The following is a 1,153,433-nucleotide window of genomic DNA, read 5'->3' as shown; positions in this document are numbered from 1 at the left end:
TATAATTTTCAGATGCTTTATGTAAGCCTCATGGTAACCACAAGGGAAAAACCTGTGGTAATCACACAAAAGTACATAGTAAAGAAGTCAAACATACTGACCAAAGACATCAAAACACACAAAAAGATAGCAAGATAAGAAACAAGGAACAATGGGTCTACAAAACAGCCAGAAAACAATTAACAAAATGATAATAGTAGTCCTTACCTATAAATAATTACCTTAAATGTAAGTGGATTAAATATTCTAGTCAAAAGATAGAACGGAGACTTGGGCCAAGATGTCAGATAGGAAAACCCTGAGCTCACCTCCTCTCACAGGCACATCAAAATCACAGCTGTTTACAGAGCATCTATTGATGAGAAAGACCAGAATCTATCAGAAAAGGTCTACAACTAAAGATATAAAGAAGAAATCATGAGACAGGTAAGGGTGGAGTCACTGTATAGTCAAGATCCATACCCCTGAGTAGGCCACTCACAAATGGGAGATTAATTACAACCGCAGAAATTTTCCCTAAGGAGGAATGGGTCTGAGCTCCACATCAAGCTCCCCAGCCCAGGGGTCCTGCACCGGAAAAATGAGCCCCCAGAACATTTGGCTTTGAAGGCCAGGGGACTTACTTTCAGGAGACCCAAAGAGTTATGAGAAACAGAGAGTACATTCTTAAAGGGTGCACACAAAATCTCACATGTGCTGGGACCCAGTGTAGAAGAAGTAAGTTTAAAGGAGCCTGGGTCAGACCTACCTGGTGTTCTTGGAGAGTCTCCTAGAGAGGCAGGAGGCAACTGGAGCTCATCCAGTTGGGATGATGTAGACAGTCATGGCAGCTATTTTTGGGAGCTTGTTCTACCATGAGGACACTGGTGCTGGCAAGCCCCATTTTGGAATCCTTCCTCTAGCTTATTAGCACTTGGACCTTCAGCCACCCACCAGCCTGTTGGTACCAATACTGGGATGCCTCAGGCCGAGCAATTATTATTGGTGGGAACACAGCCTCACTGACCAGCAATCAGGCTGCCTTAAGACCCTCTGAGTGAGCCCAAAGCTGCCCTGGGACACACTGTTCACTAGAGGGCCCAGGATCCTGTCCCACACACCAGTGTGCAGGCACTAGCTCTGGCAGACCCAGGGTCCTGTAGCCTGAGAGCCTGGGACTGAAGTCTGCCACCAGTGGGCAAATATCATCCCCAGGACCACTGCAGCCTTGCAGCTTGGAGTGGCAAGACTCAGACCACCAGCAAGGCAGCACCAGCTCTGATACACCTTAGGCCCCTCAGCCAGTAGCCCTGGGATCCAGTCAACAAAACAGTAGGCTCACACAAGATTCAGGACACCCCAGAACCTGCAGCCAGAAGTGTCAGGCACTGGTCCCACCCACCAGGGGGCCAACACCAGCACCGGGGTCCTGCAGCCAGAGATTCTAGGACCCATGTGCACCCACCAGTGAGCTGGCACTAACCCTGGGAACACCTGCGCCCTGGCCTTGCCCACCAGCAGGACAACACTAGATCTGGGAACCCCAGCCCTGCAACCATACACCCCAGAACCTGGTTCTGCCTTCTGCTCACCAGTGAGCCAACACTAGCCCTGGGACCCCCCTGGGGTTCTGCAGCCAGTCACCTCATGACCCAGCCCCGCCAACCAGTGGCCAGCAGCCTCTGCAAAGGCAGGACCTAGAAACCATCCAGGCAGAGGAGAGGGCCAGCCACACCTACCAGACCTCCAACAGTAGTAAGCCTACCACAATAGAAGGACTCACACAACATGCATGAGGGCATCCCTAGAGTATATAGCTCTGGTGATCAAAGGAGAGTGTGCTGCTCAGATGCAGAGAATATCTCCTGCAAAAGGTCACTTCTTCAAGGTCAGGAACTATAACCAAACTACTAGATACATAGGAGTAAAACCAGCAAATTAGGCAAAAATGTGGTGACAGAGGAACGTGTTTCAAATAAAGGAACAAAATAAAACCCTAGAAGAAGAACTAAGTGAAGAGGAGATAAACAATATTCCTGATAAAGAGTTCAAGGGAATGACTGTAAAGGTGATCAAAAAGTTGGGAGAAGAATGAACAAAATGAGAATTTAGAAGTTTTATACAAAGAGAAAATATAAAGAAGAACCAGAAGAACCAATTGGGAGATTGGGATTGACATATATACACAAATATGTATAAAATAGATAACTAATAAGAACCTGCTGTATAGTGGAGGGAACTCTATTTCACTTTGCTGTACAGTAGAAACTAACAAAACATTGTAAAACAACTATAACCCAATTAAAAAAGAAGAAGCAGAGATGAAGAATACAATAACTGAAATGAAAAACACACTAGAAGGAATCAAAAATAAGTAGATTATATGATACACAGGACTGCATCAGCAAGCTGGGAAACAGAGCAGTGGAAATCATTGAAGCTGAACAGAAAAAAGAGAAGAGAATGAAAAGAAATGAGGAGTATTTAACAGACCTCTGAGACAATATCAAGAGTACTAACATTCACATTATAACAGTCCCAGAAGAAGAGAGAAAGGGGCAGAGAACATATTTGAAAACATAATAGCTGAAAACTTCCCTACCCTGGGAAAAGAAACAGACATCCAGGTCTGGAAAGCAGAGAGAGTCCTAAGCAGGATCAACCCAAAGAGGAACACACCAAGACACACTGTAATTAAAATGGCAAAAATTAAAGATATATAGAGAAAGGTAAAAGTAGCAAGGGAGAAGCAACACGTTATGTACAAGGGAACTCCCATAAGACTATCAGCTGACTTTTCAGCTGAAACTCTGTAAGTCAGAAGGGAATGGCATGACATACTTAAAGAAATGAAAGGGGAAAACCTACAATCAAGAATATTCTACCTGGCAAGGGTTTCATTCAGATTTGATAGAGAGATAAAAAGTTTTAAAGAAAAGCAAAAGTTAAAAGAATTCAGCACCACCAAACCAGCTTTACAAGAAATGTTAAACGGACATCTCTAAGTGAAAAAGAGAAGGCCACAACTACAAACATGAAAATTCTGTGGAAAAAGCTCATTTGTAAAGGCAAATATTATAGTAAAGGTAGTAAATCAACCAAGTTCAAAGCTAGTAGGAAGGTTAAAAGACAAAAGTAGTAAGATCATTTATATCTGCAATAAGTAGTTAAAGGATACACAAAACAAGAAGATGTAAAACATGATGTCAAAAAGTAATCATGGAGGGAGGAGAGTAAAAATTCAGGGTTGTTACAATGCATTTAAAATTAAGAGATTAGCAACTTAAAACAATCATATATATATATATATATATATATATATATATGATATATAAATGATACACACAAAAGAGAAAGGAATCAAAACTCAACACTGAAGATAGTCATCAAATCACAAGGGAAGAGAACAAAAGAAGAAATGAACAAAAAAGACCTAGAAAAACAACCCCAAAACAATTAACAAAATGGCAGTAACAACACACATATCAATAACTATCTTAAATGTAAATGGACTAACTGCACAAGTCAAAAGACACAGAGTGGCTGAACAGATACAAAAACAAAACCATATGTATGCTGCCTACAAGAGACTCACTTCAGATCTAAAGACACACGCAGACTGAAAGTGAGGGGATGGAAAAAGGTATTCCATGCAAATGGAAATAAAAAGAAAGCTGGCATAGCAATAGTTATATCAGATAAAATAGACTTTAAAATAAAGATGTTATAAGAGAAAAAAAGCACACTACATAATGATCAAGGGACCAATCCAAGAAGAACATATAACAATTGTAAATATATACACACCCAGCATAGGAGTACCTAAAATACATAAAGCAAATATTAACAGACATAAAGGGAGAAATTGACAGTAACACAATAATAGTAGGGGACTTTAACACCCTACTTACATCAGTGGACAGATCATCCAGACAGAAAATCAATAAGGAAACACAGGCCTTAAATGACACATTAAACCAAATGGACTTAATAGATATATATAGAACATTGTATCCAAAGCTGCTGAATACACATTATTTTCAGGTTCACATGGAACACTTCCCCAGGACAGATCACATGCTAGGCCACAAAACAAGCCTCAGTAAATTTAAGAAAATGGAAATTGTGTCAATCTTCTTTTTAAACCACAACACTATGAGACTAGAAATCAACTAGAAGAAAAAAACTGCAAAAACACAAACACATAGACACTAAACAATGTGCTACTAAACAATCAATGGATCACTGAAGGAATCAAAGAAGAAATTTTAAAAAATACCTGGAGTAAATGAAAACAAAAACCACTATCATACAAAATCTATGAAATGCAGCAAAAGAAGTTCTAAGATGGAAGTTTATAGTGATACAAGCCTACCTCAGGAAACAAGAAAAAACGTAAACAACCTAACTTTACACCCAAAGGAACTAGAAAAAGAAGAACAAACAAATTGCAAAGTTAGTAGAAGGAAAGAAATCATAAAGACCAGAGCAGAACTGAATGAAAAAGTGACTAAAAAAAAAAAAAAAAAAAGACAAGATCAATAAAACTAAGAGCTGGTTTTTTGAAAAGACAAACGAAATTGATAAGTTTTTAGTGAGAATCATTGAAAAAGGGGGGTTAAATCAATATAATCAAAAATGAAAAAGAAGAAGTTACAACCAATACGACAGAAATATAAAGGATCACAGAGATTACTATGAACAGCTATATGCCAATAAAATGGATAACCTAGAAGAAATGGACAAATTCCTAGAAATGTACCATCTCCCAAGACTGAACTAGTAAGAAACAGAATATAAACAGACAAATTACCAGTAATTAAATTGAATCAGTAGTTTAAAAAACCCCAAAACTCCTCAAAACAAAAGTCAAGGACAGATGGCTTTACAGGTGAATTCTACCAAACATTTAGAGAAGAGTTAACACCTATACTTCTGAAAGTATTCCAAAAACTTGCAGAGGAAGGATTGCTTCTAAGCTCATTCTATGAGCCAAGAATCACCCTGATATCTAAACCAGACAAAGATATCACACAAAAAAAGAAAATTACAGGCCAATATCACTGATGAGCATAGATGTAAAAAGCCTCAACAAAATATTAGAAAACCAGATCCAACAGTATATAAAAAGGATCATACACCTTGATCAAGTTGGATTTATCCCAGGGATGAAAGATGGTTCAATATCCGTAAATCAATCAATGTGATACATCACTTTTAACAAACTGAAGAATAAAGATCATATGATCGTCTCAATATATACAAAAACTTTTGACAAAATTCAACATCCATTTATCATAAAAACTCTCCACAAAGTGGGTATAGAGGGCATACACCTCAACATAATAAAGGCCATATATGGTAAGCCCATATCTAATATCATATTCAATGGTGAAAAGCTGAAAGTATTTCCTCTAAGATTAGGAACAAGACAAGGATGCCCACTCTCACCTCTTATTCAACATAGTATCCTAGTCCTAACCACAGCAATCAGACAACAAGAAGAAATAAAAGGAATCAAAATTGGAAAGGAAGAAGTAAAATTGTCAATGTTTGCAGATGACATGATACTATACATAGAAAATCCTAAAGAAAACACTAAAAAACTACTATAGCTCATCAATGAATTTGGTAAAATTGTAGGATACAAAATTAATACAAAGAAATCTGTTGCATTTCTATATACTAACTATAAACTATCAGAAAGAGAAATTAAGAAACTATTCCATTTACCATTACATCAAAAAGAATAAAATACCTAGGAATAAATCTAACAAAGGAGGTAAATACCTATACTTGGAAAACTGCAAGATGCTGATGAAAGAAATTGAAGACACAAACAGATGGAAAGACATACCATGTTCATGGACTGGAAGAATTAATATTGTTTAAATGATGCAAGGCAATCTACAGATTCAATGCAATCCCTATCAAAATGCCAATGACAGTTTTCAAAGAAGTAGGACAAATCATTCTAAAATTGTTTGGAAACACAAAAGACCCCAAATAGCCAAAGCAATCTTGCGAAAGAAAAACAGAGGTGGAAGTATCATGCTCCCAGACTTCAGACTATACTACAAAGTTACAGTCATCAAAACAGTATGATAATGGTGCAAAAACAGACACATAGATCAACAGAACAGAGAGACCAGAAAAAACCCACACACTTATGGCCAATTAATCTATGACAAAGAAGGCATGAATATACAATGGGGGAAAGACAGTCTCTTCAATAATTGGTGCTGGGACTTTAGATTGCTATATGTAAAAAAAAAAAAAAAAAAAAAAAAAAGAACATTTTCTCACACCATGTGTAAAAATAAACCCAAAATTTACTAAAGACTTAAATGTAAGACCAGAAACCATAAAAATCCAAGAAGAAAACATAAGAACACTCATTGACATAAATTGTAGCAATATATTTTTGGATCTGTCTCTTAAGATAAAGGAAACAAATGCAAAAATAAACAAATGGAACCTAATTAAACTTACAGGCTTTTGTACAGCAAAGAAAACCATTGACAAAATGAAAAATACAACCTACTGAATGGGAAAATATTTATAAATGATATGACAAATAAGGGGTTAATATCCAAAACATATTTATCAGCTCATACAACTCAATATCAAAAAACCCCAAACAACCCAATTTAAAAATGAGTAGAAGGCCTGAATAGATATTTTTCCAGGGAAGAAATACAGATGGCCAACAGCTACATGAAAAGATGCTCAACAATGCAAATTATTAGAGAAATGCAAACCAAAACCATATTGAGAAATCACCTTATACCTTTCAAAATGGCTATCATCAAAAAGACATAAATAACAAGTGTTGGCAAGGATATGGAATAAAGGGAACCCTTGTACACTGTTAGTGGGAATATAAATTGATGCAGCCACTGTGGAAAACATTATGGAGGCTTGTCAAAAAACTAAAAGTATAATTACCAAAAAACTAAAAGTATAATCTAGCAATTCTACTCCTGGGTATATATCCAGAAAAAAAGAAAATACTAATTCAAAAAGATACATGCACCCCAATGTTCATAGCAGCATTATTTACAATAGCCAAGATATGGAAACAACCTAAGTGTTCATAAACAAATAAATGTTTAAAGAAGATGTGGGATATGTGTGTGTGTGTGTGCGTGTGTGTGTGTGTGTGTGTATACACACACACACACATTGAGTTGGCCAAAAAGTTCATTGGGGTTTTTCTGTAAGATGTGTGTGTCTATATATATATGCATACATACATACATACACACACACATATCACATACATACATGCATACACACACACACACACAATGGAATGCTACTCGGCTATAAAAAAGAATGCAATTTTGTCATTTGCAACAACGCAGATGGACCTGGAGGGTATTATGCTAAAGTGAAATAAGTCAGACATAGACAAATATTGTATGTTATCACTTATATGTGGAATGTAAAAAATAAAACGAACAAATGGATATAACAAAACAGAAACAGATGCACAGATATAGAGAACAAACTAGTGGTTACCAGTGGGGAGAGGGAAGGGGGGAGGGGCAAGATAGGGTAGGGGATTAAGAGGTACAAACTACTATATATAAGATAAATAAGCTACAAGGATATATTGTACAACACAGGGAATATAGCCAACATTTTATAATAACTTTAAATGAAGTATAATCTATAAAAATTTTGAATTACTTTGTTCTACATATAAAGCTAATGTAATGTTGTAAATCAACTATAACTCAATAAAAATAAATTACAATACAAATAAAACATAAAAAAGGACATATAATGGCTGAGTGGATAAAAAAACAAGATCCAGTGATATGCTTCCTTTAGTTTTAAAGACACAAACAGAGTGGGAGAAGGAATGGAGAAAGGTATTTCAAGTAAATGGAAACCAAAAAAAGCAGAGGTAGCTATACTTATATCAGACAAAATAGACTTTAAATTAAAAATGGTAAAAAGATACAAAGAAGGTTATTTTATAATGATAAACCTACCAAGATTGAATCAGGAAGAAATAGATAATCTGAACAGACCAAATACTCGTAAGGAATTGAATCAGCAATAAAAACATCTCCCAATGAAAAACGCCCAGGGCCATTTGGCTTCACTGGTGAATTTTACTAAACATTTAAAGAAGAATTAATGTTAATTCTTCTCAAACTCTTTCAAAAAATTCAAGAGGAAGGAACTCTTTTTACAAACTCTTGTTACGAGGCCAGCATTACCCTGATACCAAAGCCAGAAAAAGACACTACAAGAAGAGAAAACTACAGGCCAATATCCCAGATGAATATAGATGCAATAAAATACAGCAAATCAAGCTCAGGAGCACATGAATAAGGATCATTCACCATGGTCAAGTGGGATTTATCCCTGGGATGCAAGGATGGTTCAACATATACAAATCAATTAATGTGATACATCACATTAATAAAAGAAAAGAAAAAAATCATATCTTCATCTCAGTAGATGCCAAAAAAAAAAAAAGCATTTGACAAAATTCAACATCAGTTTGTGCTAAAAACTCTTAACAAATTAGGTATTGAAAGAATGTATATCAACATAATAAAGGCCATATATGACAGGGCCACAAGCTAACATCATACAAAAGAAAAGTTTGAAAGCTTTTCCTCTAAGATCAGGAACAAGACAAGTATATGCACTCTTACCACTCCTTTTCAACATCATACGTGAGAAAGAGAAATAAAAGGCATCAGAATTTAAAAGGAAGTAAAATTGCCTCTATTTGCAGATTAAATAATTTTATATATAGAAAATCCTAAATATGCCACCCCAAACAGTTTAGGTCTAATAAACACATTCACTCAAGTTACAGGAAACACAATTAATATACAAAAAATCAGTAACATTTCTATACACTTACAATGAATTATCTTAAAATGAAATAAAACAATCCCATTTACAGTAGCATCAGAAGCAATAAAATTAGGAGTAAATGAAACCAAGGAGGTAAAAGATCTCTACTTTGAAAACTACAAGACAGTGATGAAAGAAAACAAATAAATGGAAAAGTATCGCATGTTTATGGATTGGAAGAATTAATATTGTTACTATGTCAATACTACTAAAAGCCATCTATATATTCAATGCAAGCCCTATCAAGATTACAACGGCAATTTCTACAGAAGTAGAAAAAAATGATCCTAAAATTTATATGGAACAAAAAAGGTCCTGAATAACCAAAGCAATCCTAATGAAGAAGAACAAAAATATCATGAGGAAGAACAACAAAAGGCATTACACTTCCTGATTTCAAACTATTCTATAAAGCTATAGTAATCAAAACAGTATGGTTCTGGCATTAAAACAGACACATAGGTCAATGGAACCAATTCAAGAGCCCAGAGATAAATCCAAGCATATACCGTCAACTAATATTTGATGAAGGAACCAAGAATACTCAATGGAGAGAAGACAGTCTCTTCAATAAATGGTCCTGGGAAAATTGGATATCCACATGTAGTAGAAAGATACTAGGCTCCTATCCTACTCAACTCGCAAAAATTAACTAAAAACTGGAATAAAAACTTAAATGTAAGACCAGAAACCATAAAACACCTAGAAGAAAACAGGAAAAAAACTCCCTGACATGTCTTGGCGATGATTTTTTTGGATATGACAATTAAAACATAAGCAAAAAAATAAAAAATAAATAAGTGGGACTATGTCAAACTAAAAAGCTTCTGCACAGCAAAAGAAATAATCAGTAAAATGAAAAGACAACTTATGGAATGGGAAAAAATGTTTGCAAACCAAATATTCAATAAGGAGTTAATATCTAAAATATACAGGATACTCACACAATTCAATAGCAAAAAACCAAATAACCCAATTAAAAAATGGGCAAAGGACCTGCATAGACACTTTTCCAAAGAAGATATATGAAGGCCAACAGATGCATGAAAAGATGCTGAACATCATTAATTATTAGGGAAATGCAAATCAAAACCACAGTAAAATACCTGGTAGAATGGCTAGCATAAAAGAGACAAGATATAACAAATGCTGACAAGAATATGGAGAAAAGGAAACACTTATATACTATTGGTGGGATTGTAAATTGGTAAAGCCATTATAGAAAATGGTATGGAGCTTCCTCAAATATTAAAACTAGAACTACACATGATTCAGCAATCCCACTCTTGGGAATATATTCAGAGGAAATTAAATCAGTATGTTGAAGAGATATTTGTGCCCTATGTTCATAGCAGCATTATTTATAATAGCCAACATATGGAAACAACCAAAGTGTCCACTGACAGATGAATGGATAAAGAAGTTGTGGTATATATATATATATATATATATATATATATATAATGGAATATTATTCAGCCATAAAAATGAGAAAATCCTGACATTTGTTACAACATGGATGGATTTTTGAGGGCATTATATTAAGTGAGATAAGTCAGACAGAAAAAGACAAATACTGAATGATTTCACTTATATCTGAAATCTAAAACAAACCAAACTCATAGAAAAAGTGATCAGATTTGTGGTTATCAAGGACAGGGAGTGGTGGGAGGGGACATTGGATAAAGGTGGTCAAAAGGTACAAATTTCAGTTATCAGAGAAACAAGTACTGGGACTGTAACATACAACATGATGGCTATTCTTAACACTGCTCTATGATATATGCAAAAGTTAAGAGAGTAAATCATAAGAGTTCTTATCACAAGAAAAAGATTTTTTCTTTTTCTTTTATTTTGTATCTATATGAGATGATAGATATTAACTAAACTTGTAATCATTTCATGATATATGAGGACAAATCATTATGCTGTACATCTTAAACTTGTATAGTGCTGTCAATTATATGTGAATAAAACTGGAAAAAATGAAAAATAAAGGGGGAAAAAAGGCCTTATTCAAGATCCTTCAGCTAAGAGGAGGTAGAGACAAGACTTTACTCAAATCTTTTGTTTTTTTCTGTCATGTGACAATGCCTTTTTTTTTTTTTTTTTTTTGCGGCATGCGGGCCTCTCACTGTTGCGGCCTCTCCCGTTGCGGAGCATAGGCTCCGGACGCGCAGGCTCAGCGGCCATGGCTCACGGGCCCAGCCGCTCTGCGGCATGTGGGATCTTCCCAGACCGGGGCACGAACCCGTGTCCCCTGCATCGGCAGGCAGACTCTCAACCACTGCGCCACCAGGGAAGCCCGACAATGCCTTTTTTAAAGGAAGAAATTTTCCTCTGAGCTATCATGGTTGAGTTGTATGGAATGGAGTAAAGGCCACAGAAACTTTTTCACACTCTTCTCCTGGGAGATCTGGGCTCCCTTGAGGAACTTTCAGGGGCCAGCAGGAGACGATGAGCTGGAGAGCCTTCGAGCATTCCCACTGATCAGGGAAGATCTAGTTTCAGCTCTTTTACACTTGCACTTTTATGAAATAATATTTTAGATACAATATTCTCCAGCTTAAAAACCACTGCTAAAGCAAACAAGCCACAAAACAAAGCAAAACAAAAAAAACCCAGAATGAAAAAACTCCTAGTTCTATTCCAAACCTCAGACAAGGTAAATAATTTTCCACAAATCACACGGCTCATAGATGCACAGAACCAGAAAGACCATAACCCAGTTCTCCCAAGTTGCATCCCAGGGCTCTTTCTACCATCATGATAAATGTTACCTTCCTGAATAAAAAAGTCATTTAAAAGCCCATTACAAAAATGATAAACTGGGAGCCAGAAACAAAATCTTAAGGAAAAAAGTAGGCCAAGTGCTGTATTGAGGTCTGAGAAGGCCATTTTTTGCCTACTCAGGCACTGATTCAATTGTTCATTTTGGCATGATTTGAGCTTTCTTCTTTCTATGTCCAGGTACAACTCTTTTTCTGGAAATTCAGTATGGACAATTATCTACTTGGGGATATAAATAAGACTCTTTTTAATGGTATTCCTTGCTCTGCTTTGAAGAAGGATAAATCAGAACTTGCTCTCAAAACACCTTACCAAAAGTGAAAAATATATTTTAATATTCACACTCAGCCCTGGGTAAATGAAAAGTAAAACATACACATGTTAAGCATGGAAAACATAAATGATCAAAATGTTAGTAATGATATAATGTAATAAACACTTAATTTACCAGAATACTCAGGTAATGGAATGGGCGCGTGAATATAGTTTTCTAGTCAACTTGAACAAGCAAAAAATGATTGTTTTAGCCCTCACAAATTTTTTAATGTAATTTTATTTACTCTTAAAAAATAGCTATAATACTCTTAATGTACGTTGTTTGATAATTTAGAATATTATAGTGCTTCTGGACCATCATTCTTAATATGAATTCTCATTGAGTTCAATAAGGTGAAGGAAACTGGGTTTAAGGAAGCTTACCCCCAAAGGCTTTTTTATTTGAAAAATTCATAAGTTTTTCTCTTTAAAAACTTCAACTACTTCTCTTTCTAGCCATGACAAAATAACTAGTGCTTGAAATGCTTGTCCACTGTAAATAACTAGAACACTGGACAAAATGTACTGAACAACAGTTTTCAGACACTGGCTAACAGGTATAGCAGGACTGTGCCCCTCAAGAAAAGGAAAACAGATGAGATTATCCCTACAATTGTCCTAGATTTCTGCCAAGTTATTCTTTCCCTACGGTGACAAAAGGAAGGCAAACTTAAAACAGAGCACAGAGGGGCTTCCCTGGTGGCGCAGTGGTTGAGAGTCCGCCTGCCGAGGCAGGGGACATGGGTTCGTGCCCCGGTCCGGGAACATCCCACATGCCGCGGAGCGGCTGGGCCCGTGAGCCATGGCCGCTGAGCCTGCGCGTCCGGAGCCTGTGCTCCACAACGGGAGAGGCCACAACAGTGAGAGGCCCGCGTACCGCAAAAAAAAAAAAAAAAAAACAGAGCACAGATATGTCACTGAGTTGTGGCGTCAGAGATCAGAGCTCAGGGAGGCTGAAGCAGTTAGAATTTGTGGGTCAGCATACAGGAGAGGGTTATCTAGGGTAAGAAGCTCCAGAAATCTCCATAGGAATCCACTGTGCCTTTACTTGACTACTAAAGTGAATGTCATATGATACAATACTACACGAATAAGCAAAGAACTACAAGCACTGTAAAACAAATAATTCTCAGTCCTCAAACAAGGCTGGGAAATGTTCAGCCTCCGAATAGCTTAGTACACAGTTTCTCTTTGAACACCTGAAACATTCAGTAGTGAACCCAGAAGGATTGAGACAGGAAGGAAGGGGACAGGGCACAACCATTAAAAGAATGACAAAACCATTAAGAAGAACAGGATGCCACAAAAACTGGTTAGGACCTACTTGGCCCAAGATGGTGGAAGATTTGACTTCCAGTTGACCTTGAGTCTCATTATATGCTCCTTGTAGTATATTAGCATATGTTACATGACACACACACAGGTGCCAGAAGAGTTCCCAGGCTCACCACAAAAGGCCAAAAATGTGGGTGGTGCCCCAAATCCTGGGAATCCCCGCCCCCTTCTCCAAGATAGTTAGAATATTGCTCCTACTCATTAGCCTATGAAATTACCCAGCCTATAAAAACTAACCACCCCTGCACCCCACCACCTCTCACCTTCTGAGATGGCCCACACTCTGTCTACGGAGTGAGCATCTCCCTAAAAAATCTGCCTTCACTTTACTATGATTCACTCTTGAATTCTTTCCTGTGCAAAGCCAAGGACCCTCAGTTGTCAGCCAATCCCAGGGACTCACCTGAGACCTAGGACATGACCATCCTCTCACACCCCATTTTTCCTGCAACAGGATCATTCCTTAAAAGCAGGGCTAAGCCCCCTAGAGCAAAGGTTGCTCTAGACATGCCCTAACAAAACTTAAAAACAAGCTTCAGAAGGATCAAGCTGATCAATGTAACTGAACTGCCTATTAAACACTCTTAATCCAAACTCTTAAAAAGAAGAAAACAAAAAAGAAAACATATGCAACAAAGTAACATTTCCAATGCCCAGCTTTCAATCTAAGTGCACCTGCCATAAAACGAAGCAAAAAAATATGACCCATAACCAGAAGAAAAATCAGTGAGCTGAAATAACAGACATTGTTATTAGCAAAAAGTGACTTAAAAATAGCTATTATTAATATGTTCATGGATTTAAGGGAAAGCTGTGAACATAATGAGAGAAATGGAAGATTTAAAAACAGGAAATTTTAGAAATCAAAAATAACTTTGTCTTTGTTGAAAAATTCATCAAATGAGCATACCAAAAAATTAAGCATTGTAGAAGAAAACATCCGTGAACTTGAATATATAGCAATAGAAACTATTCAAACTTAAGCATACAGCAAAAAAAAAAAAAAGAGTGAAAAAATCTGAACAGAGCCTAATGATCTCTGGGACAACGTGAAGACATCTAACATATATGAAGTGGAATCGCAGAAAGGAGGTTGGAGTATGCAGAAAAAATAAGTAATGATTCCAAATTTTACAAATATGGTGAAAACTATAAATGTGTAGATCCAGGAAGCTCCAGTGAATTCCAGGCAAGATAATTATAAAAAATACACAACAGAACATGATAAAATAACTAGAAAAAAATCAATAAGAATAGTTTTAAAAGAAAGATATACAATGGAACAAGGTTCCATACTCTAATAATAACTGCTGACTTCTCATTAGAAATAATGCAGACTGGAAGACAATACAATGAAAGTTCTGAAAGAAAACACCCTGAGAACCTAGAATTTTACTTATAGCAAAAATATCCATTAGAAACAAAGGTGAGATAAAAATATTTCAGATAAACAAAATCTGAGTGAATTTAATTGCCAGCTGCTCTAAACTATGAAAATATGTTAAATTTTCAAGTGGAAGAAAAGATAAAATGGGAATTTGGATCTAAAAAAAAAGAAATTAAGAACCCTGGAAATGGTGAATATTTGAGGTAACAAAAATGACATTTTTTGTTTTTAATTTAAAAAATTGACTATTTAGACTAATGATATTTTGTGGGATTTTATAGCATATGTAAAAGCAAAATGTATGACAATAGCACAAAGAATTGAAACTCTTGTACGTTGTGTGAATGTAAAATGGTACAACGACGATCTTATAAACATACTCTTACTGTATAACTCAAGAAGTTTGCTCCTCATTATTTACACAGGAGAAATGAAGCGTGTACCTCACAACGACTTTAACACAGATGTTCATAGATGCCATCTTCATTTAGGATAAACATTCATAGTGGCCACACACTGGAACTGAACCAAAGGTATATAAACTGGTGAATGATGAACAAATTGTGTTTTATTCATCCAATAGAATACTACTCAGGGCTAAAGGAATGAACTGTTGATGCATGCAACAACATAGGTGAATCTCTAAAATAGTATGCTGAGTAAAATAAGCTAGACAGAAAAAATATATACTCTAAATTTTATTTGTATGATATTTTAGAGTAGACAAAACTAATATATCAACAAGAAAAGAGATCAAATGTTGCATGAGGTCAGAGTTGGTAGAACGTTACCTGCAAGTGGAACATAGAAGAACTTTTGGGATGATGAAAATACTGTACATCTTGATTGTTGTAGTGGTTAAATGGGTTATTAATTTGTCAAAACTCATTTAATCGTGTAGTTAAAATGAGCTCCTTTTATAGCATGAAAATTATAACCAATATTTAAAAATAAAACTAATAAATAATGGAAGACTTGAATATTTCTATTTAATGAACAATTTTCTTTAGAACAAGTTAATATAAAATAATTGATACAGGAGCTTTACATAATTTACATAATAGCTTTAAAATAATTTATACAGGTTAAATGAGAAACTCTGTGCTCCTACAGTATTCTTACTTTTTCATTAATGAATTTAATGTCTAAAATAGCACATATTTTGACCTGGTTGCATGCCTCTGATTTTTCTCATTTGATGGATGATTTTCTGATTAATAAAGTCATATTTAAATCAAAGAAAACTAGAAAATAAATTTCATCATTCCATTTTCCCTCCTTGAGTGACACTGATTTCATTCATTCATTCTTTGAATAAGATAGCACAACATAGGCTATGGAATCAGGAAACTTGGCCTCTAATCCTGGCTAATTATTGTATTAAATTATTGTATGGTTTTGGGCACCTCAATCTTATTATTTTTTTGTTGTTATTACAGACTGTGTAGTCAATAAGTAGCAATATTAATATGCAATAAAGAAAAAGCACAGTCCCTGTCTTTAAGAAACTTGCACTTGGTGAAGAGAGGTAAACAAGTAATTGTGACATACTTTTGTCATTGGTGGGATGGAGGAATGTACATGTGCAGTGGATGTCCAGTGAAGGGCCACTGAAGTGTGCTGAAGCTATTTGGAGGAGGTGTCAGACAAGAAGTTCATATTTGGACTCAGAGTTGAAGAACTGTTAGGAATTTACCTAGTTGACCAGCAGGCAGGAGCCATTTTAGGTATAGTAAACTAAAGTGCAAATGTAACAAGGCTTATGAAAGGTAGTGTTTTTAAAAAATATTGTAGGGGTATAACATTTAAGGGTTGTAGGTTGGAGCCATGGGAAGTGAAGCAGGACAAGTAAATACACACCAGCTCATGGATGGCACTGCATCCCGTCTATTTGAGAACTCTATCAGATTGGATGCTGATTAATGGAAGTTTTGTCTTGTTTATCTGGATGTAGAGATCACCAAATGAGTTGCAATGCTTACCAACACACTAGGATGTGCTTCCTTTGTGTAAATCTAACAGTGCTAGTAAAGAGTTTCTGTTACATTGTTTAAAGTTATAGTTAAGTTTTGTGATTTATTTTAAATGGTGTTAATATTTTATCAGCATATCTACTTTTCCTTTAAACATGTGGTTTTTAGAATTTCTATATCAGCTGATTCCATTTTCCCCTCCATTGAGAATACAGTTCACCATTTTGAAATGATGGTTGATGGAAGAGGATGTAATTTCGTAAATTGAAATACAATTTATAAATAACCGTTGTATTTAATAAAATGACGTTTGCATTTAAAGTGGCTTTAAAGCCTTACCTACCTCCAACTTTTTTTCCCAAACATTTTGGAGCTCAGTGGACAATACAAGAAGATTGAATTAAGCCCATTTAATCTTCTGTTCCAAATGAAAAAAAAGGCTCGAAACATTGTTTTCAGTCGAGCTCAGGAGGCTAAGAATTTACTGATCAGGGCTATATGTAGAGAAAAATAATGTTTATCAATCAAAGTTTAGTTCATAAAATAGAACACTGTTATATTTCAAATAGTAAGGGATATAATATAGGGTATTAGAAACTTACAAAATTCTTGGAAAAGTTGGAGGAATGTGAGTCAGGGATTAGTGATTAACTCAACCGTAGAGGTTAAGGATATACCATCAGAGCTGCAATTCAGGAGTCAGGAAGATGCTGCAGCCCTCCCACCACACTGCCACAACTGTCACTCGACTGAGGTAACGCCAGTGACCTGACCCTGGGAAGCTGAGTCTAGCCTCCACAACCGCTGTTGTCGCCATGACCATGATTGCCAGCACTAGTTAACAAGAACTGCTCTCAATTTCTCTTCTACCTTCCAGATCTCATGAGAGCCCATCTAAGTAACAGAAATTAATTTGCATTTATAGCTCCAGCTATAAGAACGTCTGAGGAATGGGATTGTAGTGTTCTTTCCCCTAGGGCAAAGCTCATGAAAAAGAAAGGACAGAAGTGGATGCCAAGGACCTATTTGACTACTGCCAACATGTCTTTCAATCTCAGAATTGGGTCTCATTCAAATTTTGCCTCATGAGAAAATGTGACAATTTAAAATTACAACAGAACGTACTATAAAGAAGCATGGTGTTAGAGGTGGACATCCTATAAAAAGAACCAGAAAGTAAGCAACTTGAGGGCAAGATTAATATTTCATTAATTTTAAAAATTTTCTCTCTAGCACAGTACCTGATGTAAGATGGACACTCAATAGATTACTGAATAAATGAGTTGAATGAAATACATTATCCCTACGTAACTGACCGGGGTTGCTCATTCATCCATTAACATTAGAATTTCAACTGCTCTAGTTGAAGTTAATAAACTTATTTTTGCCACTTTCCCTCCAATAGGTATGTGCATGTGTGTATACATACATATATATGTGTGTGTGTGTATGTATCAGCATTTATCTCCTTAGCATAGTCATCTACATAAATAAATTTCAATTATCATATTCAGGAAATTAAATTTTGCTACAGCACTCTTATCTAATATACAGTCCATATTCAGATTTCACCTTTTGTTAAAAAATCTAGGACCCAATCAAGAATCATATATCGTATTTAGTTATAATTTCTCTTTAATCTCTTTTAAACTAGAAGAGCTCCCTAGTCTTCATTTATCCACTATTTATTTTCATCTTTTAAATACTGACACTCTTTTGAGTCCAGGCCAGTTGTTTTGCAGCATGTCCTTCAGTTTGCATTAGTCTGATTGTTTTTTCATAATGAGAGTCCGGCTTACATTTGGTTTGCGTTTTGTTCAGGAGCTACTGTGTAGGTGACGCTGTGTCCTCAGAGCATGACATCGAAAGGCACCTTATGTCAGTGTGTCCCATTATTGGTGATGTTATATTTGATCATTCAGTTAATTTATTTATTACTAGTAAATTTATTTTGAGGTTTGCATGTTGTACTCTCCGTGTATGGAGTGTCTCCTAGTGGCTGGGTACTTTATGTGTACAAAGGCATAAGGTTTTAATTACTTCCCAGCAATATCCGGACGTAAAGGAAGAATTTTCCTCTGTGGCTATATTTTCTAGGGAGCTGTCACCCAGTAATTGCACTAGTATAGCTATTATAAATGCAATAGTTAGGGAATTGAGTAAAGCAGAAAACACTACTAGGACTGAGTATAAACTTAGGGACAATGCAAAGGAAATCCTTGCTGTAAAGAGGATCTCATGTAAACGTGGGCCTTCCTGCCAGCTTGTTTCTTGACTTTGGGTTCTGCTGCTTGCCTTGATAGTTAACTTGAAGTGCTGACTTGCACAGAACTTTTAGACCCTGGCCAGGAAATAGCCAAGGTCTGTAGCACTTTCTACCCATGGGACTTTTCTCTAGCTACTCAGATCACGTTTATCCAGAACTCAGCTTGGATTACTACTTTTTTCTTTGAACATCTTTGGAAAAACAGAAGCTCTCTTCAAAAGCAAGAAAAAAGATAATTCTTTGAGATTAACCATTAGACATGTAACTCAGAAAATTAGAAACATTTGTGGAACTAGTCCTATCACAAAAGGGAATTTCACATTAAGAGAAGTATAGAAATTCTTCTGTTTTGGAGACACTGTACAGATTTTCCTGACGGTGTTTGCAGAATAGCTTTGGTTAAAAACACAGCTTGTGGCCTTCCCTGGTGACGCAGTTGTTGAGAGTCTGCCTCCGATGCAGGGGACACAGGTTCGTGCCCCTGTCCGGGAGGATCCCACATGCCGCTGAGCGGCTAGGCCCGTGAGCCATGGCTGCTGAGCCGTCCGGAGCCTGTGCTCCGCAGCGGGAGACGCCACAACAGTAAGAGGCCTGCGTACCGCAAAAAAAAAAAAAAAAAAAAAAAAAAAAACACAGCTTGTGAGACCAGCAGACTACATAGCAATTTCTGGCTCTCTATCTTCTACCTGCAAGTCTGAACTTCCTCATCTATAAAACAGAGGTAATATATACTTTCCTCACAGATTATGAGGATTAATTAGACAATGTCCTAAAGTATGAAGAGCACTTCTAACCATACTCAATGCCAAGCATGTAGATGCCAAGACTGGATTTTATTACCATAATCACCTTCAATTTAGATAATATTTCACAAGGACATGATGGAGGTATATCCAAACTTTGATAACTCAAGCTTCTCCTATTGAAATGCTACTGGTGATGTTTAGCATTATAAAAGCCCATGATTTTAGGGGAGCACAGTGTGATTGTTCAGGGGAAAGGGAGTGAGTTTGGAGTCTGATGATTTTAGGTACAACCTAAACTAAGATGTGTTTAGGCATATTACTTAACTCTCAGCCTCAGTTTATTAATCTCTATAATTTGTAGAGTTTCTCTGAAGATTTGAACTATTGCATTGGGAGATAGAGAGGAAAGGCAACTACTGGGGCTCTGGGCTTTCTTCTCCATGTGGAAATAGAACTTCAGACCCTCAAATCTTCTAACCATTCCTGATTCTTCAGACCCTCAGGTGTCCTGACCATGGGAGAGGATTAGACAGGCTGCTCACCATTTCCCTCCCACACCCAGCCCTGTGCCAGATTTGGAAACAAAATGACTTAAATAGGATAGCACCCAACAATATCTTTATGTCCCAACTGATCTCCTATGAAATTACTGTTTTCCCTCATGACATTTCAATGATGGAATAAAGTCTGCTAAAATATATTGCCTTTCCCAGTGGATAAAGATTCATTCAAGTAGTACTCATAAGAAGTAATCAAGAGGAAAATAAGATTTAAAGCTTGTTTCTCTAATTTTCTGGGCTGTGGTCAGCTCCTAGTGGTTCAGTGATCTGATTTTATATGTGTGTGTGTGTGTGTGTGTGTGTGTGTGTGTGTATATATATATATATATATATATATATATATAGGTCAGTGAGATCACTGGGGTAGGAAAGTACAAGTTACTTTTCAAAAAAGTGAGTAGTTCCTTTTGGACGCAGTCAAGAGTTCCTGTAAGAGTGATGAACATAACACTAAGAAGGGCAAAATTGGGGTCCCCTTGTAAAGGAGACCTTATAGATCAGGTTTAAGATAAGGTACTTCAACTCCATGATTACCAGGGAGCCACTAAACATTTTTGGCATGAATTAAGGTTATTGCCTATACTTATCCATATCCCTCAAGAATCCCAGAGAACTGTGTCTCTCTGTGCAAGATCTGTGGTTTCTCGCAAAACCTGAACCTTACTCCACCCATTCTTCCTTTCACTGACTTTCTTCTTATGCCAGAGACAGACAGGGTCATACCAATGACCTTCACCTTGAACTTCTTGGTTCTTGTCTCCTTGTCCTCCCTTACTTTTCTGTGGTATTCTTTGATACTTGACCATTTCTTCCATCCTAGAAAATTCTTTGCCCTTGGCTCCTGTGCCTGTATAGCTTCTCTTATTTCTGAAGGTGGCTCTGCGTGAGTTTGTGTGTGTCGCTTTTCATATTTGCCAACATCCTGAGTATAGGTTCCGTCTCAGCCCACTTTTCTTCATTTTCTCTCTTTACTCGTATTGCTTGGGGTCTCTTCTACTTCCACAGTAGAATAGGTAACTTTAAATCTAGATTCTGGTGCTTCAGAGCTTCCTGACCAGTAATTCCATCCACTGACCCTACCTAAAAAGGGTCTTCATGTTGTCAAGCCCCAGGATGACTTTTCAGGCCCAGAGGTCTTCAAGCTCAGCCTTTATTTTCACTACCCATAGGGGTTTAGCCTACTCTATTTTCTTTTCTATCTGTTCCTTTTCACTCTGTCTTATATGACTTTTCCCCCCACTACCTCAAAGAGTAGTAGCAGATAGGACATGGTCTATGTTCTTCCCTTTCTAAATGTTTCTGACCACAAGAACACAGGTCTTTTGCATTTTATGGAATTTATAATACAGACACAGCTTGATAGCAAACATGGAGAAGTAACAGAGGTTAAGAAATCTTTCACACTTTAAAATGTTGTAGCCCACGGTTTATAATTTCCAATTCCTTTATTAAGGTGGTAGCATCTGGAAGCTGGACTCTCTTATCTTTCTCCTCCCATTCACCAATTCTGCCATCCATCCATCATGCAGCTACTACTTGATGTTCCAACACAGAGCCCACACACTCCTACTTCACTGTCTTTATACCGGCTTGTGCTGTACCTCCTTCTAAAATGCCTAGGTAGTTCAAACACTGTTCATTAAATACCTATTATTTATTGAACACTATAATCCATATGGGTTATAAATACACTGGTACCATTTCCTCGTGGAATCTGTAGAACCATTTTTAAATTGAGTGTGTGTGTGTTTGTGTGCATGTTTGCCTGTGTGCATAACAGTTTTTCTACTCCCTTCCTGCTCAACTATGATGAAGGATGTGGGTCACATAATAACCACAAGCCTTCCCAGAACCTTCTTCTGTGGCTTAGAAATATACTTTTAAAAGAGGTCTTAGAATATACCTTAATCCATATCTACCACATTTCATCACCTGGCTGCCCAATACACATATCTCCTTCTTCCCATATATACAATTCCAAAGATGCCTCAATTTACCATGATCTTCATGATTATACAATTTATAGACTAAATAAAACATTCACTCAGAACCAACCCATTTAATATTTAATATTCAACAGTAAAGGAAAAACAAGGCAATGAAAACAGAAATTGCACTTGGGGAGAACCAGTAAGAAAATTACAGCTCTCCACCATGTATTGATCATATCCTGCATCCTCTAGATAGAATAATAAAGTATATTATGGGAGCAGAGACATCCATCGGAAATAAATTGTCAGACCCATTTTGTGGCATTAGAGCACTTTCCTTGGCCAGGAAATCTGATTCCCTGACCCAGGCTGGCTAGGTGGTTTCTCTAGTCGAGTATTCTCTATAGGGTCCTCCTTAATAGAGAACCAGGAATAATTTTGTAGTGTACATATGCGTCTGCATTCTCATAGCTGTTCAGTTCTCGATGGCACAGATATTCATTGTACTTTGTCCTGGTCTTAGCCTGGGTGACCCTGCCAGTCAGTGTGCATCAAAATAAGCCCCTACTCTCTAAGCTTGGGATTTTCCCTGATGCTTCAACCCTCTTAAAACCTCTCCCCATTCACTTTAGAAACTCCAATTAATTTGTTAAAAGCCAATTCTAGGGATAGATGCCTCTCAAGCCATCCACCCCAAAGTCTGTTTACCAGGCTAATTTGTTTGTTTACTTTGAGGGTCAAGCTCACTTCTGCTGGCTTAATTTCAGCTATTTGGGACATGTTCATCCACATTGTGTGTTGTTCTGTGCTTAATAACCCTTGCCTCATGGCAAGGATGAAGAAAAATGGATTGGGAAGAAGCAGATGGGGCTTTTCCTTGCCTAATTTGCCTTTGTCATATCACCAATTACTGCACTGGAAATTCCACTTCTAGAGCTAGAATAAGGTGGTAGAAGATTATTGTCTATCCTCTATTTTTTTTTTTTTTCCAGAGGCAGGGCACATTGTGTAGAAGGGGAAGATATGTTTAATTTGGGTGTTTTGAATTTGAACCAGTAAGCAAATTTCCAAGAGGAAGTCTTTTGAAAATAGTTTGACATAAGAAACTAGAATCAAGGTAGGAGATCTGAACTGGAGAAGTAGCTTTGGAATCTAATTTCAACAGTTTTATGGTTGAAATCTGAAATACACTTAAGCTCAGTGAGGAAGTAAATCAACGGAGAGAAAGAATGTTGGAGAATCAAATAAGCCAAGTAAATAGGCATGTACTGTATATACTAAAATGCCATAAAATATTGGTTTTGATTTTTATAATCATCATTATATCTATTAAAATGAGGAAGAAGAAACAGCAGTGGATTAGTTATATGATTGGAGGAGGACAATAAAAGTTAAAAATGCCAAGAGAGGAGAATGTTTCCAGTAAACTCTCTAGTAACAAATGTGCTCCAGAAAGATCAATGATCCTGTCTGACAGAAAGTCATGGGATTTGGCAAACAGGAGAGGTCACTGGCAATGATGGTAGGGGTAAGAGACAGGTTGTGGGAAATTATGATGAAAATGAAGGTCAAGAATTGGGGGTATTTGTTTAGATTGTTGGCATAAAAAGGAAAGGATGCTATTGATTGGTAAGTAGAAAGGGCATTAAAATGAAGTAGAAAAGGATTGTTAACCAGGGGAAATAAAATACTTCAAGGTGGAAGGAAAGGGATTAGATGGGATACAGCTTGTAGTGAGAAAGAGATTGAACTGCTGGAGGCAGATGAGGGTGGAAGTAAACTTATAAAGAAGACAGGAAGGAGTGTGAGAGTTTTCTCAGGGATTATTTTTGCTGAACTCAGCCAGAGATGGTGCGGAGCCCTCCACATCACACGAGAACTTGCCCTCTTTCAGCTTTCACTATCAATCCATTTTATAGATTGTCTTCTTCCAAACATCAGATGAAACTTCCCACCTTGTTTTGGCATTCTATTTACATTCTGTTTCCCTACACACCTCACAATATGGTTTACTACCACATAGAACTGTGTCATATGCATGTGAATAAGCTGAAGCAACTGTGAACCTCATGTCCAGTAATGCAAGTGTTGCAGGAATGGAATGATCACTCTAATTTGATGCTTAAATAGGTATAGGACAATTCTTTTCATAGCTGTCTATAAAGTCTTTATGCTGAATTACATCAGAAATACAAGTAGATAAAAAGAAAAACAATGTTTATTCTTTCTAAGGTAAGGGTGTTAAAAACAAGGTTATTTTTCTAAATCGTATTATCATGTGAAGTATGTTTTGTTTTTGTTTTTTGGCTCAGGTTTGATAGACTTCACAAAATCAGCTTCAAATTCAATTATTGTCATCTCTCTCCACCCCCACATCCCCTGCCAGTTTCAAAAGATGTGACAAGAACTTAGATGTTGGTTTAAAAACACAGAATATGTGATTAAAGCATCTATAGAGATTAAGAGCAGAGTCTATTTTAATAACCCTTTTAGATTTTTGTGCATACAATGTGGACAGGGGGATTTATAGTTGGTGCAAGTACCTTTCCAATTATAATTAGAATTGAACAAAACACTGATCAATAGGTCTTTTTCTCCTTGGGGCTATGAGAAGTCTGCAACAGGAATTATATTTTGGGACAGGGGTATAGGAAGTTATTTGGAAAAAAAGAATTAATCATAGCTGTTATGATGATTTGATCTGGCTGATAGATGGTCTCTTAAATAAGCTTCTTACTTAATCCACCTGAATCCAGCCTTCTTTTGTGCAGTCCCCACAGGGGTGTTTTATGTATTTTCTTGTGTTTGTTATTTCATGACTTTGTGGTATTTATATCAGTGCCAATGACCAGAGAGAAGAATTTGTTCACTCTATTCTTTCTCACACTCTGGATTGATTGATACAAATTGAGGCAGCATGTAGGAAAGGTTTCATTAATTTCAGGCAGGTCATGGGAATGAAGAAACATATAGAGTGTTAATTGAAAATATAAGGTGTGTGCTGTCTCCTTCTTAATTTCCCAGGCTAAAAGCTTGCTGGGTTTTTCTCTTTTGTCACATAATGCATGGTAGTGTATTTTTTAAATTAGTTTTGGGTTGCTGAGTAGTTGAAACACTGTATTGAAACTTGTCTTAAGCCAAATTATTATAAAGCATTTGATTGTATGAATGTTTCATTTCTCTGCCACATCTTTTATTTAGATTAGTTACGTTGATAAGATTAATTCAGTTTCACCTGGATGTTAGATAATTCTGGGATAAAATAGCTTACAGAATGTCATAGTTGGTTTCACAAATCTCTTGTACAATTTCATGAGGAAAGATGTCTGTGATTCTCCATTTTATAGAACTATGTCCTATATTCCTCTAATATATGATTGGAAAAGATAACACTTCTTGACCAACCAGCTGTCATATGTACAGAACTCAGACCCAATAAACCATTCTGAAAAGATGAGAGGGTGTAAGGCAACATTCAAGATATCCATGTAAAAGCCTACAAATATGGGTTTAAAATTTTTGGCTTGTTTTATTTTGTCTCTGATGGCCTCTTTATGGGTAGATTACGTATTTTTCAGAAAGCAGAAATTTGGGTAACCTTTATGATGATTTAAAACTGTAAAATGTACAGTAACCATTAAATTTACTCATTTTTCATCTTCTGAAAGTAAATAATTGAAACTGCTACATATTTAATACAATTTGAATTGAATTAAAGCCCTAAAAAACTCAGGAGCTAGGATTCCTGAAACACCTCCTGTCTGCATTCTAGTTTGTAGAACTCCAGCCACTTCAACCAAATAGAAATGACTAGTTCTTAGAAGCCTGATAGACTCTTGTAATTCCATAGAATTGTTTGTTCCATCAGGGCAGCAGACTTCCAGAAATAATGTTCTTCCATCATCTCTTCTGTCAATACAAGTAGACAGAGAAGTATTCCCTGTCTTTGTTCTTTCCCTCATCGCTCTCTTCCTCTCTGAATCTTTCCAGCTCTTCATCAGTACTAGTGGAAATAGTTCTAGTTTCTCACTTTCCTTTTAGCTTCTGCTTTAGACTTAAATCACTCCTAGAACTTTCTGTAGGGAAAAAGGAGCCACAAAGATGGCCTGTTTCCTACTTTTTTTTTTTTAAATGGACACATATTTATTTATTTGTTTATTTATATGCCATGTTGTGTGGTATGCAGGATCTTAGTTTCCTGACCAGGGATGAAACCCGTGCCTCCTGCATTGAGAGGATGGAGTTTTAACAACTGGACTGCCAGGGAAGTCCCCGCCTGTTTCCTACTTATGTGATCTGCCTCTTCAAGGACTGCTTATGTGACCATCACCTTATTTTTAAAATAAAAATTGCTTAATTGTTTGTTTTAATTATTAAAATAATACATGTTTATGACATAAACACCCCACATGTAAGAAAATTTAAATTTGTAAAATAAAATAAAGCAAAATATTTGAAATTGAAGTTACTATTTGTTTAAAATAGATTGCTATAATATGTTGTATGTAAACCCCATGGTAACCACACAAAATACCTATAGAAGATACACAAAAGAAAATGAGAAAAGAATCAAAGGATGTCATTACAAAATAATTAATGAAACACAAAGGGAGACAGCAAGAGAGGAAAGAGGGACACAAAATCTACAAGACAGGGAAAAAACTTAACAAAATGGCAGTAGTAAGTCCTTCCCTACCAGTAATTACTTTAAATGTAAATGAATTAAACTCCCCAGTCAAAAGACATAGAGAGGCTGAATGAACAGAAAACATGATTCAATTATATGCTGTCTACCAGAGACTTTAGATTTAAGGACACACATAGGCTGACAGGAAAGCATAGAAAAAGACACTCCATGCAAATGGTAGCCAAAAGAGAGCAAAGGCAGCCATACTTATAACAGACATAATAGACTTTAAGTCAAAAAATTTCAGGAGAGACAAAGAAGGACATTATATACATTGATCCTTGAACAGTGTGGGAGTTAATCTGCATATAAATCATAGTTCGTCCTCTGTATCCATAGTTCATCCACATCTGTGAATTCAACCAACAATTACTGTGAAGCACAATAGTATTTACTATTAAAAAATATCTGCATATAAGTGGACCTGCACAGTTCAAACCTGCATTGTTCAATGGTCAACTGTAATTATAAAGGGTCAATTCAACAGGAAGATATAACTATCATCAATATATATGCATCCAATATCAGAGAACACAAATATATGAAGCAACCATTGATAGAAGTGAAAGCAGAAAAACACAGCAACACAATAATAATATATTAAGATAATAAATAGAGCATCCAGACAGAAAATCAATGAAGAGCTGACTTGAACTATACTTTAGATCAAATTGACATAACAGACATATACAGAACATTCCACTCAACAGAAACAAACTACACAGTTTTCTCAAGTGCACATGGAACATTCTCCAGTATAGAACACATGTTAGATAACAAAACAAGTGTTAGCAAATTTAAGAACATTGAAATCATACCAAGAATCTTTCCTGATCATAATGAAATGATGATCAGGAAACTAGAAATCAATAGCAGAAGGAAAACTTGAAAATCCAAAAATAGGTGGAAATTAAACAACATACTACTCTACAACAAATGAGTCAAAGAAGAAATCAAAAGAGAAATTAGAAAATATCTTGAGACAAAGGAAATGAAAACACAATATACCAAAACTTATGGGATACAGCAAACGTGGTACCAAGAGGCAAGTTTATAGTGTAAATGCCTATATATATATATAAAAAGAAAGAACTTAAACACCCTAACATTATACCTCAGTGAACCTGAAAAAGAACTAAGCCCAAGGTTAGCAGAAGGAAAAAAACCAATAAAGGTGAAAGCAGAAATAAGTGAAGTAGAGAATAGAAAAACAACAGAAAAAAATCAATGAGTTGGTCTTTTGAAAAGATTAACAAAATTGACAAACTCAGCTAGGCTAAGAAAAAAAAGAGAGAGAACTCAAATAAATAAAATAAAGAATGAAGCTAGAAAGAAAAGCTAGAAAGATGAAATATTTCAATTGATGCCATAGAAATAAAAAAGGATTGTGAGAGATTACTATGAACAACTGTATGACAACAAATTGGATAATCTAGAAGAAATAGATAAATTCATAGAAATACACAACCTACCAAGACTACATCATGAAGAAACAGAAAATCTGAACAGACCTATCACTAGTAAGGAGACTGAGCCAGTAATCAAAAACCTCCCAACAAAGAAAAGCTCAGGATCAGATGGATTTACTGGAGAATTCTCTCAACATTTAAAGAATTAATACCAATCCTTCTCAAACTCTTTCAAATGCCAAAGAGGAGGAAATACTTCTAAACTCCTTTTAGGAAGCCAGAATTACTCTGATACCAAAGCCATACAGAGACACAACAAGAAGGAAAACTATAGACCAATATCCCTGGTGAAAATAGATGTTAAAATCCTCAGCAAAATACTAGCAAACTGAATTCAACAGCACACTAAATAATTATACATCATGAACAAATGGGATTTATCCCTGGAATGCAAGTGTTTCAACATTTAAAAAAATCAATCAATGTGATACACCACATTAACAGAATGAAGGATAAAAAAATCACATGGTAATCTCAAAAGATTCAGAAAAAGCATTAAAAAAAATTAAACACCCTTTTATGATAAAAACATTCAGCAAACTAGGAATAGAAGGAATGTTGAAGTATCTCAACATAACAAAGACCATAAATGAAAAGCCTCCAGCTAACATAACATCACACTCAATGGTAAAAAAACTGAAAGCTTTTCCTCTAAGATCAGGAATAAGACAAGGATGCCTACTCTTGCCACTTCTGTTCAACATAGTACTGGAAGGCCTACAAAGAGCAAGTAGGTAAGAAAAAGAAATCCAAATCATCCAAATCAAACTAAGCAAAATTGTCTCTGTTTGTCAATGACATGATCTTATATGCAGAAAATTCTAAGGATTCCACCAAAAAGCTGTTAGAACTAATTAACTGAGGTCAGCACAACTGATACAAAAATCAACATAAAAATATCAGCACATTTTCAACACTAAAAATGAAAAATTCAAAAAAGAAATTTAGAAAACAATTCCATTTGTAATAGTATCCAAAATAATAAAATACTTAGGAGTAAACATAATCAAGGAGGTAAAAGACTTGTACATTGAAAACTATAAAACATTGCTGAAAAAAATTAAAGACACAAATAAATAGAAAGATATCCTGTGTTCATGAATTGGAAGACCTTAATATTGTTTTTTTAATCTTTTTTGCCGTACGCGGGCCTCTCACTGCTGCGGCCTCTCCCGTTGCAGAGCACAGGCTCCAGACACGCAGGCTCAGCGGCCATGGCTCATGGGCCCAGCCGCTCTGCGGCATGTGGGATCTTCCCGGACCGGGGCACGAACCCGCATCCCCCGCATGGGCAGGTGGACTCTCAACCACTGTGCCACCAGGGAAGCCCAAGACCTTAATATTGTGACAATGTTCATAACACCTAAAGCTATCTATAAATTCAGTACAATACCTATCCAAATCCCACTGGTATTTTTTTTTGTAGAAATAAAAAAAGGAATCCTAAAATTCATATATAACCACAAAGAACCCTAAATAGCCAAAATAATCTTTCTTGAGAAAGAACAAAGGTGGGAGCCTCACACTTGTTGACTTCAAAACATGTGCAAAGCTATAATAATCAAAACAGTATGGTACTGGCATAAAGACATATAGACTAATGGAACAGAAAAGGGAGCCCAGAAATAAACCCATGTATATATGGTCACATGATCCTTGACAAGTCTGCCAAGACCACACACAATGGAGAAAGCTTATGCTCTTCAGTAAACGGTAGTGGGGAAACTGCATATGTACATGCAAAGGAATAAAAATGGATATTCATCTTATACTATACACAAAAATCTACTCAAGATGAATTAAATGCTTAAACATAAAACCTGAAACTACAAAACTTCTAGAAGAAAACATGATGTTAGACTTGACAATGATTTCTAGATATGATACAAAAAGCATAGGCAACAAAAGCAAAAATAAACAAGTAGGACTACATCAAACTAAAAAGCTTTTGCACAGCAACAGAAACTATCAACAAGACAAAAAAGCAGTCTACTAAATAGGAGAAGATATTTGCAAATGATATATCCCATAAGGAGATAATATTCAAAATATAAAAAGAATTTATTCAACTCAACATAAAAAACACAAACAACCTCATTAAAAAATGGGCAGAGGACCTAAATAGACATTTTTTTCCAAAGAAGACATACAGATGGCCAACAGGTACATGAAAAGATGCTCACCACCACTAATCACCACGGAAATGTAAATCAAAGCCACAATGTGATATCACTTCACACTTGTTAGAATGGGTATGTTCAAAAAGACAAGGGAGAAGTTGACAAGGATGTGGAGAAAAGAGAACATTTGTGCACTGTTGGTGGGAATGTAAATTGGTGAAATCACTACAAAAAGAGAATGATGTTCCTTAAAAAATTAAAAATAGAACTGTCATATGATCCAGTAATTCTATTTCTGGGTATTCATCCAAAAGAATTGAAAACAGGACTTCAGAGATATTTGTGCTCCCGTGTTCACTGCGGCATTATTCACAATAACCAAGAGGCAGAAACAAACTAAATGTCATTGATGTATAAAAAAAGAAAAGGTAATATAAACATACAATTATATTATTTGGCCTTCAGTAAAGAAGGAAATCCTCTCATATACTACAATACAGATGAATCTTGAGGCCTTTATGCTAAGTGAAATAAGCCAGTTACAAAGGGACAAATATTGCATGATTCCACTTATATGAGGCGTTTAATGTAGTCAAACTCATAGAATAGGTAGTAGAATGGTAATGGCTAGGGCCTGGAGGAAGGGAAAATGGGGAGTTGCTAGGCAATGAGTATAGAGCCTTAGTCATGCAAGACAAAAAGTTCTAGATACCTGAGGTACAACAATGCACATACAGTGAACAATGCTGTACCATACACTTAAAAATTGTTAATTGGGTATATTCTGTGTTATGTGTTTTAACCACAATTTTAAAAATTCTATATTTGAATCTTGAGTTTTTTCATAGTTTAGTATGTATTCAGTGTTCTGTGCAAATGTTCTATGAATGTTTGAAAAAAGTATATTTTATTATTTTTAATTAATAAATCTTATTACTTAATAAATTCTATTAATTATTTGACCCATCTATGTTATAATGCTGGCAACTATATCTTCTACAGATTGACAGTGGCTTGCGAAGTTCTTCTACAATTATATTTCTCTCAATTTCCCCTTAAATTTTCAAACAACTTTTCTTCATATTTACATATCTATATATATGTTCAATTTAATGCTGTGTTTTGGTTTTGCCTCTCTTTTGTTTCATATTTATACTGCTTCTCTCTCCCTCCTCCCCCTCCTTCTCCCCTCCTCCCTCCCATCTTTTCTTCCTTCCTTCTTTCATCCTTCTTTCATGTTTTTGACATTTTCTCAGTACCTCTTTAATCATTATTTCTTTTTAATCTTATTTTTGCTGTTAATAACATATAACTTATTTTCATTTACATCAAATCTAATATTTTCCTTTTTCAACTTGCTTTGTGCTTTCTAGCTTCTATTTTTTGTCTTTGATGTATTTTATTTTTATTTTCTTTAATAATGTGGCAAGTACATATATTGTTTTAAGTTCTACCTCCAATTGCTTATAGTTTATCAAACACATGTGTAATCTTCATTTCTCCATTTATTAAAATCAAGAACCAAGAGACTACATCCCATTATGCACTGAGGAATTTATCCATCATTCTACTTCTCTTCCTCAGAGTGATCTTTGAAGACTGTAGAATGTAGAAGCATTGCTTGTGTGGGCATAATACAGGTCCGTATGAATATTGTAAATGTATCTGCAGAAGTTGCACCCGTTGGTTTTAATACAATTTTCCCATTCTGGATCTCTTGATTTTGATTATCTCTTAGTAAGCTTGAACATCTTTAATTTTTTTCTAGAGAGATTTGTAAGTGGCATAATTTGAGAATGTCATTCTGTTCTTTGTCTTTAGGTTTTAATATTGTAGGAAAAGTTGGAGGCTAGCCTGATTTTTGTTCTGAGTCAGAAGCTTTGGTGTTTGTAGGATTTTTTGTTGTTATCTTACAATTAGTTTTAATAGCCTGTCTACAGCCAAGTTTAGGTCTTTTTTATTAACCATAGTGAGCTCTTCCAATTCACACACTGCATGTTTTCTTTTGAGCTCAGGAAAAATTTCACTGAACATGTATTTGATTGTTGTATTTGATGATGATGATGGTATTGATAACAGTTATTCATTGACTACTTGAAATGCCTATATTAAATAATTTACATGCTATCTAATTTAATCATAACAATGCCTACTCTTATCCTCATCTTAAAAATAAGCAAACTGAAATTCAGAGATGATTAACTTTCCAACGCCCTCACAACTAGTAAATAGAAGGGAGTTTGAACCCCAAAGGCCTCACTCTGAATCAAAAGAAGTCACTGGTATGAAATGTACAGCATGGCAATATAGTCAATAGTAATGTAATATTTTTGTATGGTTACAGATGGTAACTAGACTTAACCTGGTGATCATTTTGAAATGTACAGAAATATTGAATCACTATGTTGTACACCAGGAACTAACAGTGTTGTAGGCCAATTATACTTCATAGAAAAAGAGATCAGATTTGTGGTTACCAGAGGCAGGAGGTGGGGAGGGGTGTGAACTAGATGAAGGTGGTCAATGGGCACAAACTCCCAGTTATAAGATAAATAAATTCTAAGGATGTAATGTACAATACAGTGAATATAATTAACACTGCTGTATGTTGTACATGAAAATCCTGAGTTCTCATCACAATGAAAAACCTTTTTTTCTTTTTCTTTTATATCTATATGAGATGATGGATGTTCACTAAATTTATTGTGTTAGTAATATCATGATGTAAGTCAAATCATTATGCTATACACCTTAAACTTATACAGTGCTGTACATCAATTATATCTCAATAAAACTGGGGGGGAAATCAAATGCCCTCAGCTACTAATTGACACTGCCTCCTCAAGGGGTCTAAGTTTCAGATTCTTTTCTTTAGGTCATCTACATCTATTAGCTTTTATCTCAACACTTTATCTTACATCTTTATCATATTCAGTCATTTTGAGTTCTAGGAGAGCATTTTGAGTTGGATCCTCTCTTCAAAGATTTGATTTTATGCAATGTTAACTTTGTTTTTGATTGCCTAATTTAAAAAATTCTGAATTACATTTTAGGACTCATTAAAATCCTTTTAAAACTTCATCTAGTATCATTTTTGTCTTTTTCATTGTTTTTGGCACCAGTGCCATGAGGGCATCAAAGAGATGTTATTCTAAAATGGTCTTATGTTTCCTGTAGCAATTTTTCTGAGTTTTCAACATGTTCCTCCTTTTCTTAGGTGTTGCTTTTTTTGTCTACTCTTCCTTGGTTGGGGAGAAAATTCTTTGGGTCTCATGTTTTTTTGTATGCATGGGGAGTATGTTTCTAGCAACTCTCCCTTTCTACTAGTTGATCAGAAATTCCTCCTCTCAGATTTAGGTCCTAAGGGCAGAGTGATATGTATAGTCTCTACAATCAGTTTCTAGCAACTTTGTCATCTGGAGTGGGTCTGCTGGGCTGAGATGGATATATTTTCTCTGGTCAGGCTCTCTGCCTATGCTTGCGAGACAGAGGAATCTACAGCAATTCTTAACACAAGTTTAGAATAGGGAAGACTGCTTTCTGCCAGCATGCACTTCTGCCATCAGACTTCATGTCTCCTCACAGCAAGCATTGTTCTCAGGCACCCATGCATCCTAAGATGCTGTACACTATTGAGTGTTCCCATCTATTTCTGACCATGACTTTTGCAGTCTCTGTGTAGAAAGCCACGAATGCATGGGAAGCAAGGAGAGATGCATTGTTGGGTCAGTTGGTTATGGGAAGACCACATGCATCCCATAGCAAAGAGCAAATATTGGAGCTGAATCAAGGTTTTTTTTCCTTCTCCATAGTGTTTTTGGTATTCTCTGTTATTCTTGGTTGACCCACAGAATATATGAAATCTGAATGTTTATTAATGCGTAAATCTCAGTGATAGATTCAATGGAAAATCTCCCCAGACTTTAACATATGTTCTCTTAGAAGTTTTGTTCTGTACTTCTGTTGCTAGTTTTTTACTTTTCCCCCCCATGGGATATGTTAATTGCAATTTGCAAGGCTGCTCTTTTCATCTGGATTCCTCAGAAAGTAGAGCATGGGGCTTATACTTCATTCAGAATGTGGCTCTAGGGAGCAGGGTCTGAAGCAAGAAAGGAGGGAGAGCCATTCCAAGGGTGTGGTATGGTGTTGATTTCCACTATGGGCGACTGGCTGATCAATCCTGTCAGATAGCTGAGAAACAACATAAAATGTTTAATCTATGATGGAAAAACTCCTACCTGAGAGGAAGTAGAAGAGACTGATGAAATGGACCAGGTAGAACTAGTGGACTTTGATCCAAATCAGGAAAGATGGAGCCATTACAATGGAGAAGCATATGAGGATGACAAATATCCTCAGGGTGGTGTTCAGTATCAGACCTCTTAATGGGGCCAGTGAATAACACTCACTGCTGGCATTTTATTTGCAGTAGTGATTGAGTGAAGGACTATAATCATAATATGCTCACTGCTTGCTATTGTTTGTTTTAATAATCAACTATAGTAGTGTTTTAAAAGTTAAATGAAGGGCTTCCCTGGTGGCACAGTGGTTGAGAGTCCGCCTGCCAATGCAGGGGACACGGGTTCGTGCCCCGGTCTGGGAAGATCCCACATGCCACGGAGCGGCTAGGCCCATGAGCCATGGCTGCTGAGCCTACGCGTCTGGAGCCTGTGCTCCGCAACGGGAGAGGCCACAACAGTGAGAGGTCCGTGTACCGCAAAATAATAATAATAATAAAAAATAAAAGCTAAAAAACCAAACAAACAAAAATCTTGTGTTAGCAGCTGGTGCTAGGGACAGTGTCTATTAGTCCCCATCTCTTATTAAAGTTTCTACCCATGGGGGATTAACTCATGAGGTGCACATATGTGGATACTGAACAGGTTCCTGGAATCAACCTACAAAACCCTGGGCAGGAGGCCAAGACATGCAACATAGACTGGAAGCCAGGTGCTATTGAAATGTTCCTCCTTGAAACCACATGGGCCATGCAGATCCAATCACTTGAGCAGTGGCTAGAGAAATATACAACAGAGTGTGGAGAGGTTGGCAGGAGGGGCCTATTGGGGACATACCAGGCTCTCAGTAAAGGCTGAAGAAGCATCAGATGCACTAATCTGGGATAGAGCAGAGTTGTGTAGGGGAGCAGAATTTGCCACTCCAAAATGTCTCTTTGGCATACAGATTGTTTTTTTAAAAAAATTTATTTTATTTAATTTATTTATTTTTGGCTGCATTGGGTCTTTGTTGCTGTGCGCGGACTTTAGTTGTGGCGAGCGGGGACTACCATTCCTTGCGGTGCACAGGCTTCTCATTGCAGTGGCTTCTCTTGTTGCGGCGCACAGGCTCTAGGAGCACGGGCTTCAGTAGTTGTGGCACGTGGGCTCAGTAGTTGTGGCTCACGGGCTCTAGAGTGCAGGCTCAGTAGTTGTGGTGCACTTAGTTGTGGGACTTAGTTGCTCTGTGGCACGTGGGATCTTCCCAGACCAAGGCTCAAATCCGTGTCCCCTGCATTGGCAGGCGGATTCTTAACCACTGCGCCACCAGGGAAGCCCATACAGATTGTTTTGAGCTGAAAATAATGAAGGCCTAGAAGACTTAGGAAGAACCTTTAACTTTCCCCCTAGCTGCCTAAAGAACATATCAATAGATAGGGGACCTGTTCCAGGAAGGGAGCCCTTATCATAGATAACTGTAGTATGAGCTAGGTGCAATTGACAGGGAGGAACCTAGCAGTCTGTTAAAATTCTACTCTATGTCCCATTGTCTCTGCATGACCCAGCAAACATTTATTCACCAAACATTTACTCTTCCATCTCCATGTCAATTGCCTTCCTCCCCTGTGAAATCCCAAACAATTAACCCCAACCTCCTCTTGTTTGTAGCTAAAGAAGGTATGTAAGGTGAGGGTTTGGGCCATTTTGGGGAGTTACTCAGTTCTCTTGGGTCTCTGCTATGTGTACATGTTACTAAAATTTTATGTGATTTTTCTCCTGTTAATCTGTCTCAGGTTAATTTAATTCTTAGACCAGCCAGAAAAAAACCTAGAAGGGTAGAGGAAAATTTCCTCCTCCCTGACAGTTGTTTTAAATTAGATTTAGTGTTACCCTAGATACTAACAAAATGGAAAGAGCTAGTATTGCTCAGAAGTTTACAGATGTTCTAAGATTTTTCTTGCCCTGATATTGTGAGAATTAGAGAATCAACACCACATTTACTAAACTCCCCCAGTGTGAGTCCATTTCCCTACAACCTCTCCTGTAACTCTGAAAGACCCTCATCTTACTTTCTATGTGAAATACCTCTGGTCTTCGTGAAATCCCTTAGATGGATAGTGGTGACACAGAGACTCTATGCAAGGGAATTTAAGAGTAACTCAAGCACAAGGCTGGTGGGTAAGAAGTGAGGACACTGGGCTCTTGGGAAAGAGGAGAAGGAAGGTTGGAAGTCCCTGGAGAGCCATTTCAGATGTTTTCACCACCCTGCTGCTAGGCTTTTCACAACAGTAAATTAATCCCAGAGATAACAGAACTGTTTCAAATCTAGTGACAAAATGGGTTTGTGACAATGAACTACTGAAATACTGGTATACTGTTTGCTGCTTAACTATCAACATTCAGCTACTTCTCACTGGCAGTGATACGTGATAGTGTCATATGGCCCAGACATAATTTTAGAGCTGTCACAATTGTGCTAAGTAGACCAAAACATTGGTAAGATCTTACACTATTGAAAACCTACACTCATATATGTGTTATCAGTGATTATTTTTTTTAAACTTACATTTTGAATTCATTTTATTTTTGGGGGGAGATTTGAATTTTATTTACTTTTCTATACATCAGGTTCTTATTAGTTACCTATTTTATACTTATTAGTGTATATATGTCAATCCCAATCTCCCAATTCATCCCACCACCACCCCCGCCCCACTTTCCCCCCCTGGTGTCCATACGTTTGTTCTCTACCTCTGTGTTTCTATTTCTGTCTTGCAAATTGGTTCATCTGTACCATTTTTCTAGACTCCACATATATGCATTAATATATGATATTGTTTTTCTGTTTCTGACTTAACTTCACTCTGTATGACAGTCTCTAGGTCCATCCATGTCTCTACAAATGACCCAATTTCATTCCTTTTTATGGCTGAGTAATATTCCATTGTATATATGTGCCACATCTTCTTTCCCCATTCATCTGTTGATGGACATTTAGGTTGCTTTCATGACCTGGCTATTGTAAACAGTGCTGCAATGAATATTGGGGTGCATGTGTCTTTTCAAATTATGGTTTATCTGGGTATATGCCCAGTAGTGGGACTTCTGGGTCATATGGTAGTTCTATTTTTAGTGTTTTAAGGAACCTCCATACTGTTCTCCATAGTAGCTGTATCAATCTACATTCCCACCAACAGTGCAAGAGGGTTCCCTTTTCTCCACACCCACTCCCCTCTCCAGCATTTGTGTTTGTAGATTCTCTGATATCTCACTGTAGGTTAGATTTACATTTCTCTGATAATTAGTGATGTTGAGCAGCTTTTCATGTGCTTCCTGGTCATCTGTATGTCTTCTTTGGAGAAATGGCTATGTAGGTCTTCTGTCCAGTTTGTGATTGGGTTGTTGGTTTTTTTTAATATTGAGCTGCATGAGCTGTTTATAGATTTTGGAGATTAATCCTTTGTCCAGTGATTCATTTGTAAATATTTTCTCCCATTTTAAGGGTTGTCTTTTCATCTTGTTTAAAGTTTCCTTTGCTGTGCAAAAGCTTTTAAATTTCATTAGGTCCCATTTGTTTATTTTTGTTTCTATTTCTATTACTCTGGGAGGTGGGTCAAAAAAGATCTTGCTGTGACTTATGTCAAAGAGTGTTCTTTCTATGTTTTCCTCTGAGAGTTTTATAGTGTCCGTTCTTACATTTAGGTCTTTAATCCATTCTGAGTTTATTTTTGCATATGGTGTTAGAGAGTGTTCTAATTTCATTCTCTAATGAAATGAGCACCATTTACTGAAGAGACTATCTTTTCTCCATTGTACATACTTGCCTCCTTTGTGATAGATTAGTTGACCACAGGTGAGTGGGTTTATCTCTGGGCTTTCTATCCTGTTCCATTGATCTATATTTCTGTTTTTGTGCCAGTACCATATTGTCTTGATTACTGTAGCTTTGTATTATAGTCTAAAGTCAGGGAGTCTGATTTCTCCAGCTCCGTTTTTTTCACTCAAGACTGCTTTGACTATTCAGGGTCTTTTGTGTCTCCATAGAAATTTTAAGATTTTTTGTTCTAGTCTGTAAAAAATGCCAGTGGTAATTTGATAGGGATTGCATTAAATCTATAGATTGCTTTGGGTAGTATAGTCATTTTCACAATACTGATTCTTCCAATCCAAGAACATGGTATATCTCCCATCTGTTTGTGTCATCTTTGATTTCTTTCATCAGCATCTTATAGTTTTCTGCATACAGGTCTTTTACCTCCTTAGGTAGGTTTATTCCTAGGTGTTTTATTTTTTTGTTGCAATGGTGAATGGGATTGTTTCCTTAATTTCTCTTTCTGATCTTTTGTTGTTAGTGTATAGGAATGCAAGAGATTTCTGTGCATTAATTTTGTATCCTGCAACTTTACCAAATTCATTGATTAGGTCTAGTTTTCTGGTGGCATCTTTAGGATTATCCATGTATAGTATCATGTCACCTGCAAACAGTGACAGTTTTACTCCTTCTTTTTCAATTTGTATTCCTTTTCTTTCTTTCTTTCTCTGACTGACGTGGCTAGGACTTCCAAAACTATCTTGAATAATAGTGGCGAGAGTGAACAGCCTTGTTATTTTGTTGAGGATTTTTGCATCTATATTCATCAGTGATATTGGTCTGTAATTTTCTTTTTTTGTAGTATCTTTGTCTGGTTTTGGTATCAGGGTGATGGTGGACTCATAAAATGAATTTGGGAGTGTTCCTTCCTCTGCAAGTTTTTTGGAAGAGTTTGAAAAGGATGGGTGTTAGCTCTTTTCTAAATGTTTAATAGAATTCACCTGTGAAGTCTTCTAGTCCTGGAGTTTTGTTTGTCGGAAGATTTTTAATCACAGTTTCAATTTCGGTGCTTGTGATTGGTCTGTTCATATTTTCTATTTCTTCCTGGTTCAGTCTTGGAAGGTTATACCTTTCTTGGAATTTGTCCTTTGCTTCCAGGTTGTCCTTTTTTTTTTTTTTTTGCGGTACGCAGGCCTCTCACTGCCGTGACCTCTCCCATTGCGGAGCACAGGCTCCGGACGTGCAGGCTAAGCGGCCATGGCTCACGGGCCCAGCCGCTCCGTGGCATGGGGGATCCTCCTGGACTGGGGCACGAACCCGTGTCCCCTGCATTGGCAGGAGAACTCTCAACCACTGTGCCACCAGGGAAGCACCCAGGTTGTCCATTTTATTGGCATAGAGTTGCTTGTAGTAGTCTCTTATGATACTTTGTATTTATGCAATGTCCATTTTAACTTCTCCTTTTTCATTTCTAATTTTATTGATTTGAGTCCTTTCCCTCTTTTTCTTAATGAGTCTGGCTAAATGTTTATTGACCTTGTTTATCCTCTCAAAGAACCAGCTTTTAGTTTTATTGATCTTTGCTATTGTTCTCTTTGTTTCTATTTCATTTATTTCTGCTCTATCTTTATGATTTCTTTCCTTCTACTAACTTTAGGTTTTGTTTGTTCTTCTTTCTCTAGTTGCTTTAGGTGTAAAGTTAGCTTGTTTATTTGAGATTTTTCTTGTTTCTTGAGGCAGGGTTGTATTGCTATAAACTTCCCTCTTAGAACTGCTTTTGTTGCATCCCATAGATTTTGGATCATCGTATTTTCATTGTCATTTGTCTCTAGGTACTTTTTTATTTCCTGTTTGATTTCTTCAGTGATCTCTTGGTTATTTAGCAGCGTAGTTTTTAGCCTCCATGTCTTTGTGTTTTTACATTTTTTTCCTTGTAATTTATTTCTAATCTCATAGCGTTGTGGTAGGAAAAGATGCTTGATATGGTTTCAATTTTCTTAAATTTACTGAGGATTGATTTGTGACCCAAGATGTGATCTATCCTGGAGAATGTTCCCTGTACACTTGACAAGAAAGTGTAAATTGCTGTTTTCAGATGGAATGTCCTATAAATATCATTTAAATCTATCTGGTCTATTGTGTCATTCAAAGCTTGTGTTTCCTTATTAAATTTCTGTCTGGATAATCTGTCCATTGCTGTAAGTGAGGTGTTAAAGTCCCCCACTATTATTGTGTTACTGTTGATTTCCTCTTTTATAGCTGTTAGCATTTGCCTTATGTATTGAGGTGCTCCTATGTTGGGTGCATATATATTTCTAATTGTTACATCTTCTTCTTGGATTGATCCCTTGATCATTAGGTAGTATCCTTCCTTGTCTCTCATCACATTCTTTATTTTAACATCTGTTTTATCTGATATGACTATTGCTATTCCAGCTTTCTTTTGTTTTCCATTTGTATGGGATACCTTCTTCCATCCCCTGACTTTCAGTCTGTATGTGTCCCTAGGTCTGAAATGGGTCTCTTGTAGACAGCAAATATATGGGTTTTGTTTTTGTATCCATTCAGCCAATCTGTGTGTTTTGGTTGGAGCATTTAATCCATTCACATTTTAGGTAATTATCAATATGTATGTTCCTATTACCATTTTCTTAATTGTTTTGGGTTTGTTTTTGTAAGTCCTTTTCTTCTCTTGTATTTCCCACTTAGAAAAGTTCCTTTAGCATTTGTTGTAGAGCTGGTTTGGTGGTGCTGAATTCTCTTAGCTTTTGCTTGTCTGTAAAGCTTTTGATTTCTCCATCGAATCTGAATGAGATCCTTGCCAGGTAAAGTAATCTTGGTTGTAGGTTCATCACTTTCATCACTTTAAGTATAATGTGCCACTCCCTTCTGGCTTGTAAAGTTTCTGCTGAGAAATCAGCTGTTAGCCTTATGGGAGTTCCCTTGTATGTTATTTGTCATTTTTCCCTTTTTGCTTTCAATAATTTTTCTTTGCCTTTAATTTTTGTCAGTTTTATTATTGTGTGTCTCAGTGTGTTTCTCCATGGGTTTATCCTGCCTGGGACTGTCTGCACTTCCTAGACTTGGGTGGCTATTTCCTTTCCCATGTTAAGGAAATTTTCGACTATAATCTCTTCAAATATTTTCTCGGGTCCTTTGCCTCTCTCTTCTCCCTCTGGGACCCCATGATGCGAATGTTGGTGCATTTAATGTTGTACCAGAGGTCTCTTAGTCTGTCTTCATTTCTTATCATTCTTTTTTCTTTATTCTGTTCCGTGGCAGTGAATTCCACCATTCTGTGTTCCAGGTCACTTATCTGTTCTTCTGTCTCAGGTATTCTGCTATTGATTCCTTCTAGTGTATTTTTCATTTCAATTATTGTTCATCTCTGTTTGTTTGTTCTTTAATTCTTCTAGGTCTTTGTTAAACTTTTCTTGCATCTTCTCGATCTTTGCCTCCATTCTTCTTCTGAGGTCCTGGATCATCTTCACTATCATTATTCTGAATTCTTTTTCTGGAAGTTGCCTATCTCCACTTCATTTAGTTGTTTTTCTGGGGTTTTATCTTGTTCCTTCATCTGGTCCATAGTCCTCTGCCTTTTCATTCTGTCTATCTCTCTGTGAATGAGGTTTTCGTCCCACAGGCTGAGGGACTGTAGTTCTTAATGCTTCTGCTGTCTGCATTCTGGTGGATGAGGCTATCTAAGAGCCTTGTGCAAGCTTCCTGATGGGAAGGACTGGTGGTGGGTAGAGCTGGGGGTTGCTCTGGTGAGCAGAGCTCAGTAAAACTTTAATCTGCTTGTCTGCTGATGGGTGGGTCTGAGTTCCCTCCCTGTTGGTTGTTTGGCCTGAGGTGACCCAGCAGTGGAGACTACAGGCTCCTCTGATGGGGCTAATGATAGACTCCAGGAGGGCTCATGCCAAGGAGTACTTCCCAGCACTTTTGCTGCCATTGTCCTTATCCCTGCCATGAGCCACAGCCACGCCCTCTCCTCTGCAGAAGACCCTCCAACACTAGCAGATAGGTCTGGTTCAGTCCCCTATGGGGTCACTGCTCCTTCCCCCGGGTGCTGATGCGCACACAACTTTGTGTGTGCTCTCCAAGAGTGGAGTCTCTGTTTCCCCCAGTCCTGTCAAAGTCCTGCAATCAAATCCCATCAGCTTTCAAAGTCTGATTCCCTGGGAATTCCCCCTCCCGTTGCTGGACCCCCAGGTTGGGAAGCCTGATATGGGGCTTGGAACCTTCACTCCAGTAGGTAGACTTCTGTGGTATAACTGTTCTCCAGTTTGTGAGTCACCCACCCAGCGGTTATGAGATTTAATTTTATTGTGATTGTTCCCCTCCTACCATCTCATTGCGGCTTCTCCTTTGTGTTTGGATGTGGGGTATCTTTTTTGGTGGGTTCCATTGTCTTCCTGTTGATGGTGGTTCAGCAGTTAGTTGTGATTCCAATGCTGTTGCAAGAGAGAGTGAGTGCACATCCTTCTACTCCACCATCTTGAATGCTGAATTCATTTTAGATTTATGGAAAAGTTGCAGAGATGGTACCCAGAGTACCTGTATATCCCTTACCTCTCTTCCCTAATGTTAACACCTTAAATAACCATCCTCCAATTGTCAAAGCCAGGAAATTGTCGTGGTTTAATACTATTAACTAAATGCCATACCTTATTTAATACTTCATACCTTATTTTAACTTCACCCATTTTTCCATTAATGTCCTTATTCTGTTCCAAAATCCCACATTGCATTTAGTTGTTGTGTCTCCTCCAGTTTGTGACATTTTTTCACCTTTCTTTGTCTTTCATGACTTTGACACTTTTGAAAAATACTGATCGTTTATTTTGTAGAATGTCTCTCAAGTTTGTTTTCATATGATGTTTTCTCATGTTTAGAATAAACTTATGCCTTTCTGACAAGAATACCTAAGTAATGATGTTGTGTCCTTTCGAGTGCATAGAGGTTATTTTTTAATATTCTCTATGTTTAGATACAACTTGTAAAGTTGAGTTACTGTTCATAGAAGTACTGAAACAGTGAGTAGATGTAGTATTCTTGGCTTTGGATGTGAAATTGAGGTAGATGACTTCTAAGATCCTTTTCTATTTATCAGAGTCTATGATTCCACATCATCCATTCAGCCAGTAAATATATTGAGAACCTTCCATGTGCCAGGCATTGGAACATAGACAAATACTTGTATTTAAACAAACAATATTTTAGGAATAGACATAGACATATACATATATAGCAAAATAAATCTATTAATAGAGGAATGTATAAATTTCTTGGGGAGCTCAGGAGAGTTAGGGGTTAAGAAAATTAAATTGGGGAATTATAATGTGTGCTTTTTCTACACCACCAAGCAATTCTCTCATACCAGCTGGGTATCCTACAATTCAATTCAATTCTGATACTAACTGGAGTTCATGCCAGATCCCACAGGTTAAGGGCTCATTCTTACAAAAATGACCTCCCCCACCTCCCCTTCAGATGCCAGTTGAAAGTCCAGGTTGTTGCCCCTGCTTCAGACCCACCAACTGGTTCCCATGACCCCCTCCTCAGTTTGATTAATTTGTTAGAGAGGCTTAGAGAACTCAGAGAAATATTTACTTATGTTTACCAGATAATAAAAGGATATAACTCAGAAACAACCAGGTGGAAGACCTGCATCAGGCAAGGTATGTAGGAATGGGGTGCCACTCTTCCTGAATGTTCACCAACCCAGAAGCTCTTTGAACACTGTCCTTTGGGGTTTTATGGAGGCTTCATTACATAGACATGATTGATTAAATCATTGGCCATTGGTGACAGAACTGAATCCCCAGCCCCTCCCCTCCCTGGAGGTCAGGGGTGGGACTGAAAGTTCCAACCCTCTAATCACAAGATTTGTTCCCCTGGCAACAAGCCCCCACTCCCTAGGTTACCTAGGGGCTTTCCAAAAGTCACTTCATTAACATAAAAGTCACCTTTTCAGTTCTCCTTCAGGAAATTCCAAAGTTTTAGAACTCTGAGCCAGGAATGGAAACAAGGACCAAATAATAGATTTCTTATTATAAATCACAATATCACAGGGATATTAGACAACTCTTCTCTCCCTAATTTCCATCTTTACCCATACAGGAAGGAATGTCCTCTAACATTGAACTTGAAGAAGTTGCGGGGAAGTAGATTCTTCCTTCTCCACCGCCTTAACTGAACTAACTAATTGGTGAAATGGTAAGACCTTGACATTCACTGGGTATCATATTTTTATGGGGCATTGATAAATGTGTTTTTGTTTATATATGATCCAGATGCTTGATTTCTATGACTGTTGTCTTTGGAAGCAACAGGCTTCCAAAGCCCCCCTCAATGGATGGGGTTCTGGGCAAGGGTGAGGGAGCTGACTCGTCTCTATCTTTTCACTGGTGACTGGTGTATATGCTTGAGTGTGTTTGCACAGTGTGTGGTTATATGAGATTCTGTTGAATTCCCCAATCCAGTTTTACCATTAATAACATGGCTACTTTGATCCCTATTTTGACTCATGTGTCTATTATCTATTGATTTGAATCCAAAGGAAGAAAGATCTGTAATTAGCACTCCTAAACTTGAATACCTTTGATTGTCAGGACAGGCTTTGCAGAGGCAGAGCTATTTGGACTAGGTTTTGAAGGTAAGACAGAGATGTCAAAGGTAGAAGACAGGTACATATTTTGGGCACAGGAGTTTTGGAGTGTTTGGAAAAGTGGCTAATCATAGCATCTCTCTTCTCTACCTTGGGTTTGGAACAAATTGTCAAATAAGACAATGGAGCAGCAGATGGAGAACTGAATATAATTTTTATTACTGATATATGCCAAGTTGGAGAATATAACTTAGGGTAGTTCTGCTGAATGTAAAACAATTTCAGTCTAAAATGGAACTGGAGGATAATATGAAATGGAGAATCTCACACATGCACTCTCAAAAGAACAGAACTTAAGAACTGAGAAACTGATTTCCTGTAACTGCCTGCTTTACAAAAGACTGAGACTTATCTCCTGACCAATGAACATCAGCCAATATTCCCTTCCCATCCCCAAGCCAATGAGCTTACTGCTTGGACTCTGGTTGGACCCCCTCCTCTTTTCACTCTGTGTGCATAAATACAGCCCACTTCAGACCATCAAGGGACTCACCTATAGCTTGCTACAGCATGTGTTTCCAAATTGCAAGTCCTCTGCTATTCCCAAATAAACTCAGTTTCTGGCAAATCAAGCTTGCCTCAGTTTACTCCTTTATTTAAGTTGACATGAGCAATCCCCAGAATTAGCCTGAATTGCCCTCATGGTCACAGGCAGTGATAAACTGGGGCAAGTATCCCAACATGGGTTGTATGCATGTGAACAGTATAGGGTATATGTGCGTATTGAGATGATGGGAAATAATAGAACATGAGACTAAAAAGAAAAATTGGAACAGACTTAGCTCTTTGGAAAAGGGATCATATATTAGATCACTCTCATTGCAGTATGAAGGATGCATTGGCAGGAGGGGAGACAGAAGGCAGGCAGCAATTTCAGCTCCCCATTTGTTGACCTAATTCAGGAGTGAAGTGACTAGTTTATGAACCAAGACAATGGAAGTGAGGTTAGAGGAAATAGGATAGATTCAAGACAAATCAGTACAGTGGAACAAACCCACTTGGTGAACAGTTAGATATGGAAACGAAGGAGAGGAAGAAGATTAGGAAGTCAACCGAATCTCTTGCTTGAGGATCTGAATTAGGGAACGTGGGCAGCAGCAGGTGCTTATGGAGAAAGGACCTTGACAATTTTTGAGCTCCTAGTGTGTGCTAGCATGTGCTGGGTGCTTTCCATGACTATTGGAGTTTAGGGGGTCAAGAAATAATATTCTTATTTCTCTCCCAAATTTGGAAACCACTGAAAAATAGGACACAGGAGTTAGTCACATGCAGATCAAAGTTTCTAGCCAAGTGGGCTTGTCCATATTTTTCGCCTGAATCAAACAGATTTATCCACTAGTGAAACTGGACAATTGTAGTCATTTATCACAGAGCTGGGAACAGATCAAGAACAAACCCTTTTAAAAGGCAGGCACTTCTGAAGGAGAAAGAACTTAGAAGGCACTGACCTGAGCAGCCTCAAGTCCTTCTGAATTCAACACAGTGTTTCTCCTCTTTTGGGGAGAAATGAGTAAAGGGTGGAGAGATGAAGGAAGTGGTCCTTGGTTTTCTTTTTCATTCTTGGAAGAGGCATTGGAATTATTCACATCTATGGAAATAAGAGGAGTAGAAAATAAATATTTGCTCTAGTATGGATAGTACTCATTTCAACACTTGCAACAATACTGTGAGATAGATATTTTTATCTCCATTTTATAGACCACAAAACGAGGCCGAGAGAGGTTAAATTATTTGTTAAGTTCACACAGCTATTGAATGGTGGAGGCAAGATTTATATCTAGGTTTGCTTGAATTGGAATACTGCATCTTTTGCCATTGTTATACTACATTGCTTTAGGAGCTGAGTTAGATGCTGACAAGGACATCCAGGTGGAGAGGTACAGTGGAAACACATATCTGGGGTTCAGAAGGAACCTTGGGCTGGAGTTATAAATTTAGGAGGCAGAGGAAAAAATATGGAAGTTGAGACTTCTGAGTAAGATAAAATTCCACCAAAAGTATTATTAGATAAGGAAGGCTATGTGAAGGAGAACATTATGGAAGAAGGAATGTTTGGAATAATCAACAGAATTATGGGTTGGTTGCAAGTTATATATATAAATTTTACTTAAATTTTTTCCTTAAAAGTTATGACATATTTTCAAAGATAGATCACTCCTGTCATAATTATGTTTATTAGTCTCCCAGCATAGGAGGCAATTCTGTTCTGTAACTGCCATGCCCTCTCTACTTTACAGCAGCATTGATCTTGGGTTTGGATTGACAAACTAGGAAGACACTGTTGGCTTCACCCAGCATTGTTTAGCTTTAGAAAAGGCTAAAGGATATAAGATCAGCAGAGAAAAGGTGCCTTGATTCCCAGGCACACTTTGGGGTCCCTCTCACTCTGCACCTGGAATGAAATGAAAGTGAGTAGATGTAGACAACCTCAGTTTAGGGAAACCTCTGGATCCTTTCAGCTTTCATGACTAGCTAGTTACTTAGACCATCTCAGAATTATAATTCTAACTTTTATTCTTTAGTGCAGCTGATTCTCACCAATAAAAGTTATCCATTATTTGATAAATAATCTTGACAATAAGGTACAGATTCTTGGTCTAGTATATATTCCTTGGCTGGATTCTTGTTTATCTTGGATCTGGTACAGGCATACTCCTAAAATTTCTTCCATTATTGTTACAGGAGGATTTGCAGGGTCATATTCCCAGGTATCTCTGAGAGTAGAGAAAAGGCCACAGAACCATTTCCTTCCAGAAATGAAGAGATAAAAATCAAGGGAAATCTATATACATTATACAAACTATGCAACCTACTTATTAAATAATTGTTAGTGCATTAGAATGATCAATTACAAGTGATCAAAATTAAAAACAAAACAAAATTGAAAACAAAACTTCAAGCTGATTTAACTAAAAAAGAAAAATAATTGATTAAAAATCAAGAAGTAGCTACAGCTTCTGATACAGGTAGATCTAGGGTCTTAGCATTGCAAATGATATATTAGTACTTTCTCTCTCTCTCCATTTCTCCACTCTACTTTCTGGTTTACTGGCTTCACAATTAGGCCCATCATGGTAATCTCTGTCAACTTAGTACTTGGTTTCTCCAATGTTCAAATCCAGTGGAAAAAAGATTTTATAAAATTCTCATTCTGCCTCATTGGCTCGGATTGGAGCATATTCCCATTCTTGAACCAATCACTGTGGTTCAAGGGAATTTGATGCTCTAGTTGGTCATGCTTGTAGCTGAAGGTGGAGGCCCACCTGAAGCACCAGGACTAAGAATTGGAAACAGGATGCTCCAGGGGAATTTGAGCTTATTGGAAAAATGGTGAGTAGATGCTGAATGACTAAAAAAAGCCATCTGTGTTTAGGATTCTTGCTCTCTTTCAACTTATAGGAACCCTGCTCAAAATAACTCAAGGATAAAAGAATCTTCATGAGTTCACTTCCATGAGAAGTCCAGAGGTGCAGCTGACCTCATTCAAGGCAGTGACCATCATTCAAGCTCAAATGATGTTGGCGTGACTCTTTCACTTGCATTCTATTTGGTGTTATTTTAGTATTTAGGCCTCTGCACAAGGTGGGCAAATTGGCAACTGGAAACCTCATGCTTGTTACGTAGCTGGAAACATTTGACTACTTCAGCATTTCCAGTAGATAATAGTCTTTCCCATTAGCTCCAGAACCCTTGGAGAAGACTTTCTGCCCTGCTTGGGTCAGATTTCTATCCCTTCATTAATGACTACGCCCCGATGCCAGGCTACTTTGGCAAGGTTTGGACTCACCATTGACCAGGTGAGGGCAGGACACTGGGATTAACAACCCCAAGGGGGACCAGGAAGCAATGGTTCCCAAAGGAAAGTGGATATATATCAGAAGCAGCAGACAAAACCATAGCCACAGCAGTCTACCCTGACTGGTTAGAGGCCTCTGAAGGATTTAATATCGTGTCCATATTAACATTGCTCATGTACTTTCTCACTCCTCTGAAAGCAAATCACCAAGAGCAAGTGTTTTAAATATGAAAAACAGAAAGATCACGCGTGTGTTCCACTTTATCAGAACATAAGACCTCGTATCTACTCATTGGAAATTCATATTCTTGTAACCATATTTGGAAGAAATTTGGGAGTAATCATGCAATTCCTGGTAAGAGGCCGGGTATTTTCCTCTGCAATGCTACACTGACCATATCAGAGGAAATAAAGGTACTGAAATGACTGAGATGAGTTCGACTGATAGTGTTTTGTTAGTTATGGTTATCACTAATGTTATTTCTTAAATTAAATATCAGAATAACCGTAAAGATCTCACCTTTGCACTTTGAGAGTAACTTTGGCAACATTCTTATTTAGTTGTAATTCTTTTATATGCAAGTCCTTTGGAGATGAGCTTTCAGAAGGGGAGATTCAATCAGTGAGTTTCTTCTAAATTCATACAACTTTATGATCAGGCCCCGGAAGTGAGTAGGGTGTCTTTAGTGAGGTGGAGAAGAGATGGCTCACTTTGTTTTTTCACTATGTACCACACATTTCTCTACATATGAGCCAAGCTTTCTTCACTTTCATCACTAAGAATGAGTCCACTCAAGCTGATTAACTCACACCAAGGGTTTAAATGGAATGGAATAAAGATGGCTTATTTAAATCACATGCATTTTGAGAATCATTAGGGCTCTGTGTCCTATGAATAAGGATGATTAAAATTCAGCAGAGTTTTGTGTATTCTTAGTGTGCATTTAGTTTACACCACAACATCGTCTTTTTTTTTTTGCGGTACGTGGGCCTCTCACTGTTGTGGCCTCTCCCGTTGCGGAGCACAGGCTCCGGACGCGCAGGCCCAGCGGCCATGGGTCACGGGTCCAGCCGCTCCACTACATGTGGGATCTTCCCGGACCGGGGCACGAACCCACGTCCCCTGCCTCGGCAGGCGGACTCTCAACCACTGCGCCACCAGGGAAGCCCACAACGTTGTCTTTAACATACCATTATGCTGTGCGCTGTGACTGCTATTCATAATGACAAACATGTAGTAATAAACATGATGATACAGAATAAATTTAAGTGTCTTTACATTATTCTTAATATAATAATGGTTCCTAGGGCTGCATGCAGCCGTGAGTGCATATTAACAGGGGTAGCCCACTGTGAATTATGAATTTATAACACAAAATTTTCAGAAAAAGTACTTACTGTGTATGTAAAATAGCCACATTTTAAAGCTTGGAACTTGGTCTGGCTAAAATTGCTCCTAGCAATATTTTTAAAAGAAAATATTCCAGAGGTAATAAGTGAACTGAATGGATTTGTGAATGATTGCCATAAAGTCTTCTTAAGGTAATAACTCACAAAACTGCAAAAGGAATAGAAAATTATCTTTTTATGCATGTGTAATATGAAATCAATTCAAATGAATTCCAGTAACAAATGTTCTTGATGTTTTTGCCATCTTAATGGATGTCCCTATTTATCTTTTATTCTTGTTGGTCGACTGATACTGAGACACAAAGGATCATATTTCTTTGCTAATTTGAACTGAATGCCTATAAATGTGGATAATTTTAAGGATTAATTTTTTAAGTTGCCATTTTGACTTTATTTGGGTAATATCCAGACCCACATCCACTCCTCCCTAAAATCTCTCTGAAATTCCTATCGTCCCAATGAACTGGTCCAAACACTTTAATCTCACACATGAAACTCTTTGTGAACTATCCATCACATTCTTTCCAAACTCATCTTACTTTACCTCCCATCCCCTCAAAAGGTGTACACCAGCATTTTGCAAACATTCATTACCTCTCCGCTCTCTGCAGGTGCTTTCCCTCAACCTGGAATGTTTGCCATGCCCCTGCGGACACTTTTCAGTTTCAAGGCATAGTGAAAGCCTTGTCTTCTCTGTAACATGGCCCTTGACCCTTGTGTTGTATCCCCTTGCCCAGCCCACTCCAATCACACACTTAGTCACACCCTTTACAATGCTGTTTCTGGACTGTGCAGACTGACCTCTGTTAGTGTACTTACTGGGCAGCACAGCAGTAAAATAGGCAAAATACTACTGATCCTAAGGGATTGACATAAGCCTGAAATAGGTGTAATTCACAGCATCTAGTACACAGTATGTACCGTATATATTAGCAATTCTTATGCTTACTGAACTGAATTTTAATTATTTTTAATTATGAGTATCTCTTACTAGACTATTCACCCCATGAAGGTATATGTCTTATACTCAGGACCAAGAGTAATGTTAAACAAACAAAAAAAAGTGACCAGTGAATTCATGTTGCAAAAATGGGTTGGATAATTCACTAAAGCATTTCATAAATTGTAGAATGACTTTACACGAGAGTTATTGTTACGGTATTTCATTGATTCTAAGATTCACTATCTTGCACAATTTAACTCCTGAAATTGGAATGGGTTGTCATAGCTTGATTGGCAGCATTCATTCTTTCTTAATGGAACATAAAATAATGATGTGTCTTACCTTTGATGGAGTCTTAGATTCAAAGAAATATGGCATTACTACTTCCAACTAGAGTTAATTACATCAGTTAAAAATATCTGTTAAGTGTCTGTATTGGTCAGGGTAAGCTGATGATGACAATCTTCCCTGACATATTTCCGGGGCCTATGACGCTAGTCACCCATTCATAAATCTTGACTTTGAAATGCACATCCTGTTTCCAAGCACCTACCTTCATACCCTAGGTTAACTATAAAATTGTCCCAGTGGTGCCTGGGCAGTCTGGAGTGTAGCTGTTAATGCTTTGGAATTGTTGTCCACCCCATCGAGTATGTTACCCTATAATAAACTGATCTGTTGATTATATGGAGCTGTCTGCCTTGTTTTTCAGTCTAGAGATGTCTTCCCAGTTAGGGGGATAGTTTTTGTTCCCTGTGTCCTTCAACAGCCTAGAACAAACATATGGTCTCAAAGAGCCACAGAAAATCTTAGTGATTAGAAGCAGTCTAGAAAGAGGTATGTGAGCAATATTTTGAGGGGTGTCGGATTTTGCTAGGTAAATTTAAGGAGGAGAGAGCACACAAAGGAAGTGCACAGAGGCAAGGTCTCCATACGGTTGGCTTTGGTTCTAGCATTCCAGTTGCTGGGGGAGCACACCTCCCCTTCTGTTCCGCTCCTCCGACAAGCTACACAAGATGTGGTAGGTCACGTTCCATGGGTGCAGCCTGCATCCAGTGCTTTCCACCTGGGCATACGTACAGCATGTCCTCAGTGCAGAAAGCTTTGTTCCTGAAACCCTGTCACCCTACCACAGAGGGCGCTGTAGCTGACACCTTTTGTGACCAGTGTCACATCCCCTTGGGCCACCTCTGATTTCAGCCATGGCTGTGACGACAGTTGCATGGGAACCCAGACCCTCCTTGTGCTGGCAACCTCCCTTCCACCTCAATGGCACTCTGCTGAGCCTGTCAGCCTTGAAGTGAGGGAGTAGTTGACAGCCTCGGAGGCAGCCCTTAACCAATGAGGGTGGGTGTCCAGTGGATAAATGCCCATATTCATTTCAATTCAGATGTTTAAAACATCTTTGAGAAAATCGTGTTTTCCTTGTTGATTGCTGACGAAAGGAGGGAACTAGTGAAAGTGTTCCAGGAACTAAGAAACATCCAGGATTGTGGGTGTTTTTGATTTTTGGTTTCTCATTAGGTTACTGTTCTTTACTTTAATAAATGCTGGCTCTGTAAGCCTCCTTTAAAATATAAAAGATATGCCCTCTTTGTCTAACAGCTATAAAAGCTTATCAGCACTGTAGTAACCTTTACAGGTTTATTCCTATTTAAATCACTTAATCTGATTTACATTAGTCTTTTTAAAAGAAGCAATATTTTCTTGCTATAGACACACTTTGAAATTGATATGGTTTAAATCTTCCCACACAGGCATCTCTGAACAGTGACTTACTGCTTTCCTTAGCTGCCAACAGACTGAAGAGATACCAATAATAACAAAAGAAATCACAGGCTTCCCTGCATCTATGTCACCTTAAAATCTCAGAACTCTCAGTGGCTAAAATAGGAAAATACGAAAGAGGCCATGTAGGCTCTTAGTATAAAAGTTAACTGCAGAAAAATAAAATTCCTTAGATGTCTACACCTCTACATTGACTTCTACTTAGAGGTGTCCTCATAGCTATCATGCTGGTGGATGGAATCAGTTTACCATACTTTTATATTTCTAGAATTCTTTCAAATACCACATTTTGATATGGATAACAGGAATGACAACAAGATTGTCAAGAAGTGAAATGGTACCGATAGGATGCTTACTATCTACTATGAAGTATGATATACATTTTACATGCAATTCACTTATTCCTCAAATCAGCCCAATGAGAGTGGTATTGTCCCAATCTTACAAATGAGAGATCAAGACTCAGGGAGGGAAGCGGTGGCCGCCGAGCGGGATCCGTGCGGGGAGCCGGAAATGGTTGTGGACTACGTCTGTGCGGCTGCGTGGGGCTCGGCCGCGCGGACTGAAGGAGACTGAAGGCCCTCGGATGCCCAGAACCTGTAGGCCGCACCGTGGATTTATTCTTAACCGAGGGGGTGCTGGGGGGACCCTGATGTGGCACCAAATGAAATGAACAAAGCTCCACAGCCCACAGGCCCCCCACCTGCCCCATCCCCTGGACTCCCACAGCCAGCGTTTCCCCCGGGGCAGACAGCACCGGTGGTGTTCAGTACGCCTCAAGCGACACAAATGAACACGCCTTCTCAGCCCCGCCAGCACTTCTACCCTAGCCGGGCCCAGCCCCCGAGCAGTGCAGCCTCCCGAGTGCAGAGTGCAGCCCCCGCCCGCCCTGGCCCAGCTGCCCATGTCTACCCTGCTGGATCCCAAGTAATGATGATCCCTTCCCAGATCTCCTACCCAGCCTCCCAGGGGGCCTACTACATCCCCGGACAGGGGCGTTCCACATATGTTGTCCCGACACAGCAGTATCCTGTGCAGCCGGGAGCCCCAAGCTTCTATCCGGGTGCAAGCCCTACAGAGTTTGGGACCTACGCTGGCGCCTACTACCCAGCCCAGGGTGTGCAGCAATTTCCCACTGGTGTGGCTCCCCCGCCGGTTTTGATGAACCAGCCACCCCAGATTGCTCCCAAGAGGGAGCGGAAGACGATCCGAATTCGAGACCCAAACCAAGGAGGGAAGGATATCACGGAGGAGATCATGTCTGGGGCCCGCACTGCCTCCACACCCACCCCTCCCCAGACGGGAGGTGGTCTGGAGCCTCAGGCTAATGGGGAGACACCCCAGGTTGCTGTTGTTGTCCGGCCAGATGACCGGTCGCAGGGAGCAATCATTGGGGAGCGGCCAGGGCTGCCTGGCCCAGAGCACAGCCCTTCAGAATCCCAGCCTTCATCACCTTCTCCGACCCCATCACCACCCCCAGTCTTGGAACCGGGGTCTGAGCCTAATCTCACAGTCCTCCCTATTCCTGGGGACACTATGACAACGGGGATGATACAAACATCTGTAGAAGAATCAACCCCCATGCCCCCTGAAACTGGGGAGCCATATTGCCTCTCTCCAGAACCCACTCCCCTCGCTGAACCCATACTGGAAGTAGAAGTGACACTTAGCAAACCAGTTCCAGAATCTGAGTTCTCTTCCAGTCCTCTCCAGGTTCCCACCCCCCTGGCATCTCACAAGGTGGAAATTCTTCCTGAGCCTAATGGCACAGTCCTATCTGAGAATTTGGAACCAGAGTTGGAGTCGAGCCCGGAGCTTGCCCCTCTCCCTCCCCCGGCTTGTCCCTTTGAATCCCCCATGCCCATTGCTCCAACTGCCCAACCTGAGGAGCTGCTCAACGGAGCCCCCTCGCCACCAGCTGTGGACTTAAGCCCCGTCAGTGAACCAGAGGAGCAGGCCAAGGAGGCTACAGCATCGGTGGCTCCCCCCACCATCCTTTCTGCCACTCCAGCTGTGGCTCCTCCAGCTGCTTCCCCTGCTCAGGAGGAGGACATGGAGGAAGAGGAAGAAGAGGAAGAGGAAGGAGAAGCTGAGGGTGAGAAGGGAGGAGAGGAACCGCTCCCCCTAGAGAGCACCCCTGTCCCAGCCCACCTGTCCCAGAATTTGGAGGTGGCATCAGCCACCCAAGTGGCAGTATCTGTGCCAAAGAGGAGACGGAAAATTAAGGAGCTCAATAAGAAGGAGGCTGTAGGAGACCTTCTAGATGCCTTCAAGGAGGTGAACCCAGGAATACCAGAGGTAGAAAATCAGCCTCCTGTAGGCAACAATCCCAGCCCAGAGCCTGAGGGCAGCAGTGTGCCCCCGCGACCTGAGGAAGCAGACGAGACCTGGGACTCAAAGGAAGACAAGATTCAAAATGCTGACAACATCCAGCCGGGGGAACAGAAGTATGAATATAAGTCAGATCAGTGGAAGCCTCTAAACCTTGAGGAGAAAAAGCGTTATGACCGTGAGTTCCTGCTTGGCTTTCAGTTCATCTTTGCCAGTATGCAGAAGCCAGAGGGATTGCCCCATATCAGTGATGTGGTGTTGGATAAGGCCAATAAAACACCATTGCGGCCACTGGATCCCGCCAGACTTCCAGGCATAAATTGTGGCCCAGACTTCACTCCGTCCTTTGCCAACCTTGGCCGACCAGCCCTTAGCAGCCGTGGGCCCCCGAGGGGTGGGCCAGGTGGGGAGCTGCCCCGAGGGCCGGCTGGTCTGGGACCCCGGCGATCTCAGCAGGGCCCCCGAAAGGAACCACGCAAGATCATTGCCACGGTGTCAATGACTGAAGATATAAAGCTGAACAAAGCAGAGAAGGCCTGGAAACCCAGTAGCAAGCGGACAGTGACTGATAAGGACCGAGGGGAGGAGGACACTGATGGCAGCAAAACCCAGGACCTGTTCCGCAGGGTGCGCTCCATCCTGAATAAGCTGACACCCCAGATGTTCCAGCAGCTTATGAAGCAGGTGACGCAGCTAGCCATCGACACCGAGGAACGCCTCAAAGGGGTCATTGACCTCATCTTCGAGAAGGCCATTTCAGAACCCAACTTCTCTGTGGCCTATGCCAACATGTGCCGCTGCCTCATGGCGCTGAAAGTGCCCACTACAGAAAAGCCAACAGTGACTGTGAACTTCAGAAAACTGTTGTTAAATCGATGTCAGAAAGAGTTTGAAAAAGACAAAGATGATGATGAGGTTTTTGAGAAGAAGCAAAAAGAGATGGATGAAGCTGCCACGGCAGAGGAACGGGGACGCCTGAAGGAAGAGCTGGAAGAGGCTCGAGACATAGCCCGGCGGCGCTCTTTAGGGAATATCAAGTTTATCGGGGAGTTGTTCAAGCTGAAGATGTTAACAGAGGCGATCATGCACGACTGTGTGGTTAAACTACTTAAGAACCATGATGAAGAGTCCCTCGAATGCCTTTGCCGTCTGCTCACCACCATTGGCAAAGACCTGGACTTTGAAAAGGCCAAGCCCCGGATGGATCAGTATTTCAACCAGATGGAAAAAATCATTAAGGAAAAGAAGACTTCATCCCGAATCCGCTTTATGCTGCAAGACGTGCTGGATCTGCGACGGAGCAATTGGGTGCCGCGTCGAGGGGACCAGGGTCCCAAGACGATTGACCAAATCCACAAGGAAGCTGAGATGGAGGAGCATCGGGAGCACATAAAAGTGCAGCAGTTAATGGCCAAGGGCGGCGACAAGCGTCGGGGTGGTCCTCCAGGCCCACCCATCAGCCGTGGCCTTCCACTTGTGGATGATGGTGGCTGGAACACAGTGCCCATCAGCAAGGGCAGCCGCCCTATTGACACCTCACGACTCACTAAGATCACGAAGGTAGGGCCTGGCTCCATTGATTCTAACAACCAGCTGTTTGCACCTGGAGGGCGATTGAGCTGGGGCAAGGGTAGCAGTGGAGGCTCAGGAGCCAAGCCCTCCGATGCAGCATCAGAAGCTGCTCGTCCAGCTACTAGTACTTTGAATCGCTTCTCAGCCCTTCAACAAGCAGTACCTACAGAAAGCACAGATAACAGACGTGTGGTACAGAGGAGTAGCTTGAGCCGGGAACGAGGTGAGAAAGCTGGGGACCGGGGAGACCGCCTAGAGCGGAGTGAACGGGGAGGTGACCGTGGTGACCGGCTTGATCGCGCACGGACACCTGCCACCAAGCGGAGCTTCAGCAAGGAAGTGGAGGAGCGGAGTAGAGAGCGGCCCTCTCAGCCTGAGGGACTGCGCAAGGCAGCTAGCCTCACGGAGGATCGGGACCGCGGGCGGGATGCTGTGAAGCGAGAAGCCGCCCTGCCCCCTGCGAGTCCTCCGAAGGCTGCGCTCTCTGAAGAGGAGCTGGAGAAGAAATCCAGGGCCATCATTGAGGAATACCTCCATCTCAATGACATGAAGGAGGCGGTTCAGTGTGTGCAGGAGCTGGCCTCGCCCTCGCTGCTCTTCATCTTTGTGCGGCACGGCATCGAGTCCACACTGGAGCGCAGCGCCATTGCCCGTGAGCACATGGGGCGACTGCTGCACCAGCTGCTCTGTGCCGGGCACCTCTCCACTGCTCAGTACTACCAAGGGCTCTATGAAATCCTGGAATTGGCTGAAGACATGGAAATTGACATCCCTCATGTGTGGCTCTACCTAGCAGAACTGGTAACGCCCATTCTGCATGAAGGTGCGGTGCCCATGGGGGAGCTGTTCAGGGAGATTACAAAACCTCTGAGACCCCTGGGCAAAGCTGCTTCCCTGTTGCTGGAGATCCTGGGGCTCCTATGCAAAAGCATGGGTCCCAAGAAGGTGGGGACGCTGTGGCGAGAGGCTGGACTCAGCTGGAAGGAATTTTTACCTGAAGGCCAGGATGTCGGTGCCTTTGTCACTGCGCAGAAGGTGGAGTATACCTTGGGAGAGGAGTCAGAAGCCCCTGGCCAGAGGTTGCTGTCCTCTGATGAGCTGAGCAAGCAGCTGGAGAAGCTGCTAAAGGAGGGCAGCACTAACCAGCGGGTGTTTGACTGGATAGAGGCCAACGTGAATGAGCAGCAGGTAGCATCCAACACATTAGTTCGAGCTCTCATGACAACGGTCTGCTATTCTGCAATTATCTCTGAGACTCCTCTCCGAGTGGATGTTGCGGTGCTGAAAGCGCGAGCGAAACTGCTACAGAAGTACCTATGTGACGAGCAGAAGGAGCTGCAGGCGCTCTACGCCCTCCAGGCCCTTGTAGTGACCTTAGAACAGCCCCCCAACCTGCTTCGGATGTTCTTTGATGCGCTGTACGATGAGGACGTGGTGAAGGAGGACGCCTTCTATAGTTGGGAGAGTAGCAAGGACCCCGCTGAACAGCAGGGCAAGGGTGTGGCCCTTAAATCTGTCACAGCTTTCTTCAAGTGGCTTCGTGAGGCCGAGGAGGAGGAGTCTGACCACAACTGAGGGTGGGTGGGGCCGGGGACTTGGAGCCCCATGGACACTCGGATGGCCAAGCCAGCCGCCCGGACTGCAAGGGGGGTGGCAGCAGCGGCAGCGGCAGTGGCAGTGGGTGCCTGTAGTGCGATGTCTGAGTTAATAAAGTGGCTGAAGAGGCAGGATGGCTTGGGGCTGCTTGGGGCTCCCCTCCAGGATGCTGCCAGGTGTCCCTCTCCTCCCCCTGGGGCACAGAGATATATATAAAGTCTTGAAATTTGGTGTGTCTTGGGGGGGGGGGCACCACTGCCTGCCCTTGGTCCTTTTTTATTTTCTGAAAAATCACTCTTGGGACTGCCGTCCTCGCTGCTGGGGGCATACGCCCCAGCCCCTGCACCACCCCTGCTGCTGCCTGGGCAGGGGGAAGGGGGGGCACGGTGCCTGTAATTATTAAACATGAATTCAATTAAAAAAAAAAAAAAAAAAAAAGACTCAGGGAGGTTAAGTAATTTTCCTCAAAGTTACATCCTAGTGAATGCATATCCATTCAAGGCAGATCTGTTTGACTGCCTTGAAATGACAAACTGGGTCCTTTCTTCATCTTCCTTATTTCTTCCTTCCTCCTGTCTCTTCATCCATATTACTCCACTTATTCTTTGTACAGACCCACACTGAATACCTTTTCTGCACTAGATTCTGGCTTACACGCTTTCATAGACTCATAAAATGCAACCACTGGATAAAACCGCAGAGTTACAATAACCACAAAAGGTTAAGTAGTTCAACCTTCCTATAGATACAAGGGTCAGACACCCTTCGGGGGTTGGGGTGGAGGGATAATACAACATTCCGAACAGTTTTAGTCGCACTCAAAAACTTTCTGAGCTTGGAATTTAGGTTCTTTCAAAGTAGCCCATTCTTCAAATCTCAGCTTTAATCCTTTTTTTTTTTTTTTTAAACTTGTGTTGTAACTAGATTTTATCACCCATTCTCCACTAGAGCAGCCTGCAAGGAGAAAGCCAACCTTTCTCCAGAGGAATAAGTGGCTGGGCAGCTTTGGCTCCTGTCCCATTGGACAGAACACATTGGAAATGGTCTAGTCTGGTTGGCTTGATCAATTTCCAAATCAAGACAGTTTGACTGTGTCTCTTTTGTCAAATTGAGAACTGATGTTTAGAAATTCTGATCTTCCAGCAGAGTTTCCAAATCAGTGAGGAGGATATTTCTCCCTCCCCCCTCTTGCTTACTTTCTCCTCCTTTTTCTCTTTGTTATCAGAAACCAATATAAATTTCCTATCCAACTACTTGCCTCTCTATTTGACCTATTGTTTCTTTTAGGGATTTTTTTTTTTTTTTATCTGAAGAATCCTTTGTCAGTTGCTCTTGGAGCCTGTACTCCAGCACCAACTCCACTGAAGGTAACTATATATTCTGATTTATTCAAATTCAATCAAGGAGAGTTAATGAATTCCTAAGGGCAGGAGATCAATCATGTTCTATTTATATTAACTTCGTGTTGCCTCACTTGTCTTTTTTAACTACTTTAAAGCATTTGAGAAAAGCATATTTGTGATACATTCTTCTCTTAAAATAACTTTTAATTTTTTAAGGAATTTTAATACACCAAATTCATAAAAATCTTAGCTTTTGTAGGGCTTTTCGGACATACACAGTAATATTTATTAACAAAAAGAAGCCTCCTCACAGATTTTGTGCCTCACAGGTTTCCACATTTCCTCCAAGGGAGAATTGATTCCATATTCTTTTTTGTCCCCAGTGAAACTCAATTGTAACAGTTTATTGCATGTGCTTGGTTTATCTGTTTGCTTCTCTTTCTGGACCATGTGCTCCTTTGTCTCCCTGTGTTTTGCAGTATCCACGGTACACACAGTAGGTGCTGCAAGAATGTGTTGTTTTGTTTGAAAGACTGGATGAATGAGTGAATCTAAAATGCTGTGAAACTAGAAAAATATAGGATGTACAAGACATATCAGAGGGAGACTGGCTGGTTACACATGGAGCAAAGGGTTATGGCAGATGAAAAAGGTTATGGCACCTGATTAAATGTTGGGAAAATGAAAGGATGATATAACATAGTGCCCAGTGCAACTGGGCACTAAGATTTTGGTATAGAGGGAAAGAGGGGCTGAGCTGGAAGAAGAAAAAGAGTTTGACAGGGAAGTGGGTGTGCACACATATAGAGGGAGGACTGGGGAGAGCAGAATTAGGGCAGGGGAGACCCATCTCTTTCAGAAGCTGGTGTAACATCATGGACCTAAGTTCTTCTTTTATGAAAGATTCTCAGACCTCCCTTTGGTGGCCAGGCAGTTACTAATTTTTCTTCAAGAAAGTAGGGAGACCATCGAGGGCAGGGGTCAGCCAACTTTTTCTATAAAGGGCCCTATAGTAATTATTTTCAGCTTTGCAGGCCATACAGTCTCTGTAGAAAATTCTCAACTCTGCTCCTGTGAAAACAGCCATAGACTATATGTAAGTGGTCCAATTAAATTTTATCTACAAAATCAGGCATTGGGCTGGGTTTGGCCTGCAGGCATAATTTTCTAACTCCTGATTTGGGGCTCACAAATCATAGTCTATGCTTTCTGGTCCTCTCTCAACTCTGTTGTGTTTTCATGGCTTGCCCAATAAATTGGCTTAATGTGAAATTAAGGCCTTTCTGCTCCAAATGAACAAATAACAACTTAGCTTGTTTACTAACAAACTCCTTAACAGGAAACTGTCAACTGAAAAAAAAAAGCACAATGTGACAGTTGTGAGTTAAGTTTTATTTGGGGCAAAATGAGGACTATAGCCTGGGAGACAGTATTTCAGATAGCTCTGAGAAACTGCTTCAGAGAGGTAGGGGGGAAGGTCAGTAAATATGTGCTTTTGGAGAAAGGGGAGTACATGCAATCCAGCACATATTTTTTGCAGAAGGTTTCTGTTAATCTTGTAAAAGTTACTGCTAGTCATGAGGAACAGATGTCATCGTGAAGGATTTTAGTGCTTTTCTAGATACGAGGAGATGCAAGAATTGGGCTCATAAAATCCTCTCCTGAAAATATGTAACTATCTGAAGACTTGTTCTGCCAGTTTTTCCCAGAGCAAAGAGTGCCTCGTTCCTGATCTCCACCCTGAACTCCTTTCAGTGGGTATTGAAGGTCGGCAGCTACAGCGGCTCATGATTTAATCCTGTACAGGTAGATGGCAAGTGCCAATGACAAGTACCAATTTGTAGGTGACAAAACAAAATCTTTTATTTCTTATTAGCTACAAAAAGTTCACTATTCAAATAAGTTAATACAATATCTGAAATTCACTCATTAAAGTATGCCCTATTAATAAGTTGAGAATTTCAAATTACAGATTTTAAATCCTTTCGAGTTTTCCAAAGGGGAAGAGACAAAGAGGAGATGATCACTTGGGACATGTGAGCTGGGGAAAGTGGTGGACATGAGGTGATAGGTGAAGAAAAGTGGCAGAACAGGCTAGTTGGAGAAGACAATCAGCTTTGCTATCCTCATCATTTGACTTAAAGTCAGTCTAGTTTGTCTCAAGCTCATCATAAATTATTTCTTGGGGGGCATTTTTGTTAGCAATGACTATTAATGCTCTGTGGCTTTGATTTGCAAGATTTCTGAAAATCAATTTTTTGTTTAAATATGATTGATCACATAAAAAATGAATTAATTCTTAATGGATTCTAATTATGGTTCCACTTCATTCCTTGGGATAAACACTCAGATTCCTAGAGAGGTAGTATTCTGTCAAAATGGGGTTGTAAGTTTATGTATAAAACTGTCTCCTCCCAACTATAAATATATGGCAATAACATATAGTATAAATAATATTTATAGAGTCATTGTTCTGGAACATAAACATCTCTTATGGACCAAAAATTTTTTTTAAAATTGCAATTAGGGAGGCTGAAGCTGGAGATCTACTACATTACAGGATGAAAACACAGAGGCAGCTGAGAGCTCCATCTCTATGGGGAAACAGGACCTAAGCTTTCCATACTCTAGTCAGCAGCTGAAGTAAGAAAAAAAATCAAAATCATTCTCAGGGGCTGGAGCCCATAGTGTACTGCTCAGCAGCATGGTAGGAGGAAGCAAAGACAGCTGGATATGGCTCAAGCCATATACTAACTTTGATGCTTGATCAGTTTTAACTCCAAGAACAGTGATTCTGAGCTGCCAATTATCTTAGAACTAATGGAAATTATAATACCCTAGAAAAAGGGAGGGCTGGTGTTTGGAGGGTAAAACATGCTAAGATATTTTAGGAGTAAGAGAAATAGTGAAAACTTTAGGCTTTGTTAGAAAAATATGAAATTAAGTAGGATTGTTAAAAATTTTAATATTGATGCTAAAAGAATAGAAATACAAGCTATAATTCTAAACTGGCAGAGAGGAAAAGAGGGAATGAGAGCAAATAAATGTTATCAAACAATAGGCTGGAAAAGAAAGGGACAAAAGATAAAATATGGAAAAAAGAAAACACAAAATAATATAGTATAAATGAGTCTAAATAAATCAGTAATCACAATAAATGTTAATGGATTAAATACACCAAGTATTTAATCCATTAATCCACTCAGAAAAAGAGTGATCCAATTGCATATTAAAACTGTGTTCGAAATCCAGACTTACCAACGTATCATTAGAATAGTTGGTTTGGAGGAAGGTGAAGCAAAGCAGGTGTGTAATTTTGGTGTCATTTTTGTTATTGAGGATTTAGATGACCTCAGTGTGACTTAGTTACACAAGAAACCAGAAATAATAAAAGCAGTTGATACCACTGAATTTGTCTGCACATTACTATGCAACTCTGTTTTTCAGGGGATTTGGAATGAGAGACACTTCAGCTAAAATCCTGGTTGTGTCATTTGACTTTGTGACACATAACAAGTTATCTAAGGTTTCTGAGATTGTTTTCTCATCTGTAACATTTTATAGAATCCTACTTCACAGAATTAAAGTAGATGTAAGTTTAAAGTGTTTATTAAGGTTCAAGATATGTTAGACCCCTCGTTCTCTTTCCCCTTTACTCTTTAATGTGTTCTATTTGGGGCTAAGATAAACATTTGGCTTGATTTAAAGCTTCAGTAAAGAAGTAAACTTAGAGGCAGCAAAGGCTCATTAAATCTCAGTCTCCGTATGTAGATGGTGTTTGCATGGAAGAACTACAGGAACTCAAAATCCAAGAAAGGGGGTTTTCCAGCTTGCCTGTGCTGTAAATCAAATTGTGCACAGCACCTTAGTGGCTACTTAAGTCTTTTTCATGTTACCAATAGGGGAAATGAAATACAGAAGGGATTAGTGTGCTTAAGTTATATAGAACAATGTCTCCCACACTTTAATGTGCATATGAATACCTGGGGAGCTGGTTAAAATGCAGATTCTGATTCAGTGGGTCTGAGTGGAACCTGAGATTTTGCCTGTGGTTTCAATTCTGATGCTCAGTGGACCACACTTGGAGTTGTAAGAACATAGATGTTGATGGCAGAACAAACTTTATAACCTGAATCGCCACTAAAAACACAATGTGCTTTCTGCCACATCACACTTCAGGTAGCTTTCCTGGGAAGCAAACAAGACCTTGTTCTTGGAATAAGGCACATGATGCTGTGGTTTATAGAACAGGAAGAACTATATATTGATACATATTCTTCTTGGTTTGTAATTGGAAGTCAGATGGCAACTCTATATAAATAAAAATTAAAGTGATCAAAAAACTTGTTAGTGAGGAGAGAATTCTGAATGCTGCCACCTCCAAATTCTCCCTTTGTGCCTTTCTGCCAACTTCCCTGCCAAATTTCCAAGTCTGTCTCTAAGGGTTTCACTTGAAAAATAAATGGATTTCAAAGCACCTTCTTCTTGCTGTGACTCTCACTGGGGTTTTAGAACACATAATAAGGGAATCAAAATCCAAACCAAAACCCATTGAAACAAGATACATTCAATTGTTAGGTTTGGATTCAGATATTTTAGTCAAGTTTATTTAGGCAACATTATTTTCCCAAATACTTCTTGCTTTTGGAATTTGAATAAGGCTCTTAGACCCTTGGGCTCAATTTCCCTGTCTGTTATTACACTACTTTTTTTTTTTTTTAAAAGAAACAGTTAAAATTTTTCTTTTAAGTGCTAAGTTCTTAGATTTATGGATTCAATAAAAAACAGTGCCTCTTCAATTTTTCAGGGCTTGTGCTGATTTCTATGGCTTTGCTGACAAAACTTAGATTAAAATTTTTTATTGAATCTTGTCTGAAATGCTTAAACTTGACTTCAAGAGAGAAACTTCGTTCTACCAATTCTCTCATTGGATTTGGCTTTGGGAAAACAGAATGTAAGCACTGACTAGGCTACTTGTTTATGTCTGGATGTATCCTGGTCTACCCAGCCCATCGGGGGAAGAGATTTCTTATCCCGTTCATAATCTCACCAGAATTATGTATCTTGCTTGGTATTTCAAGGTGTTGCAGCCTGATTACCATCTATGTAGACAGGGTTTGAATTTTCCAAGATCCCAGCAGTTGAACAGAACTCTGATTTACTCAGTGAAAGAATTATCAGGAGACTCCTTTAGGCCTTTGGAAGAACTTGTTTGTCAGAACTCAAAATTCAAATTTCTGGGTTGCAGCTTCCTGCAGTCCTGATTATAGACTTTCTCTCCTTGGTCATGATTTTCTTCATTTGAGCTCAGTTTGGTCTCTAGAAGTCCAGTAGTGTTTTACGCACTTAGATGAACATTGAATCAGGAGGACAATTAAATAGCTGAGAACAATGAACTCGGGAAACTCTGCCTTTCTTCTTTGTTTAAATCCAGGAATTGTTCTAGGCTTCGCTTTCAGGATGATCAAAACCCTTTAGTTTTTACCCTCCAGTCACAGACTACCAGCAAAGTGTGGAATTGGTTTCATTACCTTGTGAGATTGCTGGCAACAGTGACTCATGCAGGGCTGGTTATTTGCTTCCTGTGATTTTCCTGCCATGCAGGTGGTTGGTTATATAAAAGAAATTTTTTTTAAAGAAGTTATTTTCAGATATGTCCTGAAATAATATCACCTCTGTTGGGTTGCCTAAGGTAATAGGAAACTGAAGGATGAGGGGTAGGGGGCTTGGTCTTGCATTATTGGCAGCATAAGGGTGATGAGATGACATGTATGTGTTAGAATAGCTATGTACAGAATGTAATACTATCATTGCTCATCGCTAAAAAAATTAAACACTGCAATAACATAATTATCTAGTTGGGTGAATTGGTGGACTGTGGTAGTGTTATTAGTGTGATTTTGAATAATATTTTAATAGGAAAAATATTTACCATAAGAATTATTAAGCAGAAATTTTGATACCTATTCTTTTGCTTTTGCCATGGTGTTCCCCAGCCCATACCCCACACCCCAGGAGGAAGCACCCCTGGTGTTTCTATTCTCTCCTCTAGAAGAATGAAGACTAGATTTGGGGGAAATTTATTTTTGACAGGTAAATTATACATAGTACTTTTGAGGTATAGGTGTTAAGTGAATTTTAACTCTTAAAACATTGTCAGAGCATTTGTATATCTATACTAGTGAGTTCAAGATATTAAAAGATAAATATCCACTCGCACTTGTCAAATGAAAAGACTTTTCATCCTGGCACAAATTAAATGCCTCATTCCTAATTTCCAAATTTATTTAGTAAACGCATTTTGAGCTCAGTCATCCCTGTAAATTTAATCAATCAAAAAGTTCTTTTGAATTGTGATTCCTCAGAACTTTACCAGTGAGTCACTGTGGGGATGCAAGCTTCTGAATCAAACTCTTCAGATCCCGTTCTGCTAAGATCTCTCTCTCTCTCTCCACCCAGGCTGCAAGCCTAGGCAGCCACCCAGGGTTTATGTGAGGGCTTCAGAGGCCATTAGGAGTCGGGAACAGCTTTCTCACTGGCATGGTCCTGAGATTCTTCTGAGGAACGATGGGGCAATGACACCGGCTGCTGCCGACAGCCTGTCTGCTGTCCTGGAATTGCTGTTTTTCAAAGCTAATCTTTTCTCGGTTCGTTTTTATACTGAGATTTCATTACCATGTAAAACTACAAATATCAAAAGAAGGTACAGATCTACTCGGAGAGGATATTACTGAGTTAATCTCATGAGATATCACAATGCCCATACATTTTTTTCAGCCGTTATCAACTGGATAGTTCATATTAATCAAGCTTCCTATGATTTTGCTGCAGAACAAGTTGGTGCTGCTGTCAGTTTTTCCTGTGTATGGTTCTATCACCTAAAAGATGGAGAATTCTATGGTAGGAGAATTTCTTCAGACTCAGAGAATTTCTTCAGAGTCAGAATAAGATCTAGGAAAAGGTGACATGATCTATATTCTTAATTTAGAATTTTTTTCTAATGATCAATATCTGCATCAAAGGTGTAGTTTTTATGCTTTCACTTTAAATATAGATCAAGCAGCATTTCTAACATTTCTGTTAAACATTTAATATATTACACTTTTTATTTAACTCTTGAGACAAGGAAGCTATTAGTTTATAAAAGAAAATGGATAACTGTTTCTGACTAATTTTGAAAGCTGCTGGGAGGGAGCAGCAAACTGGAGCTAAATTCGGATCCATCGGTGGATACTAGGTGAATGATAAGGTATGCGTGCTCCCTTAAATAATCGTTGGATCACATTTCCAGAGAACATCTTACCTACGCAAGATAATTTCCCTTACGATAAGAACATAGGGAAAGTGAGTTTTAGCACTCAGTGAGAGTTTCAAGTCTACACTGATGTTGGGCGACAAATAAGAGCCACCCCACAGACCGAGTTAATACAAATGTTTCGTGTTCACTTTGTCCTTATGAATTTAAACAAGATTGCCACGCACCGTACAAGTTGTACAGGAAAGAAAGACATCTTTATTAATTTAATTCCTCAACTAATATTCATTAAGCACTTTCTACATCCCAGGAACTGCGCTAAGTGGATGTGCTCCAGCTCATTTGAGTTACTGCCTGATACCATCTAACATCATCCTGACCTCCCTCCTCACTTCTGTTCTACAACTACTGGGTCCCAGACCCTGAAAAATGTCTTCCGGACTAGTTCAGTTTTCCCTGATTTGATCACCTGTGAGAGTTTGTTTGCACTAGTCCTCTGTCTTCCCACTCCTCCTTCTAGTTAACCATCCCTCTAATCAGCCTGGGGACCCAAGCGTTACTTGCGTAAATGGTGCTCTGATAACAGCGGTGCCCTTTCCTTTTGGGAGGAAGATGGTACATTTCTGTTGTGGTCGCTCTGTTGCTACAGGACGTAATGGGACCTGTGATTCCTCCAAACCCTCATCATAATGAGCTAACAATGGATTTCCTCTAGCTCTCTGTACTTGTTAAACAAAGTAAGCTTTTCTTCAGAAACAAGTACTTTACACTTGTTGAATGACACTTTCACTGCCACAAAATTGTCTAAATGAAATGGGACTAGAGATGAAGGCATTTAGCAGGGGAAGAAAGAAGACGTTTTCCCTGAAGCAACTTGCTTTTCAGTGCTGCCAGTGACCATCTTTGCCTTGGAATGCCTTGAGTAAAAGTAGGTACTAAGCAGCAACGAATTTCAACATTTTTTCTAAATTTCTAATTTTCTTGACCAGTTGATTGCCAGTACTCAGAGCGGTATGAGCTATATAAGTTGCCAAAATGGACACTTTTTTTTCCCCAGAAAGCAGCAGATATTATTTTTAGAATTCTTGGAAATTCTTGCAGTTTTTCTTAGATTGAAAAACAAGATTATAACTCAAATTTTAAAAAAATTTCAGTCTGATCTGTGAACATTGGAGACAATTTGAAATCTGACTAATATCTCAATTATTTGTATCTGAAATCTGACTATAGTATCTCAATTATTTGTATCTGATGATAGTCTGAGATAAAAAACAAATTGAGAATAATTTTTACTCTCATGTGTTGGGGAAATTTTTATTAATTAAAACAAAATCATTTCCCAACCCAGAAAAATTCTCCACAATGGTAGTAGAAAACTTACTGAATAAGCATTAAACCACAAGTGTTAAACCACAATGTGATGCACGTCACAGGCAATTTGATAAGAGATTGCAAACACAGGAGGGATCAAGATGTCAGAGTAGGAGAATGCGGAGCTCACCTCCCCACTACAGACACATCAAAAATACATCTACATGGGGAACAATTCTCAAGGAAAACTGGAAACTGGCCAAAGGACTCCTATGCAGCCAAAGCTGTAAGAAAGATTTCCATGTAACCGGGTAGGATGGAAAAAATGCATGGGATTGGGACCCCTATCCCTGGGAGGGCTTTGAAAGGAAGAAAAGGTCTGCATGGGTCACCTTCACACTGGGGAGCAAGCAGGTTGAGCCATACGCTGGGTGTCCCAGTCCTGGAGTCCTACATGGAGGAGACAAGTCCCCCTAGCTGCTGGGAGAACTGCTGGGACAGGTAGAAGGGCTGGAGAAACTAGACCCACTCATGAAGAGTGCATGGGTGCAGGCTTGCCAACAAACAGGGTGGAGGGAGCTCTGCACTGGCAGCTGCTACCTCACTGTACTCCCCAATCTGAGCGAGGCAAACACCCTGGACCCGCTTACTCCACACCACAGCTTGGCATGAGATCTGGGTGAGCTGGGTCTGGGGAAAAGACTGTCTAGGGACACAGGTGGGTTGGGGGCCTGGGATGTGGTTCAGGTGGGGCAGCAGCAGCAGCCAGTGTTGGCACTAGCTCAAATCAGCACCACAGGGGAAACCCAGATTTATGATGGCAGCACAGCTGCTTCAGTTCCTGCAGCCACAAAGCTCCAACCTCTAGCCCCAGCTTAGATGACACACTGGCCCAACTCACTCCGTGCCACAGCCTTGGGACAACCACAAGAGGGGAAGAGACGCCACCTTGTGCTATGTGTGAGCAGAACCATGAATTCCTACATGGGCAGTGCATCAGACCTGTGTGAGTGTAAGAGCCTCACTTCAGCACTCCTGTCCTTTGGGGCAAAGAACACAGTCAAGGGAAACAGAGCTTGCTCAGGCTCAACCCTCAGGGCTTCTGTTCCAGCAACTGCGGAGCAGACCCGATACCTTGACAGGGTGGTGATGTCCAAGGAGCAGAGAGGAAGTCCTGCCTCACACTCTGTGCAGGCTTTAGATCCCCTAACACAAACTGCACTCCCTATCAAGGTGACAGTGGTCAGTACACCTGGGGAAAAATGTGGCTGTCATCCACATCCAAACAAGCCTTCACACCAAAGACACTGGATACACACAGTCTACATAGGGACACTCCCACATAAAAACACCCTTTCAATACCACAGTAGATAAGTGTTTCTTCTAAATTCATAGAGACAGAGAAAGTTAAGTGAAAAGGTGGAAGAACTACTCCCAACTAAAGAGCAAGAGAAAAACGCTGAAAGTCTAAATAATGAAACAGACCAGTCTACCAGACAATGAGTATAAAAAGGAGATAATAAAAATGCTAATTGAATTAAGATTATCGATATAATTGTAGATCATTGTAACAAGGAAGTAGAAACTATAAAGATGACCCAATCAAAAATAGATAACTCAATTTCTGAGGTAAAAAGCAATCTAGAAGCAATGAATAGCTGACTAAATGATACAGAAGAACATATAAGCGATTTGAAAGATAGAATAATGGAAATCACCAAATTAGAACAGCACACAGGAAAGCAAATGAAAAGAAAATGAAAGCAACATACAAGATCTATGGGAAAATATAAAATGTGCCAACTTACACATAATAGATGTTCCAGAAGGAGAAGAGAGAGAGAAGGGGATCAAAAATGTGTTTAAAGAAGTTATGGCTGAGAACTTCCCAAACCTAAAGAAGGCAACAGATATCCAGGTACAGGAAGCACAAAGGGTCCCAAACAAAATGAACTCAAACAGAACCACACCAAGACATAGCATAATTAAAATGGCAAAAGTTAAAGATAAAGAAAGGATTCTAAATGCAGCAAGAGAAAAAAAGGGTTAGTTACAAGGGAACCCCCATAAAGTTGTCAGCTGATTTCTCTGAAGAAAGTTTAAATATATCATGTCACTCCTTTCTGGCTTGAAAAGTCCTGAAGGGGAAAAGCCTGCAACCTAGGATAGTCTACCCAGCAAGACCATCATTTAGAATAGAAAGAGAGAGAAAGAATTTCTCAGGCAAGCAAAAACAAAGAGAATTAAGAATATTAAAACCTATTCTAAAAGAAATGTTGAAGGGTTTTCTCTAAATTGAAAAGAAGCAAGAATTTATAGGAAAGGGAAAGATCCCAATAGAAAAGGTAAATATATAGTAAGGATTAAAGATCGTTTAGTTAAGCCAGTAGGTAGATTAAAAAACAAACAAAAATTGTTAAAGCAACTATAACTACCGTAAATATTAAAAGGACAGACACGAAGATGAAATATAGGACATCAAAAAACACAAAATGTGGGGGAGGGGAGTAAAAACTATAGATCTTTTAGAATGTGTTTGAACTTAAATGATTATCAGTTTACAGCAAGTAGATGTAGTTATGGGTCAACATCCATGAACACCAGGGTAACCACAAATCAAAAACCTACAACAGATTTACAAAAACCAAAAAGAAAGGAACTCAAGCATACTATTAAAGAGAATCAAACCACAATATAAAAACAAAAAGAAATGAACAAAGAAGAACTGCAAAAACAACTGGAAAACAAGGAATAAAATGGCAATAAGTACATACCTATCAATAATTACTTCAAATTTCAGTGGACTAAATGCTCTGATCAAAAGACAGAGTGGCTAATTGGATAAAAAAAAAAACCTTTGATATGATGCCTACAAGAGACTCACTTCAGGATGAAAGACACACAGACAAAGTGAGGAGATGGAAAAGATCTCATGCAAATGGAAATAACAAGAAAGCAGGGGGTAGCAATACTCATATCAGACAAAATAGACTTCAAAACAAATGCTATAAAAAAAAGACAAAGAAAGGCATTATATAATGACAAAGGAATCAATACAGGAAGAGGATATTGTACTCGTTAGCATACACGCTCAACAAGAACATACAATGGGAAAGAGATAGTCTCTTCAGCAAGTGGTTCTGGGAAAGTTGGGCAGCTGTTATGTCAATCAATGAAGTTAGAACACACCCTGACACCATACACAAAGTAAACTCAAAAAGGCCTTAAAGATGTAAACATAAGACATGACACCATAAAACTACTAGAAGAGATCACAGGTAAACCATTCTTTGACATAAATCATACCAATGTTTTCTTAGGTCAGTCCTCCAAGACAATAGAAATAAGAACAAAAATAAAACAAATGGGACCTAATCAAAGTTACAAGCTTTTGCACTGCAAAGGAAACTGTAAACGAAAAGACAACCTACAGAATGGGAGAAAATATTTGCAAATGATTTGACTGACAAAGGCTTAATTTCCAAAATATACAAACAGCTCATACAACTCAACAAAAAAAACAACCCAATAGAAAAATAAGCAGAAGACGTAAATAGAAATTTCTCCAAAGAAGACACACAGATGGCCAATAGGCACATGAAAAGATGCTCAACATAGCTAATTATTAGAGAAATGACAATCAAAACTACAATGAGGTACCACCTCACACCAGTCAGAATGGGCATCATTAAAAAGTCTACAAATAAATGCTAGAGAGGGTGTGGAGAAAAGGGAACCCTCCTACAATGCTAGTGGGAATGTAAATTGGTGCAGTCACTATGGAAAACAGTATGGAGCTTCCTCAAAAAACTAAAAATAGAATTACCTTATAATCCAGCAATCCCACTCCTGGGTGTATATCTGGACAAAAGTATAATTCAAAAAGATACACGCACCCCTATGTTCATAGCAGCACTATTCACAATAGCCAAGACATGGAAACAACCTAAATGTCTACCAACAGATGAATGGATAGAGAAGATGTGGTACATATATACAATGGAGTACTAGTCAGCCATAAAAAGGAATGAAATAATGCCATTTGCAGCAACATGGATGGAACTAGAGATTATAATACTAAGTGAAGACAGAAAGAGAAAGACAAATACCATATGATATCACTTATATGTGGAATCTAAAATATGACACAAATGAACCTATCTACAAAACAGAAACAGACTCACAGACATAGAGAACAGACTTGTGGTTGCCACAGGAGAGGTAGGGTAGGGGGTGATGGACTGGGAGTTTGGGGTTAGCAGATACAAACTGTTCCCTATAGAACAGATAAACAGCAAGGTCCTACTGTATAGCACAGGGAAGTATATTCAGTATCCTGTGATAAACCATAATGGAAAAGTATATAATAGACAAGAATATAAAAAAGAATGTATATATCTGTATAACTGAATCACTTTGCTGTATAGCAGAAATTAACACAACACTGTAAGTCAACTATATTTCAATTAAAAAAAACATACATGCCTGGATACAGGAGTATCTAAATACATAAAGCAAATACTGAGACAGAAAAAGAGAAACTGATAATAGTGCAATAATAGTAGGAGACCTTTTAACACCCCAGTGACATCAGTGAAGAGATCATCCAGACAGAAAATCAGTAAGGCAAATAAGGTCCTAAAAGATACAGCAGAACCATTGGATTTAAATGTTATCTAATTAAAGGACACTACATCCCCCAAAAAGCAGATTATACATTCTTTTCAAGCACACGTGGAACATTCTCCAGGATGGCCCACATACTAGGTCATAAAGCCTCAACAAGTTTAAGAGGCTAGAAATTATATCAAGGATCTTTTCCAACCACAGTGGTATAATAGAAGTCAGCTACAGAAAGAAAAATGAGAAAAAAACAAACACATGGAGACTAAAAAAACCAATGGATCAACAATAAAATCAAAGAAGAAATCAGAATATGCCGAGACAAACAAACATGACAGCACAACTTTACAAGATCTATGGGATGCAGCAAAAGCATTTGTAAGGTGGAAGTTCACAGTGATACAGGCCTTCCTCAAGAAACAAGAAAAATCTCAAAACAACATAAGCTACCACCTAAACAAATTAGAAAAAATAAAGCCAAAACTCAGCAGAATAAAATAACAAAGATCAGACAGAAAAGAACAGAGATTGAAAAAACAATAGAGAAGATCAATGAAGCCAGAAGCTGGGTTTTTTTTAAAAGATAAATAAAAATTGACAAACTTCTAGCCAGGCTCACAAAGAAGAAAAGAGAGGGGACCCAGATAAAATTCAAAATGAAGAGGAGAACAACCAATACAACAGAAATACAAAAAATTATAAGAAAATAGTATGAACAGTTATATGCCAACAAATTGGACAACCTAGAAGGAATGGACAAATTTCTAGAAACACACAGCCTGCCAAGACTGAGTCAAAAAGAAACAGATAATTTGAGCAGACTGATCACCAGAAGTGAAATAGAATCCGTAATTTAAAAAACTCCCCGCAACAAAAGTCTAGGACCGATGGCTTTACTGGGAAATTATGCCAAACATATAAAGAACTTGTACCTATTCTTCTCAAACTATTCCCAAATTCAAATTCATTCTATGAGGCCACAATTACCTTGACATCAAAACCAGATAAAGACATTACAAAAAAAGAAAATTATAGGCCAATATCTTTGATGAATATAGATTCAAAAATCCTCAACAGGGCTTTCCTGGTGGCGCAGTGGTTGAGAGTCTGCCTGCCGATGCCGGGGACACAGGTTCGTGCCCCGGTCTGGGAGGATCACACATGCTGCGGAGTGGCTGGGCCCATGAGCCATAGCCGCTGAGCCTGCGCGTCCAGAGCCTGCGCTCCGCAACAGGAGAGGCCACAACAGTGAGAGGCCCGCGTACCGCAAAAAAAAAAAAAAAAAAAAATCCTCAGCAAAATATTAGCAAACCGAATCCAACAATACATAAGAAGGACCATACACCATGATCAAGTTGGATTTATTCCAGGGTCACAGGATGGTTCAATATACACAAATCAATGTGATACATCATATTAACAAAAGGAAAAACAAAAACCACTTGATCATCTCAATATATGCAAAACAAAGGATTTGACAAAAATTCAACATCCATTCATGATAAAGACTCTCAATGTGTGTAGAGAGGGAACATATCTCAACATAATAAAGGCCATTTATGTCAATCCACAGCCAATGAAATACACAATGGTGAGGAGCGGAGAGCCTTCCTGCTAGATCAAGGAACAAGATAAGGATGTCCACTCTCACTGCTTCTATTTAACACAGTATTATAAATCCTAGCCACAACAATCAGAAAATTAAATGTATCTAAGTTGGAAGAGAAGAGGTAAAACTGTCACTATTTGCAGATGACATGATACTCTATATAAAGAATCCTAAAGTCTCCACCCAAAAACTATTAGAGCTAGTAAATGAATTCAGCAAGGTAGCAGGATACAAGATTAATGTACAGAAATCTGTCTCATTTCTATATACTAATAATGAAATATCAGAAGGAGAAAGTAAAAAAAATATCATTTAAAGTCTCATCAAAAAAAAAATCTAGTAATAAACTTAACCAAAGGGATGAAAGACTTATACACTGAAAACTACAAAACATTGATAAAATTGAAGATGATCCAAAGAAATGGAAAGATAGCCCATGCTCTTGGATTGGAAGAATCAATATTATTAAAATGGCTGTACTACCCAAAGCCATCTATAGATTTAAAGCAATCCCTATCAAAGTATCCAGGACATTTTTCACAGAATAAGAATAATCCTAAAATTTATATGGAACCATAAAAAAACCCTGAATTGCCAAAGAATCCTGAGAAAAAATAAAGTTGGAGATATTACCCTCCAGACTTCAGACTCTACTACAAAGCTACACTAAGAAAAGCATTGTATTGGCACACAAACAGATACATGGATCAATGGAAGAGAATAGAGAGCCCATACACCTGTAGTCAATTATTCTTTGACAAAGGAGGCAAGGATATACAATGGGGAAAAGACAGTTTCTTCAACAAGTGGTTCTGGGAGTTGGACTTGTAAAACAGTGAAATTAGAACATTCCCTTACACCATATTAAAAAAAAAAACTAAACCAAAAATGGTTTAGAGACTTAAATGTAGGACAAGACGCCATAAAACTCCTAGAAGAGAACATAGGCAAAAGACTCTTTGACATAAATTGTAGCAATATTTTCTCAGATCAGTCTCCCAAGGCAAAATAAATAAAAGTAAAAATAAACAAATGGGACCTAATTAAACTTAAAAGCTTTTGCACAGCAAAGGACACCATCAACAAACAAAAAGACAACCTATGGAATGGGAGAAAATATTTGCAGAGGATGCAACCAACAAGAGGTTAATACCCAAAACATATAAAGAGCTCATACAATTCAATACCAAAAAAACAAACAATCCAATCAAAAAGTGGACAGAAGAATAGACATCTTTCCAAAGAAGACATACAGGTGGTTAACAGGCATAGGAAAAGATGCTTAACATCACTAATTATTAGAGAAATGCAAATCAAAACCACAATGAGGTATCACCTCGCAACTCTCAGAATGGCTATCATCAAAAAGTCTACAAATAACAAATACTGGAGAGGATGTGGAGAAAGGGAACTCTTGTACACTGTTGATGGGAATGTGAATTGGTGCAGCCACTATGAAAAACAGTATGGAGTCTCCTAAAAAAAAAGAAAAAAACCTGAAAATAGAACTAATATATGAGCTAGCAATTCCACACCTGGGTATATATCTAGAAAAAAATAAGAACACAGTCAAAAAGATACATGCACCCCAGTGTTCATAGCAGCACTATTTACAGTAGCCAAGACATGGAAGCAACCCAAGTGTTTGTAAATAGATGACTGACTTAAGAAGATGTGGTATGTGTGTATGTATGTATGTGTGTGTGTGTGTGTGTATGTGTGTGTGTATATATATATATATATATATATATACACACACATACACACACAATGGAATATACAATGGAATGTTACTCAGCCATAAAAAAGGGATGACATATTGCCATTTGCATCATCATGGATGAACCTAGAGAATATTATGCTTAGTGAAATAAGTCTGACAGAGGAAGACAAATACTGTATGATATCATTCATATGTGGAATCTTAAAAAACAATACAAATGAATGTATATAAAAAACAGAAACAGATTCACAGACATAGAAAACAAACTTATGGTTACCAAACATGAAAGGGGGGGGAGACAAATTAGGAGTATGGGACGAACAGATACAAAGTACTAGATATAAAATAGATAAGCAAGAAGGATTTGCTGTGCAGAAGAGAGAATTATACCCACTATCTTGTAATAATTTATGACAGAATATAATCTGCAAAAAAACTGAATTGAAACTAATACATGAGACTCATGAAACTAACACAATATTGTAAATCAACTATACTTCAATTAAAAACAGATTTCAAAGAGAGAAAGAAATCTCATCCCTTTATATAGCCATGCCGACTAACCTACTACATACATGTTTCAAGATGAATAATAAGTAAATAAGTAAAGGACTCAACATCATTTGTCGCACATAGTTCATCCTAACTTTACCTGGTAATTGGGGAGACAATATGTATTAGCTAATTGGTTTTATCTAGAGAAAAAACAAACCTCATTTCTTTATAGCAGGAGGCAATTTTGCAACTTAGAGCAAAGTGCCCACTGAAGTTAGATTCCTATCTGCCACAGAATCTGGAAGATAGGGGTACTATCTCCCTTGATGTTTGCGTTTCAAAGAGATAGTTCCCCAGTTCTTCAGAAAGACATTCCAGGTCAGAAAGATGACAGGAGGCCAGGTGACAAAAGACCTATCTAGTCTTCAAAAGGATTTATATGTATTTCAAAGAAGTGAGGAAGTACTTACAATGATAAGTTTTATAAAGCAAATGCTCTGTGAAAAGGGAGGGGAGGGAAATCTCTTCCCCCATTTTCAACAGGGAGAATTAAGCCTCTTATTTTTAATTTGTGTTTGTTCTTACATGTGCAACTCTGCAGAAAAATCATTATTTGGTTTCACAATTGTCTGCTAATAAGATCTGTTATGTAAATGTTTACCTCTGGGTACTGAGACCATGTGCAATATTTATAATTTTAACTCTGATAAATGTAACCCGTGAGCCGAGTTCCCTAGAAGTGTGGGATTCCTTTTGCAGCAGTCCTCCTCCCCATGCTCTAAGAGAATGGAGTTCTTGGGAGATCAGAGATCTGGCTTATGTAATTTTGTAGCTGCCGTGACCCTGGGTCACAATTCAGTGGCACGCTCAACTTCTGAGCTCTTTATTTAATTTATGTAGAGTTGATAATTCCTCCCTTGGCCTTCCTCTTAATTCAGTTACTATTGAGGTAGATATCCTTACTGCACCCAATTTCCTTCTTACTCCTCCTATCTATAACAATGGTTCTTAACACTGGATACATAGCACACTCACCAATGGACCTTTAATAAAATAACCATGTCCAAGAACCCATCTCTTTCAGAGATTACACTTCAGTTGATTTGTCGTGGGACCCAGGCATCAATATTTTAGATCTCTGCTGTGCAGCTTGAATTTAGAACCACTGATCCAGAACAAGTGATTTGTCCAATAAGCTACTCACCAACAATAATAATTACCCTCTGTCTGTAGGATGGTGCCACGCTCATCCATTTAGAATGGTGGGGACTTCCACTTCACTGGCTCTTTATATAACGGAGGAAAATCTTTTACAGGAGACCACATTATCACTACCACCACTGTTGCTACCACCAGTAACTGTAAGCTACCTATTTGAATCCTTAGTACCATGCACAAAGTCTTGCATACACCAGCACCTGATAAGTCTTCATTCAATGAATGAGGAATGCCTAGTTACTGAGTAGTATGTGAGAATCAAAGACACAGAATTGGAATTTCAGGTCTCTTCTGAAATTCCAATTCCAACTCCAAGGCTGTAGGATCATAGTAAAATTCAAGTACATGATTATTGGCTGGTAAGAATAATTAAGGTGTGATCATAGTAAGTTGCTGGGCTTTAAAAAAGTGGGGAAAAACTCAAGCCAGAAAAATCTGATTCAGATTCAAAATCATTCAGATTTTTCTGGCAATTAATTCCTGGATTTTGAAACATTTTAGTTATGAGATATCAATAAAGCATTCTGCTATAGCTTATTCATCTCTCCACTGAGAGAGAGAGAGAAAAAAATAAACACCCAGATGCTTTGTAGAATTATCACTATTTCTTGACTTGGGTGGGAGAGTAGTAGAGAAGAAAATAGATAAAGGAGGAAAACTGGGCAAAGATAATGTTTTTAGGGTTGAGGAGGACAAAGGAAAAGTATGAGAGATCAGGAGGAAATTGAGTTGGCCTTTCCCAACCAAGACAAGGAGAGTTAGAATGGGAATTGTTTCTTTACACACAAGCATAATATTGTATTAGCCTGAGACATCTAACAGTAATTTTGGAACTTCCTTATCTTCTTTGAAATATACCTTATTTCTTTGGTAAATGTACTTCCTGGGTTTTTTCCTCCCCCTACAGCCCTACATGGTCTTCTGTGGACTATATATATATATATATATATATATATATATATATATATATGAGGGCAGGCATTTCACCAGGATTTTACCTAAGTTTACCAAACATTCCAGTCCCCCAAATGTTCTACATTCGAAAAAGAGCTCCTGGCCAGGTAAACCTGAAAAGCTGTGTGCTATAGCCCCATGCATATTAACATGTTAAAGGCCGGAAAAACCTGAAATAATGAAATATGTTGAAATTTAACCCAGCGTTCTCCAAATTTATGAAAGTAGGTAACTCTTTACAATAACTTACTAACAGTCTGCAGAGCTAGAGATCTGTATTACACACTTTGGGGAATACTGTGTTAACTCACTTTACCTGCATTACATTTTCTATCCTGTTACTTTAGTTCTATTACTGTGGGCCTTTATTCATCTGTATTACCGAAGACCTAAGAGGAGAAAGAAGTTGAATTTCAGAAAATAGGTGAGAAAAAGAGGAAAGTGAAGCTACTAGAGGGCAGAGAGAGATCCAGAACCAAGATGGTGTTAGATCAGAAACCCAACCAAGCTGATCAAGGACTTTTCACATGAATATCAATTTAGGGAGAAGAAAAAGAGAGTAAGGGAATAGGCTTTCTGGATTACTGTGAGTATGTGATTTTAGGTTTCCTACTAGAGGCAATCTAGTCTTTAGACATACAGCCTGTTCAAAAGAATCGGGATGAATGTGAGCTGAGCTCGAGATAAGCAAGAAGCGTTAGTACAGAGAAAGAAATGTCAAGTTCTTTATGATGATTTCAGAAAAATTGCTCTGATTCTCTCTAGAACATGGTTATGACCCACATTTCATTAAAAAAGAAATCCTGTTTGGGTAATATTGTTGTTCTCTCTCTCTCTGCTACCTCATTACCTACTATAAAATTTATCATAACCCAAATCCAACTAGCTAGATTCCAATAGCTGTAACCAAAGAGTTTTTCTTTATTATTCCACATTTAGAAAAATAAATGTCAACAAAAGAAGCTAATGGGAAGGATTTATGAGATGTGCAATAATTCCAGCTGCATGACTTTGACTTTGATTTCCAAAATGCTTTCACATAGAGTATCTAATTTGGTAGTGATTAGGCAACTGTAATTTTCTTAGTTTCCAGATGAAGGCCATTAAATGATTTGCCCAAGATCACACTGCTAGGAGAGCCTGCACTTTAGCTCCTTTCTTCTGACTCCAAATTCTATCTTCATCCCAACACATGTACAGCTTATTTTACTAGTCCTTTGATTTTACAAATAATTCACACTTGAAGTTCACAGAAAATTGATGAATTAACAACTAACGATTACTGAGAAGTTACCATGTTGTGGGCCGTTTTGAGTCTTTACGTAAACTATCTTATTCCATGCTCACAATATTCCTATGGAGAAAACACTATTGCTATCTTCGTTTCTCTGATGAGGAACCAAGGTTTAGAGAAGTTGATGGGTCTGGAATGGAGACTCAGGTCTTTTTGACACTGGAGCCCGCTCATGCCCCAAAGCTGTTTGTGTTAGTTTTCTATCGCTCTTGTAACAATTACCAAAGACTCAGTGGTTTAAAACAACACAAAGTTTTATCTTACCGTTCCAGAGGTCAGAAGTTCAACACGAGTCTCACTGGGCTAAAGTAAGGTGTTGGCAGAGTCGCATCCCTTCTGGAGGCTCTAGGGGAGAATCAACTTCTTTGCCTTCTCCAACTTTGAGAATCCGGCCACATTCGTTGGCTCCCCGCCTCCTTCCATTTTTAAAGCCGGCAACACTCCCTCGCGCTGCTCTCTGTAGGGGCTCGCCAACATCCGCTATTAAGAATGCTTGTAATTACATTGAGCACACCTGGATAATCTAGAGAATTCTCCCTACTTTACAGGTCTGCTGAGTAACAATATTAATTCCATCTGCAACTTTAATTTCCCTTCGCTCTGTAACTTAACATACTCAACGGACGTGAACATCTTTGGAGGACATTACTCTGCCTACTACACTGTTCTTTTTCTTTTCACAGAAAGGAAGATTCAGTGAGGTTTGGTATGAAGTACTACATTTACTCAGGTAGAATATGTCACCAGGATGTTTTTAAAAGACTTTCAAAAATAAATATGTAAACAAAAATAACTTGATTAACAATGAAGAGCCTCGAAAATATGAATTTTTAATAAAACAACTGGATTTGCATAGTACTGTGTACTTTAGAGTGTTTTCACACACATCTGATGCCCATAGATCACCTGTGAGGTAACTAGGTTAAATCTGATGGTTAATTAACCCTCCTCCCGCCCTGCTTTTTTTGCTTTCTTTTTCTTTTTATCCTGCCTTGTTTCACAAATGGTTTCTTTTTTCCCCAAAATAAATTATACTGTGTAGGCCTAGTAAAAATTATAATTTTAACCTAAAATAAATGCATTAAAATTTCCCACAGCTTTCTATTATTTTTTAGTTTAGTTTTCAAGGAACTCTGTGGGAGGATTCTGAGTATTATTTGCAGATGGCCGGTCTTGGAGCTGGTTAATCTCATCAATAAAAGGAAAATGAGAATAAATAGACATCGTTAGGAGATGTAAGAGTGAAGTTGGTAAAAGGAAGGCATTTATTCATTGAAAAGCCATATGGAACACTTACCATAGGCTAGGCACTGTTCTAGGCTCTAGGCAAAACAGTAATGAATAAAATAGCCAAGAATCCCTGTCTAGGGAGCTTAGACAGCAACTTCTAGAAGAAGAGATAGATAATGAACAAATTAACAAGTACATATGTAATATTTAGCAGTGGTAAGTGCTGGGAAGTCTGAGAAGAGCCAGTCAGGGTGATGGTTGCTATTTTCTACAGGTTGGCCAAAGAAGACCCCCCCTGATAAGTTACTATTGTGAACAGAGACCAAAAGGAAGTAAGAGACAGAGCCATGTGAATATACGGGTACAAGGGATTCAGACAGAGGGAATAGAAAGTCCGAATGTCCTGAGGTGGGAATATTCTTGGCATATTGGAAGAAGAGCAAAGAAATTATTTTATTTCATTTTCCCAGCATTATTGAGGTACAATTGACATATATCGTTGTGTGAGTTTAAGGTATATAATGTGTTGATTTGATGAACTTATATTGCAAAATGATTACCACCATAACCTTAGCTAATACATGCATCATGTCACATCATTACCATTTCTCTTTTTTTTGGTGAGAACATTTAAGATTTACTCTTAGCAACTTTCAAGTGTAAAATACAGTCTTATTAACTATAATCACCATGCTATATATTAGATCCCTAGAACTTATTCATCTTCTTTTTTTTTTTTTTTTGCGGTACGTGGGCCTCTCACTGTTGTGGCCTCTCCCGTTGTGGAGCACAGGCTCCGCGGCCATGGCTCACGGGCCCAGCTGCTCTGCGGCATGTGGGATCTTCCCGGACCGGGGCATGAACCCGTGTCCCCTGTATCGGCAGGCGGACTCTCAACCACTGTGCCACCAGGGAGGCCCTCCCAGAACTTATTCATCTTCTAACTGGAAGTTTGTACCTTTTAACCAACATCTCCCCATTTCCCTCATCTCCCAACCCCTGGTAACCACCACTCTACTCTCTGCTTTTATGAGTTTGGCTTTTTTAGATTCCACATGTAAGTGACATCATACAGTGTTTGTCTTTTTTTGTCCGACTTATTTCACCTAGCATAATGCCCTCAAGATCCATCCATGTTGTCACAAATGGCAGGATGTCCTTATTTCTAATAGCTGAATAATATTTCATTACGTATGTGTGTGTATACACACACACACATATATATATATGTGTGTATATATACCACATCTCTTTATCCATTCAACCGTTGATGGACCCTTAGGTTGTTTCCATATCTTGGCTATTGTGAGTAATGCTGCAATAAATATGAGAATGCAGATATCTCTTTTATATCTTGTGTTCATTTTCTTTGTGTATACATACAGAAGTAGAACTGCTGGGAAGAAATTATTGTAAGTGAAGCAGAGGGAGAAAACCAGACAGAAATAGGAAATGAGTTCAAAGAAGCGGTGGGGACAAGACTATAGCCTAATATTTGAGAAATTTATTTTTATTCAGAGTGAGATGAGGATCCACAGGGTTTTGGGAACAGAGAAGTGAGATCTAACTTCAGATTTGAAAAGATCACTCTGACTGCTGAGGGTGAGAAAGGGAATAAGGGGAAGAGAGACCAGTCAGGAGGCCATGAAAATCATCCTACTGAGGGATGATGGTAGCCCCTGAGGTGGAGAAGGGGCCAGATTGTGAGTATATTTTGAAGGTAAATCTGTAAAGATTGCTAATGAAGGGGAAGTGTGGTGTGAAAGAAAGGGAGAAGTCAAAGATAAAGCCAAGCGGGCTCCCTGGTGGCGCAGTGGTTGAGGGTCCGCCTGCCGATGCGGGGGACACGGGTTCGTGCCCCGGTCCGGGAGGATCCCACATGCCGCGGAGCGGCTGGGCCCGTTAGCCATGGCCGCTGACCCTGCAGGTCCGGAGCCTGTGCTCTGCAGCGGGAGAGGCCACAGCAGTGAAAGGCCCGCGTACCGCAAAAAAAAAAAAAAAAAAAAGTCAAGGAATTTAATTGAGCAACTGAGAGAATGGAGTTGATATTTACTTTGATGAATAAATCCAGGGACAGGGTAGGTTTGGAGAAGAGGATTGTGGCTTTGGACGTGTTAAGATTGAATTTCCTATCGGATACTCAAGTTGCGTTGTCAAATAAGGAGTTGGATATGTAAGTGTGGACTTTAAAACTGGATATATAAGTTGCAAGTCATCTTAAGTCTTATTTCCTGGTGTGTCTCAATATTTAGCAGTTGGAGAAAAGAGGTGGAAATTAGTATAAGAAGCTTAGGAAGGGCCAGTGAGATAGGGAGAGAATCTAAATAGAGTAACAACCTCAGAGTCAAGTGAAGAAAGTGTTTCCAGAAGGAGAGTAAAAATGCAGCTAGTAGGGACTTCCCTGGTGGTGCAGTGGTTAAGAATCCGCCTGCCAAAGGGGACATGGGTTCGAGCCCTGGTCTGGGAAGATCCCACATGCCACGGAGCAACTAAGCCCATGCACCATGACTACTGAGCCTGCGCTCTAGAGCCTGTGAGCCACAACTACTGAGCCTGCGTGCCACTGAAGCCTGCGTGCCTAGAGCCCGTGCTCCGCAACAAGAGAAGCCACTGCAATGAGAAGCCTGCGCACAGCAACGAAGAGTAGCCCCGGCTTGCTGCAATGAAAGCCTGCTCGCAGCAACGAAGACCCAATGCAACCAAAAATAAATTAATTAATTAATTTTTTAAAATGCAGCTAGTAGGGGGAAAAATTGAAAATTGCCTGTTGGATGTAGCAATGTAGAGAGGAATTTGATAACCTTGACAGGAGTGTTTACAGTGACATAGTAAAGATGAAACTGATTGGAGTGAGCTCCAGAGTGACAGGGTGAAAGAAAGAGACAGCAAGTATAGATACCCTTTAAAGATGATATCTGTGAAGAGGAGCAGTAAAATTGAACAGTAGTGGAGATGATCATGAGTCAAGAGAGGTTTTTTTATTTTTCTATTTTTGAAATTTTATTTTTAATTGAAATATATTTGATATATAACTGTAAATTTAAGGTGTACAAGGGAAGTTGTTTTTTTTTTTTAATGGTAGAAATTATAGTATATTTGTAAGCTTATAGGAATGAACTAATAGGAGAAATTGATGACTCAGGAGTCAGGACAATTGCCAAAATAAGTAGGTAACAGGATGAGGGGATGCAGCTCAGGGAAGCACCAGACTTACACAGAACCATGGAAAATGACAAGAGAGGGAAGGTGGAGAATGCAGGTCCAGATACAGATAGATTGGTAGTTTGGTAGATGTTCTCATTGCTTCTGAGAATTTCTAATGTCTCAGTGAAGTAAAATGCAAGGTCATCAGGAGAGAGTGAAAAGAATGGAGGAGCTGTGACGAGTTTGAGGAAAGAGAAGAGGGGTCACCTAGGACATTAGGAGTGAGAGTATACTAGGCAGATGTGGTAGGATGCTGGTGGTGAATTTCAGCATCGTCCTGTGTTTTTGTCTAGCTCTCCCAGGGATAAGAGATTGAAACTGAATCATAATCATTGGTGCTGTAATATTTTTAAAATTTGTAAAGATATTTTCTCTTTCTGGATCATAACAAAGTATTATGAAGCCTTTAATGTCATCCACTCTCTGGGAACATTTGCATTTTCAACAGTAGGAGAAGCCATTACCCGATACCTGATGATTGAATAGTAGAACTTCAGATTTCAGTAATAAGGTTGGCGAGGAAATGTTATTGGAGGATGAGTACAACTGTTGTTCCTCAAATAACAGTATATTGTTATCAATGGATGCATGAATTTGGACCTTTATAAATAAGCAGTTGTGATTTTAGATATTTACTTCCAACAGAGGTTATTCATTAATGGCTGGGTGAGTGTGCCACTTAGCTCCAGAACAAGAAAAGAATAGGAACAAGGAAAGGTTTAAGGGGGTAGCATATTTGTAAGTCTTCTTTGTTGCTGTCCTATGGTTATCTTTTAAAGCTGTGATTCATTTCCAGGGTTCTTCACCTACGTGAATAATAAGTACCACAAAGATTCCCATATTTTCTTTTTTTAGCCCTTTGGCCCATTATTACAATGCTAAACTTAGACATCTTTGGAAAATGAGAGCACAGTGGTGTCCTCATAACACAAGATGCTAACTCTAGTCACCCCTACCATTTAATAAAGACAAAGGAGATGTCTCTCTCTCTTAAGTGGCAGAGCTAACCTTATAATCTGTCATAGCTCTGCTAAAGCAAGAAAATTCTGAGAAAACTTCTGACACATTTTTCTAGACTTCTGGAAAAATAGTATATAAAGAACCAAGAGAGCCTGACATGAAATGAAGACAGCTTACTATTCTGTCTTTTTTCCTTAATTGGAAATGCTGTTTTATAAGAAGCTCTATTTTATTTTCATGAACTTCAAAGAAGATCAGAGGAGTCTGATTAAACTAGAAAAATCTTCACTGGTGCTTTAACATTGTTGTTTTATTGCAGAACTGGTTCAAAGAGAGGTTGATGGGCCTGATAGTGCTTTCTGGTCTAGGTTACAATGGGAATCTTGAATTCTAACTGGATAATTCCCAACAGAAACACAAAGGTAAACAGTGGAAAATATAATTCAATACAAAGGTATTATTTACTTATATTTTCCATTTGCAATTTATTGGTTTTTCATTGCTAAAAGTCATTATCTAGCTTGTTATTTATGCATCCATCTACCCTATTAAACTAACATTTATTATGTATCTACGTGGTACTAGACTTCATACTACGTACGGAGAATGTGGAGATTAGTCAGTAATGGTCCTTGATCTCATGTAACACATAATCTAATCTTCCAACATAACCAATGGTATTGGGCTGAATTGTGTCCCCTTAAAATTCATGTCTACCTCAGAATGTGGTTTACCAAACCTCAGAGCGTGACCTTATTTGGAAATAGGATCTTTGCAAATGTAATAAGTTAAGATGAGATCACACTGTGGCATCCTTATAGGAGGAGGGTTATTTGAACACAGACACAAATAGAAGGAAGGCAGCCATGTGAAGACGAAGGCATAGGTTAGAGTTATGCTGCCCCAAGTAATGCCAAGGATGGCTGACAGTCACCAGAAGCTAGAAGGATACAGAGAGAGCATAGCCCTGCCCACACCTTGATTTCAGAGTTCTAGCCTCCTGAACTATGAGACAATAACCTTCTGATGTTTTAAACCACCGAGTTTGTTGTTCGTAATTTGTTGTCAGCCCTTGCAAACTAATACAGATACTCACCCATTTTGATATATCTTCATTACCTTCAAATAATTCTCTTCTCTCACATTTTCTTTTGTAAAATCATTCTGTTTAACTGGGGAAAACTTTCAAACAAGTGGTCTGTTACTAGTTGATTTGCAATACTCTGTGTCGACCCATTTTCTTTCTTTCACCCATCAAGCATTTTTGTTCTCATGTAGGGTAGATGTTTTCTTTTAAAAGTACATCTATGAGACAGTTTGCTTTCATAGCGCAAGTGTATTGTGGTGTAAATAAAAGTTAATCATAGAGGACTAACTAGAAGCTGAAGACTTTTTTACCAAACCACAGGTGAAGGGCTTATAATTCTTCCCTGAATTTCAAATACTTTTTGTGAGAAGCAAATATGGAAGAAAAATGATATCAGGGCTTCTTAAATTTAAATGAAATTTCTACTTGGCAACGTCTTAATAAACAGAAGCCAGCTAAGCCATATTTTCTTTTATCTGCACAAAATGAATGGCATTTCAATCAATAGATCCAACAGGAAAAGAGCAAGCTGTGGTAGTACAGCTGCCAATGTCAAATAATAGTAAGTACTCAAGTAAGTACTCAAACTTGTCCCTGTCCATTGGCAGGGACAAGTTTTGTGCACATGTTGTTTCATGAAAAGCAAATTCTCATGGTAATTGTTGGTGACCATGGAGATCATATTCTAAATTAACATTGTACGATTATTGATTTGGAGGTAGGAAATGCATTTATCCTAAAAGCTCATTACCTAGCAACCACTGAGGCAGAGTCACCCAATCAGAAATTGACTCTCACATAAAACTATGGAAGTCAAGTTACATGCACAGTTTTTTTGTGTGTGTATGTGTGTGTTTTATTTGGTATTCAAAAATAGGTCTGCATAGAATAGAATATTCATAGCCATTACTTTTCAAACCTGCTCAAGCTAGATTCTCTTATAAAGAATAGGAGAGAGCATAAAAAGATCTCTTAGGGTACTTGGGAAATAGCAAAATGATAAATTACTTGCATTGGTTAGATAACTTTTATTTTTTTCTTCAGGGGGGAGCCTCCTTCCTTACTTTGTAAACATTCCTCCTCACTCTCTCTTTCTCTCACTCTCTCTCTCACTTTCTCTTCTCTCAGGACTAACCATGTAGAAAATCTTACAATGTACGTATACAGAACTGTCTAACCAACACAACCTACTTTCACGTGGCATTTCTTTTAAAATATTTCTTTATGAAATATTTCCCTAAGATAATAATGCTCAAGGCTAATCAGAAAATCCCAATTTGATGTGAAATAAAATGTATGTGGGCTCTTCTTAGGTATGATCCCATGAGAGACAGCTGTTGTGTGGTACAAGTCCAAGTTTACTCATTCAGTTCATGGAGTTAAATAATAATTCACCTGGAAATAATACTCCTCAATGACAATAAATGTTTGTGTACCTACTTTAAGATTCTACTAGTTTCCTTTCATATTTTAATATGTTGGAAATAATTTCATGCTACTGTATAAAAGTGGAGGTGTTTTGGAAGTGGTGGTGACATATCTTTAAAAATCTGTTATAATAGCCTATCACATACAAACCCTGTTCATTTTTGGAATACTTGCTAAAACATAAGAATAAATTAAACTTTCACATTAAAACTAGGAGGGTAAAATAGTCAAAGATCTTGACCTTCCTTACTTAGTATCTCTATATGATTTTTTTTTTTTTTTTTCGGTACGTGGGCCTCTCCCGCTGCGGAGCACAGGTTCCGGACGTGCAGGCCCAGCGGCCGTGGCCCACGGGCCCAGCTGCTCCGCGGCACGCAGGATCCTCCCGGACCAGGGCACGAACCCGTGTCCCCTGCATCGGCAGGCGGACTCTCAACCACTGCACCACCAGGGAAGCCCTCTATATGAGTCTTAATGATGTTTGACTAGTTCTGATCACTTCTCAAAGGACAAATATTAACTCAATAGAAAAATGTAATTCTATCCTAATGCTTTGCAGGGGAAGAATTATGTGAACCGTGTATGTAACTATATCCTGAACCTTTAAAATTGGTCATAAATCTCTCAAAAAATTTAATTTTTTAATCTGTGTAGACTTGTTTTCATCATGCTTAATGTTAAAATCTAGTTACCTGTTGAGTGCCTGCGTAAAAGATGAAATGCTTGCAGCCTTTGGCATGACAGTTATAGCTATTAGTTATTAAGCTGGTAAAGTTAAATTTATAACCAAGTGACCAATGAATGAATGCCTTACTCCCTAATCCCTATTTTCTATCAGTTAGGCATACTACCATCCGAGAGGCTCTACTGAGTTGGATTATAAATAATATATCTATACATACACAAACTAGACACAGAATGATGTATATAACTGAAGTTAAGATCCTTAGCTGGCATTAGTAATGTACCCCATGATTCATTCCCTGACAAATATTTATTGAATGCCTACTAAGGGCCAGGGATTGGGGATTTAGCCGTAAACAAATCAAACAAAAATCCTTGCTTTTGTGGAACACTAATTCCATGATGACTTTAATTACAACATTGCAATGAAATATTTAATGAGAATTGTGTATAAGATTGAGCAACACAACTGGCCTTTCATTTAAGTAAAATTTATATAGAGTGTAATATACAGGTAAGAAGTAAACAGTCTGACAAGTTTTGATGAATATATACACCTGGGTTTATAACTGCAGTCAAAGTATAAGACATTTCCATCTCTCCAGAAAGTTTTCTCATGCTCTTTCCTAAAGAACCCATACACCACATCAGGAATGACTGTTCTGATTTTGACAACCAAAGATTGCTGCTTCTTTTTCTTAGATTTTATTAAATAGAATTATAGAGTATGCACTATTGTGTCTTACATCTTTCACTCAGCATAAATTTTCTGAGATTCATTCATGTTGTTGTGTCAGTAGTACATTCCTTGTTATTGCTGAGTATGATTTCATTGTATGACTATACCACAATTTCTCTATTCATTCAAACGTTGATGGACATTCGGGTTGTTTCCAGTTTTAGATTCTTATGAATACAATCTGTTACTTAAACAATCTGGCATAATCCTTTTTCATATAAGTCTGCTGTCGGATATATGTACTGTGAATATTTTCTCCCAAGCTGTAGCTTGCATTTTCATTTTTTAACCATGTCTTTTGATGAGCAATATTTTTAAAATATTTGAAGTCAGTTTGACACTTTTTTCTTTTATGGTCAGTGCTTTTTGTCTCATCTGTAAAAAAATTTTCCTCTTCAAGAGTCACAAAGATATTCTATGTTTTCCTCTGGAAGCTTTAAAGTTTTAACTTTTGGTTTTAGGTCTATGACCCATTTCAAGTTAATTTTTCTGTGAGGTAGAGGTTGAGATTTATTTTTGCTCCATGTATTTATCCAGTAATCCTGCATTATTTTTTGAAAAGACTATTTTTTTCCCTATTGAATTGTCTTGGGGCATTTGTCAAAAGTCAATCGACCATATATGTTTCTGGAATACTTCTGAACTCTACGTTCTGTTTCACTGATCTATTTTTTAATCTTTATGTAATACCGTACTATTTATAATAAATTTTGAAATTAGATATTGTGAGCCCAGATTTTTTCTTCCTTATTCAAAGTCATTTTAGATATTGTAGGCTCTTTCCACATAAATGTAAGAATTAACTTTGTGATTTGTATTTTAAAAAGCTTGTTGGCAATCCCACTACTGGGCATATACCCAGAGAAAACCATAACTCAAAAAGACACATGCACCCCAATGTTCATTGCAGCACTGTTTGCAATAGCCAGGTCATGGAAGCAACCTAAATGCCCATCGACAGATGAATGGATAAAGAAGATGTGGTACATATGTACAATGTAATGTTACTCAGCCATAAAAGGGAACGAAATTGGGTCATTTGTAGAGATGTGGATGGACTTAGAGACTGTCATACAGAGCGAAGTAAGTCAGAAAGAGAAAAACAAATATCATATATTAATGCATATATGTGGAATCTAGAAAAATGGTTCAGATGAACCGGTTTACAAGGCAGAAATAGAGACCCAGATGTAGAGAACAAATGTATGGACACCAAGGGGGGAAAGTGTCATGGGGGTTGGTGGTGATGGTGGGATGAACTGGGAGATTGGGATTGATGTATATATACTAATATGTATATATATTAATATGTATAAAACAGATAACTAATAAGAACCTGCTGTATAAAAATAATAAAATTCAAAACAAAGTAAACAGAAATGGTTACAATTAATTTTATGTTATATTTCGTTTAACTCAATATATCCAAAAATATTATTTCAACATATAATCAATATAAAAATTATGAGATATTTTATAGTCTTGTCTTTGGTACTGAGTCTTTGAAATCCAGTATGTATTTTACGCTTACAGCACATCTCAGCTTTGATTAGCACATTTCAAGTGCCCCATAGCCACATGTGTCTAATAGCTGTCATATTGAATAGTCCAAATCTAGAGGATAAAAGACAAGTATATTAAAAATTAACTTGTAGTTGAATATATATTTTGTCCTTCTATAAATGCATGGAAGCTAATAAGATAACTTCAAAGATTTACTTTCTTAAGACACATATTGCATTATCCAGCACATTTCTCAGTCTAAGCACTGTTTTAGGGAGGGATAGCAATGGTTAAGAAGCCAAGCTCTGAGCTAGATTGCCTATTTTCCTATACTGCCTCTATAATCTACTGTGTGACTTTAGACAAGGTTCTTATTCTCTTATTCTAAGACAAAGGTCTTAGGTAAGTTAAATAAGATCAAACAGTGGAAGGTGCATAGTAAGCATTCAAGAATGTTAGCTCTCAGTATTTCACTGTGTGTGTGTGTGTATGTGTGTGTGTGTGTGTGTGTGTGTGTGTGTGTATTTGGAAACAACTTATAAATGACCTGGATAAAAAAATGGATCCAGTGGCAAATCATGTTCATTTATGTCCCTTTTGGTTGGTCTTATAGTTAAACTGAACCACATACATCAGGTTTGATATATTAAAGTGGAATAATCAAAAGCTTCTTCATGATTTTTATGAAGAGAAATCATGAGGAAAGTGTCTGTGGAACCAACCAAAGAAACAGCCACCTCTACCCTGGCCAGCCGAGAGAGGTTCCATCTAGGGATCTTAAAATTGCTCTGTATTTAGAGCTGAATGGACTTTTCAGACATTTTTTATAGATATATTTGCTCTAATTTCTATTTCTGGTCCCAAGCTGCCAGTAACCTCTGCTGGCTCAGTTGACATCTGGCAGCTCTCTGACTCAGTAACTTAAGTCAAATTACCCTTTTCTCTTTGTTTTAATAACTATACTCTTCTATTCTCCTCCCTGGAGGCCAGAGAGAGGACAGAAGGAAAAAACGAAGTCCCTCTGAGGCAAAGTCTTAGATTTTTGAAAGAATCTATTTTGGACTTGCTTTAAAATCCATTCATTTTGATGAATATAATCTAGTATGTGTCTGGAGCCAGCCCAGTAAATCTGTGAAGATTCTCAGCTTCATCTCAGTATTCTGAGAGACAATAATTCTGCACTTTGGTGGCATAATGAGATTTATTTGCACAACTTCCATGAGTGTATCTATAGGATGTGCTTGTGGGGAGAAGGGTTATTCAAGTGCTATCATCTGACTTTCTGCTTTCAGTAAATATTTGCTATTTGAGATATTTTTCTATGTATGTGTCTCTTAGAGTTTCTCTGCTTTGTGATGTGTTCTCCTCTTGGGAGGCTGGCAGTATAAGTAGTTGACAAAAAAAGCTAATAAATCTGAAGTTAATAAGGCTCTAGACAGCAAAGTACATAGAAAAATGAGTCTCACTAGCTGCAGTGTATGGTTGAAGGCGGAACTGTCAACAGGAAGTCTGATTATTGCAAAGGGCAGGACAAAGCTCAGAAAAATTCCAGATGAGTTTTCAATTCACTGAAGTCATATCTCACATCAGCATATACCTCTCTCCTGGGATTTGAAGTTGGAGAGAAAGTAGTCAAGGAAGGATACAACTCTCTGTGGGGTTTCAGCTTAGCTTGAATTTGGAGGTGGTTCAGGTGAAATACCTTGAGGGGCAAAGTACGCAGGAATGGAGAGTGTCCACACTCAGATACATCATGCACCTTGAATGTTTGTATAAAGAGCTGCATGATGGAACCTCGTGCATTTTGTGATAATTTGCCATTCACGTTGCCTTTGAAGCTCAGTGATACAGATTCACTCCCTACCTACAGGGAGATCAGACACATTTAAACAGCATTTATCTGCTGTGATTACACAGTGGAGGCGAGGTGGGGCCGTGGCAGGGATTCCGTTCATGCAGACCCTTAGGCAGGAGCTTGGCTGAGGGTGGGTACAGTGACCGCTGGCATCTGACTGTCATGGCAGCCACCACTCTGTGTTTCCTCAGAGAGGTCCTCAGATGGGATGAGGAGGTGTGTCACTATGGTTGTGGAGGTGACGTGCCGCTGGGGCGGAGGCTGCTTTTCTGAGACCTGAGCGCTGAATCTGTGATAGCGGTGGAGACAAGATCCCTCATAGCTTCTAACATGTAAAAAGAGTAAGGGGCTGAAACATTGTATATTTGAGGATTAAAAAAAGGGAAAGGCAGGGCTTCCCTGGTGGCGCAGTGGTTGAGAGTCTGCCTGCCGATGCAGGGGACGCGGGTTCGTGCCCCGGTCCAGGAGAATCCCACATGCCACGGAGCGGTTGGGCCCGTGAGCCATGGCCACTGGGCCTGCGCGTCCGGGCCTGTGCTCCACAAAGGGAGAGGCCACAGCAGTGAGAGGCCCGCGTACTGCAAAAAAAAAAAAAAAAAAAAAGGGAAAGGCAGCTTAAGTGTACAGCTGACATGGGGACACAATTATCAAAGAAACTAGGTTGTCTCTGATCTATAACACAGGAATTGGTTTCTCTCAAAATCAAGTCAACTACCTCTTGAAACATACACATTTCTCACACTGAAGAAAAAAGGATCTCATTTGAAAATAGCATGTCAGGAATGAGGGTAAACTGAGGCTTCCATATAATTGTAAGTTTCTCAACACTTACGGAGTAAGCAATTTGTGTCAAGTTCATTGCTAGGTCCAGCAGGGAGGTCTAAAGAAGCAGGGGTCTCATCCAGCAACAACTCCCTGACTCTTCCCGGATGTCTAACTTTGTATGAGGCACTGGCCCATGCGGGTCGGAGACAACAGAGGGAAAGACATTCTAGAGTCCTTGCGGGTGTCTGACAAGCACATATTCACCTGCTCTGGAGACCGCCATGTCACCTGGGGAAAGAGAGAGAGAAGGGGGTGGGGGGGAGTATCACTGAGAGAGTAAACCCTCCAGCTCTCTGCCTTCTCATGTAGCCTGGCAGGACTTCTTGCCTTTGAATTCAATGCAATACAACTGTGTCTTAGAATCAGCTCCCTTCTCTGGCTTAAGCTAGTTTGCATGGATATCTGTAATTTTTTGAGGGAGACCAGACATACAACAAAGGAAGATGAATAAGTATTAAATTGAAGTAGAAATAATCCTTCCTATTCTAATTTCCATCTTCCTGCCTTGTATGTGTATATTTTTCTTGATTCTCATATTTTTTGAGCTGCTCAGTGGACCCTTCTCTTTTCTCTACCCTCTCTCCCTTTGTAATTTTATGTGATTTGCGGTAATAATGATGTCAAAGTAAATGAATCCCAACCTTTTTTCTCGTTTCTGGCTTTTATGCGCATTATGCTTGATAAAATTGGACTATCCACAGTATGACAGAAATCTGTTCCCCACATGGTTAGTGTATTAGTTACTACTGAACTAATACAGTGTTTCCCATGTAAACCACAGCCTTTCCTATTTTAATCTCTATATGGCCATATCTCTATATGGCCAAGGCCTACTTACTTGACTCTGCTTAAATGCTATATATTTCTGATTCCTCTTGTTTCCCTCATCCCTCTCATCCCCTTCCCTTTCAAACCTATCCACTCTGGGGAGTAATTCTCTCTCCTTGAACTTCCCACACTATTCTACGTACTTTGCATGTGCTAACTCATTCAATACTAACCATAACCCTATGATGTACATAGCCTTATAATCACCACTATTTTACAGATGAGAAAATTAAGGCATAACAATCACATGACTTTCTTGATTTCATGCTCCTAGTATATAAGAGATCAAGGATTCAACCCTAGACAGTCTGGTTCTAGGGTCCATGTTTTCAACCCTTATTCTGTAACGCCTAAGTATTGTCAGTGCTTTATATCTAATGTTAAAGATGTTGATGGCAGCTTCCTTTCCTCCTTTAACCTTCTTGAGTGTAGAGCAGCTGTTTGATTTTCTCTAGTTGCCCCACATTGCCTAGCAGGGTGCCTTACACATTCAGAAACTCAATAAATATTGGGTGAAGGATTGATTCTCTTATTTTGTTACCGCATCACTTTCTGTGGTTTGGTTGTCTCTAAATTTAACCAAACAACATATTAGTTGATGGTCAATATGTTGATTTATCAAAAAAACCTTATTAAGAACAGAGTAAGCCATCTCCTTTATTTCTTTCATGCCCCCTCTCACCTCCTCCTGGCTGAGGAAGAAAGTGGAATTGGTTTGACATGACAAATTTTGTGAGCTGCTTTTAAACAACTTAATAACCTCCAGGGTTTTACAAATTGATCTTTTTCTTAATGAATTGCCCCAGAAACTTTCAGGTTTGAGAGTCAGACCAACTGCTCCATAATTCATGAGTTAGCCCTTGTGTTCTTCTTGTAATGTAGGATGAACTGATTAATTTTTTGGACATTTTGGCAAATCTGATCTGGGTGACTAAGTCCCTGGCCTGTTTTAAATCCTATTTCTTAAGTCCTCTGGTAGGAATTATATTATGTCTCTGACAATAGTGGCCTTTGTAATGAGAACTGAAACAAAACAGGCATTAAACATGCTCATGTTAGCCAACCATTATTCATTTCTCCTCTTACTACAAAGAGTGTCTACCCTTTGTTTATGACTATATTTGAAATATATTTCCTGGTTGCTAAATGTTACATCCCTCCTGCTAATCTGATTTTGTGTATCAGAAGCATATGCATAGGTTGAGGCTTTGGATGATAGAATTTGGATTCATTTATTTTTGAAGGTTAAAGTTTGGGGATTATTTATTACAGCAGCCCACCCTATACAAGCATGACCTTTACCTTGCTCATGAAGAAGGGCTGGTCACACAGACAACAGCTACTTAATCTTCCTTATTGTGCCATGCAAGTGCTTGGGAGAAATTCTGAGCTAATGCTGTAGTCAAAATAAACTAATCTGTAATAGTTGAAGACATTTCCCTCTTGCCTGAAAGCTGTAACTCCTATAGCTTTAAAGCGAGGCATTTATTTCTTCATTCATCCATTTTTTTAACTAATATTTATTGATGTTCTATCATGTGCCTGGTCAGGTGCTAGGTCAGGAGGAGCATATAAAGATGAATAAGAACTGACGCCTGCCCTTGAGGAGTTCAGCCTGGTGACAGGACACTGCCAAGTTGTGTATCAACAAAAATATTGGGTATTTACAGAAGGAAGAGTGATTAAGTTCCTAGAGTACTTAGAGAAAGTGACTTTTTTTTTTAGCATCTTTATTGGAGTATAATTTCTTTACAGTGTTGTGTTAGTTTCTGCTGTATAATAAAGTGAATCAGCTATACATATACATATATCCCCATATCTCCTCCCTCTTGCGTCTCCCTCCCACCCTCCCTATCCCACCCCTCTAGGTGGTCACAAAGCACTGAACTTTAGCTTATATATACTACCAATTTTACATTTGGTAGTATATATAAGTCCATGTCACTTTCTCACTTCGTCCCAGCTTACCCTTCCCCCTCCCCGTGTCCTCAAGTCCATTCTCTACGTCTGCATCTTTATTCCTATCCTGACCCTAGGTTCTTCAGAACCTTTTTTTTTTTAGATTCCATGTATATGTGTTAGCATACAGTATTTGTTTTTCTCTTTCTGACTTACTTCAGTCTGTATGACAGACTCTAACTCCATCCACCTCACTACAAATAACTCAATTTCATTTCTGTTTATGGCTGAGTAATATTCCATTGTATATATGTGCCACATCTTCTTTATCCATTCATCTGTCGATGGACACTTAGATTGTTTCCATGTCCTGGCTATTGTAAATAGTGCTGCAATGAACATTGTGGTATATGACTCTTTTTTGAATTATGGTTTTCTCAGGGTATATGCCCAGTAGTGGGATTGCTGGGTCGTATGGTAGTTCTATTTTTAGTTTTTTAATGAACCTCCATACTGTTCTCCATAGTGGCTGTATCAATTTACATTCCCACCAACAGTACCAGAGGGTTCCCTTTTCTTCACACCCTCTCCAGCATTTATTGCTTGTAGATTTTTTGATGATGGCCTTTCTGACCAGTGTGAGGTGATACCTCATTGTGGTTTTGATTTGCATTTCTCTAATGATTAGTGATGTTGAGCATCCTTTCATGTGTTTGTTGCCCATCTGTATATCTTCTTTGACGAAATGTCTACTTAGGCGAGAAAATGACTTTTGAACCAGGTCTTCATTGCTAGAAAGGAGTGTGCAACACCAAGAGGAGGCAGAGGAAAAAGAGGTTGGGCATGAAAGAGAGATAGAGGGATGGAGATGGAAAGGAGAGTTGGTCTCTGATGTGGAAGGGCTTAGTGTGATTTTTCTAAAGTGGTCGTATTATATTCTGAAGGTAGTAGAGTCTGAAGGTTTTGAAACATGAGAGTGACATGCTTTTTTTTTTTTTTTGTAGGAAGATCATTTTGGTGTCAGGTGAGGCACAATTTGGAGAGAAGGTAATCGGAAACTGCCTATAAATACTGAATGACATTGCTCAGAATTTGATTTTCTGGAGATGTTTATATAAAAACTCAACCCTAGTGGAAAGAAAGATTTTATTGATAATGATCGTGTATTGATAATCGTTAATGATTTATTTGCCCTATAGCAAAAGAATCAGCTCTGGCATGACTTTACTGCTCTCAGAGTACAAAATCAGTTATTTTCCCCAGCCCAGGGCGCGTATCTGAAATTCAACCAAACCCTTGGCATTTAAGCAAGTTCACGCTCATTTGTAAGCTGCTTTGCGCAGCAGTATTTAGCCAAAACTGTTGTGCACGTTTGGTGGGAAAATGGCCTTGAAGGTAATTGTGGAGCCCAAACTTTCTCTCCTGATTAAAGCAGAATCAAATTTTATTTAGGAGGTGATGAGACTGATTATGGGGCTTGGGATACTGTAGAGCTGACAGCAATGGTGTCTGCAGGCCTAATGTAGAGCCTTATGCCAGCCTATGGCCGAACTATTAATCAATGGTGACAATGACGACTGTGATGCGTGATGTAAGTCACTCTTGGAAATATTAGCTGTCTTGTCTGTGTCCACGGAAAGGAATGCTTTCTCTAATCATGGAAAACTGTATTTTTTTACATAAGAAATCTCAGATCCCATATTCAAAAAGAAGAATCTTGCCGTTCAGGGTGTATTTGAATAGCCTGCTGGATTCATGAGAGAACTGGGGTAGATTATGATATTATGGAGTCAGGAAAAGTAATTAAACACACTATATCGTCCATCTCTAAGATCTTATATACTAATAAGACTTTTAAAATGTTAAAAAATATATATAATGAACATATGCAGTAGAAATCCACATGTGTTTACAAAGAATTAAAACTCTAGAAAAATATCATGATGTCATGATGTTTGGCTTAATCAGACTCAGCCCAGGAAGAAGTGGAAGGAATTTTGCAGGTGGAAGCCATGATCATTTGATGTCTCAGGTGGTAGTGAGTAGTGATGAAAAAGCAAAGCCAGAGCTACTACCCACGTGATAGAGTAGAAGTCCATCTTCTGAGTCATGTCCAAAGACATAAGTCCAAGACCTGACTCTGCCACATTTTGGCTCTGGGATGGTGGAAAATTCATTTAAGCAATATATGTCTTAGTCTTCTTATCTGTAAAATGAGCAAATTCAATTATATCCCCTCTGAGATGCTTCTTAGTTCTAACACTCTATGAATTCTGTGAATTCAAGTCATTGTCTGAAGGCCCACAATTTCAGGGGTTTGACGAATCTGGCAAAGTGGTTGGTTTACCAGACTCTGTTGATGGGCTGTTAGGGCCGTGGTGCTAAAGCAGCAATGTCGATGAGGCAGGGAGGGAAGGACTTTATATTCCTTCAGGGTTGGAGCTGATCTCTATCTACCTCAGTTTCCACAAACCAGTTATGAATGTGGAGTTGCTGAATGAAGGTTATAGCACTCATAGGACTGGATCCACCAAAGATACAGGAGAAGGATGCAAGCTTAGGATATTCTGGCCCTCTCCTACAGTGTCCATGCAGTGCCATGATTAAAACAGTAATCAGCTTGGTGACTTAGGCAAGTTGCTTAATCTCTCCGAGCCATGTTTTCCTCACTAGAAAACTGGGCTAACCATAGCACCTATCTCATTAAGTAGGCTTGAAGATTCAGATAAATAATTTCCAAAAAATAGTACTTACTGAGTGGTAAAGGCCTGGCATTTTGTGTGAGTTTTAAACTCTCAATCTTACTTATTTCTCAAAAGGAGTAATGGGGATGTTGAGTAGAAAGACTGAGGTGGTAGAGGGAGGAAAGAGGGACACCAGAAACAACATTTTTATAGCTTTGTAGCTTTGTCTAGGGCTGGGCTTTGTCCCACAATTTGCCTCAGTCTTCTCATAGTTCATAGGCATACTGCTGTTGTAGGTGTGACCTTTGACTTTCTAGAGGAAAATAATGAAGCAAGAGAAAGTTAGTGCAAGTGGATTCGTGGCTAAACATAAATGTGTCTTCTGTATTTTATGTTCACACCAGTGTGTTCTACTTTAAATTTCTCTATTTTTTCCCCACTTTTCAACTTGGTAGAAATCATTTGCTGTCCTTATGTTCAGTTAGTGAATTTCTTTTGTAGGAAAAAGAGCTTTTTAAAAATCGACTGTAATGACCACAGCACAAGTGAATCCTTCCCGTAAATTCACTTGGATTTTAACCTTGACTATTGTAAATGAAATGTAAGAATAAATTTAACGTGCCTGAGAGAAGCAGTGGGCTCCTCTTCTATTAATTTTAGATTCACACCTATTATTAATTTGTTTTTGGTTTCCATAGCGGGAAGACTAAGATGAATTGCATTCAAAGTGTAACAGGAGTGGTTTGGAAGACAGAGGCTCAGATGAAGATTTTTGAAACACTGTGATGTATTATCTAGAATGACTGTGAAAATATCTTCCCTTGAGAATTTTCTGAAGAGACTGGCTTCCTTCCTGTTTATATTATACTCAGTGCAGTGGTAGCTGAAGTGTGGTGGTGGAGGCAGTGGTGGAGGGTGTGTATCCAAAGCCCCTTCCAGTCCAATCCTTCAGAGTCTAATACCAAAGGGAAGGAAACTTCACAAAGAGCCTTTATCATTAGAGCCAACTTAATGACAAAGAGCAATTAAGCATTTCTATGGTGGGTAGTGTTCTGCGTCTGTTAGCTATTATTAATCTTATTGAGTTTTTGAAGGGATTTATCTCTTGTTGCCTCTCTTTGCCTTGGCTCAATAAGGCAATGAAATCAGAATTGCATGCCTGTGACAACACGGGGCGTTGCCACCGGATGAAAGATGTTACCAATTTAGCCTGCCGACCACTTCAAAATCAAGAGGAGGAGCAGATGGGCTGGCTCTGGAAAATTCTCTTACTTGCTAGATGAAAACAACTTATAAAGTACTAAAGACGGAAAAGTGATTTTTAAAAATTAAGCAAATACAAATCAATTTTTCGTGTTTCTTGGTATGTTTCCTAAACAATAAAATCATCTTTGGCCTAGAATCAATCAAAGAGCATTTGCTGAGGGCCTACTAAATATCTGTTATGAACTATGGAGTACAAAATTAATGAGTTTTAAAGATATGGACTGCTTCTAAGGAGAGTACATATGATTACCAGGACAAGCTGCACACACATGTGTGTATGTCTGTCTATATCTATTTGTTTATCTATATATGTATCTATCTATGCATCTATGTATCTGCCTATATATCATCTATCTGTAGAATTATATTAGCAACAGGTCTTGAATTAATAGTATATGTATATCACATACAGATAAGACTAAATGTTAAATTGTGAGGTACTGGCATATAAAAAACTGTCAGTTATGCAATATGCAATACAGATATTGTAAAGGAGAATTTTTAAGAAAAATTAATATGAATAGAGACATCAGAGACAACTTGATTTGGACGTTCAGGTGCATAGATGGGAGGAACAAAACAATTGGTTGTGACAAAGAGCTTGAGCCAAGATAGAGGTTGGAGTCAGGGAGGCAGTGAAAGGATCTGCTTAATGGGGGCTAATTTTTCTTGATTTGGAATTACAGAAGATAAAACAAAGTAGGCAAATAGGCCAAGAAAGCTAGACAGAGCTGGAATTAATGTGGAACCCATTATAGGTTTCTAAATTGGAGATGGCATATGGTTTAGTGGATGAATGAATTTAGATTTGGAGGTAAGCTCTACCTCCACCACTATTTTGTAAGGTTGGAAACTTGCCTAATGGAATTATTTGGGAAGATGAGAGTTGAACAAATTGTGCAATAGTAGAGGCAAACTTTTTAAAGGTGGAGAGGAATATAATTTAGCATAGAAGTTGCTGCAAACTTGGTGACATCATTCATTTAAAAAACATTTACCAGTACCACCACTGTGCTAGATACACCCAATGGACAAGCTCCCTATCCTCCTGGAGTTTATAGTTGTGTTAAAAAGCAAAATTTAACTGAGTAAATTTTAAAGATCCTATTGGCTTTATTCAATGATTCATGAACAAGGCAGCATCTAGCAGAAAGAAAGGAGCTCTGAGGAGCTGTACAAAATAGAAGGCTTTATAGGCAGAAAGTGGAGAGGGACAAGGAAGGAGCAGCTTGTTTAAGGCAAGGTCAACTTCCTTTGGGGGATGGAAGGGTTTTATTGAGCAGATTACTTCATTAGTGCTGACAAGATTATTCCAGATTGACTGGTTAGAGGTTACATTCCTGGCAGAGGGTGAAACTGCAGTTAGGTTAGGTATTAAGTCTTGGTTCACTGACATGGGGCTTAGGACAAGTGACTCCATTTGGGGTCTGTTGCCTCTTTTTAAATAATTTGAATGATGTCCACATTTAATACACACTACTACTTTGGTGTAGAGAAAAAGTAGCTTCATTTTGTACAACTTGTCTAATCTTCCTCCCCATTCTTATCCCACTGGAAGAAAATATAACATTGCCCATTAATGATATTCCATCTCATCTTTCTCAGTCTCAATCAATCATTTAACAGTCTCTGTGGGTTAAATCTTTAGTAAATCCAGAATTTTCAATTCCCCCTTAGGGCTAGTTTAGATTATCTCTTTCACATGACTCAATCTTTTAGGCAAATCTTTAGTCTTTCAGATTTTTTTGTTCTTCTTCCTGCTCTTTTCCACAGTGGCATCTAGCTGTCGAAAGCTTGTTTCAGTGACCCTGAGGTCATGGAAAAGAAGGTAGGTATTCCCACGGTGTCTTTCAGATACTGGTGATCTGAGCTGATAAGGCACAACCAGAGCTATCCGAATATTTGGAATGATATTCACATTCCACAGTTAAACCCTGGAATCCACAGTTAAACCATTTGTCTCTGATTCTGTTGTCTTCCTGTCCTGGTCCACCTCCCCTAGCAACAAATGCATGTGTGCTCACCAGGGCACACAGGACCCCTCCATGTCCCACATGGGCTCTGTGGCACCAGGAGAACTGTCTCCATCTCTCTAGCTGCCTTCCCAGACCATTGTTGCACTGTTGTTCTCAGCCTTCCTATGTGATGCCCGAGAAGAAACATGCAACCGACCCTCTTCTCTTTCACATGGTATGAGTGGGCTTTCTCAGACTTACCCACATGTTTCTAAAACTCCCCACATCCTGAAGACTTTAGCCTTGTTTCAGTCTGAATTATCTCCCTCACCCTAATTCATACGTTGAAGCTCTAACCTCCAGTTCCTCGGAATGTAAATGTATTTAGAGATAGGGCCTTTAATTAAGGTTAAATGAGGTCATATGGGTGGACCTTAATCCAAATTGCCTGGTATCTTTATAAGACAAGGAAAGCTGGACACACAGAGAGACACCAGGGTTATGCACACAAAGGAAAGACCATGTGAAGACACAGCTAGAAGGTGGCCATCTGCGAGCCAAGGAGAGAGGCCTCAGAAGAAACTAAAGCTGCCAACATTTTGATCTTGGACTACTAGCCTTCAGAATGGTGAGAAAATGAATTTCTGTTTAAGCCACCCAGACTACGATATCTTCTTATGGTAGCCCAAGCCGACTAACACAACTCCCAAAGCAGAAAGTTGAAGACCTATCCTTATGACTTCTTGGCTCTTTCCTCTCTCTTTCCTTTCTATGATTTACTGGAGCAGGAAAGTTGAACTTCCCATTTCCTGTGCATAATACTTTCCTATTTTAATCCTCCTAGGTACCAAGCTTCATAATACACCCATGATGGAAGAAAGGGTAACTCTCCCTACACTAATAAAAAAAAAAATCCATGATTTGAGTCTATCAGGCATGACTGTTCTTATGGTAGTCATGGAATAATTTGTAACAGTGAAACTAGCATGAAAATGCATTAGTTTAATATCCTCAAAGTATTATCCCTGCTACATGACTTTAGTGGAGGAGACAAGCTTTAACATATAATCACACAAGTGAATAAGTAATTATGAAGAGGAGTAAGTGTGATGAAAGCAAATATAGGACCTATTGAGATGGGAATGGGTGGCAGTAGGGAATTCCTCTCTAAGAAAGATTTCAGCTGGGACTTGAAGGAAGAGTAGGATTTAGCAGGGAGCAGGGGGAGAGTGTTTCAGGAGTGCCAAGGCAAAAAGGAGGAAGGACACTCCTCTGAGGAACCAAATGGAAGACAGTGGTGGTGGGTGGGGGCTGAATTAGGGTGAACACAAGGGTGTGGCATGGGTGTCATAGTGCACTGGGCTAGTATGTAGACCTGACTGTGGAGGGCTGGTGGACTGTGTCAGAGGTTTGAGATTTTAATCCCAGTACAAGGGCAGCCACCAAAGGATTTCAGCCTGTGACTGCCAATTTGTGATAATGGAAAGTCCAGGAAGCAAAAATATGTAATGATACCAGCTATAGTAGCATTTATTAAATGCCTCCTTGGTGTCAGGAGGTTTCTATGTTGTTATTTAATCCTCACAACACCTGGTGAGGTAATAATTGCTACTCTTTATTGGGTACTGACAGTATTCCAAGCACCATAATAAATACTTTACAAATAAATCTCTACTCTCACAGCACACCTGTCAGGAAGTATTATTATCTCCTTATTTTCAATAATAGAATGCAGGCTCAGAGTGATTAAGAGATGATTAAGGTAAGTGGCAAAGCTGATGTGCAAACCACAGCTATACAGCCCTACCTTCCACAGTCCTAGGCATGTAGTATATTTAAATAGAGAAACAAATGGAAAGGGTTAACAGTAGACAAAGCAAGATAAACAAGAAAGATGTGATTTGAGGAAGGCCTTTCAATATTCCTGAACCTCTCATTCTGACTGAATTTAGGACAAACCCACAAAATCTATATGTCATTCTACCTATGTAATTCACCAGCAACCCATTCAGCCACCTCGTGTCCGTGCCGTGCATATTAGTTTCCTAGGGTTTCCAGAACAAATAGTCACAAACCCAACAGTAGAAATTTGTTCTGTCAAGATTCTGGAGGCCACAAGAAATCAAGATGTCAGCTGGTCCGTGTTCCCTCCAAAGGCCCTGTGAGGAGCATCTTTGTTTTATCTCTTCCACTGGTGGCTCCAGGCCTTCCTTGTCTTGTGGCTGCATAACTCCATTCTCTGCCTCCATTTTACATGGTCTCTCCTTCTTTACTCAGTGTGTCTCTTCTCAGTGTGGCACTTATAGGACACGTGTCCTTGGGTTTAGGACTGTATAATCCAGGAAGATCTCACCTATAGATCCTCAATTTAAATGCAAAGATCCTTTTTCCAGTAAGGTCGGATTCACAGGTTCGAGAGCATGGGCACGTCTTTTTCCCACTTTACCACGTGTTCCATTTCAGGAAGCTCCTCCTGTGTTCTGGATGAACATCCAGAGAAAACCCAAGGTATTACCAATCTGGTTGTGATCTCTTTGCTTCCAGAGGCAGAAGACCTCCCTGGTCAGTGTTCAGCTCTCTTGCTGTGGTTAAGGCTTCTGACCAAATATAGACAACTTAAAAGTCTACAGAAGCCCAAGGATTTTTTTCCATTTTGTATTTGGGAGTTTTGTGATATTTCAGAATTCACCAAAATCATATAATTTCCTTTTCTCTCCTTGATACACAGCTCTCTTTCATGTTTCAGTTTGTACATAGAGCATTAGAATGTGTGTTGTTATTGTACGTAAGAGTAAAAATGTTTGTCTGGAGTGTAAATAATAGTTATGACTTGATCATTTCTTTTTTTCATTTTTAATTTGTCAGTGTTAGTCCAATGAACTGAAGTGAAAAAGATCTTCACACAGTCCCGAGTTAACAAATTCTTTTCTACTCACTCATACATCCAGGCATAAACGATAAGGCATCGTATGTGTTTGGAATGGAACCCTGTAATCTGACCTGCAGATCAAAAAAGTGCTAATAAGTGGCAATCAATCTATCAGCCAACAAATGGTTTTATTTTCACTCAGTAAGGGTTTCACGCTTAAAGGGGAGATGGATAATTAAGACTTCATGTTTCAAAATATTAAATATTGATTTGTAGACATTTAGCAGCAGGCATAAAGCTCTCCTGAGGGATGACAACAACTGTCTAAAAGATTACAAAAGATTTTATTTCTCTTGGTAGAATTTAGCATTTATTTCTTATTTAAAACATGTGAAATGAGTTAGTAAAATATTATATCAAGGAGATAGCTTGGAGCTCCACAAATGGCTGTCATGTCTGCAGTGTGTGGCTAGCCAGAGTTAAAATAAAACCGTTTTGCTACTTTCATATTGGCTTTTGGTTTATTGATGTGTCAGAAGGTTTATAAGCTCTTCAACTCAAGTTTTGATTGTTTTATCCAACTACTGTCACTTCTTATCAGTATTAAAGGCAGAAATCAAAGAAAAGGCCCAGGGGAGGAGGACTTCCAAATGTTGCTTTTTGCTGTCACTGTTGTAATGCTGATACCCTCCTGACAGGCCCTTTTTCTTGACACCACGGGGTAATTAGGGGGATTTTTATAAGAGGCTTTACCAATTAGTTAATACATTTTCTGATTAAACACTCCTTTGTCTCAGCCATAGAGAAACTGCCTAAATGAGTAGGGGCTGGGGATGGGACCCACAGTCGGGGCTAGAGGGAAACACCATTGAGTCCAAATGTCACCTGAGCTTTGACTTTCCCAAGACGTTGAGTCAGTAATCCTTGTCAGTGCAGGCAACTGGGACAACGTTAGGGTCAGACATAATTTTCAGACCTTACAGAGTAATTCTGCATTCAATAGACCCCATGTAATGTGTGGATTTCTAGTAACTTGATGAAATTCAGTGTCTTTCCAAAGACACTGAATTCTCCACTAATAAGCTCTCCACTAATAAGCTCTTTTGGTTGAGGGAATGTGCAAGATAAAGAAAGGACAGCACATTGAATGGATGTGGGGACACCTACAAAACAATCTAAAGGTTCTGGAAATACCCAACATAGAAGATTGATAAAAATTGCAAAATTCCCCAGTGTTGCCATAGCATTCTCACAGATACAATTTGAGTTTCGACTTTATTTATCCTACTTAATGTACTTCGATACAAACAAGCATGCCATCAAAAATCGTATGCCATTTGGTTTGTTGAATCAAGGTCTTAGTTGATAAAAGTAAAAACTGTGGTTCCAAGGCAGAACTCTTTTGGCAACATAAGGCTTGGAGGTGTTGGGTGGAGTGAAGGGATGGTGGCCTTGGGTCTGCTCTTCTGCTGGGGTGAGAGCAGAGTTTAAGCCTTAGAGCTCCCCAGGTGAAGGGTGCCTGGGAGGGACTTGGCTGGGCAGTCTCTGCTGCCTCTTATTTTGCTCTAATGGTGGCTTCCTACCTCTGAGCATCTTCTCAAATTTCCTTCTATATGGCATTCACTCTGGGGTCTTTTATTTCTCATTTTAATACTTTGAAAAATTGACAGCAGTTGGATTAAAAAAAATTGGAATTTGGATTGAAGTTCTTATAAAGTTTCTTTCCATTGGAGATCATGTAATGATTGGGCATGTTGCTTTATCAGCTCCTGCCACTTTCTAAGACTGAGGTAGGTAACATCCCATAGGTGTAAACTGTGAAGAGAAATGAGTCAGGACCTCAAGTTCCCAAATTGTATCCATGATTCTCCACTGGATGATCCTTGGATTTCCATGCCCGGTGGTGTGCTTTCTATTGATTTTTGTTTTCTAAATCAATTGCACCATGGGGCTTTAGAATTGCTCATTAAGGAGGTTGAAAAGAAGCAAATTTGGTTCAAGTTTTTGTGCTGAAAATTTGCACTCTCTAAACCTGAACTGCCTAGCGCTAGGGCTCTGCAGCCCTTACCTCATGCTTTGGTGGCTCCCTTGCATATATCCCATGGCAAAGTGGAAAAGATTTAATGAATAGCCTTGTGGTACATGAAATTGATTTTCTTAGCAAATATTAGTTTGGGAGTTTCATGTGTGAAACTGACATGCAGTGTCACAGTTCATTTTATTTTCTTTTTTGCACTGGTATATTCAATTTTAGAACAAAAGTATTTTTGTATTTCCCATTGAAGTTCATGTGATGCAGTTGAGAGCTATCTTTTGCTTATAATGAAACACTTAGAATTAAAAATGCATTCTTTTAAAGGCACATCTTTTTTTTATTAGACATTTGAATGCATCACACGATTTTATCAGCAGTAGTAAGTAGAGGATAGAGTAGGGAAGTGACAGAAAATCCATTTGGCAGATAAAATAGGCTCTCTTCATATGTGTATGTGATTGCATGTGTGTAACATTAAGTAATCGTAATGCAAGTATAGACATCTTTTGGCATCATAATGGCAAGTCAGAAAATAAAATACAATTTTTAAAATGTGGTCTGTTTTGGTCACTTGATTATTCACACTAGCAGAAAATAGAAAATAGGCTAAGGCAAGTGAGTCTACTACATTAGATTCTAAATTAAGTCCTGGGTTATATCTCTTTTATGAGTGAAAGGGAATTTAAAAGGCAAGTCATCTATTTGGAAAAGAAAAGGAGACAACATAGTTAGAAATAAACAGTCATATTTTGTTTTAAACATATATTTTATAAAACAAAGAAGCAGCTGTGTTTTCCATAAGAGAACCATTGAGAGTGCATTAAATGGAATATTTAAAGCTGTAAAGTTGAAATGGGAATTCATACCGATTATCATTGCCTCTAATAATTTAGATAGTATTTCCTAGTATGCAAGAAAATCTCTAAAGTATATGATCATGTTCATATTTATATTTAGTTTCGAAAAAACAAAACAAAGAAAAAAATCTTTTTCTTTCGAAGAGCTTCCAGGAGTCTTATTCTACATGTAAATCCCTTCTGATGATCAGGTGATCAAGGAAGTATTTGTCATTTCTAAAATACTAAACATTAGATTCTGAAGATAATGCACCCTGAAGAGGGGAAAACCTGGCTCATTTAATAACGTATACTTCATTTACAGTTCCGAGGAGCTTCGTTCTTCTGGCTACGACATTTCCCCCAGTCATGGTTCTGATGTATGCAGATCTCTAAGTACATTTTAAATAGAACAACAACTGAACGATTCACTCAACAGGATTCATGAAGAGGAAATAGACATATTTCGGCATGGGAGAATATTTATGCATTATTTAACAGCAATAATGTTTGAATTCATACATTATGCAAATGCAGTTATAATCAGGAAAATGAAAGAACTTGGACTGCTGCAACATCCTTAAACCCACCATTAGGTACCTATTTGTGCATAACGTGTAATGCTGCACAATGCCTTACGATGCTACAGTGTGTCACTCGAAGAGAAAAGTTATCAGAGATTAACTGGGTATAAAATGAAAAGTTGATGAACCCCTGATTGCTACCTTGGTACTGAGTTCTATAAATTTACCCTCAAACAAGTGCAAGGATGTTAATGATAATTAACACGATATTGGAATAAAATGCACTTTACTCAAATGCTGCCCCCCATTAAAGCTTTCTCCCTATTTAGATATGGACGACTTCATCTTCTTTATCTAGAGCGCCCTGCTTATGTGCAGGCACTAGTCTAAGAATTTTACATGACTTACCTCAGTTAATCTCCTAACAATCAGCTCATAACAATGCTATGAGGTAGACACTATTATTATTCCTATTTTACAGATGAGAAAACTTAACCACAGAGAGAATGAGTATCTTGCCCAAGGTCACTGAAGTACTAAGTGATAGAACCTTGACTTTGAATACAGGAAGTCTGAATCCAGAGTCTACTCTCTTAGTCTCAATGTCATGTTGTTTATATGTATTACTATGACAGTTACTTAAGCTCTACTTCCTTCTTTTAGAGTGTAAACTCCCTGCTTTAAAAATGATAATAATCGAGCATTTGTTATATCCCAGGCACTGTGCCAGGCTGGGTGGATGCACAGATGAGTAAATATAGCCCCTGCTCTCCAGGGGCTCACAGTCTAGTAGGGGAGATATACATGAAACTAGACTGCATTGTGGGAAGAGAGAGACAGGCATGTAGAGGGGGAATTAGAGAAGCAATTGGAAGGGCATCTAACTCATCTGGAGGAATGGGAGCAGGAAACTGAAGGAAAGCTAAAGGAAGAGATCCCCATGACTGGGCTGCATCCTATTTGCTTGGTCCTTTCCTTATCCTCTAGCTCCTGGCATGGGATTCTGCACAGAGAAATTGAATACGTAGATCAGTTTAATGTTTCATTGGTTGAATTAAGTCACTCTTTCCCAACACCAGGGACTTCCGTGTTGGTGATCTTGGGTGCCACAGTGTCTGGGGAGAGTTTAGAGAAGACATGTGCCCTGATTTTAACTGAAAGTAGTGGTTCCTGTTGATCTGTAGAGAATGTTATAAAATCCATGACCTTGACCCAGGGGAAAAAATACACCTATGTGGAATTCTGTGAAATTTCAAGGTGTTTGTGAACTCTCTAAAACCACTTAGGACCCCAGGTTAGGGACCCCTGGTCTGAAGGACGGCAAGTTGGATGAGTAATAAGCCTACTAGTATATAATGGCCATGAGTACAGATCAGTGGTTCTTAAACTTTCTGGTCCTGAGGGACCTCTTTACATCTTTAAAAACTATTGACTTTTTAAATTTTTAAATTATTGAAAAACCCTCACCCCAAGTTTCTGGTTTGTATGGATTATATCAATCTACACTTATGTGAGAAATTAGAAGTGAGAAATTTAAAAATATTGCCTACTAATTCAAAAATTGCAACAACTCCCATTATGTGCTTACATAAATGTGTTATAGAACATAACTATGATTTCCAAATCACAAAATTAGCAACGCAAGTGGTATTAGTTTACATTTCTGTAAATCTCTTAAATGTCTGGCTCCATAGAGGATAGCTGGATTCTCAAGTCTGCTGCTGCTTTTAACCTGTTGGGATATGTTATTTTGGTTGAGCATATGAAGAAAAATCACTCTCACTTAGATATGTAGTGGGAAAGGGAGGAGTACCTTGAATAGTTTCATAAGATCATTGTGGACGTTCTTCTTTGATATTCCACCAAAACTTGGCAAGTGGTTGTTTCTTAAAAGTTATTTGAAATGTCAAACTTGAAACCATATTAACGAACTTTTTGTACTGTTACTTGAAAGTCCACTAGTTTCTTTTTGCATTTTGAGTGGATCTTTTGCTCCTGCATGATTTTTATAAACTTTTGCAGTGTTTTTTGGAAATGTAAATTCACTGAGTTTTGCAGATCTTCTTGACACATTTCATTATACAGCATTAAAAAATTGCATTTACTAATATCACCATCAATCTCACCCCAAAATCTTTAACTTTGGGAAGCTGTCAAACTCATCATTATGGATACAAGATTTCCAAAATTTCAATTTTCATGTGAATGAAATTTAATTTTATCAATGACAACAAACGTCAGTTGCTTTTCTTGAAGCGATAGGTTCACTTCATTTGTTTTTGCGAAAATGTCTCTTAAATATACAAGATTGAATAATTATAGTTTGTCCGTCATTCTTTCAAGTAAAAATGCTTTTCCACAAAGTGACTTTTTCAGCTCACAACACAAACAATCACAGAAGTGTTTCTCCTTGAGACAAATCTTGTGCTTCTCTATGCAACCAAATCACTTCATATCTACTTCCCATTTCATCATCTTGATTATTAAATAGTGTATTCAAGAGTAGTTTTAATAAAATTAATTTTATTGTTTCATAAAGGACATTCTTAAGGGAAACTGGCATTTTTTAAAACTGTAATTGCATGGCAGTTGAAAAATATGATTATATTGTATAGCTGGAGGTCACTGCCTTGATTTTGCAAAGGCATCAGAAGTCCTATCCACCATTCCTTTTGCACCATTAATGCAAACCATCAACACAATGATAAAGGCAAATAATGTCTTAGTATTATTATGAAAGTAGTTTTGACCTTGAAGTTGCCCTGAAAGATCTTAGGGACCCCTGACATTCTGCATTCCACAATTTGAGAGTCATTGAGGTAAAAGGTACAAAGAGAAATTAGCTTCCTCTATGAAGGAAAGTTGAAATAAATATGGAGGCAAGTTGAGAGGTTTGGGGAAAAGAGCTTTTCAGGGAGAGAAGCTAACTAATAAAAGTATTAGTGTGTACCTAGGTGTGTTTCAAGTGCAAGGAAATACTGTAGACTTCTTAGATGTCCAATACACCAATTTTTTTTTTTTTTTTTTTTTTTTTTTTTTTTTTGCGGCACGCGGGCCTCTCACTGTTGTGGCCTCTCCCGTTGCGGAGCACAGGCTCCGCACACGCAGGCTCAGCGGCCATGGCTCACGGGCCCAGCCGCTCCGCGGCATGTGGGATCTTCCCGGACCAGGGCACAAACCCGTGTCCCCTACATCGGCAGGCAGACTCTCAACCACTGTGCCACCAGGGAAACCCACCAATTTTAATACTGTATTGTTCAGGATAAGGGTGTGAGACTCCTGAGGCAATCATTTTCCTGGCTGCAATTTTTGACCTGAGTGTTTCAAACACACCAGTATCTATTTCTCTGGGTAGAATTTAAAGAAGGAGTCAGTGGGAAATGGTAGGAGGGAATTACACTCAACCAGCTGAAAATAGAGATTTTTAAAAACCTCACAAAACAAAGGCTTTCGAGAGTGAACTTACACTGCAAACCCATAAGCTTCAGAGAACCCTGGTTTAGAGAGGAGTGTTGACAGAGGCAAAACTGGAAAAGCAAAAGGCGGTTCTGCAGTAATTAAAACTAAACTGAAGAAGTCAAAAGATGCTTGTTATTCTGTGTTTTCATAGCAGTGTGTTCAGCTGCCATGGAAGAGGCTCTATTAGCATTTACTTTACAAATCTCATTTCTTCAGAGGTCAGAGCTCAAGCTGAAAATTCACTTCTGGTGGAAATTCCTTACCTTTCTGTTGGCCCATATCACAAATGGAATGCTTCCTAGGTTTATTTTAGTTGTCTAAATATTGTAGGGTTGCCTGGTAATAAATCAATTTTATGTAATATTTTTCTTCTCTTTATCTTTAGTCATCTTGAAACACTAAGGGTTTCTTGCATTAGAGTAGAATCCTGTATAATACATAGATCACTGATAAAAAGATAATTTGGTGTTGTGAAACAGGTTAATAAGAAAGAATATTACTAGCCATTCATCTTGCTGCCTCCAAGGGAAAGAATATCTTCCAGAGAGATAGCAGTTGAATGTCTTTTTAAAAACGCAGTGGTAATTTTCCCACCAAGATTATTGGTATGTGGATGGAAACTTGCAGTAGAAAGTTACGTAAGCTTCAAATTTCATTCATACTTTGTGATTTCCGTGACATCACCATTTCTTTAAGCACAGTTAAGGTATATTGTGTAGTACATTTCACATAGTCCAATATGCGGTTATTTCTGGGACTAGGTTAGCATTTGGTGGTGTTTCCTGCCAAAGAATTTTGCAAAGGAAAATGCTGTGCTTGGGTAGTGCATGAAGAATGTAATCTGCTGGGACTCTTGAGTACCCACCACATGAATAAAAATATGTGCTCTCAGCAGAAAAAAAAAAAAAGCTTAGACTAGAGAAACTTACCCTGTTCTTCTGACCTCTGTGAGTCATTGTCACAAGAGAGGACAAGTAAGTACACAGCTCTGGAGATAAAGATAAAGGAGATAGGGTAGTAATCTCATGTTTCTACCTATTTGGAAGAAACTATTTTTTGTGATCTGGAATGTTGTAGACATTCACACTTGGCTTTGTAACTAATATAGTGATTAAACACATTTAGGTAATTCTGGACTGGGCATCAATGTTAGATTAATGGAAGACCTTCCTGGTAGTGCAATCTGTTCAACTACCCAGAGGGGTTTCTCAGAGGACTTTTTGGAGGTATCTTGTTGGGAAGTTTATATAAGAATAATCATTGAATTAAAAAATCACAGTGATAAAGGGGGCCTTGGAGATGGTTTATTAATGGTTTATTACCATTCATTTCTCAGGTGAAATATGTTTTCAGCTGTTTAGGAGCAAATCAGATGAGAGCGAACCTTTGGATGGGCAATAGTCCAGAGAACTCCTTGAATTCCTTTCAAGACCTAAGTTTTCATGATTTAATAATAAAAAATATAAAAATACTTGCATTGAAATAAAAGCCCTCCATACATTCTAGCTATCATTTTTATTATCTTAACTGTTGGTTAGATGCTAAAGAGTGAAGGGGTAATAATAAAACCAGGTCTGAGAGAAAAAGGCTGAGAAAAAGACTGTCTCTCTACAGAGCTTTTCAAGGCAAGTGAAAGCAGCATTAGCCTGCTGAGTGGTCGTGATGGGGAACAGTTGAAAAGAGCTTAGAATTTCCAAATCAGCACAAAAGCAGTACAGGTGTCACTTCAATCTCATATAACGTTATACCCCCCCTCCCCAAAACCCTTGTTCCCTTCGTGAGTCAGAATCAATACAGCTTAAAAAGAGGCCACGGGAAGGAAGCACGGTGATTGCTTACTCATAATGAATACTCTCCCTGTGATATATTGATAATATTGCTGCTTTTGTTTTTAGAGGTATAATATATGCCCCCCACCATCACACACACACATATTCCAAGCTGAAACATGGCACCAAGAGCTTCATCCTGCACAGTTTCATTATTAATAATGTTATCATTAATGCAAATGTTGACACATTATCTGCACAACCATTTTCTAGTAAGGAAATCCACAAATAACACTTGACATCTTGTTTGCATAGCAGCTACAGTGTGTATTTTTCACTGTTCTTTGTATCTTTACTGCTTATTGGAGCGCCACATCATTTTGGCCTAGTTCAAAATCTTTTAATATGCAAACCTGAACCAACATCAAAGGACAAATCAGCTTCAAAATGATTTTCCACACTAACAGTCTTGTACATCGCCACCAAATATTATCACATTGATTACTACACAGTTTTAAGATTCAATGGTTTTGAGTTGATTTTTTCCATACTAATATATGTGGACTTTCATTATATGATTTTGGGGTCATAATTTTTTAGTTCTTTTCTTAAATCTTCATTAAATGTGCAATTTTTAATACAATTCAGGGTTTTCTAGCATCATGATGTTAATGATACTTCAATTATTTTACGCTATTGTTTGCAATGCAATTAAGCAAGACACTGAATCTTTAATATTAACGTTTCTTCTGTATGCCTACAAGCATTACATAACCATTGCAAACTTGCTACAAATTCTGGAGGATTTAAATCAGAAACAATCTTTGAAGAGCTAGACCTCACCATAGGGGGCAAACATCTTGGCTCCTAAGAAAGGCATTGTAGAGAAGGTTTGCTAATTGATTTTTCCTTATGAACAATCTGTTTCTCTTCCAGTTTATTACAGGAGACACTGGCATTTGTCATTTTTCCAATATTTGGAGCTTGCTGCCTTAATAAATGCACATATCAGATGATGCTCGCTCCCTGTCTGATGGGCGAATGGTGTTGGGCAGAGGAAGGTCACACTGATGTTAAATTTGCTGCTGAGCAAAGGATCACAGTGTAAATGGAATCCTGAAAGCCGGGAAATGTGAGTGTGCCAGTGTAAATAATCTATTAATTATTGACAGCTAGGGGACTGAAAATTCCTATTTAGTCATGACATCTTCATTTTCACACTGAACCATTTCTGGCATTTTTAAAATTAAAGTTTTCTTTTACTATAGATATGAAATATTTCCATTTATACTAAATCTCTGCTGCTGCTTTCTTCTTCTTTTGACATTTTGTCTGATTTTTGCATATTAAAGCAATAGCAGATATGGCAAAAGGCAGGGAATGATCCAAGAATGAGAAAGAGAACAATGGTATTAGGGTTGCTTACACATTACACATTTAAAAAATTCTGTCCCTACGTAGAGGGGAAACAAACCCCCAGGAAAAATGTAAGTGATGTTTGAGAAGCGTCAGGCACATTCACTATTTATAGAAGCCAAATGACATTGAAGGTGCCGACACTTATGAGACCATTTAGCAGATATCGCAGGACTGTAGGTCATTTTCAAACATTTAAAAATATTCCAAGAAAAAGGACAAGGCTAATGTAAAATATTTTAGCGTCCTTGCTGTAATTTTTTAAAGTTATTATTATAAACTGGTCAATGACATGATACCTTCATATATTCAATTTCTTTATCTCTACTATACATCATCAGGCTTGCTTTATTTCCGGCATCAGCTATTTGTTTAACTGAAGTAACTGGCACTCTGCTCATCAGAGTTTAACTGGAGAGAGTATAAATGTAGCCTAACGAAAAGGTTGGACCATGCAAGAACATTTGGGGACTTCTGAGGCACAGTGGGTTGGTGCCCCTGACATGTTGGGGAATGGCTTTTATTAACAGCACACTTCCGTTGGCGAGGTAATGTTCAGGCCTTTGATCACTATAAAGACCCTCTCTTCTGGGTTTCTTAACAAACTAAAAGGTTGAATCAGGTTCCCTGAAGTTTGTGAACCCCTTTTTGTCCATTTGGGTCAAGTTTGAAGCCCAAATGGACCAATTTATGTTTTCAGGTTAGTGTTGCTTTGAGTTGAGGAAATATGTTTGAACTTTCTATTCAGCAGTCCAACTCAGGGGGTGTGAATAACGGTGAACTGTTCACACGAGCCCCAGCACACCTCCACTGCTGGGTCTCCTACTGCTGGACTGCTGGTCCAAACTGGCCTTAAAGGATTTGCCACCAGGAGGAGGTCTTTCATGTTTCTCTAACTTTGATTTCCCACTCTCTGCTACTGATCATTTATGATAAACTGGAGCCTTTTGAGGTGAGCAATGTCATGGCTGCTGTCTACATTTGAAATGACACTACATTGATGCATTTTACAACTAAAACCAATATGAAATACATGATATTTAAAAGGAATGTTTTAGGTAATATGTCTAAGATAGAAAGGGAAAAAGTGAGAGGGAAGGGTTACCATGGAATAAACGTAAGTGTGAGGAATTTAACTATGTAGTTTGTTTAAAAGAAGAAAGAAGGCAGGAAGGATTTGTCAAGAAGGAATCCTTCAGAGGCTAAGCTAAGAGCAAACCATTATTCCTAACAGAATCACATAGTAGGTATGAGTCTTTGTATCTTCAATTTGGAAAGATATTTTTCTTTTGGGGGGTGATGCTGTGCATTGTGTGTTCTACAACAACAGTATCTGAAATGGAGGAAATATAGATCCATCCTCATTGCTTATAACATGGGAGAACTAGCTCAGCCATAGCCCTAGTGGTACTTGAAATGCTCATTCTGTCCAGCAGAGGGCACTAGTAACTAGTGCACACCAGTAACACATTCACGGTATTTCCCGTGATGAATAACCATATTTTCAATACATTACAAACCACAGTAATGAGAAGAACCAGTTATTATTTTTGTTCTTGTTATCATGACATAATATCTTTTATTTATCCCAGTGAACATTTCCAACTTCTATAGCTTCAATTAAAATATCAGTGCCGGATTCAGAATACTCTCTCAATGTCCAGAATTGGTCTATTAAAACAAATCCACGCAGATGTTTTCACGTGTCTGAATAAAAGGAACTTTCCTGACTTTTTCTCACACTAACACTTCTATTCATTTAAGCAGGATTCCAAAGCAAAAGGGCAACAATTCTAAACACTGGAGATCTTTGAATGGATAGAAATGGTGCTTCAGAACTTTTAAGAACCGTGTCTCTGCTGCCCCAGTAGGAACTTTTCACTGAGGAAACACAGTCAAGGTTCAACAAATCTTGATTTCACAGACAGACTCCAAAAATTTTAATTAGCCATCTCCTTACATGTTTAGATATTATTTATGTAACCATCTTATTCCGTATTTAAACACTAATTGGGCAGCCTGCTGACTGTTACTGAAGAATTCCTTGGAGGGTGACAGATATTTCCAACCAATGATATTTTGATAACCAAAATATCATTCGCAAACTTTAACTAAAGAAATTTGGCCCTTTTCATCACCCTGGACCAGATGTATAAAAGGAAGAAGCCATAGAACTTTATATATCTTAACAGCTCCTCAGTAAACTTACCTATAAAAAAAAATAGCAAACACCTTCAAATCACTGGCAAGAGTTTCTTGCACTATTTTTGTGCAGTAGCAATCTAAAAATATTATTGTTGAATGATAGTTATCTAAATATAAAGTCTATGCATATTCTTATTAAAAAGAAATGTTATGACATTTTTAAATTAATGTCTTTTTATATCCCCATATGTACATATGTGTTTAACTTTGGATCTGTGCGATTCTCCTGTTTTAGCAGGGAGACCTAGACCTTATGAATATGTGTGGTAATTAAAAAGTAAATAAAAACATGAATGTACACTGCACATCATTGAAATGGCACATTTTACTATAAAATTATACCTTTTACGGCTTTCACTGAAAATATAGACTGTAGCGCTGGTTGATCAGAGTTTTGAATTTTGTTATTCATATTTCTTATCACCTGTTTATGAGTAGTGTCCATTTTGCTTTCCATCACAGTTGTGCCTGGTTGAGTGCAGAAAAGGTTACATGCTAGCATATGGTAAAAGCTTATAGGAAGATTTATACCATTTTGAATGGATTGTTTCAGGTTGCCTGCATTTTTAATACCGCTTTCTTGTCACGGAGAAGAGGAGTTTGTTATTTTTGGCTTTCATTAGAGTTCTCACTTCAGAGTTGGTTAGTGGGGGTTTCTGCTTTCAAAGCTGACATCTCTTTTCTTTTTAGCATCTGTTACATAAACAGGGTGAATAGCTACAGGGTTCCAAAATCGCGAAGGAAGCAGCTAACCCGCTTATTCCTCGCTCGACAATGTAACTGACAGCACGTAGCTCTCTCCACCCCTGCTGTCTCAGTTTTGAAGGGAAGCGCTGTTGCGCCGCCTCCCCAACACCAAGGCGCTGACAATAGGCAGATCTGAGGCAATGAGTGTTGCTGGGAAGAGAGCAGAGGAGAGAAGCCTGGTGGTGGGAGAATGAAGGTAATAAAGGAAATTATTAATACTTCTATAGTGGTTTTTTTGCATCTTTATCTCACTGATTCTCATACCATCCCTTTGAGAATATATAATTATTACCTCCTGTTAAAAATTCTATATACATATTTGTACATATGTGTATTTTAAGTAAAGAAGAGGAGAAATACTCTAGGTAGGAGAATTCTTTTTTCTGTTCTCTGAGCAGGGACTGGTCAAATCAAAATGTCCTAAACACAAGGGAAAATATTACCTCACACAACAACAAGCTTCAGTGTAGAGTGGTTCCCGGGCAGAATGATGTCTTCAAGGACTGAACGTCTGCCATGGCCTTTCTGCTCTGCTGTTCTCAGAGCACACTGGATTCACACTCAGCTTGTGTCTTCATGGTAATAAAATGGCTGCCACAGCTCCAGGAGTCACAGTTCATATTGTCAAACAACACAAGATCTAGCACAGTTTCTTAAAGATAGCAAAGTCTGATGCATCAAATTGTACTGTTTTACCTCTGAGCTCAGTGGTGGCTTAATTCCCAAGCTCCACAGGGAAGCAGAATGGCTCCATTTGCTCCTGTCTCTCGGGTTCAAGCACATCATAAAAGAAAAACAGAAACAAAGACCTTGGCCTCAGAGAGTTAAGTAATTTATTCCAGGATCCAGGAGCATATATGGAACACAGTACCCATTGTTCTGTCTCTAAGTCTGTCCTGGAAGGTGTTTGGGTTAAAAGAAGACAGCCCTTTCAGATATCTGTTTATTTGTACAGAATATTCACTTCTTTGTACATAGTAGGCTCTCAATCAGCATCAGTTGATTTGATTTTAGGTTTAAAAATTAAATTAAAACGAAGTTCCCTCAGGCTATTTGGCTTTGCTCTCTCTCTGGCATTTCCCTGTGATAAGTTTAATTGAATTTGAACCAGACTCAACTGTGAGAAATGTCCAGGACCCAGATATCTTTTCTTTTGTGTTTAATTTTGTACTGATATCAACATAGATGGAGATAATCAGACTCTGAACTCATTCTGCTTCTCTAGGATGCTAGCTTCACTTTCTGTAATTAATCAGCCAATTAATCTACAATGCCTTTTGAGGAACCCCACTAATACTCCATTCTACCTGCTCTAAAGTATGTAAAAGGTGCTTTTCATCAAGGAGCTTGCAATATATTTGGAGAAACATGTCAAATACAGGTAAAGGGTTGACTAATGGTTTTAAGGTTATATATGCATCAAATAATCAGGCTCCCTGGGAGGCTCAGTACACAAACAGGCAGACATAAGATGTGAGCTGGCCTTTGGCAGGAGAACTGGCGACAGGGAAGCAGAATAATAACTCTGATGGAGAAGGTCTATTCAAATTTTATGAACATGAGTTTTCTCAGATATCTGCAGCTGCACCATCTTGGAGGGATTGGAACTGAATAGGCCTCAGAGGCATACCTCGGGCCTGGAAAACTGGGCCAATTGCTTAGGGCTGTGAACTCTATGCAGTGGGAGAATGATTCAGAGAGGCAGCCTTGAGGGCCAAAGGAGGATGTTTTTATTTAGGAAGATTTAACTAAGAAAAAAAGTTTGCAGGATCTATCCAAACAGTCAGCCAATAAATGCAGACCTCATCCCCAGCACAGAGCCCACCAAGCCACACAGCCTCTTTTATGACTTATTTAGTATGGTTTCTAATTCAACCTAATTTCCCCTGCCTTATCAGCAGTGTAGGCACAGTGGACTTGATAGCAAGAGTTCTCTGATCTGTTGTTTTTTCTTTCAGCCAGAGCCTCTGAAGCTTGGATCAGGAATAGAGGTGTCGATTTGGAAGTCAAGAACAGGAGATGACAACTGACACCAGATAGGTACGCTACACAGGCAAGAAATTACAGAGGAGATAGCCAGAGATAGAGCCCAGAGGATTGCTCACTAGGGTTGATTCTAACCAAAATTGTCCCTGGATGTCTCATTTGTAAAAAGAAGACCATAATAGTATATCCATCCCACAGGATATTGCAAAGTTTTGGTGAGTTAACAGATGCAAAGCATTAGAAAGTTTTTTTTGTTTGTTTTTTTTGCAGTACGTGGGCCTCTCACTGTTGTGGCCTCTCCCGTTGCGGAACACAGGCTCCGGACGCGCAGGCTCAGTGGCCATGGCTCAGGGTTCCAGCCGCTCCGCGGCATGTGGGATCTTCCCAGACCGGGACACGAACCCATGTCCCCTGCATCGGCAGGCGGACTCTCAACCACTGCGCCACCAGGGAAGCACTAGAAAGTTTTTTGACAGATAGAAAGTACTCAGTATTGTTATTAAGGCTAATCATTTTCTAATTCTCCCATTTTCCATTCTTCTCCCTTTACACATTTCTCCTGTCAGTGTTAAGCTGCCCTGGTGTCTGCATACCCTCCCTGGACGTTTGCAACCCTCTCCAAGCCCCTCTTGAAGTATATGTGGGCCTCCAGTCCTCCCTCTTGCCTTTCCACAATCAAAACTTAACTGTTCCATATCATGTAATTCAGCAATTCCACTTTTGGATGTATATCCGGGAAAAATTAAAACACTAAATTGAAAAGATACATGCACCCCAGTGTACATAGCAACACTATTTACAATAGCCAAGGCCTGGAAGCAACCCAAGTGCCCATCAACAGACAATTGAATTAAGAAGATGTGACATCTATATACAATGGAATACTACTCAGTGAAATGAAATACTGCCATTTGCAGCAACGTGGATGGACCTAGAGAATATTATGCTAAGTGAAATAAGCCAGATAGAGAAAGACAAATACTTTATCACTTATATGTGGAATCTAAAAATTATGGAAAACAGAGACAGACTCACAGACATAGAAAACAAAGTAGTTACCAAGGGGCAGAGGGAAGTAGGGAGGGGCAAATTAGCAGTATGGGATTAACAGTTACAAACTACTATACATAAAATAGATAAGCACCAAGGATATACTGTATAGTACAGGGAATCATTGCCACTATCTTATAATAACCTATAATGGAGTATAATCAGCAAAAGTACTGAATCACTATGCTGTATACCCAAAACTAACACAATATTGTAGATCTACTATACTTCAATAAAAAAAGAAAATTTAACTGTTCTATTTCAAGCCCCACTAAGTCTGACATGGGTGTTTGCATTATAAGCAGACAATGCTTTAATGTCTAAAGAACGTCTCTACTGCTGAGATATGAGACATCGACAGTGGTTTCCTGATTCAGGGCTCTCTTGGGTGCCCTCCTCAAAATACACTTGTAAGCAGTCTCCTACTCATGTGATACCTTGAAAGCAAAGCAACATAAATGGTAAAGAAGTAGGCACAGAGAAATGAGCAGTAACGGATGCTATCAGACTATTTCCACAGAAACCAAGAACTGGTTTAAAGAGAGAAGCAAACAAATTTGTGGTCATTTAAAGCCTAAAGACACATTTAATAACATTTTTTTTTTTTTTTTTTTTTTTTTGCTGTACGCGGGCCTCTCACTGTTGTGGCCTCTCCCGTTGCGGAGCACAGGTCCGGACGTGCAGGCTCAGCGGCCATGGCTCACGGGCGCAGCCGCTCCGCGGCATGTGGGATCTTCCCAGATCGGAGCACGAACCCGTGTCCCCTGCATCGGCAGGCGGACTCTCAACCACTGTGCCACCAGGGAAGCTCTAATAACATTTCTTAATTTCTTTAAGTTTCTATCTTTTTCCCCCTATGGAGGAAATCTACCCGACATAACATAAACCACTAATACTGCGCTCTAGGCAGAACATGGCTCTGTAAGCAGTGCAGGCGGGTTTCAGGGAAACTAACAACATTATTGATTTTAGCCAAGCTTATTAGAATCAGTGTTACATGCCCTCTTCCTCTACCAGATTGTATTTGGACTTCATTATGAAATCTCATTACATTAAAAAGAGGCAGCAATGAGTTCTGTAAATAAAAAATTTCCAAAGATGGATTTGTTAAAATTAGTATATCTGTGAAACCTGCTTTGGGTATCAATCTGTCAGGAAATGGAATCGTGTATTTTCTTTCTATCCTGCATACTCCCTGCTCTTTTTTCTGATTGAGAATATTCGCCAAATCTAGCGGCATACAGAAAATCATCCCTTGTTTTCCTGTTAGCAACCTCAGTGCAGCATACAACTGGGTGAGACATCAGATCACATAATGACTACAGGCAGCTTGAAGAGAAGAACATGGGTTTATTCCCCTTTCCATACAGCTCAGTGACACAATAAACTCGTGAATCCCAAGCAAGAGCTATGACAATGGAGTTAAGTCTGCAGCCCTCTGGCCCTGGTTTTTTTAGTGCAGAAATATGAAGGACTAGAAGAGATTTGAAATCACTCCCATTTCTGCTTTAATATGTGGCATATCATTTGGATTAGGCGGCTTAAGTGAATTGATGAAATTGATGGAAATGAATTTATAGTGGAAATTGTTTTTCCAAAGCAAACAGTTACCACATGTACTTTCCTCTTAGACCCTCACTCCTGCAGCTGTTTATTCAGTATCAACACACACAGTCTTGTAAATACTGGAGAGAATGATGAAAACTCTTTAGCCGGAAAGCTGAGTACTCTTTCTTCCAAAATTACAAATACAAACTCAACACCAAACTATGAGTGTGGCTTCACTTGGCACTGAGGAGAGATTCTGGAATCCCCATTTGAGAAGCAGGGAAAGATGAGAAGTCCAAGGCCTTCCTGGAGGGACTCGGAGGCAAACCTCTGGCCTGCTTCACACATGGCTCCCCAGTAAACTTGCACTGGCTTTGTCCCAGAATGCTTCCTCCCCACCCACCCAGTTGACATTTAGGATCTCTATAGATCTGGGCATTGACCTGATCTGTTGGATTAATACTGACACGGGGACAAAGACCTTGGTACCAAGATACTGAGCAGAATATTACAGAGTAGGGAGAGCCACACAGAGAAGTTAGAACTCCCAGGACTCAAGTCTCCAGGTAAAGGATGACAGTTGAAGTGACAGGCTGATTTCTCCCTCTTCTGACATGGTTTTTCCCATCCACCATAACCTCTATAGATTAGTAGTGGTGTCACACATTTGCTCAAGCCATACACAGCCGTGCTGGGAAAATGTAGTGTCTTTATATTCTATAATTGATCTGAGTCTTCTTTATGAGTCCCCTCTCTCCTGGATGCTTTGAGTTGCCAATAAACAAGATATCAGTCTCCTCTGCTTTAAACAGTCTCATTTCAGCCTCTGGTTCATCTGTCTGGCCTCCTCCCAGGACTGCCTATGGGCTGCTGCTTCTAAACCATGGGGACTTGGCTTGGTCCCAAAGTTTAGGGAGGTCCTAGAGATCTGGAGCCTGGAAAAGCAGGCAGGCACTAGCTGCAGTGTTCCTAAATTCCGCTAGAACTGTAAGTTTTTAATTCTCGTTCCCTCTTGGGCTGTGACCTCAGGATGGGTGGGGCAGGGGAGGGGTATTGTATTGCAAAGGAAAATGCATATGCATCCCTTCCTCTCTTTCTTTCCTTCCTGCCATTGCTCAGAGCTGGCAAGGTTGGGCTTTTATTTTACTTTCTCTTCCTTTCTGATCAGGACTTCTTACATCCTTCATTTCCTTTGCAGAGATCATTCTCACTGGTCACTGAGGTTTAAAGAGAGAATCCAATTCACCAATAAAGAATTTCAACTCAGAAGGCATTTTGAAAGCATTGCACCCATTGCCCACTCTTATATTGGTAGAGGTAAAATTTGAGTGGAATTATAAAATATTGGCATTATAAAATATTTCCCATATAAGCTTTCTTCACAATGTCCAATTTCAGAGGCAAACTTGAGATGTCTATTGCCCTAGCTCCCATGTTGTCTAGCTAGAGATCCTGACCTCACTGGAGTCTCCTAAAATTCTTTAAACCAGATGGGTATTTATCTTTAGTTACCACAGTATACTTGGAAAAGTGTGCATGATACTTGTAAAAGAAACTGTGAAGGGTTTTGTATCAATCTGGCTGTTATCAGTCTGTATTTATATTTACAAAATTCTCTTGTACTGATTTCATTAGAGCACTTTGAAGCAAGGAAGTCTCTCACTCCTAGTTTGTAGAGTTGTATATACAGAGGCATTAGGTTATGAAATTAGTTTTCTAAGCTTCTACAAGGGGAAAAATGATCTCATTGCACTCAACCCTAGTCAACCTCCCCTGGAGTACATTATACAATTCTGGATACAAGCAGTACATCTCTCGGAGGGCAACTGGGACACAATCATTCAACATATTTATTCAACAAATATTTCTTGCACTCTGCAGGCCAGCTCTTTTTTGTCGGTGCTGAGGACAGAATGGCGAAGTGTTAAATAAGGTAGAAAAAGTCTCTATCCTGAGGGAGCTTGTATTCTGGCAAGTAAAATAAGAAAGAGGACATGGGTGCGGAGGAAAAATGTCACCTGCCATATCAGTCAACAAAGGATGTTGCGGTTATCAAGCCTTCGGCCACTGCAGCTGCCCCAACTGTGCACCCTGAGGGGATTCAGGATGGAGAAAAGCAGGATACTGGTCCTAGATAACTAAGGTGAATATCAAAGGAATGATGTCAATAAGTCCAGACTTTTGCATCTTCCCATACATAGAAAAGCAGTAAATTCATTAACCTGAGATGTCTGGTTTTCTTTAATTAACGGTAATATTTTGAGGCTCCGACTACCTGATTTTTTTGTTGCAGAAACTCCTATATATCCTGGCTCCTCCCTTACCTCTTCAGAGCTGTCTCTCAGAGTTGTCTGAGAGGCCGTCTTCTGGGCTTAAGTCCTCAGCAAGTCCACCGGAAAAAACATAATTCTCAACTTTTAGGTTGTGCGTTTTGTTTAGTCCATGTGGGTAAATATAAAGAGTACCTAGGGAACTTCAAGAGTTTATCCATAAGAAGAAGAGAAACCTTGGGGAGGGGAGAGTGAGATTTGACAATTGTAAATAGTACATGGCCTGAATTTTAGAAGAGAGAGGAACTCATATTTCTATTTGGTGTTGCTGTGTAGACAGGACCAGGGTCAATGGGGAGGATTAGGGAGGCATATCTTGCTCAATATAAGAAAGAACTTGGTAGCAATTAGAGTTTTACTTCACCTGTCTCTGTAGAACCCTAATATACTGCTGGCGGGAATGTAAATTGTGAAGCTGCTTTGGAAAACAGTATGACAGTTCCTCAAATGATTAAACATACATTTACCATATGACCCAACAATTCCGCTTCTAGGTATATACACAAGAGAAATGAAAACATATATGCATACGAAAAGTCGTCCATGAATGTTTATAGAAGCATTATTCATAATAGAGAAAAGGGGGAAACAATCCAAATGTCCATCAACTGACGATCAGATAAAATAAATGGAATATTATTTTATTGGCCATAAAAAGGAATGAAGTACTGATACATGTTACAACATGGACAAACCTTGAAAAGATTATGCTACATGAAATAAACCAGTCACAAAAGACCACATATTGTATGATTCCATTCATATGAAAGGACAGGATAGGGAAATCTATAGAGACAAAAAATAGATTAGTGATTATCTAGAGCTGGCAGAGGGGTTGGGGGGCTAGGAGAATGAAAGCTAATTTCTTTTTGAGGTGATGAAAATGTTCTAAAATTGATGGTGACGATGTCTGCCCATATCTGTGAATATGCTAAAACTGTATACTTTAAATAACTAAATGACATGAACTACAGTGTAAAAAAGCTGTTAAAAAAAGAAGTAATATTTGAATCTGTGGTTTCAACTTTTCAAACCCGATTATGGGACACTCCAAATTACAGCTTTGGTTTGAAAGAAAAGAGAGGGTCCATTTCAGGCTCCTTTTGAGCCTTTTAATTCTCTATTTTAGCAAGTATGGAAATCAGACATTGTCTGATGACTTAGGGAAACTGGGTTTTCTGAAAGATAACTCCTGCCTTTTTTTAGTGCTTTCTGTGTCTTTTGTCCTAGGTTCTCACTCTTAAGGATGCAACGATAAGATTCAGAAGAGAGAAAGATCTGAGAAAATTCACGAATCAGTTGCTACTCTTCATCTCTCAATGAGCTTTTATCAAAAAGGACAATTTTTCAAAGAAACGTATAATAAAAGAAGGGTATCACTCATCAATACATGCTTGAAATTTATAATAAGGAACAAAATATTAAAATTTCATAATTTTATTGCTTGTTATATGAAATAATAAAATTTTTACTTGTTGGTACTTACTGAGCGTCTATTGTGCCCTAGTCACTTTTAAATACCTTAGTCATAATTCTCTTTAGAGTTAAAGAAACAGTTTAGAGACACTGTAATTTGCTTCAAATCACCGTTTTTGGTTCAGTGGCAGAGCCAAGGCTTGAGTCTGTGTCTTTCAGACATCAGTCTGCTTTTACAAGTTGCCTCTGAAGAAAGTGGACCAAAACTACAGCTTGAACGTCCTTACCGCTAAGGAGTACAAAACAACCTAAGAGGTAAGCAAGAAACCTGGCTATGTATAAGTTCCCTCCACAAAGTTATCAAAAGTGAAAACATATCCTAAAGTGAGTTCTCCCGATTATTTCTTAATAGGTCGATACCATTGCGCAAAGTCTTGAAAATTCAAAATTTTCTTATTTCATGATTACTGGATTCAAATGGCAGCGCTCTCGCTCTGTCTTTTTCTCTTGCTTTCTCCCTACACAAATTGCTAGCTGTTGAGCTGCCAACAAACCAGAGCTCCCCTGGTGCTTCTCACACATCTCCAGAAATGATGTCAGACCAGCTCGGCTCATGTTCATATTCTCCTTGGCTGATGAAATATTTAAACGGTGCTGATAGCCTCAGATGGCATTTTAGATGCTGAATACACCACCCTGTGGGTCTCTTTCCAGAGGAACAGTAGGCTGCAGTGTCCTGCATCCATCTCTCTCCCATGTTTATGCTAAAAATGACACTTCCTCCTAATGCTTTTTAATCAAAAGCAGCTCATCACCAATAATAAAAAAAAAAGTCATTGCCAGTAGGCTTGACTGACCAAGTGCACACAATTAGTAAGACCTTTCGGAGGAAGAATGTACAGAAAATGCTCCATTCTTTGACTTTCAATTAAAATGATAACTGCAACAGATCAAGTGATAGGAAACCTGTTGCCTTTCTGTCAACCCTGAGGCTGGGGCCTGGTGGGAGAGCAAGGCTGTCTCTGCAAGCACAGGTGAGCAGGTCATGCAGAGTGCAGCTTTTACACCCAAGCTAATTGAGGAAGACATTTTCATTTTGACCTGATCCCATAGAAAACAGACAAACAAACCCAAAACGCTTGTCGAAGAGCTGTGCTGACACAGGTAAGGTTAATAGGTGTGAGGGACTAGACTTTCCTTAATATTAATAAAACATAATTTGAGCCTTAACACAGTGCCCTTGTTCCTTAATTTTGATGGTAAAAATCAAACCGTTTCCCTTCAATGTCGTTAATGGGGTCAGTCTCCGAGTCTCAGTCGGTTGCCATGCCGCCAGTCCTGCGGAATCCTAAAAACCATCATCATTTGTTTCTAAACAGATCAAGAGCTATTTACCATCTCAGTGTTTTGTGCACAGCTGGGTGTCTGGCAAATGTCCAATATCCATTAACATTTAAAAATTAGTCCCATAATGCATCTTTTCCAGGGCTTGAGAAGTATACACAGTGACACATGTTGGGAACCAATTACACTTGCACTACCATTAGTCTGGCTGCATTCAACTTCCCAGCAAATGCAGGCTAATTTAGTTTCCAGAATGGTGTGTCTAAATTCATACAATGACCTTAGAAAAGGTTGAAAAGGCTGAGTATCTAAAGATTTAAAGTGGAACAAACTGCTTAGCAAGAATATTACTTCTCATAGTGAAACATGAGAACACATTATGTGATGATTCGCTGAATTTCTGCATGTTTCCTTTTAATCCACCCTTTCTAATACTTGCAGTCAGGATGAGTCGGGAGGACACAGTTGGACTAACAGATCTCAGTAACCATTTTTATTCCCTTGGTCTGCAAAGCTAACATTACTTTGTATGTTAGCAAATAATTAAAAATGTGTCTATTCTTTCTTACTTCTGGGGTTATAGCTGGGTTACCTGATTCCATTTGTTTAATGAATGAACAAATCCTGTCTTAGGAGTAGAGCATGTCAAACTCTATTTGGGAATCATACTATGATACTGCCCAAGATGAGCAAAGCAAACTATAATGGGTGGTTTGGTAAAATGCTGAAAGTAGAGAAGTTCAGAAATAAATACTTTCTAGAAAGTGTTCTTCAAATTTGCACTGTCAGAAAAATTCCTCTAATAATATCCAAGGTGAAAGAGGGAGTCAAATCTATCTGGGGAGCAGCGCCCCCCTTTCTTCCCAGGTGTCCATTCAGTTTTCAGTCATCAGGATGGAAACTGATTGGCTTCTCTGGCTGATGATTCTGGAGCGCATAGTGTCCAAGCTTATCTTAGCTCCCTTAGTCTATGTCATGCTGTTTAATAAAGCTAAATTGCTCACATAAACAGAATACTGTGCCATGGGCTTTTAGGATTCAGAGGTAGTTTAAAAATATAATTTTTCACTAACATTCAACAGAACAATTTAGCAATAGCTTTACAGAAAATTGCAGGAAAGCAGTAATTTTCCAAATGTGCACAAACTGATTCAGCAATTTACAAATTAGAGACTTTGCGGTGGGGGGTGTGTGTGAGGATGTGCACTGAGCTAAAAAAGTTGTCCTCTCCTAGGGAAGATTTCCCATGCCTCAGGCCACGCTGGCGAACATTATTCCGTTTTTCTCAAGCACCTTGAAATATCATGGTAAAGCTCCTTTTGGAGGTTATAATTGTTAAGTTAAAATTGCATTGACTGAATTGACTTAAATTGGGGTTGATTCTAGGAAATGTCAAGGCCTCTAATTTAAGGGTAATTTCTAGTGGGTTCGGAGGCCTATGTTAGGATCTCCTCTGGTGTGCTCTTATTTTGAGAAGACTATATATTTATAATGTTTTGGGTTGAAATGCTTTTAAACATCATAGGAAATACAACTGCTTCATCAAGGCTGTTGATTTGTGTCCTTACTGAGTTAGGAGTTTGGGGTTAGCATTCTTTTTTATCATTTAGGGAGTGTGAATCATAGTTACTGCTTAAAATTTGTAGGAGAGGCACATAGACATAGTAGATTAAAATAATAAAGAATACATGTGCCAATTGGGGAAAACATCCAAACCTATAATTTTTCAAAGCTGTTTATATTGTATGTTTCCAGGTCATTTTTTTTCATGTAGGGATTAACCCAACGGTTGTAGAAGAATTTGATTTATTGGATGAGGAGAGCTTCAATTTGGTTGAGAGTATTTCATTTTAATAACTTGAAAGGTAAAGATTTTTACCTCTAACAGTAATTTGAATGTGTGTCCTGCTTAAAATAACTAGTTCAAAATAGGCTGGGGGAAAAGGTGCATTTTATCTTTTGTATAAAATGCATGCAGGGTTATGATCTCATCACACATACAAAAACCCTTTACAATTGGAATCGTGAACAAGAAATGTATTTCTTCCAACTTAATTATTTAGTTTCCTATGAAGAAGTTGCTCTGTAGAGGTCAATTATCCTTCAGGGATATCCTGGAAGAAATGAACAATTAGCTTGATTTTCTGTTGAATTTAGAGCTTGAGACTCAGTATGTGATCTATTAAAAAAAGGAGATAATTCCTCTTAAACCATGTCCTAATCTACATGGGAGCCTTACACTGCAGGTAAGAAATCAGCAAAGTAATCCAATCCACCACCATGGGGCCAAGACTGAGCATCTCGATACACAACAATCATGGCTTCAAAACATTAAAAGAAAAATCTCTTATGGGGAGCAATGAAAGATAACAGAATTCACTCCTCTTGAAGTGTAAAACCTTATGAAATGGAAATGCCATCTGATTTTTTTTTTAACAAAAGAGAATTGCTCAAATCTGATTAAAGGAAGTAGCAGCAAACATTGTAATTTGGGGTAATCAGGAGAGTATACAGGTTTATGGAGAGATGAAAGGCAAGAGTATGACTTTCATAAGCTTCAGACTATCGAGGAGGCTGACTATTACCTGGCTCTGCTCTAAAATAAGCTCTCTTACCCCAAGAAACAGAATTTAAAGTGGGGACTAAATTGAGTTAAAAAGCATCCTACACAGAGCTTTTCAGAAAAGCACTGAATTCGCCTACGCGATGAATCTAGAAAAAAAATATTTCCTCTCTGGAAATGTCTTTCTCTCTCTTTTTGAGTTAACATGGGAGTTGTAAATACAACATTCGCTCGCTCTCTCTCTCTCTCTCTCTCTCTTTCTCTCTCTCTCTTTTAATTTGAGGATGGTAGTTTCAGCTGGTTCTATTCCCTTGGAGAAGCCGGGGCTATGCTTTAAGCTAAATAATATTGGATGCCCCTCAGGATCTTTACATCACCTTCATGTCACTGATTGAGCATTTCTCCTGAGGAAACATTCATTTGTTCTGTCTCAGTCCTAGGACTCTGGCTTTTAAACACACACACACACACACACACACACACACACACACACACACACTTGGGAGAGAGATGAGAATATGCAGAGGGTTTAAAGAAGAAGAACTCAGGAGTATATTATGGAGTGGGAAATTGTTGGAGTTGTGTCGTTTCAAATATAATCCCAAGAAAACAGTTTAAAGCCAGTTGCTGGTTTTCTTTACAAGAGGAAGAACGGTTTTATCAAAAACCACTCTGTGGGTGGCAGAAATAAGTTTCTCCATGGAGAGGGGGTAGAGCTCTCTTGAATGGTTGCTACATATGATACCAAAGATAATTTGTAATAATATATAAAGAGAGCACCCTGAATTCATTTAACCAATTTCAATGCGATTTAAACACTTTTCATGCATTTTCATTGACTTTTACAGCATTCTGGTGAGGCAGAGTGGGCAGATCTCATTTCTGCCTCTGCAGTTAAGAGATGGCTGTGATGAAGACTAGAGCCATGGATGTGTGGAGTGGTGTCTGGTGATACAAGATTAGGTGCTTCTTGTTGAATCCCTTTTCAAGTTATTTTTCTGATATATTTCCCTTTCAATATTTTCTGTACTCAGTTGCACACTGCTTCAAGTCTTGCCTGGAAGGAAGGGAGGGGGGTGTCCCAGGACTTGAATCAATCTGAAAGACATGCTCTTTGATTTTAATCCCCCTTTTCCCTTAAACTCAACTTCTGCTGACAGCCTCAGCATGACCTAGTAATCTTGAGCCATCGGATTGGCATCAGATGTGGCCAGAAGAGATTTTATGAGGAAATGTGTGTTCCTACCACTCAGTCTGGACTTGTATCTCCAAAATCAAGGCAGCTTAATGTGTCCTGAAGGATTGAGTAGAGGCAGCAATCATAGATTTTGGTGTCAAGACATGCCTGGATTTAAGCCCTGGCTTTGACACTTAGTCTGAGTCTTCCTCATCTGTAAAATGGAGATAATATTGGTAACCACCTCGAAGGATTATTTATTTAGGTGTTGGTGAGGATTAATGAGACAATATGAGCAAACATGCGGTCACCACAGACCCATGCTGAACCAAACAGCTCACGTCTCTGTGATGCATAGTAGCTGTGGATTCAGAAGTGTCTTGACCTTAGTCTTTTCTGTAGTGTGCTTTCTTGGTCAAAGCCCCCAGATGCCAGCTTCCTCTGTTATACCATGTCAGAACCCCACAAAGGAACTTTCCTGAGTGTAATTTTATATCAAATATATGTTACAGAACTCTTAACATAATAACTTTTCTTGGCCTTGATTATTTCACAGTATACACCTACATCAAATCATTATGTTGTACGCCTGAAACTAATATACTGCTATGTGTCAATTTTTTCTTGATTTAAAGAGTAAATGAAAGTAGAGATGACTGAGGAATCCATTAACTGATCTTTGCCCTACCGAGTAGTAAATTTTGTCATAAGAAGGCCTCACACCTCATAAAACTCTCTCTGAAGGTGCAAAATACATGTGGTGGCAGTTTCCAAAGGCATTTCTGTACTTTGTTACCAGAATCAAACGTCAGAGAATGTTAGACCCAACAGCACCTTGGAGAGCTCCAAACTCACTGCTCAGCCCATTTTGCAGATGAGGAAACCGAAAAACATAAAATGGTCACACTGCTCCTCAGTTACTAAGTAGGATAAGAGCCTTGGACTCCTAATTCCTAGTATTGTGCTTTTTATATCTCATAGAATAAAACATAATCTAATATTTGTGGATACAAGTCTGAAGGCAAAGACTACTTGTTCATAAAACAACTGATCCATGTAAACAAACCAGTTATTCAGTCAATTCATTCCTTGGCCGGGGAAGGAGGGATGAGTTGCTGATGGGGAAGGGATTCTTAAATTGGCTGTTTGGCTAATTGTTTGATGAAAGCACTCACAGTTCGGGCCACTGGTCATTCCAATAGTCTTCTAGATACAAACAGATCAGAAAAAAGAACTTCAGTGATGCCCCTTCCACTGCTGTTCTGGATGAATGGGAGGCAGTGGTTATGGCCATGGGCATTCAATTTGATGGAAAGAGATGGTTTTCATTCCTCAGGATTTACAGGATGCATAATTGTGGCTAGTTGTCAACTCTGTCTTATTCCAAAGGATGGCTCTGGGTGAGCCGTCACATTTTTTTTTCCTTCCACAGTGATTTGTTTCCTCTATTCGTTTTTCCTTCAGTGGTGCATTTACACAAGGCCTAACAATAGATGGACACCAAACTCAAGGGCACAGTCCAATAGTTCAAAAGGCCTTCTCTGGGAATTAAGGGGATGTTTGAGCAACCACCAGAATGACAGGTGAAGTCAATACAAAGCAACTTTAGTTTTTCTTTTCCTATTTGCTCTTAGAATTATGCATTTTGCCTACTGAAGAGTTGGTGAAGCTTCCTCTCTAATAGTAAGTTTTAAAACACCCCAAAGCATTTCCTACTCCATCCCCAAATTGTTTTTCTCTGGTAGAAACATTTTATTCTCCTAGGTCTCTAAAAGTTAGAAAATGTTTCAAAAGTGGCAACATCTGTTCCCTACAGTTTATCTGTTCCCAAAAGAGCTTTGCAGAATCACCTTCACTAATGTGGAGCCAGCACTGAGCTCTGTTACATCTGCTTATGTACCACATATCTGGATGCCTAACTACTTGTGTAATCTGAAGACCGAGATCTTATAAATGATGGCTCATAAATTTTACTACCTGAACTTTACTAGCTTAGAGCCCCCAGTTGCTCATTTGAGAATCTCAGTCCCTCTCCCACTTGATTCACTAATCATGTATGTAGGCCCACCCTGGGATACATTCACTTAGGATTCAGTCTGTCAAGTTCTTTGCAAGGTGCTTTACTAGCCTTGCAGTGTTCTTAGAAAGAAGACTCTTCCTGGGCACAGCATTTGTCTGGGAATGGCCCCAAGAGCCTTTTGGGAGACTGAGCTGCACCATTATGGGGGGGTGTCATGGGGCTGGGGACCCAAGAGAAGAGATAAGAAAGGCCTTCTGCCCTGCTCTGTGTTGTACTTTGTCACCTGGACTCCACAGTAGAATAACTTGGGTTCAGAATCTTATAACATTCAGCTCCGTACATCCTAACGTCTTCCTCCCTTTGTGTCCAAGACGGCTGCCTATCAGACTGGTGGTGGAGAGGAGAGCAGTTGGGAGAATGGAAGGATACTGTGCTATCCTCTCCGTCACTCCTTCCTTCTCAGCACCCCTCATATATACAACCACAGCAACGCTACTAACCCCACAGTGCCTCCTTTGGTTGAAACTCCAGCCTCTTTGAAAATTCACTCATGGAAATGAATATCCATGTGTGTGATGGGGCATGATGGAGAGGCAATTGGATAGGAAAGTTCTCTTCCTGAAATCCTTGAGCAGTGTAGGAACTCAGAGTAGGAAAGGCTGGAGTCAATCATGTGGTGAGGCCCTTCCTCTCACACTGTCAGGGTGTCTGGTTCCTTCTGGCCGGCAGTTGTTTCTTAGGCTGGCTGGTTGTCAGAGGTAGATCCTCTTCTCCATGTGTCCGCCTCAGCTGGCTTCCAGGAGAACAGAGCATGCTGGTGACTGTTCTCATCAGTTCTTTATTGAAGCGCTCACATGCTTGCGCTCAAACCATATAGTAAGGGGATGAATGTGGGGAGATTGCATGGCTTCTGACTCCCTACATTGGCCTTGAGGGTATGCCAAGTGGATGCTCTCTTGCTCACTAATTCTCCCTCTTCTCTCCTCTCACCCCTTTAAAGCCCTTTCCTACGTGAGTTCCCAGCACCATCCCTATTCCCTTCCTACTCCCACAAGTTCTCCCAGAAATTCAACACCCTCGCCAGAATAATGGAGCCGCTGTATTCTCCCCTTGGGTCCAGAAAAGTCCACAATGTGGGCCTCATGTATCCACTAGATGTTGTGGCTTTTTTCCTTCTATCGGCTTTTTGCTGGTCCACCAAATGCGCTCTCAACTAGAGCCCACTGGAGCTACAGAAAACATGCTCCCCCTCTACCTCTTCCCAGGAAGCTGTCCTTTGGAAGACCTTGTACCTAATCTTTGGTACAGATTCCCATTTCTCCTTATTAACAGACCTTTGACATTGTTTCTTGAGAATGATCCTGGCTTTCTATGTTCCCCTGCATTACATTCCTTACATTCATTGGCATGGATGGCACCAAATCTAAATCTCTTCTTTCTCAGGTGAAACTCAGCCTCTTTGAAAATTAACTCATGGACATATGTATACAAGCTGACCCTTGAACAACATGGGAGTCAGGGGCACTACCCTCCCGCTTAGTCAAAAATGCCCGTATACCATAATTCAAAAAGAGTCATGTACCAAAATGTTCATTGCTGCTCTATTTACAGTAGCCCAGAGATGGAAACAACCTAAGTGTCCATCAACAGACGAATGGATAAAGAAGATGTGGCACATATATACAATGGAATATTACTCAGCCATAAAAAGAAACAAAATTGAACTATTTGTAATGAGGTGGATAGACCTAGAGTCTGTCATACAGAGTGAAGTAAGTCAGAAAGAGAAAGACAAATACCGTATGCTAACACATATATATGGAATTTAAGAAAAAAAAATGTCATGAAGAACCTAGGGGTAAGACAGGAATAAAGACACAGACCTACTAGAGAATGGACTTGAGGATATGGGGAGTGGGAACGGTAAGCTGTGACAAAGCGAGAGAGAGGCATGGACATATATACACTACAAAATGTAAGGTAGATAGCTAGTGGGAAGCAGCCGCATAGCACAGGGAGATCAGCTCGGTGCTTTGTGACAGCCTGGAGCGGTGGGATAGGGAGGGTGGGAGGGAGGGAGACGCAAAAGGGAAGAGATATGGGAACATATGTATATGTATAACTGATTCACTTTGTTATAAAGCAGAAACTAACACACCATTGTAAAGCAATTATACTCCAATAAAGATGCAAAAAAAAAAAAAATGCCCGTATCACTTATAGTCCTCCCCCAACACCAATGGTTCCACATCCGGGGATTCAACCAACCTCAGATCGTGTAGTACTGTAGTATTTACTATTGAAAAAATAAAAGCATGGATAAGTGGACCTGTGCAGTTCAAACCCGCATTGTTCAAGCATCAACTATGCATGTGTGTGTGGGGTAAGACGGCTCCCCAAATTTCTCCCTGACCACAGAGTTGGGGTGTAGAGGTGGGAGGACTTGCAGGTAGTTTTCACAGTGCACCAACACGAACGGCACTGCTGGGGATGAGGGGCCGTGCCCTGTGCACACTCAGTATGTTTTCACACAAGTCCTTTAGTCTCTGTCTTAGGTTGGGTCCCCCAGAAACAGACCCCGAGACAAGGATTTAAGTATAATTAGTTTATCTGGGAGATGATCTCAGGAAACGCCAATAGCGGAATGAAGGTGTGAGACAGGAAAGGGAAGGAAGGAAGCTAATGTGTGTGCAGTGGACTCCCGAGCTCAGTCCTCTGCCAAACTCTGGGAGACTGTAAGCGACTTACATCAGAAGTGTCCCACCCAAGGGGTGGGGAAGATAGGTATTTATTCTTCTCTGTTACTAATGGCATGCTACTCTGGGAGGGATGAACTCCCTCAGCATTTCGGGCAGGCCCCGCCCTCTGTTAGAAACCAGAGAAAGCCCTCCGTGCAGAGTCATAGGTGCTCGCAGTCAGAAGCCGATAATAGCTTGCATTGGTGCAGAGCCAAAGGGAATGGGCAGGCCACTCACTGCGCCGTCTACTACTGCTCTATTCAAAGATATGAGGAGAAATACACTTTTATACTTGACTGGTCTGTGACCCAGAAAGGTAGAGACCTCTCCCTTCCTTTGGTCAGAACCTGCTCCATGCGGTTTGCTGGTGTGGTTTTTTGAAATGAAAGCCCTCCCTACCCCCATGCCACAGGGAAGGATTTAGCAAGGAAGAAGGAAGACTGGCTGGGATATTGGGTCGTTTATGATCGTCCGTCTTTGTTTGGAAAGCTCCTAAGAAGGTGGCTAGTACCTGTTTAATGAAAATAAGTATTTTCTAAGTGGAATAATAAATTAAAAATTGGGATTTGAAGCAAGAACCCCTGATCTCAAGAGAGGTGCTCTTTTCATTTAGTTCCACCTTTCCCTCATTAGGGGGTCCCTGAGCCCAGGAGGCTGGACACAGCAGTTGCCACCAATGATGGCAGCAAACGGGTTCCCTCACTGGGAATTCTCCACCCTGACTGATAATGGCTTTTGTGTGTCTAGGACTGGGATCTGTAAATTGGCCTGCCAACCTGGCCAGAATGCTAAACCCCACTCCATTAAGGGCCATTCAAATCAACCAAAATGTCAGCACTCTTAAAAACAGATCTATTAATAATTCAAATGTTTTAGTAACAATACAAGTGTTTTCTCACATTATATTAGAAAATTTGACAATGTTTGCCCATATTTATGATTGCGCTGGCTTTCTTTTTCAGAAATAGTATGATTGCTAAGCACTGACACATTTGTTTCTGCACTGAATAGTCTGATTAGATGAAAATATCCCAAAGCCCATAGCTCTTATTTCAATAAAGAAAATTTGTCTAGGAGAACCGTGAATTCATCCCAAGAAAAAAGAAGCTAATTTTAGCATAGGATTAGTGGTGTTTAGGTGTTTTTGTTTCTTCTAGTTCTTTGATAATTTGTTATGGGTAGTAACTTTCTAATCAGGACTCATTCTGTTCCACCGGCTGTAACAGGTACTAAAGTTACCATGCTGTGGATCTGCACACGCATTATGTGCACATGCACATGCATTTACACACTTACTGTATTCACTCATGCATTGCACAAATACTTACTTGCTGATCCATAAATCTGTCACTAAATGTATAAACTTATTTGAAGGCCTACGATAAGGTAACTGCTATGCTAAAAAGGAGAGCACAGACCTTGTATCAGGAAAGACCTTAATTCAAATCCTATTAGTTGCCTAAGACTGAATAAGTGAGTTCAACTCTTCAAGTTTCAGTTTCTAAATCTGTCAGATTGTGATAAAGAAAACTTATCTCATGATTGATGAGGGTTAAATTAGAGAAGACATGTGAGTAAATTAATATTTGATTCTATGGATGACGCTATGAGGTTGATATCACTATGCACATTTTTGTAGAGGAGGCAAGCAGGATTCTCCCAAATATGATTCTCCCCAAGTTGCACAGAATGGCATCCATGTAGTTAAAGCAGGAGGCCACGTTCTGATTTATATACCTGACGTCTTGCTCTACAGTTTTCAGGCTGATATAGAAGTAACAGGAAGCTTCCTTTTATCTCAGGTGACACTACAATTGTTCTTATCAGGTAAGAGACATAGAATCTCTTTTTTTTATCAATTAGATACTCATTAAGGTTAGCAAACTTTCATTGATTGGTAAAGGAGTATGTGGCTAGTGAAAGGGGCAGTAGCAACTAAACTGCAAAGCAGAGGATGCCTAACAACTTCCCTGAAAGTATTTTCATTTATTTCCATTGGGTTTTATTAAACATCCAGCATTACAGCCTAGGAAGGCTGTTTAAATATTCGAGCGGGAATTGATTGTGTGTTTTGACATAGTTGTGCTTTTGCAGGAGTATCAATGATCATATGGATTGTTTGTCCGTTTGACGAACTTCTTGCATGAGTGGTGTTGACAGTCAGACTGTTCCTTCAAGAGCATGTTTGGCTCCACCAGGGTCCTTTTGTAACATATTAGGGTAAATATTTTTCTTTGTGTGTGTGGGAGCACATTGCTAAAATCACAAAGGAAGGCGGTGGGAATATATGATTTTCGTATACAAATATTTATTTTACAGACATTTCAGAAACATTTAGTGCATACAGCTAAGTAGATCTATATATTGATTAGGCTGGCTTGTTCCCAGGGCAGGAGAACTTGATTCATCTCCTATAAATTCACTACTCTCTTTAGAGTTTCAGGATCTTCACCGGCAGCGTTTCTCCCAGGGTATTAAGGCCTTGGCCACCTACATAGGCATGGGTAAAGAAGAAAAAAGTAGGAGAGGAAGGCAGCAGCATGAACAGAATATTTTGAAGATAGAATTACAAAGCATAAAAAATGTTTACCTTTGATATCTTTTGTATAAGAAACCTCGGAAAAATAATTTTTATACTTCTCTTCATATTTTGACCTACTTTTGACAAAGGGAGGAGGATAAGGCAATAATGAGATGGGGTTTGGAGCCTCGTCCACCTGAGCCCTCCTCTACCCCTCAGTGTGGCCTGAAGGAGGTTCCCAACAGTCCCAAGCCTCAGGCTCACCTCCTAAGAATGAGAACCTTTATAACTCCCACGTAGAGTTGTGAAGATTAAAGAAAATGTATACAAAGTACCCAGAACACAGTAAGTAATGAATCATTGTCAGATATTTTTATTTTTTAACAAGGTTATTATAGCCCCTGGGAAGACAGAATATCTACTGGTTGGAATATGGTATTAGAAGTGGGCAAGGTGCAAAATTCTGTTTTTAGCTCTACTATCGACTCATTACATATTTGGCATTAGGAACGTACCTTCTCATTTGTGCCATTTAATTTTTAAGTTATCTGGAAAATATGATGTTGGAATTTGGTGATAATAACAGAGCCCAAAAGTGTTTTCAGGAAGGAATCTGGAGATAATGGGGGAGGGAATAGATCACACAGAGCCTTGTTGACCATTGTGAAGATGGTGACTTTGACTTCTACCATGTCAGGGTTTTCAGTAGAGGAGTACAGTTACCTGAATTAGGTTTCTAACTGACTCTTGTGGTTGCTGTGTTGACACTAACCTATGGGGTGGGGTTTGGGGAGAAAGGTAAGGCAGTAGGCAGAAAGACCCACCGGGTGGATGTTGTAGTAATCCAGGCGAGAGTTGGTGGTACCTCAGATGAGGATGGTTGCGGTGGAACTTTTGAGAAGTAATTATATTCTTGATGTATATTCAAAGTAGAGACAATAGCATTGTACATGGGTTGGATGTAGGGTGCAAGAGAAAGAGAAGAGTTAAGAATCACTTGAAAGTTTTGGCCTGGCCAAGTGGAAGGATAAAGTGCCACCAACTGGGAAGGGGACAACTGAAGTGTTGATGTGGAGCAGATTTGGGGTGGAAGATCAGGAGTTCAGTTTGCCACATGCTGAATTTTTAAATGTTTATTTAATTCTAGGTCGATTGGGCAGTGAGAGGTATGCATCTAGAGTTGGAGATATGGATCTGGAGTTAGCGATATGTATCTAAAGGTCAGACTGGAGATACAAATTTGGAAATCACTTGCATGGAGGTGGTATTTAAAGCCATAGACTGGATGAGATCACCAAGCAAATTAGTGTGATAGTAAAGAGGACCAGCTGTTGAGCCCTGGGACAGTTTACTTCATGAAATAATGTCTCCCAAAATTTAAAGGAAGAGCAACATTATTCAAAAGAGCCCATATCTACATTTGATCACTTTTGTGACTTGTAACTGTGAAAAATATAAGTCGTCCTTGCTTTTGCTGGGTTTCTGCTGAAAGAGAAGATATAGTAAACACCAGGGGAAATTTGATGTTTTTTGAATGTCTCTTAACTGCCATAGACTTGCATCTGGAATATATAAAGAATGTTCAAAATTCAATAATAAGAAAACCAACCCTTGATTAAAACATAGACAAAAAAATTTTTTTAACATCTTTATTGGGGTATAATTGCTTTACAATGGTGTGTTAGTTTCTGCTTTATAACAAAGTGAATCAGTTATACATATACATATGTTCCTATATCACTTCCCTCTTGCGTCTCCCTTCCTCCCACCCTCCCTATCCCACCCCTCCAGGCGGTCACAAAGCACCGAGCCGATATCCCTGTGCCATGCGGCTGCTTCCCACTAGCTATCTACCTTACGTTTGTTAGTGTGTATATGTCCATGACTCTCTCTCGCCCTGTCACAGTTCACCCTTCCCCCTCCCCATATCCTCAAGAAAACATAGACAAAAAATTTGAACTAAAACTTTACCAGAGAAGATATAAAAATTGCAAATAAGCACATGAAGAGTTCATAGTATCATTAGTCTTTATGGAAATGCAATTTAAAATCACAATGAGATATCACTGCACACCTACTAAAATAACTGAAAAGCAAAAACAAAAGAAGAAAACAAAAAACTGATAGTACCAAATGCTAAGGAGGATACAGAGCAGCTAAGACTCCGATGGTTAGGAATGTAAAATGGTACAGCCACTTTGGAAAACAGGAAGTTTATTCTTATAAAGTTATATGTACTCCCCATAGACCCAGCAAGCATATTTACCCAAAAGAAATAAAAACTTATGGTAACACAGAAACCTGTACACACCTATTTGTAGTGGCTTTATTCATAACTGCCCCAAACTGGAAACAGCCCAAATGTCCTTCAACTGGTGAATCGATAAACTGTGGTACATCCTTACCATGGAATACTATTTATCAATAAAAAACAAACTACAGCTACACACAGCAACATGGCTAAATTTCAAATGTGTCACGGTAAGTTTAAAAACCAGATTCAAAGGCTATATATTGTCTGATTCTATAAAGACAATCTATAAAGACAGAGAACAGATCAGTGATGTGATGGACTGGGATTGTGGAAAGGAGTTGAGTGCAAAGGGCAGAAGTGAATATTTTGGAGGGAGGGAACTCTTCTATATCTGGATTGTGGTGGTGGCTACATGACTACACATTTGCCAAAACTCATAGAAGTGCTCACCAAAAAGGGTGGATTTTACTGTGTAGATAATTATATTGCAATCACCCTGATTAAAAACAGGATTTCTTTACACTAACAAAAAACAACTGAAAAAGAAATCAGAACAAACAAACAACCACATGGCTTCACAGTGTTGAACTTCTGGGAGACTACCTCAAAAGTCTAGAGAAAACCGCATCCCACGCTGAAGTCTTTCCCAAGGGCTGGGCAAGAGGGAGCGAGTCAGTGAGGACCCCTTTCATTCGCTGCATCCAGTGCACTTTGACAAAGCCAGAGACGGACTTGCTGTGGACCATTGGACAGCACATCGCCTCAGTGAAAGATGATCCAGCCTGATGTACTACAAAGTACCAGCATACAACAAGCTTGTTGTATTTTTAGATCCCGGACTCAGAGACACCATGTATGGTCTTTTCACCTGGGGTGAGGTTGACCTAAAACGCTACAGGCAGATTCTCTGGAGTAAAAGATTTTTAACTACATGTCAGCGACGACTAGTTACAAAGGGAAAGAGAACTTGCCCCATTTGACACTAAATGACAGAACAATGTGACAAAAGCTAAAAACAGCAACAACAAAAATCAGTCTTTAAGACAAGAGGCTGATCCCCAGTAGCGCTAGGAACAAGCCTTTTGATTACATCTTTTGTCCCATGAATAGTAAATCCCTACCCTCAAAACGCTTTCTAGGCTGGTCTCCTAGATTTTGGTCTGATGATCTCCAAAGTACAATTTGCAAAGTTGAAGGCATCTGACCTTGTTTCATGTTTAGTTTCCATCTATCTCTGCAAAGTGTATTCTGGAGAGGAAGCCACAGGATCTTGTTGTCCCCCTATACATCAGGTACAGCACAGACCACATGTTCTATAGCTTTTTAGAGACCCGAGTAATGGGTTAAAGCCCTGATTAGTAAAAATGTTCTTTGAACCTCTTGACTTAGTCTTCCAGCTAGGCTATTAATCGTAATATTGGCTTTCTACGAAACTTCAGCCCCAGTAATAAAGTATGGAGTAAGGCTTTGCTAGAACTAAGCATGCAGAGACACCAGACAGGGTTCCTGCCATAAGGGCTGGCATTAGGGTAGGAAGAAGCAAGACTTAATAATAAAAAAATAATCATGATGACAATGATGATGACGATGACAATGCAAAGTAGCATATGCTACATCACAAATGTGCCCAAGAAATAGAAAACATAGTAGTGAAGCAGCACCCCGTAAATAGACGTTTAAGAATCAAACAGTTCTGCCCTGAAGTCCAAGTTCCATTCCTTTGTGCCTGTGAAACACTGGATGACTCACAGACCCTCCGTAAGCCTCAGTTTCTTTATCCAGAAAAAAAGATAACTGTAGATTCTACTTGTGAGCGTTAAAGGAGATCACACCTATGAATGTTTATGCACAGTACATGGTACAGCAAACACTCCATAAGTGTTAACTATTGGTAGTGGATGGAAGTGGAGGTAGTACAAGTCGTAGTGGGATTGGAAAAAAGTGGCTCTTTCTGCAATGGTATGTCAAGTGTGCTCTCGGGGGGGAGATCCTGGCTGGATCTATACATTTGGGAGTATGAACAGTACTTCAGGTCATGGTAGTGGAGTGAGATTAAGGAAAGAACATAGATTGAAGAGAGGGTATGGCCTGGCAGGGGGCCCTCTAGCACGCCAAAGTCTAGAGGTTGGGCTGAGAAGGAGCTACTAAAGTTGGATTTGTTTTCTTTCTATTCATTTCAGAATTTACCTCTATAACACTTTACAAATCCCCCCAAAAACATCACAGTCATGGAATTAAGCTTCAGCCTGAATCCTGACAGGTAGCTCTACTTACTTTCATTTCTGTCATTATTAAGGGAATGTGAAAAAATAAGTTAAACTTTTCTTGGCCTGTGTAATTGTAGTCCAGGTCTCCATTGTCAAAGTAAAGGGTTGAAGCAATTATCTAGATAATTCAGGCAGAACCTACCAGGCCCCTGGGACCCCTCTCTCCTTCTGCTGCTTTTGCCTGAGTAACTAGGGAATCACTTCAATCCTCTCTCTGCTCACGTAACTCTGGTCTTACTATGTCTTTAACCATTGGAACTTGTCACTGAAATAAATATATCATATTGGAAACAAATACCAGGGAGGGAAGGTACTCTCATTTCACATGTGGATGTATTTTATTTCCATATGGACTGTGCTGGGAGCCAGTGCAGACGGCAGATCTAAAGTGTAAAGGATAAATGAAGGCAGACAGGTAGGAACTGAGTCCTTGTCAGTTTGAAAGGAAATCAAGCCCCCTAAGGGTGAAGGAGCTGAATTTTCTTGACAAGATCCTGTATTATCATTTATTGTTATTTATGGCTCTTTGGGAGAACAGCAAGAATACTAAAATAAAGGAGAACATGTTGACCCATGTCACAAAACACTATGAATTTATAACCTCCCTATTAGAGATATTTTCCTAATCAAGAAGTAGCACTTTAGCCTCAAGAAAAGGGATGTGAAAGGGGATGAGAGGTTTTTGATAAAAGACTAGAAAATTGTACTTGCTTAAATGCCCAGGATGGGATAAATAACAGCAGAGTAAATGAAAATCTCACCAGCAAATGACACCCTCCCTTTTGTGTGACTGAATATAAGTCCATGGAACTTGCAGTTGTGCCCAAATAAAGAGAAGCCACCGGCACTAACCCAGCATTGACAGAGGCTGTCAGATCTTATCTTAATGAGGCACAGATCCTAGGACAGGAGAGGAACAAAATGAAGCTGTGTGATAAGGTACACAGTGCAGTAATTGGATCAAGCTGAGGCAGTGGTGGTCCTTAACAGCAGCTCTGGATACAAACGAAAGGGCTGCCACTTGAAAATAATTTGCTACGTTTCAGTGTTACTTTTGTCCATAGACTTGTGTGTTAGAAGAGTCTTAGACTTTCCTTCTCCATTTGCCTTCCAGAATATTTGTCTCTAACCACACTTCAGCAAACTTAACAACATGGGAATCTTGAGATGCTTGAAATCCTTTATCTATGTGAATAGAATGTACTTTCTCAGCTCTTACCTCATTCTGCCTCCAGTAAATTCCCCATGTTGCTCGCATAGTGTTGCAATTTGCATTGCATTGTCCATGATTTGCCAGGATTCCCCCAAGATGCTAGGTAAATATTGACATCCCATGCTGTGAAATGAGCTCTCCAGAATAAGCCGAGGTCTTGTTACAATTAAAGAAGTATTTAGCCCCTGTGATCCACACTTACAGCAGTTCCATAGACATTCTTTCTGTAATATATTGCTTTGTAACAAGCTACTCCAAAACTCAGTGGCTTTAAACAATAGTTTATCATCTCTCATTATCCTACAGTCTGGATTGGGCTCAGTGATGCAGTTCTCCTGCTCCTTCTGGTGTTAGTTGGGGCTGGAACATAAGAAGATGGTTTCTTTACTCACATGGCTGGGCCTCACCTGGGTTGTCTAGAACAGCTGGGGGCTGGTCAGGCATCTCTCTCCACGTGGCCTCTTCATGTGGCAAGGTTGGGCCTCCTGATGGCGTCATGGTCTCAGAGAATCTGACTTCTTACATGGTGCCTGGCATCCAACAGGGAAGACGCAGAAACTTCCAGTCCTTTTAAATCCAGGGCTTGTCCCATAACATTATTTCTGCTACACTGTACTGATTAAAGCAAGTGATGGGGCCAGCCCAGACTCAAGGGAGGGGAAATAGCTATTTCCCCTCTTAGGAGACAAAGATGCACCATATATGTACAAAAGGGAAGGAACTGACCTTTAGGGACCTTAGAGAGGCCTCCTGACTGCTCTGGTGGGGACTGAGGAGCATTGGACATTGGATTCATTGCTTGTAGATAGTTTATTTCTAGTGTAGAGCATATTATTTCAGGGATATGAGGTACCCTAGGCATCATTTAAAAGGCGTTTCTCCATGTACACACTATTATATTTAAAATGAATAACCGACAAGGACCTACTGTAAAGCCCAGGGAACTCCACTCAGTGTTATGTAACAACCTAAATGGGAAAAGAATTTGAAAAAGAATAGACACATGTACGTGTATAAATGAAGCACTTTGCTGTACACTTGAAACTAACACAACATTGTTAATCGACTATACTCCAATATAAAATAAAAAGTTAAAAAAAGTCAAAGGCAAAGAAAACGTGTTTCTCAAACAATTTTATGGTTATCCATAGTAAGAAACATCTTATATCATGATCCAGTATAAAAAAAATTTAAAAACATACACTTAGTAGTTTCATGAAAGAATATTGATCTTTAATACATGCTTTGAACTCTGCTGTTTTTATTCTGCTTCATTTTAAAGAAAGTTGGTCTTGACCCATTGAAACTGATTTTATGATCTACCAATGGGGTAGCATCGTGATCTGAAATATACCAATCTAATCCTAACTATTCATTTTACAGATGAGGTTGCTGAGGATTCGTGGGGTTGGGAGACTTGTTGGGCGGAGGCAGAACTAGAATGCAGGTCTCATGGCTCAGAGGCTAAAGCTCTGCCACTCACCACAGTGCTGTAAAAGCTGCAGCACAAGGGCTTCCCTCCCTGGTGGCGCAGTGGTTGAGAGTCCGCCTGCCGATGCAGGGGACACGGGTTCGTGCCCCGGTCCGGGAAGATCCCACATGCCGCAGAGTGGCTGGGCCCGTGAACCATGGCCGCTGAGCCTGCGCCTCCGGAGCCTCTGCTCCACAAAGGGAGACGCCGCAGCAGTGAGAGGCCCGCGTACTGCAAAAAAAAAAAAAAAAAAAAAGGTGCAGCGCAAGCAGTGATCTAATGTGAGCTGTTAATTTTGTTTACTTTCTCATTCTGGTCTCCAAAAAGGTGCAAATGAAGGATTGTTTTTAAAGAGCGTTTTCTTTCTCATTACCCTACAACTTAACCATGCTTAGTGTATTTATTCAAGCATGAGCATCAACTCACAGCATTTTCAAACAAGCACAACAATCACAACCTATTCTCTGCCCTCAGGCTGTTTTTTTGGTAGTTTATTTTCTTCACAACCCTAAGATACATAAAAGAAATAAAAGTTCATAAAGTCATACCTACTTATTAGAGCAAAGAGGGAACATTTCCTGACCTCAATGCTATGAAGAAAGGGGGGTGGTGGAAACGTCCACAGGAGATTTTGAGGAATCGGGCTGTCTTCCAGGAAGAGTTTTAGTATATTTCTGCCTGGAATCATAGATTGACTGGATGACCTCTGAATCCAAATCATTACTTATCTCGGTGTAGTGGTGTGATGGGGGCTGCATTAACTGATGGCCCAATTAGCTTTCCAACAATAAAACTGCTTATTAAGTAAACTAAACTATCTCTAAACATGGGCCTGCAGTTGACAGTGCAGAGCTGTACAGATGTTACTTTGGTTCTTCCTGTAGCTTGAGATTCTACTGCAGCACCGTCGAATAGAAATATGATGCGAGCCACATATGCACCACTTTGAAATTTTTTAGAAACCACCTTCAAAGAAGTAGAAAGAAACAGGTGGAACTAATTTTTAAACTTTATATTTTGAAGTAAATTTAGACATAAAAGAGTTACAAAAATAATGCAACATTCCCAGACATCTTTCATTCAGCTTCTCTTCATGTTAGCATTCTGCATAACCACGGTAAGGTTATCAAAACTAAGAAATTAACATTGGCACAATATTATTAACTGAACTACGGACTTTATTTGGATTGGGGAAATTAACCCAATTTCAACATGGGATCAATCTAAAAATCATTAACAAGATATTTTACGTTCTTTGTTTTGTGCTAAACCTTCAAAATCTGGTGTGTATCTTACACTTATAGCATATCACAGTTGGGACCAGCCACATTTCAAGCACTCAGTTGCCCAGGGTGGCTGGTGGCTCCCACGTTGAGCCAAGTAGTCCTACCGTAACAAGTCAGAGAAGAGCTGCCATCAACAATCGACTTCCTCTTGTGTGACCCCTATGGTAGGTACTTGAGTCCATGAAGCACTGATGGCCAGGACAAAAGAGTCTATTGTTGACGGCACTGGCTTAGGGGTCAGGCAGAGTGGAGTTCCAACCTTGCAACTTACTGTTAGCTATGCGACTTTGACATCTAACTCAAATTTTCAGGGCCTCCTTTCCCTCATCTATTAAAAAATGAAGAAAATAACACCAACTCATGGGGTTACCAGATTGATTGAATGAGATCACGCGGTTAAACGCTGGCACATGCCTTACCGGGAGTGGCTGCCTGGCAAATGTTAGCTTTTAGTGGTTCTCTGTGTCACGGCCAAAAGATCAAATATATGTGCGTTTTCTTCAGTGTTGAGTGCTAGATAGTAAAAGTTGGTTTAAGGCTCTGGTTAATATTTTAGGAAAGCTCGATAAGTGGTTATTGAGTACCTACTATTTTCCAGGCACGGTGCTAAGTGCTAGAGGCAAAAATGTGAATAAAATCCCTTATGGAGTTTTCTCTGCAGAATCTGAAAGACTATTTATGGAAAAGGAATAGCTACCTAAGATGTTTTTAAAATCAATGGATCAGGCTGCATTTATTACTTGGATTAAAATTTACTTATTTCCTTGTTACAGAATGAGGTGGCAAGCTCATGGAGATGATTAGACATGTCAAAGAAAACTATCCATGGTAATGACAACAGTTAAATCCAACATTTCTTGAGCACAAAATCATCATGTGAACCCAGAAATATAACTCTAGAGCTTTGCCTTGACTATTACCTTACAATGTCTCTAGTAAGGTTTTTGTTATCTAAATCTCTGAGTGTAGCGTATGTCGATTTTTAAAATCCTGACACATACAGAGAATCAGGAAACCACAGTAGTGACTCTTCCGAACTTGTAAGATAATTGTCTTTGGGAAGTTGTCCTATGGACGATCCTTCCCTTCCTCCCTCCCTCCCTCCCTCTCTCCTTCTCTCCCTCCTTTCTTTCTTCCTCCCTCTTTTCTTACTTTCCAATATTTCTTGCATCTATAACGTAAAAATTAGACAAGTTGGACAAATTATCTCATGATACAAAGTAAATGCAATTTGAGGAATGAACTACCTTGAACTTTCAAAATAAAGACTAATAGCTCATTGGTGTGTTTTAAAAGATTCTATTCATAGTGCAGTGATCACAAGACAAACAGACTGAATTCTGGCTCTTATATATAGATATATTCCTTTTGGACAACTTAACCGATTTGACTCTCAGTTTCCTTATTTATAAAATGAGAGTAAGAAAAATGCCTTCCTTTCAGGAATGCTTTGAGGATTAAAAAAGATAATGTATGTAAAGCTTGTATTACAACATATGCTTTACACACATCGACCACGGAATGAGTGTTCAATATATGGTTGTTTGTCAGTCCAAGATGTCAACCTACTTGCAATTGCGGGATGCTGAGGAATAAGAACTAGTGTAGCAAGAATGCAAAAAGAAAGAGTCCTTTAGCTTTTAATTAGCTAAATGGTATCTTTGTGCTTAGATGATCATTTTGAAATCTAGATTTTTTTAAAGCTAGATAAAACTTTTTTTCCCCATTCTACTCTCTCCAATTTAACTTTTCAAGGACCAAATATAGAGGATTTTAAGCATGATGTTTCTTTTATCACTTAAAGAGGATTGACTTTCTACCTCAGCCAGCAAGGCCATGAGACTCATTGCCCCGGCATGGAAGGAGACGGGGGGGAAAGGAAATGGGAAGCCCGAAAATGGCCTCTTCTGTTCCAGGAAGATTTGGGGAAAGGGTGAGCTGAGATAGAGTGAGGAGTTCTTCCTGCTCCTGGTTGGGTCCACTTCTCACTGGCACAAGGAAACTTAAAAATCACCCAAATAATTTTGTGGTCCTGAGAAGTGAGTGCTAATGGCATGGTGTGGGGAGAGGATGCAGGGTCTCTTAACAATCCCAACCTTTACAGTGGGTCTCCGCCCAACTTGGCTTAGAAATGATGGTGCCATGACTCTTAGGGATGAGCCTGAGGGAGCATCACTGGCTCTCCTTGGCCTTTGTAAGGCTTAGCAAAATTGGCCTGCTGTGGGGATGTAGAGGCCTTGAGAGGCCAGAAGACTACCAGAAGTTGGGATGAGGAGGCCATGCAGCAGAAGACTCCAAGCTTAATGCAGGGAATGAGTTTAAACGGTTGGGACTGTGAATCTGGCAATGAACACCACCCTCTCACTGTCAAAAAAAACTGTGAGATAGAAGCAATGTGCCTCTGCAGCTTAAGTTCATGGAGCAGGACAGACCAGACCAGACCATGTGTTACAGAGGACATGGGGTTATTTGTACATTCTATTTCCTTAGCACAAGCACTAGGTTGTGTTAGCTACATTCCTCCATATACTCTGACAACATTTTTACAAATAACAGGGCAAGGACAAGATAGTTTGAAATACTTAAAAGAGACTGCTATACCAGAAGAGACTGAGCTGCCTTAAGGGAATAATTAAACTATTGGATCTAAGTTTACCAGATTAGATTAAGATTTATATTCTCCTCTATTAACTGGTAGTATAGGTGTGTATGTTTGTATGTGTAGAAAAAAATGGGAGAATGAGAACATGAGAATATAGCCAATATTTTACAATAATTAGAAATGGAGTATAACCTTTAAAACTTGTGAATAACTATATTGTACACTTATAACTTATATAATATTGTACATTAACTATACTTCAGTAAGAAAAATTTTTTTAATTTAAAAACTAGGAGATTCCTTTCAAGGAGATGGCTAAGATTGTGAGAAGAGCACAGTTTTGTAGGGGGAAATCAAAAGTTCTATTTTGCACATGTTAAATATGAGATGCCTATTAGACATCTAAATGGAAAGGATGAGTAGGCATTTAGGTATGTGAGCCTGAAATTCAGAAAAGAGGGCTACACTGGAGATAACATGTAGGCATTATCAGCAAATAGCGTTTATGTGCCAGGGCATGGCTGGTCCTTGGCAATTCAAGTGTTTGAAGAATGTATACTTTTCACTAGTTATCTTTTGGCAACACTGCATGCACAGCTGGGATGGGGGATGGAAGCTTGACTGATTTTCCTTTTCCCTTGACCATAAGCCTAAGAAAAATGGAAAAGTAGGAATAGAATTAGTTGACCTAGAGGGTACGTATTGGTGCTGAGTACAAAATTCTTAGACATCTGTGTGGTTTCCCATGAGGAAGGGAACGAGGCAAACCTGCCCACACTCCCTACAAGCTTCACAGAAGGAGTAGTGAGGACACGATTTGCATGCCACCCACGTCAATATTTTGAGAAGAAAAGTCCTATCCTTTTGTAGCCTCCTGGTTTAATACAAAGGTACAAGAAGAGTAGACATGAAAAAGGACATTGAACATTAACAAAAGCCACTTGTCTCCCACTGTTTCCACCTCTTTAACTTCTAAAAATAACATCTTTGAGAGCTGGGCCTACATATACATCTGTCTGTTGGGGTTTTCACCATCCTTGTGTCATATTCATGCTTCATGATGAGGAGAAATTTACGGCATGTACCTCTCACTCCCTTCCTTCCATTTACCTCCACATTTACCTCTCCTTCACATATCCATCTTCCCCAAGTGTGTTCAGACATGACAGTGGAAGTAAATGCTCTATTTCATGTCACTGGGGACGGACGCCATCTTTCTACGTAGATGCGCATGGATCGATCTTCTCTGCATCACTGACATAATATAAAACTCCCACTCTTTTGAGGTCCCCACAGGTCCATTGTCATTCCTGACTTGTTTTCAGTTGCTGATTCTGCAGAGTCTATCTTGTTCTTGAGATAAACATAGTCTCCTTTTCTGAGAGCCTTGAGCAAAGTACAGGAGAAAGGTTAGTAAATATTGGCAGTAATGACGTTAAGTTTGCTAATATTGACAGCTACCATTCATTAAATATCTTCGTATGTTCTGGGTCACTATGTTCATCTCTTTGCCTGTCTTATCTCAGATACACGTGAAGTGGGGTTTGGGAGGCCAAGTACATGGTGGTTAGGGCCAAAGCTCTGAAGCCAAACTGTCTGGGTTAGAATTTTGGTAGCATCACTCATTGCTGTGTGATCTGGATCCCCATTTTTCTTGATTTTTTTCATCTGAGTAATATGAATAGTAATAGTGAGGCTAATAAGGGTACCAACTGCAGAGAGTGGCTTCAAGGACTAAATGTGATAATATAAAGAAACAAAATTTGACATATTAAGAAACTAGAAAAACACTCGGCCCATAGTAAGTGATCCATAAATATCAGCTGTATCAATATCAGTATTATATTTGTCCTCCTGTCAAAAATGAGAAGAATAAATCAAATGCAAGTGATCCTAAACTGCACCATGATAGGTGGTATGTCTGGACTTAAAGTCAGGTTTGTTTCAGGCTATATATCTTCCAGTGGTTACAGGGGCCAAAATGGCCCCATAACAGACTTCTGACATTTGTATATAACTAACGAATGTTTCATTCTAACATAAGAAATAGTGGTAAACACATCATGTGCTGTATCACACAGGTACATGTTATACCACTGTCAAGAGAAGACCGCAGTGTTCCCATTTTACTCGACTCTTGCACTAGTTCAGGTGGCCCTGATCTACGCGCAAACTAAAGCAACAACAAGAATAACAAAACCCCCAGCAGCTATATGAGAAGGTCAGTGCACCTGACCATTACTACATCCGATCCCAGGCTGCAGATCCTGTCTTCACAGTCGAGCCTGTGCATGTACTTTGTACTTTAAAGCTTTTATAATTATCATTCTGTGATGCCTACTGTGTGGGTACCAATACCTAGGAATATTTGTGCCATCTGGGTAGAAATTAAAAGTCCCTGAAAGTTGACATTATAACTCTCAATGCATTTTTCCTCTCTATTTTTCTGGTTTCTAATGTTGACAACCACCCACATGGTATTCACTGGTTCTCAGTGTAGCCCACAGAAACGCCAGCTGGCTGCATGCCAGTGTCAGGAGGATGAGATTGTGGAGAGCTTCCTCATAGCAAAGCCTTGTCAACGACCAGCATTATTTCGGAATCTGAAATCTTTTTCTTTTTCTATCCCTTTGGTGTTTCTCTTTCCACCTGGGAGTGGGACAAAGGATGGGTTACTAATTATATTGTGGTAGCTGTGATTCATAACAACCCCAGCCCTCATCCTTATGCAGCATCACTCACTTAGCTGGTCCAGCTAATACTCGGAGATCGGATGGGGCTGCCAGCGTGCACATGCAACAACGCAGGAACTCAGCTGTGCCTCCTAGTAGCTCCGCGCTGGCTTTTAAAATATGATTTGTTTTCTCCAAACCTGTCCAACACACAACATCCAGAAAGATACATGATAAAAACACAAAATCTGCCTTCTGCTTATTTTTGACAGTTATAACAATCTTTGTCTTCAATTAATAGAAATGCTAAATTTATCTGTTTGAGAATCGATGACTACCGAAATTCAAACAGAAGCATTTCAAAACCCAAGACCTTTCTTCTATCCTAATAACAACTCCTCAGGTAGCAGCACAGACTCCAAGGAGCAGTCTTTAGTTTGGAATATGGTCTTGTGTACATTGGATTGCTGATTAGAGCAATAAAAAATGAAGGAAGTTTGCAGAGTGCACAGCACTTCCTAGACTGTATGAAAACATGTTATCCTTTACTCAACAGGCATAATGCTTTAAAAATGGAACCTCACTAGCTTCAGGACCTACTTTGGCCTCCAAAATCTCCCAGCCAAGAAATCTAAGGGCTTCTGACTGCATGTATTTTGCACATAATGTGTGTGATGTGTGCATATCAGTATAGTAACTCTATGTGTTACTATGCTTGTATTAATCTGCCAGGAATGAGAGCAGTTCACTGACTTAAATGCCTTTAGAGAATGATGGAGTCAGGTTACAGAGGCTTGTCATTCGAGGTGTATTTGGTTTATACTCGGTCCTGTGGTGGTTCAGAACTCTGTATTATCACATGTGGAGCATCGTCTCCTACCAAGGCTCTCAGGGGCTGCCATATTGGATTCCAAGTGGCTCTGAGTTTGGGAGCAACAACAGAAAAAGAGGGATTGATTGATGCCCCTCCTCTACCATAGACCTGAGGTTTCCTTCTATCTGCAATTCTGGACCCAGGGCTGTCCAGTAATTTATTTAAAATGTAGCTATGGTTTGGAATATTTAAGTTGTTCTTGCTCTGGGTATATTGTGTATTTCTTTGGTAGAACAACAGATAAGCTAGTATTTACTGAGTACTATGTTCTAGGCAGGTTCTAAGGGCTTTACATGTGTTAGTCCATTTAATCAGCATAGCAGTCCTATTAAGTAGCATTACTATTTTCCCAATTTCCTGATGAGGACATTAAAACACAGCAAGGGGCTTTCCTGGTGGCGCAGTGGTTGAGAATCTGCCTGCTAATGCAGGGGACACGGGTTCGAGCCCTGGTCTGGGAGGATCCCACATGCCGCGGAGCAACTGGGCCCGTGAGCCACAACTACTGAGCCTGCGCATCTGGAGCCTGTGCTCCGCAACAAGAGAGGCCGCCGTAGTGAGAGGCCCGCGCACCGCGATGAAGAGTGGCCCCCGCTTGCCACAACTAGAGAAAGCCCTCGCACAGAAACGAAGACACAACACAGCAAAAATAAATTAATTAATTAATTAATAAACTCCTACCCTCAACATCTTCTTTAAAAAAAAAATTAATAAATAAAAAACACAGCAAGGTTAAGTGATTTTCTTAGGGTCACACGGTAAGTAGTAGAGGGGAAACATGTCCAGTTCTTTTAACCACTATGGCCATGGACTTTGAGAGACAGCTTTTATGTAGAAGTAGCAGTAAGGAAATTTTTTAATATCAGGTCAATCCAGAGGAGAAGCTAGAAACCTCTGATTTATGATACATAAACTTCTTGGTTTTTCAGGCTACTTTGCCCTGTTAGCAAGAGCATCTAAGAGTCCTCGAATTGGGGGAAAACCCTAAATCTATTGTAGCTACACATTTTCTCCTTTTGCAACAAAAATATTCTGAATGTGTAAAATACATGAGAAAATTGCAACTAGTAAGAGATATGATCATAAAGATGTTCTTACCCCATGTGGTGGTAATAGAATAGATGTTTCCAGAACTGGTACTATCCACAGTTTTAAGTCTTACCTAAGAAGGAGATGAGGCTCCACTCCAAAGGAATGCAGGGTTCACTATATTAAACCATTTGGCTGGTGACTGTACCTAGAGTAAGGAGTGCTGCTGTACCCACCAATCATTTGTTAGCTTCACACACAATTGTAGGACATTTTCTATAAATGCATTTTCTGTAGATGGTACATTTGATCAAGGACTAGACATTTCAAGGGATGCCTCTGAGTAGAAAGTTTTGATTTGCTACTATTAGGTCTAGCCGTGTCTCACAATGAGTCTTGGTTCCCCCTGAGTTCTGAGAGGTTGCAAGTATCTGAGGTAGTACTGAGTGACTGGTATTCCCAAGGAACCTAATACAATAAGGACCAGTTGAAACTCTGCCCTTGGAGACTCGTGTATACTTCACCTTGGTCTGTGGCCAGGACACGGGAGATGGATGAGCCATTGGTTCATTTATTTCAATTAATTCCATATCACTCCACATCACCAATCCATTTCACTCCAGAGTAATACCAACAGCGTTCTCTTTTTGGCCTGAACCAGTGAGTCCTTTAGATGTCCAGTGTTACCTCCTAATTATTTTCATTCTTGCTCCCCCTGCCCACACACAAAAAATCATTAGCAGTACTGTGCGTGATTTGGTCGATTCACCTGCCAGTTTTGCTACACTCAGATTTCTAGAGCAGATCTGCAAACGAAAGGGTGTCCAAGTAAAGACTCTATGTGTGAGGATAATTCACTAACTAATGGTTGCACTGCTAATTTGATTTTGCTGCTGATCAGAGATATGAAGAGAATTGTAATTGAAACGCATTGCCACCAATTTGTAAATGTTGGTACACATTATCCATCATTGTTATGCTATTATGCTATTAACATAAATTATCACATAGAGGTAATTTAAAACTGTTAACTGATACAGGTATAACTTTTTCCTGGTGATAATTACACATAAAGGAAAGAGGTCAGGCTAAATGTTGCATGGTAGTATTGCATGGACTATTGATGGACAGTAGTGATTAAGTGATGTTAGCGCTGAAAAATTACTTTGTTCCTAGCATTTCTATTAATTTTCTGTTATACATGAATTTAAAATATCATATTCAAATAAACAATAAATTTTTCTTAAAAACACAATTTCTGGGTTAACTTTTCTAAAGTCACTATTCTGCTTCATATTAATTTAATATTGATTTTAATGAGTTTTTATTTCATGTTTTTTAGCTGCATACTTGGCTATAAAACATTTTCTTTAAAAAGTTAGAAGACACTAACTCACTACTAGTGAATTCTTGGTTGAGTCCATGAATTCCCAATTCATTTGTATATTGATGAATTGAATTGTATCCTATATTCTTAAGCAAATTGGTACCAGAAATAATAAGCTTATGCTTCAGAAGGTGAGTATTCAGTTTGACTAAGGGAATTGGGATATGTGGGCAGATTCTGTGTTGCTGCTATGATACTATGAAGAAAGATTTTCAATGGAGTCTATCACGTTATGTACTGTATGTGGCTCTGGGGATATAACTAATGAAAGGCAAACTGAGATCAATTATAGGATGAGAAGTAAAGTCAGATGAGGAGCACTGAATATTTCAGGTTTAAGCTTTGAAAATCTTAAGTGCTTGAAGCTTCTTAGCCAGAGGTTAGGTTGTCAATGAATATCACAATAAAAACACTGGACAAGTCATTCCTAGAAACATTCCATGAGATCTTACTACAACTGATGTCAAGGACAAAATGTAAAATAACAAATAGTCCCTTAACAGAATAATGTGCTATAATTTTATCTCCTCCCAAAGGGTTCCATCAGTGCTAGGACTGTTGAGTCTATGAGACTCATGTGTTGCAAGTATTTATGAGATGGAGAAGAAACAACATAGGTGACATTCTGCTGCTGTGAAATGGGAGGCCTAGACTGATTTCTCAGTGCTCAGGTCAGAAAATAGCTGCACATAAACTTATAGAGAACACGTGACAATAATTCTTTGTTATTCTCAACTGTGGGACACTAAATTCTGAGTCAGGACTTAGTGGGCTGTTTCTAAGTGATAAGTTCTAATATAATCACGAAGGGTGAAAGACAAATCATCAAGATTACTCTTGAAAACCTCAGGAAGTTGCACTATCGAAGACCTAGACACCCTCTTAGGAAATCCAGAGCCGCCGGTTTTCTCATAGGTTGTGTAGATCAGATTTCTGTGCACACCAAAGGCAGTAGATGTCATTTATTTAGGGCCATAATGCACAAGAAGGATATATGTATAAGCACCAGAGTCTGAGTCAACAGAGCAAGGACAGTCACATGATGAGGGGCATGTAAGAACCGGGGCAGGTTGAAGGAACAGATTTTCATCTTCTCACATTCCATCCACAATTCTCTCTGAGATTTATAGGGACTGAGTGAAATTGCCGAAACTACTGGCCTAATTGCTTTATTTAAATGGCTATCTTTCACATTCTTCTTCTCTTTGCTCCCTCTCTTTTCTCTTCCTCTTTTCTCCCTTCCCTTACCTCCCCTCCACTACTAACTCTCAACAGAACATTATTTAGCATCACCCTGACAGTATCTTTGAGATAGAATAGAAGCATTAAGACTTAAAAAACTTGTATGTAGCGTATTCTCAGCTCTAAGATCTCTAATTTGTTCAAACCTCTATGACTTATTCTATGTTGGTAGGGATTCTTAATGTTTTTGTAGGTCCGAGATTTGAGTAGATTCTGAAAGGACCCTTTCCCAGAAAAAGGTACTATAAACATTCAAACTCGGGCTTCCCTGGTGGTGCAGTGGTTGAGAGTCCGCTTGCCAATGCAGGGGGCATGGGTTCGTTCCCCGATGCCGCGGAGCGGCTGGGCACGTGAGCCATGGCCACTGAGCCTGCGCGTCCAGAGTCTGTGTTCCGCAAAATTCAAACTCAACATAAAAATCAAGATCCATTCATGGTCCTATAATTTTTAACTAAGATTCTCTAGACCACCACAGGTTTCTCCTTCAACTAGCATGTGGTCCACATTCTCACAATCTAATAGTCTCTCCTATATCATCACTTTAGAAGGGACCTATAAGGATGATAAGGACAGAATACTAAGATTTAATAGCTAACATTCATTAAATGCTTAAAGATGTACAGGCACTAGTATCAGTTAACTCATTTACCATTTATCACAACCTGATGACAAATGTGCTGTTATCCTCATTTTACTGTTAAGGAAACTGAGGTACAGGAAGGTTAAGGAATTTGCCTAGAAAACACAACTAGTAAGTGACTGAGTCATGATTTGAGGTCAGAAAGTCTGGTTTGAGAGTCCAAGCTCTTAACCACTATGCAGTATAAAATTAACTGGGTGTCCTCTCTACTCAGTTTGGTAAAAAGAGAAGAGAAGATGATCATGGCTACACTGTACCGTCAAATTGTGACCCTGTGACAGTGGTTATTTCTACGAGTGCTTCCCTCCTTAGAACAGGATGTGCTGCCTCTTAGTACTTGAAGCTGGCTGCTGACCTACAACTACATCCAGCCAGTCTTACAATCAGTCCCCTTGGTAAGCACTTGAATTGATTTCTAGCAGTTTTACAATCTGATTCCAGATTCCTAAAAGGACTATACCTACTTTTCAGAACAGGTTAATTACACATTACTGTTTGGTTTACAATCAAAATATAATTTCAAAGACTATTTAATTAAAATAATATTATTTAGGACATGTGGCTGCAAGTATCAGAAATTTAACTTGTTATAACTTAAGGAAGAAAAAAAATTATTGGGTCATGATCTCCAAAGATCTACAGAACAGTGAAGTCACGGAAAAATACAGAGAAGGTAATACTATTGGATATCTTTTGTCCTCATCTGCTTTACCTTTTATTCATTTTCCCTTATTGCTAACTGGCTTTTTCCAAATGGCAGGAAACATGAAGCACCATAGCTTACACGTTTTACATTTTACATCTTAATCACAAAAGGGAGACAGTTTTCTCATTTTCTTCATGTCCAGTTCAAGAATCTAAGACAATATATTTTATGGACACAACTTGGTTTAATTTCCCAAGGGTTTGTTCCCTGGAACAAATAAAATGGGACTAGGGATAGAGGGGTTGGATCATTTGAAAACTTATTAGGTCTATAGAAGTATGTGGATGGAGTAGGAAGCAAGAAGTTCCCAGGAAAAGGGACAGAGTGATAGACAGCTCTTACCGAATGGCTATGAAAGAAAACTCAACTCAATTTATTTTCTTGAAGTTAGCATTAAATTATAGAGAACTATTGTAAAGAGGGCTTGAAAACTTATTTCTTGCTTTACACATTGGGAAAAAATGGTATGCAAATTAAATTTGTGTTAATCCAATAAATAAGTGACTGTTTGGAAAAGTTTTATTATCAATATTTCAGCAAAAGTAATGTTATTACAGTAAATAATATCAACCTCAGTTTGGATTTTCATATCAGTTTAGAGTCAGATAAAATTGTAACAGGAAGCCAATGGGAATAAGAAGCACCTTTCTTCAAAGCACAGCTGTGGCGTCCTGCCAAATGACCTTCTGGAGGAGTCTGGGACTTGCACTGAGGGAACTAAGTTCAGAAGCAAAGTGGATGGGTACAGTTTATGGACTGACGTGTCAGAGGTTTCCTCATAGTCTAATGCCACCTGGTGCTTTTTAATTAAATAAGCAAAATAGAATTAATACACATGACATTTTAAGTAACATGATTCTGAGACATGGGCCTGAGTCCGCTCCTAGAAGAATCTGTAGTTTTCGAGAGGGAGACTTCACCGGTGTAGCTACACCTGCCTTACATTGCTGTTACTGTGCTGAGTAAAAGATGCTTCTACACAAGCATGTTCTTAGGAATTATGTTAGTAATAAAGGCTTGTACCTTATGGAGGTCATATTTTCAGCATTGAACAAGAATCAGGATGTGAAGGACAAGTTTCTCATTCTGTCTCACTCACATTAAGTGAGAAAAAGAAATTTATGTGTGAGACTTTATGTATTTAAAAATACATGTGAGTCAGGACAGCCTCTTCAATAAGTGGTGCTAGGAAAACTGGACACGTAAAAGAATGAAATGAGAACACTCCCTGACAACGTACTGAAAAATAAACTCAAAATGTATTAAAGACACTATAAAACTCTTAGAGGAAAACATAGGCAGAACACTCTTTGACGTAAATCACAGCAAGATCTTTTTTGACCCAAGATCTTTTTTTATTTAATGAAAATAAAAACAAAAATAAACAAATGGAACCTAATTAAGCTTAAAAGCTTTTGCACAACAAAGGAAACCATAAACAAGACAACCCTCAAAATGGGAGAAACTATTTGCAAATGAAGTAACTGACAAAGGATTAATCTCCAAAATACACGAACAGCTCATGCAGCTCATACATCCAAAAAACAAACAACCCATTCAAAAAATGGATGGAAGACCGAAATAGACATTTCTCCAAAGAAGACATACAAATGGCCAACAAACACATGAAAGGATGCTCAACATCACTAATTATTAGAGGAATGCAAATCAATATTACAATGAGTTATCACTTCACACTGGTCAGAATGGCCATCATCAAAAAATCTACAAACAATAAATGCTGGAGAGGGTGTGGAGAAAATGGAACCCACTTGCACCATTGGTGGGAGAGTAAATTGATGCAACCACTATGGAGAACAGTATGGTGGTTCCTTAAAAAACTAAAAATAGAACTACCATATGACCCAGCAATCCTACTACTGGGCATATACCCAGAGAAAACCATAATTCAAAAAGACACATGCACCCCAGTGTTCACTTGCAGCACTATTTACAATAGCCAGGACATGGAAGCAACCTAAATGTCCATCAATGGAGGAATGGATAAAGAAGATGTGGTACCTATATACAGTGGAATATTACTCAGCCATGGAAAGGAACGAAATGGGGTTATTTGTAGAGACATGGATGGACCTAGAGACTGTCATACAGAGTGAAGTAAGTCAGAAAGAGAAAAACAAATATATACTAATGCATATATGTGGAATCTTAAAATTGGTATAGACGATCTTATTTGCAAAGCAGAAATAGAGATACAGACATAGAGAACAAGTGTATGGATGCCAGGGGTGGGGATGGGATGAATTGGGAGATGGGGATTGACATATATACACTATTGATACTATGTATAAAATAGATAACCAATAAGGACCTACTATATAGCACAGGGAACTCTGCTCAGTGCTCTGCGGTGACCTAAATGGGAAGGAAATACAAAAAAGGGGCGATATATGTATACATATAGCTGATTCACTTTGCTGTACAGTAGAAACTAACACAACATTGCAAAGCAACTATATTTCAATTTAAAAAATAATAAATAAATAAATACCGGATCTGCCATTTAAAAAAAAATATGTGGGAGTCAGATTGAAGGCTTTCTCCTTGACCAGCTTGAGTGAGTGTGAGAAACAATGTGGTGTGGATGGGCACATGCAGCTCTGAACTCTATCATTTGGAAAAATGAATAGCAGAAAGTTTTAGCTTTAATGCTTTTAAAAAATGTACTTTACATTTAGATTTATAGTTAATATTTAAAAATCTCTTTAATCTACCATTAACTCTGGGAGCGTGAGGATGGAACACTAATATCAATTTGTAGCAGTTTTTGGGGGGGAGTAGATGTGTCCATTTGCACAGCAGGTTCAAAGGACAATTTAAGATTGAACAAATGTAACCACGAATTTATGGTGATAGTAAGCCATCTCAGTAGATTGAAAGGGAAAAGATGGTATATACGGGGAGAGAGGGAACAGAAGGATGAGATATAGTGGGGAAAATGCAAGAAGGGTGTGAAATTGGTAAGAAACAAAGTGTGTTTATACATAATCACAGACATTGATTCTATATAGAGGAAAAAGAAAATAGGATGTTAGAATTATAATTTGTGAGAAAGAAAATCCAGCATGCTTCTTGGTCATTTAGAATTATGACTCGTTACCCATTATGCCATTGGAAGGCATTAATACATAGTTGGTCAAGAGTATGGGCTGTAGAGTCTAAGTTCAAAAACCTTTCTTACTAGTTGTGTGACCTTGGACAACTTAATCTTTTAAATCTCAGATCTACCATCTTCAGAATGTGGGTAAGAATAGAAGCTGCTTGAGAAGGTTATTCTGATTAAATGAGCAAATCCATATAATGTTACTAACATAGTGCCTGCTATACAGCAACCACTTAATAAAGTTTCCTATTATTTATGACACAGTCATTAATTCCCCCTCCTCACTTATGGATAGAAAAAGCTGCCCCAACACGCACATGCACATCCTGGTCATATTCTTGGCTTCAGTACTCACTGGAATGGCCTTAACGTTGTCTGATCATGGATAACTCTTTGACCAAGGAATAGTAATGGACTGATCAAGATAGAAGGTGACAAAGTCGTAACTACCATTCCTACTGATGGGTAAGCTGAGTCCCAGAATGCCTATGCATTCTTCATAAGATTACCCAACTAATTGGTGCTAGATTAATGATTTTTCCATTATAACATTTATTCTTAAGATCCTCTGGGGGCCAGGAACCTCTATGAGCACCTGACAAAAGCTGTAGACTTTATCCTCAACCAATGTATCTCTGCACATATAAAACATTTTGCATATAATCTCAGGGAAATCCCCCACCACCACACCCAACACACACACACTTTCACAGGCTCTTGGTTATGGACTCTAGCTGATCAACACCCTCCTGATTTTGCACCTTGAAAAAAATAACTTTCGGTTAGATTCATCCTTGTTTTTCTTCCCATCCTTGTCCTTCATGTAGAGACTTTCATTCTCTCTTCCCCTGTTCTCTAGATCATAGACACAGGAACAGGAGATCTAGAAGCAATGACTTATGTTATATTTTAAAGCTGGTTTGAACCTAGAGGTCTTACCCCCTGCATCCTTTGGAAATGTTTCAAGAAATACACAACCAACTCCAAGGAAAAAAAACTTCTACCAAATCCCTCAGGAACAGAGCAAAGAATAAACTAGGAAAAACATAAATGTGGGAGTATGTCCATATGTGTGGCTGTTCTAATTTTTATTATATCAAGAACATGTGAAATGAGATGGTGCCTCTAGATTTGTGCTCATAACAAAGAAAAAAATTGCCCCAAATCATTGCTTTCTTTACCTCCTGCAGATGATGACTTGTGGTTCAGCTGGAAACTTATATCCAAACTAAAGTTTCCTTGTCAGTGGTGGAATGATTTATTTTTTTCTTCTGGAAAAGTTACAAGCATCTCTCTGTATGCAAAAGAGTGAACAGTGGTAGACATAAGAGAATGGAAGGAAAGGAGTGATTTGCTTTCAAAGTAACAAATGCTTATTAGAGTATTAGTGGAGGAATAAGAGGGTGAGGCAAAACATCGGAGTGGTGAGAGGGGAGAGAGGAGAGGAAAGGAGAAGCATAGGGAGATCAGATTGCCAGCTGTTCATCCACCTCTCTGTTGGTGGCAGACAGAGACCCCCACTGTCCCTTCCAACCTAGCCTAAAGCCCCCAGATAGAATAGCATGTGCAGTAGCATATGAGGGATATTATAGCAAAACTCCACAGACTGGGTGGCTTACACAACAGACACTTATTTTCTCATAGTTTTGGAGTCCGGAAGTCCAAGATCAATGTGTTAGCAGGGTTGGTTTCTAATGAGACTTCTTTTCTTGGCTTACAGATGACCACCTTCTCTCTGTGTCCTCACACGGTATTTCCTCTGAGTTTGCACATCCCTGGTGTCTCTTTTGTGTGTTCAAATTTCCTCTTATAAGGACACCAGTCAGACTGGATTAGGGCCACCTTAATGGCCTCATTTTCTTAACCCCCTCCTTAAAAGCCTTATCTCCAAGTGCAGTCACATTCTGAGGTACTGGGTATTCGGACTTCACCGTAGGATTTGGGGGAGACACAATTCAGCCCATAACAGCAGAGTAGCTTGTCAGCCTGCCAGCCTCATAAAAATGGTCATCCAGGCAGAGGTGAGCAGAAGTTTTTGTATTTTTCATCGGAGTAATATTTCCGTAAGGTAGAGTGATGGAAGGTGGGCTTACCACTTACATTTTGAGCCATCAGGATTTGGAAGATATAAGGTAGACAGTGATTACTTTGGCTCTTTGACCAAGGTAAGTCCCAAATCCTACACCAGCTCTCTCTGCAAAAATCTGAAGTCTCTGGAACAAAAGATTTTCTGTAACCCTGAGAATGGATCTCCAAGAAGGCTGCCAACCCTAACATAAAGGCTTTGGTCCTGTCCAGCTCTCACTGCTGTGTATACTCACCACAGTGGAACATTTCCAATCCTGTCAGCTTGTCTTTGATTTTACATTTTTTATAGTAACTTTCTAGCCAAATATCAATGCTGCCCACTGTCTTTTAGATGTTCAAAATCAAAAGTTGCACAGTGGCAATGTTTTTATTTTATTTAAGGATTATTTCTATTTTTGGCAATCTTTGACAGCTCTTTTCAGCACTGACGCTACAGTAAACCCATTGAAACTCTGGCTTTCATGGAGAGCAAACAAGCCAGAGAATTATTTCACTCAACTCAGATGAGAGACAGATTTTTGTTATCTTCCGTCTCCAAAAATCCTATATATCTCCATTAAAGGTTTACCTTAAGAATGGAATTTTGTGTCTTGCTTGCATTTTCTAAACTTTGGAGTATTTCACATAAAATAGAAAAGTACCTTTCATATCTTTTATTTAAAGCCAGGACATCTTCTGGGCCAAAGAGGTGACTTTTAGAAATGGAGCTAGGACATGATCTTTTGCCCCAAATGGGAAACAAATCTAAAGTGTGCTGAGCTAAGAAGCCAGACAGGTTTCAGAAACCTCTTACCGTATTTATTTTTATCTGTATACTTCATCTCGTGTCCATTCCCATATGATCTGCCATCAATTACCCATTGTAATGGAAACCTTGAGCTTCTTATAAGGTAGAGATACAATAAAAGTAACTGGAGGCCAGTGAGGCTGCCAGTTCAGCTTTTGTCTGCCCCTGCACATCCCTGACTCCTTCCTATGGCCTTGTTGTTAAAAGCATCCATTTGTATATTTCTTCCTTTTTGCCTTTTAAAGTTCATGGGGAAAATTATCGTGTTTTGTCTCAAGGCACGTTGGAATCAGATCAGGAATTGAAATCCTGGCCCTACGCTTGCTGTGCCGACTTGGACTAGTTTCTTATCCTTTTTTCTGCCTTAGTTTCCTCATCTCTTAATTGGTGCTATGAAAAATAAATGAGATTACATTTATAAAGCACTTAGTCTAGTGCATGGCTACGTAGTATCATCACTCCACGAGTGGAAACTATTTGTATATTTCTTATCTCTCTCCTTATTATCTCTTTCATTTTGGTCCCATCTCCTCTCCTCTCCTCCCCTCTCCTTTCTCTCCTTTACTGTCCAGTTTTCTCTTTCTCCTAACAATAACATAGTATATGCACACCTTTGTCTGTGACCCAACCCAGTGAGTCTCAAGCAAGGGCTGTATTGGATATACGTAAGGATATTTAAGTATTTCAAAAGCCTGCGGGAAGTCTTAAATTGATCTGTAACAGCACTTCATTGTTTCTCTTCTTTTGACTCCAATTAGGTGAACTCAGTATAAAGAAACTGCTTCCTGTTTATCAGCAGCTCTGATGAGTTATAAATGTCTTGCATTCATAAGAGAGAGAGAGAATGGGAAAAAAGAATCAACTTATAAACACACATTTTTTTCTGGGAATTACATCTTTCAAAATGTGGAGTCCATGAGAATTGAGAAAGAGAATAAGAAAATTAAACACATTTTTTTCTCTTTTCTCATCTCTAAATTAAAAAAGATATAGACTAGATGCTTTTACCCATCCTGAATACTAGTGGTATGGACCATGTCAGCCTGACTTTAATTGAAAGGTGTTTTGGTGTCTGAGGCCATCAGCCCTTTCATTGAGGGACACTATAAGAAAAATGTTTATGAATCACACCATTGTGTTAGTTGTTCAGGAATATTATTGAGGACATTGCCTGCTACATTATTAAGCGTGGCTCATGTATGAAAGCCATTCCACTATTTCATATTGGCATCTAGGAAACTTACAGTCAAATTCAAATCTCAATTCTAGCAACTGAAGTGGTCTTTACAGCTTACAATTTATATTTTATTATCCCAGATCCTGGTGTTTAAAATACAACGTTTTCAGATTTTTCAATTTTATAATATTTACCTCAAATCCTCTCTAGAAAAATTCAGAGTATGCATTAGTAAACAACTCTCCTCCCTCCTCTGGCTTCTGTAACTTCTCAGCACTCACAGATACCATTTCCTCCAGAGGCCATTTCATTCACTCGCCTTCTTAGTCTCTGTTTATCTCCTGTGTAAAATCAATGACTAATAATTTGTGCACATGGACAAAAAGGGAGGCATCTGTTCTTTCTCCTCTCCCAACCTCTAATTTTTGCATGTGGATTTCTGTTTGGCTTGTAGATGTTATTCTATGCTATCCGGTAAGAAGAAATCTACAGTGATAACTCGTACCCCGTATCATACCTGACTTTCCCTTATGGTCTTAATTTTGTTATCGAAGACTGATATTTTTCTCTTCTCTATATTTCTGTTTTCTTTTGTTTGAGACTATCCCATATTTTATTTTGGAATATGTCATATTTTACGTTGAGAAGATGAAATCCGGACAAAATTGTTCCTGAATTGCTTAGTTTGTACCTTACTTAAAAACAATTGGTTATTGCAAGCCACATTACCCACAGAATGTAGCCGGCTCATGCCAGTCCTTGATTTAGTAATTTACTATAGATTATTGAAGGGGTTTCGCATTTTCATTTTTCAAATTGTTTCAAGAGCATTTTGGTCATTTACAACAAAAACTTCAGTGAGCAGGATACACATGTAACATTATTTTTTACAGAAGGATTGCTGAGACTCTGATAACTAAGATGGCATGTGGGTTAGCACATGGTGAAAGCCATGGATCTTGAGTAGGACTTCTTGGGTTTGAACCCAGATTCTTCATTTATTTGCCACGTGGTTTTGAACAAGTTACTTAGTCTTTCTGTACTTTATTGTTTTTGCTTTTTAATCTGTAAAATGGGCCCAAAATGACACTTTTAGCTTAGCTCAGAGCCTGGCACATGAGCAGTATTATTGTTTTGATGATTTAAAAATTTCAGGATAAAATTGTCAAAACTGGCCTGCAATGAACTGGAACATAATTACACTTTATTGCCTTAACTCCATGTCTCTTGGCTATTAGCTGTTGGGTTTGTGTTATCCAGAGAAAGCTCTTCTATAGCCCAGCATTATACTTGTACATTGGGGAACAAAAGGGAGCTCATGTAAAATGAAGCTGAAAAAGAAGTTGATGATTTAAATAAATGAGAATTGTTTCTTATAAAACCCGGGAAGGATAAAGAACCCCACTCAGTTCATTAACCAGTCGCTAAATGGTGTTTGTGTTATCTCCATGAATACTAAATGAATTCATTATGATATGTGCTATTATGGTGAATAGCAAATGAATTCATAACGATGGGCTTCATAAAAATATTCCTAATGGAGAAGTTATGCATTATCAAGCTGGTTTCTAGAGTAACTAGGGCTTACACTTAAATGGGGGAAATAAATAATACTAGTCACGACATTGGTTAGTTGGAGTTATTTGGGAAGGTTCTACAGAACTGAGAACACAGTTCATGTCTTGGTAATATATCAGTAGCCTCAGATGACTCTCAGTTTTTGGTTTCTGTCTTTTGTTACTGATGGCTGATATCTATTTTTGTCTTTGATTCAAAGAGAAGGATCCAATTATATGCAGCTAGTCAACAGTAAACCTTTACTTTGTGATTAGAAAGATTAAGTGAGAAAGTCTTAAAGCGTTTTTCAACCTTTCCTGCCCAGAGGCTATCTGAAGGAATGGTTATCACACTTCACCAATCTTCAGGTCAGTTGCTGTACATAAAATGCAGTGAACCCCCTCATCTGCCCACTTTCTCTCAGCATAAGAATAGAATAAATTTTAGAATTAACGGCATGAATAGTGTACCCTTGAAGTAATATTTGAATTTTATTGACCGTCATAAATAGATTATGAAATCATGGCAGCAACAAAAGCACAGATGGTGTCTTATCATAAACCTGCAAACTGCAAGCAATGAGCCTGAAGACCACTCAGAGGGCACTTGTGGGCCATCAGTGGTCTAGAAACCACACTATGCTAACCTCTCATCTAAAGGTAGAATTACTTTCTTAGAAAAAAATTGACACAACTTCTTGATTTCATAATAAAATTAAAATACATCCAGGGCTTAAGTTTCAAGAACCAGCAGTTTTATGTGTAACCCTAATTTATGAATTACATTTGAGCCTCTAAGAGAAATATTTACTGAGAAGTATAAAAAGTAAAAGAAATACAAGGTAAAACTTTACTAATGCAAGCAGCTTAACAATTCAATTAAATAACATTACTTGCAGCCTACAATGTGCAAGGCATTGAGGGAGGTATGTAAATAAGACACTGTGTTACTCTTCAAGAAATTTTCAATAGAGTTTGTCGTGTACATATTTCACTATGATATAAATTAAACTGGGATAAGACTTAGAACTAATACATATAATGGAATGTGAATAATTATAGCAAAATAACAGTAATCACGTACATAGGATTTTTTTGTGTGCCAGGAACCTTTCTAAACACTTTACATAAGTTCTTCATTTAGTCCTCACAACAAGCCTATGATGTAGGCACTACTGTTATCCCCAATTTACGTGTGAAGAAATGGAGCCACAGATGGTAAAGTAACACAGAGATAGCTGACTGTGACCTTTTCTTGCTTTTCTTCTAGGAAGGAGTGTTTTACTGAGAAGAATTTTGAAGCTGTAAAAGAGGGTGGAGTCAGAAGATGGAAGAAGGTTGGATTCCTGATACCATAAAAAAGATTGGACTTTCCAAAACAGAAGGTGGTATCAAAAGCAACAGAGATATAAAATAGGGTGACTGGTGAAAAAAAGCAAAGAAAGATGTTTGATAACTAAAACATCAATGGTATTTTTAAGTGAGTGGTTCATGGAAGCATTAGTGCATAGACATGATTTCCAGATTAAACTTAAAGAAAGAATAGGGCATAAAAATGTGAAGACAGTAAGTGACGCCTGTTCTTTTGAGAAATTTGGTATTGAGGGCCAGGGGAGCAAGGATGAGATTAGTTATAGGTATTTTTAAAAAGGAGAGCTTTTCAAAATAAGCATGGAATAAATTTAAGAGTGATTGTCAGAGGGGAGGAGTCGATGGAGACAAAGTGATTAAAGATGCAATCATCCCACCCTTTCTTGGGAGGGATATGCAATTTTATTTAATTTGTTTATTGAAATATAGTTGACATACAATATTATGTTAGTTTCAGGTGTACTACATAGTGATTTGATATTTACATACATTATGAAATGATCACCATGATAAGTCTAGTAACCATCTGTCCCCAAACAAAGTTATTACAATAGCATTGACCATATTCTTTAAACTGTGTATTACATCCCTGTGCCTTATTTATTTTATAACTGGAAGTTTGTATCTCTTAATCCTCTTCAGCTGTTTCACACTGCCCCCACACCCCACCCTTTAGGCAAACACCCTTTTCTTCTCTGTATCTATGAATCTGTTTTCATTTTGTTTTGTCCTGTTTTTTGGGATTCCACATATAAGTAAGATCATATGGTATTTGTCTTTCTCTGACTTATTTCATTTAGCATAATACATTTAGCTCCATCCATGTTGTTGCAATAACAAGATTTCCTTTTTTATGGCTGAGTAATGTTCTGTTATATTACAGCTCCTTCTGTTATATTACAGCTCCTTTATCAAGTCATCTATCAATGGACACTTAGGTTGTTTATATATCTTGGCTATCATAAATAATGCTGCAATGAAAATTTCATATATCTATTTGAATTCGTGTTATTGTTTTCTTCAGGAAAATACCCAGAAGTGAAATTGCTGGATACATGGAAGTTCTACTTTTAATGTTTTAAGGAACCTCAATTTGTTTCCATAGTGGCTGTACCAAGTTACAATCCCACCAATAGTGTACAAAGGTTTTCATTTCTCCACATCCTCGCCAACACTTGTTATTTGTTGTCTTTTTGATGATAGTCATTCTGAAAGGTGTGAGGTGGCATCTCATTGTGTTTTCAATTTGCATTTCCTTGATGATGTTAAGCATCTTTTCATGTGTCTGTTGATCATCTGTATGTTTTCTTTGGAAAAATGTCTATTCAGGGCCTCTGCCCATTTCTTAATCTGGTTGCTTTTTATTATTGAATTGTATGAGTTCTTTGTATATTTTGGATATTAACCTCTTTTGGCTACATCATTTGCCTACATCTTCTCCCATTCAGTAGGCAGCCTTTTCATTTTTGTTGTTAGTTTCCTTTGCTGTACAAAAGCTTTTTAGTTTAATTTTTCTTCTTTTGTTTACTTAATTGAAGAAACATATCAAAAAATATTGCTAATATCAATGTCAAAGAGCATACTGCCTATGTTTTCTTCAAGGAGTTTTATGGTTTCAGGTCTTATGTTTAAGTCTTTAATCCATTTTGAGTTAATTTTTGTATATGGTGTGAGAAAGTAGTCCAGTTTGAGTTTTTGCATGTAGCTGTCCAGTTTTTCCAGCATCATTTATTGAAGAGACTGTCTTTTCCACATTGTGTATTTTTACCTCTTTAGTCATAGATTAATTGACCATATAGACTTGGGTTTATTTCTGGACTCTCTTTTCTGTTCCATTGATCTATGTGTCTGTTTTTGTGCCAATACCATGCTGTTTTTTTTACTGTTGCATTGTAATAGTCTGAAATCAGGGCACGTGATACCTCCAGCTTTGTTCTTTTTTCTTTTTTTGGCTATTCTAGGTCTTTTGTGTTGATATTTTATAGAATATTTGTTCACTTCTATGACAAATGACATTGGTTTTTTGACAGAGATTGCATTGAATCTGTAGATTTCCTTGGGTAGCATGTTAATTTTACCAATATTTATTCTTCCAAACCACGAGCACAGCATATTTTTCCATTTGTTTGTATTGTTTTCAATTTCTTTCATCCGTGCCTTATAGTTTTCCAAGTACAGGTCTTTTGTCTCCTTAGTTAGATTTATTCCTAGATATTTAATTATTTTTAATGCAATAGTAAATGGGATTGCTTTCTTAATTTTTCTTTCTGATAGTTCATTGTTAGTGTACAGAAACGCAACAAATTTCTGCATTTTACTTTCATATCTTGCAACTTTACCAAATTCATTGACAAGCTCTCGTAGTTTTTGATGGCGTCTTTAGTATTTTCTATATAAAGTATCACATCATCTGCAAAAAGTGACAATTTTACTTCTTCTTTTACAGTTTGGATTCCTTTTATTTCTTTTTCTTGTCTTATTGCTGTGGCTAGGACTTCCAATACTATGTTGAATAAAAGTAACAGGAGTGGTCATCCTTGTCTTGTTTCTTATCTTAGAGGAAATGATTTTAGCTTCTAACTGTGGAGTATGATGTTGTCTGCAGGCTTGTAATATATGGCTTTTATTATGTTGAGATATGCTCCCTCTATACCCACTTTGTTGAAATTTTTATCATAAATGAATTAACTCTGCCCAAAGTTTTTCTGTATTTATTGAGATAATCAAATGATTATACTTCTTCAATTGGTTAATGTGGCATATCATATTGATCAATGTGCAGATATTGAAGCATCCTTGCATCCCTGGGATAAATCCCACTTGATCATGGTGTCGAAAAGATTTGTTGTTAGTTATAGGGATTGGACACCATGGTGTGAGGAAACACGGCTCGATGGTGATTTTCCTAGCTCAGGCTCTTCATTAACCAATGGACCTATTTCTTATTATTGTAATCCAAGAAGGGAAGGAAAGGAACTTGTGACCAAGATAGAGAAGAAAAGTGAATCCAGGGAGTAATTTCAGGGAATCCAAGAGAAAAGTTTGCTGATTTTCTCAATGTTTGGCACATTTCAATATCACTTTCATGTTTTCTGAAGAAATTTTTATCAATTTTTCAGACTCTGGACCTTCATTAAAGAAAGTTTTATAACACGCACACACACACACACACACACACCTACAGTTACTCTAACTATAATACACAAAAGCCTTAGTTTTGAGTAATTTCCTATATTACTTAAACATATAATATATATGATGACTCAGGTAACTTTACCTTAACTTCATTAAACCAATGGCATTAGAGTCTATCTAACTTATTAATGGCACATTACACATTTCAGAAATGAGAGAACTTTTCACATAGTGCCTAGCAAAATGTTAAATGAATTAAATGTAGTTAAATATGAGCTTTAACACACATCTCATTTAACACTCACAAAAATCCTGTGAAATAGGTGTCATTATCCTATTTTACACATGAGGAAACATGTTAAGTGACTTGACTAAGGTTACAAGGGGTGGAGAGGAAAAGCATGGTCTTGAATGGGTTTCAAATATCCTAGTAGTACTTTCCCTTGCATTACATTTGTTTCGTTTGTACTTAAAATTGAAAGTATAAGGCAAGTTTAAACTATAAACTTCACTGTGTATTAAAAATTATAATATTTTTGTGTAATGACTTCTAAAAACTGTTCACAGTCTTGTACTGTGGCTTACACCTCAGCAGAAAAAGCTCTCAGCTCTTTGAGAGTGGGACCATTTTATGTAGCCTAAAAATGCTCTCAAATGAAGCCATTTAGTAGCAACTCCACAGACAGCCTCCGGAATATAAAGTATGAACACAGTCTAAATTGGAAGAAATGTTTTTGTGGGGGAAGAATGCTATTATTAGCATCCTTACAGTCACCATGCTTGTGGTGTGGAACCTGAAGAAAAACAATGATGTAGATTTATTGATACTAGTCTCTAGTACCCTCCTGGAGGTAATTGATAATCAATTACTTATCTGTCCTTAATATCTTTTCTATTTCTACCATAACAACCACAATAAGAACACAAATGGTTTAATGCAATCATTTATTCCTTCCACAAACTCTTTTTAAGTAATTATTTGGTGCCAGGCACTGGGATTAGCATTTTCACTACAAATATGAACAGAGTTCCTAATCTATTCCCTTGAGGCTCTTGTTCTCTATTGTGTGTATTTTAGGTATATATATATACACATACACACACACACACACACACACACACATATGTAGTATTACACGTAAGACTGTTAAAATACATTATAAAAGATATTATATTAATGATAACCTGGCATTATGCATCAAACTAACAGTTGTCCCAGATGACTCAAATTCTAAACTTTTTCAGGAGAGAAGCTGCCTTATACAGCACTTCTCTTCTCTCCCTAACAGCTCCCTTCCTCACCAGCTGGTACAATGGCTTAGACTTAATGAGTGGCCAAAAATACTAATTAAATGATTTCTTGATTGGCTTTTGATAATCTTTATTCTTTAAGGTATATATTTAGCATTTTTCTCCACAGCAATAATTTTTAACCATCAGATAGATTTATTCTTTCATCAAACTCTAATAAATGCTACTAGACTACTACTACTAGGTAGTTTCTGGATAATTGTCACTGAGTTCAATTCACATCTAAACAAAATCTTGATGCTCCAGGATTACTAAGGATGATTTGGCATATGTCAAAATTATTTCCTAAGGTCAGTAAATCAGGCAGTGTCTGCATAATGCCACCACCATTACACGATCTAACTTTCACATTCACATGTTGGCTTTATGTTTGCCCATCCAGGGGAGGAGAAAAAGTGAGAAAACCAAAATTTGCTTGGTCATAGAAGGCAAATCACTCAGTCAATTGTCTTGCCTCTCTAGGAAGCTATGGCTCAAAAACAAATTGAGCATATCTAAAGCTGATAAAGTGCCTAAGCTTCAAAAGCAAAACAAACCCAGAAACTGATAAATCCCTTTGCTTAAAAGCAAAACTGAAGAAATTTAAGTGACTAAGAGAAAAGCTTTTGTTTAGCAGCCAGGGATATGACACATAGTCTTGTGGGAGATGGGATGAGAATTAAATGATCGCATAAATGATCCCACTGTTTTAATGGATGATTATGAAAAAAAAATATTGTCCCATTTTGATCAGGGTTTAAGGTAATACAGTGGAACAAGTTTGATCATTAAAGAGCTCCAGGAAAGCTGATGTTTATTTAAAAAAAAATTAAAATAAGCCATTCTCCTCACTACGTAATTTAGTTGACGACATTTTTTGTTTGTTTATTTTCATGAAAACCACTTCATTCTTTATCAGCTAGGCTCACTCATTTCTAAGAAGTCAGAATTATGTGCCCCCAAAGTCAATGATGTACATTGCAGAGCAATCAAATCAGCTTGAAGCATAAAGTCATTTTGTGATTAATTAGATTTGAACTAACTCTTCTTTGGAGGATACTTTGTGATAAATCCCACAATTGTGTGTGTGTGTGTGTGTGTGATTTGGGCAGTATTTAGCCCCGTGACCCTTTCTTACTTGTTGAAATACTCTCGACCTTTGGACTGCATGGTAACTAGATTTTTGATTTAGATTTTTTTGATTTTGAATCAAAAACTCTTGACTTTTTCTCAATTTTTTTACTTCTTAGTCTCCTTTCTAGGGGTTTTCTTCTTTGCCCCATCTCTCTAACTTCTTAGTTTTCGGCCCCAGTTTTAATATGTGATGAAGGGCATAAGCTTTGAGACGGATTGTGGCTTCTCAATAACTATGGGACTTTGAGAAAATATTTTAGCTTTTTATGTCTTGTTTTCCCTCAATAGTACGCCAAGATAATTATACTTGCCTGTTTGTTTCCTAGGGCTGCCACAACAAAGTACCATGACCTGGATGGCAGTCTCACAGTTTTAGAGATTAGAAGCAAGAAATTTAGTTGTTAGCAGGACCATGCTCCTTCTGAGACCTGCAGTTTTGCCTCTTTCCAGATTCTGGTGGGTTCTGACGATCTTTAGCATTCATTGGCTTGCAGTTGGGTAACTCCAGTCTCTGTCTTTGTAATCACAAATTTTCTCCCTGTGTCTATGTCTTCACATGACCATCTTCTTATAAGGACCAGTTACATTGTATGAGAGGTCCACCCTACCCAGTAGGACCTCATTTTAACTTAACTAATCACATCTGCAATGACCTTATTTCCAAATAAATTCATATGCTGAGATACTGGAGATTAAGACTTTAGGGGGGACCATTTCAACCCATAACACTGACCTATGGCATTCTTGTTTGAACTAGAATGACTGATCAATTGCTTGGCATCTAGTAAGTGCCACAAAATTATATTCCCTTCCTTTCTCCTTCATGCTGGGTTATTATTACAGTGTCTGTCCATGACTGATTTCAGTCTGTCCCAATGTCCTTAATCGTTTTCCAAAAATGTGCACTGAACGTGGTGAAAGTTGGGTCACCACATTGATCTCTATTGGTTCTCATCCTCACGCTGGTTTCTGAGGGCATGGGCTAATTAATGTTATTTGGTGTTTTTGTTTAGAGAAGCACTTACTTGCACCTCATGCAGTGTTTACCCATTGTTGGTTTCTTTCTTTGTCATTTTATTCAGTTTTACCGCAATCTCTTCCACACCACAATATGCTTTTGTGCAAGAAATCAGATTACTCTAGGGAGAGGGTTAACGTCCACAGGGTTAACGTCCACAGAGAGCGGACCCCAGGAGCACCTGATCTGCTACAGGAGGCAAGATGGCTCTGGAAGACACAAACTGTCCTAAGTTACGGATGCTCAAAGAAGAGTGGTTAGTTTTCATTGTAATACTTTACTTTTGGCTATGCTTACCTCCTGCCAGATTTCTAATTCCCTTAACATTTAAGATTGCCAAATCAGGCCATCTGTAAACGTGAAAAGTTGTAAAACTGGGGTCTTTCACCAAAGTGATAGTTTTAATATTCTGAACAGAAGAAGGAATGATTTTTCTGGTCCGGAAAGTCCCAAACAATTTGGTTTGGAGTGGGTATACCTTCTTCCTTCTCTACCCTCTGTAATTCCTAGGGCTTTCTAAATGTGGGTGGATTTTGGTTCAATGACCATCTTTTAAAATTTTTCTTTTTTCCTGTCTTTCCGTCCAGAATGCGCCTTGGCAAGCATTGTGGAGAAGCCCAGCACAGCCTTTCATGAGCCAGAAAGGTTAAAACTGTGACGAAAGGACAGCACCAGCTCTCTGGTGCTGGTGAGTTATTCTGTTTATTCTACATATGTTTCCTTTTAATTAAAATGTCATTTTTAATTAAAAATGAAATGTCAAGAAGGAAAAAAAATTGGCAAAGTCTGGACTATTGCAATGAATGCAAGCAGAAAAAGTCAGTAGAGAGGAAAAAACTTTGAAAGGATGAGAACCGTATCTCATTCCCCATTTTTGTAGAAAGAAAAAAAATCCGGAAGAGGATTGGAGAGGTTTGAATGGTCCTTGTTGTTCATGGCACACACACACATCTGCTTTATAGCATGTTCCCATAATTAAAAAATATATATTCGATATGTGGGCACGCGCTTTAAGTTAATGAGTGATACTGATGGGTGCCACATTTTTCATGAGTGACAGAGCCACTAATGAGATGCAGCATTGACTGCAGAGGGCACCAATAAATTGTGTAAAACACCCTTGCTGGCCATTTATTTAATATATTTTACAGAAGTGTAATGCCTTATAGCTTAATATGGGGCTTTTATTTTGTTATAAACACCCAAGCCTACAATGGGCTTTTCAAGAATTATGCATCATTTATGCCTCCCATTTCAGCATCGCTCTGATAGAGAATGTTCCACATTATGATTAAATCCTCAAAGGGATGCTTCCATAGACAACTAAATTCCATAAAAATAATTGCACGAGAGTATCCATCCCTTTTTCTAGAGTGTAGGAGCTGACACACGGTTAGGAAGATGGTGGGGCATGTAGAAATCAGCTGTGGAGGAATGACAAAAAAGTAGTTTTTGTATTGAATAAGGGAGAGACCAATGAGGAGTGAACCTCTCCCCAGCAGGTAGTACTTTGATTTGGCCTTTCATCTCTTTCATTTTTGTCTTGTTTGCTCTTTCGAAGAAAACTTCCCTTCCCTCTCCCTGTCTGTCCACGTTGGCTTTATTTTCTTCCCTCTGTGGTACTATGCTTTTCCTTGACTCGCGTCTGTGCATATTGTTTTCCTTATACTTGAAATATAATTTTTCCCCCAAACTCTCCCCTAACTCCCTTCCTAGCTACTCCTTCTCATCCTTTGCATCTCAGTTTATAAAATCAATTCTCAATAGCATCCAAATCTACTGCCTTTTCTCTACCATCAGTAGGTTCTGTGATTACCCGCCCACCATGATATTCTTTCATAACACACTGGACCTCTCCCTTGTAGCACTTATTGCAACTGTAATTATATAATGAAATGCTTAACTTCCAACTTAACTTGCCTACTTTTTCTAGAGTGTAAGCTCCAGGAGGGGAAACCATGCCTACCTTATTGATGACTATGTCTCTAGCACCTGGCTCACTGTCCAGTACATAGTAAATGTTAGATACATATTTGCTGTTGAAAGAAGTTTACGGTCAGTGAAGTAAGACTCTGTGTGTGGTTAATATGTTTTGCTACAAAGCAGGTGGAAAGTAGTGTAGGTTCCTGCAGATTATGAACAGGCTCTACAAACAGTCAAGCACACCTCTACTGTAGATTTAGCTGTCTCTAGTATGGCTGTGATCCATGAAAATGATAATAGTGCTTAGAGTTTTATCCTGAAAAGATCAGGAAAAAAATGCAATTTATGGAGACATAATTCAGTAAACCGATATTAAGTTTCTACTGGCAGTGTGCTTGGTACCTACTGTACAATTTAAGAGCTCTCAATTTAGTAAAATTTGTGGAGCAAGTGAGAATGAAAGAACATTTTTCTGCTGGCTATGCTTTTTGTTCTCCACCGGTAAATGTTATCTAGAGGAAAATGAAGGTTAGGTATCTGCCCAGTTCTTCACTGGGTCTACCAGGAAACATACTTGTAACTATTTACAAAGCTGAACCTGAAGGAGATCGAAATGTTGCTAATTGTTTACCTTAATAGCTGATGAACTAACATGAAATGACTGCTTTTGTTGAAAAATAAATAAAATGGTAGAAATTTTATTAGATATATATTAATTTCCTTGCCTCGTCCTCAGTTTTGTAAATATAAGTAATAAAAGTAAAGACATCTCCTATCCATTTCACTGGATATTTTTTGACAGCTATCTTTGAAAAATATTGAAAAGGTTGCCCCATTTTTCTTTATCACCATGACAGTCCAGAAGTCCTGCTTTGTGTCCAATTGAAATCCCTCCTGTTTTATTAAAACAATTTCTGCTTGTTTGCTTCTCTGTATCCACGGAGAACAACTGATCAGCATCCTTCATATAAAACCCTTTATATTCTTGGAGGCAGTAATTTCCTGTGAGATATTTAGTTGAAAGTTTCATAAACTTTAAGAGAAAAAAAGGACTGTGATTTTGTAACTTTACATTTTGTAAAGTTTATACTTTACAAAAATATTATCCAAAGTTTTGGACATAAAGATAATTACATTTACCTTCCTGTGTGACAAATTAACTCTAACCCCCTTTTAAATAGCATTTTGAGTCCCATCATAATACATTTAAATCACATATTTCCTGTCAAGCATGGTTAATTATTTTGAAAGTGTGTGCATTATAGCACCTCTTTTTGGTTTCTCTTAATTTCTTGGTAAATCTCTTCTACTGTATTCTATCATTTAAATTTGTAATTGTTCCAATATGAATTATCACTCATTTTGAATTGATTTTGGCAATTTGATTTTAAAACCTTGAAATCTGATTATGGATAACCAATAAAAAAAATTCATGTGAGAGACAATAAAATATTATCTTTTAGGGTTGAGTGATTCGATTTAGGAGCAGTTTTTAAAAATAGCTTATCTCTAGCATTAATTTCACATTAGTTGTCCACAGTAGGCTAAGACATCCAAACATTTACATAACAAAAAAGGCAAAATATCACTTAAACTGCAAACATTTGTATGTGATCTAGATGTGAAGTTATTTTCTGGGGTTGACAGCACATGGTATTAACTGTCTCACAATTTCTTCATTCTTCACAGCAAGGGAGCTCTTCTTCTTGGAAGTTCTATGATTGGAGGGGTCTCGATACAAATTAACAAAAAGTTCTGCCCAACTGTTTCCTTGGTTTTGGTGAAAGGCTGCCCTCTTGTGCAGAGATGAGAAGCAACTGTTTAAAAACCTCATTTGCCTTATTAGTGATGCAATTACTGTTGGATTCTGAAATGAACATTAAGACTTTGCTTGGCACACGCAACTCATCATTTAGAAATACCAAGAAGCCACTCTTAATCTTCCTTTGGATTCCTTCTACTTTATAAATGAATTATGATTTCCATAATTCTTTTATGCAACTCAGGCCAAAGGTAAACTTTCACTTCGATATAAGAATATAGCCCACTAATAGGAAGAATATACATGGCTCCCCTTTTAAAAAATAAATGTCCCAGCTTACCCTTCCCCCTCCCATGTCCTCAAGTCCTTTCTCTAGTAGGTCTGCGTCTTTATTCACATCCTGCCCCTAGGTTCTTCATGACCAATTTTTTTTTTTTTGAGATTCCATATATATATATGTGTTGGCACACGGTATTTGTTTTTCTCTTTCTGACTTACTTCACTCTGTATGACAGACTCTAGGTCCATCCACCTCACTACAAATAACTCAATTTTGTTTCTTTTTATGGCTGAGTAATATTCCATTGTATATATGTGCCACATCTTCTTTATCCATTCATCTGTCTTTACATTTTATTAAAATATTCTCTCATGGAAAAAAAATAAGTAAATGATGTGCTTATTTCTAATTACAAAATCTTCTGATCTGTTAACAAACAGAGTCATATAACTAAATAAAAAAGAAGTCAGGGGGCTTCCCTGGTGGTGCAGTGGTTGAGAGTCCGCCTGCCGATACAAGGGACAGGGGTTCGTGCCCCGGTCCGGGAAGATCCCACATGCCGAGGAGTGGCTGGGCCCGTGAGCCACGGCCACTGAGCCTGCGTGTCCGGAGTCTGTGCTCCACAACGGGAGAGGCCACAACAGTGAGAGGCCTGTGTACCTCAGAATCATTCCTTTTGGTCTGTTGAAGGCTGGTTCTTGACTTTGTCACCAGAGGGAGAGAAGAAACTTGGAAAATCCTTCCAAGATTAGCACTTAAAAGTGAAAAATAGAGCACACGCACTCTCCCACCCTCTTTTAGTCTTATTTTTCCAAGTATTTAGTTTCACCGAAGTAGTGATTCCAAAATTCATCTTTGATAAATAGATAGATAATAGTATATAATAGCAGTTGATAAAAAGTGGATTATTTCTATCTAATACTTTAATAATGTTTTATTTTATGCAAATGCTTTCTTGCACTTTTTAAATTTAGGATTTTAAAGAACTTAACAAATAATTATTATTATTTAGAAAAGAATTAGTTGACTATCTGTGAAAGGTATGAGCAATGAAGAATACTGAGCATTGACTATCTGTGAAAGGTATGAGCAATGAAGAATACTGAGCATTGCTATCTGAATTAATTACTCTGCTTTAACCCATGACTCACAGAATGGAGAAGTAAAGCTTTGATGTGGCTTACACTTTAGAATTCCATGAGGTCTTTAGTCATCTGATAATGTTCGAACTCCATCTTTTTAGAAGATAAGAATGACTTAAAAGCTAAAGGAGCCCCCCCAAAATAAAAATATATGTCCACACAAAAAGTTGCAAACAAATGTTCATATCAGTATTATTCATAATAACCATAATAGCCAAAAAACGGAAACAATCTTAATGTCTATCAGTGGAAAAAATGTGGTTTATCCATACAATGGAATATTATTCATCTATAAAAAAAATGAAGTACTTATACCTACTACAACATGGATGAATCTTGAAAACATTATGCTAAGTGAAATAAGCCAGACACAAAAGGCTACATAATGTATGATTCCATTTTCATGAAATGTTCAGAGTAGGCAAACCTATAAAGATAGAAAGTAGGATTAGTGGTTTCCTAGGAGTAGGGGTAACAGGGAAGGATGGAGAGGGAGAGGAGAAAAGGAGAGCTGCTATTAATGAGCACAGGATTTCCTCAGGAGGTGATAAAACTGTTCTAAAATTGATTGTGGGGATGGTGGCACAGCTTTGTGAATATATTAAAAAAACGTTGAATTGTACACTTTAGATGAATTGTATGGTATTGGAACTACATCTCGATAAAGTTGTTTTTTTAAAAAAAAAAAAAAGGTAAAAAGAAAAAAAAACCCTGCCCACTGTGTTCTGTAACAAAGTCTTTTCCTTTATTGTCAATGTCTGACATTTGGCATTCAAAACTCTTCTTATGTGTGCAGTTAGCCTCACAGAACCTTCCTTGGTTTTTAAAGATTTTATGTCACTGGTTCAAATCTGCCTTCTTGTTTTATGAGTTTAATTATTATGAATAATATTCCTTCAGACATTTTTCCCCCCTTCCAGGACAAAATGCCTTGCAGGGAATGTAAATATTTTAAGTGTTGTTACAATATTTATATGTGCAGAAACAAAGAGTCAAGGGCGGCCCTTTGCCCTAACAGATCCGAGCACAGGCTTTGAGGTCTGACCGATTAAGATTCAAATCCTGCTTATTAGTTGTGAAATCTAGCACAAGTCCTCTTTTTGAGTCTCAATTTCCTTAGCTGTAAAATGGGGACAGCTTCACACAGCTGTTCTCTCGTGTATTAGATGAGATGATGCATTTAAAACACTTTGCAAAGTTGCTTAGCACATGATAGATATTCAAAAAAGAGATTAATAATAATTCTGAAGGAAACAATTTCGTTTATTTAACTAAAGTACATGACTAGAAAAGAGTTAGCTTCCTCAAGCCACTTTAATGTTAATTAGGGAGTTTTTGCTTTGGTCTTTAAAAATATGAATATTTCTAGAGCGTTCAATATGAAGATGCATTTTTTTTACTTTAAAAAAAAGCTAGATAGAAACATGTAAGGAGTCATCACAGCTTTGGGAGAATGGACAAAATTATTCTCTTCAGGTATTATTTTCAAACTAATGGATTTTACTTGTCTTAGGAATTTTTTTCTGCCTTTTCATCACAATTGCAATCAGCACACTACCTGCTGTCAACAACAACAGAAACAGCTGGATCACCCATTTTGATGAGGGATTACTCTTCAGTGTTTATAGTAACACCCATTTCACCAAGTGGAGCCCAAAAGAAGGAAAAAACAAACAAGTGACTTTCCTTATAACAGGTAACTGCTTTCTTTTGTATTCAATTTCCTTCCCTATTGCTTTCCCCAGCTTCAGAGTCTGAAGCCCGTTTTGCCACTCAGGGGACACTTTGAAAGCAGCCAAACCAATGTAGCTAATAGAAATTTAACTTTAAAAATACAAAGCTTTGCTTTAAATATCCTGTAGAAGCATTAAGCAAAATATTAAGGGATAAAAATAAGCACATAGCCATGCCAAAGACCTTGAAATCTGAACAGAGACTAGGTTCGAAGTCAGACATGCATAAATGTCTTTTCTCAGTGATATTAATGAAATGGTTAATTCTGTTGTCATGGCAACAAAGAACAGCTGTGATAAAAAAGCTAAAGGTCTATACATAATGCCCAATACAAGGTCTCTCTAGTTCTAAAGCTGATTTTCTTAGCTACAATAGAAGTGATGTGTTTTCAATATCATCCTAAGCTTTCACGTCAAATCCTCCTAGTTAATCCAATAAATAGACAAGTAGCATAAAAAGGAATATATGTTTGTACATTATAAACCTTATAAAAGAAGTTTACCTATGCTCTATCTTAAGAGGGGATCTGGAAGGTAAACATATGCTCCTGGAAAAATAAAAACCTTTACTGAGTGGAAATTGTAAAAAATAAAATATGTTCAAATGGGATATCAGAGTAATTATCAAACACATTATTGTCTAGCCAGTCAGTAGGAATGTATTATATGTGAGATAACAATATCACTGTCAACAACAGCAATGCAACAGCAAAAGTAACTCAATTTTTAAAACTCACCAGAACATAATAAGTGAATGAGTTTATTTTCCAGGCCCATCGGTGTTGTTTGTGTGAAAGTGAATTCACTTCAATTCGCTGAATAATCACACCAGTAAATCCACCCTGACTGCAGATCAATTTTGGACTCTGATAAAGACCCATATTTCATCTTTCTTCATAAACCTCTTCTCTCCACCTTCTGGTTCCTGGAAGTTGTCCTAGCTTTCTTGGTCTTCCTCATCTCTCCTCCTCATGGGTCTCTATCAGAACTATTCTCTCCACTCTCTTCCATGTTTGTAGCTCAGGTACTCATTGTGCCTTCCCTGCATTACTCTAATAACTGAATGGGTCCCCAATTTAATGTCTTCTCAGATGGCAGAGTGATCTTTTTAAAACACAAATCAAATTGTGTCGTTTGTCTTAAAATCTTTCAGAGAGTCTCCCTTTACATTCAGAAAAAAATCCAAACTTCTTTCTTTGTTTATTTATCTGTCTTTATTTTTTAAATAAACACTATATATATTTAAGGTGTACTTGATGATCTGATGTACCTATACATAGGGAAAAGATTACAACAGTCAAGCTAATGAACATATCCATCTCCTCACATAGTTACCATTTTTTTTGGTAGTGAAAGCACCTGAAATCTATTCTCTTAGCAAATTTCAAGTGTATAATACAGTGTTATTAAGTACAGTCAGGCCATTCACTAGATCTCTAGACTTAACACATCTTACACAATGGCAGCTTTGTATCCTGCGACCAACATCTCCTCATTCCCCAACCTCCCTGCCCTTGGTAACCACCATTTTGTTCTCTGCTTCTGTGTTTTCAACTTTTAAAAATTACACATATAAGTAAGAGCCTGAAGTATTTTTCTTTCTGTGTCTGGCTTATTTCGCTTAGTATAGTGTCCTCCAGTTTTATCCCTGTTGTTGCAAAGGGCAGAATCTCCTTCTTAGAAGGCGCTTCATGATCTGAACCTTAGTGACTTTACTCTCATCTCCTGTGACACCGCACATCTTCCTCTCTGGCCAAAAAGACCTTTTGAAGCTTTCCAAATGGGCAATATGTTCTCAATATCTGTGTCATTTTACAACTCTTTCTTCCTTTAATTTGAATGTCTCTTTTTGCTTCTCCATCTAATACTCTCCGATTTGTAATTTTAGATCTAACTCATATTTTCAAGGGTGAGCAACATAGTATTATATGTAATGCAAAAAAAAAAATTAAATGTCCCATAGTTAAATAATGTAGTAAAATAAATTGTGTCATAGACGCAATATGGAATGTTTCAAAGCCATTACAAACTATGCCAGAGATATACATGTATTGATACAGAAAATATTTACTGCTATCTTTTTAGGTTACTATCAGGTGAAAAAACAGTATGTTCAATGTGATTTAAGTTTTTAAAATTAACTTTCTTGATGTATAATTTATATACTATAAAATGTACACATTTTAATTGTATAGTTTGATGGGTTTTTTTTTTTTAAATGCATACTAGCATGTGACCATCGTCACAATCAAGATAAAGAATATTGCATCAGCCAAAACTTTCACTGGCTCCCCTTACTAGTTAATCCCACTGCTACCCCTGGCCCCAAGCAACCACTGATTTCCCTTCTATTAATATAGATTTGATTTTCTTTCCTAGAGTTTCAATGAAACCATATAGCATGTGCTTTTTGTGTTTGGCTTTTTCCTTCCAGCACAGAGATTTTGAGATTCCCCCATGTTGTTTTATCGATAATCCTTTCATTTTATTGCTGAGTGGTACTCTACTTCGTTATTCAGTAATTTATCTATTCACATGTTGGTGGACATTTGGGTTATTTCCAGTTTTTGCCTAATATTAATAAAGCTGCTATGAACAGTCAAGTACACTTCTTTGCATGGACATGTGCTTTCTTTTCTCTTGGGTAAATCTCTAGGAGCAGAATTGCTCAGTTGATTGGTAAATGTATGTTTAACTTTATAGGAAACTACCAAATTGTTTTCCAAAGTGGCTGAACAATTTTACATTTCCATCTTCAGTGCATGAGATTCCAGTTCCTCTGTAGTCTTACCAAGTTTAATAGTGCCATTCGTTTCAATACTGGCCATTCTAGTGGGTGTGTAGAGGTATCTCACTGTGGTTTTTATTTGTATTTACCTGTTGATTAATGACATTGAGCACCTTTTCATGTGCTTGGTCATCTGTTTATCTTTCTGGTATCTATTCAGATCTTTTGCTCATTTTAAAATTTGTCTCTTTTTCTTGAGTTGTAAGAATTTAAATTTTTTTTTCTGGAAACAAGTTCTGTTTTATGTATGTATTACACAATATTACATAATGTTTTATGTAATACTTACATAATATTACATAATATTTTCTCCTTGTCTATGGCTTGACATTTCATTTTCTTAATGGTTTCTTTTAAATAGGAGAAGTTTTCTTTCTTTCTTTTTTTTTTTTTTTTGCGGTACACGGGCCTCTCACTGTTGTGGCCTCTCCCATTGCAGAGCACAGCCTCCGGATGCGCAGGCTCAGCGGCCATGGCTCACGGGCCCAGCCGCTCCGCGGCATGTGGGATCTTCCCGGACTGGGTCACAAACCCGTGTCCCCTGCATCGTGTCCCCTACTCTCAACCACTGCGCCACCAGGGAAGCCCTAAATAGGAGAAGTTTTTGCATGATTATGTTTTGGTAAAAATAAAGCATAAGCACATCTATCAAACACAGACAAGAACTTAATTGCGTCTTTCATCTTCGCATTCCTAGAACCTGGCTCAGTATCTGACATAGTCAGTGCACAATAAAATTTGATTGAATTCATTCAGCAAATATTACTGAGCACCTACAATGTGCCAGGAACTATGCCTGGAACTGGGAACACAAGTTATATATGAAATACAGACCTTGCAAATAAGTAGCTTATAGTTGAATAAATGAAAGGCAGAAATACTGTATATGGACAAATCTCTATATTCTCTGTGCCTAGCAGGATTCCTAGCACTTACTAGCTACCTGAAAAAAGTGTGCTGATGAATGAACTGCAGTGATAAAAACTGAGCCTTGCATTTTTTAGTGCCATTGTTTCAGATACACTATCCATTTATTTGAGAGGATTTTTTGCTTGTTTGCTTATTTGTTTTTAACTTATTTAATAAATATGAAGGTGGACAACCCAAATAAATGAGAATTCGATAGAAGACTGAGAAAAGTTTATAGCAGAGTTTTGTTTGGAGTGACCCAACCAAGTGAGCTGTTACTCTGGGGTCTCTGCAGAGCTGATGACTCCTAAAAGGAGAGGGATCAGGCAAATAAAATTTTTTTCATTTTTTTTTTTAGGAGAGTTCATCTTTAAATAAAAATAGAGCCCCAAATGTCTGCATGGAGCTATCTCCTTTTCTTCTTTATTAGAAGTGGTCAGATCAGATCTCAAGTCAGTTTAAATGTCTTAATTATTAACAAGACTACGATCATTCTTTACATAGATGTTGTCTATGTATTCCTCAGTCATTAGAATCAGGACACTAGTGTCATTATCTGTATAATCAAATTGGATGATTTCATCCTCAGGCTCTCTAATCAGCATGATACTGGTAACTCATTTCCTGTGAAACATTAACTCCAAGATATTAGATATATCATTATTGGTTACTACATTTGAACCTTTTTCTAATAAGGGCAAATAGAAATCGTGATTGCAAGAAGTCTCAAAACATATGAATAAAGAAAATGTTCTTTCAGCAGATGATAAATTCTAGTTATGTAGTCATTCATGTGTAAATAGAAAAGGCAATCAGGAGTGTGGAAGGATTTTTTATCTGGATAAGTTGATCATTGACTACTATTTTAGGCATGGGATGTATTTTTCCTTTTATGATAATACTTAACAGGCAGGTTTTTTAGTATCAAGATTTAAGATGGGAGATTAAATAAAGCATTTTTAATTTTATGGTAGCATTCTACAGGGTAGGGACTTTTTACAAATACTAGTTTCCTCTGAGTTTAGCTTCTGTCTTCAGTTTTGAGAATAAATCACTACCTGTGGGTGGAAATATGCATCTTGATACATTTGGTAACAGCTTTGAAGACAGAAAAACACACACACATTTTTTGGAATGCAAATAGAGAAAATGCACTTATTATAATCTTTAGCTTTCCCAGACAGGAATGCATTTCTGGGGAACACAAGGCTGTTGTCTAATTATTGGTGAATTCAGAACTGCTTGTTAACTTGTATTAAATTGAATTGGGATCATCCCTTAATCTGGCCAATGCATTGCCCTATTACATTTACTAAACTTTACCAGCTGGTTCATGATAATTCTTTCGTCCTTCTACAGGACAACTGGTTATATAGAATTCCTTAAAAAGCAACAAGACTTATTTTTTAAGTTTTCTAATTTCTTCCAGCAGCTGATAGGCATTACTGTAGAAAGCCTTGGAGACGACAGTGAACTTTGTCTGGCTTAGATTTGTATGAGAAAACTCTGAAAGAGACAGCAACGCTTTTCACACAGACAGAAAGCCCTGGAAGAAATCAGTTACCTTCTTGGGGGGAAAGGTGGCTTCTATTGTTCTGTTCATAATTTAAAATCCTAATGATTGAAGAAGAGGGTTCTTGGAGGGAAGAAAGAATGATATATAATTTTATCCTCAACAATTAAAAACCAACAAACAGAGACCCAAACTCTAACCCAGTTGTAATGTTCCATCTCATCAATAAAGACAGGAATTTTTAAAGTTTGTAATTTTGTTAATTAATCTACCATTGCCTCAGTATCCTTGTCTAGAAAATGAAGATAATCATACTATCTTTGTCACTGACTTATTTTGAAGTTAAATCAAATTATTTAAACAATCCACTAGGACAATAGATGACACTTAGTACGGGCTCAATAAATATTAGTTTTACTATTAGTACTATTTTTAATACTATTATTTTCCACTTTTATTATTATTATGGATAACTCCTCTCTGGTTTCTGTAATGTTTAGGGTAAAGTCTGTAAAATGAAAAGAGCTGAGCATTCATCTTTGGGGGTGATCAGGAACTGACACTGGCCTTCTGGAGAGAAGTATCCTCAAACATTAGAGATCACCATGTCCTACTTAACAGATAGAAAGAAGCTGTGTAAGCCTTTCAGGCTTGCATCTTGGAGGGAAAAGGATGTCATGGGAGACCTTGGCCTGAGCCAAGGTCCTGGGACATGATCGTGTTTCCCACTGTGCTGAGAAAGCACCAAAGATAAGTCAAGAGTTAGTGGTAATCAATTCACAGTTTTATTTGGAAATACAGGTCCATGATCTTTTCTTCCACAATTCTAAACAAAACCTCCAAAATCCAAGAGGGTTTGGGGTTTTTTGTTTTTGTTTGTTTGTTTTTTAGTAACTTATCATTTGCCAGTAAAATTAACCTGACTTGCACTCATTTGGGGGTGAAATCTGAAGCATCATCGTCACCCTTAGAGTGAATACACTGATCCAGAAATATTAATGACTTCGTATATGGAGTGCTGCCCTCATCTTTCTAGGGATGTATATGATATACAGCATATGCATATGCATTTTTTTCCTAAAATGTGAGAAATTCTGAAATGGGAAACACGTGTGGCCCCAAGCTTTGTGGATAAAGGATTAAGAACTACATCTCCTCACAGATTCACTTTGGTCTGGTAGGGTGAGCTGACCCAGTGTGATCCATCGATTCCTCCCTGGGCCACTACCTCTGAGTGCCCACTCCTGGGGAGGCGTCTGTCATCTCCATGCAGCACCGGTGGGCTCGCCAAGAGAAGGGAGGCCATCGAGACTGAAGCCTCAGCCTGACTGTGGTGACTTCTTGCTTTAGAGAAAGCAACCCATCCCCACTTTTTTTGAAGCCAGGAGTCAAAATTTAAAGACTATTTGGACAATCAGAATTCAATCTGAAGGGTGACCTCCCCAGTGAGAGTAGAATATGGCCTTGTGAGTCGAACATTTCTAGTTCCAATAAAGCCTTTGTATATTGGAGATTTGGGCTCCTACCCATCTTTGGCTTTCAGTTTGGTGCTGAGAGCTCCTGCCGTAGTGAGATGTCCACACTTTGCCCCCCACTTCAGTAATGTAGCTAGTACGTTGGGACCACTCTGGGCTGACGCCTTCCCTCTTCTTTCCACTCATCTTGAAAATAAGACACTACCTCTGAGATTTATCAGTATCTAACCAATCATAGCAGACATATAAGGTCATGTTAAAGAAAGACTAAACATAGATGCTAGTCTTGGTACTTAAATATTCTAGAGAAGGAATGTGAATTGGAAAGGTGTTTGTTTAGTAATGAAATCCTAGAAATGGGATCACAGATGGAAATCATTAAAGCACCTTGGAGGGAAGGGACTCTGGCCAGGGGAGGTGACTAACCAGCCCAGGTGCTCTGGACGATTAGAAAGTAATGTCAGTGAACATTCCAACCATCTAACCAACTCCCTTTACTTTACTCCTGTTTTCCTTGTTAGAGAGAAAAAAATATGTTGACCCGAAGGCTTGAGAGTCCAAGCTCCTTGGCTGTTCTAGTTCTTATTGCACAGTCTGTTTCATAGAACTGTGTCTCTGAGTGGAGGTGATAGGAGTTTACCCCAAGATGTGGAGCTAGTCTGCTATGTGCGCTAATAAGCCCCCAAGACTAAGTTACCACCCTGGAGGCATTCTTGTAGGTGGGCGGCAGCCTTTCCTGAGACTGCCTGCCTTTGCCTGCAGAGAGCGGATGGGTGATTAGGAGAAGCTGACATGGTAACGTCCCTAGTTGTCAGATGGGAAATGTGCATCTTCCCCTCCAGGTTTTCTTCCTGAAGGAAAACATCTATTTTGGTATTCTTTATTCTTTTCTAAGGTTAGGGTACATCAGGTTGACAACAGTTAGTCAAATAAAAATATTTACTAAGCATCTATTGTTTTATCCTCACAGAGCCAGGCCTTAGGGGTGTGCAAAAGAAGGGGAGCTATGTTCCAAACAAGCTTTAAACAAGAAGAAATCATTCCTGCAGCTAAAGCAGGGCAGGTAACTGTGGCTGGTTTGATTGACAGTGGGGAGAATTGGGGGCTGACTTAGTTAAAGGAGGGGGAGAGAGGTGTGAGCAGAGGTGGTGAGAGGTTCTAGAAACTTGGAAACAGGGAAGACACTTGCGTGTCTGCAGGGGCCAAGCAGCCAATGAGAGGGGTGAGTGGAGGTGGTCTGTCCACTTGGAGAGCCCTGCCTGAAGGGGCAGCTGCTTCTAGTTTTAGCACAGGGGTCAGCAAACCTTTCCTGGAAAGTGCCAGATAGTAAATATTTCAGCCCTACTGTGTCCGTCATGACTTGTGACTGTGAAACTCTGTTGCAACCCCACTATGCAACTTGTTACCCATGACAGCAGCCATAGACAGTTCGGTTAGTGAATGGATGTGGCTTTGTTCCAGTAAAACTTTATTTACAAAAAGAAGCTGCCCTGGCGTGGCTGCTGAAGCATGCCAACCCCTGCTCTAGAACTGATGGTTGTTGGATCTGAGTTTTCAAAAGGATTTAGAAATCAGGATCGTGATGTGACATATTTTGATCTTAAGATGTTGACTCAGTAAAATTTTTAATGCCACCTGATCCAAGCAAAATCATGTCTATGGCCCCGTTGCGGCCAATTTGTTCACTCTCAGGAAGATCTGATATAGGCTTGGGGATAAGCAGGATCTGACAGCTGATGAGGAGAAAGAAGAACTTTCTAATAAAAAGAATAGCACGAGAAAGACGATCAGGGAGCGGAAGGTGCTCGTGGCGGGTGGTTAGGAGTATAAACACTAGAGCCATCTTCTAGCTGTGAGACTTTGGACGAATGACCTCACCTCCCAGGCTTGGGTTTCCCATCTCTGCATAACAAGGATTAGATTAGTTATTATTTGTAAAAGTGCTTGAAACAATCCCTGGCACAGAGGAATCACCAAATAGCTACTGGGTTAATAATAATTTAAAAAAACTTGTTAAGAGGACTTGTAAATAACAAGCTAGATGTTTAGGCCAGCTTACTCTTAGGAATAAGTGCAAAAATTTTCACTCATTGTTCATTTTCCATTGACATGGGTGCTTTATTATTTGTAGTAGAGATTAGTGAATTCTACACAGGCAGACAACTTCCATTTGGTCCGGAGTCAAACTCCACTCCTGACTGGTCACTCACTCTGCAAATGTGTCTCTTGATCCCAAGGGGGACCAGATCGACTATATATACCAACTCGGGAGGGAGAAGAGAGAAGGAACATCTAAGGAAATCTATTATATGCTAATTGCTCCTTAAGGTATCAGAATTCGTATCACAATCCTGTGAAGTAAATATGACAGTCTCCCCTCATCCTCCAAGTCCAGTAGCTTGCTGCAGCTAAAAGTGGCCGTGACAGAAACTCAAACCCGGTTTAACATCAATGCCCATGTCCTTTCCTCTTTGGTAGCTGGGGTTTTCAAAATGTGTCTTGTGGCACTCTAGAATTTAGGAAAGCGACCATAAGCTCCTTGTGAGCAGAGATTTGTCTGTCTTTATGTTGAAAACACCAAGTCCTAGAGTATGCCCTAGGTATTTGTTAAACAAATGAATAAATATCGATACATAAGTAAAGGAAGGGAGGAAGGGACATAGGACGTTTTTTCGTGGCCTGTTTCAACCAGAGCAATTCCACTTGCATCTGCTTTATCCTTCTGGAAGCTCCTGCAGTGCATGTCACTGCTCCTCACAAAAGCACATTATCTTCTCTGTGACATTTGCAGCAAAACTCAGAGAACGATAGTGTTATTGCTACATCACTGTATAAGGGTGTCTTCTCTAGGCCTGAGCTGAGATTAGAATCATCTAGCAAGTAGAGGCTCTTGAGCCTATGCTTCAGGAGCCCAGAATTCCCAACCATCACTTCTAGGACTTGCCCAGGCCTGTACCCTGGGTCCCTTTTCCAAAGGCAGATCCTACCATGAGACCTGTCATGTGCGATGTGGGACAGGCTCTTTGGAGGAAAATAAGTTTTTGTTTTTTTTTTTCTATTGACCTGCATATTGGCACTAAGGTGTCCACAGGCATGTGTCTAAGGCCACTGACAGGGGCAGAGAGAGAGTGCGGAGAGAAAGGTTTAGGCTGGGAAGACACTTTCCATTTGTACTTTTGCTCCAGGCACCGTAAATATTAGGGCCAACACATTGGACCCCTTTAACAGAAGGTAATATAAGGAGTGGGGGCAGCTTTTATTCCTTTTACCTGAAAGTAGAGCTGATGTCACAGAAGCTAAGAAGATTGAGAGTTTTGTTGCCTCTGGGACTGGCAGGATGTGAATGAGGATGTTAATGATGCAGTGGAAACTCAGGTTAGCAGAATCCGGGTTTAGAGTGATGGGACCCTGGTGTCTCCAGGAGCAGTGCTAGTGTGCAAGAGGATGGGGGAGCACATGGCCCCTTGGAGACAGATGTTAATCCTTTTGTTGTTGGAAATTGGGAGTGGGGTGTGCTCTTCAAAAACGGCTGACATAGGTAGGCTTACAGGTGAGGGTTGGCTGTTAACATTTATTTCATAATGTCCGTGTGACCTCATTGGTCCACACAGTGACCTAGTGAGGCCTGAAGATATTCAAATCAGGTGAACATTTCACATGAGCACTGTTTGATTAGCCCAGTGCTGACAGTTCAGCGTGTGTCCCCATCGGAGCTGTCCTCACTAAAATTCAGCCCTTCTTGCGATAGTTCTCTTTAAGTACGCTTTGTAATTCTTTGGATGAGGGTTTCTAAAAGCCTATTCTATTGGGGAGCCCCAAATCTGTAATTTCCTTCTAATGAGTCCTGTTAATTTGATGACAGCCTTCTCTAACATCAACACCACCCTCCTTTGGTCTGTAGGGGGCTTCATAATAAGATGGATCCAGGGGGACAGAGAGCTGCTAGACACATTAAAGAAGCTAGCGTCCCTGACTAAGGAAGGACTTATTAATGATTTTAGTCCCAAAGGGAGAGACACACAGAAATTCTTCAGAAAGAAATGACGATGGTGAAATCAAAGCAACCCAGATGGCCTATAAACAGGCTAATTATGTGGAAGACCCAGAAGCAGCTCTGAAGTTTCTTCCCCAGCTGCCTTTGGAGTCTGCCTGGTAGCCAGCTGCTGGCAAGGCAAGCACATCTTCCACAGGTCATCAGCGAAGTGCTGCCACATATTAAAGCAAGCGATAACCCCCTAGGATACTTCTTTATGTAACAAAGAATATTTTAGATCTTTATGGGTAAAATTCTAGAGGATTTAGAAACCTCCATATTATTCAATGAGTAAAAAGTACTTACAAATTGTTTTTCTTACTGGAAAGGCATAATTATGGAGCACTGCATATATGTATTTGTTCACACCCATAACCCTGATGTCAGATAAGAAAATGATACTAGTACATGGTTAATGTATTGTAATTGAGAGATAAATGGCAACATTTTGATGAATAATGTCATTTAATGTCAAAGTTTTCTTTATCATCTTAGAAGTAGCAAGCCCAAAGCTTGGTGCAGACTCTGAAATTAGAGGCCAGGATTGAAAAACTCTGCTCAATCTCTTGGCCTTCACCAGACGCTTTGTGACACCCTGACAGACATCCTAAAGCAGGGAGTGCAGGGCTTTCTCCCTAATTGAGTTTGGTGATTTTTTTTTAAATTAATTAATTAATTTATTTTTGGCTGCGTCGGGTCTTCGTTGTTGCTTGCGGGCTTTCTCTAGTTGCGGCGAGCGGGGGCTACTCTTCATTGCGGTGCGCGGGTTTCTCATTGCGGTGGCTTCTCTTGTTGCGGAGCACGGGGTCTAGGCGTGCGGGCTTCAGTAGTTGTGGCTCGTGGGGTCTAGAGCACAGGCTCAGTAGTTGTGGTGCCAGGCTTAGTTGCTCCACGGCATGTGGGATCTTCCCAGACCAGGGCCCGAAGCTGTGTCCCTTGCACTGGCAGGCGGATTCCTAACCACTGTGCCACCAGGGAAGCCCGAATTTGGTGATTTTAGCAATGTCTGCAGAGAAGCCAGGCACCTGATTCAGAATGGAGGAGACAGATGGTGGGAAAAGGAAGTGTGGAAGCTTCCTATTTAAAATGAATGGATCGATTTAACAATGGCCAGGATGATGTCATTAAAGGCATCTTGGTGATTACTAATTGATGTTCCCATGAGGTGGAAAGACTAGTGCCCCCCCAGAAATCCAGATATTATGCACGTGTCATTTTTAACTATCTCATAGGAGGAAAGAACAATTGTTTGTAGTAGTTCTATGTTCAATATCCGGGCTTAGTTTAGAAACCTAGAAGAGATTCCTAGCTGACCCTTGCACTCTTCTGGGCTTACACACTGTTATAGGATTTTCTGGTGTACCTACCAGTCTCCATCATCGTACTGTGAGTTCCCTGAGGGACGAGCCATGCCATTTAAATCAAAATTTTATTACGGGGGAAAGAATGGTCCTTCCAACAAATAGTGCTGGGACAAATGGAAATCCATGTGCAACAGAATGAAGCTGGACTCTTACTTTACACCATCTAAAAAAATTAACTCAAAATGGATCAAAAGCCTAAATGTAAAAGCTAAAAATATAAAAATCTTAGATGAAAACATAGGTGTAAATTTTATGACCTTACACTAGGTAATAGTTTCTTAGGTATTACACCAAAAATATAAGCAACAAAATAAAGTAGATAAATTGGACATCACCAAAATTTAAAAAATTTTGTGCTTCAAAGGACACTATCAAGAAAGTGAAAAGGAAACATATGGAATGAAAAGAATTTTTACCAATTGTTTGTCTGAGCAGGGGCTTGTATCTAGAATATATAAAATACTCTACAACTCAGTATAAAAAAGACAAATAACCTAACTAAACATAAGAAGAGAATATGAACAGACATTTCTCCAAAGCAGAGATAAAAATAATACACACAAGAAAAAATGCATAACAAAAAGCTATCAGGAAAATGCAAATCAAAACCACAAGGAGATACCATTTCACTTTGCTAGGATGACTATAATCAAAAGGACAGATAAGGGCTTCCCTGGTGGCGCAGTGGTTGAGAGTCCACCTGCCGATGCAGGGGACAAGGGTTCGTGCCCCGGTCCGGGAGGATCCCACATGCCGCAGAGCAGCTGGGCCCGTGAGCCATGGCCGCTGAGCCTGCGTGTCTGGAGCCTGTGCTCCGCAATGGGAGAGGCCGCGGCAGTGAGAGGCCCGCATACCGCAAAAAAAAAAAAAAAAAAAAAAAAAAAAAGGACAGATAATAACAAGTGTTGGTGAGGATGTGGAGATATTGGACATTCCTACACTGTTGGTAGGAATGTGAAATGGTGCAGCAGTGACTTTGGAAAGCAATCTGGTAGTTCCTTAAAAAGTTAAACATAGTTACTACATGACACACCAATTCCACTCGTAGGTATGCACCCAAGAAAAATGAAAACATGTCTATGCTAAGGCTTGGACATGAATGTTTATAGCATATTTATTAATAATAGCCAAAGATGAAAACAAATGTCCATCAACCGATGAATGGATATATAAAACATTGGTATATCATACAATGGAATATTATGTAGCCACAAAAAATGAAGTATTGATACATGCTACAAGTTGGATGAAACTTGAAAAGATTACGCTAGGTGAAGGAAGCCAGTCACAAAGGACCAAATATTTTATGATTCCATTTATGAAATGTCCGGAATAAGCAAATCCACAGACAGAAAGTAGATTGATGTTTGCCTGGAGCTGGGACAGAGAGGAATGGGGAGTGACTGCCAGTGGGTATGGGGTTTCTTTTGGGGAGTGATAAAATTGATAGTGGTGATGGTTTCACCCCTCTGAATATACTAATAGCTAGTGAATTTTATACTTTAAATGGCTGAATTTTATGTTCATGAATTGTACCTCAGTAAAGCTGTTAAAAAAATAATCTGTTGTGTACCCAGCCCACAATATGCCAGGCCCTCAACCTGGCCCTGGGAATGCAAATATGCGCATGGCAAGTGCTTGCAACTTAGTGCACTCATAGGCAGATGCATAAGGAGCAAAGATATTATCAGGAGGGAATGATTAACTCTCATGTCTGGGGATGCCCTAGAGAAGAGGTCCCAACGTCTTGTGTTAGTTTTTGAAGAAAGAAAAAAAAATTACTCCTTGTATGAAGAGCAATACAGAACAAGGAAGCAGCACATGCTAAAGCATTAGGGTGTTTTATATATTTTGGTATAGGGTTCATTTTGTAAACTTCTATGCTAAAAAAGGGGAAAATAAAGGAGTTTAGAAAGCACTTCATTGGGCAATTGTTCTAGTATTGATGAGAAGTGGGAGGATGTCAGTTCTGGTCGAAAGTGTAGGATGGAGGGAATGGAGGGCAAGGACCATGCAGGGGGCATGTTCATGGAGCCCTCAACTCTGGACCTCTGTGCATCAGCTCTCTTCATCTGCAGCAGCCCCCCTATAAGGTCTGTTTACTCTTTTTCCACTTTAGAGACAAGGGAAGTGAGGCACAGAGAAGTTAGGTAACTTGTCCAAAGTCTAAAGCTAAGTGGCAAAATTGGGATTTCAAACCTGGGAAATCTGTCTCCAGAAACTGAACTTTTAGCCACTACTTTATTTTGCATCTCCTGAGAAACCTGCCACAAGGCTTGGTCCATCCCTTGTCCTTGGAAAGTGATTGTTGATGGAATGAACCCAGCTCTCCTGTCAAGCCCAAAGAGACTGTGCTAGGAAGCCCTGCCCTTGAGCATGGGCACTGCCACCACCTACAACCAGAGAAGTTGGAGATAGAGGCCCTGGTCTCATGTTTCAGGACAGCTGCCTCCTTCCTTCCTTTTTACTCTTTATAACATCCAGCCAGCAGATCCTACTGCCCAGGGGCACCATCCTGAAAAGCTAATTTAAAAAAATATTTGATATTATATTATAATTTTGTATTATTAAACTAATATTTATTACACACTTTGCACGTGCAGGCACTGAGCGAAGCACTTTGCATGCAGTATCTCCTTTTGACCTCACAATAGTGCTGAGAAGTTGATCACTGAGAGAGTGGTATATTGGTTAATGGCGTGGATTCAGGAGATAGACTGCATGCGTTCAAATCTCAGCTCTGCCATTTACCGGCAGTGAGTCTTGTACATATTGTTTAGTAGCTCTGTGCCTCAGTTGCCTCGGTTCTAAAACTGATGATAATAATAGTACATACTTCATAAGATTGTGATGGTTAAAAAGACTATAGGATGTATGGTGTTTGGAATAGTGCCTGGCATGTAGTGCCGACTGGTTAAATGTTAGTTGTAATCTCCTTTCTCCTGAGAAAACAGGCTGAGATTATTAAGTATCTTCCACAAGAAGACACAGCTAAGCAGCAGAGCCAGGATTCAAGCACAAGGAGTTTGATTCCAGAATCTGCATTCTAAATCACTACGCCATGTCACCAGTCCACAAGATTCTGTTCACCTGGTATATATCTGCTGTGAAGTATCCTTTGCCTTTCCCAGATGAACTTAAGGATGCATTTATATTATTTCCATAATAGCACGATCAACATTCTATTAGAAGAAAATTACTGTGTATTTCTAGTATTTTTCCATTACTTTACACAGTGGCTGGTATCTACTGGTTATTAATAAATATATGGTGTTCTCAACTCTACTGCTAAATATATCTTCAATCCATTCCTTCATCTCTAACCCCATTATTGCTGCCTTATCAGTTCAAGTTCTCAAAATTTCTTGTTTGAGTGGCTGTAAGGGCACTGTAATTAAACTTTGTGCTACCATACCCATCACCATATGTCATGATATGAGATACTCTTAGTAAGCCTTTGTCTGTGAATCAAAAGACTCTACAGTTTCCCTGCTGATAAAATTGATCTGAAAGCTAAATGTATATACACTTAGACCCGATAATTTCATAATTTGGACAGCCCCACCACCTGAAAGTCCTTAATAATTATCACTTGATGAATGTGGAGCTGTCTCTGCTATTTAAGGCATGGTAATGAAGAGTTAATTTGTAAACACCTCCTGGCTGAGTGTAAAAATGGTTGATGCAATACTATTGATAATATGCAAAGTATGGTTTTCTTTACTGTTGCTGTACCAAACAAGCCGTCTAAGATTTTCAACCACCCGACAAATTCCATAGGGGTCTGTTTGTAGTAATGAACATCTTCCCTAAGGAAGGTATCTTCTAAACTCTCTGAAATTGACAGTCATTCATTCATTAAAATCTCACTTGATACAGGAACTAATAAACTTCCTTTCCTAAATAACAAATCCTTTACAATGAATAAAGATTAAGAAAACTTCATTTCTCATTTTGCCTCAGCATGAAACCGGTAGGCTAAATTTTATTTACTGCTCAATTACACACTCTGGTTAGGGGCCAAGCAGCTTCAGAATTTTCTATTTACTACAATTCTTTCAGGTTTTTTTCTATCTAGTGGAGTTGTACCTTATATTTTAGTTTTCAATACCTTGAAGCACCTTTTTATACACTTGTTTACAGTTAGAATATCCTCTTTTTGTGAGGCATCTATTTATGTCTTTTGCCCATTTGCTCTATTGGTGGTCTGTTTTTTTCTTATTGATTTGTAGGCCTTTTAATATTTTGTAAGTGAGTTCTTTGCCAGTTATATGTATTGCAAATGTATTTTCTCACTCTGTGACTTACCTGTTCATACTCTTAGTGGTCCTTTTGACAAAAAGAAACTCCCAACTTTTAAAAATTTTTAAAATTTTTGGCCGTGCCTCACGGCTTGCAGGATCTTAGTTCCCCGACCAGGGACTGAACCCAGGCCCTCGGCAGTGAAAGCGAGGAGTCCTAACCACTGGGCCACCAGTGGGAGTTTCCCAGAAACTCCTAATTTTAATGTTGTCTTTATCAACTTTTTCCTTCATGATTAAGATTTTTGTTTTCTGTTTATTAAATATTTACCACTATGCACCCATCAGATTGCTAACACCCCTCCTTCCAATATAAAGTGTTAACAAGGGTGAAGAGGAACTTGAATGCTGCTGGTGAAGTGTAAATGGCTATAATAATTTTGCAAAACATTTCGGTAGCACAAATAATAATAAAGACACACAATTCCTACGATTCAGCTATCCCCTTCCTGGTTATTTCTCAAAAGAAATGCATACATCTATGCACCGAAATACAAACACAAGAATCTTCATAGCAGCATTATTTGTAATAGTAAGAAAGACTACCAACGACCTATATTTTCTTCAATAATAACATAGATATGAAATCATGTCATTCTTATGCACTGGAATACTATACAGGAATAAAAATCATCAAATTACCATTACATGCAATTGCATACATGACTCTCCAAAGGCTAATATTGAGTGAAAGAAATCAATCATTTAAAAAAATACATATTGTGGGGAACTTCCGTGGTGGTCCAGTGGTTAAGACTCCATGCTTCCACTGCAGGAGCACTGGTTCCATCCCTCATCCGGGAACTAAGATCCTGCATGCTGTGCAGTGTGACCAAAAAAAAAAAAAAAAAAAAAAAACTTATTGTGTGGTTCTATTTATATAAAGTTCAAAAATAGGCAAACCAGCATGGTGCTAGAGGTCAGGATAGTGGTTACTTTGCAGGAGAAAGGAAGAGGTCCAAGAAGGATTTCAGAGATGCAGGGAGATTTTTGACTTGGGTGGGAATTAAATGAGTATTGTTCTCTTTGGGGTGTTCCCTTTTTTTTTTTTCGGTACGCGGGCCTCTCACTGTTGTGGCCTCTCCCGTTGCGGAGCACAGGCTCCAGACGCGCAGGCCCAGCGGCCATGGCTCACGGGCCCAGCCGCTCCGCGGCATGTGGGATCCTCCCGGACCGGGGCACGAACCCGTGTCCCCTGCATCGGCAGGCGGACTCTCAACCACTGCGCCACCAGGGAAGCCCTGTGGTGTTCCCTTTGTGTGATAAGCTGAAACTTATGACTTGTGAATTTTTCTGTGTGTGCTATATTTTAATAAAAAGTTTATGAAAATAAAGTTAGCACATAAGACAAAAATCATATTAAATTTCTTTTTGAGAATATTTGACTCTACATTTTACTGTCTCATCTCCTATATATATCAATGTAATCTGATATTTTTGGGCACAAATGAATGCTTTGTTTTTATTTCTAAGGTCATGTAAATTTCTACTTTAGACAATTTTTTTTTTCATATCTTAGGTACTAGATTCTAGCAACACGGAACTGTTATGGACCTTACAAATTATCTTTAAGTCCCTTGATAAAGACCTGAAGTAGGACAATGAGAATAGAAGAAGATACAGAAGCACTTCTTATTTCAGAGGTAGAATTTGATAAAAACTGGCAAAGGATGGGAGGAATGCAGTGGGACAGACTGTAGTTGATTTTTATTCTTTGGTCCATCCGTTTACCCAAATTTGGTAACAACAGAGGCTCTTGATCCTTGCAGAATATATGAGATTCCTATTGTTGCTGTAACTATCACAAAGTAAGTTACTGAAAGCAACACAAATACTTAATCATCTCACAGTTCTGGAGATCAGAGTCTAAGAAGTGTCTCCATTGGTTACAAACTAACGATGGGCTGAATTGCCTTCCTTTCTAGAGGCTCTAGGGGAAAGTCCATTTTCTTGCTTTTTCTAGCGTCTCGAGGTGCTCGAATTCCCTGCCTTGTGACCCCCTTCCATTTTTAAAGCCCTAAGTGACCAGCTGAGTATTTCTCGATTGCATTGCTGACATTCTGTCTTTTCTGCCTCCTTCTTCCACTTACTGAGGACTCTTGTGATTACATTCAGCTCACCCAGATTATCTAGGATAATCTCCCTATTTTAAGGTCAGTTGATAAGCAACCTTAATTCAATCTGGTATTTATTCCCCCCCTTGTCATGTAGCTTGATAAATTCACAGGTTCCAGGCATTAGGACATAAGCAGCTTAGGGAGGGGACATTGTTTTGTCTACCACACAACAATATGATATTTTTTATGATACAACAAAGACGATGTGAACTTAGAGCTCCAGGGGTCACACGTGGAACCTGAAAATAAAGCCACAGAAGGCAGAACAGAGAGATGAAGGGAATCTGAGTTCTGCTGATGCTGTTATTTGAAACTCTGGATCCAATAAACACTACCCCTGGGTTTTTAGTTATGTAAGCCAATAACATCCTTCTTTCTTTTCCTAAAATAGTTTGAATTGGATTTTCTGTCACTTGAAATTAAGCTTCGTGACTGATATGGGGCAGGAAAGAAAGGAAGAGCTTATTGTGATTTTATTGGATCAATCCTGAGTGACTAGACGAGGAGCAAAGCTATGATACACGAAGAAGGATGGGAAGAGATGAACTAAGGAGGAGATAAGAGTTGACTTTAGGCATCCGAAGTTAGGCTTTGTAACTGAATATCCATTGTACAACAAGCACTCTGATATACACATTTGAAATTCAGAGAAGTGGGGATGACACATAGACTTTGGAGTCACTTTGGAGTCCTCTTATCTTTAATGTAGATGTTTTATCTATGGTGTTCTTTGCTAGGTCCTTGGACTCCTATACTGCTGTCTTTAGCAGAAGAGAGCATAAAGTTGCCATGTTCTTGTCTTCAGGAAACTTTCAAAGATTTTTATTTTAAGGGTTAGCTCAGAATAATACTGGAATAGGAGGCATTGCCATTGGCCATAGTTGTTGGTAAGACGTTGCAGTAGGATAAAAATTACGCATGCTGGGCTTCCCTGGTGGTGCAGTGGTTCAGAGTCTGCCTGCCGATGCAGGGGACGCGGGTTCGTGCCCCGGTCCGGGAAGATCCCACATGCCGCGGAGCGGCTGGGCCCGTGAGCCATGGCCGCTGAGCCTGCGCGTCCGGAGCCTGTGCTCCGCAGCGGGAAGGGCCACAACAGTGAGAGGCCCGCGTACCGGAAAAAAAAAAATTACTCATGCTTGTAGTCTCAAAAGAGAAAACGAACTTTCATTATTCAATATACCATGCCCCCCCAACCACATAAATGCCCCATCAAAACATCACAACCTATAAGAAGGAAGAGCAAGATGTAGTCTCCCAAATGTTGCAAAACAAACGGGGAATGTAAAAAAAAAATTATGGTTAGCTTCCTACAGTTCTGTCCCAAATCCCTAAGCCCTCCCTCTCTGTTTCACTCAGAAGAGATTCTTTTAAAACAGAGAAAATAAGCATTTTTGAGTTTCTTACATAAAGACATGAATTGAAAGTTTCTTATCTTTCACTCAGGTTCTTATATCTCCAAGAAAATCTGCAGACTTAACCTTTTCAATAATTGAGTCTTAACATACATGTGTCTTTCTCACACTTGTGTGTGTGTGTGTGTGTGTGCGTGTTTGTGTATACTTGGCACTTTATCTTTGACCAAATACCTAGATTCCATGGAGCTGGATACCATAAAATCACAGAAGGTCAGGAAAGATGAATAAGCCAGCACTAGTAATAGGCAGGTAGATCTTAGTTTCAACAGAAACACATGAAGGAAAATTATTGGTAAGAGAGGAGGTCTTGACCCGTATGTTGACTAATGCAAATCTTCAAAAACTTCCAGCAGTGTATGAATTTGAATTCATCAATGGTAGTGGAATAGAGAAGGCAGGGACACAGAAGACTCTGGGTGCTTGCGGAACACAACATGTGGAAAAGCACTACACAAATTCTGTAAAGAAATAACTGCATAGATACATTAACCAATATGACTCACTACTATAGACTATCTACCAGCGACAAGATGGCTTGGTTTCTTTAATGGCACAGCAGTTTATAGTGCATATTAGAAGAATAGTAAACATGAAAACAATGATAGACAATATCAGAGTTTATAAATGCTATAGATCAGTTAATGAAAGGCTAACATACTCAGAGGGACAATTAGCCATGCAAGTTTCCAACCTGAATGGGACTATTCACTTAAAAAATGTCATTTTGTAATTAAAAAAATTTAAGCAGAAAATCTGTACTAATTAATAAAAGAGGTACTATATTAATTAATGTTACCATATTAATTAACCCTTTCAGACAATGGTTATTTCATAGTTTCTTCAGGCCATTAAATGGCACCCTAAGACCACCAAAAGTGAATAATGCATCTCCAAATATTCATATTGTAGAAAAATAGGTAATACCCACCTAGCAAAATAATATGGAAGAGAGGGCATTGTCTGAAAGTCAAGTCAGCTGAGCTTCATTTCTAAATATGGTAATATATATATATATATGTTAAGTTTCATTACTGGGATCTTTCATTTTTGTTAGAATTAGCTACCCACTCTCTCTCTTTTTTTTTTTTTCTCTTTTTTGCGATACGCGGGCCTCTCACTGTTGTGGCCTCTCCCATTGCGGAGCACAGGCTCCGGACACGCAGGCTCAGTGGCCATGGCTCACGGGTCTAGCCGCTCCGCGGCAAGTGGGATCTTCCCAGACCGGGGCACGAAACTGTGTCCCCTGCATCGGCAGGCGGACTCTCAACCACTGTGCCACCAGGGAAGCCCGGCCACCCTACTCTCTTTTTAAAAGAATCTTGGGGCTTCCCTGGTGGCGCAGTGGTTTAGAATCTGCCTGCCAATGCAGGGGACATGGGTTCGAGGCCTGGTCGGGGAAGATCCCACATGCCGCGGAGCAACCGGGCCCGTGAGCCACAACTACTGAGCCTGCGCGTCTGGAGCCTGCGCTCCGCAACAAGAGAGGCCGCGATAGTGAGTAGGCCCGCGCACCGCGAGGAAGAGTGGTCCCCGCTCGCCGCAACTAGAGAAAGCCCTCGCACAGAAACGAAGACCCAACACAGCCAAACATAAATAAATAAATTTATTTTTTTTTAAAAAAGAATCTTGATCTTCCAACTGCTTGGAATGTCTTTTTCCAGATTGCTAGGATGATGAATGAATGCTTAGGAAGTCATACCACCAGTTAATACTAAGACAGTCTGATTTTGAGTCTAGCAAATGTAGAATTTTGATAGTAGCCTTTTATCTCTTTAAAGTGTATTTGAAATTTCTATGTTCATAAATAATAGCAACAGAAATTAAAATTATATCTAATGTATTAAATGCAAAGCTATCATCTTCTGATGAAATTTTACAGATGAATAAATTGAGGTTCAGTGGTCTAGTTAACATATCCAAGTTCATGTGCTTGGCAAGCAGCAGATCCAGATTCTAATAACCTGTGTGTAAGATGAATAACTTTTTTCACGTTTGTAGGAAGGTTTGGGAGGTGCAAGTGAAGATGGGGAACATGCACTGTGGGCTGTGTAGTGGGGGAGTGGAGTATTGGGTTTAAATACGGACTTTGCCCTCTTCAGTGTATGGTCTTGGGCAAATTGCATAAACTCTTTGAGCCTTGGTTTTCCATCTGTGAAATGGGGCTAATAACCTCTATTCTGATCAAATTACTGTGTGCTTAAATGAGATGTTTTATTTACATTTTAGTTTTGGTTTGTTGCTGTCATTTTGGTTGATAGAGTTTTAAAACAATGGTAGAAGAATTTGTTCTGCATTAAAAAATGTGTGTCTTAGATAAACAATATTTACAGGTAAATTTTTTTCTTGATGTACAGTCAACAAGAATTTTTAAGTTATTTTATTGTAATGACAAGGCTCTCACATGAGTAGTACAAGATAGACTGCTGATGGTCTCTTCAGACAATATTAGATAAGATCTTAGTAACTGTGTTTATATTATTGAAATTCTGTGTTTATTATAAAGTATAACCTGATTATATGAGCTCTAGTGTAAACATATTTCTTTTATGATTTTTTTTTAAGAAGATGTTGGTGGGTAGGAGTTTATTAATTAATTAATTAATTATTTTTGCTGTGTTGGGTCTTCGTTTCTGTGCGAGAGCTTTCTCTAGTTGTGGCAAGCGGGGGCCACCTTTCATTGCAGTGTGCGGGCCTCTCACTGTAGCGGCCTCTCTTGTTGCGGAGCACAGGCTCCAGACCCGCAGGCTCAGTAGTTGTGGCTCACGGGCCCAGTTGCTCCGCGGCATGTGGGATCCTCCCAGACCAGGGCTCGAACCCGTGTCGCCTGCATTAGCAGGCAGATTCTCAACCACTGCGCCACCAGGGAAGCCCAGTGTAAACATATTTTTAAGTGAACACATTAAAGATTTTAATGAACTCACTGTTAACAAGGGAACCAGTAAGATTTATAACTTGTTCCAATATAAACATTTTCATTTAAAAATAACAAACATAGGGGCTTCTCTTGTGGCACAGTGGTTGGGGGTCCACCTGCCGATGCAGGGGGCACGGTTTCGTGCCCCAGTCCGGGAGGATACCGCGTGCCGCGGAGCGGCTGGGCCCGTGGGCCATGGCCGCTGGGCCTGCGCGTCTGGAGCCTGTGCTCCGCCACGGGAGGGGCCGCGGCGGTGGGAGGCCCGTGTACCGCAAATAAATAAATAAATAAAATAACAAACATAATAGAAGAGACAGAAGATGATTTGTATCCAAAACATATCTTTGTTTTCTAAATTGCTTCACTATAGGATGCTTTTAAATGAGAAAAAAAAAAAAAAGTGAATACTTATTCAATAAGAGTTATTTAATTAACCTGTATTATTTTGTTTTATCCTCACAATAACCTTAGGAATTAGAAACTATTTTAATACCAGTTTTATAGATTAGGAAGTTTGGTTGTCTGAGGTAACAAGCAATTAAGTGACAGCCAGGTATCAAACTCCAAAGACTGCAATTATCTTCCAACTTTGGTTAAAGCCCAGAGTATGTAAAGAACATATGTTTGGAATAGTAGTGGAGGCTCTTAGTAGGAGAGTATTCAATTCCATTTTAATGAAACTGCATTTAATTTGTTAACACATGAAAGGATCGGGAGGTTTTTATGGTGGTGGAGAAATATGATGGGACATTCATGTTGGCAAGTAATCTATCAATAGAGTAGCACTGAAGAAGTGGAAGGGGATGTTGGATGGCCTGTTAGGAGGTATTACAAGAGCTGCATAATACACAATGGAGGAAAGAACCATGGCAGTTTCTACAATTTAGAGCTGGGGAAAGACTTGGGGAATGTTCCATGAAAGCAGGGAAGACAAAAAGCAGGAGAAGTAACTATTTTGACTTTTGAAATTGAGTTTGAAATGCTTAAATACAGCAAGTGGTCAGATACATGGACAGAAGTCCAACTTGGAGGTATAGATGTTAGCACCATCTGTATAGAAGGGTTTATCAGAGTCAAGAGTGGGAAGAAATCTTAAGGACACCTTCATTAGATTTGAACTAGCTTGATATGTATGACTGACTGTGAATGGAATTTGCTGTAGAATTAACACCAAACTGCTCTACCAAGAGATAGCAAAAGACCGTGTTATTTAATAATGCTTTATAAAATTTTATTTGGTATTATTCAATCATACAGATTTTGTGGTAAATGTGCATTTCTAAAAGTGCATAATCAAACATTTAATTTTTCTTGATCTTGCATTTGTCATAGAAATATGCCACAGATGATTACATAAAGATTCACTACTTATGGATTCATATTAAAATATGCCACAAAGAAGAGATAAACTAATTTATAGGATGCTATTTGCTGATTATGAAAATAGAGAAATACAAAAATATTATTTGGCAGTAACAGAAAATATTTCTTTTTTATTTAATTACTTTCAAAATTCCACATAAACACTAAAATAAAGAGTTGGTAAAGTGGTATCACACATTTAATATATATTTCCAATACTATATTTTTCATTCTTGAATGATGAAGCACATGACCCACTGCTGTATAATCTGGGTTGTGTTCAAACATTAATTGCTGTAATCATGAAGGTTACTATTAGAAGCAGATAGAACAGATCTGTGCACAGCAAAAGAGTGGCTTTAACCAGAGCTCCGTCCTAACACATCTTACTTTGTTAGGAACATAGTTTAAATATTTAAAGAAGAATGTCATGTTGATTCATTGGTGGCATTTGGACACCCATCTAAGGACTGAGTGATGAATAGCACAGTGTGATATGAATGGTTACTAAATACTCTCGCCTTCAGTATCCAGCACCAAAAAGAAGTTATTTCAGCGAAGGGGCCTGAAAAAAGTTTCCCAAATCCTTGTTGGCTTTCTTTTCCTGCCACAGAAAATTATTATGTGACTTCATTTGAGCTTTATGGAGCTAATTACCTTTGCTTAGAAACAGAGTTAAAATTAAATGTAATTTTTAATTATAAAATGTTGCCTTGGAAACATTTGCTCATAAGTTAAATTGTACTTTGTTCTAAAATACTTATTTCTTTTACAATTAGAAATCAAAGACAGAGCCCAGCATAGGGCAATTTGGAAACTGTAGTATTAATTGCCACAAAACTGCTAATATTTTTCATAATGGACAACTGATGGTGAACATCCAATTAACTGCTACACAGTTATATTTAACAGCTCTCCTCAGAAAAGAATTATTCTATTTTACGACCATTAACTGAATGGTCACTGGCAGTAGACATTTTTAAAATTTAGAAATTTCTTTAGAAATTATCTTTTTTTATTTAGAAATTATATGTTTGTTTGAATTTAGAAAGAGCTGAGCATAATGATCACAATTAAAAAGATCAGCATAAGTAGGTGACCTCAAGGTCCACAGCAACTGTTTCACAAATCACCTTAAGACACGGGATTCACAGCCAAGGGCAAGCCTCTCTTTGGTTCATAAGGTGTTGTCCTGGAAACCATTCTGATGCAGTCGATAATAGGGCAGACGGAGAGACACAGGGTACAGCCTGTACAAGTGTCAGTAATGGTGGGCAGGTGGGTTTCAGGATCAAACTGGATAGCCTGCGAACAGAAATAAAGAGTCTTGCTGTCACTGCCCACAAAGGTCAAGAATGCCCCCATTTTAGCATCAACGTTTTTTTCCACTGCAGGAGAGCTGCACTTGGAGACAACTACGCCCAGCACCGTGGTGCAGCTATAGCAACAGTTGAGCTGCCAGGGAGAAGGAAAAAAAAAAAAAAGGACAAAAAAAAAATGCCTTTAAAATTAGAAACACAATGTTTAAAATTCCTTAGAGGTATTTTTCTCTCTTTGTGTGAGGAAAATATTTCATAACATAGTAACTCTCTAGTGTCCTGTGTTCTGAGAAGAACACAGGTCTTGTCAGTCTGACCATGACTGGGCAGGTGTCAGCTACCTGAGGGGGGCAGGGTGCTTCCACACCTTGTCCTTCTCGCACTCATGGTTCTCGGCAGTGGAGAAACGTCACTGTCAGATGGGGCAATGAATGCACTTGTTTGGATTTCAAATTATGTGTGTAGTGTTTAGAAGAAGGCAATAGGAAAAAAAATTAGCTTAAGTGCCAGCTTTCAGGTTTGAGGATTTCCAAGCTGATTCTAGGCATTACCCGACCACCAAGGGGAAAAATCACTGAAAGATGGGAGCCTGGACACCGCTTCCTGGTCCTGGCCTGACACTCCTCAGCTGGGAGAACCAGGATAAGTCTTCCAGCTCTAAAACTGCTCAGGATTTTGAGAAATTCAATAATTTATTCCATTTCCCCCCCTCCCTTCTTTCCTTCCTTCCTTTCTTTTAACATGAAGCAATCTATAATGTGCAATGAAAATACCTAGTGTGAAATTTACAATTAGATTTTTATTTAAAGTCATGATGATTATTTGTTAAAGAGAGAAACATTTGTTTCCAAATGTTATAACATTTCTTATTTGGAAACAACATGCAAGAATTTCCATCTAGGGGAGACTTCAGGGTAGATACGTGGGGGCAGAGGGGACTTGAGGACTTGTCTGGAATCTTGCAGAACAATTTGATGTTTTTACTCAGATGGTGCACTAATTTGGAGGAACGAGCTAGGGGGCTGAGCAAAATTATGAGGGTCATTAAGCCCCCGCCTCACTCCAGATACTCCTTGAGGCCAGGTCTGCAAATCTTACATTTTGAAATAATTACTGAATTCTGTTGTGTTTTTTTTTCCTGTGTCATACAACATGCTATATAATCCAATTCAAAATATTTTTTATGTTTAAACTTTTCCTCCCCCAAATGAGGCTACTTGTAACTATAATTTTTTTCTCTTTTATGCACATAAAAATGAAAATGGTCTCAGAGTAAATTATGTCAGGCTGCTTAATATTTTTTAAAAATTTCTGATCTTTAAGGAAACAACCATATATCTGAACAAGAACTATAGTTATGACAAACTATTAGAAAATTTGTCTAAACAAATTGTTGCTATGTTTTGTAAAACAACATCTCAGATGGCTGTTTAAATGAGTAAAAGCTATTTCTCTTCTTTATGTACCCTTTTATAAATAGAAATCCAAGAAACAATTGATGAAAATAAAATAATACTTATGTTTTAGAAATCTTAAACTTTGGGCTTCCCTGGTGGCGCAGTGGTTGAGAGTCCGCCTGCTAATGCAGGGGACACGGGTTCATGCCCCAGTCTGCGAGGAACCCACATGCCACGGAGCGGCTGGGCCTATGAGCCATGGCCGCTGAGCCTGCGCGTCCGGAGCCTGTGCTCCGCAACAGGAGAGGCCACAACAGTGAGAGGCCTGCGTACCGCAAAAAAAAAAAAAAAAAAAAAGAAATCTTATACTTTGAAAATTTGCAAACATGTAAAACTTTTCAGTTGAAGATTTTGATTTTCTATTTTTTATCCTTTAGAGACATAAGAGTCAAAGGACTTTTAAAATCTTTTTAAATGTATAATTGTGATTTTTTTCCCCTCATTAATAAGATTATTTTTGCTAAAATTGTACCAAGGCTAGAATTCCAAGGTGGGAGTAATAACCTCTAAGATTTAAGATGTTAGAACCCTGATGCTGTGATTTTAGTGATGAAACTTCCTTACTTATCTCTGATTGGTTAATTAGAGAAAAGAAGAAATGAAAATGAATGTGATATGATTAGCATTTTCAAAGTAACTGTTAGAGACACTTCTCAGATAGAAAAAAAGTGATACAAGGGTGAAAACTTGGTATAGAAGTAGTGTTAAATTAAGGAAGAAGAGATTTTTAAAAAATTAAAATTATGTCTGTCATACCTGTATTAGGTGATCAGAAGAATATGTAATATCGTACCACAAGCAAATAGGAACTTTCTCCAAGCTGAATAAGGTAAATGAACTACAATTTTTAACAATGGCCAGTTTATCTAATTTGAAAATTCATTAATCATCTTAAAGGGATCTTATTTTACTTTATTATACTTCTTTATAGCTTGAAATATTTAATGAAAATAATATTATTCTGTAGTTTTTAGCCTGAAGACAGTTGAATGCCCATTTTTTCTTTATTGTTCCATGGCAGACTCTCAGCTGAAGGCTGAGGAACTGGAAAGAATCTCTGGATCATTTCATGTGGTAGGAATACAACTTGTTGACTCTTCCAGCTATAGAGGAATTTCTGGTCCCAACCAGCCCATCTAGTTGGTGGGAAAATGCTTTTTCTTTCTAAATGAAGCTCAATCAATACTGAATGGAAGAGCATTACTCTTTTGGTAGAAGGAAGCAAGTTCTTTCAGGGTCATGGCAATAAATTGTAGCTCTTTTCCCTCTGCATGAGAGCATAATGCTTCCTCATGGGCATAATTGTGTGAATTTCTTTTTTTGTTTGAATTCTTCCTTCCAATTTAATGAGTGATGAAATGATACTAAAACAGTACTGTGCACTGAATGGTGACATCGTTAGTATGAGTTATGGCTTCCCTTTAAAAAAAAAAATCACTATGTTATGAGGGTGAGAGGACAGAGAGCTATGTCACTGCTGAGTAGCAATGTTTGGCACGTCTGGTCTGAATCCCACACTTTGTGACAGAAGATGCTTTCTGCTACAAAAGCCAAGAAGAAACATGCCTCACAGCATCCTAATTGCAGCAGGATTCTTACCTGGTAGCCAGAGTCATTACAGGTCATGTAGCATTTGCCACAGCTGATACACATTTCTTCATCAATCACAGCCACAACTTGCTCTAAGGTGCTCAGTTCACCAAATGTTCCAAGGTACTGCAGTGCTTTTCCAATCACATCCTGAAAGATAGGCACTGAATTACTTACAGTGTTCATTGTAAAACATTGCCATGTGATGATTAGTATCTGTCCAAATTTCCCTGTTTTTATAAAATCCTGCATTATATAACTTAGAAGGTTTTGGATACTGTAGTTCTCACAGATATACTTTTTATAATTATAGCTTACATATTTCTGTCTCCTGAAAGATGGGCTTTCTGTATATATCTAGCGTAGAAACACAAGACCTAACTAATTGCATTCATCAGGTTTTCTACAAATGATCTAAATCAGTGTTTCTGTGGACAGAAGAAATGACACCCTTTTCAGTGGTTGTGGCTTACTTTTTCTCAATTTTGGACTTTGAATGATCCAAAAGTAATGAAAAGTGACAAAGGGTAATGCACTGATACTAGAAAACTTTAGATTGCTAGGAATGAGGGGAATAAAAATGTGGACACTATGCATTTATAGCACTGCATTTGGAGTCTAGATTTCATTTAGAAGAGTGCTTTGATAGCATACCCACCTGTCATGTCTTGAAGAGTATATTTCACTATTTAAAAATTCTAATTTATGTTAATTAATTAGGTTAATTTAATAGCTAAATAAGATGTTCTTTTACTATTAAAGAACTAGGATTTTCTTCATTCACCACTGAAGATTTTTCATGCTGTTACACATTGCTTTGTTCTTCATATTAATTGGAAGTGTGCTTAATATGTGAAGCACAGAAGATGTTTCATCAACAATAAGAAACACTTTGTTTCATAAAACAAAACAGAAGAATGTAACAATGTTTGTAAAATTAGTATGCTGTCAAGATTTTCTGCTTCTGTTTTTAACTTTTAACAAGACAATCTTTTGTTTGAATTCAAGGTGGTTTGACTCACATTTAAAGCCACCTTCCTATATTCTCTATGGTATCTTATTTTCTGTTCTTCTTTTTATGACCTTGGTTACCCTTTTTTACTCTATTTTTTCCCGATTTCAGCTCTAAATGACAATATGCTCATGACTTTGAGCTTTTAAACTGAAACAAAGCTTACATAATTATATACCATTCGTGTGTCTCTCAAAAAATAAGGTGATCAAAAACTTACTGTCTTGACTATTTTCTTTTCAGTGTGTTGAAGGTATAATTTCAGTGATACCACAGTCTGTTTGTAGAGGGGGGGCACTTGATGTCCAAGTCAATATCTCCATTCTGAATTTCTCTCACAGACTTAAGATCTACTTTTATCAGCTGCATGATAAGCACTGTCATTAGAATTTGGTATGTCAAATTCACCCCTCACCGAATTTTTCATCAGCATCACAAAACTGGATCTTCCTTCTGATTTCCTTAGTCTTACTAACACTGTTAGGATTTCTTCAGTCACTGAGGCTTGAAATTTCAGAGCTGTATTTCACTCTGACTTCTCCCTACTCCAAGATCTCATTAGTTGCCAAGTCTTCTGAGCTCTGGATCTGCAATATCTTCTGAATCCTCTTTCCAAGTCTACTATAATCTTTAACCATTACTAATTAATTTCCCATTACTTCTAATGTACTTATAAGAGCCTACATGTCTCATCCTCTTATTCTCCCTTTCCTTTCTACCTTATGCAGTGTTGTCATCTTCATCTATGCTGTAGAGCACAGCTTAAATGTTCTCACTACCTTACTCAAAAATCTGTTGAATTAAATACAGTTTCACATTTAAGTCTAGCATTTAAGGCTTTCTACCAACTAGTCTTTTTTGGTCTTATTTCTCACTTCCGAACACCATGTGCTTTAGCTACACTGGACACATGCCCTACACTGAACACACTTGTCAGTCAACTCCTCTGGCACCTAATTTTATCTTGAGTCCTCTGTCCAGAATACCCTTCCTTCCCATCTTCACTTTGAAAAATCCCGTCCATCCTTCAAAGACATCTCACATGCCACTACTTCCTGAAAATCTCCTTAATTCTTCCTTCTCCTTTCCTAACCAAATTGAAGGTGTGATCTCCCGCTTCTTCATTCTCTTCTTCCTTTGTCTCCTACATCTTTTCCTCCTGCCCTTTTCCCCTCTTCATCCTCTCTCTCTCCCCCTCCTACCAATGCAATGGCCTAGAGTGTTTTATCTATTATGTGGAACTAATGGTTACAGATTACTTTGAGTTCTTACTATGTATCAGGCCAATGCCATAATTTTTAAGCATTTTCTCATTTAAATCTCACACATTTTATAGAGGATGAGCTTATTGACATTTAAGGTATAAAATTAAATAAATGATGAAGCAGGGATTCAGACCAGTGCTGCCTAACTTCAAATTCTATGATCATAAGCACTCTGCTTTACTGGCTCATCGGTTATTTCTCTATTTAGCAAAGTTTACTTCATGTTGTAGGTATTTTCTACATTCAGCTCCTTATTTGCAGCCTCTTAGGAGGCTTTATTCATCTTTGTATCTCATGTTGTGTATCTTGCTCCTCAGATCACTGAAACATAATGGGTACTCAAATCTTTGTTAAAATAAATGTATCTTTAGTTTTTCTATATACTAAATATTCAGCAAAATATTAGGCATACAGTTGTATGAGCTAACAGCTACTTTTTGATTTACCGAATACTTTTATTAATATGAGATTCACAAAAAGATTTAAGTACCTCTTTAAATACAAAATAATCATAGTCAACGTATCTGGATATGTTTAATATTTTCTAATATTTTAAGACAGCAAATGCATGAGGTCACTCTATGGCTGTAAAAGACTCTACGTGGTAGAAAATAATTTTTTCAATCTAGTAAACAAATTAGCCAGAACAGCTGTTTCATTGAATTAGATCATGGCTTGACTGAAATCATCAGTAAATATTCAAAAGATGATTAAACAGGAAACTCCTTAGATGGTCATCCAGCTTATAAGGCTTATTCCAAAGAAACAGTGCATATTTCTAAGGTATTTTATTGAAGGAAGCAAATTCACATTCTGTGTATATCAAATACGCCTTTTGCTCTATATTGGAGATTTGCTGTTGTCATTTATTAAAACATCATTGTTTAATGCAAAACTAAATCAAACAAAGTCCTTGGAGCCTCTAAAAATTATTTACACATGGTGTTAAAAATCACCCCTCATTCATCATAGTATACATAGAAAATTATGTATATATATATTTAATCTGGAAGAGGATAAAAGAATGGCAACAATTTTAAGTTATTTTGTAAAGAGTAATCAAAGAAAATGAATTATCATTCTATGTGGCAGAAAACGTGGACATTTGTTTAAAACTCAAAGCTTCCAGGTAGTACTGCCAGCTTATAAATACCCTTGAGTACACGTTCTGGAATTTGGAGTTTGCTGAAAGTTGCATATAATCAGTAAAGCACATATGGCTAGTCTAGTCCCTGTTGGACACATACCTGTGGAGATTAGGGTACCTACATTCATTATTCCAAGCAGGGTGTGGATATACAAAGGTCGCACGATCTGCTATAGCCATCCCTGATTAGTGGAAAAGTTTATGTATGAATGTGTATGTGGGAAGAGTGATGCCAAATTCTTTAAAGTGTAGGTGATGCATGTGGTTTAAATATGTTTTCCCAAAATTAACATTGGGAAGCAGTACAGAATTCTAGAATCACATCTTTGTCAATTAATTATTTGTTTGGGATAATCAGAAGTATTTTTAAAAACTAGATCAGTCAATATTTCTGTCTGATATAAAGTTTGGGATCAAAAGTGAGGAACTAGAGGGCCCCCATCCCATCCCTGCTGCATCATACTTAATGTATTAGGCTTAGTATGACTTTCTTACTTTTGGCCTATTTTTTTTTACGGGTGATTGAAGTATTTTCAAGTTGTGATTGATATCTGGCGTGTTAACTGTCCTTAGATTTAAGTCTTCTACACATCTGATTAGCATACTATTTACGATACCTGTAAAAATGTGTCATTCAAAGGCCAGGACCAAGGACAGTGTGCTGTGGGCAATCACTATGATGTCTATCCAAAACAGATCAAAATTATTTGGACGTAGCTGTTTAATTACTTTACCATTTCCTTATCTGTACCATTACCAATGTCACAGGCTCTTATCTGTTATATCAAGTTCACTGCTTGCCTAATAAACCTATCAAAATAGGAAATGAGATAATTTGGTTTGTTCTCACAGAATTTATGCTGACACTTGATACTTTCTTCCTTTACTAATGCTCTCAAGTCAAAAGTTTAATGATCCTTAATGAAGCTTTCTGGTCTACTTCTATCTTTTCTTCACTCCCCTTGCCACATCAACCTTTTCCTTTTCTAAAGAACCTAGAGCACCATTTAATTTTTAGCAGTGTGATACAGCAATATCATACTAAAATAGTTTCAAAAATACAGCATACAATTTATTTTTGATATTCTATATAATGTCCTCCGAGCTAGGAGACAGGGATGGTGACTGTACAATTAGATAGGGAAGTCTTGAGTTTAAATTCAGTAGAACTCTGATAACAGGACTCAGTGTGAATAAGCTGAGTTGGGAGGGCAGAGACAAAGCATGATTCAGGAAATAAAATAGTAAGTAAATTAGTGGAGAAGGTAAGAGAAACAAGCAAACCAAGAGATGGGGTAGGAGCTAGTGAGGACCTGGGAACTGAAGTGGGTGAGAGAGGGTGGAGTGGAAGGGAGCTTGTTACTGAGACAGATGGGTGAGGTTTGGGTGTAGTCAATATTGGTTCAGTAGAGAGCTGTGGCCCTGATCACTGTATTCTTTTTATGTGGGCTGGCTCAGGCTTTAAAGTAGCAAGTTCTTGCCAGACACTTTGGATTTAAATACATTTAATGAGGCTAAATGTGATATGTTTCTACTTTATCCTTACCTATCTTGGGCTTCACCTCTCGAATATGTTTTCCTTATCCTTTTCAGTTCTAAAAGCATTCTTTATGGGGATGCTACAAAGATAACAGGAGCTGAACAGTTCTAATTGTAAGTTAACAGTATACCATCTGCTCTAAGTAGTGGGTGTATTCTCTTTTTTTTTTTTTCCTTTTAATAGACAAAATACATTTCCATTTTTCCTAATATTTTCTCCAAATTCAGATAATTTGAGGCTTTGGTATTTCTGAAACACTTTAAAATCCTGATGCCACTCTTTTATGATCATCGTTGGTAATGTGATCTCTATTTTCTCATATGACTATTCAATACTGAGTTATCTAAATGCTTTACTCTTTTCCTATTCCTCGTGAAACTCAGAGATCATGTCACCAAATTTCAATTTGACAGCCTCTCATTCTTCTTGATCCATGTTCAGGTTAGAGCTCTGACTACAGGATTGTTTTCTATTGTTGTTTCTGAGCTCCCTGAAAGTAGATTTACTATAGGTGGCATACTTGTACATTTAAGTTTAGACTTCCTTTCTGTGGCCTAACAAACTCTACGATGATATGGGATGGTTACTTTCCTTCAAGATTCTTTTAGCTACCATTTTCCCCAAACAGATTTTTATAAGGAACCAGAAATAAGTCAATGCAGTAAGTCTCTCATTGCTTCTCTCTCCTTTGTGAGATTAAATTTCCAACATGGCAATTCAATAGTTTTGCCAATGTTTTGCCTTTAGTGGAGTGGAATTTTCATCTGAAGTCTGTAAAGGCTTACATCGCTGCTCTATCTTGCCTGTCCGTATTAACCATCTAGTTATGGGGTCTCTGATGTAGTCCCGGAAAACATTTCTGTTTTCCTTTCATTTCACTCTCCTGCAGCTGCTTCCTCCATGCTTCACTTTCACGTTTGTGGATTTCCATGCATGTGTATATCTTTTTGACATATACTGTTCCTCCCCCAGCCCTTTCGTCAGACTTATTTATTCCAAAGAAGATATAACTTTCCATCATCATATTCCAGTCAGGAATCACATCTCAAAACATCCCCGTAAGACTTAAGAGTTGATTTTCACCATATTCTGTTCATGTGTTTTAAAGTGCAGTCTGATAATTTTTCATCTGCTATTTGTCTGTATATAGACAACTGAGAATGTTAATGCCTCCTGCCCATTTCTCTGGTATCTTCTGAAAATTGCTGGGAAAATCCTCTACTATTTTTCTTCCTGTGTCATCCCTTTTATGCTCCATAGTATCTAATATGCCTTACAGTTATATATGAGTACTTTTCTCCTTCCCCTCACAACTCAATTGAAATAATAAACCTCTCGATTAGACTCACTGGTCTCCTGCCAACACTGTCTTGCCAGTCTTATGAGATGCAGTCTATCTCTTCCTAGAAGCAGCAGGAAGAGATGAAAACATCACTAGTGCCCCTAAACCATTCATTTTCCTACCCAGAAATTCAAAGACGTTAGAGATACATTCCTGGCTTCATAAAGAGAATGAGAATTCATTCTCAAATATATCAACAGAAGTGGGAAGCATTCGGGGAACTTTATAAGCCTTGGCAGACTCTCAAATCTCTGTTATATGCTGCCTGGGACTAAAGCACGTTTCTCATTTAGCAGGGCCAAATGTGCACACTGTCACTTCAGTTCTCTTCAGCCAGGAGATAAAACGGCTTCCTATTTGGTTTCTTTTCTCTAGCACAGGTGAACCTGTGGAATGTGTTAGGAGCTTCTTCAGAAGGTCCTGGTTCATCTTTTAGAAGGAGACCTTTACATCTATTGCTGGAGGTCAGTTGTCTTTTTCTTACTTTATCTCATTCTTCCCCTTCCCCTTCAGCACTGATTTTGATTACCCTCCTCTTCCTCAGAAGCCTTTTCTTTCACAAAAGCGACAGCTCCGCAATATGGCAATATGTATGGTAAATGTGTCACTATGAAATGGAAATCCAGATGTAGGGTTGATAAAGAGGAAATTGACTGGACGCCAGGCTGACGCTAGGGCCCCAGACTATTCCCTGTGGTAGGACTGACAGCCTCTGAGACCATTTTTTAGCTTCCAAGGACGCAAGGGGAAGCTGGATACCATGTTGGCTAGTGAAGACTACTGGTTCTCAAGGACCCCCTAGTCACAGTGTAACACTGGGAGTAACCACTCTTGACGCTCTAGCTGAAATCCTTAAATGTTTAATCAGTATATCCCCTCGCCCTTTTACATCATGTTAAGACTGAGCAAGAAAACTGGATTATTTTCCTCATTACTGCCTCTCAGTTTGGTCCTTTCTAGGAAATCCTATTGAACAAAAGAATGAGTTTTGTATTGGATTTAAGGTCCCATGGCTGCATTTATTCCAAGTATGTATTAACACTATGCTTTGCAAACATACTCATATGCTTGAAATGCCACCTTCTTTTTTTTTTTTTTTCCTTTCATGAGAGACAGAAGAAGATAGTGATTAAGGACCAAGTTTTAGAGCCAGATTTTGGAATCAAGTCTTGGTTTTCATGTCTTCCTAGCTGTGTGACCTTAGACAAGTTATTTAACCTCTCTGTTTATTAATTACTTAATCAGTAAAATAGGGAAAATATGGATACCTGATAGGGTTATGGTGAGGATTAAATGAGTTAATTCACAAGCATGCAGAACAGTGCCTGAAACCTCATAAGTACTCAATAAATATTAGCTTTTATTATTAATTCTCTGCTTAATTAACACTAATTTATTAAACTCCATGTTAAATATCACCATCTCTGTGAAGCTTTGCACAATTACCCGAGGCGGAACTAATCCCTTTCACTCCTCTGCGTTCCCAGAGCATTTTGTACATATTTGATTGAACTGTAAATAATTTTTAACATGTGTCTTTCTCCCTTGTTAGACTGTGAGCTCCGTAAGGATAGATATCTCTCTTTTTAAAATTCATGTTGTATTCCCAGTTTCCTGGATTGCAGTGAGTGCATAATAAATATATGTTAGCACTACATCTCCACCAAGATCAGGAAAAACCTGGTGCCTTGAACCATACCTTGTTAGTCTCTGGACGAAGACCCAGTCCTGAGCACACTGCTAAGGTCACATAGCAAATACTCAATAAATACTTACTGATTGACTGATATTGAAACTGCCTACTTCTGAAGCAGCAGACCATTAAGTCTTATCTGAGGCATTTGAAAGAAAAGAACAAAAGATGAGATCTATTGAGCATGGCTTGCTTAGAAATAATATTGTCACACTCATAACCAGAGAAGATGGGGGTAGATTAGAAACTTGAATCCATGACTGAAAAACTTGTTCAGACAAGAGGGGCTTAGTCAACTTTGTGGGACACTGGGGCCCTTTCTATAGCAGATGGGGAATAATATACTGTGCTAGCTGAGAGGATAAACAAAGCAATGGCATGGAGTTTAAACTATTGAACAGAGGAATCTATAAAGAGGCCAGCAGCGAGTAGGGAAGAAACATGCTAAAATAAACAGATAGGTGGACAGGGAAGATATTAAGCACGAAAACAGATAACGCAGGCCCTCAGGAAAAAGGGGAGATGGAAAAATGGTATGTCAAGAACAGAAGAAACACTGTAGGGAAAACATAAAAGTAATGATGAAGCAGCAGAGGGAAGTACGTAGCATGCCTGGGTAAGTGTGGTACAATAAAACAATAAAAGCACAAGAAGAAATGTCTGATTCACATGCAGAGAGAAAATGACTCTTAAAGGGAACGTGGCTGTTAATTTCAATGGGGACTGAACAACCACATGGCCGCATCATCCAGATGGAGTCTAAAATAATGGGCAAGGGGGCAAGGGACTCGTGAGAAAATGACAACAACTGTGGCTCCTTACATTTGAATAGAACTATGCCTCGTGCAATACTTTCACACACATCATTTCATTTAGAACAATGGAATTGAGGTCTTCCGGCCTTATCTAGTATTTATTCTCCTTCCTGCCAATCTCCCACCTAGATTGTTACAACAGCCTTCTAACCAGCCTTCCTGCTTCTGTCCTTGCCCATCTAGGATCTTGTATCAACACCGCAGACAGAATGAGCCTTTGAAAAATTTTGTCAGATCACATCATTCTTCCTTTTAAAAAGCCTCAATAGTTTCCTGCCAAGGACTTTCCTACTTCGGGGTCTTTGCATTTTCTGTTCCTTCTGAATGGAACGTTCTCCCCCGACCCCGATATCTATCTGCATTTATCACTCTCTCACTCTTTGAAGTGTTTACTCATATGCCATTTAACCAGGCAGGCATCTCCTGATCAACCTCTCCAGCAATTACTTTTCCCCTAATCCTGCTGTATCTTCTCCACAGCACTGTGACCATCTGACGTAGTATGTACCCACTCGTTCATTTGTTTATTGTCTGTTCTATAATGTAGACACCAAATGTAGACACCACGAGAGCTGGGCTTTTGTTTTGTTCACTACTGAATTGCTAGAGACTAGAGTAGTGCTGGAACATAGTGGGTGGATGTTAATAGTTGTTGGATGAATGACAAAATGGATGTATGGGTGAATAGGACAATTATTGCCAACTGGAAATTGGAATCTCAGTGGTTACGTGTGAAAGGCAAAATGAAACAATACCAGATGTCCTTGCCAAGATGAGCAGTGCTTTCTGACCTGTGGACCACTTCCTCATTCTTAAGACTTCCTCTATTTTTTTCTCCACGTCATCATTTCCTTCTGGTTATTCTCTTATTTCTTTGATCACTTGTTCCCATTTGCTTCCCCAGAACTTCCTACTCCCTCATAGGGTATTAGGTTAAGCAAGAAATGAAGAAAATATACGTGAAGCTTCTGTCTTGTGTCTGGCACCCAGTAGGCGGTCAGCATGTCAGTTCTTTTTTCTTTATATCATCCAGCACAGGTGCAAAATTAGTTTGAGTTCACTAATTTCAATATGCTCAAATCTAAATTTTTCACCCCACATTAAAAAACTCATCAAACCTAAAACACCAAGAATAAAACCCTGATTCATTATCTTTCATTTTTCTTTATCTCAGTTAGTGGGACTATCAAAAATCTAATCATCTTAGTCTCCTTATTTTCAACTCCTTACTGTCCCTTATACCTCAGTATATAAAGAGAATCATCAAATTTTAGAGGGAGAATTATCAAGTCTTCATCAACTTAACCTCTGTTTCTGTTTCCATAACCATGGCCACTCACCAAATCTAGGACCACATTATGAATCACCGGGAACAGCCCTTTTTCCACTTACCCCTCTAATCACTACCCAGTCTACAGGGCTCCTTAAACGCCAGTTCCTCAGAGAGGCCTTCCTCATCTCCTTCAATCTAAATTAGGTCTTGCTATGAAAGACTCCACACATCCTGTATTTTTCTTTATTGTTTGTATTACAAATATAGCTTTATATTATTAGTGTGATTCTTTGTTTTAATACCTGTTTCTTTCTCTATTCTGTATGCTTCATGAGGACAGAGGCTGTGGCTGTTTTATTTTTTGTACTATAGATGCTCAATTCCTAGCACACTGCTTGTCTCATGGTAGGTATATGATAAAAATTTCCTGAAAAATATATGGACTTCTTCAAAACTTCCAACTTGGTTGACTTCCAGAGCTTTATGTATTCCTACTAACATTCTTGAGTTCACTTTATTGGACATATGGAAATGGAGGGTCACCCTAACCTGTTATCTACTTCAAGCTGTCCATTCCTAACATCATAACTAATAGTGGGTAACATATACAGTATTTAGGATATGTTTGGTGCAGGCTAAAAGCACTTCACACACTACCTAATTTATAATCCCATGAGGCAGACTTTTTTTTTTTTTTTGCGGTACGCGGGCCTCTCACTGTTGTGGCCTCTCCCGTTGCAGAGCACAGGCTCCGGACACGCAGGCTCAGCGGCCATGGCTCACGGGCCCAGCCGCTCCGCAGCATGTGGGATCTTCCCGGACCGGGGCACGAACCCGTGTCCCCTGCATCGGCAGGCGGACTCTCAACCACTGCGCCACCAGGGAAGCCCAGGCAGACTCTTTAATTATGTCCACTTTACAGATTAGTTAACCGAGGCAAGTTCATGTAGCTGCTAAATGGCAGTGGCATAATTTGAACCCAAGCAGCGTGACAGAGTAGTTCCAGGCTTAATTCAGGAAACTCTTTTCCCATAAATATAATCTTCTAAAATCTTATAAACCTTGCTACATCTTTCAATGAAGGAAATAGCTTCTTAAGACTTTCTAGCAGTCACTTTCTTCAAACACAGGCTACTTACTAAAATGACACTGGTAAGCCCAAATTCAGTTTCATTACATGCCTATGGCATTGCAGTAGGTAGAAAATCATATGTCACTCTCTTATCCAAGATGACTTAATGTATTGTCTGGACTCCATTCCTTTCTTATTTGCCAAGGATATAGCTTCTTTAATCATGCCCTTTCTGGTAGCTGTAGCTATCCTTTCCTAGCATATAAACACATGCAAGCTTATACTATCCTAACATATACAAACCAACCTTTCCCTCTACTACATTTCTTCTTGTCACTTTCCTTTTGATCTTTCTCAAGTTCAGGGAAGAGTATTCCATATGCCTTGTCCTTAATTTTGAAACCTTTATTCACTCTTCAATTTACCACCTCCTGGATTCTACTTTTCACCACTCCACTGAACCTGCTTAGGCCAAGATAAGCTAAAATATGAAGGTCTGATGTTTATGCTAAGGAGTTTACCTTAAGATCATGCTTAAGATGTGGGAATTTTAAGCAAAGGGTAAAACAATCAGATTTGCATTTAACAAAGAATACTTCATAATAGTTGGAGGATACATTAGGTAAGAATGAGAAAAGAAGGTGGGAGGCCAGTTTGTAGAATATTTCAGAATTCCAGGAAAGAATGTATAAAGAACTTCCCTAAGACCTTTGCTGTAGGGAAGAGCAGAAGAGGAAGAGGACATGACATAAAAATGGTGGACATTGGTGAATGTCTATGATCCCATTCATGAGTGAGATGAGTCATAGGATGAAATCTAGGCCAAATTTCAGGTTTCTGCTTAGGTAAGAGGGTAGATAGAGTGCTGTTCGTTGAGACACAGGACTCAGGAGGAAGATCAGGCTTAGAAGGAATGATAATCAGTTTAGTTTGAAGTACGATGGCCTTTAGGCACCTTGCTTAGACTATTCAGGTGGAGGTATCCAGAAGATAGTGGGTGACACAGGTTTGAAGCATAAAAAGAGGTAGGGATGCAATCCAAAAATGGGCAGAAGACCTAAATAGACATTTCTCCAAAGAAGATATACAGATTGCCAACAAACACATGAAAGGATGCTCAACATCACTAATCATTTGAGAAATGCAAATCAAACCTACAATGAGATATCACCTCACACCGGTCAGAATGGCCATCATAAAAAATCTACAAACAACAAATACTGGAGAGGGTGTGGAGAAAAGGGAACCCTCTTGCACTGCTGGCGGGAATGTAAATGGATACAGCCACTATGGAGAACAGTATGGAGGTTCCTTAGAAAACTAAAAATAGAACTATCAATTATACGACCCAGCAGTCCCACTACTGGGCATATACCCTGAGAAAATCATAATTCAAAAGGAGTCATGTACCACAATGTTCACTGCAGCTCTATTTACAATAGCCAGGACACGGAAGCAACTTAAGTGTCCATCAACAGATGACTGGATAAAGAAGATGTGGCACATATATACAATGGAATATTACTCAGCCATAAAAAAGAAACAAAATTGAGCTATTTGTAGTGAGGTGGATGGACCTAGAGACTGTCATACAGAGTGAAGTAAGTCAGAAAGAGAAAAACAAATACCGTATGCTAACACATATATATGGAATCTAAAAAAAAGGTTCTAAAGAACCTAGGGGCAGGACAGCTATAAAGACGCAGACGTAGAGAATGGACTTGAGTACATGGGGAAGGGGAAGGGTAAGCTGGGACGAAGTGAGAGAGTGGCACGGACATATATACACTACCAAATGTAAAATAGATAGCTAGTGGGAAGCAGCCGCATAGCACAGGGAGATCAGCTCGGTGCTTTGTGACCACCTAGAGGGGTGGGATAGGGAGGGTGGGAGGGAGGGAGACACAAGATGGAGGAGATATGGGGACATATGTATATGTATAGCTGATTCACTTTGTTATAAAGCAGAAACTAACACATCACTGTAAAGCAATTATAGTCCAATAAAGATGTTTTTTAAAAAAAAAGAGGTAAGGATGGAAGATAGTTGAGTCGATATATAGGAAAAGTTTAAATGAATCATAAAGGGAAATGATATAGTAAGAAGGAAGCAGAGAGAGGAGTCCAGACACCATCATCATGTTCTCTCTCCACCCTTTTCTCTTATTGTACCCCAACCTGCAGCTGCTTCTGTCATGTGAAGCTACATGCTTCTACTTGAACTCATCAATCTTCTCCTCAAGGTCCACCTTCTGCTACCTTTTCCATCTGGTTCATATCAAGAAGAAAAGGGAACTATGTTGAACATATTTCAAAGTAAAGAATCAGCACTGTAGTAGAAGAAACATTTTTGTCTTCACAGAAATGTTAAAAGTAGTACTAAGGTCTTCGTTTCAAATAAGGGGCTTATAGCCAAGAATTTTGGACTTTGTCAGAAGGTTTTATTTGTAAAGTGTTTTGTTAAACTCTTCCTTATTAGACAAAGATTTACTTAAGGTATGAAACTTTTTATAGAAATTGGCCATCCTTATTGGAACTTTGTCTAACCCATTTCTGATTCACTCTTGAAAAGCTTTAGCGAATTCTGAGACACTGAACATTTAAATGTAAAGTAAGTCATGCAATTTATGATACATTTTTTTGTCATTGGATCATAACTTGAGAGAAGGAAGGAGTCACTTTAAAATGCAAATATTGAGATCTTGGAATGGTTGCTTATTTGTGAAAAAAAATTAAAGGTATAGCCATATCTGATACTTTAGAGCAGAACAAATTTTAGATTAATTAAATAATCAAATGTAAATTCCAAAAGAACCAGATGGGGTGAATGCATATGATCTTAAGGCAGAAAAAGCTAAACTAAGCAAATAAAGAAAGGGAGAAATCACAAAACTAGCTTTTGCCAGATATGATTTCATAAAAGTAAAACTTCTGTATGTATATCTAAAAACACCATCATACAAATTATGAGGCAAATGGCAATATATAAAAAGTTTATTAAAAAAATCTATAAAACAAAGATAAATACTACAACAGAAAACTGGTCAAAAGAAATAAGTAACAAATTCACAAAAGAAGAAATGGTCAAAAATATATTAAAAAATCATGCCCATCTTACTACTATTTAGACATTGGAAATTAAACAAAAAATACTTTTTTGACTATTATATTAGTTAAAATTAAAAATCTATTGTTGATGGGTGTCTAAGAATATGAGTCCTCTCTTACATTTTTTGGCAGAATGTAAATTTGCACATTCTTCCTGGAGGACAATTTGGCACTATGTATCAAAAGCCCTACAATTTCACCTGCAATTTCTCTTGAGGAAACAATAAGAGATCTACACAAAGAGTTTTGTACAACAATAGTTATAATAGCATTATTGGTAAAAAAATTCTGGAAATAGCCTAAAAATTCAACAATAGGTTAATTTTTAGAAGCTAATAAGTTCATATTATGAAATATTATAAAACCATTAGAGTGACATATAAATAATTATGAGGTTTTTATATAGAAAATTTGAGTATTCTGTGTTTATTTTAATGTATTACATTTAGGTTTAGAAAAAGAACTAGAATTTTATAAATCTAAATTTTAATAGTGATTAAGTTGAGGTGGTAGGATTATGGGTAAATTTTAGATTAATCTTTGTGCTTTTAACAGAAACAAAACAAAACAAACAAATGAAACTACAGAAGGTCAGGAGGAGGAAGAAAAGCAGAAAGGAAAAGAGACGTCTTTGTCCAGTGGTCTCCTCTTACAGATCTCTCATTAGATATTTTTCCCAAATCAAGTGATTAGTAGCACAGCGGTGACAAAAGCCATGTGTCACAATTCCCTTACAAAACGTTATTCTCCTTGTTCTATACTGACACCTTCATCTTCCATGAGCAATCTCTAGGTATATTTCGTATATTTGCTAGAATGGATCCAAACATTTTGGTCCCTATTATGAGCCAATCTTTTCAATCCCAAGCCAACAATTCTCAATTTCACCTCCATCCCCCACTCTACCACTGTTTATTATGTGACTTGATCAAATTATTTAATGCTTTTTAATTCCTCAATTTTCTTATCTGTAAAATGAATATAAAGATAGCACCTATCCCAGGTATTGTGAAGATTAAATGAGATAAAACATGTATAGCACTTGGAACAGTATTGGCATATTAGAGCTATTGGTTGCTACATACTCCCATTGGTGCTTTCAGGAGATGAAATTTCTCTCCTACTCTGGAAAATCATACTGGAATATGAGTAAAAGTGAATTTATTAGAGGACAACTGTTCTAATTAAAAATACAATCATACACACACAGAGCTCACTTTTGGTAACAACATCATGACTCTAGCGATCAAGTGTCATCTAACGCCACCACGAATATCTCTGGGACAGGAAGAGATCTCTATCTTCCTTCTTCCTCTAAAACATAAGCTCTGTCCCACTCTATAGAGATATAAAGCCTTATAGAAAGCAAGATGAAATGAGCAGTCATTGTCATAGCAAATGTAATTCCTCATTTTCCAGAAATAGTTGCACCTATAACTGGTGAAAATTCTCCATCTCTCTGCAGAAAAACCTCACCATTATCAGCTACCATTATGCTTTCTGACAGGACACACCATATTTCTAGAAATGATAACAGGTATTATAGAATGGGTATAGACACCCTGGGAAGAAAAACAAGGTAGTGGAAAATCCACCGGACATTGAGAAAAATCTACCATAGCAGCCCCTTAATATGTCAGCACTGTTATGGTCTTAGTTATGGGAAGATGGTGTCAATGGTCTCTTGAGGCTTATGTAATGTAACACCAGGGGTACTTCAATTTGGATCATCTCTGAAGTAACAATTTAGGAGAGGAATGTAAGCCTGTACGATTTCTAATAAGACTCCTCATCTCTCCTTGAGACTTTAAAAAAATGTTTACTTACTTTCCTGACTTCCCAGTTCTTTGGTTTATTTAATTCTGCTGAGTTTGATATTTTATTTGGATTAGTGATCGGCTAGCTTTAATTCAACTTCAGCAGGTTTTTTGTTTGTTCTGTTTTTGTTTTGATTCTAGGTTATCAATATATTCCCTGACAGAATAGAAGCCTAAAAAAGGCTGCAATGCTTTTATAATCACCTTGCTCTTCCTTTATTTCAAATATAAATAATATTTTTCTTTTGAATTTTGTATACATAAGGAAAAGATGGAGATCTTACATTTATTTCAAATTAATTAAGTGGGAAAAAACAAGCAGGGACAATTCCCACTTAACCCCAAATCATATATTAGTTATAGCCAAAGGGTGGGGGAAATGTGAAGAGTGGAAGGATCTGGCTTCTTCTTTACCATCAGTGTCCAGTTCATCCTTTCAGTATCACACAAATAATTGAAAGGAAACAGCTCAAGAGACTCTTTGGGGCTATTATACTGCTGAAAGTCCCAAGTGTTCACTTTATTTGGAATTATGGCATTAAAGTGCTGGTAGAATTTGTGTTCAGCCACTTCCATATTTCCTTTCAGAGCTCTGAATAACTTAGCCCTCTCAACATCGTCTAAATTCCACTGTTTTTAGCATAGGACACATTTCTTCTTTCTCATAGATAGAGGGGATTTTTAAGGGTTCCAACTCCTGTTTGACTACTAAAGAGGAATTTCAAAGAGCTCCTAAGAGTCAGCTTTTCAGCTGATGCTTCAACCAGGAAATGGAGATAGTCACTAAATGGAGAAGAGTAAGTTTCAGTGACTGAAAACCACATTCCCTGATGGTGACTTCAGAGAGAATGTGGACCAGTAATACTCCTTTTTTTTTTTTTTTTAAATTATGATTGCTTTAAAATAATTCCATCTTGAGGGAGGTGGGCAGGAGGGAAGTAGGTGTGGCTATAAAAGGGCAAGCTGAGGGATCTTTGTGCTGATGGAACTCATATCTTGACTGTGGTGTGGATACAGGAACCTACCCATGGGGTGAAATTACACAGAACTAAACACACGTGTGTGCTCACACACACAAATGAGTAGAAGTACAACTGGAGAAATCTGAATAAGATCAGTAGATTGTATCTGTGTCATTATCCTTGTTGATTGTATCTGTGTCATTATCCTTGTTGTGATGCTGTATTACAGTTTTACAACATGCTACCATTGGGGGAAACTGGGTAAAGGGTACATGAGACCTCTCTGTATTATTTCTTACACCTGTATGTGAATCTACATCTTTTTCAAAATAAAAGTTAAAGAAGAAAAACAAGAAATATAATGCACACATAATTCCATCTTAATGATAATTTTTGATATTATCCAGAAAATAATTTCCTGAAACCCAAATTTGTACAGGCTTTCCCAAGGCTGAAGCAGAGAAAGTTTGTCCAAAATGTAAGGTATCATGTTGATATTGATGGTGCATATTGATAATTTAGTTGTACTGTATGACTAAGATACCTCTTCGATTTAATTAAGATTACAGTAATTTTTAAATGAGTGTAAGAAGACAAAGAGTTCACTGTAATATTTTATGGCCTATTTAATACATCCAAAATTTGCATGAAACACATATTTGACAGTGTTCTAAAAAGTATAAAATATACAAATAAAAGAGGCTATCCTGTCACTGCAGACCGAATTTTTAAAACTCTCAATATATTAAAAAAAAAAACAGTGGTACATTTAAACAGGAAATAAACACAAACTAAACAATAAAATAGACATATTTATATATACAGCTTAATTTTTACCTTAATAGTGGGAATAGGCTTTTTGGGGATAAAACGGTTTCTCTCAAGTGGTGGAAAAGTTGCATTTTGTTCTTTCAGTCTAATCTTTTCCTCTGCTATGATTTTCTTGCGCTGCTCAAGATAAGGTCCAAAACTTGGCAGTTTCTAATAGGAAAACACACAAATAAGAAAGTATGTTAGCTCACAGAAGAGAAAAATGTGAGGATATAAACACAAATATTATAAACAAACAAATGTGTGTTCTGAGACTGTTTCACGTATACTGTAACAAGGTCTTCATTCATTCTTGGACCCTAGTCTTCTACGTAACAGAGTCCATTAATTATTAAAAAGAACACAATAGCACAATACCTTTACCAAATAGGTATGTATTAGATATACAAATATTAATTGAAATACATTTCTAAACAGAGTAAAATTCACAATGGTAAACCAAATCATTCACTTAAAACAATAGCTATTTGTTAAACCATTTGTTTAGTTCATATAGACAGAAGGTGAAACCTATTGATGCTTTTTTTCCTCTTCATCAGGTTTTTAGCACAATATAGACACAGCCTAGTCTCTGACAAATGCTTTTGTCAATAGCAAAGGTACTTTGCCAAAGTTCAAATCTGTATCTCTGTTTTATTGTGTTCAAATTCTTACTACATCTCTTTAAAGATTGTAACTAACGTTGATTGCAGTTTACTGGAATAGCTGAAAAACAAAATGGTAAAAATATTGATTTCTCTGCACAGAAAATAAAGTTTATTTTGCATGAAAGAGGCAAAAATAGAAATGAAAAGCAGAGGAAATAACACAGTGCTTCAACAAACTCCCTCAGTATTCAAAATCACATTATGGAGCTTTAAATCTCAAGGTTATTCAATTGTACTTTACAAAGTTCATTTAGAAAGATACCTGGGTGTCATGGAAAAATGCTAAGTGGTTTCACGTTAACATGAATATGCCCTCATACTATTCATTATCCGACAATTATTTCCTCTTCACTTTGTCCTTCTCTTCTAGAACCTTTGATCTTCACTTTTACTGACATATACTGCTGGTGATAGACACCACTGAATTCCAAATGTTCTGTGTCTGCCTGGAACCTGGAATTGCTAGGTCTCTTTTCAAAGACTGCAAAAATACCACCCGCCGCCCCCGCACCCCCCCCCACCTCCCCCCCGCTAGCTCTCCTGCAGAATAAAGCAGATTTACCTAGCCAGTGAAGGCTTGGAAAACTACAGCATTCCAAGGTCATCCTGATCTCTGCCCTAGCAAGTAATTAGGTGAAAAAATCACACTTGTTTTAAAACACTGGCCTCTACCTACCAGGTTGCATAACACTCTAGGAAAATGAGTTCTCTGGTCCTTTAGAGATGTCACTACAGTAGGTAAACTAAACTGAAACTGTGTTCCAATTTGGCCAAACTGCAACTGAAAATTTATATTAGCAGAAAATATTCATGTGGAACTATCTAAGATTGTTATTTCCATTACCAGTTTACTGTAATTATGTCAACAAGTTGAGCAAATAGAAACAATGTTATGAATGCCAAATTAATACACACAATTAAACCAGAACTATATACTTCATCTCTGCACCTTAATGCTTTTCTAAATTACAGTATTTAATGATTACAGTAATATGAAATGATATGACAGAGGGAGAAAATATATGAATATGTTGTATCTATTTTATCATAAAATAAGTGATGCTGTCTTGTTAAAAAGCATAAAATAGAGTCTAAAACAAATCCTCAATATTATCACATATGTAAGCCCTTTTCATGTAGAAAAGATAGTGCTTGCTTGTCCTATTATGAAATGATTCTTTTCCTAGGGCAGATGAGGTGTTACAGATTACACTTGGTGCCAAAGAAATGCCCCGAGGGTCCTTTCTTTGGTGAATGTACGTCCACTTGATATAAATCTTGTCAGAATATCAATCTCCCCACACTTCTCTTACACATCAAGGACACCTCTACCCTAATCTTATATCCTTGAAGATTATTATCAAGACTTGTTAGTGTGAAACACATGACCTCTGAGTCTAGCAGATCCCTCATGATAAAGGCAAGCTCTATGAAGATCTGAACCATCATCCTGATTCCTTGATGGGGCCTTACCTTCCTCAACACTATCTCATTCCACCTAAATGTTCTGTAAAATTATTCAAAAGAAATTATTCTCAGAACTTTTTAATCTATCTTCTTTTAAACATAGACCAGAGGAGATATTTTTTTCCATTTAGATTATTCTTTATCCAAAGAGAAATAAAGCAGTTAAATTTAAACTGTGATGATTTTAAATTGTTCCAATAATGGTAAAAATAATAATAATTAATAATAGGAAATCCCTTGATTCAGAATAGAATACAGCCTGAATAGACACCAACCGCCTGATATTTTCTGTAACTTTTTTGCCGTGGTTGACCACATTTACCATATTTAACTAATGCAGCCTTTCCATAACTAAAGGTGCTACGATTCTAATGTGCTAATCTTTTATAACTAGTCCTAAGGAGAGGTTTTCAATTTAACATAGAGATTCCTATAGGATTTTCTTTGTGTGTGGATTGAAGAATCAGTGGAAAAAAAAGAAAACTGTTGCCAAAGTTTTCTTTAAATCGAAAGCACACCCACACAGAATATCAGTGACTGCCCCCTCAACGTTCTGCCATTTATGTCCAAATCAAACAGGGTCTATTTTCATGTAGTTTCTCACTGCCATATGGAGATCCCAGAGGCTGAAGTGTTGTACCAGGTTCCAAAACTTCAAGGCTGCCATAGTCACTTTGCTTTCTGCATTAGTGTGAGAAATTTCACTGCTTTAAAAAAATTATTATTACATCGCACGTTAGAATGCCTCTAGGATAGCTGAGAACTGAACATTTGAAAAGTTAAGTTTTCTGCAAATAAAAAGGTCAATTCTCCCTTGCACCAGAGGATCACATATTACATTTAGGCATATGTTTGTGTTCAGATCTTGCCAAAGGAACAAACCAAAGCAAAATAGAAATAAGAAAGAGTGAAGGTGAAGGCAGAGCGGGCCACTGTATATGTGTGCAATCAGCGATGATTAATAAAGCATTTAGTTCAAATCTCTGTCTGAACATATAGTTAATTGATTTCCTATTGCAGGAGGAGAAGCAGCAGGGCCTGACAGGGTCAGCAGCAGGAGCTTTTCCTCTTCATTCATTATTTTCTTGCAGAAAAAGTTGTAGCCTGCGGTAACTCAAAGAGAGCAGTTTTGAGCGTCATGCTATATTTCTTAAACAAAGGAAAAAGTTCTTTAGGACTCTCGAAAGCTGCTTTGTAACTGATGAGCTGAACAAAGCTCAGAAATGGTGTGATTTTTGTTTCAATGCTTTCTCCAGGGATTCATCATTGATGAATTTGTCCTCACCAGAAAAGCTAAATCCTACTCATTTAAAGATAACAGTATCTCACACTAAAACTGTCTCTGTCCAGATATTAAAAGCATTACACTGCCAATAGAAAAGTGACAACATAATGAATCAACAAGGATACCTTAAGCCAGCAAAGCTTTAGGGTAAAGAGGTCTATCTGGATTATAATTTATTCATGGATCAATCTAAAGGTAATTGAGCATATTATGAAGTAGAAGAGGGTTCTTGTTTCTAATAGAAGCAGGCACTAGTATCTTCCCATTTAAATTGCATAATTTTTATGAGAATGGCAGCAAGTTGGCTAATAGCACTGGTCTATAGTGCTGTAAGAGATCAACTCTTATTTTCCTAATCATACTCTCTCATCTGATTTGAAACAATGAGGGCAAGAAAAGTAATTTATTTGATATTCAAATGGTAATAAAAGATAAAATGATTTCAGGTTTATACTTAGTGCAAGATATATATATATATATGCATATATATAGTGCATATACTGTAAATATATATATACACACACACACACTGAGTGCAATATATATGTGTGTGTATTTTAATTTGTATACATATTTTGCACTCAGTATAAACCTGAAATCCAAATATATATATGTCTCATTTCTGTGTGTATACACTGACAGATTGAAGAATAAATTAGAGGTAAAGGATATAGTATGCTTCACAACTAAGAATTTATTTTATATGTTTTACAAAAACATGTTCACATATGACTTAGTTACACTATCTATCTTTTGTCATTTATTCAACATATACAATATCAAATGCCTACTCTGGGCCAGGAACTGTCCTTTGCTACATTAAAGGTTGAATAATTTCCATACGTAATGTGTGTAATTATCATTGCAACTAATTTTGTAAGTATCTCTTGTCCTTCATTAAGGGGTACTGTCAGGCTGAATTATATGTCAAGTATATCTGGTTATTGCAGTTATCTAAAGGCATTGTATACAAAGCTCCTTGGAAACCTATTTAATCTCAATCAAATGACCACCAAAGAGAAAAGTGAAGAAAACAAACTTTCAAAGAGTTGATCTTTAACAAAACTCAGAAAGGCAACGGAGTACTCTTGGATACCTAAAATAAAAAATGCAGGGCTTCCCTGGTGGCGCAGTGATTGAGAGTCCGCCTGCCCATGCAGGGGACACGGGTTCGTGCCCCGGTCCGGGAGGATCCCACGTGCCGCGGAGCGGCTGGGCCCGTGGGCCATGGCCGCTGGGCCTGCGCGTCCAGAGCCTGTGCCTCGCAACGGGAGAGACCACAACAGTGAGAGGCCCGCGTACCGCAAAAAAAAAAAAAAAAAAAAAAAAATGCAGGAGCACGATGGCCGGGAACCTGGGTTCTCTGAGTGTGTTCCTAGCACACCCTAATTTCAATCACTGTGCACTTGGCTTGATGCAAGGAAGTATGGGAGACAGAGATGAGAGGTCTCTGTTCTGTTCTGTCTGAATTCAGTTACTTTTCTTCTTCCCTTCCTTCAATTATGACAGTAATCACTTACATTTGATCCTGATTTTTATTCCAAAATCTGCTTTCACGTGGCTTACATTCAGAAACTCAGATTTTCCCCATGAATAACTGGCTTGTAATACTTAATCACTGATATAACAGTAAGCCATTTTTCATGATATTATCAGATTTGGACAGTGGAAAACAATAAGAAGACAAAGAGAGAAGGACCATCTGTACATTATATTACCATAGTGCTATGTGGTGCCCAGTGGTGCAAATTGGGACACTGGAGTAGGACATGCAAAATAGATGAAATTAATGAAATATAACTCTTAGTTTAACCTGATAAATTTAAGTGGACAACTTCTGATCAAAAATGCAATGTCTATAGCAGTCAAAAGCAAAGATAACTCATGCTTCATAGTGAAAGCAGAAAGCCAGCATTTGCATAGTGGTTAGGATACTGATTTAGAAGTCAAATTTGCATTAAAATCACAGTTTTACACTCATTACCTGTGTGACTATGAGCCAATTACTTAACCATTCTGCTACTAGTTTTCCTTATCAATGAAATGAGAATGATAGTATCTAACTCACGATACATTTGATGCTCGGTATAAGCGTTAAAATGGAATAATTGTAAAGTGCATGCCTGCCAATTTATTCCCACAAGCCTTAACTGCTTATGTTGCATTGTGTACCAGGCTCTGTATTTCCACGTTTGCTCATGCTAGAACGAGCCCGCCCTGTCTTTTTTACCTGGTACATGCCCATTTGGCATTTTCCTCTCAGCTTGGTATTCACAGCATTGAAGTAATGTCCTTTACTGACTCCCCTCTGTCCGCAGTGTTAGGGGGGCCTTGCAGTGCTGCAGAGCACTCTGGGCACTTTTTAGCCTTGCACTTATGTCACTGCCTTATCACTATTAGCTTCTGCCTCCATCTTCTCCACTTGAGGTCCTAGTTAGTTTTTGATCCAGCACATAACAGGTACTCAATATGTTTTTCCCCCCTTGTTTTTGGCTTGTTGCTTAGCTTTTTTCTCAATAGGTTTTTCAAAACTTGAAAAATTATTGAATGAATGCATGCATGAATATCTTGAATGTATTTTAAAAATCCCGCTGGTTGTTTGAAATGTCAGGCAATCCCAAACAATTACTTTCAGAAAGAAATTAAGTTACAGAAATAAGTTCTTTAAAATTAAAAATTATATCATACTTACACAACAGCTGTGATTCATAAATTTAAAAAAACTACTTGTAGAGTGCAAGACACTTACAATTTATATATAAAAGACAATCTGTCTCCTTAAAGAGCCTGTCGTTAATAACAATTGCAATACTCCAAGACAGAGGCTGTGGCAGAGGTGCCCCAGGATGTCAGATGAACAATGACAATGTGCACCTGACCCCAGCTGAGAGGACAGAACTTTTCTAGAAATGACATCCGAGCTGAGTTCTGAAGGATAGGGTGAAAGTCGGTTGGCAAGTAGTGAAGTTGGAGGTGTGAGGGTCAGGAAAGGGGAGGAAAATCCTCCAAGTGGAAGAAACACCAGAGAAGGGCGATACTTTGGAAGAGATGCTGGGGAGCCAGCAAACTGCTGACCCTCTGCTCTGTGTTTAATAAGATACAAAGGGTGAGCAGCTTCTTCCGTGAAGGGGAAGCAGAGCACATTTTGTTGTGAAGTGATAAAGTCGGGATGTATGTTAGGGAGAATGTCAACCAAGAGAAGAAAATCTAACATGAATGGAATGCCAGCAAAGGATGAAGGAGATAAGACTTGCTTTTTTGCCAAGGACTGTGCACGTGCTGGAGCTGCAAAGACAACTAGGAGGTCGTTCTTTCCAAAAGCAGTTTATGGCCTGTAGGAGGACTGACTCATATCAATGGAACTGAGGTGAGAACATTATTGTTTTATATTGAAATATCATTTAAATGATGTATAGCAGATTCCTCTAAATAAATAAACTTCATTGCTTAAAGCGATAACTTTTAAAGCAATATCTTTAGCTTGGAGTTCGGGAGATTAAGCCCTGATGGCATGATTGAAGAGAAACAAAACCAAAGAGATGGTCAAACCACTATGCATGAGAAATGCAGAAGAATTTTGAAACAGAGACGCAAGAGGGAAGAGATATGGGGATATATGTATATGTTTAGCTGATTCACTTTGTTATAAAGCAGAAACTAACACACCATTGTAAAGCAATTATACTCCAAAAAAGATGTTAAAAAAAAAAAAAAGAAAGCAGAGAGGAGAGGGAAGAGGAACGTGCATGAAGAGAAGGAAAAGCGAGAGATATAGAGGGAGAAGAGCCTATTGATGTGATGACGGGAGTACTTCTATAAAGAGGAAGTGCTAATATCCAATTTTAAGCAATCCAAATCCTCCTCTATGACCCCTAAAACTTTAAAAACGTCTCCTACCCACTTACATATCCTGGAGAGAAATTTGGAAGAAAGTCGGGGAAATAGGGTTGAGTTTCATGCTTGGATTGGCATATAGCTCAAAGAATAGAGACCAACGAGAGACAAGATTTGAGGGAGATTCAGAAATCAGTGGGAATAGGAATTTACTGCCAGAAGTGACATAGAGAACATAATCTCTAGGAATTTTGTAGCAATATCCAGAAGGATGGGACTGGTTGACCTCAGCTGACATTTGGGTTATGTAGGTAATTATAAGGAAGAAAGGGATAAGCAGAGGAAGAGATGCACAGTTTGATGTAACCCTGATTTAATGAGCAATTAATTCCAACTAAGAGACTTCTTAGTGAAGGAGGAATTTAAATTGTGATGAAAGATTATAAAAGGGAGAAATAGTGTGTGGTGTTGGAAAGGGGGGTAAAAAGAGAAAGGAATGGATGAGTAAAGGGTTGAAACATTAAGAAACTACAGAATGAACTTATTCTTACATGACTAAAACAGAGTAAGTGTCTGAGGAATAGTAGCAGGTAAAGCTGGGAAATCTATGAAGGGCTCTGAATTCTGCGCAAAGCAGTTTGGATTTTTATTCTTCAGTGTGTAGGGAAACACCAGATATTTGAAAATATGTAATCAGGTCTTTGTGGTGGCAGAAAGAAGGATGAATTGTGGGTAGGTGCTTTGGCAAAAAGAGGAGAATGATCCAGAATGTTGGAGATGGGATTCTGGTTGTAGCAGAAAAGGGAAATAGATGACATAACATTTTTTAAAAGATTATACAGTACTCTGGAAAATAGAGAGCCAATACTGACTACACATCCCAACTCCAACAGTACACGTTGATTTTCACTCCCTCACAACCCACCAGCTGCTGCACCGCTGCTCTGACAGTGACTCCTGCCTGAAACCACCTAGCTTTCATTCTTTCTGACACAGAACCCTCTCTGAATATCTTCTGTCTCTACCTCTTTGCTACTCATCTTTCTGCAAATGACCCCTCCTCTCTCACCATCCCCTGCTCAATCAGAGTCTCCAACATTTTCAAAATCACATGGGAACTGTGTTCACGGGTGGCTGCATAGGCTATGAACTGCAGAAGAGTTACACCTTAGTGAAAATGAGCATAAAACAATGGTGGTAGGGAACCTGGGAAGGATGAAATAGGATTTGTTTTTCTTTCCTTGCATTCTGGAGGACTCCTGCTTGCGTTTTGTAGTGATGATGAATTGGGGGAGAAGTGAAGGAAATCAACTTCCTCAACAATAGCTCTAGTGAGAGGGGATTGTAAGTTCTATACAGGAAGGAACTGCACCATCATTATTATCTTCATCAAAATCAGCATATTTATTGAGCATCGCTATACACCAAGACCTTTGCAAAGCGCATGAGTACCTAATCTCTTCTTCATTGCAACCCCATGAGGTGGGTATTGTTCTTGTCCCCTTTTACAGATGAGAAAACTGAGGTTCAGAAAGGCTAAATAACTTGCTCCAGTTTTCACTTATTAATAAATGGCAGAGCCAGGATTCAAATCCCAGTCTGCCAGATGCTAGACTCTCTGCTACGCTGTCACTCATATTTCGATGTAGTACTTACAAAGTTTATTAAATGAGTATTTAATGTATTCTTGATTGCTATAAAGAAGCGTACTACACACATATTCCATTCCTTGAAATCTATGCTTCCTGTTTTCCTTTTTCCACAAACTGTGAAGCGGAAAACACCTCACACAGTAGACATCATTAAAGAAAATGCTGAACACATACCATGCAAAATATCTGTATTAGTTTAGTCCTGTTTATTACTGGCCTCAAGTTTAATGAGCTCAAGTTAATACAGGTGAAAGGCCAGAGTGTTACATGTAGCGGTTAATGAAATACCATAGAGATGCTGAGAAAATGATTAGCAGCCAAATGTGAATTTAATATACTTCATTCTCAAGATGCAGCGCCCCGTGGGAGGCATCTTTCTGGGGGAAATAATGTGGTATATTGGAAGTAGCACTTGCTTCCGAGTTGGGAGAGGGGGCTCCGATCTTAGTCTTGCTCAGCTCTTCTTGTGACCTATGACAGTGCAGTGACTCCCTCTTAGTCTCAGTTCTCTTATCTGTAAAATGAGGAGGTTGGACCAGATAATTTATAAGGTTCCTTCCAGTGTGTCATTTTGTTTTGTTTTCAAATTCAGTTAGAAATCCTCAGGGTTTATGCCCAGGTAGCATCACATAGTCTGTGGATGAAACATTGGACTGAGTCATAAATTATATTGATATATACCTCTTTCCCTCCTATTTAGCTATAGAACATTCTGAATCTGTTGAAGCTGTAAAATATGGATATTATAAATAATGTTTATCAAACTCCTAAGGTTGGAGTTAAACTGTTTTAGACTTCATCAGTACAACCACAGATAGCATTGCTATTTTATCTCATTATTAAATAATGAAATCTGTATAGATAATTAACAGAAATAAAAACAATTTTAAAAAGAAAGCTATTATAATCTGTATAAATTGGGAAATTCCTACGATCACAACTAACACTACACTGTAATTATCTTTACGAAGTTTGATGTCTAGTTACAAACTCACCTGAGACATACTCTATATAAAATCAACTACACACATATTAGGAGTAGATATAAGTGATAACAGGCATGAAATTGCCAAGTGAGTAAGGTTAAAACACAAATACACGTCAACTGCATTTGTGTATATTCAAAGTTTTAGGTTGTTAAAGGAAAATAGGGCCTTCTACTAAAGCAGTGCAATATACAGAATGGTCACTCGTCTTGGGATGCAGAGACTAAGACACTTAGTTTCTAAGACAAATCACCTGCCCTCTGTGAGCCTCAGTTGTCATCTGTGTAAAACAGAAATAACAATGACCACCCTTCCTCCCTACTCTTCATAATTTTTTGAAATAGGAAGGCACTAATAGATTACTAAAATACAGCTTTTACCATTTTAAAAACTATAAAGCAGCATAGAACCCAAGTGTTATTTTAATATGAATATAATTTATGCTCAATATGATAAACAATATAAAGATGAAGTATGCTGAATTATAAAAATGTCACAAAATACTAGCTACACATGAAGAAAGACTTCCTGAGCTATAGTTCTTCCAATGCTTTAGGACGACTCGAATGAAATAATTGGCTTTTGAAATCCACCTTCAAAATGCTACTGCTTTCATGGCTAAACGTTGCATAGAATGTCAAGTGCAAACACCAATAAGGGAAAATGGAATAAAAATTACTTCATTCAATGGTGTGGAAGCAAAGGAAAACAGAAAAATGGAGTGATGAAGAAAATGGGACTGCTATCAATATGAAAAAAGCATTCAGGATTCAGGCTATATTTGGAGCCAGAGTAGAAGATGAATCAATATTTTCCATATTTATTCAATATGATACCTAGTATTTCCCTACACAAGAAACACCTGGATGACTGCTTTAAGCCTTCTTACCTCAAAGTGTGGCACAAGACAAAAACTGTTACATTTTGATCCAATCAAAACTATTTGGAGTTAGTTACATTTCAGGACATACTGGAAAAAAAGATCATCATTTTGAAAGTCAATTTTTAGGGTTTCTATGCTAAGCAGGAGATTTATACTGGAGAGAAAATAAAAGTAAGTGCAAGTTTTTAGTTGAAAGGAAAAGACTTTTCTAACATAGTTAATTACCATGCTAGTAGGAAGTATTTAACATGGGAAAAGAATCTTTTATATGCGTGGCAAAGTTCTCCATAAACAATAGCTTCTGCATACAGAATAGAAAACACTAGCTAACATCCATCTGTAACATCAGACTCATATCCAAACCTAGGTCACTACAGAAGGCAATCCTTGACCCACAGATTTGGATTTTCCTCTCTGTCTCTCTTCCACATCACTTTCTAAACTATAATACCATTATTTATGTATTTTCTATTTTTCTGAATAGATCATAAACATTTTGAGAACAGGATACTTTTTTAACATGTTTTGTCATTCCTCTTAATTCTTTACATATAGTTGGCTTTAATTAAATATTTGATGAATGAATGAAGGATTAAAATCAACAGAAAGCTGTGCTGACAAGAAATTTCAGCTAACCATATGTGGTCACAGCTTAATGATGATAATAAGTGATCTAGTCTAAACACTTTTCATATAAAATATTCAGAAAGATTCTCTCTATGCACAATGCTGGGCAAGAGTGGGATTGATCTAATGCCTAATGACCAGGCAAATACAATTTTGCCTGGTCCATAATATTGCATAATCCAATATCTGATAATAACAGGGAATTGTAAAAACAGATAGCATTTGTAGTGATAAGGTATTGTAAGGTATAATTCCAGCAATCAATTTAGATTCAATGGCTTAGAGCTCAATACAAATAATTTCTTTGTATTTTCCAGGTTCTTTGTTTAAAGTTTTCTATCAAGAAAATAGTAATGACCAACTATTTCATTTTCCTATTCATAACAAAAAAATCAAACAACAAAACATTTTATAGACCATAGTTACAAAAACCATTATTTTATTAAAAGTTTACTTTGAACAATTGTGAATCTAGGTAATTATCACATTAAGTCAAATACTCAGCTTCAGGGAAAGAATAATCCACTTGATTCTGTGGCCTTTACAAAGGCCATATGGCTATGCAGTACATGCTACTGTTCTTTTGACCCCCTACCGCAGCCATTGGCTGCCAGTCTTTTATAAAGATGAGCCTAATTCTTTGCATTGGCTAATACCACAAAATGAGGACAGCAGTCAAAGAAACCAGCCATTAGTACATAATTTTCTGAGCTTCATCAGACATCAGCCAATTGTTGAATATCACATGTCCTAAGAAGCATTAACACCAAACTCTAAAACTCTTATGTAGCTCTGAATTTCTAAAACCATAGCGGTTATGGTTTTAGAAATTGTTTTTATGTATTATCTCAATTTCCACAATAACATAATTATTATAATATTGCTGAAACTTGAGGCCCACAGATGTGGCAAACACTTAATGCCCAAGTCCACATAACAGTAGGCAGCAGAGTAAACTCAAACCTAGGTCTCCCAACTCCAAGCTTAGCCCCTTCTCCCTTATATTGACTGGCCATGTCCTTCCCAAGCTTTTTAGCTGCTATTTCGCCAAAAATTATTGTATGTTTTTTGGCATTTGACCAAGGGAAAGATCTAATAAAATGTGTTCTTGTGGAAGGCTCATTCTATGTGCTAAGTATTGAAGATATAACAGAGGGCAAAAGATATGATCCCTATGCTCAAGGAGTCTGTAGTAGTTTGTCATGTAATAGGATTAAACATAAATAAATAATCCTATGAATACATACAACATTTATCACAATTTTCAATGATATATAGTTATCTGATTATTTGTTTAAAGTCTAATCCTATCCGACAACAACCTCTAACCCTTTGCTTTACTCACCAGGCAAAATCTTAGCCCGTATTTAACCCAATTATCCAGCTAGTCCATATTTACACTTGAAAACTGAATATGGCTGGAGAATATGACTGCTCCCCATTCCCCAAATGGGCACTAAGTACCCAATAAGCCTTGGTACGGTACCACTGTCATTCTTTTTTTTTTTTTTTTTTTTTTTTTTAGCGGTGCGTGGGCCTCTCCCGTTGCGGAGCAACAGGCTCCGGATGCGCAGGCTCAGCGGCCATGGCTCACGGGCCCAGCCGCTCTGCGGCATGTGGGATCTTCCCGGACCGGGGCACAAACCCGTGTCCCCTGCATGGGCAGGCGGACTCTCAACCACTGCGCCACCAGGGAAGCCCACCACTGTCATTCTTGAACTTTCTCACTACAAAATGACATTCTTATACCTTCTTCTTTCTCCTAAAAACTAAACTGCCACTCCTTCTCATTGTTAGTTGATGATCTCGGTTAAAGATCATTACATTATTGGTTAACATTTTTGAAGTAATTGTTCTAAATTTTATAAATCCACCTCATCTGTACTATCATCCTTCATCTTTTCTTCTTGCTGTGATGGGAAGTGTCCTGGTTCTTTCAAAGGCTCCACTGAGGGCTCTATCTCACACCTGCCTGGTCATCCAAAGGAATGTGCCTCTGTAATTTTTATCTCTGCCCACCCCATGATTCACTCTCACTTTTAAAAAGTATTCCATTAATACACAAATGTGCTTTAATCTCTCATCCTGAAAACAAATACATAAAACAAATAAAATAACTCCTTTGAATCTACAGCCGCTTCTAGGTATTATTTATCTACTGCCTTTTAAATTTCTTTTAAGAATGGTTAATCGTGTCTGTCCTCACACCCTCACCTCCCATTTACTCCTCAGTATACTCTTGTCAGGAATTTGTCCTCCATTCCAAACCATGGAAATGCTTTGGTAATGAGGTCAACGAACACCTTTATTTCTCAAATTACATGGCCACATTTTTGTGCTCATTTTACTTTATCTCTCAGAAATATTCAACCTAGGTAAGCCCTCCCTCCTTCTTAAAATACTACCCTTCTTTTCCTCCTACATCACTTCTGTATTTCTTTTGCTGGTTAAATCTTTCTTTGTGAAACTTAGAATATCCAAGGCTCAGTCCTAGCCACTCTTTTTTCCCCCTCTGTTGACATACTGTTTCCAAGTGATTTAATCTTGTCTTATGGCCTTAAATATCATTTAAACTGTGGCTTTCAAATTTATAGCTCCAGTTCTATTCTTTAAACTGAGCTCTAGACTCTTATGTCCAGCACCTTAATTAACATATTTAATTAAATGTTGAGAAGCAATCTCAAAACTTAACATGTCTTAAGTAGATTCCTTGTTATTTCACTCCAAATAGGTTTCTTTTCTAATCTTTCCCATCTCAGATAATGGAGTGACTGCTCACCCATTTGCTCAAGTAAAAACCCTAGGGTTATTATGGCTTCTTTCTTTCCCTTACCATCCTGCATAGATTGATCCTTCAGCAAACCATCCAGGCTCCACCCCCAACACACATCCCCAAACTCCCCACTTCTCACCATCTTCATTGATACGGCACTAGCCTAAGGCTTCACTGTCTCTCACGGTGAACATGGCAATAGCCTCCTAACTGATCCTGCCTGCTTTCTCTTTTGACTTGATATAATGTATTCTCCACATAGTTACCAGAGCAGTTATCTCAAACACAAATGAGAACAGGTCACTCCTCTGCTTAAAATTCTCCAATGGTTTCCCAGCGCACTTAAAATAAAATCTAAAAGCTTCACAATGATTGCAGATTTATCTGGTCCCCAACTACTTCTTCAGTTTTCTTTTTTACTGTTCTCCTCTTAATTCACTATACTGCAGGCACACTGGTCTTGCTTTTCTCAAGTGTTATAAATTCCTATAGCCTTAGGGACTTTGCAGTTAAAGTAGGCCCTCCAAATCACACTCTGCGTATCTCCCTTTTAATAATAATCCTATAATTAATTAATTAATAAGTTCATTTCTCCATCCTCTCTAAAAGGTATGAACTACCAGAATAGGTTGTTCATCAATTTCATTCACTGATGTTTGCCCAGAACCTTGAACCCTGACTGACTCATTGTATATTCTTAGTGAATGAAGGTACTGGGTGGCAGTATATTTAGGATAAACAGTGCAGTCCTTGAACTGAGCTTGGCTTCCAATCCTGGTTCCATTATTTACTAGGTTTTTGACCTAGTCAAATTTTGCTTAACCTTCATATTATCTCAGTTGCCTCATTCATACAATGGGAATAACATTTCATAGGGTTGTAGTAAGGATTATATAATGTATACACTGTATATAAAATGAAGCTAGAGCTTTGTGCCTAGCAGGCACTTAATAAAGGTTAGTCCTTGTCTTCAACATCATCATTATTACAGAAATTCCAGCAGTGTATTATAGTTTTTTCAATTATTATCTTACATGTGCTTTAGCATATTTTGCTATGGGTTTACCATTACCCTAGAATTAACATTCCCCTCCCTCCAGTAAACTATTTTTCCATCTTTTACAAGGAAAGTCAATGGATTAACATCATGTTTTACATGAAGGAAAATTGTTTATTTCACATCCAGACTGCATACCCTCTATAAAGTAAGAATTGCTCACATAGTTATATAATTTTATGCTCCACATGTTTAAGTAAGTAAAAGTAAGGAAATGAAGATTTGATAGTTGAGAAGCAAATGTAAACACTAGCGCTTAAAGAATGAAGCCAAGCCCTAAAGTGAATGCTGTCATCTGTAGGGGTTGGGGAAAGATCCTAAGATCTGAGCCCATTACCGTGCTACTTCACGAACATCTGGCAGTCTGTCACTTCACAGGCAACAACATCTTCTCTAAACAGAAGAGACTTGAATTCATCAGGGAATCCCATAGTACAGTATATGCTTAACTTAAGTACCTGCTTTCCGTGATTTCCATAGATTATCATATTCATGACACTGTGGAGTGAAAGCATTCTTCTCACTCTCTAACCAGAACATGAAAAAGAAATTAAAACATTGGCAGGCACTTTGTCTCCAGTTTGTTGGACAAGTAAGAAAAGGACTGTCTACCCATTTATGTAAATGAAATTCTGTCAACTCAGCGCATTTTAAAAAGATGACAGCTGTCTGTCTATTAATAAATACCTGACAAGATAACAATTACATTTGGAGTTGACTGTTTTTTCTTTCAATAAATGTAGGTCAGTGGGTATTTTTAAGATTTTGTTTAAAATAAATTTTCAAACCCCAATAACTTTCCCCCTCATTTCCATTAAACCAGAAAGAGATTTCAACATGTACATTCTTGCTTTCTTAGCAGTGGTTTCAGAACATAATGGTCAAAGCCTTTTTTAATATATATAACTATGAAATTAAATACGTATGAGCTTACTGTGCGTATATACATACATACACACACACGTAAATATGACATCCATACTCTAACGCAATATTTTGAATTCTATAGAAAGGTGTAAAACATAGTAGGCTCTCTGGGCTTCCCTGGTGGCGCAGTGGTTGAAAGTCCGCCTGCCGATGCAGGGGACACGGGTTCGTGCCCCGGTCCGGGAAGATCCCACATGCCGCGGAGCGGCTGGGCCCGTGAGCCATGGCCGCTGAGCCTGTGCGTCCGGAGCCTGTGCTCCGCAACGGGAGAGACCACAAGAGTGAGAGGCCTGTGTACCGCAAAAAAACAAACAAAAAAACCAAAACATAGTAGGCTCTCTGTTGTCCAGTGAGCGGCTACTCAGTTTAGGGATTATCTGGGTTCTTGTGCTGCTTCTTCTATTTGACTTTGGATTTTTATTTCATTGTTAACTATCAGAAAGGAAGGGTAAGGATATATAACAAATTAATTAATCTGGTTACCCATCAAGCTTTGGGAATATATTTATGAATAATATATTAATGAATGATTTGAGTTTGGGTGGATTATCTATAGCATCCATTAATCCATCCTGGCCCAATGGCCTATTAGTTAGACTTCAGAAAGTGAGTGTTTTAAACAGAATGAGGATGAGATTTTGAATTTCCTTTTATGGAAGATCATTCCAGGAGAATGTGTTTTTCTCTGTCTAGTGGAGTTTGGGAGAGGGTCTATGTTGATGTATTAGAATGCCAGTTATAAGTACTGGATAATTTTATCTTTATTTATTACAGATTAAGAGCACAACATTGTATTTAATCACATTTAAAATGTTATGTTATTATTATGCATACTATAAGAGGAAAAATATAAGCAAAATAAATTGTTTAAAATATTAATAAAACTTTTTACACCTTCAGAGTCTGCTAATTTAAAGATGACATCAATTAATTGCAAGACATTCTGATTCAGAGGTATTAAAATGTGAAACAAATTCATGTCTCATAATTGATGGAATGCATTATGTTCCCTAAATACTTACTGGTGCAGTTCTAAGGTTCTTTCTCATCATTGTTAGTAGCTGTAACAATGGTATTTCATTATTCCTAGAGCAATGCTGTATGAAAATTACATCATCATCCTAAAATTCTATTTATAAATAAATGTCCAAATTTTAGAAGTATAAAACAATAACAAAAACCTTATCATCAGAAAAAGGCAGGGAATAAATATTGTTTTATTTCCAGCTTTATCCCAAAAAACAATGTGAGTATCTGAAAGAAAGAGAAGGCAGAGAAGAGAACTCACTGGATGCCTCTGATTTGGGTGGAGTCCAGATCCGAATGCTTCTGAGATAGGTATCTGTTGTTTCCTGAATTCTATTTTCCCCCTATATCTATTCTAGAGGTAGGTAGTGCCACTTAGAAAATAAGATTAATGTGAGTTCAAGAAGAAATTATCGCGGGCTTCCCTGGTGGCGCAGTGGTTGCGAGTCCGCCTGCCGATGCAGGGCACACGGGTTCGTGCCCCGGTCCGGGAAGATCCCACATGCCGCGGAGCGGCTAGGCCCGTGAGCCATGGCCGCTGAGCCTGCGCGTCTGGCGCCTGTGCTCCGCAGCGGGAGAGGCCGCAGCAGTGAGAGGCCCGCGTACCGCCAAAAAAAAAAAAAAAAAAAAAAATTATCATATGCAATAGTGTCCCTTCAAAGAAAATCATGATATCTGACCATTTTTTAAAAAGCAAAATTCACCTCTTGTATTTCTTATGAATGTCTTTGCATGAGCTAAATACTTGAGCAGTTGATGGACTTAGTTATTTCCAGGAGAAACTTCTGTTGATCAGAGTGCAGGGAATAATTCTATCACAGCCCCTTGGAGATATTTTTTTTCTAGGACAGAATGAGCCACAGGGAGAAAGATACACAAGACAATGTCAAAAGATGCAGCATCATTATGCCATTTAATGGCTGGTGTGGGTTACGTCAGCCAATAGTCCTGGGAAAGTAGGTTTTCCCTGAATAAAAATGAATCAAAAAGATGTCATATTTTATTAGACTCAATAAAATCATAAGCAAATACCATACATTCCTGTTAGTCATCTAGTGATGGAACTGTGTATGTGATGGCACTAATGGATTCCTTAAATGTAAATTACTGCTAAATTCCTAAGTAAACCGTCCCTCACTTCAGAGCCATTGTAATCCATCTCTTATGTCAGTTGAACTGTGATGCTTATCCTTCTGATTGCACAGGCTTTACTGCTTTTCTTCATTCATCTCTCATACTCAGTAATCTTTTTACCTCTCCTTTCCAAGTTTGTAATTTAAAAGCAATCTATTCACTACTGAAAAAAGGACCCTAGTGTAAATAAGATGACTTCGAGTTATGACCAAAGAAGCCATTACTGGCTTCTAAGAAATGGTCCAGGTTCTATTACACATACGACAATCTGGGGAGCCTCACTGCTCGCGCGCCTTCAGCAATGTTTCGTGTCAACACACAGAATCCAGGCTGGGTACTGACTTTGGGGTCTCCTTCTGTTCCTACTTTTTTCACATGGTCTTACATTTCACGTTTGAGAGAAAAGTCCCAGAGGGCCAAGATTTGCTGCATTAAGTTCTTTGTCATCAAAATGGATTTTGATTTTTTTTAAAGTTGCAAAATAGTGGATTGGCTAAATTGGAACTCATTCCTCAAAATCCTAGATGGCCATTAAAAAGAAAATCATATACAGGAGGATTGTAAGAAGTATAGAAAATGCTTACATAATAAGAGAAATAAAAAGCAGAATTAGAGCAGTGTATGCAGTAGGATACTAATTTAGTTTGAGAAATTATTGTTTGTAGGTGTATACACACACCCGCACACACAGTTGGGATCTCTGAGTAGTAAGATTAGCAGTGATCTTTTTTATACTCAATGTATTTTGCTAATTTCTACAGTGAGCACATATTACTTTTATAATCAGAAAAATGTTATTAAAACAAATATTATCTTAAAAGGTATACTAATGGGAAATATTATAAAAACCTTTGTGGGAATAAAATTACAGTTATCATTATGGTAAAAATTGTTCTCTTTTTTTAAAACTATGAGCTTCAAAAATTAATTTAGAACTGTAGCTACCACGCAAATCTAAGCTGTGGGAGAAAGCATAAGCAATGATGAGACAGAAATATGATAAGCAGACCTCAGGCCAAATTCTAAAATATTGTTAAATACATATTAAATCGGAAATGTTCATCCACTCCAGCAAAGCACTGTGTACATTTGAGGTTAGAGATGTTTATTGCTGAATACATGACTAGATTTCTGTCCTATGTGGGGTGTTGCCAAATTAATGTGCCTCTAAGAATTAGACTGTAATGTAAACTTTTTAAGAATTAAAATTCTAATATTAGCTTTTATTAGAGTGAGTAATTTTTAATTTATATTTCTGAAGGAAGACATACATTTAGATAGATGTACATATAAAATATTTACACGCACACTCAGAATAAAACTTCGAGCTACCTAAACAACGGTAGTTTTCTGAGTGTCCCTGAGCCTAAAAACATTGCATCTCCAGAAGGATCTTTGGTGGCAAGTATCATCTGCACTGAACGGAGCTGAGAAGAGCTATCAAGCTAAGAGTTACCCTCACATTCAGTTTTGATGGGTCCGTTTGTGGATTGAAAGAGAACACTTTTGACTGGCTAGTGATGTCTTTTGTAGGCCAGTCTTTTTAGGTAGAAGTCAGTGAGTATGAGAGCAGTTTCACTAGAATAATAAACCAATTTCTAAAAATATGAAACAAAGACTATACATAGATTAGAGGCCATAGAAGCAAATACATTGATGCTGGAAAAATAAGGTATCAGTAGAGAGAGGATCGTAAACAACAGTTGGTGAGACACAGCGAAGGCTTGGATTTTACAAGCACTGAAGACCCATTAAGGTAATATCTACTTCCCAAACACTTAAAAATGGGTATCTGTATTTCACTAAGGCCTGCTATAACACATATATAACATGTATATAAATATATAACAATATATACTATATAAATATATATATTGTATGTGTATACACACACACATAAGTACACATGGAGAGAAGCCAACTGTAATTTCAACTCCATCTTCCTCTGGAAGCAAAGGACAAATGCATAAAAGGGAAACTGGGCATGTGCACATGATCTAAAAGAAGATAAATGAAGGAAAATATTAATGAGTCAATAAAATTTTCTCATTGCATATGATATTGAAGTTCAGAAAAAGTAGCTGTGGAAACTCTGCAACTGCTGAGACATTGGATGTGATTTGAAAGCTGAATAATCTTCTGTCTAAATAATCCAGTTAAGTTACACCAACGTTTCCTGAGAACCTACAATTTTTTAGGCATTGCCCTCTCTCACTGATTCACTGTTCAGCAAGGAGACTCAGGCTGACTGCACCATGGACACCTTCTAAAGGCGGCTATGCTGTATTGTACTGAGACACCAGCTTCGGAGGCCTAGAGACATACAGCTGGTGTGAAATGACAACCCTGGATCTGCTATGGATGCGGGGGAGCTCTTCTCACAGAACTCATTTCTGTACACAATCTCTTTCTTGCAACATTTTGTAGTGAAGATGAATTACCGTTATTGTCTTCTAATATCTATCCCAGCAGATGCTTGAACAAGTAACTCAAGTCCCCATGGGATAAAAAGCATAATGACAGGTTGAATGTGCTAACACTATAGGTTTCCCCACTAAAACCTTTATTGATTAAATGCCTTATCATCATCAAGAGTCACTCATTTATCCGATGCTTTCAAGTATATGTGAATGTATGGATGAACTACTTTTTCCTGAACAGTCTTCACTAAAAGATCACTTCAGAATCATCAGCTGAAGCTTTATTAATGTAGAATAATTGCAGAGGACACTCAAAGGAAGCTAGGTCAAGCACTGTTACCATCTTTCTCATATACTGATTCAACCTATATACTGGGGTTTATCCACATTCTAGAAAGCTAATACAGAGATTAGAAGAGAAAGTTAATCCACTGTAGAGATACATTGCTTGGAACTTTTACATCATTGTAATGTCAATACAATTACAATTTTACATCATTACATCGTTGTAATGTCAAAGATGCAGTTTTTAATATTATTTGGTTTAGAATTTTGCATCTTTATTCATAAGTTGAAAATGGTCTATAATGTATTATTGCAGTGTTATCTGGTTTTAGTAGTAAAGTTGATCAGGGTTAATAAATTTATTGGGGGGGTTTCTGTATCTTTCTATAAGCAGGGATTGTTTAAATAACAGAAACTCTGACAAAACTATCAGCTATTCAGTTGCAAAACTACTCTTGCCTGATATCTTTTTAATGGTAAAAGTTAAAGTTTGCTTTCCAGTTCTATAGATGATAACTGGTTACATATTTCAAAATTTTTGTCGTTTATATTTGATGAGAAATTAGCTACTCTCTCTAGATTTTATTGCCAAAGTGTTATACATAACACATTATTCTCTAATTCTCCTATATTTGAGGTTACTTCTGGTTTCATTCTTACAGAATATATTTTTACTTCCTCCTTTTTGAGTTTTAATAATAATTTTATCTATTTATTGGCTTTTTCTTTTCAAATGTCATTTAAAATTAATTAGTTAATTAACTAATTAATTAATTTTGGTTATTTCCCAAACAGTCCTTGCTGACACCCAGGAGAAGAAAATATTCCTTGTAGATGCAGTGTATTTCCCCCTGGTGCAGGCTGACCTTCCCTTCTCTGAGCATCCTGAGCTGTCTTTATAATCTTCAGGTTCTATTGTGAAAATACCTTCTTCCTTTTCCCTCCTATCTTGCCCCTGTCCTTAACCTTCTGCCTAGATGCTCTTTCTTTTTAACATTAGATTTCTCTTTTTTTTCAGCATTTCTTTTTCAGGCCAGAAATTTTGGCTTCCCTGCATACAGAGCATTTAAATGTACATGTGTAGAAAGCAGTAGGTGATTATAAAATAGATTCCCTCATTTCTTGGCTTCTGCAAAGAAGTAGGGATGGGAAGGGCGTCAAAAATTAGATCCAGCAATAATGAGTGACATTATTAGGTTTTCTGTCTGTTTAAGTACCAGGAAACAGCAGCATCTACTGAAAAGAATACTGAGCCTGGAATCAGATAAGAAGATTAAGGTTTTAGGTCTTTGTTTAAATTATTTTTTTCTGCCAGATTCAAAAATTAAGGCTTCTCTAAGGGATCTTTTACCAAATTTCTCTCTTTTTACTCAAAATATTAGAGAAGTACATGCAGCCAAACTGAAAAACAAAACAAAACAAAACAACAACAACAACAAAAAAACTAATTGTAAGTTTTATGGTCTGGTGAATCTGCTTCAAAACTTTGTAAAAGGTTATTTGTTTATTTTTAATAATTTACCTTTCAGTGGTTTAGACCAGGTCATCTGAGGATTGAAGTTTAGTGAGAAAATTACTGTGCCAGTTGCAAATGGAAAAGAAGTTTCTAAATTTAGGTTCGTGGCTTTGGAGATCTTTGACTCTGGGATGAACCTGGTATCTGCACGCTGACCTGGGCAAGGAGCACAGCTCCCCCCGTGGATACCTCTTAAGTATGTAAGACAAACTATCATCATTTCCAAAAGATGTAATGAGACAAAAAATAATGTAATATTATTTAGTAATGAAGGCAAAAAAACTCCTCATTGTTTTTCACAGTCTTTGGAGACAAAAGGTTCTTACAATTTTGAATAAAAAGCCTTCAGTATAAAGCACACTAGGTGTGTTATTTATTGTGATTGCTAGTGACGTATTAGAGGCCAAGCAGAAGAGTATTTGAAAAGAAAGACCAATTCTGTAACTCTGGCTCACAACCAGTAAGACGTCAATTTTATGCCATCGACAACACATCTCATCCCTTCAGTGTGTCCCCAGAAGTCAGGTAGGAGTTCCGTGTAACAGCCCTGCACGAGAAGACGGTTGAAGACAACGACATGGAAATTAGCACATCGCGTGTCCCACTTTGCAGCCCAGTCTCTTGATTTCCATGATTTGACAGGAGATGATATCAAAGGCTGAAGAAGGGTGTTAAGGAATAGGTGAGCAGTTAGGATCGCGAATCACGCACTGACAGCAGAGGGAATGCTGGGGTGAGTGAAGCCACGGACATGGGCCCTATCATAGAAAATATGCTTTCTGTTAAAGCTCTCCGTATCGAGAGGGAGGAACAACCTTTCTGGCATGAATACTCTACTGCTGTGAGGATCTAGTAAAAGGTCTTCTCAGGGTTTGTTCAAAAAGGTCAGCTCAGGGACTACTGACCCCCACGACTTCATCCTGACAGTTTCAGCCCTCTCACAAAATCACTCTTGTCACTTCTAGCCTCCTGTGCTTTTCTGAAAACAAAACCCTCTACCACCTGCCGTCCATTATTCCATCAGCGAGCAACACGCGCTCTCTTCAGCTGATATTTCAATTTATTTGTGGTTAGATGTGCTATAATCCTCTGACCGAAGCCGAGGGAACAGTTTAAAGATTTAAAACAAAACGAAGCCAGTGCTTCAAACATCTCTTCATGCAATACTTACCAGACACAAAAATGTGGCTAATTCTCATCCGCACAAAAGCAAAACTAAGACACGCAGATGGTCAGTGCCTGCCCTCTGCAGAGGGAGAAGCAGGGTTGGCTCCAAGTAACAAATAATTATCCAGGTCCTTTGTAAATCAAGTTGTACCACTTCTCCTGTGAGCATCCACAAAGACGGCTGCATATATTTGCTATTAGCTCCTTCTTTGTCTGGGGATTTTGTTAATGCCCTTTCTTCATATAAGTTTGTGTCGCCTTGTTCTCACATTTGACACCAACTGAAATAGCCTCGCAGAACCTTTGTTTCTATTTTCTTCAAAATGTGTATTCCTCAATGAGGTTTCATCCTAATCTCTTCTTTTCAAAAGGATATGAATTGAACATGCAGAGAATCAGCCTAACAGGACCGATTATCAATTTCCATTTCCTTTCAGCGCCTCTGCCACCCGTGGGCCCCCTAGACAGCGTTCCTTGAAGACAAAGGGTGTCTGAAATGGACAACTTTATTTTCTACACTGATCTCTCTTAGTGGACGACAGAGACTCATCGCCCATAATAAATCCTTCCTCTGACCCTTTTATATAATGCACAGCTGAGCTAAAAAGGAAATCAATGTGGCAATTTTAATTTAGCAGTTTCATTCTGTTAATTTATCTAAAAACTCCTATGCCATGACTTCCCCTTGTCAAAACAGCCAATTCCTGTCAATGTGAAAATGTGAAAATGCTTTGAGTTTCTTCCCTTTTTAAAAATAGTATGGCTGTAAAAAAACCATGGGTCACATACTAAGCCCTCTGTGATTTTCCTGTGAGTGCAAAGCTCCTTTTGAAATCAATGTGAGCGCAGCAAGTTGGAGAAATGTGGAGGGTCTCTAGGGAGAAAAAAATCTGGGCCTACATTGTTTGTTAGCTTCGCTAAAGATGCCTGTGAAACACTATGGAAATGGGATGCCAAGAATCTGCAGTCTGTATGTGGTGGTGAAGCCTGGTCATTTTAGTAAAGTGGGGGCTGTCTAATCATGATTCATCCTTGGGGAGAGTTCTAAGTAATGAACCACACTGTGTTTTCTGTCAGGGCACCGTAAAATGAGCTTGAGCACGACCAGCAGACAGAGCCTTACACTCTGCTCTGGATGCCATGCTGTCGTAGGGGACGGAGGCCACCTCAATGCCACACAGCCATCAGGGCCACGGTGGGGTGAGCAGCAGTGGGGCCTGGGAGAGGTGCAGACTCCACAAGGGAGGTGGATTCTGCTGCCTTTTCAGTAGGAACCTCATGTCAAAGGAATTGCTTTTTCAAGTCTTTGTTCAAATCTGACTTTTCCGAAACATCCAATTTAAATTGAGAATTTTTCCTGCCTCTTGCCATTCCCCAGACCTACCTAGACCACTTACATAACTTTTTTCTTTTTTCCTCCTTGGCACTTGTGACTTTCAACCACCTTTATAATTTACTTATTTATTTTTATTATCTACCTCCATTCCAGGTAAAATGTTAAGTGCCCTGACTGCTTGTTCACTAAATCATCCTCAGAGCATGGCACAGTGTTTGGCACACCGTATGTGCTCAATAATTACGTTTCAGAAAGAAATGTTACAGGCCCACATCTGCCAAGCTGTCCTTTGGGTGTGGGAATGGCAGCATTGCACCTCTGTTGTCACCCCAGACCCGCTGTAGACGGTTTCCTGGAGGCTGACTCACATCATGGCCGTGTTTGGGAAGAAAATCACCTATTGCTCTGAGAACCCTCAGGACTTCCATAAGAACTGAGACTGGTAGAGGAGAGGAAGTCCAACTCCAAACCAGATCAAGGAACTAGCACAAGTGTGGGCTTATAAATAGTCAGATCCTGGGACTTGGGAATTGTAGAGACAAACCTAACTGGTTTCAGTTTGATACAAGGCTTCAGCTGTTGGGCCAGCATGCTTCAGCACAGTCATTCAGTGAGGGCCATTATGGTATAGATACCATGCCAGGCACTGCAGAGGAGACAGCAACTGGCCTATGTCTACAAGTAGATTATGATGTACAGAAGTTAGCTTATGTTTCAAGTCCAGAGCAAGACATGGGGTTTAGTATCTTGAATCTTGAAGAATGGCAATGCTTTCAGTGGTGGAGATGAGACGAATGACGTTAAATGTAATGGGAATGGTGTTAAGAGAAGCAGAATGCATTTGAGGAATAACAGTCATGTAATCCACTTACCTTGCAGACATGTTTACTGGAGGGAAATTGAAAAGGGAGATAAATCTAGAAAGATCGGTGGCTAATTATATTGGAGATGGGTTTTATATGTTGTATTATTTTATTGGGGAACCACCAATAGCTTTTAAGGAGAGGGCAGACTCCTTCGGAAGTCTGTGCTTTAGGCAGGATGTCTTATTTTATTTTGTTTTTGTGGGGGTAATGGGGTGGTGGTAAACATAATTACTTAAGTAAATAAATATTTATGAGTGCTGAACTATAAAACTTAAGAACTATGAAATCCATCCAACTTCTAATCTTTAAGTGATAAAAGAACATTCTAGAAAGAGTCATGTATTTGCTTTTCAAAGACCTCGCAGATAGAGACTTTGCAACTTTGCTCGTCAATCTTTCTAGTACTCTGAACAGTTAAGAAATTCTTCTTTATTTCCAAATCAAATCTCTCTCTTTTTTTTTTTTTTTTTTTTTGGTACGTGGGCCTCACTGTTGTGGCCTCTCCCGCTGCAGAGCACAGGCTCCGGACGCGCAGGCTCAGTGGCCATGGCTCACGGGCCCAGCAGCTCCGCGGCATGTGGGATCTTCCCGGACCGGAGCACGAACCCGTGTCCCCTGCATCGGCAGGCGGACTCTCAACCACTGCGCCACCAGGGAAGCCCCAAATCAAACCTCTTAACCTTCATTATAGCCAATTTTATCTGACTTCATCCTATATGTATACAGAGAATTACCATATGCTATACAAAAAGTCAGCCTGCTATATGCCTGAAGAGAGTAAGCAAGTAAATTTTGTTGAAATAATCTACTGTTCTCTAAAAACCTTGTTGCTTTAATCTTTCCTAATGTCACTCATTTTATCCCTTCAGTGAAAAGAAACAAAACAGAACAAAACTCTTAGGTCTCTTTGCTATCTTTATATTTCCTTCTGAAGATTGACATTAAAACTATACCTAGGAGAGTATGTCTATTGGAGAGAGTAGTGGATGATCATTTTGTGACTGTTTAATGTCATTGACCGACTTTTTAGTCCTCAATTGCATTGCTCTGATTAGTCTGATTAAATATAAGATTGCCTATACCCTCAGATTTTTCTTTTTTCTATACTCAGACCTAGTTAGATCAGATCATCCTCTGTTATCTTCAGAGTAAAGGTTAACTACCACGTGACCAGGGTACAGGGAAACATGGTTTTGACATATTAATTTGTTTTAAAGGTAAAACTCTCAGTTTTAAGTTGATAAAATATAGACTGAAAATTTTAATGCCAACAATAACATTCTGAAAATTCTGGGTATCTTTACATATCAGAAACATATTTACCTTGCATACCAGCCAGTTCTAAGATATACACACAAAGAGTTTACCACAGTTCCTGTAGATAAAATTTATTTTTCAAATAAATTCTGCCTCTAATAATAAGGTTGGAGTTTGACCAGTTCATTGAGACTTGGTCCTTTATTACCCTCTGAAATTGGTACTATCAAGTGAATCTAAGAAAACCAGTAAAAATTCAACTGAATAGGGTTTGAAATATAGCACCTTCAATAGCCCAGAGCACTCTGCTACTTTCTAAATCCGATAAAAAAAGTAAATATATGAAGAAAAATATATTTGCTCCTTGACATCACATTTATATACTAGCTTATTTACGAAATTTTTCTTTATCGGTCCTTTGAATGTAAGAAAATAAGAAACCTAGATGCTTTAAAAATGGATGAGAGCACTTATTAACCAAGAAAATATACACGGATGTATATCAATATTTACTTTTGTGTTTTTATTCTTTCATTGTTCCCTAATTTTTCTATTTTATTTCCTATCTAATCTTTAACAGATTTTTAGAAAGCTACATCACAACATCCTAAGCATCCTATTTCATATTAAGCCACTGCTGGGCTTAGGTGGATACTTTTTTTTTTTTTTTTCGGTACGCGGGCCTCTCACTGTTGTGGCCTCTCCCGCTGCGGAGCACAGGCTCCGGACGCGCAGGCTCAGCGGCCATGGCTCACGGGCCCAGCCGCTCCACGGCCTGTGGGATCTTCCCGGACCGGGGCACGAACCCGTGTCCCCTGCATCGGCAGGCGGACTCTCAACCACTGCGCCACCAGGGAAGCCCAAGACGGATACTTTTATTGAGTTGTCAGGACGATGAAGGTTCTGAGCCCTCAGCATATAGAAGTCAATATGCAGTAGTGAATCTGGGTCCCTGCCAAATATGGTCTGCCATTGTGAAGTTCCATGCCTGCATTTTAAATCGTGCTGGAGTTTCTTGCATTTCACTTTTCCTTGGATTTTGCTTCATTAACCAACTTCGGGAGAAGTATTTTACGCTTCCAATCTCTGTGTGAAAGTCACTGATCAATCAGTGGATTTATGGTTTACAATGACACAATGCCTGATATATAGGAACCAAAATAAAATTTCATAATGAACTCCTTCCTTATCATTTTACTGAAGCAAATGGCTCCCCCTGCCCTGCTCCAAATAGCACATATTTCTGGCATTTTAATATATCGTTAGTTGGACCAGACAGATTTTAATCCCTAACAAAATAATTCTCCTAAACCTTAACTTATTTATTTCTCTTAATACTTTGCTATGAGAAAAGGCAAATAGTCATGTTAACTGGGTCACAGTGCTTTAATATTATAACTTTTAGTAACTTTTCTCAGTAATTTTAAAAACACAGAGAGGCACAGTTCCCAACAGACAGCCAAGGGAAACCAAAGAACTAGATTTATTCCAAGCACAGACTCCATAGGTCAATGTCCACATTAGAATTTGTGTTTTGCATTTTATATTATTTCCTTCAACTTGTTTCAGTGTCTCTCAAGGATGAGAAAATTATATTTTCTATGGTCCATTTGGAATTTATTCCTCCATATTTGTACAGATACTAGGGGTAAAATATTTGGTTTCCATGGATAGAAGACCACTGAGAAAAACTAGATGCTACTAAAATTTGCCTGCATCTTTGGACATCCTGTATGATCCTTCTCTTACTCTCCTCCTATCCCAAATATCTGTGCATCCACACAGAAAATAGAATGGTTTGCATGCTCTTCTCTTAGTGATTTGCTGGGCAATCTCTGTTTTATGAATTTAGGAAACTCCTTCTATCTGTGGGCCCTTACTTTTTCTACTTGGTGTGAAAGAAAAACTCTAGTTTCATCCTAAAAAACATCTGGAGGAAATGAATCAGTAAGGTAGAACCACAACTTCTATAATATTGTTTTAACCTTAATCTTGAAATCTTTAAAAAGGATTCTTTTGGAATAAACTAACTAGTGAGAAAGAAATAAACCACTTATTTTTGGAAATAACAAATGATTTTAGGACCCTGTAGTAGCAACTTCCCAAATTAGCTCTTAGATTAAAATTTTCAGAAAAGAGGAAATATTTTAAAATAATCACATTTTCCTATCTAAGGTGAGGATGGTTTGTTGGTGAATGGAAACTGAACTTGTATCACTATGTCTCCTGTTTTATGTGGATGAATCTCTTTTTCAAAAGACTGTCTCAACCGCATGAGTTCATTTTTTTTAACAAACAAACCAAAAAGTATTGCATCTTAGACATTCTGATTCTTAGACAAAGCATCAAAGCATCTCACTTTACCACAGAAAGTTAAGTATATTTCGGTTTTATAGCAGATCATCTACATAGGAGTGAAAGAGAAATTCCAGTTTTATAACTTCCTAGTACATATATTTATTAGAACTATGCTGAATACTTGCATAGGCCTGAGGTTTAAGAGCCCTAATTTACTGAACATGACAGAATAAACCATGATGAGCAATAAATTATTTCTATATAAATGCTTGGAAATAGTTCACTCTGCTTAGTGGAGATATAATTTATACCATTCCTTTCTTTTGATACTATTAATGTTTTATAAATCCTTTTGAGATTACTAGTACAATGATCAACTTTAGCCTTGCTCTTGTCTGACTTGTCACAGATTCTCAATTTTGGGGATAACAATGAGTGAAATTTACTATATGTGTGAGACTTTTTCCAGAACTGTTCTTTGGCTCTCATTCTAACAGATGTGGTCTTAAGTGATAAATATCAATAGTTGGAGAAATTGAGAGGCAGTAGCTATGTCTCCACTTTCAGCACAAGTTTCCCAGTTGATTTGGTTTGGGATATCTTCTCTTTAGATACCAATATCTATATATAAATCTGATAAATTTGCTTGAGTAGAACTTCTGAATGTGAATATTTGACAAACTTGATTCTATCCTAGTGATTTTTATTATCTGTAGATTATAAATCATTTGTATACAAATGTCTTGCTGAAAGCTCTGGATCTTCACAAAACAAGCACTTACTTTGACTTGCCTCCCTGGCCCCTTCTTCCATACGTACACTGCAGCCAAACTAAACTTCTTTCAATCCCCAAATGCTGCGTTATGTCTCATGCCTCTCCATCATGCACATACTGTTCTCTGGGTCTTACGTACCTTTTCTCTAGTCTTAGTCTTGTGAAGACTGACTATTTCTTTAGGTCTCAGCTTTTTTTTTTTTTTTTTTTTGCGGTACGCGGGCCTCTCCCTGCTGTGGCCTCTCCCGCTGCGGAGCACAGGCTCTGGACGCGCAGGCTCAGCGGCCATGGCTCACGGGCCTAGCCGCTCCGCGGCATGTGGGATCTTCCCGGACCTGGGCACGAACCCGTGTCCCCTGCATCGGCAGGCGGGCTCTCAACCACTGCGCCATCAGGCAAGCACAGGTCTCAGCTTTGATATCATTTCTTCTAGGAAGCACTCCTGTCAACACTTACTTCTATAGCACGTGGGATTAACCCATTCAGAGCATTTCCTCTGCTACCTTGAGTACCTTATTTTCCCCCAGGCTAATTCCTCGAAGGGCAAGGATTGAATGTTGCAGTATTATTAGCACAATGCCTGTCACATAGCTGCACTCAAATACATTCATTGAATAAATGAAAGGATGAGTGGGTAGTGAAAACATCGTCTTTTCTTTAATGTGCTTTCTGTACATGATTTCCCCATTTCAGTTCTTTTTTTCCTCCTGGAAATAGTACCTTGAAATGTTCTCAAATACTCTGTTTTCTTTGGAACTTTTCTGCCTTGCTCTACCTGGACAATCATTTATTCATTCACAAATATTTCTGAGTTTTGTTTATGTACAAGGCATTTTGCAAGGTTGTGAGAAGAACTCCAAGAGAAATCATACTTGGGTGTGGCCCTCAAAAAGTTTACAGTCTAATAGAAAAGGAAAGACTGGCATAAAGAACACTATCATCAAAGTAGAGAATAGTGCCAGGGAAAGGAAATGATGTATTCAGTTGGAGAGATAAGACAGGTCTTCCTAAACATGAACAAAGTCTTAAAGCATGTGCAGGGTCTGGACATCATGGCATACAGAGAAAAGACATTGCAAGCAATGAGATAATGTGTGCAAAGAAGAAAGAGGAAGACAGAGAGCATATAAACACAGACAAAACCTGTTTGGAGCTCAGGGTTTATGAAGAATTGGAACAATGCTGATGGTATGTTGAGAAGGGAGCCTGGGTCTAGATAGTGGAGATCCTTGAATGCTGAGCTAAGAGTTAGATTTCTGGCAGACAAAGGGGACTATTGAAGCTATGAGCAGAGCTGTAAATCTCTCATTGTCTGGCTGAGTCTTGCTTCATCTTCCTACACAATATTTCTGTATCTAACTTTTTTTTCCTACAAAGCCACAGAAATACTTCTCATCCTGTTCCTGTTCCTTTTCCTATTATTTTATGACATAGTAATTGATTCTTCTAAAAAGCCCCACTTGAAGGCTGCTGGAAAGGTCATTGTCAAAGTACTTTCCCCCATCCTCATTAAGCTTTATTACTTATATTAAGTTAAAAATCCCAATAATTAGCCTCTTCTGTAGTTTCCTGCTGGCATCCTTCCAATTCCAATTTACCTGCTATACATTTTCCTGGTCCTTCTGAGACCTTTGACTCCAACTCTTCCATTTCTGGAGCCATTTCCTTGGCTTATATACCTCTGTGTTGTCTCTTTTTTGAAACACCAACTCATGGCCAAGCTCCCTTGGACATCTTGGATTATGGATAAAGCATATTAAATAGAAGTCATTAACCCCCCCAACATGATGTTATATGTTGCCATAATAAACCTGGTCTGTATTGCTCATCTTGCATGAATCAAGCACATAGTAATAGGTATTTAATAAGTGCTTAGTGAATAAATGAATGGAATGAATCTTGATTCATGTTGGAATACATGTTCCTTATGAATAGGAATTAATTTTTATATTCTACAACCTCCTCTACTCTCACTGGTACAGACACTCAATAAATGCTCATTAAATGAATGTAATTAATCCTTTCAGAAAAAGGAATGCTGTGGAAAAATCCCAAGGAGGTGCCAAAGAGAATAAATTTTCTCACCTCAACATACTCAGAGCCTCATATATGGTATTTAAGATAATACAGAAATGTACTCTTTAGCTCTCATTTACTGATGCTTGGCCTATATGCTTTCAATAAAATATAGCCATTGTTGATTTTTTTTAAAGCCCACCTCAAAGGTTTCATATCTGGGTTTTTATGGCTTGCACAAACAAACAGAAGCTGGATGTGCTTAGAGTTATCCGTGCCTAATATTTTAATTCCATTGTTCAATAATTCCCATTCCTTTGCATTACTTTTGCTTTATTACACTCTTATAATACTCTCAAATATATCTATAAAACTTTACAACCCTTTTCCAATGGCATATGGTGTGTGTTCTGAAGAGAAACATGTTTATGAGCTGAAAGATGGGAAGAAAATGTAAAGTACTCCTATGGGACTTGGGGAGGGATTACTGCCTGTCTGCATGGCAGGAACACTGCAGTATATCAGACTCTTGCAACCTGAATCAGAGCTCTTCTGTTTCCGCAATGAACAGAAGTCTGGGAATGTACTATGCCAACTTTGATGCTTTTAGGGGTTTTTTGTTTTGTTTTTTTGTTTTTCCTGCTGGAGACTGAAGTCAGTAGTTCCTTAAATGGTACTTAAATTCTGTGTGCTATAGAATAATATCTATTAGCAAGGAGAGGAATTTAGCATGTGGACAGAGGTATGAAACCAAATACAATTTTACTGTCCTCTCCCGTTGGAGCCCCCCATCCCCCAAGACTTTGTCAGGCCACAGTTAGTTCTTGGAGAACTTGTCCTTCCATAATCATTTTTGTAAGCCTACAGATTCTTGTTTTGAAAGACCCTTTTGTGTTCTTAAAATGCTTCACTTGTTGAGCTCTCAATTCAAATTTTGAGCTGCCTCCGATATAGAGACCCTATTTGTCTTTCTCATCACAATCATGGAGACACAGAGTCTAGAAATCTTAGCTTGGTCTCTAACCTTTCTCGTTGCTCCCTAATTGGTCAACAAGTACAGCCATTTCTCCTCTCAGTTTTCTCCTACCCACTTCTCGCCTCCATCTTCTTTGCTCTTCCCTAGTTTCAGGCCTTGACCTTATCTCCCATGGCCTACTTCAGTCATATCTTAATCGATCTCTTCTGACTCTAGCCTCTCCCACTCAGATTACCCTCCAACATGCAACCATAGGATGACTGTTCCTTTAAGAAAGCCTTAAAGAGCCCCTTAAATAAACAACAGCCCCCTCCCTCCTGGCTACTAAGTCCCAGAGGACTTTGGGATTGCACTGCTCCACACACTCTTTACATCAGCAGCACTGGATGCACTCACGGTCTTCTGCACATTCTACTCAACCTTAAATCCTCTTGAACTTCTTCACCTCTGAAATACGGCTCCTCTGTCAAAGGTGGCTCAAAGACTCTCGTATGTATTCCTGGATTTCTCCAATTAGAAAGAGTCTCCCTTCTATGCTCCCTGACACTATTGTTACCGCATCTCCATTGCAGCATTTTTATTCTGCTTTTTATTAGAATTTGTAACTTTAATTCCTGTAGCACCCAGTGAGTTGCATCTTCCTGTCTTCTTCAGCATCTCCATTACCCATTTGACAGTGTGTTTTAAGTGGACCCAAAATTATCTTTGCAGAAAGTATTGGCTCTACTCATGACGATTTTTTTGGTCTATATTCTGACATTTTTAAATGACCCAGCCTTCCTTGTAGATATTCTAGTAACAGGTAAGATAAAATGGCATGGATCTGCCTTAGCAACACTCAGTGATGATCAAAGAGATTTGAAAATAAAATATTCAAGGAGAATGGTTTGAAGGATAAATTTTTCTAGATTTTCTAAATTTTATTTCTAGGTGTTCTAAATTCAAGTTTTAGAGATCTACTTAACTAGATGGTCCTTTGTAAAAATCTCATCACTGTCAACAGTGAAGGACGGTGTAAAGTGCTGCACTAGGAAACCCACATTGCATTTGTATCGGGATGGGGCTCTAGAACATAGTATCTTTGTAAGGATATAACAGACGTTTCTTGAGGGATTCTTACCAGAAAAAGCTGTGCTTCATTCATTTCTGTTGGTTTAACCTATAGGTATTATGAATTGTATATGTGATTATTCCACTTTTTGCATGTTGCTAGGCAGTTTAGAATCTTATTTTCGACAATGCTTTATTAACAAACACAAGGCCTCTCATAGACAATGGCTACTAACTCCATTCCTTTTCCATTTTATTTTTCTCACTTTACCCTCTGATTTTTTCCCTTTCTATGATCTAACCATCTGTCTATCATCTACTTATCCAGTTATTACTTATAACTTGAAAATCATTGTAAGAAGTTTTAAATATGAACAGAGTTGAGGAAAAAAAATTAGAAATTTCTATTTCATACAAACTACATAAGATAGCACTTTATTTGTAGAAGGTACTCAAGGGTTTCCTGACTGAACTCAAAGAATTTCAAAGCACTGAAAAATCCCAGAGAAAAAGGCTATAGGTCAGATGTAATCAGTCACTAGAAGGAACCCAAACAGGCTTTTGGTCAAAGTTGAACACAATAATATGGTACTCATTGTTATTGGGTTTCACGTATTTATAGTGACTCATACTCCATAATTTTACATAAAAAGAGTGAGGCAACATATGCAGTATTTTTCCCTACTATAATCCTCATAAAGAGGGTCTGAAAGAGAATGGTACTTTTCATGCATGTACTAATACTCAGGCACCACTACATCAGCTAACTCAAACAGCAGTCACAAAAGTCACATCAATATTTCTCTTACCTCCACCTGAGAAAGGTTAGTGTTATGGGATGTGCACAAGAAGAAGGGCAAGGAGCATGGATTGCTGGTCCCTGCTGTATGTCAGAGCAAGACAACTGAAATACACTGAGAAGGTCAAGAGCAGTGGAAGCTGAAGAGACAACTGTTTGTGTGTGTGTGTAAATGTTCATAGGATCTGAAGAAACCTCAGTACAAATGTCAGTCTTCATGACCTGATCACATATGACTCAATACAGAGGTGAAATCAAGATGCCCCTACTGAGAAGTTCAAAGTATAGACTCCTGAAGAATAAGACTGCAGCAAGCCAAGGGATCCAGTCATAACGGGAAGGAAATCCATGAACACACTTTTCATATTACGCTCAGTTGGACTAGCAATGAAGATCATTAAAAACGGAATAATTTTAGTTTCTAGGGTTACCTTATTTTATTTTTTTACATTACAAAACTTTTCATTCATTTATTTACCTTTTAGTGTATGCTTTTTAAATAAAGATATATGGTTGCTAAGGTGTCTACAATTTAAAATACACTTGAAAAGATTTCTGTGACTTTCACAATTACCATGCTATTAAGAGTGAACACAACTAAAATTGGGAGGGACATGGAGAAAGAAGCCGAGGAAAAAAATTGTCTTTAAAGATGTTTTTAAAGACACACACACAAAATATAATTCCTTCATTATCTTCATCAGACTTTCTTACATCTTAGCATTCTTTAGGTCAATCAGTCAAATCGCTGCTAATGCTTTCATCAACAGGAACATCATGATTGAGGTTAACACATCTGTGCAAAAGCTGTTACATTATAATAAAAAATTATAATGCTAAGAACTTTTTCCCTTAAGTGATATAGAAAATGCCCCTACAGATAAACTACTATTATATATCATTTCATTAATCTATTCCATGTTCATTACCTTGGCTATAGTATAGTTTACTAGGATAGGAAATGAATAACATGCAGGAAATCTTTATAGCATAAGAAATATGCATAAAACATCTTGTTTCTATATTTTACAATTATAAAGGTAAAATAATACTATAGAAAAAACTGACACATAGAGAAAAGTAAAAGAAAAAACACACACACAAATCCAGCGCTCTAAAATTGGTATTCTTATGGGTCCTCCTTCCATCTCTGTCATGTGCAAGTCATCATGATGTAAAATTACTGTTAGAATGTGTTTTCTCATTTTGCATTTTATCATGTGGAGTGTGCCAGATCACTGCCTAGAAACTGAAATACTCTAATGATATACCATAATTTAATCAATTTTCCATATTGCTTCCAAGTTTTTATAGTTAGTACTATTTGATTATTAAATAATGATGAAGTGAACTTGTGTGCACATTTAAAAAAATGTATTTGGGAATATTTCCTTAGAATTAATTCAAAGGCTTTAGATTATAGGATTTCTTTTCCAAAGAGTTGAAACTATTTCCAAAGTTATCAATATTTACAAGATCGGAGAGAGGGGGAAGATGGCAGAAGACTAAAACGCGGAGATCACCTTCCTCCCCACAGATACACCAGAAATACATCTACACGTGGAACACTCCTACAGAACACCCACTGAACGCTGGCAGAAGACCTCAGACCTCCCAAAAGGCAAGAAACTCCCCACGTACCTGGGTAGGGCAAAAGAAAAAAGAAAAAACAGAGACAAAAGAATAGGGACGGTACCTGCACCAGTGGGAGGGCGCTGTGAAGGAGGAAAGGTGTCCACACAGTAGGAAGCCCCTTCGCGGGTGGAGACTGCCAGAGGCGGAGGGGGGGTAGTTTCGGGGCCACGGAGGAGAGCGCAGCAACAGGTGTGCAGAGGGCAAAGCGGTGAGATTTCTGCACAGAGGATCTCTGCTGACCAGCACTCACCAGCCCGAGAGGCTTGTCTGCTCACCCGCCGGGACAGGCGGGGGCTGGGAGCTGAGACTCGGGCTTCGGAGGTCAGATCCCAGGGAGAGGACTGGGGTTGGCGGCGTGAACACAGCCTTTAGGGGGTTAGTGCGCCACGGCTAGCCGGGAGGGAGTCCGGGGAAAAGTCTGGACCTGCCGAATAGACAAGAAACTTTTTCTTCCCTCTTTGTTTCCTGGTGCGCGAGGAGAGGGGATTAAGAGCGCTGCTTAAAGGAGCTCCAGAGACGGGCGCGAGCCGCGGCTAACAGCGTGGACCGCAGAGACGGACATGAGCCGCTAAGGCTGCTGCTGCCGCCACCAAGAAGCCTGTGTGCGAGCACAGGTCACTCTCCACAGCCCCCTTCCGGGGAGCCTGTGCAGCCCACCACTGCCAGGGTCCCGTGATCCAGGGACAACTTCCCCAGGAGAACGCACGGCGCGTCTCAGGCTGGTGCAACGTCACGCGGACCTCTGCCGCCGCAGGCTCGCCCCACACTCCATGCCCCTCCCTCCCCCCCGCCTGAGGGAGCCAGAGCCCCCGAATCAGTGGTTCGTTTAACCTCGTCCTATCTGAGTGAAGAACAGACGCCCTCCGGCGGCCTACACGCAGGTGGGGCCAAATCCAAAGCTGAACCCCAGGAGCTGTGTGAACAGAGAAGAGAAAGGGAAATCTCTCCCAGCAGCCTCAGGAGCAGTGGATTAAATCTCCACAATTTGATGTACCCTGCATCTCTGGAATACCTGAATAGACAACGAATCATCCCAAATTGAGGAGGTGGACTTTGAGAGCAAGATTTATTATTTTTTCTCCGTTTCCTCTTTTTGTGAGTGTGTATATGTATGTTTCTGTGTGACATTTTGTCTGTCTTTGCTTTCACCATTTGTCCTAGGGTTCTATCTGTTCGTGTTTTGGTTTTTACTTTAAAAAAATTTTTTTTTCTTAAAATAATTTTTTTTATTTTAATAACTTTATTTTATTTTACCTTACTTTATTTCATTTTCTTTTATCCCCTTCCTTCCTGCCTTCCTTCCTTCCTCCCTCCCTCCCTCCCTTTCTATCTTTCTTTCTTTCTTTCGTTCTTTCTTGCTTGCTTCTTTCTTCTTTTTCTCCCTTTTATTCTGAGCCGTGTGGATGAAAGGCTCTTGGCGCTGCAGCCAGGAGTCAGTGCTGTGCCTCTGAGGTGGGAGAGCCAACTTCAGGACACTGGTCCACAAGAGACATCCCAGATCCACGTAATATCAAATGGTGAAAACCTCCCAGAGATCTCCATCTCAACACCAACACCCAGCTTCACTCAACGCCGAGCAAGCTACAGTGCTGGACGCCCTATGCCAAAAAACTAGAAAGACAGTAACACAACCCCACCCATTAGCAGAGAGGCTGCCTAAAATCATAAGTCCACAGACTCCCCAAAACACACAACCAGACGTGGACATGCCCACCAGAAATACAAGATCCAGCCTCATCCACCAGAACACAGGCACTACTCCCCTCCACTAGGAAGCCTACACAACCCACTGAACCAACTTTAGCCACTGGGGACAGACACCAAAAACAATGGGAACTACGAACCTGCAGCCTGCGAAAAGGAGACCCCAGACACAGTAAGATAAGCAAAATGAGAAGACAGAAAAACACACAGCAGATGAAGGAGCAAGATAAAAACCCACCAGACCTAACTAATGAAGAGGAAATAGGCAGTCTACCTGAAAAAGAATTCAGAATAATGATACTAAAGATGATCCAAAATCTTGGAAATAGAATAGAGAAAATGCAAGAAACATTTAACAAGGACCTAGAAGAACTAAAGATGAAACAAGCAACGATGAACAACACAATAAATGAAATTTAAAATACTCTAGAAGGGATCAATAGCAGAATAACTGAGGCAGAAGAACAGATAAGTGACCTGGAAGATAAAATAGTGGAAATAACTACTGCAGAGCAGAATAAAGAAAAAAGAATGAAAATAACTCTCAGAGACCTCTGGGACAACATTAAATGCACCAACATTCGAATTATAGGGGTTCCAGAAGAAGAAGAGAAAAAGAAAGGGACTGAGAAAATATTTGAAGGATTATAGTTGAAAACTTCCCTAATATGGTAAAGGAAATAGTTAATCAAATCCAGGAAGCACAGAGAGTCCCATACAGGATAAATACAAGGAGAAACATGCCAAGACACATATTAATCAAACTGTCAAAAATTAAACACAGAGAAAACATATTAAAAGCAGCAAGGGAAAAACAACACATAACACACAAGGGAATCCCCATAAGGTTAACAGCTGATCTTTCATCAGAAACTCTGCAAACCAGAAGGGACTGGCAGGACATATCTAAAGTGATGAAGGAGCAAAAGCTACAACCAAGATTACTCTACCCAGCAAGGATCTCATTCAGATTTGATGAAGAAATTAAAACCTTTACAGACAAGCAAAAGCTGAGAGAGTTCAGCACCACCAAACCAGCTTTACAACAAATGCTAAAGGATCTTCTCTAGGCAAGAAACACAGGAGAAGGAAAAGACCTATAATAACAAACCCAAAACAATTAAGAAAATGGGAATAGTAACATACATATTGATAATTACCTTAAATGTAAATGGATTAAATGCTCCTACCAAAAGACACAGACTGGCTGAATGGATACAAAAATAAGACCCGTATATATGCAGTCTACAAGAGACCCACTTCAGACCTAGAGACACATACAGACTGAAAGTGAGGGGATGGAAAAAGATATTCCATGCAAATGGAAACCAAAAGAAAGCTGGAGTAGCAATTCTCATATCAGACAAAATAGACTTTAAAATAAAGACTATTAGAAGAGACAAAGAAGGACACTACATAATGATCAAGGGATCGATCCAAGAGGAAGATATAACAATTGTAAATATTTATGCACCCAACATAGGAGCACCTCAATACATAAGGCAAATATTAACAGCCATAAAAGGGGAAATCGACAGTAACACATTCATAGTAGGGGACTTTAACACCCTACTTTCACCAACTGACAGATCATCCAAAATGAAAATAAATAAGGAAACACAAGCTTTAAATGATACATTAAACAAGATGGACTTAATTGATATTTATAGGACATTCCATCCAAAAACAACAGAATACACATTTTTCTCAAGTGCTCATGGAACATTCTCCAGGATAGATCATATTTTGGGTCACAAATCAAGCCTTCATAAATTTAAGAAAATTCAAATTGTATCAAGTATCTTTTCCAACCACAATGCTATGAGACTAGATATCAATTACAGGAAAAAATCTGTAAAAGATACAAACACATGGAGGCTAAACAATACACTACTTAATAACGAAGTGATCACTGAAGAAATCAAAGAGGAAACCAAAAACTACCTAGAAACAAATGACAATGGAGACACGATGACCCAAAACCTATGGGATTCAGCAAAAGCAGTTCTAAGAGGGAAGTTTATAGCAATACAGTCCTACCTTAAGAAACAGGAAACATCTCGAATAAACAACCTAACCTTGCACCTAAAGCAATTAGAGAAAGAAGAACAAAAATCTTCAAAATTAGCAGAAGGAAAGAAATCATAAAGATCAGATCAGAAATAAATGAAAAAGAAATGAAGGAAACGATAGCAAAGATCAATAAAACTAAAAGCTGGTTCTTTGAGAAGATAAACAAAATTGATAAAGCATTAGCCAGACTCATCAGGAAAAAAAGGGAGAAGACTCAAATCAATAGAATTAGAAATGAAAAAGGAGAAGTAACAAATGACACTGCAGAAATACAAAGTATCATGAGAGATTACTACAAGCAACTCTATGCCAATAAAATGGACAACCTGGAAGTAATGGACAAATTCTTAGAAATGCACAACCTGCCAATACTGAATCAGGAAGAAATAGAAAATATGAACAGACCAATCACAAGCACTGAAATTGAAACTGTGATTAAAAATCTTCCAACAAACAAAAGCCCAGAACCAGGTGGCTTCACAGGAGAATTCTATCAAACATTTAGAAAAGAGCTAACACCTATTCTTCTCAAACTCTTCCAAAATATAGCAGAGGGAGGAACACTCCCAAACTCATTCTATGAGGCCACCATCACCCTGATACCAAAACCAGACAAGGATGTCACAAAGAAAGAAAACTACAGGCCAATATCACTGGTGAACATAGATGCAAAAATCCTCAACAAAATACTAGCAAACAGAATCCAACAGCACATTAAAAGTATCATACACCATGATAAAGTGGGGTTTATTCCAGGAATGCAAGGATTCTTCAATATATGCAAATCAATCAACATGATACACCATCTTAACAAATTGAAGGAGAAAAACCATATGGTCATCTCAATAGATGCAGAGAAAGCTTTCGACAAAATTCAGCACCCATTTATGATAAAAACCCTGTAGAAAGTAGGCATAGAGGGAACTTTCCTCAACATAATAAGGGCCATATATGACAAACCCACAGCCAACATTGTCCTGAGTGGTGAAAAACTGAAAGCATTTCCACTAAGATCAGGAACAAAACAATGTTGCCCACTCTCACCACTCTTATTCAACATAGTTTTGGAAGTTTTAGCCACAGTAATCAGAGAAGAAAAGGAAACACAAGGAATCCAAATTGGAAAAGAAGAAGTAAAGCTGTCACTGTTTGCAGATGACATGATACTATACATAGAGAATCCTAAAGATGCTACCAGAAAACTACTAGAGCTAATCAATGAATTTGGTAAAGCAGCAGGATACAAAATTAATGCACAGAAATCTCTTGCATTCCTATACACTAATGATGAAAAATCTGAAAGTGAAATCAAGAAAACACTCCCATTTACCATTCCAATAAAAAGAATAAAATATCTAGGAATAAACCTACCTAAGGAGAGAAAAGACCTGTATGCAGAAAATTATAAGACACTGATGAAAGAAATTAAAGATGATACAAATAGATGGAGAGATACACCATGTTCTTGGATTGGAAGAATCAACATTGTGAAAATGATTCTACTACCCAAAGCAATCTACAGATTCAATGCAATCCCTAGCAAACTACCACCGGCATTTTTCACAGAACTAGAACAAAAAATTTCACAATTTGTATGGAAACACAAAAGACCCCGAATAGCCAAAGCAATCTTGAGAACGAAAAACGGAACTGGAGGAATCAGGCTCCCTGATTTTAGACTATACTACAAAGCTACAGTAATCAAGACAGTATGGTACTGGAACAAAAACAAAAATATAGATCAATGGAACAAAATAGAAAGCCCAGAGATAAACCCACGCACATATGGTCACCTTATCTTTAATAAAGGAGGCAGGAATGTACAGTGGGGAAAGGACAGTCTCTTCAATAAGTGGTGCTGGGAAAACTGGACAGGTACATGTAAAAGTATGAAATTAGATCACTCCCTAACACCATACACAAAAATAAGCTCAAAATGGATTAAAGACCTAAATATAAGGCCAGAAACTATCAAACTCTTAGAGGAAAACATAGGCAGAACACTCTATGACATACATCACAGGAAAATCCTTTTTGACCCACTTGCTAGACAAATGGAAATAAAAACAAAAATAAACAAATGGGACCTAATGAAACTTCAAAGCTTTTGCACAGCAAAGGAAACCATAAACAAAACCAAAAGACAACCCTCAGAATGGGAGAAAATATTTGCAAATGAAGCAACTGACAAAGGATTAATCTCCAAAATTTACAAGCAGCTCATGCAGCTCAATAACAAAAAAAACAAACAACCCAATCCAAAAATGGGCAGAAGATCTAAATAGACATTTCTCCAAAGAAGATATACAGACTGCCAACAAACACATGAAAGAATGCTCAACATCATTAATCATTAGAGAAATTCAAATCAAAACTGCAATGAGATACCTTCTCTCACCAGTCAGAATGACCATCATCAAAAAATCTAGAAAGAATAAATGCTGGAGAGGGAGTGGAGAAAAGGGAACATTCTTGCACTGCTGGTGGGAATGTGAACTGTTATAGCCACTATGGAGAACAGTATGGAGGTTCCTTAAAAAACTACAAATAGAACTACCATATGACCCAGCAATCCCACTACTGGACATATACCCTGAGAAAACCATAATTCAAAAAGAGTCATGTACCAAAATGTCCATTGCAGCTCTATTTACAATAGCCCGGACATGGAAACAACCTAAGTGTCCATCATCGGATGTATGGATAAAGATGTGGCACATATATACAATGGACTATTACTCAGCCATAAAAAGAAACGAAATTGAGCTATTTGTAATGAGGTGGATGGACCTAGAGTCTTTCATACAGAATGAAGTAAGTCAGAAAGAGAAAGACAAATACCGTATGCTAACACGTATATATGGAGTTTAAGAAAAAAAAATGTCATGAAGAACCTAGGGGTAAGACAGGAATAAAGACACAGACCTACTAGAGAATGGACTTGAAGATATGGGGAGGGGGAAGGGTAAGCTGTGACAAAGTGAGAGAGTGGCATGGACATATATACACTACAAATCGTAAAACAGATAGCTAGTGGGAAGCAGCCACATAGCACAGGGAGATCAGCTCGGTGCTTTGTGACCACCTAGAGGGGTGGGATAGGGAGGGTGGGAGGGAGGGAGACGTAAGAGGGAAGAGATATGGGAACATATGTATATGTATAACTGATTCACTTTGTTATAAACCAGAAACTAACACACCATTGTAAAGCAATTATACTCCAATAAAGATGTAAAAAAAAAAATTTTTTACAAGATCACCAGTTTCATACCAATACTTGACATTGTCTTAATATACGTAATTGTAATTTTTCTGGTTATTTGTTATGTGATATAAAAATGAGAACTTATCTTTCTTTTAATTTTCTTCAAAAAGCAGTGGGCTTGAAAAATTTTTCTATGTTCTTTATTAGTTGTGCTTTTGTTCATATATTTGACTATAGAGGTATCAAGATATTTTTCTAAAAATTTTAATTTAACCTTTTATTAAATAAAAATAGTAACTCTGCCACATTTATTATACTCTCCCTAAATTTATGGCTAGCCTTTTTAATTTAGGCTATATATTATGTACACAGGTTTTAAAATTTATGCATATAAATCTATAAATTATAATTTATATGTATATTAATAAATGGAGTCTATAATTGTTCGTATTACCTTTATTTTATTTTTAAATTACTTTTCAATAGTGATAACGTACAGGGATATTAAACTTTATTTTCTTCTAAGTTTTTAAAGTTTATAGCTAACATACAGAGAAATCTATTTGTTGGTGTATTTTTCCTTTTTGTTGCTTTTTAAAATTGATTACCTATAGAAGTTTGATAAATATTCAGTTTTAATTTCTACCTGTTCTCTGGTTTGTTTTTTATATCTAACTATTTAATCCATTTGGAATTTGCTTAGGTGTATGGTATGAGACATTTTCGATTTTTTTTCTACGTAACTGCTATATATTATCATGTAATACATTTTAATTAAAAAATACTTTCCCACTGTTGCATGAAACTTTCTATGATACATAGAATTCATAGAACTAACTATACATACAAGGTTCTATTTTTAATTAAAAAAAATTATATTCCATATAGGTATAGACTGTTCGTTAAGGGCTAATTACATTGATAATATATGATAATTACAGGAAGCAACATTACACTGATAATTTCCTTATCTTCTAGGGAATGACTTTTGACCAAGCTGGAGCTTTGTAGAGTTGGCACTGGGCTGATCATAAGTTTTCAAGAAATGAGAAGGATATTGCCTTCAATTTTTAAACTAAGTTATTATTCTATCTCCAAAATGAAAATAACCCTTCTCATTACATCTGAGTATAAATGTTTGTTTTCCTTTGGTAAATGAACTGTTTAAAATAAAACTGCATTTTGTATCATCACATAGTATTGTGAGCATGGATTCTGAAGCCAGACTGGCTGAGTATAATTCTCTGGGCTGCTACTGACAGGCTGGATAGTTTGGGGCAAATTACTTAATCTCTTTGTGCACTACTTTCCTCATATATAAAATGACAATAATAACAGTCATTATCTCCTGGGGTTATTACAAGGATTGAACGAATATTTATATTATTTTACATAGTTTTAGAGGAAAAGGGGAAACTGTGTTAACAAAAGTTTCCTAGAAAGGGTTATCATTTGGCTAAATCTTAAAACATTAAGTAGACTTCCACTATTTGAATTTTCCATTTTGACACCAGTTTCGGAAGCTGGTGGTTGCCGATTTAGCAGAGAATTTTTACTACATACTTTTAGAAAGTTCTGCCCAGCTCTGCTGGGACAAGTAGAATATTGCTTTTTCAAAGAAGTTCTAGCATAGGTTTCTCTTCAGATCATATAAATCTTTTGCCTTTTTTTTTCAAAGAAGTCTTAGGCCTAATGATGAAGTATGTCAATACTGCCTTTGACAGCTATCTCCTCTCAGTAGAACTAGTGCTGAGAGTACCCCAGTGTTGAGAGTATACCTGGAAAAAGATCTGATAGAATAATTTACACACAGGTGAATAGTAGCTAGTGGGTTACTTCTTTCAGGCAGGATCTTATGTACATTTTTTATTTAAAAAGTCTCTCAGAAAGAATTGATATTTAAAAATATCACCCTAAAGGGCAGCTTAATCCACTATTTTTCTGGGTTTCTCTAAGCATTAAATTTGGTCACCATGAAGCAATAATCCTAGAGTTATTAGCTTAGGTCTACTAACACACACTTCTACTTAGTTGATTTAGCTAATCCTTAGCTTCCACTAAGAATTGATATGGTATAGTTATTTGAAGGACGTTTTTGTATCTTTCACAAAACAGCAGTTGTAGGCATTGTACATTATATTAAGGAATATTTCTTAAATATGGATCCATGTAACAAAATTTCCCAATATTTAGTGCCTGTCAGAGCAAAATATTGTCTCTTAAGGCAAACCTAAACTTCTCCTTTTATCAGACCACAAGCACTGCAAAGCCCATGACCTTCTTTAGTTTCTTGGCTACCATTAAGTTTAAAGCTAAACTTGGTGTCCTGTTTCAGTACTATAGCTTATCTTTGGTTTCTGATACAAGTACTTCTTACTTCCTAAATGATTCCTGATCACTCTTAAATTAAAAAAAAAAGGTATTATCTTAAATATTTAAAATCTATAAGCTGTTTTAAAAAGCATATAGGTACATGAATGAAATAGTTATTATCTGCATTCCTCTTTTGACCTTTGTTAAATGTTAATTTTTAAAAGACAGTGGTAAACTTTTTTATTTCCAAGTAAATTTCAAGGTCCTACAGCAGGATAGGATTTCTTGTTTTATACCTTCTATACCCTTCACTTATAGGTACTCAATAAATAACTTGATTGGCTGATAGCTGTCTTTTAAAAGAGGATGTCTAGTTTTTGTTAAAAAATGATGGGTTAATAGAAATATTGAGCCAACAGAGGCTTTCTGTTATTTTCAAATTACTCCACAATGGTCTATGATTATTTTCTATATGTAAGGGAGAGTATATCCAGGATCACCACTCTTTAAACTGGAAGGGATTTTGACAGAGTCCAGTTCCTTTATTTGAGGGATTAAGAAAACAAGGCCCAGAGAGTTTATATCATTTGCAAAGGTTACATGCGAAGTCATTAGAAAGTCAAGACTGGAATTAAGGCTTCTCATTTTCCAGTCAAGTCATCTGAGGCCAATCTATTTATTCACTTTCTACATCCACACAATAAGAATGACTTGCACACATTTTAAGGTTTGAAATCAAGCATGACCCTAATTAGAATCTTCATTCATAAAACTCTAAGCTTTAAAAGCATTAGGAGTCATGACACAAATAACAAAGTTCTAAGAGCTCACTGTGCCAGGCCCTGTGTTAAACATGTTTTATTATTTCATACAATCTTCACAATAACCTTCGATGTAAGTATTACTGTTATTCCCATTTTACAGATGAGAAAATGGGTGGCAGGCCCCATGCTTACTACCAAGATTCAGCTGAGCTGAGCTGAGCTCTCATTTACTATGAGTATTGCCTCACAAATCCATTACAGTACATGCTTTCCTTTTTAGACATGTAGATATTTTTTCCTAAACCAGACTGGGCTACCGTAATAATCCTCTACTAGAATCCTTAATTCCTACCCACTTAGGCCTTTTCCCTGGAAACTTCCTGCCATCAAAACAGTAATTCATACTCAGCCCTTCAGGACTTAAGTCACAAGTAGTGCTGGAATCCAAGAAAACACCAAGTATTCAGACAAATCGGGGAGGAATCATCTGAATTCCTTCAAAAGGCAGTGTAAAGAAGATGCTGCAATTAAGGAGTACCTTGGAAGAATGTAGGAATCAAATTTGTGAGGAGAAGGAAGGAATCTAAGGTGAAAGCAACTGGATCCTTTCTTTGTTTATGCCATCCTCAACACCAGTAAAGAGGAGCGTACTAGATTGTCTTGGACTAGAAAGAATAGCTAAAATGGACAGCTAACACCATAATATTTCAAAGTGACACATATCAGAGAAAGTCTCAGCTAACCACTTCATTCCAGAAGTATGATATTTGCGAAAGGTGATCACCTGTTAATGTTGCTGATGAAGCCTAAGGAATCATGTGGCAAATGCTGAGGAAATAGTTCAATTCGAACCAGATTAATTGTTCACCTGTTGGTGCCACAGTTCTGTGTAGTGGTTGTCAGGTCTTTTTGTAGCTGTGGAATACAGGGCCTTCTGAAAATGCTGAGAGTGTAGTGTCTTCCCGGAGCCGACTCTACTAGATGCCAGCCTCAATCACGCATGTGCCAGCTAATACCAGGCCACACAACCCATCAATGCTTTCAGCATATTTAATCATCTGCCTTGGAGAGACAGAAAATATTACTATTGATTTAGCTTGGTGTTTAATGTGGTTGTTAGATTTTAAATCACTGTACGATGACCAATACTTTGGGTAGTAATGTAATTCTTCCAGGTTTATCATCTCTCTAGAAGCTTAACTATTTAGTTCATTGTGTAGCATTAAATTCCAGACAGAGGAATAATTTTTAATAACACAAACACTTAATAGAACAACTTTTCTGTAAGCTTTCTCCTAATGGTAACAGGAAAAGACAATTGCTCTCACTGTGCTCCTCTGTAGACATTCTGCCTGCTCTGTATCTCTGTCGGTTTTTCCATAATGTGCTCTTGGCACACTTACTTTAGGATTGCCGGTTTGAGAGCACTGCTTTTTTTATCCTTGTCATCAAATGTGATATTTTGAGCATTCAAGATACACTGCAAGTGTGGATAAATATTGAGACTGATTAATATTGAGACTGAAATGGAGAACATGTAGGTTCATCTACCTCTTTATAAAATGAGCCTTTAGGAAATTATTTCATCTTGGGGATATGTCTGGCTATTCTACACAATTTTTTCTAAAAGGCTAATAGTTAATCTGCCAGGCAGCACTCCTTCTGTACTCACTGCCTACAGGCAGAGTGGTCTTGGTAGGTACACACCTTAACATAGCATAACATCAACTCTTGCCTTTCCCACAGAGAGACTGATGGCTCCACTGAGTACACATCCCTGATCCAAGATGTTAGTGAACACATTTCTTATCGGCAGTGGAGCTCTCAAAGGTTTCTTCACTGTTCACCAACCACGTTCCAGTGTGGAGGAAGGATGTTAGCTAGGTATGGGACTAACAGCAGATGCAATCTGGGTATTCAAGCTGACCCTACTGGTGGATGTTGGCTGCACACTGAATGTGGCCTGGCTGAAACCTGTTCCTATATGAGTGTGGCACGTGGAAATTGGAACAGATGGCAGGGTCAGTAATAAGAAACTTGTTTGTTGTTGCCGATTGGAGGCCATTTCTCCTGCCAGCATGACTCCACAGATTTATCCTGGCATTGGTGACCAAGGGGAGACAAACAACGTTGTTCAACAAGCATTCTGAAAGATAGCATATGGCCAGGAATAAATCTCCAGAGAATACCAGGATGTGTTGTGTTGTGCTACACTGTGGTAGTATTGCTCCTAAGCAGTAGAGGGCATGGTGAGTTCGTCTGGTTAGCAGTATAAATAGAAGTGACTGAAAACAGCAGCAAATATAATCTGGTGAGCTTGGGAGCAATTGTGTGGTGTGCTGCTTCTAAGATTACTTGCTTAATAAACTGCGTTTGTTTCATTCTTTCTCATTTTACTACCAGAAAATATTCACATGGGTTGGGTTTTAGGGTGACAAAGTGTTGAGAATGTTTGTTGATTTTATATACATATATATATATATACACACACACACACACACACACACACACACACACACACGTGCGTGTGTATGTATATATGTATATACATAGTAACTAATAAGAGAGAAGCATTAATGATGCTAGTCTAGAAGCTTAGTTAATTGGGAGTCTCTGGGGGGAGCAACTCAAGTTGGTGTCTGCTAATTAAGGCAATGCATTTTCCAGGGATTTAGAAAACCAAGAGCCCGTCTGACTTTATGACCACTCATGGGTTATAATGCAATAGCAGTGACTAGCTTTCACTGATTCTACTCACATGGCAGACTTGGTTAGATGCATTTCACTCTCACAACAAAAACTCGTGGGCAGTAATATAGTAACATTAGTCATAGAATAAAATACCAAGGTGATTCCACTTTAACATTTTTTCAGAAATCTAGAAATTTTGTCATTTAGTTTGGTCCTTTTGATAAAAAGAAACCTGTCACAATTGCATATTTCTTCAGAAGCTTTGTGGATTCACAAATCTTATTCAAATATAGATTAATTTCCTGAGATACCTCCAAATTAGGTATCCTGAAATTCCATTCATCCAGTTTTGATCCATGCCGGCTCTGGTTCATTAGTGCTGAGCAGGTCCTGGTGCCTCAGATCCTTCTCCCTCATTTCTGATGCTATAGCAGGATCTTCCCAATTACAACTGATCAAGTAAATGGGAGTTTTAGAAAACTGCAAGGTACTTTTCATTCTTCTGAGAACAAGTTATAAAAATAAAAATATTTACTGTTAAAGTGGTTTCACAAGATGAATCAAAGAAAAGTCAAACCATCATGAAAAACCCAATAATACAACTTCCAGATATGCAACAGAACAATGAAACAGTGCCAAAGCCAAAGACTTGGTTTTATTCATGGATTTAAAAAAATCTTGGACTTCTGGTATTTAAAACTCCTCTCCCCAGAATCTGGGTTTAATCCTAACATATGAGAGTGACCAGAAAAGCTCTGAGATCTGCCTAGGGTTTTAACCAAAAGCAAGAAAAGAACCTAGTGGGTTTGAGAGAGAATAGAGATGTTCCTGGATAGTTTTGAAAGTGAAGCTCATTCAGTAAACTGTAGTATCAGTTTTTCCAAATCTCAAGTAATTAAGTTTTGTGTTATCCTACAAAGCTGAACATAAGTGTGAGCTGAGAGTGGGCCTTAAGTCACATAGGTTTGCAAACAGGTGGAGGGTAGGGAAAGCTCTCTTCTGAGTAGATATTACACCTGCAAACCTTGTCATTATCATCCCAAACAGGGTGGAATGGGAAGTGCTACTATGGTGACCTGGCTTCATGGAAGAGGGTGCTTGCATTTTCTAGCACAGTTCCTGGCACACAATGGAAGCTCTATACATGCATGTCAGACAGAACTTCAAAGCTTGGGAGACCATGGGGCGGAAGGGCACAGAAGGTGGCCAGCAGGTTCCTGAGTTAGAAGGGAATTAAGTTAGGGCATGAAGATGGGCACCCTTGCTCCACTCTGCCTTACCTCCTTGAATTTATCTCCTGTTACTTCCCCCAACCATTCTACTCCAACACACTGCTCCTTGTTGTTCCTTAAGACTTTCACACTGCCTGTTCCTTCTGCTTGGAAATCTCCTCTCAGGCATCCATGTGGCCTATTCTTCACATCCTTCACCACTGTGCTCAAATGTCACTGTCTCAATGAACTGCAACCTGTCTCCTGACTCCCATACTTTTAACTGCCTTACCCTGCTCTGTTTTTCCTTTTATATAGCCATGCCTCCTAACACACTATCATTTCTTATCCTTATTGTTCTTTTTTTTTTTAACAACTTTATTGGGGTATAAATGCTTTACAATGGTGTGTTAGTTTCTGCTTTATAACAAAGTGAATCAGCTATACATATACATATATCCCCATATCTCCTCCCTCTTCCGGCTCCCCTTATTGTTCATTTTTATGTGCTCTCTCTTGAAGATAAGTTCTACAGGGGTAGGACTTATTTTTATTGATGTGTCCTAACTTTCTAGAACAATGTCTGGCAAACAGGGATTTGACAGTTATCTTAGGTTTCTGTGCCATGTGAACTGAATTCCCTTTGAAGCATCACAGAATATGTGCTGAGGGAAAGTAAGGAATTATTGACTCCTATGCTAAGTAGCTGCAGTGCATATCCGTGACCTCCTACCAAAAGCCAGCATCCTGGGTATTCTAAAATCACATTCAAGAATTACTCAGTGGCTCTCGAAGAGATATATGCATTCCCATGTTCATTGCAGAAGTATTCACAATAGCCAAGGTATGGAAACAACTTGTGTCACACACACACACACACACACACACACACACACACATTCAGCTATGAAAAAGAAGGAATTTCTGCCATTTACAACAAAATGGATGGAGCTTGAGGGCATTATGCTAAAGGGAATAAGCCAGACAAGAAAAGACAAATACTGCATGGTATTACTTACACGTGAACTCTAAATAAAAAGGAAAAAGAAAAGACAAACTGAGAGAAACAGAGTAGAAAAGCGGTTGCTAGGGGCTAGGGGGAGGGTGGTGGAGGAAATTGAGAGAACTTGGTAAAAGGGTACAAGCTCAGTTATAAGATGAATAAAGTCTGAGGATCTAATGTATAAATGATGACTACAGTTGATAACACTGTAATGTATATCTGAAATTTGCTAAGAGAGTAAGACTTAAATGTTATCACAAAAGTAAAAAAAGCAAAAGAAAACAAGGTAAATATGTGAGGTGAGGTATGTGTTAATTAACTCTATGGGGGAAGAATCCTTTCACCATGTATACAAATATCAAATCATCACCTTGTACACTTTAAATATCTTACAATTTTATTTGTCAGTTATATTTCAATAAAGCTGAAAAAAGAAAGAACTACTCAGGGACTCTCAAGTCAAATGGCAGGTCAAAGAGCTCCTTTGGATTCCTCCTTGGCTGTTTGGAAGTAGGGTCTACTAAATTAGATTTAGAGGTACTCAAGGTTTGAGAGCTATCCCTATATAATGCAGAGAGGATAGGAATTTAGATACCATTGGAAATTAAAATATATTGAAATGGAATCAATTTAGATTAGATAGTTCTTCAAATCAACTTGCACTCAGAGATCACAGGAGCAGTTTTTTAGTCAAAAATAATCAAACTTCACATTAAGGATAAATAAATCTATCTTCAGTAGGACTTCACCAAATATTTCTGGTGTTAGTGTGAAGAACTAACTTGAGAATTCTTTTTTTTTTTTTTTTTTTGCGGTACGCAGGCCTCTCACTGTTGTGGCCTCTCCCGTTGCGGAGCACAGGCTCCGGACGCGCAGGCTCAGCGGCCATGGCTCACGGGCCCAGCCGCTCCGCGGCATGCGGGATCCTCCCAGACCGGGGCACAAACCCGTGTCCCTTACATCGGCAGGCGGACTCTCAACCACTGCGCCACCAGGGAAGCCCTAACTTGAGAATTCTGGTGAATGCATTTTAAAGAAAACTTCATATAACATTAGGGAAGGAAAAGAAACTCACATCTTTCATATAGTTCTACACATTTAGAATTACAGAGACATGAGAATCTCTTTTTCTCAAAGACCTAAGAAAAAAATCAAGAGATAAAGAAAAAAAGGAGAAAAGAAATAAAAAGAAAAAGAAAAGATTCTAGGGATTTTTGTTTCAGTCCTCTTCAAATAGTTTATTCTCATCACTTCTATCGGATTTAACTTTCTCGTATTGGCTTAATTTCCCTTCCTCAGTGGTAGACTTAGAAAACTGCACTCCTTAAAAAAAAAAACTTTACATAATAACCCTTTTTAAAAAAGAAAAGTAACAATTTTTCTTCAGCCTTTCTTTTTTTGGCTAAACTAAGTTTAATTTAGTCTACAAAGCTAAATAATGCCCTTCCGGATTTTGCTTTTTGGCACTTGAAAAGTCTGGATTCTTTTACATTTGGCTCTTCCAGGGCTATTTTGATAAAATATTTGATCAATATTCTTTAGAGACTCCTACAAAACCTTCTAAAGCTACTACTTTCATTTTTAGACTTTGTCACTATAAAAAATATATGTTCACTCTGGGAAATTAAGGAAATACAGAAAAGAAAAAGAAGGAAACCAAAATCACCCAGAATGCCTGCTCTCAGAAATGCCAGTTAATATACAGATACCTCCATTGCTTTTTTTCCTGTCCACATATACATGTTTTTTGAACAAAGCTGGAATTATATTTAGATATCATTTAGTTTCCTACTTTTTTTTTTAAACTTAATACGAGCATTTCTAGGTACAGTGTACATTATTTTTAAATATTATATTTATTTTAAAAAGGAGTCACTTTCATTCTACCAAGGGTGTTTATAACAAGATATATTTTTGAAATCCTGCTTGGTAGAACAGTTATATAAGAAGTGGGGTATCTCAGCATTTGCTTTAAACACACTGAAATATTTAATGGCCAGCACATTTGGAACTGAGAACACTTGACCAATTAGAGTAAATTCCTTGAACTGCAAAGTAAATAAACCCAGAAAAGTGATTTGAGGACCACTGTTACTGATTGAGGTATCTGATTCTCTTGTCCACAGTGGAAAGAAACCTCAGGGATGAGTGGACCTAGGCTCCTGAGTAAGGCATTTTAGCATCATCCAGTGACTGTAGAAATTAGGTAGACCCTTCTATGCAGTAACTCAGTATATATAATGCATACATTTATAATGCTATCTATAAAATAGCAAATACAATCTTCATCTATATTCCACAAGTACTTTCTTAGAATTTAAGTTTTTCAAGCATTCACAGGTTAAAAATGAGTTCTTTTTAATCATAAGAATTTTTTTACTATAGCATATTACCAGGGAACTTAGCTATTCATTACCTCAGGTTTAGTTTCTGAGATGAGTACAATTATAAACCAAAAAGCATTCTGAAAAGAAAACTTACAACCCATCTTTGTAGGGCCATTTCTTATACGTCATCTTGCAAATTTTACTCTACCAGAATTTGGGCAGAGTTATTCTTAATAAGTGTGTAAAGGCTGCTTTTCTGTGTCATCAAGAAGAGTTATCCCCCAGCACATGCCAACTTATTCCTCTAGTGTATGCAGTATCCCCAGTTACAGACCTTTCCTACATGGTAATCATTATTCCTGCTTTGCTTTTCTGGTCATCAAACCCCAGTACGTATCACCATGAAACAAATGTCAAATAAACGATTGTCTCAGGAGAAACCCAGAGCTGAACGTTTGACTCTCAAGACTTTGGAACAATATTCTCTGACTTTAAGGCCTTTGATAATTCAAGTGACTTTTTAAAGCAGAAGGACAAGAAATAGGTATGCTTCCTTAAAGTAGATACATAGGCAAGTGTTTTTCTTCCTGCTTTGCGCAAATACAGTAGAAGAATCTTTTATATTCTGGCAACCAACCAGAACTCTATTAACTGGTAGATGAAGTAAACTAAACTATATGTTCCAGATGTACTAGGGAACAAATGCCCTCAATCCATGGAAGGTAAAGTCACAGCCCACAAATGGAAAGAACTAAAAGTTATCAGGTCATTCTACATGAAAAGTCCATTTTGACATTTCTGTTGTATTAACAATCCGTTCCTGCTTTGGTGGCCTTGGAAGAATGAACAGCAATATTCATAGTCTCTACTATCAGCCTTGTTAATTTTTTTGAAGACCACTGGATAGTTATTAACCTACGACTTTTCACTACTTGAAGTGTTCTCATTTCTATAACAAATAGATTAAAATCAACAGAGAAAAGTTCCAAAGAGTGACAAAGTTATTGGGTTTTCTTGAGATTGTTATGCTTACTTCTTCATAATGGAGGTCTTTTGAGTCACGGTGAAATATCACCTATTTGGAGCCATACGCTGTGCTTTATCCCTCTGGTAGATCAGAAAAAGAGAGAACTTGGGTCCATCACTGAAATCTGATGCAGCAAAGAGGAGTGACAACTGAAGGAGTCTTAGACGAGTTATCATTTTTTCTTACAAATTATGTTCTTATTCATTCTACAGTTATGCCAAAATAGCATTCGTTCTCTCAGCAAATTTAACAAATAAAATAAAATACCTTTCAATGTAGTGGCTAAGATTCAGTGATGTTGAGGGAAGAATGATAGGTAGAGAGATGCTAGTATGGTACAGGGTGTTGGTGGTGGGGGAGCAAGTGTGCACCGTTAATAGGAGAAGATGTCAAAAAAAAATGAAGCATAATAATAGTGCAATTTATCCTTGCTAAACGTACTGCAGTGTGCTATAATTAAATATGAAAACCTAAATTTATCTCTATGTTCGGTTGTCATTAATTTAACAGGGAGTGCACATGTTCTAATCTAATGGCTGATTTTTTTTTCTCCATGTGCAGCATATTAAAATGTATATTAGCCTCAAGGTGCATAAACACAAAATAATAGACCAAAGGTTTTGGCCTGTGGAGAAAAAAATCCATGCTCAAAGGCCGTCAAGTAGCTGTGATGCAGGGGAGACACTCACTTAGCCTCATTAAGCCAAAGCTCTCTTTTGCTTGTCTTTTGTTCTGCATGACAGCAGCCTCTTTGTTGTATAATAATTCATTCCGAGTTCGTTCCAAGCTACCGAAACTGGTGAACTGTGGCCATTTTAATGAGAAGTATTGGTGGTATGCATAATCTGGAAGCCACGTGGCCAGACAATCACAGAGCACTGCAGCCCGCAAAATGAGATATTGTCGAAATCACAAATTTGTCAAGTTGTTTTTGGACAGGGTATTATAATAAGCACTAAAATATGCATCCTATTACTCTGCATCTGCCAGTCAAAGATCACAGTAATGAATGCGTGCTGCAGGGTAAAACCAGGCCGTTTTCCTAAGTAAAACAAACCACAGAGTACAGAAAAGAATTATGCGGTAGGTTTTTTTGTTTTTGTTTTTGGCATTGCTCGATTTCTTTTTTTAATCCTTTTGCACCAGGAGTCAGGTTCTCCTGGCATGGTGTCCACTGCTAGCAGTGAATACACAGAACCTTCTGATGCCAGGGAGTTTACGTGAATACATTGCTTTTTAATAGGTGTGCTTACCAATGGAGAATACAAAAACCTCAAACTCAACGCTTAAACTGAGTCTAATGAAGAATTCCTTGGAGACAAAAGAAAAAAAGAAGGATAAGAAAATCTCTCCCAATGATATGATGCCTTATGTTTTATCCTTTCCTACTTCAAATGGCTTAGGCGTTGGGGCTTGTTTTTTGTTTGTTTGTTTGTTTCCCTGGGTTTTGTATCTGTTTGTCTGTTTCTTGCTTTTTTGTCTGTCTGTTGGTTTGTCTTTTTGGATTAACCTGAAGCTTCCATACTAGCCAGTTTAAGAAAACCAATACAGTGTATAAGGTAAGTCTTTTCACTTGTCAATAAAAATGGTCCTTAGGGAGAGTGACCATATAATTTATCATCTAACCCAGAGCGCAATTGAGAATGAAAGGGAGAGGGGTATCAACAATTGAAGGCATAAAAAACTGGTTTGTCACAGGCAAACTGGCCTATATGATTATCCTAACTGTAGGTTTTTGGATTGGTAAATGTGAAAGAAACTCACAATGACCAAAGGAAGTACAACACATTCTGTTATTTTAGACAATCTGTATTAAACATGTAGGGGTTTTGTTTTGTACAATGACTGGAAGACAATTGCAGAATAGGGAGAAGAATCCACCGTTCCACTCTTTTCTAACCACTCATTTAAACAAATTTTATTTGATCAGCAGGCACTATGAGAGACAGCAATCTATAAAACTATGGTCCTCATGGTGTTTATAAACAGGACTGGGGGTGGAAAGATGGTTAAAGACAAGTACCACAGTGACTCAAACAAACAGGTACACACATAGTAAATGTTCGTGTAGGTATAAACCAGATGGTCCCTTAGTTCAGAGGAGAGAAATATACTTGCTGGTGAGGAAAAATGAACAAAGCTTCCTGAAGTAGGTAATGACATCCTGAAGAATGAGTAGAATTTCATTAGGCAAGGACAATTGAGGCGGGGGAATTAATTGCACGTCATAAGCCGAGACGTTGAGGTTGTGATAGGAAGGAGGAGGGCATGTTTCAGGACCACCTGACTCAGAGATGCTGCTGTATGTGCAGAGGAATAACAAAAGTAAGATCGTATAACAGGTTGTTGTGAGATCCCAAAGAGCCTTGAATGCCAAATAAAAGAATCCCTTAGGCTTCCCTGGTGGCGCAGTGGTTGAGAGTCCGCCTGCCGATGCAGGGGACACGGGTTCGTGCCCCGGTCCGGGAAGATCCCACATGCTGCTGAGCGGCTGGGCCTGTGAGCCATGGCCGCTAAGCCAGCGCATCTGGAGCCTGTGCTCCGCAACGGGAGAGACCGCAACAGTGAGAGGCCCGCGTACCACAAAAAAAAAAAAAGTGTGTGTATACTTTGGGGACATAACTATTTTATTTTATAGGTGCAGGTTTGCAAAGGAAGATAAGTGCAAGGCAAACCAGAGCCCCGAGTTTGTCTCAGGAGATACAAGCTAGAAGCTCTGCCCACAGTTGAACCATGGAAGCCTGAAAGTGTAACAAATGTCCTGGGATGTAATGTCTGGAGTCTTAAAGCTGTGATGCATGACAAGCTAAGCTCTTCAGTGCCAGAGGTCTCTGTCTCTGGGGCACTAATACATCCCTCCATTGCTCAAGTCTTCTGTTTGGGGTGTATCCGTGTGTGTGTGTGTGTGTGTGTGTGTGTGTGTGTGTGTGTGTATGTATGTATGTGTTTTCCTTTGGGACATTTGCTTTGAAGTCTGGTCATCAAACTAGGCTCTTCCCTGGTGAGAGCACCATCCTATAGAGAAAACATCCACATTTGCCTGCAGTTTGTGTAACTTGCTAAACTGAAGACAGACACACTGCACGGCAACCAGAATGCTTTCATTCACCTTTTAATTTCATTAGATTTGCATCTACTGGTCGAAATTCTGGTTTTATTTTTCAACTCTGATGATGAATACTAAGAATTATTTTACTTATAGCTCTATTTCATTTTGTAGGGAATAAGAAGTATTGTGGATTTTTTACTTTAAAGACCTCAATAATATTTATCTTCTAAATGGAATCTTCAAATATACCAGGGGTATCTTATGGCTTACTACATACTGGGACATGTCTACTATGAGATCCCTGGAAATATCTGTCTCAATAATATCATTCCACATGCTGATGTCATGACAAAAATCATTGAACACCTGTTAAATAATCAGAAACACTTGATAAAATTTCTAATGATTGTTCTACATAAATGGAATCCCCTACAGTACATTGCTTGTATTTTCTTTATATTCCCCTTGAATATTCTTCCTTGCATTATAGCTATTTAAATCTTACCTTTCAACTAAACTATAAGTTCTTAATAGATAACACCTGCTTCACTCTAAGTTCACAGCACAGAGCCTTTCATGTGCTTTGGGCTAAACAGATATTAGTGGAATAGAAAGGTAAATCTAAATGTTTCACACTTTTCAGAGTTCCTCTCTATTATAGAAACATAATATGCAGATGTGCTAACAGAGGATGACAAAAAATAGCAGTCTTTTGAAAACTAGTATTTATTAAATGGATGGAATATATGTTATAAATTAGTGTTGTATAAACAATTAAAATGCTCTACAAGGACCAAACTGAAAGCTCATATTGGTGGCAATATGATACTGGATTCTAACTGTATTTCACCTGCAAAAGACAGATTACTTTACTCCATCCCCAGTGCTATCATCTTAGTGTATGGCAACATTGTCTTGTAACTAGATTTCTCTAACAGCCAGTCCCACCTGCCCAGTGCACAATAAAAATGCAAGGCCCATTGTTTTAAAAAGCATTAAGATGGAGTTAGCAGGGCATTAAACCAAGAGCAGAACTCTTTTGAAGAGGGGAGTGTTGTGAGACTGCACAGGTCACACACCCATGAAGCTGGCCCTGGTAATAGTCTCCTAATGATCTCTCGGATTTGATTTTGCGTATTTTCTATTTTCCCACTGCAGCACAATGATGTATTTAAAATGAAATTTAGATAATATCATTGTTTCTGGGCGAAACCATTTGACAGCTTCCCCTTGCACACTTAATATAATCCAAATTCTTTATCATAAAGCTCCACATGATGTGGTCACTGCCAGCCTCTCTAATCCTATGTGGTATGACTTTTACCCTTTTTCTCTAACTTTGGCCATACAGGCCTTCTTTCAGTCTGTTAAACTGAATCACAGATGCTTTTCTCTCCCAGAGGAATGCTGTTCCCTGACTCCCTCTCATCCTTCAGATCTCATTTCAAATATCACTCCCTCAGAGAACCCTTTCTTGATACCCAAACCAAAGTAGCTACACATTCCACATATTCTCCTAAGCACACCTTTTTCTCCTTCATTATGGTTATGACAAAATTTAACTTTTTAAAAAATTAAAATTGTTTCTCTCCATTATCTGACTGTAATCTCCAAGAGGGCCAGAGCCCAGTCTATCTTACTCACCACAGTATAACATCTGGCACAGAGCCTAGCTTACAATAGGTGCTTAATAAACATTTGTTGAATGAATGAATGAATGAATGATTCATCCAAATGATCAATGACATTTTTCTCATTCTTTTAATGAAGTTAAGATGTAATTTGCTTGGGCAACCAGAAATATACAAGTTCACTCTGGCATTTGGAGGGGGGAGTACCAGGCTCTGTTCTGTACCCAGGAAGAAACTATTTTCTCAGGATAATGAGTATTTATTAATATTTATTTTTGTTATACAAAATAGGACCCAGAACTAAGTACATTCCCTCGTCATCTGTTTTCATGACTCCTGGGTGGTCTGAAATATAATGCCTCTTTCTAGGGCCTTCTCTTTCCCATTTTCTATTCTATTTCAGAACAATGAGCTGTTATTTTTCACTAGCCATCTTGTCCTTCTTTGGCTTCAAATAGAACTAGGGCCGTTTTTAAGAAACTACACAGAAACAGAGTATATTGCCTCTTCCTGGAATTCTAGTACATTATTATGACAAATGTTTTTCATAGCAATATTCATTGCATTATGTTCAACTGTTTTTGTTGTTGGCCTGGAAATACTAGAAGTATAATTACTAGCTTTGACAAAGTAATAAAGTCAATAGAAAAAAACTATGCTAGGATTATGGCCTCTTGTTAAGAGATAAGCAGCAAAGTCAGTACATACATGGAAAATTAATATTGATATCAAATCCAGCTATCTTATGCTCAAAATAAAAAATCATTACATTCTTAAAATATTCTTCTATGAAATGTATTCCATTTATAACTTGAATGCTATAGAAAACATTAAAATGCTTTATATATATTTATATAGCACCTTACTTCATTTAGAAGCTTTTAATTATATATGTTTTTATTATATATATATTATGCTTACATATATAATATATATTATATATAAAAATAAATATATATGTGTAAACTTTCTTTTGATTCTCTATAACAGTTCTATGAAATCAGCAGAGGAAGATTTAGTTATCTCCATTCTCTAGATGAGAAAACTGAGGCTCAGAAATATTACCTATGACCATGCAATCAGCTAATGATAGAGTCAGAATTCAGATTTTCAGATTCCTGTTCTATTTTACTGTTCTATGTTTAACAAATACAGCAGATATAAAAAGCATTTTTTTTTTTTTTTGCGGTACGCGGGCCTCTCACTGTTGTGGCCTCTCCTGTTGCGGAGCACAGGCTCCGGACGCGCAGGCTCAGCGGCCATGGCTCACGGGCCCAGCCACTCCATGGCCTGTGGGATCTTCCCGGACCGGGGCACGAACCCGTGTCCCCTGCATCGGCAGGCGGACTCTCAACCACTGCGCCACCAGGGAAGCCCATAAAAAGCATTTTAAATTAAAAACATTTTGATGAACATATTCTATTATTCCATGGAAGAACTTAATAGCAAAAAGTTAATTCATGAAGAAGATTTACGATCGTACATTATCTGAATTGGTCTAGTATTATTTACTAAGCCCTCTTCAACCTTTCCCCATCAAAAAGAAGTGTATTAAATTAACATTATAGTTATTTAAGAACTAATTTTTTTCTAGCCTGATTTAACTTTATGGATAAAGTATTAATTACCATGATTTCTTGGTTTTCCATCAAAATGCAGTTGAGGATATTTAAACTTGTATTTCCAGGAAATTCCTTATGCTAACTTGGTAAAGCATTTACTTCACAGGAAGTACTTTCAATACTTTCTATAGGAAATTACACTGTGCAATTTCAGCCAAAGTTTCCAGGGATATGGAGGATTTATTTCCTGGCCTAAACCACCTCTAAATGAGATTTAAGAGTTTAAAAGCTGGTAGTGGAGGGGAGTAGTGCCTGTGTTCTGGTGGATACGGTCATACAGAGTGAAGTAAGTCAGAAAGAGAAAAACAAATACCGTATGCTAACACATATATATGGAATCTAAAAAAAAAAAAAAATGGTTATGAAGAACCTAGGGGCAGGACAGCTATAAAGACGCAGATGTAGAGAATGGACTTGAGGACACGGGAAGGGGGAAGGGTAAGCTGGGACGAAGTGAGAGAGTGGCATGGACATATATACACTACCAAATGTAAAATAGATAGCTAGTGGGAAGCAGCCGCATAGCACAGGGAGATCAGCTCAGTGCTTTGTGACAACCTAGAGGGGTGGGATAGGGAGGGTGGGAGGGAGACGCAAGAGGGAGGAGATATGGGGATATATGTGTATGTATAGCTGATTCACTTTGTTATAAAGCAGAAACTAACACACCATTGTAAAGCAATTATAGTCCAATAAAGATGTTTAAAAAATAGATAAATAAAATATATTCAAATTAAGGGACTTCCCTGGTGGTGCAGTGGTTAAGACTCCACACTCCCAATGCAGAGGGCCTGGGTTTGATCCCTGCTCAGGGAAGGAGATCCCACACGCATGCTGCAACTAAGAGTTCACATGCCACAACTAAGGAGCCGGCGTGCCGCAACTAAGACCCAGTGTAACCAAATAAATAAATATATATATATGAAGATATAAAAGATATTCAAGTTAAGTAAAATATTTCATGTACAAAATAAAATTGCATTCACAAATAAAACTATTATGCCTTAAAAAAAAAAAAAAGCTGGTGGTGAATGTATGGCTGGGCTACATTACATTCAGATGAATAAGATTTGCAAGGTCAGTTTCAGTATCAAATTTGGGTGTAAAATGCAAAGGTAGGAAGTTTGATGTTCTCACTTTTTTAGAAGATGACTGACTCACATATATTGTGTATACCTATATATGAACACATACATATGAAGAGGCCCATATTTAATATCTATTAGTGTATCTATTAAATGATGGTGTTATATCACATATACATACACATTCATATTTAATAGATATTAATATATTATATATTATACATAATATATGGTATTATATATAATATATGCAGATAGGCATACATACAATAGATATTGACATATACAATACAAAATCGATATTGACATATGATATTTTTAATATATTAATATATATAATTATCTATATGATATTAACACTACCAGCTTTTTTTGGTCAGTTGTTACTCTCTCAGGTATAGCATGACTAAGAAATGGATACTTTTTTAAGCTTATGTTTGATGATTTTCATTGTATTTTCCCACTGATAAAGTAGAATTTTAAATATAACTCATTTTATTTTTATCTGTCCTCAATTGGACAGATTCATTAGTTCATTAAATTTAGAAATCCCTTCTCACTGCCCCTCTGTCATGTACTTAATGATCTGTAAAACACTTAAAAACACTAGAGGAGTTCGTTTTTTAAAAGAAACCCTACAGAGAAGCTTTCTGAAATGTCAGAAAATCTTTTGTAATCAGCGATTTATTTATTTGTGCTTTAACTACTAATGTTCATATAGTAGAGGCATTCTTTTGCAGGGCAAGCCTGTAGTATGCTCTGCAGCTTAATCTGATGATAGCTGATACAGCTTATTTAAAAAAAAAATTTGTTTTGCATTGCTATTGTAACAAAACTAGTTTAGAGCCTAATGAGCAGAATTAAAAGCCAGAAGAACAGGATTTAGTTCAGCTGTGGGGGAAAGAGAATAACAGCTACACTGCATCCACACTCCTTTCCTAGCACTGTCTTTTTTGTGGACTATTTGGTAACATGGCATGATAGGTGAATTGAGGCCTGGCTGTAGGCTGTAGAACGTGGTGAAGACAGTGTTAAGAGCATGTGTCTAGGTAATCTGCACAGTAGGTACCCTTGTCCTAGGTAAATTAAATGTGTTTTTACCTGTGTCATCACGAAAGTGGAACAGGCTAGGGCTGTACTAGACTGAACTTTTCTCAAGACCTGGTAGTGAAGTGGGGAGTTGGCCTCTACTGGTTATCTTCTGTGTGGGGTAAGGCTTACCTGGCCTGAATGAGTACCCAGACTTGGGCTGGGTACTTCTAGGTATGTGGGATGTAACATTTGGGACATAGTTTTCTGTTTGATTTCACTACTATACGTCAAACATCATGCTTCCTAAAATCAAAGGCTTTTCGCATTTCATATTTCCGTGTGTTGTCATACGTCTGACCTTGGAATCATCATTTAAACTATTCATAGTTCTTTTCATCTATCAAATTTTATAACCTGTTGTTCTCTGGGTCCTGTGTGAAGCATGAGCCTTTCTGCTTTTGTGTCCAACTATTCTCTTTGAGTTTTCACCTGAGTCATTATCTGCCTCTTCCATGATTTGTCTCTGGATAGGAGGCCCCAAATTGCATTAGCTGTTTTTATTATCCTAATACATTGAAAGCCTGATTTTACTATAATTTGTTCTTCATTTTCATCCCAGTTCTAGGTCTCCTGATAATCTGTTTTCTAAATTGTGTCTATTAAATGTCTTATTTGGCATTGCTTTTTCACAGATTCATATCTTACATCTAACCAGGTTTCGCTTCATTTCTTTGTCCTTATTTGTAACCTCTTTAGATTCTTTTATAGAAGTCAGCTTTTTCTGAGAAGTGAAAAGTGGCTCTCAAATTATAACCATCTACAAATTTCCTTACTGTTCTTTTGACCTCATTTTCTAATGATTTCATTAAATAAGATATACAAAGTCCTTCCTACTTTGAGATATTACTTTATTGTATTATATAAACCAGTATTTCTCAAACTTTAACATACACATCAATCACCTGGAAATCTTGTTAAAATACAGATTGTGATTAAGTAGATCTGGTGTTGGGCCTGAGATTCTGCATTTCAAACAAGCTCCAGGTGATGCTGATGTCGCTGGTTCATGTACCACGCTTTGAGGAGCATTTATCTAGACAATTTTAGTTCATGCAAATAACGTAAATAACCTGATTTCAAATAAAGTTTTAAGGAAACTGTTCATGTTTTTACACATGGAACCTATTTGAAATGGTGGTTACTTGAGATGAATTTCTTTGTATTAGACTTTGTATTAGAGAAAGGATCTTACTTCCATATGGCCTAAGAGGGTGATTAGGATTTGATTTTCCCTTCTTCAGAATCTAGGGTCCTGCTTCGGGGTACGAAAATGCTTACGTGGTTCTTTCAAACCCTTCTTGATGGTAAGCTATATTACCTAGTGTTTGCTCCCATTCAATCACATGTCACCTTTTCCGCCTATTCATATAACTTTAGAGATAGATCCCTTTTCAGTGTATTGTCATCCTCTTGCCTTTTGCTTATTGGGGAGATTTATCTACTTATGTGGGATTTTATTCCTCAAATAAGATAGGTTTGATTACTGACCCCTGAGGAACACAAATGCCTAGTTATCCCTATTTGTAATTTCCTATTATTAAGTCAGTGCTCTATGCAGGACAACAAAGTCCCTCTCATTTCCATGGTGACTGAATGAAGAAGCAATGATTACAAGGAGCCAGCCAGAGCATATGAGACAGAAAAAAGGAGGCTTGAAATTTCTCCAGACTTAGGAAATACGTGTTCCGTGGCACAGAATGGAGTATCACTTCTGAAATATTTCAGTTTCTGTGAGAACTGCCTACACCTCTTGATGGATATATTTTGAAGTCGTACAAGCATTCCCATACCCGTAATATGTGTATAAGCTCTCCTTTATTTTTGACTCTTTTATTTACCCTTAATGGTACATGGAACTAAAAGTGATATATTTTCTAGACATGGCTTGATTTCAGGTGATATATATGTGCAACCAGAGAATAAGATTCTTTACAATGAGCAGTGTTGAATAGGTGCTTCTACAGTAATCAGGCGTCATGTATTTGGACTTGACTGCTCAGGGTAACCATATATATTCTTATAGAAGCACTGGGTGCTTAAAAATGCTTTACTTCATTCCGAAGTTAACAAAAATGACCCTGAAAAGTACACTGATAGCAAGCAATATTGCACCAATTATACCCTTCACTGCCTTTGATTGCGGGGTTTTCTCTTTATAAGCTTAAAAGTGAGCAATACCAAGTCTAATTCCCCAGGGCCTTTTGTGCTTCTACAAATCATGTCAAGTTGCTCACAACCACTGAATTCATTGCTCTGATTTAGAGATAGCAGTACATTGGATGAGAATTTAAAAACAACAATAGCAAAAATCATTTAGGTCTTCAATTTATACAAATTCGCAATTTCAGAGAGTTTTATACCTAGGTGAATGTTCTTTTTATGAGGATTCTTCATGTTCCTCATTAACCAGAGGTGAATTCTGGAGAGTCCACTTCTGGTAATGGCCAAGGACCTTGTGTTGAACTTCTGCAAGTAACTCACCACACACACACATACAAAGTTATCCAAAGGGATTTAAGAATGATTAAAAGAAAGCAGAAACTGAAGGGAAGTTGACATTTGGAAGAAGGGAATAACACCATTCTTTTTGCTTGAGGATGGGTTCAGGTGGTATCAAGCAGGGAGGTTAAAATTCAGAGAGAAATCCACAGTCCTACTAGTTGAGAACCCAGAGTTCAGTGCCATCAAAGCGTCTAGAAACTGGGGGAATTTCTAGGAAAGGGGAAGGCTACAGAGAGCATCGAATTCTGCATATGTACTTGGCCCAAGTCTCTGGCTGACTTCTGAGCTATGAATGTGCTTGGCGGACTTCAAGCAGCCCAGCCAAAGCTGAAATAGCTGAAAAGATATTTCAGCTTCCGCTAAGTGCAGAGGCGTCAGAGTTCGGGGTTTGTGTTCACATAAGTTAACTGTCTGCTGAAACAAACAAAGTCAGCACTCTTAGGTAGCAAATAATAGAGTCCAGAGTCTCCACAACGTATCATTCACACAGTCCAGAAACAATAAAAAATTACCAGACATACGAAAAAGCAGGAAATTCTGCCAATTCTCAAGAGAAAGGGCAGTCAATGTAGATCAATCTTGAGACGATCCAGATATTGGAATTAGAGGTCAAGGATTTTAAGGCAGCTATCATAACTATACTCAAGGTATAAAAAAATATAATGATAATGAGTGGTAAGAAACCTTGCAGGAAAGAAAATCTATAAAAATAAACCAAGAAGACATTCTAAAACGGAAAAATGTGGGATCTGAGATAAAAAAATTTCACTAGGTGGGCTTAACAGCATAATGGTGATGGTACAAGAAGAAAGATTCAGTGAACATGAAGGGAGATCGATAGAAATTATCCAATCTGAAAAACAGAGAATATAAACAATTGAAAAATAAATAAATAAAGAAACATCAGGGACCTGTGGAACAATATCAAACTCTAATAAATATTTAATTGGAGTTCCAGAAAAGAGGAAAGAAAGAATGGGACACCAAAACTACTTGAAGAAATAGTAACTAAATATTGCCCAAATTTAGTAAGATGCATACATTTACAAATTCAAGAAGCCCAGAGAAACTTAAGCTGAATAAATATTATAGTTGATTTTGAAACATTAAAACGTTTTATAACATTTTAATACTATGTAGGGGCAAGTTGGGGAAAAATTTGGGGACTCTGAATTTGTAATATGTTTGGGGATATGGAAAAATGGGAAAATAACAAAAATGAACTAGAAATGCATTTTGTTCCTTTTAAATCTATTATTAGAATGTTAAACAGGAGTACTATAAGAATGAATTATCCATTAGATAACTAAATAAAAATAATATTATTCAGTCACTATGCCACTTAAATAAATTCTAAGATTTCCTTTCATTTCCCTCCCTTCCTTCCTCACTTTCTCCCTCTCTCTCTCCTTCCCTCTCTCCCTTTTATCCTGGAGAAAGGCAAAGAACATAATTTTTCTTATTGGCAACATTAGATTGAAGAAGAAATAACATTTTATTATTTGGGTCAAGAGTTACTGTGATAACCAATAGTTTTATATTTATAATATTGCATATTTAACAAATTTCTCCACAATTATTATACAGTAGAGTGCTAGGATATCTAAGATTATTTTAAAATAATTTCTATTTAACAGATATGAAATTAAAACAGAAAATTATTTTATGAAAATAGGTGATAAAGGAAAAATAACAAGCCAACTTTTCTCTATTAACCATTCAGAATATTAGAATAGGATGACTGGGAAATTATACTGAAAATGCAAGATAGAATGTTTTCTCTACACTACTCATAGTAGAATGTTAATTATACATCCTCAACTGAACCAATGCCCTGGAGCTTTTCTATAATATTGATAAGAGAGTTCAAAATGGATGTCTCTTTAATGTACCACCTGACAAATACGAGATTAAAGGTCCTGCAGAATTTTGAAGGCCAAATGATGGGGTGTCTGATTCTGAGAGATAAGCTAACTCTTTAAATAGAAATGAAAGATTGCATGAGACTTACCCCCTTCTATCAGCCCCCCTCTAATTCCCAAGGTTTAAACTCAATTACATTTTCATTGGTACTTGAATTTTCCCTTATTGTCACAAATTTTGAACATCTGAATTTCAAAGAGAACACAACAGCCTTACACGCAGAATCAGTCATAGTTGGAAGGATACCACCCAAATTATTTAGTTCGTCTACAAGAGACTGTACCATTACTGGGATTCAATAATGTGATATCTGAATAAAAGTCTTACTTTAATTACTGCTTTCATTTTTTTTTTCAAAGCCCAGTTCTTAACAAATTTTGAAAACATAAATTTGGACCTGGTCACTGTCTGTTCTCCAGTTAATTCTTCAAATAGCTTCAGGATAGCTTTAGTTAACTTGGCAAAATGCCCTCAGAAATGAATTAGCATGTTTAACAACTTGGCCAATCTCTCCCTCATCCCTACCTCAAGCAAAGCCTATTTAATTTCAAGCAGGCATTTTAGCATATAGTGGTTAAATTCCATCCTGTGTTCCTATCTTGAATTGGCTGATTTGGAGGCAGGCAGACTTCCTTCTGTATCTCATGCAATTTAGAAACAACAGCAGATTAGCGATTAAATTGGCTGAACAACTTCTGGCTCATATCAATTAATTTCTCCAAGGATTTTTTCTTAAATAAAGCATCTTTTATACACAGCTGCAGGGAATGTCTCAAACAACCCAGCTATATAATACACCACTATCTTTGAATACTTTCATTTTTAATGTTAGAAGCTCTGCCATAGAAAAGAGCCTGGAAATCCATCATTATTCTACACTGATACAAGTATAAGAAATAACAGTATCAGTGTTCCAATAAATTAAGACTCTGTAAAGAAGAACTCTCACCTTCTGAAAGGTGCTGCAATCATGAGGGATCTGAGGGTATTTCTAAGCCAGTCAAAGAGCTATATATTTGGCATCTGTAGAGGTATTCTCCTTTTTAATGTTAAATTCAACATGAAATCTAAACCATGTGTAGTTAAAGTGATTTTCCAAGTAGAAAGAAAACAACCTACCAACCAAGTCCACACACTGTGAACAGTATAAGAGGAATGGGATCACCCTCCTTTGGAAACAGGGCTGAGAGGATAAAGTTGCGGTATTCACTTGTTTCTGGCTCCTAGAGTTCGATTCTTAAAAAAAAGTGGAAGGTTAAAAAGTTGTATAGTAAAACTGAGTCTTCATTCGAATGGGAAAAATAAATCACTTTCCTCTTGGGGTTTCCTTAAGATGCTTGGTGGTTTACCTGTACTATCCCCTCAGCTTTTGGAAGCTGATCAACCCAGCTACCTACTCCTTTCAAACTTCTCTATCCTCCCAGATCAGAGGTACCAGGAATTACCTATCAGGAATTACATTTTGTGTTGAGAACTCTCCAGACATAAGCAAGAACCCAGAAATTTGCCAAATGGGCTAAAACTTGTGCTTTAAAGTTTAAAAAAAGAAATCAGAATTTAATGCAGATACAGGAATATTACCTATGTTCCGCATTATCTGAGCATTTGGAAATTTTCCTTATATTTTATTTTCAGTAATTTTTATTACCACTAATGTTTTCAATAACTTTAGAGAGTATATTAATGCTAAATTAGATAATGGGAATGTTTCTGATAGCAAAAGTTTAGATTTATTAAAAAAATGGAAGAACAGATTTACACATTAAGTTTTTAGAGTGGCTTTTTTTTTCTTCTCAGCAGATATCCAGTGGAAATTTTATATTTATCAAGAGTTTTAGTGCAGGATAAAAGTTAGAATTATTCCTGTCATAGGAAGAGCACAATAAACACTTCTGTGGAATATCTACCTCATATTTATATACTCCCTGGATTTATTTAGTATCCCGCTATTAGATTTAAAAATTAAAGCCCGTATCACTCTATTTCCTGTAAGTTACCACTTCTTGACACTGTACAATTCTTGGACATAATTACTTTGAGTCCCTAGAGTAATGTCAGTAAGCAACTCATGAAAGCTTCCTGGTAGAAGCAGATAGAATGAGACAATGACTACATAACAGATCAAATTATATCCGCAGGGAATATGGTGCTCTCTGTATCCTATGAAAGTCTACATGAAAAGCTCACTGATTTGGATGAATAGTGTGGAGAGTTCTTTCGAGCTGGTGAAAAGTCTGAATTATAGATTATTGGGAAAGAAATGCATATCCACTGGAAGAAACCACTAACAAGTGCTCATTTAAAACAGTACCTACATTGTTGGTTTTCATAAGCATTTTGATAGCATACTTGAAAGCTGTTAATTATCTAAAGTAGGTTAAACAATTTCTTGCAATGTGTTTATACTGATAATTTGTTTAGCAAAGCAGTCCTTTTTATATCAAATAGCATAAAGGTATATTACAGCTACTGATGACTAAACATCCTTCATTTTAAATTAGTTATATCTCAAATTTACAAGTTTGTAGTTTTTCATTTCTAGTCTCTGGAAAAATTCTAGGACTTTCTTTCAGAGGTCCACTATTCTTATTCCATATTCACAAATATATAACTTTAATTAAATATGATCATATCCTGAGAGAATTATGTTTTCAAGTTTGGATGACAGATTTCTATAGTGCATGATAAGCTTAAACTTTTTCTTTTAGTCACATAGTCACAGATTCTAATTGTAAATCTGAGGAACTCTGAGAAGATGAAACCTTTTTACAAGCGTGATATTCTCCAACCAGCAAGTTAAGCTTTTCACAGGGAAATAAGAATATGATGATGCTTCCCTAATTAATACCTATCTTGCTCTGTGATAGTCACTCCTACAGTGTTCAACAGGCTATCACAGTCAAGTGTCAAATAAGTTCCAGAAATCAAAGTACATTTTACCAGCAGCCGTTCTTCTCTTCTGAGAAGGATGTGGACTGGTTTGGGTTTCTGTTCTGATTTCCTGTTGTCTGGGTTCAAATCCCAGCTTGGCTATTTACTAGCCTTGACTGTTTTCTTATCTGTGAAGTGGGGACACCAGCAAGACCTATTTCACAGGTTGGTCTGAGGCTTAAATGTGGCACTCAGTCCAGCACACGGTACTTAGTAGGAGTCAGGAGAATGTTAACAATTGTTATCTGTTTGCTAGAAACATATCCAAAGGAAGTTAGGTTCATTTGGCATGAATTGTTCTTATCGAGTTTTCGTTTCTCCATATCCCTACCCATTCTGCTTCCAAACGAACACTGTTTTCCTTTTTTCACAATTATATATATATTTAAAAGCAGTGAGTTCAAGTTTTCTCCAGGGGGCCAAATTCAACTTTAATATTCAGAAATTTTCAGAATTCACATTTTTTTCCCTTTGGGAAAATCAATGTATCTTCAAAGTTTTGGCCCTGCTCCTGGGGATGATGGTTTCTCAGAGATGACCAGTACTGTGTTCGATCACATTTTCAAGCTCTCTCAGTTCCCTTGATGCAATCTGTCTGGGGCTGGAGACTTGCATTTAAAGTGGTTAAGTAGTACCTGACTAAACTTGCTCACATCAAAACAGGGTTTCAGTTTCCATTTAGTGATTTTTGTTCTGCTCTTTCCAGACTGAGATGATCCTTCTTAGTGGAGAGGATGGAAACAAAATAGGAGTTGAGTAGTTCTGTCAACTGTGTGTCGCCTGTAAACACTTAACAATTTTACATTTACTTTCCTAAGAAATGGTCTGATCACTACCATTTTCATCTGGTAGCTCTAAAAAAAGATGTTACTGATGAGATGGATACCATCCATATTACTCTATTTTTTTCTTTCCAAATCAAAATGTCTACATATTAGCAAACTTCTTACATTTTGTCTTAGATGAAGCATCTATTTCTTTCCAAGGCAAAACAGTTGGGGGAAATACCCTTAGTATGAAAATGAGCTTACAAATGCCTGTAATAATGATCAGAGTTTCTTCTATTTTTTTTGGACAAATTGGGTTAAGTTTTGAAACACTGCCATATTTTGCTCTTTAGATGAACTCTATTCTCAACTTGAAGCAGTTAATCACTACTGAATCAGGTTATATTGTTCTAACTTGCATTAGAACAGGCGTACATATTTGGCATAATAAATTAAAAAACTCAAAAATACTCTCTGATGGTGAACCGATGGTGTAACTCTTGTATACACCAATTACGCTCTGCCTGGGATTGTCGCTTGACTTTGTATACTCACTATGCTGAAATCTCCTCAAAGACAACCTTGAAGCTCATCCCTCAACCCCCAAATCCTGCTGCTGCTTCACCTCACCCCACCGAGCTCTGGCATGCTATACCTTGTAACACCAAATTAAAAATAAGGAGTAGGGCTTCCCTGGTGGCACAGTGGTTAAGAGTCCGCCTGCCGATGCAGGGGACACGGGTTCGTGCCCCGGTCCGGGAAGATCCTACAGGCCGTGGAGCAGCTGGGCCCATGAGCCATGGCCGCTTAGCCTGCGCGTTTGGAGCCTATGCTCCGGAACAGGAGAGGCCACAGCAGTGAGAGGCCTGTGTATCACAAAAAAATAAATAAATAAATAAATGAGTAGATAAAAATTTTAATGTTTTCCTGCGAATTTTTCTTAGGTCCAAGAATATAAGGCCAGGTATCCTGTAGGACTTCCAGAAAGAATCTTATAGGAGCAAACACAGGAAATATACAAGCATTGTAAAGCTAGGGCATAATACCCACATACAGATCTAGGGTACTTTCAAACACCACTTAATTTTGGTTCGCTGCAGACTGACATGCACCACAATGCTTGAATAAGGACTGCACGAATGGGAGCTTCGCCTGGAGTATAATGAAAATGTTCTAATGTTCTTGGCAAGTGTGTGTAGGGGTTTGCTTACCATTAAGTATAAATCAGTCATTGCCTGGTACCCTGAACAGTGAAGGGCACTAGAAGCACATAAGAGACTGTGTACCATAGGAGAGTCTAAAGTCCATTCAAATACCAGTTACTGCCTAGATGTCTGATTTTCTATGGAACTGAGATGACTTAAGAGAGAAAGAAGGCAGTGTTCACAGTTTGGCTGGGCATCCAGCCAGACGTGCACACAAATCTAGACAGGCACTGCAGCTGCCGAAGGAGAGGCCCGATGCTGGGGAGGGCAGAGAAGTCTGCGGGAGCCTGTGCAGGCTCCTCCCCATTGAAGGCTCTCTCTTCTCCATTACCCCCCAGCTCTCTTTATCTCAAACATGTTTAAAGACATAAATCAGCAGACAAGAAGGACTAGATTCATTAAGGCAATGGGTGGGGAAAATATATGCATATAAATAAATATCTAAATTCATAACCCAAACTGGAATTGTTGTAGAGGAGCTCAAAGTCAAGAAATCCAAAATAAAGAGACAGAACTGAAGGAAGAGATGGGTTCGTGACCTTTGCCTGTAAACAGAGTACATGGTGAGAGGATCAGGCCAGTGGGCAGGATGGCAATGTGGCTAACGATCTTGATGCCAGCAGTGAAGGGCCTAGGAAAGGAGGTGATGTGCCTGCAAAAGTAATGATTTATCCTGAGTCCACTGAATACAGGTGAGCAAGCAGGTGTCGTGTTATTCTCAGTACAATCCACTACCACAGGTCACTGGAAGGCAGGTAGAAAGTTCACCACTTTGCCCACAGATTAATAGAATCTTAATCTGCTGTCAACCCAGCTCAAATCTAAAGCATTAGAAACAATGATTGTCTCAGCACAGGATGATAAGTAGAGGCAGTGAAGCACAGTGGGCAAGTGTGCAGATTTTGTGAGCACATACACCTGGGCTAGAATGCTGTCTCTGCTTTTACTAGCATGGGAACTTGTACAACTTTCTTAACCTCCCTGAGTCTCTTTTCTCCACAGGAAAAAGAGGAAAATGGTTCAAACCTTACATGGATTGTTATAAGGATTAAAGTAGGTAACATACAAAGCTGTCAAAACAATACTACACAGCAACCAGTTGAAAGTATTTTTATCATATCATCATAATTATTAATTCTACATTTCTTTGGGCAAATGACTATGAAGTCATGAACTGACTCTAACAGCTTTGTCTGTTTTATAAGATGAACACATACATCACTGAATGGTAGATGCAGGACTTAGCCAGGCTGTGCATTCAGTGGGTGCAGTTGAGGGGCATCACTGGCCCCTTGGAATAACAAGACGGATCCCATTGACAAGACATGGGATGATGAAACCATGTAAGAGGAAGTTCATTGGAACAAAGGAATTCTTGGAATGGGAATATTAATGTCTAGAGAAGATGTAAGAAAAATTTTAAGCTAAGGAATCATTGTGTTTATGGCCATGACACAGGAATTAAAAAATCAGGTGAAAGTAGATTTTGTGTCTCATAGAATTTGAAGCACCCTCATTGTCACAATCATAGGTAGATGATGCTGTTACTTTCTTCATAGCCTTTAGAGTCTCTAACAGTGAGTGTGAGAAGGGGATTTGTATTTTAAAAACTCCAGAGTACATATATAAATGAGTAAAAAGTGTATCTTACTCTGGCTAACAGTTTTTATTGGACATCCTTCAAGTACCAAATAAAGTACTTAAAACTCATTGGATTAAGTTCTGATGAGCCTAGAAATGCTAAGGAGAGGGAAAGACATGATTTGATACAGAGTTATAGATCTGATTTCTGTGTGTGGAAATTCACATAAATTTGTTTTTGTCGCACTGATTTTGATAACGTGCCATAAAACTTTTGTTAATGCTAAGAGGAAAGACATAGCTAACGCTATAAATTCATATAGATATCTCTGCCTTACATATTTTGGTAGCAAATTAAATTTATCACTTCATTATCCCTTCCTGGCAGTTGGAAGTTGTAGACTTTAATGGAAGGTGCCAGGGCTGCTAATAGAATCTTCTCGTCACAGATGAAGGAAATGTAAAAGCAAAACTCACAAAGATTTGATGGGTTTTATGCTAAAAGACAACAGCACCCAAAAACACAAGCTAAGAATGAAGCCTGTACCCTATCAGGGGATGGAATTAATTATCTAACAGATTTGTAACTCTTTCTCTGCTATAAATAAAAATGCAGCAGTTTTCACAAGTGATCATTTGGCCACAGCCATTGCCTAGTATAGATTGGAATTAATGAGGACATTTACATAAAGCTTATACTACCATTTTCCACCCTCGAGACAGTTCATCTGTCCTTTCCCAATTGCTCCTAATTTCCCAGATTGAGATGGACACTTGTTCCTTTCTGCTTCTATAACTCCAGTATCATAATAGCAGTTATGTTGAAAGGAGGTATAGTTCAGTGGTTAAAGGCACAGTTTTGCAATAAACAGAACTGGGTCTCTATCCTGCTTCCACTAGTAATAACTAAACCTCTTTAAGCCTCAGCTTCCACCTTTATAAAATGAGGGTTTATATACATATAAGTAAATGCATGTATATATGTATATGTGTAGATAGTTATGTAAAGCAGTTAATTAATTTATTACTGTTATTATTATTATTATTTTTGCAATTTACCATCCCTTGATGATAAAGGGTGTATCTTGTTCATCACTCAATCTCAATTATCTACCACAATGCCTGGTATGTAACAGATACTCAGTATTTGTTGAATGAATATACATATGTTTAAATGATTAAAAGCCAAACTCAAATTAAAGCTTCTGAGCTAAGCAGAGAGACATAAATTCTAGTTAGTTCCCCAAATCAAACCTGTCACAAATGTTATGAGTTCAGAAAAGATATGTGATATTTGTTTCCAGCCATAATTTTTTAGGAGATGCATCTTAGATAATAGGAAGCACAAAAGCAGAAGCTTGAAGGAAAAAAATACCAGCATCAAAATATAGTTTTGAACTTTTTACAACTTTGCCATAGTAACGCCTCACAAAATGCACAAAATGTATACGTGTGAATCGAAATTCAACCTCAAGAGTTTTGTCTTTATTTCTATAAATGTTATAATTTTATTATCTATTAATAATGGTGCTATTACAAGACAAAATGTCAATGCATATATTAAAGCATCAGAAAGGTATTTGGCTTAAATTTCCAGACAAATGTCCCACTGGGTTTGTCTGTATAAGGGTGCGTAGGACATTAGGGCAAAAGAGCCCAGCCTTGCATGTAACACTCTATCAACAATCAATTTAAGGTTCTGTTCTGGGAGCTGTGGCCTCAGGCAAGGCCAGCTTTTCTTCAGAGGCTGCAAACACTGGCTGATGATACAAAGCAAAGGAAGCTGAAGGCCTACCAAAGGACCTAATCAAATCTTCCATCTTTCTGAAACAGCTTCTCATTTGCATTGTGATGCCGCATCCCTTACCTGTGTCACTCCTCACGGAGCCAGTTGTTCCCCTTCTAGATTTCTAAGCCCTAGCCAACCTCCCTGATGTGCAAGGCCTAAAGTATTCCAATTCCACGCCCAGTTGGCAGAGGGAGTTGGCAGAGGGAAATACATTTGTTTATGCCCCCAGCCATCCATTTGCTTTAAGCTGGTTTCCAGCCAAGATTGTTATCTAGGTACCAGTTATTCTTTTCCAATAGTTAAATTCATAAGGTTTTAGTTTCCCAAAGGCTACCTGATTAAAGTGATTTGGACATAAAAAGTGTCTTTAGTATTTCTTGTATGATATATCTTACTTTGTCCCTAGAAATATTACTGAATGCTTCTTTTCTAGTTTCTTTCAGAATTAGTTGTTTATTTTTTAAAAGTTAATTTAACATATTTATGTATATTTACACACAGTAAAATACACAGTAGACAGTTGGAGGAGTTTGAATAAATAAATATATCCATGAATCTATGACCCTAATCAAGGTATAGGACCTTGTTATCACTCCAGAAAATTCCCTTGTGCCTTCTTCCAGTCAATTTCTACTTATCACTGTTGTTATTTTGAAATCAAGTAGGACCCTGTAGGATCCTGTGGGGATCCTGGGCACAGAAGCTTTTCTATGTCCTCCATTTCTTGTTTATAGGGAATAGCCTTCAGCTTCCATGACCTTCCCTGAATTCCAAAGGGTAGGTTCAAACTGTTGCTAATCAGGGAAGGAAGGGGACACACAGACAGACAAAGGAGGAACAGTCCAAAAACAATAGCGCAGCCTTGGGGCAGGGTCCTGCTTCCGCCTCAAGGGATACACATAACAATATCTTTGAGCTCTTCTGCAGAACCCAACCCCCCAACAAATGGAAGATGTTAACTACTTGATGAAGGATTCTTCATTTCAGAGAGAAGGTCACAGTTTGATAACCTCAAGAATCACAGAAGTTCACTGGGAGACCACCTGAGGCCAGATTAAAGGAATACAGGCCCTGCACACACCTTGATCCTTATCAGCAACCCTACCCTTGAACCATTGCTATAAAACTCCTCACCAAATCCCCCGGGGTTGGAACACACAGTTTGGCAGCAGAAGCCTGCTGTGTCCCCCTTTGCCTGGCAAAGCAATAAAGCTATTCTGTGCTACTTCACATAAAACTCTGTCTCCAAGATTCAATACAGCACCAGTGCACAGAGGACAAGTTTTCAGCATCAATTTCTAACAAAATTTATTTTTCCCATACTAAAATTCCACATAAAGGGAATTATTTCGTAAGTATTCTTTTGTGTCTGGCTTCTTCCTCTTAACATAATGTTTTTGAAATTCATCTATCTCAAACTTTAAGGAGATATGTTTTTATTTCTCTTTGATAAATACCTGGGAGGAGAACTGTTGGGTCTTATAAGAAAGTGCCAAAGAGTTTTACAAAGTGGTTGTAACATTTTATATTTCCACTGGCAAAATACAGAGGTCTAGTTGCTCCATATTCTTGCCAACATTTGACATTGTCAGTCTTTTTAATTTTAGCCATTACAGTGGGTGTGAAGAGGTATCTCATTGTGGTGTTTCACTGCACTTTTTTTTTTTTTTTTTTTTGCGGTACGCGGGCCCCTCACTGTTGTGGCCTCTCCCATTGGGGAGCACAGGCTCCGGAGGTGCAGGCGCAGCGGCCATGGCTCACGGGCTCGGCCGCTTCGCGGCATGTGGGATCTTCCTGGATCGGGGCACGAACCCGTGTCCCCTGCATCAGCAGGTGGACTCTCAACCACTGCACCACCAGGAAAGCCCTGCTGCACTTTTTAATGTCACCTAAGCTTTTTCTGTTTTTCCTTACCCAGGTTTGTCAGTTCTTACCTAGTACTGTCATTTACTTAGGAGAATATCATTCCTAATCACAGGTCAGGCTACCTAAACTATGGTGACGTGCAAGGTCACCTGTGTGATGGAATATAAGTTGGTGATGACAAAAGATGCATCTACCAAAACATTTCCTTGACTCACTCCTGCTAAGCTTCCTTTGGGTTTTCCAGGAGGGGCAGAATGTACCACCATCACAGATAGGCTTATCAGGCTTTTGGTAAATTAATTTTGGTAAATTAATTAAACAGAAGTCTGCTCAATTTTGGTGCCAAAGGACTAACGGAAGAAAAAAGGAGTGGGGCAAGGAAGTGGGGCTATAGAATGTCTGTCTTTGGACTCTACCTTGTTTCTTTTATTCAATTACTGCCTGCTCTAGGCCTTGACACCTACCTAACCAGTTAATGCCTTCCTCCTTAGCCCACGGAAATTATCCTTGAAGCTCCTTAGAATCAAGTGTATCTCTTATTAATTGACTTAATGTGAAAAAACCGCACCACATTTCATACAATTTAGGCTAAATACATTTTTTAAACACAGTGCAAATCAATTGAACTGTCCTTTCATGTTGCATCCTTCAACTGCTGAATATTCTATATGGCATTTCACAGAAATATGATTTGATTTGAGAACATCTGCAGCAGTCTGGAACACATTTCCCCCTGTACTTGACTTTTAGCTCATTATAGCTCTCAGATGTTCTCTCAGCAATCCTGTGACATATTGGAGTGTTACTGAACAAACATCAGTGAAGCCTATGTCTTGAGTAGTGTCAATCTCGGTTGAAAATGTTTCAGCTTTCTTAGCATCAACACTAGAAGAATTTAATTAACCCACTGAAACTTTCAAAATGATAGCTAATGCATGTAAGAAATGAGAAATCTGAAACGTAGGGGGAGAGTGGATAAGTGCTTAACCTCCCACAAGCTGATGCCTGCCACCCTCAGCCTGCGCTTAGGAAGCCCATGAAAAGCCTTGCTGCTCTGTGCAGCCTCCTAGACTTTGCCATGAAACCTCTGGCTTGCTCTGTCACCCCTCCGGAGATGGAGAAGGTGGAGGTGGCAACCACTGCTGTCACACTCCCCTGGTCCCCAAACGAGGTCAGCTTCCAACCTCTAATCAGCTCCCATCCAGCTGCTCTTATGTTTTTAGTAGGTGGGGTTGGGAGACCAAGGTCAGAAAAGCGCTGTTGGCAGTGACACAGTTTTTTGCCCACTGCAGCTATTACATTAAGGAAGCAGCTGGTGAGATAATGTATGCCAAAGTGCTTTGTAAATTATAAAGTGCTTATATAATTGTCAGGGATAATCACTACTGTTGTTTTATTCCTAGGTTGCAGGAAGAGCACTGAACTGGGCTACTGGGTGGCAAAGTCCACCAGAAAGCTGGAGAGATGGGCGTGTGGGGTCCAGAGGGGGGGTCTTGGTGAGAGTACACATTTGGATGATAACAGCAAGGAGATTAAAATTGGCTTCTGGGTCTGATGAGCACAGACAGTAATAGAAGAGCCATGGACAGGGGAATGTTATGTGAGGGCCAAAAAAGGGGAGGGGTTCTAAAACATTAAGTCCAAGAAGCTTCTGTTCAGACACAGAAATGTTGTTTGACCCCAAGCCTCTGTCATACTTTCGGCCTTAGCTTGGGCCCTAGCCTTCCCACACTTCCTAGGCCTTAATTTCAGATTGTTTTGGAAAACATTCTCAAGTTCCCTGCCACCCCTGCTATTCTGTGCATATCTCTATATCACTGTAATTATCATACTATATTATATAAATAACTCTTTAATTGCCTAATTTCCACACTAGTCTGTGATCCTTTTAAAGAAGGCAGCATTATAACGCCTGGCACATACTAGGTGCTAACTGTCGTTTGCTTGATAAAAAGTAAGGGAGAAATCAGGAGAAAAGAGTGTTCAAAAATCTAAGAAGAAATTTCTAATAGGAAGAAGTGGTCAATTGTTGAATGTAAGGAGATCTAGTAAAGACAAGACTGGAAATTACTGGATTTGGTGATCACTAAATCACATAACTTGAACAAGAGCAGTTCGAGTGATTTGGGGGGTGGGGATGGATAGAAATCTAATTTTGATGGGTTGGAGATAGTAAAGCAAGTAAAGGATGAGAGACAATGAGTAGAGATGATGTTTTCTGGAACCTGACCTGTGACAGGAAGAAAAAATTCAGACCCTGTTATTTATTTTTCTCAACAATCCTATGGGATACCTATTGTTATCCCAATTTTTTAAACATGGAAATGGTGGCTAAGAGGAAAGTATGTAAGCTGCCCAAGGCCTTACTACTAACAAGAAAGAAGCTATGTGAAAAGCATAAACGCTGCTCAGTTTCATCAGTTGGATTAAGCCAATGGTGGGATCTCTTCACAATAACTTATTTAAAACCAGCTACAAAGCAGGAATAAATATTTTTGCTGTACGGTTTGGAAACAAGGCTATCTGGTATCTTCCGGCATTTTGCCAAGAGATCAGGCCCAGGGTGGAGTGATGTAATGGAAAACCGCATTATGGAAAACCGCATTATGGTACCAGCTGCCAGCACGTGGAAAGAGGTGCAGAAAGGAAAGTGAAGGTCACTAAAGAGGAGCTCTTCCGTTTTACAATTTTCAAAGGGCTACAGAGCTATCAGTCCTCTGGCAACAGCTACAAGTTATTTGCAATTCTGTATTAATCCTCACTGGCTGGTTGTACTCTGGTAATAATCATACTTGAAATGTCAGTGACTTAACACAATAAAAGTTGATTTCTCACTCATAAAAAAAAGACTGTTGTGTCTCTGGATATCCTCAATGTGGCGGCTCAGCAATCTAGGCCATCCATTTTACGTTGCCACTTTCTCAACATGAGACTTCAGAGTTTGCTATGGCAAAGGAAAGGGAATTTAGAGAACTGAGTGCCAGCCGTGAAATGTTTCCACTCAGAATCACATGCCACATTTCACTCACACTGCATCAACGAGATCTAGTCACCTAGTCCTATGAAGCATCCAAGAGGCAAGGAGGTTTACTTCTCCCACAGAACAAGGAAATATTAGTAAGCACCACCAATGCTGACCACAAACTCTGAGGGTATGAACAGAGAAGGATAATCTTGCAGGCTTGTTCTATATCTCAGTGAAGAATGTATACAGTAGTCCTGGGATAATTCTATTTTCTTAGGAGGCCAGGATTACTACAAATGCCATATGTTTACTGTCATTAATTTCACTTGGGACCTATCTTAAGCGTAAAGAAACATTTAGGCAACATTTGGTAACATTTAGGCTCCAAAAGATAACCAGCTTGATAGCCCTGAAACGACGGGTGACATTCTATAGCTCAGTTGGAATGGGCATATGCAGAGAATAATTGAAAGCAGAGGATCTAGAGAAGGTTCTCTAGTTTGAGATGAAATAGGATACAATTGATAAGCAGGAAAGACAAGAAAAATGCTTTAAAGATATACGGCAACAGAGGTTCAGGAGGCACGGTCTTGACGTGGCTTGCCAGGAACAATCCACAGTAGATGGGGCAGCATGGGAGTGAGGCTTCAGGGCACTTCCAAGTCTATGAGGCAACTTCACAGACAGAGCCTGAAGCTGCAAATCAAAGAATTCCCTATGTAGCATTAGTCACATTCTCTGGGCAGGTTGTAGTCACATCTTCTCAAACACGTTTCTAGGGGTCACTCGTGGCCATGAAGCACAGACTAATATAGGGCATGGATTTTAGACACGAATAAGATTGCTTTCCAATATCTATACAGCATGAAACGGAGGGGATATTTAGAAATTAGGTGGTTAATTAGGTCAATATGGCAACCAAACAGAGTAATCAGGTTTCTAAGGAGAAGAGGAGAAGGGATAGATATTTCATCTGGATATCTAAATGGATTTAGTTAATTGGGAGACTGCCAATTATTCAGAACAATTGAAGATATCTTGGCCTATCCTTCCTAAACTTCCAGGGTTTTGGTAATGCTATTCAATGGCAGTTACATGCATATAATTTCAAAGGTAAAAAAATACAAAACCAAAACCAAAATACAATAACAAAACCAAAGAACTATGGTTTGTCTTGTTTGATGTTTTGTGGGAGGGGGTAAATCACATCTTTCTTTTGAATTTCAAATAGCATTTAATTTTTTTTCTCAAATCTTAGATTAGGATAGGGCTTCCCTGGTGGCGCAGTGGTTGAGAGTCCGTCTGCCGATGCAGGGGACACGGTTTCGAGCCCTGGTCCGGGAAGATCCCACATGCCGCGGGGCAACTGGGCCCGTGAGTCACAACTACTGAGCCTGCACGTCTAGAGCCTGTGCTCCGCAACAAGAGAGGCTGTGACAGTGAGAGGCCCACGCACCGCGATGAAGAGTGGCCCCGCTCGCCGCAACTAGAGAAAGCCCTCGCACGGAAATGAAGACCCAACACAGCCAAAAAAAAAAAGAAATCTTAGATTAGGATAAATTGTCATAAAGCTTAATATAATTAGAATCTCTGATTGACTATAATTGACTCTTTGCATTATCAAAATGACTCCTTTAATACCAGAATATTATATCTTTTATATAATGCTCCGTTTATTCAAGTGGACAGTGAGCTTAAACAGAGATATAACAAATGCCTATTTTTTTCTCAGGGGCATAGCTCAGAATTACAGAGAGATATTTTGCTTTATTCCATAAAATCAGGATTAGGAACAAAGCTAACTGGTTTGCGATAAATGTTCACTGATTTTGTAGAGTTCTTAGGAGGGAGGATAGGAGATGAGTTTGAGGATAGTATTTGAATTCAAATTTTATCTTACATGCTTATACTAATGGTTTCTTTACAAATCCTCAGTCCCCACCCAGAACAAGAAAAATCCTAATTTCTTTTCCTGGCTTAAAAGTACCATCAGAATTAATGTGGGTAACTTGTGTTGAAGATGAAAAGCACTTTTACACAAGTTCTAAGTATATAATTAATATTAATGAGGTGCATTCTGATTAAAGTAGTATATTTGATGAAGTATGAGGAATTATACTGAACCACTTACTTTCATGAAAGTGACAAAGGGAATAATTTCATTTGTACTTGGAATTAGATATCAATTTAATGAGTGAGAAGAAATAGGGACTCGTAAGTTTTAAAAGCATGATGGGATGCTGGCAACAGTAAAAATGTTGTATGGCTTACATTTTATTTCAGGCACACAGTGGTGGACTGCAACGAGGTGGGTATAATGGTTACAAATTCAAGAGCTCATCGCTGCCCAAATTCCTAAACCAGTCAAGCTGTCAGTGCTCCACACTCCAGGAAGTGCAAAGCCATATCCTGCAACATCTTTCTGTGTCGGTGCCCATGCAGGCATTACCAATTGATCACATACCTCCGCTGGGCTTGGCTTTGAGTTAGAATTCTCCTCTACAAAATGCTCTCAGTAATTGCCACCAAATATCAGAGTTCCCCTGTGCAATGAACCCACCTACCCCTGAGATGGGAGAGAAAACAAGCTGGGAAGGTTTATAGGGGCACACACTGGTTATAAGCAATGCAAAACTATCTCTTCCTATAACATGAGAGACTTCTACCAGCCCCTCCTATAATTGTTGATATTAAATTCTGATACAGTTACTCTGATTTGGCAACAAAGTAGGCCCCTCCCTTTCACCTACAGTAGGACCAGTGATGAACCATTCATGCTAGTTTACTGCCCAGACCCCAAATTAACAAATTTATCTCCATTTTGCTTGGAAAGCAAACATTTCTGATTTGTTTAGGAGCTTTTTTGTGTGTATGAAAGGGAATGCTTCAAAGGACAAAGTTGCAGGCTTTTAAGCAGATCAAACAAAACTAACCTAATAAGGGCATGTTATCAATAGAAAGCCAAGAGAATGTATAAAAATAATGTATGAGTATCAGCTGGAAAATCTACACAGAAGATTGAAGAAATCCACTCATAAAGCATTGCTCAAATGTTTATGCTTACCCTAATGTTATCCATATATTTTGGATACAAATATATCACATATCCAAATTACCCCAATCTATCTATCTATGTTAGACTTAATTATAACAATAACTGCCATGCATTGAATGCCTGCTATGTGCTACATACATCATATATATGTTTTCTGGCCCTCACAAAGCACCCATGAAATCAGTATCATTATCTCACTTTGGCATTTCAGCAAAGGGGAACTGTAGGATTCATGTGGTTGGTCCAAGTTCACCCAGTAGTAAGACACTGAGGTGGGATTCAAACCCAGACCTGCTGGACTCCAAACACAGTGCTCTTTTTACTACAGCGGCATATTGACTCCTTTGTGGGATTCTTACACATTAATGAGCTGATGAGACACTCAGGACTACAAGAGGGGGATATCAAATCTTATCCAGCATTTTTTGCTTATAAGTAGGAATAATCACCATTTGTAACAGGTGATTGCCCTATTCTAAAAGGATACTTGGCAATTCAGCATTCTACCTAAGATACTACTCAAACCATCTGATGATATTTAGAGATGTAGATAAGTTCCCATATCTATGCAGTAGACTCATTTGGTAATTTTGGAAAGTTTGAATTTCCAGGAACTGATGCTGTTTTTTTGCCATGTTCTATGAAATGAACTAAAACAATAAAAAATATTTAGCCTCATGCAATCAGTCATAGAAAGCAATAATATTGATTTCTATTTCAATCATTACCCAAGTTAACTGAAAGAAATGTAACATGTCATCTGGAACTTCTCTAACTGTATAATGTATCCCCAAAACATAACTGCAGGGACAAAGCTGCAATGAGAAAAAATAGCATGGACAAGAACTATGAGGCCGTAAGATGAACTTGAAAGAAAATGGCTTTCATCACCTTTTCTCTCTCTTTTCTGGGCTAGCCGTGCAAGTGGTCATGGATAGGAGTTTGCTGCAAGAGCCCATGGGCTCCCTCACAGTGGATTTTTCATTGTAAGATTCCGTGTACTTGTTGATAAGATTAAATTATTTCAAATCCAGTTTACTTGAATAAAGTATTACATATATTTATTCTGGTCACAAGTTCTTTGTGAGATATAAGTATTATGGATATTTTCTCTCATTCTGTGACTTAAATTTTCATTTCCTTAACTTGCCTTTTGATGAGCACTTGCCTTTTGAAGTGCAACTTATCTTTTTTTTTTCTTGTATGGTTAGTGCTTTTTGTATCCTATCTAAAAATTTTTCCTTATAAGTAAATATATTTACTTATATTTTCTTTAAAACTTTTATAGTCTTTTTACTTTTATATCTATGATATATTTAAAATTACTTTTGTGTCCTGTGTGAGGAAAGTATGAGGTTCATTAAAATATATCTATATCTATATCTATGCTTATCCATTAATTCTAGCACCATTTATCAAAAGGATTTTCCTTTCTCCATTGGATTGCTTTAGTGCCTTCGTCAAAAATCAATTGAGTGTATATGTGAGGGTTTACTTCTGGACTTTCCATTGATCTATTTGTCTATCCTGACACTAAAACACACTTGCTTGATTACTGAAGACTTATAGAAAGTCTTGAAGGCAGATAGGTCAAATCATCTAAGTCTGTTCTTTTTCAAGATTGTTTTGGCTATTCTGGCACCTTTGAAATCCAATGTAAATTTTAGAATCAGTTTATCAACTTCTACATAAACGTGTGCTGCGATTTTGATTGGGATTGTCATAACTCTACAGATCAATTTGGAGAGAACTGAGATCTTAACATATCTCTCCATTGATATTTCTTCATTAATTTTTCTCAATAATTCTTTGTAGTTTTCAGTGGGTGGCTATTGCATATATTTTAATTTGTTCCTAAGTACTTTGTAGTTTTTAAATGCCATTGTAAATGACATTTTAAAATTTAATTTTCTGTTTATTGTTCCTGTTGTTCATACAGAAATATAACTGACTTTTGTATATTGTCTTTTGTCCTGAAACTTTGCTTAATTCATTTATTGACTTTAATAGTATTTTTATAGGTTTTTAAGGATGTTTTATGTACACAATATTACTATCTGCAAATGAAAACAGTCTTAGTCCTTTGTTTCCAATCTGGATGCCATTTCTTTCTTTTCATGTCCTTATTGCACTAGTTAGGACCTCCAGTATAATACTGGATATAAGTAGTGAGCATAGACATTTACGCTTAGTTCTTGATCTTAGGAGAAAAAGTTTATTTTTTTTGCCATTATATATGAAATGAGCTGTAGAATTTTTGTACATGCCCTTTATCAGATTGAGGAAGTTTCCTTCCACTAGATTGCTTAGGGTTTTATGATAAGTAAATGATGAATCTTTTCAAATGCTTTTTCTGCATCTAAGGACTTGTACTGAGAACATATAAAGAACTCCTGAAGTTTAATTAAAAATAAACCCAACTTCTAAGTGGACAAAAAATTTGAATAGACACTTCACAGAAGAAGATATATGGATGGACAATAAGGACACAAAGAAGTGTTTAAATCATTAATTTTCAGGGAGATGAAAATTAAAATTGCAATGTCATACCAATGTACATGTACTAAAATGTCTAAAATTAAAAAGACAGAGGATACTAAATGTTGGCTGGAAGAACCAAAACACCCATCCACAGTTGGTAGCCGTGTAAAATGGTACCACCACTTTGGAAATCTGTTTATAGGTTTCTTATAAAGCATACACATCACCTTAAGACTCAGATATTACACTCCTGGGTTTTACTCAAGAGAAATGAAAATATGTATTCACAAAACCAGTTATGCCTGAATGCTTATTTCAGATATATTTATAATAAAGGGAAAGTGAAAACAGCCCAAATGTCATTTTGAATAAATATACAAATTGTGGTATATTTATACAATAAAATATTTTTTACCAATAAAAAAAATGAATTACTTAACACTCCCCAAATCATGGATGAATCTCTGAAACACTGTGCAGAGTGAGAGTAACTACACACAAAAAAACCACACAATGTGGAATTCTAATTATATGATGTTAAAGAGTATGAACAAACTAATCTATATTGATGGAAATTAGATTGTGTTTGCTTCTGGTGGTGAGGAGGAGGGAGAGATAATGACTGGGAGAGTGCAAAAGGGAATCTTTGAGGTGTTGACAATGTTCTGTATCTTGATAGAATTAAGAGTTGCATGGGTATATCATTTGTCAAAACTCATCAAATGGTTTATTTAAGACCTGTGTTTTTAAAGACAGACCTTTTTTCTTTATGTAAATTATATCTCAATTTGGAAACATAAAAAGCATGAAAAAATAAATAGCATGAAGACATAAAACTTTTAAAGTTTTGGGTAAACAGGAGATACCACTCTCCTCTTCTGAGACTGTTATTATTAGGACTTTTGTGATGATCATGCTTATGACATTATATATTCCTTGTGGATACTTCTTTGTTCTCTGTGTTGGATAATATACCAGAGACAAATAAATAGACATCTACATATCAAACACCATAACCAGATAGCAGTAGTCTTACAAAATCATATTACTTTTGGTTTTAAAAACATGAGAATGATGCATCTGGTCATATAGATGCGCCAATTTTGGTTTCTATCATCAAAATAAAGCCTTGTTTTATGAGTCATTATACAAGCACCACGACAGTTTCTCTGACTTTATCCTAATGAAAGCTTTTTAATGAGTACACATTATGTTCACTTATTAATATCACTGATATGTATTTCATCATATTTTAATACCTACTGAAAGTAATTTGGCACATTTACTGTTTTCTTCTAAAATGCCTGCTATTTTTGAAAGGGCCTGGCTGGAATTTTAATTATAAATTTGTTTCCTTTTTTTCCTTCCAAATAAGGACACCACAGATAGTCTGTGCAACTTAATTGTATAAACATGTAGCATTGTGCTAGTTGCTTGAAAACTCAAGTGTAAATAAGACACGATCTCTGTTTTCAAGTTGCTCATAATGAGCTCAGCGATGGACAAGAAGTAATGTTAACTAGAAGATAATGTCATAACTGCAATAGCAGTTATATGAACAAAGGGCTGTAGGAGAAAGGAGTGACAATTTTCCCAGAGGGAGAGGAAGATAGTCATAGATGGCTTCACAAAGTAAGTGACATTTAAGATAGATCTTAAAAAAAATAAAGAGAGATCAATATATCATTCATCAATTCGGCTACCACGCTGTTGCTCCCACATGGTAGATGTTGGGTCAGGCACTGGCACAGCGTGTGTGGTCTAGGCCCTAAAGAAGCTTATACTCTAGGTACATTTTGCCAATTCTAGAAGGAATGCAGGTTGCTCACTTGCCTATCTCACTCTTTCCACTCTGGCTTCTTTCCATTTCATTTTACTAAACTAGACTTATACACCAAAAGGAACTTTTAAGTTCAAAGTTATTATTTTTCTTTTTACATTTTTTCATTTCTGATGTCATGGGAAAAGTGATGGCTTGATAAGTCATTGACTACTAATATTTAGTTCTACCACTTAGCTGTTTTCTTACATTAATTTATTCATTCAGTTACTTATTCGAGCATCATTTATTAAGCCCTTTCTGAGTATCAGTGGGTCCCCAGAAATTGGGATACAAAGGTGAAGAAGACTGTCTGGTAGAAGAAACAGAGATGCAAAAATTCAAATGCTGTGTGATACTGGTTGCAACTAAGGTTGAAGAAGAGAAGGAGAAATTAATTCTGGTGTAGAGGTCAGAGAATAACTCAAAGAGAAGTGGATGCTTTCATTACTCTTTAGTGAATTGGAAAGACATTTCAGATGTAAGGAACAGCATGTGAAAATGAACGCAGAGACCAAGCAGTCAGTAGTGTTGTCCTGTGCTGTTTCCCTTTCAAAGGCTCTTGCTTAGGAATCCTTCATCTCAGGCACAAAGAAGTGAAGTCATTTCCTCCCATGCTTTCTGACTGTAACATTTTCTGTTCTAATATTGGAGCCTCCAATTTCTTTCATGTTTCTCAAGCAAATAATCTCCACATAATTCTTATTTCCACACCTAAAAATGCCAAATCCTAACAGTTTACTTTCTAATGTCACTAAAATATATACTTTGTCTCCAACTCTAAAGAAGAATTTGTGGATAAAGGTATAATTGCAACTATATTCTCACTTAAGTATTCTTCACAACGCTTTATCTAAAATACTTGGGGCCAAACGTAGCTCAAAATGCAGAATTTTTTTTTGGACTTTAGGAAAGAAAAGTGGTACACATACTACCTTTTCCCTAGCACCTACAGCAAGATGTGGCGTGGCAACCTGGACTTCAACACATTCGTCGCTCGGAAGTAAACACGTAAATGTTCACTCTAAGAGGAATAAATAAAGATTATAAAAGCCTCCCATCAGTTCAGGCCGGGTTTGCTGCCAAATAAGTTATGTGAAACATTTGGTTTCAGAGCTTTTTGGGTTTCAGAAGTGTTAATGAGAGATCGTGGACTTGTACTGTGGTTATCCTCATTTCATAGTTTTAGAAACAGATTTAGAGAGATTAATTAACTTGTCCAAGTTGCTTAGCTAGTATAGTAAGGAAGCATCATGGAAACCTAACAGTCTTACTTGGAACTCTGTTGGTAACCACTGTCCCATACGTAGCAAGCAAACAGTTCACTTTTATTAAGTCGCCAGGTTTTCACCAGGTAGAAGAGGGGATTAAGGTAACTGAGTATACAATAAAAGTGCTTTGCTACCTATGCGCCTCCTTTTTTTTTTTTTTTTTTTTCTTGCGGTACGCAGGCCTCTCACTGTTGTGGCCTCTCCCGCTGCGGAGCACAGCCTCCGGACGCACAGGCTCAGCGGCCATGGCTCACGGGCCCAGCCGCTCCGCGGCATGTGGGATCTTCCCGGACCGGGGCACGAACCCATGTCCCCTGCATCGGCAAGCGGACTCTCAACCACTGCGCCACCAGGGAAGCCCCCGATGCGCCTCCTTTTTGATGATACTGTGAATAGCCTCCCCTTCCTTATCCTCACAGACTTCCTCGTTGCTGACTGTCTGCATGGACTCTGGGTGTCATACTTTGAGAACTGTATCTGTCCTTACAATTCTTCTTGCTTACATGTCTTTGACCTAGCTGCTGAACTAACTCCCGCTCCTGGTTCCTCAATGGGTATTTTCAACCACTGGCCATTCAGAGCCCAGTGTGCTGCTTTTCTGGATTTCCTCTCCTGACTCTCTATTTCATTTCTCTTCCAGCTCAAAATCATTTCTTACCAGCTTTCTCCCTCAAGAAGCTTGTGTTGTTCCCATTGCTAACTTCTCGATCTCTGACTGTATTCGGTTGCTATTCTTACTTTCATTTTTCTTGGCAATGCGGATCCTTGTATGCTTCCATCAGAATCAGGTTGTTAAAAATGCAGATTCCTGGACTCACCTTTGACCAATGAAATCAGGATCTCTGGGAGCGGAGCCTGGGAATCTACATTTTCATAAGCATGCCACATGGTTTTTAAGCACCAGGAGTTGGAGGTCAATAGCTTTGTGGTGCAGCAGAGCTGGTGACTGCTCTTCCTGTGGGATCTACTTTCATGCTTGAAGGCACGAATTTATACAACTTGCACTGTAAGACTAGAGCAAACCATAAATGCCTGACTGCTTGCTCTTCCAAAGTCACATGAAGAAACATTGCTTGGGAAGTTTAATCAATTTATACGTGAGGTATGCATTAGGGAGACTATATTAAATATACTAATTACGTATATTAAATATACTAATTACTTGAAAGATAACATGACTAATTTGGCCAAACTAATTTGTTTCCATGGCTCAAGTCTCATTTTTCCTCCATCTTCAAACACTGTACTGTAATTCGTTTCTTCTAAATTTCTACTCTAATTTATTCTAGCCTGACCTCTGAGTGAAAGATGAAAGAGAGTAACAACTGTACTTTCCAAACAAATTTTTTCCTATCTAAAGAAGCCAGCTACTTCCAGCGGGGCTTTCTGAAAAGGGTCTGCAACTTCTCTTGTCCATTTATCATGAAAACAGGGTAAGAACCAGCATCCTATTCTTTAGCTAATGAGAATATAATATGAATTATTTTCAAAGATGCATACACACACACATACACACACACACACACACACCTGCAACACTAGGAAGGAATAGCTAGGAAGCCACAGCACTTTGATTCACTATTAGGGATATTAACCTAAAGGGGATAGTCACCTATTGTTTGAGTCATGTCAGCCCTCACCAGAGACTCTGGAGCATAGATCTATTAGCAGACCATCTGCTTGTTCCTCAACTTAGTGCTGAGAAATGAATTGCTAATATAATCACATAGGCAAAATCTTTTTTTTTTTTAACAAATGATAATGCTGGAAATTACACTTTTGATTTTGATGAAGGCTGGACTTACTAAAATAAAGTCTGAATCTAGATTCAAACTATCAGAAAATCAATTTCCACTTAAGTCACTGACACAAGTGTTTCCATCATTATCCATCTTCTATTTGAATATGTAAGTTTTCAAATGAGTGTGGAAGTCTTTTAAAGACAAAAATGGCACAGTGCAAGGCAGCTACTTCCATTTCAGCTTGCATGGTGACTGCATACGTTTGAGACAATGCTTTTATAGACAGTCATAAACTATCAAAACTACCATGTCAGAAACAATCGACTTGATATATTTACATTGGATGAGTATAAAGTTATTTGTAATTTTTTTTTAGTTATGAACAATTTTAGGATATTGATGGTCATTGATAAAGGCAAGAACACTCACTGTCTAAATACTTGCAGACTCAGTTTATGATAATATGATTAGTTACACTAATAATGCTGCTTAGGCACAGTCTCGCTAATTATAATATTATAAATATTAATGTCACCCAGCCTTTTTATTTGATTGCCACTCATGGAGTCATTCATCATGATATTTTCCTGGAATCCACACTGTAAGATTTTATTTCTTTCTCCCTTTTATTTTTCATCACTGGACTTGCAGGGATACACATTATTCTCCAAGAAGCCCTTATTTTTGGCTATCTGTTTGGAGAGGAATAGTGACATTTCCCATTAAAATTAGCCAAATGTAAATAGTTATATGATGTTTCTCTTATTCTTTCTGAGTCCCTAACCTTGCCATCCAAGGCAGAGTACCCAGGGTTTTTGTTTTCCATTCTTTTCCATGTGACCTGTTTCAAGTTAAGATTCATTTGAATTATTAAATGCTTCCTTAAAGAATCCTTTTACTTGCCTCTCTTTTTTTTAAGTTAATTATTGATGTAGTGACAAGCTGAAAAGACTAAGAATTATAATTTTTTCCTCCCCTCATTCAGGACTCAAGAAACGTCTTCTGACAATGGTTATCTATTTAGAATAATACAAAGGAAATACAAAGGCGAAATGCTGAATGTTGTTTTAGAAAAGATTTGCTAAAATCACTGTATTATACAAAATGTAAATGTAGTGTATATTTCTCTGAAAATAGCAGTTAGTGAGAAAGTTGGGACATAACCTTTTGAGCCCAGGTTTAACCACACAGCAGAAGCAGTTACAAAAGATACTGATTAGATTTTAATTTTAAAAACTTCATCGTATTATTCAGGGCTCCAGTGATTTGATTGTCTTGAAAATAGAAAGGTAATGTTATAATTTCCAGAGCTTGTTAAAGAATAAAGAAATCTCCAGCCTCCTACTGGAAAGAATGCCAGTCATCACCACAGTAAGCAAGAATTTGGAGGCACTTTACACTATAAACTTCAATCTTTTTCTTTTATATGACCTTGTGTTATATTGGTTTCATAAAAATGTAACTCAGAGACCTATCATAGAGTTGTAATCAAGCCTCCTTCAGAACGATTCTACAGCAGAAATCACATCAAATGGGCACTGTGTTTCCTCTGTTAGTGAGATGGTAGGAGGGCAAACAAGACCTGAAATAGAAAGTGAACAAGGCAGAGTTCTCAAGGACAACCCAGGAGAGGTGGCCACGTACCTTTCCCACGAGTTCAGCAATGCGAGGAACTGGTTTCCCTTTCTGGTGACTCTCGGTGGCTGGACTCTGCCCGTCCCAGTCTTGTAGCTCTTCAATGCTTTTCAGATAAAGCAAGGCTTTGAGGCCAGTGCAGTAGTCTTGAATGACAGTGAAATCCTGATTCTGAACAGCACTGCATACCTAGAAAAGGTGGAGCAACCAACTAAAAGTCAAGCTAAGAGCTAATTCTCCAAACAGCCTCACTTTTCATATAGTCAACACAATTTATTTTATGTGCCAGGCACTGTTCTAAGCATGACAGGTCAATTGTTGCCTGGAGGGGATGGGAGTGGTCGGGAGGGAAGGACTACAAAAGGGACAAGGAAACTTTCAGGGACTGTGAATACTTTCGTCAGCTTGATGTGGTGATGGTCTCACAGGTATACACATATTTCAAAACATCAGACTGTACACTTTAAATATGTGCAGTTTACTGTATGGCAGGTATAGTCAGTATGGCTGTAAAAAAGTTAGGTCCAACCAGAAGAATTTCCCAGGAGTTAAATTTAGCACAACATGAGAATGGACATTTTAACTCTCTCATTCTCCCTCCGTTGAGACGTGCAGCCTGGACGTGGTTCTCATGCGAGGAGGTGGTCCTGCTGAGCAGGAGACCCATCAACTCAGCCCTCATGTACCACGGCCTGCCTCTTTAGCCTCATCTATCACTGTCCCCCTTTGTATTCACTGTGCTCCAGTCAGCCAGGTCTTTCCTCTTTTCCTCGAATTCGCCACATTCCTTCTTTGCCTTAAGACCTCGTAAGATCTCGCAGCCTAGAAGGTCCTTCCCTTCTACATATGGCTAACAGCACAGCTTCAGTCTCATGGGAATTATCACTTCCTCAAGGAGGCCTCCAGGAGCCCAAAATAAGTTAAGACCTTCTTTAGCTCATATATTTTTGACTTCTAAGTCTTGCAACGTTATTTGATTGACAGTTCCCTCCCCCAATAGACTGAATCTTCAGGAGGGAAGAAGCTATTTTATTTTGCTCAACATATTATCCCCAGTGACCAGCACAGAGTTTGTCATTTATTCTGCTCTTAATAAGTATATGTTGAATGAATGCGTAATTCAGAAGAGATTTTTTAAATTTGAGTGACATTTCTTAGAAAATAGAGATTTAATTCTAGAGTTAAGGAAGGTTGATTCTGAGAAATTAGGATCATTCAAATAAAAATATACTTGAGAGTCTGTGTTAGGATTTGAATTAGAGCTTGAATTTACTGGAGTTAGAGAAACACTCCAGGTTGATTATTTACAAAGATACTTCTCCAATTTTGATACCATATATAGTCTCCAGAGACTCATTTACAACTGCCAGTAGGACCTCCTCGCCCCTATGCCCCATCATCACTTCAAATTCAAAATTTACCATATAGAGTTCAACACCTCTCTGCATCCATATTTCAAATCAATCCAAAGAAACAGCTATCCAAACAAAACTAAGCAAAGCAAAACTCACTTCTAGCCCATCTTCCCAGATGTTAAATTCTTAGCATATATCATAGTTACTGGTGATTGCAGCCAATAAAGAAAAACCATGTCATACATGAATGTAGATGAAGAAATACCTGAAAATAGAATAAATCATATTCTATTTCAAGTTCTCTTAAAGCCTTCTGAGTCTTTAATTAACACATTTCATTGTAATCCTCATGCCTAGTGCACTCCCTGATACCTAGCTATTGCTAGGCTGGTTGAGAAAATTTATTGAAAACACACTAAGGGGTTCCAGAATAGGGAATGGGAAGTAGACAGAGACAGAGAAAGGGCAAGAAAAATATATATCTAAGAGTTTACAGCAAAAAGTGGTAGTGATTTCATCATATATATGAAAAAGAAGGCTAAGTGTGGAATTCTGGGAATATGAGCATTTAAAAGGAAGGTTAAGGAAGACCATGAAGGACACTAAGCAGAAGAGATACAAGACAGCATCATGGAAGATGTCAAATGCTGCACGAAGGTCAGTAACATCGGAGGTGAAAAGTGATCGTTAAATTTACCAATCAAAAGACTTTAGCATTTATGGGGGAGAAGCTCTGCAACAGGGCAGAAGCCATCTTATAGCGAGTTGAAGAATGGATGAGGATAGAGGATGTGACAATATGAAGACAGACTGCTCTGATGAGAAGTTTTGCTCCTATTAAGAGAAATAGGAGAGCTAGGGGTATAAGTAGGAGAATTTTGAATTTTTTTTTTTTTTTTTTTTTTCGGTACACGGGCCTCTCACTGCTGTGGCCTCTCCCGTTGTGGAGCACAGGCTCCGGATGCGCAGGCCCAGCGGCCATGGCCCACGGGCCCAGCCGCTCCGCGGCATGTGGGATCTTCCCGGACTGGGGCACGAACCTGTGTCCCCTGAATTGGCAGGCGGACTCTCAACCACTGCGTCACCAGGGAAGGCCTGTATCTTATTTTTATAAGGATGGAAATAGCTATGTTTTAGGGGAATGTGGACATTTTATATTTCAGAATAGGAGAGAATGGCTTCTGTATATTATATTTCTGTCAAAATTGGCTGAATGATGGTGTGGTAAGAAGAAAACAATGCAATATCTAACATGAGATGAGCTCTTACTATGGGCCACACACTCTGTTAAACACTTTTTAATGTATTGGGTTGTCCAAAAAGTTCATTCTGGTTTTTCCATGAGGAAATTATATCATTTAGTCCTCAAAATAACGCTGAGGTAGGTTTAATTTTTAGCCCTATTTTACAGATGAGGGAAGTGAGATGCAGAGACTTGCCCCAGGCAGGCCACATGGTTAGAAAGAGGATTATACTGCATAATTCATGACCGTGCAGTCTAAGGTGACTAAGGTATAGACATTCACGAAGGAAAACTCTTTTCATGTAACTACAATTATCTTTTCCATGACCCAAACACATGTATATATAATTTTAAATGATCAATTATCTTCAACCCAAATATAACTATTGTTTTGAAAACTCGATACTGCTAGATAAAAATTGTCAATGTCCTCCTGTTTTATTTACTTCTTACTTGTACATGAGTAGAAACAACAAGGCAAAACCAAAAAGCAGAAATAAAAACCTTTCATTTCCTATTGTGAAAGGCTGTATGTTACCACAGTGCAGGAAAGAACATTGAATAACCACTAAATACAGACAAGAATATTTTCTAGGAAGTCCATTTATATCACATAAAAAAAAATGTTTCTCAGGAGGAACAATTTAAGCATTAATTAGGCCTGTTATAACTTTCTTAGAGTTGATTTTCTTTTCAGAACAATTATAAAGAACATCATTATAATTTCCTCCACGGGATTTTTTTTTTAACTGTAAAAGTCAACTGATGCTTTACTTAATCTTCTTTGTTTACCATGAGATTCTATTTTTTGGTAGTATATGTTAATGTGTATACTTTTACTATAGTCTTAAAATAGATCCCCATATGGACATCATAAGAAATCAGATTTTGAAAATCACATCATGTCATGTAATTTATGGGATGTTCATGACTGCTGTGAAAACCTGCTGCTAAAAGGACTCTAGATACTCTGCAGTGTATGAATAGTCAAGTTGAATCTCAGTCCTCCCTAACTTTTCCAATTAGAAGATACAAGAGCCACTACTTCTCTTAATCCACAAACATGGCACAATTTGTGTAGAGTAGACCCAGCCAAGTGGTGCTGGAGTGATCACAAAGTAGACTTGTGTATTTTAACTATGGAAGAACATGTGGGGCTAAAGGCTAAAAAGACTCCCTCCTTGCCCACCCTCTTGTATGCACTTTACCCTACAGTGCTAGTGTTTCAGATAAACGGGAGCTACACTGAGCATGTGAAGGGGACACAGAACTTGAAGAGGTAGGAGAGACTACCAGATGGCGACTGAACATTGCTGGGATGGTGTGATATGCTGGAAGCCCTGGACGCCACCATCAGGCATGGGTGTCAGAGGGGACCACTTCAGATATGTTTCATCATCAAGCAAATGTCACACTATTTATATACCTTCCTAAAGTGAGTAATTTACCTTTTACTATCCATAAGATTAAATAGTAATTTTCTGATAGAATTTCTGATAACAGAAGCGTTCACATTGATATTTCTTTGAAAATTTTAACATATATATATTATCGGAGGGTCTTATTAAAATGCAGATTCTGTTTCTGTAGGTTTGGAGTGAGGTCCAAGATTCTGCATTTGTGACAAGCTCCCAGGTGGTGCTGATGTCGCTGGTCTACACTTAGAAGAGCAAGGATTTAAGCACTGGTGGGATGAATCTCATCTTATCCTGAAATGCTGTCTGCAAAGTAAGTTTCTTCCAAACAAATAATTTCTTGATTTTTACTATTAGATTGTAGCAACATTTTCATGGCCCTTTAAAGCAGCACTACTTATCATAATAAGTCACGTCTGAAAAAAAGAGAGTCATTTTCTGATGAAATAGTAATGAGACCCAAAATAAACTTAGGATGCAAGCACACCACTGGGAACAGAGCTTTGTCCATGGGATTTGATGCTCAGAAAATGGATTTGCTCAGAAAGGTGCCTCGCTCTTGCCTAACCTGCACTGAGGGCTTTATCTCTATCTCAAAGGCAAATGGTTCCTTTTAAAACTCCAAACATGTAGCTGCTATTCCTAAATGGGTGTATTTTATATGACATCTCTTAATTGTTTGTTTAGCAGCTCTGATTAGGACTCTTAATAGCTGTTAACATGTTTGCTCAGTATAATTTGTAAGTTCTTTATGGTGAAGGCTGGTTTATCTTTCTTCGCAGCAGGGCATCAGGTGCCATTATAAGGATCATTGCCACCATTAATTATTTCCATAAGCGTGAATCTCCCTACAGTGAGCTGTTCTAAATAGGAGCCCCTGGATTCTCAGCAGGACCAGCCCTGTGCAGGGGCTGAGTAGGTGGTGACCCCCTGTGCGGCATGTTTTGAGGTGTGCAGTAAAGCTCCCGTGGCCACCGGACAGTCTCCTCTAGAGGTCTGACACAGTGCCCTGACTTTTCACTTTAGGTGCAGCCACATTTAATTGAAGCCTGTCTATGTAAAGCAACTGTAAAAATACCTGGGAGGTGACAGAGGGTTGAGGGGTGCTATTCCTTTCTCATTATTTCTCATTAAATGAGATTAACCATATTAATAGTAAATTACCTATTTACGGTGATTTATATTTTTAAAATCTCCTTTACATACATTATCTCTTTCAATACTCCGAATAAAACTATGAATTAGGCAGGGGAGAGGATAGTATTTTTACTTTAACAATGGAAAGAGCTTGGACTTGAAGAACTATTTCTTAAAGTCTAATTGAGTGGTTTTTATGCCATATCAAGGGGTTAAGAGCATACATGTAGAAGTTTGGCAGAATCAGGTTTAAACTGCATCTTAGCTGCCTAAGTGTGAGCAACTTTCTTCACTTAAAAATGGAGATTAAATACTTAGCACATAGGAGCGTCAAAGGCAATGTATTTAAGTGCATAAACTAGTAGCTAGCACTTAGTAAGCTAGATTGGCACCAAAAATAAATTTCATAACATGAATAAATCATTAGAGCATGAATTAGGCAGAATATAATTTTTTAAATCTATACTTTTTTGGTCTAATGCAGTAAAAGAAGGTCACGGATACTATTTTTATTTACATTAAGTAATGACCTCAAAAAAAGCTCTGGTCTTGCTGTCAGAAGACATGTGTGAGACCCAGCTCTGTCCTTCAGCACCTGTGTGACTGAAGCTAGTCTTTTAGCTTGTTGTTTCCTCCTCTCACACCTCCCAATCTGAAAACAGTGGATGATGTTAGCTAATTCATTACTGTGAGGATTAAATTACCTCATGTAGGTGGAACTGCTGTGGAAATTAGAGTACCATTCAGACAGAATGGTATCAAACCTCAGAGTTATTATCAGGTAATCTAGAATTTAAAGGGCCTGGTGGAGGTCAAAATGGAAACTTTTGCCTGTAAAGGAAAACAAACTCCTTGAAACGTAAAAGACAATGTACTAGAAAACTAGCAAGCAGAATTCAAACTGGATTAAAAATATGAATCCCAGGCAAATAACTTGGCCAAGAAGAGTTCTATAGAAATAGAACACTGTGGGGCTGGGACTTGTTATGGTGCAACAGAGTAGCACCTCTTTCAAATGATATTCTGAAAATGTGACAAGGTTCTTAAATAGAGATCTTGAAGTATCAGACACAACTCAGATGAACCCATGATCACAATGATTCCGTTTCATTTCTTACCACATAGGTGGACAAACTACACTCCAGGTCTCAGAAATGTGTGCCACCAGACTGTAAGCAAGTAAAATACATGTTTACTTTTTAAGTCCAAAGTAGTCTCAAAGTTTCTGTACATTCATTAGTAAGAGGGATATTGGAGAGTAACTACACTTAAGCAAAAATGGAAATTCTGCAATGCTTATCACATTCCAAAATATACTAATAACAGAGCCTTATGTGGCTGGAAGAAGTTCAAGAATATTCCCATGAAATATGTTTGAACCATGAAATATGTTTCATAGATGAAACACTGAATAAGGAGGATTATCCATCCAATTCTTAAAAGATTTCCCAGAAAAAGAAGAAAAATGTGATCCTATGATCTCTCTTTACTAATCTCTTTTGATAAAGGGTTAATCTGTTTAAGCAATGTAAAACACTTGCAATATTTTACATAGTGCTTTATTGTTTTCAAAGACAAAAGGGAATTTAGACATTTTTCAGACCAGCCTCCTTGTTTCACAGCTTAGGAGTCCAGAAAGGTTGAAAGAACTGTCCGTGGTCACACAGGTGGAGGCAGGGCTGGCCTCCTCACCTGGTCTGAAGCTTTTGTGCTAAGGCACTGCCTTTCAAGTGTCATCACTTAGTCCATACACCAATTCGGAGAGGAAGACAGAGAAGGTGCTATTAAATGTTTAGTGAGTGAAGAAATGGAAACTAAACATTGAATGTCCCAACCCAAAAGATTAGTAGGTGGTTGAGTCAATGGTCAGATTCAGATCTTCTGACCTCTGCTTTTATCTTATTTCTCTAAATTCCGAAATCTTAATTGTAACGTGTCTTCCATGGTTCCATATGCTCGTATTTATCATTTTCATAAGAAGAAGCACATTATTGAACAATGATTTCAAATTTATTATTTAATGAATAATGGCAGAAATCCACAGATTTTTAAAAGCATCCTAAAATAATTGGAGGACTATTTGAAGGTTTACTACTAAAACTGGAAAACAGACCTCTACTGTTGTTGGATGAAAATGCAGTTTCCAATTCCATCTGTCCACACCCACTGATTAAAAACATCAGATCTTCCGAAGGCATGGAATCAGTCGTTCCTCACTGAATTGAGTTCTGACCAGTACTGATAAACATGTATAAAACTACATTGTACTTTTGAAACCGGTGTACAATACATATCGTTAAAGTAATAATTCAGAATAACAATATCTCCCTGTGAGGTTTTGGTACTACATAAACATGGTACTGCTTACTAGAATTCACGAATAAAACACCAAAATTATGATTTTATAAAGCTATAGGTGAAAAGACAGCCCCTGGAGATACATAGTACATAGGGAGCTAGATAGGGATATATTTGCATATCCACATAAAACCACAAATCTTAGTAGTTCTGTCATATTAGTTTCCATTTGTTGGAGCTGTACAACATCAAAGTTGTGATGTCCCTATATACTGCATTTAGCAGTAATGTAATGGACTACGTGAAGAAATCAAAGTGAGAGTTTCTAAGTAGTTTCCTGGCAATTGAGACAGCAGGCTCTTTCATGTGCTCTGTAACTGTAGCAGTGCATTGATTTAAACTCCTTCTGAGATCTCAAATGCTTTTATACTCTTAGGTCTCTCAAGCAGCATTTTTTTTTTCAAAGTGATAAAATTCTAGCATTCAGCAGAATACCGTCTTGTTTGCCCCAAAAGGAGAGGGCTTATTTCAGCTTTGCTACTAAACTGCACAGGATCACTAAGTAAAACAGCTGTCCAAATGCCATCCTATTAAGAAATCTGGCTTTGAGTTCAGTTTTCTATGTTCTGACCATAGCAAATTGGATTGGGGAAGAAAGAACAAAAACCAAATAGCCCCACAGATGTTGTTTTTGTGAAGGTTCAGTTCAGAAAAAGCCCAATGGATAAGCAGTTAAGCTTATTAATTTTTTTTCAAAGTTGTCCTTTAATTGCTACTCATTGATAAATCCTAAAGGTATAGGAGTCACTTAATTTTTGTTTTGTATGTCATCTATTTCATTGTCGATTACATTCCTTATCCTCTTACCTAGCCTTTTAAATTACCTATTTTCTGACAAATTCTAAGTATATGAATACCTCTTTTTTCCCAATCAGGAAGGAATTTTATGGAGCTTGAAAGGCTATTTTTCAATGTCCATCTGTGGTCATTCTCTATCTGATTAATTTCTTAACCCACATTCAGCTGAAGACAAACTAAAGAGAATAAAGTGTTTCCAAGGTATTTTACACTGAGATTCAGACCACATTTTGCCAACCAGAATATATTCATCTATTCTCCAACTACTTTCTTACAGGCAGCACAGGTGATGGGCCACGCCCTCGACTATTATTCAGAACAGCATTGTGGGACTGATCTTCTCACTTGTACTTTGTTGATGACACAACTTGACTGAGATGGCCTGGGCTGATTAGTCAAAGGGATGTGCCCTGCAGGTGAGATTGCCTCTGTCTCCTTCCTTATATCGTCCTTTACAAAGTCACTTCCAACTGGATTCAGATCTCAATTATGACCTGAACCAATAAATAATAATAGAAAAGAATCATACAGAGACACAGCACCGCTGTCTGCCTTTTATGAGGGGCTAGAGATAAAATGGGTAAGCCAGGCACAACATGTAGGGCCAAAGAACGGTGACTGCTTACCTGCCTCCTCAAAGACATTGCTGTTGATGGCCATGCTTCCCCACAGACATAAATACAAGACAAAAAAAACTGAGGCAAGGCCTGGAGTCTTCTGCACATCAGGGTCTTATGTAGCCCATTCTTCAGTTAGGGGCTGTGGCTGCAGTTTGAGGAAGCTTGGTCCCTTTTGCTTCAGAAGCAGTAGGATTTTTCTACTAAAAAAAAGAATCTCACCATCCTGGGCTATTGCTGTGGTGCAGCATCAGTTACCACAGTAATTTTCAATTACTCTGCAGTAACACAGGTGGTGGTGCAAGGGTTTCACAGAGCATTGTGCAAGCTCAGCACCTCCCATGATCAAAGTGGGGCAAGAAAAGGAAACTAAATATCCAAACAATAGCTGTCAGATGACTAAAATCCATAATTTTAGGCAATCTCTCTTTTTCAACAGTCAACACAGCTGCGAAAACTTGATTTACAATATCATTTACTAAAATACCGCACGGGGTTTGGATGACAGAAGGAGAATAAGTCATAATGCCTAGAAAGGAAATGTCTATTGGGCAAATTATCCCATGGAAAATTTTTTCTGGACCTTGAAGATGGATAAAGGTATGTGGTTATTCAACAATATAAGCAGACATTCATCATTCCAAGAAAAAAGGACTATTTGCCTGCAACGAGAAAAATGCTATTAATGTGAAAATAGCATCTCAAATAATAGTGTCCACTTCTTAACTCAAAGCCCTCACAATTCAGTAGTTGATTTTATGGTTAATGTATTATTGATGAAAACACAAATTTGTGAGAGTAGTGTGTAGCTATTATCAGTGAGTCAAGAATCTTGACTGAGTTGCCGATATAGTCTGGGACAAAAAAGTTAGACAAAGTTCAGCTGATTGAGTGAATACTTACAGAGTTAAGTGCTATAGAAAAAACCCCTACCAATGTTCAAGTTAATATACTGAAAGCACTCGTATACACCGATGGAAGGCTGGAGAAGCAAAGCAAAAAAGTTTGTATTTTTAAAAAGATGTGCTCTTTTTAAACATTAAAGACCTAAAGACAAAGAACATTAAAGACTTGTTCTTAATTCCTTTACTATACAGGTAGAAAACGTGAGGCTCACAAAGTTTGTGACTTTGTGGAAAGACCAGGGAAGTAAATTGTGTACTAGGTTTTTATTTTTTAAATTAATGAAGACCAAGAACCTGAAAACAAAATGCCTGGTTTTCAAGCTTCCACAAATGGATCGCTGGGATATGGTTACAGATGAATGAATGCAATGACCAAACAGGCAGTTTTATTTCTGCATTTCTCACTAAAAGAGCACATATTTTATGATTTATGAGTATGAGAGTTAACCTGAAGGAAGATAACAAACACCAGTAAAAGTCCTAGGCTGAGAGTTTTAGGAGGATACTCAGAGGTGATCATATGATTTACCACTGAAACTATGACACTTGAGAGTAAACAGGGCAATTATTCATAAAAACACCAGGACAATCATCATAAATTAAAATTGTCCTAGACAAACCTAGATCTATGATTTCCTTACTTATTAGAAGGTTTTTTCCCCCGTGTTTAGATTGGAGGGAGATTTTCGCTTATCCTCATGGAATGTGTTCTGAAATGCTCTGTCACTTTCGGTTTGGTTTAATATTCTGGTCCTTCAGGTACTTATGCAGGCCTCAGAACCCTAACAATGGATTGAAGTCACGGGGCCTTTACTGCTTAGGTGGGAATTTGGAGTCATGGATAGCTGACCTGATCCAGATAGCCCTAGGGTTAAAGAGGCCCTCTTGGCCTCCAAGAGTCTTTTGGCAGGAAAAGAACTCAAGAAGAAAAGAAACAATAAGGACTGTCCCAAATCTGAATCTTGTAAGTCAGAATCTTGTAAACCACCCTTAAGGGTGGAAAAATCTGATGTACTTTACATATTTAAGAGTCTGTTCTTTTGTAGCTATCATTTCTTCATACTTCACCCAAATTCCTTTAGGCTTACTGGGCTTTGAAATTCAGCTAGTGGGTATTACATTCCAAGTTCATGTGTAGCACCACATTTAAACTTCACAATAATACCATGAAATGTGGTATTATTTTCTTCAATTAGCAGATGGGTAAAAGAGGGTCAGAGAACTAAGGACCTTGACTAAGATCATACAGCTAATAAATAGCAGAGCAAAGGTTCAAATCCTGGGTCAGTCTGCTTCTAGGACCCTTTCTAATAACTTCTGTGTACTCTTGCTTTTCCGTTGTAACCACGACAATCACTCATGTGGAAACAGGGATAAATAAATAAATAAATTTTGTATTATGTATATTTATATATATATATAATGAATCTATCTACCTATCTATCTATCTACCTAAAATAGAACTCTTATGAGGAATATATCGAATAAAATATGTAAGTATCTGGGTCAGTACCTAAAGTACATGTATGGTAGGTATCATTGTCTGGATCTCATTCACCAGTTTTCAGAGACACAATAAAAGGATAGGTACTATATCTGTTTTGTTCATCACTGCACACTCACATAAAGATTTGCGCTTGGCATGTGATTTGTTCAATGAATAAATGAATGAAGCAAGAGAAAGATATCAGAGCAACAGCACTCAATGATGAGCATAGTTCTTTCATTTTCTGTCAATAATTCATTTTCTCTTCCTCTACAGTAAGATATTTTTATTTCAATTCCTATTGCATTTAGAGTTTGTTCCATTCATTGCACCATTAAACATTAATTTCTTTGCACTTAACTCTTTTCTGGGAATACCAATGTATTTCTACGATGCAAAGAAGCAGCTCTACTTCTTTAGCATTCTTCTTGATACTCAGCATACTGTTTGTCACAGCCAAACTTGGCCTTGGATTTGGATTATTTGTATTTGGATTATTTGTATTATTACTTATCTGGTATTTGGATCATTACTTATCTGGTGGTCCCACTCTAGATACCTGAATGTTGATAGCAGCTGTCATTTGATTTTTCTCTTCTAGTAGTCTCCTTTAATAACAACTGGATAAACATGTAATTTATTATTCTATAAAGACCTCATTTAACAGTGACTGAACTTACAGTAACATGTCCAAATTATGCAATGTTCTAAACTACTAATTTTCATTCATATATGCATATATGTTGAAGTGTTTATATATAGCAATCTAGATGCTATCCATGGTGAAGAACAGATAAAATAGAGCCAGGAGAAACTAAGAGAAAGGTCTCTAAGTTCATTTGTGTCTGGATTGGCTTATTTAATTTTTTTGTTTCTGCGTCACTCATATCCAGTTGTCTCCTTGGATCAGGACCAATATTTCCATTCTAAAGAATTCTTTCTCTATCTTTGATTATTTCAAGTTCATCCTTTAAATTTAAAGTTCAGAACTTCATCAACTTACTCTAAGTAGTTCAAGGTAAATAATCAAATTTACTTCTGAACAGATTTGTGGAAACACTGGCATTTAAAACAATTTGCCCTCCTTTAAAATATATCCTGCAAAATTGCTGCATCTTCCCAGTAAAGACCTTTTCTCTCTATTTGCTTGGGATGTAGCCAGGAGTGTTTAATAGATCAATATGAATTTTAATCATAAGAGAGCAGTTTTATGACATCATTTCTTCAAAAAAGTCTTACTCAAAAATTACCCACTCATTCATTTATTTTTTCATTCAAAGATACTAATTTATGAACCAGTCCTCTGGTTTCTTTTCAAATTCTATTATCAAACAAAACTGACTGCAGCATCCTGAGATTATGCTGTTTGTTTTATATCTATCAGAATGAACCTTCCTCAAAAAGATGTTGTCGGGACAAAATGAGATAAGAATTATGAAGAACTATATACAGGAAGGCGTTCTTGTTGTATGTATGTCACAGTGGGTCTCATTCAGAGGTAAGAATAACTATTCAAGTTTTTAATTGTGTATCTTGATGTGAAACTAGTGCCTTTTGAGTTTTCTTTCCATAATGATTAATTTCTAAGATAAGTTACTACATTGTGCCCCAGGACTAAAATTATCACATCTATGTTGTAAGCAATTGGCTTATCACACACAGATGAATATATAAGATAAAATGTGGAGACCAAGAAATAACTGAATTTCAACTGTCATGCTTTGACAACATAAACTAAAATCTGATTGCCATCCCCTCTCCACAAATCAACATACTGCAAGCTTTAAATCAATTAAGAATATGAATTAGAATATGTATATGAATTAAAGGAAAAGATAAATAAGGTAAATGCAGCTTAAGTGAATTTTATGTGTCTTACATTTCAGTCTTATCTATAAAATGTCACACTGTAAGTTAAACTATTGCTTACATCCTGAAGCTGTTATAGGGAACAGTCCCTAATTACATAATGCTCTAAAATGCAATAGAACTGGCTTATTTTTTTTAACTCTCTTTAGATTACTCACATTTACTTTGTGTGTTTCAGAGACATCATGCCCTATGAATATGCAACATTATTCTTAATTTAGCTCTGTAAAACCAGGCATGTGCAATGTGTGGTGTATTTGGCCATGCTGAATTCACCAGTGATTAAACTGATTTTTAGCTTGCGTCATTGTTTTCAGGCCCCATGATGAGTCACGGAACTTTTCTCTCACCTCATATATATTACTGCATCTGGTATCATTAGGATGGAGTTAACATCCAGGAGGTAGTGATTGATTTAGGGAGATGATAATGAGATTATGGCTCATGCCCTTAAAGCATGACAACTGAAATCCTATCCTTTTCCACATGAGGAAATATGCTAAATATTATAATATCTGACACGTCTATCACTGTGGGATTAAGCCAGCTATCTGAAACAGGGTTGATATTTTGATCCTTAGACATATTATCTTCTTTGTCTTACAAACACAGAATAATTGATTCGGAGATAATGAAGGTTTAAATCTGCATATCCAAATTTTTAATTCCAAGAAGTTTTTAGGTCCTCTTGGTTCAGATCTGTCAGCTTAAACAAAAGACGCAAACAACCATCACTGTCTCTCTTTCCTCTGATTTTGTGGGGCGGGATCAGTAAACAGGATAAGAGAGGTGTTTAACTAGGTGTTTAACTAGGAATATGTATGTTTCAGACCAGGAGAATCTGGTATGAAAGTTTTCAAAAGACCCACAAGTCACAAGAACATTAAATGTGTGGGAAATCTGACCACTTAAACACAACAGAGAAGCAATATTTCCTGAGTGTTTGAAGAAAATGAGTTAGGGAAATGGATGAGCATGTTTTTAAAGACTAATAAATTTAGGCTTTTTTCTTCCTTTGGAAGGAAATGTTTTCTAGACCTTTTATTTACTTTATTTAAAAATATACATTTGATGCAAATTTCATTTCTTTTAATCTTTTCCTCTAACATAATCTTCTAGAACTCAGCTTCAGGATATATATATATATATATATATCTGAGAATGATAAGGGGTAACTGAAACTGCCCTCTGAACTATTCAACACCCAGACGCTTTTTGTCTATTTCTAAACATTCACTGATAGAGACATCTACCCATTCATTTCTCAGCATCTGTACACGAGCATGTATCCATGTATCTACTTTGTGCCTAATCACTACCAGGCATTCATAAGAAACGGAAAGGAATATACATCCTAGCTGAGAGAGAAGACATATTTTTATGGGTTATACATGCATTTGAATGCTCGGTACATCTCTGGAAAGTAGGATAGAGAAAAGGAGATGCAACTGCCTATCTGACATCTCCACTGAGATGTCTCCTAGGCATGTTAACTATGGCCAGAATAGCATTCTTAATTTTCCCACTCCTTACGACCTACTTCTCCAATAGTCCAAGACTTAGGAATCATTCCTTATTCCTTTTTTTTTTTTTTTTTTTTGCGTTACGCGGGCCTCTCACTGTTGTGGCCTCTCCCGTTGTGGAGCACAGGCTCCGGACGCACAGGCCCAGCAGCCATGGCTCACGGGCCCAGCCGCTCTGCGGCATATGGGATCTTCCCGGACCGGGGCACGAACCCGTGTCCCCTGCATCGGCAGGCGGACTCTCAACCACTGTGCCACCAAGGAAGCCCCTCATGTGCCCTTTTACAGTCATCCTCCCACTTCCTCCCCAAGCTGCCGGCAAATGCTGATCTGTCTTCTGTCCTCACAGATTTGCCCCTTTGGATCATTTTCATATAAATAGAATTCTGTAATACAAATAGTATAGTATTTTGTGTCTGCTTGTCTTCACTTAGCATAATGTTTTTACACATGTTAAAACAACCTATGCTGTTATGGTGTCAGTTAATTTCATTGCTGAATATTATGCCATTGGACGTACCCCATTTTGTTTATCCATTCATCAGCTGATGTGAATCTGGATTTTCTCCATTTTGGGGGTATTAGGAACAGTGCTGCCATAATCATCTGTGTACAAGTCTTTGTGAGGATGTATGTTTTTATTTATCTTGGATAGGTACCTAGGAGTGAAATTTCTGGACTGTATGGTACATTTATGTTTAACTTTCTAAGAGCTGTCAAACTGTTTTCGAAAGTAGTTGCACCATTTTACATTCCCACAAGCAATACATGAAGTTTCCAGTTTCTCCACATCCTCAACAGCACTTATTACTGTCTGTCTTTTGAAAATAGTCATTCTAGTGGGCAATAATGTCAATATAGCATAGTGGTTAAAATCAGAGATGCTAGGCCAAATTATGTGAGCTTAGATGACAGCTTTGCCACTTACCATCTTGTTATTTAACATTCCTATCTATAGAATGGGGACAATGCTAATATCTATCTCAGAGGATTATTGGAGGGGTAAATGAATTAATAGAACTAATAGCTTACGAAAGTATCTGCCACATAGTAAATTCTGTGTGAGCATTAGCCATTATAATAGCTTTGTTATTATGAGTTGCAAAGTTATAATGGACGTATAGCCTGTTTGTGGATCATAGTGAGGCTGTGGGAAGCTATTTATGTTCTCTTCATTAAGAGTTTCTTCTATGATGCTGGGCTAAGATAGTTATAACAAAATCCAGGCGCTAGAATGTCAAGTTTTATAAAAATCAAACTAAAGATCTTACATATAATTAGAATGGGTAAGACTCCAAATGGCCAGAGTGACCTATCAGACAACTTCGGTTAAAATTGGGACTTAGACTGATTTAAGCAGTGGTTTCATTTATTCATAAAATATATCTATCCATGAAAAAAAATGAAAAACTAGTATAGACAAGTTGTTTTCCTACATAAAGTTGCATTCAGTTCTCAATTACTTGACCATAAGGACCTTCTTCCTCCCTTTTCTTTACCTGTGTATTTGTACCTTTGATTCCTTTTTTCCTTTGCTTGACTGTTTGGATGATTAATGAATCATTGCGTGCTTCTACCAAGGAGTGAATGGAGAAACAGCCAAAGAATGATATTCCCCCTTCTCAAATCACTACAATGCTCATTTTAGACACTTTTCCAGAGAGAACCAAGTCCCATCTTCGTATCAGGTATATTTCTGATGAATAACTTTAGAATATGTTTTGCACGCATGCTACTCAGTTTTTACATATTACTGAAAGCATTTCAGAGCACTTCCCCTGGGTTTCCTGGTATAAGCAGGAATCACTTCTGCATGCGTAGGTTACTGCTGTCCTAATTTCTCCAGGTTCCAGAAAGTCTTTGGGTACCCATTTAATTCTCTCACAGCAAGCTATTCCTACTTGAGAGCACCCAACTTCCTAGCTTCCTGTGTCTCATTCTGGGAGTGAAGTGATCTAGGTTATAGTGTAGTAAAAATATTACTATAAAATTGCACACTATTTTCACTTACCTATATTACCACTTATGGTTATAACCAAAGAAATGAACAGTATGAATATAACATTTAACTGTTTCTGTACTGACAGGGTTTTTCTCCATTTCTGAAATTCTATGCTTTTACAAAATAAGATGAATATATTCTCTTTAAAAAGAAGTAGTAAGGCCAACGGATGAAAGATACATTGAAGTAGAGTTTCCACAATATGAGGCAGAATTTGCTTATAATTTTAACTGGATAACTTGTAAGGTCATAAGTTATCTGTCACTGTGAATATAGAGGCTTGATAACCAGATGTGTAGAAGAGATTAGAATCTGGATGATGTGCCACTATGGGCTACACTCCAGTTTGTAGGAGCCCGCTTTCACAGGGTGATAAAACCCAGAAGCAGGGAGAGTTAACTCTCCAGAAGGATGAACTTTAACGAATGGAAGAGAGAAGACCGAAGGGAATGGCAGAGAAGTTTTTTCTTCATTTTCCCTGTGATGGATTGTCCCAAGGCACAGTTGTGTTTGTTTGTTTGTTTTGTGCCACACCATGCTGCTTGCGGGATCTTATTTCCCTGACTAGGGACTGAACCCAGGCCACTGCAGTGAAAGCTCCGAGTTCTAACCACTGGACCGCCAGGGAATTTCCCCAAGGCACTGTTTATCTAGTCTGTCTGGAGGCAGTCCATGTGGCCAACTGACTGTAGCTTCTCTTTGTGTCTTGTGAAGCAGTGGCCAACTCAGTAACGCATTAACTTGTATTCAAATCGCATCTTCCTCTGTCTCATTTCTAGTTTCTTTTACTCTAACTATCCTAGATTTTACTTTCCAACAAAACAATAGCACTTGACCTTTCCCTCAGGCTCCTTTTCAATCCACCTGAGCTAAGACTAGCTACATGCTAGCCAAAAGCTAGAATAGAGGGCTGTAAATTTTGTTTTAAAATTCTTTGTGAATGTATAAAAATGCTAGTGGGGGATGATGATGATGAACCTTCCTATCTAACATCTGTGGGGTACTTTTTTGCAGGTACTATTTGAAGTGCTTTACATGTGATAATGTTTAATCCTCACATCCATCCTACGAAGTAGGTATTACTATTATCCCCACTTTACAGATAACAAAACTGAAGTATAAAAAGTTCACACACCTATTAAAGCCAAGGTCATATAGCTAACGAACAGTAGAGCTAGGATTTCACTCTAAGCAGTTTGATGCATTTTCATTTGTGTTGAAACATACATCAGTAAGACCTCAGAAGACTGAGGTCCCCTGTGCTTAGCTGGCAATTCTGAGGCTATCATTGCCTGTGTAGCCGACTCTGGACAAGGCCACTTGGGTCCTTGCCACACTTTTATGATTAGAATGTGGTCGCTAAACAGCTGAGATCCACTTGCTTTCAAGAATGCGTGCTTGGGGCATCAGACTCTCTACCTCCCAGGCTACTTAGCTCACACGTTCAAAAGGAAGCATCCTAAAACACACACTTGGTTGCACCAAAGTTTCTCATATCTTCCTGCGTAGAGGTTTATTACAGACACCTGTAATAAAACAGACTTTTATTTTATGCTTAATTCAGGGCATTTGTAGTTTCACCTTGCATCATTTTTACCCACCATCATACGGTGCATATTACATCCATCCTGCACACAGACAGACATGCCCACGCTCAGGCTCATTATACTTATACGACTATTGGGGCTGTACTACAAAGGTTCCTATTTGTGTTGTGTAAGATACTTACAGCTGAGAGTGACCTATACTTTCGTATTGCCTTTCTCTTGCTCTATTTAAAATAATAACCACAGAATCTCTTTCAACAAAAGGTCATCTGGGTCAATGGACAGAACACAGAGGATCAGATCACCTGCCATAATTGCAAATTAATGCTCTCCTGGTAATGCATTAACTACACACTATTGATCTACAATTGAATCACAGAAGAACTACTGAGAAGTGATTTTACTTTCCTATTTTTTTGTGCTTTTATTGCTTTCTCCAAAACGCATTTTTCTTTCAACTGGAATTTTCTCTAATTGTCTCCATTTTTAACTTCCAACAGCGAGATGACTTCTAACTTGTAATTAGAATCTGTAAAAATTCATGTCTCTGTCTCAAAAGGCTTTTGGAAATCTACTGAACTGTAACTTTGATGCCATAAAACACGTACATGATGCACAGATACATACTTCTAGAGAGCCAAGCTTTTGAATGATTTTTTTTAACTTAGATAAAACAGAAATCCATTTGGTCCTCTATCTGAAATTACAATTTGTTGAATAGTCTGCAATAAAATATTCAAAATTTTCCCTTAAAAGCATTTTGCTTGGGAGCATTGATGATGTGATTTCCCTTCCTTGAGCAAACTTTTAACATATAAGTAAACCGTTTCTACCAGATACATTTTTTTAAGGAAGATGAAAAAATCCAGTAAATATTTATACATATCTGCACAGAATACTTCTGACAAAGTCCAGATTTCCTCTTGTTTGTGGCAAACTCAATTGATAAAAATTCTTCTACTGAGTGGAGCTGATCACAAATTTCAATGCTGAATTTGATCATGCTCCTAGTTTATACAAAGGTCATCTGGCCTAAGCCTGGTTTCTGAATTGTGAATTAGGAGCCACTTGAACTGGAGACTGAAATTTCCTGACAGAAATTTCCTGTACTGCTCATACACCTTAAACTTACCCCTGATTTTTCTAAAACTTCTAAATGGGAGACATAGTTGTGATTTCTAAGAAAAGTCTTTTAAGAATGTTTTAGGCCTATAAGGACTTTGATATTTTACTGTAATTCCTTTCATAATCACTATTTGCATGAGTCCTAATCAATACTATGAAAATAAATGTGCATCCAAATTATTTGCTTATTCTTCAATCCTCAGTAAATCACTGTCATCTGTAGCAAGAAAACCTCTAATAAATGTCAATTACATGACTAAAATTACATGATCTTGGTACTCTTTCTTCTAGGAGTTTATAATGAGAGACCAACACAATCAGAGTTGATATGCATTTTCCAACCAATCTGAGAGCTGGACCAGGGTGCTGGAGCCTCCCTGATGTGCCAGGCATCGCTGGATGGCAAGAGGTTGGCAGGATCAGAGAGGCTGGATCAGGAGGGAGGCACTAGACGTACTGGGACTCTGAATCGTGATACTTCCTTTAACGTATTAAATATTTCTCACAGCAACCCAATAAGGTAGATACTATAACTTCTATTATACAGATTAATCAACCAAGGTTTACAGAGGTTAAATAATTAGCTTAAATTTATTTAGTTATAAAATGGTGAGTCCAGGAGTTGAGCAAAGAATTGTAGAACTTCAAATCTCCTTCTCTTAACTGCCGTAATATACGTGGCAATACAACCAGATCTGGATACATAACAGAGGCACACAAATACTGTCAAGAATCTTCAAGACTAGAATAAACAAAGGTTTCTGAAAAACACTAGGGACCAACAACAGGCTTTCGTAACTGAATGCATTAAGAGCAAGGAACTTGAGACACTGGTTGGCAAGATAAACGAAACAAAACACCACATATTAGACAATGATATAGAGGTATACGGCAGAACTGTTCAGCTTCAATTTTACCACACTAAGAAGAGATCCCACTAACCTTCCTAAGGCAGCTCTCAGAGCTCAGTTATATCTTTGGTGCAGAGCCCTAGGTGTCCTGTAGTGCAGTTACTGCCTAACAGAGTCGTCCTCCCTCTTCCTCTACCTTAGACACATCCTGTATTAAGATCAGAAAGTGAATAAACAAATCTTCACATTTCTAATCTTTGAAGATGGTTAGAAATAAGACGTTTTCAAGGCTACTCCGTAAGAAATGAGCTAGGTGTTCATATTTTAAATACTGCATGTTATACCCAAAACAATATTTTTAATAAACAGGACAGGTGAAAATTCATATTTGTATGACAATTATTTGTAGTGCACAAAGGCATTTTCTTCTTCATACTTATTTCTTCTCTCACACAAGAGAAAATTAACTCTGTAGTATGCTCTAAGTAAAAATAATTTGTTAAACACACATATTGCAAAATTGCAGGATTTATTTTAATTCACAGAGTAAAATGTCTTTTGGAATGTTCTAATGTAAATAAATCCAGGTTACCGTGACCAAAAAAAAAAAAACAAGAAATGAAAGAAAAGAGAAGAAAAGTGATAAAGAATTGGGATAGCACATACAAAGCAAAATAGTAGAGTACAAAATTGAATGTCAGGCCTGGGAACTCCTAGGGAGGTAGGTACTTATGAGAAACCAACTGTGAAATGTGTTTTTGTGGTCTGTATTTTCATTTTTTCTTGTAAGAGAAATATTTAGAATCTCTGTGGTCTGTACTTTCATTTTTTCTTGTAAAAGAAATACTTAGAATGGCACAAACAATCTATTCTGATCTGAACTCTTGGGGAAAAAAATTCAAATATATTAAGCATGTGATAGAACTGAATGATTCCGGAAAGGGATTTGTGTTAGTCTGATTTTTAGATTCATATCTAATAACATTTTTGTTGTATAGAAAATTGATGATGATGTTCTACCATTAACAGAACATGTACTGGGAGATATGTTTTTTTCTAGAAGTGATGGATTTGTGTTGATAAAAACACATTTTTGGGGACCATCATCCTTGGAAACAGTAAAAAAATATTTGCAAGGCAAGGATGAGGGAGGCTGGCTGCAGCCCTAGAAGAGAGGAGAGTTGAATCACAAAGGATAAAAACCATAAATTAAAAGTGAACCATGTGCTCTGGAAGTTCAAAGTAGAAAGGGCCCACTGAGCATTTATTTGCTCCTGGATTTGTGGAGAGAGAGAAGGGGTATGGTGTCAGACTGTGAAAATGTAAAGACCTTGTCACTCTTTAATAGCTTCCCATTAAACAGAGAATAACATCTAAAATTTTTATCGTGGCGTACAGTACCCCACAGGAGCCACCTCTGCCTGTGACTGCCCCTTCATCTCCTATCATCCTCATCTCCGCTGTGTCTTTCTGTCCTGAAACAAGACAAGACTGCTCTCACCCTTGTGCGCCAGGCCTTTGTATTTATGATCTTGCTCTTCCTTGTGCCAGGAGGACACTTTTCTCCCAGACCTCTGCATGGCTGACTTCTTTTTTTACTCATCCGAATCTGGGCTCGATTATCGTATCACTCCTTTGAGGGGGCTTCTAGCATGCAAGGTTCCTAAAAGCATTCTCAGTTGTCTGAAAACATCCTTGTACCCTTGGGGCTAGAACTATGCCTGGCACATAGTGGGCACCCACCACGTGATAAATGAAGATGTCATCTGATGTGAGTTCACTGAGGACATCATTTCCCTTTTACTCAATATCATATCTCAAATACAACTAAGATCACATCAACATTTACTGGGAAGCTACATCAATATGCTATTTTTGTTGACCTTATTGTGAATTAAATCCCTCCACAGCTTTTCTACAAAATCTTCTCTTTGCCATAGTTACCTCTATTTTAGATGTATAATTAAGTTTTTGCACCCAAGGATGTGTCTTTATATTTATCAACAACCAGCTTTATCTTCTTATACGGTATGAGTCACATATGTGTCTCTTGCTTTTCCTGAAGCTACATTGGAACTTACTCTGCCTCCCTATTTCACGTTACTTAAAAATTGATTAACTGGATTTCTACGTTTTCCCCAAACAGAACTCAGGAGCCCTAAGTTAGTCAGCTTTCTAGAAATCTCATGATTTCCTTTACTCAGCACATGAGAATTTAAAGTAATTTTGGAAACTGAAGAATTCAGGGATAAATTATTTAAGAAGGAGTAAGCAGTTCACCTGGAAAATTATAAGACTGGGGTAAACAAATGATACACAGGTGTAGTTCAAGAGTTGAGAATGAATCATCAGTTAATAAGTCAAGGACAGAGCATGCATTCACGTGTTTGTGAATGATGATGAATTTCTTTTTCATTTTCTAGAACAATTTCTTGAGCACAATAACATGGACGGTAGGAGACGCAGAGACAAATCATGGGGTAGAAATCAGGAAACATAGTTTCTAATCACACCGGTTAGCCAACTGGTGAAACAAAGTTAAGGTAATTACAATTTTGCAAATCTACAAAATAGGGTTAAAAATGCTTATTGATATGCCCTGAGCTTTGTAAGAGCCAAATGAATTAATAACTAGAGAGGACTTTTTGAAAAACAGATGGTAATTCATCATTAATATTCTTTACAATATATTTGCTATGGCCTAGCATTTTCTAATAACTCTCTATTCAGTCTGAATTCTGAACCCTACCTAACTTAGTACCAAAACGAGTCTCTAAAATATTGAGGTGGATTTTTAAACAAATACACAATTATACACATCTAAATTAGTTTGGGTTTTTCAAAATAATGTTGGTGGATGTTGGCACTGCTCAGAATAATTTTGTTACACATTTTTTTGAACAGCTTATTAAAGTCAGTTTATGGACTGACAGAAAAGGAGACTCATGACTTTGTATACCTAACTCAGTTCAACAACCAACGTTGTTCACTTGGCTTGGCTCTCTTTAGCTTTGTTTACAGGAAATGAGATCCATTCTCAAAGTATGAAGAGTAGTTACTGATGGTATTGAAAACACATTAGCTCCCAAGTGACTATTTCTAATAGTCATTTGGGTGGATAAGTTATGGAATGATTATTAAAAAATTAGTTATGTTAAATCACAATTCATTTCAAATGATAAATTGATAAATTGGAAAGATTCAGAGAAAACCAACATAGAAAACACAATGTTTGGAAAATAATATGTGAAATAAGAATATCTAAACAACTAGGATTTTTTTTTTAACTGAAGAATAAAAAGGTAAATAGTAGTTTAAAACTTTGGTCAGACATATGAAGATTCTTTGATGAAGAAGTGAAACTAGTAATTAACCATAGCTCTGCATACAATGCAAAAAGGAAAAGACAATATAAAGGATCTGGCCAGAGTCAGGAAAAAATTTAGCCAAGGAAGTTTATACAAGATCAGAAATTTCATATGGCTAATTGCAAACATCTTAGCTAACTCATGGTTATTTTCTCACATAAAATAGTCATTGTGTGGTAGAGTTACTTTTTCTTATAGTAAAACTGTCATTCAAAAAGATTAGATTTAATTTCAATTAATTTCTTTTGAATCTAGATATTAATCTTTCTATCAAGTGGCGAATGTGTAATCATTCGAAAGCCTAGCAGGTTTCCATTTAATTTCCTCTGTTTGCTTATAAGCAACATTGTTGCACTGCAATCAAGATACTTTCCAAAAATTAAAACCTCTTCCATTAAAGACACCATCCATTAAAGTAATTTAAAATAATGCAATAACTGACACAGTAATTTGAATTTCACTGAATGGATACTACTTTTTTCCTATATATTATTCTACAAATATAGGGTTTCTATTTTTTAAAATAACTACTTGCATATTGTTCTTAACACTGTACATGAAACACTCATTAAAGCTAGGAAACAAGAAACTGCATAGTGGAAAGACAAATGTGTCTATTTTAACTAGCTATGTGAAATAATTCTGATGCCATTTAAAATAACTTTGAATGGTATCAACTATTCTTCCTTCATGTATCATAGCCTGACTTTAATGATGATGATTAGTGATGATTAAATAAAAAATAAGAAATAATTGAATAAATATATTTTCCGCTTACCCAATAAGAATTTAAAATATAGTACACAAAATTTTTACCACCTAAAGACCCCATCTATATAGTTGAAGCACTGCAGTCTTCCTGTGCATTATGACCAAGAGAGAATGTCCATAATGCATCTGCACTCATGTGGAAATAGTGTCATCGTGCTGCTTCAATTACCTCTTTTTCTCTAGTTTCAATAAAATAATACATCTCTTGATCACATTAAAAAATTCCATTTAGCTTGAACTAGCTCCATCAGAGCAGCTAATTATTGTCAAAAATTGATTTCGTTATATAACTCTAGTGAGTGTCTGTCACATGACCATGACTCACAGCAAATGCCCACTATACTCCCTCTTTCTGCTGTATTTCAGGATTTTCTATTAACTTCAGTGAAACCCATACAAAAGAAATGGAATAAAAAAACCCACCCATACAATCTCAATGAAGGCACAGGTCATAATTGTACATGAATGAACTTCCTATAATTTCTGATGTCCTGAATCAAAGTCCTTAAAAGATTGAATTGTAGTGGCAATATCATTAAATTAAATTATAGAAACCCAAAGTAATTCAGTGAAAAAAAAGGTAGCATAGTACTTATATCCTCTATCTATATACAATAGAGGAGAGTGAACATTTTGTGATGAAACCTATTACTAAAAGCAACTGACTCCGTCTGGGTTTTGGTTGCAATAGAAATCCCTAAATAGTTTTTACTAACAGAAATTGTAGACTAGTACTTAAATCAGATGAAGGGGATATAGAATTCATTCTGAAGGCTAGATCTGGGACAAACAACTTAAACTACAAGTTTAAAAAAAAGCCAGTGTTAATTTATTAATCTTTTCAAACTGTTTTAAAGGGAAATTATTCAAGTTGTTTATTTACTATGCTTTTCCTGAATAACTAATTGGCAGGCAGAAGCAAACTTCCTTTTTTCAGAGTAGCCTTTCAAAAGATTTAAGACCTCAAGAGTTTATGAAGAGCTTGAGAATGTAATTTAACAAACAGGTATTTATAAATTTCAGTGTTCGGTATCTTAATTTTTTTTTTTTTTTTTTGCGGTACGCGGGCCTCTCTTTGTTGTGGTCTCTCCCATTCCGGAGCACAGGCTCCGGACGCGCAGGCTCTAGACGCACAGGCTCACCAGCCATGGCTCACGGGCCCAGCCGCCCAGCGGCACGTGGGATCCCCCCAGACCGGGGCACGATCCCGTGTCCCCTGCATCGGCAGGCGGACTCCCAACCACTGCGCCACCAGGGAAGCCCGGTATCTTAAATTTAATAATAATTTTCACTTAGAATTTTTATAGATCTAACTTGCATATTCTAACTAATGAGAGCCTATCAAAAAAGATGAAAAATAAGATTTCAAAGACACTGGGGTTCACTTAAATAAATTAGAAGTTAGTTGGGTTGACTGACAAAGTAATAAGAGCAGCTACCCAAGAATACACACGCATAATTAGTTTTGAACCTTATTTCTTGGCCAAAGTGTTGCATCTGGTTCTGTTGTAATAGTCATTTTTACTCCAAAGTTGTTCCAGGGAAAGGATCTGGAATACTCGAATTATTGTCTAGCTAACTCCTTAGTTTTTATATAAAACATTAACTGAAGCATTTTTAAGGTAGGGTTATTGGATGCTTTACCACTGAAATGTTAAAATCCTCAGCAAAGCAAGTTGTAGAATAAGGTAATAGAAATAAACAGTGCCAATGATAAATGGTACATTCCTCAAAATTGTAAGAAGACTTCAAAAAGCAAAAAATTGCCCATTAAAATGCAGCCTAGGGCTTCCCTGGTGGCGCAGTGGTTGAGAGTCCGCCTGCCGATGCAGCGGACGCGGGTTCGTGCCCCGGTCCGGGAAGATCCCACATGCCGCGGAGCGGCTGGGCCCGTGAGCCATGGCCACTGAGCCTGCGCGTCCGGAGCCTGTGCTCCGCAACGGGAGAGGCCACAGCAGTGAGAGGCCCGCGTACCGCAAAAAAAAAAAAAAAAAAAATTGCAGCCTGAAACCTAAAAGGCATTTTCCAGTTTTAAACTGCAAGGTGGTCTAAAGTATTTTGTGATTTTTATATTTCAGTTAAACTCTCAATTAGCAAAAATTTAAGCAAGTGATGCTATAACCTAAGTATTTTAATTCAATAAAAATTTCCCTGATTCCTCGCCTTCAGTTTTTTATACAAATATTACCTTTGCAATGAGACCACTTTTTCACAGCACATATCATCTTACATACCGGATAATATACTTATGTTTCATATTTATTATATTATATCTTTGTCCTCACTAGAATGTAAGCCCCATGAGGTGATGGACTTTTGTCTGTTCTACTCACAGAAGTATGTATTCCAAATTCCTAGAATAGTGCTAGGCATGTAGATTCTCAATAAATATTTACTGAATGAATAAATGAATGAATGCTTCTCTGTGATGCAAACTGATCAACAAGAAAAGAATGTTCTATCACACTTATCAAACTTCTGAAAAAAATTTTAGCTTTCCATTTTTGAAATGTCAATACTTTTTCTAAAGTCACATAGAAGGTCATGGTTATTAAATTCACTTAAAAATTGAATTTGAAATTGCTACTTTGAGAATAAACCCTTATTCCAGTAGTGCACTCGCCTAACTACATAGTTTATTTACGTGCATCAAGAAAATCAGAATCAAAATGTTTAATTTATATCACTATTTCTGTTTATTACTTCTCTTTCTAAACTCCAGTATATCAGCACCATCACACTATTTAAATACATATCATGTGTCTGATTATGTCTTGTAAAAAAATGCATCTTGTCAGTACATACTTTACATCTGAGTAGAAACAGAAAGCTAGATTTGATAGTATTCCACCTTAAGTTATGTAAGTGGATGAGCTCTTCAAGGAAAATATTATAGAATCAGAGAAGGGGAATGAGGTGGGCAGTTAAGAGCCAGTGAACAAATGGCAACAGAGAAATGGGAAGGTGATGATGGAGGGATTTAGGGCCTTGAGGTGTACAAAAAAGATTTGAACCAACTGCCAGAGGGAATTTGATGGGAAATTTTTTTTAAAAGATGAATAAAAACGTGCTTACCAGCACACCAAGGCCCAGCTGACATCAAACACTGTGAATTTGGAGTAAATTCAATTGGCAAAGTTACCTGAATTTCTCTAATAATATTCAGCATCCCAGAAGTATAGAAAATGAAAGGTTAGATTAACCCAGGACTAGGGAGTGGAACAGGGTAAAATTCAGTTACAATGGAAGAGAGATAGAAATATTATACATTCTCCACCCCATTCAAATGCCAAGCCAAAATTGTATATTCAGGGATTTTCCCACTCATAACTGTCCTGAATATATCTTAATACTGATTTTAGTTCAAACTTTAGCTAAAATTGGTTTAAAAATATTTTCCAGCTGAATTAAAACGTGACTAAAGCTAATGACACATAATTGATACATAATCTGTAATTTTATGTCAGTAAAAGCCTATGTGTGGAAATTTACCTTTTTAACAACATCAATTGGGAGTCAATATTTTACATGGCTGGGAAGTTTCTGGGCCATTCTTAGCCAGAGCTGAAGGGGCAGTGCTTTGGCAGCCACTTTTTAATACCATGTTGACCTTCTCATCCCCTCTTCATAATCTGGTTTAAAAAAATGACGGGCTTGGGCTTCCCTGGTGGCGCAGTGGTTGAGAGTCCACCTGCCGATGCAGGGGACACGGGTTCATGCCCCGGTCTGGGAAGATCCCACATGCCGCGGAGCGGCTGCGCCCGTGAGCCATGGCCGCTGAGCCTGCGCGCGCGTCCGGAGCCTGTTGCTCCGTAATCGGAGAGGCCACAACAGTGAGAGGCCCGCGTACCGCAAAAAAAAAAAAAAAAAAAAGATAAAAAATGACAACTCGAGCATACTTATTTAAAAAATACATTCAACAAATATTTAATGTGTTTTTCCTATACCCTGGTCAATACATCAGATGACCAGTGTTCTAGGATGAGGTCTGGCATGAAAAGATACATTGAGCCAAACAGATTTCCTCTTTTGAAAATCTGAGCCAACAGATACTAAGCTGGTGAGGTATTTCATGTAGAAGGTGGAGCTGAAAGACCACCATGTCGAATGGGTCCATGATGAGCATGTGCTAGGCAGAAGTTCAGAGGAGGCAGGAACAAGGAGTAAGTCCTGAAGACAAAGGATTGAACAGAGCTATAGATTCCTTTGAGGGAGAAATCACATGGCTCACAAAAGAGATGGAAAAGGTCTCTGCCCAGAACTGCCCCATTGGTTCTTGCAATTCCCGTCTCCATTCACATATAGAATACAATAGGCTTCACTTTCTTCAAGTAGTTTGAGTGAGTCTCTGCTTCTTGATCCAAGATGAGCCTAAGCAGAAACTGCAATTTGAGCGATTATTTTACCACACGTTTTTATGAAGAGACAAAGTACTCCATATATTTATATACCAGGGTCCATAAACTGAGTGCACATCTGTGTTTGGAACATATCATGTTATTTATTTTTCTATGTTCCCACATTTCTTCTCTTCTTTGAATCCTTACTCTAAGAATTAACTTGTAGCCTGAACATGTAAGCTTTGAGTAGATGGGGAAGATCTGCCTATTACTGCTACTCCACCTTAGAGGTTCTGGGAGGGGGACAGGCGGTATGACCAGTTGGAAGAGCATTGGCTTTGCAGTCGAGAAACTCAAGGTTTTAGTTCTGGCTTTAGCGCTAGTCATGTGACTTTGGCTACACTACTTTCATCCTCCAAGCCTAAGATGATGTCAAAGAAGTATAAAATGATTTCACTCTCAGGTAGGCATGGAAATACTGTATCTAGCAGTAGCTAGAATCAGCACACGGTAGACAGTCAACAATTTCCACCCCTCATGTATGACTCGCCCAAGCTTACATGTCTGGAAATGAGCAGGAGTCCTTTCTGGAACCCACTCATAATGCATTTTTATACTTGAGTTCATGTATTCCTCCATGTTGATGAAAACAAATTCAGGTGATATTCAAGCCTAGACATCCATTATCTTCCAGATTCTTCTTGAAGATACTGCTCTGTATTCTCCCTTCATTTCTGATGCCCACAAATCCCTTCTTTTACCATCTCCCTTCTTCTTAAGGAAATTCCTTCAGTCATTCTTTTAGTTATGCTTCCTGGAAATAAATTCTTAGTATTTCTTGAGTTAAGAATGTCTTGTTTTATCTTTCCTTTTTGAAGGAAATAGGATTATGGGTTGATAGTTCTTTTCTTTCAACAGTTGGAAAATTTTGTCTCACTTTCTGGACTTGATGGTTTCTGATGATGAGAAATCTATTGTCATAACTGTTTGCTCCTCATAGGTAAGATGTCATTTTTTTCTTGCTTTCAAGGGCCTTTTGTCTTTAGTTTTCAGAAGTTTGATAATGATGTGTTTTGGTATGGGTTTCTTTGGATCTCTCATGTTTGAGATGCATTCAGCTTCTTGAATCTTGTAGGTTTATTTATGTCTCTTACAAAACTTGGGAAGTTTTCAGACATTATTTCTTTTTCATCCCCTCCTTCTGTGACCTCTCCTCTGGCACTCTGATAACATGAATATTACAACTTTTGTTACACTCCCACAGTTCCCTGAGACTTTGTTCATTGTTTTCCTTTCTGTCTTTTTTCTCCCTGTTTTTCAGATTGGTTAATTTCTACTGCTCTATCTTCCAGTTCACTGATTATTTCTTTGTCCTCCCCATTCTCTTGTTGAACCCATCAACTGAGTTTTGTATTTGTTATTATATTTTTCAGTACTGAAATTTCCATTTGGTTCTTTATAACTATGTCTTTGAGACTTTCCATATTTTCCATTTGCTTCAAGCCTGTTTGTAATTGCTTCTTAGAGCAACTTTATGATGTCTGCTTTAAAAATCTTCATCAGATCATTCTAAATCTCTGTTACTGCTATCTTGGTATTGGCATCTATTAACTGTCTTTTACCATTCAGCTTGAGGTCTTCCTGGGTCTTGGAATGATGAGTGATTTTCAATTAAAACATTGACATTTTGGGTATTATGCTAAGGGACTCTTCATCTTATTTAAACCTTTTGTTTTAGCTGGCATTTTTGGATACCATTCTGGTAGAGGAGGGCAAGGATGCTGCCTCATTACTGTCCAGATGCCCTACTTGTCCTCCTTTGACACCTGAGGGACATAACTCCTTGTTACTGCCAAGAGAAGATAGGAGTTCTGGCTCCCCTCTAGGCCTCATCTGACACCAGGGGGCTGTGACGGGGCGGGGACAGAGTGGCCTTGTTACTGCTGGGTGGTGATAAAAATCCTGACTCTCGGGCTTCACTGGTGGTGCAGTGGTTGAGAGTCCACCTGCCGATGCAGGGGACACGGGTTAGTGCCCCAGTCCGGGAAGATCCCACATGCCGCAGAACGGCTGGGCCCGTGAGCCATGGCCGCTGAGCCTGTGCGTCCGGAGCCTGTGCTCCGCAACGGGAGAGGCCACAGCAGTGAGAGGCCCGCGTACCGGCCAAAAAAAAAAAAAAAAAATCCTGACTCTCCATTAGACTTCCTCTGACAAGGCCCTGGGGGGGAGGAGAAGGGACACCTCATTACGGTCAATGGGGTGGAAGTCCATGCCTCCCACATATGGGAGCTCATTATTGCCCAGGAGCGATGCTGGGTGCCTTGTTACAGCCTCCTGAGGCTGGAAGTAAGAGACCCATGCTTGTCCTTTGCTTGTGTGGACAGGTGTGGCGCTGCAGTTTTTAAGCTGTGGTGTTTGGCTAGAGAAGAGCAGTTATGGTCAAAAATTTTCTGTCTTGCTAGGCTGTCTTTTCCTGGTTCTCTGGCTAGAAAGAGTAGGGGTTTTTTGTCTGCACCTGTTGTTTCTGGGTGGCTGGCTTCTTTGGCTCCAAGTCTGGGATATATGAGGCAAAAAGAAAACCCAGGAAATTCTCCACTGTGTGGTGCCTTGGGTCCTGAGATTCCTAGCCAGACTGCCTTCTCCCCTCCTTTCAGAATCTCTTTATGTTTGTTCTAGATATATAAAGGTTTTTAATTGTACTTACTCAGAAGCATAGGGAAAAGTACACCTACTCCATCTTCCTGGAAGCAGAAGTACTCCTCCATTAGCATTCTGATATATGTTATTTCCAATTTATATTTTATAACAGGATGTTAATTCTGATTGTTAAATTGGCAACACAAGATACTGCACTCCACTTTCTTGCCAGAGAATATAAGTGATGCTAAACACTCTGCTCCCCAATTACCATCAATGTTAGGTAGTAAGCAGCCATATTAAAGTGGGATTTACCTCAGAGGTCACAGTCTAGTCCTCACATGAAAAATTTTACCTGGGTCATGTCAGACCATCCAAACCTGCATATCTGGTCCCTGAGAGAAATGCTTATGCTATAAAGTGCTGAGGCACTGTACTGCATCTATGTTGAACAACATTATAATATAAAAAGCAAGTGTATAAATAATAAAAAAATTAAGTAATTTCTAAGTTATTTGTAGAGGGCTAATAAGAGTATGATGGGGCTTCCCTGGTGGCACAGTGGTTGAGAGTACGCCTGCCGATGCAGGGGACACGGGTTCGTGCCCCAGTCCGGGAGGATCCCACATGCCGCAGAGCGGCTGGGCCCGTGAGCCATGGCCGCTGAGCCTGCGCGTCCGGAGCCTGTGCTCCGCAGTAGGAGAGGCCACAACAGTGAGAGGCCCACGTACCGCAAAAAAAAAAAAAAAAATGAGCATGATGTACTCATGTACTCATGTACATCTCAAAGTATCACTTTATGAAGACAATGGATGATTTTCCCTCAGCTTTGTACCACAAGAAGGTAAACAACCAATTCACTTCTATATTTTGAAAGCTGTGATTTCTTTGCTTTGGCTATCAGGAAGTTCACAGTCAAATTTGTTAATGCCTCCAGTACCATATGGCATAGATTGTGTGTATTGGCCTTGCCCCTGACTTCTTTTATTTTTCAATCAAGATTTTACTTTTACCCAGAGTTCCTCATATATTTGGGTTTTTTTTTTTCATATATTTGGTTTTTATCCAGTAGTACAGTATACATTTTGGAATGTGATCTCATTTATTTTAGAAACATACAGGTGAACAAATATGTTAAGAAAAAAATAGAGGGTTTGTAAGCCCTCAAAAGGACAGGAAATGAACCTCAGGTTTGTTCTCAACCCGTAATAGAAACTTAATGAGTGCCACGCTTTTGATCCCGCAAGGCCTCTTTCTCAAGAGACCCTACAAGAACATACTTGTCACATAATTTTCACTTTATTTGTTAGACGGAGTTTTGTGAAGGGACAGACAAACACAAGTACTACCTGGAGGACCGAAGCACCACTGTGGAGAAACTGAAGACCACTTTCAGCTGAGTCAATTCCACCAGTGGCCAAAATGGGAAATCCAGGCAAAGCGTGAGCAATGGTGGTCACAGCTCTCAAAGCAATAGGTCTGATGGCTGTGCCTACAGAAAATGAGGATGATCAATGGTTAGTATATTGACCACTTGAGCATATTGCCTTATAATCACTATCATGTGATGGCAGTGTTGTACTAGACAAAATTCAATTTTATCTCTACTTAAGATATATATGTATGTAATATACAAGCATTGCTATGTTTCAAAGTATGTTAATTTGTAAATGGATATGTACTTATTTTAAGGACTTTGATGCTATTATTGCATGCAGGCATGGTATGCAAGTGGGTATAGCAGCTCTAGGACTCTCACATAAAATACATACATATCACAATTTGATATACAGTAATGTGTAAAAGATTGTATGGAACACTTGAGCATCTGTTTTAAAAAGAACAAGGAATAGCAGATTTTGTAAAAGAAAAACAATCACATACAGTGCATAAATAGACATACAGCTCTGTTATGTTTCCGTGAAGTATAAAGCAGCTGGTGTGAATAGAGATACTGCAAAAACAAGCAAGGTGCTGATGAACTTACATATTCCATATTGCATTTTACATGTATTTCCCAAAATCTGATAGTGATTTTACTCAAACATAGTAAGCCTAATCTAATTTTCAATACATTAGAACATTTTAATCAAGTTAAAGAGAATTTACTAGAATTCAGTAATTAGAGTATGCGTCTGAGTTTGTATACATTATTTAACCAAACATTACCAATACATTATTTGCTAATTGTAATAAAGGCTGTATGGATGGACAGAACACTCTGAGGTCACTTTTTACATGATTACACTGTATAAGGCTGCTTAGACTCTCAAGGGTTAACCCAATTGGGAGTAAATTAATGCTCTCGCAACATAGTAATATAATTTGATATTTCAGATGTACACTCATAAGTCAACGGTCCTTTAAAGGCATTTTCTGAAGTAAAAATAGTTCTTTTTGTGCAACAATGTGGCATTGCCTCAAATAAGGGCTCTACAAACAACAAAACAAGCAAAGGGTAAAATAAGCCTCATGTGGTGCATACTTTGGCATCTCCTCCACCACCACAAGCATCCTTACCAGCATTCTCAATATGTATTCATTGGTGCTCCTATTAAGGAAGCACAAAGAGCTTTCATTAAAATCAGCAGTTTTCTTTTTATCCTGTTCATTTCAGATGAAACTGAATTTACGTGTCAACTAATGCTTTAGCACTCAACAGCAAAAATGTTTGTGGAAATGTCTACTTGGCGCTCCCACACCTAAAAAATCTTCCTCTAGATAGCAGTGTTTCTTAGTCAAGAATATTCAATGCTGACACTTCAGGATTCCATAACTGACATTTAAATACAAGGTAGTAAGTTAGGGCAAATTAGAAACTGAACGTCAAGATTCTATTTCTATTTCAAAATATTATCAGCAACTTCTTCTTAGTCTATATGTTTTAACCATAAAAAAGGCTGACATAGTGGACAGGAGAATGCATGGAAAGAATACACACACATATTTATAGAAACATACCTTTAGCTATACTAAAAAGAAATTCAAGAGTAAAAGTTAGAGGAAAGCATTTTTAAAGGAAGTTGTAACTTAAATAAAGCTTTTAGACAGACATACAGCTATCTTGGCATAATATAACTGATATGTTCAATATATGCTAAGTTGATGGCTCCTTTACACACATGTTACTTTGAAGTAATAAAGAAATATTGGGATTCTTTTTTTTTCTTATTTAGTTGACCCTGGAGAGTAAAGGAAATTTTTGCTAAGCAGATAAATAATTTATTTCTAACTGCACTGTTAGAAGACTATCATTAACACTAAGGGGTAAAATTTCAAAGTGGTACACAGGGATTTGGCCACATATTCCAATTGATATTAATGGACATCAAATGGCAAAATCCCAGAACACAGCTTTGAAAATTTAACCAGTTACATTTAAAGGGCAACATTATTACACAGGTGTTAAAAAACATCAGCAAATCCTCAGTGGCATTTGAAGATGTTCAATTAGGTCAATAAGACATTTTCTATTTGATGTATTTCTTCTTTTTTAAAACTTTTCTAATATACCGAATGAACATGAAAACCTTTCAAACTAATAAAGGTATCTTTTCAAAAATTAAGAGTAATTATGTTCTCTGAGGAAATGGGATCCAAAAATGAAGAAATGGATCCTTCTGTTGCTGGGTAATAGTAAATTCAGTTTTAATTTCCATTATAAATTCCATTTGATTGGTTTTCTTTATAACTCAATTGATTTAGTATGAAATATAATCTACCTGTTCTCAGCATTTTTATGGGGAATAGATTTTAAAAATGACTTTTATTCGCCATGAAAGGTTTTTGGAAGGAAACTGAAGGTATGTAAAAGGATCTTTCTAAATTGTTATACAGAAATTTCTTTTTAGTTTTAAAGTGACAGAAATGAAAAAATAATAGATTCAATATAAAAATAAAACTTTTGGTGTGAAAGAAATACATATATCGATATCATACGAGATTGTACATATGTTAATTAAAATGCATACAGATTTCCAGAATCACAGTTATTGAGATAAGAATTTTTAAAACTTTGTCACTGCTACAGTAATTAATGATTTTAGACCAAAGACCAGGGAGGAAGAAGCCAGTTGAGAAGCTCAAGGAATTAAAAGTGGACTCCATCCTAAAGGAAGCAACAAGGTTTAAATCAAAAATTGAAATCCTATAAGCTTAAATTAATTAATAGGCAACGTGCAATTTAAATTAAGCCTTCATCTACATGGGGTAACCAGATGAACCTGATGGGAAATTAATTACATCAAGCCTTTCTGTTTCAACAGTGTGGGAAGTGCCAATGAACGTCAGCCATTCTGAATCCCCACATTTTGAAACAAGCTGCAGGTTCAAACAAACAAAAAGTGAACTAGACCTTTGAGTTCCAACATTGCTGTGAAGAGTCCTGATTTGTGCCAAAGTGACCCTAGCAGAAAACCTGGGGGACTAGAATGAACTTTTGGTATCTAATCAATCGAGGCCCTCCATATAGTCACATCCTAAAATGCAAATCAGTATGTTGAATTCATAGATCTTTGATAAACTTCACTTTACATTTGATTGATTCATGATCTAGAAAAACATTTCAGTAAGCCAGAGATGTTGAATTCAAAGGTAACCAATCTGAATTCAATGATTTTTTTTTCTTAAGAAAATACTTTCTTATTTTAATTGCAATTTCAAAAATGCTACCGTTAGTAGTAGTATTACATATTGATATGCAAGTAAGAATTAATGTATTATGACTTAGGTTCCTTACTCAGGCCTCATTTATCCATTCATCTGTTCATCTGTCTATTCAAGAAATATTAAGCACCTGTGCCTTCTTTTAAAAAAAAGGTAATTGTAACTGAATTGGAAAAGCTTAAAAGACAATCTCAGGTAATCAGTTTATGTTGTAACTATATTGTCACCCAGGGTGGATACCCAAAACACCAGCCTCAGTGATCTTAGGAGGTAATATGAGTTCAGTTATTCATTCTGTACATATCCCATTAGGAAAGCTTCACATTCATTTAAACATCATATATTTTATGATTGCTATTAATACAAATTCTAGAAAGAAGGGAATTTGAGGATGAATTAGTTACATCAGAGAGACAACAGGGCCAACTGCTTAGGTTCAAATTCTAGCTCCACTGTTTACAAGCTCTGTAATCTTGTGAAAGTTTCTTAATCTTTTCATCTATAAAATAATAAAATTATAATAACTTCACAGAGCTGTTTTGAGGATTAAATTATTTAATATATATAAAGGGCTAGCACATAATAAAGATTATACAGATGTTTGCTATTGTAACCTGTACTACCTAGAAGGACAACTGATTTCAGAGGGAGCATTTATTTAGTTTACTTTGTGCCTTTTATGCTGTTGCTGTGTGCTTAGTAATGCAAAGAAACCTTTTTTTTTTTTTATTGGAGACAAGATCGTGATGCCTAGGATGATGAAACTTTATAACCTCTGCTCCCTTAGGAGAACCACACATCTCCCTCTCCCTTTTCCCCTCTCCAGCAGCTTTCATTTAGTGGTGTCATAATGTTGGTAGGATTAACTGACTCCAAAGCTAAAAATCTCAAAGGCAGACATCCATATATTTAAGATTTTATTTTGAGAATCAAAAGGTCCATGCACTAAATCAATATGCAAGACTTTTAATGACAACATCAGAAGTCGAGTTTATTGGTGAGAAGAAGGCAGAGCTTTACTTAGCATGACTAAACCCTTGAAGAGAAAAGACATTTTTAATGGGCAAGATAGTGTGGAACATATGCTAATTTTGGATAACTGAAATTTTGAATAATTGAGTTTAATTCTGTTTGTTTTTTGCTTAATCATTTGACTCCTAAGACAGCTACTGTTACAGAGTTAGTTGTTAAAGCTAAGTCCACAATAAACTCCCTGATAATGGCTCTAGCTGGCAATAAAACAGAATTGGGTTATAATACTCACTCATGCTCACTGTGTATACGAAAAGAAAATGTAGTTTTAATTTGCTTCCATTAATTAAAATATAATGAATTAAGTGGATAACAAATTCCTTAGAAATTGAACTTTGACTGTCTAATTGTTAACAGTCTTAACATCACCCAGAAGAAAAAAAATATTAGCAAATCAAGAATTTCAAGGATTTAGGAGTTGAGAGATTGATTGTTATAAAATAAACATAAATCAAGCACCAAAAATTTATCCTTTAAAACAACTTTAAGGTATTAATGAACCTAACATACTGATAAATATGTAAAGCACATATATACATATATATATATATATATACACATATATACAATGGAATATTACTCAGACATAAAAAGAAATGAATTTGAGTTATTTGTAGTGAGATGGATGGACCTAGAGTCTGTCATACAGAGTGAAGTAAGTCAGAAAGAGAAAAACAAATACCGTATGCTAACACATATATATGGAATCTAAGAAAAAAAAAAAAGGTCATGAAGTACCTAGGGGTAAGACGGGAATAAAGACACAGACTTACTAGAGCATGGAGTTGAGGATATGGGGAGGGGGAAGGGTAAGTTGTGACAAAGTCAGAAAGTGGCATGGACATATATACACTACCAAATGTAAAATAGATAGCTAGTGGGAAGCAGCCACATAGCACAGGGAGATCAGCTCGGTGGTTTGTGACCACCTAGAGGGGTGGGATAGGGAGGGTGGGAGGGAGGGAGACGCAAGAGCGAAGAGATATGGGAACATATGTATATGTATAATTGATTCATTTTGTATAAAGCAGAAACTAACACACCATTGTAAAGCAATTATACTCCAATAAAGATGTTAAAAAAATAAAATTAAATAAATAAAAATACATCTTTACACATGGATTAAAGTCCTCTGAGAGAATTACCATAATTCAACTAGAAACTGAAGTACTACAAGGATCCAGGGTTATATCAAGAGATATGAAATCTAAAGAGGAGAAATGGGAAAAAGAAAACCAATTATTTTAAGTTGTTATTTTAGGTTTATTGAAAAAGCTAAAAAATTTCTTATGAACATGTTTTAATTTTTGTTGAATATTTCAAGATATTTTTTCTGAGTCTTCATATCTCTATAGCTGTTTATCTGCTTCATAACATATTCAATATATTCATAGTCAATTTATATTCAATAATTTGGTACCTAGTATGTGCCAGGCATTTTATTTTAAAGCAATAGAATTAATACTATTTACCAGAGAAAGGGCCATTTTCCTTTCTGAGCATTTATTTTTGGAGTGATTTCCATAGCCTGACACGGAGACTGGGGCTTCATACAGTGTGTGATTTAACCCTTAGAGTGCTGTGCATGTAGATGCTATCATCTCTGTTTCGTATGTGAAGAAAGGGAAGTTCAAGCTGAATAAAACTTGTTTTATGCCAAAGTTTAAACACCAAGTCTCTGTGACTATCAGAGTCCATACTTTTCAGCTGCTACTGAGAAATGACAGTGCAGCAATTATGACGAGGATCACTTGCACATTGTCTTTGCCTAAGAAAACCAGTATCAGTATCGTCTGTGGTCTAATGCTCAGAGCACAGGTTCTAAAGTCCAACCAATTAGGTGTAAGTCTTTGCTCTATTACTTTACACAATTGTGACTCTGAGCAAGCTCCTTAGTTAGCTTCCTAGAACATCAGTTTTCCCTATCTGTGAAACAGAGACATCAATAACAATAATATCATAGCAACTTGGGGACTATTACATGATACAATTTGTGGAAAGCACTCGGCACAGGGCCTGGTTCATAGTATATATAAGCTAATATTACTATCAAAGCCAGAGAAAATTGATCAGAAAAATAAGCATTCACTATAAACATGTGGGGATAAACACTTAATACTTAGGGGGTGTTAATTAATCTCCTAGATATTAAATTTGGAGATCCTAAGTCATTTCATTTCTAAAAATTATAGTTTGAGTCTATGATTGTAAATGCATATATTTGTGTGAATAACTCTTTATTAGATGTATAATGCAATTGCAATATCTAAATGTATATGTCTTATCCAGAAACTCTATTTTGAGAAATCTAATTCATTAGTGCATAGACATAAAGTTACATGTACAAAGATGTTCCTTGAAATATTGTTTCTTATAGCAAAACAGTGAAAACAACCTAAATAATCACTAGCAGTTATGCTAGTAAATAAATTATAGTTCATCCATGTATGTATGATATCACAGGAAACTTTTAAAACTGACATGGAAATATCTCTAGGATATGATGTTATGTGTTAAATGACAAGTAGCAGAATAATATATAGGGTGTAGTCCCATTTTAGGTAAAAAAATGTATGATTACATCTAGTATGTGGGCATGTAAATGCAAAGAATGTTGAGTTTTAAACTGCTAATAGTTATTTCTGGGGAAGAGGTTGAAGAGGAACTTTCAAGTTCGATATCTATACGTCCATATTATTTTATTCTTTTAGGTAAGAAAGTGTTTATGATTCACTTCTGCAACGAAAAGTGACTATTTTTTATAATGCTTCTAAAACAATACAGGAATAGACATTTTCAGATTCTGTGCTGTGAAACATTTATATATGGGATGTGCAATGATCCTACCCTCTATACATTCAGAAGAGCACATTTGGTTCTATATCCAATATTTTAAGTAAAATATTAACAAACTTAGAATATATCCAAAACAGGGTGAATAGAATGATCTCTCTCTCTTTCTCTCATTCTCCCCGCCCTGCCACATACACATACACACACATAATGGGATGGACCCAGAGATGGAAAAAGCCTATGAAAAGTTTTGTTTGGAATCAAAGGGTAAGCAAAACCAGTAAAGCAAAATTTCAGTATGTCAGTTTTCTGAAGTAGTTTAGGATATGGTGATTTAGAAGAACACAGAAAAGCAAGAAAGTGCTTCACACATATCAAATTAAGGATGTCGAGTTATGTTACTAGTGTATGAAACTTTAATTTTAACATTATCTGCCAAAATAAACTTTATTCCCCATAACTTAAAATGCATATATATATGTATATATAATATACATATATTATATATAAATAGTTTATTATGTACAGCTAATTCCACTGTTATGGTGCAATAAGATTGATTTTGAAATAAAAATTTTTTTAAATAATATGTGTGTGTGTATAAAATGGCTGAAAGTAATCCCAATAGTTGTTCTTCAAATATTTAAGGGATAACCATAAAGAAAGGCTTCATTTATGTTTTCCTCAAAAGATAACGAGAACAAGTGGTTAAGAACACACTATTGGTTTTATTGTTATTTTTATCATTAATTTGTTGTAAATTCAGCAACAGAAGTAGCTACATTTGGATGCCCATATCCCTTAAAACCTAAATGGATATTTGGCAGGTAGTGGCAGGTAGGATGCAATAAAAAAGACATCTGTACTATAGAAAATATTGAATTAGATGATCTCTTCCAATTCAAAATTCCAGGATAATATGAACTTTGTCATGGTATTTTAAGGAGCAATTTTATATGCTCTGTGGTTTCCCAGTAGATACCAGTGATGAAGTTAACTTATAAAAGGATTAAGTATGAGTTAAAGTGAAATTTTAACATGCAATACATTCATTATAGAGACTCCTCTTTTGAGTGCTTTCTAATTGCCAGGTGTTTTCCTAAGTGTTTTTTCATGCATTGTCTCAGTGATATTACTTTAGGTATTTTTTTGTCCTCATATTCTTAGATTTGTAAATGAGATCGTAAGAAATAAATATCTCACCCTCAAGATCACTCAGACAATGTGGGTCCACTATTTGCATCTAGATGTACCTGACTCCTAATGCCATGCTCTTAACCACAATACTATATTTCTTCCCTATTTTAATTGTTTGCATATTGATTAAGTTATAGAGAGAGGAGTTAATAATTGTTATAAATAATAAAGGTATGTTGTCCACATATGATAAAACCAAGAATATTGGCCTTATGTTAATTGTTGGCTAGTAACTAGATAGAAACGATAGTAGTTAGTAATTGGTCTAACTAGAGAGACCATATGACCTGGTTTGCCCAGGAGAGTTCCAGTTTATCACACCTATATTTATTTGTAATTACATGATGTAATTATAAACTGCATCCTCTTTCACTCTAAAAGTAATCTAGTTTGTTTAATCAATTATAATGATAATTGTATCTAGGAATTATAGCACAAAGATAATTATGGAAGCAAAGTGAAAGTTGATTTAGAACAAAACCATAATCTATGAAAAACTTAGAAACTAACTACACCTTCCAAGACTCAAAGGATGGCATGAAGAGATAAATTTCCTTGAACTTGTTACTAGAGGGAAAAATATATGGCATTCATATGTGATATCTAGGCATAATTAGTCTATATGTTCTTTCTGTTTTCAACCTGTAGGTGGCCACCACAAGCTACACTTATTAAACAACTCATTAGTAGCATTTTCAATACTGTCATCTTCAGATAATTAGCAATTTATTTAAATAACCAATTTCTGTAGAAATAATTGCCATGAAATGCCCTGAACCTACTTTTTTCATAAACTATAATAAAAGTGTTAAGATAATCCCTGACATTTGCAAATGCCATTAGTTCACCTTTCCTGTTGATAGTGCTATGGCATTATGTTTAAACAATTACCCGATAACACAGCAGTTTAATGAAACAGTACAGTAAGCACATTCTTCAATATGGCCAGCGAGGACATTCAGATTTAGAAAGAAATCCAGACATGTTAACATAGAGGAAAGACACACAGACAAAAGAAAAAGGATTATTGAAATAAGTACATTATTGCTATTTCCAACTTGGTTTAGTTTTCATAGTAGATGCTACAACATATGTACTCTCTTTGGAAACAAGAATGGAGAGTTTTGTAAATTGATTCATGTAATTGGATGGTGTCAGTTAAAATCGTATGAATCTATGAATATGTAAAATATACTCATCATATTATTTGTTCAGTAACCTCCACACACAAGAAACAAGTAGGGAATTTTTCTTACTCTCATTTTTCATGTATTTGTGTTTTTACTTACAAAATGGTGTAAATTTTCAAAGTAGAGTCATCAAGGAAAAACTATAAATGGCTTTTACATCTCAGATGGTATTTAGCATTTAAAATGGACCAGGGTTCTAATCTCAGTTTCTTCCTTGTTGTTCGGCTCCCTATTTTAAGAACTATTGATGAGGGCTCATAGTGTGTTTCTGAGTTACCAGAGATAAAACTCTCTGAGACCGTCACAATTTTTAAGCTGTTGGTCTTCAGATTGGGATTGACACAGACACACTACTATATATAAAATAGATAACTAATAAGGACCTACTGTATAGCACAGGGAACTCTACTCAATATTCCGTAATGGCCTATACGGGAAAAGAATTTTAAAAAGAGTGGATATATGTATATGAATAACTGATTCACTTTGTTGTACACCTGAAACTAACACAACATTGCAAATCAACTATACCCTAATAAAAATTTTAAAAAACCAACAACTAGAATTCAAAAGCAGTGACAATATCATTTTACGGCTTAAAGGAAATAATGCTGAGAACCTACTGAATACCAGGTGCTCTGCTAAGTTACTTACACATTATTTATATCTTCGCAGGTCACATATGCATTATCCTCCTTGTACAGATGAAGAAATTCAGGCTCAAGAAAGTTAAATAGCATATGTATACAAGAAAGGCAGGGTTGTGTAGTAAAATAACACATTATAGCAATAAAACAATTAGTTCACAATGTGACCATAAAATTCATTGATGGGTTTGAATTTGAGGGCTTTTCTTTATTTCCAGATTACCATATGCCTCAGTCCCCGCCCCCCATAAGTACTTCTGGCAGTACTGTAAGCTTATAAATATAATGAATTTACCTATTAATATATGACTCTTTAAAAATACACATATTTCCTTAGAGAAGAGATTCTGAACCACGACAGACTTAGCAAACTTGGTGTATAAACATCTCTCATAAGATTTTGCCTAAGGATGTTCAGGGCAAATGTTATCATACCACATAAAAATCTCACAGTCTACGTGTATTCAAAAATGGTTATTTGAAGAGGAGAAAGAGAAAGATTAAAATGACGATCATAATGTTGATGAACCAGAACTAGGCTTTGCTCTTGGAGAAGCCAGAACAATTACAAGGGGGCATTTTTCTGAAGATATAAAAAATAACAAAAGTTTTCCCACATCCACTAGGATCATATTATCTCTTTCTTTGTAAAGCCATGATTTCTTTCCTCTCTGAAATTCTGTACTCTGTTTACACTGTGGGTGGTTCCATGGTCAGGGTGTCCATGGTAGCACTTGACCTACTGTCAATCTATTCCTTTTATTCTCACTCTCTTTTTCACTTTACAATGAATTACATGTGTAAATCTCTGGGCCTTGTGATAAGGCTGCATTCCACAGAGTCTGCTGAAACCCAGGTTGTACAGCAAGCACTAAGGTTTTGTTCTCTCCTCTGGGCTGGACATCTCTCAAAGATATAAATGGGCTTTAACTTTTTTTTTATTGAAGTATAGTTGATTTACAGTATTATATTAGTTTCAGGAGTACAGCACAGTGATTCGGTACTTTTACTGATTATAATCCATTAAAAGTTATCAGAAGAGAATCGGTTAATTTTCTGTGCTATACAATATATCCTTGTTGCTTACCTATTTTATACACAGTAGTTTGTATCTCTTAATCCCATACCCCTATTTTGCCCCTCTCCCCATCAGTAACCACTAATTTGTTTTCTATATCTGTGAGTCTGTTTGTTTTGAATATACATTCATTTGCATATACATTCGAGATATAAGTGATATATAATAGTTGCCTTTCTCTGTCTGACATATTTCAGTAAGTATAATATTCTCTAGCTCCAACCACGCTGCTTCAAATGGCAGAATTTCATTCTTTCTTATGGCTGAGTAATATTCCATTGTGTATATCTCACCTTCTTTATCCATTCATCGCTTTTTTTTCTTTTAACATCTTTATTGGAGTATAATTGCTTTACAATGGTGTGTTAGTTTCTGCTTTATAACAAAGTGAATCAGTTATACATATACATATGTTCCCATATCTCTTCCCTCTTGCGTCTCCCTCCCTCCCACCCTCCCTATCCCACCCCTCTAGGTGGTCACAAACCACCGAGCTGATCTCCCCGTGCTATGCGGCTGCTTCCCACTAGCTATCCATTTTACGTTTGTTAGTGTATATATGTCCATGCTACTCTCTCACTTTGTCACAGCTTACCCTTCCCCCATTCTCTAGTAGGTCTGTGTCTTTATTCCTGTCTTACCCCTAGGTACTTCATGACCTTTTTTTTTTCTTAGATTCCATATATATGTGTTAGCATACAGTGTTTGTTTTTCTCTTTCTGACTTACTTCACTCTGTATGACAGATTCTAGGTCTATCCACCTCACTACAAATAACTCAATTTCGTTTCTTTTTATGGCTGAGTAATATTCCATTGTATATATGTGCCACATCTTCTTTATCCATTCATCTGTTGATGGACACTTAGGTTGCTTCCATGTCCGGGCTATTTTAAATAGAGCTGCAATGAACATTTTGATACATGACTCTTTTTGAATTATGGTTTTCTCAGGGTATATGCCCAGTAGTGGGATTGCTGGGCTGGATGGTAGTTCTATTTGTAGTTTTTTAAGGAACCTCCATAATGTTCTCCATAGTGGCTGTATCAATTTACATTCCCACCAACAGTGCAAGAGTGTTCCCTTTTCTCCACACCCTCTCCAGCATTTATTGTTTCTAGATTTTTTGATGATGGCAATTCTGACCGGTGTGAGATGATATCTCATTGTAGTTTTGATTTTCATGTCTCTAATGATTAATGATGTTGAGCATTCTTTCATGTGTTCGTTGGCAATCTGTATATCTTCTTTGGAGATATGTCTATTTAGGTTTTCTGCCCATTTTTGGATTGGGTTGTTTGTTTTTTTGTTATTGAGCTGCATAAGCTGCTTGTAAATTTTGGAGGTTAATCCTTTGTCAGTTGCTTCATTTCCAAATATTTTCTCCCATTCTGAGGGTTGTCTTTTGGTCTTGTTTATGGCTTCCTTTGCTGTGCAAAAGCTTTGAAGTTTCATTAGGTCCATTTGTTTATTTTTGTTTTTATTTCCATTTCTCTAGGAGGTGGGTCAAAAAGGATCTTGCTGTGATTTATGTCATAGAGTATTCTGCCTATGTTTTCCTCTAAGAAAACATATTAATGGGCTTTAACTTTTTTTTATTGAAGTGTAGTTGATTTATAGTATTATATTAGTTTCAGGAGTACAGCACAGTGATTCGGTACTTTTACTGATTATAGTCCATTAAAAGTTATCAGAAGAGAATCGGTTAATTTTCTGTGCTATACAATATATCCTTGTTGCTTATCTATTTTATACACAGTAGTTTGTATCTCTTAATCCCATATCCCTATGTTTTCCTTTAATCCATTTAGAGTTTATTTTTGTGTATGGTGTTAGGGAGTGTTCTAATTTCATACTTTTACATGTACCTGTGCAGTTTTCCCAGCACCACTTACTGAAAAGGCTGTCTTTTCTCCACTGTATATTCTTGCCTCCTTTATCAAAGATAAGGTGACCATGTGTGCGTGGGTTTATCTCTGGGCTTTCTATCCTGTTCCACTGATCTATTTTTCTGTTTTTGTGCCACTATCATACTGTCCTGATTACTGTACCTTTGTAGTATAGTCTGAAGTCAGGGAGCTTGATTCCTCCAGCTCCATTATTCATTCTCAAGATTGCTTTGGCTATTTGGGGTCTTTTGTGTTTCCATACATATTGTGAAATTTTTTGTTCTAGTTCTCTGAAAAATGCCAGTGGTAGTTTGCTAGGGATTGCATTGAATCTGTAGATTGCTTTGGTTAGTAGAGCCATTTTCACAATGATGATTCTTCCAATCCAGGAACATGGTGTAGCTCTCCATCTATTTGTATCATCTTTAATTTCTTTCATCAGTGTATTATAGTTTTCTGCATTCAGGTCTTTTGTCTCCTTAGGTAGGTTTATTCCTAGATATTTTATTCTTTCTGTGCAATGGTAAATGGGAGTGTTTTCTTGATTTCACTTTCAGATTTTTCATCATTAGTGTATAGGAATGCCAGAGATTTCTGTGCATTATTTTGTATCCTGCTACTTTACCAAATTCATTGATTAGCTCTAGTCATTTTCTGGTAGCATCTTTAGGATTCTCTATGTATATAGTATCATGTCATCTGCAAACAGTGACAGTTTTACTTCTTCTTTTCCGATTTGGATTCCTTTTATTTCCTTTTCTTCTCTGATTGCTGTGGCTAAAACTTCCAAAACTATGTTGAATAAGAGTGGTGAGAGTGGGCAACATTGTCTTTTTCCTGATCTTAGTGGAAATGCTTTCAGTTTTTCATCATTGAGGACGATGTTGGCTGTGGGTTTGTCACATATGGCCTTTATTATGTTGAGGAAAGTTCCCTCTATGCCTACTTTCTGCAGAGTTTTTATCATAAATGGGTGTTGAATTTTGTCGAAAGCTTTCTCTGCATCTATTGAGATGATCATATGGTTTTTCTCCTTCAATTTGTTAAGATGGTGTATCATGTTGATTGATTTGCGTATATTGAAGAATCCTTGCATTCCTGGAATAAACCTCACTTGATCATGAGTATGATCCTTTTAATGTGCTGTTGGATTCTGTTTGCTAGTATTTTGTTGAGGATTTTTGCATCTATGTTTATCAGTGATATTGGCCTGTAGTTTTCTTTCTTTGTGACATCCTTGTCTGGTTTTGGTATCAGAGTGATGGTGGCCTCGTAGAATAGTTTGGGAGTGTTCTTCCCTCTGCTATATTTTGGAAGAGTTTGAGAAGTTTAGGTGTTAGCTCTTCTCTAAATGTTTGATAGAATTCGCCTGTGAAGCCAACTGGTTCTGGGCTTTTGTTTGTTGGAAGATTTTTAATCACACTTTCAATTTCAGTGCTTGTGATTGGTCTGTTCATATTTTCTATTTCTTCCTGATTCAGTCTCGGCAGGTCGTGCATTTCTAAGAATTTGTCCATTTCTTCCAGGTTGTCCATTTTATTGTCATAGAGTTGCTTGCAGGAATCTCTCATGATCCTTTGTATTTCTGCAGTGTCAGTTGTTACTTCTCCTTTTTCATTTCTAATTCCATTGATTTGAGTCTTCTCCCTTATTTTCTTGATGAGTTTGGCTAATGGTTTATAAATTTTGTCTGTCTTCTCAAAGAACCAGCTTTTAGTTTTATTGATCTTTGCTATCGTTTCCTTCATTTCTTTTTCATTGATTTCTGATCTGATCTTTATGATTTCTTTCCTTCTGCCAACTTTGGGGTTTTTTTTTGTTCTTCTTTCTCTACTTGCTTTAGGTGCAAGGTTAGGTTGTTTATTTGAGATGTTTCCTGTTTCTTAAGGTAGAACTGTATTGCTATAAACTTCCCTCTTAGAACCGTTTTTGCTGCATCCCATAGGTTTTGGGTCATTGTGTCTCCATTGTCATTTGTTTCTAGGTTTTTTTGTTTTTTTTTTGCGGTACGTGGGCCTCTCACTGTTGTGGCCTTTCCCATAGCGGAGCACAGGCTCCGGATGCACAGGTTCAGCAGCCATGGCTCACAGGCCTAGCCGCTCTGTGGCATGTGGGATCTTCCTGGGCTGGGGCATGAACCCATGTCCCCTGGATTGGCAGGCAGACTCTCAACCACTGTGCCACCAGGGAAGCCCTGTTTCTAGGTATGTTTTGATTTCCTCTTTGATTTCTTCAGTGATCATTTCATTACTAAGTAGTGTATTGTTTAGCCTCCATGTGTTTGTATTTTTTACAGATCTTTTCCTGTAATTGATATCTAGTTTCATAGCATTGTGATTGGAAAAGATACTTGATACGATTTCAATTTTCTTAAATTTACCAAGGCTTGATTTGTGACCCAAGATATGATCTATCCTGGAGAATGTTCCATGAACACTTGAGAAAAATGTATATTCTGTTGTTTTTGGATGGAATGTCCTATAAATATCAATTAATTCCATCTTGTTTAATGTATCATTTAAAGCTTGTGTTTCCTTATTTATTTTCATTTTGGATGATCTGTCCATTGGTGAAAGTGGGGTGTGAAAGTCCCCTACTATGATTGTGTTACTGTCGATTTCCCCTTTTACGGCTGTCAGTATTTACCTTATGTATTGAGGTGCTCCTATGTTGGGTGCATAAATATTTACAATTCTTATACCTTCTTCTTGGATTGATCCCTTGATCATTATGTAGTGTCCTCCTTTGTCTCCTGTAATAGTCTTTATTTTAAAGTCTATTTTGTCTGATATGAGAATTGCTACTCCAGCTTTCTTTTGATTTCCATTTGCATGGGATATCTTTTTCCATCCACTCACTTTCAGTCTGTATGTGTCCCTAGGTCTGAAGTGGGTCTCTTGTAGACAGCATATATACGGATCTTGTTTTTGTATCCATTCAGCCAGTCTGTGTCTTTTGGTGGGAGCATTTAATCCATTTACATTTAAGGTAATTATCGATATGTATGTTCCTATTCCCATTTTCTTAATTGTTTTGGGTTTGTTACTGTAGGTCTTTTCCTTCTCTTGTGTTTCTTGCCTAGAGAAGTTCCTTTAGCATTTGTTGTAAAGCTGGTTTGATGGTGCTGAACTCGCTCAGCTTTTGCTTGTCTGTAAAGGTTTTAATTTCTCCATCAAATCTGAATGAGATCGTTGCTGGGTACAGTAATCTTGGTTGTAGGTTTTTCTCCTTCATCACTTTAAATACGTCCTGCCACTCCCTTCTGGCTTTCAGAGTTTCTGCTGAAAGATCAGCAGTTAACCTTATGGGGACTCCCTTGTGTGTTATTTGTTGTTTTTCCCTTGCTGCTTTTCATATGTTTTCTTTGTATTTAATTTTAATAGTTTGATTAATATATGTCTTAGCATGTTTCTCCTTGGATTTATCCTGTATGGGACTCTCTGTGCTTCCTGGACTTGATTAACTATTTCCTTTCCCATATTAGGGAAGTTTTCAACTATAATCTCTTCAAATATTTTCTCAGTCCCTTTCTTTTTCTCTTCTTCTTCTGGAACCCCTATAATTCGAATGTTGGTGCATTTAATGTTGTCCCAGAGGTCTCTGAGACTCTCCTCAATTCTTTTCATTCTTTTTTCTTTATTCTGCTCTGCGGTAGTTATTTCCACTATTTTATCTTCCAGGTCACTTATACGTTTTTCTGCCTCAGTTATTCTGCTATTGATCCCTTCTAGAGTATTTTTAATTTCATTTATTGTGCTGTTCATCATTGCTTGTTTCCTCTTTAGTTCTTCTAGGTCCTTGTTAAATATTTCTTGCATTTTCTCTATTCTATTTCCAAGATTTTGGATCATCTTTACTATCATTATTCTAAATTCTTTTTCAGGTAGACTGCCCATTTCCTTTTCATTTTTTAGGTCTGGTGGGTTTTTATCTTGCCCCTTCATCTGCTGTGTGGTTTTCTGTCTTGTCATTTTGCTTATCTTTCTTTGTTTGGGGTCTCCTTTTTGCAGGCTGCAGGTTCGTAGTTTCCGTTGTTTTGGTGTCTGTCCACAGTGGCTAAGGTGTTTTCAGTGGGTTGTGTAGGCTTTCTGGTGGAGGGGACTGGTGCCTGTGTTCTTTGCTCAGACAGGATGTGGTTAAAGGAGCAGCTGCTTCGGGGGCTCTGGCTCACTCAGGCCAGGGGGAGGGAGGGGTACAAAGTGTGGGGCGAGCCTGCAGCGGCAGAGGCCAGCGTGACGTTGCACCAGCCTGAGGCATGCCATGCGTTCTCCCGGGGAAGTTTTCCCTGGATCACGGGACCCTGGCAGTGGCGGGCTGCATAGGCTCCCCGGAAAGGAGGTGTGGATAGTGACCTGGGCTTGCACACAGACTTCTTGGTGGCTGCAGCAGCAGCCTTCACGTCTCATGCCTGTCTCTGGGGTCTGTGCTAATAGCCGCGGCTCAAGCCCGTCTCTGGAGCTCCTTTAAGCAGCGCTCTTAATCCCCTCTCCTCGTGCACCAGGAAACAAAGAGGCAAGAAAAAGTCTCTTGCCTCTTCAGCAGGTACAGACTTTTCCCTGGACTCCCTCCCGGCTAGCCGTGGTGCACTAACCCCTTCAGGCTGTGTTCACGCAGCCAACCCCAGTCCTCTCCCTGGGATCCGAACTCTGAAGCCCGAGCCTCAGCTCCCAGCCCCCGCCCATCCCGGCAGGTGAGCAGACAAGCCTCTCAGGCTGGTGAGTGCTGGTCGGCACCAATCCTCTGTGCGGGAATCTCTATGCTTTGCCCTGCACACCCCTGTTGCTGTGCTCTCCTCCGTGCCTCTGAAGCTTCCTCCCTCGCCACCCGCAGTCTCCGCCCACGAAGGGGATTCTACTGTGTGGAAACCTTTCCTTCCCACTGGTGCAGGTCCCGTCCCTATTCTTTTGTCTCTGTTTTTTCTTTTTTCTTTTGCCCTTCCCAGGTACATGGGGAGCTTCTTGCCTTTTGGGATGTCTGAGGTCTTCTGCCAGCATTCAGTGGGTGTTCTGTGGGAGTTGTTCCACGTGTAGTTGTATCTGATGTATCTGTGGGGAGGAAGGTGATCTCTGCGTCTTACTCTTCCGCCATCTTTTCAAATCTCCATTCATCTCTTGATGGGCACTTGGGTTGCTTCCATATGTTGGTTATTGTAAATAGTACTGCTATGAACATGGGGTCCATGTACCATTTTGAATTAATGTTTTTGTTTTCTTCAGATGTGTACTCAGGAGTGAAATTGCTGGATCATACTGTAGTCCTATTTTTAGTTTTTTGAAGAACCTTCATACTGTTTCCATAGTGGTTGCACTGATTTACATTCCCATCAACAGGTACAAGGGTTCCCTTTTCTTCACATCCTCTACATTTGTTATTGGTAGACTTTTTAATGATAGCATTCTAACAGGGGTTAAAAGATATTAACGTGGACAAGGACATTTCCAAGTGGGCCCGATCAGAACTCTCTGAGTACCAATGCTCTCTGTAAACTGACCAGGCACTTAGGAAAGTAGGGGCTCTACTCACTAATATTTGCTCTACTGATTAGTAATTTCTCTCTCAGTTAGTTGACAATAAAATTTCTTCCTAAATTACAATAGGGTAAAAAAACGAGAAATCATTTTTAGTCAAAAGTATTGCTTGTATCCAGCACTATGTCAGTTACTAAAAGGCAGCAATAAAGGTACTTCCTTTCAGCAAGCTTATGAGACTGAGTAGATGTGATGAAAACATGGGCAATGCATGTCCACATCCTGATTATGTGGAGCAAAATAAAGAATTTCTGAAACTCAGAGGATAGGACGATCCAGGAGACTGAAGTGGTTCAGGAAGGCTTTGTGCGAGATGCAGGATGTCAACTGGGCTGTCAAAAGATGGATAGGTAGGTGTGGGGTTGAGAACTAGCATATTTAAAATTCAGGCAGGGGTTGGGGACAAGGTGAGCAAAACTGCAGATACAGTAATGAACAATTCATGTTTGTGAGACACTTAACGTTAATGGCAAAACTAAAGCAGCCTCTCAGGTTGGGATATGGTATATGACTCATTTGGGTGGGGAGAGGTGTTGCTTGGTGAGCAGAGGGACAGCCCCTCCCCCACTCCCCCAGCTATCATCATAAATTGCTGTATGATATTTTATTTAAAAAGACGATTTTTAAAATTTTGACCTGGCATAAGAATTCTTCAATTCTTATGAATTTCAACAGTGCCTGAACAAAAGATATAATAAAATGAAAGAATTCCAGATTTATTTCATTGTTAATAAAAAATATTTCTCCGAGGGAACTAAACAGAATATATAGTCTATGTACATGTCCCTGGCTATAGCCTTTCAACAACTGTCACCAGTATTGCACATTTTTATTTTCATAAATGCATTTATACTCTTAACAAATGTCATAAATATTGCAGAAATCTGCAGCAAGCATAAAATAGAGCACGTGATAGATCAATTAGGAAAGGGAAAATAATTTAACATTGCATTACTTCAGATAAGATCTTCCAAAGTATTACCTAGAGGAGCTCTCATACTATACTAGACATTGGGGATGTGCATCACTCTGGTAACCTCTTCTACCATGCCAGAGGGCAGCTAGGTGCCTAAAACTGGTCATCTACTCTCAACATGTGCCTATCCATGTGGCCCCTGATACTTTAGGGCTTTGGACTATAAGCAAGGATGCTCCTCAGGCAAGTGGCTAGTTAGAAACCAGCAGCTATTTGGATAACCATATAGGGGGTAAGAACATCTATTGGACCTAAATAGAATCAGGTAAAATCAAATCAAATAATGTATGTAAAGCAGATAGCACAGTGACAAGCTCATATTAAGTGCTTAAAGCAGTACCATCACAACAGATTTTAAAAACAATAAAAATATAAGGGAACACTGTGAACAACTTTATGCAATAAATTCAACAACTGAAATGGACAAATTCTAAGCAAAACACAGCTAACCAAAACTGACAACAAAAAACAGAAAGTCAAAATAAAAAACAACCCCATAACTATCACAGAAATTGAATTCATCATCATCATCATAATAAAAAACATTTGTACCAAGCAAACTGCAGGCTCAGATGGCTTCACTGGTAAATTCTATCAAGCTTAAGGAAGAAATAATACCAATCTTATACAAACTCTTGCAGAAGATAGAACAAGAAGGAACAATTCACAACTCATTTTATGAGGCCAGTATAATTCTGATACCAAAACCCAGCAAATACACTAAAAGAAAATAAAACTATAAGCCGATATCCTTCATTAATATAGACCCAAATATCTGTAATAAAATTCTGGTAAACTCTCTTTGAAGAAACTGATAAGCTGATTCAAAAATTTATGTAAAAATATAAACTAGAATAACTAAAACAACTGTGAAAAAGAAAACAGAATTCAAGGATGCTATTTCATTTCAGGACTTGCCATAAATCTACAGTATCAAGATAACAGTATAAAAATATAGAACAGGATGGAATCCAGAAATAGTCCCTACATACAAAGTCCATTGATTTTTGACCAAGTCACTAAGTTAGTTCAGTGGGGGAAAGAAAAATCATTTTAACAAATGGTGCTGGAACAACTGGATATTTGTAAGAAAAAGGGGAAAAAAAGAACCTTGGTTGTTATCTTACTTCATAGAAAAAATGTTTAAAGATTCAGAATGGACTGAGGACTTAAATGTAAACCCTGAAACTATAAAGTTTCTAGGAGAAAAACATAGGAGAATATCTCTGTAGTCTGGAGTTAAGCAAGATTTTTTGGAAAGAATATTAAAAGCACTTACTAAAGACAACCCTCAAATGGGAGAAAATATTTGCAAATGAAGCAACTGACAAAAAATTAATCTCCAAAATACACAAACAGCTCATGCAGCTCAATATCAAAAAAACAAACAACCCAATCCAAAAATGGGCAGAAAACCTAAATAGACATTTCTCCAAAGAAGACATACGGATTGCCAACAGACACATGAAAGGATGCTCAACATCACTAATCATTAGAGTAATGCAAATCAAAACTACAATGAGGTATCACCTTACACCAGTCAGAATGGCCATCATCAAAAAATCTACAAACAATAAATGCTGGAGAGGGTGTGGAGAAAAGGGAGCCCTCTTGCATTGTTGGTGGGAATGTAAATTGATACAGCCACTATGGAGAACAGTATGGAGATTCCTTAAAAAACTAAAAATAGAACTACCATGTGACCTAGGAATATCACTACTGGGCATATACCCTGAGAAAGCCATAATTCAAAAAGACACATGCACCCCAATGTTCATAGCAGCACGATTTATAATAGCCAGGACATGGAAGCAACCTAAATGTCCATCGACAGATGAATGGATAAAGAAGATGTGGCACATATATACAATGGAATATTACTCAGCCATAAAAAGAAATGAAATTGAGTTATTTGTAGTGAGGTGGATAGACCTAGAATCTGTCATACAGAGTGAAGTAAGTCAGAAAGAGAAAAACAAATACTGTATGCTAACACATATATATGGAATCTAAAAAAAAAAAAATGGTTCTGAACAACCTAGGGGCAGGACAGGAATAAAGATGCAGATGTAGAGGATGGATTTGAGGGCATGGGGAGGCGGAAGGGTAAGCTGGGACAAAGTGAGAGAGTGTCATGGACAATATATACACTACCAAATGTAAAACAGATAGCTAGTGGGAAGCAGCCGTATAGCACAGGGAGATCAGCTCAGTGCTTTGTGACCACCTAGAGGGGTGGGATAGGGAGGGTGGGAGGGAGATGCAAGAGGGAGGAGATATGGGGATATATGTATATGTATAACTGATTCACTTTGTTATAAAGCAGAAACTAACACACCATTGTAAAGCAATTATACTCCAATAAAGATGTTTAAAAAAATAAAATAAAAGCTTACTAAATTTTAAAAAATTGATAAACTGGATTTTATAAGAAATCAATAAAGAAGCCAAAGTCTAGAAAAAATATTATATTTATACACATCAGTTTGAAAAAGAACTCATATCTAAAATGTATAAAGAGCTACTATAAAACAATAATTACAAGATGAATAACAGCTAAAATAAGCAAAACTTGAGCAGATGTTTCAAAAAAGAAAACATATAAATGGGCAACCAGTACATTAAAAAGTTACTCCATCTTAGGGAAATAAAATCAAAACCTTCGTAAGACTCCATTTCACACTTGTTAGAAAATAGGTAAAAATCAAGAAGGCTGACAATACCAAACGTTGACAAGAGTGTGTAACAAGTAGAACTCTCATATATTGCTAGTTGGAGCATAAGATGAGAAAATCACTTTGGATAATTGTTTGAAAATGTCTTTAAAAATTAAACATACATCTATCCTATGACTCAGCCATTTCATTCCTAGATTTTTGCCCAGGAGAAATGAAAACAAGACTACAAAAGTGTATGTACAAGAATGTTCACTGCAGCCTTACTTATAATAGCCCCAAAGTGGAAACCACCCAAATGTCCTTCAACAAGAGAATGGATAAACAAATTGTGGTCAATTAATTTACTGAAAATTATCATCAATAAAAAGGACTTGCCTACTGATACTGAAACAACACAGATGGTTATAAAAACTATTATGTTGAGTAAATGAGACCAAAGAGTAAACACACACACACACACACACACACAGTGGTAGGGGTGTGAGAAAGAGAGAGACGGAGATCACAGAGAGAGAGAATGAATAATTTCATTTACATGAACTTTAAGAATAGTCAATATCTATATATGTCTACAGTGACATATATATAATATGGTGAAGGAATTGACTGCCAAGCAGTATTAAGAGAATTTTCTGGTAAGAAAGAAATATACTCTATATTATTTCAAACTGTAGTTACTACAGATGTATACAACTGCCAATGCTAATTTAGCTGAACACTTAATATCTATGCATTGTACTGTATGTAAATACACTTCATTCAAAATAAAAAATATGTAAATACATATTAGAGGTAGCAAAAATGTCCACCTTAAAAGTAAGCATCTCCCAGTTGGATCCACATCTAAGAAATCTTTGATGGTCAGATCACTCAAAGACTTCATTTTATAAAATATGAGAGCATCTTCCCATTAGCGGGCAGAAACTACATCCAAGAGAAAGTGAATCTTATATTTTAAAGGTCAATAGGACTAAAGATCATATATGCAGTACATCATGAATGAGAAATCCGGAGAAGTACATGACCCATCAGGAGCACTTTTTATCATATTATTGGCCTCTTCAATGCTTGTAATCTCCATGAAATTTTCTTGAAAGCAGTGCTTTTAAAGAAGCCATATATATCCCATATAAGCATGTACAGCAACATATACACACTGTCAGTGATAAATTACTGATTGTTAAGAATAAAGATACATGGAGTATAAAAATGATGCAAATATAAAGACAGGTATTACGTCCAGACCCTAGATCTAAAGCACAGCCCCTGAATTAGCCAGGCATTGTAAGCAGCGCTCCATGTAGAAAGACGACAGCTCCAGTAAGCTGCAAAGGCAATTTGGCCCTTTGCTGACTGTTGTACTAAATGAAGACCCCAGAGCCAAATTTCAGAAATGTCATCAACTGATCACAAATATTGTTAACATATAATGAGAGTTTCTGTTTCTGCACTTTATGCCCAAATTGCTGTTCGAGTATATCTTTACCTCTCCAAAACAACAGTGAGCACTCTAGGGTGTTATTCCTATTAAAACCTTGTAATCATAAACTGATCTTCCCAGCCGAATCTTTAAAGAATATTTGGCTTATAGCTTATGTCAAGTCTATGATGGGTTTGCAATGAAAAAAATCCTCCCCCTATTTGCTGCTTTTCCAGTCTTTTATGTTTTCTGATGAAATTTCAGGCTCTTGTCAAATTGAGGTCGTTACTTCGTAGATTGGCAAGGCTATTTAGGCTGAATTGGCAAGTGTGCAACCCCGGATGATTCAACTCGTTGCCAAATGGCATTTAGCTAACTTCTGCATGAATGAAAAGGAGACAGCCTATTATGAGAACCAACTTGGTGGAAAAGGATATATAGTCAGTATCTAATGCACGTATCTAAGCAGAAATGTGATGCATATGTTTTTCCTCATTCATAGATGCTCATTCAGTTTATATTGTTGCCATAAGTGTTTCATCATCCAAATGCTTAAATTGTGCATAATGATTCCAAATAGCATTGGACCATTCAGAATTGGGCATTGGGCATCACAGATGTGCTAAATCCAGCTACAGTGGCATGGCTAGAACATGGTTTCCATGCCTCAAGGGGAGAGACTTTTCTAGTAACCTTTGCCAAAACTGCTATATATTGTTTTCTCAACAGAGCTCAGAGACTCTTTGTAATTGTGTAGAAACTGACAGAAATCATATAGGACTATACCAATCTTTCAAATCTTTTCAAGTATATCTGCAATGGGTGTAAATAGGGCCAGCAGTCACAGTGTATTTCTCTTTTCTAACACTAATATTTGTTTTACTCTAGGCAATAAGAATAAGGTGTGAGAAATGGCATGCTCACAGGCAGTAAGTGGCTTGAAAAAGGTCTCCCGTTTGCATTCTAGAAGATCATTTATTTATAAACTCCAAAATACAAATCATAAGACTCCCAGAGTTCTTATTTACTAAAAGCTAAATTGTTACAGGGCAGCTCTTGAAATTTGATATTTTAAAATGGCAAATTATAAAAAGTTTCAAGAAAAAATAATATATGTCCCATATCTAGCACAAACTGAACTAGAGAAACATATTTGTGATTGCCAAAAAGGGCTAGCACTCTAAAGACTGTAGGCAAACAAAATGCTAACAAGTTTAATTATTCACAATGGCACATTTATGGAGAGTATAATGCTGCAATCAATAATTACAAGCCCACACAAACAGCATTGTAATAATTCTACAAGGCGTGTTCAGAAGTGAAATAATTTAGAATTTGAAATCAATAGCATTTATAGACATTGGAAAATGTCAAATGGAAAATGAATGCCAGTGTTTGTATTCTTTCTGGAGCATTTTCACTATTCAGATTTTAATTATTCCTTAAAAGATTTCCTAGTACCTAAAAGCAAAGGCAAACATTTGCCCTTTCATGTCTCAATTAACTCTTCCAACAGACTCAGATTTGTCGGGAGCTGTTTTATATACAGGAAAGTGACAAGTCTTCATGAGAACTAAGGTTTGTCCCAAGTTTTCCCCTTTAGTCGTTGTCCCTTTTGCCTTCTCTCCCTTATGACCTTCTCAGCCTCCAATCTCACTTTGTTCCCTTTGTTTCAATTCAAAAAACTCTTTGTTAGCATGTCAAAATAAAGGTTTTGGCACAAATGCTTTCTATCACAAGATATTACTTGGGTAAATTCGTAAATTAAAATGCTCCTTATAATTAAAAATAAAAGAAACTTTGTGAGGGGTATAGGGAAACTCTGAGTACTATCTTTTCAACTTTTCTTTAAACCCCAAATCATTTCAGAACAAAAAGTTTATTTTGAAAAATCCCTTATACAGCACTTGGATTCTTCCTGCTCTTACAAAAAATATCAGTTTGTCTACATTATTTGGCAAAAACGAAGACACAAACTTGTGCATACTGGAAATAGTTTTTTAAAAACACAGTACTTATAGTTGTTTTTATTAATTGCTATTTCCTACTAAGAAATAATAGCAATAATATCTTTTATTGAACTGTCTACTATGTGCAAAGCACTCTATTAAGGCTTTTACTTAAATAGTTTCATTTAAATCTCAGAAAATCCTTAGGAGCGATTACTTTTGATGCTCAAAGTGGTTAAATACCCTGCCCTTGTAATAATAACTGAAAGATCTTAGTTTCCACCCAAATCTGTTGACTCCCAAATCAGTGCTGCTTTCCACATTGCCTCACTTCAAACAGTTAGCATTTGTGTGTACTTATGTTCATACTAATATGATTCCAGGCACTGTACTAGGTTACATATTTGTAAGAGTGCTCAAAAATAACCCTTAAAACAAGTTGCTATTAGTCCTAAAAACAAAAGGAAACACGCTGACGTTTTCTAGTAAAAGCTGTTCTAGTTATGAAAGCATTTCACTGTCAACTCTAGTCTTTGCTGACACTTCTTCAGGTTACTAAAAAAAAAAAAATCTATATTTAGCCATTTCTTCATTAATGGATTGATGTCCAATCACCTTATGTATCACCAAGTTATCTATCCACTGAAAAAGAAAAAGCAGAAAATTTCATTTCAGGTTACTCCAGAAACTATGGCAACCAGGCTGTTTGGCAGTCAAAGGGTGTAAAATCCAGATTAGATAGATGGATATATTTACATATTCACTTTTACATTAAACAGAGTGGATGACACATCCCTGTATAAAACCTATTATTTAAACACTTCAAGTGAAAAGTGTTAAAATAAATGGCTCATGACTTATGAAGTGTTAAAATAAACGTTTATTTCAACACTATACATGTCATAAGCCATTTATTTCAACACTTTCTACTTAAGAAGGCTCACCCAGACAAAAAGGAAAGATTTCCTTTGCTAAGATATGTCAAGAGGCCAAGACACAGAGGCTAAAATTGGAGTTTCAATGCTAGAGGTCTTGGTTTGGAGAGGCTAGACCAGAAGGTATGGTGGGAAGTTTGATGCTTCACACCTGGTAAAAGCTCTATGCTTGTGGTAAGCAACATCACCCACATTGACTTCATTTAGACATCACATTTATCTAAACCGATTTTGAGACTTCAAGGCATGCCTGAGCATCAAACTGCAAATGAAATGTACTGTTTGGTGGTATTTCTACAAAGAAAACATATGTTCTATTTCATGTCTCCACTAATTAGAAGAGTCTGATGTAACCCAAACTCTGCAGGAAACAAAGCTTCCAAGAATAAAGGCAGAGTTTCATAAGTATAAAACAGCTTATATAGCACTTCTTATATGCCATGCTTCATTCTAAGTGCTGTACAAATATCAACTAATGTAATGTAATCCTCACAACAATTTGGAGATGTGAGTTCTCGTATTTCAGCCATTTTTTTTTTCAGATGAGAAAACTGAGATACAAAGTGGTTGAATAACCAATCCAAGAGAAACCAGTAAGTAGTGGCACCAGGATTTTACCCCAAGCAGTTAGCACCAGAGTCCCCACACTTCATCCCTGGGCTAGGCTGCTGCCTCTTAGAAATAGGATAGCAGACTACTTCGTGTTATGGTCTAGAAGTTATGTAAGCTTGAGAAGTTGTCCAGTTCATCAATTCATCTTCAGACAGGGCCAAATTAAATAGGTGAAAATTTCTCCCCTTTGTAAATAAGACATATAAACACAAATAATTAATGATGTTTCTATAAGATATTAGTATTGACTGATGACTGATGGCAGTTATGAATTCTTTCAGTTTTGCCTATTTTAAGATTTTATTTTCCTACAAATAAAACATTTATGGTTAAAATGAGAATGTCTGATAGTGACTAAGTTATTTCCCTCTAGGATGTTTCTATGGCCTCAATGCAAAAATGCTGGCAAATGTTTCCATTTTCAAGCAAACCCAATAGCAGTAGACTTCATATTCTGAACATCTCTCTGGGGTCTCTTTTATAACGTCTCTAATCCCATTCACGAGGGCACCACCCTCATCATTTAATCACCTCCCAAAGGCCCTACCTCCTTATAACATCACACTGGGTGTTGGGCTTTCAACATATGAATTTTGGAAGGACACTAACCTTCAGTCCATAACACCAACCAATCCCTTTGACAATCTCAAAGCCAAAAATTGGTAAAAAGAAGTCAGGAGACAGAGGACATTGTGACATATGAAGAACATACTTTTAACATACCACAATGGGGAAAAAAATTCTTAGAGAGATTATAGGGGTATCTGGCATTTCAAAAGAGAAAACTAAAGTGTAGAAAAATTATGAAATGTATTTCACAAAAAGATGTAGGATTTTTTTTTTTCAAATGACAATTTGGTTAATATTAAAATATATACTAATATGTTTAAAATCTCTATATTTGATATATTATTAGAATATAAACTAATACTTTAATAGTATAATTTTGATAATTATTTATCATATATTACATATACTAGATGAATGAGATCTATCTTTTCATAAAGAAACCTGATATTTAAGAATTATTATTGAGAACAAATTTTTTTTTACTACTATATATATATGTCTGAGTGTGAATATCTTAACAGCTTTTCCTCAGTTTAAGAAAAGTTTCAGACCTTCAACCAGAAAACAAAGTTTAAATTAAAAATGAACTTTTATACAAATTTAAAGTATACATTTAAAGTATTTAAATATTTCCATCCATTAAATCACCAGACATTTCTTGAATGCTAACTATAAAGTAGCCATTATGTTTGGAGGTGGTGAAATAACATTAGCATGTAATACATGCTAATGGCTCCAGAAAAAATCTGAGCAAATGACCATGACAGCTCAGAGGAAGGTGCAATAGTATACTTTGTTGGGTCATCTTTAAGATAATATGAGCTAAATCTTAAAGGAGAAGTGGCATTTTAGAAGATGGAGAAGGCAGGCAAAGGAATCACAGATAGAAAGCACTGCATGAGCAAAAGGTCAAAGATCTGGAAGTAATTGGAACATGAGATGTGTAACAAGGCCTAGAGTAAAGGATGGATTAGGAGAGACAGGAAGGGGACAGGTCTGAAAGGAGGGTGTGGCAGGTATCTCTGTGACCCACATCTCACGTCCTTAACCACCTCCGATTTCAACTGTTGCTGCCATGGACAGTTCCACGCCACCTATTATTAACCCAAGAAGGCAGAGGCCCACTCTAAGTTCTGCTAGGCTTCTTTCTTCTTTGTGCCCCAGGGCTGCTGCTGACACAGCAGAAGCCTACCAGGTCTGCGCAATTGCATCCACAAAAGTGCCAAGCCGTTAAAATTCCCTGGACAGCTTTCAAGTAGGGGGTGATGGGCACCCCTGGATAAATGCTTCGGCTTTCCATCCTTCAGGTGGAAACTTCAGCAAGACCCTCTGCCGTCTCTATACTTCTCAGGAGTTTGCAACTGCGATCTCAAAATAACACTCTTAATTGGTTTTTGCTTCTTCTTTGTCTTACTCTCCTTCCTCCCTAAGGCCTGCTTCCTGAGATCAACTCCCAAATAAACAACCTGCATCCAAGTTTTTGTCTCAGGGTTAGCTTTCAGAAGAACTCAAACTAAGGCAGTGAGAGTTACAACAGGGCCAGTGTGTGAAGGGTCCTGTGCTCCACTCAGCATTTTGGATGTTTTCTTACAGGAGCAGGAACGCCTCTGCGAATTTTGAGCAGAGTGGTCACCAGATGAGACAGTATTTTAGAAGTTATAAATGATAGAGGTGTTAAACAAGGATCAGAAGGAGATGAAAGTGAAAGTGAAGAGATTATTAAAAGGTCATTTAAGAATTAAGTCTGTTGGAGTAAAAAATGTAAGTCCCCAAATATACTCTATACTGTAGCATCTGCTTTGTATAAAGTACAAATCCAAGCAAAATTAAATATCATATTGCTTAGGTGTATTGCACACACACACACACACACACACACACACAAACGATAAAATTAAAGAAAAAACAAGAACTTGGTAAACATAATGATAAAATTTAGGATGGTGGTTATCTCTGAGTGTGAGACAGGAGAACGGGATAGGGAGGGTCAGCTAAGTGTCGGTTATTGAACATTCTAGTTCTTACATTGGGTTAGTGGGATCATAGACTTATAATATTAATGAAATAATGAATTAATAAGTAAATAAGTAAATAAAAGAGTACCATTCATGGACCAATCATGATAGTGTTTTGTGACTGAAGACCCATTTTTGTGCATCCGAGATAATCCAAACAAATGAACCCCAAACTAGTGAGATTAAGAAATAAGTATATCTTTGTAGAAGAGTTCCACGAGGTTGTTTGCTGGTGAAAAAAATGTGGACTTAACTATTCTCCACATATTTTACTTCAGCTTTGAAAAAATCCATTGGAAGCTACTAAAAAAATAATAACTACTAAAAATAATAGTAACTGCAGTGAAACGAAGTTACTTAAAGTGTACACTGCTCTCTGATTGGATAGTGGCTAAAACAGACATGATTTTAAAAAAAGAATTAAGTTCATCATCTGTAAGTTCAGACCTTGGACTAAATCAAGGTTATAGAGACAGAAAATGAGGTAAAAGAGTTCTGTCACACTCAGAGATGGACCATATTGTACCTTGTGATTAATTAGATATACAGAATAAGAGGCTGGGAGGTTAATGTTATTAACTGTGATAATTTTTAGGGTTTGTAGAAGATAATAATTTGGATTTGGGTGAGTACCTGAGGTTATCTAGATGGAAAACATCTGAGCTACTTAGGAACATGAAATATAGTCCATTATTTATATCTTGGTTTGCCATGCATAGTGCACTGTATAATTGGGATTCTGTAAATGTCTTATTTATATATAGTAGCCTAGGGCTGAAAGAGGATGTGACGGTATTGACTACTGGAAAGCATTTCCTAAAATGTTATCCAGTTGAAAAACCATCTATGGACTTTAGTGTCGTAAAACCTTAGTATAAATTCTGCTTTCCTCTCTTAAGAGCCACTGTGAGCTGGATTTTAAGCAATCTAAAAATAAAGCTAACAACACCTACCTCATAAGGTGCTTGTGAGAATCAAATGAAATTCTGAAAATGCTTTGAAATAGTAAAAGTGTTACACAAATATCAGTTACCACATCATTTTAAAAATAGCTTTGGAAATTGATGAATATATAGCAACATGGATTCTGATGTTTCTGATGATGATGATGATGATGAGAGCTAAAATCTATTACCCTTACTATCTGCTAGCTAGATCTTTAAGTACTTTATAATGATTATCCCTTAATGATGATGGCAGAAATTGGAGTGATAGATCAATGAACCAAGGACCAAAGTGTTCAATCAAGGTGAGAGAGTGACTTAAGGACAGTAGATGAGATCAAGTGGCATAACTGAGGCAAGGTCAGTGCAAAAAGTCGAGGTGGTATAAAGAAGACCAGAACTTCAAAGAATGGTGATTGAAGACCGTACAGCAATAATTTGGAAGGAGTAAAATAATAAAACAATTATATGAACATCATTAATTTTTGATCGCATTAAAACTCAACAAGTTTTGGACAGTGGCATATATGGATAGATAGGTATGTACACATACCTCTACATATATATAAAGTTGCCTGCCTTTCACCACTGTCATTCTTGGCAGATAAAACACTATAATCATTTTATAGTTGAATGGCATATAATGCAATGAAAGGTCTTCACAGGAAAAAAAAATATTATGTTTTCCCCCTTTTACTTTCTTTAGCAGTGATTAGTTCCAGAAATATAAGGTATCATCACTTCTCAAAAAGCGCTGTAGGCTATAAGACTGCTCCTCTGAAGTGGACACCATGTAATAAATGTGCTTTATTCCTAAACATCAATCAGTTTCAAGAATGGCAGCTGCTTGTAGAATGGTAATAATAGAAATAGTCAGCTAAGAAGTATGCTAGGCTTTAAAACACTGGATGACAGATGTGAAGTCTTCTTGTTATAAAAGAACACTCTCATATAATTATGGTTTTATAACTAGTTACATCAGTTTCTAAATATTTAGTTTTCAAGATTTCTGTATCTTTTTTGTAACAAAACTTATATGGCAGTGTTCTGTACTGACATAAGAAATAAGATATAGAAATATATTCAAGAACTATATGAAAGTATTCTGGATAGGTGTGGTGGCTCTAGGTCATTTAATCGGAAAACGACCCCATTTTAATGATTACTAAAAGCATGATTTGAAAGTATTTTAATTTACTGCAAAAGTATGGACTCGGAGTAAGAATGTTTGTGATACATCTTGTAATTACACGAAGTTAAAAGTTTAAGCAATTTATGAAATAGATACGTATACTTTATTGAATGTGCTCTTTGGTAAAAACCATGACGATTTTTATTTTCAAAAGCAAAACTTCATTTTGTGTCAAATACATAGAGAAAGTGAGTCCCTTACCTAAATTGAGTTATATTTTGCTGGAGAGAGGGTTTGCAGACTGAACCTAACTATATAATGTAACATACCTAAATGCCAAAGAAATACAGTGGACGGTTCTAAAGGAGATTAAACAGCAGGTGAATTCCAAGATGTGCTGGGAGAAAGTGATCCTCAAAGTACAAAATGAGATAAGCGGACGTCAGGCATTCCAAACTTCAGAAAGTTTTTGAAGGAAGGCATGGAAGTGAGAATGTACACACTGATTTTACAGAACAAGGAGATAAGCATTCACCTTGGGTAGACAGTGTGTAAAATGATCACTGAGATGTAAATTGGGAAGTAATGCTTGCTAGATTGTAGAGATTTAGTCTAGGATGACTAAGAAGTTTGACAAACAGGACATTGGCATAATACACAGAGTTCTTTCTGTGTGGCATTGAGCAGATTTTGAAGGGGATTTTAATAAAAATGTGAAGGGAGAGAAAGGGAAGGGGAACTAACTGGGTGCCTCTATGTGTTGGGCAGCGTGATAGACAACTTTGACTTTAAATGTCATCCTTATAATTACACTTTATTATTAATATAAGTATTTGAAATCACATCAATTCAAAATTATTTTAGAAAACCAATTGCACAAATATGGGGAAGTTTAGTACTAAATGACGCTTGCTCATGGGGATGAAGTTATGACAACCCTCTTTGAGAAAGAGATAAAAGAAGAACTTATATATCAAGAAAGAATCAATTTGCATCTCTCTCCTACCATGCTATAGGAGGAAGGAAAATTAGAAGGAAAACTGTGCCAAATGGTTGTTTTATTTTAAAAAATTAGTTTCAGAAGGTGGTTCCAAAATTATTTCTGAAGGTTGCGAAGGGTATGATTTTACTTGAGAAGATAACAAGTGTTCTTAGAATTGAGAAGTAAGAGTAGGCCAGGCATTCGGCATGCATTATCTCATTTATTCCTCATAAGAGCTCTGGGAGGCCTGATTTTGAGTATTATCTTCAATTCACAGTGAAGATACAGAGGTCGTCAGCTGGTAAGTATGCTTTTGACGTTTAAACTCAGTAAGTTCTTTGCATCATTTATGTGGCCTCCATCCAGTAACTCCCGAAACACTGAATTATTTGCAGTTTCTTAAGGAGATCATGTTTATTCTCATCTCTGTGTCAATTCTCTTGCTATTCTCACTGCCTGAAATGTTCTTCACCTTCTTCTCCTATTCCTCCTTTGAGGCTCATATGAAATGTTATATCCTTTGGGGGGCCCTCTTGGATCATCCCCAATCACCACATTCCTTCCTTCTTGTTCCCTCTAGCACTAGCAGCCATCACCTTGAATGACAGCCAAACAGGCATGCATGCCTCTTCCTTTGTGGTATGAACTCTGTTAAGGCAGGAGAAAAATCTAGTTCCTACCTTGCCTGTTGGTGTATCCATGGGAAAGAAAATGAAAGGAAGCTTTAGGAAACACTGAGCATGGCTGGATGAGTTCATGAAGCTCTCTTCAGTCTGTTTCTTCATGTGTTAAATGGGGCCAATGGAAACCCCCCCCTGACCAGGGTTAAACAGGAAACTGTGTGTAAAGTGTTCCACATAGAACCTGCCACACTGTAAGCCACGAACACGTGTTATTTCTTACCACCACTGCCACTACCATCATTATTCCTAGAAAATACATTCCTTAACTTCCTAAAAGATCGAAAAGCATTATGCTTTCCTCTAAAACTTGAAGACAATTTTAAGTTTTATAAAAACGATTGTCATTGGGAGATTGCCATTTGAGTTTTAAATGCCACGATGAAACATAAATTAACTTTTATTTCTGTTATAATTTATATTTTGTCTTAACTTTTGATCAAAGCCTCAAAAGAATTAGCAATTTGGGGTATGTTAACTTTTACCTAGAAGATACATAACGGATAATATTATCCTTCTTATTTCTCTTTCTCTTTTAGGAGGTGGAAATTATAAGACATCTTCCGGTAGAAAAGATATCAGACTTAGGTATATAGTCAGTTTTATTCTGGATCCATGCTGGGAGAGAAAACAATGAGTGTTCCACTTCATTTATGATTTCCACTGTGAAAATGATAAGGACTAGTATATTCTCAAATCAAATTAATCTATAGTTGTAGCATTTAAGATACAGTGAAAATCCCTAATTCAAGGGATTCAGTATCACCTATAAAGCCAAAATAAATGGGGTAAGATAAGAGTTCTCAGTTTTGGGTTATAGTGTCAATGCAAGACTTGAGCTGTGTTAATTCAACAAGCTTGATCTTGATTGCCAAAGCATGCTTGTCAATATTTAGCTCCCAAGGGGGCATGTCAGGGGCCTTTACAGAAACTAGCTTAAATACAAAATACTATAGGAGGATTTGTGATCCTTTTCCTAACACTCAGATTAAACTGCTGTTTTTTTTTTTTTTTCTTCTAGCTTTTTAAACCAGGAATGTGTTTTCCATATTTCTACAGTAACAAGAAGAGGAGAAATTGCATAGAAGAATTGTAAATGCTGTTATTAGGATTTCTCGAAACCCAGATAAAATTCTGTCACATGAAATCACTATAAGGCTTTTATCTGAGGTTTGAAATAGAATATCCCCACCGTGATTACAATATGGGAAAAAGTGTGGAAAAAAACGTTAATCTGTATTGAGAAATAAATGTAATACAGATGAGATGACGGGTAATGATTCCTACAAACTTAAAAACAAATGGCTTGCAATTTAGTAACTCTATACTTAGAATCTTCTGCTACAATGATGCTATGAGGTTTCTAGACTTCTGTAGCCATTATTCCTTACATTTAAGAAAATATAGTGAGGATGAATCTTATAATGAAGAAAACCTACACCCTCTATGGTGATTAAGAATAAAACATGATATGAAAATTAGCCTTTTTTTCCTAAACTAATACATTTCTCTTTCCCATCTGACTTTTCTGGTTTAATAGATAGAGGTTAGCAATCTACATTTCCCTTTTATTGAGCCTGACAAAGCATTTATGAAATTGAGTAGGATGAAGATTATGGCAAAAATAAAAACAAAATGTTAAACGTATATCTCACGTAATTGAAAAATTACCCCCTTCACTTGGTGATCAAAATTTTTATATATGTCAAGTCCTTATAACATAGCAGAAAATGGCCTTGATATCATCTATCTATCTTAGTTTTTACCCAAAATAATGACTAAAGATGAAATCAGATCAATGCTGCACTAGTGAGAATCAGGCTGAAACGACCAGAACCAGACCATGATTTAGCTATTTTCGGTTAGCTATAGAGAGCTGTGATTGACAATACTGATTTTTAATACACAAATGGCAAATTTCTCTTCTCAGTCTACAAGTTTCTGAATTGAAAACTCTGACGATTCACTGAAAAAACAGTTTTGATTTATCATATTTGTTTTACTAAGGTAAGACAAATGTCTGAGATACATTCTTAAGTTCTATTTGAACTTTTATGTAGTGATAAATCTTCCCATCATTGTCCCTAATTTAAGCTTCCTAAATGTCAGTTGACCCTCATAACTATTACCATATTTTATAGATGGATGGATCAAGTGAGTACAAGGTAGCATCAGAAAGCTACCAGTATTTAAACCAGGACTTGAACCTGGTTTTGTTGATTACAACCTTGGGCTCTGTCTTTAATACAACATATCAGAGATTTCTTGATTGAGGCAAAGCTTGCATACAAACAATGATGAGACTTCCAGACCTAAAAATGTTTTTGGTTTTAGAGAAACGTTACTCTCCAGCATGTGTCAAAGATTTAGTTAAGCATGGACATATATATACTACCAAACGTAAGGTAGATAGCTAGTGGGAAGCAGCCACATAGCACAGGGAGATCAGCTCGGTGCTTTGTGACCGCCTGAAGGGGTGGGACAGGGAGAGTGGGAGGGAGGGAGACGCAAGAGGGAAGAGATATGGGAACATATGTATATGTATAACTGATTCACTTCGTTATAAAGCAGAAACTAACACACCATTGTAAAGCAATTATACCCCAATAAAGAAGTTAAAAAAAAAAGATTTAGTTAAGGAAAGATAAAACATTATGGTTTTCAGTTATATTGTGTGTTGTCTTTTCTTAGAAAACCACTTCAATTTCCCCCCAGTAGATGACAATGGCAAATCAGTTTTTATTCACTATCCCTTTTATCCTTGGACACTGCCTTATTGGATGCTGGGAATCCTAACTATAAATTACACCCTACTACTCTTGCTGTGGCGCACCATACTTCTGCCTCACTAGTATTTACTGTTTCTTAAATTCCTAAACTCGTGGTAGTAGGTCCTTTGCATGCCCTCTTCCCTCTGCCTGGTGCTATAAGTATCCCCATGATTGCATGATTGGCACCTTTTATTCACACAAGTCTCAGCTCAAATGTTATTTCTCAGAGGCACCTACTCTGAGCCCCAATTTAAAGCTCTGCCCCTTTCTTCCTCTATCAAAATTATATCACCTAGTTTTTCTATATTCATAACAGTCAGGAGTATCTGAGATTATCCTTACTTATTGTTTATTCCTCACCTCCCGTCCCGCTCATTGTTGTTTGCTCAGAGTCTAGAACAGTACCTAGCACATGGTAGGCTCTCTAACAAATATGTTTAAAGGATAAAGAACTGAATCAGTCTCTTTAACATCCAAATATAATATATCCCACAAAAATATATTTAAGAATAACATTTGTCATTATCAGCCCCATCTCTGGGAATTTAATCATAGCAGAATTTGTGTTACTGTGATGTATAAACAACCTCATAGTCTATTTTCTATTATGTAGTGTATTTTTAATATAAATACTGATTTGAGATAAATCTGGTATTTTAATCTTTCCACTCAACTTTTAAACACAATATTTCTTTAATCATTTCAGGTCGCCTACTGACTAGCTCAATTTCAAACATGTAACCTATCTATTCATAAGTCAGAACATTTTAGTATTCTCCACTTAGATAATCAGTTTTCTAAGAAAACCCCATTCCTTTATTATAGTATAAGTTTGATTCCTCCACTCAGAATTTTATAGATTAAACATTCCATATCAGATGTATTGTACAACATTTTTATTGAGAAAAGTAATATATTGTACTCCGAGTAAAAATTACTTTTAAGTCATATGAACTTAGACAAATAGCAGTATTGAATAAAGTTATTACCAATTACCAGATTTTTTAAGCTAAAAAGATGGAGATATCCAGAAATAAAGAATTTAATCTAAGTTTCCCAAGAATTAGCTCATAATTTTAATAGAATAAGAATTTCAGAGAAATACTGTGCTATAAAATCTGTATGACTTGTCCGAGTTCAGAAGGGTATTCATAAATGTCCCTAGGCAGCAACTTCCACTTGGCTTAGGATGTCAAGGGATAATACTAGCCAGGGAATGAAAAATAGTGCAGTTGTGCTCAGAATGCCCAGCTGCTAGGAGAAGAAATCTCCGCACCATGGACAGAGTGCACAGGAAGCATCCAGACAGACTCTAGGACTGTGACCCAATACCTGATTAAATAACATTGCTGTGGCCTGAAATTCAGGGTCCTGGATCTTTGGCCTTCCCATGCAATTCAGTTCAATACCTCATTATACCATGTCAAGGGATCTCTGGTGGATTTGCAGTTTTCTTCATCTTTTATGTGAATATTTCAGATGAATGCTGTATCATCTAGTTCTGCCCCTCCCTTTAGCAGACTAGTGAGAAACAAGAGTTTTATTTAGGTCAGAGTAATTTAACTGACCCACAGCAGAAAGTTCCTGAAGAGCTCAGCATCTTAGCTCGAATGCTGATTTAAAAAGAGAGATGGAGTTGGGAACACATTTTTTTTTTTTCCTCTCTGAGCTGGGACAAGCCTTCAAGGCAGCCTGAAGTTGTAGGTTGCAAAGGATTATATTCCAGATCATTCTTTAATTTTGCTGAGGATAAGTAGGATTAAGACCTGATTTCATGTCTGTTGGCTTTGAAGAAGTGCAGAGTTAGAAAACAACCTCACGAAATTCCACAGTCAGTCCGAAAGATCAGGTGCTAGATTCCTTTTTTTCAGCAGTGTGCTTTCTGCTAAGCCACTGAGGAGAAGCTTTATTGTCAATGAAGGAATATTGTACTTAACATCACATCAGAGTCCTTTAATTCTGATCTCATCATTTAGCATACCTGGACAACCACTTCCCCTTTCTGAATCTTGGTGCTGTTATCTTGAAGTGTTCACTAGGATTCTTCAGAGGATTAAGTGAGAGAAGAGCATGGGAGCTCTGAGTGTCATATGGAGGCACGTTCTTTGGCTTTTCCGTCAGCTTTGTTAGCTAAGCACAAGGTCCCTACTAGCTACTGGGGGAGCTCAATGTTTGTGCTCTGGACAAGGATCACACCAAGGAGAAATCTGACTCAGCAGTTGTCTTTTCTTTGGGAATTGTCACCATTAGTCCCTCAAGAAGAATATACTTGTCAACAGCTCTGGCTGCCTCCCCACTTGCTCCAAAGGCTAGATCTTTGAGCTAATAATAACTTTTCAGTGTGTTTGCTATTTTTTCTTATATTCTAGGCAATCTAGGAATATTATGCAACTATTACAAATGATAATCATGACAATATTTAATTGCATGGCAAAGTGCTTATGATGATATAACTTTAAGTGAAAAAGAATGCAAATAAAATTGAATATATAGTGTTTTTCTATGATGATAAAATATAAATTGCTTGTGTGTATACACATACATATATATAATGTATGCATGCACACACATATATTAATAGTGAATAGAGGACAGAATTGCTGATTTTTATCTTCTTTATATATTTCTCTATTATCCGGATAAAAATTTTCAACAATAATGTCTGTTTTGATAATAATTTGGAGGTGTCAAATCCATTGGCTTTGAGATTATTACAATTTGGAATGATTTGGTATGAGGACTATTGGTTATAGTACTGGTAGCCTTGTCACTCACTGCTGAAGTCTCTTCCCTTTCCCAGCCTCAACTGGGACCAATGCATGGATGTAATTTCTGCCATCCAAGGGTACCTACCATAGTTAGCCATAAAAAGGAGGAGCATTTTATGTCTTTTCCCCCAGATGCTGTTCTATGACAACTTGCTTTTTACCATTAATGCTTGCTTGCTGTAAATGTGTACTTACTCATTGTATTAATCAGGTAGGTTGGGCTGCCATACCAAAATACCATAGACTGAGTGGCTTAAACAGTAGACATTTATTTCTCAGAGTTCTGGAGTCTGGGAAGTTCAAGATCAAGGTGCCACCTGATTCAATTCCTTAGGAGGGGAGGGCTCCCCTCTTGGCTTTCAGTCAGCAGTCTTCTTGCTATGTCCTCACATGGAGGAGAGAGCTCACTCTGGTGTCTATTCCTCTTCTTATAAGGGCGCCACCCTTGTGACTTTATTTAAGTTTATTCCTTCTTAACATGTCCTGTCTCCAAACACACTGGGAACTAGGGCTTCATAGTGAACATGAATTTGGGGGCGGGGGGGGGGGCATAATTCAACCCACTTAAACTGAGCTAAAGTATTCAACCGTACGCAAGCACTCAAACTGAAGATGAACTGTAACTCCTCAAATTATACCACTGAGAAGAGAGTGACCTATATTTAAGCCCTGATAGTCTTTCAATTATGCTGTACTCTCCCAATAAACTTATTTTGAAAAGGAAACAATTTAATATGATATTTTGGATATGTCAGTATTTATCTGATAGAATTATAAGCAGGCAAATATTTTTTAAATTATTTAATCATTATTCTTGCATGGTGGGGAATGACCTCACAACTGAAAAGGCTGGATATTAGAATAAAAATCAATTTAAAATTTAAGAGTTGTAAAGATCATGAATGTATCCGTACATGATAAAGGGGAAAAAAGACCAAAATTTAGGTGAATTGGCATTTGTAGCTTGATATAAAATTTTCACTGACAAAATTACATATGATTTCAAAACTGTTTTATGGCAAATATATTAGATATAAGTAAAAATGTCTTTAGGAAAACTGTACTGGGTAACTAAAGAGTAGCTTCATTGATGAGAAATCACTGTTATTGATGGTGTGTGTGAGAGTTTGAATAAGATTGTTCATGAAATGAACATGAGAAAGATTACTTCCAAATTAACATATTATTTTATACACAATGTACTTTTATGTATGTATAAGGAAATTATGATATTAAATATTATTATTAAGTATTTGAAAATTTTCTTCACATCTGTACAATTTACTTATTCAGATTGGCTGAAAGCTTTTTTTTCTCAATCATCTCACTCAACATAGAGGATTGCCTTATAGTCCTAGGCACCTTGTACTTGGACATAAACTGCCTTTACCCGACACTTAATCCACAAAAATTGTAGTGTGTGAACTACACAAAAAATAGTGTTTTAACACTAACTCTGTGGATATTATATTGAAACACTGGAGAGAGATGCTCATGTAATTGATAGTTTTCTTCATTCACTTAGCACAATTGCAATTATCTTCTAAATGTTCAAGAGTTATTCCCTTACTTCAAGGTTATTCCCATTGCCTTGAAGGCCTGGGGCTGTACATGTTTCCTTCACTTCATTCCAGCAGATTGCTTGGCATATATATTTCTTAAAGGAAGGAAAGAGGGTGGAAAAGTTAGCAAGAAGCAGCAGAATCACTAAGCACCTAATAATCTTCCACTAGGAGTCTGAATTCATAAAGAGTGGGAGAATGAGTTTCACTTTCCCCAAGGATCTATGCTATTGTGGTGTTGAAAGACAGAATGCTACTGCAGAAGAATGTCTACGGACTCTAAACCTCGATCCTTCTCTCTCCCCAAATCTGCCTCCTTGCATTTCTGAACCAAGTGCTGACACTCCTCGTATATGAGCTACTCCTTTGGGTTACATCACAGATCTCCAGAAGAATCTAATTAAAACATACATACATTATCTGTGGAAGTTAATTAGCTAAGCCATTTACGCCAAAGCTCACTCACATGGACAGCTATGATGTCTGTGAGGGGATAAAACATAGGACAGGTAAATTCTGCTGTGAGTTTGGGGCCAGAAAATATTTGGAATACAGGCAATCGCTCCCTCAAGCTGAGGCTTGGGAGACAAAAGTTGGGCTCAAACACCAAAAGGCAATATGGACACTGGGAATTTGTCTGCTGAAAGAGGAAGTAAAAGTGAGAGAGACAAAACCTTTTGTCTAGTTAAGTTCTAGAGTACAGCCCTGCCTGTGCTGAACATTTTAAAGGAATTAGTTATATATGTTCTCTCACAAACTGTTTTATGTGTTTTGAGTAATTTTAGTCAGGAAGATTTCTGTTCTTTACTTAATATCTGTCTCTTGTGTTGATTCCCTAAGCTGTTATTGAGTATCCACTACTACTGCTACATACCAGTGACTTTGCTAATAGAAGATTTTTAAAAAAATTGACCAATATAGCATTTCTGTGCTAAAAGATCTTTCAGACTACTAAGAGAGAGATGTAAACAAACAATAACCACACAAATGATTGACTTCTTTGACAGAAGCACACGGAGAGTATGTGGAAGCCATTGAAGGGAACATCTAATTTAGCTAGAGAGTTCCCAGAGAAGATTTGTTTGCACACTGAAGAAAAACTGGGATTTCCCCAGACAGGGGAAAAGCAAGAGATAAGCAAGAAGCATGGGGACCAGGGAGCATCTGAAGACCAGAGAGTGGTTCCCTGTGACTGGAGCACAGCTGAGTCTAGGGAGGTGGACAGGCAGAAAAAAACTAAGGCTAGAAACTTGCTTAGGAATGAGTTTGTGGGCGTAAGGAGTTTGAAGATTAAATAAAGTTGTCTGTAGTGTAAAGAAAGAATAGACAGAAGATGGGAGAGAAATCATGGAAGTAAAATCAGGTAGGAGTGTATTTCAATATTCCCTGTCAGCGATAGTCTTGGGGGTTAGAAGAAAAAGAGCAGCTCAGAAGAACATTAAGTAAGTAGGTTTCTTAGGCTTTAGAGACAATCAGACATGGTAATCTTATCATAGCCTCCTGTTGTCATTTTGGAAGAGGTAATGTGCATTGAAGGTAAAATTGTAATACAAGTCAGAGGCTGTCTTTTTAAATTCAATATTTTTCAAGAAATCTGCATATTCTCCACACTCTGATGATACTATATTTTGAAAGCCCTACAAAAGCATCAATTTCATTAATGCTGATTAAAAGAATGTAGAGAACAAATTACTAAAGCATAAATATACAGACCATTTTTCAATTTATTGCCCACTCACCAATGCCTTCTACTTCACCACATTCCAGAATAATTGTCTGTATTCCCCGTTCTCCCACTTGGTGAACGACTGAATCACGGTGTTCAAATCGAAGGACTTCCACACTTCGAATAATAATAATTGATCTCAAGCATGGTCTCTTAGGATTTAACATTCACTGTATTCTTCTCTCTGAAGTGTTTTTATATCAGTAACTGTAGCTTCATTGGCCCTTATATCACAGTGTTTGTTTTAAGAGCAAACCAGTACCCTGAGATAACTGTGAGCCTCTTTTTGAAAGATGATTTGCTTCCTGCAATTTGAATTTAGGGCAACAGATTTTGTCAAAGGCAAACAAGCACATTTTTCTCTTTTAAAAACCCAAGTTTTGAACATCTGTGAGAGGTCTCAATTGAGTTTGACACTCCGCCACGTCCTAGAAAAACCCCAACTCACAGTCATGTTTATTTCTTCTCTACTTTTTCTCCAACTTCCACTACATTTTAAAATTATTTCCTGACTAAATTAATAAAAACAAATTGAAAGATGGCACAGAGCACAGGCACAGAAGCTTATTTTTTTTGAGAGGGCTACATTTAGCTAGAAGCATATTCTGTTGCTTCTAGTTTGAATCTTTATTTACACAACAATTAATCAGCTATAGTATGTCTTTTATCTGAGTAAATGATCAACAACCCTTTCTAAATATGTTAAGGAGTTCATTTCCATCTGAATTCTCCTAGCAAATACTAAAATAGATAACCTTAATAAGGCACTAATGAGATCATTATAAGTAGTTTTGTCTGTATTTAAAGCACAGATTTAAGATCTTCATTAATGATTAACTACTGGAAAACTTTGTCCAATCCCTTGAGTTATTTTTAAATTTTCATACACTATAATTACATATACTCAATCATAAAACTTTCCTTGGTGCTGAACACAATTGAACTTTGAATAAGAACAAGTATGTTACAAATCTTGGCTGTTTAAAAGGTTAATCTTTAGGTAGATTAATGACGTAGTGATCTTTACTCATTTCAAGCATTTTTTGACTGTGGAAAAGATGCTTTACTTACAAGTTATCGCTCTGACCAGACTTATAGGGATAATTTCTCTAGAATATTTAACAACAAACACCTCGAACTTTCTGATTATACGGTGTCTCTGAGATCAGATAAAGTCTATTACTGGTCTTTATTTTCGACTGTAGTAAAATAAAGTGCACTTTTTCTCATCAGTTTTGAAGGAGTGACAATTAGTTTTTAAATTATATTTGAGCTAAAATCAATGTGCAAGACTTTAACCCTAAAGTTACCTGACAAAATAAGGGCATTTTACATGTGATACCACAAAATTAAAAAAAAAAACAGAAATACTTGATATTCCCGTTCATTAAATATAAAATAGTTATTTCAAAAAACTCGTAGGTGACTATATTTTAAATTCATAATGTACAATTTCAGAATTAAAGTCAGTTTCAAGGCAAATTAGCTAGTAGTTTCCAGCAAAGAGGTGAATTTAAGAAATATAATTTTCTAACGTAATCAAACCTTTCAAAATATGGTTTGCCATGGGCCCAACAGGGCTAAGGGTAAAACTCAGTATTTTCTGATCGCTGAAATCTTTGCAAAAAAAGGAATGCAGAAAATCAACACAGAAGTTTAAAAACTATACTAACATACTAATGGGGCAACATTGATATTCATCTGTAAAGTATTCCCTCTCACAAGATATCATTTTTTAATACAGTACAATTACCTCCATAGTGACCGCAAAATGGCAGTTAAAGCTTTAAAGTGTAAATCTTTACTTTGAGTATTTACCAGGCAGGGCTTTAAAAAGTGTTGGAGAGGACTAAGGAAGGTGGTAAGCTATTTATAAATGGGAAGGTCTTTTGCATTTGTCTAGGAATATATATTGTTAATATGTGATTAAATTACCATACCAGTTTTCCTGGAGGATTTCTGTGTTTATTGCTTTTTTTGGTGAAACATTTATCCAGCTCTCTCAGTCTCGTCCTCTTTCTTGTATGAATTCACATATATTAAAATGCAGGTGTGGGCTTCCCTGGTGGCGCAGTGGTTGAGAGTCCGCCTGCCAAGGCAGGGAACACGGGTTCGTGCCCCGTTCTGGGAAGATCCCACATGCCGCGGAGCGGCTGGGACCGTGAGCCATGGCCACTGAGCCTGCGCGTCCGCAGCCTGTGCTCCGCAACGGGAGAGGCCACAACAGTGAGAGGCCCGCGTACCGCAAAAAAAAAAAAAAAAAAAAAATGCAGGTGTCTTACTTGTCTGATATATGTCATTTGCATTATTTGAAATCCTGCAGTCCCCCAATTTCTTGGAGTCCGTACAGTTCAGGAACAAAATTATTTAGTAATAAGATTCTAAGGATAAGACGATGTCTAATGAAGCATACATATAACAACAACTTCACAAGCAATCTTTTCAATTTTCCTGTTGAATTTTAGGAGTAAAGGTGGAGAAAAATGTCTATGTTGAAGGAAGCACAGACTAAATTATTGTCATCATAGCCTGTGGATTATTATCGGATGCTCATTTTGCTCACAGGAGACTTTATACACCATAAAGTTACGGCAATCTTTATTTTAGAAGCTTATACTTTAAAGAATAAAATGAAGTAAAATAAACTTTACTTTAAAATAAGTAAAATAAACATTAGCTCAGATACATACATCTAAGTGCAAGTAATTTGGAACTATATGAACAAAGTACATATACTCATTAACAATGATCATCGTAATAATAACTAAATGTCCAATGAGCATTTACTAAGTAGTGCTATGCTAGAAGCCCCATGGGGACAAGGAGTGATCAGTGTTAGTGACCACTGTATCCAGTATGTGGGACTAGCATCAATTACATGCTAGGCAAGTCCTTCTCTCCTGAAGTTCACAGTCTAAGGAAGACAGACAAAAAATTAGAAGTAGAATACCATAGAACCATGATAGAGAGATGCACGGTATGCATGGACTCAGGGGGAGGGGCTTCTAAATTGTTTGGGGGCGTATAAGGAAAACAGTGGACTTTGTCTTGAAGAATACATGAAAGAGTGGCTCTTACGGTAGGAATGCCTCTGTGTCTAAGGGAGCGGTATGTTTGTAGATGCATCAGCAAGAGAGAGCTTGGCATGAGGTAGATGTGTGAGTAGCTCAGCATGGTTGATCATGGCCCAGAGTAGCTGTTAGGAATGACAACAGATGAGGTTGACTTGACTGGGACAAAATCATGCAGGGCCCTGGGATGCCACTGTAAGGCGACTTTTATCCTGGAATTTTATCCATTTTATAAATTCTGGTTAAAAATGATACCTCTCCCAAAAGCCTTCTCTGATCCTTCCAGAGAGAAGTGAGCTCTCTCTCCATGGAGCTCCTACAGAATTCTCTTTGAGTTGATCTTTTGGCATTCACCACATTTTCTCTTGCAATAGGTGGTGGACTGAAAAGAATAGAGAAGTAGGATTCAGAAGGCAAGAGGTCTACTCTCAATTGTGCCTTTGGACAAATGTGTTAACCTTATTAATTCTGGGTAACAATACTTATAAGCATTTACCACATAGGGTTATTGTGAGTATGTGAAAGTGCTCTAGAAATTCTGAAATGTTACTTGAGTTATTTGAGTATATATCATGTATTTCCTATAAGAATGTACACACCTTTAAAAGGGACAAGAATTAGACTCTAGGAGGGGTGGACAGTAGTTTGCCAATTATTTATAAGCCTAAAACCTTGAAGATTAATCTCAATCTTTACTTCTTCCAGGAAATCTTTGCTTTGTCCCTCTCCCTGATGTGTTACTTCCCCTCTTCTTCTTCTTCTTTTTTTTTTTTTCTGCAGTACGCGGGCCTCTCACTGTTGTGGCCTCTCCTGTTGTGGAGCACAGGCTCCGGATGCGCAGGCTCAGTGGCCATGGCTCACGGGCCCAGCCGCTCCGCGGCATGTGGGATCCTCCCAGACCGGGGCACAAACCCACGTCCCCTGCATCGGCAGGCGGACTCTCAACCACTGTGCCACCAGGGAAGCCCCGTCCCCTCTTCTTGATTCACACACATGTGCACAGCTATTGCATGGTGCTTGCCATATTATGCCTTCTAACCTTCCTCCTCTCAGCTTCCTTTGCTGGATCCTCCTACTCTTCCTGATCACAGAATGTGGAAACAGTCTTTGGATGTCTTCTTTTCTTGTCTGTATGCATTTCTAGTGTATCTCATCAGGTCCCATGATTTGTAAATACCATACACTATTTACAGTCCGAATGCTCTATTTATGTCTTAAGCTCTTCCTTTACCCTGAGCTTCATAATCAAATATCCAATCAGTGGCTATACATCTTCACTTGCATTTTTAATAGACATTGTAAATCCAACACATCCAAAATGAACTACTGATCTTCTTCCCCACTCCTCTGCCATAAAGCTGTTCTTCTCCAGGGTTCTCCATCACTTTAAGTGGCACCATTATTCATTCAGATCCTTGACCCAGACTACTTGGAATCGTCTATAATTTCTCTTCCTCTCATTTCCAAAACGCAATCCCTCAGCCTGACTTACTTATAAAATATACCCTGAATGCAACATTCCCACCCTCCAATGCTTCCATTACTACCTCACTAGTCTAAATCACCATCATCTTTGGCCTGGATTCCTGCATTAGCCATCAAAATGATCTCCCTGCCTCCATTCTGTCTGCCACAGAATAGCTACTGTGACATTTGATTTAAAAATGGAAATCAGGTCATATACCTATCCTAAAAATTAGAATAAAATCCAAAATCCATAGAGGGCCTACATGATCTCTGGTTCCCCCTCTCATTGTATTGTCAAACACTCTCCTTGTTCACGCTACTTCACATCACATATCCTCACTGCTGTTCCCAAGCATTCCACCATCTCAGGGCCTGTGTGCTGTGCTTGCCTCTGCAGGTGAAAACATGGCTTGGGCCCACATTTAATTCAAGTCTTTTCTGACCACCATACTTTCTAAAATTGTGATTATATACTTCCCTTGCCCCTTCTCTGATCTTTTCTTTACAGAACTTATCACTATATTGCATTTAGGTATCTCTTTACCTATTTATTTATTCCCTCTCTCCTCTATTAGAATGTTAACCTTCGTGATAGCAAAAAAGCTTATCTACCTTGTGCAGTCCTATATTCCTGAGCAACTGAAAATAGCAAGACTGAATACTTATTGAATAAATATTCAATTAATAAATGTTTAATAAAACAGGCATTATAAGTATATTTGAATAACTGATTTCAAGTAATGGACCAGTTTAGCATTTGGATGCCGTCTGATCAAGATCATGCTCAATTGTCTCTTAATCCACCAATCTTTTCTTCATAATTTAACTGAACATTCCTGGCCGATAGCTTACCTTCTAGGTTTCCTCTGTAAGGCACTTTCTTCAACATGTTTTCTTTTGGTGGTGCTGATCTATGTATTTAGTTTGCTATTGCTCAGTTCAATTTATGTAACTAACTCTGACTAATGTGCCATGTAAGTGTTTACTGTCATTCATCTCATGACTCGGCCTGTTCCAGGAAATGCAAAGATCAAAAAAAAATTAATTTCTCTTTGATTGTGGCTTAATATTTTTCATCTTCAGAGATGTATTCCCCTCTGACTTGAACAACGTCTAATGTCAATGAAAGTCTGCCTACTCAGGGACTTCAAAGCCAAAAGTAGTGTGCCAGTCTATAACAGAGTGGTGTGCTTTGAGGTTCCAATTTTTTTTTTTTTTTTTGAGGTTCCAATTTTTAAAAGTTAACATTTACTACTTGACTGCCCCTTTACCACATTACAACTCAGGGCAGGACAACCAAAAACTCCAGAAGGTGAGTGGATAGGGAAAGAGATACACAATTGTTGTTGATAATATAACAACACATGACTAAGCTGCACTAGTTAAATGTTCCTCAATGTTCTTAACTCAATGCCTAGATTTAGAAAGTCACAGATCAGGATTCCAATTATGCTGAATTACCTGGGTATTACTAACCCCCAAGCCGACTTCCTGCCGTTGCTCTCCTCTAAAACTGTGTAGAGGAAAATGAAAACCAAATCCGGCTAATTTCATGTGCATAATTGGAAAGAAAGCATCATTTAAGAAAAAAAAAAAGTTTCCTGTCATTTGGCAATGACGCAAAAAGCTAGAGAAATCTAAAATCCTGAATTCTGTGTGGAGAATATTTTCCTCGCACAAGGAAATTTACTAGTTCCATATCAGTTTTAATTATGCGTGTATGTGTACACACGCACAGACAAAACAACACACATACACATACATACACATTACACTGTTAATAAGACAATGGTATTTCACAGAAATTTTTCCATAGCTCTTTGTAGACACTGAACGTGAGCTTATGAATAGCAAGAATTTACTTTTAAAATATAATGTGAGGCCAGAAACTATCAAACTCTTAGAGGAAAACATAGGCAGAACACTCTAGGACATAAATCACAGCAAGATCCTTTTTGACCCACCTCCTAGAGAAATGGAAATAAAAACAAACATAAACAAATGGGACCTAATGAAACTTCAAAGCTTTTGCACAGCAAAGGAAACCATAAACAAGATGAAAAGACAACCCTCAGAATGGGAGAAAATATTAGCAAATGAAGCAACTGACAAAGGATTAATCTCCAAAATTTACAAGCAGCTCATGCAGCTCAATAACAAAAAAACAAACAACCCAATCCAAAAATGGGCAGAAGACCTAAACAGACATTTCTCCAAAGAAGATATACAGATTGCCAACAAACACATAAAAGAATGCTCAACATCATTAATCATTAGAGAAATGCAATTCAAAACTACAATGAGATATCATCTCTCACACCAGTCAGAATGGCCATCATCAAAAAATCTAGAAACAATAAATGCTGGAGAGAGTGTGGAGAAAAGGGAACACTCTTGCACTGCTGGTGGGAATGTGAATTGGTACAGCCACTATGGGGAACAGTATGCAGGTTCCTTAAAAACTACAAATAGAACTACCATATGACCCAGCAATCCCACTACTGGGCATATACCCTGAGAAAACTATAATTCAAAAAGAGTCATGTACCAAAATATTCATTGCAGCTCTATTTACAATAGCTAGGAGATGGAAACAACCTAAGTGTCCATCATTGGATGAATGGATAAAGAAGATGTGGCACATATATACAATGGACTATTACTCAGCCATAAAAAGAAACGAAATTGGGCTTCCCTGGTGGCGCAGTGGTTGAGAGTCTGCCTGCTGATGCAGGGGACGCAGGTTTGTGCCCTGGTCTGGGAGGATCCCACGTGCCGCGGAGTGGCTGGGCCCGTGGGCCATGGCCGCTGGGCCTGCACGTCCAGAGCCTGTGCTCCACAGCGGGAGAGGCCGCAGCGGTGAGAGGCCCGCGTACCGCAAAAAAAACAAACAAACAAACAAAAACTGAAATTGAGTTATTAGTGAGGTGGATGGACCTAGAGTCTTTCATACAGAGTGAATAAGTCAGAAAGAGAAATACCATATGCTAACACATATATATGGAATCAAAGAAAAAAAAAATGTCATGAAGAACCTAAGGGTAAGACGGGAATAAAGATACAGGCCTACTAGAGCATGGACTTGAGGATATGGGGAGGGGGAAGGGTAAGCTGTGACAAAGTGAGAGAGTGGCATGGACATATATACACTACAAAACGTAAAACAGATAGCTAGTGGGAAGCAGCCACATAGCAGAGGGAGATCAGCTCGGTGCTTTGTGACCACCTGGATGAGTGGGATAGGGAGGGTGGGAGGGAGGGAGACACAAGAGGAAGGAGATATGGGAATATATGTATATGTATAATTGATTCACTTTGTTATAAAGCAGAAACTAACACACCATTGTAAAGTAATTATACTCCAATAAAGATGTAAAAAATAAAATAAAATATAATGTGACACGCTGAATCTCTAAGTATCATGGTTCTTACATTGAAATTTTTCAAAGAATTGTTTTTTAATTATCTAAAAATGTAACATATTTTGATGAAACATTGCAGATTCACCACACCTATACACTCCTTCCTGAAAACCCCACCTTAATGACAGAAAGTAAATACTAAAAGACAAAAAGCATAGATGCATGGAGATAAAGAGAGTAAGGAAGGTATCTTCTATAGATGAAAAATTTTGGAACTTGGAAAGTGAATTGAGAAGTGGTAACTGCCGTAGTAGAAACCTACAAACATGCATGGTGTGGAACTCCCAGAAAGGCTCAGGACTGTGGAACGCAGCAATGGGCCCACAAGGGACTAAAAATGGGAACATCATGTGAAGATTGATATGTAGAATCAGCAGGACCCCAGGTCCCCTCTCCCACTCTTTGCAGTCAGATTTCTAGTAGTCCGCTAAAGACCAGAGATTTATTTTTATTGAGAAAGTGTACTAGAGATACACCAGATATCAAAACTAGTAGAAGGCTGTGATTGAGATGATAATGAAAAGTAGGGAAATGAAATGGAAGTCTGCATATTGAACACTGAGACTACCATTCACCCTCCTTTCCTTTTACATCAGAGGACATGTGCTTCCATGATAGGAGACTTGAGGATTCTTTTCCTAAGAAACTATTTGTTCCTAGAGAAAAGACCCCATATTTATGGGCCCCAATAAAAAGGACAGCTTACAGTTCAATCATTCTACATTTAAACTCTATAACTGCTCAACTTCACTCACAAACACAAAGCTTCCAGTCAGCTTTTCAGTGTCTCACACTCAAAACTGAATCAAGAAAAAGAGCCCTGGATCTGCAGGCATTTCAGAAAGTCTCTTACATGAACTAGAGAAACCAAAACAAATCATCAAAATAAATAAAAGAATGAATAATGAGGAGGAAATAGTAAGCATATAAGAATTGAAGGAAAACTGAAAGAAAAAAAACCAAACAGTTAATATCCTTAGAAAGAGTAAGATAAGGCATTGCATTCAAAAGATGAGCATGCAATAAAAAAGAAACTACTGGAAAACAAGAAAGAATTTTAAGAAAATTAAAATACAACTACCAATAAAATAATAGGTTAGGGGATTTAAAATGATATAAAATTATATCCCAAAAGATAGAATAATAAATCTCCCAAAAGAGAGAACAGTAAGATTCAAGTAGGAAAAAAAAGATTTTTGAAAATTAGCAAGGAGAATGATTTAAAAAGACCAGAGAAAAATGAAGACAAATTATAACAAAATAACACCAGAAAATTTCTTAGATCTAAAGGTATAAATTTTCAGATAGAAAAGACCTGAGAGCTCAACAATAAATTGAAAGGAAAATCCTCACTGCAAAAATCAGATCACAAGGGGTAAAGAGATCTGAAAGGGGGGAAATATATATATATATAATATATAATATATATAATCTTAAAAGCAGATATTAATTGCAATCAGATTTCTCAATAACTGATAGAATAAATTGGAATAATGGCTTAAAATGTTTAGTTAAAAATGACGTTAATGTGGGAATTTATGCTCAACCAAATTATTAACTATGAAAATAGAATAAAGATATTTTAAAATATGCATGAGCTGAAAATTTATGAGTATGCTTAGACTATCTCAGGAAGTTCTCAAGCTAAGTTCCAGAAAAATATGCTAAGTAATTACACTAAGAACGAGGAATATGGAGGAAACAGAAATAGAGAATCCAACACAAGTACTAAGTTAAGGGACATTCCTAAATGATATCAAATAGGCATACAGGCATAGGTTTTGTTTTGAAAATGTATATCGTTACAATTCTACCAATCGAGTGTCAAAATCTCTACTTCACCACCATTTTTTGAATTAAATATTCCCTTTAAAATATTTTACCCATTTGATACTTAAAAATACCTCACTGCTGCTTTACTTTGCACGTCTCTGTAAACTGAGTTTTAAAAGGTTTTTTTTCCTTGTGTTATTATTTATTTTCCTTTCTTGCTCAAAGAACTTTAAAACTCCACCTCTAGTTTACAACAGACCAGAAAAGAGCTGATTTTTTGACTTACACCTGGATATTATGCTATAAACTGAGGGATGTCATTAGAAAGCCAACTCACTGGTGATAGCATGTTGGCTGTTAAGCCTTTTGTTGAGGATAGAACTATTATATTATATGGTATTCACTTAATGAGAAGGCATGCACCTTGGTTCTGAAGCAACTGAGTTATTATCTTACGAACACTTTTTACATTCATATTTTAGTTTTGTTCATGTTTTTAAAAAATATATAGATGTTTAAAATTACATGCAAACACATTCAGTATCTTCACTGTGATATTTTTTCATTTCTTTCACCTTTAGAAAGCTTTTCTTTTCCATTTCAAATAGGGTAATTATCCACCTATCATTTTTCTTTTTTCAATAGTTTAATCTAGTACAGTTCTTCTTTTAGGTTTTAATATAAAACTTGTTTTGATGTATAGTATGAAGAAAGGATACACTTAGATTATTTTTCCCAAGGAGCTAATTTGCCCATTCATTATAAGTTTAATAAAAGATCTTTTCCCAATTGACTTGAGAGTCTTCTTTTATCATATGTTATGTTCTTTGGAATACAGAGTTTCAGGGCTTTCTGTTCTGTTCCTTGGTTTTTCATTGATTGTTATGCCAGCAAACACTTTTGAAGCATGTCAAAAACCTCAGTGTTCACTCGTCGCCCCCATAATTCCAGTTTGACTTTGAATGCAGCCACTTTATCCCCCGAGTTGAACACAGTTGTCATTCTTCTTTGAAGTGACAGATTGAGTTTGTTGAGCAGGTTGAATATGTCACACAAGTAAGCAAGTTTTGTGACCCATTGTGTGTCACTGAAATGTGCTGCCAGTGGTGACTGTTTTTCTAAAAGAAATCTCTGGAGTAGCTCTCATAGCTCAAAAATTCTGGCCAGTGATCTGCTTTTAGAAAGCCATCTCACTTCTGTGTATGAGAGAAGACGTGTGTGCTCTGCGTCCATCTCCTCACAGAGCTGCACGAACAGACATGAGTTAAGGGCATGTACTTTAATGTGGTTGATAATTTTAATTACCTCCTGCAAAACGTTGTAAAGTTCAGGTGATATTTTTTGGCTATCCAGCATTTCTCTATGGATGACACAGTGCATAGACTCACATTCAGAAGTGACCTCTTTGACCCGAGTAGTGAAACCAGAAAGCCGTCCAGTCGTGGCAGCCACTCTGTCCGTGCATATACTGACACAAAATGACCAATTCAGTTTTCCTGATATGTAATCATTCAAAGACTTGAATATTTCTGCAGCTGTGGTGTTGGTTGGCAACAAAAGTGCACATAACATATCCTCAATGCACAATCTCCTGAAAAATATACTGCGCAAAAACAAGCATTGTTGCCTTGTTGTCAACATCAGTAGACTCATCAACCTGGATTGCGTACCATGGTGACTCAATCCTCTCTAACAGTTGTGCCTCAATATCCTCTGCTATTTCATCAGTTCATCTAGTTATGGTGCTAGCTGAAAGAGGAACACATGTCACCTGTAGAACTGCAGCCTCTCCTGAAAGTTCACGACAAACGTCCTTAGCAGCAGGCAGGATCCACTCTTCACCAACAGTAAAGGGCTTCACAGCTTTAGCAATGCGGTTAGCCACTAAGAATGATGCTCTCAGCGCAGACACATTTGACAAAGTGGTGGCCTTCAATAATTGCTTCTGTTCTTTGTGTCCACATGTTTTCCCTTTGAAAAACTCCAAAGGCATGTATTTTAATGCAGGGTGCTTGGTCTCCGTGTAGCGAAGCAGTTTTGAATGTTTCATGGCTTCATTGGATAGCCGGTTGCCACATATTATGCAAAAGCGAGCTTGGAGAATGTGAATCACCTTTTCAATGAACCCATAATTTAAGTAGGACTCTTGGTATTTTCTTTTAAACGCAGCTTTCTTTTTGTGGGCAGTCTTAGCGTCTTCTGTTGTCTCTTCATTGGGTCTTTCCCCCTTTTCAAAGAAGCTCTCCAGCGACGTTAGTTTTTTACTCATTTTGGCTCGGGTTAGCTTGTGGGCTTACCAAAACTGTGACTGAGACAAGTGCAAAGTGCAGGAAAGAGGCACGGACGGAAGTGGTAAATAAAACAATGGGCGGGCCACGTGTGGACTAAAATAAGTGTTGGATTCTGACTTAAAGCCTGCCAGCAGGTGCAGCTGTACAATTGAAGTACGTCAACTCACTTGCCACTATAAAGTCTGCCACCAGATGCAGCTTAATTGTCACTTGCCACTCATTGATAGGGTTTTGATATGAGCCTGCAAGCAATTGATTTATTATGGTCTCTGTGCAGTCAAACCTCTCTGCTAATGATAATCTGTATTTGCAGCCGCTCCCCAGCGCTAGCATCACTGCCTCAGCTCCACCTCAGGTCATCAGGCATTAGAGTCTCATAAGTAGCGCACAACCTAGATCCCTCATAAGTGCAGTTCACAGTAGGGTTTGCATATCTATGAGAATCTAATGCCGCCACTGATCTAACAGGAGGGGGAGCTCAGCGGGTAATGCGAGCGATGAGGAGCGGCTGTAAACACAGATGAAGCTTCACTTGCTCACCTGCTGCTCACCTCCTGCTGTGCAGCCTGGTTCCTCACAGGCCAGGGACCAGTACCAGGGTTGGGAACCCCTATTTTACTATAAGGGTGTACTATGTTTTGTCATTTATTCAAATCTGCTTCTCCATGCTCTGCAGTTATGTTGTTTCTCACATTTAGCCCCCGTATATTCTTTGTTAAGGATGAATATTTTATGTTTGTTTTTTTTTTTTTGCTAGTGTGAATGTTAGTGCATAGGAGAGCAACTCACGTTTGTATGTCTACTGTATGGTGCAGGCCCTACTGCCCCAAGAGCATAGGCTTGGGAACCAGTCAGACTTGGCCTCAAATAAAAATGAACCTGAGTCTCTGGCACAATTTTCCTCATTTATGAAATAATTCTTTGTAAAGGCTGCTTAGCTCAGTTCCTGGCACTGAGGGGCCCTTTAATAAAAGGTAGCTGCTATATAATATCTTAGTGCCACCATTGTCATTACACTGTCCTATACTCTTATTACTTCTAAGATTTAATATTTCATTTTGCATTTCCTAGGTATATGAGCAGAGCATCTCCAGGTAAGTAATTATATTTTCTAAAAATTCATATCCCTTTTTTTCATGTAACATATGTTACACATAACTTCCAGAACAACATTAAGTAACAATCTAATGATATTATATAAATAACATTCATAATATTAAGCCACCCTTGCATTCCTGGAGTATTATTCTTTGGTCAAGATGGATATTTTAATATAGAATTGAATTTAACTTCTTAGTTATTAATGTACATTTAGATTCATAACTGAAACTGATCCCAAATTTTTATTTAGTGCTTTTGAAAAAATCAACTTTCTAGTGTGCTGGGTTTCATAGTTACTTCCATTACAGAAATATTCTGGTACTATTTTTGTAGTATTGGCAAAGAGGAAGCACCTTATAAATGTAACCATTTATTTTATACATATCATTTAGTTTAACCATCACAAAAACCCTCTGAAGTAAGCCTTATTCTTATTCTATAGATGAGAAAACGCAGGAGATAAATGTTTCCCAAGGTGTCAAAATACATTAATTAAAAAATCTGTGCTTTTGAGCACTATGCTGCTTAACGTGACTTTCAAAAATATTACTTTCTAATTATATTGCAAGACCACCATTCTTTATGTCAGGTCCCAATTTTTAATATTCATTCATTCAACAGTGTTTATTGAGTACCTACTATGTGCCAGCCACTGTTCCAGCAACAGAATATATATCAGTAAGTAATACAGTAAAATATCTCTGCTCTTGGGAATTTTACATTTTACTGAGTAGTAGCAGACCATAAACACAATAAGTAAGTAAATCATTTGTGGGCTGTGTCTAAAGCAACACTTAGAGGGAAATTTATAATTTTATATATTTATATTAAAAGAGAAAAAAATTATAAAGCCAATTATCTGTACATCCATTTTCTATTCTAAGAATCTAGAAAAAGAGGAAGAAATTAAATCCAAAACAAGCAAAAGGAAGGAAATAATAGAAGTAAGAAATGAAAAGAGAAAATGAACAAAAGCTAGAACAAATCAATAAAGCCAAAAGGTGGTTCTCTGAAAAGATCAACAACATTAATAACTTCCAAGTAGACTTATCAAGGAAATAAAAGGTAATGCTCAAATTACTAACAATAGGAATGAAAGAGGCTAATAATTATAGATTCTAAAACATTAAAAGAATTATAAATAAGTATATGTGTCCTCTTTCCTTCCAGTTTTATTGAGATATAATTGACATACAGCACTGTGTAAGTTTGTGTACAGCATAATGATTTGACTTACATACATCATGAAATGATTACTACAGTAACTTTAGTGAACATCCATCATCTCATATAGGTACAAAAAACAAGAAAAAATATCTTTTTCTTTGTAATGAGAACTCAAGATTTACTCTCTTAACAGCTTTCATATATAACATACAGCAGTATAATTTTATTAATCACATTGTATATTACATTCCTAGTACTTATTTATCTTATAACTGGGAGTTTGTACCTTTTGACCACCTTCATCTAATTCCCCATCTCCTCACTCCCCACCTCTGGTAAAATCTGATCTCTTTCTCAGTGAGTTTGCTTCTTTGTTTTTGAAGTATAATTAATTTACAACATTATGTTCACTCCTGATACACACAAAAAAGTGATTCGATAGTTCTATACATTAGAAAATGATCACCATGATAAGTCTAGTTGCCATCTGTCATCACACAAAGATATTACATTATTGACTATACTCCCCACACTGTACATTCCATACTCATGACTCACTTATTTTATAAATGAAAGTTTGTACTTGTTAATCTCCTTCACCTATTTCTCTCTTCCCCCATCCCCTCCCCTCTGGTAACCATCTGTTTGTTCTCTGTATCTATGAATCTGTTTCTGTTTTATTATGTTTGTTCATTTGTTTTTTTTTTTTTTTAGATTCTACATATAAGTGAAAACGTTATTTGTCTTTCTCTGTCTGACTTATTTCACTTAGCATAATACCCTCTAGGTCCAACCATGCTGTGGAAAATGGCATAATTTCATTTTTTATGGCTGAGTAATACTCCATATATATATACCACATCTTCTTTATCCATTCATCTATCGATGAGCAATTAGGTTGCTTCCAATCTTGGCTATTGTAAATTATGCTGCTATGAACATTGGGATGCATATATCTTTTTGAATTAGTGTTTCTATTTTTTTCAGATAAACACCCAGAAGAAGAATTGCTGAATCATATGGTAGTTCTATTTTTAATTTTTCAGGAATCTTCATACTGTTTTCCATAATGGCTACACCAATTTACACTCCCACCAAAAGTACATGAGGGTTCTCTTTTCACCACATCCTTGCCAATATTTTCAATTTGTTGTCTTTTTTATAATAGCCATTCTGACAGGTGTGAGGTGATATCTTACTATGGTTTTGATTTGCATTGCCCTGATGATTAGTGATGTTGAGCATCTTTTCATGTATCTATTGGTCACCTGTATGTCTTCTATGGAGAAATGTCTATTCAGCTCCTCTGCTCATTTTTAAATCAGGTTGTTTGTTTTCTTGATGTTGAGTTGTATGAGTTCTTTGTATATATTTGCATATGAAACTCATCAGATATATCATTTGCAAATATCTTCTCCCATTCATTAGGTGGCCTTTTTGTTTGGTTGATAGTCTTCTCTGCTGTGAAAAAATGTTTTAGTTTGATGTTGTCCCATCTGTTTGTTTTTGCTTTTTTTGCCCTTGCCTGAGGAGACATATCCAAAAAAATATTTCTAAGACCAATGTCAAAAGTACTGCCTGTGTTGTCTTCTAGGAGTTTTATGGTTTCAGGCCTTACATTTAAGTTTTTAATCCATTTTGAGTTTATTTTTGTATGAGAAAGTAGTCCAGTTTGCTTCTTTTGCATGTGGCTGTCCGGTTTTCCCAACACCATTTATTGAAGGGAGTATCTTTTCCACATTGTATATTTTTGCCTACTTTGTTGTAGATTAATTGACCATCTAAGTGTGGGTTCATTTCTGGGCTCTCTATTATGTTCCATTGGTCTATGTGTCTGTTTCTGCCCCAGTACCATATTGTTTTGATGACTATAGCCTTGAGTTTGAAACCAGGCATCATGATACCTCCAGCTTTGTTCTTCCTTCCCAAGATTGATTTGGCTGTTTGGAATCTTTTGTGTTTCCACCAAATTATTTATTGTAGTTCTTTGAAAAATGCACTTGGTATTTTGATATAGATTGCATTGAATCTGTAGATTACTTTGGGTAGCATGGTCATCTTAACAATATTAATTCTTCCAGCCGATGAGCATGGTATATCCTTCCATTTTTTGTGTTGTCTTCAATGTCTTTCATCAGTGTCTTACAGTTTTCTGAGTACAGGTCTTTTACCTCTTAGTTATATTTATTCCTAGGTATTTTATAGTATATGTCCTTTTTAAATTTCACTACTTCAAATAATAATTATCCTTAAGTTTTTCAAAAAGCTGTTTCAAGTTTTTAAAATTATCTACGTCAAGAGTGAAGCAAAAAAAAATCTCCGATTTAGGATAAGAAATTTGCACACCTGAATTTCCACCCACCTACTTTTGTTATTTCTCACAAATTATTCTTTGTTAAAATAATCTGGAATTTAGATCTAAGTTTTTCCTTTTAAAATTTTGTTAATATTTGTGGCTTCTTTTTCAGGATTAAGTTTTGACACAGCCATTTAATTTTGAAACAATTTCTAATAAATGTTTAGGCCTACATATATGGTTAACATTTTAAAAGCTTAACATTTATGCAATGTCCTCCTAACTCTTGGATTCATAATTTAATTCAATGGTTCTCATACTTTAGTGTGCATCAGAATCACCTGGAGGGCTTGTTAAAACAGACTGCTGGGCCCTACACTTCAAAATTTCTGATTTAGTAAGTCTTGGGGTTCTCCCTGAAAAATCTGTGCTTCTAATAAGTTCCCAGGTGATGCTTACTGCTGGTCCAGAAACCATAATTTGAAAACCACTGTTGTAATTTATCACTCAGTTATTTAGTACATATATCTTCAATAATATTTTTAAAGAATGATATATTTTCTGAGCCCTTGTATATCTGAGAATTTTCATACATTAATATCAACTTGGATGTTTGATTACCCTTTCTTCTAAAAATATATGCCACTCCATTTTCTTCTGCTATTTAGTGTTCTTGAGACCATATCTGTGGCTAGACTAATTTTATCCATATATTCTTGTAATTCAAAATATTTTGTAGAATGTGCTAGGTAAGTCTCTTTACAGATTCTTCTGGTAATCAGTGAATTCTTTCTAATTATTTTTTAATTTAGGAAAGTGTTTTAAAAGTTTAAAAATATATGCCTTTCATTATGAATTAACATATGGAAAGTGCCTATTAAAGAAACTAAAATTTAGAAAGTAAGCTTAGAATAGTGACTGGTATTTTTTCTTTAATTACCTGCTGCCCCACCCCCATTCTGCTACTTTTATCAAGAATTCCGTTTTTGGTTGTCTGTATGTCCATCACCTTCTCTTTCATGATATTGACTTCTCTGTCCTATTTGTCTACATTTTGGAGAGATTCCTAAGGCCACCCTTCACAACACTGATTTGAGTTTCCATGGTTTCAATTTTTCTCTGTCATAAAAGCAATGTGGATTTTATTTGTGCTATTGTATTTTGGCTTTTTTACTATTTTTCCTTTTCTCAACTATTTCCCTATACATTCTGCATCTTCTCATCTCAGTCCAGCATGAATTGCCCCTGTCTTTTCTGTCTGCATGGTTAGGCAAATCCCCTCTTCAGGACTAAAGGTATGTGCAGCATTGATGTTCACATTTCAAAGGCAAATTGGCAGAATCTAGCAGATCATGGGAGTCTGTAAGACTAAAGTGGGAAAGTTTTATTTTTTTCTCCTTGCCTTGATCTCTGACACTCTTTACAGATGGAATATATGTAAAACTACATAATTCCCAGTGAACAGATACTAGGACTCTTCGAGTCTCTAATTCTACTTGAAGATCTTAGCTTATGAGGATTAGAGCTCTTAAACATTAGGCATTGCCTCCAGCTACTCCTGGCCACCCCTCACAGAGAGAGAGAGATGAAGTTTTCATTCATTCTAGAATCTATCTTAGGGCACTGGAACAACAGCAATGCTGCTTGCCTTAAAGTAGGTATAAAAGTGCTGAAAGTGCTTCTTGGCTCTGTTTTAATCTATTCCTGGTTCAGAAAAACAAAAAAATCATCCAAAATATTCTCATAAAAACAGCTCTTTTGATACATCTAATCATATGCACATTCTCAGAAATACCTGGTCAGGAATACTATAGGAGTAGCAAAGAATGGCCTCTAAAGATATATCCCATCACCCCAAATTTAATACCTATACGTAAAGCTCACCAAATAGAAAGTTAGTAAAAATTGCTTGACAAGTGTGACATTTGGCTAAGAGTTAAGTCAACATTTTGCTGTTCCTTTGAATATTGGTCACTCTTTATTTGTTCATAAATGTTAGTGAGCATTTTGGAGAATCCTTCTGAGGGTCTACTCATTTAAAAATCTAAATTATTATTAGAAAGATCAATGACTAAACTGGACCATCAACGATATACTGGTTCACTTCATTCTCCTTAAAACAAACATCTCAAATTTTTATGCGAAGTTTTATACCTTGTAATGGTGACATTCCCCACATTAAAATGCCCCTGCCAACCCTGTGCCAAATGGGGACTGAAGATCACAGGTGTCAGAATACTCTGACATTCTTGTTGAGAAAAGTATGTATTCCTGGCCTCACTTCAGATCTACTGAATTAGATGCTCTCTCGGCCCAGGAAGTGGCATATTTAACAAGCTCCTTGGGTGACTACTATCACACTAAACACTTTGGTGATCCCTGCTATATTATAAACCTATACAAAAATGGTGAAACTAAAGAAAAGTCTTTGGGGAATAATTTAGAATAATGGATAAGGAACAAACATGCAAACATACACACACACACGTGCGCGCGCGCACACACACACACACACACACACACACACACACACATTATTTCTACCAAAAAGTTACCATACCCCCATCAAGTATAAACTTGCTATTAAAACAAGGATTTAGGGAGCTAGAAGGGCCAAGGCAAAAAGATATTTCCGCTACTCAAACTATTACTGTTAGCCCAATTCTTTTCTATTATGTTTTATTTTACACTATTTCAGACAGAAATTTATAATTCCATTTTAGCATTGGGCTAAAGTAAAAGACCAAATGTTTGGAGCTAGTGAATAAAAATCCAGCACAGAAATAATTTGATCCATTAAACCTTTGGCATCTGCCTTGAAAAGTACATATGTTTTTTTGTGTTATTTCTCAGTATATTAATATGAGAAATGCATGAAGCACAGAGGTTAACAGGAATACTGAGAGGTTTACTAGGCCACTTACAGTATAATTGTGACCTGTCATTACTGTGATAGTTTTTAAACAGTGATTAATCTTACTGGCATATTTATAGATTATTTTCAGTCTAATTTTTTTTGTTGTTGTTAAAGAAATACAAAAGTGGGTCTCTGTATTTTCATCCTATAATATATTAAGAACATTACAAAAGCATAATAGAGTAAATTAATACAGAATGAGCTGGGGTAGGAAAGTTGCTATAACATAGTGGTTAAATTCATAATATCAAGAGCCAGACAGCATGAATCCCAATATACATAGATATCAGCTGTGTGATATTACAGAATTTACTTGACCTTTCTGTGCCTCAGTTTCTTTTTCAGTAAAACAGGTCACTAACTGAGACCACCTGACCAGGTTATAATGATTAAATGACATCACACATGAAAAGTTCTTATAGAATTTCTTATAATTTCTTCTTAGAATTTCTTAGTTACAAAAAGCTCACCAGCAAGTCAAGGTGGATGGCAGAGATTAAGAGACAGTCTGATCTCCAAAACCTTCTGAATTGTACACAGCTGAAAATTAAGAATCAAAAGGTGTTTCTTGCAGGTCTAAAATGTGCCTCTAACTTTCCTACATTTTGGTGGAGATAACAAAGAAACAGCAGTGGTTCCTGCTTTTAAGAAGCTTATAATCTAAATAGGTCAATCATTAAACAGATGTTCTAAATGAACAAAGATGTCCAAGAAATATTCCTTGGACTCTTGACTACGTCTATATACTTTTTTTCAAATTAATTCGCAATGATTAAAATTTCTCATGCCATATGATACCCAATGTATGCTAAAAGGGTTTCACCTTCTTCTTATTTTAATTATATTTTATCTTCTTTTGTTTTAAACCAGGGAAAGTGAGAAATAATGTAGTTTACTATTTCCCTTTCAGAAAGTGCTTAGCATAGGTTTTATGGCCCAATATCTTCCCCACCTCACTACTTTCAAAATGTCCTTTTCACTCTCCCCACTTAATAAAAAACTAACATCTCTGAATTACTTAATACTGCTTTTTGCAAGCTCAGTTGAAATTATAAAGGAGACAATACTGCTCCTGGGGAAAAAGATGGATCTGTCCAAAAAGAAGGTGAGACAGTTGCAGAAATACATGGTCATTTGTAACTGACTGAAGATTACAAAGAAGGAATTAAGAAGGACCCCAAAGTTTGTTCTCAGTATCACAGTTGGACCAAGCCCTCATTCAGTTTATCTAAGCCAGTAACAAATAAGGTTATTTATGGCTATATTGATGTCAGTTTCATTTCAATTGAATGCTGCATGCTTACATTTTAAGAAAAATGCCTGAATGCTTCCTGTCTTTTTTGTTGTTGTTGTTGTTTTTCTTTGGAATAAATTCAAGAATTTTCCCCTAATTCATCTATTTGACTCAATTTTCCCATTTGGAGATAAAGTGATACAGATAATAAGGGACATGATTTTGACAATGTTCACAGACTGTCAAATCGTAGAATAAATTTTAGATTACTAAGTGACATCTGTAGCCTATTAGAATTTAATGAGTATACCATAGTTATACCATTTAGACTTATTGTGGCAGATTTTGGATGAAGACATTGATAAAAATGCCTAGCAGTTCATCTTTGGAGACAGATCTTAGCTTGAATCCAAACTATGACATGTCCTGGCTCAACTCCAGATGGTTCAACTCCATCTGGAGTTTGAGTCTTTAAGTCTGTAAAATGGGCCCAGTAATGTCCACCTCATAGGGTTATTTAAATAAGAATGCACTTAGAGTGTTCAATACAGTGCTGGGCACACAAAGATCATATTATTAAAAAGGCCTGGATATTCCACACAGCTGCTACTCATGTTTTGAATTGCCAGGGCTGAGGAGTGCAGAAAGGCTGATCAGTTTTGCTAGTAACACAAGTGACTAGCAGCATAAATGTTCAAATACCACCATTAGCACATGTTAACTTATATACTGAAATTTATTAACCCATACAAGGAAATTTTCTCAGAATTGCTGGTGCTACTTTAAGAGACATAGTCGAGTTTACATAAAAAGTAATAAAACCAAGGTACTGTTTTGTTGTCATAAAGTTGTGCAAAGATTAGATGAAATAAGCTAGCACTCTTGTCCTAAAAGTATGTATACTCAGTGATGTACTTCATATGGCAGTATGTATCCCATGGGTAAATTGATTTTAAGGGAATCACTTTCTAGATCCCATATTTCCATATGTATTATTTCTTAATTTATATTGCCTGAGAAACAGTACAGTCAAGAGAGCATGCTGGCTCGTCTGTTCCCAACTCCCGTGTCTCAACGTTCCTTTCCACCTTAGAAAAAAAGCATATTTCTCAGTGATCTCAAATACTGCAATGGTATATTGCCCTGTGGTATAAAGATTCTAGGGTACCAAATGGAATGATAATTCAAAATATTGGCGTTGGTCTATGATTGAGTAAAAACTATTTTTGCAAGTCAGATGACTTCTAAGTTATTGCTTCAGAAAAACTGAAAGAGAAACTCATCAAATTGTTTAAGTATTTTTGGTTAAGATCAATAAGTAATGTTTAGCTTATAACATGAAAGGTGTCCAAAGATTTGAGTAAAATGACTATGATATTATAAAACTCTTTCCACTATAAAATTAAAATTATTTAGATGAACAAGGACTTTCAATGTTCACATCTAAAAATAAAAGCAGGATAGAATGATGCTGAACCTGGGCATTTTTAGGAATAACATGCATCAATGGATACATGATCAGACTTTTTTTTTAAAGCCATATTTTTTTCATTAAGAAATGCATTTCCAATAAAATTAGTTTCATGTTGAAAAATAATCAAAACTTATAATACATTTATATTATTATGATAAAGTATAAATTTTAAAGTCTAACAATATGAAAGAAAAAACATTTATCATTTAAAGTCTTAACCCAGAAATTTAAAAAATATAAATGTCCAGTTATAGACATATATTTTGTTAAAGACAAATTCCATAGAGTGGCTTATAAAAGAAGTTCAAGCTTAAAAAATAGGAAAACAGAATAAAACAGAATAAAATCTGGTGAGAAGTTCAATTAAAAATATTAGTTCAAGGGAAAAAAATCTATGTAAAACTTTCAACTATTATTTAGAGCTTGTTTATGTACTTTTAAATAAGATGATGAGTATAAAGTCACTGCTTTTTAGACTCTATTAGGTTTATTTACAAGAATGATGTAGCAATTTCATTTTAAGAATGAATATTTGCAGAACTCGGGAAATTCTGTCTTTTGCTATCAAGTAAACTTATAGCCAAAATTTGTAAAGGTCAACCTAAAATGAGTGAAGGGTACATGGTATATAATTTTTTAAATGTGGGGTATTTGTGAGCATAAAAATTTGAAGACCACAGACATAATATGTATAGAATCCTTAGTATACTTTCTGCACCAAACTGAATCAAAGTGCTGGACTTTTTGCAAAAGCATAGCAAAGAGGTTAAGCTGGCCTGACCAGATTCCTTTGGCTCCTCTATTCCAATCCTAACTCTTCCTGTACCATCACTCCTGTATCATCTTGGCAGTCTGTACCTTTAACGCATCAGATACCGCATGGCTCTCTCAAAGGTTTACCATGCTCTACGCTTAAGGACCTCTTGGAACTTAACAGGTATTCACATGATACAAAATTGTCTGAGCTGCACACCAGGACACTCCTCCATCCAAGAAGGCTGTAGGCAGCTTCCATGATTGATGAGCATTATGGCAAACAGGCTATAAACATGACTTTGGAAGACTCTCAGTGCATAGTGTAATCATGCAAACAGCAGGGATACTGTACACTGAAATAGCTTATCTCTGCAACATTGGTTATCTCCTTCCCTTTACTGCTAAAAGGATACCATTGTATGGGGATGACAGGAAAGAAGTAAGTGAAGAGAGAACAGAAGGCTACCAATACTGTTGTCTTCTATATTTTAAGAGTCTGAGAAAGTAACTTAGGTTCATTGATATTTAAGTGCTTGTCCTGGGAGAAAACTGTTATTATTCAGTATGTTAGTATCTGCACAAAGTCAAAAAGGAAAACATAATATTTCACAGTGAGCTTAATTTTACCCTTGTCTACCTCTGACACCTTCAAAGGATTACTAATATCCATAAATCGTCTTTAGTGGCACTCAGAATGTATTCTCTTCGCATAAACAATGGTTTGCAATCAACATTTAATCTGGAATGGGGTGACATATTCTTTCTATTCTGAAACATCAAATATTGTGTTCTATACTTTTTCTAGGAATTAATTCTGACCTTATTAACTACAATTTGTTTCAGATACTTAACTGTGGGCAGAGATTCTGCATTTATTTATAGAATACCATGCTTCTCTAATTTTACCTTGGCTTAAAGCCTTTTAAGTTATTTGAGAAGTAAGTTATTCAAACCAAAATGCTCACTGACACTAACTGTACTTCATCTACTGTTCAATGCATATTTTCAGGCCCTCCCATACTTATGTATCAGAAATTCAAGAGGAAGACTCCAGCAATCTGTATTCTAATAAGTCCTCCACGTACTGGTACACATTAAAGTTTGAGAACCACTGATCTCCTGGAGTCTCACCTCACCAGCAGGACTTCCATAAGTAAAAACTGGCTACAGTTTAGAAGTTAAATAGAAATATTTCCTTTATCAACATACATGAATCCTGATACATAAAGGAATCATATATACAAATCTTAAGTCCAACAATTAAGGGTTAATCTATTTTCTATTATGTGATCAGGCATTTGCTTCTAGAGGGTTTCAAGATCTTTAACTACTGAGAACCAATGACATTTTGATAGTTCTCTAGATGTTAGGAATAAATGTGTTAGCTTTATAGTCAGAGTTTGCTGGAGAGTTTGGACCAATGCTTACGGATTTAAGCCAATGAATGGATAAAGATGTGAAGAATCTCATTCTAATCATGCCCTCCTTTCCTAATTTCCCTTTTCACTGTTTGGTCTTCTCCTTTTCCTTAGGGAGCCAAGTGATTGATAGCCTAATCCAATGACTATTACAGCTGCCTCAACTAGGACTCTTTTCCTTATCATTAGCAGTTAGCCTATGGTTAAATTCACAGCTCACTGCTTGGTACAGCCCCTGAGATTTAAGGGTCTGGCCTTTAGAAAATATTTAACATAAAACTGAAATCTTGACATACTGAGAACTCAGTTCTCTGCAAGGTTTCTTTAATTAATCCAATGACTGTACCATTGTTCTGTATGAGATTGTGACACGGTGAACTGTTTCTGAAGCTTACAGAGATGTGTAGCTCTAAATTAAACAGTCACTGACATGTACCTACACTGATTTTTAGTACAGTAGATATGCATGAATCTGTGAATATTTAAATTCAAGCTCAAACAGTGACAAAATACTCTCTAGTTTTACTTTCATAATAGAACATTTTTGATTAATTTCAAGCTTGAAATCATTCTTTACGAAAACACACACACACACACACACACACACACAAGAAAGAAATTTAATAATTCATTACCACTGCTGCAAAGGTAAGTTTTCTTAATATGCTTGTTGGTGTCCTTTAGTTTACAAAGTCTATCAAATATTTTCTTAGGAGCTGGTAACAGACATTAATTTATTTTCCTAATTTTGAACAAAGAAAACATATATACTATCCAGATACCCAGGAATTTTTTGGCTCTTAAACATTATTCGATTTTATCATTTATCTGCAGTTATTTTAAAATACCTAAGGAAAGAATATAGACCTTGATCTATGCTTTAAACCTTTGCCCTTGCTCCAGTCTGTCGATGAGCTGTAAGCGTCTATGAATATGGCAGCTGAGTCCCAGATGAAAAATTATGCATCTCATAAACTGCTATTCTGCTGAAATGTCAAGCCAAGGCAAGGCTGTACCTCAAACTCAGCACTTGGCATTTTCCTTCTGTCTGCTTTGTTGCCGTGAAGCAAACATGAACAGTGAGGATTTGTGTAGGGCAGGTAGCAGGCGAGCTCACTGTCAAAAATCTATTATTAGGGCTCTGATCTCCTGCATAGACCAACGACGGCCAAACAGTAAGAAACTCAGGCTTCGGGAAAAGCAATATAATGCAAAAGGGGATTCTTTGTCAATCTGTACGTGAATATACTCAAATAAGCATGATTTAAATGAGAATAGTCCTAATGGTGAGCTTCTCTCAACTAAACTGATAATTTATAATGAAAATTGTAATTCAACATCTTTATTTGATATGCCTACTTTTCACTATTCTGCAAATATAGTACATATATTTATATAACAAGTTCTTTAAGAATTTGATCAGTTAAACTTGTGATAGTCTAAGAATGTTTTTACATATGTGAATAATAGACTAGAATTTTTTCCATTATGTTGGTACATATAAAAAAAGAAAATAGATAAGTGAGTATAAAATGGAAGGCTCTCCTTTTCATTATTCTTTTTGGCATGATTTATTACTGCTTTTTTATTCATTTAAATATTGTCTTTATCAGGTTACTTTAGATATTTCAGTATTAAAATCTAAGCTCTTATTGATAAAGATGGTTACAATAGATAGCTGAAATTTTATGACGGATAGTAGGTGTGTTTTTCTGAAAGGATTATATGCATCAGTAATCATGTGATTGACACATAAAAAAATCCAGCCCATTAAAAACTACTTCCTATAAAAAATATCAGTACTGCAGTTTATGATATAATTGTAACGTATAGTATAAGAACTTCAAGCAATCTTACTAAAATTTTCAGTTGCTTGCATGTGTGAAAATAGTTATTCAAAACAAAACGTAACGGAAACTTCTGAGTCTCCAATCTAGTATATGTTTTGTCATCTTCTCCATTTTACACAATAGTCACTAATAAATACAACAAAAGAAGTTTAAGTTTATGCTTAGAGTGGGTTACATTGGATTTGTGTTTATGTAGTGCCCAGTAGCTGAGTGCATGCTGCTAAGTCCCGGCAACTCTTGAGTAACTATTTTAAAGACAAACATAAAATATGCAGTGTGGAGACAATGCTTAAATTCTTTTTTAAGCTACTATTGATACATTATTGATACATCGATTCCCTCAGGTTTTCTGAACTATACACTTTGTACTCATTTCTAGCCCTACATTGTCACAGAGTTACAAATTACTAGCAAATTTCTAACTTGCACCTTCTTTTATTGGTAATTCCCATGTTGATTTTACAAAGAAAACACCTTTAGGCTTGTAACTACAAGAGCTCAGTTAGTGTGCACTGTCCAATAGCCCACATAGCTAGATATCAAATCATATATCATTTATTTGTAGAATGTTAGAACATTTATGGAGTATACCATTATCATTTGTTGAGAAATACACCATCATTTCTTAACCTCTGTAATATCCTTCACGTGATTAGTAAAATATGGGTTCCTGAAACAGAGATCAAATCTTGAAGGCCGTCTTTGATGAATTATTCAGAAATCAGTATAAAGTTCATAAGTATTAGTAGTGAATAATAATAGTGTTCTACTGTTTTAACTAAGTTGATACAGAATCAATAATTTCAAACATCTAAAATCTGAAATTGAGGACAAGAATTTCCCTTTTTTGATAAAATAAAACAAATTTAGCAAATAAAATAATTTAAAATGAGTTAATTTTTCAACCTTGTAGAAAGTAAATTGTACTGAGCCTAAAGAATCTATCATCATCTCAAAGGGCCTTCTGCAGAGAAATTTCAGAACTTTTCCCTATATGTGGGTGTGTGTGTATGCGTTTTCATGTAAAACAAACGAAATATGTGCGGGACAACGGAATAACAACAAACCTAAGGAATATGCCCATCCCCCATTAATAAAAAGAACCTTTTAAAACACAATAAGGAACAACAACAAAAACTCCTTCAAATGAGTTTACCCCATTGCTTGATTACTATTTCTCCCAATGCAGCTATAAATGAATAAAAGTTATCCTTGTGAAGTCAGTTGCAAGAAAGACATATCTTTAGTTATGCCATGCAGGACTCATTTTTAACCATCTCTAAAAGAATCTTATCTACAGGGAGGACTTCATGTGAAAATGTTCCACCACAGCTGGATAACACCATTTATACAGGTGATAGTAATCACAGAGTTAGGGGCAAGCTTAAGATACCATTATTATTTGGGGACAAGGTCAAGAAAAGGGTCAAAATTTGAAACTAAATCAAGAAAAAAAAATAACCAAACTGAAACTAGGTAAAATAATGAGTAATTCACTTGAGGACAGAGTTTAAAAATAACGTTCCTGATGAGATTAGTGTTCCTTCTAACCAAATAAATAAAGCCAAGGAATTTTCTCCCCTCCCCCTCAAAAAAACACAATAATTTATTCAACTGTGTAGTGATACATGAACTAATTGCTGTTTGATGTTAAAAAGTGTTCTGCATGGATTCTAGAAAAAAAGAAAGTTAGGTGGTAACAACTTATAGTATTATGTTTCTACTGTCCATAGAAAGGTAGAGAATATTGATTCTTTAGAGGCAATGATTTAGACAGAAATACTTGTATGGTGGAGAGCTTAATTAGTCATCCTAGTTTCATGAAAATATTCCTTATGAATACAGAACAAGCTTTCTTTTGATACTGTTCTCACTATGAAATCACCTTTAATAGACTCCAACTGTTATCACAAATCTTGCCAGGTACTTCTCCTACAATTAAAATTTAGGTTTATAAGTCATTTTACTATGAATTTGATTCCTGTGTTTGACCATCTTCCCCACTCCAATAACCTACAGATGAGTTGGAAAATGCAGTTTCTAAAATAACAAAGCCGAGGATGAGACCTTGGAATGAAGTCCTAACTCTTCCTCTTGATATAAATTTTAAACTTCAACAAGTAGAAGTTGCCTCACTTAATGACTTCTACAGGCATAATGACATCTTTTATTTAACAAAGAGACCTCCCTCTAAATCAGCAGCTTTCTGACATTTTTGAAGTTAACCACAATAAAAAATTCATTTTACATCATGACCTAGCACAGAAATGTACATATGTGCGCATTACATGTATAACTAAAAAAAGACGTTTGACCAGTGTTTATCCCAACTGTGTGCAAAGCATTCTGACAGTTTTTTCTGTTCTATTTCATTAAAAAAAAAAATTTTGTTCAGAGTTCATTAAGCTTGATTCCATAGTACACTCATGAGTTGGGAACCAAAGTTTGAGAAATATCGCTTTAGAATACTCTAGAATCCAGACTGATCATATTTGAAATAATTAAACTGACATTCCTTAGCCGAGGTTCTGTTTTTGAAGCTAGTCACTGCACCCTACTAGCTAATATGTTTTAAAAGAAGGACTGAAATGTGACCATTGTTCTATAGCATGTGCTCTACTCTAGTTCCTCACCATTTCCCCATTGACACAAAACAAAATATTCATTTCAAATAGCAGGGATCTTATTCGGAGAAAAAAAAAAAAAAAAGACTGATAGAGAGCTAGAAAGTTTTGAAAGAGAAAAATAGCCTTCCCTGGTAATGAAAAGTACGTACTGTATTTCAGGTGGCTATCCAAAACTGAACTCTTTGTAGCTTTCACTTAAAAAAAAAAAAATCTATGATTCAAGCAGCTCTTCCAAAAGTAGATATTCCAGTGTTCTGAGAGAACACTTGGGTAAGTATTAGCACTGTGCTGTGGGAATTTTTTTTAAATTTTGTAAAAATACCTGGCATATTTTGTGTAGTTTTCTATATTGAAGCAGCATAATTCATAAAACTAGGAATGGTATTTAGCCATTTTGATATTTTCATCACTCCTAAAATTTGAAGCCATTATTATTTAACACATTTTGTTAGGGTAGGTTTTGCTATAACTCATTCTGAAGGTACTTTGTTATAGAACTTACTTCTGTCCTAAAATATATTATCATTGCCTGTTTAAACTGCTTTTCAGATTATATTACCTTTAAATTAAAGCAAACATTGCTTAAAAGGAAAAAAAACTATTAATTTTGTCAATATGGAGAGAGTCTATTTTCAAAACAAATTGTTTATAATGTGAAGGGACTTATTATAGAACCTATCAGAAATGAGGTACAAACCCTTAAAAATGTTAGGGACATTTTGTTGTTTAAAATGAAAGTTCTACCCAGGCTTGGTTGAGTTTATAACCCAAGTGAATATTTATAGATGAATTTATAAATCTTAGAAATAGAGTTTTATGGAAATGTTAACGGGCCCTGAGGTATAGCTAAACTTGTTTGCAGATACTGCTATAATTTCCAGTGTGTGTATGCTTAAAAGACTGCAACACAAAAGACTTTTTCTAATGCTGTAATTCCGTCAGTTTATTAGACTGAGTTATAGTATGGGAGAATATTCAGAAACTGCAGCTTAAATGAGAAAACGCGAATGGTGTTACTTATATAAAATACTACTGCAATAGTTCTTTTATTAATTTTTAATGTTCAGCACCCTCTGTGACCTCCTTTATTCTCTTGCTGTCAACATGGCAGGCTGGAAAAATTGAAATGGGCTGACAGAAAACATAGTGCACGTTACAGCCCAACTCTGGAATCTCTCGACTCTCTTTCTGAGACACATGCTAACTTGCTCCATGTTATTCTGCATTACAATAATATTTAAGGCCCTGTTTGATAGCTCCTGATAAAAGGGAGTTCTGTCTGGACCCTGAGCAGGTGCTCCTCTACAGCCTTCCTCTTTCTGACATTGTGGGAATGGCATTCAATTAAGAGCAGAATATACTTTTTTTTTTTTAATCATGGCTTATAGGCACACTTCACGCTCTCAAAACATAATACCTCAGCATGGAGAGAGCTTTATTTGTGTCTATGCAGCCTCTTCCAAAAGCACATTTTGGTCTGATTCAGCAATGCTTTTCTTGAACAGTGGGACACTGCTATGTTATGTATATTTACCACTGTCTCTATCACCAAGGAGACTAATCCCCATACAAGTACAGTCAAGAACCTCACAGCATTGTCTTTGCAAGACCAAGTTCATGCTGTCACAGCAACAGAGTGCACAGGGCAAAAGATACTGAACAGGACTTTGGGATTAAAACTTCTCTTTCTGTTTCAAATGCAAGCGTTCTATGATGAGAGAAAGTGTGCAAAGGTATGAGGTCTGCAAATATCTTGTCAGCTGAAGCTATAAACGTAATGTTTTAATGATTTATTTCACAGTTGTGAAGGTAAGATTTTTGAAGAAGGTAGATTTCAAACTTCTAGGAAGACTGGAAACTAACCCACACTATGAAAAAAGATATTAAAATCAGGGTGCTTATATTCTTCTTTTAGAAGGCCTTGTTATTAGCCTTTACTAATTAATGATGAGACAATTGTGACAATGAGAAATTCTGAGTAATGCACAGACTGCAAGAGAATAGAATTTGTATGAAACCCTATCTTGGTATACTCTCTTCTTGTGCTATCAGTCACTTGATCAATCTGTCCCATCTGTCTTAACTATTAGGAGTTTTGACCAGCAGTGAGTTATAAGAATTTGGGATCATAAAAGGCACAGTATTCTTGCTTGTAACATGATCTCTTGATTTTTCACCAACCTCCAAGGAAGCAAAAATGCAAGGAGCGGGTAACACCTACCGGACACGCCTCCGTACGTAGTCCGTTTCCCAGTGCCCACTGCTGGCCAGGGTGTGCCATCGGCTTTTAATCCCATGAGACCTGAGACGGTGTTGGTGGCTGTAACACCGTCTGCACCACCTACGAAAAACACAACATTTTTCTGCAGTTCTTAAAGGGACGATTGCTAAAGCCCATTCAAACCCACACAACCCAGAAAAATGCACACTCTACTTTCTCTTGAGAACATTTCCTCCCCTCAAATATATTCACTAATTTCATTCCTATAATTATACTTAAAATGCTAGACATAAAAATTTTTAATTAGCACCACTTTATTTTTCCAATTATTATACAGATTTGTGGATGCCAAATATTTTGTATTCAGTGTTATTTTTCCAGCTAATTTACAATATCTTTACAAATCAGGATGCAATTTCCATTGGATAGCACACAAGCATATATGATTTGTAAAATCATGCATTGACTGTATGATTTATGTATTCAAGATATTTATTGAGCATGTGTTTAAGGCAGAGTACTAGATCCCATCAAATATAAAGGGAACTCATAAGAAATTTCACCTGTGGAAGCAGCTTTCTTTTTAAAAAGTTTCATTAAAGGTTCAGGTGCTATTGCTGGACGGTTATATTGTGAAGTCATTCATTTTGGAGTGGTTTGTTGTGACTGTGGCTTCGGTTCACAATTGTTTGTGTGTAAACCAGGTGTTCATTAGGAAAAATGATAGATATTCTTGTATTCCTGGGCCACTTACTAGCTTGAGTATAGGTATGGATCTGTTACATTTGTGAGGTCAAGCGCTCAATTTAATACTTTTCTTAAAGTTTAAAGAGAGATGTGCACATATATTTGTGGATAAAGATATACTTTAATATGGCTATGAAATTTAGGCCCATACTTACATAACGAGGCAATTGATGTAAGTCAGGTTCTTACCTTCCTTTGCAGCTCTGGCGATGCTTACGATATCAGTGACATTTGGGGTCAACTTGGCAAAAAAAGGAATCTGAACAGCTTGCCTAACCCAGCAACAGATGTTTCGCACCAGCTCTGGATCCTGTTCAAATAGGTCAGTCAAATATAGAACATAATTAAAGAATTGTGATCAAAATGTGTGCTGGAACAACAGCAAAGCTGGAGATGTGCAAGACAAATCCAACTTGACAATGAGCAACATGATATATTTCTCAAATTCCTCCTCAGTATTACATCTAGACTCATTAGGGAACTAAGGTTAACACACTTCAAGTGAACTGCAAATTCATCACATAAAGGTTAAATTCCTCAAGGGAGCCTTTGGAAAATAAAATTACAAAGAACCAAATGGAAGAAAGTGTTTCCCACTTCCAGTTAAACAATGTCAGAAATAAAACATAAACTTCTGGTGATAAGTTCGGGAACCATTACAGAATTTCTAATGACCTCATTGGTTTAAGCCTAATAAAAATATTTGAATAGCTGACTCCCAGGTGAATGGTACGAAATCTGAAGTCTATTGTTTTCATTATTAGAAGACTTAGTCTTGTTGAATTGTATTCAAAAGAAAATATGTGACTTCCTAATCAATCTAATTACGGTATATAGTATATGCTAATATGGGGAAATTCAGCCTTAGGTTACACACGAGCTGATCAGTAACTTTAGCTTACTTTTGCAAATGTTGCCAAGAGCTGTGTAGCACTTTTCAACATTGGTCAACTTGAAAGAATTGATTAAAATGACAAGAATGAAACAAAATATCAAATGCTCATTTTTAAAAGCAAGGAATAGATGTTTTCCTCTGCCTGTTTCTTGTGATTTTTCAGGCTTCTATTTTCTCATGGGACAAGTATCATTGAGAGGGCAATAACCTATCCTTCCTATTGAAAATAACTTAGCAGTAGTAATGTTCTTTGATTTCAACACATACAATAGTCCTTTTTTTCATTACTTTTAGTGCAAAATTTATTCTGACAGGTACTGATAATGTGCTTTGATAAATTACATTAAAATATGCAATAGCAATTCATTATTGAACTTGGTAATATTATCTTAGGAAGTTAAAATGCTTTTTTTAAAAAATAAAAGATCCAACCAGAAAAATGCAGACATATATTTAAACTATGAAACAGTAGGCAAGTATTTCATTTGTAATTAATATTTTTATATGTAAGAAAGTTGCTCTTTGCATTTTAACCTTTCGAATTCTTTTAAGATGAGATTTCTAATGTTATAACCTTTAGAAAGAACCTTTTCACTTAGGTTTAATGTATCTTGATCAGTCATCTTGTATTACTCTACAAGTTATGTGGTTGTGTGCTAAGACACTGTGATGAGGTAATTTCTGTTGATTGTTATTGTTGCTATTCAGCAAAACTAATAATTTCAACAAGAAATCTTTGACTTGGCTTGTTCTCTTTTCAGAACAGTAATTTCTTCATTAAACATAAATATTAAAAATGCACTATATGGAATGCTCTACAGGGCATATTGTGTATTATGAATAGTAAAATCTGGAGACTTAGCTGTACAAATTCTAACTCATGAAAATGGAGATCTGCCCCTGCCCATGCAATGTTCATGAAATATTTATAACCACTGCATTGGCATTATGAAGACAGTTGCATCTTTGTGACTTTCATTTTTAAGTTATGAATTTCCATGGGACTTAGCCTAGAAATGACAGTAACTCTAGATGACATCAATTGCATGTCCTTTGTGAAAGCTTTCTTTAAGGTAGAATTTGCCGATAATTTAAAGATCACTTGAATTGCATAATACATGGAAGGTAGCCTGATAAAAATTAGTATAACAAATTTAAAATATTATCTGGTTCCAATAGAGTAAAGACTAATAATCTGATATAGGTTTCTAAGTGGCTTTCAATACTATTGACCACCGTGTCTTTATATTTACTTTGAACATCTGTCACACTTTTTTCTGTTGATTCTCACTAGCTGAATACTTTAAATGGATGCCTCATACATTGTTTAACAATTTGAAATTTGTTCAGAGTTTTTCAGTTTTTGTAAAAAAATATGGTCCATTGATTACCTTTATTTACTTGAATCATCTGCTGCTATTTTGAGATACCATAGTTTAATCCTCTGATAGTTCTATGAGTAAGGTTTATGGTGTTCAGATATATTTTACCTGTCTTCATACTCAGTTAAGCCAGCTGTTTACTAATCTTCATACCCAGCTGAAACACAATTTGATTACCTGAGAATTTTAAAGACAACTTATAGCCAACATTATTGTAAAAATTATTGACTGTTCCATAAATTGCAAAGTTTTGTTTGACAGGCATAATAGGGAATATTCTAATACAACTAGAAATGTGGTGAGGCTAATAACATGAAAAAATGAATCTGTATACTTTGGAGAAACTATTCACACATTCCTATTTCCTCACATTTTTGATATGAATGATCGAGATCTAAAAAAATTAATAGTGCTTCTGCATCTTGACCTTCTCATTTGCTAGTGATAGCATCAGGTGGCATGGCCCTTCCTAACAAGCCAATTTTTAGAATCTTATTGAAATGAATAAATTTTAGACAATTTCTAATTCTCCCCTACAAAAAGTCTTCAGGATAGGAAATACACAAAGTTACTACAACCTCTCAGACAGACTGAGACTTTAACATTATCCACACCAACAAAAATTAAATAAAAGAAGACAATTCTGGATTGCTTTCCTACTTCTAGGCATATAATATTGTAGGCACTCAAAAAAATTTGTTGTGTCAATGAAAGAAGACTAAATGAAAACTTGGCAGATTTTCAATTTATTTCTTTATGTATCCATCAATTTATAGATTATGTTTGGGTTTAAGAAAAACACAAATATATGTTATGATAGATACTGTCTAAAAGGATGAAATTCACTAAGACTTCTTTACAAAGCAGGAAAAATTCTGAAGAAGAATGGTAGATAATCATGGAAAAAAGAACAGCTTAACAAGTCTTTTAAAGTGTCTAGTCCACAAAAAGCCCACCTGTATCACCAATTTTTTACTGGCTCTTCCTGCAGATATTCATAATGTGCATTCCTGATCATGATTTGTAATCCCTCCCATAGCAACTGCTTGTGTGTGTGTGTGTGTATACTACTTTAATACCTGTTAACCCTTTTGTTATTTATATGATCGCCAAAGAAAGCTGTGAGGGAGCAGAATGGGTTTTCCTGTGATGGAGGTGTGTGGTATTACTAGCAAGAAAGCAGTGAAGCCCTTAAAGGAATGAGTGACAGGTCTGGGGAGCACGTGGGGTCTTGGGGGTACTACATGACGTGAAGGTAACAGATCAAGCTTGTGAGGTGCTAAGAAGAGGATAAAAGATAAAAGCAAACTAGAGATAAATGTGGCCTGTGACAATTTTAATGAGGACCAACCCTGTGTCTGTCTGCAATTAATACACTCTGGAATAGATTCCTATGAAAACCAAACAACAGTGACAACAGCAAAAAGCAGAAAATGTATTTCTGAGCAGACTGTTTGTTGCAGAAATTTCCATTGTCCAAAACTGGCTGCTTTTAAAAGCTTAATGTTCTATCTGGGCCACAAGATAATAATTTTTAATTCTAGTAACTAGCATGTCTCTAGTTACACATTAAGGGGGTTCTATATATGATGCACCCTGCTGCTTTTGAGGACCCTTAGATGACCTCTCCATTGTAGGACAGGTATTTTCACCAATTACCTAGGGCATCAAATCTCACTGATTTCATGCCCTGTACACAGGAATAAGCACTAGAGAATGATTGTGAGAATTTCTTGATAAGTTAAATTACTAGTGAAATCTTTGACTTTAAGAAACATTTTCTCCAATTTCCCTGGTAATTTCCACTCTGCACAATTCTTTTCAAAATGGTTTTCTTAGAAGGTGGCATTTCAATGAACCCACTGAAAAATTTTACCAGTTATGAAATGTTTTCTACTAAGGAACTCTTAAATCTTAATTCACATGGCATGCTAGGAAGTAGCTAGCATTTTTATGTCCACTTTTCTGATAGACAGAACTAGGGTCTAGAAGATCAATCTGAGTACCTATTGCTCCTTCTTAATTTTCTTTCCCATTATCCTGTCCTAAACCATCATCTTCTTTAGCAAAATTGTTCCTTAAAGTAAAATGCAGCCATCAATTGTAAACTAGAACTATAAAAGGCTTCTACTTCATTTATACCTGTAAGACTAGCTGTAGCTTCAGAGTAATAGGCAAAAGTGATATATTTATCCTTCTATGTCAGTAAAGTAAGACAGAAAGAGTTAACTACTCCAGGTAGAACTATTAGTAAATGCAAAGACTAGGCATCGGAATGGGGATGTTTTAAATTAACTTATATTTTAGCATGTGTCCTTCTTGCACCAGTTTTCCTGATTTAAGAATTCTAACGATGGCATAATCACCTTGGAAAACCATTTGGTGGTTTCCTCTAAAGGTAAATGTGCACTTACTAATCCATGCAGCAATTCTATTCTGAGTAATATATTCAAGAGACATGAAACTATATATCCACACAAAGACTTGTACACAAAAGTTCATAGCAACTTTTTCAAAATAGCTCCAAATTGGAAACAACTCAAATATCCATTAGTATGTGAATGAAGTGGCATGTCTACACAACGGAATACTATACATCAATTAAAAAAAAAAAAAAAACTAAACTACTGAATCATGCAACAACTTGGACTTAATCAAGGAAACATTATACTCAGTTAAAGAAGTCCACAAAATGGTACATGCTGCATGATTACATTTATATGAAATTCCACAAAGGAAAAGCTACGCTGACAGAAAGCAGAGCATTGGTTGCTGTCACTGAGGTTTGGGGATGGGAAAGAGACTAAGTGGGAAAGGGCATAAGGAAATTTTTTCGGGTAATGGAAATGTTCTGTATCTTGATTGTGATGGTATTTACATGAGAGTAGACATTTGTCAACACATATCAAATTCTATACTTAAATGTATTTTTTTCTGTTATAAGTAAATTATACCACCACAAATTTCATTTAAAATTTTAAAAGAATTCCAAGGGTGTTCAAATATAAATAGAAAAATTAAAGCCAGTGGCATTCTAGGCAATGTGGGTTCTATCCTTTTAACAAATTTATTTACTGACGACAAGGCACTGCAACTAGCCTATGCTGGAGACAAAGATGAGTGAGACAAGGAAAGCAGAATCTACTAGGAAGTACAACCCAGGCACATAAATAACATAAATAACATAAATAACATGTATGTTGGATGTTAAGTATAAAAAAGGAGATCCTGATATGCGCTCTTATTTCAGAGTATTTGAGAGCATGTAGCACAGATTTCAGCACATAGTAGGCACTCAACAAACACTGTCGACTTGATAGAGCTCACATTGCATAAATTAACATTGACTTTCTTATTTCTATTTACTCAGAAGAAAACTGGGAGTATAAAATTACTGGTTCCAAGATAACCTAATAGACAACTCTTTCAGGCACTATGCATTATGTTAGACAACGGTGTTAAAAATATATAATACACTATCTCTATTCTTAAAAAACAAAACAAAATAAAACACTTCATAATCCAGGAGGGAAATGCATATAACAAACATATAATATGAATATAAAATGCTATAAGTCTATAGCAATGTATCTGTATATGCATATAAAATATTTTATATATATATATATTTTTTTTTCCTCCACTTCCCTTGTGCCTTAAGCTGAAGATGACACAGAACTAACTGCTTGTGTGTTCTCTCCTCCCCAGGCACCCGTAGCCTTCTCCATTCTGATTCTTGCTTCAGGCTTTTCTTTCTCTCTCTCTGCCCAGAATGTCCTTCATCTCTTGTCCCTTGGATAACATCACTTCCATCCTACCTCAACACAGGATGGGTTAATAAATAATGACTCCCTTTTAAATACTCTCATAATGTTTCTTTATTACTTCATTTATCACAGTGTTTTATAATCATGTTTTTTTTTCCCCATCTCTACCAGACTATTAGTCTTTTAGGGGATGTATCCTGCTCTTTTATCTTGATCCTCTTATGTAGAGTCTAAGACACTAAAGATAATAAATACTGTGTTGAACAAAAGAATGAAGAATTCCTAAATGTGGATCAGATTTCCACAGTCAGCAAGAAAACAACTGTCCCTTCCCTTCAATGGAGCAAAAATAAGCTGGAGATATTAGTAGTTCTTGCTCCATAAGCCAATGGAATTTTGAAACAGTCTTGCTGTTCTCTACCAGCTAGCTGGACTGCCTGGAAGACAGCTGTGCCCTCCTGTGGCCCGGCAATCCATTAAAAACTCCCTGAGGTCCCGACTGCCCATGGCCCTTTCTGTCTAAATCTTTAGGATATTGAAGATTTTCCAGTCTGCACTCCTAACCTTGCCTCAAGTCCCAGTCCTTGGTCCCTGGGGCCTGGTGGGGAAGTCTATCCATAGTTTTGCCAGTTAAAGGGAACTTGCATTCCTTTAAATACCATTTCCTGTGACTACGGTTTAATGCCGCTGTTTCTTCCATTCAGACAGCATTTCCCTAGCGTACCATTCCTCTGATATTCCTAGTGTCAGTGTTCCTCATTCCCACACACTTAGTTTCAGAAGCTTAAACCTTTCACAAATGGATGAGAATTGCCATGAACTATTTAGATAATTCTTAAGACGTAGGTAGTCTTTGAGTCATTATTTTTATCCCCTCTGATGACTAGCCCCTCTTTATCCCCTCTGGTCCACTAGCTCACTTCTTTATTCCCAAGTGGCAATGTAATGATGGAGGTCAGCTCTGAAAATGGTTCAAACTTCAAATCTTCCCCTCCACAATTTGTCCCTATGGAAGCAAATTCAGATTTCCTCAGATTGCCTTGATCCTATCTTAATCCCAGCTAGAAATCCACTGCCTCAACTGACCGTGGCAATAAAGTGGGAGAAGTACCTGTTCAGTAGTCAGGCCAATGAACATCTCCTGCTCACAGGTCCATGTGCTATTCTAGCCAGTGAGTGTCTTGGGGAGGCTCTTCCTCACAGCACTCTTGCTGTCTTATTATACAAATACCTTGAGTCTCTATTGTAGGAACCCCAAATTATAACCAAAAAAAAAAAACAAACAGAAAAATAGAAACTGATTCTGCAAGTTAAGGGGTCAACTTTTTGAACTGTTGAAGAACTGTATAACCTTTCACCAGAACTAATGAGTAAATACACTAAGGTGACTTAACTAGGATCCGAAATGTTCTTAATGAGTACACGTAGAAGCAAACAACTATGACAGACCCAGACATGCATCACTCAGATCCTCCTTCAGGAAAAGACTTGTGCCCAGCTGCTACAGTGTGGTAGAGCAGACAACTTCTAACTGGTCCCTCCTTCAGATCCCCTTCAGCTTTCAAGCTGAGGTCGGGGTCCTCTTGGGGAGGCCCCAGCCAAGACAGCAAAACTGTGGTACAGGGGCCCAGCCATTTCTATCCAATGCAGGATTTCCCTAGTAGGCCATCTTTGCCCTAGGGCTCTCTGTCGGGCTGGTGAAGATTCTTCTCATATCTGTTTCAGGGTCTGACTGCTCCCCTTCCCCAATCCTGCTTCATCCCTATTCGTCCCTATTCCTTCCACAAGTGTTACTCCCCAATAAACCTTTTGCACTTCTAACTCCATCTATGTGTCTGATTCCTGGAGGCCTCAATTCCTTACTTGAATTTTTTTTTTTTTTTTTTTTTTTTTGCTGTACGCTGGCCTCTCACCGCTGTGGCCTCTCCCGTCGCGGAGCACAGGCTCCGGACGCGCAGGCTCAGAGGCCACGGCTCACGGACCCAGCCGCTCCGCGGCATGTGGGATCTTCCCGGACCGGGGCACGAACCTGCGTCCCCTGCATCGGCAGGCGGACTCCCAACCACTGCGCCACCAGGGAAGCCCCCTTACTTGAATTTTTTAAATTCTCTTTGTGATAGGGTTAGGGTGTATTCTAAGAAAGTCAAAGAAGAAAAAGAATCTCACCCAAATGACCCCAGGGTATCTCACTGAGAGAAACTCAAGAAAGCTAAATGGAATCCTAACAAAGCTCTTAAACCCAGCTTTCCTGGAAGGTCCTGGAAACAATCAAGCCTAGTTTACTCAACAACGGACAATATATGCTTCTGGGTAAGAAAGGGTCCAACATCAAGAAGCAGGACTAATTTTTCCTGTGAAAAAGACTGCGTTAAGGGACATAGTAGCAGACAATGATTGGGTGTCCTCTGTTCAGATACAGTTCAGAGTCATCACTGGAGAGTTTAGAAACCTACCTTATCTTTTGATTCAGAACCTGTTGGAAAAGCCACTGCTGTGATGTGGGACACTGGAAATGACTGTGCGAAGTCTACAGATAAAGGAGATGATACCTTTGTGTCTGAAAAGCCAGGTCTACCCATCAGGGAAGTATGGCCAGGGGAATCAATGCACATGCTAATCCCTACCCCAGTGCCATATCCCTTGTTGATAAAACAAATTAATAACAACCTCTTTAAAAACATCATGAAGAGGTGGTCTGGCAACTTCTGGCAGGTGTGTTGGGTCTCTAATATTCTATTCTAAAGTCTGCTTTTGCTTTCATATCCATTCTCTTTGCCTGAACTCTTGCATTTCTGGACTTTATCCTTTGCCCACTTCTTTCGGGATAAGACCCCTTTGAGTCCTGACGCTTACCTGAATTGGCCTGCAGGTGCCCTGTTTGCATCCATATTTGATCCATGACTTATTGGTCAGTTACAGGCAGTCATTCCTTTCTGCTTCACAATGATTTTCCTTCACCTCTGCCGGATATTTCCATCTCTACTTCCCTTTTATCATCTCTCTCCCCACCCAAATGAAGAATGAAGCAGGCTCCATGTCTGTCTTCATAGGCAAAAAATGCCCTTTGAGAACCATACATTGGCCATAGTTCACAGAAATTAAGACACTTCAAAATCCTCTACATTAAAACATGTTTGAAAATGGCTTATTCTTTTTAGCATTCTTTACACTGAGCCCCCCAAAATACCTTGATCTTTCCTTATATGTGGGGTGTTATTTATTTGTGAATTCAAAGGTTAGTATTGTCCATGATGCAGAAAAAGTGCTGTCCATAGTCTGTTAATGAAGTTATTCAGTGTAACCTGAAAAATCTTATATGTGGAGAAACAGGCTATGAACATGCTTTGCTGATACCACCGGTAGGGGTTCAACATTGTGGACCAGCTGAGCCAAACTGAAACTCAGCAGGCTCCTTCATCACTGCCCAGAACACACCGAAAAGGCTTCAGTGGGTAATGAAGTGACAGCAGTCACTTGCACTTCTGTGTATGGATTCATTTTAGATAAGGGCAAGTAAGTATTTAAGTGTATAATATGGAGTTTTTATTCTTTGCAGACGTTAGGCAGCTTGTCATTTGTTTTCTTAATGCAAAGCATTAGTGTAAGCAGTGTAACAATTGATATTTTATACATCTGTTGGTGTACTCACTTAGCCTATGTTTTTGAGTGCTAGAGTTAGAAAACAACCAGAAGCACAAAACCTCAGTGTCTTTATAATCCCCTATTCGTGTGAATGATTAACCGACACAGGGAGGAGGCTAGTGTAAAACAGCCTTCTGCCCTGGAGCACCCATGATGCTGATACATTTAAGACGAAGAGTCTAGGGAAGCCGTGCTTCTGTCCTGGGAACTTTATGATATCCAAGCAAGAAGGAATTACTGTTGAGGCAATTTTAAATAACGTAGCAGAGGAAACCTCAATCCCTTGGCAATGAATGGTTTCAGCTAAGGGGAGCTCATCCGTAACAAGATGGTACAGTTCCTTAAGGGATTTCTTCTTCTGCTGCTAGAAGAGCTAGAAAGAAATATCTAGGCCTTTGTTTGTTTTGCCAGCTCAGTAGACTGATTTCCCTCTTTGAGCTGAAAAGGATTTGGAGATAACTAAAAGTGGGGTGACTTTATTGAAAAGTGTTTGCGTGAAAATGTGGGATGGGAAAGATATTAAACATGACCTTTTGCAAGTGTGATATTAACAAACCCTTGACAGATAATTCATGGATGTTAGCTTTTACTCCAAATTTTGAGCAATCTGAACCTAACTTAATCTTTATCAATGTATTTATACTCATGTGGTTTGCAAGAGTACACATCGTAAGGTGTGTGTGGGTGGGTGGGTGTGTATGTGCATGTGTGTGTAAAAAGAGGATTCTCTATTTTAAAGTCTCTCAGGTGTCAAGAAAAGGAACCATGACAAGCCTACCCCTGCCCCCAACCCCCATTACTGAGGGCTTATTACAAGTATATATGGAGAAGTAAGAAGGTAAGTGAAATGATTTTGGCAAAGGGAGAGCCAGTCCTCTGGGGTCTGGGATGCCTGTCACTCATTTTGTAGGACACACAGCAGCTCTGGTGACCCACCAGTGAAATCAGTGACAAAGAGCAGCTCTTATTTTCTTGTTTTTCCTTTAAGAGTTGGTGTCTATTGCTTTTAGGATTAGAAACTCTGTGATACTAATGAATCTGCTCTTACTTTTCAGTATCTCTTTTTCCATTTCTACTTCTACTCACTTTCTCTTCTTTCTATATTGCCTTTTTGGTTCTCCCAATCAGTTTTTCTACAATCCACCAGAGAATCTATATATTTCAAAACCAAACCCACAGAGAAGATCCTCAGATAAAAACAGAATAATATTTTTGTTTTGTTTTTTGGCCGTCCTTCCTATTTCACACCCTTCCCATTTATTTTGTTAAATTCCCACTTTATGAAGTATCGGTGGAACACAGAAACTATCGCCACTATGGAACCCACTGAAAAGAAAATTTTTGTCTCTCTGTTCTCTGGCAACCAACAAACAAGTGCATGATTCTCGGCATGGCCAACTGGTGCTCCAGCCAAAATTTCAGTCTCACAATCAGAAAAGTGACTGAAGTTTCTTTGTGGTAGTGTGTGGTGCAAAGTCTCTTGACCGTATCCAACAATGGCAGTAGTGGCAGATAACAGCACTGGTACAGTGCATTATCTGGGCAATTCTTGCTACCCATTCTCTGGATCCATTTGGTTTCTGACCCTTTTCTAAGCCTGTTGTTCCTGCCTTCCTTGATTCTCTAAGACATCTTGTATCCTGCCAATAAATCTTTTCAGTTCTGACAGCTAAAATCAGTTTCTGTTGCTTGCAATTAAGAGTGCTAAATGATAGTCAGAGAGCCAGTACCCAGTACAGAGTGACCTTATTGCTTGAGTTATGGCACCACACTCCCTGAAAGGCTGCTGATCTCTCTTTATTTAGACTACAGCTGGTCACTTTCTGCTCAGGATACAATATCTAGTCCAACGAACTGTGGTCAAAGTCTCCAGGACACATGCTTTTGTGACAGCTTGTACACAAGATATTGCTTTTGGTCACTTCCCTTTAGAAAGGAGCTTTAGGTGTGGCAGGTCCTTAGCTACATGGATTGTGTATAGTAATAAATAAATAAATAAATAACACTTTTTATTTAGCTCCTAATAATTAACCTGAAACGTCCCATGAAATGTGAAAATTACAAAAAAATAAGGTATTAATTTGTCCTCAAATACAGTCAAATTAGATCACTTAGGGCACTAAAAATTGGTCAAAGTCAATAGAATATATAAATGGCTTTTGGGATTAGTATACGTCATTATTTTTCTATAAATCATTTAGCATTTGAATATGTCATAATAAGCAAGATGTCATATAATTCAAGAGAGCCTTGCAGAAAGAAGTAATACATATCACCCAGGTACAGGAAAGCTTGATTTGAAATGTATTAAGAGTAGCTATGAGTTCTTAAAAGATGGATATGTAAACAGAGAATGGTAATATAGCCCATAAGAAAAAATATCCTGAGGCCCTGAAATTAATTTAAAATATGATCTCCCTTTCACTCTGAATACCTGCATGATTACCAATTCAACAAGGATCTTTCGTTTATCCCAACTCAACTTTACTAAGGTGCCTGCAGCCTACATGGTTGATAAAACAGGAAGCTTGCATGCGGGGAAAAAACCTTCAAATTGCTTGATACACAAAATCGTATTAGTATTAAAAACAGGTGAGTATTTACTTTTGCAATATTCAAGAAATGTAAAGTACCCAAAGGACTGCTAAACTTAGATAGTTTAAAACTTTGCACTTTTTTTTTCCACTTAAAAAAAGTGTGGTAACCCTTACTGGGTCATGTAATTAACATCTAGATGTTGCAGCATATAATTAGGTTTTTAGAATTTGGGCAAAGGCAGCATCCAGCATCAAAAACGGTTTTACTCATACATTTCCAGTTGCTAATATTCTTAGATTTTAACATGCAACAGTTGAAATCACAAACGTGACACAGTTACTTTACCCTTTCTCTGCTAAGTAAGGTATTTGTGGGAATTCAAAAACTATTGAATCTAAACCTTACTGGACATTTGCAATCATCCTGCAGTTAACCACAAAGACTTTATGAATGGTTTCATTTTGGTATAAGAAAAAGACATAAAAACAACCCCAAGCAATTTGCTCTCCTTGAAGTGTGTACAAAGAAAGTGGGAAGTTAGTGGTAGAATGATTACTTTTATTTACTTCTAAAGTGTGTGTGTGTATGTGTGTGTGGCGGGGGGGACTGGAATCTTGATAGAGTCACAAAATGGCAGCAACTGGATTAGGGCCTGTGGAGAAACACATGGGTAAGAAATGCATAGGAAGACTCTAAAGCATGGGAATGCACTGTATGATGGGAAATAGAAAGAAAATTCCAAACTATTGCTTCTGAAGGGAGCAGAGAGGAGATATGGCTAAATGGTTCAACTAGAGTTTAGAGTCAGCTTCCTACAGATTCTGTGCCTTATCCTTTAGACAATAAGAAAACACGAAAAGCCACATGGTTAAATCCCCGTTTTAGAAATATAATTCCATGTATGTCTATGGGTTGAGTAGGATAAGATACAGAGCAAGCAGGGACACCAATCTGAAAGAGAAAAAAGGCCTAGTGCTAGGCAAGAACTTCAAGTGGACTAGAACATCATTTTAAGGATGAATATTAAAAACTTTCAAGATTAGTACAAATTGGAGTTGGGGAATGAAAATCAAAAATAATTCTGTGGTTTGTCATTGTAGGAGAATAGTAATTTCATCAACCAAGTGAGGAAATACTAGAGAACCAGGTTTGGCAATAAAATGATGAATTTTAGATACATTGAGTTTGTCCCTATAAGACACCTAGCTGAAAGAATCCAGTTGAGAGTTAATAGGAATCTGGATCACAGGATCACTAAATCATAGGTTTATGAGTTGTTAGTATGTAGTTGGTGGTTGAAATCTTGTGAAACCCTTGCTATGTCAGAGAGAGAAGAGAACAAAGAGGAAAGATCCAAGGAAGAAGCGAAACTCCAATAAAGAAGATGTAGATGTAGTTCTTGATATAAAATACACCAAAGACATCAGGTAGGACGAGGACTGAAATGTAGGCAATAGATTATACCCCTTAAAGTCACCGGCAACTTATGGCACATATAGCTAAACATAATAGGGATGGAGACAGATTACAATGGTTAAGTAGTTATATCTATAGATACACACAGCCCAAGAAAACCAAAAATAAATTTAATCTGAACTATCAGAGCTTAGAACTGTGCTTGACATAAAAGGTGTGTGCAATGAATATGTTGAGTAATTATCATTTTATTTTTATCACAATTAGAACTAATGACACAGTGGAAGATCATTTGCTATGTTATGAGGCAATGCATATATGTAAGGGAGACTATATGACATTTTTAAAGGAATCGGTTACAGTTTAAACAATATCTCTGAATTCTAACAATGTGAAATCCATGACAGTCTGAGATCTAAATAATAAGCTTTGTTAATTAAATAACTTATTGAAATCACAGGCCTAGATAGGACTCAAAGAGGTTATTTAGACCATTCTCAGGCAATATTAAAAATAACAAACATACAACACAGTGATTTACAAGTGCTCTCACACATCGTAACTTAATTATCCTTAAATAATTCTACGTTTTGTTTTCTATCAAGTTATCCCCAGTGAGAGATACAGTAGACCCACTTCTCACAACATTTGAAGACAAATTCACACAAATCTCTTTTGCATCTTAATATAAATTAAAATCATATATTTCTGTTTACCTTGGAAGAAAAAAAATAAAAATTGTTTAATATAATTTATACACTATCCTTGCATTAAATCTTTCTTCAAATGTCATTTTTAAGAAAGTTTTCCATGATTATGAAAGGATGATTTCATAACTATTGTGGAGTAATTTTTTGAATAAATTAATTAAAAATTATTGACTAAGAAAAATTAAAATTACTCATAATAAAACAACCAAACAACAGCACTATTAAAAAGGTTTATTTCCTTCAATTTTCTTGGAGTAAGAATACAGTTTCCTCAAAACTTAATTCTTACCATTTTTACAGTTGTATATCCTTTATTTTTTTCATTATATCATGCGCACTTCCTATGTCATTCAACTTCTTTAAAAATACTAATTTGATATCCATAAAATATTTCATCATATAGATATACCCTATTTTACTTAATTATTTCCCAATTTTTGCACTTTGAAATATGTCCAGTTCCCATTATAAATAACACTGAACTAAATCTCTTCTGGTGATTGGTGCTCCTAATTCCCTTGCTTTTGTTCCTAGGTGCTGTGTTTATGGATAAAATATGAATTCTCTTAAAGCAAGCAAACAAAATCAGACATTTAGAATATATAACCCCTTAGAAGAGCTGGATAGTCAATAGACCTGGGCCTGACACTAGTGGAAACTTATGTTGCTATATGTTATCATGGGAGCAATTGGTGAGGGAGACAGAATTGGATTTTTCAGTTGATGCAAAATAGGCGAGAGCCCAACCACAATCAAACAGTCAGCTTTTAGCCTCTCCCCCATCCCCCCGCACCCCCCCACCCCGGCCCTGGACCTAGAGCACACAGGGCTTCCATGTCTCACTCACAGATGGATCTCTCCTCAGTTAGCACATGTACAATTTGGTTCCTCCACAATGTTTAATTTAAGCCAATGCTACTCATAATGGGATTTTCCTGAACCTTATATACCACAGATATCCCTATTAAGAGATAAAATGATAATGTTATTATACTGTGGCCACAGTCATTTCTAAATAATTAAGAAATAGACAATAACCTATGCTTTACATATAAACCATGATATGCAGTCAAAATCAGTCACTACGTAATTTTAGAACAGTCATGTTAGCCCACTTACGTTTAACTACCAGACCAGAATTTGTTAATACGCTTCCTCCATCCAAAATATACTTCCCCATTCATATTACACACATTAGTTCCAACCCTTGAGAGAATTAATTTCTTCATTTATCTTTCCTTAGGATTTTATATATACTTGTATTTGGATTGCTCAATAGAAATGTATTAGACGAATGAATGAATATTATTTGTTATGTAAATGGATAATATGATATAGAAAAAAAACTTTAAAATGTCAATAGGGCTATACATTCCCAAAGACACATTAGTTAGAAAAGACTAGGACTACATACTACTAAGTGAAAAAAAAAAGGTCAAACTACATTAAATACAGGCATGCTTTTATAAAGCATCCTTATGTAATCTTTTGCTAATTATCTGAGAATCATATATATACTTTTCTTTTCTTTTCTTTTTTTTTGCGGTACACGGGCCTCTCATTGTTGTGGCCTCTCCTACTGAGGAGCACAGGCTCCGGACGCACAGGCTCAGCGGCCATGGCTCACGGGCCCAGCTGCTCCGCGGCATGTGGGATCCTCCTGGACCGGGGCACGAACCCGTGTCCCCTGCATCGGCAGGCAACCACTGCGCCACCAGGGAAGCCCCATATATTTACTTTTATACAACTAAATTTCCTTAAAATTTGCCAAAATTTTACTGTGATTATGTTGCAATCAATCCTTACAGAAAAGAGTTATCATTTATAAATTCTTAGGTTAGTTTTATTACCTCAGTTCTTCATAACCAAGAGGCTTTTTAGTTTATGTCTTTGTTTTATTCCACATTTAATTAAAGGTAACAATTTGTTTAAAGTGTGATAAATTAAAGAAAATGTTTCCCAACTTGAGTGAGAGACAATTTTTAAACGTTACTTCCTAGATTTTTGGGCAATTTGGTAGGATGAACTTAATAGCCTAAAACAGCTATTTAAGAACAAGAGAAAAGAATAGTTGTAAATCTGAATTTTGTTAAAATTGCACAAATAGGAATGAGCGTTAATAAAAATATGTTTTGTAAGATGGAATTGCTACGAATTTGAAGTATGCATAAATTCATTTTTATGGTTATGCCATTAACTTTGAATTATCCATATTGGACTGGTAAGAGACACTTATATTATAAGCAAACTCAAAAGCAAGTATATTTCTCTTTGGGATATAATCACAGTTACAAATGTACACTTTTAACTTTCTATATTTCCAGTATTTAATCCTGGATTAAAGTGATGCTTGGTGAGCACTCTGCTGGTTACTAACAGGTAAGGGTAAGAAATATCTTTGAGTCACCATGCATGAATGGGATACTAAATAAATATCTTACTCTACATTAAAGCAAATACACTATCAGATTATCTTATACCATATTTGTGAGTTTGATCAATATTAAATATTAGCATATTCAAATTTACAAAAGAATATACATACAATGATCTTTTATTTCTATGGTATTTCCCATAACTTCTGCAATACCAAAAGTACACTATGTGTTTCAAGAACACTTGACAATTTATTTAGACTTTCCAAAAATTTCAAATCAGAGCTTTAGTATAAATTTTATTATTAGTTATACATATAAAATCTTAATATACAAAGAACATTTTACATATATTCCTCTCTTCTTAATAGGAAATGGATAAACGGACAACTGTTTGAACATTAAATATCCTATAATTCATCCTGATATAAAAATGAAGACCTGAAAATAAATACTGATTTTCCTGTTTATAAAAGAAATCAGGCTGAGTCCCATGTCAACAAATGAGTTCGCAGCAGCTCTAAAGAAACTGTAAAGACGATCAATTTTCTTTTTTATTATTTTCTTGTCGTTTATTGTCACAGTTGTTGCTTAATGAAGATGTGAACTTGTGTAACTAAAATCTGCACCACAGGAAACAATAAGGCATCATCAGCCATATGCAACTTATTTGCATAGTAGTGGGCTGTGTGTTGTGTAACCAGTTGTAACCATCTTTTCCTTATTTGGTGATATTCATCCATTCATTCATTCATTCAACAAATATATATTCAATTACTATCTTAGTTGCTGGGGTAAATAAGTAAAGTGAATAAGACAAAGTTATGGTTCTCATGGAGTTTTCATTCAACTGGGAAATACAATAAGGAAAAAATAAATAAATATGTAACACAATTTCAAGTAGGTAATAGAAAATTTAGAGCAGGGTAAGAAGATAAGGAGAGAAAGAGTGACGGGGCTGTGGGTATGGTAAACTGAAGATGGGTTGCTTGGTTTAAACCTGAGGAAGTCACATTTAAGTTTATGTATATTCTATGACCAAAACAAATAATCACTTTGCTTTTATAGTACCTTAAAATTATTTTAATTTCATTTAGTTAATTTTTTTTCTTTGTTCCTAGATTTTGAATTGTTTCAAGTCGGAGACCATTTTTTTTTTCATCATGCAATATCATCCACAGAGGCAAGCGTAATACTGATATACAACAGGCACAATAGAGGTACTAATCATTGACTAAATACTCATCACTTTAGATAAAACTTTATTAGAACGAGATGTGACTTCAGAGCAAATACTATGTTGATTTTATATGGTCACTACCTGTTTCTATTACCTAGTTTTATGTTTAACACAATAACAGGAAACTGAGATGCAGATGTTAGCTAGTAGAATGCTTGTAAAATTTAGACTAATTCTTAGCTAAGTGATTCACTTATACTAACCTCAATGTACAATTCAAATTCCTTGCAAAACTATACACTGCTATATTTTATATGAGATCTCTCACCAGTAGTTAAAACTGCAAATGCTCACACTCATGTTAAAATGGGTTATGGCTAGGTAGTGAGATTTAAGGAGGAAAGCAAGAAAGGTAGGAAGGAAGGAAGGCACATAGGCAGGCAGGCAGGCTAAAGAAGACTAGACCTAAGTAACTGAATTAACTCCTCCAAGGCATCATGGTATTTGGTTTTTGTTACAGATTAAATGATCGTGCCATATATTTAGAGTGGTTTAGGAATGACGGGTGGTTTTACTTTTTCAGACATAGATATAGAATAGTATAAGATTAATTGAATGCCTGCTTTTATTAAGACAATAACTTTAAGTTCTACTTAAAGTTACATAATGCTTATGCTAGAGCAGGTGTTCAGAGAAATACAATCCCATAGTACTAAGGGGATATTCTTGGTACTATGTATCTATTATCTAGGAACTTTTACATTAGAAGAAAGAATACCTTATTTCTCTCAGCTTTAAGTTTAATATTCCAGGTCCTTTTTATTCCATCTGAGATGCTACTGAGATAATCACTGTTAATTAACCTCTGATTGTGTACCTAGGAACACTGAGAATACACTTGGTGTTTCTGGGCCTTGATACACCCCTCTTGCCTTGCTGTGCTATTTGGCATTCTGAGGTCTCAGCTACCTCCTTAAAATGATGACACATCCTATCTGTATATGAGGTCTTTGAGCCAGTTCTCCTGTTTCTGTTTTACAACTTATATAAATGTATATATATATATATATATATATATATACACACACATACATATATATATATATATATACAATCACATATATTTAGTAAACATATTAATAGTGAAAGTAATATGAAAGTAAGACTAGGGTTAGCATCACTATAGGCAAATTTTTTTTTAACATCTTTATTGGAGTATAATTGCTTTACAATGGTGTGTTAGTTTCTGCTGTATAACAAAGTGAATCAGCTATACATATACATCTATCCCCATATCCCATCCCTCTTGCGTCTCCCTCCCACCCTCCCTATCCCACCCCTCTAGGTGGTCACAAAGCACCCAGCTGATCTCCCTGTGCTATGTGGCTGCTTCAAGAAATGAAATTGAGTTATTTGTAGTGAGGTGGATAGAGTCTGTCATACAGAGTGAACTAAGTCAGAAAGAGAAAAACAAATACTGTATGCTAACAATATATATGGAATCTAAAAAAAAAAAAATGTTCTGAAGAACCTAGGGGCAGGACAGTGATAAAAACACAGATGTAGAGAATGAAATGAGGACATGGGGAGGGGGAAGGGTAAGCTGGGATGAAGTGAGAGAGTGGCATGGACCTATATACACTACCAAATGTAAAATAGGCAAATGTTTGAAGTAAGAATTCTATCTCTGAAGACCTGACCATTTTGTTTGATTCTCTGTCTTAAAGGCATCTTCATCTGCTCCAAGCCAAATACCCTGTCTTCATGTTTGAGCATGAATAAAATTCAGGATAGTCATCAACAAATGATAGTCGTGATGTATCTTATGACAGGGACTAAACATTTACCATTTATTGGGTCCTGGCACACTATAAGCAGTAAAATAAATCACAAGCTCTGGGGAAATAAATTGTAAGTTAGGAATCAATAAATAAATAAATTCCTTATGATTACTGATGTACACTGAAAAACAGTAAAAGCAAGAATTAAAACTACTACTTAATATAGTAAGTCTCTGATATTCATAGACTAAACATTTGAAGTCTCAACTCTTTGTGAATGATCCCATAGAGCATATATTAATATGTAATTTTATATGAAACTTGGAGGATGTTGTGAGCTTGGTCTGAGTGAGTCACTTGGCCAGGAATAAGCCTAACTTTTAAGAGCTTTTCTAGCTAGCACCTACGCTGAGGTGCAGGTTTAACTTTTTTTTTTTTTTTTTAATACTTAGAAGTACAAAATAATTTTTGAACATGTCAGAAGACTTTGTGTAGAGTGAATCCCAAAGAAAGCCAATTGTTAATTCTCATGACGGAAATAAGGAAAAAGTGAAACAGTTTTATAAAATTGATGCATCTTAGAAAATAGAAGTTCTGTATAAATTTGGTGGTGACTCAGGCAAAAATTAGTAACCATATGCTCTATATGGGAAAGAAGAAAAAGTGATGTTTGAAAACGTTTCGGCCGGTGCTCAATTCAGAATTTATGTTAATAGAATTATAAATGACTTTAGTTCTGTTTCTATAGAATCATTACGGTCTACAGGGACCATTTAAATATTTCAGTTATACTTTACTGCTTTTTATGAGGAAAATTATATATTATAGTGATACTTAGGGATTTGAGAAGGTCTTGGGACCTATCCCTCATTAATATTTAAGTCTCAGCACTTGTCGATTTACTTTTCTGCTATAATTTCCTGTTGATTCTTCAGTAATTGCTAAAATTTGGCTTATTCAGCTTATTATTGAACTCTTTATAAAGATGCAGAATTTTCTTGAAAGTTTTTGTTAAATTTGACACTACAATGCATGGAAACTTAGGACTTAAGATACCTTAAGAACTGCAACTTCTCCAAATGTATATCCCCAGCTACTGATTCCTGCTGTTTGGTCATTTTTTGGTCATTTTTTGACTCATTTTTGAAAACAATGGCAGACTTTATGGGATTTCACACACAGTCTGTGGTCATACGTAGTTTATAGTCTAAGAGGGAAGCAAAGCATGTAATCATGCTTTGCATAGGCTGGTATGGGATGCTAGAGGCAGCATGATGGCATAATGAAAAGAATATGGGATTGGAGTCAGCTAACCCTCTGTTTTCCTGGATCTGTCACTTACCAGCTATATGACAGGTACCAAGCACATAGCAGGAGGTCAACATACAAGATAAGCAGCACAAACTGCTGCCAAGTTTAGAGAAGGAAAGGGTCATCTGGGACAGCAGTGGTCAGTAGAGATATTTGACTCTATTCTTGGAGAACAAACAAGCTTGACTGGGCAGATGGTGGAAGGAAATCTGTTCTGTGGCCCAAACACAAACGAAGGTGCTGCAGGGAACAAGAAAGTGGGGTGCATACTGGGGAAAGCAGAGTGTGTAAGTGTTGCAACACGGAGGTTCTGTGGACAGGTGAGGGGAAATCAGATCAAAACTGTAGATTTTGAAAGACAGGTTGCCTATCTCTGTGATAAGCTTCAGGAGAGGGTACTTCCTTTGTTTTTCATCATGCTTTCCTTGGCAACATGCACAGGAAGCTCTGCTGTCAGCTTTTTGTAGAGGCTGCTTCCTAAATTTAATTAGAAGACGCTTCCTAACACAGAAGCAGAGCCTCCCCTCTTCTTTCCATTATTTCACTTTATCTAATCAAACTCAGCTCCTCAAATTTCCAGCTTAGCTGTTTTCAACACTGCCTGTGCATCAGAATAACTTGTGGAGTTATACATACACACACAGGCCTTGGGCCCAGACTTCTGGACAAATCTAGGGAAGAGGGGTCCATGCACATTTTAAAGAGAGTTTCATTGGTCATTTTAATCTTCAGAAATGATTGGGGGAGAACTTGTAGCTCATATCTTCTTTCTTTAAAATGCGGGTCAAAGGTAGTCACCTGTTCAGATACAATAGCATGCTTATTTCTCCTTGGGATAACTGTACATTTCTCCTTAAAATAATGGAATATGTCACCTTGTGGATTAACTGTAGAGCTGTCAATACCCAAAGGCCTACTTTATTTACCACAGCTCTGTCTGACCCGGTGGGTCCCCACAGTCTTGCATTACCTCCCACTTGGCCAATTCAACAGATAGGACCAAGGATAACTAAATTTCTTACATTTTAAAATAACATACTGGAAAATATACCAGTGCAGTTGCTGCTCTCTTAAAAGTAGTCCATATGCCTTTTTGAGGCAAAGACACAACGCAGTGTACTCTTTCTAATATTCTTTATTCTTCCATTCCTCTACCTTCATCCTAGTGACTTGAGGTTACTGAGACCTCCTTTCTCCCTTTACTCCCACGGGCTATTTTCTTTATTCAGTGCCTTATGTCCTGTCTTACATCTCATTCTGTCTCTTTAAGGTAACTGGTTTCATAAATTTAAATCATGAAGTTATAAATAGATTAATGATTTTTCCTTATAAAGAATAGCCACATTTTAAAAGATAACTCCAGAAAACAACAATGTAATAATGTCTCCACCTCACAGAATGACTCAATGATGGTGGGTAGTTCAGACACCACGGCACAATAGTAGGAAAGATACATTTGAACAAGTACGCCTTTACAAAGCGTCTCTGGAATTACACCTTGTGGACTATTCTAAGACTGACTAGTAGGTGCACAAGAAGTGTTTTAGAATGAAGAACTATGCCAACATATTTCAATAATGTCAAGAAAAAAGAATTGAACCAGGAGCCAGGAAACCTGAGTTCGAGCTTAGGAACAAGATGAAAATGGACCTGAAAAGGGGGGAAACAAGTGCTTAGAGAGATGGGAAGTGAACCAGAAAAGTACAATTTTTAAAAGAAAGGAAATAATTTCAAGAAGGTGTTCTAAATAAGGTCAAATTCTGTGCAAGAGATAAGAAGGTAGACGATTGTGAAAATGTTATTGGTGACATTTCTGATAGTATTTTGACTACAGTGAGAGGAAAGTTAGACAGAAGTTTGGAGTGTATAAATGGTGAAGAAGTGAAGACAGTTTTCTAGATGACTGGAAATGAAGGGATGAAAGAGAAAAAAAATGGACAGGTGTACTGAGAGGATGGTAGGATTGGAACAGGGTTTATCTCAGGATTTTGTTCATGTATGTATGTAGGAGATGGGGAAGGGGCCAAGGTGAAGGAGGAATGAAAAATATAAATACGGGGAAGAGAGTGAGATATTAAAGAAGTAGATGAGGTTGGGATTAAGCACTTGAGCAGAGGGGTTTGTCTTGGAAAGGAGGAGGGACTCTTATCTGACATTTGGGTTAAAGGAGAATGCTGACTAGAAAGATATGTTTCCAGGAATGTCAGAGCAATGAGGAGGCAGAATTCCTCAGGCCTCTACCAAATATTTCCTGTTGTACTCTCTGTTCCAAGAAAAGTACTCATTGCACCTCGCTGAGACCACCACCCATAGGCCCAACTCTATGGTATAATGTACTTATTCAGTTAGGTCTCCCAGGACAGATCCCTACTGTATCCCATTGCTCTAAGGCAGAAGACCTCTGAAAGACATATTAGCTGATGGGCTAAACTCCTAGGCTTTTTGTGAAGAAACTACTAAGGCAAGTCTGAATTGAAGAATTATGACTCAACACATTCTTGGGAATTGGTTTCCAGCTAAGAGAGTGCCTCAAATGAAATTAATACAGAGTTGAGTAGGATTCTGAAGGACTATATGGCCAAGAATCTCCAAGTCTGGCAGAATGGCAAGGGATAGCTTAATAGCTAAATACCACTTAACTATATTAACAGTTCTTGCCAATACTGGGCAAGAACTATCTCCCAGCAACAGAACCTGAACCCATGGCAGCCACACTGGCTAAATAAAGAACTTGGTTTACTTCAAAGGAAGTGAGTTACCACTAAATCGGCAAGCATAAGGTGGGCCCTGCTTAGTTCCATTGACGGCTATATCTTGGTTCCCTTCTTCCACTATTCTAAATGGGTGGCTCCTCCATGACTGTTTACTAAGAACGGCAATTACTGTATTAAAGAATTTTGTAGATGAAGTAGTAGGACATCATGATCCCATTATTTTGACCTGCCATTTTAATCCAAAAGATATTTCGACTGAAACTCTGGGAAAATTAGACTCAGTAGAAAAAAACCCAAACAAAATGACTGTGAAAGTGAAAAACTGTATAACATTAAAACTTTACACTTGATGGCAATATTTAAAACTGTGAAAAACAGATTCTGGGAAGATAGAAAGTTGCCAGAATAACACAACACCTAAAGAAGCTTTGAGCTCCCCAGAGAAGAGAGCAAGTATGAGGCTTCATTAACCTTGGGAAGAGGAGACAAGCAGAAGTCTCACTAGGTCTGAAGTTAACACAGCAGATTTTTTTTTTTTTTTTTTTTTTTTTTTGCCACGGGAGAGGGCTCAGCCAACACATGCCAGTGATGCTCCAATCTTGCACATCTGTCAATATTTCACATGGTCCTCTGGGAGGCTAAATAGTCCTGCTAGGGCTGACAGACCTAGAAGGGTTGGAGGGTGGGGAATAGGTGGAATAAATTGCTCCAACCATTCATATTTTAGGAGGAACTGACCTTTTCCTACTTTCACCTATAGAGTCTTAGGACCTGGTCTTACACCATTCTCAGAAAAGGGGTTCAGGTATGCCAGTGTGTGATCACTAGAAGACAAAACCTCTGCATCATCCACAACCTTCCACTTGCTCAAGAGAACCTCAAATCCTGGCCTGTTCTTGAGTGACAAAACTTACATTATAGGGAAGTCAAAGGAGAACTGCTACTTATTTCATAGACCCTGTAAGTTGTGGGAAGGAGGTCAAGCTGAACCAGTAGCTACTGTTAAAGAACAGCTAATGAATTAGATAGAGAAGAATGTTAATTTACATGTAATGAGCATTCTCAAGGAGCTGCAATTAGAAAATAAAAATAATAATCACTTGAACTGACAATAATGATTTTCAGAATTCTAAAACCAAATAGAGAAATTGAAAAAGAGTGTAGCCACTGCTGAGAACTGAATTAGTTGTCTGGATGATCAAATAAAAGGGGGAAGAAAAAGAAAATTAGCAATAAAATAAGAGACTTAGAGGAAGATCTAGGTGACATAATACGCAAAGAGGAGTTTCAGATGGGGAAAAATTGAGCATGGAATAGAAGCGATAATCAAGGAAATAACAGAATAAAAATTCCCTGAGTTGAAGAAAGACTTGTGTCTTTTGAATGAATAGGCTCACTAAGACTCAGACAGGATTAATTTTACGAAAAGCCACACACCTAGACATAATCAGGGGAAATGTCTGACCTCCAATGCTAATGAAAACAATTCTTTCTTCGACCCAGAACAAAAATAGTTTTCTTACAAAGGAAAGATTATCTGACTATGCTATTAAAAGAAAAGGCCTACGATCCAAGAATCTTTTTACTAGCCAATATAATACTCAAATGTTAAGGAAAAAGCACAATGGTTTTCAACATTCAGGGATTCAGAAAATATGCCACCCATGTATTGATATCTTATCTGTAGAAAATACTCAAGGAAGTACTCCCAACCTCATAAAAATTCAACCAGAAGCAAATCTTTACTTTCTGAGAAGAGGAAAGAAGAACAATACAATGAAATACTGTTAAGCAGCTTGTTTTAATTTATATGATGACAATTCTACAACTAAGATTTAGAATAGAAGTTATGACAGGATTCTTAATAAATATGTATTCTTAAAATTATATGCTTAAAATAAGATATATATGTGTGTGTGTGTGTGTGTGTGTGCGCATGTGTATATATATATATATATATATATATATATATATATATATATATGTCTTAAATAAGTTTAATAAAAACTTGCAACTAAATTTTTTCAGCTACTTAGGAAACCCAGGAATTGTGGAGGGAAGAAAGTAGAGGGAGAAAGGCAGGCTGAAGCCTAACAGTCTCTAAAAACAAGTAGAATGAGGAGGACTTCAGGGGTAAAATGAGCAAGTAGGCTGTTCTAGTAAGGACATCATAATTATTGAACTTGATATACTAATTGAGAAATATTGCTTTACACATCATTGTGAAGAGAAGAATGAAAGTCCATATTAGAGTAACAAATAAATAAATAAATAATAAAACAATGGGGGAAAACTTCAGCAAAGTAAGCAAATAGTAAACACAAAATAATATGAACTATTAAATCAAATAGATCAGTTACCACTATATGTGTGAGTAGGCTGAATTCCTTATCAAAGTAAAAAATATCCAGATTGGGTTTAAAAAATCAAATCAAATACCTAAAATAGAAAACAAAAAGCAAAAACGAATGTAGGAAGAGCAATTTAGTTTTGAGTGAAAATCTAGACCAAAAGCATTAATGAAGATAAGGAGTGATATTATACAGTGATAACAGACATGATTCCCAAAACTATATGCATAAACTATACAGCAAACAAGATAAGGCATATAACATAACTTTAAGGCATGAGTTTAGCATAAGGCTTACAACCCTAGGAAACAAATAGGAAAATATATAAAAACACAATGATAATCGGAGATTTTAATAGATGTCTTTTAGGTGTTGACTGAAAAATAAGCAAGGATGTAGATAATTTGAATGATACAATTAACAAGCTTGATCTAATAGATAATTGTAGAATTATGTAACAAATCTAGCACATGCATTTTTCTCAGATAGCAATGTGAATACACTGGGAATACAACTGGCCACAAGAAGAACACCTCAGCGGTTTCTCCCCAAACAGTGGTTTTATTCACTGAGTTCTTTGACTAGAAATTAATAAACTTATGCATCAACCACTAATCGATGACCTACCACACTCCTTCATCCATTGCTGACATTATAGGAGAGTGACAACAAAGCTGAGCTATGGAGATAAACTGATTCAATAGACAGAGAGGGTACAGAGGCGTCAAGTTCTTGTCTCCACTTTTCCCCTGAGTCAGCTGTACTATCATTCCTGTGGTTTGGCTCAAGTCAACATTTCCCTCATTTGGCTTAAGTGTTTATATTTTCATCCAAAAAAAGGGCCAACTAACCAAAGGTTCTCTCTCTCTCTTTCTCTCCACACATACATGCAAACATGTATATTGAACTTATACAAACACCTTCAATTATGTCATGTTGAATTACAAAGGCCCTAAATTAATGCAGATATCCTCAGATTTATATCCATATGCACAAGGCTTGACAAGTTAGACTTTTCTCATGAACCTTCCTTTTCTGCCCCAGCATAGCATAATTTAAGAAAAAAATAATTTGTTGAGTATACTTAGGAATCCATGGAATTTTCAAGTTTCTAAATTCTTTCACTGAACACAGACTACATCATTAAAAATAAACACTTTGAGTTATTTGGCTTAGAATTTAAAAAGGTGAAATTTACCTTAAAGACTTTTCTGTTTTACCTACAAAGTTAATGGTTCTCATTTCCTTTATCTCAAAGCAGTTAAGCATGATGATCTGATAAGAGCAGCTGGTTTCTTGGTCAGCCACTTTATCACTCTGTGTTTCACTCCTTGATAAAGATTGGCACATCTTTTGCTGTTGTCAGTGTTCTAGTAGTGCTCCTAGCGGCTGCAGAACTAAGTCTTTCATAGATGAAGCCTAACTATTCCAGTGGTGGGCTGGAACCAACTCTATATTCAGTGACATCAGGTGTAGCTTGAAATTGGCCATAGTGGGAGCATTTATACCACAGAAACCACAAATGCTACAGATCAGGGGTTCATTTTCCATAGAGCTAGTTTAACAGCACACTACTGATTTTTGTTCCAGGTAGCTGATTTGACAAAGTTTGGAATCTCATACTCTAGTAGGAAGAAATAAAGTAGAAAAAAGGCCTATCAGAAACTTATTATGTTCTGCTTGAGTAAATGAATTTATTTCTGAGAAGTATAGTTTTTTAAAAAAGTCATGGAGTCCTTAAACTAATAATTTTAGGAAATGTTAAGTCTGAAAAATCATCTTATAAAATTATAAGCTTAGAAAAAAATTGTACTTTTGCTTAAGGCAAGTTAAAAACATGATCTTGTCTACTCTCCTCTTTTTAATCTCCTATATTCTTGTAGTAGTGAATCTTTCTAGTTTCTACTTCCAAGAACAACTAATTTAATTTTTCAAAGGATGGTTAGAATGACATTTCGGTGAATAAGAATTTTTCATATTATGCCTTAATAAAACTTGAAGACCTGTTATTATTCTATGGGGAAAAAAAAATTACCAAAGCTTTTCCTTTCTGATAAAGCACTGAAACATTTTTATTACTTCATACAACTTAATAATGCTAAGCAGAAGTGAACTTATGTTCTTAATGGAATTAATCAATGTCCATCTGATTATAATCAGTATTAGGTTCAGATTGGGCACAAGTGCTTCTCATGTGTGGGAACATGAACTGAAATCTCTTAATTTTCATCCACAAAATGTCCAGAAAAGTAAGAAAGGTAAAGACAAGGTCAAAACTGAGCGCCGAAAGTTGAACACCAATCAATGTGCAGAAGTCTAAGAGGGATTTGTGTTGGGAGTTGAAGTCGTGCTAAGGGGCTTGTCAGGAAGAGGCAGAGCCCTGCTCTAAGGGGCTTGAGTTGTTTTTATTTAGCAGCCTTTGTAATTTGTGCCCTTGCCAGCTCATGAAGGGGCTTATCATTAGCACCCCACCACTCACCATCATCACCACTCTAAGAAGGACAATTCAATTTATTTTTATGGCAGAGACCAGTTTTTGAGGTCTGGATGAAGTCTGCTACCCCCTGTATTTGACTTACAGTTTCAGGTATTTAATAAACACTGTTAAAACAAAGAAGTGAAGAAAACCACCTCCAAAAACGACAACAACAAACAAAAAACAACAACAACCAAAGATAACATCAAACAACTTAAAAAAAAGCCTTATAAAAAATACTGAGAATCAGTGCATTTCCTTAATGTTATAAAGGTCTTCTGATATTCCTGTGTGTGTGTGTGTGTGTGTGTGTGTGTGTGTGTGTGTGTGTGTGTGTGTTTAATTGTCTCAGCTATCTTCTATGAACCGAGAAAGAACTTCTTTTGTTCGAATGTGACAGATCAGTTAGAAATGTGGCAACTACCATTTACAGTTATTGATTTCCATGTGACATTAAAGGCCCCAAATTCAACCATTATTCTCTTCAATTGTCACAAACAAAGGTTAATAATAGTTGAGTTTGGACTGAAGGAATCAAGTAAAGATTGCCCACTGAAATTAGCACGCTGTTCCTTTCTGAGTCTCAAGTCAGTATGAGGGTCTGTGTCCCACACATTACACGTATATTATCACCCTTTTAAAATGTGCCTTTCTCCCAAAAGTAATATTCGAAATACAGAAAAGGAAAATGTAGTTTCAAGCTATTTAAAATAATAAATAATTTAAAAATATATTTCTCTTTGCGCAGAGTAAAAACATTTTGTTTTGTTGCTTCTATTGCAGCAAAATAATGTTTTTCATAACTGTAAAAAGTGGTATGTAGCATGATTAAACAATATTTCAATCCCTTAGTTCATGCAGAGGTTACCAGCTGGAGGGGAGAAAGGTTTGATTAAGTTTATGTCTTCCATGAGGAATTTTAAAGGAAAGCATACAACTTCTTTAATATATGAGTGCTGAAGCTACAAATAGCTTTTTCTCATGGGTAGGTATGAAAGAATAAAGACCTTTTACTATAATAAATAGGCAAAAAATAGCTGGTAAGATATTATAAATCTTCACAAAAGCAATGGCAAATTTTAAAAGTCTACAAGTCTTTACAATTTCAACTTGCTTATATTTATATCATGACTTACTACATATTTATCCTATTTATGAATGGTAAATAAAGATTCATGTGCTGTGTCCACTGTAAACATTTTTTTAACAAGTACCTTATTTTGAAAAAATTATTCCAATAATTTTATTATTTATTGATATATTATCATTAAATAGTTATACAGCATTATCAAATTATAATTCTCATTAGATGGAAACTAGTCATTTTTGGACTATTTCATAGACAGGAATTCTAGATCAAGTAAATGAGTTTAGGATAATTTATTGTAGATCATTATTTCTAAAAAAAAATGAGACTCCTCCCAAAACTTAACCTGTGGTTGTTAGTAATCATTCTAAGGAATTTTGGAAGTGGAACAATATATTTCCAAATAAACCTGGTTTATTCTTTGAATAGAAAAAACACTGGGCCTGACTTAATGTCATGCAATAGCATTTCATAGCTTAATAACAACAGTGGTAGTGAAATTATTTTAACTACAGGATCCTATCCTGTGCACTCAAGCATAATAATATCCATTTAAAACCTGACTGAAACTTTAAAACACCCAAGAATTAACAATTGTTCCTATATAATTGTATAAAAGAAGAAATAAAATTTCCCCCTTCCCAATCCCAGAGTTTCTAACCACTAGGAACATTAGTGTGTATTCTTTTCATTTTTTTACCCTGTGTTTATATAGGCATATCTATATATACTTATGTATTATTGTTATTAACAAAAATTTAATCGTTTGCTTTGTTCTCTCTCTCTCTCTCTATATATATATATATACATATATATGTATACACACACACACACATATATATATACACACACACCACATACATTGATATATGTGACATGTTCACTTTTTCCCCCTGATTAAAACATACAGACCTACCTCGTTCTTTTTAATAATGGTAGAGTATCCTGTTGTATGGATGTGCCAGTCCCTTAAAGATGAACAATTAAGTTGTTTCCAGTTTTTGTGTTTTTACAAATACTGCTGCACTGAACTATTTTCAACATGTTTATGCATGTGCTAAGATTTTTATAGGATAGATTCCTAGAATTGGATTACTGGGCCTAAAAGTTCATGCCCTGAAATTTACTCAGATTCAGCAAAACACTTTCTCAAAGTGTGGTACGATTTACTTCCCCATTAACAAAATGTGAGAGTGACTGCTTCCCCCACATCCACAACAGCACAGAAGGTTATCACTCTTTGCCAATTTAATTGATGAAAAATTTAGTGTCTGTGTTGCTTTAATTTGCATTTCCATGCAGACCTACTGAGTTGGCTATCTTTTCGCGTTTACTGGCCATTTGCAATTCTGCTTCTTTAAATTGACGATCCATTTTTTATTGGGTTGTTTCTCTTCTTCTTAATTGGCTAGAAATCTTTTTTTCTAATGTCCTTTTCTTCCTGCTTATATGGATAACGCATGCTCACTTTAGAAAATACATATAGGCAAAAACAAGATTAAAGCTGTCCATATTGCTACCCACACAGAGAGGAATATTTTTGGCATATGTTTTGTTAGTAGCATGAATGATGAGATGAAATAATTGTGTCCATTCTGTTATGTCACCTCTTCTATTCACTCAAGGACATAGCCTTGGCATTTTTCTATACTTTTAATGTTCATTCACAGCTCAAAATTAAAGTTGAATCAAAGCCGAGCTGCTCAATCAGCTTCCTCTCATAACTCATATCCTGTACTGGATCATGATTACTGTGGGAATGCAAGAAAATGCCTTTTAGTTGATAAGTAGAAAACAGCAGGAAGAAAAGTGACAAGAATCTTAATGGCAATTACATACGCAAGCAGACTCTATTCTTCTAAATATTTACATGTATTTTAATCTTCACTACAACTCTATAGGATGAATACTATTATTAATCCATTTTACAGAAGAGGAATTGAATGCAAAGGCAGTTGCTTTATATAGCATATAGTATGCATACAGACTGAATCCAGTAATCCAGTTTTGTGATCTATGCTCTTAGTGACTATGCAACCTGCCTAACGGAAGTACAAAAGCAGCAGTGAAATCATTTGCATTTGGATTGGTGTTTTCTGAATTATTTTTCCCAAGACTATTTTCCGATTGCAGGGATTTTGAACATAGAGATTTTTTTCATTATTTGTCTTTTTGTTTGTTTTTACTTTTTATTTTATATTGGAGTATAGTTGATTAACAATGTTGTGTTAGTTTCAGTTGTACAACAAAGTGATTCAGTTATACATGTAAATGTATCTGCTCTTTTTCAAATTCTTTTCCCAATTAGGTTGTTACATAATACCGAGCAGAGTTCCCTGTGCTATACAGTAGGCCCTTGTTGTCATCCATTTTAAATATAGCAATGTGCACATGTCAATCCCAAACTCCCTAACTCTCCCTCCCCTCCACCCTTCCCTCCCAACCTGTAACTGTAAGTTCGTCTCTAAGTCTGTGAGTCTGTTTCTGTTTTGTAAATAAATTCATTTGTATCATTTTTTTAAGATTCTGCATATAAGTGACATATTTCTCTTTCTGTGTCTGACTTACTTCACTCAGTATGACATTCTGAATAGAATAAATACAAAAGAATATTTATAAAATGTATTTTTTTACATAAAAATACTTGTGTTTCTCATTTCCTTGCTTTTCAAAAATTAGTTTTACCGTATACATTTACATCCCTAAAAAACATATAATTTAATATTAAATAATTTTATATTATTGGGTTGGCCAAAAAGTTGTTCGGGTTTTTCGGTAAGATGTTACAAAATCCCAAATGAACTTTTTGGCCAAGCCATTGTATATATGTGGAATTATATCCTTTCTTACTTATTCTTCTGAAACTTTCTTTTTTAGCTCAATATCAAATTCCTAAGATTCATTTACATTTTTGCATGTAGCTGTGTACCAATCTTTTTTATTGCTGTATAGTATTTCACTGTATAACTACATTACAGATTTTTCTATCTTTTTTATTGTGGATGGGCGTTTGGTTGTTTATAGTTTTTATGTTATCTCTTAAGTGACTATTCAATTCTTTTCCCCATTTTTCTACTGAGTTGTCTTTTTCTTGTAAATTTGAAGAAATGCATACATTCTAAATTTTACTCCTCTGTCAATTATTTGTAGAACAAATGTTTACTCCCAGTTTGTATCTTGCCTTTTCACTCTCCTCATGGTATCTTTTGATATCAATCTTTTCTTTTATGATTTGTGCTTTTCCTGCCTGTTTAAAGAGAACTTCCAGATCATGAGGTCAATAACACATTCTTCAACATTGTTTTCTAAATGTTTTTAGTAAATGTTTTTGCCTATCACATTTAGGTCTTTAACTACATGTATTTGATTTTTGTGTATTGCTAACAATTGTCCTAGCACCATTTAGCTCTTAGTTCAATATTTTTGCACTGGTTTGCAATTACAGCTCACTTAAATCAAGTTTCCATATATGTTTGGGATTTTTTCATGAATTCTCTATACTGTAACTTTGCTCGAATATCTAAACCTGTGCCAAAACCACTATCCTAAGAGCTATAGCTTTATAAGAATTTTTGATAGTGGTTAAGGCCAACTCAATGTATATTAGGTGCTTAGAACAATGTTTAGAACAGAATAAATGCTATATGAATCTTTGTTATTATTATTATTATTGAATGCTTTGGCTATTTTTTTGTCATCCATATAAACCTTAGACTCAGTTGGTCAATTTCAATGAAATAATTTTGCTGGGATTTTGATTGGGTTTGCAATAAACATAGAGATCTACTTGGAAAAAAATGAAAATCTTTCTATAGCAATATCTAATTCCTGAAGATGATATTTTCCATTTTTTACATCTTTTTAAAATATCTTTCAATAAAAATTTTTAAATTTTCTACAAAATGATTATATATATCTTTTGTTAGATTAAATCTATTTATTTATATTTTTTAATGCAACAATAGTGTATAGTTTAAAAAAATACATTCCTAACTTGGTGTAGCTAGTGTATAAATGAATTGATGTTTGCATATTGATTTTTTCCCTAGAAACTTTCTAAAATCTTTTTTTTTTTTCGGTACGCGGGCCTCTCACTATTGTGGCTTCTCCCGTTGCGGAGCACAGGCTCCGGACGCGCAGGCTCAGCAGCCATGGCTCACGTGCCCAGCCGCTCCGCGGCATGTGGGATCTTCCCGGACCGGGGCACAAACCTGTGTCCGCTGCATCGGCAGGCGGACTCTCAACCACTGCGCCACCAGGGAAGCCCTAAAATCTTTTTAATTCTAATAATTTATCAGTGGATTAGTTTATAATTTCACTATAGATAATCACAAGATATATATCATCTAATTTTTTAATCCTTATATTTTAAAATTTTTATACTTTTATTTTATTATAAATTGATTTTATAATATAAAATTAATTAGTCTTACTGCATTGACATTTTATATCTAGTACAATGTAGGACAGATATGCAAATAACAGGTATCCTTGTTTCACTACTGATCTTAACGAAATGCTTACCATTAAGTTTGCAATATGTATTATTGCAAAAATAATATATATTGCAAGTATTTTGCAAACATGTTAGATCACTTTAAGGAAATTCATTCCTATTCATAGTTTTCTAAGATGGTTCTAAAATTATGAATAGATATTGAATTTTATCAAACATTTTTTCTGTAGCTATTGAGATGATCATATGAATTTTTTCCCTTTTGACTGTTTATGTGATGATTTACCTTAATTAATTTTTTTCTTTTTTGGTTAAACCAACCTTGCTTTACTGAGGTAAGCCCCAAGTGTCATGCTATGTTCACATTTTTTATGCATTGTGGGATTCAACATGTTAATATTTTGTTTGGTATTTTGTATCAATGCTCATGAGTGAGATTAGCCTGCAATTTCTCACACTGACCTTTCAATATCAAGGTTATGCCTGACTTATAAAATGAGTTGAGAGGGGGGTATTCCTTTTTTTGCTATAGTCTGTAATACTTTAAAATCTTTTCTCCAAACACTTCCCATTTTTTGAAGCTAGTTTTGCAAGGGCTGCTTTTTCCTATGCACAAAAGACCGATCTGACTATAATGTTGGTCAGCCATTCTATAGTTAAAATGAAAATTATGAGTCTTTTTGACTAATTAGGTTTCAAACAGCTTTTGGTTGTACAGTATATCCATGGATGTTAAGACAGTATTGTCACAATTAAGGTTTTTGAAAAAAATCCTTTCCAAGAGGATGTTTTCCATCAATAAACAGAAGTAAAATTAAATGCCCGATTAACAAACATAATGTCCTCTTTAATAATTCTCAGCACTCTGGTAATTCTGCTAATATTACTGTGCTATCTACAACTCTTTCCTTTTGTTTCATGTTTTGAATAATTCAATTAAAAGTCTGACAAAGCAAAAACAAGGGATTAAATGTTGTAGAATTGTAATTCGAAGTAAAAACATAAGCTCTTTGGAAGTATTTATTAAAAATTCTACAAAACTTTTCAAGTATATGAGATCCATGGATTCTATAAAGTTAACTGCTTAGCCAAGTTATCCTGCTTCGTCTTTTGTACTCAATTCCAGTAAACGAAGAAAATAAAAATATGTAAAGCTGAATGACGTCCTTGCAAAACAGACCACTTAGGAAGGACTCTGAGACTTCTCTATTTGGCCTACATTGAAGGAAGGATGTTACCTTGCCTTCTTTTCTCCTGTATCGTGAGAAGACTCATCTGTTGTAAGATGATCACTGAACAGCAGGTTTATAATTTTGACCCTTTATCTGGAAACCATTAAGGTACAAGGCAATGAGGAGGATATGAAAAGGAATGTGATATAGACCTGCCGTTAGAAAATATTTACATTAGAAATGGAGGTAGGACAAAAGTCACTTTCATGCATAAACTAATCTCATGTGGTTGGTGGGCAGAAAGGAGCCAAGAAAATATGCTAAGGAGCATATGGGTCAAGATGTCAACACCATAGGATTCAAACCTCCCATATAGATAGAGCTCTGCTCTCATCAGATTTAATGATGAAGAAAGATACAACGAGGAAATCGCTTATTCTTACATCAAGATTAAAAACAAATTAATATAACGTGGCATCACTTTAGAAGAGGAGCTATGGACTGGTGGTGAAGTGTACAGGCCTGTAGTTACACACCCTGACTCTGAGTCCTGGCTTGGCCACGTCTTGGCTGCAGGATTTTGGACAAATTGCTTAACCTTTCTATGCTTCTATTCCTTTATCTGCAAAAATCAGGAACACGGTAACACTAGCTCAGAGGGTTGTTTGAGGATTAAATAATATAATCTATGTAAAATGTTGACACATTTCCTGGCATATAGTAAACTCTCAAAAAAACAAGAGCTATTTGTTGCTAGCAATGTAAGCCAATCCTACAAATTCTTATCAAAAAATTAGTGACGATTCTATGAGAATCAGAAACCATAAGACACATTCAAACAAGAAAAATGCTAAGTAAGCATAAAAAGAAGAAAAATATAATTAAAGAAATAAAAGAAAGTCAACCATGAGAATTTTTTTTTTTTTTTTTTTTTTAAATCTTGTGAGATGAAAGTAGTCTCAGACCTGGGACTGCTCCTCTTCAGAGCAGGAGAGAGAGGTAAGAATGACAGGGAAGGGGACCACAAAAGAAAGGGAGTCATGAGGAAATCGAAACGTCCTTTTTTTTTTTTTTTTTTTTTTTTTTTTTTTGCGGGCCTCTCACTGTTGTGGCCTCTCCCGTTGCAGAGCACAGGCTCCGGACGCGCAGGCTCAGCCGCTCCGTGGCATGTGGAATATTCCCGGATCGGGGCACCAACCCGCATCCCCTGCATCGGCAGGCTGACTCTCAACCACTGCGCCACCAGGGAAGCCCGAAACTTCCTTTTTAATAAAGTAAATTAAACTTTATTATAATACTGACTGGGGTATTGGTGGTGAGAAGAAAGAAATTAAATATTCAAGTCATAAGATTTAGCCCAAAATACGTTACTTAAACAGCTTCCTAATCTGAAGTGTACCACTGTATACAAACATTTAAAAAATAATAATATAGCCCTCTAAATTTACCTGCTGTCTCTATTTTTATGTTCACAACTTATACCAGAATATGTGTTGCCCATGTCAATTTTATATTTACTAATCTACATATAAGACTGGATAACTTCTGTAGGCAACTATTCCATTTGACAAATTTGAGGTGATCTGAAAGTTTGGGTACAGGGGTCAGCCAAATAAACTAACTGATAAGTTAATAGTTTAATTTTGGAGAGTTTTTTTTTTTTTTTTTTGAAGATGACAGGTTTTATATTAAGACTGACACCAGTCAAGGAAGGCATAGGAAGAAGTGAACTTCAATTATTCATGGTACTATAAGTCATAAAATCAGGAGAAAACATATGATGTAATTTTTTGGATTGTTTTATATGCTGATTTTAAAAATGTTATCATTTAGTCAATGGTTTATATCATAAGTGGAATCCGGTTGATAAAAATGCAATAGGAGATTCAAAAGAGATTGATACTGTAGACTTTTAAAAATTAGGACATTATGTCAAAGGCACACGAAACAGGAGCGATGCCTCGTCAAGGCTGAGCCATTTAGTAATGGGATGAATAAAACTATAGAGGGTGAACTGGGTTCACCTAATACAAAAGTCAGTTTTGTTTAGTGGAATCAGCTACAAAAGCCCTGCTTTTTAGGAACAAATCTGTGGGAGGTTTCCTGAACTTCTCATCTTCTATCTTGTCACCAAAAATATTTCCCCCATGGCATCCTTTAAGGATGCAAGTGTCCTAGTTACCACATTTGCTTATTTACTTTCAGTTTATTATCTCCCTTTCACTTTTACAACATCTTGATAGCTCTTTATATATGTTCCTCCCTCTTCTCTTCTCCCAACTAAGGAAGCCAATATTAAAAATGGAAGTGTGAAATATATGAGAAAATAACACGAGCATTTTACTTCATCTGGAAGCTGACAGGACAACTGACTTATTCTTTTGGGTGCATAAAATGCACTATATTACAAGTTTGAGAGTTTACTCTGAAGGCCAATTAGTAAAAATAAGAGAAGCTGTTCCAATGGCATTTGTAAAATGATATTAAAGGGACCAGTGTTTCTTTAAAAAAAAAAAGACTGATACAGGAAAAAGTTAAAGGGCAGAATTCAAAGTGGCAAGAAAAGAGAAAAAGAAACCACAAAATGAAGGAAACACTTAACTAGAAATTTGGAGACATGAGGAAGAGTGGAGAGATGAAAAATATAAAGAAAATGATTATGGAGATAGAAGAAAATCATTTAAGTGGCAAAAACCAATAAACTAGCTTTTCTGAGCTACTAAAGCAATTCTTATTTAAAATATCAAGTACCAAAAAAATAAAAACAGCAACAACCCTGGAATACAATAAAGTAAAAAAAATAGAGAATGAAAGTATAAAAATACAGTAGAGATAGAAACAGAAAACCAAACGTGATTCAGGAGAAACCAAATTAGAAGATAGTAATTTTACAGAAAGAGAAAATAAACAACCAAATAAAAGCAAACAGAGGGAGAAACATTTAAAAGGAACAAGGAACTAAATGCCGCAAAAGGAAGAGTTTAATTATAGATTTTTATTTAATTACACTAATATTTAATAAGTATACATATTAATACAATTAAATTCACCTACTGCAAATATTACAAAAATCCATAATCATACCAGATGTGAGGATACTGTTTATGTTTGTCTTTAAATGCAACTCAAAAATGAGACTGAAGAATCTGGCATATTCTCAGATAATCACTGCCAAGGAAATTTGAGCTTTCTAATCCAATTTAGGAAGAAAATCAGAAATTCTTTGTAAATAAATCTAGATAAAGAATAGGAGTGCTAGGTCCAAAAGGATCAAGGAAGAGAAAATGGAGAAGGCAGAATAACAGACAGCAATATGAAGTGTCCACAGAAAGAGGAAAGAAATTGGGGATAAGGGACATGACTAATTAAAGAATGCAAAACAAAGCTGATGGTATCCAGTATCCTCAACACCTGCACAATTCCTACCACATAATAGTTGCTCAATTAATAACTAATTAATTAATTGAATGAATGGATGTTTCAGCTACCAGACTATCTTTTCAGGCTGTGTTCATCAATAGAAAAATAATGAAGGAAAAGCAAATAGGTAGATTTGCCAGGAATAGTGTCAACATAATTGCCACTTTGGAATAATACACCTACTTTTGGAAAAAGATGAAAACCCTGAATAATACAGAAAATTAGGAACAAAAACATACAGATTCTATGTGAATTGATCTACAGGGAAGAAATAGGTCTGCACTCTTCTCAAAGAACAATTCTTACTGGTTGCTTTGATTGTTTTTTATTGTCATCAGCCTTGGCACTCCTCTTGACGTGTGTGTAGGATTCTTGGAACCAAAACGAATATCACGTACAGTAAAGTGCACCTATCCGGAAGGGAAAATGACAACCACATAACACCATGTAAAAGAATGCCAACAAAAAGAGAATTTGTTTTTGCGTTATATGAGACAATAAGGCAGAAAGAGAAAGAAAAGTAAAGCAAATGACTGTGACAGAAAAGAACAAGGCTCACGACATACAAGACCAAGAAAAGGAGGTGGGGGAGCCCACGAAGGCAGAAACAACGTAACAAAAAGGACAAAACCAGCAGTAGAAAAGAACTGTCAGACACAAAACCCTCAAAACAATAGATACGAAAAAAAGGATCAAGATGACAGGAAAAGAGCAGCATGGAATCTAGTAAGAAAAAGAAACAAAAATTTCAAATAATGGATTTTTTAACACCCCCGCTGTTCCACCAGTGCATTGTGTCACAGCCTCACAGAACAGTGCATAATTTATTATGGTCACTCGCTGCCAGGCTGTTCTAAAGGGCAACAGCTATATGAAAATACTCCCCACCGTTGGATGGCTTAATGATCCACCCTTTGTAGAGGGGTAGGGCTGTGGAATGGCCAGCGAGGACAGAACCACTTATGGTCAGGATGGTGCTCTGCATATTTAGTGCTCTCTACCCTGTGAAGAAAGGGCGAATTAACTCTGGGGCACCTCTGTGGGAGCTTTTTCACCCCTCTTCAGCTTCTCCTGAATAATCACCATCTATCAGAAGTAGTTTCTGAATGCTCAATATCACATATTGCCTCCTCTAGGGGAGGGATGATGTTAAATAGAAACAAAAAAAAATGGATTTTTAGAATAAAAACAGTCCTTGAAAATGAACATTCATGGCTGTAAAATTGCACTGTATTTTAATCACGTCTGGAGATTTAAAAAATAACTGTTAGGGCTTCTTTTTAGAAATGAACTTGGATACAGAAAAAATAAATATGACGTAAAAATAAAGATCATTCAAATTATTTTTACCAGTCATTTTCAGGAGCATGGCCTTTTCAGTAGTTTATATAGAAGAGTTTTCATTACTTCCACAAATAGCACTATCTTCAAAGACATGCATCATTAAGATATGTATCCATTTCTATGATTAGTAAAGCCAGGGATTACTTCTTTAAAATTCTTTTTTTAGGGGCACTAGTGCCTGAGGTTGGGAGCAGAGGTTCATGAATCAGATGCCCAGGTTTTGGAACCTGATGCTGCCGTTTACTTGCTATGTGACTCTGCCACATTACTTACACTTTCAATCTCTGGACTCTCCCCTTTGTACAATGGGAATTAATAATAGTACATATGCCATAGAGTTGTGATGAGGATTACATGAGTTAGACCTTGAATCAGAGCCTGGCAGGTGTCAGTGATGGTACCTGCTCTCAAAGTGTGAGGGGACATTCAGGAGGCATTTGTAATCCAGAACTGTCTGCCATTAGGTGGTGGGCATGGAGACAGCAGAAAATAATGTTCTGCTCCAGATCTTCTCAATAAAAATGGCACAAAAAAACACTTTGTATGAAGGCTTAATTCATCCACTCATTCATTCATTCACTCATCCATTCATACCTTTATTAATCTGTCCAAAAAGTATTTACTGAACATAGCATGTGTCAGAATAACATTAATCTTGGGGGTTCAATGTAGAGCAAGTCACTCTAGCCATAGTTCCTTTGTCTGTAATATAATGTTCTATCTTCCACCTCAAAGTTGATTGAGGAGTGGATGTGATTCCATGTATAGAAAGACCTAGCAAATTGCCTAGAATAATGCGGGCACTAAGTGAATAAACTCAATTTCTATTGTTCATAAAAACTCTTCATGAATTTATTATCTTGGTGTATATTTATTTATTATACACACACACACACACGCATATATATCTATATCTATATATATATATATATATCTATATATATATATCTCTCATGGTAACTTTCTTTGTAGCCACCTCAAAACTATAATTCCTTATTTACTATCTATTGGGAAAACTGTATTTCCCTTTACACTAAATCTATCATTTCTATAGAGAGAGTGAATATCTAATATATATAATATTCAAAATTTTATATGTGTAAGTTTTTAATTGTTTAAAATAAGGATGGTTCCATTTAGAGGAAATTTTTTAATAAGAGCTTAGTGATAAGGATTGGAGAAAGTATACTGAAAATATCAGAATCACAGATATCAGTTCATGGTCCAGGATTGGAAAAGTAAAGATCCCCTGATAGTTGGGATTATAAACCATGGATTTGTCTGAGGCTAGGTCATCAGATGGATAAAGAATGCTTATCTGTTGTGGGTAAGAATGAGTCACTCACTACACCATGGAACAAAGAAGAGAAAGCTGGAGAGAGTGTGAATGCTGAAGGCATCATCTGTCTTCCTGGATCCAGACAATCATAAGGTCAACTTCAACCTTGTACCATCAGTTACATAAGCTAATATACCTATCTTAGTTTATAATACCAGAATTCCTCCATCTGCAGAAGACAGAAAGCTAAGAACTATCTTTCCACTAGTTTCTTCCTTAAAACTCATAGCCAATTCATCCTCAATTGCTGTTCAATATACTCCTTACCTTTGGCATATCCATTTCTCTATCTCCACCATCATTTTCTTCATCTAAGCTACAAACCATTGATATTTTTTACTTGAACTACTTTCTGCAAGAGATTTCAGCTGGTCTTCTCAAGTCCATTCTCTCAAAATGAAAATATAATACTATCATCCCCACCATTGTCACCGTCCCACTCACCAAACACATGCACATGTACACACGCACACACATATTCAATAAACCCTTTAATAGCTTTCCACTGCTGTTTGGATAGATCAAAATGCTTAACAAGGCCTGGTTATGGGGTCTTAGACAGCATGACGTATATTTTCCTCTCCAATACCGTCTTGTGCCACACACATCTGCTCTAAGCACTCCGTTCTTATTTCTTGCCCTTCAACAGGAGTTATTTCAGCCACAAGGCTTTTGCTCATGTTGTTTCCACTGCCTGTAATGCTCTAACCCACCCCAATCATTTCACTTAGTTAAAAATCCTCTAAATATTTCAGTTATCAGATTGAATATCACTTCCTTAAGTTATCCTTCCTTGACCTTTCAGAGTAGCCCAGAAACTTCATACTACATGCTCTTCAAGTATCCTGGACCACTGCTTCATGGTTACTATGCCAGTCATACTTTACTGTTTGTGGGGTTATTCATCCAATATCTCTCTCCTTTACTAAATGGAAAGCTACATGAGGACAGAGAACATGTCTAATATTGCTCATCATTGTATTCTTAGCATTTCACACAATTCTTGGTACATGGTAGATACTCTAAATATTTGTTGAATGAATGAAAATAGGGAAATATATGATGATATGGGGAGTACAAAATAGGGTCTCTAGAATCTATTTCTCCTAGATAAAAAGGCTAGTTTCTAAAAGTTTGAGACCTAGGTGATAGAACATAGAAGGAGAATCAAGAGTGAATGCAGGAAAGAGGAACAGAGAACAGACACTAGAAATGAAGGGAGATAACTGTTCCTTCATATACCAAGTTCTCCCATATTAGGCAAAACATAGTGATAGAAAAAACAGGAATGGAATGCCTACTCTGTTGCCATACGGCTTCCTGCATAGTCAAGAAAAGAAAAATGTTGGCAATGGAAAACTGGCAACAGAAATCTCATTTGATAGAGGACTAGAAATTTTACAAATAAGAGAAAAAAAATCTGCATTGTCTTTTTTTTTTTTTTTTTTTTTTTGCGGTACGCGGGCCTCTCACTGTTGTGGCCTCTCCCGTTGCGGAGCACAGGCTCCTGACGCGCAGGCTCAGCGGCCATGGCTCACGGGCCCAGCAGCTCCGCGGCATGTGGATCTTCCCAGACCAGGGCACGAACCCGTGTCCCCTGCATCGGCAGGCGGACTCTCAACCACTGCGCCACCAGGGAAGCCCTGCATTCTCTTTTTTGATGAGTGATTAACATACATTAAATGTAATTGAATTTGCAGTTACCTTTGATCTATGAGGACTTTTAAAGCTGAATACACCCAGGAACAAAAGATAGGGAGGGAAGAATAAACACCCAACCTATCATTTCTAGAAAAAATAAATAGCAAGTAATTAGCAAGTAATATGAGGAAAGAACCAAAGATATTTAAGACATCTCAAAGTGGCTAAAATTGACAGTCATGCTTTAAATTGGTATCTCTTTAAACAAAACTTTTTTTTCAGAGTATGTATTAATTAATCATATTGCTACTTGATAAATTGACTTTTTTTTGAAAGGACAAAAACAATGTTAGCTCCAAACATGACTGTGATTAAGATTTCTGCAGTGTAATCAACGTCAACACAGACTTCATGTTTGTGTAAAATCCGTGATTCCCCTTAAGGACCTCCTCATGTGTTTCAGGGGATGGGGGATGTAACAGTTCCCTGGGAATGTGACTGCTGGACGATGGTAACAAAATACATAGAAATTTCAATTTTGAATCAGTACTCCTAGGCTGTAAAATGCTATGAGTTTGATAAATCTATTTTCTTTGACTTACTTTTCTGGGGGTGGGGAGGGGCAATATTTTCTTCCATAGTCAAATAAACCCATGTGCCTCCTTCCTAACATTGCTCACCTACTCCCAGCTGGAAGCCTTAAATTGATTGTACTTTAAAAGATTACTTCTACCCCAGCGAGAAATGTGTAAAAACTTTCTCTCTGAAGTAGAAGTTGCCTTAATTTTACGGTCTTCTTAAAAGCAGTGCCTCTTATGCCTTCCCTTGATTTGCCTTATTCATTATCCTCTCTCTTGCCTTATCTTGAACTCTGCTGCCTCCGAGTCTGTTAGCTCCTGAGTTCTTATTAGTTTTTTGGTCCAGTCTTGCTTTTTAGCCCAAAATGCAGTGTCCTTTTACTCCTGGGTCTTTTGTCCCTATTAATGCAGGACTCAAGTCCTATTTGCCAGTTCTTTCAAATATTCTAGGCTAGTTGGATCCCGTGACTGGACCCGCCATTTCATTACCAATATTTCTATCTTAGTAATTTTGGTTTCCAACTTTGTTCCTATTCTGCACTGCTGATACCTATTTATTCTGGTGTGACATTATGGTATACAAACTGTATGATATCACAGACTAAGATCATAGCCTCTCCCCACCTCATTTCCACATCTCTCTCTTTAGGTCAAACATGTTTTTGGTTCATTTTTGTGCTATAGTCAACAGACATATAGAAAACTCTCAAATTCACTGTGATGTGATCATTTGAGAGTGATTTTAAAACAATTTGAAATGTTATTGCTGCTTTATTTCAGGAATATAACATGATGAGTGTAGTAAAAACCACATTAAGTTTGAAAATACATATTTAGATATTTTTCCTGCAACCATTCACCAGGTGGTCCACCTATTTGTACTAAATATATATATATATATATATATATATAATTTTTTTTAACTGACAGACCCATGATTGTTATTCTAGATAAAAACAATGACACTTCCTGATCTAGAACTAGTATCTCAGTTAGATTTAAAGGGTGTTGCTTTCTACTAAAGATTTATTATTTTTAAAAGAAAGGGATCATTTTTATATCATTAACCAACATTAATAACTAAAATTGAAAAACTCATAGAGAACCAGCTTAAGGCAAAATATTGGCAGTTCTGTAAATGCCTCTTACAGATCTCCTGTAGTTGTCTACTTATCCAAGCACCCATGTCTATGTGAATGTCTGGGAATTAAAATCAAATAAAAAATTAGGCAACATAATATAGTGTAAAGCAAATATTTCTTTTTAATCAGATATACTCTTTCTCATAACCAAGTTGATAATTTATTTTAAAGCACTTCCAAAATTATACCGCCAAAAGGAAAAATAAAAGAAGGCAGGATAGTAAAATGTATTTGGGTAATATCAGATTTCAGTCGCTTTTGCAGAAGCTTATACCATGCACCCATTTCTTGTCCGTCTTCCAGGAATGAGGTTATTTTACAGTGCAGTGATTTCCAGACCTGTGACATCTCAGGGGCTCAACCCACTGAGGCTAACCTAGCCTAGCCCACGTTTAGCCAGTCAGCTCATAGACCTCAAGAACAACTTCCTAGCCCGAACTTACATTCGTCCATGTTGATTAGAGCAAAGTTAAACACCACATTCAGGACAAAGCAACACTTTGACACCCATGTTTCTTAGAGAGGCTAGAGTCAGAAGGGATGAGAAGAATCAAGAACCTTAAACAGAGGAGGTCTCGTGGGCACATACCTAACCAGTATCAAAAAGAAAATTTAACTCAGCAGTAAGCCTCACCTTAGATTCCCCCAAGATATGTCAGAGAGGTCACTGTGACTTGAGTTTGTTGTATTTTACCATTGGTGGGGCTCCCACATTTCTTTCTCTAACCTTTAAGATTTCTCATACTCGTGAGTTCCTGCATTTCACCCCTGGGAAATATAGGAAGTGCTATCACTTGTCAGCTGTTTTGGCTTTAAAAGAGGTATCTTTATACTGTCCCCTCCGCAGACATTCAATGGGGACCAGATTGAGGCAAGGCTGTGGTCATTGTTCCCTAGACTTTGTATTGCATATGAGATAGAGGGTCTGTTAGCCCGGCCGCTGGAAAAAGGTTTTATTTCCTAAGGGAAGTGCTAGCACATCTGGGGCAACGTGGTCCTCACATTTAGTTTTGGATTCTCTTCCTGGTGACAGACATCTGCTGTCTGGCAAGGGCAAGAGCAATAATCTGCGTTTTATGAAAAATGTTGGCATGTTTTAACAGAAGCAAACCCTTTCTCTCTTTTTTTAATAAAAATACAGAGTTTATGTAAATTAAATTTGGACACAGAACAGATCATGAGGGAAATATCAAAGTGTTGCTTTAGGTAATCTTAATATAACTCAACAATTATTTAAGATCACTGAACATTTTAAGATTTATCACTTTTAAACTAGTTTGTTTTGCTTAGCTAAATCATCATAAAAAGCAGGACTGTATACGTATTTCCTGATGAGAAAATTAATGTTAAGACTGTTTTAGTTGAATAATCCAGTGTTTGGAAATTCTATGCAGAGAATGTATGTAAATAAATGGAGGGGGCTGTGAGATAGAAAGACATAGGTGATGACGTGACACCGCCATCTTTATTCAGAACTCTGCTTTGCCTGTAAAGCTAGAGTAGTCTTCTCTCCAATTACATACTATCATTTTGGAATTTTCCATCCAAAGGAATTGTTACCAAGCTAGTTGTGCACTATTTAGCAATCACACCCACAATGAAAGCCAAACCATGGCACCCAAAACACTGAACAATGAGAATCCTCTAAGGGCCAGATAAATAACATCTCTGTAGCCTCTTAGAACTGTCAGGTAAAGAAATCCAAATTCATTGACAGTGATTCAATCTCTAGGTCACCATAGACTGAAATGAGAGTATGCACCTAGTTTCTACCTTTAACCTGTTCGTATATAAAATATTATTTTTCCTTTCTCATGGAAGATTTGTTTGATTGATAAAACATACCCAATTAATGAATTAGATGTCATTTGAAATAGAATTAGACAGGTGATTTTTATTTGAATAATTTCAGTTGAAAAGATACGAATTCCAGGCGGAGGGAATAATAGTATTCAAAAAGGTACAAAGTAAGAAGTTTCCAGGGCAATTGACTGACTTATTCAGTTGCCTAGAGATTTGGTTACAACCAAATGACAAAGTAGAAAATACTGGACAGAACACCGGATGGGGATCAATGACAAGGGCATCACAGGCTCTGAGCCTTGTTAGTTGGTTACCTCAGGCTAAGGTTATTTAGATCACTTCCCAGTCCCCAGTTCCTGTCCTCTAAATAAGGAGGCTGAACTGGGAAATCTTCAAGGTTCCTCTCAGTTCTGAGAGTCTGTGCCACATCACTGACTCAAGGCAAAGAAGGAAACAGCTGGTGTGAAAAGTAACTCAAGAAAAGACTTTAAAAATGTATGCTTTCTGATGGCAAGGACAAAAAATCATGGGGATTATGTAACCAGTATTTTAAAGTCCTGTGGAGCATGTTTCCTCTTGCTCTCCTTTTTTGCTATGTGGAAGATAAAATAGGAAGGTAGGAAGACAAGGCAACTTATCCCATACCCCACGCCGCCCCCACCAACAATTTTTCTTTTGGTAACTGATGGAGGGTCTAAGAATTAAAGGCACTGTTGGCTGAAGAAGGCAGCCTAGAGAATCTTCAATGTCAGGAACCCAGAGGATTAGCAAAAATGCTGGGAAGGCTTGGTTTCAATACTTAAAGGTTGAACCGGACAGGCACATACTGATCAAATCCATGTTGCGAATGAGCACTTATCCTTGGTCAAATGTTTGCTGCTGTTTACATGTACCAGATACATTGTTAATTAAGCTAATTAACCTAATTAAGCTCTAGTTCCTCATTGCTGCATGGCAGTGCAGGCCAAGTGTGGCCATATCTGCCTTATTGCAAGAGACCTAAGAAGTCGAATTTTTTTGTCCAGCCGCCTGTTTTTAAAATGTTGGTAATAATTTCAAAAACAAAACAACCACCACAACAGTAGAAAGCTACTCAAGGTCTATTCAGCTTCTGTGTGAACCTAGGTTAGGAAGTTCTACAGGGTGGAAGTAAAAATATTCAGTATAATTCTAAAAGGACAAAAGAGGGATATTCACTTAATGCCCTATGAACACTTAGCATTTCAGAAAAGGAGAAGACCTCAAAGAGGTGCCATTTCATCTGGACTTTAGAGAATTTATTGTAGTTCAAGTACCTTTATAAAGTAATATGCTGCCACAGGAAACTGGTTTACACAGATTGCATGTAGACAACTTTAAATTTGAATGTCAAGACATCAGAGAAGCTTCCTTATTCCCAAGAGACAGAACACCTCCATAGTAGGTTCAGTTTTGTTTGTGACTTAGAGCTTACTTAGTCCTGCACTTAATTTTAAATTAATAATAATAATATTTATGCTAATATTCAAGTACTGATTTATTAGGAACTGTTCTCCGTGCCTTCCCTATATTCAGGCTTACATGCTAATTAAACTCAGGCCCCAGGAGCCACTGACCAGCTTTGTGACCTGGGAAACATGGAAGCTCAGGTGTTTTGTTTCTTATTTTTTTTTATTTTATTTTTTTTTGCGGTACGCGGGCCTCTCACTGCTGTGGCCTCTCCCGTTGCGGAGCACAGGCTCCGGATGCGCAGGCTCAGCGGCCATGGCTCACGGGCCCAGCAGCTCCGCGGCATGTGGATCTTCCCAGACCAGGGCACGAACCCGTGTCCCCTGCATCGGCAGGCGGACTCTCAACCACTGCGCCACCAGGGAAGCCCTGTTTCTTATTTTTTAATTTGTTCAATGGGATAAAAACTCATCCTACTTCAGAGGATTGTTAGGAGCAGAAGGTAGAAGACAGAAAAAATTTTCATGTTGTAATATACCTCTGACTCTTTGGAGTATACACAACCCAAACTAGAGCACATTTTCACCTTTACTTGAGCAATAAGTAAAACGTTGACTTTTATGCAGGCCAGGGAAAATGTTAATGTTTTTAAAAAGAACAACATGATATGCATTTATTTCTTTAGTTGTTCTTGTTTTACCAATGCTCTTTATGGGTAGATTAAAAAATTACATGTTAGCCTGCTGCCTATAATGTTAGCATTTAAAGAACATTAAAGCTGGAGGGGATTTAGAGATCATCTAGTTCAAATTCCATGATATAGAAATGGAAACTGATGCTTTAGGAGAGTAAGTGGCTTGATCAAGGTGACATAGATGGTTGATGGAAAGAATAAAGAATGAGACTGCCTTTAAACACTTAGAAAGTGTCATGCTAAGTGTTTAAGATTTTATATGAAGTTTCACCATGCAGGGAATATACAATTCAAATTCCCAAGGTCGGCTTGAGATATTATTTATTTCTATAAATTCCATAAATATATATGATGTCTCTGTGCTGTAAAGGTTAGAGCCTTTTCTATTCATATATTTCACAATTTTTAGTCAGTTATGGAAACATAAAGAGTTTAACTATATATGTATATGTTTAAATATACACAGCTAATTTAAAAGCACTTAGGTACAAAGGCAGTACTTTTCACTTATTTGATATTTGCAAGAAGATATTTGAGACAAAGGAGAATAAAACAGATGTTTAGAGAGGAAAATGTACTGTATTATGATACCTTACCTCATCTTGAGCTAAAATCACTATTGTTTCTAGAAACACCAGAAATGTGGACAGTACAAGAGAGTGTTTCCAATGGATAAATATTCTAGCCATGGAATTAAGGTCAGTTTGTTTCATTCATGAAGCAAACATTTATCAGGCTCTGGCGATACACACAGGTCTGTGCTTGGCACAAAGGGAGCTTTCAGCAGATGGGATTCAGGATCACACTGTGATGGGAAAAATGAATTGGAATGGCTCCTCAGTCCCCCTACACCGAGTACAAATTCCCCATCCCACCAACTGGCAAGTGTTTAAAACTATGAACCTTAGGGAGGGAAGACGAGCCAGTGGGAACAGGAGACAGAGAAAGGAAAAAAGGAAATGAAAGAAAAGATGAATAAGCCCCAGATGTTTTTGTGCCCACTCTAAAAATTCAGAGTTATAGTAAAGAATTTTTTTTTCAATGCGCTAATATTCTTCCTTCCTGCTATTTAAAATATTGAACATTCATGTGTCCCGAGGCAGAGTAATCATTTAAATTATGTTGGAGCAAAATGATTAAATTAGCTTTATTTTCCTATTATATAATTTGAGGATATAATTCAAAAGAAAATTTCTAAACTTGGCTAATAGAAAGAATTGATTATAGTTTTAGAGAGTATAACTAACAAGTGAAATGGAAATGGTTCTAAGTTTCCTTCAGTCTAAGATATAATGGTTTTTGGAACACATGTTTTCCATGAGTTCAAATTTTCCATGACTGCAAAATTTTAGCACTTGCATCTTCATTCAGCCAAAGGCTGCGAGAAAATCTGTGTGGCTAAATAACTTTCTGGAGAGGATACACCTAAGACACTTAACAGCTGGGTAAGTTTAGAGGTGTTCCCAGAGCAAAAGTCTACTCTAAAAAATAAACTCAAAGCTGGGCAACGTTTTCAAAATAATTGTCATATTTGTGGCAAGGAATATATATTAAAATACATCTTTCTTTTAAAAATTAGTCAATAGATTTAAATTTTCCATAGCTGTTTTAATCCATGTAACTAAAAGATATTTTGGTTCTAAGTTTCAGACACTGGGAAAGGGGTAAAGAGAGAAACTTGACTCCCTCAGGCCCTGCTGCAGGTGTCCTTTTAGGAACCTTCCTCATTTTAAAGAAGTTACACATCTTGACACACTGACAGTTGCCTAATCATATGACTTATAAAAGTTATGATTTAATACAATGGTATTTTTCCTCTACAGGTAATTCTGAGGCTCGTTCTATTACCACACTTCTGGATAATCTGTTGTGAGTGGAACAGAGAATGTACTTGAGCAACATTTGACTAGACCATCCTTTCCTGCTGCCGTAAAAGAATGGTTTCTTCCTAAGTCACAAATCTATTCTGAATGTTAATTAAATATTTACAAGGTACTTTAAAATCCTCCCTGAATGCTAATATGAAAAGAGCAACCTATGTTCATTTGAATAAGCAGAAATTTCTGCCCAAGTTAAGGGCCTCTGGCCTCTGAGTTTAATTCAAATAATTCTATGACTTAAAAAAAAAGAATTGAAGAATTGAGCACCTACTATGTACAAGGCCCTGTGTCACATGTGGAAATAAAACTAAACTTTCTAGGACTAGGAAATTTGTCATAAATTACAACATTTTGTATTATTTAATTCACATCATTTCCCTCTGGGCTTAAAAGCTAAATTAGATGCAAAATACTCACCTTTTTAGCATTAAGCTTTTACATTGTTCCTTAACGTATAACACTGTATCTAGTTACACAAAGATGCAATATTTTCTACATATTAACATATATTTCCACATTTTATTCATTAGGTTTTTGAAAGTACTTCAGCATGAAGTTTCCATTTATTGTATCCAAAAATAAAAATAGCATCAAAGTCTTCTTGCAACTCCCAAAACACAGTTAGGGAATAATGATCATATGCTAAAAAATGTAAAATGCAATTTGTGCTGTGCCCCATTTACTACAAAATCACTACGAACAATGCATTTTGTACAGTATATTGCTCCAGGGAAACTGGATCAGCATCAGGAATGAATAAAGAACATTGCATTTGAAATCAGCTAATTCTGCTTCAGCGCTTTTAAAAACTATTTGTTATAATATTACCTCCTGTCAAGCACATAATGTGATATTTTCCTCAATAAACCTAAACAGTTGCTGTAATTTCAACTTCTCTCATTTTCCACTTTTTAAGCACTAAATATTTAAACAATGCAGACCTGGAAGTCTCAAGCCACTCATCTGATCCTCCCATCTTCCTGCCTAAGGTATAGTAACCATCCGTACAGGGCCTGTTGTGTCACACAGACATACATAATGGCAGCTGTTGAGGTCCTTACCTGCCCGCAAGCCAGGCCCATTCCTCTTTCTCCCATGCCATGTGGACACGATAAATTTAACTCCAGGGCATCTGCTCCAGAAGCCTTTAAGATGTGGAAGGAAAATGAAAGTAAAGGCAAAGCTTTATTCGTGTACTGATAGGTTTCACCATTGATAACTCAACATAGGTCACATTTGCCAAATCTCAACTACTCTGCTTTCTGCACCACGGCTACCTTGTGAGGTAAATTCTGACTCTCTCAAATGAGAGTGTGTATGGCAGCGATAATAATAACAACAGCAAATGTTTATTGAGTGCTTATAAGATGACACTCACTGCACTATATGAGTTATATTTGCTATCTCTGACTCTCATAATCCTTGGACTATTAGGGTACCAATTTTACAGATGAGGAGACTGAAGCTCAAGGGAATTAAATGACAAACCTGGTTATCAAATGTCACAGCAGAGATTTTAACTCAGGTCTGTTTGACAGCACATTGATTCTGCCCTACACAGCTTCTATTTTCATAGAAACAAATCTTACTAATTCTGGATAACTGGTACTGGAGGTAGCAGTGCAAAGAAAAATGGAGTAGGCTAGCTGGAATGAATTTGAGTAAAATTTTAAATGTTCCTCTTTTATCAATTAACTTTTATTACTCATTAATACTGCTTTCATATGCTTCAGAGCATTCAAGCATGTTAATTCCCCAAACTGGAACACCATTCATTATGTTCTATGTTGCTTTAAATAAATTGAAAAGTAAAATAAAATTTTGGTAACAGTTCAAATTAAACCAAAGTATAGAAAAATATAAATAGTCTTTCTCTTCTCTCCTTCAATTTCCTACCTCTAAAGTAATCAATGTTAACAATTTAATGTGTAATTTTCTACTTTTTCTATGTATATAAAAAAGTAAAACATACATATAACACATGCATCAGGCTGCTTTTTCTTCTTGGTTTTGCTCTTTATACTTTTCATTTTTTTCTTCCAGTTTCATTGAGATATAACTGACATATAGCACTAAATAAGTTTAAGGTGTGCAGCATAATGATTTGACTCACATGCATAATGAAATGATTACCACAAGAAGTGTAGAGAACATCCATTATCTCATATAGATACCAAATAAAAGAAAAAGAAAAAACAGCCCTTGTGATGAGAACTCTTAGGGTTTACTCTCTTAACAACTTTACATATGACATACAGCAGTGATAATTATATTAGTCAAGTTGTACGCTACATCCCTAATACTTGTATATCTTATAACCAGAAGTTTATGCCTTTTGACTGCCTTCACCCAACACACCCTGACTCTGATAACCATAAATCTGATCTCTTTTTCTATGAGCTTGTTTGTTTGTTTATTTTTGAAGTATAATTGACCTACAACACTGTGTTAATTCCTAGTGCACAACATAGTGATTCAATATTTCTATACATTTCTATACATTACAAAATGATCACCATGGTAAGTCTAGTCACCATCTGTCACCATATAAAGATATTACACTACTACTGACTATATTTATCATACTGTACATTTCATACCCATGACCCATTTATTTTGTAATTAGAAGTCTGTACCTCTTAATCTCTCTCTCCTATTTCTCTCATGTTTTTTAACTGATAATCAGTTTTATTGTATTTCTTAAAAGTCCATACTAAGAAACATGAAGTACAGATAATTTTGTCTTACTTTAATAATTAAATGAGAATCTTTCTTATTTAACTCATTAATTCATTAGTATACAAATGGGTCTTAAAAATGAAAAAAAATATTTCATGCTAAGCATTCTTATAGTAATTGGAGAAACACAGAACTTTTGAGAAGTCTTCTGTAAAAACTCTAAGAACAAATAGAACGCTTTTTAATTTGAGGAATGGAGGATAAACTAAACAATTCTTTTACCTAACTTCTGGAACTCTTCCAATGCCACAATTTCCTTTTAAGTAAGGTAAACCAGAAGCTTGAATCAGTTCCCATAATATTATAACATGTCTATAGCATCACACAAAGACTTAAAAAAAACTTCATTATTTTCTAGGTGTACCAAACCTTTCTTTAGGCCAACAGAGTCTCTTCAAGTCTCTCTTTTCTTCCTAATCAATCAAGATTTTAGCCTATTTTTTCCTGTTTCATGAATTTTAAATAGGACCTCAACAAACTTAAAAATTCTAGTTAGTTCTTTCTTGGTTGACATCTTACCCACCTTTATTCATTAGTGAGTCTGCTTTTTCTTCTGTACATTTGTGAAAATTCATTTGCTCATTCAGCCTATTTTCTAACATGGTTTTATTATGGTTTTTGCTTCTTTAATTCAATTTTAAAATGCTTCATGTTATCTGAAAATTACCATGAATCATGCTACATTTTTTCCTGCTGGTTTGGTGGTAAGCTTGGACAAAGCACAAACTGCTAAACTCTTGAACTCTAATTCTAGAGCTGCTAAGGAATTTGGGCAAGTCAGTTAACTTTCTTTGTTTCCATCTATTTTAGTGTAAACCGGAGATAATATGACTTATCTCAAAACCATGTCATGTGGGAAATTCCAGCTTAATTAAAACATAGTACGTTGTAATTATATACAATACTGCGCTTTTCTTATTATTTCTTAGTTATTTCAAATACTTCTTTTAGACTTCTTTATTTCTTTTAGACTACTAGTTGAATTGCAGCAATTAATAGTAGATCAATTCAACAACATTTTGGAATAAGTTTTAGGTACCATTCGTATACATATTTACATTATACACATTTCCTAAATTGTAAGTGCAAGTTTACAATTAGCTATCATAGTAGACAATAATAGCTAACATTTACTGAGTACTTACAATACGTCAGACATTTTACTAGGCTCTTTGTAATGGGATATACCATTATCCCCATTTTGCAAGTGATAAAACCAAAATACAAAGAGTTCAAGTGACTCACTTTTTGTTCTATAGCTTGTAAATGAGAGCAGGGTCTTGAACCCAAGCATTCTGAGTCCAGAGCCTGTATTCTTAGTCACTATCATAACTGATTAGAAATCACTTATTCCATGGCTGGAGTTGTTTCAGTGTGTTAACAAAACATGACAACTCGACATCCTTAAAGCTTCTAAACTTTAAATAAATATTAAAATCTTGTAAAACCACTTATCCAATTTAAAGTCTGTTCAGTGTCTAATTGTTAAAAATGTCCCCAGTGTTATACACGTATACAAACACTGACTCACCAAACACACCTGGAAAGACCTTTGAAATGAGCATCTAGGCTTCAAAAACAGATAATCCTGCTCAAGGTAACACCAAGAGATGGGGAATATTCAATTGGCCTCTGCTTGAATATTTCTGTCATAGGGTACACCACCTTAAAAGGTAGTTAATTCTATTTCCAAGCAACTATATGCATTCAAAAAGCCTTAATTGCTGAATTCGCATGAAATGTTAAATTAACTGAAACTGGGCATGCATTCTTACTCTTGTTAGTCACAAGCTTTTTAGTTTAGTCACTTAGCCCAGAGTTTATTCTGCCTCACCTAAATGATTATACAATAACGTAATCTAGTGAAGGCAGTGACAGAAAATTTGCTGTTTCTAATTTCATATATTATCTATCACCCATCTATCGGCATGAAGTAGAATGATATGTTAATAGTGTGGACTATGGAGCCAGAGTTCATGGGTTTGAATCCCACTTTTACCACATCCTAGCTGTGTGAGTTTGGGCATATTATTTAACAACTTTTGGCCTCAGTTTCCTCACTTCTAAAAGGTGGAAAACAATGAAAGTAACTCGTAAGGTTGCTTTTCTAAGGTATAAATAAATTTAATCAAAGTGAATGACTTAGAAAAGTGCCTGGACTACATTAAATACTACGTGAGTGTAAACAATTGCTATCTATCTACCTGTCTCTCAGCCCATCCATCCATCCATCCAATTAGAATCTCCAACTTGCCCTTCCTCAGCTTTGATCTGAAAAAAATTTAGAGTAGCTATCCATACTTCAGGGGGAAAAAAGAAAACTATTCTAAGGAATCCTCAGAGTAGTGGTAGTAGTGTGATTACTAAAATTTTATGAATCATTTTATAAAAACTCTCAGAGAAACTAGGGAAGCAAAACCACAAACCCTTGTACAATATATACAGCAAAATCGGGTACACAGCTCTTTCCCTTCTCCTTTCCTTACCTCTCCCTTCCTTCCCGATCAATGTAGTTATAAAGTCATTGGTTGGGGTAGAGCAAGGTAGGTGACTAGGAAGATCTAAGGAAGAGCCATGAGGGTCCAGTGTGGGATATCAGAGCCCAAGCACAGTGAGAAGGACAGACATGTGGAGGGTGGCTTGGTGTCGTGCATCAGAGTCCTAGTGGGAAGGGAAATCTTCCATGGATCAGGGGAACAGGCAAAGGACAACAGAGCCCAAGCAGGGTGGAGAGGCACGAAGCTACACTTTTTGGATTCTCTCTTAATTTCTTCTGTTAAGAGAATACACGAGGTCCACTGCCAACTTTCTATGTAGCAACAGTGCCAACTAGTCTCAACTATCCAAAACTGGGGACACAAGTTTTCTGGGATCTTAAACCACTTTGAAGTGGACGTGGCACAGGTAAACACTGAACTGGCTTGGGACCCACTGGGCACAAAGTCTGTGACTATCTCTTGTCTCCAACTAGGTGTCTATCTTCCCTGATTCCATTCTGTCCTGCTTACTGTTAGTGTTCAGGGACTTATATCCAACGGGTCCTACATATTTCTGTAATGTGCCTCTCTGCTTTTTACCTCAGTCTATTTGAGATTTCCTAACTTCAACATCTATTTAATTTTATGAAATACTGCTAGCCCAGACCCAGGTCAAAAATGACAAGAACCTGGCTTCAAAGTGGTTTACTTGGACTCTCTGCTAGGAGTAGTGTGGTTTGACACACTACTGGTTTGACATCTACACCTCTCAGCTGGGCCTTCCTTGCCTCATCCTACCAGTTACAGCCAGACCCTTGGCAATCCCTCATCAAGTCCCTGACTTAAAATCTTCAACTTTGGATCTTAATCACCTCAAGTTCATTGGTGCCCAATAAAGTGCACTCTTCCCATTTATTGTATAATTGCTTCCCTTTTGTTCGTCACATGCCAGTATGCCAGCTCTGTGCCTCTATTTTGCTTCACTGAACAAATATCTGAGGACTATCCGCTGGCTGGCAAAGCTATATGTTTGGAAATGGGAATTAAACAGTGAACCAGATGGGGGTCTCTACCCCCCTGCCAGAGTTTGCTTTGTCATAAGGAAGATAGGCTACAGGGCTGATGACACCACTGTTTATCACCATTTTATTAAATTCTGCAGAAAAAAGGTACAAGCAAAGGTAGACCCAGATTTGGCGGAGCCTGAAGTTTGTACGATTTGGGGAAACTTCTTTAAAAATGAAAAATAATTTTAAAATGACAAAGAGAAAATTAGTACAGGCACTTGGAAGTAGCTTGTACAAGTCAGAGCTCTGAAACTTAACCTTCATTAGCTTTATGGTAAACCAGTTTTTGAGGACAGGATCTTAGAAGGAGTAGGACAGGGGGTTAACCTACTGGTTAGGGAGCGCAGAGTGGAGGAAGAGGGAATATTCCAGGCCAGGGGAACAGCAAAGGCTCTGAGGTGTAAATGTATTGGAGGAGTGAAAGAAGGCCATCGGGGACTGGAATGTAAAGAACATACCCAAGGTGACACTGGGGAAGTGTCAAGGTACCATACCATGTAGGTCAAGTCAGGAGTTTTGCATCTTAAGAAAGGTAGTGGGAAGACTGTGGATTGATTGAGGGAGAGATTAGTGGGGCATCCTGAGATAAACTTAGATTAGGATGGTAGCATTGTTTATTGAGCCACACCTAATTTATATGTCTCCTCAAATCTGATGGCCCTCATTGCCACTCAAGCTTTTACCACTAGCTTAAAAAGTGCTGTCCTACATCTCCCATCATTGCCAGCTCTCACAGCTCCCTCAGGATGAGAGCGGGGCTCTGTCACAGCCTCCACTGTACCTGTCAAAGTGGGACCTCCAGGAGGGCCAGTGCCCTCAATATGCTGTGGGATTTGACTTCCCTAGCAGCTACCTAAAGGGGGCAGGACACATAACACAAAAGTGCAGAAGAAAGTAAAGTGTTGTAGTGTAAAATTTTACCAATGAGAGACAGGAGACAGGAAGGAACCGGTAGATAGCTCCCTCCCCCTTCTTCTCCTGTAAACTGCTGCGAGGCAGGACAATTCCATACAGCCCTCCCGGTCCCACACGACTAAGCGATTGGCTCCATCTCCTTGGGAAGTGGCAGCCAGCTCTGGAATGCATCATGCTCTCTCTGCTTTCCCTTCCTCCTATTGCCTTTCCCCGCCCTCACTCTTACTGCTCTGGAATTGAATCCTTCAATGAAGCATCTTCACATTAATTTTGACTCAGGTTCTGTTTTCTAAGTTAACACGCATTAAGAAAGAAATGGATTCAAAAATCTATTCAAATGAGTTCAAGATCTATTCAAGACCTACTATTGTGTATGGTTCAATTTGGTATACACATTTAAACTGTGAACATATCTACACAGCTGAGGCTCTACCGTATTCACCTTTGTTTTGGCTGGCCAGGGACTCTGCACATAGTAGGTGCTTCATGGATCTTCCTTGCATGGAATTGGAATAGGTTATCAATGTCCCAGAAAAGTAGGATAGTGTGTGATCAGATAACTGAGCCAAAAACAATTGAGCAGAGCCTAACCATGCTACTGATTTGACACCAAGCTGTAAAAACTTTTCCAGAGGCTGCTTCTGTTTTATGGTGTTCATAAGACAAGACAAATGAAAACCAGGTTGAGGAATGCATAAAAGAAGACATTAAAAGTGTGGGTATTCTAGGGTTAGAGTGAAAAGGAAGGTTTGGTTCAACATGGTTCTATTTCCAAGAATATGCATGTGACAAAAAAGATATACTGTATGTGCATTAACTTTTAAAAACAGCATTTAGTAGAATTTACTATATTTTAAGAATGTACTAGGTTTTTTTTTTTTTTAACCACCCACGTGGTCTTAAATGTTTATTCAAAATAGTGAAATAAAATGGTATCCTCTGGTGAAACAACTAATAATGATCCCTTCTTGTGCAAATTTTCATTCTGATACAGAGTTTCTGTCTCTATTTTTTCATGTTCTTATACAACTGGATCTGCTCTGCTGTTACACATGTGCATTTCTGTTTTCAGATATAACAGTAAAGAGCAGATTTCCTCAATTCCCTACTGCGTAATTCAAGAATTAATCTACTCTAAGGAGAGGAAATTCATGAATTTAAAGTATACCCATCACCACATTAAGTGATTTGCCGAACTTAAAAGCAGTGGCTCGCTACAACAGCTGCTGTGTTATCTCAGATTTCTTACCCCTCATTATCACCACCCCGAAAGAAATGTACATTCTAAGTGGTATAGTAACTTTGGCTTGAACACTCTTTGTTTTTGTTGATTTGTTTTAATGTGGGCTCTTCCATTGTAAGAAAATCTGTTTTAATCTGTTTTGAAGTATGTGTTCATAGAAACAAAACCAAATACTGACTCTACAAAGCTTTACTGGGTGTCCCCCATATAAGCTGTGATGGAATCATGCTGCCTATCGCTGCCCTCCAGGGGGATGTGAAGACCTGGGGATAGTTCCTTCATGTGCTATACCCTGAGTTGGTCCATATCTTAATCTTAGAGGGAAGTGGTTTTTTTTAATTGACACCATCTATGGATTGAACTTCTTGATATGTATATTGCTTTCCTGTGGAGAGATCCCACACACTGTTTTGACTGAATGGAAGGCATATCTTTTTCTTTTTTTTTTTTAATGTTTTCCTTTTTTTTTCCTCCTTACTTCCCCTTTTACTTTTATTGATTGATCGATTGCTATAAGAACCTAGAATATGATATCAAATTGTAGTTTTAAACTATAATTTAAGAAATAGGTATAGAATGTGAGAAATATGAAAAATATCTTTAAGTTGGTTACATGTATAAAGGCTTTTGACTTTTTAAAAGTAAAATTTGCTTATTTAAAAATTAATGCTCATTATTGAAGAAAATTCTTTAAGTATTTTATTCTACAGAAGGCAGAGAAGCTAGTAGCGTGATAAAGCCATTCATCATAGTCAAGCTTTAAATTGGCAAAACTCATGCCAAACATGGGCTCTGTGGAAGATTTCATGGTCAATTAGGCAAATACATGTATGAAATGGACCCAGCTACAAAGATCATAAAGCCAATTACTGATCATGTTAATTTCACCCCCCCCAAGTCCCAGAAATAATTTTTGTCCTCGCAGGTTTAAGATATCCAAATAAAATATACAATCAATATTTTTGAACACTATAGAAAGCTTTATAATATTTTATAATGTAGAGTCCTTAGTTCATAAGTATTGTTAGATTTAGTCTTCTGTATTTCTGAGAGGTTTTCAAGAAACCCCAGCTCAAGCTGTCTACAGTATTTTTCATGACAACACGATGGACATAAGTATACAATTTTAGGTATGTATTTTTCCACTTGAAATACAAATTTGAGGCACATGGTTAGTTGTTTGCATTTGTGCAAGCTTCAATTTATATTATAGAAAACCTGCTGACTGGTGTTCCACTCAGGAGCATTCTGTCCTACCATTTTATGCATGTCTGTATTCAAACTAGAATAGTATTAAATGAACCTTTTATATTTTAAATATTCAAGAGTTTTATATTCAAAATTTCTTTTCTCGCTGTCAAACTAGTTTGCCTAAAGGCAAGGTAAGATCAAGTTAGACTCTCAAAGGTAGAATTAAATTTTATCATGGCATCCATCATAATATACAGTTTGCTTAATATGCAAATAAAGAGCATATGGATTCAAAGAATAAAGGATTTTTAGGCAGTGTGTGAAATCCAAGGGACCACTTTTATAGAATAGATTCCTTTTAAATTTACATTTCCATCATTTTAATGAAAACATAGGGTAAACAAATTATAATAGAAATGTTTTAAGTTACTATTTTCCATTCAATTCTACTTCTCCTGGGTTATTTTTCATGACAGCTCTTTATTTAAAACTAATAAAAATAGAAGAGAAGAAATAAAATAAATATACTAGAAAGAAATCATTACCTCAGCCTTTCTGGAGAGTTCCATCCAGTCATTTTTGTTGTAACTGCACATAATGCTAGCAATCACAATCTTTAAAAAGAGAAAGGAAAGAATATTAGATCAAATAGTTATGCCTTTGTACACAAGGGTATATGATATATATATATATATATGTTTATAATGATAAACTATATTATAAAAATTAGTTTTCCATCTGTTGAAAGAAATCATTAAAAAAACAGCAGGGCGTTATAGTGAAGCAAAGGATGAGATCTGGGGCTTCAGACTTACGTTAGAGACTTTCTCATTTACTCTCTTTGAATACTTGAGCAAGTTACTTAACTTTTCTGATCCTCAGCATTCACATTTTTAAAATGGAGAAAATAATACTGACCTTGCCAACCTCAAAGAGCGATAGTTGGAATTACATGGATTTGTGTATGTGAAAGCGTTGTTTAAATTATACAATGACACAGAAATATTTATTAATATAATTACTGGTATAGCTAAAAGGTTTCAAGGTATGGAAAGGAAGTAAATTAGTGTCTTCTTCAATCATATCTTATTATAGTATGGATAATAACACCTTACATATCATATTCAGAGTGAATTATAGTTTTAAAGTTTGTTAAGTGTTGATTATTTAAGTATAGTCTTACAGTAACCTTATAATGGAGGCTACATAGAGTAGTATTTACTAGTATCTGCTCTGAAGCCAGAATGTCTAGATCAGAGCTCAGACTCTACCACTAACTGTGTGGCCCTGGGCAAGAGTATTTAGTTTTCTCACTGGTTAAATATGGATAATAGTACCTTCCTACTTAGAAAAGTGATCATTGAATTGCTAAGATTTTATGGCTCTAATGATGTGCTAGGTAATGTTTTAATGGATTTTACTTTATTAACTTACTTAATCATTCTCAACATTACTCTCCCCATTTTACAGGTGAAGATGCTGAGGCACTGATATGTAAAGGTCACAGCCAGGACTCAGGCCCAGAAATCTGACTGACAGTCTGTGCTTTTAACCACTAGGTTTTGCTGGCCTAATGTAAATATTCAATATATGTCAGTAATTCTTTTTATTATTACCATTTAAAGACTATGAGATTGTGACACAAAGAGTTTGTGCCAAGCCTAAAGTCACAGAGTCCAGTGGAAGAGTCCATTAAAAGCCACTGGGCTCTCACCACATACAGGTTTTTAATGTATGTCTAAAAAACAAAACAAAACAAAGATGTGCTGTACAAGTCAGATGAATGCTTTTAATATTAAGAGAAAGACAGAAAATATGTTGGAGAGAGTTCTGAATACCAGAGTTCGAAATACTGAACAAGTCTGTCCTTAAGATTGGGTCAATTTTTTCTCTCCTGATAGACTGTAATCTCCATGGGTGCCTGGACTGCTCTGCATCATGCATCATTTTATCTACAATAACCAGCATGATGTTTGGCACATCGTAAAACTGAGTGAATAAATGTACGAGGGCACTAAAGGTTTGGGAACAGAGAGTTGCTTTTGCAGCTCATCCTTTTAAAATTAAGCAGAAATGAACACCATGAGTTAGAGAAGGGAAAAAAAATAAACAATTGGTGAAAATTGTTGGCAAATAATTATTATACTCACTCAGAGTGAAGAGTGAGCAGGGCAGTTGCGAGGGCTGGTCTTGGCAATAGAAAAAAGGGTCAGATGTCAAAATACATAGAACTCGTGAACTAGAAGGAGCAATTAAGAAAAAAGAATCAGGGGCTTCCCTGGTGGCGCAGTGGCTGAGAGTCCGCCTGCCGATGCACAGGACACGGGTTCGTGCCCCGATCCAGGAAAATCTCACATGCCGCGGAGCGGCTGGGCCCATGAGCTGTGGCCGCTGAGCCTGCGCGTCCGGAGCTTGTGCTCCGCAACGGGAGAAGCCACAGCAGTGAGAGGCCCGCGTACCGCGCAAAAAAAAAAAAAAAAAAAAAGAAAGAAAGAAAGCCACTTCCAGGGAAGGAAGGTTTACTAGCACTGACAACTGGATATGATAGATGCTCTCAACTAGTGACTAAGATGGTTCCTCTTTACTAAGTGGCGAGTATTTTGTGTTTTTTTTTTTTTTTTTTTCTTAAAGAAGATGTTGGGGGTAGGAGTTTATTTATTTATTTATTTATTTTTGCTATGTTGCGTCTTCATTTCTGTGCGAGGGCTTTCTCTAGTTGTGGCAAGCGGGGTCCACTCTTCATCGCGGTGCGCCGGCCTCTCACGGTCGCGGCCTCTCTTGTTGCGGAGCACAGGCTCCAGACACGCAGGCTCAGCGGCCATGGCTCACGGGCCTAGTTGCTCCGCGGCATGTGGGATCCTCCCAGACCAGGGCTCAGACCCGTGTCCCCTGCATTAGCAGGCAGACTCTCAACCACTGCACCACCAGGGAAGCCCTAAATGCCGAGTTTTATTTTGATAAAGCTGTTTCTGCTTCAAATATATATTGATTGTGCCTGGATTGGTTAAAATCGTCACTTGCCTTATAAGGCCTGGGGATCACAGGAGCTACACTTGAGCTCGATGGAGAGAAATAAGTATCACCCAGAGAATTTTCCTGAACTTTGAGAACACTGGTACCATCAAATGCCTAGGAACGCAGTGACTAGATATGATTTGGGGCACACTGTCATTGGGGAAGGGTGACCACAGGTGGGAGAGATACATTACGTTGAACAGATACAAGTTATATTTGTATGCTCTGAGCAGCCGAGCACTACCCTGTTCTTCCCTCATCATCTAAAAACAGACTTTATCTTCTTGCCCAAAAAGCTGGGAAAATATCCCCAACAGGATATTTAATGAGACTACTCTGGTCTCATTAAAGTCCTTCAATGGAGCTGGGGAGTTAAAGGCTTTTTTCCTCTTTGGTCCCTGAACTGGAATGAAGGATGTTCAGAGTAGCTGGTAATCACTGACTGCTTACCTAACCAACCCAACCCCCCCACTCCTACCCAAGGCTAGCTGCACTAGGTAAAAACAAAGCAGAGACAGAGGAAGGTAGAGATGCAAGATGGAGAGATGTTTCTGCCACTTCTAAGTCAGGTGTACCACTAATATGCCTGTACAAGTGAACCAATAAATACCACTTTGGGCTTAAGAAAACCCAAGTTATATTCTATTTTCTATCACTGACAGTCTTGGCAATTACTACATGCAAAACTAGAATTGTCACTTTTAAAATAACTTCCTAAGCATTTTTTTTCTGTCAAGTAAATTTAAGGGAAAAATAACTTTATACACTATTTTTAAATGCTAAATTATCTAAGAAGTCTAAAAATCTTTATCTAAAACCAAGGGATAGTTTGTGAAATTATATGGTAACATTCTATTTCAGAGGAATATGATGACTCCAAATCATTTTATTTTTTATTAAGAGATATTACGATTTTTCGAAAAGTCAGGCTAAAAGACATTAACACTAAAAGAACACTGGACAGAATTTAATCTTTCTTTGATGATTAGAAAGCCCTTCAGTGTTTTGCTGTGCTTAGTTTGTAATCAAACAAAGGAAGACAGGTTACTTTTTTCCTATGGAAAAAAAAAGAATTGATGTGTATTTTACATTGTGAAACATCATGAAATGTTACTAGAAATGAATACCCAATGAAACATTTTTAATACCAAGGAACATTTCCCTATCTTTCATTTAATTTATGCCATTTCTAAGTGCTCTGTTTTTCATGGCTAAATTTTAAAACATTATTGGATGAGTCTATACATAACTATATCCTACATTTTTTGATACACAGTCTAGTGAGAGATTCAAACAATGTCAGTTAATCAATTAATATGGAAGCTGAGCATCTGCTGTGGTAGGCACTGGATGACATGCAGAGGAGTTTAAGATATTGATTCAGAGTCTTTGTTTATCAACATTTAACCAGTATCTTTTGAGACCTTCTATGCGCCAGTAACTGTAACTCAAAAGTGATGAGCAAAAGAGGAAAAGTCCCTACCTTCCTGCAGCTTACATGTTTAGGGAGGGAAAAAGTCATTTAAAAAATACATTATTAGGACTATTTCCAGGTCAAGATTAAGGAAAAATAGAGGAGAGCAAGATGGAGAATCACAGGGGTGCACAGAGCCTCATTAGTTGATGGTCAGTAAAGGGCTCTCTGAGTTGAGAAATAAAAGATAAGAAGGCACCTCACACAGAAGAATGGATTGGGACCTGAGTGAAAAGTGGCATTCCAGGTAGCGGAAACGGCATGTGCAAAGACTCTGAAGTAGGAGTGAGCCTGATATACTTAAAAAGAGAAGCCCTTTGTAGATGGTATTCCATGACAGGGCAAGAAGAGTGTAAGAGGAGACGAGAGAAGCAGGCAGTAGCCATATCTCTGGGAGCGGAAACCTGTGGGAGTTTGGATTTATTGTAGGTACAATGGGAGACCACTGAAAGGTTTAAAGGAGGGTGATAAAATGATCCGATTTACATTTTCAAAAGATGCTTCTGGCTACTTTACAGGGAACGGAATGAGGGGCTGTAGGGTAAAAGCAAAGAGTCCAGTTGAGTTGAAATAATGTGGCTTGCATAATATTCATGGAGATACCAAGAAGTGGAACTCTGAGCTAAGACCAACAAGGCAGATCAATGGTTAGACTCAGGAGGTGAGAGGAGAGAAAAAATTAAGGATGATCCCTAGATTACTGGCTTGAGCCACTGAGTGGAGCATAGACACTTCACCAAGATGGAACAAAGCGTAGTGCAGTAACAAGTGGGGGACTGTTAAGAGGTTCAATTTTTAATATATTACATATAAAATGACTAGCAAGCATCCCATTAGTGATAACATCAAGTGTGCCACTGGACACATGAGTCTAGAATTCACTGAAGAGGTTAGGGATGAAAGTGAACACTGTAGAGACTTCAACATATAATGGTATTTAAATCTACCTAGCTTAGTGACTTCTAAACAGAATAGAATAAAATAGAGAAAATGAAAGAGATGAAGATTAACCCAGAGCCACATGAAAATGCTAAGAGAGGGAAGTGTTCCAAAAAGTAAGGAGCAATCAACGGGGATGAATGCTTCTGACAGCTGGTGTAAGAAAACAGAGAAGTGTTCACAGGATTTGGCAGTACAGATGCCACTGGTAAGCTTTACAAGAAGGGTGGCGGTGAAACAGGGAAGACAGAAGTCAGACTGGAGTAGATGGAATGAACAGAATATGAAGGAGTGAGAGAATTGATACACAAAGCTCTGTAACAGTTTTTGTGGGCTAGCTCAAAGAGCAATGAGGCAGCAGATGAAGGGCTGTGGGAGGTCTAGTGAGATATATATATTTTTAAATGGACTATATTTGAGTATGTTTTTATGCCGATGGAAATGATGTGGAAAAGAGGAAGAAGCTGTTGAAAAGGCAAGAGGTGATGATGAATCTATAATAATTTATGAATAAAATTTTGGGTGTTGTTTCTCCCTGAAAAATACTTCAAAGGTTAAAAACGACAGGACACTTACTCTGCAACAAGGAAAAGTAGTGTTAAATGGCTTCAACTGTCATCCTTCCAAACTTTTAAATTAAAGAATCACGATTCATAGTCAAATTATTTCTTTTATAATTCATTTCCTTATGGAATAAATAAAATGATTTTATTAAGTATTTATCTTTTCAATCTGAATGACAGTAAAGTCTGCACATCAGAAATTAAGGTGAAGAGCAACATAAAATTTCCAAGTAGTTACAAGCAGGCCGTCTTGTCAAATTCCCAAATACTTACAGTCTATGCCTAGAACACAGGTTGGAAACACTGATTTGGTATTCTGTAATCATACTGTGAACTATATTGGAAATTCAGTCAACAATTCAGCTTCAAGACAACCTAAATTTTTTAGTACGGAAAAACTGCAAAGTGACAAAGGTGAACAATTGTAAATTGCAAGTGGCCAAGTTAGGTTTTGTCAAACAATTTAACAAAATCATTGCTAACACTACTGGGATTATATTATATTGAGGAGGAAAAATAGCATGGGACATGTGATTTTCAAAGACATTTAAAACTAAGAAAATATGTTTACTAAATATTAACTAATTGTACAACATTCAAATTGTAAATGTTCTTTATACCACTGTACAAATATACTAAAGTGAGATTGGTACAATTTTCCTGAAATGTACACATTGAGAGTAGAACATTAAAAGTAAAACTCATAAGCTCTTCAAATTTTATATGGTTACTGCTAGTTTAATGGCTGCAAATGAGAATAGTACTCTTAAAGCTGTCTTCTATATTATTTTAAAATTTATCATTTTCTTTGCTTATTTTGGGACCCACACCTACTTTGCTTACACAACTATTCCTAATACAGAAAAGTCATGTTCAAAGTTATAAAATATGCACATGGTGTCCATAGAAAATCAGAGATGTTTTCCACTAGAACAAGAAATAAAAAACCACTGTAGACTATTCAGGAACTACAGTAACTGCTTTTTTCCTCTCCTTTTCATCACTTCTTACTAGGTTTGTATGTAGTTTCCGTTCCCACTGTATTTAGCAACTGATCTACCCTAGGTCACCAGTAACCTTGGCAAAATTATTAGATACTTTTCAGCCCAAATCTATACTGGAACTCTTTCCAGCACTGAGACGGTTAACCACCTCCACTTCCTGAGACCCTCCTCTGTGTGAGCTTTGGAGATACCTCCTCCTACCCCTATTTTTCCTATTTTTGCTATTCCTTCTCAGGCTCTCCTGCCTTTAGCCACCTTTCCACGTTGATGTCCCCAGGTTCTACTCATGGTCCTCTTTTAACGTAGACATCATGTTCACAATGAATTCAGAGAATACCTATATGCAGAAAATTCACAAAGTAAACACCTCCAACCTGTGTCTTTCTCTTGAGTGCAAGAACAGCATATTCAACTATCTTTGAGCACCTATGTTCAACTTGCCCCAAATCAAACTTAAATTTCTCCACCCTGAATTTGCATTTTCCCCACATTGAATTTGTTTATACTCTACCCTTTTGTCCCAAGTTAGAAAACTAGGAGGAGATTGTCTTTCTTCATTTCTCCCTCATTGCCTACATCCAATTACTTACTAAGTACTCTCTAGTCCACTGGTTCTCAGACTTGGCTGAGCACTGAAATCACCTAGAGAGTTAAAAACATAACCCCAAGATCTGTATGTAGTTAGGCCCAGTCATCAGTGTTTTGTCAGGATCTCCAGATAGTTCTAACATGCAGAATAGTCTGAGAAGTATTGCTCTAGTTTACTCATCAAATATCTCTTCTAGGTGCTCCTGACTCTTCATCATGACTGTCTTAGTTAAGACCTTCACCACTGCTCCCCTGGATTACTGAAGTAACTTCCTTATTAGTCTCCCCATCTCTGATATCAGCCTCCCCATCTCTGATATCAGCCTATGTCATCTGCCAGATCCGTCTAAGAGACAAACCTGATCATATCACACTTCTGCTTCAAATCCAAATTCATGCTATACAAGACCACAATGGGACATTTGCTCCAACCTCACTGAATTACTTTGCTTCCTTTTTTTTTTTTTTGCAGTACGCGGGTCTCTCACTGTTGTGGCCTCTCCCGTTGCGGAGCACAGGCTCCGGACGCGCAGGCTCAGCGGCCATGGCTCACGGGCCCAGCCGCTCCGCGGCGTGTGGGGTCTTCTTGGACAGGGGCACGAACCCGTGTTCCCTGCATCGGCAGGCGGACTCTCAACCACTGCGCCACCAGGGAAGCCCTACTTTGCTTCCTGAATGTAACATGTATTCTGCATTCCCTTGACCATATGTCTACTCCTTTTGTCTGAATGAATAAGGAATGGTCCCTGTGCTCATATGGTATAATAAAGGAGACATATGTAAATTGATACAAAAATAATTATAGTGTATGAACCAGAATACAGTGAGAGCAGAAAGGAAAGAGTGATTATCTGTATCTGTGTGAATCAGGGAAGTCCTCAGAGTAAAGGAACTCTTATTCGACTATGAAATCATCCATGGGTATTTATTGGAAACTGATTAGAAATGAAAAGGCCAAGAGTACTCCAGTTGTAGTAAGCAACAGAAACAAAGGCACAGGGTGCTGTGTTTAAGGAATATGCTCTGCTTAAGGAATATCAAGCAGTTCAATTTAGCTTTGGGGGAAATGAATGGCTACACTTTGAGGGCATGGAGCTGGATGCATAGGTTGAAACCAGATTTATTCAGGCAAGGGGTTAAAACAATGGTTTCTAATCCGCTGAGCATTTTGCCTTGAATTTTAGATTATTTTGTCTAGTAAATTCCTGCTCCTCTTTTGCCCATTACCTTTCCCAGGAAGGCTTACCTGTTCACCCTTCCTCTCCTGTGTCTTCTGAGATCCCATAGCACCCTTTGCATGTCTTTATCATAACATTTACTTATTGTACTAAATTGTGGTTTGTATGTCTTTCAAAAGATGACCGAAGTTTTTGGGGATAGGGCCCAGTTTTTCATCTCTATATCTCTAGAATCTAGTATTGTACCTTATATTTAATTAGGATTCAAAAATGTTTGCCTCAAAGGAATAATGAAATAGGTAGCTGAGAAAAGAAACTGCAAGTAACACACACTGCAAGTAATCCAAGCAGTTAAATAATGTATTGCATTACATTTACAATATCTAAATGTAAGTAAATTTCTACATTCTACAGAAAGAATGAGAAGGACAGGTAGGTGGTGCAAGGTAAGAAGTTCAAGAACCTCTCACATTTTATAAAGTATACTTTATATCAATGAATAAGAATCCATTATATTTGTTTATAGATTTACACTTAATACACATTTTCACATACATTATCTCATTTATTCCACATAATAATTTTGAACTTAGAAAACCTTGTATTGAGAATAATGAGCACAGATAATTTACTTTACCAGCATAAAGTAAATCAATAGCACAGGCAGGGATTAAGCTCAGGTCTGTTGACTCCAAGTTCCTCTTGACTACATCAAGACTATACCATATTGATTTCCTATCCTTTCAGTTTACATTAGAGATTCTAGCTGATTTTGTGTCCTCAACCCTCTTGTGGTAGTCTATTTGAAAGAAAGTGTTCCCCTCCCTGTATCCATACCCCCTTGCAAAGTAACTGTGCAGCTACTCTGATAAAGTGGGGGATTTATTTACCTGCTTTTTGAATGTGGGCTTTATGACTTGTTTTAATCCATAGAATATCACAGAAGTGATGCTGTGCCAGTGTCAAACCACAGCTTGAAGAGGTCTTATCCTCTTCTGTTACTCTCTTGAAATCCTGCCTAGCCATGTGATCAAGCTAGTACAGCCTGCTGAAGGATCAGAGACCACATAAAACAGGGATGAACCATCCAGCTGAGGCCACTTGGGACCAGCCAGCACATAGCCCACTTGGAAGTTGACTATAGACGGAGTAAGACCAGCTGAGACCAGAAGAACCACACAGCTTAGCTCAGCCCAAATCACTAACATGCATGCAGAATTGTGAACTAAATTCATAGTTGCTTCAATCAACTAAGTTTGGGGTGTTTTGTTATGTAGCCAAAGCTAACTGATACCACTTTTATTAAGTTTAACAAGAACAACAAGAACTAGCACTTGCTCTGTACTTGCATGTGTCAAGCACTATGTTAAGCATTTCACGTGTATTATCTCTAATCATGATAAAGTGGAAATTATCAGCCCCAATTTACAGATAGGAAAGAAAAAAACTTATTTAAAGAGGTTAAGTACTCAGGACTGTACAGCTAACAAGAGTAAATATAAATCTTAAACTCTCTACCTATAATATTTTTTCTCTGACTCATTTCTCTTTGCTCCTTAAACACACATGTATAGAAAACTATGTGGGTTTATTTTTATACATGATGCATTTCATTCAATGTGTGTCCATTTTTATTACTTTTATTTTCAGAGACCAACCTTATTTCTGTGTTCTTGCTCAATGTATTATTTCACTGTGACTCCATAAGTACCATCTAAGCTAGATAGGCAGACTGAACTGCCTAGGAAATCATGAAGTCAAAGGGAAGATCAAGTGAGAAGGACCCAATGAGATGATCGCTGTTTCCTAACCACCTAAACATGTTAAGGAATGAAAACAGGGTAGTGTTGGCTCTTTATAATTTGGTCCCAAATCAGCTTGCTGCCCCTTATCTTGACACACCAAACTGAATACACTATATATACTGGCCACCAGACTTTTCTTGGCTTCCATTCTTTTCCCTGTGCTGTTCCTTCCTCTTATAGCCCACCCTACTCCTCTGACAGTATATCTCCTATTCATTCTTCAAGTTCTAACACAGAGCTAACTTCTACCACACTGCCCTCAATGATCTCAGAGACAGAATTACTGTTTTTACTAGGTATTTGAGTGTAATGCATCTACCTCTATTTCAGTTTCTATCACACAATATCACAGATGTATGTTTATTTATACCATTGTCTTCCCTTACTCCACTCAATGGGAAAACATGCTAATGTTTATTCACCTTCATTTTCTTATCATTTGGTTCAGCATTGAATAGCACCTAATGTGAACTTAACAACTGTCTGTAGAAGGAAAGATGGCCTTTTGTTATTTTTTTATTAATTTAAAAAACTTTTCTAGTTCATCCCTATAAAGATTACAGTACTTGCTGCATCAGTGGAGAAAAAGTACATATATGAAACCACCAAGACTACCATACATTTTCATACCTATAAGTCATTTACTGTCTTCATAGCATGATTTTGGCACTGGCTTTAATCTATGATGTCTAACTGGATTTAGGTTGTTCTATCACTATTGACCCTTCACTGAGGTTGCAGTAAGTCAGCTGAAGTCATAAAATTTGAATTCACTGTACACAAAAATGGTGTCACCTACATAAAACCTGTGAATGAGATTTGATTTTTCTTCTGCTTAAAAGGTCATGATATGTAGCCTGTATTGATGTGGTTCATTCAGGGACACAGCCTTTCAAAGGCACATAAAGGAGTTGGTTTGAAATATGTTATAAAGTATCTGTATTCCAATTTTAAACTTTTTCAATTTAGAAGCTATAACAAATATTCATTTAATGAAATGCCTTCATAAGTTAATAAGGTAAATACAGTATTAAAATGTGGTATAGGAATTTGAGGTTTAAAAACAGGTTAAAAATAAAGTATTATTAAAAAAAACCTCTCAAGATAATTACATGGAATAATGCGCTACCTTAAATAGTCTGGGCGCTTCTTCCAATACTATACATGTAACACATGGGTGTTATAAAGATTATTGAAACATTTTCTGTAAAGATTTTAAATCCCAAATGAAAATTTTATGTAAATACTGTTATTGTAATTATTTTATGAGATGTAGCTCTTTTGCTCTCATTAACTATGGTTGCACATTTAATGCATATTCAATTAGATAATCCTGTTGTGTAAGTTAGTGGTATCGTGTCTTAAGTTCTGGATGGTAAGCTTCTGGAGGACGTTGGCTGTGTCTTCCATCTCAGCCTATGTCCCTTGTGGGCTGGGATTGCCTGTTCTGTTTACTAATGTACCTGACACACATTAGGAACTCACAAAATATTTGTTGACTGTAGGAGTAAATAAAAGAATAGCTGAAATGCAATAAATGTTTGTTAAATGCAATGTTTTTAAGAAGTCAGGGACTTCTAAAAACAAACAACTAACTCTTTCCCAACTATATGCTATTACCTCACAGAAATTCTATAGGAAGCCTTAAATCCATTTCACTGTGGAACATGCTGCCCACCCTTGGGAGACTCTGATTCTGTTCTGGGGACTTCTTCAAACTTACATATTCTCCCCTAGACATCCACAGGCACTCTCCCACACTTCCTTCCATTCTCTGCTCAAATGTCATTGCCTCAGTGACACTTTACTTAAGACTGCAAACCATCCCCTCTCAGCTCTGTTTTCTTTCCCATGGCATTTTCTATTATATCATTTTATTTAATATAGTTAATGTCTTTCTTGCCTCGGTGCGAATGTAAGCGCCACTAAAGTAAGAATCTTTGTTTTGGATACAGAACAGTGCTGGCATATATAGTGATGCCCCTTACTTGTGAAATTAATAATCAAATACTAACATGTCATTTAAATGTCTTTTTGCATCAGCTACCTGATCTATAAAATGGGAATAACTTGGCTTCCCACACTTTTTTCATAAGGATTATTATGAGAATAACATGGTTTTATATATTTGACATTAAATACTTTTCAATGAAATTCAATGATTTTTTATGACTAAGAGAATAATGCCATATTCAGATTTGCCATTTTCTACAATTTAGTTAGAGTGCAAACAATGACATTTTGAAATAGTGCACCACTTTGGTTTTAAACATCCACTGATAAGACTTTTAAAAATATGCCGTTGGAAAGGGTAGAAAGCATCATCTGTATATGCTCCTTTGATCTTTTGGTGGGTGTCACTTTGTGGGTATATTTGTAAATTAATGCAGTTTTAAAAAAAAGAGGCAGATCCACAGGATCAAACTTTATAGATCGATTCACATTTTATAGATATTTTAAAATTATTTTTAGATTTCACTGAAATATTAGGAAATTCACTAATATCTAGGACACCTTTTATTAAATTATGTGTCTTGGCTTAAATTGTTTTATCAGAATTGAGATTAAATTTTTTTCCTACTCACTCAGAAAAAAATTCTAAGACCTTTGACCCCAGACATGTATGATTCCCTATTTGGAAGACCCAAAGAGGGCCAATACTGCAAACAAGTAGCACGTTAAGGATAGAGGAGTGTGCTGCAACGAGGAAAGTCTGGAGAGTAGGGGCGGCATTAGCAGCCATGCCCTTTTCCTGAGAGGTCTGAAGAACACACACTTTAGACCATAAAGCTGGAAGCTTTTCTCCTCACCCATGCTCTGCATGAGACACGTGTATTTCCATTGCTCCTGTCCTTCCCCTATGCACTTCTGTAAGTAGTCATTCATCACCTTTCTCCCCATGAAACCACCTGCTTCAGTGCCCCCCCTTGAGACAGGCACAGAGAAGGCGCTGAGGGAAAACTAGATGGCTGAATAAACTAATGATCTTGTGCACTCTCTTTTTACACAAATAATGCCATCTTCACTTTTTTTTCCTGCTTTCCTTCTCCTCTTCATCACATCCCATCCCCACCACAGTTTCCCTCACCTCATCAGACCTTTCTGAACAGGGAGCTATTTCCATGTGGGGACTCATGTGCTTCCACCTCCTCCATCTGGAGGAGCCGCATCTGCCAACAATGGGCACCTTGGTAAACTGCAGTAGAAACAAACCCTCTAACACGCTGCACTTTTCAGGATAATGATTAATGATACTTAACTAATAAAACATTCATTGTATCATTGAATTTTGATGAATGATTCCCTGCCTTAATGTGCTGTTCATACTTGGGAATCAACCAAAGATATTTCCACATTTTGTAAACATCTTAGGGTTTCATCTATATTTCAAATTTCAGTTCAAAATGTTCCTTCTCAGAAGCTTGGCGTAGTGATTTACAACAGAAATAATGACAGGATCTTTTTCAAAGTGATTGGAACCTTTCCGGTATAAACTTTACACAGCATAATGAATGTGTTGGCATTTTGAACTTATGTGCATACTATAAAAATAAGACAGAGTGTACAACAAAGTCCCTGTTAAATTCACATTACCTGTTAAATGAAGATACCAAAAGGCAGAGTAGCCTAATTAAAATCAAGAAATGCTATTCAAGCCATACTTATATACCTCTAAGATAATACATATGCACTAATATTTACAATGCATGAAAAGGGTATACATCTCATTAAGCACACGGGAAAAAATCCCCAAATTTCTTTGCTTTAGTGAGTTATTTCATAAAATATTTCTAATATCAATATTAGCTATTTCAACTGCTGAGGTAAAGTCACATTTGTCAATAATCAATGTATTAGCACTTCTAATCCAAAGCAAACTCTGAAGGACCTTTTCAGAGTTTAAAATTTGATGTTTTTTCACAATAATATATTTAAAGCTTAAAAATTAAAAAGTTTTCCTCTTAAATGTTCTTTTTGCTCATTGTTCATACTTTCCAGCTTGCTCACGATTGCACAGATGTGATATAAATGCTATTTTTAAGAAACAGCAATGAAGTGTTTGTTTTGTAATCTTTTCTCTCCCATATCCCACATATAATTACATGATCTTTGAAACATTCAAAACAAATAAAAGTAGCCTTTCTAAAGTAATTTTATGGCTGGAATTTGTAGTCCTCTATATTAAAGGTAGATTATACATATTCCCTAGTATATAAGATTTGCAAATTTGAAAGTTTATTTAAAAAATAAATTTATAAGCATACACAATGTCTTAGGAACTACTGTATAAAAGTATACACAATTAAGAGTTGGGAAAAAGGCATAAGACTGAAATTTTGGGTCATCAAATGTTTTGTTTTGATAATTACTATATGTTTTCAAAGAGCATTATAAAAACTATAGCACTGATTATTTTAATTACTTAGAATATGGCAGAGAAGAGCCTCCATAATAATTTGATTAAAAAAAAACAAATTCCTGTTTAGACCTTTTGAATTATTTACAACTACCTCCAATTGTTCTATCAGTTAACGAAGGAATAGTGAGGTGTCCTTACCTCCCCCACCACACAAGTCATCACAGTAGAATACCATAAAAGCATGTGATGAGGATTTTAGTCTCAGATGCAGCCCATGTCCCCACATGTCTCATAAATTCTTCTAATGCATTTTCAAATGCATGATCATGAATGCCTATTCAGTGAAAAAGTTTACCATATGCTACATTTTTCAACAACCAAGAACAAAGAGCAAATGGTTCCTGGCCTTGTATATGGAACAAAAAGCATAAAAGCAAAACAAAAACCTCTTACATTTTTACTAAATAAAGGAATGAATGCAGAATTGTAAAGACTGAGTGGAAGCTTCTTTGGGCACCATGCTGTTCTTTTCTTGAGACAAAAGTGTTCAATGAGAGACAGATAGGAAGGAAAGGAGGTACAAATGTAGACCTCATGTGTCACCCAATCCATCTTCTGCTTAGTAAAAACTGTTTGCTACAGTATAATATTCAATGCTTCCTTCAGTATACTTTAAGTAACATGAATTTTTATTTTTTCTTTAGGAAGAATTCACAATATATTAAGTAGGAAGTTACTGTCAAGAGTTTTTTTTTTCCTTTCCCCCTTCAAGATACTCTTAGGTATGCCTCTTGAATCAGGCTAAGCAATCCCTTTCCTCTTTTAATATGTTCTAATGACTTGGAGTATTATTTCTCAGTAGATATTAATCAGTCAAGCCAGAGATATTTACTGCATTGGCTAAATGTATAATATATTCCCCCAAATTATTTATGTAAATAATATATACATATGTATGCTTAGAAATCATATATATATTATATGCATACATATACACATACACTTCCCCTTAATCAACCACCCCAATAACTCTACAATGATCCAGCCACCTATGAGCCTGAATTACTCAGCCAAACACACACACACACACACACACACACACACACACAAATTCTATAAATTGAAAGGAAAAATACTTAACCTTACATTTTTGTCCTATCTAGGCAAAGTCCTTCTTTTTGAATTGTGACTTATTACAATTAGTCTTTTTATCAACTGGTTACCAGCCTTGGTTGAGTGCACAAGCAATTTCTGGTAAAGGACTCATTGTATCAAAATACCTTAACCAATAAGCTATAGGTTCTGAGAATCTCATTATATGGGATATTATCTCTATCATATACTTTGGTCTTAAGAGCTGCCAGAAAAAATTCACTCAAAGCAAATTAGTGGCTACATTTCATGTATTAAAGGACATGTATAGTTTTGGTCTGGTGTCAGTTTCATGGTGTCATTTTACTGATGTGCATCAGAAGGGACCCATAGCGGAAAATTAACTTGGGCTTTTTAACTGGCAGAGCAAGATGCTCATCTTCTAAAAATACTTATGCCTTAATGGTGTTTTTTTTCTCATATAGAATTACTCTGCCCCACTCCATTTCTTACTACCTTCTTATTTATTTGCAGAAGAGCTATCACTCCACTGAATATGCTGTAGCTATAAAATTGCTAAGAATCAAGTCTCTCTAGGTGCAAAGTATTTTAGTGCACAACCTGTATCTTACTATGCATGCTAACAGCAAGCAGTATTGAAGCATTTTTATGCCTGACTTGACCTTTGGTCTGGTTTAAAGTGTCAGCCTCTTCCTCTGTTCATTTCATCTTGAATAAATTTGTCAATGAATATATTTTTAATATCTTTATTGGAGTATAATTGCTTTACATTGTTGTGTTAGTTGCTGCTGTATAACAACGTGAAGCAGCTATATGTATACATATATCCCCATATCCCCTCCCTCTGTGTCTCCCTCCCACACTCCCTATCCCACCCCTCTAGGTGGTCACAGAGCACAAGCTGATCTCCCTGTGCTATGCAGCTGCTTCCCACTAGCTATCTAATTTACATTTGGTAGTGTATATATGTCCATGCCACTCTCTCACTTCGCCCCAGCTTACCCTTCCCCCTCCCCGTGTCCTCAAGTCTATTCTCTACGTCTGCATCTTTATTCCTGTCTTGCCCCTAGGTTGTTCAGAACCGTTTTTTTTTTTTTTTTTTTAGATTCCATATATATGTGTTAGCATATGGTATTTGTTTTCTCTTTCTGACTTACATCACTCTCTATGACATAAATCACAGCAAGATCTTTTTTGACCCACCTCCTAGAGAAATGGAAATAAAAACAAAAATTAAAAAGTGGGACATAATGAAACTTAAAAGCTTTTGCACAGCAAAGGAAACCATAAACAAGATGAAAAGACAACCCTTAGAATGGGAGACAATATTTGCAAAGGATGTAACTGCCAAAGGATTAATCTACAAAATATACAAGCAGCTCATGTAGATTTCTAGTAGCATCTTTAGGATTCTCTATGTATAGTATCATGTCATCTGCAAACAGTGATAGTTTTACTTCTTCTTTTCTGATTTGGATTCCTTTTATTTCTTTTTCTTCTCTGATTGCTGTGGCTGACTTCCAAAACTATGTTGAATAATAGTGGTGAGAGTGGGCAACCTTGTCTTGTTCCTGATCTTAGTGGAAATGTTTTCAGTTTTCACCATTGAGAATGATGCTGGCTGTGGGTTTGTCTTATATGCCCTTTATTATGTCGAGGTAAGTTCCTTGTATACCTACTTTCTGGAGGGTTTTCATCAAAAATCGGTGTTAAATTTTATCGAAAGCTTTTTCTGCATCTATTGAGATGATCATATGGTTTTTCTCCTTCAATTTGTTAATATGGTGTATCACATTGATTGATTTACATATGTTGAAGAATCCTTGCATTCCTCATATAAACCCCACTTGATCTTGGTGTATGATCCTTTTAATGTGCTGTTGGATTCTGTGTCCTGGTATTTTGTTGAGGATTTTTGCATCTATGTTCATCAGTGATATTGGCCTGTAGTTTTCTTTTTTTGTGACATCTTTGTCTGGTTTTGGTATCAGGGTGATGGTGGCCTCGTAGAATGAGTTTGGGAGTGTTCCTTTCTCTGCTACATTTTGGAAGAGTTTGAGAAGAATAGGTGTTAACTCTTCTCTAAATGTTGATAGAATTTGCCTTTGAAGCCATCTGATCCAGGACATTTCTTTGTTGGAAGATTTTTAATCACAATTTTAATTTCAGTGCTTGTGATTTGTCTGTTTATATTTTCGATTTCTTTCTGGTTCAGTCTCAGAAGGTTGTGCTTTTCAAAGAATTTGTTCATTTCTCCCAGGTTGTCCATTTTATTGGTATATAGTTGCTTGTAGTAATCTCTCATGATCCTTTGTATTTCTGCAGTGTCAGTTGTTACTTCTCCTTTTTTCATTTCTAATTCTGTTGATTTGAGTCTTCTCCATTTTTTTCTTGATGAGTCTGGCTAATGGTTTATCAGTTTTGTTTATCTTCTCAAAAAATCATCTTTTAGTTTTATTGATTTTTGCTATCATTTCCTTCATTTATTTTCATTGATTTCTGATCTGATCTTTATGATTTCTTTCCTTCTGCTAACTTTGGTGATTTTTTGCTATTGTTTCTCTAATTGCTCTAGGTGTAAGCTTAGGTTGTTTATTTGAGATGTTTCTTGTTTCTTGAGGTAGGATTGTATTGCTATAAACTTCCCTCTTAGAACAGCTTTTGCTACATCCCATAGGTTTTGGGTCGTCGTTTTTTTCATTGTCATTTGTTTCTAGGTAGTTTTTGATTTCCTCTTTGATTTCTTCAGTGATCTCTTGGTTCTTTAGTAGTGTACTGTTTAGCATCCAATGTGTTTGTATTTTTTACAGATTTTTTCAGGTAACTGATATCTAGTCTCATAGCATTGTGGTCAGAAAAGATACTTGATATGATTTCAATTTTCTTAAATTTACCAAGGCTTGATTTGTGACCCAAGATATGGTCTATCCTGGAGAATGTTCCATGAGCATTTGAGAAGAAAGCGTATTCTGCTCTTTTGGATGGAGTGTCCTATAAATATCAATTAAGTCCATCTTGTTTAATGTATCATTTAAAGCTTGTGTTTCCTTATTTATTTTCATTTTGGATGACTTGTCCATTGGTGAAAGTGGAGTGTTAAAGTCCCCTACTATGATTGTGTTACTGTCCATTTCCCCTTTTACGGCTGTTAGCATTTGCCTTATGTATTGAGGTGCTTCTATGTTGGGTGCATAAATATTTACAATTGTTATATCGTCTTCTTGGATTGATCCCTTGATCATTATGTAGTGTCCTTCCTTGTCTCTTTCAGTAGTCTTTATTTTAAAGTCTATTTTGTCTGATATGAGAATTGCTACTCCAGCTTTCTTTTGATTTCCATTTGCATGGAATATCTTTTTCCATCCCCTCACTTTCAGTCTGTATGTGTCCCTAGGTCTGAAGTGAGTCTCTTGTAGACAGCATATATACGGGTCTTGTTTTTGTATCCATTCAGCCAGTCTATGTATTTTGGTTGGAGCATTTGATCCATTTACATTTATGGTAGTTATCGATATGTATGTTCCTATTACCATTTTCTCAATTGTTTGCAGTTTGTTATTGTAGGTCTTTTCTTTCTCTTGTGTTTTCTGCTTAGAGAAGTTCCTTTAGCATTTGTTGTAAAGCTGGCTTGGTTGTGCTGAATTCTCTTAGCTTCTGCTTGTCTGTAAAGGTTTTAATTTCTCCACTGAATCTAAATGAGATCCTTTCTGGGTAGAGTAATCTTGGTTGTAGGTTTTTCCCTTTCATCACCTTAAATAGGTCCTGCCACTCCCTTCTGGCTTGCAGAGTTTCTGTTGAAAAATTAGCTTATGGGGATGCCCTTGTATGTTATTTGTTGTTTTTCCATTGCTGCTTTTAATATTTTTTCTTTGTATTTAATTTTTGATAGTTTAATATGTGTCTTGGCATGTTTGTCTTTGGATTTATCCTGTATGGGACTCTCTGTGCTTCCTGGACTTGATTAACTATTTCCTTTCCCATATTAAGGAAGTTTTCAACTATAATTTCTTCAAATATTTTCTCAGTCCCTTTTTTTTTTCCTCTTCTTCTTCTGGGACACCTATAATTTGAATGTTGGTGCATTTAATGTTGTCACAGAGGTCTCTGAGACTCTCCTCAATTCTTTTCATTCTTTTTTCTTTATTCTGCTCTGCAGTAGTTATTTCCACTATTTTATCTTCCAGGTCACTTATCTGTTCTTCTGCCGCAGTTATTCTGCCATTGATTCCTTCTAGAGAATTTTCAATTTCATTTATTGTGCGGTTCATCATTGTTTGTTTGCTCTTTAGTTCTTCTAGATCCTTGTTAAATGTTTCCTGTATTTTCTCCATTCTATTTCCAAGATTTTGGATCATCTTTACTATCATTAGTCTGAACTCTTTTTCAGGTAGGCTGCCTATTTCCTCTTCATTTGTTTGGTCTGGTGGGTTTTTACCTTGCTCCTTCATCTTCTGTGTATTTCTGTGTCTTCTCAATTTGCTTAACTTATTGTGTTTGGGGTCTCCTTTTCATAGGCTGCAGGTTCGTATTTCCCGTTGATTTTGGTTTCTGCCCCCAGTGGGTAAGATTGTTTCAGTGGGTTGTGTAGGCTTCCTGGTGAAGGGGACTGGTGCCTGTGTTCTGGTGGATGAGGCTGGATCATGTCTTGCTGGTGGGCATGGCTGCGTCCAGTGGTGTGTTTTGCGATGTCTGTGACCTTAGTATGATTTTAGACAGCCTCTCTGCTAATGGGTGGGGTTGTGTTCCTGTCTTGCTAGTTGTTTGGCACAGGGCATCCAGTACTGTGGCTTGCTGTTTGTTGAGTGGAGCTGGGCCTTAGCGTTGAGATGGAGATCTCTGGGAGAGCTTTCACTGTTTGATATTATGTGGGGCCGGGAGCTCTCTGGTGGACCTATGTCCTGAACTTGGCTCTCCCACCTCAGAATCTCAGGCCTGACACCCAGCCAGAGCACCAAGACCCTGTCAGCTACTCAGCTCAGAAGAAAAGGGAGAAAAAAGAATGAAAGAAAAAAAATAAAATAAAGTTATTAAAATAAAATATGTGTATTATTAAAAATTTAAAAAAATAAGTAATTTAAAAAATGAAAGAAAGAAGAGAGCAACCAAAGCAAATCCACCAATGATAACAAGCACTAAAAACTATACTAAAAATATAAAACAACAGCAAAAAAAGAGACAGAACCCTAGGACAAATGGTAAAAGCAAAGCTATACAGACAAAGTCACACAAAGAAGCATACACATACACACTCGCAAAAAGAGAAAAAGGAAAAAAAATATATATATATAAATAGGAACAGAGCAACCAAATCAATAAACAAATCTACCAATGATAATAAGCTTTAAATAGTAAACTAAAATAAACATAAAACTAGAAAAAAATAGATTCAGAAAGCAAGCCTGAAGTCTACAGTTGCTCCCAAAGTCCACCGTCTCAATTTTGGGATGATTCGTTGTCTGTTCAGGTATTCCACTTATGCAGGCTACATCAAGTTGATTGTGGAGATTTAATCTGCTGCTCCTGAGGCTGCTGGGAGAGATTCCCCTTTCTCTTCTTTGTTCTCACAGCTCCCGGGGTTCAGCTTTGGTTTTGGCCCCACCTCTGCCTGTAGGTCGCCCTCTGGCATCTGTTCTTCAACCAGACAGGAGGGGGTTAAAGGAGCAGCTGATTAGGGGGCTCTGGCTCACTCAGGCCATGGGTGGGAGGGGTATGGAATGCAGGGTGAGCCTGCGGAAGCAGAGGCCAGTGTGACGTTGGAACAGCCTGAGGTGTGCCATGTGTTCTCCTGGGGAAGTTGTCCCTGGATCATTGGACCCTGGCAGTGGTGGGCTGCACAGGATCCCAGGAGAGGAGGTGTAGATAGTGACCTGTGCTTGCACACAGGCTTCTTGGTGGCTGCAGCAGCAACCTTAGCGTTCCATGCCCATCTCTGGTGTCCGCGTTGGTAGCCGCGGCTCCCACCTGTCTCTGGAGGTTGTTTAGGCGGTGCTCTGAATCCCCTCTCCTCGCACACCTGAAAATAATGGTCTCTTGCCTCTTAGGCAGGTCCAGACCTTTTCCCGGATTCCCTCCCGGCTAGCTGTGGCGCACTAGCCCCCTTCAGGCTGTGTTCACGCAGCCGACCCCAGTTCTCTCCCTGGGATCTGACCTCCAAAGCCCGAGCCTCATCTCCCAGCCCCCATTCACCTCAACGGGTGATCAGAAAAGCCTCTCAGGCTGGTGAGTGCTGGTCAGCACTGATCCTCTGTGCGGGAATCTCTCAGCTTTGCCCTCTGCACTCCTGTGGCTGCGCTTTCCTCTGTGGCTCTGAAGCTTCCTTCCGGCCCATCCCTCGTCTCCGCCAGTGAAGGGGCTTCCTAGTGTGTGGAAACTTTTCCTCCTTCACAGCCCCCTCCCAGAGGTGTAGGTCCCATCTCTATTCTTTTGTATCTGCTTTTCCTTTTTTCTTTTGCCCTACCCAGGTACGTGGGGAGTTTCTTGCCTTTTGGGAAGTCTGAGGTCTTCTGCCAGCATTCAGTAGGCGTTCTGTAGGTGTTATTACACATGCAGATGTATTTCTGATGTATTTGTGGGGAGGAAGGTGATCTCCATGTCTTACTCCTCCTCCATCTTGAAGGTTCCTTATAGCTTTGAAAGGATTTCAAACTGTGTCATTCCATCTACCTATAAGGTCTAAATTCACATGAATTAGACTCTCACTCATTAGACTGTCACTCTCACTCATCACTCATGTAATGCGGTACAGAAACTTCTTGTCTTGTCAATGGTTCATGTAGAGCTATAATTTGGAATATGCTAAAGAAATGTATCTAGTGACTGTTCATGGTGCTAGATCCTTCCAGAATCTTTGAGTAAATACTTAACTCTCTGATTTGCCATATCCATAAGTATTAAATTTTGGACCTCCCTCATTTAACTTTAAAGACACTATTTTGTTTTAGCTTCTAGATATACAGCAACATTTTCCCATCAGAAATGGATCCTAGAATACTTTGAAGCAACTGGCATAGAACTTATCTCGACGTACGTCTTGTGGTAATTAGCAGTTGCCAAAACGTCACATTATTCTTGGTGAAATAGAAAAACTTCTATCTGGAAATCATTAGAGGTCCATGATCTATAAAGCTATTTGCAAACCCAACACAAATTTAAACAAATGTGAAAGTGTTGCTCCATTCATCACTCGGATGGAATTAATCCAGACCTTCTGGGATATCCTTAACTGAGAGATGGTCACTGAATCCCCCCTTTAATTAGGCCCTGGCTTCATCTCAATCCCAAAAGATTTCTTATTGACTCATATTTTCCTACCATTGGTTCTCAACATTCAACGTCTAATATAATATAGCCACTAAAGATTAATTAATTAATTTTAAATTTTCTAAGGTGTGTTCTGAAAGATCTTTGACTCCTGTCTCCCCTGCTTGTTAGCTGTTTGATCACTGACAGGAAACATACTTCCCTAAACTCTACAAGGGAGGTCACATGACATAGTGAAAAGAGCTTGGACTTCCACATTTATTAGCTGTGGAGCTTAGGTAAATTTCATAGTTCCTAGGGTAAGTCAGTAATTTCTGTGAGACTCAACTTCCTTATCTGTAACATGGGGTTAATAATAGCTGCCTTAGTGAATTCTTGAGCTACTGTTTAAAAAGCATTTCTATTTATTTGTCTATTTCTATACCCGTCTCTGTCGCTTTCTCTAATCCTATCTCCATCTCTACTTCTACACCTGTATTTCTAAATGATAAACACAAAACACCCCAAAAGTATTAGCTAGCTCCTTTGACTCTGTAATTATCTAAAATTAGCACATATTTCTTATATACAAATATTAAATCCAATATGTAAATTTCAATTTCAACAAATAACGTATTACAATACATGCCTTTAAGCAGGAGAATTGCATTAACTGAACGGTTGAAGGAAGTACAGGAAATACATTTCTTTTAAACAAAACTACATATAGTAAGAAGAATATTCTTTAAATAGACATAGTCTGTTGCCTGGTAAATCTGATTTTGATTTTATTTTACTGTGTGTTTTCACTTCAATTTTTTTCAACACTGAAATACAAATATGTTTCTTATTAAAAACTACCTAGAACATCAAATCCCATGCAGTAAGAGTGTTAACCATTGTAAACCCTGTCATGTCTCTGAGAAGCAAAGGAATTATCTTGTTATCAATTTAATAATGGAACATTGAAGTAAATGATGCCATCCACTGACACCAGTAACACTGTCTCTCTGGGGAAATTCATGTCTGTGAGAACTGTCAATCCAGATGGATACGGACATATTAAACATACTCCTTTCAATCCATAAATCTACCCTTTCTGGGATGCCTTAATAAAAAGATTCCTTATTTTGATAAAGACAAGCTATGCAGAATATCTTGACATTACTGATCTATAATCCTTTTATTTAAAAAAAATATTTTGTGGAAGGGGTTAGTAAATAATTTAACAAATTTTCTTCTTCCTTTGTTTGCTTTAACATAACCTGCATGTAAAATATTATTCTGAGGTTTTAGATGAATGAAGTATTAATAATTACATAGAGATGTAAAAAGCAGATATAAGGTATTGAGATTCAGCTATTTGCTTTAGCAAGCTTTCTGCAAAACACAGTTTACCTCTGCTGTTTTGCATTAAAATTGCTTCTAGTTCTAATTCAGATGTATATAAGATGATTCTTTATATTAAATGTGTCATACATTTTCCCATGAGAATATATGACAAGAAAAGTAAAAATCATAAGTATAAATATATCAATCAAATATACAGTACTAGAAAAGAATGAAAATCTTCTCGGTACAAAAATACATTATAAGAAGAAGCAGAAAGCAAGAAATCAGTTCAGTTGCATTGTAAAATTACTGAGATGTTTTGGTATCTTAGATTGCTGGTGCATATTAAATTGCATTAATGGACACAGGTTTTAGCCAAAACCTAGAAGTAATGACATCCTCAATGCCTAAAAACTGTGGAAGGAAGAACACATATTGATAAGGGGAAAAGAAGTTCAAGATGGAAGTAAGGATTCTAGAAAAGGTTCTTGAAATTTCCAACTGATTTTGAACTATTACTCCCACTGTCCCCACCCCAGACGATTATATTCCAGGGTGAAGAGAGGGCTAACTTGCCATGAGATCATTCAACGTGCTCCTGTCCAAATGCCTTGTGGGCAACCCAACTAGATATCTTAACAGGCACGAGAAATACTATGTACCCAAAACCAAACCCACCATTTCCCTCCCCAGATCTGTGTCTCCTGCTACATTCCATCTTTAGTGAATGGAGCCATCAAATACACAGTTATGTAAATGAGAACTGAGAATCATTCTACAATACTTCATTTCTTTATGCAATAAGTCCTACACTTGCTACTTGAATAGTCACTATCTCTGGCAATTCCAACTGTTACACCCTCTAAAATTTATCACCTCTTCCATGTCCACTGCGCTTGTCCAGGTTGTTCCCATTTATTACCTATGTCAGGTCCTTCTATAGACCTGGTACCTAACAGCTACATAAGATATATTATGGCTTTAATTCTCACAACAATTTTATGACATAGGCACAAATATTCCCATTTTAAAGATTTTTTTAAATTAAAAATAACTTGTATTAAAGTTTAGATAATTGCAACAGTTTAGAAAAATGCAAAATGAAGAATAAAAACCTACCTCTAACTCTATTCTCTACCTCTAGGCCCTTTAATGTTACTTATCTATTTAAAAACATACATTTTCACACCAAAGAGATCACATTATGCACATGGTTCTGCAACTTGAACTTCAATTCCAAAATTATCTTTGATATTTATTAAATCAGCCTCTATGTATTTTTTCCAATTTTTTAAAAACCATTAAACAATACCACAAAAACTACTTTTGTACACATATGTTGGCGATTATATCCACTGAGTAAAATCTTAATGAAGAGATTTCTGGGTCAAAGGGCACATGCATTCAAAATTTTATTGCTATGGTCAAATTCTTCTGCAGAAAGTGTGTACTAATCCCACTATCAGCATATGAAAATGCCTATTTTCCCATATTCTATTATATTAATCAGAATCCTGGCAGGAAACAGATGGCACACTCAATTTAGGTAATTTGAGTAAAGATTAATAAAAGGGCGATTTACAAAGGGGTAGCCTTGTGGAGGAAAACCACAAGGGAAAGTGGAGGATAACAAAGGAGCCAGTAGGGAGCCATTACCATCCCAAGACCTGAAGGCTGGTGAAGAGGGAGGGCCATCAGACAGGAGCTGAGATTTAGTGGCATTCACAGCCGCCTCACAGTGACTCTTCAGGGAGGGAGTTCCCAACCTTTCCACAGTCTCTCTGGTCCTCCTGACTGAGCCCAACTGGAAGCCAGAGGACAAGATGGCCCATTGATGCAGGTCAGCCTTCCAGATCCAGATATGGTGTGAAAAGGGGAGAGTGGATCTGAACACACACTGAAGATGTCGACTGGACCTTATAATTTTCCAGAGTTGAAAGTTAAAAAGGGTTTGTGCATAATATTGAAGCATGTGGGTATTTCTATTCTGTCATGTTGCTTTCTGAACTATTAAATACTCCCTTGCGAAGTGGTTTTGGTGTCTCTACTCTTGTTCTTTTTCCAACAAGTTTCGGTAGAGCTACTCAGGGATCTTTCCAAAATGTAAGCGGGATCATGCCATTTCTCTGCATAAAATCTCTCTGTAGTTCTCCACTTTTCAGGGATAAAGTTCAAACTCCTAGGCAAGAATAAATGGCTTTCATAATTGGGCCCCTGTGGTCTGGGGACATCTCTCTAGCCATCGCGCCTGCTACCAAAAAACTGCCTGTTTGTATTCAGCTCTCAACCACTGCTGAGCCATTTGCAGTTCCCAGTTGTGAACCATTTTCTCACACCTGTGTGTGACTATATTACTTGGTCAGCAAAGCCAGCTCCTCCTTTGTACACATGGTCAACTCCTATTCATTCTTCAAGATGCCACTCCAGAGTCCCTACCTCTGGAAGGCTCTTCCCAACCAACTCTCTTTTGGCAAAGTTAGACACTCGGTACTCTCAACCTCTATGTGACATTGTGCATTTCTCCCTTGCACACAGTTTTCTGAACCTGTTTACTTGCTTATCCTCCCCTTTAGATTGTGAACAACTTGAGGGCAGGGCTTGTTGCTTGCTCATTTTTTCATCTTCCTCTTTGGTATAGAGCAGAGACTCTGATGTCTGATGAGTGTGAGTCCTGGGGCCTTCACTAATTTGCTGTATGTACTTGGTAAAGTCCTTTCATTTCTCCAAGTTCCTTAGCTTATAAAATGGATGTAATCTTAGCACCTCACTCTTACGATTGTTGTGAGAGTTAAAAGAGTTTTAAGTTTGCCAAACCTTTAGCACTATGTCTGGTATAGAAGCCCTCAATAAACTGTTAGTCATTAATCTTGTTTGCTCCAGAATGTTTACGTATCATATCAAACCACCAAGGATTCCATTTCCAAGAGGTTCACAGCGACTATGTGCATGAAGAAACACTACCTTTCCCTAGAGTAATGTGAAAATGTTTGAGGCCTGACATTAAAACTCCTGAGGGCATCAAATTTAAGATTTCTGGACAAACAAAAGAAACAAGTGTTTGCTCAAATCTCTGGGTAACTAGAGAAATACAAGGGTAGACTTGTTTTGTCAGTTATTGTTTATTGTGTAATCCATAGCATACAAGAGTGTCTAACACATAATGGGGGATAATAATACTTAGTGGAAGAATGCATATGTCTTAGGTTGGGGGGGACACCAACTGCTTATCAATATGAACCACTGTTGTGGCCTAAAGTGCCACACAAGCCCATTGTCAGTGACGGAAATTATTGCAACTCCTCAGGAGGGTTGAAACACCATTCAAAAAGCATGACAACAATGTAGGGTCTTAAAAACTGTTATCTCTGGTGGGAAATTCTCCCTCAGCTTTGAAGACCTGATGGCAGAATCAATAGGAAGAATATTTCCAAGAGCAGAAGCAGGAAGAATTTCTGTAAGAGGTGAGGTTCTAAACTAGTAAGACATGTAAAGTACTGAGGACAGGAGCAAGGAGATAGAGCATAGAAGCAATGGGGATTGGAGTTCTGTGTTAATACTGAGTGCTGCTTCTGAGTCAAATGCTCCTGAAATTCTGATTCATTCTTACTCCTTGTTTTATCTTTGGGAAAACGGAGAGAAATAGAATTCTCCTCACCATTAATTCTAAGTGATATTATGAATAAACTAAAAAAATAAATCCGATTTTTAAATTATAATTTACAATATTAAGAAAAGTACCACTATTTGGATACAGTTTAGAAAATGTACATTTTAGACAAATAATACATTCATTAGGGAGAGTTTTACAATTAGACGGAAGAAGGCTTTCACAATTTGATTATTTAGTCCTTATCAAGGCACGATGAAAATGACTGGATAGAGGGCAAATGACAAGGGCAAATGATATTAAATGAGGGGATTAAGGTCACATTTGCAGACTTCCTCTGATAACATGACCACTGATGAGTAGGGATTGTGGTAGGCTGACCTAGGAGTCAGGACAAAGGCATATAGCCAAGCCTTTGTCCTTTGTTTTTTGAAGTTAATTATCTATATGTTGGTAAATCCAGACCTAGGAGACCATGAAATCAGCAAACTAAAGGCGGGGTAAAGCACAATAAACTTTTCTCATCACGGTCTAAGACATCCCACTTCCTACTTGCATGGTGTTGTTAGGTCAGCAGCGTTGCCTCAGATCCTGCAGGTCAGGAGAGAGTCTTAACACATGACAGGGTGGTAGGCTTTGGTGCTTCATTCACTGAGCACCTACTGTTTGCCAGGAGTTGTGCTAGGTTCTAGGTATACAATAGTCAAGAAAACAGATGTGATATCAGTGTACATACCTCAAGATTACAGTCTAGTGAGGAACAGAAGTACTCAAAGAACATAAAATGGTGTATGCCTACAAACTGTGATGAGTGCTGCAAGTAGGTTGTTATGGTATCCAAACAAATACATACATACATAAAATAATGGGCACGTGACACAGATAATCCTTTCAGGTAATGTCTACCCATAGAAGTGACTTGCAATTGAAAATCCGACAGATGAGTGGAATTTGGGGGGTGAAAAATGGCCAAATTCAACTAAGTGGACTATCATGTATCAAGACCCAGATGCAGTGAGAACTAGCCATGTTTAAAAACATAAAAGAAGACTAGTATTGCTGGATGGTACCGACAGGAGGGAACGGAATAAGATGCTGTCAGGGAAGCAAATAGTAACCATAGTAAAATGTTGGTTCCAGCAAAAGAAACCATACTGTGATGATCTTACGAGGAATTAGCTGGAAAACTCTCTAGCTCTCCCATGCTGCCCATATGCCTATTTTTTTCAACCTGAGGGTGGAGTTGAACATCACTGAATTCTTGATTTCATTCAAGTCTGCAGGTAACCACACATCCATACTGTAAGTTCTTTTTCTGTCTGGTGAGTCATCTGGCCTAGGGGGAGGAGTATGATTATGGCTAGGTGGGGTAGGTGAAAGGAAAGCAGCAACTTCTTTTGTTCCTTTCCTTTCAGACCTGATTTTATCCTGAAGAAGAGAATACAAAATGACATTGCATCCCTCCTGCTGGGGAGAGTGCAGAATTGGTCATGGGCAATTGTGAGCACTGAGCTGACATAGTACCCTGGTGACCCGAATGAGTTAATGTATTGTCCAGAAGCTCTAATTTACAACCAGGAAGAATTTGGGGTATTGAGAGGCAGATTGAATAGGTCCATTTTGGCCCATTGTGATTTCAGTGACAGGTCCAGTTTGCTCTAGTCTAAACTGACTCACCAAATCATGCATTCAGACAATTAAATTACCAACCCTTTGACATACTGTAGGATTCCTGCAATGTGACACAGCCCTGTCACTTCAGGTTCCAGCTTAATGTGCCCTTTACTTTCAAGTCCTTTCCTCTTTTCAGGCACTTTGCACTGAAAATCTTCTTTGACATTGATTTTAAAACAAGATAGGCACAGTGTCGTTTATCTTTCTATTAACCTATGAATACAAAATCTTGCCTATAATCTTGTAATAAAACCAGATATATAACCAGAAATACAGCTAGCCGTCTTGATTCTAAGATTTGTACCTTTTTAATTAACCAGCACTATGTCATATCTGTTTGTCTTTTCTTGTGGAACTTTCTTAGTATATATCAATAATAACTATTACATTTATTTTTATCTACTGATGATAAAAGATAATTCCAATAAAATACATAGTCAAAGAGGATTTAAAAAAAGCACTTCCAGAGTGGTTCATGAAACTAATAAAAATGATATCTGGGAAACATTTAATACTTTTTCAATCAAAATATCAGTGGGAAAGTAGTCCCTATAATAATGGGTGTTCAGTGGTTACATGGGGACACTTCAGAACTTTTGCTAGGGTGGTTTATTCAGAAACAGTCATGGGGCTGCTGGATGGAAACAAGATGGAAATGAGTCTTTCATCACACAAGTAGAAAAGACAACTGAAAGTAGAGTGGTAGTCAGAATACTATTGGCAAAGAAAACACAGACACATGGCTCAGATAAGAACGAGAAGAAAGAGAAACACCATGTGGAAACTGACCTGCTATACTGTGAAAGAAAGATTCTTTGGCCCCAGTGGTTAAACTATATCACCAGAACTATAGAAAGGAGGAAATGAACATTGATTATGATACTATGCATCATTTATTATTTGTTATGCAAATACTTATAGTGAAATTCTCCATAACACTCATTACTGAGTTTGGGCTCAGTAATTCTTCCAGGATCCTTCTGTCACCTTCATAAGATCAATTTGAAAGAGCCTTCCTCTTCTCCAGACACTGATATTAGTATATGACCTAGTGGGCCCTTGAGTATTATATTTGAAATTCTTGTGCCCACAGTGAATAAAACCCTTTTCCAAATGCTGTTTTAGTGAAGATTAAATTTTTCTTAGATTTTTCTAAAATATAAAAACCAAGCAATTAAGAGTTCTTAGATTGGCCATTCCCAGCATCCCACATTATCTTTATTCTAATATGTTCCAAATGCATCAAGTAACCAATTCAGTTTTTCAGATTTAAAATTTTCCTTGTATTAAAAAACATATAAATTAAAAAAACTGAACCACGTTTACTGAATATAGATTACACAGATAACGAGTCTGTCTTAAAAATTTTAGGGCATATCGTGACTATGCTTAGGGTAGTGTATTATAAAAAACTGATAAAATTAATTTGAAATCCCTAGACGATAAATATGTATATGTTTGGCATACATAGTTAATTCTTTTATTAAATGTATATTAAAATCAGCAGGATAATTAGATGTTACCAAAATATTTCAACTCAAGAAAAACAAAGAAAACTATTTAGTTTCCTCTTTACAACAATACAATATAATAGATTATTAAGCTGATATCTTTAATAAACTGATGATTTGTACATTTTGGTAGAACACAATTAGGCAAATCAAGATATTTCAGTATGACAGCAACAATTTCAAAGTAAAGGTAGAATTATCATATTGTCTTATTAATTATTAGGAATATTTTATTACTAAAAATAAAACTATAAAGATATCAGAAGAAAGGGGGAATTGGAGATTTCTACTCTCCTTCTATGACTACAACTTCTTGAAAACTCTAATCTCCTATCATGATCCAGTTCTTTGTTACTCCAGAGGAAAATTTAGAAGGGACATTTTGTAGAAACAGATGTCTGATTAGTAAGGTTTCACACATGATTATGCTCTTAGATTATAGATAAACTTCAATGGAGATAAAAGTATATTTGACATTTTACAAAACAGCCTTCATCCAAACATGCTATGGCTTCAAGCCAATCCTCCAACTCTGGTCAAATCCTTCTGTATTCGATTCTAAAAACATTCTTACTTGAACCTTTGGCAGCATTCTTTTAATTATTCCCCTTTTCACAACTTTCATTCCTTACTTGCATTACAACTGTACACTTTCATAAATATTATATCTATTGGCTTCAGCTAACTGAAAAAGAAAACCCATGTCTTCTTTACAGCTATAAGGTAGATGTCACTATTTAGGCCATTTCGACTACTTAGGAGTTTGTTTTATATGATGTTCCTGCAAATTCCTATAGCATGAGAGATTTCAAATTCAGAGTTGGCAGAAGAGCTTCATCATTTATGCAGCATTTAATATATGAATTAAGTTGTTTTGATCCTGCACTATTTCATGTTTGATCCTCAAATACGTTCCTTTAGAAAATTTCTATCAACAACCACTGACTTGCAATACTCTGAGGCAAAAGGAAAGGCATATTAGCCAAGGCTTTGCCCTTTGTTTTTTGAAGTTAATTATCTATATGTTGGTAAATCCAGTCAAAATATAAGCTTTCTGATATTGGAAATCTTGAGAATTAGACAAAAATGACTTTCTCGATTTTTCTCAAGAGCCAACATAAACCTATTCCTGTTTGTGCTTGGTCAAATGACTGACATTTTTGTGTGTCCAAAGATCTATACCTTCATCACATATAAGCTATAATACAAAACTCCTGTTTGTCTATTCTAGGAAATTACTAAGAAAACATAACCCCAATCCTTCACTCTACACTAGATACCAAAATAATTTCACAGCTGATTTAAAACTCTTACCCTCATCTTCATGCCCCAAGTGCAATGTGACCTGTCTAGCCAGGAAACTAACAGAGCATTCTCTCCCTTCCTCTTTCTGCCGTGTGTTCCCCAGCTCCCAGCAGTGGTCTGTTCCCATAGTTAACCTCACAGACAAGATAAAGCTTTCTTGCCCAATGAAGCAAGAAGAAAAAAAATTCTCTCTGAAAATGTGCCTCCATCTCAATTTTTTTTTCCAGGAATAGATATTAATCCTGCCCCTTTGCCCACTCAGCCAATAGTCAAAAAACCTCTGAATATAAAAATTCTCAGTAATTTTCTATGTTGCTCCCATCAAACTAGTTCATTACATATGACTAAAATGGAGTAGGGAATAGAAAATAATATGTATTCACCTCTGGAATGATCTCTTATCTTTTCTGAGCATGAGATCCCACTGGCTTCTCTTATGTGCAATTCAAAGATGCCTAAAAAATGACTAAGTATTTATGGTTCAGTTAAAATGTAAAAGCTCTTTCTTCTGTTATTCAATATCCACTGCAACAAATACTACTGCAATGTAGGTTATATGGTAAATAAGATTTCTCAGCCTCAGTGAGAGATCTTTTTAATCAAATCATTGTCAGACATGTAGTATCTTTAAGGCGGTGATAGCATCACTCCATCTCTTTGTCTATGGATGAGACTGTGATTTGGCCAAGTCATATAGCTGCCAACAGAGCTGCAAAAGATTGTAGTTCTTGCAGACTGGGCCCAGCATTTATTCATTTATTCCCTACACTCCATGATTGTTTCCCAAACTCATCCTCCTCTCCCCACTGCCCCCACCACCACCAAGCTGCAGACTCCCTAATCTCAGTTTCAATCAGTTGCTTGAAATTATTTTGGAAAGAAAAGTAGTTCTTCAAATTCTAAACCTGAAAAGGAAAAACAGTTCAAAAAGTTAATAGCCAACAAATATTTATTTGAGTGATTACCATGTGCCAGGCACTGTAGAACAAAATTAATAAGGTGGAATCAGTAGAGGTAGAAAAGCAGCAGGTTTTGTTCACACAAGGAAGTTTCAAGAGTTTGAGCTCATTACTTAAAATAACAAGGGGATCATGTGATAGGAGACAGTTAAGACAGAAAACCAATCAACCAGCCAAGGAGCTACAATAAAAACTAAAAGCTAAACAACAACAAAATCTACCTGAGGTCCTTAAAAAACACTTGATAACATCACTTACACAAATAAGTGATTCATATAATTTGAAAATGAACACGTTCAAAATGCATCAAGTCCTTAAGTTTTTCTGAGTGTGTTTAGGTGTTTTTAAGTCTGTTTATGTGAGTACCAGTAAGAAAGGTTTCTTTTCAAAGTGCTCATATGGTTATGATTAAATTAATTTGGATTGAGAAAATGGTTTACTTTGGATTGAGAAAATGGTTTACTTTGCTAAACAGAATATTTGGTAAATAGAGTATTAAAATTTTAAAACATTTAGAAAATTTTATTAATTTGGATTGAGAAAATGGTTTACTTTGCTAAACAGAATATTTGGTAAATAGAGTATTAAAATTTTAAAACATTTAGAAAATTTTACCAGGATGCAAATGACATCAGAATATCAGTTCAGGAAAACTTAGTAAAATAGTGAGCATTTTTAGAAGTGGACATTAGACATAAATTTGGATTTTGGTAGAATTAATACAAACTATTATGCCACCTTTGTAACTATACAGAGAAATGTTAAATGTTTAGCTCAGACTATTAATGGTATAATATGATATAGATCTTGGTAAATTTGAGTTAATGTGGACTACAATTTGTGCTATGTATGTGACTGTAAAGATTGGTATGCTTTATAACTTGTTTTATTTCACATAATTTGATTTTATATTTCACTTAACTTGTATCATTTTTAAATTTCAGTAAATCAATAATATATTGGTGAAAATATTTTATATAAGAAATAAATTCAGCATAACTTTGTCTGCCTTAAACCTAAATACAAAGAAATATCTGTCATTGTGGTCTGCAATTTCTTCCTTTTTCTTGTCTTTCCTTTTCCTTCTTCCTTTTTGTTTTGTTTTGCTTTGCTTTCTGGTCAGGAGGAATGATTAAGTAGATATTGTTATAGGTAAGTGCTGCATATTGGTGAGACTGAAAGCTTTGAAGTTCAATTCCTGGCTTTGCTACTTTCTAGCACTTTTATCTTAGGTAATTTACTTATTTTTTTAGGATTAGTATGCACATTTGTAAAGTGAGGAAGATACTTTCTGTTTAAAATTGTGATGTGCATTAGTGATAAAGTAGGTATTACTCAGCATAGCAACTGGCACAATAATGGGCAATTATTACTAATTAATTTAGTCATCGTTAATTACCATGCCCTGACTAATAGATACTGACAACATATAAGTCTAAAGGATGTGCACCTGGGTTTTAATAGTATTCTCTTGGGTGTGTTTTATTTGGGAGTGGGGGGAAGGGAAGGTTAGCAATAACCAAAAAACATGTATTTAGGGAAAGAGGCATGAGGTGCTTAAGAAATGTGGACAAACTGAACACCATTTTGCATGACTTGGGTACCAATATCTCTAAACTTCATTTTTCTCCTTAGTAAACAGATTGAGCCAGATGATGCTTGCTAATTAGTGATTCAAAGATTCTGGCATTCAAGGACCCTGTGACTTAACAATTCAGTTACATTTATTGAGAATGATAAAGAATGGCAACTCCAATTTTTTTCTACCATCATCAGATTTCTAAGATTAGAAGGCTGTTTCAGTGATGATTGGAAGTAAATCTTAATATAAATCAGAACATCACAGGAGATGCATAGAAGTTCCTTAGTTAGAACTATGAGAAAGGAATATTACCCTTGGAAAATTCAAGTGTGTGATTTGATATAGCCTATCTAATCAATCACTGATCGACTTAGATTTGGTCACCTGTTTGTTAGACTCGGCCAACATGGCCTAGGGGACATGGATTTTTAAATAAGAATAATAATTTAGGGCTTCCCTGGTGGCACAGTGGTTAAAAGTCCGTCTGACGATGCAGGGGACGCAGGTTCGTGCCCCAGTCCGGGAAGATCCCACATGCCGCGGAGCGGCTGGGCCTGTGAGTCATGGCTGCTGAGCCTGTGCGTCCGGAGCCTGCGCTCCGCAACAGGAGAGGCCACAACAGTGAGAGGCCCACGTACCGCAAAAAAAAAAAAAAGAAGAAGAATTTAAACTAAGTATTTTGACAGTTCCCTTTTCTTTAAAAACAAACAAGCAAACAAACAAAAAAACCTTTCATGGCATGAGTCCTTTAATTATATGGCTGATTTTCTATAAATTATTGAAAAATTTAAGAAATGCCCACTTCCACATGAAATTAAATAACATATCATGATGTGTATGACAGAGAAGCAATTGAACTTGGCTGGGCATGGGCCTTGGCCCTAGGAATAACAAGAGACCACTATCTGGAGGGAAGAACAGAGACTACATGCAAATAATTACAAGATAGAGTTATATATGCATTGATAGAAGTACTATTACCCTTCTCCCATATCTAGTTCCTCTTATAAAAATTCTGGTTTACATCTGTACACCTTTCTGTATCTGTAAAATGTGCCTATGTGAATCAATTCTTTTGAGAATGTAGAAGTGGACCCTAGAGCCTGGGGGTTAGAAAGAACAAAGAAAGAGAAATAGTACATAGCAGAACAGGCTTAGGAGTTTTTGTCAGACAATCTTTGGCAAGACACTATAAAATAGGGCCTAGAACTAACCCTTAGAAAAATTCATTTATTCATTTTTCTTGAGATATATTAATTGAGTCCCACTATGCACAAGCTACTGTTCTAGAAGGTCGAGATTCAGGAACAAATGAGGAAAAATAAAAAAGGTCCCTACCCTTATGAAATTCACACTCTAGAGAAGAAATAAGTTTTGTGAGAAAAGGGGCAAATATATTATTGAATATATACTGAAATACTGAAATATACTGTCTAGTTGAATATTATATTCTAAAATAGTTTCTGACACTTAGTATATATTCAATAAATATTGGTAGAATAATAAAAGGGAACAATTTTGATAGTAATGAGTACTATTGGAGTTTGTGATAGGGGACTGCTCTCCACATGACAGTCAAGGAAAGCCACTGTAAGATGGTATTATTCGAATAGATAACTTGTGCTAGAATCTCTCATTTCTTTATAAGATTCAATTACATGAATGTTAGAGGATTTGATATTGTCCCACAGATCTCAGACACTATGACATATTTCTTCTTTGTTTTCTCAGTTTGGGTAATTTCTTCTACTCTGTCTTCAACTTCACTGATTCTTCTCTCTGCTATATTCAGTCTCCCTCAAGCCTATACTATGAATTCTTCATTTCTGAAATAGTATCCTTTATATATTTCTATTTGGATCTTTTTAATATTTTACAACCCTCTGATAAAATTCTACCATCTTTTCATGAATGTTTTTCCACTAGACCTTTTTTTTTTTTTCTCACATTTATCATGTTAATTCTAGAGTCTTTATCTGATAATTCCAATTCTATCTCTGGATATGCTTCTACAAACAACTTGCGAGAAAACTCTCTTGACCTGGGTCACATTTTTTTTTTTTTCTCTCAAACCTTATAACTTTTCATTGTATGTCTGATAGTTTGTGTAAAAGAACAGTAGAGACTTAAATAAATAAAAATTATCTCAGAAAAGGGTGTACCCCTCCTTATGAGGCGGCTAATGTAGGAGACTGAGTTGATCAAATCCGTAGTTAAGCTGAGTCTGGGCTTTGTGTTGATTTTACTAGATCTAGTTCTCCACTGGCTTCAAATGTTTGAGTGTTGGATTAGAAATTTCTCTTCAGTAGGACTTGGAAACTGAGCCCCAGAAAGACTCCAGTCTCTTTATTATGATTAGCCCAGCCACCAACTTTCCAAACCATGGGATGTCTCTTGCTGCCTGCAGACCAGCTGCTAGCTTTTTGTGTCGTCAGGGAGTTCATTTTGCTCTCTACTTCCACACTGGCCTTCCGTGCTTCAGAACATCTTTCTGCTGAGCATGCCTTCCTCAAGCCTTCAAAAGGGCTACTGCAATACAACTGGTGAAGGCTTAGAATGCCTCGGAGAATTTCTCTCAGGGCTAGGCTTCAGTAGACCTCTGCCTTGTAATTGGAGAAGGTCCTGATTCCCTTCAGGATGATCTCTCTGAGCTCTGCTGCCTCAGCCCCACATCTGGTAGGCAGCTCAATGAAATAACATGGGAAAGAGTTGGTTGCTAATGGCTGACAAGTTCTCTGCCTGGGCTCCTTGAGGTTCTCACGCATCATACCACTCCAAACACATCCATTAAACATTCTTTAAATCTTTACTGGTTTTTCTGTTGTGATTTCCTTCCCTTCCCACCATTCTTCCAGGGAGCAAAACAGTCAAGAGTCTCTTCTCTCCCAAAAAGAGCTTATCACTTTCTGGAATTTATTTCTTTTGGGTTAATCTGCATGGGTTTAAAAAAAAATTCCAATTTTGCTGATTATCTGACTTACTCTGTTTTTTAGGGTGGGAGTGTAATCTCTTCTGGCTTTCTATCTCCTAACTAGAAGCAGAAGTCCTGCCTGAAATTCAAAGACACAATCTAATCATATTGTATCTATCCTAGCTGAGTTTGAACTGAGAAGGTCTTGGAAGGTGTTAAGCAGAAGTAAGGCAAAACCTCTGAGTCGTAAAACATGATACAAAAACTTATTGAATAGTAAGTAGGAAAGTATGTTAAATGTAAAGTATTTGAGGTGTAATTATAGTCTGGGTAACAACAAAAATTATTGTTATATGTCATTTTCACATTGATTTCTAATCTGTTTTCTAATAATTCATCTAAAAACTTATTGCATACGTAAGTTTTCCAGTCTATAAATATGTTCATTTTCTATATTGACACCTCCCCCCCAACCTTGCAACCCAAGAGCCATAACTAAATTTACAATTTAAACTAAATCAACCACAAAACAGTTACTGATCATTTTAATATTAGGGATTTTAAAGGACACATTATGAAAAAATTAAAATGCAAAAAGAAGCACAAAGTTAAATTATTTATTATGGAAAGATTAGTTAATCTAGTTACTTCTCTAAATTTTTCATGAATAAAATATTACACAAAATTTCCTTTTGGGTGATCAGTATATAGATCAGAAACTCCCCAAAGAAGCTGTATTAATAGTTAACTCATTCTTTATTAATACTCTAGGCATTTTAACAACATGCAAAGTGAAGTATCTACCTCAAAAATGACTTTAATGATAAGTTATTTCTTTGCTTCATGTACATAATGGATAATTAGCTTAGGAAAAATCTCAAAGGGAGAAAAAATAGCCAACTGTGAAATTCACAAATACTTTCCTTGGACTGGGTGCAAATGCTATTCAGGCCAATACCAGGGATGCATAAATTCTCTCTATCTTATTTACAATCCAGTTTTGATTAGTTAGGAGCTCATTTTCCAGTTTGTGAATTATCTAGGTCTTTGCTTCTTCTCTTCCCTCTGGCTGATTACCTTTCCCATTTCTCTGCTCTTTAGCACCTCCACCAGAAGGGGAGGAAAATCCAGGTGAAAAGAAAAAGTGAACCGTACATGGACATTTTTAAGTATTCTGAAGCTTGACTTTAAAAAATACTTTTTTTTCTATTGTGAGTGTTTGTACATCAGACCTCTGTCATCAATTTGAAATTTTACCACTAACAGTCTGAGAAATATCCTTGGGAAATTACCTTCATCTGGATATCAGATTCTAATACAAAATGGGGATGATATTCATGTATTCCTTACAAGGTTATTTGAATTCATAAAATCTCTTTGTCAAATTCTTGCTTCTTTTCCTTCTGTTAAGATTCAGGGCTTGCCTTGGGAAATGGCTCCTTGCCAAAAAATGTGGGTTTTTTTTTTTTTTTTCTTCTTTCCTTCTTTTTTTAAAATCTCTCTTCTCTTAACACGGTTATGAAATGCACTCTTGGTAGAAAAGTAGAAGCTACTGGCAAAAATATCATATCTTTACTGTTGTATTTCATTCATAATTCCATAATTCTTCTCTCTCTGTTATTAGAATGATAATCACAAGCTACCAGTATTAATGGACCTCATTTTAATGTATATTTTCATGACTTTGATTCTTAAAATGAAGACACATCCCATAGAGTGAAATTTTAAGTAAATTAGAGGGTTCATTTTACACATGTTTGTTCTACTAAAGTTTGCCTCATTTGTGATATTTTAAGGATGAAGTACTAAATTTGCCTAGTGATTAAATTAGAAGTCCAGTGCCTCCGTGACCATTCTCCTTTTAGATTGTTTACAATTAATTAGTTCATATTTGTGCATCACAGATATAGTTTTAAATTCTGATAAATTGAATCAATTACCCAAACATAAATAATGGTTGAAATAGAAAGACAGTTATTAAAGAGCAGTCTATAGACTTTTAAAATAGTACTAAGTATTTATTTTTTTGAAAATTGTCTTAAAGAATAAAGAGAATAATTTTAAGTAAATACCTTAGAAGACCTAAGGGGAAAAATATGAAATTTGCTCCTTGTGAAAAATAAATCTCTGGAATATTCCCTGTACGGTACAGTGTAAAATAATAAAATGCCCAGTGGCAAAAAAAAAAAAAAAAAAGTAAAATAGAATAAGTAGTTTGTAACAAAGTTAATGCAACACACATAACTATAGTATCTTATGTTAAATAACAGCCTCTATTTAACAATCTCCAGCTTTTAGCCTCTCATAAAATGTTGGTGATTTAAAAAAAAATAATAAATTAAATGGGCCCTTCAAGATTTAAAAAAAAAAAAAAAGATACAGTTAGGGACTTGAGGGGTCAGGGGCAGTAAGAGGTTTTACTTCATCCTTTCTCTCTCCTAGTTTTCCTAATACTTTAAGAGAAGAATGCATTAGAGCTGATTTCTCCACAAAAACAGAACACTGACTGATGTGAAATATTACCAAATTGATATTAAGTAAATGAGTCCACTGAGCAAACCTCTTCAGCAGTTTGAGTATGGGCTTTGTTTTTAGTTTATGACATGGTCTGGTTATGTAGCAAACATATATAATTGATAAATTGTATCCATTGCCTCTCTCATGAGCTAGTATATAACCAAGAAAGAGTCTAAATTCAATGCAACATTGCCATCCCCAGGGTCTCTTTCAACATGGTTCAGTGTGTTGGATGCTATACTTCCAAACTGAGGAGACAATATTGTTACCCAAAAGGCAGCCTGACAAATTACAAAGTGGAGGAGAATTTGAGAAAAAGTATGTTGCAGGCAGTTAATGCTTGTATATATAAAGTGACTAAAAGCTTTGAAGGATTTTCTTAAGATTTTTCCTTTACTGAATGAGATAAAGCCCTAGCATTTTAATCTCCCACAAAGCTGAAGCTTACAAAAAACACCCAACATTTCTTTTCTTTCTTAACACTGCATAACATCATTTTTAACCTCACGTTAATTCCCGTGTCTCCATATCAAAGTGAATACAATCAAAACACTAGAAAATTTCACGGAAGGTAATAATTGACCGGTGGCTTGGGCAATGGGTAGGGATTGAACAGCCGGGTGACAGCAGTTTAGCCATTTAATCCAATCTGGGATTAATTCCCAGGGCACATCGCATGAAAAGTGCTTTTATAATTTTAAATGTAACCTATTGAATATGTTAAAACAGATTTATTGAAATATAATTCTCTATATACTATAAATTATATAAAGTATAACATATAATAATTGCACGTATTTAAAGCTTACAATTTTATATACTTTGAAACTATCATCACAATCAAGATAATGAATATGTCTATCATGCCCCCAAATTTCCTTGCAACGCTTTATAATCCCTCCCTCCAACTCCTCCCCTGTCTATGAGGCAACCATTAATCTATTTTACATCCCTATAGATTACTTAACAGTTTCTACAGTTTTATCATAAAATATGTATTTTTTTGAGGGGGAGAGGGGCTGGCTTTTTTTTTCTCAGCATAATTTTTGAGATTAATCCATGTTGTATGTGTCAAATAGTTCATTCTTCTTACTACTAAGTAGTATTTTATTGTATACATACACCATAATTTGTTGATCTATTCAGCTGGACATTTGAATCATTCACAGTTTTTTGCTATTACAAATAAAGCTGCTGTGAACTGTCCTGTACAAGTCTTTGTATGGACATATGTTTTGGTGTTTCTTGGGTAAATAGCCAAAAGTGGATTATCTGGGTCATATGGTAGGTGTATGTTTAACTTTTTAAGAAACTACCAAACTATTTTCAAAAGTGGTTTCACCACTAGCAATGTATGAGAGCTCTTGTAGTTCCATATCCTTGTTAACATTTGATATGATCAGTCTTTCAAATTTTAGACATTCTAATAGATGTATATCTCACTGTGGCTTTAATTTGGATTTCTATAATGACTAATGATGTTGAGCACCTTTTCTTGTGCTTATTTGTCATTCACGATCTTCTTTGGTGAAGTGTCTCTTTACATGCTTCGCTCAAAGCGGGAAGGGTTGTTTGCTTTCTTATTACGGGGTTTTGAAAGTCCTTTAAACATTTTGGATATAAGTCTTTTACCAGATACATGATTTGCAAATATTTTTCTTAGTCTGTAGTTTGTATTTTCATTTTCTTAGCAACAGGTTTGAAGACCGAAGTTTTAATTTGGAAGAAATCACATCTATCATCTTTTTCTTTCAAAGACTATACTTTTGGTATGCATCTAAGAAATATTCAGTATTTCTCTAACCTAAGATAACAGAGTCTTTCTCCCTTTTTTTTTTAAAGGAGTTTTATAGTTTTAGGTTTGTCATTTGGGTCTATGAATATTTTGAGTTAATTTTTATGTCATGTCAGACATGAGTCATTTATTTTATTTTTATTTTTTGCATATGGATACCCAATTTTACCAGCCTCATGTGTTGAAAAGACTAAATGCTGTCCATTGAATTTCCTTTTAGCATCTTTGTCAAAAATCATTTGTTCATATAAATAATTTGTAGGTTGTTTTCTGGACTTGTTATTCTGCTCCATTAATCTATTTGTCTATCTATCTTTACGCCAATACCACACTATCCTAATTACTGTAGTTTTAAAATAAGTCTTGAAATCGGAAAGTTTTAGATTTCCAACTTGGTTCTTTTTTAATTATTTTGGCTACTGTAAGTTCTTTATACTTCCATATGAATTTCAGAATCAACTTGTTAAATTCTGCAAAAAAATCATGCTAATATTTTTATTGTAATTTCATTTTACCTTTAAATCAATGAGGTTACTTGACATCTTAACAATAGTGACTCTTCTGATCACTGAACATGATATAGCCTCCCATTTACTTAATTCTTTAATTTCTATTGTAATATATTGTAGTTTTCAGTGTTCACATCTTTCACATCTTATGTCAAATTTATCCCTATTTCATTTTTTTGCTATACTGATATATTTATAAGATATATTTATTTCAGTTTCCAATTGTTAATTGCTAGTATATAAAAAGTACAAATGATTTTTAAATGTTGATCTTGTATCTTCAATCTTGCTAAACTCATTTATCATTTAAAGTTGTATTTTGGTAGGCCAAGGCTAGGTTGAGTCGCTAGGCATTTGCCTGGAGTGCAGAATTTAACGGAGTGCAAGAAAAGTTAGTAATAAAGATGAACAGTATTTTAATGCAACTCTTTAAAAAATCAAATCTGAAAACAGTAACTTGTAACCTAGCTTCCTGCTTTTGTAAATAAAGTGGTTTTTATTGGTATATTCAGTCAGATTTTCTACATAAATAATCATGTCATCTGTGAATAAAGGTAGTTTTACTTCTTCCTTTGCAATGTGCATATCTTTTATTTGTCTTCTCTTATTAAACAGTACAGGAACTCTAGCACAATGTATACTAGAAATGGCAAAAGCAAATATCATTATTTTATTTCCCTTAGGAAGAAAGTATTCAGTCTTTTACCATTAACTAGGATGTTAGCTCTAGGATTTTTTTAAAATGCATTTTAGAGGGCTAAGAAATTACTCTTATATTCTTAGTTTGCTGAAATTAGTTAAAAGTTAGGAAAGGATTTTTGAATTTCTTCGAATGTTTTTTCCTGTTTGTGTTGTTGTTATTATTTAGTTTGCAACTTATGTGAATTATATTATTTTCAAATGTTAAACCTACCAGAATTCCTGGAATAAACCTCATTTGTTCATGAGGTATTATATTCTTTATATATTGTTGGTTAATATTTGTAAATTTGTTTAGAACTTTTGCATCTACGTTAATGAGGAACACTGGTCCATAGTTTTCTTTTCTTGTCCTGCCTTTATCTGGTTGTGATATCAAAGTGTAGCATTACAGATTTAGTTAGTAAGTATTTCCTCTGTTTTTCTTTTCTGAAAAAGTAGGTGTAGAATTGGCATTATTCTTTCTTAAATGATTGGTAAAACTCACTCATGAAGCCATCTGAGCTTGTAGTTTTCTTCATGGAAATGTTTTAAACCAGTAATTCAATTTCTTTAACATTATCCATTGCTTCTTGAATACACTTTGAAAATTTGTGTCTTTAAAAGGGATTTGTCCAGTTCACCTAAGTTGATTATCTGCATAAAATTATTCATAATATTCTGTAATTTTCTGTTTTATATCTGTAAAATCTGCAGTGGTGTTACTTCTCTCATTCCCTATATTGGTAAGTTATGTTTCTTTTCCCTTTTTTTTCCTGATCAGTCTGGCTAAAGTTTTATCAATTTTATTTGTCTTCTTAAAGAATCAGCTTTACGTTCCTTGACATTTTCAATTATTTTTCTGTTATTTATTTCATCAATTTCCTCCTCTAATCTTCATTATATCCTTTACGTTATTTATTTTGGGTTTAATTTTCTCTTTTTCTAGTTTTTAAAGGTGGAAGTTGTAGTCATTCATTTGAGATCTTTCTTCATTTCTGATACATGTATTTGATACCACAGATTTTCCCTCAAGTAATGCTTGTATGGTATACCACAAATTTTAATATTTTGTATTTTAATTTTCATTCCGTTCAAAATAATTTTTAATTTTGCTTGTGATTTCCTCTTTTAACCAAGGGTTATTGAAGTATATTATTTATTTTCTAAATATTTGGAGATTTTCCAAATACATTGCTGTTTTGATTACAAATGTAATTCTGCTGGGGGCAGAGTATATACCTTGGATGATTTAATTTTTTTTAATTGCTGAGACTTCTTCTATGGCTCAGAATATGGCCTATTGTAGTAAATATTATGCATGTACTTGAAATGACTGTATATTCTGTTGCCTTTGGATGGCGTGTCCAATAAACGTCAATTAGATAAGTTGATAGCATTTTTCAAATCCTCAACAGCCTCATTCCATTGTTTTATTAATTACTGACAGGTAGGTATGGAAATCTCCAATTATAATTTTGAGTTTTCCCATTGCTCCTTGCAGCTCTATCAGTTTTTTATTCAGGTTTCTTGAGCTCTGTTATTAAGTCATAAAACATTTAGGATTGTCATCAACTCTGGATGAATTTTTTTCATCATTATAAGTTTATCTTTTTTTGCCCTTGATAATATTCTTTGCTTTTATAACTACTTTGCTATCAGTATTATGAGATTGTATTTGAATAGAATTACTATTGTATATCTCCTTCCATTGCTTCAATATTCTCCTATTTGTGTCTTCATATTTTAAATTGTTTTTTCTTGTAGGCAGCATACAGTTGAATCTTGCTTTTTTTTAACCAAATATGAAAATCTCTGCCTTTTAATTGAGATGTTTAGACCAATTACATTTAATTTGACTATTGATACGGTTAAGTTTAATTTTACTTTCTTTTGGTGTGAGTACTTTGTTTAATTCTATCTTACACCTTTATTTTCCATGTTTTATCTGTAACTAAGTCACATTATTTTAGTGGTTGTATAGAGTTTAGAGCATATATCTTTAAGTTATCACAGTCTACCTTCAAGGGATATAAAACTTCATAAGGTTTTAGAAGCTTACAGTAGTATACTTCCATTTCTTCCTCACAACTTTTGCACTATTGTTGTCATATATTTTACCTTCATGTATGCTATAAACTCCCCACACTATCTTATAATATGTTTTTGTTTAAACAACCAATTACCTTCTAAAGTGAATAAATAATTTAAAAAATTATTTACCCATGTAGTTACAAATCTTGGTGCTCTTTACTCCTATGTGTAGATCCATATTTCAACCTGGCATCATTTTCCTTCAACATAAACAATTTCTTTTAACATTTCCTGTAGTGCAGATTCCTAGGGATGAATTCTTTCCATTTTTTGTGATTGAAAAAGTACTTATTTCACTGTATTCTGAAAGATATGTTACTGAATTTTGAAATCTAGCTTAACAGTTTTTGTTTGCTTGTTTTTTAAATCTTTCAGCACTTTAAAGATGACCTCTAACTTGCACTGTTTCTGATGACAAATCAGAGCAGTAACCCTTATGTTAGGTTCCTCTGTATGGAACATGCTTTTTGTCCCTGATTGCTTTGAAGTTTTCCTCTTTATCAATGGTTTAATTAATTTGATTAGGATGTATTACCTTGGTGTAATTTTATTCATGTTTCTTGTGCTTGGAGTTCATCAAGTTTCTTGTTTATTATTTTTATTTGTTTGCTTTTGTTTTGTTTGCATAGTGGGAGGCTTATAGTTTTAAGAAAAATTGGGAAAGTTTGGTCTGTTATTTCTTCAAATTTCAGGAATTCCAGTACATATTAGGCCACTTGAAGTTTTCCCCAGCTCACGAATGGTATGTTTACTTTCTTCTCTCTCTCTCTCTCAACCTCTGTGTGTATGTGTGTGTGTGTGTGTGTGTGTGTTTGTGTGTGTGTTTCACTTTGGATAGTTTTTATTGCTGTATCTTCAAATTTAATAATTATTTCTTCTTCAGTGCCAATATGCTGATAATAACTTCCAGTGTGTTTTCCATCCTTTTCGTTGTAGTTTTCATGCTTGGAATTTTGATTTAGGTCTTTTATCTATCTTCCATGGCTTAACTTAGCCTTTTGAATGTATGGAATAACAGTTTTAATGTACTTGCCTGTTAATTTTAACATCATATCAGTTTTAACTGATTGATTTTTTTTTATTATTTTGGGGCTATTTTCCTATTTCTTTACATACTAGGTAATTTTTAATTGGATGCCGGACATTGAACTTTATCTTGTTTGGTACTAGATATTTTGTATTCCTATAAATATTCTTGAGCTTTTTTATGAGTTGCAGTTAAATTACTTGGACATATTTTTATCCTTTCAGGTCTGGTCTTTAAGGTTTGTTGGGCATAACCAAATTTGTGCTTGGCCTATGGCTAATTGTGAATCATTTTGGATTTATTTTGATTTTTGTACATTAGACAGATCTTTTTAAAAAGAAATAATAAAGTAATGCCACTAGATAATTGTCCTGGATTTTAGCAAAAAAGCGAGGCTGGGAAATATCTATGTCCTCTGGAATAAACGAACAATATTACAAAATCATTACTTAAGCTGCGGTGTAAAAAAGAGAACAGCTTCCTGGAGGATATACTAAGCTTCCCTTCAATACCTGATCCAGCAGTTTTCTAATTTACTTAAAATAAATCAGCATGGGAATATGTAGACATTTACAGAAACAGGGACATTATAAGCTTAAATAATTCCAGATGGAGCAAAGAAGGAATGCCTCCAGTTGCAGAGACTCTTACGTTTCTGTTGGTGAATACCCTTTTTGGGATACGAGGAGAGAAGAGCTAAGGTGCTGTTTGTGCTTTGTAAGCTCTGTGATCAGAAAGCAAAAGTAATGAACTTACACTGATCATTGCTTCCTGACAATACATTTATTGTAGTTCCATTTGTTACGAATTTATCTGAACAGACTGAATGGGTAACACAATCCCCTATTTCTAATTAGCTGGACTTAATTATACATACTTCAAAGAAAAGGAAGACCACTTCTGCTGAGCCGGACTTTGTGGCACCTGTAAGAAGATTGTGCAGGAGTAATGGGGTGACGAATGTCCACTGAATAAGTAGGGAGCATCCTCCTGCTTGGAGGATACCTAGATCTGACTCAGTCCCTCGAATTCCCTATTTTCAAATACAGAACTTAAAATGAGGCCAGGTAACAATTCAAGCCAAGGTCCACATTGAGTCACTGGCATTGTTTTCTATAGACACCTACATCCCTGCAAAGCAAAAAGAGCTGAGCTATAAAGTGTTCTTCACTGGAACTAATGACAAGATAATGATTGACTGATGACAGAACTTTCTTTGTCAAATGAAAAGATTTGTTTTGTTTTGTTTTTTCTTTTGACAGTCTGCAGTTGAGAAAGCTCAATCTAATTGGCCCATCTGAGTGGGTTGACAAGGGAGGATTGTAACATGTATGTTCTTAATTTCTCAGGTTCTTTATGGTCAAATAGAACACCTCTTCATGGTGTAATGGAAAGATTTCCAGTCCCAAAGCATTTACTTACTAACTGTGTCATCTGGACAGTTAATGCAGTGTCTCTAAATGTCAGTTCCCTCATCTGTAAAATGGGGAAAATCTCTGTTTCACAGATACATAAAACCCTTAGCACATATAAACAGCTCCCAGTAAATAGTTCCGGTATAGGAGTTTTATAAATATTTAATGATATATGCCAAAGTTCATAAGTGACATTGATGGTATATATAGTGGAATCAATTGAGGAACTTTATAAAAAATATAAACACACTCACATACACATATACATATCTATACACATACATACACACACACAGATCTATATTCACTGTATCCATGCCAGAATTCTAAACTGATTCAACTAGTATAGGGCCTAACCATAAATATCATTTTTGAAGCTCTCTAGGAGATTCTAATATGCAACCAGAATTGAGAAACACTGGACACAGGTTCTTAATCTGAGGTCCTTAGAACCCTTGATAGAAAACAGAAAATTCATGAACTTGGATGGAAAAAAAAATTAGGTCTTTATTTTCACTAGTCTCTCACTGAAATTTAGCACTTCCTCCATCATGAAGCAACAAACCAGTGTGCTTTGCACCAACAGAAACCAGAGAAAATCACATAGAGATGTAGAGTTGCTGCAGCTATCTCAGGGTATCAGTTGGAGTCACCATTATATCAAGACAGCAGTAGGTAGTAGATCTGCCATTAGATTGTATTTTTAGTGCCTTACTAAAGAGTAACATATTTTACTACATCATATTTTTTAAAATATTTCAAGAATTTTATTTTAATATAACGGGAATCCTTTATTACCTTATGAATTTTGTTTTATGCATTGAAAAACAGTATTCTAAAAGAGGCTTTTAGGCTTCACCAGGGTGCTTATGGGGGCCATGGCACACACACAAGGTTAAGAACTCTGTATTTAGAGGCTACTGGTCAGGAAAGCATCTTCAGAATGCTGACGGAGAGCAACTTCTTTGGAGTCATTTTGAACATAATGTGTGCAATGCCGATCTCTCAGTAATAAACTGAGAATGGGTTTCAGTAGAAATGAGGTGTCTTATAATAGAAGTATATTTACATACCAATTGTTCTTCCCTTATTAATTTCTCTAACAAAGCCATCATTCCCTTTTCTATCTTCACCAGCTGATTCACTGATGAATCCCTATCTTTTGCCTAACTCTCACTTTAGCTGCCACAAATGATAGAAAATGCCAGTCTTTGCTTGCTAATTCAGTGCATTCAGACAAAATGCAGCATGCATTTCTTGCTAAAAATTTTTTGCAAGCCTAAAGTATATGATGTCTAAGGTTTTTGCAGTGAGAATTAAAGGATTCACTTAAAATTGATTTCTGTAAGCCCTAATTACACAATACATTTCATAATAAGCATTGCAAAATCTCAGCTTAGGAAAGAAAAGAAAAAAACTCTTAGTAATAAATTGTCACTACAATGATCAGTGTGCCAAGTTTAATTCACAGGTAAATAAAAGGAAACCTTGAAAGCCAAGCAGAAATCTGGTATAAGTGTAGGCTTTGGTATAATTCTGTGACAGTTAAGAAACAAGCCCTTACAATATATTTCAGGGGGGTCTTAATGTCTTTATATTCAACATGTTCTTCCAGCTGTCTCCTCTAGTTCATGGTCAACTGGTGCCTACTTTCTCTGGAAAGAAAGATACTGGCTGCTGATGTTAGCTGAACTATATGCCCCCCCCACCCCCGCACAATTCCTTTTTCAGAAAAGTTAGCCCTTGCTTAGAAGTTGCCATAATAGGTTGAATTATCTGATCCCTGTCATTAAAGGTGGCAGCCACGCGCTCGAGAATGATGTGGGAAAACTCCAGTGAGAGTGATAATTAAACGTGGAAAATGAAGGGTCACCTTCTTTCATTCAGCTCATTGGGTTTGGCATCAGAGTAATTCCAAAACAGTGGGGGACATTCTACTCTCAGCATGGCAATATCTAGATGCACACATATTATTTCTATGGGTTCAAATGGGAATGCCATTTTAATTGTATTTAAAATGTTATCTTTGATATGGGGAGTAAAAATGTTAGAAATTAATTCTAAGAATATAGAAAAAGAATAATGAATATAATCTAAATGGTGAAAGAATTAGAAACAAGAAAAGCTGCATTGTTTTCTCAGAAGAAAAAGTGTTATAGGAGAAGAAAATTATTTCCAGGGAAATTGAAAAGAACATTTAAATGTGTTCAAGTCTTTCTGCTTGACTGTAGGATCACAAAGCAAGGGTTTTGTCTCAACTTTCTTGTCTACTTACTGTCATTTCTTGGAGGCCATTATTATAACATCTTACTCCTCCTCAAGAGATGGTAGAAAGTATCAGGTGAGCTTAAGACAAGTTATTGGTAGGTGTTATTTTCCAGAAAAAGGGATTTTTTTCAGATACATTGGCTCATCTAAATACTATTGAAAGAATATTTCATACTGTTCTTACTTTGCATTAATATAAGTAACACTGAGCCTTTAAGGGACTGAACTGATATTGCAATATAAGCAGGTGCACTAGTGAACACTATTACTAGACAGGAGCATGGATGCTAAAATCAAATTTCAAGTTCAAATTCTGGCTTCACCATATAATAGCTGTGAACCTTGGGCATACATGCTACTTAACTCTGTGTGCCTCAGTTCCTCATCTGTGAAATGGGGAAAATAATACTACCTATCTTATAAAGTTGTTGAAAAATTAAATGAGTGTTAAAATACGTAAAGCATTTATAACCATACCTAGCACAGAGTGAATACTATGTAAGTGCTCACACTTATTACCATTGATTATTATTTTATTGCATGTTCAGTACCTAGCATAGTATTATTTAACACTGTAGATTGTTTAAAAATATATTAATAATTATTTCTATGGTTGACCACTTTTTGTCCTTGTCATTCTGAGAAAAGCTTCCCAAAACATGTGGATTCTTTTAAACACAAATAGTCCAACGAAAGTGTTACTAGAGTTGATTATATAATGTGCAAACAGATAATTGCAACATCAAGCTCAGGAAGTGAAAAATTCCTGAGCAGAAGCTATAGATTTCAGATGGCCTTTATAGTTCCCTTCACATCTGAAGGGTTGAATTGAGGAAGATAAATTGTATCTTCTGTGATTATATTTTGTTTCAAGATAAGAGAGAATTTTGAAACAATTAGAGCCTTCTAAAACAGAAAAAGAAACTTGATGAGCTAGGTGATAGTGTGATAGCTAAAGTTCCTTCGTAAAATTTCCTGATTTATCAGTTTGTGGGCAAACATCCACAAATTTCATTAGATTTTAAAATATTTATTATTAGAATACTTGAAGTGTTCTCATTTGTCTTTGAAATATTTTCTACAATGCAAACATACATCGCCCCAAACTTCAACCTCAATTCACCACCAGCTCAGTGAGAGAGAGAGAAATGTGTGTGTGTGCATGTGTGTGTACGGTGAAGGGGGCTGGGGGGAGGAGGAGGAGAATGAATGAATGACATTAAAGACAACACTAACCAATTATTGAAGAGAAAATACTATCTGTGGACTAAAAAAATATAGGCAATATATAAAATCCAGAAAAAATGAAATATCATACATAAGCCTGATATTACTGTAATATTTGTGTATAGTACTTTAGAAGAGAAAAACATTTTATAAAGGATAGTTGACTCATTCAGAATAAAGGTGTTTGGTGAATTATTTCCCACTGAAAAAATCTAAACTATACAAGAAATTCTGCTTCTGCCTCAGCTTTATATTTAAAATGATTTACAGTCTGCAATTTCTTCCTAAGGTCATCACCTTCATAAATACTAGCCACATACAGTGAAAACCAACTCAATACAATGAGTATTTCATTTCTCTTCCTCCTGCTTATGTAGATACTTCTTCCATCTACATGGCACCCATTTATAATAAAGCCTCACATTGTGCAGATTTTTATGAGTTCTTGAGCATTTCTTTCTTTCTCATCTTTCTATGCATCAGCAAAGCAACTGGCAGATTCTTTAATAAAATATATTATACACATTAATATTTATAAGCCTATGAATTGGATGTTTAAATAAACATTCACCAACTTATGCCAATTCTTTTGTTTTAGACGTTAAATCACACTTACGTTGTCTGGAAAGTCAGCTTTTAGTTCAGTGACACTTTGACACCAATATGCAGCTGTTTTTTCACTGATGAGCTCAATATTCAGGAAGGAGCTTTGTCCAGGGCCATACATGGGGCCGGAGGTGGTCCCCCGGATGATTCTGGGTGAAACATTTGTCACTATGTCCTGTTGAAAGAATAAAGATATTGGGTCTCCTTTCTACAAAGGAAAAACTGTTATCTTCATTCTATGCTCATTTCCATATGACAGTATTCTACTAAGTCCTGCCTCACATTTTTAATATATTTTAAATTACAGTTGAACATAAACTACTTTCAAATGAAAAAGTAAAATAAAATATTTGTTATCTTTATTTAAATTACTTCGTATAATTGTATGGTTAGCATAGTGGAAAAATATGTAAATTCATTTACACTGGTTTTGGGCATACACACTTTAATTTGTCTGCAATTAAATAATAAATAAAAATGCGAGGGCTTCCCTGGTGGTGCAGTGGTTGAAAGTCCGCCTGCCGATGCAGGGGACACGGGTTCGTGCCCCGGTCCGGGAAGATCCCACATGCCGCGGAGCGGCTAGGCCCGTGAGCCATGGCCGCTGAGCCTGTGCGTCCGGAGCCTGTGCTCCGCAACGGGAGAGGCCACAACAGTGAGAGGCCCAGGTACCACAAAAAAAAAAAAAAAAAAAATGCGATAAGTAAAATGTAAGAAAATCATTTCAGTCTATTTAATCTAAGCATCTCCAATGAGATTTTAACTCAAATAAGAGTTAATGTTTGTAAAGAAAAAGATTTTTTTTTCTAAAAAGTAATTTCAATATAAATCAGCTAAGGAGTACATATTAGCATTATTGGCTCATCAAACTTTAACACAGATTCTAACAAACTAACTAGGTTGACTTACCTATATGATTCTAACCATAAATTCACATTCAATGAGAACTAATTTTTCCTAAGACTGAAATGAGGATATCAATAACTTCCTGATAACTATAAACAGTAAACAGTCAAATTAACTTGCTTGTTAAGTGTAATTAACGATCCATACTGCTTCTAAAGCTGTATTAACAAAGAAGAGTAACATTCTTACATTGCTAAAAACTAAAAAGAAACAAAGACAAAAAAAATGTTTCTTTAGCCAGCTTCCAATTAAAATTAATTTTGAGTAAAGGTCATTTAGTTAAGGAGCTATCAGAATTACTCCTTTAAGTACCCCTCCTCACCATCTTGTCACTTTTAGTGAGATAACATGAACCCCCATTAGTATATAGCAATTAAGGTCAATTTACATATTTTAATTAAGAACCACCCCATATAAAACAATTAGCGTAATAGGCATACTAACTGGATTTCATAACATTTGGACGTTTTTCCAACTAGATAGACAGGAAACCTTAATTAGCATTAATTAGTGCTGATCTGCATATGTTTGATAAGGCATACCCTTGCCACAAAAGATTATTTATTCCTGAATCTGCCAAATGCTACAGTTGCAGAGGATAAAAGGACTTTTCTTCACATTGCATGTTAATTTCTGGCAATTTACATTCACTTTTACATACGAATTAGTATATTATAAAATAAATGTTATAAATGTTACAATAAGCCACCTTAAATATGTACATTTTTACTTATAGGAATGCTGCCAGTTAATGTTTTACTAATTAAGCCATTCTAATTTTATTGTAATCGTAGGAATACCACCAGCCTTACTTTGATTTGCTATTGTGAAACCATGTTACACGATCTTAATGGGTAAAATGACAAGTAGAGTCACCCCAGGAAGCTCAAGCCTAGTGGGTCCAATTTCTATCTTGGCAAATGCTTAAATGTGTGCTCTGTGTACCTGCTGGTGGCTTCTGTGCAGCTCAGCCAGGTAGGTACTCTCATGCTGTCACGGTCTGAGAAAACAATTCTAGAAATGTTTCATTCAAATTAGGCTGATTTTCTCTTAGGTTTCAATTTTCAAGAGACATACATTTAAGCCTTGAGTTCCTCCTTTCCTCTGCTATCCCCTCTACTCTAAATTTTCTTCACCTAGATAAGTCCAGTCTAGGTCACAGTCTGTGCTCTGCACAGGAGAATTGGACCAAGGAGGTGAAGAGAGTCCATATTCAGTTTACCAAGTCATGCGCCCTGGCAATGGGTAGTTCCACAAATGAAAAGGCACCTGTTTTAAATGACCATTTTGTAATTTATTGACTTGTGTTGAGGAGGAAGAAAACTTTCCCCCACCCTTCTAGGTTCTTCAGGCTGGTCTAAGAACTAAATTGACATGAGATAAACAGGAGAAATGGAATTTAACTTCATATGTACAGGAATCCTACATACATGAGAGGGTCAGAGTCCCCACATACATGAGAGGTTCAGAGACAGAAAGGTTAAATGAAGTATAAATGCCATCCTGAGCTAAGGAAAGAGATAGGGATCTGGGGCTTCCAAGAACAGAAAGGTCATTATAGGACAATAAGAAGAAGAGTAGATGTTTGGTAACTAGATGTTTGCCCTGTTGAATAGATGGAGACACTTAGGTAAATAACTCTTTTCTGGGAAAAATCCCAAATTTAAATTCTTCTAGGTACTTAAAGGAGGGGCAGTAGTTTCTCTTGAACCTGCAGGATCTTGACTGCCTTTATCTCAAAGTAACCTTCATGCCAAAGTGACACATTTTGGGGATGCTAATTCTGAACCCCTACGATTGGAAGTGGCACTTCCTGCTTATTCAACAAAACTGACTCGTGTGTTAGACTCCCTGCTCCTGCCCATTCTTCAGGTCTTAGCTTAGACTTCAGTCTATTTAGGAATCTTTTCTGATCTCTCCAGCACCATCAAGTCTTAAGCTGCTCTGACTCACACCATCATAACAATAACAATGGTACCAAGAGTACCATTCCTGGGGCTTCCCTGGTGGCGCAGTGGTTGAGAGTCCGCCTGCCGATGCAGGGGACACAGGTTCGTGCCCCGGTCCGGGAAGATCCCACATGCCACGGAGCAGCTGGCCCCGTGAGCCATGGCCGCTGAGCCTGCGTGTCCGGAGCCTGTGTTCCGCAACGGGAGAGGCCACAACAGTGAGAGGCCTGAGTACCGCAAAAAAAAAAAAAAGAGTACCATTCCCCATTTGGTACTCTTTACACTCTGTATCGTTGATTGTCTATATTCTTGTCAGTACTTTTCAGTAGAGTGTAAACTTTTGAAGATGAGGAACTATATCTTGTTTACTATTACATGTCCATCTTCTAGCCTGGCCTTTAGTAAGTGCTCATATAATGCATTTTTCTTTCTTTCTTTTTTTTTCAATTGAAGTACAGTTGATTTACAATGTTGTTAGTTTTGGGTGTAGAGCTAAGTGATTCAGATATATACATATACATATATATATATACATATACATATATACATATATATACACACATATACATATATACTTTTCCAGATTCTTTTCCATCATAGGTTACTGCAAGATACTGAATATACTTCCCTGGGCTATACAGTAGGTCCTTGTTGTTTCAAATAATGTTTATGAAGGAACCTAAACTAGAACCCTAGGCACTAGAATAGGTCTTGTCCTGAGGCAGGAACTATAAGGTATTTGTTGCTGGCCTCATTCTGTTGCTGAACAAACAAATGAGTTTGGGCTTATAGTCAAACTTTAGGAACTCGTTCTTTGCTTAAATCCTTTCCTACCAGACCATTCACTTGCTTCCCCTGATCCCTCAGGGACACCTTCTTTGAATACAGTCCCCCACCCCACACTATGGCTAGATCCCGATACCAGCATGCAGTGATGCAGATTGCCCATTACTCCACTTCTCCCCATCCTAGCCTACTGTAGATCTTTGATGACAGAAAGCATATTTGAACTTGATCACCCTGTAGCTTCTAAGACCTTTCTGACTGTTGACCTTAAGTTGCTGGATTTATCTGATCTCTAGGATCCAAATAGAATGGCCCCATTCAGATATAAACCAACTCTTATGCTTTTCCAGTTCAAGTGGATAAGAATTCCTAACCTGGTCGATGGCCACCTAGAGGACTTCTTGGGTTAAGAGATTTCTTAGGTTAAAGTCCTGATAAGATGATTTCTTCCTATCAGGACCTTAACCAACTATAGTTGCCTCTTATATCTGTGCCCTAGGCTGTGCCCATATCTTCATAGAATGTGTAGATATCTTTTTAATATCATAAAACAAAAAAGATGAGTGGAAGAATCACAGCTATACTGAATAAGGAAAATCTCAATAGTCCAGGAATTTTAAGCCATATGCTATTTTACAGTATTCCTCCTAATAACAATTCGGCCAAGAACTCACAACAGCCAAAAGGGTCAATGAGATGACAACATTTAATTGGAGGACAGTCAAGTCAATGCTTCTTTCTTCAAATGTTTCCCCTCAGTGATACCTTAAAACCTCAAATTCTTCCACTAGAGATTTTGTGTACTGTGAGTTAAATTTATTGTTAATGTTGGGATTGTTTTATTTCCTCTTCTATAATCCAATGTTAAACTGTAAATATACTTTGGGAGGATTATCAATGATTTCTTTAACCAAGATCCAACAGGAAGTACAAGGCAAATCAAAGGGAAGTTTTATCTACTGTATGACAGGGATTGTTTACTCATTTATGTTGATTTATGACAGGTAGCACCTCTCTATACAGGTCAGTTTTCTCTCTCCTTAAGCAAAGAAAAAGATCCTTAATAATGGCCCAGATTACAGCCACCTATTGTGTATAACTTGTCAACTATCCATGAGTAAATTGTTACCATCACAGCAATTAAAAAGTTCAGCATATTCCAAATTCAACTAAAGTGCCAAAATTCCAATATGGTCATCCAGTGATAAATCAATAATATAAATTTTATTCTAGGTTTTGTTTCCCAAATTCAGTCATATTTACCACTACTTTGTCAAAAACCTTCTCCACTGACTTGAGACTTAGACTTTTTAAATTAAGTGAAAGATGAATGAAAACTTGGATATAACAAATTATCCTTGGTTATCTGATTAAAGTTAGAGCTTCAATAATTGGGCAATAACTTACTAAAGCATTTGACCTGGGAATACTAGAATCTGAGTATGACTTTACAAGATGATATTTTGCTTTAATATTTAACAGCTAAATCATATTAGCATTGCTTTAGGGAGTTAATGTAACAAAATAAACATATTCAAGAATAGTTAGAACAGATAAGAGTTTATTCTCTATAACAAAGAAGATGAATCACCATAGTTCTAGTGTTCAGTACATTAGCAATATTCAGACATTTTAAAAAATTGATGTTTATTTATAAGAAATCATTAGGTGATATCACTGCTTCATGTGATTCTGTAATTACCATTATAAAATGGAGTGCTAGTGACCTCTTAACATTTGAAGTGATGATAGTGATTTTTCAGCACTAGTAAAGAGACTGAAATGGTAAATAGGCTGATTATATTTGTTTGTTTAAGTTCATTTACTTGACCTCTCTTATCCTAAAAAAAAAAACCATGCTGTTTCCATGGTTACTGCTGGAGTAAGATAGTCACAATGGGCTCAATGAATAGGAAAAGGAAACTTTGCAGAGATGACTTGGTAAGAAACTAGGAAAAGAATTGGGGTCTAAAAATGGTAGCTGAAAATGAAAAATAAAATTTGCACAGTGAACCACAGCTACTATACTACAACAGATGAATTTTAAAAATATGTTGTTGAGTGAAAAAGAGCAAGATGTAAAAAAATAAAGAATATGATACCTAAAACATATTTCTGTGATGAAATTAAAAATAAGTAAGAGAATAATTTAAAACAATTACTTTTGTTACTTTTTGGAGTAGATAGATGCTGGGGGAGAAACTGGAGATGAGGGGCAACAAAGGCTTTCTAAAAGTATTAGTGATATGCAGTTTCAAAGAACCTTTATTCCTGAACTGTAGAAACACATGGTAGAATGAGAAATCTGTTTAACGAGCTTTGTGCTAGCATAGTGAATACTATTATAAGCTATCGCTAAAGGTTTGTTGGTTTACCTGAAAACCTGTAACTTAAATCTTAGGGATATTTGTTCCTTTTTAATTTCCAAGATTCTGCTGTGAATTGGTTGTTTTTTATCCAAAATTCTTTTAATTATTTGGTTTTAATAACTAGAATTTCAAAAATGTAATGCACTGCAGGAAAGATCGTCCTCTAAAATATATCATATTCTATATAAGTGGGATTTAAGTATTCATTATTCCATAAAAGAGTAGACTCACTTTACAGATAAATCTAACAACAAATATCCTGTTACATAATATGATTCCATCATTATAAATCTGGCATACTGTTACCCTGGTAATAGTAAAAAAGTAAAATAAAATTCAACAGTGGCCCAGTTTCTAGTGCAACTCCACTGTTATGAAAGAACCCTCTAACATTTTATTTTCTTCATGAACTAAGTATATTAATATTTGATTACTCCATAAAATAAATTTTATAAGGGTCAGAATAATTTCCACTTGGTTGTTTTGGAGGGGTGACATGGGTAGGATGAGAATCTTTTCTTAATACATCAATTTTCCATCTTAGTATCTTATACAATGATAGTACTCAAAAACCTAAATTAGGGCTTCCCTGGTGGCGCAGTGGTTGAGAGTCTGCCTGCCGATGCAGGGGACACGGGTTCGTGCCCTGGTCCGGGAGGATCCCACATGCCGCGGAGCGGCTGGGCCCGTGAGCCATGGCTGCTGAGCCTACGCGTCCAGAGCCTGTGCTCCGCAACGGGAAAGGCCACAACAGTGAAAGGCCCGCATACCGCAAAAAAAAACAAAAAAACAAAACCTAAATTAGTGACAAAATTTACCCATTTGTCATCAGGAACTTTAAAGCTGTCTATCCACATGGAAATCACAGTAAATAAGATTACCAACGTTATCCTACAAATACAAAATAATTTATCAGAGAAACAGTGGTGTTGAAAATGCAGAAACAATAGTAATTTAGATTTGTATAGCACAGATCTTCCACATAGATCATGTATTTGATCTTCACAACTCTGTCATCATGCAGTTAATGCTACAACCAGGTCTTAGAGAAATTAAAGTGACTTGTCCACTGTTGCACAGCTCTAGTGAGCATTAGAGACGAGACTAGAATCTAGATGTATTTATGTGATATGAGTAATAAAATTATTAGTGATTTAACATTTGATGTATATGATAATAATTAGTACTAATTTTAGTTGCAAGAAAAATAAATCAACTTGAACAACTTAACTTTTAAAAGTGGGATGTGGCATATGAGCTTTAAGGAAAAGAAATGTATTACATAATGCCAGAATGTTAGGAATGTTTCTCTGTCTCTTTTCTCTGCTTCTATTTGCATATCTCTTCATTCTTTTCTCTTTCTACAGAGGGCTTCCTGTCTCAGTTCTTATGATAGAACACAGGCCTGTTGACAGGTCCCAAGTTACAAGATGTATAGTGTCTCCCCAAAACCTGTAATCTCTCAGGCCCACCAACCCCTGTGGCAGAGACTCTGACATGCTTAACTTGGGTTTGATAGTCACTGTTTGTCTAATTAACTGTATCTAGCAGGGTAGAATTAAGCAGGATTCACACAGATGCTCATGTAAACAAAGATGTAGTAACTGAGAGCTGAACAAGTAGTCTTTTTAAACAAGTCTTCTACCTAGGACTAGTCTATGCAGGTTCACCTTAGAAAGAAGAAATTATGATATGGGCATTCATAAAGTGTCATTAACTTGGAAAATGGCTGCAAAAAGACAAAATTATTATCATTTAGTGAAATTAAACTTTCCATAGTCTTGAATCAATCTTGATAATCCATTTCTTATTCCTGTGGCCCCAAACTTTGCAAGATCAAAGTCCTAAGAACCCTTTGAAACCTTCTCATGTTTTAGAACACATTGGGAATTCTGTATTTCCAGTGTGCAGGTGTGCTGACGACTGTCAACACAAATGGCCTGGGGTGCACTTAATCTCAATCTTGGGCTGGACAGAACCGACCAATGGCTACCCTATGTAAGAAAGGGAAGACAGTGGAGGGAGCAAGAGGAAAATCAAACAAACAACAGCACATTGTGCAGTAGAATAATTAGGGAAACGATTTAGAACCTGATTAGGCTTAAAAAGGAAATGATGAACAGAAACTAAATAGACTGAATGTCTATGTCAAGGAAGGAATTTTACTCACATGCTCTTAGTGCACACCTGGGGCCAACTGTCTTCCTCCTCCTGGATAGTGTCAGACATCTAGAAGATATGGTTTCTCACAATGCACAAATATGGAGATTTAATTTTTGAATTTTATTCGTGTCTGACTGGTAAAATTCTGGGTCACAGATTTGTAGCCTTTTGTCTTTCCTCTTCCCCCTTTTCAAGGAGTTTAAAACTTTGCACACAGGACACTAAAAAGTAATTTGATTTGCTCTTTGACTTTTTCATCTATCAAAATGGCTTCACTATATCACAGAGAGGTTGTAGGATATTACATGACATAATAGAGCACATGGCTGACATGTGATATTTGATAAATATTTATTCATTCATCAATTCACCAACTTTAGAGACAAAGTAGAAGTGAAAGTTCAGGCAACTGTGCATGGGCTGAAGCTGGGAACTCGACAGGAAATTAGGATGGGAAGATTGCATAGAGTTAGGTCAAATTAGAGAGTCTTGAATGACTGTTTTAAAGAGTTCAAACTTCTTTCTGCAGGCTTTGAGAATCCATTGTGTTCTGTCTCTTATTCAAGTTATTAATACCAATAGCTCACAGCAGCTGTGCATTCACAGAGATAAGTCTTACAAGAAACAGATGAAGAGCTTTTTCAGTGCTGATATCAGATGGATTAGAACGTGATTAATCAGCAGACAGACTGATTAAATTATTGGGTTCACTGTTCAGATAAGAGGTTTTGGATATACTCTGCCAAACTGTAATTAACTTAGAAATTTCTGCTGGCCTGCTCATAAGATGATCATGTGATAGGCTTTAAGGAAATCTTTTAGGGCCCAAAACAGCAGCTGTGAAGGTATAAGCATGAGTCAGTTCTAATAATTATTAAACATCTTCAAGTATCAGGGGAGGATTTTCATTGAAAATGATAAATGTTAAAAAAAAAAACTTTACTTTTTATAAAACTTGTATAAATGCTGTGGTCTTACTTGAGAAGCCACTGTAAATGAAATGGCTATTATTTAGGGAAGGGGACATCTAAAAGAATCAGACAGGGGTTCTCCATCTTTGCATTATGATTAATAAGATATTGAGAGAAAGCCCTCACAATATAGCGCATTTAAAAATACCTGACAGGATATGAAAAAGCAAAAGCAAAAGATGCACAACTGTACCTGTGTCAAAATAAGGAAATTTCTCAGAGATCAGAAATGACAACCAAGCAGAGATCCACAAGGCAAACCAGTTGTAGAGTGATATTTACCCTCAAGGTTTCTGCCAGTCCCAGGTGGCCTACAGCCTGAGTTCTAATGGCTTAGAAACATCTGAGAGAGCCACATAGTCAGGGCACAAGCACGGTGGTCGTGTGACAAGAAGCCTCCAAAAAGTTATGCTCTCATTTTCTGAGCTAAAGAACAGCTACAGAGTAATGATGGGGTATGTGTCCATTTGACTCTAAATGTTGGATGAGGAAAAAAAAAATCTCTCTCCTAAGAATACAAACTTGTGCGGGCCCCAAAACCACAAGTTGAAAATTTGGTTTAAAAATGGCTCTTGGAGCTTCCCTGGTGGCGCAGTGGTTGAGAGTCCGCCTGCCGATGCAGGGGACACGGGATCGTGCCCCCGTCCGGGACGATTCCACGTGCCGCGGAGCGGCTGGGCCCGTGAGCCATGGCCGCTGAGCCTGCGCATCCGGAGCCTGTGCTCCACAACGGGAGAGGCCACAACAGTGAGAGGCTTGCGTACCGGAAAAAAAAAAAAAAAAAGGCTCTTGGCCATAGTGTCTTCAGATAATTGATAGAAGCAGTGTCAAAATCTCTCTGGAGGAAATTTTACCCCAGGGATGTGAGTTCACAATAGATTTCTACTAATCAAATGAGGGGAAAAAAGGCATCATAAATGAAAGTCAGTAGGAAGAAAAAGCTATAAAATCAAATCTACAAAACAAAGCAAAATAAAAGTCCCCCACAGATACTGAGATTTTCAAATATGGAATGTAAAAGTTTAGTACGTTTGAAAAATAAAAGAGAGGCTTGAATGTATAATCAAAGAATAAGAAATTCAGAACTTACCATAAAAATTTAAAATATAAAAAAAAAGAATTTCTAGAAATAAAAAAGTAATAATTGGGAAAAAAAGAACCTTAATAGTTTGGGGTAAATAAGAGATTAGACATAGATGAAGAGAAGTAGTCAATCTGATGATATATCTGGGAAAATTACCTGAAAGGTAGCACAGACAAATGAGATGGAGGTAAAGAGACATGAAACACAGATTGAGAATTAAAGGAGAAACCTAACTGGAGTTCACAAGAAGATAATGGGGACAATCAGAAGAGAAAGTATTTCAATATATATTGTCAGAGATTTAATAGAATTAATGAAAGATGTCAGTCTTCAGATCCAGGGACACCAAAAAACTCAAGGAAAACACATTAGATGAATGGAAAAGAATAGAGAGCCCAGAAATAAACCCACATCTACATGGCCAATTAATCTACAACAAAGAAGGCAAGAATATACAATGGGGAAAAGACAGTCCCTTCAATAAATGATGTTGGGAAAACTGGACAACTACATGCAAAATAGTGACACTAGACTTATTATCTTATACCATATAAAAAATAGACTCAAAATGGATTAAAGACTTAAATAAGATCTGAAACCATTAAACTTCTAGAAGAAAACATACACAGTAAGCTCTTTGACACTGGTCTTAGCAATATTTTTCTGGATCTGTCTCCTCAGGGAAGGGCAACAAAAGTAAAAAACAAATGGGACTACATCAAACTAAAAAGTTTTGCACAGTGAAAGAAACCATCAAGAAAACAAAAAGCAGTCTACTGAATGGAAGAAGACATTTGCAAATGGCCCATCCAATAAGAGATTAATATCCAAAATACATAAAGAACTCATACAATTCAATTACAAAAAACAAACCTGATTAAAAAACGGGCAGAGGATTTGAATAGACACTTTCCAAAGAAGGTGTATGGATGGCCAACAGACACATGAAAAGATGCTCAACATCACTAATCATCAGAGAAATGCGAATCAAAACCACAATGGCATATCACCCCATACCTGTCAGAATGACTATTATCAAAAAGACAATAATAACAAGCATTGTTGAAGATGTGAAGAAAAGGGAACGCTCATACACTGTTGGTGGGAATGTAGATTGGTACAACCACAAAACAATATATAAGTTCCTCATAAAATTAAAAATAGAACTATCATATGACCCAGCAATTTCTGGATATTTAACCAAAGAAAACAAAAACACTAATTCAAAAAGATATATGTAGCCCACTGTTCACTGCAGCTTTATTTGCAATAGCAAAGTTATGGAAGCAACCTAAGTATCCACTGATGGAGGAATAGATAAAGAAGACATGACATGTATATACAATGAAATATTACTCAGCCATAAAAAAGAATGAATTTGCCATTTGCAACAAGATGGATGCACCTAGAGGGCACTATACTAAGTGAAATGTCATACAGAGAAAGAGAAATACTGCATTTCACTTACTTGTCAAATCTAAAAAACAACAAACAACACAAAAGAAACAGACTCACAGATACAGAGAACAGACTGGTGGTTGCCAGAGACAAGGGGTATAGGGAGATGGGCAAAATAGGGGAAGGGGATTAAGAGGTACAAATTTTCAGTCATAAAATAGATAAGACACAGATATGTAATGTACAGCATAGGGGATACAGTCAATAATATAACTTTGTATGGTGACATATGGTAACTAGATTTATCACGATGATCATTCCATAATGTATAAAAATATTGAATCAGTACATGGTACACCTGTAACTAATATAATATTGTAAGTCAATTTTACTTCATAAATAAATAAATAAAATTAGTACCTTGTAGTAAATAAAGCACTAAAAGCAAAGAGAAGACTTAAAAAGGAACCAAAGTTAAAAAGACTACCTACAAGGAAAAGCAGATTGATAGTGAACTTCTTGACAGTGCCAGTGGAAGTCAAAAGAGAGTAATCTATTTTCTATAAAGAAGAAATGTTGACTGAGAATAACTGTATACCTTCAAAATTATAACCCAAAAATGAGGATAGGGACTTCCCTGGTGGCACAGTGGTTAAGAATCCGCCTGCCAATGCAGGGGACACGGTTCGATCCCTGTTCGGGAAGATCCCACATGCCGCGGAGCAACTAAGCCCATGCATCAGAACTACCGAGCCTGCGCTCTAGAGCCCATGAGCCACAACTACTGAGCCCGCGCACCACAACTGCTGAAGACCACGTGCCCTAGAGCCCATGTGCCACAACTACTGAGCTCATGTGCCACAACTACTGAAGCCCACACACTCTAGGGCCCACGTGCCACAACTACTGTGCCCGCATGCTGCAACTACTGAAGCCTGCGTGCCTAGAGCCCGTGATCTGCAACAAGAGAAGCCACCACAATGAGGATCCCAAATTAAAAATAAATCAATAAATAAATAAAACATAAAAAAAGAATGAGGATAAAATAAAGACATTTTCAAATAAAAGGAATGATGAGCAAATAGTATATGGCAGTGACAATGAATGAACTAATGCTAACTCAACTAAAATAAATGCGAAAAACAGAAGATTAAACAATAAGTGAAAAGCATAACAATATAAACTGTGTGGTCATACTTATATAAAGTATTAAAACAGGGAAAACTAAATATACTATTTAGGGATTCATATGTGGCAAAACATAAACAAAAGTAAGAAAGTGATTATTCCAAAATCTAAGTTACTACCTCTAGAGGAAAGAGAAAGGAATGCAACTGAGGAGGGGTGCATAGAGTCAAAGGTACAGAAATGTCTTATATTCTACATCTTAACTTGTGAAATGAGAAATAATAAACTCATTTTATTATTACGTAAACTATATATCTAAATTACACATACTTTTTTGGTATGCATGCTATGTTTCATGGTTTTAAAAAAAGTAAAACAAAAAAATGTATCAAGCAGGAAAAAGAAAAACTGATAGGATGCAGACCTCATGGTGGAAGTATTCTAGAGTAAGCCATCTAAAACCCTAAGATTGGTGTGTTCTTCCTCAACCTTAACACCTCTGTTGATATAGAGCCCTGTACATTTTAGAGAATACTGGTTCTAGTGTCCCTCTAAGAAAATAATGAGGTTGTATGACATGATCCCTACCATCAGTTTCAGCCACCACTGATTAGGATAGCAAAACGTCATTTATCCTAAAACTATAAAACATTCAACATGCAAATCTTTCAGATTAGAAATGTTACTCTCTGAACATTTTCCATCCATGACACAAATTTATGATTTTGGGATAATCTCAAACTCATATTAAAACCACATGCTGTGGCTATCTTAGGGAATCCTCCCCAGCAATATTCTACTGACTAAAATAAGAAGACGCAATATGAGGGAGAAAAAAAGAAGTTTACTTCTGCCAAGAATCTGTGAAACCAATCAGCTAACAAAAAATCATTCATCTGAGCAAATATACAAAGTCAAACTCCCCTAAATGTAAGTTAAGCAGCCATGAGATTTAATAATTGAAATAATAAAGTTTAAAGTCTATTTTTTCATAATTCTAACACCCCAACTCAATAACATTCTTTCATATATTAGGCCGTAAAGATGCTTGCATTATAATTACAAAACACAATTTAAAAAAATGTATTATGTCCTACAGCACTTAGCCTTGACAAACAATTACTGGATATCACATTCAATTGAATACAAAAAGCAATCTTTATCACAGGTTAAAATTAGCCTTGGAACAATAAATGCTTTCACAGCTATTATAAACTCCAAACTGCTTTGTACCAGTCTCTTCTGAGGAAATGCAAACAAGTAAACTGAAGGACATTTGAAAAACTTCCTGTGTCCTCTAGTTTTTTCAAGTTTTTTTTTTTTTTAGTTTCATAAGTAATAATCATTCATGTTACACTTAAAAGGTGGTCGATACGGCTTCATAGGGAAAGGCTTTACAAATTAGAATAAAATAAAACAAGAACAAATAACCAAGCAAACAAAGAAACTGAGAATTCTGAAATTCAGAATGTGTTATTCATAGTAGCATTCTATTTTAATTATCAGGACCACTTTTTAGGCATTATTGTAAAAAAGAAAATTGAATGGCAAAGTCTTTGCTTTGATGGGTTTCAGGGACATGCTACCCCAAAATATGGCACGTTGGCGTATTTAACACCTTAAGCTGAAGAAATTGTTTAAAATGGCAGAAGCAGAAAGGTCACGCTGACCTCATTCCTCTCACCCTTTTCTCCTGAAACATGTTATACAACTTTCATGTGAAAAGTACCCTTCCTGTACCTGGAGGAGGGAGACATTCTTATACCAGAGATGGGGAATTGGGGGCCAAGAAATCTGTACAAACAAACCTTGTTAAACTCACCCATAACTTCCTAGTTATTTCTTCACCACTTACTACCCCCTAGTCCAAACTGCTTTGTCTTGTCCATTCTTCACAAATTTATTGTTTCTTTGTCTAAAATGTATTAAATCTTCCTGCTCTGGCCACTTCTTTGGGTCTTCATTCTCTTGTGAAGTATTCTGTGTACATGTAAAAACTCAACAAAATGTGTATGCTTTTCGTCTCTTAATCTGTCTTTGTCAGTTTAACTTTCAGAACCCAGCCAGGGACCCAGCCAGGGACCCTACAAGGGTCCAGGAAAACTTTTTCTTCCCCTAGAAATGGCTTTGTCAGTTGGTTCAAACCTAGTATTCTGAGATAATATACTTTCTTGTCCACTCATCCTTCAGAAGACAGCATGAACTGTAGAATTTCACCATTTAAATTACTTAAGGAATTACTTTAATCATAATAGTTATTAATTCTGAAAATGGTATAATCAAAATCATAACAGCAAAGTGGTGGGCAGATGCAAATGCTGGATATAACCACAAAATATTCTTACAGGTTGACCTAAAAATAAACTGATTCCTGGTAGAGATGTTATAATCAAAATCTTCTATCACTGACTAAAATACTAATTTGAGAGTCTACCACTAGCTTGCTGAAGTAGCCTTAGAGATCATTAGATGGTTAGAAGGAACAATCCAGTGCTCAGTTTTCCTTTGGGCTGTAATCATGTTCTGACTTTAAGTATATTCAAAATCAATTAATTAAATAACTATAATAATAACAATGAATATATTTTAAGTAGCAATTAATTCAGTCACTTAAATGCTTGTCCAGGTGCCAAGACTGGTAAAAGCCCCTCCAAACGATACCTCATATTTGTATAGTGCTCTACAACATCTTCGGTGCTTTCACATATACAATAAAATTTAATGCTCTTAAATGTCCTATGAAATGAAACATTTCCCAAGGGTGCTTGCTGGGATATTTGGGTATGGATGGTAAGTTCTTTGCCCATACCACCTTGGGAAAACATCAAAGTTATAGCTCCTCTTGGTGATTAACAATGCATCCTAAGCATATGAAAGGCCATAAGACATCCAGTACTAAACCTATCTGTCAACCTTTCCATAATCCATTATCTCACAAACCCACAGGGCTCTGAAACTTTTTCTCACATATTGCCAATTAATACCCTGCCCACTTTAATATTTTATAGAAAACAGATTATGATATACATATATGGCAGTGGTCTTTAAAATTTTTTATCTTATACATATCAATAAGAGCAAACATTTGACCAGTCATCTCCAAATAAATAATTTGCAAAAATAAAATATTTTCCTACTTTCTTACTATATCCCAATGCTTTAGGGATGTTTGAACTCACAGTGGACAGGAGGGCACTGAAAAATATCTCTCTGGAGTACAGAAAGAAGAAAAATCTGTCCAGAGAGAAAACTTAAAATCTTACAAAGGACAGGAAGATTGTCCAGAGCAGAGGTCGGTAAACTTCTATTGTAAACAGCCAGGTAATAAATATTTTAGGCTTTGCGGGCAATGTGATCTCTGTCACAACTACTCAATTCTGCCATTGTCATATGAAAGCAGTCACAGACAAAATGTAATGACAAAGCAATCTGTGTTCCGATGAAAATATATTTATGGACACTGAATTTCATTTCTTGCTGCTACTTACATACATTTCATATAATTTTCACTACTTACAATATTATTCTTCCTTTGATTTTTTTTTCCCCCAAACATTTAAAAATGTAAAAATCATTCTCAGTTCATGGGCTGTATAAAAACAGGCAGAAGGCCAGATTTGGCCAGTGGGCCATAGTTTCCAGACCCCTTGTCCTAAGTGTAAAGGGTCAGATTAAAGAGCAAAGCAAAGGATGGGGATGAGGGAAAGCACCATTTTGATTTTCCTACAAAGCTTTACAGGGTGAAACACAAATAATTAGATAAAGATGATCCTGTTTCTTAAGGTTTAGTAGGCTTAAGACATTTAAGCTGCTTGACAGTAAGCAGCAATACGAAATACAGCTGGTCAATATATAACTGATTCCAAAATATAAATGTATAGAAGAATACTTTCCAAAATATTTTTTTAAATGGCCACTTTGACAAGTTTTCAGGAAACTCCAAGATTAGTCAGAGCTGGCTCCATGGTCCTTACGGCCCTCTGTGGAGAGTCAGCACCAATGTTTACTAGTTGGACTTGTCCTTGCAAAAATGATACAAAGGAACGGCCTTTTAATATATCAACCTCATTAGGAACAAAATGCACTGCTAACATCTGTAATGTTTCATAGCACTACATATAATTATTTTCAAATTTAGGTGAGGGTTACACAAACATCATAGATCTACAGAAGCTTTTTATCTGATATATGTAAACATAATAAAACCTCATGGTTCTGATTACCAAAGGCTAAAGAATGAGTAATTTATACACTGCAGGCCTACAGATGTACAATTTGTGTGATAAAATAGCCCTAAGGGGAAGTTCCAATCGCAAAGACAAAGGACACAAATAAAATGCCACTATTTCCTCACAAACTTTTTTGGCTGTGGTTGATTTTTTAAAAAATAGTATTATTATTTCTGATTTTCCGGTAGCAAAAGTAAAACAGTAGTTACAGGCAACACAGTTTAATACTAGTTATAAACAAGAGAATGTTGAATTTCATTCATTAACATATTGATAAATTTCTGCTTCTATAACAAAATTAAGTTCTACTAACAGTTCACAACTTAGACTGTAGATACTAACCACAGAACCATATAATGATCTTATAATTGGATTGCAATGTCTTGGATCAATTTTGTAACGGGAGTAATTTCAAAATAATCTTATTTCTTTTTTGAAATGGTTACAAATCTAATATATAGACAAATGTGGAAGATCCCAAGTACCTGAACCACAGCAAGTAAGGTATCTGATTGTTCCCTTAGATAAGATGAAGGATATGAGCTAGGAAAAAAAAAAAAAAAAAATTTAAATACTTGCTTATTCACATGGAAAAGGATTTCTAATATTGAACAAAAGGGCTCCACTTTCAGCGAAGTCATGTTCATCCTTTTTATAAATAACTGACGGTAGCCATATAAAGACCTGAATACAGATATAGAGAGATCATATTTATTAAATGTGCTGATGGTATTGAGGGGAATTAGAAGAAATTACTCCAGTGGACTAAGAGACCAGATTAAGAGACATAGGTCAATACTGATTACCATAAACCTACTGCACCCATTCCCCTGGCATTTTCAGAGGCTTTTTTTTTTTTTTTTTTTTTTAATACAAAGAGGCAGTATGGTGTATTGGTTAAAAAGAATAAAGTCAAACTACCTAGTTCACATCCTAATTCTTTCATCATACTAGCTGTGGCACCTAGACAAGTTACAACCTCTTTCTACTTCATTTTCCTCATTGGTAACATGAAGACAGTTAAAGATAACATTTCAAAAAGTTATCTTGGATAAGGTAAAACAAGGTACATGTAAAGTACTTGGAACAGTATGTGATAAAATATAAACATTTATTATAGTTCAATGGTCTTCTGTGCATTAACATTCTTTACCCTCCCTCTAGTTCCAATATATATGATATAATATTGATGTCAAACTTATTTTGGTGAATTGATACTGGATATTGGGGAGGTTGTGCATCGCTCAGAGTAGTACACCTGCACAAAGATACTGGGAGAACTCTGGTCTTCAGGAGGGCTTCTGCTAATTTACTGAAGCTGCACATGTTAGCTGACACAATTGGATCCACAAAAGGATTATAAAATTTCTGAATTAGTTCTCCTGATAACACGCCACACTGCTTGTCCTGGTAAAGGGAAAGAATTTAAGCTGGAGATTGTGAGTGCTACAATGTGGCAAAGATCTAGGTCATACATACCCCCCTTTTTTTTTTAACATCTTTATTGGAGTATAATTGCTTTACAATGGTGTGTTAATTTCTGTTTTATAACAAAGTGAATTAGTTATACATATACATATATCCCCATATCTCCTCCACCTTGCGTCTCCCTCCCACCCTCCCTATCCCACCCCTCTAGGTGGTCACAAAGCACCGAGCTGATCTCCCTGTGCTATGCGGCTGCTTCCCACTAGCTATTTATTTTACATTTGGTAGTGTATATATGTCCATGCCACTCTCTCACTTCATCCCAGCTTACCCTTCCCACTCCCTGTGTCCTCAAGTCCATTCTCTACATCTGCATCTTTATTCCTGCCCTGCCCCTAGGTTCTTGAGGACCTTTTTTTTAGATTCCATATATATGTGTTAGCATACAGTATTTGTTTTTCTCTTTCTGACTTACTTCACTCTGTATGACAGACTCTAGGTCCATCCACCTCATTACAAATAACTCAATTTTGTTTCTTTTTATGGCTGAGTAATAGTCCACTGTATATACTTGCCTTTTACACATCCTTTCTCTCTCAGTGTATGGTGGAGATTTTCAGAGTCTATGTAGACTGTAGTGTCATTTCTCTTATGGCTATGTGTATTTTTGTGTTTTCTTTTTTAAAAAAACATTGTACAAAGCTTGAGATGCCTACGTCACTTCTGCAAATGTGTATAATGAGATCAATAAAGTTTCCCCAACAGTTGCAAATTACACTGCCTCTACCTTCAATATGTTTTAAGGGAGATCATAAAGACTAAGGTGGACAGTCCCAAGACAGGACAAAAAAAATTAAAAAGCTAGAGTCAGAAAGGGAGACCAATATATTGGATACAGAATCAAATTCCAAAGAGATGTTGATGGGCCGGAATGATAGACTTAATTTAGCAAAACAGCATGTAATGAGTAATTATATTTTGGATCTAACACTCCAAATACACAAGTACAAGATAGAAAAGGCATAGTTCATCAATGGAAAAAAAATAAAATACTATGGTGATTTTATTTCAACATGGCTATAAAGAAAAAGGAGGCTACACACAAAAAAGTAGTGAATATATTAATAGTAAATTTGTATTAGAAAAAGGGATGTGATTGTCCCACTCTTTTCAGAGATGTTCAGAGTACTGCTTCCAGTTTGGGGCAACTGAACACTTTCATTAAAAAATAACAACAACAAAAATTGGTTAAGAGACTTAAAATGATATCATAAATCAAAATGATATCAAAATCACCCATAGGATTTTGCAATATGGTGTGTGAAAATAAGTAAAGAAAACCTCATTTTAAATGGAGTTGGGAAGCCCTGAAGGGGGAGCTCTCATGCACCACCACTCCCAAGATTTTCTACTTGCCCAGCAATAGCCCAAACAATGAGACACAGCCACATTCAACCAATGAGAAACTGCCACTACCCTAAACTCTTGTTCTCCTCCAATGAACTTTCATTCAAACAGCCCCTCCCAACTCCCTCCTTTCCTCTATGAAAGAACATTCATCTACTTTGTTCTTCAGACACGTCTGTGGTTCACCCATAGTCGGCATGTCCTGAATTGCAATTTGTCTGCTATCCCCAAATAAACTTGTTCTGTTGGCTAAACTGCTTACCTTTGTTTTAAACGTTGACAGTCAAAAAGTTTAAAAGATTGATATAACATTCAATGCTGAAATTCATGGTGAAGATGGATACTTTTACATTATTGGGTGTGTGAACTGCTAGGACATTTTTGAAAATTAATCTTCAGTGTTTCTCAAAATTAAATAATACATATACTTTTGAATCAAAATTCCCCTCATAGGAATCTAGTTTAGAGAAATAATAGTCCAGAACACCAAATATGAACATTTCATAGTGACAAAAATTTATAAAACCCTAATGTCCATCAAGAAAAAATTGGTTGAATAAATCCTGCTATATCCAATCCATACTATGAGAATTAGGGAGCCATTTTAAAAAATGAGTGAACTTGCTTACATTCTACTTTGAGAGGTAGACCATAAACAGATAACTAACACCGCATATATTAATATAACCATCTTGTTAGAACCTTAAAATCTTGATAAAGTTAAAGCTATTTTTTAAAGTTAAGAAGCCATGGTTCCTTTGGTTGTTTCATTTGTCTAACTGATACCTGCATTGGCACATATTTTTATCTAACAAGTATTTTAAATTACCAGTTCCTCTTAGAAAACTGTATGAGCTCCACTTTGTCCTTCTCTCTCTGTATATGTATGATCATTCACACACATAGATATATTAAGAAACACACACCTAGTCCTAGAGAAAGAAATTACTGATAGTGGACTATAAATCATCATTGCCTTGAAAGTTTTTTTTTTTTTTTTTCCATATACCTTTTACTAAAGCAGACGCATTACCTTCTCCTATTGTGGGGTGGTGAGGGTGGTGGGAGAAGCAAAGGTCTATCACGTTGAAAGTTATAAAAGTGATACTACATGTCCACAACAATTGATGAAGCACAGTGCTGTTGTTGAGAGAACAGTCTAGGGGATATATATATATAATCTAGATATAAAGATTTACTGTCAATCAGTGAACTATACAGTTATTTAATATGTGGATATATCCAGTTCTTCCCATTGCATTAAATTGCCTTATTCCTCCTTTAAAGTGGTGTTATCCACCTGAACACACATTCAATTACATTTTCCACTAAGGATGAACTGCTAAAAATCAATGCACACATCATAGACACCTATATTTTTCTTTCTCCATTAGAGTTTAAGATTGCTACAATTCTGTAAGTATTGACTCACTTCATTAGATTATTTTGGGTGAAGAACTTGAGGCAAAGATACCGTTTCCATGTGAGTACTTTAATAGAAAATATATACTTAAATTCCACTGTTTTTTTCTTCAGGTAAAGGCTGAACCAGATTTGGGTACACATGGGTAAAAAAGTGGTTTGGATAAATAAAGGACATGTGCAGGCCAGTTTCATTAGCGATAACAAGGAAGAATTTTTATTATTTTATTGGGAATCCAAGAGAGCAAATTTAGTTTTCATAATAGAAGTAGCAACTAAAAAAAAGTATGCATTTCTGGGTACTGAGAATAGGCCAGTCACCTTTGTGCAGAAGAAGTCCCCCACCTCCCTCTGCCTTCACCTATAATTTCCCATTACGAAAGTTAAGATTTTAGTTCTTTTTATATTACCTCTCATGCAAACTTACCCTCCTCCAACCTCCCAACTTATCTGAACACATTTTCAGTTAAATCTCCAATCAATATTTTTATGTTTGTAACTAGGTAAATATTGGGATAGAATGAGAATAGGGGGAAAGAACAGAAATACAAGCTTGACTTTTTTGACTATATCTTATATACATTTGACTCTGGACCAGGCACATATTTTACATAATTTAAAAGCAGCCAGTGGCATAACCACACAGAGAGTTGCTACACAACACAGCTACTTTAAAGCACTGTGATTTGTACATCTCCAGTGGGACAAAAATAATGGCAAACAAAAAATATATATATATATGTCAATTTTTTTTTCAGTATTAAACTTGTTGGGATAGTGGTTTGGCTGTGTATAGTATAGAAGAAAGAAAGTATAGATGTAACATTGACAATGTCAATTAAAAATCATGTAGCTCTGAACTGGAATTGGAAATAACAAGTATCATTATTTATTTTATTCTAAAACAATTAATATTCAGATCACTGTCTACTAAAAAAGCCTAGAAGCAATGACCAACCTAGCATCAGTGGGCAGCCCTAGGACCCAGATTATGGTCTCTAAATACTATTTTTTTATTAAGTGGAACCAGATTACTCAGAGAAATGACTTTCTACTTCAGGGCAGGAAGTAAGCAAAGTGAGCCTAGAACATTTTGTCCCATCATAAAACAAGGCAGCTGTCAAAAAATACAAGCATATTAGAGTCCTGTGAAAGCTTATAAATAAGTGGAAAAAAATAAAGCATTTATCCTGCTTCTCCTGTATGAACTCTAGCTCAGTGTAACCAAATAATTCATGGTAGGAAATTACTCTTTATAGAATTCTAGTTAACATTTGAAGAAGGTAAGATAGAATTAAAGTATAATGTTTATGCAATGCCATATAAATTAATAGATCCATGTAGAGTAATAACAAAATTTGTTTTCTAAATCAGTGTACTATTGAGACACTGAAAAAAACATATGTAACCTGGGCTCTTTGGGATGTATGATTTCTTGAGATGACCAATAGTTACTTACAAGCATCATCAATAGAGAAAAGTGGCTATTTTATATACCCTGATAGATTAGGATAGATACCTACTAGATATTCTTGCCAAAACAACAACAACAACAAACACTATCAGTCCTCTAGATCTAACCACCACATTACGATAAATCTAAGGGTCTACAGATAATTTAAATGAAAGCTCAGGGAGGCAATCAAAGAAATCTAGGCTTTAAAAAACTCTCAAGGACACATCAGCTAGCTTTTCTAACAAAAACTGACAGAAACAATTTTAGAGAGGGAAAAGTTTAAAGAGATTTAAGAGAAATATCATACAATTGCTATTTAGGGATCTCATTTGGACATACTAATTCAAGTAAATAAATAAACAAAATTAGAAGCAAACACAAAAGTTGATTAGATATTTTATGATATTAAGGAATTATTGTTAATTATTTTTAGTTGCTATTCCAGTACTGTTTTCATATTAAAAGAAAATCTTTTTAGAGATATATATTGAGATATTTACCAATTAAATCATAAAACAACTGAAATTTACTTCAAAATAATCGGGAACAGGAAGAGTGGTGAGGTAAAAATGGATGAAAGTTGGCTTTGAACTTATAATTATTGCAGCTTGGGGATGGACATGTGTTTTACATTTTGAAATTTTCTGTAATTAAATTTTTTAATATGACATGAATACTAAGCTTTGTTATCCCTTTCAGATACTCAAAACGGGTTCTATGAAAATCTGTATCTAATATCTCAACCTGTGTCCCCATCTTAAATGATTATACATATATCAAAATCAGTGCCTATTGTAAATTTAATCTCTATTTCATAAGCTAACCACAAATTGGTATGAACCTACAGGTGTAAAGTTTGAAAAACAGTGGCTCTGACTAGATGATACCACTTTGAGCACATAAAACTTAGTTGAAAAGACAATCCATAGCTTCGTGAAACTATTTATACTTGCTGATATCGGACACCCTATTTTTAGGAGAAATTATTTTGAGGAAAAAAATATTTTTAAGGAACTAATGAGTTTGGGGCATGTGCTACACTAAAGAGTTAATATCCAAAATATATAAACAGCTCATACAACTAAATATCAAAAACCAAACAACCTGATTAAAAACTGGGCAGAATGGGCTTCCCTGGTGGCGCAGTGGTTGAGAGTCCGCCTGCCGATGCAGGGGACACGGGTTCGTGCCCCGGTCCGGGAAGATCCCACTTGCCGTGGAGCGGCTGGGCCCGTGAGCCATGGCCGCTGAGCCTGCGCGTCCAGAGCTTGTGCTCCGCAACGGGAGAGGCCACAACAGTGAGAGGCCCGCGTACCGCAAAAATAAAAAAAATAAAAAAAACTGGGCAGAAGACTTGAATAGACATTTTTCTAAAAAAGACATAGAGATGACCAACAGGCACATGAAACGATGCTCAACATTGCTAATTATTAGACAAATGCAAATCAAAACCAAATGAGATATCATCTCACACTTGTCAGAATGGATGTCATCAAAAAGACCACAAATAAAAAATGTTGATGAGGATGTGGAGAAAAGGGAACCCTTGTACACTGTTGGTGGTAATGTAAATTGGTGCAGCCACTGTGGAAAATAGTATGGAGGTTCCTCAAAAAACTAATTTGAAAAGATTATTTACAATAGCAGCATTATTTACAGTAGCCAAGATATGGAAGCAACCTAAGTGTCCAGCAACAGATGAATGGATAAAGAAGACATGATATATATATGTATATGTATATGTGTGTGTGTGTATATATATATATATAGGATAGATATATAGATATATAGATATGTAGTGGAATCTTACTCAGCCATAAAAAAGAATGTAATTTTGTCATTTGCAACAACATGAATGGACCTGGAGGGTACTATGCTTAGTGAAATAAGTCAGAGAAAGACAAATGCTGTATGATATTGCTTATATGTGGAATTTAAAAACTAAAACAAACAAATGAATATAGTGAAACAGAAAAAAAGACAAAGATTACGGCTTATGTTCTTATTTTGACATCAAGGCAAAAGCTCAGTTCTAAAAACTGGATGAATTTAGCACAGCAAAGTCAGGGAAATCCTATCTCAGTAATTCTCAGACTGTCCCTGAGGGGTCTATTCACATCACAACCGCATGTGCTAGAGCTACTCTAGGACACATCACAGGCTTGACCTGAGGTCATTGCCCTGGTTAATCCTCTCCTACTATCATGAAGATGAGAAAATACGTCAATAATGATAGTTACCCTTTGTTGAGCACTTACTATGCCCTCAGCACTTGTTAAGGTTTTACTTCTATTACCTGCTAGAAATGTACTTGACACATGGGTGAACTCAGTAAATTATAGTTATTACTATTTCATTGCAACAACTTTACAAATAGGAGACTGAAACTTAGAGTTGAAATAAATTGCACAGAGTCCCCTAGCAAATTGGGACATGAAAGGGAAACCTGCTACTGAATACATGAGATGTATGCATAATAAGTCCTGTTGCTGTTTAAACCAGCTTGAAAATTCATTCCCCGTGGCAGTGCTACCATGAAAGTTGGTTGGTGAACCAGAATAAAGCAGAACTGGGTTTTATTCATTAGTTTATAATTCAACAAAATTTTGATTCTTGCTCTAAACATGCATTTAATAATGTTACCCTTAATATTTTTTGATCACTTACTAGATGCCAAGAAATATATCTAGTATTTTCATCACTATGCCAAATCAATCACCACGGCATGATGCTGGTTGGGCAAATCATTAACCTTTCTGTGACTCTGTTTCCTTTCTATAAAGTATTGGTAATTATAGTACCTTTACTAGTACATTATCATCATCATCACTATCATCAACTCAGTGACTATTCACAACAATTCCTTAGGGTAGATATTCTCATCTGCTCTACCACTTACTAATAGCTCCATTAGAGCAACCACTCCATGTCTCATCCTCATCTACTGGATGGGACTAATATTAATATATACTGCATAGCCTTGTTGTGGAGATTTAGTGAGTACATTAACCCACAGCTCCTGGAATATAAACACACAAGAACTGTTTTCAATTGGGTAAGGTCCTAATGAATGGGGGAACAGAGCATATATGAATGGCTTTGCCCCTGAAACCAAAAAATAATTAAATATCATATATACTGTGCAATTGAGGGCTCACTGCTCTTCTGTGTCATCATTATTTTTTTGAAGTTTCTTTTGATGCCGTTTTTAGAGTAACATTTTTTAAGAATAAGGGGAGATAGTGCTGTGTAGTAGAAAGACATTGGTTTTGGAGTTAGGTAAACCTGACTAAGAATTCTGGCTTCACCATTTAATATCTGTGTGACCCTGAATAGTTTACTTACTTCTTTGGGATTTTGTTTCCTTAATTACAGTATTATGAAACAATATGAAAAGATATAAAATTCTTATTTCTAAGAACTGTCATGAAGATTAAATCAGATGATCTATGCCATAATAATACATAAACTGTTTCAGTCATATTTTCCTCTGTATCAAGTTTTTAGAGGAAGGTAGGCTCTACAAAAAGATTTGATCCTAGAGTTTTGCATCCTCAGATTAAATTTTTTTTCCCCAAAAGTTGCAACATCAGCAGATTCTCCACCCAACTTTCATGGTAGCACTGCCATTGGGAATGCATTTTTAAGCTGGTTGAAACATCAACAGGACTATTATGGATATATCTCATGTATTCAGCATTCAGTAGCAGGTTTCCCTTTTATGTCCCAATGCCTCAAAAGGAGCTCTTCTGATACTGTATTTTTTATTCATTTCCACTTGTCAAGGAGGGACTATCAGGTTTTATTTCAAATTTGTGTCATGCCATTGCTGTGTGATACTTCACATCACAAAAGATGATGCAACTTTCCACATATTAAGCTCGACACAGTCATAAATTTGCACTCCAAGCCCTCATCGACTTCAATAGGGCTTCAACTTGTAGAATGATTACAGATCAAGCCATTTTGATATAATGTAATTTTTTTAAGTAGCTTTTTTCCACACGTAGAAACATGCTGCAAACAGCAAACTACCTGCATAGCATACACACAGCAGTCAGTAATCCCGCTCCTTGTCAAAACATTTTCTGTTCATATGGGAGTGTTGACTGTCGTCAGAGACTTAAAAAGATTTTAAGGAAAACCGCTGTAGCCACACTCTACTCCCTATTAGCATAACACAATTTGAGGAGCTTCATTAAAATTCATTCTTACAGGGCTTCCATGGTGGCGCAGTGGTTGAGAGTCCGCCTGCCGATGCAGGGGACATGGGTTCGTGCCCCGGTCCAGGAAGATCCCACATGCCGCAGAGCGGCTGGGCCCGTGAGCCATGGCCGCTGAGCCTGCGCGTCCGGAGCCTGTGCTCCACAACGGGGGAGGCCACAACAGTGAGAGGCCCGCGTACAGGAAAAAAAAAAAAAATCCATTCTTACAGAACCACACCTTGGATGCTTTATTACAATAAACTAGCTACCATTGCTGAACTTCTATGCATGCAAATCATAGTATGTTTTCCTTCATTTTAAAATCAGCTTTTGTTTCCAAATTAAGATTTATTTTGCCAGTTGATCACAGCATAAATCACAAAGAGCATAGCCTGCAAACATATGTTTCAAGTTCAAGCAGCAATGATCTGCTACTTACAACACTGAAGACAATAAACATTTTTATCCAATCAACCAGAGTCTAAATAAATTCAAAGAATGAAAAGTCTTTGAAATATACAGGCTTTTGGATATCAAATTACCTTTGAACCCCCCCCACCCAGAAGTATCTCTAACAAAATCCATTTGAAATACTGCTTCAATATTCTAAAAAAATCAATAATTTAAACCACAGGTTGAACATTTTTACTTCTTCTACGGCAGACTGTCATTTTTCGAAATGAAAATGCTAATGATACCGAAAGGGAAAGCACTAAGCAGAAGAGATGCATGAATGAAACCTTGGATTGGCTAGACTTGCTGGTTTGATGTCTTTCTCTCTCACTCATCTGTGACAAAATGTCTTTTAAAATCAACAACTTTCATTTCAGTGTTTCTAAAAAATGCACTTCTCTATTGTACATTACCTTCTTTCTATAGGAAGTTAAGGAATGTGCTACAGCAATACATTTTACAGTAAATACGAATACAAAATGTTATACCAAGTAGGCTCTATTATTTCAGCATAATTTATAATGTCAGGACACCTTTAAATATTGCACAGAGCACTAGGGAGAGGATATTCGCCTAGTACTAATGGTTTTCATATTCATTCCACTGTACGAAAATATAAGCAATGAAGAAAGCCATGGAAATCCAGAGCCCAGAGGAGTTCAATTCAGAAGAAACTTTTTTGCTGCCTCTGAAATTATGTGCAGTGTTTAAAAATGTTAAGAAATAAAGGTGTGAGTCCAGGGTCATCACCTTCCTTGTGAGGGAACTGGATTTAAATGAGCTCTACCTAACATAAAATGTTGCTAGTAAACTGGGTGAATGTTGGAGTTGAGTCATTTTTGTCCAAGAACTGGGAATTCATGGGGTGTAAAACATCTTACTGGAAAAAGGGTCAGAGAGATAAAACCAACAAAACAATGATGACCAATGAATAGTCAAACATGATCCCAAGAGCAGTGGGACTTACGAGGGAGAAATCTTGTCCCATAAAATAAGATAGTTAAAAAGAGGCCGATAGTAAATCTTTTAATAAGTTTCTCATTTCTTTCCTAAAAACCTACAGCAACTTAAATTCAACCTATAGCTAAATTATGAAAAAAAATATTATTGATCAGTTTGTATCAAATGATAAATTACATCATATTTCCATCTGGAAGAATAAAAATCCTAACTCAAAACAGAAGAGAGGAATTTGGCTTTTGCTGAGTGGTGGGCTGTGTTCGTGGCACTGAACTATGACTGCAGCAGACACAAAGAACAAGCAGACTCAGAAATTGTTAAGCGAACATACACACACTACTATATATATAATAGATAAACAACAAGGACCTATTGCATAGTACAGGGAACTATATTCAATATCTTGTAATAACATATAGTGGAAAAGAATCTGAAAAGGAATATATAGCTGAATTACTTTGCTGTACACCTGAAACTAACACAACATTGTAAATGAACTATACTTCAATTTTTTTTTAAATGGTTAAAAATTTAGAAAACAAAAAAATTGTTAAGCCTCAGTTTATCCATGCAGTGGGGATTATGACATCTACTGTAGTGATTTGTGAGTAGTAAAAAAACAAAATGTAAATTATGTGGCTTTCAGAATTCCTGACATATAATATATATACAAGAAATACCTAATGCTAGTTTTTTCAGAGGAAGTTACATCTGGAACTCAGATAACTCTAAAAATTTTTAAATGTTCTAGTTAAACATTTAGCATGGTAAAAGAGAAAAGAGCTGGCTAATAAGTTGGTTCACCTACCTCCCTTTACAAGGTTACATAGTGTGTTAGGTGCAATTCCATGGCAATTTTCATCTTCTTCCTATTAAAACAGGCAGTTCTAGGATTCCAAAGGTTTATGGGAATGCAGTTTTAAGGGAGGAGAAAGTTTCCAGGGAGGGTTACATCTAAACTGGTTCCTGAGGCTGAATTGAGTTTCCCATAGGCAAAATATTGGGGAGGGGTCTTCAGATGGAAGCTCACCACATGAACAAGTGCTGGGGGAAGACAGCACCCGGCATCTTCGGGGAACGTGAGGGTGCCCTCAGGCAGGTGTGACTAGAGCAGTGAGCAATTTATAAATCTTGTGCACAAGCATAGTCTGTAGATTGGATAATAAAAAGAACACACAGGGTCTGAGAAAGTGTATATTACACAATTGTATTACACAATTACAGGAAATTGTATAATTGTATATACAAAGGGAACACTTCTATTTAAAAAAATCTTAGACTCTCTGTTACTAAACAGGTGGAGTGGAAATCAAAGCTAAGAAAACATTGGGTTGAGATTACAGAGGGCCTTGTATGACACGGTAAGGAGTATGAAGTTTCTCCTACAGGTAGAAAGGATAGTGACATGCCCAAATATAGTTTAGGGGGATAAATTTGGTTGAAAATAATCGCATTAATTTCTGTTGGGAGAGACCATGGAAATTAGACCCTTTAAGAGGTTCATGAAATGTTCTAAGTGAGGACAAATGAGGCCTTGAACAAGGAAAGTCAGAGCAGGGAAGGAAGATAATGTGTATGGAGTGTTCTGGATTTGGTAACTGATTCTATGGGAACAGTCAACACTCCATTTGAGAAAGAAGGAGAGAAAGAAGGAAGGAGAGGGAGAGGGACAGAAGGACAGAGGGACAGAAGGAGAGAGAGAGAGAGAGATTGATAAGTTTCCACATCTTAATAAACTGTAAAAATGTTTCTCATGCCTCTCTCTCTGCTTCCTCTTTCCTTCATTGAAAATCAAGAGTCAAAACGTAGATGTGGACTTAAATGGATGAACAGTTCTGTGCTGGTACTTTATCCACTTGTGAACTCAAAGTTTTAATAAATTTCCCTTCCTAAGCTGCATCAAAGATTTTTGTTCCGTTGTTGATTTTATTATTATTGATTATATTATTATTACATTAGCATTTGAATCTGTGAAGTGCTGTAAGACAGTTTGTTAACAATTTGTCATGATACCTCTGGTGGGTGGGAGGATGACACATATCATTATCATTATTATTAAGATTTTCTTTTACAGCTGGTACCATGATAAATGATTTACAGATAAACATAGCAATACTCAAGTTATTTATATCAAGTTAATTAATCATATTGATTTAATAACCTGTTCTGTTAACTTTTCCCCTGTAGATGTTAGTTTTAGATCTAATTTTAGAATAATTAAATTGAGTTCAAACGTTCAAACTCTACATTAGTACCTATATCTCATCTGAAAAATTATTAACATTTTCAGTTCAATTTTAATAACTGAAACTTCTAGCAGGGTGACCTTTTCCTTCCAAATATTTGAAGTAATTATAGCTAGAGAATGAAAGTACCCACTGACAATTTTCTTTTGCTATTGAAAAGTACTACTTCAGTGACTGGCCCAGAACACAGAAACCACGTTTTTCTCCTCCTATCTTCACTTCCTTTATGAATGGGGCAACCATAAACAGCTGCCAAGTCAGAGATCCTGGAGTCGTTCTTGCCTTGTCCCTCCCCATCTCTGGCTTCATGCAGTCAGTCACCAAGGCTGCTACTGCAGTCTCCTTTATACATTTTATATAGGTTCACGTTACTCAGTCTACAACCTTGGGCCGATACCATTTCTTCTCCAGTTGAATGCTCCTGTAAAGTCCATGAAGACTGGATGTTCCTTGCCATGCTCCTCACCACTCTATCCTCAGGGTCCACGTACAGCACTTGGAAATAGAGTAGCTTATAAATACTTGTGGAATGAATACATTGATCCTCCCCCTCTTGCATAGAATGAGAAAAGCACCAAGTATGGCAGCAGAGAGCAGGGAAAAACATTTGCTCCAGACTCCTAGAGTGATATTCTTTTTTTTTTTTTTGTGGTACTAGGGCCTCTCACTGTTGTGGTCTCTCCCGTTGCGGAGCACAGGCTCCGGACGCGCAGGCTCAGCAGCCATGGCTCAGGGGCCCAGCCGCTCCGCGGCATGTGGGATCTTCCCGGACTGGGGCATGAACCCATGTCCCCCGAATCGTCAGGTGGACTCTCAACCACTGCGCCACCAGGGAAGCCCTAGAGTGATATTCTTTAGTCTTGCTATCTAGAGTGTATTAAATGTTTCTCCTTAGGTTTCTAATTTAGTAAGTTATGCTCATAATATAGGTTGGAACACTTATCCATTTCCTTGAACTATATAAATAACCAAACAGTAAGAGAGTACTCTTTGAATATATGACATCCTGTAACACTGTCTCCCAAAGGCCGGGGACCCATATAAACTGGCTATTCTTTACAGGTTGCCTTCTACCCCCCACCCTAAACTCTTATTTTCAGAAAGACTTGCTCTCATGCCATGCCTCCAGTATAAGTGGATAAGGCTTTCCTGATGACCACACTTCCTAGATCAAGAGAAAAGAGTGAAAAATGGCAGCTATTTTAACTGCTAGTTATGACAACTACTTGTTATGGTGATATGTTATTAAGAATATTAAGGCAATCCCAATCTCCCAATTTATCCCTCCCCCACCTTTCCCCTGGGTAACCGTAAGTTTGTTTTCTACATCTGTGACTCTATTTCTGCTTTGTAAATAAATTGACATATACACACTACTATATATAAAATAGATAACTAATAAGAACCTACTGTATAGCACAGGGAATTCTCCTCAATATCTGTAATGACCCATATGGGAAAATAATCTAGAAAAGAGTGGATCTATGTATAGGTATAACTGACTCACTTTGCTGTACAGCAGAAACTAACACAACATTGAAAATCAACTATACTCCAATAAAAATTAATTTAAAAAAGAATATTAAGACAATTATTAGGCTATCATACTTTTACTATTTAGTTATCAATTATACTAGAAGCGAATATCACAATGAGAAACAACTTCAAACTCATTCTGATAGCTATAACAAAAAAGACAACCAACAATGTTGGTGAGTATGTGAAGCAGCTAGAGACCTCATACACTGCTGGTGGCATTGCAAATTGGTGCAGCCATTTTGGAGAAAAGTTTGGTGATTCAACAAAAGTTAAGTATAGAGTCACTGTCTTACCCAACAATTCTACTCCTAGGTATATTCACAAGAAAATTGAATACATACATCCACTCAAAAACTTACCCATGAATGTTCAAGAAAATACTACTCATAATAAGCAAAAAGTAGAAAAAGACTCTAAATATTCATGAACTAATGAATGGATAAACAAAATGTTAGTATATCCATAAAAAGGAATGTAGTTTTGATACATGCTACAACATGGATGATCTCTTGAAAATATCATGCTAAGTAAAAGCAACCAGACATAAAAGGTCACATATTGTATGATTCCATTTATATAAAATGTTCAAAATAGTCAAACCCATGAAGATAGAATGTGTATTAGTGGTCTCCAGGGGCTGGGGGTTGGGGGAATAGGGAACCATTGCTCGTAGGTATAAAGTTTCTATTCTGGAGTGATGGAAGTGCTCTGAAATTAATTAGTGTTGATGGTTACACCATTCTGTGAATACACTAAAAAACATGGAAATACATATTTTTAAAGAGTGAAATTTATGATATATAAATTGTAAAAGAAAAGAATTCTAGAATGAGGTTGATAGCTAAGGTTGCTGAATATTGTATTTCTTTTTTTTAATTGCAGGGATAAAACTTTCCAAAGAATTAAAAACAAACTGTGATTACATAACACACACACACACACACACACACATACACATATATATATATATAAAATAAATATACATATTTTATATAATATACTTAGACCAAAGTAAAGTATTATAATTTCTCAACAGATAACTATATGATCTCATGATATACATATATATACTTTATTCTTGTGATAGCTATACATAAATGGAAATTATCTAGCTTTTGAATTAATAGAAAAAATATTGAAATTTATACGTAAATGTAAATGAATTTTTTTTTGAAGATTGTGTTTTGTAAAAATTCTTCTTAAAACTTTATCAGCAATGATAGACAGATATACGTGATTTCTTCTTATGCAAACTTATATCACTTACAATAAATAAACTTTTCATATTACTCTCTAAGGAATAAAATGCAAAACTGAGTAGATCAAAATGTAGAATGGTTGGAGTTGCAACACTGACCTCTATCTGATTTTTCTCCCTCAGGAGATATACCTTTAAATAAGCAATTTCAGTGTTTAGCCTTGTATTCCTTTGATAAATTCACTTTTTTTCTATCTTACATGATTTCTTTATAAAGACTTCATAACCTAAGACTCCAAATGGAATGAATATGATTTTTCTTTACCCTTGAAATAAAGAATATTTTATTTTACACCTTTTTTTAATATCTGTGACTTAATATTTTAAGGTATTGCTTTAAGACAGGTTGAAAAACACCTTTTGTGTTAAAATAGCAAATATTTTCATTTACCATGCATATATCTCCAAGGTTCATGCTAATTCAAAGATATTTTACAGAGTATATAATGTGTATTTCTCTCTTTCTATTTAAAAACATATAGCATACACAACTTCAAATCCTCAGCGGAAAACAGTGAGAATAAAAAACATACACATTCATCTAATCACAGGCATACATGCATTTTATTAGCTAAGAAAGCAATTAAAAAATGTTGACACTAAAATTTAATCAAGACCTTATCTTTCAGAAATCTGTTTTGAAACACTTAAAATTTTATCTTTCTTCATTAACATAAAAGTATAAATCCAAGATTTATTATGCATCTGTGACCCTCTGTTTCAACTGCAACTTAAAGTTCTATTCAAAATCTTATTTCAAAATCCTCAAAAATGTTGGAATCTAGAGGCAAATGGCAGAAACAATCATTTGTATTCAGGTCTCTTTTAAAAGGGAGATGTATGTGTATACCTAACTTCATTTATAAAGGGCCTGTATTCTTCAGTGGATTAGTTTAGCTTATTTACAAGGAGAATTTTCATGTTTGTATTTCAACCATAGATAACTTTCTGAAATGAAAAGTTATACTTCCTCAGCTATAAAGAACAACAATAGCAACAAAACAAACTTCTAGATCTTCTATTTTTAAGGCACTAACATTTTGCAAGTTATAACTCCATCAGTACTCACTTGCATTCAGAAATGAAATACATGTAATTCAATACTGAAGTACTCTGTTCTTATATTTTACTAAATTTAAGCAAAAGCCATTTGTGTGGTAAAATTGTGTAAATAATAAAACTGAAATTCTCCCATTACAAATAATTTTTTTTATTTCTTAAAAGTATATCCAAACATATCTGTAGTATGTCTAATATTTTATGGTTCTTGGTGAAGCATAAATTAAAAATTAAATAATTAGGGCTTCCCTGGTGGTGCAGTGGTTGAGAGTCCGCCTGCCGATGCAGGGGACATGGGTTCATGGCCCAGTCCAGGAAGAGCCCACATGCCGTGGAGCGGCTAGGCCCGTGAGCCATGGCCACTCAGCCTGCATGTCCAGAGCCTGTGCTCCACAACGGGAGAGGCCACAATAGTGAGAGGCCCGCGTACCGCAAAAAAAAAAAAAAAAAAAAAAAAAAAAAATTAAATAATTAACCCAAAATTCTTACTTCTAATGTCTTTTAATCAGTCATGTTTGTTGTCTTCTCATATCTTCATAAAAGAAGCATTTTCCCCTTAGATGCGTGGAATTTTTTTTGCACATGAACACTAAATAACGTGTGTTAAAAGGGGGAACTGTAAAAACACAATGTGTATATTAATATAATATGATATAGTGTATCAGAGCTGATAAATGCCAAGCAAACAGCACATTTCACATGTTGAAGCACATTTTAAGCCTTCCTTTGCTCATGTAACCTAGGCTTCAAATGTATTTCTCAATTGCTCACTGCAGAATATCTGCAGAACTGAAACAATACTTTCAGTATAAAAATGAAAACCCCTTTGTTTCCACAAAAATCCTTATTCTGTCATCCACTGGCATGAGCTTTCCAGTCATGTTCTCTGCCAGTCCTTACCAGTTTGCCAATTACACAAGCTGCTTCCCAGACATCAGACACAAATTCCACAAGACTGCTGTGCAAGCGTACCCTAATTAACCATCAGCTTAATTAGACAATTTACTGTGTAATTAGCAGGCAATTAGTCAACACCTCTCAGATCTTATTGACTGCTGTGACAGCCTTTCCATCTCTCCACATTCCAATACACAACAGCAACCATGTTTCTAGCACTCTTCAACCCGGTACGACATGGTTCTGGATGGAGAAGTGGGTAATATTATACAACAAAGGAAAAAATCAATATGTAGTCTGTCCAATTATTGAACTGCTTATAAACTTGTCTTTTATTTAATACTGAAAGTTCAATATTAAATATACTTTAAGTACTTGCTCCAAAAATGGCTATAGCGGCAACTTCTTAATATGTTTTATTTCATGTTTTAATGTGAAACACTGCAAATTACATGTACTATGAATTATGCTCCATGTGATTGACTATGCCTATAATAATTTGAGTGAATTTTCTGACCTGCGTGTAAGAGAACTACTCGATTAAATCCTATTAATGTTAATAGCAGTTATAGACACAAACCCCATACACACTGATGGCAGGCATTCTAGAGTTGGGAAGCATTTTCTAGTTTTCAGTGAATTATAAACAGGTTCAGAAATCAGGAATCACAGCTTGGTGTTTTAACATTTACATTAATACTTATTAAGTTTAGATGAAAAAGCGTTTTTAAAAATGTTTTTCTCTGAGCCCGTGTCTGTGTTACATAACATCCACTGCTCTTTGCAGTGCAATTTCTGATCCTGATAAAATCCTTTCCTTTTTTGGGGGATTTTTTGATTGGCAACTAATGAGATTCCAACAGCTATAAGAAAGAACAATTCCTTATCTCTTTTGTTTTTCAGAAATATTAAAGAGGAATTTTATAGAATGATTTAAAAGTCACAAATCTTCTGCTATTTGAAAGGAACAGAAAAGAAGAATATGTGACCATTCCTTCATAGTTTAATTGGTCAGTTGTCATCTATATTTTCTGTTATCTGATAAACTGCAATAAACATAAAGTACTTATTACAATAGATTTTTTCCTATATTATTTACACTTTCCCATTAGCAATGATTTTTTTTTTCTTCTTTTTGAATGTAAGGGCCCAATATTTCTAGGCAAGAAGAACAATTGGTGAAAGGCAACAGGTGACAATGAGGTTGGCTCATTGGAGAAAACTAGAAAAGGCCATTGTGGCTGTAGCTTAATTGGTACAAGTAGAATGAGATGAGGTAGCTTAATGTAGCTTAATTGGTACAAGTAGAATGAGATGAGGTCTGAGAGACAGGCAGGAGCTATATGATAAAGCAATTTGTACAAGAATTTTGGATCTTAGTTTACGGGCTATGGAAAGCCATTAGAATGTTTTAAGCAAAGGAGGGGCATGATATGACTTAGGTTGTAAGAGATCACTTAGACTGTGGTGTGGAGCCTGGCGTAGTATTCATTGAGAAATGACGGTGGCTTAGATGTGGGTGGTACTAGTGGAGATAAGACCTTAAATGAGAAGGGCAAAAATATAGTGATTTTCTATGCTTTAAAAAATGATTACATAACTATTTTAGTTTTAGTTTGGCATGCAGATTGTGGTAACAATAATGACAACTCTACTGATACGGTATTTCACATGTTAGAAAATCATTTTTACAATTTTTTTTTTTAATTCAAACTGATCTTCACTAGAATACCATAAAGAAGGGAAAACAGATATTTTGGTCTTGCTTTACCGAAGGTTTAGAGAAGTATAGATGTATATTATAAGTATAAGGTATAGATGATACAAACATAAGCCTCATGATTAGACTGGATTAATCAGAAAAAAGAGACTGTGTTGGGGGCAAGTGGAAGTCATTACTGAAATGGTGAATGGGAGTTACATCATGATTAATAGTGACTTCCAAATTGAATTGTGTAATTCCTCTACTTAAAACCTCTTTAGTTCCCTGTTGTCTATAAAATCACATTTAAATTCCCAGCCTAACAGGCCTTTCCCATAGTCACCACAGATACTTATACCACCCTGTGATGCATTATGCTGAATCTTACTTAAGATTCAGCTGCTGAATCTTAAATATGCTTGGCACTCTCAAGACCATGGATGTCCGTGTGCTATCCTTTCTGCCTAGAATAAAGATACAGCTCAAATGTGAAGTCATTTTTCTTTTTAAAAAACGGAGGAAAATACTGCTTTTGAAGTAACATTTTTAGTCTAAGAATCTCTGCTGCCTTATGTCAACATTTAGTCGGTCTTCCTGCATCTTTTTGTTGTATATTCTGAACGAGTTTAAATCTTGTAGAGCAAAAACCATTTATACACATACACACACACACACATGCACACCATATGAATGGTCAGTGCCTAACAAATGTTTGAGTCAATGAGAAAAAAAAAGTGTATATAAAGACAACAACAGTTCTCAAAATACATCCAGTCTAGTCAGTATACCTAAAAGTGACACTTATGACACTTTTAGATAAATTTTAACTTTAATATAGAGTGAATTTGGCAGAAGCTAATGATAAATTGTTCCAAACATATGGGATATTGTGGGAAAACATGCAAATGAATAAGCAGAGCAGGATGAAAAGGGCAGGGATTTAGCTGAAATGAAAGAAGCAGATGGGGAAGTCGGGTAAGTAAAGGTAACTGATATATGAAAAGAAAGTTTGGCTGAATATTTCTCTAAAAAAACAGTTACTTCCTTAAGCATCTAGTGACACCTTATTTCAGAAACAGTGGTGAATGTGAAGTGACGAATATTGAACATGAAGCTCATCGCAAGTCACGTAAGAAAAAGGAATACAAATAGAACTGCAATTTAAAACTGAATAAATTCTTATAACAAAATAGCCAATGTAGGTATATCTTTAATACAAATTTGACAGTGAGCTAATCACTGGGTTTTATATTTAAAGTTTTTTTTTAATGAAGGTTAAAGACTATCTTTATGTAGTATGACTAGAATCTTGTTAAAAATCAATAAAGAAAATACAAAGCCAAGGATGGTATTATGGAATTCAAGTCATCTTAATTTCAACCAAGACTGCATCATTCAAACACTCCCAGAATATGGATACTTTTCAACTAGTTAAATTTAAAATCTGTAAAAAAATTAAGTGAGACTGGAACATCAGTTTCCCAATGGCAGGACTATACTCTAAGGAGATTTCCATTAGCCATAATTATGAGACTTTTCCATTAACCTTGGCACTAGTTGCTTAAGAAAAAAGGAGCTGAATGAGAGGTATTTTCCACTACAAGTTAGGTTTTGCTACCAGCTAACCCAGATCAAAATTGTACACATCAATTTATATTATTAAAAAGCCTATTTGAGTCTCACCTTGTCCACTCTACCAAAATGATTAACTAATTAACAAGTGTGAAATCGCAGCCTGGAATGGAAAAGAGGCGAAGACGTAATTATATTGGAAAATTGATTGGTCTCCTTCATAGTCGACTAGCCCAAATTGTGAAATAGAAGGCAAAAAAATTTGAGAACAATTTAAATAACTTTCATAATATACTTGGTTAAAAATGCTACTTTGGTTACAATTAAAAGATTTATGTTTAATATTAGAAGTACGTCAACCTGTTTGGAAACATCATAATCTATATTTTACTGAACAAACTAAGCCTGGCATACATGGCGTGCTTGAAAATTATTCATTTAGAACTTTGGGGAGAGGTAGGGAGTATTTTTATTGGATTCTAACTTGCAAGACTTAGCTTCATTATTGCAAGTGTACACACAAATGGGTATGCGAGCACACACACACATTCTTTTGTTGTTGAAGCGATCAAGTTTGCTTCAGAGAAGAGCTTGCTAAACAGTCTTGAAGTGAATATTTGGATGAAATCTCCCCTAAGACTACTACGTGTGAACTGTAGCCTTTTAAAAAACCCATTCTGTATGATCTGAGGGTGAGTCAATTTTATGAATTATGAATTCAGTCAAAATTACGAATACAGTTCATCTAAATAACAATTAAAGAACCTAACCAGTGAAAATCAAACTATTACTACACAGAAATCACTTATGGTTTTAGCATGTTAAAAAGTTTCTCAGAGGAGAAGCTTATATTGAATGTGTTTAAATAATTATAGTCCTTAGTTAATGTATAGTTAGATATACAATAGAATAATACTACACATTAAAAAAAAAACTATTTATGTACTAAATTTAAAGCCAGAACTATAGCAGTGAAAATAACACAATGGAATGTTGTTCATTCATTGTTTCATAGACTTTCATGATAAAGTAATGTAGAAGCTCAATAATAATAAAATATATTAGTTTTGATATAATCTTTTAAAAATCCAGACCTTATTTCTCATAAGGCCTTCCAAAAGGAGTTATAAGAGTAAACTGTGATTTTCTGTAATGTAATCCAAAGAGAATTACTTAGGCTCTAAAATATAATTATGTATCATATTTGTGAAGTTTTTCTTAACACCTTTAAATATTATTTTTTGCATTTATAGTCCTGACAATGTTAGTCCTGATTTTTGTCTGGTTCATAGGTGCTGACAATTTGTGCAAATGTAGGCAACTTCCTCTCAATTAAGATAATGAGGATCGAAACAAGTTTCTGGAAATCCACATGGGAGAACCGACAACCTACATGGTGAAAAGTCTGCAAACCTTATTATGGGAAGGAAAATGGGACTATTTAAAAAGGAAAAAGACAAGGCTTGCAGATAGGACATGAGAGCTGTCTCCAAGTAACTGAAGAGCTGTCATGTGGAATTGTGGTTTAAATTAGAATCCTATAATTATTCATTCATCTAACAAGTATGTATTGCATCCTTCCTATCTGCCAGACATGGTTCTTGGCACTGGGCATACAGTAGCAAACAAGAAAGATAACATCTCTCTTCTTATGAAGCTTACTTCAAATGGCTAAAACAGAAAATATACAAGTAAATAAATAAATGATTAAGAGCATGGTAATTTCATATGGTGCCAAGCACGGTGAAGATAAAACAACCAGGGAAATGGGGGACAGACAGAATGAGTTTTGAGTGGTCAGTGAAGAATTCTCTGAGGAGAGAATTTTTGATGTGAAAACTGAATGGGAAGCAAGAGTAGCTGTATAAAAAGCTGAGGGCAGAGCCTTCCAGGCAGAGCAAACACAAGCAAAATGGTCCTAAGAGTTGGAGGAGCCTACCATGTTGGAGGACTAGAAGAATGGCCAGGGTGGCTGGAGAAGGATGGTACAGGAAGATTGGCTTTTCATGACAATGGATTCCCAGAGGTTTTTAATAAATCTCTCTCTCTCTCTCTCTCTCTCTCTCTCTCTCAGTGAAATAGTAGATAGAACCAAAATAGACATAAAATCCCAAGTGCCACTCTGCTTGAAGCAGGGGGTGGGAGGCCCTCAGTGCACCTGTTCAGCTGAACTCCAAACGCTGATGGAGTCAAACTGCCTTCATTTTAGACATAGAGTAATGAGGTCCAGTGAGGATAAATTAGGAAACAGCATCATATAGAGGAAAGAGCCTGAAATAGACCAAATAGACCTTGGTTCAAAACCTGGCATGGTAAATTTAAGGCTTTGGATGAGTAGAGCCATTTCCATGCTCCTGGGTCTTGTCTGAGGACCGAAGCATGTGAATGAAGCCATCAGGGACAAGCCAGCCACCAAGCAGTCTGTCAACTGGCCACAAATGCACTAGTGAGAATAAGTAACATCACATGGGGCAAAAAAGGCCTACCCAACTGAGCCCTGACCAGATTACCGAACTATAGGATCAAGAGCAGATTACTTGTTGCTTTAAGCCACTAAATTGTGGAGTGGTTTAATATACAGCAACAGATAAGTGATACAGAAATATCTGCTAGCCTAAAATCAAAAACATGCAGCACCAGATCTCAGATTGAGAGGCAGGCAGAGGCCTCTCTTGAAAACTCAAGAGTAGTCTGTTAGTAATCTGGAAGAATGTTAGTGGAGGCTTAAAACACAGTGTAAAAAATGCTATTGGAGACTGGGAAAGAGTGGCCTTGGGACTTCCCTGGTGGCGAACTGGTTAAGAATCCACCTGCCAATGCAGGGGACACGGGTTCGAGCCCTGGTCCAGGAAGATCCCACATGTCGGGGAGCAACTAAGCCCGTGTGCCACAACTACTGAGCCTGCGCTCTAGAGCCCACGTGCCACAACTACTGAAGCCTGTGTGCCTAGAGCCCGTGCTCAGCAAAAAAGAGAAGCCACCGCAATGAGAAGCTCGCGCACCGCAACGAAGAGCAGCCCCCGCTCGCCGCAGAGAAAGCCCGCGCGCAGCAACGAAGACCCAACGCAGCCAAATAAATAAATAAAATTAATTAATTAATTAATTTTTAAAAAAACAGTGGCCTGTATTACGCAGTGATGGAACAAATGGCAAGAATGTCACTGGTGATCATTCAGAAGATAGAAAATGTACATAATGCATTTGTGGATCTGACTAAAGAAATCTCTAGACAGAATGCTGAGAGTGTCAGTTGAGTGTTTCTGCCCATGTATAGTAGGGTGCTGTAAGAGAGAAGAGAGTCAAATAAGGATATATTTGACTGCTAGCAAACTTAGAGTGAGTAAAGAAAAGGAGCCTAGGACTTGCCACGTTGGAAAATAAAACTATTCTTCACACTTCATCTCTCCTGGAAGGAAAAAGATTTTCCAAGTAAGAAATGACCATGGGGTAAAGATCACATCAAGAGCATTGCTATATGATACTTTGTTAGGACTTTACAAAGATTTCAATCTGGTCCTAGTAGATTCTTTCAAGTAGACAATATTGATTCTAAGAATCTTTAGGACACTGTGTCACAGCAGCAAGGCATATTCAAAATGGAGAGAAGTCTGTCTCAAAAAGACTTATGGATGTAGCTTTGGGGCATGGAGTCGGCCCTTAACAGATCTGAAAAGTTTTTAAGAGAGTTTTGTGGTGACATCACTATGACCTAGGACTAAAAGAGATAATTCAAAATAAAGCGAGAAATAGGGATTCCTAACTTTCTATGGTCAGAAACAGGCTGAAAAGGCTACTCCACTGCCAACATGGACCATCAGTGGTCATTTCTAAACAAAACAAAGCAAAACAAAACTCAGAGGACAGAAGCAAGATCCCAGAAGTTAGGGCCAATAGTGGATAGGAACAATGGATTAGGGAACCACTACTAGAGAGTAGAACTGGATCTTAATTAAGTAAGGGGCCCTGACAACATGTGCCCAACTGAATTTCAAAATTGCAATGGACAAGTGATTGCTATTTTCCTGCCATTTCTTCTCTTCCTGAATGAGAGTATCTGCTGTGGTTCTCATGACCATATCATTTTATGTTGGGTGTATAGCAGATAGACAACTTGTCTTTCTATTTCACAGAACCCTGGATCAAGTGAAGGTGAACCCAAACAGCCTTATATGGGTTAGGACCTGATACAGATCACTAGATCATAGACATTGAGCCCCAAATCATGATTGGATGACATTTTGAGTGTCTTGGAACGGGGTGGATGCATTTTGCACATGGAAGGGATGTGAATTATTGTGACCAGAGGGCAAGTTACAAAGACAGCTGCAATAATCCTTCCATGCTGTATGCATGCCCCTTTGTGATATGACTTTGCTGTTCTTCCCATCAATGAGCAGATGGTATTTACCTACTTCTTGAATACAGCCATGTATATTGTACCTTGTAACTTGCTTTGTCACAGAAAGTACAGTGGAAGTGACAGTGTGTGAATTTTGAGGTCTCAGCAAGGCCTTGCAGCTTCGAGTCTTGCCTTCTTAGAACACTGCTACCTTGTGAACAAGCCCAAGTTACTCTCCTTGATGCTGAGATATCAAGAGGCAAGAGAGATTATGAAGAGATGGAGAGAAGGGCCCGGCCATCTCAGCCATTACAGCAACTCTGACCAGACACATGCGTGGGGCCATCTTGCCTGTCCCCAGGCATCCCTCCAACTGACTGCAAATGCATGAATGAGCCCAGCAGACATCATGTGATGCAGAAGAACTTCCCATATGAGCTCAGCCAAACTACCAATGTACATAACTGAGTGAATAAATAATTGTTGTTCCAACTCCTGGGCTACTTATTTAGCTTTCTCAGACTATTACAGTTGATCCTTGAACAATGCAGACTTGAACTGCGTCCACCTGTATGCAGATTTTTTTCAATAATCAAGTACTACAGTACTGTATGGACCCATGGTTGGTCCAGATTTTCGACTTTGCAGGGGGTCGGTGCTCCTAACACCTGTGTTGTTCAAGGGTCGGCTGTATTTCATCTAAAAAAATTATACTATCTATCTTATTGTGAAGATTCAATGGATAACTTATGAAAAGTATTTGGCAATATCTATACATTCTAAGTAATTGATAAATGGTAGTTAGTAATGTGTGTAAAAATAATAATCATAACAACGACCTGCAATTTCAAACAACATGTTCAAGATAGTGATATAGAAGCAACTTTGGACAGAGACTGTTGTTGCCCAGGTCAAATTTCTTTTCCCTAGATGGCACTGCCTCGCCATACTTGTTAGCCTTCCTCTACGGTATTTATTTACTTGGAAGGAAAAAGAAAAAGAACGCCATATTTTAAAATCAACAATTCATTTATGTTAATAAGTTAGACTAATTTATGTCATGATGTCTCCGAGGGCAGAACTATAAAATATGGATGCAACTTATGAGAAGGCCGATTTGGGGAAATTAAAATGAATACATTTCTAAAACAGATCTTTCTATAGCTATAACAGGCTGCAGTGCCTTAAAAGATCTAGCATGTTCTGTCACTAAAGGCTACATTTCTTCTGTCAGGGCTATTGACACATAATTTGGCCAGATAATTTTTATTTCCCGTCCTAATACTGTACAATACTTATTCCGTTTTCTCAAAAATCCTCTGCATTTTAAAGGCTTAGTCAACAACCTAAATCTTAATATACAATCCATGCATTTAGAAATTCCACTGACATTTTCATTTTTAGACATGTATACATGTAGTATAAAAGCAACCTGGGATATGAAAATTTTAAATTGGCCTTTTCTCCCTTGATTGAGATCAATACTCAGACCAATCCATTTTTTATGTGTTAACTGTCTGTTCATATGGCTGGAAGAAAAATAAACTCAATATGCTGTTGCCAAGAAATCTATGTATTCATTTACTAATTCATTTATCCAAAGAATATCTATGAAACATTTATCAAACTCTTCCTATACACTAAGCATCGTGCTATGTGGTATAAGATTGTATTTTATGCAAACAGTTACAATCAATACTTTGATGCCAAAGAAATAATGAAGACCCTTAAATATTTCTCAGATTCTAGTTTTCAGTATTTTATGTTGAGAGAGACTCATTATTTGTACACCTACATACCTAATTATTTGATACTTATTAAAACAAAATATATGCATTCAAGACATTTTCTTACTAAAAATAAAGTACAAGTGTACTGTAATAGCTATATATAGCTTATAAATGAAGTGAACTTCTGCTTAGGTCTGAATTTGATTTATGATAGTTAGAAACACTTCTGAGTTTATCTGGGTAGTGATGAAAATATATGCACCCTACAGTTATTCCATATTTGCAGTATATAATATGTGGCTACCTATGAGAAAAAAATTATGATATAATCAGCAAAAACAAAGTGTTTTATCTATTTCTTATCAGTATAATGCAAACACAGGTCAGGAGGTTATTTTATGTGAAATCTAAACAATTTCTAATATTCCCAGTTAAACAGAGCACTACTCTGGTTTGTCAGGACACTTTAGCTTTAATTAAGCTTGACAGATTGATTTCTCCCCTACCTTTTTAAACTTGAACTCAATATATATTTATATTAAAATTTATACTTATATTTTAAATATTTTTATCATGATATTTCAAATATTGTCTTTATAACACATAAACAGAATCTCAAGAAAAGCAAGCTAGGTATTTGGGAAAGTCTGATTTGGGAAGGAAAAATATAGTTAATAAAAGCCACCTTTGATGTTATTTAACACAAAAGCAAACATAGATCTTTTTATATTTGACATTAAAAATCTTATCATTTGCCTCCCTAAAGAAAGCACATACAGCTTTTATACAGACTGCACAGTAAAGAATAATAATATTTCTGTTTACTGAGATAACAACTGGCATTTCACTGTAAGTCAATGGTCTTTCATTGCTACAGCATATTAGACCTCAATCTGGCATCTACAAATGTCGAGTATAAAAAATATATATATAGGATGAAAATCAAAGCATGTTCCAAACTCCCCAAAAAAATAAAAAAAAGGGAAACAAAGTTCACCTAAACATATTTGCTGCAGAAAGCAGTGTAATATTCAGCTGTCAATCTTGAAAAACAATGAGGGAGTCACACTGTCAGTAGGACAGGATAATAAAATCTCCAGCAGATGTTCAGGCAGGGCTCTAATTTTTACTGAACTCCCTTGGCAAGCATTTAATTTCTTTATCATATGCAAGCTCGGCAAATTGTACTTCATCAAAACTGTATTGTGAAATATTAATATTTCATATGATAACAAAACTGCATAGAATAACCTTTGTCATATTAAGAGCATCCAAATTTCAAATGTCAAGACTCTGAATTTTAATACATTTTAAGCAGACTCTTGAAATCGCATACTAAACTGTAATAAGGCTAATCTAAATTGGTATGCTATAATGCCACACAAATGTATAGTACATATAATACTTTAATAGATGTCTTTAGTAAGAGGCTGTGAAAAACATGTGTTTATAATACTGAGTTTTATAGTACAATATTTCACCAATAAGAAAGCACAAAACTCATAAGACAATAATAAATTCACAAAAATTTAATCACTAATTAGAGACAATATAAGAACACAAAACGAAAAGAAGTAGATCTCTATGAAGCAAAATGACTACTTTGCAAAATCAAGTACGGGAAAAAAATCATTTTTGAAAATAGAATTATATAAGCCCAAGGTGGCATTGTTATTTATGTCATTACAATCTGCACAGATACATTTAAAATAGTTTTTGCACAAATATTTTGTTGTACGCACCATCAAAGTAAGTAAAGTGGAGCTTCCTAAAACCCCCGTCATTATATTTTATGTGCCAACTTTAATTTGCATTTGTCCATAACTCTCCTTTTGAACCAGCATCACAGACTTCTGAATTGGTAGATTAAATTCAAATTGGAGTTTCAGAAGGAAGTTAGCTCCCACATTTATTTCTGCTGGTGATCCTAATAAAGGCAACTGCTCTTAGGTTATTGAAAGAGACAGCTTCACAAATCAATGCATGTCACCAACAGAGTAAAGACAGATGTCTCTGATTAATCAGAATTCAATTTTTGTAAGCAAACAGGAAGTTCAAAGCAAACACTTTTTTTCCCCTACAATTCTTCCCTTATACCTGATTAGCCACCTATTTCTGTTTACATATAAAATTTTTTAAATAGCATAACTAAAATAGTCATTAAGTGATATCAGAGACTCAGTTTTTCTCAACGGATTAAACATTTGATTATAGCTTCCAAGTAATTCTTAAGGAAGAATTGAAATAAAAACAAATGTATTGTCAATATTCTACAAGGTTGTAAACAATTGATTAATGATATTCTAAAGCTAAATCCAATATGTTGTTTGTTTTTACACTTTGTTTAACCGAAGTATTTCTAAGTATTCAGCCAATTTATGAAGAAACCTCCCTTTAGCTATTTAAACATAAAAATATTTAACCTTTTTTTTCATGCACTAGTTTTCTAACTTTTGAGGATTCTCTAGATATTCTTGATCACACTTACACATAGCATCTTGTAAAGCTGTCAGAATAAAACAGCTGTGATGTTTTAGCCATAATAACGCCAGCTATTGATCCTAGTAAGAGGTGAAAGAAGAGAATGTGCTTAATGGGGCATATTTCTTGTGTATTATTTTCTTTGCCTAAGGATAAGGCTGATTTAAATAATGATACTCTTTTCTCAGTCAGTAGATACACACATTCTTATACATTAATTATTACTAACTACTGGTAAGTACTAAATATATCGATAGGTGTAGCATTTAAAATTTTATCAATAAAGGGCCTAAAAATGTTAAATTTTGCTGCTTTTTTCTAATCCAAAACCGTGTAAGGATGCAACCCTCTGCTGCATAAATTATTCCACTTTGAAAACATATACTTATATGCTTTCTGTACTTTAAAGAATCAATCTGAACTTTAATATGTAGTTTATTTTCTACTAAGTATGTCCACTTGCATTGTGAGTACAAAGTCATAATATCAAATTAAACCCAGGTATTGTATTTGCGGAAAGGTTTCAGTATTTAAAAATTCAAGAAGAATCTTATTCCCAGCACCAGTAATTTACAATAAGTGATGTTTTTTGGCACGGCTTTGATTCCAGGATTATGTGCAAATAAAATTCATTGTCTCTCTAACTTTGAGTTGAGGCATATGTCCTCATTCACATAAATCCAGAAATCACAAAACAATTAATAATGCTGACATAAGAATAAGTAAGTTTGTGATTATTAAATGAAATAGACACTCTGTAGTATTTATATTTTTGATGCTTCTTACACAAAACACAATGAAAACTCTATGCCATTCCCCCTCCATGGGACAGAAGGAATAGAAGGAAATTAAAGACTCATTTGTAATAATAGGTTTTATCCAGTAGTTTAATAACAGTTATTTATAGGTCAGAAAAATCTTTCCATTATAATATTTATGCCCTAATTAAAATACATGATAGATATTTAAACATGACTTCAAAAATAATTTCTTACCTTATCAAGAGAGAAAGTTTTGGTCAGAGCAAAGCCCCATCCAGCTTCAAAAGCTCTACGAATCATTGATGAACTGCTAGTTGGAGTTGCACTGGCAAGACCAAAAGGATTTATAAACTTCAATCCAGCCATTTCCACACTAATGTCCACCAGATCAATAGGAGTATAAAAGAGGGGTAGTTGAGGCGTGGCAGAAACTGAAGCTCCATATTGTGACTGTGAAAAAACAAATAGCCAATAATTATTCTTGTATCACATCTGATTTTCCCATATAATCTTTTACAAAAATCACTTCAACACAGCATTTAAATTAATATAGATTACATCGGTCTGTTTGGAGTGATGAAAATTAGCAAAAAAGTCAGTTAGCAGAGAACCAAATTCATATAATATCATCTTTTTCTAATTTAAAAAGTAGTTTAGAGAGTACTAATGGAAATAATATCAATTAAATAAACAATAAAACTACACTTAAAACATTCTGAGATTCAAACACAAAAGGGAGTAATTTCAGAATTTATCTCCCTGGTCCCATTAGCCCAACCTTTTTGTACTTAATTTGTGGAAATTTCTTTAGAGCTCAGAGATAAGGGCAACAGCAAGTCAGGAGTCCTAAATTCAATTTCCAGTAACCTCACTCTATTTATGAGATTTTAGGAAAGCCACCTAACACATCCTTTCCTTTTCTTCTTTACCGTTTTCAGTACAGCAGCATGAATGCTGGTTGCCTAATTTCCTACCCCCTAGGGATCCTGGAAAATGCAGGAGATCAAAAGCCACAGGGAGACATCTAATTTGGAAAGTGGGTAATGTATTCATGTGCATGAGGAGACTTTCTTCAGAAACCAAACAGGTACCAAACAGTATAGAAATTTCAACTGTAATCTCTCAAAACTGTAAAACTACCTTTGTTAAATGAACATAGTTAAAAGCAACTTTGCATTACTGGAAAGATTCAATCAAAAAACCCTTTACAAAGTGCATGGCCCACTGAAACACAGTAGGTGCTTGCTAAATGTTGTCTCTCTGATTGCAGAGGTTATTGAACATTTCATCAGGTCTTTTGTTTGTAAAATGTCTCTGTCTCTGAGGAGCTTCAAGATGGCTGAAGGGTAAGATGTGGAGATCACCTTCCTCCCCACAAATACATCAGAAATACATCTACACGTGGAACAACTCCTACAGAACACCTACTGAATGCTGGTAAAAGGCCTCACACCTCCCAAAAGGCAAGAAACACCCCACATACCTGGGTAGGGCAAATGAAAAAAGAAAAAACAGAGACAAAAGAATAGGGACGGGACCTGCACCAGTGGGAGGGAGCTGTGAAGGAGGAAAGGTTTCCACACACTAGAAAGCCCCTTTGTGGGCGGAGACAGCAGGTGGCGGAGGGGAAACTCAGAACCGCGGAGGAGAGCACAGCAGGGGGCAAAGCGGTGACATTCCCGCACAGAGGATCGGTGCCGACCGGCACTCACCAGCCCGAGAGGCTTGTCTGCTCACCCGCCGGGGCAGGCGGGGCTGCGAGCTGAGGCTCGGGCTTCGGTCGGAGCGCAGGGAGAGGACTGGGGTTCGCGGCGTGAACACAGCCTGCAGGGGGTTAGTGCACCACGGCTGGCCGGAAGGGAGTCCGGGGAAAAGTCTGGACCTGCCGAAGAGGCAAGAGACTTTTTCTTCCCTCTTTGTTTCCTGGTGCGCGAGGAGAGAGGATTAAGAGCGCGGCTTAAAGGAGCCCCAGAGATGGGCGTGAGCTGCAGCTATCAGAGCGTACCCCAAAGACGGGCATGAGACGCTAAGGCCGCTGCTGCCGCCACCAAGAAGCCTGTGTGCAAGCACAGGTCACTATCCACACCTCCCTCCCAGGAGCTTGTGCAGCCCGCCACTGCCAGGGTCCCGTGATCCAAGGACAACTTCCCCGGGAGAACACATGGGGTGCCTCAGGCTGGTGTAATGTTATGCCGGCCTCTGCCGCCACAGCCTCACCCTACATCCGCACCCCTCCCTCCCCCCGGCCTGAGTGAGCCAGAGCCCCCGAATCAGCTGCTCCTTTAACCCCATCCTGTCTGAGCAAAGAAAAGATGCCCTCAGGCGACCTACAAGTGGGGGGGGGGGGCGGCGAATCCAAAGCTGAACCCCGGGAGCTGTGCGAAAAAAGAAGAGAAAGGGAAATCCCTCCCAGCAGCCTCAGGAGCAGCGGATTAAATCTCCACAATCTACTTGATGTACCCTGCGTCTCTGGAATACCTGAATAGACAATGAATCATCCCAAATTGAGGAGGTGGACTTTGGGAGCAATGATATATATATATATTTTTTTCCCCCTATTTCTCTTTTTGTGAGGGTGTATGCGTATGTTTCTGTGTGTGATTTTGTCTGTATAGCTTTGCTTTTACCATTTATCCTAGGGTTCTGTCTGTCCACTTTTTTTTTTTTGTAATACTTTTCAGCATTTGTTATCATTGGTGATTTTGTTCTTTGGTTTGGTTGTTCTTTCTTTTTTTAATTACATTAAAATATTTTTTGTAACTATTTTTTGTTTTTTATTATATTTTTTAAAAATCTTTTTCTTTCTGCCTTTTATTCTGAGCTGTGTGGATGACAGGCTCTTGGTGATCCAGCCAGGCCTCAGGGCTGTGCCTCTGAGGTGGGAGAGCCAAGTTCAGCACATTGGTCCACCAGAGACCTCCCAGCTCCACGTAATATCAAATGGCGAAAATCTCCCAGAGATCTCCATCTCAACACCAAGACCCAGTTCCACTCAACGATCAGCAAGCTACAGTGCTGGACACCCTATGCCAAACAACTAGCAAGACAGGAACATAACCCCACCCATTAGCAGAGAGACTGCCTAAAATAATAATAAAGCCATAGACACACCAAAACACACCACCAGACGTGGACCTGCCCACCAGAAAGACAAGATCCAGCCTCATTGACCAGGACACAGGCATTGGTCCCCTCCACCAGGGAGCCTAAACCTACTGAACCAACCTTAGCCACTGGGGGCAGACACCAAAAACAATGGGAACTATGAACCTGCAGCCTGCAAGAAGGAGACGTCAAACACAGTAAGTTAAGCAAAATGAGAAGACAAAGAAACACATAGCAGATGAAAGAGCAAGGTAAAAACCCACCAGACCTAACAAATGAAGAGGAAATAGGCAGTGTACCTGAAAAAGAATTCAGAATAATGATAGGAAATATGATCCAAAATCTTGGAAATAGAATGGAGAAAATAGAAGAAACGATAACAAGATCTAGAAGAACTAAAGAGCAAACAAAAAATCATGAGCAACACAATAAATGAAATTAAAAATTCTCTAGAAGGGATCAATAGCAGAACAACCGAGGCAGAAAAACGGATAAGTGACCTAGAAGATAAAAGAGTGGAAATAACTACTTCAGAGCTGAATAAAGAAAAAAAAAAATAAAAAGAATTGAGGACAGTATCAGAGAACTCTGGGACAATATTAAACAAACCAACATTCTAATTATAGGGGTCCCAGAAGAAGAAGAGAAAAAGAAAGGAACTGAGAAAATATTTGAAGAGATTATAGTCGAAAAATTCCCTAATATGTGAAAGGAAATAGTTAATCAAGTAAGTCCAGGAAGGACAGAGAGTCCCATACATGATAATTCCAAGGAGAAGTACACCTTCAAGACACATATTAATCAAACTATCAAAAACTGAATACAAAGAAAAAATATTAAAAGAAGCAAGGGAAAAACAACAAATAACATACAAGGGAATCCCCATAAGGTTAAGAGCTGATCTTTCAGCAGAAACGCTGCAAGCCAGAAGGGAGTGGCAGGACATATTTAAAGTGATGAAAGGGAAAAACCTACAACCAAGATTACTCTATCCAACAAGGATCTCATTCAGAGTTGATGGAGAAATTAAAAACCTTACAGACAAGGAAAAGATAAGAGAATTCAGCACAACCAAGCCAGTTTTAAAACAAATGCTAAAGGAACTTCTCCAGGCAGGAAACACAAGAGAAGGAAAAGACCTACAATAACAAACCCAAAACAAGAAGAAAATGGTAATAGGAACATACATATCAATAATTACCTTAAATGTAAACGGATTAAATGCTCTAACCAAAACACATAGACTGGCTGAAGAGATACAAAAACCAGAGCTGTATATACGCTGTCTACAAGAGACCCGCTTCAGACCTAGGGACACATACAAAGTGAGGGGATGGAAAAAGATATTCCATGCAAATGGAAATCAAAACAAAGCTGGAGTAGCAATTATCATATCAGACAAAATAGACTCTAAAACAAAAACTATTACAGAGACAAAGAATGATGCTACATAATGATCAAGGGATCAATCCAAGAAGAAGATATAACAATTGTAAATATTTATGCATCCAACATAGGAGCACCTCAATACATAAGGCAAACACTAACAGCCATGAAAGGGGAAATCAACAGTAACACAATCATAGTAGGGGACTTTAACACCCCACTTTCACCAATGGACAGACCATCCAAAAAGAAAATAAATAAGGAAACACAAGCTTTAAATGCTACATTAAACAAGATAGACTGAATTGATATTTATAGGACATTCCATCCAAAAAGAACAGAATACACTTTCTTCTCAAGTCCTCATGGAACATTCTCCAGGATAGATCATATCCTGGGTCACAAATCAAGCCTTGTTAAATTTAAGAAAATTGAAATAGTATCAAATATCTTTTCTGACCACAATGCTATGAGACTAGATATCAATTACAGGAAAAATCTGGAAAAAATACAAACACAGGGAGGCTAAACAATACACTACTTAATAACCAAGAAATCACTGAAGAAATCAAAGAGGAAATCAAAAAATACCTAGAAACAAATGACAATGAAAACAGGACGACTCAAAACCTGTGGGATGCAGCAAAAGCAGTTCTAATAGGGAAGTCTATAGCAATACAATCCTACCTTAAGAAATAAGAAACATCTCAAATAAACAACCTAACCTTACACCTAAAGCAATTAGCGAAAGAAGAACAAAAAAACTCCAAAATTAGCAGAAGGGAAAAAATCATCAAGATCAGATCAGAAATAAATGAAAATAAATGAAGGAAATGATAGCAAAAATCAATAAAACTAAAAGATGATTTTTTGAGAAGATAAACAAAACTGATAAACCATTAGCCAGACTCATCAAGAAAAAAATGGAGAAGACTCAAATCAACAGAATTAGAAATGAAAAAAGGAGAAGTAACAACTGACACTGCAGAAATACAAAGGATCATGAGAGATTACTACAAGCAACTATATGCCAATAAAATGGACAACCTGGAAGAAATTGGACAAATTCTTAGAAAAGCACAACCTTCTGAGACTGAACCAGGAAGAAGTAGAAAATATAAACAGACCAATCACAAGAACTGAAATTGAAATTGTGATTAAAAATCTTCCAACAAACAAAAACCTAGGATCAGATGGCTTCACAGGCAAATTCTATCAAACCTTTAGAGAAGAGCTAACACCTATCCTTCTCAAACTTTTCCAAAATATAGCAGAGGGAGGAACACTCCCAAACTCATTCTATGAGGCCACCATCACCCTGATACCAAAACCAGACAAAGATGTCACAAAACAACAAAACTACAGACCAATATCACTGATGAACTTAGATGCAAAAATCCTCAACAAAATACTAGCAAACAGAATCCAACAACACATTAAAAGGACCATACACCATGATCAAGTGGGGTTCATCCCAGGAATGCAAGGATTCTTCAATATACGGAAATCAATCAATGTGATACACCATATTAACAAATTGAAGGAGAAAAACCATATGATCATCTCAATAGATGCAGAGAAAGCTTTCGACAAAATTCAACACCTATTTATGACAAAAAACCTCCAGAAAGTAGGCATAGAGTGAACATATCTCAACATAATAAAGGCCATATATGACAAATCCACAGCCAACATCGTCCTCAAAGGTGAAAAACTGAAACTATTTCCACTTAGTTCAGGAAGAAGACAAGGTTGCCCACTCTCACCACTATTATTCAACATAGTTTTGGAAGTTTTAGCCACAGCAATCAGAGACGAAAAAGAAATAAGAGGAATCCAAATTGGAAAAGAAAATAAAGCTGTCACTGTTTGCAGATGACATGATAATATACATACAGAATCCTAAAGATGCTACCAGAAAACTACTAGAGGTATAATCAGTGAATTTGGTAAAGTAGCAGGATACAAAATTAATGCACAGAAATCTCTTGCATTCCTATATACTAATGATGAAAAATCTGAAAGAGAAATTTAGGAAACACTACCATTTACAATTGCAGTAAAAAGAATAAAATACCTAGGACTAAACCTACCTAAAGAGACAAGAGACCTGTATGCAGAAAATTATAAGACACTGATGAAAGAAATTAAAGATGATACAAATAGATGGCGAGATATACCATGTTCTTGGATTGGAAGAATGAACATTGTGCAAATGACTCTACTAACCAAAGCAATCTACAGATTCAATGCAATCCCTATCAAACTACCACTGGCATTTTTCATAGAACTAGAACAAAAAATTTCACAATTTGTATGGAAACACAAAAGACCCTGAATAGAAAAAGCAATCTTGAGAATGAAAAACGGAGCTGGAGGAATCAGGCTCCCTGATTTCAGACTACACTACAAAGCTACAGTAATCAAGACAGTATGGTACTGGCACAAAAACAGAAATATAGATCAATGGAACAGGATAGAAAGCTCAGGGATAAACCCACGCACATACAGTGACCTTATCTTTGATAAAGGAGGCAAGAATATAGAATGGAGAAAAGACATCCTCTTCTAAAAGTGGTGCTGGGAAAACTGGACAGGTACATGTAAAAATAAAGAAATTAGAACACTCCCTAACAGCATACAAAAAAATAAACTCAAAATGGATTAAGGACCTATATGTAAGGCCAGAAACTATCAAACTCTTAGAGGAAAACATAGGCAGAACACTCTATGACATAAATAACAGCAAGATCCTTTTTGACCCATCTCCTAGAGAAATGGAAATAAAAATAAACAAATGGGACCTAATGAAACTTAAAAGCTTTTACACAGCAAAGGAAACCATAAACAAGATGAAAAGACAACCCTCAGAATGGGAGAAAATATTAGCAATTGAAGCAACTGACAACAGATTAATCTCCAAAATTTACAAGCAGCTCATACAGCTCAATATCAAAAAACAAACAACCCAGTCCAAAAATGGGCAGAAGACCTAAATAGATATTTCTCCAGCAAAGATATACACATTGCCAACAAACACATGAAAGAATACTCAACATCATTAATCATTAGAGAAATGCAAATCAAAACTACAATGCGATATCATCTCACACTGGTCAGAATGGCTCTCATGAAAAAATCTACAAACAATAAATGCTGGAGAGGGTGTGGAGAAAAAGGAACCCTCATACACTGTTGGTGGGAATGTAAATTGATACAGCCACTATGGAGAACAGCATGGAGGTTCCTTAAAAAACTAAAAATAGAACTAGCATATGACCCAGCAATCCCACTACTGCGCGTATACCCTGAGAAAACCGTAATTCAAAAAGATTCATGTACCACAATGTTCACTGCAGCTCTGTTTACAATAGCCAGGACTTGGAAGCAACCTAAGTGTCCATCGACAGATGAATGGATAAAGAAGATGTGGCACATATATACAATGGAATATTACTCAGCCATAAAAAGAAACAAAATTGAGTTATTTGTAGTGAGGTGGATGGACCTAGAGTCTGTCATACAGAGTGAAGTAAGTCAAGAAAGAGAAAAACAAATACTGCATGCTAACACATATATATGGAATCTAAAAAAAAATGGTCATGAAGAACCTAGGGGCAAGACGGGAATAACGACGCAGACCTACTAGAGGATGGACTTGAGGACATGGAGAGGGGCAAGGGTAAGCTGGGACAAAGTGATAGAGTGGTAGTGTATATATGGACATATATACACTACCAAATGTAAAATAGATAGCTTGTGGGAAGCAGTCGCATAGCACAGGGAGATCAGCTCAGTGCTTTGTAACCAGCTAGAAGGGTGGGCTAGGCAGTGTGGGAGGGAGGGAGACGCAAGAGGGAAGAGATATGGGGATATATGTATATGTATAACTGATTCACTTCGTTATAAAGCAGAAACTAACACACCATTGTAAAGCAATTAGACTCCAATAAAAATGTAAAGAAAAAAAAAAGTATCTGTCTCTCTCCTTCTCTTCCTCCTTCCCTTTCTCTCTGTTTATCTCCGAAAGACAAATAATACTGGCAAATATAAAGAGGATGATTTTCTCAGCCAAAGTGGTTACTGAATGGACAGGTCTAGTTAATTGTAAGTTAGAACTCTTTTCTCTTGTGAATCATCACTCAAAAGTTGTTTGAGCAGAACTTTAATTTTACAGGAGTGTGTCTTATGTAGATAAAGATTGCCATGACCTGCATAAAAATTATTTCTAGACCTCCACCATTTATAATGCAAAGTTAAGTTCACATAATATGTAAAAAGGCATCAAACTTGTCAATTGAAAGACTAATGTGTCTCTGGTGCCTGCAAAGAGGTACCTGATGGCATCTAGCCTTCAGCTGTGGCAGGCATCTTCTGCCAACAATGTTCTAGGTTTCAAGGGACATTTCTGAATGTTGTGCAGTCCTATTGTGAGCATAATGTCTTCTGTTCTCACGTGGATGGCAATACTATTAAAAGGATTATTAGCAAAGACAAAAGTTATAATGTATAATATAAGGAAGTGAGGGATAATCTGAGTCATGTTAATTTGAGGTGTGTGTCTGTCTGTGTCTGTGTGAGTATGTACAGGGATAGGTGAGGAAATAAACACCTTCAGTGAGATTTTCTTAGCTCTGAATAATCATAATTTAAATTGAATCAAGGAACTTCAAGGTTAGACTATGGAAGAATTTCCTGACACCACAATTTGGTTAACACCAGGGAAATTTTAGAAGCCCCTTCCATGTTTGAGGAGCCTTAGAAACTTTGGGCAATCTTTGATCTGATGATGATAGCAGAAATACTTACGTTTCCATGTTCATTATTAGGTGAGGTGAATGACTCCACATTTTCTCCTTTTTCATGGCTTTGTACTGAAATAACTAATCTCTTCAATCTCACAGATGAACTTTAGCTTTTCAATAATTACAGCTATATAGCATTAGAAAATAGCCCAAGGACGTAGATATATATGTGTAGTTTAACTTGCATTTCTTAATTTACGTAGTTTTAAATACATAAAGCATTGCTTTGGAATTCTTAAGAAGGCTGCTGCCTTAATATTTAGAAAGGGAATGATGTGGCCAAACTCTGCAAGATTTTCCTTAAGCTTCAAAACAAAACCGAAAAGCAAACAACAAAACAAATAACAAAAAAAAAAATCAATATACACACAAATGTCAAATGAGCAGTATACTTTCTTATAAAAATGTGTATTTTATTTCATTGACAAAACTACTACTGATGTATATGCAGATATGACATAACCTAAAATCTTTAGTTGTAATAGGCAGTCTTTTTTCATATTGTACATACAGGGCTATTTTTTTGTTTTGTCTTTGTGCCTTTTTACCACAGTGTGGTGCTACAGCAAACCAGTCTGGTCAACCTCACACTATACTCAAGCCTTAATGTACGCTTCATTTTCTGAAATTTAAAAGCTTGTTCCCCTCTGCACCCTTGCTCAGGGAACTTAAGCATCTCAGATTTCAGCTCTCACCACAAGGCTAGTTCCTCCCAAATCCAAATTGCAACCTCCAAATTCAGATTTCCAAGAGACTTCAAGACCTTTGGATGTGGATGCTTTGTCATTAATTCAAACTCAACTCCTTCAAAATGTACCTCATCGTACATTCCCTTCTAAAGAATATGTTATTCAGATTTTCAATTTCAGACTGTATTATTTTTCCAGTCATCTGATAGTGTTAGTAAGCAATGAATGTAAGAAACAACCTAGATGTTGAATAATGAGGACTAGCTCCCAAATGATGCAACTGTACAAAGAATGTTATACTGGTGTCAGGAATGACACAGAAAAAAAGAATGTATTGACATAGAAGAGTGATTATCCTGTAATAAGTGAAAAAATTAGTGATGAACAAAACAGACAAGGTCTCTGGAGCTTACATACAGAAAAATGTAAATAAAACTACCCACCAACCAACTGAACACAAAATTAAAACCACAGATCATTCATCACACTGCCACTTGTCTCCATGCATTACCTTAGGTATTCCGACTAGCCTGACATATAAACTAACACTTTCTTCACCCATCAAGCTCCTAATCATCCTTCCAAACTCAACTCATTCATGCAAGAATATGCTTCCTGGGGCATTTCCTTAATAGACTTCATATAGTTGTCTAAAGTAGCTGACTCTTTTCTTTGATATCTTATCATTTAAAATATGGCTGTACCTCAGTAGTCATCATACTGTGCAGTACATGTTGATTTTCTCTTCAAACAGAGCATAAGCTCCTTGAAGGCAGAGACTATAACCTATTCAAATTAGTATCTCCATTAGAATTTGAAATATTTGCAAAATATATGTTTAGATTACATTAATCATATTATATATAAAATACTTACTCTTAAAGGCAAATCTGCCTTTGTAGAGACAAAGATAAATAAAATACTTTCCCATAAGGCAACTCTCATTATTTATATCTTTATAATTATTTTTAATACACAATGCTTTTCGACATTCTCATTGTCCTTTGCTGGATATCTCATTTACCTTCTATTTTCTGAAACTGAGGAGTCTGCTAAAGTAGTTAAAAGGGTTAAATACAGGAACTTGAATTTTAAAAAATTTCCCCCTTCTCTCCACTCTCTAATTCAGGAATCAACTTATAATCTGGACATCACCACAATCTCTCTGGTTGTTCAAAATGCACTTAATAGAAACCAAAAGAAAACTACAGAATCAAAAGAGACTGAAGTGATAAAAAACTGAGATCAGGATGGAGGGCAAGGGTAAAAATAGAGATTAAGGAAAAACTAAATATTCAGCAGAGTTTTAGAGAGTAAAAATAAAAAGTAACACTTCTTTTATAAAAGCCATTGTCAGCCACATGAGATATTGAGAATGAGAGAGATGTCTAAAGATGACTTTTGTAAAAATTTCCTTTTTCCCCCTCAGAATTTTTTAGGGGAGACTGAGAAAAGATTTTAGTTACTTACAATTCAATCTAAAAAAAATAACTCGATGACATGCATAGACCATGAGAGTTCCCAAATTTATATGAGTTACACTTAAATGTTCTCATTTCATTTCCATCTACAAAATCCTTCAAGGAGCTTCACTACCTGCAGAATACAGCATAATCTCTTCAGCACTATATAACCCCAGTTGTGATCTGGGCTCTTCCCTTTCCCTACACTTTCTAATCACATCTTTCACCCTTTCTAATCTCATCTACTACCATTCCCTCACAACATCTTATACTTCAGTTTATTAAACCACTTACAATTTCTCAAACAAAACAATGTCATTAATGCATCTATGCATTATGACTTTTTATTTTTCCTAAAATGTTACCTCCTGCCTGGCTTTTCTGCTCTGAAAATTCCAACTAATCCTGCAAGAGTCAGTCTTGCTGTCATCTCCACCAGGAAACTTCCCCAGCTATCCACAAGCTCACTTGTTCCCTTATCATACTCTGTACTTGGTTGCTTACATGTATGTGTCTCCCATCTAATTTACTTTCAGCACCAAGCATAAGACTTAACAGAAAGATGCTTAAAATATTTGTTGAATGCATCAGACTACTGTCCATGGGTACTTAGCCTCTTTTTTACATCAGTTCCCATAAGATGATAATCAGTTTAGATGAAATAATCATTAACTGTATTCCAGATATTTAAAAAGTCCAATATTCTATTATTTTAATGTAGAGTAACATTCGACTCTTACCTCTGGAAGACTACTGAATTTATTAGCAAAGCCTCTCAAAAGAGCCATCTAGTAGGAATGGTAAATAACTGTTCTAGGCAATCAAGTTCCTTATGTAAATACAGGCATTCTATAATTCAGTCACACAAAGTGACGTAAAAATTCACCTCACAATTTTGCTAGGATCCAGCTTAAAATAACACATTTTTCGGCCCTCCATAACTTTTAACTTCCAGATTCAAATGGACTCCTTTGGTTCCAGGTAACAGAAACTAGGTTCAGAAGATTATCATGAAGGTATAGAAGTATCTCATGTAACAGCAGGAAAACAGCAAGGCGTCCAGGAAGAGCTGGGAATCCTAATGGAAAGCCATAGGATCTGTCTCTTGCTCTCTCTTCTGTGTGCATCTAGGTTTATTCTGTCTCTGCAAATTGACTTCCTCTGCTTCATTATCCAGAATGGTTGATATTTTATAGGTCTAGCCCAGACATTTTTAACTCTACATTTTAAAACATTTGGAGAGTTTTTTTAAAAATTCTGATGTCTTGGCAAGAGAGACTCCATGCTAATTACATCAGAATTGCTCTGAGTAGGACTCAAGCACTGTAATTTTTAAAAATCTCTCCAGGAGACTGCACTGTGCATCCAAGCTTGAAAATCATTTCTTTAGCCGTATTAATGCTTCTCCTAATTCTTATTCTCAAGTGAGACATTCAAGTTTAGCCACCATCATCTTAAATATCTACATTTTTCATATAAGCTGGGCACATACTCTAAAAAGTGCTTAACTGCTTAAAAGGCATTAGTTCTGACAACCATCAATACATTTTCCAAATATTAAGGCCCACTGTAAAAATAGGTCACTTACTTTATTCTCAAAATGAACAAGATACTTGTCTATTTGCAAATAATACTTATGCTGGGCCCAGTGATAAGTGTTTTGTACTTATTCTCTCTTTTTGATCACAACTCTTCAAGTTAGGCACCATTCTCCTATTGAAGATGAGAAAAGTGAGGTTCAAAGAAAGTAAATTACTTGTCCAAAGATAAGCAGCTAATATGTGGTAGAGCAAGATCTGAATTCAGAGCTTTCCCTTACTACATTATATCAAGTTGCCCCTATTTACATAAACATTGTTTTTCTAAAGTATTAATGCCCTCAAAATAGGAAACTGACTTAAAAATTATTCATGATGGTTTGATTAAACACACACACACACACATGTACACATGCACTTTAAAATCTATTATCAAAAATGAAAAGTAGGGCTTCCCTGGTGGTGCAGTGGTTAAGAATCTGCCTGCCAACGCAGGGGAGATGGGTTTGAGCCCTGGTCCGGGAAGATCTCACATGCCGCAGAGCAACTAAGCCCGTGCTTACTACAACTACTGAACCTGTGCTTTAGAGCCTGCGAGTCACAACTACTGAGCCCACATGCCACAACTACTGAAGCCCATGTGCCTGGAGCCCGTGTGCCTGGAGCCCATGCTCCACAACAAGAGAAGCCACCACAATGGGAACCCCACGCACCGCCACAAAGAGTAGCCTCCACTCACGGCAACTAGAGAAAGCCTGTGCACAACAATGAAGACCCAACGCAGCCAAAAATAAAATTAATTAATTAATTAATTAAAAAAAAAAAACCACTGGCAAACAGACTCTTATACCTAAGGTCCAAATTAAAAAAAAAAAAAGAAAGAAAAATATATACCAGTCAGATATTAACGAGATAATCAATCATAATGCCTTTCATTTGAGAATAGAAATAAAAACAAGTACAATGCTACACTACAATGACCTATTATTTTATTATTACTCTTTATCACTGGTATTCTTCTATTATACCTGGCTGGGTCATGGAATCACAGACAGAGAAATTTTCATATATAATTGTTATTCTGTTGAGGGAAAAGCAAATCACATCATAATTATGTATCCCAATTTCACTTTTTCCCTAATTTGCTTTAGTAGAATGATTTTTTTTAAGAAAGCACTGTTAAAAGCAAGACTATTGGTAGTGTTATGTTTAATTGAAGAAGAGAAAATAACTATCACTATGTTGCTTCCAATTTAAAATCCTCAAACAGCTTTCACTTACTCACTTTATTTATATTTCATTGTGATATAACTATAATGGTCCCTATCTTGGGGTACAGCTGTTCTAGAAGCATCCATTCTGAGATTATTTTAAGGCAAAGAATAAATAACATTGTGCAGCTACTTACAGCTAGATTAATTCATAGGTTGGATTAATGCATTAATTAACTCCAGCTCAGTTACTTTGCCCTTTGAAGAAATATCCGAGGGAAAAAAACTTACAAGGCAGAAATTAATTTGGATTAGCTGTTTCCATGATGGAAAAGCCTAGGTAGAGTGATTATAATTATAACATAAAATCAGATTTCATTTCTCCATGAGAAATTATTATTTATAATGAAAATTTTAGAAAGATATGAGTCTATAAAAAAGTTTCTAAAAAATAATGATCCCATTTTATTCACTTAAAGGACTATATTCACATTGCTTTTAATAAGATATTTGTAACCTGAACACAAAATAAGGCTACAAAATTAAACGATATTAACTCAAATCAATGTGATCTTTTTTCTCCATCTAAACCCTATCTTCACGCCTAACTACCAGCTGTTAAGCAACTTAAAGTAGTATCATGCAAACATTCCTCTGTTCTTCAATAAAAAAACTATTCCTCCCTTAGTTTTTCCCATTTACTTTATTATGACACTGCCATTTATCCAGCTTAAGCCAAAAATCTGTGAATCATTCTTGATATTGTTCTCTCTCATTCCCCATTTCTCTTCCACCAGCAAATCTAATGACAGTGTCTCCAAAATATATGAATCCAAGCACTTCCATCCATTTTCACTGCCACCATTATCTCTTACTGGGACTATTTCTTACTGGTTTCCCCAGTTTCCCCATTTTCCTTGCCTCCTACTGAAATCCACTTTTTACTTTGCACCAGAATAGCCTTTTAAATACATAAATTTGATTGTTTAAAATTTTTCATTGGCTTCTCATTGCATTTTGTTAATATTCAAACTCTTTATTATAGTCTACAAGATCCTTCATGATTTGGTCCTGTGTCCCTATCCAAACTTACCTTATTCCACTCTCTATATAAATATACGTATCAGTCACATGTGATTTCCACCAAACTCTATCTTTCCCTGGGGGTCTGCATGTACTCTTCTCTCTACCTGGCATGTTTTGTTTTTTTTTTGTTTTTTTTTCCTTTAATTCTTCAGTTTCCATGTAAAACTTTACTCCCATTTCCAAGTACCAGCACTTTTGGCAACTGCTATAGACTGAACTGTGTTCTCCCCAAATTCATATATTGAAGCCCTAACCCCCAAGGTGATGGCATTTAGAGACTGGGCTTTTGAGGGTTACTTAGGTTAAGATGAGGACGTGAGGTCATGAAGGTGAGGCCCTCATGATGGAATTAGTGCCCTTATAGGAAGAGACACCGGAGAGCTAGCTCACAGCTCACTTGCACTCCTCTCTCCCTCTTTCTCTCTCTCTCTCTCTTTCTAGCTCACTCTCCACCATGTGAGTACACAGCAAGAAGGTGGCCACCTACAAGCCAGGAGAACCCTCACCAGAACCCGATCATGGTGGCACCCTGATCTCAGACTTCTAGCCTCCAGAACTGTGAGAAAATAACTTTCTGGTGTTTAAGCTACCCACTTCATGGTATATTGTTATGGTGGCCTGAGCTGAGTAATAGAGCAACCCAATGTAGAATCACCAATGAGTCAAGTGAACTTGTAAAACATGCTTCCTAAATCTCATGTGTCCCATGACCTAAAATGTTTCCTAGGCATATTCAATTTCTCAACAATATTTACAAAGTGCTTACTATATGGTAGACATTGTGACCAGGTCTAGGGACAGAGCAGTAAACAAATTACACTTTCTAGTTTCATGGATCTTATACAAAGTGATGGGGACTAGGGGGTGGGACACAAACACAAACATAGATTAGTGTATCTCTGTGTGTGTGTGTGTGTGTGTGTGTGAGAGAGAGAGAGAGAGAGAGATAGTGTGATTCATAATGAAAGGTATATATTTGGTCTTTGTCCTGTTTTCTCACACATTGCTCCTAAAACTCTTGGACTTTCCTCAATGATGAAAACAATGGAAGTGTCTTTTGCTATGTCAATGAGGTGACTTTTGGAAAGAACCAAAGGATGGGGGCTGGTTGCCAGGAGAATCAACCTTGTGGTAAGTCGGAACTTTCAGTCCCACCCACCTGTCTCCCTGACCTCAGTGGAGGGGAGAGGGGCTGGAGGTTCAATCAATCGCCAATGGCCAATGATTTAATCAATCATACCTAGGTAATGAAGCCCTATAAAAATCCAAAAGAACAGGATGTGGAGAGCTTCCAAGGTAGGAATACCAGATTTGGGTGAGAGTGGTGTGCCTGGTGAAGGCATGGAAACTCCGTGCCCTTTTTCCATATCTTGCCCTATATAATAATTCTTCCATCTGACTATTCCTGAGTTATATCCTTTTATTATAAACCAGTGATCTAGTAAGTAAAATGTTTCTCTGACTTCTATGAGCCACTCTAGGAAATTAATTGAACCCAAGGAGGGGATCATGGAAACATCTGATTTATAGCCTGTCAGAAGTACAGATAACAACCTGCTCTTGTGATTGGCATCCTAAGATAGAGGGGGGGTCGCTGGAACCTCCTATAGCCTATTAGTCAGAAACACATGTGATAACCTGGGCTTGGTGACTGGTATCTGAAGTGGTAGAAGGGAGGAAGGTGTCAGTCTTGTGGGATTGACCCCTTCCCTGTGGGATATGACACTTATCCCCAAGTACATAGTGTCAGAATTGAGTTAAATTGTAGGATACCCAACTGGTGTCCTGAGCATTGCTTGGTGGTGTACAGAACCACTCCCGCTCTACACACACATGTTGGTATTAAGTCCAGGGACCCAAAATATTGTGTTTTAAAGTGGTTTTTCCTCAGAAATAGAATGCAGAATATGTGGGTTAAGGAATAGTATGGCTGGGGTCAGGGAAGTTTTCCATTTGGTACACACAGAGGCTTCTTTAATAAAGTAACACCTGAGCAGATACAGAAGGAGGTGAGCAAAGGGTCATGTGTGTATCAACAGAGTTTTGGTATACCCTTTTCATGACTTTGAAATGCATGGCCCAATTTATCAGTTTAGTTACAGCAATAACATTGGTTTCTACCTTCTACTAAGTATAATATCATCCATTAAGAAAACAGAATGTATCAGTCTCCCAAGGCAATAGAAATAAAAGCAAAAATAAACAAGTGGGACCTAATCAAACTTATAAGCTTTTGCACAGCAAAGGAAACCATAAAACAAAAAGACAACCTACGGAATGCAAAAAAATATTTGCAAACGATAAGACTGTCAAGGGATTAATTCCCAAAATATACAAACAGCTCATACAGCTCACGATGAGACTGTCAAGGGATTAATTCCCAAAATATACAAACAGCTCATACAGCTCAATAACAACAACAAAATAAACCCAATCAAAAAATGGGCAGAGGACCTAAACAGACATTTCTCCAAAAAAGACATCCAGATGGCCAATAGGTAATTTCTCAACGTTAATTATTAACAAAATGCAAATCAAAACTATAAGGAGTTATCATCTCACATTGGTCAGAATGGCCATTAAAAAGTCTACAAAAAAAAAAAATGCTGGAGAGGGTATGGAGAAAAAGGAACACTCCTACACTCTTGGTGGGAATGTAAATTGGTCAGCCACTGTGGAAACCCATATGGAGTTTCCTTAAAAAACTAATAATATAGTTATCATATGATCTAGCAATTCCACTCCTGGGCATATATCCAGAGAAAACTCTAATTTGAAAAAATACATGAACCCTAATATTCATAGAAGCACTATTTACAATAGCCAAGACATGGAAGCAACCTAAATGTCCATCCACAGATGAATGGATAAGGAAGATGTAGTATATATATAGTGGAATATTACTCAGCCATGAAAAAGAATGAAATAATGCCATTGGTAGCAACATGGCTGGACCTAGAAACAGTCATACTGAGTGGAGTCAGACAGAGAAAGACAAATATCATATGATATCACTTATATGTGGAATCTAAAAAATAATACAAATGAACTTATTTACAAAACAAAAACAGACTCACAGATATAGAAAACAAACTTATGGTTTCCAAAGGGTAAGGGGGGACAAGGATAAATTAGGAGTTTGGGATTAGTAGATACAAATCACTATATATAAAATTGATGAACAACAAAACCCTACTGTATACCACAGGGACCTATATTCAATATCTTGTAAAAACATTATCATGGAAAAGAATTTAAAAAAAGAATATATACATATTTGTATAACGGAATCACTTTGCTGTATGCCAGAAACTAAAACAACATTGTAAATCAACTGTACCTCAATAAAATTAATTAATTTTAAAATTAACTAATTAAGTTGTAGAAAAGAAAACAGCATGTAGACTATTACACAGAACCTCTACTTCATACAACCATAAGGGTTGGTTAAAAGGATAATACAGTACTTTAAGAAATGGCTTCTGTTAGCCAAGGATCCCTCCCAAATAATAAATAACATGTTGACAAATTTTCAAAAGTGTCAGTCAAGAAGGTAACAATTGCCATATTCACAGGCCCAGGGGCAAATGCGGCGACACTGCTGACAAGATGTCAATGACTAGTGTAAGAAAAGCCTGGTGACCAGCACAAGGTGGTGCCTGACAGCAAATCCATGTAGTACAAAGGAGTCAGTATGAGCAAGGTGAGAGTGATGAAGGTAAATAACAGAAGCTGACATTTAAGAAAAGTGACAGCAGCAATGTTAAATATTAAGACTTGGAATAAAAAGCTCAAAATTGTAAGTCAACAACCTATCAGGCAATCCCTGCTTTGGTGTTAAGCTATTAACTCTGTATTTCTAGGAGGAGAAGTCTCTGATATAGGCTAAGGTGGGGATAAGATGCAGGGAGAAAACCAGTACAGTCTCTCAGAGGTTATTTTGCCACCCTCAACAAGTCAGTTAGGCCTCTTTAAGACTCATTTGTCTCATCTTTAAAACAACGATTGTGAAGGATGTTGTGGGAATCAAACGAGAAAAACTGTAACACTGTTATGCTCATTTTCACCCTTCCATTTCCATGTTAACTGTACCCCACCACCTGTTTTAGCAGTTGAAAGTAGTATTTATCACCAATGATCCGAGTGCATTTGTGAAATCTACTTCCTAAACCTCATGTGCCCTGTAATCCTCAGCATATGCAATTTTTCAACCACAGTTATCAAGTACCTACCATATGGTAGGCATTTGTTGTCCAATCACCTACTATAATACAGGCGTTGTTCTAGGCATTGAAGATACCATAGAGAACAAAACTGACAAAACATCACATTGAAGGCTACATTCCCATGGGATGTTGTCCTGCAGGCAGTGACTATGCAATATATGCTAAGTCATCCAAAAATGAAATAACATCATTTCGAGGGGTGATTGTATGCATTACAAAAGCCCAGTACCTTTGTTCTCATCCCCACTCTGGTACAGAGTTCTCTGATGACTAGCAGGAACTTACCTACGCGTTCTGCCTTCCACAAGCTCAGCTAAAGTTCAGCCAAAAGAACACCACGAGGAAGAGGATGCACAGTTACTGAAAAGAACAGCAGGGCTGAGGATGAAAAAACTTGGCTACAGCCCCAACACGGCCATCACACAGTTTCAACACCTTAACGGTGGCATTACATTTCTCCTGTTCTTTTTTGTGGATCTTATTGCTGTCTTTATCTCTTTGAGGATCTTTAACATACTTATTTTAAAGCCCTTTCAGAAGATAGTTCTATTATTCAATTCTCCTATAATTTGAATTTAATCTTTCAAAGTCTGTTCTTCAGCTTCCTGCCCTATGTATTAAGGGGTTGAATCAGATGATGTTCATATCTCTCTCAACCAACTTCAGCATAGGTTTTCTAATTTGTAAAATGGGGGAAAAATGGTTACTCCAGAGGTAATTTTTCAGTGTAACATGAATGTTAAGCTCCTAAAAAGGAAATGAGCATGTAGCAGGTATTCAGTAGATTAGATTCTTTATTTTTAACATGTATTATTTGGGTTTCAGAACCATAAAAAAATTATAATTTTGTCCTTTTTATGGATGAAAATAGTGAGGCACAAGATAACACATCAGAAACTTTAACCGGTTTCAAGTCTTTAAACTGGGAATTCCACCTCTATAAGTACATTGTGCTGCCTCAGAGCCATTAGTGAGATAACCAAAGGACAATATGACATTCCCAAAGGTCTGAAGGGAGAATTAATGAATAATTAAGTCAGGGCTTGAACCCAGGTCTCTTGACTTTTAGGTTTCCATTACGTCACCTTATCAGGATAATTTTCTTTTTTTTAATTTTTATTTTATATTGGAGTATAGTTGATTAACAGTGTTGTGTTAGTTTCAGGTGTACAGCAATGTGATTCAGTTATACATATACATGTATCTATTCTTTTTCAAATTCTTTTCCCATTTAGGTTATTACAGAATATTGAGAAGAGTTTCCTGTGCTATACAGTAGGTCCTTTTTGGTTATCTATTTTTAATATAGTAATGTGTACATATCAATCCCAAACTCGGATTCTTTACAGCTTGTATTAAGAGTCAACTTTAATAAATCATTGAATGCAGAGAATAAAATTTTAGCTAAAATTTTCAACTGAGTTATTTTGCATTTGAATTTCCCCCAGCAACCTAAAGAATTTTAGTTCTTTGTTCTACTGTGATATTGTCCTTAGCCCTATACAGCTCCAGGCATTAAGGTGTTAAAGATTTGGCATAGAATTCTTAACATCTATAGCCCATTTGGACCAAGTGACACTGCAGTGGCTAAGTTCTTTCATTCAACATCAGCACACGCTGAGATCAGGTTCTGTATGGCATGGATCAGAATTTTCAGAGTTATTTTTTCTACCCATTCTAATCTTGAGTTATCTGCCTGAAGTAGCAATCTACTGCTATATTGGTAAGGAAATATTCTGCCTTTATGGAGACAATTTCATTTTAAATTACTTTTCAGGTCAAATGCTGCCATTTAATAAGGTTTGGAACCTTATACAAAGTCAATAAAAGGCGTTAAAATTACTTATTAGTCATGGCATTTTCTTCCCCTATCACCAACTAGATAGTTTTGTTTTGATAGCTCCATTAGATATAGGCTCATTCCTCAGTTTTTCCTTGATTTCCTTTTACAACATATAGATGACATAAAAAATAAATCCCCCTTCATATACAAAAAGCTACACATTATTAAAATTGAAATTTTTAATAGAAAAAGTATTGTCTCTGATACTTAATAATTACTTTAAATATTAGCTAGGGAATACACCAAAAATTAACATGAATGTACCACCAAAGGCAAATTCTATAGACAGCACTATAGGGTTTATTGTATGCTTATTTACAACACTTAAAATGGACTTTATTTTTCAATAGCTGTAAGCAAATTTAACTTTACTACTTCCCATTGAAAGGGATACAAATTAGATCACATGCACTTCTGATTCTTTTTCAGTCTGAAGGTCCAGTTTCCCAATAAGCAATTGGGCTGAAGTCATCTCAATACTGTGATCCTGACCAAGTGGAAAAACTTAGCATGGAAACAGCATTTAGCCATGACATACTTCAATATTATTTTTCGGAGGCTATCACTACCTCAAACTAAATCCATTATGATTTAAAACTGTCTTTTTATTGATATTCATTGTTTTTCAACCTGACAGTGGCCAAAGATTTATACCAATTTTCTTTTAACACAGGAATTAAAGAGTTTGAAATATATCTTAGAGGACACTTTTTCAATAGGCCTCAAGATTTTAATACAGCTGTCATTTGAAAAGCCTTACCTCCTCTCAGTTGGAGAAGGGTTTAGAGAAGAAACCAGCTCCCTTGATAAGACTGTTTTTATTTGAAGCAGTGGAGGATTCAAAAATTAGTATGACATATTGATGATGCCTTTTTTGAAAGGCATTTTTATTCCCTAAGTAGAAGAAGACTGTAGAGGGCTGTCAATCATTAAACCACAAATGAAGTCCTTTGCCTGGCTAAGATATTTGCAACTATACCAATGCTGGTAAACTAACCACAAAATTATAGCCTTTTCTCCTGCCTCACCCAGATTTCACAGGGGCTGCACACCCAAATAAATGCCTCTTGGCTACCCATTCATCTAACAGCTGGAAAGATGACACTTGACATTTGGAAACTTTCCTGTGAAGATTGCTGCAAGGCTTTCCCATTAGCTTCCTGGTGAGACTGTAAGGTCGAATAAGCTGCCTCAAAACCTGCAAAGGGTAACGGAAATACTCTAATATTAAGCCTGTGCAATTTAAATTTCTAATTCTCAAATCATATTTCTTCAGATACTGTAGAAACCACTGGTATATTTCAGGGCAAAAGAATGCCTTTGAAGATGTGGAATTAAAGTGATATCTTAAGCAATGATGATGATAAGTGCCTTTTATTTAAAGTTGGCACTGAAGGTCTTCTAAGCAAGAGAGACTTGGACATAGATAATTTCTTCTAAGTTTGTTTTCTAAAATCCCAGACTGTCATATTTTTTTAGCAACTGTTCATCTTTGTCCAGAACAGAAATCTTAAACAAAAGGCACTGTCACTACCATTCTTTGGGCTTTATTTTCACATCATAGATGTTATGAGAGATAGGTTTAAAATTTTAACAATCCAACAGTGTGGGTTTGTTTGGAAAATCACTGACCCCAATATAAAATAAAATTGTAAATATTCCAGTATTAAGAAAATGCTGTGATCTTATACATCTTTCAAGTATAAACATAGGACTTTTTTCTCTTTAGAAAGAGACCTTTCGAAGAGACCCCCAAATCAAAAAGTTTTAATAACCTGACAGTTCACTAAAGGTATTAGATAGATAAAATCCTTCACATAATCTCAAATCCTAAAGATGGCAGAAGGTGAAAGATTTCATTTATTGATATGAATGCACATAATTCAATTAGCTTTATAGCAATGATCCTTCTGCACTGTGCCCAGTTTTGAATTCCCCATCTTCAAAGTGTCCTTACAATTTTCTATTCTTGGTTGTTAACTCAGTATTTCCCATGTGAAAGATTCACAAGAATGAATAGGCCTCTCTAAATGTTCAGTCATATGTCCAAATGTAGATAAAATTAATGATTAAAGAGGAAAATGAAACATTTAAAAAAATATATGCAGAAGGGCATTGAAGAAACAGCAGACATGAATGATGTAACTTTGAATCTTGAATTAATCACCATCTGAGACTGAAATCACTTTTTAAAAGTCAATTTAGTGAGGCTGAATTTTACCCTATTAGTGACAATGACAGATAGGGATTCCTCTGGATGGGAATCTCATGGCCTCAAATCACAAAAAAACACGGACACAAACCTAGCTTTCTCACAACATTCCATTAACAAATCCACCAAGAGGAGTCTCAGCTCACAGAGAGAAAATGAAATACTTAGCAATGACTGGATGACTCTTTTCTCTTCAAACTAAAACCACAACTACCATGTTGTACTCACTCACTATATGGTGGGACTATGTCATGTCTCTCTCTCTAGGTACTGAAATCACAAATTTGTTTCACATAGCCTATTGAACTACCATCAGATAGATGGTAATGACTTTCTGTCACTCTTGACCTGGGGCAGATCTGAACTAGTGACCAAAAGGTTAAAGGCTCTGTATCTCATTACTAACCCCCTGAGAGATCTAGTTCTCTCAACAACTAACTATTCTTTTGTGCCTCAACGAAACCAAAAGAAAATACACAAAAACCTCAAGCAGTAGAGAAGCAGGTCATCCATGCAAGGAATTTATGATAGTTTTGAAGAACTTTACAAACACCTATTTCAAAATATACCCATATACTACATACAACTGAGGAGAATCACATTAACTGTGAGAGAAATTCATTATAACCTTCATTAAAATATCATATAAGCTTCACTGAAGCCGAACAACACTGTAGAAAGTTGAGCTGAAAAAACACTGTAGAAAACTAAAACTTAAAAGATACCTGTGCTCTGTGATCTTACAGGGTTAGGAAAGACATTTTAGATCTAGTATGATGCTCTAATATTTATGCGTGTATCTTGTACATACATTCTAAGATAATTTTGCCACAACAATTAGTTTTAGGAGGGATTGACAAAATGGAAAGTATAACATAAAGAAATAATCATAACTGAAATAATCATAACAGTATCAGGCACTTTAACATGGATACTTATTATAGGAATACAGCTTATTTAATTAAGGGTAAAGTTTGAGAAAACAAAAAAAGAATATCATTTGGGAACATGCATATAGACAAACTCATGTACATAGAAGGAACACTGAAACTAAACCAATAATAAAATTAACTTTTTGTTGTAGAAAGTTGACCTCAAATGCTGACTGCCAAGAAACAATATTCTGTAACTATTTAACTTCAACTATTCTGGTTTTTTGCAGTGTGCGGGCCTCTCAGTGTTGTGGCCTCTCCCATCGCGGAGCACAGGCTCTGGACGCGCAAGCTCAGCAGCCATGGCTCACAGGCCCAGCCGCTCCACGGCATGTGGGATCTTCCCGGACCGGGGCACGAACCCGTGTCCCCTACATCGGCAGGCGGACTCTCAACCACTGCACCACCAGGGAAGTCCTAACTTCAACTATTCTGTAACTAAGTATTCAGTGACACCTAAAGTCACTTGTAAGCTCAGTAACCAAAACATTTTTTTTAATGTTTAATGACCCAATGTCTCCTTCCTTACCCTTTGCAGTTTCTCATGAATTCTACCTAGAAGAAACCAGGTGTTATCCTTTTCATTTCTTGCCTATAGTTGAATAAGCTCTATACAAATTCTGTCCTTTATTTGAGTTTCTATTAATTCCGTACTTATCCTTCCACTAATAACTCTTGTCTTTTGCCTTTCAATATTTATCTTTGTACCACCACAACTGCTTTCATAGCAGCAGCATGTACATTTAGATAAACCCATCCACTACCAGTAATAAATATTGTGTTTTTTTTTAATGTTACATATAAGAGATAGTGAATTTAAAATAGAATTCTGAATCACAGAATAGTGACATGACTAAAGGATCACTCTAATGATGTAATCAAACCTGTGACTTTTGAGATAATTTCCGTATATTCAGATTGCTTTATTTGACAAAACGTCTCATGTTTACAAGATCATTTTCTGAGAACTACCATGATTACTTTAGGAAAAATGAACTTCTGATCTAGGATTAGACTTAGAAGAATTTAGCTTGTATTCTATCTCCAAGTTCTCAGAGAAGGCCATAGCAATGGTGAGATATCATATAGTCTTTTTTCCCTCTACGTTGACTAAATTTTTGTTTGTATGTCAATACTAGAACAAAGTAAGTGCTGAATCTTCTGAATGATTGTATTTTTGTAAAGAACATTTGGTATTAAGGTATTAAGGTCCTCTTTGGTAAAGTAGGACCTTAGGCACCTTTTACACTCTCTTAACATAGTTCTTTGCACCAAACAGATTCACTAGACTAGTTTCTTCTCTCCTTTTCCTCTCTGAGATATACAAAGAAATGCCAAGGAGTACTGAATCTTTGTAATGGGTGGGGTTCTCCTGTGTGCCTATGAACCTTCTACTCCACCTGTTGAGTTGTGTGCTTATGAAGAGTCAGTTGTACATTCTTTACCCCATTTGTGTTGGCTCAAAGTGTAAATAAAAATTATATAAATCGATGAGCTATACGAATGTGAAAAGAAAGAGGGTTGATTCTGTGAAAACTAAGTTGAATGTTTTCAAAAGATATGATAAAAAGGTGAGTTACTAAAAAACAGTTGCTGTCAAATTAAGTGTGACAGAAACAACTGAAATGACTTCAGAGCAATCATAAAAACCCAGAAAATTGCTACGTTCCTTGAAAATGTGGCTCCACTTTAAAAAACAAAAATGGAAGTTGTAGACAATATATTATAGTTAGGTTTAGATAAGAAATATTCTAGAACTCCAGTGACTGGATTGAAAAGATCTTGGCCCTGCTTATTTTTTTTAAGAGAAATGAAAATGAGAAAATATCTAAATGCATTAAAATAAAATGATATGCTTAATATATGTGTATATCCTTTTTATACGTCCCCATTTTAACTTTTTCGGATTAACCAAACAATTATTGATAACTGTTTCATAGGACAAGATAACTTTTTTGTACTCCTGTGTTTTTAAATAAATGCTCTAGATTTAACCAATTTATCATTGATAAATGTTCTGGATTTACCTATATAATTAAATGTCTGATTTTTACTCCAATTAATAATTAAATAGCCTTTAATCATACTAACTGAGCTAATTGCCCCTCTATTTTCTTTCTCTGGGAAGTTCAAATTCCTAGAACTTTTCTATACACTTAATCATTCTGGTTAAGGTATATTTTTGGCCAGAATTAAGTTATACACATACTACAGCCTCCAATCACAATCTTTAATTTCAGTTTCAAACTACAGAGGAACTCTCAGGAGAAGTTCTATTGCATTATTATATTTTTAAATTTTAACACATACTGTAGGGGAAGGTGTGAAGGACTGCTGCTAATTGGCAAGAAAACTAAGATTCCAGAGTTGAAAAGTACCAGGGAAGTAGTCCAGTACAGGGGAACTTAACAGCTAGACATTTGTGTGTTCAAATCTTGGCTTCATTTCTAACAGGATACTGACCTTGAATAGGTTTATCATTTGAGCCTAAAGTAAAGTAGGTAAAGTTGGTAAAGCATTTTTACCAGCTATGAAACATAGATAATGATGCCTGTTTAACAGGGTCATTATAACCAAAAACTGTACAATGTATGATAGATGCTAAACAATTAGTGGCTGTTATTTCAACGGTTGACAAGTGAATATAAAAGGCATGTTCCAGGGAGGATAAAAATCAGGGACTACTCCTTTTGAGTCTTCTCTAATAATTCTAGTCAACATTGATTTCTGTTCTTTGACTAATTTAGCATTTATTTGTTATAGTAAATTTAGCTTTCTATTACGTCATATATATTTTTCTCTAACTATTTCACATGGATGAAATAACTGAATTCAAACATCATTATAAGCTCCTTTAGAGAAGGAAGGCTGATGGGTTAATGTGGTTAATTTCTTTTTTTTTCCTATTACAGAACTTTTTATCTATCCATCTGTCCATATACATGCACACACACAGACACAGACACATACACACACACACTAGTTAAATAAATCCATTACAAAGATACAAGTGCGAATTTGAAAATTTATAGAATTTTTTTGTTTACCTGTAGTCATTCTTTCAGTTACATACTCTTTCTTTGGGTACGCTGTCAAAGTTATCTTAGATAGTCAGTATTCTCATTTAAGTGAAAGAAGAAAACTCAAATATGCCTGGACTCCACTAATATCATAGTATTATAAACAAGTGAGGTGAAGTCATACTGGATCACTTATTAGTACAACTAAAGAAGAGCAAGTTTAATATTTTAAAATAATGACTTACAAGGAGGGAAATGTTGACAAAATGAAAAATATTTCTCTCTCTATAAATTCCAGATCTGACACTATCACTTCTTTATTCAAACAGTTCCTACCACATTCCTGCCTCATTACATACTCCACATTAAATTCCCAAACTAGGTACTCTCATCATGTTCTAACCCCAGTATAATAAACCCCAGATCCTTTCTCCCATTTTTCCTATATAGTCTCCATGTTCAGGGCCTCCACTAGCTCAGACTGCCTTTTGGTGAAAACAAAAGAAAAAGCTGTAGCACAGGTGCAAGGCTTAGGGAGCAGGCAGAAAGCACCTTTGTGAAAATTCAAGGAAGGCACTCCTGCCTCTGAATAGAAGCAGCACAGCAAAAGATGCCATTGTTTGGTGAGTGGAGGTTGGTCTGGATTTCAGCCAACTGGTACCCTTGTTTGGGTAGCCCTTGCACAGTGGGCAAGCTATGCAATCTTATCCAGTAGGCTTCTTTAAGTTCCAGCGATTCAAATCACTCAGCATTCTTCCAGTTTTTCTTATCTTCCCTCTTTACGTGTATCTTGATTTTTATGAAGTCTGCTCACTCCATATCCTGATACCCACCTCCAGGCAGAATCAATCATTAACTCTTCCATACTGCCTCGTGCCTTTACATTTTTTATTACTGTGTTTGTTATTTTGTATTATATGTATGCTTCCATAACTATTTGTAAAGCACCATTTTAAAAAACTACTGCTTACTGAATGAATGAATGAATCCATGCATGAATGACTACACAGATAGACAGATGGTTGCATATGGATGCATAAATGAATGACCTTAAACAGCCTCTTTCAGTCGTCATCTGTTAAAATACTACACTTTGACTTTCTATTCAAATCTCCTCTTTTATAATTTTTCTCTGATACCATTTTAACAGTCCAAAGGGAATAATCTCTAATAATTCACAAACAATAAATATTTAGAGCTCAGACTCTTTACTAAGAACTTTCCATAAATTCCCTTATGTATTCTTCCCTGAAACCCAATAGGGTAGCAACTTTATTATTGCTCCTTTATTAATAAATCATTTCTTTACCCCTAAGAAGACCACATCTTAGAGCAATGAAGTGACTTTCCCAAGGTCATACAGTTTGAAAGTATTGTTGAAATCAGATCTGTTTAGTTCAGAGCTCAAATTTCTAACTACTCTATTATACTTCTCCTCATTTATTCACTTTGGTACCCTCCCAAAGTCAAGTGTTAGACCCAACAGCTGGTACTCAATAAGTGGTAATTGATTAAATTAACTAACAAAATTTAAGTGAAGCTCACTTCAGATAACTATGGGAATTACTGAAATCCCAACATGTGTGTCTTTAAATAATCACATTTACCTGAAAAAGTGTATTTCAAAGAAATTCTAAATATCCAACTGCAATGATTGCATGTATGAATTAATACTATAATGTATGTATAAAATCATTATTTTAAGTCCACTGTCTAGTGTTGCATGTTTCCCCAAAGTATAACATAAGACAAGGTGTTATAAACCTTCATTCATGAATACACTTCAGGCATTATATAAATTTTTCTAAACTAATGCTACATTGGTAAGAAAACACTAGTTATTTACAGTGCTAATTAACTTATATAACAAATATATTAGTTTTCTTAACTCTTCTTTAAATTCCTTTAAAATCAATTATCCCTACATTTTTTCCTATTTAATGATGAATATGCTCTTTATTTTGAGGGTATATTAGTAAGCTAGCAGGCCACTGGCTTGTGTAGCATCAGACCAGTAAGAAGGCTTCAATCAGGGAAACATAGGATGCTAAAGAACACACTAGAAGGAAAGTGTTTCTGGAAGAGGAGAAGGAAGCAAAACCTGAAGGACAAGCGGGATACAGACAGGTGAAATGGGTGGAGTCAGGAAAGGCCCAGATGTAGGAGATAGATATCTTGATGTGTTAGGGGAAACTCAAATTGGTATCACAAGCTAAGGAGTTTGGACTTCATCTTGAGCATAAAGAGGAGCCTCTGAAGGTTTTTAAGTGAGGAAATTAGGATCAAATTTGTATTCTAGAAAGATGACTCTGGCTGCAGCATAGGGGCTTTGGATTTGACAGGGGGAAATTGGGGGCAATTTTAGGAGGTGATAGAGGCCAGAACTAAGTTACTGACAGTGTAAAGAGAGAAAAATCCTACTTTGTCTATATGTTCCTTTTTAGTCTCATAACTGCTTAGCACTTTGTATCCAACACCCTCGCAGAAGAGTGAAAGTGTTCATTTTACCTGACAGAGATTTTATCTGCCTTCTGTTTTCACTGCATTTCTAAAATGTCATTCAATACTTTCTTTGACAAATCTGAATTCTTCAGCCAAACCCAAAACTTTTACTGGTCACAAATTTTTAATTTTTTTATATTTTAAACACTATCATTCCTAGCAATATATATTTAAAGCACATGCACTTTTTTTTCATAATACCTAAGAGTCTGTGTCTTTCCTTTCATGAGTAAGTGGAAACTAACTAAAATGATTGCTCATTTTTATCAGCACACATTTATCAGATTCAGGAAAGTAGAAAGATAACAGTGAAGTTAAAAAAAAAAATACCCTTAAGAATCTTTCTGAATGATAATTGTGAAGCACTACAAAACCACCATCATCATAAAATATAGTAAACATTCTCTATGTCTTTTAATTTAAAAGCTACAAATGGATTTAAATATTTAGAAAACAATAACACACACCATTCTCCACTTGCCTATGTTCAAGTTTACTGTTTCAAATCTCTCTAGCATCTCTGCCTTCCCACCATTTTCACTTCTGCAAACTGAATTCACATCTTCACTAGGTTTTATCTGGCGTAGCACAAAAGCCTTTTCCCTTCTCCTGGGTCTACCTTCATTTCTTCAAGGAGTTAACAGACTGGTCAGTGAGATGTCTGGTCAACCCAAAATCGTATTTCACACAAAAATTAAGCAAATTAAAATAAGTGTATGAAAGTCTTTACAGGTGTATAATTGACCAGGCATATATGATAGAAAGAAGAAAAGAAAATTTAGATTGGGGCTTCCCTGGTGGCACAGTGGTTGAGAGTCCGCCTGCTGATGCAGGGGACACGGGTTCGTGCCCCGGTCCGGGAAGATGCCACGTGCCGCGGAGCGGCTGGGCCCGTGAGCCATGGCCGCTGAGCCTGTGCGTCCGGAGCCTGTGCTCCGCAACAGGAGAGGCTACAACAGTGAGAGGCCTGCGTACCGCAAAAAAAAAAAAAAAAAAAAAAAAAAGAGAGAAAGAAAATTCAGATAAATAACTCATAAATAAGGGTGTGTACAGCAGTGCTGTTTTATGAGAAAAATAGGTGTGTGAACACACTAGCATAAATCTTTCAACTGTGTTTTCTTAAGAATTATCTCTATTCTGAGACTGTGCTGTTTCCTACTTTTCTCATAAACTTTCTTGTTAATAAATGTGAGTAAATATTATAATTTCATGTGTTTGAGTGTTCATTTTAATGCTGTTACTCAGCAAAACAAGAAGCAATCAGCCCTATATTGGCTTCCAAATTGATTTTGAAAATTTTATTAGCCTGAGTAATCCAGAGTTTGAGGACCACTGATGTAGAGGATTTGACTCTAGGAATCAGAAATGTTAAATACTGGAGATGAAACAAGTTTAGAAGATCATGTTTGGTTTAAAAGAAGTGAGTTTGAAGTGTAGGTAAATATATATCCAAATGGAGTGGTGAATTTGAAATGTAGTTTAGACAAGTGAAGATGTTCAGCAGACAGCTGGATCATGGAATGCCCTACTGGAGATACAGATTACGGAGTTACACACTTAGGAGCCTTGGGAGAACACTATGAAAATAAGAAATAAGAGTAGAATGAGAAAATTAAAAGAGTGATAAGTTTTGGGACAGAAAAAGTGAAAAAGCCAAAGCAGGAGTCCATCCTGGGTAGTTGTCTTGAACTGTTCTTGCTGTGAATTTCTGAGGCCATACGGACTCTCCAAAATACAGATGCTGCAGCAACTAGAGCCAAAACCACTACCGACATGTCTCCTTTGTATTCCCAGATTTCTGTCTGTTAAAATTTCATTCTTTTTCCCCTTTTCTTCCTAGCCTAGTCCCTTTTGATTTATGAATGATTTGGACAGAATTCTTAATTTTAGACTTATCATCTCCCCAAAACACTGCTTCCTCTGTCTCTATGCACAACCAGTAGACTGTGGTTTATACCCATTCTTAGAGCATTACCTCTATGGGACACCACACCACCCTCTGGCCCAGATCGCAACATCTCAAGCCCCACTACTCAGAGATGCCAAGGTGAGGTGGGAGTAGGTTGGTTAACTGAACATAAAAAATATGATGTAATCAGTACCAAGTCCAGGCCCTACCTAGTAAGTAAGTAGTCATGGATGAATTACAGAAAGAGTAGAGAACAACCAGAATAGACTAAATGGTGGTGACAAAGAGGAAGAAAAATATTCAAGGAAATGGAAACATTAAAGACAAAGTGAATTTTGCTAGCATGTGAGAAACCAAAGAAATCAAAAGAAGGGAGGCAGGAATTATATCGTGAATTTAGAGCCTTTCTTGAATAGGAAAGAAAAATAAGGATTTTATTTACAAGAGCAAACTTTTCCAGAAACATTTTATGTAAATGAGGTTACTGTGTCTACATTTAGTTAAATTACAGAGCAGGAAAAGAACAGAGCATTTTGTCAAAAAGTAAGACAACTGAAATCTAGTAGATATGGCTTTTTCCCCAAGAGCACAAAATTACTGTACCAGAATATGCTTAACTTTATATTTTATCATTTTTACATTCTGCATTTATATCATAACAGCAAATAGTGAAAAAATAATTACAATTGAAATTTATAAAATTTTTGTTTTCTTTTCAATTAGGTGCAAATAATTTAGGAAGTGAATAGGAACTCACTGATCCACATGGACAGACAACATAATTTTCTGGACTGTGCAAGATTATTAGGAATCTAGATTCTATATCATACTGCATATCGTCCAGATTTGATAAATGTATTATCTATGTCTTTAAGCATTGATAAATATTTTGAATACAGGATGAATAACTTCATAGTATTCCACTGGTAGAAATGCATAAATGAATTTTCAGTCACCTAAACAGGTCTGCTATCCAGTCCACTTTTAAAAAAATTTATCCAAGTAAATATGTATGTGACCTATTGCATATATAGTTACTATATACCTTATAGAAATGCTCATATGAATGAGTAGCAAAAATAAAGAAGTACTTATCCATTGGAAAAAATTAACTGAAATTGATGGCAAACACCTACCTGTATGTATTTGTGAATGTACCAAGAGGCTTGCTTTCCGTCATTCACGGATTCCACCGTAGTGTTAGCCATACCAACAACATCACCACCTGCAAACACCCATGGTTCACTGGTTTGCATAGTTTCTGGATCTACTTCTGGGAGATCCCATCTGTTAAATTTTATAGGGCTCAAGGCTTCTTTTACTGGAAAAAAGTGAAAGACAACAGGCAATGACTAATCTGTGCATCACATAAAAATAATTTGAAAATTAAGAAAAATTATGATGTAATGATTGTTCTAGGGATTCAAGCAACTGTTTTTAATGAACCATAAAAATGGAAAGTTAATGAAATATCTTAGTTAACAACACATTCAAAGTGTACTGACTTAACCAATTCAAAATGAAACTCACATGTAGGTGTTAAAGACCACAGATTTGGGCAATGTTTCAGATCTGGTATTTATGTGTAAGATGTTTGGCAGACTACAGTCCTTTAAATATTCTAATGGTTATAAAACGCATTTTCTAAAACTTTGTCCATGACCATTATTTTCACAAATTTGTCACTACTCTTATGAACGCAAATTTATTCCTGTGTAACATTGATGTAAGTTATATTGTGAATTTGGATCAACTGCCAATCTCTTCCTTTCACAGCAAGTTTTATGAACAAAACAAGACATATCTTCTACGTTTCCATCAAATTACTTACACTTAATGTTAAGCGATTTAATGGACCCAGAATACAGTTACATTTAGCCAGCAATTTCCGTTTTATTTTGTAAAAATCTACAAATGCAACCATTAACATTAGTTCCTTGTGGAAATTGCTCTGTAAAAGAGATTTAAATTATCTGCTAAATATGCTATGTTCCAATGAATCTAAACATGTCAGGAAAAGGAAGAGGTTGAGTCCCTTTAAGAAAAATTACCTAAAGGAAACTCACTCGTCACACGATCTGGATATTTGGAAGAGACAAAAGAAAATAAGTTAGATTAAGGGGTTGATCTAGAGAAGAAATAAAGAAAGGTAGACAGTACCATATATGATGGAGCAAACTGAGCCAGTGTTTAAGATAAAATGTTCTTTCCAGGTATTCATATCATGAATTTTAAGCACAGCTTCTCAAGATAGACTAAGGGAGTTATTTTTTACTCCAATTGAAAAGAAAATATAACAATATAAACAAAAGGAGAAAATATTGGAAGCTCTTAGAATACAAAAATTAGTTGTTGAATAGATGAATAATTTAAGTTTAAAATAAAATAGCCAAACCATGTTATTCTAAAATTATTTTTTTCTGAGCAATAGAAAAAAAAAAAACATAAAATAAACCCTGGTGCATATCTGTAGCTTTCTATTTGAAGAATATTAGAAATCTAGAGAACTATTAAGGGACTACTGTTGATTGTGTTTTCCCCACAAGACTGTAGGTTCCATGAGAACAAGAATGTGTCCATGCTATACTGCTTACCACTGTGCCACCAACCCTAGCACAGCACTTAAAACATAAGAGACACTCAATTCAATGGATGGATGGATGGATGGATGGATGAGTAGATGGATCAATGCCATCATGCTCAGGTTTTTATTTAAAAATCTTCTATTGTTTGTATCTCTGATGCAATTTCACCCTTCATTGAGAGTAAAATTAAATATTCATGTAATTATTTTCAGTACAGAATGGCATTCTGAGAAGATTTTTCTATTGTCTTTAAAGGTCACATGAAAAGAGACCTTTAGCATTTGTTCCCCGTTTCATAACAGATCATCACTACCATTTGTTGACAGTTACCTGAGTTGCAAAACATCGATAGTGAACATGGCTCATCAATTCAACCTATTATAATAATGGTAACTGTAACACACCATCATTGAATGGTATAGACACACACACACACACACACACACACACACACACACTCACACGCAAGGGATAAAAAATAATTCTCCTGTATAAGAAATGACCTTATTTGTCCAAGACTTTGATACAACCTTGTCCTACATAGAGATCTGAAATAAAGATGGTTTTTAAATGAGAAGAAATTCAAAATTATTTCACTAGGAGATCAAAGCTCTCTTATACATTTTCCTCATTTTTTTACAAGAATATCCTTGAAGATTAGCACAGATTTCACTCTAAGCTTGAGCAATGCAGGGATTATGCCTTAGTTATCTTTGATTTCCCACAGCAGCTATTAGAGTCAAAGACATATATACTGTGAAGTTATTGAAGCTTAAGCTTCAGGGTCCCTCACTTGCATGGGCCTCTTTCAAGGCCTAAATTTGAATTTGTAATTTTTTTCTTTTTTATAGAAAGTCCTCAAGTTATATAGGCTTCAGGTCTCGCAAAACTTGAATCTACTCTTCAGTACAGTGCACCTTAAATAGTAGGTGCTGAATAAATGCTTGCTGAATTAAGTTGAAGTTCATGAATAACATGCGTTATAACTTTTTTATGATTTACAAATGCATATGGTATGATTCACTTTAATATTAGAGCTCTATCACTAACTCAGTCAATAAATAGGAGACGTTACTAGAAGTTTAATAAGTAATTCTTGCATTTCTTAAAATATTTAGCACCAACACTATAAACCAACCTAGGAATATTTATTTGTGAATTCAAAAGCACTATTCTACTCATGGGTCTTTCCATTGGATACACTTTGTATTACTTTATGTCTCTAAACATTCATACATACTCATGTTTAATTTTTAAAATATGCTCTCTTTCCTCAATATTTGACTCAATTATAGCTTGAAGTCAGACCTGAATATAAACTTTTAATTTTTCTATCATTTGTAACATACAACTAACCTCACAAATAATCAAATAACTATGACACTGTATTCCAAAACAGAATTTTTCTCTCACAGTAAAAATTATCTCAGCCCCCTTTTGAAAATCACCTATTTAATTTTCCCCCTACTCTTTTTAGAGGGCTTCAAGTTTCACATGTTCATAGTTTCATTTAAGAAATAAATAGAAAAAATGAGAGATCAAGTAATTGGTTATGATGTTATTAAATAGTATAGCAAAGCTTACATCAATCAAAATAGAGATCATTTGTTTGCATTTTAATATCTAATAATTTAACTTTTTCTTTGTCCAAATGATAAAGGATCATTGAAAAAATTGAAAAAAAATAGAACACGGACAGCTTATAAGAATATAAGCGATGCTTTAGTGGGTCAGAAATGTTTTCAATCAGTGGCACTAAGCAGCTAACACAAGAATGACTATTCATTACAACTTGAACATCAAATGATTAGGATCGTTTCCCTGTAGGCACAGTGGACTCAATATTTAAACATGAGAGACAGAGAGAAGGGATTAATTAATTTTTTGAAACTTTGTTGATTCTGATTGTGGATCCTAATAACACTTTTCACGATTTCGATGACTCTTTTGAAATGTAGCTATTTCTATTACTTAATCATATTTTTAAAGCTCCAAAGTATTTAACTTAGAACTCAAATTAAGGATTCAGTGAAAAAAATCTATATGCTTTTATTCATAATTTGTCAGGAAGGAGTTCATTTATTTAGCTGCTTCTTATTAGAGGGACTTTCATCCTCCTCATCATTGTAACTATCCTTCTATGGACTCCTCACAGCTCTCTTACATCTCTGCTGATACGTTTAACTTGGAATACAATAAAAATAAGTCTCAGAAGTATATCTTTTGTTTTGCCTTTATCTAGCTTGGAAGGAATGAAAGCATAAGTGGATGAAAAATGTATATTTACATTTGCAAACCAAATAACTGCTTGCCATATCCTATGAAGTGTTAAATGAATATTAATAGAAGGATTGTATTATTTTCTTTCTTGTTTATAAAATAATGGGGGTGGGGGAAGAGGGATTTTCTGTTATGATCATACACAGTTTCCCCACAGATTTCCATGAGATTGCATCTTGCTGGAGACTGCAGCATATGTCCTGGTAGTTCCATAGATGAACAGAAAAAGAACTTGAAAAAGAATCCCAAAACGTGCTTATTCACAGTCTATATTATTCTGCAAATGGGATAGAAATGTGTTAAATGTTATGGTGCCTGGAATTTTATGCAGTCTTTAAAAGGAATGAAAACATCCTTAATTCATACCAAACATTCAAGATTTATGTTAATTTTCTGCTTTAATCACTACTATGTTCGAATGAGCTTATTTAAAAAACAAAGACACACTGAGGTAGCTTTAAAACAAGAAATGGTTTTGAAATAGGAACTTTTAGTCAACTTAATGTTATGCATGAGATGATTTTTTTATATAGACTTAATTGTATTGTGACACACAAGTTCTTCAATAAGCCACAGCTTAAAATTGCAGAAACCGTCCCTCAGGGACACATCACTGGCAGATGCAGATTGCCAAGGTCAATTAAACTGATGTAGCTGTGCTGTCATATATGTAGAAGAGAAACCCACAAGCATATGACAAGTATATTTCTCAGTATTTATAAAAAGATGTCAAGAATGTTATATTTTAGTACATAAATATAAATTAATTCTCCATAAACAATAAAACAATACAACAGAAATCATAATGAAGAACGATTATTAGTATTCTTTGGAGAGTTTGAGATGCTATAAAACAATGGGGGGAATAAAAAATTTCAACATTTGTAATAAAATGATATCTTGAAAACAGATGAATTCATCAACGTGCTTGTTGTTTAATTTTACATAACGTATTAGCCAAGAGGACCAAAGCACAATGAAACAAAAAGGCAAGCTGAGGCAATAATCTCAGTAAATCAGAGCTGAAAGCAAAATCTCAGCAAGAGCAAATAAATCCTAATTACAGGGCCAGGATATCAGAGCTGTGTTTAAATAGAATAACCTGGGGTATGGAGGGGACAGAACCACAGAATGCCTTCAACTAAGTATATCAAGTCTGGTTGGCACGAGCTTTGTTCTCACACCTCCCTTCTGCCTCTGAGTATTCGAATCAATATGCTGTCCATTCCCAAACACAATGGAGCGGACAATGCCAATTCATCATTTTCTTTCTGTAAACCCCTCAAAAGTCAGCCTTGATATTGTACCTTCCTGATCCTACAGAACCTCAAGTATCTCTGATTCTTTTTAGACTATTGCCTTTCTCATATTCTCCTCTCTCATCTCCTATGTTGAAAAACTGGTCTTAACCTGGTTATCTCTTCTCACTGCCATTCTTACATCTTCTTTTATCTAACTTCTGGAGTAATTTACACTACCTACATTTTTTACCACCCAATTATTCCTTCCAGTGTATCCCTCTTATGAAAATATGGTCTCTACGGTCACCAAATTCCGTGACTTCCTTTTTGCCTTTCTATAGCATCAAATAGACGAATCAGGGTAATTTTGATCTCCTTCTCTGATTTGCGGAATGCTACTCTATCCGGACTCTCCTTTTTAAACTGTCCTTAGGCTCTATCTGGCTCCTTTTCATCTGTCATCATCCTCTTCCCAGCTCTCAAATATTGTCTACTACACTTTTCTGTGTCAGAAATTATAGTTGTCTTGTGCTTTTAACTTCATCTCTCTGGAAATGACCTCAAACACGACCTTCTGCTTTTTTTTCTGACACTTCTAGCTGCCTCTTAGAGTTTCCAATGTGGATACTCTACTGTCCCTTCTAAATTGTCACATCTAAAACCCAGTTCACAAGCCTCCTCTGGGATTTTCACATTTCACAATTATCAGTAAGCTTACTTTTTCACGTCTCCTACTCATCGTGACCACCAAAGCTTCACTGAAATTCTTATCACTAAGATGATCCAGATTGCCACATCCAGTTACCCTTCCCGTCATCACCTCACTTCAGGAACTAGGGTGGGGTGGGGTGAGACACCCAGAGAACAAGATTTAAGAAGGTCCTTAGGCTCAAGACCGTGCAAGGGCAGGTCAGTGCCTCAACTGTCTCACCCTACGCATGGCACTGTCTTCCTTGATTTCTCAGTAGCATTCAACAGATGACCACTTCCTCCTCATAAAAGTCCCTTATCTTGGCTTCAATGACACCACACTTTCCGCTTTTCCATTTGCCTCCATGATCACTCTTTAACCTTCACTGCTGCTTTTTCCTATTCTTCCTTCTCAAAAAAACGTAGAAATAGATCTTAGTCTTGGCATAATATTTGAATCTTTTCTCTCCACTTATCTCAACATGCAGTCAGTTACCATGTTCTAACAATTCAACCAAAGGAAATTCTCTCCTAGTTACTCCTTACATCTCATTTATATCATCCTCACCTAATGAAGAACGTTAAGGAAAACAATCAGCATTCATTGATCCCTTGTGTGAGGCAGACATGATGATGAATATTTCCATACAGTAGTCTCATTTAGACCACAGCACAACTCTTTAAGGTAGGTATTAGCATCTTAAATACAGCCAAGAGGTGGTAAAGCCAGTATATGAATCCAGTTATTTCTCACTCCAAAGCTCTCCTTGCCACTGACCCTTGGTGTGAGGGAAAGAAAAAGCCAGGAATAGGCCAAAAACAGTCTCTTAAAGTTTCACTATTGGGAACCATGGGAATAATTAAAATGAAGCAGATTGGGGTTGAAAGGGCAGCAATTATCTTTCTTGTAGGTCTTATTTCCACAATTAGAGAATCAGTTCATTGTAGAGAAGAAACCCAAGTATTTTCCAAAAGCTTCCCAAAGCTTCTAAAGAAAGTCTCTACAGTGACAAACACACTGATTAGAGAAGAACAGGCATTGGCTAATTTCTTTTGACTGATTTAACTATTTGACTTTCCTACTGCTATGGTTAAATAACGCTCAGTTTGGATAGGCTTGTAGAATTCAGGCAGTGTAAAAGTACAGATTTAATTTTCTTTCCCTCCATGCCCAAGATAAGCTTAGACTCCCCAAGTTAAATACAAAAGATGGATGTCAATAATAGCCTGTAGCAACTCCTTTTGTTTTACCTGTATTCTATAGGGAGTTTCATTCTCATTTCCTAAACTGACCGACTAATCAATTCAGAATTAAAATTGTCTAAGCACTTCACCTTGATTTGCTTATTTCTCTGCAATAATTCCATCTATTTAAAACACTAAACTCCTTGAAGATTTGACTTCATTTTCTCTGTAAGAGATCTCCTCAAGGAGGTCAGTGTCCTTGAGGAAAATATATGGGGATTGTTTTCAGATTCTCAGTTGGATTCCCAAATGCTGCACTTTGATTTGCTTATTTATATTCAATGATACCATCTACTTAAGACTACAAACTCCTTGAAGGAATAGATCATCCTTTAATCTGATTTGGACCATAATCATCATAATTCTATGCACATTTGGGTGCCTAATACCTCTTGATAATTAGGAGACAGTGAAAAAAGTGGAAAGGCTACTGAAATATTTTATGTATACTTCTCAGTGAAAGAACTTTTTAAAATGCTGGATGATACCATCAAGTGATATAAATAACTACAGAAAGGGGTTAAAAAATGTTTAATATAAAATCCTCATTTGCTGCATTTAAAGCATAAATAAAAACAAAGAGAAAGCCAGAAGTAAATTACACTACTTGTGAAAACAATATTATTAAAATATAAGTGAATACTGAAAAATATTTTAATTAACAAAATAAATCAAATGGAAAAGATTCCCTAAATAGAGCTTTAAAAGTAAGTCTATGTGTGTTTGACTGCCATGACTAATTATGTATCCATGTAATGTGTGTTCAATTTGGGCTTATTTAAATAGCAGAAATGCTCATTAGCTGCAGTATATCTGTGAAGCTTCAGTAAACAGTTTAATGGTTTTTATGTTTAACCAATTTCATAAGTTCCTGTAATTTTAGCTTTAGCAGCTCATTAATGTTACTTTTTGATATCCATCTTATGAGTTTTTTTTTCCTTGTCAATCGGCTGTAGGCATACTTCAGTGCAAACTTAAAACATACAGTAGAATTTATTTTAAACAATTTTAGCACATAAGTAGATGCACGATTCAAAAATATAGCTTCTTTATATAGAGTCCTGGTTGTATTACCATGCAGTCAAGGACTATCTTTGGTATTGACAAAGGTTATATTCAATAGAATTCATGATGATAATAATGACAAACGTTTATCGAGTGCCCCAGGAACATGTGGTTGGTTTTGGATGAGGCAATGTATATGTTATCTCTCTGGATCTTCACAGAATAGGTATTATTTTAATTTTATAGCTGAGGAAACTGAGACTAAGTTACACAGATCACATTCTCAGGATTTGAACCTAACTACAAATCCACCACAGCTGTACCAGCTGGGAATACCTTCAGAGGCATTTGGAGATAAAACACCTAGACCTTAGTAGAGGGCCCTACACCTTGGGATTAGATATAGTCATATGATGGACGAAATTCTAGAGAAAGAACACAAACCTGGGTAAAACTAGAATGAACCATTTATTTTTTAAAGTGGCAGCAATCACAACCTGAACTAAAGCCAGAAGAGGAATCATCAGAGTTTCATGAGATTCAAGATGTTTCTGAGCCATACAGCCAAGAAGTGATCATTTCAAGAAATGTCAGATACAAGAGAAATGTAAGGTAGGTAACCAGATTTGGGGATCTGGAGTTCAATGAGCAGTAAAAAGATGATATGTGCAGGTAAATGATGAAGGCAAAAGGCAGAATAAAAGGGGTTAAGGAGAAAGGATCTGGCACAGACAGCAAGGCGGTGCATACAGGATGTTCTTCTGGGACTTTAGTAATGATTGCATAGGAAAAAAATACGGCACTCGCTTGCATTGGTTCATTCAATTAGCAAATATTGTCTGCTGTGTACTAAATCCAGCTGTAGGCACTGTAGTAAACCACAGATAAGGGAACTGTCCTTGTGGGATGTACATTTCAGTTGGCAGAAGATAAAAAATAAAAGGTGAACAAGTAAGTGAACTATATGATAGTGAAAATGGCTATGAAGAGAGATATATCAAGGAGAGTGTTATGATGTGAGGGGGCTGAGAAATGGAAGATCATGGTGGGGATGGAGGGGCACAGAGGGCTCTTTGATGAGATGACATCTGAGCTAAAACAAAGGATAAGAATGAGCCAGCATGTGAAGACCTTGAGGCAGATCATTCCAGACAGAGGGAAGTGTTACAGAGGAGTTAGAATGAGCTGAAGTTGATGCACTTGAAGAGTAGAAGGGAGGCTTTAAGTGCGTGGAAGAAAGCAAGCAAGAGAAGAGGGGAGGGGGCCTAGAGATAGGCAGAGGCCTGATCAAGGAGAGCTTCATAAGCTGTGGGAAGAATTTTATTCTAAATAAAGTAGGAAACCACTGGAGGGTTTGGAACAGGGGAATGAAATGATGTAATTCTTCTTTATAAAGCTGATTCTGGTAGGATTATAAGGAAGCAAGAGTAAATGCAGGGTGACCAGTGAGGAAGCTACTATTTTCAATGCAAGTGAAATTATCAAGCATCTGACCATTCTCTCAACAGAAGGAGGACTTTCTGGTCTTCATGTGATACTTTATATAAACATTGCTTTCATAGGCTTTTGTCTTTACTGTGAATTTTCTGTAGCAGTATTTAGAATAAAGCAATCATTTCATTCTATTCATCCCAACATTTATCCATCTCTTCATTCATCCATTTAGCCATTCATTCAGTGAACCCTTGAGACTGTGCTGGGTACTTTGGGTTAAGATATGAATAAATTACCCTGCAGTCCTACTGTCAACATAATTTAGAGTATATAAGGTGTATAGGTTGAAAAAGGAGAAGAGAAGGAGTCAAAAAGGAGACACAAAATTAATTATATGTTTCCCTCTATGTGTGAGGGAAACATATTTTATTGACATGGCCCTTTAGATTTCAGGTACCCACCAACTTTAGAAGAAAATTCAGATACTTTAGCCTAACACTAAAACATTTTGTGAATTAGCAATGATACATTTCTCCACCTTTACTATTTCTTGTTGTGTGCACTATGATCTAGCCAAAGGAATTACCCCTTGTATGTATCTAGCCTGTCCACTGTGATGAAATGTGCTTTCCCGTCTCTAGTCTCGTAATTCCTTTCCAGTCTTCATCTCTATTACCAATCCCACTGCCTCCATACACACTTCTTTGATGCTTACAACTGGAAGTCATCTCTCCACCCTGTGTGTTATGCTAGCAGTTTATCTATTTCTCCTTGAGTCTACCTAATGGCATTTTGCATTTTTCCCTCTCTATTAGACTGCAAGCTCCTGTAGACAGGGACAATGTATTTTGTGTGTGAACCCAGGAGAACCTAACCCAGAATCTTGTAAACTCAATAAATATAGAATGAAAGAATGGGAAATAAGGTCCCACAAGTATGTAGGAGGACAGATTAGAAGGGTGTTAAAATTAAATTGAAGTATTTTGTTTCAATCCCACTGTCAGGGGAGAATAATTTTAGATTCTAAACTATGAGAGTAATACAATGATACTGGTGATGTAGCAGCTCATTTGGCAGCAGTGTGCAAATACAGGGAAAACACTGGGCCATGTTAAACAAAGTGAATTGTCAATACGCTTTTCAGAGGTCTTGGAAAATCATTGGATGTTCACTGAACATAATATGCTTGACACTCTTTCATGCACTTGTATGGAAAAAATCGTTGTGTAAATGAAAGTCCTTTGAAAACATTTGAAAAGCTTCATAATTACAAAATATTATAAGAATGGCTAGCATGGAAAAAAGGTTGGCACTGGATAGCATTAGAACATATAAAGCTTAGGTGAGACCTCTGAATGTATGTTCAAGTAAGTGCTGGCTTTCTCCTCCAGCAATGCCAGCACATTCGGGACACCTAATAAATTGCATGTGAATATTACATTTGAATTGGGTAGCTTCCATACTGGGGGGCTATCTATTAAATATGATCCAATGTAATTTTCTAACTGATGAAATTACAACTTACATGTATGTAGGTCAATATCTAATTTAACCAAAGACTATTTTAAATAGGTATACTGTTATTTTTATTTTGTGATTTGAGCCAAGAATACAAATGCAAAGTAATTAACAAAACTAATCTGTAATAGCAAATACATATTACTAAGAACATGATGAATCTACATCATTACTAAATTTATAATTTCACTAAATTTTACATCTTGATTTTACATCTCACAGCAGCAGCTTACTGTAGTTTAACACTTCACAAGAATATTTGGTTTCAGAATAAACCTTTTGTATACCATAAGCTAACTAGTATTTAAAAGACAAATACAATAGACTATGGTAAACAAAGCTCTGGACATGTATTACACTCACTCTATGTTGAATAACATTTTCCTACGTTTTAAGATTTCTATTCTCTGAAACAATTATGTTATTTTGTCCATTTTCTACCTTCTTTCCCCAGCAAAACTTGTTACATGCCACTGCTCTACTTCTTGTATGTAATCTTTGATTTGATGGAAAAGTACTGATTTATCCACTGTCTCCCTGTGAGAATGCATATGATATCAACCACTAGTGAAACCTGGAAAACAAAGATAAGGGAAGGCTCTGAACAGAGCTATTCACTGGGGAAACAAACCTATTCCTATGCAGTTATTAGAGGGAAGTAAAATAATTACAGAAATATCATGTTGTGCTTCAAACGGATGTCTAAGGCAGTTGTAAGTGATGTGATGTTGAGTCCAAGTCACTTTCAACACTGTTATCAGTTTCACCTCCCTCCTCATCACCTTCACCCCTTTAAAATAATTCCAAAGAAAAACTGTGCAAAGATTCCATTATTTTGGATGGTTACTCTGCAGAAATGCCAGTACTTGCTTTAAATCCTACCACTTTATCCTCACTCTGCACAGTGTATTCTGTAATAGAAAGACAATAAATCTTTCAGCCAGAAAAAAATCTGATAATTAGGACAATTTTTAAGAAAATATGTACAGTTTTACTATTGGTTTCCTGAGAATGCTTCTTGCCTAAAATACAGTTAAAAGCCAGACAATGTAGAGGGAGGACTAGAAAAGGATTCATTCTCATCACTGGGCCAACGATACAAAGGATATATCAATCTTTTATTACTCAGGCATTATGAAATGAAACAGTAGCATCAGGAACCAACTGCATTAGTGAAAGGGGGAAGGTACAGAACCATGGATTAAAACTGTCTTGATGCCATGTCCTCCAACGATATTTACCACCTAAAAAGCAGCAATAACAAAAGCTGATTGTTTTCCTCTTCATAATATGGTAGGTGAGATCCTTCTGGATTTCCAAATACCACATGTCCTCTTTCATCATACTTTTAAGAAGTTGTTATCTAAAGTACAAGTTATAACAGCTTTTATTCATTAATTCAATCAATGAATAACCACTGTTCTGGGCACTAGGTTATGACAGTGAAAAGACAGACAAATGATAGATAATGATTCTTAATGTCTCTTTTCAATCAGAATGTTCTTAGTTCTAGTCCTATTTCCAGTTGTTGAATGGATTAGCAAATCCAAATGACACACATCACCATTTCCCTCAGATCTGTTCTGTCTGCTGCATTTGTGAGTTCTGTAGGCATTATGGACATCTGATCAGATTCCCATGCTAGATACTCCATATTCCACCCCTTTATCAGATGACCAAACCCTGACTGTCTACGTAAAAAATATGTCTGGATTCTGAATGTTCTTCTGCAGTTCTATGTCCTTTAATTTAATCTGGGCCTTAATTAGTAGCCACGCAAACTGACAACAAGTCTTTTAACTGGTTTCATCGATACCATTCTGTCTTAATCCCAGGCCACCTTGGAGCAACATGCTTATTCCACACTCCTGATGCTTCCTTCCATGTGGGGAAACAATTATTGGTATAACACTCGTGGTGTCTCTCTGTATCTTACTCACCTCTCTTAGAAAAGCTGAATTCAGTAATTATAATTAGTGGATCTGGAAGAAGAAATTAGGCATGCATGACACACCCTTGTCAAGCCTATAGCTTGGCAGCTGCCCAGTTGAGCACAGGTTGTCTCCCTCCCTGAACACTGAAAATCTTACTGCTGCAGCTTCCCAACAGGGGACCTGCAATTGTTGGATCTTACCTGTGACTGGTGAGTAACTTTGCTTATTTCAGGCATCCAGTACTAGGAAACACACCTGTCTTCTGATATGAACCACCTCAAAGGTGACTTCATGGTTTCTAACTCCCAACTATCTGAAGAATATTACAAATGCTGCAAACCCAAGCAGAGAGATGGAAGATCCATCACCTACCAGAGTTACCTCATTAACATAAAGGTCTCTCCCATATTTAAACCCCCTCATTTTCACCTGGGTGTCTATAGGATAAAATTCAAAACTCCTGGCTTAGCATATAAGTCTCTTAACTCCACAAAAATTTGTAGCCAAATTTCCTGCCATCTTACCCCTACCCACTTCCCACCTTATCTTACCATACGGCATCTGCTCCAGCTAAACAGACTTTCTCACTATTGTCTGGTCACCTGAGGCCATTCATCAGCTTGTACTTTGTGTATGAATATTCCCTCTAACAGAGAAACTCCTACTCAAGCCCTAAAACCCAGTCCAAATATCATCTCAAATGAGCACATTATGCTACAATTTATGTATTTACATGCCTGTTTCTCTCATTAGCCTATGAGTCCCTGGGAGGCAAAGACTCTCTTTTACTCATGCTTGTATTCTTAGTGCCTGGACAGGGCCTATAACATATTTGGATATTATAAAATGTTCATTGCATGAAAAATAATGAGAGAATGAATAGTAAAAATCATAAAATTAAAAGTTCAATTTTAGAAATAAAAATGCAAAATTCAGACCTTCATTTATAAAGATGAGAACATGCATGAAATAAGTAGGCTGATGACAACTTTCTAAAGACATGCTGGTTTTTTTAATATAGCTTTTAAAAATGACTGTAAAATGACTACTTAATCTAACAGTATGGTGTTGAGCAAGTTGCATAATCTCCCCGTGGCTCCCTCCCTTCCACCCCCATTCCACCTGGAAACTCCTACACATCACTCAGCCTTCAATTTACAACCCACTTCCTCTAGGAAGTTTCTCTGAACCTTCAGACTATGTTTTGCGCTTCCCTAGGACTCTAAACTTCTCCCGGCACAATTTATTAAACTGCATTCCTGGAGGCAAAGTTTGCATACACCTTTTCCACACTTTACCCCCAGAATACAGCCCAGGGCCTGGAATAGCAGGCCATCAGAAGTCATTAGCTAAACAAATAAATCTGTGAAATTAGGAGTCTAGAATACATTATCTCTTAAATCCCTTCCAGCACGTTTGGAAATGTATGTAAGGAAAACTTCTACGCAAGTTACTGTATTGTAACATATCCATAAGTTACATTGGACTGACAACTTTATTTTTCAGTTCTTTCTCATCCATTCTTAGTTGTATTAATCATTAGTGAGGCCCTGCCTCTAACATTTGTGCCATTAGTTAAAAAGTTCTCCGATCTATCAATAAAGTGCAGTATTCCTTAACCTGTTCTTTGAAACTATATTGTAAACATTTCTGTTTATAAAAATGCATGCAACAGGGATAATCTAACCAATTATGACACATTTTCAACTTGGTACTCCACTCCTTCCCCTTCTTCTTTATTTTTGGTAAGGCAGAAGAGGAATGATGAAAGCTGAAGGCCACAAAGAGTGGACAATTGTTCAAAGAAAAGTTTGCTGAATCTCTAAGTGCCATGAGTGGCTTCTGAAGGACATACTTTATTGTTTGAAAAATGAAACATATTGGTTAAAAAAAAAGGGGTTATTAAAATGCCTCAGTGTTCCCACTTCCATTAGAGAAGTAGCATATAAGTAACATTTTAATAAGGAGAAAAACAAATCAAACATACTGATGCCATGTCTTTTCAAGCACAGGTAACTATTATTATTGGGCACTTGACTCATCTAGTGCTCAGTTTAAAACATCTTTTCTAGGTTTTTCCCAACACCTAAAATAATTGAGGAAAAAATGGGCCCATTTGAAAAATTCCTAAATATCTGCACTGTCACAGTCTCATGCACACCATTTCTTGCCTACATAGCAATTTCTAGCTCTCGCTTAGGCCAGAACAAGGCAAACTAACCCATGGCCTGCATCTTTTCTCAGGGTAGGAGGCAAGTGAATCAAACTACACTTGAAGCTAGTACTGGCAGAACATTTTATTTACCCCATGAGGTTTTGAAATAATTTTCTGAGGGAACTGGTAAGCAATTTTAAAGCCTCTCCACCATCGTCCTCCTCCCCCCCAAAAAACATCTCACTCTCTTATGGAACTAATTGCAACTAATGCTATGAAGGAAGTTGCTTTCCGAGGGTTTCCTTAAATCTTCAGAAAGAACAGGGCTTCATGTTTCCTTGTCTCTAGTAAGATAAGCAGGAAGAAAATGTAGGCACTGGGTGAAGTGTATAAACTCCTTTCCTAGAAGAAAAGCCATGCATTCCCTGCTCTGCCCAGAGAATTCAGTCACCTTGTGATTTGCTCTCCTGAGCAGTGCTGTGCAGCATTATCCTGAGTCAGTTTTACACATCATTCATCCTATCTTTCCTTCCAAAAAACAAAGGTTTTTAATCTTAGTTATCTCATACCATAATTTTCAAATGCTTAAGAACTCAAGCTTAGTATCCTCTAAAGTGCTTCTCTTTCCATTTTAAGATAAAAGTGAGCAAACAAACCAAAAATTTGGCCCAGTTTTACCATGTTTAAGAGGAAAAAACAAAGATATTAAAAATATCCTCTGCTCTTTATATACATGATTTATGAAAACACAAAATGGAGTTTTCTAACTACTAACAATTAGTTGAAAGAAAATTCCTCTCAATGGTATGAAAATCATCAGAATTGATAATAACACATTTTTTAAACATATGATACAGTTACAAGCTGTGTAATCTTTTTTCTGTAAATAAAAACAACCAAATGTAGGAAACATCTTCTCATTTAAAAAATCATAAATTGTAAGAGCATCTGCTTCACTTATTTTATAAAGACATGTGGACGAAGCCTGCAGGTCCCCAAATGAAGTCCTAATTTTCAAATGCTTTTATTCCTAGACAACATTCATAATGTCATAAGGGTATAATATAACTCAATTTAATTATTAAAATATGATTTTGTTACACAAGCATAATATCCAAAATGTTAAGAGATGCTCACTATGTGCTAGACATATATCTAAGTGCTTTACATATATTATTAATTTATTTATTCTTAAAATAACTCTAGAAGGTAGATGCTATAATCTTCCCTCTTAAAAGATCGAGACCACAAGACCACAAAGTATGAAGAGACTAAGGGAGCCAGATTTCCAGCGGGGCAGCCTGGCTCCAGAGCCCCTGCTCTAAGCTGCTCTACCAGAGGGACTCTAATTAGTGTCCTATTTATTGGATTATAAAGAGTGCAACAATTTATGCCAAAACAGGGGAAAACATCAATAGCAATAGAAAAACAGAACTACTTGTCTAACATTTGTGCTTTCTAAGAAAAGTAAACCAAACTGACCCCACAACAGGAAAAAATAACAACTAGGTGTAATAAAATTAATATCTTAACATGAATCAAGTCAAGTCAAATGCACAAATATATACTGTGCATCTATTATGGGTACAATAATATGTTGGCCACTATTGGGACTACAACTTACTATAAAAGGTACAGACTATGCCTTTTTGGGGTTTACAATCTAATTGGAAGATAAATTATAATAGGTTCTGGAAGATGAAAACACATAGCTCTTTTCACAGTGGACACTTCAAAAGAATGAGAGGATGACGTGGTGTAGTGCATGAAAGAGGCACAGAGGTCAAGGCTAAAGTGCCTTCCTTCAGTTGTCTGAAAGCATAGTCAAAGACACATAAAACTGTGTCAACTAGGAATGTGAGGACAAGGCGACTGTTATCACCTCCACTGGAAAAATGAAACTGTGAGTTCAGTGAAAATGGTAACGCATTCTCCTTATCAATTCCAAACCAACAATGAAGATATGCACGCTTTCACAACTGGCAGTTTGGTTCAAAGCAGAAAGAGAAGGGAATAAAATAAGGAAAAAGCCTCTCAAACTTGACATTGTCCAAACAAACAAAAAGAGGGAAAATTCAATTCCATAAACACTGACATTGGTGTTTAATAGAAGAGGAGACTTCCTATATTATGAAATACATACTTTTAAAATAAATAAATAAATGTTTTAAAATTTCCAGTGAAGGGCAACATTTGTGGAGTAAAAATGCCAGTTAAAGGTAGCTTGTGCTTAATTTACTGACAGCCTTTAAAATCAGTCTTCAATACTAAAATCCAAATTTGAGGTGATTTGGAATCTTACATAGTTAGAGAAAATGGATGAGAATTTTGAAAATGTGGAACCACTCTCATTTTTTCATAGGAAAGATATTAAATAAGACTAAGACTTTATCATACCAATCAAATTAGAAATTGGACACCACACTGCCTTTAGAATTTGGACAGTAGTTAATGAAGGATTCAATTAAATTGTGCTCATAATAAGCACACATATATTCCATGCACAGGGATGTGGAATACAGAGTCTTTTGTTCTTATTTCCCACTTACTACTACAATCCCAAAAAAAGAGAAATAAAATAGAATTAAATAAAATAATGATGATTACTTATAATTGTTACAAGCCTTAGGAACAATGAAATAATTAGCAACTGTAATCCAAGGATATTATACAAATTTGTTTTATAAATTTGACGTACTTATCTTTTCTTTAAGCTATTGAGGCACTAACTATTTTTCTGACATGAAATATTTATTACAGATATATTGGGTGCTTAATAGTAAATAAAATTATTTTATATTCTCCTTTACGAAACACACAAATTAAGGGACTTGCAAAAGTGATGCAGTATATCAGAAAAAAGTGAGATTAAAAATTTAATTTTCTGCAAATTCCCAATTTAGTTTACCTTTACAAATACCTATTATTGATATAATTGAGACACTACAATTTCATTTCACTACTATTTTCATTTAAAATATTATTGTAATCAGACAATGCTGAGGGTATAAATTATCACTGTACTTTATATGTACTCTGTCAAGTTTATTTCATTCCTTGAATTCTTCAGCATATATTTACATAATGCATTCACCAAGGACTTTCTAAATTAACCGCTTTGGAATCCACCCTGTATTAGATACTGGGAGGAACAGTTCAAGAGGGAACAGTGGAACGTAAAGTCAGGCACGTAGTATACATAAAATCATTTCCTGAAGTTCTCAAGCACTAAGGCGTAGGCGCTTCATCCTATTGTGTAGGGTAAAATTGTTGAATTTAATGAAAAGTAAAACTGGAATTAGATATCTGAATCTGGGACACCATTTTTAGACTTTAGTGATAGGAGAACTATGGTATGATAGCGAACTTGAGAAGAAATCTGCCTTAAGGAAACCTGATGAGGTGATCCTTCCTTACTCTGGGCCTATCTCTCTAAATGTATTCTTAACTTGATAAAACAACTATTTGTTTGCAGGTCTGCCTCCAACACCAGTTTGTGAGGTTTTTAAATATAAGGAATGCATCATTCATCTTTGTACTCTCCAGAATACAATTTGGTACCTGGCATTCTCTAGAAACTCACTAAAATCATTGTTACATGCATGGGCATAAATATATGATGAAATGTCTTCTGAGACACAGAGAGTGGAGAAAGAGACTGCAGAGTCATTTTACACAGAAGTGCAATAGTGCCTACTGTAATCTAGCTATTACTTGGCACACAGAAGTTGTTCATTAAATATTTCTTACAGGAATTAATGCATGTGTGAATAAATGAATGAATGAATGAATCAGGTCAGTGAAGGAATAAATATATTAAGAAGAGAAATGGGCAAAGTCTGAACTTTGGAAAGCTAGAGGAAGAAAAGCAGTCAGTGACAGTAGGAAAGGAATAGTTAAAAGAAAAAGCAAGAAAATGGAGTGTTGGACTTCCCTGGTGGCACAGTGGTTAAGAATCCGCCTGCCAATGCAGGGGACACGGGTTCGAGCCCTGTTCCGCGAAGATCCCACATGCCATGGAGCAACTAAGCCTGCGAGCCACAACCACCGAGCCCGTGTGCTGCAACTACTGAAGCTTGTGCGCCTAGAGCCCATGCTCCGCAACAAGAGAAGCCACTGCAATGAGAAGCCCGAGCACCGCAATGAAGAGTAGCCCCCGCTCACCGCAACTAGAGAAAGCCCATTTGCAGCAACAAAGACCCAACACAGCCAAAAATAAATAAATAAAATACATAATCTTTTTAAAAAAAAAGAAAATGGAGTGTCATAAACAATAATAATGTGTTACAGTTTCATTTCCAAAGCACTTTCCCATTATATTTTAATTCTGACAACAGTCCTGAGAGGTAGGAAGAGTATATATTATTATCATTGTTTTTTTATAGAGGAAGAAAGCTGAGGCTCAGAAAGGTTAAGTGACTCGGAAGAGAGTTTTTCAAACAGAAAGAAATATTTAACACTGTCAAATGCAAAAAATAGAATATGGACTGAAAAGATGTCACTGAGTTTGGCATGAAGTTCACTGGAGCCTGTGCAAAGTGAGGTTGGGAAGGACAGAAGAAGAAGGGTAGAAAAGCAGGTTGATGTTTAAGGAAAGAGATTATAAGTAAATATATTAAAATATATCATACCACATATGTAATAATCACAAAGGTACCACACATAAATCACATCACACGGGTATCAAGATGGGATAAAATTCAGGGTAGAAGAGGGAGACATGAATATCTTCTCTTCTTAGCCAAATGGACAAATTGCTTCCTATAAACTGATTTTCACTATACCTGATACATGTGCACATGAAAGTTTTCTTTGAAATTATTATTTTAAGATTTTAAATACCATTTAGATAAGATCTTCTTGATCAACTTCTAACAAATAATGATTCTCTCTACTATTTTTTAAATGCTTTCCATTCAAAAAACAATATTGAATATATTTAGAAAGCAGTAGAGGCATGAATGCTATTTAATATTCCAACTCTTCCAGCTCCCCTCTAACTTGAAAGTAGCTCTTATTAATGTCAATATTGAAGGGCCCTCGTAAAGCAAGTAATTCTATTTGAGGAAAAATTTCCCAAGCAGTTTGTTTTTCAAGTCAGCAGGAGGGGGGCAGAAAGGAAAGTGAAGAACCATTTTTCCTTGATTTCTCTAATGTATAAGGGGTAACACATGTAGAGCACTGGAAGAAACAAACACAAGTACATTTTGGAATAAAATACACAAATAAATTCTTAAATGACTTCATCAAATAAGCACAAATAAATCAAATTCTCTTTTCTTCTACTTCATATTTTAAATACTAAGTTAAATCTTTCACACACACAGGAACATAAGCTTTGGAAAGCTGTTTCCTATGATTTTCTAAGTCACATCTACTTTAAGTTTGCTTAGGAAAAGATATATTTTTCTTAATATTAGAGTTGTCAGTTGTGGAACATAAATTTAGATGGTAAAATAAATTATTTTGATAGGCAAATAATCAACAGAATTGCAAGTTAAATATGATTCAACTTTTTACTCAATTTTTGGTCATATGCAGAGCAGTAAGAACAGTATGATTTTTTTAGATAATAGAATGCAATTTATACGTTGTTCTTTTTTTCCTTGCTGAACTCATCAACAAATAGCAAACAACACTGTGACTATGTCTACATATCACATAAACGTCTAGATGAAAAGTGACAAATTCAGGCCATCATCCAGCTATTCAAAAACATTTATCTTGATGACATTAAACATCTGGATGTTTCCAAATACCAAGATGTTTGATGTCCTGCAGATAAAATATCTTGATGAGTGGTTAAAATTTTCACTTATCTGTTGCAGAAATATGCACATTTCCAAGTATATATCTCTTTCTATTTCAGACACAAAATGTAATTTTAGCATAGATATAGTAGAAAGTTATAGGAATTGTCAGGTTTAGATTTTTTCTTTTTTTGGTTACTGTTTTTCTTAATGAATCTCTGACAGAGAGAAACTTTCTTTTATTTTCCTTTTAGTTAATAAAATAGTTAATTGTCATTTTGACAGCGTGTAGTAAAAGGTAAAAGATTTGCAAAATGAAGGCATGGGGAGGTACCTAAGCTTTATATACAATGGTCCACAGAAACACTGTGTGTGGGGAAAACTTAACACAAAATAGTCTTAGTTGGTTGACTTATTATTCATTTGGAATGCTATATAAAACATTTCCTTTTCTCATTGTCTTTTTTTTAAGCATTTTGTTCTTTCTTAGCATGTCCATTTATGCCATTTAAATGAAATGACAGGAGTTCAAACTTCCTAATTTGATAATTTTGATGTCTCTAGTGATGATTTGGCATGAAGATAGTAGTCAACATGAATTCTATTTTTGACTATTCATTAGATCCTAATTTGCTTGAATCACTGAAGATTGGCTCTTACAACTTATCTGTCACATTTTCTTACTCTAGGTCTAATTGAAGAAAAAGCTATTCTTATAGAGGAAACAAGGCAAAAATTATTACAAAGTAGAACATGTATTTTGATTATAAGCTTAAAAGAAAGGTTAATGTTCTTTTCAATTCCCACTACTTTAAAAATAATTCTCTGTAAACGTTAAATACCATTTCTACATCTTATAAATCAAGATTTCTTGCATTCCATACTAGAAGAAGGAAATAAACGTTCAAGTGAAAAACAATTCCCTGAAAGCTGGAAACCATTATGGCAGTAAAATAACAGACAATTCATAACACATTTCAGCTCCCGAACACTCTACCTTTAGGATCACTCAGAACTGAGCCAAAGGCACTGATGACCACATCGGCTTTCAGATGGACTATCTGATCTTCATCTTCATTCCAGTTTCCGGTTTCATCTTGCTCTGTCCGAACAAACTGCACAGCAACAATTCTCCCGCCTTTTACGATAACCTTCCGTGGGGACAGGAAAGGCAAAAATTCACATTTTTCTTCCTTCGCAAGCTCCATCTAAAATGAAACAGAATAGAGAAAAACTCGAAAATGTTTCTTCTTTATTTAATATTTGATTTTTAATTCAATTATACATGCTAAAGCTTATAATGTTTAAATAAACATGAAGTTTTTTCTTTCACCAAAGCTGAGGTTCAGTTATCAGCTATTCACATTTTATAAATCACTGACTCAGGAGAGTCTTAGACTGAAGTTGTCATGTGGAATTTTATAGATCATGGCATGACAAAATGCTTCTCAAGTTTTAGGTTGTGCATGCCCTACGGTTGGTGATGTGTGACGTTTCTCACTATAGTAGCCTGGTCTCCTTATGATTTCATTTCTGTAGGTTAAGTTCTCTTTTTAATTCTGCATTATATGAAAATAAATTCTTATTATTATTACCAGACTGTATATACCTAAGCTGGAAAAAAGTCAATAAAGTGGGTGAGCCAGTCTCTGGAAGTAAGTGATTAGAATGGTAGGTAGGAAAATAGATTAGAGGAATTCTGTAGAACCAAGAAATAAATAAGATTTATTTTTACTTTTCGTGTAAAAATATACACGAAAATTTCAGGAAACAAGCATGCTCCTCTTGACAAATTCCCAGTTATTCCACATATCTCACATAATTTATTGTGCTATAAAATTAGGCACCCTAGTTTTTGTTTGTTTTCGTGCCCATAAAGGGATTTCTATTAAGACAGAATGTTGATATTTATTTATTCCACTTACTGTTTTGGAGGAAATACAAGGCATTTGTTAATGTGATCCTAACCAGTCTGTTGAGTAGTCTTTTCCAAAAGCTATAAAAACATCCCACTAAAGAGGCTGAGAGGGTGTTGAGTCTTATTCTTTCCCTACCCCATGGAAGACAGGTAGATTCTCAGTTGACAAGTGAGGCTGAGAAAGTTGTGTGTGTAAGGCTTCAAACCAGGAATTATCTGGGCTACATCAAGATGAAAAAACTGAGACATAGAGTAACTTGCTCAATGTTGTTCTGAAGCCATGGACCCATCTCTCAGCGCTCTATCCATAACTAGCGGTTCCAAACTTTACAGTGCATCAGAATCACCTTAGAGGGCTTCTTAAAACACTGCATAGGCCCACCCCCAAGGTTCCTAGTTCTATAGGACTGGATGAGTCCTGAGGATGCGCATTTCTAACAAATTCCTAGGTGATGCTTTGCTGCTGGTCCAGAAGTGGTATTTTGTGAACTACTGTCATTGTAGATTATAGCCGTCTCTGAACTCAACAGATCTATACCATGTATTCTCCATGAGACTAATATTGCCCATAAGGGAGCAAAATTGATTCTTGGGGAAGAAAAATTCTTAGATAACATAAAGCATAGAGTCATAGCTTATAAACAGATATACAGAATATCTAGTATAGTAAAATAACAGTGTGGGAGTAATTAGAAAAAAATCTAAAATGACTCCTTCAAGGGCTGATAATTTTTTTTTTAATTTGAGAAATGCAATATATTACCAAATATTGGCATGAAGCTATTTCAAGCTACATCTTACTTAGGATATTTTTTGAATACTGGTTTTAATGGCTTAAAAATTGGACTACCTAAGCTACTATCACACAATATTTTACTTTGCATTATAAAATTAAGAGGTTAGCAATAGCAAAAGTACTACATAAGTGGGTAGTGTGGGTGGTAAGTATACAGAACAGTGGATCTCAAACTGCTCATGGTTTAGAAGGAAAACAGAAGTAAGTGGAACTGAATCAGTTTTTAAACCCACTTCCACTGCTTATTTGGGATAGTTGCTGAATCTCTTTGACCTTCAAGTTCCTTATATATAAAAAGGGAATAACAATACCTAACTAATTGGTATGTGGTGTTGTTTAAGGCAATTCAGAAATGTAAAACACCTAAAGCAGAACTTAACATGTAGAAGGTGAAAATAAATGCAATTTATTTGTAGTTGTCATTTTCTGAATTCACTTTTTCCCCAAATCATTCTTCAATCTATTCAGTATCACTTAGCAATAGGATTATGACTCCAATAGAAAGGTAGCCCAACAACAAAGGTAAAAAAAGGAAAGCCCCAAGAAACTTGGACTACTCTTTAAATTTCTACAAAATAAAAATGTGCGATGTCTGGAAAGCAAAATATTCCTTAAATACCTCAAATTAAAAAATAAATAAAACATACCGTGGTATGTTTTCTGTGTCACTTTTGTCCCATTTGCATAATGCAGTGCCTTATAGCTCAATATAAACCAGTTATTGTTTTTCAAAAATGTCAAGTGATGCTAAATTTTAATGATAATGCCAAACTTGACTGGATAACAATGCCAAATGTTTATGGTTTGAATAAATCAATACACGATGTGTATTTATAATAGTACTCCTCTCTGTGGAGGGCAGAAATAAAACCCTGAACTTGGCTGTACACATATTGAGAGCATGTCTCAGACTGATTTAGGGCCTGTTTTGTCCCATTCTACTCTTCTTAACTATGAATACTTAGACAGTATATATTATTATATGTAGATAATCTCACATACTTTTTGCCAAATCTGGCATTTAATTTAGAAACAAAAATTGAACACTGCAAACAAATCAAAACTTATAAGAATTTAAAATAAGGTTACCAAATGATTTATGCTTGAACATGCTTTAGTAGTACTCTTACCATGGCTTTTGACTAAAACCTACGTAGAGTTATGAACATGAAGAAACCATATGTTAATGTATCCTTAGCTCATATCATAATTTTCCATATATGCCAGGGTTGATACCAAATATTTAGTATTCATGCCAGCTATGTGACAGTGCACGGAAGTCAGCAGGTATATACATTGGCCCCCAAAAAGACTATTCTAAAATTCTGCCTTTTTTTTTTTTTTTTTGGCGGTACGCGGACCTCTCACTGTTGTGGCCTCTCCCGTTGCGGAGCACAGGCTCCGGACGCGCAGGCTCAGCGGCCATGGCTCGCGGGCCCAGCCGCTCCGTGGCATGTGAGATCCTCCCGGACCGGGGCACGAACGCCGTGTTCCCTGCATCGGCAGGACTCTCAACCACTGCGCCACCGGGGAAGCCCTAAAATTCTGCTTTTGAAACTTGCAATGTTATTTACTTTCTCAAACATTTAAGATTAGACTATTGGGCAGCAGACACAAATCACACTCCTTCCTGCTATTTTGCTATTAGGTACCTAGATTTTTCATTTTACATAAAAGAGGGGAAAAAACTTTTAAAGGAAAGATAGAAAGACATGACGAACATATGTAATTATTTGGAAAGTATTGACGTTATATTGAAAAAAGAACTGAAATAAGATATATCTTAGTCAATAGGGGAATATTAGGAAAATGAGAATTGAAAGTAAGTGAAGCCATATGTTAAGTGAAATATCCTTTGCATTATTTGTGGACAACAGAGGAATTTATTTTCACTGTTTAAGAAATCTGTCTGACAAGACAAAAATAATAATAATAAATACTTATATAGCAGCTATCCTTTAAGTGCTTTATACATAACTCATTTTAATTTTCACACAGGAGATGTGACACCTATATATTAGTTATTTTTTAAGTATTTCTTCAAACCAAGTTTTTCTCCCTGTTGTGGCTCAAAAAGCCAATAACACCCTGGATATCATCATGATTTACAGATTTATCAACCGACCTCTGGCACTCTGCTGCTTGCTGGCCTCACAACCAACACTTTGTGGGAAGAAGTATTATTTCCTTCCTACAGAAGAGAAACTGAGGATCAGAGAAACCAAAGGTATATTAAGAGATGGCAAAGCTTAGCTAAAATCCTGATATGGCTAGAACAAATTCCTGTGGTATTCAGTTTTATTCAAAGGCAGAAATTGTGGTATATTTGAAATAATGAGACTTTGTATGGTTCCAGTTGTTGACTCTCAAAACAAGGCGAATTAGAACAGGAAAGGATCTAGCTAAAGGCAAATTAAAGGTAAGGAGTTGGCTGGATAAAGGCTGCCTTCAGTGGGAAGAGGAAATCCAAGCTTCCTAGTCTAAGTAAGTTTAGAGGTACTATATAATCATGAAATACAGGAACCAAGTGATGGACTTATGAACCCAATATTGTAAATTAGTTAATGGAGACTCCTTGAATCCAGAGGAAGGATAAGTTTAGAACAAAGAAGTACTACTTCATAAAGCAAATAGTAGAAACATAAAACATATCATCTCAAGATATAAAGGTGGAAAATTAAAATAGAATTTAAATACATTTATTTGTTAGACAGTAAACTTCAAAAAAAACTCTTTAAGTACAGAAAGAATATCTTACTAACTTTCTATCCCCAGTGTCCAGGAGTGACATTCAAATATTTAACAAATGATGAGCACAAACAAATGAACATTCAGACAGATGCCTGGCAAATCAGGATATACTCCAGCTGATATGCCACATGGAAGGTTATCAAGTGAATTTCGCCGTATCAGTATCTATCAAAATAACTGGCACACAGTAGACACTGAATAACATTTTGTTTACCAAAATGAATGACTAATATGAAAACCCAGAGGACATTCAAGCTAACAAAAGGAAAACCAATTAGTAGTATGTGGAGTCAACAGCTACTAAACATCCATCCCAAAGCAAGGAACACAGAGCATGCAAAAGACATGCTACCTGACCAGAGCATCCTATGTTGTGAGTTTGAAATCAGAAAGCAAATGGTACTTCTCCTCAGTTGTCAGTTACACTGCCATATGAAAATGATGGACCAAAGTGACCAGTGGTCTAACCTCATGCTGTGGGTCTTAATATTTTATTGTTCAAATTAATCAGCCTTCTGGGCTAATTAGTTCACAGATGTCAATGTTAGTGCCTTTTAATACCTAATGTTTGTTAATGATCATTAATAATCAGCAGCTCAGAGTTTGGTATATGGACACTCCTGTTCATGGCACACATATTTATTTACTTGTTTGATGGAGCCTGTTCTCATGAGGAACAAGTGGTACATCAAGCAAACATACAAATATCTCTTGTCTTTTTCTCCACCAATAATTACTCAAGGGAATAAAAGACAAAAGCATCTATAAGGTTCCATTTTTGAGGTTCAGTAAATCAAATTGTTACTTTCTTTTCATACTGTATGAGGAAAGTGAAAAAAAAACACTTCTTAGCTTTGATTTTTACCTCCATATTCAGGGATAATATGTGGTTGATGCAGAGTGAAATAAAAATAGAGTGCTATAACATGCAATAATGATCATCATTTTAATGATTAACTTTATGTAATATGATGATTTGGTCTGATTAATATTACAGGCATCATACTGTGGAAATTATGAAACAACTTAATTTACTATAATTAAAAGCATGATGTCAACTCATTTTTAGATTGCATATCGGCAAAGTAAGCATAGATTATAAACCATAATTAGCAGAATTCAAAACTAGCATACATTAAACTCTAGTTGCCAAAGTTTGAGAAACGATATGAAGAAACTATATTCTTTGTAAAGATTATCCTCTAATAGCTAGACATTTAACAATTTATCAATTCTGTATGAACATGAGGACCTCAGAGATGGTATTTCAAATCAAAACTGTCTGGTAGTCTGCTTTGGCCAGTGATAATCCTGGACAATATTATCTTTTATTTCATCGCTGTTAAATTTATTCATACTACATAATGAGTCCAATTAATTTATAAATTTACCATATATTTATTAAGTACTTATTATGTACAAAAATGGTGCTAGGTGCTGCAGTTAATAAAATAATCCCTACTTTCAAAAATCTCATAGAGGCAGACAAATCTGCAATTATATTGTGTGATAACATATAAACACCTTCTGTTCTAATGACAGATAAAAGGGCATTTTACACAGCAGTTGTGCAGGTCAAGAAAGGTCAGCCTGGAAAAGATACAGCATAAACTAATCTTGAAGGATGAGTAGGAATTAGTTACTGAGAAATTCTGGTATGGAATAGATTATCTTCCTTTGGTAAGGGAAGATGTAGGATGGTAAGAAAGTTAATCTCAAGAAAGAAAGAAAAGTGACCTGGTTAAATCCCCTTGTAAACATGCTAATGGAAAACAAACTACCAGCATTTGCAAGTGGGAGAGACCTTATCTGCGTAAAGCTTTTGGCAAGATATACCTGCTAGTCTAGGATTGCTATGGTAAACAAAACCTGGGAAATATGGATTTATACAGCAAGGTTCTCTCTAAAGAGTCAAATAAACTATGTAACTATCTGAGTATAAACTGGAGTTGCTTTATAGTTAAAACAGCTTCTTTTTGTGTAAGTGATGGAGCTACAAACGTTACTTAGAGACCCTACATTATTCTGAACAAAAGCACACCCTGATGCAGCAGGATGGGACCTGGAGAACTGTACTAGCGGTCTTGCACCTCCTCTTGTTTACCCCACACTTCATGTTTACTTATATCCTTGAAATTATTTATAAAGCTCGATGCAAGTTATATCTCTAATTCTTGTGAGTTTGATTTCACAATCCAATCTTCTGGTTATTTTGGTTACCAAGGAGACGAAGGAAGATAAAGAGTCAGTAAACTCTGACAATCCACTCTTGATCTCATCTTTAATTTACTAAATACTTCCTAATGTATTTTGTACTTTTTGGTTTATACAGACTCACAGTCTGTGGTGGAATGCAGAGCAATTTTGATATGCTTACCACTCTCTGGAACCTACAAGCTAATTCTTCAATTATTCTTTTCTTGGGCGAAAGAGTTTGCTGAAACCACAAGTTGAGTTTCCTTCTTTTAGTACCTCCTATGGTGTTACAAGCATTTGGCTTCTTTTAATTTTAAACTTTTAAAATGGAAGAATCTTGAACAGAAGGAAACATTTCTTCACATGAGAGTTGTACTACACATTTGATATAGTTGCCCCTTAACTATATTGTGTCATGATTGAGCTGCACAAACCAGAAATGCAATGCCTACATAATTTATAGGCTTAAAATGCCTTTGCACAGGTATCATAAAATACATCTTTTCTAACAGGAAGAGGGTATTTTTAAACATTACTCACTTATGATTGACAACATTTTCTTAAATCTGACTATAGCTCTTCTTGTTCCTCATCTTAGATTTTGCTACAGTCAAGCATTCCTGGCTAATGTTGGAGTATCTCACACAATTACCTTCTGCATAACTTTGGTGCCTTTGCAGTACCTTCTTGCATCTTGAAATGCCTCTTCATATAAATTCTGTACAAATCAGGATCCTCTGTTTTATGCAACTCACTAATCCTCTCTGATTCTACAACTTTTTATTCATTTTTCCATTGGTTTCATACATTGATGGGTTGAATTTCTTTTTTTCCTTTTTTTTAAAAAAAATTCTCAGCTATATTTTAAGAGACTGAAGACCAGGAACAATTAACATTTTTCAATCTACTTTTAATACTAGGTTGATATTGTAATATAATACATTAAAAAAATTAAAATATAAATAATTAAATAAAAGTAACTACTTATTTAAAAGCTATCAGAAGTAATTTTGAGGTATATGTATATACATAAATATAAATTATATACTGTGAACATTTCATATTCATTTAAAGTCTTCCTATAAGGTTTTCAATGTCCCTAAAATATTTTATTCAACGTGCTTCATTGATCTGTTGTCTTGGATCAAGCACTATTCTATACTTTCAGTCAGACCCAAGTTGAATGAGCCAATCCATTTGAAGGAGACTGCACTTTAATTTGTGGGATGAGCATAAAGTAATAACTACCCTATGCGGTAAGTGCTCTAATATAGGAAGCATAAAGAGCTACAAGGTCTCACAGGAGGGAGAGGCTAATTAGAATGGGATTAAGGAAGCCTTCAAAGAGAAAATGACATTTAGAGCAGACCTTGAAGGATGAGCTCACCTCTTAAGAGAAAAAAAATCACTTTAAAAAGAATGACAATTTTTTTTGGTTTTTGCATTAATCCATGCGTGGTTTTCATTTATTTTTATCTTTTAAATTGTGTGCATGTTGAACATGTGTTTAAAAAATTATACAAATTAATTTTTAATATTTTCAATTTATATAAAAGAAAAGAAGATATTGGAAAGCTGAGATGAATATTATTAATGAGAGAGGCGCTTCTAAATTTCACATAAAAGTTAACAGAGTAATAGCAACATAAAGTTTAATAGAGTGATAACAAAATATCATTATTTAATAAGATTTGATAGTGACTTGATACCAGTTTAAAATGTTCACTGTTAATGAATCTGTGTGTATATATATATTTTTCATATATATAGTATATATATGTACATTGGAAAGTTGGTAAAAAAAGGTACATCATTTTTAGCTCTACAGATATTCCTAAGTCAACACAATGCAGCCACCCCCTTGGGATTTTTGAAAATAATTAAGCATTTAGAATATATAATCTTGAATGGGCACAGGATTTGTTGGCTCCTGGCCTATTTACAGTCCTTTTTTTTCCACTTACCATCTGAATTATCACATGTAGTGCAGAATTCTGACAACCACACCTGTCAGCTTCTTTGATACCCATGTCTTGAGTGCAGCACATTTTACCTCACCAACTGACTGAGGAAACATTAATTGCAACTCGTTTCAAGTGTAATATTTATAGATATTGCTAAAATTTTCAGTACAGAGTTGCTCTCATTCCATGGAGAGATAAAGCCTTCCTGTCCAGATTCCATATCATTCACAGATCTTTCTCTAAATGTTCAAAATACAGAACTTGGGGAAATAGAAGAAACTCTGAGAAGCATAGTTATAACACTTATTTTACAGATGGGCACATCAGACTAGAATATAGTACTAGTACTTTAACTTTTAGTTAATTCCTTTTTGACTGTTCCATTCTACCTCTCATACTACACTGAAATTTCAGGCTTTTCAAAATGTAAACACATACAGATCCTTGGAATGTCATTCCCACATCATCATAAATTATTAAAGGCATACTTAATATCTTAGTACCAAGGGAGTCATTAACTACCATTAATTAACTTTGTGTTCCTGGGGACAATTGTGTGTGTGTGTTTGTTTGCAGGTACCTTCATATCTCCAACCATGCTAACAGGTCTTTGATCACCTTCCGTGGAGAACGTCAACCAAAATGATGTGCAGGTGACAAATATTGAAGAGCTGCTTACTAAGTAAAATTAAATTTGCCAGCTTATAAAGTTTATTTTCTAAAAATAGTCCCACGGTCATATCTCTCATAACTAAAAAACTAGAAAACATTAGCTACTGGTAGGAAAATGCATGTTTAGCTAGCCGTATTTAGATGATGAAAGTATCTACGGATGTAGCTTTAACATGATCATTTGATATTAAAAATATCTGAGGGGAGACCTACGGATCATGCCACATGAATGATCTATTATGGGGTATGCTGTGTGGTACCAGAAGGATTCAATTAAAAGGTACATTTTTTCACACTAAGATGTGTTATTTCAGAGTTGTAGTAACAGTTGAAGAAATTTTTGACTAACAGACCAGGCAATCTGGTTCTGTTATTTTATTATTAAAAATAATAAAGTAGCATTACCAAAATAGTTGACCTTCTGAATAGCTAAAATACATAGAAACAGGCATTATCAAAGTTAAATCAGTTATCATTTTGGCAAATAAACAGGGAGGAAGCCAAGGGGTGCTAGGGAGTAAAATAGAGAGCCCATTTAAAATATAGCAAAATTAAAAACCTGTCATGTTTTGCTGCCATTGGGAAATTGACTATGTGAACAATAGATTCTTGGTATGTTCTCTGTGTGTGGGACTATGCTATTAAAATAATTTTGTATCATATTCTTCTCAGTAATAATTAATAAGAACTACAAAGTCCTTCCCTAACCTTATCCTTTAAATTTATCAACTCAAGAGGGTCTATTGAGTCCTGACCTTCATGCCTCCTTCTAGGGATTCCCAACTGCCTAAAGCATTCTTGCAGTTCTATCTGATCTGTCAACAACTTTTAATACCAGCATTTTGGGGGATTCTGTTATCCTGTGAAATTTAATCTCACCTATTTAAGCTTGCAGAAAGTTCTGGAGGGAATTATTAACAGATTTTCCCTCATCTTCTTAGAGGACAGTGCTGAATGATTGGCTGGTTTCCCTAAGGACCCATGGCTGAGCAGTGCTAGTTTGTCAGTAGCATCCTATTTAGCATGTGTGTGAGGCCACAAGGGAGACTGAAAGACATTTGGAATCAAAATTACATCAATATGCTGATGATGCCTCCATATCTTCATTTCATCAAACCTTATATCCTGTAGCATTAATGCTTTCTTAACTAAGACGGAAAGTGCCCCCAAACAGCACACTGCTTATGGCTCTAATTAGACAGCTGGAAACTACATTGATGATACACTAGAGCAGTGGATCAGCAGCCTCAGCATCACCAGTGAACTTGTTAAAAATGCAAATTCTCAGGCCCATCCCACAGCTACTAAATCAGAAATTGGGACTAGGGCCCAGCAAGTTGTGTTGAACAAGCCCTCCAGGCGATTTTGATGCACACTGAAGTAAGAAAACCACTGCATTAGAGAAATGGGATGTGCTTGTCACTGCAGAATCTATTAGTAGTGCCTCCTAACTTAGTAGATTAAAACATTTCTGGATCTAATTATATGGTTCTTTGTTACTAACCTGTAACAATTCCTTGTTAAGTCTAACTGGCCTATGTAATAATTCATATTTGCCACTAAATGATGGGAAAACTTTATATTGTTCTGTATTTCCCTCCCCCCTTCAAAAATCATTTGAGAATTAGACCACAGCTTTGGATATATACATGCTGGCATGCCTGACAGAGAGGCCTTTTACCAACAGACAAAATACGTTATTTCCAAATTCCATCAAAGAGCCAAAGCCCAATATACATATTTGAGAAAAACTCTAAGTATCAATCTTCATTGACTTCAAAGAAACCAGTGTGATTGCAGTTTGTGTGTACTGGGGGTAGAAAGCATAGGAGGAATAGAAGAAATACCAAGAAATTGGGTTTGATATTAAATGCTTCGTATAGGTTGAAAATTTGTCTGAGAACATTATTTCAAAACCTGTATCTTGAAGTAGAAGATATTGACTTACCAGTTTCATAAGTGTTAGCACTACCATGTCTTGGGCCTCTTTGATGTATACCAAATCAAGTAATTACATTTATCTAACTTGGAAACTATGAGCCTTTTTAATGCTAGAAGCCCTGGATGCTTATTCTCTCCAGAAAACATTCATTCCACAATTATTTGTTGAACACTTTTTATGTGGAATCCATTGTGCTAGGCAGGGGAAGAAAAAAGTGATGATCATGGCACCGTTCTCATAGAGCTCACAGCTCAGTAGTTTTAAGACCATGTAAACATTTTAGTTTCTTGTAAGCTAATAATAAGCATCCAAACATTTGTTCTTCTAGTTTTAATTAAGCCCCAGATCCGCTTGAGTTCCACTAAGCTCAACTGCAGGCATACGACAAGTTATCCCACCAACCCATTGCTTCCTCCCAATACTTTGATAAACACACTTCATCCCACCAAGCTTTGGCCTTCTGACTGAGCCATGCCTGGACTCTGATCCTTTCCTTCCTATAATGCAGCCGCTTTAACAGTTAGCCCCTGAATAGCCTCCCTGCTTCTGACCCAATCCCTTAGTCAATTATCAGTAGAGCAGTCCTTTTAAAATTTAACTCATATCTTGATGTTTGTCTGCTCAAAACAGTTCAGTTGTTTCCTCTTTCACTCAGTAAAAACTAAAGACCTTATGAACACTTACAAGACCTCACCACATACCGCCACATACTATCCTCTCATACTCTGTTCCAGTTACGCTGACTTTTTTTTTCTATTCCTAGAAGTCCAACAGCCTTCCTCAGTCAAGGGTGAATGCATTTACCTTGACATGGAACCTTTTTCTCCCAAATGTCTACATTCCCTCAATGTTTTCATCTCTATCCCCAAAGTCATCATATTAGAGAGGCATTCCTGGGCCATCCCATTTAAAATGGCAAGTCCTGGGCTTCCCTTGTGGCGCAGTGGTTGAGAGTCCGCCTGCTGATGCAGGGGACACGGGTTCCCGGTCTGGGAAGATCCCACATGCCGCAGAGCGGCTGGGCCCGTGAGCCATGGCCGCTGAGCCTGCGCGTCCAGAGCCTGTGCTCCGCAACGGGAGAGGCCACAACAGTGAGAGGCCTGTGCACCGCAAAAAAATAAATAAATAAATAAATAAAATAAAATGGCAAGTCCTGTCTCCTCTTCCACCATAGCCTCTCCCCAAATTCACACTTTGTTTACTCCTATTTCAACTATTTTCTCCATTGCATTAACCACTGTTCAACATACATTTATGTGACAATTTATTTGTTTGGTTGAGTGTATTTCCTTACCAGGTATGAGCTCCATGAGGGCAAGAATTTCTATCTGACGTGTTCACTGCTGTATTCCAATTGCCTAAAGCAGTGCTTGATACACAGTGGATGCTCAATAAATGTAGGTTGATTAAACAAACAAAAAAACAAACAAACAAAACTTCTACCTTCTCAAGTAATTAATTATCTGGTCTCATTTTGTGTGTCTATGTGTGTTCTACTTATGCAGAAGAAATAGCCACTACTCATTTCTAGTGACCCTTGCCAATGGATGATGGCTATAATATAAAGCATGAAGTAAACTGACATTGCCATTCAGGGGTGTCTTCCCTTCCAACTTTCAAGATGCAGCCTTTCATAATGAAAACTTCTCTGACTTTAGATTTAGAAAAATAAGATTTAAAATATTTAGTTCAAAACATATTGCTCAAGCACTTATTCTTTGCTGAGGTCCTATGCTATGCATGAGGATACAAAGATGAATCAAATTAGCTTCTGTTTTTTTTATCTTAGGCAAGTCACTTTACTCCAGTACGTCTGTTTTCCTTTTATTTGTACCATGATAAGTTTGTACTAACTGATGCCTAAAATGGTGCTCCAGAGAGGGTGTGGAGAAAAGGGAACTCTCTTGCACTGTTGGTGGGAATGGAAATTGATACAGCCACTATGGAGAACAGTATGGAGGTTCCTTAAAAAACTAAAAATAGAAATACCATACGACCCAGCAATCCCACTACTGGGCATATACCCTGAGAAAACCATAATTCACAAAGAGTCATATACCAAAATGTTCATTGCAGCTCTATTTACAATAGCCAGGACATGGAAGCAACCTAAGTGTCCATCAACAGATGAATGGATAAAGAAGATGTGGCACATATATACAATGGAATATTACTCAGCCATAAAAAGGAACGAAACTGAGTTATTTGTAGTGAGGTGGATGGACCTAGAGACTGTCATACAGAGTGAAGTAAGTCAGAAAGAGAAAAACAAATACCGTATGCTAACACATATATATGGAATCTAAAAAAAAAAGAAAATGGTCAGAAGAACCTAGGGGCAAGACAGGAATAAAGATGCAGACCTACTAGAGGATGGACTTGAGGACACAGGGAGGGGGAAGGGTAAGCTGGGATAAAGTGAGAGAGTGGCATAGACATATATACACTACCAAATGTAAAATCGATAGCTAGTGGGAAGCAGCCGCATAGCACAGGGAGATCAGCTCTGTGCTTTGTGACCACCTAGAGGGGTGGGATAGGGAGTGTGGGAGGGAGGGAGACGCAAGAGGGAAGAGATATGGGGACATATGTATATGTATAACTGATTCACTTTGTTATAAAGCAGAAACTAACACACCATTGTAAAGCAATTATACTCCAATAAAGATGTTTTAAAAAATAAATTAAATAAATAAATAATAAGTAAAATAAATGGTGCTCCAGAAAAAAGCTCCTATGATTACAAGACTATCTCCACCTTGGATTTTGGAAAAGTCTGAAAGGGTAGAGTGGATGGAGAAAAACCTGGAGAATAAAGTTGACATTTTTAACTCAGTCATGAACCAGTGGTGACTCTGATATTTTAGTGAGATTGATCTGTAATGTGGTTAGTCTATATGTGACAAATTACCTATTGACTACAGTTATAATTCTTTCCTAGAATAGAGACTCCAAATATGTTCAGGCATTCTAAAGCAAATCAAATTCATAATACTGATTTGGATAAAATGAGTAATTTATCTTTCTATAAATACATTTGGTTCTTGTTCTCAGAACTAATACCCTTTATAAGGCATTATCTTCCTTAACGTTAAAATTTGAGAAGTCTGTGGTACATGTACCCAGCTGATGTTTCACCCAAGATTAGTCACCAGTCACCTGTTAGAATGAAATGATTTTAAATCTGTCATTTTTAGTAAGTTAACTAATTATTAATTCTAAGTAATGCTTACATTAGAGCTCTTTTAAGAAATAAATGGAAATCTCTTCATTCTACTGCCTTCATAGCAGAATGAATTAACTATAAGTATTATATATATCTATATCTATATATAGATAGAGATAGAGATAGATATAGATATCTTTGAATGCAGCTTGTAAATGTGACTTATGGAAAATTCCTAATGTCTCTAATTACCACATTCTCCTAATTAATATCCATATATTTTGTGAAGAGTATCTAGTATTTGGATGTGCAAGACTTAGCACATTCCACTGTTACTAGTTAAATACAGTACCTTTCAAAGATATTAACCCTGAGAATACAATACACAAGAAGCACTTGTGTATTGACAAAGATAAACTTCTCATTGTATCCAAATCAGTATTATAAAATAATTTTCTTTTACTGTGAATGTCTGTACTAGAAAAAGCAACTATGGGTAACCCAGAAATTTTTAAATGTGCATCTCACAATCTGAAGAACATTCTAATGATTTAAACTAGGAGACTGCACATTAACAGTTTTACATCTTCTAAAATTTGTTGCATGACAACTCCATATTTTCTGATGGTTCCATTTTACCTCCTCAGGGACAGCTCTTATATGAACAAAGCCTTTTCTGAAGACGATGAACACTCGGCGGGCTCCACAACGTAAAGCAGATGTTGCACAGTCGAAAGCTGTGTCTCCAGCTCCGAGTACAATCACGGCTCCCCGTATCGATGGCAATGGAGAGTGACAGGCACACATTCCTGAATGATGAAAGGAAAACCCCATTTTCAAGTAGAGAAACCATTTCTGCATGACAGCTCAAAAGATACTTGTACTCAAAGCAGTGTAAAATTGCATCTTGCAGTTTTCGAGGATGGAGTGTCACTATCAAATTATTCTGCTTCATTGAAAGACAGTTTTATTCCCACTTTAAAAATATGCTCATACATGTAATTTCATAGTCAATACCTTTAACTTCTTTTTTTCCTTCTAGAGGGATAGCTATAACACATTTTGAAGAGTTTGGGTCATAATAAACTGGAATCAATCAATTTAAACTCTGTCAAAGTTGTGATATGTATTTTTAACTTATTGTCATTAAATTTGTTTGTTAGAAGAAAAAAAGTGATCCTTGTGATCTGAGTTAATAATTTGCAATATTTCATTAAAACCTTTTATTTAGAAATCATCTTATAAGATTTCTAACATATAGCTCTGCTGTATAGTATATTTAGTAAATTTTGAAAATTAACATGCTGAATACGTTCCCTTTATGTAACTGAAGAATTTCTGAGAACTATTTTCTTGAAATAGTTAAAATAAAACTTTCTCCCTTTTACTGCTTTTTTTCCTGGTTTTGTTTGTAAAACTGAGAAATAAAAGAAATATGACTCTCCAAGTGAACATTTCTCAACAGCATTTATATGAATATTTGATGTCCACATGAAGATTCTTTAAAAAGTAAAATGCAGGTGTTCGTTATGTATTAGGTAGCGCTGTATTATTGGATTAAATAAAACTGTTGACAAGATAAATTACTATAATTTTTGAAATGGCACCACAGATAGCATAATCATTTTGCTTGAAAGAGTTTGTATTTGGGATTACATAATTAGCCTTTTGTGATTCTCAAATACATGCTATGTGTACAATGATCTTCCCTCGCAAGCATCGTGTTCTCTTGGAAGGAAGAGGATGAAGATGTTACACAACTTTAGCTGTAAAGTTCTACAGATTGATCTAAGAGAGAAAGTTTCTAATCTTTTTCAATTTTAGGAGAATAAATGTAGATTCTTATCTTTTCCATATGTAACTGATGTTAGAATATCTGAAGTTCAGAATTCTTTAAAAATATATATTTAAAGGAGTTTGACTATCGGGTTTTAGGAAACATATTATAGCTTCTTTAACACTAAGATGATGGCTCTAGCCCAGTCAAAGCAGAGGACAGGCATAGCTTCCAGTTGTTCTTCCTTTGGTGTGTGAAGTGATTTCACACAGAGACTAGGTATTAGGGTATCCATCAAAGTGTTTTGTTTTAATTTCATAAAACTGTGGTTCAAGAAGAGACTGAATCTTTCTGCTGGTGTGGATACAAATCATGGAAGACATGATCACTTGTCCTATTTTAAACAAAAAAATAAAACAGTTCCCAAAGTGAAGTTCTTGCCTTTTCTTTTAAGAACATCTTCTGATGTTTGTTAAGGACACTCTTATTTTGAAGCAACTTTTCATAATGCAGTTTAGACCTGTATACAACACAGTGAAAAATCCTTATGATGATGTTTGATTGGGAGGATGGACAAATAGATGATTCTGGCTAACAGTAATGTCAGATTTTTTTTTTTTTTTCATTTTACATTGGTGTTATAAAAGGATGAATTGGAGATCTGGACAATTTCCTACTGAGCCTGGACTTAATATATATTCATAATACACATAACAACATAGGTAACATTAGGAACAGAAGACAGTATGTGATACCTGCTTTACTGCTTTTGGCTACAAGTGGCAGAAAGTCTTTGGATGTATAAAACCCCTGGTCCTGTGTCAGGCCTTGGAAGATGTGATCCTTTTTGGGTTCTGGCAAACCTAAGTAAAAAATTTTATAAAATGTCATTAGAAGGAGGAGTGACTTTTTCTACTGACTATTAGAAAGAAAGTAGAAAGCTGTAATCATTAAGATAATGTGGTTCTTAGAGGAAAAAAAATCTATAAGCAAATTAACATAAAAGAATGTACATAACACAATGTAACAGACCTCAGAGTATACCTTTAATACATAACTAAGAATACATCATAAATCACACATTCATGTGCACATGTACATATACAGAAACATGGATACTCACATACAGTGTTAAGGGGAAAATCAGGTTATATTCTTTCCTCATGTCATAAATAAAAATAAATTTCTGGTGTATTAAAGTGCTAAATATAAAAAATTCATCACAAAACCTAAAAGAAAATATGGATATATGTTTATCTAGTTCCTGAATATGGAAGGTCTTTCTAAGGGGGTGGGGGGAGACTAAAAAATTTCAAAGGAAAAAAAAGTGTTTTACCACAAAAATTCAGCGAGTTTTACACTTCAAAAATATTATAAACAAATTAAATGCCAAGTGATTAGCTAGAAGAATATTTTAACAAATAAAATGTCTTTTCTACATAAAGACATTTCTCAGTTTTAATGAGGAACATATTAACTTTTCAATAGAAGCATAAACAAAGGGTAACAAAAATTGGGATAACAAAAAACATAGTTTATAAGCACCAAAAATCTTAAATCCCCTAGTAATTTAAGAACTGCAAGTTAAAACAATGAGATATGATTTCTCCTCTACTAAAAAGTAAAGGGTTTAAGAAAATTACACTATATGGCAAGGTTAAAGATGAGATTTGTTATGCTCTTTTGGTAGAAATTTGGTAGAAACTGGTGCCTAATTCTAAAAAACAGTTTTGAATCTATCATAAGAAAATACTAAGACATGCAAATAAAGGTTTGATGTACAAAAATGGTCAGTGCAAAAAAAAGATAAGAGAGAAACAGAAAGGGTGGAGGAATATCAAAATGCCAACAGAATGAATAATCCAGTTTTACTTTAAGAGATGAAAAAATGACAGAACAAAATGCAGCCATTAAAACAAACATTTGAAAAATGTGGTAACAGTGTTAAATAAACTAGCAGGACATAAAACACTGTGTATAGTATGATTTAAGTTTTATAAAAATATATAAACTATATAATCTGAACAGTAATCATTTCTGGTGGTGGGATTGTGGATATTCTGGGTTTTTAAAAATTATTTCCTTATTTTCCATATGTTCTATAACATGCATGTATCAACTAGTTAGGAAATAATTGCCAACATTTTGAAAAGAATATGAATAGTTGGTTAAAATGTTTTCAAACTACAAATGAAGCAAATTTGATAGCTTTCACCCCACTACAGGAAAGCTTTTCATCTCAATTCCATAAGGGGGAAATTTATAGTTTAATGTTATTTACTATCCAAATCTCAGTCTACCAATAGGCCATTCCAGAGAAATAGTAGTTTATTTCATAGTTAAATGAAAGCCAATCGTAGCTGCTGGTAGACACACAGAGTAAAAAGCATGGCCCAGGAGATGAGTTTGTTGTGTGCGATAAGGTTGATACTGTATCTGACCTGAAAACTGAAGGTGCTGGTGGATTGAGCGCATAGCCAGCAATAAACCACTGCTGTCCCTTCAAATTAAATCAAACATTTTTCTTTCCTGTCTAGCACCTCTTTCATTTCCTCCCCCCCCCAAAAGATTTGCCCTTTGTTTTTAGGTTATTTTAAGACCATTTTTTAAAAATTATTTTAATTATCTAAGAAAGTTAGGCAAGTCATTTGACTGGTCTTTGCTCTGGCTTCTCTATAAACAAAATGGGGATAATTTTATTTCTTCATTTTCTGACACGGAGGAATATCCCTTAGTCTATTTGTAACATGGAAACTATTACATAAATGTGTGGTTATATATATTAATGTAATTCTTTTCAAAGGGCTGAGATGGGGGTGGTTACAGTTACATAAATATAGCTGAATATGTACTTGAAGATTCTAATGACAAAACAATTTTTCTTGAAAGCTGTTAAAAGATGATTGTAGTTTAAGCTACATTTGATTAGTCAAACCAACATGTGTCATTTTATATATATATATATAAAATATATATTTTTAAATAATGAGGACCTGTCTCCCCTTTGATATTACTATACTATAGAGACTGCATATGTTCTATGGTACTTCATTTTCCCATTTTCCTGTTAAAAAAACACAACAAGGAAAACAATGTGAAGGGTTTTGCAATTTCAAGGTGATGTGATAAGCAAAAACCTTTAAGACAGATCAAAAACAAAGCACAGAGAATATAAGTGGTGGATAAGAATTCTACAGTTTCTGGTAATGAAGTCTAAGATCCTTTCTTTACTAATCCCTAATCTGAGCTTTTTCATTACTTGCCATGGTTAAGGTAAAAGGGAGATTTACATCTGTGCTTATTTTCTATAGACCCACTGCTAAAATAACTGTTATATAAAGAAATGCAAGGCATTCGTATTAAACACACCACCTGACCCATAGAGATGATGTTTTCTCTCCTGCAAGAATTATTTCACAAGAAAAAAGCTTCGGTAAAATTTAAATTTCATTTTTTCACTTGAGTCATACACTGACAAGGACAACTGAGTTTCCTGTGCTTTCATCCCACTCTGCATTTATCACTATAATGAATTTAACATTTACTGGGTCAGATTCTCCCTGTAAATGTTCAAGAGGGCACCAGCTAAATGTTCTGACCTATAGATACTGGCTTGAGGACAGGAAAAATGAGCCAGTAACTGGATGGGATGATTATGATTGGGTTATCTCTGCAGCCTATTTAGCCACACCTCAAGTCATGCTCACTTTTAGATTCCCAGTGTCCACGGAGCGCTTCTCCCCTACCTGGGTGGCAGATCATCTATTAGGACCATGTAGCTGAAGCTCTGCTCACATACTCTTTGGCAGTCCAGCCCAGCCGGCAGAAGTACCCTATTCTCTGCTAACTATGATGCTGCTGGGTAATTAGGAACAGGGTCTTTGTCATCAGACAGACTTTGGTGTGAGTTCTACCTCTCCCATTTATCTGATTGTGATCTTCTGTAAGTTCCCATAACGGTTAGTTTTATGTGTACATAGCTAAGTACACACATCAAATTATCCAATCAAACACTAATCCAGGTATTACTGTGAAGGCACTTTATAGATGTGGTTAATATCTATAATCAGTTGATTTTAAGTAAAGGAGATTACCTCAATAATCTGGATAAGTTTCATCCAATCAGTCCAAAGGTCTTAAGAAAAAATTGAGGTTTCCTTAAGGAAGAACAAATTCTGTCTGTCTGCTGGCCTGGCCTACAGATTTTAGATTTGACAGCTCTCGCAATTGCATAAGCCAATTCCTTGAAATAAATCATACCACTCAATCTATCTATCTATCTGTCTATCTATCTATTTATCTATTTTATATATCTCTTAAAGGCTTTATATTTCTAGAGAGCCCTGAAAAAATTAATTAATCGCTCTGATCTTCTACCTCTGCATTTCTAAAACAGAGGTAATAATTACATTTCTCTTCTCTCATAGATGTGTCTATCTATTTATCTATCCATACATATATATATAAAGCATTGGGACCTGGCACATAGTGAATGCTCAATAAACACTATCTATTAATATTAAGATAGGTTTATTATTCTGTAGTTTATAATTTTTATTTCAAATTCCACATCTCGTGGCAAGGAAGAATAAATCTTAAATCAAAGTAAGGTACTAAAACCTTAGCAAATTTAAACAAAGTGCTACAAAAGAAGAAAAATGAAGCAACCTTAAGTGAAATATGAAAGATAATGAAACTTGCAAATACCCATCTATCAAAGGAAGATTTCCCTGAGAGTAGGTGGCATATTAATAAATAAGGTATGTGTCTATACCAGGATGATTTCAAAATGACACTGAAATGACTTTTTAATTCACCTTTCAGTGGGAAGAAGGAGGTTTATGAATAAAGAGGAATTGACAAAGATTTGACAAACAAAACAGCTCAGGGTAATATACGTATAGTGTTCTCTGTCTTTCAAGGAGGCCAGATAGTTTCTTTGTTCCCCTAGAATAGTTACTAAAGTTTTTGGTGTTTCAGCATGCATTTATACAAAGGTATACAAAGGAACACCTTCTTAAGACGTACTGAAAGATTATCATTTTCAAGTTCTCCAAAAAGAAAAGAAAGAAATAAAATGTTGCTTATACTACAGAAAATCTAACTTAACATGTATTGATTACTTATAGGCACTGTTTTAAGTGCCTGACATATAGGTAGGTGATTTTTATATACTAACTCATTTAATTCTCAAAACAACTCTAAAAGACAACTCGCATTATTATCTGCATTTTAGATATGAGGAAACTGAGGCACATAAAGATTAAGTAACTTTGCTGAAGGTCATAGAACAAGTAAGTAGTAATGCCAATTTCTAACCTGGATGGTCTGGCTGTAGAGTGTATGCTTTAACTTCAAAATGCTGCCTTTGCCATGTATAAGGTTATAATTAAGCCCTGTTATAATGTGTTGCTACATAACAAGTGATGTCTAAAGTAATCATTCAACGTATATGTATTAAGTTTCACTGTAAGGCTATGGATACGCATACAACACAGAATGTTCCAATCTAGTGGTAGAGAAAAGACTGGCTGCTTCTCTGGGCTGCATCTTTGTTTTGCAATTCTTTTCTCTAGCACAATTCCTCTCTAAAATGTCTTCCTTCTTAACTGCATTCCCCTTGGGTATCTGCTGGTTATTTTTCAATATCTGATATTCTTTGAAATCTGTATCTTTGCTTTGTTTCCAAAGCACCTCCCTCTGAAACAACTACAGAATACACAACAGCAGTGTATTTAGTAAATTCTTTGTACTCATATTAAGTTCTGCACAACTTCAATTAACATTAACAAGATATTAAATATTCTGTTTTGTGTTATCATCTAGTAAGTAATAGATGAGGAATAAGTCTCTAAGGCTCAGTCTTCATAGCTATTGTAGGACGTGTTTAAGAATTTCTCAGATTTTATAATGTCTGCATGTGTTACTTTACTGGGTCAACTCATTCAGTGTTAATTGAATTGAGCAACAATTTGTGTGACGCCTCTCATTCTTGAAGGCATTCACTTGAATGACAGCTAAGCCGTCATGCGGAAGATGGTGATCAGACAGACATGTCACGGGAGACAGCCTCACACATCCCACAGAAGTGGAGAAGACAGCACAGAACATTGTGAGACTGCCTCAGGTTCCTGGCTTACAGAAATGGGCAACGTTCTAGTATTCTGAACTCTCTCTGCAGGTATACTGTCTTGTTATTTCACATGAGTGCTTTTTCAATAAGAAGATTTTAGTAGACATATAAAATCCCTCTGATTATGTCCTACTCTCAAGTTTACTGGCTGAGCACAGCAAAATGTAGTTGATGGCAAATGTCCTAAGTTTTTCACTTTTCCAAGTACTTTTGTGCCTGAGATTTTGCTGTCTTCTCAAAGAAGAAAGCACGTGTGTGATCTCAATCCTCATTGCTAAGCCTGGTTTGGGGAATGGTGCTGCATGAGGAAGAATATTAACATGTGAAGATTAAACATGGATTCATTAAACAAACCCTCACTAAGGGACACGAGGCTATCTACCACAGCTATGCAGTTGTGTCTTTGTAAGAAATGTCCCTGTGTAACCATTGTTTTTCTTTATTTTTGTTTATTAAATCTTTTAAAAATATCTTAATGCCAACTGACTTATTTCTATCACTTGTAAATACAGCGTACTGAATAAGAGTGAAAGCTCTAAGTCAGACTTTCTGTGTTAAAATTCTCATTCTAGCTCTTACTAGCCATTGACCTTGGGCAAGTAAATTATTCTTTCTGGGCAGCAGCAGCCTCATCATAGGATTGTTAGGAGAGTAAAATGAAAACAATATATGTAAAGCTCTTTGCATAGATGTGAAATAAACGTTTCCTTTTATTTGCATTCTCTCCCTAAAAGCCTTTGTTTGATATAATGAAAGGACACATTCGGATAGACATAAATTAAATGTTCATCTAATCCATCATATACACAATTCACACTGTTGCACATTTAAGCGGTCAGTGTTGGACAGATTTGTTAGAATGAAAGGCTGTGGTAAGACAAGGGTATTCCTCTAACCTCATTCATTCTACAGACTACAATGGACGCAAACCATACGTGCTTCAAGACCAGGAAATAGCAAGGTTAAGACCCTCTATTGGTTAAGGCATCATTCAAACTGCAGCAGTTAGTTAACATCCTGCCTCAGAGACCACTGACCTAGGAGTCTGGAGAACTGGGTTCTAGTCTCATTATATCCCCTTTCTAGCTGTACTTGGGTAAAATTACTTGTAATACTGTGGCTGTCAAATTCCTTTATTTTATCTAATTATGTTTTATTAAGCTATAATTGACATATATTAGTTTCAGGTGTACAACATAAAGATTCAGTATTTGTATATATTGCAAAATGATTACCACAGTAAATCGAGCTAACTGCCTTGATTGGAACGAAGATATCTCTGACTTATGTACAGGGTTGCTCTGAAATGAGGTGGAAAAGTACACATAAAAGCACTCTGGTAAATCTAAAAAACATTCAAATGTAAATCATTATTACTGTCTTGGGTAAAATATAAAAACTATGGAAAATAAAGACTCACATTATAAAAGATTCATAGTATACACTTTCACAAACAGAAGATACTGCAATTAATCATAAGAAGATATTTAAATGGCTGTACATAGATATGTAAATGTAGGTATAACTCATAAATACATGTATTATGGATATATGTGTTTATATACTTACTAGAAAAAGTAAACTATTTCGATATCAAGCCCAAACAGTTGAGATTACAATATGGAAATAAAATATGCTTTTCAAGGGCCTAAGCATTCCACAATTTCACAATGGATTATAAAGTTCTTCATCTGTCACTTAAGGATCACTTATATGACTCAAAGGATTTACTTCCAAGGGAAAACAGTGCCGTAAGGGTTATCATTCTAAGATCTATATATGGATTAGAAAGAGAACAGATCAACGATGCCCTATTGTGATTCTTTTCTCAATAAAACTCCCCATCTTTTTCTGACAACCCACTGTAAATGCGTTTAGCTCTTGGGTGTTCAGACTGAATTCAGAAAGAGTGGAGTGATTCAATATAACACATATGAAATCAGATCACCATATATCACAATAGTATTCATTTCATTGATTTTTCAAATCCCCATTAAATATCTGTTCTGTATAACTGCTGTCTAGTCTCTCTCTATATATATATGACCACAAGCATTAATTGTATGGATCACATAATTCGTTAGAGCATAACAAGATGAAGACTCTTAAAAAATGTTATGAATGAAATCACCATCTCAAATCATATTTTTTCCCATTACACAAGGTATTTTTCTATACAGAAACATATAACAATAATGACATCCAGACCTAAGAGGAGTAAAGAACACTCATACAATTTTGAAAATCGGAGAGACGCTGAACTAAGATCTTCTTTTTGTATTTAATTATGAAAACAGTATAATTTTAAAAGCATTGGAGAAGAGAATAAAATAAACAAATGTAATAATTCCTATGAAGTTACAAACGTATTTCAGTTTGCTTCTACGATTTCATGTAGAAAATATGTGTAAGTTCTATTATACCAATGAGATCAGTTCATAAAATTTCATATTAGAGCTTAATATCAGGCTCCAATTTAGAGTTTTCATGGGTGACAGAAAATATAAACATATTAATAAAGCAATGTGTTCACAAGATCAACACATGTGAAGTAAATTGAATCTAAGTGGTTAAAATTCTTCTAGAGGATTTTTAATCTGTAATAAAATATCTAGCAATTTCATATAACAAAATGAGAATAAGATTCACTATGCATTTGTAGTCTCATAATTTTTACTCCTTTTACACATTTGGAAAAAACAGAGAGAGAGAGACCTTATTTTAATTAATAAAATATTGTCCAAGAACTCAAAGACAGATAAAATATCCTTGAGTGTTTTCTACTTTCCTGATAAATAACTTCTATATTCAGGATCCACCTTATCGATTGTTCTTTCTATATAAAGGGACATATGAAGGAAACAAAACAACAAAATCCTGGACCAAAAAAAAGAAGCTGAACTATTTTTCTTTATATTTTTGTAATCCAATTTTCTTGTAATTAGCAGAAGTTATTTTACTAATTAAAATTTAATTTTAATATAAAAATAAGATCTCATTAAAATCCCTCTTCTAGAAAACATGTTAATGTAATTTTCTTTTTCTGTCACAAAATTATACATATCCCTTTGATTTTTGGTATTATTTATTAAAGTGTGCTTTATCTCTTGGGCTTTTTCTATTTGTTTTCCTCCCTTCTCTTTTCTCTGTTTCTCACTCTCATTTGGCTTTTGCTATAAAACCATATCCTTAAATTTTAATCCTCACATCATGAAGTAAGGGTAAGCAAAAAAATTCAAAGAATATGCCTCAGGGGAAGATTTTTTTTTCTTAATGACTGGAATTCTTAGATGGTGTTAGAAAATTACTATTTAGCACTATGTAAGTATACTATATTCCAAAGTAAAGAAATCATTAATAATAAAATACTAAAAAGGAACAGTTATATTACAAAATAAATCTACCAGGCTTACAAAGAAAACAAATTTGCTACAGCTACCTGCTGTGGAGATGAGGCAGTAATCTCAACAGCAGGAAATAAAAGAGAAGAGAGGAGAAAAATACAAAAGCACAGACATTAAAAAAGTAATTAAAACACTTATCTCCATCGACATACATTACGGAAAAAACCCTCAACCAACCACCTAAAACCATACTTTATTGAACTGCACAGCAGGAAATAGCATTAAAGCTGCCACCGTAAACACACATTCTGTAGAAGGGAGAATACCCCTTTAAAAATGTAATCTCAAAAGTATTACTAATGTGTTAATCACCAGTAAATGTACCATACATTCACTGTATTGTATTAGCTACTTTCTCAAAGGTATTTATTAATTGTACTTCTAAATTTTTTACTCAAATAAATTCTTAAATATACGTACTGGTAACCTCTTTATTTGTAATCGTTCTAATGAATTTTACAGCTATATTGTGAGGCTAAAGTATTCTGTATATCAAAAACTTTATGTAAAAATTTTTAATATAACATGCATTTATAATAGATAATGCAGTTAAACTGTTTTCTTTAAAGCCAAACTAATCTTTGCTATAGTACTGAAATAAAAAGAGTGAAACACAATGCAAGAGTTGAGGTCATGGATTAAAACTGAAATGAAAGCTAAGAATCATTGTGAATTACCCAAGTATGCTCTGGCCTTCAGAGCTCTGCAAAGTGAAACAATACAAGTCTGAGGAAGCAAGTGGCAGGCCTTAAAATAAAGATCATGCACCAAATGTGCTTGGTGACTCTCTCAGCTGCTGAAACTTGCTTCTGCATCTACCTGATTCTCCCCAGGCATGTCTGTGAAACAATGGAGAGCTGCCTGATTCAGAATCAAAAGACTTCTAATGGCCTCCTGACCTTTACTTTTTAGCCATTAGCTATAAGCTCATGCCTAAGTCATTACATTTTAAACCTCAGTTTTCTCATCTTTAAAATTAGAAGAATTACAAAATGCATTTCCTTATAGAACTGTTATGTGGACAAGTAAGCATAGTACAGCTCTATATTGCTGAAACAACTTAAATTTACACATAGAAAATATAGATATTGGTTTTGCTACCATATAATTCTTTTACCTTTTAATTATGCATTTTGTTCTTTACTCAAATGATACATTTCTGTGCAAATTTATTGATCTTATTCTAAGTCACTGCTGTGGTTTTTATAAATCTTACAAGAAAATACTTAGTAGATTTTTTTAAAGAAATGTGTATGCAATAAGAAAAATATTAAATTATTTCCATGATTAAATATACTTGGAATGTGCTCAGTATTACCGGTACATTGCTGAGTTAGAGTCTTGAAACTAGAATACTTTTATAGGAATTCAGAAAATTCCACAAAGTAATCACTTTCCAAAGACACTCTTGATGGATAGACATGGTCAACCATTTCAGAAACATATGGTTGACCCTGAACCTCAGTTTGTTCATCCACAAAATAGGCAGATTATCTAGAAACCAAATTCTGAAACTTGCCTGTGATTTTCAAGGAATCCAAGACTATGAAAACGTATCTTTGTACATGTGTACATTTTATTGTGTATGTGTACAGAGGGTCCATACCTTTCATTATACCCCCTACGGAGCCTGAGACTCAAAAATGGTTAAAGAATCACATTGACTAAGATTAATTCAACTATACCATACCACTTATCCAGCTGCCATTCCAAGTGCATGGAGTGTGGTCTCAAATGCCAAAATGCAATGTAATTATCCACACCTGACAATTGTTACACATCATGAATAAATACCATTTTATATAAGACTTTGTAAATATATTAAGGTCTGGTAAAATAAAGTTATAGTTTTGATGTCAGACATAACTATGTTCATGTTATTACTCCACTGTAATATTGGCTGTATAACCTGCATAATCACAGTTACTTAAATTTCAAGTCTCCATTTCCTTATCTATGAAATCAGCTAAATTAATTTAGATAATATATCTCAATAATATGATAAATGCTTACCACAGTGACTAGCATGTGGTAAATACTAGTAAATGAATTGGCTTTTATGTATTTTAAATTCCAAAATCCTAATACTTTCATACTTGTACCTTCCTTGATATTTTTCTTTCTTAACACTTACATAATTTTAATATAAAACACCACAACAACCACCAAAACTACAGATAATTTTAAAAACTTAATGCCAATTGCAATTTCCTTTGATATTGGTGATTAACCATATAAAACTTGGCAGATTCAATGTATATTCACTACATATCCAGTTCTGAAATTTCTGTTACTTAAAAAAGCCAAGCAAAACTACAGTCTATCCTGTTCAACTTTCAAATTTGGATACTAGTTGTGATTTTTAATTGTTATTAAGATAAGATGGAAATAGAAATTTTGGATGTTTCATTTATTTAAGCACTTATTCATTAATACCTATTGAGTGCCTACTGTACTTAGGATACAGAGGTACTTGGGATATACAGAGATGAATAGCTTCCAATCTAGTGGGAGAAGAACATATAACCAGAAATAGAAGAAAGCAAGATAAGTGCTATGACAAACGGATGCATAGGTAAGTGCACAGGAGCCCTTACAAAACACAGTTCACCTCAGCTGGTGACAATGATACTTACGCTCAGTCTTGAAAGATGAATGTTTCCCATGGTAGAAAAAGAAAGAGGAAGAATGAGCAACATATACAAAGGTGTGAAGGGGTAAGAGTTCAATCTGAATGAAACTAGGGTGTGGTCAGGGGAGCAGATAGGAGAGAGGGAATAGCAAAATTTGAAATTGACAGATAAGCAGGCCCCAGACCATAAAAGGCCATGCAAACCACACCAAGGAGTTTGGATTTTACCCAGAGAAACACTGCAGAGAAATGATACAGTCAGCTTTGTATATTAACAAGGACAAACTGGTAGCAGTATGTAGACCTGATTTGCAGACACTGAGAATGAAGGAACTAGATCATTTAAGGGGATGCTGCATAAATCCGGATAAGACAGGAACACTAACCTTGTACTTCTCAACCTGGATTATTAGTAACCTCCACTAACATGGCATTACAGGGAGTGTCCACAGCCTCAGTACAAACACAGCCTACTTTCCTGGGTCAACAATTTCAATCAAAGATAAGTACTTTAAATTATGGTGTTTATATTAAGACAAAAATGGAGATGCTGAGGAATGAAATGCAAATTTCGAATAAAATTTTACTACTTCAAAGAAATTCTGTATATGGGATTTGAAACTGTGCCTCTGGATTCCTTAGAGGTATGTTTTCACTTTCTTCTCCTATTACAGTAACTTTAATGGGGAAAAAAAAAAAAAAAAGAATTGATTCACACTAAGATACTGACAGTGGGGATACATACAGGAGAATAAAAACATATCCTGAAGGTCTTTAAGGGCTAATTTCATTGGATTTGGCACCTCGCGGTTGACAAGTGTAGAGAGAAAGGAAGGGTCACAGCTGAGCCTCAGCTTTCTGTTTCGGTGGGTTCCTCAACAGTGGTGTGCTTGACTGTGGCCCAGGACAGTGGAAGAGGAGCAGATGCTAGGGCAACAGTATTGTTCCACTTCGAACATATTTAATGGAGTGTGGGATATCCAGTAGAGTCATTCTACAGATAATTAACAAGTAAAATTTCAAGGCTGAAGCTCATGAGAGAAATCTGGTCTGGACCAAGAGATCTGAAAAGTATCAGCAAAGAGACTGTACTGGAAGCCATGAATGCTAATGAGCTAATCCTGAGGAAAAGAAAGCCAACAGTGGAGCCCTAGATAACATAACAACATTTAAAGGAAGAAAGAGGAAAAGGAGCCCAAACAGAAATTGAGGAGGGATCAGTCAGTCATGAGAGGCAGGAGAAAGCAGTATGCTGAAAGCCAAGAGAAGAGAGGTATCAGTTCAGACTTTATAGATATATATACATGTATATATATATATCTCCAGTGCATAAAAATGTACCAAGAAACAGGTGTTTAAAGAGTACTTTTGATTTTAGGACTCATCCTTCTTGAATTTTAAGTATAGTGCAAGGTCACTTTTATTTTGGAAATAAAAGCATTAATTAATTAATTGTTTTTGGAGATAATATAGCTAAAGGAGATTTATTGAGAGAGAACATAAAAGAGAACAAAAACAACAAAATAGAAATATATGTATTGTAGCTATGAAAATCAATTTAAATGAGGCAAATCAGAAGAGGAAGAGGAAACAGGATAAACCCTATACTGACACCCACACTGCAAGGTATTCTAGTGGTAATGCCTGCCAAAGTATGAAAAGATTTTGCTGGAAGAGAAACATAATACATGCCTTTCTAGGAATCAGTATCAGTGGAGAATATATTCATACTAAAATGCATTCTTCAGAAGAAAGAATTAGTCAACAATGGCAACTCTGCATTAATTAAATTCTGAACGAATAACAGAAAATGGATGTAGCTTAGCTTGTATAATATTTGTTTGATTAAAAACTGCCTTTAGGGGCTTCCCTGGTGGTGCAGTGTTTGAGTCCACCTGCCGATGCAGGGGACACGGGTTCGTGCCCCGGTCCAGGAAGATCCCACATGCCGCGGTGCGGCTGGGCCCGTGAGCCATGGCCACTGAGCCTGCGCGTCCGGAGCCTGTGCTCCGCAACGGGAGAGGCCACAATAGTGAGAGGCCCACATACCGAAAAACAAAACAAAACAAAACAAAAACAAAAAAACAACCAAAAAAAAAAATAAACTGCCTTTAGGAGGGCTTCTTAAAGAATTTCGTCAAAACTGAAGCTTTGAATTAGGGAGCTGTTGTTCCACCTCTAGTAGGTTTGGAAATCCCACAAAAGGGCCCACTGATATGTGGTTCACCCTGCAACAAATTTTTCTGACTTCTGAAAGGAAAACCAAATAATGACTCCCAGACAGGTGAAATACATGGCCAAGGTAGCAACACCTATGTTTGCTCTCAGTTCCCCCACCTACTTGCTGTGTGATGTGTAGCAAATTAGCCTATTTCTCTGTACCTTAGCTTTTACATCTGTAAACTGAAGCTTTTAGCACCTCGTCCCCTGAGCTTTTCCAAGAGCTCTTGAATCACGAAGCATTATACAGACATAAGAAATTTAATAATAATTGAAAATATTTTCATTATAATGGAGTCTATTCATAGACAAAGAGTATCATCTTCTCTTTTACTACTACAAGGTGAAGAAACTGCAGTAACAGTGGATGGTGGATTAATCAGGGAGATCATATTGAAATTCTGGGTTGCTCTTTGGAAATGATTTAAATTCCCTATGAACTGTGCAATATACACACAATCAAAAACTAAATTATACTCAAAAGCACCTGAACCACTCTAACCATGGTATAAAAGCATATATCTTGACATCATCAATAAAAATCTTACACGTTTTAAAGTCAACATAGAATAATGAATTCTATCCCAAATGCCTGTGGTTTAATGAAGTGAGTAGTCGATGTTTGATTTTTTTTTTTCAGTTTCTGAAATATGATATTAGGGTCATTTCTTATAAATATTTTCAGGTTTTTTTAAAGAAGTCATAGTCTACTGCTAAGCTGTTTGAGTTATGCTGCTTAGAGCATGGTTCATGTAAAACCAATATCAGCAATTTCATCTAATCCAATAGTTGTAAATTCTAGCCACGATGAACACTTTTGTGAGTCTAACTTGCTGTCTTGCCAGTGGACTCTGTAGATTATGAAGGAGAGGAGACAGAATGCAGTTCAGAAGCTCTCTTCAGCACCCCCTGTCCTAAATTCAGGCTCAACTTCATATAAGCTCAGTAGTAATAAATATTTTGAGTTAACATTTGTAGCGTGTTTTGCCACTTAACAATAATTCTTGTGTACTGGAGCTCCACAACAGCTTTATCGGCTAGGCATCTTTATGACCATTCAAAAAATGAGCAAACTGAGGTTCAAGGCAGTGAAACAAGCTTTCTGAAGCCCATAGCTAGTCCCATAGCTAGTAAGTGCCAAAGCCAGAATTAATCCAGCAAAAGCTCTTAAATACAGTGTTTCTTCCACCATTACATAGAATATATGTTTAGGATAGTCTATTATCTTTATTATTAGGGGAAGAAAAGGAACCATAACCTAGTCTTTGAAAATTTAGCATACAATGATCTGTGGCACCTTAAATTTTCTGAATGTTAATACAGTAGTTTTATTCATAAGAAAGATAAAAACATGCTTTACAGATTAGCAGGTAATTATTCACATATCCCACCTACGCTACATTTTCAAAGATTTTAGGTAAACTATGCCTACTTAAATTTACATGATGTCTTGTAAAAAGGATTTTCTAAGCATTATTCATTTGTTTAAAGCACAGATCTACAATGACAAACCTATCATCAATTCATTTTGTTGAAAGGGTAATAATGAAAGCGTTATTTTCCTTCTTTCACTGTGAGTCATTTGACCTATGTTAAATCAACTCTCAAATTTTCATTCATTATTTCTACATGAAGGATTTTGCCAGCTCAAAAAAGTATAAATCTTCATTTGTCAAATTTAAACTATCCCTGTCCCAGTTGCTATCAAGGCTCATAGCTCTTATCCCTTAAAAAACAGCAAAATATTGTCAAGTCACACAACCTGCCCACAGCCTCAGATGACCCCTGGAATCAATAATATTTGTAACTTGTAAGTGCACAGTTAAGGAGATCAGAAGGCAAGCGCTGTCCTCGTTAACCGCATTGAGCTGTGATACTACAGCCGACTCCCTTGTGTGGTCTGTGATCAATTTTAATCTCCTGACCAAGAATAAAAGAATGCAGACTCCTGATTCTGGATTCATCTTGAAAGGAGAGTATAGATTTGTATGTCTGCAGTGGGAATGAAAGATTTAATTCAACTGGCATTCCAGGAAAGAATACATCTAAACTATCATTCCTCCTCATGACCCTCACTGCTTCCAGGGTCCTCTATCGACAGAGCTAAATACTGAAAAATGTGTACACAATGGGTTAAAAAGCAAAGCTGTCTTTGTGGACATATGATCAACTGCCTACAGAAACAGACTTTATAGTGATTTGTCTTATTGCTACATGATTTAAAGTGGAATCACTTTTTCTATCTTGAATTTGCTTAGAAAGGTTATAATTTTGTGCCAGACTTCTTTGTGTGAAAATCTTTATGTTTAAGCAATTAAAGAATGCATAATTTACGAAAATCATCATTTAAAATAATCATGATTAGTTGTTTTCAAATCCCTACATTTAGGTACACTGTTACATTTTGGGAACTTTAAATTGCAAATTGATACGAGAAGAAAAGACATCACCAGTTTGTTAGTTTTATATCTTTATATCTATACCCATGTCTCTCTCTCTCTATGCACGTACATATATATGATAATGCATTTACAAACAAATGCAGAAATATTCTTATTTTTCTATGAAAATAAGAAAGAATATATTTTACTGTTAAAAATAAAGTGTTCTTGAAGTTTACAGGGACAATTCAGGCAACTGTAATTTGAAAATTCCCTAGTTCCTATAAAATAGCATTTTCAATACATCAGACAAAAATTCCCATTCCACATCATCACCACCATCATTGCAGCAGTTTTTGAGCATTCATGATGCATCATGTACTGTGCTAGACAAAAACAAACAAACAGAGCAAGCTGGTGAAGAACACGGACCCCAAAGGCAGAGCCTAAGTTCAATTCGCAGCTCTGCTCCTTCCAAGCTCTTTGATCTTGAGCATATTAATTTGCCACCTTTGCCGCAGGTCCCTCATCCGTAAAGCAAGTATAAGGTCATGAATAGCACTGAACTTAGTAGAGCTTTTATAATGACTAAATGAGAGAACACAGACAAACATGGAAGTACGTGTGGTACTTCATGGGTATAAAATAGGTGTTAGCTATAATAAAATGTATTCTGGCTCATTCATTCATTCATTAATAAACATTCAGTAACTGCTCCCTATGTAAAAAGGACCGTGTTAGGAAACAAAGATGAGCAGAAGACAACAATCTGACGTTTGCAAGCTGTTTAACTTTTGGACATCAGCCTTCTTATTTACAAAATTAAGATAGTAACATTTGTCTTGAAAGACTGTTATAGGGAGCAAATGAAATTAATTACATAAAGTGTCAATCATAACACCAGCTACATATAGGGGATGTATATATAGGGGATGGTCAATAGATGTTTATTGAATGAAGGAGTAAAGAACTGGATGGATGGATGGATATATGTTATGCCTTAGGCAGAGAGGAAACAAGAGTGAATCAATCAGTCATCAGCTCAGAGTACACATTTATAAGTGAATTTCAAATATTTCTAGACTAAAAAATTGAAATATAGCAGGTAACAAGGTTTTTACATGAAGTCCTGGCAAAAAGTACATTTGTCCTGTTTCCTCCCATAGAGAAATCAGCATCTAGTGAAAATGTAAAGGATAAATATAGATTCCTTTCACAGGAGCTGCCTTTTCTCTGTTTATTAATTGTGTAATGGGTTCACAGTTCAAAAGGCCCAAATTTGGCAGTGGTAGACAACTGATATTCTAAAACCAATAAAGCAGGGTATGGTGCTGTTTACCAGGGAGAAGTGATTTATTTTATCATTTGATTTTAAATATTTAATGAAATCCACGACATTTTGATTGGCTTGAAAACTCTGGAAAGAAAAAAAAAAACCCCAAGAAAACAGAAGTGGGAATCATCTTGACATTTTTATTTTAAGAACAATGACTCCACCTCAGCTAACAGAAGTGAATTACTAAAGGAATCTGTTTCTCTATGTGAATTTTAGTAATGGAAAATTATGTTTATTCTGTCTCTTAAAATGACTATTAACCAGATAGTTAAAATGTATATTGATTTGAAAAGGATAGTAACATTTTAACCTATCCAGTGTGCCAATTCAGTCCAATTCTGTTCTATGTATGCTCAAAGCTGATCAGTTTTAATGAACTGTTCTATGAAAGTAATACCACCAAGCATTCATTTTTTTCCTAGTTAATGCCATGCTAAATTAATGGTATAATGAGAAAGAACTCAGGGATGTGCCAGCATCTTAAATGGTAAAGAAATTGGGGGCTATCAGACGCAGTCAAGTGGTAAGTAGAATGATAAATCTAATTGCAATGTGCTCAAGTAAAAGACACCCAGATCCAGGTAGAAGAGCATGAAACTCGGAGTCCAGATCTGGCAGAGTTGGGTAAGGGGCAGAAAAGAGGACATTTAGAAGAAAATCAAGTAGCACCTCTTGAACACTGGTTCAGGAAAGCTTTGTGGAACTAAAAACATTTCTTTTAGATATCTTAACAGTACTATACTGTCTGACCAAAAAAACTGCTATAATTTGACTACTGTAAATGCCAGCTTATGTACAGAACTCATCTCTTGTTTTTTTTGTTTTTGTTTGTTTTGTTTTGGGTTTTTTTTTAAAGTCTATTTATTTAGGCTACGCCAGGTCTTAGTTGCAGCTTGTGGACTCTTACTTGAGGCATGCATGTGGGATCTAGTTCCCCGACAAGGGATTGAACCCAGGTCCCCTGCCTTGGGAGCTTGGAGTCTTACCCACTGGACCACCAGGGAAGTCCCAGAACCCAACTCTTCTTAACCGAGGATAGACTTTGCATATGTGTGTACATGTGTGTGTATAATATATATCATGATGCATGTAAACATATTCACAACTACAGGTACACAAGCAACTCCATATCTACTTACCTAGCTGTATATGTATATGTGTACGTATGGTTTAGAAGTATTAGTTAGTAACAAACCTATTGTAGCTTTATCAAAAAGTAAAACACCCATCCTTCTCAAACTCTTCCAAAAAACTGCAGGGTGGAACACTCCCAAGCTCACCCTGATCCCCACCATCACCCTGATACCAAAACCAGACAAAGATATCACAAAAGAAGAAAATTACCGGCCAATATCACTAAGGAACATAGAACCAAAAATCCTCAACAAAATACTAGCAAACAGAATCCACAAACACATTAAAAGGATCATACACCATGATCAAGCGGGATTTATGCCAGGAACGAAAGGATTCTTCAATATACGCAAATCAATCAATGTGATACACCATAGTAACAAATTGAAGAATAAAAACCTTATGATCATCTCAATAGATTCAGAAAAGCTTTTAACAAAATTCAGCACCCATTTATGATAAAAAACTCTCCAGAAAGTGGGCACAGAGGGAACCTACCTCAACATAATAAAGGCCATATACAACAAACCCACAGCAAACATCATTCTCAATGGTGAAAACCATAATTTGAAAAGATACATACACTCCAATGTTCCTTGCAGCACTATTTACAATAGCCATAATTCGAGAAGATACATGCACCCCAACGTTCACTGCAGCACTATTTACAATAGCCAGGGCATGGAAGCAACCTAAATGTCCACTGACAGAGGAATGGATAAAGAAGTGGTACATATATACAATGGAATATTACTCAGCCATAAAAATAATGCCATTTGCAGCAACATGGATGGACCTAGAGACTGTCATACTGAGTGAAGTAAGTCAGACACAGAAAGACAAATGTCATATGATATGGCTTGTATGTAGAATCTAAAAGGGTACAAATGAACTCATTCGCAAAAAGAAGTAGAGTCACGCATGTAGAAAACAAACTTATGGTTACCAGGTGATGAGGGTTGGTGGGGAGGGATAAACTGGGAGATTGGGACTGACATATACACACTACTATATATAAAATAGGTAACTAATAAGCTGTATAGCACAGGGAACTCTATCAATACTCTGTAATGGCCTATATGGGAAAAGAGTCCAAAAACAAAAAAAAAGTGGATATATGTATGTGTAACTGATTCACTTTGCTGTACACCTGAATCTAACATTACATTGTAAATCAATTATACTCCAATAAAGTTTTTTTTAAAAAGTAAGACAATTAATTGACTTACCTCGACCCCTCTACCAGCTCGAAAATCATTCACAAGAATCAGTAGGTATAGCTGCTTTAGGTAGAATGGTCTCTCTCCTTTCCTACCTTTATCTCATAACCTTCCTATAGGATAGAAATCACCAAGAATCCATTGACTGCCATTATCCAAGGTGGTTTAAGACACCTAGACAAATTAGGGATAAGATGACCACTAGGCCAGGCTAAGTTTTAGCCAAACAATCAAGTCATTCATCACCAAATCTTTTATAACCGATGTACCTCCTGATTGGTCTGTGCCCATGCTTTGCTGGTTAGTCAATATTTAAATGTCACTCCTGGGATCTAGCCAAATTAAAGTGAATATGAGGATGAGAGGCCAGGAAATATTTTCTATGCTAACATGGCAACAAGGTGGAGTGGGATGGGGTAGGGGTAGGAGTAACAGAGAAATGAGAAGACACAGAAATACTATCCCTTGCCTCTTATCAAAATATATAACAAAATCTCAGCGTGCTTCTATACTTCACTGACTCCTTAATCCCTCCTTCTACCAAATGAAAGTAAATACTCCCAGAGATTTATTGTTAACATGACTTTCAAGCATTAGTTTACAACTAGAAAAAGCATGAATGGCTCATCTATTATTTGGGCCATAATGACAAATATTTAGAGTGTATCCTATTTCCACAGATCTCTCCTTAAAACCTGCATTTATATAGTAATTGGTGTTAAAAGTAGAAAGGGTTAAGAGACTAACCTAATCCTGTGTTGCATTCAGCATATCAATGCAATATGATATTGTCTCTGTGGAGTTTCATTTCACATGATAAAAGAAACAAGAAGCATCTGATCAATAAACAGAAAATCAAGTTACATATTCCCACTAGGTTGCTCTAACAAGGATTAATCTCAGAAATGTTGGTGCATGCCTAACGTTGTGGCTTTTAATCCTCTCACACCAGTGGTTCTAAAGTACTTGCCATTAGCGCTAATGTAAAAAGAATTAATACTTTACATATGGATATCCACTCTACTCAAATGAAGGGGTTAATGGTAAAATAAGCCTTTAAGGATGTAAATGATTCCTCCCATGTGGCTGGAAAATAGCTCAAGTGTTTTTCATTTAAAATTATTAACATATAGAAACATTATTATCTCTGCAGTTAATATGCACCTCACTGAAAATCTCATGGTCTGCAAAAATTAAGGAAGGTAGCATCCCTAATGAAGTTATAAAACATATATCATTTATTAAGCAACAAATTACATCTTTAATTTTGGCTTTAATATATCTTTAATTTAAGCTTTAATCATTATATGGAAAATGCCTTCCAAAGCCCCAGGACAAATTATGTCATGACAATAGGGTTTGTTTCTTCTACCCCCTACCTTCCACCCACCCCCCCAGTGCTAAACAAGGTTGTAATTGACCTCAAGCTTCCTTTTTATGAGCAGGCACTTCTCTGAAATACTGAGAAAATCAAGGCAAGACAACAAGATATGAATGTTTTTCCGTTAAGAGTCTAATTGTATCTAATTTTGACATTTTTTTATTGATTAATGTAGAGTATTGAATAATCTAGTGAATATTTTGAATCAGATTTTCATTGCTTAAAATGTGAAATGTTAGAATAAAAAGGTTAAAGCCAAATTAGGCATACATTTTTCTTCCCTCCCTCCCTCTCCCCCTACATTCTTTCTCCCCTTCCCTAGATTCCTTCCTCCCTTCAATAAATATTTATTAAGGGGCTTCCTTGGTGGCGCAGTGGTTGAGAGTCTGCCTGCTGATGCAGGGGGCACGGATTCGTGTCCCAGTCTGGGAAGATTCCACATGCCGCGGAGCGGATGGGCCCGTGGGCCATGGCCACTAAGCCTGCGCGTCCGGAGCCTGTGCTCCGCAACAGGAGAGGCCACAGCAGTGAGAGGCCCGCTACCGCAAAGAAAAAAAAAAAATTATTAAGCAGCCTTGATATGATAGGCATTGTTCTCTTCTAGGAAAATTTATCTAAATTTGTTTTAAATCATATACTAATTTAATGTAATGTCTATTTGCACAAAGCATAATTTCAGTTGTCAATAATTGATAAAGTTTGTCTGAAAAACCTTCTTTCAAAGGAAAAATACTTTATGTCTTGATAATACAAGGGGGCAAACTCTGTTCAGTGTGCTTATAGAAATCAATCATACTTCTCTGAAAATAATTAGGGAAGAGTCATGACAATTGACATGTCATTAAAATCTTTAATAAATTATTTATCATTGTTCATCCTCTAACACAATGCTCATCACCTGTTTTACATAAACAGGTAGTTTCAATCACAAAATGTTAGCATTCTGATGCTATATGTAGAAATTTTGATTACATGCCATTTCTCAAATGGCAAATATGTTTTCCCCTGTGTAGCAGATCGAGGTGAAGGATGAGTCAGCTGAAGGAGGAGAGATGTGTTGATCCTGGAGGAAGGAGGGCAGGAGGAGAGGATAGAGGAAGGAGCACGCTGATAGGTGCTGGTGAAACTTCCAAAACAACTGTTACTAATCCTGAATTGCCAGTATGTGTCTAAATCTGTTCATTTATTTTATATACATTTACAAATTAAAATTACAGTTTTAAAGAGGTAGTGTATGAATATAAACATATATAATGAATTAATTCTAATTTATAAATTTTATTACATTAAATAATGATGGTATCATTACATGTCAATTAACACCAATAATGAGTAAAGACACAGTATAGAAAAGAGAATGAAATTAGATTCCTTGAACATACAGAGGACAATTGCACAGAGCCAGAACTATGGGCACCATACAAGTGGTAGTTACTCTACAGTTGACCCTTGAACAATATGGGTTTGAACTGGGCAGGTTGACTTACATTCAGATTTTTTTTCAATAGTAAGTACTATAGTACTACGTGTTCTGACTTTTGGTTGAATCTAAGGATGTGGGACTACAGATACGGAGGAACTGTGGATACAGAGGAACTGCAGATCCCAAGGACCAGTTATAAAGTTATGCCTGAATTTTTGACTGCATGGAGGATTGGCCCCCCCAACGCCCCAACTGTTTAAGGGTCAAATGTATTTTCTTTTGTGTATACATACAAAATTATAATTTTCTTTGAATTTTCGCTGCTGGATCATCTTTTTCTCTAACTTTCCAGCTCATGAAGAGCCAGAGAGACTGGATCTTACTTATAATCCCAGTGGTATCTCTCATGGAGTCAATACTCAAATAACTGACCTATGGGAAATTTTATACTGCACCTACAAAGTTCTACTCATGGCACTGAAATATAGTGATTTAAAATATAATAAATGTTTTTAAATGAGCCAAATCTTTAAAGTTGATTTAAATTTTTTAACAAAGTTTTATAACAAGGTGTATCAAATCAGGTTCCCACAAGAAACAGATTTCACTCTTAAAGGATAATAACTCCAGGAGATTTTATTTACAAAGGAAACATTGCAAAGGTGCAGGTAAGATGTTAAGGAATTACAAGGGACAGAGACTTGGGGCTAGAAGAATTAATCTAGCATCAATGGTTCTGCCAGATAATGTAACACTTTCACTCTGTTTTCAGTAGATCAAGAGTCACCTATTAGATATTACAGCATATAGTATTTACAGCACAGTGAGGTTATTTCCCCCATAAGTCTGACAGAGCAAAATCAAACATAGAAACTTTTTATAAAACCAGATAAAACTGAGATAAAAAGTACTTCAAGGATGATTTGTTCCCAGAAGGGGCTTGACTTGTCCAAAACTGCATAGTCAACTAAGTGACCAAGCTGGGGTCTAGACCCAGTTACTTAATTCTCAGACAACTTAATTTTCATTAACAATGAAAGCATCATGATTACCCACCAAAAGAAATCAAATGTACATCTTCCCTACTCACCAAAACATGCACTTTTCAATGTATTTTTAAAAACCATGTTTAAGTGTGAATATACAGGATTATTTAATGTTATAAGTTGCAGAGACCTTGGATATCATCAGAGCTCACTGTCTCATTGTAGTAGTGAGAAAATGAAACTTACAAACTTTTTGAATATTTGGGTACCAAAAGGGCAAAACTAAGACTTCGAGATCTTCTAATTCAAACATCGATGCTCTTTCCACAATCAAAGCTGCCTCTTATTTTTTCCTTATTTATTCTATAATGGCAGGCTTCTACTTTTTTCCCCAACTTTATTGTAGTACAATTGACAAATAAAAATTGTATATATTTAAGGTGTAAAATGTGATGATTTAATACACATATGAAATGAAATGATTATCATGACCAAATTAATACATCCATCATCTCACACAGGTGTTTTTGCTTGTTTGTTTTGTGTGTGTGTGGTGAAAATACTTAAGATCCACTCTCTTAGCAAGTTTCAAGTATACAATACAGTATTACTAACTATAGTCACCTTGCCCTACATTAGAACCACAGAACCTAGTCTATACTGAAAGCATGTACCCCTTGACCAACATATCCGCATTTTCGCTACCCCTCAGTCCCTGGTAATCACCATTCTACTCTCTGGTTCTATGAGTTTGACCTTTTTAGGTTCCATATATAAGTAAGATCATACAGTATTTGTCTTTCTGTGATCGACTTATTTCACTTAGCATAATGCCCTTCAGGTTCATCCTTGTTCTCACAAATGGCAGAATTTCTTTCTTTATTTTACTGCTGAATACTATCCCATTGTGTGTGTGTGCGTGTATATGTATATGTATATGCATACACGTGCACACACACACAATGGGATAGTATATATATGTGTATATATACACACATACATATATTATTCATATATATATACATATATATCACATTTTCTTTAGGAAATGTACACTATTAGTAATAATGTAAATTGATACAGCCATTAGGGAAAACACTATAAAGCTTCCTCAAAAAATTTAAAAAAAAAAAGTACCATTTGATCCAGAAATCCCGCTTCTGGGTATATAGCCAAAGGAAATGAAATCTGTATCATAAAGAGATATATGCACTTCACTGTTCAATGCAGCTATTAAAAATAGCCACCTCACAACGGTCAGAACGGCCATCAAAAAAATCTCTCAACAGTAAGTGCTGGAGAGGGTGTGGAGAAAAGGGAACCCTCTTGCACTGTTGGTGGGAACGTAAACTGGCACAGCCACTCTGGAGAACAGTATGGAGGTTCCTTAAAAAACTAAAAATAGGGCTTCCCTGGTGGCGCAGTGGTTGGGAGTCCGCCTGCCGATGCAGGGGACACGGGTCCGGGAGGACCCCACGTGCCGCGGAGCAGCTGGGCCCGTGAGCCATGGCCGCTGAGCCTGCGCATCCGGAGCCTGTGCTCCGCAACGGGAGAGGCCACAACAGTGAGAGGCCCGCGTACCGCAAAAAAAAAAGAAAAAAAAAAAAAAAAAAAGATATGCTGGTTGGCAATGATAAAATACAGTGTTCTGATTGATTCAGTTGCCTTTAGCATTTAGTAATATGTAAACAAGTTAACTACTTTCCATGAAATTGGAATTAAGCGAATTTTTTTTTTAATTTTATTTATTTATTTTTGGCTACGTTGGGTCTTCGTTGCTGCATGCGGGCTTTCTCTAGTTGCGGTGAGCGGGGGCTATACTCTTTGTTGCGGTGTGCGGGCTTTCTCGTTACGGTGGCTTCTCTAGTTGGGAGCACGGGCTCTAGGCACACGGGCTTCAGTAGTTGTGGCACACGGGCTCAGTAGTTGTGGCGCACGGGCTTAGCTACTCTGCAGCATGTTGGATCTTCCCGGACCTGGGCTCGAACCCATGTATCCTGCATCGGCAGGCGGATTCTTAACCACTGTGCCACCAGGGAAGCCCCTAAGTGCATTTTTGTACTTAATTGTTTATAATGTCACATGAGAATTCTGAAAAAATAATTTCCTTTCTTTTCAAATGTGTTATATATATACAATCCATATCCATGTTTTAATCAATGCAAGAAAAGCTAACTAATGATATTGTTAGAGCCATTGGTTCTATTTTTACAATACTGACCAGCATCACAAATCCAGCAGCTATGTTTTTTATTCCTTTAAAAAGTTTCAGTTTTCCTCCTTAGTCTTGGTATCTTTTGTATTTTTACCATATATACAAACTCAAATTTCACTTAGTTTCTAGGAAATCTGGAAGCAATTTTTATCCATTAAAAATGGATATTTTTTAATATGGCAACATTATTTTCTAGGCTTAAAGCATTTTTAAATATTGCCAGTGGCATTTGTGCCTATACTAGTTGACAGCTTTTTCTCATGCTGAAAAATAGATTTGGGGAAGTTAGAGCAAATTCACACATCTGGAATTGCCATGACTGATTCAAAATATAAAATAGCTGAATGCTATGAGAAGCAATTTAGTCATTGTTTTTTATTTAATGTTATAGTTAGGCAAAATTCCCTAGAATAAGTAAAAAATATATGTATATATAGGAACCCTGGAATTATTACCCTGGATCAAACTCAGATTCCAGGGCTACTTGGCTACATCACTATCTCAAGGTATACATAGGACATTAATCTTAAAGTTCTGCTATGTATTGGTGTTTCCATACCCATTTGAATATATTTAGATTTCTCACTAAGAGCATCTCATTGGTTATAAGAACCATTTCCATATCACCTTCTCAAAACAGGCAAACATAATTGGCCAAAACATTTCACTCAAGCTTCAAATAGCTTACAGTTTCACATATTAGACCAGAAATCCATATTTACTTTTTATACTGTTCAGTAGTGTATGACTTTTATTAGTGTATGCGCTTTCATTCTCCAGTCTCCCAACACGTGGAGGTCTAAGCTTTTTAGGCTTCCTTCATACTTCTGCCTTCATCTAATCATTTTAATTAGAGTTTTATGGTTCCATTTTTATTATCATTTTTAATTAAAAAAATCAGCCTCCCATTTGCAAATGTACTATAGCTTTATATGAAATTGGATAATTAGAAGTTTTCACCCCATTAAGAGAACTATCATATTTGCTTCAAACTCAACTAGCTAATAATTGGCAAATTTATACACCTACCGTATAAGAGTACCTAAATTCATAATGATGGCCATGTCAGCATTGTAAGAAGCTGAATGTCTTTTGGATATCAAAGAAATTTGAATTTGAGTATAATAAAAATATTAACTATTTTTAGCATAAACATTGAGAACCTACTATAAATTTATCACTCTTCTAGGTACTTTGAGTAGTACAGAAATATATGTACCTGTACTTATATATTATTTTATATTTAATGTGTTAGGATAGGAATATGAGTTAATTTGAATACCACTATACATGTACACTGGAATTGAACAATTAGGTAAATCAATGGCAGATGATGGGAGTCAGCTTTCTCACTGTTGGCATAGGAGGATATAGGCAAATAAAGGGAAGATGCTAAAATGACCAATGAATTAGAGCTGGAGACACCAGTATGTACTCATGTTCAGCTTAGTATAGATACGGATGATTATACATTTATAGATATATGTATGTACACAGGTGAGTATACACATATATATTTTCTTACTCTGTCAGTTAAGAGGTCCTAGAAGCAATAACACTGCAGTAGCAATGAGCATACTTAGCTCTGAGATCTTCATTTTTAATAAATGGACCTTGGAGAAATGGCTGATTCTAGGACTAGGGCAAAAAATATACAAGATATGCCTGTAGTCTGTTGTAGTGCCAGAAGTTAAGTGCTAAAACACAAATACACATACGCATACAAACACACACACACACACACACACACACACACACACACACATAGGATGATGGGCATACATCACAGAAGCACGGGAGCCAACTTACAGAACTCCTAATGGTCACAGCTGGAAAAATTAGAGCAACAAAATAAATAGCTTAATATTAGATTATATCCCAAAGCACAAAATAAGCATCCTTGAGCTCATACTTATATAAATAAATGATGAGATAAATGAATAAACAGGAAGAATAGACAAATCTCCACACAGTATAATTCCAAATAATTTATGTAGGTACTGTACTCTCAAAGAAGGGGAGCATAACTCCCCAACTCTTAAGTATGGCCTCTGCTCATAGTGACTTCGTTCCAAAGAGTATGAAAAGGGGGCAAAAGAGTAACTTATTAGTGGGGAAACCTGGCATACACTACTTTAGCCAGGTAGACTAGAACAACTTATTGAAGGTGGACTATCATAGAAAGTGAAAAGAATGACCAATCTAGAGTAGAGATGATTCACTGCAGAATAACTGGAAATAAATTTGGAACCATAGAGTGTTCAGTTGTTACCAAGACCTCATAAAGTCAGCCCTAAGCAACAGAAGCATCTTAATGAGGGTTTTTTTGATCAGGGACACAATATAATGAAAAGAACTATTAAGGAAGATAATTTTAGTTGGCGGGATGAAATTAAAGAAGAAATTCTGATACAGAGAGCCTGTCTATAAGAGAAAATATTATTGTTTATAAACATCTGAAATAGAGTAGCAGCAGATACAATAGAAGAAAAAAAATGATACAGAATTATTATAGATTAATTGTAGATGATATACAGGACAGTAACTGTTATGGTCTGAGTTGTGTGCCCCAAAATTCATATGTTGAAGTCCTAACCTTCAATACTTCAAAATGTGATTGTACTTGGAGATAGGGTCTTTAAAGAGGTAACTAAATTAAAATTAAGTTAAGGTCATCGGAGTAGGTCCTAATCCATTAAGACTGGCATCCTTATAAGAAGAGGAAATTAAGACACAAACACACACAAGGAAAGACCATGTGAAGACAGACACGGAGAAGACAGCCATCTACAAGCTACGGAGAGAGGTCTCAGAGGAAACTAACCCTGCTGACACATTGATCTCAGACTTCTAGCTCCCAGAATTGTAGGAAAACAAACTTTGTTGTTTAGGCCACCCACTTTGTGGTACTTCGTTATGGTAACCTTGGAAAATTAATATAACGATAAAACAATAATTCTCAATTCTGAAGTTTTGCAACCTAGTACAATAACCACGACATCTCTAAAAGTAACTGGGAAAATGGAGGAGGAAGTTCATGTGGGCTGTGGCAGATGATAAATCCCTCAACACAGATAAATCATTGTGCTCTTTGGGTCATTTAAAAAATCAAGGATAAAATAGCTTGTCCTCTTGACTGTGTACCTACTAGCCTGTGGGCAAAGTGAGGTCTGAGACCACTTCCTTCTTATTTTTCACTCTCTGTGATCTTGAAACATAGCAAGAAATATATAAATATTGGTTAAGCTAATGAATTTATATTTCCCACAGTGCCAAGCCCAGAGTGTCTTGCATTTATCAGTGATTCATTAATGTTTGTTGAAACAAATCAATAGGAAAAATGTTTTAAGCCCTAGTCAAAGTTATAATTATTTTTAAATGTCAATGATACCAACATAACTTAAATGAGAAAACAATTATTAAAGTAATGGGAAAAATATCATGCAAATATCCAGCTACTTCAGGTACTTTAAGATGATTTTAATCTCAATTTAATTTGGAAGTGAATACTTCCAATGCCTATAACTGGTTACTCCAAATGACAGGAAAAAAAGCAAGCAATGACTTCTAAGCCTCTCCGAAAACCTCTGCCTAACTGAAAATGGGTTTGTGTTCTCTCTCACATTTCTACTTCAGTCTATTGTTTCTAAATATGATGTATATATTTCCAACATAATCAATAGTCTTCTAAAACAATGTTAAGTTGCTATCAGTTGTTAGTATTTGCCTGACTTGTATAGGTGAGAAGGATCAAGTCTTATCATGTCTCCCTCTGTATTAGCTTGAAAACTGTCAAAATGAAAAGACATAGAAAGGGAAGAGATTGGAGGGGAACTATAATTCTTGAAATACATATTATGTGCCAGGTATTTTCTAGGTGGCATACATTCAATTCCCACAGCATCTCATCTCTAGTTTATCTAAGGGGGAATTGGAGCTTAAATATGTTGAAGTAACTTCCCAAGGTATCATATTCACTAAGTGGCAGATCAAGGATTTGGTTCCAAAGCCTAGATACTTTAATTTACAGCCCACTGCCTTCCAGGATTAATGAAACTTTGTATGTAAATATTAACAACAATAATTTCATAACTATAATCATTTCAATTATCACTTCCAAGTAAGTAAACTGCTGTTACCTGCATATCGCCTCTTGTTGCATTATAAACTGAGTGTGAGGACCCAGCCTGTGGCAACTCACATTGTTTCAGGTATACTTCCCAGATCACCCTCCTGCTCTTCAACTTCTCAGGTTTCTAGGTACCAAAGAATGTATGTCCCCTCGCCTTCCCAATTATGACACCGCACTTGGAGGCCCAACTATGCTTTTTTCTGTTGCAGGGCCAGCAAGTTTCTAAGTTCCCCCATCCCCATCTTGCCTATGACAGAAAATCCTGCTCTGAATAACACTCATTTCCTTCTCTCTACGTACTGTGTTTTGGAACATCTTTTCCAGACTGGATGACTTAGGGGGATTGAGCACTACCAACTGATTATCATTCGACACTACATTGCTGATTGCATTGAATTATAATAATATATATTTATATATATATAGCATATAAAATGTATACAAATAAAATACATTATTATAATTATAATACTATTAGGTCCAAAGAGGCAAAATTATAAAGAGCCTTTTGAACCACACTAAAGACTTTGGATGCTATCCTGAGAAAGACCAGTTTGCAAGCTGGGTTGTAACTATCTAGTAAGGAAACGATAAGTGCTAGGACTAAGGAATGATAAGAAAGGGACCCATTTTTGAGACATTTAGCAGTAGACTCTTTAGGATATGAAAACTGCCTGGATATGGAAGGAAAGGGAGAGAAAAAGTCTCTGAAACTTTGGTCACTTCCATTGACTAAATCTTCAGGAGCATTTGCTTCCTGGAATTACCCATCCTATTGCCCCATCTCTCTAATACTCTCCATTTATACTCTAGGAACCTATTTCCACATCCTGCTTTAGCTCACGCCCGATGTGTATTCATCACTCCTCCCTGCATCTTGATATATATTCCATGCCCAGATATCACCCAGTATACACAGTGATTCTCTTGTTGTGTATGCCATAGAGAAAAAATTCTCCGACATTAATGGTTAAATTGCCATTTGAAAATCAACTAGTAATAAGAAAAAATGCTTTTGGCATCATATATGTTTTGCCTGCTGTTTTAGGTCCTGCAATCAAGTACATAGCAATAGTCTCAAACAACTGTATCAATAACAGTTAATTATAGGAAATCTAATGCCACTTGGAAATCTTGCCAATAATAACAACAATGATAATAATAATACCTCTTCATAATTTTTAGGAGATGAGAACAACCATGATTTGTGAGGTGACAGCCAAGTCCTACTTAGACTTACAAAATGATTTATATATGCAAAATAAAATGGTTAAAAGGAGAAAAATTCAGGATTCTCATTTCATTATATGCAAACAGAACTAGTAAATACTAATGTATGACTGTGCTGTTTTATGGGCCATGTATTATATGTAAAAGAGCATTATGTGCTTAGACTTTGAAACTAGACACCTGGGTTCAAATCCTAGCCTCTACATGCTAACAAAAGGACTTGGGATGAATTTTCAACTGGGAATCCCAATGATGGGAAGATACGCATAATTCATTTGACTTAACATATGTAACAGAATTAGAAGAATGCCTGGCCATTAGTAAACTCTCACACACATTAGATATTATCTCTGCTCCTTTTAAGTTAATAGTTATCTTTAAAACAAACAAAAAAGCAAATCACTGATTTATTTGATTTTCTGTTTTCCTCCCAGACCATAACTACTCTAGCAGAAAATGCTATCTGTCCACCTCTAAGTCACATGCTAAATCTGACATCTTTTTACCACTTAGGTTGCTACCACTTGGTTTGGGCTTTCCCAGAAACAGCCTAAGACAAGAAATCAATTGCAAGTACTTTATTTGGGAGATGATTACATCCTTGGCAGATGAGGACATGAGTCAGGGATTCTGGGAGCCAATGTAGGACACTTGCCTCAGAGCTATCCCATCCCGGGGGTCTGGTAACTGGAGCATTTAGGGGGCATCAGTGATAGTTTGAAGGTGGCTCACAGAGGCATTATTTCTTTTGGTACATCCTGCCTCTCCACTGTCATCTCATACTGGCCCCTTACTTTTTAGATTGATACAGCCATATTTTATCAAATGTAGTAAAGCCAGCATGACCCACATCCTCACATAATTCAATTACTCAAGTGACTCTCCTCAGAGATGCCATTTCTGATCATTCTATTTAAAATAGCACCCCACTCCCCTTAAAAGTCAAAAATTTATTTCAAATGTTAGCAATCTTTTGTTCAAGATCAATATATTCAGCAAATTCTATGATGGGTTTTAGAAATTAGAATCTAGACAACACTATGATTTATACAAATCTTTTAAATTTTATTATTATACCTATAAAATGGGGATAATAAAATCTATTTTCAGGGGTATAAGAATTGAATAAAATAATACAAATATGCTATAAAGTACTATATAAATGTACTACAAATGCAGTGTTCTTATACTTAACACTTTTTAATATTTTGTACTAAAGTTTTCCATACGGTTCATTTTATTTCATTTCCATTTTCCTTCCTTAACCACTTACTTTTGTCTGTTTTGTTTTGTTGTTTGCTTCCTAGGTCCCTTCAAATACTCTGTATGCCATCTCTTATGTGTCTAATCTGGCGCTGCTCTATTTCTCCATGAGTTCTTAGTCACTCTCTTTCTAGCTCCCTCCACATCTTCCTCCTGGAGGGTTTGTTCCTTCCTCTGAGCATTCTGCCAGTATTGTCTCTCCTGCCGCTTGAAGCTAACAAAACCCTGAACTGCTGCTTCTCTAGGACCTCGGAGCTTAATGTTTTGTCAGCTTCAAGCTGTTTTGGAGAAAGTGTTGGCTTATTTCTCAGCTGTAGCATTGACTTAGCAAGTCTTCCTTCTAAACCTGTAAATAATTCATTTCAGGTCAAGTTTTTGTTACTAGAAACTTTTCCCAGTAAATAAGTTTCTTTATCTCCGGTACGAAAGTATGGTTTGGTGGTACTAGTGCTAAGCAACTTATTAATAAAAGATAAGTTCTATAATAGGAAGGCATAAGCCTACCACTTAGGTACAACACTATTTGCTACTATTTTTTTGTTTTGGGGAGCAAAGCAAAGAATTACGGTGGTAATACAGCTTCCTGCCCTTCAGAAAGCCTGTCAATAGGCGGTACTGTCAAAAGCTTCAAGACATAAGCCAAACCTCAATGGAACACTAATACTCCTGTTGTCTTGATATGTTTCATTCTAGGTTCTATAATAACTTAAATAATTGAAGAAATAGAGGTAGTTGAAACAACAACAAAAAGGTAGGTACGTAACAGGCTTCTGAGAGTGGCTTACCAATTTTCATTTTGCTGATACTACACCTAATGTGGCTTACAGGGATCCCAGAAGGATTTCCCAGTCACTTCAAACTGTCATAGTCTGAGCTGCCCCAGTGATGGGAGTGGGATCAAGAGTACTGGGCATTCTGTTAGTCACTCCAAGCCCGAAAGACTGTAAGTCAAGAACAGGCACAAACTCTCTTCTGATCGGCAAAATTGAAAGCCCAGCCAGCCACTATCAATCCTGCTCAGAGTATAGTTTATCTTCTCTTGTCAATCTAGAAAACCCTATTTGTTGCTGGCATTTCAACAAGCAAGATTTATTAAGGGTGAAATGTCAATCTTGAGCCTTGCTCCACCTTGTCCCAGGTCAGTAGGCAATGAAAGTGGTCATTCTAGAAAGTGGCATTTTGCAATCATAAGCACTTATGTGAAACCAATTTGAGAAATGATTTATGTTGACAAAGAGTAAGAGATCAAATGCATAAAGCAATAAAGAGATGGACAAAAAAATATGTGCTTCTAAGGAACTTGTTATTCAGAACTAAGTTGAAGGAATTTCATGTAAAAAAGTAGATATGAATTAATAACTTTTCTATGTTTTATTCAGGAAAAAGGAAACACATGCAAACAGCTAAAATATAAAAAGAAATGAAAATGGAATTTTCTTGAAACATAATTTGCAATTTTGGACAAATGTTTGCTCTTTAAAGGTATGGGAGTAGGAAAAATAATTTGTGGAGAGATCTTTATAATACAGTAGGGGGATAAAAGAGTCAGAGAAACCATAACATTAAAAGATGCAAAATAAGAATATTAGATCATTTTATGGATAACACAGTTATAGTTTTTTTAAAGACCCCTTTGAAATTGAGACTTGAATTATACATAAATACAGCCACAGGGTTGGACTTCTAAAATTCCATACCACCACTCAGTTGTAACCTAAAAGTAATGCCAAGAGTACATAAGCACAAGACCATGTAACTTCTTCCATAGTAAAAATAACTAATATAACAGGGAGTGAAATAAAAAGAGCTGGCAATGCATTTCCCCCCCAGCATATCAAGCAGGTTTTCATAAGGAAGCTGTGGTCATCAATCACTACCTCATTACCAGCCCGTCATCTGGGCTTAGGCTAAATGTATTCTGGCTGGCTGCCATACTAAATGTTCAATGAAACATCCTTAAGGCTCTCTAGAAGTTCAGCTGAAGTCGCACATGCTATACATCAAAGAGGAACATTAGCGTTATCATAGCTTAATAAATAGTGCCATTCTGGCAATGTAATCTTGTGTTCTAGAGCTATCTACCATCCCCGGTATTATACTGCTTAAGTAAACAATCTTGCTGTCTCCTGTGAGGTTTATTTAATGATAAATGCATATAGAGAGAATTACTCATACTACAGATATACAGATATACTGCCAAATCTACTGAAAAGCTGGACATAAATGAGATTAACAAAATATTTTAATACACACAACATGTAAAAAAAAAATCTTTCTGGGAATATAAGTCATACATGTCCATTGCTATTCGTCATGTTTGACTCTCACTGGAAAACTTTTAAGCCAAATAATGGCCCCAATCTTGCTGGTGACTTTCACAATTTCAACTAACACAGATATTGGGTGATACGCTCGTTGTTGAAATGATTGCTCACTCTCATTAGTCTTATAATGATAGTCCCAGAATTTTTAATATACATACAGGTGTCATTACCTTCACTTGTATAAACTATATACCTAAGTTTGAGGATGGGCTATTTTTTAACGTGAAATGTGCAAAATGGTTTCAGAGCAGTCAACATTTTTGCAGTTTCTGGTTATTCTTAGTTTGGTCGTTAAAGCCTAAGGATATAGGCAACATGCACATTACTAAGAAAAAATGTCCCTGGCTTCTTCCCAAGTTTCAAAAATATATAAGTAATTCTAAAACAAAATTGTGGGGCATGCTTTTTTAACACTAACAAATTTGCTGAAGCCACACAACTTTCTTTGGTTTTCTTGCTAATTACATGCTTTTGATTAAGAGTTTCCAAAAAAATAGTGATAATATTTAAGAAATCTGAAAGCTAAATCTAAAATATGAAGTCAAACATCTTAATAAGAATTATGAATCAAGATGGGATATGCCAACAATAAGTAAATTTTAAAAAGAAAAGACTTAGTGTCAAATATAAGATGAAGGTCATCTTGGGCCAGAAAATGAGATATAAATATAAAACAGCAAGCAATATTAAGGCCCTCATAAAATAAAGGGCACTAAAAATGAGATAAGGATATGGAATCAGGTTTCCCCTGAAAGTCTAGGTCTGGGGCTGGGCTAACCTGCCAGGGAAAAGTGGCCAAAACCATTGCCAACACGCCGTCTGAAACTATGACATTTTAAAATGTGAGCCTACAGGGGATAGTTGGGCATAGACACAGCCTCTTCACTATTAATCAAACCAAGACATCAACCACTTCAGACATTAGATCACTGTGGGAAGAAGCCCCCAGACACATTATTAAGATGTCAAGGAGGAAAACCGTTCACTCTATTCTTAGATTCAGTGTCTGGGACCTGTGAATTCAACAAATAAAAGATTAACAGGAGAAAAGGTGTATGGTTTTTATTAATATTTGCATGCATAAGCGTTCACAGAAAATAAGCAAAACTCAAGAGGAAGTTTGACTTGGGGGCTTATACACTCTTTTAACAAAGGAAAGGAGGTTTGTGCTACAAGGGAAGATAAATTATGGGGAAATGACTAAGAAATATATGAGGGAAATAAAGAAAGATAAGGGTTATTTTAGTAAAGTCTGTTTATGCAAACTCGTCTCAAGTGTTGAATCCAATCTTTGGCATTGAGGTCCTCTTCCCTTCCTTTCCTGGTGGGCAGGGCAGGGTGGTCAGGGGCATGACTAAGGGGCACTTCCACAAAGAGAAATTTATGCCCTGTTTTTAGGCAGATAAGGGGAGGGCAGAGTACTCTTCCTGTATCTGTGATTCTTAATTGCTTTCAATTCAAAATAATCCTTATGCCTAAGAGGCATATTTTGGGGAGGCATATTCTGATTCCCTTCAAAGACCTGATTCAAGACTAAAGTTCTAGAGGAACAGATTAGGAAACTGCAAAACCACTGGATAGGCAAAGAAGGGTACAGATGAGGAGAGAAAGAAAAGTAAACCAACACAAAATTTTAAAATTCTATTAAAAATGAATATGCAAAAACAAATGTTATAAAGGATTCAAATGCTAAGAAAGAAAACCAACTAAGTCAATATGCGAAACAGGAATTACAAAAAAATAAGCATTTTATGGAACACTCTGACAAAAACATTACAATAAGTATGTCCAGAATGCTTAGAACAGAAAATGATATATTGGTTTTTCTTAACAAAGTATCAACTTCTGGTACAAAAAGAGGGAAATTAAATATGAAACAACAAATTTGAAAAAAAAAATTGATATAAAATAATGGAAATAAAATACAATTAATAAAATAACAATAAATGAAAAAATAACTCTTGCTCTGAAGATGTCAAAAAGATAATTAGAAATGATACTGAAAAATTCATCCACAAGGCAGAATAAAAACTAAAACATGAATAAGTAGGTAGAATATATTGAAGCAGGAGGAAAGGGGGCAGGGACAACCTTTAAAAGAATGATATAGCCATAATACAAGACAAAGACTGGTTAGAACCAACTGGGTCCCAGATGAAGGAAGATTCGACTTCCAGTGGACCTTGAGCCTCATTATATGCTCATTGTAATACATTAGCATGCTAAATGACACACCCACCAGTGCCCTGACAGTTCTGAGGCCAACCATAAGAGGTCAAAAAGTGGGCAGTGGCCCAATTCCTAGAAATCCCCGCCCCTTGCCCCAAATAATTGGAATAATCCTCCCACTCATTAGCCTATGAAATTACCAGCCCATAAAAATTAACCACGCCATATTTCGAGGCTCTCTCTCACCTTCTGAGATGGCCCACGCTCTGTCTGCAGAGTGTGTTGCCCTCTAAATAAATCCACTTTTTACCTATCACTTCGTCTCCGAATTCTTTCGCAATGAAGAAAGAACCTCAAATTCACCGGGAACAACATGAAAGATACCAACAGATGTCTTTGAAGTTCCAAGAATAAAATAGAAAAATAGAGAAGTATGATTTAAAAAAAATAGTAGGTGAGTATTTTACAGTATTTAACACTGGTTGCCAAAGTGGGCACTTACGTTTCCACAAGGCTTATAGAACAGTGTCAGAATAAAACCTATTCATGTCTCAGTGTAGTACAACTGACAAGAGCAGGATTTTTAGGGACAAAGAAAAACCCTCAGGACCAAATCTAATCTCCTCCATCTAGTTGCAATTGCCTGAAATTCCTTTAACTGAAGACAAAGCCTTTCAATCTATAGATAGAGATAAAAGGCTTAAAATGCAAATAACCAGGAAGAAAGAATGTATTCTGTCCATGCTCTGTTTACTTAGATGGGGTGTTCAAAAAAGTGAAGAGGCACAAAGCACCATAAGAGATCTGTTGAGAGTGATGTCTTTGAAGAGAGGGTCTGGAACAGCACTGTCTTCAGACTCAGGCTATCTGTGCCCCTGGCTCTGGATTTCAGAAGGTAATGTTCTAGTAATTTTTTTGGCCATACTCCAAGGGGTGAGATGTTCTGTAGAGCCTAAGTTATGTGCCCACCTGGAGTCCACGCTTCAGGATGGAATTCCTTTCACCAAAGGCCTGAGCCTGCTTCCTGGGCCTGCGGCCTCTTTGGTTATTATACCATCCTTAGTGTCTAGTCTGCAAACCAAGGGCTAAGGGTGGCCAGGGTGCAGCTATTGCTCTCCCCATTTATAAAATGGGAATAAGACTCTATTCTAGAATTGCCACAATGATTTAAAAAGTCATTGTATATGATTGATATATATAAACATTTAATAAATGCTCATTCCTTACCCCTTATTGATAATGCTATTATCGTAAAATAAATGTATGTGTACTGAATTAAGAATAATGTTCTATTATCTTCTGTTATCTACTGTCCCATGGCTCAGACACTGAACAAAACTACCGTACTATACTCAACATTAACTGTTACTTTGTGCATATTTATTTGGTTGTTTCCTCCCATCCTGTCTTTTTCTTATCTATTATAGACATTTTGGAAATAAGAATTTGTAAGCACTGTGCATTTTAAAAAGTATAAATAAGAAACAGTTGAATTTTCTGAAAGTTTAAAAAAATCTCCTTTCCTAATGATCATTAAAGTGATGTGTTATATCAAATAATCAATGGTCTCATTAAAAATGACAGCAGTCTTACAAATAGTCTATGAAGCTGGGTCCTTCAGTTTCAGTGGTGTATGTCTGTGTATTTAATTTCATATAATTGGTAGGTAAACAAAGAAATAAGATTTTCAGCTATGACATTGATTCCAATTATCTCATTGTTAATTTAAGGAGCCCACTGGAGGCTTAAGATGCATTAAAAAAATATAACCAAATTAGATCCTCAAACACATGTATGCATCACTAAATGATGCTTCACATTCCTATGCAAGCTGATATGATTTCTGAGTGACACTGATAAGGTCAACAGTCATGTGAAAGCTGGTTCTTATTCTACTCAACCTAATTGAAGTATAGGGACAGAAACTGTATTTTTATGATATCACAAAAAAGGAGTTAACTATCGAAACAGAAGTAACCCAAGGGCAATCAATCATCAGAGAATCTACCTCTTTATCTAGTCTGCATATATAACTGACAACTCATCAAAATATTTAAATATATATAAATGAAGTCAGGTTAAACAATGACTTGCAGAATTTAAAGAGTACAAATTCATTGATTTGTTTTTTAAAAATAAATTCCTAAGGAGGAGAAAGGGCATTTTCCAACTCCCCTTGAGGCACTTAAGATTTTTTTTTTTTAGTATTGCTTTCAACCTCTAGCAGAGGTATTTTTCTTGACATATTTATTCTGTTAAAAGATTATGTGAGTCTGTAATTGTACCGGTCGCATAACAACACCATGGCCAACAAGGCCAACATCCAACACCATGGCCTAACGAGTGTAAGTTCCCTGGTAGTTTTGGAGAAGTTAGGACACAGCCTACATTTGCAACAACTGTCACTGCCTGGAGGCTCCTGACCCTTCACAGATGCCATGTGTCATGGAAGTTTTCCCTGGGTGAATAAAATGGTCATTTTTATAGAAAAGTCACAGAGGTCAGTAAAGTGATAGCAGAAAAGGGTGACTCATACTTGACTCTGGTGCTCTAGCTCTAAGGTCTGAAAGTTAGTCTAAATATCTTGTTTATCCTTGCCTGCCATGACTTTAAGAGGTCAATCCCCTTAAAGAGATAGATCCCAGTAGCTGGTCTTCTAGCATAAAATATTTATTATGAAGTCAATGCTTCACTTTTCCTCTTCAATGTGAAAAGCGATTTTTAGCTTCCCTGTCTTAGATGAAGATTATGACTGCCTAGCTGACACATGCATGGAATATAACAGACATATGTCACTGCTTAGCCTGTCCCAAGTCTTGCAGTGGGAATAAACCAAATGATTCTTCCTTTGGACACAACTGGTTGGACAGAGGATGAATGCTTAATCCAGGTCCTAACCTCTGATCAGTCCACCCAGATACTATATGCAGTCTGTAGTGGGGAATTTGGTTGGTATCTGTAATGCAGAATATTAAGGACTTCTTTTGGAGACAAGTACAGTAAGCACATGTAAAGTTATAGAGGAAAGTAGAGGATGAAAATAGCAGAAACAAAAAGAGACAGATCAGATTCAAGAGTGTTTGGCAACCAAGAAATGAAGAGCTTTATTTCTGTTCCTGAGGCTTTCTACTTCCCATAAAGCCTGGCAACATCTCATGTCCTATATTTACAATGAATCACTCTTAACTTGAGCTAGCTTCTGTGGCTTTCTGCAAAGACTACCACTGAGAAAAACACAGCAAACATATTTATTATTACTGTCTATAAAATTTGAACTAGAACTCTCAAGCTCCTCCATCTCTAAGATGTAATAAACAATATTGTAACTTTGTATAACTACCAAAATGTCATGTTAAAATGTCTTCCCATTGCTTTCTACCTTTAGTTATCAGGGCTCCACATGTTGCAAATATTTGTGTATATATATCAGATGATAAGGCGCTATAGAGTGAAATTTATCACATGTTTTTAAAGGAAAATATTTTAAAGTTACATTTTGAAATATGTAATACTTCCACATAGTTCAAAGATAAGATACAGAAAGATACATCGTGAACAGTCCCCCTTCCCTATTGTCTTCACTACTTTAACTTTTCTGGATAGCACTGAATATATGAAATTTTCATGCATACACAAGTAAATATTCTTATTACCCAATTTTTTGCATAAATGACAGCATATATTGTTGTACACCAACTTTTTTCATTTTACTGATCCATCTCAGAGATATTTCCCCATTGATATATAAAGATGTTCTTCAGTATTTTTAAAGCTTCCTAGTATTCTGTTGTATAAATATACCATAATTTATTTGTTGATTATTAGCTAGTCTCTCCTGATGGACATTTAGGTTGTTTCCATTACTTTGCTACTTTAAAAAGTACTGCAGTTAATAAACTAGTAGACACATCATTTCTTATGTGTGAAGAAATTTCTCAGAAGTGGAACTGATGGTTTTACATAAGCATTGTATGAGAGTGTCTGTTTTCTCACAGCCTCATCAACAATCTGCCAGACTAATAGATAAAATGGCACCTCAGTGGAGTGTTAATTTGCATTTCTTTTATTATGAGTGAAGTTCAGCATTTTTTCAACTGTTTAAGGGTCATTTTTTATTTCCTTTTCTGTGAAACATGCTATTCTATCTTAGTGTAGGACGTGAAACATAGATCCAATTTTATTGCAGAGGATATCCCAGTTATATCAGAACCATGTAATGAATAATTTGTTTTTCCACACTAATTTGGAATACCACCTTTTACATATACTAAATTCCCGTGTACATTTGTGTCCATTTCTGGGTTTTTCTAATCTATTCTGTTGATCTGTCTTTTCATGTACTAGTACCATATTATTTTAATTGATAAGATTTAATGATGTTTTAGGTTTATTACAATATATTTTAACTTCTTTTGCTCTTATAAATACATACTTTCATTTCACCACATCTTCTAATAGGTTAATTAGAATCATTTTTTGTTTGCATATATAAAAGCTACTGATCTCAGTACACACATTTTGAACTCCAGTTTTCCTGAAATTTGTTTATGAAAGTTTATCAGTTGATTTTTCTTTGGTACTCATCTAGAATGAAATATTTTTTCTCAACCAATACAATTCTTTTTTTTTTTTTTTTTGCGCGGTACGCGGGCCTCTCACTGTTGTGGCCTCTCCCGTTGCGGAGCACAGGCTCCAGACGTGCAGGCTTAGCGGCCATGGCTCACGGGCCCAGCCGCTCCACGGCATGTGGGATCCTCCCGGACCGGGGCACGAACCCGTGTCCCCTGCATCGGCAGGCGGACTCTCAACCACTGCGCCACCAGGGAAGCCCCAACCAATACAATTCTTATAACTCTATCTTCTTTCTTTTCCCTAAGTGTTCTAACTAACTACTTCCAGTAAATGTGAAATAACAATAATGATAATGGACATTATTATTATTGTCTTGGTCCTGAGTTTACTGAGAATGTTTCTCCATTAGAGAAATGCTATGTTAGATTTGCATTAGGATAAATATATATTTGTGTTAAGAATATATCCATCTCATCCTACTTACAGTATTTTTATTTGAAAATCAATAATGACTATTGAACTCTGTCAAATGACTTCCCAATTTTGATATAAATTATCATATTCTCCTTAGACTTATTAATACAGTATATCACTAGCTTTCCCTAATGTTGAACAACGCTTATATTCTGTCATGAACCTCCCTTTTTCCTGGTGCATTATTCTTTAAATGTGTTGGTGGAGTCTGCTTGATAAATTTCATTTAATATTTTGTATTAATATTTATAAGTAAGATTGGTAAGACTTATACATAGTTTTTTTCTTTTTTTTTCTTTTGGGGAGAATTGGGCAATTTTTGTCAGGTTTGGCATAAAAGTTATGAACATTATAGGAAAAACTTTAGAAGTGTTCCTTACTTTCCAAGCAATTTAAATAATAATGAAGTTGTTTGCTCTCTTATGAAAATTTCTGAACCTGACTTATGTGAGGTGAACTATGACATATTTTTCTTCTTCTTTGTGGAAATCAGTCAACTCTCTTTTTGAGGTAAGTTTTGGTAAACATTATTTTAGTAAAGAATTATACATTTCAAATGTATTTACCCTGAATTTTATAAAGAACTTTTTATAATTTACTTAATTTTTTCTGTTATTTATAGTTATTTAGTACTCAGAGTTCATATTTTTTGTAGTTTTATTTGTTCACTTTTCCTCTTTTCCTAATTAATCTACTTGGTTTTATAGCCAAAGACTAGATATTAGATTTATTTTTTTTAATTATGTTTTTCTGTTTTCTAAGTCATTAATTTCTGAGTTTGTCTTTATTAATTACTTCTTTTCTTTTTTCTCAATTTAAATTATTTTTATTAATACATTAAATTATATTATTATTTTATTATATTATTATTTTAATTTAAACCTAACCTTCTGGGTCAGAAGTTTAAATCTTTGTTTTATTCTTTCTTTTTTGTTGATAAAGTTATTTAAGGCTATAATTAATTGTATTCCACAGGATTTTATATGTAGAGTTTTGATTTCCCCCCCACTTATATTACAAATTCTGTTATTTCAATAAGTATTTCCTATTTGACCCAAAGGTAGTTTAAAGGAAATCTCTTGCCCTGTATTTCCCCATACAGTTTTTTGTTTTTTTTTTTTTTTTTTTTGCGGTACGCGGGCCTCTCACTGCTGCGGCCTCTCCCGTTGCGGAGCACAGGCTCCAGACGCGCAGGCCCAGCGGCCATGGCTCACGGGCCCAGCCACTCCACGGCATGTGGGATCTTCCCAGACCGGGGCACGAACCCGTGTCCCCTGCCTCGGCAGGCGGACTCTCAACCACTGCGCCACCAGGGAAGCCCCCCATACAGTGTTTTTATTGTTTGTTTGTATTTACTCCATCATGATCACCTAATCAATACCAATATATTGTTACAGTGTGATCAATATTGTGTTTACTCATGAAAATTTACTGAGATTTTCTTCATAGCATAGTACATGCTCATTTAAAAATTGTCCATGGGTGCTTTAAAGGAAGATGTATTTTCAGTTTCAAGGTACAGAGTTTTGTTTATGTGTTTTAGCAATTGATTATTATGTTATTTAATTCTATCTCACTTCTGTCACCTTGATCAGCTTGGACTGAGAGTGGTGACATAAGTTTCCTACTAGTAATGTGCCTATAGGAAATTTGCTGCTTTCGGTGCATAGATTTTCATCACTACTACATCTTCATTGTGATTTTCAGCATTTGATATTAAAAAAGTGCCCTATTTCTCATTTTATTGCTTTTGAACTGAATTTCACCTTGCCTGTTATTAGCATCATGACCCTTGCTTTTTGTTTTCATTTACCTGGTGTAACATTATCATCCTTTTATTTCAGCCTTTCCATTTCACTTTGTTTGAGCTGTACCTATTAAATAAAGCACAGAATTGGGTCTTGATTTGAGATGCAACCTAAAGGATTTGTTTTCGTTTTTGTTTTGTGCCTTTTATGATATAGTCAATATAGTTGGTCAGCTAAGTCATCTTATTTCATGCTATTTTTCCTGGTTTTTACTTACTTTACCACTTGGTCTGTTGCTTTCTAAAAATTTAAAATGGGTAGTGTATATATGTCCATGCCACTCTCTCACTTTGTCCCAGCTTACCCTTCCCCCTCCCCATATCCTCAAGTCCTTTCTCTAGTAGGTCTGCATCTTTATTCCCATCTTGCCCCTGGGCTCTTCATGACCAATTTTTCTTTGTTTTTTTTAGATTCCATGTATATGTGGGAAGCAGCCGCATAGCACAGGTAGATCAGCTCAGTGCTTTGTGACCACCTAGAGGGGTGGGATAGGGAGGGTGGGAGGGAGGGAGACGCAAGAGAGAAGAGATATGGGGATATATGTATATGTATAGCTGATTCACTTCATTACAAAGCAGAAACTAACACACCATTGTAAAGCAATTATACTCCAATAAAGATGTTAAAAATAAAATAAAATAAAATGGGTAGTTCTTTCGATATTTTTACAAAAACAATACCCTCAACCTACTAATATTTTAGATGGGATCAATAGTTCCCTAATACGAAAAATAATAAGATTTCTTCCCCTAACACCCATTCTCCACCACTGGCCTTTAGTCAATACTATTTCCATCCTCATGTTTTTCCATTACATGTAAGAGTAATGTGCTTATGTTAAACTCAATGTGCTTATACTTCTATTGAGTGACTCAGTCAGCTTTAAATGATTACCTAGCTATTAAAGATAAAGCCTCACATTGTTTCCCACTTTTCCTCCATATTTGATATTTTTATCATTTCAGCATTATCATAGCACATTTCATTCATATTCTGTTCTATCACCATGATCCCCACGTTTGTTCTAGACTTTATTCTTCAGTTATGTTTGTAGCACTCACTAACACTTTTGACCCACCATTCAGCATCTTTTCTGATTGACTGAAGTTTGTTCTCTAATAGTTTCACCAAGAATGGTCTCCTGAAAACAATCTTTCCTGAGTTCTTGAATGTTCAAAATGTTTGTCTGCAGACTTTATACCTGAGGACAGTTTGGCTAAAAATAAAATACTTAGCTCATATTTTCTTTCCTTGACTCTCTTGTAGGTATTGCTTCAGTGTTTTCTGTTCTAGAATAATGCTGCAGAGTTGTATGAAGCCAGTCTAATATTTTTTCTCTTAAGTATGACATGATCTTTTCCCCTACATATCCAAAATATATATTTTTTTATCCTTTAAAAAAAATCCATTAATTTTCCTTGGATATTTCACAGTCTTAGGCACTCCAGGGTAATTTCTCCTGGCAAGACGTTCAAAGTATCATTTATAATCTTTTATTTCATGCATAGAAGTTTTCTTGAATTATTATTTCAAAGATTTGTTCTGTTCCATTGGAGGAGGAAGAGGCTTTCTTCTGAAGTACTCCAATTATGTGTATGTTAGATCTCTTTTGACTGTTTCTTATAGTTATTATAATTCTTTCCCTTTATCCATATCATTTTTTGCTGTTCTCATTTCCATGTTATATGTCCTTTACAGTGCTTTGCAACCTTTACTAATTTTTCTTCCATTCAGTGATTATGTTGTTTTTTTGTCATCTTTCTTATATTCTGCCAGTTCATTTTCTATCTCCTCCTATTTTTCTGCCTTGGTTTTGGCACTTAGGCTTTACAGCTTTCACTCATAGAGGTGATGATACACTACGTTTTCTTGTTTTAAATAAATAGCAAAATATGAGTCATTATTTTTATATGTTCAACTGCAGTATGTTTCTGGGGAGTATGATTCATCTATTGGTAAATGTATTTGCTTTTTTCCACAATTCCTTATAGTATTTATGTTTTAAGGCCACAATAATATCTTATTACTCATTACCTAATGTTTTGACTTCGTTTAGACTAGTTATTCAGAGGATGATCCTGCAGAGGTGGTTAGGCAGTGAGAGAAGGTAACATTCCAAGATTATTAACCCAAAGGTTCTATCCTTTTTTTGCAGCCATGCACACAGATGGCTTCCTGCAAATATAGCTTTTTTATGTGGGATTGCTTGAGTAATTTCACCTACTCTGTTTTGCTGAACAAAATCAAGTACAGGAAGAGCTTTTTGTTTTTGTTTTTTCCTACGAGCATTGCCCACCCAAGTTCCAACACTTATTTATGCAAAGAAGGGCAAATTGCCATGCTGTATGAGATCTCTCACTTCTAACTCTATAATATTTGTTTTCACTTTCTCTTCTACAGTTTTTGTCTGATTTAAGCAGCTCTTGGAAGCTCCTAAAATACTTCGTAGTATACCAGTTATATCTATATTCTGATTTTACTGCAAAAAAATGTGTTTGGATGTTTTTGATATTATTGATGTTGACTTTAAGAAGAAATGTAAGGGGCTTCCCTGGTGGTGCAGTGATTGAGAGTCCGCCTGCCGATGGAGGGGACACGGGTTTGTGCCCCGGTCCGCGAAGATCCCACATGCCGTGGAGCGGCTGCACCTGTGAGCCATGGCTGCTGAGCCTGCGCCTGTGGAACCTGTGCTCCGCAATGGGAGAGGCCACAACAGTGAGAGGCCCGTGTACCGCAAAAAAAAAAAAAAAAAGAAGAAGAAGAAATGTAAGCTAGCTTACTAGAAAATATAAGTTTAAATATTTTCGTGTCCTTTTCACAAATACAGAAAATTAAATTGATGTATATTATTCTTAAAATTTAACATGAGTTTATATATTTTTTCTAAGTAAATTTTATATTTGATCGCCCAAAACAATGGGAAGTACAGAGCCCAATTATTCATCTGATTAGAAATAGAAGACAAATTCCCTGGAGGTGAGATATACCATGTATAGAACTAGGAAAAACAGTATAATATACAGCTTTTATTCTAATATATACTTATATGGTATGTGTTTCTTACTAAAAGCAGAAAACTTTAAATTCAAGACCACACATGTTTTCAAAGAGGGAAATTTGCCTATTATAATGTGTAATAAACTACTGAACATTATTTCATTCAACAGTGCTACATCTTTATAAGTTCTCTAAATAAGCCAAAGAAAATTTATCTTAAAATACTTATCAGACTATATTATATCTGCATAGTACCTTTGTATAATTATATAACTTCTGAAAATAAAGATATATAAATTCACTCTGTATTTGTTTTCCTAACAAAGTATTAAAATTATTACACTGTCAAGTACTATAACATCACAAAAATTATGTCCAATAGGATTGCCAAAACAAAAGTCTCCTCAGACTCTCCTCCATTTTTTTCCAATTCATACATTTGATATTTTGCCAATTACTGATGAGTCAACTCTGCCCTTTCTCTTTCATTCATCTTCTCATTTTCATTTCTGCTGCTACTACCAAATCAAATTTTCATTATCTTTCACCTTGACAATAGGCCTCATAGAAACATGAAAAGTTATTGTTGAAAGGAACTTTGTGATCATAGCTAGGCTACCAAATATCAGGTCTGGATTTAACTGCCGCTGTTACTAAGTGACGGTTTGAGACTATCAGTATAGTTTAGGTCTAACAGAAATAGTAGTAAGGAATCTAGGTGGTGAGATCCATCCTGGATTCAATCAAGTAGCAGCTGTCATGCAGAAAACCCAACCTTTGATAGGACTGTGGAAATCAGTCTGTGGTTTACAGTGAATGTCTAAGGCACTATGGGAAAACTAATCTAAAACTAAAGTAAAAGTGGGCCAGGTGCTGTGGACTGTGTTAACGTAACAAGAAATGGAATTAGGGAGCTGAGCTTTAGAAGCAATTTAATGCCTGTGTATCATCTCATTAGGTATTATGTCTTGGGCTTGATAGGAAACCAGATACTTGGGGAATAAACTTTATTTCTGTTATACGATTATGGTTAAAATTAGTGTTTTGAGAATAAAGTTTAGAACATAATTACTGAAATAAAGTAGCTATACAAGTAAACAGTAACAGAAAACACATAGAAATATAATTAAAACTAGAGATTATATTGATTTATATCATAAGGACATATAGTTTTATTCACTATTGAGAACTGGGATTTTTTTTTTTTTTACATCTATCTCAGTGTATTGTAATGGTTCATTTTTATTTATTTATTTATTTATTTATTTTAACATCTTTATTGGAGTATAATTGCTTTACAATGGTGTGTTAATTTCTGCTTTATAACAAAGTGAATGAGCTATACGTACACATATATCCCCATATCTCTTCCTTCTTGCATCTCCCTCTCTCTCACCCTCCATATCCCACCCCTCTAGGTGGTCACAAAGCACCGAACTGATCTCCCTGTGCTATGCGGCTGCTTCCCACTAGCTATCGATTTTACATTTGGTAGTGTATATATGTCCATGTCACTCTCTCACTTTCTCCCAGCTTACCCTTACCCCTCCCAATGTCCTCAAGTACATTCTCTAGTAGGTTTGCATCTTTATTCCCATCCTGCCCTTAGGTTCTTCATAACCATTTTTTTTTTTTAGATTACATATATATGTGTTAGCATATGGTATTTGCTTTTCTCTTTCTGACTTACTTCATTCTGTATGACAGACTCTAGGTCCATCCACCTCATTACAAATAACTCAATTTCGTTTCTTTTTATGCCTGAGTAATATTCCATTGTATATATGTGCCACTTCTTCTTTATCCATTCATCTGTTGATGGACACTTAAGTTGCTTAGAGCTGCAATGAACATTGTGGTACATGATTCTTTTTGAATTATGGTTTTCTCAGGGTATATGCCCATTACTGGAATTTCTGGGTCATATGGTAATTCTATTTTTAGTTTTCTAAGGAACCTCCATACTGTTCTCCATAGTGGTTGTATCACTTTACATTCCCACCAACAGTGCAAGAGGGTTCCCTTTTCTCCACACCTTCTCCAGAATGTACTGTTTGTAGAATTTTTAATGATGGCCATTCTGACTGATGTGAGGTGATACCTCATTGTAGTTTTCATTTGCATTTCTCTAATGATCAGTGATGTTGAGCATCCTTTCATGTGTTTGTTGGCAATCTGTATATCTTCTTTGGAGAAATGTCTGTTTAGGTCTCTGCCCATTTTTGGATTCAGTTGTTTGTTTTTTTGATATTGAGCTGCATGAGCTGCTTATAAATTTTGGAGATTAATCCTTTGTCAGTTGCTTCATTTGCAAATATTTTCTCCCATTCTGAGGGTTGTCTTTTCGTCTTGTTTATGTTCTCCTTTGCTGTGCAAAAGCTTTTAAGTTTCATTAGGTCCCATTAGTTTATTTTTGTTTTTATTTCCATTTCCCTAGGAGGTGGGTCAAAAAGGATCTTGCTGTGATTTATGTCATAGAATGTTATGCCGATGTTTTCCTCTAAGAGTTTTATAGTGTCTGGCCTTACATTTAGGTCTTTACTCCATTTTGAGTTTATTTTTGTGTATGGTGTTAGGAAGTGTTCTAATTTCATTCTTTTACATGTAGCTGTCCTGTTTTCCTAGCACTACTTATTGAAGAGGCTGTCTTTTCTCCATTTTATATTCTTGCCTCCTTTATCAAAAATAAGGTGACCATATGTGCATGGGTTTATCTCTGGGCTTTCTATGCTGTTCCACTAATCTATACTTCTGTTTTTGTGCCAGTACCATACTGTCTTGATTACTGTAGCTTTGTAGTATAGTCTGAAGTCAGGGAGCCTGATTCCTCCAGTTCCGTTTTCCTTTCTCAATATTCCTTTGGCTATTCTGGGTCTTTTGTGTTATCCTCAATGGTGAAAAACTGAAACCATTTCCACTAAGATCAGGAACAAGACAAGGTTTCCCACTCTCGCCATTATTATTCAACATTGCTTTGGAAGTTTTAGACACAGCAATCAGAGAAGAATAAGAAATAAAAAGAATCCAAGTCGGAAAAGAAGAAGTAATGTTGTCACAGTTTTCAGATGACATGATACGATACACAGAGGATCCTAAAGATGCTACCAGAAAACTACTAGAGCTAATCAATGAATTTGGTAAAGTAGGAGGATACAAAATTAATGCACAGAAATCTCTTGCATTCCTGTACACTAATGATGAAAAATCTGAAAGAGAAATTAAGGAAACAATCCCATTTACCACTGCAACAAAAAGAATAAAATACCTAGGAATAAACCTACCTAAGGAGACAAAAGACCTGTATGCAGAAACTTATAAGACACTGATGAAAGAAATTAAAGATGATACACACAGATGGAGAGATATACCATGTTCTTTCATTGTAAGAATCAACTTTGTGAAAATGATTATACTACCCAAAGCAATCTACAGATTCAATGCAATCCCTATCAAACTACCACTGGCATTTTTCACAGAACTAGAACAAAAAATTTCACCATTTGTATGGAGAACTGGGATTAAGATATAATAATAGCTAACACATGTTAAGCATTTATTTTATGCCAGGCACGATTTTACACATTTTATCTGTACCAAATCACTTAATCCTGTCTAATATAACTGCCTCCCTGGATCATATTTTCCAGACTTAAAGTTAAGAAGACTGAAACAAGGAGTTACTGAGTAACTCATTCAATAAAAAAACTAAGTTTAAACCCAGGCACTACAGTTCTGGAATCTTCAATCATAATCACTTGGAATACATGATTCTTTGAAACTACGCATAGGCATATGACTCCTGCTATCTCATTTCAGTCAGATGAGATCCTCCATAGAACAGTTTTCATGCCGGAAGCCTATGCTGAAAGAGAAACCACCTGGAAAAAATAAAATCTACTTTTTTCTCAATATAACATACTACCCGTGGATTGTAGATTGTTTGCACAGAAGGCCATAAGAACTCCTTCCATCCTTGTATGCATGACCCATTGTAGATGACTTTGCCATTCCTCTCCTTAAAATTTAAGGGGAATCTATGACCCTGCCCTTGCATTTGGATTATCCTGTAACAATTGCTTTGACCAAAATAATGGGGTGAGAATAACACTGTGTGACTTCTAAGCCTTGGCTTCAAGAAGGCTTGAAGCTTGTACATTCATTCTCTTGGGACAAACCTACCTTGTGAACAACTGGGCTAGCCTCCTTGAGGATGAGATACCATGTGAAGAGAGATAGAGGATGGGATATCATGTGAAGAGGGATAAATGTGTAGATTAAAAAAATCCAGTTTTCCCAATTGACACCTGAGACATGTGAGAAGCCCATCCCAGGCCAACCAGCTTCTAAGCAACCTCCCAACTGATTCCAATTCATGTAAAAACAGCTGAAAACATGTGTAGCACAACTTCTGTTTGATCCCAGATCAAAATGCCATCCATGGAATCATAAGCAAATAAATGTGGGGTTGTTTGTTATGTAGCAATAGGTAATTGACACACTTTAAACACAAAAATCCATTAGAAAATTGGTCATCCTGGTTATTCCTCCTGATTGGTCAATTTCATAATCTGCTTGTTGACAGTGATTGTTTAAATTAGGTCTTTCTTGATATTTTGTTTTATTACCCTCTATCTTTCAATACTTTCTCAAGTCCTTTGGGCTTTACTCTCATTTCCAATATGACTGGCTTATACTATATAATTTCTCTGTCTCTGTCTCTCTATATATGTGGGTATGTGTGTGTGTGTGTGTCTGTGTGTATGTGTGTGTGTGTATAAAATATTATATACATTATATATATACACATATATAAAATATTGTATGACTTTATGGGGTACTAGTCACTTCAACTTCTGTCTTTAAATCCCAAAATCATTTAGTTCAAATTATTCTGAGATGACAGCTTTATATGTGTGTATATGTAGAAAGGAATGGAGAAAGACTATTTAAGTAGCTATTTAATACAGCTCTTTAATATTCACTGTCTACAATCACTTTCTGAACTATCTCCCCCAAAGCACATAGGTATCCTTCTGTATGTATTCATTTCTTTCATACTTTCATTACAAAATAACCTAAACTATGGTTCTTTCTCTTGTTACCCTGGATTCTTTCCTACAACAGAAACCCTACTGAAAGTGTAAACTGTCAAATTTTCGTCCATTATGAAAATCTCTCAATACTGACAATTAGCTTCCAGTTGTTTAAATCACCAAGTGCTACCTTCCGTCCCCACAGCCAGCCTAAAAAATGCCCCACAATGTTAAGTTGAAGGTACAAAACCTTGCAAGAAATAATCTTAATGTGGGATTGGTTGGTGTTCAAATTTTCTTATGAAGGACGCACATAAGGACATAGAGTCTGCTTATGCCATTTATATGAGTCTGAAACTATGCTCAGTTTTATATGAGATGAAAAGTGGGAATCAATGTCAGTACCAACAATTAATATTTATAAGGATTACAGACTGATGCATAATTATCAAGGTTTCACATGTGTCATTTCTTTTCATCATCATATCAACCCTGCATTTGGGACCTGGGAAGGGTGTGACTTGTCCAGGGCTGCAGATCCATTTTAAAGACAGAAAGAACCAGAAACCTATATTTATTATGAATTCTTATTAGATTCCTACTAAGTATGCCGTGGATCTTAATTTTGTTTTACATATGTTATATCTACATAATTAGAAAGAAGGACATACCTCTGTATGTTCTTTGATGTTAAGGATGCTAGGCAATATTAATATTTGACATCTTAGCAAGGAGTTCTAAGAAAACTCTTAAATCTAGAAGGCTTATATTTTCATATGTTTGCCTACACATTTCAGTTTAATTGAGGAAGCAATTTTTAGTCTTTAATTAATTGGAACTGTAATTATTCAGCCTGGAGAAGTCAATTTAATGAAGATTTTCAGCTACATAAGGAGCTCTCAAGATGATCATGCCTATTTCCACTTAAGACTGATTTATAAGTAAAAAAGATGAGGAAAATATTCCTGACAGTGAAGGTTAGCAAATTTTAGAAAACACAAAGGTTACAGAAATTCTTTCATGACTGTTATTAAATAAATCTTCATATTTCTTATTCTAGTTATAATTTTGTCTGCACATGAATAAGTTACTTAAAAAATAATGTTTCTTTTGCAGTTTTGAATGATTCTGTGGCTCCATATAGTAATGTATTTAAATCTGATCACAATGCAATTAACCATGTATTACTATTTGGTAATTAAAATATGGTAATTAATTTTTTTGACACTTCAGGGGAGTCAAAATTTCGAAAATAAGTAAAAAGTACAAAGAAAACTTTGGGGGGACTGTCTTGTTGCCAGACAAGTATTCCTGTGTTTAATTTAAATGATAGTTAAGATTTCATAAATAATTCTAAGTTAAATATAAGAAGGGGGAGTTAGGAGGTACCAAACAGTAATGATGAAAAGCCCCTTATTTTTAGGCCATGAATGCTCCCAGAGAACAGAGAAAATGAGAGACAGGGGAGAGGTCGAGAGACCATAATAGGAAGAGATCTGTGTTCCTGAAAAGAGCAGAATCAATGCCATCATCTTGTGCTCCTATTAGTAAAGCCTCTTAAATGATTTTCCCACCTCTACCCTTCCCTCTATACAGCTGCCAAAGAGATTCCTTTAAAATGGAAATATGGAGGCAGCCACATGCGCCTACCAAGGATCAAGGTCTCAGCAATGGGAGGCCACCATTCCTTCCCAATATCAGAAACTTAGGAGCTGTGGGGCAGGAGGCCACCGGAATGGAGCCCACCAGATAGTAGCCAGCACTGTCTGCTTTTACCGCCCTCCCTCTCCTGACGCAGGCCACTGCTCTCGGTCTCCTCTTTGTGCTGCTTAACCGAGGACGGCTCACTCCAAACACCACCCGTTACTAGGCACTCAGAAACCACTGTCCCTGCCACCCTCACCTGTCCCGTGCCTCCTGTGACCAAGTGACCTCTGTAGACAAAAGAGTCTGAGGCAGAAGAACCAGGAGTGCTTAAGAATGCTGGGATCTGTAAGGTGCTTTGTGAACACAGGAGGTGGTTCACTGTGGCTTCATAACAGCAGTTGATACTGGTGATGTGGAGGTTTCAACTTTTCCTCAATATAAGAAGAAAGATTTAAATAAAGCACCAAACTTTGGAAAAGTCTGCTACACTCACACATTTTTGGGAGAAGTTTGGGAAGAGCAATGAAAAGTGGTTGTATCCACATCTGGTTACTATGGAAGTGGGAGTTGAAACAGCTGCAGAAATGACAGGGTCATGAGAGACCTTCAAGATGGTGGAAGAGAAAGACGTAGAGGTCACCTTCCTCCCCACAAATATATCGGAAATACATCTACATGTGGAACAACTCCTACAGAACACCTGCTGAACACTGGCAGAAGTCAGACCTCCCAAAAGGCAAGAAACTCCCCACATACCTGGGTAGGGCAAAAGAAAAAAGAAAAAAACAGAGACAAAAGAATAGGGACGGGACCTGCACCAGTGGGAGAAAGCTGTGAAAGAGGAAAGGTTTCCACACACTAGGAAGCCCCTTCACTGGTGGAGACTGCGGGTGGCGGTGGGGGGAAGCTTCGGAGCCACGGAGGAGAGCACAGCAACAGGGGTGCAGAGGGCAAAGCAGAGAGATTTCCACACAGAGGATCGGTGCTGATGGGCACTCACTAGACCGAGACGCTTGTCTGCTCACCCTCCAGGGCGGGTGGGGGCTGGGAGCTGAGGCTCGAGCTTCAGAGGTCAGATCCCAGGGAGAGGACTGGGGTTGGATGCGTGAACACAGCCAGAAGGGGCCAGTGCACCACAGCTAGCCGGGAGGGAGTCCGGGAAAAAGTCTGGAACTGCCTAAGAGGCAAGAGACCATTGTTTTGGGGTGCGCGAGCAGAGAGGATTCAGAGCACTGCCTAAACAACCTCCAGACACGGGTGCTAGCTGTGGCTATCAGTGTGGACACCAGAGACGGGCATGGGACGCTAAGGCTGCTGCTACAGCCAAAAAGAAGCCTGTGTGCAAGCACAGGTCACTCCACACCTCCCCTCCCGGGAGCCTGTGCAGACCGCCACTGCCAGGGTCCCGGGATCCAAGGACAACTTCCCCGGGAGAACACACGGCACACCTCAGGCTGTTGCAACATCAAGCCGGCCTCTGCCGCCCACAGGCTTACCCGACATTCCATACCCCTCCCTCCCCCGGCCTGAGTGAACCAGAGCCCCCGAATCAGCTGCTCCTTTAACCCCATCCTGTCTGAGTGAAGAACAGACTCCCTCAGGCGACCGCAGAGGCAGGGCCAAATCCAAAGCTGAACCCCAGGAGCTGTGCGAACAAAGAAGAGAAAGGAAAATCTCTCCCAGCAGCCTCAGGAGCAGCAGATTAAATCTCCACAATCAACTTGAGGTACCCTGCACCTGTGGAACACCTGAATAGACAATGAACCATCCCAAATCGATGTGGTGGACTTCGGGAGCAACAATATATATTTTTTTTTTCCTTTTTCTCTTTTTGTGACTGTATGTGTATGCTTCTTTGTGTGATTTTCTCTCTATAGCTTTGCTTTTACCATTTGCCCTAGGGTTCTGTCTGGTTTTATTTGTTGTTTGTTTTTTTTTAGTATAGTCTTTAGAGCTTGTTATCATTGATGGATTTGTTTTTTGGTTTGGCTGTTCTCTTCTTACTTTCTTTTTTTTCTTTTTTTATTACTTTTTAATTTTCTTTAATTTTAATAATTACTTTTTATTTTAATAACTTTATTTTCTTTTCTTTTCCTTCCTTCCTTCCCTCTTTCCTTCCTTTCTCTCTCCCTCTCCCTTTCTCTCTTTCTGTCTTTCTTTCTTTCTTTCTTTCTTCCAACACAGACCTCCTGGCTCCACGTAATGTCAAACAGCAACAGCACTCCCAGAGATCTCCAACTCAACGCTAAGACCCAGCTCCACTCAACGACCAGCAAGCTACAGTGCTGGACACCCTATGCCAAACAAACTAGCAAGACAGGAACACAACCACACACATTAGCAGACAGGCTGTCTAAAATCATAATAAAGTCACAGAAACCCCAAATCACACCCTCAGACGCAGACCTGCCCACCAGAAAGACAGATCCAGCTTCATCCACCAGAACACAGGCACAACTCCCCTCCACCAAAAAGACTACACAACCCACTGAACCAATGATAGACACTCAGAGCAAACACCAAAAACAAGGAGAACTATGAACGTGCAGCCTGCGAAAAGGAGATCCCAAACACAGTAAACTAAGAAAACTGAGAAGACAGAGAAACACACAGCAGATGAAGGAGCAAGGTAAAAACCCACCAGACCAAACAGATGAAGAGGAAACAGGTAGTCTACCTGAAAAAGAATTCAGAGTAATGATAGTAAAGATGATATAAAGTCTGGGAAATAGAATGCAGAAAATACAAGAAACCTTTAACAAGGATGTAGAAGAACTAAAGTGCAAATAAACAATGTGGAACAGCACAATAAATGTAATTTAAAATTCTCTAGAAGGAATTAACAGCAGAATAACTGAGGCAAAACAGATAAGCGACCTGGAAGATAAAATACTGGAAATAACTACTGCAGAGCAGAATAAAGAAAGAAGAATGAAAAAAATTGAGAACAGTCTCAAGACCACTGGGACAACATTAAATGCACCAACATTCGAATTATAGGGGTCCCAGAAGAAGAAGAGAAAAAGAAAGGGACTGAAAAATATTTGAAGAGATTATAGTTGAAAACTTTCCTAATATGGGAAAGGAAATAGTTGATCAAGTCCAGGAAGCACAGAGTACCATACAGGATAAATCCAAGGAGAAACACGCCAAGACACATATTAATCAAAAATTAAATACAAAGAAAAAATATTAAAAGCAGCATGGGAAAAACAACAAATAACATACAAAGGAATCTTCATAAGGTTAACAGCTGATTGTTCAGCAGAAACTCTGCAAGCCAGAACGGAGTGGCAGGACCTATTTAAAGTGATGAAAGGGAAAATCCTACAACCAAGATTACTATACCCAGCAAGGATCTCATTCAGATTTGAAGGAGAAATTAAAACCTTTACAGAGAAGCAAAAGATAAGAGGATTCAGCACCACCAAATCACCTTTACAACAAATGCTAAAGGAACTTCTCTAGGCAAGAAACAAGAGAAGGAAAAGTCCTAAAATAACAAACCCAAAACAATTAAGAAAATGGGAATAGGAACACACATATCGATAATTACCTTAAATGTAAATGGATTAAATGCTCCAACCAAAAGACATAGACTGGCTGAATAGGTACAAAAACAAGACCCGTATATATGCTGTCTACAAGCAGAGACCGACTTCAGACCTAGGGACACATACAGACTGAAAGTGAAGGGAAGTAAAAAGATATTCCATGCAAATGGAAATCAAAAGAAAGCTGGAGTAGCAATTCTCATATCAGATAAAATAGACTTCAAATTAAAGACTATTACAAGAGACAAAGAAGGACACTAAATAATGATCAAGGGATTGATCCAAGAAGAAGATACAACAATTCTAAATATGTATGCACCCCACATAGGAGCACCTCAACACATAAGGCAAATGCTAACAGCCATATACAGGGAAATCGACAGTAACACAATCATAGTAGGGGACTTTAACACCCCACTTTCACCAATGGACAGGACATCCAAAATGAAAAATATAAGGAAACACAAAGATCAACGCAAAGATCAATAAAATTAAAAGCTGGTTCTTTGAGAAGATAAATAAAACTGATAACCCAATAGCCAGACTCATCAAGAAAAAGAGAAGACCCAAATCAACAGAATTAGAAATGAAAAAGAAGTAACAACTGTTATTGAAGAAATACAAAACATCATGAGAGATTACTACAAGCAACTATATGCCAACAAAATGTACAACCTGGAAGAAATGGACATATTCTTAGAAAAGCACAACCTTCTGAGACTGAACTAGGAAGAAATAGAAAATATAAACAAACAAATCACAAGCACTGAAATTGAGACTGTGATTAAAAATCTTCCATGAAACAAAAGCACAGAACCAGATGGCTTCACAGGTGAATTCTATCAAATATTTAGAGAAGAGCTAACACCTATCCTTCTTAAACTCTTCCAAAATATACCAGCAGGAGGAACACTCCCAAACTCATTCTACGAGGCCACCATCACCCTGATACCAAAACCAGACAAAGATGTCACAGAGAAAGAAAACTACAGACCAATATCACTGATGAACATAGATGCAAAAATTCTCAACAAAATACTAGCAAACAGAATCCAACAGTACATTAAAAGGAGCATACACCATGATCAAGTGGGGTTTATCCAAGGAATGCAAGGATTCTTCAGTATATTTGTATCAATCAATGTGATACACCACAGTAACAAACTGAAGGATAAAAACCATCTGATCATCTCAAGAGATGCAGAAAAAGGTTTTGACAAAATTTAATATCCATTTATGATAAAAACTCTCCAGAAAGTAGGAATACAGGGAAGTTATCTCAACATAATAAACGCCATATCTGACAAACCCAGGGCCAACATGTTTCTCAATGTTGAAAACCTGAAACCACTTCCAATAAGATCAGGTTGCCCACTCTCACCACTATTATTCAACATAGTTTTGGATGTTTTAGCCACAGCAATCAGAGAAGAATAAGAAATAAAAAGAATCCAAGTCGGAAAAGAAGAAGTAAAACTCAGTGTTTGCAGGTGACATGATAGTCTACATGGAGAATCCTAAAAATGCTACCAGGAAACTACTAGAGCTAATGGATGGATTTGGTAAAGTAGCAGGATACGAAATTAAGGCACAGAAATCTCTGGCATTCCTATATACTAATGATGAAAAATCTGAAAGAGAAATTAAGGAAACACTCCCATTTACCATTGCAACAAAAAGAATAAAATACCTAGGAATAAACCTACCTAAGGAGACAAAAGACCTGTATGCAGAGAATTATAAGACACTGATGAAATAAATTAAAGATGATACACACAGATGGAGAAATATACCATGTTCTTGGGTTGGAAGGATCAGCATTGTGAAAATGACTATATTATCCAAAGCAATCTATAGATTCAGTGCAATCCCTATCACACTACCACTGGCATTTTTTCACAGAACTGAAACAAAAAATTTCATAATTTGTATGGAAACACAAAAGACCCCAAATAGCCAAAGCAATCTTGAGACAGAAAAACAGAGCTGTAGGAATCAGGCTCCCTGACTTCAGACTATACTACAAAGCTACAGTAATAAAGACACTATGGTACTGGCACAAAAAACAGAAATATAGATCAATGGAACAGGATAGAAAGCCCAGGGATAAACCCACGCACATATGGTCACCTTATTTTTGATAAAGGAGGCAAGAACATACAATGGAGAAAACAGCCCCTTTAATAAATGGTGCTGGGAAAACTGGACAGCTACATGTAAAAGAGTGAAATTAGAACACTCCCTAACATCATACACAAAAATAAACTCAAAATGGAGTAAAGACCTAAATGTAAGGCCAGACACTATCAAACTCTTAGAGGAAAACATAGGCAGAACACTCTAGGACATAAATCACAGCAAGATCCTTTTTGACCCACCTCCTAGAGAAATGGAAATAAAAACAAAAATAAACTAATGGGACCTAATGAAACTTAAAAGCTTTGGCGCAGCAAAGGAAACCATAAACAAGACGAAAAGACAACCCTCAGAATGGGAGAAAATATTTGCAAATGAAGAAACTGACAGAGGATTAATCTCCAAAATTTACAAGCAGCTCATGCAGCTCAATATCAAAAAAACAAACAACCTAATCCAAAAATGAGCAGAAGACCTAAACAGACATTTCTCCAAAGAAGATATACAGATTGCCAACAAACACATGAAAGAAAGCTCAATGTCACTAATCATTAGAGAAATGCAAATCAAAACTACAATGAGGTATCATCTCACACCAGTCAGAATGGCCATCATCAAAAAAATCTACAAACAATACATTTTGGAGAGGGTGTGGAGAAAAGGGAACACTCTTGCACTGTTGGTGGGAATGTAAATTGTTACAGCCACTATGGAGAACAGTATGGAAGTTCCTTAAGAAACTAAAAATAGAACTACCATACGACCTAGAAATCTCACTACTGGGCATATACCCTGAGAAAACCATAATTCAAAAAGACACATGCACCCCAATGTTCATGGTAGCTCTCTTTACAATAGCCAGGACATGCAAGCAACCTAAGTGCCCATTGACAGATAATGGATAAAGAAGATGTGGCATATATATACAATGGAACATTACTCAGCCATAGAAAGAAACAAAATTGCGTTATTTGTAGTGAGGTAGATGGACTTAGAGTCTGTCACAAAGAGTGAAGTAAGTCAGAAAGAGAAAAACAAATACCGTATGCTAACACATATATATGGAATCGGAAAAAAGAAAAAAAAATGGTTCTGAAGAACCTAGGCACAGGACAGGAAAAAAGACAGACGTAGAGAATGGATTTGAGGACATGGGGAGGGGGAAGGGTAAGTTGGGACAAAGTGAGAGTGGCTTGGATATATATACACTACTAAATGTAAAGTAGATAGCTAGTGGGAAACAGCTGCATAGCACAGCGAGATCAGCTCGGTGCTTTGTGACCACCTAGAGGGGTGGGATAGGGAGGGTGGAGGGAGATGCAAGAGGGAGGGGATATGGGGATATATGTATACATATAGCTGATTCACTTTGTTATACAGCAGAAACTAACACACCATCGTAAAGCAATTATACTCCAATAAAGATGTTAAAAAAAAATGGAAATCTGATTCTTTCACTCCCCATCCAGCTACCTCGCCTCTCTGGCCTCTAGTCACCTTTCTTTGCTCTCTCCCCGCTCAGGTTACATGATCCCTCCGTGTCTCCCACTCAGGTTAGGTCCCCTTGGAATGCAGCCTCATAGTCCTTTACAATTCATTATATCACTTTTAAAATTGTTTCACGATGTGGTATGTGTTGTATTTAATATTTGTTTCCCACCAGCCTAGGATCTCCTTAAGAGCAGGGATTATGTGTGTCCTCTTCACGTATATATTTCCAGAACCTGCCCAATGCCTGACATGAAGCAGGTTTCCCAGTACCCTGTTAAATGAATGAGTAAATTTGCAGTGAATAATATTTTCTTTACTAATCTCTTCATTTATTCAATCATTCAATTAAACATTTAATAAGGGTTTAGTTTATGCTCAGTCCTAAAGCTACCATCGGCAAAAGGGATGCATAAAACTTGCTGCAATTTACTTTCTAATTCATTAAGAATAACATATAATAAGTTCCATAATATTAAAAAAATTCTTTCATAGAAGTTAGTTTTCTTATGATAGTGATTACATTTTTAAAAATCTTGTTGATCTGAAGAGGATGTTCCTCATAGTAACAACACCAAACTTTGCAAAAGTGCCTTTTAGAGGTGAGTTAAACAAGCAGATATATCTCACAAACCACACAAAAAGGAATTAGTAGTCCTGATGGCATAATTCTGCTACTGTTCCAAGTTTATTTTCACATTGTTTTTCATTGGGTTTAACCCACTATGACTATTATCAGGTTACTAGTAACTTGAAAGAATTTTGAATTTTATTTTCTGAAATAATTATCTAGTATATGTGAAATATAAGGTAACTACTTTTATAGAAAAGGTATAATTTTTACCTAAGGAACAGTGAATAATTCCAGTTGTGTACACACACACACTCACATACACAACACACACGCACATTAGAACTCCAACAGCAGTGCTTAAAATAGTACCACTCCCTTCATTGCATTCTATTATTTATCATATAACATGTCACCTAACTAAAAATTGTTCAATCATAAAATGATAGATTATTCAAACGTCTAGCTATAAAAGTTGCAGTGAAATCCTCAACTCAGAGTATTTGATGAGTGTTAAGGCCTCAAGACTTCAAACCTTGTTTCTGTTTGGGGACTGTTGTTTCAAGTATCTACAATTTATTCATCTTTATACATAAAACATATGTGCAATTTTAATAGTTGTATATGATGCAGAATTTGAACATTTAAGGGATGTTGTTACACCACATTAAGTTTAACCCTCATTTACGTCTTGGATGATAGATGCAAGAATTCCAACTGAGGCGATTTTATGAACCAGTTAAATGATTTGTATTCAGAACAGCATTAAAAGTCCCCATGACAAAGTGTACTTGAACAAAAATACCCTGCTTGTGACACATTCTTTACAAGTAATGAGTTTTCATTTTTCACATGTTGCATCTCATTTATTTTACTCAGGCACACATACTTAAATCTGCAAGATACTGCAAGCTTCCAATACCTTTGAAATAATAAATCACTTCTTGCAGATGTTTTCACCCGCTGCAAGGCTGCCGTTCATTAATCAAACATTATCAGTTTCTATCATTGCCCAGTGTTAAACAGAAAAAGCACTTCATTTTGAGTTCTGACTTTCATTCACTGGTTAGTCCCTGATCCCACAGTACTCACTGCTTTCACTTTAGAAATGTGAAACCTCCTACAGTGTAATAGATTTTACAGCAAAAATCCTAAATGGTATTATATTTTTTGGATTCTGTATTGCTTTATCCTGAGCTAAATCACACTACATATCTAAAATGGCAAATAAATGCAGTCATAATATCCATTCAGAATTATATCCACAAAAATAATAAATTTATAACGTATGCTGTGTTTCTATGAATATGCCTAACATCAAATTTCTAGAACACAGGTGCAGGGACATACTTTTTAAAAAATTTGCTTAAGCTATTTAAATCATTTCAGAAGACAATGAAGGGCAATTTGTCTACCCACAGTAATTTTTAAGCCTACAAAAAGAAATTGGAACAAAGAGACAACTGTAAAATCTTTCTGAATTTTTTTCTCTCTAGGGAAACACATTATGGAAAATGGATCGACTTGTAATACAAGATATTATGGACGATCTTATGGATCATGAGTCACTGGAGACACCCCATAACATCCTTACGACCTAAAGAACTGACAACTGATGTAAACTGCATTTCTTTACTGCCTTAAAGATAGCCCAATAATACAGATACTACAAAAAAGAATTTGAGCATCACTTTCATTTTCTTTTCAAAAACACAGTCTCGTGTTAATCATTCTCTTTGACTAATAAGTCTTGAACAATAAGAACTCAAAGCCAACTCTAAGACCAAAATTGACTTTACAATAAATTCATGAACTGGAGACTGCCATGCAATTAAATTTATTTATTTATTTATGACTGTGTTGGGTCTTCGTTGCTGCACGCGGGCTTTCTCTAGTTGTGGTGAGCGGGGGCTACTCTTTGTTGCAGAGCACGGGCTCTAGGCACGCCAGCTTCAGTAGCTGTGGTGCATGGGCTTAGTTGCTCCACAGCATGTGGGATCTTCCTGGACCAGGGCTCGAACCTGTGTCCCCTGCATTGCCAGGAGGATTCTTAACCACTGTACCACCAGGGAAGTCCCCACCCAATTAAGCGTAAAGGAAATGCTTTATAAATATTTCGTTTCACCAGTATGAATCGATATCATTAGTGATTATTCATAAACTTTCTCTCATTAAGGTATGGTGCTAAAAGCCATACATATTGATATGGTCCCCATTCCAGTAAATTTATAATAAAAATTATGTGAATTTTTGCAAGATCCTTTTTCAGATCAAGATCTGAAGGATTAAAAGTCAGTAAGAAAAGCAACATGAAAAACATGTTACCATGATTTCACTCAGGTATCAACTAACCTTACAGAATATTAATTTGAGGGCAGAGGGGAGAGTAACAGTACCATGGCAAGTTTTTTTGTATGGTGATGCTCCTAAGCCTGGAGGCCTAAAGCATAGAGGCTCCGATGTCATCAATCCAGAAATCCAGATGCGTCCCACTGCCTTGGGAATAAATCCAAACTCCATAAACTTCTTAACCTCATATATGACCCATAACAATTTATTCATGCCCTACTGTCATGCCCTATCCCTGTCATATACTTTCTTACCCTTCAGCATGAATCTTAGGAATGCATCATATAATACTTGCCACAGTTTTCAAATTTCACTCCATTCTTTCAAGTTCCTGTGTTGTGGTGGACACGATCTTCTCTGCCAGCAATGGAGTTACCTCACCTCTGTCTAAAAGACTCCCACCCTCCCATTAGTACAGTAATTATAAAAAAAAAAATTATGAGTCTCCAGGAAGTATGTCTAAATAATCATGGAATTCTTAGTGACTAGTAGAGTGCCTAGACGAATAATCATTGTTAAAAATATGACAAATAATTGAATAAAATAATGGACATGGGTAAAAGTTGTCTTTACCAGTCAAAATTTGAATTTCTTGTTTATGCCTTAATATGTTCTTGTCCTTACATTTTCATAAAATCAATCCCTCCCCCCTTTTCTTTCTCTATCCATTCTATCTTCTCGTTTTAGTTTCCCACAAGGAAAGGATCTGAAACACTTTTGTATTAGGTTTAAAATAAGTGATAGTGCTAAAATTTTATTCTTTCCATACACATATGCATTTAACTAAAGATAAGCATATGATGATGTCCTTATGCTAAATAACAAGCCTTTAGCTGTGAAATTGTAGGTTTGGGTTTAAAAGTGTTTGAGGAGAGAAATCAGACTCAGATCTCTATTTAAGTCTGAACTTAATGTCTACCAGTGATCAATACTGTGCATGTGCTATCTGTATGTACAATAACTTATCAAGGTGTCATCTATAGTTTATAACCCCCATCTTATCTCAACTAACCCAACAATCTCAAAACTTAATGGGATAAGTAGAGATGCCATTCACAAATTTGTGTAAGGCCAAATAGGTTACAGATATGTAGTTATAATATATATTCTCCTGCTTTCATAATGTATTTGAGATAGTATAAAATTTGAGATAATCTAATAATTGGATAATTACAATGATTGAACACTCATATTAACTCTGAGTTTCCTGGCAATGGAGTAAAAATGAGATGATTATAAACTACATAGATATCAATATCTAATGAAAGAAGGTTTACCAATTCATCAGGAGAGACTATTTTTCTCAAGGAATTTTGTTATACCAATCAATATATAAAATTTACTGACCAATATAACAATGTTCAATAGTAACTGTACCAAAGGAATAAGATTTCTTTACTTGGCTTTTTAATATTTGAAGAAGTCTTGGGAATTGTAATAAAATATATATATATATTTCCATATAATTTTCAAGATTATGTGAGATATCTTATTGTAATCTTTATATAACCTTTGTAAGGCTATAACCTGATATCCTAATAACCTTTCTGTACAGAATCACTAATATGTATTATCTGATCTGAGCAGCAAATACATACCTTTAGAAAAAACAATTCGATGACTATATTATCCTATCAGAAATATCTTTTATAAAAATAAGTAAAATATTAAATAGCAAACAATAATAAAAATAGCTTGAAAAATAATCAATCAAAATCAAATATAGACTACCATAAAAGGGATATTTTCTATCTATTGTGTTCTACTTGAATATACACAAATATGATTAAACACTTGCATTTCCCAAGAAAAAAATCTTGACAATTAATTTTGCAATGAGGCATTTTGAAAATAAAATCCTATGTGATCCCACAATGAAGTGTCATGAATTTGATTTTTAAAATTACTACACCACTTTCTTACAAACTAGTACATATCCCTTTTTTCCTTAGAGGCTAAAAACATGATCTCACTGAAGCTCAGCTCCACTTCTCTGTTAAGCCTCAAACAGAGCAAGACACATTTGTGACTGCTGTTTCAGCGCTCAGAAGATGCTTTTTGTGAGTTTCTTTCCATGTCGCCTGCTGAAACACATCTAGCCATCCCAGCTCCAAAGTGAGAGTGGTAATCTCTCACGGAGTGTCACAGTTTAATTTTGTTTTTGTTTAAACACATTGATTCCTAAAACTCAGCTAGGGCAAGGAAAATAAAACCTTTGGGATTCAATAATAAAAGTTAAAATATTTAAAAATAGTCTTATAGAAGAAGCAATCAAATGAGTGTAACACACACATGAGTACACAAAGTGCTGGCATCTCCTCCAACTCAAGAAAACAAAAACTTAAAAATTGTACAAATTTGAGATAAATATGAACGGACTTGTATTATCTGTGTTGTGAGGCAATTAATAAAAATATTGACTTTTAAATATTTTTCTGAGTCATCTAGCTTTCACTGTTTGCGGGGAAATAAGGCTGAAAGGGGGGAATAGCATGCTTAGGAAACTCAAAATAAGGCCACATTTTCCTCTTTAATTTTTAATGAAAAATAATTGCTAAAGAATACCATTATTTCTTCTGCAAGAATGAGGACTTAGAAGATTGAAGAAACTTTTCAAAAAAGCAACATCTCTTGAGCTCTGACGTTATTGTATTTCCATTTCTCTTATAAATCTAATGTACCATTTTCCATTAGCTATTGATCTCTTTACAAGTCATAACAACACATCTTATATAACAAACAACCATGCCTAACTGTCATACTCTACCTACAAAGCAGTTGCTCTGAGAGCTCAGTGAGAGAAAGGATAAAAAGATTCTCGGGCTTCCCTGGTGGTGCAGTGGTTGAGAGTCTGCCTGCCGATGCAGGGGACGCGGGCTCGTGTCCTGGTCCGGGAAGATCCCACATGTCGCGGAGCGGCTGGGCCCGTGAGCCGTGACCGCTGAGCCTGCGCTCCGCAATGGGAGAGGCCACAACAGTGAGAGGCCCCACGTACCGCAAAAGAAAAAGATTCTCAACTTATAGAGAAATTCACTCACTCAAAATGTAGAAATTCACTTAATCCTCCTTTTTTTTCACTAGAGTACCCTTGTGCCTCGTGTCCTCTAGTTTAGGCACTGGGTTTACTCTCCTGAACAAATGGGGTTCTTAAACTCTTCAAGGTGGACAAGGGATCAAGAGATTTAGCTGCTTTTTAACAGACTTTTGACAAATCTCTTCCTTTACTCTTACACTCACAGCTGCCCAGTATTACTAATATTGAAAGTTTAAGTGGATTCCTTGTTGTCCAGTTCAGGACTCAGTTTTCTAGGGTCTGCTCAGTCCGATCCCATATAGCCATCTGATTTTCAGCTTCTAAAGTTTTATTGTTGTTTTCTCTCCTACTCTTTTTTCTTCTGGGTTTATGGCATTTGAAAAATTCTATTGCTTTTATTTTAGTGGCAATTCAGGGTAAGATAGAAGCATATGCTTGTATTCAGCCTCACACTTTCAAATAGAAGCCTCACTTTAATTATAAAAATAAGAACGTCTGTATCATATCTTACTTTGTGTTAATACTTGGAAAATTTTCTATTTTCTTTTCAATAACCTGAATAGAACTAGAAAATTTATTTGTAGGTGTGACTTTTCTCTCTTCGGTCTACATTCCAAGAATGAATTTGAACTTTCAAGTTCAACTGTAATTTCTTAAGCCCATTGCATAACTGTATTCTTTAGCATCTTCACTGTACAATTATCACACCAGTAAGCAAGACGTAAGGCAAAAAAAAAATCAGCTATGGCTTTCTGTAGATATTTATTTACTAAAACTTCTAGAAAGTATTAAAATTTGTATTTTTAAATTAAATTTCTAAATTCTAGCATACAGTCTTGCCCATGAGTTGCCTCACGCTTGTGACTCTTAAAGTTTGTCAATATTTTATATGAGCCAATGTAATATAAAACCAAATTATTTTTTGACAGTGTTGGGGCTTCTGTCAATAAATGATATCACATCCTATTGCCATTACGGACTAAGCAAATGGTTTTATTTTTAATACATTGTATGTAAATGAAAAACCATCCATTTTCTTATAGTCACAGGTACATCTGATAAAAAATGGTTCCCTAACAAAGGAGCAACAGGTGTCTAGAAAATTCAGTTCACACTGCATTTTTCTTCTGCTAGTGGTATCAGAAAACTAATAAGTTAACATCAATAATATATTCCAAATAGAAATATATTTATTATATAACTAATGGGGGATATTGAAGATGATTGTTTCCTCAATTCTTCTCAGAGACCATTCTCATTTAAGTATAACAATTGGCTAATAAGAATTATTCCTGAAAAATTTTTAAAACAGATACAGCTTATGCATTTGAATTTCATACAAATATTAAAAAATTTTTAGGCCCAACTAATGGTTCAATATACCTATAGGACCACACCTAAAGAAATTAAAAGTTATTTAGTTGCTTATTTCTGTTCATAAAATTCTATTAGTTTTATTCTACAGACAGTACCTGCAGTTTGCATCAAATAAACCACAAGAACAACATCAAGAAAACATTTTGTTTAGTTATACCAGAATTCAATTTTTGTTGATGCCCTTTTAAGCATTTCAATTAGTTGTTATGTTTATGTTTAGTTTTATAAATTAATCTTCTCAAATATCTAAATATACATTTCCTAATAAGCTTTAATATTCCAAGTGATAAATATGAGAAAATGCTTTGAAACCAATTATAAGAATAATCTTACATAGTCTGAAAATGCTGATCAAAGTATATCATTTCAATAATGTCACTGCTGGGACAATATAGCTTTATTTGGTGAAAATAATGATTTTCACTTTTATGAGAATGTTAGATTTTTATCCTATGTACACAGAGATTAATACAACATTGAAAAGCCTAAGCTACAGGAATTTAAAAGTAAAAGACTGTATATATAATTCTAATAGCTACTTACTAAGTGGCCATTTGTTTTCCAATGTCCTCATTTAGGTTCCTAATTTTAAATCATAAGGAAAAAGACCTAAGACTTTAGACCTTAATATTAATTACTTAACTCATCTTTTGCACAAGTTCAAGCTCTAATCACCTCTTACCTACATTGTATAACAATTGCCCAGCTTGCCTCCACATGTCCAGTTTTGTTACTCTCAAATGCATCCATACAGACTATGCTGCTTAAAACCTTTCAATCGTCTTTCATATTCAATAGAATAACAGCCCAAGTTCCTTAGCTTGCTAAGCTGGCCCTCCGTGATCTGCTTCTTGCCTAACTCTCCAACCCAAACGCTCAACAATTAGAGATTCACACACTCCAACAACACTAAAGTACTCAGAATTTATTATGCTAGTTCACTGAAAACTTGCTCTGTTGAGCCTTCTGTCAGAAATAACCTCCTCCCTCCAACTTCTCTTTTCCTGCTACCTCTTAATCATTCTTTCAACTCAGTAAAGATGCCACTCCCTCTAGTAAGTATCCATGACTCCCTTCCCCCACCCTAAAAAACATTCTTACACTTAAATTCATCAGGGCCATGGATAATGTTGTGCATCCCCATTGTGCCCACAAAACTGGGCAACTCTCAGCTACTATATACATTACCACGATGTTTTGAAATTACGTTACTCTACACCCCCGTGAGTCTTTAGTCTTCATGAAGCCAAGTACAATGTTTTCCCCGTTACTGAATGCTTAACAAGCAGTACCTACAATTTCTTTTGTTCGATACAATGTCTATCAAGATCCATCCATGTTGTTTCATGTATCCCTAATTCATTCTCTTCTGTTGCTGAGTAATATTTCATTGGTGAATATTCCAGAATTTGTTTAATCCATTCATCTATTAATGGACATTTGTGGGGGGGGGTTCCCCATTTTTGACTAATATGAATATTCATGTAGGAGTCTTTGTTGTGGACATGTTCTTATTTCTCTTGGTTAAATATCTAGCGGTGGTATCACAGGGTAGGTATATGTTTAACTATATAAACATTTACTACACTGCTTTCCAAAGTACATTTTACACTCCAACCAGGAATGTATGAAAGTTCCAGTTGCTTTATACTCTTGCCGATCTTTGGTATTATTAGTCTTTTTACCTTAGTCATGCTAGTGGGTGTGAAGTGGTTTCCCTCTGTGGTTTTAATTTGCATTTCTCTAATGATTACTGATGTTTAGCATCTTTGTCATATACTTATTGGCTAGTCCTACATATTCATTTGTCAGTTCAAACCTTTTGCCTCATTTTTATTTTTTAAACTGGACTATTTACCTTATATGCCATGAAGAATTCCTACCATATTCAGGAAATATACAAATTCTCTCTATATATATAGAGAGAGAGTATTTGCCATTTCATTTGAAGAGCATTTTTAAATTTTAATGAAGTACAATTTATTTCTCAAATTTTAATGTTTCATTTTTTAATTTTCCTTTCTCACAAGTATTTTTTAACCTAATTAATGATCCCAAGGATTTTAAGGGAAATCCATAATTTCAATGAAAATTACACTAACAACCACTGAGCCCTTGGTACTAAGCACTGTGCTAAATTAACTTAATCATCAGAGTAACCCCCATGAGGCAAATTATTATCTCCACTTAAAAGATAAGGAAACCTAAACAATGAGAAGTTAAAAGAATTTACTCAAGGGCACACAGCTAATATAAGACAGAGTTGGGATTATATTCTGGTCTTTCTAACCTTGAATTCCCTGCTCCTAACTTTTATTGCTTTACTGCCTCTATAATTCCAGGCCCAGGTGATAATTCGCTGGAAATTTTTAAAATCTGGAATGTTTTTCCTACTAAAAGAGATCATGGGAAATATCTGTAGGATGAATATAAAATTTTGATATAATTAGATACATCCAAATAGGCTGCTTATAAATTGGCACACTGGAGATTTGGGAGAAAGATTCCAATGATCTTTTTTTTTTTTTTTGCGGTACGCGGTCCTCTCACTGTTGTGGCCTCTCCCGTTGCGGAGCAACAGGCTCCGGACGCGCAGGCTCAGCGGCCACGGCTCACGGGCCCAGCCGCTCCGCGGCATGTGGGATCTTCCCGGATCAGGGCACGAACCCGCGTCCCCTGCATCGGCAGGTGGACTCAACCACTGCGCCACCAGGGAAGCCCCTCCAATGATCTTTTTTATATTACATAATACAGTTTGTGCACCAGTATATGGGTGGTATCTGCTCCATATATTCAGTAATGGAAATTCTTTGGTTATCTGTATTGTTCTGAACAGTTATAGTTTAAAAAGGTCAATCCATAATAAGAAGTAGTTACCATACTACATATATTGAACTATTGTTCTTTAACATATGGCTAAGTAAGCCTTTGGCAGAACTCACTTTTTTCTTTTGACTAAAGTTTTGGCCTAAAGGCTTAGCTCAAAATGAATTACCTCATTTTTCAAGTCAGCAAATAAGACTTTTTAACTTATTTTTTTTCACTTATGCCCTATAGTTGACTTAGATTATTTAAAAGTGAAATACATGCACAAAGTATAAGAACTCAAGTTTTTGAATGAATGCTCAATTAGGTCATTCTTTATTGAATTTTACATACATTTATTCTGCTCTCTTGTCTCTTTCTCCTCATTCACTCTCATTTCTTCCATTTCCACCTCCTCATACATCAGTATTGTACATTCATATAGTCATCATTCATATAGTACATTCATTTTAGTCATCCAGGTTACCAGTACCTACAAAGCTCCAGTAACATAGCATAATACGCTTAAGGATGAATTTATCTTCAGTCTTTAACTTACAAAATGCCCTACATTTTTCCTAATAGTAATATTCTCTAATGGCATGGTGGCAGATTTCATCACTATACTCAAGCAAAACACAAGCTCTTGCTACGGACTAGTAATTTGCTAAAATACTACTGTTCCTGCATTTTTGAAAATAATATATTTGTCATAATAAGTTACTAACGGAGTTATTCAGTGATCTGATAGTATTAACTCCTTTTCAAAGCAATTAATTATTTATAGCTGAGTATAACTTACAGCTAGACAAACTGGCTCAAACCAGCTTTGTGTGTTGGTTTTATTTTTATATGCTTGAAGGGATAACAATTTTGTAGTTCTCTTAGAATTCCATTGAAAAAATAATAACTGATTTCATTGTAATACATTCAAGAGATATTACTTTTTTTAAATACAAATAAAAAATAAAACTAATGTTCAATAAAGGTATCATTCCCACTTGTTCCATCTGTTACAATAAAATGTTTTATTTTGTTCTTTTCTTCCTTCTATCCCATAAAAGTTAACTGGCTAAGACCTCCCATAAATGTAAAAGTAGTTAAGGAACATTTTAATGTTCTTTGTCTAGATTTCTCTACTTTGCTGTGGAGTTTCCTTTCCCCAGTTAACATTTTCTGTTGGGTGTGCTCCTGGAGGTAAGGTTTTCTCTTCTCTCTCTCTCCCTCCCCTACTCCCCCGCCACTCACTTGGCTCTCATGTTCTACCTTAGAATTTTTTCCATCATCACCAAACTCTCAATGAGGAAAAATATCCTTACAACTTTCAAACACTAACACAGCTGCCTATACTGTTCTTTGCTAGTCTCTTATTCTTCCCCACCTTCTCCTCTTTAAATATTCCAAACTTTTGTTTTCCATTTACTTCTTGCCTTGCCAGAAAGTGTATTCAGATTTCTCTGTTAAAGCAATAACTACAACTTTCTCATCTCTCCTCTTTCCTTAAGCCACTTTACCACTCTTTACTTACTTTCCTGTGATTATTGTATGGGGTACTGTGGAGTGGTAAGAAGACCACAAACTTTGGATATATGCTTTAGTTCTTGAGATCCTTGGTGATCCTAAGGTGACCTTAGGCATGCCACTTTTCCACCTAGACATAGTTTCTTCAGCATTAAATTTGATGTAATGAACACCTGCTCCCTGGGATTACAGTGCAGTTTACATGAGATCCAATGAGATCATATGTGCAAGGCCTCTAACACATAGTAGGCATTCAAAAAAAAACGTTAGCAAAGCACTTAGGCACTGATGGCTGAAGGCAAAGTTGACATTTACAATGGGACAGATGTGATTTATTTGCATTAGATAAGAAAAACTCTCAAAAACACCAAGTGTACTTTCTAGAATTATTGGTTTTTCTTACTTTTCTCAAGTTAATCAAGTTACTGATAGAGCTTTTAAGGCTCTTTCAAAATACTCAACAAAGGCAATTACCACAACTTAGATTCAGGACCCTAAAAAAAAGCTGCATTTCAAAACAGTCTTCACAAAGTAATCACAAAACATTTGCTAGCCTGATTAATAGACATTTAAAATCTTCTGAATGACTCAGCTCAGGATTTTAGTTCATTTCCATTGTAACCATTTAAGGAGAGCTCACGTCTGTGATCAACAAGCCTGTGTTGTGTCCTGTCATTCATCTACACTGGTTGGTGAAATGATCAGGAACATGGTAAAAATTCCCGCAGGATCCCAGAGTCCTTTCAGCATCCTGTTATAAATAAAAAGGAACTCTCCACTAAAGCCAATTTGATAAGAAAAGTATACATCACTTTTCAGCTGAAAGGTAGGTGATTTTAATAGCAGGTTTAAGCATTTTTGGAAAATTATTTTTTAATAGAAATAAAACCAGTGTAATTTTAAAAATTGAATACAAATAATGAATACCAGTGGTTAATATTATATATTGTTACCAGGATTCTAAAAAGTTACAATGATGAGGGAAAAATAATTTAGCAAAACAACAATTATCAGTGTTTAAAAAGATCTGTTTATTTGATTTAACATAAATTATGTCTGTAGTAATAAGTATTAGGTAGAGTCTAATGCAACTCATTACTACAAACTCATTTTGTCAAGAGGGTAAACATAAATCCTGAGATCATAACTTGTCTAAGATTTTCCTCCCCACTCCTTTATTTCCTCTACCAATCAACCTACAGTGGTTTGTGGAGACCATATGTTCAGTTATTCTGCATTGTGAAAACTTAAAAGAATCTGTGAGGATTGATTTTACATTTCCATAATACATAATGTATATTTTCTTGCCAGACGTTAGGGGAATACAACATTGAACTCTAATGATGGCAAAAAGTTAATTTTAGAGATGTATCTATTTAATAGTTATGTAATTGAGAGAATTTCTTAATGTATTAAGCCATATACTAGTACTATATTTTGACAAAAGAGAAAATACAGAAAGCCAGTAAGAATACTCTAGGGAAGAAGCAAACTTAAAAAGGAACAAATTATGGCAAAATTGAATTTCTTTTGCAAAAGAATTTTATTGGTTATTGAAAAAAGGATGGTAAGCTCACATCTCACTTTATATGATAAACATGTCTCTAGGAAAAAAAAACAATAAATTTTATAAACTATATCTTATGTTAATTCTTGTTAAAGAAATTTGCTTTTTTAAGGACTGCAAGATCATGGTTTTTAAAGTAAAAGTTTTCTTTCCCAATTCATTTATTTTCTAAATATACATGTATTATACAAAATTTTCTTTTAAAAGGTATATTTTCATGTAATTATTTAATATTTCCAACTTACTTATGACAAATATCCAGTATTTCCAAGTCAACTCCTTAGCAAGTAATAACCAGGTTTGAGAATACTGGCTCTGTACATCAGCAGCTAATACTAGCATCGCGCTACGGATGTTCAGTACTCATGTGAGTTAACTTTATTTTTTCTCTATTATCACAAAAGATCCCTCTAACCAGAGAGTTATCTAATCTATGCTAAGGTCAAAAGAATGAACAATAACAGAACTAAAAATAACTATGAATAAATCATGTTGAAATAATATCCCTAGACACAGAATTAGAACATAGTCATTGCAGTGTGTCTGAATATCACACTCTGTGAGCGTGGGCAGTCATACAATTTCACTGGGCCTTAGTTTCTCACGCCACATAGGGCGGTTATGAAGAACAAATATGTAATCCCACTGATACCATGGCTTCACATAATACCTATAAACTGATAATACTAACGACTGCCATTTTTTTATTCCTACCACATGCCAATTTCAGTGAAAAAATAACTTACATTATTTCTATTACTCCCAATAATCATAAATGGTGGAATAATAACTGAATTTGACCAGCTTTAAGGCTTATAGTTTTTCTGCTAGAGCATACAGCAAGTAATACCAAATCCACCTCTCCTGCCCACACTTCACACTTGATTTACAGACATAATCAGGTATACCCGAGGGCTTACTGGATCTTTCCACCAGGATATCACAGGAATCCTAAACGTAAGAGGTCAAATCAGAACTCATAATGTTCCCCTCTTATTCTACTGGGAAACTGACACCACCATGCAATTGGTCAAAAGAAGTGTTGAAGACATCCTGACTTAGAGCTATTCCTTAAATTTTGTACCCGCATTGCTGATTCTTCCTCCTATTCTTCACTGACCATATCTAATCAGGTGCTAAGAACTACTCATTACACTTCCTCACATTTGTTCCCTGCTCTCAGCTCTCACAGCCCTACTTCAGACCCTCAATTTTATTTTACCTGAATTATTGCAACAGGTACAATGTAAGATCTCCCAGTATCTGAACTTGTCCTTCCCCAATCCATTTCCATAGTGCCACTAAATTAATCTTTCTCATCTCTTACCTCCCACATCACATTCCTTCATCTTGCACAGTAAAATGGAAATACACTAACTAAACTAAACTCACAGGCATATCAAGCAACATCTGCAGAATCTGACTAGGTTATATCTGTTTGACCCTACTTTCTAGCACACACCCCTGGCAGTAAAAGCTCCAGCAACAATATGGAGCTGTTCCAGATGACATTCCCTATACCTGGTGTCCTCCTCATCTTCTGCCTCCTACATGTTCCCTGATTTGTCTTTTTCCTATAGAGGCTAATGGCTAGGATGAATTAATAGGAACACATATAAGTAAGTGAATACAATGTTTAGAGGCTGTGCCACCATGTTACATATTGTAGGAAAGAAAGAAAGAGTTACCTGGGGAACGATCATGAAATGTTTGTTTATCTCCCCTTAAAACTGCAAGCTTCTTGATAGCAAGGACATATTAATCACCTATCAGGAATTTAATATTTACTGAATGAACAACTGAATGAAGTAATATAAGCAATAATGGGAGTGAAAGCCTTAGCATTATAAAAATTATAAGAATGAAGGTCATTTATTATTGTTAATACTTTAAGCACATGTCTGTTGATATTTTTTCCAGTGATGCCAGAGTTGGATTCTAAAGATAACTTATAAATATTAGATTTTTCAAATAGCATTTTCAGGTTGTATGGGCATAATTAAGTAAAAACATACAGCTACATATGTCAAATTATTCAAAACTATTTTTTTAATATGATGTTGAGTCAAAACATTTTTTAATCGTTGCCTCATTTTGGTCCCTGTTCTTGATTCTTAGAAAACTTTTAAAGTCTAGAAGTGAGGTTTGCTTCCCCTAGACTGCTTTTTGACTCTTCTTCCACAGAAAAAAAGGGGCGACAGAATGAAAATAACCTTAAGTTATGCTGCCTTTGAAAAATTACTCTTTCCTCACTTTATCCTCCTCAAGCTTCCATTTCTCAGAACGTTGATGTTAAATTGCAAAAGGCTGGTAGCTAAGAATTAAAACAAAATAAACAACCCCACCACCCCTCCAAAAAACCCTGCCCAGAACCAAGAAGGATTGTTTCATAACTTATATGTGCATGTGTGTATGCAATATAATATGTGTATACCATACACAGAAACACACAAATATATAGAAGAAAAAAGAACACATTTAAATATAATGGAAAATAGTTGCAAAGAAACCTAAGACAGCTTTAGGGCCAAATCTATACCACTCTAATAGGAAACCTCTCTGTTGAACCAATCATTAGAGACTTAGTTTTCTTTAGTCCCCATATGATCCACTCTATAGTAGCCCAGAATTTTCCCACCAGAAATTCTAGTTAATAGCTACCAAATATGTATTAGAAGGGGGAAAAGCACAGATACATAACAGTGATTCAACTTTCCCTAGAGTCCCCCATTAATCAAGCATTTCTACAGTCAATAGCAGAGGAAAACATACATATGCAAACACAACACCAAAAATTTACTTATTTGACCGTATCAGAGTGGTATTCTTTAGAAAATAACTTTAGTCTATATACACAAAAGGCTTCTATTTTATAATAATAATATAATAATAACTGATTATACCTTCCAAAAAATGACAATAGGATTTTATATTATTAATCTTGGTTAGCATTTGGGTTTTAGTTTTCATATACATTTTTTGTTTTGGCATTTTTCTAAGTAGCATAAAGGCAAACCTGAATCCAGTTTAAGGCAAATTTAAGAAAAAATAAAAATTGAATAAATCAGTCCTGAATTCAATATATTTTTACAGTAGGTCAAACAGATATTGAAATAAAATAAAACATGATTTTTCCCACCAATTAGCACAAAAAAAATGCATTTCTACCTGATCTTACTGTCCTTAAAGTTAAGAAAAATCATAAGTTCTATTCACTATCCACATTCTTTTCTTATTCAGTATTTAGTTTAATGTTATCTCTTTTCACTTACCAGTTATACTTCTTCTACGGTCTTTAATAAACTTTGCTACATAACAAACACCTTATCTGTTTTTTGTATAAGACGATGGATACACTTACATAAAAATGTAAGGATATGTTCCAAATAATGTCCAGCTTACTTCCCTGAGTACCAAGAATAAGAGGAATTACAGTCTGAATGGCTCTTTGTTACTTCTGGGCTGAATCAATAGGTGCTAATTGTTAGAAATTATAATGGAGAGTTGAGAGAGAGGACAAAATAATGTAGAAAGGAAAGTTACATATATTTAATAAATCATGTCCTAGCCTAGAAACAAAGATTTTTACTGTGTGTGTATGTTTCCTATTTACCTATCAAAAATTGATGAGATACAGCAAGAACTAACACAACATTGTAAATCTACTCCAATAAAAATTCATTTAAAAATTGATAAGAAAACATAAAACTAAGCATGAATCACAATTTATAAGATTACACCTTAGAACCATCAATCACTTCACAGACAACTGACTAATTTCAGTTCTCAATTCCTGCTGTGACTTTAGTTTATGGATGTGTTTTTGTTTTTTCTTTGATTGTGAAACTAAGCATATACTTAGTTACTGAAGACTACTTTAAAAGGATAAAAATTAAACCTGAGGAAAAAAAATAGCAGGTTTACCTATGTTAGTAATGTTTTCAAAAAATTAATATAGGCATGGTATCAGGAAGAAAAATATTCCTGGATACACCTTTCAGATAAGCTATTTGCTAAAATAGTAACTAAGATGTGAGGAAGCCATGTACTTTAATGAACACGAAAATGTGGGGACCCACCTACAACTGGCTATTTTAAAGTGCTACCACAATATAATCAGTGATGGATACATCTTCTGCTTCAAAGACAGGTTTTATATTGGTGTTCTTAAAAGTATTTAACAAACAGGTCCATACTCTCAAAACAAGTTAGGTGGTATTAGACAAAAAAGTTAACTTGATTTACATTGCATGTGGACGTCCATGTAAAGGCTTCTCTTGTCTCAAAACTATGAGAAAATATAAGCAGTCAGTGTTCTTAAGTAATTCCTTGGTCTACAATCTGCTGGGCAAATCTGGCCTTCCACCTACAATATAGTTTTATTGACACATAGCCAGCTGTGTTCTTTTGTTTACATTTACTCTTTTCTATGCCTGCTTTTGCACTATAAAGGCAGAGAGCTGGGTAGTTTTCTATGCCTGCGTTTGCACTATAAAGGCAGAGACCTATGGCCCACAAAACGTAAAATACTTGCTCTTTTTTAAATAAATATTTTGCTGACTTCTCATGTAACTTTTTTTGCCACTAGATAGAAGCTCAAATAGAAGATATTTAAGTTCTGTCTTCTAATATTCCTCTCTCCAATTTACCCCTTATAAACTGATCTCTTTGCTGTATTTCACCCTCTTTCCCCATCCTTTTTGCTTATAATCCAATTGAGGTCCTCATGACATCAAAAAGATAAATAAAATTTCATTTTTACTCAGAGAAGTTTTTATCTGCTTATCCATCTTCTTGATTAATTTTGCACTTAACCTATATATTTTTAATATTCATTACCTCTATATTACCACTGTGAGTTTTTGTTGGTAATAGGTAGGATGCAAAAAAAGTATTAAAAATCACGATAAACTACCTCATACCCATTACGATGGCTACTAACAAAAAATCACAAAATAACAAGTGCTAGCAAAGACAGAGAAATTGAAACCCTTGTGCACTGTTGGTGGAAATGTAAAATGGTTCAGGCACTATGCAAAATATTATGGCATCTCCTTGAAAAATTAAAAATAGGATTACTATATGATCTAGCAATTCCACTTCTGGGTATATACCAAAATTAAGTGAAAGCGGGGACCTGAAGAGATATTTACCCATGTTCATAGCAGTATTGTTCAAAACAGCCAAAAGATGGAAGTAACCCAAGTGTCCACTGAAAGATGAAAGGATAAACAAAATGCAGTAATACATAAAATGGAAAGGTGTTTAGCCTTAAAAATAAAGGAAATTCTGACACATGCTAAAACATAGATGAAACTGGAAGACATCTGCTAAATAAGCCAGCACAAAAGAACAAATACTGTATGATTCCACCTATATGATGTATCTAGAGTAGTTGAACTTACAGACATAGAAAATAGAATGGTGGTTGCCAGAGAACGAGGGAAGGGGAGAATAGGGAGTTGTTAAATGGGTATAGAGTCATTTACCATTGCAACAAAAAGAATAAAATATCTACGAATAAACCTACCTAAGGAGACAAAAGACCGGTATGCAGAAAATTATAAGACACTGATGAAAGAAATTAAAGATGATACAAATAGATGGAGAGATATACCATGTTCTTGAATTGGAAGAATCAACATTGTGAAAATGACTCTACTTACCCAAAGCAATCTACAGATTCAGTGCAATCCCTCTCACATTACCACTGGCATTTATCACAGAACTGGAACAAAAAATTTCACAATTTGTGTGGAAACGCAAAAGACCCCAAATAGCCAAAGCAATCTTGAGAAAGAAAAACGGAGCTGGAGGAATCAGGCTCCCTGACTTCAGACTATACTGCAAAGCTACAGTAATCAACACAGTATGGTACTGGCACAAAAACAGAATTATAGATCAATGGAACAGTATAGAAAGCACAGAGATAAACCCACGCACAGATGGTCACCTTATCTTTGATAAAGGAGGCAAGAATATACAGTGGAGAAAAGACAGCCTCTTCAATAAGTGGTGCTGGGAAAACTGGAAAGGTACATGTAAAAGTATGAAATTAGAACACTCCTTAACACCATATACAAAAGTAAATTCAGAATGGATTAAGGACCTAAATGTAAGGCCAGACGCTATCAAACTCTTAGAGGAAAACATAGGCAGAAAACACTAGGACATAAATCACAGCAAGATCCTTTTTGACCCACCTCCTAGAGAAATGGAAATAAAAACAAAAATAAACAAATGGGACCTAATGAAACTTAAAAGCTTTTGCACAGCAAAGGAAACCATAAACAAGACGAAAAGACAGCCCTCAGAATGGGAGAAAATATTTGCAAATGAAGCAACTGACAAAGGATTAATCTCCAAAATTTACAAGTAGCTCATGCAGCTCAATATCAAAAAACCAAACAACTCAATCCAAAAAATGGGCAGAAGACCTAAATAGACATTTCTTCGAAGAAGATATACAGATTGCCAACAAACACATGAAAGAATGCTCAACATCATTAATCACTAGAGAAATGTAAATCAAAACTACAGTGAGGTATCATCTCACACCAGTCAGAATGGCCATCATCAAAAAATCTACAAAAATAAATGCCGGAGAGGGTGTGGAGAAAAGGGAACCCTCTTGCACTGTTGGTGGGAATGTAAATTGATACAGCCGCTACGGAGAACAGTATGGAGGTTCCTTAAAAAACTAAAAATAGAAATACCATACAACCCAGCAATCCCACTACTGGGCATATACCCTGAGAAAACCATAATTCACAAAGAGTCATGTACCACAATATTCATTGCAGCTCTATTTACAGTAGCCAGGACACGGAAGCAACCTAAGCGTCCATCAACAGATGAATGGATAAAGATGTGGCACATATATACAATGGAATATTACTCAGCCACAAAAAGAAATGAAATTGAGTTATTTGTAGTGAGGTGGATGGACTCAGAGTCTGTCATACAAAGTGAAGTAAGTCAGAAAGAGAAAAACAAATACCGTATGCTAACACATATATATGGAATCTAAGGGAAAAAAAAAGGTCATGAAGAACCTAGGGGCAAGACGGGAATAAAGACGCAGACCTACTAGAGAATGGACTTGAAGATATGGGGAGGGGGAAGGGTAAGCTGTGACAAAGTGAGAGAGTGGCATGGACATATATACACTACCAAATGTAAAATAGATAGCTAGTGGGAAGCAGCCGCATAGCACAGGGAGATCAGCTCGGTGCTCTGTGACCACCTAGAGGGGTGGGATAGGGAGGGTGGGAGAGAGGGAGACACAAGAGGGAAGAGATATGGGGACATATGTATATGTATAACTGATTCACTTTGTTATAAAGCAGAAACTAACACACCATTGTAAAGCAATTATACTCCAATAAAGATGTTAAAAAAAATTCAAAGAAACTATAAGGGACTAAAAATAAGTGCATGTATGCACAGTTGGGGCAAATTATGGACAACAAGATACAAAAAGACCAAAAACCCATCTGCCACTTCTGAAGAGCTGGGAGCAAAAGCAGGGGGTCCAGAACAAAATCAGAGTACTGTGCATGCCCCGTGCACACAACACTACCAAATGGGTGGACACATCCCCTAAACCACCCCTCCAGACCCAACACCTGGACCCACCCCTACCCTCACCCCATATAAGGAACCAGCTAGCCCCACCTCAGTGAATGAGCAGAGAAACTTGTTACTTGTTTTCGCTCAGGAGCCCCATTAAAGCCTTGCCTGGGAAAAAAAAAAAAAAAAAGGGTATAGAGTTTCAGTTCTGCATGTTGAAAATTGTTCTGTGGATGAATGGTAGTGATGGTAGCACAACAAAGTGAATGTACTTAATGCCACTGAACTGTACATGTAAAAACTGGTTAAAACAATATATTTTATGTTATGTGCATTTTACCACAATTTTTAAAAATGAATTTAAGAAGTTTAAACCATTATATATGAGCAACGCCATCTTATTGTGTTTGTTAAGAGTAAGGCTTTGGTTTCAGATGGACCTCCATTCAAATCTAGGTTCTAGTACTAAGAAAATTACTTAACTTCTTTTAGACACAATTTATGTATGTGTGAAACGAAAGTACCAATAATACCAATCCAAAATTACTTTAAGATAATTAAAATAATTTATGCAAAGAATACAGCCAATACTCCAAGAACTTTAGCTACTATATATATATTACATTCATATGTATACAATTCTTATTTATTAATTGCATTAAAGTAGTTTTATTGTTTTTCTAAATGAATCATAACCCTTTAAATTTATTTTGTAATCTATAATCCTTAGCACATATGGTATAAGTTTAATAATATACTTTGAAATATGATCAGCCAATGGTAAGATTAAAGGAATAAGAACAGTGGCAATGCACCTGACTATGGTATGGTCTTTATAAAATACAAAAGAAAGACTGTTTCCTCTCAGCAAAAGGGAAACAACCATAGAGATACTAAATTGCAGTCAATTTTAAAATACATTAATCTGGCACTGATAAATGTATCAGTAAAGTATAAATATTAAGGTTCAAAAAACAAAATCATCATGTACATAAAAAAAGGAAGAGTAGAAATACAAAATAGGAACTTAAAGAGTCAAGGAAGCAAGTTTCCATCTAATATGACTTTTTTCCACTAAACTAGATGTACTGACATAATCTTTGACTGATTAACTCAATATCAATATCTTCTCCAAAGTTAACATGAATTAAGAGTTGGATGTACAATTTATCTCAGTAACACAAGCAAAGTGAACATCTGTTAATTTTCTGTTGTGGAAGTTTTTGTTTGGGGAGGTGGGGGATGTGAACAGAGACTCTGATGAACAGAGCCTCTGATGTGTAATGTTCTTTCCATCTGCACACCAGGAGGCACTGCATGGCTAATCAGAAGATAACACACATCAAGTTTCTCACATATTTTGAGATAAGTAAATAAATCAAAATTTTGTTTTAAAATTGTTTTCTTAAATGTCCATGGCAAATATGCTTAAAAATATACTCTAAAGGTTTATGTTATTTGAGGTAATAGTTATAAATTAATCATGAAGTATTGTTTTCCTCATAAATAATATTACGAAGTAATATGAGTTTAAGAAATTAAGAAAGAGTAATGTAACCAAACTAGGTTCTCCCCCATTGATTTTCACTTATTCATTTAAATAAATCTGTGTCATACAAAAGAGCCTTGGAGAATTCAGAACATGATTTTGCTGGAGGCCCCTTAAACGATTCAAAGACAGGATCTGGAGAAAAACTGATTTGATATAAATTTCAATTGAATTGCTTCTAAAATAGATGTTATTACTTAAAATACAATGTCTTAATGAAGTCTCCTCTTCAAAGCACTTGTCTTGCTTTAGAACATACTGTTTTTAAGCATTTATGTCAAAGAAGGTGTTTAAAAGTCCATGGAAAAGAATATTAGTTCATTTGATCTAGTGCTGCTAGCCAAAGATGGTATAGCCTAACCTGTATAAATAGGAAATAAGTGATAAATAAGACACAAATTAGCCTGCAAATTTTCTCATTTCTATTCTATGGAAAAAGTATCTTTAGAAAGAATGCTAAAGCATATGTAGAAATATACCTACTTTCCTCTAACTCGCATCAACTCTGCCATTTCCATATCGTTTCTCATGTTTCTCTTATTAATCTCTCTTTCATTGTGTATAATGGACTCCCTTATTTTACCAACTTTTACATAGAGTGATTTACAAAAGGGTAAGATACGCAGAGTTGTGTGATTTGTAGTATGAATAAAGCTATCTAGTAGTATGCCTCAACTTTAATTGGAAATCACTGATGTTTTGTACATATGTGTTCGATGTAGTTGTGAATTTCAAATTCATTGAATTGAGGGGTTGGGGATGGAGGTTGTGTACTGTGGCATTACTTAATACTTCTATAATATCCACTAACAAGGAGTCACTTCAATTAGTGACTTCTAATTTTGTTAATTATCCTGAAGTTTATCCTTCGACATCAACATTCTACCTCTAGAGGACAACCCATACCTATTGGATGATCAGTACATTTAAAAACATCCATCGTGTTGCCCATAGTGAATGTTCAATAATATCCCCTTCCAAGTTCAGATGATGATTTTCACCCATCAAAAGATGTAACCATTGGCCATAAGCCATTAGGAACTGCTAAAAAAACAGTGCTTTAACAATGTGCTTCTTTAATTTCAGCAACTACAGTAAGTGAAATATATTTTCATTTCATAAAATATATAGAGAGAAATATAATAAAAATTCCTCCATGTCTCCATCCAAAGAAATCCAAAGATGTTCAATATTTTAAAATATAATCTACATTCTTTTACAATTTTTAAATAAAATGAACATGGGCTACAGGATATTTTAAAATAACCCTCTTGCTAAATAAATTACTTCCTCTTTGACTACCATATGAAAGCAATCAATATGTTTTAATTAAACAAATGGTTAATTCAATAGATATTTATTGAGCACCTACAATATTCCAGGAATTCTACCAGCAGAAAAAGACATTTTTTAAAGAGATTTTCTGGGGCTTCGCTGGTGGCGCAGTGGTTGGAAGTCTGCCTGCCGATGCAGGGGACACGGGTTCGTGCCCCTGTCCGGGAAGATCCCACATGCCACGGAGCGGCTGGGCCCGTGAGCCATGGCCGCTGAGCCTGCACGTCCGGAGCCTGTGCTCCACAACGGGAGAGGCCACAACAGTGAGAGGCCCGCGGACCACAAAAAAAAAAAAAAAAAAAAAAAGATTTTTCTGTATCACCACCTTCATCATAAAACACTTATTAAACACCCTCAAGCAAATAGCTTTGCCTTTACCAAAAATGCTCAAAAACCTCCTAATATTCAATTTAGCAGTGTAATACTTGATATAATGATAGACATAAGCATAAGAATGACATTCACTATAACATTTAGAATTTTTAAATTATTGCCTTTGAGTGGGTAATCAAAACCATGAACACGTCTTTGCATTTCATCAAAAAAAAGATGCCTGGAAAGTACATGAATTTTAAAAAAGGTTAAATGATCAAGTATAGTTTTAAACTTCTCAAGAAGTTATGATGCTATTTTTCATTTTTTCCTTTATTTCTCTTTTCTTTTCACTCTTCCAATTATTTTACTTCAAAAAACAGTATTGATATACTTTGTGTCAAGAAATGTGCTGAAACTGTAAAATACAAAGATTTAAAAAACTAATCTCTGTTCCCACAGGTTTTTAATATGGCATTTTTGTCCATGGGGCAGAGAAGTGGATATATGCACACACCAAAAATAAGAAGAAAACTAAATTCAGTCCTATAAATGACATATAAAACATTTTGCTATATGTGAACATACAGTGAACTTTTATCTCAGCAGTATAAGTACGACAGTCTCATGTAGGAAGTACCATTTGAGATGAATATTATATGTATTGACTTTACCATATGGGGACAGACTGAAAATTTTTCTCAGTAAAGGAAAGAGTATAAGCCAAGGTATAATGGTGATTATAAAAGTACAGGTTACTTTTGAGGAATGGCTAGAGATCTGGTAGTGGGAGAGGTCAATAAGGGGTGTATGTTTAAGGAAAAAGGGGTATATTTAGACAGCTACGGTAGCCAGTTGAAAGTCATACTAAGAAAGCCAGTTGAAAGTCATACTAAGAAAATTTCTTAGTCATACTAAGAAAATCATACTATGGTAGCCAGTTGAAAGTCATACTAAGAAAGCCAGTTGAAAGCCAGTTGAAAGCCAGTTGAAAGTCATACTAAGAAAATTTCTTAGTCATACTAAGAAAATTGGACTTATTCTGAATGCAGTGACAGCCACAAAAAATGTTTGAGACATTTATAGCTTATTTTATGTAGTGTTATCTCAGGTGGAGAGTTCTTCAAATTAGAGTATCACATTACTCAGAGAAGCAGTGATAACCATCCTGGGGACCAGGATTACTCTTACCAACATGATTAGTATGGTCTCCTAATATAATCAAACTCTTTAGGAATCAGCACCAGCTTGGTGAACTTGAAATTAGAACAAGGAGATTTAGGGACCTTTAAAATGGACTTACTATGTATCTTCATGATAGGGGCTCAAATAACTCCAGGTTCATTGATTCATGTGCCTTTAAAGAGACACTGCCAATATTTCCTCAGGTTTTTTTTTTTTTTTTTTTTTTTGTCTTTTTCTGTTCTTGGAAAGTTGACCAGCCCCTATTACCTACTTCTGCAGATTAAGATGCACTTTCTATAGATATGTTAATATGATCAAAGACTAATTGCCCTACATCTATTTTATCTCCTTCTGGGCGCTTTGCTTGAACTCATTAAGTGATGATTTAATGAACTCTCAGCTGGAATTCTATTTCCCTCATTTCTGAATTCTTGGGAGCCATCTAACAATTATACCCGAGTACTTACAAGTGACACTAGATTAGACATTATTACAAATTTTAAAAAGTGGATTGGCAAAATATCCATGCCCTTTTCTCACTTACAATTAAGACACGTTTACTATTTTAAAATAATCTATTCAGAATTGTGCATAGTTCTCAAACAACTTCAGTTTTTATCTGTAGACAGAAGTGGGTGGTCTAAAGACCTATTTCATTTTCTTCTAAATAAATAGGAAGTATACATGATTGTGTACAATTTAGAAACTACTGATTAAGAAGCTAATTAAGAATAACTTTTATAGAGAAGAATTCTGGCTCTAAGAAGGCACAGGAGATTTAACTAAAGGCCACACTATAGCAAATTTAACACCATAATCTCTCCATGGGTTTTCTTAATTGTAATTATCTCTTCTTTACTGTTACAATATTTGGGCTTCATCACATTTAAAAAACATTCTTTTCTGACAGTAATGGGAGAAAACCAATTGGTAGTAACAATGAGAAAAGTGATCTTAACTATAAAGCCTAATTCTTGCAGATTATTAAGTCCCATATTCAAGATCATTAAGCTGGACTCATCCATGTAAACAGGTGTCATCAGCTAACATGTTGAGTTTCAGTCATTGCATCTGAAACACTTTTTATTTGTTTATTTAGTTTTAATTTTTATTTAACATCTTTATTGGAGTATAATTGCTTTACAATGCTGTGTTAGTTTCTGCTGTATAACAAAGTGAATCAGTTAAAAGTATACATACATCCCCATATCCCCTCCCTTGTGCATCTCCCTCTCACCCTCCCTAACACACCCCTCTAGGTGGGCACAAAAGCACCAAGCTGATCTCCCTGTGCTATGCAGCTGCTTCCCACTAGCTATCTATTTTATATTTGGTAGTGTATATATGTCAATGCCACTCTCGTTGTCCCAGCTCACCTGTCTCCCTCCCCATGTCCTCAAGTCCACTCTCTACGTCTGTGCCTTTATTCCTGTCCTGACCCGAGGTTCATCAGAACCTTTTTTTTTTTTTTTTTAGATTCCATATGTATATGTTAGCGTATGGTATTTGTTTTTCTCTTTGTGACTTAACTTCACTCTGTATGACAGACTATAGGTCAGTCCGCCTCACTACAAATAACTCAGTTTCATTTCTTATTATGGCTGAGGAATATTCCATTGTATATATGTGCCACACCTAAGTGTTGATGGACACTTAGGTTGCTTCCGTGTCCTGGCTGTTGTACATAGAGCTGTACATGTAGCTGTCCTGTTTTCCCAGAACCACTTATTGAAGAGCATGTCTTTGCTCCATTGTATATTCTTGCCTTGTTTATCAAAGATAACGTGACTATATGTGTGTGGGTTTATCTCTGGGCTTTCTATCCTGTTCCATTGATCTATAATTCTGTTATTGTGCCAGTACCATACTGTCTTGATTACCATAGTTTGTAGTATAGTCTGAAGTCAGGGAGCCTGATTCCTCCAGCTCCGTTTTTCTTTCTCAAGATTGCTTTGGCTATTTGGGGTCCTTTTTGTTTCCATACAAATTGTGAAATTTTTTGTTCTAGTTCTATGAAAAATGCCATTGGTAGTTTGATAGGGATTGCATTGAATCTGTAGATTGCTTTGGGTAGTATAGTCATTTTCACAATGTTGATTCTTCCAATCCAAGAACATGGTATATCCATCCATCTGTTTGTAGCATCTTTTTAATTTCTTTCATCAGGGTCTTACAGTTTTCTGCATACAGGTCTCTTGTCTCCTTAGGTTTATTTCTAGGTATTTTATTCTTTCTGTTGCAATGGTAAATGGGAGTGTTTCCTTAATTTCTCTTTAAGATTTTTCATCATTAGTGTATAGGAATGCAAGAGATTTCTGTGCATTAATTTTGTATCCTGCTACTTTATCAAATTCATTGATTAGCTCTAGTAGTTTTCTGGTAGCATATTTAGGATTCTCTATGTATACTATCATGTCATCTGCAAACAGTGAGTTTTACTTCTTCTTTTCCGATTTGGATTCCCTTTATTTCTTATTCTTCTGATTGCTGTGGCTAAAACTTCCAAAACTGTGTTGAGTAACAGTGTTGAGAGTGAGCAAACTTGTCTTGTTCCTGATCTCAGTGGAAATTGTTTCAGTTTTCACCATTGAGAATGATGTTGGCTGTGGGCTTGTCATACATGGCCTTTATCATGTTGAGGTAAGTTCCCACTATGCCTACTTTCTGGAGGGTTTTTATCATAAATGGGTGTTGAATTTTGTCGAAAGCTTTTTCTGCATCTATTGAGATGATCATATGGTTTTTCTCCTTCAATTGTTATTATGGTTTATCACATTGATTGATTTGCAAATATTGAAGAATCCTTACATTCCTGGGATAAACCCCACTTGATCATGGTATATGATCCTTTTAATCTGCTGTTGGATTCTGTTTGCTAGTATCTTAATGAGGATTTTTGCATCTATGTGCATCAGTAGTATTGGTCTGTAGTTTTCTATTTTTGTGACATCTTTGTCTGGTTTGGTATCAGGGTGATGGTGACCTCATAGAATGAGTCTGGGAGTGTTCCTCCCTCTGCTATATTTTGGAAGAGTTTGAGGATAGGTGTTAACTCTTCTCTAAATGTTTGATAGAAGTTGCCTGTGAAGCCATCTGGTCCTGTGTTTTTGTTTGTTGGAAGATTTTTAATCACAGTTTCAGTTTCAGTGCTTGTTACTGGTCTGTTTATATTTTCTATTTCTTCCTGGTTCGGTCTCGGATGGCTGTGCTTTCCTAGAATTTGTCCATTTCTTCCAGGTTGTCCATTTAATTGGCATAGAGTTGCTTGTAGTAATTGCTCATGATCCTTTGTATTTCTGCAGTGCCACTTGTTATTTCTCCTTTTTCATTTCCAATTCTGTTGATTTGGGTCGTCTCCCTTTTTTTCTTGATGAGTCTAATGGTTTATCAATTTTGTTTATCTTCTCAAAGAACCAGCTTTCAGTTTTATTGACCTTTGCTATCATTTCCTTCATTTCTTTTTCATTTATTTCTGATCTGATCTTTATGATTTCTTTCCTTCTGCTAACTTTGGGGTTTTTTTGTTCTTCTTTCTCTAAACTTCAGGTATAAGTTTAGGTTGTTTAGTTGAGATTTTTCTTGTTTCTTGAGGTAGGATTCTATTGCTATAAACTTCCCTCTTAGAACTGCATTTGCTGCATCCCATACGTTTTGGGTCGCCATGTTTTCATTGTCATTTGTTTCTAGGTATTTTTTGATTTCCTCTTTGATTTCTTCAGTGATCTCTTGGTTATTTAGTAATGCACTGTTTAGTCTCTATGTGTTTGTATTTTTTACAGATATTTTTTCTGTAATTGATATCTAGTCTCATAGAGTTGTGGTCGGAAAAGATACTTGATACAATTTCAATTTTCTTAATTTACCAAGGCTTGATTTGTGACCTAAGTTATGATCTATCCTAGAGAATGTTCCATGAGCACTTGAGAAGAAAGTGTATTCTGCTGTTTTGGGATGGAATGTCCTATAAATATCAATTAAGTCCATCTTGTTTAATGTATCATTTAAAGCTTGTGTTTCCTTATTTATTTTCATTTTGGATGATCTGTCCATTGGTGATAGTGGGGTGTTAAAGTCCCCTACTATGATTGTGTTATTGTCAATTTCCCCTTTTATGGCTGTTAGCATTTGCCTTATGTATTGAGGTGCTCCTATGTTGGGTGCATGTTTACAATTATTATGTCTTCTTCTTGGATTGATCCCTTGATCATTATGTAATGTCCTTCTTTGTCTCTTGTAAGTCTTTAATTTAAAGTCTATTTTTTTCTGATATGAGACTTGCTACTCCAGCTTTCTTTTGATTTCCATTTGCATGGAGTATCTTTTTCCATCCCCTCACTTTCAGATTGTATGTGTCCCTATGTCTGAAGTGGGTCTCTTGTAGACAGCATATATACAGGTCTTGTTTTTGTATCCATTCAGCCAGTCTGTGTTTTTTGGTTGGAGCATTTAATCCATTTACATTTAAGGTAAATATTGATATGTATGTTCCTATTCCCAGTTTCTCAATTATTTTGGGTTTGCTATTGCAGGTCTTTTCCTACTCTTGTGTTTCGTGCCTAGAGAAGTTCCTTTAGCATTTGTTGTAAAGCTGGTTTGGTGGTGCTGAATTCTCTTCTCTTTTACTTGACTGTAAAGGTTTTAATTTCTCCGTTGAATCTGAATGAGATCCTTGCTGGGTAGAGTAATCTTGGTTGTAGGTTTTTCCCTTTCATGACTTTAAACAGGTCCTGCCACTCTTTTCTGGCTTGCAGAGTTTCTGCTGAAAGATCAGCTGTTAACCTCATGGGGATTCCCTTGTATGTTATTTGTTGTTTTTCCCTTGCTGCTTTTAATATTTTTTCCTTGTAATTAATTTTTGATACTTTGATTAATATGTGTCTTGGCGTGTTTCACCTTGGATTTATACTGTATGGGACTCCCTGCACTTCCTGGACTTGACTATTTCCTTTCCCATAGTAGGGAAGTTTTCAACTATAATCTCTTCAAATATTTTTCAGTCCCTTTCTTTTTCTCTTCTTCTTCTGAGACCCCTATAATTCAAATGTTGGTGTGTTTAATGTTGTCCCAGAAGTCTATGAGACTGTCCTCAATTCTTTTCATTCTTTTTTCTTTATTCAGCTCTGTGGTAGTTTTCTCCTCTACTTTATCTTCTAGGTCACTTATCCGTTCTTCTGCCTCAGGTATTCTGCTATTGATTCCTTCTAGAGAATTTTTAATTTCATTTATTGTGTTGTTCATCATTGTCTGTTTGCTCTTTAGTTCTTCTAGGTCCTTGTTAAACGTTTCTTGTATTTTCTCCATTGTATTTCCAAGACTTTGGATCATATTTACTATCCTTACTATGAATTCTTTTCAGGTAGACTGCCCATTTCCTCCTCATCTGTTTGGTCTGGTGGGTTTTTACCTTGCTCCTTCATCTGCTGCATATTTCTCTGTCTTCTCATTTTGTTTTATTTAGTGTGTTTGTGGTCTCCTTTGTGCAGGCTGCATGTTCATCATTCCCGTTGTTTTTGGTGTCTGTCCCAATGGGTGAGGTTGGTTCAGTGGCTTGTATAGGCTCCTAATAAAGGGTACTGGTGCCTGTGTTCTGGTGGGTGGGGGTGGATCTTGTCTTTCTGGTGGGCAGGGCTGTGTACAATGTTGTGTTTTGGGATGTCTGTGAACTTAGTATGACTTTAGGCAGCATCTCTGGTAATGGGTGGGGTTCTGTTACTGTCTTGCTAGTTGTTTGGCATGGGGTGTCCAGCACTGGAGCATGCTGCTCGTTGAGTGGTGCTGGGTCTTAGCGTTGAGACAGAGATCTCTGGGAGAGCTCTCACTGACTGATATTAAGTGGGGCGGGGAGGTCTCTGGTGGACCAATGTCCTGAACTTGGCTTTCCCACCTCAGAGCCTCAGGCATGACACCCAACTGGAGCACCAAGACCCTGTCAGCCACACGGCTCAGAAGAAAAGGGAAAAATAAATAAATGAATAAATAAAGGAAAAAGAATAACGTTATTAAAATAAAAAATAAAAACAATATTAAAATAAAAAAATTAATTTTAAAAAAAGAAAGAAGAGAGCAACCAAACCAATAAACAAATCCACCAATGATGACAAGCCTTAAAATCTATACTAAAAAAAAACCAGAACAACAGACATACAGACAGAACCCTAGGGCAAATGGTAAAAGCAAAATGGTAAAATAAAAAAAATCACACAAAGAAGCATACACACTCACGAAAACTGAAAAAGAAAAAAAAAAATATATATATATATATATATAAATTTTAAAAAGGTAGAGGGCAACCAAATCAATAAACAAATCTACCAGTGATAAAAAGCTCTAAATATTAAACTAAGATGAACATAAAACCAGAAGCAAACTAGATGCAGAAAGCAAATCCCAAGTCTACAGTTGCTCCCAAAGTCCACCGCCTCAATTTGGGATGATTCGTTGTCTATTCATGTATTCCACAGATGGAGGGTACATCAAGGTGACTGAGGAGATTTAATCTGCGGCTCCTGAAGCTGCTGGGAGAGATTTCCCTTTCTCTTCTTTGTTCACATAGCTCCTGGGGTTCAGCTTTGGATTTGGCCCCGCCTCTGCATATAGGTCGCCTGAGGGTGTCTGTTCCTGCCCAGACAGTATGGGGTTAAAGTAGCAGCTGATTCGGGGGCTCTGGCTCACTCAGGCCAGGGGAGGGAGGGGTACATAATGAGGGGTGAGCCTGCGGTGGCAGAGGCTGGCGAGACGTTGCACCAGCCTGAGGCACGCCATGTGTTCTCCCAGGGAAGTTGTCCCTGGATCACGGGACTCTGGCAGGGGTGGGCTGCATAGGCTCCCAGGAGGGGCGGTGTGGATAGTGACCTGTGCTTGCACACAGGCTTCTTGGTGGCTGTAGCAACAGCCTTAGCGTCCCACGCCCGTCTCTGGGGTCCGTGCTGATAGCCGCGGCTCGTGCCCGTCTCTGGAGCTCGTTTAGGCGGTTCTCTGAATCCCCTCTCCTCACGTACCCAGCAACAATGGTCTGTTGCCCCTTCCACAGATCCAGAGTTTTTCCCGGACTCCCTCCCGGCTAGCTGTGGCACACTAGCCCCCTTCAGGCTGTGTTCACGCAGCCAACCCTAGTCCTCTCCCTGGGATCTGACCTCTGAAGCTGGATCCTCAGTTCCCAGACCCCGCCCGCCCTGGCAGACGAGCAGACAATCCTCTCGGGCTGGTGAGTGTTGGTCGGCACCGATCCTCTGTACGGGAATCTCTCTGCTTTGCCCTCTGCACCCCTGTTGCTGCACTCTCCTCCGTGGCTCCAAAGCTTCCCCCCCCCACCACCCGCAATCTCCCCCCGTGAAGGGAGAGACTTGTGTGGAAGTCTGTGTGTGGAAACTTTTCCTCCTTCACAGCTCCCTCCCCGAGGTGCATGTCCATCCCTATTCTTTTTTTTTTTTTTTAGCAGTATGCGGGCCTCTCACTGTTGGGGCCTCTCCCGTTGCGGAGCACAGGCTCCGGACGCACAGGATCAGCGGCCATGGCTCACGGGCCCAGCCGCTCCGTGGCATGTGGGATCTTCCTGGACCGGGGCACGAACCCGTGTCCCCTGCATTGGCAGGCGGACTCTCAACCACTGCACCACCAGGGAAGCCCCCATCCCTATTCTTTTGTCTCTGTTTTTTCTCTTTTCTTTTGCCCTACCCAGGTACGTGGGGAGTTTCTTGCCTTTTGGGAAGTCTGAGGCGGAAAATAGTCAAAACGGTTGCATAAAAATCAACAGTTTAAAAATATTTATAGATTTCGTACTATGTGCCAGGGACTACACTATACACTGAAGATTTATCAGTGAGTAAGGCAGACAGACTTTTCAACCTACAACAGTTTAACTTCTACTGGCAGAAACAAACATGTAACCAGTCAATTATAGTACATGGAAATAAGTGCTAAAATCTGATCTGAACATCCAGAGAGGGAACAGGGACAAAATGGTGTGAGGATTGTTGGTAAGGAAGTGGCTTCATTCATCCAGGCTAAAGAGTGAAGGTAGGGAGTGGATCGTCACAAGTAAAGAGAACTCCATGAAGTAGAAAAAAGGATACGGAAGAACTCAAATATGAAAATAATGACAGTTCTGGGTCCAAGCAACACCAGGTCCAAAATCCAAGTTAAAAAAATTAAGATGAGGTAAAAGTGAAAACATTTCAAATGTCTGCGACACCCAATTTACTAAGTGACTAAAGACATAAGTTGTGAATAAATCATGAAGAGCCTTGAAAGTCTTATTTTAAGGAGTTTTTCCTGTATCCTGAAAGAAATAGGGAGCTAATTGGGTGGGGGGTAGGGGCGATTTAAATGAGGGAATGACATGATGAGATCTAATTTTAGAAAGATCACTATCTCTGTTGTGTGGTTAACGGTGGCCAAAGAGACTGGTTAGGAGGCTAAGGAGTAGCCTAGTAACATGAAGAGAGGCGAATAGTGATAGTGAGAAGTGAATTCAAGAATCGACACAAGTAAAGCATACAGAGAGACTCTGTATGCTTCACAGAGTGAGACAGAGACTATTCAGCTCTATAATATCTTCCGGCAGCCTCTGCTCCCTTTGTATCTATTGTGACTGTAATTATGGATTTTACTGGTATTCACCCCGTCATTCCTTCCCTCTCTCAAGTATTAAAAACAAAAATTCAGAAAAAAAAATACTTTGTCAGAAGAATCTATAAAGTATTACCATTTTTCTGAGGGTGTCTTAGTGGATATTCTTTCCCTTACATGCTTGCTTAGCCTTTTCATCACTGCCATGTTTTGTGAGAATATAAGAGGTAAAGTACCATAAAATGGACAATCAGAAATGGGAAGGGAAATAGGCTCCTTTGAAGCAAAGATTAAGGATTCAATTCTTCAGTCACCTAGAACAGTGATGCTTAGATTGCCTCCAGAATATAATCACCCAAAGAACTTAAAAAATATATATACCTAAAACATTGTAGTCACTCAATACTTATTTAATTCACTCAACAGCTGCTTATTGAGAGGTGTTGGGCATACTATGGGGGAAAAGCAATTAGTACTTGAGGGTGTTTACAATGTATAGCAGTGGCTTTCAAGCATTGACTATTAAGCCGCATCTTAAAAACACATTTTCCATATAATGCAGTACGCATGTGCAAGCACATACACCAAAAACAAATACACATGATAGAAAAACATTTTTCGCAAAATAACATTTACCACAACAATATGCAGCACGCTTTTTGATATTTTCTATTTGCTTGTGCTCATTTTTTAATAATAAAAAATGATGGTTGTAAACCATTATATTGATTTCAATATCAACCAAAGAAAGCCATCAAATACTCTGAAAAAACCTCGTACAGGGCTTCCCTGGTGGCGCAGTGGTTGAGAGTCCGCCTGCCGATGCAGGGGACACGGGTTCGTGCCCCGGTCCGGGAAGATCCCACGTGCCGCGGAGCGGCTGGGCCCGTGAGTCATGGCCGCTGAGCCTGCGCGTCCGGAGCCAGTGCTCCGCAACAGGAGAGGCCACAACAGTAAGAGGCCCGCGTACCGCGCAAAAAAAAAAATCCTCGTAGAGAGGATGTTCTAAAACTCTATTTCTAAATACTGATTGTAACGCACTGTGCCGGTGCTTTTATTTCAATAAGAATACCCAAAATTTACAGTCTTTTAAAAAAATACCAATTATCTCAAAGACAACTCAATCCAGTATGAATAAGACACAGAGCTTTATCTCACTTACCTTTATTTCACTTAGAAAAAACTAAACATCTCATGGGTAAAGAAATGTACTCTTTCAGTCTCACAATGATGTACACACAATGACATAATTTCCTTAATGGATTCTGGAATTAGTTAGGGAAAAACCTAAAAGTGAGCAAGTTTTCACCAGCAATATTACACACAATACTAAAAATCAGGAAACATGAGAACACACTTCTGTTAATGCAATGGATTTATAAAGCTATCCTTAATAAGTCATATTTAATTAAAAACTAACTTTTCTTTTAGAGAAACTAACATAGGATGAGACAATAGTTATAAATATAGAAGAGCTATAATACGGTTTTCCCAATTACAGAAGGAGAAAATACTCTTTTATCATTAAGTGACCTATGTAACCAGCATGTAAGAACTAAGTTCTAAGAGTTTTTTCTTTGCTATTAACTGCTTTACTGATTTCTCTCAATAAGGATTCCACGTGTCAGATACAAATGATGATGCACATGTATGACAGAGACCTCTATTTTTTTCCTCTCTATATATCTATTATCCCCCTTCTCTATAGAAATAGAAGTTTAATGGAGCATTATGTCCACCCAGCTGAAGGCTTTATGTCCCAACATCCTTTGCTGCCAGGTATGTTTATGTGACAAGGATGTAGACAATAAGATACAAACAGAAGTGATATGTGCAATTTCTGGGTCATAAACTTAAAAAGAAAGGAGTCCCCTTCCTTATTTCCAATTTTTGTTAGCAGGAATGTGGAAATATTGGCCACCTGAGAACGAAAGATGGAAGTCAGGTGTTGAGGATGGTTCATACTGTTAAAATGAGAGAGAACTAAACTTACATCTCGTTTAAGCCTCTATTATTTTCCTTTCTTAAAGTGGCCAAACCTATATCCTAAGTAATGTAGAATTCCCATTCCAAAATGTACTCCTCTATACTGAGTGGGAAAAAGTAGATAAACAAAGTGAGTGAAGTTTAATTACAACATAGAAGCATGGTGAATGAACAAAAGCATGTAAGGATGTGAGGCTGTCTAAGTAATAGGTAGTTATATGGTAATAGAAAGGTCACAAATTCCCAACTCGGCAGTCAAGAGTGTCAAATAAATACTTCCTGGAGAATAAGGCTACTTGTCTTCTACACACAGAACCTTTTTTTTTGGCAAAATGAAACTTTCTTGTATACGTCTCATACAAAATACTGAAATAGAACATAACTGCATTCTACACATCACTACACCAAAATGTCAAAAGATTCACTTCTCAGCATGAAAATGCCCAGAAACATAAATATGAAAGGACTTCACATTAAATGTTTTATTCACACCTCAGTGCAGAGTCAAATGGAGTATTGTGAATGGGATGTAGCACTATCAAATAACATATGTAAGGGGACTTAATGGAATAAAAGAAAAGAAAACTCTGAAACATTCCTGATTCTTGTAGATGGAAGATATCTCCATGGCTGAAAACACTCAGAGTGATAAAATTCAGCTCTTCCAAATTTTGTTATAATTTGCTTCTTGAGCAATTAATTTGGTGATATTTCAATGTATTGGTTATTTATTTGGCCCCTATCTCTTCAGTACAGAGATTCTTTGTAGACAAAGTTCATAGAGATACACTAAACTGCATTAGCATATGCAACTCCATTAATAGAAAATGTATCTTTTACATACAACTGCTGTAGGAAACCACAATGGTGAATTTCAAATAGCTATTTGAAAACATTGCCAATGTTTCAGCGCTATTGCCTGACTAAATTTTTCATTTATTATTAACCAAACATTTTTTAATACACATTTGTTGAGAGTAACAGCAACTTACTGATCCAATTTTACTGGTGTTTAGCAGAATATACATCAAAAAATACTTGCCCAATTTCTTTAAGTAAAATTCTCAGTACAAATGTAATGTTGAAAAGTAAAACCAAAATCAAGGGTAGTGCCACTAAAAATGGAACCTAGAGAATATATCCCTAGATATTTTCTCTTTCCTCTTTGTATCTACGCATGATTATTGTACTTAGATAACATAGGGAAATACTGCTGATAATGGTACTCAAGTTTCTGAAAGAAAGGAGGTTCAGTACATATATTTAGGAGCTAGAAGGCAGGAAAATTTATCTTCCTCTTCATAATTTTTCATCTAAGTAAAGGGAGTGACAGAGATGGTCTTAAACTTGGTATCAATTATCTAGTAAGAGAACACACACCATCCTGATAAGAAAATTCAGTAGATAGTAAAGCATTCCTGATTATTTTACTCCAGAAACACTATGAAAAAAGAGAGCCCTAAAAGAAATGTTATCCAGTGTGTGATTACTTAAAGAGATGGAACAGTTTTCACCTCTGTGTAGGTTTATTAGACATTCCTATTCAAAGAATGTGAACTAGAGAGGAGACAAACTAAAAGACATGAGGATGCACTTAGTTTATACGCCATAATTGTTCATAGTATGATCATATAAGAGAATAAATACAAAGTTCATGAGACAAAGAATAAATTAAATCAACCATTCGCTCTTTCTGGTTTCTCAGTATACAGGAAATGGAAGGGAAGAGTATTAGAAAACTCAATCTCCGTGGGATATTTAGGCAAAATATGGAACCATAAGATACATCAATTGCCTTAGCAGTTATACACTGTCCATGTGACATTCAGAACTATGAATAAACATCTTTAAAATTCAGCTAAATATGAAAAGTCTTTAGAAAATATTGGAAAAAAAAGAAAATGAGCTAATTCTCTCCTTTAATATCGATTTAACCAATTTGTTTAATCATAAAGAGAAAGCTACAGCATCAAGATATTTCTAAGCCCAAATTCTGAGTTTCTGTGGCATGACTTGAAAACACTTTGCTTCTTAGATGTTCGCTGGTGATGAGAGTATGGTGAGAGAATGGGAAGATAAAGACAGTCTTGCCAAAGTCAATCCATAATGAGGTGAGGCAGTGCAACATGTTACAAAATAGGAAATTTTCTTTGGCCATTCATTTCTATCTGCTCCTACCTGAACAGACACAACTTCTAACATGAAAATGTCTGAAGGTAGTTATTCTTCTGGATATTACCAGGAAGTAAAAAAATATTATAAAGAAAAATATTTTAAAGTAAGCTACTCACCTATCCCAATGAAAGCAGCTTTGTACCCTTCTTCTTTCAAAGTGCTAAGAGTAATTTCATTCACTGAAAGGCTTTTACCACAAATTACCTGTAAGAAAAAAAATTCTGTAACTGTATTTTGGCATTTGAATGACTAAAACCTTAATCTTTAACATCGAAAATAATAAAAACTCCGTATACACATATATATAATTCCATGTATAGATATGAAAATAGTTTTGTCTTTTAGTATATAGGCTTATGTATACTAAATAGTATATAAGTAGAACAAACATGTTTTACTTAATAGCTAAATGCATTTTTGCCTTTTAATTAAGTACCACAAGAAAAGCTAGTGTATTTAAAATCAAGTCAGTAAATTTTCACAGCTTAATTAGTATGTTCAAGGCACTATGTGGGGCATTTTAAAGGATAAAATGTTAAATGAGACACAGTTTCTGCCTCAATGTACAGTCAATATCTGTGCAGAAGATGTACAGAAATAAGTATAATAAATAACTGAGTGTGATCGGCACATGTCTACAAGAACTCAAGGGATGGAGAAATTCATTCTGGCTGAGGTCATATAGATGAGAAAAAAGAGAGGTAGTGGGATTTCAATAAAGCCCTTTTTAAACTGAAGTATAGTTGATTTACAATATTGTGTTAGTTTCAGATGTACAGCAAAGTGATTTGGTTAAACATATATATGTGTGTGTATCTATATTCTTTTTTAAATACTTTTCCATTACAGTTTATTTTAAGATATTGAAAATAGTTCCCTGTCAATAAAGCCATCTTAAAAAATGGATAGGATTTTGATAGGGGATACTTTCGAGGGAAGATGAGTAAAGTCAGGAGTCAGAAGGTAGATACTTCTATTAAAAATCACAGTACTTTGCTTAATTCCAAACATGAGCCTATTTTCAGATCTTGAACCTGCTGACTGAAGAGGTGGTCAGGTCCCTAGAAAGAAAGACCCTGAAACATCCTGGCAAGTAAATACTATAATGATTCCTCTATTCCTTCTCCAAAGGGAATTATAGCCATTTACCCAGGTGACTGTACACTGGGGAAGGGGGCATAATCACACATTTCAAGGACCCTGGACAAGGTTCTTCACTGACATTGATAGCTGAAGAATGGGGACCTACAGTGATAAGGTGAAAAATGGAACCTGGATAAAGTCTGGTTCACAGTGGGCCTAAGGGGATCACAGACCCAGTTAGTGGTTATTCCCAAGTCTCCAAGTGCATAATAAAAATTGTTATACATGTCAGTAGAAATAATCCCCACATTGGGTCTCTGGTCTTCAAAGCAAGAGCTATTATAGCTATAATATTGGGAAGGCCAGAAAACTTCTGAAACCCTGGTCGAGAGAGTAAATCAACCACAATGATAGCCTGGAGTTGGTGGGATAGGAAAAGATGGTGGTGGTCCATGTAATACTTCTGTTTCATTTCCCAGTCTGGCCCTGCTGAGACTAGATGATTTCTGGAGAATGACTGTAAACTCCTGCAGGCTTGACCAAAGTGAAGCCCTGACTGCAGTGTCTGTGACAGATGTGGTATTATTGCAGATTAGTAAGGCCACAGGTACAATGCACGTAGCCATTGATATGATGAATGCACACTTTTCATGTTTCTGTGGAAAAGGGATCAGAAACAGTTCACATTCATGGGGGAAAGATAAGAATATTCATTTACAGGTTTGCCTCAGGAATATGTCAACTCTCTTCTGTAATAATATGTATAATCTGAAACAATCTGGCCATACCACAGAACATCATAGTGATCCATTACACTGAGAACATCATGCAGATTGGACAGCATAAGCAAGGGGTAGCTAGTATGCTGGAGACTTTAATATGCCTGCCCTCCACAGGGCAGAAGATGAACCTTATGAAGATCAGGGACTAGCCACTTGAGTGAAGTAAAGGGGTCTACTTCTCAGGTATGTGCCAGTATATACTCTCTAAAATACATGACTTCGCTGCAATTTTGCACTCATTTACCATTATAAATAAGGAAGCACAATGTCTGGTAGGTTTGAGTTTTGAAGTCAACATGTTCCTAAAAACAAAAGTCTCTAAACTGATTCATAGCAGAAGAACAAAGTTTACCCATTAAAGCAATAATTGCACCTAACTTGCATAGAGTACCTAACTAAGTGCAAGACTCTTCTAAATACTGCATAGATGGACTTCTTTCATCTTCACAATAGCATTATGAAGTGATATCGTTATCCTCATTTTACAGATGATGATACTATGGGACAAGAGAGCTTTGACAACCTTTACCAAAGTCAAATACGTAGTTTAATTGCAGAACCAGCACGTGTAAAAGCTATGCTCTAATGTCTCTTGAGAATGAAGGGCAGAACCAGCACCATCCTCAAAGGCACAGAATAACATACTGCATGTGGAGAACTACTTGAAAATGTAGTGTTTCTGGGGTATAAAGTGCAAAGCAAAGAAAACAAAGAGAAAGTAGGGGGATAAAATGACTTTGGATATAACATAGGGGGGCATTTTTGTTTTACTAAAATACTAGTTCTAATTTTATTGGCAGATAAAGGAACCATTTGAAAGTTTACAACCAGGGGACAACCAAGGTGAGATTAACAACTAATATTCAGAACTCTGGAACATATCAAATACCATGAAATAAACTAGACAATTAAATAAACACATATTATTAAAAGTACTTAATACTAAGTATCTAATAGTGGGTATTACTATTAGAGTTAGTAGAGTTAGATGCTATTAAAAGTAATGGATAATGAAGCTTTAGAATTTTAATTTATTTTTCAAAGAGTAGATTTTTTATTAAACTATTTCTGATCATAAAGAAAGATAAAAAGTTCTAGTGCTTATTTTTTGAAATGACCTCAATACCAATATACAATGAAGGTTAGACATAAAAGAAAACTACAGGTCCAAATATTCTAAATAAAATTTTAGTAAACTGAATAATACTACAATTTCCAAAGTTGAGCAGTGGAGTGCCCTGGCCAATGGGTCTGTCAGTGAAAGTGATACTCAGAATACTTGACTTTAGGTTTGGTTTACTAACTGACTCAGCAAAAAAATTGAAGAAAGACCCCCATCCTTCCTGAGGTAGTGTTTGTGTGCATGTGTGTGTGTGTGTGCGTGTGTGTAGCTGAGTAGCGGAGTTATGTGATTTATCAAACAGGATTGAAAATATTCCAATTTTTCCACCCTGATAGAGTGAACATGTCCCTGAATTTGTAACATACAGAAAGGATGCACAGGCATTTTGCGTTTCTCAGTCTGTTTCCACCCTAGCAGGCAACAGCGTGCAACTGAGGAAGCAAAAAAGTTGAATTATACTTTTGTGTATCGAAAACTGGAAAGACAAGTAGCTTTATTCCTAGTGTTAATTTACTGGGACTGGGACCAGTAAGACTTTACTTACTGTAGTCAGACATTGTGGGACAGGGGGAGAATAACCATCACTGTGCAGTAAGTAGCTCCATGGTGCAAATGAGAACAAAGCAATAATAACAATAATCAGTGGAGTGACAAGCACAAGGACTCTTCCTTATGTTAGGGAATCTAGTCAAATTTCCCTTTTCTAAAGCATAAAACCCCCAAACATTTGCCATCAAATCCAAAACTCACTCTCAGAAAGAACAGGAGAAAGATTCTTTGACAAAATGTTAAAATTTTGCTTACATTATGCCTTAGGAAATTGGACCAAGACGTGTAAAACTTAAAACTGGTATTATATGATAACTAACAGACATCAAAACATTTTGTGGCTGATATACTATGAAGTCCTAAGATTATTTGTTAAATATATACGATGTTAGAAAAATCATGTTATGGGCATTTTGTTTGTGTTTTTGCTCCTTTTTCTCCCATATTTTTTATATATGTAATATTTTCTGTCATAATTTTCTTAGATATGGATTATAGCGTATATTAACCTCTCTCTAATGGCTTTAATAATATATGCCTGGGTACTCAAACATCCCAGCTAAATTGAGAATAAAATTTGCTCCACATCAAGCTTAGTGTAAGAGTTATTACTATTTCAATAGAAGGGCTGAATATAGTAAGCCCTGAGCCAAAGTTCCACCTAATATCTACTCCAGGACTTGACAAAAGTTTTCTTTATGCATCCATAATATGTCTTCATACATATAATAATATTTTTAATGTAGGATTAAGGTTTACAACTTTTTTGGCATGGAACGCTTTTTTGAAATGAACTATGTGGCACCCATTATTAAAAAATACAGATAGTAATGTACATGCTCTTCACATTTTTGATAGAAAATTTGGCTAAACAGACCAAGTATTTCCATAGAAAATAAGATAAAATAATTTTAAAACTAAATTCAGCTCTTTTTAGACACAAAATTATTTTGTTGGCTCTTAATGCACATGTTTCTCGCCTTCCAGTAGAGACAAAATATGACTCCATATTAGTTTTCAATAACATCCTATAATGATGGAAATGCTTGCTGCAAATAAACATAATGACAAACAAGATGATATAGAAAATTTATCAAGAAAGATATCTCAGATATTTTTGTTCAAATTATGAAGACAGAGCTTCCCTGGAGGCGCAGTGGTTAAGAGTCCGCCTGCCGATGCAGGGGACACGGGTTCATGCCCCGGTCCGGGAAGATCCCACATGCCGCGGAGCGGCTGGGCCCGTGAGCCATGGCTGCTGAGCCTGCGCGTCAGGAGCCTGTGCTCTGCAACGGGAGAGGCCACAACAGTGAGAGGCCCACGTACCGAAAAACAAAAACAAACAAACAAACAAAAAAACCCATCAATGTTCTGTTTCTCATAAAAAGACTGAAATCAGATGGATAAAATTTTCAAATTTATCAAAAATATAAGTATCAAGACAATATTCTTACAACAATAAAATAATGAAATGCTCGGAAATTTATTTCTATAAAGCTAGCATAACTCTATAACCAAAATCTATAGCATAACCAAAACTCACAAAGATAACAAATAAAAAATAAAGCAAAACAAAGACAGACTTTCAGTAGCTTTGAAACTCTATAAAGCGAGCAACAGAATCTATTCCCTGTTGTATTTACAGTTTTAATATTCAGTGCATAAATAAGTGAATGCAAAAGAAATTAAAAAAGAAACTCATAGAACAAACCTAGTTCTAGATGTACAGATATAATAAAACATGATGCAAAATGTATATATTCCAGAAATGCAAAGATTAATATAACTCAATACATTATCTGAACATAGACTTTCAAAAGGGGCAATTAAAAAATTTAACACCCCTCCTCCGTTAAAATAAAACAAAATAACTTAGGAAATGTTACTATTCTAAGTCTAGAAAAAGAAAACATTTATTCAATATGATAAAAATACTATTTCATAGATCAGAAAAGATGCCATGCATTACCACTTTTATAACATACTAGTGACAATGAAATAGTGGAAGAAAAAAATATATATATATAACATACAAATAGAGGGTTTTTTTGTGACACAATATTTGACTGGAAAAATTCATCTTAGAATAAACAAGAACTAATCTATCAGCTATTAGATATGAAATAAATTGAAATTACTCAACAAGAAATTTAGCTGAAGAACACAGTTGGGAGGGAAGATGATGAATTAAACTAAGTTTATATATGATGAGTGTATGTTATTTGGATGATAAATGTGTTCATTAAACTATTAAGATTACAGGACTGGAGTTCAAAAGAAAGATGGTTCTAGACAAGTCCTTAGCACACCTCTAGGCAAAAGTAAATTCTCAATAATTATTTATCAAATAAATGAAACAAACCTATTAGAAAGAGAAAAAAATCAGATAATAACCAAGATAATGCTAGATCATGAAAGCTAAAAATACATACATACATGAACATAAATGCATGCATAGATATATACATGCATGCATACATATCAGACTATATCACATGCTGCACAGGAGCCAAACAGTATAAACCCAGAGAAAACTTCGTTTCATTGCCAGGAAATTATTGTTGACTTTAAAATATACAGTGTTAGTTGAGAGGTAAAAACGGAAGGCAGGTTGTAAGAAGAATCTGGTGATGAGAAAAATGTGGTAACAAGTGTAGAACATTTTAAAAAATATATCCTTTCATGGATAAAGTTGATAAGTCATAAAAGATGCAAGCATTTCATCAATGGATGCAAGTCCTCAAAGCTGAAAAAGAACCTCATTACTGTCTCTCCTCAGAGTGATGGACAAGACAGTATTAACCTTCTCTTTAATTCAGGTTCTAATTCTTTCCTGATAATTTAATAAATTCATAGGGTTTAAAATTCAAATGTACAAAATGGTGAAAAACTCCTTCCTACACCTTCCCAAAGGCAATCTATACTATCAGATTCTATACATTTCCAGAGCACATATATTTCCAGGCATATATAAGCAGATATGTTTATATTTTACACAAACTGTAGTAGCATACTTTTCCCTTTGAACAAATATTGACCAAGGCAAGGGATATTAATTGACTTTGTCAAGGTTATCTGACTATAAAATTAGAAAGTGTCATAATTGTAGCTGAAATGTACGTTTTCTGGCACTCAGTGAATTGACTACTATTATGTCTTGACTTTCCTAGTAAGAGAAATGGGTATGCCCTAATTTATGCAATATATTTGGTATGGTAAAAATCAAATGCAATTTTGTAATTACTTATAAGATGAATTCAGAGGTGTCAAATTAATTTTTGATTCATCTTCAATTTGAAGTATCACTTAATATATTAGTTTGAAGTCTCAATAATCATGTTCTTATTTAATGAGATTTAGGTAAGAACTTGCATGCAAAATGAAATACATTTAACCAACTTTTCAGAATGTATTTATGTAAAGCAAGTAATCACCCTTAAATCTATTTTGAACACTATTTTTGAACTCTGTTTTCATAAAGTTGTGCACATCTGTACGGCATACTTGCTATAAGATTTTTTGTTTGGTGATTATGTGTAAATGTTTCATCGCCTAACCATTGCCAAATAAGATGTAATTATAAGTGTAAATGTACAAAATACTGTTTGAGTGTTTCCCTTTTAATTGGTTATTTTAATTTTTATTTCTAAATGCAAGAGCCATGAATAGTTTGTACTTTTCAAAATAGCTCCCATATGTACTTACAGAATGTATTATGTAAATCATAGTACTTTGTTAATCTATTATCTTATACCTATTACAGAAAGGTAAAATTTTTGAAATAAAAATAGCAATATGTTCAAGTGAAGAGCCAGAGTATGATACTCTTAAATAATACAAAAGAATAGGAATATCTAAAGCTATATTACGAAAGTAAAATGTATTAATTTTTTGACCATCTTTAAAAGAACACAATATTTATTTCACAAAACAATTAAAAATACAGAGCTGTTGCTTTCTACCTTGCTGAGTAACTGTTTATGTTGAAAAAGGATTATCACATTAACACTATTGACATTACACATATAGTAAATAAAATAAACCTCTGTAAGAAATTATGTTCCAAATCGTGAAATACAAATGTTTCAGAGTGCACAAAACTTGCATGAAAAAAATGTGATTAAAGCAACCAAACCCTTCTATTAGCTGCACTGAACCCCTAAAGCAATTTAGGAATTTGTTTCTTACAGACAATTAATCACATGCAGGCGTGCCAGATGAGAACTATTGATTGCCCTTTTCCAGGCTAGTGGCATTCAGACAGTAGACAGACAAATGCCCTAAGCAAGGAGAAGCATCTTTCTGCTTCTGCCTGGTGTAGCTTTTAATTGTTCTTTCCTAAAGTGTGTGACATTTTGTTGTTAATCTTTAGTGTAGAGCTTACTCCTTTCTTTTGGAGCAATACACATGTAAGTGTTATGTTTTTTACTTACCTTTACACCAAGGTCCTTCATAAGCTCAATCTCAAAATTGACTACATTATATGGTAGCCGGAACTGAGGGATTTCAGAGATACTGAAAATAAAAATGAGAAGTATTTGTGGGAAAATCACCAATTTAAAAAATGCAACATGTCTTTATTGATCAGTATTAAAGGAATAAGTATCTCTTCTGAGGGTATTTTCATATCACATAATGTGAGTGTGAGGACATCCACATTTTTATATGCATGACAGAATATGATATGGGTTTCAAGAGAAACAGTAGAAACTGATGTGGAAAATAAATAAAAACAATGAAAAACAAATAGTGAGTAGACAATTGGCCTATACTTTTAAGTTTATTACAGTATTTAGTTGATTTATTTACTAACACTTCTATAAATTCCTAAGAAAAGAAAATCTTAAAAAAACGAAAATTTGAAAGTATACAGTGTTTAACATATATATCATATATACATATATATTCTATAACTATACCTCTAGCTTGTTCAAATTCAAATCTGTAACTTTGTATTATCATGCTGTTCAGGACATTACAGAATAAGTTCTGTAATGTGATCTACAGAATATTTTTACAGTAAAACAATCTTCTATGAAAGCAATGTGTCCCAAAAGGGTTCAGTCATTAAAAAGTAATCCTACTTGATATCAGTGCTCATTGTTTTCTGTCTTCAAATACAATCACTTCAAGAGTTAATAGTTCATACATAGTGTTAAAGGTAAGTTCAAATAACTTTTCAATATCTTATAGCAATAAAAAGGCTACATATGTTCATGAATATACAGCAATTCATGTAGTCATTCATCCAACAAGCATTCATCCAACAAGCATTTACAAAGTACCAGGTACAGTGTTAGCTGCAGTGATTTAATGGTGAATTTGACCAAATTACCACTTTTAATAAGCTCTCATTCTTGTGAGCAAAGATATATAAACAGATCATTACAACAGAATGTAGTACATTCAGTGAAAGAGCTATATCCAAGCACTATAGAGATTGATTTGTAAAATAAATAAATAACTGTTGAAGATGAACTTTCTGGATCATTCAGTGCAAGGTCTTCCAAAGTGCATCTGTAGTCTTTTCATTCTTTGGTGACTTAAGAACTTGATTATTCAATTAATTTCCATACATCAATCAGCAAGGCACCATGCTCATCTCAGTGCTATAGAAAATGCAAAGTACTGAACAGTACAAAATCAAGGTCCTATATTAAAGGAGCTTTCTATCTAGTTACGGTGTAAGATTATACATAAGAATGACTTAGGGCATAGGGTAAGAGAGAAAAACCTCCTAAGCTGATCTTTGGACAACCACACTACCTCAGCGGTTATCATAATGCTCCGGGCACCATACAGGACTCTGCCTTTGTAGGGTAGCAGAATATGCCCCTCCAAATATGCCACTTTGGCACAGGATTATTTTGAGCTGAAGATAATTAAGAAGAAACAGATAGAAGAAAAGCTCTCCGGTCCCCTATTACCTGCCAAAAAGCAGTACATAAATTTGCAATGGTGTGTCTTCCTTTCCTGTACCAAGAAGGGCAAAACTCTTAATCACCAGGAGACAATTGTAGACCCTTACCAGCCCAAAGATGGGCACCAAGAGGAATTTACATTACAAGCTTTACTAAATAACTCTTATGTTCCATCAGTTTCCCCCATATATTAACCTCTTACAGTTTGCTGTCCCTAAAAGCATAAACCCCTTTTCCTTTGTCTTGTCATTTCTCCACAAATTTATCATTCTTTGTTAAGATGCTACATAGGGGCTTCCCTGGTGGTGAGGTGGCTGGGAGTCCGGCTGCCAATGCAGGGGACACGGGTTCAAGCCCTGGTCCGGGAAGATCCCACATGCTGTGGAGCAACAAAGCCCGTGTGCCACAACTACTGAGCCCGTGTGCCACAACCACTGAAGCCCACGTGCCTAGAGCCCATGCTCTGCAACAAGAGAAGCCACTGCAATGAAGAGTAGCTCCCCCCCACAACCGCAACTAGAGAAAGCCTGCACTCGAGACCCAACGCAGCCAAAAATAAATAAATAAAATCTATCTATAAAAAAAAAAAAAAAAGATGGTACATAAACCTCAAGTTCTGACCCCCCTTCTCTGAATGACTCATCACTGAGTTCTCCCACATGTATGTACAACACATGTGTTAATAAACACTGTTTTTCTCCTTAATTTGTCTTATGTTAGTTTATTTTACAAGGCAACTACTGACCTAAGAGGATAGAGGATATTTTTTTTTTCCTCCCTGTACCTTCCGAGGCTAAGGAGAGAAATTCTTAAATAGTATGGATTATATAAGTAGGCACAAAGAGACACCCAGTCTTGATAGGCCTGGGGGTCTGCAGAAGAGAGACTGAAAATGGACTAACATTGGAATCTGATGAAAGTCCTCAAAAGGCTAGACACGAAAGCAAAAATTCTAGCTAAATAAACCAACCACAGCAAGGTGAGCCTCTAAATACAGAGAGATACACTGTGAGGCTGAGTACCTTCCTCTGACTTGGGATTTTTATGGGTTCTGAATAGAAGTATACGATATGTAAGTAAAAAAAATGATGCTAGTTTAGGTCAATGGTTCTAATTTAAGATATGGCTCTGAAACAGCAAGTTAATGAAGCAGGAACAATTTTTCTATTGACCAGAAAGAAAGGAGAACACTCTCAACCTAGCAAGAAGAAACCAGAGCAAGGAGGAAGTATAACTCTGAAAGTTGAAGTAGCCAGCAGAGCAAATGGAATGCCAGGCTGCTAGGGCTTGAGCAGCTCTGCTTAGAATCACATACTGCCCTGAAAGCGTTGTAGCCCACACTTACTTAGCACATGTGTTATGAATAAATGTGTGAGAATCACATTTCCAAGCATCTTCTATAGGAAATAAGAGTAATGTGCGATACTAAAAAGAGTTAGATTTGATCATAATCAAGTAGGCAGGGGATAAGGAGGTAATTATTGATTGTTATAAACATGACACAATTATATTCACCAATGGTTGAGGTCAGCAGACAGATGGGCGATACACACACACACACACACACTCACACACACACACACCCTCATGGTACAACGTGACAAATATCAAATACCAAATGTGAACGAGAGTGTTTCAAAGGAGAATTAGCTTATTGCAAGATGAGATAATCAGGTGAAATGTGACATATGATCAGCTTTCAGACAAGTGAAGGCATCTCAAGATGAGGAAAATGATAAGGAAGGAGGAACAGAAGGGGGAGGAGGGGAAAAAAAAGTGTACATGCTGTGTTCAGGGGACAGGCAATGGAGCAGAGGGGGTGTCAGCAGGCTTCAACAGGAACACTACCACCCCAGATACCAGGCAAATTCCTCCTCATTTCAGAGCTCTAAATGACGTCCATATGTGATGGCACCCACATTTTTATCCTCAAACCTAAATTCCAGAACTTTATATTCACTTGGACGTCTAATAGATATCTCAAATTTTTTATACCCCAAACTAAACTTTGGTTCCTCCACCCCAACATACGTCCTCAAACAACTCCTTCCTATGAGCTGCTCAACCCTATACTCGTACTCTATTCTCTTACCAGCATCACACCAAGCCCAGGTGCAGGCAATAAGGAGGTACACTGTTTTCAGACGATTTAAAAAGTTATGAAACTGACAAAAATAAGCCTTTTTGTATTATCACCATGAGCAGGTAACTCTCAACAAGTCAGTGATATTCTAAACACTGTCTCCCCCCAAAAAACTCTTTGGTGGATCTAAATTCTAAATAATGGCTACAGTTGCTACAGAGTTTTAGTAATAAATGATTTTAAAATACATATCCACATGTGTCAGGTCTATAGTCTTCCGCTCTACCAGCTGAGCTATGGAAGGTGAAGCAATTATACTCCAATAAAGATGTTAAAAAGATGTGTAACCTTTAAATAATCCCAATTTTATTACCCATTCATTAATAAACTGAGTTCTACAGAACAGTTAATATGGAGAACTCCAGTTAAACAGCAACCACTGGCACATGCTGATACACCTACAAGCATATTCCTCATTCCAATGGCCATAGGCAGCATGTGTCTCCACCCCTGCAAGACTACGTATTCCAATGTTTAAACAGTTGATCTGAGATTGATAAAATGATAACACATGAAGCAACATGAATCTACTTCAATTCTATCATTTTGTGTGACCAGAAGTTTTTAACTTGGGTTTAAACTCTAAAATAGTGAAACTGTGAACTATACCTTTAATATTGAAATTATTTTGTTTTAATTGCTAATATTTTGTGTTATGGGAGTGAATAAAAATAATTATAATCACCAATTATTACATAATTCTCTTTGAAGATTATTTTATTGTACAGACTAGAGGATAACCATATTTTAAAAATTATCTATTCCATATATCAAATGCTCTAGGGACAGCACTAAACTGCCATTTTTGAAACCCCCTCATGCATTTATAAACACCTGACATACTCTATATTTGGTTTATTGTTGCTTTATTGCCTACCCCCCCACTACCAGAATACGAGCCCCATGAGAACAGGCACTTTGCTTTATTTACCTTTGTATCTCTAGGGCACGAGACAATGACCAGCACATAGTAGGAGATCAATAAATATAAAAGGAAGGAAGGAAGGAAGGGAGGAAGGAGGGAAGAAGGGACAGAGAGAGATTGCCCTCAAGACTGCGTATTGAGAAAGGGGATACAAGGACAGAAGATGGAATTTAATTGGAATGGTTACTTCCCAAGTTTGTTGTACTTATAAAAACAAACTTTCATTCTTCTATATGTGCTCTTTTAACAATCTAAAGTTTTGAAAGAAATCTTCCTTGTGGCCACAAATCCTTTAGTACAATCAGTGGAATGCCCAGATAACCTAAAAAAATAATCGTTCTTATATGTTCATGCTTCTTTCATCTAAATGGAATTAACCAGTAACAACCTCCTTCCATTCTTTTTAAAGCACGATGCTCATACTCCGATAGAACTTTGCTTTAGTTTATTACGCTAAGGTACCACACTTTAAATTTGTGTTATATAACACATGTTCTCAAAATATTTTCTATGACCAAATCTATTTCACCTAAACCTCATTTCCTTATTGTGAATCCATAGGTTGTCTTTTTGTTTTGTTGATGATTTCCTTTGCTGTGCAAAAGCTTTTAAGTTTAATTAGGTCCCATTTGCTTATTTTTGTTTTTATTTCTTTTTCCTTGGGAGACTGATCTAAGAAAACATTGTTAAGATTTATGTCAGAGAATGTTTTGCCTCTGTTCTCTTGTAGGACTTTTATGGTGTCATGTCTTATATTTAGGTCTTTAAACCATTTTGAGTTTAGTTTTCTATATGGTGTGAGTGTTTTAAGTTCATTGATTTACATGTAAGCTGTCCAGGTTGCCCAACATCAGTCGTTGAAGAGATTGCCTTTTCTTCATTGTATATTCTATAGAGTTCCATTTATTTTAAATAAAGCAAACTCCATCCAATTTCTAAGCTTAATATGAATTTCTGAAAATCAGATACAAAGTGAATATTTTCCATTTCAGTGTATGAATCTTCATGGGAATAAATGATTATGTGACTGAATCCTGGTTTAATAATGATGCTGATTAATAGTAAATAATAATATGGTATCTATGAGATAAACACTGCATAAATGTACATTAAAATGGAACATTTTTAGTAGACTCTAACATAATTATAATCAAATGCAAAACTTAAAGAGATTGGAGAATGAAAATACGTGATCAGGACAGCACGTCTGTGTACACAACAAAATGAATCATCCAATATTCTGTGGAGTTTGGTTTCTCCATCTCTAATTTGCATAATTTTCACATATATATATCACCATTAAAGGAAAGATTCACAGGGGTGAAATAAGCTTTTTTTTTTTTTAAAGATTTTTTTGATGTGGACCATTTTTTTAAAGTCTTTATTGAATTTGTTATAATAGTGCTTCTGTTTTATTTTTTGGTTTTTCTGGCCGTGAGGCATGTGTGATCTTAGCTCCCTGACCAGGGATTGAACCCGCACCCCCTGCATTCGAAGGTGAAGTCTTAACTGCTGGACAGCCAGGGAAGTCCTGAAATAAGCTTTCATATGATTGGTTCCTCTATTCATAAAATATTTTGCTGAGATTTCTCTTAAATTCACAGAACTAGACAGAGAAATTTTAAAATAAATATTGCTTAAAGCCAACTGCAAATTTAAAGTGAATAATGAAATCAAAATTTGAGCATTTGGAAAAAGAACACTTAAAATACCATCTGTGAGCCTGAAGTTCCTATACGATTACGAACCAACAATGTTCATAATCATTTTACCCCATCAATTTTGACACTGTGAACATGAAATAAATGTAGGCATTACCTTAAACCACCAACGTATTCTTGTTTTTCAAATATAGTGATGTCAGAGTAGCCTAATCGAGCCAAGAAGGAAGCACAACTTATACTTGCAGGCCCAGCACCCAAAAGAGCAATCTTTGCAGAATAGGCTTCAGGCATTTTTTCTGGGGGAGGCAGAAAATGACTCCTGATTTGTGGGATATTCATTGCTTTGAACACCTACGGAGAAATCAATTGGCATGGTTAACATTTTTAAGCTAACTTTTACATCCTCAAACATAGTTTTAATGTTTCCAATCCATTTGTGCTTTTAATAGAAATAAGCAGTACATTTTAAGTATTAGCATACTTAGAAGTTATACTGGGTCAAGCTAATGGCAATCTATGCTTGACTAACTCTTTCTCAATCTTTGAAATTCCTGTCTAAGGTCCTCTAGGAAGCATTCCTGACTCGCTTTCCCTACTCCAGCTCTGGTCCAAGTTAAATGCTCGTCCTCTAAGCTCCTGTATCATACTGTGTATGCTATTAATGAAACCATTTACCACGTTTGCCACGTTTCCATGTTAGCGGAACATTAGTTCTTGAGTCATAGAATATGTCATATATAAAAACACACACATATAACTTATTAACTATTTGTTTTAAATATTTTTAGAAACATGTTACCATTGTATAACCAGCAGTGAGCGCTCACCTGGCACATAGACATTCAGTAGATAATTTATGACATCTGCTTCTGGTTATGATAGATTAGCTTTTGAAGAATAACATTTCAAAAATACGTTGGAAGCACTGGAGAGCCTCTGAAGTAAGCCTGACTAGAGAAGCCAAGATCTCAGAAAAAAGGGAACAGCAGAGAAGTGAGGTGACAGTTTAGGAGTTACTTTTACCCTGAGGGAATTTGCCACTTCTTATCAGAGTGAGGAATCTTGTAGATAGATGACCACGGCTCAGAAGAGACAGAAAGAGAGATTTTAGCTAATTTTCTAGGACTAGAGAGACACAGTGTTTATAAACAAAACAAATCTCTATAAAGCAGAAGGGAGCTTTCTGCACTCTGAGAGGCCAGAAGAAACAACTGGAGTACAGGAGTAGCTGAAGAAGAAAAAGTCCTAGTAAACACCTTAGCATACAGCTGAAACTTCTGGAGGGCTGTACTCTGCAAGTGGGGCAAACCAGAGGAAGACATGTAACCCAGCCTGATTTAGATGAAGGTGATAAGGTCTCACTCCTGTCTACCTCCCAAATGATAGGGTGAACCTTCTATGGAGGATAATAAGTCAACTGCAACATCTACAAATTTTCATACACGAGGCCTGGCTTTTGATCAAAAAGGCCCAGGCCTCTCATTAACTAAGAACTGCCAATAACTCAGAAAACATAAAGATATGCATACATAATCCAGTAAATGTAGTTATCAAAGATAGACTTTAGAATAACTATAATGAACATGTTCAAAAAATACATAAGGATGTGAACTTCACCAGGAAACTTGAATTTGTTTAAAAAAAAAAGAAATTTTAGAAAAGAAAAAAATTCAAAATTAAAATTGAAAACTAAATAAATATACTTAACAGTATTCTGAACAGGTGAGCAAAAATGGACTCATAAACTGAAGATGAGTCAATGTTTTGTTCTGTTATTTGTAAATTATTATTGCACTGGATTTTCCCCCTTAGTTTTATAGTAGGGTGCATCAACCTTGGTAGTTTCTGATGAACTGAATATTTGAATGAAATTTTGTAAACTTCATCACAAACGCAACATGTTTAGAGGTCTGGCTTTAAAATTATGCTCTTGGGGTTGAGTCATGACCTCCATCATTCTCACGGTGTACAGTATTGAATAAGTGTTTTAACATCTCCATGCTTCAGTCTCCTCAAACTGTAAAGTGGGGTTAATAATATCTATCTCATAGGGCTAATATGAGGATTAAATGAGTTAATACATGTAAACCTAATCTGAGGGTTTCTCTGAATGCCAGGGCACAGTAGAATTGTACCACATAGTAGGCATCCAGCAAGATTTTGATGAATTTCAAAATTCCTGAACTCCAGTGATAGTTACTCATTTCAACAAATGAGTAACACACGCAGTTCTTCCTCAGTGATACAAAAGGATGGTTATTTATAGGTTATTTGTAAGTGAATAATCTTGAGGAACATTTTAAATAGATTTCCTTGTATAATTGCCCTGTGATTTCTGACTTTTCACTCATCTGAGAAGTGCATTTCTTTCATCACTCCATATTGACTTTACTAGCATTTTCCCCATAATTTTCATATTATTTTGAGGCAAGGGAGAAATTATCCTGATTTTAAAAATGCAAAGACTGAGACACAGAGAGGGGCCATGTAATATTCCCCCAAGCTTCCTCACATTCTGGAGACAGAAACAGTATAATTTTCTAATAATTATGCAGTGCTCTCTAAATGGAAAAGGATATAACATGGTAAATGCAAAGATATTTACTGATTCTAATTGGAGAGTATCCTTTTACTCATTTAAATATCTCTTACTTTCTAAAATGGTACTTAATGGAAATACACAAATATTTGGTAGCTATATTTCTTCCTCAATTACTCTACTTGTTCTTATAAACCAAGCAATAGCAACTATAAATTATAGGGGAATCATGACAAAGTTTTCTTGGATATTTCAGAATATCTCCACTAGTTGAAGGATATATTGTAAAAGGTTAGTTGTATTCAACATATCCCATAAGAGTTTTATATTTTTGCAAGTATTTAACTTGATTTTATTATAGAAAAAAACATAATTTCTGGTCATTTCTAAAGAGATACTATTTCATCAGTTTAGGTCTAAGAGAAACCTTAAAAAAAAATACATTGCTTTTCATTTTGCTGGTTTCAGTTTCTTTGAGTTAATTAATTAGCAATATGACAGTCTGGTTACCTTTTGAATGCTTAAATGGAAAGAGATTGTTATTTGTGCATCCAAAAGTAAGTTACCTCAAATTACATGCCTTCTAGGAGATGCTTCTATGTAATTTTCTTTGTAACTTGCTTCCTTTTGTGAAAGAAGTCAAAGGAAGTACTGAGTACATACTATTCACCACACTCATCCTTAGAAAAGAAATATTCTTGGGCTGTCTGACAGTTTCTTCATCACAATTAAACAAGGGACAACAAAAGTGGGAACTGTGTTTCAAACACATGAGAAATAAGGAAAACTTCATGCTATGGCAAATTTTTAGTTATCAAAATTATTAATGCATTAGTGATTCTTAAAAAAATGTTTCATTATGTTCTTATTATTAAAATAGACATTATTGTGAGACATCGCTGGCATGGTAAAAATACTGTGTAATTTGAAATCAGAATATTCTGTTCCATTAAATTTCCACCTTAATTTGGTAAATATCTTTATGTGCCCTCTATACTAGAATGAATAAGACAAACACAGACCTTCCAGTAAGTAGTTCCCTGAGTAACAGGGTACTCATATGTCTTAAATATAGAAAAATTATTACAATGCAATCTGTCCATGTGTAGGGTTCATTTTTATACATGGTGCTGTTGGAGCTGGTGAGAAAGAAATGTTATCCCAGAAGGGAAGAAAGATAACGCCTTAGCCAAATCTTAAAAAAATGACACATGTTATTGTGGAGAGGATTTCACCTCTCTAAATGTCAGCTCTAAAATTAAGAGAGTAATAATTACTTCAACAATTTATTGTGAAGATTGAATAAATCAATGATGATAACCTCCCGGGATTAATGCTTTCTCTTTATAAGGCACTCACGTAGGTGCTTAACATTTATATCTCCAGCCCTAAAAATCTTTAAAGTTAGGTATCATTGCTCATTTTATAGACAGCAGAACTGATTCCTAACTTATTATTCTACATTATAGTTCATAGTTTTATTATGATTAAACTATATGTTCTATTTGTGATTTAAGGCTACAACTGAATTGAATAGTTAAGTTGACAAAATACAATTAGAAAACATAGGTGTGTGTACTTTGGTTATGAGCAACTTTACTGATCCAAAATCATATGTAGGTTCAAACTAAATCAGTGCAAACACTCATTTGCCTTCAGAATTTGCTCATGCTGTTCTCTGTACCTTGAATTCTCACCCACTCCCAACTTTACCATACTTGGTGAACACCTTTCAGGATTCAGTTTAAATTTCACTTTCTCAACTCAGCTTCCCCTCCCTGCTAGACTATCTGTTAGGGTTCCTAGCTACTGGCTCCCACAGTATTGTCTGACTGCCCCCTCTCCGCACTTCATTGTAATTTGCTTGCTTTATTGTCTTTCTCACTAGGCAATAAGCTCCCTGAGGGCTAGTATCATTCCTATCTTGTTCATCACTGTATCCTTAGCACCCAGACACTGCCTACTACCTAGTTAGTCACTCAAATATATGTTCATTGCTGGAGTTGGAAAATAAAGCTGCCGGGGGTCAGGCAATCCACGCTACAGCTTGCTGGGGACAAAAAGAGAGCAGGGAGGCAACAGAGAGTGATGGAGACATGGTAGACTGGAGAGATCATTCCCCCATCCTATCAGCTTCAACTGATTTTTAATATGATTTTTCTAGAAACAGCAGTAATGGTTAACTACTTATAAGCAGGTCAATAAAATAATAAAAGAACAGTAATTAGAAGGCAGCCATAATTGAAATGTACTGGTTGTTATGTGATATGCCAGATAATCATTTACTAAACTATTTTCAAAGAGCCAGGTTTTCTTTGTAGATCACCATTATTTTTGCTCTCATGTTCTATTTCATTATTTTTCTATTATTTTCAGTTTCTTTCTTCTCCTTTTTCCACATCTACCACCAACACATCCCTCCTCCACCTGTTTCCTCTCTCTCTAGCTTCTTGAAATGAAACCTGCTTACTTATATATAATCTTTATCTCTTCTGTTATATACACTTAACACAATAAATTTTCATGTAAAAATGGCTTCAGCTACATTTTACAGGTTGTCAATGGAAATTGTGTCATTCAGGTCTAAATATTTTATAATTTCTATTGTGATAACCTCTTTAACCCATGAGCTATTTACAAATGTGTGTTTTAAATTTGTTGCTATTACCTTCATTTTGACAATATTTTTATTTTTGATTTCTAATTTAGTTGTGTTGCAGAAAAGTGCAGTCTGTATGTATTTATTTGGAAACAATATATACATATATGTCCACACTCATATATATCTATATGCACTCACTCTATATTAGTTGGGTACAGGAACCTTTCTGGATTTATCAAATCAATCTAATAAACTTTATTCAAAAAATCTTACAAATTTTGAGTAAGGCCATATTGTAATGTATATGTAAGTTTATGAATTTTATACTTTTAAGACATTTATTCTTCTTTTCATTAATTGTTTTTCTCTTTATTTTTACTAGTACACTTTCCCTAAAATTCCACTTTTGTTACATATGAATATGACTACATTAACTTTTTTATGGTTACTATCTTGCAAGGATTGCTTTTTTCAACCACCTTATTTTCAAGTTATCTGATAAGGTCTTTCTCTTTTAAACATCATATAGCTGTTTGGAGTACTTATTTTTAATCCATAATAAAGTCACTTATGTTTTAATAAGTAAACTTAATAAATATGTTATTATGATTAATTATATATTTGTATGTATTTCTACTATCTGTTCTGTGTTTCCTGTTTACCATATTTTGTATTTGCTTCTCTCTCTCATTTTTTATTTTTCCTTTCCTGTCTCTCACTGGATTAAGTTTTCTACCCACCCACCCCTCTTTGATTCTATGATTTCTTAGAAGTTACAGGTGGTATTTCTATACTTTTTGTGATTACCTTTTAATTTTTAACATAGATATTTCAATGTTTTTAAAACATTGAAGAGAGATATCAAGTATCTCTCTCCTCCCAACACAAAAGGCCCTTACCACCCTTAACTGTGCTCTACCACACCCACCTCAAACACCTTCCTTGTCAATTTTATATAAAATTTTATCTCTCTTTTTTAACACCCCAAAATGAGTTGTTATCATTACCTTACAGTCAATAATTTTATTTACCACCATATTTTTCTGGTTTATTTGCTCACCATCATTTCGTACATCTCTCTTTCATTCCAAGTTTGTCTCAGTCATGCTGAAGAATAACTTTTAGCAGTTCTTATAACAAGGTGAGTAATAAGTCACCTTAGATTTTAAATGCTTAAAATACCTTTACTCATGCTTGTATTGTCAAGGGAGAAATTCAGTTCTTTATCTTAGTTCTTTATAAAAAGTGTTCTTGGCTTCTAACATCTATGGATGCTGATGAAAAGTCTGGGGTCAGTCTAAATGTTGCTTGGTTTTAAAGTAATCTGTTTTCTCTTTTTCTGGAAGCTGCTTCTTTTGAGATCTTTGGTATTTCACAATATTATAATCGTGTGTCTAATAGAGGGGCTTACATCTTTTCTTTCTTTTGGAAAATTCTCTACCATAACTGCCTTAAGGCTGCTCTTCACCAATCTCTTTCTATTCCATTTCTAAATTTAATTTTTTACTGGTATTTTTACTACAATGAATATTTCCAATCAACTATTTTTCATACCAAATTCATTGGTTTTTTTTCATAATTTTACCTTATTTTTATGGATATTATTTTCTATTTGTTTTAAAGGTCTGATTATGGTAGTATTTGGTTTCATTAGGACAAAATCATCTATAGGTTGAGTCTTTTGATTATCACTGGCAGCATTAGCTTTTTCAATGTGGCTTTGGACTTTTTGTTCCAGACTTATTCTGAGACAAAGTTTTCTGTCTTTGCACTTACCCTCTTGCTTCTTATGTACAGTACACGATGGCCTCCACCCAGCATCACTCCTCTCCCTCTACCCCACTGCAGAAACAGGTCTTTAACTAGAAGCCCAGGGCTCCAGTCCCCAGGTGATATTTAGAGATAACACAGAAGCAAGTTACTGGGCCACTAGGCACATGCCCAAAACACTGGGGCACAGCTCTCATTGCTTATCTTTGTAGCTTCATATAAGCCCTAGCCCTGCATCTATTTTTTTAAAAACTTTCTACCAGGGTTAGGTAAATCCAGTCCTCTATGATGCATAATGTTTTTGGTACTTATTATCCCACACCAGTCAAACTCCCCAGCAGCCCCTGATTGTTTGCTTATGCAGAGCCTAGGAGACAGTGGCCCAAGTCCCCTGTTTACTGTTGAATATTTCTATACCATTTCTGGCCCCAAAAGGTATTTATCTTCCTTGTTAGTTCAGCTATTAACTTTTCTTGTGTGCTTATTATATTTCATTTATAGTTACGCTTTGGAGCAAACGGGTATTTAAATTTTAACTCCCAGCATAATGGCTCTTACAAGTGCTTCATGCTGATACACTATTACTGCTTTGTACTACTTTATACTACTACTCATCAAATATATCTGCAAAAAAAATACATATTTTTAAGTTGTTAAGATTCAAACGAATGAAAGTCCATCCTTCTACACTGTAAGGTGCCCACAAGAGTATATATATTTGAACTTATAAAAAGAAATTCAAAAAACATTAATAGCAAATCTTAATAACCATGTGATTTCGGTAAATTTCAATGTTATTGCCCCAAATCTCTGAATGTATTTTTATGTGTTAAAACTCCAGATACTAATATATAGTTTTAAGACAAACTAAAATGTTGTGATGAAAATCATCTAACTATTTATCCATCCTGCAGGTTTAATTATTCATCATTGTGCCAGCACTGAGTATATTTTTTTAATTTTTACTGGAGTATAGTTGCTTTACAATGTTGTGTTAGTTTCTACTGTACAGCAAAGTGAATCAGCTATATGTATACATATATCCCCTCTTTTTTGGATTTCCTTCCCATTTAGGTCACCACAGAGCACTGCGTAGAGTTCCTGTGCTATACAGTAGGTTCTCATTAGTTATCTATTTTATACATAGTATCAAGAGTGTATATATGTCAATTCCAATCTCCAAATTCATCTCACTCCCCAACCCTGCACTGAGTATGTTTAATAGATTTCTAAAGATTTTTGGAAAAGAATGTCAAATATTTACCAATATCTTTATCAAGACATTATTCCTTTCTATTAATCATTGCATTAAGACCAAAAGGAGAGACACAAATGAAGCCTGTACAGGCATTACTTGTGTTTGCAACCCCAAGAGCAGCCCTCTTGATTTCATTTATACAAACCATTGATTTTATTACTCTTTAATGCATATCTTTCACGTACTTCTTATTTCTCTCAGAAATACTTTTTTTTCTTTTCTATGAACAGTATTCACAAACTATTGATAACACTTTTTTCAAATAGGAGTGGTATGGAGAAATTTTATTCAAAGATGATACAAGTGTGGGACAATAAGTCAAGTGTGAAATGTCATCAAATCTAACAACTATTCGCTAATCCATATTCTATTTATAGATGAACTGCAAAAGGCATTAGCCATAAATATTGGTTATTATCCATAAATAGTAGTTATCATCCATTATCATGTTAATATATCTTAGATTATACACATGAACTAGCAGATCTTATTGACCAGTTTGCCAAACTGTATCATAAATGTGTTAGACTCATTCTTAAATGTACTTATAGACCAGCTATCACAAAATCAGGCTTAGGTTTTCCTAATTAATATAAAACTTTAGGTAAAAGCTTAAACTTCAGGGCTCTCAATTGCACGGGTCCCTTCCAAGGCCCTGCATTTAAATTTGTAGCAGTACTTTTGTGTAATTCTTCAAAGAAGGAACCCAAAGTTTATCATCTCAGGCCCCATGAAACCTGAATACTGGCTGTATAATAATCCTTCAATGGCAAGAAGAAAAGAAAAAACAAAAGCTTCCTGGTAACATATATAAATAAAGAAAACAACTAAGCCATATGTGTTGGTCTTACACAACCTATTTTAATATAGTTGCTTCATATCTAACAGAAAATGAGGTACAGTGACCTCATTTTGTGAGTTGTAAGGTACAGTGACTGAGGTATTTGTGGCTGAGTCAACAAGGTGTAACTCTGTGAGCCTGCAGCCAGAAAACCCAAGTTTACATTGACTTTGTATCAGTGACTTATAACATTAGGCGGGACAAGTGACAGTTTGTGAAATAATGGGAATTAGATGCTTTGTACTCTGGATCTGCCCTTTATTACACATGAACTTGTGTAAGTCTCTTGTTACTCATACAAAAAAATGAGGGTGATAACATTTACCTAGAGGGTTATTTTGAGTATCAGTCAAGTTCTAAGTAAAGTACCTAACATTGTCCAGGGCTAAAGGAGTTTGTTTAACAAACTATGATTTTCTAATCATTTTGATCCTTGGTTTCCTCATGCCCCAAATGGGAAAAACATTGGCTAGTTTACATGTCTTAATGGTTGTTTTTCAACATTTTAAAGTGAGATATTATAAAAAAGCATTGAAGTGCTATGCAAGTATGGAGCATTATGATGCTACATTTTCCCCCTACCTGATCCTATCCTTTGTACTAAGGTCTAATCATCTCCAAAACCAAATATCAAAAATTAATGAAGATTAGAGAGGGGAGACAGCAGACGCAAGAAGAACTACAATCCTGCAGCCTGTGGAACAAAAACCACATTCACAGAAAGACAGAAAAGATGAAAAGGCAGAGGGCTAAGTACCAGATGAAGGAACAAGATAATACCCCAGAAAAACAACTAAATGAAGTGGACATAGGCAACCTTCCAGAAAAAGAATTCAGAATAATGATAGTGAAGATGATCCAGGACCTCGGAAAAAGAATGGAGGCAAAGATCAAGAAGATGCAAGAAATGTTTCACAAAGACCTAGAAGAATTAAAGAACAAACAAACAGAGATGAACAATACAATAACTGAAATGAAAACTACACTAGAAGGAATCAATAGCAGAATAACTGAGGCAGAAGAACAGATAAGTGACCTGGAAGACAGAATGGTGGAATTCACTGCTGTGGAACAGAATAAAGAAAAAAGAATGAAAAGAAATGAAGACAGCCTAAGAGAACTCTGGGACAACATTAAATGCAACAACATTCACATTATAGGGGTCCCAGAAGGAGAAGAGAGAGAGAAAGAACCAGAGAAAATATTTGAAGAGATTATAGTTGAAAACTTCCCTAACATGGGAAAGAAAATAGCCACCCAAGTCCAGGAAGTGCAGAGAGTCCCATACAGGATAAACCCAAGGAGAAACATGCTGAGACACATAGTAATCAAACTGGCAAAAATTAAAGACAAAGAAAAATTATTGAAAGCAGCAAGGGAAAAATGACAAATAACATATAAGGGATCTCCCATAAGGTTAACAGCTGATTTCTCAGCAGAAACTCTACAAGCCAGAAGGGAGTGGCATAATATACTTACAGTGATAAAAGGGAAGAACCTACAACCAAGATTACTCTACCCAGCAAGGATCTCATTCAGATTCGATGGAGAAATCAAAAGCTTTACAGACAAGCAAAAGCTAAGAGAATTCAGCACCACCAAACCAGGTCTACAACAAATACTAAAGGAACTTCTCTAAGTGGGAAACACAAGAGAAGAAAAGGACTTACAAAAACAAACCCAAAACAATTAAGAAAATGGTCATACATAACGATAATTACCTTAAACGTGAGTGGATTAAATGCTCCAACCAAAAGGCACAGGCTTGCTGAATGGATACAAAAACAAGACCCATATATGTGCTGTCTACAAGAGACCCACTTCAAAATTAGGGACACATAACAGACTGAAAGTGACGGAATGGAAAAAGATATTCCATGCAAATGGAAATCAGAAGAAAGCTGGAGTAGAATACTCATATCAGATAAAATAGACTTTAAAATAAAGAATGTTACAAGAGACAAGGAAGGACACTACATAATGATCAAGGGATCAATCCAAGAAGAAGATATAACAATTATAAATATATATGCACCCAACATACGAGTACCTCAATACATAAGGCAACTGCTAACAGATATAAAAGAGGAAATCGACAGTAACACAGTAATAGTGGGGGACTTTAACACCTCACATACACCAATGGACAGATCATCTAAAATGAAAATAAATGAGGAAACAGAAGCTTTAAATGACATGATAGACCAGGTAGATTTAATTGATATTTAAAGGACATTCCACCCAAAGACAGCAGATTACACTTTCTTCTCAAGTGTGCACAGAATAGTCTCCAGGATAGATCATATCTTGGGTCACAAATCAAGCCTCAGTAAATTTAAGAAAATTGAAATCATATCAAGCATCTTTTCTGACCACAATGCTATGAGATTAGAAATCAATTACAGGGGAAGAAACGTAAAAAACACAAACACATGGAAGCTAAACGTTACTAAATAACCAAGAGATCACTGAAGAAATCAAAGAGGAAATCAAAAAATACCTAGAGACAAATGACAATGAAAACATGACGATCCAAAACGTATGGGATGCAGCAAAAGCAGTTCTAAGAGGGAAGTTTATAGCTATACAAGCCTACCTCAAGAAACAAGAAAAATCTCAAATAAACCATTTAACAAAAAAAAAATAATAATAATGAAAGTTGGATTATTAGTCCAAGGATGCTAATGTAAATGCATATGCCTTATCAAGTTTGTTATGAAATTTCATTGTTGGTTTGTATTATTTCCTGAGAAACTACAATGTTTCTCAGGACATGTAGTATGTAGAAGCAGCCTACAACAACATTTAATTCTAATCAATGTTCAATCAATGTTTGTTTGATTAACTGAATCCTTACCTAGTGGGAGCTTAATACACTGGGTGTTTATACAAGCCAGTTTTCCTGGTATAGTCCTGGTTTGTTTCTGTTGCCCTGAATTAATTATTAATAGTGTTCTCATTCACTTTCCAAAGTATCTCGTTCATTTGTTTTATTAACTGATTTATAAAGCAATCGACATAACACACAGAGTATATCCAATCTCATATTTCAATTTATGTACTTTTTCTTAATAATTGATTTTAATATGAGGACTGCACCTAAATTTTTTATTTGTTCTCTAATTATCTATTTGATAGATGGGATGCATCAAAAAAAAACATTATTTGAGAGAGGACATGCAATACTCTATTATTTATTAGTGTATGTGTGTCTATATTCTACTCCAATATACCTGTAGAAGGCAAAAGTTTAAGGCTTTCAGTGACTCCATGTTCAAGATGAATATATGGTAGAAATAATATTTGTCCTATTAAAATAATCACTAACTCAAGTATTCATGTTCATTCACAATTCTTTAAAGTATTTATTGCAGCATTTAACAAAATATAAATATTGATGTCATTTAAGTTATTTTACTAGGTTACTTAATGTAGCCTCATAATACCTGGCTGCTTGAATCATATCAGTGTATTTTTTTATTATATTATAAGCACTGGTCAATTTGATTTCAACTGTGCCTACTCAATAAAACATAGAAATAAACACAAATAGTATATGATGGTATATAAATAGTATATGATGGTGGGCTAAGAACTGGGTATTACAAATGAGAGGTGATATAAAAAACCTGCTGAGAGATACAATTAGAGAAAAATCTAAAGAGTAATTCTGTTCTCAGTGAGTCACCTGATTTAGTCTGGAATTCTGTTTGTCAGTTCCATTCTTAACTGAAAATATGAAAAGTAAACTAAAAGTACAGTGTCAAGAATTATATGCCACACAAAACAGTATATGTAATGGGTATTAAAATAATCTCATAAAACATTTACTCGGAAAAATAGATATTGTTTTTAGATACCAATTTCATAATCTAAATGTATTCCTAAAAATTCATAATTGAGGAAGCAATCTTAAGTACTAATCCTCTGAACCTCATTCACTTTAAGATTTAGAGTCAAACTTTAGAACCTTGGACTTTCAATTTTAATTTTTCTAAATTGTCTCTAAAACTCTTTAACATCAGTAAAAGGGAAGTGATTTGACATGCAGCTAATTATCTACTTATAGCTGTTTTTCAAACTTTAGAAATGAGTAGAAAGATGCATTCTTATTTCACTATCTTTTTGCAACAATTCATTAGTTAAATTTGAGAGGTAATGAGAGTCTAGTTGGTTTATTAAATGTGATAAATACATGATTTCTTAAAAATTCAACTAAATGATCAAACACATTTTAAAATAAAATTTTCAAGTGTTACATTTTTGTAGAGAAATTTTTAAGATCCTGATGAAATTGATAAGAAAATCCACGGCAAACTTATTATTTCCAAAATTGTTTTATTGAAGCACTATTATTATACCTAACTGAACTAGGAAAAACTGCCTCCAAGAGAGATTTGGAATCACCCTGTAGCCTGTCTGTCCCACAAGCACACAAAAGTGTATGAAGCAAGGTCACTGCAGATGTGAGGACAGCAAAGGGCTGACAATACAGGACCAAAAGAAAGTAGCTGAGTAGCTGGTCTCCTGATTCTCCTCATGCTATCCTTTGTGTGATTTATTCCTTTTCTACCACAGTCCCTCCAAATCATAAGCCCATGTTCAAATGGAAAGGTGTAAGATATGGATTTAAATGATAACGGCAGACTACAGAGTTGATATTTTAAAAATCACTTATAAGTTATAGGAAAAACAATTTTGAAAAATATCATACTATTTTACTCTGCTTTCCTAACCTTTGCTTAATTTGGCTGAAAAATAGATTTATATTTCTTTAAAGGTCAAAAATCAATCATTGTTTTATCAAACAACCAAAACATGAAATTATTTGCATCATGTTCCACTTTGACTTAAGTATTCACGTCAATAGTTTAGTAGTTTGAAAGAATAATAGTATTTTGTATACTGTTATTTATAATTAATATTTTTATTTTAATATTATTTAAAATATTTATACTTTTTCTTTTCACTGGAAGTCAATTAGTTCATTGTATTGTGCTTATTTTTTTAATTGAAGTGTAGTTGATTTAGTATTAGTTTCAGGTGTACAGCATAGTGATTCAGTATTTTGCAGATTATACTCCATTTTAGGTTATTACAAGATAATGAGTGTAATTCCCTGTGCTATATAGTATATCCTTGCTGCTTATCTATTTTATACATGGTAGTTTGTATCTGTTAATTCCATACCCCTAATTTGTCCCCCCCATTCCCTCTCTCCTTTGGTAACCACAAGTTCGTTTTCTATATCTGTGAGTCTGTTTCTGCTTACCTTCACAACTATGACAGTTGGGTAAATTTAAGTAAACAACCCTTTCACAGAACTCTCTACAATAACTTGCCCTAAGTAGTCAACTTAAAAAAAAAATGAATGGAAAGCTTTTCTATATAGTTCCACTGGGAGATTTTTATTTATGATTTGATAGATATATTTGAAGACACAGTAATACAAAGTAAAAATGAAATGTAATAAGATACATTCCTATCTAAATTCCATGAGTCACTTAAAATAATTTTAATGCCATTCTAATCTATGCTATGTCTTAAATAAACAGACTGCTTTGGAAAGCAGTGGTAGTAACCTCATTAAAACCAAGTGAGAGTTCTCAGAGGAATGGTGTTTCCCTTTCTCTCCCTCTCTCTGTTTCCTCTCTCCCGCGCTCTCTCTCTCTCTCTCTCTCTCTCTCTCTCTCTCTCTCTCTCTCTCCCCCCCTCTCCTCCCCTTTCCTTATCACTCTCCCCCTTTCGCCTTCTCCCTCTCTGTTGTCAGGTCACTGACAAACTAACAATATTATTTTAACTCATCTTGTTTTGAAATGCAGTGTTAGTTCGTATACATATTATGTGATCTTTTATTTACTACATCCTTGCAAGCTTGCCCTGTTTTAATGAAGAGGCAATGAGTCCCCAAAGAAAAATGTGGAAGAATTCAAGTGAATCTTCTCCATCAACTAAGGATTTTCTCAGGTTGTAAAGATCATACCTTGCACTGGTCAGGTAAGCCTAATGCAATTTTGAATTTGGTAGGAAAAGAAATTAAATCCAAGAATTTATTGCAACAACTCACAACCTCAAATTGTTTCTATTTTCTCATTCCCAGGAGCACTTCCTTAGAATTAACCTGTCAGAAAGCAGGAAGGAAATAACCCTGATTTATTACTAAAAGCAAAGTGAAATTTAAGCTTGAGGGATACTATGGGAAGGGTCCTAAAAAGAAAGAATATATTGCGTTTAAGTTGACAAAATCAGACAGGGAAGTCATTAACTAAAAATCTAGTGTTGACAGGCATTTAATTTGGTATTCTAGCCAACTGGACACCAAGGATTACAAAATTTTACTGGAACCTCCATATAAGCTGGTCATTTAAATGATACATGGGAATTGACCTGGTAGTTGACTCCAAAAAGGAGACCCCAGAGAGAATAAGATGTCCCAGAGAATCAAAGTCATTTAAAAAGGATTCATAAAAGAGAAAGACATGGCCCAAACTTACAGGATAAATAGGGACAAAATGTTTTCATATTACTTTATTATAAATTTGCATTCAAATAACACACCGGCTTTTAATCCATAAATTCACAAAAGCTAATGTTAAAGAATATTATTCAGTTTCAGGGTGTTTGATAATTCTACAACCTCTATTACTCAAAAAATATTACAGAAGAATACTGATGCATTATTTCAAGGTGTAAAGATTAAAGACAGTTTCTGGAAAAAGAATCAGTTAAGCAAGGTAGTCTTTTCATAATGAGGGCTCCTAGCCACACTCCAATGTAAACTTAATGAATATATCCCATTTTCAGATCCTCCACTTTATATAATTTTCAGTGAAAGTTTTTTAATAACCTTCTGGGATTACAATTAAATTGACATATGGTTTTAGAAAATTTCATTTTTGAAGCCAAGTTGTTGAATAAAAATACTGTTTATGGCACAAAACACTTTCACTTTACCTGTATTATCACACTAAAAATATTGGATATCAACAAAGCATCAAGAATTAAAGTTATTTTAAGATTTTTGTGCTTTGGGGGGAGGGAAACAATGTATACATCTTACATACCTCAGTAGCAAACTGTTGCAATCCACCAATATTAATTGGTCCCTCTTCAGTGGCATATAAATTGCATCCACCTACACAAAGATCAGAAGTTGGACATACCATTCCACAGGTCAGACCAAGTGGGTTATCAGAAAAAATCATCTTAGCAGCTCCATAATAGTTCTGCAAAAATAAAATAAAATAAAATTTTCTTATGTAACAATGTACCTTTTAAACATTCAAATTATGACCTCTTTTTTTCTATTAGATTATTGGATTGAAATCAAGATATGTATAAGATGCAGAGGTTATAACACTGTTTACCATCATCAGGAGCTATAAAGCAATTATTAGCAAAGTAATATATAGGAGTATTCAACATACATCATATTAATAAATGAATAATTTTGGTAGTCGAAATTTAAAATATGAATGTTCTGTAACTATTTTTCTTTCACAAGGCATCTAACTCTATCCTGCTATAAATATTTACTTTCAGTTTTAACAAAGATTAGTTAGGTAGATTGCTTGAACAAGCTTAAAATCTAAACCTTAAGAAAAAAAAAAGATTATGCTCAGGTTATCCAGGTTATCCTCCATTTAACTAAATTAAAAGCAACCAGGGCTCTATTTCCCTTCATTTCTTCTGGCCTGTCCATGGATACTATGTACTGTGACACTCTTTGTTGACTATCCTCCTTCAGTAACATCCTATTAACCAAATATGCAGACGAAACTCATTATACAGGACTAAACCTTAACAAGTTCATCCCTAATCGCTCCCTTCCACATATTTGACTATTATAGATTAGCTTAGAATACTTTACGTTTCATTAAGAATTTCTAGGGACTTCCCCGGTGGTGCAGTGGTTAAGAATCTGCCTGCCAATGCAGGGGACACGGGTTCGATCCCTGGTCCAGTAAGATCCCACATGCCACAGAGCAACTAAGCCCGTGCGCCACAACTACTGAGCCTGCACTCTAGAGCCCGTGAGCCACAACAACTGAAGTCCATGCACCTAGAGCCCGTGCTCCACAACATGAGAAGCCACCACAATGAGAAGCCCATGCACCACAACAAAGAGTAGCCCCCACTCGCCGCAACTAGAGAAAGCCTGCGGGCAGCAATGAAGACCCAATGCAGCCATAAATTAATTAATTAATTAATTAATAATTTTTAAAAAAAGGATTTCTGGACTAAAAAGAGAACTGCCATATGACCCAGCAATCCCACTACTGGGCATATACCCTGAGAAAACCATGAGTCATGTACCACAATGTTCACTGCAGCACTATTTACAATAGCCAGGACATGGAAGCAACGTTAAGTGTCCATCGACAGATAAATGGATAAAGAAGATGTGGCACATGTATACAATGGAATATTAATTACTTTGCCAGAAAAAGAAACGAAATTGAGTTATTTGTAGTGAGGTGGATGGACCTAGAGTCTGTCATACAGAGTGAAGTCAGAAAGAGAAAAACAAATACTGTATGCTAACACATATATATGGAATCTAAAAAAAAAAAAATTGTTTTGATGAACCTCGGGGCAGGACAGGAATAAAGACACAGACGTAGAGAATGGACTTGAGGACACGGGGAGGGGGAAGGGTAAGCTGCGATGAAGTGAGAGAGTAACATTGACATATATACACTACCAAATGTAAAATAGATAGCTAGCGGGAAGCAGCTGCATAGCACAGGGGCATCAGCTCGGTGCCTTGTGACCACCTAGAGGGGTGGGATAAGGAGGGTGGGAGGGAGATGCAAGAGGGAGGGGATATGGGGATACACCTATGCGTATAGCTGATTCACTTTGTTATACAGCAGAAACTAACACAATATTGTAAAGCAATTATACTCCAATAAAGATGTTAATAAAAATTATTTTTGGAACCCGACTTGTTCATAAATTATACAACTACATCATCATTTACTAAATAATAAATAATAAGTTGAATATTTCAGAAGAATGTTTTCCTCTAATGAAAATTAAAATATTGGGCCTGACCAGTATTCCTCAAAGCTGTCAAGTATTTTGTCAAAACTAAGGAAAATTTTGAGAAGCTGTAACAGTCAAGAGGTCCCTAAGGAGATGTGACAACTAAATGTAATCTGTTACTTTGGACAGGATCCTGGATCAGAAAAAGGGCATGAGGTGAAAACAAAGCAAATCTGAAGAAACTATAAACTTTAGTTAATAATAATATATTAATAATGTTTCATTAATTGTAATAAATGTGCTATACAATGTTAGATGTTAATAGTAGGTGAAACTTTGTATGGAAATTCTCTGTACCATCTTCACAATTTTTTAATAAATATAAAAATACTCTAAAAATACTTTTTAAAAAAGAGATGGTAGAACATATTTAACAATATGAAACAAATGCATTTGTTTTTCTTTTGGCTTTTGTTTAAAGTACTTTTGAAGGTCTTCGAAAACACATACATTGCTTCCATAACTAACTTCAATCATAAATACAAATTCCTATATAAAATACTGATGATAATAAACAACAACAATCATCTTTACTATTTATTGACTCTTTACTATATTTCTAGAACTTTACCAGGTCTTTATTTAAGTTTTAACACCAATCATCTTATATAAGATGTCCAGCACTAAATAAAAAATTTCTAGACATAAGAAAAGACAGAACTAAATCCCTGATAATCAGAAAAACAAATAAATAAATGAAGCAGACCCCAAGGTGATCCAGAAAGTAAAGTTAGCAGATGAAAACTTTAAATTAATTTTAATAAAAATTCAGTCTAAAAAGACACACAAAATAGATGAAACAATAAAAATATAATTAGAATATTGTAATCTGTTAAAAAAGAATCAAACTGACATTCCATAACTGAGTAAAACACTTTAAAATAGATCTAAATGCATGGTTTTAACAGCATTCATGGTGGTTTAACAATATTTCTCTTATTCTCAGATCTGTCTCTCCACTCCATTTCTGTGCTTACCACCTTATTTCAGGCCCTCAAACCCTTGTCTGGGAAAAGGAAATCATTGTGCACTGTTGGTGGGAATGTTAATTGATGTAGCCACTGTGGAAAACAGTATGGAGGTTCCTCAAAAAACCAAAAACAGAACTACCATGTGGTTCAGCCATTCCACTCCTGGGCATATATATGAAGAAAACGAAAACACTATTCGAAGGATTACATGCACCCCATGTTCATAGCAGCATTATTTACAAAAGTTGGGATGTGGAGACAACCCGGATGTCCATTGACGGATGAATGGACAAAGAAGACATAGTATACAATGGAGTATTGCTCAATGGAGTATTGGTCTTCTTAGAAACCAACAGTCACAACTGACACATGTAAATGTTTCTTCAGTACACTTGGAACCCGAATGACTTTTTGGTCAACCCAATATGTTCAACTGATTTTTTTTTTTTTTTTGCGGTACGCAGGCCTCTCACTGTTGTGGCCTCTCCCGTTGTGGAGCACAGGCTCCGGACGTGCAGGCTCAGCGGCCATGGCTCACGGGCCCAGCCGCTCCGCGGCATGTGGGATCTTCCCGGACCGGGGCACGAACCCGTGTCCCCTGCATCTGCAGGCGGACTCTCAACCACTGTGCCACCAGGGAAGCCCCAACTGATTTTTAAAAGGGTTCCAAGACAATTCAATAGGTAAAGAACATTCTCTTCAACAAGTGATACTGTAATAACCAAATTCCACATGCAAAAGGATTAAGTTGAAACTCTACCTTACACTGTACATAAAAGTTAACTAACAATGGATGATAGATCTAAATTTTAGAGCTAAATTTATAAAACTCTTAGAAGACAACATTGGAGCAAATCTTCATGACCTTGGATTAGGAATGGTTTTTAGATATGACAACAATGCACAAGCAACAGCAAAAATATAGATAAATTGGATTTCATCAAAATTAAAAGGATGCCATCAGAAAAGTTAAAAGAAAACCAGAACAGGAGAAAACCATACATGATAAGAAATTTGCATCTTGAATATGTGAAGAATATCTACAACTCACTAATAACAAACAAATAGCCAATTAAAACGAGCAAAGTATTAGTATAAACATTTCTCCAGAAACATATAAATGGCCAAAAAGCATAAGAAATGACACTCAACATCATCTATCAGAGAAATGCTAGCCAAAATGACAATGAAATATCACTTCTCACCTGCTTAGTGGGCTATAGTTGAAAAGACATACAGTGAAAAGTGTTGGCAAAGATGTGAAGAAATTGGAACTCTCATAAGCTACTGATGGGATTGGAAAATGATGTAGCTGCTTTAAAAAATAGTTTGGCAGTTCCTCATAAGTTTTAAAAGTAAAGTTACCATGAGATTCAGCAATTTCACTCTTCGGTGTACACCCAAGAAAATTCACAACATATATCTATGTAAAACTTTGTACACTAATGTCCATGGCAGTATTATTCCTAATAGCTAAAATGAAAACAACTCAACTGATCATCAACTGATGAAAGGCTAAAAAAAAATGTTGTATATCCATATAATCGACGTTATTTGGCAATAAAAAGTAATGAAGTAATGATAAATGCTACGACACGGCTGAACCTTGAAAATATTATGCTAAGTGAAAGAAGCCATTCACAAAAGACTACACATTATATGATTCCATTTATAGAAAATATGTAGAATAGGCAAAACCAAAGAGACAAAGCAGATTGATAATTGCCTATGACTGGGAATCTGAAAAGAAATGGAAAACAGCTACTAATAGGTATACAGTTTCATTTTGGGATGATAAAAATATGCTCAATTTGATTGTGGTAATGATTGTAACTCTGCAAATTTATTCACCATCACTGAACTGTGCACTTTACATTGGCAAATTGTATGGGATATGAATTATATCTCAATAAAGTTGTTATTTTAAAAAGTACACTTACAGGACTGGGAATTATATAGGCAATGTGTAAGGCAATAAAAAAATCATTCTTGTAGAAAATAAAATTTTTTTATAAAGGGATATTTGAATAAGACTGCTAAATTAGATGCAAAACTGGACAATATCCTAGAAGACAACAAAACATCACTTTTGGAGTTATATTTTCTACTGAATGGAAATAATTTGCAACTCTACTATACACAAATCTCAAAGTAAAGATGTAAATTTGCAGTCTAAAATTTTAATTAATGTTACAAATTAATAGGTCTTTTTCCTAAAAATTAAATAATACTTAGGTGTCACCTTGTATTTACTTACAAAATGCTTTAGTATGATAATGGTAAACAAATACAGACTTATCTCATTGGTCGTTGGTCTGGTTTTGGATAATTTTGCCTAATAGTGGTAAACATTAAACAAACTGTTCATAATGAACAGTTACGAGCTTAAAATTAATTGGTCTACTCCTAAGCAAACTTCTTTAGTTCCTACTTAAACCCATTGATCCACTAACTCAGCACCTGCAATTAAGCAAGCAGTTAATCACTGCCGAGAAAATCTCAAAGTCATTGTCAGTATTCTTTCCTCATCTTACTTGACACATCAGGAACATGTGACATGATTGATTAACAAATATTTACTGACTCACTGACTAAAAAATCCTATTGCATAATTAGAAGTTTTTATAATATAAAAAGAGTATCATAGCAAAAAATGTCAATTGCAGATAACTTTTAAGGATATTTGAGGAAAAAACAATGCAGAAAGAATATAATCTACTTAAACACCTAAGGATCTTTCCACAAGAATACTGATTGTTTTATGAGCCCCAAATTAGTTTCAAGACTGCACATAAAATAATCACAGAAGAGAAAGAGATACATATTTTTTTAAATGCAACAAATAAAACATTTAAAATTACACTTATGGCTCATGATATGCTACCGCTGTCAAACTTACTGGGCCTGATCTATCACCGCCTATCATTGACAATAAAACTGTCTAGTAATTTTTCAGCACTCTCATAACTCCAAGTGTAACCATTACATCAAAATAAAATTATAGGAGGCTATAAAATTTTTTTAAATTAATAAGAATTACTGAATGTTTCTTAAATTAAAAAATCACCATGACAATTTTTTTAAGGCAAATTTACGTTCCCTGATATCAAAATGATTTGCTATCGGAGTAAGAAGTCATTTCAGGCTAAGGTTTAGAATCAGTTTTAAAATTGGTGGCATTCAAAATGACTCTGGAGGTGACAGACCTAAGAGATGAGAGGGAATGTGATATAGTCATTGTAGACTGAAATGAGTAAATAATCAGAAAAGTTCAAAATATGTCTTGGCATAATGACTTGGCAGTTTGGCTAGAGTAGTTCATTCATCCACTTAGGAAATGATGATTAGGAGATATATTTGGAAAATGTGTTTGGACCAAATTATGGAGAATCTTCACTGTCAACTTAAGGGTTTGGTATTTAATTGAAGTTTTTTAATAGAAGGGTGCCAGTACTAAGGGACTAACTAGGAAGACTACTGTATAGATGATGTGGAAATTCTCAGAAAGGGAGTGGAATTACAGGGAATTTGAAGAAGAAACAATTTAAACCTAAAAAACGGAAAGCATTGGCATATATCACAGAATATAGAAACATGGTTTTGAAAATGGGCTAAGCCAACATTAAGCACCTATTCAGAAGTCACCTTTGCAATCGACCTCTTACAATTAATTTTGAAGAAACGGTAGATAACTCCATGTGTAGAGATATGGGTACTCAGAGTCAAAGACATTCAGAAACCTGTTAGAAAGGGAACACTTCCTCAACTCTTCCCATCAAGAACGTCAAGATCAATATCAATTATTTCTCTCATAGTAAGTGGGAAGATTTCTTGAGCCCTCCTTCTAAACTAGAGTTTTGACTCCTATTCTGTGAGCTCTTAAACCTTTCTAAAAGTAAAGGCTATAAAATTTAAATTTAGTAGGGTACTTTAAAGACAACGCAGCAGTCTCCTTCTAGAAAATACACAACCACTTCAACTGGTTTCTTCATGTTATTCAGTCACAAGTATTTTAGTCTTCTACTGTGTGAAAGAAAAAATGTACAGGGCTATGTTAGGAGGGAAAGAAAATAAATATCTGATCTTTTGTGCACAGATTTATTTTATATATAAAGGATGATGACTTTTCCCTTCTTTAAACAAAAATCTAAAAGACAAAAATGATGTTTGATATGTTTGCTGTTTTTATCTCAACACAAAAGAACAGGCGTTGACTGTTATCCGGTCCATTAACTTACCCAGTGTCTTCTCGGTGCTGAATTTTCTATTACTCATTGGGATTTTTAAAGCATATTCTAAGGAAAAACTTATGCCATTTACGTGAGTTAATTTTAAGATAACTTCAACTTTTATTCTTTGTTTTTCATTTTAAAGTTATAGCTTGAAACTTCATTAGTGTCATCCCTGTACAATTTAATGATTTTTAAAGTCACTATCAAGAAACACGAAAAACTCACAAGCCAGCTATTCTCTCATATGGTATAACTATTTTAACAAATAGTTCTATCATATTCAGGCCTTCATGTCACTACAGCATTATCAATACAGCTGGTGGATTTATTTTAAAGTGTTCTTCCTTCTTCCAATGAGTGTTTTCACAGATGGAAGCACCCTTCCAAGATAAACTCCAATCTGTTGCATTTAAAAAATACTTGGGCTAAACTTCAATAAGTTTGCATGTGTGAGAAGGGTGAATTAACATTACTTGTATTTCTGGATTGAGCTATATAATGGTGAGTGTCATGATGTACATTAGTTGAATAGAAAATATCTCTAGTAGCACATACAAAAGTATAGGCAAAGGACATCTCTCTGGCACTCACCATCCCTCAATAAACAATCTATGTATCTTCACATATTTGGCAAAGGAGAGGTAGGGATATATCACGAACAGAATACACAAAAATTTCCGCCCTCACACTACTCACATTCTTGTAGAGACAAATGGAGATGGAAGAATAGATTTGGATGCTTTTATTCTGAAAATCCTCCCTTCATACCACATACACTAAATTTTACAAAATTTTTACATGAGTAGACTTTAGAACTATGAATTTATTTTAGTCTCACTTAATGCGTAAGGAAATAAAAAAAAATCATTCTTGTAGAAAATAAAGTTTTTATCTGACCTTGAGATGCTAAACTAGAAAACACACATTCAAGTGCACGCACGCACATGCGCGCGCGCGCGCACACACACACACACACACACACACACACACACACACACGGGTTTCTGAGCCATATGCTCCTGGATTTGAATCATGCTTATACCATATGATTGGAGGAAAATGTAATATCTCTCAGCCTCAGTTTCATCACCTAAGAAATACAGATCAAAATTCCTTCTTAATTAGTCATATTTATGTTAAATATTGTTTAAATACTTGACACAGATAAGATGCCTAGTACATTATGGAGCATAGGGCAGATTTAATGAATTTAAGTCCCCACGCCTTCCCCTAGGCTTTTTCTCCCTAAAAAAGGTTTCTTAACATGTTAATTCTAAGAGTTTAAGATTTTAACACTTATTAAAGAAAACTCATGTTAGGAAGTAGAAGACAGCAAAAAAGAGCAAAAAGTACAGAAAGAAAAATTATCATCAATCTACTAGGTCATAAAAAAGAAATGACATGGAGGCATGTAAGTAGAGGCATAATAATTTATATACATTATAGAAATGTAAAAATGTCACTTCTACTTCTCCAATTTCCTGCACCCTATCCACCTTTCTCTATTAAATTGACCTGAGAACATATAATATTACCCAACTTAGTTAAGATAACTTAGCGTGTATGTGTACATGTACTCAATTCACTAATCATCAAGTATTTATGAACATCTACTCTGTGAGAGGCCTTTTGGTAAGCACTAGATATGCGTGAAGAATCAGTATTTTTGCTCTAGATTGTTCTGGTTAAATGGAATACAATTATCATCTATACCAATATCCACCCTATTCATACCATATATCATTGTTCAAATAACATTTCCTTTAAAAAGCTTTATCAATTTTTCACCATTTTCCAACCAGAAGCATAATGCAGGTATGTCCTTTCTTTGCACTACACCTTTTCAACCACTGTATTTGTTAATATAAATTTACGATAGTTGTATATTTTTCTGATCTGTCTTTTATTAATTTTTTAAAATTTCACAAACCATGTCTAATCTATAATCTTTGCCTCTAAGCAAGCAGTAGAATATTAGAAACTCAATTGATTAGCATTTATCTTTTAATATCAAAAATAAACATTTAGGTAAAATTCAAAAAGTGTAAAGTACTTCACAGTTTTGAATGATCATTTTAAAGTAAATAATGTGAATATCTGTTGTAAAAACTAACAAGCCCACTTTATCCGAGAAAATAATAAAATGTGCAATAGATTTTGTAAGAAATTTACAAAGGTATAATTGTTTTCATTCTTAGAGAGAGATTAAGAAGCACAGAAATAAACAATAGAACATAAGATTATTTCACTTAGTGTATGCTAGATTTCGCATATAGTAGTTTACCATAATTCATGATATACTTTCTTCAAGGAGCTAGGATGCCTTTCTACATCTAAACTGCAATGCAAATATAGAAACACATATGTTAGAGTCATGATCATAATGTTAGAATGATCATTAAAGCTAAGAAAAAAATGTAAAAGTAGAAATCTACAAGTATCATTTATAAATATTACATAACTTGAAAGCAAATAGAAATATTTTAATTTGAGAAATTATTGAAGGTGAAGTAAAATTAACATTGATAGAATCCCCTATTTATAAACTACATAAAAATGCTAAAAGATTTTTCTCTAATTTTATATTATAAATTTTATTTTTTACTGAGATTATTTTTCCTTACAACCCAACTAAACTGTACATCCTTTTAAAAGTAACCAGAATTATGGCTTAAATATGATTCTTTATACTTAAACAAAAATATATACACATTCTATACTAAAAGGGCATTTGGTGTCTAAAAGTTTGAACTAGAAATTTAGTATCTGGATGTATTGTTGCACTTCATATGTCCCTCTCTTCTGAAAAACTTTACACTAAAAACAAAGCTATATCATATGAGCTGCCTACTCAGCAAATAATTGAGAACTGTGTCATCTCGGATATAATTTAAATATACTGGTTACTAATATTTGGCTACAAAAAGAAAAACTGTGGAGGTTTTGTTGTTGTTTCTCTGTTCTTTAAAAATCTTTTGTTATTGAAAAGGGCAAAAAAGTACAAGTCAATCAAGTTTTTGGCCAAGTTTTAAAAATAAATTTATATTTTCAATAACAAATATATATAATAGCTAAATTAAAAAAAAAAACCTGAAGGTAAGAAAGAGCTCAAATAATCTCATTCCAAATCATCTTACCCCAAACAAGATTTAAAACAACAAACTCAGTGACCGTTGTTGAACATCATATATATGATAATAACTTGACAGAATTTTACTACTTATGATATTAGAACTAGACTATAATTTAACACTCCTATTTTCTTCTATTCAAGCAAAACAAAGTCACACTATTTTATGAAGGTTTACTCTTCACTGACAGAAATGAGAGATTTCTTAACTGACAGGGTGTTTTGGTGTCTACCATAGTGTGTTATATATGGCTCATAAAACCAGCTGTCAGTTACAATCTGTACAGTGGGTACAAATAGATTTATCAGAAAAGTCTCCTTTCCAAGTGCATTAATTTAAACCCAAACTACTTTCAAAATTGTAATTAGTTTTGATTATAACAATTTACTTAAAAATCTTCCATTTATCAAAGTACTTGTCTAAAAATGAAACCCAAATTTCTTTAAGATGACGTCTACTATGTTATACATTTTGCCCACTCTTCAATATATTAATACTACTTATAAAACTCTGTCAGGATAGCAAATGTGTTACTTATTTAGCTCTTTATATTTTAATAATAACTTATAAATATACATACTTCATTCATATAAATAGCGTAGTGTGATGCAAACAAAAGCACACTCGACAAGGAAAAGCATACTCAGGAAAATCCAGTTACATTATCAAGTGGTTCTGTGATCTGGGATAAATCATTTAACCTTGCTGGATTTCAAATTTCTTCACCATATAATGGGATGGTTAGTTAGATTAAAATTACATTTGTCTAGATTCTGTTACACTGAATTTTACTTATTAATAATGACAAATATTCTAAGTAGTATCTCATGTGTTTATATAGATTTTTCTTTGTCTTGATTATACTAAAGAAAAAAGCCGTAATTCCAGTTTAATTTACATATACATATATAGACTATAAATCATTCTGTTTAAAAATAATTAATTTTTAAAATATATTTACAGTAGCATATGTTTAAATGTTTCCAAACATACACACAACCACAAACAGTGTGGCTTACCTGTCTCATATAAAATTGGTTTCATATGTACAATGAATATCTTTTCTCATTTAGTTATATTACTTTTAGATTTTATATTGCTCATATTTTATAATGGGTTGACTAATAATGCTTTGTGTTATAGGTTTTCAGAACTAAATGTTAATCTTTTGAAGCAAATACAAAGAAAAGTAGTTAATGTTACCTATGTTGGCTGTGATTAAAAGTAAAAATGTAACTTTTAAAGGTCCAAAGACATATATTATAAAACAGAAACAGGACAGACTTTGCATAAGCATTAATGATTCAATAGACAATTTAACATCCATCTATCTTTTCCAGCACAATGCATTAGAAAAGAGGGGACATTTTGACAATAATATTATAGTCCTTTGTCTTTAGCACTAGTAAATTTAGCATTCTACCATTTGCTAGACTCAAAACTGAGAGGCTATGTATTAAAGGCTGAATTCCAGAAAATTTAACGTTATACCAACTGATAAATGAATAAGGTAAGATAAGCATACATTTGCATTAATAAATTTAAATTAATATATTAGAGTCCAAACACAATGTTCAATAATTATTTTGCAGAGCATCTTTCCATTTCATAAAACTAATTTTACATGTTGAGAAAAGTCAGGATATTCTGAAAATAAATATACTATCAGGGGAATAAATATAGAATTAAATATATGATAGATGTGGCATTTCAGAATAGTGGGAAATGTATTATTCAAGAGATTTGGAACTATTAGTTATTTCGAAAAAAAAAAAGCTGAATTTTTCTCTCATTCTTTATACCAAAATAAAAACTCAGAATAAGGCCTGCACATGTTACTCTGTAAACCCTTAGATTTATTTTATTTTACTATTGAATTTTAATTTATTATTTTTATTAAAAATATACATGCTGGGACTTCTCTGGTGGTACAGTGGTAAAGAATCTGCCTTCCAATGCAGGGGATGTGGGTTCCATCCCTGGTCAGGGAACTAAGATCCCACATGCTGCGGGGCAACTAAGCCCACATGCCACAAACTACAGAGTCCATGTGCTCTGGAGCCTGAACCACAACTACAGAGAGAAAACCCATATGCCACAACTAGAGAGAAGCCCATGTGCCGCAACGAAAGATCCTGCATGCTGCAACTAAGACCCAACACAGCCAAAAAATAAAGAAAATAAATAAATATTTTTTAAAATATACATGCTCATTGTAGAAGTAAAATAATAAGGACATTTATAAGAAAAATGTTAATAACCTCTTTACCCTGCCCTCAACCTCAATCAACTGAGGAATCTAAAGTTTAAGTTATTTCCTTCTATGCCACTTTTAGCTTATATATAAATTAGAATTTTTTTCTAAAGATAGTGTTATGTTATTCATATTAATATGCAACTTACTTTTTTCATTTAATAGGGATATCTCTCTAGATCAACAAATATAATAATAATGCATAGCCTCATAACATTCCATAATATAAATATAACCTAATAGATTTATCAATTTTCCTAATGATGGATGGCACTATAATTGTCTCAAGTTTTTGCTACCTCAAACAATGCTATGATTGGTATAATAAATACTATTGTACATATGCCATTAAATGGTCGTACTTTTATTTCTCTAGGAAGAACAGATAGCAAAGCATTGCTAGTACAACAGTATATATATTTGAAATTTTCAAATACATTACTACTGTATGAGACTTCTTGCTTCCTTTCTGCTAAATAGCATAGGAGGTTATTTAACATTTTAACTTTAAAAATATGATGAGAGGGCTTCCCTGGTGGCGCAGTGGTTGAGAGCCCACCTGCCAATGCAGGAGACACGGGCTCTTGCTCTGGTCCGGGAAGATCCCACATGCCGCGGAGCAGCTAGGCCCGTGAGCCATGGCCACTGAGCCTGCACGTCCAGAGCCTGTGCTCCGCAACGGGAGAGGTCACAACAGTGAGAGGCCCGTGTACCGCAAAAAAAAAAAAATATGATGAGAGAAAACTGGTGTCCCACCCTTTGATTTACATATTTCTGGCTAATCTGGAAGTAGGACATCTCTAATATAGCCATTAATCATTTGCATGACCTCTTCTTTAATGTTTATAACTTTTGCCCATGCATACACAGGGTCAGGTTATTTTTTCTCATTTAAATTTTTAGGAACTCTGATTTAACAGAGAAGTTACCACTTAGCCTAAACATGCAGAGCAAAAAAAAATGTTCACTTGGTTTCAAGTTTGGTTAGATTTTATTTTAAAATACATTTTTAAATGTGTGTAGTAAAATTTTCCCTCACATATTTCACAGGTTCAAAATTATCCTTAAATCTTTTTCTTTTTATATTTAAAAATTTAGTCCACCTAAAATTTATCTTAGATGGCCTGATGAAGGATCTAAAATTAAAGTAAAAATTTTATCAGAACCACTTTTCAAAGAACTCATCATTTTCCACTGAATTAAAATGTCCTCTTCATTATATATTATGTTCTCTTACTTACTTGGTTCTATTTACAGATTTTCATCAGTTTCAGAAATGTGCATTCCTATACCAACTCTATATTATCTTAACTATAGTAGCTTTAGAGTGAGTATCAATATCTGATGGCAAATCTTTTTGTCTTATTTTTCAACAGTTTCTTCCATATGTCTTCTCAATTACTATTCCAGTATTTACTAATAAAAATGTGGGTTTCAATCATTCTAGACTACCCACTAGATCTTATTTATAGCACTTTTCCACATGTATTGAGAAATAGTTATCTCCATGACTCTTCTAATTTAAAAAGTTAAAATTATAGGTAAAATATGTTTTAAAAAGTCACTGTGAACGCATCCATGAGCTTTCATGTCCAGGGACTGAAAAATGACAAGACAGTGAGCAGAGAAATAAGTGGAACCATCTTAAAGGCATTCATCAAACCAGGTGAAAAAGGCTTTCGTTTTTAGGGCCTTTGAGAACATAGCAAATATAAATTCCTTCTAAAGAAACGTCTTCATTGCTGTCCTCAAAGAACTTCCACAGATAAAGCCTCAAAGAAAATGAGCAACCAGAATTAAAAAATAATAATAAAAAAATAAAAATAAAAAAAGATATTAAACACACAGGGAAACAAAACACTATGAGTGGAGCCAGTAGACATCACAGACAATATAATCAGGCTCACAAATACTTTAGATAGTGGGATTCTCAGAGTACAAAGCTAAGTAATTTTATCTGTTTTAAAAAATTAAAGACAGGCTTGAAAAATAAATAAAAAGCTACCAGATTTTTTTTAATGTAAAAAAAAGGACTCCTAGAAATGAAAGATAAAATTGTAACTCAAAACTCAGTGGACCATTTCAATAACATGTTTGAAATTGGTGAAGAAAGTATTAGTAAACCTGAAAGTAGAATTGAAGAAAATGACCTAAGATGTAACCCCCAAAACACAGAGATGAAAGTTTAAAAAATAAATTGAGTCATTGAGACTAAAGTAAGAATGTTTAACATATATCTAATGAGAGCTCCATAAAGAGAGGAGAAAGACAATGAGAAATTCCCCCAAATGATGAAAGACATCAATCCACAGATTCAAGAATCACAAGGAAAACCATGCAAAATAAATAAAATGAAATCCAGACTTAGATAAGTCACTGTAAAACTGCTGAACACTAAAGATAAAAAGATCTTTAAATCAACTCCCCTCCAAAGATATTATGACTCTCAAATGAGCAATAACTAGGCTGCTGGTGACTTTCCAATAGCACCAATGCATGACCAAAGACACTAAAATGATATTGTCTGAGAGGTGAAAAAAAATAATAACTGCCAACCCAGAATTTTATACATAGTCAAACTATTTTTCAAGAGTTAATAAATGTATAAACAGTTTCAGAAACAAAAAGAGTTGGTCAACACCATACCCTTACTGAATAAAGATTTAAAGTATTTATTCTAAGCAAAAGTGAATTGATTTCCCATGGAAATCTCAACGTGGAAAAAAAACCTGAAGAAAATAGGCAAAAATTTGAATAAAGCTAATCCAATATTGGCTAATCAAGCATTAACAATACTACTGATCAAGTTTTAAAAGGACAGAATTATTACATTATGAGATAGGGAGGGCTAATTAGAATTACAGTACCTTAGTCTATGCCACAAGACCCACTCAGATTAGGTCCCCAAATGGCACAGATCCAGAATATTTAGCTTGTTTTAAAATTTAGAATACAATCAGTCCTAGAAAAAAAATACATCTTTCACATTACTCAAAAATTGGCATCTCAACTGTAAGGGAAACTGACAGACAAGTTCAGAACTACTTATTTAAACCAAATGGCAGACTTAGCTGTGAAGGATAATGGCTTGTCAGTCCTCTTGGTGCATCACATAGACTTTTTAAAAGCTGTGTTCCCTTGAACATCATCTTATGGCAGGTAGGTAAATTTCTGTCAGTTTTCTTGTGATGGATAGAGGTGCTCACACTATCATCTGGCAATAAAAGTGAGGGAACTAGCCTTGTGTACCAAAGAAAACCTGAAATCTCATCACTACATTTTGTTTTATTTATCCAAAATATTCATATCTTTTAAATTACTCAGTAATAAATTATGGACTTCCTAATACTTTTTTTTCATCTGCTTACTTCTCTTTCATAATAGTGGAGAAAGCCCAATTGGTTTACATAATAGGTTACATATTGGGACATTAGTTTCTAGGCAATGGGGAGCCACTGAAGCTTTTTGAACAAGGGTGTAATGTAATTAGAGTTACGATTTTAAAAAATTATTCTGAAAATGGTCCACATTTTATTTGATAAGGGTATAAACCACTAAGCCATTGAAGTTGAAAAGCAAACCCAAAAGGAGGATGGACTAAATCTATTGATTGCACTTCTGCTTTGTAACCTTTGTGAATGTGTGTGCATATGCACACACACACATATATCAAGACAACATATTTAAATAAAAATATTGTTATCAAGAATATTTATCAATAAATTCTGCTGGTTAAATTGTGTTGCTCCTCTGACTTCTTGTTACTTTCAATAGGAATCTATGATAAAGAAGTCTTTTATTTTACATTCAGTCATTTAGTCAGTTGTTTTTCTAATGTATATTATTAAATTTATCTATCTAGATATAAAAATCACAAAATCTAAGTACACAGATTCTGTAAAATATGCAAATCTGTGGAAAAACCAAAGCTTTACAACTTAATATAAAATTTTGAAAGAGAAAATAACTATTATTTGAAATAAAGCATCATGAAACAAGAAACATTTTTTAGCAATTTTTCAATAAATTTATAGACTGACCTTATGCATACTGTTTTTTCAAAAGAAAACTATTGGGCTTCCCTGGTGGCGCAGTGGTGGAGAGTCCCCCTGCTCATGCAGGGGACACGGGTTCGTGCCCCGGTCCGGGAAGACCCCACATGCCGCAGAGCGGCTAGGCCCGTGAGCCATGGCCGCTGAGCCTGTGCGTCCAGAGCCTGTGCTCTGCAACGGGAGAGGCCACAACAGTGAGAGGCCCGCGTACCACCAAAAAAAAAAAAAAAAAAAGGAAAAAAAAAGAAAACTATCAAAAAATATAGCCTAGTATTCACAGTTTGATTAATCTGAAACGTGTACTTCCGACTGAGAGATACAACTGTAAACAACAGCCTGCACGAACAGGCAGAAAAACTGACTGAGGAGATACGACAGAATTGAGTGTACCTTTGGAAACTAGAGCTGTAATCCAGTTTGTAAGAAAGTAAAGAATGGAAGTATTGGCCTAAACTCCACTGAATCACAGAAACCGAACACAATACAACACAAGTGACATCCTTTTTTCAAAAAGGCACAAGGTTCATTGAGTTGGGTTATTCAATTACCCTCTCAACCTGGAAAGAACCCCCCTCCTGATCTGAAGTCCACTGGCAGAGCAATGTGGGTCAGCCTACATTGTACACAGCTGGTAAATAGCTAAAAAGCTGCAGGCTTTAAAGTACAAGAATCTCTGACCTTTCATGATTGGTGCAATGATTCTTCAACAAAATACTACTTACAACAGAGTTCCTTAAAAGTCTGCAAAAGATTACATTTTCAATTAAATACCTCCAAATATCTTCTCTTCATACGGAAATCTGTTTAAATAAATACAATGTGCAATGTGCAATGTTTCATCAGGTAGTAAAGAATTAATGAAACAACATTTTTTCCTAAAATAGAAATGATTTTAATCTTGTTTAGACACTTTATAAACTTTTCAAAGAATATCATTATTCCCATTTTGTCTTTTTTTAATAAACTTTTGTAGACCTTAAATGAATGTGCTATACACTAATTAGAATCACAAAATCACTATTGAATTATAGAATATATAAGGAAAATTTAGCTAGCATGGATCATAATTCTAGTATCTCCTCATGCATGAAGCCAAGAGTACTACTACCTTAGATATAATTTTAGCCAAAACACTTTCTACTTCAAATTTTGGACATTTTGTTTTACTCCTTTTCTCATGAGGTTATTAAATAAATGAGATTTCATGCACACATTTCACATAAATTATTCATTCTCACATACAAGACAGAGATCCTGTGATGATAAATGTTTGGGATACTACAAAGTTAGTATCCCTTTTCAGATTTCATCTTATTTACAAAACAAACATAAATCATTGATGATTTCCTACTATCTACAGAATTAAGTCGCAAATATTGAGCATAGAATTAAAATATTTTCACGACCTAATCCCAACCTAATTGTCTGGTCTCTTTCCCATCACTCTTGTTCATGTAATCTAGGCTTCATTTTAGCTACACTGAATTTATTATATTTCTCCAAATATGCCGTGTATACACCCATATTCCTGCTTTTTCATATGCTGAATACTCTTCCTGAACTGCATGGATTGCAGCACTAACCATATTGAATTATGGCTATGTTTTTGTGTTGCTTTGTTTTTTAATGTATCTGGCTTTGCTTACAGATTACGAATTTCCAAAAGGCAAGGTCATAGCAGGGACCCTTTCTTACCCAGTACCTATCACTGTGTTTGGTACACAGTAGGTGTTCAACGAATAACACCGGCTACAAAAATAGTAATCACTTGTATAGTATTTACCATATTGAATGAATAGGGAAGTTAATAATTCTACATCAACAAAATATTTGTTGAATAATTACCATATTAGAGATTTTTTTCACATACAAATATTATTTAGTTTATACCATAATCCTGTAAGACAGATGCTATCTTTCTTTCATAAATGAAGGTAAAGAAATAAGTAATTTTCCCTGGGTTCACAAGCGTTCAATCTACAACTTCAACCTGGACTTCAAATCCTAAAAAAACTGACCATGTAGATTAATATCATGTCCTATACCTAAGTAATAACCTCTAAATCTTTTGAAATTCTAAAGCTATATAAATTTATAATTTTTCTCCTACAATATTTTTTAAATCATTGACATATTGAGAAATGATCTTTATATATTAAAAGGTACCTGGTAGTTGAAGGGGTACTTTACTGGATTTTTGCAGCATTTTAGAACATAAGTTTTAAACCCTGTGAAAGGAAGGATTCGCTACATCCTTATGAGAAGATTACTTCAGCTTTTGCTCAGTTAAAAGATAAGATACTTGGCTAAGAGCTTGTAATGCTCCTTTCACAAACAAAAGATACTATTAATTAATTATTCAATCAATAAACCATTCTCTTAGTGAATAAAAATTAGGCTTAGCCTTACATTGACTTAAAAAAAAACAAAAACTGAAAGATCAAAATTCCTTTTTTTTCTACTCATGCCCATAAAAGTCTGTTTTCTATTTTTTAATTGTTGGGGGGTTTTTGGTTACAACTCTATCAGTCTCTATGAATTATTCCAAATCTTAAACAAATTCCCTTGATTTGTTTCAGTGTGCCAGAGTTAATACCAAAGCACATTTTAAAACAAAGATACGGACTTCCCTGGGGGCGCAGTGGTTGAGAGTCCGCCTGCCGATGCAGGGGACACGGGTTCGTGCCCCGGTCCAGGAAGATCCCACATGCCGCAGAGCGGTTAGGCCCGTGAGCCATGGCCGCTGAGCCTGCGCGTCCAGAGCCTGTGCTCTGCAATGGGAGAGGCCACAACAGTGAGAGGCCCCCGTACCGCAAAAAACAAAAACACAAAGATACTTCACAAATTTGAATGTGTTCAGATAATCAATGACATTCCTATCTATAAGCATTTAGCAAGCCTAAGCTAGAGTAAATCTATTCAGTGAATGCTTTGTATTAAAAAATGACTAATTTCAACACGAACTGATTTTTAAGACAATAAACAGTGAATATGCATTTCACAATAATCATATCACAAACTGGGAGAGACTAATTAATAAAATGTGCCACATTTTCACAGGCCTATAGAAATCATATTTTTAATACTTTAACCCAATTTACTAAGACAAGCTTTATGCTTTAATCATGGTCATAATAGAGAACAAGATCAAAGGCTGTTATTAATTTTCATTTGCAGAACTGAATCCAAATTTACCTTGTTTGAGATACTTGTGATGAACGATTTAATATCTAGATTGGTTGGACAGCTCTTCTGACAGGGGGCATCTGCACATTTCAGGCATCTAGGGAATAAAATAACTGAATTAAAGAAACTATAAAGTAAGTGAGATAATATTCTATATATTCTCTACCCTATACCCATTCAGAGTTAGTGTCTATTAAGAACAAATAAAATTGTACTATTTTTAGATACAAAAATTTTTTAAGCAATAAACGTAGAGTACTTGTGTTTCACTTTTTGCACACCTCCTAAGGTGTATGAAATGGCACCACTGAGGCTAATAACTGCCCTTTCTCTTGGTGCTCCTCCTAGAGTTTAAGAAGATCAAACTTATTTAAGATACATCATTCATCCATCCATTTACTAAATCAGTCTTACTTGGATCCCTCACGACACTGATAATGCTTAGAGAATCGAGTCTTTTATGATAAAAGTTTTGTATGCCTTTTACACCACAATTATACAAACACAAAGGTAAAGTCTCTCTTTTTACCACGTGTAAACTCCTTTCTTCCTCCATTCATCCCTCCCACTTTTCCACCCACCTCTCCTCCCAGCCTTCTTCTTCCCCTGCCATCATCCCTCCCTCCTCCAATTTTCTGATGTCTTTTAACCTACGCATTATTCACATGGCAATTGGGCTTTACAGTAGATGCCTCAATGCATAGACCAGATCTACCCCCTTTCAGACTGAAGCATTTATTCCTCCAGCTGCTGTGACCTCACGTGAAGAGAACAGGCTGAACCAAGGTCATGCCCCCTTTCTAGCTGCTGCCAGTTTCCAATCACAGGTCAGTGAGGGGAGGTAGAGGCGCAGTCTCCTTGCCCCCACTTGGGGAATAGGTCTGCAGGGATCTGCTGCAGCCTTTATTGTAGCTATGTCTGTCCAATCCTGATTCCTTCACTCTTGTTACAGGTGTGGATCGTCTAATAAACTTCCCACATACTAATCTCATATCAGAACCTGCTTTCTGCGGAAATGACCAGAGACATGTTCAAACTTCAGTGTTCCTAAGAACCACCTGGGAAGCTTGATAAATGTCATAATTTCCACAGAGAAGCCCCTCCTGTGTCTGAGTTATTGGCCTGGGAATCTGCATTTTGGATAACCCCTTTAAGGTGATTCTGATAAACATGGCTGGAGCCACACAGTGAGAATCACAGTTCTATAATTACTACCTTAGGACTGAAACCACTGGTCAGAATGGTCTTTAATTTGTACATTCATATACGTATTTGTGTATTCATTTGATAAATATTTAATGAGCGCTTGTTACATGGCAGAACCTGGGATATGAGGTTATAAAAGTGATGAACAAGACCACCATGGTCCTGCTCTCATGGAACTTGCAGTTTGGAGGAAGTTCAGACATATAAAAGGCACTTGTAGTAGTCAGTGTGGTCAATGTGAATTTGGGTAAAAACAGCATGCTAAGGGAGCATATAAGAGGAACAGAAGTCCTGGAGGGAGAGAGTCAGGCAAAGCTTATTGGGAACAATAACACTTAAAGGGATGATTGAAGAATGAGTGGGCATTAGGGAAGCAAATGAAGGTGGGATTTGGAGTGCAGGGTCACTCAAGAAAATGACAAAGGATAAAAACAGTACGTGCCAAGGCCTGGAGAGAAAAAACATGAGAGGGTAGGTGAACTAATGGAATTTGGTATGGCATAAAGTGAAAGTGGGAGTAGTGAAAAATTAAGCTGGTGATCTGAAATTTAACATACACCATTGTCACATCTGTCAGAAGATGAGAATTCTCTGAGAATTTCACTGAGAATGAGTCCCACGTTGCTCAGTGACAAAGGTCACTAGCTGGCTCATTTTCTATCCACTTCCATGTGTAAAGACGTTGGTTCATTTCCTTTAAGAAAACAATACCGGTCTCCTTGTCATTCTTTTATAAGTCAGAGAGTCCTCTTCATTGTCTGAACCAATTTCTCAGTACCTAATTAATATCTTGTTTTTAAATCTGATCTCTTCTCTCTGGTTTGTGCCCTTAGCCTTCTCTCTAAATTAAATTTTACACAATGAGTACCGAAGGCTTTTCATAATCAATTGTCCTCTCTGAAATGCAGTCATTAAACCTCTCCCCTATCATTTCACTAAATGCCATTGTTAGATTCACATTTATAATTTAGTTGAATTCCTATCTTCTTATACTTATGGGTTTTTTTTTCCCTAAAACACTGTCACTGAGTTTAAAAAGAATTTCTTGGAAGTATGATCAGCAGGACAACAATCTAAAAAGAAAACAAAGCATGGTTTATTTGGTCCTTGATGTTGAAACGACGTGATACTTATATGTGTTATCTTCACGTGGATAAATATGTTGTACATTAACAGTGGTTTGAAAGGATTTCCTATTATGTGGTAAAATAAAATAGCTAAAATAAAAATAGCTATAAAATAATATGCAATCTTAAATGTCTTCTGATTTGTAAAAAAGTCATTTTGACAATTTTTTAAATATCTGCCACTCCATAAGAATAAAGCAACAGAAATACTTGTTATGATAGATAAAGATATAGATAAATAGAGGATTCTGGTTATCCCTAATGAAGTCACAAGCTTTCGGCTTTTCTTTTTTTTAACACGCAACTTGAATAATAAGGCAATTAAAAAATAAAGTTATAATGTCAGCAGGTATGAATGAGCCAAATTAATTCAAAGTGTATTTTTCTGTTCTTCCAGAGAAATCTTATATTCAACATAAACAGATTCACTTAACAGCACTGACAACACAAGGAGTTTTAGTTGTGGTTATTAAGCCTCTTTACCAAATAATTCTCCTTTTATTATTGAGCTAGTTCACGAATAACAGCTGTTGGAAATGTCAAATGTTAATGAGGCAGGGCAATGGAAACCTGAATTGTAGCATTCTTTTTTTCTTTGGTGCCATGAATATGCCAGAATGGGCAGACTCTGATAATAATACCATCTTGCAATTCTCTAAGCGCTCTGCAGACTAAAGTGCATCAGGCTGCCATTAATCCCACTTATCACTCTGACAGCTCAGTAATTACACTACTGCTATAGCCAGGTAGTCCTAATAAAATATCAACCACTGCAGTGGAATGCATACTGGGGAGATGTTTTATTAAACTTGGGGGGGATTGATCATCAAGTGACATTAGTGTTGACCTATTTTTCTATTTGACAATAAATTATCCTTTGACCATGCCATAATAGATATTACAGAGTGCATTTACTGTACCAAATCAGAAAGGTACTGCATTACAATGATGTAGGCAAATGGTGTAAATAAAATAACAGAAATGCATGTCAGAATGTATTACCTAAATTGCTTTAAATGATTGATACCATGAAAAATCACAGACACAGTACTTAGGGGAATATGTCAACAATTATTGTAAACCACAGTCCTACATAAATTTTTCATTAGAAGTAACATTTAAATTACACTTGTTTTTATCCTCAGTCATTTAATTCCCCTTTTATGTTTCAAAGTAACTCTTTTATAGTGCAGTTTATTTTTAAATGCATTGTAAGAGGCAAAAGTTAATACAGATAAACATTTATGTAATATTTTAATCCCCAAATAATTACATTTATACTGAGTATGTTAAATTATTTTTAAAGCAATAAAAAGTCTGAATTTTTTACCAATGATGAACTTTTTTCATTTTTATATTTAATAGAGAGGATAACTACAGATTTCATTAAAAGCAAAATATACAATCTTTAATAATGTTAATCCTTCATGATTCAACATCACCATAAAAAATGTACGAAAACTTTAGTACTGCTACTTAAAGGACAAAAACTATTAAAGATATATTTATCCAGGAACTTTCTCTAGGGAAAGAGAGCTATGATTCCTCTCCCCAAATATCAGTGAGGCTGGACAGTTTGTTCTTTTTTTTTTTTTTTTTTTGCAATACACGGGCCTCTCACTGCTGTGGCCTCTCCCGTTGCGGAGCACAGGCTCCGGACACGCAGGCTCAGCGGCCATGGCTCACGGGCCCAGCCGCTCCGTGGCATGTGGGATCTTCCCGGACTGGGGCACGAACCCATGTCCCCCGCATCGGCAAGTGGACTTTCAACCACTGCACCACCAGGGAAGCCCAGAGGCTGGCCTATTTTACTCCACAGTATGACACCAAAAAACATTATAGTGAGCAATGAACTAAAGCATTTCATTCTTCACACATCTGAGAACAGATGCCTGCTTCTTTTATTGTTAAGCATACATAGCAGTTGGAATAGTAACATATGCTTGTTGAAGAATTTTCTAATCCATGAGTTTAAATAATAATTAATTTCTTTCTCAGTTTAAAAAAATCACACAAATCTGTTTGAAAGACTTGAAAACTCACATTGCATTGTCTTTGGGTTTTTTGCTAGACTTTGGTTCAATCAAGTCAGCACTGTTTCATCAGGTTATGTATTATCTATGTTAGCTTATATAATCAAACTGGGCAAGTCAGTATTTACATTAAAAAATTTAAATATTTTCTTAATATTCATGTTGTATTTCCTCAGATCTTTGATATTCAGTACCTTTATTTGGAAAGGTCTAACTACTTCAGGTGTAGCAGTGGGTACAGGATCTAACTTCTCCACCCTATTATAAGCAGTGTAAGCAAATATATAGTCTAATATCCTTCCCCAACTTGGCAACATTTCTACTGAAACTGGGCAGAATGGAGTATCAGATTGAATGGAAGGTGTGTGAGTCAAGAAATGGAGGTTAGAAGTGTCATACATATATCTGAGTTCCACAGCTTACATCACTTGCACCCAGATTCTGTCATAATAAAAGGACCCAAGAAAGCTGGTTGGCATCTTTAAAGTATGATGAGACTAATCCAATGTTCTGATGCATTAAATATACAAGAGCCATTCTCAGCTTCCAATAATTCTCTCTGCTTCTCTCAGTATTCCATTAACAGCCTTTCCTATATACTTTCTGACTCTGCTTCTCTGATTACACCACAGGTTCTTACTAGCTCAAGGGTATTTGGAACTAACTTTGAATATTCCTAATATGCATCTTGGCCCAGTTTCTACATTCCACTGGGCTGGAAAGCTATGGCAACATCATTTACAATAACTGAATTTTTTTTTTTTTTGCGATATGCCGGCCTCCCACTGCTGTGGCCTCTCCCGTCGCGGAGCACAGGCTCCGGACGCGCAGGCTCAGCGGCCATGACTCACGGGCCCATCCGCTCCGCGGCATGTGGTATCTTCCCAGACCAGGGCACGAACCCACGTCCCCTGCATCGGCAGGCGGACTCTCAACCACTGTGCCACCAGGAAAGCCCTAACTGAATTTTTTTATCCTGTGCACCATTCTGCCTTTTAACCCCACCAACGATGTTCATGTTTTAAGGCTTTTAATATTTATTTGATTTTATAGGTTAACAACAAAACAATCTTTAAGTAAAGATATTTATCCACTAGAAATTTCCATTCACATGTGGGTGCTCCAAGATAGTTCAAAAGAAGGAAAATTTAGGGCTTCCCTGGTGGCGCAGTGTTTTAGAGTCCGTCTGCCGATGCAGGGGACACGGGTTTGTGCCCCGGTCCGGGAGGATCCCACATGCAGCAGAGCGGCTGGGCCCGTGAGCCATGGCCGCTGAGGCTGTGTTTCCGGAGCCTGTGCTCCGCAACGGGAGACGCCACAACAGTGAGAGGCCCGCGTACCGAAAAAAAAAAAAAAAAAAAAGAAGCAAAATTTAGAACAGTACACAATTCACACAATCAATGCTCAAAACATTTTGTTGGATGATCATGAATCTAGGAATATAACATAGTTAAAAACTTTTCTACAATATGTCTATAGTCTGTGTCAAAAAATTGTTTTGTCTCAAATACTAATAGCTAAAAATGTGCATTTTACACTTTTTGCATATTTTGAGTTAAATGAAGGAACTTAAAGTTAAAAATAATACTCGTTTTTGATCTTCATATATAACTGATTCTTAAAAATTAATAAGATCACTTTTATCTCCACTTCATAGATGAGAATATTGAGCCTCTGTAAATCTCCCAGAAGCATAATGAAACCAGTGGCCAAGGCAGCTGAAGGAACTACTGGAACATATTTACCATCTTACACCCATCTAGCCCATTCAGGTATGAAGACAACTCAAAATTTTAAAAGGTGATGTTTTACTGACCTCATCTCTTGACAACACTAGTGCCTCCTTCCCAGAGTAATTTGAAGACTGAGAAAAAAGCAGTTGAGAAGTCACAGCTAGAAAAAGGCTATAGTATCCTCTCTCCTAGAGTCCAATTTTAGTTTAAGAAAAAAAAAAAAAAAGTGGAAGGTAGTCTTAATCATCTCCTCAAGAGGCTTCTCAAGTCAAGATGAAAACATTAGAGTTTTATGATATTACACAGTTTCGAAGGCTAATTCAATTACAGCTTTAAACAGCTTTAGCTGTAGCCACTTCTATTGGAAAGATACTTTTTGAGCATAGTCTTATTTTTGAAAAAACTGTGTGTGCTACAGAAACCTCAACAGCCTAAGAAGCCATAAATTTGCATACATCTTGTCCTGCAAGCAAATAAAACACTTCCATAAGACTTTAGTACATATTACCTCCTAAAATTTTAAACAAACATATCGTCCTATTTTACTACACAAAGAGAGTATCATCATGAGTATCTGAAGAATGCTGCTCTTAAACTTAGATTTTTCTCTTTCTTATGAGAGCCAATGGGACTTTAAGTTTTTGTTGTACAGAGGTGGAACAAGAAGAATGTGATGGAATCTGTATATATTACAAACTGCAAGAAGTCGTTGAAAGAAAATAAACACACATCATGCATATATGCATAAGACAGAAATAATTAGGTATGAAAAGAGAACCAAGTATGATTAAAGGAAGTGGGGTCAGTCCTTAAGGCTTTCAGAATCTACTGGGACTTTAAGATACTAGAAATAGCAGTTTTAAATAATAAGCCAAGATTTAAATACCAATACCAAAATCTAAAGAAAATAGGTTTATTTGCCAAATGTAGGTTACAGCAGTGAAGGAAGAGTGCCCCCATTTCCAATTTCTCTCTACTATAAATTTATTTGAAGAGTACAAGATCATGACTTACAAATTGAATTGTTGAAATGGAATAAAAAATGTTATTATATTGTAACTATTACAAGTAATTGGGAACTTCCCTGGTGGTCGAGGGGTTAAGACTCTGTGATCCCAACGCAGGGGGCATGGGTTCAATCCCCAGTCAGCGAACTAAAATCACACATGCCACGTGGCGCAGCCAAAAAAAAAAAAAGTAAGTATTACACATTCACAAGTTTTAAAAACATGTCAGTAACACAGAAACACTTAAGGTCAATGAATACAGAACAAATCAAAGTATTTATTAAATGTTTTTTTCTGCCAAGTAGATATCTAGGCCCTAAAACCTATGATATAATTTTATCCCTGTCATTTGCAGCTACAACAGAGGTATACTTTGATCAAGAAAACCAGAGATACTAATAGATAAAAGTCCTGCTTTATGTCCTGGAGGGATGGTCCGCTTGGCAACACTCTTAGGAAACCTTTTTTTTTTTTTTTTTTTTTTGCGGTACACGGGCCTCTCACTGTTGTGGCCTCTCCCGTTGCGGAGCACAGGCTCTGGACGCACAGGCTCAGCGGCCATGGCTCACGGGCCCAGCCACTCCACGGCACGTGGGATCCTCCCGGACCGGGGCACGAACCCGTGTCCCCTGCATCGGCAGGCGGACTCTCAACCACTGCGCCACCAGGGAAGCCCAGGAAACCATTTTTTATCCACTTTAAAGATGGTGGGGATTGAGAGTATTTAAAGGGATTGAAGAAGATGGCCAGATTCAAGAAGATAAAGAGATTCCTCTCTCTTGCAGTAATGAGAGGGTGATAAGCCATGTAGCTGGATAGGGTTACTTGTGAGACTTGGTTATACTAAATATAGGCAGCATAAACAAGCCAGATTATACATAGCGTATAGGTATGATATATAGAGCGTGTGTGTGCACACACCCAGACTTATGTGTACACTAATATTAATTACTAAGTGCTCAAATGTGCTTGCTTGTCCAAAACCTTTAAATGTATTACCTCAGAAAGCATAGCATAGAGGTTAAGAGAACAAGCTCTGGATCTTGATTGCCCATATTTAATTCTTGACTTCACTGTACTGGTGTTAAGACTTCAGGCAAATGACCTAACCTCTCTGGGGATCAGTTTTCTCATATGCAAATGGAGGTAATAATTTGTACTTCAGAGGTTTGTTGTGAGAATGTTTAAATATTATACACTTACACCAAATAGTATGTACTTCTTTAGTTACTTAACAGGCATTCTCCATAACTCTCAAAATGCTCTGAAAAGTTATGCATTGCTTTCTCTCCTTTAATGTGAAAGGGGTCAGTGAAGAGTCACAGTATAATGTTTTACAGTTATTTACATACATTAAACGTAGTAGATATCTGACAAACATAAATATATGCTTTAAATCTTCATTTTCTCCTTATGGGATTTCAGAAGAAGGAAAAAGTATTTCTACTTCAGGAAAATCAGAGAAGCCTTCTCAAACAAAGATACTTATGCTGGAGACTGAAGAACAAGTAGGATTTTACTATGGACCAATGAGTCTACTAGAGCTTGATACTGACAGCAAGTTATGGATGCATATGTGGTTTCTCCGTATTCCACACAGCAGCTACTACACCATGTACATTTTACCTGCCCAATAATATAGGAGGAATGAACGAATAAAAGGAATGAGAGGAAAAGAAATTCTGTTGCCTAATGTAATTCATTAAAAAAAAAAAGATTATGGGTTCATCCAGGGCAGAGACTACATAACCCATCTTTGGTTCTCAGTATTACTCACAAATGTTTATGGAAAATTCCTGTCAGTGCACTTCTTCAGGAATCAAACTGCTAAAATACATGTCAATCTCATTAGTGACCCAAAGTCATTTATACAGAATCCTTTCCTCATGAGGTTTCTGGTTGTTTCTTCATGCTAATAGTATGAGGCAAACATATTCTTCTCCCAAAAATCAGTTAAATTAAAGATGATAGGTTGGGCAACTCAGTATACTGTGAAGTTTGTGCTTTTGAAAAATGGATATATCCTAACTAAAAATGTAAACTGATCTTTATTATGGATGTATAGTTGAGTAAGTAACTAACAAAAGCAATTAGCAAATATGAGAATCCATGCGATGAAAGAGGCTTTCCTTCATTCCTGCTCCACACATTATCTCCTAGTACTTCTGTATTTTCAATGCCTGTATAAGGCATATTTCTCCCTTCCCCTTTTCAACTGCTGCCACCTGGTGAGATGGTGACAAAGTATTTCTTACCCTCCAGGGTAGGGTAGCACTTTGTCCTGACAAAATATGCTATCTATGCGCAAATAAAATATTTCCTTAGGTAACTGTTTGCAAATAAGAAAATACCTATATTTTGCATACCATTTTAATTTGAATACATTTATATACATGTGACGACATACATCCGTAATAAAGATCAGTTACACGTTTAGTTAGCATGTAGTCGTTTTCAAAAACCCAAGATTCACAATACATTTTATAGTCTAGCCTACCATTTTTAACTACAACAAGCCATATGTAATTATTTTTCAAACCAGTATATTGCTGCTCAGCACAACTGTGGTTCCCCTCACATTCTAGACATCTGTTACATGATGCTCAATACACTTTTGATCCTTTACAGACCTTAGGGAGAACTAGGTGACAGTACTGACAGTTTTTATTATAGCTTTCCTACTACTCAATAATCTTGTTTCACCTGGACTATTTCCCCAGTAGTGTCATAAACTCTTTGATTTATACTGAGAATCCTTCCAGGCTTCTTAGAAAGAAGAAATTATTTTTCGTAGCATGTCCATATGCTGTGCAAATTATATTTTCAAACTTTGGAACACCTGTTGTATGTTTATCTTAACGCCAATGAAGCCCCTTTAGGAAGGGCAACCCAAAAAGGTAATTTATATTAGTCATAGATGCTCTAAAAGCAAAATTTTCAGCAAATGTCAAAACTGAAAAAGCTTTATATTTTATGACTTTTTTCAGGCAATTTCAGAAAAAATATAATAATAATAGTAATATTGACAGATCTTTGATTTCTAATAAACATGTAAAAGAGAAACAAAGTCAAACAGTTTATAAATAAAATACAACTCCTAGATATGTGGGATATATTGATCATGAAGAAAAGAACATTTGGGTAAATATGTAAACCTACTTAAGTGCATGGAGACTAAGATTTAGGATAGATTTTACTTTTTACAATGTTATATTATTTGAATTTTTTGCAATGTGTAAATAAAACATGTAGTATAAAAAATAAAAAAAAAGACTTAGATGTTGTTTGGCAACTAAAATCACATTATCTTGTGTAATTTTCATTTTGGTCATTTGAATTGACAAGGCCAAAGCCAACCCACGATGCTCCCATATCCTCTTTAAGTTTTACAGGGGGCTAGTTGAAGGTTTTAATAGGAAGACCACAATGAAGTATACTTCTGAGTAGCTGGTGGTTCACAAAGCTAACAGAACAAAGGGTCAGGTCTGGCCGAAAAAAAAAAAAAAAAGAGTGAGTGAGTGACAGCACAAGTGCTGGAGGGAGTCATTAATTAAGTTAAAACAACAGCTGAATAAAATACTTGGCCTTAAAATTATAAGACAGTATTTGCCAATAATAGTATTTAAATTTATCCAAATCTCAGCTATCTAAGTGCAGCAGGAATGTAGGAATACATTTATTAAAAAGTCACCATGTTCTAAGTTCTGTGCCGGCGAAGGAGAGAATTTACTGAAACTTACTTGGAAGACATTGACTCAAAAATATACTGGACTTACTTCATGTAAAAGAGATTTTTGTTCAGTTTTTTTTTTTCTTTGTAAGTGCAACAGTGATTGCAATACTTTAGGTGCTGAAAGAACAGATTTGGAGAGCAAATGCCATATCTGAATTTTCTTCCTGTTGGAACTAGTATTCAGTTTCAAGTGTGGAGCCCACACAAATTTATCTGAAAGTTTTACTTCATAAAAATAATGTCACTCCTCCTTTTTTAAAAGTAAAAGTTTTTAAACACACTTTAAATTAAATTTAAATATTCATTCCTTTTACTTAGTTAAATCTATGTTGATTACCCCAAGTAAAAGAAAACTGTATTCAGCACAAATTTTTTCAAGTGTTTTACACAATCCTGGTGATCTTTTTAAAAACCCGTATCCGATCATGACATTCTCCTGTGTAAAGGGAGAACTGGCATATAATGACCTTTGAACTTGGCCCCTGCCTATTGCACTCCTCCAGCTCCAGCTGCAACACCTGCCCCACTCTAGAACTCTGCAGTTCTGTGAGCAGGGCAAGTCATTTTTCAACCTCTATCTATTCCAACAGGCTCGTCCCTTGCCTGAAGAGCCGCACTTCAAACGTGCTGCAGAATTCATCTCAGCTGTCTCTCATGAAGCCCCCTGGTTCTTACCATTCTGATCTCCCAGAGCACCCTGTGGATTTCTTTATCAAAGTAATTAACACATTGGACTATAACAGTTGATTTTCTGGTTTCTCTACTATTTCCTCCTCCAGTGAGAAAATGGTTGGGTCCCTTGTCTTTGTTGTTGGTCTGCTTGAAAATAGATTCATTTTAAATTAGCTGAAAAAGACAACCAGAACTTTGGGTATATGCCAGTTATTGTTTTTAATGTTTGGGAAAAATTATTTTATTTTAATAATTGACTTTCAAACTTATGTAAATAACATACATGTACGGTGAAAAATATTTATATTTGGTTTAATTTATTTAATAAATACTTGTGTAGAAGTTGCTATATGCTAGTACTATTGTATGTGTTTTATAAATATTAACTCATTTAATCTTCATAACCACTCAGTGAGGTAGACATAAATATTAACTCACTATATCTTTATAAGAACCTGATAAGGTAGATACTGTTGTTATTCTCATTTTAAAGATAGTAAGGCACAAAATTTTCTTCTCTGATTTAGGTTTGAAATATTTTATTGCTTATTTCTGTGATCCTGGTGATTATTAAGTTAATAGACATTTCCTAAAGTCCTGGGATTCCCAATTTTCTCTTCTACTTCATTCTAAAATCATAATAGTGTATGGTGATGTCAGGGCTTGCCTCACAGGTTGTGAAAGCTGAATTCAGGACTATTATCCAGGTGTGACTTTCTCCAAAGTCCAGTCTGTAGGTATCATCATTTCATTTCTGCAGTATTTCTCATAATGATAGCCAGGAGCCCCAGAGAACTTGAGAACATTTCTGATATAATATAAGAAAACCATATATGTTATAGTCATTATTATACAATATATGCCATATATGGCTGGCTTCAAATGCAATCTAACAAAATTCCTCATTTGCTTTACCAGGTAACCAGCAATAACACTTACAGATCATGTTATTCTTTACAAAGCATTTTCTTATATGTAAATTACCTACAGAAATCACTAAGATCAATCTTTTCAGTAGAAATACCAGATAGACAAAATAAAAGCAATTAGAAACATCCTACAGATACAACTATGAGTCAAAATAGATAAACTAAAAATATATTCAACATCTGTAATCATGACTAGCCTAAAATAATGTCACTATAATTATAACATTTGGAACATTATATATTGTGGCAAAAAAATAATTAAGACCAAAATTGTTCTGTTAAAGATGTTGTCCAGACTACTATTACTTCCCACTAGGGTTTGTGTGAAGTGACTTAGACACTATTTCAGTACTTGGGAGTTTAATGCCTAAGAGTCAATGCTGACATCGCACATGAAGAATATGCAGAAATTTCAGGAAATTAATGAATATGAGAGAAAAACAGATAAGAATATAAATGTTTAATCTGCTTAATTTAATTCATATCTTAAGGTGGACCAAGGTTTCAGGTAATAGCACTGCTTGGAAATGAACTAATGTTATGATGGTCTGATCATTATCAGAATATTTTGAAAAAAATTAGCCTAGAAGCCAAAGGACACAATGTTCAGAAATAACATCTTGAACATTGTCATCAAAACTAGCTGCCTACAGCTAAATATTATTTAAACTCTAAAAACAGCAAAATAAAAAGCTATGGGCACATCATATATATTTTTGTAATATTGGAAAATTCCATTGACTACGCTTCTAGTGAAATGCATTATAATACTGACAGTGCTGTCACAGTTTGTCACAAGTACCATTAAATTTAAGAAATTTAAATGAAGAATTTGAGTGGAAGTAATAGAACTTATATATGTTTATGGTCTATGGAATCTTAACATATCATTTCCTTCGTTTTTTCATTCATTTCCTTCCTTCCCTTTTTTCTCAATCAACAGATATCTATAGAGCACTTGTTACTTGCTGAGGATTACTGCTGCATTCTGGAGTAAACAAGATGAGAAAGCCTTGGGTTCTGCCCTCAAGAAGCTCACATTGGAGAAGTCAGACAAATAAATACACATTCTCAAATGATGCGAAGGTGTGGCAATGGAAAGATGAGGGATGTACATACTTGCTCAATCTGTCCCCTCCTCTTTCTTAGTATAATGCTAAGGACACAATGAACAGATTTGTTTCTCTAGGATGTGTGTGTGTGTGTGTGTGTGTGTGTGTGTGTGTGTGTCTACATGTGTATAGGTGTGTCCCTGTGGATAGGCCAAGTAATACAGGGCTTGAGGAAGATAGAAAAAGAGAGGAACTGGAAGTATTTGCTACTATCTACTGAAAGTAGCATTGAGCTCTCTGCCCAATTACTTTTAGATTCACCTCAATCACAAACACATCATCTCTTTCAAATGATCTCTCTTCTTTTACCCACACACCAGCCAGTAGGTACTCATCACAACACAATACCATAAGAGACAATACAGTTTGATGGATTCTGGACTTAAATCCAGCTCTATCACTTACTAGCTTTGTGATCTTAGAAAAGTTACTTAAATACTTTGTGCCCCCAGCTTCCTCATCTAACTTGCTAACTATAGGCTAGACACCATACAACTATAGGGAGGACTGCATAAATTAATACATGTAAAACGCTTAATGTCTGCCATATAATAAATGCTCAATGATGTAAATCACCATTGTAAATCATTATTGCCTAGGAACAATGGAGAATGCAATGGAATAAATGAGCACTGTTTTTCCACAGCTAATGGGAAGCGCAATGTTACGATGAAACTGTAAAATAATGACTACCACACAGGTTACTGTGAAAACGAAGTAAGATAATTATGAAGAAGACCAACAACAATGTTGCCTAATAAATCATGAGTAGAAAACATTTAAAAGAATATCTTCCAAGCCACTTCAAGGGAGTTTGTGGAATACAGAAGTGAAGTGGTATCATACTGAATAAAAATAGAATGTGTAACCATGAAAGATAATATGAAATAAAATATGTAAGATGTGTTATGTGCATCCATAAGGCTTATAATGAAAACAGCAGCCACACCCCAAAGCCAAAAATAAACTGATCTCTACAGATACCCTACGAGCATGATGGGTCAAACTTAGAAATGACTTGACAATCATTACCTCATTTCTCCAAATGATCTCTTCTTTAGCTCATTATTAATAGTTTTAATGAGACTGTGTTAGTAACCAATTCTGTATTTGGGTAGTTAGTGTAGGCAAATTTATATGTTACCAATGAAAAGAGGTACTGGAGCCTAGGGTGGTGACAGTAGGCAGGGAGGCAAATGAATTTTGCTTTGTCAAGGGAAGCACCTCTGATAGAGTATAATTTTTTTGCCTCTTTTATTTCCCACATCTAGAATGGATATTTTTCCAATACATGAACACATTTCATATGATAGGACACCTAAATTTTCTACTTTAAACAGAAAGAGAAAGAAGAGAAACTTATTTTCAAAAATATTTTTAGAGAATAATTTTTCTTATGTACTACCTTTTAATTCAAGCTGTGAAATGTCCCACCTGTTCCCTTCTTGATATTTTTTTAAGGTGAACTTTTCAGAACAATCCCACGGAGAGGAAATTGCTTTACAAGCTAGGAAGATATGAATCTGTTCTCCCAGTAGAGTGAGTGCATAAATCCTTTTTTATTGAAGAGGTGTTGGTAAAGTTCTATATATAAGACGACAGTACAGTATTGATTTTGGTAATGCTGATACAAAAGCAATATTTTGATTTAAACATGCCATATTCTTTCCATTTTCCTGCCTTTGCTCTTACTTTTCCCTCAATATAAAATGGATGACTCCTCACTCATATTCCTCGTCTGGCAAATTCTTGGGCATCCTTCAGGATGCAGAATAGGTATCATCTCCTCTTGAGAAGGCTTCCTCAATTACCTCCTTTCCCTCCTTAAAGGTTATTCATTTACTTCATATTCCCACATTTTTCACACTATACTATAATTATTTTTTAAACTAACTATATCCCCAAATAGTTGATAGGTTTCAGGAGACATTCATTCATTCAAAAAATACTGATGGAGCATCCGTTAGGAATAAGGTCATAAGAAAATAATGGCTAAAAAAACAGACACAGTTCCTTTCTGTAGCTTAGGGTTAAACAAACAAACATTTCACTGAAGATGAAGAAGGATTATAATATCATAGAGAGGTGGGATCAGGGGATCAGGAAAGTCTTCCTGCCATCTCAAGGATGAGTAGGAGTTACCCCAAGCAAGGAGAGGAAGGGACAAAGGAAACGTGCAAATGCTGTGAGATGGCAGGAGGCTCAGAGGGTGGAGGTTTTGAAGGAAGATGCTGGTGCCTGGAACAGGAAGTGAGCGGGAGGGTGACTAACAAGGGCTGGGAGACTTCAGATTTATTCTGGGACTTCAATCAGATAGCCATACCAGGGGCTCAAAAAATGTTTGCTGAATAAATAAATGAATAAAAATAATAATAAAAAGAAGACTATGCACTTGCTTGGTTTTTGAGGGCTTATATTATTTCTATCTTGAGAAAATTAAAATTTTTACAAGGTAATTTACTTCACATTACTATAAATAGGAATGAATATTTTTGCCTTAGTGAGACTTTCCCCTTTTCATATATTTAAAAGTAATTTAGAGAGCTATAATTCAGATTAAAATACAGTATTTATGATGCAGTTAACTTGAAAAATAGGCATCTTACATACATCTGCTTCCAGAGGAAATATTTATAATATTTACAAAGTTTCTCTGTGGATTCCAAGAAGATGAAATTGTACAACCTCTTTAGGAGAAAAATTATCATTTTCCACATAGCCTTACCAAATGAATGCCCCCAAAAGCAGCTTGGCACTAACCATTTCTTTTGTCTGCACTACTGAATTCCCATAATATACACTACCCAAGAAAAAGGAACACCTGCCCCTGACTGATCATCTCATTGTAGACATTTCCCATCATGAAGTGATTCAGTCATGAGGCAAAGACACCTAAAAATAAACTCTCAGGGGAAGACAAATTCAAGAATCTAATCCACAATTGTCCTCTGCATTGAAAGAGCACTGGGCAAAGAGTGCCTTCTGGCTCCTATGCTGTTATGAACAAATTATATAACCCTGATCACATCATTTAACCTGATCAGGCCTCAGTTTTTTCATCTTAAAGGTATGCGTGTATGATGAAGTGGTCTCTAAGTGGCTTCTAACATAAAAGGGACATGGTCTGATGTCCTCTTCACATGTTTCTCAAATGTTATGGGACTAGGAGAGTAAAATTCTTAAGAAAAAGTATAAACACCATTCAGTTTTCAGTTTGGGGAGTCAATAAAGGATCACCAAAATTTTAAACTCTAATTTTTTTTAAATGAGAGAAATGAACATTTTAATAAATGGAACATAGTTTGAACCCAATAGTGAGACCTGTCCTAAAATTTCATTAGTGACATGGAAATGCTTATTTTAAAAGTAATGTGAAGAACATGAAAGAAACCCAACCCACAGTAATAAAAATGGTAAAATATTTGACAACCTTGATCTGGTCCAAAATGTTCAGCTACATTAAGTGATGAGGATATAGAACGTTTCCAATTCCTCCACCCTGTTATTTCTTGGCAGTCTGACGTAATTTGGGATTAAAAAGTCCTTAAGAAAGGTATTTAATTCCATTTTTAAGTGTTAGGAACTGACCGCCTCTACCTACACTACAGTCTGAAGTTCCCATTTATTTCTATCTTCATCATGCCTGTTTTTTTTGTTTGTTTGTTTGTTTTTTTGCGGTATGCGGGCCTCTCACTGTTGTGTCCTCTCCCGTTGCAGAGCACAGGCTCCAGACACGCAGGCTCAGCAGCCATGGCTCACGGGCCCAGCCGCTCCGCGGCATGTGGGATCCTCCCAGACCGGGGCACGAACCCGTGTCCCGTGCATTGGCAGGTGGACTCTCAACCACTGCATCACCAGGGAAGCCCCATCATGCCATTTTAGTCTCCTGCACAGGAGAGGTCAAACTCCTTTCTAGAAAGTATATCAAAAGAAAACAGTTTGGGGCCAGAAAATATGGGCTTATATCCTGTCACTGCTACTTGAAGGCTGTGGGGCTTGGGTAAGCCACCTAATCTTTCTATGCCTACCTTTTCCCATCTGGAAAATGAGATTAATACTTACCTTAGAATCATGAGAATTTAATAATGTACATGAAGGGCTGAAGCCCAAGTAGCTATTCAAAACAGACATGGATTCACTTACACATTCTGTTTGCTGGTGTTCATACTCATCCCACCAACACCTTACCTGGAGCATGTCTCTCGGGGACTAAGTCTTTTGACCTGTATTTTGTTTACTTGCTGCCCAAGCTATAAGCCAGAATTACTGAATCCCACAGATATACACCTTTTGCTGAGTTGGTATTCAGAAATATTTCACTAACTTTCCTAAGGCCCTAAAACTCCAAAGATCTGTTGACTACTCATTAGGTCAGATTTTTTATTTCTGTCATCCTGTCAGAATTTCTGTCATCATTCTGTCTCTCTCCGTCTCTAGTCTACACTTCTTAAAATTGCTAAAATCCTGAATTTTGAGTCTTCACTGCCAAATTGCCTTTTAATATTATGCTTATCTCTTCTTCGATAATCCAACAGATTTATTCATGTGGCTTCTTATAACCTCACCACTCTCTTTGATATTTCCTTTCCTTCCTAGCCATAAAGTTACGTAATAGTGGAAAACAGCATTTGTCTAAATTAACATTGGTATATTTCTCTTAGAAGACAAATAAGAAACTATATGTTTGCTTAATTTTGTATATAAACCACTACATATCATTTTTTTTAAAAAAATGATATTTTGTTTTAGATGAAGATTTGTAAGACACACAATTTTTATACTGTATTGCCACCTTCTATAATCTTTTATATATATGTGTATACATATATATTTGTATTAAACTCACATTCCTAAACTGAGATGCTATTAAGAAAAGACATGACTCTAATTTGTTTCAGCAATAACATCATATTTATTTATCAGGCATTTTCTAAGTACCTACCATGTGACAAACACACACCAGGGTTTTAAAAATGAATAGAATGTGATCCATGACTTTACACAATAACCATATTGTTGGGCAGCAAATATTTAAACACCTAATCATGGCTATATATGGTGAGATAAATTAAAAGATAGTACAAAATGCTCCAGAAGCAAAAAGAAAGCAGTGATAAGTTTATAGTGGGGAGAGTCAAGGGAAGTGTTCTTCAGAAAGTGGCTTTTAATCAATCTGGTCTTAAAGAACAATGACTATGACAGAGAGAGAATGAAAGCGGGGGCGGGGGGGGGCGGTATTCGGTGGAAGAAACAGAATGAGAAAAGGCATGGAACGTAAAACTACATGGTGTGTTCCTGAAAAAGCTGTTCTACAGGAAGGTTAGAGTAACAGGTACCTGAGAAGCAGTAGCTAGAAAAAACTGTCCAGAAATATAGTCTGGATTAGAACTAAGTTTTACTAGTCTTCTAAGAATTTTGGTTAAAATGACATTGTAAAATTTTGATTTGAAGTTCATCTTCATTTCAAATAGCCACATGACATTCTCTCTCTCTCTGCCTCCCCATCTCCCTCCCTCCATATATACATATGTTAAAAGTGCAGAGGTAACCTAAAGAACAACTGAGATACCTCAACGGATAGGAAAAGAAACAAAACCACAGAGTAGCAAGCAGATTGGAAGCAACAGGTCTGATGGGCTCCAGGCCCTGAAGCAAGCATAGAGAGCCTAGAATCAACTCTTTTGATATAACTGAGACCAAAAGTGCCCCACCTGAGATGGGGGACTGGAATATGACTCTCTGCTTAAAATCATGGACCTTTACCATGTAAGGGATTAGAAAAATACTGAGAGTTGTGCTAATTTGAATAAAGACTCATATAAAGCTTTATGCCAAAGAGAGACAGAAGGAAGCTAACACAGACTTGATTCTAAGACATGGGTCAAGCCACCCCTCATGTGGTTACCACAGATACAACATCAACACAATATTACTATGGGATAACTTCCAGAGCCACCAACAGAAGACATGAGATCCATATCGAGGCAACCATGGAATTATTACATGGGAAGGGAAGAAAAACACATTTCATCAAGAGAAAAACAAATAAGCACAACAATCACTCAATATACACAAACACACAAAATTTATAAAAACAGACAATGAAAAACTTACGTAAAAGACTGCCAGTAATCAGGAATTGAATTTATTACAGTGAAAATACAGAGTAATCTGAAAATTTCAAGATTACTATGTTTATAATCCTCATAATAAAATAAAATAATGGAGTAGAACCTGCTGTATATAGTACAGGGAAATCTACTCAATGCTCTGTGGTGAACTAAATGGGAAGGAAATCCAAAACAGGGGGGATATATGTATACACATAGCTGATTCACTTTGCTGGTACAGCAGAAACTAACACAACATTGTAAAGCAACTATACCCCAATTAAAATAATAAAATAAAGAAATATTTTAAAAGTTCAACTGTAAAAAAAAATAGTAGTAAATACCATTCCTTAAAAACAAAAGAGTAACATATGAAACAAAAACAAGCAGAAATGAAAAAGAAATGGGAGGATATTGAAAAGAACCAAATAGAAAATCAGGAAATAGGAAGTTTTGTTGTTGAAATGAAAGTATAATAGATGGGATACATTCTAGAGTGGATGCAGGTCAGAGAGAAATTTACTCAATTGTAATATGATACTGGAGAATTCATATAACCTGCAGCACACAGCGAAAAAGATTAATATATTTATATTCTGGGATAAGGACTTTAAACATCATTGTACAGCAGAGAGTGGGAAATGACTATTCAGAGGATTCTTTAGGAACTAATTCTGATGTCAGTATAAAGAATGAACAACAGGTCACTGTCATATTCCTGCCAAGTCATGATGAGGTCATGAGCAAACAGGTAGTAGAAGGAATGGAAAGAGATACATTATTTCCCCCAGCTTTTCTCTCACTTGATTTAGTTTCCATATTTTAAAAAATTACTTAGGTCAAAACTTCTTTAGTTGTTCTCTGAATCCTCTCTTTCTTGGCCTCAGATTCTTTCTCCACAAGTACTCCTATCTTCATTATTTCCTTCCAGTCCCCCTAGCATAAAGCCTTATTACTACCTACTACCCAGAATATTATTTATTTTCAGTATGATTGGATATCTCCAATCATATTATTACATGGCAGTCATACTATTTTCTAATAACTGTCAAATGAAGTGTAGACTCTTGAAAAATGATAATAGAAATAGTACTATTTTAAAATCAAATGGATCTGGGTTCAAATCCTGTCTTTTCCACTTATTAATGTGACAAGTCACAACTGTTGTGAGCCTCACCTTCTGAATCTATACAAGGGGATTCATAGAGTTATTATCAGGACAAAAGGAGATTAAATACCTACAGTCTTGCTAAATATTTGTAATGTAGTAAGTGCTCAATAAATGTTACTTCCCCGTCCCCTTGAATACCCAATAAGGACAGCAGTCTCTAATATTCCTGATTAACCAAGAAAGAAAAGACCAATGCCTGCATTGTGTCTTACCTTTCTCTGTTTATGTATTTGGTTAAACTAATTTATTTACCCAGCTGCCTCCCCCTCTAGTTTGTAAAACTTTCAGAGCAGTGCCCACTTTTATTCCTCTCTGCATCACTCTATACCTAGCACAGTGCCCAGCTAATAGCAGAGGCTTAATAAATGCTAGATAAACAAATTAATGTATCTACCATCTCATTTATCTCCCACTCACTGCCCCTACATGCAACCAATGCTTTTTAAAACTGTACAGTATGATATTCTTAAATTACCTTTACAATTCTCTCCATCTTGTTCTTCTATCATTCCCCTCAACTTTCCTCCTCCTAGCAAAAGCACATCCAATCTACCTCTTCGACTGATTTTATTATCTCCCTCAAAACTGACCTATCACTTCTCTGAATTCCTCAATCAAGAAAGAGAAAGGATCTTAATTATCATATCCAATAATATATTCTGTTTCCTAGGCTAGTTTATCACACATAGTAGGAGCTCAAATTTGTTAAACTGACTTCAATAATCTTGCCAATTAATTAAAAGTTTTTTCATAGCAGTAGAATGCATCATAAAAAGATAATGCATATTTTAAATTATTATGATTTATTAACTCGATTATTTTGATTTATGCCAGGGATCTGAAATGAGGATTTAAAATTCCAAATAGGATATTAAGATTCTCAATAGTCATTCAAACATCTATTATGAATCTTATTTCTCTCTGAAAGTAAAGCTTCATACTAACCTAATTAGCATGCATTTATTGTGTGTGAAAACATCCTCAAGGATTTTACTTTTTTTTCCAATCAGGTCATAATTGCTTTTACTAATAGCTACTAAATATTTTATTAATTTAGAATTAACATAAAGATAACACTATATATAAAAAATAACAAGAAAACACTGCTGACAATCTGTTGAGGTAAGAAGGAAAGCATGAGAAAGAGGGGAGAAAAGGAGAATAGGAAACTGGAAGGAAGAGGTGATAATGTTGAGAAAAAAGGAAAAACAAAAAAATGGAATAAAAAAGGAAAAGAACTGATAAAGGGGTGAAAAAGTAACAATGAAACAAGAAGGAAGAATACAGAAAGAAAGAAGAGAAAAACAAGAAAAGAGAACAAAGCATAGAAAGAGAAAAAAATGTTAGATGCATATGGTATTTATTCTATCCATACATAAAATTCTAGCATTATGAAATTAAAATATAGTATAAGATAAAATGACTCAGCTTTCCTGAGACAGCACCAGGCAGCATGCAGGATGTTAGTTCCCCAATGAGGGATCAAACCCGCGCCCTCTGCGGTGTAAGCACAGAATCCTAACCACTGGACGGCCAGGGAATTCCTAAATCTTCTTTAAATACTTATTTTATAATGATATTCTCCTGCCACAAAACATTAAAAAGACTCATCCTTTCTGAGGCTTATAAGTTTAAATCCCTTGACCTCCCTACCATTCAGTGATAGATTTAAATGTTCTCCAACATTTAACTTTCACTCTGATGAGGTTCTTTGCTGTTTTTTTTAAGCATTAATATATGACACTGTCATAAACTTGTGGGAGTTCTTTATAGAGTTTGTGGGAAGGAAATGCTTTTGCAGATTATGTTTCATTGCTTGAATATTTAACATACGACAGAAAAATGTCTGAAGAAATTTTTTCTTTAATACATTTTTATGGGCCGTGGCTACAGACAGGCTATTGGACCACCTCAAGGTCACTACACTCAACAGCCATTACACTAAGGTAGGATATCTGAGAAATTCAGGTGCAAGCTCATAGGACATAGAATCAGCCGTAGAACACAAGCACCTGTGGCAGGTAATACCACATAAGTATACCACTCAAGAATTTCCAAATTCCATCTCTAGTCAAAAACTCACACCTCACAGGTGGGCTTACAACATAAGCAGGAGAGTAGCTGGTAGCCTTACTCTTGTTTTTATTTTTTTCTTCTTTAACATCTTTATTGGAGTATAATTGCTTTACATTGTTGTGTTAGTTTCTGCTTTATAACAAAGTGAATCAGCTATACGTATACATATATTCCTATATCCCCTCCCTCTTGCATCTCCCTCTCACCCTCCTTATCCCACCCCTCTAGGTGGTCACAAAGCATGAGCTGATCTCCCTGTGCTATGCGGCTGCTTCCTCCTAGCTATATATTTTACATTTGGTAGTGTATATATGTCCATGCCACTCTCACACTTTGTCACAGCTTACTCTTCCCCCTCCCCATGTCATCAAGTCCATTCTCTACATCTGCGTCTTTATTCCTGTCCTGCCCCTAGGTTCTTCAGAACTTTTTCTTTCTTTAGATTCCATATATACGTGTTAGAATACAGTATTTGTTTTTCTCTTTCTGACTTACTTCACTCAGTATGACACAGTATGACACACTCTAGGTCCATCCACCTCACTAGAAATAATCCAATTTTGTTTCTTTTCATGGCTGAGTAATATTCCATTGTATATATGTGCCAAATTTTCTTTATCCATTCATCTGTCAATGGACACTTAGGTTGCTTCCCTGTCCTGGCTATTGTAAATACAGCTACCATGAACATTGGGGTATATATGTCTTTTTGAATTATGGTTTTCTCAGGGTATATGCCCAGTAGTGGGATTGCTAGGTTGTATAATAGTTCTATTTTGAGTTTTCTAAGGAACCTCGATACTGTTCTCCAGAGTGACTGTATCAATTTACATTCCTACCAACAGTGCAAGAGGGTTCCCTTTTCTCCACACCCTCTCCAGCATTTGTTATTTGAAGGTTTTTTGATTATGGCCATTCTGACGGGTGTGAGGTGATGCCTCATTGCGGTTTTCATTTGCATTTCTCTAATGATTAGTGATGTTGAGCATCCTTTCACGTGTTTGATGGCAATCTGTATATCTTCTTTGAATAAATATCTGTTTAGGTCTTCTGCCCACTATTGGATTGGGTTGTTTGGTTTTTTGATATTGAGCTGCATGAGCTGCTTGCATATTTTGGAGATTAATTCTTTGTCAGTTGCTTCATTTGCAAATATTTTCTCCCATTCTGAGGGTGGTCTTTTCATCTTATTTATGGTTTCCTTTGCCATGCAAAAGTTTTTAAGTTCCATTCAGTCCCATTTGTTTATTTTTGTTTTTATTTCCATTTCTCTAGGAGGTGGGTCAAAAGGATCTTGCTATGATTTATGTCATAGAGTGTTCTACCTATGTATTTCTCTAAGAGTTTTACAGTGTCTGGCCTTACACTTAGGTTTCTAATCCATTTTGAGTTTACTTTTATGTATGGTGTTAGGGAGTCTTCTAATTTCATTTTTTCCATATAGCTGTCCAGTTTTCCCAGCACCACTTATTGAAGAGGCTGTCTTTTCTCCATTGTATATTCTTGCCTCCTTTATCAAAGATAGGCTGACCATATGTGCGTGGGTTTATCTCTGGGCTTTCTATGCTGTTCCACTAATCTATACTTCTTTTTTTGTGCCAGTACCATACTGTCTTGATTACTGTAGCTTTGTAGTATAGTCTGCAGTCAGGGAGCCTGATTCCTCCAGCTCCGCTTTTCTTTCTCAAGATTGCTTTGGCTATTCGGAAACTTTCATGTTTCCATACAATTTGTAAATATTTTTGTTCTAGTTCTGTGAAAAATGCCATTGGTAGTTTGATAGGGATTGCACTGAATCTGTAGATTGCTTTGGGTAGTATAGTCATTTTCACAATGTTGATTCTTCCAATCCAAGAACATGGTATATCTCTCCATCTATTTGTATCTTTAATTTCTTTCATCAGTGTCTTATAATTTTCTGCATACAGGTCTTTTGTCTCCTTAGGTAGGTTTATTCCTAGATATTTTATTCTTTTCATTGCAATGGTAAATGGGAGTGTTTCCTTAATTTCTCTTTCAGATTTTTCACCATTAGTGTATAGGAATGCAAGAGATTTCTGTGCATTAATTTTGTATCTTGCTACTTTACGAAAATCATTGATTAGCTCTAGTAGTTTTCTGGTAGCATCTTTAGGATTCTCTATGTATAGAATCATGTCATCTGCAAACAGTGACAGTTTTACTTCTTTTCCAATTTGGATTCCTTTTTGCTTTTTCGTCTCTGATTGCTGTGGCTAAAACTTCCAACCTATGTTGAATAATAGTGTTGAGAATGGGCAACCTTGTCTTGCTCCTGATCTTAGTGGAAATGGTTTCAGTTTTTCACCACTGAGAACAATGTGGTTGTGGGTTTGTCATATATGGCCTTTGTTATGTTGGGGTAACTTCCCTCTATGACTACTTTCTGGAGAGTTTTTTTCATAAATGGGTGTTGAATTTTGTCGAAAGCTTTTTCTGTATCTATTGAGATTATTGTATCGCTTTTATCCTTCAATTAGTTAATATGTGTATCACATACATTGATTTGCATATATTGAAGAATCCTTGCATTCTGGGATAAACCTCACTTGATCATGGTGTATGATCCTTTTAATGTGCTGCTGGATTCTGTTTGCTAATATTTTGTTGAGGATTTTTGCATCTATGTTCATCAGTGATATTGGCTTGTAGTATTCTTTCTTTGTGGCATCTTTGTCTGGTTTTGGTATCAGGGTGATGGTGGCCTCATAGAATGAGTTTGGGAGCATTGCTCCCTCTGCTATATTTTGAAAGAGTTTGAGAAGGATAGGTGTTATCTCTTCTCTAAATGTTTGAGAGAATTCACCTGTGAAGCCATCTGGTCCTGGGCTCTTGTTTGTTGAAAGATTTTTAATCACAGTTTCAATTTCAGTGTTTGTGATTGGGCTGTTCATATTTTCTATTTCTTCCTGATTCAGTCTCAGAAGGTTGTACTTTACTACAAATATGTCCATTTCATCCAGGTTGTCCATTTTATTGGCATATAGTTGCTTGTAGTAATCTCTCATGATCCTTTGTATTTCTGCACTGTCAGTTGTTACTTCTTTTTCATTTATAATTCTGTTGATTTGAGTCTTCTTCCTTTTTTTCTTGATGAGTCTGGCTAATGGTTTATCAATTTTATTTATCTTCTCAAAGAACCAGCTTTTAGTTTCATTGATCTTTGCTATCGTTTCCTTCATTTATTTTCATTTATTTCTGATCTGATCTTTATGATTTTTTTCCTTCTGCTAACTTTGGGGGGTTTTTGTTCTTCTTTCTCTAATTGCTTTAGGTGTAAGGGTAGGTTGTTTATTTGAGATTTTTCCTGTTTCTTGAGGTAGGATTATATTGCTACTAACTTCCCACTTAGAACTTCTTTGCTGCATCCCATAGGTTTTGGGCCGTCGTGATTTCATTGTCATTTGTTTCTAGGTATTTTTTGATTTCCTCTTTGATTTCTTCAGTGGTCTCTTGGTTATTTAGTAGCATTGTTTAGCTTCCATGTTTTTGTTTTTGTTTTGTTTTGTTTTTTGTATTTTTTAGTTTTTTTCCTGTAATTATTATCTAGTCTCATAGCATTGTGGTCGGAAAACATACTTGATACGATTTTTATTTTCTTAAATTTACCAAGGATTGATTTGTGACCCAAGATATGATATGTCCTAGAGAATGTTCCATGAGCACTTGATAAGAAAGTGTATTGTGTTATTTTTTGATGGAATGTCCTTAAATATCCATTAAACCCATCTTGTTTAATGTAGCATTTAAAGCTTGTGCTTCGTTATTTATTTTCATTTCAGCTGATCTGTCCATTGGTGAACCTGGGGTGTTAAAGTCCCCTACAATTATTGTGTTACTGTCGATTTCCCTTTTTATAACTGTTAGCATTTGCCTTATGTATTGAGGTGCTCCTATGTTGGGTGCATACATATTCAGAATTGCTATATCTTCTTCTTGGATTGATCAGTTGACCATTATGTAGTGTCCTTCTTTGTCTCTTGTAATAGTGTTTATTTTAAAGTCTATTTTGTCTGATACGAGAATTGCTACTCCAGCTTTCTTTTGATCTCCATTTGCATGGAATAGCTTTTTCCATCCCCTCACTTTCAGTCTGTATGTGTCCCTAGATCTGAAGTGGGTCTCTTATAGACAGCATATATACAGCTCTGGTTTTTGTATCCATTCAGCCAGTCTTTGTTTTTTGGTTCGAGCATTTAATCCATTTACATTTAAGGTAATTATTGATATGTATGTTCCTATTACCATTTTCTTAATTGTTTTGTGTTTGTTATTGTAGGTGTTTTCCTTCTCTTGTGTTTCCTGCCTGGAGAAGATCCTTTAGCATTTGTTGTAAAGCTGGTTTTGTTATGCTGAATTCTCTTAGCTTTTGCTTGTCTGTAAAGGTTTTAATTTCTCCGTCAAATGTGAATTAGATCCTTGCTGGGCAGAGTAATCTTGGTGGTAGGTTTTTCCCTTTCATCACTTTAAATAGGTACTGCCACTCCCTTCTGGCTTGCAGAGTTTCTCCTGAAAGATCAGCTGTTAACTTTATGGGGATTTGCTTGTATGTTATTTGTTGCTTTTCCCTTGCTGCTTTTAATATTTTTTCTTTGTATTTAATTTTTCATATTTTGATTTAATATGTGTCTTGGTGTGTTTCTCCTGGATTTATCCTGTATGGGACTCTCTGCACTTCCTGGACTTGACTATATCCTTTCCCATATCTGGGAAGTTTTCAACTATAATCTCTTCAAATATTTTCTCAGTCCCCTTCTTTTTCTCTTCTTCTGGGACCCCTATAATTCTAATACTGGTGCATTTTATGTTGTCCCAGAGGTCTCTGAGACTGTCCTCAATTCTCTTCATTCTTTTTACTTTATTCTGCTCTGCAGTAGTTATTTCCACTATTTTATCTTCCAGGTCACTTATCTGTTCTTCTGCCTCAGGTATTCTGCTATTGATTCCTCCTAGAGAATTTTTAAATTCATTTATTGTGTTGTTCATCATTGTTTGTTTGCTCTTTAGTTCTTCTAGCTCTTCGTTAAACGTTTCTTGTATTTTCTCCATTGTATTTCCAATATTTTGGATCATCTTTACTATCATTACTCTGGATTCTTTTTCAGGTAGACTGCCCATTTCCTCTTCATTTGTTTGGTCTGATTAGTTTTCACCTTGTTCCTTCATCTGCTGCGTATTTCTCTGTCTTCTCTTTTTGCTTAACTTACTGTGTTTTGGGTCTCCTTTTTGCAGGCTGCATGTTTGTAGTTCCCGTTGTTTTTGGTGTCTGCCCCCAGTGGGTTAGGTTGGTTCCGTGGGTTGTGTAGGCTTCCTGGTGGAGGGGACTGGTGCCTGTGTTCTGGTGGATGATGCTGGCTCTTGTTTTTCTGGTGGGCAGCACCACATCCAGTGGTGTGTTTTCGGGTGTCTGTGAACTTCATATGATTTTAGGCAGCCTCTCTGCTAGTGGGTGTGGTTGTGTTCCTGTCTTGCTAGTTGTTTGGCATGGGGTGTCCAGTACTGGAACTTGCTGGTCGTTCGGTGGAGCTGGGTCTTAGCATTGAGATGGAGATCTCTGGGAGAGCTCTCGCCAAGTGATATTAGGTGGGGTCAGGAGGTCTCTGGTGGTCTAATGTCCTGACCTAGGCTTTCTCACCTCAGAGGCTCAGGCCTGACAGCTGGTTGGAGCACCAAGACCCTGTTAGCCACACTGCCAGCCCGCAGTCCCCAGGAGGGTCGTGGCTTCAGTCAGTGGGACCTCTCCAGATCCGGCAGCAGAGTGAGGCTGCCGTGCCCTGGGGCTCAGGGGCAGCTCGGTGATGGCAGAGGAGAGGGACCTCAAGCCAGGAGTTCCAGCTCTGCCCAAACGCGGGCTCCGTTCTGGTAGCCTTACTCTTGAGGACATACTAACAACTTCTGCAAAAACTGGCCAATCAATCAAAGCTAATGCCAATCTATTGGACTCTCCATCCAACCCATAGTCTGGTAAGCAGTAATATACGCACATTGTTCAAACCAGTGAGCTGGGGGTGGTTTTTTAGGTGACAATAGCTAATTGATAGGAAAACTGTACCTAGAAGTTCAGTACTATCATAACAAAAACCTAAAATATGTGGCACTGGCTCTACAATGAGGAGGTAGTCAGAGGTGGAAAATTCTTACAAAGGATAGAAAAATGGCAAGAGAATTATTAGTAAAGGCTGGGAAGGTGCTGGAATTATTAGGGATGCTGGAAAAATAATGGTGACTTGTGTTTTGTAGCAGCAAATGTAACACTGTGCCCTGTAGTAAATCTAAAGCAAGATATTATAATATACCTCATGAATTTATGGATCTTGGCAAGATGATTTTTCAGGTGATATATTCAGAATGTCAGTTGGTCTTACTACATTTAAGGTATATTAATAAAGAGTGAACCAAGAAGGTACTTGTCCATTTGCAAGTCAATTTTAGAGGGAATATAGTGAAGCTGAGGGTAGCTAAGTTTGAAAATAAAATTTTTCTCATCTGTAGTCTTCCCCGCTGGCAAAAGATTTTCAAAGTGAAATGAGGCCCAAGGAGTACAATGAAATCAAGGCTTAGGTTGTAAGGCCCTTTGCTAAGATCTCTAAAAGAATTAAGTCGTGTCCAGTGGTGAGAGAAAAGATGAGGACGAGGACATGGGCTTCTAGAAATCTTTAAGGTGTGGTCTCACAGACACCAAATCAAAACAAAAAAAAAATAGCAATAAAAAAGTGTATAAAGAGAAGCATTTCTGGAAAACGATTGTGGTTTGGCTTTTGTGGTGAAGAGTAAACTATACCAGACATAGAGAAAGCCCACAAAATTTTATAGTAAGTTTCATAGGTAAAAGAGCCACCAACCTTTAATAAAAGCGATTTAAATTGTTCAAATTGCAAAACATCTTCTGGGCCTCTAACTTTCTATGAGAGGAATAAGCCTAAGAAAACTACTCTGGTCCCAAAATGGACCTGAGAAGTATTTCTTCAGAAGTAGCCGAGAAAAGTAACAGATTAGGAAGGACATCACAAAGAGCAGAGCAAAAATCTGAGAAGGGGCCATGGGGAACAATGAACTGGAAACTTACTCCCAAGGGGAAGAGTCAGGACCTAATCAAGGAACATTTCCTATTTTTGGAGTTGAGGAACTTGATAATATTTTTCCAGCATGGTTTCAGAATTACTGTGGACCAGTGACTGTTTGGTGCCTCTCATTTTCCCCCCTTTTGAAGCTGCATCTGAGGAATCACATCAGAACTTTATGTAGTTTATGAGACCCTGTAATTAACATGATACTAGAACTGGACAAGATTTCTGATAGTGCTGAGTTGGAAGTGAGGAAATTTTGCTTTTGGGAGAGACATGTGTAACTGATGCAAGAAGTGGTCTATAATAGAGTGGTAGAAAAATGGACCAGTTTCTTCACCCCTTCCCATATCTACACCCTTTGCCATGTGACTTTGCAGCTCCTTTCATCAAAGGGTAGATCTATTTCCCAAATCCTTGAATATAAGCTGATGCTGTGAACTGCCTTGGCCAAGAGAATGTGGCAAATCGTGTGCCAGTTCTGAAGCTAGGCCTCAAGAGATCTTTCATGCTTATGCCCCCTCTCCTGGAGCTCTGACATTCCTGTGTGAACAACTCCTATCTAGCCTGATGTAGCTAGTACATGAGTGACCACAGGGAGGAGAGTCCAGTTGTAAAAGCCAAGGCTACCCGGACCTCCCAATAGGCCGCCAACCTCAAACATGTGAAAGAGTTTAGTCAAGATCAGCAAAGCTATCTGCAAAACTTAGCCCTGACGGGATGTGTAAGTATACTCATGTACAATAATAAATACTATTGTTTTAAGCTTCTGAGTTTGGGGATTGCTTGTTATGCAGCAATAGCTAATTGATACATGCAATGATCCTCTAAAAATCTCAAATGCAGACTAAATAACATCCAAATTTTTAACAACATCTAGAATTAATTTCAACAGTCCTCTCTTTAAATAGGGCCAGAACCAGATGGTCATTTTAGGTTCTTTCATCTTATGACTTTGTTCTTTCTGCTATGCACAAAAGAGAGGCTGAGATTTGACAAAGTTGAGAGAAAACACACTATTACAATATCTACTTTTTACTTAAATGTTTTCATGAATAAATTTATAATGGCTCAATTTAAGAAGGAGATGACCCAGAAAAAGAGCAATCAGTTCCTCTGAAGTTCTGGGAATCTGAGGATTCTCTCAAATATGTAAGTATATCCCTTCCTAATTATGGAAATTATTGAGCAAGCATCTTCCTATATCTAAAACTTCTAGATTTTGTAATGCCAGACACATAATCTACAGTTTTCTAAAAAGTACTGTGTGCATATTTGTGTATTAAACATAATAATTTTAAAATTCACTGTAATCAGGCTACAGTCCTGGGAAGCAGAAAATGTACTTTTACCCTGAGTGTGCTCTTATCAGCATTTATTTCTATGTTAGCTGATTCTAAATACTCTTTTTTATGCAAGCAAGCATTGCCAAACATCATTCTATAGGCAAGAATTTCCCACAAATCATAGATTGACAGTGAAAGAAATTCACTCATCCTTTTTATTGGCCTTTTAGAAGACATTAAGATCTGTGATAATGTAAAAATTTCAAGTATCCTTTCACATTCTAAATTTAGTCATTTTCTTTGCAGTTTAGCAGTTAAGCAGTTATTTCACGTGTGAAAATGGAAATATTTCAATTACAAAAGCTAAATTCCTACTACAAGAGGGATAAATGTTCAACATTTTTTGCTGTAAGTAAAACTACTTTTTATGCCTGTAGGACTCCCAAAATCACAAATATTTATTTCAAAATGCATCTTTTCCTAATAAGGAAAAGTACATATCAGTCTACCACTTATTGAAGGTTAAATGAGAGCTCTTTCAAATTTAGCCAAATTTCACAAAATACAAGCTATTTTATCAAGATATGATAAATATTTGTCATATAGTAATAAAAGAAATAAGAAAATTATATTTATAATATTAACTATATCACATAATCCCCCCAGATAAAAAATAAAGATCATTAGATTTTAAAAATGAAAACTCTATTCAGTTTTTCATATAAAATTGCCAAAAAAATATCCTTTACTAGGTTATAACTTATAAGATGACTTTCTATAGCCATTCATCTTTCTATTGACAGAATGTCCCAGATTCTTACAAATTAGGTAGAAATTGCCGGTCTTGCCTTGATTTCCACTTACTAGCACTATTCTGCAGGAAGGAAAAGGATTTTTTGGAAGAAATGAAGTACTCTGGTATAACAATTTTCATGCTCAAAGAATACAAGAGCTGAATACAATTATATAAATTTTTCTAAAGCAATAGAACATCAAGTTTCAACCAATTCATCATGGGTTTTTTACCTTTAAAAAACTCCTCAATTTTTTACCAACATTCTTCAAGCATAAGAATAATCTCCATCATACATTTGAGTTATAAAACAACATTTAACATACCAGGTTGGAAAACATTTGTCATTGAGTAATGATGTGTTCATTTTGAACAATTATGAGACTGTGACTGTTAAATCATTACATTTTTAGATTAAAAAAAATTTTAACACTGTCAAAGCGTGGGACAAGATCTCAAGACTACCCTCAATATATTTTGAGAAAAACATCTCGAAGTCAAATGTGAACTTAATTTAGAAATATTTCTTAGTTGTTAAAATATAGATGCACATATTTTCAAACTTCTGCCACAAATTAGCTGCTTATTCCACATTGGATAATAACTTTAAAATATTCAAACATTATTTTTCTCCATAACTTATAAAGAACACAGTGTCTGGGGAAATAAAACAGAAAATAGGAGACATTAGGAAGAAGTTATCATCCTTCCACTTTAAACCTTCCATTTTGAGTGGGAGTGGAGGTTGGGAAAAATAAAGGAATAAATCAGTAAGCAAATTAATCATCAATATGATTTTAGCTACTGATAAATGCTTTGAAACAAACAAAACACACACACACACAAAAGCAATTAACTAACAGGAGCAAGGATCATTTAGATTAGGTAGTTGGGGCTTCCCTTAAGACAAAATATTTGAAGTAAGTCCAAACGATATTAAAAAACCAGCTATCGGAAGACCCGGAAGGAAGAGTGTTTTGGCAGGAGGCTCTGTAAATGCAAAGTATCACTGCTCATTAACATGTTCATGCTGCACTTCCATAATTAAACTGCAGTTGCCTGAGTTCAGAGATTACGTTACCCTAGTTGCTTTATGTGAACATTATTATCAGTATAACTCTACATTTCCAACAGTTGATTAAAAAAAGTCTATTAGTTAATGAAAATAAATGTTTTTGTAGCACTATGATATATGAGTGTGTATATTGCTTTTAGCTATTAGAAAAGATAAAATGTCATTATTTAAGCTATGTAAATAAGGAAATGACTGATATATTTAATAAACTATTCAAGAACAAAACTTTTTCAAAAGTTTTTTAAAACTTTTGCATGCATTTTTTCTATGAGTACCAACATTTTCCAAATTAGAACATATGAAAACACATATTTGCATAATTAATGTTGTGCATGTGAATGAAAAAATACCCACTGGAATAAAAAGCACCCCTATTTTCATTACAGCATTATTTACAACAGGCAAAACATGGAAGCAACCAAAGTGTCCACTGATAGATGAATGGATAAAGAAGATGTGGTATATATATACTCAATGGCATATTGCTCAGCCATAAAAAATAATGAAATCTTGCCATTTGAGACAACACAGATGCATCTAAAGGGTATTATGCTAAGTGAAAGAAGTCAGACAGAGAAAGACAAATATTGTACGACCTCACATGTGGAATATAAAACACAAAACAAATGAACAAACTAAACAAAACAGAAACAGACCCATAGATACAGAGAACAAACTGGTGGTCACCCGAGGGGAGGGAGGTGGGGGGTTGCTGAAATAGGTGAAAGGGATTAAGGGGTACCAACTTCCAGCTATAAAATATATGTCACAGGAATGTAAAATGCATCATAAAGAATACAATCAATAATACTGTAATAATTTTGTATGGTGATAGATGGTTACTACACTTACAGTGATGATCATTTCATAATGTATTTAAATGTAGAATCACTATGTTGCACATCTGAAATTAACATGATATTATATGGCAACTATAGTTCAATTTTCAGAAAAAGATAATTGTGACTAACACCTTACATGAGAACATACTATTTTGAGTAACTAGAAAACACACTACATTTTCATGACAGCTTTTTTTTTTTAATAAATTTATTTATTTATTTTTGGCTGAGTTGGGTCTCCACTGCTGCACGTGGGCTTTCTCCAGTTGCAGCAAGCAAGGGCTACACTTCGTTGCAGTGTGCAGACTTCTCATTGTGGTGGTTTCTCTTGTTGCGGACCACAGGCCCAGCTGCTCTGTGGCATGTGGGATCTTCCCGGACCAGGGCTCGAACCCGTATCCCCTGAACTCGCAGGCGGATTCCTAACCACTACGCCACCAGGGAAGCCCCATGACAGCTTTTTGACATAGGCTCTGTCTAGGATGACTGGATAATATAACAGTCATTTCTATTTTGTTAAACTGGGAAAATTCATAATACTCTTGTAAATAAATCTTTGTAAGTGTTAGATCAAGCACAGGAAATGACATGAAATATATTAGATATGATATCCAAAATCTCAGTGTAACAATTTATTTACTGCAAAAGTCTCATTCATATATTCTATTTCTTACATTTATTTATTACATCCTTAATACATCTTAAAACATTAAAATCTAAAATATAAATATATATGGGCACACACATATACATCTGTACATATAGGATATATTTGTTTGTGTGTATGTAGATAAAATAAACCATAACACTATAAATTGGCAATTGTGAAAAACAAATGGCCATCCATTTGAGATATTTTAAAATGTTTAAGCTTAATTTTATCAAAAAACTTCCAGTTAAATCAAAATGTAATTTTTCCCACATCAGATTGCCAAGTATTAAAAAGTATCCACTGTTGGAAAGTAAATGGGAAACAGACACATTAATAATCCATCAGTGGTTATCAACTTTAAAGAGCTATTTGACATTTATATTAAAAAAAATACTCCTGCCCTGCCTCAGGTGGGGCAATAACTAGTAATTTTTCTGCATCTGTGGGGAGATTTCCTTCCTCATTCCTAATATTCTGAATTTATGTTTCATAGCATTTATTTTTATCCATTTGGTATGGTCTATCTAAATAAATGATTTATCTTTTCAAAGAACCAGCTTTTAGACTGAGTTATCAGTTTTTCATTTTTTATTTGATATCTTCATTAATTTTTACTGATTTGCCTACTGCTATCATATTTCTCACTACTATTGAGTTTCTATCAAGCATCCTAATTTTAATAGTTTTCTCATTATAAATAGTGCAGTGTTAATTAGTACATAACATTTTTCTTTTTTTTTTTTTTTGTCTCCCCAATGTTTTACAAGGCACATATTCTACTTTGAATTTTTCTGGTTGCTCTCTTGGTGTTTTATTTAATAGCATAAGTGAATCAATTTTTCTCCTGGTCAGTTAAAAGTAAAATTGTATATTTTTGACTTCTTTAATTTCCCTACTCCATAATTACTCATTCTTCTTTATTACAGTCTGGGGTCTTACATGCAAATCATCATCATTATATTGACATGTTTTCATTATAACCTATTCTTTCAAGAATATTTGTCTTTTACATTCACTTGTACCCAAGATATTTTAAACTCCAATTCTTGATTTCTCAATTTTTTTCATTCACTTGGAAAACATTTTCCAGTAATGTTCCCTAATAGGTTAAACGGTATATATTCTGAACACTTGAAAGTTTAAGAACATCTTTCTGTCACTACCATAGATAAATATCTTAGTTTTTCATAAAATTATTAAACTCAATATATTTTTTCCTTAAAATTCTATAGATAGAATTTCTCCACTGTCTTCTGACATATGGAATTGAAAATAAGATGTGTGAAGCCGACTGATATTTCCCCCTCTTATAATCTGTTTCTTTGGCCTAGATATTGATAGAACTTTTCTTAATTATTGCAGTACAATAATTTGACAGTAACAAAAAGAAAAAGAAATTACTGCAAGGTAAATAAAATATTCTTCTATTATGCCTCTGATTATTGTCTCATTTCCACATTTTTGCTTTCTCTTTGGGGCACATCTATTTCTGCCCCCCTACTCTCTATTCCCTTACTCTGCTCTTTTTATTCAAAGTATTTATCATTCCTAACATATTATATATTTCTATGTCCCCATGTCTATAATTCTTCATCCCTCCACAGGATGTCAGCTCTGTGAGAGCAGGTACAATATTTACTTTGTTCATTGCTGTATCCCTAGAGAATTGACTGAGATCTAGTATGCCTAGAATGTAGCTAGAATATAAACGTTTTGAGTGTATCACTGAAATCATATATATTGGGCCATCATTTTACCCTTAATATAATTGATTGTCTCATGTTACACATTGTAATTTTCATCTGCATTATTAAGAACTGCTCAAATTTCTTCTTTTTATCACAGATTTTATTTTATATTTTTAGCCCTAGTTCTACTCATTACTGTCTCCAATGTGGGATTTTTCTTTTTTTAGATTCTTAGCAGTTCTGTCTTACCTCTCTCCCTTATCCTATCTCTTCCTGTATTCTGCTCTTTTTTCATAGAAGTCATGCCTTCATGACTGTGTTGAGGTCCTAAAATTCTTCCAAGGTGCATGCACAGCTATGTACTTATCTTTTTTTTTTTTGCGGTACGCAGGCCTCTCACTGTTGTGGCCTCTCCCATTGCGGAGCACAGGCTCCGGACGTGCAGGCTCAGCAGCCATGGCTCACGGGTCCAGCCGCTCCGTGGCATGTGGGATCTTCCCAGACCGGGGCACAAACCCGTGTCCCCTGCATCGGCAGGCGGACTCAAACACTGCGCCACCAGAGAAGCCCCATGTACTTATCTTTAAACAAAAGATAATGGGTAACAGTTACAGGCATTGCTACCAGAGTTCATCTGCTTCACATGACCAAGTCCTGTGACTATCTTGGGACTACCTTTCAAAGAAGATCCTATGACTTGATTAGTTTTGAAGACTTCCTATCCAGTTTCTCTAGGACTTTCAAGATCTGCCTATATGTAGAAGGAGGAAGGAGGCATGGTGGAGACAGGAGCGAGAGTCTAGAGCAATGAAGTATCCTCCTCCCTCAGTCTCAGGCAGTTTTTATGATATAAATTTCAGGCACAATAAAAATAAGAAACCTGGCCAAAGTTTTCTTAGGGGAATTCCTTCTGATGTATATGTAGTATGTAATTCTTCAAGACTATTAAATTGTCCATCAGACTTAGTTGTCACTGTTTTTGTAAGGTTTGACATTTTTAGTGTATCTCCTTAAGAGTTCATAAAGGCTGGAAAAGGCTACATTTTAATTTTAATTAAAGTAGTATTCAAGTTTTCTGACAGATATTATATACTTCTAACGAAATTATCTTAAATACCACATGAAGTTTGGATACTATTTACCATGATTAAACTATTAACTACAATTAATAATTATTTATTTATGTCTTTCTTCCTTTTCTTCCCTGGGTAGTCATTATTTGCCACCTACCAGCTGGTAGTGAAAATCCATAATGATTCATTTTTAACCCAGATTATTTAAAATATTAATATTTTAAAATTTATATATGCCAGGCTTTTTCATATTATGTATGTCTGATTTTTCACTTGCAATATAGAAAAAATGACTTTGTAATGAAAATGACTTTCCCTTTGCTTATGAGCAACTATAAATCTGTTTCTTGGAAACAGTGTCAAAGATACTCCAGACACCCAAGCCCACATTAATTTCTCCTTACTGCACATTCACTCACTAACATGCAATTCAGTGCTTACTTATTTACAAATTCATAGTATGAAATGTTCTTAAGATAGAAGTGCCAGAAGGGACCTTACAGATTATCAAGTTCAATTTACAAATGAGAGAACAGAACCACAGAGACATGTTCAAGATTACAAAGCTAGCTAATGGCAGAACTGAGGTCATAACACAGGTCTTACCATTTCTTTTCCAGTTTTATTTTTCTAGCCAGATGGGAAGGTATTTAAGGACAGAGATCATGTCCTCTATGTCCTAGTAACCTCTTTCATAATATGGGTAATAAGTGAAAAATGTTGAAGCGCTGATAAATGAGGGATGACAAGCAACACATGCTTTTGTTTTTCTGTTGCTGTTCTAGCTTGACTGCATGGTTAAGTAACAATTATGTACCATATCATAATAATGTGACAACTAAATGTGATAAACCTCAAATGTGTTCTCCAAGTAAGGTCACATCAGAAAATACTTAGAAATAAAAAAATATTTTCTTTGGTTGTAATAATAATTAACAAAATATCTCAAAGTTTAGTAAGCACATCAATAACATCATCTCATTTAATCTTTCAATGGCCTTATTTAGTAAACATTATTATTATCTCCAAATTACTAATAAGAAGAAAAATCTCAGAGACAAAGTAACTGGCTCAACGTCTCAAAGCTAATGAATAGGAAGGCAGGAAATTAAACTTAGTCCATTTCATTAAGAAACTTAAATTCTTTCTATCACTTCTCCACACACGAATGCTGTTTATTAAACCATGTCCAAAAACTCCTGTATTCAATACCACCAAAATGAAAATTATAATTATTACTCTCAACATTCAAAATTACTATAACCTAAGATATATTTCTTAAAATGTGTAAACTTAGTTATCACTTCTCACTAAAACATGTCAATGATTATAATAGGAAATATTTCACTGTTACGTCATTGTATATAGGCATAGGGTGAAGGGAAAGGTTTCCCTTTATGCAGCAGTGAATACATAAACCTATTTAACAAATTGGAGTTAGCAACGGTAAAACTCAAAAGAGTAGTATCTTTGATAATTTTCCACATATTCCCTAAGAAGTAGCTGCTCAATTTTCCTAAAAAAAAAAAACAAACCAAAAAAATCCTTAGGTACAGTGAATTTTTATGTACAGCACAACAATGGTTAAGGAACCACTTGGTGCAACAAGCTCTTTCTATACTGATGGTTATCATTGAAACACACTGCCACCTTATGACAATTCTTTTTATATCTTAATTTTCAGAAAACTCTGTTTTAAAAATAAACTCTTGCCAGGAATATGACCATGAAGTACAGAAATTATCTAAAATTTAAAATAAACAAATAAAATAAAATCCCTAGCTCTACTGAAAACAGACTGAGAGAAAAATGCTATATTTAAAATAATATTTTTAGATTTTGAATAACACAATGATTTTGATGACATGATGTAAGCATTTTTAAATTCAAGAGACCAGGATATAACTGATTGCATGCTAGCAATGGACTTAAATTTTGAGTCTACTTTCCAATTATAGTTTGAGAAGTTATATCCAAAGCTTTAGTCCCTTATTGTATCTATCATACTGCATACACACACCCAAAAGATATAAAAATTGCAATGGTTCTGTTTGGAAGTATAGGGTAAAGAGACACTAAAATTAAGAAAGATGGTGTACCTGAATAAAGTCTTTATTATGTGAAATTTATAGTAAAGCAAAATAAGTATTATTACTACTACAAATTAAAGTACTGATTTGCATAGAATCCTCTTTTTGTTTCCACAGTAGAAATTTCTATTGTACCAGAAAATGTGAAGCTTTTATCCAGCAGCTGGCTTATTTTTCTCTATGGATCCAGTGATTCATGTCTGTATTGGGTTTTGTTTCCTTTTTTGCATTAGCTCCTAAGGTACTTATAGATGAATTTATGGTTCATATTTATTACGTATATAAGTCACTGTATGCATTTTGTACTCTACTATCACTCCTGGCTACACCTTATTTTTCTGCCTTATTTTTACTTTGGCCTGATAGTACCATTTACTTTCATTTTTATGTATATACTTGGTACTGTGGAATGAGTATGGATTTTGGAAGCTGAACAACCAGAACCAGCTCTAACTTTTACTAGCTGCAGGATCCTAATAAATTACTCCATCTCCAGGGTAAACTATAGATTTGTCATTCATAAATCAGGGTTAAAATACCTTCTTTGCACACAGTTGTCGTAATGATTAGACAATGATTAGAGATACTTAATGTCTATTGAGTGCTTGATATGTAATGGTTACTTATATAACTTAATTTCTACATTTTTATTTCAATAAAGCATCTGAAATCAAGTTGTATTTTATAATTGCAATTAATACAGTAGTATTCTTTCAAAAAAGATGTTTTTAAATCAGTGATATCTGAGAATCTAGGAAAAACAGTATTAACTTATTGTGCTGTATTTTTATAATCACCCTCATGCTCTTTTTGAACTAAACAGAATTATTAACAAAAATATTTCAGTGAAATGCTCAGTTGGAGTTAAATTATGAATGAAGGATAAACAAATGAAGGATGTAATAAAGACTCTGGTATTATAGTTTTAAGGGAAAAAGTTGACAGTTCACTAAAGTTTTCTATTTTTGTTTAAAATTTATGAGCAAAGGAACAAAACTTTAAAAAAGAATTTGTGCTCAATAACACATTGCTTAGTTTAGTTACTGACTTGCTGTTTGCCCAAAGTTTTCATCAAGAGAGTTCTTACATGTGGATACCAGTGGAGACATCTGTAAAAGTTAGTGCCACGTTAACTCTTCTGGGCATTGCAGCACCTGGTGACGCCACAGGGAAGAAATCATGGATACTTCTTGAACATACTGCAACAGCTGTCAACTCAGAAGGAGGTATATTCTAAGTTCTACCAAGCAAGTAGTATTCTACAAAACCTCATTCTATTCCTTCTTTTAACTGAAAAGAAGCCAGATGGAAACATGCAACTTGTCAAATGGCAAATAAAGAATTCATATAAATCGTATTGCATGGGTCTCTTTATGTTCAGCTTTAAATACTTGGTCGCTCAATTCTCAGAATAATTTCACTGACATTTTAAAATAAAAATAAAGATACCAGATGCTTTTCCAGGTAAAGAAAACACCACATCTCTAAGAGAACACAATAAATGTAAAGACAACGGCAATATGATTGTATCTTTAACATAATATCAGAATGAAGAAATGAGACATCATTCTAGAAGCTTAATAATGTCCAGAATGACTGTGACTATTGCATGACTAGCCATCTCTCACAACAGTTAATGGTGCAATCTGCTTGGAGCACACAGCCACAGAAAACCAGAAAACAAGCATTTTTATTCATGATATAGCAATCCTAGCTGTGCTGCTAGGGCTAAACCTCCACCTGTATCTCCATTGCAGACTTTTATTTCCATCCATTATATGAAATTACCATAATAATTTTAAATATACTGTGGCCAGATTTAATCGTTAATGTATACAAAGATCAAAAACTAGTAATTTTGTGATATATTATTGCTACCAAAAATTACTTACGATTTTAAGATCATAAGATGCTTTTCACAAAATTGGACATGTCATTATTCAATATTTAGAGTTCAAGCTTCACTATTTCTGAGGTGCCACTGGGAATGTGTTAATTTGTCCATCCATTCTCTTATGGCCGCATAAAAACATTAGTTGAGTACCTACCATATAACATACACCATGCATTTTTATTTACACGGAGCCATTCCTTAAACATCACTAAACATTTCTTTTATAGCTGAAGTCTAGTTTAGGGCAGGAGAAATACCCTACAAAATCTGAAAGAGAATGATTTGTATCAAGAATCTGAATCACATCGTAAATGGTCTCCATTGGGTATGATGTCTTAATGATGGTGTGATAGAGATCACTGAATCCCCACGAGCATTCATAAATTTCTCACTAAACTAAATTGTAGTATAAATAATTTCCTAAAAGCTTCTTAATGACACAAATTGTTTGCTTCTCTTCTACATAAAGCCTAAGAATTATATAAATGATTGTAGCAAGTCAACTCTCATTTTTCGATACCAGTAATAACACATCTTAATGTGGTTAAACAACAATAAGCAGTATTTTATTAACAATATTATCCACTTTTCAAATGCTTAAAATTTTACGTTATTTAAATACAACAACCACATCATTCATGAGAAACAGACATCTTTACACCCAGCACTACAGATGAGAAAGCTGAGCCTCACAAAGGTTCAGAGAGCTACCTAAGATCACACAGAAAGTAAGAATACTGGGGTTTTGACTAACTGATTCATGTTTGTGTCCAGCCCATGTCTCATTCCAGTCCTTTATCCCTTGATAAAGCTTTTAGGCACAAAAGTTAAATACTAGAATGTACTCTTCAGTATACATTGTAAAGGAAACTTTAAGGGACAGAAAGATGGCACTTAAGATGTTGAGGCAGGAAACCGAGTCACTATTTTCCACTTTCTCTCTTCCTTATCCTCTCCCGCTAATAGATGCACAATTAAACCACTGCAAACAAAGAACTTCTATGTAGGAGGTGTAGTTCATACTGCCCAGTTTCTGTGAGTTACATAACTCACTGTAGGAGATATACTCATAACTACTACTTCTACAATCCTCACTTCTTTGCAAGTCGTTTTACCTCACCTTTCTTTTCACACCATCATCCCATTTCCTTTTGTGGCACCAGATAGCTGCTGTGGTTAACAATATAAACGATGACAGTCACTGCAGCCTTGCTTGGCACATGCTCTATGGAAGGTCCTCATCCTAGTAGCTACCTCTTTCCCAGAAAATGGAAGCCTACCACAGAGAGCTCTTGATTATCTGCAGGTAAAACATCTGCATTGGGAATTACCCATTTGCTCCAGACACTGCCGTGCACACACTTTTCTTCCCACCCTACCAAGCTGCATTCCAATTTCATTCAGTTGCCTATTTACATTTAAAACTTCCAACAAAAGCACAGAAAGTGAAAGTGGTGAAAAGGCAAGGGGGTAGGTGGGGAAGGCCCACTCAGAAAAAGGCCATAGAATCATACTACTATTGTATATATACCCACCCTAGCATTAACAGGATTAGGCAACTAAGGGCCTTAAGTCATTTATAAAGAGTAAACTATTTTCCTTGCCTACATTTGAAAAACAGAATAAATGACTAAACTCCTTTTCTGCATTTGTCTGTATGAATCAAGCCTTAGAATATATTCCCTGAATATCAGCTGGTAGTACCATCAGGGTGTTGCTATGGTTCTTTGTGACTCAAAAATATAAAATGTGAATCAACATAATGAAGGCACAATCCTAGAGAAATGTGCAGTGATGTGACAGGCACTCAAGAATTCTTGGAGAGTGGGGGAGCGGTGGGTAAGAGAGAAGCACAAAATGTTAACATTTATAGTTCCTGTGTTACCTATCTCTCAAACATTCTGTTCCTAGTTCTTATAGAATCAAGACTATGGAACATAAAAACAGAATAGAAAACTTTGATCTTGACAAAATAATTTCTGAATAATTATGACTGTAAGTGATTGGCCTCTTCTACAATATTAAGAACTCCATGGCTCAGTTTTATGTAGATATGTGTTGATCATCTTATTTTAAAAAATCTTTCTTATTTAAAAAAAATATTTTGATATGAGTGGACTCGGACCATAGGAAATAAAATGTACTTTCATTCTTGGGTTGAAGGTGAAGGGGTTGTTACCCCAGGAATGATGTTCTTACTTTCAGGCAAGAATAAGAAGGCATCATTTCTTGGGGATCATAAAGCTGGAGATAGAACCTCATGACAACTTGTTCAATGGAAGGCCATACCTCCCTTAAGATCAGTACTTTATCCTAAATCCCAGACTTGTCCCCAAATCAGTAATAGGAAACATCAGCTTTTCCACACAATCCCTCTTACTTCTAATAAAATCATGCTTCCCATGGCAACAGATGATATCTCAGGAGAGGCAAGTTCAGAGTAGAAACAATACACATAATTGTGGTTTAACGAGCAGGCCTGATACTACACTGACCTTATTATCCTCTTACATTTTTTGTTAGGGGTAGCAGTAATAGTTTACAAGAACATGAGTCACGTTATGGTATAACCAATCTGATGCGAAATATTTGATCTCATTTGAATTTCTATCCCCAAGAGACAGAAAAATGTTCAATATAGAAGGAATAGTAAATAAAAGCAAAACTAAGGACATCTCAGTTCCCAGTGATCATTATCTCTCCAAGCAGTAGTGTTTCCTTAGGCATGAGCCATGCTTTTCCTTTTCCTTTTTTTTCAAATTATTCTTACAGTGAAAATAAAACCAATTTTTCAGCTTTTCATAACAACATTTGAAAGTATAGATATCTATTCAGTAACCTAGTCTCCCTGGCAAAAAGCTCTAGGGATATATGAAGAAGCTCTTTAGAGGAAAAGGACATACAGAACAAGGGAATACACTTAAGTCTCTAAGTGTATTAAGGAAAATGTAAATATATACAATTTTACAAGACTAAACCATTGTCTTCAAGAAATGGAGCACACAATGTATTCGGGGGCGGGGGAGGTTCTCATTTAATACAATAGGCTATGAATCAACCAGATTATGTATTTCCTCTTACTCATAAGGGCACTAGGGAAGCACTGTTTCTCACAGATGGTTTATATTAAAAAACACAGCCACTCTCTTTGCTCCCCTTTCAGAATACTCTCTAACTACTTCTATGAAAAACATGCGAGGGATTCATATTACCTGACTAAGCTGACAGATGTTATCCAAAGTGACATTGTTATGAGACTGTGATTTTGACAGTCATCTATATCAACTTCTTCTTAATGTCTCATTTTTCACAGGGTTAAGTACACAGGAACAAAGGTAGACAATACATTAAAAAGTGTGTCCAGAGGAATTTTAACACCAACAGAAGCTGGGAAAGTAATTCCTGTGTTGCTAACTTTTGTGTCAGGAAATAATATAGAATTATGGTGTACATGGAGCTCTAACTTTAGTAAACACAATGACATTTGTTAGATTTTTGTTGTGTAATGAGAATTAGATTTACATCTTGCTATTTAATAAAATCATTAAAAGAGAATATAACTCAGACTTTGTAGAAGGGAAAAAAATACAGCAGAAAAATTAAAATATACTTGCCTTTCCAACAGCTTCAAACACCATGAAGTCCATTAAACATTTAATTTAATTAATATGCCTATTTCCTTGGTGATAACATTTACTGTTATAACATTTACCATATTTTAATATGCTTTACTGAATATGAGAAAGATCAAATATCTATCTTTTGGAGTATGTACCAGAGATATAACACACATTTCCTCTACTAGTATCATATGAAGCAGCTTGGGCCATTGTCTTATGCTATGCATATTATTCATTTTGAATATATATTTAGAGTAGTATTTTCCAAGTGGAAGAAGATAACTACTCACACGCATTTGTGATTCAAAGCTTTCATTTAGGCAATGACGCCCACCCATCAATAGTCTTTCATGCCATATGTTTTTATAGCAGTTCTCTAAACACAAAGGGAACCTAAATATTCAGTGAGTTTCAAGTACATCAGACACCTCTGTGTTTATTAATAGATCTTTATGTGAGTTGAAAGAGAAAGATGACCTTTCCTTATAGGTCACTGCCTCCTGACTGAAATAATGAAATAATGTGTGCCCAATTTGGCCTTTAAATCTTAGGTCAACGATATGCCTCAGCCACATTAAAAAAAAAAAAAAAAAAAAAGGCTCAGCATTTCTCCAAAAATACTCAAGACAACCTCATAGAAGATGAATGGCATTTAAATCTTATTACTCGGAAAAGAACAAAGGTAATTTTTTTTAAAAAGCATTCCCTTCTCTTTTTATAACATGTTTATTAGTAACCATTATTTTACCAATCCTATCAAATATGATGGTTGGTGCCAAAAAAAATTTAATGATATTTCTAAGGAAATCCATGCCTTCTCCAAACATAAAAATGAAAAAAAAAAAAAAAGGGTGATATGTAAAAATATTTACATTTGTGACGTGTGATTAGCCTTCATTTCTACACAAAAGACATCACCCTTGCAAATATTTTTTTATAAAGCAGAAAGATAAAATGTGTCCAGTCCACTCTGAATTACTGTAATGTTCTCATTTAAAACCACCATCTGTCAGAGATAATCTTATTTTATACCAAGGGAACATCCATTAAATATTCATCCTCCTCATCCTGGAAATACGCTCATACAAGATTAGGGCCCTACCTGAGGAGATATGAATATTAGTCATTTTATTAGCTCGTCTCTGAATGAACCTTAGAATAGACACCTGAGAAGTTTACACCTAAAGAGTATCATTCTTTTTAGGCTGAAGAGTGTGATTTCTGAGGGCTGCTATTAATTTACACATTCTGAGGCCAATGAGTTAATTTATACTATCTTGGCAACGAGCAGTTATCACCTATTTTGTCTGATTTTAAAATAGCAGAAATTTGCAAAGGTAAAGTTTGTTAAAATACAGCATATACCTGCAAGAATTTGGGTGGAAATAAAAAGCTAATGTTGGCATAACTGCTGAGGGGGAAAATTGGGTATATCGTTCTCTTTTTGCATGGACGTTCCTAACTTCTAGACTACTTAATCACAGCTTCATAATTTATGCTTTATTTCCCTGGCTTTGGGGAAAAAAATACACAGGTCACTGTGAACTAAGAGCAGTCCTTAAAATATTCATGCCGCCTTCTATTCTTCATACAATAGTAATGAGAAAATTGAACATTTTGTTCAATTACAGAAAAAACTACTAAAAATTTCAAGTTATATATGCAGACAAATCATATGTAAATTCAAGAAGAAAATAAAGCCTCCCCTCTCTTTTCACAGATTTCCCAGGAGGATACTTCACATAAGCAGTAAAAATATTTGAAAGCATAACTTAGTAAGTCATAACTGCATCTATATCTAAAGTGAAATGGAAAAAGTGAGACCTTCATCCTAAACAGTGAAATAGATCATAATGACACTTTGGAAAGAAAGAAGTTTCAAGATGCTATATCACAACTGCTGGCTTACATTGTCAACCTGCATTTCTAGTCTTCATTTAGAATAGTGGCAGTCTTTCATGGCAAGGTTCCCCTGCTATTCTGTAATACATGAAAAAGAAGAAAGAGGTCTATTTACAAGATTCAACTTACCCGTAGGCAGAGAAGTAGCAAACACTTTAAAGAACGATTCTTGGCAAAGACTAGAAGTCTAAGATACAAAATTCAAACTAATGATCCTTCTGCAATTTTTATGATGTCCTTTACTTTAAAAAAAAAAGCTAAACTCTGAACAAACAGAAGTTCAATTGAGTAAAACTATGGTAAGAAACGTACTTTTAAAAATAGAGCTAATGACTCTCAAAATGTTCTTTTCTGAAAATAGAAGATATTTATACATTAAGTGCTAAAATATAAGTGTGCATGAACATTGATATTATCATTATCAATACCTCTGCACAGAGTTCACTTTGACATTGACTGTTTTTGGTCACCTACTGCACACATTTGAAAGACAAAGTTTAATAAGTCTTCCCCTAGGGAAAATTATACCACAGTGGGGAAATATGCATGAAAAGGTTTAAATAATCATTGCAGTACAATGTAACAAGTACTTTATTATAATATGTGATAGATTTTCTTCAACAATCCCTCCCATCCTTGTATGTGCATGCCACTTCTCCCTTTAAGAGATGGGATCTTCCCTCTTGAATGTAGACTACATTTGTGACTCCCAGTGACCAATAAAATGGTGGCAGAAGTGCCACTGAACCAGTTCTGAAACAAGGCTTTAAGGGGCTCAGCAGCTTTCACTTTTGCTCTCTTAGAATCTAACCGCAATGCTATGTGATGCTAGTTTAGCCTATTGGAGGATGAGAGGCCATGTGGGAGAGCCATGTGAGTGAGACCATTCTAGTATTCCAGCGCCAACTGAGGTCCCACAGGACTGCAACCATACAAGTGAGCCCACATAAGAACAGCAGAACTATCCAGCTGAGTCCAGCCAAAGGAATTATAAGAAACAGTAAACTGTTGTTTTAGGCTACTAAGTTTTGGGGTGGTTTGTTATGTAACAATGGATAAATGATACAAAATAAGGAAAAAATAATCATGGCATTCATAGACCTATAGAATCTAATCTAATTTCCCCAAGAATAACCAGCTAGTAAAGGACAAAAAACCAATTCCCCTGAATTTCCACCCAAGATGCAAGTATAGTGCAAAGGCAAAAATACAAGCTCTATTCTCAAGTTGAACATAAAATCCTGTGGCTGAATATGAATCCCATTCACCAATACAAAAGATGACCTACATTGGTGGGACACATTAGTATCCTCACTCAATAATAAATTCACAGTGATCCAGAATCTGGCAAAGATTCATGTAACAGCCCCAATTTAAAATATTACAAATAATTTGCTAACTATTCAGTATTAAAATTTTGAAAGTGATATCCACATATTATATTTCAGAAACAAATATAACAGGACCATATAAGCTGAGCCTCCTTCAAAAATGCTTTATATGAGATATCGTTTAATGATAAGGCTTCTGACTGTACTGGGAGCATCAATCATTGAACAGCATCTCTTTCTTTTCTAAAACTGAATGATAAGCTATTACTCACATACTTACTATTGATCACGAGGATACAAAAACCTGTGTGGTAAATTCTAGTAGTTTAATTTCTGGGAAAATAGTTTGTGAACATGAATTTTAGGTTTTTCTTCCCAGAAAATAAATCATATTTTTTATTATAGATGTTAAGCAAAATTTTAAATAGCCCCATTTCTTTTCTTCTGCTTTTCTCTCACCTCCCACACTTCTTTCTCAGCCCATGGGATCTCATGCTGGCCTGAGTTCCTTTTGCTATTTCACAATTTTCTCAATTCCTCAGAAGAGCAATATTTGAATAACAAAATTAAGTATAACATAAATATGTCTTTTTAGATACATCTCCCAAAGGACTCCATGTCCCCAAATCACTCAACTCTTTTCCCCAAATCAACACGTTCAGTCTCTGAATACAGCTGGTATCAGCTAGTTATTAGCAAGAAAGCTTCAACACATGGCTAATAAAAATACCTCTTTAAATCTCTGATAGACTTAGAGATGGATGCTTTGAAAAATCAAGGAGGGCAGCCTTCAATAGTGCAAGGGAGAGAATCAAGTTAAAGAGCAGAGAATCACACCGGCAGTACCTGAGGATGTGTGCAAGAGGGAAGGTGTGCCTTTGGAGAAGGGAGAGGTTACTAAGGATCCACATTAACAGGAAGTTGGGATGTGTGTTGTAAATCCTTCACTCACCTCCCTCAGAAAATTTTCAGTAATTTATCCACTGCTTACTAACAATTTCTAAGAAAGAACTCTTTCTGTTGATGGAGAAAAGTGATAAATTCTGTGTCAAAGTTACACTCTGGGCTCAAAACAGATACTACTCGTAGACCCAAGCGACTTCAGGATTATGCTCCTTTTAAACAGAAAAGGTGTTGCTGGAAGAGGCCACTCTTCTTGCACAAGAGGGAGAGCAATGATATTAGCATTTTAGTCTCTAAAAGTTCTTTCTTACACATATTGAAAAGGATGGTACGACGCCTGGAGGGATTCCGCATCAGGACCCAGGAGAGAACAGATTTTCTACAGAATCTATGCATTTCAAACAGAAGTACCATGTTTCCATGGAGGGCACAGAATATTCTGCAACAATGTGATTTATATGGTTCTCTTACTTTTTTGACATTTGTTTCAGAGCAATTGCCTGAATACATTCTTTTTTTTTTTTTTGGCAAAATGTGGATAATAACATATGTTGAAAAAGTAAAAAACAGTGTGATTATTTTCTATGTTCACCTATCATTTGAATATTATTTGTTACTCTCTTTACATCTCTTCTTTACCCTTCTTTACAATTCTTCAAAATATTAGGTTTATGTATGATCATTTATATTGGAAAAAGTAGAATTACTACAGAGGACATTCTGTTGAGTTCAAAATATTCAATTAGGAAAAAACATCGATACATCATTTACTCACATTTATAGTCATTAAAGATTATCTACAAGTATCACACGGTAAATGTCCCTCTTTGCTTTAGTATAAACTGCAATCAAAAGGTTTCCAATTATCTATTAAATTATCATAATATGTTTTATAAATAGATAAGCTACTCTATTGAGCTTACAACTTCTTTATTAATGTTTATACATTCAGTCAGGAAATAGGCAGTTGGTTCATCCGAAGTGTCTAAATAAGAGTTATATATATATTATAAATAAATACCCAATATGACAGGTCAGTTATACCCAGTTTCTTAAGAGGCATCATTCACATTTTGTAAGGAACAACTCTTTTTTGTACCGGGGATGTCTGAGATCTGTGATGCACTCTTATTAGATGCCAAAGCACCCACCCATCATTGTGACAACAACCAAAAATGCCTCCCCACGTTTTCAAATGCCCGCTGAGGGGTAATAACACCTACTGCCCCAGTTAAGAATTACTAGATTCACTTTATAGTTCAGGAGGGAATAAAAATCTTTTACAAAACTGAAACCAATGAAACCTCTACTTAACTTGGAAATCATAGTACTCTGCTTTTGCAACTGTAGCATTAGCAGTACTGTAACAAGTTTTATGGTCTAGTGTGTATTTATAGTATAGCTGTGCTAAACATTTTTGAAGGAGTGAGAAATTTGCATTTGTGATAATGCAGAAAGCTTACAGGGAAACTATGCTTAAGTCTAGTAACTGTATCATGGTCTGCTCATGAATCAGTTGGCCCCAGGTACATTTCTTTTTACTATTTTAAAATCCCCTTTCTTTGAGAAAAAGAATATTTAAATGTTATACTAAACTAATTCATTCCAATCAGTATCCCACATTTGTGGACAACATGAAAACAAATATTTTATAGACTTGTCTAAAACTATTCTGACCACTGAAATTTGTCCAGTTAAATATTCAGCTACATCAATATTTTATTAGACCTTTCTTTTTTTGTTAAATTGTGGGGGAAGACAAGGAAATAGGAATATAGAAAAGGAGTTAGTAATGGGAAAAGAGAAAAAAACAAAATCTTCTTGATTCTTAATTGCTCTAGGAAGCACAGTGTTCATAATATTTTGGGTTTAAGAAACTGATTTCAAAAAATTATAAGTATTTTTAAAATGAGGGAATAAATTGATGTTTCTAATAGCTCTCAAAGAGAACCTTCTTCTGCTAACACTTTTATGCAGTCATAATGCAGTATAAAGATACTTCAACTAATAATTGTTCATTGTAGGCCCATTAAATACAAAGAAGGACTATACTATCAGAAGTCCTTAATCAGAGGTACCTTCCTGACACCAATTTAGTCATAGGACTTTGCCCATCTCCCAGAGTAAAAAAGAGAAAGATACTGCTACTGACTCTTCAGTCTGCAGCTGGCCTTTCTTGTGCTAAATACTTTTTATATTTTTTTTTCTAACTTAGTTCCACAGCATTTCAGCAGCAGCATCTCCATTTTACCAAAGATGAAGCTAAGCCTCAAATATGTCACACCACACATTAAAATAATATATGAAAACTGATGATTAATAAGATAACCAGAAAACTCAGTTAAAGTCATGCTCCTTTATGTAAGTTATCAGTCTTGGGTAATTTCAAAATGGGTAGCAGAAAAATATAGGAGAGAAAATAGTTTCTATTTGTACTTTCCTATCCTCTCTAAAAAGAGATTCAGCAACTGGAGGCAGCTTACTACATATTCATCATAATTCATTCACTCATTCAACAAATGTATCTACCTACAACAAATATGATCATATTATTTTATTCCATCATTTATCAATTTTTTAAATGCTAGGGATAGTAATTTCAAGTGTTGGAATAATAAATAACTGTGCAATCAACTATTGAACATTTAGTGAAAAATATTAACTGTTAAGTCATATGTGAGTCCTTCTAATAGAATACATAAAATATATTGAAAAGCAAACTAAAGTAGAATGGAGAATAGTATACATTACAGCAAATAATCAGAACAAATATTCCTACATAAATTTGACTTTATATACTTTTACCTTTATCTTAACAATTTCACTTTTTGACATAGCAAATAAAATTTTGCATTCATCACTGCAGTTTTTTTTAAACAATGAACACAGTATACACACTTCTATGCATAAGAGTGCTTAACTTTTAATATATGTATATGCTCAATAAAGATAGTATAAAATAGAAATCTCATTCTCTGAGGAAGTTATTTATTAAAAATAACTGTTATAGGGCTTCCCTGGTGGCGCAGTGGTTGAGAGTCCACCTGCCGATGCAGGGGACACGGGTTCGTGCCCCGCCCGGTCTGGGAAGATCCCACATGCCGCGGAGCGGCTGGGCCCGTGAGCCATGGCCGCTGAGCCTATGCGTCCGGAGCCTGTGCTCCCTCAACGGGAGAGGCCACAACAGTGAGAGGCCCGCATACCGCAAAAAAAAACAAACAAAAACAAAAACAAACAAAAAAAACCTGTTATAATAATGATTACATGTCTCATTTTGTTGTACCAAGATATAATGAAATACTACTTATTATTCTAATAAAATGCAATAAAAATGATCTTTCCCTGTGTTACTGTTGTGATTTTAAGGTCTCCCTATAAATCTCCTACTAACAAAAACAGTACTTCATCAATCGATGCCCCCATTAAAGACACATCAATGATGGTGACATCTTAAAGCTTTTATTGTTCTGTACAGTTTAAAATTCACTTTCTCTTTTAATCTACATATCAATTCTGTTAGGTAGATATTATTATTATCCCCCATTTTACAGACATAAATATTGACACTTAAGGAAGTTTTTTTTTTTTATTGTGTCAAATTACACAGCTAATTAAGGAAGTTAGGTAACATTCATTTTTCTTCAGGGCTTTTAATCACATTAAATGGATTCCTCTATTCAACATATGGATTTAATTTTCTATGAAAATAATACTGTAATTTCTCATTCCACACTAATCACAAATTTAAAATATCCTCTCAATACACCAGGAAAATCTATGTTTTAGTACTTATATAGTAAACATCCTAATTATGGATGTGACTCACATAAATAAGTTTTCACCCCACTTCACTGTAACTCTTTCTTAATGCCAGTATAAAAATTACTCTTTATTATTACTTGTGAAAAAAGACATCAGGGAGATTCTGAACCAACAAAGGAAGAAAATACACGAAGGGAAGGAAAAAGAGAGATAAGGAGGGAGAGACAGAGAAACAGAGAGAAGAGAGAACAAACATCCAGCAGTAGTGATATGAATTATTTTTTTAGTTATCACAAAAGTAATAATTACACTGTAACTCCATGGGAACAATGGTAATTTCACAGTAGCTCACGTTACTGTTATCATCCTATATCCTGAGAACTGTGAAATTAATTTGTGGCACTACTGTAAGTGTTGGCCATAAGCTGTTCCCTTGGTAACAGTATTATGCTACCATAGAGAAGGAATATTTGGCAGCAAAATGGACAGCAGCAAGCTGGTAATACATGGGAAAGCTTCTATCTAAATACACATAGCATAGCAATCACCTTTGGAGAAACTACATGGCTTTCCAAAAGAGTTCCCTCTGTTCACTGTCCAGTATCTGTTGACTATAGTTAGTTCAAATGAATAGCAGGTAATGATCAAATTACCAGTTCATATTTAGTTAACAGGGCCTTCTTACCTTTAAAAAATTGCAAGGAGAAAGTACAAAAATGTATTACATTTATCTTGCTCTCTTGTCTCTTTCCTCCCCTGAAATTATTACATGCCATTAGAAGCCATACCAACGTATACACATACACACAAACATACACAGTTCAATGAAAAGCATGCATGCAGCTGATAGCTAGGCAACCCTTAGGTATACTAGGCATATTTTTAAAACTATTTTGCTTAAGGATATTCATTTAAGAAGGAAGATCTTTTACATCTGCAGTCTACTACCTTCAAAGTCACAGAAGGAAAAGTTGAACATGTGGCCAAAAGTCTAGTAGCTTACATTTCTACTTTTTCTTTTTCAACATAAAATATTGAAGAGAGTATACACTAAAGTGGAAGAGCATAACTGTGTGATACCACAAGAAATTCTGAATTAGAGATGTGCATTTTAAAAGCCATGCACCCCAAGCTTTGGATGGCTTAACAACCCAGAGGCAAAGGGCAGATTCTCCAGCTCGCCCCTTCTTTCATAACACTAAGCAGGCTGAATACCACTCCAGGACAGCAACAAATTGGCTGCGCACACTGTTTAGATTAGCTAACATTTATGTGTCTGTGCTAAACTAAGCATCATGAGACTGGCACTGTTTTGTCATTTTTCAGATAGAAAATTCAGATATGAATTCTTCAGAGTTCAGTAAGTCTATTTTAAAATCTATTTTTGCTTTTGATATGATCAAACTGTACCTAGAGATATAACTGCATCTTAATATTTATGATAAGCTTTTGCTGAGTAATATTTTCCGTATATATGCAACACAAGGTCAATAGTTACTAGAAAGTCCTTTGTTTGGCGTATAAAAGATTCCTGTCAGCCTAACTTCAGGGACTATTAGGTTCTGACAAGTTCTGCAGAAAAGTTAAATCACAGACAGAAATGTATTAAGCTTAGTTGGCTCCTACACACCAATCTTTTTTTTCCCCAAAGTACCTGGCACAGAGTAGGTTTACAATATTTGTTGAATAACTGAATAAATATTCTCAAAATCCTATTTGGCCATATTCCCCATAATGACATTGTCCTAACCTACATTTAGAGTCATCTCCTCTGACATCTATTTCTCCAGAGTTATTCTCCTAATTTAGATCTCTGGATATTCTCTCTGTAATATCTTGGAAAAGATCAATGAGAATAGGAATTATTGGATATTATTTTATTTTATTTTATTTTATTTTTATAAGAACTAACCACACATAGGCTAACCACAAACTAAGCTAATAAACCATGGTTTAACAGAATTCTCCATAATAACCCAATAAATAGTGAAATAGTTTTTGCTATTATGAAGTTACCACCTATTCAGTGTATGACCACGGGCAAGTTTCCTGACCCACTTGAATCGCAGTATCTTCATACATAAAATGGGTATAATAATAGTACCTACCTCATGGGATTATTATTAGGGAGAAACAAGATGATCCATGTAAAGTATTTAGCATAGTGTTGGAAAACAGAAAGATCATATTAAATGTTTATGTTATTGTTATAATATTATATTAAACACATCAAAAGTATCGATACTTAAGATATATTCACTTCAGTGCTTAAAGTTTTATCTACTATGTCACCTAGTCTGGATATGTTCCAAAACCTATGCTGAATAATCTTCCTTGTACCAGGAACTAAAGGTGGTATTGAAAAGAAACAGATTTTGGTGTCAAGCAGACAAGAATATAAGTTATAGCTTTGTCACTTAAGAGAGTTCTCATCTGCAAATTACTGAAGCTTCTTGAATGTTAATTTTCTATTAAAAAGGGTGGAGATTGTAAGTGTCCACTACCTTCTTCTGATTTTTAGAATAAAATTCATACTCCTTTCAATAGCCAATGGGTCGTAGAACTCATCTTCCTCCACCAAACTCCATCCACGTTGCTTTCTTCAGAGTCCTCATACATGCCAAGCTTGATATCCATTCAAGGTGAGCCTGGAAACCCACGTACTTTACCTCAGTGGTACACCTCCCCTCACCCATGGAAAGCAACATTGAGGCATAGAGGATTTATGTAATGATTAGTCGGGCACATTATGTCAACTGAAATAAGGTTTCCAGGAAGTTTGTATATTTGAGTAACTTCAGTATTTCTTAGGAATCACAAATGATTATCCTAGCCTTACAATAAAATGTGACCCTGATTTGTGTGATCAATAAGCAAATTTTCATGGAAATTACTGAGTATATGACAGTAACTTCTAGAGGCAAATTTATACCTGCATGAATAAGTTCTCATCCTGAAGAAAAAAATTACCTTCTGAAAAGTCCATGCTAGTTATCTGAAATAACAAAGGTGAAGTACAAACTATGTGATCCATCATAACGTGAAATAAACATGTATTGCTACTCTGTGATTTTGGTCTTTATCTCTGTCTGACCCATTTCTTGAGATTATTACCTCAAGATGCTCTCCCATGGAGTTTTCACTGGGAATACTTTAATCCAGTTTCTTAAAAATCCATAACAAATTACTAGGGTCTCAATGACTCAGTAACACTCCTATGTTTCAAAAATGATATATAAAAAACATAATCTACAGTAAGTGTGACTAAAGTATTTTATACCTGCAGTGTTGAATTGTTCCATTGGAGGAGAGCAGGAAAAAATATAAGTTCACATGCCAAAACTAGAACCTTGTTGTCACTTTAAAGTGTATTCTCTCTGAATTTACTAATTCAAAATCCCACAATTCCAACATGAATCTCTTAGCCTCCCATTCTGCTTGCTCAGTTTCCCAGTTACTACTGGTCTTTATGTTCTTCAAGATCTCTGCTATACTCTGTGTTGAAAAAATAGATAAAGTGAAGACACGCAGAACTAGACTACCAAATGGTTCAAGTCCCTGATTTGTTATTCATTACCTGTGTAACCTTAGGCATGGTTCTCTTAACTGTGAAATTAATGTAAGAATAATACCTTGAATTTTAAGTAATAATAATACGCACCTCATTGTATTGTCACAAGAACTAAGTGAGTAATCATATGTAAAGTATTTAGAAAAGTTCCTGGCATAAGGTAAGTAAGCAATAAATTACAGCTATTATGATTGAGTCCTTCATTTTTTCTTTATTTTAGTTCCTCCCTTTTTTTACTTAAACTCCATTTTAATGATTTTAAAGAACCTTCTATAAAGATGCCTATCCCCTTGTTTCCCAGTTCTTCCATTATGCCTTTCTTAGAAAATTCATATTCTGAATGAAAACTTCCATGCCCACAGAGAAAACCATATATACATGCAGAAAACCAGCAACATAATATAGCCAGTGTCACCAATTATCTGAGCTCTCAAGACTCCACAGAAACGGGACCTATTTCTTTGGTCAACTTCTCATTCTTCCATTCTCCAGAACAACTATGAAAAACTTTCATCTTTCCTCCTCACTGCCAAGCCATTTCTGTTCCATTCCTTTACCCTCAGCATGATAACCTTCCTTTTTATTTTTGTGACAAAAGCCTTTAGTTGGTGCTCCCTAACAGAGCTGTCACCAATTCTCTAAACCTGCTTGTAATGATCACTGTTTTTCTTCTGCCCCTTATCATAACTGTATTTCTGGTCCTCTTCCTATCAAAGGTGAATCCCCACAAATGTAAATGGATTCCATCTCCTTCTACTGTCTCTAAAGTCACATGCTTTCAATTTTCACCTCTTCTCCTTTCATCTCCTAGAACCTCCTTATTAGCATCTAATTATTTTTAGTCACTCCAATGTAATAACATTCTTCTCTGAATCCTACATCTCCTTCCTCCTATGAACAGCCAAAAAGTAGAAAGAAGTTTGTTGTCTATACTGACCATCCCCATTTTCTTCCTGTCTACTTATTTATTCATTCATTCCACAGTCTATTCCGGTCTACTTTCTGCTCCTACTTCTCCATGGATACACTCATGTTACTAAGTATGTCCACGCCATTCACTCCAGAGAATACGTTTTCAGATCTCCTCTTACTTAGTCTTTCAGAAGCATTCAATAAAGTTGTCTACTCTCTCCCTGTTAAAGCACTCTCTTTCTTTCAACTTTAAAAATAGTATATTTTCCCCTTGCTTTTTTGGTCATTCCCCAGTCTCCTTTGTTTTCATTTGTGTTTTCCCATTCCTTTCCTAAATAATTGTTAATACTGGAGTTCTTCAAGATTCTACTGTGGTCTTTTGTCTCATTCTACACTCATTTCCATGGCTTCAATTATATCTCCATACTTATCATCTTTATGTCCTGCATTCTCAGATCTCCACACTACAACCCATCTCTGTCCTTATCTTTGGGCATGTATGTCAAATATAATTATTAATTCCTTCATTGTTCATTCAACAGATACATAGTGAACATTTGTCATGCCCCAGGAACAATTCTAAATGGTAGGGATGTACATTGAACAAACACACAAAACTTCCTGCCTTCACACAGCTTTATTCTACTGAGGGAGTTACATTAAATATAAACAAGTAATATAGACAGTATATTAGATAGCTGTGAATTCTCAGGAGAAACATAAATTAGGAAAGATGAATAAGAAACGTTGATGATGTAACTTGGGTTATGTTTAGATAGCAGCCAAGGAAGGTGTCTCTAAGAAGGTAAGATTTCAGTTCTTCAGAGAGAACTGAAGACTGAGAGGAAGCAAAGGGCATAGAGAATGGCAAACTCCTGTGTTCTGTGAAACTTTTTATGGTTTGCCTCCTCCCTCTCTAATCAAATTTTCAGTCATGTATATTGACTTTTCACTGCCTAACATTTTTTTAAAATTTCTTATGCCTTTCTTAATTGTTTACTACTTTGCAATAAATGTTAAACATGATTTATTTTATTATTTGAATAGTAGTGTCTTATCTTCATGCAAACAGATCCTCTTTTAATTTATTTTAGAAGTAAGCAGGATACAAATAATAAAATAAGTCAAAGTAAAATATATCAGTATGTGAGTTGAGCTTTTACTTTGTAAAGAAAGGGCACTATGCTTAATAGAAAAAGAGATGCAAAGAAGCCGGATTGTAGTGGGTAGAGGTATGACTGAAAGGTAGAGACATGGAGTCACACTGTTTAGATTACTTATTCCAAAAGGTTGGCAGTGAAACGCCTTCCAGATAAATTTGTAGTTAGATACAGCACAATTCTGACAGTTGGCTCTTAGTGAATTCTTTCAGGTTTTTAAAACTATTTAATTATGAACATAAGCCTTAATTAAGACAAATCTTTCCTCTGCCTAAATAAGAAACTGCTTAAATGTCAGAGGGCAAGACTAAAAGTTTCTGTCTAAACTCATTTTACAGTCTCCACATTTACATACAACGTGCCATGCTACCAGGAACCACTAAGCACATTCTCACACAGGTTCAGGGCCATCCATGCTCCAGTAAGAACTTTGAACTTGAAGAAACATACAAGAAACCACTGAGTCAGAAGCAATTTCTACTACTCAAAGTACCATTTGTTGCCCTTTGGGTGTCCCAGATACATTCCTCAGATATTTCTGTTACCAAGACTCCCAGCTTAATCTTTGCAAGACTCACTATGTGAGATCCTGAATTTAGGGACCTTATTCTCTTTAGTGCAGACGTCAGAGCCGTCTTACTTATCCTTCATGCCTTGATTGATCTTTCTGAAATCTAGAACTTTTACCATTAAAAAATATATGTTTTACATGTCTACAAATCTATATAATGAACATATTTATCCCTCTCAGGCTATAGTCCAAGGTATGGCCCTGAAATGGCTTCAGGTTTTTTCTTCAAAAATTCTATAGGATCCTATATCAGTTTTTCTTTTTTTTTTTTTCCTTATGGTTGTTGTTGTTTGATTTACCCCACCAGTAACATTTTTTTTCTCAAACTAAACTGAACTGGCTTATCAAGATATAATAAAGTAAAAAGACATCTGCAAAAAACTTGATACAGGCAAAAGCAGTGTTTAAATGATTCAAAGTTTTGTCCTTACATGTCTTCAACATACTAGTTTATTATTCTTTTCAAATAAACACATTATTTTCTCAAACCGAAGGTATGAAATTATTACAATAAAAGCAAATTAAATATATTAAATGCTGTATAATTATCTCATTTATATGGCTAAGGTTATTAGCTTATATACAATGTCTTTAAAATATCTATTTGCAGTTATGTTTCAAACTGCAGATTTGACACACCAGCCAGGAGGAATGCTACAATTCCTGCTGTGCTAAACTTACTGAAACAAATAGAAAAAACACTTTATTTTGTTTTGTTACTGTTTTACTATTTTGTAATTGGACTACCCTACAGGAAATACTCTTCTTTATATCACTGAGTTAGTATAATAATCTTGTTTCATGCTCTTCCTTTATATACAACATAAGGATTTCTGAATTATTATTTTATATGAGGGATAAAAATAATGACAAAAAAAATTTAAAGATATTAATCAAAAGGTGTGTTAGAACTACTTGTAATGGCAAATGCTCCTAATAATATGATTGAATGTATTTTTTGACAATGGAAATATGGGCACACATACTTATATCCAAGTATCTATAAAATGCGACTACACAGATAGAGAGATAAGAAGCATTCTGAAAAAAAATATGTCTTCTCCAAATGTTTTAAATGAGCAACACCATATATCTTACTATTCAAAGATTACAAAGTTGTTGTTTTTTTCCTTTCAATTATTAACTAAAATAAGGCTAAAAAGCAAAGTCTCCTTGTATACAAAGTAGTCTTGAAATTTATATCTGGAGACTATCATTTAGGGTTATATTCAGTGATGCTTATATATTATGTGTTCCATGATTAATTTTGTCAAAATAAATAACTTTTATGAAAGTGCTAATATCTTCATAGAAGAATTAAAAACGATCTTTAGAAAATGCTTGATAAGTCCACTCCATCTCTCCCTGGATTCCACATGCTAAGACCACTTTTAAAGAGAATTTTGTCACTGAAGTAAAAAATTCATTTAAAAGGTTTTTAAGCTGGAGTAGCTTTATGAACAGTTGTGCTAACAGCAATAAAATGTTATTTCTAGTGAATAATGAAAAGTCTTATCACATTCCATTTAGAGAAAAAACAAACTTGTTAATAGGCTAAATGGTTTTTTTAACCATAATTCTCATTTAATGCAGACATCTTTGGGGGGGGGAAAGGGGTGCATATAATGGTGTATAACATCTAATTTGGAGCTCTATATAAATACCACCTGTTTCTTAAGTACTATCAGCACTTACTGAGGATCAGATTATAAGGATACCAAAAAACTTTATTTTATATAAAAGCACACATAGAATTTCTTCAGGAACAGGCACTTGTGAATATAATAGTAACGAAAAATAAAAAGGAACTAAATATAATTTTGCAAATTACATCCTACGGTATCATGTCCTAAAGCTCTGTCCCAAAACTCACTATTTCAGAGGATTTTAACATGTTACAAAAATTCATTAAGAAAAATAAATAAATGCATTTATTTCATAAAACCTTAATTAGACACATCCTACAATGTGTCTTTGACATTATCTATCCCTACAGAATCTCATTGATATTTCTCTTCCTAGACCAAAGTCTATGGCATTTGATTGTGTTCACCCAGGTGTAGCATACTCAGTGATACAGAACTCTCTCCTGAATAAAGAAGAGGGAATTAAAGAAATTAGAAGATAACAGGTTGCATATTCTAGTTGTAAAAACAGTCACTTTAGGAAAAGTAAGTGCTTAAGTGGTCATATAAAAAGCCCTATTAAAACCAATTAAGCGGGCTTCCCTGGTGGCGCAGTGGTTGAGAGTCCACCTGCCAATGCAGGGGACGCGGGTTCGTGGCCCGGTCTAGGAGGATCCCACATGCGGCGGAGCGGCTGGGCCCGTAAGCCATGGCCGATGGGCCTACGCTTCCGGAGCCTGTGCTCCGCGGCGGGAGGGACCGCAACGGTGAGAGGCCCGCGTACCGCAAAAAACAAACAATTAAGCTTTGTCTCTTAGGATTTGTAAACCTACACTTTTGAGCACTGAACTGAGTTGACAAGACCAATTAATAACTAATTTTTATCAAAGTAGTGAAATACTTCATTTATATTTGGGATAACCTGCATGTATATTATTTTGGTTTTGAAAAAATAAACACTAACTTGACACTTGCTAAAATATTCTGTTAAAACAAGCAATGACCTGGGGCTCTATTTCGATTCATTAAATGAAATATAAATTAAAAATGTTTTGAAAAATGAGGCTCATAGATGTTAAGAAGCTTACTAAAAATTACAGTCAGTCCAAGGGACAGAGCCAAAATTAAAACTCTGGAAGGATAGAAGACTGACCAATTGAAAGGTAAAGCAAATTAATTTTGGTTTAAGGAAGCTGAGTTTTGCATGACAAACATGCAAATGTCAAATAAGCATTTAGAGCTTTGGGTCTGGGGTTCAAGAAAGTGATGTGGCAGATAATACAGATTTAAGAGACAATAACTAACACACAGACTATGAATAAAGGCAAAATAAGGAGGTGCGATCACTAAAGGCATGAATGCAAAGTGAGAACAGGACCCAAGAGGAAAAATATTTTAGAGAGAATAGGAAAAAAAAAGTGGATTAAATATTCTGCTTGAGGGAAGGAGACACAAGAGGGCTATGGGGATATATGTATACATATAGCTGATTCACTTTGTTATACAGCAGAAACTAACAAAACATTGTAAAGCTATTATACTCCAATAAAGATGTTAAAAAAGATATACATATAAGATATATGTATATACATATATATGTGTATATATACATATGTATATATACACAATGGAATATTACTCAGCCATAAAAAAGAATGAAATAATGCCATTTATAGCAACATGGATGGACCTAGAGATTATCATACTAAGTGAAGTAAGTCAGACAGAGAAAGACAAATATCATATGATATCCCTTATATGTGGAATTTTAAAAAAAGGATACAAGTGAATTTATCTACAAAACAGAAACAGTCTCACAGACTTCAGAAACAAACTTATGCTTACCAAAGGGGAAAGGTGGGGGTGGGGAAGGGATAAATTAGAAATTTGGAGTTGACATGTACACACTACAAAATATAAACTAGATAATCAACAAGGACCTACTGTATGTCCTACTGTATGTCCTGTATGTATTATTAGGATATTATTTAGGATAAGGATATTCTGTAATATCCTAAATGGGAAAAGAATCTGAAAAAGAATAGATAATATGTATATGTATAACTGAATCACTTTGCTGTACGCCTGAAACTAACATAACATTGTAAATCAACTGTACGCCAATATAAAAGAAAATGTTTTTAATTAAAAGAAAAAATATTCTGCTTGAAATGAATAAAACAAACAAAAGAAAAACAAGATTTGTTTTTCTCTAAAGTTATAATGACATGTAATTGCTTATATTCAACCAGTACATAAATTTAATAACCAACACAATGTGTTAAGGTAGACAGAGAGGGACTTCAACTTCTATACAGAATGTAGTAGGTCACAGTAGGTCAATCGATGCTCTAATTGCCAAAAACTAGAAAAAGCTGAATAAACCACAAACATTTTCAGAGGCATCAGAGATCTGAAAAAGCAAGGAAAATTACACAAACTGAAGTTCTTGAGAAGGGAGAATGTTCTCAAGATAAGTTGAGGAGAAATTACCAAAACTTTTAGTGATCATTGGCACAAGGGAAGGGGTGCTGTAAGTGGAACATTAAGAGGACAAACACGTCTGTCTCCCTGCTGCATATATATGCAGAATTCTAGTGCTGTGTGGGAGGCTTATAGAGACTAAAGTTCTAAAAGGCAAACAAAAAAAAAAAGGGAAGAGGGAATGGGGCATGAAATAAAAACTGTTAGAAACAAAAGAAGAAAACTGACAAATCTCAAATCATACTTGAAGAGTTTAACAACCCTCTCTCAGAAAAAAATAAATATTTAAATAAATAAAAATCAGTAAGGATACTGAAGATCTAGATAACACTATCAACTGTCTCTAAGTGACATTTATAGGACACTACACCCAACAATTGCAGAATAAACCTTCTTGTCAAGTCAACATGAAATATTCACTAGGCATAAACCATATGCTGAGATAGAAATCAACTTTGAAAATATTAAAATCGTAGAGATTTTATTTTCTGGCCATAATCTTTTACAATTGATAAATCAACATTGACACGTCTTGATCACCCAAAGTCCATAGTGTACTTTAGGGTCACTAAAATGTTCAGATCTTCTGCCCATTTTTTAATCAGGTTGCTTGTTTTATTATCATTGAGTTTTAAGAGTTCATTGTATATTTTGAGTAAAAGTCCTTTATCAAATATGTATTTTGAAAATATTTTCCCAGTATGTGACTTGTCTTCTTATTCTGTTGGCAGTGTCTTTGCAGAGAAAATTTTTAATTTTAATGAGGTCCAGATTATCAACCTTTCTTTCACAGATCATGCCTTGGTATTGGATTTAAAAGTTATCAGTGACTCAAGATCATCTATGTTTTCTCCTATGTTCTGGGAATTTTCTAGTTTTGCATTCTACATTTAAGTCTATGATCCACTTTGAGTTAATTTTTGTGAAGGCTGTAAGGTCTGTGTTTATATTCATTTTTATGCACGTGGATGTCCAGTTGTTCCAGCCCCATTTATTGAAAAGACTATCCGGTATCCATCATATATTGCCTTTGATCCTTGGTCAAAGATGAGTTGACTATATTTGTATGGGTCTGTTTCTGGGCTACCTATTCTGTTCCATTTATCTGTCTGCTCTATAGCCAATACTACACCACAATATTGTAGCTAGAATGTCTTAAAATTGGGTAGTGTAAATTCTCTGACTTTGTTCTTCTCCTTCAATATTGTACTGGCTATTCTGGATCTTTTACCTCTCTGCATAAACTTTAGAAACAGTTTGTCAATATCCACAAAATAACTTGCTAGGATTTTGACTAGGATTGTATTGAAGCTAAAAATCAACTTGGGAAGAACTGATATCTTAAGAAAACTGAGACTTCCTATCAAGAAACATGGAATCTCTCCATTTATTTAGTTTTTCTTTGATTTTGTCCATTGGAGTTTCATAGTTTTCTTCATATAGATCTTACATATATTTTGTTAGATTTATACCTAAGTATTTCATTTTGGGGGTTGCTAATGTAAATCATAATGTGTTTTGAATTTCACATTCCAATTGCTCATTGTTGGTATGAGAAAAACAATTGATTTTTGTTTATTAACCATGTATCTTGCAACCTTGATATAATGCTTATTATATACCAGGAGGGTTTTTTGTCAATATTCCGGGAGGGTTTTTTGTCAATATTTTTCAGATTTTCCACATAGACAATCATGTCATCTGTGAACAAATAGAGTTTTATTTCTACCTTCTCAATTTGTATACCTTTTATTTCCTTTTCTCGTTTTATGCATTAGTTAGGACTTCCAATATGGTATTAAAAAGGAGTGTTAAGAGTGGACATTCTTGCTTTGTTCTGAATCTTGTCAGATAGATCTTTTTATTTGGGTCTTTTATTCTTTTTTGTTATTTAAAATAATGATGTATGCATCCATGATCTTTTTATTTATTAAAATTTTTTTTTTATTGAAGTATAGTTGAGTTACTATATCATGTAAGTTTCCAGTGTACAGCATAGCAATTCAGTTATATATATATAAATCGTTTTTAGATTCTTTTCCCTTATAGGTTATTACAAAATATTGACTATATTGATAGTTTCCTGTGCTATACAGTAGGTCCTTGTTGGTTATGTATTTTATACATAGGACTGTGTATATGTTAATTCCAGATTCCTAATTTATCCCTCCCACCACTCCCTTTCCCCTTTGGTATCCATAAGTTTGTTTTCTATGTCTGTGAGTCTCTTTCTGTTTTGAAAATAAGTTCATTTGTGTCTTTTTTTTCCTTTTAGATTCCACATATAAGCGATATCATATGATATTTGTCTTTCCCCGTCTGGCTTACTTCACTTAGGATGATAATCTCTAGGTCTATCCATGTTGCTGCAAATGGCATTATTACATTCTTTTATGGCTGAGTAATATTCAATTATATAAAGTCCAAATAATCTACCATGTTACATACTTATGAGGATATAAAATATAAAACTTAGTTAAGGAATTTATTCATATCCTAAATAGACTGTTTGGAAATTTGTGTAAATATACTTCTATGCAACATCATATATAAAATGTATTTATTGTTACATATAAGCAGATAAAAATAATAAATAATCAGAGGCATACAATAATTTAGCATGTTTAGATAATCTTAAGCTTGCTCATATATTTATAGATTGCAAATAGTATGTATTAGTATTGATACAGTCAAGATATCTTTCTGGAATAACTATATCATCTATAGAAATATATGTGACAAAAATATTTGTCATGACCCTTAAAAGCAGGTAAATATTTTGGTGGAAGTGCTGAAAAAACAATCAATTCTATAAAAATTTCAAGTGAGCAGAATAATCCTGAAGAAATATGAATTGCAAGACAAGTCTTGTATTACTACCAAATAAAAATAGACTTTCATTTTAATGGAATGACCGAACCTAAGCAATGATTCTCAGGCTTCAATTAATGGTTCTAACTGGCTCAAACTTGCTACCCAATGCTTTTTAATTATTTAATATATTTTACTCATATGCAATCATTTAACTATAATTATATGTCAAAACTAGTAATTTATTTCTTTACAAAGAAAAAATTTCTTAACCTTGTTTCACTATTAAAAAGAAAAAATCTGATTCCTCAAACAGCTTTTTCATCCAAACTGTTTAAATTTCAACACAGTTCTTAGCCCTGGGTGAGAAATGTCTCAAGCAATATTCCCTTACAGAATATGAAATTATAAGCAACATCTAAGGGGATGAAGGAAGAAATGAAATATGAAGGAAAAATATGACAATGACAAATATAATACCAGTAAGTAATTTAACCTTATTGTAAATCATTTTTCTTACCTATCTAAAAAAAAAAAAGAAAGATTGCTCTAAACTTTCCTCAAAGATAGAGGGAGATACTGGCAGGATAACTGGTTTGTAAACACAGCACAGATATCGACTAAAAGTATCACCTATGACGTCCAACGACAGATACCCATTTCCACTAAAACTTGATGGAAGTTGATGTTATGGAAGACTTCTAAATAAAATGACTACTATTATTTCTTCTATTTGCCAGCCAAAGTAATGGCCCTTAAAATGGGAGAGAACTATAGGGCTAAAAGTTAGGACATGTACTAAATTAACTAAATTTCTTAGGAGGTTTCTTGGAAGATATTAGGAAGGTTGAAATTTAAACATCAGGAGCATTTTTTTAAAGAGTACAGAGTATCCCATATGGCCTCTCATTGAATCCTAGAAAAAACTTCTTTGTGCACTAGAAGAAAAATATTTATTCATGATTAACTGATTTATTAAGTAAATATTGACTGATTAAATGTTAAAATAGAGGCAATTCCTCAGAGAGTCTCATGGGTACAAAACTTTATAAAGGAGTTAAATAGACAAAAAACACATCACAATGAATATTTTCCAATAAATATAGCTATCATGTATGTACTTTAGTAGATGCCATGATTCTTCATCCATTTATAAAAATAATTGATAAAGTATAATATCACAACGTTGAATTTTCATAGGTACCTCATTGTGGTTAACTAGCGTCAAACCAAAGAGTAACATTATACTGTTTCATAATGTACATGGTTCTTCAACCACAAGCATAACAGATTAATGCTAACTGATTCAGTGGCATTGACATGGATACCTCAAGTTGCCTGCATACTGGTGACTTTACAATTGCAACTGACGATTTAATTCTTAATCATGTCTGTTCACTTGCATGAGTAATCTAGGAAATGTAACTTATTCAATTTCAAGGAACAGCCCAGAAACTAGGAGATATGACACCTCAGTAAATGTTCTAAGTCACACTTATTAATAACAGTGGAAGAGCTTCATAGTATTTTTACTATTAATCAGAGAAAATCACAAATTCATAATATATGTACCAAACAATTCCTTGAAATTTATTTTAATTGGTTTATGTCAAGTTTGCTCTTAACGAGGGGTCAGTGAACTATGACCCATGGGACAAATCCAGCTGGCTGCCAATTTCCATAAATAAAATTTCATTAGAACACAGCCACAACAATGCAGCCACACCCGTTGGATGACATATTGTCTATGTGGGTGCATTTGCACTATACCAGCACAACTGAATAGTTCCAATTAGAGACCATATGACCCAGAAAGCTGAAGATACTATCCAGACTTCTACATAAACTGCTTGCTTACTTCTGCTTTAGACTATCAAATTACCATGTTCTGTTTATTTAAGCAACAAATTCAGAAAAAGTAAATCTAACCAGTTAGCTATCTTCACCAATTGTCAGAATGGGACACATGTTTTCTTCCCAAAAAATAGAGTAAACACAAACACTCTCGATGGATAGAATTCAGTATACACCACAATAACCTGTAGAAATAATAGATAAGAAAGGGTAGAAATCTTCTTTTAAATGTAGTGTGCTGATATATGAGAAATGGTAAATAGAAAAACTAAACTGCAATGTATATCTTCTAGAAGAGAAGACTATTACAGAAAAAAAATAGAATCAGCTATTGTGTTATATGTGGAATGAACCTAAATTAATTAGAATGAGCAATAACAAAATATACCAATGTACTTATAAACAATAATGAATTATCTATAAACCCATTCTATTATTCTTCTTAAATTGTAGAAAATGCCAAATATAATTACAAAATACATATTCAAAACATGTAAACCACTAATTTTCCACTTGTAAAAGCCTGATTCAAAAAGCAATTTACTTTATGGTTTACTTAAGCTTTGTAACTACATTAAAATATGATAGTATATACACAACAGCTTGTTAACAAGATTATCATAACATTAAAATCATAATGGGGCACTTCAATTATGGATACTTAAAATTAAAGCTAATCCTCACAGTACCAATTTTTATCTCTTAAATAATTTTAGCTATTAGCTGCTCATTCAAAGTCTGTATCTAAAATGATAAGCATTCTAGAGTAAGACAGCTCTGTACTTTTCTTTGGTAGCAAAACAAAAGCTGTATCCTTTCTCTGTAGTCTTTAACCCACAATCTTTTGCTACGAAGGGAAAAATGCAATTTTTTTTTTTACCTTAGTTAAGTACTATTTATTTATGTTGTTGCTAATGTTGTTGTTTTAAATAGTAACTTCTAATATAATAATACATATTTTCTGTTTTGGTTTTATCATTCTAAATGTATCAAGTTGTCATAAAATAGCAGTTACAATATTAATTAGATTTATTTCTGTAAATATTTCTTTTAAGAAAATATTGTCTAGTTACACAGTGGGCACCAGGTTGAAAGAACCAATGCTCAGATTAATGAATATGATAATGCATTTTATAAGTATATAACTGTATCAAGTCATGCCTGATTTACTTGTGCTGTTGTTTCCCAAAATTTATAATTAGCAAGTATGCAATCATTTCTCACACTCAAGTTCTAATTAAAGTTCAAAGTAGAGGGCTTCCCTGGTGGCACAGTGGTTGGGAGTCTGCCTGCCAATGCAGGAGACACGGGTTCGAGCCCTGGTCTGGGAAGATCCCACATGCCGCAGAACAACTAAGCCCGTGTGCCACAACTACTGAGCCTGCGCTTCTGGAGCCTGTGCTCTGCAACAGAAGAGGCCCCCGCTCACCGCAACTGGAGAAAGCCCTCACACAGAAACGAAGACCCAACACAGCCAAAAATAAATAAATAACTTAATTAAAAAAAAAAAAGTTCAAAGTAGAGGAAAACAGTAAATTAACATAGCTCCTAATTCATATATGCCAATTGCTACCAAATCCATAAATAATCCACAAGTATTAGGTATATATTTGGTTTTATTAAACATTAGTGAAAATTAATATAGAACTTTTCTTCTACTTCCCATGAATGGTGAAAAAATTAAATTATCTTTGGCCCATTTGAAACTGAATGACAAATCTTGCTTTCACTCATCCCTGACATGAATGAAAGTAACATTCGTAAGTTATGCAGTAAACAGATAATACCAAATGTATGTGTGTGTGCATACACGTGTGCACATTTGCACACATATGTGTAAACTGTGTGTATACATATGTATTCGTAGTACACAAATTACATTAACTTAATTACACGGAATATATAATCAAATGCAATTAATTACATATATTTTTACATAATTAATCATTTTCCTAATGCTTAACCTACCTTTTCTAAGCTGCATTTCAATAGTGTTATTAAAGTAGTTCCATCACATCATTATCTAGAAAAAGTGATGGTGTGCTTTTGTCTTTATATTTTATAAAATTTGACGATATTCAGCCTGGTTGCCCTCTTTCTATGTTAGGTGACAGAAACCATAGACACATGTGCTTATGTGCATAGTAGAGTGTGTGCCTCTCTCTAACAGAAGTGATAAAGACAAGATATTCTCCTCTGCATGGAAGAAAAGAGGATACTCTTGTAACCTGCTTACTGGGGGCGGAGGGTGGGGTGTGTCTTCCAGAGATTCCTGCTGATCCATTTAGCGAAAAAAAAAACTTGGAGAAGTATAATTATTATAGGATCAAGAAATATGATTGAAATAGAAAGCTTACACATTGCTTCTGCATCCAATTTCACAGGTCAAACTTTGCATGTAGTTAAAACACACACATACACACACATGGGCATTTATAATTACCTTTATTTTTGTAAACTTTGAAAACAAAAATATGTTACTAATATTGAATATGTAATCACTGATCATTATATAACATATTCAGGATTTTAAACAATTTGTGTTTACTTTTCATACCATTAAACAACCTGCTGATTTCATTAGAAATATTTTAATAATTTCTCATTTTACTTATTTTATACTTCTCTTCAACACCACTTCAAATTTTCTCATGCCTTAGATTTGTTTTCTAAACTACTTATTCAATTCACTATTCATAAATATTTAGGTTGCCTTCTCTTCCCCCTCATCTTTTTTTACCATCATAAAAGAATTTCATTGAAAGTTGTGCATAAAACTGTAATTCTAACAGATATGTCTAAAAAGCAAATGGATCTCCAAACTTCAAATGCTGTCAAACTGCAAGATTTCCTTGACTGGGACAGGGAGATTCATATAGAGATAAAAATAAAGATAGAAATTAATAGAGATAGAGTACATATATATGGACATATATATATATACAAACACACATTTCTGCATATAATATATATATATACACATACACACACAAACATCTACAAGTGTAAGGTTAAGTAGGATAGTGATAATATTCTTATCTTCAAGTCTTATTCAGATGGCCAAATTACTCATAGAGACAGTCTTTTACTTCAATTCATGTAGAAGTACCAGTTAAAGAAATACCAGTGTAGTTTAACCATTATGCTTAGCAAGGGATGCAAAATTAATATAACTAAAACAATAAGCAACTAAAACAATATGTAGGTACCAGGAGTAACACATCCCTTAGATCAGATGGCAAACAGCCTCAGTACCACTAGATATTGACAGAGGAATGAAATTAAAGTTGTACTTTATAAACTAACACATCTAGAAGGAAAAACTGAAAAATACTTCTTTTTAATGTCTTTGAATCTCTCTTCAGACCTCACTCTTCCAATGAAAAGTTTAGATTGCTATTTATATTCCTTCTACCTCTCGAAGTCTAAAGTAAAGCAATAGCTTTAAAGGATTTTTACCTTTCAACTTAAATGATATTTAAAATGTACTGTATCTCTTAAAATTATTTTCCTAATTTACATAGTTATACTTTCAGTTTAACTCTGGATACATAGCTGGGTTTATGGTACACCTGCAATTACTATTACACGCACCAGAAAAAAAGCCAAGAATATAAACTGTGCAACTCAACATCACCATCTAGTGACAGAATTCCTAACACGTGACAAAGCTGAGCAAAAAGGAATAGATTTCAGAGATATAATGCCCTGGTAGTTTATCTTTAGAATAATCACCAAATGTAACAGCTCTCACTGAATATGTATGGCTCTACAAATAAAATCCTAACCCTTAATTGGCTATGTCTGTACTCTAAAATGTAATTTATATTCTTACCATAGAGGTATATCCACAGATCTCACCAATCTATATTTTTGTGTATTAAGTCATTATCAGAAAGCTTCATATAGTTTTTTACATTTTTTTTCTTAATGAACTACATTCTATACGTAACTTTTCTTTCAGATTTTGACACCCCATTTTCTTAAGTTATTCAACTGAAGTACCTTCCAATTTCATTATTTCTACTACACATGGCCCACTACTGCCTTGGGAAGTAAAAAGGTGACAAAGAGACACCACGTTTTTTAAAAAGGTCCCACTTTTCCCCTTGATGTTTAGAAATGATTACAGGGACTATGACAGGTGCAAAATATAATACAGTAATCAAATCACTTTGGTATGATAAGAGGGTTGAATTGGCAGAGATAAGGGGAAAAAATGAAAAGAAATTGAGAATTTCACCTCTAAATTCACTATTATCATACTATAGACAGAGATTTCACCTGGAGATGATACATTTTTTTCTGTCCTTAAAATTTTTTCATGTCATCATTTTCAGAAATCCTGTACAGTATTTCCACACAGCCATGGAACTACAATGGACTCTATAAGTTAGATAAAAAATATTCCCTCTGGCATTCTACATTCTAAGACCACACCGAAGTTTTCCAGTCAATTCCATTATGTATGACATATGTAATTTATTTGAAATAAGCACTATACACCATTCAATGGAAATAATGTATACAAACATTGTAATACTTTGTATCTTCATTTTCTTAATGTTTCATAAATTACAAAGCATTCTCTCCTACATTATTGTTGTTCTTCATATCAATCCTATTAAGCTTTTAATCCTATCTTATAAAAAAGACTAAAAAAGACTAATTTATCTAAAATCACAGTTGGATTCTAAAATCTGATTTTTGCCACTTATCCAAGATTTTGTATCTTATTTTATTCTTCCCATTTTTCCTTCTTACTTCATTATTTTTCTTTTTTTCTTTTATTTTTTTTAGATGGAGAATTTTAATTAAATTGGCATAGTTAAGACCAAAAAGGGAAGGTGGACATTGTCAGTGTATCTTCAGCCCTTGCCTTAACGGGCGAATGAACACAACTTGAAACACAGGTGACTCTTGCTGGTCTATGAGACAGTGAAGGGAGCGTCTCAATATTTAAATATATTAATATAACCAGTTATAGAAATCTAAATATAAAACCAATCTCCTATAGGGTTTGAGAAGGCATTCACCATATCCCTGAAAAGTTTAACATTCCTTATTCAAGTTTAATCATCTCTTTAGAAAGGGAAAACAGTGATAGTACTTGTTGAACCAGAATTACTATCAAAATTCAAAAAGCTGACCATATTTATTTAGCCACAAGCCAATCTTATTTAAATCAGGACAGAAATATTACATCAGCCATTCATGATCTGAATTCTAGTGTATGAGATCAATTTAAATATGGTACACATAAAAAGTCATGAGACATTTCATAATAAATAAGGCAGTGGCCAACTATTACTCATTAGTAGCTTTTTTGAGATAAGCTATCAAGTCTGCCCTTTCTCCCTTCTTCTTAATGCCAGCAAAGATCATTTTTGTTCCAGGGATGTACTTCTTGGGATTCTCCACATACTCCATCAGCATCTCCTCTCCCCAGAGGTGATGCCTTTGTTTTTGTTGGCATCTGTGTAAGAGAATCCGACAGCCTGTCCTGTCTTTCGCCCAAACAGAACACGGAGATTTGGCCTGGTCTTGTGCTTGCCTCCCTTTTCCACAGTATGGCACTGGGCACACTTCTCAACAAAAATATTCTTGCCCTTCTCGACATCACCCATTATTAAATCGTTCTTTCTCTGTGCACGACTCAGAGGTTCCCACTCGCAAGCCGAAAGTCCCGCTCTCTAATCCCAAGAACACGCCGGTCCGCGCCTACGTATCTCATTATTTTTCTAATCATTCATAATATGCTCTCATTATAGAAAATTTAGAACAGAAAATTATAAGCCTGAGAAATGTGTAAGCCCACCACTCAGATATAATATATTTTGCTGTATTTTATTCCTATCTTTTTTCTCTTTATTCTTTATATTCAATGGAGATCATGTTCTACATGCAATTTTGTTTCCTGGTATTTTTCAGTGAACATGATGATACTCGTGTCACTCAAAAACACTGTTAAAGGTCATTTTAATATCCAGATATAACTAAATACGCCACAATTTACCATTATGTATATATATTTATTGATATACCATATATATTATTTTATATTCTAGAAACTTCATTTTCTTATTATTTCCTTAATAGTAGACAATTAGGTTCTACTCAATTTGTTTACTGTTATATTCTATAATTTGAGAAACAGTTTCAGATTGTCCATAATGTCTATGTCTTGTGCATAGTATATTTCATGAAGTTAAATTTATATGAAAAGGGGTATGTTTGTTTCAAGGTTCTTAGTACTTATTGGTACACTCCCTTCCTTAAATGTAAAAGTAATTTCAATTGCTCTTGATCTCTGAGAATGGGACAATGGCTCTTACCATTCCATCTCCAGCACTCAAAAATCTCCTCCTCGCTGAACTGCAGTAACGTCAATAACCAAGAATTAGTACTTTTTATGTAATTTATATTTTGCTTGCCATTAGAGTTGAATATTTTAAGGGTTTCTTAATCATACTTTGCCAATTAACCACTAAGCTCCTAAATTGTTTTGAATCTCTTACACACATGGCAATACAGAACACTGATGTTGTCTTTAAATTTTGTGATTTTTTTCCATATACAGAAGCTTTTTTTTTTTTTTTTTTTTGCGTTACGCGGGCGTCTCACTGCTGTGGCCTTTCCCGTTGCGGAGCACAGGCTCCAGACGCGCAGGCTCAGTGGCCATGGCTCACGGGCCTAGCCGCTCCGCGGCATGTGGGATCTTCCCGGACCGGGACACGAACCCGTGTCCCCTGAATCGGCAGGTGGACTCCCAACCACTGCACCACCAGGGAAGCCCCAGAAGCTTTTTTAATGCAGTCAAAGCTTAGTTATTTCCTCAACTACTTTTTGGATTATTATCTCTTTCCCCATCTAAACCTCAGAGATAGTCACTTTCATAGTTTATTGGACTGTGGCTGTCTCATTTATTTATTTTAGCTCTTTAATATACACGAAACTTCCTTTAATACCCGTGAGGTGAAAATATAAGGTGATTTCTTTTTTCTAAACAGCAAAACAACTGTCTCTTATACCATTTGCCGAGCAATTCAACATGTCCTGGATGATTGGGGTACTCTAATATAACTACCTCATAGGATCTTCATAGAATAGGTAATACACAGAAAAGTTCACAAATTTCCATCTTTATCTTAAAACTGACCATATTACTAAATTCTTTTATTAATTTCTAGAGTGTTTTTTTTGTTAATTCCATAGAGATTTCTACATACAAGTCATGTCTTTAGAAAATAATAGTCACCTTGTCTCCTCCATATCATATTTGTTAATTTTGGTTTTATATCCATTACTATGTTCTGATTTCAGTTTTACTCTTCATTTTTTGAGAGTGTGCATGATGTGTATGTGTGATGTGTGTGAACATGGTTTAACCTTACCCTAGACTCTCCTTTGATGATAATTCCATCGGTGAGAGAAAGGTGAATGTCATGTTAGCAACTCAAAAACATCCCTCTGGGGCGATGCTGTCCAAACCATAGCCACTAACCACATGCAACAATTTACATTTAAATTAATAAAAATTAAATAAAATTAAACATTCAGTTCTTCAGTTACACTAGCCACAGTTCAAGTGCTCAGACACACCATATCAGAGTCCCAATTTATTCTGTTGGAGAAAGTTATTTAAAATGTTTAAATCCCGGGCTTCCCTGGTGGTGCAGTGGTTGAGAGTACGCCTGCTGATGCAGGGGACACGGGTTCGTGCCCCGGTCCGGGAAGATCCCACATGCCGCGGAGCGGCTGGGCCCGTGAGCCATGGCTGCTGAGCCTGCGCGTCCAGAGCCTGTGCTCCGCAACGGGAGAGGCCACAACAGTGAGAGGCCCGCGTACCGCAAAAAAAAAAAAAGTTTAAATCCCAAAATATGTTTCTCACTGACACACATTTTCCTAAACCAAGTATTTTCTTAGGCATCTGGTTAGATTCTCCTTTCTGATTCCATGCACTATCATTCGAAATCAGATGCTTTCCCATGGCTACAAATATCAAAGTACTTAACAAATCCCAGGCTGCAACCTCCAGTCTTTTTCCTGAGTTGCAGAGTTGTATTTTCCTTTGCCTGCTGCAAATTTACACATGAGTTTACCATAGCTATCTCAAATTCATCTGAAAACTAAAATCATCTTACTTAATCCTCCTCTTCTTTTCTCTTTCCCTATCTTAATTAATGTATATCCAAATACTCAAAATAAAAACATTTGAGTTTAAACTTACACAGTGCTGTATGTCAATTATATCTCAATAAAACTGGAAGGGACAAAGCGATAAAGAGGCATGGACATATATACACTACCAAACGTAAGGTAGATAGCTAGTGGGAAGCAGCCGCATAGCACAGGTAGATCAGCTCGGTGCTTTGTGACCGCCTGGAGGGGTGGGATAGGGAGGGTGGGAGGGAGGGAGACGCAAGCGGGAAGAGATATGGGAACATACGTATATATATATAACTGATTCATTTTGTTGTGAAGCTGAAACTAACATACCATTGTAAAGCAATTATACTCCAATAAAGATGTTAAAAAAAAAAATGATTGGAAAAAAAAAAAAAACTGGAAGGGAAAAAAAAGTTGAATACAAAGTCAAAAAAATTTTTTTGACTTGCCCTTGATAAATGTCCTTCTTCTTATTTTTTATCTTTATCAATAATTCAACAAATAATTATTAAGCACCTAATATGCTAAGAATACATATGGTAAGGCTAAGAATACAAAGGAGAGCAAAATAGCAATCCTCCTACCCTCATGAGATTTACTATCTAGTAGGATACACAAATAAATTAGACTTTATTCTGAAAGCATAAGAAAACTTTAAAAGGTTTTAAACAGAGCAACAGAGATTAAATCAAGTTTTTAATATATTGAGGCTATTAAGTCACAGAGTCTCATCAGATCTACCTTCTAAATATTTCTAAATTTCTCAAACACACTCTCCTCTGTTGACCTCTATACCCTTCTACCTTTATCTTAGTGGGGTCACTGATTTCTCTACATCTCTCATTCCCTCCACTGTACCCTCTACTCTACTGCCAAAACAAACTTTTGAATTATTTTTTCCCAGTCTGGGTATGAGTTAAAACCTAATAAAATACTTGTTTCATTTAGCCAGCACATTCCAGAGTAGGCTGTATCCCCTTACACGTTTTAAATAGCCGGCCACACGTTCTCACATCCAGGATTAGATCCTCACATCTGGGATCAGGAAGAAGCACCAGAGGGGTCTAAAATGATTCCTGAGCTGGGACACTGATGAAAGAACAGGCCCAAGATTGCTTGGCAAAGACTGCCCACGAACAGGGATTGGATGAGACGACAGAGAACTGAGCAAGGGCAGAGACCTCTCTTTTTTGTTCTTAGTAGAACCTTAATAAATGAGGAGGTAATACCCAACTTGATGATAAGGCCCAACCAAGGCAGCCACAAAATGTCTGTCACTCTTCAGATTCAGTCAAGTTTTGCTCCAACTTCTCCAGACTACAGACACACTCAGGAGGAGGGTACCACTGTGGGTGCCCGGAGCCACCTGAGGGCTGCTGCAGAGGTTAAGTTAGTGAGAAAAAAAGGATGTTCAATAGCCAAGCTATGTCATGCCCATGGACCAAGAGAAAAAATGCCATATCATTTTTGGGATCAGGGAAACAACTCAAGTACTGGGGCTCTGAGTCTTCACATCAGGCATTTGATTTTTGTATCTGTCTCCCCAACTAGGCCATTAGCCCCTTGAGGGCAGAGATTCCCTTATTCATATCTGTAACCCCATTACCTGGTGTATTACAGAAACACAATAAATGTTTATTAAATAAATGAATGATTGTATCTATCCCCACATTATATTTTCTTACCCTATTAGAATTCTAAAAAGTTGTAAAATAATCTTCATAGTTTTATCAATATATTTAATCCTGTCACCCTTCCTTAAAAACCACAATCACTCCTTGAAGTAATTTAAAATATCTATCCTGGCAAGCTAGACTCTATGTAACTGACCTCTAGAATATGGTAACAAACACATTTCCAACAAGCCTCCTGAAACCAGCCCCTGAGCTAACTGAAATTGTTGGCAAATTATTCATACCTGTCTCCCACTGCCCCCTCTCACACTCTGAAATTCTGAATAGTTCCCACCATCCCTGCCAACCTCGTACTGCTTTATTTATACCCAAGGATTCTTGGCATATGAGGAGAGATATTACTGACCAAATAATTCTGCCTATGTGAGTTTTGCAGGAAAACATACATTCAAAAAAGCTTGAAAAAAATTTGCTCTATGTCTTTAAAGACGACTTTACTGTTCTTGAAATACATCTTGCACCTTTGTTCAATACCTTTCCCTCTACCTGTAAAACGGGCCATATTCAAGGCCTAGATCAAATTTCTTATCCTCTCCATGGTTTTCTTTGATTTGACACTCTTCATGTAAGACAATAAAAATGATCATAGATGAGAGAACAATTAATTTTTGCCCCTTGATGCATTCTCCTTTTATTCTATTAGTCACATAACATTATAACTTTTTGTTTATATGCGTCCATAGTCTCACATATAAAGAATGAGCTCCTGCTGTATTTTCTAAAGGCAAAAACCAGAAGTTTTTTTAAAAGTGCTAGGCCCACAGTACACTAAACTGTTGAATGCTTTTGGTAACAAGATTATTTAGTTGTGTTTAGTGAATCTAAAGATTATGAGTGTGTGTATGTGTAAAATATCCTGCCAACGTAAACAAAGTACATTACACAGCCATATGATTAAATGCTGATTTAAATTATCTAGCCTATTGCTTTAATCTCATAGCATGGATGGTTGAGAGGTTACTCCAATCAGGTAATACTTGTTTTTCTCATTAATTCATCTCTACTTTTTGAAAAGCAGAATTTTCGAAAATGGCAAGTATTACAAAATTTGGCAGAATTTTATAATCTCTTCCAACGCAGTTCTCCCATAATTCACTTTGTTTTTTTCTTGATGATGAATTTTCTATACTAATTACATCCTTCCCTTGTTCATTGTATTTCCCTCACTCACATCCATTTTCGTTCACATTGCCCCTTTGCAATTCTTTCTATGTTTTTGGCCTTTTATTCAAAGCTTCAGAGCTGGCATTCTCTTTGTCTTCCTTTGGGTCTATGGGTTTACTTCAAACTGAACAGATATAAAAATACAGAGAATAACTGTACAGTTCTAAATAAATATTGATGTTATGCTTAACATATTCAAAGTTATTACAATAAACATTTACAAAAATGATGTTTTCAATTTATACCTGTGGTAGTTTCAGGTAGAGGATAAAGAATATATTGAAAAACAGCAGTTCAGTCATAACTTCTGCATTGGCCTTTTCCACAATACATTTTACTCTTTATTTTAAATTTACGACTATTTTCAATAACTTTTACTATCTGAGAATGCCCACTTGCATTGTATATAGATACAAACTCTCTATTGTGGACTCAGTTTTATTTTTCCCTCTTTTTTATTAGTAAAGACATTAACAATAAAATAGGCTCACTTGCTCCAGCTGGTAATTTCTCAATACTAGTAATATATTATTCCTCTTTTTGTGACATCATAATCATCTATATAGAAGTACCATGTATCTTTGTGTAGAAGCTACTGTTTCCATTAAATTTAATTACCTCCCCCTGTGGTTTTAAATAGAAGTGGCTTCAAAATGAGGGCAGCTTCTATTAAATTTAATTACTTTCCCCTGCTGCTTGCGTGGTAAAAGGGAGGTCACTAAATGAGAGCAGCTTCTAGCCTAAAGTATATGGTAACTGTGTGCCAGCAATAACAAAATTGTGCCCAAAATACCCTTCTAGGGAGCTTCACAGGTTTATCCTTTCTCCTATTTAAAATTTTTCCTTTAGCCTTAATTTAAGCCCTTAAAAAATGAGCATGGATAGAAGCAGATATATCTTAAAAATCAATTTTAGTTTCACAGGCTAAATCAAGGCAAATATACTATTTCTGTACAAATATATTGGAAATTATCCCACTCAAAGGTTCAAGCTCAGAACTTTTAAGATTAACATCATTTGTTGTCGTTTCTCCAGCTGTAAGGATGCTAAGTTTTATTCTTCACACATTTTCAATGTCTAGTAAAAGCCTTCATTGATTCTGATCAGATGGATTTAAAGACTGCTTCCTAAAAGTTATTAAAAAGGTATTAAGTTTAGGGAGATTTCAGAAAAATATTCAGAAATAGTAATGTTAAAAAGGAAAAAAAAGAAAACCCATCAGGTTCATTATAGACTGCTGTATTTGAAAAAAAGTTAATCTGTATGCTTTATAATAGTATGAAAACGTGTATCAGTTTAAAAATACTATGGTATAATCCTATAAAATATTTTAGTTAAATATTAATTAGGAGAAAATACTACTCAGTTAAAACACCATTGTACTGTTTATTTTTTTACACAGGCAGAATGTAGATGAACAACATTTCCATTCAATCACACAGTTTAGTATAAATATAAAACAAGACACCTCTCAAGCATTTTAAGTAACAAATTAAACATTTACATTTTTTACTGTGCACTGAGGCTTAACATTTATGCAGCTTCAAAACCAAAGTACAGCCTCAAGGGAAGTCTCTCCACTGACAAATTAATACCTTAGAGAACAGAGCTGAATGGTGGCAATGAACTCATTTGTTCCCCCAATAATGAAGAATGACTTTTTCTTTACCACATCTGTGACTGTTGCTATGGTGACCCAGACTTACCTCATTGCTTCTCGGAGAGCTCCTCGTTCACCAAGAGTCGTGTGCTTGATGTCATCAAAATTATTCTCCAGCTTCTCGCAATTCTGCAACATATTAGAAAAATGCATTAATCCCCCAACATACTGAGATAAAATTATATCTATGCAATTATGTAAAATATAATTGATTATATTGATTATGGACTCAAAAATATGCACACCATTTTAATTGGGTAGGATTCATTAAAATTGACAGTGTGAATTCAACAGTAACAAAATAAAAACGTTTTATGTTACAGCTGTCACAGAAGTCTTCTTATCAATTTTTCAAAATTGGGTAAATAGAAGAAATGAGTATTATATAAAAGTAAGACAACTTCTAGAGTTTTGAGGTTTAAAAATTAGTTCTCTAAAATAATCTCAAGTATACCAAAGCCAACTGGAATTCAAAAGAAAGTCAATAAAGTTTGAAATCACAATAAATTGTATATGATAAATACCCAGTTCTAAAATATTAGTATTTACTGATATGGAAAGATAAAGCCCAGGCATAATATAATAATAAAAGTTCAAACATTTTGAAATCAAAATTTTAAAATTAGATCTTTAAATAACAGTTATATACAAATTGTTCACAAATATATATATATGTATATATATTTGAAAATAAATAAGTCCACTCATTAAAATTATGTGACATTGCATCAGGCTCTTAGCATTACTGGACTGAATTTTCTAAGAGTTTTTTTGTTTAATTTTAATTATGTTTTTATATGTAAAACTAACTTAATCTCACATGACCCTAATAAGTTATCAGAACATAATATATAGGATTAAATTTTACCCTAAAAAATGTATCCATATGAATCTTTTGGCACATTAGATTTCATATATTTAGGTAATAAAATAACTGGATTTAGCATTTTAGTTAATTTAACAGACAGTAAAACTAAAGAATAAAATTTTAACATTAATGGGTTCTATATTAAATTGTAAATAAGTATGCTGGATTTTACAAAAATACAGAATTTAGATTAATAATTTCCAATGTGTAAGAATTCATTGATTTAAAACCCATTGTTATATATACCATTATCTTACCTTGATATCTTTTTTAGATCAGCCAAATTAAGGCAAAGATCCTTTTTAACACATAGTTACATGTTTTACAATGAAAATCTTGAAAATTAGCAAAATGTATCTAAAATAATTTGAATTATGGATCAAAGTCCTTTTTTGGATATGTAACTTGCAAATATCTCCTGATCTGTGTCTTGTCTTTTCACTTTTTAATAGTATCTTTTCATAAAGAGAATTTCTTTTTATTTTTTTTTTTGGCGGTACGCAGGCCTCTCACCGTCGTGGCCTCTCCCATTGCGGAGCACAGGCTCCGGACGCGCAGGCTCAGCGGCCATGGCCCACGGGCCCAGCCGCTCCGCGGCATGTGGTATCCTCCCGGACCGGGCGCGAAACCGTGTTCCCTGCATGGGCAGGCGGACTCCCAACCACTGCGCCACCAGGGAAGCCCGAGAATTTATTTTTAAAGAGGCCCAATTTATTATTGCTTTAATTTATGGTTAGTGCTATTTGTGTCCTGTTTAAGAAATCTTTGATTTCCTCAAGGTTATAAATTTATTTTCCTATATTTTTCCACAAAGCTTTATTACTTTGCATTTCACATTTAGATGTGTAATTCATCTGGGATTGATATTTGTATATGTGTATAACAGAAAAATCACACCATACAGGTCAGCGGTTAAATCAGTACTATTTTTTGAAAAGGCCATCATTTCCCCACTTTAATTCATCTTTTCCATAAAGTAAGACACAGTATACATAGGGTCTGTTTCTGGGGTCCATAATGGCCAACTGCTCAATTTCCTATATTTGTGCTAGTATCACACTGTTTTAATTACTCATATCTATAATAAATAAAGAACTCCGACAAGTAAATATGAAAAAAAAACAGACAATTCAATGTAAAATGGGCAAAAGACTTATATAAATACTATATAACAGAGACTATACAAATAACTAATTTAAAAGAACATGCTCAACAGCATTAGTCATGATAAAGATGCAAATTTTAAAAATGAAATATCACTACACACTTTGAAAATGTGTAAAATGAAAAAGATAGATGATAAAAAAGTGGGGTTTTTTAGTATAAAAAGCAACTGAAGCACTGCTGGTAGAACTGTAAATTGTTAAAACCACTTGATAAAGCTTTTTGGTAGCACTTTCAAAAGCTGAATTTTCATGTCTTGGAATAAACCCAGAACAAATATGTAATATGTTTGCCTAAAGTCGTATACAAGAATGTTAATTGTAGCACTATCCAAATTTCCCCAAACTGGAAACAAGTCAAATGCACATAAAGATGGAATATATAAATCAACTGTGTTATATTACTACAATGGAAAATACATAGCAATGAGAATGAACAAACTACATCTATGTGGAATAACATGGATTATCTCACACCCATAGTATTAAATAAAGTGACACACAAAAGATCACATGGGAAAATTATTCCACTTAAATGAATTTCAAAAACAAGCAAAGCTGCGCTTCCCTTGTAGCACAGTGGTTAAGAATACGCCTGCCAATGCTGGGGACACGGGTTCGAGCCCTGGTCCGGGAAGATCCCACATGCCGCGGAGTGACTAAGCCTGCGCTCCAGAGCCCGCGAGCCACAACTCCTGAAGGCCGGGTGCCTAGAGCCCGTGCTCCACAACAAGAGAAGCCACAGCAATGAGAAGCCCGCGTGCCACAACGAAGAGTAGACCACGCTCACCGCAACTAGAGAAAGCCTGCGCACAGCAACGAAGAGCCAACGCAGCCAAAAATAAATAAATTAAATAAATAAAATTTTTAAAATTACCTTTAAAAAAATAACTTGGAAACAAAAATAAGCAAAGCTACAGTGAATAGTTCAACAATAAAAGTAAGAAAACAATTCCATTTATAAGAATATAAAAAAGAATAGACTACTACTTAATAACTTTAACAAAAGAAGCATAAGACTTGTGTACTGAAAAGTACAAAACATCATGATAAAAATTAAAGAAAACCAAAATAAATGGTAAGACATCCATGTTCATGAATTAGAAGACAATATTGTTAAGGTGGCACTACTCCCTAAATTAATCTAAAGTTTCAATGTGATTCCTGTCAAAATCCCAGCTGACTTTTTTTTTTCAGATTTTGATAAGCTGATTCTAAAATTCATATGAAAATAGAAGGGACCCAGAATAGCCAAAACCTTCTTAAAAACAGAATAGCAAAGTTGAAGGCCTAACACTTCCTGATTTCAAAAATGACTATAAGCCTAGTTATCAAGACATATACCCACATATATATATATATACACAAATGTTCATAGCAGCATTATTCATAACATAAAAAGTAGAAAAAATGCAAGTCAATAAAATGATAAATGGATAAGCAAATATGGTATACCAATATAATGATATACTATTCAGCCATAAAAAGGTAAGTTCTGATACATGATGAGCTTTGAAAACGTTATGCTAAGTGAAAAAGCCAGATACAAAAGGTCACATTGTATCAATTCATTTATATAAAATGTCAAATACAGGCATATCCATAGAGACAGGAGATTAGTGGTTGCCAGGGGCTGCAGAGAGGGAAGGAATTATTGCTAATGGTAACGGGGTTTCTTTCTGGGGACATGAAATTTCTGAAATTAGTGGCAATCAATGCACAACACTGTGAATATACTAAAACCCACTGAATTATATGCATTTTAAATGAGTGAACCTTATGGTATGTGAATATATCTCAATAAAGCTACTATTTTAAAAGTAGGCAAAACTAATCAAGGTGTTGGAAATTAGTGGATACCGACTACAGGAGACAGAAGAGGGTCTTCTAGGGCACTGTTTAATTCATTCTGTGAAAATTCATGGAACTGAATACTTAAGATCTGTTTAGTTTTCCATATGTAATACTGCAATAAAAAGCTTTAAGAAGAGAGTTTGAATTCTGGTGAAGGAATCATAATGCAGTAATATATCACTACAGTTAAAGAATGCAGATAAAGAAGTTCAGAGTATCTGACACAGTAAGTGTTAGCTACCAGCTAATAATAATAAAATAACATTTTATTATTTACTAAAATTCTGTACTAAAGTTCCAATTCCTGTAACTTACCCTGATAAATTTTTGATACTTCATTAACTAAACTATGAACTTTTTCTCTATAGAGTGATAGTCTTAAAGAATGACATTTATATGACTATAATTGCAAAGATGAATAACTAAATTATTCGAATTAGATGGCCCTTGAAAAACACTTTCCCAGTACTTCTGGGATAAAAATTAGTCTGGACCTCTAAGGCAGAAAGCAGAGTTTTCCTTTCTTTATTCAGGAAAAAAAAGAGAGGGGGGGGACAAATATAAATTTTACACTGAACAGATTATAGTGCCCTTTCAAATATTTCTATGGAAATAATAATATTTTTTAGAAGCTTTATGTTCATAGGTGTTCAATGAAGCATTTTTATGACAGTGGGGGGGATTCTAAATTTTCAACATAAAAGAATGGTTAAATAAAGCACTTTAAATTTCAGGGATATTATGCATTAATTACAAATGCTGTTTAGATAGAGTTAGCCAATGTTTATTTGACATTGTGTAATTTTTTTTTAAAAGACACTATAAAATTGAATATGTTGTATGATATGATTACAATTTTGGAAAACAAAACAAGCAAAGCCAAAAAAGACTAGAAATGAAATAGTAACTCAGATTATCTCAAAATGTTGAATAAACAAGGGTTTATTTTTTTACTTATAGTTTTCAATATTTTCCAAAGTTTCAGTTATAGGTTTATATTTCTTTTTGATTTCAAGATTTAAAAAATTAAGCATTTTTTAAAAGATTTTGGAAGTATCTGTATATTCTGTGCTGAATATGCTATTTTTGTAAAATATAATACAACAAAATAATTGCTAGCAATAAAAGAAATTTAATATAAGATAGGACTGGACTTTTCCAATATTTATTTTTTCTATTAAATATGCACTTGACTAATTAAGATTTCTGCCTCCTGATTATTTGCCAATGAGTTCATGAAAGTTTTAATATTTCAAATTGTCCAAAAAAAGTTTCCAATCATCAGTTTGATTTCTTTACTTTTGCACACCCAAAAAGAGGTATAAGGATGTACACAAAGCAGTAAAAGAAAATAAAGTCATATAATAAAATCAGTTACACTTATTTGCTATATTCAACCTACAACATAGCTTAATGTGAACAACTGATACTCAAATAGTGCCACTTGGGCTAAGCAAATACCTGAAAAGACCCAAACACCACTACTAGTTATATAATACTTGGAATATACTGTTTTTAACTTTCATATATTTAAACTTAATAACAGATGACTAGTATTTATTCATGATTCTAAACAGACTTCACAATACAATTTTTAGAGTTGCATAATATTCTACTGCACCCATGTGCTATTATTTATCTAGCTAATTCCTTTTTGGTTTGGTTTGGTGGTTTGTTGCTAATGCTATTATAAATATAAAACAAGAATAGATGGCTAAAAATGAAATAAAAGCTTAAAAAGTATTAAGAAAAAATAAATATCATTGACTGGGATTATTCATTCCAACTAATTTCCCATCTAACTCAAATTGTTTTCATCTAAAATATATTCAAATTATGTGACTATGGTAGAGTCAATACTCAAATTCAGGATTACTGATTCTATATCTCATTCTTGTTCCTGAATTTAACTGTTAATGGAAAACAATGCATGTTTTCTCTGTGGTCATATAATTATACTTATTTTTATCTAGGTTTGCCATAAACCCAACCCCATCAATTTAGATGAATCACTGCTAAGAGTCTTACATTTAAATCTTAAGTTGGAAAAAGGTTTCATAACGTTGTTCTTTCAAACTTTACTGACTCTTGATATGGAAAACAGCACCTATCACTTCCCCACAGGTGGTTTATAAATCAGATGTGGAAATAGATATTTCTATTTAATTGTTTTGGGCATATTTTTCATTTTTAATATATCTCCTACTTTAGATATACATAAATATATACACAGATACACACACATATATACATACAAATGTGTTTGTTAAATGGAGTCATTTAATAGAAATAAATCTGTACCTTGACGAGGTATTTTTGTTTTTTATGGTTGGTTTTCAAGAAAATCTTAGAAACTTTGATTTTACCAACAGAGATTAACAAAATCAAATAACGTTATATCTGAATCTATTTATTTAAGAACAACTGTCTTCAGTTAGGGTACTGTCTTCTCAGACGCTACCTATAGGAAATGTGAGATTTAATCATTAAAATCAATGGAAAGGCTAGAAAAGTCACGCTACTGTAATTAAGAGAGAATTTTAAGATCTCAATTTAGCCATTTAAAGTAACTCCCTAGACCAGAGCAATAATGCCCACAGCAAAACAAAGTCATAGATAACAAATATTTAAGGCAGCCTGCTACAACCGTGTGACACAGCAGCTTAAATCAAAAGCAAACACCGATGGAGTCCACAAAAACCTCTTTTCATCCCAATATCCATTTCTGAGTCCCTTGGGAAAAGCTGTATAATAAAATGTAAAAAGCAAAAAATAAATAAGCTTTTACTATTTCTTATAATTTATAAATCATTTCAAAAAAGTGAATGTTAATCTGATCAATTTTTGGAAAAGGTCAATTCACAGTAAAATCCATGTGTAGACAACCTTTTCAAAACAGAATTCTTGTGGAAATTTTACTCTTTCAGATTTATATTTTTAAAAATTATACAGATGGTTTCAGAATCTCAAACGAGTCTAGATGTTACTACAAAAAAAATGCATTTGCCTCCCTTATATGTGGTAAATTGAGAGCATAAAGAAAAAATACATATACTTTCTTGTTTGTCTGTTTTTTCTTCTGGTCCTGAAATCCCTCATCACTTTCCTCCTCTTAGCTACCTGCACTGTGGTTTTAAACTTTATTTTGGTCTCCACTGCTGCAGAGAAACAAGTTCGTGAAGGACATTAAAGAAGAAACAAGCAAAATTACTGGATTTTGAGTTTTTAAAGGCCTATCCTTGGCATACACAAACAATAACGTGGAAAGACTGCTTGATTGTCTAGCTTTTCCAGCCACAGAGATAGGAGATAACAACATTCTTCTAAAGACAGAGTGAGAGAAAAGTTGGACACAGAAACCTTAAGCAGCCCCACTGAGCTCACTATGGCTCCAGGAATTGAGGACAGGCAAAGATATCAGAGTTGACTGAGAGAGAAAGTGTTCCAGAGCATCTGAAGGTATTTCTTCATTTTAATGATAAGAAGCCTCAAATTTAATAGTGATTTTATCTGGAAGTGGTTAAAATGACATATTTTACCATGAAGTGGAATGGGAACCCAAAATGATTATTGAATAACAGAAAAGGAAAGAATGCTCCATGTTTCACACTCCCTGAGTCTGCAGAAAACTTATCGTGCCCAACAGAACAATAGAGGAAATAAATAAGTCTTGTAAACATTTAAACAGTCTAATTGTTACCTTCACCAAAAATACCTGTGTCCTGAAGAAATCAAAACCAAGATTTTTTTTTAAGAACAATATATGAAAGTACCAAAGAAGAGATACAAGACTTAAATTCTAATTAAGACAAATGTTAGTCTTTTTCCAGAATGAGATAAACATCTCAAGAAACTAACATTTTTATCTGCTCATCCTCTCCCTAAATAAAATTAAGCATCAGATGCTTTAGATGAGAGGCAGAGAGACACTCTCATGTTCACCATTAGTAACATTTTCCTAACAGTAGGGACAACTGTAAGTAAAATGGAGCCAATGTCTTCTATCAAAGTCTATTCTCAGCCCAGTTCATATGAGTACGGATCTAAAAAAAATATAAACTTATGTTTAAATAACAAATAACTTAATACGCTGTTCATTACAGGGTGAAACCATGTAAACCAGATTGGGACTTGAGCCCACGGTCTCTTAATTGAGATCACACACCTGGTCTCAGGATTTAACGAAGCTCAGGTTCTTGATGTTCGTGTCACAGAAAGAATTCAGTGAAAGACAAAGTGATAGGTAAGAAGTGGATTTATTCAGAAAGAAACACACTGCACAGGTAGAGTGTGGGCCATCTTAGAAGGCAACAGGCCCCGAAATATGAGGTGGTTAGTTTTTATGGGCTGGGTAATTTCATAGGCTAATGAGTGGGAGGATTATTCCAATTATTTTGGGGCTGGGGTGGGGATTTCCAGGAATTGAGCCACCACCTACTTTCTGACCGTTTATAGTTGGCCTCAGAACTGTCATGGCGCTGGTGCGTGTGTCATTTAGCATGCTAATGTATTACAATGAGCATATAATGAGGCTCAAGGTATACTGGAAGTCAAATCTTCCACCATCTTGTACCTAGTTGGTTTTAACCAGTTTTTGTAATGTCCTATGGCTATGTCATTATTTTAAAGGCTGTGCCCTGCCCCCTTCCCTCCTGTTTCAAGGGGATTCTATCTGTTAGCGTAGGATTATCCCAGAATACAATTTCAGGCATAAGTAAGACATAGGGGACTTTCCAGGATGTAAAAAACTTCCAAACAATTCTAAAAATGAACTCTCGCATGGTGATGACTGATACTTCCTATTTTTCAAGTGCCTCGTAATTTCCTTTGACCAAGATAATTGCATGAGAGAGCTGCAACCATCACAGCAGATGCAAGACAGACAATCTATTTTGTAGGAAAGAAGGAAGGCAAAGGCAAAGGGTAACTAAAAAGGAAAAGGGGACACAGGGAGAGAATGAATGAACAAACTACTCCTCAGATTAGCAAGTACAAGAACGAGAAAAATCAGTGATTAGTAATAAAACACTGGAACAAAAAACAGGCCTATTAGCCTAAATACCATGGAGCAAGAAAGTGGGAACACACAGAAAAAATGGAAGGACATGAAAAGTATTGAATTTAGTGCTGACCAGATATTCCATTGGCTACAACAGGCAAATGTTATCTCTACTTAATTAGTAGGAAACTGGAAATCCGTATCAGCAACCAAGGTAAATGTTATAGTTTTTTGGCGTATAAAGATGAATTATATTAACAGTAAACTAGCTAATAACATGAAGGGCTTACTCTGTGTTAGACACTTTTCTAGGAACTTTATCCATTTAATCTGCACAACAACCATTGAGATCCATACTTCACAACTGAGGAAACAGGCACAGGGAGATTAAGACAACTTGCCTAAGGTCATATAGCTAATAAGGGATAAAGCAGGGATTTGAACCCAAGGAGTCTGTCCTCAGAGCCAGACTCAAATCCCTCAGAGACTGCTTCAAAAGAGTAAACTGAGTAAAGTGAATATAATAAAGTTCTGCATAGGTCCTCCTCTAGACGTTTGCTGTTAAGTTTAGATAACTGGATTGGACGGATAATAGTTTACTAATAAAGTGGGGCATAAGTTTGTACAGAATACTGTGTTATTTCTTTCTGGATGTGCTACACTTTACAAGGTAGAAAATAAGGAATCCAATATACAGATGTTTAGGCAAAATTAATACCCATAAATATTTTGCATGCAACAGTCTTTATTTGGGTCTGTGACACCACTGTGACAAATATAATGAGCAATTAAATTCCCAAGTGCTCAGATTTTGGCAGCAATTAAAGTAGAAACTAGAAACTAAGCATCAAAAAGAACTAGTTTTGGTGGCCTCCTGCCAAATGAATCCCCATGGGTTGAGAGAAGGTCTAGGGTTTCAACTGTGATAGATTTTACAGTGTTTTAATATCTCATCTGTATTAAGGATTGTATAAAGGTATGATAAAACAAATGAGTAAAATATCAACAGCAACATGGGGGCAAAGTAACACACAAGAAGATCTCTGAATGCTGAGAAATTTAAACACGATCACTGAAGTATCTTTGCTTAACTAAACCAAACAATAACAAATTCAACCGAGTATCTAGTGATTCACATGCTGGATGGGGCAGGAAAGAAGCAAAAAATTCAGCAAATTACATTATTAAATAAAAGAATTGATGGTATTACCATATAATTTAATTTCTATTAGGACAGCATTTCCTTTATGAAATAATCACAATAACTAGAACTAAATAGATTGGACCTAAATTTATATAGTAACCTAATTTTTTTAATTAGTAATTAATTTTAATAAATGAGGAAACAGTTTTATATTATTAAGGTCACAGAGAGTTAATGGCACAGCTACTAGAACTTTAGTCTCATAATTACTAAATAACAAAAGCTGAAGTTAATCAATTAAATTTCAATTCAGAAAAAAAAACTTGAAAATCTACTGTTAGGCATCATACTAAGCATCAGGGATATAAAGGTAAATAAGAAAAGACCCCCATATTGATCACAATCCAGTGATAATATAGAGAAGAGAGAGGAATTAACTCTCCTAGAGCAGATATGTCTATGAGTTAATGACTTCTAAACATGTCTTTGAAATGAGTCAAAATTTTCCAGATTAACAGGGGCTGAGGAGGGGTGAGAAGGCAAAGGTAGTGGAATTGGCTCTAGCCTCAGACCTCAGCATTACTGCCTACTAGTTATAGGTCCTTAGGCAGGACACTCAGTTTATTCTAAGCAAAATATACTTGAACCTTCTAGCATGGTCATCAAAATTAAATAATACATGTAAATCACTTAGTACACCAAACAAATAGAAGGTTTTCAATAAATGGAGGAAGCAAAGGAAAAGAATAAAGAGGAGGAAGAAGAAGAGTATCCATGAACCCCACCATAATCCTAATGGATCAGACATTATGGAGTGAGGTAGAAAAAAGTGCATTTTTCATGTCTTCCAAGTGATTCTAATGAGTAATAAAGTAAAATCAATGCAGTCTTTATGGGAAAAAGAAGATTTTTAACTTTTTGATCATAAGATCCCTATGAGAATATAATGAAAATCATGATCCTTTCCTCTTAAAAAATTAAATATTCACAAAAAATTCATATGCATATATATACAATATGCTACATACAATTTCAATGAGCCAGTGGATCCCCTGAAGCCCATCTATAGCCCTACGTCTATGCGCACCAAATTTTAATATGAGGAAGGATGATTTTGTAATGGACCTAGATGACATAGAAATGAAAGTTACAAATATAATGTCCAAGTACATTGAGAAGCAAGGGGTCCAAAAGCTGGCAAATTTCTACTGTTTGATAATGATGCTTAAGTATTCATATTACTAATAAAAAAATATGTTGCAAAAGTCAATCCTGTTGCCAAGCTAAAATGAAAGCAAGTCATTCACTCATTCATTCATTCAATATTCATTTAGATTCTAATAGGTGCCAGATACACGGTAGTCACTGGGGATACGAAGGTTTAAAAAAAAAAAACTTCTTCATGTTCAAAAACACAATTTCAGTTCAAAAAGGAAACTATTATCAGGCAAGTATGTCCCACATCCAGAGGAAGAATACTTGCATATTAATGCGATCATTACAAATGATCACATATTAATGCGATCATTACAAATCTCAGATGACTGGAAGCCTGCAGGACCCACAGGGAATTAACACCACAGAGGTCACAAGTTTTATGGAGGCAATTATAAATTTACATTTCATAAAGCAGAAACTAACACACCATTGTAAACAATTATACTCCAAGAAAGATGTGAAAAATAAATAAATAAATAAATTTACATTTCAAAATCTGAACAATTTAAGTAAAATAGCACACTCCAAGCTATAAAGCTACAACTCTAAGGTAATTTAGCATTGATTAATTTAATGATTTTCTTTAGGCAGTAAGGTAAACAGGGAAAAGTTAATACCAACGCCTATATTTCTCATGAAGTCAGAAATTCCTAAGGTCTAAGTTCCTCCAAAGAATGAGTCAATTAGATGAACTTACTCTTCCAGTAAAATGTTATGTTTTAAATCTTGGCACTCAGCAAAAAGCCTCAAAACTAGCCCCACTGAAGTTCTTTATGACCGAAGTAAGAAATAATAATTATATTCAGATTTTTAAAATTCCAGATGAATATTCTAATACCAATATACGATTTCCAGTTCTAATCCAGAGTTTCATATTTCAATAGATAATTGCTTTTCCCTTCGGTATGTCTTAACTAGTCTAATCCTTTCAGTGAACATTAAGACATAATCATGTTTAGCTAATGTCATTTCACTAATGGTGGCCAGCTTACAATCAAGGCCTGTCTAGGAGAATCTCGTATGAGTCACAGTGAAATAGAATATAATATAGTAGGAGACATAGGAGCTGTGGAGACAGGAAATCTGTTTTTAAGTTCCAGCTTTGCAAGTAAACTGTTTATATATTCTTAGGAAAATGCTTAACATCTCAGTCTGCAAATATTTCCTCATGAAATGAAGATATCAATGAAAATGATAAAAGTAATGACACACACTTCAAAGTGTTGTGAGGAAAAATTAAATGAGATCATGTATGTGAAAATATACTCTAAACAAGAAAGCACTGTTCAAATAGTGCTATACATTTTTAAATGGATAGAATAAATCTCATTTCCAGGCTCATAGTCTAAGTCAAAATGTATTTTAGCTACAATTACCTTGAAGTATTTTAAATTTTAACTCGTATCCATGGTAAAAATTAAGTAATATTTTAGTACTTTCCCAAGGTGAGCAAAAATTAAGAACAGTTCTGCTGCAGAATCCTACCTGCTGAGCATTAATTCCTATATCTAAAGGAGGTAAACAAAATTCAAGATTGAGTATTTACTTTTTAATCTTAATTTCTTATTCAAATTACCACATAGGTCTTTACATAACGTATGGTTATATTTTGTCTTTTTTGGATTCTTTTTTTTTTTAATATTTATTTATTTATTTATTTGGCTGTTTCGGGTCTTCGTTGCAGCACGCGGGCTCTTAGTTGCAGCTCACAGGCTTCTCTCTAGTTGTGGCATGCGGTTTTTTTTCTCTTCTCTAGTTGTGGCGCGCAGGCTCTAGGGAGCGTGGGCTCTGTAGTCTGTGGCACGCGGGCTCTCTGGTTGAGGCGCTCGAGCTCAGTAGTTGCGGCGCACAGGCTTAGTTGCCCTGAGGCATGTGGAATCTTAATTCCCTGACCAGGGATCGAACCCGCATCCCCTGCATTGGAAGGCGGATTCTTTACCACTGGACCACCAGGGAAGTCCCCGTATGGTTAGATTTTGAATGAATCTCACTTGGTTTACAGGATAACCAAATGAAAAACAATTATCATTATTTCAAAAAATATTGTGGAGTACTATGTGCCAGACACTGCCTATCTCAAATCACTATAAAAACTTTAATATTTGCTTTTTAGAAGTCATTATTATTTCCTTATTCACCTAATCTTGAGGGGGGAAAGCCTTTCAAAGAGCAATTTAAATAATGAAAATCTACTACTTCAACTGCGAAGTTTGCTCACCTTCAAGCTCTGTTTGATAGGACCGATCTCATTTGCTACCAGGCTTCCTGAACTCAGTTTGCTCCAGTGACAGTGCCTCCTTGCTGTTCCTTCTACACAAAAGCACCCTTTCTCCTCAGGGCCTTTGCACATGCTGTTCCCTCTGCCTGAAATGTTCTTCTGCCAAATATTCACATGGTTTACTCTTTCATTTCATTCAGGCCTCTATTTAAATGGCACTTCTTTAGAAACATCTTCCCTAACCACTGTCTCTAAAAATGAATTTATCTTCACTCTCTCTGCCGCCTTTCCCTACTTCACTATTCTTCTTCATAACATTTATTATACCTAACATTATATTACATGTTATGGTATTTTTAAAATACTGACTGTATTTATAAAGGCAAGTGGTTGTTTTTTACTTATAAATGTTGACTATACTTATGAAGGCAAGAGGATTTTTTTATTAATTTATTTACTACTACATTTCCACATAGTAGTTAACCATTAAAGGCTTGTTGAATGGATGGTCTAGGAACTTTCACATACATGAATCAGATGGTACCTTCAATTAAAAGTGCAAAATGATGTCAGTGAAGGCAGCTAGCTATCTTTCCTCCAAGAGACCTTCCATTGTAGCCTTATCTTGACAACTACCTCATGGTTCAAATTTGGTTATTCAGTCTTGCAAACTAACAGCTAATTTTGTCAGTCTGCCTTTCATATTTTGTCTCACATTAACCAAGTTAAATGAAACAGAGATACCAAAGTAGAGTGCAAATGCAGTCATTTATTACATTAAACTGTTACATGGACCAGACTATTATGATAACATAAACAGTGAAATTTAACTTTCGGGAAATTCAATATGGAATGTCAAATAAAAATCAATGTTGGTTAGTGAGCACAGATTCTAATGAAAAGAAATCAGACTTTAAAAAGTGTTACTTCAAAAGAGACAGCATAGAGTATTCTTGCATTCCACAAAGAGATCATTACCAGTGCCTTTATTGGACATGAATAGACACTGCCCTTGTTGAGCTTTATAACTCATTTTCTCCTATGATTCTAGAGTTAAGTACTCTTAATGGACGTTTGGGTAGAGCTAACCCAAACAAGTCTTTAGCTGCCAGTTGAATCTCCCAAACTTTTTAAGATAATTTTTCCTGTACATACTCGTAAGTCACAATAAAATGCTCTTTGCGGTGCCAAAAAAAAAAAAAAAAAATCAAAAAGAAAACTATTTGCAAGTCACTATAGTAAGAAAACAAGGACTTCCAATTAAGTACTTAATAAATTGCTAAAATGAAGGGGAAAAAAAACAAGAAAGCAAAACAAAACCAAAAAAACCCTGAAAGTACTAGAAACTGATGGTGTTTATAGAATATGCCTGCTAAGAATAAGAAAAGTGGGAAAAAATTGGATTACAAATCATAATCTACATTTGTATCATTTTCTCAAGACGCTGCTTCAAATCCTAGCTCATTTACAGCACTCTCATCCAGTTCAGCCTATGATATCTACTGAATAGCATGGGTGTATATTTTTTTGATGAACGGCAAAAGCTTACTGGCCAAACTGGACTTTCCTGTGTTCAGTGATACGGTGGAAGATGGACAGAAAGCTACAGAAGGAATAGAAGCTTTGATCACCTTATTTGTCTCCTAAGCTAGGGTATGTGCGCTCATATTTAAATACCTCTTTAGCACTGGAGTGCATGCAGACCACGGTTTACCATGAATTAGCTCCCTTTTGGCAGTTCCTTGCTATGAACTTCAAATAAATGACAGAACTTTGTATACCTTCAAATAACCCTCTGGTAGATATTTTGAGCCCTGCTATGCTAAATGAGGCCAATAAGAAAAACCTAATTCCAAGAAGATCAGAACACTCCCAAAAGGCAACTCTTCAAGTGTTATATATTTATGAGTTAATTTCTATAAAAAGTATTTCTACCAAAACAAAAAATTAAATTCATTTTCTTAATACTAATAAATTCACGGTACCAAGCACTTCATATACTGGCTGATTTGTTATCTTAGAGAAGGATCAATACCAGTCTGAGTAATCTACATTAAAATGCCCATCAACCACATGATCCAACAGCTATTTACCTTTGCTGTGTGGAAGCTTGAAAATAAAATATTTACTAATAGTTTTACTAACATCAGTATGCCCCCACTAAATTAATTACCACCACTAGAAAGGCAGAGGTACACGGTTGTTCTATATAGGATCTTAAGCCTATTCAAAATTAAAAATTTGATATAATCTGGAGGCTTTAAAATTAAACAATCCCTTGTCCTTGGGCAGCTTATCTCAGAAGCAGTGGGTGTTCTTTCCAGAATAGGGATATCTCAGCAGATGAGGAAAAGTTTGAGGTCAAGGTTGACAGTGTTGGGGGAGTGGAATAATTCCATTATTACTACTCTGACATCAGCGGTATTTTTCTACATCTCAAAGACAATTTTAGATAGTTAAGTTTTTCACGTGAAGGATTGTCTTTAGGAACATCATCCACTTTAAAAATCTTAAACAAGTGTCTCATTTACTGAATCCAATCTGCTTATTCATGCACTTAATTACACAGAAAACACATCATTCTCAGTGTTCAGCACTTAATCTTTAGTATGTTTACTTTGGTCAAAATCTACAAATGTCTACAGACCATATGGCTGCGTAATGCAATGCATAATGTATTACAACAGTAACATACATAGCATGTACGATGTAAAGTTAGACATCAGGTAAACTCACAGATGTGAACATACACGAACATAGTCTTTTCTCCAGTGCTGGGAAGGACCACTTATTTTAAAATTCTATTAAAAAATAATTAAAAGCTGACTATGTATCATTTTAAGCTATCTCATTCTCTTGTTTGGAATAAAACCCTTGAGATCACGGCAAAGTGAGTCAATTCAAACAAGAAGGAGTAATTCAGTACTGGAAGTACTGAAATTTAACAATCTTTAGTGCATCAAAAATTTTTAATGTACATTACAAAAAAAATTATGCAATCCAATCCAACATAAGTCTCCATAAACAGTACCTAAACTGATAAACTGATTTTTGTTTACAAAAACATATGCCTAAGATTTCTCTATAAACATGGAATGCTTGGTACTAGATAGATATCAAACAAACAAAAGACCCTAAAATAGTATTTCTAATCATATATCTTTAAAAGCACACGTGCATTTTAAATATGTGAGAAAAGTTTAATAGAATCATTTAAGTTCTTGTGTTAAGTTAAAATTCAGAAAAGCAATAATTTTTAAGTCACAAAAATGAAGCCTTCTAATATCCTTTTGGTTTTGAAGAAATAAAGGCTTTTACTTGACAGTTACATAAATTTGTATCAAAAAGAGAAGTTGGCAGAGACTTCTAAATTCATAACAATTGTCTATTAGTCTGTTTTTAATAATTTTTCATTGGCATGTAATCCTCTTTAATTAGATTCCACTCTCTGTTGTTTCAAGACTCCATAAACTGGTGTCTTATATACCAGCTGCTAAAGCAGGAGTTACTGTCTAAATGATATTCACAATGAGTATTTAGAAGGTTTACAATTATACCCTTGCTAATAAATTGTGCTATTTTCCCCAACAATTTTAAGTGCTAATCTTCAGAAGCCATTTTAAAATTAGCTAAAATTCCGTCAAGAGATTTACAAAAATTGTTAGCATGAAGATAATTATGTCACAGTCCTTGGACTCCATCTCTGATTGTGTGCATAAATCAGAAAATGTCAGCTGTGTTTTCCCTTAATAATTATCCTTGCAGCAATATATTATAGTCTAAACTCCTATTATAATTTTTGTTTCTGGTTTCTAAAACATCAGACAATTATTTCAAAAGTTTGGAACTGATTAAATAATTTATATTGCCCAGAACAGTAAGTGATTATCAGTTCTAAAATTTTAAGTATCAGTAATAAGTGGATCAATATGGAAAGTATAAATTCAGTGCTCATGAACCCTCCATCCTCAGGAACTAAACACTTGAATGTGCTAACAATTTTTTTAAAATATTGATTGATTAGAAATCTAACATAGCAGATAGTAGGCACATAGAGGTATACAATTGAGTAGAAATTCTAAGACATATATCCTTTTACTTTCAACACCAGAAACACATGAAACATAGTATCTGTGTATCTGAAATATGTGTCAAGTTTCTTATCATCTGTTAATATATGATTTTTCTATCTTTCTTGTAAAAAAATATAACCTTCATTTCAGGAGGTATGAAATGAAAAATAAGTTCTCTCCCTTTCGTCCAATAATCATAAATTACAGGTGTGTTTTGATTTTTTTCTGATTAAACAAATTAGACTAAAAGATGGAATTCTGATATAAGCTTAGTAACCATAATAAAAACCAAAGTCTTAGATAGTTATCTTTATACTTAATTAATAGCTAAATACCAGGAAATATTTTTGGTGTATTTCTCACCATATCAAGCATTTTAGAATTAGCAAAGATAAAAGTTCCAGTTCTCTGAATACATCAATGCTATAACTTATCAAAATGGCTAGATGTAATAGTTAAAGGCAAGTGGCTGAAAGTTCTGGGTATTCAAAGACAGGTGAAAAAGGGGTATATTTTCCTGAAATATTAATTTCATGAAAGATATTCTGGAAAAAATTTTGAAATTTTGCCAGTCAACTATAATCAATAGTCACATTTTCCATGTTATCCAATACTATGTCCTTTCCATGAAATCTCAGAGTGGAAAATAGTTATGTGCACTAAATAATTGGTAAATAATGGAAATTGAGTATTATTGCTGAATTTAACATTACAAACTCTGCAGTCACATCAAATTAACAGGACCATTGCTAGCCCAAAAAGGAGTGTAGCAGCTAGAACCAATGATTTCAGGAGACTCCCATGATTCAATTTTCTGAAGAATAAGTTTGTAACCTTAGAAACCAGGCTTCTTTCCTCATCAATTAAACCAACCAATAGACAAAACTCTTTCCCACAAAATACATCAACATTTTCCACAACAGCTTCCTTAAAAATGTTTTAGTAATACACATTATCAAGCCACAATCCTTTCTGAGTATACTCCCCAATATAAAAAACAAGTTTAAAATTGTGCTTAAGTGAATTAGCATTTTTAAGTTTAATTTTTCAATTTCAAATTTTATTTAATAATTAGATATTCCATTGTAAAAGTAATATATTTTCCTTGTAAAATTGGAAAAAAATGTGAAGTTACATAAAAAATAATAATTTCCTACCCCATACTAAAGTCTATTCTAATCCTCTGTACTAGTCATTTTAAGCACAATTACTATCTTTCTATAGAGTTTTCCATGCTCACAGAAACATATACTTTATGCTGTACTTTTCCTGTGTGTGTTGGGGGGCGGGGGGGTTTCAATAAAGTTCACCTTTTTAAAAAGTCAGCAATTTTTTTTCACATAACATGTATATGTAGATATCCTACCAGATCAATAAATATGCCTCTAAAATTCCAAAAACTACATCAAGTTCCATATTTTTAACAATTTTATTAATGACAGAAATGTACTTTTTATCCTAGCATTTTATTGCTACAAATAATACTATAATACGTACCACTGTACATGGGTGATGATAATTTTTCTTATTGTGGGATAAACTTTTTCGTAGTAGAAATGTTAGGACTTTTTTTTTTTTTTTTTGCGATACGCGGGCCTCTCACTGTTGTGGCCTCTCCCTTTGCGGAGCACAGGCTCCGGACGCGCAGGCTCAGCGGCCATGGCTCACACGCCCAGCCGCTGGCGCGGCATGTGGGATCTTCCCGGACCGGGGCACGAACCTGTGTCCCCTGCATCGGGAGGCAGACTCTCAACCACTGCGCCACCAGGGAAGCCCTAGGAGTTTCTTTTTCATTTTAAGATATATTACTAGATTTTTCACCAAACTTTTGTACCAATTCACAACTCACTAGCAGTGTATGAAAGTGCTTAGTTACCTGAAACTTTGCTCGTGCTAGATATTATTAATCTCCTACACGTTTGCCAACTTAAGACTGGAAATCATTTTACATTTACCTGTCTCCTAATGAGGTTGAGCATCCTTTCACGTGTTTACTGGCTGTTTATACTGTCTCTTTTAGATATTGCCTATTCATATCCTTTGACATTTTTCTTAACCATTTATGTTATAAATATATTCCCAGACAATTGCTCCTATTTGACTAGTTTAGGGTACATTTTGCCACACAATCATTCTTTGTTATTTTGTTGCTTGTTTTTAAAGTATATTAAAAGCAATGACAATAACATAAAATCTATAAAATGAAGCTAAAATGGATTTTTTAGAGAAAAATTTATAACATTAAAAGAAATAACACAGGAAACAATCATAAAATATTGAAAATTATAAAGTATTTATAACAATTCATAACAGAGAAAAAGAAAAGAGAATCCCTCCACACTTATCTGATGGAAATGGGAATAAATTTTTGAAACCCAGGGCTGTAAGATTTTGGTTGGATCTGCTTTGCATCAGAAAGAAGCATCCAAGCAGAAAACAGGGTTGTTATTTATGTTTAAATCATAAAATTTAATATATTCAAATGACATCTGAATAACTAGTTGAGAATAGAGGTTAACCAAATACTGTATCTTTCTTAGATGAAAGCATGAACTTCACTAATTTCCTTAATTTTTCCATGTTCACCATTTCACCGTTATTTATGATGGTATGTTCATTTTCCAAACATTTAAAGACAAAATAATCTGTGAAGAAAATTTCAGTAGGCTATTTGAGTCTTTTCCTTTTATTTCTTTTTATTATTATTTTAAAATATTGTATTTAATTAGAAAAAATGAATGGAGTCATGTGTACAATGATGCCAAATCCATGAAAGGCAAGAAGATTCACCTGCATCTGGACCATGCTACTTTGAATGCTCCAGGAGCTATAGCCACATTCTCAGTTTATACTTTGTCTCCATGAGTTTGCTTCTTTTTTCCTGACTGGTTTGAGTAGCAGAACAGGTAGTTTTACGATTTAAAAATTTGAAGTATCAATAACTGTAATTTTAGATAATTTTTTAATGAAATAGACAAGAATGTGTACAGTTTTCTCTGCTGCACTTCACTGGAGACAAGCGTTGGTCCAAGAAATTTTCATCATGAAGGAATATGATGCTCTGTCAGAGGTTAAAAACTGAAATAAGGTAAATCAACTTAAATTCATTGCTCACTCTAATACAGAGATTTGCAAATTTGGTCTATTTAAACATTCTTACAAGTTTGGGCATGATTCATTAAAAAAATTACAAGGAAAACAGTCTATTTATGGTACATGACCAAAATGCTGCAATGAAAATGAAATTTGAAAACTGAATGAAGAGAGTTGATTATGCAGATTGCAAGGCTCAGATAATTTACATGTGATGAAAATTACAGTATCAGTTTTTAAATTAATGGCATTATCAGTCATCGTTTTTCCCTGAATCAGTCCTTTTATGAGATTATCACAGAGACAAGAGAAGATGGACCAAAAGATTAGTGACCCTTTTATCCCTTTCATCCCATCATAAACCACAAGTGGCTTAACTTGTCATCAAAAAATATACTTATCAAAATTTCTGTCAACACAGCCTCGAAATATTGCACTGCACTGCCTCTTTGACTTCATTCTGGATCTCTCTTATTAGTGATTATCTGGGGGTATTTAGTAAGCAGTGAAGAAAAGAAAGTGATGGCATCTCTCCCCCACATGACTGTGTGCAATCGCCAATGCTGGGAGGGCTAAAAAAGAATGATAATCACCACGTTGCTGAAATGAATATGTGATATAAGTACTTCTTAATTAAAGCAGCTTCCTGACACTGACAGGATCATTGAAACAGCATCCTACCGACTATCCAAAGCTGGGGAAAAATATTGTTGCTTGGCCTGAGCAATTCGAATATTTTAATGTCAAAATGAACAAATCTTAAAGTAATCTGACATACTATATATTTTACTTATTTTGTTTGCTGTTAATTTTATCAAACTAGAATGCAATTTCCACAAGAGAAGATATTTTCCTATATTTTGTTCGCTGCTGCGTTCGCAGGGTATCAAGCAGTGCCTGACCATAATAGGCATTCAATGAATGAATTAAAACCGTATTAGATGTAGAATTAAAAATTTGCATAAATAGTAAAATTAAACAAAAGAGACTTTATAGACATTTTCGCTGGGCTAAAGGCCCAGACCTTCTCTAGTATGCAGTAGCTCCTTTGAAAAGCACTACTTTATTGATACAATTCTTAAAAACTGACTTGCTTCACAGGGGAAGATGATAAGCATATCTTAATTGTTCTTTAATGACTATTAGTAATATATAAAGTAATGTATTATTTATATTATTATAAAGTAATATTTCTATTAAGCATATTAAATATTTCAACTTGATAAATTGAGTAGATATCTTGCCATCCTTGTTAGAATAATTAAATGTTGTCTGCAATCATTAATAGAATAACAAATATAATAAAATTGTCAGTGAATATGTTAAAATTGCAAAGATGAAAAAATTATTTTAGGGCTTAATTCTCAAATGAACTTTTTTAAGGAAAATCATACTAAACTGCAATTCAAGATAATTTCCTCTCTCACAAATATATTATTTAGTTATTTCTATCAGAAGACATCTATATATTTAAATAGTCCAAATATCTTAATTCTTAAATTAAGCATTATATACATATTACATACACATATATTACATACATAGACTTAAACATATCCTACAATTCATATAGGAGCTTACTTGGTATAACTCTCCACCAAATGATACTATTAATACCTTTTACTAATTTCACTAAGTTATTATTATCATAATTAACATGATTATGGTTAGTATTATCTTAAATAGCTTATATATTACTAGTTCTACAAAGATCTGCTCAATATTGTATTCACTGACAGATTGCTGCTGAGACCACTGAACTGGAGGGGGCCTTGAAAATGCAATAAATGTTTGTTGAACTGAATTGAAACTACTGCCTATTGGTAGTTATGAAGTGAAAACCTATATTGTTTAAAAGACTTCCAAAAAACAAAATTCACAACCTCTCAAGGAATTAAAATCTTCACTCTTAGGATATTCTTTAGTTCTAATCTAAAGTCCTTATGCTTCCCACCCTCTTGTTCTGCACTCAGTGGAGATGTTCAATAAATATTTGTTAAATTCCATCCTCTTGTTCTGTTCTCACTGAAGATGGAAAACAGCTAGTCATCTTTCTTTTGTAAGAACTCTTCATCCTTAAAGACTGTTATTAACTCCCTATTCTTATCGTCTCAAGATTGAACAATCCAATTCTCTAGCCTTGCTTCATCATTCTGATTTGTTTTCAACTCTAAATTTATACACATGCTTATCTCAGGAATCCACTGCATTTCTCAACTTTCCTTCTTATTAATGGGGCTCAAAACTGGATAACTTGTTCTATGCATTTAACCAATTTTGAACATAATCAACAAAATGTTGCTTTACAGCTTCTTACTACAGCAATAACTCCCTCTCCAGCAGCCCAATCTAGATGTTCTTAGGAATTAAAATGACACTTTGACCCACTAGAACATACAAATTTACTGGCAGAAGCTATTTTCCCTCATAGCAAATAATGTTTCCCTTCAGTACATTCCATAGAGTTTTATCATAATTTTTCTCAGCACAATCCAGTTACATGTAAACTGAATACAATTTTAAGACACAACAAAACAGAGTAAAAAGTGACACCCATGTGCCATTTCATGGTAGATTTGAATAATTCCACTGTCTTCCCCAAATCATTATTTATGGAGCCTCTGACAATCCCCCTGTGAACAATATGATACCTGCTGCATAAGAACTTTTATTTCGTCAGCTAAGTTGGAGATGTAAACTTGATTTTCTAAACACTTAGCATACAATCAGGCTGACCTTGCTTTGTGTATTAACTAGATTAAATGATAGCCGCACTTCTCTCCTTAAAAAGTCAAATGTTCATTAATTGAGTAATACTCTGAAATAGACACTCCATAATATTTGTATACATAAATCATTTATGAATTTTATTGGTATGGATTTACTAGAAATAAATTAATAATACTTTTAGAATTTATTCTGAATATTCTAGCTCTCTGTCCTTGTAAAGTTTACATTTTAATGGAGGGGAGAGAAATGATACAAATATATACTTCAAATATCTATGTAAAATATAGTAAAATACACACTTCAAATGTCAACATTTAACACTGATAGCCTCAAATACTGTTAAATGCTTTAGGGAAAGAAAGGAAGGTAATGTGATAGTGAGGGAGATGTGGACCTAGTACAAACAGAATGGTCAGGGAAGGCCTAGTTTTTAAGGTCATGATAGAGGAAAATGGAATTGCAAAGACCCTGAGATGGCTATGAACTTGGCTAATTTCAAGTAAAAGAAACAGTGTTCCTTAAAAGTTTGATAAAGTGCATAATAGTAGAAGTTAAAACAGGAGAGGTGGACAGGGTCCAGATCATAAAGGATCTTGTTAAACCGTGGTAAGGAGTTTGTAATTCATTGGAATTACAACATGAACCCTTCACAGGGAGATACTTATTTAGCATCATTGTCTTAAAATCATAAGAAAATCATCACATAATATTTTCTGTTCTCTTTTGTAATCACTATTCCTCATTTACTAATTTTTTAACTTCTTAAAATATTAGCTCATCATGTGCTTCTATAAAACACGTATTCATCAAGAAGTGTAGATTTCTAAAAATACTGCACAACAGATAAATTATCTTTTAGCTTGTGGAATTAAATATGATGAACAAAAGGGAGGGATGAATGGCTGTCCCAGTCATCATTTTTAGTTAGCCACCCTCAGATCTGACTTGCACTGCTCACCTTTCACTAAGAATCAGTGCTGTATTTCCAACTTACTGCTAGGAATTTAGAACATGTTTGACACTAGACTGTATATTTTTCCTCAATATAAATTATTTTGGGGAATTCCCTGGCAGTCCAGTGGTTAGGACTCCACACTTCCACTGCTGGGGGGCAAGGTTCGATCCCTAGTCAGGGAATTAAGATGCTGCAAGCTGCGCAGCATGGCCAATAAATAAATAAATAAATTATTTTCTTCCCAGGAACAACCAAGTACTTTTGGGATGCAGTGACTGTTGAAAACTAAGAATACAATCGCTACAAAAAAGAATCTCAAATAATTATTCAGACAAGAACTCTCTCCACTTATTTTATTTCTTAAGTACAAAAAAAAGATGTAGTATAAAAAATAAAGATAAGTGAGGAATAAAAGTGTAAAAAACATAAGCAATTGGTAAAATGTGTCCTTAACATACCTATGAAGCTTAGTAAAAATAAATTATTCTTAAAAGTTTCATAGTACTTTAAAAATAAAACATATTTAAAACACAAGTTTATCCTAACAAAATAATAAAAGGGATCATTAGGCAGGAAATAAAAGCATGCTATATTTATCAGCTTAAATGAAGGGATTAAAGAGAGCCTCATTCCATTTATTGACTCTGGTATTTACTGATTGTGATATTGAGAAGTCAATTAATTCAAATATGTTACAAATTTAATAGTATACATCTATAGAATCAATATACAGTGTATGATTTATTAGTCTAAAGGAAAAGATTAAAATTTCAGCAAAAAAGGAAGAAAGAAAGAGAAATATCATAGATGTGATGAGGGCAGGGTAGGGATTAAGATAGCATTTGAATGCAAGTCAAAATATACCAATTAAACATAAATGTAAAATGGTTAAGCTTCTTTATTAAAAGATATTATCAGAATAAAAAATAACAAGATATACCTCTATATCAAATGACAATTATAAATAATAGGATGGGCCAGGCAAATGCAAAGAACAAGATTGTTTTATATTGATAAATAGTAAAATCTTCAAAGAAGATACAATAACATTAAACTGAGATGGAAACAAAGCATTCAAAACATTTTTTAAATAGTCAATAGAAAACTTTAAGACATTTCTCTATTTTTTTCTCTTTTTTAAATTATTTTATTGAAGTATAGTTGATTTACAATGTTGCATTAGTTTCTGCTATACAGCAAACTTACTCAGTTATATATATATATATATATATATATATATATATATATATACACACACACACACACACACACACACACATTCTTTTCCATTCTGGTTTATCACAGGACATTAAATATAGTTCCCTGTGCTATACAGTAGGACCTTGTTGTTTATCCATTCTATAAACAATACTTTGCATCTGCTAACCCCAAACTCCCAATCTATCCCTCCCCTACCCACCTCCTCCTTGGCAACCACAAGTCTGTGTTCTATGTCTGTGAGTCTGTTTCTGTTTCATGGAAGTTCATTTATGTCATATTTTAGATTCCACATACAAGTGATATCATATGGTATTTGTTTTTCTGTTTCTGACTTAGTACGATAGTCTCTAGGTCCATCCATGTTGCTGCAAATGGCATCATTTCATTATTTTTATGGCTGAGTAATATTCCATTGTATATATATACCATATCTTGTTTTTTTTAAGGTACTGTTTATCTGCATTCTTTTAACATCTTATTGAAATACAGTTGATTTACAATGTTGTGTTTAATTTCTGCTGTACAGCAAAGTGACTCAGTTATACATAGTATTTTTCATATTCTCTATTTAACAATAAGAAAATATCATTTCTGTTTAAGAACTTTTAAAAATTGTGACTATTCTCCTAAAATGTCATATTGAATAGATAAAATAAAATAAATCCAAAACAGTTCATCCTTTAAGAGAATGTGTAAAGTGTCATTATAGAGGAGACAGGAGGTTGGGCTGTGACATGCAATTATATTTTACGTTATTAGGGCAGCAGATCTAATTTAAAAAGTTTTACTGTGTGTGTATACAGCATATAAATATCAAACACCATTATCATATGAACACTTACAGTATATGTGTATAATACACATTCAAATTGTCTTTTTAAAAAATCTACAAGTATATGAAATTACTAATTATACAATTATGCCTAATTAGATATGAATCAGTGTTATTCATGTCATAGTTATAAAATGGTGTTGTATAATTAACAGCAAGTGTTATCTCCCTCTGTACCATCACCATTACTCAGCATCTTGAGTGCTATGTTTGTTTTGGAGAAGCTCAAATAAAAAATCAAAGAGTTTTCAGAGGAAAACAATGAGGAAAGATTAAGGACTTTTTTCTGTGTATTATGAGATTATGAGTCAAACATTTCCAAACATTTGAAATGTAATCAGTTTCAGTTTGCTTTAAGTTATAACTAACAACTGAAGATTAGATGTGAGAGAAATTTCTTATACAGTATATTTTAAGAAAATAATCTTAAATATGTAAATATGTGAAATCAGGGCCTTTATATCAATACCATCTGAGGCATTGTTGATAATAGCAAAAAACAAAACAAAACAAAACAAAACCTGTATAAAAATTGCATATTCAGCTTTAGGGCACTGAATATATAAATTATCATATTACTGTGGTACTAAAAGCATTTAAATAATATGTAGTATGATATGTGATAAAATAATATGTAGTAAATTTTCCATTTAAAGTGAACAAAACGAGGTTACAAACTAACAGGTATGCTATATAATCCCATATTTAATAAAAATATAGAAGTATTAACTAAGACTGAAACAACACACCAAAATGTCTGTGACTTTACCTTTTTCTTAATTTTTTTTTTTATTTTTGCGGTACGCGGGCCTCTCACTGTTGTGGCCTCTCCTGTTGCGGAGCACAGGCTCCAGACGCGCAGGCTCAGCGGCCATGGCTCACGGGCCTAGCCACCCCGCGCGGCACGTGGGATCTTCCCGGACTGCGGCATGAATCCGTGTCCCCTGCATCGGCAGGCGGACTCTCAACCACTGCACCACCAGGGAAGCCCCTGTGACTTTATTTTTGAGGGGTAAGATTTCAAGTGATTCATTCCACTTTGCTCTGCTCTGTCTATATATATTTCCTAAAATTCTCTAACACTATCAAAAATTCTTTAATAGCTAACTTTTACTGAATTCTTGTTCTGTATCAGGCATTGTTCTAATTCTTTTAAACCCTACCAACAGCTCTGTAAAAGAGCCATTACTAAATTTGTTTTTTTCAGATGAGGAAAGTGAGGCAAAGAGGTTAAATAACTTGTTGCCTAAGATTTCCTGGGTAGAAACTGACAGCGTTCAGATTTGAACCTTACGCGTATGGTACCAGGACCTGCACTACACTCTAAGCATTCCACAAACAAGAAAAGAATTATCTTTTATAATTCTCAAAGCATTATAATAGTTATATTAAAAATTAAAGAAACAAACCTGATGAATATAAAGATTGCCATAATCAGTTCTATCTCCTTTTATGCATATTTACAGGAAAAAATATGGGCAAATATTCTGTAGCAATGTTTGAATAAAGCTTTCCTGAAAGACATGAGTCTCTTCCAAACTTTTAATTTTGTGACTTTCCTTTAACAAAAACAAAAAAATCACATGTTGTTGTTGTCCTCAGGAGCACTAAGAAATTTCCTGCCTGAGAAGTAAATGACTGAGGGGAAAAAATTATAGACTATTATGGCATGCTAATAATCCAAATTAGATAAACAAACACAAGCAACGGAAAGGAAGAAAGAGCAAATGCACTCAGCAGAGAATGGTGATAAAGAGTAATGGACAGCTCATTCTCCACAGCTAAAATTGCACAAGCTAAGCTGTCTAAGGAAAATGAGTCATGTGATTCTCAAGTTATAAGGGAATCTTACAGAATATTTTGAGTTTGAATAGCTAACACTGCAGGCAATTGAAATAGGTCTCCAAATATCTGATTAAAGTCATGCACGATTACAACTGGTATAGAATATTTTTGTACCTCTCTTACAAATGGTAAAATGCAGGTTAAATTTCCAGTTTCTCTGTTACTTAACTTGCAAAGTAGGTATTAATTAAGGAAGTAAATTAAGGTTAACTAAAATTTTAGTTATGAAAATGAAGTTTAAAACTCTTTATTAGGACACTTTTCACTTCTACAATGCTTCTTAATGAACTATTTTGTGCTTTGATTCAATAGTCCTTTTATTTCATATGAATTCTTTAACACAAATGGATTTTTACACCAGAATCTGGCTTTAAATCTCTAAAAAAAATCAGCCTCAGAATACTAGAGTGACTGTATAAAAGGAAAAATGAGAAGAGGAATAATATGAGGGGTGCTGTGCAACCATGAGAGATAAGAAATACATGAGATCATAGGGAAAATAAAACTACCAATAATGTCATCTATAGAATTAAGTCTCCAATTTTTTTCAACTTAATTTAATCATGCAAAGTGCCTACTAAAAACCACCAGGCTAGGTGATTTTTGTATTTCAATGCTTATAACTATAACTCTACCAACTGTTCCTCTATAAATGATATATTAAAATCAAATCAATAATAATTTTTTAAATATATGTTCTTTTTTAGAATATATCTCCCATGATTCCTTACCAATTTGCAAGTGAAAGGGAAAAATACATTGTTCTCTTTTTTCATAAATTGTCTATGTAATAAAATAAAACAACATAATTTATGTAAAACACAGAATAGAACTTTAACATCTTTCCTAAGTTAAGTATATCACTGTTTTATCATTTGACAAAGCAATGATGCTCAAAGAGTAATATTTGACAAAGGAAATAGTCATATCTATAGTCATAGGAAAGATATATAGAGAAGGACATCTTAATTAAAATTTTAAAAATATAATGTCTCTAGGGCTTCCCTGGTGGCGCAGTGGTTGAGAGTAAGCCTGCCGATGCAGGGGACACGGGTTCGTGCCCCGGTCCGGGAAGATCCCACATGCCGCGGAGCGGGCTGGGCCCGTGAGCCATGGCCGCTGAGCCTGCGCGTCCGGAGCCTGTGCTCCGCAACGGGAGAGGCCACAACAGTGAGATGCTCACGTACCAAAATAAATAAATAAATAAATAATGTCTCTAACAAGTTATAATTTTGGAACACAAATTATCACTTGCCTAATTCCTATATATGTCATTTCTGTTGCACTTTATTTAATATCCTAATTCAAACAAAGTAATGAAAACTATTCGCTATGATGAGGTCTAATTAGGATCCTCCTTATTTTTAAGGTAGTGTAGTATATCACCTCACTTATTATTCCTTTCACCTATAAACTATGACATATATATAAATCACCTAAGTGTAGACACTACATATAAGGTCAAGGTCAAAGGTGAAATTCTTGAATGGTAATATACCGTGATGGAAGTTCAAGAAAGAGTAATTATAATTTAAATATGCAAGGACATTTGGACCTCCCTCCCTTATGTAGTCTTTTTCAGATATCCATATATTTACACAAAGTTTTACAGAAAGTTTCTGACCTTAAATCAAAATTAGATATTCAACCCTAGTCCCAAAACTTCTGCAAATATCAAACCAGACCATACCTACTTTTATAAATTTCACAGTGGCTAATGGTGCCAGCAGCAAGGAAAAAAAAATAATTGGGAGATGGACAAATAAATATGAAAGCTTTCTGTAATTGTAAAGCACCGTAAATAAGAATTGATGTCTATGTGTGTGTGTGTTTGTGCTTGATTCAGGTAAACCAGGACTGAACACCTGAAAGAAACTGAGCTGTTAAATTTTGCATGTCTGAACCAGTCAGGAAGTACAGTTATATGATGACTGAAGAAAACCAAATGAAGGAATGGAGAAATGAAGTGGAAATTAGGCCACTTTTAACAAATATTCAAGGATCAACATTAGAGACTAAACTATTATTAGCTTAGTTAGCTTAAAATCAGAAATTCTCACATTAAAAACTAATTCTCTGTTTTCATTTTCTTTCTGCTTTCTCTTAGTTATAATAATACCGACTAAGTGTTATTATGGCTTACATAGTGCTTGCTATGTGCCATATATAGGGTGTCACATTTGCTAACAATATTATTATTATGTTAGTATTAAGATTAGTATAAATTAATATCATTCTCATTTTATAGATGAGGAAACTGAGCACCAGATAGTGGAAAATAACCTCCCTAATATCACAGAGCTAGTAATTTTCTTTTCTTTTTTTGTTTTACAGGGCTAGTAATTTTCTAAACCTCAGTTTTCCCATCTTTAAAATGGAACACAGTATAATACATGTAATGCATTATAATAACTATTATTATTTATTAATGATGATATTATCCAAATTGTAAGAGTGGAGTTGTAACCAATGAGCACTGAACACCTGCATTTTCTAAAAAGGTCATCTCCATTGTGAAATTGCTTTGCAGAATGGCAACTTTCTATTCATCTTACTGAAATTCAATTGATCTGATGCTCACATAGTAATATTCTGATTATTATCTGGCTTTTAACGGAGTTCCTTTCTAGTGTTCTGATACATGGAAGAGTTACTTTCCTCATTATAAACTAACAAACTGGCACACTGAAAATTAGGAAGAACCATTCCCATATATTTCCCTCAGAAATAGTTTACCAATTTATTACTGAGAACCAATTGGCTGTCGATACCCAGACCCCACAGTGCATTCTTTGTATCTTGACATCACCTACAGGCATATCTCTCTAAAACCCATTAATCCCATTCTGGGTTAATGCTTCAGAAGTGCTTTCTGGCACTTGGGTATCTGTCTGTCAGGTTATTTCTCTTGTATTATAGTCCTTTAGTAATGGGTTTCTCTCCCTCACTTGACTAAACATTCTTCTGTGTATAAAAGTTCATGCATAACCCAGTGTTTGATCGATAGTATGTACTCAATATCCACTTACTGGATTAATTAACGATTGATTTATATTTAGTTCAACTCTTTAGGAACTTCTATGATATTAGTTTAGTCATGTGCAGCCTTCAAAATTCTTGATCAATAAACTCCTTGGGCATTATCATACTTAAATTCCTGAACTAAGTGAATCACTCTGAAAAGAATAGTTAAGATTCTGCTGCCAAATGTGAGCACTTCTGATGAGCAGCAACTTATATAAAATTGCTGAGTACAACCTCAAGGCTGATTTTTTCCTATCCAAGTATGAGACATACTACACCACACCTGGCCTAGAGTCTAAACTATAACACTGTCTGAATTAAAATGGTTAATAAATCTACTAAACTGTGTAAACAAACAGGCAAAATTTATTTAACGTTTAATTTTTCTTTCAAAATATATTACACACCATCTTCAGTTATCTTCAGATACACTTTTATTAGAAGGCTGACATGAAGGATGTCATCAGATAATAAGAGATCATCAGATAACACGAGTCACATGACTTATCTAAGATTGAGTAGTTAGCATAGAGTCTACTTCCATTTTCCAGTACTGCTGTGCTTTATGAAACTATCTTCAAAAAAAGCAGCAGTTATAAGAATAAACCAGGCCACACGGAAGCAAATGCCTTATCCTCACAAAAATAAAAACATTTATAACCGTAAAAGAATACTAATAAGAAATAATAAAGATGGATGGAAAAATATTCCTAATTACAATGTTTGGTTCTGGGCAAACATTCTGGAGGAAAGAACAAATTTATAAGAAAATTAATCTGATTCAAAAAGAATCAGAGGGCTTCAAAAAGAATTTGGAGGACTAGAATCAACTTTAAGAGAAGCCAGATTCAGGAACAAATCATTAGAAATACGCAAACTTATAAATCTTTAATAGACAGGTAGAGAGTTCCTTTTAGAAAAGAGCCAAAAGAAGAAAAATCTAAATGTTTAGAATAAGTTAAGCTGGGAGCTGAAGTTCCAAGAAAGTTTCAGTCTTTAGAAGACACATCAAAACACAGCCAATTTCACATAGCTGCAACCAAAACAGCCTTCAAAATACATAAGAAGAATTAGGAATGACTTCAGATAGCACTAAAAGCAGTGCATTGGATAAAAATTTCAATCTTGAGGGAAGTACAAAACTACTTTCACAAGAAGCCAGAGATTGGAAAAGGGAAAGGGAACAAACATTAAACAAAATAAAATGTTAGAAAACTCTAAAGTGTGCATGAAATGAATTCTAAAAGATAAAGAAAGATCAAGCCTTGGGTGAACACTAGCTAAAGATGAGGGATTGGGCTACTGCTCTTGGAGAAGATAACACAGATGGTGGGAACTTGGAATTGAATATAAATAATGCATTAGATCCTAATTGTCCATCAACAGATGAATGGATAAAGAAGATGTGATACACACACACACACACACACACACACACACACACACACACTCTGGAATATTACTCAGCCATAAAAAGAATGAAATTTTGCCATTTGTGACAACATGGATGGACCTGAAGGGTATTATGCTTAGTGAAATAAGTCAGACGAAGAAGGACAAATAATGTATGTTTTCACTTATATGTGGAATCTAAAAAATAAAACAAATGAAAAAGCATAAAACAGAAACAGATTCATGGACACAGAGAACAAAGTAGTGGTTTCTGGGGGGATGGGGATTAAGGGAATACAATCAATATTTTCAGTAACTTTGTACAGAGTATACTCTATAACAATGTCGAATTACTATGTTATACATCTGAAACTAATACAATATTGTAAGTCAACTAAACTTTAATTAAAATAAAGAATGCATTAGAAAATTAAGCCCACTTAGAAGATGGATTGAAAGTGATTTTGAAGAAATTAATTGATGCAACTAAGTTATTTTTTTTCACAACTTTATTGGAGTACAATTGCTTTACAATGTTGTGTTAGTTTCTGCTGTACAACAAAGTGAATCAGCTATACGTGTGTGTATATATATATATATATATATATATATATCCCCAAATCCCCTCCCTCTTGAGCGTCCCTCCTACCCTCCCTATCCCATCCCTCTAGCTCATCACAAAGCATCGAGTTGATCTCCCTGTGCTATGCAGCAGCTTCCCACCAGCCATCCATTTTATATTTGGTACTGTATATATGTAAATGCTACTCTCTCACTTAGTCCCAGCTTCTCCTTCCCCCCCCATGTCCTCAAGTCCATTTTCTACATCTGCGTCTTTATTCCTGCCTTGCCACTAGGTTCATCAGTACCATTTTTTTAGATTCCATATATATGTGCGTTAGCATATGGTATTTGTTTTTCTCTTTCTGACTTACTTCACTCTGCATGACAGGCTCTAGGTCCTTCCACCTCACTAAAAATAACTCAATTTCGTTCCTTTTTATGGGAGAATAATAGTCCATTTTGTGTGTGTGTGTGTGTGTGTGTGTGTGTGCATATATATATATATATATATATATATATATATATATATATATATATATATGTGCCACATCAATGGAACAAGATAGAAAGCCCAGAGATAAACCCATGCACCTATGGTCACCTCATCTTTGACAAAGGAGGCAAGAATATACAATGGAGAAAAATAGCCTCTTCAATAAGTGGTGCTGGGAAAACTGGACGGCTACATGTAAAAGAATGAAATTAGAACATTTCCTAACATCATACACAAAAATAAACTCAAAATGGATTAAAGACCTAAATGTAAGGCCAGACACTATAAAACTCTTAGAGGAGAACATAGGCAGAACATTCTATGATATAAATCACAGCAAGATCCTTTTTGACCCACCTCCTAGAGTAATGGAAATAAAAACAAAAATAAACAAATGGGACCTAATGAAACTTAAAAGCTTTTGCACAGCAAAGGAAACCATAAACAAGATGAAAAGACAACACTCAGAATGGGAGAAAATATTTGCAAACAAAGCAACGGACAAAGGATTCATCTCCAAAATTTACAAGCAGCTCATGCAGCTCAATATCAAAAAAACAAACAACTCAATCAAAAAATGGGCGGAAGACCTAAACAGACATTTCTCCAAAGAAGACATACAGACTCCCAATAAACACATGAAAGGATGCTCAACATCACTAATCATTAGAGAAATGCAAATGAAAACCACAATGAGGTATCACCTCACACGGCATCATCAAAAAATCTAGAAACAATAAATGCTGGAAAGGGTGTGGTGTAAAGGGAACCCTCCTGCACTGTTGGTGGGAACATAAATTGATACAGCCACTATGGAAAACAGTATGGAGGTTCCTTAAAAAACTAAAAATAGAACTACCATACGACCCAGCAACCCCAGTACTGGGCATATACCAAGTATATTCAAAAAGAGACATAATTCAATGTTGTGTACCACAATGTTCGTTGCAGCACTATCTACAATAGCCAGGACATGAAAGAACTTAAATGTCCATCAACAGATGAATGGATAAATTACTTAACAACTCAATAAAAATAAATAAATGCTAACTAAGCTAACTGAAGAAGATAGGAGAATTTATGTACTTAAAGGTTATATCAAAAGTTTCCAAACTGGCAAAGCTTCATTGCAGTCAGAAAACACACACACAAACACACACAAACACACACACACACACACACACACACACACACACTGAACGGTAGAAGCAAAAGCTCTAGTGAAACTTCAAGTTTTTCCTGAACTGAATCAAAAAAAAAAAAATGCATTTTCACAAAGTATCCAATTAGAGTGAATTTATTCCATAAAGATAGAGGGGGGCTTCCCTGGTGGCGCAGTGGTTGAGAGTCCGCCTGCCAATGCAGGGGACACGGGTTCGTGCCCCGGTCCGGGAAGATCCCACATGCCCCAGAGCAGCTGGGCCCGTGAGCCATGGCCGCTGAGCCTGTGCATCCGGAGCCTGTGCTCTGCAATGGGAGAGGCCACAAGAGTGAGAGGCCCGCGTACTGCAAAAAAAAAAAACAAGATGGAGGGGAAACTTCTCAACAGAGATGAAAAGATCAGCTACACATGTAAAGAGATAGACATCTATAAAATTATTGCCAAAAAGTCTTTTAGAAATAATTTCAAAATATATCATTGGCTATTATCAAAGGCAGCTTATTTCCCATGAGAAAAAAACTCAGATAATAGTTTGAGAGATCTATTGGCTGAGAGAAACTCTGATATCATAAGAAAACAAAATAACAACACATTAGACAAATTATTAAGAATTTAAATATTCTGAAAAGTATCCTAACATCCTCAATACTCCACGTGGGAGGCACTTAGCAGAGACCAAGGAGGACTACCTGGAAATTCTCTGGATGAAAAGATCTCTGGAAAAGGAGGAGCATCAAGCTGTGGTGTTGTGCAGCTGCAGAGTTTCAAGTCCAGAATGGACCAGGTGCCACCTGCTCCTGTCCCAGGGTTACAGCCACATGAGCAGGCCCTTCCATCAAGGCAGCTCCTTCCTGACAGAGCAGGTCCTCCATAACAGCAAAACTGACCTTGCACTGGCAGGTGTTTTGGACTTTCTTTGGGCACAACTCTCCCACTTGACGTGGAGTTGCTGGTCCAGACCCTGGTGGTCTAAGTCTTTCTGTTAAAAGTGAGATGTTACAGACAGATACTCAGGGGCAGGTATTAAGAGAAACCTTTCACCTTCCCCCAATTTTGTAAAGTGAAGATGAACTTCCTGAAGAATCCACTCCCCTGAAGAAACTCCCTCACTCAGTACATCCTCCCCTGACAAGAAGAAAGGTCTGTATACCAAGCACTGAATTTTGTCTTCTAATCACATAGCCTGAAAATAGAAATAAGTCAATTTCCTAGTTCATCTCACCTTCCCATGAGTCTGTTTCTGAAGATCCAAAACCATAGCAAGATGCTTTTTTTTTCCTTTACTAAAGGAATTTTTTTTTTCTTTCTCACATTTTTTGGGGTTATTTTTACTATTAAGTGATTACATAATGGCTCAAATGAAAGTCTGATAGGATTATAATCCATAGGAAAATGTTTTATAACTGTGTGCTATTTAAATGTGAATCATATGTAAATTGCTTCCATCTTACTCAATTTGTAGGTAGTGTAATTACAGTATTTTTGTTTTTAAATCCACTAAAATAATCCAGAAACACAGGCAAGTATTTTTGTCTTCATTCAAAAATGTGATTTTTTTCCTTTTTTTATAGCTATTATTTAAGTGATTATGGAAACTTGATAGGATTACAATTCTTAGGATAATGTTTTATAAATGAATTTTATTGAAAAGTGAATTTTGCAGGTACAGTGCTTGTTTTCTTCTGTTTCTAGATAACATAAAGACAGTACTTCTGTTTTGCTGTTTTACAAGTCTTCCCTAACATTAGCTGTAGTAAGAGTTTTACAAGGGAAATCCTGCCATAGAGACATTTGAAACTTGAACTTTATTCTGTAACCAGCGATCAAATTTAATGTATTGGGGATTCCCTGGTGGCGCAGTGGTTGAGAATCTGCCTGCCAGTGCAGGGGACACGAGTTCGAGCCCTGGTCTGGGAAGATCCCACATGCCGCGGAGCAACTAGGCCTGTGAGCCACAATTACTGAGCCTGCGCATCTGGAGCCTGTGCTCTGCAACAAGAGAGGCCGCGATAGTGAGAGGCCCGCGCACCGCAATAAAGAGCGGCCCCCGCTTGCCACAACTAGAGAAAGCCCTCGCACAGAAACGAAGACCCAACACAGCCATAAATAAATAAATAAATAATAAATTAATTAAATTTAAAAAAAATTGAATGTGTTTGCAAAACTAGTACGTTTACCGAAATAAACTTTGATTTAAAAAAATTAAACTACCTAAACATCTAGGCTCTGGGAAAGAAAAACAGACATTACTGTCTAGTACTTCAATTAAGAATTATCAAATCTACACTACTGTCAAAACAATTTTAATATTAGTCATAGTATATGCTTAATGAATATATATTTGAAATCTTTAATGCCAAATGCAGAATGTATTTGACAAATATTACATGACTAGTTCTAATTTTGAATGAAAATACATGTATTATAGTTCTATGAATTTACAATGACCTATAGTTAATGTTTGATATTATTTCTGTTTTTCTAATTTCTACTTGATTTTTTTTCTTATGTTTATTTTCCACTGGTAATTTTTAATCATTCTCTCCCTTTTGGACCATTTACTTCTCTGTTTTTGAAAATATCAAGCAATTTATTGTTTTGTTATCTTTGTTTTATTCTTCAGCTTTATATCTTCTTGCCTATTACCCAAATGACCCTAAGCAGTACTCTTTCTAAACCAAAAAATTAATAAGTTAAAAGAAAATGCTCTCTATGGGACTGTTGTATGGTCTAGCAACATTATTCACTGCCCTTTTTAACACAGAGCAGTAACAAGGATTCCTTCCCTTTCTGTCTCCTTAGTATACTATGTAAAACCTTTCTTTCACTGTATATCGACTCACTGGTAAACAGAAGAAAGACATAAATGACAAAGATATGTTCCACTATTAATATCAGTATTCATAACAATTTAATCTTTTTTTAAAATTTCTCTCTGGTAGATTAAATGAGATAGCCTTAGATTTTCATAATTATGGAAGACAATAGAAATTCTAAATATTTTTATGAGGTCGTATTTTAAAATATCTTATTTATAGCTAGAAAACACTTTTAAGATACTAACATCCTTACTACTATTCAATTATTGACTTTTAAAGTTAGAACAATGTCAGCTTAAATATAGTTATTAAAGTACCCTTTTTTCCAATAAAGGAAATTTTCCTACCAAATTATTGCAGAAGATAGAGGTAAATATAGCTCAGTATATGCACTAAAATGTAGAAAACAGTAAAAAGATTTTAAAACCAAATAATAGAAGGCATTTAACAAATTTATCATTTATGATCATTTGCATTCACCAATAATAGACAAAGTTTTTCAGCTTGAACTGTAATTAAATCCAAATCTATACTACTTAGGAGAAACAAAACAAAACAAAGCCAGAAACAAACAAACTTTTTAAGATAAAAGCATGAACAAAAATGTATTAATAAGCAAACAAAAATAAAACAGCTACAATAATATACTAACAGATAAAATACAAAGCAAAAATTTTAAATTGAGTTTCAACACATGATAAAATATATGGCTGCCTAACTTAACTGCTACCTCTTCAGAGGCCATCCAACCTAAATTCCCTGTCTAGTCACTTCCTCTCATTTCCCTCTACTTACATTCACCACAATATATTTATAGTACCCCAAATTTTATCTATTTAATTACTGCTCATCTTCCCTAACTAAATTGTACTCACCATGTATTCAGTCCCATTTAAACACAGACCTGATAGTATTGTTTAAATAACACAGCTAACAAGTTTAAATTAATAAATATATGTCAAATTTCACATGATATCCCATAATTAGGGGATATATTTACTTTCAATTGTTCTTAGGACATTAAAAACTAATAACCTAATATTACACAAATTTAAAATAATATTTTACAGTCATTTCTAAAAAGCAATTTTTATACAGGCCTTCTCACTACAATGCAGCATAATGAGAAAATGATAACATAACAAGAAAAATATAATCATTTGGACAAAAGCGCCAACCATTATCCTGAACAGCTATTAGGTAAAACTATAATTTTTTTTAAAAAAAATTGTTTTAAATAAGTAAAATGAAAAAACTCCATACAGTAAGTCCCCTACATATGAACCTTCAAGTTGCCAACTTTCAAAGATGCGAACATGCCTTCTCATGTCCAATCACGTAAGCTAGTTCACGTGTCTGGCGTACACTGTCATGTGCGTGCATCCTCTACGAGTGGTTGTGCTTTTGTGTACTTTACGGTACAGTACTGTATAGAGTACAGTAGTACAGTATCTTTATTTCAAGCCCAGGATGTCTGGAAGCAAGTGTGAAAGCAGCAGTGATGTAGCTGGTCCTGCCAAGAAGCGCCGAGCGATAACGATGGAAACAAAAGTGAAAGTAATTGAGAGAGTGGAGCGAGGTGAAAAGATGGTACACGTCACTGGTTCCTGTAGCATTGAACTCCTTGCTGTGCAACACAAGGAGCTTACTAATGAAGACCTAATGGAACTGGAGGCCCAGAGAAGGACAGAGAGAAGAGACACAAGAGGAAGAATTAACTGAAGAACTGAAGAGATTCACAACACAGGAAATGGCAAGGGGATTTTCTTCCTTTGAGGAGGCACTGTTAGTTTTTGTGGCACAGGACCCGAATGTAGAATGGTACACGAAGGTTGCAGCAGCCGTTCAGAATGCAATCCAGTGCTACCGTGTCATCCATGATGAGGAAAAAGGAGCTACTACCCAGACATCCCTGGATCATTTTTTCAGAAGGTAGACAGAATTGAATCCAGCAAGGAACCAGAACCTGTGCCATCAACATCACACGTGAGTGAAATTTCGGCTTTCCCTCCATCTCCTATTGCTGACGTTCCTTCAGCTCTACCATCTCCCACCTCCCCTCCCTCCTCCGGTCAGTAACTCTTCTTATCTGTTCACTTGATGCCAGCCCCTGTATGCCAGCTGTTGTACTGTATTACTGCACTCTTTCAAGGTGCTGTACTGTAAGATTAGAAATGTTTACTTTTCATGTTTGCTTTTTATGTATTATTTGTGTGAAAAGTATTATAAACCTATTATAGTACAGTACTATATAGCCAATTGTATTAGTTGGGTACCTAGGTTAACTCTGTTGGACTTATGAAAAAATTGGATTTACAAATGCACTCTCAGAATGGAACTCGTTTGTACGTAGGAGACTTACTGTACTAAAGACCTAGCCAAGCTGTAATTACTATTTTTTAATCTTAATGATATATTTAAGTCAAGAAGTTATGACTTTAAAAAACAAGAGTGATAGTAAAAAAGTGAAATAAAATAGTAGTGATATTAGTAATAAGGATAAAATGTGACGTGGCATGCTACAAGGGCATCCAGCAGAGACACATGAGCTAGGCTACAGATTCAAGGTCAAACTTCCCTTCCTCTCATAAAGAAATGCTATATGATCAACAGAGGATGAGAAAATTAAACACACACGTACACATACACACACACACACACACACACATACACACACAGAGGAAAGATCTGTAAAGAAGAAAGGGAAACAGCAGCTATACTTTTGGGGAGGTATAAAGTCCAGTTTCTGGAAGAAAATTTGTCAGCATTCATTGTTTGAACGAGCAATTTCACTTCTAGGAATCTATACTATAGAAACATGCAGAGGGACTTCCCTGGCAGTCCAGTGGTCAAGACTCCGTGCTCTCAATGCAGGGGGCACAGGTTCCCTGGTTAGAGAACTAAGGTCCCACATGCCCCATGGTGTGGCCAAAAAGAAACGTGCGGATATGCAAAAAGAAGGTAGACAGACGGAGCTTCACTACAACGTGGTTTGTAACGGTATAGAACTGGGAAGTACTAAAAGTCTTTTTAAAAAGGATGATCAGGGACTTCCCTGGTGGCACAGTGGTTAAGAATCCACCTGCCAATGCAAGGGACACAGGTTTGATTCCTGGTCCGCGAAGATCCCACATGCCGCGGAGCAACTAAGTCTGTCTGCCACAACTACTGAGCCTGTGCTCTAGAGCCCGCAAGCCACAACTACTCAGCCCGTGTGCCACAACTACTGAAGCCCATGTGCCTAGAGCCCAGGCTCCGCAACAAGAGAAGCCACTGCAATGAGAAGCCTGCGCACCACAATGAAGAGTAGCCCCCGCTCACCACAACTAGAGAAAGCCTACACACAGCAATGAAGACCCAACGCAGCCAAAAATAAATAAATTAATCTTAAAAAATAAAAATAAAAAAGGATGATCAGATATGTAATTACATATGTATATAATAGAATATTATGTAGCCATTAAAATTAATGAAATAGATCAATATGTACTGCCCAGGAATCAGGTAAAATCTGTTTTATATGTAGCAACTAACAGCAGACTCTTCTAAAAGTCTATAACCTGATGATAAATCCAGTATAACCATATAAGTTCTAATGTTACATAAAAGTATATATAACACTAAGTTTCTGGAATGCAATCAATAAACAAGTAAACCCCCAAACTGTAATAAAAGGAAAATAATAATGCATGTAACATAGTAATATAGATCTGCTCAAAGAGAACTTCTCTTTAGGGTCCTAGTAAACCATGAAAGTGACATTAGTCTAAAGTTAATTTGTGTAAGACCCTGGAATATGGGAATGGAGGCTAGGCTAATTTTGGAAAAGAACTCACCAATTAGTGGGAAAGGCAGATCTTAGACTGAATAAAAACTTTTAAGGGCTTCCCTGGTGGCGCAGTGGTTGAGAGTCTGCCTGCTGATGCAGGGCACACGGGTTCGTGCCCCGGTCCGGGAAGATCCCACATGCCACGGAGTGGCTGGGCCCGTGAGCCATGGCCGCTGAGCCTGCGCGTCTGGAGCCTGTGCTCTGCAGCGGGAGAGGCCGCAACAGTGAGAGGCCCGCATACCACAAGATGCTAGGCACTTAGTAGGTATAAGAACTTACAGTATCATTGGGAAGAGTGACAAGTAAAGCAGCAATGTAAACACAGTGTAAGAAATTTCTTAATAGTATAATATAATTTACTTGTTTGGAAGTTTTTATTGTCTGTCTCCCCTGACAAGAATGAGAGTTCCATGAAGAAAAGATTTTTGTCTAGTTGTATTCTAAATGCTTATAGCAGTGCCAGGGAATTAATAAGTCCTCAACAGATTAGTTGATTGAATGAAGAAAGGGAAAGAAAATAAGGGATAGCAGAAAGGAGGGAAGGTGGGCTATACTGGAGGTAGGTTCATGGTGTTGGGAGGCCAGGGAGTAATCAGAGAAGGTTTTCCAGAAGATATAAAATCTTAGCTGAGACCTGAGGACAAGATTGAATTTAGTGAAAGTATTTGAATGGTGTGAGATTATCTTAAGTCCTTGATCAAATAAATGGAAGACTGGTTAGACAGAGATAAGTGGAATTGATTTCTGTAAAAATACTGTTTTATTTTGCAACTAACGTTCCAGTGGTGTATCCAAGGTGAAGATGGTGATAGACAGACAGACAGATAGATAGATAGATAGATAGATAGATAGAATTTGATACATATATCAAATTATACAGAGAGTTCTAGTAAGAAAAATGATTGGAAATACGTTCACTGGGCTTAGCAACACAGAGGCCATTTGTGACCTTGATGAGAGCGATTTCGTTCAAGCAGAGGAAGTGGAAACCACATTGTGGAGAGTTTAGGAGTAAAAGAGAAATGAGTGCTTGGCATTTCCAGAGAATGGGCAGTGATTTTGAGGTCTGGATGAGGGAAGGAGATTTAGCTGGTTACATCTGTGAATACCTCTAGTTATAATATATACTTCAACTAATTTTTTAAAAATGACAAGCCTAGGCTATGTGTTTGAATGTGGAAGAGGAAATACTGCTGCAGAGGTAGAGGGGGAAAAATGTGTACTGCACTCAAAATGAGCGTCTTCCATAGGCGTTTGGAAATTCTCACCAGGAGCTTTGAGAATCCAACAGTATAAAATTACTTAGTGACACTAGTTGGTGAGGAGAAAGATTTGCCTGCCTATTATTTGGATGTTAAAAGAAAAGAAAAACAAACAGCTTTAACAAGGAGAGTAAGCTTCTCCACTGAACTACATGAAATGCATTTAATTTTTCTCTCCAGGAGTGTACTCAAGCTTGTATATCTCTGTGGTTTTGGTTGTTCTAGGACAATACCTTTGAAAATATCAAAATCTTTCTGCAGATATTTAAAAACATTTATTCCAAAGAATAAGAAATATTGAGACCTAAAATTCATAATTTATTGATTACTGGATATTGGTTTATTTATATAATGGAAAATTACCATAGAATTTCCATCACTACCATTTTTTCATTCTATTTTTTTTCTGTCTCTTTCTTGCCATCCTCCCTCACTCTTTAACTACATAGTTCCATTCTCTCCACAATTTACTGTCAAGAAATATTTGCTGAAAGTTAATAATATTTATAATAATAATAAATATTTGCTGAAAGTTAATAATAATAATAAAGTGCCTGTTGGCATGAGTCAATAACATTGACTCATGAGTCAATAACATTGCATTTATTTTGTTATACTTAAATTTATTGCAAAAGTAACCCAGAAATTTCACTTACATCATACCAATGGAAGTACATTGCTTTTACTTTTAAAATTAGTTATAAAATTATAAAATACTTGACCATATTATAATGTGGTAACTGGCACTCTTGTTTTAAAGCTTTTTTTTTTTTTTTTTTTTACAGTATTTGGGAATGTGTAATTGGGAGAACTGTATATGGGCATACCAATAAGCTTTTTTTAAGAAACAGTTATTCTGGTCAAACCATGACCATAATGTCTCTGCCTAAAACCCCAGGTTTTTTGTTTTTTTTTTTTTTGCGTTACGCGGGCCTCTCACTGCTGTGACCTCTCCCGTTGCGGAGCACAGGCTCCAGACGCGCAGGCTCAGCGGCCATGGCTCACGGGCCCAGCCGCTCCGCGGCATGTGGGATCCTCCCAGACCGGGGCACGAACCCACGTCCCCTGCATCGGCAGGCGGACTCTCAACCACTGCGCCACCAGGGAAGCCCAAACCCCAGGTTTTTAAAAATAAGACATATAAACAAGGATCTAAAATAATTTAAAATGTCAACACTGACACACATTTTAAACTAGCATACATAGGGCTGCCTTTTTAAATTATTCATTATTGAGCTATAAGTGGTTATACAGACATAGAAGAACCAAAGATGACTAAGACACAATCCCTATCATCAAGCAGCTCAAATCATCTCTGAGGTTCTAACAGAAGACATGGGAATCCACGTAGTTACATGGTACAGATAGAAAACTTCCTTCCTTAAAACTAGGATGAACCTCAAGAAGCATTTCCAAAAGTACATATAAAATAATTTTTACTTTTCCATTCACTTTCCAAACCACCTTGTCACCTTTGCTTGTTTCAATCAACAGATGCCACAGGAGGGCAAATGTAGAGTAATCACACATGTTGTGGCCTCTCAGTGTGACTTCCATAAGGGAGCTTCTTAACCGACTTTTTGCAAATGGGTTAGAAGTATGGCAGGACATACTGATGGATGTAAAGTGATAACATTTTTTATATTGATAAAAACTGAGTCATTGTACACATTCAAAATTTACCACACTTGAAAATATATTTGAAAACTATACAGGTCCTTCTGTTAACTTTCTGATCTTAATAATTTCAAAAATATCCTATTTGAAAGTTTTTTTTAATAAATTATAAATACTTAATATCTTCTTTCTATACTTGATTTTTACTACATTATATTATATTCTTTATATACATTTATGTTTTATATATAATGACATATTTGTTATATATTTACTTATATATAAATATTTTTATTTACATAACTTATATAGGGAAATGTAACTAACTCATCTACCAAGCCCCATTTACACACCTCCAAATACTCCCTGGTATCTCAGTGTGGCATGCAAATATTTCTTTGTGTGTTCTAAAACAAAAGAAAAATGGTGTTCTAAAACAAAAGAAAAAGGTTGGGAAGTGCTATGCTAAATGATTACTCAATTTGTAATGATGGGAAAACTGGCCTATCTGCAGTAGTGGTGCTCTCCTCAGCTAGATTATTCTGTGTGTGAAATTTTAACCTATAAACAATATTACAAAGTATGCCTCTGACGGATCCCACAATTTCATAAAATGTCCAGGTCTTAAGTGCATCAGGGTAAGAAACATTATTACTGATTTCATTTGGGCACCATAGAAAAAGCATAATATGCTCCTCTTCAAGTCCTTTATACAGAATAATTCCAGACAAAATAAAAACTTCTCATCATAACAATCCAAAGATATAAGCTATGTGATATTTCTCTTCTTATGACCTAAAACAATCTTTTCAGTTAAAAGCCAGGATGACAGCTGTATTATATTTACTTATAGAACTTGAGAATCATTTTGCTCACTAAAAGATACTGTTAGATGGTTAGAGAAAACAATTTATTGAGCCCACTGGGGGCTAAATATTTCTAATTCCAATCCACCTCAAAATGGATACAACATGAAAATACTGGTGTTCAAAGAAGCAGATGAATTTGAAAAACCAAACTTTAAATGTGAACTTCAATTTTGATACATGTGTGACTGTATTTTTTTGTGTCATTAATTAGATTTGAGATAATAACATGGACTAGTTTCTAGAATCTTTGTTTCATTAATCTGTGTATATACTTTTGACAAGTATTTGTCTTGGTCCTGAGGATATAGCTGTGGACAAAACTGACTGAGCCACTGCCCTCAAGAAATTTAAATTCTAGAGAGGGAGAAAGTCAATAAACAAATAAACCAGCAAATATATAGATGATAATAAATGCTACAGAGGAAAATTAAGTGTGGTTAGAGATAATAAGAAATGCTGGGATGGGAGATGTTGCTATGTGACTTTCAGTCTCAAGAAAGATATTTCCAATTAGATTACATATGAGCAGAGATCTGAAGGAAGTTAAGAGAGTGTGCTATGCAGATATCTGGGAAGGAATATTTCAGACAAAAAAAAAAAAAAGATAGTGTAAATGCCATGAAGCAGGAAGCTGTATGATGTTTCATGAAAAATTAAGGAGACACGGACTTCCAGTTCCTGGTTCTGCATGTAAAGAGCCTGGAAGTCACTACTGCAACCTAACAAGTAAAAAGCCTGAACAAACTGAAAAATAAACAGCTTTTCTTGGACTTGTGAAAGAGGCGAGGACCCAGAGCAAAGTGTTTTCCCCACGACTGGACAGACAGGTGCATACAGGGAGTCAGAGAGTACCTGTATAAAGACAAAGGAGAGGAAATTGCCACAGGAACCAGTGCCAGGGTAGGAAAAGCTGAACTGTAATTGGTAAATTGCTGCATGCTCAATGTGAACAAGTCTGAGAGTGAAAAATTCCAGGGAACCCAATCATAGGGAAGCCCCCAAAATATTGTCAGATTTACCTCCAAGAGTAGATATATTAACTTGAGAGAGAGCAGACTTCAAAGCAAGGAAAATTATCATAGAAAAAGAAGCCACACACAAAAGAATGAAACCTGACCCCTATCTTACACCATACATAAAAATCAACTCCAAATTGATTAAGACTTAAACATAAGACCTAAAACTGTAAAACTCCTAGAAGAAAACAAAGGAGAAAAACTTCTTGACATTGGTCTTGGAAAGATTTTTTTGGATTTGACACCAAAAGCAAAAGCAACAAAAGCAAAAATAAATAAGCGGGGGACTACATCTAACTAACAAGCTTCTGCACAGCAAAGGAAACCATCAACAAAATAAAAAGGCAGCCTATGAAATGGGAGAAAATATTTACAAACCACATATCTAATAAGGAGTTAATATCCAAAATATACAAGGGACACACACAACTCAATAGCAAAAATAACCCAATTTAAAAATGGGCATAGGACTTAGATATTTTTCCAAAGGCATACAAATAGCCAGCATGTACATGAAAAGGTGACCAACATCACTAATCATCAGGGAAATGCAAATCAAAACCACAGTGAAATATCACCTCCCACCTGTAAGGATGTCTATTATCAAAAAGACAAAGATAATAAATGCTGGGGAGGATGTGGAAAAAAGGGAACCCTTGTATACTGTTGGTGGGAATATAAACTGATACTGCTATATTGAGAACATATGGAGGTTCCTCAAGATATTAAAACTAGAACTACCATACGACCCAGCAATCCCACATTTGGATGTATATTCAAAGTAAATGAAATCATTATCTCAAAGAGATATCTGTACTCTCATGTTCATGGCAGCATTATTCACACTAGCAAAGGTATGGAAACAACCTAAGTGTCAACTGATGGATGAATGGAGAAAAACAATGTGGTATATGTATATATACAGTGGGATATTATTCAGCCTTTGAAAAGAAGGAAATCCTGTCATTTGCAAAAACATGGATGAACCTGGAGGTCATTATGGTAAGTAAAGGAAGCCAGACAGAGAACGACAAATGTCACATGGTATAACTTATATGTGGAATCTAAAAAAAAAAAGGTCAAACTCATAGAAAGTAAAAAAAGTGGTTGCCATGGGTTAGTAAAGAGTACAACTTTCAATTATAAGATGAATAAGGTCTGACCATCTCATGTATAACATGGTGAGTATAACTGATAACACTGTAACGTATAATTGAAATTTGCTAGAAGAGTAGAACTTAAATTCTCTAAATAAATAAAGTAAATGTGTGAGGGAATGGATGTGTTCATTAATGTGAAGGGAAGAATCATTAGAAAAATAAAAAAATAAAAAGAAGGGCATTACACAATGATAAAGGTGTCAATTCTCCAGAAAGACATAAAAATCCTTAATGTGTACATGCTTAACAACAGCATGTCAAACTAAGTCAGCATAAAATCTTATAGAATTGCAAAGAGAAATACATGAGTCTACTATCATAATTGGAGACTTTAACAACCCTCATCAGAAATGGACAGATCCAACAGGCAGAAAAAGTAATAATATAGTTGAACTCAACAACTACATCAATCAACTGGACATAATTGACATCTACAGACTGTATCCAACAACAGGAGAATGCACATTTTTCTCAAGCTCACATGGAACATTCACCAACACAGAACACATTCTGGGCCATAAGACACATCTTAACAGATTTAAAAGAATACCAAACATACAGTGTCTGCTCTCAGAACACAGTGTAATTAAACTAGAAATTAATAACAGAAAAACAACTAGAAAATTGTAAAATACGTGGAGATTTGATAACACACTTTTAAATAACATATGGGTCAAAGAAATCTCAGGAGAAGTTTAAAATATGTTGAACTAAATAAAAATGAAAATATAACTTACCAAAATTTATGGAATGCAGTGAAAGCAGTACTTAGAAGGAAATTTATAGTATTAAATACATATATTAGAAAAGAAGATCTAAAATCAATAACCTAAACTTCCACCTTAGGAAACTAGAAAAAGAAGAGCAAATTAAGCAAAATTAGAGAATGACAGGAATTAATAAAATTGAAAACAAGAAATCAATAAAGAAAATCAATTAAACCAAAAGCTGGTTCTTTCAGGACATCAGTAAAATGGGTAAGACTCTAGCCAAGCTAACTAAGAAAAAAAGACAGAGGGCACAAATTACTAACATCAGAAATCAAAGAGGGGACATCACTACAGATCCTACGTACATGAAAAGGATAATAAAGGAATACTAAAAACAACTCTATGCCCACAAATTTGATGACCTCGATGAAATGGACCAATATCTTGAAAGACATAAGCTGCCAAAACTCACACACAAAGAAACAGACAATCTGAATAGGACTGTATTTATTAACAAAATTGAATCAATAATCAGTAACCTTTCAAAACAGAAAGCACTAGGCCCAGAGGGTGAATTCTATCCCCTGGTGAATTCTACCAAACATATAAGGAAGAAATTATACCTATTCACTACAACCTTTTTCAGAGTTATCCTCTGAAGCAGAGAATACTTCCTAACTCATTCTGAGGCCCGCATTACCCTAGTACCAAAACAAGACAAAGACATTATTAAAAAAGAAAACTATAGACCAACATTCTCATGAACATAGATGCAAAAATCCTCAACAAAATATTGGCAAATCAAATCCAACAATGTATAATAAGAATTATACATCATGAGCAAGTAGGACTTATTCCAGATATGCAAGTCTGATACAACATTCAAAAATTAATACAATCCATCAACAGGCTAAAATAGAAAAATCACACAATCATATCAATAAATGCAGAAAAAGCATTTGACAAAATCGAATACTCATTCACGATAAAAAAAAAAAAAACAAACAAACCTCTTGGTAAATTCGAAACAGAGGAGAACTTCCTCAACTGGATAATGGACATCTACAAAAAATCTACAGCCAACATACCTAATGGTGAGAAACTTGTAGCTTTCCCACTAAGATCAGGTGCAAGTCAAAGATATCCCCTCTAAACCACTTCCTCTCACCAGTCCTTTCCAACATCGTAATGAAAGTTCTAGCTAATGAAATAGGAAAATAAAAGGTAAACAGATTGGGAAGGAAAGAATAATGCTGTCTTTGTTCACAGATGATATTACTGTCTATGTAGAAAATTGGAAAGAATCTACCAAAACACTCCTGAAAATGATAAGCTATTACAGCAAGCTTGCAGAACACAAGGTTAATAAACAAAAGTCAACTGCTTTCCTCTATACTTGAACAAAGGGAATTTGAAATTAAAAACACACTGTCATGGGGCTTCCCTGGTGGCGCAGTGGTTGAGAGTCCGCCTGCCAGCGCAGGGGACACGGGTTCGTGCCCCAGTCCGGGAAGATCCCACATGCCGCGGAGTGGCTGCGCCCGTGAGCCATGGCTGCCGAGCCTGCGCGTCCGGAGACTGTGCTCCGCAACGGGAGAGGCCACAGCAGTGAGAGGCCTGCGTACCGCAAAAAATAAAAAATAAAAAAAATAAAAACACACTGTCACTTACATTAGCAGCCAAAAAAGTGAAATACTTAGGTATAAATCTAATAAAATATGTACAAGATCTATACAAGGAAAACTACAAAACTCTAATGAATGAAATCAAAGAGGAACTAAACAAATGGAGATAAATAAATGATCCTATATAGAAAGGCTCAATATTGTCAAGGTGTCATTTCTCCTGAACTTAATCTATAGATTAAATGTAATCCAAGTCTAAATCTCAGCAAGTTATTTTATGGATACTGACAAACTGATTCTAAAGTTTATATAAAAAGGCAAAAGACCCCACAACATCCAACACAATATTGGAGAAGAAGAACAAAGTTGGAAGACTGACAGTAACCAATTTCAAGACTTACCATAAAATTACAGTAATCAATACAGTGTGGTACTGCCAAAAAAAAAAAAGATAAATACATCAATGGTACAGAACAGAGAGCCCAGAAATAGACCCACACAAACTGATCTTTGACAAGAGAGCAAAGGCAATACAATGATGCAAAGACAGTCTTTTCATCAAAGGGTGCTGGTAAAACTGAACATCTACATAAAAAAAAAAAAAAAATTAAAAAATAATCTAGGCATAGACCTTACACCCTTCACAAAAATTAATTCAAACTAGATCACAGACCTAAATATAAGAAAAACTATAAAACTAGAAGATAACATAGAGAAAACCTAGATGATCCTTGGGTATGGCAATGGCTCTTTAGATACAACACCAAAGGCACTTATGAAGAAATAACTGATAATTTGGACATCATTAAAATTAAAAGCTTCTTCTCTGAAAAGACAATGTCAAGAGAATGGGAAAGCAAGCCTCAGACAGGGAGAAGATATCTGCAAAAGATTTATCTGAGAAAGTACCATTATCCAAAATATAAAAAGAATTCTTAAAACTCACAATGAGAAAGCAAACATCCTGATTCTAAAATGGGCCAAAGATCTTAACAAACACTTCACCAAAGAAGATATATAGATGGCAAATAAGCTTATGAAAAGATGTTCCATATCATATGTCATCATGGAAATGCAAATTAAAACAACAATGAGATACCATACATAACTATTAGAATGACCAAACTATGCAACACCAAATGCTGGCAAGGATGTAGAGCAACAGAAACTCTCATTCATTGCTGGTGGGAATGCAAAATGATACAACCACTTTGGGAGACAATTTAGCAGTTTCTTACAAAACTAAACATACTCTTACCATATGCTCCAGCTATCACACCCCTTGGTATTTACCCAAAGAAGCTGAAAAATTATGTTCACACAAAAACTTGCACATGGATATGTATGGCAGCTTTATTCTTAATTGCCAAAACTTGGAAGCAGCCAAAATGTCCTTAAGTAGATGAATCGATAAATAAACTATGGTACATACAGGCAATGGAATATTACTCAGCACTAAAAAAGAAATTAGCTAGCAAGCCATGAAAAGGCATGCAGGAATCTTAAATGCGTAAAAAAAGTGAAAGAAGCCAATTTGAAAAAGCTACAGGCTGTATGATTCCTACTATATGACATTCTAGAAAAGGCAAAACTAAGGAGACAGTAAAAAGTTCAGTGGTTGCCAGGGGTCTAGGGGAGGAGAACGATGAACAGGCAGAGCACAGAGGATTTTTAAAGCAGTTAAATGTACCACTCTGGTGGGAGATGCTGATAATGGGAGAGGCTATGCATGTTTGCGAGGTAGTACATATATGGAAAATTTCTGTACCTTCCCCTCAATTTTGCTATGAACCTAAAAATTCCTATAAAAATCAAAGTCTTCCTTCCAGAGTAAGTCACTGGGAGAACAACAGAAGTTGGAGCAAGAAGGGTAGTGTTGCAGATTGTACAAGACTGTATTTTATCTCGATTGTGATGGGAAGACAACGAGAAGACATGCCGTATTTTATGTTTCAAGATAATAATAATATGGGTTTTTTAAGGTTTTCTTTGTTTGTTTGTTTTAAACGTCTGAGGAATAGGGGAAAACAAGGAGACCATATAGGAGAATACCTAAGTTCAATATTGCTTTAAATCTGGGCAAGAGATGGTCACATTGGAGAACCTCTATCTCTCAAACATATATACCCATAATACATTTATTAAAGAACAAATGCCTGCTCCTGTCACTCTGAAACTGATATTGGGTGCTGATACAGTTTTAAACCCTAAAAGGGTTCTAAACCATTTTTAGGGTTTAGAACCCTAAAAGTTCTAAACCATTGAGGCTCCAGAGAACACTTCTCTACATCTTCCATCCTATCTCCTTCAAAAAGAGAGAATAACATGAATAAGTGTGGGTATGTCATTACTGACATATGAGATAAAAACTGCTTTGGAATGAAGGGAGGATTTAAAGGCAGAAGCCGTTAAATAAACAACAGAGAATTAAAGTCCTTCCTTACAGATAGCATAAATTCAATACTTCTTGTATCATTTTCTAGTAGTGCCAAGAGTCCATTGACTTGATTCTTTCCATCTCCTAATTCATAACTCCAGAAACACGTTATTGTAATTGTAGGGAAACAAAATTTGCCACCCCAAAATGTGTTTCTTTGGCTTGAGGATTATTTTAGGCTGATTGCTTTAAAGAAACAAAAGGCTCAGGAAGAGTTTTTAACCTCCTCCTCTTAACGGCCAATTAAAATATTTTATAAAGGGCCTGGTCCAGAAGGAGCACTATCACCAGAGATATCCACAAAGAACACGAGCTAAGTGTGGCCCAGGGCCTGGAAAGGAATGTGTTTTTCCTCCCCCACACAATCCTTACAAAATCTGCACATGACAGCCAGTGAGTAACTAGTAATATTAAACAATCCATATTACTGTTAATTTGTATGCATATATAGAGCTAGATATAATATGTGAAACAAGATTCTTTAGAGTACCATACACATGAAAACTAAAGCTTACATTCAAATTGATTTATTTTTATCAAATACTAATATTTGATAATATTTACAAAAAAGTTCAATATAAATTTCAACTTCAGTTAAATATTTTGATATTTAATAATTATAAATTGTTTTACTTCATTGAATGATTTTGTTTATATTATTTTATTATACCATTTTAATAAATAATGTGAATATTTTAGAAAAGTTTTAAATATATGAAAATAGTTTGTAAATGTTTAAATACTTACTTTAATTTACATTTTAATGAAATATATTCAAATTGGTATATTTTGAATAAATTCCATTATATTTTAATCCTTTAAAACATTATTACCACTAGAATACAAATTATATGGCATCTTCAATTATCACAACACAGTTTGTTTCTGCTGAAACAAAGGCAAGAAAAAATAAATTTCATAATATAAATATAGTAATTTTATAAACTACACACGTTTATTTTATTACTCACCTAAGCATCACCAGCCCACCAACAGAACAGCCATGTATAAAAACCATATTTTTCAACTTTATCATGAACATGTATTTGTTAAAGTTGGGTGCTAGAATATAATTTTTTAACACTTTTTTGTCTTGCATTATAGCTTGTAAATATTCAGATATATGAGATGTGGGCCTCTATTTGTATTCTTGCCTGAGCCAAACAAATGTCCAGGCCAGGGTAACAGCCAGAAGACCAGGTATGGTTGTGCAGTTGTACACATAATTCTAAGAGAAACCATACCCACAGATCACAATACAGATGAAGCTCCCATGAGGTGGAGAAGGTGAGAAGTTGTCTTTTCTGTATATATTTTGAAGGTAGAGCTAATTTATTAACAGACTAGATATGACGTGTGGAGAAAATAAGAAATCAAGATTCAATATTTTTGGCCAGGGGAATTAAGTGGATAAAGTTATCTTTTACTGAGACTTATTTGGCTATTAAAAAGAAAAAAGTTTAGGTAACTGTTAAAAAAAACAGCTCCCGACACTTTCTATGTATTTTCTCTTAAGAGGAATGACAGAACAATAATACCTACCATAGAAATACTTCACCAAGGTGGTAAGATAAATGTCAAGTGTTTTGAGTTCCTTGGAGGAAAATATTCTATAAATGCAAACTGGAACTGCTATCTTGATATTATTTATGATAGTTTTAAAATGATTTCTTGAGTATATATTCTGTCTAGATTCTTTTCTGATGCCAACACTGTGTTAACAGTTCCAATGAAAGACTCAAATACAAGGCAAATCTCAGAAAATTTTTTTATTTCATCAACATTACTGTTTTCAGCACTTCAGCACTGTTTTCAGCATTACTGAATTTTACTGATCTTTCACATGTAGCTTTCTAGATGTTTATTCCCATTATTAAAATATCTGTTTCTATTTTTTAATTAATAATAATTTTTTTTTATTTTTCTTAAAGTTACTGCCCTTACAACAGTACAATAACATTATTGCTTTGAGACAATTTTCTGTCAGATATATCAAGCTGCTGAGTATAATTAGATCACTCTTTTGAAAATTAGTTTCTTTGGAAAACTTGATTTGAATTTTGGGCAAACCCAGTAAAACTTGCCTAATGATATATTGGTAATGAAAACAACTAAAAAAAGGTGGGTAAATGTAACAACTGTTCCTATCTTGTTTCAGTTCAGTACAAAAATATTCCAAACATTTACTTTCTTCTTGCAAAAATATAAACATATTTTTATATATTCTGAAGTGTGCTAGGACTTGCAGATGTCCAGTTTCATCCCTAGGTGTTAATAGTTTACTTACTAGCTACATAACCTGGACAAGGAACTTAACATCTCTAATTCTCAGTTCCCTCACCTTTAAATAGGAATAACTCTAGCACTTACATCACTGAATTATTGTGAAAATTAAGTAAGTGTTGTTTAATTTCTTCTTCTAAAAGGGTGCATAGTAATAATATACATTTAAAGGCCTTTATATGCTGGTCCGTATTATCCTGTCTATTCTGGTAATACTATAGTTATCTGCAGTTCATTGAAAACATGTCACTGCTTTATAAATCTATGAGGCTACACATGCTGTTCTTCTGCTTGTATTGCTTCCTTTTCCCCTTCTCTTTCCTGCCTGGTTAAAGGCCTGCTGTATCTTCAAGATTCAAATGACCCATCATCTTCTCCGGTTATTCCTTGTATTCCCTCCTGGCAAAGGTAACTTCTTTAATTATCCAGTTATTTATTTCTCAAATATTTATAGAATGTCCAGTATTATCCAATGTTCTAGAATTTTTCTATGCTTTAGAATATCTATTCAAGATTTATCTTAAAAATATAATTGTTTTTATTTTGACCTTTACTCTTCAACTTTCTACCATTGGTCCAAACCCAGTTTGTTGAATGAATGATAAGAAGACTGAAATGCCACCATTTCTATTTATTTCTGTTTGAGGGATTAAATATTTGTTCAATTGATTCATAATATTTCCCACTCAAAAGATTAAAACTAGGTTACTATGATGACATTCATCACAAAGCAAGCAATGTTTCAGGGCTGGACAAAATATACTATGAACTGTTTTTCCAAGAAGGTATAAGAGAAATGCAGTAAAAAGGAATAATGCTTTTATAGGGGAGATAAGTAAGGTGTTCAAAAGAACACTTTCAGTGAAAAAATTACAACCTATGATATTTAATCTAACAAAGCTTAGTATACATCTGATAAAGCCTAAACCTTGCATCGCAGATAACTTGTCCAATATATACCCGAAGTTTGAGGCTTGATAAGTTCTTTCAGCCTTTTTCTGGGTTGGAGTGAAGTTATCTTCTCTTCCACTTTTTTTTTTTTTTCACCTCTGCCTAGAAGCCATTCCGGTACAGCCAGAACCACAGAACGTGTAACATTACCAGTAATTAGCAAGAAGTGACTTTACCACTGAATGTCAATAATAAGAGAAAAAATCAGCAACAGTGATAGCAAAATCTATCAAGGATGAATATAATAGCTAGCAATCGTTGAGTGCCTACTATATGCCAGGCACTATGCCAGCTGGGAGAACAATGGGCCAAGATGGCACCATAGCTGGTATTTCCCACCGTACATCAGTGCTACATTCCATTGATGTCTGTTTCTCCCTAATACGAATATGGATACCTTCTTGTATCCCTATTATGGTACTCAATATGTATTTAATGAATGATGGATGGCATTTTATTTAATTTTTTCATCCCTTTCCAACAAAGAGTGCTGTTCATTCTTCCTAAATAATTTTCACAATATCTGAAGAATCTTTAATCCCTTTCTCTTTATTCCCATAACTCCCACCTTTATTGATGTACCTAACTAAAAAGTAAGTTCCAAATTAACATTCTAAGGATTACTCATTAATTTTAAAACATTACTTTTATGATGGTAGTATCTTAGTCCAAATCATGAGTTTATTGCCCTAAGAAAAACATCCAAATCCCTAAAGTGTACTTAATTTTTTTTCACAAGCTCAATCCAGTCTTCTTTTCTAGACATTTTCACCTCCACCCTTCCTTCCAAAACTCTTCTTCTATTGCTCTCAGGCATGAATCCCTTCTGGAGCCTGAATTATCTACTGGATTTTTGCCTCCCAAACATACTATGCATATTCCACATTCAAAAATCTGTTCTCCTTGATGGACCTCCTGGCCCTCTTCCTTTTACTCACTCTTTTAAATCCTCCCCTACTAAACCAAAATATGGCAAGAACCCAAATATGATAGAAAAGTTATTCCAAATATGTGCAAGAAAAACCACCACACCATCAAACTTTCTTAGGCAGAGCTGTGGGGAAATGATTTGGGTAGATTACTTGTTGATTTGCAGCTTACAAAGCTGCTGGCTTTAAAGCCAGAGAGTATAACTTTAAAAAGAAGGCATATAGATATAGATTTAGAGATAAAGAGAGATAGATAGGTTAATATAGAGGTACAGATATAGATTCCAATTCTCAAAACACATGAGAGGCAATTTAAAATGAAACATAATAAACCTAAAAGCAAATGGATAGAAAATGGATAGGATGAACTAATAGATAATAAGGGCAAAGGTATACCATAAATACTATCTGTATTCTTACTGGAGCTCAGGGAGGAAAAAATAGAAGTAATCCAAAATAACCAACTACAATTACTTCATGTAACATGGAAATAAACTAAGAATACTACATCTGTATACATTTTGTCTCTTATAGAATAAGGAACACTGAGAGAGTTTATGATAAAGGGTCTATTTAATCATGAAAATCATATGGTTATATCAACCTGGATTTGTTTACCAAATACCCAAATGGATGAAGCGGGTCAACTGTATGGTGATGAGTGGTAACTAGACCTTTGGTGGTGATCACTTTGTAGTGTATAAAGATGTAGAACTATAATGTTGTACACCTGAAACTTATATAATGTTACATACCAATTTTACCTCAATTTTTTAAAAGTATATGACATTTGAAAAAAAATCACACTTAGGATAAATAAATGTAGTATCAGTTTACTCAATTTTTACCATCTGTAAATTATGACAAGATGTAAGAAATCCTAGATAAATGTCTTATCATCTGAACCTGAGACATTCCCCATATGCACATAAAAATAAAATAATAAAATAACACACCATTTAGTGAGCATTTACCATGTGCTAAGCTTTGTATTATACCCTTTTAAAATTCATTAGTTTATTTACTCCTCAAAATAATTTAATTAGATTGCTATAATTATTAGTATTTCCATTTTTTATTGAAGGAAACTAGAGCTAGCTGATAGAAGTGAAGAATAGTACCCAAGGTCAAGTTAGTAAATGCTGAGACATAATTTGTACCCAGGCAGTCTGTCTCTAAGTGGGAGCTAATTACATTACACCCTACTGCTTCACCCAACACATACAATTTAACTATCTTTACCCCTTACTCTGTTTTTCTTTTCCTACTTAATTATAATTTTCATATATTCCCTAAAACTAAAACACCCTTTTCTAAGTCATTAGAATTTGATATATACCACTGTGCTCCTTAGGATTTTTTGGTTGTCTATACCTAAAATCTGCTTTAGGTAGTTTAAGCCAAAAAAAGAAGACTATATTTGGATACAAGAGTATCTCACAAAACACAAAACTGCAAAACTCCCCTGATGAAAAGCCATGAGTAACCCAGGCAGCCTTTTTATCTACATCTGCCTCAATCTTCTCTCTCTTTAGACTGGCTTTTTCTGCTTTTAATATAATTGGCAGGTGGAAAATGGCCACCCCACAACAACCAGGTTTCATTTTTTTTTCTACTGAAACAACCTAGAATGAAATGTCATCTCTTGTCCCAGATTTCTAAGACAGAATCTGCTTTTCCTGGGTTGGGTGAGTTTTCTCAATCAGATTCAGAATCTGACCCTAGAATTGGGGTCACAGTCAGATGGTGCAAGTATAGTTTCAACGGCCCACACCTATGCATCTGTGAATTGGGGGGCAGATACCCTCAAAAGCATACACCACAGTCATATTTATTCCAGAATTTATGATAAATATTTGCCTCTTGTAGAAGAGAATCCTATAACTAAGGAACATAAAAACTATAGGGAACTCAATCCTAAGAGGTTGTACATGAAGGCAATCAGAGTATGCTATCCCAAAATATGCTACTTTATTCAATTTTTAAAGATTATTTTGAGCTGAAGGCAATTAAGAAAAAACAAGTGCAGAAAGAGCTCTTTGCCCTCCACTATCTGTCTAAAAGCAGGACATAAACTTCCCTTCCTGAATGCGTTCCTCCTCCCTTCTCCTGAAGAACAACCCTTATCACTGGAGACAGAAAGTTGACACAAAGATGCAAAAACAAACCTTACTAAAATAAGTCCTATCAGCCATTAGTTTCCCCCATATACTTACCTTCCCACAATTAACCACCCCTAGAAGTCAAATCCGTTTTCCTTTGGTCACTTCTCTACAATATACTGCCCTTTGTTAAAATGATATATAAGCCCATGAGTCTAACTGCTTCTTTGAGTCTTCACTTCTTATCTATGAAAGCCTTCATGGACATAAACAGTTAACATCAAATAAAATGTGTACACCTTTTCTTCTATTAATGTTTTTTGCCAGTTTAATTTCATAGACCTCATATATTGAACATAAGAAGAAAAATTTTTTTTCTCTTTTACATAAATTATAAATATGGATAGATAGATGATAGATAGATAGCTATAGAAATATACAGATATTTAGAGCTACATCTTCAAATGCTGATGTTGAAGTGTTAACCACTGATCCAATCTGCAAATCTTGAATAGATACTAATGTTTTCAGGATCAATCCTATGCAATGTTCTGGAGAATAGGTTAGTAAAATCTAAATAGATATTAGAAATTCTGAGAGACTAAAAAAAGAAATATTCCATTCTGTCTTATTAAAGACTACTGAAGCAAAGTATAACCATGCATAGGATATAACACAATTTTTGTTTTTGTTGTTATTAAAGCAACTCAAAAGAAGTAACACTAAAATACCCTGGTCTAAAGAAAACAAAAAAATGCAAATCAGTTAGGATGTTCCGATCTTGACTGAGTTATATAAAACTCCAAATAAACTTCCATAATGGAGGACTATGACAGCAGAGTTTCACATCTCTGCTCATAGTCAATTGTAAGTGTGTGACTAGAGGAGGATCTTTTTCAAGCTATTTCTCTATAGTCCCTGATACCCAGAGTGCATGCAATATTAATGTTCTAGCTTGAGTATACAGCATACACCAAATCCTCAATAAAAGAAAAGCTCCTCAATTCCTAATCATTTCAATAGGCTCTAATGTAATATTTCCTACATTGGAAATCACTGCACTTTATTTAAGGAAATCAGTTTGGCCGAGTGAGCTCTGTGGAGTGCAGCCTGCACAGACTTCAGTTCAAAGGATCAGATGTCAAAGTGCTCCCTCTAATGTCCCTTAATCATCACTCTGATTAGCGCTTGAATAGGACTGTGATTAAAAACGTTGCTGCCATTGTCTACCTATTCAGGCGCCTAGCATTCTACGTGGGTTCCACCGATTAGTGTTTGAATAGGGGAGCGATTAGAAAGACAGCTGCCATTGTATGCCCATTCAGAAAACAGCAAAACTCGCATATTTATTTGTTATGAGCACCAAATAAATGTTTTGCAAAGGTAAAATATACCATTAGGCTCTAAAGACAATTTAGCTGATTTCTTTAGTTCAGAGCACTCTATTTTCCCATATGCAAAGTTATTTCTTATTTGCAAATACAGTAATATGCTTCATTAATATCTTTTAAAATATACATATCCTGTTTTTATAGACATAGTCTTAACACATCTGCTTTATTATATACTACTTATTGACCTACAATACATCATATAATTCCAGTTTAGTATTTATGACTATGCAAAGAATTTCTATATAAACAAACCAAATCAGTTTGGTTTCAGATCTTTTGGATTCCCTTCTCAATATTCCTGGACTAATATGTAATCTATATGAACAACTTCTCCAAAGAGAAACTTCCTTGTCAAATGGTTAGAGGAAATGTTTCACTCTCGGCCATTTTAAGGGAAGAGAAACATTTCAGGTTAGCACTTAGTTCCCTACAGGGGCTCACACAACAGAGCATCGGCCAGGGCGAAATCCCCATGACAACGAAGAGCTATAGACTGGTGAAACTGGGCAGGACCAAGGTGTCATGATGAAGCTTTTTGGAGAGTGCAAAATATGGTAAAAAAAAATTCACAGGAAGATAATTCATTCCAACTTCATGGATATATCAGGCAGTGCTCAGAAAATCTGGTACCTCCGTTGTTTCTCTCTCTCTCGCTCTCTCTCTCTCTCTCTCTCTCTCTCTCTCACACACACACATACACACACACAACTTGCTGCTAAGAAATTTCTCGGCAATACAGGAAATGTCTGCTCTGTTTTCCATTACCGTCCTTAATATCTTCCTATTTATTACCCTTCCACATTCTTTCCATATTTAGTTACTTTGTTCTGTATCCACTATCATTATGGATCTACATATGTAGTAACAGAAACAGATCTGGGAGCATCAACCCATCAATGCTACACAATGACAGTTATAGAGGATTATATATATGCCAGGAAGTGTTTTAAAGTGTATAGGAAGTGTATATAGTACGCAAATTGACTCATTTAATCCTAACAACAACTATATCAGGTAGATGCTGTTATTACCCTCATTTTACAGAAGAGGAAATGGAGGCAGGAAGAGATTAAGGAATTTACTCAAGGGCACATAGGTAGTAAATGGCAGAACCAATAATTGAACCCAATTAGTTTATCTCTGTAACTCACTCTTAAACCAACCTTTCTGCTGATAGGTCATCCCTTCAGGTTCCACTGTCTTCTTTCATAAAAAGCCAACCTCAAAGATAAGGCAGCTAGCTTTAAAGGGAAAGATTTCTTTCTTTTGCTAATAAAGCTAACTGAAACACACCTTACTCAGAGGAAAGTTTTTTCCAGTTCCATTTAAACCCTGACTAGATAACTACACTCCATTCTAATTAACAATAAAGTTGGTTAAAAAAAAAAAGCAACCAGAACTGCCACTTAACTACTATAAAATTTCACTCCCACTTAACTATTATAAAATTTCAAACTAAAGAAGAGCAAAATAAAAGTAACAGAGCTGATGGCTGACAATTACAAATGAGTTTAATTTGTGTGTCACATGGACGTGGAGAAAGTTGTGATCAGTCTGAAATAAATAATTAAAGCAAAGCTTTCTTGTAACAGCCTCAGGAAATCAAGAGTTAACACTTTTCTTCTTTTTAGCCAATTAGCATTTTATTACATATTTTGCCTGGAGAATAAATCTCTGACAATACTATTCTAATTCTATGTGTGCAATAAAGTGCCAAAGAAACACATACTTTCAAAGACAGAACCTAATATATGGCAAAATTCCAAATTCTAGCAGGTAGCAGAGTGTGCTTTCTTAATGAGATGGTATGCACTTCTCTCAATGAAAGAATCAGCATAAAGAACTTTTCAATAAATGTTATTATTAATATCATTACTGTTATTGTTACTTGTACTACTCCCCTCTGATCTCTTCTGTCTCATCACTTGGTACTTCCCCCCATATTCTACACAGCCATGCAGCACTAAAATTGTTAAAGTATCAATATCGTTAGTTCAATATCCTCCCTCATCTTAGGTGTCTGCAATATATAGTCTGTACTCTGGTGGGATCCTTCTTCTTCTTTCCTTCCTTCATCTACATTTTCAACTTAAATTCTGTTTTCTCAGAGAGAAAACAGAATTTTCTGTTTTCTAATGCTAAATCCTGAGACTAGGTTACATACTTCAAGTCCCATGGATGGCAATACTCACAACACTTGGTTGTGAATGAGTTTAATGCCTGTTCAAATGACTGTAAGCTGTCAGGGCAGGAAAAGCATCTGTCCCTTTCCCCACTTTTCACAGTGGTTGGCACATATTTGGCCTTCCATTAATATTTGGTAATTAATTAAACTGTACAACTCAGATTTCAAGCAAATATACTATGAATATTAGTAAAATAATTTATCTATAGTAGTGTTGAGGCAGGAGGTAGATGGGCCCCCCCCTAGGGTAAGCAATTGGAGTTTGTCCCCTGTGGATACTCCAAGATGAGAATAGCATGACAAATCGAGAGAAGAGGCTGGGCCCTGCCCAGATAGAAGATAAGAGACCATATATTTCTCACTCTCGAAGTCAAGGAGACCTTCCCGACCAGAAGCTCCTTGGATGTCAAAAGGGGAGTTATGCCAAGCTACCCATAGGTCTCTTCGGTGGAATCCATCTTGGCTGAGAGATGCGTGCACACACGGAAGGGTCCTGAGATATACCAAATAAGGACTCTGAGCCAGGCAAATCAAAATGATTGGCCAAAGGAAACCTGGAAAAAATGCCCATAAAAGCGATTTAAACTACCACAAGGGCGCAACCCTCTCTCTGTGTCCGCCCATGTGTCTATCCACACGTACTGTACTCTTTTTTCTCCTAATAAACACTTCACTTGTTTCACTACTTTCCGTTTTTGTGGGAATTCTTTTCTGCAAAGCCAAAGGGCCAGGGCCTTGTCCCTGACCACTGGTCTAGTGGCTAGAATTCGGTGCTCTCATTGCCATGACCCAATCTTAATCTCTGGCCAGGATCAGAAACCCTGCTTCTAGTCGCTGCAGACCGAGGCCAACCAAGATCAGTGTTGTATAAATATGGAAAAATGTGATGCAATGTATTAATTATCTAAGAGAGGTCAATGCTATAAAAAGTACCTTATTTCTAGCCATTGGATCAATGCCCAAAAATGTTCAAAAGATGCTCTTTGGAGTTCATAATTCATATATAGACAATGGAAACCAATCAATGATTTCATATTTTAAGTACAGATTCAGAGTATACTTTGTATTCTTAAAGAAATTGAGATTGCCCAAAATTCTTTAGAAATTCATAACTAGACTTTAAGACTTCTACCAAAAATGCCCTTCCCATAAGTAGTATGCTACTATAGTAAAATAAATACTGGTTATGTGTCAAAATTCATACGACTGAAGACTCCATCCCAATTTCAAAATTACAAGGTTTACATATGTCTAAATGACCGTGCAGCAAGAGTTTAGGCTCAGAATCCCTGTTCTTCTTAAAGTTGTATATTCTGACAACAGGATTTTTAGGTAGTCACATTTCACAGTACATTTTAACTCTGTAAAATTTTCCCTCTGCTGAACTTTTAAACTTGCATTTTCTTTAAAGGATTAGTTTTTTCTAGTTTATGTCTATCTTAACACACACATAAAGTTAATTACTAAATTTATACAGTAATAACTTCTAACCTTTGTTAGAAGTATGGAAGAGATGATCCAATAAAGATCACTTAAAATACACCTATTTAAAAATAAACTTATTTTTCGAATCCATTACAATGTTCTCAACAAATGCAGCAGGATAACTGTTCTTAATAGAAATGGTAAAACCATACCAGATTAATGATTCCAAAAAATCCGATAATATATGCAGTAGCATTACTGGGAAATTAATGTAAGGACCAGGGAAGCCCACCCAGTGAGCCAGCTAGGATTTCTGGGGCCACCTGTGCCATCCAAATCCATTTGAGTCCCTGCTGCAGGTTGGCAGTTGTTAACCAAGTTTAAACACTCATGGGGACATTGCTGGGTCCCAAGGCATGCTGGTACCTCCGGCACAGTGCAAGCCTTTGGTTGGCAGCAGTTTTCAGGGTCAGTACTATGGTGATGTAAGTGAGGTGTCCATGTCACAAAATTTAAGGAGACACTCACTCTCAAGAGTCCTGCAAGTACTATCTCAGCTTCCCAACACAGGGTTCTGAATGGCTTTGCCTGGCCTAGCCCTTCTTTCTTAGTCTCTCCAACCCAAAGTAGGAACTTACCCTACCCTAACTTCCCACCCCAACAGACCTCATTTGATACTCTGCTGGATGAAGGATGGGAGATAATCACCGATTCTGTTAAATTCAAAATCAGACTTTGTGGGATACGAGATGTTTTACTGTAATTTTTGTCTCCTTCCTCCTAAAGTTTACACATGTTAGGCAGCTAGGTCACTGGTTTTCATTTCTTAAAGAGAAGAATGTAAGTGCAGAAAGCAGCGACACAGAGATTTTCTGTGAGACTTCGGATTTCAGAAGTCAAGTTTTCAAGGAAACTGGAAGAACTTGGGTGATTGACAGTGTGGATTTAGGAGGATATGTGTGATGAGTTAAAAGCAAATTTTTTCCTTCACTCTTACCTTCCCATCTAAACTATATAAATATTTTAAGAATGGAAAAACAAAACGAGGATCAAAAGGAAAGGGAAGGGTCCAGGAATAATGGTCGATCCAGAGAAAGAAGCTCAGTTCCTCAGGCTGGATACAGGGGGAATGACAAACCCTAGCCAGGTGCGTGGAAATCATAAGCTTGGAGAACCTGTCACCCACTAACTAGATGAAGCCCTGGGAAAAGGTGACTAAACCGTGAAGTTCCCCAAGCCCCTGTGTTGAGAAGGACGTTAGAATGATTGTCATGTGTTCGAGAGTGACTTCAAAGTAGAAGAGAGGTGAGGGACAGGAAGGGACCCGGTGAATGGGAATGAAGGATGACTCCACATTCCCCGTGATGGTTATTAGAAGAAAGATGTCATGAAGAATCAGCAGGGCTCAGCTCACCTATCACACTTGCCACCAAATCCCCAGAAACTCATATATTAGCTCAGAGAAATAAGGGGGAGTGGGGGGACAAACAGGGAAAAGAGAATTCTGAAAGTGACAGTGACTAAACTTCTACTCTTAGAGAAGTTCAAACTAAAAATTAAGTTCAGTTATAGGAAAATAAAGGAGGTTTTATTTCCTGCATGCCTGAGTTTCTAGTCTGATATTTGTATTATGTATACAAACCATGTATTTTTCAACTATTGAAGAAGGCATTGAGTTGTAAAGAATCTTGGTTTTGGTTATTTTTTTTAATTCCAGAAACTCCTTCAGGCACTGAGACTATTTTTGGAAGAAAGCTATTGTCAGCAATCAGGAAAGCAAGCTCAAGCCTGAGAAGCTGTTTTAAACTATGGTGTAAGAAGAGGCCAGTGCAGAATAGGATTGCTTTCTTACTGTGACTCTGGTCAAAAGCTCATTTAATTTTGGAGCTTAAAAATAAAAATTCATATTGTGAATTTGATATGTACCAATATTGGGACCTGCATTCTATGTCAAGTTTAACAGAGCCAAGTAGCTGGGGATCCAAGCTTCCACCTTCCCTTTCTGAATGAGATTGGTTGACTAATAACTTTATTAACTACGTGGATTTCATCTCTTAATAGTCATGTAAAATTGAGAGGGAAAAATGGACTCAGCAGATAAGGCAAGCTAGAAGGATAATTTCCAAAGTACAAAAAATAGCCCCATTCGGTAATCGGGTATTAGAGGAAAAGCACACTGATCTCTCCTTCTTTGTAGGAACTCTCCCACTACGCTCCTCTGGTTCTCATCTCACCCATCATAGCACTTCTTGGCTAAATTCTCATCTCTGCCTGCCCTTGCCTGGTGCTCAGTGCCAAGCTGAGCCACAATGGAGCCTGAGGCAAAAGGAAAGAAGTGTGCTTCCATATACACATTTTATATATTTTTTGTATTATTTATATATTTTGTATGATTTTTGTATTATTTACCTTGATTATTGAGTCTTTTGGTGCCTCCTTTACACTCTTCACCTGAGGCCTGTGTCTAACTCCCCTCTCCCTAATCCCTGCCCAAAGTCTAACCTCCATATTCTTCCCACTCCACACACCCTTCCTGGGTAACTCTGCCCACAGGCCTTTAATTACCCACATATATTCTGATTACTCAAAACTCTTCATCTGCATTCCTGACCCCGTTACTGAGCTTCAACCTTTAAACTAAACAGGATGACCCACAGGTACAAGAAACTCAAAAGATCCCAAACTGAATTCACGATTTCTCTCAATTTATCGTATGAACAATTAAGTGTACACATAAAGTCAACTCCCAAGTCATATTTATTTTACCTCCCTGTTATGGACTAAATGTTTGTGTCCATCAAAGTTCACATGCTGAAATCCTAACTCTCACTGTGATGGTATTAGGAGGTGGGGCCTTTGTGAGGCTTTTAGGTTATGAGGGTGGAGCCCTCATGAATGGGATTAGTGCTTATAAAAGAGGCTCCAGAGAGCTCTCTCATCTCTTCTGCCACGTGAGGGCACAGCAAAAAGCCATCTATGAATGAGGAAGCAGGCCCTCACCAGATACTAAATCTTCCGGTGCCTCGATCTTGGACTTCCCAGCCTCCAAAAGTATAAGAAATAAATGTTTGTTGTTTAAGCCACCCAGTCTGTGATATTTTTGTTATAGCAGCCCAAACAGACTAAGACACCTCCTATATATTCAAGCTTATCCTCTCTCCTACATGCTCCCCGCCCCTGGTCTCCATGATTTGTCTTCCAGCCTTGCACATCAGTCCCAGAGACCTGGCCTCCCATCTTTCTCGTTGAACCCATCTTCTACACTGAAAGTTAGACTGATTCCTCTCAAGACAAATCTGACCAACTCATACTGATAATTAAAATTCCTCCACGGTTCGTCCTTTGAAAGAGAACTATATGTTGATATTTCTGTCTTCTTCTAAAGAATGTGAGACCTTCTTGGCAGGGTTTATATCATGTTCATTTTTATTCCAGAGTGCTAAGCAGCACAATGCCTGGCCCATTGTAAACAGGCAATAAATGTAGAAACAAAGTAGTGACTAAGATGGTGAAGCTCACCCAGGGAAAAAATAAATGATTACCAAAACCTACATATTACTTACTAGAAGAAAAAAGTTCAGTGATTTATTTTTATTTACTTATTTTAAATAGTCTACTTAAAGAGCTCTGGTACCAGACTGCATGGATTCAGCCTCTAGTTCTACCATTTAGTTGTGGACCCTTAGACAGGTTTCTTAAGCTTCCCTCATCTGTGAATGGAGATAAAATATAACACTTACCTCACCAGGGTGGTTCTGAGGCTAAAAAGAGTTACTTCATAGAAAGCACTTTGAAATATACCTGCAGTCAGCAAATTCTTAATATACATTATGGTTTATTTTTATTTGTATTATTTTACTTTGAGCACCTACTACGTGCCATGTGTTTAAAACAAATTAGCTAAAATTCTCAAAACATGTCAAATAATTGGTTGTCTTTAATTGCCTTTCCTTTTTATTTTCACCCAGGGTAAGTTTTCTGATTTGTAACATTTTCTGCTCTTTAAAAATTGCTAACGGAAAATGAGCACAAAATATTTATGTAATTAAGACAGTTCAACATTTTCAAAAATGGTAAAAATAAACAGCAGTTATAGAACACCTGCTTAAAAGATACTGGAAATAACTGTTTCGTGCTTCATTAACCAGTAAAAACACATTTGCCAGTTTAAATTCCCTACTGAATTCAGAATTTCTAATTATTACTAGAATGGTATTAACTTGGCAAGGAAAGAAATTCCTGGGTAAAAAATTTCAGAATTGCCATTCTTAGGGTACTTCTACAGGCCAAAACAGATGCCTATTTTCTAAAAAGCCTATAAACAAATATTTGTTTATTAAAACTAAATGTGATTTAATTTAATAGACAATTTTAGACTACTTATTTTGCATATTTTATTCACCTTTGAGTGGCATTCAATACAGTGCCTAACATACAGTTGCTTCAAGGACCAAAGTGGAAAGAGAGACAGAGAGGACTCTACCCAAATAAACCCAAACCACAGCCCCAATGCAGATATGCTAAGAATGATAAAGCAGTAATTATCTGAGTCAAACCAAAACAGAGAATTGTAAAGCCAAAGCAAAATCATTAGAAAATAAAACAAAATAAACACGAATAAATAAAGCCTTTCTATTTGGTAGTTGGGGAGTTGGTTCAAAACGAGCTCTTTGGCTGCCTTCAGAAATGATGTAAGATTACTGGTCACAAATGTGACCACCACTACAATCTACATTTTCCTTAACTTTAACGTATCTATTTTCTAATCATCTTATTCGTGTTTTTTAAGGAGGCCAGGTAATACACTGGATAGGACACACTAGATTCAGATAACCAGAATTCTAGACACGGCTCCAACACTAAGTAATTTCAATGAGTTTAAGCAAATAATTTAACATTTTCAGCATAGTCAGTAAAATGAGGAAACAGATCAGTATAATGAGGAAACAAATCTGGGTTGTCCATTCACATCATGGTAAAAATCAAATGCAATATGCAAAGGGACTCTGGAAACTGTATATAGCACTATACAAGAAAACATGTGATCCTTATGTCTAGTATGTAAGGACTATGTAAAAGAGGGGTCATATTCATTCAACAGATCTTTAGTGAGCACCAAGGGTTCATGAAGCTGGGGACGCAAAGAAGCCAAGAAGTCTAAAGAGAGCTTGGTAGGGTGGCAGGTTAGAGTTTTAAATAGGGTGGCTGGAGAAGCCCTTGCTGAGGTGACAACTGTACAAAGGAAATTATGCAAACTCCAAGTAAGCTAGAAAACCCCTGAAAGATTCTGAGCACAGGAATATTAAAAGGATTTCTCCGATGAATTATTATGAAGAGACTCTACCAGGAAAGGGCATAAGCATGGAAACCATTACAAAGCAACTGAAATAATCCAGATGAAAGATAATGATGATGGCTTAGAAAGGTTGGTAGTGGTAGAAGTGGTGAGAAATAATCAGATTCTAGATATATTTGAAGCCAAAAGGATCTTCTACTTAGGTATGGAAGGTGAGAGAAATAACAAAGTCAAGGACTCAGTATTTTGCTCTCAGAGAAAGGGTGGATGGACATGACTCCAGGAATAATACATTTTGGAGGTAAGATCATAATTTGGATTTTCAGTATGTGTACACTGAAATGGCGATTAGACATTCAAGTGGAGGTATTCATTAGGCATTTTGTTATAGAGGACTAGAATTTAAGAAAGTGGTCCAGGCAAGAGATATAAATGCAGGAGCCATCTGTCTATACATGGTATTTAAAATGAGGAGACAAAATGTGATCACCAACTTAAGTGAGTCTCTAAAGAAAGAAAGAAAGATCTGAGCCCTGGGCACTCTGATATTTAAGGGTGAGAAGATGAGGAATAACCAACAAATACGCTGAGTGAGAAGGAGATACCAATAAGGAAAGAAGAACACCAGGGAGTCTAATGTCCTGGAAGTCAAGTGAAAAAAATATTTCAGGAAGAAGAGAGTGACTGCCTATGTCAAGTACTGCTGATACAGGCCACAATTTGCTCTTAATTTAGCAATTTAAAGTTCGTTTTCCCTAAAAGCAAAATTTGAGACAGGGATTTGGGTTCACGTGATTATGGAGTGAGTGTTCTTCAGGAAATACCAATACAAGAGGGGTGAAGCAGGGTAGGAAAAAAAAAAAAATGCTGAGCAAGCATTTGTCAGTGATAGTGTCTTGTCTTAGTCAAAGCTACAGGGCAAGGATCTGGAGCACAACTGCCCATAGGAGCTGTCCTTACCTTGAAGCAAGCAGGCTGGCTTCTTCTAAGATACTGTCTTTCTTTTTAGTTCTCAGAAGGTTAATTATGATACGTCTTGCTATGGATTCCTTTGTGTTTCACAGAGGCTTTTGAATCTGTAGATTTACGTCTCTTGTTAAATTTGGGAAGTTTTTAGCTATTATTTCCTTTTGGGGTATTTTTCAGCCTCACCCCGTTTCTTCTCTTCTTGATAGGGGTAGAAGTTCAGTGGTCTCACCACTGACACCACAGAGGGTGACTGGGGTTGTGGGCTGCCTTGGTTACCGGCTAGCTAGTGGGTATGAAAGTCCTGACTCCCTACTCTTTCACCCAGCAGAAGGATTGGAGCATCTCATCCTCTCATCATAAGATGGAAGTCTAGGCTCCCACTCGGCCTTTATGAATGCATCAGGATGAGGTCACAATTTTTTTTGTTGTGTTTGGCTAGATTAAAGCAGTTACTGTCAAAAAGTTTTCTGTTGCTAGACTGTTCCTTTCCTGGTATTTTGGCTAGAGAGAGCAGACTTTGTTGAGATCTGTGTACGTGTGTGTGTGTGTGCGTGTGTGTGTGTGTGTGCGCGCATGTGCGTGTGTGTGTGTGTATCAGTTAGCATTTCTGGTTTTCCAATTTCTTCAGCTCCAAGGCAGAAAAAAGAAAACCCAGGGAACTCATCACTGTGTCATGTTTCAGGTCCATATCCCTAGCTGGCTGGCCTTCTCTTCACTTTTCAGAATCTTCTTATGCTTGTTTTACCTATAAGGCTTTTTAGTTTAGATGAGTGATTATAAAACTCAAGTATGAAAACTTATCAATTCAAAATAAATCATATCTTGTGGTGATACTTTTATTCATGCACAAAGAGAATAATAATGAAAAGGAAAAAAATACATTCTTTAATTACACTGAGGATAACTTTCAACTCTAGCTCCATATTTCCCCTTGGGAATATTATTTCACTGTTCTTTATTAATCCAGTGTATCACATAGAGTTTTCAAAATGGTTTACATCCAGAGCAATATATCTGCTGTTAGAAATTGAGATTATTTTAACATATATTTAAAGCTTTTATTTTTCCTCTAACACTTGCTCATTATAGAAAATTTGAAATATACAAAAGTGCTAAGAAAACAAATATAATTACTATTAACATTTCATTCTTTTTTTCTTTGTGAATATGTATATAAGTGTGGTTATGTAAAAGTGCATACAATCATTCTTAAATACAGTGCTGTTTCGTGCCTTGTTCATATAATATAGATTGTAAGTATTTTTTCAGATTATTAATTATTTCAAAAGTAATTTTAATGGTTGCACAATTTACCACTGAATAGATCGGCCCTAATTTACTTAACCATAACCCAATGGTTGGAATTCAGTAGGTTTTTTCCCCCAGATTTTTCTCTACAAATAATGTTGGGATGATCTTCTTTCTATTTAATTATTTACCTACATTCCTAATTCTTTCCTTAGGATAGTTTACTAGGAGATGAATTACTGGGTGTAAGTGTTTGATAATTTAAAGGTATTATTATGGACTGAACTGTATGTATATCCCCTCAAATTAATTTATTGAAGTCCTAACCCCCAGTAACTTAGAATGTAACTGTATTTGGACAAATTTGGAGACAGCCTTTAAAAAGGTAATTAAAATGAGGTCATCAGAGTGGATCTTATCTGAGATATTGGTGTCATTGTAAGAGGAAATTTGGACAAGTACAGAGTGAAGACCATGTGAAGACACAGAGAAAAGACAGCCAGCTGCAATCCAGAGAGAGGCCTCAGAATAAATCGCTCCTGCTGACACCTTGATCTCAGATTCCTAGCCTCCAGAGCACTGAGAAAATAAACTGTTCTTTAGGCCACCCAGTCTGTGGTACTTCGTTATGGCAGCCCTAGCAAACTAACACAGGTATTAACAAATATTGTCAAAGATATTGCCAAAGATACTGTCAAATTGCTTTTCTAGGAATTTGTGCCAATATATATTTAATAGAGAAAAACACTTCTCACTGTATCTTTGCCAATTACAAAAAATAGGATAATATTGGACTGGCCAAAAAGTTTGTCCGAGTTTTCTGTTAACACGTTATGGAAAAACCCGAATGAACTTTTTGGCCAACCCAATATACACCACTCAGTTTACAGGCTAACATTATGGAATGAAAATGCTAATTTTTATAAAATAACAATAACAATAATAATAATAGAGAAGGCCTCTCTTTCTAAATAAACAGTTTAATAATCTATAAAGGGGACCTTAGAGAATTTATCTAATTTAATCTAATTTATCTGGATCACATTTAAAATGAGAGAGTTAGACTTGATAATCTTTAAAGGCATTCCAAGTTTGAAAATTATGTGATTCTTTTTTCAGTGTCCTTCAATTGTTCACATCATTATACAGGAACATGACTGATAGTTGATCTATTCCTTGATCTAATTTGGACCACATTAGTGTCCTTCCAGAGACCTCTACTAGAAATGTCATAGTAGAATGCAAAGCTCACAGAGCCGGAGCAAGGAAAACTGAATTTCAAATCCAGATCTGCTAGTAAGTGGCTGTGTTATCATCTCAAGTCATGTTGTTTCTCCGTATTTCTATTTCTTTTTTTACTCAAAAAACTTTGCTGGTTGGTCAGTGACAGAAAGATTAAATATCAGATAAAAACAAATGCACATGAGCACATACCCTCAATTCCTATCCTCAAAGAGTTTATATGTAGGAAAGAAGTGCATAAAAATAAATTAAAATCATTGTATTAAATAGAACATATACACAAGGTACCAAAAGAGCTAATGTTAAATAAGCTAATACTATTAATTAGCTCACTAGTTACTTTGAGAAAATTAATTTTGGAGAAATTAATTTTGGGAAATCAGGTAAAAAGGAAATTGCTTTCCCAAACTTAAAGATTTATACCTCCTAAGACAGCATTTTAAAATTGCCTTCAAGGTTGTACTTAATCCTCATTTATGGCCTAACAATCCCAGCCCAGTAATCATTTCATGGGCCCAATTAAATAACATTCTAGCAACCAGATCTCAGATTTTTGCACCTATACCTCACCTGGAACTATGAGATGCTCATATTGAATACCTAATGTTCAAATATTCCCCCAAAGCATATTTTATAACAGTTTGTATACATTAGTATACCCTTGTTCAACTGAATTATATTTATAACTTTGAAACTCTTCTGTATCATTGTGTCATTACAAAATGATTTTAAGAGGTTTTTACAGATTTTTAAGAAAATAAATTTTGGCACCAAACTAAATTTATGATTTTAAACTATTTCAATAGATTTTTAAGCATCAAAATTAAACACACTTTTCAGATTATTCAAATATAAAATATTTAAAATAAGAAAAATATCACAGCTGTACTTTACACATATTTAATTATGTTTCTAACTACGTATAAAATCTGGTCTTACAGTGTGTAGAATGAGATAATTTTCAGCATGAACTCATGTATCAGTGGTACTTACAAAGCAGTTCTTATCAGGATTTCTTTTCCAATGTTTCTTGGCTAATTTCTTGGCCAAAGTGGAATGCAGAGTTGCATGAGATTGTGTTCGAGGATTTAAAGCCAGGATACTCTGAAGACAGTATAAACAAAGTATAAGCATGTGTAAATATGTTGGCATTTTAAAAAATCAAATTTTATTTTAAGATTCCCCACACATACCCCAAAGACAATTATTAAAAATGTTGTTTTTCCCTTCTACTATTGTAATTCCACAACAAACTTATCTAAAGTAATCATTTACTAGGTGATATCCCAGCTGACTTTATAAAAATATTTATTAATGATAATATGGAGTTCAAAAACATGTGAAATATAACAACTCTTTAAGATAAATTTTATAATTAGTATTCTTACATGAGAATGAAAAGAGAGGCACTTCATTCCAGATTTGATTTAAAGTAGTAATAATACTCTCTACTTTAAGTTTTTAGAGTTTTACCAATTGCTTTCAAATGTATTATTTAATTTAACTTACAAACAGCTACTATTATCCCAAAATCTTGGATGATCAAATAAATTGAGGCTGGTTAAGTAACCTGTTCAAGATCTCACAATTAATATGTGGAAGGGAATGAATCAGAACTCAGTTCTTCTGAGTGTTGGGCTTACATTTGAATTCATCCAAAGATGAAATCTATATATTTTACTGTGACTTTGTGAGGTATAAAGTAGAAGAGAAAACCTTTCTAACCACACATGTAAAGCAGCACCTGAGTAACTGAATAAAAAATGAATTCCAAAGCCCTGTCTTAAGCAATGTTTTAAAACATAACCACTGGGCTTCCCTGGTGGCGCAGTGGTTGTGAGTCTGCCTGTCGATGCAGGGAACACGGGTTCGTGCCCCGGTCTGGGAAGATCCCACGTGCCGCGGAGCGGCTAGGTCCGTGAGCCATGGCCGCTGAGCCTGCGCGTCCGGAGCCTGTGCTCCGCAACGGGAGAGGCCACAACAGTGAAAGGCCCACGTACCGTAAAAAAAAAAAAAAAACATAACCACTAGGAGTCTTCCAGAACAATCACATGAAGACCTCTGCAGATCAACTCCCCAGCAGAACAATATAACTGATAAAAATTAGTAAAATTAAGAAGCCTTTGAAATCTCCAGAAATTGTCGTAAAGCCAAAGAGCAAATGAAGGAACATTTATTCAGGAAAAATCTACTGAAACTTGGTAAGAATGGCGAGGGTGTGTGGCATTCGAAGTGCAGTCTGCCCCCAGCCTCCACGTTCCCAGTTCAGCCTGACAGAAATTCTACCTCAGGTGAGTACAGCCAAGAACACAGAGCTCCCTCCGCCCCCAGCCTCTAGCTGAGGCTGTGGTGTCTCCCAGAGAGAGGCAGGACATTAACATTTCTCATCCCCTCTCCCTACTCTACCAGCTATGCAGCAACTAAATGCCAAAAGTGCAGCTGAGAAGTCAGGAGCTCCTTTGCTTCACCCAGCCCCCACTCATAGAGCAGAGGCTCTACTTCAGAAGCAAACATACCAGTAACAATGGGGTTCTGATCACCATCATCTCAGCTCGCTCATGGTTTAGAGTTAGCAAACCAAGAGAAGCAAACTGAGATCAGAGGTTACCGCCTATACCAGGGCCCTGCTCATAAAAGCAGGAGTGTCACTCTGTGAGAAGCAGGCCACTGTAACCACACCTAGATCTGGAGCTGTGGCTCAGAGATTTTTCCCAGAGAAAGAGGCAGGCCATAAGAACAGACGGCTCTCCCCAGAAGAACTGACTTTATTTGAATTAATACATAGGAAGTTCAAGCCTAAGGGTAGTCTCAAAAACAATAAAGATTTTGATGCCAAACAATTAAGACAAAACTGGTAGCTTCATGAGAGCAATAAAGTAAGGCATAAGGCAGACAGTTTACCAGAAAGAAATAGCTAACAGCTCCTGCAGGGCCACAGCAAGCCGCAAAGACTCACCTGAAAGCTACCCCAGCAAAGGGGCCCAAATTTAACTGAATCACACTGTGGAGCAATTTATATGCCAGGGCATTGTCAAAAACAGCAGAGCAATCAACTAGCAATCAATAGAGACTAAGAGCTGGCTGTGATACCAACAGAGGTGGATAGTTTAACAAAGAGATCCAAAGAGAAGACACAGAGTCCCACTAAAACCCCTGTCATCCCAGAGTTACTAGGCACACACCCACGACTTCACCCTACATGAGTGCTATCTGAGGTTCACACCTTGGGGGAAATAGACTTCCCTAAAGTAGTACACCAAATCACTAAACAAATATGCAAACAACAACAAGCCCCCATCCCTGGGGTGGGGGAGAAGGAAATTAGTATCCTGAATTGCTATATTATCTGAAATGTTCAGCTTTTAATAAAAAAAAAAAATTACAAGACATTCAAAGAAGCAGGATTATGTGATCCATGCAAGAAAAAAAGCAGATAACAGAAATTGCCTTTCAGAGGTTCCAGGTATAAGATTTAATAAAAACTTCAAAGCAGCCATTATAAGGAAGGTATAGTAACAATATCTCATCAAACAGAATATTCATACAGAGATAGAAATTATTTTTAAAATTATGGAGATAATAAACTACAATAACTGAAATGAAAAATTTGCTAGAGGGGCTCAGTAGTATATTTTAACTTGCAGAAGAAAGAATCAGCAAATTTTAAGAGAACTCAAGAGAGATTATGCAATCCAACAAACAAAGAGAAAAAATATTTTTTTTAAATTAACAGAGCCTTAAAGATATGTGGTACAAAAAAAAAAAGATATGTGGTACACCATTAAGTACCCCAAAATATTTTAGCAGGATATCAGGAGAGGAAAGAAAGGAGGAGAAAAAAATATAAGGAGAAAAATGACTAAAATTTTGATTTTAAAAAAAGACAGAAAAAACATTAAAGTATATATCCAATAAGCTCAAGAAATTTGAAGTAGGATAAATGCAAAAAGATCCACACATAGGAACGTTGGTAAAAATGCTAAAAGTCAACACCAAAGAGAAAATCTTGAAAGCAGCAAAAGAAAAATACTCATATGTACAAGGGAACTCCAATAAGTTTAATGGTTGACTTCTCATCAGGAACAATAAATGTCTGAAAGTAGTAGGATAACATTTACAAGGTACTAAAAGAAAAAAACTGTCAACCAAGAATCCTATACTGAAGGCAGAAGAACAAAAAGGAAATAGATTTGAAGTATACTGTAAACCAACTAGACCTAATAGATATCTAGAACCACACTCCACCCAACAACAGAATATACATTCTTCTCAAGTGTACACAAAACATTCTCTATGACAGACCAGATGCTAGGCCATAAAACAAGCCTTAATAAATTTTAAAGGATTAAAATCATACAAAGTAGTTCTCCAACCACAATGGAATGGAAACAGATATCAATAACAGAAAGAAATCTGGGAAATTCACAAACAGCTTACATGCACATAGTAAACATTGTGCTGAGAGGAGTCAGTTACAAAATACCACATATTGTATGATTCTATTTATACACAATGTCCAAAATAGGCAAAGCTATAGAGACAGAAAGTAGACTGTGGCTGCCAGGGGCTGGGGGGATTAGGGCAAATGCAACATTACTGCTAAAGGGTATATGGTTTCTTTGGGGATGATGAAAATTGATTGTGGTGATAGCAGCACAGCTATGAATACACTAAAAGCCTTTGAATTCTACACTTTATACAGGTAAATTGTACAGTATGTGAATTACATCTCAATAAGGCTGTTACCAAATAATAATAATAAACACATATTCTACATTCAGTGGATTTCACTGTATACTGCATTCATTCTAATAAACATCAATTGGGACTTATTTTATTATCCCAGTATAAATGAAGATTACTTTTAATAATTGCTATATATGATATACATGATATTTCTTCAATCTATCAATTTAGATGTCTGTGTTCTGGACAACAAACGAACAATAGAGCTATGAGTTTTAAACTCATAGTGTATTCCTTATGATGAAATAATGCCAAAGCAACCTAGTAATAAGAGCCAACATTAGAAAACATAAGTGGGCTCCCCTGGCGGCACAGTGGTTAAGAATCCACCTGCCAATGCAGGGGACACGGGTTCGAGCCCTGGTCTGGGAAGATCCCACATGCCGTGCAGCAACTACGCTCGTGCGCCACAACTACTGAGTCTGCACTCTAGAGCCCATGAGCCACCACTACTGAGCTCACGTGCCACAACTACTGAAGCCCGTGCACCTAGAGCCCATGCTCCGCAACAAGAGAAGCCACCACAATGAGAAGCCCGCTCACCGCAACTAGAGAAAGCCCACTAGCAGCAGCAAAGACCCAATACAGCCAAAAATAAATAAATTTATTTTAAAAAAAGAAAGAAAACATAAGTAATCTCATTTTTATACAAAAAAAGTTGAAAACACTTCCTTATTATAAAATAGATGCAGTTTTGTTTTAGTTATTCAACCTGAACCATTACTAATCTCACACATTAATTCAAACTGATAAATAAAAAGATGGGGCTTCCCTGGTGGCGCAGTGGTTGAGAGTCCGCCTGCCGATGCAGGGGACACGTGTTCGTGCCCCGGTCCGGGAAGATCCCACATGCCACAGAGTGGCTGGGCCGCTGAGCCTGCGCATCCGGAGCCTGTGCCCCGCAACGGGAGAGGCCACAACAGTGAGAGGCCTGCGTACGGCAAAAAAATAAATAAATAAAAAATAAAAAGATGACATTTTTTAAAGGTAGTTATTGTGGCCAACATTTAAAGGAAAAAAAAAAACTGGGTAATATGCAAGAAAGATGGCTGTATTTCATTTAGTTTTTACTTCCACAATCCATACTGTGATAAATGATTATGTTTATCTATGTCAGCACAGTAATGTAACTTTGAGAATAAATATTCTGAATGCAATTTATTGGCTGCTTATCACAGTAACTTTTCTTTTACACAGCATAAGTAGAAAGTATAACACAACATGAAATATTGGGTTAACCTTTTGCAAAAAGGCAGTGAGTTGAATTCAATGGATCTTGGCTAAAAATAAATTGGATTGTGGAGAATGGTTACCAAGGATTTGACTTAATAATATCCCAAATGAAAAGTGATATAAAATAAAAATACAAGACACGAGTGGTTGAGAGCTGTTAAAAACAATTTTCCAAAGCAAGACTTTTTAAAACTAAAAGTCAATATCATCAATAACTAAGCAGCTGGCAGAATAATACAGGAGAGTTCTAAATTGTGTTCTTCCTAAGAAATGACCAAAGCCAGGTCCTAAAAGGGTCACAGGGTCCCCTCCCTGGATAAATTGAGCACTATAAGAGGCCCATTAACCCTTTCAGATATAAGGCATACTGCTTATAAAGGGAGATTTTCTCCCATGCAAAGAATTTGGCCTTTGGCTTTCCCATTTTCAGTAACACAATAAAAATGTACTGGTGATTCTAAAGACAAAAAAACAGAATTTGAGAAAATTTCATTGTACTAATTTTATTTAGGTTAAGAAACGATAGAATATGATCCAGAGACAGATTTACACATGAGATCAAGTCAGAGGCATGTGTTGTCACTGTGCTGTCTGTCAGTGCTATTCTGGGAAGCAGCTGGAATGCCACAACACAAAAACTAGAATTCTGCATCTGAGGAGCATCCTTCTGTACTGCCATAGAGAACACAAAGAGGAGCCCATATTGACTACAATAACAGGCCCTCACTTCACAAATAAAAGCATTAAGTCTTAGCCCAAAAATACTGGAACTGAGTACTGAGAGCTTGAATTCCAATTGCAGAAAACCACTTGGCCAACATATTCTCTTTCTAAACACACAGCTTTGTTTTATATCACAATATCGATTATTCAAACATAATGCACCATTAAGCTTCCTTCATCCTTTGCATTTTAAATTATAAGCAAATGTTTCCTCTTCAGTACTGGTCATTGCTTACTGACCCATTAACATAATACACATACACTGACATTTCTGATTTACAGGCTGAACTTAATGAGTTAGATTTTGTCTTATTTAAATTATGTTTAAATTTTGTCTCTGGTAACTTATCCTGAGGTCTCTATAATGGTCTCCTACTTTCCATTGAATCATGTCAAAAATAAATAAAATTTAAAACATGCTTTTCTCATTTTTTCATAATTCGGTATAACTATCTTGATTTCAGCAAAACATTGTATTGTGCTGCCATTCTTTTCCTCTATAAATATTCTCAGCTAACAGAAAAACAGAAACAACTATTGCTTAATGATTTTGCTAAGTATCTCTTGCTTCATCCAGGTAACAATCTAACAAATGTTCATCAATGGAGAACTGAACTTTTCAGTATTCATTTGCTTAACAGTCTCTTGCTTACAGGCCCCAATCTCAGCCAATTACCCTACTCTTTCCTATGTCTATCACTAGTCATAGTATAAGGCAAGTTTAAGTAACTTAGGAATTTACAAAGGTGTCTTTGGCTCTTGGATAAGCTCAGAACTCCAGCTGGGTTGGGAGCTGAAGAGGAGAGAATGCAGCCTCCATTTTGCACCTTGCACCCACACTTGAGATATAAATAACCTTGAAGTCTGAAAACCTTGGAAATCCATGGTAATCTGTCCTGGTCAAGAAATCTAATTATTCTTAATGCACTTTCATTCCTTGTCCAGGCTCAGATTTCTTTTCCTTTAGGTTGGACTACCTTTCCAAATAACTTATCTTCCATATTTTTCATTTTACTAGCTCTATTCAAAGAACATTTTTTCCTTTATGCACAATGACTAACTCACTACAGTTAATACATAATTAATGAAGGATGGAGTCTCTAACAGTCCTAAATTTTACAACTTTCATTGTATTAAATATCTACTAAGCAATATGCATAGTGTTTCAGATTAAATTTGGGCTTAGATTTTAGCTCTACTATTTCTGCTGGTTATTTAAACTCTCAGTCCCTCTACTTCTTCAACTATAAAATGGTCATTAGTAATAGTACCTACCCCATAGGGTTGTTTTGAGGATTAAATAAAATGGCATATAAAACTTAGAATGGTGCATGCAGAAAGTGCTTAATACATGTTATCAATTAGTATATGATGGGACTAGATTTTAGACTCCACTCAACCCATTTATATTCATATTCTTATATTGTTAATTTTGAATACATATGTATATATGAATCATACAGGAATATAGAAACAGATGAAGGCAACAGGTGAAAAGGTAACTATAAATGAGACAGTAAGTAGAGATATATCCCAGGTGAAAACAAATCATTGGTCTCTGAACTTATCTTTGCCCTAAGTCTGCAATTTCAAAGGCACATTGCCTGAAAATGCAATATGCTCTCCACAAATTAGAATGGAAGGGTCATGAAATTCAATTACAGATTTTTAAAATCCAGTACATGTATACAGCAATGTAGATATCATTTTATAAAACATACAACTCTATATAACTCATGGACCTTTGGCTGCAACATGTTTAGGTGAACTCATATTACATTTCCTTCCCAAGAAAGACAGGGCAAGTCAAAAGTGATGAATTTATAAAACATCAAAAAACTCATCAACTGGAAGTGAATGAACCCCTTCAGAAATGCTAGTCATTCTGGGACTTCCATGCCTGGGAAATTTGATCTATTTCTACTGAACCAATAGTTAATACAAATAAAATAGTTTACGTATCTTAAAACACTGCATTCATCATGTCACTCTCCTATTCAACAAGCAAAGGTCTGCCACGTGAAGCTGCTGTCTGCCTTTGCAGGGTCCAGTATGCACTCTTCTTCACTTACAGAATACACACCACACATTAGGCACCTAAGTGCTTCCTAATTGAAAAACGTCTTTTAATGTCTTTCAGAAAAGATTAAGAATTCAAACACAGGATTCATAACTTATACATCTGATATTAATCTCATAATTCTTAATACAGAACAGAGCATACCAAAGGTGGTGACTGATTCTGACTTAGACACTGTATTAGTCAGCTTGGGCTGCTATAAAAGAATCTCATAGACATTTCTTTCTCACAGTTCCGAGAAGGCCCTGTCTCTAAATACTATCACATTGAGAGTTAGGGCTTCAACACATAAAATTTAAGGGGGACACAAACATTCAGTCCATAACAGCCATGGAAAGGATTCTACTATCTGTGGAACTATGCAAATGTTGTTAATCTTGGGCATTAACTTAAAAGATATTTTTCTCTTAAGATTGTAGTGGTACTACACTGAATCTACACTTTTATTTTATCAAGAAACTTCAGAATAAACAAAAGAGATATTACATGGTATTGCTTAAATTTTAATAAAAACAATATTGACAAAGAAATTAATACTAGCCATTAATTATGTATCTTCCTTTATTCCTTTAACCATTTGAATAGCATATATACCTAGTTATGTACTGTTTATATATTTTCATTACAGGAATTGAAAACAAAGTGTCACATGCAAACCCTTATAAAGTGGAATCAAAAAAAAATAAAATAAAATAAAATAAAGTGGTATCAAAAATATAAAAAAGATGAGAACCTGTAGTATACCCATTTTATTTAAAAATTTCACTACTTTATAAACTATTTTCTATATAATATAATTTAATATATTATTGCAAAGTATCTCTGCATTATATATTTAAATAAAAAACAATATTTGGAAAAGGCATAACTATAAAAACTCATGCTAAAATAGTATCTTACATTCTCAAGAGTTGCATATATATATAGGAATGTATACACAGAAACTCAAGATAAAATTATGCACGAAGAGAATTAAAGAGAATTATTACATTACCAAAAAATATTCACCAGTTCACTGATAATTAAGAAAATTCATATTCTAGAATTTATACTTTTTATATTCAAGAAAAATTAGTAACTTTATCTCAAAACTTGCTTTACAGAAATTTTTTGGCCTCAAAAATCAGCCTTTGAGAGTCTTTTTAAGTAATATGAAAACTATTACAATTTACCTTTAATCTATTAACTTTTGTGTGTAAGATACATTGTTTCTCAAAAGAGCTGTGTTTACAAGACTAAAGGTCATTTTAGTTCAAGAGAGGCTAAGTGTACGCCAGCATGCTAAAAATAAAGCAATACTGGAGAGCAAATGGAAAAGCTAGAAAACAAGATTTAAGGGGAAAGAAGAGAGTAGGACCTTGGCTGAGTTTAGATTTTTTTTTTTAATTAACTAAATTGAGCAAGTAGCATGATTTCCAGGTTCACAAAATCGTAATAAACCAAGGATTGACTAGTTGCCCTTCATTTATATGGTTAATAGCTAAAAGGAAACATATATGGGCTAGCAAGTGATTTATATCAGAAATAAAAACTAAAATTATTTTTAAGTGATCTATTAATTTCTTGATTTTATTAACATGAAGAATTATCATAAGATACATTTTCTTTTTGCCACCAGGAAGAGATCCACACCTGTGCAGAGACTAACCTACTTTCTTCCTTTTTTCCGCCCCACCATCCCCTAGTCTATCCCCACAGCTGTGCTTGCTTAACAAAAACTAAGGCAAAACCTTTGAACCAGCCCCAGCCAGAAAGCGCCAAGACGGTCAACCGCCCTGAACCGGTTCCAGCCCAACCACGAGGGCGGCGCCTGTGCAGACGAGAACCAAAGTGTCCATAAGCTGTCTTTGCCTCATTACCATGCTAAGATCTCCTTCCAAAGAGGGGGCTTGCACTTTGCGAGACACAGTTTGTGCTGCATGCAAAGGAGCCCAAAGCACTACTCATGCTCTGGTTGCTTCTGGAAATTGCTGCCCCTTTCCCAAAGTCTGATGGCGTACTCACCTGTTACCCCTTAGAAGTTTCTCGCCTCCCTCCCTGAGGGAGAAGGGTTCAGTAGAACACAGAGCTTTCCCTTCCTCATTCCTTAATCAATAAAGTTTCCCGCTCTGCTTTGCCGAACCTGCTCCCCTTCAATTGGTGCAAGCAGCACCAGGCAAGAAAAGGACCCAACTGGGATCCACCCGATCCAGGAGGGGGTCAGTAAGAATTTGAGAAGGATAAGTGTGAGGCAAGGATGTGGTGAGTTTGGGAGTTGAACTATTTAAAATCAAGAAAATGCAACTTTTGAAAACTTTTTTTTTATTATGCTATAAGCTTTAGTTTACTTCTCAACTCTCTATGACTTTTATGCCATATTCAATACTGTTGATTTGCTCTTCTATCCAGAAATACATCGTCTTTGGTTTCTCTGGTATCAGAGTTTTAAGGCCTCTCTTTCTATTCACTACCTTTACTTCTGTGACTTCCATTGTCCTCTTGACCACAATTAAGGGTCCTTGGACCTCTTCTGAATGCCCCTTTATTAATGATTTCTGCAGCTGAGTCTTATATCTATATTCCAAACCCTGAGATCTCTCTCTGTCTTGATCTACAGTTATCTACTTCACTGGATGCCAAATAACCCACTTGCATGTTCCATCATTATCTCAATTTCTTCACATCAAAAAACAATGTATTGTCTTTTTCACCCAACTTTTTAACTCCACTTGACTTCTGTCAATAATACCACCACTTCTCAGTAAATTGAACTTCACATGTGGTCAATCTATAACTACTGTTTCTTTTGTTCCTTAAACCCACACAATGCCAATGTCATTTACATCTGGCCCATCCTCTCTGTATTTCCTATTTCTACAAACTATTGCAGATCCTATTACAGTACACTTGGATCATGATATACTACTACTCTCCCAATTAAACTATTCACCTCAATTCTGTACTTTCTCTCTTTCCCATATAACAGACATCCTACACACATATAAATGCACGTGCACACACACATATACACACCACAAAGCTTAAATGTCTCCCCATTACATACATAATGCCAATAAAACTATCACCTTGCTATTCAATCTGGTACCCACACATAGACACACCACAAGGCTTGAATGTCTCCCTGTTACATACCTAATGCCAATAAAAATTATCACTTTGCTATTCAATCTGGTACCACCTACCACTCCAACCTACTTCCGCTCTCACCTATTTGTTGTTTATTGAGTCTGTGTACAATCCTACCTCCACACTTCTGCTCACATCACTTCCTGTCTAGGATGCAGCCACTTTATGTTAGTTTAAATGCTAACTTTCCTTTAAGAACTAAGAACTATTTCCTCCAAAAATTAAGAAGAACTGTCCTTGCCTCTATTTAGATCATATCCATGAACTTCTAGATAACCTATTGCCACTGTCACTGGACACATCAGATAGGATATCAATTATTAATATATATGCCCTCTCATCAAACTGTTCAGTAAAACCCTCAAAAGCAATGATATAGTTTATATATCCTCCTGTCCTCAAAACCAAGCATAATTTTTCATTACTAAAATTATGCAAAAAATGGTTAATAAGAAAAGTTCTTTAGCAAAACAGTCATAAAAAGCAGCAAGAAACTTCCACTGGAGAACGAACTTTAATGCTGGCAAAACAAACAGAATTTTGTTTTCTTAGTGTTCATTCTATTGCAGAGGACAAAAAACACCATTCAGTATCTGTCAGCACTTACAAAGATATTTAAGCCATATAATCATTAACTACTCCAAAATGGGAGGTCAGTGTTTTCCTACTTTCATTGGAAGGTTTAATCACTTGCTGAAGCAGCAGTGACACTTTGAACTGAACCTTGCAATCTGTGGTAATATAACACCAGCAAAAAGTTCTGACAAGAAAACAAATGAATTTCTTGTTATCCACTTTGAACATGTTCTAGGGTCAAAATTTTGAATTTTATTACACAACACAGACATCTCCAACATATGATAGATGTGGTCCCTACGACAAAAGAAGATGCAGACCACTGGACGAAGTAGACACAAAAAAAGAAAAATAGGGGCTTCCCTGGTGGCTCAGTGGTTGAGATTCCGCCTGCCGATGCAGGGGACGCGGGTTCGTGCCCCGGTTCGGGAAGATCCCACATGCTGCGGAGCGGCTGGGCCCGTGAGCCATGGCCGCTGAGCCTGCGCGTCCGGAGCCTGTGCTCCGCAACGGGAGAGACCACAGCAGTGAGAGGCCCGCATACCGCAAAAATAAATAAATAAATAAATAAAGTGGTCTAAGTATGTTCATAGAGCAATGCATGGTGCTAAGTCAGCCCATAAGGTGAGTCTAGGAAAGGCTAGATTTGAAGTGTATTTTTTAAGGGTTTCCCTTGTAATCTTTAAAATAAAAAGGAGATCCTCTTAAAAGAAAGTATGACTTGTTGTTTATAAAAAAAAAACCTGGAAAATACCTGGCAAGAAGAGAAAAGTTAAATTACAGTCTGTCTACAGTTGAGTAATATACATACTTATTATAAATTGTGTTTAAAAAAATACTGATGTGGAGAAAATATTATGAAAAGTTTTTAAAAGGAGGAAAAATCAAATTTATATATGAAATAAGATCAGTTCCATGAGAAAGATATAATTTTGTGTATTAGATAACTATTTTAATTAATATAAAATGCATGGATATAATTACTATCTAAGCCCTTTCTCTTACGTGATATCTTGTATTCTTAATGACCTTTGTTTGAGTGCCTAAGAGAATGATCTCCATTTATTATAAAAAGTAGTATTAGCTAATGGAAAATATGCAGTATGAAGTCAGATCAAGATATCTCAATTCTTTAACAAACATGATCTAGCAATTCCAACTAGGGGCATAAATATCTCACTTTAAATACTTTGGATTTAAACCTAAATTAAGATATGAAGAAATGAAGCCTCTTTTACTACTCTTCCGTTGTAATTAAATACTACTTGACCTAAACTGGTTTCCTTTCAGGAATAAGTAAAATTAAACTCTCTGCATCTTCTCAGGGTCTCTAGGATTCAGCACATTAGAGTTGGAATGGACTTTAGATATTAAGATTTTATTTCCCATCCTAACTCAGAAATCTTATTCCAAACACTTATTAAACTATATCAATCAAATTTATCAAAGAAATATGACAAAGCATTAATCTATAACATATACAAGGCTCACACAAATTATTAAGGAAACAAGAAAATGCTAAAAGATAAATACAAAAAGGGCATAAACACTTCACAGAGGAATGCATGTATATTTCCAGTTAAAAAATGTTCAGCCACCCACTGGGTCTTCATTGAAATAATTTTCTGCTCCTACCACTACTAGAAAAGCTCCTGTCAACTCTCTGATGATGAACAAGTTGCCCAGTATTTCTCTTTGTGCTATTGTTGTCACACATTTTACTTTTTTTTTCATATTTTTCACTTTTTTAACTTTTCAAGTAATTTTTATAATAGCTTTATTGAGATATAATTCACTTACCACACAGTTTACCCATTTAAAGTATACAATTTAATGGCTTTTAGTACATTCACAGAGTTGTGTAACCATCATCATAAACAATTTTAGAACACTGCATCAATTCCCGCTCCCCCAAAAAATCCATACCCATTAGTAGTCACTTTCCATTTACCCCAAACTCCCAGATTCAGGCAATCATTAATCTACTTCCTGACTACAGATCTGTCTGTTCTTTTTTCCCAGCTTCACTGCAGTATAATTGAGAGACTATAAAATTATATATGTATTTAAGGTATACAATGTTGTTCTAATATACATATACATTATGAAATGTTACCACAATCGAGCTAATTAAAATACCCATCCCCTTACAGTTATCTTTTGTGTGTGTGTGTGTGTGTGGGAAGAACATTTTAGGTCTACTCTCAGTAAATGTCAAGTAATACAGTACTATTAACTATGGTCACCACGCTGTACGTATCAGATTTCTAGAACATGTTCACTCTGCATAACTGAAACTTCATACCCTTTGACAATCATCTCTCCATTTCCCCCACCTCCCAGCCCCTATTTTTGCCTTTCTGTGCCCAGCTTATTTCACTTAGCACAATGTCCTCCAGGTTCATCCATGACATTGCAAATGAGAGAATTTCCTTCGTTTTTATGGCTGAATATTCCTCTGTGTGTGTGTGTGTGTGTGTGTACTCCATTTTAGTTATTTACTCATCCACTGATGGACACTTGAGTTGTTTCTGTATCTTGACTATTATGACTAGTGCTGCGATGAACATTCCCGGGAGTGCAAGTATCTTCTCTTCTGATACTGATTTCTGTCCTTTGAATAAATACCCAGAAGTGGGATTGCTGATCATGTGGTAGTTCCATTTTTAATTTTTTGTGGAAATTTCACACTGTTTTCCATAACTGCTGTACCAATTTACAGTCCCTACAACAGTGCACAAGAGTTCCTTTTTCTCCACATTCTCGCCAGCACTCATTATCTTTCGTCTTTCTGATAACAGCCCTAACAGTGTGAGGTAGGCTCTCACTGTGGTTTTAATCTTCATTTCACTGATGAATAGAGGTGTTGAACACCTTTTCATATACCTATTAGCCATTTGTATGACTTCTTTGAGAAACGTCTATTTGCATCTGCCTTTTTAATTGGATTATTTGTTTTCTCACTATGGATTCACCTATTCCAGACATGTCATATAAACAGAATCACACAATATATGGTCTTTTGTAACTGCTTTCTTTCATTTTGCACAATGTTTTCAATGTTTTATCCATGTTGCATTTTACTTTTATATATATTATAAACCCCACACTACATAGTTTTCATTTAAATAATTACCTTTTAATGACCTTTAAATAAGTAAAAACCATACATTTACCCATGCAGTTACCATTTTTGCAGTTTTGTATTCCTTTGTGTAAATCAATATTTCTGCCTGATATCATTTTCCTTGTCTGAAGGACATGACTTCCTTTCACGTTTCTTACAGTGCAGGTTTGCTGCTGATACATTCTTTCAGCTTTTGTCTGAAAAAGTCTTTTTCACCTTAGTTTTCGAATGCTGATTTCACTGGGTATAGAATTCTAGGTTGAGAGTTGTGTGTTTTTCCCAGTACTTTAAATACGTTGCTCTGCTGTCTTCTCACTTGCATCGTTTCCAAGAAGAAAGCTGTTTACCCTATCTTTGTTCTTCTGAACTAGTTTGCCTGTGTTTTTGTCTGCTTTGAAGATTTTCTCCTTATAACTGGTTTTCAGCAATTTGATTATGATGTGTCTTTGTGTGGTTTCCTTCATATTTCTTCTACTTGGCTTCATGGGGCTTTTTGGACCTATGGATTTATTTTCTCAAATTTTTTTCTGATTTCTCATCCCACCACCACTCCTCTCCTTAGGGGATTCCATGTACGTATATATTAGGCCACTTGAAGCTGTCCCACAACTTGCAGCTCTCTTTTTTTTTCTCTCTATGCTTCATTTCAGATATTTCACTATCTTTTCTTCTGCACTATCTAATCAGTGTTTCATCTTATCCAGTGTATCCTTCATCATAGATATTGTAGTTATCATTTCTGTAAGTTCATCTTATCTTCTGCGCCTCTACTTAACTTTTGAACACATAGAACGTTATAACTATTCTAATGTCCTCTACTAATTCCAACATCTGTGTCAGTTCTGAGTTTGTTTCAATTCGTTCACGTTTATCCTCATTATGGGTTGTATCTTCCTACTTCTTTTCAAAAATGTCTAGTAATGTTTAATTGGATGCCAGGTATTGTGGATTGCACCTTGTTGGGATATTTCTGTATTCCTATTTATGTTCTTGAGTTTTGTTCTAAGACGTAGTTATGTGGAAATAGTTTGATCCTCTTGGGTCTTGCTTTTAAGATTTGTGAGGTGGTATCTGAGCAGCAGTGAGTCTAGGGTTAATTATTTTCCACTACTGAGGCAAGTGCCCTATGAATCATGAAGTGTTCCAGTCTGGCTGGCGGGAGCAAGCATTCTTCCCAGACCTGTGTAAATGTCAGGTACTGTTCCTTCTAGTTCTCTCAGATTGTTCTTTACCCAGCTTTGGGTCACTTTTCTCACATTCATGTGCTGATTTTCCCTCTGAGAAGCACTCTCCTCTGTTACTCTGTGCTACAAACTCCAATGGCCTTGGTCTCCCCAGAGTCCACCAGGCCCTGGGTGGGTTCCCACTTCCTGAGATGAGGCTTATAAACTCTCTCAAGAGAGTAAGCTGAGCAAATATTGGGGGCTCTCCTCCTTTGTTATCTGTCTCTCAGGGATCAGAATCTTTTGTTGCCAGATAGCTAGTTTATTAAAAACCATTGTTTCATATGCTTCATTTTTTTTTTACTATCAGGTGGGAATGTATGCAGGAACGGGTTCGTTCAGTAGGCCTGAGTCGCTCAAATCCTGCACATTACCAGAAAAGGACTATTTTCAGAAGTGGCCCTTGACCCACTCCTGGGAACCAAGCTGGGAATGCTCTGATCAGAGTACTTTTATATGCCTAAGGTCTTGGGCCATGCTACACTAACCTGACTAGATAGTTTAAGCTTACAGTGTGATTAATGATGAACATCTGCTTTTTCTCTGGGGGTCTGGTGCTTGAGTAACTGAAGTCAGCCATGTAGCACTATATGCCTCTGTGACTAAGGCCAAATAAAAACTGTGAACACTAAGGCCTGGGTCAGTGCCCCTGGTTGGCAACACTTCACACATGTGGTTACACATTGTGGTTGGGGGAATTAAGCATGTCCCACATAACTCCATTGAGAGAGGACACCTGAATGCTTGTGCCTGGTTTCCTCTGGATTTGACCTATGTTCCTTTTCTCTTTGTTTATTTTAATATATCTTTCATGTAATAAACTGTAATCATGAATATAATAACTTCTGAGTTCTGTGAATACTTCTAGTCAATCAATGAGTCTGAGAGTGGTCTTGGGCACCCCTGACACAAAATGTAAACTCATTCCCTTTTACTCCACCTCGAGCAGAAGTGGAAGTAGAGACAAGAGTACCATATTTTAACGGTCACTCTGTCCCACACAACTTAACTTTCTAAAGCATCTTGACAAAAAAACATAGAAAAATTCTCTAAATGGCAACAAAGTGATTTCTCCACTCATATATTCAAGTGTCAGCCAGTAAGATGTATTTAGAAGTGTGGGTCTTTTAGGAAGTCTCATTAAAGGGAGGGGTACACCCTTCTTTTCCCCTTCCTCCATCCTTCTGGAGCTCTAACTTCCAAACTGAACGATGAGGTGGAGTTGAGGATATCAGAGTGTAAAGACAGAAGCCTGCTGACAAGAAAAAGGTGCTGCATGCCCTCCACTATGTATCTCTGGGATGCTTTACATGAGGAAGAAATAAATCACTGTCTTGTTTAAGACACTTTTATTAATTTTTTCTATAATATGCCTCATAAACTGGTTCTTACAGTGCCCGAGGTGATTCTGGTGGCCAACTAGGTATGGGAAGCACTGATAGTCCCATCAACAAGCAAACTATTTGGAGCCAGAATATATATAAACATCAAAATGAAAGCATTTGGCTTACGTACTTAAAAGAAAAATGGGAAATCACATCAGCATAAGTTAGTATTTTTCTTGAAACCCATCACCATGTCAAAAATCCTAAACCAAAAATTACTCATTTCAAAAAATGATCAATGGAAACTTTGTTGTGCCAGCACAGAAAAAAGATTCATTTTAATCTCCATTGATTGACTGCTAATAGGTTTCTCCATTTTAACTGACATGAATTTTTTACAATATGGCACGATGATGTGAATAAAAATTTACCCAATGTTCATTCGTACACTGTTTTCTGGAAACCTTCCATAACCATCCTTTGCACACTCCCTGCCTTCAATCCACTCAAACCAAGCTATGTTAAACCCAACTTACCAGGCTGTGGTAGATTACACACTCTGTGCTCCCAAGATACACTATCTCTATCAATATTTTTGGACTTAATTTCAGGATTTATTCTCAGCCTAATATATATTTCAAACAAGAAGACAGCTTAACTCCTCTTTCTCAAAATTTTATAACATTTCTTCTTTGTAGAAATACTTAGGCACATTTTTCTAATGTTCTTACATTGGACGACTGTTTATAATAGTTGATGTTAAATCGGAGCTTCCAGTACACAAGGCACCATTCTAAGAGTTTTTCAAGTTGATCCTGTGATGCCATTACTATTATTATTGCCAGTTTATAGATGAGGAAACAAAATCACAAGGAGGTGAAGTAACTTGCCCAGAAAGTGGCAGAGTGTCTTCAGATTCCATACTGTTAATCACTACTCTACTTCCTCCATGGGCAGCAATAATATTAGCTTCATATTTACTTTTAATGTATGTGACTCAAATATTGCAGTATATTCACTGTAAATAATGAAATGAGTTTTGTATTAGGACATATAACAATGTAAATAAGACATGAATAAGTCAGACTTAAAGAAAAATCTATTATCTGTCTGTTAGCCGCAGCACCTAACAAACTAACTGGTATACATTGATTACCTGTTTCGAGGTTAAATGAAAAGAAAGAGGCAAATCTTAGAAATATTGTTAAGGAAACTCTGGAAGGAGGTGATAACAATGAATGAAAGCTGTAAGAGACAGAAAAATAAGTGTATCTCCCATGTCAGGAATTTGTGATTATAAGAGAAAGGGTAACCACAGAAAATAAAAATTGAGATACAGAACTGGCTTAGGAAAAAGTGTTCAATTCTTTTTGACACATCACTTGAGTACTGGTGTTATCTTACAAATGACACATAGACTAAAAAAACTGACAGTGAAATACAGCATGTTACCAGTGCCTTTCAATTGTTGAATTTGAATGAAGTCCAGACATCTTATCTGAAAAGCTAAGATCTTTCCTTAATTGTGAAGAAATCACAGATGCTCTGGTACCAAAAATACAATTTACAACTTAGAAATGCCAAGTAACACTACTTCCATTATAATAGAAATTATATGCTTAACACTTTCAGTTTATAAAATTTTTTACATATATTATTAGATCATGTGTTCCAATTGAAATCTACACTGTAAAAAAAGAGAAAAAAAAGTCTACTTATGTGCCTGTCTGCCCAACAAGACTTGAGCATATCGACTATAATGAATGGCTATGACTCATCTCAGTATCTTCAGTACCTTGTATAGGTATAACATAAATGAGGCTCACAATGAATTGAATTGCACCTCCTTAGAGTGTTAGAGCTGTAAGGGAGCTCCATTTACAGATAGATGAACCTAGGAAGGTGAAAGGAAAACCCAAGTTAAAGGCAGTCAAGATTAGGACCAAGTCTCCTGATTCCATTACTTTATCATATTCATATAAAATATTACTACAAAGAAGCTACAAAATATTTTGAGTTATCCACTATTTTACATTGCCTCTGACCACACTTCTGACTGGAAGTATATATAAAGGCAGAAATGGAGCAACAATCAAGAAATGTATAAATAATCAGACCAGAGAGAGGCATAATAGGTCAGAAGTTCAGTGTTTCAGATTTTTTGGATAAAACTAGGCTTCTTTTGTTTCCACAGGAACGATCACATGATCCCCATATTTAAAATAATTCTTTAAGCATTAAAAGTTTTCCATTGCCACTGAAATACTATTCATCTCAAGATGAGTAAATTATCACTGTCACTTTCAATACAAAGCTGCTTGCACTTCAGCTGTCATTTTACAGATTCATAACTGAAAATAAATTTTAAGCAGAGTTACATTGCTGTGTAATGAGTAATAATTTTATCAAATTAGTAGCATTCAGCTTCTAGTGAGATTTATTTTAGTCATAGAGTATTTAGTAAAAAGAGCATACAAACAGAACCATTTACCTTTTAAGACTTTTCTAAAATGGGGCATACTACTAGGAAACAATCAGCTATTACTCTCTATTTCAATCTAAATAACTGTAGTAACTTCCAGGTGTTTGATAAAAGGCAATTCCATCACTGTGTAAGTCCACATAGTTTCTATAAGCCTTCCTGGCATTTAAACTTATTCAAAAGTATAAACATTTTCCTCAAAAATGATGGATATTAACTTGTAATTAAGGTTATTATGTTGGCATAGAGGAGGATTTGACTTAATGGAAGACTCTGTGATGGAAATTAACAAGATTGCTACATAATTACATAACAGAATTAATTGTGAGCAACATTTGTGCTATTTACACACTTGTTAAGATTTAAGGAAGCAAAGGCTGGATGATTAATACATCTCGTAGTATTTACAATGAAGTGAAATAAAAACGAAGTACTAGAAATGATCTGTTTAACATTATCAGAGAATGAGATATCTCAGACTTCTTTTGCTTTTTTTTTTTACATTGAACATAATAACTTTTTATTGGAAAAGGTAAGAAAATTTTAAATACAATGAAATTTAACACTCCTAAAAATACAGGTTATGGAACTGAAGCATTTGATAACTTTTAAGTATACAAAAAAATGGTTTTTCACAATTCATGAATCAGTTCCAAAGTAGTGCTTCTGCCATAACCAGAATCTTGAAATAGGCAAAACATACTAGACTAGCAAAGCAATATCTAATATGAGCAAGGCTGTAGAAATGTCCCGTGTTATTACATTAATTCTATTATTAACATAGCAATATCTTTAGGTTCACTAATATCTTTCTAAAATTATTCCTTGGAAAACTTTTCTTGGAACTATCTTACATTTCACTGTTTTTCACTTTCTAGCCCACTATTTGGTAATTTAAATTAGTTTCAACTGTACTAGAGGAACCCAGAGATCCAAATATTTAACGTTTTAAAAATCTTAATCTTTAGGTGGTCTTTTAAAAAACTGTACTTTTCCAAAACTGCTAGGCAAATAGCCAAAGATAAAAAGAAAAATGTCCAAAAATGTGATAGATGAATCATACTATGGGTAAATTAAAAGCAGGAACAGCTAAAAGTGTTGCCTCTAAAAAAGGAATGGAGACAAGATGGAGAGAGCTGCACAGAAGTCAGTGTTGTCGGAGCTGGACCCAGCTCCAGCGGGTACTGGAGAGCCTACAGTTAACATTTTTTCCCAACTTCATGTTTTTAGGGTGTAAAACCTGCTGTGGAGGATGTATCTACCCCCTGGTAATCAGCAAACACTACAAATCATGGCTTCCCTGCCCCCCGTCCCCCTTTCTCCACTCCCAATCAGTAGTTTACCAGCCTATCACTGGGAGGAATAATAAAGAGCACCACTGATTTCCTTAAAAGCTTTTCTTTATTTTTTATTTTTATTTTGTCCATTTGTTACACTAATTAAATTACATTTAAAGATGCCTTTATGGGCTTCCCTGGTGGCGCAGTGGTTGAGAGTCCGCCTGCCGGTGCAGGGGACGCGGGTTCGTGCCCCGGTCCGGGAGGATCCCACGTGCTGCGGAGCGGCTGGGCCCGTGGGCCATGGCTGCTGAGCCTGCGCGTCCGGAGCCTGTGCTCCGAGACGGGGGAGGCCACGGCAGTGAGAGGCCCACGTACCACCAAAAAAAAAAAAAAAGATGCCTTTATTAAAACAATGGGATAATTCAGAGTTTATTCCACAGGATTCACTGGGCAGCAAGGTAATCATAACATTTCAGTGACAGTACCTTAATAACATGGAAAGAACTCAAAGTTCCATATTAATCCAAAGTAGTTCCCATGGATATTAAAAGGCACTGGTGAGCTTGAGTAATAGCATGAGCATTTGCATAACTAGTCAATGTAATTTAATATCCCCAGAAAAGTTGACTCAAAGAATAAAAGTTATCAAACCCAAAGGTTGTATTTTTAAACCATAGGTGAATATGGAGGTATACGATTTTAAAATTGAGAAATGAAATATTTACATAGACTCCTGATTTATTTCATTTTCAGATTAACTGAGAACTAGACAAATTGCTTTGTTTTGAACATTGTAGAGCAAATTACAATTACACAATATGCAACTCTTAAGTATTTGCCATTGTAGCATAATTAATTCAAAATTGTATTAGTACTAAAGATGCAAAAGAGACAATGGTTAGGCTTATATAAATTAACCACAGATCATAGCCTTGTAATGATTTTTTTCTAATTCTCAAATATGAACTGATTGTCTTGACAGTGGCATCATCACTGTTATAAAGTAGAATTGCAAAAGAATAATGTCCTTCAGTCAAGGGATCCAGTGAATGTTTTATAACAAATGTCTAAATGTATAGAAGCTAAAGAAAAAAATATATATATACATATAGAATCCCAAAGCCAATTCCAGTTCTGCAGTCCATTTTGCCTATTTTTCCTAATTTCTCCAACAATTAAAGACTGTGTCCTGTCAGAGATCAACATAGCCTGGCAAAGGGCAAAACTGGTCAGTTGACACCATGTTGAGAAGTGATTGATGAAACCTCATCAGCTCCCCTCCACTGCAACCATCTGGCCTGTGGATTAGAAGCCATTCATACCTTGTTTCATTTACACATGTGAAGGACTCCTTGAAGAACTGAATATAAAACATCTTATTGAGAAATTTTGTGAATGCATACAGTGGGAAAAAATGAGGTAACGTTTGAAGGACTTCCCACTCCTGTACTTCTTTTACTCCTCATTTTCATGTCATGTATTTTAATGTCTGAATAAAGAGCAATGTAAAACTGGGCTCATATTCATAGATTTTAGTTTCCAGTTCACTACTGACTTTAGTCGAACCATTTAACCTTTCTATGCCCTTGGTTTTATCATTACTGAAACTAATATATCTTTGTAAGGCTGGAAACATGTTTTTAAGTAAGGCAGGGAGGAAAAAACTGCTGTGAGTACACAGACCCACATTCACCCTTCTTAACTCTAACACTGCCAGCTCCTGTACTTACACCTGTTTTACACTTGACCCATTCAAGCCAGGAGAGCCCTCCTCTACCTGTCCCTAGAAACAGACACCTAACTCATTTTTGGCCCCTGAATTACAGGAGATTGGAGTGAAGGTGGGAGAAGATTATAACACAACTTACATGTATCTCTTTATTATCATTTATTTAATAAAATGAAAATAGTGTAAAGCTAAATCACCAAGCTGCATGAATGTGGATTTATAACATGCATACTTTAATTCTAACACCATAATTCTGAACCATCACACCCAAGCACTTTTCACCTCTGTCCTGATTTATACTTATTTGTCAATTTGCTTCAAATTCCATTCTGATGTCATAAGCTCATTGAGGGGAGACGCATTTATCTCTTTAGACAGTTCCCACATGGTACTTAATGTAGAGCTTAGGATATAGCAGATACTTAACAATTACTTATAAAACTGAATGAAGGTATATACCTTGTTGGTAACTTTAGCTTTGGAAAAATACATATTTAATTTTTAGTGTAGATTTTAGAATGTATCTACTTGGTTCTTTATCATATTTGATAATAAACATGTTTTCCCCTCATACAACGACTGTACATGTCTGTAAGTTAAAGAACTTCATGATAATATCAGCTTCCAGATGCATTTGTTCTTAATTCATTTGTTCCAATCAATAATAGTATGAGGCAGACAGGACAATGACCATGATCTCCATTTTATAGATACAGAAATTAGCTTAATTTGACAAATCTATACAGTGGCAGAACTAGGACTTTAACAGCATATTTAGGGTTCTCTAAAATATATTATGATATTTAACCCTAATTACTTCCTTAAACTATGGATGTGAATTTAATAAAGATCTTCTCTTTTACAAACTTTAGCTATCTCTACTTCCAAAATCTCATCCTTCCTTCCCTTGCTTCCTTCCACAAATATCCCAGCTTTTTTGCAATTCATATTAAAATCTGTATTCATTTGCTAGGGTTGCCATTAAAAAATACCACAAACTGGGTGGCTTAAAACAACAGGCTCACAGTTCTAAGGCCTATAAGTCTGAAATTAAAGTGTCAACTGGCCATATTTCCTCTGAAACCTGTAGGTTGTCTCTTGGACACTCTGGTGTTTGCAGACAATCCTCTGCATTCCTAGGCTTGTAGATGCATCACTCCAATCCCGGCCTCTGTAGTCATATGGCCATCTTTCCTCATGTATCTTCACATCATCTTTCCTCTGATTCTCCTCCTTATAACTCTGCATTCCTGTCATCTACCAACCCCTTGGTCACCACACCACCCTCTGCCCAAATTCAGTGAAAATTTAACATCGAGTTTTCTTTCCATACCCTCCATTCTTTTCAGCAGTCCAGTGACTTCAACAGCCACTTAGATCACCCAGCATCTGCCTCTTACTCAACAGTCTCACCAACAATTTTTTTTTCTTCCACATCACTTCAGCCACCATCTCCCTTAGCCTTGTTATTAATTATTGCACCACCTCCAAAAGCTTTATTTCAAACACACCACTCTAATCTTCACCTCTTATACTCTTCCCTCTTACAAAAATTCTTTGACCTTACTGAGACTGCCAATCCATTGAGTGCACCCCTGGTATTCTGACTTCCCTCATCTTCAAAACACCCTTAACTCCCTTCCCCTCTCTCACATCAACTTCATTGCCCAGGCAAATCTGAACACAATTAAGCCCTTTAACTACTTTCTCTAGCTACCCAAGCAGCTAAAAGTGGCTGGAGAATTCCCAATTATGTTCACTGTTCTCATGTTAAATTTTTGACAAATTTCAAATGGAAAACAAACACTGCCTAACAATCCTACTCTACTTTCTTATTGTTTTCATTCTCCCACTTTGCAGAAAATCTATTCATAGTTTCATCTGTTCTTCAAATCTATATTCCATTTTCCTCTTAGCCTCAGTTAACGATATTGCCTCATACGCTTATTGAGAAAATAAAAACCATCAGATGGGAACTCCCTCAATTTCCCACCACCCAATATACCACCTCTCTACTTTTTCTACTCTAATGCTTATATTATCAATCCTATTCCCTCTCACCAAAAGAATCCTTTCATACATGTAATTATCCCTCCTATGTATTCAACACTGGTGTCTCTTTCCACTGGATCTCTTCCATTAACATATGTATATGCTCTTTTATCCCCTTCCAGCTACTTCCCCATTTCCATGTTCCTCTTTACAGCAGAATTTTTCCCCAGAGTTATCACTTGTCATACTTTCACTTCCTTATATTCTGTTCTCTTCTCAGTCCACTCTTATTGGCTCCTTTCTCCAAGCTAGCTATTGTCAAGCTCACAATTTCTCCATGTTAACAAACTAAAGAATCTTTATGCCCTCATCTTACCCTCTCAACAGCAATAAAGACAGCTGACTTTAACACATCCTTCCTCTTTCCCTGGTCTCTGTGATACCAGACTCCTCAGCCCCTTGTCTAGCTCCACTGTCTCTAAGTGGTTTTAGCTCCATAATTCTCCAATATCCATCTCCACTAGGACTGCTTCACTGATCTTCAGATGCTTATTTCCAGCTGCCTATCTGATGTCTTCACTTTGATATCAAATAGGGATTTCAAACTTAATGCCATTACATACAACACCTGTACCTCCCTCACACCGGTTACTTCTTTTTGCTCTTCAAACTAAGTTCTAGCCTACCTCTTTGATTAGCTTTCTTTTTTAACTCAAAAGCCATGGCAGACTTCTGGTCTTTCAGGTTTGAGTTCAAAAGTCACCTCCATAAGGAAGCCTGCTCTGACTGCTACATATAAAGAAGGCTCTACTAGTCATTCTGCATCATTTTACTCTGGTTTACTTTTACCAAAACTCGTCATACTGTCTAAAACTAACCACACATTTTAAAGTTTTTTTTACTGTCTATTACTCGCCTACTGTAGTGCAATTTTATTGAAAGCAGAAATCTTTTTGGTCTTGTTTACGGATGTGTTTCTGAAATCTAGACCAGTGCCTAGCACACAGTAAGAAATTTATATTTTTAAATGGACAAAACAAAAAAAGTAGATTTCTGTGTTTTTAAAATATCAAAACACCATATTTTCAGAGATACAAAGTCCACTGGAGTCAAAACAATAATTAGTAGCCATTATTAATATTTTAACAGCTGACATTAATTACACAGTTGCTATGCGTTAGAACTATTAAAAATATGTAGTACTGAATATGCACTATTTCCTTCAACCATACAACAATCTTATGATATAGGTACTATTACTGCCCCGATTTTTCAGGCAAGGAAACAAACAAAAAAAGTTATTTGCTAAGGTCAAAAACTAGTAAGTGGCAGAGCTAGGATACAAACACTAGCGCTCTCATTCCAGAGCCTATACTCTTAATCACTAATCCATGCTACCCTTTCATTACAATTAAAATAATAATGATCCATTACATATTACCAATAAATATTTTAATAGGTTAAGTCTACTGATCTATTGCCATTTCTGAATTTATCTGAGGGTAGTTTTAGTGGATGGTATGTTTCCAAAATAGCATTAGTTTTGTTCTGATTTTGTAATTCATTAGCACTTAATTTTCTTAAAATCGGTGATATTTCTACTGTTCTTATTTGTATTTCTTATTTTCTCTTATTATTACATTAAAATTCTGTTAACATAATTTGTTTAAAAGCAAATGCAAACTATTTTAAAATGTGGAAAAATGTTCAAACTTACAATATTCAAATAAATGCAAATTGAACTAATCAGTTTTAATCAAATTGTTTATTTAAAAATTAAAAATAAATATTAATCTTCAAGGGTATCATTTCATACACATTCATACACTGATAGCAGCCATATGAATCTGTACAACTCAAAAATATTTCAAATCCTTAAAACAGTCATACCTGCAGTGGATAATTTCTCTTCTAGAACCCTTTCATGATAATGTGATCTTAAACATGTATAAAAATATTTTAAAGTTTTGTTTATTACTGTCTAGTTTTGGCATGAAGGGGTGATGGGCAGTAATATTCATGAACATATGAGAATTTTCTTCTACAAATGTTTTTATCTCTTTCAAAAAATATAGAGGCGTAAGCATACCAATGTTCAGAGTTCAGGTTGCAAGTAAATTTTAGCTTTAAAATGAAGCATGAATCAAAGTTATTTTGGGTCTTCCCTAGCGGTCCAGTGGTTAAGACTCCATGCTTCCAACGCAGGGGGTACAGGCTGGATCTCTGTTCGGGGAATTAAGATCCCCGAGGATCTTATGCCACGAGGCACAGCCAAAAGATTAAAATTTGAAAAATAAAGAAAAGAAAATGTTTTTTTTAAAGTTATTTTGGTTAACACATCTAAGACAAAAAAAAGTTTTGCTTTATTAAATTTGTCATGTGAGAAAACTGTGTTGAGGCAAAAGTAGTTACACTAACTGCCCCTTTTCTCTTCCTAAGTACTATGAGGAAAAGAAAAAGGAAAAAATTGCAAACATACATGTGCTTGTGTGTACACACAAACACACACACACACACAACTCATTCTTCTGATATAAAGACCTAAGGTGAAAGAATCCTTTGAGAATCTGGCCTGACAGAGTGATTTTAAAGGTGGGGCTACAATGTAAAAGTTACCATCCTTGGTCACATGTTGGGACATCTGCAGTTGGTGTTACATTTATTCATTTGCAATCACATCCTGAGATTTATTCATTCAAGATAACAACTTGAATCCCAACCTTACTCATCCTGTTCTCCCAGGGCAGAAAAAATAAGGAACCATCATCAGGCAGTAAAGCCACAATCTAGAAATAAGCATCAGATGAGGACTGAATGCAAATCAAGTCATATCCACATCAAAGGAAAGGACATCCAGATGCCTGAGTGTTCCATAGCCTTGTGTCAGTGGTGGGAGGATGAGGCAAATGGGTGATTGGTTCCAATTCCATTTCGTCCTTTCTTTGTACCCAATAATGAGACATTTTTCCATTTAAAAAATACTTTTTAAAAATGCTTAATTCAGTTGAATCATTGTAGGTTAGAAGGGCAGAACTGAAATGCACTACAAATCATTAAAGCCACCCTCTCAAGTATATTTACAACATTTTAAGAATTTTGTTGAAGCATTATTTTTAATAACCACACTAAAAACAAATGTCTGATAATAAATGTTTTCAATAAACTTTGGTATCTCCACTCCCAGAGAATCATGCTGCCTTTTAAATAGTAAGAATGTAGGGAAATACTTCTGACAGGATAAAAAAGCAAGTATAAAATTATATGATTCCTTCTCTTTTTTTTTGCATGTATGTATTATAGATTTTTGGTCTGTGGTTGATATGAGGTTTATATATAGCTATATATATATATATATATATATATATATGTTTTAAGTTGCTGATCTCTTAATTTCAAATGCATTTTAACGACCCTGCATTTTTACTCCCCACCCCCTCACTACTACTGTTTTTGACATATTTTACATTTTTTTGTTTTGTGTATCCTATTGCAGATATAGATGATTTTACTACTTTTGTCTTTTAACCTTCTTACTAGCTTTGTATGTGGTGGACTTGCCTTCCCCAATAAGCTTTTTCCTTTCATAATTTTCATGTTTCTAATTTTGGCCTTTTCTTATTCCCTTAGAGAACTCTCTTTTACGTTTCTTGTAAAGCTGCTTTGGTGGTGCTGAATTCTTTTTCCTTTGCTTGTCTGTAAAAACTTTTGATTTCTCCATCAAATCTCAATGAAAGGGCTTCCCTGGTGGCGCAGTGGTTGAGAGTCCGCCTGCCGATGCAGGGGACATGGGTTCGTGCCCCGGTCCGGGAAAATCCCACATGCCACGGAGCGGCTGGGCCCGTTAGCCATGGCCGCTGAGCCTGCGCGTCCGGAGCCTGTGCTCTGCAATGGGAGAGGCCACAACGGTGAGAGGCCCACGTAACGCAAAAAAAAAAAAAAAAAAAAAAATCTGAATGAAAGCCTTGCTGGGTAGAGTATTCTTGGTTGTAGGTTTTCCCCTTCATCACTTTAAATATATTATGCCTGCAGAGTTTCTGCAGAAAAGTTAGTTGATAGCCTATGGGAGTCCCCTTCTACATAACTCGTTGCTTGTCCCTCATTGCTTTTAATATTCTCTATCTTTAATTTTTGCCATTTTAATTACAGTGTGTCTTCGTGTGGTCCTCTTTGGGTTGATCCTATTTGGGACTCTCTGTGATTCCTGGACCTGGATGTCTGTTTACTTTCCCAGGCTACGGAAGTTTTCACCTATGATACCTTCAAACATGTTCTCTTCCCTTTCTCTCTTCTTCCGGGACCACTATAATGGGAATATCAGTGAGCTTGATGTTGTCCTAGAGGTCTCTTAAACTGTCCTCATTTCTTTTCATTCTTTTTTCTTTTTTCTGTTCAGCTTCAGTGATTTCCACTACTGTCTTCCAGCTCACTGATTTGTTCCTCTGTATCATTTCATTTACTGTTGATTCCTTCTAGTGTATTTTTCATTTCAATTATTGTATTCTTCACCTCTATTTTGTTCCTCTTTATATTTTCTAACTCTTTGTTATAAACTTCTGACTTCTCACTTTGTTCATCCATTCTTCTCTCAAGTTCTTTGATCATCTTCACAATCATTACTTTGAACTCTTTATCTGGAAGACTGTCTATCTCTTCACTTAGTTTTTCTTCTGGGATTTTACGTTGCTCCTTTGTTTGGAACATGTTCCTCTGTCGCCTCACTTTGCCTAAGTTGCTGTATTTATTTCTATGTATCTGCTAGGTTGGTTATGTTTCCTAACCTGGGAAAAGTGGCCTACTGTAGGAGATGCCTTATGCATCCCAGCAGTATACTCCCCTCTGATCACCAGAGCTATATGCATTAGTGGTGCCTCTATGAAGGCTGCATGGGTACTTCTGCTGTGGCAGGCTGACTACTGCAGATGGCCTGGTAGGCATGGCCAGCCCTTCGTCCAGTTGGTTGCCAGGCCTTGCCTTGTGCAGAGGCTGCTGGCTACTGGTTGGCAGCACTGGGTCACAAGAGAGCTGGCTGTGGAACCCCAGGGGGTCCTGGGACTAGTACTGGCTCGGTAGGCAGAGCTGGGCTCTGGAGTGGGTGGACGAAGCAGTAAGGTTCCTGGATCTAGTGTTGGTCTGCTAGTTTGTGGTGCCAGTTCTGACACAGCAGGCTGTGGGTTTCTGGGTGTCCCAGACCTGGTGCTGGTGTGCTGGTGAGTGAAGCTGGAAATCAGGGCAGCTGGCTGAGGAAACATCTCAGAACTGATATTGGCCTGCTGGTGGGTGGGGCCAGGGTTGGCAGGGCCTGAGGCTTGTGCTAGACACTGGCAGGTGGGTCCAGGGGTCCCAGGGCTAGTGCCAGCTCACTGCTGGGCAGAGCCAAGTCCCAGGGTCTCTGACTGCAGGGCCCCAGGGTGTCCCAAGGCTTGTGTTAACCCACTGGTGAGTGGCCAGCCCTGGGGTGGCTGGCTGAGGGGCCCAAGGTTTCTCGGAGCTGGTGTTAGCCTGCTGGTAGGAGGGCTCAGGGCCACTGGGTCCCAGTGCTGGTGGTGGCCCACTGGTAAGTGAGCTGGGTCCTGCCACGGCAGGCTGCCAGGTGCAACTGACCTGGGACTGGTGTCCACATACTGGTGGGTGGGGTGGGACCCAGGGGGTTCTGGAACTAGTACGTGTCCAGTAAAGAGCTGGGAAACAGCTGGATCCTTGAGTCTCTGGTTGAAGGGCGCTGGGGTGTCCCACTTCTAGTGCCTGCTCCCTGGTGTGTGGCATCAAGTCTTAGGCCCTCTGATGGACAGGGCCATGCCCAGGAGAGGCTGTGGGTTCAGGGGGTCTTAAGGCAGCCTGCTTGCTGGTGGGTGGGGCCATGCGCGCACGTGTGTGTGTGTGTTCGTGCGTGCATGTGTATAATGGAATATTACTCAGCCAAAACAGAGAATGAAATTTTGCCAATTTTTCCATTTGCAATGACATGGATGGACCTTGAGGGTATCATGCTTAGTGAAATAAGTCAGAGAAAGACAAGTACTGTATGTTATCACTTACATGTGGAATCAAAAAATAAAATAAAACACAGCAAATGAATGAAAATAACAAAAAAAGAAACATACTCACTGATACAGAGAACTAGCGGTTACCAGTAGGGAGAAGGAATCAGAAAGGGGCAAGATAAGGGTAGGGGATTAAGAGATACAAAATACTATGTGTAAAATAAATAAGCTACAAGGTTATATTGTACAGCACAGGGAATATAGCCAACATTTTATAACTTTAAATGGAGCATAATCTATAAAAATTTTGAATCACTACGTTATACACCTGAAACTAATACAATATTGTAAATCAACTATACCTAAATGAATATTATACGTGATTAAACTATTTAGGGAAAAAAACCTCATGTATAGGAAAATACTAAATTACTATCAGCATGACTGTTTCATGTGGTATGACTGTATGTTTGGGATCTTCTTTTCACTTTTTTTTGCATCTTTTAAATCTTCTGTAATGATCATGAAAAATAATTAATTTAGAGAAATTTTTTAAAATTATTGAAAGTTAACCCCCAATAAAGAGTATTTTGCTGTGAATGTTGTTATGCTTTAATCCTAGGGATCTGTGAAGAGAACTGAATGACTTTTTCTTCTTTGAATTACCAAGGATTTCAAACTTTTCACCAGCACTCCCCAAAATCTGTCATGGAAGAACATTTGGAAGAAGATTCCCAAAGCTTTGAGGACACTGTGGTGCAAAGAGTCAGAGAAAGGTAACTTGAATTTCTGTGGGGCTGGGAATCCACTATCTGTACTCTAGTTTCCGTTGACAGTTATCAATCAAAAAGCACACTGGAGAAACTGATTCCTTTCTGGAATCTCTGGTCTTAATTCCTAGTTAAATACAGCATCACTCTACAGACACACAAAAATATGAATTTATTAATTCCAGATCACCCTCACAGAACTCCAGCCATATAAAGAAGGATCGGACTTTTTCTGTGTGCTCAGGAGAGATTTAGACTTAACTCATTCATTTGATTAAAAAAGAAAAGGAAGCAAGCCAAGCATGAAGAAAGTTTAAAAATCAGGTGAATAAGTATATCAAATCCTTATAGCTGGTATAAATGGTACACTTAATCCCACCTAGCATGTAAAATACAGTAGCTCCACACCACTACCTTGCATTTCCTTAATATGATCACCCAGCAGGTCACGTTTCCAAACGATTTCACCATTGCCATATTGTATCACAAACCATCCGTAAAAGACTGATCAATAGCAAACTCACTGAGGAATCAGCAAACTCTTCACAGTGGTTGAATGATTTCCACAAGGTCAGACAGCAAGGGATCTCACTTATGGAGCAAAAATATCCCCAGGCTTGGCCCCTATCCCAGGATACTTATTTTAATTAACATATAGTAAATACACATTATCTTCTATTGTTTTGCTGAAGATTTCCTCATGGCCTTTAATTAAACATACTAACATTTCTAAAGTTTTAACATGCTACTATGGTCAATTTTTAATATCATTCAAAGGATTTCACAAAGACTAAACAAACAGATCTACTTAGATGAGACAATCTTGAGTAGGTAAAACAAGTTGAAAACTGGAGGATGAAGTTTTGGGAGAGAGGTGAAGGTGGGGAAGGGCATGGGGAGGATCAGCAGAGAGTGGTAGGTAATAAAATATTGGGGGAGGGAGAAGTACAGTCAGGCTCCATCCTTGAGCACCATCTGTATAAATCAGGCCTGGAGTTGACATGTAATTTTGTGTGGGTCCCCTGAGAAGTGGCCCTCAGGGCTTCATTATTGATGAAGAGATTTTTCTTCAAAGTGGCCTAGCCAGGAGTACCTCAAGGGGACATTCATAAGCACTCATAATATCAATTTCCAAGCACCTGGGAGGTAGGGACACGGATTGTCTCTTTAATTATTATGATAGAGGTAGAAGATAGTGAGAATGCTATTACACAACCAAGCTGAAATCCTCAAAGAAATTAAATTACCATAACCTAGTATACAAAGTTTATTATCTGAGTCATCCTTTAGAAAGGGCACACTTTACCTTTTCCTGGTGCAAAATAGGTTATCTCCAATTCTCTCCTTCCTAGGAATTCAAAAAGTTATAAATACAAATATAGTGTGTGCAGGGATGCTTAGAAGTCCGGAAAGAAACTCTCTTTGAAGCTAATATGCTCACTTAGAGAAACTATAAGTTTAGTCCAGTTTACACAAAGAGATATGGAGTTGGACACTTTTTCTTAAAATAATTGTATAGGGATTTCTTTTCAGAAAAGGATAACACCAATCCCTTCTACATATCATTGAGAATGCCAAGAAACCATTTTCACCAATGCTTGCGCCTGATCTCGTCACAAAAACACTCAGAAAAACACCAAAAATACCAATCCATATGTACACTGCAGTAAAACAGCAAGGGTTAGGAGGTAGGAGAACAGTCAATGCTGAATCTGAATCTTATTCCCCAGAGATTTAGATGTGGATAATCCTATATAGACAAAGCCTGTGCCACATACTTCCTTTGAATCTCCTGCAGCTTACACTAGAGGGTTGGTAATACAGTGGGTATTAAAAATATTTTTTAAATAGAAATAAAACTCAACATGAAGAAGGTCTCTTTAATTTGACCTGAATTTTAAAAACTCCCCCATCTCACTGGTAATACTGACCAAAAGAATTCAGGAATTTTCTCATAAGTCATGTCTGCAAAATTTTTTCATCTGTAATAAGCCTCACTCATAATTGTTTTAACTTCATTAACTCTCCCTTTCTTCACGTATTTTAACAGCTTTTGATACCACTAGTTAATTCTTGGAGTTGAACAACATTCTAGCCAAATGACATTTACATAACACAGATGATATATGCAATAATAATATTTACAATAACTACTACCATTCAAAAAGCACATATTTTAAGTGACAGATGCTGTCTAAGGCATTATATGTACATGACTCCAATTAATCCTTATTAAATAAAATTAAATTAAATTAAAGTTAATAAATTAAATCCGTAATTTATTGCATGAAATAAATTAAGATTAAAACCAACTGACAGAGGAAGAAATGATTGATAGTCCAGGAAACAACTTGACCACAATCACACAAAAAAATAATAGTGTCAGGATTTGAACCCAGGACCGTTTTAACACAATTTTTGTTTGTTTGTTTGTTTCGGTTTATTTTTCAAACTAACCATGAAATGAAGCTTGATTTTGTGAAATACAAAATAAAAATTTTTATACAAAAATAATGAGTTCCTAACATCAATATATAGATAAATGTGGTGAAGAGTCTGAAAGAAGTTGTATGTTGAGTTAAATACAGCTGTTTCCTATCTACTAGTATAACATTTTAATTAAAAGCAATGGAAGCAGTAATAATTATAAACCACAGGAAAGACATAATCCTATTAAGAGTTATCAGTAGTATAATTGGCTCCAGGATATCTGTGAACACCCACATTATTGATGTTTGAGGCCAAAAAATACCTCTCTCTTAACATGGAGGATTAAGAGCAAATGAAGTCCAGAAGGCAAACATGTCACATTTGAATATCAAAATCCTGATTACAGATAAATTTATAACCTTAGAATGCCTTATTAAATATTTTTTAATTAAGGCAGGATATGAATGACACAGAACTTTCCTTACAGCTTTAAGGACTGAAGATTTCTTCCTCCTATATATCATTGTGTCCATTTAGCTAAGAGGCAGAAAAGCAAATTGGCCAATTCTACTTTTCAATCTCTTTGGCCACACTGAAGCCTAGACTATATCAAATCTCTTACAGTTCCTTTGTCACATTATTTCATGACGATTTTTTTTTTAGTCTCATTGTCTTCAGTTTTAGTGTTTCTAATTTTCTGACTTAACTTTATGCTAATTACTAGAATTCTCCCACAGTGACCACACATGTTTACCTTATTGGAAGGTCTATTTTTCAGCTCGTGTTGTTGCTTGTTTATATACAGAGTTTGGTAAAATGCTGTATTCCAACAGTTTAGGAAAGATGATTGCTTAATGATCATCCAGTTAGCTCAGCATTCTGACTAGAGATCTTCTTGGTATTCTTACTAATTCCTTACTGTAAATGTAGAGCTTTCCAAAACTGGGTTTTCCTTCTAGAATGTAAGAAAGGAGACTATTGAATTTTAGCACATTTTAACAATTAAGCAATCAGTCAACACTATCTGCTATGATTAAGATTAAGCAGATCCAATCTAAAAATCTCCCTAGTGATAGATTCATCATTAGTCATTAATCTCACAGTTTTTAATTAAACCACTGAAACTAGCCATCTACTTCATGTGTAGGAGGTAAAATTCTTTTTAAAACTGTAATGAAATACATACATAACCATCCTTAACTACAGGAACGTGTAGTACCTTAAAACTACAAGGAGCTATCATTGGAATAACTCTCCAAATTTGGAGTAACCTTCCAAATCACATAATCAGACACATTTCTACCACCCAGCTAAATTCGTTAGAAAGGAGAAATACTTTAAAATAAAATTAAGTATTGTCCACGGGACAGCTTAAAATAAGGAGAACAAGCACATTTTTAACAACTCAAACTCACAAAACAAATTTTAAAAAAAATTTTTTTAATGCTTTAAAAGCCTTGGCAAGTCAAGATAGCATTCCCAGAGATTTGTGGTGCCCAATCAATAAAAGGAAGGAGACAAAAATGGATGCAGTAAAAAACATTTAAGTTTAAATAAATAAATAAATAACCCGTAACTTCTGCAAAGTTGAATCCTTATTCTCTCCTTTGGATCTATGCACCTCCTCCCTCCCCAGGGGCAAAAGTAGTTATGATAAAGGGCATTCTGAAATATCTTTTGCCATCTCTACCAATTCATAAGCCTGTTTTCAAAATTCTCCTGAAAATTTACTTTCTCCAAGTTGTTTCCATTATACTGCCATTTCCCAAAGCCATCGTTTTATTACCTTATTTTCTTAATTAACAAACACAGAAAATTCTAGATTATCTTCTCAAATGAATAGAAGTCACAGTATCGGTAATTCAGAAACCATTTCTATTTAACTCTAAAAGCATTATGATTTTGTGGACATTGGACTAAAATCATTTTTTTATTCAACATAAATTTGAAATGAGTTTATAACTCCTTATGAATCATTAACTGATAATTCTAAGAATAGACCTTGATTTGAGATTGTGGAAACAGTAAAGGGGTGGACAGCAATTTAGTTCAGCTATAAATACTTACCAAAATTACTAATATCCAAAGAATTAATTAAAAGCTCACTGTACCTGCATACATTTTCACTCTGCTATACTTTTACAGTAAATTCTCAATTACCCATGTCAGTGGAGGGGAACAAGACATTGAACAAAAGTGAACTCTTCCAAAATCATTCTTACTTGCTTTTAAAAGTGCAGATATTGACAACAGACCAGTTGTCAGTTCAAACTAAATGAATTATTGTGAAGGTATTGCTGAGGTCAGGGAAAGTGATCAATGTCTGATATTCACCTTTCTTAAAACCTTCCCAGGAGAATTTGTATTCAAAAGTCAGTCCTGACAAAATTTAGCTAAATCCAAAAAGTAAGCCCACAAAGCAAAATAACTTTTAAAAGTATATAGCTACCATTAATGAACTTTAAAATAGTAGTTATTTCACAGGCAGTGATTTTCCTAAGATATTTGTTCTATATTTTTATTTTTTAACATGTTTTGTCCTTTTCCTAACAAGATGTGAAGTTGTGACATTTATTTATTAATTTTACATCTTGTCTATGTTTATATCCTGTCTATTTTATATCTTGTTTACTATCTTGTCTATGATTATTTTCCTTACTTAGCAGATTGTGCAGATGTGACACAGAGAAGCTAGGGAACCTAAACAACATCACCTATCTAAAAAGGGGTAGACATAGACCTCAACCACAGGCAGTTTGCTCCAGATCCCAGGCCCTGAACCACATTAATAGGTCTGGAAAAATGTCTGACTTCTCATACATCTGCTACCATTACTACAATTACAATAATTTTTTAGTATATGAGCTAGATTCTATTACCTAGTATCTATTACCTACTAATGCATCCTTGCTATGCCTATCTTCTGGCCCAGGGATATTTCAGTTTTGGAGTCTGGTGACCTTCTGACTGTTTTTTACGCTCCCAACCCTTCAAACCCTGATGCACTATTGGATTGAGGCTAGAAATATGGAGTGAGCACAAAAAACAACTTTGTAAGCCTCAGTAACTTTTTTCCCCAGAAACAAAAATATTTCTTGGCTGCTTCACTGAAACCTGAGGTTCTATAGGTAGCTTAAGGAGAAAATTTAGTCACTATTATAGCGGGTTGTCACCATCACCTTCTGTTCTTTTCACATTGATCAACTGAACACTTACTGTTTTATACTGATAATTTTTTTTAAAGATTACGTGCTTCTCCACATATTTGAGACAAGGCAATGCAGATCAACCTCTAGACAATGATTTTAAAGAATTCATTCAAAAAAGGCAAATCCAATGTATACATTCAAATTTGATAGAAAATTGAACCTTCATAATTCATTTTGACTCTTCCAAAAAAAAAAAAATGAGCTTTGGTGAGTCAATAGGATCACCTGAGACATCTATGCTTGGATGTGTTCCTCTAGATTTAACGTATTTTTCCTCACTGCATTATATTTTAATGATTAATTTCACACCCTTTCATGGTACTCTAGCTCCTGAATCGTGCATATTACTTTGAGGGAAAAGAAAATTCCCATGCATGATGAAAGATGTTACTGATTAAAGTGTGGTGCATATATGAACTACATAAAAGGTGAAAAAGCTTGAATGCCACTATTCTATATCAAGTAATATTGGGCCAACTAAGCTTAGATTAAGGGGAGTAAATGTGAGGGCCTGACCTTCTTAAATGGTCTTAGTTGAAACAATTCATGAAATTAAGCTGGTCGTTAATGTTTCACTGGCATCTTTTTCCTTAGTGTAATATGGTTATGAACTGATTTCATGGACAACTGCGAAATAGATAAATTCAAAAGCCAAAAGCCATCTGCCCTCTGACATTCTTATCTCTGAAATCAGTACATCACTACTACCTAATACTGTCAGAAACATACTATTTGACTTAGCTTCAAAAGGGGGGGCGGGGCAGAGGGGGCATTTGGTGAAGTCAAAGTAACAAGGACGAAAAAGCACAATGACGTAAATCAAGTATCATTTACCCTGTGCATGAATAAACATTGGGTTAAATATATCATATTGATCAATATGAAAAAGTAAACTATCCACAAGAGAAACTACAAGTAAATTAAGTAGACATGTCCACATAATATACTTTGGCTCTTATTACCACAGTGGATTTTTCAACCCAAGGTATGGAATCTGGAGAAAACACTACTATCATCCCCCAAACAGAACACAAAGTTCCTTCAATCACTGACAGAGAGAACACAGAGGCAACACAATGGCAAGAAGCAGCTCTTCTGCAAACAGGTGGTTTTAAAATTTTACTTAAGCCACTGAAAGGACTGAGGAAAGGAAAATTTTTTCATTCTAAGGAAAACATAGGCGTGCACATACACACGTTTTACCAGCGTAGGAGACTCAAATTTTAAAAAGCCCCAAACAAAACACAACAAAAAACTACAAAGCAGTTTATTTTAGCTCAAAAGTGCTGACATTGGGTTAGTACGTCTAAAATCACTGTTTGTTATTATATCTGTCTCATCGCATACATAAAGGTCTTAGGGAGAAGTCAAAGGAAATGGTCATGTATTTCAGGGAGGACTTTATTCACAGGAAGAAAGATGACATTTTTACAGAAACAGAGTGCAAGAGAGAATCAAAAACTGTTGACGAGAGGAAAATACAGTTTATTTTGTATTTCTGAAGGCACTGTATTTTTCATATTTTCAATACCTTATCCCATTCTTCTCTATGTTATTTTCATAAGCAATACTAAGGCTAGCAGGGGCTGCTATAGCTGACACACAGATCTTTATTTCTATACTTTGCAAATATGCATTATTCCGCGACTGGAGGTGGGGCAGCAGACTGGAGGTGTCCGGAAACGCGAACGCTTACCGGGGCAAAGGGGAAGGTGCGGGATAGACTGCGTGAGAAATGAGCGCTCCTTTGAGAAAATCCATCTCTCTCGAACACTCGTGGTTCTTCAGTCACTGCCACTCAAAGACTTCTTTAACCCCCACTCCGAAGTAAACAGCCAGGTCCCAAGCCAAAGAACACCCCTACCGTCGCGGGCCCCCCACTTCCCTCCCTGCCAGCCCACACGGTTCTCTGGCTCCTCGCTCCTCCGCCTCCCCGCAAGGCCTCCCGCGAAGGCAAAGTTTCCCGCCTCTCCCACTTTCCCCGGCCCTGCGGTGGCCGCGGCGGCCTTCTGGGCACCCGCCAGCTGCGTCCCCCTCCCTCCCTAGACGAGCCCGCGCGCAGTCGGTACCTCGATGTCCACCACGTCCTTGCTTAGCACAGAGGCCATGGCGTTGCCCACAGCCTGGAGTCTCCTACAGACGAATCCACCCCGCGTCCTCAGGCTCCAGCCGGAGAGCAAAGCAACAGCTTGCCCGAGCGCCTGTGGAAATGGAAAACAGAAGGCAGTCGGCGCGGGGGCGGGGCGGGCGCCGGGCGGTGACGCCCCCGGGGCGGGGCTGCGCGCTCGGCCCCGCGGTTCCCCGCGCGCCGCACCGTGGGCCGAGTGGCGGGAAGGAGCCCGCCCCCTGTTTCCCGCCTCCGCCCCACAGCCCAGCAGCTTGTTTTCCTTCTGTTCTCGGAAAGAAGGGAGGGAGAGAGCGCTAGCTCTGGGGACTGGCCTTTGCTCTGTAAACTGTTAAAGGCTGAGCTAGGTACGTAGGGGCAAGATGTGATTCAAGGTAAAAACGGTCGGCGCTCTAAGTAACTAATTACTCCTTTTCTCTCCTTCCGCAGGAGCCCTGCAAGGTGCAGAAACATTGTCTCATGGGCAGCTGCATCCTCAGAATTCCTCAGGGATAAGATAGTAGTAAATGTTCCTCAGGCCATCCAACAAATAGGCGGGAGCAGGCAAGGTCAGTGATCTTCTGAGAATTGACAATCCCTGGGGGCAGGGGCGAAGAGAAAGGGGGCCCGGGATGAAAGTGAGCAAAAATTTCTACAGACAGAAGCTGCAAGTAGCAAGTCCTGTAGGTGGTACAAAATCAAGGTTGTGTTTTTGCAGTGCAGTACGTTCTAATGTCTATTTTAAAAAATTGTTCTAAAATGTGAAGCTCTTTTGAAGAATTGTTCTTTATGTTTTGTTCTAGAGCTTGCTGGGGAGAGGGGAACGACTTCATTTAGAGACAGTCTCAATCCAGAAAATATTCTCCTCATCTTTGAGTGTATCTGTACTCCAGGCGTCCCTCCTTTCTCCCTCCATCGTCCTCTCTTCTCCTGTAACTCGTCCTGCTTACTTCTGTTAAGGCTTTTATCACACTTCTTAGTCCTCTTGGCTAGATAGTGAGCACCTTGGATTCTAGTATTTCCTCTTTATCATTATTCTTTCAACAAATATTTATTAAACATTTTCATTCATTCAACAGATATTTAGTAAACATTTTCAGTTACCAAACACTGTGTTAGGTGCTCTGCCCATAGGCTTCAAGAAGAAACATCAGTCTCATGGAAATTTTACTCAGAGTAAGGAAGTGAGCAAACTAATAGGAGACTGAGATGCCAGCTTGGAAGATTAGAGGACTAGAACAGAATGACTGGGGTGTGAGTGTTCACCATCTTGAGTGGTTGGGAAGACTACTTTAAACAAACCATCAGATTACCGTCCAGAACCTGGATAGAGGCTGGATACATTTTTCTTAAATCTAATAGTATATTAAGAGAAAGTAGAAAGTTACATAGAAACCTTGGACTATTCTTTTTTTTTTTTTTTTTTTTTGCGGTACTCGGGCCTCTCACCGCTGCAGCCCCCACCTCCGCGGAGCACAGGCTCCGGACGCGCAGGCCCAGCGGCCATGGCCCACGGGCCCAGCAGCTCCGCGGCATGTGGGATCCTCCCGGACCGGGGCACAAACCCGCGTGCCCCGCATCAGCAGGCGGACTCCCAACCACTGCGCCACCAGGGAAGCCCACCCTGAACTATTCTTGACTCCCCTTTTCTCCCACATTTAATGCATCCCAAGCTCTCAGGATTCAACCTCCTAAATACATCTTGGAACATTTCTTCATTTCTCTTTCTTCACTGCATCCACCAAGATCCAAGCTGCTGGTATTGCAGCTTCTACTCTTACCCCTCTTCCCTCCAGATTGAGCTTTAAAAAGTATCGATTGGCTCATCACACACACACACACACACACACACACAGCATAAATCTTTCAGTGGTTCCCACTGTATTCAGAATAAAATACAAACCCATAGTGACCTCTGAATAACCTGCTCTTCCCCTCTTCTCCAACCTCACCTAAGGCTACTCTTGCCATGAGTCATTATGTTCCAGCCACAAAGTAATCTTCCCGTTCTCCAACCACTTTTCTCCTTTTACACATGTCCTCCATTCTACTTGTATTTCAGGTTTCAGAGAAACCTTCCCTGACCTATCCCCACCACCAACAAAATTAGACCCACCCTGTCTCTGTTGTTCTCTTTCAGGACACCCTATTTTTGTCTCCATAGCCCTGTCAGATTTTGTTTGCATATTTATTTGAGTGTGATTTGTTTAATATCTGTCTTCTATTTAGAATGTAAGCACCAGGAAGGGAGGGTCCACATCTGGCTTGGTAGCCTACTGAATATTGTCTAGACCGGGACTGAAACATGGGACCAGGAATACTAGGTGACTGAATGAACTCAGTAAATCCTAAAGTTAGTTTATGCAGTAAGCAATTCATTTTAGAAACTTTAGTTTTACTTTACAGTTTCACTTTACCATATATTCTTCTCAATGTTCCACTTATTCCTGGGAAGTAAAATCATAGTATCTATCAATGATTTTCTAGTTAAAATGTGTCAAACTAACTACTTTTCTTTTCATGGAGTAAAATTCCAAAGTCTGATTTCCTTCATCGTCCTACGACCATACCTAACTCACCACCAAAGTCATCTATATCCTCTTTCTTGGAGATATTTTTTATATATGCATACATATATCATACATACATATACACATATTTAGAAGGATAGAAAGAGATATACACATGTGTGCATTTATCCACATATAATATGTATATAATATGATATATGTAATTTTAATATGTATGATTCCTTCTCCAGTTTAACCAGAAAGTTTCAATAGTCAATTTCCTGACCACCAGAGATATGGATTTATGTGTTGTTTTAGGTTGCACACTAATACAAATCTTATCAGTTAGCAATCCATACTTTAGTTGTCCAAGTTATCCTTAAGAGTTAGACACTATATTTCCATTTTGATTTTATGTGATTATTATTCTCCTAAACCACCATAGAGGATAAAAGCCCAAAATATGCTGTCTTTCCAAAGGTGAGAGCTTCTTCAGTGATACTCAATAATCAAATAGAAAATTTAAATGTTATTTTACCATCCTCTCAATCTCACCAAACAGATGTATCCTATTCTGAGATATTTAATTAAGGCATATAATCACATTGCTCACATGCCACACCTATACTCCATGATCAGTGATGGAATCTAGTAATATTTTAAATCCATTAAAATTCCACATTAAACACAGTTGTACCTGTAAATAATCCAAGCTGTTTAAAGCTTACTGCAAATGCATTCACACTACACTTTTTTAAAGTTGTAAGTTATGATGGCACTTGTCAAGCTGTCCCTCCATCTGGAAGCACAGCCAAATATCAGGTGTTCCACATTAATTGTTTGTAGGCTTTAGAGGGACAGCATATCAAATAGTGTACAGATTTACCAAAATGCATCTCAGCCTAATAATTTACATTACACAAATGAATATTATTACCATAATCAGAAGGAAGGCTTATGAGTCATCTTTCATTTCTGGAAAGTTATTCAGTACCATGATTTTGGAAACACAATAAAAATTTAGATTTCCATATGCTTTTATTTCCCCTCTTTAGTCTAGAATTAAGCAATTTTTAAAACATTCTTTGGAAGATGATTTTCTTCCAAAAAGTCAGAGCGTTTGATTTAGCATAAAACCTTTTTTCCCCCATCTGATTTTCTAAGGCCAGATTAACTCCTATCCAAACTGACAAAGAGGATAATGACTAAAAATCAATTGGGCTCAAATATATCAAGTATTCCTGCTCAAAAAGATAATAACGTATATATTTGTCCTATTTTATGGAATAAACATGGTATAATTTATTCAGCTGTGTATGCCATGTATCCTATATAAGCCTGCATGTGCACACGCATACACACATGTGGGTGCTACATGTATGCATATATATTATGTAATGCCATAAAAATCACAGATAACAAAGAGAAAATATAAATTCCTGTCACAAATTTATTCAATGATTACTTAATGTTATTGTTTCAGGCCCTGAGATAGGCATTAGTGATACCTCAGTGTATAGTAAAGACAATGTCCTTGTCATCACAAAAATTAAGCCACTAGTTCAAAAACTCATACTGTCACATAGTGATTTTAAGTAAGTGATGAATGGGGTTATTATGAGAGTTAAATGACAAAATATGTGATAGTATTTTGTACATTGCAAAACACCATGCAGTGTTACACATTAAATGTTTAAAGGTATGTTCTCCAATGCTCATATTCCAGAAATACACCATTGGGGTATGGTTGACTATGAATGATTTGGGGTAAAATGCAGTGTGAGTTGGAGGTTTACAGACTTAGACGACTTAAACTAGGGGAAAAATATCCTCTGGAATGAATAGTCCCTGAATTTCTGTCATTACCTCGAGGCCTTTTTCTCAGGCTTGTTGCTTCTTCTCTCACAATCAAAACTTACCATAATCCCAGCAGCTGGCAGTTAATAGCTGTCTCTTGGTTTTCTTGCTGAGATTTTACTCTTTCATAGTTTCAAGTGTGTTTATATTTGGGATTGAGACAGAACCTTACTGAAATTATTCAGTGTTTCTTTTGGTCAACTGCAGTGGATGTCTGATGTGCCTCACAGGTTCCCACACTTCCCTGCAAGTTAAGACTAAGGTACTCATTCTCACAGCTGCTGGGCGTGTTGGCAGAAGAGTGACTTTGCTGAGTCACTCTTCGGAAATTGCCCCTGGCTAAAGAGAGCTATTCACTTAAGGGTCATTCCTCTTCCTCAGGTAATGCACATCCAATAACTGATTGATGTGGGACCATAAAGGTTTGGCACTTGCCTAAATTCAAGATATCTTTGAGGGGCCATCCCAACTTCAGAGGTCCCTGGAGGGATCATCTGAGACATTTGTTGGAATTGCCAAGAGTTCAACTTCTCCCTCTGTCCATCCTGCTTCATTCTCCACTCCCACAGGTCCTCATCCAGATAGCAATTCCCAATAAATAAACTTCCTGCATGCACATTTCTATCTTAGGTCCACTTCCCAGGGGACCTAAGCTGCATTATCACCACTGTATATTGTTTCACTGATAAAATATATTGCATGTAAAATGTACTTAATTATCCACATGTCTGGACATAAAAAAAATCGACTCATATAATAAAGTCTCATCATTTCTTTCAGTATTCTGAGATATTCCTATATTTGTTCATATATTTATTTATACCACAAATAACTATATGCCTAATACATACTAGGTATAGTAAATAACATTAGAGGTACCATGGTAAGCAAAAAAGAAATGAAGTCTCTGCTTATGCAGCTTGCAGATGAGTTAGAGAGATAAACATTTGTCAAGTAATCACACAAAAATATAGTACTTACTATGAATAACAATATCAAGGAAAATATAGAGAACTATTATGTCAGAAGGACTGGGAAATCAGTGAAGGACACCTTGAGTAAATGACTTTGCTGCTAATTTCTGAAGGACAGTAGAAGTTAAGAAGGCAAAAAAGAAGAGATCAACAGCATTCCAGGCAAGGAAATAATCTCTGCAAAGACTCCAAGAACAGTGGTATCCTAATGGAAGGGAAAGAAGGCTCTGATATCTGGAGGTCAGGAAGCTAGGTGGAAAGTGTCGCAGAGCGAGGCAGTAAAAACAAGAATGGACTGTGGTGTTTTAGTCTTAGTTTAAGATTTTGAATATTATCCTATAAGAAGTGAGAAGTAATGGAAGTTTTTTAAAGCAGTGGAATGACATGATCAAATATGTATTTTGAAGTATCACTCTGATTGCAGTGTATGTGTAATTGCATATTCATATACTCACTTGGGTAAATATGTGAAAATCAACCAAGGCAAGTGATTTCTGGGGATGGGCTCAGTCATTTCCTCCACATGTTAGCCTGGCTGATAGTCACCATGGTCATAGAAACCAAAATAGTGAGTTTCCTACCATATATTAATGTCATTGTCATTTATTATTTTCTAATAATTAAAAAGCAGCTTTTTTTCCTTAATTTTTTAAACTTTTTCTTTTTTAAAATTAATTAATTTATTTTTTGGCTGTGTTGGGTCTTCATTGCTGTGCACAGGCATTCTCTAGTTGCAGTGAGTAGGGGCTGCTCTTTGTTGCGGTGCACGGGCTTCTCATTGCAGTGGCTTCTCTTGTTGTGGAGCACGAGCTCTAAGTGCACGGGCTTCAGTAGTTGTGGCTCACGGGCTTAGTTGCTCCATGGCATGTGGGATCTTCCCGGACCAGGAATCAAACCCGTGTCCCCTGCATTAGCAGGTGGATTCTTAACCACTGCCCCACTAGGGAAGGCCCTCTATTTTCTTTTCAATTGAGTTGTAGTTGATTTACAATATTATATTAGTTTCAGATGTACAACACAGTGATTCAAAATTTTTAGAGACTATACTCCATTTGAAGTTATTATAAAATATTGGCTATATTCCATATGCTATATAATATATCTTTGTAGCTTATTTATTTTATACATACTAGTTTGTACTACTTAATCTTCTAACTCTATTTTTCCCCTCCACCTTTTGCTCTCCCCACTGGTAACTACTAGTTTGTTCTCTATATCTGTGAGTCTTTTTCTGTTTTGTTACATTGACTCTGCCCCAGGATCCAGCCCCACTCACCAGCAGGCAAGCACCAGCTTTGGGAACCCTAACCCTGCAACCACCCACCCCAGAACCTGGTTCTGCTCACCAGTGAGCCAGCACTAGCCCTGGGAACCTGGCCCCCTCCCCAGGCTTCCACAACTTGGCCCCACCAAAGAGTGGCCATCAGCTTCCACACAAAGCAGGGCCCAGCAACCAACCAGACTGACAGCAGCCACCCACAGCCAACCACAACAGAAGTACCCATGCAGCCAACAGAGGGGGTACCCCTAGAACACATAGCTGTAGTGACCAGAGAGAAGGAAATGCTCTGCTGGGACTCAGAGAACATCTTCATAAAAGGCCACTTTTCCCAGGTCAGGAAGCATAACCAAGCTATCAGATACATAGAGATAAAAACAGCAACTTAGGAAAAATGAAGTGACAAAGGAACAAGATAAAACTCCAGAAGAACTAAGTGAAATGGAGCTAGATAGGCAGTCTACCAGATAAAGAGTTCAAAATAATGATTGTGAAAATGGTCAAAGATCTCAGAAGAAGAATGGATGAACAAAGTGAGAAGTCAGAGGTTTATAGCAAAGAGTTAGAAAATATAAAGAAGAACCGAACAGAGGTGAAGAATATAATAATTGAAATGAAAAATACACTACAAGGAATCAACAGTAGATGAAATGATACAGAGGAATGGATCAGTGAGCTGGAGGACAAGAGTAGTGGAAATCACTGAAGCTGAACAAAAAAAAGAAAAAAGAATGAAAAGAAATAAGGACAGTTTACAAGACCTCTAGGACAACATAAAACATAGAAATGTTCACCTTATAGTGGTGCCAGGAGAAGAGAGAGAGAGAAAGGGGCAGAGAATGTATTTGAAGGTATAATAGCTGAAAACTTCCCTAGCCTGGGAATGTAAACAGACATCCAGGTCCAGGAAGCACAGAGAGTCCCAAACAAGATCAACCCAAAGAGGACCACACCAAAGTACATTGTAATTAAAATGGCAAAGCAAAAATTAAAGACAGAGGCTAGATTATTAAAAAGCATCAAGGGAAAAGCAATGAGTTATGTACAAGGGAACTCTCAGAAGGCTATCAGCTGACTTTTCAGCAGAAACTCTGCAGGCCAGAAGGAAGTGGCATGATATATTTAAAGTGATAAAGGGGAAAACCTACAACTAAGAATACTGTACCTGGCAAGGTTTTCTTTCAGATTTGATGGAGAAATCAAAAGTTTTACAGACAAGCAAAAGGAGAAAGAGTTCAGCACCAGCTTTACAAGAAACAGTAAAGAGGGGCTTCCCTGGTGGCACAGTGGTTGAGAGTCCGCCTGCCGATGCAGGGGATGTGGGTTTGTGCCCCGGTCTGGGAAGATCCCACATGCCGCAGAGCGGCTGGGCCTGTGAGCCATGGCCGCTGAGCCTGAGCGTCTGGAGCCTGTGCTCTGCAACAGGAGAGGCCACAACAGTGAAAGGCCCACGTACCGCAAAAAAAAAAAAAAAAAAAAGAAACAGTAAAAAGACTTCTCTAAGGGAAAAGGAAAAGGCCACAACTAGAAACATGAAAATTACAAAAGGAAAAAGCTCATTAGTAAAGGCAAATATCTGGTAAAGGTAGTAAATCCACCACATACAAAGCTAGTAAGAAGATTAAAAGATAAAAGTAATAAAATCATCTATATCTGCAATAGGAAGTTAAGGGATACACAAAACAAAAAGATGTAAAATATGATGTCAAAAACAGTAGTAGTGAGGGGGCGAGGAGTAAAAATGCAGGGTTGTTAAAATATATTTAAAATGAGATCAGCAACTTAAAACAATTATATATATATATATATATATATATATATATATACCTGTAATACATACACACTGAGAAAAGAGAAATGAATTCAAACAACGTTAAAGATAGTAATCAAGACACAAGGGAAAAGAAAAAAATAAGAAGAAAGGAACAATAAAGAACTATAAAAACAACCCTCAAACAATTAGCAGAATGGCAATAAATACATACCTATCAATAATTACTTTAAATGTAAATAAACTGAATACTCCAATAAAAGACATAGAGGGGCTGAATGGAGACCAAAAAAAAAAAAAAAAAAACATGTAATATGCTGCCTACAAGGGACTCACTTCAGATCTAAAGACACATACAGACTAAAAATGAGAGGATGGGGAAAAAATATTCCATTCAAATGTAAATCAAAAGAAAGCTGGGGTAGCCATCCTTATATCAGACTAAATAGACTTTAAAATAAAGACTGTAATAGAGACAAAGAAGGACATTACGTAATGCTTAAGGAATCAATCCAAGAACATGTAACAATTTTGAACATATATGCACCGAACATAACAGCACCTAAATACATAAAGCAAATATTAACAGACATTAAGGGAGAAATTGACAGTAACACAATAATAGTAGGGGAATTTAACTCTCCACTTGCCTCAATGGACAGATCATCCATACAGAAAACCAATAAGGAAACACTGGCCTTAAATAACACATTAGAGCAGGTGAACTTAATAGATATATAGGTAACATTCCATCCAAAGCAGCATAATATGCGTTCTTTTCAAGTGCACATGGAACATTCTCCAGGACAGAACACAGGTTAGGCCACAATACAAGCCTCAGTAAATTTAAGAAAATTGAAATCATATCAAGCATGTTTTCCAGCCACAATTCCATGAGACTTGAAATCAATGACAAGAAAAAAAACTGCAAAAAAAGACAAACACGTGGAATCTAAACAATATGCTACTGAAAGATTAATGGATTACTGAGGAAATCAAAGAAGTAATTTTAAAAAACCTGGAGGCAAATGAAAACAAAAACACAACAATGGATAATCTATGGGATGCAGTAAAAGCACTTTTAAGAGGGAAGTTTATAGTGATACAAGCCTACCCAAGAAAATACAAAAAACCTCAAGTAAACAACCTAATCTTACACCTAAGGAACTAGAAGAACAAACAAAATCCAAAGATAGTAGAAGGAAAGAAATCATAAACATCAGAGCAGAAATAAAGGAAATAGGGACTAAAAATACAATAGAAAAGATCAGTGAAACTAAGCTGGTTCTTTAAAAAGGTAAACAATATTGATAAACCTTGAGCCAGACTCACCAAGAAAAAAGAGAGAAGGCCCAAATCAATAAATCAGAAATGAAAAAGGAGAAGTTACAACAGACACCACAGAAATACAAAGGATCATAAGAGATTACTACAAACAATTATACTCCAATTTGAACAACCTAGAAGAAATGAACAAATTCCTAGAAATGTACCATCTTCCAATACTGAACAAGAAAGAAATAGGAAATACGAACAGAACAATTATGGTAATGAAATTGAATCAGTAATTTAAAAAACTTCCCCAAAACAAAAGTCCAGGGCCAGATGGCTTCACAGGTTAATTCTACCAAACACGTACAGAAGAGTTAACACCTATCCTTCTCAAATTATTCCAAAATATTACAGAGGAAGGAATACTTCTAAACTCATTCTGCAAGGCCAGCATTACTCTGATACCAAAACCAGACAAAAATATCACACACACACAAAAAAATTACAGGTCAACATCACTGATGAACATAGATGCAAAAATCCTCAACAAAATATTAGCAAACCAAGTCCAACAATATGTTAAAAGGTTCTTACTCCATGATAAAGTGGGATTTATCCCAGGGATGCAAGGATGGTTCAGTATCTGCAGATCAATCAGTGTGATACACCACATTAACAAACAAGAATAAAAACTATACAGTCATTTCAATAGATGCAGAAAAAGCTTTTCACAAAATTAAATATCCATTTATGATAAAAAAAAAACTTCACAAAGTCTGTGTAAAGGAAACATACCTTGGCATAATAAAGACCATATATGATAAGCTTACAGCTAATGTCATACCCTGCAGTGAAAAGCTGAAAGCATTTCCTCTAAGATCAAGAATATGACAGGGATGCCCAGTCTCACTACTTTTACTCAACATAACAGTGGAAGTCCTAGTCACAACACTCAAACAAGAGAAAGAAATAAAAATAGTCCAAATTGGAAAGGAAGAAGTAAGACTGTCACTGTGTGCGCATGAGATGATACCATAGAAAATTCTAAAGATGCCACCAAAAACCTACTAGAGCTCATCAGTGAATTTGGTACAGTTGCATGATATAAAATTAATAAGCAGAAATCTGTTGCATTTCTATACACTAAAAACAAACTATCAGAAAGAAAAATTAAGGAAACAGTCCTATTTATAATTGCTTCATAAAGAATAAAATGCCTAGGAATAAGTCTAACAAAGGAGGTAAAAGACCTGTACTCATTAAACTATAAGACACTGATGAAAGAAATTGTAGACAACACAAATAGATTGAAAGATATACTGTGTTCATGTGTTGAAAGAATTAACATTGTTAAAATATTTATACTACCCAAAACAATCTACAGATTCAGTGCAATCCCTATCAAAATACCAATGGCATTTTTCACAGAGCTAGAACAAATAATTTTAAAATTTGTATGGAAACACTGAAGATTCCAAATAGCAAAAACAATCTTGAGAAAGATGAACAGAGCAAGAGGTATCACACTCCCTGACTTTAGACTATACTACAAAGCTACAGTAATCAAAGCAGTATGGTAATGGCACAAAAACAAACACATAGATTAGTGGAACAGAATAGAGAACCCGGAAATAACCCCACTCATTTATGGTCAGTTTATCTACAACAAAGGAGGGAAAAAGATATAATGGTGAAAATACAGTCTCTTCAATGCAATGTGCTGGGAAAACTGGGGAGCATGTGTAAAAGAATGAAATTAGAACATTGTCTCACATCATAGACAAAAATAAAATCAAAATATATTAAAGACCTAAATATAAGACAGGAAACCATGAAACTCCTAGAGGAAAACATAGGCAGAGTACTCTTTGACATAAATCAGTATTTTTTTGGATCTGTCTCCTAAGGCAAAGGAAACAAAAGCAAATATAAACACCTGGAACCTAATTAAACTTAAAAACTTTTGCACAGCTAGGGAAACTATCAACAAAATGAAAAGAAAACTTACTTACTGGGAGAAAATATTTGCAAATGATATGACTGATGAGGGGTTAATATCCAAAAAACATAAACAGCTCATACAACTCAATATCAAACAAACAAACAACTTGATTTTAAAATGGGCAGAAGGTCTGAATAGGCATTTTTTTCAAAGAAGACATACAGATTGCCAACAGGCACATGAAAAGATGCTCAACATCACTAATAATCAAAGAAATGCAAATCAAAATCACAATGAGATATCACCTCACACCTGTCAGAATGGTTATCATCAAAAAAACCACAAATAACATATTTTGGTGAGGATATGGAGAAAAGGGAAAACTTGTACAGCGTTGGTGGGAATGTAAATTGGTAGAGCCATTATGGAGTACAGTATGGAGGTTCCTCAAAAACTTAAAAATAGCACTACCATATGGTCCAACAATTCCACTTCTGGGTATATATCTGAAGAGAATGAAAACACAAAGTCAAAAACATATATGTACCCCAAGGTTCACAGCAGCATTATTTACAGTAGCCAGATATGGAAGTGCCCTAAGTGTCCATCATCATATGAATGAATAAAGAAGATGTGATATATATATATACACAATGGAATACTGCTCAGCCATAAAAAAAGGAATGAAATTTTGCCATTTGCAGTAACATGGAGAGATTTGGAGGGCATTATGCTTAGTGAAATGTCAGACAGAGAAAAACAAATACTGTATGTTATCACTTATATATGGAATCAAAAAAATAAAACAGATCTCTATGGTTTTAATCAAAGTCTAGAAAGAAAAACCTAAACCCCAGAAGGAATTCTGTCTCTCAATCAGTGGCTACCTTCCTATTTTCCAACATGAAACTATAAAGATCCATTTTTAATCTTCTGAATAATGAATGACAGGCTATTCTTGTTTCTTGGTTTGTTTTCATGATCACCACCTCCTCTATATTGTGAGGGCCTTCTTAGTATTGAGTGTGTCGTATCTTTTCATTCTCCATGCCTAACACAGTACCTAGTAATAGTACATACATAAATATGTTGGAATTAATATTATTACTCTCTCTAAACTTGACAGCATACAGAAAGCCTGAGAGGAAAAGGTTTCTAGTAATAAATGAATAAATAAAGGGCATTAATGGGCCATTCACAAAAAAACAAAGAATACAAGTGGATGATAAAGAAGTGAAATTGTATCAACCAAACTAGTAATCAAATGCCATTTAAATGATAATGAGATATGATTTTTCACCTATCAGACTGGCAAAGAAAATTTAAGGAGTGATCAAGGCATAGGAAAATTAATGGATTCATAAGACTCTATAATGAGTAAAATTTTCTTATGGTGTATAGTTACAGCAGTTTAGCAGTACATACCCAAATTTTAAACATGTTCATTATCTTTGTCCCAGCAACTTCATTTCTTATATTTTTATCTTAAAAAAAAGTTATGCTTCCATGCAAAATTTACCTAAAAATATGGTTCATTCCAATGTTGTTTATGCAAAAAAAAAAAGGTAACAACATAAATGTCCTACAAAAGGTGACTGATTAATAACTGTATTGAATGGATACAGTTAAATCTTATGCAGTCTTTAGAACTGGGGTTGTAGAATTTTACCCACAGTGAAAGATACTGACAATATATCAAAGAACATATGAGATTATATGGTCTGAATATACATGGATAAGTAACAAACACATATTAGTTAATTATAGGAAAAAGTAAAAGTTATTTTAAAAACTCTATTGCATCATGAGCAAATACACAAGCACATATACCTTTTATAAATTTGTATATGTGCATGCAAGGAAGACCTTCCTTACTCCTACCATGGTGCTTGACACATGTTAGGCACTCTGTAATTTTCATATGAAGTATTTTATATGAAAAACTGAATACCAAAAGTGTTGATAATATTCTACAGTCCATTCTATGAAAATAATTATTCATATTGTATTTCTGGATGAACATTTTTTAAGAGTTATAGAAACTGGCACATAGAATTATTAATATCATAGTCCTGGCTACAATTTTTTAAGTTATAGAAACTGGCAAATAGTGAACACTACTTGAGCCTCATCTAACTAGACAAAATAATCTGAATATTTGAAAAATGTCCTATTACAAAATAATTGATTGAATGTATTAATTTATTTAATCTATAAAGTAATAATTACATCAGTCCTTTGCTCCAAACCCTTCACAGCTTCCCAATTTACTCAGTAAAATTTACAGTGCCCTATAAGGCATGCATGATCTAGCTGTCTGATTCCTCTCTCCCCCTAATTCCTACTGTTCTTGTTCACTCCAACTCTATCCAGATAGGCCTTTGCATTTGCTGTTCCCTCTGCCTGCAGTGATATTCTACCAGATATTCTAACAACTAGCCCCTCATCAGCTTCAAGCATCTATGTAAAATTCACCTTTTTGGTAAGGTCTATTCTGACTACCTAATTAAAACTGCAGCTCCCATTTCTCACATTCACCATACCCTTCTCCTGCATTACTGCAAACTAGCATTCTATTTGTTTTAATTATGTGTCCATTCATCATCTACCTTAAGTTCTGTAAGGTTGTTTTGTTCACTGCTATACTCTCAGTATCTGGACTACTACCTAGCACACTGTATATGCTTAACAAATATTTTGCCTGAATGCATGATACAGCTAGTACATTATAGTCCCCTTTCACCTTTTCATACTTCTGTATTAGCATTTAACGTTGAATATTATACATTTATGAGTCTGTCTCACCCACCAGAGAGAATTGTTCAAGGGCAAGGACTATGTCTTGTTAATCTTTGAATCCTTAGCTTACATAGTGTATAGAAATAAGTAAATGCACTCAGATATGTGTTGATTGAACAAACAAATGGATTAAAAATCAGCATACTTGTATATTCTCCCAGTAGCACTTGCCCCAGTGCATCCTTAGACATTTAAAAGTTGAAATTTATCATGTATGGCAATCAGAGAAACTCCTGGCTAGAAGCTTACTCTGAAACATGTTTCCTGTTCTCATTCTTGTCTTAGCAACTTACTTGGCAATATTTGATAAATATAGTCACCTGTATAAAGTAAATAAATTTGAAAATATTTCCATTTTCTTATTTCATGTCTTAAACACATTCAAAGAGTTTCATTAGTTTTGTTTTTTCAAGTGTCCTGAGCAGTCCCTTCTCCATCTATTGAAAATATTATCAAATTATGCTTTAAAAAAAATTGCATTTAATTTGCAGAATGCTAGAGAACAATTGTTTGATAGTGTTGGGGAGCAGCATTTGACAGCCCCAAATATGTCTCTTTGGCATATTAATTGTTTTAAATTGGTTATTTTCTGAGAAACAGCAGACATGGAAGGGCTCTGAAAGCCACGTAGAAGTTGCCCTTTTGGAAGAAACATAATTTGTAAGAGGAATCTCCATTTTAAGTGTGTCTTTCTGTGCCTGAGAGATGGATGACTAAATATCTAGAAACTCTTATCAGTAGAGAAAGCAGTGACTTGAACCTGCATCACAATCACCCTTGTTTACTATGCTTTTCCTGATACCTCCCCAAACGGATTCTCCCACTCTCAATATCCTCTTTTTTCTTAAATTTTTATTGAGGTATAATTGACTTACAATATTGTGTTAGTTTCAGGTGTACAGCAAAGTGAATCTATTATACAAATACATATATCCACTCTTTTTCAGATTCTTTTCCCATATAGACCATTACAGAGTATTGAGTAGAGTTCCCTGTGCTATTCAGCAGGTCCTTATTAGTTATCAATTTTATATATAGTAGTGTGTATGTGTCAATCCCAATCTTCCAATTTATCCCTCTTTTGTCTTTAGCTGAAGATGGTGTTTATGGTGAGGGCTTCAGCCATTTTGGCGAGTTATTCAGTTTTTCTGGGTCTCTCCCATGTATACATGTTATTAAATTTTTGTTTGATTTTCTCTTGTTAATCTGTCTCATGTCAATTTATTTTATTTTATTTATTTTTTTTAAGAGGGTATTAAATTGTTTATTTATTACACATGATAATGGATGATACACAAGCTTCATTCCCATCTATATCTGGTACCATAATCCAATTTAGATATATTGCATAGGATGTGCCAACAATCATATATTAATAATCAAAAAACTCCATGACTTGGCTTGGGTGGCCCTTTTTCACGGTGAACTCCAAGGTCACAACGCAGTAACTGTCAGTTCAACTACACCAAGGTTTCAGAAGACAGTAGCTTCTCCACCAAAGCAGGTTGTAAATAAATTTTGAATGGAACCTGGCATCACCCTGAAGGAATACTAACTTCACACTGTTGGGGTGGTTTACCAAAATGGCTTCAGAGTAGACTAACTTTACACAGCACATTTAAAAAAAAGACACATGTCAATTTAATTCTTAGACCAGCCAGAAGAACCTAGAAGGGTAGAGGAAAATTTCTTCCTACCCAACAACAGTTTGTATCATAGGCAGGATAAACGTTCCTAAAGTATTTTAACACTCTTTTAGAAGCACTAATAATTACATGTTTGTGCCATTGTATGTGACATGTTTGTGTGTATATAGATATATTTTATCACTCAGTATACTGTTTAGATTTATTGCTTAAGGTTAGTCATCACTGAACTCATAAATTCAACTATCTTGTTTTAAACTTTAATTGAAAGAAATTCTTTTAAATATCGTCTTATTCTTTTCCTTTTTTTTTCAATCAGAGAAGTGGGAAGGTGAGGGATACTGATTAGCATGACTCTTCCAAGTAGCACAAATACATTTCACAATGTGATCTTTGATAAATGTCCAAATGGATTTTAAAACTAAGTAAATTGAACTGCTTTTTATTGAGTCCCATAATTTATTCCAACCATCTGTGTTACACACACACAAAAGTTTGTTTTTTAAGGGTTTTAGATTTTTTTTTTGTCCTCCTCAGCACCATCATTAGGATATAAAAACATTAACATATTTCAGGATTGACTTTTGCCCCCTAAAGAATATATCTTTCAGTCAAGAAACATTTTTCAACACCACTATTTGCAATTTGGAGATTAAAAAATATGAACCCAAAAGCATCCTTTTGGCATCATACTTTCTATTTAAAGGCCACCAAATGTTTCTTTCTGAGAAATTGTATTGAACAGTTAGGATCTTGGCATGCACTGTTGTTCTAGGGAGAGATATTCCTGGCCCACACTTGTTGCTGGGTAATGAATGACTAGAATGTGTGGACGGAGCCACCTTCCCATCTGTACTAGCCTTAGCTACCATCGATTGCTGTGTGGTGTCCTCTGTTGAACCATGCATGCTTAGTCATTAATTTTACTTAGGACTAATAAAAATACCTGCCTTTATTGATCAGCTACTGTATGCCTAGGACATTACATATAATTTCCGATTTAATCATCACAGCAATCAGAATTTAAAGATAGAGAAACTGATGCTTATGTATTTTATGGGAATTTCTGATAACTACTTTTTTGTGTGTGTGTGTAGAAGTTATTATTGATAAAACAATGTTAGAAATGTGTGGATTTTGTTTGTTTGTTGTAAATGCACTGGAATTTAAAAAGTGCATTTTTAGTTTTCTTCAAGGAGAATGGTACTAACTTTTAAAGTGTCTACTATGCTAAACTTCATATTAATTATCACAGTGAAAAGAAAAGAGGCTTAGTAAGATTAACTGTGTATCTTCTCGAGACTGAATCCAGGCATATCCTGGATTCTTGCCTAGGACTCCTTCATTCAGTATGTGTTTCAACTTGAAATAGTGTACTGGTAGCCTATATTCTCCTACAGAATCCACCTATCTTCCTAACTATGTATCTATCTATTCTAGTCTAGTCTAGCCTAGTCTACCTGTGACCTATAATAATCCTGATGTTTGGGGAATGATATTATCTAAATGGTGACTTTTCTCTGCTACAGTAAGAGTCAAACATATAAGTTACATGTGTAACTATATGTATCAACCACATCCCATGTAAATACATGTATTTGTGGTTGATTCATACAATAAATCCATGCCTAGGTGATAAGCTCTATTGTCATCTTTCTCCCGTCATTTGCACTAAGCTGAATTACTAAGCATGCAACGCAAATCTCAAAACAACTCATATGATGCAATGATACAAAAAGCAATTCACAGTTTAAAATAGATTGTTCTGAGAATAAGAAAAAAATTGGCTAAAGCAATAAAAGTAGAGAAAGATGAAGGAATTTGAGATCATTTAGCCTAGAGAAGATAAAGCTTGCTGAGTTTGAAAAAATGATTCATTTAAATAGGTTTTTTATAAGAATAGTGAACAGTTTTCTATTCCCACATCAGATCAAGAAATGAATTAATAAATTATCAAAGAGTTTAATTGGCTATAAGGAAAATAGCCTCTATGCCAAAGTGATGAAATATTAGAACGAATTACTAAGGAAGATATGAAGTCTTTATACTGGAAATCTGCACAAAGAACATAAACAAACATCCTGCCCCTAAAAGTAATCTACTGGACAACAAGATCTCAAGTAGTTTTTTTCTAAATTTTTGTTTTATAGACATCATAGCTCTTTCCTTACTTTTCTTCCATCTCTCCCTGCCATTCATAACAATATCCTAAACAGTAACAATTTCTGCCTTTTCTTTTTTTTTTTAAACATCTTTATTAGAGTATAATTGCTTTACAATGGTGTGTCAGTTTCTGCTTTATAACAAAGTGAATCAGTTATACATATACATATGTTCCCATATCTCTTCCCTCTTGCATCTCCCTCCCTCACACCCTCTCTATCCCACCCCTCTAGGTGGTCACAAAGCACAGAGCTGATCTCCCTGTGCTATGCGGCTGCTTCCCACTAGCTATCTATTTTATGTTTGGTAGTGTATATATGTCCATGCCACTCTCTCACTTTGTCCCAGCTTACCCTTCCCCCTCCCCATATCCTCAAGTCCATCCTCTAGTAGGTCGGCATCTTTATTCCCGTCTTGCCCCTAGGGTCTTCTGACCATTTTTTTTTTTTTTTTTTTTTTTTAGATTCTATATATATGTGTTAGCATATGGTATTTTTTTTTCTCTTTCTGACTTACTTCACTGTGTATGACAGTCTCTAGGTCCATCCACCTCACCACAAATAACTCAGTTTTGTTCCTTTTTATGGCTGAGTAATATTCCACTGCATATATGTGCCACATTTTCTTTATCCATTCATCTGTTGATGGACACTTAGGTTGCTTCCATGTCCTGGCTATTGTAAATAGAGCTGCAATGAACATTGTGGTACATGACTCTTTTTGAATTATGGTTTTCTCAGGGCATATGCCCAGTAGTGGGATTGCTGGGTCATATGGTAGTTCTATTTTTAGTTTTTTAAGGAACCTCCATACTGTTCTCCATAGTGGCCGTATCAATTTACATTCCCACCAATGGTGCAAGAGGGTTCCCTTTACTCCACACCCTCCCCAGCATTTATTGTTTGTAGATATTTTGATGATAGCCATTCTGACCGGTGTGAGATGATATCTCATTGTAGTTTTGATTTGCATTTCTCTAATGATTAATGATGTTGAGCATTCTTTCGTGTGTTTGTTGGCAATCTGTATATCTTCTTTGGAGAAATGTCTATTTAGGTCTTCTGCCCATTTCTGCCTTTTATTTATTTATTTATTTATTTATTTATTTATTTTTGGCTGTGTTGGGTCTTTGCTGCTGCGCACGGGTTTTCTCTAGTTGCGGCGAGCGGGGGCTACTCTTCCTCGTGGTGCGCGGGCTTCTCATTGCAGTGGCTTCTTTTATTGCAGAGCATGGGCTCTAGGTGAGCAGGCTCAGTAGTTGTGGCTCACAGGCTCTAGAGCACAGGCTCAGTAGTTGTGGCACATGGGCTTAGTTGCTCTGCGGCATGTGGGATCTCCCCGGACCAGGGCTCGAACCCATGTCCCCTGCCTTGGCAGGCAGATTCTTAACCTCTGTGCCACCAGGGAAGTCCCTGCCTTTTCTTTTTAAGCACATCTGATTATAAGACTATTCACTGCAGTTTGTCTTTTATATTCCATTGTCAAGAAGTGAAAATAGTTATATATGAGCCAGTTTTTCAAGAAAAATGCAGATTGCAAGGGAGAGCACACTTAAAATGTATTCCTTACATACATGTAGGGACTAGATCGATGATTGAAAAATATTGTTAAATCATAACACTCCCCTGTTCAAAACCTATCAATGGCTTCTCATTAAACTAAAGTAAAATCCAAATTCTGTAGTATGGTCTACAAGGCCTTTCAGGATCTGAACATTCTGTATCTCTGTTCTCTTCTCCTCCCATTCTTCTCCAGCTCACACCACTTCAGCCACTCTGGTCTTATTACTTACCCAACACACCAGCTTCTTAGCTCTTCCTAGTCTTTTTCCTTGGAGTAATACCAAAATGATACTGAACAGGTGACCACTCAACAATGTTGTATGAGGATATTCCACACTCAGGGAACAGCAAGTACAAAGCTCTGAATGCTCTCTTTCTGTCATTTTCCCCTGAACATGCATAGGTAGACATACACATCAACATCCATATCTTTCTACTGAACATTTTTCTTTGCTGCACATCCACTGACATTATATCTGTTTTGTATACCCATTTAGTGTCAGTTTCTCCTTCTATGTCATGAGTACTATGATCAAAGACTGCTTTCTTTCTTATTCTCTGTTATATTGCCTACACCTAGTATAGTATCTGGCACATGCTAGACATTTAATAAATCAGCCTTTCATTCCACTTTCAATTTAAACGTAGACATTATTTCCACAATGCCAAAATCTGATGGAAAAAAAATATTGTTTATAGTTGTGACTATAGCCAAAGTCAGTATATTTGTGACTGAATATTAAACTTTTCATCTGTATGGTTTGTCATAATGGAAAGAGAGATGTAGTCTGAAGGTGAACTGGAAAGTACAATTTGAAGAAATTATATAATTTATTCTTTCTAAAATGAATCAAGGCTTATTGTCTTTGGGTAAAAATGTATTATTAAAAAAAATCTTACAGTGAACTTCTTTTCTCCATGTAAGAAAACATTTGCTATTTAAAAAATGTGATTCTCTCTCTGATGTGAGAAGAATTTATTCCATTCCCTATCCGAGAATTTCATTGCCATTTGCATGTTGCCTGGAATACAAATTGTACTTAGTAATCAATCAGTGTTTAATTGCTGCTCAAGTAAACCCTCGTAATCAGACTTGCTGTAAAAATGTTAAGGTGTGCAAAAAGCATAAGGTGGCATTTTCCCCTCCTTCTTATTATGCCTGTGTAAGTTCCATTAATACTAATAGGAGGCACAGCTGGTCGTCAACAGGAGATTACAGGTTGCTGTTTAAATCATATTTTATTTTTATACCTTGACAAGATTTATGTATTGAAATCAGTTGGCCAGATTTTTGCTGTTGTTAAGAAAGCTTTTCTCTGAAAGAATGAGATTGGGGAAGGGAAATGGAGTCTCATATTTTTTATTTTAGGAATATAAAGACTCGAAATCCAAGCAGCAGCTTGTCCTTATACAGCAAGTCTGTCTTATGCTTTAGCACCAGCTGGAGTCCCATTTCTAATTTGCTGTGAAGAATTAAGTGATTTGAGACACATACCCTGGAGTATTTGACCTCCAGTGTCAACCAGCTAGCTTGCAATTCCCTTGGCTGGAAAGTTTCTCCAGAATTGATTTGAACTAACATCAGTTAAAATACTCTGCAATATAGTAGTAAATATCATTGAAAATCTGAGGATGACTTTATAGCCATGAAAATAAGCACACTGTAGAATATTAAGGAAAGGAGTTTAAAAAACATGGGAAGCTTGGTGATCAGAAATGTTGTGACAATAGAACTTTTCACCTCAAGGTCATCGGTTTGAGTCTGGCACAGTTGGGTAGCTTCACTGGCTGAAGGTGATTGTGAACTGTGTCAGAGCTCTCAAGCTTATTTGTCATAAAACAGCTATTCCTGTTATTGTCAATTGCCACAGTGTTGACAATTCTTGAGATTAAAAGGACTAATAAGGACAAAGTTAGGGCAGTATCCTCATTACCCCGATGCAAACCAGCCTCCATTTATTTCAGTCTTCCTTTCCCCATGTTGTTGCCCTCTTCTGGATTGTTGTCCATTTTTTCTCTGTACCTAATCTAGTTCTTCAAGTCATTCAACTCATTCCTTCTCCCTCTCCATGATACTTCTCCCAATAATCCTAAGGATTATTATTTTCTCATTCCTGACCTTGCTTGGTATCCAGTTACCTGATGATAAATATACCAGTATGAGTAACGCTATTATAGGTGGGGGAATAAATGTCACCATTCCCATATTTCTTGAACTTCTCTATCCCTCTATTTTCTCTTTCCCCAGATTCCACTACAGTTAATTAGCCACATCCCATGGAACCATATCCTAATTCTCACTCCAAAATCTCACCTGGATCCTCACCCTAGTTCTGGTGCCCCTAGTTGACACTGACTACCCTAACTTGCTGTACTATCCACTCTAAATCATGAAGGATACAATGAAAGCTTATAACCAGGGACATCCCCATCCCCTTGACATGATAAAGTAGATAAAGGAGAAAGTAGATGGAAAGTGTCAGTCATGAGGTGAGATCAAAAGTAGGGGTAGCTTCTGAGAATCCCTAGTTGGAAAACTACATAGTGATTACCTTTCATAGCCTATTTTCCCATATTTATTAGAGTCATATGTTTGTTGGGATATTTAGTGCATTTAATACTACATTTCAAGTATAGTATGAGTTCACATAGCCTTATGACTTTACATAATCCCCTAATTCTTTAACTTCTATGTTTATTCCCAGAGTAAAACTACATGGTGGGATGGAGTAATAAAAATATCTACCTTTTATTGAGAGATTACTCTATGCCAGGCACTGCCTTGAGTGCATTATGTATATTATCTCATTCAATACTTAAATCTATCTCAGGAGATATTATTATGCTTGTTTTATAGTAAAGGAAATTGAGCCTTCAGGAGTTTAAGTACGTGACCAAAGTCACACTACCAGAAATATCAAAGTTTTAGGATGAACATAGATATTTCCAAATTCATAGCCCATTTTCTTAAACAGTATTGCCCACGATGTCTTCAAATTCTAATATTTTGTGATTTGATCCACCTATTTAAGCATCTAAGGTCTAGCCTGAGATTTAGCATAATATATCAAGTTTGCTTCAAGGAACACTATGCATATGCATTCAACTCAGTGCTTTATTTAATATATTTGGTAGAATGAAGGAGAGTTATGCTTATGTGCCATTGTGTACCAATTCTTGGTTAAGTCTTTGTCACCCAGTAAGATTTTGAGTGTAATGATCCAGTAACTGACATATATTTTCTTTTTGTCTTAGAAAACATATGGCACATTATTGGGCACTGAATAAATGCTCAGCAAATGCTTATAGCTTTGAATTGATGTTCTAATAAAATTATCAGGTTATGGAAATTCAGAAGTTTGTGCCCTGCAAATTTTGATTTTAATTTGAAAGAAAAATTATCCTACTTGCTATTATGGTACCTAAGACTATATACAATCCACTAGTGAGGTTTTGAGGAATATGTGGTCATTTTGTATTCATAATTTATTTTTTCTGAATATGTGATAATAAAAATGTAAAAAAAAAAGGGAGAAAATATGTAACACTCATAATTCCACCATCAATGCTTTAATCTATATCAATTTATACAACTGTTTTACACAGGTGGAATTATTTTAATAACCTTGATTTGTAACCTGATTTTTTTCACTTAACACAAAATATGATATTTAGTAGATTCATGTTATTCTAAATTTTGAGTCTTATTAAGTATAGGTTAGGTTATGCTGCAATAACAAATGATGGCAGAAATTTCAGAGGCTTAATACCACAAGGTTTATGTCTTACTCATGATACATTTCCCATGTTGGTCGACCCTCTGCTCCATACAGTCATCCTGGGACCTAGTTGCCAGAGCTTTCACTTTCTTTTGGTTGTACCTTCTGGAATATGTGGCCTCCTCAGTCACTGCAGCACATTAAAAAGATGCAGGAAGTTTTCATCTTAACAATTAAATACTTAAACTAGAAATGACACATGTCATTTCCACTCATAGTCCAATAGCCAAAACAAGTTATATTACCCTCCTAATTGCAAGGGGGCTGAAAACTGTAAGGAAACATACGGAATATTTTATATAACTAATCTTCCTCACTTTTTTCCTTCAATATAATTCCTTCAGTTTTATATTTAACAGAGATTTCTCAAAGTTATGATTATCAAGAAAGGCATTCTTCCCATTTTTCAAGTGTTGATATAAAGGTAGCAGTTACTAACCTTAGAGTTCAGACCCAGTTAGGTTCACCAGAAATGTAACTTAAATTACTCTCTAACAGAACTTAATTTTTATTCTGAATCCTTAATCAGTCAAATGGCAAAACCAAAATCTCGTTCATTGTAAGGCTTCTTTTCCCTTTCACACAGAGTTGCTTCTTCTAAATTCTAGGCAGTTGACAAAGTGCCGGCGTCTTAGTAAGGAGGGTGGGCACCTGGTCCTCGGTCATTTTCATGTTTCTCTGTGATAAAAGATGAGATGACCATCATCCATTCTGTTCACTGTCCACACATGTAAGTACAGTTTGCTTTTCTTTCCTGAAGACAAGGCCTCCAAAGCATCCTGTTCTCTCTCAGTTACTGCTGTGCGCCTATGGAACAGAGGGAACACATTATTTTGCTACTGTAGCTACATTGGGAATGTGTTAGGGATGGGATGAGTGTGAGGGGAAGCAAAACAGGCAGAGCTCAAGTTCTTTTCTGAGAAACCCACAAGTGACTAATCTTTCATTCTTGATAGGAAAAATGAGGAATATAGAGATTGACCACATATTCTTCCCAAATCTTATGATGTAGCATAACCTTGTTCCTGGATCTCAAGTTTTAAAATGAAAAAGAAAATCTGACTCATTTTACTCGTGTTTTACAACCCTCATTTCAGGCTATAATCTGACTGAATAAATAGAGGAAACACAAAAAATGAGGAAAGGAAAAAGAAAAATACATAGCAAATTATCAAGATATTATTCTGTAATCTGCTAACCAAGTACTCATAGCTGGTTTCTTCTGTGTAAGGTGGCCATATTCTGCACCATGCAGCTATGTTATCTAATAAATCCTGACTGTCTAGTGTTTATTTGGGATCCCGGAGCCAAACTTCTCCTGTAGTAATGTGTGGCTCAATCATATTCTCAACCTTAGAATTTTGCTTAGAGACTCTGGTGTTCCTAGGAATAAAATTTTATTATATACCTTTAGAAGTGGTGGTAGTGAAATGGGGGATTATTGCTGTTTGTTCATTTGTTGGTTGGTTGTTGCTTTAGAAGAAGCATTTTGTCTATCACTGTGGGTAGGTGATTCATTAGTTGTGAATGTTAATTCATTAATTGTGAATGGCTTGTGAATTCCCTCTCTCCCTTCATCTGGCTCCTGGGAAGGAAGCTCTCTCTTGTTTCTAAGGAATTATTTTCCAATCCTCCTGCCCATCAAGCAAAGTTAGAAAAATAGATTATTTTTTCATTCTGGTAGAGGGATTTTTGGCTGAAGAAGCCCTTTTTGAGATATGAATTCATATTTTGAGAAAGAAAAGGACAGGGATAGTAGAGGCCTTATGTTTTGGGAGTGGGGTGAGAATGAGAGTTGACCCTCAGTCCTGAGTGGAAATGGGAAGGAGTGTGAAAAAACAAAAGTGAGTGCAGCTTCCACAGAGTAGAGGCCCTCTGAATAGGTAGGGTCTTAGAAGCTGAAGGCTCGTTTCTGCAAAGACCCAGTGCTAAGTTTCACACTTTTGAGGATCATGGCAAGTGTCCCCCATAACTTAGCCAGATAAAGTGGAAGTTGACCTTCCTTTGGAGCAACAGTCCTCAAAGGCACTGTGTTGTCTAGGCAGGAATTCTGATAAAAAATATGAAAGAGCACATAGTGAAAGATCAAAGTCTAATATTACATGACATTACGTAGACCCTAGATGGTCTCTTTATTTTTTTATAAACCTTTTATTTTAGAAAAATTTTAGATTTACAGAAAAGTTGCAAAGGTAGTACAGAGAGTTCCCGTGTATCTCACATCCGGTTTTCATTATTATTTACATCTTAAATTAGTATGGTACATAGGTCAGGTTAATGAACCAATATCGGTCCACTATTACTAACTAAAGTTCAAACTTTATTCATATTTCTTTATTTTTTACCTAATTTTTTTTTATTGTTGCAAGATCCCATCCTCTATACCATGTTATATTTAGTTGGCATGTCTCCTGAGATTCTTCTTGGCTCTGGTATTTTCTCAGAAATCCTTTTTTTAAATGATATTAACAGTTTTGAGGAGTGCTGGTTAGGTATTTTGTAGAATGACCCTTAATGAAGATTTGTCTGATGTTTTTCTCATGATTACACTGGGCTAAGGATTTGGGGGAGGAAGACCACAGAAGTAAAATGCCATTCTCATTGCATAATATCAAAAGTATATGCTATCAGTCTGACATCACTTTTGATATTAAACTTGATCATTTGGCTGAAATAGTATTTGTCAGGTTTCTCCACTGTGAAGTTACACTTTTTCCCTCTCTCTTTTTCCATACTGTATTTGCGGGGGGCGGGGGGCGGGAACGGAGTGATGAAGTCACTATAAAAGCTCATATTTAATGTTTAGAAAAAAGAAGATCAGTGGTTGGTGGGGAAGAGTGAATAGGTAGAGAAGTATGTAAAGGAGATAGAGTCTGATCTGTGCTTCGAAACAGAGGTAGGTTTGGATAGGCAGAAAGAACAGAGGATGGGGGTCATGCTCCCCTTCCTTGAGGACTGAGAATCTATATAAATTACCTGTAATTCTTCTGCATGGAAGCTTTTAAAATTCTCTCCCATGTATTTACTTATTCAATAATTAATTTATATTAGTGTAGATTCATGGATTTTTAAAAATAGTTTAGGTTATAATACAGTACCACTTTATTTTGTTACTCAAATTGTTCCAGCTGTAAACATTGAGAGCTCCTTAAGTTGGCTTCTGTGTTCCTTTAAGATTCCATTTATATGTGTGTGTGTGTGTGTGTGTGTGTGTGTGTGTGTGTGAGTGCGAGTATTAGTCGACTCAGGAGGCTGCTATAACAGAATACCATAGACTGGGTTGCTTAAACAACAAGAATTTATTTCTTACAGTTCTGGAGGCTGGGAAATCCAAGAACAAGATGCCAGCTCATTCAGTTCCTCAGTGAGGGCCCTCTTCCTGGTTTGCAGATGATTGCCTTTTAATTTTATCCTCACATGGTGGGGAGAGAGAGAGAAAGAGAGAATGAGAGAGAAAGAAAGAACAAGCTCTGATTTTAATGCCGTCATGGGGGCCCCACCTTCATCTAAACCTAATTATCTCTCAAAGCCTCCATCTCCAAATTGGGGATTGGGGCTTCAACATATGAATTTGGAGGAGATACAAACATTCAGCTCATAACTGTGTGTGTGTGTGTGTTTTACCACTTTCTTTCTGGCACTACAATATGCTGCAGGCTCATCGTGTGTACTTTCTGAACAGTCTGGAAGCAACGATTATTCCAAGGAGCCCTGGTTCATTTTATTGGAGAATGGTATTAGAAACCAAGATCTGGGCACTAGGTATGCTTACTGCTACTGGAGTGTCATTGCTTCTAGGCCTTCTCAGCAGACAGAGCAAGGAAATATGTGTATGTATACTCACCCTCGTGTAGATAAATATCTACAAATATTTCCTATGTATCCTTCTGTGACTATATTAAACTAAATGTGAGTTTATACTGATGTCTTCAACTCTAATCCATTACTACGTAGATCATCTAACCTTCTCCCCTTGCTTTTCTGTAACCTCTTATTCCAACGGTGAGAGAACTGACTCCCATCATCCACCATCCATTTACTTAATTGTTCAGTTTCAGTGCACATGTATAGCAGTACCAGAACTGTTAACCCATGATCCAGTGGGAAGCAACAATACATTGCTTTTGTAGTTACTCTTGCCTAGTTTTACAGACTCTGCTAATTTCCAAAGTTGCTTTGGTTAACACCCGTTCCCCCACTTCTTTCAGTGAGGTTATTTTGTGCATTTGTAATACAGTTAGATTCTTTTGTCACAGTCTGCATTCTATCTCGGGATCACTTGATTTCCTAAATAATTTCTTTTTAATTTGCATACATTAAGGTTTGCTGTTGGTGTTGTGAAGTTCTATGGGTATTGATTGACAAATGCGTTATGTCATATATTCTCTATTAGCATCATGAAGAATAGTTTAATTGTCCTAAAATATCGCCTTTATTTCATCTATTCAAACCTTCCCTCTTCTGGAACCCTTGGCAACTATTAGCCTGTTTACCCATTCTACAGTTTTACCTTTTCCAGAATTTCGTTTAGATGGACTCACACAGTATGTAGCCTTTCAGACTGACGTCTTTCACTTAGTAATATGCATTTAAGATTCATGCATATTTTTGTATGCCTTGCTAGCTCATTACTTTTATCACTGACTAGTATTCTGTTATTTGGATATACCACAGTTTGTTTAACAAAAAGAAAGACATCCTGGTTGCTTCCAACTTTTAGTGACTATGAATAAAGTTTCTGTAAACATGCATATGTAATATTGATTTTTATCTTACTTTAAAAAATTTTTTGACATAATTTACATACCATAAAATTCATCCTTTAAAGATGTATATTTAAGTATTTTTAGTACATTTACAATGTTATATAATCATCACCACTAATTCCAGAATAATCTCAGCACCCCAAAATGAAAACTTGTATCCATTAGAAATTACTCCACAGTGTCCCTTGCCCCCAGTCCCTGGCAATCACTAATCTACTTTTTGTCTCTATGGCTTTGTCTATCTGGGGACGTTTCATATAAATGGAACCATACAGTATGTTGTGTTTTGTTTCTGACTTCTTTAACTTATCATAATGTTTTCAAAGTTCATCCATGTTGTACCATGTAACAACACTAATTGCTCTTTATGTCTGAATAATAGTCCATTTTATGGATATAGCATACTTTGTTTATCCTTTCTTTAGTTGATGGACGTTTGGGTTGTTTGTACTTTTTGGCTATTAAGAATAATACTGCTCGGGCTTCCCTGGTGGCGCAGTGGTTGGGAGTCCGCCTACCGATGCAGGGAACGCAGGTTCGTGCCCCGGTCCGGGAGGATCCCATATGCCGCGGAGCCGCTGGGCCTGCGCGTCCGGGGCCTGTGCTCCGCGGCGGGAGGGGCCACAGCAGTGAGAGGCCCGCGTACCGCAAACATAAATAAATAAATAAAATAAAATTTAAAAAAAAGAATAATACTGCTATAAATATTTATGTACAATCTTTATATGAGCATATGTTTTCATTTCCCTTGGGTCTATACCTAGGAGTTGAATTGCTGAGTCATATGCTAACTCTATGTTTTACTCTTTGTGGAACTGCCAAAATGTTTTCCAAAGCAGTTTTACTATTTTAAATTCCCACCAGCAATGTATGAAAGTTTCAATTTCTCTCCGTCCTCACCAATACTTGTCATTGTCCATTATTTTTATTATAGCCATCTAAGGGGTATGAAGCAGTATCTTCCTAGAGTTTTGATTTCCATTTCTCTAATGACTAATGATGTTGAGCATATTTTCTTGTGCTTCATGTGCAGATTTTTGTATGAGCGCAGTTTTCAAATCAATTTGGCAAGTACCTAGAAGCATTATTGTTGGATTACGTGTTAAGACTATGGTCTCTTTATTTTTATTCAATCGAATAAATATGATATGAATTGCAACCAACATTTGTGGAAAAACTCCTACCTGTTACAAACTATGACAGCCAGCCATTTGTTAGCCAGAGAGGAGGCAGAAAGCTCCTATTACCCCGTGTCATTCTTCCCTGAGTGGGGAGGAGACATTTCACCCTCTAGGGAAGCTTGGAGAAGCGTTGGGATACTTTTGGTTTAACAACGACCTGTGTGCTACAGGCATTTATTGTCTGAGGCCCAGTCAATACTGTGCAGTGTGTGAAAGCGTCTTGCACAATCAAGAAAAGCCCTATCTCAAATGTCATTGAGCGTCCCAGATGAAAATAACAGCCAGACGTATGAGTCAGCAGAAACCAAAAGGTAGAAAAAAGTGAGGGGTAGAATTCAAAATTTGCAAGTGATGGAAAGAAAATAGTGGTTAAGGACAACTTCCTGGGACTGAGAGGTGATACGATCTTCCTAGAGCTGTCTTGAGTCATGTCATCTCTGGGAACTCTATATGTTATGGTCTCTATTTAACGACCCCTGGGTCACTTGAGAATCTTGTTTTCCTTATTTATATTTTGTATCTTCAACCTGACCACCTAACATTATGTAGATTACCTAAGTGAGTGTCAGGTTTTGCAATCAGGAGATGCTAACTAGCATACCTTTTTTCCCCCATAAAGATATGGAGAGGGTGGAATTTGAAGAGGGAGGTCCACTTTACTCTGAAGTTATTCATTATAAGCTGTTAGGACTAATATTTGCATGTGGTTAAAATGTTACAAGTAATGGTGGTATCTTTAAATATTAACCTGGCAAACTCATTATTTGGGATACTTTGATTTGTTGTTTTTTTTCTATGTGATTCTAGTAAATTGGTTTCTGAGAAAACTCCACATTATGAAATGGAAGCAAATTTCATACCAAATATTTGCGGAGGAGAAAAAAAAGCCAGTACTTTGCAAGTTTACTCACACTGTGTGGTTTGTTGTTTCAGAAAGCTTAGTATTTCACAAATGTATTCAACATTATAAATCATGAATTAACATAGAAAAAAGTGAAAACTTCTCAATAACACCCATAGGTAGGAATTATAGCTTAAGTTGTGGTTAAAGTAGGACTTTGTCAAACGTATAACCAAGTTACATTCTGTATACACTAAAGCATTTACTTTCCATATACTTGAATTTTGCATGTTACCAAAATGCTGAAGTCATTTTTTCCCTAGTGATTAGAACCTGGAATACATTGTTCTGTATTATCAAGCTGCCAAGGCAATAAGTAGTGGTTAAGCCATGTGGTAGTCTATTACATTGGTGGCCCCGGATGAATTAGTCTCCTGGTATTTGTCCCCTTGTGCAGTCCTTTCCCTGTGAATCTGGACTGGACTAACAATGTGCTTAACTAAAAGAATAGGTCTAAGGTGATTGTGCTAGTTCCAGGCCTAAGCCTTAAAAAGTCTGGCAGCTTCCACTTTTGCACTCATAGGAGGCCTTGACCCTCTAGACAAGAAATTCAGCTATGCTTTTGGAAAGGCCATAAGAAGCAGCGAGGAGAGTGAGAGGCCCTGAGACTACATGAAAGAGAGATGCCTAGCCCTCAGAGAGATGCCTAGCCCTCTCAACCTCCCTGTTGCCCACAGCTGACTTGCCCGCTGAATTTACCTACAAAAGTGACCAGCAATAGGACCATCAGAAGAATCAGAAGCTGAGCCCAGCCCAGACTACAAATGTGTAAGCAAATAAAACAGTTGTTTCAAGCCAGTAAGTTTTGGCTATGAATGACCAGAAAAAGCACTTACAGAATATCTGACACTGCATAGTTTGCCAAGGAGGTACAAAGAATAGATGATGGAGTGATGCATGTTTGACTTCCAGGTTTATTTTATTTTATTTTGTCTTATTTTATTTAAATTTTATTTTATTGAGGTAAGAACACTTAACCTGAGATGTACTCCCTTAACAGTTGTTAAGTGTAGAATACCATATTGTTGACTATAGGTATGACGTTGTACAGCAGATCTCTGGAACTTGTTCATATTGCTTAACTAAAACTTTATGCTTACTGGTTAGTAACTCCTCTACCCTCTCCCCCCAGCCACTGGCTACCACCTTTCCACTCTGATTCTATGAATTTGGATATTTTAAATACCTCATATAATTGACTTCCAGGTCTTGAGCTTCCAGTCTTGAGTATACTATACATCTTTTCACTGAAAGTTTTAGAAACTACATTTTTTATTAGTAATATATTTTAGCTACATTTTAGATTATCCAAAATATAGCATGGAATATTAATTATATTTAGCATTTTTGTGAGTGAATAAGTTTTCATCTTCTAATAAGTAGCTTATAAATGAACTTTTGGAAGGCATTAGTTTACTGAGTGTTGTCTGTATCATCACATATAGTACCTCAAGGTATAATTTTCAATTATTGCAGTAATTCAGGCAAGGGAGAAATTTGGACCTGCCTGAGCAATTCAAGAAAGGTGCAAGCCACTTTGGTACCCGGAACTGATAGGAAGGAAAGAGTTGGAGTGAGCCAGGTGTAGAAGAACAAGACAGACCTTCTGAATGAGGTGTGACATGCTAAATGAGGCACAGTGGCCTGGGGGAAGCTGCCATCTTAGAAGGGTACTTAAAGACTTGGTTTAGATTCACACTGGATGGGTTAAGAGGATTTTAAAGGAATTACCCAAAGGTAACTTAGCAAGGAAATTACATGATTAGGCCACGTTTTAGACTTATGAATCTGGCAGCAATTCTGAGGACAGAGTAGAAGAGGGAGAGGTTTAACAAAATCATGAAAAATCTTACTGACATCCAGTGTTTTCAGAAACTTTCGCTAGTATTCAAAAGAGATTTTTTAAAACAGAAGTATAAAATAATTGCAGTAAATAGTAATAAGTACTTTTGCTGTTTAGTCAAATACTTTCATATAATGTCATAATAACAACAAATTAGAAAAACTATCATATCTTCTTGATCAAAAAGTTAATTCTTTGGTCATGTAACTTTAATGATCATCCTGGGCTGTTCCATGATACTGTAAATAAAGAGATGTATACTTTTTGCAACCATAACCTTTGTCATCCTCGAGCAATTTTGTTAATGTTGACTTTCCTTAGAAACTTTAGAGTGCTTGTATACGTATATATGTATTTTTCTTTCGGTCTCTTATGCTGGACATGATTTTTCATATTTTGACAAATGTTAAACAGCAGAGCATTTTCTTACACATTTAAATGTCACTAAATAAATGTGAATGTGTCTTCCTGTAATGAAAAAAGATGTTCAAGACAAAGAAATTCAGGCGGACTCTAAAGGAATAATTGAGTCAGGATGAAAAATAAAACGAAAAATGTTCTCCCTATCTCTCAGCTTAGTCCAAAGTATCTCTTAGAATATCTTAAAGGTATCCTCTATGAACGTATACCTATACTTCATATTATTATTTGTAATTGCATAGGGAGTATCACAAGAACTGAGAAAAATATCTTGTTAAAATGTATTACCTTTATAAAATTTGTAACCAAAGATTTATTTATGCACAAATACTCTTCAAAGGGCAGGCCTCGTGTTCAATACCCAGTTATGGCTAGAGTTAGTGCTAGAAAGGCAGGTCCATAAGGTCTGTCCAATTTATATTCCTAGGAGGATGAGCTGTGTTAGGATTATTTCTAACACACAACCTGAATATTCTATTCTATACAACTTTGTAGAATTTGGTGGAAGCCTTTCCAAGTTAGGTAAAGCTTTTTAGAGGGCTTAGTATTTAGCTAAATTTCCTGGATTGGTCTCGGAGCTAATTTAGGCTTTAGTGACATGTAATAACAACTTGAGACATTTCCTTGGCCAGAATTTATGTGATATGTGCTTCTGTGATTTAGAGTGTTATGTTGTATCACTGGATTACAGATAATCCATTTCCCATTGAAATATGTAGCCACAAACTTTAAATGAATAAAGAATGAGTCGAATAAGAAGCATAGCAAATGTTGCTAAAATGCAAAGTCTGCATATATTTTTAGATTTGTCTACATTAGGACCTATACTATAAAATATGGAAATTCTTTTAAAATCTGGAGATACTGCATGGTTTTGGAAGGCATTCCTCTAAATGGATCTAATTTAGGTTTTAAGTATTGTTTGGGATAAAATATTAAAGGTAGCTTTTGATTTGAGATGTTTAAATTAGAGTTGCCTGTAGATTAACTTCAAAGATTAAAACTCATAATCAGCTGTTAATTCTAATTCTTTTTACTGTCATATAAGTGTAAAATTGTATTTTTATCTCTAAGGTAACATAATGAACCATGAATCTACAATTTGAAAAACTGTATACTAATGAACTTATAATTCCCTTGTGCATATGTTGGAAGGCTTTTTTTCAAAGCATATCTGAAAGTATAAAGAATCTCTTTTTAGTGTTTGATTAGCAGCAAAATTAGTGAGTTAGAAACATTATTCATACTACAATAGAGACGTAGGCAAGTTGGAAACTCTCCAATTGGGTATTTGGAAACAGGGACAACTTAATTGTTCTGAGGTTGAGAGACAAATTATTGATTACATTTTCCCACTAAAGTATTCCCTTTAAAATTAAACTGAAATTTGCGGGGTGGGTGGTGGTGGTGGTGGGATGAACTGGGAGATTGGGATTGACATATATACACTAATATGTACAAAATATATAACTAATAAGAACCTGCTGTGTAAAAAATAAATAAATTAAATTAAATTTTAAAAAATTAAATTAAACTTATATTGTTGGTACCTTTTGCTAAGGAAACACTCATCCTCTACTGGAAAGTGCTTGGCAAATGGTAGGTGCTCAATAAATATTTTCAAAATGAATGCTAAATGCAAACATGTCCACTAATTATGAATCTTCTGCTGCTTATTTGAATTGAATAAAAATTGTGTTTTATTTTTTTTATTGTACAGATTAGACACAGTAAAGAGATATGAATGTTGATGCCATTTTTGGTGACTTTATGAAGCAAATATGTGATTTTCAAATTTTGACTCAATATTTATATTTCTAGTGTACAAATAACTGATTTCTGGAAAATATTAAAGGCAATTTTTTGTGTATCAAATGTTTTGATCTTTTCAATAATGCCTCTTGAACATGAATTTTTAAAATATAAACCCAAGCAATGAAAGAAAGAGTACAAGTGTCTAGATATTAAATGAAATGTTTAGAGGTGTATATCTTAAGCTATATCCACTCAAACTGGAAATAAGAATTTTCTGTGCAGCATAAGAAATTATGGTAGAATGAATTGCCTCTGTGTGTGTGAGTATGTTCGTACTTGGGTTAGTGTTCTGTTTGTTTTACAGTAAATGGAAAAATAAATGATTCTTCTTGTGGCTGAGTGAGAATTTTAGTGTCCTAAGTTGTGTATGTGTTAGATAAGAAAAAGTCCTTAAATATTCAAAATTGGTATTATTGGTATATACATTAAAGAAGTTCTTTCACTGAATAGGAGAAGCAATGCTTACAGCAAGCTTGGAGTTGGGTGAGGAGAAAGAGGGTCAAAGCTGAACAGGGATAGAAGTAAGGATAACCATGAACTAAACAAAAGTGTGAAAAATACTTTTATTACTCATTGGACAAGAAAATTACAGAATCAGGGATGCAGAAAATCCACACATTTTGATGTGTGTAATTTAGTTTCAGTTTAAAAGATGCTGCTAAATAGAAGAGAAACAAATTCAGATATTTCCAATTGAGGCTTGTGTCCAGAAGAAGGGATTTCAGGCTTTACTCAGGTCTATCACTAAATGTATCTGATACCATCATTAAGTATGTATTAATAACCTAACACTTATGTATGTACAATACTATGTTAGATGATGAGAAGACAGAGAATCGTTAGACATAGTTAAGAATCTTAAGTTTTCCAATCTTATTGGAAATCCAAGAGACACCTATAGAAAGAAGATAAGATCTGGTATCATCTGCTATGTTCCAAATATGTGTACAAATAATAAGTGTTATATTCAACTATGATAGAAGGTGGAATGTGATAAGTGTTAAAGCCAAGTAACATGGGAGCACAAAAGGTGGAGAGATTAAAATTGGGGAAGAGGAAATGGGATTTTAATACACTAAGTTTTCATGTAGAGGGAACAGTATAGCAAAGGTACTAACGTAAGAAAGATGGAGCAAGATTGTGGAGTTGCCCTGACTGAGCACACATACAGGGTGTACAGTGGTGTAAAAGCCTTAAAAAAGTAAGTTGACTGTAGTAATGGAGAATTTCAAATGTTGGAATATGAGGTATTAATTGTATTAAATAGACCTGTAAAACTGTTCACAGTCTTTCAAGACTCAAATCCTGGTGTAACATGATGAGATTTTGGTTTAAGATGAAAACTCTGGTAGTGGGTAATGAAAAGAATAAAGTGAAGGTGTGGAGACAAGTAAGGAAGTTACTATAATAATCCAGGTGATAGGGATTAAGAATCTGAACTAGGACAATAACAGAATGAATGGAAGCAAGAGGTAGATGATGTTGCAGAGATGAAATAAAAATACTGTGCAAGCAAATAGTTGTTAGGACAGATAAATGAAATAAAAATGTTAGTAACTACTATTTGTTACACATTTTTACATCCATATTTATTGTCTAAAATTGTCTTTCTGAAATTCTTGGAAAGGTACAATTTTCCAAGACTGAACCAGGAAGAATTAGAAAATATAAACAGACCTATCACAAGTGATGATATTGAAACCGTAATTTAAAATCTTCCAACAAACAGAACTCTAGGACCAGATGGCTTCACAGGCGAATTCTATCAAACATTTAGAAAAGAGCTAACACCGATCCTTCTCAAACTCTTCCAAAAAATTGCAGAGGGAGAAACACTCCCAAATTCATTCTACAAAGCCACCATCACCCTGATACCAAAACCAGGCAAAAATACCACAAAAAAAGAAAATTATAGACCAATATCACTGATGAACATAAATGCAAAAATCCTGAACAAAATACTAGCAAACAGAATCCAACAGCACATTAAAAGGATCATACACCATGGTCAAGTGGGATTTATTCCAGGGATGCAAGGTTTCTTCAATATATGCAAATCAATCAATATGATATACTACACTAACAAATTAAGGAATAAAAACCATATGCTCACTTCAATAGATGCAGAAAAAGCTTTTGACAAAATTCAACACCAATTTATGATAAAAACTCTCCAGAAAGTAGGGATAGAGGGAATCTACCTCAACATAATAAAGGCCATATATGACAAACCCACAGCAAGCATCATACTCAATGGTGAAAAACCGAAAGCATTTCCACTAAGATCAGGAACAAGACAAGGATGTCCACTCTTGCAACTCTTATTCAACATAGTTTTGGAAGTCCTAGCCACAGCAATCAGAGAAGAAAAAGAAATAAAAGGAATACAAATTGGAAAAGAAGAAGTAAAACTGTCACTGTTTGCCAATGACATGATACTATACATAGAAAGTCCTAAAGATGCCACCAGAAAACTACTAGAACTAATCAATGAATTTGGCAAGGTTGCAGGATACAAAATAATGCACAGAAATCTCTGCTATTCCTATACACCAACAACGAAAAATCAGAGAGAGAAATTAAGAAAACACTCCCATTTACCATTGCAACAGAAAGAATAAATAAAATACCTAGGAATAAACCTGCCTAAGGAGGCAAAAGACTTGTACTCAGAAAACTATAAAACACTGTTGAAAGAAATCAAAGATGACATAAACAGATGGAGAAATATACCATGTTCTTGTATTGGAAGATTCAATATTGTGAAAATGACTATACTACCCAACGCAATCTACATATTCAGTGCAATCCCTATCAAACTACCAATGGCATTCTTCACAGAATTAGAACAAAAAATTTCACAATTCATATGGACACACAAAAGACCCCGAATAGCCAAAGCAATCTTGAGAAAGAAAAATGGAGTTGGAGGAATCCGGCTCCGTGACTTCAAACTAAACCACAAAGCTACAGTAATCAAGAAAGTATGGTACAGGCACAAAAACAGAAATATAGATCAATGGTGCAGGATAGAATGCCCAGAGATAAACTCACACACATATGGGCACCTAATTTACAGCAAAGGAGGCAAGAACATACAATGGAGAAAAGACAGCCTCTTCAGTAAGTGGTGCTGGGAAAATTGGACAGCTACATATAAAAGAATGAAATTAGAACACTCCCTAACACTATACACAAAAATAAAATCCAAATGGATTAAAGACTTATATGTAAGACCAGACACTATAAAACTCTTAGAGGAAAACATAGGAAAAACACTCTTCGACATAAACCACAGCAAGATCTTTTTTGACCCACCTCCTAAAGTAATGGAAATAAAAACAAAAATAAACAAATGGGACCTAATAAAACTTAAAAGCTTTTGCACATCAAAGGAAACTATAAACAAGACAAAAAGATAACCCTCAGAATGGAAGAAAATATTTGCAAATGAAACAAGAGACAAATGATTAATCTCTAAAATATACAAACAGCTCATGGAGATCAATATCAAAAAACAAACAATCCAGTTTAAAAATGGGCAGAAGACCTAAATAGGCATTTCACCAAGGAAGACATACAGATGGCCAAGAGACACATGAAAATATGCTCAACACCACTAATTATTAGAGAAATGCAAATCAACACTACAATGAGGTATCACCTCACACCAGTCAGAATAGCCATTATCAAAAAATCTAGAAACAATAAATGCTGGAAAGGGTATGGTGAAAAGGGAACCCTCTTGCACTGTTAGCGGGAATGTAAATTGATACAGCCACTATGGAGAACAGTATGGAGGTTCCTTAAAAAACTAAAAATAGAGGCTTCCCTGGTGGTAGAGTGGTTGAGAGTCCGCCTGCCAATGCAGGGGACATGGGTTCGTGCCCCAGTCTGGGAAGATCCCACATGCCACAGAGCGGCTAGTCCTGTGAGCCATGGCCGCTGCACGTCCGGAGCCTGTGCTCTGCAACGGGAGAGGCCACAACAGTGAGAGGCCCGCGTACCACAAAAACAAAAACAAAAAATCTAAAAATAGAACTACCATAAGACCCAGCAATTCCACTACTGGGCATATACCCTGAGAAAACCATAATTCAAAAAGAGTCATGTACCACAATGTTCATCGCAGCTCTATTTACAATAGCCAGGACATGGAAGCAACCTAAGCGTCCATCAACAGATGAATGGATAAAGAAGATGTGGCACATATATACAATGGAATATTACCCAGCCATAAAAAGAAACAACATTATTTGTAGTGAGGTGGATGGAGCTAGAGTCTGTCATATAGAGTGAAGTAAGTCAGAAAGAGAAAAACAAATATGGTATGCTAACACATATATATGGAATCTAAAAAAAAAAAAATGGTACTGATGAACCTAGTTGCAGGGCAGGAATAAAGAGACAGACATAGAAAATGGACTTGAGGACATGGAGTGGGAGGGTGAAGCTGGGGTGAAGGGAGAGTAGCATCAACATACATATACTAACGAATGTAAAATATTTGGCTGGTGGGAAGCAGCAGCATAGCACATGGAGATTGGTTCCATGTTCTGTGATGACCTAGAGGAGTGGGATAGAGAGGATGGGAGTGAGGCTCAAGAGGGAAGGGATATGGGCACATATGTATGCAAATGGTTGATTTGCTTTGTTGTGCAACAGAAACTAACACAGTACTGTGAAGTAATTATACTCCAATAAAGATCTATTAAAAAATAAAAAAATAAAGTTGTCTTTCTTATAATGTAATTGGCCAGTGTGTGTGTGTCAGAGCAATGCCAACCTAATAAACTGAGTTACTTCAAATATATTTTATGCAAAGATATTTGCATTATTTTGAAGTAGCAGAGCATCAATTTGGGGTATAGAAAGGTTCTCTCAAATGAAGAAGGGATAATAGGCAAAATCTGATAGAAATTCACATTTCATGTGAAATGTATGGAGTATATGTATGTGTGTGTGTGTATATATATATATGGAAATATATATATATATATATATATATAAAATACTCCCCATCAGCTTTATATCTGAAAAGATTATTGAGAATCATTGTTGGAAAATGTGTTGGAATAAGGAAGTTTATTCACCACCTAAACCAATTCATTTGAAGTGGGATTAGATATCATCTGTTTAATAATGAGAAAAACCAAAAACAATAAAGGCCATACCTGAATATGTTAAATAACAATACAAGACAATGGAAAAGAAGCATCTGCTTGACCTGGTGAAAGGACTTTTTTCTGAAAGTGATTTGCTGCAGGAACCAGAAGGAAATATTAGAAAACAATCAGCGTTCAAAAAAGTATGCAAGAAATCATTGTTTTTTACAAAACAATAGAAGAAAGTCATTAGAGAAACAATGTTCAAGTGAAATGATAAAGGAATGACTTAAAATAAGAAAGAATTGTAAAGAAATTAAAAATTATATTAAAAGAATAACAATCCATTGATATCTCAAAAAGCTTAATGATGATGTAGAGGATAAGCTTGAATCAAACAAGAAAGAGAAGAACAATAAAACAGTAGGAAATGACTTTTGCTATTTTAGTCTCTGATGTTTTAATTAAACATAAAATGCATTATGGAGAAATTTGAGAATAAGATAAACTCCGTGGATCTTTTCCCCAGAAACAGGTACACATGCATATACATCTAAAACTCGTCAATTTTAAAAGGTTCGCAGACCTCCCAAATTGCACACATGTACCCTATGTTAAGGTGAAGAATTCCCATTATGCAGTGAATCTGAATAATCTAGTTCAATATTTCCAAAACCAGTATTCCATGGAATACATTTTTTCCCCAACTGGCTAAGACCTAAGTGTCCCATACTCAAGTTTGGGAACTGATAGAATAAGCAATATTAAGCAGATTCCACTACTTCATTACTTCTCAGAGCCTTATATATGCAATGTATCAATACCTAACTGTTTTTAAAAATGCTTACTCTCTGCCAGACAATAAGTGTTGAGTATAATATATATTCATCTTACAGTCCTCAGAACAGTCCTATAAGTACTGTACTGTTATTTTTCCTCTTTTAATGACATGGAAAGTGAGGTTAAATAACTTGTGAAAATTCACACAGCCTGTCAACTGGGAGAGCTAGGATTCAAACAATCTAGTTTAGACTCTGTGTTATTAACCACTACAATAAAGACAGGAAGCAGGGCATATAGGGACTATTAAACTTTTGTATTTTGAGGTGAACCTATTAATATTCCACAGAAGTATTTTATAGAGCATATATGGAAAGTGTTAATATGATTAAGTAGTTGAATAAAATATAAACATAATGCGAAACTTACACACACACACAGTTACATAGCTTTGAAAACTAACAAAATACAGAACATGTTTACAAAACGTGATCATTTTATTAGGCAACCAAAAATATCTCAACATATTCTGGGCAGAAATTATGCTTTCTATATTCCTTGTTAACAATGCAAAGAAACTAAAAATTATTAACTGTATTAGTTATGCTATAATTATAGCTGCTGATACAGAGCCTCAAAATAACAGCTCTTAAATGAGTTAGAAGTTTATTTTTGTCACACAAAGAATTCTATCATAAACCATCAGGGTGGATAGGGCAGCTCCTGGTATCAGGGACCCAAGCATCTTCTACTTTCTTATTCTACACGCCTCAACCTTTTGCTTCCACATCGTGGTCTAAGTTAGCTGCTTCAGCACCTCTCTCCTTCATGTCTGCATTTCAGACATTGAGAAGAAGGGAGCACACTCTTTCATTTTCAGAGTAAGCATTTATATCACTTCATCATTCCATCACTTTCACTCAGGTCTCCTTGTGGAACTATTACATGGCAACACCTAGCTTCAAGAGCAACTAGGAAGTAGTAGTCTTCAGGATGGTGACCATGTGCTCAGCTAAAAAACATATCACCACATAAGAAGGGTATAACAGATATTGGGATGTTGGGGCAACCTATAGATTTGGCCAATCTAGAAGAAAATATTCTCTTTACTCAGATACACAATGAAATCAGAACTATAGTTACAGCAGGTTTAAAACTGGTGGGATGCTGCCAAACTTACACTCAGGAAAAAATTGAATGCTTAAATGATCTTGTATTAAACAAGAAAGAATGAAAATGAATTAATCACTCAAGTGAAGAAGTTAGAAATAATTCTTTATAATGAGTAGAAGAAAAGCAGGGAAAAATTAATAAAGATAAAATTGCAGGTTAATAATTTATAAATGAGAAAAAACAGCAGAATGGTAAATAAATGTAAATGCTGGCTCTGCAAAAGACCATTAAAAGAGACAAACTGCAGAAACGCAAGTCAATAAAAAGGGAAGATGCAAGCTCTTTACATTATGTATGAAAGAGCGAATATAATCACAAACACAAAGGAAGATTTACAATCATAGGCATATATCATCACCTAGTGCAGTGCCTACCAGAACACCTAACACAAGTAACAGGAGCTTAGTTTTAATTAGTTAATAGGCCCTAGCCTACAAAAAGCTCTTTCTATAAAGTAATTAATATATAAATCTGTTATAGTAAAAAAATCAATTTAAGATGTTGGAAATATGAAGCAGAGAAGAAGGAAGGAAATCAATATTTTTGTAGCACATTCTGTATGCCAGGTACTTTACATACTTCTTCTCATTTATTTAAGCTTCACAACCCTGTAAGGAAAGATTACTACATTTCAAAGCTGAGGAAACAGATTCAAAGAGGTGAGTAGTTTGTTCAATCTCAGGATCTAAATGATTGAAATAGTGTCTGTTCAGGTTAGTCTGCCTAACCTGAAAGCTGATGTTCTTTCCACTGCTTTGTACACTTTTGCTCATTCTCAGACTTCTCTTTGCCAAGAAAATCTTTTCGAGTTCCTTATATCTAAGCAGGCCCATTTAATCTAGTTTATTTTTTCAAATAGCAGGAATTTGTATACAACTTCTTTTGAAAAAGCAGTTTACTGCTCAAAAAAAATTTTTTTTTTTTCTTTTTAGTTATTGCATCTAGGTGGGAGGGAACTTGCCTAAGGCAGAAGTTTCTCTCAGATCTCAGGACAAATCATATTGCTTCTAATCAACCGGTATACTTTTTATCTTTCAGACACTGGTCTCATAACTGACTGCTTCTTTCCTCTTTGGCTTGTGAGAAGCTCAAAAAACAGGCAGGTTTTTTCCAAAACCCTGCAAAACCCATGCGTGTTTTTTGTACTAACCTTATCTCTGATTTTATTTTCTCTAAGCTTTTTAATTTTTGTTTGATTTTAATATGTTTATTATATCCATGATGTTCCAAATACTTTTGCAAGCCATTTAAAATAGTATATGTACTAAAATGTTGATTGGATAAGACATATATATAGGGCTTCCCTGGTGGCACAGTGGTTGAGAGTCCGCCTGCCGATGCAGGGGACACGGGTTCGTGCCCCGGTCCGGGAAGATCCGACATGCCGCGGAGCGGCTGGGCCCGTGAGCCATGGCCGCTGAGCCTGCGCGTCCGGAGCCTGTGCTCCACAACGGGAGAGGCCACAACAGTGAGAGGCCCGCGTACCGAAAAAAAAAAGAAAGGAAAAGGTAAGTATAGGAGTAAATATAAATGAATATTGATATTAAGGAACAATACTAATGTCTTGAGCACTTTACAATGTTATATAATTAAGTGCATCATAATAATAAAAATTATCTCAACGAGGATAATATTTTCATAATGTATACATAAATCATAACATTGCACACTTTAAAAATCTTAAAATTTTATTTTTACCTCAACTATACCTTAATAAAGCAGAGAAGAAGATAACACAAAAGGGGAGAGGGGAATAAATTGAGGCAAATCATTCCAAGATCTCAGCAATGAAAAAGCAATAATTTATAGACAAGGATGCATATTTTAGTAACTATGGCAATCACAGAAGAAAAAAGAACATAGAACTAACAAATAGTAGGGAAATAGAATGGCAAAATATAATTAACCCCAAAGAAGTTAAGAAAGGACATAAAACTATAAAACAGATGGGTTATATAGAAAACAAATTATATAATACCTATCAACCCCCTCAGTAACTCTACTAAATAAAAAGGCATTAAATATTCTGACTAAAAGACAAAAAATGAAGCTTAACTATGCTACTTATTAGAAGTATGTCTTAAGTATAAGGGCACAAAAAGAGTGACTGTAAAAGGATATGAAAAGATATATAAGAATGTATTCAAAAGGAAGTTGGGTATTACATTAATATAAGACAAACTCGATTTTAAGATTAGAAGAATTTGTACAGAAAAAAGAACTATTTCATACTAATAGTAGGTCAAAGCAACAACAGAATATACAATTGTAAATTTGTATACACCTATTAACATAGCAAATATATATTATGATAGATAGATAGATAGATAGATATAAGCAAAAGTTGACACAAGTAAAAAGAGAAATAAACAAGTCCAAAGCATATGAGAGAGTTTAAGTCACCATTATTCATAGCTGATAGAACAAACAGACAAAAACATTGTAAGAATATAGATCTGAACAACACAGGAAATTATTTATTGGCATAAATTGAACAGTGCATACAATCATGATAGAATATACATTATTTAAATGCATATTGAATATGTACCAAAATCTAAACTTGGCAAGTTCCATAAAAATAAGAAGAATTCCAAAAAAAAGTTTCAAATAATTGAATAATACAGAGTATAGGCTTCTGGTCACTGCTGAATTAAGCTATAAAGTAATAACAGAGATAACTAGAGAATCTCCAACTTTTGGAAATTAAGCAATTTAGTTTGCATGATTGAAAGACAAAACCACAGTGGAAATCAGAAAATCTTAGGAACTAAATAATAATACAGCACATGAAATCTTAGTTACAGCAATGTTCTCTAGAGACAATTTATAGCTTTAACATCTTATATTGGAAAAGAAAGGGCTAATAATGAATATCAAAGTTTCCATCTCAAAAAGCTAGAAAAAGGAACAGCATATTAAACACAGAATAGTAGTTTGAATGAAATAAAAGTAGAAAAAGATGAAATAGAAAGCAAAAACACAACAGAAAAATTCAACAAAGTGCAAAGTTGTCTTTTGTTTTTGAATAATAAAATTGATTATCACTTGGAGATAGGAGACAGGCCTGACCAAGTTTTTTTAAAAAAAAAGGAGAGAGAGAAAATCATTTTTACGAAAATCAGGAACAAAAATGAGATGTCATTATAGGTTCTTATCGATATTAGAAAGATAATAAAGGATGTTTTGAATAACTTTACACAAATACGTTTGACAGTTTAGGTGAAAGGAATAGATACCTTAAAAAACAAAATTTGCCAAAGACATCAGGAAAAGTAATAGAAAATTAAATAATTCTGTGTCTATTTTAATAATGGAACCCATTATTGAAAATTTTACACAAAAATATCCCGTCAAGTTGATTTCACCAGTGACTTCTTCAAAATATTTATGAAGAAACAACACCAATTCTATAGAATCACTTCCAGAGGATTTAAACAAACAAACAAAAAAAACAGAAGAAAAACTTCCCATTCTTTTTATGAGGCTGTATAATTCCAGAAAATCTGGAAATATTTTAAAAAATTAAAATCACACAAATTTTTTTACATGAACACAGATGAAAAAAAATCCTGCACCAAAAAGTGCAGTGTGTTAAAATGAGTCAGTTTTATTCCATGAATTGTAATGGTGTTTTAGCAACAAAAAATGAATCAATATAATTGACCTTAATGGAAAAAAAAGGAGAAAATAGATACAATCATATCAATAGATAAAGAAAAATAAAATACAATTCATGAAAAGAAAAGAATTGTGTAAGCTGGGAACAGTTGGGATCTTCCATTTTATTGAAAGCTTTCCTCAGAGTTTGGGAATGGGACAAGAGTGTCTGAAGGTTTCAGTCTGTGCAAAAATATCTGAAAAAATGAAATGAAAATAATATTACAGGAAGAAATAAACTGTCATTATTTATACACAATATAATTACATATGTGGTAAATCCAAAAAAATGTGGAAAAATTACTAAAATTTATAAGTGAATTCATCAAGATTACTGAATACAAGGTCAATATACCAAAAATCAACTGTATAGCTATATATCAGCTACAGAAAATATAACATAGAAATGGTAAAGATAACTTTTACAATAGCATAAAATATAAACTATCTAGATATAAATCTAACAGAATATGTAAATTCTGTATCCTAGAAACTACAAACATTGTTGAGAGAAATTAAAAACCTAAATAAATGAATGGATATAATATGCTCATGAATTGGAAGATATAATAGTGTATAACTATTTTCCCCCTTATAAGTGATCTATAGATTCAATGCATTCCAACTAAAACCCCAGAAGAGTTTTTTTTCTGGTGGAAATTGATTAGCTGATTCTAAAATTTATATAGAAATACAAAGGTCCAAAAATAGTCAAGAAAATCTTTAGAAGAATAAAGTGGAAGAATTTCCAGTGCCAGTTACCGTGGCTTATTATCAAGCTGCAGTAATGAAGATGGTATGGTACTGACAAAATAATAGGTGAAAGAAATAGATGAGAATTCAGAAACAGACACACATTTGCCTGGTCCCTTTATGTATGACAAAGATGACACTGCAGGGCAGTGGAGAATAAGGGGTACTGGTTCCATTGAATATCCATATGAAAAAATGATAGTTGTTCCCCCAGCTTTATTAAGATATAATTGACACATAATTCTGTGTGAGTTTAAGGTGTACAATGTGGTGATTTGATACACTTATATATTGCAAAATGATTACTGCCATAGTGTTAGCTAACACTTCCATCCATTTCTTTTTTATGGTGAGAACATTTACAATCTATGCTCCTAGCAACTTTCAAGTGTATAATACAGTATTATTAACTGTAATCACAATGCTGCAATTAGGTTCCCCAGAACTTATTCATCTTATTTTAAAAGTTTACCTTTTTAGAATCCACATATAAGTGATATCATACAGTATTTATCTTTCTTTTCTGACTTATTTCAGTTATCATAATGCCCTCAAGTTTCATCCATGTTGTCACAAATGGCAGTATATCCTTCTTTCTCATGGCTGAATAATGTTCCATTGTGTATGTGATATATAGATAGATGATAGATAGATAGATAGATAGATAGATAGATAGATAGATAGACAGATAGATAGATGATAGATAGAGATATATCACATCTTTATTCATTCATCATTCACATTGTTGTTTCCATATCTTGGCTATTATGAATAATGGTGCGTTGAACACAGGAGTGCAGATATCTCTTCAAGGATCTGTTTTCATATCCTTTAGATATATACCCAGAAGTGGGATTGCTGGATAATATGGTACTTCTGTTTTTAATTTTTTGAACAACATCCATACTGTTTTCCATAGTGGCTATACCAATTTACATTCCCATCAGCAGTGCACAAGGGTTCCAATTTCTCCACATCCTTGACAGTACTTGTTATCTCTTGTCTTTCTGATGAAAGCCATTCTAACATGTGTAGTGATATGTCTTGTGTTTTGATTTGCATTTCTCTGATGATTAGTGATGTTGAGTACATTTTCATGTAACTGTTGGTCATTTGTATGTCTTCTTTGGAAAAATGAATATTCAGTTCCTCTGCCCATTTTTAATTGATTATTTTTTGCTATTGTGTGAATTTTTTATATATTTTGAATATTAAATCTTTATCAGATATATAATTTGCAAATACTTTCTCCCATTCCATGGGTTGTCTTTTCACTTTGTTGATCATCCCTCTTGCTGTGCAGAAGCTTTTTAGCTTGAAGTAGTCTGACTGATTAATTTTTGCTTTTTTGTTGCTTGTGCCTTTGATATCATATCTATGAAATCATTACAAGACTAATGTCATGGAGCTTTTTTCCTATGCTTTCTTCTAGGAACTTTACAGTTTCAGGTCTTAGGTTTAAATCAACCATTTTGAGTTAATTTTTTGTCAGTGGTGTAAGATATGGGTCCAATTTCATTCTTCTGAGTATGGTTATCCAGTTTTCCCAACACCATTTATTGAAGAGACTATCCTTTCCCCACTTAGTATTCCTTAAGGGCTTTTGATTCTGTTCTGTTGATCAGTGTGTTTATTTTTAATGCCAGTACCATACTTTTTGATTACTATAGCTTTGTAGTATAGTTTGAAATCGGGAAGTGTGATGCCTCCAGGATTGTTCTTCTTTATCAGTATTGCTTTGTATATTTGAGGCCTTTTGTTGTTCCATACAAATTTTAGAAGTTTTTGCTGTTATTGTGAAAAATGCCACTGGAGTTTTGATAGGGATTGCATTGAATCTATAGATGTCTTTGGGTAGTATGAACATTATAAAGTTATTAATTCCTAATCCATGAACATGGGTATCTTTCCATTTTTTGCTTCTTCTTCAATTTGTTTCACCAAAGTTTTGTAGTTTTCAGTGTATGGATCTTTCACCTCCTTGGTTAAATTTATTCCTAAGTATTTTATTGTTTTTGATGCTACTGTGAATGGAATTTTTTTCCTTGTTTTGTTTTAGATGCTTCATTGTTATTGTGTAGAAATGCAACAACTACCTCATGCCATACAGAAAAGTAAATTTCAGAAGGATTGTAGATCAAATTATTAAAGTTAAAACAATAAAGATTAAGAAAAAGCATAACGGATTTTTTGTTTGGTTTTGGAGGAAGCAAAGATTTATTCATCAGGACACAGCATTAAGTTTACATAAAGGAAAGAATGATTAACTGGATAATATTTAAGTTAAGTATTTAAGTTTTACTGCATAGAATTAAGAATGTTCAGCGATCAAAAACACCATTAATAGAATCAAAACCAAGACACAGGGCTTCCCTGGTGGTGCAGTGGTTGGGAGTCCGCCTGCCAAGGCAGGGGACATGGGTTCGAGCCCCGGTCCGGGAGGATCCCACATGCCGTGGAGTGGCTGGGCCCGTAAGCCATGGCCAATGAGCCTGCATCTCCAGAGCCTGTGCTCCACAATGGGAGAGGCCACAACAGTGAGAAGCCCGCGTACCACAAAAAACAAACAAACAAACAAAAAAACCAAGACACAATGGTAAAGATATAGATATATGATAGATAGATAGATAGATAGATAGATAGATAGATAGATCGATAGATAGATATCTGACAAAAGACTTTTATCTAGAATATATTAAAAATATCTTCAAATCAATAAGAAAAAAGCATACAGTCCAGGAGAAAAAATAGGCAAATGATTTGCATAGACAGTTCACATAGGAGGACATCCAAATGGCCAGTGAATAGGATAAAACATTCTTAATATCATTGACAATCAAGTTAGTGCAAACTAAGATGAGATTGGGATAACATTACTCACCCACCAGAATGAGTAAAATGAAAAATACAGGTAGACACCAAGAGGTGCATCATTTCTTGATGGTTCCCATCCCAAATGGTTCCCATCTGCCCAGCTGTTGGACTCACTAAAATGTAGAGGACAGCACTGATGAGGATGTACCTTTAAACAGCCCAGGATAAGAAGGAAGCTCACTGTCTTCAGACCTTATGAAGCTTTGTGGTGAAGTGAAACCTAAAAACAAGCTATGTGGCTGACACGGTCTTGGTGTTCCAGCCGGGTGTCAGGCCTGTGCCTCTATGGTGGGAGAGCCAAGTTCAGGACATTGGTCCACCAGAGACCTCCCTGCTCCACATAATATCAAATGGTGAAGGCTCTCCCAGAGATCTCCATCTCAATGCTAAGACCCAGCTCCACTCAATGACTAGCAAGATACAGTGCTGGACACCCTGGACCAAAAAACCAGCAAGACACAACCCAACCCATTAGCAGAGAGGCTGCCTAAAATCATAAGGTCACAGACATCCCAAAACACACCACCAGATGTGGACCTGCCCATCAGAAAGACAAGATCCAGCCTCATCCACCAGAACACAGGCACCAGTCTGCTCCACCAGCAAGCCTACACAACTCACTGAACAAACCTTAGCCACTGGGGGAAGACACAAAAACAATGGGAACTACGAACCTGCAGGCTGCAAGAAGGAGACCCCAAACACAGTAAGTTAAGCAAAATGAGGAGACAGAGAAACACACAGCAGATGAAGGAGCAAGATAAAAACCCACCAGACCAAACAAATGAAGAGTAAATAGGGAGTCTACCTGAAAAACAATTCAGAGTAATGATAGTAAAGATGATTCAAAATCTTGGAAATACAATGGGGAAAATACAAGAAATGCTTAACAAGGACCTCGAAGAACTAAAGAGCAAACAATGATGAACAATACTATAAGTGAAATTGAAAATTCTCTAGAAGGAATCAATAGCAGAATAACTAAAGCAGAAGAACAGAGAAGTGACCCAGAACATAAAATAGTGGAAATAACTATTGCAGAGCAGAATAAAGAAAAAAGAATGAAAAGAATTGAGGACAGTCTTAGAGACATCTGTGACAACATTAGACACACCAACATTCAAATTATAGGGGTCCCAGAAGAAGAAGAGAAAAAGAAAGGGACTGAGAAAATATTTGAAGAGATTATAGTTGAAAACTTCCCTAACATGGGAACGGAAATAGTCAATCAAGTCCAGGAGGCACAGAGAGTCCCATACAGGATAAAAGCAATGAGAAACACTCCAAGACACATATTAATCAAACTATCAAAAATTAAATAAAAAGAAAAAATATTAAAACCAGCAAGGGAAAAACAACAAATAACATACAAGGAAGTCCCCATAAGGTTAAGAGCGGATCTTTCAGCAGAAACTCTGCAAGCCAGAAGGGAGTGGCAGGACATATTTAAAGAGAGGAAAGAGAAAAACCTTCAACCAAGATTACTCTACTCAGCAAGGATCTCATTCAGATTCAATGGAGAAATTAAAGCCTTTATAGGCAAGCAAAAGCTAAGAGAATTCAGCACCACCAAACCAGCTTTACAACAAATGTTAAAGGGACTTCTCTAGGCAGGAAACAAAAGAGAAGGAAAAGGTCTACAATAACAAACCCAAAACAATTAAGCAAATAGTAATAAGAACATACATATCAATATTTACCTTAAATGTAAATGGATTAAATGCTCGAACCAAAAGACAAAGACTGGCTGAATGGATTCAAAAACAAGACCTGTATATATGGTGTCTACAAGAGACCCACTTCAGACCTAGGGACACATACAGACTGAAAGTGAGGGGATGGAAAAAGCTATTCCATGCAAATGGAAATCAAAAGAAAGCTGGAGTCGCAATTCTAAAATCAGACAAAATAGACTTCAACATAAAAACTATTACAAGAGACAAAGAAGGACACTACATAATGATAAAGGGATCAATCCAAGAAGAAGATATAAAGATTGTAAATATTTATGTACCCAACATAGGAGCACCTCAATACATAAGGCAAATGCTAACAGCAATAAAAGGGGAAATTGACAATAACACAATCATAGTAGGGGACTTTAACACCCCACTTTCACCAATGGACAGATATTCCAAAATGAAAATATATAAGGAAACACAAGCTTTAAATGATACATTAAACAAGATGGACTTAATTGATATTTATAGGACATTCCATCCAAAAACAACAGAATACACATTTTTCTCAAGTGCTCATGGAATATTCTCCAGGATAGATCATATCTTGGGTCACAAATCAAGCCTTGGTAAATTTAAGAAAATTGAAATTGTACCAAGTATCTTTTCCAACCACAACACTATTAGACTAGATATCAATTACAGGAAAAAATCTGCAAAAAATATGGAGGCTAAACACATGAAGTCTAAACAATACACTACTAAATATCCAAGAGATCACTGTAGAAATCAAAGAGGAAATCAAAAAATACCTAGAAACAAATGACAATGAAAACACGACAACACAAAACGTATAGGATGCAGCAAAAGCAGTTCGAAGCGGGAAGTTTATAGCAATATAAACCTTCCTCAAGAGACAAGAAACATCTCAAATAAACAACCTAACCTTACACCTAAAGCAATTAGAGAAAGAAGAACAAAAAAAAAAAACCCAAAGTGAGCAGAAGGAAAGAAATCATACAGATCAGATCAGAAATAAATGAAAAAGAAATGAAGGAAACAATAGCAAACATCAATAAAGCTAAAAGCTGGTTCTTTGAGAAGATAAGCAAAATTGATAAACCATTAGCCAGACTCATCAAGAAAAAAACGGAGAAGACAAATCAATAGAATTAGAAATGAAAAAGGAGAAGTAACAAGTTACACTGCAGAAATACAACGGATCATGAAAGATTTCTACAAGCAACTATATGCCAATAAAATGGACAACCTGGAAGAAATGGACAAATTCTTAGAAAAGCACAACCTTCCAAGATTGAACCAGGAAGAAATAGAAAATATAAACAGACCAATCACAAGCACTACAATTGAGACTGATTAAAAATCTTCCAAAAAACAAAAGCCCAAGACCAGATGGCTTCACAGGCAAATTCTATCAAACATTTAGTGAAGAGCTAACATGTATCCTTGTTAAACTCTCCCAAAATATAGCAGAGGGAGGAACACTCCCAAACTCATTTTACAAGGCCACCATCACCCTGATAGCAAAAGCAGACAAAGATGTCATAACGAAAGAAAACTACAGGGCAATATCACTGATGAACATAGATGCAAAAATCCTCAACAAAATACTAGCAAACAGAATCCAACAGCACATTAAAACTATCATACACCATGATCAAGTGGGGTTTATCCCAGGAATGCAAGGATTCTTCAATTTATGTAAATCAATCAATGTGATAAACTATATTAACAAATTGAAGGAGGAAAACCATATGATCATCTCTATAGATGCAGAAAAGGCTTTTGACAAAATTCAACACCTATTTATGATAAAAACCCTGCAGAAAGTAGGCATAGAGGGAACTTACCTCAACATATAAAGGCCATGTATGACAAACCCACAGCCAACATCTTTCTCAACAGTGAAAAATTCAAACCGTTTCCTCTAAGATCAGGAAAAAGACAAGGTTGTCCACTGTCACCAGTATTATTCAACATAATTTTGAAAGTTTTAGCCACAGCAATCAGAGAAGAAAAACAAAAGGAACCAAAATCAGAAAAGAAGTAAAGCTGTCACTGTTTGCAGATGACATGATACTATACATAGAGAATCCTAAGGATGCTACCAGAAAACTACAAGAGCTAATCAATGAATTTGGTAAAGTAGCAGGATACAAAATCAATGCACAGAAATCTCTTCCATTCCTATTCACTAATGATGAAAAATCTGAAAGAGAAATTAAGGAAACACTCCCATTTACCATTGCAACAAAAAGAATAAAATACCTACAAATAAACCTACCTAAGGAGATAGAAGACCTGTATGCAGAAAACTATAAGACACTGATGAAAGAAATTAAAGATGATACAAACAGTTGGAGAAATATACCATTTTGTTGGACTGGAAGAAACAACACTGAAGGTGACTATACTACCCAAAGCAATCTACAGATTCAATGCAATCCCTATCAAACTACCACTGGCATTTTTCACAGAACTAGAACAAAAAATCTCACAATTTGTATGGAAACACAAAAAACCCCAAATAGCCAGAGCAATTATGAGAAAGAAAAACAGAGCTGGAGGAATCAGACTACCTGACTTCAGACTATACTACAAAGCCACAGTAAACAAGACAGTACGGTACTGGCAGAGAAACAGAAATATAGATCAATGGTACAGGATAGAAAGCCCAGAGATAGACCCACGCACATGTAGTCACCTTATTTTTGATAAAGGAGGCAAAAATATACAATGGAGAAAAGACAGCCTCTTCAATAAGTGGTGTTGGGAAAATTGGACAGCTACATGAAAAAGAATGAAATTAGAACACTCCCTAACACCACACATAAAAATAAACTCAAAATGGATTAAAGACCTAAATGTAAGGCCAGACACTATCAAACTCTTAGAGGAAAACATAGGCAGAACACTCTATGCCATAAATCACAGCAAGATCCTTTTTGACCCACCTCCTAGAGAAATGGAAATAAAAACAAAAATAAACAAATGGGACCTACTAAAACTTAAAAGCTTTTGCACAGCAAACGAAACCATAAACAAGACCAAAGGAAAACCCTCAGAATGGGAGAAAATATTTGCAAACGAAGCAACTGACAAAGGATTAATCTCCAAAATTTACAAGCAGCTCATGCAGCTCAATATCAAAGAAAACCAAACAACCAATCCAAAAATGGGTAGAAGACCTAAATAGACATTTCTCCAAAGATATACAGATAGCCAACAAACACATGAAAGAATGTTCAACATCACTAATTATTAGAGAAATGCAAGTCAAAGCTACAATGAGGTATCACCTCACACCAGTCAGAATGGCCATCATCAAAAAATCTACAAACAATAAATGCTGAGAGGGTGTGGAGAAAAAGGAACCCTCTTGCACTGTTGGTGGGAATGTAAATTGATATAGCCACTACGGAGAACAGTATGGAAGTTCCTTAAAAAACTAAAAATAGAACTACCATATGACCCAGCCATTGCACTACTGGGCATATACCCTGAGAAAACCATAATTCAAAAAGAGTCATGTTCATTGCAGCTCTATTTACAATAGCCAGGACATGGAAACAACTTAAGTGTCTATCGACTGATAAATGGATAAAGAAGATGTGACACATGTATACAATGGAATATTACTCAGCCATAAAAGGAAACGAAATTGAGTTATTTGTAGTGAGGTGGATGGACCTAGTGTCCGTCATACTGAGTGAAGTAAGTCAGAAAGAGAAAAACAAACACCATATGCTAACACACATATATGGAATCTAGAAATAAAAATTGGTTCTGAAGAACGCAGGGGCAGGACAGGAATAAAGACGTGATGTAGAGAATGGACTTGAGGACATGGGGAGGGGGAAGGGTAAGCTAGGACAAAGTGAGGAGTGGCACGGACTTATACATACTACCAAATGTAAAATAGATAGCTAATGGGAAGCAGCCGCATAGCACAGGGAGATCAGCTCAGCGCTCTGTGACCACCTAGATGGGTGGGATAGGGAGGGTGGGATGGAGACACAAGAGGGAGGAGATATGGAGATATATGTATATGTATAGCTAATTCACTTTGTTATAAAGCAGAAACTAACACACCATTGTAAAGCAATTATACTCTAATAAAGATGTTAAAAATAATGAAAAATTCAGATAATGCTAGTGTTGGTGAGATGATGCTACAACTGAAACCTCATATAGTGCTAGTATGAATGTAAACTAGTACAACTACTTTGGAAAATGGTTGGACAATATCTACTAAAGCTGCATATATGAGCTACCAGCAATTCCACTTTTAGGTATATGACCAATACAATAGAGTATATATGTTCACCAAATCATTGGAACAACATTTTGCAATGAGAAAAGAGGAAAAGAATAAAATCCTAAAATAAATCTAATTTGAGTTGGGTGATGTTTGAAGCAGCTACTACCTGTAGGGCTAAGTTAAATTCTCCCAGCTCAGTGATTCTAGAAATGCTCTCAAAAACCCCTTTAGCTGGGCACAGGTTCCTGGTCTGTTGACTTGGTCCCAGTTTCAACATCTCACCCCATCTTTCTCAGACAGAGGTGTTAATATAGTGTTTTGCCTGATCCCAGGCTTGCCCTTGGATCTTGACTTTCTAATGTTTCTCTACTCCATATTCTACAGTCTGTGAAGGAATTTCACCCTATTCCTATGATCAGGCCTATCTCACAGAACTCAGGAATTGCCCTCAGAGCCCCTCTTTAGCTGGGATGGGAAACTATAAGGTGTCAGTGAAACAGGCAGAAGACTAGCAAACATAGAAGAGTCATATTGATTAGATGGCCATTATTTTTCTAATTGTCCTGTCACTTTTGTGTCACCAATTGGTTTTTCCACGTTGATGAAAATTAATTATAAATTTTCTAACACACTGATTTCATGGCATCCTTCTGGGCATATACTTATTATCAATGTAATTAATATGTTTTCAGATACTCTGCTTTGGGAGAAAGTTCAGGTAGTTGAACTCCCTCTTTAGCAAACACTGTGTCTTTCCTTCATGATAGCCTTGTCTTGTTTATCAGGAGAGTGTCATGGGAATATTTTTTCTTTTTTAAAAATTTTTTTAAATTGAAGTATAGTTGCTGTACAATATTATGTAAGTTATGTGTGTACAATATAGTGATTCATAATTTTTAAAGGCTATATTCCATTTATAGTGATTATAAAATATTGGCTATATTCCCATGTTCTGCAATATATCCTTATAATTTATTTTATACCTAGTAGTTTGTACCTCTTACTCCTCTATCCCTGAATTGCCCCTCCCCCCCTTCCCTCTTCCCACTGGTAACTGCTCGTTTGTTCTCTATATCTGTGAGTCTGCTTCTTTTTGTTATATTCACTAATTTGTTCTAATTTTTAGGTTCCGTATACAAGTGATATCATACAGTATTTGTCTTTCTCTGTCTGACTTATTTCACTTAGCATAATGCCCTCCAAGTCCATCTATGTTGCTGCAAATGGCAAAATTTCATTCACTTTTATGGCTGAGTAGTATTTCATTCTTTATCCATTCATCTGCTGATGGACACATAAGTTGCTTCCATATCTTGGTAATTGTAAATAATGCTGCTATGAACATTGGGGTGCATGTATCTTTTTGAATTAAAAAGTGTTTTTGTTTTTTTGGCTATATACTCAGGAGAGGAATTTTTTATTTTTATTTTTTTGCAGTACGCAGGCTTCCCACTGTTGTGGCCTCTCCCGTTGCGGAGCACAGGCTCCGGATGCGCAGGCTCAGCGGCCATGGCTCACGGGCCTAGCCACTCCACGGCATGTGGGATCTTCCTGGACCGGGGCACGAACCCGTGTCCCCTGCATCGGCAGGCGGACTCTCAACCACTGCGCCACCAGGGAAGCCCCACTCGGGAATTCTTTACAGAATTCTCCAATCGTTTCACTCCTTTTGTCCCATTCCCTTGTTTCCTTATTCCCTCTGTTCCTTCCAAAGTTTGCAAATTTCTGCATAGGTGTGGAATATCTTCTTGTCATAAAATGTTATGTTCCTCCACCTTCCACTAAGCTTGTTAAAATATATTTACCCTTCTTTTCTGTCTTCCAATATTGAGTTATATCCCATCAAGTTGTACCTAGGAAACTTTTTGGTTAACATTTCAAATAACTTTTGTATTATATAAATACATACTCTATATAGGGTCTAGAACAATCAGCTTTACGTTTTGTTCTTATATTTTTTACAGTGGCTTAACTTCATAGCCTCATTCAAAGAATCACGTAGGATAGTGAGAAACTTCGTTATCTAATTGACATATTGCTGCATGATGGACCACTCAAAAGTAGAATCAATTTTAGAATTTACACAACAAATCCATTCTCACTGCATTTAGGAGAAGTTAAAAAATGTATTTTTCATTCTAAAAGTATTCATAAAGGGGTAAATGTTAAGAAGATCAATTCCATAATAAGTGAAACATGTTTGACATGTGGTTAGTGGGAGGGGGGATGAAAATAAGAAAAAAACTAAAGATGATATAATTTCTGAATCCTTACAAGTTTTAAATATTCTAAACCTAGCATAATGCCATCTTCTTTCTCTCTGCATTTCTGTTACTCTCTGCACTTTTTATTCCTTAAATCCTTTAATTATAGCACTGGACCAGCTGCAGCAATGAGGACTGTAACTATGATTTGCTAAAACTCTGTAAGCTTTTCAGTTTCTTACAATTCACTACCTCCTAAACAGATTGGACTTGCACCTCGGCTTTCAGAGAAAAAAGTGTGGGCTCTTGTACTCACATGAGATTGACTGCAAGCTGATCCAAGTGGTGCCAGGGATGGACCATACGGGGCTTGGTTTATGCACTACCTGAGATCTGCTTGAGACCATCTACATCTCCAGACCTCAGACACTTCCCTCACTAGTGATGGGGTAGAGGAAGTGACACGCTAGCAAATAGTCACACCTTCCACAGTTATGAAGCTCCGGACACTGCCAGTGCCACTGCCACCTTCATTGCCACAAATTTACAAGCCTTCACATGTTGTACCAACTGACATAAAGACATTACATCTGCCCGTTGGCTGTACTGCATGCCTGGAGGCTCTGGATTCCCCAGCATATACCTGGAGGGGCCAACTAACACAACCCAGAAACTGGGGAGCTATTATTGCATGGGACATATAGAAAACAGAGGATACTGCAAATAAATTGTTTGCTTTTCCTTTCCCTCACTGGACTGTTCCAAGTTGCAATTAGTTACATATAACCCTTCTGGGATATCCTGCAACAATTAACAACCAACTGTGATGCAAAGCTGTGACCAGCTCAAAAATATACTCCTTATTATCCTCAGTTTTTCCTTCACTCCTGCTTCTCTGGGATTGCATACCCAAGAAAGTCATAGCACATAAGCTTTTGCCTCAAGGTCCATTTTCTAGGGAAGTTTATTTAAGACATGGACTAAACATCAACTAAAAAGACAATTTTAGAGTCCCTCTTCTAAATGGCCACCACTAAAACATAAGGACATGAAAAAGTTGAAAGAAGTATAGAAAAATATATAGCAGGCAAATGTTAATTTTAAAAACCCACTGTAGTTTTATTAAAGACTGATAAATAAACTTCAATGAATAAAACAGGATAATTAGGAATAAAGTGGCCAAATACATGTCAAAAATTCATCAGAAATATTAAATAATTAAATTGTGTGCACCTAATAAAACATCTCTAAAATATATACGGGAAAAATGGTTGAAACAAGAGCAAAGTGATAAATCTCCAATCATAGAGACTTCCAGTCGCCCTTTCAATCGTTAACACATTAAGAAGAAAGAAATTTAAAGATAGAGATAATTTGAGCACACAATAAACATATTTTAATAGAAATTTTAAAAACTGGAAAAAACCCAAAATATTCTTTGTTAAGTGACTGAATTAAGAGACTGTTATATAGGCACTCAGTGGAAAATTATGTAGCCATGAAAATGAACAAATTATAGCTACATGCAACACAGTGAATCTAAGAAACATAGCCTTGGGTGAGACAAGCAAGTTGCAAACCACGAAGTTAATAATACCATGTTATATACGTCAAAATCTAGAAATAGATACATCTACAACAGAAACTATTTGAAAAAGCAGAGGAACAATAAACCCAACATTCAAGGTATTGGTTACCTTTTGGGATTGGCAGGGAGATGGGGTTTGGAGGAAAGCATATGTACAGCCTCGGTGACATGGGTAATATTCTACTTCCTGAGCTGGCTGCAGGGTTCATGACTGTTATATTTTCATGCTTCATGATTTTTATATATAAAATATTTTTACTTATATATATCAATTTTATATAACAAATATTATATTATAAAATAATATGTAAAATTTTAAAATTAGTCTTAAAGATCATGTCTATTGAGTAAAATATTGATATATCATTAGTTAGTGATAAAATTGTTTAAGAAAATTAATTTTGACAATTTCAATACCAAATTTTAGTCACTGTAGATCTTGAATTGTGGTCTACTCAGAAAAAAAATCATACTTTATATCCTGAGTCTCCTAGATTCTCAAAGTCAATAAAAAAGTAATTTTTAAAATGATAAACTCTGATTCAACTTAATGGCCTGCTTTCCAATTCAATTCAGTATTTTTTTCAATATAGAAGGGGTATAAAGTATGTCCAGGGAATTATGGCATGTTTTTCTAATGGTGTTCAGAGGTGTGTCTATCTATAACTTTGAAACTATCAGTGAACGTGTATACTTTACTTAATGTAGAGAAATATTAGTGTTGCTACATGTCATTTAAATATTCTTCCTTGAATTACACATGCTATACATACAGTGCTATATCCTCCCACTCCCATACCTGTAAATTGTTAGTTCAGTCTGTGCACAGAGCTATGAGTGATAAGCTTAGAGAGCACCAAGATGATGTGCTAGTCTGTTCATTTTATTCCTAAATGCTGCCAAAAACCCATATATACCCCATATCTTAAATACACATATTCATTAAGAGATAGCATAATGATAACTAGCTGATTCCAATCAAACCTTCAGTTTATTCACTTATTAGCTGTGGGTTATTTATTATCTTGCTGCCACATTTTCTGCATTTTAAAAATAGAGATAATGTTATTCCCCAATTTAGACGTTTGTTGTGAATATAAAATAATATAGGTGAAGTTCGTAGCACAATGTCCTTTTTATTCATTGAAAGTGCTCAATAATTGTAAACTACTGTCATTATTATTATATAGTTGAGGTAGTGCTTACACCTGTGACCAGTGTTTTTCTCAAAGGAAATAGTACTGGTGTGCTATTTTACTCTTATGTAAGATTTCAGACTACATAGGCTCTATAAGAATATCATGTTTATATGTATGGAGATTGGAAATAAAGGAACGAGTGTATCAGTTTTAGCTGCAAGATACAGAAGACCCAACTAAAAGTGGCTTAAACAATAAGGAAAATTTATTATGTCATGTGTCAAAAATCCTTTTTTAGATGTAGGGTGGTACTACACAGTTGGTTCAGAATCTCTCTTTTCTGCCATCCTCTGCATGTGTGTTACTTTCTTCAGCCTTACAAGAAGGCTACAATAGCTTCAGATAGCTTCTCAAAAGACTATTCAAAGATTGAATGAAAAGGCATCCCTCCCCTTTGTCTGAAGAGTATGAAAAAAATCTTGCAAGATGATGTAGTCTTGTGTCTCATTGGCCACAACAGCTTCACATGTCCCTAGAAGAAGCAGGGGTGGAAGGTTGTGAAGGTAGGTAGTGACAGTATTTGTCACATTGAGGATGGGAAGGAAGTGTTGGAAGCAGCATTTAAAATGTTAATCAATCAACAATCAACAAATATTTACTGTACAACACCTAGTATAGAGAATTATTCTATAAATATTTGGGGTAAATACAAAAAAAGATGGCAGTATGTCATTAAGAAGAAAAATCAATAATAAATTTTTTATTAAAAAAGAAAAATACTAGCAGGGACATAGATTCAATTAAAATAAGAAAAATGTACAGAATTATAAAGTAGAAGTATCACATTATTTGTGTATAAGCAAATGTTCTTATCTATATATATATATATCTCCTCTTTATCCTTAACTACATTTCCCTCATGGGAAATAACACTCATTTTATTTTCAGTGTTAGCATACCACATGGTTTGGAGAAGTTCCTTTTTTTTCTGGTTGTTACCTGGACACTAACATTTAAAAAATAAATGGAGAAACTCTAGAAAAGTTATGCAATTTGCAATTCAAGATGCAAATTATAATGATAAACTAAGCACTTAGCATGTATAAATATTATACTTAGATTCTAGGGCTTACTGACAAATGATAAGCATGAAAACACTTACACAAACAAGGAAGTATATCATATTTTAGTTCAAAGCCATCACAGAAGCCATAAAATTCCTTAGTGCACATTTTTGAATTTTGGAAATATTGATGATTTCTACATGCATATTGAATCAAAATGGTCATCAAGAGAGTAAGCAGTAAATATTTAATGGATTTGTGAACATTAGGCCAATTATTTTTAACTTGTTTCCATTATAGATAAAAGGAATATTGAAAAAAAATTCTCAGTGCTGTTTTTTTTGAAGATGCCAAGTTTTTAAAGGCTCTGAACTCATAAAAATTTTAAAGCTAATAGAAACCTTATAAATTATTTCATCCTTTCTCCTAATTTTACTAATGAGATTCAGGTAGAGAAGAGGTTAAGTGACTTTTCCCAGTTCGTGCAGCTGGCTAACTGCTTTCTGGGACTGGCTTGCACCCTTTTCAGGCTGCATTTGAACCTTTTTCACAGATTCTTTCCTTTTCTTCTCTAATGTATTTGTGTCCTTCATTTCTTCTCTGGCATGCTTGGAATACACAGAAACTATAAAACCTGGATCTTAAAGCAGGCAAATAATATATTTTACTTAAATTTTAAACAATTCTGTTAAAAACATAATCTGGAGAGATGGATTATGTTTTAAGTCAGTTGTGTTTCCTCCCCACCCCTCCACCCCAGATTTACTGAGGTATAATTGAGAAACCAAAATTGTATATATTTAAGATGTAATGATTTGCTACACATTGTGAAATGATTACCACAATCAAGCTAATTAACAAATCTCTCATCTCACATAGTTATCGTTTTTGTTTCGTTTCTTTGTAGTGAGAACACTTAAGATCTACTCTATTAGCAAATTTCAGGTATACAATCACACTATTATTAACTATATTCACCATGCTGTACATTAGGTTCCTCAGGATTTATTCAACTTATAACTTACAGTGTGTACCCTTTGGCCAACATCTCCCCATTTCCCCCTCCACCCAGCCTCTGGCAACCACCATTCCACTCTGTTTCTGTGAGTTTGAATTTTTTAGAATCCACATTTCAGTTGTCCGTTTCTTTGCTCAAGATTGGATTCTAATATCTGGGATGATTACTTCTCTGACAGTTGGGAAATCTAACCAACAGCTCCATTCCTCACAAGCTCACCATCCTCAAGCTTACCCAAAAGACTACTTGATAGCACTGAAGAATAACCACTGTAATTATAGAATAACAGAACAGAAAATCAAACTTGTTCAAAGTCTCTACCCCAACTGTAAGAGACCCCAAGGAGTCTCTTACAGTTCTCCCTGTAAGAACTGCGTAGTTCTTACAGGGAGATTGTTCTTATGAATAAGGATTTTTATCTCCAATCCTTGCCCATGCACTAAAATCTACCCCTTCTCCAAACAGGAATGTCCTCAAGGCCACATGGCTCAATGTTATCTTCTGAAAATACCTCTGCCATGTCTATGTTGCTTAAGTCATTATCTGTTTGATAGAAGCACACCCTTTAGGCAATTTCCACCTGGTCTCATTACAGTTCACGTCCGTTTCCTATGTTGGTAAAATCAACCAGCTATTTTCCATTCAGAGATTCATTCCTTCAATAAATAATGGTTAAGCACTTGGCTTATTCCTGGCATCCTAATAAGCTCTGGGGATACTTTGGTGCGCAAGAAAGAGACAATTTCTTTCCTTAAAGAGCATTTAGTCCACTAGGGAAGACATGCAGCTAGACAACTAAACTCAACGCGATTCTTGCTCTGATCCAGCAATTATGGAGTATAATGAAGGCACGTGACAGAGAGGCCTGATGTAACTTCCAACGATGGTTACTTTTAAACTGAACACTGAGTAGGAAGCTCACAGGCAAAATAGGTCAATTTCCTTTTTACTCTTGTGTTTGGTAATTAGTTTCCTCATTAGTTTTTCAACAGAATTGTTCCTCATTAGTTTTTCAACAAAATTGTTCGTGAAAGAATATTTAAAAACTAGAAGCTTTTCTTCTGGAAACCTTAATTCTTTTTCTCCACACTATTTGCGACATCTACATTTCTCCACTTCCTGGAACTGACTCTTAATATGTGAATTTAATTTCTGTCATGGCTGTGGTTTCCAAAGAAGAGTCACTGACCCCCTATCTCAGAATCACTTAGGGTAATATTTAAATATGGAGATTATAGGTAAGCCTCCTAGTCCTACTGAAACATAATCTCTGGGAATGTGAGGAGGAGAGAGAACTAAAATTTGCATGCTTAACAATTCCCCTCATACACACTAAGGTTTGAGACTTATTGGCTGCCATCATTGAGTGTATATTCAGAATGTAACTAAAATCCTCTTCCCCAGTTTTCTTCTCATTGCCTCCAAATGGAGTATATGTGTCTTTTCAAGGAGAACTATTCCTAGCTGTCCAAGTACCAAAAAACTCACCTTGATTATTTCCCATTATATTACCTAAGGCACTATGTTGGTATATAAGCATTTCTTGGGACTAAAATGACACATGCCTAGGGCAATCACCAGTTGTTGTGGCTCTCTTACTTGGTAGAAATAGGAATTAGTAAGGTCAGTTTTCAAAATTCCTGCTTAGCCTATCTGGAGTTGTATATTTTTATCTAGGGAAACAAAATCGCAGTTCCTATAAGTGACTAGCCTCTAGCCAATTCAGAAAATTAGGGCAAAATTTATCAAAGTACCCTAGAGTTTTTGACCCAAGATCCAACATTCTACTAACTAAATTATTTGGGTACCAAAATATATTGCACAAAACTATTGTATTAGTTACGATAAGATTAGTCTGCTGCCAAAAAGACTCTTAAGGAGAATTCAGTGGCCTAAGGAAGATTCAAGTTTATTTCTCTCTCATGTTAATAGTCCAACATTAACTCGTGGTCCAAGTTGTGGGGTATGACACTGCTCCACATGGTTTTTAACTGACTAAAATTCCTTTCATTGTATCTCCTCCATTCTCTAGAGCATTCTACCTGTCAGTATGGTAAATCAGATTTCTGTACATTCCAGTTAGGGGAATGGAAGGGGAAGGGGAAGGGGAGCATGGAGAAAGCACAGTAAATGCATACATCATTTCCGTTCATAGTCCAGAAGTGAAAACTTTGTCCTGTGGTCACACACAACTGAGAATCAGGCTCATAGTTGTAATCTCTGACTGAGTGGCTATAAGCCCGGTGCCAAATGTATTACTATGGAAAAAGGAAAAAACAGATATTGGTGTACAGCTAGCAGTCCCTACAACTGTACTTTAGACATGCAAACTGAAATGGTATTATTTTTCCCATAAAAGAGATTATTGACGCTGAAAAAAATGCATGTATTTTGTTCATGAGCATAGGACTTTATTAGCTTAATAAGAAATGAGATATACTCCCTTTTTTGGAAAATAAGTCTGTGTCATTTTTCTATTGCTACTTAACAAACCACCCCAAAACTTAGTGGCTTAAAACAGAGATCAGCAATTTTTTTTCTGTAATGGGAAGATAGTAAATATTTAAGGCATTGAAGCCTATATAGTCTTTGTTACAATTACTATTCAACTCTGCCATTGCAGTATGAAAGGAACAATAAACAATACATAAACAAATGACTATGGCTGTGTTCCAATAAAACTTTATTTTCAAAAACATGTCGTGTTCTACATTTGGCTCATGGGCTGTATAGATTGGCTGACCCCTGGCTTCAAACAATAACTATTCTATTTTTGCTTATTATTCTGTGGGATGATAAGTTGATTGTCCAGTTAGCAGACAGGTCATCTAAGGCTAAATAATCTAGAATGGCCTTGCTCATGTACCTGGTGTTTAGCAGGTTGGTTGATATTGGGGACCTTAGATGGTATGTCCCATCTCCACCCCATGTGGTCTCTCATCCTCCAGGAAGCTAGCTCAAGCTTCTTCGCATGTCAGTCTCAGGGCAGCAAAGACAGCAAGCCCAGATGTGCAAGTGCTTGTCAAATCTCTACTTTCAACATGTTTCCTGTTGTTTTATTGGCCAAAGCAAGCCACCTGATAAAGCCCAGATTGAAGGTGCAGAGAAACTAGCTCTTGATGAGAGGAACAGCAAAGTCATAATGCAAAAGGTGTGTGCAGACAGGGATAGGAGGGATTATTTTAGTCATTTTTGTAAACAATCTACCATGAAATCTTTGAAGTACTAAAGGACATTACAATTCAACTTGATATTTTTAACAATAAGATGATCTTCATACCTTGTGAACTATAGTGGAAAGTGGGTAAGTATAACTTATCTTAAAATATTACAAAGAATTATATTCCAAGGCCAGAGAAATGAAACAAGGATCTTAAGAATAAATCCATATTGAAGACTACCTAGATGAGAGAGTTGTTAAGTAAGCAACTAGCGGGGTTATCTCTAGACTGTTTAATCTTTTCTTAAATTCCTTATTTCCTGCAGTTGCTACCTTCAAAGTTTCAAGGTATACATACAGCCTGTCATCTTGATAGACATAGTGGCCTCTGGCTCAGAATTTTCTGTTTGAGCTTTCCAAACAGTGGGGTATACAGCCAACATCAGTCCTTGAATTAACTTATCGAGAAGTTTTGAAGAACTAAAGCCATTTACAATCTAATTTAGTGGATGGTGGGTTAAAAGCCCAAAGGATGCCCTTGAGCTTCTATATGAGTCACTGTAGAAAGCAGAAGTTTTTCTAAACTAATGTACAGAAGAAATATACTATACAAGTATTAGCAATTGTCTTCTTTACAAAATCTAAAAATATATAGGAGAAATCATTCCATCTGTAAAGCCAGTGAAATAATTTTTACAAATCCTCCTCTCCTGGAATTTTGATTAACTAATTGAAATGTTTTCTAGTGTGTTAGAAAAGCAAAATGGTTCAGTGTTTTATGTAATAGTATGAATTAAATTACTAGAGTGCTACCATTATTGATGTTTATACTACGTACCAGGCATCATGTGAAATATATCATCCATGGAAAGGTATGCAGAACATTATGAGGACCTGTCGTATTTGTTTTTTCTTCTCAGATGAAAAAAACTAAAAGCCCAGAAAGATTAGGGAATTTCCCAAGGTCCAGGGGTGTGCTGGTAAGCTGGCACATGGGGGTAAAAGCCCTGATTTATATGGTTTGCCAATTTTTGCCATGTAACTGATCTCAACCTGGCTGATTTCAAATTATCAGTGTGATGTCAGTGAACACGATGTTGGGAAGAGCTGCACATAATCAGCTATCATGATCCAGTAGGAGGTGGCTCTGATACTCCACTGTCAAGATCATAAGCATAATAGGAAGTTGGAGAGCCAGGATTTGAGCTCCTGGCTGTCTACAAAGTCCATCCTTTAAACCATCATACAATAATGCCTTCTGACATAATAAACTATTCACCTGAAAAATCACAAAAGATCATGAAGGTCTACAATATCTTTAATCCCAGAAACATAGATACTTCTTTATTCTCTATTTTATTGAAACTAATACAGGAAATAGTCTCTTAGAATTATTCAATAACCATATGTTAGAGACCAAGAAAAATGGTGTACTTCATCCATCACCATTTCTATTATTCTTCCCTTTCCATTATCTTAAGCTTTCACAGATTTTGCTAGTGTTGCTTCTTATTCATATTTCATTGCCACTTTTCATCTTAATATCCATATACTTGGTCCCCAACAATTTTTTTTGCTGTTTCAGAATGTTGGCTGCTTTTTTTCATTTTCATAGTTTATTAAATTTTTTCTTACCTTATAGTGTAACTTTCTCACTTATGCTCTTTAGTTCTTCAACATTCTGGCATTCCTTGTTTGAGCAAGTAAGTAGATGGATAGAAGTCTAACTACTAAAATAAGATGGGTTCACATTTTAAGAATTATTTAACCTTTTTTAATACCAGAGTATCCTCATCTGTAAATGAGGATAATAAGAGTACTTACCTTGTGATGTGTGAGTGATTGATCATTTAAAAAACAAACAAACCAGGAACTATAGCAGGAACAAAAACGGAGGGTATGAGATGGTGGTACGGATGATACTTTGAGAATGTATGAGATCCAACATCATTTTATGCTGATGAAAAACATCATTTGATGTTTGGTGGGAACATATCTCAAAGATTTGTAAACAAAAAAACTCTTGAAAATGATAGCATTTTTTTCATAGCATGAAATAAAATTGCACTAGATTATTTTCTTTGCATAACAGATTTTATACTAAGAATTTCATCCTTTGCTAAAATAATTAAGATACTCATGAATATCATTTACTGTTACCATGAATTGAAAGAATGACAGATGAGAAAATGAATTTTTCCCAAATATTCTCATATGTGTTAAGCTTTAAGAAAAATAAAGAAAACAATTTTGCAAATTGGTATGAATTTTTATCTGATTGGTAAGAGGAAATTTATGAAAGCATACCTGTGATGATAGACCAATACATGTTTATACTATGCTGGAGAAAATGAGAATTTTAAAACTCATCAGAATTTTCATAATTTCTTCAAATAGCTGAATTGAAGTGAGTGGATACCCAGCAAAATTTTTTTTCATATACTTCTGTAGAAAAATAAAAGTACAAATTGAGGTGATTTCTCTTTTTATAAAATGAGCCCCATTATATATTTTCTTCCCATATAAAGATAGAACATATACTGCAAAAGAACAAACTTAAAATGGAGAATTCTCTCTGTCTAGTAGTAAAACAAAATCTTACCTTCTGTTTGATGTATTATTCTTGTTACTCATAACAAAATTCAGTGATATCACGATTTTCTGTTGAAATTATTATTTTATCATGTAGCATACCCTAGAGTTTTGAAGAGTTGTACAGAATGGTGAATAAGAATTTTTTTGGACCTGATGCATTTTCAAGTACATCCAGGCAAATGAAAATAAATAGATAGGAAACAGAGCTAATTAAGAAGATTGAGGTTCAAATGAAATAAAACCAGCAATAGGAACAACATTGAACTCTGAATCAGGAAATGAAGCCATGAGTGAATTCGATTTTAAGTAGTGGTTAATTACAATTAAGCTTCAAACATAACTTGTAAATCATATATCAGAGCATTATATAGAAAATATAACGTAGTTTGTGTTTAATATATTTTAATTTACTTTCCTTCCTTAACTCCTACTCTAACGTTGTTATACTATGGAAAGCCAAGTTTCATATGACCAATAGAAGGTAGTTTAATAATGTAATAATGTCAAGGGCTAGAAGGAAATTCTGGAGAGAAAACTCATTGACTTAGAATTTAACCAATATCCTTCTAATAAATGGAAAGTACTGATGAGGGCATAAATGCTGCATCAACATAAAGAAAAGAAATCTATTGAATATAATACCTCTGTTCTTTCCAAAGCCAAATGATTCTCTTTACTATTCCAATGGCTTCACTTGTTAAATTTCATCGCTTAGCAGACAAAATGTGTAACTTGGCAATAATATAGTCATATTGGCATTTTTTCTTCCTACAATTAAATAACTTGAACTTTCCCTCTATATAGCATATTACACTATAGACATATATTGTTTCTCTTCAAATTTTGGTATTACCATAAGGTGTGAGCTTCACTTATTAAAACAAGATAATCGAGAGCTTTATTTTATTCAGGGGAAAATATGGGGGTTAGTTTTTTTTTTTTTTTTTTTTTTTTTGCGGTATGCGGGCCTCTCACTCTTGTGGCCTCTCCCGTTGCGGAGCACAGGCTCCGGACGCGCAGGCTCAGCGGCCATGGCTCATTGGCCCAAGCGCTCCGCGGCATGTGGGATCCTCCCGGACCAGGGCACGAACCTGTGTCCCCTGCATCGGCAGGCGGACTCTCAACCACTGTGCCACCAGGGAGGCCCGGGGGGTCAGTTTTTGCATAAAACTTTAGACTGTAGTAAATCTCATTTTTCTCAGTATTCTGGGTTAGATTTTTTGTTGATTAGTAAAATAGCATGATGTTTAAAACATTTACAAAAATTTATTTTATATGTAAAACTGCATCACTGATGAATATTGAATCTAAACATACTCTAGTTTAAACAGATTGTAAAGCAGAAGTAGTGAGAAAGCTAAATAAATGATAGATAAATTAAAGAGGAGTCAGGATTAGTCACAAAGTGAAAACGAAAGCTCTAATAATGACAAGGTTGTGAACTAAACATTTAAAGAAAATGCAAGACATCTTGGATTTCTAAATTTCTATTTCCTCATAGTTTTTCTGGGCTTCATTTTATTATCAGGTTATGAAATCTAGCCTAATGGAATAATAAGCATGCTGAACTTACAAAGAATGCTACCGAAATTATCTTGCAACATAAATATGGATTTTGTATTATCCTGAATATAATCACTATATTGTCAAGATGTTATATCTAATAGTTTTTATCCTGCAATGTAGACTACTATAATCCCTCAAACCTTTATTTATTTTTATAGACAAGCCATTTTATTATTAGAGTTTGCTTTTGTCTTGAACACTTTATTTTTATATTAATTCTACCTTCTAGAGAACAGTGGAGAATGTTTAAATTGACCATTTTTATGGAGTACGTGATTTGTCATGAGCAATATAAATAAATACATTAATTGCCTTATCATACTTGTATCTGACAGATGGGTCCCCAGGCACAGAGCCTAACCTTTTATTTTGACACCTGCCACATTTTGCCAGCCCTGACCCTTTTTCTTTGCCAGAGTGTCGCTGTGCTGTTCACCATGGTTGCACTAATCCCCAGCTTTTAAAAGGCATAATATTGGAACCCTTCTGAGAATCGCTGCTATCAATCAGCTGATACCACAACATAAAGCATTTTACAGATCCATCCAACATCCTTTCTTTCCTGTGATTCAAACACATTTTCTCTTATTTCTGTATCCTTCTGGCTCAATAAGATTACATGGAGTTTGTTTTAATCTAATACCCCATATTGTTACCTTCTGATATAAACCATTTAGTTTAGCAGAAATTTAAAATTTATTGGAGAATAATAAAAGAAGTTATGTTTCCATTTTTAAACTAAAAGATACTTCTTTACTACAAAGCAAGTATGCTACTTTAATGTAGCTAAGGAGTTAAAAATAATCTGAACACGTTAATTTGAAAAAAAAAAAAAGAAGCATCGGGACAATAAAACATGTTTTTAGAATTACTGTGCACTTAATCTCAAACCTGCACCTTTGATTTCTGGGGTGATTCCAAAAGCCACTAACACATGATATGTGTCTGGATTCATACAAACTAAAAGCACATGCCTGGTCCATTAGACAGAGGTCTGGTTCTAAAGAGTTCTGCAACTCAGAGGACAGACAGAAGGCAGGTAACCTGTGGAGGCGCATCCATTACTGAAATAATTTAATATAAATTTTAAAGGATTCCCTCTTTGAGAAAAATCAGACTATAATTAATTATGGAAAATGTTGTAAGCAATCTTTTGGAGGGAATATGTTGGAAACAAAGAATGTTAAAAGTAGATAAGTAGGTGGGAGACAGATATTTGATAGCAAACATAAAGTTCCACCAGACCAACCCTGTTTGGCTTACAATCTCATTGCGGACTGGAAGCCAATTAGAGACGGGTACACTAACAACATGCCTTTCAAATACGGCATCTATTGCTTCTGAAGTAAGCTTATTTGGAATAAGGGAAAGAGCCTTGGACTATGTCTTAAGCTAACTTTCTTCTATAATTTAGACCCATTTATGCCAGCTAGGATATATATGTACATTGCAAGAAGTATGGGATCTGTATCTTAGGACATTCAAAGAAAATGCTGTTTCATGCCTGGGGCTAAGAGATATTAGAGTTAAAAGGCAATTCTAGAGTTATGGCAGCTTTTTGTACCTCAGCATCAGCGTTTTTGAATCTTTAGTGAGCCACCATTAATATGACTCAGCTGTATTTCACTTCTTCCTCTTTCTTCTCTGCACCAATCCAAATTTCACAGTTTACTCAGAGTTTCTGATAGCTCATATTTTAAGCATGTACAAAACACTGGGCTATCACAGAAAATCATTTTTTCACTTATTAGATCTAAATCCAGAGACAAAAAGACTGAAGGGCCCGTCATCTTTTCAAGCCTGGCCACAGTTCATAGGTTGCTAGCCAGCCTATTCTTTGGTCCCAATTCAATCAGCTCTAAATGTTGGGAAGCAGAGATTACTTGTGAGTAAACATCTCCACTTAGGTGGCAGATGTTCTGGATGAAAATGATTCTCTTAGAAGGAATATGTCATGACTGACATAGACAATATTCAAAGCGTAGTCCAGAGACTGGAGCTGGTCCCTGTGCTATTTGTTACCCAACCAGAATGATAAGCACATTGAGGATAACCATGTCAGAACTTTTACAGCTATTTGTTAAAGTCATTTGATGGCTGTTGAATCCAACAACAAAAAGTTTAGATTTGTGTTTTGTATACATTTTTGGGTTTTTTTCCTAGTAATTCATTTATATTATATTATTAAAAAATAATGGTGACATTGAAAGTGGGTGGTAAACTCATCTATCACTACAGATATTTTGATAGGCACTGGTTTAGAAGACTCCTAGAGTTCTAATTGTGGTGCTCGCCTAGCTAATTAAGTAATAATGATCAAATCTTTGCAGTCATATTATAATCCTCTAAATATCAGTTTCCTCTGTAAGGAAACTCACCTTCCCAAGTTATTATCAGTCATAAGGCAATACATGAGAATAAATTTGAAAAGTTGTAATAGGCTAATCAGAATTAACTTATATTTAATTGTTATTAAAGTCTCTACATACATATATCTATATATATCTTTCCCATATAAATATAAGATATAGCTGCAGTGGAGATTTTATTGCTTGTTTATCTTGTATTTGCTATTTTTTGCAAAAGGCAATCAGAGATCAAATTGATAAAGATCTACTCAGGAAACAACCTGTTCTCAATAATTTTACAATTTAGTTGATTGTAAATAAAAGTTAAGTAAAAATATTTTAGCAGTGTAACATTCCAAGAACTACGAGGAAGAAGTATATGTGTAATAAATTAGTCATATAAATATTAAAGACTAAAGATATTCAAAGGAAGGAGAGAGAATTTCATGCTATGGTGATTAAGGAAAATTTTTAGAACAGGTAGGATTTGTGCAGGATCTTGAAGAATGAATGAAATTTGGAAAGGTGGGAAGGACAAACTAGGTTATTCTAGGTATAACACAACTTCCAAGCAGAAGCATTGAGTCAGAATATCTATGTATATGTGTGTGAAATGTGTGGGTATTCCAATAGATAGACAGATAGATAGAAAATAAATAAAATTAGAAACAAAATAAAATTAAAAATTATATTACAATAGGCAGTCTTAAGTTTTTTGTAGTTTTCCTCACCTAAAGCATGATCTTAAATTATTAAAACTGAAACACTTGAAATAGAATTGCTTTTACATTCATATCATTTACTGTCACATGTTAAATGCAAACAATGGAAGTGCAAAATAATTTAATAAATCATTTTCTTCAAGTAAAACAATAATTTAAATGATAATTTTTAAAAATCTCATAAACAATTCAAAGAATAAAAACACAGTTATTAAAGTATTAGTATTCTTTCCTGTGGATATCTGACATTTCAGTCTAATGTAAAGAACAAAACTGAATGGCAAGAGAATTGCTTCCCCTAAGAAGCAACTTATTACCTTAGCAATTTTATTACTTTACACTAGGGTCATAATAATTAAATTACAGAATATCATAGAGCATCATGTAAATTTGAACCACTGAACATATAGTGCCTCACTTATAAAAGTCCACCAAGTATGAATGCCGTTATTTTAAGGCATAAGAACTAAGATATTATTAGCAAAGCAGTGATTTCAATACAGGTTTTTGGTATTTCACATTCAACTCTATGACACCAATTTGAAGTACCAAGATGCCAGTAATTTTGTTTGTATAATATTTTTATTTTTATTCTGAAAATTTTATATGATAAGATTAAATCAACAATTTATTTGTTCAATTTGTACAAAAATGACAAACCAAAAAATAATCTACAATTCTAAAGTGGTCACTGCCTAATATAATAAGCAAACATATCATGCTGCTGCAAACATATATTGCAAGAATCATCCTACTCTGATGGCATATAAATAAGACAGTATTGAAAGTGAAAGAGTAACTCTGTGTAGGAATCTCCAAGTACATAAAATACAATTAAAGATGGTAAAGACAAACTGAAAATGTTTAAACAAAAAAAATCGAAACCACAGTTCTGCCTTAATTTTAAAAACTGCAGTTCCTGGAAAGAAAAAATGTAATAAAAAAGATCTTAAGCTTAGGAAACAATAGGTGGAATTATATGAAAATGAAAGAATTAGAGGAAAATGTGTAGAAACAGTTAATAACTTCCTCGGCAGCATTTCCCAGACCACGTAGATGTGACAAGAGCTTATCAATCAGTTAGAAAAATACAACAAAATGGATTGAATGAAGCTTTTCCACTTAAGATCACAAATTTATAAAGCCAAAGAATTTTATTTTGGTTTCAATTTGTCTTAAATAATTAAATTTTCTCTACATTTCTAGTATTTTAATAATACTTTTATTAATTGACTCTATGAATAATTTATACTAAAATTTGTTTAATATTCACGTTATAAATTCTTGCATTTTGCTTTGTAATGTGTTTGTAAATGTTTATCTTTGAACTGTATGAACTCTTTAATTTTGCTTTCTTTCATTAATTTTTAGCAATATTCACACTACCTAGCATCAGGCTTATCATTTTATCTTACTATTAATTGCCTGTCCAATTGAAGTTCAGTATTAATCAAGCCATACTAGTTGATCTCAGCTGAGGACTCTTAAGAAAAAGACGTGATGAGAAGATCGTGGTTGTCAAATGATGTTTAGTCAGTGAGCTGGCTGCTCCTTTTACGCTGTTTCTTTCCACTTATTCTAATCCCTCCTTTCCATAAACTCCTCTGCAATATAGCAATTAGACTTATTCCTTCAATTAAATATGATATCCGTATAACATATACTATTAAAAAGTTATCTTTTTCTTTTAAAGATTATGATTCTTCAAAGAACGGTCAATATTCACCGCTTTGTTGTTTACCACACATTTCGCCCCTCAGCTATTTTTCAATTTGGCATCCTGTACCCCAGCTGTAGATAGCAAGAATCTTTAGTTAGCAAACTCATGACCTTTCCTCAGAACTAATTCTGAGTCACCTTTTGCTTTTTTTTTTTTTTTTTTTTTTGCGGTACGCGGGCCTCTCACTCTTGTGGCCTCTCCCATTGCAGAACACAGGCTCCGGACGCGCAGGCTCAGCGGCCATGGCTCACGGGCCCAGCCTCTCCGCGGCATGTGGGATCTTCGCGGACCGGGGCACGAACCCGTGTCGCCTGCATAGGCAGGCGGACTCTCAACCACTGCGCCACCAGGGAAGCCCTGCTTTTTTATATTACTTATCACTCTTATCTTAAAATGTATTTCTTTCGGCTTCCTTGACTTCTTGTAACTCGGACGATTTGTTTGCCTCCTGCCCTTTTTTGCCCTGGAATGCAGGTATTTCCTAAGGATCCGCTTTCTTTTTTTCCTTTAGTTTTCTAATCATCTGTGGAATGTAGCTCTTGTCTCTCCCTACTTTAATCTCTGTGAGGATTTTCCTGAAATCACTCTCTCTCACTCCACACCACCCACTGGATCAACCTGACATACCACCAGCACCTCAAACTCAACGCGTCCAAAAGCTTTTCTCTCCTCTCTCCACACACTTTCCTATTCCTTGGGTAGCAGGACCATAATCCTAGAAAACCAGACAGGAATACTGCACTGGGGTCTCACTCCCCACCCCACCATCCTCACCACATGTCTTGAGTTTAGAAATTGTGTGGATTTTGCCTTCACAATATTCCTAACATCTGCTTCCCCATCCGGATTCTCATTTTTACTGTTAGTCTCTCATTTAACTTTGATCTAAAATATCAAAATAATTATATAACTTGATTCTCTATATTCACTTTCTTCCTGTAAAACATAACTCTGATCATGTTCAGAAACCTCCAATGATTTTTTATGAGAATTCTAAATTACTTGTTTTTAAATTTCAATAACCTCTACTATTTGGCCACATATACTTGTCTAGCCTTATTTTTAAATTCTGTAACTTTTAAGATACATTTCCCCTGTCTTTTCTCCCTTACAATACACTGTAAGTTTCTTAAGAATTAGGGCTTGGTTATTATTTGTCTGCGTGTTCCTTAGACCTTCACACAACATTTTATTCTAGGATCTCATTATACATGTTTTCATAGTGAATGAATAAATGAATGAAGTAGCTTTTACCCACCACCTCTTCATCCTGGAAATTCTAACATTCCAGACTAGCAATAGAATTCTCTTAAGATCAAACCTAATAAAAAAAAACCAGAGTGATGGGTCACAGCCCTGGATGCACCCTGGAATCACTGGGAAGATTATGAGAAACAGTAATGCTCCACCTCCAGAGACTCATTTAATCGTCCTGGGTGGGATTCAGTAAAACGGTATTTTTAAACGTTCTCCAGGTAATTTGAAGTACGCCCAAAGTTAAAAACTTTTGAGCTAGAGAGAAAGTGTGGGCTGGGGAAATTGGAATTTTGAATTTAGTTCAAGATTAATTTTCACATACTATATTTACCCCAACAATAAAATCCACCCAAATGAATATTTTCACTGTCTCTAGCATCAGAATTGGTACATAATAGATCTACGGCTAATGGAAAATATACATAGAAAAAAGAATTAGTTTTAATAGAATATTAGACTTTTAAAATCTATAGGTAATTATCTGAGATTAAACTATTCAAAAAGAATATTAGACCTGAAAGTAAACCATCGTAATTTATGCCTGGTTCTTTTATTCTATTTATGCAGTGATCTGTTTATTCAACCAACATTAATATTCAGTGATGTTTTGGTTGTTTATAATTGCAATTTTAATTTATACAGAAGTAATTTCATATCGGATTGTTTTAAATTCTAGAGTTTATTGATCCTTAATACATCCTATGTAATCATTAACAGTATTGAGTTATTGGACCTTGGTAAGATCTTCAAGCTCACTAAGTGTTTTGAATCCTTTACGCTTTAAAGAGGGAAAGGGTACAAATGATGTAATCATTTCTGAGTTTTTAATATTCCATTATTTTGTCTTGCTCTCTCTTTAAATACAGATATAACACATATTTGGAAATATGTTTTACATTTTAGATATCACCAAGCAGCCAAGTGGTATTGTTTATCTAACCCTTATTTTTTTTAGAAAGTAATTGGTTTTAACACCACCATTTGTGACTCAGTAATTCATTAACTAGTTCTGAAACGCTAACCAATTTTTTTTCTTAATAAGTCCCTCCTGTGTCACTTCCCTACCTCCTCTACCCCAACTCTGCTCCAAAACTGTCAATATTTCAGAATAATATAGAGGTAAATGCAGAAAATTTTTTTTTTTAATTCTGAAACTGGTTTCAAAAAACCTGAAGCCCTTGGAGTTATGGAGAGGACTCAGAGGATAGATATACTTATGAGAGGGAAATTTGTGAAAAACTAAAAATGTGTCACCCCCAGCCCCCATCTAGGCTTGCTGGGCATGGAGCAGGTGGAGGAGAAGTGATATAAAGAGATTATCTATCATTAGAAATATAGAAGGGATGAAATAAAGTGAGCCACCTGAAAGAGTAAAGCAGGCAGGAATAAGGAATGTGTAATAGATGATTACAAGTGTGGACTCAAGCCAGACTGCCTGTGTTCAAATCCCAACTCAGGCATTCACTAACTGTGTGACCCCAGGCAAGATATTGGCAATTATGTTGCCTAATTTTTTCTATAGTCTAAAAAATGAGGATAAACAAAATATCTACCTCATAAAGCTGGGGCAGGAATTAACTGAGTTGGGGATGCTGGAGAGGATGTGGTCTCACTCAGACCTCCCAGCTCCCCACATACTTCACAACATCTTTTTCCTCCCTTGGCTCTGTGATGATGCTTCATCCTCATTCCTTCCTATTATCTTGACTATTCTCTCAGTTCATGTAAGACCACTGTCTTTAAGCGTTGTCTTCTAGCCAACACTCTAGGTCACAGGCATCCTAGAAAGACCCTGACACCTGCTTAAGACACTTCTCCAAGCTTTGCCTCCTACCACCTAAGCTGAATTTCTTCATTTTTCTTTGCTCAAACCTTTTATGTGGACCTTGCATTTAGATGGCATACCAGGCTTTTGATTTGGCATCTTCCCCCCTGCTTCATCCTCTCAGCACCTAATGTGCTTCTGATAAGAGGAGGACACACTGCCCCTGCACTGGACCAGACTTCCAAGATTCTTCCCAGACCCCAGGTCCGGAAGCCTCACCTCCCTTTTCTCCTTGGGATGATCACACAGCCTCCACAGTAGACTTCTGTCTATCCAACTACCCCTTAAAGGATCAAGGATCCTCTCAATTTCTCATTCCCCACATTAACCCAATCTCCTTTTCCTCCACGATTCCCACATTCATTGATGGGCTAATAAAAATAATGACTTAACATCGATTGAATGCTAATATATACCAAACACTTTTTGGAGATAGGTAGTATTACCTTCATCTTGCAAATGAAAAAATTGAGGCACAGAATGAGTAGGTAACATAACAAAGGTCACACAGCTCATAGATGGGAAAGGAAAGAATGAAAATCTGAATCTCCACACCGGATTTGTACTAAGTGTGTTTTTTAGAAGCAGACTGTCTGGGTTTGAATCCTACTTGGCTGGGAGCTGTGTGACCCGAGGTAAACTGTTTAATAGATCTGGGCCTCAGTTTCTAATTTATAAAATTGGGATCGTTATGCCTGTCTCCCAGGATTTATGGGAGTGTTAAGTGGGATAATAAATGTAAGGCACTTAGAACAATACCAGCACTTAGAAAGTGCTTTAATGGTTTCTTATTGTTATTACTCTTTATTGCCTCTTCCTGATGGCTAAATCTTTGTTCCCAGTTTTTTGAGCACTGACCCATGTATCTGACTCTGCTAGATGTCTGGATGTTCCACAGATGTCTCAACTCATTATTATCTCCCCAACTTATCCTTCTAGTAGAGCTTACCTTGGCGAATGCTATTATACAAAACACAGGAGTCATCCTGGACTGCTCGTTATTAATCAGTTAATCCCAACAATGAATTTCCCCATATTTTTCCAGCCTTAAAAGTTATCTCATCTTCCCTCCTCTCACTCCTACCTATAGCAGACTCATTTCTCATAATACTGAAATACTTAATGATAGTTTACTATTAAAAAACAAACAAAAAAACAGGAACACTGCTATGTGCCAGCGAGTCAATGACAATCATAAAATGAATAGTATCTAATCTCTTCTCTCAAGGATCTCACAGTCTAATTAGGAAAAGAACACATTAATAATTGAACACCAAGTGGTGAGCGCTTTAACAAGGCATATGTCAGGTATTAATGGAAGGTGGAAATGGGGATTATGGATGGTGTGGTGAAGAAGGCAATACCAAAGGTCAGTCTTATTCAACAAGCCAATGATACAAGGCTCTGTGCTAGGTGTTGGGTTATTTCTTCTGACCTGGAGAATATCATAGTCTATGGGAGAAACTATAAATATACATTTCAGTATAAAATAGCAAATGCTAAGACAGAGGGAGACACAGTGAGTTCTGAGAGCATAATCGAGGTCTGCAGTATAAGAATAAGACATTTTAGAAATGTCAGGATCTAAACTAACTGCCTCTGCCTTATTTGACTTGTCTTACTGGAAAAACCTATTTTTAAGGCTCTCTTCAGATGTTGCCTTCAGTTTGAGGCTGATCCTGGCTTCCTTCCAAGTGGGTTTGGTTCACAGTGTCTGTTTTACCCCACTCTCATCACTCCACCCTCAGCCTTTTACCTCTCCTTGACCACTCCTCTGTGAGAGCAAATATAATTTCTTTTCTAAATAATTATTTGCATGGTACTCTTTCTCCCAACCTATTATCAAGTGAGACGTCTCAATATGTGGGGAGTTTGCCACCATAAAAGCCTCATTTTCTTATAGTAATCCACTCAATTATCAAATGCTCTATCCAGTTAATAGCAAACTGTACTTGGTGACTTCGGAAATTTACCATGATTGAAAATGAGAGTTAAGGATGCAGTTTACATTTAATCTAGGTGTTCCTTAATACAAATAGTACAAATGGGTATAATATATCTTCAAAGCTTTAATTTTCTTTATCATTATAGCAGTCAGATTACATTTAAGATGTGTTTATATTCAGGGGAGTTTTTAAAAATTAAAACATTAGTCACAATGAAATACCTACGTATTACATATATTACTATATGTAAGAACTCAGTAAAGTTTAGTTATTGTTCAATCTCTTGTACTCAAATTATCTTCATTGATAGCCAAGATATGGAAGTAACCTAAGTATCTATCAACAGATGAATGGAAAAGGAGCTGTTGTGCGTAAATATATATACAATGGAATGTTAGCCATAAAAAAAGAATGAAATTTTGCCGTTTGCAACAACATGGACAGACCTGGAGGGGATTATGCTTAGTGAAATAAGTCAGTCAGAGAAAGACAAATATTACATGTTTTCAATTATATGTGGCATCTAAAAAATACAACAAACTAGTGAACATAATAAAACAGAAACAGACTCCCAGGTACAGAGAACAAACTAGTGGTTACCAGTGGGGAGAGGGGTGGGGGGAGGGGGGAGGTAGGGGATTAGGAGATACAAGCTACTAGTATAAAATAAATAAGATACAAGGGTGTAATGTACAGCACAGGGAATATTTTATAATAACTTTAAATGGAGTATAATCTACAAAAATATCTAATCACTATGTTGTAAACCTGAAACTAACAAAATATTGTATAAATTTAAAAAATTATCTTCATTGAACATACGAGCACTTCCCCAGTATTTCCTATGTGCCAGGCACTGAACAATCTGACCTAACAGGGCTGCCAGCCACTAATTCATATGGCATCGTTGTACAATTTGGAAAAGACACTCTTCCTCAAGACATTTTTGTGTCCATGTTGAGGAATTTGTCATAATAAACTAATTTTATTAGAACAAGCCACCATACTGCCATCTGCAGAAGAGTGTTGTAATAAATACGTAAATTGGCAAGGCATACAATGTGAATGGCTCCTCTAGGATTGTGCAGTAAGCAACCTACACAACCATTCACCGAGGTCCAGCTTAGTCTATCATTGTCCTCAAAAAGAATGTTACATTTGGTAAGAAAAATAAATGCTTCAATAATGCACTAAATCAGAAATCATAAGTTTATATAAGTAAGCAATTTGCTATAAAATTATTAAAAAGAAATACCATCTTAATAAGTAATGAGTATCATACATGGTTTCAATTTGGCAAAATGCTATGCTGACTGTGAGACTCTGAGAAGTCACACTATAAACAGTGATGAACTTTTGACTATGGTCATTATTTAGAAAATCTGTTTTTTAATAAAAGCAGCTGAGAATCTGTCAGACACACAATTATTGGGTTGAAATTGACCTAAATAAGTCCACATGTTCAAAATCCTGTTTCCAGAAAAAAAAAAAAATCCTTAAACCACCTAAAATAAATATCTATCTTTTTAAAAAAATATTAACGACTCATATTATAAGAAAATCCTCCTTATAGTTAAATCCACAGTACTTAGAATTTAATGTCTTTTATTCTCTCAATGTGAGAATAAATGATACAACAAATGTATAGTGCCTGGATAGGGTAGGTACTCTATAGGTGATGAAATCCTTCTTATTAATGCATTTAGAATACTTTTCAGGTTTCCTATATTATGACAAGTTACAGTATTAACTTCCTGCAAGCAAATATAAATGAATAATCAACTAGTTGATTACAGTACCTGAAATTTTCTTTATAGAATGTGGATATGGCAGTCTGTGATCTCAGGTTCACGTTAGAGCATATGTTGCACAAGTACAAGATTTAACCAGGAGATAGTAACATTGTAAACATTATTCCAAATTTGAAGAAAATGGCTTTTTAATATTTATGTCTATCACTGACTTTTAAACATTGGGAATGCCCAGGTTTGATGAATTGAGACAATGGTAACTAACTAATTAACTAAATAACTAAATAACTAAATAAATAAATAAATAAAACTAAGCAATGCCTTTTCCTTACCATGGAATCCCTTTACCTGTTCTCTTTTTCTTAACGATTTCTTTATGTTCTCTTTTTCCCAACATTTCTCAATTCTTTTTCCATTCAGCTTCTTACTGCCACATATAACATATTAAAATTTCCCACAATTTCTTTTCTTTCTTTCCTTATATTCTTTTTTTTAAATCACAGGTTACCTAAGATATATTAGAATATGAATGTGTTTGGATTACTGCAAGAAGGATTCCATATGATCCCAATATCTATATTGAGCTGTTTTCTTCAGTTTTATGTAGCCCAATTAGCAGCAGATGTTTTTTCTTTGTTTTTGAACATTTTATGTGTAGAATGTTTGTATTTTTCATAGTAATTTTTCTTCTAATTGTGTTGGCACTTTTAGTGTATTTCTAACCTTTTTATTGTACAGAAAAAAAAAATCCTCTTATGCTGCATCATGAGCGATAAAAGGGACACTTCTATCTTCGTGCTTCATAATTACAACCTGCAGCCAGGAATGGAAGTCATGGTGGCACAACTAGAGAGTTGCTTATCAGGGACATGAGATTAAGGAGTCTGAAAGAAGAATGCACCCATTAATTGTGGAGAAAGAAATAAGGGGATCATTTTCTTAATTACATGGAAATGTAGGAAGAAAAAAATCTAGGAAAAAAGGCTAAAAATTGCATTTCTGTAACAATTAGTAGAGAAAAGAAAACTTTAATCAATTTATTTTCACAGTTTCTACACAAATAGATTCAAAAAGAATTATCCACACCAAAATGATTCAATTACTTATTTTTTCAGTGAATTTAGTAACTATTTTTTTCCTGATTGAGTGAACCAACCAAATGTTTGATAACTTCTAGTGGATGTTGACAGTGTATTGATGTCAGTCATGCCAACAGTTTTTTTTTTAATAAATACTAAACTGAGACTATCCTTTGAATTTCTCATTAAATATGAAAGTCCATATTATTTCCTTGTTGTACTCTTGAAAAAACTCTTACAAACAGGGCCAAACATCTCTTAGAGAGGAAAAAAGGAATTTACCTCCTTGACTTTACCAAGAACTGTTACTCAAAATTTGTTGTTATTGTTTAATTCAGGGGAAAATGCTATATTAAACAATGAAAAAATTAAGAGAACATGTGATTTTTAAAAAATATAGCTACGATACAAATGAGAGTAATTGATCTGTAGCACATCAACCCAACTTCATAAGAAACTTTCTAAATTATATAATAAATTGCCCTTTTTTCTACCACATAGGCCACTGCTTTTTGTTGATACTATTTACTATAATAGTACTAATGTCTATGACTTGAAAAAGCAGACTCTCTCTGATAAGAAGAAAGATTTTTAAGACAAGGGCCTTCATTCTTTGTGAAGAGCTAATTATTCAACAATTACATGTGTGACATATTTTACACGTTAAAAACTATGTAACAGAACTGATTGTTGCTTAAAACAAAACAATCTTTTTAGGGAAAACTAGTAACAGTAAAATCTGTTTTTAAATCCATAGAGTTTAAGTTGCTATTTAAATGATGATATAAAGGAAAATAAACTGATTTTTGATTATACATTTAATGTTAATTCAAGTGCCTCTTGATATCATCTTAAATTAATTTTAGCTATAAAATTGCCTGTTGGCAATCTGTTTTTATAAATCTCTTAAGAAAGATTTGCATTATCTATCATTTAGTTCTAGTTTGTATTTAAACAATAAAACTTAGTGTTTGTAATATTACTGTCATTTCTACCTAAAACTTAGTTAGATTTAGCAATATACTTTACCCACTTATTTGCACAGTGGCTCCCTAATTTATACTTTATAAATTATTTATTTATAAATAAATAAATCTCTATGGATTTATTTATTTATTAATGAAATATGTCCATTAGTATTTCTTTCAAGTGACACACTGTGTGTCATTGTATGTCTTTAAACTTTTTTATTCTACCCTCTTTTGTAAATGTTAACTTTACTTTGAATGTTATTTCCTCAGCACTTTGAATTTATTACTCCATTCTCTTCTAGCCTCTCCTAATGATGATGAGGTCTGTTATCAGTCTGATTGTTCCTTTGTAAATAAGGAACTTATTTCTCCTTTATCTCTATTTGATTCCAAGATTTTCTCTTTGTCCCTGATGTTCTGCAATTCATGACAAAAAGTGACTAAGTATAATTTGTTTTATTTTTTATCTAACTTTTTGATATGAGGGCTCATTTCTGTCTTCAGTTCAAGATATTTTTCAGCCATCATTTCAACGATTTCCCCCTCCCTATGAACACTATTGTTTCTTACTTGGATTATTATTAGACATATGTCAGAGCTTCTTGATTGTTTTTTTGTCTCCACGTCTTTTAAATTCTCTTTAATGCCTTTTTTTTTCTTTCCATCTCTCTCTTTGTGCTGCATTTTGCACGCTTCAATCTTCCTATTCACTCATTTTCTCTCCATCTATGTCTAGTCTACTTTATATACTTTTCATTATTGTTTTATTCCAATGACTTTATTGTTTTATTTGATTGAAAACTGTTTTTGGTTTATACTCGTGGAAGCTGGGAACTCAGGATTCTATACTAAGTCTTGAATAAATAATGCCAAAATATTGAGGTTGTAATTCCAGAGAGGAAAATCCTATGATTAAGCTACAAGATGCATGCAAGAAAGGATGAATCATTATCTTAGTAGCCCTAGCATCTAGTAAACAGCCTGGCAAATTGTATATCTCAATAAGCGTTTACAGTATAGATTAAATATAAACCAACTAAGTGATAAACTTAGCAATAGTATATGCTAAGCATTGATAGGTTGTCTTTTCTAATTGTCAGTGGTTCAAGTACAATGATTCTCAAACCAGAGATATTAAAAACAACACTTCAGGAGAACTTTAAAATGAAGATTTACAGGCCTCACCACAGAGTTTCTGATTCAGCAGGTTTGGAAAATGTCTAGAAGTCTGTATTTTCACATGTTTGATGTTGATTCTGGGAGTACAGAAAGTATTTAGAGAAATATTACCTGAGTGTAATCAGATTTTGAAATGATAGTAGAGGTAGGTAAACCAAAGATTCCTCTACATGATTTAGTCAGTAGAGAGGACAGTTGAAACTGACAGGAGAGAAGACCTTTGGAATAAAGCTGAATAACAGGAGAAAAATTTGAGAAAGGCTGATCCTGCCCTTATCAAGTATTATATCAAAGCTAGATCCTTTAAAAAATTTGTAAACAATAAATGTTTGGTCATTTGCTCTAGTAAAAAGCAGCATTTTTCAGCATACATTTTTAAAATTCTTTACATTGTTTCCTTAGTTAAAACCATTTGAAAATCTGTAGAAAAAGTTAATATTGAGTCTTTTTTTCTTGTGGATTTATTTTTTTAAAAAAAGCTTTGCATTGAATTTTGTAGCATCACAGAATGATAATGTAATGTAATTTAGCTTAATAGCTATTTTGTGTTAGATGACAGTTTTATTAAGCAGAACCAATAATCATCTTTATTCAGAGTCATAACGACCCATTATAAATGGTCTTATTTTCCCTAAATTTAATTTTACCTCTTAGAGTATGCCTTTCTAGAATTGCTAAAATGGTTACACTTGGTTTCTTTCATAAATATAATTTTAACAATCACTATAGAAACATGAGTCATCTGGTAGTTAGTACCACTATTCTATATATTTGATACAAAACTATTTTAGTGTCTTGGTTTGTTATTAAATTATTATCGGTTTGTTATTAAATTAAACTTTCAGACAAGGAAATTTCAGGAAATTAAATTACCATCCTTTATGTGTTGGAGGCTTAAACTGAGATGAATATTCTTTTCTTTCTAGGATGCCACCTTTCAGACCCCTGTATGTATTAGGGTAGGGATTAGCAATCAGATTAGACAAAAGTGGGTCTTGTCCCCAGCAACCTCCAGAATAACTGGATTCACATTCGCCTCTTTAAAAGTAACAACAAGCTAGGGTGGTTTTATGTTTATCAGGTATTTTCGCTTAAAGTGAAAAAATTTAGACAACAATCAGATTATTTTTTGTCCCAACAATTGCACTGATAAATGAGGGGAGAGAATGAAGTTATTTAGGTCATAGATACTTCAGAGCAGAGAGGACATCAGAAGTTCTCCAATTTTAAGGTTGTTTTATATAATATTAAATATCTATTCAATGTCATATAGTTTACAGAGCATTCTCACTTGCATCCTTTTATATAGGCCTACACCTTTTCTTCCAGAGGAACATTATTATTATTCTAAATTTACACTGAGGGGACTAAGTGTCAGAGAAATTAACTCACACCCAAGACGGTTACCTAGTTCAAGTGGAGGCAAAGCTTATGCTCTTTCTCCACAACATCAGAGTATTGACAGTCAGAGCACATCCCAAAGGCTCTGGATGCCTGGGAACAGAGGCAAAAGGTCAAAGAAGTTCAAAAAATGGAGGGTGAAGGTCACCTCAACTACAAACTTTACCGGCTTTATATTATTGTCCTGGGACCAGCATGCAACAATTGCTTAGAATTCAAGGAAAGTCAACTCCTTTCAGCTTCTGTCATGGGCACTATAGGTGGCTCCTGTTGCTTTTGAGTAATAATTCTATTTCATCTATACATGATTAAACATAACTTTCTTCTATAAAATTTGTTCCTAAGTGAACTAAAGATGTATTTCCAAGAATTCAAGGGTACTATGAATCAAGGGGATGCAAATATGAATTAACCTATGATGCCATTATGTAATTTGATATTTTACTTTATATTATATATTTATTTATTCAATAAGTAAATAGTGAATGCCGGAACTGCATTATACACTGCGATCATAGAGAAAAAGACACAGTCTCTGACCTTATAAAGCTCATACTCTGGTTATGGAGAACGGCATTGACAATACAACATGGTAAGTAATATAGTAGAATTCATAGGAGGTCCTGAGAATGCAGAGGGACAACCTTTAAACCAACCTTCCAATTGTTTTTGAAATTATTGTTTTGCTGTGATTCACTTACATACATGCATATCAATTATTTGAAAGTTTGCACATATGTGTATATACATATAGCATGTAGCTTTACTCTCAGTTGCTACCTACCTAATCTGTAAATAAAATAATGTTCCCGAGTTTGTTCAGACAGAAAAAATTCATGGAGAATGGTAAATTAGAATTGCTTTGATTGCACTTGGAGCATGTAGTTAATACAATGAATACTGGGCTATCTATTTTTATAGGGGTCTTAATAAGCCATGCTGATAGTGGCATTTTAAAAAGTCTTGGGTAAATTAACAAAAGAAATGCTTTTATTTTTAGCCTAACAGATGTTTAGTTTCTGGTTTATAACTATCTCTTAAAACATTAGAATCACTGGAATGCTGCAACTACCCAGGAATTCTGCCAGTCTAGCAAAGTCTCTAAGATAAATCTAGAATAACTAAGAAAATAGGATATCTCTGTCAATTATGTCCCATATCTATAAAACTCTTGGTCACAAATTATGGTTCTCCAAAAATCCGTGTTCTCCACTTGGGTTTTTAGGTCAATAGTTATATCCATTTGTTAGTATAAACAATACAAATTATCTGAATTCTATCAAGTTTTTTGGTTATGTTTATATTATTTTTATTTTAAATAAAAATGATCATGGTATTTGGAGTAAGTCTTTCTGGCCAGATTCTGAAGCTTTCTCTATCTTTGGCTCTAGACAAGTTATTTACTCCAAGATTTAGTTTACCTTGAAAATGAAGATGATTCTTACCACATAGTTCTATTGTCAGGATCAAGCACAATATATTATATAAGGAACGTGTATAGCACAAGGCATAGGGCAGTTTCTGGGTCAGTGATAGTTTTTATTTTTGCTTGGCTATAAAACCTGTGCTGGATAATACTTTAACATTTAAACACACCTTACAACATTCCGATGGTGGCATTTAGTTAAAAAATGTACTGATTCCTATTCATTTATTTTGTGGGGACATCAAACTCACCTGTCAGTGATTGGCCTGGCCCATATGATCCGACCACTCAAAATATTACTTGGGTTGTGTTTCCTCACCAAAAACGGGTGAGACATACGAAGTATTTTCCTTTTATTTTCTCATAGTTGTAGCGTTAAGCGATGCCTGACATTCTATTTTGAATGCACAGGCTGAAGGCTGTACAATAAAAAGGAACTGGGGATGCTTTGTGAAATTCATCAAGGTATAATGACACCAGTTTATTTTTAAAACTGGATTAAATGTAGTTGTATTATTTGACACCATATGGATATTTGAGCTTAGTTGGTCAGAACTTGCTACTAGTATGTCAGGTTAGGGTATTCAATCTCCCTCATGTACCAATTACAATCTGATTGATTTTTCACTCATCAGATTTTTGTTTTGTTTTTTTCTAGGCTCTCTGACTGCAGCTGTAACTTCAACTTGCCAATGTACACCATTGCTCACAAGAGGACCAGATAAGAGAGTGTGAATGAGTTTATTGCCAACCCTTTCCTACTCCCAAAACAAAACAATTTTGTAGATTTGTTATTGATGGGTCATAGCACCATCTTCATATACAAATGACAACATTTCATATGGCATTATTTTCAGTATAAATGATAATAGAGATCACGGGGAGACTGTACAAATTATCTTGGGCTATTGTCTTATTTATAGATTAAAGTACAGTTACGTTTTCCACTGATTTACATTCTGACATCTTAGCTGATTATGTTATTTGCTTCTTTTATGCTCGTCCTCCCCTTAGATCTTGCATAACTATACTTTTCTTTACTATTCTTTCCCTTGTTAGATTGTGTATTTTCTCTGAGCGGCAAAATACGTTTTTTATTATTATTATAAGAATGCTAAGTATTTACCTAATTACCCTTCAGAGAACACTAGAAGAAAATGCAGTTGAACAAATGGATGAATACTGGAAAGGGATTACTGAATACTTATATTATTTCTGGAAGTCAGCAGCTGTTTTCTCTTACTTTCAAATAGTTTTATTCTAGGTTTCTATTTTTTTTATGACAGTTTTTCAAGCTTAGAGCTGGTAATTTTTTCTTCCTGTTTGAAAAAATATTCCAGTAGTGTGCAAGTACTCAGATAAATATTTTCTATTAAATATTCATGAATTTCAGAACTGATTAATACATTTGTTCATTTTTAGAATGAAAAAATAATATAGTATTTATTTTTATATCATGGATTTCAGTTCACATATAAGTTCAAAGAATTTCAAATTAAATTTTATGCCAATCCAAAAATTGAATAACTGATATAAGTAAAAGGGCATAAGCCCAATACAAATAGTCAGACAGAGAAGAATCTCATTAATTTATTTTAGGCAGTCAATCAGTCACCATCATACAATATCAAGAGCATAACTTTGTGCCAGGGATTTCTGTAGATACAAAGTTGAAAAGACATAGTACGACTCCTCCAAAATTACATACTCTATTAAGAAAGGTAGATGATGTGGATGTGAAAACAAATTAACATCAATACAGTGCAGTCAGATGTATCATAGAAATACGTAGAGTCACTGAGAGACTACCTAGCCCAATGGATAATCCAATCTGGCAGACAACGTATACTATTTCTGTTTCAATTTGGAATGCATTCTGATTGTGGCCAAGCAAGTTTGTTTTATTAACTTTTGTGCTGGATTGGCTAATCTTTAAATTGTTTTAATTGCTTACATACATATTATTTAGGAGTAGGACAAATGATAAAATATGATGAATGATAGGATAAAGGATCATGTGAGATTAAACATTAGTAAAAAATAATTCAAAAGGTGGAATTCATTCCTGAAATGGAGAAGTAATTGCAAAATTAGGAACATGTTTGTGGAAATTCAATAGCATAGCTTGGCACTGACACTCTGATTCACGGCTCTCTTGCTATCTATTCACATTTTTCCTTTAGGGGAAGTTTGACAATGATGTCTTGCAAATGGGTTGCCACTTTCAAAGCATCTTGCTAGCATTTTAGCAAGGGGAAAGCAGTTCTGGCATTTTAAATAAATGTTCTCCAAATCTTCCCTGCCAGACATCTCATTAAGTAGGAAGCCTCAATAGAGTAATATGGAAAAGCAATTTTAAATAGAAGTTTGATCCAAAACATGGTGATTTTTGTAAATAATATTCTGGGAAGTCTTCTGTGCTTTTTATAGATTTAATTTTACTGTTGGAGTTGTATGCCTCTCGCTGTTTATTATGACCAGAAATATCACCCTGCCACCCACCACTCCTTTTCAAGGAGAATGGATTGTAAATAAATGTATGAAACCATTCCATAATTTACAGAAGACTATTCAAGAAATGACAATTTCTGAAAGGATCGTTTATTCAATATGTTCCCACATAAATATTCTCTAAGCTATTAAATGCATCCCCTTCTTTAATATGATGATATTTTTTAATAATATCATTAGAGACCTTCTTTTAAATACTATATTATGATAATTGTCTCTGCCTCATTGTGATTCTCTTGCTAAAAGTGGACCCCTGAAAGCAGGGTTTGTGTCATATGTACTGTATACACATTTATATCTCCAACCTGACCACAAACATATAAGTACTTGATTAATTTTTTTTTTTTTTTTTTTTTTTTGCGGTACGCGGGCCTCTCACTGCCGGGGCCTCTCCCACTACGGAGCACAGGCTCCGGACGCACAGGCTCAGCGGCCATGGCTCACGGGCCCAGCCGCTCCGCGGCATGTGGGATCCTCCTAGACCAGGGCACGAACCCGCGTCCCGTGCATCGGCAGGCGGACTCCCAACCACTGCACCACCAGGGAAGCCCTGATTAATATTTTTGAAGCAATGACTACTAGCATGACTTATCAATGTTAGGTACTTGCTGATATCTATTTATTTCTTTTATAAATATGACTTTCAATGTGATTGATAATCTTAGTCTAATATTCTTGTTTGCTGAAATTGGTTGGAAACAATCCTGTGCCATTCTAGCTGGATTGCCTTCATTCCAGTGCATGTTCTCATCCTCTCTTGGTTGTATCACAGAAATAACCTTCTTAGCACTTACCTGGCATAAGTCAAATGTCCCCACCCACTCTATGTCTGACTTCACTCCCAAAGTGATATTTCCAACATTCATATCTGATTATGTCACACTCATGCTCAGAACTCTTCAGTGCCTGCCTTTCACTCCACAATGAATCAAGACTCCAGGGTTATTTTACCTGGACTTAGTTCTAGGAGTATATGAAAAATCCTGTCTTTTCACTTTTCTCCCTGAAGTGCTCCACTTAGGAGGTTCATTAAATATTCTTGAATAAACCCTGCAGAACTGAATAAATATAGATGTCTATTGTAGCCCACTTATGCCAAAATTTGGGCAGTCATGTTTGTTCATGGAAGTTTTTTAATAGAGATGTTTGTTTGAAAATGCAGATGGGTGCTTTAGGAAAGCATTTCACACACTGGGCCTGTTGATAAAAATCATCCAAGGTGGAGTTGTGGGTGTGTGTGTGTGTCTTGCTTTTTTTTTTTAGTTTTTATTTTATATTAGAGTATAGTTGATTTACAATGTTGTGTTAGTTTCAGGTGTACAGCATAGTGATTCAGTTATACATATACATATATCTATTCTTATTCAGATTCTTTTCCCATATAGGTTATTACAGGATATTGAGTAGAGTTCCCTGTGCTATACAGTAGATCCTTGTTGATTATCTATTTTATATATAGTAGTGTGTATATGTTAATCCCAAATTCCCTGGAGGGATAAATGAGGTATATTTTTAAAATGAATATTTCTGGAATTAGAATTTGCTAAGGAAAACTTGAGAATCTTTAATTTTTTTAAAATAATGCTCTAATTGATTCTCTTGTCCAGGCAGGTTTGGGAAAGATCTCTTGGAGTTATAGTTAATATCTGGAGACTAGATGCCTGCTCAGTGTGGAAAGCTGGGATATGTGACCCTAAAGTCATTCCCTTCCATGAATTTTGAGGAACTGGGATTCTAGTGGAGGTCACAGTTTACACATGTGTAGATGCAGATAATTGACTTGAGATTTAACTGAATGCAGATAGGAGGAGTTTGGGAACAAATGACTGGGTCCAGGGTCACCAGATCTGGAGAGTTCTGACCAATTGTCAAGGATTCTAAGGGAAATCATTCTCTAACCCCACATTTGTTTATTAATTTAACAACTATTTGTTGAACACCTATTATGTGCCAGGTATAGTTTTAGGTGTTGGGATACAGCAATACTCACATAATCTCAGCATTCTTTTAGGTGATCTGTCCCAACTCACCATGCTTGACTCTAGAACTCTCCAGTTAAGAGTAATTTTCATAGCCACTTGGCTCTTATGCAAATTGAAAACAATCTTCCCCAAAGAGCCATCATCAAAATAAGTGTTGAGGTTTTTGGTCTGACTGAAAACTGAAAGTATAACAGTTGGATCCAGGTTATCAGGCACAACTTCTCACCCTGTGAAACCTGTTTATATCCTACATGAACTCTTATGAAGAGTTTATTCTAAGCCTAGCCCAGAATCTCTGACTATTAAATGCCCTATCATTTTAGGTGAAAATACATTGTATTTCTTATTTTTATCTTTCAAACCTGGCATTTTTCTGCTCACATTGATAATCCTATAAATATTTCAAGCTGTAGAGGCAGGATGGTGAAGTGTGGAGAATTGTTCTTACCTCACAAGCTGTGAAATTAAATGAGTTATAAAATGATGTTATATTGACTAGCATTTAACATCTATACATTAAAATTACTGTGTTAATTTGTCTGCATTTTACAGGATGTTAAACTGAAATTTGAGGTGGCTACAATGACTTGTAAATATTTATTTATGATAACAAAAGTGTCTTCAAACATTGTCAACTTTTTAGTACACCTAATGTTTCTATGAAGTATGGTGAGTTAAAATGATGGCCTTGAGACAATGTTTTCTACTCTATTTTTAAAATCCTGTGCGGTAGTCAAGGCTTATGTTTCTTGGTATTTCATTTCTCTGTGGTAACATTAAAATTTAATTACTACGTTTTTACAAGGAAATTATTCTAAAGGCAAAGTCTACTAAATTAAATCTAAAGACAATAAAAGACCATAGTGAAATAAAAATAGAACTGCAAATACAAAAACTAAAAACAAAATAGTAAGCATGGCGGTTTTTAACCAACAGTTTTATAGATGTGGATGCTTTGGAAAATGGAAGAATTTTCAACAAGAGCCCAGAACGTCATGGTGATTTCTGTGAGTGTATTTCCAAAGACCAGAAGAAATATATCGGCCACTAAATGGGAATTATATAGACTCTTACATAGATAATACACCCACCAAAAAGCAAAAGAACTACCTTACTTTTGGAATTTCCCTAAAATTCCACTTGTAGTTGCAAAAATAAAACAAGAAAATGGTGTTTATTAGCAGTGGTCTTAAAGTCTATGGAATGGTGCACTTGACTTATGAAAGTAGAAAGCCAGGGTATCCAAATAAATATCCTTTTTGTCTTGTTTATTGGAGTGAGAGGGAGTTTTACTAATTACTATGCTGTAAATATAAGAAAGTTAAAGCATTTAATAGTTTCCTTTACTGTTCACGTTTTTCTGGGATGTTTTGAAGATGACTGCATCAAACACAAACTATTTTAAAAACTAGTAGATTAAAAAGAGAAGTTACCTCTTTTCCTTCCAGGAGTTTTATGAGCCCACATTTAAGTATTTATCATTGAAATTAGGATAATTCCCAACACTACCACCGACATCAACATCTACCATGTATATTGTACAACAGGGTTTCTTAAATTCTTCCACATCATAGCACTCATTGAAAGTAGCATTTGTATAGCACACTGGGGTGAATAAAACCAAAAAGAAGGCTTCTTCCTGCAGAGTCTGAAAGCTGGGGAAGGTCTGGGCCCCAGGCCCAACCCAGAAGCCCTGAGGGCTGCAGGCATCACTATTCTGGCACACTCCTGGTCCGTTTGCATACATCAGGGTGTATTGGCATACCTGTTGGGGAGATCTGTGTTTGCTTTTAAAGAGATGGTAATGCTAAAAAGACTATGCGTTCCTTTTTTTCAGTTTCCTTGAGCCAAAATTTTAGCAGGAAATATTTCTGTATTTTATATCTCAGCTTTCTACTGGAATAGATTGCTTCCAATGTCCCCAGTGATGAAGATGATGAGAAGTAAGTACTTGAGTTTTGTCTCAAATAAATGCAATTAGCATAAGCGAATCTGTTTGTAGTGACTCAGGTTTTTCTTTTTCCCTGAAATTTTCAATAAAAAATTGGGGGTTCAAAGTAGCAAATTGGATTGCTTAGCAATTTTTTCCTAAGGTAATTATTAATGGTTTGGAAGAAAAGAATAAGGTGGCATATCCATGTAACTTGATTTATTTTATTTTAAATATCTTTTTTTTTCTAGTTTAAGATACCGTGTTTTTCATCTAACTCGTGTATAACAATGACAATCTCTAAAACAGAATTAAGCATACCAGCCAGTTTAACTTCAGAAAGAAATGTCTTTAAAGCAATTAGAGAGGTGAGAGTGGGTGGGGGAGAGAGGATTGATTTATCAGCTTCCCTTAGTGTGTTCAAAATTTAACAATTCTTCCTGTCTAGAAACTGTTATATGTAGCTTTAATCTCTTCTACTACAATGCAACTTCATTTTCTTTTTTTATGTCTTGTAAGGCAGAGGGCCCCAAGAGTGTAAGAGAAGTTAAAGAATAACCAGCTCTACAACTGTGATTGGGTAGCGTTGCCACAACTATAAAATGAAAGCTATTTCACTTGTTCTATAGCCCTTAAACTTTGGAAATAGTGTCCAATAGTGGAAAATTAAAAGAAAAAAAAGTCTTCCTTGTTGTCCAAAGGAAAAGAATCATGAGTCTGTACACATGATAGATTAAGTCAATTGTATTTCTTTCAAAAGCTTTTAAAAGCACAAGTGAAGTCTAAAAGAGGTTGTATGTCCCCATGAAGATGTCAGTAACCTATGACACTTAAGCAATTGATTCCTATGTTCATTCTGCTTTATTAATAATCTTTTGTATATTTCCCAACACATTAACCTGCTCGTACTTCCATAATAATCTCTTCAATTTTGAAGATAGTCTCATTGCAACATGTACTCTTGAGCACTAGTCTCATCTGTTGGAGACTGAGATCATATACCAGGAATACCCTTTGAGCATTTATGACCTTAAAACCAGTGTGAAATTGGATCACAATTACAGAAAAATACCCAGTCTGCAACTATTTGTCTCAGACATCTTAATGGCAGCTCTTGTACTTGAAATGACTTAAGAAGACTATTCAACATCAAATCTTTTCTAAGGAACTTACTGAAGTACATTTGAACTTTATCATACTCCTAGAAAGTTTTGGAGAAACTGTTGGTTTCAACATATATGTCCCTTGATTGTGCCTTTTGTATTGTGCTTCAAATGGATAAACAATGGGATTTTTCCCATTTTTAAAGGGCACGATGGATCCATTTCCTCAACATTTTGAAATGCAGAGGACATGAAACTATATACCAACTATCCCTAACATATTTATAACATTTCTGATGATCTTCAATAATTTTACATATAATGTATTAAATTTACACAGTATATCAACTATTTATTAGAGTTTTATTACAAACATTGAATTGACACACAGTAAAAATGTCGCAAAATTATTAAACACTTAGGGAGTACACACTATTGTTATTCTATAGCATTTAGAGAAACAAATAAGGTGAGTTGGTGCTATCTCACATATTATCTAGAAATTGTTACTCTCATATTTTTCCAGATTGATAATTAATCCTGGGCACCAATAGATTGTGGGGGTGGGGGGAGGTCTTTCTGTACATGTGTAACTTCTGAAGTTCTGGTTAGAGAAACACATTCCACATGCCCACACAAAAAACTTTCACTCGTGAATAAATTTATATGATGGTTAAATTTATTTCCAGAACATTTTAAACTAATGTTTCCTATTAAGCCATTTTACAATTTTGAATTGATATAAATTATGCCATTTCTGAGTTATGATTCTTCTGTAACAGTTTTTTACCAAGTACTAACTGAACATATTTCCTAACTCTGTGAAATGAACTTTGCTATTTTTTGTAGATTCTTGATTTGAACTATCAGCTAATTACAATACTATCTTTTCTATGAACTTGGTAGGTCTAAGGTTTTCTCTATTCAGTAACCAATTTGAATGAATTTATTTTGGCAACATATGGAATTAGTCTAAATGATCTTTTGTTAAGGTGAGTTCAGTTTAGATAATAAAATTTAATTTCAGAAATGTAGCTCCATTCACCATTTTATTAACTGATGCCAGTAGCTGAATATATGGACTAATAAGTGAAATGTTATTCATGAGAAAGTAGAAAAGTCAAAATAATTTCCTGATTTTTAAAATCTGATTATTAGTGATACTGTTATAAACTTTTACCAGTTCCTATAGTTAAAACTGTATAAAGCAAAGTAGAGTTACAGATGAAGCTTTGTGTTTTTAAAGACAGTCACATGAGGTTCTTTCCAAATCATTCAGCAGCTACTTAGAAAACTGCTATTTTGAATGATATCATTTTGCAAAGATAATTATCACTAAATTATTACTACAGCATAAATGGATAGGTTGTCTCTGGTTATCTACCAAAGAATCTCCTTCATCTATAAATTTATGAGTACATTTTAATGTGAAGTTCATATTTTAAAGACATGAAGACAAAAGGGGTGCATCCTGGTCTATGGATTTGGGAAATTCTTTTCTTTCTACCTCAAAAGAGGCTATTTGTTTGGAGGTCAAGTCCAACACATGTGCAGTGTAAAATTACAGAGTTGTCTGGCCCTGAGCTTCACCTGGAAGTCTAGTTACACGTTTATTAGTGAGAAATTCTAGCCAGGCCAGATCACTTGTGGGACCCCACCATCTGCTGTGAGCCTATATCTTAATGCAGTCTGGCCTCCTCTTTAGATGATGGGGGATACACTTTTAAACAACATGTGATACCACTTCCGCTATCAATTTAGCAACATTTTACTGAAATTGGAACTTACAAACAATATAAGGACAGTGGGATCAACATTTTAAAACATGGATAGTGGGAATGAATTGATAATTGTAAAAATCAATTTGGCAAAAATGCATCAGGAACCTTGAAATATTTGTATCATTTGAGGTAGTAAATTCTATTTCTGGGTATCTGTCATAAGGAAAAACTAGAATATTGACTAAAAGTTGTATTGAAAGGTTTTTATGACAGTGACATTTGTAATATGGGAATAATTTAAACATCCAACACAATGTTACTGGGTAAATAAATTATAATACACTCTGAGGAAAAGAGATTACAAATAATTAAGCTTGTTCATAATATGGGAAATGCTTTAAAATAAATAAAAAATGACAATTGAAAAACAAACTTTAAGAAAGGATTACATAAATTCATGAGGAATTGTATCTGCATGTATGTGCATAACTATATTTTGTACCTATTTCTGCATTTTTCTAACTATATTTAAAATGCATAATGAAATGTCCTTAAGGAGATAATGAAATGTCCTTTGTGTTCTTTTAAATTTCTTTACACTTTTACACATTTTCAAACTTGCATAAAATTAGATATTATTGTTATAATCACAAGAATCTTATTTTAAAAAATAGACTCAGCCCCTAATAATGGAGAAAGAGTGCCCTTCATCAGCTGATGTGTCCATCTGACAGCACAAAAAATACACTATCAGACCGTCCCCATATACTAAAACATTCCATCACTTACTCATGGGTGACAAATTGGGATATATTTGATAACATGGTTTGTATAATTATTACTAATAATTGAGGCACTTGGCTTCATGTATAGTAAAATTTCCAATACTTCCCCTTTTCAAGTGTAAGACAACAAGGGTGAGTTGAGAGTTTTTCTAAAATCCCAAAGAAGGTGTGAAAATAATAACTGAGAAATAATTTAAAAATCATACACAACAAGACCTTTTTAACTCATAAAATATACTATAAAATTATTTCCTGAGGAGATTATTTCAATGTATACTTTAAGTGCTTTTTTTTTTTTTTTTTTTTTTTTTGCGGTACGTGGGCCTCTCACTGTTGTGGCCTCTCCCTTTGCGGAGCACAGGCTCCGGACGCGCAGGCTCAGCGGCCATGGCTCACGGGCCCAGCCGCGCCGCGGCATGTGGGATCTTCCCAGACCGGGGCATGAACCAATGTCCCCTGCATCGGAAGGCGGACTCTCAACCACTGCGCCACCAGGGAAGCCCTAAGTGCCTTTTTATAAACAATATTGACTGGAGAACTTGAGTCTGAAATGTTTGGAAACTAATAGGAGCTTATTAATTTCATTTAGGGTATTTCAAAGCCAAGTCTTATTAGAGTTGTTAAAGGACCTTTGCCATAGTACTAATGATTATTGTGTTTTATTATATTGCCACCAAACTGGGAACTACAGATATGGAAGAATGGTCTTAGGACAAGAATAAATTGGAAATGGTACAATAGCTCAATTTTGTCCTGGTAACAGAGGTCTGAGGAGGAACAATTTTGCTATGAGATGATTTTTGTTCATGGTAAACACCACAGTTAACACCTTTATTTCAGCATTTTTTCACTGAATAAATACAGGCAGGGAAAATGTTTATGAATGAAATGCATTAAGTTAACCTGTATGAAATTTACTGGCACCAGGCACGCTGTGGCACAGCATTCTGTTCACAATAGGAACAAGTTGAAAAGAAAGTAGAATGAATGAATAAATGATAGGCATTTAATGAACCCTGATTTCCTTCTCCTTCATCACTGTTTCTTCCTTAATTGATAGGTGAGTCAAAAATTCAGGTCTGCAGTGTGGCCTGGAAGATTTCATGCTAAAAACAATACAAAACAAACAAACACAAATATATTTATCAGTGTACAACCCAATGGTATTAAATTTATTTTGAGTAACATAATTTTTTAAATCTCCAGAGTAAATTCAAATAGTAGGCAAAATGCCATGGTTTTTAGTTAAAATCTCAGGAAAGTGAACATTTTTATATGTGCCTATTAATAACCCTATAATATATGTTTTCATGAGTAAAATAAAATTACTAATAGACCCCTACAGTTACACTGCTGAGAGCTGCATATCAGGATGAATTTGCATGAAGAATGTAAATTTCATTTTTTGTCATAGTGATCTGACTTTCATCACATGTGGCTATTACATTTTTAATGGCTGCTTAGCAACTGAATCTATAGCTTTTGTTTGGTAATGTATATTTTAGGGAAAAAATCACATTCAACAGGAGTTTAGAAAAAATTCTGGTTTTTATATTGATTGATGCACATTAATTGTTTACCAGAATATTTAAACATCCCCCAAGCTCATCTTCTGAATAAATCATTTGCAAACTCATAGGCAAACAGAGCATAATTGATGGGAGTAGCATTCAACAAATGCCTTGTGATTTGAATTTTATGTGTGTTTTATATATGTGGTTTTATGGATAGCAGAAACTGAATAATATATTTATCTTTGGGTAGAATTTTCCCCAGTAAGCTAACTAAGAAACTAAAATTTGATATCTCTGCTTGAGGTAATTTGAAACTGAAGTTGCATTTGTTTGAAAATAATTTTAAAGTTTTGAACTACCCAGTAATACTAAATATAAGTTTTATTGAAAACTACAAATGCAAAGCAATTGAAACATTGATCACTGAAAAAGAAAAAAAAATAGGAGTGGGGGTAAAGGAAGGAAATGAGAAATGGTTTTATTTCTCAATAAACATGTCATTGCTGATTAAAGAAAGATATGAGATTTCATTGTATGCTACAACGGAGGATGACATCAAAGTGTCCTGTTGGTAGCAAACTAGCTATGTAAACCAAAAAATAGAGCTGCATTAAAAATACAATACATTGAAACAGTAATTTTTCAATGCTGGGTAAATACTGTGGACATTTTAAATTCAAAGATAAGCAGAATCAGCAGACAGTGACAGAGTTAAATTTGCTAAAAATCAATGGAAGAGCAGTAAAATGCAATTTTCTTAAACCAGGCTGTAACTTCAAGTGAGCTGAACCATTCCTGATTCAACTGAGAGATTTTTAAATAGGACTTAAGAAAAGTGGATTTAATATTGTTTCATTTTATTAGTGCTTGAGCAACATAAATGTGAAACGCTTTGAAGTAATCTACATTATATTTTTATTAGCTTCAGAGTTTCTATATACATATTTTATGTTCTTTTCATAAGCTTAAATAGTATTACATTCTAATTATTATTTGCAGATGGTATTTGTTTTTCTCATAATGACCAGTCAGAAATCAGTACTCTGAGTTCATGAAACAAGAATCATTTCATGTTGAGTAGCAGTTACTCAGTATGCATTCTAGCTCTTCCTCTCAGAGGGAAAGATTTAAATAATGTATGGCGGGTTCCTTTGTAATGAGGTGCTCTTTTTTTATGTTTTGTTGCGATTTTGTCACTTTAGAGGAAATGTCGTTAGTTAAAGGGTCACAAATCATATCAAGGATTTCATCGATGCCATATAATTGAGCTATATATCTTTTAATGGGTGGATGAATGTCATTCAAGGCTCTTGGGCATTTAATTCAAATACTAAATTTAAGAACCATGAGCATATTGATGAGTTAGGAGAAGATATAGAATTTTTTGCATGACACGAGACCTGGGTGAATATCTTTTTTTTTCCTTTCTTTCTCATTAAAGATTGATCTAAAGATTTTTTTGAGGGAGACTTATTTGATAGACGTAGCCACTTTTTTGATTCCCAGAGTGGCAATAAAAAAATCGCTCAATAAAACACCATTTCCCATTTCTCTTGTGTCCAGTACTCCCTTCCTCTTCAAATGCAGCTGTTTTCTTAAGGATTCTTTCAAAAGTGAAGGCCATGGGAAAAAAAAAAAAAAACAAAGACAGTTTCTGAAGAGCCAAGTAGCTTCTTAAAGCACTGAATTGAAGTGTTGCTTCTAAGCATTGTGTGGCTTCTAACATAGGCTATCTTGAAGTAATAAAAATAAAAATAACAAATCTCACCAAATTTTATTTTAACAGAAGAGTAACCTTCCTAAAGATATCTTTCATTATTTTGTCATCTCTTTTTTTTTTTTTTTCGGTACGCGGGCCTCTCACTGTTGTGGCCTCTCCCATTGCAGAGCACAGGCTCCGGACGCTCAGGCTCAGCGGCCATGGCTCACGGGCCCAGCCGCTCCGTGGCATGTGGGATCTTCCCAGACCGGGGCACGAACCCGGTGCCCACCAGGGAAGCCCTGTCATCCCTTTTCTTAAATGTTTCCTGCATGTGAAATCTCTTATATCCTCTGGCACACATGACTTGTTAGGTATTGATATTTATTTTGTTCATTTATTTATTTTTAACATCTTTATTAGAGTATAATTGCTTTACAATGGTGTGTTAGTTTCTGCTTTCTAACAAAGTGAATCAGCTATACATATACATATATCCCCATATCTCCTCCCTCTTGCATCTCCCTCCCACCCTCCCTATCCCAGCTTTCTAGGTGGTCACAAAGCACCGAGTTAATCTCCCTGTGCTATGCGGCTGCTTCCCACTGGCTATTTATTTTACATTTGGTAGTGTATATGCACATTTATTTTTATTGCCTACACTTTTTGCTATTATGCCATGTCAGGCCCTTTGTCAACTGACAGTATGTGTAGCCCTGTATTTGGGATACATGTCTAGGAGGCATAATAGGTAGCAGCAACATAAAACACAAAATCAGCAACATCCTATGCCAGAGAAAATACTTTCTTTTTACAAAAGTTTTGTAATACTCTCTTAACTTAAAACACTAGCATGTTAATTGTACCTGTTTCCAAAGAGCATGCCATTATTATTGACATGCTGCTAGCTTTATGGTCCCAGGATGCACGAATTATTAGTGTTGCTTGACATTTTAAAATCCCTAATTCTATAGCCTATAGCTATATTCCCGTTAGCTATTACAGGCTTTAAGAGGTCATGCTAGTTCTTGATCAGTGATTGCTCAGTATTTCAGAGGTGTCAGATTCTCTTGTTGTTAAAAAAAAATCTTGGTTGTTACTTTCGGACTTTATAAAACATTGTCTAAATAAAATTGTAAAGCACTGTTATGTGTCTGATGCTTAGAAGACACCTATGCTGATTTTTGTAAAGAAACTACAATTACTTTTCTACCACTATTTTTTTAACACTAAAACAATACTATTCAAATGCAATTATTATTAGATTTCAGTGCCTTTCTCTCAAAGCATTCCAATGAAATATTAAAACAGCACTGTATCATACATAACTGAATATGTCTGAATACTTATTAACCAAAAAATCCATCTGATTAGGAGGAAAAATGAAAATAGTTGAGTTACAGGAAGGTATAGCATATTTATGAGTCTTTAATTTTCCAGGAACAACATACTGATTCGTATCAGACTGAATGGCTAGTTGCTTGTCATGGAAAGATACAAGCATTGGAAGCATGAAACACAAAAACAGAAATATCAAAGACATCTGATTTTTTTTTCAAAGACTTGTGATACTTTACTTTTGCATTCTCAGTTTGTTTTTCATTGTGAGAAGATGTTAACTGACAAATTCTTTGAAATATTTAGGCAAATCAATGAATTCCCAAATAATATGTCTGTGTTTGGGGGTTTTAATTATTAATGAATTACAATGAAAATATATTTTGTTTCATTTTTTTCCTTTAATACACACTTACCCTCGCCTATCAGCAGGAAACATTTTAAACTAGGACACCTGTAATGAAACTCAGCACAATTAATTGCCTGTTAGTCTCTTACACTAGATCTATACTACTAGTTATGTTGCTAAATTGTGGGTTTGGAGACTTGCTTTATACAGGTTGACTCCCAGCTCATCAAAGGATGTATTCCAAAGTCCCAGTGAATTAGTTCCAGTGATCAGTTGACAATAGGAAACACATTTTTCAGTGTTCTCCCACTGTCATATTTAATGGCTGATTTTAATCCTTGTCCCAACTCATTTCTCTGAAGTACTTCAATCTGTGGGACAATTCTCTATATCTTGAAATATTCTTTTCCTTTGGCTTCCATTCTTCTCCTTCTCTTCTCATCGTATCACTAAACGATATTTCTCAATTTCCTTTCTGGGTCCCTTGCCTTTTCCCATTCCTTAGATTCTCCTTTTTGGTTCTCTTCTCATTTATCCAAAGAATGTTTGTGAAGCAATTACTATGTGTACTATAGTGTGAAATCTCTGAGGTATTCAAAAGTGCATACAATAAAGGCACTATCCTGAAGACCTTGACCTTTAATAGTGAAGAAAGCATGTAAACATAACTTTCTAACTGAATGATGTCAGTGCTTCTCTTCTCTGCATGTTCTGCCCAGGTAATCTCACTGATCCTCAAGACCTCAACTACAGTGTGTGCTGCCTATCCCTGACACTTACCTGCAGCTGTATTTCCAGCTCCTTACTAGACCTCTCTCTTTGGATGTCCTCTAGACACTTAAAACTCAATGTGTCACAAATTAAATTTTTTCTGAACCAATGATACTTTAACTTCCAGAAAAAAAAATTCATAGTTCATCTACTTGATTCTTGGTCTTGAATGTTGTCACTTGTGTTAATACTTTCTCAGTCTTATAACCTCTAAATTATCCTTGACTACTGCTTTCTATTTCCTTTCTTACACTGAATGTGTTTTTTTTTTTTTAAAAAAAGAAAAAGTCTACTTATTTTCCTTGGAATATAAGTCTGCTTATTTTCCTTGGCTTCTGAATATCAATTCCTCATTGCCACTTTCTTATTTCAGTCCTACCTCACCTCTCATCTGGATGAATGGCAGTAATTTCATATCCTATTTCCCTACCATGTAGACTAGTGGAAATATACGGGGCTTTGGAATCTTTCAAAATGATTAAAAGCACAGCTGCACCACTGACTATATATGTGATCTTGGATAGCGAACTACTTACTCCAAGCTTCAGTTTCTCATGTATGACATGAAATAATAATATGAACATTTCAAATTTGTTGAGAAAATTATTGTATAATATAATTTCTGGCATATATTAAACACATACAAATATTAGTTACCTTCTCACTTCAATTTATCCCAGACAATACCATTAGAATGATCTTCCTTTACAATTCTGATCATATTTTCCTATTGAAAATCTTCACTGAATTCCCACTGCTTAAAAATTACACTCACCTGGATATTTTAACTCCAGTCCACTTCTCTAACCTCATTTCCTGTCTCTCCACTCCTGGCTTCTATTGACTAAATTGTACCAACCTTCTCACCATTCACTGAGCTCTCCGATCCCTGTGAATACTCTATGTCTACCCAGACTGTTCCGGCCCCCTCTTTGGAAGGGTCTTCTCCCAGCTCTTCTCTTGGTAAAACTCCTTTTCATCTTCAAGACCCAGATCAAATGGCACATCTTCTGGAAGTCTACACTGACTCACCCAAGAAGAAATAGTCATTCTGCCTTTTGTACTTCAGCATCACTTTGTTGACAAACAAGGGCATGTTAATGTCTTGTGACCTTTCCTATATGAGCTTCAGTTTGCTAAACAATAATAACAAGGAGAACAACAGTAATAACATTTATGGAATACTTCCTATATGTAAGGCATTGTACTGTGCCCTTTACGTTGCTTATCTCATCTGGACCTCACTGCAACACGGTGAGGTATCAATAGATGTTATTTCATCCCTAGTTTACTGATGAGCAAACTGAGGCTTAAAAATTTGCCATTAGTCCTAGATGAACCACTTAGGTAGATCTAACTTCAGAATCCATGCTTTTAAACACATATAATTATTTATTTTAAACATCATATGTTGATTTGCAAACTCCCATAAGAATATGATAAAAGTAATTTTTAAAATACCATTTGCAAATCCATTTCCATATCATGTAGCTCATGGATCTTCTGAGGAATCCACTGATCTGAAGATAAAACCCTTTTCCTTACAGATCAAATTTTTAATTCTATAATCTGATGAAGAAATATTATCAAACTTTTTATTTTTAAGTAAAATCCACATTTAAAATGACAACCTACAGTTATCTCAATGATGTGGCTTCTAAGGAAATTGAGATCCTTTAGGTCTCCTGAAACAATGTTTGAAAAACACTGGCTCAAGGTAGTGACATGTTCAACTCCTCAGAAAATGTTTATTTCTCTTCGTGTTGGAGAGTGAGCTTGTTATGAACTGTACAAAATTTATCCTTGCATCCCATCATGAGTTTTTTGAAGGGTTATTTACTCAATCAAGCTTTTATCTGAATATTTCAATGAGGTTGGGATTTAAAAGAAAAGTAAAACATGTTTCCACAACCAAGGTAAGTTGGGCAAAGTACTTTTTATCATGAAAACTGAGCAGCATTGACAAATAGCTGACATGAATGGAAATGTGTTGATCCAGATTATTGAGATCACCCCCAGACATATTTGGATCAATGCTCAAACATGTGAATTATAAGTTAATCAGTGGGAACAAAGTTGTTCTTATATACGGATAGAAGAGATTGCAAATTGGCTGCCCGTGGACTGAATTTGGCCCATAAACATGTTGTTTGTTCTGCCTGGTATTTTTTAAAAATTTAAGACAGTATTTAAACACCAGGGTATTTGTTTTTTACATGAATCTCTGGGTTTACAGCTTCTCTTGAAAATTTGGAAGCTCTGATAACACTGGGTCCATATTCTCACATGGCAACAATTGGCTGGAACTGAACAGCAGCTGTTCCCCCTACATAGGGCTTGTACTTTCCAGTGTAGCACAGCCTCCAGCAGACCCATTTCACCCATTTACCATACCTGCCTGTCCCTTGTTGGTAGTTGCAACCTTAGAAGACTGGTCTGGAAATTTGAAAAGTTTATAGGAAACTGTTACTTTTAATAATGCATCATGTGCTGCAATGCAAAATGAAATCACCTCTTCTAAAGTGTAGGTTAGAGGGATTCCCTGGTGGCGCAGTGGTTGAGAGTCTGCCTGCCGATGCAGGGGACACAGGTTCGTGTCCCGGTCCAGGAAGATCCCACATTCTGCTGAGTGGCTAGGCCCGTGAGCCATGGCCGCTGAGCCTGCACGTCCGGAGCCTGTGCTCCACAACGGGAGAGGCCACAACAGTGAGAGGCCCGCGTACCGCAAAATAAATAAATAAAGTGTAGGTTAGAGATATACACTCCTAGATAGTCACTGAGGCTGCTGTGACTCACAAAAATAGTATAAATAGAAAAATCCCACGTTTAAATATTTGGAATCAAATACTTTTGACTATGGAGAAACAAAAGACTTGAATCCTCACCTCCTGGTCAAATCCTCGCCTTCTTGAATCCAGGTACCCTATGATGAGTATGAAATCAAATCCAGAAGCCCAATAGTATTTCAATGAATAAGTCATCCACAGTTCAATGTAATTTTAATATTGATTATCTATAAGAAAGATGGGAGGAGGGGGTTGGAATGAAGATCTATTTTCTTTTTATTCTCTTTAGTTTGGTATTATTAAATTTGTATATCACCTTGTAATTAGAAACAACAATATAAACAAGCAAAACATAAATGGGCAAACATGTTATTTCATCATATTTTACAATTCTTTGTTTTCTAGTCTTTTCAATCTGGTGATGATGGTGCTAGTATTATTAAAATGGTCTAGTAGGTTATAGTATTTCCAGTTATTCTAAATCCTTACAGTTCTATAGGACCTTGAAGGAAATTTCATCATGAGAAAAAAATTAACCATATCATGGTTTAATTGTTTGTGTTGGCTAATAAATTTAACACTAAATTTCTATTCCTACTGCTTTGCTGAATCTTAGACTAGAGGATATATTAGAGGACTGATTTGATTTAGAAGGACTTTGAGTCCCTTAAATTATCATGAAAAAAAACAGCTCAAATTTCTTTGATGTGTCACTCATCTTTCAGCAGCCCTGGTAATGTTAGAGCACTTCATTTTTTTCCAAAGCACTTTCACATACTGCAAACTTGCCTTTAGGTACTGCAATTAAGTTAATTTAGGATATTTAGCCTAATGGAAGTATGAACAAGGATAGCTCAAAAAGGAGGGTGACTGATTGAAGACTTTTCTTTCTGGTTCAGCCGTCTTTAAGACTGAGAGAGATTTAATAATTCTGATAAGTAGGTAACAGGAGAACCAATACCTAGGAAGACTCCGGAAATGTGAACATTGTCATTTGTATTAGATTCTCACCATTTATGGATTTACCATTTGAAATTTGACTCTTCACAAACTGCCCCAAAGGTTTATGACATTTAAAAGCTGTGATCATTTTTTGAACCTTAAAATTTGAATTATTTTCTTTTCAACTCTGGTAATTTGAAGAAAATCACTTAGCTAGTATGTGAACCTAGTTACTCACTGGACATCAATGCTGCCTGTTGTTCTCTAACCATCTCTGCATACAAAGCATCTCACTTAGAATGGTTTAAAAAACACAACTATTTCTTTGTGGAAAGGAACTGGTCTTCAAAAGAGAAGAGGAGATTAGACAGTCAAAAACAAAAGTGATTAACTTCTGGTGAAAGAATTTCTCAACTGAAATAACCCAACACTGAAAGCAGTGTTTCTGTTTATAAATTTGGAAACTTCAGATTTCAAATATCGAAAATATCAGGAGTCTACTACCCTTCTGGTATATCCTTTAATACCAATTCTCTTACTTTCAACACTGGACACATTTAAGTTTGCTAAAAGGTCAATTTAATCTTCATTTAGTCAAACAAAAAAATACTCATTGAGTGCCTATTTATGCAGATTATGGCATTAACAGAGATTAAAATAAAGCATTGTTACAAATAAGGTTCCTTCCAAAGATATTCCTCACCTTCTGGATTTAAAGACTTCTATTTCTGGTCATATGGTCCTCTGATTATTCACTTTCCTTTTCATTCTGCTGTATCTTTGCATATGCCTTTTATTCCCCCTTAAATGATGTCTATGCCTAAGTGCTGTATTTGTTCCAGATTCAGCTCAGGTGGTAATTTCTCCAGGAAACCTTGCCAAGGAGAGTGGAGCATCTTTGCTTGAGTCTACTCAGCACTCTATACTGACTTCTCATGACGTTTCCCATTGTAATGAGATTATCCATTCATGTGCTCCTCCCTACACTGGTATCTCCATCACTAGGACTTCAGCTTATTAAGGGGTTAGACCATGTTTCTTTTTCAATTAGTGGGTATCCCCAGTGCACATCAAAGTGCCTAGAAGAGTAAACATTCACTTAATTTCGATAAAGTTGGGAGAACCAGGTGGAGAAAAAGGCCCGTCTGGGAGAATGGGATGATGAGGTGAGGTGGATGCTGTCCTGGAAGGAAGAAAAAGCTGAAAGGCAGCAGTATTCAGTATATACAGAGCATCGATGTGCAGTTAATTGAGAGCTGACAGTAAACTGCCAAATGAGAAAAGAGCAACCTCACTGGAGAATAAACTTGCATCAAATCCAAGAAATACAGTAGCCATTTGTTCAATGATCATATGATTGGGTTTGATTCTGAGCCTACCAGGCAGTACTTTGTCAAAATGATTCAAACAGATGTGTTTCATATCCAGAGGAAATAAAACATTTAGGATAATGCAGTAATGTTCTAAACTTAAAAAAAATGCGAATAAAATATCTTCTTGAAATAGGCATAAATTATAAAACTCAACCATATATGTAATTTAGGTTGTATCTATGCATTCAAAAAGATAAATTATAAATGTATGCCACTAATTTATCTTTTAATATCTTCATGTTCTTACATGTTTTCTTATTATAATATTAAATAATATAGACACCAGATCTAGAAAAATTTTTCTTAGTTTGATAATTGTTCTAATTATGAAAATCTGATGAAGCAAGAATTCAATCTGGAATAGCTCTCTTCTTTTGATTCTCCTTTAAACATTTTATATTTATTCCATTTAGTGTGAGTTCTGTCTCTTGATACAGAGACAGAAAACAAATAGTCTTTAACATATTGTTTTATTCATATAAGATTCCCAGGAAAATGCTGATTTTTAAGATTAGGAATCTTTCATAATGACAATATGTCTAAAAAATAGGTCTAGTTATTTGTTTTTGCCTGAGGATATGACTTAAATCAAGGCTTTCCAATTACAATCCAAGGAAAGGAAAACAGGTTGTATAAATAATTTTATGACCAAATATTATTATCTTCCTACACTGAGGGCTGTGACATCCTGAGCACCATACTAGGCCCTGGGACAACCAAAATTAATTAGAGAAAGCCCCTGCTTCCGAAGAGTTAATAATCAAGTAGGAAGATAGACACAATAACAGAAAATGCAAATATTTGAAAAAGAATTAGCTAGAGCTTTGTGCAAGTGCTATAGGGGCAGAGAAGGGAGGGCATTTGCACCAGTTTGAAGGCTTTATAAAAATGCGGTGGAGATGATGCTGAGTCTTAAGGGTCAATAAAAGGAGGTGAAGGGAGTTCCAGGCAAGGGAGACAGCAGGTAGCAAGACATGGGGTTAGACAGTAGAGTACCTGATGAATCAAGCAGGTTCCCATCTCAGGGCCCTTGCACTTGCTGTTTTTCCTTCTGGAATGCTTATCCCCCAGAAAGTTAAATGGTTTTATTTTCTCTCATTTCAGTCAGTTCTCTGATCAAATGCCAGGTAGTACTCCCTAATCTGTACTCTCTGTCTCCTTACCCTAATTCATTTTTTTCTGAGGAGTTATTACCATATGCTTATTATTTATTGTCCACATTAAAGCTCACATGAAGGCATGAACTTTATATGTATCTGGATTCAAAGTCCCTAGAACAGGAAATGACTCTCCATAAATAACTTGCCAAATGAGTGAAACAATGACCCTAAAAGTATTAACAGCAAATGAGCATACCTGAGATTCAACTTTTCCTCTGTGACTATTTCGACACATAAAATGACTTAGGTCAGGAAACGTGTTAAACAACCCTGAAGTTGAAGATAAAAGCATGAATCATGGAGAGGAATAAAGTTCTCCATACTCCATTCCTGTTCCTAAAACTGCTCCGTCAGTTTCGTAAAGCTTTTCTGAAGAAACCAGAAGCCTCATATATTTATAGGATCAAGAGTTAATCTCACATATTAAAGTTAAATTTCAAGCCCAAACTAAGTGATATTAGAGCATCTAGATCAACATATTTTTGAAAGAGCTTATGTCATAAATTATTCTTGCAATATAGTCATGACTATAATCTGAAGATTTTCTGGCCTAGAAACCCTACTCCCATAACACTACACTTTTTCCAGGATTTCTCAATTCTCTAATAAATGAAAATATAAACTTCATTGTCACAAACCAACACATTCATAACTTTTAATTTGGTGCAATTCTCCTTGAAATTCTCAAGAAATGTGTATTTCTTTCCAAATATATAATATATTGTATAATTTATATTTGCACATGTCTACATGCTCTAGATATGCTGAATACAGATTGTGGGAAAATATTTGAATTATATTAATAGGAAAAGTGATCTAGTGGTTATAAATACGTCCTGCTAATTATTAATATCACTTACTATACATCTTACACTTGAATTTAATTACTTCAAGTTAATAAAAAAAAGGGCAGCTATTTTATTTGATTATAGAGTAAGTTAAAAGACCTATTTTCCTAATCCTTGTAATATAGGTCATGCACTTGTAAAATATTTGAGAACATAATTTGATTTTATATTATTTTACATGCTTGCCAAACTTCAAGCATGAATACAGCATTAGTGCTCTATAACTACATGTTAAATTACATTTTGAAGAACATATATATTATGTACATGAGGAATACATATATGTTAATATATATATATGTTCAGAATATACATATATAGTTTGATGTAGTCCCACTTGTCTATTTTTGTTTTTGTTGCCTGTACTTTTTGTGGCATATCAGTGAAATCATGGCTAAGACCAATGTCATGAAGCTTTGGCTCTATGTTTTCTTCTAGGAATTTTACAGTTTCAGGTCTTACATTTAAGTCATTAGGCCCATTTTGAGGTGATCTTTTTTTTTTTTGCATGGTGTAAGATAAGGGTCCAATTTCATTCTTGTGCATATGGATATCCAGTTTTCCCAGCACCATTACTGAAGAGATTATCCCATCATCATTATGTATTCTTTGTACCCTTGTGGAAGATCAGTTGACTATATATATATGGATTCATTTCTGAGCTCTCTATTCTGTTCCTTTGGTTGATATGTCAGTCTTTATGCCAGCACCATACGGCAGCTTTGTAATATATTTTGAAATCAGAAAATATGATGTCTACAGCTTTGTTAATCTTTTTAAGATTGTTTTGGCTCTTTGAGGTCCTTTAAGGTTCCATATGAATTTTAGAATTGTTTCTCTATTTCTACAAAAAAATTGCCATTGGGATTTTGATTGGGATTGCATTTAATCTGTAGATTTCTTTGACTAGTATGGACAGTTTAACAATATTAAACCTTTTAATCCATTAACACAGGATATTTCCCTATTTTTCTGTGATTCCATTCCTTAAGTTCTTTCATCAATGTTTTGTAGTTTTTTAGTGTACTTCTTTAATTGCCTCAGTTAAGTTTATTTCTAAGTATTTTTATTCTTTTTGTAAATGAAACTATTTTCCCATTTTCCTTTTCGGATAGTTCACTGTTAGTGTATAGAAATGCAACTGATTTTTTATGTTGATTTTGTATCCTGCAGCTTTACTACAGTTGTTTTTAGTTTAACAGGTGTTTTTGTTGTGGTGTTTTTTTTTTTTTTTGTCTTTATGGAATAATAATCAACAGAGTGAACATATGGAATGGGAGAAAATATTTACAAACTATATATCTGATAAGGGGTTAATTTCCAAAATACATAAGAAATTCCTACAATTCCATAGCAAAAAAATCTAATAATCCAGTTTTTTAATAAAGGGTTAAGGACTTGAATAGACATTTCTCCAAAGAAGATATGCAAATGGCCAACAGGTATATTAAAATATGCTCAACATTGGTAATCATCAGGGAAATGAAGAACAAAGCCACAATGAGATATCACCTCACATCCGTTAAAATGGTTATGATCAAAAAATCAAAAGACAATGTTGGCGAAGATGTGGAGAAACTGAAACCATTATACTGTTGGTGGGAATGTAAAAAGGTACAGCTGCTGTGGAAAACAGAAGGCAGTTCCTCAAAAAGTTAAAAATAGAACTGTCATATGATCCAGCAGTTCCACTTCTGGGTATTTATCCAGAAGAACTGAAATCAGGATCTCATCTCAAGGAGTTATTAGCACTTCTATGTTCATTATAGCACTATTCTCAACAGCCAAGATGTAGAAACAACCTAAATGTCCATTAAAAAATGAATGGATAAAGAAATATGGTATATACATACAATGGAATATTATTCAATCTTCAAAAGGAAGGTAATTCTGCAATATGTGACACCTTATGCTAAGTGAAATAAGTCAGTCACAGAAGGACAAGTACTGCATGATTCCACATATATAAGCTATCTAAAATAGTCAAACTCATAGAAGCCAAGAGTAGAATGGTGGTTGCCAGGGGATGGGAATAGGGAGAAAAGAAGAGTTGCTAATCCATGGATATAAAGTTTCAGTTATGTGAAATGAATAAGTTCTAGCAATCTGCTGGACATTTTATGTATAGTTAACAATATTTTATTGTACATGTACAGTTGTGTTAAGAGGGTAGATCTCATGTCAAGTCTTCTTACCACGATTTTAAAAAAGAATATATATATATATACATATAATTTAAAAATCTATGGGTTACTTAAAATATTCAAATGCTTTTTTCCTTTTGTTTTGAAAAAATAAGTTCCACTACTAGAAGTAATTGGTCATTTCTTTTAAAATCAACATTACAGCGGAATGGGGGGAAAGGCCTTTTTTTTAAACTAGACATCTGAAATAGCTATTGAACTTGAACTACTGTAACTGGGAAATACATAATTATGAAAATTTGAGAAACCTTCAAAATGTGAATATATATTTCAGAGTTTTTCACAGTATAGCTACATGAAGCCAGCAGATGTTGGTTATGTGTATTCATATTCTTTGTAAGTGGTGTAAACAGCATTATTTAGCATTTATATACCGCCTGACAGAGAAGTCAAGCATCACAAAGACATTTATTTATTAATCATTAAAGGAAATAGGTGTCAAGAATAATTTACAGTATATTATGTATGTCTCCAATAGGCTAATTTTATAAACCTTACAATCAGGAAGAAAAAAAGCCACAAAGAAAAGCAGTCTTCTGGTTTTCATAGTTTAGGAAAATTGGACTGTTACATAGAACACATAAGAATTTTCTCCCCTATGTGATTTTGGGGAATATTTTTCCATGTATAATAGAAACTTGAGAGAAAAAGTGAGAGAGAGAGACAGAAAGAGACAGGTAAAGGCCCTAAATACATTGATTATGTAACTTTACATGCTGAGAATGAATTGGCTATGAGGTTATGAGACAGGAATCAGGTCTAACACCTGTGCCCTAACTGCTTTCATGAATGACAACTGCAGATATACACACAGGCACAAGTAGAGAAGTAGAGTATATCAGACCTATGACATCTCCATTTAAAATATGGAGATATGACACAAAGTAGTTTCCTCTTTTTCAGATTTTCAACTTAAGATAGATTCCATAAATGAAAAAAAAGTATATCACTTCAGAGTTGTAGCTTATAAATTAATTTTTAAGTTCATTAGTGTAATAATATCTCATTAGCATAAAAATATTAATTTTACAACATCCAATCTGTGTATGCCTTTTTCATTCATACCTGGGAGTCAGTTCTCCAAGTGAAAGGTAAGAGTTAATATTCGAATAAGTGATTTCACCCATTTAAACTTAAAGCAGGCAAGTATTAATTTTTACATATTCATGATTGCCAATATTTTGATTAATTTTCATGAATTTCAACTGATATTGATACTTGAAATAGGTTTTCCAGATCTTTAATGTGAGTTATTCATATAGACTAAGGCATTATCAATACTTCTCCTACGAAGAAAGACTAGATGTAAAGGGTAAAATACCTTAGGAATGTATTGATCAGTTTATAAGCAAAAAAAACCCCACTAAAATTAATTTTCGTTGAATTGATAAAATTATTTACATATATCAAGAATTCCTGGCATACTAATTTTTACCAAACCCTTAGGGAAAAAATCAGCTATAACAAATTTCATCTAGAAGCAACTAAATCTTAATGCTAGCTACCAAGCAAAGATGCGACTCCTTTCAAATGTGAATTTTCTTCATTTCTAAAAATAATGAGTACCAGAATGTTTTAGGTAGATTATTCTAAGGGAAGCAGAATAGCATGGTAATAAATTTCCGAAAGGGCTCTTCAGTCGGATTGCTTTTTTAAAGCCCTGCTCTGACATTGCTAATGTTTTCTCCTGGACAAATTGCTTAACCTCTCTGTGCCCGTTTCCTATCCATAAGATGGAAAAAATAATGCCTATCCCACAGGGTGCTTGTAAGAATTAAATAAAAGAATCCATTTCAACTAAGCACTGTGCCTGACACATAGAAAATTCTCCATACCTTTTCAGTATTAGAGTAATGCTGTTAAAATTGAGGTAGTCTCAGTTTAAAAATAAATTGGTCAGTAAATTTTAAGACTGTGGAGTTTGACATTTTTACTTACAGTTTGAGGGGTGTTGGTTTTAAGAAATGTTGACAATATTTCAGGAGAACATATTTCTGACTTCTTTCTTCCTTGCAAACTTAAATGTGGAATTTCAGTTGTTTGCATTGCACTTGAACAACTATTTGAACATGTTTCTAAGATACTATCTCTAAAATTACCTCTAGAAGCCTCCTCTCTGTTTCCTGTAGCTTATATTCTACACCAATGTAGATGAGATAAGTATAGCATTGCGTGCTAAAATATTCTGCAAAAGTCAACATGGGTTTAAATAGTTTCATTGATTCAATTATCATTGGAGTTATCTCTATATATGTATCATTTATATTACTATATACTCCAACCAGCTTCATAATAAGATGCTTAGTAGGAAAAAGTAACTAAGATAGATAGGAAAAATCAAAACACACCCCTTATATTTTCTCTTTATGCATACATTTACTTTGTACCTCAGAGTCCTGTTCTGGCTGAGCTTTCCAATACTTGTACTGGGTGCACAATTAGTAAACTTGGCACTGACATGTTTCAATGGTCAAAACCATGCAAGAATATAGTTCCTTGCTTTGTCTGAAATTGGCCAAGACTTTTTGTGATAATAGCAAATAAATCATCTGCTATATTTTGCACATATACACATAAAACCTCTCTATAGGTGTCTGTGAGATTAAAATTTTTCTCAATGATAGGAGTAGGTGTATGTAACCTAATATTATAATCCAAATAAGTTCTAAATGTTAGGTGTTTTAATAAATTTTTTTTAAATTGCTTTATTCTACTGAAATTTTAAAAAGCAACTATGACCGCAGTATAAAGTTGTGGGATTTATACCATAAAGAAATACTACATAACACCTAAAGTTTAGAGTGTTTGCATTTCTTAAAAATTTTGACCTGAAAAAAATAAATGCGGTTGAAATTAATTCAATGTATTTCAACATATTCTATAAAATATTTTTATTCTATTATCTCATTTACTTTATGAGGTTATGGGAGTTTGTCATAGTTATAACATCACAAAGTAAATTATTTTAGATAACAGAGAATTTAGTAAAATTTAAGTCAGCAACTTCCTGTCAGTTAACACAGTACCTTTTAGTATCCTAATTTATCTTCCCTCTTTTTTCTCTTAAGAAATGGGTGTTCCTCAGATATCTGCATCTATCTTTCCATGTCCATATGGTTTTGAACAAGTGGGGAAAGTATTCACTATTTGCTGTGTACCCACACTTGTATAGTTTAGCTGGAACACCATTTGGTGTGGTACTCTTCTCATTTTCCTCATTTTGATTGCTTTCTCAATCTGGAATATGGTAGGTTGATCATCCAACAGGTCTCCAGATGGCTGCTGGATCATTCTATGTAGTATCCATCAACAATATTTGATGAGTTATTTAAAGTTTAACCAAGATTTTTGCAAGTTAATTATTTGGTCATAAAATATAAATTTTATCTGGAGAAATATCATAATCAGATTTTAGGAATGAAATCTTATGGATTATTTAAAGAAAGAAACAGGAAAACACATTCATATCTTTTTGAGAAACAGATGGCTACTCTTACTGTTGGTTATCCAAAATTGTTTCCATTTTTACCCTTCTATACTGGCTAAGATGACATTTTAGTGGAAACAGCATCCTTACATACAGACCATCTTTGTTCCTTGAAGGACAACTATTGAAATAACAAAGTATATGAGTTTAAACTTCTGCATGACAATGAGGCAGACCCACAGAGCTATAAGGATCAATCAGTGGAAATGGAATCAGATCATAATGATACCATGAAGATGTGATATGAGGCAAGAGTGTAAAGATGTGAGGAAATTATGATGTATATCCTCATGTGAATATAAATGTGTCTATAGAAGATCATGGTTTATCAACCTCCTTTTCTGCCTCCCTACCAAAACATGCCAAATCTTTACTGCATTTTGGAACACCAAAAATGTATAGTTTCTTAATTTATCCTTCAACATTCTCCATTTCTCCATTGTTTTGTAAACAGGACTGGTGTAAAAAATTGTTTTCCCCTCTCTCTAACCAACTCCTGTTTTATGCTTGGCTGATTTTAATTTCATCTCAGTTACATTTCCCATTCTCTCTTCTCATTCATTCATTTATCCTTTCCTTTTAAGTTTACTGAATACCTACTGGAGATTCAGGAAAGATAACAGGTGATTTAGAGAAAATCACGCAGGGAGCTCTTAATAAGGAGGAAAAACGGTATGTGAACCAGTAATTACAATAAAGTGCAATGGGTACCATAAGGAATTCATAAGGAGATGTGAAACCACAGAAAGCCCCCTAACTCTGTTAGTTTGATTCCAGATTAATGCATCTTCATGTTTTCCTGAATCACTATCTGTACATAAATATCTGCTTTATTTTATCTTTCACACAAGATTTGCTGAAGCATGTTTAATGACATCATTTGTTGTATAAGTGGAAGTATTTGCAGCAGGCTTAAAACCTTAATAAGCAAACCCTAACTGAAATTGGAACATACTTTCCAATTTGCCTCATCTGTGTAATGCATGTATGAAATATTTCTGAATTAATTATTCCCTGTTTCTTTTTCCATGCAAAAATGGAAAACATGTTCATGATTCTTGCCTAGTGACTATTCATTCTTTGGGTAAAGAATATATATATTATAACCTTTATAAGGGGACCAGAATTTAGCTTCAACTTTCAAGCTTTAGCCTCAAGTTAAGATTATCACATGTTGTATTTTATGAGCTTTTCTGAGAAATTCTTGATATCTTCAACTTTCACAAAATGCTTGCTTTAGAATTTACCTTCTTCAAAGTGCATTTGGATTCTGTTTCTTTCATCTCAGAAGAGATGTGTTAGTCCCTATTAAGTTCTAAATTTATTTCAAAATTGATTGAACAATGACATTTAACTGATATCTATGTTTTAGAATTAATTTAAATGAGAATTAGGATTGTCAGAAGTAATCTGAAGATTGGATGATGCCTATTTCAAGTACTAGGCTAAAGATTTACAAGACGTATACTAGTTTTAATTTATTTTAAATCTAATGGCATTATCATCTGATAGAGAAATGCAAAGTTAGTGAACTAATTCAATTTTGTATTTAATTCTTGTCACTTTATAATAGTCAATTAAGAACATTTAGACCTAAACAAATTTCAGAATAGTCATAAAAACGCAAATCCTTACATTTTGTGTACAAAACCCAGTTAATTGATTTTTCTGTTACTTTTTATTAATTTGATTTGGCATTAGGTAGATATGTTATTATTATCATGAATTTGTGTGTAAAACTGATTAAAATTCATTTTCATAAAAACGTCTATAATTATTTTATTAAATATTATTTAATTTATTTTTTCATCATACAATGTAAATATTTCAAAATAAAGTAAGGCAGTCTCTAACTAGCACCCATGTATGTGTATAATATAATGACAGGATAGTGTAGTAAATCAATCTTTCAGATAGTCCACGTCTTTTTTTCTGAAACAATGAGTTTACATGAAAATATTTTTAGACGTTTTTGACAAAGAAATTTTAGCTTTTTCTGTCTTCCCCAAATATGGTGTGTATTTTGGGACTCAAATGCTTTCACTGTAAATAAGAAGAAACAAATAAGAACAGTTACTGCTCTAAGGACAGAAAATTATCAGAATAAGTTTTGTGTTTTATAAAAACACATTAAACTATCTTATAGACTACTATAAACAGAAAATTCAAGCAGAGATCTTTGCTCTGGGATATGTTTCTTAAAAATATAATATCCAATAAGTAATAATATTTTAGATATTAAATACTTCATCTACCCTCATTTTTTTTTTTTTTTTTTTTTTCCGGTACGCAGGCCTCTCAGTGTTGTGGCCTCTCCCTTTGCGGAGCACAGGCTCCGGACGCGCAGGCTCAGCGGCCATGGCTCACGGGCCCAGCCGCTCCGCGGCATGTGGGATCTTCCCAGACCGGGGCACGAACTCGTGTTCCCTGCATCGGCAGGCGGACTCTCAACCACGGCGCCACCAGGGAAGCCCTACCCTCATTCTTAAAGCTGTTCCTTAGGAGTAATTTCTTTATTTTTCTAAATTACTACAACTTTAAAAAAATGCCTTCCTTTAGCAAATCTTTCAATAGAGAGTTGGAATTTTCCTGAGAATCATGCTAATTAATGAAACTGAAGGACAAAGCAGACAATGTATTCCTAAAATATTTTGATATGTCTCAGTGTCTTTGTGCTTGATCCTGCCTTAGCTTAGAACACTCTTCACCGAGCACTGGTTCCATTCCTGGCTTTCCTGATCTCAGAAATTCACCTTATCTCGGTTGGCTTCCTCCAGTTAATCTTTGTCTCCTCAAGGTGTTAATTTCCTTTGTGGAAGTTTTCACAATTTGTAATTACTTTTCTCTCTATTGGTTTAATTGCTTATTCGTCTCTCTTATTGCACTGGAAGCTTCAGGTAAGTATCAACTTTGTGTTTTTTAGCAACAAAACCCAGCACCTTGCATAGTGTCTGGCACGTAGTAGCAGTTCAAATAAATACATGTTGAATAAATACATGACTGAAATCAAAACTTAACCACACTTCTTTTTTGGCCAAAATTTCTACTAGCTCAAAATAGCCTAAAGTGACATATTTTTGTGTGTGTGAAAATCATATATTCCAAGAAAGTGTTCTAGGTGCTTACAAATTCTGTGGAACAATTATTTATTATTATTTCTAATCCAAAAATTGTGGCATTCTGCCAATATTTATGCAATAGCAATATGAGGGCACAGAGTAATAACTGCTGAAAGAAATGATAATTCTTTTCACTTTGCCATCATTTACATTTTTGTCAACTTTAGAAAAGGAGAAAATGGTGAGAAAAATCTGTAAAAAGTTTACACACAAAAGAATATTTCAACGAAGGAAAATATGTCAGCTTACTATACCATATTTTGTTCTTTCAAAATATTACAAAATTGACATAGGACATAATGATGTTTGATGTTCTAAGAAAAATACAATATGTTTAGGAAACTGTATATGTGATATGGATGCATCATTGTGAGAAATACATAAGGAACTGTTAACGTTTCAAAAGCACAGATTTTCAAAATGGTATGTATATGTGTCTGAAATTGCTGGTGTGCTACAGTTAATTTTTATTCACTTATCTTTTATAGACAATTTCCATAGCATATCATGAATCCCTAGAGCTGCTATGATTAAGTCAATATATGTACTTGAATAGTATGGAAATGTATTTAAGTATTTAAATATAGTGTTCTTGATATAGCCTAAGGTGTTTCACATGAATATATACAATATTTTTGCTTTTTGAGGGAGATAAATGTATTTTTATGCTTCATCACACATACTGTAAATATCCTTTATGCTTGTACTAAATTCCCACCTTGCTTCACATCATCCATTTAATTTTTTTATATATGCTGCATAATAAATGCATGATGCTAAATTCAAACTCTGTAACAGTCTGACCCATGATAAGTCAATTCCATATCTTTCTCTGTGCTTCACTGATCTGGTCAGAATATGGACTTCTTTTTATACAAACAGGATTGTTCTGTGATTGAAGCCATGAAATCAGATGAGAACCTGGGAAATACTGGAGAAATATTGTTCAATGGCATTATTACTGTGAATGATTTTTTTTTCAATTTTCTTTCTCAAAAAAAGAAAAATCTCTGAGATTACTTAAAATCACAGAAAGCTACAGCTAGTTCTATCACTTAATTCTACAGATGAAGGAAATGAGACACAAAGTGCTGGTTTAAGGTCACATTTCAGCTAATGGCCGAAGCAGAAATAGAGCTCAGTTCTACTAATTCCCAAACTGATGCTCTTCTCAGGCATCACGCATCTTCACTGGTTGTTTTAAGAAAACATGGAAATGGCAGTGAAGTGGGAAGAACTGAATATAAAGTAGCCCTTAGGCTCTTGAACTTATTAGCTGTGTGGCTTTGGATATGTGACAATCCCTATGAAACTCAGTTTTCCTATTTATAAAATGTCAATAATAGTACCTGACACAGTTTCAGAAGTAAGTAAAACGAGATAATAGATACTTTATACAATGCCTGCCGTGTAGGAGGCATTCAAATAAAGTATACTATTATGATTATTTACAATTAGCATTCTTTTAAAAGTTAATCATTACTATAAGCATGAGTAATCACAGCATTCTACAGTATGAGACAATCATTGGGTGGGCAGAGCTCTCCTGACATTGGAAGTATCTAGCTTTGCTGTGGCAGACCGTGGCTGCACCCAGTTTAGCAGTAATTAGTCCTACTCAACCAAGGTAATCGGGGAAATTGGCTCTCAGACCATATTTGCAGGTTTATGTGGAGGGAAATGATTCAATATTCAGTAATGGTTAGGTTCTTTCAATGTTCAACCTTGACGTCCTTGTGTAAATAGGATCATTGTTGAAATGGCATGGAAGTTTTGTGTGCAGAATGACAGCTGGGGCAGCCCCTTAATCAGATTTACACAGAAAAGGAGGGGATGTGCCATCATGGGAATGCCAATGAGAAGATGCGCTGAATGTGAAAATCAGTTATTTTTAGTGTTAATGTAAGTATTAACAGTAATAACCGGACACAGAGTTGTCCTTCTAGTTTTTATGTTCCGTAAAGGAGAAAAGAATCCCATGTTTATTTGTCATGTTATGTTTAACAATATTTTCACTTTAAATAAAGGCCTAGAAATATTTTATAAATTACATAAGTTTCATAAATTACCCAGTAATTGAGTAAAGAATGTGACAATTTGGGATAAACTATGGGAGGAAGAAATTTTTTGTGATAATTATAGAGATGATCACGCAAATACTTGGCAGGTTAAACCCCATACGTGTTGAACTAGACGTGATCCATGACTCTGGAGTTGTTACTATCAGCAGGACTTTTCTTGGAGAAAACAGTATCATATTAAGACTGGAAGTTGTAATTTCTCTAAAGCTCAGTTTCTCATCTTTAAAATAAGAGTAATTGTACCAAATGACCATTTAAGTCTGTTTCAGCATTAAACTCTGAAAACAATTCTATCATCAGTTCAAAGATAGAGTCCTTCCTATACATGCACCCAGAATCCATCAGGACTGAGGCTTGAGGGGAGATATTCTACCCTGTGAGGTTCCTATTCTCAATCAAACCAATACCCAGGATTATTAGAGGATTTAGGAGTGATTCCAGAGATACTGCTTCTATAATCACAACCTAGTTTGTTCTTGACCCTTCAGGACAGCATAAACCTAGTTTTGACTTCAGCAGGAAATCCTAAATTCAAGGCCAGAAGCAGAACCACACTGTTGTCCAGAACTGGGAAATATGTTTTAGTATACTAACCCATTCCCTCGGTGGCTGTGACATAAGTGAACTCACAAAATCAGATTCCCTTTTTTTTATGCTCACATATTTTGACACTTATAGCTTGTTACGTCACAAATTATCCTTCATCCATGTGTTGTCTGGAACATGGCTGAAGGTATTCAGTGGTCTTCAAGCCTCAGGATTCCAATTTTACTAAATTTTAAAGAGACATCCATTTCAAATTTCCTTTGTTTAACCTACTCCAGAAATCGAAGTGCCTTTAAAGGTAAATGACAGGATAATAGATCTCTAAGTCTTCTTTGCAATGAATATTATACTTTCATTTTGCACAGTAGAGCTCAAAATGCCTCACTTTATGCTGATGGTGGGCACTTTTAGAGTTGTTTCATCCTCCTACAGTTAAAGCATATGACAAAGTGGCCACTTGCAAAAAGAGATGAAGGGGATGAGAGCATGAAATTCACAGAAATTAAGATCACATTAAACACTAAGTAGATGTACTTCCATCTACCTCTATTTGTAGTTTAAATTTTAAATTTGCTATACCAAGAATTTCACATTGACAAATTACTTTTATGGTTAAAATTAGATACCTTGGGGAAAAATATAATAATCATAGTAAAGACAAACTGGAAACACAGTAATCCTCACAAATCAATGTAAATCAAATACATAGATATGTATGAATAACATTTAATTATTCATAAATAGTTCTTAAAAATATACTACTAAAGGAACTTAATACATTACAGTTTAATGTATTTTTTTCAAAATAATTAATTTCTGTAGCCATATGGATCTACCACAGAAAGCAAATTATGTATATTAGAAAATGAAAATAAAATAAAGAAAATGCCTTTCCTAAATATAAACTTTATTCCTTAAGTTAGTGTAATTTTGTATTATAATAAATGTAAAAAAACAAATCCATATAAATGTCCCTCCTACTAAATAGTGGAGAGAAATCGAAATGAAGCTAATTCTTTGAAAACAAATTTCTCTAAACAAATTTTTACCATGTGTTCTTTCTGCTGATAAACAACATGTAAAGTTAAAGAGAGGAAAATGAAAACAGTAATCACCATTCACCAAATATAATTTTGGGAAATCATTTCAGAATCTTTTAAGTCAACCTGGATTTTTATCTCTTGACTGAAAATAATAGTGGCTTCCCCAACACAATAGCCTAGTTTTTTCAAATAAGCTAGTATGACTAACAAGTGACGGTTATTTAAAATATTATTTTACATTTTAAAATTTATTTAAATAAATTTAACTAATGTATATGAGATATGTGGGATTCCTTTTTAAAGACTAAGAAACCAAGATAAATTAGGATAGCAGTTAATAAATCAGAACAGAATTTCAAATTTGATATAAAGTTTTTTTAAAGAAAAATAGATCATAATTTTAAAAGGATATAAATGATATATTTTATAATTATTTCTACATTAGACTAAGATATTTAATCATCCTAAGACTGGACGTTTTGTAAGTGGTCATATTTTTCTAAGAGATGTAAAAGCAAAAGTATATCATGTGATGGTCTTTTATCATGGCCTAGCTTTGATTAGAAACCCTTAATCCCTATTAATTTAACTACTAAAATATTTTGGATTGTTTTTATAGATTTTTTAAAAAGCATTATACACAGTGATAGGAAAGGATTTAAATTATTTGAATACCTTGTTTTATCATCATCTAGGAGTACTTTGAAATTAGTTTTCCTGCTTTATTGGCATTCTATGGCAATCTTTGTGCTAAAATGTCAGCCCCATAGTTTCATGAATCATTATAAAAACATCATGGAGTATCATTTATAATGCACAATAATTCATTTTGACACAAAAAAACAGACCTTGTTGCAGTATGCCATTCTTGGATTCTATTTTCATGAAATTTGAGGTAAGTGCTAAAAGTTTCATCTGGCCTGGTTCTTGTTAGTGAGCCAGCCATGGCATTAAAGTTAATATATATCAAAAAGAAAGAACAGAAAGGACGGGTAATAGAAATAATTCGATTTAATAAACATGTTACACCTAATATTTCATATTTTAACATGCTAATTTTAATACTTGGACTTAATACTTAGCCAAAGTGTGCTTTCACTTTTATTTCCTCAGTATTTTTTTCCAATTATCTTTTCCTGTATGGCTAAAAATTTCAAGTTTTCTTCTTTACAGGAAAATGTTTTTTATATAAATATTATTTGAGTGTTTTAGGAAATTTTGTTTACTACAAACTTTAAAATGTACATCATTTAATAATTAGAGTTCAGAGCTTCCCTGGTGGCTCAGTGGTTGAGAGTCCGCCTGCCGATGCAGGGGACACGGGTTCGTGCCCCGAGCCGGGAGGATCCCACATGCCGCGGAGCGGCTAGGCCCGTGAGCCATGGCTGCTGAGCCTGCGTGCCCGGAGCCTGTGCTCCGCAACGGGAGAGGCCACACCAGTGAGAGGCCCGCGTACCGAAAAAAAAAAAAAAAAATTAGAGTTCACAAACTATAAAATAACACATTTTCCGGTGGATAATCGTTTAAAATTTCCTGCATAGATATACTTTTATAGGCATATTGAAAAACTTTCTAAGTAGCATCAGGTAGCAGTTTGCGAATAAAATGGTCCAGATGTGACTAAGTCAATTTTGCAAAAGGCTTCAAGCATTCTAGAACAGAGATGCTAAACCACTAATGTTTTATTGTTGATAATTAATAAGCTCACATCTGATAAGTTTCCAGCTGTCAACATACTAATTTATATAAAGTATAAATCCACAATGATGAGATTATCAGCAATATACGTCCACAATAAGCCAAATGAGATATGGCTAAAAAGTAAATCTATATACTCATTTGAGAAAGATTCTAATGGGCTTTATAATGTTAACAAAATTTTCAAACTGACTTTTCCTTTATAAAATGTTTAAAGTTACATTTGCTACATAAAAAAAGAATGTGTGAAACATCAACAATGTAATAATTGAACACCTCTGAATCCACCCTATAACTTAAGAAATAGAACCAATAATAAACTGAAACATTTAATAAAAATACAATAGAAAAATAAGCTGTTTTTGACATTTCCAAATTGTATCTTTTCTGCTTAAATACAGGCTACTTGGTACTTATTTTGTATCCTTTTTACAGTCACACCTTTGTTTGAGGTCTGAAGTACTAGTCTGAAGTACTAACCTTTAAATTAGTGTCTATTTAATTTAATAACTAAATCCATCAAACTAAATCCATCACTAAAATGATTTCATTTTCCTTTCTGGATAATCTGAAGTGCTTAATCTTAAATGTTAACTGTCAAAATAATGGACTTCTTTTTTCCTCCATAAGAATAACTTGGATTTCTCACATATCTCTGGTCAATCATTCTGTCTAAACTGGGTGTGCATAAATTGTTCCACCACTGAGATTCTCTCTTTAGTGTTTAAGTCTGGACAGCGTTGCTCATCTCTACTGTGAAAAAGAAATAAGATCATATTCTAAAATTAATATATAGTCTTTTGCTCATAGTCAGAATGTATTTTTAGAGACAGAAAGTTCTATTATTCTGACAAGTAATGGAGCAACTATAAAATTTTTTTTGAGAAAACAGGATATTATAGAACACTTTAATGCATTAAAGTTATAATGTGAAATACTACACAATTTATTATTTAATGTTATACATATTCTCCATTAGGTAATTTTTTTGATATTTGGGCTACACCTTGTCTCTTTATACATTAGTAATGGTTGTATTTTTACTAAGAAATATTATTATTAGTTGTTCATTATATATTCTGGCATCCTATAATGCATATGACTAAACTTACACTTTGTCATAAGCAAGTACAGTGTCTTATTAAAAGAAGGAAGAGGTTAGACTGAGAAAAATTTCAGTTATGTTGCCAATCGGTTACTTTAACATTAACTCAAAGGTGGTTTGAGATTATGTTTTGTGCTAAATACAAAAGACAACTTTAATGGATCAGAGAACTATTCTAGGTCTTACAATTCAGAGTGATATAGTTTATTAGTTGTCCTTTTAATTTGAATTTAAAGTATAAACAGAAACAATTCCCTGCACTTTAGAGCTGTGTTATTTTAGCCTTTAAATTCCTAGTATTTCCATGAAAGCTTGAATAAAAAGCTGTGGTCTGACAAACTAAGAACATATTATAGTTCTATGAAAGTCTCCACATGGCATAATGAGAACTGATATAATCTAACTGTTTAATCAGTAACATTCATTTTTACTATTATACAATAATCTATATTCTAAGTAAATTTTAATCAAATGACGTTCTAATAAACATATTTAGGAAATTTATTTTATACTATTGTATTACTTACTGGAACGTTTTGTAAATGCTCAAAGAATTTGATCAGGGCAATTCACTTACATGAGAATTTAAAAATTCTTTGTGTCATTGATGAATGAGAAAATGTTAATAATGATCCATGGGACAATAACACACACACAAAGTACTTATTAAATGCTTTATGCCTTTTATAAAATGAAGCTGATTCTCCTTGCTTCTGCACTGGGACACAATTTAACACCAGAGTAAAATTTGGGAAGCTATTGGAATTACTACAATGATAGTAACTTAAAAGAAAAGTTTAAATTCTGGAAAAATTCAATTCAATATGCATTATCACAATTATAAAGCTATTAGCAATAAGAGTACTATTAAGAGTATTGTATAACACTAATAAGAGTACTATATAAGTTCCATACACATAGATCTCCAAATAAAGTGGAATATTTGGGAACCTAAAATATTTCCCAAATGTTACGGAATTTGCCAGCGAGGTGCAGTCCTGATTTTGAATTTAAAGTATCTGCTATAATTAGTAATTAATAATAAAGTATTACTATAAATCTACAACAGAGCCTAAATTATTGACATTTGGGTCACTGTGGCATAGAACCTGACTTTAATTGTGAATTATCTTTAATCAGTAGGAAGCAGTGGTTCTCAAACTCTAGCAGGCATCAGAATCAGGCTTGTTAAAACACAGACTAGCAGGCCCTCACCTCCAGATTTTTGGATTCAGTGGGCCTGTGATGCCATCTGGGAACCTGCGTTTCTAACAAGTTCCCAAGTGATGCTGAGACTACGATCGAGAGACCACATTTTGAGAACAACTGATCTTAACTGTAGCATTGTACTCTTAGCACCTTCTTTAAGAAAGCCCATCATCACTTTCTCACAAGACATTTATTGACTCTGGAGCCTAAGATTATTAATGGATTTGGGAATTACATGTATTCACTATCATTTTAATAGTTACTAAAATAAAATTTCTGATAACCATAGATACACTAACAATTTTTCCTAGGACAGTATAATTATGTGTAGTTATAAATTGTGTTATAATAACTTAGAAATGGTAATAAAGTAACTATTGCTTTGAGGTGAAAAACTGTGTACTTAATTCTTTTCTTATCAGGTGCTTCCTTGGTCTCTTCGGTTCTGAAAGGTAGTCTGTACTCTAAGGAAAAGAAATACAAGTCCTTTCAGAAATAATTTTTAATATTATATCTGTGATGGGTAAGTGTTTTCTGGTGAATAGAGACAACAGTAATGGCTTAGAGCAACATTCACTTTTACACAATTTAATATTTGTTATATTAACCACAATCTTGTAAATTTCTTGAAAGGAAGATGTTACTTTTTTGCGGCCTCTCACTGTTGTGGAGCACAGGCTCCGGACGGGCAGGCTCAGCGGCCATGGCTCACGGGCCCAGCCGCTCTGTAGCACGTGGGATCCTCCTGGCCCGGGGCACGAACCCATGTCCCCTGCATCGGCAGGCGGACTCTCAACCACTGCGCCACCAGGGAAGCCCAGGAAGACGTTACTTTACATTCTTTTGAATCCCCCACAGAGCTCGTAAGAGCCTGGACTGTGAGATGTCTTAGAGGGCATGAATGATTTAATGACAATGTCACCCCAACATTTAGAAGAATGCCAGGTACATAGTAGGTGCTTAATAAATGTTGACAGACATGAATACATGACATGAAGAGTACATGCATAATAGATATTTACTGATTTATTCTGAAAGACATCCTAGCTCTTTTGACTATACAATCTGTTTGATCTCAGCATGTTCGTCAGAAGCTGTAAAATGAAACGTGGGATGGTCTAAATATTCTTGCATTAAGGCAGATGACTTGATAAATACCAAATTGGCCTTAAGTTATTCATTTTGCCCATGTCTATGCTACAGGCATTACAATAAAAACCTGTTTCTACATTTTAAAAGTTTTCTCATTTTTAATAATGTAGCTATGACCTGTATAAACAAAATATATATTCAAAATACACATATTATCACTGTTACTTGTAGTATAAGCTACAGGTTTAATGAGACTAGAATGGTGAAAGCAAGATTTGGTTCTGCTTGTGGCTGATGAGAAAGAGATTTATAACCTAGAACTAGGTCTTCTGAGGCTTAAATAGACCTGTGTATTGCACCTGAAATGTTAATTTAATTTCTGCTTTTAAAGTATATTAACTCAGATATTATCTTTGTTTTTTCATCAGTTCTGAGAATTGTACCCTAACATATGCAGGGGGATTTAACTGCATACATTAAATGACAATTACATCATTACAAAGAAAGGATGAGTGTGAAACCCAATGACAAAAAAGTTATGGAGTTCTGTCTTCCTCTCACTGATTGGTAACCTAAAAGCCCAGGAAAAACAATTACAGCATATAGGATGTGTGGTACGGGAGAAATCGCAATAACATCTGATAAACCCAAATGCCTCGATACAGCTGAACTAATTTTTTCTAACACAATATGAAAAACCACTGATGACAAAACACTTTAATAACAGAAGTCATTTAAAGGTTTTTCTTTTTTTTTTTTTAAGGAAGAAAAACGAAAAATGAAAGAAAAAGTCCTACTGCTCTGCGTCTATTTTTAATACTGACCCCCAATACACCAGTTACAGGACACAGTACTGAGGCCTGCTGGCTGTGACAGACCATGTGACTCTATAAGGAGACGCAGCCCCGACTAACACGCCAGCAGCCCTGCTTCTGGCAAATATCCTTTACCACCTTCAAAGAAAGAACAGGGTGGGCCAGAGCTGTAATGCTGCTTAACACGAAAGACTCTTTCTGCTTCCTTCTCCCTTTCCTCATAAAGTGAATGAACTTTTGTTAGAAGACAACATACTGCTAAGTTAATGTAACTTAAAAATTTACAGCAGGTTGTATGCCTGGAGGCACATTCTGGGGCCACCTGTAGGCATCTAATTTCACTGAATATAATGAATACTTGTGGAGAATTTCTCCGAGTCTAGAGGAGAGTGGGTAAGAAATGTGTTGCTGGTTTACTCCAATACGGATTCTGTCGTGGAGGATTAGAGAACTGTACTCTCTCCAACAAATAGGAGTAATCTTTCTCCCCACAAAAGATCCGTTAAATGCAACACCAGACACCTGGGTGCCAGATCTACACAGCCATTTCTTGGGCACTTTTGATAACCCACCTGCGGCAATTGCCACTTGGCAATTGCTTAATATAGCACATTGATCCATTTGAGGGCTTTTTTTTTTTTTTTTTACAGTATAGAAAGCTATTTTGTCTCTCTATATCCTCTTTATCTCTTTGAAGCCTCCTCATATTTTGGCAAAGGTAGCAAGTGACAGTAAGAATACGCTTGATATGATTCCAAGCGTTTATTTGGGAGAAATTAATATGTGTAGTTTAGCAATGCTCGGCAACCTTGACCTTTTTCAACTGGAAGGTAAAATTAATATACTGCAGAGCTGCTTTAAAGAGAAAGTGTTTGTTATTATGCTTTTGCCACAAGGTAAGTAGATTTAGTACTTATCCTGTAGCTACTTAAAGTATATATGTTGTTTCAGATCCTATTCTGCTGTAAGATCAGTGAAATTTTCCACACACATACACACACAAACTTTTATCGAATAAGTTCTAAAAGCTAGCCTAATTTTCATTCATTTGGGTTATAAATTACCCATAAACGTTATTAATGTAGCCCTTAGTCTTAGAGTCCTTGCAAATACTGTTTGGATATTTAATTATCCGACAACCTTTCTCCACAACAGTCGCATGGTTTTGAATTAAGAAAAGTACATTTAAATTATCATTTACGTACTGAGGATTGGATTCTTGGTGGTATTAAGGTTGACGTTTCCTTTTGTTTGTACTACACAAAGGGTTAATAAGGTTTGCATAACCTTTTCTTTGATGGCTTTATAGCAGAGCATTACAGGATTGCTGCCAAAACAGATTTTAACCCTTTTAATCGTACTGTTAATAACCACATCGCGCAGAGTACAACCTATGCTGCACAGGAGGCAAAATAGCTCTGAACACAGTTTTGACCTGATAGCCAATCAAGGAAAGTTTCCTAGAGATACTTGCCATTTTGGTTGCTATGGTGAGTTTCATATTTTGTGGAAACCACTGCTAGATGTCTTAAAATAGACCTTTGCCAAGAAAAACATTGGTCCAGTGGCATATGCTGGCAGAGCATTGCAAGGTTGCTCAAATTCCCTTCCTTTATTTTTCCCTCTCTCCCCTGGGGCAACTGCTCCAAGCATCAGCCCACTAGTCTGGCAGGCTAAGAATCCAGAAACTTGCTGCTAATTACAATGCTGACAATTCCCAACCTGTTTACTGGCGCCAGCAATCAAACCGCATCCTCTGGAGTGAACCAAAAAGCACTTGTTGGCTTTAGCTTCCTGAGGTTCCAAGCTGGCTATATTAATTACTGTTAACTTAAAGCTGTATGTTGTACAAAAGAAGCTTAATTAGCTGGTTTGAGGATTAAAATCTATCCTCTACAAATTTTAAAGCCTTCTGTTCTTGACCAAATTATGTGAATCCATAAAACATCTTTCCTTGGACAAAATGTTATTATTTTAGGTGTGGCTTCTCAGAGTCAGTTTTGCAACTGTATTTATTACCTTGAACTAGGCACCAAAATAATCAGAAGAAAATCTCTCTCTCCTTCTCTCTTTCTCTCTCTCTCTCCCCCCCTTCCTCTTCTCCTCCCTTCCTTCCTCTCTCCCTCCCTCCCTCTTTGCTTCCCTCCCTCCATGTTTCAACTCTTTATCTTTCTATCTATCTTAGAGTTATGTTCACATTTTGTTTTTTAAAAATTGAAGAAAATAATGAGCATAATTATTTACAGTTATTGTTTACAGTTAATGAAAAAGGAAAACCTTTTGATGAGGACAAAATGGTCAAAAGATATATTTTTATCTTGGTAAATTTTAAAACCGTATAGTTACTTACACCATTTTTCAAGTGAACTCTCACTGCTGTGAGTGAGGTCTGATTTTGGAACAGTCATCTTTCGAGTATAAGAAGTGTATTTCCTTGATTGATAAGCTGGGTGACTACACAGTGAGTAATCACCCTCTCAGGCTCCTAAATGGTTAGTATTACAGGTACTACATAATTTTCATACACAGCATAATAGCAATGGACAAGGGTTTAGTAAAACTGAGAATTTTATTTTGACTCTATTCTAATCCAAGAGTCATTCTGTCTTTCTTTATTCAAGATAGCTTTGAATACTTAAAAGCTGAAATAACAGAGAGTAAATACAATTTTAATTTGTATATTAAAGATGTGATTTGATTTCTGTTCTGCTGTGTGAAAATAATTCAGCCAGTGTTACTTACTAATCTTATTTTAAATTTTCCATTGAATGTACTACATGACAAATATTTGTCACTCCAATCTTTCAGCCAATATTTTCATCTGGGAGCTTATTAAATTGAGCTGATTTAATTGAGATTAAAATTTTCCTTTTTTTACTGAAATATTGCAACTTGGGTAAAAGATCAAGCTGTTCTTTTAATTATGATTTATGTTTGTTTCAGCATTAACATTAATTTGGCCTATAAAATCTTCCTAGATTTTGAAAAAACCCTATCCATAAGCACACTGCAGACCTTTAGAATCTATTCGCACATTCACATCTGTATATACAATATTTGAGCTTGAAAAGGTTAAATCAGATAATAACTGACTAGTAAGGATAATATAATTATTGTCAGATACTAGGAAAAGCAAAATTATAATAAAAACTTCAGTGTTGAAGTTTTAGTGTGATGTGTTAGAAAGAAAACATCCAGAAAACTTAGAAAATGGGTTCCAAGTATTAACTGCATGTCTATGGGGACATTACTTAGATTCTCTGTGTTGTGAGGATTTCATGTATAAAAAGTAGAAGTATGACCATACACCAAATAACTGGATCTGAAATAGAAAATTATCATGACAACTAAAAATCATAAGAATGTACTATAGGCTTATCTAAGACTCATGAAATTTTGTACTCTGTGTGGATAATGGACTGGAAAATAATTACATCAAAAGAAAACTAATGATCAAGTGGGAATGTTATGTCTTTGGACACAAGAGCCAAGCCAGAGAAGAACAAGTGTGTCAATCTTCTATAACTTTACCATCGTTAATTAACAAACAGTCCTCCGCCCTAAAATTTAAATTGCAGTGAAAAGGAAAAGCTAGACTCTTAGACACAAGTGTCCTTTTTATACTGAGAAATATTGCTAATACTGTCTTAAACAAATCCCCCTAGGTAACTTTATTTCTAAAGCAGGCATTCAAATATAAAATATGTCTTTTCCAATAGAAAAATGGATTAAAAAGGCTTTTTAAAGCCATGTTCCCCTTAGGCTTAATTTTCCACAAGTCTGTCTTTTCAGACTGATGATCTTTCCTTTGACCTGTGAAACATCCAGATTTCATGCCTTTCTCAATTTTCTACCTGTAAGTTCCGCCCATTTTACTCAGACACTATTTCTATTTTAACCGATTCTATACCATTTCTGTATAGTTCTATACTAGAGCATGACTTTCTATCTAAATAAAAGCAAGAACTTTTGCGTACTATGAAAGAAACGCTACTATATAGTTACACTATATAAAATCAGTACTGTCAACTTCCCATATTTTGGGAAAAGGACACTATATAAAAAAGATCTCTTGTAAAGTTTCCTAAAAATTGGTATTTGTTCAATGTGCATTGGTACTAGCTATTAGATCTGCCAATAAAACTGCCACAAATAATTTCATTATTGTTTCTTTAACACATCACCCCAAACTGCATGATCCTCTCTGCAGTTCACATCCTTAATATGGTTACTTGCTATCACTGTCCCTTGTCTCTTGTCAAATCCAATTGTTTTCTGCACAGATCGCCAGATCTAAATGTGAAACTGTCTAAAAAATTTAACGTCAACACTGATTCTTAATATAGCAGCCACAACTAACAAAAACCTGTTTGGAGTAAAGAATTTCGACTTTGTCCTAGTATATAGTATTAAACAATGTCAGAGCTGTTTTGGACAACTATATCCAGCAAGAGAAAAGAATATGAGATATTTTAATTGAAGTGTAAGTAAATGGCTTCTGAACCTCATGCTCCTATCACCAGAAATCTATTTGAAATCAATTGCTTTTGAAAGCTTTACAGAACTTTTATTAAACGTATTCTCAGAGTTTTAAATGGACATGATGTGTCATATCCATCATTAAACTGTGGATGAAACATTATGTAAATTATCTGGATAAAACAATAGCTGACAAACCATATTATTTTAATTTTAAGAAAATGGGTGTATTCTTTTGTGGTTAAAATGTTAACTTATATTTATTATACTTGGAACATCCAGGAGAGTCACACCTTTCAAATAAAACTATAAATTAAGTTTGCTTGTAATTTAAATTTGCTTTGCTAGTAAATAATGAAAAGAAAATATTGCACAGATCCTGACCTTAGAAAATATATCTATCACAGTAATTATTATATGGGATAAAATGAATTTCTATTTATTATTTGTTTAACATTTTATGAATTCTTCTAAGTATTTATAGATTTAATATTAAATAAAATATATTAGGTAACATTTTCTACATCAGAATTCACATAGAATGAAATGAGTCTTGATTAAACAGTTACTTACAATTCTAAAAAGCATACCAGCTTAAAAGAAATGTTCCCACAGATTTTTCAATTATTTAGGAGTTATATCTGAGAATCAGAGAAAATGAATTTTCTATCTTAGCAAAGAATAAAAGCACTATTAACACAACATTATAAATCAACTATACGTCAATTAAAAATTTAAAAAAATAAAAGCACTATTAAACAAATTGATAATTAGAGTTTACATTAACATTAAATTAAACTTAACTACATTTAGTTCAACGGCCATTTTTAAAAATGACATTAACTATGGAAAAAAATGTAAAATTCTGTGTTAACATGTCCTGAAAGGATATAGTTTCTTTCACTAAATTAATAAATATTTTAAAGAAACTATCATGTGCCAGACACTGGACTAGATATTTTAAAAGGATGTACCATTGCTATGCTATTTTAGGATTAAATATCCTAGACAAATATTAGTCCTTTTCTTTTTAACAGAATGAAAAATAGTAATTTCCCCATTCCTCTAAAAATTGTAATTAAATTTAATAGCAGAAACATTTACACACAGAATAAACATTTTAAAAGGCCCAATGTTTAGTCTTTACCCACTATTATTGTATACATAGACTTTGAAAAGAGTTGTTTGTGATTTGGTCTTATTAACTTGAAATATTTTTGAGATGTATCCATGGTTTGAGAGCCTCACAAATATTATACATATAGAGACATACACATACACGCATTCCCACAAAAACACACTAGGATGAATCAGTAAGTCATTCTTTTGGGGTTTTCTTTCCCACTGAAACTTCAAATAAAAATCAAAGGGTGAAGAAGTGATAAAAATGTCTCCATGTGCTCATGTTTTAAAATTTTATGTAAAGATTGTTTAAGTAAAAACAATTTCCTGTTCAATATCAAGACAAAATATGTTGGTGAATACCTTTGAAAGATTTATGTCTTTTTTAAATCTGCTTTCTTAGTTGTGGTATCGATTTGCTCACCATCTATCTATATATAAAATAAAGAGTAGAATTCAGGCCAAAACAAAAAGGTTATTTTGGAAATGGAATTCATGAGAGGTAGAAGGGCCTTGAGAGGATCTAAATCCAGCCCTCCTGTTGTGGATGAGACCCTGAGCGCTGGGCAAGCCCTGTGGCTAGTCACAGTTCACAGCAGAACCTGTACTCAAAATCAGATTTCCCAGCCTTTATTCCAAAGTTCTTTCTACCATAAGATGCACTTTCTTCCATTAAGTATCATATGATTGAGGAAAAGACAAGATTCAAGTTTTTTCCATATAACTGCCTCAATTCTCTAATTTGCTTTGTCTTTGTAAACACCGTGAAAGCCTGTTTAAAATAATAGTTATGAAAACAAATTGTGCATGAAGGACCCATAAAGTAACCATTCTTAAATTTAATTCCCCACAAGTTATGCATAATAATTTAGAATATTTGTTAAGTCTTATCCTAATATGTTTCTATTGTAAAGGAAAAGATGTTTTTGCAATTATGCTTCTGATAGAATATTAGGCATGGCATTCATTCATTCATTCACTCATTCATTCATTCTTCTTGAAGTCCCAAAATGAATGGAATATTTACCAGATATACAAAAAAAATCTTAAATAAGTAACTTTAGTTTATCTTGGGATTGTTTGAAGCAATTCTTGAAATTGGTCACATTTGCTCACGGAGATAAAAATAGACCGCAAACAATTTCCACTTGTGTATTGGATATAAATTTTTTAAAAAATTACAAGAAATATCAATTTTCTAGTTAAATTATATCATTGTTATGAAAAGAATTTTTTAGAAAGTGTCTCTTAAGAGCACACATTTTATTTAAGTTTAAAAAACAGACACTACTATGAAATTATGCAATTATGCCACTACTGTAATGTAACTTGTCAACTTGAAAAAGTGTACTATGATATAAACTGTATTTTAACCATGAATTGTATTAGTAAATAGGCTACAGCAATATAAGTGTTTTTTTAGTTTGAAATTTGAGGTTCAGTATTGTTTTGAAGCTAATAAAATAAACACAGGAAGCCTTATTTAAAATCCTTTGAATATTTTAAAGTTCATAGTTTATTCTTGGCTTTTTTTTTAACTTTTAGTTTCAGCTATAGGTGTCATGTGTATAAATTTTCAGATACCATGGATTGTTACTGAATCTCAAAGGGTATTTCCACAAACACAGCAAATGAAAAGTGTTGTCTTTACACTTGTATAGACAGTATAATACTTTTCATTGGTTGTGGAGAACAGACTGTCTTACTTAGCTCTCATTATTAACCGGGATAGAGAACTCAGAACTCAGAACATAAAAGATTTAGGTAGTCACATATTTGTAATCTGGGACAATATAAATATTAGGACACATTGGTTCCACCGTCAAGCTGCACTCAGCAAACTCAACCAGGTACTAAACATATTTCAAGAAACTTAAAATTTCATAATATTTCTTTAGCTTACAGTTTTTGCATGAATTGCAATGTCTTCTCAATGAAAAAGCTTATAATATACACTCACATGAAAGGTTTTGTAAATTTAAATTTGAGTTCTAAGTCATGATTTAAAGTATAGGTGCCAGAGGAGAAAATCTCAAAACATTTGAAAAACAAACTGTACTACAAAACTCATTGTTTAAAAGATATTTAGCACTTATGTTTATAGGTGTATAACTACCAATAACTATATGTAATAGCTAAATACGATAATAAAACTCTTTAAGTATTGTCATTAATATGTTTTCTTCGTATTGAGAACATTTATCATCAAATAAATTTACTTTCAAATAGTAAGTCTAACATGCAGATTACACTACTTTATAAGAGTAAGAACATCATCCTGTCATTTCTGTGATTCAGTGACAGCGGAAACTGTACAGTATTGAAAAGTTGTGATCATCTTATACTGGCTTCTGTGTCCTTAGTCCTTCTCTGTCCTACATAAAAGCACAAAATCTTCCCCAATATACCCATCATCTCCACCTAGACAAAAAAAATGTCTATTTTTATACTTGAAAATTTACTAGTACTGATATGGAATATAATTTAAAAAATGGTAATATGACTTATGGAATTTTCCTCCCATCAAAATGCTACTTCATCACTCTCCTTTGCCTGGACATTCATTGATAGTACTGTTCTAGTTCTAGACTGGCACTGCTGTAACACCAAGAAACATATCATTCTAGAGCTAACAGTGGACTTGGAGAGAGATCCTGCCTCCAGGACATGATTATTTATTTAAAAATGTACTTGGTCAGAATCATCTGCACAATAATATTTTTTGGTATTCACACAGAGGTTGTCACGACCCTCAATGGATCTTTAACCCTGAAAACCACCATTCCCTGCACTTCTATTCAAGCAAAAATATCAGAACATGATTCACAAACAAAAAATAAAACCAGAAAATTCTTTGTAAAACGCAGTTTCTGTGAATCTCCTTACCTGAGACTCAGTAGTAAACCATCAACCAAGATGGTGTTTCTTACACCTATTAATGAATATCATGTTATAAATTTGAGTGTTCTAGACATAGAAATTTCAACGAGAAAACTAAAATCTTCTATCAAAAGCCATAAATTGTGTTCATAAAGATTTGAGTACTTAGGCAGACTTCATTAAGGTAAAAATAGCAGACAAAAGCAATTTTCACAAGTTTACTCCTTCCCTGTCCACTGTGCCTTAAGTATTACTGTCAAGTAAACAGTCTAAGCTGTATCCATATGCTTTTCTCAGGTAGAAATTGTGTCACCTTTGTAAAGCAAACCATATTTTAGAAAAAGGATGCATACCCTTCTAATATTTGGACATCAATTGAAAAACAACCCACCTATTATGATTACTTAAAATCACTTGTATCTAGCATGAAAAACATACACAATCACTTTGTACTTCTTTAATCTTGTCTATGGATACCCACAGGGCAAAAGTGATAACAGGCTAGTGGTGATGTAATTTAAAATTCTATTTTCTGAGGGAGAAAAAAAGCTGCCTTATAACAATAACAATTAACTACAGCAATTTCAATTGAATAAAGTTTTGGGGATTTTCCTCCTTCTTATCTAAAAAGGCCAAGTATGGTAAAAACCCATATTTTTTTGTTTTGTTTTGTTTTCTAAATTTAAATAGGAACCAGCTCAGTCAGACTGACACTTAATGGAAACTTTTTTAAGAAATAATTCTGCACAGGAAAGAAAGCAATGAGATACGTAGTTAAACCACTTGAACCAAGAATATCAAATACTTTTTGTGACCATGAGATGAGTACAGGTTTCCTCTAGATTTCGTCACTAGCATTTAAAAGTATTCCACTCTAAAAAATTATTATTCATTTATGAAGCAATTGCAATCATAAGCTAAAGTACCAGTGGCAAAGAATTGAATGAAACAGCTTATTTTTCAAAAGTTCTTCCTTATTCTCTCAACAAATGCCAGAGTATTACATCTTTCATTTCTTGCAAACTCTGTCACTAGGTTCCCAACTCCCTTTCTGCCTTTCAATCTCATACACTTATTTAACCAACCAGCATGAGGCCAACTTTCCAAAGATCACCGAATTACTGGATTATGCAGGTTCTCTCTACTTTCCCAATTTCCTAATGAAACAAGGGCACCAGTAGACATATTGAATTCTGTTAAATACACAACAAGCACAATATTTAAAAGCCCTTAATCACCAACTGGTGAATCCCGAGTGAAAGAAGGTAATTCATGGAACGATGAAGGAAAGAACAGCAGTTTACAAATTCTCTTGCTAGTGATAGAATTTCGAGTGCAAAGGTAGTATCTGTGTTTTCTTTTCTACTTAGACTCCTTCTTAAAACGGGATCGCCAGCCCTGGGAGCTTCTGAGAAGGGCCACCACTCATTTTCCTTGCAAACAACCTTCCCTGAGCGCAAAAGCTATGAGTGCTGATAACCCTGAATGTGGGATCAGATGCGGTGTGGTAGGAATAGGGACAGGGAGAGGCGTGGCATAGTGTACCCTTCACTATGAATCCAAGACACTGGAAGAAAGGCGAGACTCTAGATGGGAAAGTGTGAGAGTGTGCCTGCCTCCTCTGGGGCACTTTGCTCTCAATGTCTCCATGGCTCAGGGCTGCTCTGGTGGGCAAGAACCCATCGGGGTACATGCACGTCGCGCCCGGGAAAGGCCAGTCCTCCCAAGGGAAAAGGTGTCTGGGGAGTAGCTCGGTTTAAAGCTGGTGTGGGAGCGCCGCAAAGGAGAGCGTCGCAGGCTTCTCTCTCTCTTTTTTTCCCCTCCTGCAGCTTCGACTTCTCAGGAATTCAGTCTTCGCAGCCCGTGCAAAATCAGGGGCCACCACGCAGGTAAGAAACTTGGTCTTAGGGTCCTATGAGGTTCTTAATGAGCCTCGTGGAACCTTCTGGGGGCCTGGCACGTTCTAGTCCCCAGCATTTTCTCCTTCCACCTATGAAGCGCCGCCACTGGGCAGGCCCTGGCGCCTCCCTAGAGGGAAAGGAGAGTTGCAGAGCCGCGTGGTCTTAAGCCCACAAGAGCTGAGAGCTGGAGCCTCCTTGGCCCGCGTCTTCTCCGGTGGATCACCTTTTCCAGCACCATTTTGGGCATCTCAACTCCCGCCACAGCCGGTCGTCCTCAGATGTGTCCGAGTGTGCGGGGTGGGGGTGGGGGGTCGGTGGGTGGTTGCTAGCTCTTCGCTAGGACCCCTCCTCTGCTGGACAAATCCGTAGGGTTTGATCGTCCATTAACATTTGAAACAAACAAACAAACAGAAACTGTAAGTAGAAGTAGGGAAAGGCTCTCTCTTCCTCTAGTCCCATCGCAGCAGACCTGAGAAGGGGAACGTGCCTTGGGTTTGTTGATGTTTGAGACTCATCCTAACGGCAGAGGCAGGGAAGACACGACGAAGAGGTGTCCCAAAGAAACTGGACGACTGAGCAGTCCCTGCCTGCCCCACCGCTTTCGGGAAGGTTCCAGTTCTGTGCCAAACGGCAACCAATCCGGTTCCCATGCTGATTCTCCACCCCTTCGCGGAGAATCCGAAAAGAAAATATGGGCCCCTGAGAGACCCAACACACTTCCAGTCTGGAAGTTCCGGGGGACCCGGGCCCGGGTCTCCCGCCCGCTCCCCACCCGGGCCGCCAGGTCTGGCTGCGGAGTGGCACGGCTGGGGGTGGGGCCCGGGATTCGCGAAGTCACAAGCCTCCGCGGCTTGCGGGGGCACCTTCGCCCACGGACACGCCCTTTCTGCGCAGGCAGCCCGCAGCGACCCTCTGCTAAGCTCCAGCTCCTCACTCGCGACGTTGCCAAACTGCTCAAGGCCTTTCCATCACTCCTAACTTTCGAGATTCGCCCGGGCCGCGTCTCTCCCCGCAGCCAGACCCCAACGGGGAGAGGAGCCTGGAAGGCCGGGGACGCCGAAATTCCCCGCAGGCTTCGCGGAACAGACCCTCATCCTTTCCCCGCCCCTCCCCTCCGCCTCGACCCCCGCCCTTCTGCACGCACCCATTCTACAGCTCCAGTCACCAGAGGCGCGGCGCACACAGCCCTTCTGGTGGGATATGTCTTGCGATCACCTAACACGCGACCCAGAGCGAAAACACCGAGGAAAGGAAAAGATCAAAAAAGTGCTACCTTGGCAACCACAGGCGTTTAGAGGCCAGCTGGTGGGCTGGGAGGGGCGGCCGCTGCCCGCCTGCCGCTGGTACTCTCCTCGACTACGCGTATTCTTAAGCAATAACAACGTAATCCGTATTATCCACCCAAGAATACCCGTCACCGAAGAGAGTCAGAGGACCAAGCTGCTGCTGCCGCTGCTACCGCTGCCGCTGCTACTGCCGCCGCCACCAGAACTCTTGCTGCTGAGCCCGCCCCTGGCTGGGGCTGGGCTGAGCTTGACCGGGACCATAAATCCATAACTCGATTTCCCTAAAGAAGGATCCAAAGCTGTGCTCGGCTGCTTCCTGCCCAAATCCAAATGGCTGCTCTATCTCCAATTCTGAAAGACAAATCACAAAACCAACCACTTAACACAGAAGAAGAGTGCACTCTTCCCAGTGAAGAAGGAGGACGTGGGAAGGCTCTTTGGGCACAGGGTGGGCGTGACAAGTAACCTTTAGTTTACCTGGTGCTCTCCCAGTGCCTTCCTCTGTCCTTGTTCTGCTTGGTACCCCCTCTGGTCTCAGCCAGCCCACTCTAGGTGCTTTGATTGAGTGTCATGGCAGCGCGAGAGCCCTGTAAGAGACATGCATAGTTAAGCACACAAATATTACAAATGTATTTGCCTAGACGGCTTTAAGAAGAAGTGAGGCTCAAATAAAGATAGGGTCATGCATGGGTGAAATTTTCAGCAGTGTGTTTTGGAAATGCATTTTCTCAAGCCCAAGATCACAGAAAATAAACACTCATTCAATTTACTACTTGAAATCAAATACTTATAGATCTACAAAAATAGGCATCTCTCCTTTGAAGGCCTTAGAGCTATACAACATAATGATTTTTAAAGGGAAAAAAAAAGCTTCAAAGCACAAAATAATTAAACTCATTTTCCATAGTATCAGAACTCACTGAATTGGCAAGCTGGTAGAGTTTCCATGATTTAGGCACTGTTTTGTAGTACCACGATGTGTAATTCCATAGCCCACAATTTTAATATACAGTATAAATACATTGCTGTGCAGTTGTTGTGAACACCTCTACAGAAAAAGCTTTGAAGCTCTGTCTTCATAAAAAAAATTTTAAGAAAAAAAAACAGTATAAACTCATTTGCAAATTGACTGTAATTTTGGTTTCCAGAGAGAGATCTCTGTGATTCTTTGATGATCAATATGGCTCTTACTGGAAAAGCTTTGTCTTAAGATCCTGCAGTGAATATTCTGATAATAGGGGTTTATTGTTCACTAAATAAAATGAACAAGTGCAACGTCACTACCCAAGACATGTTGTGGTTCCATTAGAAAGTTCTCAATTTGCTTTTCCCTTTACTCTCAAATACATGGAAGTACATCCATGTGAGTGGAATAGGGAGGGGTATATGGAAACATGGCAATAGACGTTATGATTCCTCAAATTATGTAAGTGCAAATAGCTCTTCATCAAGGGATAATTATATAACAGAATCTCTCCCACTACCACAACTCATCTCTAACTGACCTGGTTGCAATTTAAGGCATTTAGGTCGTGCTTTCTCTTATTACTGTTATTTTTTAAATGTATGACTTCTCCAACACACCAACTCATCATTTTCCTGACATATTACTTACAAATAGAAAAATCAACATGAATTCTAGGTTTTATGAACAGCTGTTTAGTATATAATGCCTGATGCCTAAAATAACTCAAAAGAAAAGAAGCATTGCCCAATTAGTAGCCTATTTTACAGTATTTTCAGATGACTTTTAAGTACACCTTTCACAAAAAGACAGATGCCAATTAAACAAATTAATAAGTGCTATTTTCTGCCATTACCTAACATAGCTATAAAGTGAAGCTTTTCTCTGGGGATGCTACAACCAAACACACACACACACACACACACACACACACTCACACAGAAAGCTGACAGGTTCTCTTCAGCTTGAACTCCTAGAAACAAAAGCCCTTAGGGAAAGTAATGCAATAGTCTGTGAGCAAAGTGTACATTTGTTCCTGAACTCTTCCATTTAAAATCAACTAACAGTAAAAGGAAAATAAGAAACACATTACAGAGACAGATTTTGATTTAGTAAATAGAACATTCCTTTTGAATTAAAAAGGATTATCAAGGCATATATACACCACACACACAAACACACATACATACATATATGCATATACATACATACATACATACACAACAATACATGGCATATCAGAATCACAGCATAAATACCCACACAGCTTTTCAATGCTTTCTGAGTAATCTCCTTTAGTTTTGCTTCCTCACAATTGGAATAAAGCACACACACACACACACACCACATACACACACACACACACACTGACCCACAGACTCACACGCTTTAAGAAACTAGAACAACGCAGTCAATATGCTTTCTTTTTATCCAAGTAGTCAGTGCCAGCCCTTTCCCTACCTACCTAAATGTTCTCCCAGCTTCAGCACCTGGACGAGTGGACAGCTCAGCCCGGGCCGATTGCCGGCAGCACTCGCAGCAGAACTGACTCTCTGAGCTCTAACCAAAGCTCTCTCGTGCTTCCGCGGGGCAGCCTGACTTACGAGAACACCATTTCCTACGAGACCACTGCCGCTGGGTGCATATTCAATTCAAGCCTCCTTAAGCTGTCGGATTTCCCCCACCCATCCACCCTCCCCCCCTTCTCCACCCTCCACACAAAAACGGAAAAGGGAAAAAAAGCCCAATACCATCAGGGCGTTTGTTGATCAACTTACACTTTGCTTTTGAATATTTAGATACTGCTAGCGGAGCAATATCAACGGAGGCTTAGGTCTGCATTAAGTACCTTTGTTCATCGACTCCTGCAAGCCATGTTTATTAGAATCTACATTTCTCTAGCTCCCCAATAACTAGAGGTGTGTTTTGCGGGCAAGGGCTTTCAGCACCTTTTGATCTCTCAAGGCCACCGCGACTGACTGCCAGTCCCCACTACTTTCCCACCCTGTCCCCCGCACTCCAACACCCATCCCAAACGCTTGGTAATTTGCGACCAAATATACATAAAGAAACGCGACAAAGCAATCGGTTTGAGGAAATAAGCCAATTAAGCTAAAGCAGAAATGCCTGTCTCTCTCCCCTCCTCCCCCTTGCCTCCCTCCCTCTCCCTCTCTCTTTCCCTCTGAAGTAGAAAGGGGGAAACACCGAGGAGAGGGGAAAAATCGGGAGGAGTGTGATAGTCGACTCTTACAATCAATGGAAAAACACTATACACATCTTACTGAATAATACTGTCGTTCTCAGACAAAAAGAAACAGATTTATCGATGTAAACATAGTCTCCCTGTTCCACACATCCTACATCCTTTACGTTTGCTGAGATTTGTCTTGCGGTATAGCAAAGTAACTGTCACAAATCCATCTCGATTGAAGAGCTTACCCTCTAAATCCAGGTTTCAAGCGGAACTCCAACTGTGTGTAGAAGCCAGAGAGTCATCTGATGAGCAGTGAGGTAGGCTCTGGGCAGTGGGAGCTGCTTCCCTCGGAGTGCCGGGTTACAGTGTTAACAAGCCCTAGGAAGGGACCTCGGTGCCTTGCGCTGGCTGTGCCCCAGTGCCTTCGCATGGTGGCGGCTTGCTCACGCTTCCGAGGAGTCCCAGGCGGTAGCCTTCAGCTGATGCGAGCTTCCAGAAAGGAGTGGGGAAGGGAAAAAAAATCATCTAATGCAATCAAATCGATCTGATCTACACCATCTGTCGCCTGCCACTATACACAAACGTTAAAATAGGAAAACGGAAAACACTGACAACCCGAGAGGGCTGGTCTGCAAAGAGTTCATTTTTAGCAGAGCATAATTGGGTATGGTCGGCGTACAGTTACAAAAGCTGCTGTTAACCATCCAGTAGTGGATCCCAAACATGCTAATGGTGGATTAATTGAGGAAGATCTGACGTGCAAGCTTCATAGTCTCTTATTCATGACTTCCCAATGGGAAAGGACCAATGCCTTGTGGGACCATGGTAACATACAGTCAAAAAGCTGCTAAGAAAATGGCTGTGTGTTCACAGCACCTCTCTCTGATAACAAACATATGTCGACTAAAACGGTTTAGTAGAATGGGGGGGGGGTGTTGGAGAATAAAATTTTCTTTCCCAGTATAAGCAACCCCATCTTCCTTCCTTAAAGAAATGCAAAAATAGACACCATATCTTTACCACAGTGGAGGAAAAAAAGATGTTTTAAAAGATTTTTTCAAGATTAAATTCTGCCACATGAAAGAAACAACACTCCTGTGCAGCAATTCTAAAAAAAAAAAAAAAAAAAATCTATTATCATTTTTTTCCTTACTGTGATCAGAGTAGATCTATAGCATGTGCAGTATATAGAAACTCAGCCCAGTTAATCCTACCAGGATTGACTGGATGTTGTTTAATGCCAGATACCCTTTTGATTTCCTGAAATCAGGATGCCTCTTGGGCAAGACATTTTGCATCACTGAAAATTGACATAATGAACGTTAAGTGTGATTGCAGTGAGGAGATGGGGAGAGTTTTCTTTTTTAATTCTACAGTTATTCCCTCTGGCCAAAATTCCTTTTGGACTGTTTCCAGTCTTTCCTGATCAGCTGATGGGGGAGGTATAGGGAAGGGGAGGGAGTGTAGATACAGGGTCAGGGGGAAGAAGGAGGAGGGAGACTGTAGATTACCAATAGCCAATAAATTCAATTCTACCTGTAATAAAAAAACTATGGCAATAAAAGAGATCACTTACTAATTGCTGATCATGATATTTAAATATAAATATAAACCAGTTTTTAAAATTAGTGGTTTATATGTGGAAAGAAAATAGTGCAAACAATAGAGTGACCATCCCTTACCCATTTGTATTTTTAAAATTAAAAAAGGAATACAGAGTTTATTATCTAGATATGTGATGTTCTTTTATTATCTATGTCCAAATAGGCCGCGTTTCCTCTAATTTTGTCATCCATTTGAACGCTGAAAGCTGTATTTATTTTGATTTGGCTGCCTTTGAGAATATAAATTACATATATTCATAGTAAACAATTAGTGTTTAGGATAATTCTTGAGATAGCTGAATATGTCTTCTGAAACTTTGATCATCTCTTTAAGGAAAAAAAAAAACCTCACAGTTATGAATTAGATTAGTCTCAAAATATATCTTGAAGACAAACCAAACAATTTACCTGATCTTTTGTTTCAATATACATTAATTAAGCACTCTTTCCAACCTACACAACATTCCAGGGTCATAGTCAGAAATCCAAGTCTAATAGCTCAGCAACCTTTGTTGTCATTCGTGTCAAGCTATTGCCCCCTGCAGGTTAGGCTGAACGTGCAGGCAGAATTTGGCCAAGTCCTCGTAAATTTATGGTAGTCACGTTACTCATTCTCTCCCAATACTTAAGTAGAGTCCATTTATTAACTTTAAGTTTGTTTACATCATAGTTTAAACTGTTTAGAAATAGCTAGTAAATTGAGAAAAAAATGAAATGAGATTTGTAGATAGAAGATTTCAGTTTTCCTTCTGAGAGTTGCAGGGTGGAGCAGATTACCCACTTTGTTGTCACACAGGAAGTACTTTTTGCACTCAATATTGTTTCTTCACCTTTTCATATCCTTTCCCCACAAGCTCCAGCAAAACTTAAAAACAAATGCAACAGAATTGGAATTATGATTTCTCAACAATAAAGAAATTATTCTGGGTAATTTACTACTTGATGTCAGTGTGCTCTAGGTAGACTCAATGAAGTGCATTCGAATCCAACCCTTTCAGAGTCTTCCTACTACTGATATGATGAGGACAATTACAATATTTTTCTTGAATATAAAATGAAATGTTATTTCAACGTCCATGCTCCCGCCATCCTATCCTCCTCTCCTACAATCAACTTTTCCAAACAAGGCACCTCGCCAAGACGAAATAAATTTAGTGTTGACAGAATAGAGATTAAGTCAACTTCTCAACAGTATTAGAAAGTGGGGCAGGTTTATGGGAATGATTTCAGAAGGCTTATGGGAAGATTCTTTTATATTTTCGAAGTCATGATATAGCTACTTACACTGAGTCATAAAGAACCCTGCAGTGGTATTTCCCTATTATTTAAATACATATTTTATTGAACAGTGGGATATCATTATGCAAAATATCATTAATTTTAATGTCAAATTAGCGATCAATAAGAATTCTACCCAGTCAAATGTTAGAAGTACTATTTCCACATTGTGTTGAAGTAGTTAGAAACATGAAATGCATTATTCTGTCTTAACAGCTATTCTGAAATGCACACAAAAGACTTAAATAAGGATAGTGGCAAGACTCAGGGCTTTCTTGGAGGATTTTTTTACCCTACTCACTGATACTTTTTCCAGACCCTCTGGAATAAAAACATGGTATGGGAACTGGGGATGACTATGTCATATTTTGAACAAATCTAAAAACAAAACCAACCAAACAACAAAACCTGAAAACCTACCCTTGTTTTATTACATTTTTAAAGCTTGGTAAATTTCAAAAGGACAGTACATCTATAAATTAAGATCTTTGCTTCTACATTTCATTAATACTCTTGATCCAAGCAAAGAGAAGTTTTGGACTAGGCTGTTGGACTATTAATTGCATAACTTGTTGTAGCCAGAAGAGTAACTGGTTGCCTGCAGCTGACATTTCTAGCTGTCTTTGAGTGGACATTTTTCTTTCAAAATACATATCATATATTTGATATGATTACACATGATTATATATATATATATATATATATATATATATATATATAAGCACACTGCTATTGAGCAAGACAATTTCAACTATTTTGATTCAAATGTCTATCAAACGTCTATGGACAGAGTTGCTCTTAATTAGCGTCCAGAAAAGAGAGATGGTGTCATTTGACCTGCGGGTCTGAATCAAGGGCAATGATTTTTAGTTCTCCCCACACACGACGCAACAGATGGCCCGCAAGTGCCCTGAAAAACACAATTCTCTTCCTCTTACTATCATCACTATTATTCTAATTGTTTCTAAAGGATCCGAACAGGGTTCCAGAAACCTTGTAATGTTGTTATTGCCGGAATCCTGGGTTATTGGACATTCTTATCCTCAGAAGCTAAAGGCCAGGCAATCTTATTCATTTGTGTCCTATGACTCAACTCAGTTTCCAGTTGGCGGGCCGTGTGTGTGTGTGTGTGTGTGTGTGTGTGTGTGTGTGTGTTCATCCTGAAGGTGCTTCTTTCCAGAGGTTTTCAAATGCAAATGGAGTGGGAGCGGTGGGAGTTTTGGTGGAGTGTGGTGTGTGGCTTGAGGGCATTTGGGGAGAGGGTGTCTCGGGCAGTAACTTTAAACAAATTCAAGGCCATCACTACTGCTGCAGATCTAAACAAGGTAGTTCTGAGAGACCCCTTAAAAGACAGGAGTATCTTCCTTATCTCCACCGAGACGAGCTAAAGGCAGGTCCCAGTGCTCGCGCTGTTTTGAGAGAGGGTCCCGAAGACCGCCGGAGGCCAGTTCTCGCGGGCGGGCCGGGACTCAACTCTCGTGTGGCGAAGGGCAGCGCGCCGGTCGCCAGGCCCAGTGCGCCAACGCGGAGGAAGGCCAGCCGCCCTGGGCCCCGGCTCGGCTCACTTTCCCCGGACGCCCCGGCGTGGGACGAGGGCACCGCTTTAGCCACATCCACTCTAGTTTCAGCAGCTGCGGCCCGCCAGCGCGGTCTCGGACCCGGGCCTCCTCGGGGAGAGCAAGGGAGCGAAAACTCCACCTCCACCTTGGCTCTCAGCTCGAGGAAAGGAAGCCAAAGCAAAGGTGTGGTTACACCGGACAACGATACACAAACCGTTGCCTCTTTGGGTTAAGGCGGCCTGCGTTTTGCAGCCCCAGGAGCGCAAGGTGCGGTCCGCGCGGGGACGAGGGCACAGGGAGTCGCCGCCCCCGCTGTATCCCCACCGCGCGCTCTCTCGGGCCTCCCGCGTCTCGGCCAGCGACGTCGGCTCGCCCCCTCACACCCTCGCCGGGAAGGCTGCCCCCGGCCGAAGGCGACCTGGGCCGGAGGCCGGAGCGAGACGGCGCCGCGGCGCTTGGGAGCCAGAGTAAAGCGGAGGCGCGGACCCTGTTCCTGAAAACGCTCGATTCCTCCAGAGTTTGTCAAGTGTCAAGCAGCTCCAGGAAGGCGAGCTTTCGGGGAAACCCACTGTGTGGCTCACCCCGTTTGTTCTCTGTCAAGCCCTCGCCTTCCTCGTCTCTCCAGATCCTCCGCGCTCCCGGTGTCGTGGGCAGCGCGGGCTGAGCCGGCCGAGGAGGCAGCGCGGCTTTAGGCAGAGCGAAGGGGCCCCCTGCTGGCCGGACGCGGCAGGCGCGGCAACCCGCTCCTGGTTCCCGCCGCCCGGCCGCGCAGCCCCGCCCAGCCCAGCCCCGCAGCGACCCTCCAGCGCCCCCGGCGCTGAGGACGCGTTAAAAGAAACAGAAAACAAAACAAAACAAACAAAGCGCCAAAATCCACTCTCACCTCGTCTGCTGCTTAAAGGTAAGTGTGAGTCCAGCCTCTTCTCCCATGCCCCTCTCTGACCCTCCTCTGGTCCTCTGGGCTGAGATCTGGGGGAGACAAAGGGGCAACTCACCCCACCCCAAATAATCGTGGCTGCTTTTGAAAGCACTTTTTGCAAACATAAAGATCAAACACAGACAGACAGACACACACACACACACACCCTCATCCAAACCCACACTTACCAGTCCGGAAGAGGGCTACTGATGTGCATGTTTCTGGAAGCATTTCATTAGCTGTTGGAGGAGACGTTTACTGATACTGCAGGTTGTAGGCAACACCAGTAATTCTGTGTATTGGAAAGAGGAGGGAAGACGAGGAAAGATTCCCTTTAGTTTAATCCTCCCTCCCATACCTGGACGTGAGTCCTATTTTCAGTCTCAAGTCCTAGCATGGGCAGAAAAGTTTTCATCCTCTTACTGAGAAGGAAGAGAGATTCAGCCCTTTTTGGGGGTTTTCCTGTGTACTGCTCCCATTCTTCACCAGAGAACTGGCGAAGGGATTGTTTTGTTTATCTAGACAATTCATAACTTAGTTCTGTATGGTGTTTTGAAATTAGTTTAACCTTGAAATAGTCTATGTGCTTTGAGTGGCAGGTTCTTCTGTGCTTAGGTACAGGTTATTAAAAATCACAATGTTTCTTTCTATTCAGGCAACCTTGAGTTAGAGATGGGCATAATGTCTTACTATTGTGACTTTCAGTAGTGTCTGTTGCCTCTGGATGTTTACTGTCTTTGGAGAAGGAGTAAGGTTTAAAAATTTTGTTTTATAAGTTTAGGCAAATAATAAGTATAGGTCCAGTAAGAAAAGATCAGTACTATTTGCTTCTACTTTCTTCACACACTCTTTGGGGAAGAGAATTAAGGATTTTGACTATCCCTGAGACTAGTTTATAGTAGGCCAGATCTAGAAGAGTATCTTTTAAAATGGTGTGTCTTTTTATTTGGTATTTTCAGATGGATGACAGAATATTTGATCTGCTAATAGGAAAGGGAGTAAGGCTGATTTGGAGTGGGATCCGGCACCTCTCTTTTATATCCAACAGTCTGGGAGATCTGAGCCGGTCACAGAGGATTAAAACTCCAGAAGATAACAATAACAATTATAATAATAAGAACTAACATGTATTGAGTGTCTGCTCACTACCAGGTGCTAAGTTTCAGCCTTTACCTTCATTATCTCATTTAATTCTCACTACAGTCTTATGGATAAGGTACTATTATAGTTTCTCATTTTACAGATCAGGAAAGTAAATCTTAGAAAGGTTTATTTATTTGACTAAGGAGACAAGAGGTGGTCATCATAAAGTAAGGATCTGAAAAGTAGGCAGTGGGAGAGATATCTTGAGAAATGATGCTTATTGTATTGAATTCAAGGTGGCAATAAACTAATAGTTTAAGTCTGAGTTTTGTCTTTCATTAAAAAAAAGAGAAAAGGTAATCTTTTCTGGAAAGAAAATATTAGATAAAATGGGAGTATTTGTTGCAAAAAATTCTAGTCATCAATTCCCTATTCCTATTTCCCAGTTGAAAAAACTGAGAGAATGAATCGACTTAGCTTCCCTGGCAAGGTGCACAGCCAGGCCTGGAAATGAGATTTTCTGATTCCAGCTCCTCTGTCCATTCTACTTAACCACACTGTCCAAACACAGAAAGGGCCTTGGTTTTTCTCAAAATGCTAAACAGTAAATCATTAACAGCTCATAGTCCATATATCTCAGTGAGTAAGCTTTCTTTCAGCTTAATTGTGAATACCTTTTTATACTTAAAAGGATGCAAATGTAGAAATTGTGCTGTTTTCAGTGGTGAATTAAATGACATAAAATTCACAAAAGACTAAATAAGCTACATCAGCTTTACTTGAAAAGCAGTTAAAGCAGTTAAAAAGATATCTGAAAGGCCTGAGTACAATTTTAGTCTTCTTCACCCCCCACAAGACCGATCTTACCCCACGCCAGGTAAGTCATTCCACATTACATTTCTGCTAGTTTTTGTTCATGAAGGAGTTTAACACTCACAAGGTTTTGGTGCTTTTCATCTCCATTCATATCTTTCTTCTTTGTTCTGTGAATGGTTACAGTAAAAATATCAAAACAAATCTCTGGAGTGGCCACTTTAATGACAAAAAATATATAAAACTAATTGGCAAGAGATTTTAGACTGGCACCCACATTTTAAGACACACTTAAAATGCACTGAAGTATATTGTGTAGAACTGATTCACTCTGTGTTGTAAAGTTAGCTCAGGTACAGAATGTGCTTCATAAAATGGTCTTAGGGTTACTTCATTTTCAGTAGGGCTCAAAAGTATCAGAAAAAGCCAGATGAACTGCCTTAAGTCACTGATTGGACTGCAGCCCATGTGTCTCATCTTTCTCAGTCATTTGTGTGCAGATTATTTGGCCACATGGCCTCCTGTCATGTTGGGGATCTGTGATTTTTCCAAAGGTTTAATTTAGTTGAATATGATTGTTAATGTCAAGCTGGGAATTTTCTCTCCCAACCTCTCATTAAAACCATTAGTATCAATATCAGTTTGGAACTATTATGTTATGTAATGAAACTTGCTTGTCTGCGTGAATTTGTACCAAAACACTCTCAGATTTTTAGATTTGAAGGGCTTTTTGAAATTATCTAGTCTAATCCTTTTATTTACTGATGGATAAATTGACGTCCTAAGAAGTAATTCAGAATTCTCCATGTCACTGCCTACTTAGTGGAAGAATGAGAACTGGAACCCAGATTTTCTGTATTCAACCTCTAACGCAGAAGTGCATTGCCACAGCATCATGTTCCTTCTTTATTTGATTGTCAGAGATTCAGTCACTCATTCAACAACTAGTTATTGCCATGAACTTGGCAGCTGTCCTAGACATTAGAAATTCAACAAAAGGAAAAAATAAAACAATCCAGAAAAAGGCTTTAATTTGTTGAAATTTATATTTTAATTGTGGACAAAGTCAAATGCCAGTCTTAACAATGGTTAGAAAGACATTTTATAAAGACATTTTTCTTAAAAAATACCTTTAATGTGTTATAAAGTGAAAGGCAGCAAAAACATGCTAATATTCTTCCACATTTCCTGTGAAAGAAATTTGGGGATCTCCTTAGTGCCAAATAATTAATTGACTGGAAATTGGTAAATGGAGAAAGC

The 1,153,433-nt window shown here is 36.2% G+C and overlaps 3 protein-coding genes and 3 long non-coding RNA genes across 7 annotated transcripts; 2 read left to right on the top strand and 4 right to left on the bottom strand.

The window, feature by feature from the left end:
- The first annotated feature begins 24,295 nt into the window (after positions 1 to 24,295).
- On the top strand, positions 24,296 to 48,668 carry LOC125965446 (uncharacterized). Its single transcript, XR_007479322.1, has 4 exons — positions 24,296 to 24,400; positions 32,029 to 32,084; positions 44,596 to 44,691; positions 48,542 to 48,668. It is a non-coding gene; the product is annotated as an uncharacterized LOC125965446 (long non-coding RNA).
- A 4,886-nt stretch (positions 48,669 to 53,554) lies between these two features.
- LOC125965343 (eukaryotic translation initiation factor 4 gamma 1-like) lies at positions 53,555 to 59,016 on the top strand. The gene has a single exon (XM_049714610.1). The coding sequence runs from the start codon at positions 53,749 to 53,751 to the stop codon at positions 58,555 to 58,557; it is 4,809 nt and encodes a 1,602-aa protein (XP_049570567.1). The 5' UTR covers positions 53,555 to 53,748; the 3' UTR covers positions 58,558 to 59,016.
- Positions 59,017 to 206,560: 147,544 nt separating this feature from the next.
- On the bottom strand, positions 206,561 to 1,002,258 carry DPYD (dihydropyrimidine dehydrogenase). Of its 2 annotated transcripts, XM_004263062.3 has the most exons (23): positions 1,002,101 to 1,002,258; positions 962,993 to 963,103; positions 889,830 to 889,912; positions 809,216 to 809,303; positions 789,397 to 789,558; positions 773,477 to 773,673; positions 767,103 to 767,184; positions 759,249 to 759,336; positions 660,690 to 660,797; positions 658,797 to 658,966; positions 643,750 to 643,960; positions 622,052 to 622,236; positions 589,223 to 589,438; positions 541,101 to 541,265; positions 489,341 to 489,409; positions 480,225 to 480,308; positions 428,831 to 428,951; positions 427,895 to 428,014; positions 354,421 to 354,563; positions 321,734 to 321,913; positions 228,708 to 228,851; positions 210,834 to 210,974; positions 206,561 to 207,763 (listed from the first exon to the last, which is right to left on the bottom strand). In XM_004263062.3, exons 1-23 carry the CDS (start codon positions 1,002,137 to 1,002,139, stop codon positions 207,593 to 207,595), a joined length of 3,078 nt encoding a protein of 1,025 aa, XP_004263110.1. In that variant the 5' UTR covers positions 1,002,140 to 1,002,258; the 3' UTR covers positions 206,561 to 207,592. The 2 variants fall into 2 exon arrangements, with proteins under 2 accessions (XP_004263110.1, XP_033293185.1); XM_033437294.2 differs by lacking the exon at positions 321,734 to 321,913.
- LOC117203203 (cytochrome c-like) lies at positions 874,446 to 883,695 on the bottom strand. The gene is given in 2 exon segments (XM_049714935.1): positions 874,446 to 882,547; positions 882,550 to 883,695. Coding segments are annotated over 2 exon segments (318 nt in total). The 5' UTR covers positions 882,724 to 883,695; the 3' UTR covers positions 874,446 to 882,403.
- Positions 1,002,259 to 1,044,792: 42,534 nt separating the features above from the next.
- Positions 1,044,793 to 1,070,605, bottom strand: LOC125965451 (uncharacterized). The gene is made up of 2 exons (XR_007479325.1): positions 1,066,073 to 1,070,605; positions 1,044,793 to 1,047,530 (listed from the first exon to the last, which is right to left on the bottom strand). It is a non-coding gene; the product is annotated as an uncharacterized LOC125965451 (long non-coding RNA).
- Positions 1,070,606 to 1,087,460: 16,855 nt separating this feature from the next.
- On the bottom strand, positions 1,087,461 to 1,145,477 carry LOC105748181 (uncharacterized). The gene is made up of 4 exons (XR_001119864.2): positions 1,145,163 to 1,145,477; positions 1,142,237 to 1,142,346; positions 1,141,747 to 1,142,110; positions 1,087,461 to 1,087,547 (listed from the first exon to the last, which is right to left on the bottom strand). It is a non-coding gene; the product is annotated as an uncharacterized LOC105748181 (long non-coding RNA).
- Positions 1,145,478 to 1,153,433: the final 7,956 nt, after the last annotated feature.

The sequence above is a fragment of the Orcinus orca genome, chromosome 1, assembly GCF_937001465.1.
Source record: "Orcinus orca chromosome 1, mOrcOrc1.1, whole genome shotgun sequence".
NCBI classification, from domain to species: domain Eukaryota; kingdom Metazoa; phylum Chordata; class Mammalia; order Artiodactyla; family Delphinidae; genus Orcinus; species Orcinus orca.
The sequence above is the reverse complement of the archived record's forward strand: the minus strand, read 5'-3'. Positions and strand labels throughout refer to the sequence as shown.

Excerpts from the sequence above, each read along its gene's own strand:
- LOC125965343 (XM_049714610.1), top strand. The coding sequence starts at position 53,749 with ATGAACAAAGCTCCACAGCCCACAGGCCCCCCACCTGCCCCATCCCCT.
- DPYD (XM_004263062.3), bottom strand. The coding sequence starts at position 1,002,139 with ATGGCCTCTGTGCTAAGCAAGGACGTGGTGGACATCGAG. Across the intron at positions 428,015-428,830 it reads CGCCAGAGCTGCAAAGGAAG|GTGGTGCAGACGGTGTTACA; the intron begins GTAAGAACCTGA and ends TGTTTTTCGTAG. Across the intron at positions 354,564-427,894 it reads TACGTACGGAGGCGTGTCCG|GCACAGCCATCAGACCTATT; the intron begins GTAGGTGTTACC and ends CATTTTCTGTAG.